The sequence below is a fragment of the Dermacentor albipictus genome, unplaced genomic scaffold (assembly GCF_038994185.2).
Source record: "Dermacentor albipictus isolate Rhodes 1998 colony unplaced genomic scaffold, USDA_Dalb.pri_finalv2 scaffold_12, whole genome shotgun sequence".
In the NCBI taxonomy this organism is placed as follows: domain Eukaryota; kingdom Metazoa; phylum Arthropoda; class Arachnida; order Ixodida; family Ixodidae; genus Dermacentor; species Dermacentor albipictus.
In genome coordinates this window covers 11,376,402-12,299,822 of record NW_027225566.1, presented here as the reverse complement: position 1 = coordinate 12,299,822, position 923,421 = coordinate 11,376,402, and the positions used below count along the sequence as shown (strand labels likewise).

The 923,421-nt window shown below is 45.3% G+C and overlaps 3 protein-coding genes and 3 long non-coding RNA genes across 9 annotated transcripts in view; 2 read left to right on the top strand and 4 right to left on the bottom strand.

Moving 5' to 3' along the window:
* Positions 1–94,133: 94,133 nt before the first annotated feature.
* Positions 94,134–583,690, bottom strand: LOC139051559 (tachykinin-like peptides receptor 86C). The gene is made up of 7 exons (XM_070528526.1): positions 583,502–583,690; positions 573,944–574,006; positions 572,274–572,728; positions 303,486–303,701; positions 228,319–228,469; positions 123,728–123,924; positions 94,134–95,501 (listed from the first exon to the last, which is right to left on the bottom strand). Exons 1-7 carry the CDS (start codon positions 583,688–583,690, stop codon positions 95,234–95,236), a joined length of 1,539 nt encoding a protein of 512 aa, XP_070384627.1. The 3' UTR covers positions 94,134–95,233.
* Positions 156,151–160,016, top strand: LOC139051517 (uncharacterized). The gene is made up of 3 exons (XR_011509412.1): positions 156,151–156,309; positions 157,072–157,185; positions 159,554–160,016. It is a non-coding gene; the product is annotated as an uncharacterized lncRNA (long non-coding RNA).
* LOC139051518 (uncharacterized) lies at positions 177,721–180,387 on the bottom strand. Its single transcript, XR_011509413.1, has 3 exons — positions 180,079–180,387; positions 178,828–178,884; positions 177,721–177,769 (listed from the first exon to the last, which is right to left on the bottom strand). It is a non-coding gene; the product is annotated as an uncharacterized lncRNA (long non-coding RNA).
* Positions 292,647–300,088, bottom strand: LOC139051516 (uncharacterized). Its single transcript, XR_011509411.1, has 4 exons — positions 299,662–300,088; positions 298,563–298,667; positions 295,538–295,682; positions 292,647–292,756 (listed from the first exon to the last, which is right to left on the bottom strand). It is a non-coding gene; the product is annotated as an uncharacterized lncRNA (long non-coding RNA).
* Positions 583,691–605,225: 21,535 nt separating the features above from the next.
* LOC139051558 (uncharacterized) lies at positions 605,226–608,927 on the bottom strand. Its single transcript, XM_070528525.1, has 3 exons — positions 607,584–608,927; positions 606,372–606,436; positions 605,226–605,616 (listed from the first exon to the last, which is right to left on the bottom strand). Exons 1-3 carry the CDS (start codon positions 608,925–608,927, stop codon positions 605,226–605,228), a joined length of 1,800 nt encoding a protein of 599 aa, XP_070384626.1.
* A 175,373-nt stretch (positions 608,928–784,300) lies between these two features.
* Positions 784,301–923,421, top strand: part of LOC139051532 (papilin-like) — a 532,082-nt gene continuing 392,961 nt past the window's right edge. For 2 of the 4 annotated variants that reach the window (XM_070528502.1, XM_070528501.1), the window contains exons 1-2: positions 784,302–784,774; positions 908,522–908,580. In XM_070528502.1, the coding sequence (XP_070384603.1) occupies positions 784,672–784,774; positions 908,522–908,580 (162 nt within the window). In that variant the 5' untranslated portion in view covers positions 784,302–784,671. Of the gene's footprint in view, positions 784,775–908,521; positions 908,581–923,421 lie in introns of all 4 variants that reach the window. The other 2 variants (XM_070528503.1, XM_070528504.1) reach the window with 2 other exon arrangements.

The following is a 923,421-nucleotide window of genomic DNA, read 5'->3' as shown; positions in this document are numbered from 1 at the left end:
TCTATTGCGGCCGGAATTTCTGCTCCAAAGGAACAGAATGTGTCGGTAAGCACTTAAAGTTGTTAATGATAGGCTCCAAGAGCCTTTCATTACTGCCCATCCCTTCAACCGAGCAGCGGTCATGAATTAAAAGCTTATATATCAATGATCTGGAGAACTGGGTTACTAAGGGCAGCTCTCGCCAAGCTGTCTGATAATTCATTTAAAACAATTTTTGTGATCAGGTACCCATAACAATCTAGTTAGTGTTAATTAAGCGAGAGGTTATTAGACAATGAAATGCACGTGAAATACTGGAGCCCCTATTTGCAGTAAGTTATGACCATCAAAATAAAGAATCTGTTACTATTACCACGTCTGAGATTGATAAGTTCACTTTTCGTACAGCCAATGTAGCCACCAGAAATTAAGCAAAAAAATATTGGTATGTAGCCAAGAAGTCTTAAAGAAGACGAGGAATCAAAAACGTAGGAGAAATTTCAAATACCAAATTTTCTTTTGCTTGCGATGCACCTGTCCCTATATGGTCTTTATTTTTAGTTCCAGTTTTATAATAGCCCATTTATTATTTTGCAAGAAAGGTGTTTCTCGTTGTTTGGATATATAACGTCAAATGTATACTGGAGAGAGAGAGTGAGAGAAACATTTATTGAATCATAAAATGGAATTCTCGCGGATCGAGGTCTTCTCTTCGTCACGCTGTCTTCTCGTCGAAGGGAAGCCTCTTCAGCACGGGTGGTCCCTCAGTCCAGGGCTCCACTGAGTTTGGCCGCGTCCCTAGCGTGCTCCACCATCCTTCTTTGGACGGCGAGCTCGCAGCTGACGAGCCGGCTCTCCCAATGCTCCGCACTCGGGGGTTTATGATCGCGGAATGCGTCGTTTCGTTCACACTCCCAAGTTATGTGATAGAGTGTGGGTGTAGCCCCGCACCAGGGGCAGGTGTCCCTATACTGCGTTGGGAACATCTTGTTGAATATGAAAAGGTTGGGGAAGGTGTTTGTCTGGAGCCTACGCCAGCCCGTTGCTTCCTCCTTCGTCAGCGCTTTATGGGGCGGTGGGTACTTGAGTCTAGTCCCCCTGTAGTGGTGCAGTAATTCCAAATAACTGTCACTGAGGATTCCGGCGTAACTAGCGCGGTACTCCTGCTGCTGCCCAGCTCGGAATCTATCAGCTCGAGCTAGACCGTCCGCCGCCTCGTTACCCCTTATGCCCTCGTGTCCAGGTATCCAGATCAGATTGTGTTTGATTTCCGCCTCCTCCGAGGGGTTACTCCCTATGAGGACCTTAAGGGCAGTTTTACATATTCTGCCCCTCATGTAGTTGCGACAGGTCTCTTACGAATCTGTGAGAATATTTAGCGATTTATTCCCCCTATATCCTTGCATCGCTGCCAGCGCCACGGTGATTTCCTCGGCTTCAGCTACACTCCATATCTCGGCCGAGACGCACGAGACAAGCTTTTCCTCCTTGTTCATTACTACCGCAATGACCTTTGCCTCGCTTCCTATTACACTTATGCTCGCGTCCGTGAAGAGAGTGTTCTCTTTTCTAGCCACTGTCTTTTCTATGTATTCGGCCTTAGCTTTGCTTCTGCCTTCGTGGAGCCTGGGATCCATGTTCTTCGGTATAGGCTTTACGTTCAAAGTTTTCCTAATTCCCGCCGGTACGTCCTCGTAGCGGTCGACGTCTCCTGTTTCGAAGCCCAGCCTAGCGATCAGGTTTCGCCCCGTGTAGGTCGCCGTTAGTCTTTTCATTTGCGCCTTCCGCTGTGCTTCCGCCATTTTCACGAAGGTGTTGCTCACCCCTAGTTGCATCTCAGTGACCAACTAGTGCGTGTACAAAAAGAAAAAAAAACTGTAATTGAGTATTTTATGACGTTAAGGTAGTGGAGAATGTTTTGTAACCTGTTTTCTAGGCGCAAAGGCATGTTTTCAATCGACTATATAAAGCGCGGATGTCATTGTCCGATGCAAAAAATGTGTACGATGTAAACGATGCATCTTCAGATACACATGTGTATAAGCCGTTATAACAAAGTGTACAGCTCAGTAATATATTAAACAATAAAGGTAAAACGACAGCTCCTTGTGGAGCCCCATGCGGCTGTCGATGTCTGCTTGAAGAAAATACTTCCATGTCTGATAAAAACTTACTAAACCATTTTATTGTGTATTTTGGAAAATCAAGGTTCGTTAGTTGATTTTAAAAAAGCTTTGTGTTCTACGCTATCATACAATTTTGCCCCATATAAAGTGACTAGGGGTGCTATTTGTCTCTGGTGTCGTGATAGTTTTATCCGCATCTCCAGGTCCACATGGGCGTGCCAAGTGGAACAGTCAGATCTAAAGTCAATTTGTGAAGTGCTGAGTGCACGTTTGTCCTCTACTAATTTCATAGGACAAACATTTAGGAACATTTGTAACAATTTAACGAAATTTGAAGTTAGCGCTATTGGTCTAATATTGTCAAGCGTGAATCAGTCACGTATATTTTCAAGAATCGGAATAATTTTACCCAGTTTTCAACTTGAAGGCGTCCACGAAAACTGATTCGAATAGCTTGCTACGTCTAAAAGGTCATCTGGCGACTCCTTGAACAAGTTTTTTAACATTTTTGCGGTTACTCCGTCAGCACCTGGGGCGGAATGTGCCATACATTCCAATGCGGTAACCACTTCAAACATTTTGATCTTGGTAAAATCATATGACCGGATCGGTACCTTGGTATATGGAGATAACAACGAAGTGAAGCGACTTTCTAAACCCTTTGCGATTTCTACTAACCACTCCGTCATTTCTTCTCCAATGAAAACTATTAGATTAATTTCACTTGGACGCGGAAGTATTTTTCTGCTGCAATGGACATTGAAGAATGCACACTTCTTTACACATTTTGATAGATGATCGGAATGTATACAATCGTAGTCATTGTTCTGCTTTAAAAATTGTATGTTTAAGTATAGTTCTGTAGAGATTATAATCACTCCTGTTTCTAGGACGCTGGTTATATAACAACTTTATCGACGCTGCTTTCCTTTTTTATGATCGCGTGAACAGTCGGAATTTCAACAAGGGCTGCACGAGTACCCCTTATGAGATAGAACTGAGCGTTACGACTGCTTGCTAAATTTGTCAAAATGACAAATAATCTTCGTTTTCTGTTCATTGGAAGCAGCTGAAAAGGTCGAAATCACACACTTCAAGGACATTTTAAAGGTATTGTAGTTTACAAAAGTTCGAACATGGCCATCATCTGTGGCCGTAATAGAGTGGGCTCTTTCATAAAACGGAGGGTGGTGATTACTGTCAGAAGCACAATAAACAGTCGACCATGAAGACAGGGAGAAGCTACTACGAAAGAATGTGAGATCGATTGCAGTCTGATTTTGGCCAGACACAAATGTAGTTGGTCTGCAATACCGCCTTCATCTTTCACATTTTCCATTCTAACCATATTTGTTAATTCATTTTGTTTCTCAGAACTTGGACAGCCAGAAAAGGGAAAAATCATAAGTTTTAAAGAAACGAAGTCCCTCAGCCTAAATTGCAGCGCCACTAGCACAGAAGCTATGATAATGTGCACTAGATTTTCCTACGAATAAGAGTGTCACCAGTGGTATCACTTAATTTCATGCTGCATTCCGGGCGTTTCTCAAACTAGGTTCAGTAATCCCTCCCCATAAACTTCTCTCAGGTCATATAACATATACATATTTTTTTCGGGCAGCTTTCCCTGCGGGTTAGATGTGTATTTGATTAAAAACGGGGAAGCGCTCCTCATGAAGAAGTTTCAGTGGGGGCTTAGTGAACTTATTGTTCATAAGGCAACACCTGTATCTGTGCTATCGATAAAGCGTTCTCAACTGCTCGTAGTATCTATGGGCGAGTGTGCACTTGTACTGAAGCAAATGGTATAGTGATCCAGAACGACCAGGTGTTGGGCTAGCTAGCTATCTTCAGAAATTAACATGTGCGTGGAATGGAGACTACAAAGACAGCGATAGAAATAATCACTCTGTCATTTCTATATTCTTCTTAATGTTGCCGATTCATTGCAAAACCTGCTTATTTCCGGGCACTCACCGCGGTGAGGGTAGCCTGTCATAATAGCCTTTACATATTTCAGACCGGCCCCCTCACCGTATGGTTCGGGTCCCTTTTTATTCCAGCCCATGTTAAGCGCACATAGTTATAATGTGGGCGGGAGGAGGGCGACTCACCGGCGCACAGAGTAACTGCGTAACATCACGTCCTTATCAATTGGTCTGAGGCCACTACAGCGCCATCTAAGGTCCACCCGCCCCCGCCCCCCTTTCTCCTGGTCTATGCAACGGGTCGCTTCGCTCCCCTTGCCAGGAGCCTCCGTATGCGCGGTGGTGCTAAAGCATAGGAAAAAAGAGAAAGTACAACAGGTGTAACGCGAGAAATGCAGGATTACAGCAACCCTAACAAAAAAAAATCCTGCAACATGACAATCTGACCTCGACGGTCCTCCGCGGCGCCATGAAATCGGACGGAAAAATTCGCTAATAAACAGGTTCTGTATTGACTGCAGTTACCTGTCAATGTGGTGCTACTGCTATAGTAAAGGGCCCCTTCACTATAGTTAGTACCTTCTTTCTGAGACAGTCATGTTTAGAGGCAGCCTGCCACCAAGTATTCAACGCATGACTGTTCAAAATGAACCAGTGTGTTCGAAATAATTTATATAGGGAAAATTACGTAGTTACAGGATATATCCCGGATTGCTTTTATTACAGACTGACCTTTGAAAATAATTGAATGTAGTAATTTGACAAAAATTATGTATATTGCACTAATTAACTTTCTAATCAGTGTAGTCACGCGATAACTCCTAAAGGAAGACTTCCAACGCACTTTCTGAAGAGCTCATAACCGTTTCCATATAGGGAAAAGGTTGACTCGGCAAAATTTGACACCATAATGAATTCCAGCCAATTTCACATAGAAAAGCGAGATTGAACAGCTGGAGGGTGGAACTACCACGCCTATAGTAGATGACCAAGAGTGACGTTACTGCTTGCAATTCACCGTCAGATGATCCTGAAGCGAGCGAGATCGAGAGATGATGATAATGCTCCCTTGATGCACGCCCACTGGTGAGAGGCTAGCAGCGTATTTGACAGGTAAGGCATGTGCGGCGTCAATTCCTACTGCTGTCAACATTATGATGTGCTGCACTTACATTTACGGGGAAACGAATGACACGGTGTCTGATCATTGTTAAGTTATACCTGCTGTATCGAGCGACAGACTCTTTGGTGTACCCATAGACCACGGACTACTGAGGTCAAGATGCGTCGCGGCACTTACGTCGGAGATGAGAAATTCTGTTCACATCCTCCATGCTTTTGCAGCAGCCAGATGGGGTATCTCGGAAGGCATCTTTGTTCAAGTTGCACCAATCACTATTCATATAGGATTTATATATGTTCCAGCATGCCAGTACTTTCAAGTATGGACCCTAGCTGTGCGCGCACACTACAAGGCATCCATACTGTGCCATTGCCCACAAGCTTGGGCGTGCTGCACTAACTTAGCAAATGGAACAATAGCGGAAGCTCGCGCTTAATTCTATCAATGTGTATACGAACTGCAAGCCCTTCCAAGTGTACCGTCGTTTGCTTATCGGAGGCAGACACCATCTTTTATCGTCACTCATGAAAGCAACCCTGACTCCCGATATTTCGGATTGCGATGCAGTCCTATGTTCAGCCTACTGGCGTGTTTTACATTTCTCCAGTATACTGCGGCACTCTGCACATGTCATACCGAGGGGCCTATCACGCCCTTTGCATCTAGTACGGTATTTGTAAACCCTCACCTGGTCATCGCTCGACGGTGTAAATCCGATCATCAGTCCCCTTGAACTGTAGCAGCATTTCTTGCGATCCCCGAAGTTCATCGATTTCTCTCCGGGAAGCCGCTTCGTACATGGACAGAAGTTAGTGATGCCAAGCTGGTGATTCCGTCACGATATAAGGCCCACCCTATATTCTAGCCATGAAAATTACAGAGCTTCTTATCATTGTGCAAATAAATGACCAGGTTTCGATGGACAACAGCACGGCGCGGTTAAGTCAGGGATGAGAAGGTATACGCTGAAAGAAAGATAGCCTTGAACCATGCCTCCAGAGTAAATACAAGGACTGTGCTTTCGCAAGAACAGATGCGAAGACCCTGATTTCTTGTGTCATACAAAGATCTACGTTCCAGTACTCTCACCCAAGCGACACACCCACCGGACTCTATGATCTCTGCATCGCTTTTCAAAGTTCGACCTGTTTCTCTGTCTCTCCCTTTTTTGTTTGTGGTCAGCCCTCGGCAAGAGAGACAATAGTTGCCCTATCTTATTATCATCGAAAGCGATGTGTACAGAACACATTTTCAAAATATAACATGAGTTGTTTGCTTAACATCTCCGACTCAGACTGTCTGCATTGTTGTTTTGACTACCTTTTCTATACTTGGCATCGAAGTTGTATTCTTGCAGAAGGAGACTCCATATCAGCAGACTCCCATTTTTTTTTGGACATTTGCTTCAGCCAGGCTAGAGGACAATCGTCGCTCTCGATTGTGAATTTCGTACCTTGAATGTGGCATCCTAGCTTTTGAATGACACATACTATGCATAAACACCAATTCTCAGAGGGACTGAATGCCTTTTCTCACGGAGTCAATTTTGGACTGAGGTACAGCAAGGAATGTTCTTCACCGCTTTTATTACATTGGGCAAGGACGACGCGTAGACCATGGTTGCTGGCTTCTCAATGCAGAAGGAATTTTCTGCGCAAGTCTGGCAAGACAAGCACAGGCCGTGAAGACAAAGTTTTCTTCAAATTCTGCAAAGCCTCTTTTTATCGAGGCTCCAAGTGGCCAGTTGTTCTTGACGCTTCCGAAGGCTGTCAGTGGAGTGGCAAGCTCTCCATAATTTGGAATATAGTGCTGGTAATAACCGACCATTCCCAGAAATTACCGCACATCCTTTTTTGTTACTGGCCTTGGAAAGTGAGATATTGCCACAACTGTGCCTTTCATAGGTTCACGTTTTCCGTGTCGTATTTTGTGCCACGAATGAGTGACACGGCGCTCACCGAATTGGCACTTCTCGGGCTCTGAAAGCCAAGCCTGCCCCTCTGATTCTTTGAAGCACCGTTCAGCTATGTTGCAAATGAGACTACCAATGATTTCAAAACTGCGCCACGTTATCCAGATAGGGCAGCACGAAATATTTTAGCCCTGAAGCATCTGGTCCATTAGCCTTGAAAAACAAAACAGCGCGTTCTTCAAGACAAAGCTCATGGAAGCTGGCTGGAAAACCCCGAAATGTGTTACAAAGACCGCATAACGACTGGATCGTTCTGCTATGGGCACCTGTCAATATCCCCTCACAAAATCTACGGTTGAAATGAATGTAGCCCTGCTTTTGAGTTCTACCCTCTCTTCTTTATGAGGCAAGGGGCCGACTTATTCGTTTATAATTACATTTAACTTTCGATAACCTAAGCATGACTGAGGAACTTTCCCTGGTACCTCAACTGGCATTAGGGGCGAGCAATATTCACTAAGTGCCTCATTCATCTCCCTAGACGAAGCATCCTTTTGATTTCTGCATTCAATATGTCTAGCTGTTGATGGGATAGGCGGTACGCTTTTAGCTTAAAAGGAACCTCCGCTATTTGCTCGATGCTATGTTGTATCAAACGAGTCATTCGTAGCTTCTCCCTGAAACAATCCACATATTCCCGAATAAGGTTGCTCAAATCTTCCACGTTCTCTCTTCCTAGTTCCTCCTTGATAACAGCATGCGTTATGACCTCTTGCACACTTCATCCCGTTTTCCCGCGAAAACAAGGTAACTAGAGGAACGTCCTCTGAAACAATCACAGCTGTACTGACAATTGCTCTTCACTCAAAGGGTTTCATTAACTTTGAATGAAAATGCGTTCCTCAAGTTGGCGTCCCGGTAACCTCAGAGTTTCTTTTACATCTGAAATGCTATAAATAACTTCGGCAGATACGTGTCAGTGGACTTCCAGGGGACTTCCAGCCACAAGGTCGTCACTTTGTCGCCAGTGTCAAATGATCGTTTCTTCGTATTTCTGTCATAATATTGTTGTCAAGCATCTTGCACTGCCTCTGGGTTAGACTTCAAAATATTACGAGACTCATTCATCTTTTGCATTAGGTCCAACACATACTCGCCCACACTTTTGGGCACCCGATCGTCCTTCAATAGCTCGTGAACTAGCCTCGGGTGAACTCGAAGATGTACTCCTATACCAGCTCTGCCGGGGCAAATACTGTCCCCTCGTCTGTTACCGTGCGCAACGCAAAGATTGCGCCCGGTAGGCCACACTCCCAGTCACACTTCTTTTCATGGCTTACCACTTTCAAAACTTTCTTGAGGATGGTAGGCCATCTCTCTACGCTCTTGCTTGGAGGATGGTTGACCGAGCTGTGAAAAATTCTAACACCACATCTTATGCGAAAAGCTGTCGTGAAGGCACTAGTGAAAAATATTCTTTGTCTGGTTGTATTTATGCGGGGAAACCAAGGCACGAATATATCAAAAGCAGAGCATCTACTACTTCGACCAAAATTGCCTCGTTTAAAGGAACGGCCTCAGTAAACGCAGGGCACAATAGAGTGAGAATGCATCTGCTTCCCGCGTTTGTTTTCGGCAACGGCCCCAACAAATACACAATTCGGCGGAGGGGTTCGCAAATATTGGGTACCTTTATCATTGTTCCTTTCCATTTGTCCTTAGACTTGCCTGCCATCTCACAAGTCTCACAAATGCGAGGGAAATCCCGCGCCTCTCTGAAAGAACTCTGTCAATAAAATTAATGCACCATTATTTTCTATGTACAATTTACACCTAAGTTTCCTACCCACGAGTGGCCCTGACAAAGCCTCAGCAAGTCCGTACGACACGATGCCGGCACCGCAAGTCAATCCTACTATCGTGAGCTCCCATAGTGTCATCATCAGCCTGGTTACGCCCACTGCAGGGCAAAAGCCTCTCCCATGCTACTCCAACTACCCCGGTTAGGTACTAATTGTGGCCATGTTGCCCTGCAAACTTCTTAATCTCATCCTCCCACTTAACATTCTGCCGCCCCCTGCTACGCTTCCCTTCCCTTGGAGTCCAGTTCGTAGCCCTTAATGACCATCGGTTATCTTCCCTGCTCATTACATGTCCTGCCCATGCCAATTTCTTTTCGTTGATTTCAACTAAGATGTCATTACCTCGCGTTTCTTCCATTACCCAATCTGCTCTTTTCTTATCCCTTAATGTTACACCCATCATTCTTCTTTCCATAGCTTGTTGCGTAGTCCCCAATTTAAGTAGAACCCTTTTCGTAAGCCTCCAGGTTTCTGCCCCGTACCTGGGTACTAGTAAAACACAGCTGTTATACACGCTTCTTTTGAGGAATAATGGCAACCTGCTGTTCATGATGTGAGAATGCCTGCTAAGCGCACCCCAGCCCTTTCTTATTATTCTGATTATTTCCGTCTCACCATCCGGATCTGCGGTCACTACGTGTCCTAAGTACATGTATTCCTTTACCACTTCCAGTGTCCCGCTACCTATCGTAAACTGCTGTTCTCTTCCAAGACTGTTAAACATTACTTTAGTTTTCCGCAGATTAATTTTTAGACCCACCCTTCTGTTTTGCCTCTCCATAATAATAATAATATTTGGGGTTTTACGTGGCAAAACCACTTTCTGATTATGAGGCACGCCGTAGTGGAGGACTCCGGAAATTTTGACCACCTGGGGTTCTTTAACGTGCACCTAAATCTAAGCACACGGGTGTTTTCGCATTTCGCCCCCATCGAAATGCGGCCGCCGTGGCCGGGATTCGATCCCGCGACCTCGTGCTCAGCAGCCCAACACCATAGCCACTGAGCAACCACGGCGGATTTGCCTCTCCAGGTCAGAGAGCATGCTCCCTTGTAGATACATGGGAATGCTGAAAAAATTTTTTCTCGGCGATCGCGGCACATATTTGGATGAAGTGTGTTGTATTTAAAATTAATTGCAAAATCTAGTATGTATTCGAAGCACATGTTCATTTTTTCCCTCACTCTGCTCAGAAAAAGACTCGAAAATTGCGAAGTATTAGGGTTAAAACGCTGCGACATAGCAATTAAAAACGTAATCGTAATTCTGTAAACTCTACCTTATAATAGATCTGAAGCAGACAACACAGATGGAGTATACGCGGCTCTGAAAGATACTGCTAATTAGTGAATGTTGTCTTAGAAAAGCCCTTGTAAGCATAGTGATAAGTTCACGTGGAGTTTAAAGTTATTTCAATAGGTAATATATCTGAATTAATTACTACATTATAGGTAGACACTTGAAGAATGCCCCCCCCCCCTCCCCCCCATCCGCCATGCATCGGCTATGTGAGGCTGTACTGAGCTGCAAACTGAACGAGTTCCGTATTGGTAACCGTAATATCGGTTTTGGTGCAGAGTCATGCATTTGTTAAGTTAGTGCTTATATTTATTGTGAAACATATTCAAAGACAATTTTAGTTAAATCGAAGCAAACTTCCTATACGTGGTACTTATGTTCTCCCAAAGCACACAATAATATTTATAGTATGAATTTTAGGTGTAGTTTTGGAACGTAGCCTAGTAGCACTAATTGCCGATGCAACGTTACAACAATGTTGTGAATGTTGTCGAATGTTTCGCGACAATTGGCAATGTTGAGCAATAGTGCGCCAGCATTTCTGAGAGAGGTTGAGATAACGTTTCATTATTATGTTGCATCCATGCCGTCAAAGCCTCCGCAACGGAATAATTACGGCAAAATCAGATGTCTTAGTAGCATGCACAAATAAGAACGTGTCTCATGCAGCTATGCTAACGATTAACACGCGCACTACATTGCTTCAACGTTTCCTGTTCTGCACACGTACGTGCCCGCACACTGCATCTTCCAACTAAATTTATCCAATACTACATGCTGACTGCACTTCTTGCATAAATTATTCTAATTGCGCGCCGTTTATAAAATTGAGTGCCGAGGTGGCGTTGTTAAACAAGTGGGCGAGATTTCCCTTTCGTAAGCCTACCTTCATATTAGTTTACTTATACGTATTTCGCAAACGTATTCGGGGAACTTAATGTGTGAATAGATGTTAGGATTGTAGAATTCATAACGTAATACGTGTAGAAGAATTTATGCGCAGGAAATTCCAAAGCTTGCTGCCGAAACGCGCGTCCTTAGATTATGCCAAATTTTCGCACAAATCTGAGAGAAAAGTGATGAGAAGGCTCTGCAGTAACTCGATCACGCAAAAAATAAGCAAAAATCACGTAGCGACAGCAGTTGTACAGTTCACATACAAATTTTCATCACGTCAAAACTGTCGTATGTGCGTTCATTTCTTTCTTCTGCATTTGCACATATATTCGCTTTCGGTTGTTTCCTTTTGTGTTCCCGTGAATCTCGAGCGCGTAGTGGCAACTTCTGCATTTCGAGCGCGGCGTTAACAGGGGTGTGATTTGCTCCCCTGCGCGAAGTATACAAACCATGTCTCACTGATCGCAGACACGTTTGTTGTAGCTCAAAGGAGGCATAATATTCCTTACTTCCTCTAGCGACTGGGTGTGAAAAGAAATCTTCGAGGCATGCGGCAGTGAGGCACGCCAGAAAGCAGTCGAATGTGTTACCTTGCATGCGTGTCCCATGGCTTTTCGGTGAAGCAAAGCGGCCCACTCAGTCATCTTCTATTCAATTAGTTGTCGTATAAGCGCTGTACAAACAAGCAGAAAGGCCGAGGACACCTAGCCGCTTTCAAGGTCGCCTGTTTTACGCGCGTCTCAGAACCACAATGTTTTGGCAGCCCGATCCGCCAGTCTTTTTCTCCGCTACTCGTTTTAGGTACTGTTCAAGCTCGTCGAAAATGTCTGATAAACTTAGCGGCGTTCACGGTCACCTGCGTACGGGAGATTCCGAAACCACGATGATAGAACCGTTTACAAATGATGCTATATTATGCTACCTATCCTGTCTATAGTCAATTGCGTAGCCCGTCCACCGTGCATAAATCAAGGGAGTTTTTAGGCATTTAATATACTCTGTGGTGGACTTCTCCGCCATAAGGTGCCCTCGCCGCCTACTGGGTTACATGACTAATCGAGCTGTCTTGTTTGCTTGGTTGCCATAGTAAGAAGTTCAAATGCTCGAATTTTTTTTATTGGAACGTGGTAAGCTCGAATTCGTCTCCAGTATCTCCCTATCGGCTTGAAGTGACACCATACACCGGCAAAAAATGCAGAGAGCCAGTTGGGCATAATAATCCAGGTACAACCGAATCAGGAAGGCCCACTAAGCTTCAACCAGAGACGCTCGCTCACCAGCACTGGAATTGGCCTCCCTGAGGCAATATTCAGCCGCTACCTCCCTTATGACTCTTTCCATCAACCAATGGCATTTAGTCCCCAACAGCTGCGGAGCACCTGACCATGGCGGTGGTCAGACCTATAACGCAGCAGAGTATGCTAAGAAGCTCTGGACCCGGACAGGCTGCCACTGGAAACTTACCCTGGCAATGTACAATACACGAAAGCTCTAGAGTAAAGATAGCTTAGCGGGACTTTTTTAGGAACTCTCAGGCGTTGTCTAGGATATAATTGGCCTTAGTGAGGTTAGAAAAACTCGTGAGGCGTGTAAAGTACTAACAGCCGCGTCGTCTTCTACAGAGCTTTTCCATATATTATAGGAAACAGGGTCGGATTTCTTATTCATCAGGGCATAGCCGGCAACACAGATAAATGTTACAGCTGTAATATGAACGTAGCAGTCGCCTGAATAAAGATAAAGAGAATATGTATATATGAAAGCTCATAAGTGCATACGCTTCAACCACATGTCATGATGATGAAGAAGTAGAATAGTTCTACGAAGGTGTATTAGCAATGGGAAAGCTACAAACTCAGTATACTGTTGTCATGGGCGACATCAATGCAAAAGTGGGGGAAAGTGGGGGAAAAGGTGGGTGAGGAACAAGCAAAGGACAACTGCCACATCGATTCTGGGAATAGTAGAGGAGAGATGGTAGAATTCACAAAAAACAATAAGCACCGAATAAAGATACCTTCCTCAGGAAGCACAGTAACAGGAAGTAGACGAGGAAAAGCCCTACTTGAGAAACAAGAAATTAAACCAATTTAAGTCTTCCTGCCGGTCCCAGCATAGTCAGGGTTGTAGAAATGTTAGGTGCAATAAAATGCGGTGATCACAGACTAGTCATCTTTAGGTGTGGTATCAATATTATGAGATAAAGAGCAAGATTAGTCAAGAGGAAACATGCCAACCAAGATGCACTAATGTAAAAGCAGACCCATTTACGCTGGTGCTTGCAAACATATCTTAAGCCTTAGAACAAAGGGATGAAAATGACATAGAGGTAAAACGAAACCGTAGCTAGACTAGTCGGCTTCAGAAGCAGCAATTGAAGTAGAAGATAAGAAACCAAGGCAACCAATAAAAGCATAAGTAAAAACGTGAAGTAGGAGAGCGTTGGACTAAGCAGATTAGACAGAGTTCACTGAACAGTCAAAGCCAGTAAACAAGAAGAAAGTAAGCGATATATGAAATCATAACGTCGGAAAGACTGACGAAGCGTTAAAAAATGGTCCCAGCATGAAATCAGTGAGAAGAAAATTTCGCATAGGACCAGCCAAGATGTATGCGCTGACAGAAAAGCAGGCTAATAACATCAGAAATTTCCAAGTTAAACCACTCTCACTATACAACTGGCGTTGGGCTTTCGGTTGTTGATCGCACAGGGACTCGTTCCCTTTTCTGCACTCTTCACCTTTTTGCAGAAGCTCGACATTCGCACGGGTGCGGAAAATACATCAACACCGGCCCTTTGGTCTATTTTTCGCAGATGGTGCGGAGCGGAGCCACGCGCAGTGACAAGGACTGTCAAGACAAGGTGGTCATACCTTATCTGCACACCATTCCCGACAATCTGCGAAAGATAGGCCAAAGGGCTGGCTTTGATGCGGTGTTCTCGGCCCCTGTGGAAAACGGTGAATGGCGTAAAAAAGGAAACGAGTCCCTGCGCAATCCACCACAAAAACCCCTACGTCACTTGTACAGAGAGAACGAGAATAAAGGAGGGTAATCGAAGGGCCCGATTTTTATTAATTATATCATGAGAATCCAACAAAGAAAGACACCAAGGACAACATAGGCGAAATTACTTGTACCTAATAATACAATTAGAGAAATGATAAATTAATGTCAATGAAAGTGGATGAAAAAAGAACTTGCCAAAGTTTGGGAATGACTCCACGTCTTCGCGTATAGGTCGGAGCATCAAACGCGTAATGCGAGAACGTGCGACCGTTCGCAACCTTCGTCAAGTTGTTTTTTCATGGACTTTCATTGCCTGTTATTTATCATTTCTTTAATGAAATTACTATGTACAGGTAATTGTCCCTATATTGTCCTATGTGTCCTTATTTGTTGGCTTCTCCTGATATTAATAATAAAAATCGGGCCCCTGAATTAACCCCCTTCATTCTCGTTCTTACATAATGAGGGTCTCGAATCCGGCAACATTGATGCCTTCAGGTAGGATGTGTGGGTTTATTAACCAGTCGCCTTCATCCAGAAAGATCACGTAGTCGTGATGCCTGCGGCAGAAAAAAAATTCCCGCATCTGCCGCCAAGGTTTGTGAGTGATGGCACTGGGTAGCCCTCTAAGGTTAGTTCTAGTAATAAATACTCAAGAAAGGGGATGGAGAAACGGTGCCGTGGTAGCTCATTTGGTTAGAGCATCGCACGCGTAATGCGAAGACGTGGGACGGTTCCCCACCTGAGGCAAGTTGTTCTTTCATCGCCTTTCATTGCCATTATATTATCATTTCTTCATTTGTAATAACAAGTACAAGTAATTTCCCCCATATTGCCCTTGGTGGTTTTGTTTGTTGGCTTCTCATGATATGATTAAGTGTACAGAGAGAGAGAGAGTGGTTTATAAGATCCCTCTGTCCTGTAAAAAGGTGTACATTGGGCACACAGGTACGCGCTTGAATACGATGCTAACTAAGCACAATTATGACTACACAGCTAAAGATTCAGAGGATCTAGCTTTTCATTGCAGGGATTGTGGCTGCAAACCTCTTCTGAAAGATATGTAAGTTGTGCGCAAGGAATCCAAAAAAACAAACAATAGAAATCCTTGAAGCCATAGAAATTGGCAAATCGAAAGGCAGGTGTATCAGTTACCCATTGGTATCACTCTCTGAAAAAGTGCGCCGCTATCTTAGATTCTGAGTATCCGTAGAGTGGAAATCGCAAAAGGAAAGAAAAAGTTCATTTTGTTTTCTCTTTGTGTGTGTGTGTGTGTCAGTGTGTTTTACTCTGGGTCTTGTTGACGCCTCACTGCTATCAGAGCTCGTGTGCCCCTCAAGGGACACTATAAAAGGCGGGTCTTTGAGCAATAAAGCATTAGTGGCAGTCCGGAGCCTATGCCCATTCTATGTGTACGTGTAAGTGTCAAATGTAAGAGCAGTGCTTCAATATCGTAACTACTTTCTTATGTATTACATCCTCCGTCAATTACACTACGAACCTCTTGCATCGAGAAAGTGCTTTGAGCATGAAAGCTCTACTAAGTCTGGAGGTACATAAGGGCTTTTGACAACGTGCTCCACGCGACCGTACTCGAGAGATTAGCCGACTTATAACCTGGCGAACGAACATACAGCTGTATCAGGTCGTTCATTACAGATGGTATGGTTGAGTTCGCGGTCGGGGACCTGTGCTCGCCTTTAATCCGGCTCGGGGACAGAGTCACACCACAAGGTGCAGTCTTCTCACCATTCCTATCCAACCTAGCAATGCGCATCCTGCCTCTGAAACTGAAGAAAGTCCCGGGAATCAGACACACGCTATACGCCGACGACATCGCGCTCAGGACGTTTGAAGGGTCAGGTGGCACAGTTGAAGAAACACTCCAGCATGACACCGACATTGTCGTGCAACACGTGAACGCAGCGGGACTATAGTGCTCCCAGCACAAGTCGGAACTCCTCATGATCCGACCAACCAACCGAAGCAAGCACAAGTCACCCCCCCCCCCTCCCATCGCGATACGCGTAAACCGGCAGCTAGTGACCCACGTTCAGAACGTGCGAATTCTGGACGGAACGCATCATCATTGACCGGCTCCAGTGGACGGTGAACCAGACCACGAGACTACTACACAGAGTGAGTGCGCGTAATCAGGGAATGAAGAAACACCTGCAACAACTAGTCCAGGCCTTTGTCGTCAGCCGTCTCATCTATGCACTACCGTACCTACTGCTACAGAAGATAGAACGAGCTCGCCTCGACTGAATTATATGACACGCATACAAGGTATCCTTGGGCTTACCAAGACACACATCCACCGAGAAATTTTTTCAACTGGGAGTTCACAACACCATCGATGAACTCCTTTGGGCACACCGCACATCACAGGTTTACCGTTTCAGTGGTAGCAAGACCGGCCTCTGGATGCTCTCTGGAACTGGCCTCAGAGATGCTCCAACCGGTAGCGACCAAGCCACCCTCCCCCCACACATAAGGGGCATGTTCTTCATCAAACCTCGGCCAAAAGTACACTCGCCGGCCACGACGATGGACGGAGAAGATCGAGGGCTCAGGCCCTACACAAGGCGTAAGGGACGAACTCAGCCGTGTCATACGTCGGTGCAGCCCAGTACTCTGATCGACCCCACACCTACACCATATGCGCTGTTCCAGGCCCAGTACTCAAGGCACACACAGCTACCAGTTCTCTACGCACTGCCACCACCACCCAAGAAGAAGCCACAATGGCATTGGACGTGGCCTCAACAAACGCCTCTATATATAAACGAGCGACTCCAAAGCTCCACAATACCCTTTGCACGAGGAATAGTAGCACAAACCTCACTAAAGCTCCTACAGTCACTATACAACAGAGAAGAACCACGCTCAATAGAGTTTATATGGGTCCCGGCTCACGGGGCGAATCCAGGAAACGAAGCAGCCCACGAACATGATCGAAGACTCGTCAGCCGATCGGAGGGCCTCCCGGAACCGGAGACCTCAACCGGGGTCCTGAACCCATGTCAGGGCATAAACCAATATTACCGCCTTATGCCTGTTTCACATGCTGTGACTGGAACGACGAAAATCGGTGCTGTCGCACGCGTCGCAGAGCGATTTTTAGAGGGCCCATTTCACATGATTGCGATTTTAACAATGCGACTGGTGCGATTCCCAGGGTTGCTTACTGCCAGGTTTCATGGCACACGTTGCACAATTATTTTATTGTAATGAATAAAACGTTTAACTTATAATAATGTTGACTTTTCTTTATTAGGAGCAAATAATATGCTTGTTTTGTAATTTAAAAACGTGTTGAAGTTAACATTTGTTTCGGAGTGCGCGACGGCGGTTTCTGTAGTTCAGTGCGACATCGCGCACGTAAACAATGGTAAACAGCTGTTCGCAGGTGGTTCAGCGATTCTTTATTCTATGGTTCAGCGCTGTGTGTTATTTTATCTACCTTCTATGACCGTTTCGTTCTGCCTGCGCTACAACAATATACAAGATGACCTATGGACAAGTTCATATAGCTACCCTCACCGTATATGCAGTATTCGGAATTCGGCTGCCACGAAGTTGTCGTGTCAGCCCAACAAGATCCTCGCGCTACCCGTGCTCGGCGTCAGCTTCTGGAGAAATGATGCGTGTATATTGCCCGTCATTGCGCATATGTGGTGCCTGCTCCTAGCCATATTCTTACGCCAAACGCAACAAGAAGCACCAACCCGAACGCCCGCGTGTGCCCCTGAACGAAGCCTCAAACGATCTGTGTGATTACGACGTGGAATGAAAATTGTGTTGTGAAATTCAACCTTAGCGCTAGCCTGGTTCGTCCATCGCCGCGCTCGCGCTGCGAATGTATATATGGGAGCCTTCTCTAAATATTTCTAAAGGCGCAAAAGCCGACGCATCAAATGTTTCGAGCAGTTACCGTCACTTTTGTAAAAACCTGTACGTTGTAACATAGCATTCTAAAAGACACGCTTCTCGTCCACTTTGTTGTCCCGTGTCTCGCGCTGGTAGTATACTAGGAACTTCTAACAAGAAGACCATATCAATACGCGCTATTCATAACGCAGGATCGTAGGCCCACGGCAGGCGGACTTGCCGTAGAATTTTTCAGCTTTCTGCTCAGCCTCGCACGCCTCTCAAGGTTAGCCTGTTTTGTGGAAATAAATATTATTATTATATTATTAATGTTATTAGATATTATAGCTTCTTCACTGTAATTTATAGCAATCATCCGGATTTCTTAAGCTAGTCATGCATTTAACCTGTATTAGATCAACATTGTTACGACGTGTTTACGGGAGTCATTTAAAACTAGATTGCTCAGCCAGAGAAAGAACAAATGCAAGCCTCAGTGTTTATTCCAATTTGGTATTCCTAAACAGATTGTATTGGCAGAATTTTATGCCTGCTTGCATTTCCTGGAATTCAATGTTCAGAGCTGGAGAAACTTATTCCTTTTCTTGCTGTCGAAAGGCTGCTTCAATGTCGATAGCAAGCTATAATTATTCATTTCGAAAGTGTTAAGCAATGACTATATGTCTAAGCTTATCAATGCATTTTTGTTCTACGAACACAATTAAGTTTTCTCTCTCCCTCTCATTGACAGCCATGGAGTGAAACTGTTCACTTTCATAAGTATCCGGATGCAAACATTCTGGAGTTTGTCCTGAGCATTTATCTGCATCCTATAGTGTGCATGTATGTATCAAGTTTTTGTGTTACAATCGCAGTGATCTACACATATTGTTATATTGCAACAAACAAATTTATTTCACTTTGTTTTCAAATCTACAATGTGGCCATGCAGTAACGACTGCATTAATAAGCAAAGAAGAAAACTGCAGATTCAGTGTACGTGTTGGAATCTATGCGAAGTGAAGTTTTTGTCAAGTGGTCAATTAAATACTGTTAAAGTAACTGCGATATATACAATTTGTCTTATTTTCAACAATCCAACATGTCATCTTTTGCAAGGTTTGCTTATGCACCGCATAGGTCACAACCTTAATGTAATGTAATTTTTATGCATTACACTGTTCACAAACCATACCGAAACGCAAATGGCAGTTAATGTAGATGCACGCTGCGAGACATCAATGCAGTGACGTTTGTTGAGCAAGAAATGATGCGAGGTATATGCAGATAAATGAATGACATGTGCTTATATACATATTTATTTATATACCTCGCAGGCTGCAAGGTTGGAGTATTATGCGAGGGGGAATAGAAAAGTAGCTACAGAAGGAAGAAGGGCACAACATAAAAAAAAACATCAAAAAAAGCAGTGCCAATACATTGCACCAACTAGTCCGTGTTTTACTGGCACAACATTATACAATACTTAACAAACAATAACAGAAAAAGTTACTGCCCGTGCACCCTGTACAGACAGTAAACCAGCAAAGCTGAAATGTGCAGCCCCGGTGTTTATCACTGGGTTAATTTCAATGGTTTATTCAAGTCTTTCTATATTATTGGTTATGTCTGTGTTTCTTAATGAGGTTATGCACATGTTTGGCTTGGGTTTATCACATTGTTTATTTGGAATGCCACACATTGCACTTTGCAAGATCACTATCATGGAAAGTGCAATGAGTGGTTCATTGTGGTATTCCAGCGGGTCCATCAAAGTCTTTCTGAATTATGTTACACACTTGTGTTTTTTAATGCATTAATCATAATGTTTATGACTCAGTTATGCACTGCAGTTACGAAGTGACACACCGGGGCTGCACATTTCATTTAATTAAATACAGGGACACATTTTCGAACCTATTGGGAAGTCGGAGAGAGACTGCTGCACGCGTGCTCTGCTGCTAGAGAGAAACGACGTCACTATCGGTCTAGCCAATGGCCCACCACACCTTTGCTGTGAGATAATAATGACATCATGATCTTGTCTTAACCCCGTCCCCCTCTGTGTCCCTTCCCTGCAATAATACGCAGATAAATGTATGTTTGAAATGCATAGGCATTTCTGTCTACCCAAAAAGAAATGTCGCCGTCCATCATGCAAGACGAATGCAATGGCTCACACCCCCTTAAACAATGGCTCATACCCCTACACTAGGGTTTTTGGGATCGGACCATGAGTGTTTCGCCTAGGCATATACAGCTTCACTGTAAAAAGAATGAACACCTTTCTGCTAGAAACCAAGGCAATCATGAGGTGTATTAATATATGAAAGTTTATTGAACATGCCGAGTAAATGCTGTTCGACAAGCAATAAACCGAATTTACACAAAAAGCAGAAGCAAGATCTGATGTGTGTCCATACAGATTCCAACAGGAAACGCATCCATCTCTGAAAGTGTAACAGTGGCCATGCTGACACAAGATTCTCCCAGTGTGTTTGCATCTACAACATCCATAATTTCTCTAGGCAGCCGATCTCCACAGAATGCTAGCTTCTTCCTCTACAATGCACTCTCCACATCTGAGCGTGCATTGTAGAGGAAGAAGCTAGCATTCTGTGCAGATCAGCTGCCTAGAGAGATTACGCAAGCTGTAGATCTAAAAATGCTGGGTTAATCCTGTCAGCACGGCCTCCGTTAGAAATGGATGCATTTCCTCTTGGGAAACACACATGAATTTTTGATTCTCCTTTTTGTGCGTGTTCAGTCTATTGCTTGTCAGCGAGCATTTACTCGGTGTGTACATTAAACTTTTGGTTGTTAGATCATCTCGGTTTTCTTGTTTGTCCTATGTGTTCTCTGGTGCCATCTGCAGCCAGGCTATTCGTTTTTTTTTTTAGACTGCAACAAGTCACTTTAATGGCCCTCATGATACCTCATAAAATCTTTTATTTGGCCAATGTAGCAAGAATGTACAGTGTGAAGCAGTAAGAACAGGGTATGCTAACTTCTGATTAAAAGGTTTATTGTGAAAATGCAGTGATCTATAAAGGTTACCACAAAGTAGTACAGCAATAAAACCTGATAAAGACTAGTGCTTGATGAAACCAAACATAAAAGCAGGAAAGGGAGAAAATACATATAGATATACAAGTCCAGGGAAAAAAAACATTGTGATCATCAAGTGTGCATGAGGCTACCTTCCAGGAAACTCATTTTTTTCCCAGTGGCATGGAACTGGAAGTATGTGCTTGCATAAACAAGCTGTCAGTCCGTCTATTGGAATAACAACAAAGTTTCTTGAAAGGTGCTGGCATGCAGGATTGGCAATTGTAATGATTTTTTTCTTCTTGCACTTGGAATTTTTCTATATTTTCTTTCTGTAGCATCTTTATTTATGTTTGCCTGTATCAAGCACCAATTTTTATCTATCCTTCAAAGATGTCTTTCTTTTTCTGGGGAAAACTCGGGGAAGGCAGGAGATGGAAATTCAAGACGATGAGCAACATGAGAACAAGGTGAAAGTAGGAGCCAACGTTTTCACACGTGGACCTTGAAGAAGACAAGTCCACTTGTCGAAACGTTGGCTCCTGCTTTCACCTTGTTCTCGTTTTGCTCATCGTCCTTTTTTTTTGTGCTAATTTATATAACTCGCCACATTTTTACAAATGAACCTCAGTTGAAAGTTCGTCCTCATCCATATCTAGTGTCATCCTGTTGATACTGCTTCATGCTATCCACTCTTGCAACATTTGTGTGTGTGTGTGCACACGCGTGGATTTGGATGTGAGATCGGGCCCTTGGGCAGAGGTATCATTCTTCTCCTGTGCAGCCTTATGAATTCATTAACTATACTGCAACAGAAATTCGATGGACAGGAACGAAGTGAACACACCGAGTACTTCTTTCTTGTCTGTTGTCTATCTGTAGCACTTTAGTTAATAGTTCTCAGTTATTATGTCAGGCTTATAAGCCCGCTTGTTTCCTGAAATATCTGCATGGCTATGTATTCTGTAATTTAATTTCTGGCTATGTGCTTGCAAGTCGCGTGTCAATCTCCTGATTTTCCCGACAATCTTGTGTGATGTGCAGGCCCAGACAGTTTCTGGTGAATCCATGCAGGGTGTAATCTGCACTACAAGTGCTGCTTTGATTGCCTTCAGTTCAGCTTTTCTAGGTGTAGGATGACCTGGAATGGTACTCACTTATATGGCGTTTAGTTTTATGTAGTGTCATACTACTGTTACACTGGTATTGCCAGATGAGTGTACTATATGTGCCTTATGTTTGCTTGCATTTTCATGATTAGCAACCTCCTCTGTGTGTTTGGCAGTTGCATATAGTCTCCTGCCCTAATTGTTTGCCCCCATATTCCACGGTATGGGCCTGTTGTGTTTCAAGTTCAGGTACTCCCGAGGTTGTGTTTCTGAAGGGAGGGGTAGTCATCTTTGCATCTCGTATGCTAGCTGGCATAGTATCTTGGGACGAGGTTCTGAGCTCTTGAGACAAAGAATTTGTGCTGCAGGCTGCAACTCTACTCCGTCTAGGAGCTTGTTCGTCAGCTCTTTTTCATAGAGGTCATCAAGCATGGTACAGTTGGAAAGACCTGTTATTACTACCCGATGCCTGTATTCGATGAGTTGTCTTTTTTGTGTGCTGCTGGTAATTCATACCGTGCCATACCTTGGACACAAGCACAGCATCTGCGATTTTCTATAGTATGCACTAGTCCACCCCCATTATTTCGAGATTATTCTGTTCACCAGTTGTGGAAGTTGCGTCCAGGCATTGCATAATTGTTTCACCCACGTGCTGGCTCTGCCGTCACGGGCTTACACTAGCTGAGGATTTGTGGATGTTGACTTGCGGGCATATTTGTCCAGCTATGTGGATCACAATGTGCAATCTTGGGTAGTTCTTGATTCTAGTCTTTCTTTTTTTTCCGACGTCCATATGAGCTGACTTATCAGAAAGCGAGAGGCCAGACTGGCCAAGAAAGTCTGCAGTGTTGTCGAGGGCTTGTTGCATCATTCTTGATTTCTGTATAAGATAGCTTTCCCATGGACTGTAATACACCATAGGCTGTAGTGTTTCTTGTAGTATGCCCGTGTTGTTGGTGTGTGTGCGCCAAATGTACCTCCAACTCTCACCTGAAATTTTCTGTCTTTCAGAAAGTTGCTGTTTAAGTGCTCTACCAGAAATGTTTTTGCTTATCGTTCCTCTTATTAGAGCAGCATGAGGTACTGCTGTTAAAAGCCTTTTCACTCTCTTCACTCTTTCATAAGCAGTATTACACAATGTCCTGCAATAAAGTTTCTGCTGCTTATGTCCCACTCATATCTGCCAGAAGGGACAACTCTCGAAAAAGGTTTTCTTTGTGCTATGTGTGCGACGTAGTATGAGCATTCATGCCTTTTATACATCTGTAGAACCAGCTTCCTGACAGAGTACTTGCTACACCTGCTCATGCTTATTTGTGCAGTGCTGTTGAACAATACATATCGATGCAATGAATATTTACACACTCGAATTATCACGAAAGATGGTTGGTTTACAATTCTGCCCTTTGCTTTCTATTGGTGTTAGATTTTGCATAAGCATGCCCCCCTATGCAATAGTATTTTGAAGTGTAAGGGTTCAATAAAAGGTGATGAACTAAATCTAAGTGCAAGAGCTTTTTTTCTCACCTACAACTCCCATCGAAATGCGACTTCCATGGCTGGCAAATCAACCCCTCGCCTTGTGTTGGCAGGAGAATGCTATAGCCACAGTGGCAGGTGAACAAATTGAAGAACAATATTTCTGTCTATAATTTTTTTTCTTGCCTGTATGTAAGTAAAGTTTGGAATAAATTTGTCATGGCAAAAAAGCCCAGTTTATGGTCTTTTATTGAATAAGCCACATATTGTGTATAGTTGAAATGCAGAAATTTGTTCTAAAATCCTTGGGTGATATATGTTCTTGCAAGTAGCATGGTATTTCATTACTTATAAAAATAATAATCGCAGCGGATATCGTTATATGGATTTACACACTAATATATGTGATCACAAACTTATTAGAAACTTACTAGAAACATGGAAGGCATGTTTCTGCACACTTGATCCGCTGTGAATGTGCAAGAACTGCTTGTACTCGCTGACTTCACTGCACAGTTTTGATTTACTTTTCTTCAGCGTGTCGTTTTATACTGTTTTATCCCCACAAGAACAGGCCGTTTGCCTGCTTTTCGCATTGTTGCACGAGTTCTACATAATTGTGCTGGAGGGTACGTTGTCACTTTGCCTCTATAGCAAGCAATTTAATTAATCTGCTAGCTGTACAGTTGATTACCTTGCAGAGCAAGTGTTCATACAGATGCAGTAAGGATACAAAGTCCGCAACATAGCCTATGTTTATTGGTTTCTGTGCAAGAAAAAAAAAATCTCCAGAGAAGAGGTGCAACTTAGCGTGCATGTAATATTTTATTCAAGCCACGGATTTAATACTACCGTAGCAAATTCATTACGATAGCCTACACTTTTGCTCTGTCAAATTTAATAAGAGGCAAGATAAGCTTTCAAGATGAATCGGGAAATTCATGCTTGAAAACCGACAAGAAAATGCAACTGAACGGTACCGCGTTCAGCGCAACGTAGAAACTTCGGGTACTTTGCTGTCTTGTCATTTGCCCTTGCCGAGGTTGAAATAATTCAAGCTGCTCCGTAAGCGCGATTTTTGCATGCTACCCAACAAAAGAAAATTGTGACGACCTCGTCGTCTGCTGGGGATCGAACACCTCCTAGGACTGACAACTCGCAAAGGCGCACGAAGCAAAGGTGAAAATGCACTTCATTTGCTGTGTAGCGTGTCAACAAACGCATAGCAATAGCAGAATGCAATCTGTACAAGTTTTTTTATTCTCCCTTAATTCGCGCACGTACCTAATTCGACGATCCACGTCTCCGCGATTGCACTGCTCGCGCGAGACGCCATCAAAACAAACCGGCGAAATAGCTCCGTTGACAGCTCTCCGCGCAATTTCGACGGAAAATCGCAGCGATCGGTGCGACGGTGCGACTGTGCGACCAACCGGTTGGTCGCAGCCGAAAATCGGGGGGTCGGCACTGCGACTGCGATTTTCATCGCAAACGACGGAAATCGCACTTCCGGTGCGACGAAAATCGCATCATGTGAAACAGGCTTTACACGACACGCTAAGCTCGTACCACACAGTAAGCTAAACAAGCTCCAGGAGATCACCTGGCGCAGGTTACAGACACACTCATACCCGAACCCCTACGTATGTTCGCACATTTACCCGGACAGGGTAAGTCCATAACGTCACCTGTGCGGTGAGCTCGCAACGCTCAGTCACATGCTTTGGGACTGTGAGGAGGATCCACGTCCTCCCGATCATCTGGCCTCTCCCCCACCGTCATCGTGGAGGGAAGTGCTTCTGAGCTCCAGCCTTGACATGCAACTCGGAGCCGTGGAGCGGACCGAACAAGGCGCGGTCACGCATCGCCAGGCGGCTATCTGGCCTTCCTGACGAGCCCATGAATTAGCTCCCCACTGTGACAAATAAAGTGTTCACTCTCTCCCATATTTATTTTTTCTACTTTGACTTCTATTCGCGAGGACATATTGAGCCTCTTCAATTTTCTTCTTTTCGCTAAACGCGAGATGCAAGAGCCAGCCTGAGCGCAGCCGTCTTTCTCGTGTTGTCCCGACCACCACGCGGCGCATTCTGGTGCGCGTTCGTTTTTCTTTGGGTGAATCGATTTTCGCCTGGCAGAGTTCTAGACGCTTTCTGGCTAGCAGACGAGAAAAAGAAACAATGGTCTCTCGCTGCCATCACTGTGGGTACTCAACGGATTACAATGCGTTCACCTTCACTTCGATGTTATTTCAACCTCGCCGGAAAGTCATTTCTCTCGCTTGTGTAGGATATCGAGCAGTATGCGTATGATACTCTGTGGACCAAGCCTCTCACGTTTCTTTCGGTGTACCATCACTAGCAATATAAGGTGCCAAAAGTAGGCATTTGATTGTGGCCAACACGCTTTCCTTTGCGTTTTATCATTTAGATGCCCCCACCCCACAACAGTAAGAAAGACATTGTGGCGCAGCAAATTGTAACATGCTGGTAGGTTCATTTTATTGCTTCTTGTTTTGCGCAAAGTAATGTGGCACGGGACTCTTCAGTTGCCGGATACTCTTATTAAATTATTGCGATAGCAAACACATGTATGTCGACAACCCTGGCGCATTCCTGCTGTCGCCGTCATGTTCTGTGTACGCTCCAAGGGCGATAACAACGTCAACGTGCGCCGCATACTGTATGTGAATGAAAGCGTAAGGGTGGGGGAGGAGAATGGACGAGCCGGTGATGGTTGGTCAGTCTTGTTTGGGCAAGGGAGAAAAGTGAGGAGGAGGCGCACCGCCTCACGTTGTGTGCGATGCAACGGCGAGAGCGGACAGAGGGTGGGCTGGCCTTAGGCTCCTGTGATCTGTGATTGCATGACATGTTGATTTGCCTTGTTTGACACATGATATACAGTAACTTCTTAGATACGCGAATTTATTGGAGACTTATGCGTATATTTAGGTGTCTTTGTGCGAGGTTTTGTGTACACATACAGTAAAATTTGTTTCCAGTGACTCTTTTTTGCCCTTTATAAAGCTGAGTCTTCACAGTTTTATATTCCATTGTATTTTTGTATTTCTAATGTACAATTTCAGAACTCCTGCAATTAGTTCCCATACCTCACAAGGGATACAGCTGCTCTTGCGCAATAGGTTGGAACGAAGGGCAGTGCCATTGAGATCTTTCCATTGCTATTGCATATGTACAAAAATTTAACTAAGGTTCTTAAATGACAAAGTTTCATTAAAATATTTGGCCTCAACTTGTTCGTTTCATGCCCTTTACGCTGTTCATATCAATGGCATGCTGGTTCCGAAATGCGGTTCTCAATTTTTGTGAGATATTTTCTTATTAAATAGACAAAAAACATAGAAGCATTGAGATGAGTTATTTCTGGCACAATTTTTGCGACGTGAAATTACATTGTTTTATGAAAAATACGCATTTCACTTGTCTTAACAGGACGTAGCATTCAAAAATTCGTTTAAACATCTTTGCCAATGGCGATGCGATTATTATTCATGTATTTTATCCCTCGACAAATTCTATAAGGAGAAGGCTGATCTGCCGCATGAACCTCCTCCCCCCTCCCCCACGAACGAATTTTCTGTGTTCGCCACTGGCAGCCGCGATATGCGTATTCTAAGTAGTTACATTCAAAGTTACATTCGAAGTAGTCATCTCCATTCGAACAGGTTACAGAGGCTCCTTCTACAACTAGCGATGAAGCTAGAGGGGCTCTTCCATACACGAAACGAGGCAAAACTACAGGAGAAGATGGAATAACAGGCGATTTAAGGAAACAGGGAAGATAGATCATACTTCAAAACCTTGTGCCCATTGTACACGATGCCTCACAGCTTCAGGTGTACATGGGAGCTGGCTGGTGAAGTGCCAACATTCTGCTAATCCATTGGAAGAGAGACGAGGAAAGACGGTTTTAGGTTTTCAGACTTGCGATACCATAGGCCAGAATATGCACAAATAAGGCAATATGCAGGTCCTCCAAAGGCTGCAAGCATGATGTTATGGTCGGGATTAGCCTTCTGCTGGTTAGTTGCAACGATGTGACAAAAAAGCCGCAGAGTCTGATGTTATTCCTTTAAACGACGGGCGGCGGCTCTTATATTTGTCACAGTGCACTGATAAGCACAAGTTCGCGGGATTGAATCCCGGCTTCGGCGGCTGCATTCTGTGCGGACGAAATGCGAAAACCCCCGTGTCCTGTGCATTGCCATCCCGTTAAAGATCCGCCGTTGGTCAAAATTATTCCGGAGTCCCCACTACTGCATGCCGTGTAATATAATCGCGGTTGTGACACGTAAAGCCCTGGAGTTATTTGTTATCTTTATCACAGATGACGGCTCGTGCCACCACACCGCGGGCTTTGTCATGAAGCTCTAATAGCTCTCTTTTTACAAACGGTAGTTATTTTTGTGTCCGTGACATAACTTACGTCATAGGAGCCGATTCAATTGAAAAATCAGGCGGTGTTACTGAGGCGAAACGAACCATGTCCCAGGTAGGGGGAGTCAGTCATTTTCAGATCGAAGTAACGACGAACTTGTAATGTTACACACAATAGGATTTCACACACATTATTTTATCCCAATAGTTTAACAGAAGACTTATGAAGCCTTAACTGGAAACTGTTTGCCGGAGACAGTCTCAGATCACTTCGTTATATTGTCAGGAAGTAGTGGCGGTGAAGAAAACAGCAAAAGTGTAATTGATTAAACTAGCGTTTTATTGGGCAAACCGGTGGCCTCGAAAACAGGCTTCACTCAAACAAGAATAATTGCGGCGAACACAGTCAGCGATCGTCGAAAATCTGATCATCGGTGAAGCGAGTCGGCTTTTATACATGAGTCATGGAAAGTTCCAGAGTAATCGCTGGTGCCCGCATGTCTTCCAGAAAGCACAACACAATTTGTGCTGCGCATGCATGCATTGAGAATACTCATAGTTTGATGACGACAGGCAGTCGATAGAACCATCGATTACATAGAAGACACTGCCGATACATGCAGGCGCATCTTGTGCTAAGCGATAACATTAGTTAGACGGTGAAAACGTGGTTACCCGAAAAACAAGTAAACGTGTCAATGTACAATAACGAGCTCTAATTTCCATCCCGGCTTCACATGAGTACCTTGGCGGACTGCTCTTTCCTATTCTTTCCAAAAATATTAAGGATGTAAGGAGAAAAAGTCTGAACGGCGGCTTGAAGGAAGCCTAAGCTCCTACAATATCATATTGACAATGCAGCGAGTCAAACATGAGATACATACAGACTTTACAAGTAAGGTGTCACAGTACCAGATAAAAGCAAAATGAAATCCTGTATTTTGAAGACATTCATATAATAAACCAGTCAGCCTACGCACATATAAATCATTACTAATCGCTTCAGGTGTGGAAATGACTGCATCCCAAAAAACAACTACTTACCTCTTCTGAGTGCTAAAAAATTGGTAGTAGTAAGGAATGCAATCGTCAGAGATATTGAACCTATGTAGCACACTCTTTCTAGAATTACACGGTAACATTCATTTACTCTCACTACTCAGTCATCATCAGTGTTACTAAACACTAAGCGTGCTCAGGTTATTGGCTATATTTGCCTCGAAAAGTGACCTGACCTTGCATAAGTGCTACAATTATACTCTCGAGTACTCCAGCATCAAGGCAAAAAGCATTTTACCGCCTGCGGAAGAATATTGAGCATCAAAAGCTCACAGACCACGGAATGTGAAAAAAAGGTTGATATTTCCCCACCATAGGCACGCAGCGTGGTATTCGCATTTACAGTATGTTCTGGTCTAGAATAAACATCCTTTTTCCAAAGTTTTACAAGCGGCAGGGCTAGATGCGTTGAAACTAAACTTGTTCGCATAACCCCGGCCATGGTAGCTTTTGAAGGCAACTGCGCCATAGAGCACCTATGGTTTATTTTATTTTGCCGCATAATTTCTTTTTATTGAACGCACTTCCTGCCAATGTCATGCAGTTTTTCAATTTTCAGGACAGCCATCATAGACAAGATGTATGAAGTATAAAAAAAATTAACTGTCATGTAATACATCATTAGTAGCGCAACTAACTATAGTAACTATGCAAACCAATAAGGTATCTGAGCACGAGGTCGCGGGATCGAATCCCGGCCACGGCGGCCGCATTTCGATGGGGGCGAAATGCGAAAACACCCGTGTACTTAGATTTAGGTGCACGTTAAAGAACCCCAGGTGGTCGAAATTTCCGGAGTCCTCCACTACGGCGTGCCTCATAATCAGAAAGTGGTTTTGGCACGTAAAACCTCATAATTTTAATTTAACCAATAAGGTATACTGAAATTTCCTACAATTTCTTCTTACATGTCAGGACTAGTTCAGAATTTGGCTTGTTGGCCGCCTCCCTCAGCTTACAGGGAAATTGTATGGCAACACATTGCGTGAAACATTCAACGGCGAAATAGGCATGTCTTGCAGCACTATGGCAGAAGAGTGAATGGGTAGCTTAGTGGGACCATAGTTAAGAGGCTCAGCTGCCGTTTTGCTACTGACGCACAACAGACAACAACGTTCAGTTGTACTTATAGACATTGGGCAAAATAACACATAGGGTTCAGTGGGCGCGCGCATGATCGCGAGAAAACCACCGTGCTGACATGGGACGTAAACGATTCTAATAAAGGAATATTTCTAGCGAACCTTCACGTTTCTTTCCTATGTTTCTTCAATTATTCGAACACTTAAAGAAGGGTAGAAGAATATTCTCGCACCATTACGCAAGCATTGCTCAAGTAATGTCAGAGTTCGGTAACCTACTCTGCAACCGAGTCATCAAAGAGCTGAACCGCAGAATGCCATAGCAACTCTGGTATCTTCAGCCATGAAGGCCTTTTTGCAGAACGTTGTGGGCATAGCTCAAGAACCTGTCAGCGGTTGAAAACCATAAGACGTTTTTTCAAGACAGGCTGCTTTAGTACAGCCCTTTGGCTTTTCACAAAATCTTCAACACTCCCCTGCGATCGTTGTGGCATAAATATGCGTAGACGTCTAGTACTGAAACATCAAGAACCTATATTTGAGTGGTTCAAATGGCAAGACACGTGACCCGCATATGGACTATATACTTTTTGGGTTTCTGAGGTGCCTTCGCGTAGTCAGCAAATGAACTTGTGCAATAACTCCGGCCACTTTCTTCTTCAGCGAGACCGTGTGCGTACAAATTCTACTTTGGTATAAGCAAAATGGCTCCGTGAGATAGCTTCGAGAACATTTCTTTGTACAAGTACTACATCGGCGGATGCTGGCAGTTTTCTCACGGAACTCCACACACAGGACGCTAAACGATTTTACTAGTACGCTTCAAGGAGCATAATAATCGCACAGACATGCCTTTACCATGACATATGCGCATAGCAAAAATGTTTCTTCGCCAACTCTTCACACATCTTCACCTAAAGAACTAGAGAAACACAGAAAAACAGGTTGTAAGTGTTTATTGGATAAAAACTTTATATCTAAGCGGGGGAAAATTCTAGAAGCACGTTCACAGTTCATGGAAAGAGCCATCACTTTGTTGTACGAAATTGTAGGTAAAGATAAAACAAAACAAAACCAGAACCGTAATTAAACGAACTGCATTTTGTGACATGCCATCTGGCTCAACAGTGCCAGACTAAGATGCGATAAAGTAAAAAAAAAAGGCACACACGGAATTCGAACCTGTGAAGTCGCGGTAGCATCGATCCATATCTGCAATTTTTTCAGTGCACTTGGGTATTGCTCAGATGGACCACTGATGCGGAAAGCCAGGTTTATGTTTCTACAACGCTTATCTTCGTGAGCCTGTTATGAAGTCGGTGATTTTGGAGCGATTTTTTTTGTGAATACTGCTGCAGCCATAGGCTGAAAGCTAAGTAACTGAAGTCGACAAGTGCCCTGGAACATACCAATAGATGCAGTAGATTCTGTGCAAATGGTTTTTTTTCTTGCCTAAAAAAATTTATAATATGGGGTTTTACGTTCCGAAATCACTTTCTGATTATGAGGCACGCCGTTGTGGGGGACTCAAGACATTTCGGCCACCTAGGGTTCTTTAACGTGCACCTAAGTATAAGTACACAGGTTTTTTCGCATTTTGCCCCCTGCGAAATGCGGCCGGCGAGGGCAGGATTCGATGCCGCGACCTCGTGCTCAGCAACCCAACAACATAGCCACTGAGCAGCCACGGCGGTGTTCTTTCCTAAGAAGCCACTATGTTTTGCACGCTTCCATAGACATCGAAATTCGCACGCACTTTCCACGGGACATCTTTGAAAGATGGTTTATGATCACTTCTTCACGATAAAAAAGCAGCGGCAGAAAATGGTGATCGTGGGTAAAAAACACTAAAATTGGATAAACATATAAGCAACAGCAAAAAAAAAAAGGAGAAAAGAAAGTAAGAAACAGAAAAAAAATCTACGCGCCCAAATGAAAATAATCAAATATCGTAGCTTGTAGCTTGAAATTTAACACATTGAATAGATTCTAAAGCTCCCTTTCAAACGTTTATGCCTTTTGGTTGCAATGTATTGAAATTATGGATGAGGTATGATTTTCTGTATTTTCTTTCTCGCGCAGAACGGAAATTCGACTGTAAGTTGCAGACAAGTCCCCTTGTCTACAAACAAACGTTGGCTCCCGTTTTTACCTTGTGACCGTTTTGCTCATCATCTGGAATTACCATCTCCCGGCTTCCGCGTGTTTTCGCTGGATTAGTTTTATCGGCTGCATACACAACTGTTAACATACGCTTACTAATTAAATTATCACGCATCGTGTTACGCGCACACAGGCAAATAAATATGAGTACCCCTGTCTCGATGAACACAGGCACATGCTGTAACGATGCTGAGGTGATCATGTCCATAAATTAGGTAGATGGATGGATGCTATGAGCGTCCCCTTTGGTACGGGGCGGTGGCTTATGCCATCAAGCTCTTGTTAATGTATTGCCTAATATCCTACCTATGTTAAAAAAAAGAAACGGTAGAAAAACCCACGAGCAATTCCAATCACCAAACTTTCTGAATCCCTGAAGTGAAGAGTTCGAGAAAATTCATCTTGTCGCTATTGCTCTTATTTAAGGGTAAAATGGACGCCGAATAAGAACATTCAAAGAAAAAAATGCAAGACGATTCGGCTCCCTCCCATACGGGGGCCTTGTTCATAATGATTGTCAACGAGGCCCCCGTATGGGAGGGAGCCGAAACGTCTTGGCTTCTTTTCTTGTAATGTTTTTGGTTGGCGTCCGTTTTACGCTTGAGTCTCTGATGCCGTATTGGCAGCTTTGTTTCTTGTACGCCTTCTCTGTTTGTCGTTTGCCTACTTTTCTTCCACCAATCGTCCATTCGCCACATTCTAATTTCTACTCTGAACTTTCCGTACCGTTCGCTTTCCTCTTGCTCTCGCTGAACCCAAGGGCATCTGGAGGCCAGAAGTGCCTAAATCGACCGAGGGGCAGGTATCTTCAAATCGTACTAAAACGTGCTCCATCGTTTTCCTAGCGTTGCCGCAGAAAGTACATGTTTCTTTTTCCTCGTTGTATCTCGCTTTGTAAGCGCGTGTTCTAAGGCATCCTGATCGCGCTTCGAAAAGTAATCTGCTCCCTTTGAGTTATCATCAACAGTTTCTTTCCTTGTTTCATTTTTTTCCCAAGTAGTTAATCATAGCAGGTTTCTTTTCCATTTTTGCCACCCCTGAGAATATTCTAGCCTCTCTGACAGCCCGCTTGACGTTCTTTGTTGCTGTGTTGCTCACCAAACCGGTCGCATACTTGCTGGTAAGCTTCCTAGTTTTTTTCCTCCACTGTGAATCAATGCTTTCCTTCCACAAATATATGAACACTCTACAAGCCCATTTACTTCCATATTCAACTCAATTCAGTTTCATTCACAACACGCATACAACGTTGTGTTGAGGGCTCCCCTGGCAGTAAAGCTGTAAGCATACTTGTAATACTGCGGTACTGCGCTAAGACACACAAACAACAGAAGTCGAAAATGACAGGACGCGCCGAAACTCACAACTGAACTTTATTGGTGAAAGAGGACATATATACATACAATGATCAAAATCACGTGATCATGCCGATAGGCCAGCCAAAATTGTTGCTGTCGCAATCTTGCGTCCAGAAATTGCACCTCACAATATGCAAGCACAATGGAGGGGTCGCTGACACATACACATTCTTTCTTTTTTTAAATGTATGCCTCGAACAACTCCCGTGTACGACGATACCTTTGACCGAATAGTATTTTTTTTCTAGAAGCGGAACGCAAACTATATTTTCTCTGTTTCAATATCCCTGCAATATATTGCTACGTGGCAATACTCGTCAGGTGACTCTTTCATAGAATGTTATTTCATCATCATCATCATCATCATCATCATCCTGGTTACGCCCACTGCAGGGCAAAGGCCTCTCCCATGCTTCTTCAACTACCCCGGTTTTGTACTAATTCTCGCCATGTCGTCCCTGCAAACTTTTTAATCTCATCCGTCCACCTAACTTTCTGCCACCCCCGGCTACGTTTCCCTTCCCTTCGAATTCATTCCGTAACCCTTAATGACCATCTTCCCTCCTCATTACATGTCCTCCCTATGCCCATTTTTTTCTTGATTTCAACTATGATGTCATTAACTCACGTTTGATCCCTAGCCCAATCTGCTCTTTTCTTATCCCTTAACGTTTCACCCATCATTCTTCATTCCATAGCTCGTTGCGTCGTCCTCAATTTAAGTAGAACCTTTTTCGTAAGCTCCAGGTTTCTGCCCCGTACGTGAGTACTGGTAAGACACAGCTGTTATACACTTTTTTTCTGGAGGGATAATGGTAACATGTTGTTCATGATCTGAGAATGTCTGCCAAACGGCACCCCAACCCATTATTATTTTTTATGATTACTTCAATCTCATGATCCGGATCTGCAGTCACTACCTGCCCTAAGTAGATGTATTCCCTTACGACTTCCAGTGCCTCGCTACCTATTGTAAACAGCTGCTCTCTTCCGAGACTGTTAAACATTACTTTAGTTTTCTGCAGACTAATTTTCAGACCCACCCTTCTCCTTTGCCTCTCCAGGTAAGTGAGCATGCATTGCAGTTGGTCTCCTGAGTTACTAAGCAAGGCAATATCATCAGCGAGTCGCAAGTTAATAAGGTATTCTCCATTAACTCTTATCCCTAATACTTCCGAATCCATGTCTCTGAATACCTCCTGTAAACACGCTGTGAATAGCGTTGGAAAGATTGTATCTCGCTGCCTGACGCTTTTTTTATTTGCATTTTGTTGCTTTCCTTATTTTTTATTTTTATTTTTATTTGTACATACTGCAGCCCGATCGGGCTATTGCAGGAGTGGGTGTGAAAGGCAGAGAAATGAAGAGAAAGGCAGAGAAATGAGGACTACGGTGGCTGTGGAGCCGCTATAGATATCTTTCAGTATTTTTACATACTGCTCGTGTACACCCTGATTCTGTAATGCCTCCATGACTGCTGAGGTTTCGATTGAATCAAACGTTTTCTCGTAATCAATGAAAGTTATATATAAGGGGTGGTTATATTCCGCACCTTTCTCTATCACCTGATTGATAGTGTGCATATGGTCTATTGTTGAGTAGCCTTTACGGAATCCTGCCTGGTCCTTTGGTTGACGGAAGCCTAAGGTGTTCCTGATTCTATTTGCAATTACCTTAGTAAATACTTTGTAGGCGACGGACAGTAAGCTGATCGGTCTATAATCTCTTTTAGAATTTAGAATCTTCTTTTAGATGGACATTAATACAGCGTCCGGTCTGACCGACGTAAACACAGCCACAGGAGCAAGGGAATTCATAAACAACACCGCACGTGCAAGGAACAAACTGTGACCTGTGACTTACATGGCAAACAAAACGGCTATGGCTAGTAATCATTTCAATATTTCTCAGGACCTGTGCAGACAAATGGACCATTATTAAAAGAGCAGAAAACACTACAATCACCCCGCAACGTTGCGCCATGTTCTTCAAATTGTGCGACACCTTATTTTATTTCATTTAATTATTTTAATTAATTAATTAGTATTTATGGCGCAAGGGCTACAACGGCCAAAGAGCGCCAGCAACGATGTTTAGTAGTGCAGTAGAATGTTATAAACCTGTCAGCGGGTATAGTGAGTTGCAATGCCTGTGATGTACTGCGGTGGCTGTAAAGGCCTAGGAATTAAAAACACGAGGCTTGCATTTCTTGGGAGAATTTAGGATGATCATGTAGGATTTCAGGCAGCGTAGAGAAGATGAGTTTAAAAGCGGTAAGATATATTCTTCAAAAAGTTCACATCATTAAGATAACTTAACAGCCGGTCGAGGGGGAACATCGGCTCAGCCGATAGGAAAAATGCAGGATGCATAGGTAAATTGGTACGGTAAAGTTCAGGAAAGTATTTTTTTCGCGTAGCTTCCATGCCAGGGCATTGTATAAGAACGTGGATGACTGTGAGTTGATTTCCACATCTAATGCAGACCGGTGGATCATTACCGGTTAGCAAGTATGAGTATTTAATTATTTTACCCTCAAGGTATATAGTACACTACAGAGGGGACGGGTTAAGAGAATACAAAGTAAACATCGGTAAAAGTAACTCAAAGAAAATAAATAACAGCAGTAATAATTCCAAATTTTGAGTTGACATCCGATGATAACAAACAGAGGTACAAAATATAGAAATACAAATGTGATGTACACAATGGCAAAGAGGATTGAAAAACATATTATGTACAGTAGATTTACAAGATGCATGGTTAACGTTTTGATCGTGATTCTGATGAAAACGCTGCAATAGAGAAAGGCACATACACATAGGCAAAACAACTGGTAAATACATTACAAAAGTTTGTTTTCAAGTGCGTTTCTAAACATAACTGGATTAATTATACCTGTTAATGAAGGGCGTAAGCTGTTCCAGTCTTTGCTAGTCATTGGTAAGAATAAATTCACGCCCATGATAGCATTGAAATGCGATGTGCTAAGTTTCTAATTGTGATCACGGCGAGAAGAAATGAAAGGTGCTGGCCTGATCCAAAGAGTGTGTAAAAAGGTGTTATGATAATAGATTTTCTGAAAAAGAGAAATGTGTGAGTGTTTTCCGTGGTTGCATAAGAGAGGCAGGTTTAATAAACATTTAATGTGTGTTACGCTTGCTGTCCGATTGAAGTTATATAAAATAAAACGGGCTGAGTGGTTTTGTATAGCTTACAGCATGTGTATTAGTGGTGAATGCCAGGGATCCCATATTGATGAAGCATACTCAAGTTGCGAGCGAACGTAAGTGGCATACAGTAATTGTTTAAATGATGAATGTCCATGAGAGAAATTTTGGGCGCAGGTACACTAGAGTGCGGTTAGCTTTGGAAACTATAATATCAATATGCGATTTCCAACACAAATTGTTAGTAATGGTCACTCACAAATGACGATACGAGGTCACACATTCGAGTGATATATTAGGGAGAGAATAATTAGGAGAACTAGAGTTAGTACGAGAAACCCTAATAGTTTTGCACTTCTTAATGTGAAGTTGCGTTTTCCACGTGCTGCACCAATCAGTTATAATATTTAGGTCAGTTTGGAGAGCTGTTACATCACAGTCATTGGTTTTAGCGGTATATCACACAATCGTCTGCAAATAAACGTAATGTTGGTCAGGCATCACAGCATGCCTCTTACGGTCCTGGCTGTTGTCTTGAGTTGAAGCTGTGACGTTACACTTAATACATTTTTTGAAAGCCGCTCTTACCACAGAACTCATATAACCAGCTGTATCTAATCTAACCACTTGGTCTTCAACACTCTCCGCTACTGTGTGCGCGTATAATTTCATCAGGGAAGCACCAATGCTGGACACAACAATGCCGCTTTTTTTTACTGTATGTGTCACAGTATATGTTAGCGACCCCTCCACTGGGCTTGCTGATGGTGCGGTGCAATTTTTGGAAGCAAGATTGTGACGGCAGCAATCTTGGATACCCTATCGGCATGATGACGTCATACGATCATTTTGTATATATATATATATATATATATATATATATATATATATATATATATATATATATATATATATATATATATATATATATGCTACCAGAAGGCATCAATGTTCCCGGATCCGAGAATTCTCGTGGATTCGAGGTCTCGAATCCGGCAACATTGATGGCTTCTGGTAGCATATGTGGGTTTATTGACCAGTTGCCTTCACCCGAAAAGATCACGTTCTCGTGACGCCTGCGGCAAAAAAGACGTTCCACGTCCGCCGCCAAGGTCTGTGAGTGGGAGCGCTGGCTAACACTCCCAGGGTTCTACTAGTACACATAAATACCCAAGAAAGTGGATGGGGAAACGCCGCCGCGGTAGCTCAATTGGTAGAGCATCGCACGCGACATGCGAAGGTTGTGGGTTCGGTTCCCACCTGCGACAAGTTGTTTTTTCATCCACTTTAATTTCCTATAATTTATCATTACTTTATTTCATTTATTAAGCACATGCAATTACCCCTATGTTGTACTTGGTGTCAGTGTTTGTTGGCTTCTCATCATATGACTAATATATATATATATATATATATATATATATATATATATATATATATATATATATATATATATATATATATATATATATATATATATTGTGACGGATACGAAAGGCGCGGACAAGAAGATAGAAGACGAAGAGGACAAGGAGTTTGGGAGGCCGAGCTGCGCTGCGATCACGCTACGATCATCGTCCATCGCCTGTAAATAAAACCATTTCCTCGCAACTCCTCGTAACAGTTGTGGTGGAAGGTGCGGGGTAATCGACACCCGAAGACGGAGGCTGAACCACAAGTTCTTCGACGGAGCCGTCGCCTTGCTGGACTGCCACCGACTCCGCTAGAGTTGAATATGTCCCACGACGCAGACGAACAACGGCCCATTCCAACTGCTGCGCCGACAAGTTCTGTTCTGCAACTGAGAGATGCGCGTCCCTTCGCCGGAAGATCGGACGAAAACGTCGAGGAATGGTTCATCCATTATCACCGGGTGAGTGCCGCCAACAAGTGGAACAGCGCTTCTCAGCTTTCGAACGTCGTGTTCTTTCTAACGGATTCGGCGTTGTTGTGGTTCGACAATCACAAGGAGACGTTCACAACATGGGGAAGATTGGTTTCGGAAATCAAAGAGCGATTCGGCGACTCCTCGACGAAAAAGAAAAGGGCAGAACAGACGCTACTGCAACGTGCGCAAGTGCCATGCGAAACCTGCACGACGTACATCGAGGCATTAATAAAACTGTGTAGGACGGTGGACTGTGGAATGTCCGAGGAAGACAAAGTCGGGCACATCCTAAAAGGAATTTCCGAGGATGTATACAATTTCCTCATTGCAAAAGACAACCTTGCTTCCGTCGCTGACGTCATTCGGCACTGTCGCACTTTCGAGCAACTAAAGACGAGGCGCATCACGCCGGAGTTTGGCAGGCTAGCCAATGTGACAACAGTTGCAAGCGTGGACAGCAATCAGCCTCTCGATCTTGCATCAACAATCCGGCAAATAGTTCGGGAAGAGCTCAGCCTGCACGCGCAAGTGACACATCCAGGCACTCATAGCGCCCGCCTACCACCAGATTTTGAGCCAAACGTGGCATCCGTCTCTCCGCATCTTGCGGTGTTTGTGCTGCGAGTGTTTTGTTGGCTGGGAAAGTGTTTGTGTCGGAATTCCTTGTTCTTTCTCGTTGTTCGCACGATGTTATCCTTGGGATAAATTTTCTTGAACAGTGCGGCGCTTCCGTGGACTGTGGTTGTGGCGAAATATCATTGAACAAGTTATTTATATCAGCACATTTCGAACAAAGGTCGGGTGGTGAAGACAGGGACACAGACACACTCAGTGTTCTTGATGAAGTGATTGCACCATCGTGGTGCGTGACGCCCGTTCGTGTTTCTGCAACTACTGCTGATGCTGATTGTGTTGACCTTGTAGTTAGGCCTCTCCGCATAAACTGCGCTAAAAAAGATATTCTTGTGCCCTGCTCTGTCGTGTGCATGACGAAAGGAGTCGCCACATTGTGGGCGCTGAACTGTTCCGCCACGTCGGTTGTCCTTCCTCGCGGTATGAAAATCGCTCTCTTCGATAAAGCCGCGTGTAGCTCAATAGCGGCGCTAACTACGGACTTCTCTACAACTTGCTCTCCTTGCGATAATCGCCATTCATGAAGAGCTAATGCTCGGCATGATCAGCAAGGCTCTCGGTACATCGGAACGGCAAGCACTGGTGCAGGTCCTTGCCAGGCATGAGGCAGCATTCGACTTCACGCATGGAGATGCACCCCTTCATTTACCGTCGTCCCGCGCTCGTCACAGAATAGATACCGGCTCAGCACACCCCATCCGCCGGAAGCCCTACCGAGTGTCATCATCCGAACGCAAAGTTATGGCAGAACAAGTCAAGGAGATGATGAACAAAGGTGTCGTTCAAGAGTCGTGTAGTCCATGGGCAGCCCCAGTCATCCTGGTCCGAAAAAAAGATGGCTCCTGGAGATTCTGCGTGGACTACAGACATCTAAACGCAGTGACGAAGAAGGATGTATATTCACTACCCCGAATTGATGACGTCATTGATTGCTTACACTCTGCTTCTTACTCCTCAACACTTGATATGCGATCGGGGTATTGGCAAATACCTATGGACCCTGCCGACAAGGAAAAGACCGCTTTCGTGACTCCAGATGGCCTATTCGAATTTAATGTTATGCCTTTTGGCCTTTGCAATGCTCCTGCCACCTTTGAAAGATTCATGGACACAGTACTACGTGGTCCAAAGTGGGAGATATGCATGTGTTACCGCGATGATGTTGTAATCTTTGGCCGCACGTTTGAAGAACATAACGAACGCCTCAGCCTCGTTCTCGACTGCATTGAGAAAGCTGGACTGGTTCTAAACTCAAAAAAGTGTTGGTTCGGCGAACGTCAAGCACTGGTCCTGGGACACTTAGTCGACAAGGATGGCGTCAGACACGATCCTTGTAAGATTGAAGCGGTGAGCTCCTTCAAGCCACCGCAGTCAGCACGAGAACTCCGCTCATTCATTGGCCTATGTTCGTATTTTCGTCGCTTTGTTCCCCGGTTTGCCGACATCATTCACCCATTGACAAGTATTTTCCGACAAAATGCATCCTTCAATTGGACACCAGAGTGTGACGCATCATTCTCTCAACTGAAGTTTGTACTAACGTCAGCACCCCTCTTGCGTCACTTCGATCCACCTTGCCCGACTGAAGTTCACACTGATGCTAGTGGAATCGGGATAGGAGCGGTGCTTGTACAACGTCACAGTGGCGCAGAACATGCTGTCGCATATTGCAGCCGTTGCCTGAGCAAATCTGAACGCAATTATACGGTTGCAGAAAAGGAATGCCTGGCAGCGGTTTTCGCCATGCAAAAGTTTCGGTGTTATCTTTACGGTAGACCATTCAAGATTATCACCGACCACCATTCTTTATGCTGGCTGGTCGGTTTGCGTGTTCCCTCTGGTCGTCTCGCACATTGGGCGCTGCGCCTCGAGGAATACGACTTTGTGGTATCGTACAAGAGTGGCCGTCGTCACGCTGACGCAGACTGCCTCTCTCGGATTCCTCTTGCGACCACCGACTGCGATGTAGAGAATTTTGACGACTGTCTCGCTGCTGTTACTTCTACGTTCCCTGACGAGGCAGACTTTGAGCGAGAACAACGGAATGATGTTACCCTCGATGCGCTTTTTGTTGCCGCCCGTACTTCTAAATGCAGCGGTCGCTTTACTGTCCGTGATAAATTGCTCTACAAAACTATATACTCCGGACATGGAGCGCGTTTTCTGCTTGTCGTCCCCGAGAGTCTCCGCTCGGACGTTCTACGCGCCGTGCACGACGATGTGACATCCGGCCATTTCGGCTTCGTACGAACGCTGCATCGCACGCAGGAGCGCTTTTACTGGCCCAAGATATACGAAACAACCAAGCGCTATGTCGCTAGTTCTGAAACGTGCCAACGTCACAAGCAACCGACCACCGCAGCCCCGGGTCCCCTTCGGCCATTGACACCACCCAGTACGCCGTTCGAGCAAGCAGGCATTGACCTTTTGGGTCCATTCCCGTTATCTAACAGCAAGAACCGTTGGATAACTGTGTGCGTAGACCACCTTACACGGTATGCAGAAACTGCAGCCATACCGTCTTCTACCGCTGCTTGCGTGGCGGTCTTCCTGCTGCGTTCCGTGGTCCTTCATCATGGCCCACCACGTGTCATCATCAGCGACCGCGGTCGCCAGTTCACTGCTGATGCCATTGAAGAGTTACTTCGTTTGTGCACTTCACAGTTCCGTCATTCCACGCCGTATCATCCACAGACCAATGGCCTCGTTGAAAGGACGAACAGAACGCTGACCAACATGCTTGCCATGTACGTCTCCTCCAATCATAGGAACTGGGACGACGTGCTGCCCTTCATCACTTACGCATACAACATGGCGAAACACGATACCATGAACTATAGCCCATTTTATCTATTGTATGCAAGGTTACCGCGAAGCCCTCTCGACACTTTCTTACCCTTCGTACTGCACAGGGACGATTCTGTATCGAAGACTTTGTGTCTCGCCGAAGAAGCCCGTCGAATAGCTCGTCTTCGTACTCTAGCCTCGCAAAGTCGTTCGAAAGAGCGATACGACGACTGTCACGTACAAGTATCGTTGGAGAAAGGTGACTTGGTCCTTCTTTGGCCACCGCAACGTAAGCGCGGATTGTGCCAAAAGTTCTTGTCACAATATTCAGGCCCATTTGTAGTCGTGGACCGCCTGAGCGAACTCACTTACGTCATAGCTCGCCTCCTGTGCAATGGTCGGCGGTCAAGCAGAACTCAGCTGACTGATATTGCTCGCCTGAAGCCGTTCTACCCTGCTTGTCCATCCTGACTCGCCCCACGGGCTTCGTCTGCTTGCGGGGAAATGTAACGGATACGAAAGGCGCGGACAAGAAGAGAGAAGACGAAGAGGGCAAGGAGTTTGGGAGGCCGAGCTGCGCTGCGATCACGCTACGATCATCGTCCATCGCCTGTAAATAAAACCATTTCCTCACAACTCCTCGTAACAATATCTGTATATATATATATATATATATATATATATATATATATATATATATATATATATATATATATATATATATACAGTATTACAAGATGAACTTCCACCAACAAGCCCAACTTGCCGCTCTAAGCATACAGTCCATTGGGCCATCAGCGTCCTACAGATGTCCAGCAGAGACCCGAAGCGGGACATTCGAACGTCCCTAGGACATATCTAAGAAGCCTGCGGATCATTCTTCGATGTCTATGGCATCGTCCCATGTACACGAATTGGCGTTCATAGAAACGTCCCAAGAACGTCGCAACGGCATATTCAGATGTCCTAAGGATGTTTAAATCTGGATTATTTTATTGCATATTCCCGAGTACGTTCCAAGGACATTTTTGTTTCAATGTAGGGTGCTTCTGAGGCATCTTGTGTTACCAGTAGTTGAAAGTACGATTGTGGGGCATTTGGTCATACATTTAGGATATCCACACGGTGTCCATATTGATTATAAATTATCAGAATTGGGACGTTCCTCAGAACGTGCCCTAGCAGTGCAGCAAGTCTGCTGCATTTTACATACCACTAACGAGGTAAGTTCGGCCTGGTTGCGTTGGCTTGCGGGGCAATGATGAAAAGGAATTGCATGGCTCTTGAAGATTCATCCAAGCGGTCCAATAAGGCGACCAAACATTTTTCTGATGTAAAAGCTCAAGTACCAGGAGAAAGGCCAGGAATACAGCTTACCGCATCTCATAGCACGTTAAAGAAGGCTGCAATGCAGCTAAGCATTCTGCACATAATTCCGTGCTGCGGAAACCGAATGTTACATTACATACAACTTGAGAAAAACGTGTTTATTCAAAAACATATAGATATGCAAGCTGTGCTTTTTTTGTGCTAAAAGGAACGGCGCTACATAACGAAGTTTTCCATACTGCTGAATCATTTGACAATGTCATTAAAATACGGCATTTATTTCAATAAAAGAGTCGCAGGAAGATCACGAGTTGAACTCTCAAATTTACTCAGCAGTTTTCCGTAAACCACATCAATGCAAACAAATAAAACTCAATAATTTCATCACACAAGCTTAGCCATTATGAGTTATTCATTATGCACTATAGTTGGTAAAAGTGCACAGGAATTATGTTGTTTACAAATGCAGTTTGGGTAGTAAGAAAATTTAACAATTCGCAGTAGGGGAACTACGGAAGTTGTCACGAGGCTCGCTGTGGGGTCACTTCCGTGGTCGCAGGCACATCAACGCAAAATTTGGTGAATAGTTCACATATGTTGCCACTTTAAGTATGCAGAGCCTTTCCCTCGGCCACATTCAGTAGTTACACACACTAATACGAGTTATGCTAGCGATGTCGCAGCTACGTTGCACATTCACGAAATTACTTGAGACTAGTTCACTCGTCATATATAGACAAAAACAGCTGCTGTATGCTTATCCATTTATAGAGCAAATGCGCTACGCATCCATAACAAGTTTTGGGAAAGGTAACTAGAGCTAACATTGATACTTTCGTATAGTGACGAGACAGGTTCAGTTGAGCTAATAATTTGCATTTGCACCTCGGCCAATAAAATACCTTTAAAAGCCCTTTGCAACGGTGGGGTGTACAAAGGAAGTTAGTAGGAAGGCTACTGCGGGCTGGCTCACTTCACTGGTCGCAGGCACATCAATTCAATATTTGCTGCAAAGTTAACAGGAGTCTTAGCCATGAAGGAAGCTATTACATATTTTCTGCTGGCCTGCTTCAATGGTAGCACGCAGTCAAAGTAATGAAGATTTGATAGATCTCTGGGCATTAATAAAATTACTAAGGGATCACTTCAGCAGCTACCCGCCGTGGTTGCTCAGTGGCTATGGTGTTGGGCTGCTGAGCACGAGGTCGCGGGATCGAATCCCGGCCACGGCGGCCGCATTTCTATGGGGGCGAAATGCGAAAACACCCGTGTACTTAGATTTAGGTGCACGTTAAAGAACCCCAGGTGGTCAAAATTTCCGGAGTCCTCCACTACGGCGTGCCTCATAATCAGAAAGTGGTTTTGGCACGTAAAACCCCAAATATTATTATTCAGCAGCTACAAACGTGAACATTACTGGAGAGTTCGGAGATACAAAAGCAGTTACAAGACACTTGCTTCGGCACAAAATCAAACTGATTTCACAGGTACTAGAAATTACAAGATATTGCTGTACTTTAGGGGTCAGAAATACAAATTCATCGTAAGTGTTGACATGCTCGAAGGCCTCTAAGCGAGTAAACAGAAGCTGACTGCGACTTTTCCGTGGTCGCAGGCAAATGTTGCTGAAGCCGCCGCAGGTACCTTGGGGACTACACAATTACAAAGGGGCCTGCAGCATGCTCGCTTCAGCAGTAAGACAGAAAAATGCATTATGTGAATTCACCTGTACTAAAAGCTAACACACAGTTTGTGTGGGCTTGCTTCAGAGGCCACATACAAACAGAAGTTCATCCGAAAAATCCAAAGTTACTAGAGGCAGAGCGTGGCTGTTCTTCCATGGCAGCAGATAACAATACTTCTGAAAAAATCGCAGATATCTTGGCGACTAAACATTTTACTAAGGCTCACTGCAGATTGGCTCAACGGTCGCAGACAACTACATTGCAGTTCACATGTACTAAGAAATTTAGTGGGGCATTTTTCTGGAATTGCCTCAACAATCACAGAGACAAAAATTGAGCCAGCGGCCCAGAAGGAAGTTACCACACGCTGGGTGCAGCCTTCCATTCATGCTTGCAGATGCAGAAAAGAAGCAATCATGGGTACGCTACACGATTTACTAAATCAGAGGCACTAAGGCGGATTTCCGTGCGCTTGTTTAATTCGGTGCTCATCATGAACGAAGATTAATGTCGACCCAAAGTGACACCAGGCTGATGGAAGGAACACAGGATGGCTGTAACGTATGCAATAAAAAACGTGTTAGAACTATGCACGAAAATTGTTATCCACCATGTGCACGTTTACAACGCGCACTTTTAACAGCAATCTGCAGGTTCCGACAGCAACTTTGCTTCCTTGTGGCTTAGTACAAACTCGCCGAGCTAACAGTTCTCAGAAAATGAGTTTTAATGATTTCAACTAACACAAACTCGCTGGGCTATCAGCTGAATAAGTTGTAATGATTTCAACTCTGTACAAAAATAAAAGGAATTGTCCTAGTCTCTGCGCCAGCATAGCTATGTCAAGCGAGCTGATAGCAGTAAAAAATGTCGCAGTTTCGTCCGAAAAGCGAAGCAGTGATCGCAATAGCAAATTACCAGACAGCTATATCTAAGCAACTGTACGTGTTATCGCCAGTGTAAATTACAGTAAACCTTCGCTTTCTCGTTAAATTAACAAACTCGTCGTCGTGCGCAAAGTTACACATGAACACATCTTACTGACGGTAAAGATGCTGTATGAACGCTGGCCGGATAAATCGGCGCAGCAGCGACACGCCATCGATTCTTGCTGCTTCCAGCTGTAATGTATTTCCAGAGCCAAGTTTACGCGACCTTCGGCACTACAGCTGCACGGGAGCAGCGCCCACGAACTCACAACCTACCGCGGCCCACGTCTTCATCAGCGGACTTTCGTCGGGAATGTGCCGACAATTTATATCGCAAAATTAAAAAAAAAACTTGGCGAATATCGGCTATATAGCTTCAGTAAATATACAATGAGAATATGGGGATGCAACAGTCCCCTAATGTTGTCCAGCACGTAGCTTACACATGTCAGCACATACGCTCGCCCAAATGATAGAAAATGCGAGAAGAAAACTGAAGCAGCACGGTTGATCAACCGCCCTGTGTGCGAGGTGCTGCCGTTGGAATACAAACGCCTACAATATAGTTACGTTATTCGGAACTTCCGTGGTTGTACGATTGCACTAGCGATCGCGGTTACGCAAAAAAGCAAGCGATAGATGGAGGTTAAGCGACAAGGTAGACCACCTAACCGAAATTTAATTAACAGTCTAAAAAGACAAACACAGAAGCGTAGGAGCGTAGGACACGATTGATTCGATTAGTCCTTGCCGTAGGTGATAATGCGCATCTGTTCCGTCGCTCTGCCTACCGCTTTGTGAAGTTTCCTCTCGTTATGTTTGTGCAGTTCCGGTAGTTCTTTTCAACTTCTCTATTTATCGCCTGCATTGGAAGTTTGATCCTGAGGGCAGCAGCTTCACGTTGCTGGCTAGCATGTCCTTTCGGAAGAGCATGCGCTGAAGGCCGCTGTTGAAGGGTCTTAACATTCCGCGATATGAACACGTACACGTGTTAGATTGTGGGTTCGTCCCACATACTGCTGTTATGGGACATCCCGTTGAAAACATCCTTCGAACATCCATAGGATTAAAGTTTTGGGAGTTTGTTTAGATCCCAAAAGTTCAATAGTGTGAATATCTGCAGGATGTTTTAAATAGAACATCCCTAAATTATTGTCCACATGTTATCCACTAGACGCCCTGACCGGGACTTAGACGGTCGGATCTAGTCGGGATGTCCAGAGGATATTCGTGGTCCAATGGAAGCTTCATGGCGGCTAAGGGGACGAATAAACGCCACTAGTGACAGTGTATTGGTAACAGTATTAGATGACAATAGAATAGGCCACATCAATAAATACTTGTACGTATAATATAAGCAACAGTCCGAACAATAAATACCTATACTGTAAGTGACACATCAATATATAAACACTATGAATATTTTTTCTTGCTCGATGTTATGTAATATTCGGTGATTTATTTGAACTCTTTATGCATGACTGACCGTCATCCCGCTGTTTTGTCAACTGTAACGGCGTCAGGACCTCGTCAAGCTGCTCAAGGCTTTAGTCCCGTACTCCTATTTCAAAGAAATAAAGTTGATTGATTAATTGATTGATTGATATCAAGATGTGAAAATACGTGCATTACATACTACTTGCACTAATAACACATGCGAGTGGTATGTAAAGTGAGATGAATGCAATGGATCAATAAAATCCATTAAAAAAACATACTGCGCGATCACCTTCGTGAAAACCGAAGATCTTTATTTAAATATTTTTGAAGTTCATTCATTAGCACTGGTACATTGTGTGTTACCGACTGAAAAAGATAATTGGTTCGACGGCACGGTACCAATCACGTTTTGCGTTCCCTTGTCATGCGAATATTGGAACGCTCCGCCGGATTAGATACGTTCTTAAGAAATTCAGCAGTTTTTGCCTCTGCAAGGTGAAGATGATTAAAAAAACAGTAGTTGTATGAGTGTTCCATATTAACTGTATTGTTTGTCTGAAAGAATTGTTTTGTTGGGTGAAGATAGTCGACAAGGCTTGCGCACAGAATGACATTCCTTTCTAACAGAGGAGCCTGCTAATATTACTTTATGTTGTTGTGCCTCATATTAATGAACAGCAGTTGGAATGCGATTGAAAAAGTTAATGGTGAAGTTGGAAGAGGATTCGAGATGGGAACACATGTCGACACCTGAACAACATGCCAATAAATGAGGACAACTTTTTTATAATAATGTTGATGTGCAAATTCCGTAGCAAATGATTCGAAAATGTTACGCCTAACACCTTGTGTTCTTGCGCCATTTCAATACTGTGGGGCCCCATGGTTAAGTTTATGGCAGTAACGGCATCGTTGTTGGCAGGAGAAATCACGCCCCGAGCTTCTCTAGCGTTGATGTGAACTTAGTTATGATATGTACACTGAAGGACGAAGGCCTCTTCCTGCGATCTCTAATTACCCCTGTCTTGCGCTAGCTAATTCTGACTCGTGCTTACAACTTTCCTAATTGTGTTACCCACCAAGTTTTGTGCCAACCTCGACCGCGCTTCCCATTCCATGGCATCCATTCTATAACTCTAATGTCCACCGATTATCTGAGGAAGCACGTGGAACGTGGAAGCATTGGCTCCGTTTTTTTTTCATGCTCCGCTCGCCAATTTTGAGAGTACGACAAAAGCAGCATACCACTGGATCCACGAAGCGACGGCAAATCGACTGACACCAAGATTCGAGGTAGGGCTCCTATTTGCACAATTTTACGGAACCTTTTCTGCTCCTAGACGCCGACTTGAGCTTAGCGGAGCTAAGCTTAGTGAGGAGTAGAGCCTTTGCTGGGCCTAGTAAGCCCACCTGCCCGCAGGCATGCCGGATACAAGCATGGATGATGAAGATTTTTCTGGAAATCAAAGAAACAACGCTCAGGACGACTTCGGCTGGCAAGTAGTGGCTGGCCGAAGATCACCAGCTAGCACAAAGGCTGTGGATGAGGAGAGCACATTGCTACGCAATCAGCGAAAGCATGGCGTCAAGAAAACCGCCGTTGGTGGAATGGTTCAGAATCGGATTATCAGAGCTTCGAGAATGCCTCAACTGCCTGAGGAGCCCAGAAAGATCATTATACGGCCTCGAGGAGGGTTCAATTCGAATAAGGTGAGCACCACCACGATTGGTTCTGCAGTCATCGAGGCGTCCTGCCTAACGGAAGACGAGGCCCGTGAAGATGTTGTCTGCCCAAACTTCACTCAAGATATTTTATTTATTTATTTTATTTATTTAACAATACTGTAGGCCTTTGCACAGGCCCAAACAGGAAGTGGATTGTACAATATACACACACGAGCATGGGAAAAACAGGAAAAAAGAAAAACAAAAAACATATAAAGCAAAAAAATGCCATACAACAGCACTGGTATACAACGCAAGACACCCTTTTTTGTTTCACATGAATCAGGGAAAAGGTACTCAAAACAATTGCAATATTTGTCGTATAATATTCTTGTAGTTATTGTGGATCTGTATAACACCACTACTCAGCACATTGCAATATTTACTTCTGAAATGCAATCACACGTGCACTAGTGTCCAGTAAATCAACCAACGCATTACCTTTAAACTATGCGCTCAACTACTTTCATGAACAGCCAAAATGTGACTCCAATTTTGCGACAAAGCCATCCACAGAATCTGAGTCTACAATTTCCTTTGGTAACGAATTCCAGATTTCAATTGCCCATGGGAAATATGAATAGCTGAACGTGTCGCACTGTGTCGGATATTGCCTGATGTGTTTATTATGACAGGTTCTATTGGAGTGTCGGTGTGGTGGCTGCACGTAATCTCGCTTATCTATATTAATTTTGTCATTACATAGCATAAAAAGAAATTTCATGGCAGCCACACGACGCCGACAAACAAGGGTAGGCAGTGCTGCCTGGTGTCTAAGAGCACTCACGCTTTCGTGTCGAGAATACTTATGGTAAATAAATCGCAACGCTTTATTTTGAATGCTCTCTAATTTCTGTGAGAGTCCTTTCTGGTGCGGGTTCCACACTATGCTACCATACTCAAGAATTGGCCTTACTAAAGTTCTATATGCTGTTAGTTTCACGTAGGATGGTGCTGCAGTTAATTTTCTTCGCAAGAAACCGAGTGTTCGGAAGGCCTTCGTGCATGTATTATCGATATGGGTATTCCCTTTTAACGCGCTTGTAAAGGTTATGCCTAAATATTTTACTGTGTCAGATTGTATTAAATCGTTGCCGTTTAATGTATAATTGAACCTAAAGATCGACTTTCTATGAGTTATGGTCATATACTGTGTTTTCTTAAGATTAATTTCCATTCCCCACATGTCACACCAGCGGGCTATATTGCTTAGTGTAGTATTTAGTCTAAGCTGGTCCTCGATTCCTTGCACGCTTGTATAAATTACCAAGTCATCGGCGAAGAGCCGCAATTTTACTCCATTTTCTGTACAATCAGCGATGTCGTTAACATATATGAGAAATAATAATGGCCCCAATACGGACCCCTGTGGTACCCCTGAATAAACTTCGAGTTGGTCCGAGTCATAATTATTTATAGTAACATACTGAGTTCGGTTTGACAGATAGGCTGCTATCCATTCTACTACATTGTGGTCAATTCCGATAGACTTTATTTTCTCGATTAGTTTACAGTGCACGACGCGATCATAAGCCTTCGAAAAATCAATAAAAATAGCATCAGCTTGGAATTTGGAGTTAATTATTGATGCGAAGTCATGTGTTATTTCTAATAACTGTGTTATAGTTGACAAGCCTCTTCTAAAACCGTGTTGCTTAGGATATAATATGTTATTTTCTTCTAAGTATGTCATAACGGCTTTACTTACTATGTGTTCCATTAATTTACAGCTGCAACAGGTTAGTGATATTGGTCTATATGTTTCCACGTGTAATTTATTCCCTTCTTCATGAATGGGTATTACTTTGGCACATAGCCAATCCTTGGGAAGAGAGGCTGTACTCAGCGATTCAGAAAAGATAATTTGCAAAAAGGGAGACAGCTGCTGCGCGTATCGTTTCAAAAATTCATTTGATATATTATCGGGCCCCGGCGCCTTCTTGGTGTCTATTTCCAAAAGCAAATTTAAAATGCCCGACTCTGTTATCACAACTCCGCCCATCCGAGTGTCAGTGGCTGTCACGGGCGCACTCGATATTGGCCAGCGCGTGAAAACAGATTGGAAATAGGTGTTAAATGTATTTGCTACATCGCGCTTTTCTTCTATGACCAAACCTGCCACTTCTATTTTACTGCTCACGCCTTCTGGCTTCGACAAGTAGCGCCAAAACTTTTGCGGTTGGTTCTTTATGAAATTTGTTAACTTATTTGAAAAGAAGTCGTCTTTTGCAGCTTTTATTTCTAATTTCAGTTTGCATGCCAGCTCTATTATCTCCGCAGAATTTATCCTTTTTCTTCGACGTCTTTTTAGTTTTCGTTTTAGGTGAATTATGCTCCGCGTGATCCACGGTGTTTTCCGCTCAGTTCTTTTGAATTTTGTTGGTATGAAATTATTTTTGCAATGCATTATAGCTTCTTTTAGTTTTATCCAAAGTCCATTAACGCCTCCGCAGGATTCAGCTGAGAAACCATCCAAGGTTTCCTCTAAGTAGTCAATAACACTCTCATCATTAGCTCGGCTATAGTCCTTGAAAGCTATTCGAGATGGTTTGGTCTTACACCCAGCGCTCTTACGCAGAGTAAAAAATGTTAGAACCAGCATCTTATGATCAGAAATCCCTTCTTCAACGCGTATATGTGGTTTTATCGACTGCGATACCAAAGCAAGATCAAGTACTGAACAGGCATTTCCCTGGACACGCGTAGGTTCATTAACAATCTGTGATAAAGAAAAACTAAACATTATGTCAAACAGGCGCTCACAGTTTCTTGCATCTCTGTTGCCGATAGTTAACTTATTCCAATCTATCCCAGCTAGATTAAAATCCCCAGTTAATAACAGCTTTGTACGGTTATTAATTTTGCTGTGTAGGTAATCATGCACTTTCAAAAGGTATTCCTCAGGCGCTCCAGGATGTCTGTAAATAGCACCTATTAACAATGACGTATTATCAAACTGAACTGTGCACCAAGCACTTTCATGGTTAGCTATTCCAGGCTCTTCTTGAAATGTTAAATTGCTTTTTATAATAATAGCTACGCCGCCGCCTCGGCCATCACGATCTGTACGTATCAATGAGTATGAGGCAGGCGCAATTTCAGTATCATGTATTTGGGCATGTAGCCATGTTTCGGTAATTATTACGATGTCTGGACTATACAGTATGATTATCTCTTCTAATTTGTCAATTTTATTAATTACACTTCGAGCATTCAGGCATAATATTGAAAGCGGCGCAGAAATCCGTTGTGTCTTGTTACCTTGTCATTTCTTTCTGCGTTCTTTCGTGCTAACCTGTGCCGATGACGAGGTGTGGGAATCACTTAAGGTAGGTGCAATGTTTCTTGTTATTTCTACTCTGGTGCGTTTATCGGGATCCCACGTGTAAATACGTCCGTTCAGTCTTAGTTTATCAAATGATAGTGATGCTTTTGTACCGTTTGCCCGTTCAATTGCCGTTGAACGCCACAAGTTGGATCGGATGTCTCTTATTCTTTTTGAGAAATCTTCTGATATTGATATCGGTGTGCCCTTGAGTTTGTTACAGCAAGAAAAAATTTTGGTTTTTTCTCTGCAATCGAAAAGACGAAGAATGATTGGGCGTGGGCGCTGACCGTAACGATTGCCAATCCTATGAATTCTTTCAATAGATTTAACTTCAAGGCCGAGTATATCCTTGAATATACCTTCTTTTATTTTGTTTTCTAGTGTTCTCGCCTCCTCGTCTGAGTCTTCAGTAACGCCATAAATTACTAAGTTATTTCGGCGACTTCTATTCTCCATATCATCCACTTTAATAACGAGTTCATGCATTTGTTTGTTCATGCTTTTGCAACAACTTTCACATTCCGATATTCTCTGTTCGCATTGTCTGAATCGAGATAGCTCATCCTCAATGGCCGTCATTCTTGTTTGTATACCGGCTACGGTTCTTTCCACTTGCTTCAAGTTAGAAGCCAAATCCTTCAATGTCTTATTTGTTTTACTTTGTTCTTTTAGTATCTTCTTCAGTAAGTCAGTGTTCGTGCCTTCATCACTTTCTGAGTCAGAGTGCGGTCCTGGATTAGGTTCTACATCCCCTGACATTAGCAGTAACAGTCTTATAACATCACAACATTCACACACCAAACCAGCAAGAAATCGTGGACTCGGTAGCACCGTCAGGGTGATATCATCATCTCGAACAGAATATACGAAATACTTGTCACCAACCTGTGCAATGAAAAAGACGTGCATGAACATGTGTCCCGAGACGGTGCCACCAAGTCCACTGAAGGGCTCGGCATGAAGATCCGCTTTTATATCCTGGGGTGGAAGTGGGTCTGCTGACGTCACTGGCTTTGGTAGTTGATAGCCGCATTCCTGAGCGGCGTCCGTGCTCAGCAGGTCCCGGAAATTTCCTTGGAATGGCCGCAAGGTGATAGCCATTGTTGTCTGCTTACTTCCCGGCGAGGCATGCGTGGTTGATCCGAAGCTAGTACCGAGTTGCCACCACGCAATCTGTGCAATGAAAAAGACGTGCATGAACATGTGTCCCGAGACGGTGCCACCAAGTCCACTGAAGGGCTCGGCATGAAGATCCGCTTTTATATCCTGGGGTGGAAGTGGGTCTGCTGACGTCACTGGCTTTGGTAGTTGATAGCCGCATTCCTGAGCGGCGTCCGTGCTCAGCAGGTCCCGGAAATTTCCTTGGAATGGCCGCAAGGTGATAGCCATTGTTGACTGCTTACTTCCCGGCGAGGCATGCGTGGTTGATCCGAAGCTAGTACCGAGTTGCCACCACGCAATCTGTGCAATGAAAAAGACGTGCATGAACATGTGTCCCGAGACGGTGCCACCAAGTCCACTGAAGGGCTCGGCATGAAGATCCGCTTTTATATCCTGGGGTGGAAGTGGGTCTGCTGACGTCACTGGCTTTGGTAGTTGATAGCCGCATTCCTGAGCGGCGTCCGTGCTCAGCAGGTCCCGGAAATTTCCTTGGAATGGCCGCAAGGTGATAGCCATTGTTGACTGCTTACTTCCCGGCGAGGCATGCGTGGTTGATCCGAAGCTAGTACCGAGTTGCCACCACGCAATCTGTGCAATGAAAAAGACGTGCAAGACGTGCAAGACGTGCAAAAGACGTGCATTTGAGCATATCATCGTAGTCAGCACACCTAAGCCCGAACATGCTGCGAAGTACGTCAGAATCAAGTTTTCAAGATCATGGAAGCAGAATACGAGGTAAATGCATACGATGTGGCACCACATGCCACATGCAAAGGCGCCATCCGAGGAGTGGACAGCAGAGGCTCCCAAGCTATGATAACAAGAAAAATCGTGCGCGACTTGAACCCGCTTGCGCTGGCTGCTAAGCGCATCAAGACGTCGGAATCGGTCATTGTACTTTTCGATGGACTCAAAGTGCCCAATTTTGTCAGGTATGGATCCACACTAGTGAGATGCTACCTTTACAGGAAGCAATTCGACATCTGCTTCACCTCCGGAAGGGTCGGGCACCGTTCTGATGTGTGTCCACCACCTGACTTTGTTCAGTGCAGGGGTTGTGGAACTCGCAACCGAGGAGATGAACATGTGTGTGTACCTAGGTGTAACTTTTGTGACGGCGATCACCCTACCGGCGACTAGTTTTCTAAGAAAAGATTTCAAGTACCTTACGTCATACGACTCCGTCGAAGAGAGCGCAACAGGACTCGGTCGTCAACGAGAGCGCAGTCGGAGGCGCAACAGCTGGCGCCCAACCAACGCCCGAGGACAGGGAGCACTCACGCTCCAGGAGTCGCACCAGATCTAGGCATCATTCACTATCCAAGGAGAGGAGGCGCTCCAAGTCAAGGCAAGCGCAGGTGCGCTTCGTGCAGAGAGACATAATACCTGGCGGGAAGACGACGCCAGGAACCGCCTGGGCTCACAAAGTCAAAGGTATGGCGAGGGTTGCTGGGGCTGCCTCGGCGGCTGTGGGTGATGACAATGATGCCAGAATAGAGCAATTATTTAAAGAAGTAGCTTCTTTGAGAAAAGCTAATGAAGAATTGACCAGGCAGGTAGTAGAACTTCGAAAAAAGAGCAGTCAAGCCCTGCTAGAGTAGAGATAGATGGACCTTTGAGCAAAAGCAACGTTCCAGGAGAATCCAGTTCCCCTGGCCCTAAAAAGAGAGCGGTGAGTTCCGAGGGTGATTCAGTCTTCTCAGCCCTCAGTGAAATAAAAGAGGCAATCAAAGCGATAACAGAGTCAGTGGAAACGACCAACTGTAAAGTGGACAAATTGTGGAAATTGAGGCTAACGGCGGAGAAAGAACTTAGGAAAATGGAGGCGTGAGGGGATGACGACGATGAGTATCTGCCATCAGAGCCGGATAGTATAAAGTCCATTCCTGGATTGTCGGGGGCCATCAGAAAGAGGAAAGTAGCAGGTAATAGAAAGGCAGCCTCATCTAATAACAATGGACAGTAATCGTGGATTTAACGTGTGGCAATGGAATAGTAGTGTGTTCCAACACAACAAAGCAGCACTGCAACAGGTGATCAGGTCATTTGAGGCCAGGCCAAAGGTAATTGTGCTGCAGGAAACCTTAGTGGACCAAATTATGCTCACTGGGTGCAAAGCTATCTGTAGAGACAAAAAAATGGGGAGGGGGTTGCCAAAACGTTGCCATACATTGAGCATGATATTCACCATAGACATACCAGGTTTGAATTTATTCTAGTTGAGATTATACTTAAAAGGAACAGAGGTATGACGGAAAGCATTTTCTGCTTCAATATTTACAGCAGTCCTAACGACATGAGACAGCTGTTTAGAGCACTCTTCAATAAGGTGCTTTTGGTTGCCGAAAACTCCCCGCTCATTATTGGAGGGGACTTTAATGTACCCTATCACATATGGGGATACACTTGAAACACAAAGAAGAGAGAGTAGCTATGGAGTCTTGCCATGGATCTGGGGTTATGCTTGATTACTGATCCGGCGTATCCCACCCTTTGTGGCACGTCCACAAGCAGGGACTCCACGCCAGATCTTACTTTTGTAAACAATTCAAGAGGAGCCAATTGGGAAAATTCAAACTTGGATCTCGGAAGCGATCATTAGATCATACACATAACAATATGCATACCGAGACAGGAAACTAGAATCTTCAAATTCACTGAATGGGATCAGTTCAGAAAAATTAGGGCGAACAGAAGGAAAGTGGGGCCTCTAGATGCCGAGCAGGAGCGCCTTCAGACATGGGTCATCCAGCTCAGAGAGGATGTCAAGGAGGCCACAAAAGAAATCAGGACACAGGAAAATATTGAAGCCATGGACAGCAGGCTGGCGCCTCTGATTGAGGCCAAACAGGCTATATTACAGAGATGGAAAACGCAGAGACTTAACAGAAGGCTAATGAAAAAAAATTGCGCAATTAAACAGAGAAATTGATGATCATTCGAAGACCCTCGTGAAGCAACAGTGGGATGAGATCTGTAATTCGGCTGATGGTAGACTCAAACATTGAGGTTGCTGGAACCTCCTCAAGCACTTGCTCAACGAGAATGAAACAAGGACAAGCAAGAGAACAGCTATAGCTAAGTTGGTTCATCAGGAAAGCCAAGATAAGACAAAGAGGTATATCATTCATAGTCTCGCAGCCAAATATCTCTCACCTAAACAACCAAACGAAGGAGACGAGAGCCCCGAGTATACGGGAAGCATAAGTGAAGAACTTGACCGGGACTTCACTGAGAGTGAAGTGAGGGCGGCTCTTCACAGTCGTAATTGTAGATCGGCGGCTGGACCTGACGGAATAATAACAAGATAATAAGAAATCTAGATGATGAATCAATCTTTTATCTATCTGAAAACTTCAATGAATGTTGGAGAAAAGAGGTATACTCAGAGGAATGGAGGGTGGCCAATACTCTCCTCATACCAAAGCCAGGCAAGCACCTCACTCTAGACAACCTCTGTCCAATTTCCTTAACGTCATGTCTAGGCGAAGCTATGGAACATGCCATCCGAAATCGACTCACGAAATACGTTGAGCAGAACGAGATCCTCCCTTACAACTTGATCGGCTTTCGTCCAGGGCTGTCAACTCAGGATGCCATGCTGCTGATCAAACATCAACTTATACAGGTCAGCCCAGCGCATACGAAATCTCTTTTGGGATTGGATGTGGAAAAAGCTTTTGATCGTATAAAACATAAGGTAATACTTGACGATTCCCTCACTTGATGCCTATAGTTATAATAGCATGGTTGACACCATGAGAGTCAGTGTGGTGTATAATTGTGTCTATGGTGGGGTTGGGGGTGTACAATAACTTAAGCAACTTTTCCAGATGAGTTCAATCAGTATTGTGGAATGACGGTTTTTTTTCGCTCACTCTTACCAAGTTTCACTTTGGTTGTGGCAACTAGTATAATGTAGCTCGCTAGCGCTCCTGCCAACACATATAATGAGCAGGCATCTGCGTTGAAAAAAAGACCAGCTAATGGTTTGCCAGGCGCTAAGGTCCATTTAGACCATTACATTTTGAGCCTACACCTGTGGAAATAACTGCTGAATGAAAGCACACCCAGAACTGCCCACAACATTTTCTTTCATTATTATAATAATTTGAACAGCGTTTGAACTGACTTGTTTAAAAAATCACCCATCTCCTTGTTCAAGTACGACAAAGGTTCCACAGGAAGCCAGAAACTTGAAGCCGTTAACAGCAGCATGAATATAAACAGCACTCGGCGTTTTGCAATCTTGAACCTGGTTATCATATTGTTTATCCCCTTTTTTTCATAGGCTGTTGTTTAAAATTAAACTGGGTATGACCATAAGACAGTAATGTCCCTATTTTTTAATATTTGGTTCATATATCTTTTATTCATCGCCTTTCAACAAAATATGTATCATAATGTGCCTTCATTTACCATTTACAGCGATCTTAACCAGATGCATCTTGATACAAGATTTATTTTCCTTAATTCTTAGTTTCCTTTTTCCAAATGTGCAAACTGTTTATCTTAATAGCTATTTTGTCTTCTGGGAAGATTCGGTCTACTGGAATAATGACTACTCCTAGCAAGAACTCACTGCAGTACTCATGCCCACTCCATCACAATCTCCACTGCTAAGCGCACCCTTGCTTCCTTTATTTTAACACTTTGGCTTCTCTTGACCTATTATATGCGCCAGCTTCTACTCCCCCAATGAGGCTAGGGGCCAGTGAGCTATGTATACTCCAAAACAACACAGCCAAGGAAAACATTTGCTACCCAAGTGACAAGCACCCGTGTCGAAATGTTGGCTACAGCAACATCCCTTGTTCCTACAATGTTCGCCTAGTTATATGTTTTTCTAACACAGCAATTACTTTGCCGCTTTCTCTAGGTTGGATATTCAGGAATACTATTCATTTCTCCTAACAGCAGCAAGTTAATCCTTGCAAACTTTTGGGGTCAAGAACAACTTTCACCAGGAAAAAGTGCAAGGCGAGTGATTGAAGAAAATGAAGTTGCTTCTGTGATCTAAGAACCTGAGGACTGAAATGCTGCACCTTTTTGTATACATGCTATGCAATGCATCCATATCACAAAGTGCAGTGTTTTATCTCTGCAGCCATGTCAGTGTGCTGGCAAGGCAATTTTCTCAATGATGACCTGCTGCTTCGGCTATGAGCTGGCTTCATGACATTTGCCCTAAAGGACATGTACTATCGTGGACAAAAGTACCCTGGAAGTGCGAGTATCGACCAAATTGCATTTCTGGTCAAGACCGCTGAAAACAGTGGGTCACGTATGCAAATTCCGAACGCAGATTCTAGCACGGCTCATCCCAGCAAATGGTGCACCAATAAAATTTGGTCGACTCTCGCACGTCCTGGGCAATTTTGTCCCCGATGGCAGATTCTCCGAACAATGGATATGTTCTGGAAGAGGAAATACGGGAAGCACTTGTACTTTAACGGAAATAGTACAGATTCATCATACAGTGTGTTCCGTTTTCTGAATACGAGAAGCACCGTACTTTAATGGTTATAGTAGAGATCCAGAATACAGAGTCTTCCGTTTTCTAGATACAGAAGCACTCGTACCTTGTATTATGGTCTCTTTTTTACAGTTGTCCATTCTACGGAAACGACCGTTCTTAATTTACGGAAAAGTGTTCGGTCACAAATTACCAGCAGATTATCTGTAAAGTAAGGCAAAATGTTTTTGCAGTGTATACGTTATTGGTTTTGATGGTCATTATACGTTAGTTTCCCTACTAATGATGAAATTATTTAGAGATATAGTTTCTCGTATTTTATACATCTTGTCTACGATAGCTCTCCTAAAAATTGAAAAACTGCATGACGTTGACAAGAAGGCCGTTTAGAAAAAGAAAGTGGGTTGCAACCCTATCGAGCGGGCCAATGGTCTGGCATGTGAATTCACGAACCGCGCCTGACCTAACGGTCCGACTCTCACACGGGATTGGCCTTTCAAAGATCATCTTACCACCTTTCACGAAATTACGTCGCATTGCAGACACAGCAGGAGGAAATTTCCTCCCCCGCAGTCGGAAACTTAACAGGGCTCAGGCCGTTACTTTCAGTCTCCTACACACCAGGTCCTAGCTCACCCCGAGAGCGCTTAGTTGGATAGACCCAAACTTCCCGCAGTCGTGCTCCCAATGCGGTCACGCATGCTGCTCCTTCAACCAGATGCTCTGGCTGTGCCCGTGAAATGCGGGCTCCGACCTTCAATACAAGTCCAAGTGGGACGCCTTTCTGACGAGCTCGGATTTCACGAACCGACTACAGGCCGTCCAGAGGGCCCGCGATGTCGCGGAGAGTCACCACCTCCCTGTCCTGTCGTGGGCGGAGCCACCAACTTGATTGGGGAGCCTTCGATTCCCCCTAATCAAGTTCCTCAGGACACTCTATAAAGTTATTGTCACTGTCATGTGGCAGAATGAAATAAACTACAGGCGCTAAGCTTCACATTGCCCTCAAAAGCTGCCATGGCCGGGGTTATGCGAACAAGTGTAATTTCAATGCATCAAGCCCTGCAGCCAGTAAACCTTTGCGAAACGGTTGTTTATTCTAGACCAGAACATGCTGTAAATCCAAATACCACGCTGCGTGTCTACGGTGTGAAATTATCAACCATTTTTGAGATTCTGTGGTCTGTAAGCTTTTGACGATCACTATACTTCCCAAAGCGGTAAGCTGCTTTTTGCCTTGATGCGTTATGACAAGCGCCCAGTTCTTGATAGTGAGATGTTCGAGCGTCGAGTGGTAGAACTTACGGAAGGTAAGGTGATTTGACGACGCAAATCTAGGGATGGAAGCTCAGCATGCTTTTTGTTTAGTAACGCTGATGACGAATGCATAGAGTAAACGAATTTTACCATGCGAATTTGCACAGACTGTACTTTATAGGTCCCATATCCCGGTCGATTGCATTCCTTGTGCTACAAATTTTTAGCAATCAGAAGAGGTAAGCGGTTGTTTCTTCGGATGTATTCAAGGCCATACTTGAAGTGATTAGTATAACTGTATATGTGGGTAGGCTGACCAGGATTATCGTATCATTGTATTGAAAATACAGAATTTCGTTTTACTTTTATCCGATATGACACCTTAGTTGTAAAGCTTCTGTGTAATGAAAGTGTGACTGACGGCATTGTCAACTCCATATTGTGTATGGTTAGGCTTGCTAGCCACTATTATGGCCTTTTTCCTTAACCCTTTAGCATTTTTGGAAACATTAAGAAAAGAAATAGCCGTCCGCCGAGGCACTCATGCGAAGCCGGGATGAAAATTAGAGCTTCTTATTGCATATGACAAAATAATCTGAGGCTCTGACCAATAAAAAATTTTCAGTTAAGAACCTGTTAGTCTTCTCTTAAGCTATTGGGATAAAACATTATATACGAAATCCGTTTGCGTGTAAAATTACAAGCTTGTCATCGCTTCGAACTGAAGGTGACTGCTCGAGTCCATCTTCCTCGGACATAGTTCGTTTAACCTGGGTAACACCGCCTGACTCATGACCTTCATATTTTCAATTCATGCCCGAAGACGTAAGTTATGTCACAGAACGAAAATAAAGCGTTCTTAAAGAGGAAGCTATTACAGCTTCACGTCAAAGCCCGCAGTGCGGTGGCACGAGTCGTCATCTGTGATAAAGTTATAAAATAACTCTGGAGTTACCTTCCACAACTGTGACTTTGTTATGCGGCATGCCGCCGGAAGCATTTTGTGAACAACGGGAGATCGTTAATGTGCCGCCAATGCACGGCACACGGGCCTTTTTGCACTTCACCCCCATCGAGATGGGGCCACCGCGTGCGGCATTCGATCCTGCGACCTCGTGCTTAGCAGCGCAATGTGATAAATATAAGAGCGGCAGCCCGTCGTTTAATTGAGTAAATTGTGACTCCCGGGTTTCATTGCCGTGATTTCTATGGCAAGGATCTGGAAAAAAATGTAACCGAAATGTAACAAAAACGAGGGCGCGACCGGAGATGGTTGTTAGACATGTCGGTTACTGGCGCGCGTGATCGTCTTAAGCGGGAGACGCATGTGCGGAAACCTGACCGGCGTGCCGCACCGGTCTCCTCTTGCGAGCTGCCGCCAAACTGCTGGCGGGGACACATGGCTAGGCCCATTTAAGTACGTCGGGAAACTTGGATCGAAAAGCGTGCCAAAACCTATCGCCAAAGATATCAGTTAGTCGCGAACGATTGAGGCGCGTATATGTGAGAGAGAGACAAACACTGCAACTAGAAAACCTATATGAAAAAAAAATCGAAAATTCCAAAATGTTCGAATAAGATCAATGACGCCGTGCAATTACTACGAGCTCCCTACGACTCTTACATTATATGCATATGCAGAATGGCTCGCAAACACGGTCTTGACATTTTTCTTGTGGCGTGGCTCTGTCGGATTCGAATGGAAGCTTGACGAGCAAGCCGATCTACGCAGCTGATGCTGTGGTTTCGGAATTCGTTCGCAGATTTTTCCGGGTAGAGCGTTTCGCGGTGCGGCAGCAGTCGGCGTCCGTTTCGTTAATATCCCGAATATCGTTCGTTTACATTCTGTGGTAGCGGGTCAGTTGTCTTATTTTCGAAAGGCGCAATTGCCTTCGATTTCGCAAAATGGCATGAAAATTCGTGATTTCCCTTGGCCTAGAAAGCCGTTTTGATGCACCCTGATGGCTCGATCGCTATTAGGATCTTCCGCGAGCATTTACAAGTATAGCCACGAATGGAGGCATTCATCGCCTGTAGGACAAAGCTTGCGCGAGTATTTCTACCTTATTTAAAGTTCTTGAAGTATTTCAATCGGGCATTTACTAGTTTTTTACTAAGTGCTTATTGCTGCGTGTAACCGTGCATTTTAATTCTCCGACGTACTTGCTATTTGCATAGGGCTAATTTCCGTAATTTAATATTTATGCATTTAAGTATTTAAGCCCGAAATTATTTAATTGGCAACTGCCAATATTCACATACTCACATCCACCACCGCAGTGTACGCTCTCCGAAAATATCAATTTAGCTGCTTCTACGTGTCTCTTCTTATATGATCTGAGGAACAGCTATTTCGACGGTGCTGCCGGAAATGCTAACGGGGGTGGCAGAAAGCCACTGAAAAGCTCTGATGATCCCAAAAAGCCAAAGTTATTGTGTAGCTAACTAAAAATTCGCGAATAAACAAGGTGCAATAGCTTTTACCAGAATTAGGAAATGAAGAACAGCAGTCGGAAGTGCGGGAAAAATGATACCAGTGTGAAAAAAAAAAACGAAAAATCTCGCGTTAACCATCGTGGCGGAACGGGAGAAGTAAACTCGATGGCCATAGGCCCTGGGTATGAACGCGCACCATCTGATTCAGTGCAGTGTTGACATGAATGATCACACCTACATTACAGTTGGTTATGTCATATATATATATATATATATATATATATATATATATATGGAAAACATGAAATTCTCACACTTCTCCGTTTCATTTCTTTGTTTGTCTAGCAACTCCACCGTGTGCCTGTTTGAAGAAGCCTTCGTTCTTCAGCATATTGGCGAATGCAATGATGCAGAATGGGTTACCTCTGAACTTCAGTTTCTATTAAACAATTACCACATTTTTTTAAACGTAGTCGAGGGGCTACACAAGTTTAAAGGTTGAAATTTCGCGGAGTGCCGACTATCTATGGGCGCGGATTACATCCGATCGTATTTCATAATATTGGAGGCGCGCTTGAAGGCAACGAGATAAGTCTGCGCCTGCTAACTTTTTTTCCGTTCCAAATCACATGACAAAATGAGGTCCGCAATGGTCCTCGCTGCGCACTAGAAATATTTCCGGCATATGGTGGCAGCTAGTGATATGTTAGGGTGAAAGAACTACAGCCAATAATATAAGAACCACCGTGTGAATATGCAAGTGGATGCTGGACCTTCACGGCATTGTTGAAGCTCAGTGAAGTTCACCATTCGCAAGAACTAAAACTATTAAAGCGATGAAATCATCGAACAGCCTTTCGTCGCACCCGACATGCTTCACTTCCTTTTTTTTGCTTGGTCAGCCCCGACAAGAGCGATTTTGACGGCCTTTAATATTTACTTCTATATACGGTCCAATAAAGGACCCTGGCGTTTACTGGCTGTCACTGAAATTTCTGCTTATCCTTGTTGGGCACAATTACTGTCTAATTTCGTCCCTGCGGACTATTAAATTATGGGGTTTTACGTGCCGAAACCACTTTCTGATTATGAGGCACGCCGTAGTGGAGGACTCCGGAAATTTCGACCACCTGGGGTTCTTTAGAGTGCACCTAAATCTAAGTACACGGGTGTCTTCGCATTTCGCCCCCATCGAAATGCGGCTGCTGTGGCCGGGATTCGATCCCGCGACCTCGTGCTCCGTAGCCTAACACCATATATCCACTGAGCAACCACGGCGGATATGCGGACTATGTCAGAGAAACTTGCACAGCGAAGCTGTGTATGGATAGCCGATTCGTCCGTCCGTCCGTACGTCCATCTGTTAGTACTGCAGTAAAACACGTTGTGGGGCTAGTTTGTGCATAGCTTTCAATAGAATAAGCGCCAAAAAATGACAGCACACAAGAAGAAAACCTTGTCCTGTCCTGAAAACCTTGCGCCTTGACCTGTCTGGTTTTCTTCTTGTGTGCTGTCATTTTTTGGCGCTTATTCTAGTGAAATCTGTTGGTCGCCTGAACGCCGAAACCTCTTGCGGCGCAACCCCATGCGAATGCGTGAAAAAGAAATGAGAGAAAGAGAGTCGCGTGATTAGCCAACACCACCTATATTGCACAAAGCCTCTTTACTTTGATGCATGACGTCATGTTACTTGGCCTGAAATTTCCATTGACGAGGCTGGCGTAATGAAAGCGGTGAGTCAAAATCACTGTTGCCTACTCCATTAGAGCATCGCCATTAGATACCACGGCAGTCAGGCCAGGTAACATGACGTCATCGATAGGAGTATAAAGGCCTCGTGTTATCTAGGTGGTATTGGATTAGGTGCGCCAGTAGTGACGGCGTTGCTCTCCGTCGCAGACGAGCGAGCTTGCAGCTGTTTCTCTCCGGCACCGAAATGGGTACAAGGTAAATATACCTGGTAGCGAAGCTTCCGTAGGAGCCCATACGTTCAAAACATGGCGGTCCATCGCCGGTTCATGGGGCTTAGCGCCATCTGTATGTGGTGGGAACACTTCCGGCGGAAGAAAAAATAACGTGACGCCATGTCCGTTAAAAGCAGAAGTGACGTCATTTTGTTTTCGAAGGCGCGAAATTTGTTTTGTTGTTCTTCCTTTGGAGCTATATATTCAAATGCCCCGTGGGCATTTCGAGCTTTCAGCGTGGAAAGCGATGCAGGAAAAGGCCAGCCGTACGGTTGTCGAAATCGCATCCCTGCGCAGAACATACTTTCTTCGGAGGCCGACGAATGCTTTAGGTGTAGAGTGCTGATCCTATTGTCGGATGCCAAGTCCGTCGGCCAGCGCAGTCGCACGAAAACAACTACACAATTATCTGGCGGTCGTAACTCACTACTTTAGACTGAACAGATTAAGAAGCAGTGAAGCTACCCGCGTCACCAATTTCAGACAAACTTCGACAAGCAAGAAAGCACAAATTGCGAGGGGGGCGTATTTCAACAGGTGATACGAGTGCGCCTTTCTGTCCATTTCAAGACGTGCATTGCATGCGAGCGATAGTGGCGTCAACGCCCCCTGAAGCGATGGGCACTGAAAAGAAATGCATTTATTAATAATAATAAAATTAAACGTATTTTCTTAACTCATCACGAATATATAAAATTGACTAGGAATTTTATTTTCGTTGAGTGAATCTAACTGTGTCTCGTTTGAATGAAAAAACGCGTTTTTCTTTCCCGATGTTTGTTCCCTCCAAACATAGTCGCGCTTCAATCGCTGCTCCCATAACCCCCCATGCTGATGTCGGTGACAATCTGTACTGAACCGCTTTTCGCCCGAAGCTTCGCGACCTATTTGGATCGACCTTGATGGGTACGCCACGCGTCATACGTAGTCCTGAGGAGCACGCAGCTTTCAATCTGCAACGCCATGAGCGGAACCGGCAACGAGCTAGTCGACGGCGTGCCGATGCTGCAGCCCGGACACAAGAACAAGCTCGTGCAGCAGAGCACAATCACCAACTGCGTGCCGAGAATTCGATAGCCTACCAAGCTGTCGTTTGATCAACCGTCGGGATTAATCCAGTGATAAACACCAGGGCCGCACGTTTCAGGTTTGATGTTTAACCATCTGTGCGGAGTGCTTGGGCGAAAATTTTTTTTTAATTTTGAACCCAGATTGGCCCCTGCGGACTATACACCGGGCGTGGACTATAGTCTAGAAAATACGGCACACCCCACAATCAGGCGTCGCGCCTCTGTGCACTATACCTCATTAAGGACTTGTGGTAATAGCTGCAACTGAGTGCGTGATTTCTACAGCTGAAGGGAAGGTTACTATTGCTCCAAGGTTTTGTGACTCAAAATGCAATGATGTCAGTGAATTGACACGCAGTTCTTTGATTCACGCACAACACGACGATCATTGTGCAAACCATTTCCACGTGGAACAGGCATAGAAAAAGAAGTGACTATCCCATTTTTTAGATAGGCATGTGACTCAACAACACGTTCGCTGACACCACGACGAAATTCACAGAAAGTGTTGAAGGGTTGATAGAACCTTATACCCAATGTATACGAGTATAGGTTCTCTCGAAATTACGGTGGTGTATATCAAGTCTTCATTAGATCACAACAAAATAAGCATTTGTCTGCCTTGCATTTTTTACAAGGCTGCAGTGAACTGGAGCTTGCTAAACTGTACTCTAAGTTCGTTACGAACGGCTATAATATGGAGCTTCCTTCCTGGTGCACCATTGCAAGTTCATCCTCTGAGAGCCGCTTTGTTTGCGCTTCACGATGCATGAACTCCACTCCTAAATTTCCGCTTTGGGTTTCGCACAGCTTCAGCGCATAACAGAATCAAGCATACATCTGTACGTCATTTTGCATATCTGATTTTACCGCCATATAAGTCTAAGGACTGTTACAAATATAGCAATTTAGCGAGACGGTTTCATCGATGCCATCTCTAGTTAATAGCTATGGCGGATCTAAACTGCAGTTACATTGTGTATGACGAAAATTTAAAGCAAAGCTGCAATCTCTAACACGTTTATTATTTGACGAAGTTAGGTTTTTAACTTTTCAATTATTAAATTTATGTGACATACTATAGCTGTGAAATCGAAGTCGATGGGAGCTCACTATGAAATATATCCTCTCAGTATGAATATCGAGGACTGCGCCTGTTTCATGATGTGTCTCTACAATCACTGTGAATACGGCATATTTATTCGGCGTAGTTTGTTCAACAACGTCCAAAAAAGGCTCTGACTTGCGCACCAGTCTGAAAGCAGCGTGGAGCTGACAACAGTTGCGCGGTCGCTCACAAGTGATAAAAAAAGAAGCGGCCACGCTAAATACTGCCTCAGTCTTGAGCACGTCATTATGCCAATATATCTACCTCATGAAGAAACTGTCCGTACAGAGCAGCTAATTTACGAATTTACTGTTCAATTTTGACCACAAGCATGCTAGAAAATCAAACAATATATACCTGTAGAAGGGTAGGCATGTAATCATGTTTCTTACAGTTATTTAAACTGTACTGAATGCACTGGGGAATGGACATTGTGCTAGTAAATGAGAAGAAGACGACGAGGAGTGCTTGCTTCCCCGTTTTAATATAGCGCCGACCTGTTTAAGCCTACCGCTGCAACCGAGAACTAGTGCTGCTAGGCGAACACCCCTTTGGTGCATTTGCCGCAATTGGTGGAGCTGCTGGGTTTCTCTTTGACATCCTGGAACTCCGCAGTCGGACGCTACCACCAGATGTTGCAATGGATGAACCGGGAGCGTTCCAGGCTGCTGCTCCCACGCCCCCGGCCATCGTCTGCTCTGGCGTCATCCGCCAGCGCGATCCGGCTATATTTAGCAGCACAGACGACCACGACGTGGAAGACTGGCTCGCGGAATATGACCGTGTAAGCGCCTACAATAAGTGGGACGACCGCGCCAAGCTAAGAAATGTCATATTTTACTTGACTGACGTTGCCAACCTATGGCTGCGCAATCATGAAGCCAATTTTACCACCTCTTTGGCTTTCACGACAACTTTGGCTGAGGTCTTCGGCCGTGCAGCAGTTCACCGGCTTCGCGCTGAGCAGCGCTTGCGTGATCGAGCTCAACGCCAAGACGAGACCTTCACTAGTTATATTGAAGACGTGCTCTCACTCTGCAAGCGCGTCAACTCATCTATGGACGAAGCTGACAAGACCAAGCCCGTTACGAAAGGCATCGATGACCATGCCTTCCAGATGCTCGTCGCGAAGAGTCCCCGGACGATTGCCGACTTCATAAGCTTTGTCAGCAGTACGACGAGCTGCGCAAGCAGCATGCATCAACAGGCGCGCACAGCAGGACACTGCGGATCTGTCTCCGTTGGATTTCGACCGCGACGCTGCCGACATCTCTGCTTTAATGCCGGAGACAAAGGAGTTCATCCGTCAGGAAGTTGCATGCCAACTCTCTCTGGCGAATGGCACACCGAGCCGTCGACAACCCTGGCTCCTTCGCTTCGTCACGTTATTCAGACGCAAGTTGCCACGGCGCTGCCATCTGCCCCTCCGTCGCAGCCTGCAGCTGAACCACTAACGTAAGCTGACGTTGTCGGCCGGCCTTACGCTCCTCCGGCTCCTGATGCCTACCGGGACACCGGCACCTTCCATGTGCCGCCGCCACCTTCGCGTCCGATTGTCGTCCCTTACTCGGCCGCTGGGGCCCCTGTCGTAAACCCGTGGCGAACACCTGATAACCCGCCAATATGTTATTCCTGCCATTTTCCGGGCCACGCAGCAACTTTGTGCACGATTCTGCCGCCATCGCAGCCTCCGTTTACCTGAGAGTGGGGGCGCCTCAAGCTACAGGCCTGCTCGACTTCCACGTCAGGACCAATCTAACCTTCTTCCGGACTCGCCTTACAGTCGCCTCCCCTTCGATTCACGCCGGTCGCCTTCCCCACGTCGCCGATCCATTTTCCCAATGGTTCGCCGACCCAGCCCAGCCCGAGAGGAAAACTAACAGTCGCAGTTCCAGAGGCAAGAACTGCGTTCACGTCGAACATTTCAAGGCCTCATTCTGCACCGGCAAACGAAATTGAACTGTCCGTAGACGGCGTCACCGAACACGCACTTATCGACACCGGAGCCGCCGTTTCTCTTATTAGTGAGAAGCTCGGCCGCAATTTGAACAAAGTGACCATTCCCATTACCTCTAATTCTCTGCGTACGACAGCCTCGCATCACATTCAGCCTTCAGCGTCGTGCACAGCCCGGATTGTCATTCAAAGTGTTATGCATGTTATCGAAATTGTCGCCCTACCTCGTTCCTCGCACGACGTTATTCTTGGATGGAATTTCCTGTCTGTTAATCGAGCTTTTATTGGCTGCGCTCGTTGCAAACTTACGTTATTAGTGCCGTGTTTTGACCCTGACGACCATTATTCTCCCAAAGTTGTTGCTACCTCTGACATCGGTATCGCACCCTTCTCCGCCGCTCTGGTTCCTGTGTTATGTAGCTCTGCTGCGAACTCATCTTTTCTGTTTACGCCGTCAGCCGCTTGTGCGCACCGCCGGAACTTTCTGCTTCCGTTTGCTGTGGTCATTTTTTGCGACGGTTCTGCTGCCCTTTACGTGAGCAATCCGTCCGCCTGCCCATCACCCCTACTCCGCGGCGAGTGCCTGGGTACCTCTGAAGCGTTCGATTGCGTTCTCCCGATCACCATGTTTGGTGATATGGCATCACTTCCGATTTGTGCCGTCACTCCTCCCGCCTCGGCCGATGCCCCTGTAGACGTCTTCGCTCGTGCCGTCGACGCAGAAAGCACACCTGCGCAGCACACCGAAATCATCAAGCTCCTCCAGCGTTTTCGTGCCTCTTTGACATTGACCAACCATCCTTGGGCCGGGCGTACGCATTCGTTTACTGTATCGACACCGGCCAACAAACACCATTGCGGCAGCGTCCGTATCGTGTGTCGGCCGCTGAATGCCATGTCATCGACCAGCACGTTGACGACATGCTGGAGCGTGGCATCATCCAGCCATCTAACAGTCTCTGGGCATCTGCGGTTGTCCTCGTTAAAAAAAAAAGATGGCTCCATTCGTTTCTGCGTCGACTATGGCCGCCTTAACCGAATAACGCGCAAAGATGTCCATCCTCTGCTGCGCATCGACGATGCCTTGGGCAGTCTGCAGGGAGCGGAATTCTTTTCGTCGCTGGATATACGCTCCGGCTACTGGCAAGTGCCAATGACAGAAGCCGATCGCCAAAAGGGAGCCTTTGTCACTCCTGATGGGTTATGTGAATTCACCGTCGTGCCGTTCGGCCTCTGCAACGCGCCTGACACTTTCGTGCAAATGATGAATACCATTATTCGAGGGCTGAAGTGGAAAACGTGCCTCTGTTATTTAAATGACATTGTGGTTTTTTCCAGCCACTTTGCCTCGCACCTCAGCCACCTCGAGCAAGTCCTTGCGTGCCTCTCCACTTCAGGACTGCAACTAAATTTGAAGAATATCACTTCGGCGCTCGCACGCTTACTGTTCTCGCCATGTAGTTTCAAAAGACGGTATCCTCCGGACCCCCGCGAAACTCAGCGCCGTATACGAGTTCCCTAAATCAACCGCCATGAAAGAGCTTCGCAGTTTCATCGGCTTGAGCTCAAATTTCCGACGCTTCATCCGTAACTTTGCCTCTATGATAGTCCCCTTGACGCAGCTTCTCACCGGCAGTTCTGACCTATCAGTCTGGTCCCCGGCGTGCGACGACGCATTCCAAGAACTACGACGCGTTCTCACATCTCCTCCAGTATTGCGACACTTCGATCCCTCTGCATCAACTGAGATCCATACAGACGCTAGCGGTGTCGGACTCGGCGCTGTTCTTGCACAACGCAAGGATGGCTTCGAAGAGTACGTTGTCGCGTATGCAAGCCGCACCATTACCAAAGCCGAGGCGAACTACTCGGTTACTGAGAAGCAATGTCTGGCCATCATTTGGGCAATCGAAAAATTTCGTCCTTATGTGTACGGGCGTCCATTTGACATCGTGACCGACCATCATGCCCTATGCTGGTTATCTTCATTAAAAAATCCAACTGGTCGGCTCGCCTCTTGGTCAATGTGCCTACAAGAGTACGAGATCCGCGTTGTTTATCGCTCCGGCCGAAAACATTCAGACGCAGACGCTCTATCCCGGTCACCCCTGCCCTCCGGTCCTGCCCACTCGTCTATTTACAGCTATGGAGCCTTCGCCCTCAACATTTCCGACATGCCATCAGAGCAGCGCAAAGAACCATGGATCTCTTCGCTTAATGACTTCCTGTCTAGCCAGTCGCCAGCGCCGATTTCTCGGACGCTCCGTCGTCAAGCCGCGCACTTCATCATTCGGGATAACCTGCTGTACCACCGCAACTATAACTCGAGTGGTCGCAAGTGGTTGCTTGTTATGCCCCGACAACTGCGCCCCGATATCTGCGCCACGTTCTACGATGACCCCCAATGTGGCCACGCTGGTGTAATAACGACATACTCTCGCCTCCAGCTTCGGTACTACTGGCGCGGTATGTACCGCTTTGTTCGCCAGTACGTCCAGTCCTGCCTCTTATGGCAACGACACAAGCCGCCACCTCAACATGCCACCGGCCCCTTGCAACCTTTACCATGCCCCGCGCGCGCGTTCGACCGCGTCGGCATTGACCTATACGGTCGGCTTCCCAACACTCAAAGCGGCAACCGCTGGGTTATTGTTGCTATCGACCACCTCACGCGGTACGCCGAAACTTCAGCCCTAGCATCTGGCACAGCAAAAGACGTCGCCAGTTTTATCCTTCGAAACCTGATATTACGCCATGGAGCACCCCGAGAATTACTGAGCGACCCCGGTCGCGTTTTTCTCACCGACGTCATTGCGGCATTACTAAAGGAGTGTCACATCATTCACCGCACTACTACGGCATATCATCCTCAAACTAATAGGATGACAGAGCGTTTCAACCGCACCCTTGGCGGCATGTTGGCAATGTATGCTTCACCTGACCACTCGAATTGGGATCGCATTCTGCCTTTCGTCACCTACGCTTACAATACTACCACGCAAAGCGCCACTGGGTTCTCCCCTTTCTTTCTCCTTTACGGACACGAACCTTCATGCACTATGGACACGATTCTGCCTTACCGACCAGATGTTTCGGAGTGCACGACTGTTTCTAGAGCGGCTGCTTACGCCGAAGAATGTCGCCAGCTCGCTCGTTCGTTCACATCACAGGACTAGTGGCGCCAAAAGCATCGCCACAATTCATGTGCGGCTACGTGCTTTGCTCCTGGCTCGCTGGTCTGGTTGTGGGTCTTCTCTACTCCTCCAGGCCTTTCCTCTAAGCTGCTCTCCAAGTACCACGGTCCTTATCGGGTACTGAAACAAATATCCGCGGTCAACTACCTCATCGAGCCAACGGATGCGCCTTCCGACCAGCGTCGTCGCTGCCAGGAAATTGTCCACGTCTCCCGGCTCAAGCAGTGCCATGACCCCCTGTGTTTTCCTGTCCTTATGTCGCCAGGATGGCTACTCTTTCAGTGGGGAGTGATTGTACTGAATGCACTGGGCAGTGGGCATGGTGCTAGTGAATGAGAAGAAGATGACGAGGAGTGCTCGCTTCCCCGTTTTGATATAGCGCCGACCTTTTTAAGCCTGCCGCAGCAACCGAGAACTAGTGCTGCTAGGCAAACACCCCCGTTGCAAAACCTTTTTTCATACATAAAATTTAGTTGTTATAGAGGCAATTATGTACTCCCACAATAATTTCTTACGCACAGTGTATCATTCCGTGAAAGTAAAGCATTTGCAAACCGTGCTAGCTCCCATATCCTCTTGAGTAAAGTGCGTCAAACTTTATATTTGAAGACACTGTGAGATATATAGACCGTTCTCGCGGCGCAGTTTTTTTGTAAAGGAACGCGATGGCGCTTTCGGCTGCGCGCCGCGCATTGCGTCGGCGAAAAGGCGCGAATACGAAACCATTGTCCGTTCTGCCCTGCTATTATGTGATCAGCTGCTGAAAATGAAACAGGATGTTCGCTAACCCACCGTGCTCTGTTCTTAAAGGGAAGGCATGTGCACTAATTAGCTGCAACAACAATAACTGGCATATAAAAGGCTGCAAGGAATGAATCTGACCCACCGAGGTTGCTGAGTGGCTGTGGTGCTGAGCAGCCCGGCCACGGCGGCCGCATTTCGGTGGAGGCGAAATGCGAAAACACCCGTGTACATAGATTTAAGTGCTCAATAAAGAACCCGAGGTGGTCGAAATTTCCACTACGGCGTGCCTCATAATCAGAAAATGGTTTTGGCGCGTAAAACCCCCCATATTTTAATTTTCCTAATGAATCTGTGGGGCCGAAGTCACGGACCACTGCTACAAAAGGACTGTCTTTGTTGCCGGCCCTTCACGATGCACGGCTTTCCTCAAGGATGAGAAAAAAATCACACACCCGTCAGCGTTGTATCGTTAACATTCAAAGAAAACACACCAGTCCCATACGTAGGCAAGAGCAGGTGCGTATCGGTCGTTACTCATCGACAAGTGGAGTAGGGCCGCTTCCTGGCATGGCAAGTTTCAGCAACATTGTCTGCTGAAACCCACCCCGACTCACATGCAAGCTTGCGCCCATTCTATTACCAGCATATCAAAAGTAAGTGAATGGGCGAACTCTTGAATCAATGCTCAGAAGCGTGTGTTACGGTGACTCCACCAACAGCACACGAAAGTGCGAAGCTGAACGTTTCGTGACAGTCCACACAGTAAGCGAATAACTAGCGATAATATGTCTTTGCTACAACGTATTACAAAGTGCAGAAGATCTGCGTTCGAAACCTCAAGTGCGGAAAGAGCAAATCTTTCCGTAACGGCCACCAGCGAGTGATTACGCAGAAAATAAACAATACTATAGTGACTGCACCGTGGAACGCTATTGTATCGGAAACAAGGGAGGCCGTTGCTTCAAACTGTATGCCAAATAAAGAACGACGAGAAACACACTAATCTTGATTTAATTCGTGAACAGAAAGTTTGAACAGCGTGCAATGCATGCCTAGCTCCGCTTTTAGTACAAGCACCGTATATGCTGCTCGAGCTGTTTGGACAAGATGTAATGAGATCCGAAAATACTTACATGTCCTTTGAAGCTGGGGCCAAAGCATTGTGCAGCACAACAAGTAACCGTCTGCGGTATGGGGCTCTTGCATTGCCCAGGGGGCGCTGCGAAAAAGGTGCTAAAAAGCGCCCTTTGCGCTAAAATGGGTCGTACCAAGCTCGGTCGTCTGCTTCGGAAAGCACGTTTACACTATGGACCCGCCACTTTCGGTTGTGTTGTTTCACGGCCTGCAGTGAATATCGGGCGCCGAAGATTTTTTCAGGGGTGGCACGCTGCGTAAAGGCAAGAAATTATGCAGTGCCGAATACGTGTACGCCGTTCAAGAATTGGGCGGCGAAGTTTTAGCACCGTGTCAATCGCAAGTGAAGCGAGTCGCGTACGAAGTGGAACTTCAGGTAAGGTTTTCATGCTAGCTGCTAGATTCAGGCGCACAAACGCGAGGAAATGCTTGCTATAAATGAATCCACAGCGGCGATAAGCAGACATCATGTGTACGGAACTGCTCGAGCACACGACGGTACGCGCCGCGATGTACGAACTGCTCGAGCGCACGATCGTACGCGCCGCGACGGCAGCGGTCTTTCGACATGCCGCGAAACGGCGGGCCTCCTGCAATCTTTGTTCACTGCATGCCGCTAAACAAGTAGTCATGCCTGCGTTGTAGTAGCGGCCATCTGTCCTTTTTAGTAACTGGTAATAACTGATGCAATGCATATGAGCTCGCACGTACGTACGTGCGAATCGCGCTGCAGCGCGACCTCGTACGCCGCTCGCTTGATGTAGGTTTTAATGACAGCGCTCGAACATCGATGTGCTGCAATCAATACTGCCTTGCTGCGTTGCCTCAACGTGCTGGCTTGAGATCAAGGATGAGCGCATTTAACTCTCTTAACCTCTGCTGCTCGTAGTGGAGTAGAGAATTGTCATCGAATGAGCCCGACCATTTGTGCTCATTTGCACACACCTGGTCACTTCACCACTTCGCATCGGTCGAATTGTTAATTGTCGCTGTGGCCGGGTCTCGAATCCTGAAATACCAGCCATGCCTGCTGCTATGTCGGTCTGCTGTCGGGACTGTAGGTGCAAAAGACCGAACATTAGAACGCAGATAATCAAGCAAGCTTAAAGACAGGCGAAGCAGTCAGCATGGCGCGAAGTTTCGCTTACTCAGCGCGACGAACTGCAGCTATGCAGCGCGCCCGACGCTCCACTTCGTGAGGCCTTGAAGGAAAACGGCAGAATATGATGTTGGGATTCAGGCCTTCTTGTTCATGGCAGCCCACGACGCAGAAGTAATGACGGTGACGCCTTCTCGAGGCTGGGCTAGGTCTCTCCGGATCGGCGCTATCGATTCCGTCTTCTCCCAGCATTGCGTCCCACGGCACACGGAGAGCCCGTTTTCGTTAAACTATAGGCTGCGGCGAGCTTGCAGCGTGGTTGGCATGGTCTGCGAGAAGTGACGAGCCTTTTCGCACTCCCAACAGGGCAGAATAAAGAGCGAATCGATGCAAAACTTGGCCTAGAAACGTGCTTCGCCACAGCCAGGGCTCAATACGACCCAAGCTGGTACGACCCAGATGTCGTTTCCCGCGCCGCCACCAGGCGCCGCTACTATACCTCAAACGCCAGCGCAAGACGCCCATCCACCTAAACAGAGCTTTTCTGAGTCGCGCCGGCGTGATGCACATCCGTTGTAAACAGGGAAGCAACGAAGACAGCTCATGCAAGGAATGAACGTGTCACCACGCGATCAAACATGGCAGCACCCACGAAATTCCTGTCAAAATGGTCTAAAGACACTACGAGCTACACGATGTAAAATTCCATTTGTTACGCTATTAACAGCACAACCTGTTACGCCATGTCCAAATAACAATTAAGGGATACCTTCCAGTCTTTGAAGGGACATACTAATTCCGGAAAAGTATATGCTAGTGCTTTCGCGAAGAGAGAGTTCCTTCATAGCGAAAACAGTAAGTCTAACATGTATGAAGTCTGAATGAGTCCTAGGAACTCAAGTTTGCTTGAAGCATCTGACATATTTTCCCCGGGTTGTTTGCGGGTAAAACAGTATTCGATCCTGCACACATTTCAACATCGAAGGAGCCGACATTGAGCATTCAGCCTGCGACAAAAACGGAAAATTGAATTTTATTTTCGTTCTTTCTTCCAGAGAGAAAATATTTTGGTTAGTATGCATAGCGCACACTGGATAGCTACCTTTCCTACGCCCCGAGCACAACTCCAAAGCGATTCCAATAAGTTTCCGCGCAAGGATCAGTGCTTTCAGCACCAATGCGATTGGATGTGAGGACTTCACGCACCTCGCGAGTACCTCAGACTTCCTATAACGCCGACCTTGTTGACACAATCATGCCACTTCGGGTGAAATCCGATCGATTCGTATATTTCGAGAGAAATTATTGAGGCGGTTTTGCCGACCTTAAGGCGGCGTGTCAGTTGCCTATGACGCAGTTTGATCAGTGAGAGCCTTTTTTTTTCTTTTTATCTTTCACCAGGTGACTGCATATTGCTATTGCGTGATGCTCAGGGCCTCGAAAAACAACGGGGACAATAACGTTGGCTTGCATGCTCTCAACTTATACTTTATTTAGCAGCAGACAATTGAAGACTACTAATGTAATTTTAATCTGGAAACGCCTTTTCGCCTTCTTTTTTTTCTTTTTTAGGCATCTAAGAGCTTTCTCCTGCGAACTAAATCAGTCAAAAGCTTAACTTGACAGCTAAGAAAATGGGGAAATATATTATAAATAACTGCAGAGCTGAAACGTTCACACACAGAAAGTCATTCTTGAATTTCAACTACAATAGGGGAGTGAAATGATGCCTGCTTCGGCAAGAATGACTTATGTTACAGTAGGGGCGATTGGTCAGTTCTTGTGCTTTGCATTCACGTTCGTGAAATGTAAGACGCATCACCTTAACGACCACATGTTTCACGCTTTAAGCCATCTTTGAGTGCCAAAGATGGCGGTCTTCACATAAATTTTCTAGTGCAGTTGTTTTATCTATTTATTTTTGTAGGTGCTGCCTGCTCACAAAGGTTTCAGTTGTGTATGGTTTTTCTTTCATTATAGCACAAATTATACACCTCCACAAAGTTGTCGAACTCTACGAGAACGTAATTGCAGTGCCCTCTCCATGATGAATGACGAAACGCTGACAGTTACTTTAGTACAAGCTAAAAACTATAAAAGGAAAAACCTGCGCGCACACACGACATTCAATAAATTTTTTGTCTTTTTCATTCGAATGCTTCGCGAATTCGAATCCAAGCCATTGCCGAGTGTTCGCTTCCGACCAAAGGTCGTGGGTTCGAATGCTTTAATTACCTCTATATTAATTAACTGTGATTTGATTACCCTTGCATTAGTTACCACTAAAGTTAGTGGGTTTGACTTTCGACGTTCACGATGCCAATCGGAATCCAACTTGGACGTATGGATGGTTCGCCCATATCACTATGCTGGGTCGTGGGTTCGAGTGGTTTAATTAAGTTTCCCTGAATTAACACCAAAGATCGTGGGTTCGACTCTCCACCGTGACGATGTCAATTAGAATCCATCTGGCAGCTTGAAGTTTGGTGCCATAACACCGGACAACTGATTTTATGACCCACGAGCTGTCACCTAATGCCCACTTCAATGCAAATAGCATTTTAGGTACTTAAGCCGTTGTGAGCCTATCTATCTATCTATCTATCTATCTATCTATCTATCTATCTATCTATCTATCTATCTATCTATCTATATATATATATATATATATATATATATATATATATATATATATATATATATATCTGACCAGCCACTAACGCCGACCCAGTGGCCCCATTTGTCAGTCTATGGGCCACTGGGTTGATAACCTGGTTGTGCTGAATTGCCGCTCCATTGTCGTCATACCAACGCCGGAATAGCTTACTCTCGTCTCGATGTCATCGTCATGCGTTGTCCCCGACTCTGTGGCACTAGTTATTTCATAGCTTCGGCCACTATACGAGTGGGCCCGTCATCGTGATGTCGTCGTTGTCATTAAATCACCATCACTCCAGTTTTGTCATCCGAAGCTGCTCATGCCGTTATTGCCGCACTATAGTCGTAGTACAGTTGTCATGTGTATTCTGTTATCCCGCCATAGTAATGTCCTCGTGGTCGTTCAATTGTATTCATTGCCGCTTCGGGATGTGACTCTCATCTTTATTTTGTCGTCACGCCTTGTACTCCAACCCAGTGGTCCATGTTGTCTGATAGCTTGGGCCACAAGGTATTTATTTGTTCGGGGTAGTAATGCCATCGTGGCCGTTGCGTCATCTTCATTCCAGCTTCGTCATCAGGTTTTCATCATGCAATTGTAATCACGCCATCGTCGTCGCACAGTCTTCGTCATGCCGTCATCGTCATGCTGTAGTTTTGTGATTGCCGTCGGTCAAGTTACGTCATCCACTTGTAATGGAATTGTCGTCATACCGCCTTCGTCGTTTCATCGACGTCAATTTTTCTTCGTGATTATATTGCAATCATACTGTCATCACTCAATCGCGAATATGCCGCCCTTGTTATGCCGTTGTCGTCTGGCACTCGCTAACAAGCATCCATTCTCAGACCTTCATCGTAATGCCGTCGTGGTTGTGCCATCATCGTCACTCCAGCTTTGTTATCTGACTCTCGCCATGGCATCGTCGTCATACAGGTTCTCGGATGCAGTAAACGTCACTCCATCATCATACACTCGTTGTCAACCCGTTGTCCGCATATCATTGTCATGCAATAGTCGTCACTCCATCGTCGTCATGCAGTCGTCGTGATTCATTCGTTTTTATACCATCATTATTTTAACTTCGACACCCGACTGTTCTCATGCCGTCGTCATCATACCGTTGAGTCAAGTCATCTTCGTCACGCTGTCGTTTCACGATCCTCATCACTTCAGTATGGCCATCCTATTGGCGTAATACCGTCGTCATCATAGCATCTTCGTCGATTCAGTGACATCATTCCTTGTTCGCCATACTATCATAATCACGTTGACTTCATTCACTAGTGATTGTGCCGCCGTTGAGATGCCATCGTCCTCATTTCCTGTTGATCCAGTTGTCATCATATCATCCTCGTCCCGCCATCGTCGTCATACAGTCGCCATCTAATTTTCCTCATGTCGTCGTCTGCATGCTTCATCGTCCTCTGGAGCGTCTTAATTGTCGTCGATGTCCTCATGCCATCCTCGTTTTACACCTTTGTCGTTCAATTTAGAGCATTCCTTCTTCGTCGTTTCATCGTCACTGCGTCGATGTCATGCAGTTGTCATCATACCACCGTGCTCATGGGCAACCTTGGCAAGTTAGGGCCATGGAAAATTAGGATGCTATTGGAATATGTGGCATATAGCAGACGGAATGAAAGCCACAGGATTACCACTACATGTGTTAACGTAATAGTTCTGCGGAAACCCGCAAGGTGGACAGAAGTGATCAATAAAGGGAAAATCAGACATCCACCCACTCTTAGCAGTTGCTACACAGGAAACCCATACGGGTTCGTCGAAAGAAAAGCCTCGCAGTTGAAGAAAAATTCGTCCTCGTTTCCTTTGTAGCAATTGCGAGGAACGGGTCCATGTCTCATTTTCTCTTTATTAATTAGACGTGCTAACTAAACGCCACTCCAGGAATATCGCCTGTCACCGCATTGCTCGACTGCTATTCGCATTACCATCGACAGTCATCGTGGGATGACTTCTGTCGTCCTTTTTATACCTATCAGCCATGTCATCACAGATTAAAATATTAACAAGTAAATTCAGCATTACGGACAAGATTTACCCGCGCCAAAGTGAGATAGTACGATGCAATATACCTAGAGTAGGGGGATGAGCGGGATAGTTTGCCGTCTGTCCATGTGTAGGTTGCCTCGCACTAAGTTTTGTGCTGATAAATGCTTTTGAAATATACTTGCAACCGGAAATAAAGTTCACTCTTAGGCCGCGCAGCTTACGGAGACTTCCATGAAGGAAACCATTCCATTATATTCTGTGGACAAATTTACGTAGTTGTGAATGACGATAGACATTTTACATGCGTCGAACGTGCCAGTAATGTATAGCTGTCAAAATGGGATGTTGATCCTGTTAAAGCTCCTCAGTGTATACAAGTAAGGGGTGAATTTTCAGCTAAATATAATATATTTTGCCAAGTAGAGCTGATAATGTTGCTCCGAATTCCGACACTTCTCGACTTAAGCGACATTAAACACCGACACTGTGGCATCCTTGGACGCCCTCACCACAGCCGCTAGTTTTGTCAGGCCCAAGGACCCACAGAGCCTTACAGCGTCGACCTTGACTTTCTTATGGCTTCATGTCGTCCATTTAACGCTGCTTGCATTCTTAGGCAATCTCGTTGTGTTCTTTTTGAGCGCCCAGTGGGCTGCGTTAGCTAACTTTGGGCCCCCCATTTCTGAAATTCCCGAACAATGACGCCGTAATCGAAAAATTAGACTGACGCAACGATACCAGCTTCAGGTTTTAGCCTCTGTCACAGTAAAATGCCACTCGGAGTTAAGAACTGGGGCGATAATACGATTGTATTCGAGCTCGTTTCCCATTCTCGCTTTGTAGGTGGAGCCAGTGTCACTGCGCTTACAATATCACAATGACCAGACAGTGGTAATCTTATCATGGTGATGATGTAGAAACGAGTAATTTACGTTACACATGCGGAGCTCTCAGAGACGAGCTCCCGACATATACAGTGTTTCCTCGCTAACATTGACCAAGGTTTAAGTACGCCAGAGCACTTGTAGGAGGATGCCTTCGATTGCATGTTGTTGATCGCCGGGCAAGTTGCACTATTTCTCATTTTACTTAATTGCATTTGTTTTTTCAAGAGCCATCAACCAACATCGGAAGTATACATTTTTGGGGCAGGAACGTTGTAGAGTGCCATAGGGAAATATCCAATTCCCGAGATTCTAGCTTCCTGCTTTTTCACGTAATCCTTTTTCCCAGCGTCCTACAGAAACATCGCGAAGTATGAAAAAGAAAGCACGGTCCATGTGGTGTTATGCACTATGATGGCAGTGCTGTCGAGACGGCTACGTACGAACTGAGAAAGTACTTAGTTTGGTCTGCTATCGGGTCTACTTTTTGCTATGATGCATCGTCATGAGGAAAGCACATCACTGGTGTAAATTGTGCAGTCAATTCCTGCGTCGCTGCCCTGTAACCTCTTTTAGCGGCAGATCACCAGGCAATGTTCGCGCTTCTGGTGAAGTAGCGTAGTACCTTTCATACGCGGCATATTTACGAGCATTATAATTAGTACGCATGAAACGTAGTTACTTGATAGGTAGGAAGGTAAATGCTCATAAATTATATCCTTCATATAGCGCTCTGCAACATTCCTATAGGAAGTATTGCCCTAAAATTAATACTCATGACCCACAATAAATGTTCTCCTCTAAATATGAAGACAAGCAGCATAAAAAAAGGTGTGACTTCTATGCAACAGCCAACAACACGCATCTATCTGGTCGGGCCCTCCAAAATTGGTTTGGTGTGTTTTGAAACATTGGGTAAAGTAAGGTTGGACAGCCTGTATGTGCCTCCACCTGTAACACCTAATGCAGAATACTGTTTATGTCCCAATTAACGCCGTTTGACGTTTTCATCTTGTGGCACCGTTTGATGCCACAAGATGAAGCTATAATCTAGAAAGTTGTAGAACAGTATGCAGGGCTGACACACACACACAAAAAAAGTTCAAACGCGCCTTTTATTCTGTTGTAGTGAAGGCGAAGCGACACATGCGTAGAAGGCACGCGAGACGACCGACAGCGCTCTGTGTTGTCTCATGTGACTTCCATGCCCCTATCGTTGTGTCTGCGCTATGGCATATTGGAAGAGGAGCTATCAACAATTCCATATAGCAACGCTGATCAATAGTGCCACTCATTATGAATGCAGCTGGGCAATCGAACTGTACTGACGTAATAACTAAACGACAATGACGTTGATGCTGGCGTGGTTGAAAGAGATCAGACATTTTTAACATCAATAAATTATGGGGTTTACATGTAAAACCCCCGTACTCATTGGGGGGCAGATTGTAGTGTGGGACTGCAAATCAATTGTGCCCACCTGGAATTAATTAACGTGCAACCAAATCGACGTTGAAATATGGTGAAATGTGGCAAACGACCAGGCATGATTACGTAAAGGCTACTCAACAATAGACCATATTCACTCTATCAATCAGGTGATAGAGAAATGTGCGGAATATAACCGACCCTTATATATCGCTTTCATCGAAGTGGAACAGAATATACCACTCCCTTAGTGTGCAAAGGTAAACGCAGGTGCCACACAGAAACGAGGCTGTGAAACACAACACAGAAAGAAGTTCGTCGACTGCACTAAGGGAGTAATATATTCTATTCCACTTCAGTGCGGCAAAACCTATATCGGACAGACTGGACGATGTTTGAATGAAAGATTAAAGGAGCATGACTATAACGCTTGAAAAGCAGTCGCCGGACACCTTGGGATACATTGTAGAGATTGCGGATGTCAGCCATTCTTTAATAAATGCAAGATTGTGAGCAAAGATGGCTACCAAATGGAACGAGAAATAACCGAAGCCGCTGAGATGGCACATTTGCGAAGTATGTGCGTGAGTATGCCATCAGTCTCCCTTAGTGCAAAGGAAATAGATTTCCTCATGCGCTAATCTGGAATTTTGTATCGTGGTTCCTTTTTTTTGCGATGTCAAAAATGATCACCTGACAAAGCTACCTTGGCATTGCCGGATGGCCATGTTTGTAAAAATATTTTTGTTTTTGTTGTTACCCTCCTCCCCCCCCCCCCTGAGTAGCTTCCTGTATTTATTCCATTGACAAGGGAATAAAACTATAGTTGCAAGTAGCGCTCTGTGGTGTGTGTTTCTCTTCTGTGTGTGTCGTCCAAATGTTGCGCAATCGAGCCTCTAGTACATGACCGGGGTAGTTGGAAAAGTGTGGGCGGGGCCTTTGTCCTGCAGTGGGCGCAACCAGACTGATGACGATGATGATTATGATGATGATGATGATGAAATGGGGCTGCCGTGGTTAGGAGCCAGCCTGCGGCGTTTAGATAGGAACAAATCTACTGTGACGGTACAAAAGTACGTGTCTTCCATGCTCCTATTATGTACACGCAAGCTCTACCCCCCCCCCCCCCACTCTATTCGAGGCGGTGTACCAGACAGCAGCAACCGCAGGAGTGGAAAAGTCGAATGGAAAGGCATAGAATACTTCGCTTTAAAAAGTTGTGGTAGTATTTATTTACACCAATACGAGCTCTTTTGTCCTCGCCAAGCCCATGAAGATATATTGAGCTGACGTCAGCCAATAATGCAAGCTGCAATTATGATCATGCTGTGCAGGATCAGTAATATCCACTGCTGTAGTATCAGTAGAGTGCCTAAGAAGCGAGATGCTATTTGCAGTGCGTTGGTTGGGCCTCGTTTCTTCTCGGCCCCTATCTTCATCCGGTCATTCATGCAAGCTACACTACTTAATGCTTTACTTGATTTACTTGTTTCTTAAAAGTTTTATTTGATTTCATGCTTGTGAAGGCTCATACATATGCTGCCGAGAAACAAACCATTGTTTTGTAGTGAGCACTTGTACTCAGCGTCGCGTAATACAATATAGAAAGATATTTACAATGAATATACAATGAGCAATCAGCAGTATACAATGAGTTGAAATCAAGAAAAAGAAATGAACATGGGCAGGACATGTAATGCGGAGGGAAGATAACCGATGGTCATTAAGTATTGCGGACTGGATTCCAAGGGAAGGGAAGCGTAGCAGCGGCCGGCAGAAAGTTAGGTGGGCGGATGAGATTAGGAAGTTTGCAGGGACGACATGGCCACGATTAGTACATGACCGGGCTTGTTGGAGAATTATGGGAGAGGCCTTTGTCCTGCAGTGGGCGTAACCAGGCTACTTATTATTATTATTATTATTATTATTATTATTATTATTATTATTATTATTATTATTATTATTATTATACAATGAGCGGCCAGGCCACGGTGTACTAAAGCGAGTCCGTAAATTATTGTACAGGGTCAGCAATGCTTTATTATTTGATGGAATTTTCAACATCGCCTGTGGCAGATGGCATCATTCTTGTCCTCCAGGTGAAGTATTCGAAGAGGCGGACAATAATAGCAGGAGAAAATGAAGCACTTATTGAGCTAATTAACAAAAATCCACTAATTTCTTGAAGTTGCTTCACAGCACATATTGCAATATTCGATTGTAGACAGTGTGCGGTCTAGGCCTATCCACTTTAAATGAATATCCAGGATGACACCAGCTTTGAGATATTTCCCAAAGTGTGGAACAAAACACATGGGCGTTCCCGTTACTTTTGTGCTTCAGTGCATGAACGAGCGTTTTGTTTAAAAAAAAAGTAAGTGCAACAATATTGCCTTTTTACGGTAATTTTGACGGCGCATATCTCCAAATTGGTGTCAGTGTGCACATTCATTCCAAGTGAAAGCACCTCTCAAACACACCGGCTACAATTCTCAAATTTCAATATGTGTCGTACAGTGATCAATTCAAAAAAATAACTAGTGGATTGTGGTAATAGTTGAATATGTGTTTCGAATCTTCGTGCAAGTAATGTCCGCCTCTCTGAATAATCCAGCTCAAGGACTATAATTATGTTATCTTCTACAGGCTTCTATGAACTCCATAGAACTTAAAAATGATTACCCTCTATATCCCCTTGCTCCGGAATTTTCTTTTACGAACTCCATATGGAGACCTTGGCGATAAACGTATGGCTCCACAAAAAGGTTATTTTTTGGTTTTGTTAACTGCCATCTGTGTGATGGGATACAATTGAAAATTTCATTGGATTGAATAACGGCGTCCTGTTTTGGGAATGTTCTTCAACCGACTCTAAAGAAAGACTTTGGCATCGATTCTGTCCGACATCTGCTTCCAACCTTTAAGGACAATGCACCTTTTGAGATGTTTCTTTTTCTTGTGGGAATGCAATTTGTAGAAAGTGTGAGTGATGGACTGCAACACCTAACTGACCGTTTCTTCTAAGCTAAATTTCATTCAAATGGCTGTACACCTCAAGCATATTTGAAATATAAGTGACATTCTTGAGGATTGGTACCCCCTCTTGGTGAGGCGGTTTAGCTTAACGCCATACTAAAGGGGGATGGGCGTCTTAATCAAATCATTTCTACTGGAAGTATGAGCAGTGCATATGATGATGCCACTCCATTAGTGACTGCCACTATGCCCGCCATTCTGGACTGTACAAATTTTGCGATTACTTTATTGTGTTACTGTCTCTCTCCATTGGTTTCACAAGTTCGCTGGTTAGGGTGGCGTTATGTTCATAAGTTACTCTAACAAATAACATTAAAAACAAAGAGAAAAAATTCCGGCACAACCTGTCAAACGATGGTTGACGATGCTGGTGCGATTACCATTGAAGCAATGCAGCCAGGCGACGTATTGTTCCCACCGAAACGCGCCATCCATGAGGCGTAGATTGCAGTGGAACTGCTTTCTCTTGCTTCCGTCGGATGCGCTGCGCCATCTATCGGAGGGACCGAAAACTTCGCGCGTGGCCTCCGAGATACGCGGTGCGCGGGTGCATGAGAACGCTGACAATCGTTCCCTCGCTGGCCGCGTACCCTGTAGCACATACTCAGTTACGCAAGCTTGAAAAAGAATCAATGAAGAGCGATGCACATACCGCGCATTCATACGCCAGCTTGCTGCAGCATCGGACTGCTCTGCTTGAGGAACCTATGTGACGGGGGTTCGATTGCGCCTAGCTCGAGATAAAGTTTTAAAGGCTCTTTTTTATCGCAACGGACGTATAACTACATCCAGAACTTACTATCAGATAGGAACGCAGTTATCTCCATCGGAGGGCTCAGGTCACCCGATATTGGCACAGAGGGGGTGGCACACCCCAAGGCGCTGTCATCTCACCGATGCTGTTCAATCTCGTCTTGATGGGACTACCCGAACAACTAAATCCCATAGAGTCCCTGAATCGCGCAATCAACGCGGATGATATTAGTATCTGCGTGTGTGATGGTAGTTATGGATCAATGAAACAAAAACTCCAAAACGCAATAAACGCGGTAGAGGTATACCTCATCGGTACAGGCCTCACATGTTCTGCAGAGAAATCCGAAGTTATGCCACCTCCACTTTGGGGCAGGCCTCCCAAAGGACACGACGTAAACGAGGCTCATGAGGAAATCAAGCAACACACCAAGAACGGGCGTAATATCCCAATAGTCATCCAGCTGAAGGGGCTGGGGTTAGTAATCGAGAAAAAAAGATTCAAACGGGGAAACCATAAAGAAGTTGGATGCAACGGCAACAAGCACCATGGGATTGATCAAACAAATTAACGTGCACCAGGGTATGAAGGAAGAAAGTATCATACGGCTGATAGAACCATTCGTAATCAGTCAGGTCACATGCATAGCAGCCTTCCACATTTGGTTTGCAGTTGAAAAGACCAAGATTAACAATCTGATAAAGAAGGCATACAAACCAGCACTAGGAGTTCCCATCAGTAGGAGCACGGATCTCTTGCTAATGTTTGGACTGCACAACCCATTCGGCTAGCTCATAAAAGAACAGCAAACATCTCGGGCGGAACTACTCACCAAAACGAAACGTATAGACTACGCAAGTTAGGAATGCATTTCCACAATCTACACGGGAAAAAAGGACGATAACGAGAGAAATTCGTGACAAACTCCAAGTACCAAATACACCCAAGAATATGCATCCAGGCTACAATGAGGGCAGACGCACGAGTAGAGCAGAAGAAATGATCCGAAGCTTTGGGTCACAGAACAGAGCAACCTTCGTAGACGCGGGTGAATATTCACACAGAAATAGCTACGTAGCCACAGTCGCATATGAGAACTAAAACCGCCTTACAAGCGTGTCATTTAACACAAAACATTCCGCGACAACGGAGGAGGTAGCCATTGCACTAGCATTAGTCTCCATGAATACTCAATACATCATTTGCGACTTTCAGGAGGCCATTTGAAATTATGCCAAGGGTAGGACTTCTCCTTAGGCATGGCACATCACCAGAGTCAACGATGCAAAATTATCGGCAGGCAATTGAACGGCAGGCAATTGCTCTGGTTCCCAGCACATACGACTCCAAGCCTTCCTGGAATTAACCGAAAGGTCGCAGACCTCGAGGTCTTACTCGGCGAGCTGAGCAAGGAGGGATTTTCACCGGTCAGGAGAACGTCGAGGAGGTGATCGGGAGTCAAAAAGACAGATTAACAGGATTTAGCAACATTACCAAATTCTATCAAAATCGGAGGCGAATATTAACACCTCCTCACACAAGAATGAACAGAGCTGATTCCGCTATTTGTGGCGATTACAAACAGAAATCTATACGAGTCCCGTGCAACTAAAGACTTTCTATCCCGAGATGTATACGAGAGCAATATATGCAATCTCTGCAAGTCTGCTACAGCCACCCTTCAATCACATGTTATGGGGATGTAAAAAATATCAAGATAAAATGTCAGTCTCCCCGGAAAATCTACGGACGCGGTTGTCGGCCGAGCATCTCAGCTCAGAACTCCAAGTCCAACTTTGGGCCGTCCAGCGAGCAATTGAGGCCGCACGGGAGGAACAGCTCCCAATGGCGGTCTAGACGGCCCCAGGCTCGGGATTTCCAATCGCCGGATTCTGAATAAAGTTCAAAGTTCAATTCAAAGACGTCGATCAAAACAGCTAGACACCCAGATGGTCGCAAAGCAACAACTGCGTGAGGTAGCTGAAGAAAGGTAATTGCAAAAAAAAAACAGAGGGGCTGAGAGGCAGAATCCGGGACTGCCACTCTGCACTTCTTAGTTGAAATCCTCGTGGCACAATGACAATTTACTTCTTCGATTTTCTTCGAATGACGATTTACACACTTCTGTTATGTGGTGATGTGGAAACGAATCCCGGTCCTCGCGGTGATAATGAACCAACACTTAGCACAATCTTGGCAGAATTAAAAAGTCTGAAACCTGCCGATTCAAAGCGCGACGCTACTCTTGCTGAAATTAACGAAAAGCTGTCCAAACTAGACGAAGTTCTCGCGATATCCAAGGCAAACGAAGAAAAGATACTTAAGCTCGAGGAAACAGTACAGCACTTACAGAATGTTCTGGCTGCACAGGGAAAACAACTGATAGATTTTGAGGACCGCAGCCGTAGGAATAGCTTAGTAGTCTTCGGAATAAAGGAAGATGCTAGTGAAACCCGGTCCGATCTTGAAAGAAAGCTTCTTCAAGACATTTGCAAGGACAAGCTAGGAGTGAATATTGATTCTCTGGAACGTATACACAGAATTGGCAAAAAACGCTATAATCAACCAAGGCCTGTTATTCTTCGGCTCTACAATTACAACGAAAAAATAGCCGTACTTACAAATGGCCACAAACTAAAAGATTCCGGAGTGTCAATATCTGAAGACTACTCGCAGGCAACTGCAAAAATAAGGAAACTGCTTTGGCAATCCTATAAGAGCGAAAAACGCCCCGGTGATAAAATAAAGCTAGTCTAGAACAAACTGCATGTAAATGGTAACATTTATGCGTGGGACGAGCAGAAAAACTGCAGGGTATTGCTGCGCAAAGCAGCCCACACGTCCCCAGATGGACGAACGGATACCACCGCACGCGTTGTGGAAAAATCACTTTGACAAATGTGTTTGAATGCGCAAAGTTTGTGCAACAAGCAAGACCAGCTCGAACAGTTATTAAACTTCTATGATCCACACGTGGCGATTATATCTGAAACTTGGCTTCATGCCGACATTCCTGATAGCTGCGCCGTACCGCCTTCATACACGTGCTACAGAAAGGACCGCATCACGAGGGGCGGCGGAATTGCGATTCTCGTTAAGGCTGGATTGTCTTCTGTCCTTTTGCCCAATGTTTCCACCTTTCATGAAAGCGTTTCGTGTAGGCTTGTGTTCTCAGGTAACCAAATAACTATTGTTTGTATCTATAGGCCTCCTGGGGCGGGACCAGTATATCTACTGGAATTATATGATTACCTAGAAAAGTACCTACATCAGAATATTATAATTGCAGGTGACTTTAATCTTCCCCACATTGATTGGGGCACCATGAAGTTTAGTCCCCCCGATGCGCATAGTTCAGAAGTATTACTTGATATGTTGTTCGCGTATAATCTAGTCCAGAGTGTACACTCTCCTACATGCGTAACTAGTTCAGCTTCCTCAATTCTAGACCTCATTTTGTGTTCCGCAGGCATAAAAAATTGCATTACTGAAGTTTACGAGGGCATTTCTGATCGCAAATTGGTCTACTTTAACTGCATGCTCCCTCGCCAACTGGGAACGTCCACGCCAAAATTACAAACTGTAAAGCATTTTGACGCAGCAGACAACCCACGCATTATGCATTTTCTGCAAGATGCCCTCTTATCGTTTTGTGAGGACGACGTAAATGCGCTGTGGGCGGGGTTTAAATACCTCTGCGATTACTGCATAAGAAACTTTGTACCGGAAAAAGTAAAGAAACTAGGGAGAACAAACCCTTGGTTAAACCGAGAACTAATACAATTAAAACGGAAGATCAAGCGTTGCAGGAAGAAAAAGAATAAAAATGCGTCACTAATTACAGAATTAGGCGCCTCCCTCAAGCTCAGACTGCAAAAAGCAAGAGACAGGTATTTTTCGGAGACACTTGGTTGTTTTGCAACGGAAAATCCTCGAAAATTCTGGCAGTACCTCTCGAATAAGGACAATAAAAAGTTAGACCAAGTAACGGTCGATGGGGAAGTTGTCACGGACAAAAAGGAAATAGCAGATAGGTTCAACCTCCATTTCCAAAGCGTATTTTTCAGACTTGATGCAAGGATTGATAACACGTCAGTTAGTGTTGGCGCAAGCACCATTACCATCTCTTTGGAAGGTGTTACCGAACTTCTATTGCGATTGGACCCAAAAAAATCAGCCGGCCCTGACAACATTCCCGCAGCATTCTTAAAAAGGTATGAGAAATTCTGGTCAGATTTCTTGTCGTAATCTTTCAAAAATCTGTAGAGTCAGGCGCCGTACCCCATGACTGGCGTGTTGCGCGTGTTGTACCCGTATTAAAGAAAGGAAATCCATCGGAAATCAATAATTACCGCCCTATATCTCTCACCTCTATTCCTTGCAAACTCATAGAGCATATTATACTCAAATACCTTAACAGCTTTTTAGACACGAATAAAATAATTAGCAATAGGCAACATGGCTTCCGGCAACGTTTTTCCACTACCACACAACTAATTGATACCGTACATAATCTAACAAAAACTCTCGACAGTGGTGGTCAGGTAGATATAATTTTTATGGATTTCTCCAAGGCGTTTGATAGGGTTCCTCACTCCAAATGAATAATCAAAATGAAAGAAATGGGTACCCTTCCTGTATCATCGCTTGGGTTATGTCATATTTACAAAATAGAAAACAATATGTGGAAATTGATGGCAACTGCTCCCGCTTCTTAGATGTTCAATCTGGTGTTCCTCAGGGCTCAGTCTTGGGGCCTGTTTTATTTAATATATATATTAACGACCTGTTAGGTATTCTGGAACTAAGCACGTCGGCCAGGTTATTCGCCGATGACTGCATTATCTTCAAAAGCATTGATTCTGTATCCGATCAACTTGTCCTAAATTCGAACTTACAGCTCCTTGCAGACTGGTGTAACAAGTGGGATATGACAATTAATTATGATAAAACCGTTTATTTATGTGCTACGAATAAGATCAACAAAATGAAATTTACGTATGGCATTGGGGACAACATAATTAGTCAAGTGGAAGAATACAGATACCTGGGCGTGACTTTCACATCTGATCTTAAATGGTCATCCCATATCTCCAACATCTGCTCATCTGCAAGGAAAAAGCTAGGTTTCTTAAAATACAAATTAGGCAATTCTTCAAGCGTACTTAGACTTCAAGCTTACAAATCAATTGTTAGACCTACTCTTGAATACGCCAGCATAGTATGGGACCCACACACCACAATCAACATAGATAAACTAGAAGAAATCCAGAGATTAGCAGTAAGGTTTATATATAACCGCTACAGGCGAAGGGACTCTCTGTCCGCCATGTTACATCAGGCAGCCCTTGAGCCATTGGCTGAAAGAAGAAAGGCTGCCCGGCTGCGCTTTTTTCACTCTTTGTATTTTCAAAAACTAGGCATTCAGCCACAGGATTACTTCGAAAGGGACACAACCAGACCCTCACGACATAAACATAGCCATAACATCAAGCAAATATTTGCCCACACGAATTTCTTCAAACATTCATTTTTCCCTAAAACAATATCCGACTGGAATTCCCTGCCTCATAACCTCTCCTTTCTTCAACTTCTTGAGAGCCTGTATATAAGTATCTATGTGTATGGCTAGAAAGGATGATTACTTATTAACTGTGCGTAGTGTGCTTTTTTGTCTATGTACCTGTGTTTGGGGCACGCACTCTCACAAATTGTATTTGCTTTGTAACCCTGTTTAGTTTTGTTATTATATTTTCTGGATGCAAATCATAACTTCCCCATTGTTGCTGATTGTAAGGCTAATTTGTTGCTGATCCTGTGGCATTTGTTGCTTACTAACAAATGTATGTACCCTCTCCTGCTTGGACCGATCCGGTCTGCAGTATTTTGTAAATAAATAAATAAATAAATAAATAATTTCATTTCTTCGCAATTTTTGGCGGAACTCGGTGGACATCAAAACAGCCAGGGGAGGGCGATATAATAGCTCTCGCTGTCGACACTGCAGCACTGTTTGCTCAAGAATGTGCACGAAGAAAGGTTGCTGCCATTTCATACACACATCGCGTATCGCATAGGCTAGAAAAGACAGGACACCGCGCGGAGAGATCTTTTGCGTCACAGATTTGATGATGAGGCACGCCGTAGTGAAGGAATCCGGTTAATTTAAATACCTGGAGTTCTTTAAAATGCACCGAATTCACTGTGCATGGATGCTATTGCATTTAACCCGCCATCCAAATGCGGCCGCCATGGCCGGGATTCAATCCCGCGCCCTCGGGCTTAGTAACTCGATAAAGTAAAAGCTCAGGTGAGTTGGTGATTGAATATCGACATGTCCGCCCAGCGCAAAAGACGAGGACAGAAGATAGGACACAAGACAGGCGCTGTGTGACACAACGCAGCGCCGGTCTTCTGTTCTATCCTTTGTCGTCTTTTGCGCTTAGCAGAGATGTCGATGCTTAGTAGCGCTACGCCTCAGCCACTACACCCAAGGGCGGGTAAATGTTGGGTTCGATTCTTCCCGATGTTGATTCCTGTTTTCGCCTAATTTCTATTCTTTATTACTTGTGCTAGAGCAAACGTTATAAATAGCTCATTTCACCACACTCACAAGTTAGCGACAGCTCTAGCCCAACTGTGGAAGCGCTTGTTCCTAGCGCTGAGGGCTAGAAAGCAATATTACGAATGTGACATAAAGACAATCGTAAACCTACATGTATATTTAAACGTTCTCATGGTATCATCCAACCCGAAATAATGCTGTGAACAGCTACTTTGTAAGTTGTTCATATATGCGGGGGGTTTCACTTAACTTGAGCCAAACATTAAAGATATGCAAATGCCGCGTAGCTTGACCGAACCAAGGTAATGCTGTTTTGCGTCGCTTGGAGAAACTCAGGTTATATTTTTGCATTCCACGTAATTAGATGATCAACCTTATTATATATTTATTTATTTATTTATTAGTATTTATTATTTCTTATTTATTCAACTACTCAAATATTATAATCAGATAAAAGTGTCAATGAGAAAAGCATAGAACAACATGAGAAACTCCCCATGCAGCTTTCTGCTGCTCAATTCATGCTACATAAAAGCGTATTCCCGCGCGCGAACAAAGCCCGGGAATACACGCAAAGTGCCTCGAGTGGCCACTCGCGCAGTTCAACTTTCTTTGGCTCTAATGCTCAGTACTGTGCATGAATTTGAAATAGCAAAGCGGTGAACTGGGCTTTCTTGTACATTATAGAATGGATAAAAAAAAACAGCGAAAGCAGACAAGATCCCAGATGAACAAGAGAATAGGATCAGCTAGTTCTGTCATCATTTGTATCTCTCGTGTGTTACCGCCTTTTTTTATCCGTATTTCTATGCATTACCTTTTGCAGGCTACATTGTCTTTATGTGTCTCTTTTCAAGCGTTTACGAAAGCTCACAGACATTGGACTATCTGCTATATTTGCTCTCAGCTTTTTCCAGATATGAAAAAAAGTGTTGTTCGTGAGTGCTCCGTGAGCCTTTAAACATTTGCCGTCGCCATTAGCCATGCTGAATTCGTTCGCAGCCGTTAATAGTTTTTGTTGTGTCAAGATGGCTTTTGTCTTCTCAGCGAAAATAAAGGGCACCGATTGGTGGCACTCTAACAGGAAACATATCATGTTCACTGGTCCGTTGGTGAACAAGAAGGAATCGGAGAGGCATCAGATATACGCTTAAGTGAGTGCACATAATGAGCGTCACTCGGCTGTATGTCCATTCTAAATCGTTATGGCTTTAAAAGCCCCATTTTTTTCTTCTTCATTTGCAGTCAGTGAAACATTGAACTTTACTTGTGGCTGCACAACTAATAATACCGGAGTTGTACAGCGGCATATCGCGTAATTTAGCATGCAGGATACAGTCTGTTATGTGCAACTACTGCGGTGGTCAAATTCAATTAATTGATAACTGGTACAACGGACAAAGAACATTATGAAATTTAGTACAGCTCTCTCCAAACTGCATTAACAATTGGTTAAGGACCGTGCAACATGCTGGGTAAAAAAACGAAACAAATATTATTATTATACACACAGCACAACCTTTATTATAACGTGACAGAACATTTCATCGTATGCGATGATTCACACGCAAAAGTAAGTCATTAGCTGCCACGCATGTGTAGTAAACATTTACAAACACTCACGAACTCCGAGTAATTATTTGATAACGCCATATCACATACACGAACGATATGTCACCACAGTGAATTCAACACAGTGAGGCGAAGAGCATTCATTCACAATTCGCTATTTGAAGTTCGGACGCCGGCATAGCAGCAAATACAATTTCCCAACGTGGGCTCTTTTCGACCAGTCACAGCGAAATTGCTCGTTCGCAATCAGTCACCATAGTCAATCCGTCAATTGAGCAAAGCTAATAAAGTTCTGGCAGTTACGAAAATACGTATGTGCTGTTCCTAAATTATTTTAAAGTAACAATATTAATTTTTATTTTAGGTCAGTAATATGGCTTCCGGAGCTCTGCAGCGTTAAAACATCCGTAGCAATGTCTCCTGATGTTATTATCAGATTTCGAGCATTGGCTGAGTGGACTCGAACGCAGGATCACTTGCTCACCAATACGAGGCTGCCGCAAGTTCACGGATCATTTTTCCCCCGATAGAAGCTCACTGCATTCAGCACAGCGAATTGATTTATATCTACTAGTCGTTAGCGATGAAGATATCGCAGCAATGTGCTCAGCATGGAGTTCTAATGAGACTACTACTGCTGGACGCCAAGTGAAAGACTTACTTTTCTTTTAAACAATTTTTCCGCAAGGAATATCTATTTTGAGCGGTTGTTGGCATCAGCCCTACAAAAGTCCTAGAGCGGAAATAAATAGAAACTTTGAAGTTTTAACACGCAGACTTCTTCAACTGCGATTGAGAGGATGAACAAGCGCAGTAGACAAGAGTTACAAGACGCCCATTTGGAGCACCTCCTCCTAGGTTTATGTACATATGTGTTCGAGGGCACATTTTCACTTCACATTAGTGCTCAAATCACCGTGCTGTAATCGCAAAAGGCAACTTCATTTCGAGTATGGTGATAGTCTCTGCTTAAGAGCAGAGCAACATTGCACTTCTTGTGGAAATGGAAAAGTCAACAGACGTTTAGTTCTGAAAGTAAACACCACTGTCACTTCGACTCCACAGACGGTATTGATTCGTTGCACCACTGCACCCGTACACTTCATGCCGTGTGCTCGGCGAAAGGTAGTGTCCTGTGGATGGGCGTCAGGACTTCGTGGCCAGTGGGTTTTCGCACGGTAGCCGCCAGTGGCATCTGGTTCCTTTCTTCCAGATCCGTTCTGAACTTGGCGCGAAACGCGATGCGGCCCCGCAGATTGCTGCAGTTGTTCTGGCTGGAGCGGGCCGTCGCGGAAAGGCTTCGCGCAGCTGGCGCGTCCGGCAGCAAGGTGCAGCAACAACAGAGACACTGGCGGAAATACTGGTTGAACCTGGATGAAGCAGGGAAAGATACAGGTTGGGAACAAGCATAACAACAACAACAGTAACAACAACAACAAAAAAATGAACAGCGCAGCACTACTGCCTCTTTTTTTGGAGATATACACCACCTAACATGCACGCAATTTGTGTAGGAATCGCAACGTGAGCATACCATTAGCGTCATGGGAAAGTGTAAAGCGCCTATGCGAAAAGTGTGTCACAGGGGTGCTGTGAACACAAGACAAGCTGTGAGGGTAGTGGCTACTCTCTAATGTATACATAAACCGCTCCTTTACTGAAACACAGGAAACTTTCAGGGCTATGTATTAGCGCTTTCCCTGGAATGTGTGGTAGAAACGGAAGTCAAAACAGAAGGTGGAAAATTGAATGCTTCATTTTGTTTTTCCGATAAAACTGAAGAAATATGGCAGAAAAACCATTTGTGTAAGAATGAGTGCGAGACCCATATGCCAACATTTGAACATCGTATTACTGCATTTGTGAAGTAGGGTATTGTACGTATCAAGAAGTACACTGAAATACACCCCGCTTGAAACGAACGCGTTTATTGCATAAACACATTTTTATGTGTTCGTACAATATGACGACTGCGTTAGTTACCAAACCATTACTGGCAAATCTGCCCACATCATTCTACAAGACCTTGACCACATACTACAATGGTGTGATGACTGGCTGATGTCCCCAAACCCTGCTAAATACAAACTCATTTGCTTCACTCGTCGTCAAAATCTCCGTCATTTCACTTATAACGTAGCTAACGTTCCGCTTGAATCAGTAACTACTTATAAATGCCATGGAGTTACATTAACTAACAATATGCCTTGGAACAGGCACATTGCTAAAGTCAGTTTATCAGGTGACAGAACTTTGGGTTTCTTAAAGCACCCTTTATGCAATGCTCCGATACACGTCAAACTATTAGCTGATAAATCAGTAGTCAGAGCTCAGTCAGACTACGCATCTCCCATTCGGAACCCATCTGAAGTAGGTCTCACAACTATTTTAGAATCTGTTCAAAATCGTGTTGCCCGATTCATTCATGTTTCGTATTCATATGAAATCAGGGCTTCATCCTTTAAGGCCGAGTGCAACTTATCACCTTTGTCTTGTCAACGACGCGTTGAAGCCCTCCTTATTTCACAAGTTGTTTCACTCGCTACTTCATCGCTCTCCTTACATTCTCCCTCCAGCTCCGATATCTCATTGCACTAGTCATGCGTTACAAATTTGTCACCCACGTGCCAGTGCTAAAACTATTTGTGCTTCATTTTTTCACAAGGAAGCTACAGAATGGAACGGCCTTTCTTCCAAATGAACATAGTACGTCTGCAGCATCAACAGTAAATTGTTTACAAAAGGAGCAACTAAATGACAATGTTCCGCTAAATCTTTGGTACCCGCCGTGGTTGCTTAGTGGCTATGGTGTTGGGCTGCTGAGCACGAGGTCGCGGGATTGAATCCCGGCCACGGCGGCCGCATTTCGATGGGGGCGAAATGCGAAAACACCCGTGTGCTTAGATTTAGGTGCACGTTAACGAGTCCCAGGTGGTTCAAATTTCCGGAGTCCTCCACTACGGCGTGCCTTATAATCAGAAAGTGGTTTTGGCACGTAAAACTCCATAATTGAATTTTTTAAAGCTTTGGTGCTGCAATGGTAGAATTTTTCTGTGTTCAAATGGGACCATTTTTTCTTGCCATTCTCGACACTGGGGCGCAACTCTACAGCGGTAAAGGAAGCCACACTACGGAGTTACCTTTAAATTATTGAAAGCAACGTAATACTGTCTGTCTTCATAATATTTAACTTGTTTAATTTACTATTTCGAAAATGGGATGTAATCTTCTTCTATATATCACGACATCCTTTTTCATCATCACTGTCGGACTCTTGCATTGCTTTGCGTGTGATGGCACAAAAAATAATAAGGGAATTAGATTAAATAACAGCATGCAACTCTATGCAGATACTGCTCTAGTGACAAACTACAGGAGCGTTGTCCATTAGCGATCGCTCATAGTTGTGTGCATTTTTTCACTGAAGGTTTATGTCCAACTGTTTGTCCAAGCTAGATCATGCACATCTACAACATATGCAGGAGCATAAAAGTTCAGATATCAGACAAAGTCTTTGGGTGAGAAATTCCAGGTCTAAGTGACCGCCGATTTGAGGGCTGCCATATATCCGAGCATATCTATGCGGAGCGCACAGATGAGGAGGGGGATGTTGCTTTAGGGCGTGTCTTCTCCACTACTGCAGAGATATTCACGTAACGAGAACTGGAGCGACGGTCAGAGGGAATGGGTACAGGGTAGGTCCAGTGAACGAGCAAGTGCATGCATTTTGTTAATGAAGCCCAATCTACTCTTACATTCAGTAGATTGACTCAGGCTGTATTCAACGCTCAGTGGTTAACGTGCCCTGATCCACTCCTTGGGCTTATTAAAAGTACTCATTTTGCGAATAACATAGGCTACTGTAAACTTCGCAGCCCGTAGACGCCGAATACGGTGTGGGGGGGGGGAGCCCCTCCCCATAAGGTGTCACTACCAACGTCATTCATTTGAGGTTTCTTTTGAGTTGGCTCTACCTTTCCCCTTACAATTTATTTCTAGCTAAAACCTCAGTGTATTATTGCTGGCGCCTACGTTCACGACTTCTAATTTATACTTTCGCTTTATTTTTTTCAAATCTTGACAATAGCAGGACAAGGAGCATTAGAAGGACCAGCAGCGGCTGTCCTCCTCCATATTTTCTCACTTCAACATTTCTTTAAATGTTCACTGTGATCACAAAGCGCAGATACTATGCACCTAAATATATACCCCGGACAAAGTTTTGTTATATTTTTGTAAGGAGCAGGTAGCAAACTAACAATTGTTTTGAATGGCATGGATAGCCTATGCTTAGCCAATGAATATGTTGCTGTATGTTCACCTCGGATTATATTGGTTGCTTGGCACGATTTTTTTTTACCTTTAAACGGCCTGCAGACTTCAGTGCTCACTTCAGCAGAGTCTTTCATCAACGCTCTGTGAAATGCACGTGAATGATATGTGTTTCAGTATTCCTTCTCATTCTAGTAGGCAATCCTAAGAACTCATGAAAAAGAGTTTTCGACTATTTTACCACATTAGGGATGGAAGCATCGCCGCTTGCATGCAGTGGCCATAAATATATGTAATTCACTTGGTATGCAAAAGGTGGCTAAACCCGCATTCACTCGAAATCGGAATCAATAGTAGTCAAGCGCGCCACAGTTTAGACTCTGGCTCAATGGAGAAAAAACGAAGCACCTCCGCCGGAAATTTGAAGCAGTACTGGTGACAGAGGCGCATAATACAAAACCCGAGGGAATATTCTTGTCGTATAAATCAATGTAAAGGCCGCACCCGTGTAAGGGCCACACCCCACTCTCGACCGCCAAAATAAAAAAAAAATCCTACCGAGAAGCAGTCGCGATCAATGCGCCGATTATGATCGCGCTCAAAAGCGAATTTTCACGTGTCGATACTTGAGTTTCTATCACAATCATTAAACTATTCCGTTATGGATTTACATAGCTTCATGCTAATAATTCTAGTCATAAGTTGTGCTTAAAAATTATTATATATTCCGTAATTTTGACGTATGTTATATCTTATCGTCTCAACTTACCTTTCGTAAGGAAAATATTTTTTGATGGCATCGTTGTGTATAAAAGTTTTCCCAAGGCGCTATATGGTTTTTATCATGCGTTTGTGTGCGTTTGTGCGACTTAATGCGCGCAAAACACGTCTCCTAAACGTGTTTGACTGGATCCGATTCTCGCATGGCTCACCCGAGAGACGCGAGTCACCTGGTGGTGTGAGGGGTGTCGGGATGCGAATTCGTATATATATATATATATATATATATATATATATATATACAGTGTAGTAGACGCGCGTATGAAGCAGTTTATTGACGTTTCGGCCGGGGTCCAGCCTTCGTGAAGGCCGGACCCCCGCCGAAACGTCAATAAACCGCTTCATACGCGCGTCTACTTCACTGTGTATATTTACGGGGACCAAGAACTGCTTTTTTCCTCCTGTGTATATATATATATATATATATATATATATATATATATATATATATATATATATATATATATATATATATATATATATATATATATATATATATATATGCGAAAATAAATGATTTATGACAACTTTATTACCGACGTATCAAGAGCACGTGCATAGGCGCAGTCTTGAATCAATGCACCAAAGGGTTGGGTTACCGTGATTACACCAACAGCGCACGAAAGTGCGACGCTGCACGTTTCGTGACGGTCCACAGCGTAAGCGAATGACTAGCGATAATACGTCTTTGCTACAACCTGTTACAAAGTACTAAACATCTGCGTTCGAAACTTTAAGCGGAGCAAGAACAATTTTTTTCGTAACGGCCATCCGCGAGCGATTACACAGAAAATAAACAACACTATAGTGAGTGCACCTTGGAACGGTACTGAATCAGGAACAAGACCAGCCAAGGGTCAAACACAAGTGTCAAAGACAAGTGTGAAAGACAAGTGTCAAAGTTCCCGGGACTGGACTATTAATTGATTTTCCTGTGCCATCGGGCACATCGCCGGCTGACTGGAGGCAATTGAAGCGTCAGTAAATTGATGTGAGAAATTTGCACGTACCTAAATACCATAAGCACACATTTTCAGTGCATTGCTAAATAAAAAGCGACTTCTAATAATACGTCTATGGCAAGCACGCATAAGTATAAAGACGTGAGACGGTATCCTTTCTATGTAGTGCTTTTTCACCCCGAATGTCACGTTGAAGGTTTGGACCAATGAAAGACTGTAGTCATGTTACATTATATATTTTGGATCACATGCAACTTTATTACGATACGCTGCCAAACTATACATGGGTATTCACACGAGAGATGTTTTCGAGGGGTATATGAGCGGCGTCGAATGACGTCAGCATCCGCGAAAAAGTCCCCGCAGACGTCCAACTTACACGGGTCAGGCAGCCGGGCAGAGAAATGATATGGGAAAGGCTTCTACTCTCAACACCGCTCATAATTGCTTCAAGTTCACCTCGTTCTACGGTTCAGATATGGCATACCAAAGGCACAGTAATTGTTCGATGAGCAAAAAAAAAAGTGATATCTTTGCCTAATTTGGCCATCGCCGTGCAGCAAGTACAATGAGTCTTCGCAAATGTGACTTAAGATGGATTGATTTTAGTTGTTACAGAAAGGAACAATGAGGTGCAGTTAGCATACCAGCAGAGGGGTAGCATCAGTGCACCCTAATAAACATACAAAACGAATAGGGCTACCAACCACAACAACGAAGTGATTGCGATACGAGTGCCCACCTCAGGAGCAGCAACTTGGTTAAGCTTCCCAGACACCAGCACGAAATTCCACTGCCTCCCCACCAAGCAGGGATTGCTAGTTCCACCCGGGCCAGTGTTCCCCTCTCGCCAGGGATACGCGCGGTGGCATGCTATTTCACAATACCCTGACGTCACTGTCATGAAACATGATGCGCACTCCCCTAGCCGACAGACAGGATTTCTGCTCGTGTGTACAGCCCTTTACACGAAACTTCATGGTCACATCGATCTTTGCAGTCCATTAGAATCGAGTGCCAAAAACCAAGCCGACAGTTTAGAGGTGTATTTTATTTCACGGCATCACGTGTTTTCAAACAAACAGCGGGTTTTTCATATTAACGATGGTAGGTGATTTCATATCCATTCATTTTTTGACATGTAATCCCAGCGATAACCCATTGCGTATCGTAAGCACGATTGCTGTCCATCGTACGCATGCGTTCGCTCAAACCTGAGCCTGCAAGATGAGCAATACAGTAGGCACAGGCACTACGGTGCTGGAATTAGTGCTGAATCCAAACAATCAGCAATACAACAAAAGTTTGAAGCTAACAGCACCCAAGACGACAGTGAAATCTCCAAGAACAAAAGGTTTTGGCATTTGGACACGTTGAAGTGCTCGCTATTCTTTCATCTTGCATGAAAAAGCATAGCCGCCAAAACCTTTGCAGAAACATTCCTTTGCAGCCCTGTCAGCATGGGCAAGCTTAAATATATAAAAAACTGATAGACGTTATCAACGCACATCATCCACAAATTGGGCGGTTGTCATTAACGGACAGCACATTTCTGTTTTCTGCTACGCTATAGCATGTCTTGACTATTACTAAACCTCATGCTATTGCTTGGATAGAGAAACAAATCCTGTCAGCAAAACACACAACTTCGCAGCGCAGTAGCTATGTTACTGCTTTCCTCAGCAGCGCACGCCCAATACAATTATCCACTAAAGCTGCTCAATACACTTTGAGGTGACCAATCTGAGTGCGGCACATAAGATAAGGGCACCAGTAATCTTCGGCTATCAGTTATCTCTTATAGCCTATCGGCTGCCGGCACACGTTCTGTCGCTTACCGGCTACAGCATGAGCGGCGCAGGTCGGAATAATTAAGTCCGCAACATTGCTACAGCCCTATCGTAGATTTTCTTTCTTACATCGGCAGCAGCGATGTCTCTATGTATTGTGAATCAACTTACGCTTGGTCTAGGCTGTCTATGCCCGATCACGTAAGTTTGCTCCTGTGCAATCATTGTAGTTGACGCGTGTTGTCGACTACGCCCCTCGTTTTAAAGCGGCTGGAGAGTAAGGTAGCTGATATTACATTACTGCAAAACTACCTTTGCTTGTACAAGTTCACATGTCATTTATATGGTTGAATGTTCCTTCTCTATGAAACTGTAAATCGGGAAAACCGGACAATCAATGAACGTCAGGTTAAACATAAATCTCGCAGACTCAGCTTAAAAGCTTCCCAAAGCCGTCGTCGAGCATTTCAACCAAGCAAGACATAACCTTAATGAACTTAATTTCTACACCCTACAGTCTAATTTCCGTTCTAAACAAGAAAAAAACTACACAGAATCATACCTTAACCATAAATTTAAGAATTGCGACCTATAGGCATAAGCGTTTTAAAGGGAGCTATAGAATCTGTTCGCTATGCTAATTTTTCAGCTATGGGCAACAGCACTTAGTTATGTTAATTTGGTTGCTTGGTGTTTTTTTTACTCCGTTTCCTTTTATTCCTTTGTTTAAATATTTATTGTATTTCGGTATATATTTTTTTCACGATGACCATTTTCTGCCGCTCCTTTTAGTATATCTTTCAGAGAAACGATAGCCCACTGAGCTACAGCGAACTAGATAATAGAGGGGTACTGTGAACACGGCCATTTACATGCCGGATGACACAAACATGGCCGTGTCACCGGCCATGTGCAAAGTACCCCGTTATTCTCAATTCTACACCTTCGCCGCTAACACACCTTCGGTCGTTGCCTGACGCGATCTCCTTACCCTCTCTCCCCTTTAGAAAAACCTTACCTAGATATACTGTGCGAAGGAAAGCATATGTAAACTTGAAAAAGACATGTGAACCTGTCGAAACCTTGGCTCCCACTTTTACCTTGTTCTGGTTTTGCTCACCATGGGACAGAAATAAAGCACCTTGTTCAATGCATGGATTTACGTGGTATGACCCATAGATGCGTCTTATCATGTCTGGATGAGTAAGTTTAAGCTTTGACATGCTCCTAAGGAAGCTGTATGCCTGTGGAGATATGATGAACATAAGTCTAGCAAATACTAGCAGGTCTTGAGAGCCCGCTGATATTATGCACCTGTTGGTATAGGAACTTAACAAGTTCCACATGCCACCCTTGTGGGAGCCTTTGTGACAATAATTCATCCAGTACTACCACTCTCTTTTTAAGGACAATCTGCAAGCTATTTTCGCTGCTAGAGAAGTTGCTTGCCGAGCTTTGCACTGCACTAAGGACATAGTCGACAACGCTAAGATCACGCACGCTAAAAGGAAGAACGAGGGTACCAAGCTTGTCGATCTGCACGTCACCAGCAAACACTTTGACGGACAAGTCAGTTGACACTGTTACCCAAAAATGTACAGTCGGACCATTTTGAGACGCAATGTTTAAAACAAGTTCTTTGTTGTAACGAGTTTTCTCCAGAAAGTGGTCACTTGGAAACATGTCAGAGTGGTGGCGAATTCTTCAAAAGTGCCCAAAGAATTTTTTTATTCTCATCTTCAATTGATTCTGTGAATTGATTTATTGCCTCCTGTTGTGGTTGTCCCTCTAGACGAAGCCGCTCCTTTTCAGGGCCTTCACGGGTAACAGTTGTGAGACGAGAAAGGTATGCAGGGCAGTTCTGAAATATTCTCGGGATAGCAACAGGCATTAGTCATCTCAGCTGGAGAGGAACTTGAAGAAGTCAGACACTTTACTCACCTGTGTAAGCATAAGTGGTCACAAAGTCACTTGGAAGAAAGTGCTTCTCATAAACTTTCAAAAAATAAAGAAATCGCTCTATAAAACAATATTCAAGCAAGAAGAGGTAACATTGCAAAGCAATCAGCAACACGTCAGAAAATGTGGCACTCATAATTACTGGAAGAATGCCTTTTTCGGTCCACCAAAGTAAGACAATTTATTAAATTTCATTCTAATGAGGTTCGATCGGTCACTGCGCGCCGTTCAAATGCAATGCGTGTGTACATAAGCAACGCGTGAAATTTCGGAAAAGTATTTGGGAAAAAGAAGCTCGTAAAAAACCGAAAAGTATTGTAGTAGCAATGTCACTAAAACCGCGTGTACAATGTCCTCAATGAAATATGCTGCAGCAGTCTCGAAGCCTTTAGAATGCAAATCATAAAAATTACGATAAGGTTTTCAGATAAATCACTGGCAACGTATGCATGAACTTGTGAACTTATGGAACTTATGAACGCGATGGCAGCTGCAAAAAGCGAAAAAATCCACTTACCACGGTACATTTTGTTAGTGTGAAATCCTTGAGGAGGCTCGCTCTCGTTCCCGCCGTTCTAAGGTCAGCGTCCGCCGGAAACCAATAAAGGTGAGCTTTAGGACTCCGTGCATAGTCTGAATCGCATCCCGATGCCCAACAGCATCTAAGGATATTGCGTAGTTTACTTCAGCATGCTCGAGCAGCGCGATCCATGGGGTTGATTAAATTACGAAAAGACAACTGGAGGGGTAACAAAATGTTTTCGCGTATCCCTATAGAGCCGCTGAGAGCAAGTGAAATCAGTGAGGCCACATCCACTTGCATACATCATTCATCATCATCATTTATCACCATTTATTATTCCCTTAAGGGTCCCTTCAGAGATATTACTAGGGGGGGGGGAGCAGCGATGGGAAAGTGCCACACATCAGCTCAAAAAAAGCAAACAAAGGTAACATAAAAATAAATAATAAACTGTGCAGAACACATCAGATGTAAACAGAACAACGAAAATATCTCAAACTGAGTAGCAATAAATTAAAACAAAACTGAACACGTAAATGTGAAAACGCTAAACAAAAGTGGCAAAAAAGAAGAGAAGAAAAAATAGGCGATGACACAAGCAAGTCAAATTGCTCGGAGAGGAAACGCGAGGAAAAGTGGTTATTTTGGGTTCAAATGTTCTGATAGCAACTGCCTAAATTTGGAGGGATTTGACTCTGAGACCACGGCTTCGGGAATATTGTTGCATTCTTCTATGGCGATGGGGAGGAAGAATTTGTTGAAGGTCTTGGAAGAATCATGCAAACGCTGTATGCTAAAGGAGTTAAACAAACTGTGAGATGAGCGTAACGGAGCATGTAATAAGTTCGCGCGCAGTGCAGGAAAGTTAAACTATAATTTATAAAAAGGGTCCAGCATTGTAAGTTTCTGGCAGAGAGCTAGGGGTTCGAGTCCGAGAGACAATTTCATGTCAGTAACGATGTGCCAAGGTGAGTACTGGGAAGTTATGAAGCGGGCTGCCCGGTACTGAATGGCTTTGAGCAACTGAATCAAGTAAACCTGGTGAGGGTTCCATATGGCGGAGGAATATGGCTGAGCATACTCCATTTCAGAGCGAAGGTATGTTTCGTATGATAGTTGCCTGATGGATGGAGCGGACATAGCCAGTGATCTTCGGATGAAACCAAATGTTCTGGAAGTGTTAGCACAAACTTTCTTGATATGGTCCACGCAAGCTAACTTGTTACTTATTTCGACTCCCAGGTACTTGTTTGAGTTTGTTACTGATGGCGCCGTGGAGTTCAGCGAGTACGGGAAAAGGGTAGTGGAAAATTTATGTGAGATGTGCATGCATTTACGTTTAGAAATATTAAGCTGCATAAGCCAGTCAGGACACCATCTCTGGATTTTGTTTAGGTCGTCTCGTAATGATTCCTGGTCAGTATTATTGGAGATGCGGCGACAAATGACGCAGTCGTCCGCAAAAAGACGGACGGATGACGAAATCCAAGATGGCAGGTCGTTGATGAAAATTAGGAAGAGAAGCGGAACAACAACGGAACCCTGGGGAACTCCAGAGACAACTTCAGTAGTTTGAGACTCATGACTGGCGATGGCGGTGAACTGTGAGTGGTTAGTTAAAAAGCAGCGAATCCAGGATAAGATAAGAGGGTCGAGTGATAAGCATGCAAGTTTACACAATAGACGTTGGTGAGGAACGCGGTCAAATGCTTTTAAAAAATCAAAGTAGATGACGTCTGTTTGGAATGAAGAATCTAAATTAAGGCGAAGATCGGTTGTAAATTCAAAAAGTTGGGTTTCACGCGAGAAGCCTGCCCTGAAACCATGCTGTTTGGGAAAGAAGAAAGAATTGTGATCGAGGTGATTCGCAATATGGGAGAATATATATACATATACATTCGTATATGTATATACAACATATACATATACGAATGCTATATAGCTCTTCCAACATATACATTCGTATATGTTGGAAGAGCTTGCATGAGATGCATGGTAATGAAATGGGACGATAATTAGAGGGGTCAGCACGGCTTGATTTCCAGTCATGCGGAATTTTACTGGTATTGACGGACTGGGCGAAGATGAGTTGCAGGATTAGGCTTCTGAAATGTTTCGTGCCTTTAAGTATTTTAGTAGGAATGTTATCAGATACGGGTGAAGTGGACGGCTTGAGATTATGGATGAGCTTTGAAATTCCCTCAGATGTGATGGTTACGGGTGGCATTGGAATAAAATTTATGCTCGGTGATGTAATGATCTCATCCGCTGGCTCGTGGTTGAAAACTGAGGTGAAGTAGGAATTCATTGCGTCTGATCGCTCGTAAAGCGGAACGTCTGGGCGGCCTGGTCTTTTTAAGGATATGTTATAGGAACTGTTCTTGTTGGCCATTAGCAAATTCCAAAATTTCTGGGGGTTAACACGCAATATTTCTAGAAGATCGTGATTGTAGAACTATATTTTGGATGACCTGAATAATCTAGTGTTTTCGTGAAGGATGCCGAAGTATTTTTCCCATTTTACAAGGGATGCGGAGTTCTTGGCATTACGGAAGAGGTGTTTCTTTTTTCATGATAGCTTACGCAGTGAGTTAGAATTTCATGGCTTTGTGGCATCCCCGCGGATGCAGATGAGTGGGACGTAGGCGTCTATGAGTGATAAGATGTTGTGCTTAAAGAGACACCAATTTTCGTTCACGGATCTCGTAGCCATGAACCTATGAAAGGTGGTGAAAAAGTGTTCGAGGTCGGAGTTTATGTTCGCGAAGTCAGCTTTACTGTAATCACGGATGTATTTGATGGACGGTTGATGTGGGGAGACTTCGATGATCACGTTAAAGAACAAGAGATTGTGATCACTTAGCCCACTGTAACATGAAAAGGATTGAATTAGCTCAGGACTGGAAACAAGGATGAGGTTAAGAATATTTAAGCCTCGTGCTGGCTTATTTACTGCTTGGAAATAGTTTCAAGTGAGGATCATTTCAAGGAAATCTTTAAATTGACGAGATGAGGCAGTAAGAGAATCCTAGTCGATGTCCGGGTAGGTAAAATTACTGCAAAGTATTAGATTGGCACAAGGAAATCTGGACTGCAAGTCTTGAACTGCCGAGTGAAGGTCCGTAATAAGAGAAAGATCCGTGTCAGGTGCAACGATAACATACAATTAGTATATTGGTACAAGATGGAAGACAAATTTTCATGCACATTATTTCGCTGTCGCTGTTTATCTCGAGTGAAGCGGATGAAAAAGTTGAATTTACAAGAGCAAGAATGCTGCCTTCCGTGCGACCTACTCGATCTCGCCTATAGATATGAAGAGACCGGTTGCTGCGAAGCAATTCTGAATCGTGAATATCAGGTGTTAGCCAAGATTCTGTAAATGAAGCGATGTCATTGCTATGGTCCTCGAGGACGGCCTCAACTATTTCTTTTTTGGCAGGTAGCTTCATATATTTGTCAGAAGGACAGAAATTTGGTTATATTTAGCTGTGCGCAGGCATTCTGACAGGTGGACCTGCGGCAGGGAAGTGTCGCACGGCACTTGCGTTAACCGCTATGAATGTAGCTCTGCAACGGAATCTGTTTCGGCGTTGTAGGTGTATAGTTTTCTGCCGATCTGTTTTCTGTGGATCTTAAATGATGCGTTAGTTTGTTGGCCATAAGAAAAAAAACTTTTTTTCGGGCGAGCCGAACTTTAGCTGAGTAATTGTATCGAACAGAGAATGCGGTTTCTTTAAGTTTCTGTCCTTCAACATGAATTCTTGATTTGTCTTTGAAGAGTGCAAGCTTAACTATGTTTGGGCGGTTTGCATCTGGCTGTAAACGACCTAGTCGGCGTGCACGTTCAATATATTGGCTACCAATTGTAATAACTAAGTGTTCGGAGCAGAAGGAAGTAATGTGGGCCTCAGATGGGTCCCAGCTTTCGCCAAGTTTGTCCGGAAGTCCGGGGAAAAATAGGTTTCTGCATTCGCAAGCGGTTTTCAGCGTCGTCGCACTTGTTTGTCAGTGCTTTAACGTCGGAAGCAAGCTGTGCCAAGTCGGTGTTTGTTTCGGAAGCAGCTACTTTTTGTGGGTTTATTCCATAGCTTTTTCGAGTATTTCGACGCGCGCTGAAGGACGATGCACCGAGTCTTCAATGTTCGTTCGAGCGGACCGGATCAAGGCAAGCTCAGCAAGTACGGTGCTCTGAGCGGATTAAATACGAGACATGGCTTTGTAGATTGTTTCCTAGGATGGTGGAGCATCGTTTTCGTTCGGGCCTGGGTTTCGTTCAACATCACCAGATCAAACGAGGATAAAAGAAATAAGGTTGGCGTTGAGCCAGTGGAAGCAAGCAATACACAGCATCCTTTGTCAACACTCGATGGCGTCTTTGGGGCACGATACCGCAAGGAAAAATGGGTTGCTAGAGCGGCAGTACGTGGCATTGGGAAGATACCTAACCTGCAGCAGATGAAAAAAGGGCGTCTGCATGATGAGTTGCGTCTACATACGCCATCAACGTCCGCATGGAAAGATAAATGCATAAAGTACGAACGAATGAGGTAAATATGTACATTACACGCATAACATAATTAAAATTGCTTCTTTTACCGCCGAAGATAATTTTTGGCTTAGTATGCTTTTTTTTCAGGAAACGATTTTCGAAAACAAAAATCGTCTGGCTACTTAGCAAACAAAATCCGCAAGCCAATCAGATTCCAGGCACTCAAGCTCGATTTATATCAGATCTCACTTTGATGACGTCACACTCTCGACACGGAGGCTTGCAGAGGCGTCGTAAAAGTGCTACTGCTGCCGTCTCCCTACTGCTGCCGCTCTCACTCACGCCAGCGTTTGGACAGTGAGTGGCGCGGTCATCGAGCGATATGCATGCATATATGTCTGTGCGCGCGTCACACGATGCTTGTTATTTGAGTTAGTAAGCGAATGCCTACGTCAGATCATGTGCTGGCTCAACTAAACCCAACGATACACTTCCTAGGGCCAAATCTTGTGGTCTTCGCGGTACTGAAAATAAACTTTCCATTTTAAACGTTGATGCAAGAAACCTTGTTAGCAATTTCTCTAAATTTTTACCCATGGTATCGTCTTACTCACCACATATCGGTGTTATTGAGGCCTGCTTACATGATAGCGTGGATCATTTCCAAGTAGCCCTCCTTGGCTTCAATGTGGTCCGGGCAGACAGAAAATTTCGGAGAGGAGGCGGTGTTGCTCTATTTCTTCAATTTCACTTCCCCTTTTCTGTACTCCTTGCCCCGTCTGATGCTGAGTATTTTTGATGTAAAATCCAACTTGCAAATACCTCTTTTGTTATAGGTGTTTTTACCGTCCGCCTGGTTCTAATATGGAGCATTTGCACAATCTAAGGGAATTCTTGCATAATTATAATACTTCTTCATCCAAAGTTATCTGCATGGGCGATTTTAAAGCGCCTGGTGTAGATTGATCTTCCATGAAAGTGAGTGGACAGGAAGTAGCTATCAGGCGGGAGTTGATCCACATTTCACTGTGGTGTGGCCTGCACCAGATCGTTTAGGATTTCACTCGGCACACTTCAGTCCTTGATCTTGTTTTTCTTTCTAGATCTCTTTTTAATGCCGGTTATGAATGCGATGTTATTGAAGGAATATGCGAGTACAATGCTGTTCCAGGCACCGTCCTTAGATCCCGCTATATCTAATGCACATCTCCTGATTTTAACCGTGCTGATGACTTTGGAATTACAGATGGCCTGTGCCATTCTTTTGATGAGTTTCAGTAGTGATACCCCTGGTGATAGCAATATATTTACAAGTTTCTTTGAAAATCTTGTCAGTAAGTGTATGAACCTTTTCATTCCTTTAATAACAAAGAAAAAAAAACGCTGAGATTCCTTGTATGACTAGAAATCATTCTCATTTATCATGTCGTGTGGCCAGATTACTTAGAAGGAAACCCTCTGGAAGAAAACTCATGGATTTCCTAAGCCTTAAAAACGAACTTCGTTCTAACATGGATGCTGGGAAAGAATTTCATTACAACGTAACCTTGCCGAAATTGTTGAAGACTAGTCCACGTAAATTTTGGAAAGCTGTCCTACCACTTAGGTCATGCTCAGACAGATTGATAATTAACAATGTTGCAGTTTTTGATACGCAGACAATAGCTTCTTTTAACACCAACTTCCACTCCGTCTTTACGGCTGATAACTTGGTAATCACTGTTTTTTATTCTTAAACATACCCTCGGATCGACGATGCAGCACTGTTTCCTGAGGGTGTACATACCCTAATCGGAAACTTCGACACCAAGAAATCCTGTGGTCCTGACCTTATCACGACTGCTTTTCTTATTCGATAGTCTCTTTGGTGCAGCAGACAGCTAACAATTATCCTTAGAAAATCTCTCTCAACGGTCACCCTTCCTCCCTCGTGAAAACTTGCTTCCATTCTCCTCTTATTTTGGTCAGGTAACGTTCCATTGTTATCTCACTCTAGGCCCATCTTTCTAATAGCACATTCACATAAATTACTCTAGCAAAATATATTTAAACGTATTATGGAATTTTTTGATATTAACAAAATGTCATGCACTTTACAGCGTGGTTTTAGACGTCGCCTCAGCACTATAGCACAACTAACAGAATTTGCTGCCGACATCAGCAGCTCTTTAGATTTAAGTGACTATATTGATGCTATTTTATAGACTTTGCAAATGCCTTCGACACTGTCTTACACACTAAACATATGTTGGTTGGATATCGGACTATATGTACGTTTCAACTCTACTAACTAACCCTTGATGCCTGTTTCATCAGGGGTTCCCAGAGGCTCAGTACTGGGTCCTCTTTTATGCCTGCTTTATATAAAGATCTCCTTTTAAACACCACAGTTAAAATACGCCTTTTTGCAGACGATTGCGCTTGATATCACACAATTATAACAAACAAAACTTCTAACTTATGAAACTGTCGTTCATCCCATCCTCGAATATGGCTGCGTTGTATGCATTTCATACAGGCACTGTGACGACAAAAAACTAGAATCAGTGCAAAAAATGCAGTGTGTTTTATTTGTAGGAGTTATGACAAGTACTTTTCACCGTCTACCTCTCTCCCCCTACTTTGTCAAATTCCTATTGCAGAGCGCCGAAAAGTTGGTTGCCTAAAATTCTTTACACGTTAATAAATTCTCCTCGTTTCTCCTCTCTAGATAACTATCTGACTTTTTCGAAACCCTCATCTACGAGGAGTCACCGCGCTCTAAAGATTTGAACCTTTTTTGCCCGCACTGATTCCTTTAAATACAGCTTTATCTCATCAACAATTGAAGTCTGGAATTCATTACCGGGCAACATCTGTCCACTACCACTGAAAGAATTTGTGCAAGATTGTTTAAAAATGTTCGTACCTTTGTTGCGCATCTCACCCGTGCAATAGCCTCATTAGGGCTGAAGTATGTATAAATAAATAATAAATAAATAAGTACAACACAAAGAAATAAATATATAATTAAATAAAAAGTATTTACGGCTGCTAAAACAGCTATTGTTTCTTCGCATAACTGTCTTATTACATCCTATCACAATCGATGATTTGCCTTTCGACTGAAATTACGACATTTGTACTTATAATGACTTACGCTGATGCCAAGGAGATATGTCATGGAATACTGACTCGCGCGAACAGCCACGCTTGGTAATCCCAGAGTTTACCGTGGGACTCATTTTATGCAGCATGGATGATGAGGACGATGTTATTTGACATCTCGTTTAAAAGGAGCTGGTGAGAAACAGTCACCTACCCTGCATGAACTACACTAGTATTAACGGAACTAAAATTGCACTTTAGGGCAGTCTATAAGTGCTTATCAGTGTAGCATTGTTCCCTGTCTCTCCTTCATTTTTTCACTTTTGCTTAAAATTTTCATCAGACTACTTTATCTCCACTGGAAGGCGAAGGCCTCTGCCTGCGATTTCATATTGCCCCTGTCCTGCACAAACTGATTCCTGGGCCTCCGAATTCATTAATTCCTGACCCCACCTACTTTTCTGCCATTCTCGCCTGCCCTTTCCTTCTCTCGGCACCCAATCTGTAACTCTAATGGCCCACCGGTTATTTATCCTAGGCAATACATAGCCTGCCCAGCTCCATTTTCTTCTCTAATGTCACTTAAAATATCGGCTATCCTTGTTGGCTCCCTGATCCACACCGCTCTCTTCCTGACTTTCAACGTTACGCCTAACATTCTTCGTTCCATCGCTCTTTGCGCGGTCCTCGTTCTCGAGCTTCTTTGTCAAAATCCAAGTTTCTTCCCCACATGTTAGCACCGGTAGAATGCACTGATTGTACAGCTTTCTTTTCAATGATAATGGTAAGCTGCTAGTGAGGATCTGGCAATGCCTGTTGTATGACTCTAACCCATTTTTATTCCCTCTGTATATTTACTTCTCATTATCAGCTTTTCATGTGAGTAATTGACCTAGGTAAACGTCCTTCTTCACAGAATCTAGAGGCTGACTGGTGGTCTTACACTCTTGTTTCCTTGATGGGCTATTGAGCATTCTCTTTGTCTTCTGCCCATTCATCTTCAACCCCAGTTTCTCACTTTCTCTGTTAAGGTCCCCAATCATTAGTTGCAATTTGTCCACAAGGTTGCCCAACAGGACAATTAAATCTGCAAACCGATGGTTGGTGAGAGATTCGCCATTGATCCTAACTTTTAGGTTCCCGGTTTAATAACTTGAATACTTCGAAGCATGCAGTGAATAGCGTTGGAGAAATTGTGTCTACTTGCCTGACCCTTCTATCGAAAGGTATCTTTGTACTTCTGGAGAATCAAGCTAACTGTGGAATCATTGTACACATTTTCCAAGACATTCACGCATGCCTACTGTACACCTTGATTACGCAATGCCTCTATGACTGCTGGTATCAATGACTACTCCATCATATGTCTTTTCATAATCTATGAGAGCAATATAGAGAGGTTGAATATACTCTGCAGATTTCCGGATCACTTGATTCATGACATGGATATGGTCCAATGTAGAGTATGCCTTCCTGACGCGAACCTCTTCTCTTGGTTCACTTAAGTCATGTGTTGCCTTTATTTCATTGTACCTTATTTTGTGGAATAGTTTATGCAATACCGAAATTAAGCTAATGGGCCTGTAATTTTTCACTTCTTTAACGTCTCCTTTTTTGTGGATTAATATAATGTTGCTATTCTTCCAGTTGTTTGGAACACCTAAAATCGTGAGAGATTTCATATAAAGGACGACATGCTTTTATAGCATGATACAGCCTGCATGTTTGATTAAATCGATTGTTATTCATCTTAAGCTGCTGATTTTCCCAGGTAGCTGTTTGGTAAGGCCAGTCTAACTTCATCGCTAGTTATAGAAGGAGCCTCCGTATGCTGTTCATTACTTCTTCGAATGGAGGTAGCGTGGCTGCTCTGGGTGCTCTACAGGTCAGTAAAGAATTCTTCCGCTGCTTTTACTATATCTTAGAAATTGCTGATGATGTTACCCTGCTCATCTTTCAGCGCATACATCTTAGCTTGTTCTATGCCAAGTTTTCTCGCACTGATTTCACGCTGCGTCCTTTTTTTACTGCTTCGTGAGTCTTTCTCACAATATAATTTCGAATATCTCTTATTTTCTCCATGTTGATCAGTTTTGACAGTTGCGCGAATTTTATCTGATCTCTTGAGTTATAAACTTTCATCCATTGTCGTTTGTTTATTAGGTCCTTTGTTACTTGGGAGAGTTTACCTACTGGTTGTCTTGGTGCCTTACCTCCCACTTCAACTGGTATTTCTCAAGCCAGCCTAGTTACGGCTTGCTTCATTAACTCTGTCAGCTTCATCTTTCTGTTCTAAGGCTGCATCATTGCAAGTAGCAGCCTGAATTGGGCGGCATTTACCCTTACTGCGTCTAGGTTGGCCTGTTTCTTCTTGACTAATTTTCCCCTTTCTCTTTTCATATTGAGGTAAATAATAGGCCTCACTGCCATTTGATCACAGTATTTCACAGGGATAAATGGAGAGAAAACTGGAAAGAAATAACGAAATGAAAATAAAAATGCCGTCCTGTTGACAAATTTTAGCTACAAGAAAGCAACGAAAAGCACAAAAATGTATGTCAAAGTTGGAATGATAAGAAATATGAAGGCACACTGTAAAATAAAAGCTGTTAATTTAAAGGTAATTTGCAGAAATGTTCTGTAACGCAAAAGAAATGTTCTGTGAATGCTCTATGATAGAAACCTGTCAAAACAAACAAAAAAAAGAAATTTTTGGTTCTTCTGGATCTCAAGCCTATAAATCGAGACAGAACTAAAATATAACCGCTTTATATTATTGTAACTGCATTAAAATCTAGAAAAAAATTTTACAGTTTTTTCTTTTCATACGTGCCGCTTTTTGCATATACCACGCAAGACGAGCTGTTTGCTGTACTGCTTTGATGCCCCGTGCCATGATCAAGATGGCTGCTCCTCGAGTCAACGCATGTCGGCACTGTTACGTTCCTGTTTTCGCAAATCCTGAGAGCTGAGTGGTTTTCATTTGAAGTACATTTTAAACAGTGCACGACGTTTTCTTCAACCCAATATTATCCGCGTCTTCATGACATAGCACAGGACTACAATGTAGCCCGCAAAGAAAATTCAGGCGGACAGTGACAAAATTTAGCAAGTACGCGTTCCGACATATCAGTTACGTTGCGCTTCGTGAGGTAACGTGGGATTTGGTGATTAAATTTAGCTTATTTTTTTTCTTATAGCATACGTAAGGGCTAGCCATTGGGCTTGACAAATGTATTATTGTCTACTCTTCCCTTTTCAGAATTCACTTGTTTTTACTATGGTTGCGCGAAAGAAAAGTATGAGCGAGCTCTCAATAAAGCTCACTCAGCGACGTAAGCTCTTAGGTACGATCAAGTATTTAATATATTGAAGTGACCGGAAAGTGCGACTTTTTTCTGTTCTGCAATCATTTATTTGTTTTGACGCTGGCATATGAATCCGCCGCATATGAGGGCACATGGCATCCTGTATCGATTTTTTTGCTTCGTCACCTGCGGTTCGAGTGTTTTAGTGCGTTACCGTTGGGAAATGATTTTGCCTGGCCACTGACTAACTCTCTTCATTTTGTACCGTCTCCGCATTTTAAAAGCACAGCCTGCAAGGTTGTAGTATTCGAGCCGTGAAATTAGGCTATCATCACGCTCGTGGCCACGAAGTATTGCCGGTACGTTGTCTGCTAGCCTCACTTGCCGACTCTGACAAAGGATAACTAAATGTATGAATGGTGGACTGCAAAACTCGGAAACAAATGGCGAAAATTTGTATGAATTTAACTGCAGCAAAGCATTCAGTAAAAACAAGTAAAAAGGCAGCATGTGTCATTGTTGCACGTTACTAATACTATACAGTTACTGTAATGTGTCCACCGCTTTCAATTATCAGGACTATTTTCTACCTTGCGCCGTTCTGCTAGACATCGTTAGGAAAATAGCTGGCGTGTGATTTGTTTGCGACTGCGCATTTCCCGACCGGGTGCAAGGGGGATTGACGGAGGCAGTGCGAGAGGGAAGAGGGGCGGCTTCGACTTCGCCAACACGTGCGTACTTTGCGCGCGCGACCACGCACCATATCTTCAAATTGATCTGCAGACGGCTCGTGCTTGTGTCCGCTGTGTTTTCGCTGCTCCTACGTTGAACCGATACATCGCACGAAGGTGACTTCGCTCGCTGCTGCTGCTGCGCTTGCTCACACCGGCGCTTTGACAGCGAGTGTCCACGTTCAATCCAGTGTGCTGTGTTCATGTTTGCTTGTGCGCGCTGAAACCATGATTGTTGATTCAGTTAGTAAGCGAATGTTTCCAAGTTTATACTGTCGACAAAACTAGTATCTTTACTTCGTGTAGGTGTCTACTAATTTATTATCGCAATCAATGCATCGCTTTTTGGGCAAGAGTGCGACATTTTGTTTAGTTCGAAAAATAAAACGAACCGCAGGAAGCATATAGTACAATTCGGCCTATTGATATGGATTACATGAAAGGTGGACTTTACTTGAGCGAAAGATTGAAATTTTCAGGTTGCTAATGAAAACGATCAACTGAATACCTTCATAAGTATTTTATTTGAAGCATATGTACAAATTCCGAAATTGAGGCGAAGATGTAACCAAGTCGTTGCATCACTTCTACACTGATCGGCATCGATTCTGCAATTTCAACATGTACCCTCAAGTGCACAGTAAGATCAGATTAGGAGAGTTATAAATGACGAGGTCATGAGAGAATGTGCATATTCCTTTCAGATATAACGTTCTAACCAGCTGCATGGTTTTAAAAATGTTTTAACCATAGTTGCACAAACGGTATGTTAATATTGTCACGCATACGTGACACGCATAAAAACAACCAACAAAACGACCAAGATAGTGGCAGGGTGGTAAATACACTTGTAGCTGAACGGGTAGCTACGCCTGAGATCCTTTTCTTTCTTAGTCTTCATTGACTATTGCAACTTTAAAAAGAAGCATTAGGCATTCTGAATGTGACGCTTTTTCTATGCTTTACCGTACCTAAAAAAGGAAACCACACCCGCCTCAATTAACCTGAGCTTCACACATCCTCTAGCTTAGTGCCTATTGACAATAATAAATGTATCTTGTCAGTGCAATGTTCTGTATAGGCTTCTACATTTTTGAAACCAGCAGCGACCACAAACATGGAGCTATGTGTGTGTTTGTGTGTTGCGGGTGTGTGTTTTGTACGTGCTGTATGCGTGTGTGTGTTTTGGGGGGAGGGTGTGTGTTTGTGGGGGAGGCGGATCAGCCATCAGTGCCTATTATACGCAAAGATGTGCGCATTTATTTACTTAGCTTGCCTTGCTATGAAAGGCCATGTATTTTTTCCTGTTCTTCCGTCTCTACGTACGCATGCAATCCATGGCAAGCGGAAGCTTATCTATAGCCTGGGGAATTTACTTTGAAGCTGTTGTAACAGCTGGAGGAAAAGCAATGCTGCTTGTAGGCTGAACCAAGTACGTATAAGCAGTTTTATATATATATATACCTGTTGTCCTATTCATCTCCCCAGTGATATGTTGATGGAATATAAAACAAATATTCATTTTCTTCTACAATATCCAAAATTAGAAATTCTTTCTTACAACTACTGAGAGAAAAAGTGTTGAACACATTTAAGAGCAGCGCAATAAAACTGAGTAAAGTGAAAACCTTTGTCTTTTCAGTTTTGAGCGTAGAGCCTAATCTTCGTTTTGAGACCAGCTGCATATTTACATGATATTTGTTATTTTATTATGTGACACACGATGGAAAATTCAAGCGTGAGGACAGTTCCTATGAAAATGGGGGCTAGAAGTGATAAACAGTGCTCGAACAAGGAATATCGGCTGCAGTCAACGTTTCTACAAAGAACATTCTTTTTGTGAGGACGGCAACTGCCCTCACGAAGCAAAATGCCCTTCCAAAGCGTTGGCTTCAGTGACACTCCTGGTTCGCCCATTATTCATCAGGACAGAAAATTGTGTTTACATGTCACACTTCTGTACATTGGAAGAGAAAAAAAAAGTGAAGTCTGAGAAAATTATAAACATAAAACAGAATATTTTTCTCTGCCTCAATCTGGATAATTGTTTTACACATACATTTTCTGTAATATAACGCAAAAAACAATTAAAATAACAGAAAGTATTTAAAGAGAAAGCAGCCTTTCCTATAATCCAAAACAGATAACTGTCTTTAAACAAGAAATTTCTCCTAATGTAAAACAGAAACAACTTGTTAAATAACACAAAAGCAAAAACAGAAAACAGAGCTTTACAGAAAATTTCTGTTTTCTTAAGGAAAATTTTTTTACATAAGTAGGTCACTGTAAAGAAGAAACGTAAAGCGGTAAGAGGGCTTTTCTATAGTTTGCTTCTTTTTCTTTGGTAAATTCGTGAATTTTTTTTTTTCAGCACCAGTCGAGAGAAATGGCAGTGCTGCACAGTGGACACCGTAGAGCGCCGGGTTGCAGATCCGAACGTGGCGGGCCCCTACAGAACATTCTCAGTACCTTTAGCGTCACTGCAGCGCCATGCACGGCACTGTGGCGACTATCGAAAGGACCCTTCGACCAGTGGCTGTCTCACACAGCAGCGCTGTCCATGCCACCTGTCGCATCAGCCGCAAGAGGTTCGCTAGGTTCCTCCTGGAGCATTACTCGCCTCGCGGCCACTAAGTGCAAAAATGGACGGCCACACGTGGTTGACGTGGTTCGGGTGATTCAGGGACATCGAGCATCCCTGCTAAGGAAACGCGGCAAAGCGTTTTCTGAAATTTGTATATGGTTTACTCTATACTCTCTTTCCGTGGAAGGTACGCAGCAGAAGATCACACACGCACGCGCACACACACACACGCACGCATACACGCACGCGCTTGAGCGCCTCTGCAGAGGTGTTCAAACGCATAGCTCTGTATTTGCTCGCATACCAGAGATCCTGCAACGTAAAACTATTGCACTATGTTTTATTCCAATCTCCTGACGTCAAATTTACGTAACCGCCGACGGAAGCATCGGGCGGTAACCAGCAACATTGCTTGAGAAGCACAATGAAACGCGCTCCTCGTTTATAAGAGGTCACTTCTTTTTTCCTTTCAAAGCGAATTGCATTGCCTACATTGAGAAAATTTTCTTATAGAATTGGCTGAAAAGAGGCGAGGAGCACGCTCAAGTGGAGAGGCGTTTGATAAAGCCGAGCCAGCCCAGTCAATGTAGACAACCGAATTATGAGGGTGCGGCCGGTGTCTGCTATTTGCCCGCTTCCCCTTAGCTTGCGGTGGCTGATAGAAAATCGGTTGTGTGCAAGAGAACGCAAAAACGCCGCCAAAACGGATTATTAGCAAGGAAGAGTTGGCAGGGCAATGTTGTATACGAGCTGAAAGGCCTCGATCACATTATACTGCCACGGAAAAATGTTTGTTATACGCAAATAAATCCATGCTCCGCGGCCGCTCCCAGTAGCTACTGCCAGAGCAATCGGTGGGCAGCAACCTTCTATTCTTTTCGGAAGGGGGCAGCCTCCGGCTAGTCAGTAAAAAAATTCTGTTTTGTTCGGCATATTATTGTGTCTTTAACGCGTACACGTCACTTTGACACTAGAGTTTTCGAGGTTTTGTGACGTTGCCTCACACACAGGCGAATTAGGCGCAACCCGAAAGTGCTTGATCAATGGCAGAGTAATGTGGCGAAAAAAGCATCGAATGCGAATATAATTATTTTTATTTCGTGCAGTCTAATTATCATTGTGAAACATAGTTCCAGCGCACATTTGAACAAGGACGAGGCGAGAAAGACAACACAAACGCCGGACTTCAACTGAGTTTTATTCATTGGAAACAGGGCTTTATGTACACAGGGGGAGGGGGTGGGGGACTGCTACTGCGCAGGACCGCAGGACTGCTACTGCGCAGCGTCGACGCCCAGCTAAGGCGTCTGGAGAAGGCTGGGTTCCACGGAGAAATCGTGGCCTCGGTGGTAGAGAGCCAGATCCGCGAGGCAAAGGCTGGTGGGAGGCGCAGGCTGAAAAAAGACGCACGCCCGCAAAAGCGCCCTGTCGTAGTGCCCTATTGGCACCAGGTGTCTCACCGCCTCAAGAAGGTTGGCGACAGGTGCGGGGTGCGTGTTGTGTTTTCAGCACCGGAAAAGCTGGGACGAATGTGTCGCCTTGTAAACCAATCCCAGAAGAAACCAGCCTGCAAAATCAAGCACACCAAAGCCCTCGTTGAATGTAACGTCGGCGTTGTGTACAGTATTCCCCTCGCCTGTGGGAAATGCTATATCGGCCAAACTGGGCGCTGTTTGAATGAACGCTTGCTAGAGCATCGCAGGAATGCTACATCACTAAGTGGCGCTGGTCATTTAGCCGACCACATACGCCGTTGCTCGCACAAGCCAGCATGCGAGGCTTTTTTCGAACGAACACGCGTGTTGCGCAAATATAGCGATCAGAAACACCGTGAAATATTTGAAGCGTGTTGTATCTCCAATGCAAACGAGAACTGTGTCAGTGCCCCTTCTGTTGCACTCGGGAAAAAAGAAATTGATTATCTCAGGGCAAACGGATGTGTCGAATCAGCTAGGCAGGGCGGGACATGAACAAGATTGTACTGTGTGACGTAAATAGAAGAAAAAAAAAGAGGGAAAAGTTTCTCTTGATTTTTTTGACACCTGTATTGCCTAGACCAAGGAAATATTTTTGAGTGGTCCTGCGCAGTAGCAGTCCCCCACCCCCTCCCCCTGTGTACATAAAGCCCTGTTTCCAATGAATAAAACTCAGTTGAAGTCCGGCGTTTGTGTTGTCTTTCTCGCCTCGTCCTTGTTCAAATGTGCGCTGGAACTATGTTTCACAATGCTAATCATAACCAACTAGCCCAGCTGTCCATACTTAGTCTAATTATGCATAATCAGTGTGCACACGTCACATCAGTTGGGGCATTTCCGCAGCCTACGTGACGTGGAATGAGAGACGGGCGAGCTGGTGGTGGCCTGAAAACTTTTTGACCAATCATGGAAGGCTGATTGCAAAATCGGAATAGAAAAGTTTGGAATAGCTTTAGGTTATAGTGCCGCAGTTTTTCTTCTTCGTGAAGGGGGCATCGTGTGATCTGTACACCCTCTCAATGGAAGCTATTAAGTCTTGTCACGGTATAAGCTTCACAAAATTGGCAACGATGGCTCTTTCCTTCGCCACGAGGAATGGTCTTAGCCGAACGGGCTTTGATCAATCTGGCGATATCAGTAGGGGCCGTTTATTGCTCTAATATGCGCTATAAGTAGAACAAGTGGTAAAGCTGACAATCATGCAGTACACGTTCATCCTGACGCCCGTCGTTGCTGGGAATACATCATCGATTACTTTCTGTTCTTTATCTTCTCAGCTATCGTTAAAGTATTCCTTGGGCCAACTACAAAAGTGGAGGATGTTTTAAAGAGATCAGCTTGACAACGTTCAGGACGCCCTCCTGAAACCTGCATATATGCTTAAACAGCTGAACTAACAGTCGTGTCGCGTTTTTCCAGGAAAGGTGTTTATTCATTTTCCAAAAGACAGTGTGTTATTAGGAAGCTGCGTACTCCCCCTTTTCCACGACAGGTATTCATATTTCTAGCGTTTTTCTTGGACCAATATCCTAGACATGGGCATTGCCGAAATGTGCGCTTTATTTTAAAGAGTCCCATTTGGAGTGTTGCCTTTGTACTTATGTGACTGGGGCGGGGACCTGGAGCATAGGTCGAACATCATGCTTCTAATCTGAAAGTCGTAAGCTCGAATGCTGCTCCAGTAAACAACATCTCCAGGCGTGGAGCGGCGCCTGACACCAGAAAATATGGGGAGAGCCAGTGGGGCTATACTAATGGAGGTGCAACCAAATTAGGAAGGCCTACTAAGCTTCAACAAAAGACACTCCCTCACCGGAAGAGGAATTGGCCTATCTCGTGCAATATTCACCCACTGCTTCCTTCATGACTCCTACAAATAACCCATGGTCCTCTGTCTCCAGCAGCTGTGGAACCCCTGACCAAAGCAGCGGTCACACCTGCAACGCAGCAGAGGGTGCTAATAATCCTTATAATATCTATATCTAACTTGTAAGCTGAGGCAGTTATGAATCGTGTCCTATCACTAGTGTCCCTGCTTTTTCCCAACAATATTCTAAAAGGCTGTGCCTATGCGGACTGTTAACTGGAGAATGCTTCCATCCACTTTAAGTCCTAGCGCCTGTGGAAGGAGGACGTTACCTACGGGTCTCCCTGAGTGAATATCTTCGCGTTCCCTTAGGATGTGCCGAGCTCATGGGTTACTGATATTTGCTGCAGGAGACAAATGCCTCATTCTGTTGCTAATTGCCAATCCGGTGGGTTTTTTGTCTTTAGGCAACCAGCTCGCCCCTCTAATACCAAGGCATGGCCCTTGGTGTTACCGCGCAGATTTTCCTGATTTCTTTCTTGCTACTCTTGCCGTCTTCATCAATGTCAACACCGAAGGCGCTCCTCATCCAACTAGCGCTGTGAGACATGTGATAGACTGTCGGTGGGTTGTTTCTTCTGTCCAGCAGCAGTTGCTTCGCGTGCTTCGTCACGCCAACGTGTCGCAACCACGTATATAGTTAAAAACCATCCGAGGTGTGCTAGCACATTAACTCTTTCGATACCGCTAGAAATGATGTTATTTTGGGTCCTTGTACGTTTGTACATTTTATTTCAAGACGTAGTTGCCACGACGTATACTGCGACACACATATTTATAGAAAAAATCAATTAAATTATGGGGTTTTACGTGCCAAAATCACTTTCTGAGTATGAAGCACGCCGTAGTGGAGGACTCCGGAAATTTCGACCACCTGGGGTTCTTTACCCTGCACCTAAATCTAAGCACACAGGTGTTTTCGCGTTTCGCCCCCATCTAAATTCGGCCGCCGGGGCCGGGATTTGATCCCGCGACCTCGTGCTAAGCAGCCCAGCACCATAGCCACTGAGCAACCATGGCGGGTACATATATATAGAGTGACCACTGGTGTTTTGAGTGGATGGACAGCAGTAATAATTGAGCGTACAATTTTTGAGAGTTCCTGTGCGAAACTTCAAAGGAGCACCTCAAAGAACAGAAGGTAAAGTAATCATTTGCTACTTTAGTATAGGTACTGAGGGTTGAAAGAAATCTGAAAGATACAAAATATGCACCTGCTTAATGCCAACTTTTGTGAGTCACATCACGCAAAAAATCAGTATGATTTTCTGGAGCCAATACTAGTCATATTAATGGCCATGCTTTGCGGAAAAGCAGTATCTTCGCAAATGTGAAAACGGGTATGCTCCTATTTTACAAGGTCCATTTCTCTTTATTCATTACGGCAGGACCCTGGTTTGTTTTTACTGGATTCTATAGGCTCGCGATGCAATGGTTGTCAGGTCGTGAAGCATTCACAAGACTCTGCATACCTGATCATTGCGTCAATTCAGGTTTTCTGTGCAAGTAACGTGGTTGAGTGCTCGTTCAACTGGGCGCTCAAACCTCCATATGCTTTGTTGAGTTCCTGTACAGTGCTTTACTGTAATTTAGAGTGTTGTCCCTCGGATGCACGTATTCTTCTAGCTAATTAGGAGCTGATCGTGTGTGTTAAGAGCACTGTTTTATACTCAAAGTCATTTTTTAGAATGTCAGCGGAGAGTGTTGATGCTTTAGTGACACTCATGGAGTATACAATGCGCATATTATGACCCGCGATTTCGCACCTGTGGTTCATGAAGTAGTAGACAATGGGGTTGTACATGGCGTGCGACATCGCGAGCCAGTACATAGCCAGATACACGTGTTGGATGTCATCCGAGTGCACTACGCTGGGGTGGTGGAACACGTAGAGGAAGTAGACGTGGTACGGAAGCCAGCACACGGTGAACAGGAATACCACGGTGAACAGCATACGCACAACCTGCATCATCCGAGAAAAAAAGAAAGTGAAAATGTGATTGGCCGTGACTTAATTGGCGGCGAGTGTAGGACAAACATGTACAGCAAATACAAATGACCGTGTTTCTCAAACTGATGGTCATGAACCCCTTATTGGGCATTCGCCTTTTTTTGGTGGGGGGGGGGGGGGGAATCATAGAGGCTCCAACAATATATACATTCTGCTTCCCAGAACAGAGATAAATTTTCACTCTCGGTACCCATACTCTTCTAACAAACGACGATTTAAACCTTCAGTCGCCACAAAGAAACTTTCACCGAAGACGGCCTCCAACCGCAGCCAGCTTTTTCGTACCGAAACTGTAGAAATGGGTGCAGCAAATATGGTTGCATTAAGAAAGCAAACACAACAGTGTCACTAAAATACATGATTAAATAAATCATTGGCAAAACAAATTATCAAGTTTTTTGGTAGCTCTCAGCTCAGGTTAAGTTATTTTAAAGAAATCAAAACATGAGTGTATCTGCGTCATTCGAAAAAGTAAGTTTTCAGAAGGCTTTCCAAGGCGGAGAGTGGGGAGCGTCATGAAAGGCTGGTTAGTACTAAAACTGGTCACGTACTCTAACCTCTTGAGAAACGCTGGCTCAAGAGACCATTTAAAGCCAACAGGCAATGAAACCAAGGAGAGCATACGGCTAATTAGCTGTGGTTGAATTTGAAATGTAGAAAAATGCATGGAGGGGGGAAGGAATGAAAGTGGACGAAAAAATAGCCGGCTGCCGGTGGGCACCGACCCCTAGAAGAAGTCAATGTCTTCGCCGGTGGGCACTGAACCGACGCAACCAATGGTCCTAATTACCCGTATGTTTTCCTTGCCTTCAATTCTTGCAGGCTTTATATGGTCGTCATTGACAAAAATCAGGGCCCTCTGTTGCCTTCTCCCCTTTACTTAAGGGAAGTTGGTCATATGTTGAGCTGGGCACTTAGACACCTAGGCACGTAGACACTTCACAAAGATTGTTCTTGCCGCTCTGCTTCGGAGTGACTGAACACTGCTACGTCCTTTTCGGCCTTGTAATTAACACTTTTCACAATATGCACTCCTTGCTCACGCAAACTTTTGTCCTAAAATGAGTACACACGCAATACCACTTTGGCTGATGTCTGAGGAGCAGTGAAAATGACGAATAACTTCTACCTCGTTTCACACAATGCCCGAGAACTTCACTCCTCTTTAGTGATTGCTTCAACTATGCTTTGAAATGGGAATACCGTTCTAATCAGCTTGATTTAAATGCCGCACATGCAATATTAAAAAGCATATCATGTGGGGATGCCATTTGAAATCACACAGCCCACAGTGATGGCGTGGAGTAGATTGAGGAAGGGAATCGTGTTTCCTTATACGGGCAACATGGTAGCTAACGTGCTCAAAAAAGGTGAAAAATACCGAGTACAATTGACCATTGGATGAACCTTTTAATCGTAATCTGGACAATCCATTAGTACTTTTCAATTTTACCTTAGCAAGTGTGTCATAATGGGTGCTTAGCTGGCTTGAGAATCCTGATTTCAATTCCACTTTTGAAAAGCTTTACTATTCCTTTCAAATTATTTGGCTATTCTTGTGAAGTTATTATGGTGCGACATCTTAACTGCCGCAGAAAGAAAGTACTGGTCAGCTTAAGGGATCGTTTGGTTTGCAGTCAATGAACAAAATGTTTTATTTTAGCCAGCCTCCCTACATTTGCAGAATTCATGCCGACGCTGTTGTGTAGCGTCGGTGATTCGCAACCGGCATGCAACTGTATTTGCCCTGGCATTTCTTGTGCCGCTTTGGCATGGACTGCCGCGGAGACCTCAGCCCTGTGAAAGGAGCTCCTGAAGATACCATGGAGTTCATCAGTTCAGACCCACACATCGGGTTCACGTATTGTATGCATTGTATTCACTGTGTTCGTTCATTCTATTCTAAATAAATCCTGTTTTATTTTCTCGCTAAACCCTTAACGAGTTTCACCGTTGGTACTCCGCTTCGCAATGTAGTCACCGTATTTCCGCTGTATGTTACAGTCATTATATGTAATGGGAAAATTAACATTGCAAAAGTCTGCTCAAGTGTTCAAATCAGGAATTGAATCCACGTGCTCCGTATTTAATAAAGAATAGCTCGTAGGGCCAGCTGATTCTAATAAAGGGCTAGTTCATTTTGGGCAAAAAGTGCAAAAGTAGTTATGAAAATAAAAAGTTTAGAGCATAGGGCAGTGTGACCAACAGTACAGAACAACACGCGAATTAGCATTGCGGTTTCTTCAGTGTTCAGAGACGAACGGCGCAATTTTAGTATGTCCAGTGCATAGTCCACAATGGTGTTCTGAGAATCGAGAGACGTCACTTGGCTGCAATGTTTGATGACACTGCCGTTGACAAAACTCCCTAAGTAAATACGATGTATTTTAAATAAAATTTGGTTATTTGCGCGTTTATATTATCGAAAGGATATATCTGGGATGGTGTGAGGGGGGATACATGCAGGGAAAGCATTCATGGCAAACCCTGCGGAAGCAGCTGCGACAAGGACACTCTCTCTCCCGTGAGGCGCATAGCTCGTTTTGGGCACAGCGGTGGGCTGTCCCGTCTTAAGGCAATCAAAAGTCAGTCGCTGCGCACCCCCGGCGGGGAGTGCGCGGAAAATATACATGGAAAAACGCTCAGCGGCGAAATTGCTTTTCCCTACCGTGGGATACTTGTTACTACTGAATATGCGCTAGGGCTCATTATGTCACTCGTTTTTTCTTCTGACATTGCTTTTCTTTTGCCATGAATAGAAGCCGCATAGTAGTAGAAGGCCTCTGAAAACTATTTAGTTAACTTTGAAGGCATTCTCGAAACGGCAATAAAAAATTGTTTGTACCCAAATATCACGGATACAAAACAACAGAAGAAACAGCAAGAAAGCCAAAACACGAAAGCAAGTGACATTTACGATACTTTGCCTGATACAAAGCATTGCATTATGCCTTCTCATTTAAGTTAATGAGTGAATATTGCTTTCCTGCGCTCAGCTGCCCTGTGTGCTGTCCCAAAACCTGACATTTAACGTCATTGTTGACGCTCAAGTAGCTGCTCATGGCTACAGAAAGCCCATGTGCTTTTACCGTAGCTAGTAGTCACTCGCTATAAGTCGGCCAGTGCGAGCAAGTGCTCGGCCGAGAAGCAGGCCCGAAGTGCGGAAGCTAGGCCTAACTAAATTATTCATTCTCGTTTTTTAACCATTTTTTTTTCATTGGTTCTACGGCAAATCCGACAATTGTCCACGCAATGCTTCTTATATCAGCAAATTCGGCTTGACCGATACGTCTTGAAAGCAGTCTTGATGTGTTTTTATATTTATAGAACTGAACAAATATCTTCAGAAAATTTATTCACTCTGTGCAACTGGGTGCCGTTTCCATGAAAAAGTTTGTAGACTCCATCGGTGCTGATAAAAGTTCTCATTTGTAATACAGCCCATTGTAAATGAACTGCCACAAGCACGGTCATGCAAGACGCTGACTGGCAAAGAACCAAAGCGGCTTGCGCACAGTACTGTGAGCATAAAGCCGCTGTTGGGCCCATGGCCAACAAATCCATGGCCATTGAAACCGCGAACATTTTGGTCTAGAGGTTTTGTCTGGCATGCCGTTTTTTTGTGTCATCATCATCATAATCAGCAGCAGCCTGGTTACGCCCACTGCAGGGCAAAGGCCACTCCCATACTTCTCCAACCACCCCGGTCATGTACTAATTTTGGCCATGTTGTCCCTGCAAACTTCCTAATGTCATCCGCCCACCTAACTTTCTGCCGCCCCCTGCTACTCTTCCCTTCCCTTGGAGTCCAGTCCGTAAGCCTGTTAGGGTTGGCGTCTGAGACCACGTGGCGAAAGGAATTTCAACCGACCCCCTCACCCTGTCTCGTCGAAATTAGGCGTGACTTCGCCTGCTATTGTGGGCGTCCTGATCCACGTGGAGAAAGAACTTTCTCTCACCGGACCTTTTACCAGGCCTTGTCGAAATGAAGCGTGACTTTCTAATTCGCCATGACCGTTTCGAGTGTGCCTGTCTGCCGGAAGCCCCGCAGTGTAAAGCGTCATTTGTGTGTGTGTGTGTGTGTGTGTATGTGTGTGTGTGCGTGTGCGTGTGTGTGTGTGTGTGCGAATTTAGATAGGCCCTTTTCTCGAATTGGACCTAGAAAAGAACGTCCACGAATCCGCAAGGCGCAGAAGAGGTGGACAGGCGTCTACGATTCCGGTAGGCGGGATGACTTCTTCCTTCAGCAGGATCGGTATAGTCAGAGGAGGAGGGGCCCTCTTTCTGTGCCTGTCACGTGACATCGAAGGAAGCAAGATCCATCCCATGATTGTAGAGAACCTATTTAAGGGGCTCCGAAATATACTTTTAATTACTTCATGCTCTTCTCGTTTTCTTTCATCTACCGTTGAATAAACTGTGCCAGTTTCGCACTAGAAATCGTCTCGCCATTGCTTGGTCGCCATGGTGTACCGGATGCCTGCAGCCTGCCGACAACGCCACGCTACCCAAAAAGTAACGTCGGTCGAGCTTCGATAGGCAGGCGTCGCTGCTTCTGGGCAGCAGTACGATACGCTACCCTGAAGTACGTAACAACCCTTAATGATCATCGGTTATCTTCCCTCCTCATTACATGTCCTGCCCATGCCCATTTCTTTTTCTTGATTTCAGCTAAGATGTCATTAACTCGCATTTGTTCCCTTACCCAATCTGCTCTTTTCTTATCCCTTAACGTTACACTCATCATTCGTCTTTCCATAGCTCGTTGCCTCGTCCTCCATTAAGCAGAACCCTTTTCGTAAGCCTCCAGGTTTCTCCCCCATACGTTAGTACTGGTAAGAGACAGATGTTATATACTTTTCTCTTGAGGGATAGTGGTAAGCTGCTGTTCATTATTTGAGAATGCCTGCCAAACGCATCTCAGCCAATTCTTATTCTTCTTATTATTTCAGTCTAATGATCCGGATCCATGGTAACTACCTGCCCTAAGTAGATGTCTTCCTTTACCACTTCGAGTGCCTCGCTACCTATCGTAAACTGCTGTTCTCTTCCAAGACTGTTAAACATTACTTTAGTTTTCTGCAGAATAATTTTTAGACCCACGCTTCTGCTTTGCCTCTCCAGGTCAGTGAGCATGCATTGCAATTGGTCCCCTGAGTTACTAAGTAAGGCAATATCATCAGCGAATCGTAAGTTATTGAGGTATTCTCCATTAACTCTCATCCATAATTCATCCCACACCAGGCCTCTGAATGCCTCCTGTAAACACGCTGTGAATAGCTTTGGAGAGATTGTATCTCCCTGCCTGACGCCTTTTTTTATTGGGATTTTGTTGCTTTCTTTGTGGAGGACTACGGTGGCTGTGGAGCCGCTATAGATATCTTTTACATGTGGTTCGTCTACACCCTGATTCCGTAGTGCCTCCATGACTGCAGATGTTTCGACAGTATCAAACGCTTTCTCGTAATCAACGAAAGCTACATATAAAGGTTGGTTATATTCCGCACATTTCTCTATCACCTGATTAATAGTGTCAATATGGTCTATTGTTGAGTAGCCTTTACGGAAACCTGCCTGGTCCTTTGGTTGACGGAAGTCTAAGGTGTTCTTGATTCTATTTGCAATTACCTTAGTAAATACTTTGTAGGAAACGGACAGTAAGCTGATCGGTCTATAATTTTTCAAGCCTTTGGCGTCCGCTTTCTTATGGATTATGATTATGTTAGCGTTCTTCCAAGATTCCGGTATGTTCGAGGTCATGAGGCATTGTGTATACAGGGTGGCCAGTTTTTCTAGAACAATGTGCCCACCATCCTTCAACAAATCTGCTGTTACCTGATCCTCCCCAGCAGCCTTCCTCTTTTTCATAGCTCTCAAGGCGTTCTTTACTTCTTCCGGCATTACTTGTGGGATTTCAAATTCGTCTAGACTATTCTCTCACATTATCGTCGTGGGTGCTACTGGTACTGTATAAATCTCTAAAGAACTCCACAGCCACTTGAACTATCTCATCCATATTAGTAATGATACTGTCGGCTTTGCCTCTTAAAGCATACATCTGATTCTTGCCTATTCCTAGTTTCTTCTTCACTGCTTTTAGGCTTCCTCCGTTCCTGAGAGCATGTTCAATTCTATCCATATTTTAGTTCCTTATGTCAGCTGTCTTACGCTTGTTGATTAACTTCGAAAGCTGTGCCAGTTCTTTACTAGCTGTAGGGTTAGAGGCTTTCAAACATTGGCGTTTCTTGATCAGATCTTTCGCCTCCTGCGATAGCTTACTGGTATCCCGTCTAACGGAGTTGCCACCAACTCCTAATGCACACTCTTTAATGATGCCCATAAGATTGTCGTTCATTGTTTCAACACTAAGGTCCTCTTCCTGAGTTAATGCCGAATACTTGTTCTGTAGCTTGATGTGGAATGCCTCTATTTTCCCTCTTACCGCTAACTCATTGATTGGCTTCTTATGTACCAGTTTCTTCCGTTCCCTCCTCACGTCTAGGCTAATTCGAGTTCTTACCATCCTATGGTCACTGCAGAGCACCTTACCGAGCACGTCCACATTTTGTATGATGCCAGGGTTAGCGCAGAGTATGAAGTGTGTTTCATTTCTAGTCTCACCATTCGCGCTCCTCCACGTCCACTTTCAGCTATCCCGCTTGCGGAAGACAGTATTCATTATCCGCATATTATTCTGTTCTGCGAACTCTACTAATACCACTCCCCTGCTATTCCTAGAGCCTATGCCATATTCCCCCTGACTTTTCTCCAGCCTGCTTCTTGCCTACCTTGGCATTGAAGTAGCCCATCGGTACAGTGTATTTTGTTTTGACTTTACTCATCACCGTTTCCACGTCTTCATAGAAACTTTCGATTTCGTGATCATTTTGACTAGATGTAGGGGCGTAGACCTGTACGACCTTCAATTTGTACCTCTTATTAAGTTTCACAATAAGATCTGCCACCCTCTCGTTAATGCTATAGAATTCCTGTATATTACCAGCTATATCCTTATTAATCAGGAATCCGACTCCTAGTTGTCGTCTCTCCGCTAAGCCCCGGTAGCACAGGTCGTGCCCACTTTTTAGCACTGTATATGCTTCTTTTGCACTCCTGACCTCACTGAGCCGTACTATACCGCATTTACTGCCCTCTAATTCTTCCAATAACACTGCCAGACTCGCCTCACTAGATAACGTTTTATCGTTAAACGTTGGCAGGATCAGATTCCAATGGCGGCCTCTCCGGGCTCTAACGTCTCTAAATATATTAAGGCACTTTGTGTGTGCGTACCATGGCGGCGCACGTTTATATCCCCTTCCGTTTCGCTACCGCGGGTGCGCTTGAGAACCACGGCGCTGCAATTATACTTGAGTAATTTTCCTTTTCCTGTTTAAACTCGCTCACTTAAACTAGCACTCTGAACTACTACACGCAGAAACAAATGAACAGCGCTCGCATTGGATCCCATAAATGATATATATATATATATGTATATATATATATATATATATATATATATATAGAGAGAGAGAGAGAGAGAGAGAATTATCAGCAATAGCACTCGTAGTACAGCCCTCTGGGCCGTTCTCTTTTCGAAAGTAGTCATGTTAGGGTTATTATAATTAGACAAAGGTATTTCGCTCTCGTGAGCAGCACACCTTGGGATAGTTGCTCGGCCTAGCTTCCCACGCTAAGCGTGCCGCGCGCGCCTCGCACCTGCTTAAGCTTTTCCTTGTCTCTAGAGCCGCTCCAGACCGCTAGATTCAGACTAAACAATGCTCGCGACACCTTGGGCGAACGGAACGCACGTGATCTATGCCCGGCCGGCTGAGAAGGGGGCTTTGAACCGGCCACAGAGCTACATGTCTCAGTAAGGTGCCTTGTGTAGTCTCGTACGGATGCCATCCACTCGGTAAGCGCGGAGATTATCTTATATTCCCTCATCTTTTAAAATGTTCCATACTTAGAAGTATTTCTCTCGGAAACCATGCTTAGTTCAAGGGAATTTTCCATGTCTCAGTAATTTCCATTGTCGTATTCGAGTGCTGATTGCCATGTTATCTGTTGATAACGTAACTTGTTCTCAAGTCTGTAAATTTATTAAGGCAGTTTTTCGCGTGCGTACCATGGCCACGCACGTTTACATCTCATTCCGCTTCTCTACCGCGGGTGCGCTTTAGAACCACGGCGCTACAATTATGCTCGAATAATTTTTTCCGTAGGTCACTATTAAGATAATGAGTGGCTGCAACAGTTTAGTGCTGTAAGATTGACACTGCACGTTATTTTTTTCCCTATTCAAGCATTGATATCATTTCGTTACCATTATTATGTTACCTTTTCTCTGCGATATCGTATCTGTTTCTTCGTGCAGGTTTTGGGATGTCCCCGAATTTGCTTAATATTTCTTTTTTTTAACATCGGCAGCATGGTAACTTTCTTTCATCGTTGCCACATGAGAAAAGTATGAGTATTTAGAAATTTTACAGTGTAACCGTCGCCATTCCTTGCTGCCAACGTCCCCTAATATAATCATGTCAATGAAAAATACCAATCACCTTTTTTAAAGGTTTTGCAATTCCCTGTCCGATTCGCGGCGTGTATGCCATATTATAACAAATAAACGCGCCTTGAAAGAAATGCCAATCTAGTTATTCAAAAATACCACGAGGCGAACTCTCGACCACGAAAACTTCAGGTTCGGGTGTACAATAACCGCAGTTTGGCACCTTACCACTATAAAACAAACACGCAACCTTGGATAGCACATAGTAGAAGCTTGCCAATAAATATACTGGGAGAAAGCCCACCTGTATGCAAGAGATTGTTGATACATTTGCTGTTGGGACAGAGTAGCACGACTTCACAGAGAACGCAAGAAAACAAGTGGTGTTCAACTATTTTCAAAATTGTAGAGTATATGGAGAAAAAAAAACAGTGCAAGTTTTTACACAGATGAAGAAAGTGTAGGCACACTCCTGCGCTGACCTCGCAACTAAAGTGTCATTGAAGAATCCTAGCTCGCTTAACATACTATTGCTTTAATGTAGATTTAGCTTGAGTCTTCACCACGCAGAACCATTTTGTCACCAGGAAACCAGGAAGATGCCAAAAAATAGTTACACACAAAACAGTGGCGTCCGGAAAGTAAGGAACGTCATCACCTCGAAAATGTTCACAACGGCTGCGATCAATTTCAAAAGAGCAATGCAAAGGTAGCACGATGAACTTGCAGCTATGCCAGAGATCCTGCAGCGCTTTGGCTTTCTTATTGACATTTGTTCAGATTAAAACAAGAAATTTAGGTTACCTTAGGGGACTGCTGAAACGAACATATTGTAGGAGTTATTTCGAAGGTTACTACTTTATTTATTTGTTACTTATTCATTTTGTGCTTATATTAGGCCGTCAACTGTCCCTCAACCATGCTACGAATGGAGGGTGCACACGTTACTAACTATATTAGTAAATAGCAACGCTGGTAATTTGGCGCCAGAGGTTTGCTTTGCAGATTACTTGAATTGCGTCTGTGACAGATATAAGCAGTCTCGTCCGAAGGTTTTCTTTTTTCTTCCCCGCGAAGCAACATTCGCTCACAGTATAATAGTCGCCTTGAGGGGAGCTTGAGCTATATACGAGGGTCTTTCCGAAAGTAGGTTTCATCATTTATTTTCACCCGAAAACTTAATTGCCAAAAATACACACACTATGCACCATCAACTATACACCTTGCACTATTTTCCCACATAGCCACCGCCGACATTGAGATGTTTGTCATAGCGTGAAATCAGTTTGAAGAAACCACTTTGGTTAAACTTGGTGCCCTGCGTTGCAAGAAATTTTCGCACAGCCTGTTCCACCTCAGCATTGTTTTGGAAGTGACGTCCTGCGAGCGTGGCTTTCAATACAAGCAATAGGCACTCATTCGTACCGGATAACAGCACCCACTGGCGACCATGTTGTCAGCGCACGTCTGTCTGCCATCGTCATTTGTACTGGAATAACATCGGGCACGCCGGCCGGCTGTTATTCTCTCTTCTTCGGCGCTCTGCGCATGCGTCAATCCTGCTTCGTTGACGCTCCATCCGTCGTTGAACCAGCGATGGGCGTGGACACTTATGGCGATTGTTTGTTTCACCTGGTGCAGCATCTACTCTTAAAAAAAATCATGATACTTTCGGAACGGCCCTCGCATTTACGGGACGTTAAAGAGCGATTATAAGTAGAATTATGTATTTTACGCGCAAGATAAATGACAGCAGTACTCCTCAGGTGTATACAGTGGAGGGTCACAGCAGAGGATGACGCATAAAGAAAATGTGCACAGTGTAAGTAGAGTTTAGGAACTTGATAAAGGAGGGAGTTGCGCGGCTACTCAGGCGAAAGATAGGCGTCGTCATGTTATATATTATAATCATATTATAACAGGCAATATAGACAGTGAGCAAGCAGTGGATTAAAACTACCCTCTCTATATGATATCCGTGAATTACAAAAGGGCAATTGAATGAGCAGACGTAACAGCAGTCCTGGACATATCACGTAGTAAAAGCGTACTGGAGCCATACCGGGGATATATGAACAAACACCTCTAACGATTCGACATAATCCAAGGTTCGACGAAAAGTGGTCAGGTGAGAGTTGAGCATTCCCTTATAAAAATTTCTAGCAACATTTTTTAGACAGTCAATAGACTTTTGTTACTAGAACCTACCAACAGTCAATTGAAATTCTACCAAATGTCTTTATACAATCCTACCAACTCTCTAGTAACACCCTAGAAACAATTGGCCACCAACTCCCAATAGAAACATGTTCATAGGATGTCTTTAAACTTCCTACCAATTTCCTATGAACATTTGTCTTTGTACACCCTAGTAACATTCTTTCAAAAGAGATGTTCATATATTTTCTGTTAAATTCCTACCAATCCCCTATTAACAAACTTTCTTTATACACCATATTAACATTCTTTCAAAAGAAAAATGTTCATATATTTTCTGTTGACTTCCTACCGATCCCCTATTAACAAGCTTTCTTTATACACTATATTAACATTCTTTCAAAAGAAAAATGTTGATACATTTTCTGTTGACTTCCTACCGATCCCCTATTAGCAAGCTTTCTTTATATGCCGTTTTAACATTCTTCCAATTGAACAATGTTTGTAAACGTTCTGCCAACTTCCTACCAATCACCTATTAACATTTGCAAGTCTTTATACACCCTAGTAACATCTTATCAAGAATTGGATTCTATCAAGGATTGGACCCTATCAAGAATTGGCTACCGTACTTCAATTGAAGCAAGTTCATAGAAGGTCTGTAAGCATTCTACTAACCGCCAACCAACACAAGTCTTTTGGCTCTTTAGTAACACTCTGGCAATATTTTACTTCCATGTGCTTATGTACTTGCTACTGACGTCTTACTATCGCCCTAGTAACATTTGTCCCACATACGACCTAGTAGCATAGTGTAAAAATGTGTCAGTATGCGTGAACATGTTGGTAAAAGGCAGTATGAAACCCAGAAGGTATATGTACATGAAAAACAAATGCAAGTTTGCACTGAAAGAAGTTTATTCACACAAAAAATATTCACACAGAATTGTGAGAGAAGTAGTAGAGAAATCAATAAAAATAATAAATTAATAATGACTTAGTTGATTACGGCATGGCAGCTGTCGCATAATCTCTAGGAAGCATCGATTATAATGTATTCTTTACATTCAGAGCTGATGTCCAGAATGTTTGCAGAATGAACCAACCGTGCACAGAAACAAGATGGTCAGTGTTAACATCATGTTCAGGTTAGCATATCACATACACAGAACAGCTTTTTTAACAAGGTTCAGGTGAATCCTAAAATTGTAACCGTCATCCCTGTTTACTTGCAGAGGAGATGGCAAGGATTGGGAACATATTGCAATGCATATCATTTGCAGTGATGATATTGGCCTTGGCCATTTCGGAGCAGCTTTCGGAGCAGGCAAAAATGTTTTTCGGAGCAGTAAAACTGCCTTTCGGAGCAGGCAAAAATGCCTTTCGGAGCAGTAAAATGGGCTTTCGGAGCAGTAAAATGGGGCTTTCGGAGGAGGCGAAATTGCTTTTCGGAGCAGTAAAATGAGCGTTCGAAGCGGGTGTCTGTTGAAACAATTGCAAAACATATGTGCAGCTTTCACAGCAAGCAATAGGAAAGCAAGAAATGCTGAGTGGTGTTCTATCATAGCCAAAATATAACAAACGCCACTTATTTTAATTATTAATATCACCAGTTAGTCTAGCTTTAACTAAAGTTGTCAGACAAACAATGTGGTAATATACAATTATTGCACTTTAATATAAAATGTCTTAAGGCAACAAGACTATCACAGCAGCTTGGGCAAATATTTGCACGTACGTGTACAGGAAAGATCACAGGAACAGATCCTCATGATTAAATATCACAGCAGTGGCCTTTCACAAAGGAAATAGAATACACTCACATGGGTGAGGCAATGTGACTGATAAAGCTGTCATGAAACAAAGAAATGAATATATGCTCATGGGACTAGCACGACTTGTGAACAAACGTTTTACAGAAAGGAATACTCAAAATAGTGAGGCAACGTGACTAAAGAACAATCCTCTTACGAGACAAAACAAGGAATACAATTATCTTAGTGAGGCAACATTACTAGCAAGCAAACCTTGTTGATAATAAAGCAAGGCACCCAGTAATGAAGGGCAGCATGACTAGAGAACAACCTTTTTACAAAACTAAGCAATACACTCAGCCAAGTGGAGCAGCATGACTAGAGAACAAGCCGTTTACAAAACATACCAGAGAATACACTCACTTCAGTGAAACAGCAGGACTAGTTAACCGTGTGTATAGCAATGAGTGAAGCAGCTTGACTAGCGAAAAAACCTTCAACCAAAAAATGTAAAAAATGCACAGAATACACTCACTTGAGTGAAACTGCATGACTAACTGTGCGGACCTAAACATACCACGGCGGGAACAATAGTACCTTGACAGAGAACCCCATTGATGAAAACATATCTTCTAAGTTTAAGCAGATATTATGAATATAGAGAAGCACAACAATAAATATGAAGAAAATTCTGGTGATGTGCTCTAATAAACTGCCAACTAAAAAGTGCAATGAAGAAAATTCGCACAAGTTTCAACATCAGTCAGGCTTGTGTCCACAAAACTACTGTGAAACCCCGGAAAAGTACTTCACGTGCGTGCAGCCACTTTTCTCCTTTTACTATCAGCCATCTTTTGAAGGGACACTGCAAGTCTAGATTTGCCCTCAGCCAGAAGAGAACTGCCACTTTCAATGTCAGCAAATTCCTTTGACTTGAGGCCACGGCTAATTAAAAGTTCAGCATTTGTTAGCATCTTCCTTGCGGTTTCTACTTCCTTTTGAAGGTCTGCTTGATCACCGCTGCTCGAGCCTGCCTCATCTGCCTTGGGTTGCCGTTTCGCTGACTGCTCTTCCTCAGAAGCAATGCGTTCAGAGTACAGTTTCTTTGCGTTCCGCACAACTCTAACAACCTCAGGCGTAATGCTGAAACGGCTGGGGTCACTATGGAAACGCTTGCCATAGGACACAACATGACGTATCCCATTGATGCTCTCTACCGTCAGCCGCGCCCTGTCATGAAGAAGTCTACGATTCTCACTAAAACCCCTTTCGACATCTGCATTTCCATGGGTAATGCTCAGCAAAGCCTTTACCACTTTATTAAGTAGTGGATACTTATGCGAGCCATCACTCTTTTTTAAGTCAAAGATGACCTGCCAATATTTATCAACCCTTGGAGCACTTTCAAATGTCTCCAGTTGAAAAGCTGTGTGCTCATCCATCAGGGTTGAGATTTCGCTTGGCTGTATCACCTGAGGCAGCTTTGCAGCTAAGCACCTCATTTCAGCTTCTGATGACTCCTCCTCCCTGGCCTTAGGAGAAAGGCAACGTAGGCTCCGCAGTGCCATGTCCCCAAGGGGCAGTCGTGATAGCAGATGTTCTGTGGCTTTTACGTAGAAACTTCAGGCACCCAACCGAAAAGCCTTTTTCTGGGCTGGTTCCCACTGGGACATAGCTGCTGTGTCTCCACCAACTTCCACAACAGCCTTCCACATTGCAGAACAATGAACATCCAAACGTGGCAAGTCCTTGCCGTTAACTGTACGGTAAGCTTCGGTTTTCATAAAGCGACCAAGCAGCTTCTGAACGAGAAACACCATCTCTTCATAGAGTCGATGCACCAGTGGTTCACTTCCCTGTAGGAGTGATAGGAATGAAACAAAAATTTCAGAAACGTTCCTAATGAAGAGGAGCTTGGCATAGAAGGTCTTGTCAGAGAACACCTTCCTCAGTCGTTCACGCAACTGGCCTCCTGTGCGACAGGATGTGTCTGACAACAGGACTTTCTTCACAGCAGGATACTGCTCTATCAAGCGATCAACAGCAGGCCCCAAAGTTAGCCACCTTGAGCTCACATGGCGCAAAAATACAGTTTCAGGAAGACCAAGTGTCACTTGTTCCGCTTTCATTGCTGCGCTCTGCACAGCTGAATTCTTAAAAAAGTAATAAACATCTATCACAACCCCTTCGATGTCCGACCCAAAGGCATTCAATCCTCGAGCAAACGAGTTGTGCACTTTGTGCAGGCAGCACTCTCCTAAGTCTATGATATTCGGGTAAGCCTCTTGCATTTTCTTCTTCAAGCTTTTCGTTACATTTGGACCATCGGTAAAAAGGCAAATGAAGTTCTTCTGCGGAAGGTCCATCATTGCTTTCTGGATCTCACCTGCCAAAATTTCTGCTGTTGCGGAACCCAGCCGGTACGACTGCAGGTGCTCCACTACTACCTGCTGCGCTTTGTCAGAGAAATATCTAACCACCACATCAAGCTGCTGGCACCTTTGCTCTGGAATAGGCGTTTCATCTATGGCAGTAGAATAAAACACGTCTGCCTTGTTGAGCTCGTCGACCACAAGCTTCTTGAAGTATGAACCCAGGCCGTCAGAAACAATGTAAGAGGTTTTGGACCTCTTGCAGGAAAATTTCTTGGCTATTTCTGAATCCGGGAACATTTTTGGATACAAGTCAGTTGCTGTGTCTGCCCACGAACACGGAATGCCCTTTAGTGTCATACCAAGGACAAAAAGTGTCTCTGTGTGTGCCACTTGGTCATTCAGTGAAATGTTTCGTTGGCTTGTTAATTCCAGAGTTGACTGAGTAGTCTTCCGTCTTTGTAGGACACCTGAAGTGTCTCGGTGCTGATTGGCAGAGTCAATGTGGCGCTTTGTGGCGCCATGCCGCCTTACAGCCGTTACGCCGTGCTGCCTGCAGTTAATGCTGCTGTCGCACAAAACACAAAAGCCAGTTGCTTCGTTTGCTTGACGGCACCACAGTGATATTTTGTCACCATTTTGGTCAGTCTCGAGAAGAATGTCCTGATTGAACTTGGTGGAGTGGCCTGCACAAAAAAAAAGCAATTTCTCATTTCTACTAAATAATGCAATTACGCTATTCTAAAAGAAAAGAAGGTGGTTAAATTGCTCATTACCGACATTTTAGCATCACACGATATACCAGAAATAAAACGAATTCTTTCACATGCGCAAATGTTTATCAAGATCGCTTCATCTCTTAGTTTAGCACTTCAACCTTAGTCCTGTATTAGAACAGAGCCTACAAGTCCAAATTCAACCTAGCAGAAAAACAACGGAGGCCCGCCGAGACGCTAGACAAGGCACGATGTTTTATTGAGTGCCCTTTCGATTCCCTTTCTGTTCAACTCTTTCTGCCCCCGTGAACAGCTTGCATTATCATTGCTGCGAGCGGCCACAATACGTTAGCTGCCATGCAAGTTCGGACACAGCAAGCATGCCAGTTCCATAGTCCTGACTGAAATAGCTCACGCAAACAGCTAAAACTATAAGTTCTAAAGCATAACGCAGGCATGTTTCAGTCAAATAAAAAGGTAGAAAGCACTCAACTCCGTGCACTAGACATTACAGCAAGCTAACGTGGCATCTTCAGTAGCTGTATGTATGCGAGCAACTACGCGACGAGCATTGGTGATCGCAGCGCGGCTGAAACCACCCAGGGCGACGTCGCCGAGAGAAAACAGCGATTAGAGTTTCACTAAGTTAAGCAACGTTTTTTCTGGATGCCTTAATATGTAGCTAGAAGAACGGCGCGGAATTAAAACGTTAAAGATACGATTTTTTTTTATTGCCCTACGCGACTGGTCGCTTGATTGAACCTTCCCTCCGTCCGTGAAATATTGAACCTGAGGAGCTCTCGGCAGTCAAGCCGCTTTTTTTTAACGAGCGCGCGCCTCCCCACACGCGACCCAAACTCATCGCTAGTCCCCGTCGCGCAGCCGTCATCACGCCTGAAATCGCGCCAACATGGTTCAGCCGAGGCAGAAGAAGCGCGTGCGGTGAACGCCAATCGCTCCTGAACAGCAGACCGCCATGTTTGCCGCTTTCTTGCCTACGCTGTTGGCACATATTTTTTGACATATAGAACAGCAGCAGACAACGTGCTGGCTATGCCTCTACAAACTTAAGCAATACAAAATGTATGATAGATGCACCAACCTTTCAGCTTTGCAAGCGCCATAGCGAAGTCGACGGCCTACGGTGAGGGCTAGCACATCCAACTCAGGGCGACCGCACGACCGCATGCCGCAAAGACCACAGCAGCAGCCCAACAGCAGCAGTTGACAGCAGCAACACCATCAGGCTTGGCTTGGCTCGGATTGCCGCGCGCGCCGCGAGTACGGTAGCTCAAGCGATGCCGCTGTCGATGATAAGCGGCACTCGATTAATTAGTTTCGTTTCTGGACCGGAGCACACCCTTCGGCGCAGGGTGGGCGCAGATTTACCATATTTTGCGGAAATGTAGCAGGATGTAGCAGTGTTCACGTTTCGGCGCAGTTCGGCGCAATTGGCGCAGTGGTATCATCACTGCATTTGCTGCGTTGTATTTACTACATATTATTAAAATTAGGAAAGTGTCCAGAACGTTTTCTCTACCAATTATCTGCATAAATGAGTTACTCACTCAAAATGTTAAAAAAATGGCTTAGTCATGGCGAAACTTGTAGCGCGCACAATAGACACGGACGGAGAGACGGTGGACACGCGAGCGCTTACTCACAGCTGGTTATTTTTGGAAGGACTGAACGTAACAGCGCCAGCTAGCTGCACCGAGCATGTGCAAAACGTGTCATCCATTTTTATATAAACAGATTACAGAGCTTCAAGCAGTATTCAAGAATACAAATGCTTTGTCAGTGATAGCAACCAATGGCTGACTGACGCATTTTTAAGCACGCCTGATTATATGGAACTCTTCTGTAATTTCACGTGATCGTTTATTTTTACTCGAAAACAAAATATCAGTGTCAAAATATACCGGTTTACAATGACATTGGTTGCAATGGTTAACAAGCGCGAATGATTTTCTTTCACATTCGCACTTGTCTAACCAGTGCAACCTACGTCATTGTGAACCGTTTCGCTGAAACGTATGTAATTGTGAACCATGAAACTATACGCTCAATATTTTACTATCTCTCATCCTGTGCAGCCAGAGTACGAAAGTGCAAAGAATGATTTCATGATGAGACAATATTTAACACACATTAAGTCAATGCGAACACTGTGAAAACGAAGTATTTGTACGCTTCTTGTTTATAGCAACTTCAAGCGAACCGCATGACGCGGGGCAGCTGACAAATGTAAGACAATCGTTCTTAAAACATTCCGCGTCGGTACAGTTCGCGCTATAACAACCGGCCAGAATGCAGCGTAGGAAGAAATAAAATAACGTCAAAATAAAATGGTTATGAAAAATGATGGAAAAGAACATACCTTTTATTATAGTTTGGAGATAGAGAAAACTTCGGCGCATAGCAGTCTTGAGGAACAGCTATTCGCTACTTGTGCAGTTTAAAATACGGACAGTGCCAATATTGAACCACTTCACACGACACTGCATCGCAGCTGGCAGAGAAGTTCCAGAAACGCTCACATCACGGAACGAAGAAAGCACCGTGGGCTTCGCAAACACCTTGCTGGTTGGCTCGCATTGATGCATTAGCCACAACACATCATAAGAATAAAAAGCAGCAAAAACAGCTAGATTGCTGCTACAATACGCCACGAAACACCTACATCGCTCGACCGTACCATGCCGGCGTCGCAAAAGAACTGATGGCGATTGCGATAGTCACCTTCTTTGCCTCGACTCGGCCAACTGTCAAATTTTTGCGCATGCGCGGGAGAGGCATGCTACATTCTTTCCATCCACCTGCTTCGCCTTGACCGCCGCGGAACTAAAGCCCCTCTTTAAGCCGAAACATGCCCCCCTCCACCCCTTCCCCACTACTTTGCGATGGTTGACTCACACCTAGACATTCGTCGCCTCTCAGTGAAAGTTGTGGCCGGCCTTTTGTACGCACCCCTTTCTGGGAAGTGCACTTAGAGGGAGGAATGTACCTCATGGCCAACGCGGCGTTGACAAAGAAAAAAAAACAAACTGACAGGACAGCCGGCTCAATTTGTTGGGCATTTAGGGGTTGTATAGTTTTATCTTTCTAGACAATTATTGTTCTGAAAACCGACTTTTTTCTCGAAATGTAATAAACATAGAAAAATATCATATTGGGTAAATTATGTGGTTATTCTATTTTGCGCAAGAGCATCCTTTAGCACTTGCTGCTTTCAAAGACAAAGCTTTGCTCCCTAGCGCCCAGCGGTGAAGCACATTGTAGTACTATTTTTATAGTCAAATACATGTCCAAAGCGTGGCGGCTATGACGTTAGCAGTTTTCAGACGCCCGAAGCACGGCAAAAGCATGGCGTTTGATATCCTGGCTCTTGGTATACGGAACGCCATTATTACAGATGTCATGATGACCCGTTGCCGGAACTCAAAATTTTGTCGCCGTGTTGTGGAGCAAGATCACTGAATGTTAAGAGCGCATAATTATTCCTTTTCTATCTGTTTTCACACACAGCAAGCTACCATCGCCATAAAGCACATCAGTTGACATAGTTACTTTGCCTTCACTTTGATGCAATGTCCATTTCGTTTAATGTGCGGCAGCCGTCAGTAGGGGGCAGGGACGAAAGCGTGCGAATAGGAACGCGTAGAAAGCTACATTTTTTATACAGTAAGGGTAATTTAATTATTTTTTCACAGAAAGGTGTTACTTGCACAGAGTTCAGCTTTTCTTTCTATTCGAACTGTGCGCTTCTCAGGTCAATACTCGCTCTCACTCAGCAGCAGCTGTATTTTGCAGCCTTTTGGACATTTGAGCGGCAACGTTCCAGCGCCGTGTTACCCTGAGTTTCGGCTCTTTTTATTCTTTTTACTAATATCTTGACACTACTATGCTGACACGTTCGAGCTTAGGGCGTACTATTTATATCGCAGAATGCACTGACCTGATTATCTCGTTGCAAAGCTAATTGGTGGCATTGCAATAGCAGTGTGTGGTAAGGGCAAATTTGCGCTCCAGCCCCACGCCACACCACTCGCCTGCCCGCACGCGTGTGGTCGGGTGAAAATTTGCACATTTCGTAGACTGGTACAGACATTTCGGTTTACACTGCATGTGCGAGCACAGTGTATGCCAAAATTTGTGCACCAGTGGGTGAAATGTACAGCTTTCTGCACGACCGCACGCGTCACGGCTCAAGTGTAAATCGGCCTTTAATTAACTAGCCCGAAGGTCGGGATAAAGCTCTGCAATTGGTGCGCGGCCTGCACAGTAGTCCGCTATCACACCGGTCAGGTGGTGTAGCGCAAGCAAATTTTCTCGGAGTGGGCTGACGTCACCGCACGCTCACGTAGTCCAGTAGAACCTTTAGAAAGATTAGTTCTGACAGTTTACGAAGATATTTCTTTAAACATTTTAGTAGCACTCCGTCAACAATTCGCTACCGTCTGGATTGGGACTATGATTTAAAACAAAGAGCTTGACTCCTGAGTATGTCATATGTGGGCATTAAAGTGTGTTAGAAAAATTTATCAAAAACTCTCAAGTTACTTCACATTCTAAATATTTTTCGGCAAACAGTACGAGCTGTGGACCTACTGAGGATACATGTCCTTCAAACAAAAAAATATAGTTCGATGACGTATAGTAAAACATTCTTTACACAAAAGTAACGAGCCTTGTCACGCACTACTAAAGTGGTTATAGAGACAAAAGCTAGAAAAATACATGTTGATGGGGACCTTAAAATATTCTATGTGCAAAAGGAAGAAGGAAGTCTTTTACGGTGTATTAAAAATATTCTTTATACAAAAATAAGAAGGAAGTCTATTAATGGTGTATTTAAAACCTTCTGTATACAAAAGTAAGAAGAAAGTCTGTTAACATTGTATTGAAAATATTCTTATACAAAAGTAAGAAGAAAGTCTTTTAACGGTGTATTTAAAACATTCTTTATACAAATGTAAGAAGAAAGTCTGTTAACAGTGTATTGAAAATATTCTTTATACAAAAGTAAGAAGAAAGTCTGTTTACAGTGTATTGAAAATATTCTTTATACAAAAGTAAGAAGAAAGTCTGTTAACGGCGTATTGAAAATATTCTTTATACAAAAGTAAGAAGGAAGTCTTTTGACTGTGCATGAACAAATGTTACTAGAATGTAAATGTAAATAGACTGTCAATAAAGTAAATAGAAAGTTGGTAGGAGTTCTAAAGAATGTTAACGTTCATTTTTATAAGGGTTGTGGCAATGTTCAACCCACCTCTTTCTTTTCTTGTACTTAGGCGAGAGCTAGTTTTTTCATTGCGACAAAGATTCCACAGCTGCCCTATATTGCCACAATAAAAGCGACAAAAAGAAAAACGATTAATCTATTAGTTCCTTTCCTGTCAGTGTAACACTAAGCGCAGGATAATCATGAACGTCCACCAATTAGCTCCGTTCATTGCCTTACTAAACGATTGAGAAATAGGTTAGAAAAGGAGGCACAATCTTTTCGATGCTAGTCGCTACGTGCTCAGAATTCAAAAAAAAATATGAAGTTTTACGTGCCGAGACCAAGATCTGATTAGGAGGCACGCCGTAATAGGGAACTACGGAAAAATGGAGCACCCGGGGTTTTTGAACGTGCAACTAAGTCTAAGTATACGGTGTTTTCGCGTTTCGCCACCATCGAAATGCGACCGCCGTGGCCGGGAACCCTTCCCGCGAACTCATGGTTAGCAGCCGAACACCATAGCCACTAAGCAATCTCGGCGGGGTTCGCAATGATTTCATTGGGACGAGGGCATGATCGCCGCTATAGCTCAATGGTACATGTGGTTTCGGCTCCCTCCGGCATCAAGTTGTGTTTTTGTACACTGTACGTTTTCGTTATCATTTCTGCATTTTGCTGAAGAAGGCAACTTATTTCCACTCTGCTTTCACTCACGTCGTTGTCTGTTTACTTTATGTGGCAAACATGTGTTTATGTAACAAAATAAAAATGGCATCCAATCCACGCTGTGAAGGTGGTTGCACACCGAAGCTGTCAACAGCTAGAACCATTACCCATCATATCCAGCTTTCCTGGACACGTACGAACTAGCGCCCCAAGTGGCCCCGGCACGAAGTTAGCGCGTTTTCAATGGAACGAGTGGGTTTTTCGCGAATAACAAAAGCTACAGGTCGATTATCGAAAAACGCAGGCGACAGACGTGTTCTGGTCTGGAAGACAATCCACACGATCCAAATGCAGTGATCACGCTATGGCACGTAAGAATTTTGTTCCCACAGCGGTTAAAGGTTTAGCAATGGAAGCGTATGGAAACGACGAAAATTTGTACTCGATTTTCGAGGCACGAACGGTGCCTGTAATTAGCCTACGACGTCTATCGTAATACGCAGTGCAGCGTATGTAGTCCGGAGACTCAGCTTTCGATTGATGCCTATCTCGGCTCTCCACACATGGCGCAACACTGTTCCCAAAAGCGTTTTTTGTAACAGTCGTGAAAATTCACGTGGTGTCTATAAAAACATAAGCGTAGCACTGGGCGAAGCCTCGGAAGCCATGGTCTGCAGAAGATCCATAATTTTCGCAGCGAGAAAAACATTACAAATAGTGGCACGTGCAAAAATGCAGGCACTGTATTGTACACGTTAGCACATTCAAAAATTTCACCGAATCTTTGCCACGTTTATCTGGTGTTCTACATGGGAGCGAACATCAAGGACAAATTTGTTTCGTCGAGTAAAGAAAGGTGGTCTGTCGGTGTGCCACTTGTTTCTTCAGCAAGTTGTATCACGTTTCATATTGAGAAGGGACGAAAGAGACCCGTTTTTGTGCAGTTTTTTTTCAAACTATGTTAGCAGTTTCTATGCCTGAGCTTTTGTTTCTTCAGCCATTGGCCCTCATTACACAATTTCAAGGTTCTTGCATGAAGTTGTAACGTCCTATCATTTCCTTAGGGCGCGATTCTCTCTTGAGTACCTCTCCAATGTAAAAAGAAAGCGTCTTATGAAGTATCTCACTGAAAGTGTGTTCCCTGTTCCATTGTATCGGTTAATGTTTCAAGAAGGGCCTGGGCAAGACGTACTTAAAAGGGTTAAAAATATGTGGATACCGGCAAACGTTAAAACATTCTTCTTCAAGCTTCACACGGGAACCTTGCCTGTTAAAACGTGGTTGGAGGAAAGAGGAATTTATGTGCCATGGGGAAGCAGATGCTTTCTGTGCAACAAAACTGAAACGATCGAACATGTTTTCATTGATTGTAATAATGCCATATTCTTTTGGGATATATTACAGAGAACGTTAAAGATAGACCTACCCCTCAATCCACATGGCATTCGTTTTTTACCACCTGAACACGATTTTGATCAGATGGATGTCATCTTTTTACTTGGAATGCACGCAGTCTGGCGTAGTCTGTTGGCATATAGACATTGTGATGTTAAAGTCCGATCTGTGTACGAATATTTTGTGGAAATGGTTGTGAAGGTACGTGACGTGTACAAGACGAAGGACTGTGATGAAGCTGGTGTGTCAATGCTTGACACTTTGACACATATAAAACGAGTGTGATCTAGGATCACAAACTCTCTTGAAGCTTGTAGCCAAGCTGGAAATAAAGAAAAAAAAAAGGAAGCCGTGGTCGAGTGGTAAAATCGCGCGCACCTTTCGTCTCCCGTCGCGGTTGCCGCGGTTCGATTCCCGCTTCGCACTTTTTTTTAGGCCGCATGGGGCCTAGTTTTATAGTCTGTCACTAGATGGCAGAAATGCAAAATCGAATATTTGCTTTCGGTTCTGGTTTTGCAGCGGCGCAGTTTCCTTTTTTTTTTTTTAGAAGCCGCATAGGACTTAGTTTTACAGTCTCCCACCAGATGGCAGAAACACAAAACTCATGGTTTGCTTTCGGTTTTAGTTTTCCAGTGGTTCGCTTGAAATATTATGTTTTCTATTTTTCCTTCCTAAAACATAGCAGTGTTGTGTTCATTAGTTAGTTCATCGCATTTATGAATATTTTATTCATTGGACATCATAACTCGAAGCTTGCGCATAGCTTTGTGTTATGCAAAAAAAAAAATACTTTAGTGCTTTGTAGCGTGGAACCTGGGAGAACAAAATGGCTATTCTTAATGCGTTCTTCTGGAAGGTCCGTTTTCACGACTTTCGCCTGTCCTTAATGGCACATGCTCCGAGCGAATCAGGTCCACCTAGGCCACAATGCCACCCGGTGGCCAGTGCCATTCCTATGCAACATTCCTGCGGAACAAAGGGTCTGCTAAGCTGAGTCGCTGCCCGAACGTAAACTATTTCTAAAGATTCATCCAAAGAAGAAATGCACCAACTAGGAGAAGACGTGCAGCGTGTGGATTAATAGCTACTGTTAATGTGTTGCCTATAGCCAAGTGGTATGAATCTGTAGGTGTGCCCGTAAAAAATCCATTTGAATAAATGGCCCGTGCTGTGGCTGCCCCGGTCGCTCTACAGAGTAGCTAGCTTGGCTAGCCGTCAGTATTTAGGATCAACACATGGCGTCGCTCGTTCGGTGCAGTTGCTTTTAATGCACAGGATTCGTTGGCGAGTACCCCAGCAATTTGGTAGCAAAATCGTGCAAATTCGTGTCTGTAACGCCAAAAAACTTGACGCATTTCCCATATGAATACATAGGTCTTCATAAAAAGGGTTGGGGTGGCCAACTTGAAATTGGAAGTGCCATCAGCATAAATTTGGGCGTGATACAGGTATGGGCCAAGCTGAATTTAGTAGTGATATGGGAGTGGCCCAACCTAAATTTGGGGTGAAATGGTAATGAGTAAAGCCGAATTTGAGCCTGATATGGGGGTGGGCCAACCTAAATTTGAGGTGACATATGGGTGGCTAAGCCTAAGTTTGGGGGAATATGGGGGTGGGCCAGCCTAGATTTGGGGATGATACGGGGGTGGGAGAACCTAAATTTGGTGGGATATGGGTAGTGGGACACCCTAACCATGGGGGTGACATGGGGCTGGGCGAAGCTGAATCGGGGGTGTAATGGGGATGGGCTAACCTAAATGTGGGATTGATTTGCGGTGGGCCATCCTAAATTTGAGGTGATAGAGGGGTGGGCCAGGCTAAGTTTGGGTCTGATACGGGGATGGGCCAACCTGGATTTGGGGACGATATGGGGGTGGGCCAACCTAAATTTGGGGTGACATTGGGACGGGCTAATCTAACTATGGGGGGGATGTGCGGCTGCGCCAAGCTGAATTGGGGGGGGGTGATATATGGGTGGACTAACCTTAATTGGCGTGTGATTTGCGGTGGGCCATCCTAAATTTGAGGTGATCGAGGGGTGGGCCAGCGCTAGTTTGGGGCGGATTTGGGGGTGGGCCAACCTCGATTTGCAGGTGGTATTGGAGTGGGCCAACCTAAATTTGGTGGTGTTGTGGAGGCAGCCCAATTTGTATTCGGGGGTGATATGGGGTTGGTCCTACCTAAATGTGGGGGCAATCTCGGGGTCCGCCAATCTGAATTTGGGGGCGATATGGGGGTGGACCAGCCTAAATTTTGGGGTGCGCCGACTCGAAATTTGGACGTCGATTTATGGAAATTCGTGCGTGCATGCACCAACTTGAAAATTAGAGGTGGCCCAATTGAAATTTGGGATTGGGATTTGAGTTTAAGGCTGGGCGAAAAGAAAATCGGGCGTGGCCGAATTTAAATTTGGGGGGTGGGCCAATTTAAATTTGAGGGTGTGCCAACTTGAAATTTGGGGGTGAGCCTACTTAATGTTTGGGGTGGGCCAATTGAAATTTGGGAGCCTGTTTACGAATAGTTAGACAACACCAGTGGTGTTTCTGCATCTTTTTCATCATCGCAAAGTATGTATATTAATAATTGTTACCTGATACTCCTCAAGGTGAGCTACCACTCGAGCCTTCCCAGCCCACTGGGCTGATAATGTCACAGAAGTACTCTCATCGTGACAACTGCGACGTTCAATGCGGAGATCACATGAGCAAATCGCAGACTGAGCTGACCATTTTCACACCAATGTCATTGCTAACACTACTCACTCGTGCTAGAGGCAACACAAGCTGATAACTATCATAATTCAACTTTCACTCGCACGCTAGTCGACACGCTCTCAGTGCACTATTTCGCCAATCTTTGGATAGAGCCTTGCTAGATGTTCTACTGTCATGTTGCGTCGTTTTTCACGAAGGCCGTCTCCCGAAAAGAGAATACATTTTTGAGATTGACGAGGCAAGCTAGTATATAACTCATACGAAGCAAATGTATAAACGGTTATTGTGATTTTTCAAAAATTAATATAAATAAATAAGGTTTCAGATGGTATTGTTTCGACCGGGCATGACAATGAGTTTTTCCCGCCTGTCACAGTGCTTTGACCGAAAACCTAATCATTTTGCTCAAACGTGTTGCCCCAATACTACATGTGCTAAATGTGGAAAAGTGCGGTGCGTGGTCACAGCTTCAAAGCCAGTCTATTTAGTGTACGGTTGTTGATATTGTAGTAATGTGGAGTTTTCTTCTTTATAAGAGCACAAAAAGAAGAATATAACAGATGGTAGCTAAGCGCAAAGTAAATTGGAAGATCTGAAACCAGCAATTATTTTAATTTGTGGGTTGGTCTTCTCCGCCGGTAGATCGCTGTCGGATCACTTCAAAAAATTTTGTTTGTGTGGAACTGCAGCAAAAACGAAAATACTACCATTTCATTGCCAGGACCTTTATGCCCTCAACACACACAAGGAGGACACCAGATAATTGGCAATATCAGTTTATAAATTGACATTGTTTTACTAGTTTCAGTGTAGCGTGGTGCCTGCGGACGGAGTATTTTCTTAGTATCAGTCCAGTGTTAGCAGTGAGAAGCAGTTCGGTCTACCATTCCCATGAGGGCATACTAGCCATTGTAGCGCTTTACTGTAGGACAAATTAAGTGCTAAAAACTTGGTGTGCCTTGTCCTTTCCGCAGGTCGTCCATCCATTCTGTTATGGTGACGGTCAACGTTGTGTCCGTCAGGCCTCCTCGTCATTTTTAGCTTCACCATCGCGATAGTGGACAGAGAAAGGAAGCTTTCTTCACAATCAGCCCCAGCGGGATTCCACCACTCGTAACTGCTGCAATTTGCGTTCAGTGATTGGGCATGCTAAGCACATCCTTAGTATCACAATGACTAGAGTACGCAGAAAAAGTAGAGCTTTGGTCGCTATCACTACCATGAACCCATGTCAATGCAGATATAAGTACGTGCAGGGGCTGAGTATGCTAACCTCTCCGCTACCACCTGCTTCCACCACCTTAGATTTTCCAGGCATACCTGCTTCTTGTTTTCATCGCAGACGCATGCAGGGTAAACGCGGATAACTAAAAAATCTCAGTGCCCTTCCACTCTGTGAAGAAACATGACCTGCAAAGCTGTGTATGTGGGTTCCTTAATGGCGAACTGCACCTCCACCGTATGTCGGCCCCGCATTTCACAGTCTTCGGGATCGGCCCACGTATGGGGAGTGCTTAACGCCTGCTTCATCTCCGCTGCGGGTCTCCCCGGCATGGCGTTACATTCGGGATCAGCCCACATATGGGGAGCGCTGAACGCATGCTTCACCACCGCTGCGGGTCGGGCCGGTATTACGCTATCTTCGGGATTTGGCTCTACACGTGGACGCGATAGCGGGGAAAGTAGCCTTTAAGAGGAAGCTTTAGCTCTGGAGGTCCTATCTAAATAAATGTAAAAGGAAAATTCGTTTTTCTCGACAGCCACTGCATCTAATTTGACAAGGTTTGTTGCATTTAAAACAAAAACTTAAAATCTAGTGTCTGTTGGTTTCGAATTCGTGAATTAGGTCATCATTTGTTTATTCTAAATTGTCAAAAATTGCACATTTTAAGAAAACGAAACCATCAAGTTGACAACTTTCTTTCGGAAATGAAAACTGATATCAAAATTACGTACATTGCATCTAACAGCACATCTAAAGCCGACAAAATTGATATATTACGCATGAATCTCAAAAAATTTAGTAATATGGAAATACAGCTTTTCCACAACCCTTGTTCACAACGTAACGACTTCACGTAAGATATAAATCGGCATATTGGAACTGTCTAATGGATGCTGTTTACAGAACCGTGATATCAGTTCTTGATGTGGAGTTAATAATTTGTATATTTCGTGCTTGTGTACTTTTCGCACTTTCGAATTGTTGAATATCTTTTATCAAAATTCAGGCCCTAAATAGAAATTTCGCTTCCAATAGTCACTAGAATTTACCTATCCAACACATCCAACAATCCAACAAATTTCATTAAAATCAGTCCAGGAGTTATCTAAGAAAAGCGTTTCGGCGTTTTACATCTATTTGAATAGGCCGAGTCGGAGTAGGGCCCGTGTTAAAGCTTCCTCTTAACGACTCCGCTGTAAAAAAAATAAAAGAATAAAAGAAAACAAGAACGCTGCAGCCATTAATATCGCCGCCTCACATTTCGTCATGATGGCACCGTCCCCATCGGCACGGCTCCGTGAGCAGCTACCAAGCTGTACACTTTCGTTATCTTCCTTCCCTCGGCGGCAGCGCATTGTCTTGATGCCAGCGACGCGCTAAATCTGCACCATCATTGCGTCATGCATCGCTCCTGCGACCAAGCAAGCTTTCGGCGGCACACGTACACTGCCGCATTGACACCAAAACTTTAAACTGCTTGCTATCGAGAAAACAGCATGAATAAAAATGGAACGCGACTATAAGGCCACGGGGAATATGTTCGCGGGGCAACCCTTATGAAAATGGATTTAGAGTTCCTTTAGAACTCCTAATGAGTTCCTATGGAGTCAAAAGGGACTCTATAGGAACTCGCGATCTATAGAGTCGTCTGCATAGAATCTCTATAAGAAGTCTATAGAAACCTTTCTATAGAATCAAGTCATTTCACACACAATAGATGTTCTATAGAGGGTGTATTGACATCCTATGTACTGAATTCTATAAAGTAATTTTTATAGAATGTCTTTAAAACTTCTAACGCGACCTGTCTATAGAATGGCTCTCCATTCGTTCTCTATAAATGTTCTATAGAGATTGTATTGATATCATATGTACTAAATTCTATAAAATAATGTCTATAGAAAGTTTTTAACACTTCTAGTGCGGCTTGTCTATAGACTGACTCTCCATTCACGCTCTATAAGCAGTCTATAGAGGGTTTATTGTCATCATATGTACAATATTCTATAAAATAATGTATATAGAAAGTTTTTAACACTTCTAATGCGACTTGTCTATAGACTGACTCTCCATTCACCCTCCATAAATGTTCTATAGAGGTCGTATTGACATTTCATGTACCAAATTCTATAGAAAATGTTTTATAGAACGTTTTCGGAAACGTTCTATAGAGGTCGTATTAACATCTTATGTGCCAAATCCTACAGAAAAATGTTAATAGAACCTTTTCAGAACTTCTAATGCGGTCTGTCTATAGAATGGCTCTACATCCTCCATAAAAGTTCTATAGAGGTCGTGTTGACATCTTATGTACCAAATTCTATAGAAAAATTTATAGAACGTTTTCAGAACTTCTAATGCGGCCTGTCTCTAGACTGGCTCTCCATTCCCGTTCTAAAAGTGTGCCATCATATGGCATACGTACTGAGTTCTGTAAAGGAACGTTTATAGGAAATTAAACAAGCTAAAGTGCGGCCTGTCTAAGAACGGCTCTATATTCTCACTCTATAAACAGTACCCAGTACATCGCCGGATTATGGGTCCAGTGCCGCGCGCTGGATGCATGGGGCGCTGGGCAAGCGCGGCGTACTGGGAGGCGCTGGTTACTGGTGCGAAAAACAGCTCTAGCGCGTTAAATACGCGGTGCCTGGACACCGTAGGTCTTTTTTTTTAATACAGAAAGCAACAGATAGCGTTTCAGTACAATATAAATCGAAAAAATGAACATGTAAAAACAGAAGTGCTCTGACCAGGATTCGATCGTCGTACCTGCAGATCCGCAGCCCGGCTCATTACCGCTACGCCACGTCAGCATAGGGACATGGGCGGATAATTTAGCTCATCAAAATCGAGAAGCAGTTTTAGTTTCACAGAGAGGAGTCTTGCACAGACGTGGTAGATGCGCTATCGGCCAGCAACTGAAACTCACGCCTGTACCACAAAGAAAAATTTGCTCTTTGTATTCAATAGTGTGCTCGGAAGTGCCATAACATCGACTGCGATTGGTATTTTAGCTTCGAAAAAAGTCCTAAATAAACCACCGACCCGGGACGCTGCATGAATGAGGTGTTACTGCCGATTTCGATAGCCGTTTCTTGTTCTTCACGCGAGGGGTATGCAATGTTTTCTTAGTTCAGTGATGCCTTTCAGTCTACACGTCTGTCTAGCCATATATATTCGTCAGAGAAACGCAGGCTAGTGCTGGGAGCCTTCGGCGACAGCACATATACCTGCGTTTATGATGCGTCACATCGGCGCTCCTCACTTCTTGTGCTGGCACTGTAGACATGAAAAAATTGTTTATTTAAATGCACCGACGCGAAATCTGAAATATAAAGTAATTTATCCTTTTTAGACTTCTTGATTCTTGAGGTTAGACGCGCCGATAGCGTGCAGACGGACTCGGCGGACACGCTATGCCTAAGCTTCGATGGGGCTGATCTCGGCGCGGGTAGCTGGCGAAAGCTAAAATGTGTGTATTTGAGCCTCAGAACTCTTTTTAGTACAATAGGGAAAGTGGAAGCGCACGAATCGCCTCAGCCTTGTTATCTGTGCGATAATATCAAGCAGCGGTAGGCTTCGAACTCGGGGTCCGTTCGAGCGCGTCTGAACGACTTCTGGATTTCATGTCCACTTCACAACACTGCGACAATGGCGATAACTCCCAGTCATATGTTACGTGCGAACTACTAAAAAAGCGGCGTCCTCTGCGTTTGCGTGGTTTCGTTAAAGAATTTAGCTGTCCGCCCTGTCAAAAGGCAAAATGCAAAAAACGAAAGTGATTTTCAGTGTCACATGTGCAGGAATAAACAAGGCAGCTCACGCACCTTTATTCCATGCTGCGACACGAAATAGTTCTATGACCCTGAGATATAGCGTTATTTAGGACAAGGTACTAGTATCTACATGAGTATATATACATGAAATCGTATAAAGCATTTAATATTCAGCAGCGCTCGTCCTTGCGTGCTGGAGCCAGCGGGGCACAAACACAACCAGCGCCGTTTCCAATGCGAGCGTCTCTTCCAGTGTTACCCAGCTCTTATCCAGCGTTCTCACTGGTCTCGAGTGAGTCCCAGCGAGCGCCAGCGTACCCAGTGCGATCCAGTTCTTAAAAAAAAGAAAGAAAAAGAAAAAAGAAAAACGCGCTGGTTTCACACTGGAAGGCACTGGAAGACGCTGGTTCTTGCAATCGGCATTTCAGAGGTTTTTCACTATCAAGTAAGAGCATCGTTAAAAAGACACTCATTGACCAAGGCAAACATCACACTAATCGAAATTAGGAAAACCAAAGAAATATAACGGAAGCGCGCATTGTGGTTTATATCGAATATGCAGGTAAATCACAAAGATGTATACCAAGAAACACTAAGCAAAACTGCGCCTTAGCAATCGCGTCATATCTATTTGCTGGCATGCAGTGACTGCAGGACTTGGGGCGGAAACAGATCGAACGCCGCCGCACATTTCTAGCACATACCACTCAAATGCGACAAATGCACGCTGCAGAAACGATTTTTTTTTTTCAAGGAATCTTGAAAAGTCACAGACCACATGAGCGCGATCCGCGCATGATAAGCGCATCGCCACGAAAGCAAGATAGGGAACACATAAGCGTAACCTGTGCCTCACGGGTAAAATTAAACATCATCGTATATACGTTGCTGTGCGACGGACACAAGCGCACGGAAACATCACACACTGCACACGTGTACCTCCGAGGTTGTGTCGACAATTTCTGGGCTACATTTAAACGACAGCAGGAAGTTACTTCAATGAGAAACAAAGTGAGGGCGCCAGGCACTGCAGGTAACGGCTGCGCATAAAGTCAGTTAGGGTTTTAAGGCCAGTGACCGAGGTTGAAATCGTTAAAATCACACCGCAGCGATAGCTTACACAGGGTAAATTGTCGAGGTCTTGAAGGCCATGCTTTTTGCTGACTACATGTGGCATAAGCGATTCAAAAGCAAGAATACTGCATGTAATTTATTTCTACCCTAAACTATAGCACACAATATGAGCATGTCAATGTTTCTTCTTGTCTAGCAACATATGTATGTAGTTCGGCTCAAAGGCCGGCTCAAAACAGCACAAAACCTGCTGTAGTGGGTATTATTGTAGGAATCACGGAGGCCACAGCAGCCGCACTATTATACAGACGGCGCTGGCGGCGCCGGTATTTTCGTATTCAACGCGACAGGTAGAATACGAAGTTACGGCGTGTTGTTATTGCTCCGTCTTCAACGGTTGTCGTGCGAGCTGCGTAGATGTGTTTGTTTGATCGTGTGTTATTAAGTTTGCTGTAATGAAATGAGACGTAGTTCGCGAGCACGAAAGTGCCAGAAGATAGCTGTAAGCACGCCGTATGCGTGGCGCGCCGGCTAAATGTGGACCAACGATTTTCATGCCATGGAGTGCGTTCCATTTGTCTCCGCTTGTGTTCGTGGAAAGTTTGGTGGACGGCGCAAAGAAGTAATGCGTATTATTAGCGCGCCTCAGCTCGTCCACTACCCAGTGGCTTGTTTGCTGCAAGTAACATCGCAGACGCATCACTGGAAACTTGGAGAGTGCCTTTCGACCTCGTCGTACTGTTGAAACGGTAAGCAATCGTGCTCGCCAACTACACGTGCGTTCAGCCGTGTTGTGTATGCTTCCCGTGTGTGTATAGAGTGCCTTGCGAACGTAGTAAGTGGAACACCCACGACAACAGTGAACCCTGTGCTGATACTTACTACGCGCTGGTTGTAAGAATTGTGTACGCAACTCTATTGCCACAGTGCGGAATTGATAATCCTGATAAATCGTTTGCTTCCCCAGAGAAAAGTTTCGGAAATCGTGTTCGCCTTGTGCAGTTGTGCGTGAGCTCGCGCTTGTCTGCTAAAGTTGCATAGTAACGACCCGTCTACTTCTTCATCGATTCATTCTTCAATGACGTTTCCTCACTTATAAATGCTTCGACGTTGTGCACAATCTCTGCTTACGAGGTTTTTGGCTAACGAACAGTTCTAAGAAAAAAATGTAAGCCAATCACAGCATGCTACTAGTACAGCTTTATTTCCAAGGCAAGATGCGTTGACATAACTGACTTAACTAAGCATTACAGGGGAACGTTGCCTATACTAAGTAATGAAAAAAAAAACATTAAGTTTAGATTGTAATCTGCTGCTGCGGTGCGTCCAAAACTTTATTCGATGTAGAGGTTCGCATTGTAATGACATTCGATGATTTCAAGCATTTGCTCTCTTTCCACATTAGTGCAGACATTGTTTTCGTGACTCTTTTAGGTGCTGATTGCATGTTTTCACGATATCACAGCTTTATTGTGCCACTGCTATAAGCTAACATAGAATTGATTTTGTAGTGGCGAGGCCGTGACCCACAACATAAACTACAAGATCGAGGAGCCCCAAGAAATGCAGACCCTGTGGATATATGGCTGCAGCAGCATGGCGTGTGATCTGGATGGTCATGACAGGTGTGTATGAAATGTACGTGTTCCAAAAAGGGTGCTTGGTGTCATTCATGGTGAAGTTTGTCAACACATTACTTAATGCAGCATACTAAAGAGACTAAATATTTATGCAACCTTATTGAACTTGCTACCTACTAGTGTGCATAGCCATTATGCCCACATGATTGTGTTGTGTATAAAACTATACCCAACCATTCCTGATGCTTAGTATTTCTTTTGCGTAAGTTGCTTACCTGCAAGTTACATATATTTTTTGCTTTGTACATAATGTATTTATGACTTTTTATTGGGGTTTTTTTCTTTGAAAACTATTTCCTATTCTGTACCCCTATTTGCATAATTTTTTTCTGTGTGTGCTACAATCTCGTGCAGTTTTCTGTGCATGTAGGAATTCGAAGGGTAGTGGACTAAATATGTCACAGGTCTAAGCACGTAGTTTGCACATCTTTGTTTATCATTGATATCTTTACAGTTACTTCTCTGTTCCCATAGTAACAGCCACTGCAAAATACACATTTGGTCAGCTTTAATTTCTTGAAAATTAATATGAAGGTCAGTATTTACTAAGCTGCATTTACTTCTGTAGTACATAGGCACAGACTGATATGGATACCTTGTGACCTACACAGGATGCCTTTTTTGTTTGTTGCATTAAATATGGGGGCTCACCCACATCTCTTACTATATATGTGGTATGCCTCATCGATTTCACTTGTCAGTTTTTACGGTGGATGAAAACAGATGAACGATTGTAATCCAACATGAAGCCCCGTTGTGGAAATGTACGGCCAAGTTGGATGACCATACTGGTCTTTTAAATGAAATATAGTGATCTCTTATACACATAAGATACCGGCCAGTTTGCCCTATGTACGCTTGACCACATGTGAAAGGGATACAGTGCACTCACTGCCTGTGATACACGACAAATTTGGTGGTATCTTTCACCGAGCAAGCCTCCCTTGCCTGCTTGCCTTTCTAATTCTCTTGCACACTTCTGTGCATATGGCACCCTGACAAGAAAGGCTTGCTTAGATACCACTAAATTTGTCTTGTCTGTCAGGGGTAGTGTAGTCTATTCTTGTGATCATGTGTATATTTGGTCAAATGTACATGCAACAGATTGGTCGGTGCCTCAACAGGTACATAAGACAGCACCATAATTCACTCCCCGGATCAGTATGTTCGTCCCACTTGACCATGCACCGATGGGACTGGGGCTGCGCGTCAGATTTAGACTGTTCATCTGTTTTGTTCAGCTGCGGCAACCAATTGACCAACAACATCGCTGAGGAATGCCACATAAAAACACTGGGTCACAATCTGTTTACTGAATTGTCCGCAACCTTCGTAGTAACAAATTTGTTTATTGCAACTAGTTTTAGGCACGTTATTTCTTGTTAAATTTTCTGCTTAACCTATCGAGCAGTTATGCAATCAATTTTCAAAGTTACTTGATTAGTATAATTTTTGTTTTCTGTTTTTCACATGCCAGGTTGCAAGAAGGACCCTTTTTAATTAAAACTGAATTAACTTTTCAATTGCAATTGGGCAGTCTTATCATTGCGTTTAGGATACATATCAGTGTACATACCCGTACTAGATTAGAAACTAATTGTTTCAATAACTCAAAAAGCACGAATATACTGTGTCCATTGTATGTGACAGTGACACCGCGACTGTGTTCCAAATACCACAAATTGGCAGTTATCCATCATAGTTTGCGAAAACAACATAAAACATTATTGTTCCCCATACAATGCATACTTAGATGCATCGTCATGATTGCCCAGGCTCCATGTGAGAAATTTATTATTCGCATATTAAGCATAGTACATACCAACTATGGCTAATAGCGGATAGAATATTAATTTTGTCTACCGCTCAGCAATAGAAGCCAGTAGGTCATTCTCTTCTTTTAAAAAAAAATTTTTCTATGCATAGTGTGACATCTGTATAGGACTTAGCTCATGGGTGTTGCTGCTTGCTTATGTTATAAATGGGAATGTGTTGTCATTGCAAGATGAGATTAATGTGTGACTAGGCTGTTGTCGTTCGGAGATGCTTTTTGTCATCAGCAATGATATTCTACTGCCAGGCACATTGGCCCAGTGCTGATGACACCGAATCTTGGGAAAGTAAAAATATTCTCAAAAGTGATTCTCAAAAGAACTGCCACTGTTTGGCAGAGTGGTGGGGAAGTGGGGCGTTCTGCCACCTTTCTGTTATAATTTTTTTCTGAAATACTGAAATGAAACTTAGCATAATGCTACAACTATATATATATTTGTGGCATGTTTGTGCCTGCTAATACATTATGACTGAATGTTCATTACACCTTTTGAAAATTAATTTCAATTTTATTTTCCAGGCTCCACCGTCGCCGTTACTAGACGGACCAAATGAGGCCAAAAACTAGCCTTTCCTCGCTCCATTCCTGGGAAGTGAAATAGCAGGTGGTCATGTAAGAATGAACTTGCAACCATGTGGGCAGTAGCCAAAGCTCCCTACAGTTCATGCTGGTGGTGGAATGATAAGACAAACCGCAATATTTGTTTGTTTACTTATTCACCTAATATTTATTTATTCATATCTCATGAATACTGTGCAGTTTTTTTAGCAAGGAGTCAGGTAAAATAAAGAAATATTGTTGCATCAAAGTAAACATTATTTGAAAAAGCATAATTCACGTAGCACGAATTCATGGAAACTGTAAATTTTGAAGAAACAGAGCAGTAAGGTTAACAAATCTTATATAACAAAAAATGAGATCACATTTCTGTTGGACCTAATACCATAATTTAATCTGTCAAATTAGAGATACCATATGCTGCTCTAATCTACAATCACTAATTTATGAGTTGATGCGCAAAACTCTCAAACGTTGCAACAATTTCATGTAAGCTGTAAATTCATATATACAGTTTGTTGACTTTAGACATAGCAGATGGAGTCTGCAGAACTATGATATCTCTTTCTGGCACAGAGACGGGGATTAGTAAGCTTCGTGGTGTTATTTTTCTTAAACCTGCCAAATAGTTCTTCCTGCAACAGGTAGAATTCTCAAATGCCGCAAACTTAATTCAAATTAGTGCTGTGGTTGTCTCAAAAGTATTTCTGTATTTTGGATGTATTTGAGTAGGAAAATTTACAGAATTAACGAATTTGTGCTAGCTCTTTTTTTATTTACAGTTGCAAACTAAGTCCTTTTCCTTCAAGTTTTGCTATTTTCAGAAAATTTTAATGAAAATTGATGGTGTTAATGTAAAATCTATTATTTAAACATTTTTAAATGTATCAAACCTCATCAAATTTGGTTGCATAGTTGCCGAGAAAAACGATTTTACTGTTCATGTGCATTACATAGGAGCTCCTGAGTTAAATCTCTTTTTTAGTCATTGCGTGTGTCGGTCTGGTTTGTATTTCTCACCCTAATTAGAATATTGGCTCTGATCTCAAAATTGTTTCCCTTACAACGAAATACAAGCTTTTAAACTTTTTACGATATATGCTGTACTGCTCTATGATAACCCCTGTTTGCCACATTTTTGCAGGGCCTACCAGTGCTAATTTTACACAAAAACAGACTAAAATGCCGTGTGGTTTCGGTATATGGTGTACTTATCTGTGAAAGCCATTATGTGCCACATTTTTGCAGCGACTGCCAGTGTTATTTTTGCTCAGACTAAAATGCTGTGTCGTTTCGTCAGGCTGACACAACATTGGAGTGCACATTCATATCAGTCTATTTTCAGGCTTTAGTATCCAAACATTTAATGTGCACTGCTGGAACAGGCACTCCTTTTGCAGTTTTAATGGTATGGTTTCTTGTCCTAGTCAAGCCTGTTATTGCGAGGTGTCAACTGTAATCAAGTCTGCCACTGATTCTTTTACCTCATGTTTCGTGTGTTTGCACCACCAGCTTGACCTGAGAAGCATGTTGGCAGCTACAGTTTGTGTGTTGCAAGTTCTAGTCTGAAGTGTGTATGTCACATATATGAAGCATGTATCTAGTCTGAAGTGCAATAAACATTTCAAACTGAATACTTTGTGGTTGTAGCACCAATTATTTTGCCACTGCATTTACTGTAGTCCTTATTGCCTACAGTAGAACTTTGGTAAATTGCAAGTACTTTACACACATCGGCCTAGCTTTTATAGGCATTTTATTTATTATTTATTTCAGAATACTGCCGGCTTCCATTTGGAAGCCCAGGCAGGAGTGGTACAACATCACGTGATTTCAAACTTTTTCCTCAAGGGGATAAAAAAAATAAAAAGAGTAAAAAAACAGTTCAATAGGCAAAGTAAACATATGCAAATACACAAAAGAAATACAATGATGCCGTCACATTGCTGCCAATAGCAAAGGCGTAGTAAATGAGTCATCAGAATTTGAACAAGCAAAGGTACAGTGAATGCATGACATTACAAGCACGTCTGTACTGCAGATAAGAAGGAGTCTGGAGTGGCTGAGTTGACCACGCTGTGCGGAAGAGCGTTCCATTCGCGAATTGTGTTGGGCAGGAAGGAATAAAGATATGCGTTTGTTCTAGCGCGCGGCAATAATATTGTTTGATTGTGCTTACCTCTGGTCAGTCGCGATTTGTTAAATTGCATGTAGTTGTCAAATCTCATTTTAGTGTGGTTGTTAACTATGTTATACATTGCTTGTAGACGGTGCATTTTGCGACGAGTTTCTAGTGTCTGGAGCCCAGATCGCAACCTTAAAGAGGTGACTGAAATGCGCCAATTGTAAGCATTGTAGATAAATCTAAGAGCTTTTTTTTGTACTCTTTCGATAATGTCTATACCAGCCTTTGTGTGAGGGTCCCAGACTATATCGGAATACTCGAGTGTTGGCCTAATAATTGCCTTATATGCAGTTAATTTGGTAGCACTAGTGCAGTTTTTTAAACGGTGCTTTAATAACCATAACTTTTTCATTGCTGCCGCAGAAACATACCTAACGTGAGCAGTATAGCTCATCTTGGAATCAATTGTAATTCCAAGATATGTGAATTCCTCTACCTGTTTAATGTCCATATTATTTATCGTGTAAGTGCAAATTAGCGGATTTTTTTTACGTGTAATAACCATGTGCGCGCATTTCGAGATGTTTAGGGTCATATGCCACTGGATACACCAGTCGTGTATTGCTATTAGATAGTCAGTTAAGCTAGATTGGTCATCCACATATTGAATGCTCGAGTAAATAATACAATCGTCCGCAAAAAAGCGACACCGCACGGGAAATTTGCAAGCCAGGTCATTTAGGTAGATAAGAAAAAGAAGTGGCCCTAAAACCGAGCCCTGTGGAACGCCCGAAAGTACAGAGGCGAGCGATGAATTCGAAGGACCTATGCTGACAAATTGTTTTCGATGCGTCAAGTACGAATCAAGCCAACGCAAAATTTGTTCGTTGCGTTTGATGCTGTTTAGCTGTATCATCATTTTTTTTGTGTGAAACCCGATCGAAGGCTTTCTCGAAATCTAAAAAAAGAATGTCTACCTGCCCACCTTGATCCAAGATTGCCAGTATTTCGTTGGTCATATGAAGTAACTGCGTAGTGGTAGAAAAGCCACGCCTGAATCCGTGCTGGCTCTCACTAAAGAAGTCATTATTTTCTAAAAAGGAGCTTAAATGCTTACAAATAAAGTGTTCCATAACTTTAGAAGCGGTGCAGAGTAGGGAGATAGGTCTGTAACTTTCTACATTAAGCTTGTCTCCCTTTTTGTGGACTGGGACTACTTTGGCGACTTTCCAGTCGTTAGGCAGCTCCCCTTCGTTTAAACTTACGTTAAATATTATGAACAGGTATTTCGCGGACCATTCGGCGTACCGATTAAGAAAAGCGTTAGGTATGTCGTCAGGACCTGCAGATTTTTTTGGATCTAAGTTTAGCAGTGACGAAAATATGCCTTCCTCAGATATGACAAGATCTGGAAGCTTGAGACCAACGCCATGAGTATCATCTTTCTGGGTGGGTTCACGTAAAAATACTGACGAAAAAAACGTGTTAAAAGCTTCCGCAATGCGCTGAGTGTCGGTAACTTCGACATCATTCAGTTTTATCTTGTCTACAAGACTGTTCCGCTTCGATATATGCATCCAAAACTTCCTTGGGTTGTTTTTTAAAAAGTTGTGCATTCTGACATTAAAGAAATGGTATTTACTTAATTTTAATTCGGATCTAAGATCTTCTCGGAGGGACGCCAAAACATAGTGGCTTGACCGACAGCATGTTAAACGTTTTAATCGACGCTTTAAGTGCAGGATATTACGAGTAATCCACGGGTTTTTTCGGTTGACTTTCTTCCGCTTTTTAGGAACGTACTTTTTGATGCATTCGTGCACGGCGCTCTTAAAGTGCAGCCACAGCTCATTGACGCCTAGGAAACCTTGTCTTTGTTTTTGAGAAAAAGTGTCAAAATCTTGTTCTAAGTAGTCGAGAATGCTTTCGTCTTCGGCGTTAGTGAAATCTAAGAATTCTTTCATAGGTTCGCGCGATCGTGCTAACGCAAAGTTGCATTTTAAGAGGATAATCTTGTGATCGGATATTCCGGGTAAAACTTCCACGGAAGGGCCCTTTTCAAGAATGGCTTGAGAAACAAAAGCAAGGTCAAGTGTGGTGCTGGAACTGGAAGTGACACGTGTCGGTATCTGCACAAGCTGTGCGAGATTAAAGCAGTACGCAGTTTCAAGCATCATTTCAGACTGTGCGCAAGGCGGTAGTGAGCTCAGTTGTTCCCAGTTTATTGTGGGCAGATTAAAATCGCCGCACATTATAATCTTGTTGTAGCGTTTTGTGTTTATTTGAAGAAATTCATGCAGTGACTGGAGCAACGAAACATCGGCACTAGGAGGCCTGTAGACTACACCGACTAGTAGGCTGCATTCACACAAATGAACAAGAATCCAGACCATTTCTACGCTCGTCTCGTGAGGAATAATAGTGAAGTCTATTCCCTTTTTTAAGATAATTGCTACGCCACCCCCTCTTGAGCCACGATCCCTCCTGACCATAATGTGAGAGCTTGGTACTATGTCAGCATCCGAGATGTTTTCGCTTAGCCAAGTTTCAGTTAGGAGTGTTACGTCCGGACGAAAGGCCAAAAGTAAACTTTCTAGTTCTGCAGTTTTATTCGTTATACTCCTAGCATTAGCACTTATCATGGTGAGCTCTCGTGGAGGCAGGAGCATGCCCAATGATTTCTTGTTCTGTTTGCGCTTTGATATGTTGCTCGTACTGTTTACGACGCCTGGTCACTTGTCATTCATAGGGACTGCCTTATTGAGTGTATCGTCCCACCTGTGCAGCTTGCCGTTAGTTCTTACCTTGTCGTAAGTTAAAACCACTTTGTCGTGATTGTTCCTGTTTTGCTTTGTGCATTCCCACAACCTTTTTCTTAATAGCTGAACACGAGGCGAAAAATCCTCAGAAATACTGAAAGGGGTCCCTTTGAGACGGCCACAGTTACTGAGAATCTTTATCTTGTTTCGCCCATCAACTAGTTTAAGTATGACTGGGCGGCACTTGTTTTCGCATGGCCTCCCAAGCCTATGTATACGCTCTATTTTAACATTAGGAAGTTGTAGCACGTCCTCAAGGAGTTTCTTAGAAACTTCCTGTTCTAACGTCTGGTATTGCTCACCCTTTCTTTCCTGTAGCCCATAAAGAATTAAATTGTTCCGTCTGCTTCTGTTTTCCAATTCGTCCACTTTAAGATTGAGCTGATCGACGGTTGTTTGTAATTTATCAACTTTACACGTGTATTCGGCGACAGTGACTGCGACATCATCAATTTTCTTATCAATAGAATTCAATTTATCTTCAAGCCTCTGGCTTGAAGAGCTCATGGTTGCCTTGATCTCGCGTATTTCATGCATTATGTTTTTAAGCATTTCATTCGTAGACGGCCCCGGATTCGATTCAATATCACCGCAACATGAGATAATATCTACAAAACACAAATACACATTCGTCAACATTGCGAGCAGCGGCCGTGGGCACGGCAAAATGAGCAGACAAGGGTCGTTACTACGGTAGCTGTGAATTTGGCGATAGTCGCTCACCTGGATGAAAAACAAGAGCGGATTGTTCAGATGCATTGTCCCGATACTTTCGCCATGCCCACTGAACGGTCGCTGTCCCTTGGCTGCTTTTATGTAGCCAAGCAGAGGTGATGTAGACGATAGGGGCGTTTCCTGTCCTTCGAACCACGTCGTCGTTGTGCGCAGGCCCGAAGTGTCGATATCCAGAGATTGTTCCGAGACGTTGCGATGGCGCCCATGCTGCAGTGTCGTCCCTAGAAGAGCAGCAGGTTGATAGTAATCCATGGACAATTCTTGACCGGCACTCATCAGAAGCACGGCCTGGATGAAAAACAAGAGCGGATTGTTCAGATGCATTCTCCCGATACTTTCGCCATGCCCACTGAACGGTCGCTGTCCCTTGGCTGCTTTTATGTAGCCCAGCAGAGGTGATGTAGACGATAGGGGCGCTTCCTGTCCTTCGAACCACGTCGTCGTTGTGCGCAGGCCCGAAGTGTCGATATCCAGAGATTGTTCCGAGACGTTGCGATGGCGCCCATGCTGCAGTGTCGTCCCTAGAAGAGCAGCAGGTTGATAGTAATCCATGGACAATTCTTGACCGGCACTCATCAGAAGCACGGCCTGGATGAAAAACAAGAGCGGATTGTTCAGATGCATTGTCCCGATACTTTCGCCATGCCCACTTTTGCTTGTAGGGGCTCGAAAGCAACTGCATAGAAATATTCTATATAATTTTTGTCTTTAGCATCTCTAAAGCAATGCGATAGAAATATTCTATAGAAATTTGCCTTTAGCATCTCTAAAGCAACTCGATAGAAATATTCTATAGAAATTTGCCTTTAGCATCTCTAAAGAAACTCGATAGAAATATTCTATAGAAATTTGTCTTTAGCATCTCTAAAGGAACTCGATAGAAATATTCTATAGAAATTTGTCTTTCGCATCTCTAAAGCAACTCGATAGAAATATTCTATAGAAATTTGCCTTCAGCATCTCTAAAGAAACTCGATAGAAATATTCTATAGAAATTTGTCTTTAGCATCTCTAAAGGAACTCGATAGAAATATTCTATAGAAATTTGTCTTTAGCATCTCTAAAGCAACTCGATAGAAATATTCTATAGAAATTTGTCTTTAGCATCTCTAAAGCAACTCGATAGAAATGTTCTATAGAAATGTGTCTTTAGAGTTCCTATAAGAATGCGGTGGCCAAATAACTTTTGAAACTCTATAGGAAAATTCTATAGGCAATCAAAATAAACACAATAGAGTTCTATAGAGAAAGTTCAAAAGACTTTCTAAAAAAACACATTAAAATTTTTTGTAAGGGAATACTATTGATGACAGCATCCCGAAAGGCTAGATGTGGTCAGGTTGACTTTACAGGTTTGGAAGGAATGACTGACGGTCTAGTTGCTTCATTATCGCATAAAGAACAGCGCTTGAAGTTGTTAGCGCAGTTTGTGTGTGGTTCCTCCTTTGTGTCCCGTCGTGAACTGCTGTTCTTTCGGTGGCTTTACAGATGTTCCTTTTCTGCGTCAGTTACGCCTTCCAAGAGTGTTGGAAAATTTTTGCTCGCATGGCTCTTACAGAAGCATGTTTAGTCGAAAGTTTTTCGATTGGCTGCATAATCTCGTGGATGGGCTCCAAACTGCTCATTTTCTTTAGCCACGTAAGAATCATTACTGAAAATTTAATTAACGTAGCTTTGTTAATTACGCAAACAACTTCTCAACTTACTCCGCATCTAGAGATTACCAATCTGAACACTCGAATGATAAAGTGATGTTAACATTGTTTGTATCATTTCAATAGTTTTGTTTCGTGCAGTTAAAAGCAGCCGGCATATTGATGGTGTTGTATACTTCTTATAAAGTAAGTTTGAATGCTTGGACAGGTTATTTTGACAAAAATCAACTTCATGAGCTTAAGCACATGTGTCAAACCTTCCACGACTGCCTTTACAACTGATTCTCATATATTATACAAGAAGCACCTTAGCGCTACGGTGCATCCCACAAGGTGTGCGAGAACATTGTGCGCGCTCCCGATTAGGTTCCTGAGCGTTGGTGGCATCAGGCTCGGTTTCCTGGCATCATATGGAATAAAAACTACTGCCTGGAGGAAAGCATAGGGTACATTTTCAGTACTTTGTAACATATGAATCAGCACGGATGTGTACGTTAGAACGAAAAGTACTGAAATATTAAGATGAGGATTTCGCTGGATGTATTTTAGCTGTCTAATGATAAGATCTAAAGAAAAAATACTGTGATTCTGTACCAATTAATGCTGACATGAAATATGAGCTCCGACACAGTACCCGTGGTGGAACTGGCCCCTGGACTATTGGGATACATTGAATCACGATACGCTGGTTTGATAGTTCGTGCTTGAATTTCCTGTATGTCGGCGCCGCTGTGCAGTGTTGGAGGCCCTTTTTAAACGACAAGCACTATTTTTCAGCTAATTTTGAAAGCAACTGTATTCTTTCTTTAGGGGGGGGGGGGGGCTTGTTTTTTTAGCGTCTAACCACAGTTCCAGAGTTATCAGTTAGCTCAACATGCGCCTGCATGTGTTCCTAATATCCAGTATGTTGTCAAGGATTCAATAGCGAAAGATCGTTATCTTATCAGATTGCGCGCGTGAAGCGAACACTGGCCTACATTTGCCGTCACATTTGAGGACCCGAGATTGCGCTGCAATGTACGACCATTTCAGCATAGAGAAAGAAATTTCAACAAGAGCGGACAATCCCATAGAGCCCGGCGGCCGGATTACTGTAGCACACCAAGCGGATGTTGTTGACTTCTTCCGTTTTCGGTTTTGGCGCGCGCGTTTTGAAAACCAGTTGGTACACGCCGCGCCGGCCCCGCTGCGCGGCACGGCATTCATTTCTTTTTTTCGCTTCTGCTGAACCTCGCGTGGCCTTCGCGTGAAATCGTTTTAAGTAGAAACGATTGCGATTGACCGTTACAAGACTGCGCCGAATCTGTCAGGTGCAATTTCATAAAGAGAACGAAAGACGTCTTCTGAAATGATGGAATGTTTATTTTGCTCTATATAAATGCTCGTTCCAGGCTTCTGCATTCATCCAAAGTTGTGGCACCAGGTAAGCAGCAGTCATTGCCGTACGATGCTCCACCGGATGCCATCAGCTGAAAGAAAGTAAATTACGAGCATGTATGATTTGCGTATGTTGACCTAACAGGAGTATTGCGTGTAGAGGCGAAACGTGCGTAAGTGGTGAATGAGCGGCATTACAGATAAATTCACTTTTACGTACATTTCGCAGCAAAGACTCCTCCGAAACAATGCCATAAAATCTGAACATCCGATTTTCAAGCACCCCTCCTTTCCCGGGCATTATTTCCTGCTCTTTAAGTGCACAAATACACGAGTGACTGCGCGTTTCCAAAACAACTTGGCCTCGGCCGACATGATGGTACGCCAAGTACACAAAGGTAGCTACAACACAGGCTAGGCCAGACCATGTTACACGCTCGCAGAATGCCTTCTAATCGCACTCAAGTCAGACTCGTCGGTGCAATGCCTGTTTTCAGTCGCTCAGAATACATAAATGTCATGTTCTTGAGCTCCTCCGTGTTATCTTTTACGCGTCCTGCCGGCGCATGCAACACTCCCGTGTTATCACTCTCGGCAATCGCTCGTCGCGTTTTCGAGAAGCGTGCGTACCGCAATAATGTATATGTTGTTGCAGGGCTATTAGATGCGTCACAAACTTGTCCCACTAAAATTCAGTACACGCAAAACTAACTCACTGTGGCCGCGGCTTGCTTTTTTCGCTAACAGCTTCACAACCCCAGGCGCGCCGAGCAAGCCTCAAGGTATCCCAAAAAGTTACCAAATAATTTACAATACTTTTTTCGGGTCAGAGAATGCGTCACGAACTTCTACCAGTAAGATTCAGTACACGCGAAACTGCGGCACACAGCCGAGCTGCTTTTCGCTAACTGCGTCAATAAGCCGGGCGCGGCAACCGTGCTTCTAAACTACCCCAAATATACCGACGTTAGTTACAACAATGATGGGGGCCACAGAATGCGCGAAAACTTGTCTGTCTCAGGCGCTACGACGTAGTGCACGCATGCACACGCGCAAATGCGTCACACGGCCGAGCCGGTTTTCGCTTACTGCGTCAATAAGCCGGGGCGCGGCAAGCGTACCCAAATACTACCGAAATAAGTTACAGTAATGTTGCGGCTCATAGAAAGCTCTCAAACATCTCCCAGGACGAGGCATTAACTCAAATTAACTGCGCCAGGACGGCGGTGCTGGTTTTCGCTAACTGCGCCACTCGAACTAAGCCTAAATGTGATTAAAATGCGCCGCACACTGTCAAACACAATTTCTCACCTTGCCGTAGTCCAGTATTGCAGTGGTGCCATGTGGAAATGCAGACGACACGCAAGAGAAGCATAGAGAAGGCCGGGAGCCCCCAAAAATGGGCTATATCCAAAACAGACGGGTCGCCGAGCACGCGAGCTTCGCACGTACGACCGTCCACGCTCACTCCTGCGGCTTGTCTGGCGCATGACGTATGCACGCGCGTCTGGCGTGCCGCTAGCTTGTTGCTAGGCAACGCAACAAAAAGTTGCAAAGTATAAGTTCATTTACACGCAAAACTTTTTCACTTTTAGTGGGAAGGAATAAAAAAAATAAAACGTTGTCTGGAAGTTTATTTCACATTCTTTTTTTTCTGATGCGCGCGTCAACTAACGAACGTTATTGAAACTAGGCGTGACGTGTTTCCTGTTGCCAGTTTTTGAAGAGTGTCCCCTCTTGTTGAATTTCTTTCTCTATGATTTAAGTATGACGAACTGACGCCTTGATCCGCAGATCGGAATCAGAGGAAGCACTTTGCGCGCAGCCATCGTTGCGCTTTGAATGTTTTCTTTTCCAGCGCAAGCTCACCTTATAATGAGTTATATTCATGACTCACTCTTTGAAAGTGTTTTGTTCTTGACATCCCTATAATGTGAGAGTATAGAGGCGCTCCATCTTCATTGAGTGAATACTTGGAAACGGACTAGGCCTTTTCTTGCGTCTGCGTTTACACACTTACCGCATCAATTTATTTTCTATAACCTAATTTAAGAGGCTGCAAAGCACAGCAACCTTTTATTAGCAGGACGTTTTAATAACACAGAAAATATAAATGCCTATTAGTCGGCTTTCACCTCACGGTAAGGAATTTCAATAAAGATATCTTTATGATAATTAAAAGCCTATCCTCTTGACAACGTTTAATCTGAGTTCCTCTATGCAAGCTGATACAGACTTGCAGGTGGTTCGTATCGGGGGCCTTCAACATATGTCTAACCGTCAAACAAAGAGTTATTCCGAATGTTTAATTTCAGGAAGGCGTGTTACCCTCCTGTCTTTCATTCCCGTTCGCAAACACGCATAAGACGAAAGTGCTGCATGAAGAGCGTCGTTAGTGAAAACCAACGAGCTAGCATAACTCACCTCGCTTATATCACTGTCATTTAGGCTTATATACGAAATATATATATTCTATATCGACGCATCACGAATCCAAAAATAGCTGTCCGTGACCAGCCCAGCTAGGTTTCTTTCATTTCGTACTTCGTAGTAGCGGCTAATAGTAGCTCATGAAGCAGAGCACTGAGTGTGGATATTGCAGAGAAGGTGTTCTATATACTGTCTCGTCACCCACCGAAAATTGCCCGCCGTGCTACTAGCCATTCCTAGAAAATTGTATATGTGACGCCCAGTCATTTGCAACACCGCAACTTTGTTTTGCGATTGCAGAGTCCAGGTGAGAGACAGGGTGGTTATGTAGATAAAGACACGCTATTTTCTGCAGTAACATAGAAAAGCATGAATGAATGCCTTCATTTATATAGAAAAAAGAAGACCAAGCATCAGTGGAAGCACGTCTCAGCAGATTGGGAAAGAAGCGGGAGACAAAGAGGAAAAGCTGCAGGCCGGGTGGCAGGCGACGTCGCAGTTTAGGGGCGAGAGAATATAAGCAAGAGTTGGTGAAACCAGTTGAATTCTAGTGTAGATCTGTGATGTGGCGAGTAAATGATTGGAGTCACCGCCAAGCATCCGTCATTTGCTTTAGTATAAGCACCCGCCGTTCTTAAAAAAAAATTAAATTATGGGGTTTTACGTGCCAAAACCACTTTCTGATTATGAGGCACGCCATACTGGAGGACTCCGGAAATTTTGACCACCTGGGGTTCTATAACGTGCACCTAAATATAAGTACCCAGGTGTTTTCGCATTTCGCCCCCATTGAAATGCGGCCGCCGTGGCCGGGATTCGACCCCGCGCCCTAGTGCTCAGCAGCCCAACACCATAGCCACTGAGCAACCACGGCGGCTACCCGCCGTTTTTGGTAACAAACGTTTACTGAAAACCAATCTTCGCAATTAATTATTCATCAGCCATACCTCGCCACGTATTTCTTAGTGGCAGGGTCAGTAGATTTCAACTACACACTAAGAAAAAAAAGAGTATCCCTTACTCTTTTCGAAGAGTCTGGACTCGTCACCTATATGACACACTTTGTGGGAGACACCCGAACTCTCTTTTGGCAGAGAGTCCCGAGACTATCTGTGCTCCATACAAGGTGTTTGCGTGACTCCGCACACAATAGTCATGCATACTCTGTTGTAGTAGTTGCCTATACTCTCTCAAAAGGGTTACAAGACTAGTGCTAAGGGAGTCAGTTAACAATTCTAGATGAGTCAGACGACTCAAGATAAAGTGTCACATGAAAACTGCAAGAATGATTCCGGTAACTACTTTAGATGAGTTTGATGACTCCAGCAGTGTGTGTCAAGTTACCCTTAGTCCGTGGTGCCGGTCTCTTGCAAATAATGTAAAGCAACTGATCCATGTAAGGCATTTCACTCTTGGATGGCAGTGTCGAGCCGCTTTTCAAAATGTGTCAACAACTCTTGCTGTAAGTACACACGACTACGGCTAGTTCTCAAGAAGACTACTGTGAAAAGACAACAGGATAACAAAGAATCCACAGTAAACGTGCCAAAAAGCACATGGCAGGCTAGCAAGAAAAAGTTATTATTTCATCAATCTTTGTTGCTGTCTTCTGGAAAATTCAAATGTATCAGTCAGCACTGAATCACTATGAAAGCAAGACAGTTCTCATTACTATTAAACTGGAATCAATAGCCAACCAAGCAAAATGTAGCAAAAGCAAAATCCAATATGTAGCCTGCAGCTGCATATGCATGACACTGCAACGCCACTCAGAACCTTGATGAGACCCCAAAATATTACGTAACTCATGTAGAAGTTTAATTCACCACCGCACAAGTCTCTTATATTATGTCAAAAGATTTATAAGTTCAACCTATTTCCCTGTTCTAAACTTACGACTTAACATTCTAAGCAAGTAAGCTACACATAACAAATAAGAAAGGCTGCACTTATGTGCAAATGAGACCCATATAATGAAGTGCAATAAAAACAACATTCCAACTTAGATTACATTATCTATGCATTATACTATGCTTGTTAAAAACAACTGGTTGGCAATTGATAATCCAATCTAACAGTAAAAACAGCTGCCTTACCTCATGGTACTCTTGTTGGCACTTTTTCCCACAAATTTTCCGCATGTTAGCGTGAGATGAAAATTGATCTGAAAAACACCACATTCAAAATTGTGCATCAATTTTATTCTGTCATACAACATGCAACAGTGTATAAAAACTTCATAACTGACAAAATTACAAAAATAAATACAGCAACACTTATACTGATCATTTATTTATGTTGAGAAACATACTTTTGCAAGACTAAGTATAATAGCTGACACAGACAATTTCACAGGTAGAAATAACTGCTAATACAAAACTTTCCATAATGCAAACACATTGACAAAATAAGTAGCACAGGTAGCTGTATTTTGTTACGGCAAAGATGGCGCATGAATTAGGAGGACAAGGAAGGAAGCAGAACACATAAACTATACCCAGCTACATGCACGCAGCTGTAACAATACACATAGTGCACAAAGATCCAGAAGAAACAAAGAGGAAGATGTGAGGAAGGCTTCTTTTGCACATCACAAGTCATCCTGTAAGAGCACATTATGCACTGGCTGTAATCTATCCTCAGCCCATACATGAATAAGTTACATTAGGTGCCACATTTTCAAATCACTCATACAATGTTCTTGTGATTTCCCTTATTCCAATCTTTACCTAAGCAAGCATGACTGAGTTACATAAAGCCTCCCTACGGCTTGGCACATATACAGAAAGAAGTGTTTCTATAAACACTGGAGGTCACGGACGGATGACTGACACATACCTCTTTTAATTCTTTTGTCTTTGTCATTATGATTATCTATCACAGTAGTCTTTTGTAGAGTGAAACACTTCCAGATAATACACTGTGTGCAACCAAGTGTGAATACCTGTTCTCGATTTTATTTATTTCTACCTTTCTCTGGTGTCCCGCTAAGGTAACAATGGCACAAAGGATTGTCTTCCCAATGTATGCGTTCCAATACAACAGGAGCAGATGATAAGCCACATGAATGGTGCGTGAAATAAAACATCTGTGCTGAACTTTCCGCTGCCGCTCCAATCTGGAGTGATTTTTTTTTGCTTTCTGTACACTAGCACAGGTGCTACGTAGTCCCCTTGGTGCCCAAAGCAACTCTCACACCCAAGCAGGATGCCCATTTTTTTTAATTCTAAGCAAAATTCTGGTTATGGGGGACAATTGCCAACTTATATTTTTGCTTTGTATCTTAATTATGTTGTTGACCTTTAACTTTAGCCACTTCACTACTTTTCTGCAGGTGCAGACAGGCCATTGCACCAATGCTAGGTTTTGAAAACACCAGAGCAGGGTAGAAAGCAAGAACAGATATTTATAATTTGGGTGCCCACTCTGCATTGCATGGATATGTTTCAATGAACGATAAAACTACTTGGTAGATAAACATACGATAGATAAGGGAATTAAGCTCGAAGCCTACCATACCAGTAACTGGGAATTTCATGTGTAAATGAAATTTAGCGATTCCCAGTGATGAAGAAACAGTTTTGACAATATGTGCCAAGGTCACCAACTCACTCATGCTCACAAAGGGAACAAAATAAAAACAAGCAAGATTAAAAGAAGTTCGAACTTGCAACCCAAAGTGAGACACCTCGCATGACTGATTTATGTATTTACTGAGCATAAATTACATCTGGCACATAATCTGCTTGTACATGACAAACAATGAGTTCTGTAAGCCTTGTGGGACAATTCTGTGTGAAAGAGAAATCTATTTGATCATTACCTTTTGGGTATGTGTATCTCAGAACTGGTGCTAGTCTGAGTTCTTACAAAGTAGACGTCATTGAGTACTGTAATTCTAATGCCTGCCACTGCTATAAATTTCTGTTAGTCGCACTGTCATGAAGCAGTTATGTTCAATAATTAGCGGCAGTCACCACTGAAACACTCAGTACAAAACACGAAATAAATATATGCAGTCGGAATGTAAATGTCGAACAAAGTTATAATCAAGTCTACATTTCACAGAACTGTCTTTTTTTCTGCTAGTGTGCCAATACCATTTTCACATTCACAAACATTTTCGTATTGCTCTCCTGACAAATGCAGGAAAATGCAGTCTTTAACAGAAGCCCTTGGGAAGACAGCCCAGAGTCGCTTTGACAAGAGGACTTCCCTTAAACTTTTGTCGCTATGTTGTAGGTCACTGTAGTAAGGGGAACATTTTGCTGATTGAATATTACTCGAAATATTTTTATTATTTGTACTAGAGGTTTGAAAAGAGAGCCAATTGTAGAGTTCTTCATGCAGATTTTATATATTCCATTAGTTTTTGTTTAGCTGCTTCTCGAGTTATGTCCTACACAACAGCAAAATACATAGTCATATTTGCAGGCACTTTCTTGTGTATTAAATTTTCACAAAAAGCAGTGTGCTGCAGCTAACTGAGCTCTTTGTGGACTGCAAAGTGCCAATATCTATTCAAACAGCATGTAAAGTTACTAGAAGTATGCAAGATTAGTAGGCAGGCAGACAGGCCTGCCTACTAATCTTGCATACTTCTCATGCTATTGTGAAAAAAATTACAATATACTTCAAAAACTTTTTCTCACAATAGCATGACAATAACCTTATGCACTTATAATTGTCCTATACTAACGAAATTTGGCATACATACTATTCAAGATATGCAGAATGCTGATATCTCATTGAAAGTGCAATCTGTAAAATTATTTAATGTGGCCTAATATTTTTTGCATAGTTCCAGTAATTGTACAAGCCGTTTCGATAGGTGTCATCACTTTGCAGTATATAACTAGCTAAATAAGATACAGCATGAAGCTATTTCTGAAACTTTTATACACAGGAAAGTGCGCACAAGAATATTTTGCCACTGTGTAGGACCATAACTAAATAACAGCAGCTACACAAAAATCAATGACAATTCAAATCTAATAAAACACTTTATGAATGACAGTATATTCAAATCTCTAGTACAAATATATAAAAAAAGTTGTTTTGAGGAGCATTTCCCCTTAATAAGTGGGTGTCAGTGTTTTCTACCAAAGTGTTAGCAAATGCCTTCAGGCATACCATGGGGACCTTTATAAATAGCACACGCATGCATCTGCCTAAAAAGCCCCACGCCCTGCTTGCATTCATTAGCCATTTTTGCATTCTGTTGTATGTCACCATTTGCATCCCATAACATTGAGTGCGTAAAACCAAAAACAACCTAATACCGTATTTACTCGCATAATGATCGCACTCGCGTAATGATCGCACCCCTAAATTCTGATGTCAAAATTCGATTTTTTTATTTCTCGTGTAAGATTGCACCCCAAACTTGCCGCAGCGACATGTCATGTGCCAAGTCTAGCTAATAATGATCGCGCTTACCATCTGTCAACTGCTATGAGAACAACTCTTCAAGACAAACCAAGTAGTCTGCACGCACCAAACATTCTTAAGCAGATGCCCCATTTCATTCCTTCCATCACTTTCCGCACTTATATGACAAAAAAAAAGCTACAACCAAACTTGCCTTTATTATGTGTAGGCTTTGTAATGGTTGTGTTCAACAAAAACAACAAAAAAGGCGTCTTTCGTTTCTCCTCGTCTGCACTTGTGGGCACGCAACAAATCGCGAGTGGCAATGATAGCAGCCACGTTTACAGTGATACGTTAGAAGTGTACCCTATCCATTCGCCGACGTTTGTAACGCAGCTAAGATATTCGCCCACCCTTAGCGGAAACGTTCCATATTAGGATAGTGGTGAAGACAAATGCCGCAGTTTCCGCAGCATGCCCGCCATGTGTTCCTATGTCGCAGGCAGCTAAGCGCGCCCATCTGTTTCTGTCCCCTCAAAGTGGACATGGCTATGTTATTGCCGCAAACTTGCCGATATTATTCATTACTGATACGGAAGAAACTGTTTGAATGCACGTAATGTACTCACGAAAAGAAAAAAAAATTGTGTTCGGCGCGTTCGGCTTGCTCTGCCGGCCACCATGTTTTTGTTTTGTGTGTCTGTCCCGCAGTACATACAGAGGCAGCCACCTCTTTGTTGACCTGTTGTCATCCCGTAGCAAATGCGAGAGGGTATATTTTTTTCTTTTGGTGGGAAATTTACCCAGCATAATGATCGCACCTCTGAATTTGAGTCAATTTTTTTTACAATAAAGTGCGATCATTATGCGAGTAAATAGGGTAACACACTGAATTTTCAGCCTGTAAAGGGGTTGTATACAAATGGGGGCAGCCAACTCTAGTGTCACAATAAACAAATATTTGTTCTCACAATAATGAAACCAGTCATAAAATATATCCTACAAATTTGGAAATGAATACCCAAAGAACCTTGCTGATTGTCACATTAATTTCCTAAACAAGATCTTTTGATGTTTATAATTCCTAGTTAAATTCACTTTCTCTAGTAAATGAGCTCTGACCTAGACTATTCAGTGTAGGAGACTAACCCAGACTTGGAAGCCAATATTTAAATCTGAAATTTATGCCCAATAACATGTATGAAAGTACACTGTATTGTTTTTAAATTGCTAAAGCTTTATCAAAGCACTTTTGTGTCAAGCAAGAAAAAAAATTGTACAAGTGGTCTCCTACTAGTTTCAAAATTTGCATCGCATTTCGTCTAATCCACATAGCCTCTTGGCGGCTAAGGCAAAATGGATGGACTTGAGCATTCCTGCACCGATAGCAGGGAGTCTAAAGTGCTTCTAAGTTAATTCTTTTATTGCTGAGTGGCTACAAGCCACTTCACTCAAAAATTTGCCACTTAATTACATGTATTTACCTCGACCGTTCTGTCAGCTTCCAGCCTGCTTGGCATCATCACGAAGGCTGCCAACTCCCTAGTGGACGTAGCCAGGACATGGTGGTGGCAGGACGCAGTGGCAGGAGCTGCCAAAGGCTTCGAACTCCCTAGTGAGGACACGGTGGTCGTAGGATGCAGGGGCGGGAGCCACCAGAGTGTACCTGCAGCAAATTTGCACAAACGCTCTTAGTCCTACCATGTCACAGTTTACAAGAAAAATTCAGCTGTCTGTGTAACATGGATACCAATACAAATAAATGTAAACAGTTAGGTCCTACAACACAACTAGAACATCGACAAAGAAGAAATGGTACTTATGTTTATGAAAGTTCAAGCAATGAAAAAAAAAATGTGCATCCGATTTGTGCGTGGAAGCTCAATGGTAACCTGAGCACATACCATCAAGTGATTTGCTAGTCAACTGCAAGCCTCTTAAAATATCATTGTATATTTTTTACATGCACTATGTCAAGCTGCATTAAAACAAGTTCAATATCTCTGAATATAAGTAAATCACGAAGCAATTCAATTAATGAATTCCAGTGGTCATTAATGCAACAAAGTTCAAGCTCTGAATGAAGCTGGCCAAACTGGGTAGTGACAAATAACAATGTAGTTCTCTACATCTTGTTTTTCTGGCTTTCGCTGTAGCATTAAAATACACAAGAAATTTCACATTCCTGACATTTAACCCTGCAAATTTTTATTCCATAATGCATAATACTTCAGCAAGAGCACTAATGCTGTCTTTTAATCGTAAATAGTGATAGAACAAGAAATTTTACTGGAGCCAATGTTTGGCAAGAAAACTTATCTCCTCTTTGTCGAAACATTGGCTCCAGCGATGCTCCTTGTTCTACGGCTCTTATCATTTCAAGTCTCTGTCTTCCTGTGAACCTCTGTACTTTCAATGTTGTATCAATTAAATTGTAATAACGGAGAATTAGTAGATGTAGCTGATGAAGAATTTGTGCTTGTTGGTAGATAATGACAGAGTAACAGCGCAACATAGAGATACGGACAAAGGAGGCTTATGTGTGTCGTCTCCTACAGCCATGTTTCTCTCTTTTGGACGATTACTCTATCTAGATGTAAAAGTATTACCCTTTGCACAATAATGCTGAAATGAAAAAGGCCAGGAAAGTGGACACAAAAATTAAAACAAATAGCATCATATGCTAATGAGATATGCAAAAGAGCCTGCTACGATCTGTCTCACCCATAACGTGCTGGATAAGATGGCGTCTTCTTCTGGATGTTGCCATTTCTTGAATACCTAAAATAAAGTACATTTCAAAATTACAAAGATACACAGAACAACAGCAGTAGCAGAGGAGATAATGCATTGTTTAGTAAAAGAAAGTAAACTAATCTCTGATACACCGCAGACGAAATTTCCTTTATTAAATTAGTAGAAAAATACACCACACCTCATTTCATTCAATGATGTGAGCGTTTCTTGGTACAAGAAAAAAAGGTATTTCTGCATGAAAACAGTAATATAATCATAGTATTCTACTCTTACAAAATACGCTACAGTGACAAAGCCAACTACGGCTGTATATTCTTAAAATTGTTATATGCACCTTACAATAGCCAAGACATGATAAACTTGGGTTCATGTGCAGCTCACCGGGAGATACAACTTTGCAATCAACTCATTTCTGCTTGCCAAATATCTGCACTAACATAAGACTACAAATAAAAAGACCCTCTTTTTCATAAAACACCGGACTCAAAATAGAAAATCCAGTAGGAATAGCACAAATTCTCTACACAACACAGCCAGGTTTTGTGCGCCTAGTAGGATTTACTATATAAAGGTTGCAGCAAATTCATGCTTTTAAATATTTACAACCGTGAAAATAAAGATTACATAAAAAATAATAGCATTATACATCGGCTTATACTGTAAGCCAATGTGTTTCCGACTTGACGCCAAATGCACATTTATTTGTTGTGTTTCAGCGCTTTTAAAGGGTTGTGTCTGTTCGCTCGTGCATGCAGCCGCCTTACTGCTACGAAAATATCTGTGCTGCCCCATCGCCTGACACTGCCATACAGCGTGGTAGCGTTTTTATTATTCGCGGTAATATACCTAAAGCGCAATAAATCTTCAGAATAGACTACTGTTTTTTCGACAACCTGTCTTAGCCAGCGAAAGTCACACTGGTCACACTACACTTCAAGTTACGCAGTACTTGGTATTCTACGGATTTTTCGATGCGACAGGCCACTCGTCATTGGAGTCGTTAAGAACGGTGTTTATCTACGGCAGTACAGCTTTGCTATAATTTCAGATGCTCTCCCGAGGCTTCCGTCTGCCAGTAGTATTTTCGCATACATACGCCCACGCATGCCTAAGAAACGTCTGTGAACTGCCAAGAGAAACGTGGCGCAAAATGTAGCCGTGCCGGAAGGGCCGATTACGCGCCGTTTGTAAACTCGGAACAAAAGCTGATATGCTTACCTGAGAGGTTAAGAGAAATATGGCACAGGTCACTCTCCGCTGGTAGTCTTTCGTGTGCATCTGGTCGTCTCTGCGTTGCGATCTCCCATATCACAAGGAAAATGCAGTGCAAAACGCAACACTTCCGGCGCTGCACTTGCTCGATGTCGGCAAAGACGAAATCGGCGACACGCCGCTGCTGGCGGCAGTCGTTCTCGTCGCAATCACACAGCACGGACAGAAGTTCCCACCGTAACTCGCCGCAACGCCTGGTTGCAGTCGCCCCTAACGCAGCGCTTTCAGAACCACTCCATAGAATAAAGAACCACCACTCGACGACAACGTACTCGCGCGAGATGCAACACAACTGAAAAATGGCGTCATACTACTGACGGCTTCGGCTTTGGATCATTTGAATCCGCACAACTAGTTTCGGTTTTCTTTCCTTGCGTTGAAACAAAAACTGTTTTGCTCACTGATAATTTTACGTCACGTAAGTAATGCTCACGAATGAAACAGCCGTGAATTTAACACGCGTCTTGAAATACCCGCTACGTTCACTTCGCAGAAGCAAAATTTGCTCGTCCGAGTGCGGTTACGTTTGAAATATCTATCGTTGGGCTGTCGGAGCGTGCTCGAAGTGGGAAGACGCGGCGTAATTGTTCCTAATTTGCTTAGTTATAACGGTGCGGCTACCCTTGATCTCTGTCGAGTGCAGTTTGCTCTGATGTAAGGTATAACTACAAAGCCGCCGACGTTACTGAATAATCTAGTGCACCTGAAGCTGCCAGAACTCCGGTATTTTCTCCACAATTTCTTGCGACTGCGTTCCGCTGTCACCAAATGCGAGCGTAGTGTTTGACGGAGATTTAGCAACACATTTTCCCGAAATATCGTTCACCGCTGTATCACGACGTCGAGAAGCAGCGTTGTTCGTCCTCAGTAAAATTTTCTGTTTATTGCGATTTTTGTGACAGCAGTTATATGGGCACAACCGTCGAAATATATCTGTCGGTTTTACCGCGAGCTTACGTATAAAGTCAAGTGCGATAAGATCCCATCCCGCGCCGTTGACTGTGCGCGTTAAAGGAAGTGTTCGAGGCTGAGCTGGGCTGGATGGGCGCCCCAAGTCAAATATCTAAGGAGGCCACGTGATAAAACGCGCGCAAGCCGGGAGAGGGAGGCGCTAATTTAGCGCGCTTCTCCTCCTCTAGCCATTGCTCTAGCCCGGTCTTGCGCCACCCTCGCTCTGTTTTGGAGATAATTTCCGATGGATGCAAAGCTGGGAGTGGGGGGGCGGGGGGGGGGGAGGTAAGGGCGTGCTCAGATAGCGCAAATTTTCGGAGACGCTTTGAAGGAAGAGGCAGCAGAAGCGTTCGGTCCGCTCTGCTCGCGCCCTTCATCACACCAACGCTGTGACAGCGAGTGTTCGCCGTCATTGAGTGAGATCTGTTGATGTTTGCACGTGCGCGCGTGACCCAGTGCTTGCTAATTTCAGGAGTAAGCGAATGTTTACTGCAGTTTATTCAGCCGATGAAACTACGAACCTTGGTTCGTGCAATAGTTCGTGCAGTGGTTCATGCAGCATTGGGGTGAAACTGCTGTGTTATTGCTTTTATATTTCTAGGGGGTTCCAAAGCAGTGTTGCGTACACTAATATATGTTTCTGGTCGCGGAACGCAATGCACTGCGGTAGCCCAGTGGCTTTGGTGTTGCGCTGCTGAGCTCGAGGTGACGGGTCCAACCACAACCGCGGCAGTCACATTCCAACGGGGTCAGAATGCGAAAATGCGCGTATACCGTGGATTCCGTACACGTTAAATAACCCGAGCTGCTGAAAATGAATCTGCAGCTTTCCATTACCGCGCGCCTCATGACAAGATCTTGATTTTTAGAGCGCAGCTCTTTGGCGTCCGTTCCTGGGTTTCGCGTCGTCGTTGTCGGCGTTGTCGTCGGCCTCGTAACCAGCTCGCCGACGAATCTGCTCCGCCGCCGCCGCGCATGCGCGCTGTCGGCTCTCCGGGCGAGGGAGGATGATGGAAGGGAGGAGGAGAGACTGTGGAGGAGGGCTGGCTACACAAATGGCTCTTTGGCGTCCGTTCCTGGGTTTCGCGTCGTCGTCGGCGTTGTCGTCGGCCTCGTAACCAGCTCCGCCCCCCTTTCATCCCCCCAGCGCTAGCAGCGACCGACTGATACCGCTTTCGTGAGTCCGCTACCGCACTCACGAAAGACGTCGTGCACTTCCTGCAACTCGCATTAACCGTCCATCGATCCACACCGATGTTAGTAGTGGGGGACTTTAATGTTGACATAAAGACAAACAGCAATTTCCTAACACTTATGCGGGAGAACATCCCGTTCCTCTCGCTCGTAACGCGTCCCACGGCTGTGACAACCTCGCGAGGCACTTGTATAGATCTCGTCTTTGAGAATCAAGCATTGGTGTACCAAGTCGAACATATATCAGTCTATTTCTCCGACCACAAAGCTTCCTTCATGACTGTCAAGAACTGTTAGTGGAGTCTTTGTTAAAGGAATACGTGTGAAAAATAAAAAAAATTCTGTGATAGCGCATACATGTGTTGCTCGATTTCTTTGCCTCAATCTATCGAAAAGGTGAAACAGCTTATTTGCTGCGCTCAAATTTCGCATTAGGAAGTAACGTAATCGTCGGTAATTTTTTTTGAACTTAAATCTTCAAAATTAAATTTTAAGTCGCGGAATTACACTTACAATCGACACTGTTGAGGGTGCCTACTGAACTTATCTCGTTGCTGTGCTCTCTTTAGTAGCCAATACATTTTTTTTAGATTTACTTATGGTCAGAATCCAGTGTGGCAAATCCAGGTCGTCCTTAGCATAGGAAAACAGCTATCGCTTAAGCGTGCGAGGTATCAACAAACATGGTCAAGGAAAATCAATATATAGAGTTCGAAGCAATTGCAGAACATGACAAGGATGAAAGAATGATACACCGCATTACAACCAGGACAGGAACCCGAGGGCCTGCCTAAAACAGAAGAGTTTATCTGGTATTTCTTCTCCTGCATTAAAATCTTTCTTTCGCCAGACTCATCTCAAATACCAGAGGAATGGCGATCTTCCACGTCGACTCTTCGCGTGCTATTGAGAGTCAAACGACCCACGCGCAAATGTTGACTCTTGTTTTCTGACTCTACTCGCGTAAAAGTGGGTCTTCGGAAGAAAAAAGAGAGTCAAGTTGCCGTGACTCACTTTTTACTCTCTTTTTTTCTTAGAGTGTACGCTGTCGCGACAAGTTACGACTATAACGTGGCGCGTGCGGTAACGGTTGCCATACTCGTGACTCTTACTATTGCGCGAATACTATAAACATTGGTTTACTGCACAAGTTAGTGAACAGACATTTTAGAACCGCGTTTCTCACCTTACATACGCGCAACGCAATCACCATTGCAGCATGTTATGGTGCGCGTCCCTTCAAGACAGAGACGAAAACAAAAGAACGCGTTAGAAGACAGGGTACCGACTTGGGCCTCGTGCCAAACATATCCAAGCAACAATATTTATTTTATTTCAATACACTAAAGGCCCAATGCGGGCGTTACGTAGGGGGAGATTCATCAAAGAAAACTTAACAATATACAACACAGAATATAAAGGGTGGAAGACAGGAATAAACAAGTTAATAAGCCAGGTACAAGTTGACAGGGGAAGAAATGGCTAGGGACAGGTACTGAAAAAATGCACATGTAGCAAATCCCACAAAACAAAACAAAAATCGCACCTTCAGAAGTTACAAAACATGTCACCTAACATTCCACGGAACGTTACTGCCCACACGCACACACTGAAAAAAAAACGAAAAAAACGCACATCATTCTACAGTGGAATTTTCAAAGCATGGGGTGGGGGGGACCAAAGAGCTGTTTGAAATGATGATGTTCCAGCGATAGCCGCAATGCTAGAAGGAAGCGAATCCCACTCTTCAATGGCCAGGACCAGAGGTGAGTATTTGTATCGTTCTGTCCGAGCGAAAATGGGTTTAGTCTTCTTCATGTGATCTACACGAGCTGGTGTGTGCGGCACCGGGAGAATATGTGAACTTGCGAATGGTGTGTTGCTGTGGTAGAGAGTATGGAAAAAAGATAAACGGCTGAGTTTTCTGCGCATGACCAGAGGCGGGAGATGGAGCGATATTTTCAGTACTGTTACACTTTGATACCGAGAGTAACGGAAAAAGATTAATCGAGCAGCCTTGTTTTGTATACATTCCAACATGTTAACAAGATAGGTATAATGAGGGTTTCAGATCACGGGTGCGTATTCTATCACAGGCTAGATTAGCGCGTTGAATGTGCGTAGTTTTGTATCATGGTTGGCTTGGTGTAGTCGGCGTTTAAGAAGACCAAGTTTTTTTAAGTCTTTGGTAGTAATCAGTTCGATATGAGTGCTCCAGGATAAATAAGAGCTAAAATTTACACCGAGGTATTTTACCGACGCTGAAGTTTCAATGATGGTACTATTAACTGTGTGGGCATTAGGAATCGTCTTAGCAGCGGAAGTAAACTAGAGATGTATAGTTGTGTCTGCGTTAATTACCATCTGCCCTACCGCACCAATGAGTTAGCTCATCAAGATCAGTCTGGAGAGCAATGATGTTAACAATCATGCCGTCGTTTCTATGCAAAGAGGTTATGTATTTAAACTTCTCGAGTGACAGTCCAATCCGCCACCTACGGGAGCGCTTGAAGCCGCCGGCGGCCATATTGTTAGAGGAAAAGGAGCACGGCTACAGTACGTGGCTGCAAGCACGCGCGACGCAACTGTGCTTGCGGTTCTGCGATGAAAAATCAAATGAGACCCCTTTAGGAAGTATATCAGTCCGGCATTGTGTGTCGCTGTTCTCAAAAAAAAAAGAATGTCATGGTGGTGGGTGCCTAGTGTTCTGTGCACAATATGTTACGAGAACTGAAAAACAGTCGTTTCCTGTTTTCTTCATTCAGTAACCTGCCGCGTGCATCGGCACTATGATGCCCTTTAGTCGATACGTGGTGCCGGGCCGTATTCACAAAACATGACCTTGAAATACAGTATCCTTATGCCATTTCTTAAAAAAATCACTATTTGTGTTAATGAGCATTTTTGCTTTAAACCTACAAAACAAGAAAAATATTCGACGGTAGCTCTCATTTTTGTCTGGCGCTTCAGCTCTAGCTGAACAGAGTTGGTGAAAGCAAATTTACAATAAAGCTAAGGCGAGCCACCATCTGCACGAAGCCGCAAGCCTACACGCGCTCCAATGAGGGTAACCTGCCAAAGTTAAAGTTATGCGTCACTGGCTGCTCAAGCAATCTTTACTTTTTTTTCGTTTCTGCATCCCTTCTTCCTGCGTCTGCGGCAAAAACGAGAAGTGGGAAGGCAGATAAACGGAAATAGGTGGAGGCAGGTGGTAGCGTAATGGTTAGAGTGCCCATCGCCCAAATGCAAGATGCTGCATTTGGGAGATGGGCTCGAATCCCGGTGGTTTGTTTGGGAAGGCAGCTTTAAGTGCACTCTGGTGACTGCGACGCTCAGAATTAGGCGGCAGCCTGACGACAACGGTCGCCGTCAACGTAACAGAATAAGCGGGCGTGCAAGGTCCCACTTAAAGCCGACAGTACATTCAGAGGAGATACGCTATACTATTGTAGGCAAAAAAAAGTGATGAGTAACGAGCGGTGTTGTAGAGCGAAGCTGTAGACCGATAATGTCACCATAGACATGACCACGCTCCAGTCCCGGTGCTCAGCGGAAATATACGTCGACAGCATGTCAACTAGCGTGTTATAGATACTTCATTAAGAGGAAGCTTTAGCGCGAGTGCTCCTATCTAAATACATGTAAAAGGAGAATTCGTTTTTCTCGGCAACCATTGCTACAAATTAGACAAGGTTTGTTGCATTTACAAGACAAACTTAAAATCTAGTGACTATTTGTTTCGAATTTTTGAGTTAGGTCGTCAATTTTGTATTAAAAATTGGCAAAAATTGAAGAGTTTCAAAAAACGAAACTATCAAGTTTACAGCTCTGCAACTCAACCACTAAAAATGATAATACAATTCTGTGAATGGAATCTAATAGTACATCTAAAGCGGACAAAATTGATATGTTACACATGAATATAACAAAAAATCTAATCATAGGAAAATACAACTTTTGCAAAACCGTTGTAACCAACGTAACAAATTTACGTAAGATGTAAAATGACATATTGAATTTGTCCGCTTTGAATGATCTAATGGATGCCACTTACAGAACCGCGATATCTGTTCTTCATGCAGAACTGTGAATTTATAAACTTCGTGCTTCTATTTTTTTCAGACGGTCAAATATTTGAAAATCTTTTTAACAAAATTCAGGACCTAAATAGAAATTCTGTGACCAACAGTCACTGGAATTTCACTTTCCCTCTCAAATGCCAAAAATTTCATTAAGATCGGTCCAGGGGTTATCTCAGAAAAAACCTTTTTGCGTTTTTACATGTATTTGAATAGGCCGCGTGGGAGTTGGGCCCGAGCTAAAGCTTCCTCTTAAGGTCGTTGCGTGTTTGTGTTGTGTCTAGCAGGAGCAAGTCGTATAGGAGATTTCATTGGAGAGAAGGCGGTGAGCGAAGTCCGCGAAAAGTAATTCAGGATATCCATATTGAACGTCGACGCCGTGTTGAAGAAAGCCTGCGACTTCAGTTGCTGAACCGACAGAAAGGCTTGAGTGGTAGCATACCGCTGGGCGTATTTGGTAACCACAGCGATAGACACACACTTTGCGGAAGTACACAGAGGAAAGGGACGTAGTGAGTTGGCCGCCCTTTTCAAGCTCTGCGTGAAAAATGCATGTGGCGAAGTATGACGCACCAAATAGTATATGCCAACCCAAATGAATCAGCGCGGTCATATTTGCGCGACATGCCATGATGGCCTGCCACCAGGACATCATGAAGTTGCAGCGATTACAGTTTTCATTGGGTACCTGAGAATAAAAACGATCACATCAGAGACGGCCGAGGGATGTTTCTACGGTATAAGAACACATCGCTCTCACCCCCCGCCCCCGCCCCCCAAATAACTAAATCACGAATATAAGCTTACGAATAGGGGCATCATAAGATCGAGCACTAGGGCGCTTGTTGATCTTGTTCAGGATGACGTCAGCATTTCATTCAGCGTTTATTTCTGAGACAATGAGTTGGAGTTATGTTTCTTTGCATCACAATGGTGGGCGTAATCAGGCAAACATTGACAGCAATTCATTAGAGGGTGCCTGACTACTCTGTGGAGATTACGTTTAACAATGACAACAAACACCGAAAGCTTTGCTTACATCAATTCGCAAATACGTGGGATCCGCATAATTTTGTGACTATAAATTTAGATGCTTCAGAATGGCGCTCATTAGCGCAACATTTCCATCCACAGTGAGCATAAGCGGCTGTCGTATCCACAGTAGAATTTATTTAAATGGCTTTAATCCCATGGACATATCGTCGCCAACTTCCGTGGGATTGGAGTCGTCAAGATGGAATACAGGTGACAGGGAAATCAGGATGTTGATGAACGGCAAGAAGGCGGAAGCTTGCGCAGGACCTCAGGGACATAAAATGACTTTTTGAGCAGCTTGGTCAGGGGGCCATGCAATGGTTTGCACGTCTATTAAAAATCCTCCAAAATATTAACAGAGGCCGACAAAAATGCGGGCATATTGGGAAAGGTGAAACCGCTGGAAATTTCACGACAGGCTTAGCATAAATATAAAAGATGACTTAAAAATAAAAACCATAACGTTGACAGGGTGGCCAAATTCTCGCACAAATAAATCGGCTGTTGAAGCAGTTCAGCTGAAACGCAATGGTGCGAAATAAGGCGAGAATGTCGGCAAGTGTTGAACAAAGGTCAAGTAGGTCCTGTGGCCGACGCCAGCGCTCGGCAGCTGTCAAACGACTGCACGTATTAGCGAGATGCCTGGTCGTCAGTAATTACAGTATGATTCGGGTCTGAAATATTGGACGCGGACTCCATCAAATTGAATACAGTGCATTCTACGGTGTCATTCTTGGACAGATCGTACCCATCCTCCAGCAATGAGGATGGGAACAAATTGTCTCACGTGCCGGCTGTCACCTTCCTCCTACTGCCAACATTCCTTTCCCTCCGTAGTTGCTTAGCTTTTATTGACTTCGGCTGCTAATCACGAGGTCTCGGGATCGAATCCCAACCACGGCAGCCGTATTTCAATGGGTGTAAAATGCGAAAACCCGCGTACTTAGGGTTAGGCGCATGTTAAAAATCCCAAGTGGTCTAAATTATTCCCGAATCCTCCACTACGGCGTGCCTCATAATGAAATCATGGTTTTGGCAAGTAAAACCTCGTAATGCTTTATGTAACATTCGTTAAGGATGTCCTGGGCAGTCGCACAACTCTTGAATACAACTAGGTGTCAGGAGTTGCGCGTGAGGTCCTTAAACATGTCATCATCATTATCATCATCATCAGCCTGGTTACGTCCACTGCAGGGCAAAGACCTCTCCCACATTTCTCCAACAACCCCGGTCACCTACTAATTGTGGCCATGTCGTCCCTGCAAACTTCTTAATCTCGTCCGCCCACCTAACTTTCTATCGCCCCCTGCTACGCTTCCCTTCCCTTGGAAACCAGTCTGTGTATAATAGCTGTGTCTTACCAGTACTCACCTACGGGGCAGATACTTGGAGGCTTACGAAAAGGATTCTACTTAAATTATGGACGAGGCAACGAGCTATTGAAAGAAGAATGATGGGTGTAACGTTAAGGGATAAGAAAAGAGCAGATTGGGTGAGGGAATAAACGCGAGTTAATGACATCTTAGTTGAAATCAAGAAAAAGAAATTGGCATGGGCAGGACATGTAAAGAGGAGGGAAGATAACCGATGGTCGATAAGGGTTGAATATGTAGATAGCCTTTATGGCGTTCGATAGCTGATAGTCTACATTGCGGCTATATAATGAAGGCGGAATGGCAACACGGTAGAGAATAGGGAGAACATACAAATCCCGCATATATTACTGCACAATAATTTTAAATAGCGTTCTTACATCACGCACGTGGATAGATGCCATAGGAGACTACTTTGGAAACTAACTGCAAGTACTGTATATGTCGTACACAAGGGTGTACCTGGCCTGGTGGCCAGTTAATGTGACGTAATATTGAGAGCAGCTTAGTCCAAAGCATGCTAACGGATGACGACACAGACTGAAGTGACTAGCGCAAGAGTGGACAAGAGAGAGACGCTACAAGGACAAGCGCCCAGTTGGAAGTTTGCGCTTATCCTTGTCGCCTCTTCAGTGTCCCGTGTCCACTCTTGCGCTAGTCACTTTAGCATGGAATACCAACTAGCCCCCTCTCACACCCTGCGACGACACAGGGACAGTTTGCTCAACTCTTGTTTCGTGACTTTTGTGTAAAGGTGAAAGACCGACATATCCATGTATATGTCTTAATACTTAAGCACATCTACATTTGCAGCTGCGGCGATAGCCCATGAGTGCGCATTGCAAAGTCGCTAGTGAAATAATTGTGTGCACCTTAACGAATTCGATAAGGGAAAATCAAAATCCATCCACGACGGCGTCTCTAGTAGGCGCGGTGCGATGTTCGGACGTTAACAATGTATGCCGATTGAAGAAAGGCTGCCCCGAAGTGCATCTGACGGTTAGGCTAGCTTCTTTACTCCGTAGAATGAAAAAAAAGAAAAAGAAAAGGAAAAGAGAAGAAAAAAAAGGAACCGAATCGAAAGCCCAGAATCAACAATTGCTCGTCGCGAGTAAACGCTGGATGACGAGCAATTTCCAGGCGACGAGCGAATACGCTTGATCAAGAACACTGATAACGCCGGCGGGACAAGCATTGTGGCGAAGTTCAATGCGCAGGGATAGCTTTTACTTTTTTTTATTTGGTTGACGTCATCACGCGTCACTGTGGGAAGTTTGAAAAGTTTAGGGTGAGTACGCCACGTGGTGGCATTCACGCGAACTAAACCCTTGTGTCCAGAAAAGCTGGATACGGACGTTTCGACGGCCTTCCACTTAGCTTACGTCACCACTTCGGCTTCTACAACGAGTAACCGAAAGAGAGAAGACATATTCACCGCGCCTCGTATGCACGCTGCTCTTCAGGTGTCCGCACAATACAGGGTGTTTCAGCGAACACTTTCAAATATTCATAAAAATAAGCTGTTCGAGCTTATTTCGAGCTATTTGCGTGAGCTTCGAGCTCACCCAAAGTTCAGCCGGGCGCAGGCTACCACCCTGCGTCTACTACAAACAAACACGTACCCTTCACCCGCCCGCCTCCACCTTATATTTCCGGACGTCTACACTACACCCAACTGCCGGTGCTGTGGAATTCACCCGGCTACGCTTCCGTATATGCTATGGGAGTGCCCAGCACAGTACACTCTAAAAACTAAGAGAGTGCCGGGCACTCCCTTTGAGTGAGTAGCGGCTTGTCCCATATTTCACTCTCTTTTCGAGAGTAGATCGACCCTCTTTGAGAGAGAGTAGGTCAACTCCTGTTGACAGAGTTTTGTTACTCCACCGCAACGGATTGCTAGTACTCTTCAGCAGAGTGATAATACTCTTCCCACAGGGAGTGCTAGTACTCTTCCGCAGAGTGGTAATACTCTCACCGTAGGGGTAATGGCACTCCACCAGACCGAGTACTCCTACTCCCCAAACAGAGTGCTAGTACTCTTCCCAATACCCTCTTAGCGAAGTCCTGGCCACGCATGCAGGCAGGAAATCATATCAAATTAGGGTCGCTGATACACCGTTCCCTAGGCGGCTCCTCAGACTCAGTGGCCCAATTCCAAGCGGCCTTCAGAATAGGCGTGAGCAATGTTATGCAGGATTTTAAAGCCATTTTTCCTGGCTATTTGCTGCCTACCATGAGTCGTGACCGCTCGGAATCGGCCTATGCGTATGTGTCCCGAACGCCACTGCGGAGAAAAAAAAGCTAATTCACATTCAATCCGCAAATATCTTCGCATATTTCACAATCAGGAGACACATAATCTAATTAGAACACAGTAGTCGAGGGAATCACACTTATGGAGAACCACATTGCTCTATACATCACGTGGATTCGAACCCGCGTACACTCGCATCTATACAATTCAAAGCACACATGCTAACCATCACACCACAGAGCCACCACGCTCAGTCATGTTGTTTTAGAGCTTATATACATAACAAATGTTTTTGAGGAATCGGCTGCGGTGCGTGGAGTTTCTGTGCAGTGTGCTGTGCTGTTGTGTACTGGAATACGTTTGCGTTTGCATCATTACCATTCCTTGCTACGACTAACGAAGGAACACAACGTAGACGACGACGTGAGAACTATTCACGGCTTGTCGTCACCCCAGGAAAATAACAAATGTGCCGTTCAGCTCACGATCGAGTGCTTTTCGAGTCCATACATTATATGTTCTCCGAAAATACGCGGATACAAAGTATCGTGCCAACCATCCACGTATGTGAATTTAAGTCGCGCGTATACTGGTGAGCACATCTGTTTATTTTTTCCGCCAGTTCCATTCGTATGTGGTCAACCGCGACGCCAGTACCAGGCATTTCGACGTGCCTCACGCTGCCGTTTAGGCGTTCTTTTAAAGTGCATTACTTTAGAGTTTGGTTCAGTCTGCTGTGAGCTGCTGTCCTGCATTAGCAGCGGATCGTTAGCGTTTTGAAGAGCATGCATTCCAGCATTTGGAGACTGCTTATGCTGATAGCCGCGTCACATGCATTGGCACGCATGTTTAAATGACTAATGTGTCGACTTGTTACGCGTGCACTTCTCGTATCCTGTGGCAGTGATCGTTCTAAAAGCTTCGAAGACCATCTACATTCATACGTGTGTACAATATATATGCACAGGATAGACTTGCCGGCTAGTTGGTTGAGCATTTTAGAAGAAACAGCGCAACACAAGGACGACGCAAAAACATGGACAACACCACGAAGCGCTGGTGTGGTTGATGCTTTTTTTTCGTCCTGGTGTTTGCGCTGTTTCTTCTTCCACGATACACGCAAACCACAGGTACGCGAAAGTTTAGGAGTATAGGGCGTTAACTTTGTTTTCCCCGTTTCCTCTCAGTGTCAATGGCACAATGCGTTGCCCGGAATTGCGCACGCTTACCCCCATATTCAGAAATGCATCATAACTTGAAGCCCATGCTTGACTTGATCTAATTGACGCAAGTCGTGAACGCACCAAAAGAAAGGCAGTGAGCGTCTGGGGGACTTTCGCACCAGGCGTCGTTTATATAAAGTCAAGCATGAGCTTTGTATTAATATACATTTCTGAATACGGGGGTTAGTCATCTACTTCTCACAGAAAATGTCGAAGAAACGCCCACCAAAACCAGGCACATTCGTAAACCTAACTAGGCAATACGAAGCTCCACAGAAAAAGAGTGGTATTAAAAGCTCAGTATTTTTCTTTACTTCAAAATGGCTGCGCTCTCGTGGCTTCAATGTACAGAGATAGTGCAGCGTTAGCTAAAAAGCATGAATTTCCGAACTCCATGCCAAAATAAGCTTGTAAAATTATTTAGGTGCTAGAAACCAGGGTTTGTAGCGATCCTTGAAAACCCTTTATTTCTAAAATGCCATTTTCAAGGCATTGAAAACCCTGGAATTTTTAGAAGTACTGGAAAGTCCTTAAATTTGTACACTTGGCTAGACATAGCAGACATTGCCAAGTGTTTTTTTTCCCTTCTGTGACACTCCTCGCATGTCACAGATAATTGTCTGTTGAGGTAATAGAAGGAAAGCGACATCCTTAAAGTTGAAATTACAAAGGAGCTGCAGATACTAGTTTTAGGCACATGGAACCGGTGACAAATGTACTTGGAGGAGCAGAAGCAGGAAGCTCAACAGTTGAGGCATTCAAAGAAAAGCCGTGATGAGTAAATTGAGAGCTACAGACACAATAAAAGGAAATTACAAATGACTATTGCTTATTTGGTGGTGAAAAGCTGAGGCAACAGACGACATCCCATACACTGTCAAACCAAACAGTATTCCAAAACTGCAAATGTTGCAGGTCCAAGTAGTTAATTGTGCTATTGCAGAAAAACTGAGCGCTTTCTAGAAATGCTTCCTTGTGTGCATTTAGTGATGAGCGGTGAAAGGCAAATTAGCAGTCTTTCAAATGTTCGAAATCAGTGAATTGCGATTTGTTTTGTATTCTTTTGTTTGCATTAAAATTAACGATGTTGTTGAACAAGTTATTGCCTGTCCAAACTACTAAAAAAATCGCACGAGGTCCTTGAAGTTACTGTGTCGGGGCCTCGAAAGTTCTTGAAAATCACTGCATTTTTTTCTTCAACATTGCTACGAACCCAGCAGAACAACTGTCATGGAGTAAAAACCTTGTCTGAACAGGGGCTTATACGAAGAGCACAGGAAGACTAGGAATGCAGTAGTAGGCATGGAGGGCCCCGAAAAAAAATGTGCCACATCTGCTCGTCTGCCTTATGTTTCTGCATTGACTGTCACATTTTTAACAGAAGCTCACTTACTGTTCTACTCCAATAAACGCAACATTACCAACTCCAGTGTGGGGCAATCCTTCAGCCAGTGCAGAACTCTTTCTGTACATCCCTGTCAGCTCTGTCATTTTTTCAGCATTGTAGTACAAGATTTTTTAAACTGGTTTCGCAGAATATGAGCAGTATACTCTTAAATTAGCTGTTTATTTGTATGCACAAGTTCAGGTCCTCAGTTTGGTTGCATGACAAATTGCCATACCTCAATAGATACAAGAAAAAATGTTATTAGAGTTTAATAAAATCCAAGCAGTAATAATCACAACAATATAATGACATACATTTCTTTTGGTACGTATACAGCCCATGTCTTGGCACTGTATAAATTCAACTATACATCGCAAGTACTGTATCCTGACCACTATTATTTACAAGTGTAAAACCACCACAGCAATTCTTCAACAAATATCCAAGTGATTAGTGACATACACTTTGTAACTGCTTTACATGAGCATAATGTATACAAATGGTACCTGTGTACCTACACATGACTAGTGCCACCCGAGTACTATTACTGACAGGTGTAAAACCAACAAAGCCGTTCTTTAAAAATATCACAGCGCTTAGTGACGTACATGCTGTAACTCCCTTGTAAGCTTAATACAAACACGTGAGCACACAGAAAGCTAGCAGTGGGCCTACATAGAAATACCACCGCCTCAATACAAATTCACAAGTGTAAAACCAACCAAGCAGTTCTTTAAAGAATATCACAATGTTTAGTGACATACATTTTGTAACTAGCTTATATAAGCTTTATACAAACATGAGAACATACACAAAGCTATCGGTGCACCTACATAGAAGTGCGGCCATGTGAACACTATTATTTGCAAGTGTAAGCTCAACAGAACAGTTCGTTATAGTGACGCCCATTTTGTACCTGCCTTATACAAGCTTAGTGCAAGCACAAGAATGCGGAAAAAAATAAATTAAGAACTTGCTCTATGAATACACAAACAGATCAACACAAATGGTAAACACCGCTTTGAAGATACATGACCGTGACAAAGCGCACTGCTGTGCCGGTTGAAACTGCCATCCACAAAAGTATTGAACAATGCTTAAACCGCACGCAATAAAGTGCTGAAAGACTGTGTCTCTAAGGTACCTATAATAATTCAAATTTCTTGAATATAGGGCTCCCTTGCAGATAAGGCATCTGATCCAACTGACCTGATTTTACACCTGCTAAATGCATACAATGCACTCAGATATAACTGGTAATAATAACTATAAAAGGCATTTAAAAACTTAGTAGTATGATGAAGATGCATGACTAGAAAAGTTCTGTCCTCCTCGTACGTGGTAAAAAGGTGTAAGTACGACACATGTTCTTTTTTTCCACAATTTTTGAATTAATGGACACCCGGGAACCTCGAACCCACAAAAAAAGAAGATACTGCTGTGTTGTGTTATGAATAATTTTTTGTGAAAGCTTTTTACAGACAAGTTGCAGTCTCGTTTCTGGAGGTTGAGCTGTATCATGCAAAAAAACATGGAAAGTGGTCACATGGGAGCATGACACTATGCCATAATGTTCGTTTCAGTTGGCTCTCTTGCCCTACAAGTCACTGCTCACTGTGACCAGTGATGGAACAGCAGTGTCTGTGTGATTTTCATCACACTTCTGTCCTATGCCATCCTTACCAGAGTTGGTGGCACACAGATACCCAAATTTCGATAGTGTTGCTTTCTCAGGTGGTTGTTCTTGATGTGCTCAATATCAGTTGGCACTTCAGCTGCATCAAACTTCTTTTTTACCTCTTCAAGAACAACATAAACAACAATCTTATGACACCTGTGTTGTCCTTCTAGTTGCCTACAAAGACCAGTTAATCTAACAACAACACTGACAGTCTCTAATATCTTCTAATGGGGAAGAGGTGTGTCCCACCATGTGTTCCACACTGTTGTCGCTATGTGGGCTGGCTGGGGAGGCAACAACTGTAATATGTTTTCATATCCTAAAGTGATGCTTGTACTGTGTTATAACACTTAACTCAGTCTTGCACTTGCTGCACAAGAACACTGGCTCGCAGTCGTGGTGAAAAGCTTTTGTATGTTAAGCAAATGAGTTGTATGCACTACAAAAAAAGTCACAGTGATAGCACACATGTTGCTCTACCAGGCCTGGTGCGGTTCCTTCTGACACTGCTGCTGATTCTGACACACTGCTGCTTGCCTCGTACACTGTTGCAGCTGCAGTAGACATGGCCGTCTCTGTATCTATTGCTGCCGTGCCACCTGTCATGGTAACTTCAGGTGGTATCGGGCTCACTTCTGCAACAGAGATGTCGTTTGCCCCTTGAGGGCTCTCGTCATCAGGGCCAACAATTTTGTAGGCATTGTCTCCTGCATCGAAGAACCAATAACAGCCTGAATTAATAAACATAGCTCTAAAAAGTACGGACATCAAAACTTAACCACAAGCTTAGCACATCAGTGACCAGGCTTAATGAATAATACTTGCAGGAGGAGTTACACAATTGTGTGTGTACATTACAGTTAAGCCTCATTAGAAGAGATACTCAAGAGGCACGGGAAACATGTCTCTCAATAGTAAAAATTTTAAAACACTGAGGAGCCAGACTAGATCACTTTATTATGCATCATCACTAAAGTATGTGTAGATATATCTGAAGGAATAATTGCTCAGGGTGGCTTAAAGGGCCCCTAAACCACTTCTCGACATTTTTGGAACATTTCAAGTAAACACGCGCATCAAAATCAGAATGCCGTCACAATTGACGATGCCAAACGCCACAGTGCGTAGCACTGTGGGATCACCACAATATGAAGAAAACGACTCCGTGCGCCTCTCTGGACCTATCCTGCACCCCCCAGTTTGTCCTGACATCACCAGGCTGTCTCTGATGATGTCACCAGTTTCCGGTGCTGTCGATTGGTCGAACGCAAGTGTACGACTGCCGGCAAGGCCTGCAAGCAAATACACACTCCCTCTTCCTCGTCGCGTTGCTTGCGATGCCATTGTGGCAGCCAATGGGGGCAAAGAACAGAAACGCCAACAGTAGGGTCTCCCTAGGAGGCTCTTCAACTAGAGTCACCATACAGTTCCATTGTATTGGCGAGATCATTAGCGCCACCCCTCGCAGGACGATGGGCCTGCGCGGCAGCAACAGAGCTCATTGGTGATGGCCTGTCCCGTAACATTTGGAGGTGTAATAGGCGAGGAAAAGAAGATACTATCCAGATGGCGTGTACCAGATGAAAGAGTAAAATGAGCGGGTACTACTTTCTGATAATCAAACACGTAGCTCTACTGCACCGTCTCGAAAAACTCTCATGGCTACGTTTTCGTTGCCTTAACATGTACAACTGCAACACCGCAACTAAATTTCAACCTCGGTGGCTTAGGGACCCTTTAAAGAAGACATTCACAGCTTTTTAGTGACTGTAGATTGTGTTAGCTTCCTTCCTAACTTCTGGAAGTTAAACACTTCACTTTGCAAGCCTTGTTGCTCGCAGTGCCTTTGAGGTGCTCTTGGACGCTCGTCAGCTTCAACTGTCGACACTTTCTGCCCTGCACTGTCCTCGTTGCCTTCCTTTTCTAGTTCATGATAAAGAGACATGCGCCATTGACATGTGTGAGGATTGCGTGATCTTTACGCCCTTCAGAGCACACAAGGTGCATGAAGTGAATGTGTCTGGGTTGTGTCCCTTCGAAGTAGTGAATACTTAAAAAGTCTTTAGTAACAAAGGTGTCTCTTGTGTACAGTGTTGTTAACGTGGCAAACATCGGAAAACCAACCAAACCATTTTCATATGTCTCTTACAACCAAGTGTATCTTGTAATGAGATTCTACTGTACTGAATATTTTTCATCTATGGATCATCTGCATGTACATATACTCACAAAGACATGTTGTGTGGAATGGCGAATCAGGAAAAAGCTCGTACTCTTACTTTTTGTCCCTAACATAAGCAGCTGATAACAATATGATGAAAAGCAGGTAATGAGGCTAGCATGCAACATAATCCTTCAGCTCTAAACAGTTTTTTGGGCCCACATCATTCCCTCATGACATAAGGAAACAACTTGATTGCAGTAATGGCTGCAAGTGATCCGAGTTGATTGAAACAAACAATACGTAAGGTTGCCATGTATGTAATTTTATCAGAGTGCTTTTTATATGTCCTGCTGGCGATCCTGGCTGCACGATGTTTCTCATGCTTTTTGGCACGATTCCTTCCTTTTCCACTCCACTCTTTTTTCTGGTTTTCTCCCCTTTCCCTTCCCCCTTGCGTAGAATAGCACACCTGCAGTATCACATCTGTTGAATTATTGTGTGTATCAAACCTGTTAACATGCGGGATTCTCTGTGGTCTGTGTTGTATTTTTGCGCTGTACAAGTCAATTCAAAATGAAAGATGGAACGTCCCTGCCTTTAGTTAAATTCTATGTATGTATGTATGTATGTATGTATGTATGTATGTATATATATATATATATATATATATATATATATATATATATATATATATATATATATGTCTCTCAAGTTTTGAAATATATGTATATTCAGGAGTGCCTGTTCTCCCCTGCTCCAGTGACGAAAAGGAGAGCCTTTTTATGTACCATAGTTAAACATTCACAGGTTTTCGCTGTGCCCATTACATCACTTATCATCTGGATCTGTCACAATACAGAGTAGCAGTGGTCCATAATACTAACCCATCTCAACATAACTATAAATTAGCACATACCGGCATGCTGTGCAACAGCTGTTGCAAAGCCGCTGGTGCTGGCAATTTCTGCAGCACTGCAGTGGTACAGCCGAGTGTTACCTGTATAGTGACAAATACATATGCATGTTAGCAACTCACTAGTTGCTGATGGTTTCATAAGCTTTACACTGCACAATAAAGTAATCTAGACAACTTCGTTGGAGCAAATACACATAATTAGGACACCATTTAATAACTAACACGATTAATTGCCCCCAATCTCTCACTCACTAAGGGATAATACTACTGAAACATCGGTGGAGAGCTTAGATTAACACAGCCCATAAAGGAGAAGCTTTCTTTGAGGAAAACAGCTATAACAGCAGTTAGTTTTCTTGACCATTTTATGTGCTAGCTTTGATTTAAACGTCATGCAGTACTATAAAATATGAAGTGCCACATTTCTAGCAGCAGAAGGCGTCGTCAGCCTCATGGTACAACTGATTTTTGCACTGTTTGTGTCAGTGAGCCGACACATACAAAGAAAACCGAATTCACACATATACAGTGCCAAGTGCACTCCTCCTTCTGAAAACGCTGCCGCCCGTTCCAATGCTGCTGATAGGAAAGGTTATATAGAGTGCGAGACTGCATGGAACTACCACTTATGACTGTAAGTGTATGATCTGCTGATTGGAGAGGTAGTCACATGCTATTTCTAGTCTCTTTTAGAAGCATTACTAAAGGATGAATTAAAATCTATTCATAAGTCACGAATTTCACGCATCCACAGTTTGGTTAAATAACTTGTGAGAGAAAGACATGTTTACCTGGAATGGCAACCATTTTTTTCTGCTGCAATATTTTCCTTCGAATTAATGAAATAACTTTAGAGCGTCATAATATATTGTGTTTCTCGCAACTACTTGCCGGCAGTGGCGAGTTACAGTGTTTATATCTGACTCATTGGGCGACAATACTGCCAAACACAAATGCTTCACAAACACGAGAACAGGTCCCTCGCAGAGAATAGCAACCATATATGCCTCTGTGAGACATGATCGCACCTTTGTGGTCAAAATGTACATTAGAACGACACCACCATCTCACTAAAAAAAAAGCCTCCGTACAAGGCAGCAGCCAACTGCATAATGTGAAATCGCAACTGATGTCCACTTACTGGTGGTCTGTGTTCGAGTCACTTCTGGCAGTTGACTGGGTGTTGAGAAATGGACGTCCTGGGTTGTCCCTACAAAACATACAGGGTTATGTCAAATGTTGAAAATATATATACACCGGCATTTCATAAGTTGCAAAACAAATGAGTAAACTAATAAACAACTGTAATGTAAACAGAGTACACATGATAAGATAGGCTGTGAACTGGTAATGCATTACGCGAAAAACCTAATGCATAGGAAAGACTATATTTCTACACACGAAGCTGACACACAATTTAATTCGCTCTAGGTTTTTCCGTGCAGTATATTCAAATTATGTCTTGTGGTTAGAGCAAAATTAGTGTAAATTTCGCACTAAATTATGTACCCTGGAAAACTTTTCTTCAATATGCACCTGTGCGCGCTTCGAATGAGTAGCGTTGTAAAATTTACATACATGGCATTTAACATAGTTGCTGAACACGGATTTCCTTTGCCCTGTGTCGTGTACAGTGAGCTACATATATCTGCTCCCCTCCCCCATTTTTGTGCTAGCCATACTGCGTGCCATTGCACCTATACGCACGTCAATAAACCGCACGACACAGAAATAAAAAAAGCGCCGATCACCGATGCCTGCATGTTGTAGTGGGCCTAACCTAACCAAGCATGGGCTGTTGCTCTTTATAGTAAACACAGGCATCGTGCTCATTGCAAGTATGTACCATGTCACTAAGCAAATATGCAATTCCATTGTACCACTATTTTTTATCACATTGATGTATCTGTTGAGAGGCAAGACAAAAAGTAGTCACTTCTCAGAACTAATCAGCTTTTTAAAACACATTTCTAACTTTTCAATGACACTTGCTGCTATGCGTTTGTCTCCAGAGAGCATACTTGATTTGACTTTCCAATCGGAGACATTACATAAGTATACCATGTTAAGATGACTGCCTGGAGCACGTGAGAATTTTCATCTTGGTGTAAGATACTGTATCTTGATTTTGTTTACATTTGGTCAAATGGTACACCCAATATACCCACATACTAGTTTTCTTGTCCAAATTGCATGCTAATGTATTTTGATTTTTTGGCATTGGCTCCTCTGCACTACGTGAAGTCGCGCTGCACTGGCTCTTTCACATCCTCGTGTCCTTGCAGCTGCCTTCTTGCGTTAGATAAAGCAGGTGCCTGAAAAATATCGTCCAAAAGTCAACACAAGGGCATGGTGCAAAACAACATCAAGACAGTCAAGGCCATGGCAATAAAAGAAAGTCTTAGCTCTTAGTCTTCTTAGTGAAATGCATGCAAAACATCCAAATTACTGCAACAGTCAACTGCTAAATTAACTTTAGATTTACACAAAAAAGAAATAACGGGCAGTTCATCCTCGTTCGGCACGAATGTTGGAACACTCCTGCTAATGAATAGAATATTGGTCATTTTCAGACATCAAAGGTCTGTCATGAGTCTGGTGTATCGCAAACACTACTTGTGACACATCCTAAGCACATGCCCACTGTGCCCCCCGCACCATCCCTGGTTGTGCCACTGCTGAAGCCATAATTTGAGGATTATAGCTGCAAACATGATGCTCAGTAAGGATGAAAATATTGTCCTTCAGTTCAATGGATATATGGATGTGCCTATAAAAAAGGGCAACAAGGCTTGTTATGGCAAGGTTACTCACATTTCAATACTAACAAGAAAGTTCACTGCGGCCTGCATCTAAGCTTACTAAAAGGCATGAACTCATTTTATGTATGAGGTGCGCAATGGAGTTCATTTTTGACAGACCCGGCTACTGCTGCAGTTTGAAATCTACCATTTTAGATTCTGGAAGGCATGTAAAAGTTGCAGTTAAACCGCAGTTATTAGTTTATTACACCAAGCTATTGTTCTGTGTGCGACAGACTGGTAACACAGAATTAAAGCAACATTTTATTTTGATATTTTATTTCTCTACTAAAAATCTTCAAGCGATAAACACATTTTGATCTGCCCTGCAATAGCAAAATGCGCACATTACGCTTGTAACCCCCAGAGGAAGGCTGCTTTAGCTATTCATATGACATAACTCTGACACGCCAACTCATATTAAAAAATGCACAGGCATGTCGAAAACTATAAGCGTATGCAAAGCGCCCTGGCAATTGTAATTCCACACAGCAGCCGTTATATTCGATGCCGATGCATAACTAGCTGCTCGACAATTCACCGAGTTCGTAGACATAAGCATCCTTTCAGTTTCGCACCGTGCACGAAAACCGCAACAGGAGACAAAACCAGACCTACCTATAATCGCACCATTTCAATACATGAGCAAAAACAGTTCAGTCTTAGGGATAAACACTGTGAGAGCGATTTAGTGCGCGACGGCGACGAGCGACGGCTCCGAGCGACAAAACGGGCCGTCGCTTGAACAGATGGCTCGGTTCTGGAAATGTATCAATCGTCGCTCGTCGCCCGAAAGTGCTATGAGCGACTAGGCAATAGCGCAAAGCCGGAACTGGATACACATCGCTCAAATACTACCGATTGTCGCGCGGAACGAGCAAATGATTCAATTTTTATACGTGCAAGGGTAAGAACCTACGGCAAGACTTCCGGAAATATTTTATGCTACTTTTTATAGCAAAATACATCAACGTAAATTACTAAAGCACGCGTCACGCGTGATTGCAGCCCTCATGCCGGCAGCACCGGGGAGGCGTCGCTCAATATCGTCGCTCGCACGGAATACGACTTGTAGGCGACGAGCGAACGCGACAGCCATCTCCACCGCGTTGCTTGTAGCTGCCGCGCGCAAGATCGCTTATATGGGGTTTATACTTTTTTTCAGCATAAAACATGGATTCCTCATGCGTTTCCAGTAAATTCAAGATAACGCGCCCAACTGACCTCTTGCAGCATGCAGCTGAATGCCTGCGGCAAAGTTTCTAACTAGCACTGGTGCTGCACGTAACTTCAGTGGTCGCAGATTCCCCCTGCGCGAGACACTGTCAAGCACACGGTTTATATATAAAAAAAAGTATGCTGCCAGCAAAATGACGCCTTCTCTTATGTGATTCCTTAGTTCAACAGCGTTCCGTACACAGTAGACTACCAAACTCAATAAATTCAAACACACAAAACGCACGCTAATCACGCTCCGCATAGGCTCGGAATCACGGGCTGGTGAACGAACCATTATAAGCGTCCTCTCGCCTGGCGTCTCATTGAACATACCATAGTTCTGGCAGCGTTTGCGATCTTTAAAGCTCTTGCGGACCACGGCAAAGTGATAAAATCACATGCAGTTATCGCGACGACTTGCTTTTTCGATTGACATCGAGGGACACAGCGCGTATGCCTAGTTCTTTGTCAATCGCGTCGGCTAAGCGCAGCGACGACTTCCTGGCGATAGCATGACATATACGGAGAATTTGCACCCAAGTTAGAATTCACTTACCGTGGAGGATTTGCTGTTATATCCAAGGCATGACAAACGACTGTCGTGTTTTCGTGGCGACGCGAGATGGCTGAAGCTGCTGTGCTGCTCGCTGGCCGGAACACCTTTCTCCGGTGCTGTGTTGTTCCGCGATCTTGAGCGCGCGCGCGCGCGCGCGGTGGAGCAATTCCGAGTGAAAAAGTAGAGCGCTCGCTACGCGTTCCTTTGAACTGCGGCGGCCTGTTCTCTTAGAAGTAAAACAATGTGTTCTTTGCTCAGCGTGCATGAATGAAACATTGTCATGTTCGGGGCCAGCCACCTACAGTTGAAGCAGAAGATTACGCTACGTTTTGTTCTCTATTGCCGCGAACCCGCCGTGGTTGCTCAGTGGATATGGTGTTCGGCTACTGAGCACGAAGTCGCGGGATCGAATCCCGGCCACGGCAGCCGCATTTCGATGGGGGGCGAAATGCTAAAAAACCCGTGTGCTTAGATTTAGCTGCACATTAAAGAACCCCAAGGGGTCGAAATTTCCGGAGTCCTCCACTACGGCGTCCCTCATAATCAGAAAGTGGTTTTGACACGTTAAACCCCATGATTTAATTTTTTTTCTATTGCCGCAAGAGTAGAAGGGGCATTCTACTCTCTCTCTCTGAAGGGGAGAGTGAAAAGCACATTTCACTCTCTTCTTGGTGAGAGAGTGAACAATGCATTTCACTCTCCTCGACATTTTGCGAGAGTAAAACGACGCTTTGAAGAGTGAACCGGCCGCTTCACTCCTGCGATACCCTTCCTAATTTTTAGAGTGTACGCACAGACTAACACCACGACTCTCTCGTCGAGGTTGCATGAGGCTCTGCGGAGCTGCGCCCTCGACGACCAAACCTGGGCGACCCAGCACGCCCGCGAGGCGGCGGCGAGGCAAGCCCTCGACGTCCCTTCGTGGGAGGCGTAGGCCCGGCCATCATAAAGTGCTGGTTCTACAATAAAAGTTTATTCCTCCTCCTTCAGAAGGAGACTGCTAGCTGCGGCGGCCGTCAGAGGGTATCACATACGGGGTAATTAGTTTTCTCATTAAATAAACTTCGCTAATGAACTTCATAATTAGGGAAATTTGGTGTCTACTGTCAATCGTGAGTTTGTAGTCCCGCGGAAGGACGATGTCATATCAGTTTTTAAACCAAAGAAAAAGTCGTCGTCTAAAGCCCTGGAACGCGACAAAATCTGACGTTTTTTTCTGCTCAAAAACGAAACTCGGCTCTTGAGGAGCGCCGCAAGTCTTGAGCAAACTCAACGTCCGCTGGTGGCGTGTTGTAATGAGTGTGGCGGCCAATTCGAAATGTACGTGCTATTATCCCTTACTAGGAAGCCTCGATGCTCAGCATACACTCTAAAAACAGTTGCACCCTTTTGGGTGTATATTTGCCACACAACGATAATCGTTATCTGTCTTGTCCGCATTTCCTTTCTTTAACGCGGCTCCGGTACTTTCCGGTAACGAACGCCATGCGAGTTATCAGCATGACATAGCATTCCCGGCAGGAAAGTAACGAGCGCAACGTTTTCAAGAAAGGAAATGCGGGCACGACAGATGACGATTATCGTTGTGTGGCAAATATACACTCCAAAGAGTGTAAAGTTTTCTTACACTCTTAGAAAAATTTACACCCTTTGGGCCGTATCTTGTCCCACAACAATAATCGTCATCCCTGCTGCTCGTGTTTCCTTTCTTTAACGCTGCGAGCCCGGTATTTTCCAGTCACGAACGGCATGCGCCTTATCAGTGTGACGCAGCATTCTCCTCAAGAAAGTAGCGAGCGCCGAGTTTTCAGGAAAGGAAACGCAAACAAGGCAGATGACGATTATTGTTGTGGGACAAATATACACCCCTAAGGGTGCAACCGTTTTAAGAGTGTAGAGTGTAGGGAGCAGCCAGGGTTATCTTTTGCTTACTCACTCGACGGAAGGCAGAGGCTAGTCATCGCCGACTTCGCAGCTGTCGATTTTAAGAGGCTGTTGTGCGCTGGCCTGGCGATCTGCCAGCGCAATTGACTCCGGAAGCAGTCCTTTCATTTCCATTCACATTACGCTAGCTTCGTTGAAAGAATAAAGCCACGCTTTTGTGACAGTAGCGAGTTTTTTTTAGCGGCGCAGGTATCGTGACATGCAACTCTTGGGAATTATTTTATTTATTTATTTATTTATTTATTTATTTTCAATATTGTCAGTCCCATCAGGGACCACAGCAGGTGGTCATACAAAAATGAAATACATGGTAATAAACGGGCACATACAAATTGCGTGTCAATAAGCCAAACAAGGAACGTAAAGGAACAAGGTAAGAATACATAAAAAAAACAACAAATCTAAATACCACATTTCTAGGAGACATGCGCAGCAATACAGAGAATACATCATAAAAAGGACAGCAAACGGGAACAAAAATAATAGTGAACACCTTAACGACAATCAGCATGGCTTACAAGAGTTGCAAAGCATATTACGTGAATAAGAATGCGTTACTGATTGCTTGATATTGATTCTAACCGTGATGCAAACTGAGATAATGAGTCTGCAAAATGACTGAAGGATCGAGGCGATTCCATTCCCTTATCACGAGGGGGAAATAAGAGTACATGAATATGTCATTATGGCATGAATATTCTGTTAAATTGCTCAAATGATATTGCGCGACATAAAAAACGACACGGACGTGAAAGAAGACGACACACCAAGCGCTTGGTGTGTCGTCTTCTTTCACGTCCGTGTCGTTTTTTATGTCGTGCAATATCATTTAAGCAATGGATTACCAACTTGCCCGGAATGCTGCTCTCATTAAATTCTGTTAAAGCGTCTATATGTTTATGTCTCGATGATCGTGACTGCGAAAAACTTATGTATTTTGTTAGGTCTATCTAATAATAGTTGTGAATCAAGATAAATGAAAATTTGAGCCGTGCTTGCTTCACTCTTCATGAGAGCGTCGCTAAACCCAATATAGCCGCAAGGTTAGTGGGTGAACCTGTGCGCTTATACTTGCTGTAAATACACCGCAGCGCTTTTCGCTGTACTTTCTCCAGTTTCATTAAGTTAGTTACTGAGTGGGGAAACCAAACTGTGTTAGCGTACTCTAAAACCGGTCTGACAAAAGTAGTATACGCGAGAAGCTTAGTCGACGTTGGTGCGAGGCGGAGACATCTTCGGAGATAAAATAGCTTGCGTAATGCCTTCGAGGTCACGTTGGCAATGTGCGCGTCCTATCTCAGGTCAGAAGTTAGAGTGATGCCTAAGTATTTATGCTGGTGAACTTTCGTTAGCATTGTGGCGTTAATAAAGTACGGAAAGTCGTAATGTTTTTTTTTTCTTGTTACCGTCATGCAAACTGATTTGGTTGTGTTTATCGTCATTTGCCATATTTTGCACCATTCATTTAGCTTGTCGAGTGAGTTGCTAAGCGAAACATAATCTTCGTAGGTGTTAATTGTTTGGTAGATGACGCAGTCATCAGCTAACAGTCTGATGTTAGAGTCAATATTTCTGGTTGTGTCGTTAACGAAAATTAAAAATAACAGTGGCCCCAATACGGATCCTTGGGGGACGCCTGATGTGACAGGCACTGTCGCAGATTCCACATGCTGAAATAGTACGAATTCTGTCCGGTTGGTTAAATCTGTTACCCAGTCTAAAATTTCCCCATTCCCAATAAAACCTCGCAATTTCGTTAATATTTACTGTGGCATACGCGTTCAAATGCTTTCGAAAGGTCTATTAATATTCTATCAGTCTGGCTACTGCTGTTGATGTTAAATGCGAGGTCATGCACAACTTCCGTAAGCTGCCTGACGGTTGACATTCCATGGCGGAATCCTTGCTGGTGTGGCGTTAATAAGTTGTTAGTGTCAAGAAAGTTCGTTAGGCGTTAAAGTATGATATGCTCGAGCATCTCGCAAGCGGTGCTAGTGAGAGATATTGGTCGATAGTTAGAGGGCAATGAGGTGTCTCCTGTTTTGTGTATTGGGATGATTTTCGCATTTTTCCAGTCGTCCGGTAAAGATGATTGTGACAAGGATTTTAGAAATACGAGGCCCAAGTATCGGCTGCACCACTATGCGTATCTCTTTAGAAAATGGTTTCGAATGTCATCTGGTCCACATTATTTTTTAGGGTCAAGAGTGAGCAACATGTTAAGGATACCCGCGTCAGATATGATTAAAGGATCGATGCGCGATGTTGAACTCCTACTCAAGTCTGACAGGTTACCATCATCTTTTGTGAAGTTCGAGTGAAAATAGTTATTGTACGCATTAGAGTTGTCAGTTTTTTCCTCGGGAGACAAGTCCGATAACGTGCTTTTAGTTCGGCAGAAGTGGTTCCAGAATCGCTGAGGGCTGTTTGTCAGAAAGTTAGGCAGCGTTACATGAAAGTAACGTTTTTTAGCTTCTTTGGCTGTCTGTCGAAAATGTGCTACTGCGCATGCTAGTTTGTTAGTTTTGGATGGGCATGATCCATGATTTTTAATAGAGTTACGTATCCTTTTTACATGACGCTTTGCGTGGATAACTTCCCAAGTTATCCATGGGCTTGTTCTTGGTGGTCGCTTGTTTTTTTAACGGAACATAGTTAGTCACGCAGTAGCAAACCATATTCTTAAAATGAAGCCAGGCTGTGTTCACATCGATTGACGGGTGGGAGGTTATTTCAGTAAAGGCTTGAAATTCTTGCGCAAAATGGGTTAGTATGCTGGCGCGATCCGCCTTCTCGAAGTTGGGTACTGTAGACGTGCTACAACGCGTTCTTATCAAGCAGTCCAGAGGCAAAAAGCATAGCGGTATGTTGCGACATGAAATGCCTTCAATAATTTCTGTCTGTGCTTGGTGCTCTGAAAAATGATCACTGATTAGTATAAGGTCAAGTATATTGTTTGCTGAACCTTGCTTACGCGTCAGTTCTAGGATTATTTGGTGAAGGTTAAATTATAACATTAGGTCAAACAGAATTTCCGAAGATGATTTGTGATGCATAGTTACTCAGTCTACGTCTGGAAGGTTAAAGTCTCTCATAATGATGATTCTAGAGTTGTTAGCATATCGGTGTACAAGCTAATGAATGGCAGAAATGCCCTCATCACCCGAAGAGCGGCTCCTATAGAAGCAACCCACACAAATAGTAGTATTGTTACAAAGAATCCTGCAAAACACGCTTTCAGCACCTGACACATCTGGCAGTAAAACAAATGAAAGGTTTTTCTTTATCAGAAGAACCACGCCACCACCACGGGAACCTCGATCTTTTCGAATGACTCAATAGTTAGGTGGAATAATTTCATAGTTGGAAACATCCGGTTAAAGCCACGTTTCCCAGACGGCGACTATATCAGGTTCGCGATCAGTTAACAGGTTTTTGAAAGATTATATTTTGTTTTGTAAGCTTCTTGCATTTGCATTTATGATTGTTAGTTGTCTGATCGAGCTCTTCTCCGCGTCATTGGCGGGCCGTTTATTTTGCTTGATTCCGCTTCGTTCTTAAAGGGGCACTTTGTCATTGGTTTCGTCTTCCCAAACAAAGACGCGACTGTTATTGTACAGTTTGTCGAAGGCGAGGGGGACTTTGTCGTGTTTGTCGCGATTTTTTTTTGGTACTGTTCCACAGTTTCTTTCTAATGTCTCGCATTTTAGGAGAAAAATCTTCCCCAATGGCAAATTTTCAGCCTTTAACTTTAACACCTTTTTTCAATACTGCCGATTTGTTGCGGGAATTTAGAAATTTAATAATCGGCCTAGTCTTTTTTGCTTCCGGTCTGCCTAATCGGTGTATTCATTCTATGTTAACTGGGTGCAGCTCTAGGATGTATTGTATGACATCTCTGCTAACTATCTGCTCAAGACTATCGCTCGTTTCTTCTTCTGATTCCGGTGTGCCATAAACTATTAAGTTAGCTCTCCTGCTTCTGTTCTAAAGGTCATCAATTTTTTGTTCCATTGTTTCTATTACGCGACTCATGCCGGAAATCTCGGTCTGACGAGATTGTACTTTATTTCTAGAAGTGCAATGGCGTCTAATTTGGTCTCTATATCTGCATGACGTTCTTTCTTTATTTGTTTGATATCAGCAGCAATTTCCCTTAGTTGCTTAAATATGTCCTTTAGTTCAGGGCCGGGGTTTGTTTCGACGTCTCCCGATAACAGTAGCAACTTCCACAGAAATACAGCCGTATCAAATACCCCGTGACATAGGTGCGGGCACGGCAGCACCACCAAAAAACGCTCGCTACAGCGGAGGCATTTACGTGGTACGGGCTTGACAGCTAAATTAAACGCTGGCAACTTCTTGACATTACGACACGACGTGGTTTCGTACCAGTCGCCGTCCCATTCGTTGTAAGTGCTGGCCTAGGATTAGGAAATCTTGACTTCATACTATGTTTAGCAGTTTTGAGTCTTGTAAGAAACATCAATGAACAAAAATGGTTTATTTCAATCTTTAATTTGCCTGTAGGCCTATTCGCGCACTCCACGAGAGTAATATAATTTTGGATGACAACACAGAATATTTGCATGATGTGCTCAAATTGCTTTCCGTCCATTGCGATGCACAGATGAGGGCGCTCTTTCATGGAGTTCATAGCAGAAAAAAGCATCTGTCTGGAAATGTTGTCGAGGGAGATTCTCACGCGTTGCTTGATATCCTCGAGGTTGGCTGGTTCCGTCTTGAAAATCTCATAATTAACATATGCCCAGAGAAAGAAGTCGAAGGGTGACAAATTGGGGGACCGAGGCGGTCAGGGTGTGTTTCCAACACGCCCAAACCACTTGTTGGGAAGGACTCGTCAATGAATTTACGAGCTGATGAAAAAAATGCGATGGGGCTCCGTCGTGCTGAAACCACATTTTTTTTCGGCACAGCTAGTGGTTACTCTGAGGCAAATTCGGAGACGACGCCCTTTGAAACGCCCTCTAGGTATTTCTTTCCAGTAAGGTTTCCGTCGATGTAGTAAGCAGCAACAATACGGCCGTTATAAATGCCACACCATACGTTCGCTGACCCCCTCACCTGGTGCTTAAGCTCACGAAGCCAGTGGGGATTCTGTTCGCACCAATAATGTGCGTTGTGCATATTGGCATTCGAATCCCTACGAAATTGGGCCTCGTCGGTCGAAAGCAATCTCTTGAAAAATTCCGGATCTTCGTCGCATTGAATAAGCCACCAGTTGCAAAAATCGAGCAGTTTTTGAAAGTCACTTGGTCTTGCGTCTTGGTGAAGACACATGATATGGGTGGTAGCTGTGTCTTGAAAGTGACCTCCAAACTGAAGCTGGGCTTGCTCCATATGCGCTGGAAATTTACCTTACGCTCACTTCTTGCCTGATAGTGACGTATGCCAGCACATCGGTGCCAAATCATCGGTTCCACTGGCTGGTCGCTTCCTTTTCTGTGGATGGGCTCATCCAGTGGTCCTAAACTGGTTAAATATCGATACAAATGTGGGGCGAGCTGGCACACGACAGCCATGTTGGGCAGCACACGGCGTCGATGCCGGCTCCGCGTTCTTTCGCGCGCTCAAATAAAGCCCCATGTCCACTTTCTCGGCAACTGAGTACTGGAGTTGCGCTTGCGCGGCCATTTGCACAATATAACGCTGTGGCGTTAAAACCTTGATCATCAAATGGAGGAGGTCACATCAGTGGTAATGCAACGGCTATGTCACATGCGCACCGCGAAAACAAGCACAATAAAGGCAAACGTCAACGCGCTTGTAAAAGTGGCGCTACAAGCCACAAGAACTAACCGCATGCAGCCACTGTCGCTAAAGTTCTCCTTGCTCCACAAACGAACCCTTCCTTTGTCTCATGCACTCCCTAACACGCAGCGGTTATAAACGAACAGCACGTGAATCTAACAAATAAATTAAGGGATGGTGACGCCTCACATCTAGCTCGCCAGGTAGCCACGTCAGAAGTGGTCCGGAAAAAGAAGAAAAAAGCAAGCTTGCTGGCAAAGCCTACCAGCGCTCCCTAAACGGGTGACCGTGTAGTGGGCGATGGCTAGCCTCTTTCGTGCGCCTACCAACGAAAGAAAAGATAACGTCAGCCATGGACTAAGCTGAGCGTTGAGGCTCCCTAGCCTGGAGAATCACCACAGACATGGCGAATTGGGCGCCGCAGTCACCGCAACACGCCATCAGCGGACGTTGCGTTTGCACTAGATTTCCGGCGCACCATGTTCGCCGCGTTTCGGTTTCATGCGGGAAGAAACAAACTTGATTTTCGCGTGCTGCGGGGCTTTACAGAGTGGCTTTTTCTTTGCTTTAAAAACTGATACGGCATCGTCGTCTCCGTGGCTACAAACTCGACCTTAGCAATAACCGCCAAACGTCGCTAATTTTAACCGCCAAACGTCGCTAAAAGTTCGTTATGCATATTTAGGTAATTACCAATGTAATTCGCATGTTTATCATAATTTCTGACGTCCGCGGAACCTGAAAGCGTGCTCCTTAAGAGAATTCCTATTTTTCTCGAAAAACCTACCTTTAGGATTTTGCTAGGCGGTTTCTTATTTTACGTACGAAAGTGCAGTTACGTCACTCGCTGCTTGGTATGCTACAGTCAGGCTTCCGTCGCCGCGGCAGCTTGTGCCACAGTAATCTTTACCAGGAAGGGTTTGAGGGGAGCGCTACGTGCTACGCATTGCATGTAGACGCAGGAGCGCCTTGTCATCAATTATGTGGTTCGGATGCTTGTTGTGAGCTTGTTCTTTGTTAAAACGTATGCTGTTCTGCTATTGTGTGCGCGATTCCATAGAATTTACCCACTGTTCGCTTCACTTTGCTGAGTGCTTGCAGCTTCTGCCTAACAGGGATATAAGCCATTGCAATCTGGTGTATGAGCCATTGATGAAGATAGTTTCCTGTCGATACTACAGCAGGAACAAATGCCAGGAGTGCAGCCACAGGCAGTTTCGCTGTTTAGAATTGGGCTTCTTATTTCTCTTTACCTTTTTGCTGATGACAATTTATACCCATGCTTAGCATTGCTGGGTGCTCAGAAATTGCAGCGGTGAACAATAAAATGAGCTTATATTAGCGAGGTCCCTACCAACCAAGAGAACATGTATACAGACACCCTCAGAACACAAGGCGTATCGATTCGGCACTCCTGTTTTTTACACTCCAACCGCACATTGCATAAGAGAAACAATTATGCATGGGCACGCTGTTGCATGGACGCCTACCGCAGATAAGCAGGCACGCCTTGTTGTTGTTGCTCATAGGCGCTGAAACTGCACAGTTCTTTAGCGTTTCTGTATAAGAGGCGGCGTATACTTAAGCTGAATACATTTCACGTTGAGGCAGCTTGATTGTGCCCGTAAAACGCAGACCCAGTGTAGGGCTTAGAAAACATCAGCGACACGGCGATAGAGCACCATAAAAACGAGTAGTATCGGCTCAGCTCATATTTGGAAGTGCACTGCCTTTCTTTTTCTTTCTTTCTTGCACGTTTCAACGAAGATACGTCTGATCCACGAGGTAAGAACATTTATTCTTGAGGCTTGGTAAACGACGCTCCGAGAGTTTTCTGAGCAGCCGTTCAAGTTGCCGCGTTGCGTCATTATACTTTCTGTCTACACGCATTGCCTTAGTCACGCCTACTCCTGGGTGCGCATAAACTAGCGCTCGTGCGCTCCACGGCGCGTGCCTCTGCTTACTTTGTCGTCGACAGCTGCCTGTTTCCCGCCTCGTCTTGTCTGTGTTTTGCATTTACATGCTATTACTCTATGAAGGCGAGATATAAATGAGTGCCCATACAGCTTCCTCGAACTCCTGAATTTAGTGGCGCGGCCTGTATACATAACCATTAGTTTCTGAGACAGCCAACAGTAAATATCCTACAGTCCACGGCTCAAAGCAGTAATGTTTTGCGCGGGAAGTGCGGATTAGCATTGCCCTGCACCACCGTTGCCATTCTGCAATTTCTCACTTGCTTCGTTGACCGAATATTATTCTGCTCCTGTTGTGTGAACGTGCACGTTCGTGGCGTTCGAATATGAAAGGTGGTACAAAGTTTTCGTACTAATTCGATTGTCTAAAAGTAAGATACGAGTGTGCGTAAGTGGAAATGCAATTTGATTGGTGCATGAGAGTTAGAAATTAGGTTTGGAGACCTGAAGAAGGACTAAGTATATTTTGGATATAACGATTCACAGGGACGAATGTGGAAGTTTGGTGTCATGCTTAACAAGGCGCCGCAGGAGCTATAGAATAAGGATGTCAGTGCATTCAGTTTAGAGCTCAGACCCTTATTCCGCCACAGCGGACTCGCGTCCGCAGCACGTGATAATGCGAAATATCATACCTTTGTAAACGGCATAGCCGCACAGTGCTGTTCATGATAAGCACAACCATCAAAGGCTGAATTCAGAAAAAAAAACTGATTTGTTTGTATGAGCTCGTTGCCATTGGCCGAAGATCTACGCTAATATTAGGTCTAACATCAGGATTGGCTACAATTTCCTCTTAGAATAATCCCTGCTTAAAGGCTTTCTGGTAATAAGGGCCCCATTTATGTACGAAACGGCAAAGAACTTGTGCGTCGTTGTGAGCGCGTTTGCAAAATTGGTCCCCATCTAATCACGTTCAGTGTGCGCTTTGGTTTTAATACATGAAAGCGTCAGTTGTAAAAATAAATATTAGTTACAGTCGCCAAAATGCTAAGGCCCAATCACAGGCACGCGTCCGCACGCCCTGGCATGCACCTACGCTGAAAAAGGTCTGTCGGCGTCGGCCGCGGAGAAGGTGACGTGCCACGACGCACCGAAACGTGGAAATTTGCTCGCACCAGAGGTATCTGCTACTGTTGCAACTGGAAGACGCTCGCTCGTGTTCGCCAATCAGGGCCCATGGTCCAGTCCACCCCGCTCCCGAGGCGTCCGGCTATGGCCGGTGATTTGCCAAAACACCGATGCCAACAACCGTCAAATTGCTCTAGCAGCAAGATAAGGAAGCGTAATTTTTTAGACCGAATACTACGCCGATACAACCGATGATCGCGAGCCTTAGTAATGTGACGGTATTTAGTGCCGACCGCCAAAGACGACTAAAGGCTTCACCCAACACCATCGCTTAACCCTTAAGAAAATATAAGACGAGTTTCACATGAATGTCTCATGAGTTTTGACATCACAGCCATTAGACTTTCTGATTAGTTTCTTTGGAATTTTCGGATGTATTTCTAATGTCATTCTATAACATATTGGCCACCATCTTTCTGTTTAATTCTTGATGAGTGTTTTTCTTGTGAGCATGAAATGTCTTGCTAATTTGCACACCGGAGCAGTTTTCTTGTGACTTTTTATGTCTTTCTAATGAATTTCTCATGAGCTTATACATGAGATTGCTGCTGTTCATGTCACTCCTGTGACGAAATTAGCCACCACGTGTAGTAACATTTACTTATCTGTCCCAATGGCAGTCAGACCTTATTTAAAGATGTTATCTGTGCCTGACCATCTTTGGAGCTTGATATATGCAGCCTGTACTTATGTATGTATGTCTAGTGAAGATGCAGCACTTCTTACAACATGTACATGGGCCCATACATATGTTGCCTGTTAGACATTACTCAAAGAAAGAAAGTTAGCAAAAACATTTATTGGGCGTATCGATGCTCCCTTAAATGCAGAAGGGGGTTAAATGGAAGGAAAAAAAATAATATCCCTCTGGTTACAGATGCGATATTTTCCTTTCATTCAATCTCACTACTTATCACTGAGGAGACGCTGTTCTTGAGGTGGAGGGTCGTCTTAAAGTGAGTGCACATGTACCCTGTATGGTAGAAAGGGCATAAGATTAACAAAACTTGGGAATCAACCACACAAGCACAAACTGTATCACTTGTTGCAGAACGATTTTATGTTATATGTTATGTATAATACATATATGTCATATATATAACATATGTTATATGTTGTATATATGATGTTATAAAATTTATGTAATGTCGGTGACACAAAGATGTTGAGGAACCACTGTGTGGCCTTTGGGTGCAGCAGTAACTACTGTAAGCCTAAATCGCTCTTGGCTGTACACACGTGCAACGTGGATCAGCTGTGCGTGTGTACCTTTTGTGAATTACTTGGCTCTATCGCTTTCTACTTGACAAAGGTCAGCAGTGCCTGTGGATTGTTAGCGTGAAATGGAAAATCTTCTCACTATCGGATTACTCGGCATGGAAATAAACGTAGGAATGCTCATGTACAGGCAACCCAATGCATCCTTGAGGAATCCAAGTGCCAGTCGTTATAGAATGTTTGCATCAGCTACCAGCATAGTTATCGTACATTTCAAGCCTACTATGTTATGCCTGTGTCCGTGTTGGCCTCTGGCATGATGGCATATATCCCAATCAAGAAATACACCACACCGTGTCTGGTGTTATCGATCATTTACACCCGAGCGCTTCTTTCAGAGGGAGGTCGCAAGTTGAAAAGCAAATGTATAAAAGCATGATAACAAACTTGAATAAAAAATTGAATAAATAAGCATAGCGATTGCCATTCCCTGTCATTAGAGAATGTTCCTCTTTGGCGCGCAATCATTATGAGCGTTGACTGACACACGTCCCATTTTTAGATGTGGTATTCCCAGCTCGTCATGGCAATGTGGTCAAGTGGGACGAGCACGCTGGTACTTTGAGGTAATTATGGTGCTCTCCTAGGTGCACGCTGAGGCAACGGTCAGTCTGCATGCCCAATGTACATTGGACCAAATATACAAGTGATCAAAAGGACAGACTACACTACCCCTGACAAATACAAGACAAATTTTGGGTATCTTAACTAAGGAAGTCTCCAATTCCTGGGTGCCATTCTCAATTCACTTGTGCACAGCTATGCACATATATTTCCAGCAAAAAAATTAATAACGCAGCATATGCACAACAGTTCACAACTGAACTGAGAAATGAAAGAGGGCAAGCAAGGCTTGCTTGGTTAAAGATAGCACCAGATTTGTCCAGTACGTGTCAGAGGTAGTGTATTGTATTCGTTTCACATGTGGTCAAATGTACAAGGACAGACTGGCAGGTGCCTAAATATATACCTATGAGATCACCATATTTCACCTAAAAGAGCAGTATGCTCATCCGACTCGGCCACACATATCCGCAATAGGGCTTCAGGCCAGATTAGAAATGTTTATCTGTTTTCACCCATGGTTGAAAATTGGCAAGAGAAATCAGTCAGGCACACCACCTAAATAACAAGTGTGAGCCAGCCGCCATTATCAACGCATGAAGAAAGGCGTTCTTTCTAGATTACAAGGGATATAAATTAGTCTGTGCCTATTTACTTACTTTTTCTATGCGAAAACCGTTTATCGTAATTTTATGCCTTTGTATTACAACTTCTGCCTTCCCTCTCAAATTAACCAGTGCAATATTTGTTAATCCTTCCATCAACTTAAACAGTCAGTTGTTAGCCGAGGTCATGTTGTATGGTCTCCTTTCCCTAAATGCGTAAATTTTGTCCTGACAAGCTACATGGACTGACGGGCAAATTCAAATGGACACTACAAGTTTCGCCGAGTGGACACGGCTGGTTCTCAGAAATGCGCAAGAACAGTGATGGGTATCTGTTGGCATCCTGTAGTGTGTGCAAACTAGCTCCGACATTGCTGCTGTAGACACACTCACAACTTCTACAATGGCTACCAGCATGAATGGGGGGAGCTTGCAAAGGAAAGATTATGAAGAAAGTGGGAGAAAATACAGCAAGCTTACCAGAAAACACCTCATTAAAGTTACTGCAGCACAATGAATAATAGCCAACCTATTTTATTTCAAGAAATTCGAGCTCATCAAATGTGTATTTGCCAGTGGCAGCTATTCTGAGAACAACACAGAAATAATTGTAGCTATCAATGTCAAACAACCGCGTGATCACTGCATGCTTTGACCTGTGATACATATGGCAAACTACACTTCGAATTCTTACATGGACAAAAACTGCATGTGTGTAGCACAAGCAGAACGTAAAATATGGAAATATATGCTACAGCACAGGAAACAGTACCAAAAAAATAAAACCAAAATGAAAAAGAAATATACTGCATAAAATGCAAAAATAAAATTGAACTTGCAGCCAAGCGATTCATGCGGGAAAAATACTAAAAGTCAGGACATGTAGTTTTATGCAGAACAAGATAATGTGTGCATAATGTCTTCAAACACAAATAAGCAGCAAGTGGAATAAAGTTGCATAAATATTTAGCCTATTTAGCAAGCTGCATTAAGTAATATGTCGATAAACTTATCCACTTATGATACCGAGATCCTACTTTTGTGAACGCGTAAACTTGATACACACTTGACATGTGCGTCCAGATTACACGCCATGCTGCTGCAGCCATGGCCATGGGTTATGTGGACACTGTTGTGGGTCACGGCTTCGCCGCTACAAAGGGAATTCTGTGTTAACTTATAGCTGTGGCACAACAAGACTACCACATTGTGAACAATTGCAAGGTGCATGTAAACACAGTCACGAAAACAATGCCTGCATTGGTGCAGGGTGGCAACAGAACACAAAGTCGAAGTCACTGATGAATGTCATAACAGGGACCCCTTCAACAAAGCAAAATTTTGAACACGCACGCAGCAGCAGCAGTGCATTACATGAATGTTTGTTTACATAACAATTCTAGAGTTTATTTAATGACTTCACGCAACTCTTCCCTGTAATGTTTAGTTACGTCAACGTTATGGCAACACCCCTTGAAAACAAACTTGTGCTAGTAGCACGCTGCGATTTCTTACATTTTTTCCCTAATACTGTTCGTAAATCGAAAACCTTGTAAGCAGAGATTATTTACAACGTCCAATCATTTATAAGCGAGGAAACGTCATTGCAGTAAGAATCTGTCAAGATGCAGATGAGTGGTTATCATGCGACTTCAGCAGAAAAGCGGGAGCTCACGCACAAGCGCGCATAATGAACAAGATTATTTCCGAACATAATCTTTCTTCTCAGAAGAAAACACTTAAGATTTCAAATTCCGCATTATGGCAATAAAGTTGCGCAACTAAACTCTGACACCCGGAAAGCATCGGCATAGGTTTCACTGTTGTCGTGGGAGTTCTCTTTCCTCCGTTCGCAAGGCACTCTATGCCCACACAAGAAGCCCGCACAACACGTGTGTAGTTAGCAAGCGCGGTTACTCACCTTTTGAATGTTACGGCGCAGTCGAAAAGCGCCCTCTAAGTTGCCGGTGCTGCGATGTTACTCCCAGCATACATGCGGGTGCATAGTGGACGAGCAGTGGCACGCTAACAATACCCGTTATTTCTTTGCAACGTCCACCTAACTTTCCACGACAACCAGAGACAGGGAACGCACTCCACGGCATGAACTTCGTTGGTCAACATTTGGCTGGCGCGCCACGCATACGGCGAGTTTGCAGCGAGACACAAGCTGTCTGTGGCACTTACGCGCACGCAAACTAAATCACATTTCATTACAGAAAACACAAAAACACATGACCAAACAAGCACATCGTTGCAGCTCGCACACCCGACAGACTCGTTGTAAACAGAGCGACAGGCGTCCCTTTTGTGTCCCTTTTGAAACGGGGCGGTGGGTGGCGTCACCAACAGGTTGCATGGGGCCAGCCAAGCCCCATGCAACCTGTCGTGTAGCCAAGTCGTATACTGATGCCTAGTCCATACTGATAACCATTCTTTCAGGGTCCCTTCAGTTCATTTTCATTGCCATACCGTTAGGTTTCTGTTTTTGCATCACATATACATTCGAGTTAACAAATTCTACTGTGTTCGTCACGTCATCTATGCAGTTACTTCATCAGTTGTCAACGAGATTGTGTTACAGAGCTTTTTTTCATGACATTTATGCATATGTAATTCTTCAGTCATGGTATTCATACTAAAACCTGTAATTTTTTAACAATTTGTTGAAAACTGCTGTACTTTTGTTTTATTACGTTTACTTTGTAAAGGAGGTCCCATTGCAGTCTTTGACTCCGGGACCTCCTCCTGAATATTAACAACTTGTAATCATTCTAATGATCTCAATAAAAACCGATTCTGATTCTGAATGCCTCGGCCAGCGTCATCTAAGGACTTGTGCGGCTGCCTAACTGCGCATAGTTGTTGCAAGACAAACAGAAGCAAAGATAAGTCTATAATGTATGCTATAGCTTAGCATGGAAATAAATTCTAGGACGCATTTTCAATTTGGAATCGCTTCTGTTATCTGCAGCCAGCAAAAGCATGGCCTTCGATATCGAAAAATGTTATCCCTGTAGAAAGCCGTGCGCTGTGTCGTTATTCGAACGATTTGCACTTCGGTCACCTGTCTTAAAGCCCGTGAATTACGCATTTCACTCCTCCCCGTGCTACCTGCGCCGTCACTTCATTTCAAATAACTTGCTGCTGTTGTTAACGTCAACTGTATAGCCTCAGACATCATTGACGCGATCTCCGAGGGATGCACGTGCAGTGTACGATGTTTCAGTGCCTGCTCGCGTGCATATATATGGCGCAGCTTACACCCCTATCGTCCGTATCTTGCTTTCGTGGTAGTGTGCTTAATGCACTCCTGTTATCTGTGCCTTCTGTGTTGATCGTGTGACCCACGAAGATTCCTCGACAAACTCAAATGTCTCGGCAGCACGCATTTTTCCTATATGGTATGTGCCAGAAATGTGCGCTGGCGCACGATGTGCTTGCAACCAAGCACTACAGTGCGTTCCAGCAAATAGACGCTGCCGCTTACGTGCAGTTTTCTTAAATTTGTCATGCTCATGTCAATCTTCACAATCGTCAGTTGCCACTTAAAGACAAGTAACCTGCCGAGAAACCAAACTTCGCAAAACAAGGCATACGCTATAGGTTTGCACTGTTTACCACAAGTCATAACGGGAAAACACGAACTCACATTGCTCTTTAAAAAGAAAAGAAAATGATGCAGCTGTTTTGTGCCTGGCCCTGATAAATCGGAATCGTTTCCAGAGTACTCCGCGCTCACGCTATGTTATATCGTTTTCTTCCTTTTTGTCTCTTAGACTGCCCCAACGATGAATCTAAACCACTCCCACCAAAGCCCCAGGATTCGATTCCCACCCAAGATCATGGGTTTAAGTGTCTTAATTAAGAATCTCTTAATTAACGGTACGTTAATTATCATCGCCTTCATTAACACCATAGTTCATGGGTCCGACTCCCACCCAAGGTCATGGGATTGAGAGCTTCAATTACCTATGTGTTAATTACCTGTACATTATTTACATATATCATAATTTACAGTACATTAATTAACATCTTCATTAACACCGATTGTCATGGGTTCAACTCACACCAATACTCATGGGCCCGAGTGCCTTTTTAACTATATCGTAATTACCTGCACATTAATTAACATCGCCTTCATTAACACCAATGCTCGTGGACATGACTCCCACACAAGATCATGGGTTCGAGTGTCTTAATTAACTATATAATAATTAAACGTGCCTTAGTTAACATCATCTTTAAAAACAAAGGTCAAGGGTACGAGTACCTTAATTACTATATCTCAATTAAATGTGTGTTCATTAGCATTGACTTCATTAACAAAGGTCGTTGGTTCGAGTGACTGAAATAACTGTATCTTAACTGTGCCTTAATTAACATCGCCTTCATTACCACAGAACGTCGTGGGTTCGAGTGCCTTAATAACCTATATAATAATTAACTGCGCCTTAATTAACATTGCCTTCATTAACACTGAGGGTCAAGGGTTCGACTTCCACTAAGGGTTGTGGGTTCGAGTGCATTACAAAATCTTAAAGAACTGTGTCTTGATTAACATTGCCTTCATTAACACCAAAAGTCGTGGGCTCGACTCCCACCAAAGGTCGTGTGTTCCAGTGCCTTTATTAACTCTCTTAATTAACTGTATCTTAATCAACTCCAAAGGTAGCGTGTTCGTAGCCTGAATTACCACCATAGGTAGTGGGTTCGACTCCCATGAAAGGCTGAGAGTTTGTAACCTCTTTGTACATCGTGTGCTCACGCCGACACTGCCAGATTTTCCGCCTCGTCAGCCATTTAATGCTATCGCATTAGAAAAAATTTTTCACGACTTGGCATCGTACACGTTCATATATGATGTACTTTGACATTAGCAATAACACAAAAAATCTGCATACTTTTCTCATCCGAAATTTTTAGGTGCATTGTCATTTGAGTCTCTGTTGTACTTGCGATGCCAAAAAACATTACACGATGCATTTGTTATGGTTGTCTGATGTCCCATTGGAACTCATGACGTTCTCTACAGAAACTCATTGTAAATTTTCATAAGGGAAAAGGTCTGTGCAATCGGCTATGAGCCAAAATATTGAACTGGTATTACGATTGACAGAATGCCTATGCTTGGGTTTATATTTAGTCGGCACTCAATTTGAACAGAAACAAGCTTCCCAACTAGAACCGCATAGAGTTTAGCCTTCGCTAGTCGCTCACATTGTTTGAGCCGACGTAGGCCGAGTTCAGTCACTGTTAGGCCTCGCACCGTCGCCGAGTTCTCGGTTCTGCTATACAGGCAGACCCAACATGAAGGTGAAGCCTTTAGGATGAAGGAAACTTCAGCTTTGACCTGAGGCATTTGAAATCGACCGTTTTTGCCTTCGTACAGTGCACACGCAAAAGGCGAAAAGCAGCGACATGGCACTATCAATGGAAGGCTGCCAGTTCCACTTTCCACTCGCCGACGGTGTCCTGAATGACTTTTACCATGTTGATGAGCCATATTGACATGGACGTACTTATTGCGATGGTGACACCTTACTTATTTTCTTACTGTATTTTTTAGTGAGTGTGTGTGAAGGAGATGTTGGTATCACGAGTGATGTCTGCAACACCCTCCCTCCCAGGAAAGCAGTACATATCGAAGATAGGCCGGCTCAAACAAACATAAACAAACGAAATAGAATAACAATGTGCAAATAAAAGTCGGAACGTGCCTAAAGCATAGCTAAAATAAAGCGAAAAATAGCCCATTATACACGTCGCAACACGAAAAATTTGCACAGCAATTCAGTATTGCTTATTAAGATTTATGAGCAGTCATTTGCCATTCAGCGGTATTTCAACGAAGAAAAGTCTACAATGCAATTTACACGAGGTTATATCACATCGGTGTAACGTTAAGGGATAAGAAAAGAGCAGATTGGGTGAGGCAACAAACGCGGGTAAATGACATCTTAGTTGAAATCAAGAAAAAGAAATGGGCATGGGCCGGACATGTAATGAGGAGGGAAGATAACCGATGGTCATTAAGGGTTACGGACTGGATTCCAAGGGAAGGGAAGCGTAGCAGGGGGCGGCAGAAAGTTAGGTGGGCGGATGACATTAAGACGTTTGCAGGGACTACATGGCCACAATTAGTACATGACCGGGGTAGTTGGAGAAGTATGGGAGAGGCCTTTGCCCTGCAGTGGGCGTAACTAGGCTGATGATGTTTATGATGATATCACACTTTGCAGCATTATCAGTATAAGGGAATACTTTGCTGTAACCTTAAACTGCAGCTTCAATGCTAGTTTCTCAAAACATAAATCATGCAGATCACGTTATACAACTCTAGTAATTATCCGCAATTATTGAAGTTTCCAAACATTTCACACTTTCACCTGAGAGTAATAGCATAAATTGCAACAGAAAATGATTAAACAGCTATAGGAAGTAAAGATGGTACTTTTCTCGACCGAATAATTTTGTAAATACTTGTTTAATAACCAAGTTAGCTAACATGGTGTCCCGAGCGCACAAACAAGTGTAAACACATCTCACTCGATGAGCGCCAACAATCGCTGTCAAAATGCTGGTTTGAGGAAGAACAGCAGGTGCAACGACTGAATTCATATTCGTGCTGCCTCTTCCTTCAACGCGAATGAAGCGGCGAGAATGGAGCGCACACCAAGGTAACCGCACTCCGCGCACTCTGTCCCCACCGCATTTGGCTTTCAGAATAGGGCCAGCGTGGGCGCACTATATGCAGTCACCGCCGGAGTACAGTTGTTCACGGTCGATATTTCTTCGATGCGGATGAATAAGGCGCCAAAGAGCGATCACGCCTTATACTGATCGCAGCGCCATAAGAATATCTGGTGCCCCTACGTGCAGTACTTTGCTTGCTGCATGAATTCACCTTGCCGCTATGTCCGCAGCAGTTCATGTCGCCGCAGCGCTGTCGTTTATACTGGCTGGATGAAGTTTCATAACATTAGTAATGACACTGGACTGCATGGAGACCAGCAAGTGGCACAATGCTTAGGCCTACTTAGACAACTGCCAGATGAGCTTATAGCTTTAAAGTAGAACTTGAAATATAAGGGTCGCCATGGTGGCGTAGAACACAAGACCCTTAAAGTATGCCTGAAATGGTTCGGACAAAATTTGTAGACGAGTAAGCTACAGCTAAAGTTAATCATTTGAACCACAATTTGTGTGAAGCGTCTCATATTGGGAGCTACGGACGATTACAAGTTACCCTCCTGCATAGCCATGCATTTTTTCTTCAACTCGTTCCCCGAGTGATTGAGGCTAAGCTCCACTTTCTCTGACTCTGCGTCATGATGGCACGTCGTGTCGTCTACTTCCGGTTCTCTAGGAAAGAGCGCGCGAAGCCCCTCTAACCTCTCCGGCAGCTGCTTGGCAGTCGACCCCAAGCGAGAGCCGTCGAAGCAGCGTGCGTTGCGAGCATTCTGTCGCAGCGCCGAGTGTGTCTGGTGTTCCGGTAACTACAGGCGAACTTGGCGTTTCGACAGGTTGATGGCGGCATAAAGTCAAGCTGATGAAGGAACTTTAGCGTAGACATAAGTGAGCAGACTGATTGGTCTGCACGGTCGAGCCACCTGTGGTGCTGAGCTGAACCAGCCAAACAAAGTGCTAATATTGCTCTAACCAAGTGCAGAACATTTTAAACATTTTCAAAAAGAACGTGTTAATGATTGCACTTCTGCGAAAAATTTACACCAGCAGCAACTAAGTCCGAATACCGGACTCGCGAAACGCTAGTGTGGTAGTAATCTTCTGGTGTGAAGTGGCGACACCAAGCACGCAAATCCTGGCGTCGATCGGATGCCGACAGTCCGATGCGCTGCAGACACTCCGCTCGTCTGCTGCCTTGCAAAGGGACACAACGTCGCAGATTGACAGATTGCCGGTCGCTACGTTTGCAGCCCACAACGCAACAAAGGTGATTTATGGTGCTCACGGAAAGAAAGACTGACGCTGTCCACGGAGCTCTCGTCAAGACGGAGCAGGTTGTAATACAAGCAGACGGCACTTGCTGTGTGCCAGACGTGCTTAAGTGTACTGAGAAATGTGGATCCTCTTTCTGTTGCTTTCTTTTTATAGAAACAAATTACCTAACATTCCAACTATTGCGAACATTTGTTACTGTGAAGTTGGAAAAATTATCGATGACGCACCCTGGGCAGCCAATTGGATAGCTCGCCCTACAGAAGTAATTAGGACAATTTACGTCAAAAGGGTAGGGGCGGCTGAAAATTCAGCCGAGCAGTGGGCTGCGATCGGCAGCGATGTACACTTTTAAAACCTTATAATAAATTACACACTTTACGCGCAGCACTCACATGCTTCAATTAATGATCCGAAAGACCTACTCTAACGACTCAGTACGTTTCTACAAAATCGTCAAAATCGTTTCAGGGTCCCTTTAATAACAGGTTTGTAAGAGTGTTGTCCCCAGCATTGCAGTTCCACCCGATTGCCTCGCACTCAGCACTATAAGACTAGATCATTCTTGAACGGTTGCTAGGCTTGTTCATTTATTGATAAACTGACTGAATAATTCACTACGTTTTTCTTCACAAAGCTACACGAAGAGTATGACGACGCCATGGTGAAGACGGATAGGAGCTGCTGGAGGGCTGGTGGTTTGCCTCGTGGCCATCGTCTAATTAACTGGGAATCCCAGGTCGCGGTCGCTGTTTGGTAGCATTGGAAGAGGGGACCCTTTCATCTTTAGCTCAGGCTGCCAGGTAATGGTGTGGTGTAGACTTTAGTGGCGCTAAGGCGTCAGAAACTCAATGGCGAGAATTGTATAGAACAAGAAATTTGGAGGATGCTTAAGTTTCCACTTTAAGAGTGGAACGCGATAGCTTTCAAAGACCCTTACTGCTTTTAATGCTTCCCAGCGACTGCACCTTGTGTAACCGTAATGTTTATCGGAAAACGCTGTCTACGAACGCTATGTACGAAGGCGAGCTTTCTGATAGGAACGCGGGCTCTTGTGTGGGTTGATCTCCAGTTATTATTTCCCACTTTTCTGTCTGAGAAGAGCTGACATAAAGATATGCGCTGTCGGTGTTCTTATTACATTTATTTGGGGGTAGCCGTTCTAAAAATTCTGGAACATAACTTTGTAAATATTGTCACAGTCGGTAATGTCGGAAGAAGACGATGATGGTGGCCTTGGAGACGACGAAGAGTTAAGTTTTTTATCGCTGCTGTGCGCTTGTTGGCTCAGCCATTAAAAGCCATCTGTAAATAGACACACGCTTTTTCCTTCCCGTAACAATATGAAAGGCAAGATATAAGCAACTTTGGTGGTAGAGAAGTGGTTGAATATGCGTGGATTGGAATATGGTTCCAATTTCTTTTTGCCGAGGCCACGTCCAACGCCGGACGCGAGAAGCCGGATTTTCTGCGACACGGGCTCTTTAACGCTATCGGGTTGAAAGTTCATACTGCATTCCTTTATTCCAGATGATAGGCGATAACGCCATCGTTCGGCAAGGCTCACCTGATGCATGAAGTCGCGAGAAGCAACAAAAACATCCAACCGCTATCACCTTGTTGCTGAAGAATAAATACTCGTATGTTCTTCGCAGAAAAGTGTAATCTTATGCTATGTTCAGACTACGTTCGTAAGGCGCCGATTTTTCGTAACAAACGTAAGCGGAAGCGCAACAAGCGTATGCGTCTAGTTCAGACTGCGAACGTAAAGGTACCAACGTGCGCAATTCTCGCAAAAATCGTGGGTGAGAGTGTTAAAGGGTCGGCAACATTTACGACTGTTATGTTACGACCGTTGCGACACAGCCAATGACCGATAAGCTTTCGGCTTTCAACAACCGGTGACGACACTTCCGTCCTCCCGTCTGCAGACAGCTCCGGGCGCGGGAAGTGCCATTCCGCAATTCCGTGCGCACGATTGGCTGTGTTCGTGAAAATTTTTGCAGTGCGCCTTGCGAGACTGTTTTCAGTTCATCTGGTTTATCCGCCGACGAAATCGATGGCCGCAGATGCGTGCTCCGAACTTCGATGAGTGGTCTCATTAGGTTTTCAAGGAAGCGGAACTGCTGGGGCGACACGCGCATGATGTTATGAAACATCGCAGCATAACCAACTCGGAGCTTGGCGAAAAGGTTGTGAAAATCGCCGTCCGCGGCCGTGTCGAGAAATACTTGCCGCACCCAAACCCTTCTGCGTCGCCTTCGTCGTCTTTGGGCGATTAAATACATGACTATAAGTTTGTTTTGAGCGTGAATTTCTTCGATCTCGGCCAGCGCTCGCATGTTGGCAGGAGCCATATTGGACCGCTGGTGACGTCAATTCTGCAGCTCCAAATTTGATTGGCCTGTTGTAAAAGCCATAATTTAGGCAGCAGTAAATGTGAACAAAGGTGCCGGCTTAACTGCCGTAACGTTTTTTACAGCCGTTACGTTCGATACGCCAAAAGAGCTGTTACGCGCGTTACGACCGTAGTGTGAACATAGCATTAGATACCAATTTTCAACTTTATCACAGTATTCATTTTTCTCATGCGCCTCACTTTCGCCTACATCTTCCACTCACTGATAACCTACCAGTGTACATTCGGAATATTGTATTTTGCTTCACATGTCACATCCCTTTTTCAGTGTTGCATTATTCGCCGAGTATTTGTGGCTAGGCAGCAAAAGTCATCGTAACAGCACTTGACCATGCCGTTTGTGGGCTGCAGGGTTCATGACTAGGCATTAGACGATCTTAGCACATCTACACAATGCCCCACTAACGCAACTGACATCCCTTCCACGCTCGTCTCTTCATAGCGTCAGTCAAGGTTCAATATTGTTTGAGCTAACAGCCTGATCTTATATATATTTAGTGACGAATCTTGCAGTTACTGTTTTCTTGTAGTGTTCTCTGCCGCACCATGATTTGCTGAGAAACACGACGTTTTTATTTTGTGATGGCATCCAGCACACCACCTATTTCACCCACAGAGAAACTCATGGTATTAACTGGGACTAAACCATCGATTTTGGGTCCTAATAAGAATGCCCTACTGACTACAAAAGTATTTCTAGCGAATATCCTTCACCGGCGCCGCACTAAATACGTGTAGTGCAAATAGCTAATGCCACAAAACGTCTGTTATTTAAACAATTATTCGCATGAGGAAAGGCTAGGTGGCGTCCCTTTAGTACCACCATATACATAACTAGAACACGTGGGGAAGCACGCGTACCGTAAAGTAAACATGTTGCATGCCACAAGCTGCAAACAATTCTTTCTCGCTAGGTGGCTCAAAGACGACGGAAGCAAGGGTGAAAGTATTTGCTTTCTTTCTTCTTGTTTTCATGTCCTTAACGCTCGTGGCAATCCACCAGCCAACGTCAGTAATACTATAATTACTACGTAGTGACTTTTTAGTGATTAGGCAGCATTCATGTGCAAACCGTAGGTATACTACTCGGGAACCGGGGTGCAGGTTCGCCAGCAGTCACGATACATAATGCTTCAGCAATGATTATGTAGTTCCTACAAGGCAGGGTCGTAGAGTGGATACACTTTTCAAGCGATACACTAATCCTACCATCTGACCGTCTGCCATCAGTTTTTTTTTTTGGTGACCACTGACACATTGCCAGAAATTGATATTTAGCCGTGCTAAAAATAAATATTTTAGTGTGCGCCTTGAAATTGTGGAAATAATAGCAAGCAGTTATGGAAGCACATCACCTGATAACGTGTCTTCAAATTCGCATCAGCTTGGATATATCTGTCCGCGGAATTTATGCAGTTTTTCACAGCTATTGATCTGGCTTTTTAAAACACACAAACACACACTACACTGACCTCTCTTTTTATCCAAGAATACGTTAAATACTACAAATTTCATTCCAGCAGCTTAGCGCTTCCTTGAATGAATTTCCTCATTTCCGTGATTTTGGAGGAAAATTGCCCGAGATAATCTCTCCTCACAGAGCAGGTGTTAAAGCCACCGGTCCCCCCTCCCTATTATCCGTTCCCATCCCGTGAAGACTTCGCGGGCGCCTGCTAGGCCAGCAGCACGCAAGCAAAGCTCACCTTCTGCTTGTTGCGCAGTGCGTTGTGCTGGTGCTCAGTGAACTCTCCGATGCAGCCAGAACCCCACAATTCGCGACTCATGCATGTGTAGGTCGCCGCCATGGTGAACACGGGCACGACATACGTAAGCACCAGAAATGCGACGTTGTACCTGCAAGAAACAATAAAAGCACGGGATTTGCTCACTACACGTGCGCAGCTCATAAAACTTCTAAGTCGCAATGGCACTTCTATTGCTGTTATGGATGTGTGGTCAGCTTAGTAATACCTGGATATTAGAGGAATGTGCAAAGTCCGTTAGAAAGAGTGGAGCCGAGATTTTATCTGACGTCAGTGTACAGAAGGCGGGTAGCAATTGTTCTTTCACTGGAAAAGAACGCGTTACAGGAGTGAAAAAAACAAAGTAATGCGACATCTATTGAATAGCTTCAAAGCTAGAGGAAGAATAACCTTGATTCTTCCTCTAGCGAAATAAAAGACGTTGAGCTGCTAGTTGTCTTGCAATCTTCTAAATAAGAAGGACAAAAGTCTAACGGGAACAAAAAAATGCAAGGAAAAAAAGAAACGAAAACGCTGTCTCCACTTGGGATTTATTACAGCTGCTAAGAAAATACAGTGCTATGTAGTTACAGCTATACCATTAGACAAGCGTGAACAAGATTTTTGTAATTTCTTTATTTTATATATTAATCAATACTGTTAGCCGGAGCCCGTCACAGGGCAGTTGCAAGAGAAGACATACAAGATAGCAGTGCTGCCGGAGTCGAGAACAGACTAAAAGGGGAAGAAACACAAGAAAAGGACAATACAAGCAAGAAGAAGCAAAGGCCATAATGCATAAGGGTGTCATCAGCTTTGCCACAGCCGCCACATGAAACAAATCTATTACATCAGGAAATGCAAGTTTTTAATGGGATAAATTGTTGAGGCTATCGTTGAGGCAATAAAAATCGTGCGTAGCAAAGGATGCTAGTTTTCTTCTGCAGGGGTCTATCTTCAAGCACTGGAGTCAACGTGTCCAGTACTTACAGTGCGCTACCAGCAACAGAAGTGTCCATGTGTGTCAGTAGTAGACACATGACATTATTGCGGGGCTTTATCATAGAAATAACTTGCTAATTCTCGTCTCGCATGTGGTCGAGTGTAGCGACATTGTACTTCATATTGGGAGTAGTGTCCTGTGGCTCTGGTGTTTGGCATGTCTTCAGCAGTGCTGACCGCACCTCACTTGATGAATCATCAAAAGTATGGCCGCTTTTTTTCGCTGACAGCCATGCTCTTATTGGAGAAAGATGGAAGAGGAGGCAGCATTACCGGACGAGACATGTCCCATGAATCGGAAGCGGATTTCGTAGACTCGTTTCCGGGAGCGATGTCGCCTTATTCCAGCAGAATCATATCTGTGGGATGATCCGTCACTGTTCATTTTCCTCCAGCCTTTCTGCTCTTTCTTTAGGCGTGGATAGTTTTTTTGAGGATGCAGCGTACAAGTCTTCAGAATTTCGGCACTTCAGCTCCGTTGCACCGAAAATGTCGGCGTCATGTTGTTCGGAACAACCTGGGCATACAAATGAATTTAGGCATACAGCACTCAGCCATCCGATTCTTAGACATCTTCGGGACTGATGTGGTTGGGTACGAAATGCTGTACCACATGGTGAAATTGACCGACCTTTATGTCTGTTGGTAGACAGTCACTTTTAAACACGAGCCCAACACAGCTCGAATTACAAGGCGCTGAGCTTTCAGTAAGCAACACCATCTGTCGCAGATTTGATTTAAATTTGCAGGTCGCTGTCGCCAATCGATGCGTTAATACCATAACCAAAATCAGCCATGGTTCCCTTGTCTTTCGGAACCAGTTAGTCGGCATTACTGTTGTTCAAGCATTTCACTGCCACCAAAGCATCGATTGCGCTTCTGTTGTGGACATCAATAGCCAGGGCGTTCTTTCGATTTTTTTCATTCTGATATCCTTAATCTCTCGTGGGAGAAAAGCCTTCAGAAAAACAGATATCGCTTGTCGAGTAAGGCGGTTCACGTTGTCCGCAGGTGCGTCTGGCCCAAAGTAAATTGTGAGCGCCGATGGTCTTCGGTGTGGCAGGAAAGTTGACTTACTTTACGAGGACCGTCCGTTCATGGTTCTTCTCTTGCCCTTCCGGTGTTTTTGTAGTTTATTTAAGGCTGTTCTACGTTTTCTGCTTGTTTGTTTGGCATTATTGGTCCGTGTCAGTGGCGTCTCTTGTGTTCTTTATGTAAGTTAATAATAAACTTTAATGCAAACGTATCAATAGAGTACGTTGCTATGCAACCAGTTTAACCTCGATATAACGAATTGTAATGTAACGAAATTGTCGCTATAATGAAGTATCCAATTTTTTATAACTTCTTGTTATAGAACAGAAGCTAGTTAGAATGTCAATGTAACGAAGTGTGTTAATACGCGATTTTAATATGAAATTTCCCTGCCGCTACAAAGGAATACCGAGACAATAAATGCAAACATCCGGGGGCGCAGATGTCAAATGGTTGAATTACAAGCTGGTGCTCGCCAATGCACCTCTCAAATCGCACGCCGCGAGCAAGAGCGACCACCAAAGTGGAGCGTCATATTCCGTAAAACTCCAAGGGCGATAATATTTTGGGATGGTTTGGGTGCGAGATTGAAAGCTTACGTCGTTGAACTGAGAAGGATGGCAGTATGAACAAGCCCTGTCTCCTCGCGCGAGCAAGGGGAAAAAGGGGAGGGGAGCGAGCTGACGGTAACGCGAGGTAGCGCGAATGAGGGAGCGGCAAGAGGGGGGAGGGCAGGTTGCCACTTCTGTTCTTGCGCGGCCGCCGCTACGTATGGCTGTCAGTGCCGCTGAGCGCATATACGCAGTCCGTGCCTCCTATTTGAGAGGTAATCTGCATTGTGTGCAAATGGTTGGTGGTGCTGAGATGGCGTCGCATCAGGTATGCTGCCTTCCCGCATGTTTAGTTGTGTATTCCGTGTAATCGCGAGTTTCCCAGACGCTTTGAAACGGTAGGCAGACGAAGCATTTGCGCCCGGCTGCCGGCGCCTTTCACGATAGCGTCCTCCTACTACGGAGGACAATCTCAGACGCGGAGACAGAGTGAGCGCGAAAGTCTGGCCGGCTTCGCATCGTATCCCCGATGCGAATATAGTTGTAACGGCAAGAAACCATCTTTCGTCGCCGTCTCTCAAATTCTACAAAATTATTTTCTACAGTGTAAGCTGTTACGTGCTCATTCAATAGCCATTTCGGCTGGCGATGGTATCCGCCGCCTCTTGTGCCGCCAGAGTCCATAGGAGCTATCACCGGAACTGAGAAAAAAAATATTAATTTCTCGCCGGGATCCAACCACGGTCCCCTGCGCTGGAGTCAGCTACTGTACCACCGTGTCACGCCAGCGCTTGCTAGCATGCAGCGAATTATTGCCCTATAAACGCGTCCTAGCATGCGAGGGGACACGCCAACATACATGCACGCCACATAGCGCCGATACGCGCACACGTTGTCTTGCAGTTGCATATTATTACACCGGATAGAAGGCCACGTTGCAGATGCGCAAGTAGCGGTACAAGGTAGTTAAAGAAGGTTTGAGGAAGTAAATGCAGTTTAAGGAGATGGATGCGAGAACGCTAGAGAAAAAAAATATATATATCATGCGCCCGAATAAATCAAGCTGGCTAGGTGATTATGTCACCGGCGCGTTTCAAAGAGGATGGCAATAAATCATCATCCCCATCATGGGCATCGTATCGTGCCACTTGCGTTGCGATGTGAGATGCGCGCCGCGTAGCGTCTATACACGCGCACTTTGGATTGCAGTTGCATACTATTACACCATGTGACACGTCATGTAGCATTTGCATATGTAGCGGTAGGGGGTAGATAAAGCCTTGGGGAAGAAAGAAAAATTATTGAGACATATAAATATTCATGTAATGAAAAGCAAATATGGCATGCCTGATTAATTCATGCAGGCTCACTGTACCGTTTCAAAGGAAATGTCATTAAATCATCATCATTAACATCGCATCGTACCGTTTGACACGCTATGAAACATGCGCGCCACGTAGTGTCGATACGTACAAATTTTGCCTTGTCGTTCCGTTATATTCCACCAGATGTCCCGACATGTAGCAGTTGCATATAGCAGTTGCATGCTACGCGTAGCTGGGCCTGGTGAACTCAAGCATGCTAGGTGACTATTTGAGAGCACTCCGTTTTGAAGGGTATGCTAATAAACCATTATCATCATCAACAACATCATCAACGGGCCGTGCCATGCTTCAGGTATGTGACATGTGAGCCATGTAGTCAAGATACCTGTGTCTACTCTGCGGTACGCGTTATAGCGTCTTATCGCAAGGTACGAACCGCTACTGAAGAAATGAATCGTTGAACTACGCGCGCGGCTAAAACCAGGCAACATCGGGTTCAGCAGACCACTGTAAAGAGAACCTCAGCAAGCAGCACAAGCCTCAGCGCAAGCCGCGGCCTGCTGTCGAAGCCGGGCGGGCTGATTAGATCGTGCTCGTGAAAACGACACCAAGAGTCTTCGCTGCGAAGAGCCTGCAGTTCATGTTCATGAAAATGGCGTTCCTATAGAGCCGCTCTTCTAGCTTACGCTATGACTGTGCTACGTGTGCCGCGCAGGCCAGGTACTGAATTTTGCTCATTCAAATATGCTTTTTCTGATTGTCCGACACGTCGGCAAATTTAGCGGGCCTCTTCCGTGTAAAGAAAAAAATCCATCGGCGACCGTACTTTTTGCGTACCATGTCAAATCACATTATAAGGAAATTACGATAAGGCGAAACAAATTGTCGATTTTATAGACTTCGTTATATCGAGGTTTTACTGTATATGTGCTCTAATTTAAGATAATGAAGATAGCTTGCTTGTAACATGCTTAGCAAAAAAAAAATCGTGGCGTACTACAACATAAATCGGTTCCTGGTAGTTTTCATGAATTCGCAATGTTTTCTTTTGTGGCATAATTAGTTTCATTAGTTTGTATTGTAGTGCTCCATAGTGATATTTCGTAATATAAACTCGAAGGGAAGTGTGATTCGTGCTTGTTTTGTTTAAGGCAGACAAACGTTAGGTGGGCAATTTTATACACATTGAATAGTTAGGGAGTCCGCAGTGGCTAGATTAAGAACATGCGCATTCCAAGCACCAAAAAGTTGTGCTCTTTATTCTTATTTGCATGTTGTCTTTCAAAATTAACGACTATTTCATTACTTACTTCCTTGTTCAGTGCGGAAAATATGCCATACATTGATTTTTCTATATTAGGCTGTAGTGTACTTTGCCTAAGCAAGGCTGAATGTGACGCAATGTTAGTGTTATCCTTTACATCCAATCCCTTATGTCCGCGTACATAAAATAGGAATATTGGTGTCTTGTGCGTACACAATAACTTCATAAGAACATATCTTAAGAAGCCAACAAACACTGACACCAAGGAGAACATGCGGGAAATTACTTGTGCTTAATAAATGAAATAAACAAACGATAAATTAATGTAAATTAAAGTGGATAAAAGAACAACTTGCCGCAGGTGGGTAGTGAACCTGCAACCTCTCATTCCACGTGCGATGCTCTACCAATTGATCTACCGCGGCACCGTTTCCCCATCCACTTTCTTGGGTATTTATGCGTCCTAGAGGAACCCTGGGAGCGTTAGCCAGCGCCACCACTCACAGACCTTGGCGGCGGATGTGGAAGGCCCTTTTGGCCGCAGAATGTTTTTTCAACCACTTAATTTTCATTAATTTATCGTTTCTTTAATTCATTTATTAAGCACAAGTAATTTCCCCTATGTTTTCCTTGGTGTTACTGTTTGTTGGCTTCTTATGATATGACTAATAAAGATCGAGCCGCTCGGTTAACTCTCTTAAAATACGTAAGAAATAAAAACCGTCCTATTATTGACCCCTGTGGAACTGTGTAAGGTTAACCTTAGCGCATATGCTGTTAATCTTTTGTACGACTTGATGCCGCTGATGCAGTAGTTTTATTTGGCTCCAGTACGACTCCCTGCATGCTATACCTGTTAAGCCTGTAATTTTTCTAATGTGTTAATAAATGTCACGTGTGTATTTATTTGGCTATATCATTTTTCGATCCTAGTTGTCACATACGCTCAGCGGCATACACAGGGCGTTTCATATAGCCCACTGCTGCTGCGTCCTCGATACAGCCTACCCAATATATGTATTTGTTTCACCTGTCTGAACCCGCCGTGGTTCCTTGGTGGCTATGGTGTTTTTAGCTGCTAAGCGCGAGGTCGCGGGTACGAATTCCTGCCACGGGGGCCGCATTTAGATGGGGGCAAAATGCGAAAACACCGATGTACTTAGATCTAGGCGTACGTTCGAGAACCCCAGTTCGTCAATATTTCCGAAGTCCCCCACTACAGCGTGCCTCATAAAAAAACAGTGGTTTTGGCAGGTAAAGACCCCATAATTTATATTTAAAATTTCACTTGGCGGAGTACTATATAATAACGTACGAGGCAACAAACCCAATCAGAACATTTAACTTTTACACGTTCTTTCATGAAAGCTGTATGAGAATGTACAGTTGGCCCTGCGAGAACTCTCTCTGCAATGTCTCCTACAACACCAAGTCAACATATTTTCATCATCAGCCTATTTTATGTCCACCGCAGGACGATGGCCTCTCCCTGCGATATCCAATTACCCCTGTCCTGCGCTAACCGATTCCAACTAGCACCCGCGACTTTCCCTAATTTCATCGCTCCACCAAGTCTCCTGCCGTCCTCGACTGCATTTCCCTTTTCTTCGTAACCATTCTGTTACCCTAATGGTCCAACGGTATTCTAACCTGCGCATTACATGACTTGCCAAGCTCCATTTTTAGAATATGGGCTATAGCCGTTTGCTCTCCGATCCAAACCGATCTCTTTCTGTCTATTAACGTTATGCCTAGCATTCTTCGTTCGATCGCTCTATGCGCAGTCCCTAGCAGTCCCTAAAATGGTGTCACCTGAGCGGGCGCGCCGATTGGCCGAACGTGACGTGTCTACGGGACACCGAAGGGATTAAAAGCCAGAGACCGGGAGCAGCAAGGGAGCATTCCTTGATTCATCTCTTTCGAGCTTCTTGCCACGGGCCGCAGCGTCCGAGTTGCTGCCGGCCCGTAATGACTCTATGACTGTTAATTTCTTGGTCGTCTCACTGTAAATAATGTAATTAAACCTCAAATTTTTCATCCCGACGTCCTTCTTAACTCTTACAACTGGTTGCCAGCGGTGGAATCGCCTCCAAACTCCTACAACAGGTGGCAGCGCTACGGATCAACCTTCGTCGAGAGAAATACTGAGGAACCCAGAACAGCGAAAAAGAGCCTTCGTCCAAAGAGGAGTCCTGAGGAACTGGGAGTAGCGATGAAGAGCGAGCCTTCGACCCAGGCAATCCTGAGGAACCGGGAACAGCGGACCAATGAACCAGATGGCAGGGTGCTGCAACCCTAAGAGAGCGCATGGTTTTTTTTTCTTTTTGATTCACCAGATTTCAAATGTTGTGTGTTCATTTTGATGGTTCTAGGAATCTGGAATTTGTTGCATTGTTTGTTTGCACAAATTAAGGAAAACTGTTCTCACCACCAGTCGGGTCAGCTGCCATGGATCTTAGAAGGTTGATGAGGTTAGACTTGTTGTTGGTGTGCGATGATTTGGGAGGTGAGGCGGACGAACAGATGAAAATGCCAGCTATCATAAAGGCGATTCAAGATAGCGGCAATGATGATGAAAGCATTGAGATTGCTTGGGAGGTGATACAAGAACCACGGGAGCGTGAGCGTCGTGAACGTAAGCGTGAGAGTCACGAACGTAAGCAAAAGTACGAGAGAGAGAAGGCAGAATTGATAAAAGAGATACAATATTGTGAGCAGTTAAAGGCACAGAGACAACGGCTGTCTGAAAATTATGTAGGCAGTACAGAGCACAAGATTGAGGAAGTGTCTAGCGGATTTTCACCAAAAGCCGACGAGAAGAGTAGTGCCTGTCAGATTGACTGCACATTCATAGGTGAAGGGAAAAGGTTAGCTGCTAGCGATGCCTTAGTGGCAACAGAGGCCGTTAAAGGCCGCATTGAGAGCGACGAGGTGCTGTGCCAGCAGAGCACTGCGGAGACAGCTAGGCCAGCTGTGAACGAATTGGCAGTCACCGCGCGTGTGCGTCGCAGTTAATGTTAACGGGGTAGTTAGCGAAGCACAGAATACCGCTTACCCGACAGACGCGAGCACCCATGTCGAGATAACTGTCGAGTCGGATCTGCGTGCAGAAGTGATGTGCGAGCTGGACGATGTAGTTGAGAGGTGTTCTCAGGATTGCGAGCTGCGTAGCTCAAGGGAAGACAACTGCATTGTTCAGGGATCGGTGCGGCTCTCCGCCTGTCTAGGTAGCCAAGAGAGGGGTGATTTAGTTAAGAATCACTTAGACTGTGCGGGTAAGAGACCGATCCAGGCCGACGAAATGTGTAACGGCCAGCACGAGGCACGAGAAGAGGGCATGAAAGGAAATGCAAAGAGAAAGCGCCGTAAAAAGAAGCGCGGTAAAGACCGAAAGACGGTGACTAATGTAGCGCCACCAAAGACGGCGAGAGACCCAAGAGGGCAGGGCGCGAAGAGATGAAAGGTTCGGTCGTCACTGACGACGTGTGCGCATCAAGCACGTTCAAGCCGCCGGTCAAAGAGAGACCGAGAAGCATGTTCTGCACGGACGTGGACAAAGGGCACGGGACAATTAAATTCCTCGTCGTTCCGTCGTTCTTTTTGAAGCTAAGCGTGTAGGGCGAGGGAGCGCGAAGTGGCAAGACGAAACGAGGTGACGGGGAGTTGCGACGCGGTCAATCGAGTTCGTGGTGAAAGAAGGGCGCCAGGACGCAAATTGGCAGGAGACTGTAACGTCTTGGAGGAGCTGATAGTGTGTCAGCCCTTTTGTTCCTCGGTAGCCAGAGTAGCTTTTGAACCACGACCACCTCGAGTACGGCTCAAAGTATGAGTCAGACGTAAGCGTTTGGCACGGGAGGCCAAGAGAGCTTCCGTAGAAGGAAAACGTTTTTTTAGCACTTGAAAATTTTCGCGAATTGAGACGAGTTTCTTTCAGTATGTAAGGTATGAGCTTTGTGTTTTGTTCGAGAAGCTCCGAGATTGGAAAGATGCGTTGTATGTAAACATTAAGACTCGCGAGTTCTTCATTAATGAATAGATAGGATCTTTTTTTGTGTGTGTGTAACCTGAGTGTCAAGGTTATCGGTGAGAGGCCTATCGTAACGCGCGTGTGTATTAGTTAACCTTCCTTTTTTATGCGTTTTTTTATTTTCTAAGGTTAACCGCGTAGGTTTTCAGCGAGTGCATGATTTGCACTGAGAAGCGTTCGTAGGGCCATTAGCGCGTGTCCTGTGTGGACGGAAGGAAGCAGATTTATGACTGGGTTGCTCGTGTGTGTTGAGGGCAGCCGTATTCTGACTTCTTTAGTGAGCGTGCGTAGAACTACTAATTAGCAGAAGCATTTTTAAGGGTTCAGCGGTGTGCGTATGTTACGCAAGTGGAGTTGCTCAGTTAAGTTACGTGTCCTGATTGGATTAGAGAAACGCACGTGAGTAAGCGTGATCAAACGCTTGCGTGCGACGCAGGCACGTGTTCGGAATAGGGATCACAAAGCTAGCGCGCTTGTTATTATGTACTTGTAGAATTCACCGGACTGTTCAGTGGCCCCAATACGTGCGATAAGTACGCCACTGCGATAGGTTGGAAACATGCTGTTCGTGTAGTTAGGCAAGTTAGCTATGTTCGGCTGTTTTGATTTGTTGTTTGCAACGACAACGACTCTTTGTTTTGCAACAACAATAACTCTCTGGTCTTGTCGGCGTTCGGGGAGAAATGGATAGTGGTTTGGAAAGGTGGTTGGAAGTGCTTTGCCAAATTGGGGAAATAAAAGATCAGGGTTCAGTTTGAGTCAATAATAGCCTGGCCAGTCAAGGGTGAAGAGCCTGCGCTTACACGTGGTGCAGCGCTGTGTTGTTTTGTTTGTTTGACGTACGTTATCCAGGGCCTAGAATGCCGAAGTTCGTCAAACGAGGCTCGACACCAGTGCCCTGCAGGTTCTTTTAGCGTTCCTCATGGCCAGCGAATTGATTTCACCGGTCATTCCAAACTTCCGGAGCGAGGACGAGCTGTTACATACGGGACCTTTTCCTGAGCCTCCTTCGAGTTCACCAAACAACATCGAATCGCACCACAGATAATTATGGAGCGCAGAAGCACGTATACCACATTCCCGATGCGCAGCACGTGCAAACAAGTTGGCGGCCCCCACCTCGTAAGCCGCATCTGGAGCAATTCACAGCTTGACTCTTCCCGAAAGTGTAGCGAGAGCCTGGCACTGTTCCAGGTAACGTGGGTGCCGAAGCAAGTCGGCTGTAACGCACCGTGAAGGCCTGGCAGCTATCCCCCCATCCGCCTTTGTGAGGGCATTTGCAAGCCAGTGAGGCAATACCGCAGGGAGAAGTAAGCCCTCGGACAATTGGGGACCAAGGAGCGACCCTCTCCGCCTGGTGTGACACAATCGCACGGGCGCCTACCAATGGCCAAAAATGACGACACCTGAGCGGGCTCTCCGATTGGCCGAAAATGGCGTCACCTGAGCGGGCTCGCCAATTGGCCGAACGTGGCGTGTCTTCGAGACACCGATGGGCTTAAAAGCCCGAGACCGAGAGCAGCAAGGGAGCATTCCTTGATTCATCTCTCTCGAGCTTCTTGCCACGGGCCGCAGCGTCCGAGTTGCTGCCGGCCCGTAATGACTCAATGACTGTTAATTTCTTGGTCGTCTCACTGTAAATAATGTAAATATACCTCCAGTTTTTCAATCCGGACGTCCTCCTCAAATCTTACAGGCTGTTAAAGGTTGACAGGTTGAGTTTCCATTGGGGGCCTGCCCGGCCAAGAGATTGTGGACACCCTCTACTGCATTGCAGGTCTTACTGCCGCCTTGGTCAGATGCTCCGCAGCTGCTGGGGACTCAGGGTCATGGGTCAATTGTAGGAATCATCAGGAAGGTAGTGGCCAAATAGTGCACCAGGGAGGACAAATCCTGTTCTGGTGAGGGAGTGTCTTTCTTCAAGATAAGTGGGCCTTTCTAATTTGGTTGTAGCTGGATTAGTAAAGCTCCACTCGCTCGCGGCATCTTTTGGCGGTGTCAGGCGTCCCTCCAATCCTGCAGGTATATTTTGCCCTTCCACTAAAAGTGGTTTCAGAATTTGCAGTAACTGCTGACAATATATAGTGCGTAACTTCTCCAGTGAAGGGCCACGTTAAGCGGCCTATCAATGATTCTTGTTACAACTGTTCAGTAAATAAAACTGGCAACAACTTAATCATGAAATCGTTTTTATGACACGAATGGACCAATTTAATGGTGTTATATAGTGGAGCAATATATATTGCCCGTGTGCCCGTCTTGCAGGTAAGCGCACATTTGGAGATTAAACAAAAGCAAAAAAGAATACCTTGCCCTCACCAACCTGCCAGGCAAACTAGAACGCGTTGGCCAGTGCGTCTAGTAATGAGCAGCCTACAATAATCCATTCCGACCGCCCGCTCGCGATAAGCGAACCGACGATTCACAGCTGTAACTGATGCGGCTGCCGATAATTTTTCTTACAGCCTACGCCAGGTACCATTGAAGATTAGCATAGAAAAAGACAGTCAGCGAGTGAGCGAAGTAATGGCGTCTTTCCGAGACATCGACCAGCCGTCTCCAACGCCGCTTCAGTCCAGACGCGGCGTCCTCGACCCTCAGTCTGCAGCCGACTGCCGTTCATCTCCAATCCTTCCAATCGATGACGCTCTCCTCACGTGCTCTCTCCTGGAGCTAAGTGCGCGTTCAGGCGGAGTGACAGCCAATCTCCACTCTGGCAGTGCAGGTCAATTGTGCGGTCAACTGTAAATGCATGTAGGCTTTGGAATCGAGACAGACCCTCTTTCTCTCTCGGTGGCGCTCTCTTATGGCTCTCCGCCGTACTCCGCCGAGAAGAGCAGCGGCGACTACAGCGGCGGAAGAGGTTACTTTTCTTGATTTGTGGCTTTCGGGGAGCGAGAGTGTAAGGCAGTACCTTAGTTTTTATGTTTTTCGTTTCTTTTCCGTATAGTTTATTTTCCTCATCAATCACGGACAGTTCGTTTCCTTTTAGTCTAGCTTATTCATCAACCACACGTCAGGGAATTCTCAGACTTCGGTGACTCATCTTCTCGCCCAATAAATTTCGGTGAGTGCATGCCGTCCTTTTGTGCGCTCGGCCTTGATGGGTTCGGTTATATCTATTCATTGCGTCATTGGCTGCACGGACCTGATACAAGCCACGAAGCCGTGCCCCCTGACAACGCCGAGACCTAGCACTGCCTCGTAGTCTCGGACCTATAGTTCACCTTCGTTTATTTTTCAATCTCTCTCATTTATTTTTCCTTATAACTGCTGCATCTCACGTGCCGCTTTGCAACTTTCACAGCGCTTTAACGCCAAGAAAGCGCCGCACTGACGTGCGTTCTAAAGTTAATATTGCGACAACAATTATATGGACACTCTAGGCGCATTTCTACCGTTGGCGTTGCTGTTATGTTTCATATAATGTCCAAGGGCGATGACACCGTCGCCACGCGCCTTACACAGTATATGCGAGTTACAGCTTGCCCCAGGAAAGGGAGGTGAGTAGGGAGGAAGCGCGCCATCTTCCGTCTCGCGCGAAGCACACAACGTTGCAACGCACAAGAAAGAGGGGAGGGAAGGGGCAGCATTCCACCCCTGCTGTAATGCGTACGTGGCGGCTGCGCCCGGTCGCGCGGCCGTATCTTGAGAGCGATCTGCGTTGGGGGCAAAGTGTACGTGCGTCGACGGCTCGTAGCTTTATGCGCGATGTGTGCGCTTGGCGCTCAGTTTGCATTGACGCGACAGACTGCACGAAGGTTACTTCGCTCACTGCTGCTGCCGCATTTCCTTACGCCAAAGTTGCGACAGCGAGTGAACGCGGTCACCGAGTGTAATGTGCTCACGTTTCCGGTGCACGCTGACACCATGTTCGTTAATTTAGTTAGCAAGCGAATGTTTACAAGTTGGCAGGGCCAATAAAATTGCTATCCTTACTTCATATGCCTGTCTCCTAATTTGCTATAGCTATCGATGCTTCGCTTTGTAGTGAAAACACGACTTTTTTAAAAAAGCAGTCGAAGACCTAGTCTGATTCCTGAAGTTTGTAAGTCAGTATGCTAAGCTTGGAGAAATACGAAACTACTAGGGTTACATCTGCGTGCACGTTATAAACAAATTAGGTCGAGTTACTAACAAATGCACACGTTCCAAAATGAATACGATGAGTTTATTTGCAGCCTTTTTTATTTTCCTCTTGAGCAAAATTAGCATATTTCGGGAACATCACGACACAACAAGATGAAAGGAGGCCTTGCGCTACCTAGGTGGTGTTGGCTTATCGGGCGCCTATATTTCTCTCTTTTTTTCTCACATGCGCATGTGGTTGCGCCGGAGTTTTCGGCGTACAGGTGACCGACAGACGGATGGACGCACAGACGGACAAATCGACAAGCCATATGCAGCTTCGCTGTAAAATATTGGAGGTTATTGGCAAGAAAGGCTAACTAGTGTAAAGAAAATGAATGAGGCACTCGCATGGGGATTTGTTGAGCCTTACACCGTATTCGGAAAAGCTAAAGGCGTCGCAGAACGACAAAATCTGGTGTTCACTGTGCTTTTCCCCTCCTATTTCGTTAACCGCCGCGGAGGCTTAGGAGCTACGGTGTTTCGCTGCTAAGCACAAGCTCGCAGGATCAAATCCCGGCCGCGGCGGCCGCATTTCTATGGGGCCTCAATGCAAAAAGCCCGCGTCCCGTGCACTGGGGGCACGTTAGAGATCGCCCGGTGGCAAAAACTAATCTGGAGTCAGCCACTACGGCATGCTTTATAATCAAATGGTGATTTTGGCACGTTAAACCACATAATCCAATCTTTTTTGCTTATCTTGCCGAGAAATACGGGACACATGAGGTGAAGATGATGATTTACTGGCAATCCCTTTGTAACACAGCGTTTACAAATCGTCACCTAGCCTGCTTGAGTTAATCAAGTCGGCCACATTTCCTTTTGATTTAAGCATTGTGTATACATCACTTAAATATTTTCTCTTTTCCTCAAGGCTTCTCCATCTTGCTTATACCGCTACCTATGCCTGTAGCCGATCCGCTAGTATCAATCTCTTCCCTGCTTTTATTGCGGTAGCAATTATATGGACACTCCAGGCGCGTTTATGCCGTCGCCGTCACCACGATGTGCCATACAAAGTTCGAGGGTGATAACGCCGCCGCCGCGCGCCCCGTGCTGCGGATGCAAGTGAAATCATGCAAGGGTAGTCGACGATGGCGGCATAATATCGCCTGCGCGAAAGGAAAGAAAGCGGGGGGGGAGGAGTGCGCCGTCTTCCGTCGCGCGCGAGGCACCCAACGTTTTCACGCACCGGGGAAGGGGAAGGGGAGCGCCGTTCTGCTCAGGCTGCAACTGCGCATGTGGCGGCTGCCCGAGATCGCGCGGCTCTATCTTGAGAGCGATCTGCGTTCGCTGCTCGTACCTTCGTGCGTGCTGTGTGTTTTCGGCCATCACTTTCCGTGGAAGCGATAGACAGGACAACAGTCACTTCAGTCGCTGCGGCTGCTGCGTTTCCTCACGCCAGAATTTTCACAGCGAGTGTCCGTGGTCATCGAGTGGGATGTGCAGATGTTTGCTGTGCGCGCTGACACCTTGCTTCTTATTTAGTTAATAAGCGAACGTTTACAAGTTGCTATCTTCCTGCAACTTTTTTTCACCAATACTCTAAACGTCTCTTGCTTATCTCAGCTGCTGGTCAGTTGATGCTTCCATCCACTTTAAATCGAAGCGCTCCTGGAAGGTACACTTTACCTATGGGTCTCACTGGGTGGATACCTTCGCATTCCATGAGAATGTGCTGAGTTGTCTCCAGAATTAGGGTGCAGCAGACACATACCTTATCTAGCTGCGAATTTTCGTTGTGGTATGTTTTTATAGAGAAGCTGTATACAGCTAGGGTACCGTTCATTTTTTTCTGCGTGAACAAAAACTGTCACCATCAATGGCTCATACCCCCGTAAGCATTCATACTCCCGTAAGCAAGCAAAAATGCAATGGCTCACAGCCCCGTAAGGCAGAGGCTACAAGCGCTCATCAAAGTGAAGCGAACACTGCTTAAATTCTTTCTAATTCCGCGTACAACATACAGAACAGAATGCGGAAAAGTGTCATCATCAATGGCTCATACCCCCATGAGCAATGGCTCATACCCCCGTAAGGAAGTAAAAAAATGCAACGACTCACAGTAACGTGTGGTTCATGGCTACTCACTTTGCATGAATTAGCTGTAATGCCACTACCTCTGCTGTCGTTGTCGGTTATTTCAATGTGGATGTGTCGGTATCTAAAAGAGAGCTGTTTACGCGTTCCATGTTGCAGACATATTCCTTGCGATGCCACACCGATCTCGCCCAAACGACCACCCAGTGGCGTATGTGCATCGATATGACTTTATCAAAGAATGTGATTGCAGTTGCGAGTGAAATAATGACCACCAATCAAGAGAATACATGAGTGTGTGTACCTTTCGTCAAAATGACCACCCGTCAAGACAATATATGATTTCGTAACTTTGTTCAAAATTATGTGTCACCTCCGTGTCGTGTGCTAAACAGCTTCGCTGGTCAACCACCTTCACAGAGTGGAATGGCTTATAATTTTGTTCTTAGTCAACTAGATCGAGCCTCAAAAGTGAAGGTACTTCCTTCAGTGTTATCGTATAGATTTTTCCTTCTAATTTCTTTCTTCCCATTCTTTTAAATCTGCTTGCTCTTTTTTGTTTCCATTCTTTGCGCCCAATTTATTTTCTCTGTATCGCTCATTTTTTTTTGATGGCTCCCGGTTCACTATTTACCCTTTAGGTTAACCTGTACTTGCATGCCCAACTTTCTTGGCCTCTTCCTTAATTCTGTGTCTACGCGTTTCAGTTACAGGTACGTGTGCCACTTAGCCGCCGACTTATTAGCATCCACGTTTTTAAGTCCTTCTTCAAAACTAATTATGCTGTTCGCTTCTCTATCTTCAAATCAAGCCCAACCTATATTCTGCACTGTCTCATTTGTCGCTTTACCGTGGTATCCTAATGATAACTAGCGTAGAATCTTTGGTTAACTTGCAACCGTCACAAATATCCAATTTTAAGCACAGAATGGCATTTGCGAACGTTAGCGCTGGCACCATTTCTCCCTTTCCAGAGTCCACTCACCACCTCATAATACTGTGGCCCCAAATTACTCTATGTTTCTTTACTGATGCATTCCATTTCCCCTTTATGTTTAGATTACCCTGGTGGGTGCATGTCTTTCCTTCGTTTATATATACGCCCAGGAATTTATAGCTGCGCGAGACGCCCAGTGACCGCTCTGGGTGGTCGTGCACGAGAAGCTGTGTAGCTGAAAGGGCACCACAGCTAGCAAATATAATCTCTCTAAAAAAACGCCACGAGAACTTGGGGTTTTACTAACATTTAAAGAAAATACCTGATTCGGAACACCTCCACAAAGTTTCAGCACGCTGGTAAGAACGCTCTAGGTACCTGAGCAGCCTGATTACTTTAATGGGATTTAATTGTTGAGCAGTCTGGTTGTTGAAACAACCAGACTGCTCAGACGAGTAGAACATCATGACAGTTTTTAAACTTTCTGCAAATGCTTCCAAAGGGATGTTTATTCAATATAAACTAAATACTCAGTAAAGGAGAGAACAGAGACAGTACCCGTTCACTGGGCCGGCTGTTCTATTCTCTGCCTCGTGGTCGTCTCGCCCTCGCTGTGCGAGTGCCCTAGACCAGGTGCCCTTGGTGCTCACATGTAATTTGTAAGTGCGCTTTTTTGGGGGGCTAACATTTTTAAGTACACTGCCCATCGAACCCCGTGTGGACAGCCACGCAGAGAGGGCGCTAGGCGTCTCACGCGGCTTATGCCCCGCAGTGCTGAACATGCGTAGGAGCTCAAGAAATACGACACTGGCAAGCGCTGTACAGCACGTGAAGGGCTCACAACACTCGCCTAGCTTCACCCGTTCAGGCGGAGGCTTTTTTATGCGTACACAGTTAAGCCGGTTAAGCGCCTCTGCTTCTCGAAGCCTTTACAAAGCTTCATTTCTCAGAGCGAGCAAAAATGACATCAGCAGACGGCGCACTAAAGAATTCGTGTAAATTCGTATATCGCGCTACGAAGAACGCCTACATCAACAGCAGCGTTTCTTTCGCAATGCCTTTGTAGCGCTATCGTTAGCTTCAAGTGCTGCCTGAGCGAAAATGGGAACGCTGCTGCTGCAAATAGTACGATAATTCCTGTAGTATGCAAACAATGGGGAACTCAAGCGCATGAGCGCATTCTCATGCTTATGAAGAACGGGTTTTCGTTCTTTAGTGCTAGGTAACAAGGCAAGAAGAGGAGCGTATAAGCAAATGTAGAACACGTCTTTGGTTCAATAGCAAATAAACTGGCTCTCTTTCAGGATGATACACTTGAAAACTGGCAAACAAATTTGTTGAAAATACAAAGCACGCAGAGGAAGTCTCCTTTAAGATGTGAAGATTTTCCGCCTCCCTAAACTGTTTCGGATGCTTCTCAACCAGAGCTTACAATTACAAAAGCGGTAGACAGGCTTTATGACGGCTTAGTGCTGCGACATTGGCAGGTTTCGTACTAGGTCTGCGTGTAATGCATAAGCTACTAAATTGGTGATAATTAGAACTGTTCCATAGAACACAAGATACTTTCTAAGATTTTGTCCTAAGTCGTTCTGTGTAAAGGTAACTCAGTAGAAAATCAGGAATAAAAAAGGGCTCCAATCAGGAATGATAACGTCATGCCAAATGTAAGTTATGTGAGGATAGAGGAGCCACCCTAGACCATATACTCTAGGACTGCGAAATAGTACAGAGAAAAATTACAGCTCCCCCGGATGAACTAGGCGCATGGCGGAGAGCCGCATTGACTAGCTCAGATCTCCAGGACTAAGTTCGGGCCAATCAGCAAGCCCAGGAAGCTAACGAGAGACAGGATCTCTCTGCTGCCCCCGGTGCGGCCTAGACCCAGGCCATCAATTTGCAGGATATTCAATAAAGTTATCCGACACAATCCGCGCTGTTACTGTCGTTGGCAAGTGAAGCTGTGGCATCACCTGATCCGATAGACCAACTTGACGAAGCATGGAACTGGGTCCTACAGAGCCTGAGCACGACGCCGTTGTGCATATTGACGTTGCTGTTCCCTTCGCCACTCATCGTTTCCTGTCCATGATACTTATATTCCCTGTTAACTCCTATAAGGTTCTCTTCTTCACGCAGATTCAGCACTAGCGAACCGTTGTAATCCGTACATCTGTCTAAATCATCCATTTGTGCGTTCATATATCCCACTAATATTACCTGGCATGATTACTTGAACTCGTCCGTATCGCTTGTAATGCAATCAACCAATTCCTTATTTTATCCTGTTCAGTCACGAATTATGGTATTCTGCAGGGAAAGTTTTAAAACTTGCAGATATTGATGTTTTAGGTGCCCAGAGCCCGAAGGAAGAATTTCACCTCTCTAGGAACATTATTATGCAAATTCAATTGCGTCCTCATGTGGAGACATCGTGACTAAATACTAACTTCTTTTCGCAAGTGCGCTTTGCCAGTTTACAAAAATGAGGGCAATTATCTATTGGAGGTTGTGCGAGCGGTGCACCACCTGGTTCACAGGTTGCGATATTCGAAGAAACAGTCCTTCTCAGCTGTGATGCACAGGAAAACATCGCATTTCCGACAGTGGCCTGGTTTTCACCCCACACTTCTCGTACTTCCACTGTTACGGAAATGGTGACTGGACTTGCTGGGCCCAGTGGTCCTTCGCACCCTACCTAGCACAATCGCATCATGTTTAGAGCAAGAACGGTGACTCAAAATGAGTTATTCAGGAATGACATCAAAAGAAACAATGCTAAATTGCAGCGCGGACAGATTGCTCAAATACAAAAACAATAGTCCGTGCTGGTTCTTTTGCGGGATCAGGTTCACCCGAAAGAAATTGTATTGATCTGATAGCAAACTAGGAGTCACTCATATCGGGACAACCACTCGATGACGCGACATAATTGCTAGACCGACGTCGTTCGTTTGACGGTCCGGTGAGCGTTCACAATCTTCAGGATCAGATAGTGAGTACGGCGATTTAAACCACATTTAAATGTTGTAACCACTCAAAATAAAGGAATACTAAAAAACACAGTTTAAGTCTTCGACGGTGAACTACATAGCGCAAGAAGTCCAGAAAGTGTCGGCGGTTTTAAATTTGCGCGCGGTGTCTATGGGTCGCCGGCGTGGTCATAAAAGATTGAGGAAGTCACGGTGCCTCCCAATAGAGACGCGGATGGAAACAGGGTCAAAACTATTCTGTAATGGAACCATGAGTATTGAGTAACTGTTTTTGATTAAAGGTAGCCCTTTCTTTACACAAGACAGGGGGTTTTGATTGTTCTGAATTATTGAGGCTGCTGTACAAGAGAAATTTGAACAGCGACAAACCAGAGGTTCCGCCGAACTTTGGGGCGTCCGTCTTCAAACATATTTTTCCTCAGTAGTGTTTTGCCGCTTCATATCAGATGGCGATCATTGCGTTTATGTGTGTCTCGAATATTGACCGCACCAGTGTGAAGCGTGACTCTTTCGTTTATTATTGATGAAAGCAACGAAGGAAGTCGTGCCTTCATAAGGAGAAACCGTGTCTAAAAGGGTTATCTCTGTTATCACTACCTGTCCAAAGGTCACTTACTCCCAGCCACGCCTTTTTGCTTCCCATGTGCCGGTAATCCATAAAAACTCCTTACATGTATCTAACCAGTTGTTCTGTAGCAGCCTTCCCATAAAAAACTCACGACAACAGGCGTTTATGCAAGTCTCGTAGACATGTATCCGTCAAGGCGTACACGCTAGTCGCTTCGTCAAACCAGAACGTTCCGAAACCCAGTACACTTAAACAGAATAAATTCCACACAATACCCAGACACGAGCTGCAAGCTCTGCAAACATGAACACGCAGACATAGCACACATCTTATGGAAGTGCACACAGATCAGGTCAGTATATGTAGAGGACAAGATAGAACCGGGCCTTCTCGAGGACCGATGGCTCAGCGCTCTGAATAGCTCGGGACTACACGGATATCCAGCGAGCCCGGGCAGCGGTGTAAAGGCTATGCCTCACAGCACATAATGCCCGGGTGGCCTGAGCCCGGGCTGGCAACCTCGCAGGTCATTTGCCCATTAAAGTTTTTTCCGTCCGTCCTTCGCTTCGTCATTCAGCAGCGTTTGAATTTCGAGCCATTTTTTCAGCTTTCTACCAACCAGCATGTTTCTGTAACCAATTTTACTTCCTCGATTCTTATCCTTTGTGCGTCTCTTTACAACTGCTTGTGGCCTAATTCTGCCCTTTACTGGTGTGTCGCTACAGTTAATACTTAATCTTCCTTCACGATTGCCTGGGGCCCGTCAAAAAAAGCTGCAACCCTCGCCGCGAATCGACGCGAACCCGGTGTCGCTACACTTTCGCTAAAATGTGTCCCACCACGCACGAAAGCACATTCGCGGCCTGCTCTGTGCACTTGTCGGTTGATGTCAATAACCGTAAACTTCATTGCCTTAGCTAGCGTCCAAATTTCCCGGTTTACTACAAGCACTGCCTTTTCAGTTGGATACACCTGTCTCTCCACCGCTGGTCAAAAGCGTAGCAGTTTGGGCGAGTTGGTATGTCATGACTGTTTTAGGCTTGTAGCGCAGCTCGGAAGAGCAAAAAAGGAATAAGGTAGGGATAATCAAAGGGAACGGGAAACAGAGTGAGCGCTAACTTCCAACTGACAGTTTATTTCGTGACACGAGACTACTTATACACTCGGCAAACCATATGACATCAGGAGATAACAAAGACATGAAGCAACAAAACCGATAGTGACCAAGTGGTAACATTCAGACAGCCTGGGCTGCAGTCGGAGATACGCCAATTCAGTATTTGATAATGATAATGAAGGTGAGCTTACACATGCATGGCCCAGACCAATGATAGCCTTTGCTTCGATGATTTCTCTTGTGAGCTGATTACGACTGCGACCAAGAATGACGCATTCCTCTAAGACAGGTTCGCAACCACACGTTTTGCAGTGCTGCGCCAGAAACCCCCCAGCTGTAATACAATTCTTGGCATTATAACGATGTTCGTGCAGCCTGTCATTCAGACATCGCCCAGTCTGTCCAACGTAACATTTTCCGCACTTGAGTGGAAAAGAATAAACGACACATTGTGTGCAATTAACAAACTTATTTTTGTGGTTCTTATCACAGGAAAGAGGAGCTACCTTATTGGAATTAGTGAGTTTGCAAATCCTCATTAGCTTGTTAGGGGCAGAAAAAACTACACGAATATTCGCTCGCTGGGCGATTTTCTTAAGATTATGCGAGACGGTGTGAATATAAGGGATGACGCTAGTCCTACCCCTAGTAGTTACAGGATTATCTGCGTGCTGGTTCTCTTTTCTTCGCTCTCTTAGAATTCGTTCTGCTATTGATACTTGTAGGGACACGGGATAACCAGCCTGCGAAAGCCGATCGCACTGAGAGGCAAAACTAGACGAAACAGTATGGTGGCACGACTTTTTCAAAGCATTATTAAGGCAAAGGTTAGCAATGACTCTCTTGATCAACTTGGAATGGGCCGAATGAAACGGAAGAAGTGGTTTGTTAGCACGCGGTTCATAGGACCAACACGTATGAATATCCGAACAAGCTAAGCGCAAATCCAAAAACCGGATCTCATGATCCTGTGGGAGCTCGTAGGTAACGTCAAGGGGCGCTAGGCATTCTTGGACTATTGGCACAACCAAGGCGACCTCAGTCTCAAGGTCAGCCGGAGAACACTGAACACAAAACAAAAAATCGTCCACGTAACGAAATATTTTAAAAATGTTAGTCTGACAAAGGTTGACTGACATGGCGACGTCTAGGCGAGCTAAAAACAAATCACTGAGGAGCGGGGCAATGCACGAACCAATGCACACTCCGTTTTTTTGCAAATAGATGGTGTCATTCCATGTAATGAACGTAGATGACAAATAAAAGCTCAAAAGTTCTAAAAAGTGATCACTAGACATCCCAGCATTATTTTGAAAACGGGTGACGCCAAAATCATCAATTGTCTGCGATATAGCTGACAGCAGGTCATTGTGAGGAATAGAATAGTAGAGGTCCTTCACATCGACGGAGAAGAGTTGAAAGCCTCGATCAGAGTTGTCCTTTAAAAATTCAATTACTTCATCGGAGTTGCGTATTAAAAACGGGTCATTCACGGGTAAAATGGCTAGCTTGGCCTGCAGAAACAGTGCGACAGACTTCTGCCACGTGTCTTTTTCTGAAACAATAACCCTCAACGGGACGTCAGGTTTGTGCGTTTTCGCGCTAAAGAACACCTCTAGGTGATCTCGCTTGCTGCTGGCAATATTTTTTAACACTTTGTCCAAGTTGCATTCCCTGCAAAGTTTCTTAGCCTTAGCTTTTACCTTACTTAAAGGGACACTAAAGGTTACCAGAAAGTCAAGTTAAAGTGGTGGAGCAATGTTCTAGAACGTCTAAGGCGTCAATATAATCGCGAAAAGAGCTTTAGTAACCGAGAAATTGAGGTAAATGCATGACACGATTTGAGACCCCCCAGCGACATTCCGGTACTAAACCGATGACGAAAGGTCTCCCCGTAATTTATGTTACTAATATTCAACTACTCGTATTAAAAATATCATTTCATTCGATTATAAGACGGAAGAAAATGCTACTTGTCTACGTCTACTTGATTCTAACAAAAAATAAGATTTTGACGTTACCCTTCAGTAGTATGGGTGGTCGAAAGGTTTCGTTTTCGCTCGACTCCGCGCGCTCGACTCTGCGCCGCGCACGCTTTGGAGTTTCAGTACTTTCGTTATCGCGTCGTGCTGTGCGGGTTCTGCTGGCTCGTGAAACTTTCATTTGGAACAAGCAGCGAGAATGCCACGTCCATGTGATGTCGTGGGAAGCCCTCGTTGCTTTCCCGCTCCGGAGAGCCGGTGTCGAGGCCGCCGTCGTAGTACGCAACGACGCCGGCAGTGCGAGCCCTCAGCAGCAGGTCGCGCTCGTCGGTGCTCAAATCGCTGACGTTGAGCCCACCATCGCGAGCCAATCTGTCGGTGTCAGGGTCCATTGCGACGAGCGTCGAAGTTTGCGTCATAGAATGAAGTACCAGCTTATGGGCCTCTTGCGCTAGAGCTTGAGGTATAGTAGCGGCGCCTGGTGGCGGTGCGGGAAACGACATCTGGGTCAGCTGTGGCGAAGCACGTTTCTAGGCCGAGTTTTGCGTCGATTCGCACTTTTTTATGCCCTGTTGCGAGTGCGAAAAGGCTCGTCACTTCTCACAGACCACGCCGACCACGCTGCGAGCTCGCCGCAGCCTATAGTTTAACGAAAACGGACTCTCCGTGTGCCGTGGGACGTAATGTGGGACGTAATTCGTTTCTCCTTCCGCTAGCCACCGTACTCCCGCTTTCGCTCTGCTGTCGGCTCCGTCTTGGCTCTGTTTCTGGCCGCGCGTTTGCGTTTTGCGCAGAAAAGCCGTAGCGCCGTCTGCGGACGCTGTTCTACTCACCGATGGCGCAACGTCACTATGAGACCATGATGTCAGTTCTCTTCGATCGGAGGGCGGGCGATTTGAACTGCGCTAGAGGTACGCGGACGCTTCAGAACGCATTTTCTCTTAAAATAAGTCTCTCCTTGGCACGAAACAAGCGTTTCGAGGTTTCTGTGATGGTATTTCAACAGTCCACGTTGACCTAATAGTAACCTTTAGTGTCCCTTTAAGGACACTGTATCCTGACGCTTAAAAACGGCGGAAATTGCCAGACCAGCTTTTGCCTGAAAATTCCCTTCCGAGAATACACAGAACCCGCCTTCTTTATCTGCCGGTAACACGCAAATCGACTTGTCACGCAGATAGTTAGCTACACGTCTCAACGACATCTTCGGAAGTGCCTGTCTAGAGCGGGATATGGCCCCTACACCTTCGGAAATAACGCGCGAAACATCCTCGTCCGCCGCGAACTTGGAAATCTGCCTCACCATTGAGAGCATCTCTTCCGGTGGTTTACTAGACTCCACCGCGAACTTAGGTCCCAACGCCAAAACGTTGTGGATGTGTTCTGGTAGGTCCAAGTTTTCCGGCGAGTGAACAGTGTTTCCAGGAGTCGGTCTTCTCCCGGAACAACGGCCACGAAGGTCACGCAACTGGCACTGCCACAAGCACTCGGTTTTCTGGTCAGCGAAGCGTAGAAATTTCCGCAGTGTCAGACCCAGCGAGGAAGGTTCCGTAGAAACTTTTAGCTGAGTAGAGAGCACCTGGCGGTAGAGCCGAGCCTGCCTGTACAACTCGGATTTGAGAATCTTGCAGATTCTGCTGGAATGTCCGGATGAGGGAATGAATCCACCAAAGAGGGAACCTACTTCCAGTGGGATGATCTTGCGGCGAGCACAAAATGCCAAGGTACGGGCTTTGCACACGGTTGCCGCGATGAGCGAAACAGTAGCATACGGGTCACGAGTTGTAGCAAGAGAGGGGCCCGTTGAACTAGAAATGAAGGTCAAAAGCGTAGCAGTTTGGGCGAGTTGGTATGTCATGACTGTTTTAGGCTTGTAGCGCAGCTCGGAAGAGCAAAAAAGGAATAAGGTAGGGGTAATCAAAGGGAACGGGAAACAGAGTGAGCGCTAACTTCCAACTGACAGTTTATTTCGTGACACGAGACTACTTATACACTCGGCAAACCATATGACATCAGGAGATAACAAAGACATGAAGCAACAAAACCGATAGTGACCAAGTGGTAACATTCAGACAGCCTGTGGCTGCAGTCGGAGATACGCCAATTCAGTATTTGATAATGATAATGAAGGTGAGCTTACACATGCATGGCCCAGACCAATGATAGCCTTTGCTTCGATGATTTCTCTTGTGAGCTGATTACGACTGCGACCAAGAATGACGCATTCCTCTAAGACAGGTTCGCAACCACACGTTTTGCAGTGCTGCGCCAGAAACCCCCCAGCTGTAATACAATTCTTGGCATTATAACGATGTTCGTGCAGCCTGTCATTCAGACATCGCCCAGTCTGTCCAACGTAACATTTTCCGCACTTGAGTGGAAAAGAATAAACGACACAATGTGTGCAATTAACAAACTTATTTTTGTGGTTCTTATCACAGGAAAGAGGAGCTACCTTATTGGGATTAGTGAGTTTGCAAATCCTCATTAGCTTGTTAGGGGCAGAAAAAACTACACGAATATTCGCTCGCTGGGCGATTTTCTTAAGATTATGCGAGACGGTGTGAATATAAGGGATGACGCTAGTCCTACCCCTAGTAGTTACAGGATTATCTGCGTGCTGGTTGTCTTTTCTTCGCTCTCTTAGAATTCGTTCTGCTATTGATACTTGTAGGGACACGGGATAACCAGCCTGCGAAAGCCGATCGCACTGAGAGGCAAAACTAGACGAAACAGTATGGTGGCACGACTTTTTCAAAGCATTATTAAGGCAAAGGTTAGCAATGCCTCTCTTGATCAACTTGGAATGGGCCGAATGAAACGGAAGAAGTGGTTTGTTAGCACTCGGTTCATAGGACCAACACGTATGAATATCCGAACAAGCTAAGCGCAAATCCAAAAACCGGATCTCATGATCCTGTGGGAGCTCGTAGGTAACGTCAAGGGGCGCTAGGCATTCTTGGACTATTGGCACAACCAAGGCGACCTCAGTCCCAAGGTCAGCCGGAGAACACTGAACACAAAACAAAAAATCGTCCACGTAACAAAATATTTTAAAAATGTTAGTCTGACAAAGGTTGACTGACATGGCGACGTCTAGGCGAGCTAAAAACAAATCACTGAGGAGCGGGGCAATGCACGAACCAATGCACACTCCGTTTTTTTACAAATAGATGGTGTCATTCCATGTAATGAACGTAGATGACAAATAAAAGCTCAAAAGTTCTAAAAAGTGATCACTAGACATCCCAGCATTATTTTGAAAACGGGTGACGCCAAAATCATCAATTGTCTGCGATATAGCTGACAGCAGGTCATTGTGAGGAATAGAATAGTAGAGGTCCTTCACATCGACGGAGAAGAGTTGAAAGCCTCGATCAGAGTTGTCCTTTAAAAATTCAATTACTTCATCGGAGTTGCGTATTAAAAACGGGTCATTCACGGGTAAAATGGCTAGCTTGGCCTGCAGAAACAGTGCGACAGACTTCTGCCACGTGTCTTTTTCTGAAACGATAACCCTCAACGGGATGTCAGGTTTGTGCGTTTTCGCGCTAAAGAACACCACTAGGTGATCTCGCTTGCTGCTGGCAATATTTTTTAACACTTTGTCCAAGTTGCATTCCCTGCAAAGTTTCTTAGCCTTAGCTTTTACCTTACTTAAGGACACTGTATCCTGACGCTTAGAAACGGCGGAAATTGCCAGACCAGCTTTTGCCTGAAAATTCCCTTCCGAGAATACACAGAACCCGCCTTCTTTATCTGCCGGTAACACGCAAATCGACTTGTCACGCAGATAGTTAGCTACACGTCTCAACGACATCTTCGGAAGTGCCTGTCTAGAGCGGGATATGGCCCCTACACCTTCGGAAATAACGCGCGAAACATCCTCGTCCGCCGCGAACTTGGAAATCTGCCTCACCATTGAGAGCATCTCTTCCGGTGGTTTACTAGACTCCACCGCGAACTTAGGTCCCAACGCCAAAACGTTGTGGATGTGTTCTGGTGGTGGTGGGTTAATAATGCTTTGAAAAAGTCGTGCCACCATACTGTTTCGTCTAGTTTTGCCTCTCAGTGCGATCGGCTTTCGCAGGCTGGTTATCCCGTGTCCCTACAAGTATCAATAGCAGAACGAATTCTAAGAGAGCGAAGAAAAGACAACCAGCACGCAGATAATCCTGTAACTACTAGGGGTACGACTAGCGTCATCCCTTATATTCACACCCTCTTGCATAATCTTAAGAAAATCGCCCAGCGAGCGAATATTCGTGTAGTTTTTTCTGCCCCTAACAAGCTAATGAGGATTTGCAAACTCACTAATCCCAATAAGGTAGCTCCTCTTTCCTGTGATAAGAACCACAAAAATAAGTTTGTTAATTGCACACATTGTGTCGTTTATTCTTTTCCACTCAAGTGCGGAAAATGTTACGTTGGACAGACTGGGCGATGTCTGAATGACAGGCTGCGCGAACATCGTTATAATGCCAAGAATTGTATTACAGCTGGGGGGTTTCTGGCGCAGCACTGCAAAACGTGTGGTTGCGAACCTGTCTTAGAGGAATGCGTCATTCTTGGTCGCAGTCGTAATCAGCTCACAAGAGAAATCATCGAAGCAAAGGCTATCATTGGTCTGGGCCATGCATGTGTAAGCTCACCTTCATTATCATTATCAAATACTGAATTGGCGTATCTCCGACTGCAGCCACAGGCTGTCTGAATGTTACCACTTGGTCACTATCGGTTTTGTTGCTTCATGTCTTTGTTATCTCCTGATGTCATATGGTTTGACGAGTGTATAAGTAGTCTCGTGTCACGAAATAAACTGTCAGTTGGAAGTTAGCGCTCACTCTGTTTCCCGTTCCCTTTGATTACCCCTACCTTATTCCTTTTTTGCTCTTCCGAGCTGCGCTACAAGCCTAAAGCAGTCTCCACCGCTGGCCCCGTGCACACTGCGATTTGTACTTCCTTTAAAAATTCCTCCGGTTGGGGATTCCTCTGGCTATTTGCTTCGCGATCCCTGCCCTTCATCCTTGCAGTACGTCAATCACTCCGCCCATTATTAGCACAACGTGCTTATCCTCCGTTGTCTTCCTCATACTTTCCTTAGCTTTCGCTATCACCACCCTAATTGGCTTTCCCGGAAGCGCGCTAACGTGGACTCGTTCGCCTGCACCTACCCCCCTCTCTGTTATCACCGGTTCGACTTTACGTATGTTGAAATCCCCAACAATGACAACTGAACGCTCTTCCTCCTCCTCGCCGGCGAAAGCTCCAGCCGCGGCCGGTACGTCAGTGGCAGCCCCTTCGTGACCACCACTGAGGTTCGGGCCACTGCTTTCCGGCATGGTGGTAGCGGCCTGCTTAGCTGTTCTCACTTCGGAGCCAGCGCCGTTCGCGGGGGCCGCATCGAAGCGTTCACCATTGCTTTGCGGAATGTTGGCCCTCAGCTTCAGTTCTACGTTAGCTACTTTCTTTCCTACTTCCTTCCTTTACATTCGTTCACTCTTGAGTTCCTTTTGTAGCTTACCAACCCGCTTAGACAGCTTTTCCTTCTCCTGCTCTAGACGGTCTAGCCGCAACCCAAGCACACATCCTAAAGATAAAAGCTGCACTAGTCGCTTCGCCTACTAACTCAAACCGCGTTTCTTCGAAAACGTAACAGCGCTCGTATTCAGAACAACGCACGCGTGGATTCCCCTAGTGCTAGCCATCATCTCGTACTAACAAGGCGCTGTACAAAGTGACCCTACTTTTGGAAAAAAATACAATTCTTCGTTAGCTACTTATATCTAAGCAGAAACCCTTAGAAACTGAAAAGCAAGAAAAATAGTTTATAAAGGTTGCTCGGCTAACATAACCTTCAAAAGAAAATGATGTATATCTAAAATTAAAAAAAAGAAAACCTTGTTTTCGCACGGTGCTTCTTCTCTGAGAAGTCTCCTCCTATCGACATGTTTGTTCTCTTCGGTGCCACTCAAGTGAGGTAGAGGTACACAGCGCCAACTAAAGCCCCTTGATAACTTGAATGTAGCGACACTCTCCTCCTCGCGGCGCTTTCCTCCTAGATTCTCCTCGCTCGCCGGCTGCGCACGGCATGCTTTTTCTCCTGCGCGCCCGCGTTCGCGCCGCAGCACTCTATGGGGGCGTGTAATTTTGGGCCAGTTGCGTGCCGCAATGGTGTTGAAAGTTTTGAGGAAGGTGATAACAACATCGATAATGCTGAACGCAACGCTTATGAGGAGGTTGGTATTTTCTTAAAACCATATGAACGGGCTACACTGATGTAAAAGAAGTTTTGAGGCGAGTTCTATATCCCAGACAAGTTTTCTGCCATATGAAGAGATGCTTTACTTCGTGCGTCTGATCTAGTATTGCTTGCGGCACATCCCTTTGTGTGTGGCTTGTTAAGCGAAAGCCTTAGATCTGTTTGAAGGTCGCGTTGTGAGCAACAGAACATATCTCGTGACCGAAGGAAAGCTGGAAACGAACCAAAGCATGTGCAGCCGTGTAAAGAGGTGATTACTGATTAGCAAAGTTAAGTTATGTTTGATTAGTGATTGGATTAAGGTGAATTCACTTGTACTAAGGAGGATTAAGGTACATTAAGGATAATTCAGGTGGATTAAATTAGATGAATGTGAATTAGTGTGAACAACGAAGGTAGATTAAGGTGCATTATGGAGGATATTGTGGATTAGGGAGGAATAAAGTGAATGAAGGATGGGTGCATTAAGGATGATTAGGGACATTAAGGAGGATTAGGGTGGAATAATCTTCCTTGCTTGTTCATTATATAAACATAAACCTACCTCTTATGTAATGCCCCCAAAAAATGGCCTTTAGGGTAATAAAACTGAACTAAACAAAAATAAAATGGATAAAGGTCGATTAGGCTGGATTAAGGAGGATTAATGTGCATTCAGGAGGATGATGGTGGGGTAAGGCAGATCAAGGAGAATGAAGGTGGATTATTGGGAATTAAGGTGGCTTAAGGTACGTTAACGAGGATTAATTTCAATTCAATTATGGGCTTTTACGTGCCAAAACCACTTTCTGATTATGAAGCACGCCGTAGTGGAGGACTCCGGAAATTTCGACCACCAGGGGTTCTTTAACACGCACCTAAATCTAAGTACACGGGTTGAAGCTAAACATTTCGACAGAATTGCCTGTCTGGTTGGGAAATTGATTAGAACTTGAGACTGACTCCAACCAAATAACTGAATTTTATTAGCCCGACGTTTCGGAGCCCATTCGGCTCCTTCTTCAGGGGGTTGTTCTTCGGGGGGTGGCGGTGTGCCTCTTTTAAAGCGTCTTTTTTGAAGAAAGGAGGGGGGGGGTGAACACGGGAGGTGGGGAGACACTCCACAGACGGAAAGGTGGGGGGGAACAAAAGGAAAGGGGGGTTTGTGTTGTTGACCGCTTCCAAGGATCTGCGATGACCGGTGCTGGGTGGAGTGCTCACGAGGGTGCCCTTGATGGCCCCCCCCCCCCGCGGCCCATCAAGGGCACCCTCGTGAGCACTCCACCCAGCACCGGTCATCGCAGCTCCTTGGAAGCGGTCAACAACACAAACCCCCCTTTCCTTGTGTTCCCCCCCACCTTTCCGTCTGTGGAGTGTCTCCCCACCTCCCGTGTCCCCCCCCCTCCTTTCTTCAAAAAAGACGCTTTAAAAGAGGCACACCGCCACCCCCCGAAGAACAACCCCCTGAAGAAGGAGCCGAATGGGCTCCGAAACGTCGGGCTAATAAAATTCAGTTATTTGGTTGGAGTCAGTCTCAAGTTCTAAGTACACGGGTGTTTTCGCATTTCGCCCCCATCGAAATGCGGCCGCCGTGGCCGGGATTCGATCCCGCGACCTCGTGCTCAGCAGCCCAACACCATAGCCACTGAGCAACCACGGCGGGTAACGAGGATAAAGGCCGATTAAGGTGAATGAAGGATTAGCATGGATTAAGGCTTTTGACAATAGGCTTTACAACCTTAATCCTCCTCCATCCACCCTAATTGTCAGTCCCTGTTCACGCACCTTAATCCTCTTTTATACACCCTAATCGGTCTTAATACTCCTTCATCAAGCCTTATTCACTTCAACCATCCTAATCCAACTTAATGCTCCTTCCTCAGCCTTAACCTTTCATACACCTTATTCCTTATTCATGCAGCTTATTCCACCTTAACCCTGCCTAATACACCCCAATCTACCGTAATAAACCCTAATCCACATTAATCTACCCTGATCCATTGTAATCGGTCTTAATCTTCGTTTATCGATCCTAATCAACCTTAATCCTCTTTCATCCACCTTGATCCTCCCTAACCTTAGTTCATGCACACTTATCTACCCCAATGGGCCGTAATACTCCTTTATCAACCCTAATTCACCTTAATCAATCTTAATCCGCGCTAATCCTCCTCCATCCATCTTAATCTTCTTTCATGACCTTAATCCTTATCCATGCGCCTTAACCCACCTTTATACAGTCTAATCCTACTTAATACACTCTAATCCGCCTTAATAATTCCAAATTCACCTTATTTCAATCGCTAATGAATCATTAGTTAACATGGCTAATTATTCTCTTATACAGGGGTGGACATGCTTTGGGTCGCCTCTGGCCTTCTTTGGGTCACGTGATATTTTCTGTTTATAACGCCACCTCACAGATCTAAGGCTTTCACCTTAAAACTCTTTTTTCAGGGATTGCATTTATTGTATGTATCTCACAAGGGAAGCGTAACGGCTTGCGCAGGAAGCAGTGGCTGCATAACATTGGCCGAAAGAATTTTCTTCCGACAAAGAACAGCGTTGTTTGCTAGCTGAGGCATCTTTCTTATTGCTCGTAGCAAATCGTGACGTAATGCTGCATTTTTTTCATTCTTCCGGCCTCGTCACCGGCGTTTTTGTTGCGGCAGTTTGTACGTTCCATAAAAATGCGACTGTCCTGAGTATGGTTAATATTCTGCGGCGGCTCCATCCCCTCGCACGTCGCGAACTATAGTTATTCAGTCGGAAAAGCAGCACTATAGATTCTGCTTGTCACTGTGAATAATTATGTGCGAAGATGCAGCTTCTCGATCGCACTTTTCGCGATTGTTAGGATCCGCTGCCTGTTTTACTGCAAATTGAAATAGCGGCTTGTAGAGGAGCTATTGTTTCTAGCTTACGTCGATCTGTGCGTCAACAAGATACAATAAATGCAACCACTGCAAAAATTAGGGTGAAGTATACCCTTGGTATTGCAGGTGATGAGCGTTAGCTAGTGCACATTGGGTTGTTTTTAGTCTAAAGGCGAAATCCTTTAGATCGCTCTGCTTCAAGGTGGCGTTGTGAACAGAAAATATCACTTGACCTAAGGAAGGCCAGAGGCGACCCAAAGCATGTCCACTCCTGTATAAGAGAATGATTAGCCAAGTTAACTAATGATTCATTAGTGATTGAGTTAAGGTGGATTAGAGTGTATTAACGAGGCTTAAGGTGCATGAATAAGGAATAAGGTGTATGAAAGAGGATAAAGTGGGTGAAGGAGGATTAGGGTGGATTTAGGTCAATTAGGGTTGGTGGAGTATTAAGACGGATTAGGGTGATTAGAGTACATGAACAAGGATTAGGGAGGATTAAAGTGGGTGCAGGAGGATTAAAGTCGATTAGGGTAGATTAAGATAATCTATGGTTGATAAAGGTGTATCAAGGGAGTATTAAAGGAGTATTAGGGTAGATTAGGGTGGATTAAGGTGAATTAGGCTTGATGAATGAGTATTAAGACAGAGTAGAGTGCATTAGGGAGGATTAACGTGCATTAAAGAGGATTAGGGAGGATTAGAGTGGATTAAGGTTGTTGAGTGAGGATAAAGGTTGTAAATCATATCCATCTAATTCTTCATCCACATTAATCGACATTAATCATCCTTATTGTATCTTCATACATCTTAATTCACCATAACCAACGTTCATACTATTTCATAGGCCCTAATCCACCGTAATCCTCTTTATTACCCCTTAAACCTCTTTATTCCCCCTAATCCTCCTTCATTCACCTTAATCCACGATAATTCTCCTTAATGCACCCAAATCCACCTTCATCGACTTTAATCCACCCGGATCCTCCTCATTGCACTTTAACCCTCCGTAGTCCACCCTAATCCTCATTCTTTCACCTTAATCCCGGATAATTCTCCTAAATGCATCCTGATGAACCTTCATCAACTTTAATGCACCCTAATCCTTTTTCGCTTTAATCCCCCCTAATCCTCTCTAATGAATATTTATCCTCTTTCATTCACTATAATTCGCCTTCATCGACTTTAATGCACCATAATTATCCTTAATACACCTTGCTTCTTAATCCAATCACTAATCAATCCTTATTTTGTGAATCAGTAATCAACTTTTATACACGGCTGCACATGCTCTGGTTCGCTTCCGGCCTTCCTTCGGTCACGTGATATTTTCTATAGCTCATAACGCTGCCTTGAAAATGACATCTAAAGCTTTCACTTACTAAGCCACGCACAAAGGGATGTCCCACAAGCAATACTAGATCAGACGCACAAAGTATAGCACCTCGTCATGTCGCTGAACACTGGTAGAATAGAACTCCCCTGAAAGCTCCTTTCACATCACTATAGCCCCTTCATACGGCTTTATGAAACTGCCATCCTCCTCATAAATGTGGCATTCAGCATTATCGATGCTGTTATCAGCATTCCTAAATTTTTTGAACACCACTGGAGCACGAAACTGGCCCAAAATTACACGCCTCCATAGAATGCTGCAGCCCCACCGCGGGAGCTCAGGAGAAAAAGCGTGCCGTGCGCAGCCGGCGGGTGAGGAGAATCGAGGAGGAAAGCACCGCGAGGGGGAGAGTGTCGCTACTTTCAAGTTATCCAGGGGTTTTAGCGCCAACCAGAGGCGAGCCCCATGTCGTGGTGGTGCAAGGAACCCAGTGGCAAACGTGGCGCGCTCCTCCCACTATGATTGGTTTATTTTTCACCCGCACACACGATAAATGCAATGGAGGAGGGGTAGAGGTGTAGAGCTTAGCTGTACAATACATTTACAGCCCTTGCACATTGTGAAGAGTGAAGTCCAGCGAAGCTGGCGCTATGTTCGGTTTCGCTATGTTGGTGTTTCTGTATGTTGGGGATTTTGTGTGTAAAATGTGACTATTACGAGTTTAGTATTGGGCGAATAAAGAGAGATTTACTCAAAGATCCTGGTTGTCATCATGGATTTCTTGACCATTGTAATAATTGTCTTATGATCACTGTGGTATACGACAAGTGGTTGCACTTTCACTGTGGTTGCACTTTCAATGTGTCCCGAAGGTTAGGTCGATGCACAATAGGTGAGGAGTGGTGGGTACAATGGTATCGGCGAAACACCTGAGGCAAAGCTCTCCAAAATGAAGGTAAGTATCCACGCCCCGTCGCGTCTGCTCACATCGACATTGAAATCACCTAAGATGAAGATGGATGTATTGTCGGCGGGCATAACCTTGACAAAGACATGCACCATAACCGTTTGGATCATGACACGCCTCACACACACTCTCTTGCTCGACGTCTCCAGAGGAGATGCACTTGCGCAACGCACCCGCAGCCACTTCACGCTCTTGATGATGAGTGGTTTTAAAAGAAAACAGAAGAGATAAGTACAGCGCCGTTACTGCCTTTCGTGCGAGGGCACCTCCACAGCGCTGTACAGGTAAGGGGAAAGCGATAAAAAGATCACGCATACCGCCGATCGTGGCCAAGTCTCCGGCAAACTAAAGACGGTCACACATGATTGGTGGTTAGAGACAATGACGCTATATAGTAGCGTGGCTGCGCCAATCACGGCGCGCACTCTAGTGCACCACGCAGGTGGCAGCCGAAGAGCGCGCGCAGCGGTATTGCGCAATGTCGGGAGTATACACAACTTGGGATAGAGGCATCCGCGCTGGAGTGGAGTATAAATTGTTGGTCTGTGTCCACGGAAACGAGCTCCGCCAGAGCCTAGCCATAAGCAGCTTCGCAGTAAGAAAGCACGCACCCCGCACACAGCACTGGTAAGCTTTTTGTTGTTTACCATTGCGCCTTATTTAACATTTATTTGACCTGAATTCGCCTATGAGAGAGCCCCGCTGGTGACTCGGGGGGAAAATAGAGAAATACTGAAGGCGCCCATGTGTCTTGCATCACTCCCATTTCATTTAATGCGAAATTATTATGTTGCTCATGAAGTAGAAAATCCGGTGGCGTGGCCAGAGATGATGCAAAAAATCACTTGGTCACAGAGACGCGCTCGTGTCGTTCCTCGCGTGTCCATCGTCGTGGTCTTCTACAGCTGGCTGCGATGCCGCTCGTCATGTCAGCGTTCCCATAATGCGCCTCCCTATACCAAGGCGCCGAATGCACTGGCCCACTGCCAGTCGGTAATTTCGGCGAGTTCTGTCAAGCGCGCCGACGAACGAACCATAGAGTACCTTCGACTTCTATTTTTCAGGAGCTGCGCCCGGCTCTATTGGACGTCCATACAAGTTTACGAACGAGGTCAAGGCACGTGATGCGATAAAAGATAAAAGGCAAGGTTAAAGCAATATCAACTGCGTTTCGTAGAGCAAATCATCGGGAAAACGTCCGCAATGCTTTCGCATTCCACCACATAGGGATACCGCAGTGCTTTTGACTTTTTTCCCTCTGAAGGTTTAACGAAAACTTAGTTTGGATTGGTTAAACGTCGTAGGTGTGTGGGTAGGGGAGAATGTTCGCTACATTTGCAGCTCAGCCGTAGTTGGCATCTCACTGAAAATACACCATTCCTCTCCAATTTGCTTATGCCGTGCTTGATTTTCGGAAACCGAGCGCTAGCTCCGTAACTCTCTAGCCTTGTTCCGTCTTTTCTTTCACCCCCCCCCCCTTTTTTGTGTCTTGGTGCCGCGCTGGCTCCCCTCCCTTTTTTTCCCCTTTTTTGCGCTTTTTTCTGTTTCTATTTTTTTTCTCCCCGCGTGCCCACTCTCACGCTCTTGTCCCCTCGTCTTGAGAATGAGGCTCACAGACGACGGACGACAGCGCCTGTTCCCTCTTGTAATCTCTCTCTTTAAAACCAGCCGCCAGCGACAACACCCGCACGTGACGTCACTGCACTAACCCTTTAAAACTAACACGCCGAGGATGACGAGGCCGCCTTTGACGAAGATAGGTCCTCCTATCGAAACGTTGGCCAGCCTGTCTGAGGCACTCCATCCCTGTTTAGAAACTTTATATCACACTCTAGCCTTGAGTGAGAATGAAGTGAAAGCGAGCTTGTAAAAAAAATTGTGGGGCCGTCACATTCATATTGGGACAGATTACCAGCGAGGCTGTTTAGGCTGTATACATGGGCTGTGGACATTACGAAATCATACATTTTTATTTTTCATACGGCACAACACAACGCTTAGAAAAGCGTCACCATGGTCACCCAACCTACCGTGCATCTGGCGCAACCACTGCTACGGCCGCGCCCGCACCTCCGACGGGCGTGACGTTATAAGACAGTTTTAGTTGGGCGTCCGCAACTACCAACGTACGCAGCGCGCGAGGTCGTGAGTGCGTAGGTAAGCGCGTGCGAACGAAACGGCAATAGTTGGCCGGACGCGAAAGTTGAGAAGGGGATTAATGACTTGCATGAGTAGGAACCATTAGTGTGCTACTCAGCGCTGCGATATTCCACCTTCTGAAACTGTAGCCAATATCAGCCGCCACGAAGTAAACCACAAGCCGGATTCATATCTTCGGCAAGAGCCACGGCAAGAGCGATATCAAAAAAGGCACTTTCGCGGATACGCGAGAACACGTGAGAACTTCCCGCAAGGCCCGCTGGTACGCAGTGGACGCTACGCAACTTCTGAGAAGCTGCGGGCGCACGCAACATACTGTGCGTGCTCCTGCCTACTGCGCATGCGCACTGACGCCTCCGTGGGTTTGCTGCGTACGCAGAGCTCCTGCGGGAGCCGAACTAATACTGTCTATAATCATAGAAGCGCAGGCCACGTGCACAGGCACCGTAGCCACACTCTTTCCCCTCTCCCCCTAACCGTCTACATTGAGGCAGCGCCGTGGCCACACTCTTTCCCCTCTCCCCTACCCATCTCCGTTCCTGTTCACGCAGTTCACGCGCCGTGTCCCCGGGGATACGCACGTAAGGTGCCCAGATACCCCCGCCGCCCCATCCACCCTCGTCTGGGAACGCTTGCGGGAGATGCATACGGGGGCTAGAGATACACAGCTCCACTGTAAAGAGTTATTTAGACTGGCTGTTCATATTAGTTGATCATGTTTCTGGGAAATGGCACTACCCTCCGTTAGCTTTGCTGGAGCTTCCTCGATTGGACGGACCTGGCGGCCCTGGATGTATTATACGTAGGGCAGCCGCATATGTCAGCTTATGCTTCGTCTTAATATATTCAGATCACTCGTGAGCCACTCTAAACTAATATCCAATATAGAGGCTCTCAACTGCGTTCGTGGAGCTAGCGGAGGCCTTGGATGAGATCCAGGCGCCGCGGTTAGCGAATGACGAAGGTGTTCGGTTGTCCCAAACACTGCGATACGATGCTAATTTCTCGCCCTTTCGCCGGATAAAGGACGCGAAATACCCGCGGTGTAATCTTAAGAAAAAAAAAACTGTTCCTTACTTCGGCGATTTTCCATCGAACTAGCTTAGCAACTTAAAATCATCACGTGCGCGTGAAGCTGTTAACTTTGAGTACAACACAGGGAGACTCACTTGCACCAGCTGAAGACTCAAACTTCGACTGATACAATACAGCATACCACAGCTACTGGGTGCATGACAGCCGCTTGAGACAAGACGCTATCAAATGAAAGCTATCAATTTTTCGGCGTAAGTTAACACTTGTCGAACAACCCAAATCTGCGCAATGCGTTTTTGCAGACTGACACGCAGCTTTGTTCTTTTCTTGGAGCTCCGCTTTGTTTCTACTATGCGGCGCCGCTTCGGCCGCCTCAGCCGGCTGCTTGTTGTCTAATTTTGTTCGTGCAACTAGGACCACCGCGCAGGCTCCACGGACCCAAGGCAGTTTTTATGCGTCGGTTGTTTTCGGAGTTACTTTCAGGAGAGCCTATGGTGCAATATTTGGAATGGCTGACTGTCCTGCTTGTTACGTATGTGGTGGCAGGGAGAACACAGCCAACTTATTGCGCCACTGTTCTCGATTTTAGTTACAATTACAATCAATGTCCAATGTACTGAGGCTACTAGATGATCGTGGAGTGAGTGTACGCACATTCCGCAACACTGTCCCCACCGAACACTTGCCCGGAAGGCAGTGAAATCACTCTTGTGTTTTTGTAAACGCCTGGCCTATGCGAGTGCCTTCGACTGCGCTGTCCTGTCTACCTACGTGCACACTGTATCTTCTTCACGTTCTCCTTTTCTCTTCCCCCAGCGTAGGCTAGCCAAGCATATGATTTTTGGTTAGCATTCCTGCCTCCTTTTGTTCCTTTTCTCTCTCATTGTTCTAGGCACATGATGCGTTCCGTCCGTGCCCGCAGCCTGGAATATAGGAATAATGGAGAAGCAATAGCAAAGTCCAGTTACGGAGAGGGAGAGCCGCGGAGGCACAGAGCACGGCGGCATGCTGCACCCACAGAGGACAAACGGTTTCGCAGCATCGTTAAGGGTGCTGTGCAAGGGCATTGGCGAGTGCCGCAGATGGCGCTCCTGTATATCTTACTCCTTGGGCTTAGATGTACATTACGAAGTTTATGGGTCCACTCTTAGCTCTTATTGCCTTGTCACGAATGCTTGGGCGGAAGAGATAAATGCAATGCTCAGCAGCTACGCCTTGTTTCGTCAGTATGTCTAACACACTTCTGTCCCAGAATCATCTACCTGTGCAAAGTACACCTAGAGACCCCTTTCTCAACCAGATTAATGAGATTGGTTGGTTCAGCGGAAATCGTTTGCGCAAAGCTGTTTTCACAATAGCAGTGCTTCGGCTCCGACGTTATAAAGTGGGTTTATGTCTAACTGATCGCAGGCAGAAGGCTTACGCGGTAGCTTAAAGCAGGCGTCGCATAAGCGCTTTCCAACCACAGAGCAAGGCCGCTTCCGAGATCGCCTATTTTACGCGCGGTTCAGCACTGCTGTTTTACGGCCCGCCTCGCCACTGAGAATTTGCCATTGAGCGAAAGTCTCAGTCAATGCACCCTCCTAACATCCGACGTATCAGCCTTGCGCGGCGCATCAGTACCAGTGCCGTCTCGTTTGGAAAGACTTCTCCGATGCATGAGACACACAGCCGACACCGTGAACTGTTTGGTGTACCTCCCTCCAGTCGCGACTAGTGAATTCGCGGTAAGCACTGAAAGAGTTTTCATTTTCTAATTTTCTTTTTTTCCCACTCTACTTTTAAGTGCTGTTCAATTCCGCCGAAAATAAATCGCGTACCTAGCCGCGTTCATGGCCGCTTGCGTACGGGAGACTCCGAAACCACAATGTTATAACCATTGAGAAATACTATGCCGTGCCACCTGCCACCATCATCAAAACCCATATACCGCAGATTATTGAAACATGTTTTCAGGCATTTCAGATATACTAAATGGACTTAAACTGACTCTACCAACATGCCTTGCTCTGACTTTCTAATAAAAGCTCCCTCCCCTCCCAAAAACGAAAAAAAAATTGCAGCGCTAAAGGACGATAAAAAGTGATGAGAAGGTTTGCAGTAGCACGCAAACAATAAGAAATAAATAACGTAACGAGAACAGTTAGAAAGTTCATATACAGATTTTCATCAAAAAAGAAGTCGTAGTTTGCGTGCAGTTCTTTATTCTACATTTGCACTTATATTCGTTTTCGCGGGTTTCCGTTTGTACTCCTGTAGATCACGAGCATGTATTCGCAACTGTGAATGGTCTTCGGCACGCCTGTAGGGTTTGCCCAGCCGAGTTCGCTGCCGTCTGCGCACGTGCGATTCCGGAACTATGAGGCCAGAACCGTGTAGAAATAGTTCTTTATGGAGTTTACCCATCGCGATCAGGAATACACTTCTATCGCGGATAAATCAAAAACGTTTTAGGCACGTAGGGCCCTCTGGGCTGTACTTATTGGCGATAAGGTCGCCTCGCCACCTATGGGATTATCTGACTGAGCTATGTTGAATGCTTGGTTGCCGTAGTCGGAAGTTCGAATCCCTCTGTAATATTTTTTTACGATGGTGAATTTGAAAGTCGCCTCCTCCAGTGCACAACATCTGCAGGCTTGGAGTGACGCCTGTCACCGGCAAAAGATGCTGAGGGCGAGTGGGGCTATTCTAATGCAGATACAACCAAATTAGGAAGGCCTACTAAGCTTCAACAAGACACTCACTCACCAGAACAGAAATGGGCCCCCCTTGTGCAGTATTCGGCCAATCCCTCCCAAATGAATCACTCAATTACCCAATTACCAACAGTTCCAGCAGCTGCGGAGCACCTGACGAAAGCGACGGTCAGACCTATAACGCAGCAGAGGGTGCTAAGAATCTTTGCGTCCGGACAGACCTTCAATGGAAGCTGACTCTTGCAATATTTAACACCCGAACCCTCTCAAGTGAGGCTAGCTTAGCAGCACTATTTGAGGAACTATCAGACATTGTTTTGGATATCATTGGCCTCAGTGAGATTAGAAGGACTCGTGAGGCTTATACAATGCTGAATAACGGAGATGTCCTCGGCTATAGAGGTCTCCCAGATAAGCAATACGGGGTAGGATTCATGATACATAAGGACGTAGCGGCCAACATTGACGAATTCTACAGCATTATTGAGAGCGTAGCTGTAGTCGTAATCAAACTTAATAAGAGGTATAGATTAAAGGTAGTACAAGCCTGCACTCCAACATCGAGTCACGATGATGCGCAAGTCGATCAGTTTTATGAAGATGTTTAATTAGCGATGAGAAAAATGCAAACTCAGTATACTGTAGTAATGGGCGACTTCAGTGCAAAAGTGCAGAAAAAGCAAACTTGTGAACAAGCAATTGGCAACTACGGCGTCGATTCAAGGAACGCTAGAGGAGAGATGCAACAGAAAGTGGACCTGGAAACGTCCTAATGGTGAAACAAGAAATGAAATTGACTTCATACTTTCTGCTGATCCCAGCATAGCGCAGGATGTAGAAGTGACAGCAGGGTAAAGGGAAGTGATCATAGGTTAGTGAATAGTCGGAATCACCTCAATTTGAACAGCGAAAAAGCAAAATTAGTCAAGAAGAAACAGGTCGATCTAGAGGCAGTAAGGTTAAGGGCAGAAAAATTCAGGCTGGTATTTTCAAACAAATATGCAGCCTTAGAACATAGAGATGATGATGACATAGAGCTAATAAATGAAACCGTAACTAGGCTGGCTTCAGCAGCAGCAATTGAAGTGGGAAGCAAGGCACCAAGCGAACTAGTAGGCCTGCTCTCCCAAGTAACAAAGTACCTAACAAAGAAACGACAAAGAATGAAAGTGTCCAACTCCGGACATAAGATGGCATTTGTGGAACTGTTAAAACTGTTCGACAAGGCGAAAATAAGTGATACTCAAAACTATAACTTGATAAAGACTGAGGAAGCCGTAAAAAATGGACGAAACTTGAAATCAGTGAGAAAGAAACTTAGTATAGGACAAGCCATTATTTATGCACTCAAAGATAAATAGCGTAATATCATCAGCAATCTCGAAGATATAGTAGAGGAAGCGGAAGAATTCTATACTGACTTGTACAATACCCAGAGGAGTCAGGATACCTCCATCAGAAACATTATTGAACAGGATGCAGAAATTCCTCCTATAACTAGCGATGTGGTCAGAAAGGCCTTGCAAGAAATGAAACAAGGAAGAGCGACAGGAGAAGATGGAATAACAGTCGATTTAATCAAGGATGGAGGAGACATAATGCTTGCAAAACTGGCGGCTTTTTATACGAAGTGTCTATCAACTGCAAGGGTCCCAGAAAAGTGGAAAAATGCAAACACTATACCAATCCACAAAAAGGGAGACGTTAAAGAATTGAAAAATTATGGGCCCATTAGCTTAATCCCAGTATTGTAGAAGATGTTGACAAAAATTATCTCCAATGGAATAAGGGAACACGGGACTTTAGTCAACCAAGGAAACAGGCGGGCTTCAGGAAAGGATTCTCTACAATAGATCACATCCACGTCATTAATGAGGTTATCGAGAAATCCGCAGAGTACAATGAGCGTCTTCATATGGCTCTCATGGATTACGAAAAAGCATATGATTCAGTAGAGATAACAGTAGTCATAGAGGCATTGTGTAATCGAGGAGTACAGACCGCTTACGTAAATATCTCGGAAAATATCTACAGAAACCCCACAGCCACCTTAATTCTACACAAGAAAAGTAGGAAGACACCTATAAAGAAAAGGAGTCAGACAAGGAGACACAATCTCTCCAATGCTATTCACTGCGTGCTTGGAAAAAACATTCAAGCTATTAAACTGGGAAGGCTGAGGAGTAAGGATCGACGGCGCATATATTGGCAACTTTCGCTGTGCCGATTACATTGTTCTATTCACCAGCAATGCAGACGAGTTACTACAAGTTATTAAGGACCTTAACAGAGAGAGTGTATGAGTAGGCTTTAAGATTGACATGCAGAAGACAAAGATAGTGATGAATAGCCGGGCAAAGGAACAAGAGTTCAGGATCGCCAGTCAGCCTCTAGCATCTGTGAACGAGTACGTTTACCTAAGTCAATCAATTACAGGGAATCCTGATCATGGGAAGAAGATGCATAGAATAAAAATAGGTTGGATCACATACGGTAGACATTGTCAGCTCCTGACTGGAAGCTTACCATTACCATTGAAAAGAAAGTTGTACAATCAGTTCATTTTACCAGTGCTCACTTATGGAGCAGAGACTTGGAGACTGACAAAGAAGTTTGACAACAAGGTAAGGACCACCTAAAGGGCAATGGAACGAAGATCACTAGGCATAACGTTAAGAGATAGATAGAGAGCGGTTTGGGCCACACAGCAAACGGGTATAGACGATATTCCAATTCACACCAAGAGAAACAAATGGAGCTGGGGAGGGCATGTAATGTACCGGTTAGATAACCGTTGGACCATTAGGGTTACAGAATGGATACCAAGAGAACGAAAACGTAGTAGAGGACGGCAGAAGATTAGATGGTGCGACGACATTAGGAAATTCGCGGGCCCTAGTTGGAATCGGTTGGCGCAGGACAGGGGTAATTGGAGATCGCAAGGAGAGGCCTTCGTCCTGCAGGGGACATAAAATATGCTGCTGCTGATGCTGCGGCTGCTGCTGCTGATGATTCAGGCTGGAAGTGCGAAAACAAGTAGTATTCTAGATATCATTCTACATTGGAACTACTTTATTCTACAACGGATTTCACGTCTGCTGTTAATATATGGGCTTCTACGGGAAAGAAATGGACAGCCCTATGTCTGCCTACCATAGTAAAACTCTAGTCCTTCCAAGTTTCATTCAGCTAATTACCTAGGAACTATGCTAAATCGCAAATTGCAAACAAAAACACTCCGTAGTGAAAATGTGTATTCTTCGTCTGTGTCCTGCCATCAGAATAATAATAATAATAATAATAATAATAATAATAATAATAATAATAATAATAATAATAATAAAATATATATACATGGATGCTGCGACTGAGGTAAAACACACGACAGCTTCGGTGCTCGTCCTTCACAGTGTGGGAGGGCTGCTGAAATATTTATGCATATACTAGCTAATGCTCGCAAAAACACTCACCCATGGAAATAGCTAGCCAACAAATATGTTATTGCCCAGGCGCATGCTCAAATTATGTCCCTTTCTTTATTTTGTTCTGTTCTTCGCGATAGCGCTAGAGTATATATATGCTGATTGAAAAAATAAACAAACTTGGTTGTTAGCGTTATGGTCGGTCTCCTTCTCTTCGTCCTCTCATTTAGCGTTTTTGTGCTCGTAATCACCCAGCCCAAATGCGTACCCCTCAACGAGCATGCCTTACAATATGGCTGCCATTGTGTGACTCTAGTTGTAAAGTTTGATAATATAAGTTTGAGTATATAATTCCAGGGTACCAATATGGTCAAATATGGGCTTCTTAGCAAATGATTATAGTGCCGAGTAGTGCAGGGCCAACAAATACACAGAAAAAAACATACAGCAACTCCTTGCGTTTCCTGTGTTAGGGGGCATTGCGCTATTTAATACGAAGATCCGTTTCATCAGCTGTTGGCAGTTCAAAAAGTATGCCACCTCAGCCAATTAGAAACGAGAACCACGATCTTACTATGTCCTATTGAGCCTTTTATGTTCAAGATAAGCTCTATGTAACGATTAGGAATGAACCAGCAGAGCAAGCATTTTCCCAGGCGCACAAAATATTTTTCTCTTTGCTGGTCGATTGATACGCCCTTTAGCTTTCGTTGCACTGAGGGGAGTACGTGAAACAGATTGCAAAGGCACTAAATTAAGGTCAGCGATTAAAAGACACATGACTGACAACTGCACTCCGCCACTGATTGTCCTAACAGAATGAAGTTTAAATCAGACTGTTTCCGTCCTGTTCTTTAGTATTAGGTTAGGCTATGTAAGAGTCGTCTTTTTATTCCCAGTGTCAGTCCAGTCACCACTTACCCTCTCGACTGCCGGATTCGGCAAGCTGGCTCCTGAATTTATGTGACTCTTTTGAGTGCCTTGAGACTAGGGCAAATCACTGATAAACGTAGCATTCAGTCGGCTGGAACGCTGCGGATAGCCGCCTTTTCGTAAGGTTACTTTGACAGAAAAACTTTGCACACATAATGGGTAAACCTATGCATAACTCACCCTCACAAATTAACAGATGTATTTCACCTAAGCCAATCACAAATTATGATTAGTACTGCACTATTACTGTTATACCTCTGCTGAAAACCAGCTGAGTGGAGCAATTAGAGATGGATCAGCAGAGCACACAAATAATTCTGTCTCGCATTGTTGGCCGGTGCGGTTATTAGCACTTTTTGCTCATAGTGGAGTCTAAGAAACAGATCCTAAAGGAACAAAATAAAATACGGACTTAAAAGAGAAATTAAAGTACATGACAACCAAATTCTGTCATTGATTGGCCTAGTGTAATTTCGTTTACATCAGCATGTTTTCTTGTTTTGAGTTTTGATTACTTAGGTGAGTAAGAATCATGTTATTCGCAGTGCTAGTTCAGTCACCACGTGCTGTTCAACTGCTGGATGCAGCAAGCTTGTAACCTGAAGGCACTTTGTTCCTTTGACTGCTGCGCCCTTGAGACGCGGATGAACCTTCGTTGAAAGTAGCCCGCAGTCGGCAGGAATGCTACGGATAACCTCCTGTTATAGAGGTTAGTGGAATGGTTGAAAAAAAAACATTGTACATATAGTGGGCAAAGTATAGTATCAATCTACATCACCAGTTATTTGTAGGAAAAAGAGAGCAGTATGTCGCTTAGGCCACTTGTAAAGAAAAACCAGAAGTGCACTATCTTCGCAGCAGAGACTACTGTAGAGGTTCCAGCTTTTTTTATCTTCTGCAGAAATTCCAACAAAAGTTTTGTCTGCTTCCTTCACTTTCTTGGCAGCCACCCAAAAAATTCCAGCCTTGATGGACCTAGTGAAAATGAAAGCTTAAATTTTCATAGCCAAATTCTTGGCTTGGATCAAACAAGCCTACACAAAACAGGTCATTGCAGGTATCGAGTCTCTGAGTCTATTGGACCTGTTTTGTCTTTTGCAAGAACATTCACATTTGTGAATGCACAATTCGAAAGGCATGGTTACGGCTTCTAAAGCCCGTGCATGCCTCACTCGTACACAAAGCTTGTACACGACCCCCTAACCTGCGAGAAGTCGTCAATCTAGTGCTACATTCATCGACATATCAAATTGCTGCAATTAAAGATGGCTCGCGGAAGGAAACAGAAACCAAACTGTTCTATGTATGCAACCTTAATAAAGGGGTGTCATGCCGTCTCTGCTGCACATGTAGGCCTTAAGGTTTTAAGGATATGCGAAATGTTAGCGAGTCACCTCATGGTTAGATATCATTCCCCTGTGAATGCTGCTGTTGGAAATCTCGAGCTCTCGAAGTGAAGAGTACTTTGACAATTCAACACTCATTCGCAGGCTGCGAAGGGAAGAAGCTCAATCTTGTTTATGAAGCGCAAATAAATGCAGTGTTGGGAATTTCAAGCATGCCACATTGTGTCTTTGTTGTTTGCTTTGTTACTGTAAGGTGTCGCAAAAAAAATGTATTTTAGGAGCTCTTGCGAGCACTAGAAGCACTGTTGGGGGGGTACCTATATCCAGCTTTACAGAGCGATTGTTACTGAAAACTGGGGCAGTTCAGCCTGCTGAGGAAGGTCTTGTTTCAAAGCAAAACTCTCAGTTTAAGTAGAAAATGTACTCGTGGTACTGGTGCAGGTTCTGGCTGTAGTGCGCATGCTAGCCAGCTAGTTTAAGCATTTATTGATTTGGTCCTTGCTCATAGTGTTCTTTCTCTCCCGAGAGCATTGAGCGCCTCGTATTTTAACTGGTGCACACGCTGCACTGTCATTGCTAGTTCCCTTCTTTGAAGCGCCGCTATTACTTTTGGTGCAATGTGCCTTCAATATATGGATCAGATGTCTATCTTTGGCATTTCCAAGGAGAGGTTCGATATTTGGACATGGTACAATCGCGGTGGTCGCACAGTGTACACATGGTACTGGTAAAGGAACTGGCTGTAGTGAGTATGCTAGTCAGCAAGTTTAGGCATTCCTTGATTTGTTGATCGGGCACAGTTGTATTTCTTTCAAGACGTTGAATGCCTCATATTTTAACTGGTGCACACACTACGCTTTCACTGATAGTTTTATAGAAGCGCCGCCATTTTCATCTAAAGCGCTTTCTTCAAGTATGCCGAGTAGATGTCTGTCCTTGGGGTTCTCAAGGAAAGGCGGATTTTTTTTTCTGGAAAACGCAGTGCGAAACCTTAGTTTTTCATGCACCGGGTATTCTTGATGATTTTCAGACGTTGGCATGCAAAGCGTTTTGTTTCCATTATGGTGCAATGTGACTTCCGCTTGTAACATCTCGACTGCAACTTCCCGGTTTGACTACCATTCATTTTTTTATTGAATTGTCACACATAATCTTCTGCATGAGTAGTACTGTAAGTATATGCGTCAGTGTGCCTCTACAATTACATAGTGTCGCAGAAATGGCCAAGCGTACAGCAATATTGTAATATCTGAACGAGGTTGCCTGCCCATCTGATTCAGTTGCTTTTCCTCGTTAATGGATGCTACCTCTGAAAGCATACGCAATTGTATAATGACATTTATTTATTAAAAGTACACCACGATCTACTCTTGAGCACTGACGAAATGAGTTACATTATCCAAATGTATAAATATACAAGCAGGTAACTTATTTAAAAAGTAATTGTTATACGATAAGAAAATTATTGTTGAAGTGTACACATAAAAATGCCCATGGGCAGTGACGTTACAGCAAGCTCATATTTGCTAACGTTTGCGATGCAGTAGTTGTAAACGACTTTATTGGGGGCCTGCAGGTCCCTACCCAGCCGTTGGCTAGTCCCATGTCGGAACAGACAGGTCATGCCTCTCCCTCGTTCACGGGCCCTCTGGACAGCCAGGAGCTGGACGTCTTGTTTCAGCTCTGTGATGGCCTTCGTCCAGTCTTCTTATCGGTTAAAATCCTGTAACACAGGGCACTGCCACAGCATCTGATTTATAGAGCTAAATTCAGTGCCACACTCTTGGCAGAGTGGATCAATGTCCGGGTGGAGCGTGTTCAGAAAGCCCCTAGAGGGGTAGGACCATGTCTGGAGCATGCGGAGCGTGCTAGCTTGTGGCCTGTGTAGCTTATGATGGGGGAAAGGAAAACTCTGCTTATTCCCTCTGTAGTGAGAGGTGATTTCATGAAAAGTAACTAGTGGATCCCTGTGGACGAGCTCTCCCGAACTCACCCGAGACACCATCCCGTCGCGGCATGCGGAACCTCGCGTACGGTCGCGGGCTATCTCATTGGGGTTCAGGTGACCCGGTAATACGTCTGGTCCCATTTGAGCTGGGAACCAGACTATGTGGTGAAGAATGTCAGAGGGGTGTTTGCCGTTTAGAATCCTGGCTGCTTCCTTGGCTATCAATCCCGATGCGAACGCTCTAACTGCTGCTCGGGAGTTCGTGTGCAACGTAGTGCGTTTTGAGTCCAGTAGTGCGAGAGCTATAGCAGCGTGTTCCGCCACATCGACCGAGGAGGTCTTCAGCGAAGCTGCCGAGAGGAGTTCTCCCCTGTCATTGACTATGGCTACGGAGAACTTGTTGGCACTGGCGTGTCACGCCGCGTCAACAAAGGTCTCCGTTCCGGATATGTTCTTTAAGAAAGTTCTAGCCCTCGCCAACCTTCGACCTTTATTGTGTTGGGGGTGGACATTTCTTGGAAAAGAGTCTACAATAAAGGATTTCCTTGTTTGAATATCAAGTTGCGTGGTATTTCCCTGATTAAAGCTAAGACGGAGGCCTGCCGCACCCAGAAGTCTTCTGCCTGCTTTGAAGTTTGATAATCTAATAATTTGTGCTGATCTTTGTGCTTCTATTAATTCCGAAGTTGTGTTGTGTACTCCCGATTTCATGAGTTTCTCTGTGCTAGCCGTGATTGGCACGCCGATCACCCTTTTGATACTTTTGCGCATAAGCGTGTCTAATTCATCCACTTCCGTTTTCGTCCAATTGAGGGCCGCGACAATGTAAATGACATGGCTGAGGAGGAAAGCATGGTGAGCCCTACGGAGTATATCCTCGCCTCTGCCGCCTTTCTTGTTGGACACTCTCATAATGTTATCGTAAAATTCCACATTTATAACGCCCGTTTAGGCTGTCGTGTCTACACAATTATTTTACCATTTATCATTTTCGTAACTGTCGGTGCAGGACCAATAAAAAATTCAAGCACACGGTCCTTGAGCGTTTTTATAGCCTAATGTTTCGACCCGTTGAATATACAAACCGAACTGCCTGGCAGCAACATCAGCAGAAAAAGCCAATGCGTGACATCAGCGGAATGTTCCAACAGCTGTTAAAGCAAGATTTCTTAACAAAAACTTCATAAACATTTCTGAATTTTCGGTCATGCAGGGATGGTCAAATAAAAAAGGAAACGGCATTTCACTAGGCAGTTTCTGGCCCTGGTACAAAGTAAACAGCAACTAAAAGCAGCGCGATGAGTATGAAAACAAAAAGTTTTATTGAAATGCATAAACACAAACCAGCCTGTACTGTTGCAGAAAAATATTTTTGCAGTAACAAACAAAAAAAAACCTGTCGACAAAAATTCAGCACCACAAGCACACGTGTACTTGTTTATCTATCTCGCCTGACCCTTTTTTACCGTCTAACAAATGTTATCGCTAAGCGCCGGACACGCCCTCTCGCATGGGAAGTTTCTGGAATGTTATCGATGGTTCTATCTGCTGTCTGTTGTCCCCGAACCTTTGTAATCTGATTGTATGCGCGACGCAAATTGTGTAGCATTTTCTGGAAGACTCGAGGGTAGCAGCAATAACTCTGCAACATTCTGACTCGTATATAAAAGCCGACGTGCTTGACCAGCTCATCACATTTTCGATGGTCACCGTACGTGTTCGCTGCTGTCATTGTGCTTGGAGTGTAGCCTGTTTTTTCTGGGCAGAGGTTCGCCCAACAAGTATCGCCATTCACAGTTTTGCTATTGTGTTCTTGACCGCCAGTGCCACGTGACTCTCAAGAACAGTACAGTAGAACGCCTGCAAAAGAAGCGCTCTAATCTTCCAAAATCACTGGTTATACAGGTCATTCCCTATAGAGCACGTCCAGCAGAAAAAAAAAACTAAATATGGAGTTTTATGTCCCAAACCATGATATGATTGTGAGGCACGCCGTAGTGGGGGGTTCCGGAAATCTGCATCACCAGGGGTTCTTTAACGTGCACCTAAATCTAAGTACACGGGTGTTCTGCGCATTTCGGCCCCAATGAAATGCGGCTGTCGTGGCCGAGATTTGATATCGCGATTTCGTGCTTAGCAGCAGAATACCATAGCCACTAAGCCTTCATGGCGGGTGAAACATAGCATGTTTCGGCGAACGAAAGAGAAAGGTGCCCTCCAACTCCTAAACTAAACTTTGCTTTACCCTTAACACGAGACCAGACCAGTTTAAAAGTATGTTTTTTAGTCTCCGTTTATAGTTCAAGGATATGCGTGCTTACGTTACTACAGACATTACTATGCAATTTACTGCAACACAAACCGCAGCGCACACTTACCGCGAAAGCAGTCGCAAGTGTAGCAACACCGCGAACCTTTCGGACAGGCCTACAAAATTTGCCTTCTTCAACTTCCGACACGTTTGAGAGGCTTTCTCTCTGATGCGGCTTGCCGAACAGACACGCATAGCGCAATACCGCGATTCGATGCCACAATTCAGAAGCTTGAGCGCGGCTGTAAGCGAATGTGTCATGGCGTTTCTATTTATTTGAATAGTTTCAAACGTTTTCGAATGCGTATCGAAAAAAAAAGAAATCAACCGGGAGTATACTAAAACCTACAGCGCGCTCTGACGTTTTTACCACCTGTTTGGCCGCCACATCAGCTTCAAGCGCATTGCGGCATGCTCCCTCCTATCATTTCCTTTCTCCATGGCGGACACGAACATTCAAATTCAAATTCAAATTCTTTATTTTTCCATGAAAATACAATAAAAGTGTGTCCAGTACTGTTTGGACCCGTAGCCGTAGGCTAGTTATGGGTCCAAGAAATGAAATTACATGATGCAGACACTTCGTCACATAAACAATAGAAAATTGGAAAAGTGGAAAGGGGAATATATACATAATACATATGACAAAAATTAGGCATAGCAAGAAACAGTTGATTCAATTCAAAAACATCGTGCACGCTATATATAATAAATGAAATGTAAACAGTCAGATAGATGTCTCGTAACTTGTTTAAAGCATGCGCTGAAATAATTTTTTAGCTGTAAGTGCAAAATTTGGAGCGTATTTTACTTCTTGTGGAAGAGTGTTCCATATCTGAACACCAGTGAATGTTAGCCGTCGTTCTCCATAAACGTTGTGCGTGGGAGGTAGATTAAAGTTGCCTAATAATACATTTCTGGTAGTACGCGATGATGTATGAAAGAGGGACATATGGAAGGGGTGGTTGTTTCTTACGATACTGTTTACGACAGTTGCTGTTTTTAGGAGGCGTAGTGAATCGAAGGAATAATGCGTAGATCGTGCAATAATGGGTTGCTGGGGTAATCCTGCTTAGATTGCGTTATTATTCGTAATGATCGTTTCTGCAATTTTCTGATTGGCTGGAGATAACTATTGTAGGTCCATCCCCATGATTCCAGACAGTATGATAGATGACTGTGGATAAAGGAGAAATATAAAATACGTTATGTGTTTGTGTCAAAAAAGTCAAGTGCTTGAAGCAGTTTATAGAACCCCGATGCCACCTTCGCCCCAACTGCTAATAAATGGTCTTGCCAGTGAAGGTTACTATCAAAGATTACGCCAAGGTATTTAAAACACGGGGTATATTCTAGTACAGAGTTGTCAATGCTAATGTTTACAGAGTTGGCATCTACTTGTTTTCTGCGGGAGTGAAATATAGTATATTTTGTTTTCTTGACATTTACAGTAAGCTTGTTGGCTGTAAACCATTTAGAGACGTTTGCCAAATCTACGTTTGCTTTGGACTGTATTTCCTCGATGCTATTGCCTGTAATTATTATAGCAGTGTCGTCTGCATACATCAGCATTTCTCCGAATTTTAAGACACGTGTAAGGTCGGAAACGTATATAGAAAAAAGTATGGGTCCCAAAACAGACCCTTCGGGCACGCCTGCATGAATACGTTGTGGTGACGATGAGACATCATTTATGACGACTATCTGATGACGTTCATTGAAGTAGCTAGAAAACAAATCAAAAATCCGTTCCCGAAAACCGTAGTGCTTTAGCTTTTACGAAAGGATGGAATGGTTGACCGTATCGAAAGCCTTCTTTAAATCTAGAAAGACTACAGCTACAAGTTTGTTGTCATTTAAAGCACTGTTTATAATGTGGGCTAAAGACTGCACCGCTGATGAGGTAGAATGGTTTGGCCGAAAACCATGTTGCTGTGGGCAAATTATGTTATATTTGTGTATAAAGCTATTGATTCGATTCGCAAGGATTTTCTCGAAAAGTTCATTAATGGCGCTGAGCACGGATATTGGTCGGTAACTAGAAGGGCTTGAGCAATCGCCGTCTTTGTATATTGGGACGACTCGGGCTGTTTTTAGTGACGTTGGGTACGTGGCGGTTGCAAGTGAGTGATTGAAGACGTGGCATAATATGGGACCCAGAACATCAATATTTTCTTTTAAAATACGTACTGTAATTTCATCTATACCTGCAGCTTTATTACTACCCATGGTTGCTAATGTTGAGTGTATCTCGTTAATTTCAATGTCATCTATACGAAAGGAGTTTGGGAGTGGGCTTGGTAACAAAGAATTTATTTCTGTATTATTCACATTGGCACCTAAAGAAATTCCAACAGTAGTGAAATATGAATTAAAGCTGTCTACAACATTCTGATCAACCACGTCCGGAAACGTTTGTTTGTGTGGCTTGCCTACAACGCTATTCACGATTTCCCACAGTTTTTTAGATTTACCGGAGCTCTGTTCGATTAAACGTGTATAGTATTCTTTTTTTCGTGTACGCATAACTGCCACAGATTTATTGCGTACCTTTTTGTACTGACTCAAGTAATAGCTGTTGTCCTTATGTTGTTTCCATTTATGATACCAAAAGTCCTTCTGCTGCAATACTGCTAAAATCTGCTTCGTCATCCAGGGTGAAACGGGCAACTTATATGAGCGAACAGATGTTTGAATACTGCTGCTAGTTTTAACGCAAGTCAGGATGTCGATTAGATTGGAGAATTCTATGTCGACGTCATCGTGGTATATGGTGCTAGTGTCGATTAACTGGATATTCGATCTCAGCAAAGTATAGTCAATCCTCGTACTTACTTTGGCGTGCGTTAATTTAGGTTTTATGACGTCTTTGACCGTTACATAGGTGGGGAGATGGTCTGAGATGGGTTGGTTGCATACCCCGGCATTAATATTGGAGGTTATATTAGTTAAAACATGATCAATGACAGTTGCGGATGTACTTGTTATTCTAGTGGGGACAGTGATGAGATTTTAAAAATAAAGGACTCTAGTAGATACGTGTAGTCACTATGGTTTGTATGACTGGTGTCTATGTTAACGTCACCACTAATTATAACCGGACCTTTGTGTCGTGACACTAGTGTAAAAAATATCGATTCAAGTTTTTGAAGAAATAAAGCTACAGGTGAATTGGGTGGGGTGGATATACTACACCAATGATAACAGAGTTGTCCAGTCTGATGAATAAGGCTTCGATATCAGATGTGCTGCAGGAGACATTGGGCAATGCTGAGTAGGTGCGACTGTTATGAACAAAAAGGGCTACACCACCACCGCGCGAAAGTGAATCACGTGGAAGAGAAATTGTGAGGTAATCAGGAATAACAACATCTTCACCTTTTTTGAGCAAAGTTTCAGATATTGCAATGACATCATAGTGTTTTTGGTACTGAAGAAGATAAGCAAGAAGCAAGTTCAAGTTCCTTCTTAAACTGCGTATATTGCTGTGGAATATGTGCAAGCTATTATTGTCCACCTTCGTGAACGCCATGTCTCTGCCATGAGGTAGCTGCGGCTAGGAGTCAGTTACTAGACAATTTTTGAAAGATCAATTCTATGGTATCCTAGCCATATACAGCTCCTCTGTAAAACAAGAAAGAAAATTGTCCTCTGTTGGTGGGACACTTTTATAATCGTAACAAATGGGACTGAATAAAAAAAATGGAAGCAAAAATGTACGGAAAAATGGAAAGTTGGGCAAATTGGTGCTGGTTCACATCAATTAAATCTCCAGCGCACGCCAGTGACGAAACTACAAAAGCTTCCACTCTTTTGCAATCTACTCGCAGAGGTGCCTTCAATGTCTGAACAAAATGAAGCTTTGTCTTGAAAAAAAATTTTGGAAATACTGGGGAGCAATGACTACGTTTTATGTCTTTCACATGGCGGAGCTCGCAACAAAATGCGAAACTTCCTTTTCCTGCGTTCCAGCGTCGCTCCCACACAAGACCTTATAAGCCGTGTTTGATATTGTCACGTAGTAGTGACGGTGAAGAAAGCAGCAAAATTGGGAACGACAAAACTAGCGTTTTCTTGGGCAAACCTGTTCCCTCAAAAAGGGGCTCCACTCAAAGAACGATGATAGCGGCAAAAACAGCCGGTGATCGTGGAAAATTTGCTCAGTGGGTCAAGCGCGTCGGCTTTTATACATGAGTCGTCGAAGGTTCCAGAGTAATCGCTGGTGCCCGCGTGTCTTAGCAGCACAACGCCGTAGCCACTAAGCAACAACGGCGGGTATCCAGCCGGATAAATGCAATTTTTTAGGTAAATTCATAAATTTACTGAGAGAAAAAAAAGGGCTCAGAACCCATCTCACGCTGACTCTCGGTGGTAATGCGTTAGCATCGAATCAATATACACAACTTATTCACCCCTTCGAAACGAATCAAATATGAGGCGTGCACTGCAGCGGGACTTCTCTTTTGCGCTTCGATGATGACGATGATGATTTATTGGCTTCCCCTTTGAAACAGGGCTGACAAATAGTCACCTAGCCTGCTTAGTTTATTCAGGTATTGTATACATGTTTTTATCTAGCATTTTTGCAAACTGCATCACCTTAATCTCTTTTTTTTTCTTCGAAAATTACCCTGTACCGCTAGCTTGTAGTGTAAGAGATCCGGTCGTATCAATCTCGTTCCTGTTTCCTTTCCACCAATGCTCTAAACGTATCTTGCTTATGTCGACTGCTTATCGGCTGACAGACACGCGCGCTCTAAACCCATGCACTTCTGGAAGGTGTACATTACCTACGGCTCTCACGGGGTGAATCTGCGCATTCCTTTAGGATGGGCTGAGTGGTCTCCGGATTTTTCGCTGCAGCCTCATCTAGTTCCGAATGTACGCTCCGGTATGTTTTTTTCTTTGTCCAACCGGCTCGACCATCACATAGCAGGGCATTGCCCTTTGTGCCATCGTAAAGATTTTCTCTCCTAATTTCTCTTTTTTCATATTTATAGATCTCCAAGGTCCTTTTCGTTTCCATTCTTTGCATCCAATGAACTGTCTCTGTTTCTCTCACTTTCTTTCTAATGAAAGCTGGCAGTCCATTTGCATGTTCAATTACTCTGTGCCTGGTTGTCAACTTTGTTGACCTTATCCTGCATTCGCTGTCCACACTCCTCAAGTACAAATACTTATGGAGTTTAGCTGAGCATTTATTTTCACCCATGTCCCTGAGTCTTACTTGAAAACAAATTTTGCTCTGTGCTTCTCCGACTTAAAAAGAAATCCAAACCATGTAACCCTGCACTGCCTCATTTGCCGCTTTACCGTGGGCTCCCAAAGCCAAACGGCCTGCTAATGTTTGGTTAAATTGCAACCCCGAAAAGGTACTGGAATTTAAGTATAGAATGGCATTTGCAAACGTTAGCGCCGCCATCATTACTCCTTTTCGGATTGCACTCACCAGCTCATAATTATTGCGGCCCCACATTGTTGTTTTCATCAATGAAGCATCACCGTTTACCCTTCCTTTTCAGATTCTCTTGGTCCCAAATGAAGACCCTCAATTATATTAAAGTACAGAAAGGCTTTCATCTAGCCAACGTCGCCAGCTACAGGTTGATCGGTCATATGTGACCTTGCTCCGACCCTTTGCCGCCATCAAAGTTCCTGCGCGCGGGGCGAAGTGCGCGCGTTTCGCCTGTTGTGCTGTGCACAATGCTGCGAGAATTCCGTTCCGGGAGGGCCGAAAGCGGACTAAGGTTAGCAAGAAGTTATTTTGCAGCCTGCGCGGCAACCAAAACCTAAACAGAGGAAAAGTATGGTTGCACAGAATAGGACGGAAGGACTTTGAACCGTCGGTAACTGCATGACTTTGCGACGCAAGTAACATAGAACGATACAAAGGTGTGATAGAAAGTATACACGTGCGTGTGTCGAGCTATGATAGTATTTCACTCGCGCGCATGAATGCTGATGGCCGAAGTTTGTGGAGATTGTTTATTTTAGTTCGTTATGAGCCCGCTAACTAGCTCGGTATGACCTAGGATGCGAAGGACCGAAATGCCTTGTTGCTGTACGGGTGGGTGCCGAGATCAGACGGAGGACGGCGAGAAGTTATTTTGCATCCCGCGCGGCAAACAAAACCTAACCAGAAGTTAAATGAGGTCGCATAGAATTCGACGGAAAGACTAAACCAACCTTAACTGCACTACTGTGCGAGGAAAGTAACGTAGAGCGATACGATGGTGCGAGAGAGAGTATACACGTGTGCGTGCAGAGCTGCTATAGTATTTCATTCGCGCGCATTTGTGGGTATTTGTGGGTATTTATTTTAGTGCATTATGAACCCGTTGACTTAGCAAGTGCAGTATGGTGTAGCATGCAAGTAAAGAGTGGGGCTGAAGCGCATTAACTCGCTGACAAATATCCGCATTGCGTTAAGTGCGATAAAAATAACAAATTTCAGCAGCGAATTCTACTTTTACACTTCCCTGTGTTTGTGTGCGCGTTGTTAACTGCGCTTTACAATATCTCCAAAAAGTCATTTCCAACTCTGCATATCCTAATCGTATTTTCTGCATTGCATTTGTGTATAAATATATTCCTAAGTGCCTGTACTACTGTACTTTCAAAACGAATACTACATAGCTGCTGCTACTGGCCATCTGATAATAAAGTATAATACAGTATATGAAAGTACATTACATACAACTGCAAAGTCGTTCCTACCAAGTTACCCTTACACTCGAAGATGTTTCAGTAATCGGCGATGCCATTTTACTGATGAAAACACACACAAGTGCAAATTAACACAACAATAACGCCAGAAGCGATACATGGATTGCCAGCAAAACACAATGCATTATTAGGCCAATCCGCGTGCGTTTTGTATAAGGGCCCTCTAATTCTTACGGGGCTTTAGCGGTGCACGGAGGCACGGCCGCTTCAGAATGTCACAACAGTTGCACTGGCTCGGAGCACTGAACCACAAAACACAACAATCGTCGTGTAATCACTACACGGCAGACAAACTCAGCGGCAAGAAGACTGTTGGCGCACTCGTTTCCACACACACACAGGATGTTGTTTAGTTGCCGTGAGGGTCACACATTTCAGCGACGTTATGTCAAAAGTTTTTCGGTGCAAGCGACTGTCAGCGTTCTTCTTTGCACGAATTCTTCGTTCAAAGTAGCCGGTATGTGTACGCAGCACACTTACAAGCAAAAGAATTCACAGAGCAAACGGGATTAAACGCTAACAATCGCCAAGACTCGCGCGGTGATTGAGCGCAAATGAACAAAATCTAAACGTGCGGAATGGAAGCGATCAAGCCCTCATTCTGCTCTCTTGAGCGTTTTTCTTTCAGCGTTCATATGAAATCAAAGGACTAGATTTAGCAGTTCGAGCCCTTATTTAATTTTTTACCACATTCAGGCACCAGTGGGTTTTATTTCCGTGCGTGTGAAGATATTTTCTCCCCTCACGAATGTCTCGGCGCCGTGGTTTCGCGTGGGCGTCGTCTGCTTCAGGAACATCCTAGGTGAGGCGCGCGGCAGATGTCGCTTCCTTAAAAATTATAGAGGGGCCTTTGTCCCAAAGAAGAAAACAGTCGGCGCCATCTAGCCCCGCCATCTCGAAGCCTACACGTGGCCTTGGAAAGGCGTGGCGCGCTGGTGCGTGCGAACGCAGAGGAACGCGTCAGGCGGCAACCGAGCTCCTCTCTCGCGCTTCTTTGTGGACGTGCTGCCCCATTTAGTGGAACTGTGACGAAGTTGGTGCGCGGCCTCCAAAACGACAAGCGTGGCGCCCCGGTGCCTGCCAAGGCCGAGAACTATTTGCTCGCTTCCTACATGCTTACTGGCACCTACTCACTGATTCGAGTTGGCAAGAGGTTCATTCTAGAGCGGCACGTACCCAGTGCATCCATAGCGCTGCTCGCTGAAGCACTGGCGTGAAATGCATGCTTTTAAAAGCAGCACATACCAAGTGCATCTATGGCGCAGCCTGATAATGTGTCGGGTTGCTGCCGTTGAAAAACCTTCCGCTCATGATCGCATAACATTAAGGCATCTTTTCTCTCATTGTAGAGCGACACATTCCTAGTGATACATACGTAGGGGCCCAATATGGCATGAAAGAGATTAATTGAAAAGCGGCACACACCTTCTGACACATGCCCAGCGACCTAAGGTGGTATCAAAGAGGTTCATCAAAAGCCAGCATAGGCCGGCAGGCCCATAGCCAGTGCTCCAAGTCGGCATCCGAGGGCCAAACAATGAAATCCTCCTTACCTCAGTAAGGAAGCCTTCATTGCGGTGAGGCTACCTTATGTCACTCTGAAAGCTTCCTTACTGTGGGGCCCACGGTGAAGGCTTCCTCAGTGCTTCCTCAGCATAATGTAGCTCCAAAGCTACCTTCATGCGTCCTTACGCTGCTCCTGGTCTTGAATGAGCGTTTTACCTCACTGCTTAACCACGTGACCTTTGCATGCGCATGCGCGCCGTCGCCCACCTGCGGAGAAGTGCGAGCACGGTACGTCTTGCCATGCATGTTCGTTTCAGTCACGCGTGCAGCATGAAAGCGTTGCTAGGCGTTGCACGACGCCGGCGTGCCAGCGTTGATGGAGCACATCAAGTTTTGCTCTGTAATGCGCTAGTTTTTTAAGATTAGTAAACAAAACTAGAAAAAAAGCGTCCACGCTTCTCTATATTAGCTCTTCAATTTAAAGGTTGTGCGATGACACAACATTTTTTATTGAATAATGGTGTTCGCCAAATGATTTTAAGAGATAATCTCGAACCCAGGCATGCGGCAACCGCTCCTTACGTGAGGACGGGTGAAGGGAGCTTTCAGAGTACGCTTGCTTCCTCCATCGGTCCTTCGCTGTAAGGAGGCCTCACGTAGGGTTAGGAAGCGCTCGAAGGAAAGGAACGTTTCATTGTTTGGGCCCGAGTATCTTTGACCAGCGGCACCTACCCAATCGTGCATCTACATTTGCCCACGTAGGCGTGAAATAGGTCCATTCAGTAGTGGCACGTATGTACACTTTGACACATGCTTAGTGACCCGAGTTGTGACGATGGTTGGTTCCAAACACTGTTCCGCCACAGCAGCCAGATGCACTACCCATTCGACAACGCACTGCCTAGTGACACATGTAGGTGGGAAAATGGTTTGATGCATAGATAAAAATAAACAAAGACAGTTGCATACATACATAGATAGTCCCCGTTATCTATTTATAGATAGCCGCGAGCAATTATAATGCTAATGCATTGATAGTTGCTGATGTCTTTTGCACACTTTCTTTGACGGAATTTGCAAGCGCGGCCAACATTATGTCATCGAGGTTCACGCACACTCCACGGTGAAAACTCGGAGGCGATGCGACAGATGCGAAGCATAGAATGCCGCTATTGTCATCATTGTCATGAAACATGCTTTTGTTCGCCTTCAAGCAATTTAGGACTTGCCTCGTTGACCTTCACCTCTTTCCCGTCCCTGTTGGTTTGGATGACATCCGAGATCACCAGTGCCGGGCGAATGACGTCGTCATCAATCTCAATATATTCGTCAGTGGTCACAACCGTTGCTATGTTGCAACAAGCGACGTGCGAGTTTTTTAGCACTTCGTTAAGCTGTGTAGTAGTAATAAAATACTCGCTGTGTACGGCACAGCGAGTAGTTCTTTTATTTTTGCGAGATGAGGCGAACGCAGTCGGGTTGAAACTACTTCAGCGTCTAAAACACATATCAAAAGCGGAGAAGGATAGAACAATACAGCTCTGATAACTGTTAGCGCAATTAAGTGTAAATAATTTTATCGAAAATCGGAGAAAGACAAGATGGCATAAGAACAGAAGAAATGGTTGCATTCAGCTAACCGCACTGCGCCTACCACGATTAGCTTGTCTTTAAAAAGAAAGGCTGCATTTTAATACCGAATAATTGGTGAAACAGAAACTCTATCTGTCCTTCCGAATATAACATAAAAGATATTACATTGCCTGGTTTAAAAAAATTAATAGATTCTCTTTCCAGTTTCTATGCACAGCTTTGCCCACTTTCAGTGCACGACATCGCCCGGCTACATACACATTTCTTTTCTTCAATACGCTTTCGCTCTTTTATTCATAGCTAACAGCATTTGCACGACCTGTAAAAACCATTTTTATATGCGTCGTTGAACGTTCAGAACTTACGAAAGGACGTTGGATTGTTATGCTCACGCTTTAGCGATAAGCCCGGCATTTTCTATTACAACAAAATGCATATCGGACACACTTACATTTAACATCAAATACGATATAAAAACACGACTATAAAGCGTTCCCACCTCGTGCTTTGGTTTACTACGTGTTTCAGCAGTAACCAGAGAGAAAGAGGTAAAAGAAGTGAGCTAACTGCAGACTGAAGTGTCCTCGGTAGCAATCACTGGACTCTTTCAACTCTAAATGTGGTGACCGCCGTGAAAAATGGCCACACTAGAGGACGCCGTTCGCCTAATGGGACTACCGCAAGCTAGACGCACGGCTGATACTAACACGCCTTCTGCCAGCCAAGCATGAAAAGTGCGTTTTCCAAGACATTAATTTGGCCTGCAGCTACGTTGCAATTCGCTAGTGTTGTGGCTGAGCTCTTTGCTTCTGCTTTCTTCGTTTTTATTCCTGTGTGTGTGTGTGTGTGTTTGTGTGTGTGTGTGTGTGCGTGCGTGCGTGCGTGTGTGTGTGTGTGTGTGTGTGTGTGTGTGTGTGTGCGTGTGTGTGTGTGCGGGATCACGTGAACTTAAGCATTGAGTTGGCAGATATGGACCTTCACAAGAAAAAAAAGGTCCACATTGCGAATAACCGTTCTGTATTCGTAAATACTTTCATGTAACAAATGACCGTTGTCGTATGTGCTTGTGTACGTATATAAAGCGCTTGTATACGGTGTCTGGAGGATTGCCTGACTAGGCCTGCGTCGCACACCCGTGCCCCACCCGTTCTATGCAGGCGAAGGCTGCGTATGGCGCGGCCCTTACCTTGAAAGCGATCTCTGATACAGACAGACTGCGTCAAGCGCTGACAATTTAGCTTGCGCCGTGTTCTGGCTGTTCGGGTTGAAGCGAGAAGGAGCACGAAGGTCAATTTGCTCGCAGCTTCTGCCGCGCTTCCTCACGCCAGCGTTCATAAGAGCGAGTTTCCATGGCCTTCGAGACAGATGCGTTCATGTTTGTTCATGCCCGCGTAACTCCATACTTGTTAATTTAGTCAGTAGGCGACTATTTGCAAGCTTATACGGCCCATCCTTGCTTCACATAACTGTCAACTAATTTGCTTTCGCAATCGATGCTTCGCCTTGCGGGCGAAACTTGGACTTTTTCTGATTGCTTCCACAAAGGATCTGTGCCTCGTTAGGCCTTATTAGAAAGCTACTCTTTCACCAGTCCGAGGTCGTCATAATGGTTTGAATGGCGGTTTGTCTAGACTCATTCTGAGCCCCAAACTGCGCTCGCCAAAGAACGGAATGCCTTTCCTGTTGCGTCTGGCATTCCTGCAACATAATTTCCAGTTCGACGCCATAGGAAAGACTGGAGTGAAGTCAGGGTCATGTCTTTGTGTGCTGCTGCTCCACGCTATTCCACATTCAGTGAACTATTGCTGTGGATGTTAACTAGAAGTCACCATCGGAAACGGCGAATATAAGACATTGTCCTTTCTTACCTGGACACAAAATGTGCTTCCAAACCTTCCGCAGTATCCCAGTGGTGTTGGAACCTCAGTGCCGACACCCGTTATTGCAATCGGACCGCTGGCGCCCGTTGTTGCAAATGGGTCGCAAGCCCCAAGGGTAGCGTTGGCCTGGCGGCCTGGGGCAGACTGGAAGCATCCGAAGGTCCCGGCAAAGCATGAGTTGACTGCTAACAGAACAACTTGTTTATTCTAGCATCGCAAAAGAGCGGCCAGTCAGGTCGACCGAATTGGAGAGACGGGAGAGCACGTTACTCAACAGAAGAAATCGGAGCCTTTCTCCTGGCGTCCGGGGGCAGCTGCTCTTATAGTCTCGCCGTCGCGGGCAAGAAGGAAGGTCACGGGATGACACCACGTGACGGCGTGGCACGGACGAGCTGAGAGACATGCTGAGACGAGTGTAGTGACGCATCAGCCGGGCCGGCGCCGGTCAGACCTCATCGCTTCACACTTGGGGAGCTCCTCTCCCCGGCTGCCGCGCTTTGACAAGCGTGGGCACACACACACACACGAAGACACGTGGCACTGAAACACGCCTGGACGCGCTCGGCGGGGAGGCTCTGCGGCAGCTCTGAACGGGCCAAAATGTCCGCCGCTTTGAACGAAGCCCCGACGTCCGTTGCATCCGCGCCGGCCATATCGCGCGTCGTAGGCGAAACGTAACAGTGGCTACGATGGTGCGCTGCTGAGCTTGAGGTCACAGGTTCGATCCCGGCCGTGGCGGCCGCATTTCGATAGGTGTGACATACAGAAACGCTCATTTACTTAGATTCAGGTTCACGTTAAAGAACCCCGTTCGGACAGAATCATTTCGTAGTCCCCCACTACACGGCTTGCCTCAGAGTTGTTTTGGCACTTAAAAGCTTAGAATTTCCTTTTACAATGTTTTATCGCGTTCCAATCTAATACCATTAAATATACCTTCAGTGTTCTTCTGTATCGGGCAGTCGAAAATGAAGTGGCGTACGTATTTGTCAGCGTGGAGAAAAGGGCACTGCGGGCTACGGGCGCACTTGGCTCGGGGAAAAAATGCCGCGTACATGTTTTACCGAACCGTTAGCCCGCAACACTCATGCTTCAAATTTTCAGTTTTCTCTCACATTTTACAGAATTGGCCGTTTTGTAGATGAGTTGTTTAAACAGAATAACCCGGAACACCTCAGAATTCTGACCAAAATGATCGTTTTGCTGAGACGACAGGATAGCCGCCTCGGGAGCAAGATGAATTCACTATGCAAGACAGAAATATTTATTCTATCTTTGTTAAAATACTCGCTGCATGGACCCCAGCGACGTTGTAAAGAAAGGAGCACTTTCATTTTAAAGTGTTTCAATGAACAGCAATAGCCTATGTATAAACTGAATTTTCGTGGGCCTTGGATACAAAAGTCATAATGCTACAGCTAATACGAAATACATGTGTTATGCAAGTATACGTTTGAGTATATGTGAGGTAGTTATGTAACATGTTACCCTACTAAAAAATCCTATTTGTTTTCAAACGGGTTTCATCAAATAGGGTTATGGAACGGGACCCCGTTTGATCCTGTTCAGTCCTGACCTGTTTAAATCCCGTTTATTCCCGTTTAAACCTGACCCGTTTAAATCCTGTTTAAACCTGACCCGTTTAAATCCTGTTTAATCCTGACCCGTTTGAATCCTGTTTAATCCTGACCCGTTTAATCCCGTCCTATCTAACCCAGACCTGTTTGGCCCTGTTCAGACCTATTTTTTGCTACATCCATACCAGGTCCTTTCAGAATGGATTGATGTTGCTTAATATAATGTACTCTTTACACCTATTTTGTACACTTGTGTATTTGCGATCAGCATTGAAGAGAAGTAGATCTGCATTAGGTTCGCAACAAGAATGCCACTTTCATATGTAGGTTTGCCTGGTACATTGCTTGATACGAAGATGAACACAATTTTCGGCATAAATTGATTAGCACTACCAACACTGATGTGATACATCATGAACAAGTTTTGTATGACCCACGAGTACGTTCTCTATGTATGACCTACAAGAAAATGCACCCTGAAGAAGATTGTACCTCATTTTCATATTTACTACAAGTATGCAAATGTAATTCTTGCAAGTTTAGTATATGTTCGATTACTTGTACTCGTCTTAATGCAGTGCTTTTTGCTGTAATGGTTTGTTCACAAATCCACAGTAAAGCGTAATTTTGGGGTGAAAAATGTCAGGCAAAGTATTGGCATGTACTTGTAAGTGAAAAAGACAAGTATACTTTACGTAGGTATTTCTGTACACCCACTTGAGCTTTCATTAAGCCTGAAGTCCTCCGGCTTAAATAAAAGCATGTCATAAATGTCCCAAGCACTGTTTATTGGACCTTCTAATGGTATTTCGATGCATCCAGTCTGCCGAGAGAAGACCGCTGGAGTGGGTTGCTTGGGTGAGAGCGAGCAGGGCACCTGAAAAAGTAAAGCCAATAATTTATCTTGACTCATGCAACAGGTTAGCACATAGGCAAATTTGCCTATGTTCTCACAGATAAGAAAGGTTCAGCATTCCGGTCATAAAAGATAATGAATAAATCTTATTGAAAAATATGTGGTTTCATGCACTGCCGATGTTTCAAGGGAACATGGATTACTGTGGGAGAATAAGCTGTCATAATTAGCAGGCGATTGAAGCAAGTCTTATAGGAAAAAGATGGACACATCGTTTGATTAACAATAACTACTAGTATTGAAGCAACAGAATACAAACATGAAATACTTTTAAAAACAACACCGACAGGTTGAGATAATAAATTATTCAGAAACTAAACCCTTCTGCCAGCAAAATACCGCAGTGTACTGGCTTTGACATTGCGCTGCTCAGGCAGAGGGCATGGGATTGAATCCTGGCCACAATGGCTGCATTTAGATGGCAGGGAAATGCCAAAACCCCTATGTAAGCTCTATTGGGTACACGTTAAAGGAGACTAGGGATCCCACCAACTTCAAGTTATAAAAACCGGGGTAAATTTCGAGATAAGCAAACTCACAAAAGTAGAAGGCCCTGGCCATGCGAAGACCATATAAAGCCTTTTAAGGTAGGTGCCAGCAGCCGCTAAATTTCTTGCAATGGCGAAACATAGCAGAAGCGGTATTTTGGCGTAGATCACTTTTGCAAGGTATTTAACAATTTGACACCCGACATGTTGTGCATCTATGGGCAACAGCAATTCTGGCATAGATCATAGCAAACACTGTTGCAACTAGGTATACATAGACACATAGGTATAGGTACAGTCGCCGACTGATTTTCCGGACATGATTACTCGGTCTGCTTCACAGCATCGCCATTCTCCCCATGGACCATAATGTATAACAACTTCCAAAAATCGGACGCCTTGCAACCTCTCGTCTGATTTTTCGGACAATCCTTGAGCCAACTTGATCGAGAGCACCATGCACCGACTCTGACCGTTGCATGGTTCTACTTGCTGAACGCCATTTTTGTTTTGAACGGAGCCTCCTTGCTGCCCCACGAAGTGGCGCTACTGCAAATCCCTGCTCATCATCATCGTTTCTGCCTGGTTTGTAGCTACAGCAGTTCTGGTCTCAGCTTAGTATGCAATGTCAAGACAATCCAGCAGCTGATTTGTTTGTTTCTTCGTGCACGACGCTGCAAGTAGGCCAGGTTTTTTGTTTGTGCAACTGATGTCGGCGTGACGATGTTTGACGAAGCAAGATGGGCCAATTCATTTCACTAATATTTAGAATAGCTACCTGTAAGCACCACCTACCTTTCAACAACGTTTGCAAAGCAAAAACCTCATCCTGAAAATCTGCACATGAAGAAATCGGCAGCATCATCAGCGTGGGGCCTCAAGATAATTCGGCAAGCCAAGAAATTACTGACAGCATGAGTGCAATCATGCCAACAGGAAATCAGTGGCTGAATAATGCACCTTCTACCACTTGGTAGACAGTGCATTTTCGCAAGGCCCTAACTATGGCAGATCATTGTTCAGGAGTTCCCAAATGCACAACTCTATGCCATTTTCATGCTGACTCTAGGGAAGCACCTCTGCACAGTTGCAAGAAAAAAAGCTAGATGCCCCAAGAGAAATGAGCCCACTCAAGCCATGGAAGTTATGTTTACCTTGTCTTCCTACAACTACTCTAAACCTAGGACTGCTGTTTTGCACAAGGGAACAAACGTCAACATTGGTGCCTCGCCCAACACAAGTGGTCTGCGCCGTAGAAGGTGCCATCAGTCAGCCCACAGATGAGGCCCACACCAGTGCTGTCAGTGTGCTGTACAAATTGCAGAAGCACAGCCTACAAGCTTGTCTGCCTTAGTGTGATCGCAATAATGAACGAAAACCAACGAATCAAGTTTGTTTCGTGCTGAGAACAGTTGCCTCATGCTGGATTTTCCTACAATTCTTTCTAAGCACAGATAATGCTTGGTTTGTTGTGTAGGCATGTAAATAATGAAAAAGCCTGCATCACTATCTCTGAAAAAAAAATCATGTAAGAAAGCACGTACAGTACACAGGTGCAGTGTCTATCACATACCATTTCGTGCAGTAGAGGCTGCATCGGATAAACCGGCCAATGTATAAATGACTGGCAGCGTGACCAAGCAAACTTGATGCGTGGGTCAGTTAGCAGTGGTAGTGCACTACTCTCGGTGCACATGCACCTATGTTTGAAAGCTGCTTGATCGTGACAAAATATAAAGACAAAAGCGCTGGAGAGATATCTGAGGCTTTTCTTATATGTATGACGAGGAACCTAGCACTAGCTCCCCATGCAGAGAATTACTAGGCAGTGAGACTGCTTCATATCAATGTAAAACAAGTGTCACACTCACCATGTGATGCGTCCTTTTTGTTTCTGTGCAAACAATATGTATTCAGATCTATTCTCCCCCCTTTCACCTTTTGCACAATATTACTGTGCGAGCTATAATACTGAACTGTTAGTAGCACTCTGTCCTGTTGCCTCCTTTCTTTCCTTGTGAATTGCGTGCTAAATACGGCTTTTTTTAGTGAAAGAGCACTAGTTTAACGCATAAACTAGCGCCATGGCACTTTGCAATAAAGGACTGTTGTAATTCTCTAAAAATATGTCCATGCAGAACAGTGTCAAAAGAACGCCTTAAAGAAAGAACATGAGTGTATCTATCATAAAGACCAATCCTTGTCTTTTTTCCTTAACATAATTTTCAATACCGATATTAAAGTACAAGCTCACCATATTATATCACCTTGTCAATGAAGCAAGGCACAATGGCGCCCAACTGTCGCGGGACCAACTTGGATGTGGAGATCAGCGCAGATCAGCAACATAGCATGGTCTGCTTACACTCCTTCTCCAGGTCCAGCCATACCTATAGCAGCTATAAAACAAGTGAGCTTAGAATCACAAGCGAAACAATATAAAAAGTGATGCTGAACAAAGCAACTTTCGTTAGGCATAAATAGGATCGAAATGCTGACATTATGCACATAAGTAACTTCACTTTGAGCAACAAAGCATCCAATTTAAGAAAGATATGTATGAGCTATCTATGTGAGAAAGATCAATCAAACGCCCTCTATTTGCTATACCCCTCCCCTTATGCATGGATGTCTCCCTGACTGAGTGAGCTGGGCTGATCTCAGGTATAGTGTAATTAAAGGGTGTCACTTGGTGGGCCAATCCCGATACCATTGCATGACTTGTGCAATAATTTTAATGTGTATTGTAATGCTGGCCATCCTGCAGGCACTGCAACATTATAGCACCCATAAGGCTAATGGTATTACCTGATAAGGTTAACTAATAAGTGTCCCCAGAAGCATAACTCGGCATGTATACTCGGAGGCCATTATTATAAGAGAAGCAATAGCAGAGGTGAAGCTTTATCTTGTGCCATATGCAAAATGGCCGAGCACGCCCAGCTTTTGGTTACATTCTCACTTGTGACCACTGCAACAGGCTGACTAACATGCGTAACCAGCAGTTTGTAGGACCACATTTTCATAACCTGCCATTTTTTTTACATCTGAAGAGATCAGCCTCAAGCTCCATGCTGCGCTGCACTCAAGAAGCATTATAAACTGGCAACATTTAAATGCTATGCTGCATGGTTTGTTGCATGCTTTAGGAATTTACTTATTTATTATACACATAGCTCATAGGCTCCAGTTGGAGAATTGCATGCGGTGGCAAGAAAACAAATTCTCAACTAACAAGGAGAACATTCAACAAAACAAGTCAGACCAAAGAAAAAAAAAATAACATACTCTCATAATGAGACTATGTATCTGGCAGCTAGCTTATAAAAAAAGACAATTAACCCGCCGTGGTTGCTCAGTGGCTATGGTGTCGGGCTGCTGAGCACGAGGTCGCGGGATCGAATCCGGGCCACGGTGGCCGCATTCCGATGGGGGCGAAATGCGAAAACACCCGTGTACTTAGATTTAGGTGCACGGTAAAGAACCCCAGGTGGTCAAAATTTCCGGAGTCCTCCACTACGGCGTGCCTCATAATCAGAAAGTGGTTTTGGCATGTAAAACCCCAAATATTATTATAAAAAGACAATTAGGAATATTTTACTACTGGTAGCGCTTTAGGGGATGGAATGTAGAATTCCAAGCATCATACACTTTTAAGCCACCTTTCGTGGCTTTTTGTTTTGAAGTTGTTTGTTTGAAGTGTTTTGTTACAGTAATGTAACACAATAATGGAATGCACAACAGTGAATACTTAGAAAAATGTAATTGAGAACATGGAGTCTATGTGGGCACAGATGTTAGAATTCTACATGAAAGCACAATAATAAAGGTGGGCAGAGCATTTATGCTTTTGTCGGGCAACCTACAGCAAGACATACAGGTAAAAGGATATGCATGCCTCACAACACAGTCCCTAAAAATATATGTCACAATACAGTGAGTAGGTATATCATGCTTATCTACAATAGCCCCTAATTATATTTACCTCAGAGGGGGCTACCTATGTAACTTGATCAAACTGAAGGTGGGCCAAATTCTAAATATACGATTCAAGTAGACAGAAAATGGACGTTATGAATATGGCATCTACAGCAAAAGTGTTGTACATTATCGTTGTACATTATGTCATACCTGCCAACCTGTGAACATAATATTTTGTAAAAATGCTGCAGACACTAAATTCTTTGTCGGGGACATAGCACACATTATTTTAAAGCTTGCTCTCAGCACCCGCATTGTTGCATACTCACACACATTATTAATAAAGGGAAAATCGCACATCCACCCACTCGCAGCAATTGCTACAAAAGAAACCCGTACGGATTCCTCGAAAGGAAAGCCTCACAGTTGAAAAAAAGAAACCGTCCAGGTCCGGGACCACTGTCTTTCCGGGACAGCCGCTTTACAATCTAAGATAACCAGGCGGCTAGCAGATGGCCGGGCGAATTCGAATTTGTCGACAACACGAAGCAAAGGCAAGGGTCTGACGTAATAGTTCTGCGGAAACGCGTAAGGTGTAGAGAGGTAATTAATAAAGGGGAAAAAATATTACGTCAAACCCTTGCCTTTGCTTCGCGTTGTCAACTAATTCGACTTCGCCCTGCCATGTGCTAGCCACCTGGTTATCTCAGATGGTAGAGTGGCTGCATCGGAAAGGTGGTAGTCCGGGGTTCGAGTCCCGGACCAGGACGAATTTTTCTTCAACTGTGCGGCTTTCCTTTGTAGCAAATGCTATGAGCGGGCGGATGTCTGATTTTCCCTTCAATAATTACTTCTCTCCACCTCGTGTGTTTGCGCAGAACTATTACGTCACACACACATTATCAACCATTATTTAACTTGTAGTGCAGCACAAAAAGCAGCAGCGAACTTGAAACCAGTAACTGACAACTTTGTTTTCTTTTTTTAGATTACAGAGCTTTTTCAGCGTGTTTGCTGCTGCCGCTTTACGCTGCTCCATGAATTTATCTGACCAAACTTCCCTAAAGCAAGTACCCCTCTGATGTTCTCGTTAGAGATATTGCATCGCTAATAATAAACCAGTACCATTACAATTTATTTTTTACATGCATTTTAACAATGTCATGCCCTTAATCTCTCAACAGCTTTAAAACATCTTAACCAACACAACTTCATTGTCTTTCTAAAGTGACATTCATAAAATTGTAAAATGAGCCCACATTTGTAAACCCACGAAAAATTCAGGAGAGTTTCCAAACATGGATGATACCAACAAAATCTGCAGCTCGTGTAAGTGGCAGCAACTGCTTTGCACGCACCTTGTCACAGCATGCTCATCAGGTACTTTGCCGTGCTGTTGAAGCTGCAGAAGTGCCGCAGGTGCATATGTGGAGGTGCCTCTGGTTCACAAAATCTTGTCATCCCTAAACAATAATAAATGCCTAATTTATTGTAATCCCTGCAACCAACTGCAAACTTGTGATATAAAAAGATCACGTCATATTTTGAAAAAAAGTCTCATACAACCAGTTACATGAAGCTGCAACTGGTTGTGCAAATATCTGACCGTAACATCACAGGCGGTTAAATAACACGTAAATCGAACTGTAGCAAACATGAATCTACTATGAAAAGGTTCACACAAACGTACAGCTGTATAACGTGAAATGTGAGTTGTACTATCAAAAAATTCCTTAGGACATGAAAAGCGTTCCAAAACCTAATTTGTTTATGCGGCGCAACAAAGCACTGCTCCCAAAGGACGATGCGCTCAAAATTTCAACAGACCACCTCTTTTTCTGGAGAGACAATACAGAAAAGAGAAAGATTTTTCGATTAAAAAGAAACATTGCTTTTGTAATTTCGGCTTCTCTGCAAGATCGGAACCCTTTACAAGTACACGAAAACACACAGAACACTAATACACGTCATCTGACGACACTCTATAAACAGACGAATTTCCATACAAGCTGAAAATCTGGCCATGCGTCGACGAAGAAATCGGGTGCTATCTCGCGCAGCTGTTAGCTGTGAAGACGACACATCGACGTACTACTTCTGGAAATGCCTATACCATTTCTCAATGAAAAATTATGTACACAAACAGTAACTTTCTTTGCTTGAATTTTTGTGCCCATTTAGATCAAAGAACCACCCGCGCTAGCGTGCTTCATAGGTGAAAGTAAATAAACCACAGATAGAGCTGTTGGTAACATGAATACGTTTTAGGGCAATTTCCATGGAACTTTTTGCTAAATGTGCACTGCGACATGAAGAACAACCATTTGAAAAGCACATTTATAATTCTTGCTGCTTTACTCATTCGGATTCGGTTGTTGTACGGATCTTGCGATACGTACAAGAACGCACACTTCACGGACCAGAGACAGGAAGAATGCGCGCAAGCGCCGGACTTACCTTTCTAGGCGTACTCGGAAAACGCTCCTTTTAGCGTCACAGGTGCCGCGGCATCGACTGCACCAACGGTCCTTCCGGCGCACACACTGTTGAATTGCGGATCAACTACAGGACGTAAGAGCACAATTTTCACCAAATTCTTCCGTACAGTGTGATACGATGCGAGAGTGCCAGAGGAGGAGATCCTTTTCGTGAGCCCGGAACAAAGAAAGTGGCGAAGGCTCATACCTTCGACATCGGCGCACCACACGAAGGATACTGCGGGCTACATTACGCGGTCCCAGGGGTTTTGTGATTCTCAATGAATACAAAATGCACCACAATTTCTCTCGGCACAGCGTACACACGATTAAACAACTGCATCGGACGGCGTCAATGCAGCGCGCACTCACATGTAGCTAAGGCTGAAGACGGCAAAATAATATCACCTGTAACTTTACCGGCGCTACCTGTGCTGCCATCTGTAGGCCGCCACCGAAAGCGACCGTGCTTTCGGTGATCTCATGGATGGTGACGGCGTTGTATTTCGATGTTATGCGAGTCGTACAGCGTCTTGTACGACGTGTTTCAGCAACGTTGCTTTTAATAGAGAGGACAGCAATGTGCGTATACGCCGTATAGACGTCCCACCCACTTGAATAACACAACAGGAAATTTTCAGTCTGTCGTATTTTGGGACGTTGTGACTGTCGTTCTGTTCTCTGTAGTGTGACGTCTTGTAGTCGAAAATTCTGTAGCTTCTGATCAATATATTTGATTAAAAATTGACAGAGACCTCTTTAAGGTTAAGAAAAATTATTAATACAAAAAAAAAAGAAAGTAGAAAAAAAAAAGCTTTCGCACAGGATTTGAACTGCGGACCTCACGATTCCGAGGCAAGCATCTTACCACCGCACCACGCCGAACACGCCCACACCTCGACTAGGTTAGCAATATAAATCTCTCTCTGGGTTGCTGTTTACATTTTAAAAGCCCAGATGCGCTTTCACTTCACCGGTCGCGTCAACTGCCGTATCTCTATATGCGCAAAAGTGTTGTTACCATCGACAGGTACATCGTGGAATGCTAGAACATCAATTTTGCTGTAACGATATCCATATTTAATAAGAAATTCAGAAATAGACAACGGTGACCGGGGACACTGAAGGTTTTTACTGCTAATTTCGACACTTGTCTCTTGCTGTTTACACTTTTGAGCTCGCATATAATTCGTGCGTTCAATGCAAAATAGCTACATAAACACTCGTGGGTGAGTCTTGATCCGGACAGTATACTGGCTTCTCACGGCAGCGCTGTACCAGATTAATGAGACCCGAGCGAGAAAGCTTTTCACGCAACTTTGTGGAACAATCCAAAACTTCTTTTCCGCTTCGCATAAGCTTGTGCAATATTTCTGGGAAATTAACTAATGTGTCAGTGTAACCGCACATGTAAGTCCACAGGACTGTGTGCCCCATCTTACCAAATAAAACAAAGCGGATACGCAGCCATTCCCGCAGATGGTATGATTTTGATCAGCGGCCGATTTTGAGGAGGCCGGTAGCGCGTTGCTGGTGCCGCGTCGTCACGGCACAATTATAACAATTGGCCACGTCGACTTTAATACCGGTGTCGGTGCTATCAGTATTGCCGGCTTCAGAGAAGCACGATTGAATACCGCGCAAGAGAAAAGTGCAGTGTACACCACCGATGCGAAGCTGACATTTTAAAGGGCCGCGACGGAAAGTGCTTCTGTTGCGACTTCAGAACTCTTGGCCGTCGCGACCGAATGTTTCTGTTGCGACGTCAGAATTGCTGTCGTAACGTCAGAAATGTCTGTCGCAGCTACAGAAACGTTAGGAACTTCTGTCGTACAACAGAAATTTCTGTATTTGCAGCAGGAATTCCTGTTGTCTTTTTCAACTGGGCAGGACCGGGAATCGGTTTGAAATTCGCAGCTAGCATATCGCAGTTTGGTCTGTGAATGTTCCGAGGTGTTCACGCAATTTCTGTAGAGCTTGATAATGGCCCAATTTAGCACTAGGGGTTAAATTGTCAGGATGTCGAACAATAAAAAAGCTCCTCCCCAGTTATATTCAAGCATTAAACTGGTATGCATGATGCCATCCAGTATAGTTGCCACAAAGCTCCAGATTAAACCAGCTTTTGTGACAAACAGGCGACCCTATATGGTGCCACTGCGTCCAGTATAACCCAGTTTAGTTGCAAATAGGGCTCCTGTTAAGACCCATTTCTGCGTGAACTGGTCATGCCTATACCTGCTTGCATGCCAAACGGGACCCCGTTCAGACCTGTTCGTGTGTGAACTGGTCCTGTTTATACCTCTTTGAATGCCAAACGGGACCCCGTTCAGACCTGTTCGCGTGTAAACTGGTCCAGTTTATACCTGTTTGAATGTCAAACGGGACCCCGTTCAGACCTGTTCGTGTGTAAACTGGTCCAGTTTATACCTGTTTGCATGCCAAACGGGACCCCGTTCAAACCTGTTCATGTGTAAACTGGTCCTGTTTATACCTGTTTGTTGCTAAACAGGTCCCTGTTAGAACCAGTTTAAACCTGTATAACCCAGTTTGAATTTAAATAGGATTTTCCAATAGGGTACGCATGTGAACTTGCGTTTCGTTCAGTGGTCTAAAAGTGCGCACTAATGTATGTGCTCTCAGACAATTTGAAGTACTTGCATTTACTTGGCCATCTTCTGCGGCTTCCAAGACTTACGTGCAGAACTTTGTGTCCATGATATCTTACAGTACTCAGTGTTTTCGCTACATTTTGCTATTTCACTTTGTTTGCCATGTCACGAGAAGTTGTTGCTGTTAACTAAAGACGCTATCTTTTCCTATAACGTCATGTTGTTAAAATGCAGTTACTGAGTACCCGTCAAGCTGCGCGAATGTGTCTCGTGTCCTTCTGGGATGTTGATTGAGCTACGCGCCACAAAGAACAATATGAAACTTCCCTCCGGTATGTCGTCGCTTGTCGCCCGCTACATTGTGCTCGAAACAAACAATCCAGATGGAAGCAGGATCGAATTGGAAATAGTTCATGCAAAGCCTTCTTGATTTTTCGTTGCGGTGCTTGAAAATCGGCGCTTCATCATTAGTATTGCTGCTTGTAGGTGACGCGAAAATTCTAAAAAGCCCACACTTTTTCAAATCGCCATGTTCGGAATCTGAAAGATAGGCCATGGGGCAAATTGCAAATTGTATGATTTAACAGTTCAGCCTTTACATAGTTTGTAGTTCAGAAAGTGTTTGCATTCTTGATATACGCATTTTTGGTGGAAGATTTTACTCACGAAATCGATGGCGTATTCGTAACAGTTGGTTTTATTTATTAGTGAAAGAAAAGCACGGCAAGCGACAACTTAATCAGCATAACGTTCCCTACTGCTGAACACCTGGATACCGAGTTAGTGGCTGTGTACCGGAGTGCTGCAGCTGCAGTCAGATTTAATAAATTGACTGTCGCTGACATGTAAGCATAAAGCACAATTTCGTTTCAACCTTTGTCTGCTTTGTATGCATTTCTTGGCGAATTTTCTACGATAATTCCGAAGGCGTTAAGAACAAGGTACTCCACCTATGCAGTCCTCACTCTTTTTGTGGTCCAATATAAAGTACGCACGAAGCAAAAATTGTCCTTTAGACAACCCTTGTTCAACTACCGTTAATCATTTGAAGTCTCCTTCTATGTGGGCACATCTGTCTCCTTTGTATTTTTCCGCGTAGTATGTTTGTAATTGTCATGTTTATAAATATACCGCATTGACATTGAGAACAGATGACGCAGAGTCGGGCGGGAAGTGTCTACACGGTACTCACAGGTAGTCGGCCACTGAGACGCCCGGGATGCCGTCGGGCCACACTAGCAGGCAGACGGTTCGCACGCTTCGGTCCGCGTAGTAGTAGGAGCGGGTGCGCGAGAAGAGCAGCGTAGGCAGCGACAGGAGCGCTGACGCAGCCCAAATGGCCGCCGTGGTGACCGCAGCTTCACAACGGGATAGGCGACGGCTCAGCGGCTGAATCACCGCGTTGTACCTGCGCCCATGGAGAGAAACATCATGCCTTATTTTTATTAGCAAGTCTCTTGTTTACTTTTTATTTTGTGTGCAAGCATTGTTAGTGATACCTGCGGAGATTATTATGGCGACGGTTGAAGTATTGCTTATTCGCTCAGAAAAGGTCAACAGAAGCTCATGGTTAGACGGAAAATATGCCCTGTCACACATACAGAACGGTGGAGATTGAATTGGTCAACAGTGGGTGAACAAAGGCTCCGTATGGAGCTGATGCTTCTGAAAGGGAAGTTTTGTTTATCAAGCCCTTATAGAGAAAACTACCTGGTCGGAACGCTGGCTCTCCGCTAAGGCATCTCTTGTTCATCCAGTGTTCATCAATATAACAAGGGCAGACAATTTCAACGCTGGCAGTGTCTGTCCTTCACTGTGTGTCTATTAGAGGCGATCGATCATATAGAAATGTTTCAAGGATTAACCAAGGAACAAGTAGCTTAAAATTGGTAGTAATCTATTTGAACAAGGAAACAAGCATATGGCAAAAGTCAACTGGGGATTCAAGCTGTGAGAAAGAAAAACATTAGTTAAAAAACAAGGAAGAAAACACGAAAGGAAGTGGAAGGAGGACAACCAGACTGGCGCGGCCGGTTCGCTACCCTACGTTAGGATAAGAGGGTTGAGGAATAATTGACGACTGAGAGAGACAAATATTCTTGGAACATGGCCCCACGCGCCGCTGGTTTACAAAGCGATGCAGGCATTGGTACAGTTTATGAAATCCACTATACTCAAGAGCGTGATGTGATGGAGAGCCGCCCGTGCTCACATTGCTACTACATTTCACCCTCCCTCTCTTTTTTTGTTGAGGAGAGTAAGAACTGGTTCAAAAGCAATAAGATGGATAGCTGAGATAATTGATCTGAATACCATTAGCATTCTTGGGATACTTCACGCACTATGCAATGTGTATCCTGCTGCCTGTCTGTGTCTGGCTTTCGGTATGTCTGGGTCTCTAAATGCTCGTTCCCACTAGGGCGACACGACGCCGATCTTGTTCTGGCCACTGTTAGTGACAGCGTTTGCCTTGCTGTTGGCAGCCATGTCACACGTCACCGACGCAAACAGCATGCAGACGGGTCGCTGACGGCCGTGTCCGTGGAGCATTGGCGGGGACGGTTCGTCGGCAGGTAGTCGTACGAATTTCTTTTCACACTGCAACGACACGACGATACACGACTGGACATGAGACGGCACCTTCGACGCAAAAGCCGGCCATTTCGTATCTATGAAATTATCGCCCTGCACTGTTTTATACTATTGCTCCCAGCAGCTACCTGTCATTGCTTTCAATATGAGTAAGGCTTCTACAGCAAAGTATTAGCGACAATTTGGCGCTGTTCCCGAGGTACATTTTCGGTTTTCTAGCCGATTAGGCCTAACAAAGCTACCTACATAAGCTGGACATAGCCTGTGAAATTACAAACGTTGTGACATCGCAAAGGCGATACAATATGAATGCTTGCTTGTTTTTTCGCTTGCTAGAGGGTGCCACAAGGCGCATTTGTTTATATTTGCCACCGTTCATTGTTTACTTCAAGTTGAAACGAAACTTCTTGTGGAAACCACGCAACGCCGACCCGAAAGAGTGACGAAATGCTGCAAAACGTACAGATTTGCGCTTAGGGTCAGCGTTGCATCATACAGAGACGAGCTGATATGAGCGGCTGGGCTGTGTGAACGGCACTCACTAGTGATTTTCGTAGCAGGTTTCGCGCTTTCCGGGGTTCGCCGGTCGCTTCCCGATTCTTCTGTGTGGATTGTACGAAGTAGAGAGTGTTCCATTTCATGCTGCTTTGGGCAGAAGTTAACTACCCTGAACTCGAGAGACAAAATCAACCTCGCATCAGTTAGATCAGGCCCTTATTTATGGGTATACGGGCACGAACCCATTCACTGCAGGTATATTCTCCGCTAAAGAAATCGGCACCGGGCTTTAGCTTGATACAGGCAGCTGGAAAGGGCTGACGATCATGCATTTGAACTCCGGAAGTATGTTTACATTAATTCTGAGCCCGATTAAGCACGTATAAATGCGCAGCTGCCGCGGAAATCTCGTTATCGGTTTGGTGATCTCGCTCTGCGGCCGATTTTGGACGAACGACAGTCTGCATATTGGTTGCGTTGGTGTCGGCGTCACGAGTTGCTGTCACACTGTGACGACTCGCTGTCGTCGGTCGTGCCGGCGGCACGGTCAACTTAATGTGACAGAATGCCTCTCAGCGAGACAGTCTGCAGGCTAGCCGGCCGATCACCGGTGTCGTTGCCTTTTAGCTCTATTCTCGGCGTCGGTGTCGGGTAAGCCTAGTGTGAACGAGCCTTAAGTATCACCCCCCCTCCCCCAACTTGCCTCACTGGGTAGTTCAATAGGCCAATGAGTAGAACATCAGGCTGCTGTGCTGAAGGAACTAGGTTTGAAAGCAGCTGTCGCACCAATTTGGGTAACTTGGTATGCGCCACTGATTATGTCCGCTCTTCAGATAACCTCTTTCAGTGAATAGATATTCACCGCCCTTCAATGGATTTCTTTGGTGCTAACTTCGGGCACTGGGTATGTGCTGCTCTTCAGTGACAAAACTCAGTGAAACTTTATTCGGTGCTGAACGGAATCGAACCGGCTTAATATGCGAGGGCGAGTCAGAAAGACTTTGCCTCTATTTTCATCAGCCAAATAAGTTACATACAGGTAATTACAAATATACGTACTATTCTACGTAGCTTACTCTAGTTTTTCACATGGATCCCATGCCGGTTCAGACATTTGTCCCATAGCAGCGCTTAATCTGAGATGCCCCTGTGCTAGCATTTGTTCGGATGACTGAGGAACTACCGTCGGACTGCTGTCTTGGCTTCATCATCGCACATGAATGGCTGTCCTGCCAGAAACTTCTTCAGTGGACATAAAACATGGAAATCAATAGAGGCGAGGTCCCTGTGGATTTCGATGCGTGTTCAACCCATGCTCCACAGAAAACGAATCACACTTCGTTGCTCGTACGCCGTGGATATCGGAAACACAACCGCCATCTTCAAAAATTGACAACAGCGCCATGAAGCGAAGCAAGCAGCAGGTAAGGCCGGACCGGTCCAAGAAAGGTGGTCAACCGCAGGAAATGTATGTGTTGGCTTCGCATTTAGAGCCGTAATTTGGCTAAAAGAATTGGGGCCCCGACTTTCTAATTCGCCCTCGTACAATTTAGAGACAATATTTTCTGGATATATATGCATATGCCCCACGCCCGGACTTCGCGCGGCGCCATAAAATGGCGCAGCGTGTCCACAACGAAACGCGAGAGAGGAGCTCGACTACATGCAAATGTCATACATTATGCGTCTATGCGGTGTCAATATAGCGTATCCTTCGATTGCTCCAATGCTGCTCTGATTAACGCCGACATTCGTCATGATATCGCACTGCCGCATTTAGTTTTATTGCGATAGGAATTACACGAACACTCCAGGTACACTTTTTACTATAGCAATTATATGGACACACCAGGCGCATTTATTCCATCACCGTGATGTCCCCTATAAGCTCCAAGGGCGAAACCACCGTCGCCGCGCGCCTTACACTATAAGCTCGAGTGAAAGCTTGCGAGGGGAGCTGACAATGGCGGCTCAATCTCGCCCGCGCGAAAGGGAGGATAGCGGGGAGGAAGCGCGGCGCCTTCCGTCGCGCGCGAAGCACCCAGTGTTGCGAGGCAGCGGGGGGAGGGAAGGGAGGGGGCGGTTTTCTACACCGGCTGCAACTGAGTATGTGGAGGCTGCGCGCGGTCGCGCTGCCGTATCTTTAGAGCGACCTGCATTGGGGGCAGAGTCTAGGTGCGTCAGCGGCTCGTGCCTTCGTGCGTTCTGTGTGTTCTAGCGTTCGCCTTGCGTTCAAGCGGTAGACAGCTCGAAGGTGACTACACTTGCCGCTGCTACCGCACTTGCTCACGCAAGCATTACGACAGCGGGTGACCGCATTCATCGTATGTGATGTGTTCATGTTTGCCTGTGCGCGATGACACCTTGCTCGTTAATTTAGTTAGCAAGCGAAGCTTTACAAGTTGATACTGCCGATAAAACTGCTATCCTTAGCAGTTATCGATCTCTGCTAATTTGGCATCGCAGTCGATACTTGGCCTTTCTAGCAAAACTGCGTCTTCTTTCCATTGCAGTCGCCGTGCTTTTCCGTGTAAAGTCCAAAGACGATAACACCGTCGCCGCGCGCCATTCCTTCTATGTGCGAGCGTGAGCCGACGACAGCGGTTCAATTTGGCGCGCGCATGGGAGAAAAGCGGTGAGGAAGCGCGCCGTCTTCCGTCGGGCGCAAGGAACTGGTGGGAGGGGATTAGGCGGGGGGGGGGGTTGTCCTTTGGCAGCAACTGCGTATGAGGCAACCACGCGGGATCGCACCGGCTTTATTGTGAAAACGATCTGATTTGGGAACAGAGTCTAGTTGGGCCGACGGCTCGTAGCTTTGCTTGTGCTATATTCTCGCCGCGCAGTTTTGGTTGGGGATAGACAGCATGACAGTCACTTCGCAAGCTGCGGCCGCGCTTCCTCACGCCACCGTATTGACAGCTTGTGTCCGCGGTTACCGTGTGTGTTGTATTCATGTATGCTTGTGCGCGCTGAAACCATGCTTGTTAAGAGGAAGCTTTAGCTCGGGTGCTCCTGTCGAGATACATGTAAAAGGAGAATTAATTTTTCTTGGCAAGAACTGCACGAAATTTCCTGACGTTTTTTTGCATTTAAAAGAAAAGCTTGAAATATAGTGACTGCTGGTTTTGAATTTTTGGATTAGGTCGTCAATGTTTTTATTAAAATTTTGAAAAATCACCAATTTTATGCAAATGAAACTATCAAGTTCAAAACTGCGTAACTCAGCAATAAAAAATGGTATCACAATTCTGGGAATTGCGCCTAATAGTACATCTAAAGCGGACAAAATTGATATGTCACACATGATTCTAAAAAAAATGTAGTAATATTGTAATACAGTTTCTGCAGAACACTTGTACACAACGTAGCAAATTGATCTAAGATATAAATTGACAAATCGAGTTTGTGCGCTTTGAATGATCTAATGGACGCCGTTTACAAAACCGCGATATCTATTCTTGCGGCAGAGAAATTAATTTGTCAAATTCGTGCGTATATTTTTTTCGACCTTTCGAATTTTTTGGAATTCTTTCAACAAAATTAAGGCCATAAATTGATATTCCGCTTCAATCAGTCACAAGAATTTAACTTTCGCTCTCAAATGCAACGAATTTCATTAAAGTAGGTCCACGAGTTATCTCAGAAAAGCGTTTTTGCCTTTTACTTGTAGTTGAATAGGCCGTGTCGGAGTTGGGCCCAAATTAAAGCTTCCTCCTAATTCAGTTAGTCAGCAAACGTTTTGTAGTTTATACGGGTGATAAAACTACTATCCTTACTTCGTATAGCTGTCTAATAATTTGCTGTCACAATCAATGATTTGCCTTTCCGGAAAACTGGCACTTTATTTAACAAAGGGTTCCAACTCCAAGCATTTTCCGAAAATTCTGCTTGCCTTGGAAGTCAAAGGTTCTTGAAGGATGTTCTCTGTGGATTGAACTCACTAGCGCTGCAAATAAATCGACTGACGATTCGATTCGTTTCAGCGGCCATACCTGTACTTTCCATAATCGAGACCAAACGGTGCTGCAAAGTTTCCATCAGTAGTGCATTTGTATATGCTTCGCCGAGTTGCGCAAAGGTATCTCATTTTGTGTCAAGCGTTGCGGTGAAGGCAATACTACTACTACTACTACTACTACTACTACTACTACTACTACTACCAGTACTACTACTAATATTATCATTATTAATAATAAACACCTACATCTTGCTATGATAGTGGTTAAGGGGAAAGCGAGAAGACACTCTTCGCGCACGCAGGAAGCCGGTTTCTGGCGAGGTGGAAAAACCCGCGTCGCGCCATGACGCAGCAGCAATCGCAGTGCCGGCTGCAGCATGCGGCCGGCCGAAGTACAAGGGGGGGGGGGTAACTCGGAATGGGGCGGGAGACGCACGCCGTGTCCTTTCTACCCCCTACCTTTTACTTTATCCCACACGCTTTGTTTATTCCGTGTGAATACTTAATTCTGAATGCAAACGCTTTTACATTGAATAGCTCTATTAGCTCCTTAGTGACGGTTTTATCACACGTGGTGAAGACTGTTAGATATGGCGCCGTTTCCTGAGGCTACTTCGAGTTCCCCAAACCACTTCGAATCGCAGCACTGCTAATTGAGGAATGCAGAAGCAGGAAAGCACATTCCAGAGGAGCGCACGAGCCAACAAGTTCACGTGCCAACAAGTTCGTACGCCACCGGGATTAGAAGGGGTCCTCGGACAATGGAGCCCAATCGTCCCCCTTCGCCTTTGAAGAAGACATTTGCTACCGCTGCGCGGCTGTAGCACCGGGAGCAGGTGGGTCCTAGGACAATGGAGCATTCCCTGATTGACCTCTCTCGAACTTCTTGCCGCGGGCCGCAGCGTCCGAGTTGCTGCCGGCCCGTAATGACTGTACGACTGTTAATTGACGCTCACCTCCTTGTAAATAATGCAAAATAAATACTCCCAAGTTTGGTTTTCATCCCGAAGACCGTCCCCCAACCCCTACAAGACACAGTGGAATGAGCCGATGTGGCGTGGCATGACTTATGAATGTGATCCACGCAAAAAATTTATTATATGCGCCTATGTGTCTGAAAACTTTATTAAAATTAGCTGTCTCCTCGCGCATCCTTTGAGTTTATGGTTTTGATGTTGCTTCTGTGAAGGGTAGCGCAATCAAATGGGGCTGTCCCTTCATTACGACAGCTAATGTGTAAGACGGAGCTTGGCGCCGACAATTTAAATGACGGCTACATTTTGTGGGGTCTGATGTGGGAATTCGCACACCGTACTCTTGGGAAAAAGGAACGACAACACAGTAGTGCAAACGATCACAAGGGCATTTATTGCACCTTTCATACATCAATGCTTGCTAGCCGGGCTGCTATCCACAAAACATGCCGATGGGCGCGCGACAAATCTAGAAGTCCGACTTACCGCGACCGGAAGCGAGCGAATATGTTCGCCCCATGCTGGATCCCAACGCCTGGTCGTTCGCGTGTATAGTCACGCGAATCGTGGCGCGTTCGAAGGCGGCCACGCGAGGCGGTCTCGCAGAAGCATGGGTGGCGCGCACGCGGGAGACGTCCCCGCGTGCGTCGACCCGCCGGGAAAGAGCCGCGCTGCACGTGCGGCACGCCCGTCCCGGTCCCTGCCTCGAACCCAAGAGAGCGCGCCTTGCATCTCCCGCCGAGGGTAACCCCGCAGCCGCGCAACACTAGCGCCATCTCTCGGACTGCGCCTGTACCACTCGGACCGCCGTGTGTGCGGCGAAGCCGCACTACAGGAGACGCGCTATGCGGGAAAAACATCAGGGGAGGCGCGAGGGTCGCGCATCCCCACATCCCCCCAACCTTAAATCACTACATATTCCGGCGAAACATGTCACTCGGTCTCACATTAACGCGCGCTTCGCGACAAGGTAGTACATGTAACAGTGGTCGCGCCGAAGAAATGTCTACACGCTGTCCATAACATGCGAGCCGACTGTCCTTGGGTGCACCGCTGGCGTCCGCCGGTCACAGCAGCAGCTTTGTAGACTCGACGGCACGATGCCAGGCCACGACTCCGGAAACGACGACGCACTAGTCGGTACGAGCAAGCGTCGCTCGCGCCGACGCTCCCTGCCGGCAAGAGCCGCCGTAGCTGTCGGTGACCGCCGGCTCTTTTGTCCGCCGCCGAGGGTTGTGAGCTGGATACAGGAGGCCGCCGAAGTCGCCGCGCCGAACTGGCCACAGCATCACCATCGCCCGGGGGTGGCTCGATCGAAGTCCGGGGCAGCAGCGCAGGCGATGTGCAGGTGACAGCAAGCCAGGGGTGACTCCGCTCATCTGCGTACACTCAACACACTCGGCAAACACTGAAGTAGTGCAAGGGAGAGGAATTATGCATGCGCATCGTCCACGTGGTACGATGTTCAACTCGGCTAGCAAAGATCGGGCAGCTACTCAGATGCTAAGTTCACGTGAACGAAGCTCGCTTTCTTGAGTCGAACGAGTAATCTCAATTCGTGCGAGGCTAACTAGAATGAGGGAAGCAAATTGCAACACCTCAACGCCACGGTCCACCAGGTTGTGTCCCTCCACGTGCGACAGGCAGCTTCGTAAAGCCTTAGGCCTAAAGCGTCGCTACTCTGACAACAACCAGCATCCAACAAACAACACCCAAAATGGGTGCAAAACAGGCAGCCGCGAGGAGACGTCAGCTCTGTGAGGTGGTCCTACTCCGCTCGGTGCACACAGCATCCGAGTTGACGGCGCCCACCGTCCCTGACGGTGTCGGAGCGCCCGGTGCCAGGCCGCAATACCAGTCAGCCCGTAGTGGCACCCGTGGCCCGCGGCCACCCGGCTCCCAGAGCCGCGACTTCATCAGTCAAAGAGATAGGAGAAGCTATTTACATAAGAAATTCGGACCACCCACGAGGCTTCCGTACTCACTCGCTTCAGGCTTGCCACTGCTCCGCGGGCGCTCAGCCTCGCTCTCCCAGGATGCAGACCACGTGGCTCTCGTACCGACGAATGCCATTAAAAAAAACACTTGCAAAAAGGCTTAGCACGTTGACATGTTCAAACACACTACAGCCACCGCCACCTCGCTCAAGAAAGCACGCCGCCGATGCTAGCGATCAAAATTCACGCTAGGCGTACGCTTCGGTTCAAACAAAGGTCTCGAACAAAGCAAAACTGTTAAAACTATCGTCCGATGCCCCAAGAGTCCCACGTTGGGCAGCCAGACGTGGGGTCTGATGTGGGAATTCTCACACCGTACTCTTGGGACAAAGGAACGACAACACAGTAGTGCAAACGATCACAAGGGCATTTATTGCACCTTTCATACATCAATGCTTGCTAGCCGGGCTGCTATCCACAAAACATGCCGATGGGCGCGCGACAAATCTAGAAGTCCGACTTACCGCGACCGGAAGCGAGCGAATATGTTCGCCCCATGCTGGATCCCAACGCCTGGTCGTTCGCGTGTATAGTCACGCGAATCGTGGCGCGTTCGAAGGCGGCCACGCGAGGCGGTCTCGCAGAAGCATGGGTGGCGCGCACGCGGGAGACGTCCCCGCGTGCGTCGACCCGCCGGGAAAGAGCCGCGCTGCACGTGCGGCACGCCCGTCCCGGTCCCTGCCTCGAACCCAAGAGAGCGCGCCTTGCATCTCCCGCCGAGGGTAACCCCGCAGCCGCGCAACACTAGCGCCATCTCTCGGACTGCGCCTATACCACTCGGACCGCCGCGTGTGCGGCGAAGCCGCACTACAGGAGACGCGCTATGCGGGAAAAACATCAGGGGAGGCGCGAGGGTCGCGCATCCCCACAATTTCAAGCGATCACTGTAAACTATGACGTCGTCAAACTGGGCGGATTTTAACGTTAGATTGTAAACGCTATTGCAGCGAATGTTTACTTCAAATATTCATATCGCAGGTAGAGGCATGGTGGGCATTAAAGTGATAGTTCTGTCGCGGCCCATACGCAATAATGGCGCGTCCGACGCAGCGTGAGCGCGCCCGCACACGCTACGCCACGTTGTCGAGAACAACAGCGCCTATTGAACACTTTATCGGCGAGGAGGAACGTAGCCTCAAAGCAGCCCGCCACGCCGCTCTCCTCCTCGCACTGCTATGTGCGGATCACTGTTTCTCCCATCGGCAGCTTGAAAGAGTAGCGGTTTCACTGCGAATTAGTGCGATCCTCACGTGTACTGTCTGTGCTTGCTACCGTGTCAGATGAAACAACGTCAACGGGCTACCACTGCGCTGTATTCGGCTGCTAAATAACTTTCGAAAGCATAAGTTAAGTGCTTCTTCAGCCGCGGTGACTTCGTGGATTCCACCCCTGCGGTTGCACGCAAGCATCAGCTTTTAATTGCCAGCATAAACATAAAGGACTTGACGCCATAAGCTTCGTTGCGTGCATGTTCAGAAGTATATATTTGCAGTCAGCGCACGGTGACGAATTCGGCACCCATGATCAAACTGGGATGTAACGAAAGCTGTATATTCGAGTCGGTCAACTATTGCGAATGTCTTCTAAGACTATCGTGCTTGGTAACTAACGTTCTTTAGAATAACTTAAGAACGAACTTTATGGACATCCAGGTATTTCCTATAATTCCTATGCTGGCCGAACCACCCCCATTGCAGCCACCAAAGACACTAACGCCTGAGTAATTATTGTATGAAACGCTATGATGGAAACGGCAAAAGACATTGGTGCTCAGCGAAAACTATAGTTAGTGGTGACATGGGTGAATCAGAATAAACGAAGTGGGCGCGACCATTGACATGAAGACACTGGAACACCCAAACCAATAAACAGCGGATGTAACCTCGTTCTCTCTGGATCTTAAATTCTTCTGTGGCGGCGAGGTCTTTGCTACAGACGACTTGCTGAAAATCAATGAAGCTCTGGAACTGAAACGCTTCTGTGTGAAAACTGTTCTGCTTGCTCTATTTCGCCGAAATTTTCACCGGAACACGAAATGAGAGGGTGACAGCGCATATTGTAGAAGTCGCACAGGTATAATGTTCAGCGAGCGTGCCAGCGGCCACTTACTACTTAAGAGTATTAAATGTGTTTGATAAACTCGAAAAGTAAGTTCACTGTCGCATCTGGCTTGTTGATCAGTGAATTTGTTCTTATTGTTCCTGAAAACGCCAGGAGCTCTTGTCATGGTCATAGGACTTGCACAGACATTTTAACAACATTATGTAAACTGCCACTCATAGGTAGATGTGCTGCAAATCAGCGTGAAATGCTTTCCGGTGTGTGGTGCTGATTAGTGTTTTAGAAATTAATTACTCCTGCGAATAAGTAGTTCGCAGCAAACGAAAAAAATATATCGGATAACTTCACATAAACAAAGCAAGCATAATGGTGGTGAGAGTATCTCAAAAATAATTTGAGTATCTCCAAGCGATGGCAAGCAACATTACGTTAGTTCTGTCCAGGTGCGTGGCATTCGCATATTTTTAAACTCTCACTAAATTTAGCCGGGACATCATGTATATAGAATGCTGTGTTTTCGGAATAGCCAAATATACCTTTGCTGTAAAATGAAAACTCGAAACTTTTCCATTCATGCGGGTTTAACATTTCAGATCCATTGCGGCATGATAAGCATCAAACTCACCCGTGTTAAGTACCTATTCATGCTATGGATATTTCAGGCCGGGAGGCGGATAAAAAACACAGATATCAAGAGAAACAATTGTTGACTTGTATTGCTCGGAGTAATATATCGGCAGTTTTATTGACTGATTTTACGACCCGAATCTGCACAGGGCTAATGGGAGATGCCGTAGTCGAGGGCATGGAATAATTTTCATCTAGGGTTTCTTAACGTTCATTATGACGCAAGCATACACAAGCCTGTAGTGTATTCTTAAAGAAAACGACCGTAACAGCCGAATTTCAACCCACGACCTCATGCAAAGTAATAGATTACTACAGCCACTGAGCCAACTTAGTGGGTTTTGAGAGTTGTAAACTGGTCGTGTATATCGGTATATATTCGCTTTCATTACGGTTTCACCAATGCTTAGCTAATAGTCAAGGGCGCGGTATATAGTTCTGTGTACATAAGGAAGTAAATGTATTTCGAAGTCTGCTTTAATGCGAAAAGAATGGACTATTCCAAGGTTGATTAAGCTAATGCGCATTACTTAAAGCCCTTCAGTAATTGCGTTTTATACAATGATTACTCGGGGGAATGCTTGCACTAGTGTTTGCGGGAGCTGCGAAGGGAGTGGCTGAGCCTGCTTCGGAATTACGGTAAGTGCATGGGTTTGCCTAAACTTTGTCATTCTAGCACAAACCGGCTTCGTGGCTTTGTAAACTCGTCATTTGCAACAATGTACTGCGTAATAAATAATTAAATAAACATTATTAAGATGGGCTGACAGCAGGATTCGAGCGCAGGATCTCTAGCACAGACGCCCGATATTGAAACAATTACGCCACGGACGCATGTACCGACAGGCGACATGTAAGGCCCTTCTGAATTTATTGCGTGCAAGGCAGTGCCATGAGGCACTTGGCACGTTTCGATGTGGCCGCCTCGACAAGCTGAACCGTTGCAAACAGTAGCGATTGTGCGTGTTCGCAACGTCTTCTGTATGTAGAAACGTGTAGAGTGCTATGACATTTACAGCAGTGAAGTCATACAAAGCGCTATAGACGAATCCACCAGAACGTCTGAATCCACAAGCACGGAGATCAGACAAATCCATGTACTTCCCATCATTCCCATGGTGGCTCAACGGTTGCAGCGCCAGAGTTCCCCGTAGTATATTGTAGGAAACTCTATGCTTGGAGTTGAGCAAGTCTTTGAACATTGACCAATTTCAGATGGATTGCTGCCGTTACTCCCGTCGCCACCAATCCCTCTGAAAAGCAAATGAGTTTGTACGCCTTACGCCGGCCGCGATCACTTAGCTGCTATGGTGTTGCGTGCTAAGCACAAGGTTGCAGGATCAAACGCGATCGCGGCGGCCGTATTTCGATGGGGACGAAATGCAAAAACGCCCTTGTCCTGTAGATTGGGGGCAGGTTAAAGATCCCTTGGTGGTGAAACTTATTCCAGAGTACCCCCCTGCGGCGTGCGTCATAATCAAATCATGGTTTTGGCGCATAGGATTCTGCACTAGCCTTCTCGAAGCGCGACCGAACCTGCCGTACACCTATCGATCACAACAAAACTGCTTATTCACAGTCGACCAGCCAGCCGCTCCTCTTATACACGCGTGGCGGTTATCATATCAACGATTCACAAGTCGCGCTCTGTGGTGAAATCTGTTAACAAACACCGCCCTGCCCCCACCTTTTTTTTTAGTTCTTAATTTTTTGTCGTACGAGCATCGAGGGAAGGTCGCGTTTCTTGCGCAGCACTTCCGGTTCACCTCCTGTAACGACCGAGGATGAAATGCAAGATAAATCACAAAAAAATAGAAAAAATAGTACAGTACAAAATTCATTGGTTTCCTTATAGATATTATGTCAGAGCATAGGTTTAGTTAGAAGTTAAGTTACTGAAATGTCTGGAATAACTAGAATTATTTAGAAATCACTGACTACTGGGGATGAAATTCAATGTAATTCGGAAAAAATAGAAAAAGGTTAGTAGAGTTAAACATTCTCGATTTTCATTATAGATATGATATCAGAGCATAATTTTAGTTCCAAGATTAGTTATTTAAATGTCTGCAATATATAAAATTAACTAGAAATCATCGATTACCTTACACCAAATCACAGAATTGTAGACTTTAGGGACCCGGCACGTGAGCATGACTTTGTAGAAACTCCTGGAAAACCTAAAGTAGAAAGCCAAAGTAATGACATCACTAATGACGTCATACACAAGAAGATGGCACGGTATTTAACTGGCTAATCAATGGAGAACAGTTGCCTCCAAGTTCGGTTCATACGTTGGGTTCGCCTAAAGTTAATCTAAAGAACAGGAACGCCTAGTTTCGAATACCTCTACGAGACGCCTAAGTCAAAGATTAGGGTCGCCTACTATTTTTGTCATGTGTATTCTGTTTCCCTTCAGTATACTGCATGCATTATGGCGCAATTTTTTAATTTCGAAGGTTTTACGCCACGTAATGTAAAAGCGGCAAACTAGAGTCGATATCCGTAATTGCTGGAGTTGGCAAACCCCAGCATGAGCGAAGGTCTGTATGCGGCGCTTTCCGTTAATCGCACCCACGCTTCACCCACGCGTCACCCACGCGCTGCCTGTCGCGATCTCCAGATTTCCGAGGCAGTCGTCCCATACTTCGCTCTGTTTGCAACGCGCAGCACACGACAGATTATCCGCGCCAGCCAATATATCGCAACATAAAAACACGTAAAGAGCTGGACTCAAATTTTGCATTAGGAAGTGTCGTAATCCTTGGGGAATTTTTAGTGTTACGTATTCCGGTAGATTGCTCCAGGTGATGCGATTTTGCAAAGAAACGTCTTCGCGTACAGAAAAAATTACTGAACTTGAACTCATAGCCATTTGGAAAGATTCGTTTTTTTATGTAGCAAATTAAACGAAGGAATAATTGACTTGCGCTTTGCCAAACTGTACTTATTGCAGCAATGTGCTCGTTCAATTTGGTATAGCTCACTGTTGACGCCAAGTTCCTAAGGACATAAGTTCATTATTTTTGCTTACACTGACGACCACGTTTCTTACAGTTTCTTACACAGTTTCTTACAGCTTTCGGTACTAATCAATCAATAATTAGGACAAACATAAAAAAGAGACTGCGGTCGCTATTGTGAACGAAAGATCAGTCGAGCTAATTGACCTAGAATAGAAACGGCGGCAAGCGCTCCATACAAGCGGCAGTGTTATGCTCCGGTGGGTGGTGAGCGAAAGGCCGTCTAGATTGCGCGTTTGTCATGCCAATAGGGCGCTGTGATGCATATCGCAATCCCGCTGGCCAGCAGCAACCCGGCTTGTGCTCTAAAGGCGGTGACCGCGTATTACCGGCAAGTTGGTTGATACAGGCACAGTAATTCGATGGTTCTCTCTTCTATTTTGTGTCCGGCATGCCCAGTAGTAACATAACCCCGAAGCGAAACAGCGGTGAGTATCTCATAGATTAGGCAATGTTGCGCCTATGTTGTGTCATCTGAAAGCTGTCCCTCCGACTTTTCCGGTTGCAGTTCGCAATCATTTGCGGGAAATGAAATCCAGCGTTGCTGAGCATCACCATGTTATCTGCCTGAAGTTATACGGCAACGCCTTCCCATATACAGCGCCAAAAAATGTCCTACTTTGGAATTAAATAGAAGACAATTTTAAAAAGTCCACTGATGACTACCATAATCTCTCATGCGAAATTTGAGTGCAAGCTCTATAGGTGTTTTCCCTTCGCGACATATTGGCTTCCGCGGACAACCTATTCCAAAGGGAGCGAAGTGTGGGGCGTCTGCCTCGCTAATCGGGAGATCGCGAGGGGCAGCGCGTGGGGGCCGCATGGGTGCAATTCGCAGCAGCTTCCACAGACAGACCTCCACTCATGCAGCGCTTTGCTCCCATACAGACTAGGCGCGTAACTATGGCTCCATATCATAGCCATTGTCACCGCATAGCCTGTTTTCCGCTGCACTACACTATTCTTTTGACGCTTCCGTTCCACCGACGACGCGAGCGGCCCTTCACTAAGCTTTTCTTTTCACACTTTTGCTCCGCCAACGAGGGGAGCGGCCCTTCACTACGCTTTTCTCCTAACGATTCACTTCCACCAACGATGAGAGCGGTCCTTCAGTACGCTTTTCTTCTCACGCTTTTGTTCCACCAACGACGAGAGCGTCTCTTGACTAAGCCTTTCTTTTCACACTTTCGATCCACCAAAGACGACAGCGACATTCGCTACGCTTTTAATTGGACGCTTCCGCTCCACCAACGACGAGGGAGGCCCTCCACAATGAATTCCTTCCCACGCATTCGTTCCCCCAACGGTGACAGCGGCCCTCGACTAAGCTTTTTTTCCCAAACTTTCCTTCCACCAGCGACTAGCACGGCCACGCTTTTCTCACGCTTTCGTTCCACCAACGAGTAGCACGGATCTTCACTACTCTTTTCTTCGCACGCTTCCATTCCAGCAATGACGAGACCGGCCTTCACTATGCTTTTCTTCGCACGCTTTCGTTCCACCAACGACGAGAGCAGCCCTTCACTACGCTTTTCTTTGCATGCTTCCATTCCACCAACGACGAGAGCAGCCTTCACTACGCTTTTCTTCGCACCCTTTCGGGCCACCAACAACGAGAACGGACCTTCATTACGCGTTTCTTCGCACGCTTCTATTCCACCAACTACGAGAGCAGCCTTCAATACGCTTTTCTTCGCACGCTTTCGTTCCACCAACGACGAGAGCGGCCTTCAATGCGCCTTTCTTCGCACGCTTTCGTTCCACCAACGATCTGAGTGGCCCTTCACTACGCTTTTCTTCTCACGCTTTCGTTCCACCACCGACGAGCGCGGACCTTCAATACATTTTGGCTCTCCCGCTTTCATTCCACCAACGACGATCGCAGCCCTTCAATAAGCTTTTCTTAATCTTTGATTTCACCAAGGAAGAGAACGGCCTCTGACTGCGCTCGCTTTTCTTCTCACACTTTCGGTCCACGAATGACGAGCGCAGACTTTCAATACACTTTTCTTTGAACCCTTTCATTCCACCAACGACGAGAGCCGCCTTTGACTACGCTTTTCTTCTCACGTTTTCGTTCCGCCAACAATAGGCTTTTCTTACTCTTTAATTCCACCAACGACGACAGCGGCCCTTCACTACGCTTTTCTTCTCACGCTTTCGTTCCACCAACGACGAGCGCGGGCATTCTATACGCTTTTCTTCTCTCGCTTTCATTCCACCAACGATGAGCGCGGACCTTCCATACGCTTTCGCTTCACCAACAACGAAAGCGGCCTTTCATTTCGCTTTCCTTCACACCCTTTCATTCCACGAACGACGAGAGCGGCCTCTGAATACGCTTTTCTTCTCACGCTTTCGTTCCGCTAACAATACGCTTTTCTTATTATTTCATTCCACCAACGACGAGAGCGGCCTCTGACTAAGCTTTGCTTCTCACGCTTTCGTTCCACCAACGATGTGCGCGGACATTCTATACGCTTTTTTCTCTCCCGCTTTCATTCCACCAACGACGACCGCGGACCTTCTATACGCTTTTCTTTGCACGCTTTCGTTCCACCAATGACGAAAGCGGCCTTTCACTTCGCTTTCCTTCGCACCCTTTTTCCACCAACGACGAGAGCGGCCTTTGACTACGCTTTTCTTCTGACGCTTTCTTTCCACCAACAATACACTTTTCTTACTCTTTCATTCCACCAACGACGAGAGCGGCCTCCGACTAAGCTTTTTCTTCTCGCAATTTCGTTCCAACGACGAGAGCGGCCCTTCATTACGCTGTTCTTCTCACGCTTTCGTTCCACCAACGACGTGCGCGGACCTTCAAAACGTTTTTTCTCTCCCGCTTTCATTCCACCAACGACGAGGGCGGACCTTCTATACGATTTTCTTCGCGCGCTTTAATTCCACCAACGACGAGAGCGGCTTTTGACAACGCTTTTCTTCTCACGCTTTCGTTCCACCAACAATATGCTTTTCTTACTCTTTCATTCTACCAACGACGAGAGCAGCCTCTGACTAAGCTTTTCTTCTCACGATTTCGTTCCACCAACGAGAGTGGCCCTTCACTACGCTTTTGTTCGCCCGCTTTCGTTCCACCAATGACGATCGCGACCCTTCAATGCGCTTTTCTTACTCTTTCATCCACCAACGACGAGAGCGGCCTCTGACTACGCTTTTCTTCTCACGCTTTGGTTCCGTGAACGACGAACCCGGACCTTCAATACGCTTTACTTCGCACGTTTTCGTTCCACCAACTACGAGTGCGGCCTTTCAATACGCTTTTATTCGTGCGCTTTCGTTCCACCAACGACGTGCGCGGACCTTCAATACGCTTTTCTTCGCACGCTTCTATTCCAGCAACAATGAGAGTGGCCTTCACTACGCTTTTCTTCTCCCGCTTTCGTTCCGCCAACGACGGGAGGTGTCCTTGACTCCGCTTTTCGTAGCACTATTTCGTTCCACGAACGGTGAGAGTATCCTGTGACTTAGCTTTTTCCCCCACTTTCGTTCCACCAAGGACGCGAGCGGCTCTTCACTAAGATTTTTTTTGTACTCTTTCGTTCCACCAGCGACGAGAACGGCCCTTAACTATGCTTTTATTCTGCAGCATTGTTATTCTGAAGCACTGTTACATGAAATAGTTGCCTTTCAGAATGCAAGGAACTGTGTCATGCATATATGATGTCGTCTGTGTTATGCGCTTTCCTTATCTGGGTCGTTCCCGTCGGAAACAGTATCCGGAAAGAGCGAGGTGCATTAATGCTGCCCATGCGTCCTTCGAGATTGACGCTCACACTACTCACAAAACTCGCTCACTTCTATAAGTGCATCTATATACCTTACTTTATTCAAACAGTGTTCTTTTAAAAGGATCACTCAAACTCAGAAACGAGGACCGCATTCCCATGTATCGTTACTCATGGAGTTCTCACAGTTATATGGCATACGGCAGAATTCAAATGTATGGATACAGTACGTAAAGCACGCAGCGCCCACGCATTTTATAGTCAACCACTCAGCTCAAGAGGCAACAAAGTCAGATGACAGCAAAGTATTCTCCACGCATGATTATTGGAAACAGCATCTCGACCAGTCTGAGAATATTTCAAAACGGAACTCTTTGGAGCGTGTATTATCAAATTATAATATCCCGCCCCAAGCGCCAGTTATGCATTCAATGAAAACAAACACTGCTTTTTTTACTCAGTTCTGCATTGTTTTTATGTCTCACAGGGCCCATCGTTTTTCTCCGCAGTTCTGGTAGAATACTAGCGAATATATGCCATATATAGGCGTTTTACTATCGACCAGCACTGAGCTCATTATTTGTGAACATTCAAAATACAGCTACGAGGTTTCGGCACTTTGTGTGGGGATGTACTTTAGATGGCGTAGTTTCTTTTTTGCAGCACCAGGAAAAATGAATGACCGAATGTCTGCATTGTACCAGCGCTCAATAAGAACAGGCAATAAGCAACTTGCTTCGGAGAGTGGTCCAGCGCTTGTGTTTGTCAGATTTTTATTTACCCGCGTGCTCAGACAAATTTCACATATATAACAGGAATCGTCAACGAACTAAACGACAAATAACTCGTAATGTATCACTTGGAAAAACAACAAAGAAGCCTGAAACTAGCGCTTCTGGAAAATCTACGCAGCGGAAAACGAGGAGTGCATGCGAATAAGTTATTTCAAAAGCCCCTAGAAAATCGGCCCTAGAAATAAATAAATAAAACTTCGGTAGCTGTGCTTGCAGAAGCGTGTAGATAGGAGGAGCGTAAATGTATTTTCGCACCCGTAAAAAGGCAATGATTTTTCACGCCCGTAAAAAGAGAATGAGACGCATTGTTATTCATTGTTTAGGTGCGCGACATAAATCGCGCTTTGTGTTTTCCTTCCCGGAGCGTCAGGGCGGCGAAAGCGCTTCCCGAGTATTATTTTCGCGTGTTAGTTCGCCTTCTATTCAGCGTATGCAATTCACTCGCTCTTTTGTTTAATGCGGAAACGAAAAGAAGATAGAGTTTGGTGAAACCATTTAAAGAGAGAATTGTGACACGAATTATCACCGAGAGAAAAAATATTCCCGCTTTGGACATATCTTCCTGAAAGGCCCGTTTGGAACGGCATGATGCAGAGAAAATGCGATGAGTACATAACTAAGCGCCGCAGGTTTTCTTTTATTTCTAACTGTAACCAAAACATATCGAACTTGACGGCATAGTGCACAATAATCCCTGACGTATATGACCCTGAGAATAATGCAGATTTTGCACTTATATTTTTTGTGCAGGCAGATCAATAGTTTGGCGCTCGATATCTTCCGTTCGAGCTCTCCTCCTCGCAAGGCAAGCAGTAAAAAACAAGTGCTTCCACCAGAGCACATACGTGGGTCGATTTCCCATAGCCAGATGGATGTGCGCTTATTTCTTACCTTTCTTTTTCCACTTTTTTCCCACAGCCACTTGCATATTGCAGAAAATAAAATGACATTGTAAACAAGGATCGTGCTGCAGTCAATTCATAATTTTTCTCGTTTAGTAAACGTGCTTAAAGATTAAACATATAAAACGTGCTTTATTTCCAAAACTTTCTGCATATGACCTCACGTTGTTCATTGTGGAGAAACCAGTGACGCTATAGTTGTCACTTTTCCAGTCTCATCTAAACAAATCACTCGACCACTGTTGCCTCATGCAGCTTTGTGCATGCCAGGTACGCATTTGAATGCAGGAATGCTCGCCCTCGCACAGTGGACTCTTGTGCGGCTGGTTGTGCCACATGAGCTGGAAGGAGCGCGTCTCGCCTCCGGGCACGAAAGCTGAGACCGTCTGGCCACTGCTGATCAGAAGTGCTAAATGTGGCTATGGCGAGGGGTGGCGAAAACTAAGAGAGATAAGAAGATCCTTGGTATTTTGGTTTCTTGAAAATAAATGTTTTTCATTTGCCCTCCCCACTTTACAGCGCAACACTACTATATTGTTTTCTCCACTGTCATTTTGGTGTGCTGTGCACACGCTGTCACTTACGATTAATGCTGACGTGGCTTTGTTTGGCAGCAAACGCATTCACTGTTAAAGTACGCTTGACCGTGTGTGCAGCAGCTCGCTCATTTTATTTCTCGGTCTTGGGTAAGCACACGCCATGAAACGAGCTCCTCGCCAGAGAAAGCGTTTCAAAGTGTCTAGGATCAGGCTTGATAAAGAAATGAAGCGCCACTTTATTGGTAAAATCAAATTGCCGAGGTGAACACAACAGGCAGCGTAAGGAGAAGAAGTCGCCAGCAAACCTATGGCACCAATCGTGCGACGAAGCAACGCATTTAGCAGACGGCACAGATAATAAAACCAGACATTTTGTGTAAAACAAAACGGAAAGCGAGAAATCACTGCTTTTTTCAGGACTCTTCCACTACCCGGCTCGCTGATGTAATAAGTATTGAAATGGCGGCTAACGTGATGCTTCAACACATCAAGCAGTTTGTGGGCTGTATCATTTGTCTTGAATTTGTGTCCGATGGCAACTGTCGAAACGCCATGTACTCTGACAGGATTTCTACTTTACTTTCGCATCTCTTAGTTTTTGACGTCACATATCCTTAAAAAGGCTCAAAGCGGGACGCTTGCTGACGCCGATGTAACGGTAAAATGTTATAGTATTACCACTTATATCTTTGCAATGACGCTACCCACGCACTTAACTTTTGTGATGTTCTGAGGAGAAAAAAAAAGCCAGTACTCGACCATGCATGCGTCTTTTGCGCAGATGTAGCCGTTGTCGCACCGGGCAAGGCGAAGTCGGCGCTCAATTTAGCCGCTCGCGCGCGGTGTTCAGAAGGGCGTACCTTGGCCTTACGTTTGTCCATCCAACCAGGAATGGCGGCATTTAAAATAGCTCTTTCTGTCATAGTAGCTATAGTTTGTGAAGCTCAAGATGGTGCCCATCAGGTGCTGTAAGGACTAGAAATGTACAATATGCCTATTTGGCGAACAGCAGCGGTAACTACATTAGGACGAATACACATTTAGTTGAGAGTCAGCGCTTGTGTTCATTTTTTTCTTCCTTTTCTCTAGTTAACGCGGCTGCTTGCCAAGTACGAACTCCCACCAACTCGAACAAGTTTCTCTGCTGTTGCGCAATATACTGCGAAGATTTCAGGCCTTCTCGGCTATTTCACGCTTACCTACCATCTGCAGCACGCGCAAGACAATTCGTACGCCCCACTGCGGCTGCGTCCCAGATTCAGCCTACCCAATTTTTTTTTATGCTTCGATGTACACGTAGGTCTCTAACTCAATATGTTGCAATTTGCGCTTGTGTCTGTCCCCGTTGTTTTTTTAGCAAAAAATTTTTAAGTTCTGGTAGCTGCTTTGCGGTCACAGTTGTAGTCACAGTTTGCTGCGCAAACGACCACCACGGTTTCGAGCTTATTGAGTGACGCACGCTCCGCGCCATGTACCGAAAGGACGCTGCGCGCTCGCGCATAAGCCCCTCCAAGCCAGGTGCCCGCACCGCAGCAAGGTTAACCCTAGGCGACGCTCCTTAATGGGACGTTTGTTATTCCCTGTTTGAGCACAACACAGTTGTTTACAATGAAATTAAGCCTCACTGCAGAAAACGTCCACATGGTAGTAAGTGCCCGTCAAAAAAATGCGGTAGAAGCCATCTTACGATGAATATGAACGGTAATGCCTTGGCGTTGAATCACTATAGTGAGGCAACGCATTGCCACCGTCGAAACGAGTTATGTGTGAAGCGTGTACTGTAGCGGGACTCCTATTCCGCGCTTCCCTAAGAACAATCCGCGCCATCTAGCGCTTTCGCCGCAACCCGTGCACGTGGCAACTGAAATGCATGGTGCGCCGTTGCGTGCGAACGCTGAGAAACACGTCATGCGCCAACCGGGCTCCCCTCACGCGCTTCTTTCGGGACACGCTGCACAGTCTATTGGCACTGCCGAGAAGTCCGCGCTTAGCTTCCGAAACGAGAATCGTAGCACGCCGGTACCTGCGAACGCTGTTCCCTCGCTTGCCGCACAATCAGCGGCACAGACACAGTTACCCAAGTTCAGAAGAGGTTCATAGAACAGTGGTATATGTGCAGAGAATTCATGCCGCAGCTCGCTAAAGTGTTGGCGTGAAAGGCGTTCATTGAGAAGCGGCACATACCCAATGTATTTGTGACGCAGCGTCATAATGCTTAGGGTGTTGTCCCAGAGGGACCATTGTGACATATGCTCAATTCCGCTCGGCATCGGAGAAACTTAAGGGATCTTTTTCGTCTTCGTAAAGCGAGGCATTCTGAGTGGAAGATAACTAGTTACCTAAGTAGGCATCAAAGATATTCATTGAAGAGCGGCACGCGCCTATTGAGACGCACACAGTGACCCAAGCTGGAGTCAAATAGGTTCATAGGAAAGCAGCAAAGACCTAGTAGCACATACCCAGTAGCTCAAGTCGGCGTCAAAAGGTTTCTTCGAACAGCGTTTTCTCCCCTGTCCCGCATATACAGGGACGCATGCCGGTGTGAAAGACATTTGCTGATGAGCGGCATGTATGTGCACGTTACCACATACACAGCGACACAAGTTGGTCCGATTTTTGGTTTCCAACCCTGCTAGCTCAGCATAGCAGCCCGATGCGCTACGGATTCGTCCACTGACCACCGAGTGACCCAGGTAGGTGGGAAAAAAGTTAGATACTAACAAACATGCAAAGATACAAACATAGATGGATGAAGTGGTACATTGTCGCTGCAAAGGGCGTCAAGTACCCTAGTAATGCGAACGCATTCATACAATGAAATCCAAAGCGATTTTAGAATATAAATGACGCGAAGATTGTTTGAGTTGGAGAGGTAGCAGCAGTACCGGTTGACAGGTGCTTGTCGAGGGAGTATGTTGATGACAGGTGCATGCATATAGAAGTCCGACACATGTGTAAATACATTTAGTTTTCATACCACTTGTCTGACAGCACTATATTCATTCTGGAGCAAGGACCAAGAAAGGTTACATAACCGGAGGCAATTACCTAGTGACCGAAATTGTTTGCTATGTCAGACAGCAGCCAGGAGCACGTTATTTGTTCGGGTACAGTCCCAGTTGCCCAAGTCCCCTACTTCGCATGACAGCAGCCAGTACACACCTTTATAGCCCAAGTTGTCTATATATATCCATAAATATATTTGGCAGAAACGGAGACGAACGCCAAACCGCGAGGGACAGGTAAAAGTGTCCTTTTTGTTTTTCGTTCTGTTTTATGCTTGTAGCGTCGGAACGATCCTTCTGAAGTGGGGGGGGGGGGGGCATTGACACGTTTACTTCTTTATTTCGCGTGAAAGTTTTTCACCACCTAACAAATGTTATCGCACAGCGCAAGACGCGCCTGCATAAATCGAAGTTTCTCGAACGTTATCGACAGTTCTATCCGCTCTCTGTTGTCACCAAACCTTGTGTAATGTGAATTAATGTGCGCGTGACGCGAATAGAATAGAACTTTCTGGAAGACATGCGGGCACCAGCGATTAATCGGGAACCTTCAATGACTGCTGTGTAAAAGCCGGCGCGCTTGACCCGCTGAGCATATTTTCGACGATCGCCGACTGTGTTTGCCGCTATCGCTGTTCATTGAATGTAACCTCTTTTTGAGGGCACAGGTTCGACCAATAAATCGCTAGTTTCGTCATTCTCAGTTTTGCTGCGTGCTTCCCCTTCACTACTATGCGAGATTTCGTGGAGGTGTTAGTGCGTTCAAGTACCCGCAAAGCCGTGATCCAAGCCCGAAACTCGAGAAAGACACCAACATCTCCAAGGACCAGCGAGCGAGCTGTAGACAACAAGGATTGCTACCAGAATACGGACCTCTTCGCGAAAAGACCAGAGGGATCAAGTCCAAGTCAGCAAACCCAATGGCTGCCCCAAAGTCCGCAATTCTGCTGCAACAACCTCGGGGCCCGCCACCCTTCCATGGGTCATCGTCTAAAGACCCAGAAATCTCGCTGGAGACCTATGACCAATCCGCGACCTTCAAAAACAGGGACTCGGACGACAAGCTGCGACATGTCTTCTTCGCATTGGAAGACGCCGCCAGCACGTAGTTTGAGAATAGAGAAGCCACCTCATCGATGTGTGCGGGCAAATGTGCTTGCGCAAGTCAGCCAGACGTACTCAGGAATCACCCAAGACAGAGAGGAACGAATTTATACGCAGAACGCCGTCATGAGACTAGACAGAGACACATCAGGATAAATATAGTATATTGAACAAGTTTGCCGCTCTAGTCACTAACCTCAGTTCAGGTTCTGCACCACTCATAGTTCCAATGGCGGTAGAGAGAAGCCGCAGCGATGGGGTAGCATTGGCTGGGGCGTAGCTAAGTTGCAAGTTGCTATGACAGTGACGGTAGCCGGGGCGCAGCCTTGCCTCGAAGGTTAAGGAACGGTGATGAATGCTGTAGTACGGCCTCTCTCGGCAACACAGGAGCCGGGGCGAAGCTCGGCTTCGAGAAGTCGATGAACGCCGCAGCACAGCCTGCCTTGGAAGCGTCAGGAGCTGGGGCGAAGCCCGACCTCTGCAGAATCCACGAGGTAGCCTTCGAGGACAGCGCTATAAGCCGGGGCGAAGCCCTAGTCAGCAGGGGTAGGACTGGGAACGTCGAGCCGTCTCCCGCTGCTCGATCTGCGGTGCCCGGCGAATACTTGCTGTCCCGCTCCACTCAGTTTGTTGGCCTCGTCCCTCGAGCGGATCCCGCGGGACCCGTCCAGCAATCACGCGCACACTCGAGCTTTTCGGCCCCGCGCACCGACACAGTCACCGTTTCCGACACCCGCGCACTTCAAATACCGTCCTCCTATACACTTCCCCCAGTTCAAATACAACGCGAAGGGTAAGTACGACGCGGCAATAAACACGCGTAACCCAAGATATTGAGTTCGTCAGACTGCGGATAAAAGCTCTGCTACAACAGTCTGATGTAAGAGTTTACAAACTAAAGTAAGAGTTGACATGTAAGTGTATACAAAGTAGAAAAAGTACCTTTCTCGTGAATATTTCTTGTGGTCAAGCCGTTTCGCCTAAATACTTTTGTCCCACGAAGCCGATGGCGCCGATAGGGCCGATTCGCGATGGTGCCAGCGATGTCAGTGCTCACGCAGGACAGAGGTGTTTCACTAACAGGCAAGGTGCGAGTTAGGGCACGGCCTACTAGATGACGACGACTAGTCCATTGGCAGATATTGCAGGATTTCACAAACCTCTTTGTTTCAGTTTGCGCACCCAACTAGTAAAGTTCGCGGAGAATGCGGTTAGTCGTCTGTAATGTTCCTCGATGACCTGGGAAAACTCGTTTGTCATCTTCAGAACATTCTCCTTCAGCTGACTGGCTACAACAAACTGTTATAACTCCTTTTCAAATTACATCTTGTATCTTCGATATAAGACTCCTTCAGATAAGTAATAGTGAGTCTAACGGTTATTTGTCTCAATTGCCTTACTGACATTCTGAAACCAACCTCGTAAGGACTCGTCATTTCTTTGCAGCTTCTCGAGCGTCGCTTTGGTTAATGCCTCCTTTACTAGATGCCTGCAGCGTCACTGGTTCTCCCATTGGACCGGGGGTTCCTGTGGTTCAGGGTAGTGGCGGAGAGACGGTGCTCGCTGCCGACCCTACTTCCTGTTGCGAAGGAAGTAACGATTACTAGGATGGCACGCGCTCGACCAGTGACCTGACCAGAAACCGCAGGTCCTGCCTCCGAGATTGCAACAGGCGCCGCTAAAATCTCAAAAGCAGGGAAAAGTGATTGAAGTTTGGAGCAGCCGCCGCAACTAACGCTTGCAGCTGATCTTGATGGAGAGGAAGAAGGAGGAAAGGGGCCGGAACCAGCTTCTCGGCTCACGTGGCAGGTATCTTCCAAACGAGGCATCGCTTTGGTTATAACGGTGGCTGAGGTTTTTAGTGCCGGGAGATTCTTCATGGGGCGGGCTTGAGATCCCTTTGCAGCTGCAGCGCTATCACTCGGAAAGTTAGTTTGGTCTTCTACTTGGCAGAGCGGCAAGCTCAAGTCTTCTCGTGACGTCTTCCTCTTTGTGGACGAAATTTGAGCGCACTTTCCATGACTTCCAGGAAAACGCTGGATGTCTTCCGCTGCAGGTCGTATCGCCCAAATGGCCGTGTTGTCCACGTCTCTTGCGGTCCTATCTGCTTGGCCCGCTCCATGATGTTGTGGCTGATGTGGGTTTGTTCAGTAACGGGCTTAACACCTACGACGCTCCCAAACACCACATATTAAAGCGGGTTCGGCATGTACTTGACACGCACCATGCCTTTGAAGAAGGCCCTGTCTAGAAAGGTTACTGCCTCTGGAAAATGATGTACAGTGCGGTGTAACAAAAATACCGGGCTTTTTGTTCCTGTAAGCTTTTGCTTCGCAACCAGTCCTTGCCGAACAAGTACAGCACTGCAGCCAGTATTTGTGAGTGCAGTTACGGCCTTACCCTCGAGGCATCCTTTGGTCACGACCAAAGCCTCTACATCAGAGGCATTTGGAATATGCGTCCATGTAGTATTCACTACTGGAACGACCTCCGCGTCTTGTAGCACGGTGTGCCCATTTTCCTGTACCGTCTTCTGGGTAGGCTAATCACTTGAGAGTACACACAGTGCTTGGTTTTCTTGCTTCCTAGATGTTTCGCCTGACGAACTGGTTTTACCACTGAACCAGCCAGAACCGAGGTTATTATTTCTCGTCCGTGACCAGCACTGAGATTCAGGATGACCTGGCTTCTTAGACAAAAAGCATTGATTGTGCGATTTAACTGGTCACTTCTCAGATTCTATATTGCAATTACTCTCCGTCACTGTGTCCTTCCAAAGGCTGTCCTTGACCAAATTAGTGAGATCTTGGGCTTCCAAAAAGCAGTCAGCATTCTCGGACAGCGTACTCAACTTCTTGCAGTTTCTTTCGAAAATACTCGCAGCGCAGGTGAACAAATCCTTCATAAACTGCTCTGAAATAATAACGTCGCGAAGAGCGTCGCACGTTTTATAAATCTTCGCCATCTGCATTGAACCATCGAAATGACCCGCTAGGTGGGAGGCATATTGGATACCCGTTTCTTTTTTTCTCGGGTCTCGCTTCTCAAAATTTCTCGCGGTCACTTTCGGCGGTATACCGAAATCACAGCAATAGCGTTGCTTTTATCTGATCATAGTCAGCGACAGACGCCGAGTCCAGTTGCTCGATGACGGATAAGGCTTCTCCTGTTAGGCACAAATTAATCGAAAGTTCCTATTGGTTTCGTAACCACACTTGAGACACCTCGTGGCACTCAAATCGTTCTAAATAGGCGTCTAGTTCATCCCACGTCTCATTAAAGGGTGGTAATAACTTGTGTGGCGGCCCTTCCAGCACAGCACGTGCAGTCGCGTCGTCGCTTGCTGACCGACCACTATCGTCCTTGTTCGAACTGGCTGCCCGCTCTTGAAGCCTCACCTTCAGCTGCAGAACTCGTTCCTCGGCTTGCAGTCGTTTTTCCTCCAGCTCCAACTTCTCGTGCTGATCGACACGAGCTTGTACGCGGATGTCATTTCTACTACGCAATCCGTGTTAACCCACTCGTGGATAGCTGCACCAGCTAGTCTCATGTCCCTGCCGATCCGTTTAGCCTCTCAATATTCATGGGCTCTTCCCATACGTCTAGCTGTGGGCAAGATGATAACGGCGATCCTAGCAGGCTCACCAAAATTTGGGCACATGTGTGGGCGCAGGTCCGCCACATGTACTAGGGAATCACCCAAGACAGATAGCAACGAATTTATACACGAACTGCAGACATGAGACCAGACACAGACACATAAGGCGAAATACAGATAGTGCATTTGACAGGTTTGCCGCTCTAGTCGCTAACCTCAGTTCAGGTTCTGCACCACTCAGAGTGCCAGTGGTGGTAGAGTGAAGCCGCAGCGCTGGAGTAGCACTGGCTGGGGCGTAGCTCAGCCGCAAGTCGCTATGACAGTGACGGGAGCCGGGGTGCAGTCTGGCCTCGGCGGGTGAGGAAAGACGATGGGCGTCGTAGTGCGGCCTATCTCGGCAACACAGGAGATGGGGCGGAACTCGGCCCCGAGAAGGTAGCACGAGGATGAACGCCGGAACACCGCCTTTCTCGGAAGCGTTAGGAGCCGGGGCGAAGCCCTTCCACGACAGGATGTGCCAGGTAGCCTTTGAGGACAGCGCTGTAAGCCGGGGCGAAGCCCGGTTCAGCAGGGGTAGGACCGGGAACGTCGGGACGTGGCCCACGGCTCGATCTGCAGTGCCCGCTGAGAACTTCTCTTATTGTCTTGCTCTGCTCAGGTTGTCGGCCCCGCCGCTCAAGCCGATCCCGCAGGACTCGCACAGCAATCACGCGCACACTTGCGCATTTCGCACCGCACACCGACACAAGCACCAATTCCGACGCCCGCGCACTTCAAATGCCATCTTGTTACTACACATTGGGCCTGTTCCGAAGCGGCTTCCTGCATACATTCAGAAGTGTTCGCTGAGAACGAGCCCAAGTTCTACTAGAAACCTGCGCGTAGCTGCCCAATGACACCAACGCGATCTTCAAGGAGGAGATGAGCCCTCTCTTCAGCCACGTCTACCCGAAAATGTCCAATGAGAAGAAAGTCCGCCTGCTAATGCGTGATGTGAAGAGGAACTTTTCGCCGCAATAGTATGAAGCCCAACGAAGACCGTCGACAAGTTTTTTTTTTTTTCTCGAAGATACCAGCATCGAGAAGACACTGGAAATTTGAAACCAGCAATTCAACCGCCGCACGAACTCCGCAAACTACGCCGGAGTTCACTCATTGGCCACCGGTGACCTGCGCGAGACTATCAGAGCGGTCGCGCGGGAGAAGCTTCACAAGCTGGTCACTTCATCACAGCCTCAGGTGGCTTTGATTGCTGACGTCATACGCGAGAAGCTCCAAAAATCACTCGGAGTGTATCAATCGCGGTAGCCTCAGCCGAAGCGATGACGCACGCCGCCATAACCCGCCGTTACTTTCCCCCGTTCGTGCCGGCAACAGGGCCCGGTAACAGCACAGTTCCGTCGTACACCACCGGCACCGCCAGCACACCCAGCCGTCGCCCAGCAGAGCTACGCGAGGAAGAGGGACGTCTGGCGAGTCACCGAGCACCATCCGCTGTGGTATAACTGCGCAGAAGCCGGCCAGATCTACCGCCTATGTCCTTGCCGCGAGATGGGACTGCAAGGGTTCGCCGTCAGCGCACGGCGCCCTCAGGAAGGTTAATGCCCTCGTGATATCACCGTCTACCTCGCCGCTACTCAGTAAAGCCCTCGACAACCATCCCGTTCGCCGTCACCAGGCCACTACCCGTCGCCGCAGTGCCGACCATACAATGGCGCAGCTGGGGGCCGGTCCATTAGCTCATATCCGGTAAACTAAAAGCAGCCAGCGATGGAGGTGCGGTTGCAGTTCGTCGAACTGACGAAGATCCACCGCCGCCGAAGAAGCCTCCAAAAAAGTCTATCTCAACGATATATCAACGAGTCGCCGCCATCCCGACGAAGCCTAGAAGTAAAAAATACGCCGACTGAAAACGACATGAAACCAGACGACGCGACGTTCGAGCTGCACGCCAACAAAACGCAGCCGTGATGCGACGCCAAGACCTAACTGCAAATGAAGACAAAGAACCACCGACCTCGAAGCGCTTCTCAATGGTCACGCAGTCACCACCTTAGCGGACTCCGGAGCCGACTACTCCGTGATGAGTGGAGCCTCGGGCGCTCAAATGAAGAAAGTTAAAGCTGCATGGGAAGGCCCTTAAATTCCGAAAACTGGAAGACACCGCATAACGCCGAGTGAAATATGCACGGCAACACTTGCCGTTCATGACCGAACCTACAACCTACCCTGCCACCTTCGTTATTCTCCAACAGTGTTCACGAGACGTGATTCTCCGCATGGATTTCCTGAACCAACACAGCTCAATCATTGACTTGAAGCTGAAGTAGATATGACTATCCGAAGATCAAGCTATACCGCCGGAGAGCTCTCGTAGTCACCATGCCTTGAGTGTGCTCAAAAATGAAGTCAGCATCCCGCCCCGCTCCCGCACTGAGACACCTGCAGACGTAGAAGGTGTCGTCAAGGGTGACCAACGTCTATTGATCGACCGTGAAATTTGTGTCGCTAGAGGGATTGCTCGTCTGCATGGAGGAAAAACCAAAGTGTTGCTGGCAAACTTAAGCCAAGAGTTCAACCACACCAACAAGGGCACGACGATCGCATTCATCAAGGAAATTCTAGAGACAAGCAACGCGTTTGTCCTCTCGGATACTGCGGCATCTACCTCGGCGAGCATAGTTCAGACTTTAACATAAATCCAAGTCTCTCCACGAGTAAGCAGCAACAGTTCAGAAGTCTGCTCCGGTGACACATAGACTGATTTTCGACGTCATCGAGCATTCTACAAACACCAGTTTCAAGGCATCGTATAATAACGGAAGATGTGCACGACTACTCTGCCAGAGCCCATACCGAGTTTCGACGCGAAAACGTGAAGCTATAAAGCAACAAGTCAGCGAAATGCCTCGCGACGACGTCATCCAACCATCGAGAAGCCCGTGGGCATAACTCGTAGTTTTGTAAAAGAAAAGAACGGAACTCTTCCTTTCTGCGTCAATTATCGTCGAGTGAACAAGATTACAAAAAAGGACGTATGCCGCATACCACGGATAGACGACGCAGTGGATCGGCTCTGCAACGCTAAATACTTCTCGTCGGTCGATCTCAAGACTGGCTACTGACAAACAGAAGTCGACGAGCGGCATCGCCGAACGGCTGCCTTCATCTCGCGAGACGGCCTCAGTGCGTTCAAGGACATGCCATTCAGACGTTGCTTGGCGCCTGCAGCGTTCCAGCGCGTGATGGACAGGATCTTAGATGGGTTGAAGTGACAGACCTGCCTCGTCAACTTGGAAGACATCGTCCTTTTTTCTGCAAGTTTCGAGGAGCACTTGAGACGCCTTGAAACAGTACTAAAGACAATAAAATCTTCCGGACTGACTTTGAAACCGCAAAAGTGTCACTTCCTTTAGGAAGAGCTGCTGTTCCTGGGACACGTTATCAGTAAGTGTGGAGTATGCCCTGAACCGCAGAAGACAGCTGACATTGTAAAGTTCCAGCAGCCCGTTGACAAGAAGTCTGTGCGTAGATTCCTCGGCATGTGCGCCTACTACATGCGCTTTGTCAAGGACTTTTCCCTCATCGCTGCGCCGTTGCCACATCTGCCTATATGTGATGTCGAGTTCAAGTGGGAAACGCCCCAGGCCGACGCATTTCGAGAACTCAAAGGACGCATGCAGTTGCCACCGGTACTTGCGCTTTTCGACGAAGACACCGATATGGAAATCCACACTGACGTCAGTAGCCAAGGCCTCGGCGCCGTCCTAGTCAAAAAGTAATGTGTACTTGAACGGGTGATAGGTTACGCTAGCCTGTCACTCTCAAAAGCAAGGCAATTATTCTACAACCAAGAAGAAATGCCTTGCCATCATATGGGCTACAGCAGAATTTCCCCCTTAACTATAGTGCACAACATTCAAAGTCGTAAGTAACCATCACGCCTTGTGTTGCCTAGCGACCTTAAATGACCCTTCAGGACGCCTGGCACTGTGGAGCGTCAGATTGCAAGAATATGACATCACCCTATTTACAAGTCCTGGCGAAAACCCTCTGATGCCGATTGCCTGTCTCGCGCTCCCGTGGACCCGCCGCCTACAGAGGACAATTACGACGATGCCTTTTTAGCAACAATAAGCACAGGCCAGCTTGCCGAGCAGCAGCGAGCAGATCAGGAGTTAGGAAGCCTTGCTTAGTATTTGGAAGGCAAGACCGACTTTGTCCCGAGGATATTTAGGCCAATATTGTCTTCGTTCTTGCGCAATGACGTCCTGATGAAGAACTTTTACCCAGCCGGTGCAAACTACTTCCACATTGTGCCTGCATCACTCTGGTCAGAAGTCCTGCACGCCCTGCACGACGAACATACAACCGGGCACCTCGGGTTTTCCCGTACACTTGCTAGAATATAAGAGAAGTATTACTGGCTGCTCCTGACTGCCAATGTCGCGCGTTACGTCAAGACTTGCCGTGTCTGCCAACGACGCAAGCCACCGCCAACGACGCCAACGGGATTACTACAGGTGATCGAGCCACCTTACCAACTGTTTCAGCAGATTGACATGGGAGTGTTGGGGGGGCGCTTTCCGATGTCAACATCTGGAATCAAATGGGTCATCGTACCAAGAGACTACCTCACTCGCTTCGCTGAACCAAAAGCTCGGCAGAAAGGTAGTGCAGCAGAAGTGGCGAACATCTTTGTCGAGAACATCCTGCTGCGACATGGTGCCCCAGAAGTTCTCATCACCGACAGAGGAACGGGGTTTAGAGCAGAGCTCACACAAGCCATCTTTAAATACAGCCAGACAAGCCACAGGAGGACAACTGCCTACCACCTGCCGATGAATGGTCTTAGGGGACGGCTGAACAAGACTCTCGCCTATATGCTAGCAATGTAAGTCGACGTCGAACACAAAACGTGGGATGCTGTTCTGCCGTACCTAACCTTTGCTTACTACATGGCAGTGCACGAAACAACACAGATCATGCCGTTCAAGCTGGTTTAAAAAGAAACCCAACGACGACTCTCGACGCTATGCTGCCGCGCGTCTCCGACGAAGAAAATGTCGATGTCGCCACCTATCTGCAGCAGGTGAAGCCCGACAGCTCGCCCGCCTGGAGATAAAAAACCAGCAGAGGACGGACAGCCGACACTACAATCTTGGACGACGCTGCGTGATATACTAGTCCGGCGACCATGTTTTGGTGTGGACCCCGACAGGCCGACGAAGACTCAGTGACTACGTTATAGTAGAGCGCGCCAATGCGCCGGATCACCTTGCAAGGTCCGAAATTCGGCGTAATAGTACCAGACGGCATTTCACACTATCACAGCGGTGCCGCTCACGACCTCAAATGACCCAGGTTGTGCGACTGAAGTCGTTCTACTAGCGCTAACGGACTTTAGGACTTTGCATAGCTCAACTTTGGACTTTCTTGTTCTTTTGAATTGCATTACTTTGGATTTCCCTTTGTTTTGGTATTATTGTTTAATAAGTGGCCTTTTTACTTTCCGTTCTCCGGTTATGTTCGTAGCATCGGGACGATGCTTTTGAAAGCATTAACAAGTGTACTTGTTTATCTATTTTGGGTGAGCGCTTTTCACCACTGAACAAATGCTATCACACTGCGCAGGATGCGCCAGCCTGTATCGGAAGTTTCTCGCATGTTATCTGTGGTTCTATCTGCTCTCTGTTGTCCCAGAACCTTGTACAATCTGACTTCATGTAAGCGTGACGCGAATAGTGTTGAACTTTCTGGGAGACATGCGGGCACCAGCGATTACTCTGGAACCTCCGATGATTGAGGTATGAAGGCCGTCGTGCTTGACTCGCTGAGCAGATTTTCGACGATCGCCGACTGCGTTCGCCGCTATCGCCGTTGTTTGAGTGGAGCATCTTTTTGAGCGCACAGTTTTTCCCAATAAAACGCTATATTTGTCGTTCCAAGTCTTGCTGCTTTCTTCACCGTCACTACTACGTGACAATATCCAACACGACTTGTACGGTCTTGTGTGGCAGCGACGATGTCGATGTCACACAAGATCGATGTCAGTGATTTCAATGTGGATGTGTCGGGACCGAAAAGGGAGTAGTTTACACGTATCGTGCTGCAGGTATATCGCTTCCGATGCCACCCCGATCCGGCGAAACCGAACACCATGCGGCGCACGTGCATCGAGCTGACATTATCAAAGAATGCGTTTGCAGCTGCAAGTATGCCGATCAATTTATATCATAGCGACCACAAAGCCATTGGGACCATTGGCACAAAGTGACAATGAGTGATGCCAACATAGCCTTTGCCACATGTTTTCTTACCACGAAGTTTACAGCTGCGCTGGTCATCCACCTTCGCAGGGCAGAATGGCGTTGAAGTTTTATGGGTAATCTTTCTCAGCGTACATTTCGGATCAGATTCTTTGTCAGAATCTAAAGTTGCAACAGACGGAGCCTACGAGCACTCTGAAGCTTAGTCGCTATTTTCTAATGAGGTAATGTAAATATATTGTTTGTCAATCGAAACACGCACGTTCATCCACTGATAGTTTATGAAAGGGACAAAAGCGAAGCAAGAATGTCGGCTCGGAAATTTCTTCTTGCGCTTCAAGTCGCCAAGCCATTGGCACGGCCCTCAATCAGTAGGTGACTTTAAATTGAGTGATGGTAGCAAAGATATATGAAAGTGTCTGCTGCTTAACACCATAGCGGTATTCTAATCGAGACAATTAGGACAAGCGCTCAGTTCAGGCTTCTGCTTCTCTAGCACCTCGCTTGCACACACTAGTTCATTATCTTCATCGTCAGCGTGGTTGGGTACAGATGGCGTCGAGGCATTTGCATCGGCGTAGCATCCGGTATCCAGCGAACCAGAGAGTATCCATCTCATTCAGAAAAATAAGGCTCTATGCTAACCACGTGCACAGTCTCAGGCAGGTCCTGACGGCGCCTCGAGCAGGATTGACTGTCAGGAATGACTTCATAGTTGACGTCGCTAAGGCATCGTAGAACCTTGTATGATCTCACGTATCGGCGTAGAAGTTTCTCCGCGAGGCCTTCGCGGCGTACGGGAGCCCAAACCCAGACTCTTTGGCCGGGCTGGTGGACGACGCATCGATGGTGTTTATTGTAACGTCCGGCATCGTGGTCTTGCTGGCTAGTTATGCGAACGCGCGCAAGCTTTCTTGCTTCTGCGGGGTGCTCTGTAAAATCTGCAGCGTTAGTCTCGGAATAGCTCGAATTATGAGAAAGCATAGCATCCAGCATTGTAGTCAGTTCTCGACCGTGGAGGAGATTGAATGGTGTCGTTTTTGTTGTTTCTTGTCGAGCCGTATTATAAGCAAACGTTTCGTAGGGTATTATTTGGTCCCAGTTCTTGTGTTCCACAACGGCATACATGCACGGCATGTCTGCGAGAGTCTTGGTGATGCGCTCCATAAGTCCATTGCTTTACGGGTGGTAGGCTGTGGTCCTTCTGTTTGCCGTGCCAGTGAGGGTGAGCACAGTCCGCAAAAGTTCAGCCGTTAACGCGGTTCGCCTGTCGGTTACGATGAACACTCGAGCACCGTGCCTCAGGAAGACGTTTTCAATGAACTGTGCCGCCTCGGCTATTGTGCTGCTCGGAAGTGTCATGGTTTCAGAATTTCGCGTAAGGTAATCTGTAGCCACTATGATCCACTTATTTCCGGCAGCATATACTGGCAATGGGCCAAAAAGGTCCATCCCAATTTCGGCAAACGGCGTTTCCGGCACTGGAACGGGATGTAATAGTCCGGCGGGTTTCGTAGGTGGCACTTTTCGTCGCTGACAGTCAAGCCACGTTGGAACATAATGCTTCACGTGTGGTCCAAGCCGTGGCCAGTAGCGCTTCTCTTTGATACATGCTAATGCTTTTGTATAGCCTAGGTGGCCTGAGGTAGCTTCATGGTGACAGGCCTGCAAGATTTCATTACGGAGAGCTTTAGGGGCGACTAGTAGATATCTCTTCCCTGTTGAAGAAAGGTTCCTCCTAAAAACAACACTGTTGCGTATGCAAAATGATGACGGGTGTCTTGAGAACAATCTGGGCTTGTTTTTGGTGCGGACTTCTAAGAACTCCATTAGTGAAGCGAGCTCCTGGTCCTCTTGCTGTTGTTGAAAGATGGTGGCCGCATGAACAACTTCTATAAAGCCTGCCGATTAGAAATCATCTCCCCCTGACGACTCGATCGGTGATGTGGAAACGCAGTCAGCGTCTAAGTGAAGCCTTCTCGATTTACAGACCACTGTCATGCCATACTCTTGAAGTCGTAGGCTCTAGCGTACCAAACGTGCAGATGGATCTTTAATGTTGGTCAACCAACAGAGAGAATTGTGGCCACTTATGACTTGAAATGGGTGGCCGTATATGCACGGGCGAAACTTGGTAACTGCCCATACTACAGCCCAGCATTCCTTATCTGTGGTGGAGTAGTTCGACTCGGCACGTGACAGTGTTCTACATGCGTAAGCGAAGACTCGCTCAGCGCCATCTTGCCGTTGAACAAGGACAGCGCCTTGACCCACGTTGCTGGGATCGGTGTGGATCATTGTCGGCGCATCCACGTCAAAGTGGGCAAGACAGGCGGAGTTTGTAGACGGTGCTGCATCTCGTTAAATGCCGCCTCCTGCTCCTCGCCCTACACAAGCGTGACTTCTTCTCTGGTTAGGCTGGTGAGCGGTGAGGCGATGCGCGCAAAACCCGCAATAAATCGCCGGTGATATGCGCATAGGCCTAGGAAGCGTCTGACTGCCTTCTTTTCTCTAGGCCTTGAAAACTTTGCGCGGCTGCGATTTTCTCAGGATCGGGTCTGACTCCGGTGTGGCTTACAACGTGGCCCAAAAACTGTAGTTCTTCATAGCCAAAGTGGCACTTGACCGAGAGAACTGACCGTAACCGTCTGAGGTGTTCATCAAATGTCGCAGAATAAACAATGACATCGCCGAGGTAGACTAAGCAAGTCTTCCACTTAAAGTCTGAGAGAACAGCATCCATTAACCTTTGCAACGAGGCTGCGGAAGAGCTCAAACCAAAAGGGAGAACTTTGAATTCATAGAGCCCATCAGGCGTCACAAAAGCAGTCTTTTCGCGATCCCGCTCATCGACCTCTATTTGCCAGTATCCACTTTTTAATTCCATCGATGAGAAGTAACCTGCATGTCGTAGCCTGTCGAGGGAATCGTCAATGCGTGGTAAGAGATACACATCTCTTCTCATAACCCGATAGAGCTTGCGATAATCGATACAAAACTGCAGGTTACCATCCTTGTTCTTAACGAGTACCATGGGCGATGCCCAAGGGCTTTTTCATGGCTGGATGACATAATCTTCTAGCATTTTCTAGACTTGCTGCTGTATTGCTTCACGCTCTTTCTCAGCCACGCGATACGGATGCTGTCGGATGCTGTATTGCTGTAATGATGCGGTGCTTCGTCAGTGGTGTTTGACGCGCTCGGGACGTTGTAGAGAAGCAGTCCTTAAAATCTTCAAGCAGCTCCCTGAAACTTTGCTTCGGTTGCGGCACTAAACCTGGGTCGTCGTCGACGACGGGTGCATATGGCATCCTATGGGTGGTTGATTCCTCTTTTACAGCAAAGCAGCGCTGAACGTAGTCAATTTCGTGAATGTATGCCACAGCGGTGCCTTAACTGATGTGTCGGCGTTCATTGGTGAAGCTTTTCGGTAGTACCTCTGTGCTGCCACCGATTAGGCTGACGACACCCCGAGCGATGGCAACACCCTGGTGGAGCAGAAGTGCAGTTAATTGTTCGGCTACACCGTCCTTCTTCAACTGTTCTCCGCAACCAACGCAGACAATACTGCATGATAGTGGTGGTATGCAGACGTCGTCGTCGGCTACACATGACTATGTACGTGGGCGCTCTTCATCGTGGCTTGTGCCTGTACTGTTTCACAAGATTATCTCGACGTCCCGTATGTTAATCACGGCGCCGTACTCCCGCAAGAAGTACATTCCAAGGTGAGTGGTCTGTAGCGCTCCTTTAAAATCATAAAAGTGGCGGCAAAAGCTGTATTTCCTATCTGGAGTCATGCAGTACATTTTCCTGCAGATGTCATTATCTGGCCCCCGGCATTTCGATTATAAAGGCCCGTCCATTGCATTTTGGCATTCTTAAGCCGGTCTGCCAACTGCTCACTCATTATGGAAAAGTTTGCGCCAGTATCAACAACAGCTGTCACGTCGTGCCCATCAATCGTTAAGTATAGGTTCGCACTCACAAATTCATCGGCGTTACGCTTCTCCGGCTTGCTCTGCTCGTTTCGCAGTAATTATGGAGGATTTTCGGCAGTACGACGACTTGCAACCTTCCCCCCGGAGGTTGTTGATTTTAGTTTCCCCGCCGTGGGCTTGAAGAGCGGCCTCTTATCACGTCGGCGAAGTTGGGACGGCTCGGCGAATAGCTGAGCTGCCGTGTTCCCGAGTGATACTATCGTCGAAGCGTGGATGTCTCTGGAAACTGTCGCGGAGTGGCAGGTGACATTTCCTGGATGCCACCCTGGCGATGGGGATAAAAACGATAAATATGCCGTGGTCCGCCACAGTGAAAACACAATGGACGGCGATCAGCAGTGCGCCATACGGCCATCCTGCGAAGCTGGGGTTGCCTGAAATGCTCCCTCTGTATCCAGGCAGCAATAGGTGGCCGGTGGTGGCACTGCTGTAATGGCATGGTAGAAAGCGGGCGACGGACAGCATCTGCGTAGCTGTATGCGCGCGGCTCGAAGCGCGGCTCGGGACATGGTTCAGGGAGTGGCTCAGGTAATGCAAATGCTTGCCTGATTTCTTGGCGGACAACTTGAGTGACCGAAGCAACAGTAAACTCCTTCGGTGTCACAATCTGCTTCGCATTCCTCTCGCGCACAATGTATCTTATTGGTTGACGCAGCGAGGTCTCGTCTGTCACTGTCAGTACTGCGGCTCCTGCAGGCGTATCGTTAGTCAGGCGTTCGTATCGACGGCAATGATGCGGCAGCGCCCGCTCGATTGCTGTGGCTTCCTTAATGAATTCTTCCACTGTTGTAGGCGGGTTACGCACGAGACCACCTTATAGCTGTTCTTTCATGCCGCGCATGAGATGGCTCTGCTTCTTCCAATCAGGCATGTTGGGATCCACGTGGCGAAACAAACGAGACATGTCCTTGGCAAACATCGAAACAGTTTCGTTGGGCTTCTGAATGCGCAACTCCAGAAGGCGCTGTGCGTTATCTCGGTGATCAGTGCTTCCGTAGGTATCAAGTAGCCGACGGCAAAATTCGTCCCACGTTATCAAATGTGCCTCGCGATTTCGGAACAACGTCCTTGCGCTACCTTCAAGAGCGAAGTACACATTGGAAAGCATCTGGTCCCGACGCCACTGATTGACCTTGGCTATGGGTTCGTACTGGTCCAGGCAGTCTTCGGCGTCTTCATACGTGTCACCGTGGAAGTTTGTGGGGACTAGATCGTTTTGAACAGTCACCTGTTTTGAACTTGCAAGCGCCATTTCCTGAGTTAGTGAGGTACCTCACAAAGTTCCTTGCAAGAGACCTAATTCCGGGCACAGACCTTGCAGGCGCCGACTAGCTTGGTGCACAGGTGTCTCGACGCGTGGATGATGTCTTGAAGGGCTAGATGCAGAGCTTCTCGCAGGAGTCATCCCTGTCATTAGACGATGATACGATACCCAGCACCTCCACCAGTGCCACGGCTCACTCCAGACAAGAACCGAGAACATTATTTTAATCGAGCCAATTAGGACAAGCGCTCATTTCAGGCTTCTTCTCTAGCACCTCGCTTCCACACACGATGTCGTCGTCTTCATCGCCAGCGTGGTTGGGCACAGATGGCGTCGCGGCAATGTATAACGAAATTCTTGAAAATTTCCTACGGCAGATGGCACGACTCTCACCCATGAATTAAATTAATCGATATGGCGACCATTACTTCTTCAAGAAACCACAATGCTTATTTTAATCACTAACATAGGTGCACTAATTACCTTTCCCATTGGTTACTTTACAGCACATATTTATCTTTATGGAATCTTATGGAAACATATTGGAATATGAACCTGGCAACGTTTAACGCTAGAACGTTATCTAGTGAGGCGAGTCTAGCAGTGCTATTGCAGGAATTAGAGGGAAGTAAATGGGATATAATAGGGATCAGTGAAGTTAGGAGGACAAAAGAAGAATATACAGTGCTAAAAAGCGGGCACGTCCTGCGCTACCGGGGCGTAGCGGAGAGACGAGAACTAGGAGTCGGATTCCTCATCAATAAAGATATAGCTGGTAACATAAAAGAATTCTATAGCATTAACGAGAGGGTGGCAGGTCTTGTTCTGAAACTTAAGAGGTACGAATTCAAGGTCGTAAAGGTCCACGCCCCTACATCCAGTCAAAATGATCAGGAAGTCGAAAGCTTCTATGAAGACGTGGAAACGGTGATGAGTAAAGTCAACACAAAATACACTGTGCTGATGGGCTACTTCAATGCCAGGGTAGGCAAGAAGCAGGCTCTAGGATTAGCCGGGGGGAGTTATTAGTGTAGTTTCCAGCCCAGAATAATATGCGGATAATGAATACCTTCTTCCGCAAGCGGGATAGCCGAAAGTGGACGTGGAGGAGTCCGAAACGGCGAGACTAGAAATGAAATGTACTTTATACCCTGCGCTAACCATTGCACCATACAAGATGGGGACGTGCTCAGCAAGGTGCGCTGCAGTGAGCATAAGAAGGTAAGAACTCGAATTAGCCTAGACTTGAGGAGGGAACGGAAGAAACTGGTACATAAGAAACCAATCAATGAGTTAGCGGTAAAAGGGAAAATATAGGAATTACATATCAAGCTACAGAACAGGTATTCGGCCTTAACTCAGGAAGAGGATTTTAGTGTTGAAGCAATGAACGACAACCTTATAGGAATCATTAAGGAGTGTGCAATAGAAGCCGGTGGTAACTCCGTTAGACAGGATACAAGTAAGCTATCGCAGGAGACGAAACATCTGATCAAGAAACGCGCATGTATGAAAGCCTCTAGCCCTACAGCTAGAATAGAACTTTCAGAACATTCCAAGTTAATCAACAAGCGTAAGACAGCTGACATAAGGAAGTCTAATATGGATAGTATTGAGCATGCTCCCAGGAATGAAGGAAGCCTAAAAGCAGTGAAGAATAAACCAGGAATAGAAAAGAATCAGACGTGTGCGTTAAGAGACAAAGCTGGCAATATCATTACTAATATGGATGAGATAGTTTAAGTGGCTGTTGAGTTCAGTAGCGATTTTTACAGTACCAGTAGCACCCACGACGACAATAGAAGAGAGAGTAGCCTAGAGGAAATTGAAATGGCACACGTAACGCCAGAAGAAGTAAAGAAAGCCTTGCGAGCTATGCAAAGGGGGAAGGCAGCTGGGGAGGTCAGCTAACAGCATATTTGTTGAAGGATGTGAGCAGATTGTTCTAGAAAAACTGGCCACCCTGTATACGCAATGCCTCATGATCTAGAGCGTACCGGAATCTCGGAAGAACGCTAACATAATCCTAATCTATAAGAAAGGGAATGCCAACGACTTGAAAAATGATAGACTGATCAGCTTACTGTCCATCGCCTAGAAAGTATTTACTAATGTAATCACAAATAGAATCAGGAAGACCTTAGACTTCTGTCAACCGAAAGACCAGGCAGTGGTCCGTGAAGGCTACTGAACAATAGACCATATTCACACTGCCAATCAGGTGATAGAGAAATGTGCGGAATATAACCAAGCCTTATATATAGCATTCATTGATTACGAAAAAGGATTTGATTTAGTCGAAACCATAGCAGTCATCGAGGAATTACAAAATCAGGGTATAGACGAGCCGTATGCAAAAATACTGAAAGATATCTACAGCGGCTCCACCGCCACCATAGTCCTCCATAAAGAAAGCAACAAAATCCCAATAAAGAAAGGCGTCAGGCAGGGAGATACGATCACTCAAATGCTATTCATAGCGGGATTACAGGAGGTATTCATAGACCTGGATTGGGAAGGATTGGGGATAAGAGTTGATGGAGAATACCTTAGTAACTTGCGATTCGCTGATGATATTGCCTTGCTTAGTAACTCAGGGGGCCAATTGCAATGCATGCTCACTCACCTGGAGAGGCAAAGCAGAAGGGTGGGTCTAAAAATTAATCTGCAGAAAACTAAAGTAATGTTTAACAGTCTCTGAAGAGAAGAGCAGTTTACGATAGGTAGCGAGGCACTGGAAGTGGTAAGGGAATACATCTACTTAGGGCAGGTAGTGAGCGCGGATCCGGATCATGAGACTGAAATAATCAGGAGAGTAAAAATGGGCTGGGGTGCGTTTGGCGGGCATTCTCAGATCATGAACAGCAGATTGCCATTATCTCCCAAGAGAAAAGTGTATAACAGCTGTGTCATACCAGTACTCTCGTACAGGGGAGAAACCTGGAAGCTTATGAAAAGGATTCTACTCAAATTGAGGACGACGCAACGAGCCATGGAAAGAAGAATGATGGCTGTAACGTTAAGGGATAAGAAAAGAGCAGATCGGGTGAGGAAACAAGCGCGAGTTAATGACATCTTTGTTGAAATCCAGAAAATGAAATGTGTATGGGCACGACATGTAAGGAGGAACGAAGATAACCGATGGTCATTAAGGGTTACGGACTGGATTCCAAGGGAAGGGAAGTGTAGCAGGGGCCGGCAGAAAGCTAGGTTGGCGGATGAGATGAAGTTTGCAGGGACAACATGGCCACAATTAGTGCATGACCGGGGCAGTTGGAAAAGTATAGGAGCGGCCTTTTCCCTGCCGTGGGCGTAACCAGGCTGATGATGATGAATAAATCTATGAATTGTAGTTGGTAAGTTCGGAAATCACATTCAGTTGGAACGAATTCTCTGAACTTTTCAAAAGCTGCGATAATATACATGGGCATTACTCTTAGTTTTGTGCTTCAATGCATAAAACCGCGTTTTCTTTGATATAGTAAGTGGAACAACACTGCAAATTCACCGCCAGTTTGACGGTGCATGTCTCAAAAGCCATGCAATCCTCAAAATTGACTCTTAGTTGATATAGCTGGCAATTTCATGATTAACATTACATAGACTGAAACACGTTCCGCAAAGTAAATAATTTAAAAATGTTATTAGCGTAATATGTCAAGTATTCCAACGACCATTTTGATTTATCCCAGAAGTAATGGTCTCCTTATCCACTATTTAGCTTAAGAGTTTCAATGGTGCTATCTGCTGCGCGGCCGTTTTTAAACATTGGATGGAGCTTCAAAAACAACATATATATATATATATATATATATATATATATATATATATATATATATATATATATATATATATATATATATATATATATTCTTACGATAGGGTGCCTTGATTTAACGGTGAATTGATGAAAAGGGGCCGCGCCGACACAGAACCGCTGCACAGACAAGCACACTTCTTTCACCTCATCCTCCGTTCTCCCTGCAGCCTTAGTGCAACACTCCTCCCTTCACATACGAAGCCCGCTAGGCGAGTAACTCTTACGTCCGCTCACCGTCACGGGGACGAGAGCGTTTCATGCGGCTGCCGTGAACAAGCAGCGTCTTCTTAGACTGGTAGCCATTAGAAACCAGACGAACAATCGAATAGGTCACATCACTTAGGATATTGGTGATGAAGAAAGGCCGGGTGTAACGAGCCAGAAACTTCAGGCACATGCCGAGCTGGCGAAGTGGTATCCAAAGCAATACTATGTCCCCTTTGTCGCACGACAGATTCTTACGGCGTGAATTGTATCTAATCTTGAAGCGGTCCTGGGATGCCAACGTATGGAGCTGAGCTATGCGGTGTGCTATCCCAGCGCGGCAGAGTCTGGGCGATAGAAGAGCCAGCATGAGGAGTAAAATGTAGAATGGTGTCATGGAAGTTGCGGAGTGGTGTGACATAAAGAAGATAGAAAGGTCTGTAGCCGGTTGTTTCATGCTTTGCAGTGTTGTAGGCGTATGTGATAAAACGCAAGATATCATCCCAATTTCTTGTGCCTGGAGTAGACGTACATCGAAAGCATGTTGCTCAAAGTGCTTTTAGTGCGCTCGACGAGACCATTTATCTGCGGATGATATGTAGTCGCGTGGTGAAACTGGCAAGCACAGAGACGCAACGGCTTTTCGTCTACGTCGGCCGCTAAGTGGCGACCACGATCGCTCACAGTAACACGAGGGGGTCCATGCCGCATTACAACGGAGGACACGAGGAAGCTCGAAACATTCAGGGTTGTGGCCGTTGGCATTGCTGCGGTTTCAGCATAACGCGTCAGATTGTCGATGGTCAGATCCAACGGTTGTCGTTTGTTGAGTGCGGGAATGGGCCAAGAAGGTCCACTCCAACCATTTCGAAAGCAGATGATGGTGGCCCGACAGGGTGAAGGAGTCCGAACGGAGAAGTATTAGGGCACTTGAAGTGCTGGCACTTGCTAGAAATGGCCACATTCTTTTCTATATCCCGTCGCATACTAGTCCTGTAGAATTGGCTCTGAATCCGGTGGTAAGTTCTGGTGAAATCTAGGTGTCAAGCGGTCGAGTCGTCGCGCATAGCACGGAGCACTTGGGTTCCTAAATTCTTAGGGACCACTAAGAGGAGGCGGGCGCCATCAGCCGCATAATTCTACTTGTAGAGCAGGCCATCTTGGATGACAAAGCCATTTTGACCTATAGGTTGAGCAGCGGAGGCGAAGAGCGCATCCAGGCTGCGGTCGTCACGCCGCTCTTCCCGGAAAGTGGCCAGGTCGGGAAAAAGAAAGTCGTCGATGGCGGCCAGGAACTCTTCGAAATTGTCAGCGTCACATGCACTTGTTGGTAGAGGGAGCCTCGAAAGACAGTCGGCGTCCGCATGATGTCAGCCGCTCTTGTTACGAACTGCAAAGTCAAACTCCAACAAACGTAGCGCCCTCCGAGCAAGGCTGGACGCTGGAGGCTGAACGAGGACGGCGCCGAGGCCGATTCCACTCGCGTCGGTGTGCAATACTGTTGTGGCATAGGGGTCAAAATTGTGAAGCATGGGTCCGGAAGAGAGAAAGAACTTCTGTTAATGAAACGAGGAAGCGCAATCTGCTGTCGAGGTGAGAAGGTTATCGTTGCGTCAAGTCAGAGGGTAGGCAGTATCAGCAAAGTTGGGCACAAAACGTCGGAAGTACGAGCAAAGACCCAGGAGGCTCCTCAGCTCGCGTGGTGACTGCGGATGTTTAAAGCCGCTAACTGCAGCGAGCTTCTGTGAGTCTCGTCGCACCCCCTGCTTGTTCACTACACGTGCGAGTACTAGCGCCTCTCGTTGGCCAAAGGGACATTTCTTGGAGTTGAGGGTAAGGGCAGCTTGTTCAAGGTACGTCAGAACAACGTCCAGTCGATCATTGTGCTCTGAAAAAGTGCAGCCAAAAATGACGACGTCGTCTAGATAGCACAAACAAACCTCCCGTTTCATACCGTGCAGTACTGTGTCCATAAACCTTTCAAATGTTGCAGGCGCGTTGCACAACCCAAACGGCATGACATTGAATTCAAACAAGCCGTCTGGGGTCACAAAAGCGGTTTTCTCTTTGTCAGCTGAATGCATGGGTGTCTGCCACTAGCCCAATCGGAGGTCTACAGATGAAAAGTAGAATGCTGAATGAAGGCAGTCGATATCGTCATCGATCCGGGGAAATTGATACACAACATTTTTCGTCACAGAATTGAGACGCCAGAATTCGACACAATACCTCCAGCACCCATCTTTATTTTTCACGAGGATGACCGGTGCAGCCTAAGGGCTAGAGGAATGTTGGATGACGCCCTTGGCTAGCATGTCACCGACCTGTTTAGCGATGATGTTGCGTTCTGACGCGGACACGCAGTAAGGTTCTGCCTGGTGGGATGCGCGGACCCTGTGTCGATCCTGCGGCGAGTCCGCGTAGTTGGAACGCGAACTTTGTTCTCGGGATTCGTGTGACGTGTCATCAGTTAAAGTGCCTATGCTGAGACTGGTATCCACTTCAAAAGAGGCAAGTCGCATACCGCTGGGTAGCACAACAATTGGGAGGCTAAATTTCAGACCCACAGTGTAGTTGTTCCGCAGGCCACAGACAGTACGCATCGAGGTACGAGCACAATTTCTTCACAACCATCGAAGACACAGGCTCCACTATTGCATCAAATATATCGGCGTCATCACTGCAAGCAGCGACTCGAGCTCTGAATAAGGAACGTGGCGGTAACACAGCATCTTGAATGACGGTGAGAGCGCATGAACAGGTAGCAGGTTGGTCGACAAGAGGAGACAGGAAAAGCTCGCCAGTACCACGGTCAACTGTGGGACCGCACTGCTGTAGGAGATCGAGGCCAAGAATTACGTTCTGAGTGCATTGAGCAAGCACTGCAAATTCGCCTTGATACACGTTATCGGAGAAATAAACGTTCGCGGTGCACACTCCAATAGGTCGGAGCAACTGTCCCCTCGCAGCACGAAATGCATTAACGTTATCCCAGTGAAACATCAATTTAGGCCCTGTCAGATTTTTGAAATCCAGGCTGATAATGGAGACACTCGCTCCTGTGTCCACTAAGGTCAACGTAGCAACATTGTCCACTAAAACACGAATCTTGTTATGAAACGTGGTGACTGGCGGAGGCATGTCCACGTGTAGTTGATGTTGACTGGCGATCTCACCTCCATTGGTCGCGCCGCCTAGTTTCCCGGCGGCAGTGACGTGAGACGTCGTCGTGGAGATTCACGACGCCTTCACGCCAACCTCCGTTGGCGTGAAGGCGGCGCCGTCAAGGTCCGCACAGAAGCTGGTGAGTCGCTACGGTAATTCACCTGGTGGTTCGTTCTGCTGTTGGAGTCAGAAAGCCAGCGTGTACCGTCGCCGTGCGGATTGCTACGCCGATAAAAAGTGCACGGTCGCTCATGGGATGGTCGTGACGTGCGCCAGCGATGAGGACAAAATCTGGCGTCATGACCGCGAATACCGCATTGGAAGCAGATGGGGCGTTCAGGGGACGCAATGAAATTGTCAGTAGCAGGATAAATGGCACTGCTGTCCTACTCTTGAGAAACTCCAGGTGGTCGGGGTGAGTAGCCGTCTTGGAAGTGATAACTGGGATGCGCGTTCATAGTAAGGTTTGGCGCTTTTGAATGAAGAGCGAATTTGTAGGCATCTACGGAGGCGGCGTTGATGGACGTCTCACGGAAGTCGCAGTGAGAAAAGGGATATAGAGCCCGCGCAATCGAGAGGGAAGCCACCTCACGTCGGTCAAGCTCTTCGCGCACCACTTACCGGATAACTGACGCAAAGTCGGATGGAGCTGGGACCACGTCAACACTGGCGACAATAGTTACGTTGGCCAGGCGGCCGAACTTCGGTGTGATACACCGAGCTTTTAAGGCGTCAAATGTAGGCAGTGCCCAATGACGTAAGTTACAGCGTGCAGACTGTCTTTCCCGATGAGGAACTGGTACACGTCCTGGGCAACCCCTTTTAAATGATGACCAACTTTGTCCTCTTCTGTCATCTGAGGGTCCAGGGCCTTGCAAAACTTCAGTACTTCTTCTATGTACGTCGTATAGGTTTCGCCGGGAACTTGCGCTCGCTGCAGTAGGGTTTGCTTTGCACGCATCTTTTTAGCTACCGGATCTCCGATGCACCTCCTGATTTCTTCTACTAACTTTTCCCCCGTCGTCATACATCTTCCGTGGTTTTCAAGCCGCACAGACGCAGTTCTCTTGAGGAAGAAGGCAACGTTGTCAAGCTGGGCGGTGGCATTCCACCCATTGAACCGACTTGCGCGTTGGTGAAAACTGAGCCGTCCGTCCCCATCTTCCCCAGCTTTTCCGGCGAAGGTTCGTGGTTCGATGTAGGGCTGCCATGGGTAGCTGGAAGAAGGTGGCGGGTTGTCGCCATCGGAAGCCATCTGTCGTGGCAGACAGGCAATTCGGCGACTTCGGCGAAGCTCCACGGATTGCGCTTCTGTGGGTGCATCGTCATCGTTCTTCGAGGGCGCCGTTGTTTTACCCCGCACCGTCGACCCAAACTTGAACGATGGGGTGCGTTTATTTCAAGATGAATTGATGGAAAGGGGCCGTGCCGATAATGAACCGCTGCAAAGACAAGCGCACTTCGTGCTCCTCTTCCTCCTTTGTTCCTGTAGCTTTATCGTAACCATATATATATATATATATGTATATATATATATATATATATATATATATATATATATATATATATATATATAGTGATGCACTGTCGTAAATAAATGAATAAATAATATATATATTATTTATTTATTTATTTAGGAATACTGTAGCCCTCACTTGAGGACCATTACAGGAGAAGAAAAAAATAAAAATTGAAATTTCAACATTGACAATACAACGTTATACATCATTGTCAAACACAAATTACAGGCAGGATGAACAAATATACACAGCATAACAGTAGGCATGATCAGGTCTCAATTATCCCGTTGCCTGTAATACAATTCTAATGGACTACAAAGTTCGTTAACATTTTGTGCTGTTACAGTGCAGTCCGGAAGGCCATTCCATGCATTAATAGACGAAGGAAAGAACGAGTATTCAAAACCATCAAGGCGTGTTTTATAAGGCTGTACATTAGCACTGTGGTTTAAACGCGCACTGTGTTTTAAAGGAGGGCGAATGTATGTTTCTTTGTTTATTCTTATTTGATGTCTGGTTTTCTGGAAAAATAATTTCATTCCTTGTTTTTTTCGTCGTGTTTCTAGCAGTTCCAAGTCACAACATTTCAACATGTGTGTTACAGAATCGGCTCTCCGATAACGCGAACAAACAAAACGCACCGCGGTTCTCTGAATTTTTTCGAGTTTATCTCGCAAGTAGAGTTGGTGAGGGCTCCAAACTGGGGAGGCGTACTCCAACATCGGGCGAACAAAGGTTTTGTACGCAATGAGCTTCAAATGTGTTGGTGCATGCTGCAACTTATTTCTCAAGAAGAACAGTTTCATGCAGGCCCTAGAGCAGACCTCCTCCACTTGGAGGCGCCAGCACAAGTCATGATTAATGATCACCCCTAAGTACCTAGAGCTACGTACATTCAACAAAGAGTTATCACCAATTTTATAGTCAAAGGAAGGCACATTTTGCTTTCTTGCTATATGAGTAAACGTCGATTTCGAATAATATATTTCCATTCCCCATTTTATGCACCTGTCATGTAAACCTTGGAGTCACCGATTAATTTTCCTTTGGTTGGTTTTATCTGCCACAGTTGTATATATATATATATATATATATATATATATATATATATATATATATATATATATATATTTGTGTGTGTGTGTGGGGGGGGGGGGTATGCGCAGTCTTTGCTACTACTGGAGCTGGAGAATGAGCAAAAGTTCATTCTCCATCGTCGTTTTCCACTTCCTGCCATCGGCATTCAAGCAATAGACCCGTTTCGTTTTTCGACCTTGTATAACTGTCCTTGGGATATGAAGCTGAACTCAAGGCTAGGCCCATGCTTAAAGCTTCCGTAAGTACCCAGTGGGCTCTTATATTGGCTTCGTTTTTGTGCAACTCTGAAAATATTTATCGGTCACTGCTTAGCTAAGATTGTCATGACAGTCGCCAATACGCCCCGAAGACAGCCTAAATTTCCGTTCGTAGTCGGCAATGCAGCAAATAAATGAGAGAAATTGAACGTTGTGTTTAAAAGAGGAAGCTGTACTGCTAAAATATGGAGAAATCGCTCAAAAGTGAAGCTCTAATGAAGGCAACGAACCGCATTAAGAGCGCATTTATGTTGATGACTCCGCTTCTCAAAGGAAAAAAGAGGGCCTCATTATTCATCCTCTAGGGTGTTGCCCACTTCATGACCTGCCCATTTAAATGCTTATGGCAATAATATTTGGAATGCGTTTCATTCACCCATTCCCTAACAAACACTCAATGGCTGCCCGGAAAAATACGAATGCAGATTGCTGGCCAGTCAGTCCGCATTTTCTCTCTATTTGCCTGAGCGTTTGTCTCAGCATTGCGTTGCGCAATCTTCGAGCACACCAAGTCTCGCTGTAGTGGATATCTATATGGGGGGTTTCTGCGAAGATGCTAAGTAATTTTTAAAAATCGCCTGTGGCATACAGCCCAAGTCTAGTTCTTGAGATGGTCTACTGAAGCGGCAGGCGTTATTTGCAAGATAAATTGAAATTATTATTTGATTAATTAACAAAAATTCACTGATTATGCTTTTCAACTTATAGCCAGTGAGTTTGCAACGAATATCCACTTGAATTCTGTAGATGACATCATTTTGGAGATTTGAGCCACCAATCTCGTAGTAGTGATGCACTGTCGTTTCACTTTTGTAGCGAAAATTCATTTTATGGAATGAAGCACGAAAGAAACCGTGCCGCCAATCTATTTCTTCACAAAGATCAGAAATTATTATCTTGAGAATGCTGTAATCCTGAGAACTGGTTGCATTTGAGTCTACCTTCCTATCTCCCTGGCTACAATTTTTTCAACTGTGCTTTCTGCCACACGTGATTTTTAGAAAATTTAGAAATTTAGATTTTACAAATTTCTTAATGTCTTCGCAGAAACACCCGGTATATTTCTAAGTACCAGTTCTCTTAATACCAATTATGACAAACATTTACAGCATATCATCCATTCAATGATGCAGTGGAGAAGAAAGGTTCGTATGTGCGTTACAAATCATCACAGGAGATGCGGCAGTTACCATTCAACGCAGCTTTTTTTTTCGCCGTCATCCTCAGGGAATATATCTGTAAATTGTCGTAAATTTTTTATATATAATTAAAAGAGCCGGAAATGAAGACCAGGATGACGACTGCATGTATTAGAAGATATGCCGATGCTCCCAATATTTTTTTCGACGTACCTTTATTTTGTTTCTTTTCAACCGCAGCCTCAAGCTGCTAGAGTCAACCTACGATTACAAATAGATGGCAGTGCTGAGATCACCGTAATTGACCGCACCAGGGCTGATCTCACTGCTTCAGATTGAATTCAGGACCCCATTCTTGCATTTACAATCTTACCTAGAAAATAGTTGCAGATTTATTCGGTGCCTCGTGGTTTTCTGCATGCGCTGACGTCACTGAGCGTATGTCCTCAACAATGTTCATTTCGTTCCCGTGTGTGCAGCTCTAGTGTCCTACATATGGTGGCTGCAGACGAAGTGGAAAGTGAGGCAGGGCAAAATGCTCCCGTGACCACGAGTCTGAATTTTAGCTTCAGCTTTATTTTGAGGGTATATGTTGAAACTCTAACGGTTCTACTTAACGAATAATAGAGTGTACCTCGAGCGGCTCAGTGATATCAGAGCAGCGAAAACGTTTTGGCCACGATGGTGATAACAATGTGCGATGTCACGACAACGACCACGCTGCGTAAGCGACAACTATGGCGTTACGACGACCGCAATGACATGACACAATTTGTGAAACGCCGACAAGGAAACGTTAGAATTCTTTTTGTTACAAGATGCGCCTTTCCTCAAGGTAGCAAACTAGGAAAATTTGAGCGTTCCCGAAGGCATTGTAACGTCACAAAGAGACTAATAGCACTAGCTTTGCGAGGCAGTGCGACGTGCGCGTCACAGATGCGTCAAGCGTCTCAAAGCGTTTGCTGGCACGAGGTTAGGATAACAGAATGATTGTTTAGTGTTACTATGCATGCTTCCTTCGCCTAATGAATAAAGCATTAGGTTATTGAGCTGGAGAGCCCTGGTTCAAATCCCAGCATCGGACACATTTCTTTTACTGAAGAGACCTTTAACGATCGAAGATAGGAGCTTGCCTAGCACAAAGTGAATTACTGCTTCGTAAGAGGCATACGTTGCCAAAAAAAAAAAAGATACACCGCAGATTGGCGGAAAGATAAATGAGGTTCTCAAGCCGCGTGTCAGTAGAACACCGGTGCCCTAAATACATATGCATATAAACCTTAGTGATAGGATGGCCTGAGAGTACGACTTGTGGAATTACTATTGGGGGAAAACTGGTTTACGTGCCTCATAATTAAATTGTAACGCTAGAACATGAAAACTGCGTGACCTCTCGAATTACTAAATAAGCCTTATGGCGAATAGCTGATCATGATCAACTGAGGAAGAGGAAGCGTAACTAAAATACTGTCGCAAAAGGCGACGAATATGAAAGCGGTTACAGCAATTAATAATTCGTTGAGTTGAGACAAGGGATGGTGCAGCCAGTCACTGAGGAAGAAAAGAATGCAAAAATGTTGAAGGGCACCCAGTACTTAGTTTATTATGCCGAAGTGAGAACACTGCAGGATTGACCTTGCGTAGATCTTCTGGCAGCCGGTTACTCAGTTTTGAAATAGCGTACGAAGTCCCTTTCAATAAGGAGAACGGTGATTGGGGTTGTGTTCCAACTACGGTGCACATTCCACGTCTACTTATACCCTATCAATGGAGGGCCTCTTCGATTTACGTGCCATTCACTCCCTGCACATGAAGTTCAGTTTAAGGAGCCCGTTTGTAACCGCTGTCGTTAGTGCTTCGGTGGGAAAGTGTGCTTTCGCACCATGATCCTCGACTGCCGCGTGTTCGAGGCGTGATGTCGGCGTAGTTCAGTGAATCTGTAGAGTTGCTGGCGAGGTGGTACAAGTAGAGCCAGAAAGCTGTGTAGGCGATCATAACTGCCTGGAACGGCTCGCTTTAAAAACACCTCAATGGGCTGCATGCTACCTCGAGGGGCATAGCGTATGTGCAGCATCGGCAGTGTCTGAACCTAGCTGTGTTGAAAACCAGGTGTGCATCGAGGACACCTCCATACAATGCGTGCACATAGCCGGCGCACCTGAAAGGATATACCAGCAGACATGGAATGGACTCGAGCTGTAAAAAATTATGCAGCAGAGGGTCTACAGGGTTTGAGATTACACAGTGTGGTCAACAGAGATTAGATACCTTAAAAAAGCTTTTTCCACCAAGGACTCTTCCTTTGAACAACCATCTAAAATAGTGCTATTAACTGGTATGGCGAAATTATTTCACATCCGCACATTATCCGCTCGTCTTTGCCTGTTCAGTATTTTTCGTTGGCAATATATGTGTTGATTGTAATGAATTCCGCATCGCACCACTTCGGTAATTTCCCTCTGGAATGTACAGGTCATGCAGTATAGGCGAAGGTCCTGATAAGATTAAAAGATCAAATCCATTCCCAACGTGAGTTTATTCAGTTTAGTTCGCCAAAATGCACGTTCTTTATTTAGATTTCTGTTGTTCCGGAACCACAAGGACGAATTAAGCGCTGCAAATCTGCCTCCTGATGAACGTGGTGATACGGATTTCTACATCATAAGTTCTAGCTCTCGCTTCATGCCGCAGTTATTTTTTATTTTGAGCCAGTTGTCTGCATTCTATCACTATTACCAGCTCCTCGACTCGGAGGCCTCAAAGTTAACGATTTGCAGTGGAATTGCAGTAATTGTAGGACTCGTGTGATGTGACTTTAAGATTGCGCAACAGTAACACAAACGAATTTTTGGGCGAATTCTATGGCAGAGGAAGAGCCCCGTGGAAGAGCCCCTATGGCACAGGAAGAGCCCCGTAGTAAAACATGCTGTAGGTTGTAAAACATGAACGTTGATGTTCATTCCTTATTTCAACGAAACTGATTCTGCTGGCTCCAAGGCCACCTTTTCAATGCGGATGTCTTGGGCACTCGATGGGTGTCCCATGCCGCCTATGTCACATAGCATAATATTGGATAACTTAAAAACGCCAAACAGTAAGCCCCTTGAGGTTGCGCTCCAAAATGTGGCAGTTGGTGGTGCCCCCTCGGTCTTTCAACGCTTTGAAAACGCGGCGGACGAGGAAAACTTTGGAGAACAGACAAAGCGCGCAAAATTCTCTGCACGTCCTCCTTGAGCGCAGCACAATTAGGCCGCAGCAACGAAGCGGGACGGCAAGATTGTCTTAGCAGTGTCAAAGGCCGTTGGTTAAAGTCATTTCCCTTTCTACTCAATTTCTAGTAGCGTAACCCGCACGAGAAATACGCTGCCGAAAAGTAGCCCCTATGAAAGCAACGTTTGCCTTGCATATCCACCGTCTCAACCAACGTCGAGGAGGTTAATTGTTATCTCGGCCGATTGCGAAGTATGAACACGTCCCTGCAGCCTACTCAGGAGTTGCTTGTGGGGCAGAATGAAGGAGTAGCAACTTTCGGTAAATCCTCCCCCCCTCCCCCACCGCAGTTAGGTGAGAAGAAACCTTAGGGTGCGAACTAGAGCCCTGTGATGGCGCTGAACTGAAATGTCAGACAAATCGGCGACTCTATGGCTTTTTTGTAGCTGAGTAAATTACTTTGTACCAGTAGACAAAAGAGACGAGCAACGCAATACCGTTGTTTGCAAGGCACACTAGTGCTCGTGATTTCATCCAGAGTCCTCCAGCAAAGAATTTCGGTGAATTTTGAGGGTAGCTCGAAAGGATAATTTAGACATAAATATTCTGTCGCACGAAAATTATTCAAACTAGAATGTGGTGACAGCCCTCTGTATTAAAAGATCTGCAAGTGGTAAAACTACCATACTCTCGAGCGGTGGCATTTCCTGCATACAGATTTCATTTGCACACGGTCATGCAATCAAGCCAGTTTACACAACTTGCGCTCGATTGCAATTACTTTGTTCCCGCACACAATTATAGGGCATTGTTTCTCGTTACTTTACCGACAGTGACCTCAAACTGAACTATACCATAAGCGTTAAGGCCTTTCGCAGCGCACACTCGCTATCGTTTACTTATGGATGGTGAAGAGGCGGGCACGGCTTCAGCACCCTCTTTAAAGGCCACATAAGAGTTCGGCGCTAGCAAGCCACAGAAGGGCAGGGACGTGCGAGGTCCCAGGTTTGTAGCCAAGGAATCGTGACGTTGGCTGTATAAATAGAGAATATTGCTGACCAATGGCAAACAGTCCTTCCCCACAAAAAACGTCGCCAATTCGGCTCCAAGTTTCTTGGTATTTTTTTTTACCCGAAGGAAGCACAAAATCGTATAATTTTCTAAAAGAGCGGAGCACAAGACCTTGCGAGATATTGGTGTCCCAGTGGCAGAATGTTGGTGTTGGCTGAATGTTGGCCACTCTTTAACACTGGCGCGTTCTGTGTCGTCACTTTCTTTCCCACTCGCAGCCATTCCACACAGCCAATCGGTTGAAAATAAAACAAAATTTTATTCTGTTACTATCCTTGCACTGCAGAGGCACAAACACCCACACAAATATAGGCAGCAGCCACAGCCTACTGTTTACATTCCGAAGAAGTTGTGCAACCATAGTTTGAGAAATTATACGGTTGTTGGGTTTATGCTCTCATTTATTAGAAGCACACACACACACACACACACACACAAATATGTATATATATATATATATATATATATTTATATATATGAACGAGAAGAAAGAAGGTTCACCACGGAGCCCGATTTTTATTAATCATATCATAAGAAGCCAACAAAGACAGCATGTACAACACAGGGGCAATTGTTTGTACTTAATAATTACAATACAGAAATTATAAATTGAGGGAACTGAAGGCGGATGAAAAAACAAATTGCCGCAGGCGGGGAACGATCCTACGTCTTCGCCTTATGCGTTCGATGCTGTACCAATTGGTAGAGCATCACACGGCGACGACTATCAAACCATCCACTAACTTGGGTATTAGTGTTTGACTAGATCTAGCCCTAGGAGTAGTAGCCAGAGCCACTCGGAGCCAAAAGGGCGAATCTGGAACATCGTTTTTTGCCAGATTGACGTCAGTTTCCTTGGCTTCGCTGTCTCTTGGCTTTACGTTCATGATTAACAAAATTGAAGCCCTCAGTTCCCCTTGTTTTCTCGTTCATCTATAGCAAGTGTCTCGATTCTGGCAGCATTGATGTCATTAGGTAGCATGCGAGGGTTTATTAGCCACGTGGCCACTTTCTTAAGATGACGTGGTACGCGACGCCATCGGGCAAAACAGGCCTCAAATGGCGCTTCAGGGTGGGGTTTGGTTCGCCTTTGTACGATTGGGGATCGGTGGCCATGGGGAGGATGTCGTCTCCGAAAATTTTACGCATGACTTCCTCGAAAACTTGTTTCTCAGCTCCTGCATGGGAGTGAAGGATTTTCTTGAGGTCATGTCTTTCTTGGCTATTGGTTTTGGTAGTAACTAGAAGGGCTCGCAGTTTATGCCAGGCCTTATTTGCACTGAGTTTGCCTTGAAGTTGGTCGGAAAACTTAGGCCAATTTTGTCGGCGTTGGTGGTCTCTGTATACTTGTGCTTGCTTTCTTATCTGCGCAATCCTTTTTTTTCCGTTTTCCAGTTGAGTTTCATCTTATTCGACCGCCTTAGCAGCCCTCTTTTTGGCATCTCAACGATGTAGAAGGTGAGAGTCTATAATACCACCGTGTTTCTTCTGAGTTGCATGTCTTTAATTGAATCAGATCAAATGAAATTTATTTCAACGTACAACTGGTGATGAGGACCGTGGACAAAAAGCCAGCAAGGCTTGACGTGGTCCGTGGCCCCGTTTTAGAGGCATCAATAAATACAACAAATTTTGCAGCACCTCATTGGCTTTCATCATGACAACTTCAGCATTTTTTTTCGGTTATCAGAATTGTAATGTCGTCTGCATATGCAATAAATTTTACGTCTTTTTCAATACTCACTAGATGCACGGGGCCCAAAATGCTTCCCTGTGGTACTCCTGCGATATGTGGTTTCAAATTGGATGCGTGACTGCTTATAACTACGTGTTGCATGCGATGCTGGAGATGTGATTCTATTAACCTAAAAAAACGCCTCGAAAGCGATGATAGTTTAACTTTTCTAGTAGCGTAGTATGATTTATGCAGTCGAACGCCTTTGAGTAGTCGGCAAAAATACCCAATGTATACATAGCTGACGTTCGAAAGAATCTAATATAATTTCATTTTGAAAGAAGGTTTCACTTCAGCATGATAAGCTACGCATTAACAATGATATGTACATCTGGAATGACAAAACAAACCAACGCGAGATAGCCTCTAATTCACGTACTGGCCAACATCCTGATTGACCAGTCAAAGAGAAACTTATCAGATTACTGAACATTAACGCACGAAGCATCGTGAATAAGACAATTCAACTAGAATCAATTCTTTTGTCGCACTCGCCACACGTTGCAGTTATAACAGAAACCTGGCTTCATAGCGAAATCAGTGACAAGGATGTAGTCCCGCCTGCCTACAAAATAATTCGTAGAGACAGGACTACTAGGGGTGGTGGGGTAGCTGTTATTGTAAAGTCGTCCGTGGAGGCCATTCTGTTATCAGAGTCAAGCAACACCGAAAGTCTGTTCGTAAAACTGAATATTTATGGTCATGTTTTTATTTTATGTGCGGTGTACAGACCACCTGACTCTTCCCCCGATTATTTATTTACTATAAGTGAACAGATGGCACAGTTCAATAGAAATGAGCTTTTAGTGGTTGGAGATTTTAACTTGCCGGACATTGACTGGGATCGTATTATGTCTAGTGCCGGTTCTGTTACCGACGCAAATGTGCTTTTTGATATGACGCTCGACCACAACCTTGTACAAGTAGTTCGTGAACCTACCAGATTTGGTAATGGCCCTGGTTCGCTCCTTGACCTTGTCTTTCTTGAACGCTCCTTTTCCGATTATTCTGTATCTATCGAACCTGGGCTGTCTGACCATGCTCTTATTGTTGTATCATTTCCCTTGAATGTTTCCCGCGCGCATGGCACGCATGCGCTTACAATTGTGAAAAATTTTGCGCAGGCTGATGATGTGCGAATAACAGATTATCTAGACTCTTGTCTTTCTGAATTTCGCCAGAATGACGTTCTGCAGCTTTGGGAAAAGTTTAAAGCAATGTGTTTATTCTGCATTGATCAATTTATACCTAACAAACTTAAAAAACCTGCTAAACATACACCATGGATGAATAGACGCACTATTCAATTAAAACGTAAAGCCAAACGCCTAAGAAAGAAAGGCCCAGCTACTGACAATTTAACCAGTGTTCGTGTCGCCCTTTCAGAGGCCATTGCAGAAGCAAAGAATTTTTATTTCAGCAACACTTTACCAAATTTTATTAAGGACGATCCCCAGAAGTTCTGGAACTTTATTAAGGAACGGAATAAATCCATAACGAACATTGTCCATGATAACATTCCAATAACTGATCCCAAGGCTGTTGCAAACCTTTTAAATGACCACTTCCACAGTGTCTTCTCACCACCAACTGAACCCTCTTTCCAAACTTCACCATCCTACTCTTCTGACGTTAACATTTCTCATGAAGGTGTACTTAACATGCTCCTCCGGTTAAAAGTAAAATCATCTGTTGGTCCAGACGGCATTCCCAACACCTTTTTCGGCGTTATGCGGAACATTTAAGTAAATTCCTTGTAGTAATCTTTCAGGCGTCTCTACCTTCCGCGGTACTTCCACTCGATTGGAAAGTAGCACGTGTTGTCCCTATATTAAAAAAAGGTGACCCAAGCTCAGTCCTAAATTACCGTCCGATTTCCATATTATCCTCTTCTTGTAAATTAATTGAACACATTGTTGCTGACTACATTAATGATTTCTTAAACAAGCGTAGCATTTTATCTCCTTTCCAACATGGTTTCAGGAAGGGGCTCTCGACAGTCACCCAATTAAGCACAGTCATTCACTCGTTTGCTTCTGTCCTTGACAAGGCTGGCCAAGTGGATGTGATATTTTTGGATTTTCAAAAAGCATTTGATGTAGTTCCTCACGACAAATTAATTTGTAAATTAGAATTCCTTGGTCTTCCTGCCTTTATCCTGTCCTGGGTCTCAGCTTACTTGACGCGTCGCACACAGTACGTAGTGATTGATGGGCAGCAGTCCGATTCTCTTTCTGTAACCTCTGGCGTGCCTCAAGGCAGCGTCCTTGGCCCGCTACTATTTTTTATTTACTGTAACGACATAGTAGATGTAATAGAGGCCCCTGTCAATATTCGTCTGTTCGCAGACGATTGTATCATTTTTAACGATATTAATACAGTTCATGATCAACTATCTCTTCATTTAGCCTTAAACAACATTCTTGAGTGGAGCAACAAGTGGGGAATGAAACTTAACTCAGATAAATCTGTGCTTCTGCGTATAACAAACAAAAAACTACCCCTAAAATTTTCTTATTCTATTGGCCAAGATCCCTTGGCGGAAGTGAGCGAGTACAAGTATCTTGGAATTACAATTACTAACAACCTAAATTGGAATAGCCATATTGCTTCTACCGCCTCCGCTGCTTTCAGAAAGCTATGTCTACTTCGCCATAAGCTGAAACATGCATCCCATGAAGTGAAATCCTTAGCCTACACCACATTTATTCGACCCAAATTGGAATACTCGTGCGTTATTTGGGACCCGTTTACAAAAACCAACATTTATGCCCTTGAAAGGATACAGAGAAGAGCCATACGTTTTATTTTTTCCAAATACGGCCGAGAAGAGTCTGTTTCTGAATTACTGCGTACAAATGGCTTTCACACCCTTCAAACGAGGAGAAAAATAATACGCCTGCAGTTCCTCTACTCCTTGATAAACCGTAAATTTTCTTTAGATCCTAGTCCATACATAACACTCTCCGCATCCAGGAAAACCCGTCATTCTCACCCCCTCACTCTCTCCCCTTACGTTGCCAGGACAAACCTCTTTAAATTTTCATTCTTTCCTCAAACCATAGAAGAATGGAACCTCATCCCTTTCCATCATCTCAACTCACCTGAGTCAATCCAAACTCATATGATTAATATTTCCTAACTAACATTGCTGTTTCGTGTTATATTTCATTTCTTGAATTTCATATTTTTGCAATTCTGCCTTTTATACATGTACTTTTATTTGTTACCATGCCCCTCCTGCTTGGGCCACACGGCCTGCAGTATGCTGTAAATAAATAAATAAATAAATAAAAATAGAAGGGCAGTTTCAGTAGATTCACCTCTCGTAAATACAAACTGCATGTTTGTTATTAATTTATGCTTAGTTGTAAGGATCTAATGCGGCTGTGAGTTAATTGGCAAGACGGATACTGGGCTATAGTTAGTTAAATCGTTGTTATCACCGCGTTTGTGTAACACTAACTTTAGCAACCTGGTAGCTTTTTGGGAAAGTACCATCAGATAAAAGAAGGTTTTATCTGATGGTACTTTGTGTGTGTGTCTGATGGAAATGTGTGTCAACGCTGGAGTGATTGCATCCAGTACGAACTTTGCATACCCAATTTCAAAACCATCAGTATCACAAAATTTACTATTTCTAATACATAAGAAACTGTCAATTATTTCGCTATCTGTCATAGGAGTCAGAAATGCAGATTGGCTGGTCCTTGTAGTTAGATAGTGCGAACAATTTTGATCGTGAGAACTCTTTGCTAAATTTGTGAAATACTTGAAAGATTCGCGTAGTTACTTTTTTGATATTGCATTGCTATTAATTGTAATTTCCCTATAGTCTCATTACAACCGCTTCGTCCAAGAACTATGTTAATACACTTCCAAAAATATCTGTCGTTTTCATAACGTCAACATTAATTACATTTTGTAAGTACATCCTTTTTCTCGCGGCGCAGAAGACTAATTACTTTATTCCTTTGGACCCTAAATTGACGCAAAGTTTCTTGAGACCGCATTGAAATAAAGTCATGAAATAGGCAATTTTTTGTGCGTATTCCTTTTAAACACTGTTTGTAAGCCATGGCTTTCTACATTTCCGCGCCGGTTTCAAAACCTTGTACCGGAAACATTTCTCGTAAGCAGATTTAAACATTTCGTGAAAATATTCGTAAGCTGTCTCGGGGTCTGCAATAAGTAGTAGAGGTGACCAGTCAATGAGCACATGAGGGTGCAGTTGTGCAGGTTGTCCTGCTGTGCTTCTCCGCCGTCTTGACCAGTTCGGTGAGCCACTCTTCATTATTTTCGATGTTTACTCGTATATGACGTTCTCGGAACACCTTCCAGACCATCAGCCTTGCTCTTCCGGTTCTGCTCGGCTTCTTATGGTGAGTATTTCAAGCTGAAGGATGTGATGGTCATTAGCGCAATTCTCTTCCCGTCATGTCCCTTCGCTCTTGAGCATTCATCTTATAAGCGTAAAGTCGCGATTTGTGTCTCTGGATACACTGTTGAGTATTCGACTCCTTAGTTTGGGATCATTCCAGAGGGCTATGCGATTCTATTGCACTGTTATCGCGCCCTCACGCTCCTTACAAATAAATTTTTATTTCTACACTTCATACTTCAAACATGCAGGGGACAAGGATAAGAAGCTTTGTCCATCGAAAAGCTTGAGGTTTCCCTATACCCTTACAGAGAGTCAATGGCAGCGCGACAGTGGTCGTTATCAATATTAAAACATTATACAATGTCATAAAAACTTTGATTCTAGTGAGAATGCCGAAACCACCGCTTATGGAATGCAAAATATTTGAACAGGTATGGTACATACATATAGTGAAGTACAAAAGAAAAAAAAAATAGAACAAACATACATCACATTTAACCAATTCAGAACAAATAAGTAGGGGTACATGATAATGTATTAACAAAGCTTCTCAAACTGCTGATAAAGTAATATTTAACAACACTGTGCTTCATATCGAGGACATTTATATCACAAGAAATTGATTCATTCAAAAGTCAGCTTCACTGATATTCTATACTGTTTTAGCCATGATTTGTCCTACAGAAAGGTTCTAGCCAGGTTGTCCTGCTCCGGAAACTACGCGTTTTTCGGAGCGCTCCTTAAGTTGCGCAGTGACATAAATGACGCCTTTTTATACTTTAGACTCATTTTGTAACGAAATAATAATCAGTACTTATAGAATTGCTCAAAACGTAATGTGGTGTACCTAAGAAATAGATTATGTTATGGTGAATCCCAAGGAACAATTGAAATTTGATGGAGAGCTTTCTTCTGTGGGCGATGAATGTTAGCTATATTTATGCACGTCGTCCTAACCCCTACTAACGAGCAGTAATTCACTTGGGTGGAAAAAATTGAGTTGTACACTAGGAGCTTCAGTCTCTCAGCTAATACATACCAGCAGTTGCACAGCATCCCAGCTATTTTAGTGAGATTGCAATGAATACTTTTAAATTGGGAATACCAGAGTATGTTTTCATTGAATGTTACGTTAAGGAATTGAGTTTCTGACACTAAATCTTCTTTATTAGAACCAATTTTAAAATTAAAATTAAAGTGTATGTTTTTGGTATGGTGTAGGCAAAACGTCCTTTCGACGTTTTTCATGATCGTGTGCTGGCAACGCCATGTTGTGTGGGGTGCATTAAAATCCCCCATTTTTAAGAGCTTATGACCTTTGGTGAGCCTCCTGGCTTCCGCGATGAAATTTACAAAGCCAGATAGCGGATCGCTGGGTGAATTATATAAGCATAGAATGTTTGCACTTTCGTGTAGTCTTCTGCGGTTGCACTTCCGCTAGAGTGTGTGCCACGGTTTGTTCCCCAGGATTAAGCGATTTTGCATGGTGAGATTTTTCTTCGTCACGATGCCTATTCTCTGGGATCCGGTGTATATATCTTATCCGTGTATGCGGAGATTCGTATGATAAGTTTCTTAGGATAGCCACGATGTCTGGTAGTTCCTGTTTCGTCAGTTCCTTGAGGCTTGTTTTCTTGGTTCAGACAGAGCGACAGTTATATTGCCCCAGGTTTTTTGGCAGCTGTGCTAATCTCCTCTTGGTATTACTCACCATCTCCATCGATATCGTTGTCTTCGTCCCTTGTCATAGATTCCGGTCTGGCCTCGTTGAGGTCTTTACGTGCTTTCTTGTAAGCCGTGTTTTTGATGTCAAGTAGCTTTCCTACTGTACCTTATGTTACATGATTCGGGTTGGCATAAGACATGAAGTTGACGAGTTTTTGAAAGGCAACATTGATAGGGGCCAGCTGAGCAGTGACATGCTGCTGGAGCGGTTGTGTTATCTCCTTTGTACAAGTGGTCATGGCCTACTGTATCTGCTTTCGTACCTCCACTTTGGCTCTTGCCATGACTCGCTGATAAGGGGCGGTAGTATGTTTCAGATTTCTTCACGTTTAGAGCCTTGACTGACAGCATCTTGTTCTTTGCACCTTTATTTGAGCTTGGGAATGAAGCTGTGCGGATTTTGGAATTGTGCTCGCATGTCTCCTTCGGTTTCCGTGGGTGCTTGTGTTCTTCTATTTCCTCTTGTAGCTTAAGCATACGTGATTGAGCTTTTATGGTTTAGGGGTACGAGATCCAGGCACTGATCTTGACCGGTGTCTGGCGTTTGCTTGTCCGCCTCTTGAGTAGGAGTCACTTCTGGATCTTCGTGCAAGAGGTAGGGAGATACTCCTTGATTCATATAGTTCCGCGAAGTCGGAGTCTCAATTTGAGTTCCATCTGTTTTGCTTTTCTTGGATCTTGGTTTCCCACTACAGTATGATCTTGTATGGCGGTGGATTTGGTTAGAGCTTCTGTCGGTGCTTCTTTCCCGCTGTCTCATGGGGTTTTGCACATTTTATATCTGGCTGGACAGTCATGGTCTACTGCTTGATTTTCCATGCGGCATCTATAGCAGAAACTGATAAGGCGTCTCGGCCAGATATCTTGCCGGTGGCCGAGTTCTCCGCAGCTTCTACAGTATTGCACAGATTTCCTGTGTGGTTTGCAGTGGTAGTCGCAGCACTGATATGTGATGTTGTATGGGACGTGAGGTTCATTGAAGTGGATAAGCGCCATTGGCAAACTTCCCAGTATGCGCGCTGCGAAGACAGTGTATCTTGCGGATACTTGTAGCCCTTATAGTAGTGCTACACTCGTGCCTGGCGGAATGCTTTTGATCACGCCTTTGAGGATGCCTTCTTGTGTCTTGAAATTTTTAACTTCGTAAATGGACCCTCCAAGATGGAGAGTGGTAATCTTGAGAAGTATGTGGTACGTTATGTCTTTGTTTGGTGTATATGCAATTATTATGTTCTCGATGTGTTGCACGTGAATTTGGATGTTGTCACAGAAGTCCTTTTGGACAACGTGCTCGCTCGGCCGATGGTATGTTTCGCTGCCACCAGTTTTCGCTTGGAGCGTTGTAATGTCGCCTTCGGTCGGCAGATGATTTTCGTGTAGTCCACTGGCAAATCTGAAAGTCTCTGTTTTCTATAATGTGGCATGTGTCACGCGGTTGATTTGTGGCTCTGGCTTGCCGCGTATATTGTTGGTCTGCTTCTTTCGCCATGGGATTTGTGTGCTCCTGAGTATTGTTTCCTATCCTCTCCCACGTGTGCCATTTTTCCTGGATGTTTATTTCCTTTCCGTTGCTCTCGTCACACGTCCATTCCGCTTGCAGTTGTTGCTGCTCTTGTAGCGTCTCGACTTGCATTGCAATGCCATTGTTTTCCTGATGGAGTTCTCGTGCAGTTTTTGCTATGTCGGATGCGTCAGTCATCGTAACTCAGCGACGGCGCCTCAAAGAAAGCGAGTTACGGCTGACGAGCCACGGGCTGCTGATCACGCGGGTTCGGCCAGCCGCTTACCCTTGTAGGGTTAGCTCCATTCACGTGGGGTGAAGCCTTCAAACGGCTAAAGGTGAGGGTAATTCGTGATACCGCTCCCAAGCCTGATACGCTCCGGTTGCACCTCCCTCACCGATTTCTTCGATGAAGCCTTCGATGAATGAAAACAGATATCCGGAAAAATCACCGAAGAAGCAGCCACCCATGGGAAACGAGTCCGCACTGCTTAGGCCCCTCGCGGCGCTTCGCAGACTATCTCATGTCCAGAAAAAAAGTGGATGTGCCATTCTCGATTCTGAAGCAGCTTCACTTACACCTCTTACATGAGAACTCTACTAAGGCTACACTAACATATACGACGAAATGTTCGGCTCCGTCAAGCCCAACTACACTGCACAATTGCGTAACATGTAGTTGCTGATGACGTTCAATCAGTATTTCCGTCCCTTGCACCCTCGTCCAGTACCTATGCAGAAACCAAGAATCGACATGTCGTAAGCATGGGTCGGGCAGCCCCCTTAGAAATTGTGGTGTTGGCGTCAAACACATGGTCGCGTCAAACACACATCTGTTTATCTTACAAAAGCATGTTGGTCCACCTGGTAAAGCATCGCGTAATCCCTAAAAATGCTGCGTCGCCAGCTACCATCAAAATGCTTTGCATATCACTGATATGTACCACGTGTAAGATTTGCTTGAATTTTTAAATCCTGCTGTCTACTCTCTTTCGAACCCCTTTTCTCCGACCACAGTGCACGGTAGTAAGCCGAAAACTCTTACCTAGGTAACCTCCCAGCTTTTCATTGCTACCTATCTCATTTGCCGGTGGCAGGACTACAACGTAGCAGCAACCGGAAAGGACGTATGGTATGGTATGAATAACTTTATTGGGTCGTGAAGGTCAACCCTAGGTTGACGGGGGCAGCTCCCACGTTGGGAATGTCAGGCCGAGCCCTTCAGCCACATCGCGGGCCTTCTGGACTTCTGGTCAGAGAGTGATTCACTGTGTAGCATTTGCCGCCACTATTCTTTTTCCTTGTCACAGTCTTTGAAGACCGCGGGGCACTGCCAAATCATGTGCTCAAGAGTAATGATGTCATTGCACTTATTACAGTTGGTTTGAGTTTCCCTCTCCGGGCAGATCCTGTTAATAAAATCTGGACTTGGGTATGTTCTTGTCTGTAGCAAACGTAATGTGACCGCTTGGGCTCTGCAAAGCTTACCGTGTGGCAATGGCTATTCCCTTCTACTTAAATAATAGTGCTTCCTGATTTTGTTATATGTTGATAAGCCATCCCTGGTTACCCGGGTGAAGTGTAAGCTGCTCGGTCTTGAAGAGGACGGCTAGAAAGTCCTCGTGCTGCTTCATTCGCCATCTCATTGAGGTTTCTCCGAGCTCCGTCCACAACCCTCAGATGTGCAGGAAACCAGCGGACTTCAATCCTCTCACTGTTGGCTTTCTCTAGTAATCTTGTTGCTATCCGTGTCACATATCCCTTAGTAAAGTTGCGTATGGCTGTTCTAGAGTCGCTGTAAATATGTGTTCACTGATTAGCCCGGATGGCTAAGGTGATTGCTACTTGTTCTGCTACTGTTGGGTCCTTGGTATAGACGGTGATGGCATCCCGTATGTTACCTTGAGTGTCTACAACGACGGAGGTATACGCATCCTTATTTTTAACCCAGGCAGCGTCAACGAAAACCGTCTGCTGCTTATGTTGATCTATGTCTTGAAGGAGTGCCTTCGCCCTTGCCTTCCGTCTCTCGAGGGTACGTGTCGGGTGCATGTTCCTAGAGAACGGGGTCGTCTTTATTGCTTCTCGTAGTCCCGCTTTCGATTCTGTTAATAATTCTTCTTCGTTGGTGTGTTGGTTCATTTCTACGCCAATTTCTTGAAGTAGCGCCCTCCCAGGTCGTGGCCCCATTAGTCTCTCCTGGTGGGCCACCGTTGAGCCTCAGCTATCTCTTCTAGTGTGTTATGCAGCCCTAGGCGCGATAAGCTATCATTGGCCGTGCTGATGGGAAGTCCTAGTGCAGTTTTTATATGTCATCTGATTAAAGCGTTTAGCTTGTTCTTATCAGCCTGTGTCCATTGTAGCATGCCTGCCACGTACGAGAAGTGGCAAAAGGTGAATGCATGTACCACTCTTATGGCACTGCCTTCTCCTAGCCCCTTATGCTTGTTGGTAATTCTACGCAGAGGCCTAATGACTTCTTGTGACTTGTTAGAGATATGTTGTATCATCGTGCAATTAGATCCATTCGCTTGCAAGAGAAGTCCTAGCACTCTAATAGTCTCCCCCTGCCTGATTGGTTCTCCATTCTTGGCGTATATGTCAATGCGGGGTTCTTCCTCTGGGATATATCCGTTCGGCTTGCGCCCACGCTTGCAGCTCCGTAGTACCAATAGTTCCGAGTTTTTAGCAGCGCAGTTCATTCCCATACCCTCAAATATAGTTTCCACCACATAAATGCTTTCTTGCAGTTTGGTCTCTGTTTGTCCCAGATTACCTTCGGCACTCCAGATTGTTACATCATCTGCATATATTTTGAAGTGGGTACCCTTAATCTGCGCGAGACCTCGAGCCACTTTTGACATTGCCAAATCAAATAACATGGGAGATAGGACCGACCTTTGTGTTGTTCCACGATTCCCATGTTCCAGGGTTGCCGATTGGACTTCGCCTACCCTGAGACTAGCAGAACGACCACCGAGAAAGGCTTTGAATATATTGTGCAATCGCTTACCCAATCCCACCTCCGAGAGGATATTCAATATGGCCCTGTGCTTGATGCGATCAAAGGCCTTTTCTACATCTAGGCCTGGGAGAGCTCTCGTATGTAGCGGGCTAGCAATAATAAGGTGATGTTTGATTAAAAGCATTGGATCTTGAGTCGAAAGTCCAGGACGGAAACCGATCAGGTTATGCGGAAGAACATTCTGTTTTCTACATACTTAGTCAGTCTATTGAATATGACATGTTCCATGGTTTTGCCCAGACATGATGTTAACGATGTGGGTCTTAGGTTATCTAGATTGAGTTGCTTGCCTGGTTTGGGAATAAGAATTGTGTTAGCAATTCTTCATTCCTTCCGATAATCACCATTTTTCCAGAGTTCGTTGAAATACTCTGTTAAATATTTTATAGAATCATCGCCCAGATTTTTCAACAGCCTATTGGAAATGCCATTTGGACCAGCAGTGGGTCTACTGTTAAGGTCGGACAGGGCTGCGTGAACTTCGCTTTCTGTGTAGTCTTGATCCATAGGATCACAGTCTTCCCCTGTATATTCAGACTGGTCTGTACTCTCATTGCTATCCTTAAGTGGTAAATACTTAGCTGCGAGCCGATCCAGAATGTCCTCCTCCGTTGTGTCCTGACTCTCACGATGGACGAGTTGTGCTACTGCTTTTCTCCTATTAGATTTCGTGTCGTTCTCATGAAGCAGAAGTAAGTTCCAATTTCCACCACGTTTGATTCAACCATCTATGGAATTTCAAAGCTCATCCCATTGTTGTTTCTGTAAATTTCTGGAGTGTTCTTCAATCTCCCTATTCAACGATGCTATGCGCTTCCTCAGTCTCCTGTTCAGCTGTTGCGTTTTCCATCTCTTTAACATAGATTGTTTGGCTTCAATCAAGTGCGACAGCCTGCTATCCACGATTTCGATATCCTCCTCTGTGGTAATATCCTTTGTTGCCGCCTTTACATCTTCCCTGAGCTGTGTGGTTCAAGTTTGGAGTGTTTTCTTTTGTCCTGTCTCTGTCTCAGCTCTGCTTTTCCTTGCTTTCCGAAAAAGATCCCAGTCAATGTAGTTGAAGTGCTTTATCTCATTACTGGGTGTTTCCAATAGTATTTGTAATATGTAATGATCACTACCCAGGTCAATATTGGAGTTATTCCAGCCAGCGTTCACTAAATTTGATACAAAAGTAAGGTCTGGGGTGGAGTCCCTGCATGTTGATGTTCCACACTTAGTGGGATAAGCTGGGTCTGTGATGAGGGAGAGATTAGGATCTGTAGCTAGGTGCCAGAGTCCATCCCCTTTATTAGTATTCCAGCGATATCCCCAGGTTTAATGACACGCGTTGAAATCCCCTCCAGTAATGTGTGTAGCGTGCTTAGTAACAGCCATACTTTTATTAAGAAGTTCCCTAAAACTCTGTTTCATGTCGCTAGGGCTTCTATAAACATTGAGACAAAAGAGGCTTTGCGGTTTGCTTCTATTCCTTTTCAAAATTATTTCCACAACTATTCCAATTTGTTTAGTCCAAAGCACAAATCATGTTCTATGTATGGTATTTTCTTATCTACGAGCGTGGCGAGCCCCCTACCCGGCTCTTTGCCCCTGCATGTCACTTTGTATCCGGATAGGCTGATCTCATCCGCCAAGGTTTCCTGCAGCATAATTATTTTCGGTTTGTGTGGCGAGGTTTTTATTAACTGCATGAGAGGTGCTTTTTTGTGATGAAATCCTCGGCAATTCCACTGCCACATGGTAAAGCTCCCCCTGCTAGCCATTACTTATAGAACCCGCCTTACTGCTACCCGCTAGAGTACGCTTCGTAGAACCTCCCGACGCGCCAGAGAGCGATCTGATGCTTTCTGCTTCTCAGGGTAGGTATTCGTCGTCCTCGCTTTGCGCTTCTACTTCGGTAAGCCTCTTTTCAGCTGTCAGTCTCCATTTCCATAACTTATCAACTATGGCATCTCTAAACTGTTTAATCGCCTCCTTGATCTTCTACTTTGGTAAGCCTCTTTGCAGCCGTCAGTCTCCATTTCCATAACTTATCAACTATGGCATCTGTAACTTATCTATGGCATCTCTAAACTGTTTAATCGCCTCCTTGATCTCTTCCAAATCAGAGCACACTGTCGTTTCTACTGGGCTTATTGCCCGCTTTTTTTGTAGCTGGTGTGTTTTCTTCATTCTGACTGTTGTCATTATTCACTGGTTGGGCTATTGTTACTTTTGTGGAGCTAGTCTGCGAGTTCTTGCGAAGTTCTACAACCTGCTTAGTAAGTTCTTCATTTGCCTTTCTCAGATACGTTACTTCTATAATTAGCTGTTCTACCCTGGCATCATTATCTCCGACCGGCCGCCCCACACCGCTCTCCGCAGCCCTCACAGTACCTTTCACTTTTTCGGCCCAGGTAGTTCCAGATGTCATCTTGTCGCCAGGCGTCTGCCCTCCTCCTTCGAAGCGCACCTGCACTTCACGTGATCTGGAGCGGCTTTTGCCCTTAGACGGCAAGCGGCGTCTTGACCGTGTGAGGCTTCTTGAGCGCGTGCGCCCCCTGGCGCCCGTTTCGGCATCCCATTGCAGATGAGCTGATGTCGCCCCCGATGCAGATCTGTTGCGTTCTCCTCGTCGAATTCGCACCACGTATGGAATTTGGTACCGCTGTCGGCAAGTCTTGTCCCCGGTTGGGTGTTCCCCTCCACAGAATCTGTAGTTAGGCACACACATGCGATTGTCCTCCGGGTTTTGAGTTCCACATCCTCTGCATTGTACCACGTCCGGTGTCGGGCATAAATCTGATCAATGTCCAATCTTTCCGCAAGCATAGCAGACATCAAACTGCTTCCTATACAGGTAGCACCTTACAAGGGTCGACCCGTATCTGACATAATTGGGTACCTTGAGCCCATCAAATAGAATAATGACCGAGCCCGTAGATTTAATACGTTTGGCTGCCAATTCCAGTGGGTTAAAATCATGCACGATGTTCCTCGTTATCGTGGCCTGATTGTCGCTCATGTAAACTCTCCGAATCTCCCCTTTACAAGTGGTATGCGGAACTGTCTCCTAGGCGTTAACTTCATATTCGGTTCCCAATATAATGATTGACCTGATTCGCATATAACTGGCAGCATGACTGCGATCTGGTGTACTAACCACCACAATATTTTGCGTGAAGTTAGGGCAAACGACATCCTCTCGGGCTTGTTGCGGAGTCGGGCCTGATGCCTTAATAATCGCCGAGCCTATCACTGTGGTGCTCACTTTGCTCAAGTTGAGACCTCCTCGTGGGCGGATGATAATTTTGATGTGCTCCTCAGGCAATTGGGGCATCCTTGATGCCTTGACAATCCGGTTTTTGAACATAGTGGTTGCAGGTCCCTTGTTCTTGCTGCTGTTGCCTTGCTCTTGCTGGCTTTGCGGTGATGTTTTCCCATCGTCAGCAATCCTTCTGGTGGAGCGAGATCTTCAGCTTGTCACAATTTGCCAGCCCAGATCTTCCTCATTCTCTTCTAATCCGGTAGCGTCTTCATGTTCCATGCGCGTTTTCGCCATTGCGGCCCGGCGGGCCCAGTAGGCCTACTTGAGCCTTGCACCAAGAAAGGCCAGTAAAAGTCCAAAAAGGGAAGTCCCACCTTGAAGAAAGGTGTCCGCCAATTCCCGGTGACTTCGCAAATCCAGTGATGTGCTTGAATCTGTGATGGTGGTAAAGATGGCTGCATAAACATTCAAGAACTACGGAGCCGATGTGGAGGACATCAGCACTTCGGCTTCTTCTTCTTCCTTCCGGAAAGGACGTAGGCACGTCGTTTCCGGAAGGAAGAAGAAGAAGCCGTAGTCACGTCGCTAATGTTACCGCTGTTTTGAATAAGCGGAATTACCGCAAACAGTTTGTCCGCAATACACGGCGTCGCATGCAGAGGATCCGAGACAGCGCAGCTGAAAGACCGTGTACCTATTGTTCCGTTGCAGAAGTCACAAATAACGATGTATTTACAATAGTTGGAAGAGAGACATCGTTGAACAAACATGATGGCTATCAAGACCTATTCCACCTACACACGTCAAATCGTCTTCCGACTGGCGCCACTCTTCGTCGCCCGATAACAATATGGGGGCATACCGCATGTTCTCGGTGTATCCGACGCAGTGCGCTGGAATCTGCGACTATTGGACGTTAGAATTGTATTTAAGCCCATTTCCCAAATTCAAAGCCCAAATTCAAAAAGCTGCTACATAGCATACATTGGTGAACATGTTTCCGAAGCCTAGGGATCACACGCCGCTGAACAAACAAAGCATTGTAGTCTAGAGATTGTATATATCGGTCTGCGATGCTGCTACAGTGGCTACACAGACGATACTCTGTGGTGACGTGGTACTCATCGCAATAAACACATTAAAGACATCAGGAAGGCAACACATCGCTGCTCTACGAAAGGACAGAAGTTTAATTTTTATAACGTGACAAGGTTGGTGTGGGAGCAGCGATGGCGCATGAGAAAATTCGTGGAATCGTCATTTATACACCGCGATTGGTGGGTGTGTGGCCGCATACCGGGTATTACTAGGCTATTTGGTTCTTTTAGGCTATTCGTGTGGTCATTGTGCTACCTGCATAGGTGGCGAAGCGCCTAAGTTTTGCTTGAATCGTTTGTTGAGCAAATGAGTTCAGAAGTATAAAAATGCAAGTACTTTGTCAATTTTCCGTTGAAGTGAAAGCTTGAAGGACTGGCCGTAACTCAAACAGAGTCCATAGAGGAGCGTATAAAGTAACATCTCTAAGGGCAAAAACTGTACTGCAGACACCTGCTTCGGTGAAGTGCTTCCTGCGCGATTTACTTCCACGAAGAAGGCTAACTTAGAGTAATGAGTGCCTTGCAATGTTCTCGCTGACTGGCTTACTTCTCCTACTCTAATGAAGATCTTCGCAGGGCACAATCAGGGACACTTCAATTCCTCCGCATCTTGAAGACCTTAATGATTTGGTGGGGCTGGCGACAGTGATTTTTCGGTGCATGTGCTCGATGCAAATAAGACTTCGATCCGCATGACGTTCTTAGCTAAAGTATAAGTTGTAGCACCCCCCCCCCCCCGTTTTCGCCAATAAGGATGTTGGTTAAGAACTGATTAGGGGAGTCTAAGCAGCACGCGCGGCTTTTTTCGGAAGGCGAACATAATTTTCCTTTTCACTTCAATTTTTCTATTGTTCCTTCGCTTGCTATGCAGCAATCGTGTTCTGTCCGTGATTTTTCTTGGGACGGCAGAAAGTGAACGCGAAATACTGCAACTGCTTCCGCAGCACCTACATAGATCGATATGGACGGCCATGTCTCACCATAATAAGCGCCGCGCAGTACTAAGGGGAACTACTGAAATTTTATGCGACAGTATCTATTGTAATTTTGGCGTTCGACTAGTACAAGTAATTCAGACAGCTTATACAATTTATCTATAAATTTTCTGTAGCCAACCTGCCTTATTTGGAGTTGCTATTGTGTTAGAAATATCTACAGACTGTCTACATACAGAAGTTGCTGTGGGCTCTGTTCTTTTAGACCATTTCTGCTCAATAGTTATTTTAAATTGTTAAGGTGTCTAGTAGTTTTTAATCATTGTCGATAGAATTGCTATGTTTGGTCATGTATATATACTTTAATTTCTAACCACTCTAACAGGACTCATAAATATTTGTTCGAAATTATGGCATTTCATGAGTTTAATCGAAACTCTTCAGTCAGTTTATTACCTAGACTTGTTCGAACCGTCACGTTCAAAGTTTGAAATCATAACTGTACTCTCTCGCAGGTGCCTGTGAGGATGCTTTTGCTGTTGCGGTGTATTGACGTGCTCTAGAAGGGTGTTTAAACGTTATGAATTAATGATGCGCTTAGGGCTTTTACCAGACAATCCTTGAAATTGTCGCTGGTATGAACGCTTAGTCTTTCCATTGATACTATATCTGCAACATTTCAGTGCGATATACCTATCTATGGAAGAATTCTTAGTAAATTGCATTTGTCAACATAGCCTCTGTGGAGTCCAAGAGCAGAATGTCAAAAAAGGTTGCGTTCCCCTAACCAAAGCGCATGGATGTCGATTGCGGTGAAACGTGGATGAGCTAAAAGCAAAAAGGGTAAAACCTCGCTTCGCGACTATTTGTACTACATAGATCGTCTATAGACGCAACGCCATGGAGGCTTAACACTCGTGAGAGAGCGTGTGGGAAATAAAGCATGCCTCAAGCACCTAACTAAATGCTCTACAAGCGTTCGCTTTCTGCGGCGCATTCTGCCGCATAGCAATGAGAAATAAAGCAATAGAGCAATAGCGCAAGGTGCATATCATATTGACCGCAAATTAGACGGGCACAGAGGGAGAGAGCACATAAACAGCACGGGCGGAACGCTGTTTATGTGTTCTCGCCCTCTGTACCCGTCTTATTCGCGGTCAATATGATATGCAGTAAATACCAACTAGGCCAAAGTGAAGTTCTTCTGAAGCGCAAGGTGCGGAGACCCCCACCACCTGACACACGCACCCGCGAATTACGTAGTCTACGAGGCACCATCTAACGGATCGGCCCAGTTTAATATCGCTGTCTCTAGGATCGGAACACTTTACTTTATGAGAACATAACTGAGCTAAGGCGCCATACCTTGGGGAGGGAGGCAAAGAAAGCTTCGTTCTGGTAAGGGAATTAATTATATCCGTCAATGCATATACTTGTTATGGTCAATATGTTTAGGCGTTCTTTGCTGCTTTATTGTGCAATTCTGCTGAGAACAAAACCGGTAATCAATGCATCTACTCAGGTAGCACACAAAGTCTTCAAAAAGTCGTATTAATGAATTCAACGTCTAAAACAGATTTGTGACCAAACTCGACTCATTAAAAACGTCGCAACCTGGGTAGCTTAAAAAGGACGGGTGAATACGTTTCGAAAACGTTCTCAGAAGACTGGCCGTAGCTCAACTGCCATACTGGGTTTTCGACGGCGCCATACATGGCTGAAAAATTCTCCATTTATCAAAGGGAACTCGTCGTGTCAATTGCTGCTGTATTCACCCTGCTTTAGGATGGGTTCGGCTAGGAAAAAGAAGCATTTTGTGGTATTGACCTTGCGTCAGAAAAGACGAAGGATTGTAAATGAAGTTGACACCGCAACAGGCTACGCAGAAATGGTGCACGAGTCCAGTAACATTGAATCCGCTCTTTGTGACGCGAACAACGGCTCAACATCGACTTAGGAGGAGCGCTGCCAGTAAGTAGACCGTGTGGGTGTTAGTGCTGATTTTGACAGAGCATCCGCTATTTCAAAATCTTTCGGTTGTTCTTCAACTTCAACATTCAATTGTTTCTGACGATTTCTTCCAGTCCCCTGCAGTAATTTTCTTGTCGTGAACACGAGTTCAAATGTTAAAAGACCAATATGTCAGTCACATCATTTTGTAAATTCAGTGATACTACGCAATATCGTCGAATGGGACCACTTGCCATCAGACGTAGCTGCTCAAGGATACGCTGCCAAATTCAAAAAGCTGCTACATAGCGTAGTGTCTGACCTAATTGATTTATGTTTACTTTAGTGCATTTTTTTTACACATTGAAATGTAATGGCATGTAAATTTGTCTCCTGTTTCGTTTTGTCAGCATTCTTATGCGCCGTATTTATTAGGATGTTTCTACATTACTCATACACATTAGAATCCAATTAAACAGCGAACATTACTTTCGATGGTAGCGAAGGAATACGTCGGTGCTCTGGAGAAAGTTTCAAGGTGATTTCTACTGCGAGCACAATGTATACGAAAACAATGTCCGGAAACCAACGTCAATGACGTGAATAGCCCGAACGACCGAGTGAACGAAAGAACGAGAGAAAGCGAGCGAATTATAGTTGGCGAGAGAATGAATGATCGAACACCTTCGTTGAAGATAAACAGCACGATGACCAACCACCAACCTCTGATCAACCATAAATATAGCCGGCGACAAAAAGCTATTCTTTTTTAATATTTGTGGTGCTCAACGGTATGGGCTCGCCACGCATAGAGAGAGGAATATAACAAGAGTGGACACTTGGCGAAAAGTGGTAACAGGAGATACGTCACGCTGTAGTATTAACGCCGATCGTTCGGTGCCGCGAGCATTGAAAAAAAAGAATGTGAACTGAGATCAACAGAAATTGTTTTATTTAGTTTATTCTTTCCAGGGAAAAGTAAAAATATCTGCCTATAAATTTAACTTTGTGGCTTACTTCTGTTGCCTAGCGACAGGCGAATCGGCGAATGACGAGCCAGATGCTTGCGTCATTCGTCAGACACACCGCCGAAGCGAGAGACGGGCCGCGCATCTGAGCGTTGGTCTGTTGGTTCACCCATCTGCCTGTTTTTTTATTTTTGGATTTAGCTTGGTTTGGTGAACTCCAGGCGAATTCTTGCGTTCCTTCTGAACTTCGACATGGCCCCGCTGCACTATTGGACTACGGCATGGTGAGAAAACTTGTTCGACATTCTGCGACGCATTTCAAGCAATGAGGCTTAGGGCACGGCACCTAGGCTAGATTTGTGACGCAGTTAACGAAAAGCAGCGCGGCCGTCGTGGCGCGGTTAATCTGAATTAATGAATCGCACTGGGAAATGTTTGCGGCGCTTTCTATGAGCCCCAAAACTACTTTAACTTATTTCGGTAGTTTTTGGGCACACTAGTCGCACAGGGTGCTGTGACGCAGTTTCGCGTATACTGAATCTTACTGCGACAGGTTTTGGCGCTTTCTCTGGCCCCCAACATTGTTGAATACTATTTTCGGTACTTTTTTCGTTACTTCTGAGGCAGCGGAGCCAACGTGTCGAAATAAACGGCGTCTGCTCCCAGATCAAATAAGTAAAATTTGCAGTTCTCCAAGGGAGCTTACTGGGTCCACTTCTTTTCAATGTATATGTGAATAATCTCGCTCTTGTGGATAGCTAACCAAAATATATCATCTACGCCGATGATACTACCGTGCTTTTCCGTCAAACCATGTTGCAAATTTAATTTCGACGGCAAATTTTGTCTTTGCTAAAATAGATACATCGTCACAGCACAATGGCTTAAAAATTAGGACTGACAAAACCAAAGCTGTTTTATTTCAAGCCACACATAAACGTTTGAACTGAAAGACTGACATTTTCATATTCTCTTCAAGAATTGAGCTTCTCCCGTCTGCGAAATCGTTAGGTGTGTTTTTGGATAGCCATTTGTCACCGACTGATGCCACGCAATATGACACATGTCATGCAAGTGTCCTTGCTGGAAAACTTGCGGAAGTGACTAGAATACTATTCGGTTTAAAACCACTGCCACGCTGAGTCAAAATCTCTTATACAGTGCCGTCTTCCTCCGTCACATACACTACTGCTGTCTGGTGTGGAGTACAACATCTGCTACCAACTTAAATAGATTATTCCTGCTTCAAAAAAAGGCAATTCGCACTATCTGTAATGCTCCAGCAGATGTTCATAGTAAACCTCCATTGAAACAGCTGAAATTACTCACGCTGCACTCTCTGTTAGACATCACGCTGTCGCTAGCCTATTGTAAAGACGAGAAACAAAACCAGCCATACATTACGTCCTTAACGGAGTTAGTTGGAAAAAGAACAGAATACAGCCCACGATTAACGGAACAATGGCATGTGGTCAGCCAATCGGATAGCTCACCCCACTGACGTCATATGGGTTATTTCGGTCATATGGGTAGGGGCGGCTTAAAATTCCGCCGAGGAGTGCGCTGCGATCGGCAGCGATGTGCATTTTTCAAACCTTATAATAAATTACACGCTTTACGCAGAGCACTTAGATGTGTCAATGAATGATCGGAAGGACCTACTATAACGACTCAGTACGTTTGTAGAAAATCGTCAAACGCGTTTCAGGGTCCCTTTAAGGCCTCGTAGATAAAGTAGAAATACCAGACCCCAAGAATCCTGATCATGTAACGTAAGCTCTCTCAAAAAGCCAAACTGAACCGTCGCCATGAACTGCAACGATAAAAATGACAGGAAAAAGAAGTCGCTTTCATTGATGACTCAGGCAATAGTTGAGCCAATGCTGCGAATGGACGCTTTCAAAGAAGGTAGTGGCAACTGGGAGCAGCTGCGCATACTAATAAAAAAACTTTTAAATGCCGAAACCCAGAATAAAACAATAAGTTGGGTTCGCCAAGCTGTATTATTAATTTTATACAGATATACAATTTATATCGCTGTAATATTTTTGCTGACTATCCATATATATATATATATATATATATATATATATATATATATATATATATATATATATATATATATATATATATATATGGTTGTACAGTCTGGTTATATATATGGTTGTATATATACAGTCTGTTTCCCTAATGTTTGGCAATAATTTCCTCTTGTGCAACAATGTATCGAAATTGTGAACGTAAGCGTTAACATTTTGTACATTCAGCAGGACTTTTACTGTGGGAAGATGTGAGTTTGCTTCGGGCTGACTCCGCGATCTAAGACAAAGGGGTAGGGGGGCGGACGAGTGTGGCGAGCACGCGTTTCCAGTTCTACTGCAGCCGTTGCTGCCTGTGATGCGGCTGAGCGCGGTGGATACGAAGGTTACGCGAGCCTATATGGCTTCTGACTTCATGTGCGCCTTGTTGTCGCACGCCTATGCGCCATCTAACACGTCGTTTGCAACGCTGTGGAAACTACAGGACTGCTAAGCCAATGTGAAGACCGAATGCCTCTCGAGATTTGTTCCTCCGCGTAGCATCCTCAGCTCACCGGATGCTGCATTTGCGGTATACGACGTGCATGCACAAATGTTCTGGCCTGTCGCGTATTGCGGTAGCGTATCACGTACCAAGCAAAAACAAAGCTCTCTAACCCTGCTATTTATCAGAATTTTATGGCCAGAACAAGGATACAGCTTCTGCACACCCCGCAGGTTCGGCCGCGTTGCAAAGAACTTATGAGACACAGTGGTGTTGGAAGTAGCCTAATATCAGGTTTCGGAGACACGTTGAAGCTAGAGCTACCAGGAAGCGTTCGCTCGTCGCCACTTCATCACGGCTGCCTTCTGACTGCTAGTGTCCGCGGAGATCGCGTTCATGTTTACCTTTGCGTGCGTGACTTCAAGCTTTTTAGGTTAGCTCATAAGCGAACATTTGCTGCACTCTATATGACCGATAAATCTACTCAACTTACTTCGCATAGCTGTTTAATATTTTGCTATCGCAATCAGTGCTTCGCCTTTTAAGTGAGACTGCCACTATTTCTTCATGGCGCAAAATCCCACAGGGGTTGTGGGCTTCTGTGTATTTGGTGCTCAATATCCAGTTTGTAGCAACGGTAGCTCAGTAAGTCTTTTGTTCCTGCATACAAAGTTCGCAGTTAATTCTGCATAGTTTAAAAAAAAAACGTAATTGGAAATTGGCGCCAATCACGCGTGCGAAGGATTTAGATGGAGTAGGCAACAAATATAGTGTAAGTTTGTAAGCTCACAATTAGCCACAATTACACCATATGCCACAAGAAAGAATTCAGGATAACATAATGATAAACGGTAAGACGCTCGTCGGTAACGTAGAAATCATTATACTCCCCGCAGGGACGTCTGCGTGAGCAGGCGTTTGGAGTGTTCCGACACTACGTACCCGAGCACACGATGATTGGGTCCTTCGGCGTGTAGTCGTGCGTGGCTGAGCCGTATCTGGGGAAAAGGAGGATTCTGGGGGTTGAGCCGATGCCGCATTTTCGGACCTTTACAGCCCCCCAGCGGAGAGAACACACCTCTTTGGCATCTGCTACACATCCAGACTCACCCATCTGGAGTAATTCGGCAGTCGCCTTTTCCAGTCCCCCTCTTCAACCTCCGTCTTTCTCTGTCATTTATCTAACCTGTCTCCTTGTCTCTTCCATTTTACTTCCAACTTTCCTGGTGGCAAGGTTTAGCTGACCATGCTAACCATGCATGGTCAGCTTTCCTTGGCTGCGCACGTATTGTTATAGTAGTTATGATTGGCCAGTGCTCGAAATAGATTCCCTGGGTGGGCTCCAAGCTGGGCGTCCAGCATGACTACCCAACGTTTTGCTTCGTATGGAAACAAATCCTCACCCCCCCCCCCCCCTTCGATACCCGATCGGCTCCGGAAGCAAGGCCGCGCCGACGTAACCAAAAAATTTGGCACGAAACCGAACGACTTCACCAAGTTCTGTGGTTTGACATCTAAGAGCGCAACACCGATTCAGGAAATACCACCTTTTCCTATTGCGAAAGCCATCAAACAATGCATCGAAAGTGATTGCAAGGCAAGAAAAATGAGTCCAGGGGATCTTTTTATCGAAGTGCAGAACCAACGACAAAGCAAAAACATCAAAAAGCTAAGGACAATAGGTGAATATTAAGTTTCCGTAACACCACGCAGATCTCTAAACCACGCCAAGAGAGTCACCTGTGGCAAAGAGCGCATCAGAAACACAGACGAAGAAATTTCCGAAGCCCTGGCTGATCAGAATACTGTCAGCACACAACATTGTGATCAGAAGGGGCGGCAAATAAATCAGAACGAGAGATGTCGTGCTAAGTTTTGCAAACACAACCCTCCCAACTGCGATACACGCCGCTTACCTATATCTCTGTGTAAGGCCCTATGTACCGAAACCTCGATGGTGCTTCCGGTGCCAAAGGTACGGGCATGGGGAAAGCATGCCGAGGAAAGCCAACATGCGTCAGGTGCGGTCTCTCCGACCACAACGATTATGAGTACACGAACGACCTTCGATGCGTTAACTGTGAGGGCCAACACGCAGCGTATTCCCGATCATATCCTATGTGGAAAAAAAGAAAAAGAAACCAGTACATTGAAAACAAAAGAGAGTATCTCACACATTGCAGCAAGAAAACGCATCGAGTTTGCCCACAAGGGCTCTTACAGCCAAGTGGTACAGAGAGGGCGAGTACCGCTGATGATGTCGGTCAGCACGCCCAGCTGCAGGACCTAGTAAGGAAACGCAACAAGGCCTCCACCCCTTTCTAAGACAGGTGGACCAGCATAGTGTAATAAATTTGGTTAGGACCAGGAGCTCTCTTCTTACCCGAAGATATTACTCTGTTTATTTCATGCAGCATTAAAAAGATTAAAGATCTTTCTGAGCTTCCCGTTGTAGGAAACTTTTGTTTTTCTGTGGACTGTTTGTGTTTTAGGAAGGTAGCGTAATAGTTTGCTTAGCTAGATATGTGTAGAAGTGCTGCTCAAATATGTCTGTTTGTTCCTGTAGACTTGTTTGAGTGCCTGGAGCTGAGACTATGGGGATTGTGTAGGGAGCATAATCGCCCCTAAACTTGCGAACCTGGTCCCACATTCTCTTTTATACCTGCCGTGGTTGCTCAGTGGCTATGGTCTTGGGCTGCTGAGCACGAGGTCGCGTGATCGAATCCCGGCCATGGCGGCCGCATTTCGATGGGGGCGAAATGCGAAAACACCCATGTACTTAGATTTAGGTGCACGTTAAAGATCCCCAGGTGGTCGAAATTTCCCGAGTCCTCCACTACGGCGTGCCTCATAATCAGAAAGTGGTTTTGGCACGTAAAACCCCATAATGTTTAATTATCTTGTATGTGGTTGAGCGGTTAACTAATGAGATATAACTTCTTCATGAGTTTTTTTGGCTTCCCTGCGCATATACCTTGCCTTCGCTTTCGGTTTTTTGAACGACGGAAGATTATCTTCTTTTGGGTACCTTCGGATGATACACCAAACTTTCTTTTGAAGTTTTTCAGTATCTGTCTACTCGGTCATCCACCCGGGTTTTTAGCTTTTCACTTAAAAATCCAGCAGATTGAAGGATAGCCTCTTCCGCCGCAGCAACTATGCAAGCCGTCATCCTCTCATTCGCTTCGTCATCTAAGATCATTTTGTCCAGACTGGCTTTTTCCGGGAAGAGAGGCCACGTTTAAAGATGAAGTTTTCAACAGGGCACTCTAGAGCGTAGGAGAGGTAGCATGGGTGTTATTTTTATTTATGTGGCATATGGTCACTGCCGTAGCTATTAGCTATTACATTCCAATGGAGATCAGTGAATAGAGATGGAGAACAAAGTGCCAAGTTGAGGCAACTCACAGCTCCTGCGCTTGGAGAGGAGTAAGTGGCCGTATCAATATTTAAAAGGCATGGTTAGTTACTTAGGTTAAAATATTCAATTGTTTGTCGCCTATGGCCAGTTCCTGTGGTAACACATAGTGCGTGATATCCATTTATATATCCCGCTATCACAAAAGGCTCCGGTAGCTGGTGCACAATGAGTTCTAAATCTCTTACAGTGAGCTGTGTTTGCGTAGGAATGTAGAAGGAGCAGATGGCGATTGTTTTATGCGCTGAAATGCTCATGGTGGCGGCTTCAATGTGGCTATTAATGAGCACTGCTCTTGTTGGAAAACCGCGTTTGACAACAACAGCCCCAACACCTGACAGCCGGTTAGCATGTGTACGGTAGCGCCGTACAACAGTGAAGCTTTTCAGATAATTCTCTTTCGCACATGTTTGTTCCTGTAGCCACAAGACCACTGGGGAGAAGTTTCCGAGTACATATTTAATGTCACCTAAGTTGCGGGTCAGTGCTCTACAATTTCTGTGAATCAAAAATGCCATGATAGAACTGGAAGAGAAAACTAGATTTTTTCTATTGCGATATGGGGGGCTCTAGAGCAAGAGGTGACAAAGAGACATGAAAGGCATGTCACTTGATCTTTCCTAGGGCAATGACCGGATATGCGCATCCTTTCCCTCTCCCAGAGAGGATCGAGGGCACGACAGGTTGTTTCGCAGTCTTGCTGCTTGGAGCAGGCTCCCAGAGTCAGTTCTATCAGCAGGACACACTTTCGTGGAGTCATTACCAGAAGGGTACTTCTCATTTGGGGTGCTCTGCGAACGTACCGGCTTCTTCATGGGAACTCCTCTCTTCACCACCACCTGTGTGGCCTTTGCATTGCGATGGCAGTTACCGGCACTGGTAGAGGCTTCGGGGCCTCGAGTAGAAGATGCACAATGTGCCTCTCCTGAGTCCGCTCGTGAGAGCTGGAGTGTCGACACTAGGTCCTGCAGCTGGGCGTGCTGACCGACATCATCAGCGGTACTCGCCCTCTCTGTACCACTTGGCTGTAAGAGCCCTTGTGGGCAAACTCGATGCGTTTTCTTGCTGCAATGTGTGAGATACTCTCTTTTGTTTTCAATGTACTGGTTTCTTTTTCTTTTTTTCCACATAGGATATGATCGGGAATACGCTGCGTGTTGGCCCTCACAGTTAACGCATCGAAGGTCGTTCGTGTACTCATAATCGTTGTGGTCGGAGAGACCGCACCTGACGCATGTTGGCTTTCCTCGGCATGCTTTCCCCATGCCCGTACCTTTGGCACCGGAAGCACCATCGAGGTTTCGGTACATAGGGCCTTACACAGAGATATAGGTAAGCGGCGTGTATCGCAGTTGGGAGGGTTGTGTTTGCAAAACTTAGCACGACATCTCTCGTTCTGATTTATTTGCCGCCCCTTCTGATCACAATGTTGTGTGCTGACAGTATTCTGATCAGCCAGGGCTTCGGAAATTTCTTCGTCTGTGTTTCTGATGCGCTCTTTGCCACAGGTGACTCTCTTGGCGTGGTTTAGAGATCTGCGTGGTGTTACGGAAACTTAATATTCACCTATTGTCCTTAGCTTTTTGATGTTTTTGCTTTGTCGTTGGTTCTGCACTTCGATAAAAAGATCCCCTGGACTCATTTTTCTTGCCTTGTAATCACTTTCGATGCATTGTTTGATGGCTTTCGCAATAGGAAAAGGTGGTATTTCCTGAATCGGTGTTGCGCTCTTAGATGTCAAACCACAGAACTTGGTGAAGTCGTTCGGTTTCGTGCCAAATTTTTTGGTTACGTCGGCGCGGCCTTGCTTCCGGAGCCGATCGGGTATCGAAGGGGGGGGGGGGTGAGGATTTGTTTCCATACGAAGCAAAACGTTGGGTAGTCATGCTGGACGCCCAGCTTGGAGCCCACCCAGGGAATCTATTTCGAGCACTGGCCAATCATAACTACTATAACAATACGTGCGCAGCCAAGGAAAGCTGACCATGCATGGTTAGCATGGTCAGCTAAACCTTGCCACCAGGAAAGTTGGAAGTAAAATGGAAGAGACAAGGAGACAGGTTAGATAAATGACAGAGAAAGACGGAGGTTGAAGAGGGGGACTGGAAAAGGCGACTGCCGAATTACTCCAGATGGGTGAGTCTGGATGTGTAGCAGATGCCAAAGAGGTGTGTTCTCTCCGCTGGGGGGCTGTAAAGGTCCGAAAATGCGGCATCGGCTCAACCCCCAGAATCCTCCTTTTCCCCAGATACGGCTCAGCCACGCACGACTACACGCCGAAGGACCCAATCATCGTGTGCTCGGGTACGTAGTGTCGGAACACTCCAAACGCCTGCTCACGCAGACGTCCCTGCGGGGAGTATAATGATTTCTACGTTACCGACGAGCGTCTTACCGTTTATCATTATGTTATCCTGAATTCTTTCTTCTGGCATATGGTGTAATTGTGGCTAATTGTGAGCTTACAAACTTACACTATATTTGTTGCCTACTCCATCTAAATCCTTCGCACGCGTGATTGGCGCCAATTTCCAATTACGTTTTTTTTTAAACTATGCAGAATTAACTGCGAACTTTGTATGCAGGAACAAAAGACTTACTGAGCTACCGTTGCTACAAACTGGATATTGAGCACCAAATACACAGAAGCCCACAACCCCTGTGGGATTTTGCGCCATGAAGAAATAGTGGCAGTCTCACTTAAAAGGCGAAGCACTGATTGCGATAGCAAAATATTAAACAGCTATGCGAAGTAAGTTGAGTAGATTTATCGGTCATATAGAGTGCAGCAAATGTTCGCTTACGAGCTAACCTAAAAAGCTTGAAGTCACGCACGCAAAGGTAAACATGAACGCGATCTCCGCGGACACTAGCAGTCAGAAGGCAGCCGTGATGAAGTGGCGACGAGCGAACGCTTCCTGGTAGCTCTAGCTTCAACGTGTCTCCGAAACCTGATATTAGGCTACTTCCAACACCACTATGTCTCATAAGTTCTTTGCAACGCGGCCGAATGTGCGGGGTGTGCAGAAGCTGTATCCTTGTTCTGGCCATAAAATTCTGATAAATAGCAGGGTTAGAGAGCTTTGTATTTGCTTGGTACGTGATATGCTACCGCAATATGCGACAGGTCAGAACATTTGTGCATGCACGTCGTATACCGCAAATGCAGCATCCGCTGAGCTGAGGATGCTACGCGGATGAACAAATCTCGAGAGGCATTCGGTCTTCACATTGGCTTAGCAGTCCTGTAGTTTCCACAGCGTTGCAAACGACGTGTTAGATGGCGCATAGGCGTGCGACAACAAGGCGCACATGAAGTCAGAAGCCATATAGGCTCGCGTAACCTTCGTATCCACCGCGCTCAGCCGCATCACAGGCAGCAACGGCTGCAGTAGAACTGGAAACGCGTGCTCGCCACACTCGTCCGCCCCCCTACCCCTTTGTCTTAGATCGCGGAGTCAGCCCGAAGCAAACTCACATCTTCCCACAGTAAAAGTCCTGCTGAATGTACAAAATGTTAACGCTTACGTTCACAATTTCGATACATTGTTGCACAAGAGGAAATTATTGCCAAACATTAGGGAAACAGACTGTATATATACAACCATATATATAACCAGACTGTACAACCATACATATATATATATATATATATATATATATATATATATATATATATATATATATATATATATATATATGGATAGTCAGCAAAAATATTACAGCGATATAAATTTTTATATCTGTATAAAATTAATAATACAGCTTGGCGAACCCAACTTATTGTTTTATTCTGGGTTTCGGCATTTAAAAGTTTTTTTATTAGTATGCGCAACTGCTCCCAGTTGCCACTACCTTCTTTGAAAGCGTCCATTCGCAGCATTGGCTCAACTATTGCCTGAGTCATCAATGAAAGCGACTTCTTTTTCCTGTCATTTTTATCAATGCAGTTCATGGCGACGGTTCAGTTTGACTTTTTGAGAGAGCTTACGTTACATGATCAGGATTCTTGGGGTCTGGTATTTCTACTTTATCTACGAGGCCTTAAAGGGACCCTGAAACGCGTTTGACGATTTTCTACAAACGTACTGAGTCGTTATTGTAGGTCCTTCCGATCATTCATTGACACATCTAAGTGCTCTGCGTAAAGCGTGTAATTTATTATAAGGTTTGAAAAATGCACATCGCTGCCGATCGCAGCGCAGTCCTCGGCGGAATTTTAAGCCGCCCCTACCCATATGACCGAAATAACCCATATGACGTCAGTGGGGTGAGCTATCCGATTGGCTGACCAGGGCGCGTGATCGATTAATTTTTCCAACTTTATGGTAAACAAATTATCTTCGTAATAGTTGGAATGTAAATAATTTGTCTTTATAAAAAGAAAGTAGCATAAAGAGAATGCACAAGAACAATTTTTCAGTGCACTTAAGCACTTCCGGCACACAGCAAGTGTCGTCTGCTTGTGTTACAATGTACTCCATTTTGACGAGAGCTCCGCGGTCAGAGTTAGTCTCAGTCTTTTCGCGAGCACTATGATTCGACTCTGTTGTCTTGTGGACTGCAAACGTAGCGACTGCCAATATGTCAAGCTGCGACATCGTGTCCCCCTGCAGGGCAGCGTACGAGCGAACTGGCTGCTGCGCATCAGACTGCCGCTATCCGATCGGCGCTAGGATTTTGCACGTTTGTGGCCGTCACTTTACACCGGAAGATTACTAACGCACTAGCGTTTCGCGAGTCCCGTATTAGGGCAAACGTAAGCGCAAGGGGACAGGGTCTGGCCGCTTGACTGTGCCGTAACGGGATGAGCCGAGATGAGCAGAAGGGCAAAGGTGAATGGTCTGCACGGTGCAGCCACCTGGTGGCATATAGCTCAACCATACACAGTAGCAGCAACGAAGCGTAATCTTTCTTGCTGCCGGTGCGTATTTTTCGCAGGAGTGTTATCATCAACACGTTCTTTTTATAAATGTTTAAAATGTTTTACACTTGCTTAGAGCAATATTAGAGCTTTGTTTGGCTGGTTAAGCGCTGCGCCAACAAGTGTCTGGACCGTGCAGACCGATCAGGCCGCTCACGTACGTCTGCGCCAAAGTTCCTTCATCAGCTTGAGTTTATGCCTCCAGTCATTTGCCGATATGACCAGCTTGCCTGTGGCTAACGGAATACCAGACACGTTCGGCACTACTACAGAATGCTCGCAACGCACGCTGCTTCGATAGCTCTCACTTGGGGTCGACAGCCAAGCGGCTAGCGGAGCGGTTTCGCGCGGACGGCGGCGGGCTTCAAAACAACCGGAAGCGGACGACGTGACGTCGCATCGTGACGCAGGACCAGTGAAGGCGGCGCTTAGCCCCGCTCGCTCGGCGAACGAGTTGAGGAGGAAAAGCATGGCTGGGGAGGAGGTAACTTCTAATCGCTTGTAGCTCCATTAATACGTAACGCTTCACTTAAATTGTGGTGCGAATGTTCTACTTAAGCTGTACCCTACGCGTCTACAAAATTTGTCCGAACCGTTTCAGGGGCCCTTTAAGTTTAAAAAAATCTTTATGCATATTTTAACTAAAGATTGGTGGATGCCCGTGTATAGGGTATACACCAAATTCTTGCTAAAGAAGAAGTAACCACAAAAGAGAGCGTGTCATCTAAATATAGATAGATAGATAGATAGATAGATAGATAGATAGATAGATAGATAGATAGATAGATAGATAGATAGATAGATAGATAGATAGATAGATAGATAGATTTATCAGTCTGCCGCAGCCCAGAGACCTCTGTGACAGTACAAAATATCAAGAGCGGAAAATTTATGGCCCACAATAAGATAAGTGTTTCACGCTGATTTAGCATAAAGTGGGAACAGTCAAAATATCACTGTTAGTAAATTAATAATTATACATTTAAGAGCTTATGAAAAAAATCAAAGCCCTTCATAGAACCGGCAGCTCGTACGCGTGTGCATAGTGTATCCACTTTTACACAATTTATCGTATACGGCACACAAAATCGCAAACGCGACAACCAGGTATCACAGCAAAATGTACTGCGTAGCACTTGATGGAAGATATCCGTATCACGCGGGAGCCTGCTGGTTAATGAAGGCTCGATAATTATGCTAATAATTCTGGAAGTGGCTGAACGGGTGATGTCGGCATTCAAAAAGATAGCTATAGAAAGTACGAGACCACCGAAGTTCTAAATGCTTCTTGAATTGGTTACACCCATGTGAATAAACGTTTAAAAATTACGCCACGGTGAACCATGATGAGCAACCAATATTCACAGTAAAATTTATTACTTTCTCGATATTCATGATTGCATAAAAAAGATACTAATAAAGAAAACCATCTTCAAACTTTTTGTGCGCGAACATATAGGGACGAAGAATAGGAGCAACACAAGGACGAGCGCTTACCAGAACTGCTGGGTTGGTTAAGCTACAGTTCGGACAAGTAGAAAGAGGGCCGGAAGAACTAGAAATTAACTGAAGCATAACTGTGAGTCGGCTAAATTGGAACAAATTCATCTTAAAAGATTTACTGCGCAAAGAAACAGGGACGAAGAATAGGAGCAACACAAGGACGAGCGCTTACCAGAACTGCTGGGTTGTTTAAGCTATAGTTCAGACAAGTAGAAAGAGGGCCGGAAGAACTAGAAGTGAACTGAAGCATAAGTGTGAGTCGGGCTAGTTGGTACAGATCCATCTTAAAAATTTTTGTGATCAAAAGTTCTTCCGGCCCTCTTTCTACTTGTCCGAACAACTCAGCAACCCAGCAGTTCTGGTAAGCGCTCGTCCTTGTGTTGCTCCTATTCTTCGTCCCTGTTTGCGCACAAAAGTTTTAAGATGAACCTTTTCCAACTAGGCCGACTCGCAGTTACGCTTAAGAAAACCATGTTTGGCATCGCTTTGCGCGTGTAGGCACGTACAGTTGACGGGCTTCCAAAGTCTGTCATCATGGGAGCGAGTTTATACGCGATTGATAACCAAAGAACACACCTTGAAAGCAAGTTACCGTGATTTCGTTACCGTGAATTAGGCATCTCCACCACTATTGTGCCGAGCCCAATGACTTCGCACAAATAGGGTAAAACGAGGCCGAAAAAAGAAGCATCGGGCGAAAAGCCCCATTTTGAGCTGATCTCTCGCTATCTGCACCTGAGTGGCAACCTGAGTGGCCCGATAATTTGCCGACAATTCTCACTACTTGTTCACTTTGCTTTAAAACAAAACTATCATCATTTGGTGATGAACACTGGAAAAAAATTATGCGGACCCACTGTTGAAATCCATCTAAGCGAAGCCTTCTTTCTCGTTTGCGTTGATTGACGATGGTGAAGATCGTGGCGATGGTGATGGCGGCGGTGATGTTGATGGAGAACGTTTAAGTTCTTTGGCCTTGAGTGCAATACGAGAGTGTTGAGTTGATGTTAAACGTTAACGCGCCGTGGTTGCTCAGTGGCTATGGTGTTGGGCTGCTGAGCACGAGGTCGCGGGATCGAATCCCGGCCACGGCGGCCGCATTTCGATGGGGGCAAAATGCGAAAACACCCGTGTGCTTAGATTTAGGTGCACGTTAAAGAACCCCAGGTGGTCGAAATTTCCGGAGTCCTCCACTACGGCGTGCCTCACAATCAGAAAGTGGTTTGGGCACGTAAAACCCCACATTTTATTTTTTTTAATGTTAAACGTTACCTTTAGTGCACCACTGCTGTTTCTGTGACTAGTAGACAGAAGATACAACAGGATGCGTTTCCTTTAGGCATTGTTGTGAGCCATCTTTCGTAGCTTCCGAGATGGTTAGCATTGACATCGCGTAACAAGGCATATCACATTCTTGCAGAAGTGTTATAGTTCAAATGAGTTTTTGGGCTTTACGTGCCAAAAGTACGATCGCAGTACGATACATACCATAGTGGAGGACGTCGGATAAATTCGACCACCTGGGGCTCTTTATTCTGCACCTGAATCTCAGAACAGGAGCATTTTTGCATTTCACCCCCATCTAAATGCGGCCACTGCTTGTTGGGAGAAAACCCATGACCTCGAGCAAATCCATAGTCACTAAAGTACCTCGACGGGCACAAAAGTGTGGATTTGCGGGGCGGCCGCTTGCCCAGTGTCGTATTGAGGCTGCGGTGCTGTAATGCGCCTTTGCGACTGCACGCCCTGCGTCGGTTGTCCGCTTACAAATTGGCACGGTGTTAATTCTTCAGAAACAGCAGAAACGTATAGTTACCTCAACATACCGTACTTTGAAGTTACATTTATCGAGTTTATGCGCAACTTTTGGGATGTACAGCGGTAATGTTTTCTTTATTCAAAAAACCCCAAGCGAGGCATGTTCTCTGACGTCGCCTTTCCTCCCTCTCGCATTCCGCCGATGTATGCGAGCTGTGACGAGCGAAGAGCTAGGCTGTAAAATTCTCGTTTCCGTGACTGCGTCCGTTCTGCCTATTCTCGGCCTCCTCTCCATACGTAATCTGTACCGCTCGGTGTACGTCGCTTCTTCGCTGTTGCGCGTGAATACAATGGTAAGCACTGCACCTTCTGCAGTACTTTTGCGAGGGATTCACGCATGATTAGAGCACTCTGGAGGGTTTTGTGGCGACGCGTTGGCAAGGTCTGCAAGACCGTAAACGAGCTTATGACGTCGCCTTAATGTGCCGCACTCCTGCAATGCATACAAACACACTCAACCACCTCTCACCCCCCCCCCCCCCAACGCCCCGACGAGGTGTGCCAGACGACCACGACGGACACGGCAACCACGGCGGCGGCAGCAGCGGCAAAAACTGCACGCTTCAGGCACTGTGCAGTTTTTGCGAACAAATGCCCGTTTCAAGGTAATGAGTTGCATTTTGGGCAGTTGTCTTATTTTACCTCCTCTGTCTCATTTTGCACGTGAGGTCGGAACAAAATGAAACATTGAATGCTTTTTAAAAGGAATTTTTACATATCACCTAAACTAACCACATTGACATAATTTTTCTGACCTTTAAGGAAAGGACGCAAGGAACAATATTGTAATATGCTTTCAAGATTATCATGAACATCACCATGAATGTGAAATTTTGCGTCGCATTTTACCTCGCCCCAAATTGTCAGCAACTAGGTTCCATTATTTGCACCTGTGCTTGTGCATGCAGTGAGATACACCTACAACTAAATATTTCAAATTTTGTTTCAAGTATGACACCTATAAGCGCGTGTATGCATAGACGTATGCATATATCAATCTCGGCGCGATATTCGCATGTCTTGCAGCAGTAGGAGAAAACTTAATTGCGAAAAAAAGATGGTAAATTTATGCATCAACAACTCAATCTACTTAAGTGGTGCACCGTAATATGGGTACAGGTGCGCTGTTTCAAAGAAGCAAACTCAAACTAGATCATCAATTGGGCCCATTCGAACTTCGCGTCGCCACTTGTCGGCAGCGCCCTCAATAGAAAATCAGACATGTTATGCAGTTTATTTAGATGAAGGCATAGCTGTCGGTGTGGAGCTTGTGCGTGCTCGAACCTGCTACTCTGCACAGCGTTGTGAACCAGAAAATGAAGAAAAAAATGTGATACATACTGGAATGTGAGCTCCGAACTCGTAATCCGACAATTAATCAGTTCTCTTTCCGGATTTTTAGTTCGAATGACGTGCCCTTCTTCTTTGCCTTTGTGAGCTCTACTTACATGAAGAAATACAATCAGGAGCTGCACCTTTTCACAATTAATTTCGGTCTCCCTTCTTTTCGGCATTTGCACACGGTTTCCTCAGTGCCTTATCCCTGCAAGCTCCTGCATTAGCTGTTCGACGAGATGGGCGAATAGATATCGATATAATCACAGAAGTAGTGTCACAAAATATGCGACCATGCTGCAAACATGCATGAACGTATCAATTATTGTTTTTGTACTGGCGGGCCACCGTGGCTTCTCTTTGACGGCTTTAGGATTGCTGCTCTGGCTCCTTGCGATGACATTACCAGCGTCTCTGCGTATTAGGTAGCTTTAAAACAGGATTATAGAAAATAGTGGTTTGGTGACTGCCGATGCGCTGAATCCAAAACGCTTTCTTGGATTCGGATCCGCACTGTCTTCTCACGCAAAATTTCAAATGTACCGTGGGTACCCAGCGTTATTAAGGACGGAATTAACTTTCGCGAAAAGACAACCTTTAAAGTAAGCGAAAAATTAAAGTTTAAGGAAAGCTCGAGGAAAGCTTCAGACACTCCACTTAAGGCCCACTTATAGGAGGATAAATTTCCTAGGTAAGTAGCAGTCATTGTGACGAGGCTAGAAAAGGTTTCATTCTCCTGTGGTTACTTCAACCTCACATAAATGTTAGCAACGTCGGCGGAACGTGGAAATTATTTGTTCTAGCTATTAGAACAAAAACACCGCATAACGAAGCGGAGTAATATTAGTTGATTTTGTCGATTCATTGTTTTTGTCTCGCAAGATTTAGCACCTACGTCATTATACTGTGGCCACGTGAAGGAAGGGAAAAACTGAGGTAAGGTTCCACCCAATCCGCGCGCTAGAAGAGAATTATGGCAGAAGTCAGGTAGTATTTGTCGCTGCAGCGGCCATGTAGACGCGGAACAATGGCGGTTCTGTTATGGTAGTGTGTGCTCGCGCGTGTGCTGCCCCGTACGTCTCACGCCGTGCCGAAGGCATCGTGTGTGCAGGATTGCGTTGCTCTCCGCGTTTTGCTCCGTTGCGTTGTCTTTACCGTGCTCTCCCGGCTGTTGTTGAGGCCAGGGGCGATTGGAGGAAGCAGAAATTACGCGGATCTTACGCACTCAGGCAATCGATGTAAGCGAAGTTTTCTGTGCGGTTTTATTTGATCAATGACAATTAACGGTGAAGTTGAAGGCAAGCGTTTAATTGCTTTAGTGTTTATTCCAATATTAGTGTGGTTAGTTGATGTTAAACGTTACGTTGCGTGCCTCACTGCTGTTTGTCTGCGTAATACGCAGAATGCACAAGGAGAGGTGTTTGCTTGAGGCGTTGTTGTACGCGATCATTTATAACCTATGAGAGCGTTTAACATTGTCATATTGCTTCACAAGGCACATGACATCGTAGCAGAAGCACTACACTTTAATTGAATTATAGGGATGTACGTGCCAAAGCCATGGTCGGATTATGAGGCACGCTGTACAAGCGGAGTCCGATAATTTTGACACCCTGCCGTTCGTTCATGTGCACCTGAACCTGAGTGCACTATCGTGTTTTTGCATTTTACATTGGTCTAAATGACAGTGCCATAATAATGCATCGAACGCGCGACCTCGAGCAATGTCAGCCGCAAAGCTTCCGTGGCGGGCACAGAACTGTTGATCTGACCTGCGACCGCTTCTGTGGTGTCGCCTATGGGCAACCAGCGCTGAAGCTTCGCGTGCCGACAGCAGCGCCGTAACACACAGCCTAGCGAGCGGTAGACACAGTTTCCAGTAGCACACGCAGTGATTTCGTGTCAGCAAATTCACCGATTGTCTTGAGTCACACTTTTCACGGCTCCTCAAACGGCAGGGAACCGACGTGCTAGGACGTAGCAGCGCATGCGCTCTACGCAGCGCGCATGGCCATGGACAGAACTTGGCTGGCCGCATCGGGCTAGACAAACATTGATACAGGCGCACGTTTCTTATCGCTAAATATGTCGTGCCATCTTCGTAGCCTCCCTATCGGACGGTTTCAGCATATTTTAGTAACGCATGAAAAATGTCGTAGCGCCTCCTGGCCAGCGCTGGTTCCCCATACCCTACGGTGATTTAGAGCGGCTTTGCGTCTGCATGCCCTGCGTCATGTGTCCTCTTGATATTGTTACGTGTGGAAAAACACAGATGAAAGAGGCTATATACAGGCTATTTACACTAGAGCCAGACCATCAGGCCGACACTCGCCCGCGCCAAGGGCACAGACCCACTTCGTCGTCGTTCTCGCGGCGGCTCGTCCCTTAAGCATCGCTCGATGATATTGTAATACTACCCCCCGGTGGCAAAAGCGCCGTCACAGTGCTGTTAAATGTCCAAGGTGCGTGGAGAGTTGTAGGGTCTGAGTCGGGCGACCTGGACAATGTCACTGGTTGTCACAGCGGAGGATGTAGTGGGCGTGGCTAGAGCGATTTCGTAGGTGACATCGGTCACTTGGCGAAGCACGCGATATGGGCCTGTGTAGCAGGAAAGCAGTTTTTCACAAAGGCCAACTTTACGCGATGGTGACCGAAGCAACACGAGGGTGCCGGGCACAAAATGGACATCACGGTGACGGAGGTCGTAGCGTTGCTTCTGTTTGCCTTGAGAGGCTTGTAGACGAGTGCGCTCCAATGGTGTGAGGAGGCGGCTCGCAAGTAGGGGCCATCGAAAGGCTAATCTTTGCCGTTATATACCATCATCGACGTTGCCATTCTGCACTAACCGATTAGCAACCGTCCCATCCCAGTGACATTATCAGTCAGTCGTTTTAAAACCGAGTGAGTCGTTCCACTCAGAAGTGTGAAACTCTGCAATAGTTACCGAATGCCTCCTAAATGTTCCTTGCTGATGCAGTTTGCCGGTACGTTCCTCGGAACGTCGGCCCCTCGTGCTGCCTTCAAGCGGACGATTGCGCCGTCTTCGGTACATCGTTTCGTAGGTGTAATCGACGATGTAACGCAAGTCTGCTCTAAGCCCACGTGGATCATTAGTGGGGCCCACCAAACGCTCTTCTTTGCCACTAGATACCAACCTCGATGCTGCCATACTGTACTAACCAAAAAGAAACCCTCCCAGCCCGGTGACATCAACCAGTCAGTGGTTTGAAAGATGTACGCGTGGTTCGCCTCATCAGTCGGTAACTCTGCAACAGCTACTGTATGCCGCCTAAATGCTCTTCTTGCTCATTCACTTTGCCGATACTTGTCTCGGAACGTCTGCTCCTGGTGCTGCCTTCACGCAGACGGCTGCGCCACCTTCGGTACAATGGTACGTAAGTGAGATCGGCGAAACAACGCAAGTCTCCTCTATTGCCCAATTGGATCATCAGTGGGGACCATCAAAACGCTCTTGTCTGCCTCTAGATACCACCCTCAACGTTGCCATTCTGCACTAACCAATTAGCAATCCTTCCAACCCAGGGTCATCATCAGTCAGTGGTTTAAAAGACGTGATTGTTGCTTCCCTCATTAGTCGGCGACTCTGCAACAGCTACGGATTGCCACCTAAATGCTTTTTCTTGCTCATGCTGTTTGCCGGTACTTTTCTAGGAACGTCTGCTCCTGGTACTGCCTTCAAGCGGATGACTGCACCGTCTTCGGTACAAAGGTACGTAGGTGGGATGGGGGAAACAACGCAAGTCTGCACTATCGCCCACGCGCCACGTGGGTGATCAGTGGGGGACGTCAAAACGCTCATCTCTGCCGCTAGATACTACCCTCGATGTTGCCGTTCTGCACTAAGCAATTATCAACCCTCCCAGCCAAGTGACATCATCAGTCAGTGGTTCAAAAGCCGTGTGCGTAGTTCCCCTCATCAGGGGGCAATGGTGCAACAGCTACGGAATGCGGCCGAAATGCTTTCTCCTGCTTATGCAAGTATGTTACCTCAAAAGTGCTCATTGTTTCAACTCCGTGAATAAATATTGCTGTGGTCGTGTTCCCGCAACCATTTTTTTTATTGTGTGTGCTATGTTACGTTGACGGCGCTAAGCCGCCTTCACTTGTGCGGTGATGTCGATCCTAACCTCGGATGGGGATAGCAATAGGGGTTTGTTGGTATGGCATAGCATATTTTGTTATAGCGCGTGTTGTTCGCGTTGAACGTGTACATGTCAGTCAATGTGTGAGTCAAGAAACTGCCTACGTGTGGTAACTAGTTTATATCGTTTGTTCATTTTTCCAAACATTTTACACGTGCTGTATGACGGTTCGAGGATGTATATATATCGACGAGAACGAGAAATAAATCTGTTGTTGAAAGTTAGCGCTGTGTGTGTCAGATGTGCCTTCTGTTGTCCTTGTCAAGCTTGCGATAACAAAACAAGCTTAACCGTGGACGCACTACGAAAGCCCGGTCTACTAAAACTGCTAAAAAGGCTCGTGCTGTTTTTCGACATTCAAACCACTCTGCTTATTCACCGAACACATCTAATCCTTCTCGAGAGATTGCGGTTCAGGAACTATTGTAGAACTCAGGTAATTCTGTGCTTTTACAAATTTTGGCAAAAATTTTTGCTCACATTAAGGAGATGACTCACGACATTGCAGAGATAAAAATCTCTGTTGGTGTGCGCTTCGAAGCTCTTCGATCACGTATTTCTGCTTTTGAAGCGGCATCGGCCACTCCGGCTTTACGGCCTGAAAGTGTCAGTTACACAAAGAAATAGGTCCGCTGAATCGTACGGTCCCTTAGTTGACCGGAGAGAATGAGGATTTAAAAATTGCTCCAGCCAAAACAACATTATCTTGCATTTCTTATCAGACACTACTGATGAAACTCACTATCCGCTCCTGTCCGAAATATCTGAATCAAATGAATAGCCTTGGCATTCAATGCTCTCGCATTGAACGCCTCCATCGTTTAGGATGAGCTCGTGAAAGCAATTCACGCCTGGCAATCTTGAAAATACTTGATTTTAGCGACAAGGCTACTTTACTGAAGAATGCTTGTAAGCTTACGAATTCCGGACTTAGGCTTTCTGAGAATCTTTCTCCCAGAGTTTGTTGTATTAGGAAGAAACTTCGGGAAGCGTCCAGTCAGCATCGCAGCAACGGGTCTTTAGTTAAGATTAGATATTACCACATTTTGATTGACAACATTCGGTATACCTGGTGCGATGGCACCAATTCCCTTGTTTATAGTTCTAATCGTCGCAGCTTTTCGAAGACAGCCGCTTCCTCATTACATTAAGCAGCAGGTTGGCGCTCTTCTACAGCTTAAAGAGATCTTACCATAATGAACATCAACGCTAGAAGTATAGCTAATAAATTTCCTCTTTTTCTTGCGCTTGCTTTGTTCTATTTACCCGTCATTATTGGTACCACCGAAACTTGGCTACATTCGGGTATTCATGACTCGGAGTTTACACCTCCAGGCTACGTAACCATACGAAATGATCGTCATAATCAAACAGGAGGTGGTGTTGTGCTGCTTTTTCGCTCGGATGTCAAGTTCAAGGTGCTCCTCTGTCCACCAGACATAGAATCAATCTGCTTTAGAGTATACTACGGTAAACAATTTTTAAGCCTATGCATTTTCTATCGGCCGCCCATTAGTTAATGGGAAACTCTTGACGATGTGGACCAGCTTATACTACAAGGTAATTTATTTTCCTGAAGTTTCGGCCTACTTGGTGGTTTTAATCATCTCGGTATCGACTGGGTGTCTCTCATGCTTTGATCATGCTAATGCTCTAAACGGGAAAATTTGAAGAGTTCGCATTATCGCACGGCTTATAACAGGTCATTCACAGTCCCACCCGCGGTGATGCTGTGCTGGATTTGGCTTTTGTCAGCACTGATTTTACGAAGATGGGTAACAAGTATGAAATAATTTATGGTAAACTAGCCAAAGTTTAACGCTGTCCACGTTTCCTGACTTTTTCAGAGCTGATTACATCCATATCTTAGACCAAGTGTCTAATAGTTTCGGCGCGTTTTCGGCACTTGGCTCCCCTTGTGACGTTGGTGCGCCCGTGACTGTTTTTTAATTAAAGCACTGTAAAATTATGTATAGGTCGATACGTTTCTTTAAAAACCAAGAGAAATAACAATAATCTTCCCTGGATGAATCTCGAACTGCCTAACTTATCGCGACGTGCTGGCAGAGTTCGCACCAAACGTCCAAACAATCCTCAGGCATGCGCTTTTTACGCTCAGCTAAAAGACGAACTCCGGCAAAAAACCGCCTGTGCTAAAAATTTCTACTTTAATGTTCAGTTGCCGAAGCTACTCAAGTCCAACCTGCCTAAATTCTGGTCTTTATTATCTCCTGGCTCTTTTTCTTCTACACCTTTTAAGGCCAACAGCAGTGTTAATAAAGACATATTAGGGATTTCAGAAGTGTTTAAAACATATTTTCAGTCGGTGTTCGCTTCAGATGATTCTAGTCCTTCAACATTTACAAGTAACAGCTCTTATGCAATTACTGACATAAACACTACCCTACAAGATCTTTTGAATCTCCTACTGAAATTAGACGCTAAAGGACCTACCGGGCGTGATGGAATTTCGGATTCCTTTCTTCGTACGATTCTCGCTATGGAAACCTAAAAATCTGTTGATTATATTTCAGAAATCTCTTTATAGTGGTATTGTTCCTTCTTACAGGAAAATGTATAAAGTATTGCCATTATGTAAATCAGATGACAGACAGCGTTTATATAACTATAGGTCTATTTCTATAACGCCAACCTCATGTGAGATACTAGAACACATCATCTATAAGTATATTATAGTGTCCCTTGAAAATAATCATCTCATGAAAATTTCTCAACATGACTGCTGCCGCAGTTTTCGTACTCCGTAACCGGACTTACGAAGTTCACTTATAACCTTGCTCATTATATCGACCTCGGTATTGAAATTGACACATTTTCATTGACTTTAGCAAAGCTTTCGACACTGCACTACACTTTAAATTGCTTTTGAAACTACATAATATTCTAAATAGCACTCAGTTTGTTGTCATAGATTTCAAATTTCCTTTCTCTACGTTCGCACTTATTATGGCATGAGTTTGCGGATTACTCTGTAGTCACATCACCTCAGGGGCCCCACAGGGATCTGTACTTGGCGCAATACTATTATTATTGTTTATTAACGACGTTCCTGACCATGTTACTGCAAAGATACGTCTCTACACAGATAATTGTGTTATTTGCAGCCCAATTGACTCTCCAGCTGAACTTCAACTACCTAAAGGACGCCTTTCTTTTATTTTGCGATTGGTGTGCTACTTGGAAACTGAACATCAATTTTAATAAAACTGGTATGTAGTTTACTAACAAACACACATCCGTACGTTGGATTACAATTTCAACGGTGTAATACTAACCAGACTTTCCCAATACAAGTATATAGGCGTCGTTTTTACACCCACAATGTATTGGCCCAAACATATAAGTTGCACCTGTAGCAAAGCGTTAAAAAAACTCGGTTACGTCCACTTTGTCCTCTTTGTGCACTGCTCCGAAGGGCATACGGAACACTGATTGTCCCAATTTTATAATATGCTTCCTACATATGGAACCCGTCTAAGCAATGCGAAATTAATTGTATTGAGTCGGTCGAGAGGAAGGCTTTTTGTTTTGTTTACCGTCTCTTCGACCGGGACTTTTCCCCGTCAGCTGCTCTTTCTGAATAAATCTCCAGTTTCTTTCAAGATGGCGGCTCACAGACTCTCTGCAGATTTTCTGTTGATATATGAACGCTCTGTATCACCTCTCAGATCCTTCCCTTTTAAAGACTGCTTGCCTAATCTCAACTAGAGCTTATTATGCCTCTAAAATCATACGATTCGATCCACGCGCTAACGCTCTCAACTACAGTTTTATTGCTCCACATGTGTGAACAATGGAATTCTTTAACGGCTGAAGTTTGTCGCCGTTTTCTCATTTTTTTTAAATGCTACTGCTGATGTATATATAGTTCCTTTACATTTTGCTGCTTCTACATTCCTGTAAATGGTATTGAGGTTTACTCACACCCACTCTTGTCATAGCCCTAACGGGCTGCAGTATGTAGAAATCAAATTAAATAGTAAGTAAATATGTATGACTAAAGTTAATCGCTTCCTGTCGTCCTCTGTGCGCTTCTCGACTCGTGCCTTTTGGTGAGTTTTCGATGAGCTGTATTCATGAATTTCAGTGTTTTACAAATGTGAAGAGAAAATATAGAAATGACTCATGTAGAATCCCAACATGCCAGTGCCAAAGAATCGGAAGCAAAACCAAGCCTTAGAAAAACAGCTCCACCATACCACTGTGCACCACAACTGTGGTCGTACATTTGCTCTTTGAAACTGTTTCATCGACTGCCACAGCACTCGGTCGTGTGTTACGGAAGAATTCTTCAAACACAATAAACAAGCTGCAAGCAGTGCGCCTGCACCCGCTCATAGCTACCAAGGGGGTGGCCTGTTGACATTACACAACGCGTTTAGATTTTAAATATTTACATTTTCACTCTACAGGATTACATTCTGAAAATGAAACAGTTAAGGCGAATCGGTGTATTTTCGTTGCAGGCTGCGCAAACATAGATTTGTTTAGAAAACTCGCAATTTTTATCGCTCCAGTGCAACTCCTAGCGTAGGTGACACCCAAGAATAATGTAGGGCGCTCAAATGCTTCACTGTTAAATTTCTCTGGCGTCGCATATTTTATTCAAGATGGTCGCAGAGCACATCCAGAACCCATCATGTCATTTTTTTTCTTGCGAGCAAATTACTTGTGCGGCCTGTTTCTCTCTGCAAGGAGGACTCACTGAGTTACCTGCACACCATAAAGACGCTGCCTTTCCGCCGTATGCGCGATTAGTTGCAATACGCATTGCGCATCGACCTACAATGTGCGATCTCGAGACAGTTTCGCGCCGTATGTATACTTGACCAAGAACTGGAAGACTGACTGCATCTGGGCGTAGACGTTGCAGCTGCCATGAAGCAACAACAGGTCGATCACCGTGCCTCGTGCGACAAGTCTGCAGGCCAATCATGGGCCTAAACCGAGCCATCGCGCAATGCCTAGTAATGTATATATATATAGGTTGTCCTACATGAGATGCACCAAAGTTTTCAATATGAAAGGCACTCCTGGCGCAACTTGACCCGAATGCATAATGTTGGCACTGGCCTAGAGTAACTCAGGCTATTTTTCTATGTTCCCTTTAACTAACGGATTAGTTATGTTTCATTAATGAGCTTTTTTAAGTATTGGCTGCAGACCCAAAGTGTGATGGACAAAGTTGTAGAGCACCTTGAGAAAACTCTCAATAAATTGTTTCCAACACGATATACATAGCGCGTCTTCCTTTTTTTCGCGTTCCAAAGAAAGCCCGCGAAATATGAAAAAATACGACGTGGTGAGCGCTTGCAGACTGTCATTGTGCTGCTGTCAAGCGTGCCATGTTTGAACAAATTCGGCTGCAGCGAGACTGCTCCGCGACAGGGCCTTATGCCTGTCGGTCTCCTGACTCTGAGACTATAGCAACAGCGTTAAGTAGCTGCGCCGCAGACGAGCAGTCGCATATGAGGTCAGCAAATGCGGCTAGCCGATCGAGAATCGTCTCATCGGAAATCGCCGGTACCATGCGTGCGTACTGTGGGAGGCGTTGCAAGAACAGCTCGGGCAAAATTGGAAGCTGGCTCTCGTTTGCGGAATAGCCACCCAGCAACTGACGCAAACGCTGCAGGAGTTGTGACAGCCGTTGGTCGTTGCGTTCTTTTTTTTTAATATATGGCGTTTTACGTGCCAAAACCACTTTCTGATTATGAGGCACGCCGTAGTGGGGGACTCCGAAAATTTTGACCACCTGGGATTCTTTAACGTGCACCTAAATCTAAGTACACGGGTGTTTTCGCATTTCGCCCCCATCGAAATGCGGCCGCCGTGGCCGGGATTCGATCCCGCGACCTCGTGCTCAGCAGCCTAACACCATAGCCACTGAGCAACCACGGCGGGTCGTTGCGTTCTTCGGAGAGGACCGGTTGGAGCCTACTCTGTTGGGATGACTCGAGGCGCTGCCGCGACCATGCGTTTCAGGTCGTCGTACGCTATGGCCGAAGGCGTTCACGCTAGGAAGTCTTCTATGGCATCGGTGATGTCAAAGGGTAGCGCGGCGACGAAGTGCAGGTACCTTGCTGTGTGTGGAATGACGAGCCGGAGTTCAAAACACACTTCTACTTGCACGAACCAAACACGAGGAATTTGGGCCAAAATATGGGTAGCTCAAGTTCTGCGGCTATGACAGGAGACGCAACCGTTGGCTTCGTCTCTGTCAGCAGGAGTTGGAGTAGCGTCGTTCATTGATAGCGTTCGAAAAAAAGTCAATGTCCGAGAAGATGGTCATAACGGCGCGTTTTGAGGACAGGACACAGAAAGAATGCCCACAGGACAGTCGCCGACCTCGGCGACTGTCCTGTGGGCATTCTTTCTGTGTCTTGTCCCCAAAACGCGCCGTTATAACGATGATCCATCAAGGTAGCAACCAACCAACCCCTCTAATTCTGTTAAATATGCGGGGTCACCACTTGTTTGGAGACCGGTTTAGCAGATGCAAGTAATACATGTTGTGACAGGTTAAGAAATGAGATTTCACTGGCTTTTCTAAAGTGAAGGGAGGTTTGCCAAGCGGCTGTGATGGCGACCCATTCGGGCAGCCACCTCTATTCCAAGAGAGAGAAGGGATTTTTGACCCGCATGCGGAGGCAAGGTGATGTAAAATGAACTTCCAAGAAGCGGGGACAACGTACAGTGACGGACGGTCGCTACAAGCTTATTTGTACAATATCGCAGTCTGAAAGGTAGACGACGGTATCACTAAAACGATAAAAGCAAAACAATTATGTTGATTTGCTTATTGTACGGAAACTGATGAAGAACTTGGAGAATAATAATGTTTAAACCTCTTCCAAATGCTCACAGACGCTAACATGTACTTAATTATGTTAGTTTTTTACTCGTTTTAAATTTAACTTAATGCGTATTAAAATTAAGCTCCCATTACCTAGTTTCTCAGCTTTCTCGCTGTGTGCCGTTGCATCGGTTTCAGTCTCGGCGGACATATTTCTTGATATATTTGCGAAGGCTATAGAACCTACTGTAGCTTCTCTATTGCCATATCTGCTAGTATACAAAGCCAGTTGACAACTATGTGGCTTGAATGCTGTCACACATTTACTTTATCAAAATCAATGTATATACGCAGTTTAAAATACCGTAAGGTCCGCAAAGACGAATTAAATCTGTGTCACTTCGAATCGTGTGCGCCATTATCCAGGGAATTGTTACATTTGAAGACACAACAGTGGTGCGAGAAGTGGTCTACAGCATCACGTAAACTCAGTCAGCAGAGGCAATAGGACATTTGCGGGAAGAAGGCCCATAAGAGCCAAGAAGAGTCGAAGAAAATGATTCACATGCACCCGTAGGATTTCCTACCTTCAATGTCCAGCAACTTATGCCAGCAACATCCGCATGAAGTGGGTGAAATGAATCAACAGGTTAGGAAATTTTCCATTTACTCGTGAACATAACCGGGCTAATTCGCAAGAGGGTGCTACTTCTTTACTACGTTGCAGAAGACGTGCAAGAAATCTAGGGATACCTCATCAATGGCTCTGCGGCAGCTAACGCAGGCAACACAGTACCAGGCATGCAAGACCAACGCCTCAATACCATGCCGCGAAAGCAAACTTGACGTTCTCCTGGTGCCGCGTATGAACCTTACTTTTGCTGGTGTTGTAGCGCAAAAAACTAAAGAAGAATTATTCTACCCGCCTCAACTTGTCCAGTTTGTTGCACTACATTACGATGTGGTTCAGCAAACGCCACTCACCCAAGAGTAGCGCCATCTTACTTTCTCTTCTGTCTATCACTTAGAACCTCTCTTTCGCGGTTTTCGCACTAGAATACAATGCCGCTCAGCAAACACTAACTCACCCAAGAGTAGCGCCGTGTTTCTTTCTATCTTGCCTGTTATAAGAATCTCTCTTTTCCGATTCTTTGCGCTACCATACCATGTCGCTCAGCAAATGCAAACTCTCCCAAGAGTAGCGCCATCTTTCTTTTTCTTCTGCCTGTCATAAGAATTTATCTTTTCCGCTTCTTTGCGCCAAGCAAACACGAACTCTCCCAACAGTAGCGCCGTCTTTCTTTCTCTTCTGCCTGTCATAAAACTCTCTCTTTTCTGGTTCTTAGCGCTACCATACCATGTCGCTCAGCAAACACGAACTCTCCTAAGAGTAGCGCCGTCTTTCTTTCTCTTCTGTCAATCACTTATACTATTTAATTTCTGGTTTATTACGCTAGAAAACCATGTCGCTTAGAAAACAACAAGTGGTCCAAGAGTAGCGCCGTTTTTCTTTCTCTTCTGTCTGTCAATTAGAATCTCTTCTTTCCGGTTTCTTGCGCTACAATACCATGTCGTGCGTCATACACCAACTCGTCCAATAGTAGGGCAGCGCCACTTTCTCTTTTGTCTGTCAATTATAATATCTCTTCCGGTTTTTTGCGCAACAATACCATGTCGTTCATCAAACACCAACTCGTCCAATAGTAGTGCCACTCCGCTTTCTCTTTTGTTTGTCAAGTAGAATCTTTCTTTTGCGGTTTTTGCGCTACAATACCCTGTCGTTCATCACACACCAACTCCTCCAATAGTAGTTTAACTCCACTTTCTCTTCTGTCTGTCAATTAGAATCTATCTTTTCCGTTTTTTTTTGCGCTGCAACACCATGTCGTTTATCATACACCAACTCGTCCAATAGCAGGGCAGCTCCACTTTCTCTTTTCTGTGTCAATTATAATATCACTTTTCCGGTTTTTTGAGCTACAATGCCATGTCGTTCATCAAACACCTACTCGTCCAATAGTAGTTTCGCTCCACTTTCGCTCCTGTCTGTCAATTAGAAGCTCTCTTTTCCGGTTTCTTGCTCTACAATACGATGTCGTTCATCAAACACCAACTCATCCAATAGTAGTACCACTCCGCTTTCTCTTTTGTTTGTGAATTAAAATCTTTCTTTTCCGGTTTTTGCGCTACAATACCCTGTCGTTCATCACACACCAACTCGTCCAATAGTAGTTTGACTCCACTTTCTCTTCTGTCTGTCGATTAGAATATATCTTTTCCGTTTTTTTTTTGCGCTGCAACACCATGTCGTTCATCACACACCAACTCGCCCAAAAGTAGCGCCATTTTACTTTTTCTTCTGTCCGTCAATTAGAATTTCTCTTTTCCGGTTTTTTGCGCTACAATACCATATCGTTCATCAAACACCAACTCACCCAAGAATAGCGCCGTTTTATTTTATCTTCTGTGTGTCAATTACAATCTCTCTTTTCCGGTATTTTGCGCTACAACGCGATGTCGTTCATCAAACACCAACTCGCCCAAAGGTAGCACAGTTTTACTTTTTCTTCAGTCCGTCAATTAGCATATCTCTTCTCCGGTTTCTTACGCTGCAATACCGTGTGATTCATCAAACACCAACTCGTCCAATAGTAGTGCCTCTCCACTTTCTCTTCTGTCTATCAATTACTATCTCTCTTTTCCGGATGTTTGCGCTACACTACCATGTCGTTCATCAAACACCAACTCGTCCAGTAGTAGTGCCGCTCCGCTTTCTCTTCTGTGTGTCAATTAGAATCTCTCTCTTTCGGTTTTTTGCGCTACAATGCCAAGTCTTTCATCAAACACTAACTCGCCCAAAAGTAGCACCGTTTTACTTTTTTTTCTGTCCGTCAATTAGAATATCTCTATTCCGGTTTCTTGCGCTGCAATACGGTGTCGTTCAACCATGTCATCATGCCATCAGGTCATCATGTACCATGTCATCAAACCCCAACTCGTCCAATAGTAGTGCCTCTCCACTTTTTCTTCTGTCTATCAATTAGAATCTCTCTTTTTCGAATGTTTGCGCTACAATACCATGTCGTTTTTCAAACACGAACTCGTCCAAAAGTAGTGCCGCTCCACTTTCTCTTCTATCTGTCAATTTTCCGTTTTTTTTTTGCGCGATCATACCATGTCGTTCACCTTTTCTTTGCGTAAGGACGTTATTGCTTAGACTTTGCCTACCCGTAGTGCACCTTATTGAATTCCGCCCCATGTTCTTTCGACTCGTCTTTTCTTTCATACGCATTGGCCCAGACCCTCAGAAAATAAAGCATTCCTACAGGTCTCAACGCCAAAGTCCCTTAAAGTGGTGAACACTTTCTTTGGCATGCTCAACTATTTAATTAGAAATGATGTTAGCTATCCGCTTTATCTAGATGATTATACTTGCGCAGTAGGCACATCTGTACACGCAGTAATTGTGGATTAAAACCGCCTCTGTTCCAATTGTACCCGTCATTATCCAATCAATTGTTACATGTGAATACACAACACCTGCCGTCATAGTTGCTAGTACAATCCGTGAATGCTGTCCAAATATGCCGATTATTATTATGTTAGGTTCCTAAGTAGAACCTGAATAGTTATTGTCGGCTGAGAGGTATCTTTTAAGCACCCCGATTTGTAAATAGAATGATGCATTATATTTATCTAATTCTTGGATTTGCAAAATTTTCGTTAGTTATCAAACCCTCCGGAATGGGCATGTCCCACTACGATTACTACGAAATCTCGAACATTTTATGGCGCCTCAATTATATGTCTAAAGCACGCCTATTTGTCAATAACATGGTGAAATGTATTCCGCGTATTCGATGATTCACCTTTTCTTTACTTCGCCGTTTGGTATGTGTCTAAGCGAATGTACCCATTCTTCACCAATCCTCAACAACCGGTATGTGCCACTGTGACATAGGAGGTACAGATTCCGTAAAGTTTGCTTCATACTAGTTGTACTTTTTTGTGTCTTCACCTGTCGTCCTGATCCTTTCCTCAACAAGCACCGTACACCGCCTCCTTGCTTGTGACATTAGTGTGTATACATCCCACACTGTGCATTCGCCTGAATTGAATTTTATGTTTTGGCACAGCTCGTGAACGTCGCAATGCATAAATATAAAAATTGCAAGACAGACAAATTATCACCCTTGTGGCGGATAAACATACATTTCATGAAATTATTGGTTGTATAGGATATAGGTAAATATGCGCATCGACGTTAGTTGTCAAACATTTAATTAACGGTTTACAAAAGCACCGCTTCACATAGGTCCTAACATCTCCATTGGATGAGGATACTTTCTTTTCGTCCAGTTACCCTCTACTATACAATTTCTGCATTTCAATTTCATAAAAGAACTGTTACCTTGCCTGCTGCTTTTCTTTTGCCTTCATTATCTGTTCGTTTTACGTGGTTGTAGATAACAAAAATTGAGCCACATGATTCCATTCATTCCTCTGGTTCATCTCATAGCAAAGTTTGAACTTTGGCAGCCTCTACATAATCCAGGTCGCATGGTAGGTTGATTGGCGTTTGATTGATATGAGGGTTGATGTAACGCCTGCGATTCAAAGAATGTTCTTTGTCCACCGCTACGGCCAAGAGTTGCGACGCTAGCTAACGCTCCTGCGACTAGATCTAGTGCACATACAGAGACACCCAAGGAAGCTCAATCGGCAAGAACCTCAAACACGAGCATGGGATGATCACGTGAACTACATTAATAGACTATCGAGGACTACCGGCATTATGCCCCGGCACTGCCACTATTTGCCTATCTTTGTTTGCCTACCTACACTGTAAACGAAAATAAACCCGCATGGGAGTTTTTAACAGGTCACGTGCCCTAAAAACTCCTCATCCTTATATATTTACTCCGATGTAGGGGAGCCATAGAGCGGCATTCCCTCGTTTCAGTCCGTTGGCTAGCTGCCGGAGGATAAAGGCGGCATGACGTTATTTTGGTCCGCTTCAAAATCTTGTTCCCTTCTGGAAACTCCGCGCAGGGAGTTAAAAAAAACGAAACAGGTTGGTCACGTGGCGCTTCCCATGAGGCTGTGCGCCGCGCCAGCGACTGGCCACGTTCGGAAGGGTCGGCAGTGCTCATGACTGACAATTTCCTAACATCTGTGAACTGGTGTTCCGTGCCAGCTTTTCGTCATATTTTTCCCGTATTTGCTTCAAGAAAATGTTATAGCCGTGCCTGAAGCTCACTGTATCTCAACTTCATGTACGTTAGCTGCGATCACTTTGCTGTCTACGACAAATGCAAGAGCAACGTTTTCAAGTGGGGAAAAAAAACTTAGGTATACCTCGACGCTCCTCGTTAACTCGTTATGTTGGCTCAGGTTTCTGACTACGCTTTCGTGTTGCGTGACCTTGGCTTGTGTTCTCCAGTACGTGAAATGCGACTTTTATGTGTTTGTGACTATATCGTGGCAACCTCCGGCGTATTGTTTGAGTGGACCTCGTAGCAATGACAACATCAACCACTGTTCGAGCGACAACTTACGTGCTAGTTGCACGTGAATGGCATATTCCGAGTTCGTTGCGGTGCTGTGTAGCCAGTGAAAAAAAAAACGCAGGGCAAGCAACTGTTTTTCATTTATCTGTCCACGGATACTCTCGCCCAAGAAAAACGGTGGGACGTAAGTACGTACTGTACATAAAGATTCCTAGTGAGCTGCGTGAATCGAATTGTAATCGTGCAGTGCTCTTCTGATCATGCCGTCGCTTCCACTATTGCATAACGTTATCTTCTATTTCAGACGCTGATTTAGGAGCATACCTGCTGGCTCCGTGTGTGAGGATTTGTCCGACAGATTAGCCATGTGGCGCTGTTTCACAAACGAGAAACGTTGCTTGGATACTGAGCGAGTAGTGCGGTCAAAAAAATGTATGACTACGCACTTTGCAGTGTTACATGCGCTGCTGCGGGTCATGCTCACGCGTAATAAATTACCGCTATGCTACCACTATTTAGTACAAAGTTAACTTTGCCATAAAGCACACGCACTTGCATTTTTTTTCTTACCTTACTGTAACTAACCCACTCCTTCTTGGTCACGACCGCCGGCATTGTGCGAAGTCGCTTCTGCACTCACAAAATGCCAAGCTAATTTGGAAAAATTATGCCAATAGCCTTGTTTTATCACTATTCTAAATTAACAGTTTTGTGTTGATTAAGGCCTTCTGTTAATTTCAGAAAGGCAGATCTCATATCATCAAGCATGTGAGACGTAATATTTAAAACAGCAGAGGTGCTCGCTAGGGGGGTTTTGAGGCAAAAAATTGGAGGCTTATCAAGGTTAAGCCCAGTGGATGCTTCACATTCACTGGGCTTAAAACCTTAGCGTATCCTTGGCGTTTGGAGGCATCTTGACCGCATACACGCCCGGCGCAAGGACGCTGGCGCGGTTGCGGGCACAGACACTGACGCGACGGCGGGCGCGCGTGGCTTCATCCCTGGCGTGACGTCACATATCACGTGATGCAACGATGGTGGCGCCGCCGCTGCGTCGCGCGCGACGGCGCGAACCGAAGCGTGGTGGCCACCGCCGGGAGGCGACCGACGGCGCGATATGAGGCCCCATCTGCAGCCGGTGTGACGTCATCACGTGACGTCACATCATGTGATCTCACCTCAGGGTCAATGGTGGCCACCGCCGGGAGGCGACCGACGGCGCGATATGAGGCCCGATCTGCAGCCGGTGTGACGTCATCACGTGACGTCATGTCACGTGACGTCATGTCACGTGACCTACTTGAAGGTCACTTGAAGGTCAATGGTGGCCACCGCCGGGAGGCGACCGACGGCGCGATATGAGGCCCCATCTGCAGCCTGTGTGACGTCATCACGTGACGTCATGTCACGTGACCCCACTTCAGGGTCAATGGTGGCCACCGCCGGGCGTCGCGCGAAGGCCCGAAACCTACGTTAATATGCTTCACATAATAGTATCGTGGGTATATATACTGGCAGCCTTGCAACTTCTTCTGTGTCGCGTGTACGTTGTGATGTCTTTCAAAGTTAATCATCGGGCGTTTCTCAAATGTTTATGTACGTCTTGGTTTCTGTGTTTTTATTGACTTATTTTGTTGAGTTTGATGCAATATTGTGTGCATAATTTGACCAGTAGCCTCTACATATAAAAATAGTGACGCATTACCACTTTTTATACTCCCGTTGCACCTCCAAAGAACTCCGTCGATCGCGAAGGTAAAACAAGACAAAGAAAACCTCCCAAGACTTCACGCAATAATTCCGCTCACATGGAATAACAACTCTACTCCGATTATACGGAGTATAATAAAGACCCAACCGGGTGGCGGCTAGAGGACAAGCATAATACTGCCACCTGAGTGCTATATCCACTTGAAGTGTATATATAACTCTTCATTTTCTTCTTGTTTATTAAATTACGCGTTTCTTCTATGGTCTGTCACAACAGCTTGTGACATTAGCAAACATCCCGTTTTCCAAAAAAGACCTATTCGCCAAACCTGTAATGTCCCTTATCACTGTCACACTGTACGCTTATCTAAGAAACCCCAAATCATTCAAGTTCCGTCAATGTATGATTATAAACTATGCCGTTTATGTAAACTTCCTTTACTAGAAAATAATGATGCCATAACAAGCCTAGTAAGGCTAGAGGAATACTCTTTTGCTTATAATGTACACCCCCCTGAAGTGAGGTATTTCGCCAAATGTACAACCAATAACGAAATCAAATGTTAAAATTGGAATGGCCTACACTTTTAAACCAATAAACAAAAAAATAGGATTCCCATAACCGCTATGTCACAAAAATACCTGCGTTTAGTGTTTCTATAATGATGTGATACGGTGACTTCCCTTTTTTAGGCCGGCTTTATAATCCCCTTTTCGATCGACGTTCTATAACTCACACATGTGCTTTTTCTTAGTAGGTTGTACTCCCATAACCGCACGCTCTTATGCTGTCCCGTGTACTAGGGGTCATGGTTCCTGGAGCTGTTGTCACAGCTTTTACTTGTCCTCATCGTAACTTTTTTGTTGTTGCGGAATACATATGAAATCAATTCAATTCAACACGCAGTGCAAAATATGTGGGTTTGGCCCCCACGTGGGGCTGTTGGTTTTAATCCTGCATGATCTTAAATTTGTGAGTTTGTAAGAGTTCATATTTAATTTCAAACGCAAAAAAACGACGCCACTAGGAGGAAGACTATAGAGGACGCACTCGTATTGTCTGGTCTTCCTTCTTGCGTCTTCATTTTTTTTAGCGCTTGAAGTAAAGTATGAATGGTGGAGCATTATTCGAGTCCAGCCACATTTTCGTAGGCGAAGTTACTTCGCCGTTGCCGTGGGCCGATCCCGGTGACTGTGCGGTCTAAATTTATGTGCCAGAAGTGTGACTGGGTATGTTCACTAGGGCGATTGTAGTAGTATGTGCACTGGGGCCACTGGAATGGTATGTGCCACAGGGGCCACCGTGAATGTACCAATGGCTATGTGCACGTGCTATGTGGTCCTGGGGCTACTGGACATTTGCTGCTGGGTTTTAGTTCGCTTGCAATCTTACGTCTTATATTTACAAAGTTCTGTATTCCTTATTATATTATAAAAGCTGCAACCTATAATCTCTGCATAACAGTTCGCTATAAAAAGTTGGATTATTCATACGAGAGTTCTCTACAAATAATGATTACTTCGCAATTACGTATCTGTCAGTTGCTGTTGAGTCCGTCAGTTCTTTTTGAAACATTGTTGCTCATTGTTTGTACAAGACGGCATAGCGTGGCTGAGCACAGATGATTTAGTGATAAGTATCACATCTTACAGAACAGGGCAATGGCTGTAAAAAGTAGCAGATATCTTTAGTTCAAGCAGACATTTTTTCAAGGCTCAAAAACACTAGTAAATGCTGAATACAAGGACGCCGTAAACCATTCTTGAAACTGTGACGTATTTTTATCGTTGAGATCGGTGTGAAACTTCGGGATTTGTTTTTTTTTATTTCTGTGATAAAAAGGTGATAGATGGGTTAGTCTGACAAAATCTACGATCCTGTTCACATTTTTGTCGTATAACTGTTTACTCGGTAAAGACATTGATGCATGAGATAGGAGCCGAAGAGGCATGAAAGATGCTACAAAATCGCAGTGCTATACTTGAGTTGCTATAAAGGATCATGTTTGAAGGCGTCGACTAAACCGCTAGTCTACGAAAGCAGAGAAGCTGAAATGTTAACGCTCCGGCTCTTCGAGCGCTCTCGAAATTGTTAGCGCAACGAGGCTTTGAGGCTGCGTGTTATCTGAGGGGAGCTTTACCATCTTTTCGTGAGCATAGGGATCTCATTCAAACAGATTCCGAATACAAAACTGAAAAAAAAAATTCTGCGCTAGACGTGTGCTTTCCCAACACTTCGAGCTTCTTTGTAGGGTGGCGTCGTTACATGAATGAAACTTTCTTTGACGTGCATCGTCAAACACTTGCTAGTTGTTTTGCGCCACAAAATAACGCAATCGACGGCACCCACGAGTTTCTCCGCTACTCGCCGCTCACTCGACTTGCCGGTTGCATCATTCTATTCACTCCTTACTTTATTCACCAAGAATTTGCATTCGTTAAGAACTTTACAGCTCCTACTCCGTTGAATCGGTAGCTTGTTAGCTTAGAGCCAACTCCGATTTGCCCGATTTCAACGTCTTCATCATGAAATTCTAAAGCCAATCTATGCAACATGGAAAGTGAGTGCGTTAGGCTGCGCGTCTGAGGGCAACGTCCCGTGAAGAGGTGCTGGGTAAAGTTTGAATGACAGCATGCCGGGACAAATCCTGACCCGACGCAGAGCGGCCCATGCTTGCCGGGCAAAGCACGCCTCGCGCTTGGCGTGACGGGGCGTTTCGCTCTGATGCGATAGCGGGGCCGCCTTTTCTGCGCTCCCGCGGCGCTTGACTTTGATATTGCCTGGATTTACCGTTGAAATTAAATGAGAAATATCTCTAATTAGGTGTGACTTGCAGCATTTCTAAAAAATGAGGGTGTATTACAATATGACTGCATTCAAGTTTGCCGTTTAAACAGCTTCCCCTAAGACACTAATCAAAATAAAAGGCTAATTAATAAATTATTCATTATTTTATAAAGATATAACTATTTATTAACTTTTTTGTTACGTAGTCTGGCAAAGCTCACGTAATTACCGGCAAAGTATGTTTGCCTCGTATAAGAACTGGTTGTGAAAAACCCTGCGCTTATAGCCTTTTCATTAAAATTACAAAAACAGAAGTATTTACAATAAAGCGCCCTGTATAATGCGATGCACACGTTTATCCGGTCCGGTTCGTGTCCTCTTGTGTCCTGTCTGCACGCCTCACTTCTAGTTTGCATAATGAATCCTTACCAACTAGCTCAGCTTTCTGTTGTGCTACGTTTATCCAGTACGATGCATGGCATCTTTTTTTTTATATCGCTTCCAGCAGATCAGACGCTCACTAGTCGTCTCTACTGCCTAAAGTTTTTAGCGTTGAAAATATAGGGCTCACATTACTAGCCCTTGCACGGCGGAACGAGATGCGACCCATCCCATAGATTTTACTTTTCGGTTACTTCCCCGGGCGAGCGTCGACCCGCTCTTACAAGGGCAGTTGTGCAACTGAGCGGGCCTGCAAAATTCAGACAATTTGGCAAATATAAGAACGGCATAGAGGTTGGCGCTAGCCCGCTTTTCTGCCTAGGTATCGGCTAAATCTCCCGTCTCTTGACAAAAGGTGCGAATTATTGATTGAATTTGCGTTCTTGCTTTTAAGCAGTTGTTATTAGACAGCATATTCGTACTGACTAGTCGACAGGTGAAAAAAAGCTAAGTTTGCTGCGCGTAAAGACAGTGTGCAACACAGACACTTGTTCAATACAGCCACTTATGGCCTTTGGTTATTTTTGACCACATTTCCATTTGGGATGAAGGGTGCGGGTCAACGTAGCGGCTGTAGGAGAGGACGCAAGAGCATACAATCAATCACAGACATTTCAACGAATATATTGTGATTCCTCAAAACCACTTGGGCGTTTGACCTCTGCGTTCGAGCAGAGGTCAAACACGTCACCTGTTAATAAATTCAGGTGACGTGTAGCGCTTAATGCACGTGTCGATCATTTGCGCCTGTTGGCCGTGGGGTAATGGTTGTCACAAAGAAAGTGTCACCCAGTGTCAGTGAAACGCGCTGCGAAGCCCCAAGAAAGTACGGAAAGGACAAGACGACACGGGATCAAGCGCGACGTGTTCTTCAGCAGTCCTACATGTTCAGCGAGCTATAGACTTCACCTTATCACTTATTGGTGCCATCCCAGATGGCTTTGTGGGTTGTTGCTCTCGACATAACGTTAGCCGAATAGTGAGAACCGTAAATAATTCCTGTACTAAAGATATAATGGTGGGCGCCGTGGTTTTGTGCCCGCACCGACAATAGCTGGGCAGCGGCATTCGAAAGAAATACTGATGGCTGCGACGAGAAGTTGTGAGGTAACCAATATATGGCTTTTCACGCAGGAGTAGCGACAAAACGGTGATAACGGAAGCCAAATGAAGTCATATTCATCACGCTAAACCAAAGGGAAAAAAATAAGCGCCAAAGGTTATGAGTTCATTCATAGTTGGATATGTGGCTATAAAGCCAATGAACATTTTTGGAGCAAAGGACATGAAATGCTTCAGGTTTGGGTCTATTCCTCGATGCAAAACGTTAACCATTTCTTTCCAGTGGCAATCATCTTTCTATACCATGCTTAGAAATTCGGAACATTTTGATGTTTCAACGTTTGACATGGTGCAAGGAGAGCACTAAACAGTTATGTATTCGTCCTGTGAAGCAGTCGTGATCTAGAAGCTTCTAATTCAGAGATTCCCGCCGTTACACAAGGGCAGTGTTACAGGTCACCATTTCATCGATGTGTAAGTTGCATCAGCCACATGCCGGAAAAATAACTGGCGAGTACGAAGCAAGGGACAAGCTTTTATTTCTTCGAGATAAACATAGAATAAGATGAAGAAGGCTGCTCTTGCTGAAAATTGACAAAATTCCATAGTCTAATGGAATTATGGAACTGACGTTATTTTCTATCCCAAAATGAAATCTGCGAGCGGAAGACTTATGCGCCACCGCATCCCTCACCGCGTATGATGGTGGTTGACTTCATATGTATCTTTCCGCTTCATGTTGCCTCCATGGTAGAAAAAAAAAATATCGCTAGGGAGGAGGAGGCGCAAAAACTTAGTTTCTTCATATCTTAGGATTACGTGAATTACTGGCTTACCTCTGCCAGGCGGCGCGAGGTGGCCGTAAGCCCTTGACTTTCGGCGATCTCCAAAGCCCAGTTGCCGGTCCGCAGCAGGATTGCGGGATCCGAGCTGGGCAGGACTAGCTCCTAGTCCGAAGGGTTATTAGGTTGGACTTTAGCCCTACAGAAAATTCCTTCATAGACGCTGTCTTCTCACGGTGTATGGAAGGTAATAAAATCCATGCTACTCACTTAGTCAAGTTCTGCATAACGTGCTGCGTATAAGCGGTATGTTCTCGGTTTATACCAGACCACCGCATATAACTTTACTTTGTATAGTCAAGTGTTCGACGAAAACTCGTCTGGCGAGGAAACATAATGGTGCCAAAAAACGTGCACTCGCCAAGAATGAAATAAAAATAAAAGGAAAGAACCGACGTTTCGGGCGCCGTACGGGTCCCTTGATCACAATGAAGATGTAAGCATGGGCGCGCGGCTATTTATCGGTGAGGTGGCGCAGTGTTCGTCTGTATATCTCGGGAAGATTACCCCGCGTCCTGTTTATCGTGTGTCTAGTTGATTGGATGCGAAATGATTCTAAAAGCAAACGGGCAGATAAGTGTTTTTCTTTTGCGATGATGGCTGCCGAGTCCCAGTCAATGATGTGTCCGGTTAGTTCGTGATGCTCCGCCAGGGCGTTCGCGGCTGTGTGGCCCTTGGCGACGTCATTCATGTGTTGTCTCAAGCGCCGTTTAAAATTTCCGCTCTCGCCGATATACGACACGTCACACTCCTTGCAGGGTATATTGTATATCACTCCCGGGTAGTCCGCGTGTTGCAAATGGCATTTTGCGCGTACCAGCTGTTGGCCAAGTTTTCAGGAAGGCACGTGGGCGATCTGAACACCGTAGCCCTTAAAAAGTTCGCGAACGGCCTGGCGGAGCATCACGAACTAACCGGACACATCATTGACTGGGACTCGGCAGCCATCATCGCAAAAGAAAAACACATATCTGCCCGTTTGCTTTTAGAATCATTTCACATCCAATCAACTAGACACGCGATAAACAGGACGCGGGGTAATCTTCCCGAGATATACACACGAACACTGCGCCACCTCACCCATAAATAGCCGCGCGCCCATGCTTACATCTTCCTTGTGATCAAGGGACCCGTACGGGGCCCGAAACGTCGGTTCTTTCTTTTTATTTTTATTTCATTCTTGGCGAGTGCACGTTTTTTGGCACCATAAGTTTACTTTCAAGCGAGATCATGCGTGACAATACACTGCCGAGCCGCCGCTCAAGGCTGTATGCGGCCCACGAGCAAACGCAATGTTTACACGCAATCCTGCCAATTTGGCGCCCAAAAGCGCGCTGAAGCGTTGACAGAATGCTGCAAAGCAAAAGCTGAAGGACCGATGAGGGAGATGCTGTGAGGGAGAAAGAGAGGAGAAAGGCAAAAGGAGAGAAAGAATTGACTAAGAAAGAAGTCGTTGACATTGTCCGTTGCTTGATGACGGAGGAGGAGGTAAGACTGCGCGGGCCATAAAGAGCGAAAACGTGGTATGAACCGGTGGACGAGGCGATTGGTATCGGCGCGGCGATTATCGTAATTTCTTTGTACCAGCCACGTTACCTCATGGTATTCGTGTAGTGAAGTCACCTGCCCGTGTCGATGAACGCTCTCGGTGACCCCAGTGATGTTCAATTCGACCGATGTTACCGTAAATTTCAAGAAGCCAGTGTAACTTCGACAACTCATGGGAGTGGACGTCAGCGGCTGCGGGGCCAATATGTGTGGTGGATCGTCGACCCCAGACGTGCGTACTGTACAGCTGCGAACCAATGTCGATTCGGTAGACTCATTTTTGCTTCCCATGCTGTCCTATGCTTAATTTCTGTCATTGCATTTTTATGAGCCAGCAGATAACGAGCCTCGGTGATTTAAACATCTGAACGACTAGTACTAATGCGGACACGCGCATTGAAGTTTTTTCGTGTGAACTGGCTGTAACTGCAAGCGTAGTTTCGTTTCGGTTTCCTCAGATTGCATTACTGCTGGCGATATTTTTTTTCTTGCATGATTTTAGTCGAAAGTTCAAAAGGGATTGAGTGTTATCACGCCGCTACTAATGGGATGTAGCGTTTTAACCATGAAATATTCCGTTTTGTTATCCTCTCCGTGGACTTCGGGAAATAAATTTACTGCATCCCGTAGTTTGTTTGTCGAACAATGGTTTTATTTTGAACAACTGTCGGGTGTGCTTCGCACTTTCCTTTGCGTATTGTGTAGATTTGCGTGGGTTTCCTGTTCAGTGCTCCGAGTTCACTGGAATTCAAAGCAGAATTTAGCGCAAAGCTTCCTTGACGCAAAAATAATCATATACCTCTGACGACAGAGCAGCACCGAAGTGTAAGTTTGCGCTAGAAGCAGAACTTCCCACAATACCTCTTGGAGAGGAGCAGTATACTACGTATAGAAGGGGCGAAGTTCTATTCCACTGGCGAAATTTCAACGGCGTGATATCTCATGTCGAGCTAGCACTTTCAAGCTTCATTGCAGACTGAAATATCTGTGGATTTCAGTACTTTTGTTGCTTCATGATGTTCTCAAAAAAGCAGCGCTGTATTCCTAGAGAACTATAAAAGAAGCAAAACTTATCAACAACTTGAACATTTTACTTTTTTGTGGTGCTTGCTATGTAGTGTTAATTTTCGCCTATGAGCTACCCACTAGCCCCAAAATACACCTTAATAAAACTTTCCTTATGAGCTTTTATTACTAAAATTATGAAATTTCGGCAATTCTTTTTTTTCTTACCTCACAGATTTTTTTTCTATAGATGTATAAAACGGGAAAGGTCGACCCTAATACCAACGGCACCGAATAAGCAGACCCCCTGCTCTCTAGTGCAACTGTACAGTGGACCACAGCACCGGTAAGCAAAAATGAGGCCCAGAATTGGTGTTCGTTGCAGTGCGCAAAGATCATATGATTGTGATGAAGCACACGAAGTGCTGATATTTTGCCAGCACCAAAGTAGGGTGGGGCTCAGAAAGACTAAGTGTTTACAATATTGTTCGCATGCGGATGACATTGAAGCACTGACTTGCATGCGCGGTATCATCACTACAGGTAGACACACGTTCAAGAGCCCTCTCAGTCATTTCTATTGATTTCACAAGATCAGGATGTCACAGAGTTATTCTAGGGGAGTGTAAATGAATGCAAGTGCAGCTTAAAGCCAATGAGTGTAAGGGACACAAATGTGTGCCCATGAATGCCTGCTGACAATGTGGGCTTATTATCACCTACAAGTGTGAAGAAACATGACTGTAAATTGAACCATAAGCCTAAGCATATTGAGTTGATTTCGAAGAGGACCACTATATGTGAAATGCGTTTGTGCAGAACGTGGAGCACGCGACTGAGCCTATTTTGCTCGCTTTAGTTGCTTGATCAGAACATTACGTGTCTACGTCTACTGTCGTAGCTGGAATACTTCGTTTACACTACGCCTGCGTTCACTGTATTTAAATTAAGTAGGGATGGTTTTTGGCACTCACCTTGCACTGAAATTTCAAACACAGTGCTGTGACATGAAAGGCTGGACACATTCGCATGTCGTTCACAACCTCTGATGAGTTGTGTCCATGTGAAGTGTGATATAGAATACTGTGATTTCGGTAGTAAATCATCAACCCCTAGTTTTAAAATGTTAGGATGGATAGCTGGGCCTGTTGGTTGAGCATGATGTGATGTCAAAGGCGCGAAGACGACGATTGAAAAAGAGAGAAACACACACAAATAGGGCACATTTCTTTATACTTCCTACGATGTATATTCAAGAAAAAACCCCTCTAGATTATAAGGAGCGCTATCAAAGTTCATCTGTGCACATTCGCGTTCAAGTAATGCATTTCCTTTTTTGATAATGAGATTGATGGCACACTCGTACACCTATCACTGCCTCAGAGATCCCTTTGGCGTCAATTACTAATCTAACCCACTTGTCACGGCTTCTGGCCACCACAGTGCAGGCGTGAAAATCTGGCTAACATTTCTAATCTCTACAATTAATTCCCAGGTGGCCGTCTATCACATTTCAAATATCTTTTGTTATGTTCCTTTGGCCTATCACTGAGGCATTGCGCGGTATCGCCCATATATTTTCTACCGCACGAGAAAGGAATTCCATAAATGACTCCTGCCTGATGGTGGACGTATTCATTTTTATGATTTATGACAAAGGCCAGTGCCTTGTTAAAAAAGTGTTGGCCATCCTGCAGAGCCTTGAAAGATTCCACGGGGCAGAAAACGCCACCTTTACGTTAGCTCGCTTAGCATCTTCTTCAAATTACGCAACATGCGGTGTATGTAAGGTAGGACGGCTATCTTTTCTTTTTTGCGAGGTGGCTCCTAGGCCTTTTGGTGGGTTCGCGAATTCTTATATAGCAGAAGTTGTGGGTAGCCTCCCTCTACTAGTCCTTCAATCTGCTTAAGAAATCTCTGCGCACCTCGATGCAGACAGGAATTCTTGAAAGCGTCCAGCAGGTACACGTTAGCAAGGTTACGTTGGACCAGCTTGACAAGATTGTCCGTTGTCGTCTTCGTGCCTTTCACACCAGATCAGTTTTATAATGCTGACAAGCGCTCTTGGAGTTAAGACGGCAAGCTGGGCGAGTTGGTGATTGAACATGTTCTTGTGGGTGGGCAGCGCGACCCGGACGAAGGACGGAGTTGTTAGACTGCGCTCGTGTTGTGTCCTTTCTTTTGTCCTTCGTCCGGGTCGCGCTGCCCACCCACAAGAACACGCTCTTGGAGGAAGGAGGAAAAAAGATAGGAAGACAAGAAGGTTATCCAGTGTAAATACAAGCGGCCTACTCAGTGCAGGGGAAAGGGTGCAAGGGAATCAAGGAAACAGGAGAGCCGATGTTTAAAATATAAATGAAAAGAATGCGTGCACATCCGTGCGATGCTGCGCACTAGAGCAACGGCCCGCACGTCAAGTAGCAGGGCAACGCACGGGTGTTGAGCACACTCTGGACACAGGCTCTCTCCACCAACAAGGTGCAAATAAGGAACAGTCGAGATTGATTTTCTAGCGACACCAGAATGAGGATAGTCACATGAAAGACATCGGATCGTTATCTCGTAGCCTCAGAAGTTTACGGTTAACAGTGAGAGCTGTTTAGTGCAAGCTCACTACTATATTGGCCTTGTACAACTATTGAAAAAAATAGCCCTAGCAGGGTCAAGGTGCAAACTTTTCTAGAATTGTCTAACATTGAGTGAAGTTTTATTTTCCTTCCAGGTAGGACGATCGCCTAGAGGTCCAGGAGTCATCTGTACAAATAGCTATGAACACATACGAAGGGTATCTGATGTGTGTGTGATAACGAAGCAAATAGGTCAAAATGAAATACATATTTGAAAAGGTTTTTTTTTCTCTTATTGGTGATGTAGACATAAAGAACTTCACTTACATCTCTCTCCGTTCACCCAAACACAGCGACATATATACTGTGTGTCTTCCGCAAGACAAGAGATTTTTTTATGTTGCTTTGCTCCTAGAAGAGTTCTTGAATTCAAATATGTACATTTTATTGCAGCACTTTGGTTATTTTTTTTCTTCATGGTAATCATGGATAGCAATCTTCGTTAGCTGCAAGCTCTTCGATAAGTTCCTCATTAGATAATTTATCTATTAAAAATTTGACCTTACACTAACTTTGGGACGTGTGTTCTGTTCTTGATATTGTACTTATCTAATATTTTACATAATTTTACATACAGACAAAACTTTTTTCATGAACGAACTGAGAGGGCCAACTTTATTGGTCACAACCAGAAGTTCAGGCGTTATGCTTCTTTCACATTTTGAAAGCTCCAGGAGCGAAGACTGCCAATCTGCCTTTGTATTTCCTGTTGCACTTTGTCTTTTAACTTTTACTGTCGCAGCTTGGTATATAAGTACTCATTCTGTGTTACGAACCTACAGTGCAACTATTCTGCGGACTTTGTTGTACTGTAAGTAAATAATTCTCCTTTGAAAAATATGTCCTCCGTCTAAGTCTGCCTGAACATATCTGCATGAATACAGAGCATGCTTTCAGATTGCGCACACCGATGGAGTGTACATTCCGCTAAAGCATACTTCAGGTGCTAAGAGAAAAATTGCCTTTAATAATTGTGTACACGGGGCGCAGTTGACATAACAAAGGCCTAGGTACTCACCTAATGTACACGATACATAAATCCGAATTCAATATCTCCTTTAAGATAATTAAGTATGCAAGAGAGCAGTTCATTACACTTGTTTGCAACCACGTCCTGAAACACATTACATTGCCTGACACTCGGCACAATAGCGTCTTACCCGCTTAATACAGTGCCTCCATTTTAATACAGTGGTCACGTGTTTTTATAGACATAATTAAAGTAATTTCCGCATGAACACGCCTCATCATCTGCAGGGAAATTGCTTGCATTTTAGATAGCACAACGTGCTCTTTGGCGTAGTGCTGATCAGACAGATGTAGCACAATATAAAATGAGCAAATCATGGTTATTTCAGGTTAATTTTTAGTCGTAGCCATCGCCTTGCAAGGCTAGAATTGAGCCGTTGTCAGCTTTGATAGGCCGGCACAATCGCGCCTGGTTATACATTTTCAAACACCTGAATCGTTCTTTTGATGGCAGTTGCCTCGGTAACCCGGTAGCTTTAGCTTTTCAGTCCCGCCTGTCGCATTCTCACGGAAACGCAAAAATGTTTGTCTCATCCTTTCTTTGGGTTCGCGTTAAATAATCCGAGGCGGTAACAATTAATCAGGAGCTCTCCATTACTGCGTCACTCGCAATCCGCAGCAGTCTCGAGATTAAAAGTTACTTAACCACGCCTTGCTTTCTTTCCTCCCTCCCTTCTTTTAGCCTCGATGGCACTGCAAGTATGTCCATGATGGCTAATCGCTACGTCACATGCGCCTGCTAGGTAAACAGGTGAAAACAAGCTAGCGTGTGCAAAGCGGCAAAGCTTTCGGTATTTGCAATACAGTTAAGGAAGGCTCATGAACGGAGATTATGACGCGCCTTGTTGCTTCCAAATAAACGCTGAATCAATTACTATGACGGAGCCGCATAAAGGAGCGGCTCGAGAGTACCTTTCTCGTACTCGGAAAAGTTTCATCTGTCAATCTTACGGACGGGGCATCCCTGTTGCGCTTAGCGGAAGTAGACAGAGACGTTTGCCGGTTCAACCATTACGAAAATGACTTTAGACTGTCTATAGAAAGTCTATAGACTTTTTATAGACGACTTTGCCTTTCTAGAGATTTTGACTTTTGTTGCTACAAAGTCTACAGAATGTCTATAGACGAAAGTCGATAAAGTGTCTATTTCTTTTTGTCTATTTCCAGTCTATAGTCGGTCTATAGAAAAAAGTTGATATGGTGTTTGTTTGTTTTTTGGCTACTTCCCCTCTATAGACTACCTGAAGACGAAAGTCGATACAGCCTTTATTTATTTTTGTCTATTGTTTGTCTGTAGACTTTCTATAGACGAAAGTCAATAAGATATCTGTTTCTTTTTGTCTGTTTGCAGTCTATATACGGACTATAGAAAAAAGTCGACGAGGTGTTTGTTTCTTTTTTGTCTACTTCCCTCTGTTGACTACCTATAGGCAAAAGTCGATAAAGTGTTTGCTTCATTTTTGCCTACTTCCCCACAACGGACACCTATAAACGAAAGCCGATACAGCCTCTATTTGTTTTTCTCTGTTATTTGCCTATAGACTTTCTGTAGACGAAAGTTGATAAGATTTCTATTTCTTTTTGCCTATTCGCTGTCTATAGACGGCCTATAGAAAAAGTCGATAAAGTGGTTGTACCTTTTTGCCTACTTCTACTCTGTAGACTTCCTATAGAGAAAAGTCGATCCAGTCTCTACTTATTGTTGTTCATGCTTCGTCTGTAGCCTGTCTATTGACGAGAGTCGATAAGAATGTATATTTCCTCTTGTCTATTCCCAGTCTACCTAGTTCTTCGCAAACACGCACAAGCACACATTCACGTACACACCCCCATATATATATATATATATATATATATGTATATATGTATTGCTGCGCGACCTACCGCTCGACTCACAATGCGTGTAATCGCGGGCTCGGACAACCACATCTACGGAGCACGTATTGAGCAACAGAAGGCTGTTTCGGGAGTTTCTAATGATGCGCTACAATTTTATCATCGAGAATATTCATCTCACTAAAATGATTTAGAAATTAGTTAACACGAATTCTCTAATCAGGGAAATGCAAAAAAATAATCTGAGTATCTCCAAGCGATGGCAAACAACAGTACCTTGGTTCTCTCCAGCTATGTAGCATTTGCGTAAAGTCTGGCTCAAATTAAGTGAAACACCCCGTATACTTCTTTGCGATTTGAATTATTTTCCACGGTTTCCTATATCACTGCCGGAGAAGGCCATAGAGTGGCACGTCAGCAAAGGTCTTGTTAACTTGTGCGAACAGCCCGTATACCGATTGTGGTAAGGCGTGAGATGCAGTAGAACACAGCCGATACTGCAAAATTCTTATTGCTTCAGGTTTACATGTCGTCTATAGATTGGCAACAGACAAAAATCATTAATCTGGGCTGTACGCTGTAACAAAGCGCAGGTACCGGTGGATAATACGGAGCTGCGTTTGATATAAACCACTGAAGTTGTATACTGCTGAGATTGCTGTAAAGCCTATTTATAGACTTTAGTATACACATAGTGTATACCTCCGCATTTGTTGGCCACATCATATGATCTACGTAATCGCTCTCGGCAATCCCAAGACAGTCGTCACAGTTGTCATAGCATGCCTTTTGCGGCAGTAGAATAAAGAAAGCAAAACGCCGATCCAATTGTGATAATAGATGGTATGAACGCCAACTTTAGCTACAAGCGGATTCCAAACAGGCATCAAGCTAACAGCAGAGACTCGTAATGTTTCGAGCTGACAGCGCAAACTTCGTGAGTGTGCGATGAACCGATGTCGCGCATGTGGTGTGCGCGTTGTGTGTCGTCCGATTCTCAGTTACTTTTCACATTGTCTTCATATCTCGGCTGCAGCACTAACATCGGGCCGTCTTTCGTTTACTGATATCCTGCACTATAAACTCATCAAAGTTTCTCATTCACTTAAAAAAAATTGGAGGGCCCTTAAGCTTCGCCTTCAAGAGTGGAACGCGACAGCGTTCCCGTCTATCCGCCAAGGGGTGTAAGACAATGGGCTACGGCGCAGCGATCCCTTACGAGGCTCCCCGCATTGGACGCGGTGTGCGTCGAGCAACGCAGCGTTCGGCGCGGCAACGATACGTGCGCCTGAGCGAGCGGAACGAACCAAAGAACTCGGTGTCTCGCAGGGGAAACGATGCACGCCAGCCAAACGTCGTGATCGCCACGGGCAGAGAGATAGACAGATAGTGATCTAAAGAAAGGAGGACGCTTGATTCTGCAACTCGTGAGGGAGCAAGGTGAAGCGTCGTCTGGGGAGAGGGAGTCCGGGCCGCGATGTGCCAAGCACCGGTCCCCACACAGCCCCAATGCGCGCGTGGCGCGCCATCTGTCGTGGCAGCGCCGTACATTGAGAGGAGGGGGTCTTCTGTGTTTGCCGCAAGATGGCTCTGCGTGTGCGGAAAGCGCAGAAAAAATGTAGCGGAAACGCACTTCGCTACTCGTGTAACTGCGATTTCTGCAAGTTACATGTTCATAATTACCGATATACATCGCAGTATAACTTTCTACGGCTCGTTTCTAAGGCAACACCACATTCACTAGAGGCGCTTTTGTACCGCTTTGAAGCATCGATGTCGTGGCTGAGTAGTAGCGTCTCCGTCTCACACTCCGGAGACCCTGGTTCGATTCCCACCCAGCCCATCTTGCAAGTTGCGTTTTAATCATGAAGTGACTGCCGGGATTTATCGCTCACGGCCGACGCCAACACCGACACCGGCTTTTCTACGACACGAGCTCCTTAACGCTGTCGTGGTAATATACAGTTTTGGTATATGGTAAAGCAGCAAACGCAAAGAGTTAGCGTGCACTGCGCATGCGCTGTACGTAAACGGTGCTGGAGCTCTTACGTACGTACGCTATTTTCGAGATTTAGCGGTGAACGCTAACGCACGCAAGGGGAGCCTTACGTACGGCAACGTGGCGGCGCCAGTCGAAGTGAGAGCAGCCAGCCCGCTTCGGATCTATCGAGTCGTCGGCCTGCACTGTTTGGCTCATTCGTTCCCCACCAATGCTCGTGTTTGCTTTAGATTGCTTTGCTTTAGTGGCGCACAGGTATTACTGTGCGCTGTATTACTCATAGTCGCTGGTGATAATGCAAGCGCCTGAAGGGCCCTGTAACGGCTTTTACAAGCAGCGCATTCATCCATGTGGGTGTTCCAGTCTCATACGATAGCCCACAGCGCTTGTAATACAACCTGCCAGCGCATTTCCTTCATCCATGAAAAAAAAGATGGATGAAAGCGAACCGGCTGCGTGTAGCGCAGGCGACTCGGGCATAGTATCGGTTTCTCATTTTCGTGATTTGATAACGCGTTCTAGTTCTCACATTTACTATACGGAAGGTTTTACGGCAAGTGATCGCTCACGCTTGTTGATTTTAGCGTCATAGTCGATGTGGTTAACAAAGGAAGTACACCATGTTTTAACTTGATACTGAGCTGCCACTAAGCGGATTGTGTGTGTTGAGTAGCCAGTGTGGTAGATCCCATTTCGTAGTGCTCGATCTGGCCGCGATGAATGCTGCGTCACATATGCAGTGAAATTCTCGTGACACGCTTTACGTATATATCTCGAAATTGTGTTAGCATGAAGAATTTTCAGAGACGTATAGTTGATTAACTGCTAGCGTACTCGGATGAAAGGCCGTGTTTGCGGGGCATGCATCAGCAGTGTGCGCGCTGCCGTTTTTGTATAGTTTAAAAGTAGCGCTATCTTTAAGCTGCCTGGCAACCCATCTAAATAATTTTGGGAAGTTACCGCAAGAAAAACACGAGACTTGAAGAAATATATAGCAGAAATATCTAGATTCATCCTACCTAAATATATGCAACCACACACGCTTTCGGAGCATGAAACCTGCGATAAGCTCAGTCTCTCGGAGCTTCGCAACTTAGCCGAAAAAAAAATAGAGAGCACTAAATTAGTCGCTCCGGGAAGCACCTTTACACGTTTCAAACTGAAGACATTGCGTTTGACGGTAGTTAGAAGATTTACTTGTTATCTCTTTTTTAAACAGTTTAACAACAGAAGTTATCTTTCGGGCTATATGAAAAGCGTTAAATGCCTTTCGATGATTCGGCGTTACGCACTTTACGTGCTGTTAATCACTAGGGAGCTGCTGGCGCAGATTCGCATTGTGCCAGTGGTGCATGGAATGATGCTCCTGTCATGCATATTAAGTGTTCCGGTTTTGATTACTGTTGCATTTAGTGCCGTCCTCTTGGACAGATTGTATAATATATGCGCTGTACAAAACAAAAAAATAGCCAGATTATCCATTTGGGGGTCTTTTCTTAGTAGATAACGCACAGGTTATGCAAATATTTTAGTGTACATTGCTCTGGTTCTACCCTTATCAACACACCTAAGAGTTGGTAAGTAACCTTACAAATACGCCCCCATTCATTTGCATGCTACTGAAAGTGTGGCAAATGTATTCATCTCGCAGTATGAGAAAAGAGACATTGCAGACTGTTCTAAGCGGAAATAAGTTGCAATTCTTAACGTGATTGTTCACAACTGCAGTCACTATGGTGAGCATGTTCGTTCAGCACGGGTATATTGCATTATCACCCGAAAAGTGCGCACAGACCTGCCGGGTATCTTTGTTTCAACATTTATTATTATAGGAATCATCTGGGATTCTCGCATTTCTGTTATTTTTATAAGTACACTGTGTGTCACATGAACCTGTCTTGAAACAAAACATACCGTTGCTGGCACCGGCGACCATTACGGTTGTCTAACTGCTTATCATACTGTAATATAACGAAACGTCATAATGGTACTCATTCATATTGCCATGTAGTCTTTAGTCAGACGTAAACAAAGTTAACTAGAGGCATAAGTTATCAGATCAAATTATATAGAAAACTACTAATGAACCGTAAAAATAACACATGGAATAGTTTTCCCAAACCTTGTTGCATTTGCTTTACTTGTGTGTCTCTGTGTCCTTGTCTTCCGTGCTGTACTCGGGCGGCCATCAATTACGAACTTGCCCAAGCCGTTGTCAGCTTTATTAAACGAAAAGATTCAAGTCAGTTGAATCTAATACTGCATGTCAAGTGACTGACGCGTTATTCGTTTTATCTAAATGTTATGGACTGGCAGTACTTGGCAAGCATTAAACCACAATATTTTTTCATTGCACTTAAGCTGCGGGTGTCATAGGTTGCTAGAAAAAATTCATGAAAACAGCGAGGGAAGGCTTGGAAAAAGGTCGCGAAATCTTAAAATCACCACATAGTTATGATGTCTTATATGTCATATAATGTTTTCAGAGAATCTCTCTGGTAAATATATTTTTAAAACGTTTCACCTTATAAGAAGTTGAGAGAAATTGGCCCATTTATTGAAAAAAAATGAATGTCAACCATACTGACATGGCATTCCTCACTGAATTTATCTTTTTTTTGCGTTAACTAAAAGTCCTGAGCCTCGAAACTCTAGAAAACATTTTCATCTTTGAAAGCACCTTAAATAATTTACTGTGATAGAATTCATTCAAACTATACTATCAGTTCTGTTTCCTAGGAGGTGCATATCTGTCGTGCCATGATACAAAGTGCTCGCGTGGTATTTCGGGTGCTCCTGTGGTATACCTAACTTGGAAACCTGTTAGCATGCCAAAGAGGCCTCATTACCAGTAAGAAACTGTGTTACCATATCAGTACAATCAATCCATCTGCCCTCTGCTGAAGTTATAGCCAATGACCCATTCATTTAAGAGTACGAGAAAGACATTTGAATGTGTATTAAGCAAAATAAATTACAATCTTTGGCATGATACTGTGAATACTCGAGTCACGTCTTCTGAGCTTATCCCTCTGCGCGGTCATACTTAATTACCAGCCAAAAAAATATGTACAGACAGTCCAACTTGGTAACGTATCAGCAATAAATATAGAGATAATTTGGGATAAGTACAATAATGTATCATATATGAACTTGTCATAAAAGGAAACATTCTGTTGCTGGCATGAGCAGCAGTTGTGACTGTTTAATTGTTAACCATACCATTAAATAAAACACTGTGTAAAGGTACTGATTTGTATTTGACTTAGATGGTTTGAGCAAATATATTAAGCTGCATAATGAACATACAAATAGACACTTGTTATTTTTGGCTCAGATTGCTGCATCTACTTATTTGCAGCATACACCTGCAGCACCTTTGTGACTAATGATAGAAAGGTCAATGGAAGCCTTTCGACCATGCTTGCCAAGGGGAAGTAGTATAAATATTTAGCCTCGCCATAATAGAATAAGACATGTATTTCAAGAAATTCATCTATTATATCGTGCAATAAAAACTGTTAATTCATTGCCAGTGCATTTGTTTTCTTTTTTGCACTGCATGATTCAGCACTCAATTCTTTCTGTTTAAGCAACATATATGAAACTACAGCTGGTTCAGGAGCATTATTAATCTACTAACGTTAATGCATAAGGGCAGATAAAAAGCAACACGTGCCCATGCACAAATACATTCAAATTGTTTTGCTACCACATGTAAACAAAAATGTAAGCGAACTTGTAGACAGCAGATAGCTATGGACTTATGGCCTTATACACTCTTTGTAGACTTGTCTATAAAATATCTGTGTCTATAGACTGTCTATAAATAATGAAAATTCATGTTTGTTGACAAATATCTGCACAATTTCATAGAAAAAAGTGTAGAGGATTATAAAGTTCTGTTTTTGTAGACTGAAGTCTATAGAATGTCTATCGACTAGCTATAGACATTTGTCTATAGACATTCCATAAACTTCAGTCTGCAAAAGGACAACTGCATATATGTAGTTCAACTTTTGTACACTGAAGTGTATAAAATGTCTGTAGACAAATCTCTATAGATAGTCTATAAAGATTTGTCTATAGACATTCTGCAGACTTCAGTCTACAAAACTAGAATGGTATAACCCTATACACGTTTTTCTATAAACATTCTGCGGACATTTGTCTACAAATGTGAATTTTCATTGATCTATAGACAGTCTATAGAATCAGACTTTTTATAGACTAGACTATAAAAAGTGTATGACCATAAGTCTGTATACTGGTCTATAGGAATAGTCTATAGGTAGTCTATAGACATTTGTCTATAGACATGCTGCAGACAATTGTGTACAAACATGAATTTTTATTAATCTTGTAGCGTTCCTATTTAAAGGACACAGTAGACGTAAAGCATTGCTGTGGAACTGGCGTCCATCTTGTCTACATTTTTATTCCCACTTCATTCTTCTCTTCTCCTGTCTCCCGGTTCTCGCGCTTCTTCATCTTCTATTCGAAGGCTCATACCGCTTCACCCTTCCAGGTTTCTTTTGCTAACCCCTCCTGGGGTAATACTTGAAACCGTTTCCAATCGAAGCACATTCAACTGCGCCCCGTTCACCAATGTACCACACAGTCTTCAATATTCCTTTCTGAGTGGCTGTCTTTGTCACAGAGTAAGGACCATAAAATTTGGCACTGGATTCTCTTACTCCTTTCCTAACTAGAATGAGGTCGGTGACTTGAATGTCTGGGATATCTAAGCAATGTCTCTTGTCAAAATTTTGTTTCATTCGTTTACGGTACCTCTCCTCCTGCGATTTTTGTTTCCTCTCCTCGACGATCTTGAGATTTTCTAACAGCCCCAATTCACGGTCCGCCTGAAGAATAGGGGTCTCTCCTGAAGAAGCGAACTGCGGGCTACATCCCAAGCCACTGGTGTAGGAGCGATTGTGATGTCGTACAGCTGCTTCTAAAGAGCATTTCCAACCACCAGGGAAACTATCGTACATCCTGATGTATTGTTTTACATCTCGTATAGCACGCTCTGCAAGCCCATTCGCTGCGGGATGGTATGGCGCACAGAATTTGATTGATATATTATGGTCTCGAGCCCATCTTGCTAGCTTTTCACTCTTGAACGCTGGACCGTTGTCACATACAATCGTCCTGGTTGTCCTAAACATTTCCCGTTCGAGAAGGGCAATGACACTATTCGCATCTTCTTTTCCTGCCAGTGCCGCGACCATCCTGGTGCATTCATCTATGGCCAGAAGAAAAGCTTGCGTTTTTCGGACTCCTTCTCGTTTCTTATTCAGCTCGGCAAAATCAAGGTGTATAACTTCAAAAGGCACGTTCGAGTGGCAAGGTATTATCATGGCGTCCGTAGGCTGCTTATATTTCACTTTGTTGACTTGACAAAGGTGGCATGAACGAACGTATTGCTTGACGTCTTCTTTCATGTAAGGCCACGTAAATCTCTTGACTAGCTTGTTGTAGGTGCGCCAAAATCCGTCGTGTCCTCCAGATTCTGGGCTATCGTGGTACAAATAAAGAACCTTTGAAATCAGCGTTGGCGGGACTTGATAGCGACCTTCCATAAACATCAATTGTTCAGTGCCTTCCCACAATTTTACTTCATTGATTTCTTCAGATTGTTCGGCCTGTATCATCAGTCTAGACAATGCATCTGCATCAGTCAAAAGAGGTCCAGGTCTGTGGGAGATGGTGAAATCAAATTGCTGCAAATAGTTCACCCATCTGGCGATACGTCCCTTAGGTTGGGTCATATTCAAGAGATGAGTGAGGGCCTGGTGATCGGTGAACAAAGTAAACTTCGCACCTTCTAGGTACGTACGGAAGTACTGAATTGCTTTAAGGACTGCAAGCGCTTCCTTTTCAGTAGTCGTGTAGTTGACTTCAGGTGGCTTGAGGGTGTAGCTGTAGTAGCCTACTACGTGTCGCTTTTCTCGGCCAGATGCTCCTGGACATTTCTGGTACAAGACTGCACCTGTTCCATAATGTGAGGCGTCGGTATTCAGTTCAAAGGGTAAAGTGAAATCTGGTATGCGTAGAATAGGGTCAGCAGAGATGCTGTGCACCAGATCACGGTAGACTCTCTCACAGTCCTCATCCCACACAAATGGAACTGCTTTCTGCGTTAGGCGCGTGAGGCATCTTGTTTTTATGGCAAAGTCTTTTATGAAAGGTCTGAAATGTCCTGCTAATCCCAAAAACACACGCAATGAGTGGACGTCATATGGTTTTACCAGTTGGGATATCCTCTCAACGGACTCTTGTTTCGTGCTTTTGGTAGTCCCATCAAAGACTCTTCCAAGAAACACAACTTTTCTTTGAAAGAACGCACTTTTCTTAAAATTAACCTTGAGGTGTGCCAAGCTCAAGGCATTTAATACCTGGGACACGTGTTCCTGATGCTCTGCCTCTGTTTTGGAGAAGACGATAATATCGTCGATGTACACGTTACAAAAGACACCTAGGAAAGGCTTCAGGACTTCGTTCATTATCTTCTGGAACCATGCTGGTGAGTTTTTCCAGCCGAAAGGAAGCCGGTTATACTCGTACAGGTCGAAGGGCGTGATAAAAGCAGTGTACAGTTTTGTTTCTTCGGTTAGCGGGTTCTGCCAGAAACCTTTGCACAAGTCAATACGTGAAAAACATCGGTAACCACCTGTCTCATCTATAATCGTGTCTATCTTCGGCATGGGAAATGGTATAAGCTCTGTCTGGCGGTTGAGAACCCTGTAATCTGTGCACAGTCTGAAAGTTCCATCTTCTTTCGGCGCAATAGTTATCGGAGAGGCGAAGGGTGACACCGAAGGCCGGATTATATTCGCGTCTAGCATCTCCTGCAATTCCTTCTTCAACCATATCTTGCGCTCTCTTGACATGTTATAAGGTGATTTTCGGATGACAGTCTTGTCGGTTAGTTCGAAAGGCACCTTGTGTGACGTCATCGCTGGTGGGTAGCTTCCTATGCATACCAGTTCAGGATAGGTCGTTGCAATATCCCTCGCGCACTTGACAACTCGCAGGTTATCTTTCCTATCAGGCTGTGTCTCTTGCCTTGATAGTCCTTCCACTAAAACAGCATCGTCCCAGTAAACGTTGATTTTTAGTTTCTTTATATCTGGTCTGGATAGCAGAAAGTCATACGTCACCCCCTTAATCACCAGTACTTCACTCTCTATTTGATGACCTTGGAACTCGATGTTTACTGAGGCCCATTGATTATGCATTGTCACTTTTCCGTCGTAGCCTTGCACCCGTAGTACTCTTCCACTATGCAGGTGACTTGCATCTACCAGCTTGGCATTAATTATAGACACAGAGGCACCGCTGTCAACCAAAGCCATCATATGTCTGTTTCCCACTTTGACAGGGATGTGAAGTAGGCTAGAGCAAGTTAAATAAACAGTCTCAGTTTTGGTCATCGGGTCGGACTGATCACCCTTGTTTATCAGTTTTGTTGTCGTCGGAGCCTCTTCAGCGTCCGAAAGGAGGGGAACGGAGTCGCTGTCGACGTTATGCACCCGACCTCTGGGAGCGCGCCAACCCAAGTTCTCTGTGCCGCCTGCAAGGCGGCGCGGTTCTCGCTGATTACGGCTTGACCAATCCGCGCCGGACCGTCTGAAGCGACCGCTTGAGCTAGCGTTTATATTTTCTTCTGAAGTAAATGATATGTCGTGAAGGCACTCCAGGAGCCCGTCCATAGTTTTAGGTGACCGTATTTGCACTTGCTTCAGGACTTGCGCGTGCAGTCCGTGCATTATTAGTGCTACTACGGCAGACGGAGGAAGCAGAGGCTCGGCCAGCTTTAAAAGGCGGCATTTGTCAAAGAAATACTCGACGAGGGAGCCTTGCTTGAATTTGAAATTAAGCGCGGCGTCCCACCTTTGCACTGGGTTGCTTCGGAATGTCGTCAAGAATTTTTCTTTCCACTGATTCCAAGAGTTGCCAGCCTCTTCAATAATGTGCAAATCATACCACTTCCGTGCAACACCGCTTAAGTAACTACGCATGTTAGTAATCTTGTCCTCATTAGAGTGCCAGTTGTTCTTCCCAGCAGCATAGTCATAGAATTCAAGCCAACCTTCTGGACTTGATGACATGCCGTCGAATGCATCGGGTTCTACAAATTTAGTCACTGACTTCTCAGCGTTTAAAGAGCTTATAAGCGATGTCACCAGCTGGTTTTGTTGCGAAATCTGTTCTTGTTGTAGCCGAAGTGCTTTCAAAACGAGGCTCACCTCTTCCGTCGACGACTGTGATCCAGAGTCCTGTCGACGCATCGGTTGAAGAACTAATTCGTCGAAGATCACCAGAGGCAAGCTCACGTTCACAGCACCCTTCCGACGTAGTTCATCAGGGTCCATGGAAGCCTTCTCTAAAACCAGGTTCGTGAGTTCTGCCGAGTTGAGTTCGCGAGGTAGTTCCACCGCTGGTTCATCTTCAGCTTGGTATCTCGAAAAGATGATCTTGTCCGCGGAGGTCTCCTCAAGGAAAAATCTCACCCACATGTAGGAGTTCGCTGTCGGCTGCGCCAAAATAATGTAGCGTTCCTATTTAAAGGACACAGTAGACGTAAAGCATTGCTGTGGAACTGGCGTCCATCTTGTCTACATTTTTATTCCCACTTCATTCTTCTCTTTTCCTGTCTCCCGGTTCTCGCGCTTCTTCATCTTCTATTCGAAGGCTCATACCGCTTCAAATCTCTAGACAGTCTATAGACAGTAAATAGAGAGTCTATAGACAGACTTTTTATAGACAAGTCCATAAAAAGTATATGGCCATAATTCTATAGAATGTCTATAGACAGTCTATAGATAGTCTATAGACTCAGACTTTTTATAGACTAGTCTATAAAAAGTATATGGCCATAAGTCTTTAGATGGTCTATATACTAGTCTAAAGAAATGTCTATAGACAGTCCATAGACTTCATAGGCAAATGTCTATAGACTGTCTATAGACTTTCTATAAAAATTTGTAAGGGAACAGACTTAGACGTGTGGGCAAAATCACGCCAGCTTATCCAACGTCTCAGAATAGCGGAATTGCATTGCCGTTACACCGTCGAGTCAGTGCAACTTCGCTACGAGTGCTGTTACGTAGAGCTGCAAGTGTTCCCGTTCATATTATATAGATCATATTTGTCTGAACTGCGTGAGCGAGGTTGAAAGTTTCTCAGACAAAGCCAAATTCCCGGTTAAACAGCGACTGCACCGATCAATCCGCAGCACAGCGAATAAAGACAAAACATTGAACAACAAAATTCATTTCATTTCATTTTATTACCTTAAAGACCCCATTCGGGGTATTACATAAGGGGTGGTTAACATGTCAACATAGGAAAAGGCAGGTGTTACATTGAAATACAAGTTTCAACAGTTTCTAGAAATTGTGAATGACATGTGATGGCAGCGACATTAATGGGTAGGTCGTTTCAGTCCTTGGCAGCTCGAGGAAAAAATGATGATTGAAAAGTGACAGTTCGTGTTCGAGGACGAGAAACTTGGAGTTTCGACCCGCCGTGGTTGCTCAGTGGCTATGGTGTTGGGCTGCTGAGCACGAGGTCGCGGGATCGAATCCCAGCCACGGCGGCCGCATTTCGATGGGGGCGAAATGCGAAAACACCCATGTGCTTAGATTTAGGTGCACGTTAAAGAACCCCAGGTGGTCAAAATTTCCGGAGTCCTCCACTACGGCGTGCCTCATAATCAGAAAGTGGTTTTGGCACGTAAAACCCCAAATATTATTATTATTATTAAACTTGGAGTTGATGGCTGGTGCGCTGTGACATGCGTGAAGATGATGGCGTGACGTAAGGCGGGTGGCTTAGTGAGCTGTAAAAAAATTTGTGATAAAGAGAGAGCGTGGCGATGCGACGACGAAAAGCAAGAGATGCCAAGCTAGATTGTGCCTTTAGGTGTGAAACGCTGATGTTATATGAATATGAAGAATGGGTGAATCTAGTCGCACGATTCTGAACCGACTCGAGTGCATTGATGATATATGTTTGATGAGGGTTCCAGATGGCGGCGGCATATCCCAGTTGTGGCCTGACAAATGATTTGTATGCGAGTAGTTTGACGTGCTGTGGAGCATGACGAAGATGACGCCTCATGAACCCAAGGGACTTGTTTGCTGACGAGATTACGTTAGTTGCATGCGCATTCCAGGAAAGGTCGTGGGAAAGGGTTACGCCTAAGTACTTATAGGTTAGAACTGATTCTACCCGTAACATTCGCCTGGCGAAGCTCCATGGTTATCGTTTTCGCTGCGCTTCCATGCTCCGTAATCTTACCCCTTGTAGCCTTTCCGCCGCACGTGACAGCTGCTGAAAGCGGTAGTCATATACTGCTACTCCATAAAATACATCTCTACTGTCACCAACCTCATAAGTATCGGTAACCATTACACAGATTACATGTGTACCCCATGCGATCGCCTACGGTGAGCAATCGACATTAAACGACAGCCTGGGGAGCACAAATGCAAGTGCAAGTACGGGTCCCCATAGTCAGCGTACTGATTTGCTGTAGCGGTTAGGGTGTTTGCTTGTCATGCGATGTACCCGGGTTCTATTCCCAGTGTGTCCATGTTTATGTAACGTGTGTTTCCATGTTTCCATGATAAGTGTTACCAATTTCCTATAACGTCGTTATAAGCTATGTGTATGAAACTCTACGCAAAAGTATTGTGAGCTACTCCTGCCTATTAAAAGAAAGTATTTTTTCATAAAAAGTGCCCGTTGGGCAGCTTAGTAAGCGGACCGATTTTATCTGAAATACCGCATAGAGATTTGGCGTTATGCGTTACGTTTTCCAAGCGGCCTTTCTCTGCACAGAATAGGGTCGTTTAAATGCGGGCCTCATACGGAAGGGCCGCTTCGAGTGAGCCATTTATAAGTGTCGGAATTTTTATGTATTACTGCATTATATGCATAGCTTAAGGCCGGTATTGGCTAATAGTGTATATACAATTTGTTTTATATGTTTGACGCGCTCATCACCCAATTTTATGCACTACATTGTGGGAAAAACGTTATTTTCTACAAAGTGTTTGTGTTCCTTCATGCATTCTCACATTTCAAGCTTCGTATCGCTTTCTTGAGAAGTTTTAGCGCGAGAAGAGAGTTCAGGACTATTAGATTTCTGAGCCACACTAGACTACCGCGAAGGCTGTGGATGCGAAGTGCCATAGCAACAGTAAAAGCAGTCACAAATAGACTTGCAAGCACATGACACTGAATTGCGTGTTACCCATGAAGGAAGAGCTCATTTCGGCGCATCTTGATATTAGACGCACAGCAGATTTAAGCGACAAAGGTGTCCCGTAAACATCAACCTACACGTGACACAGCGCTATCAACGACCGGTGCCTTCTAAATATTCCGACGACACTAAGCTCTCGCGTAACAGAACGTGGCGCACCCGGCAGCTCTGCTGTGCGAGCAGAAGTGCCCTTATCGGACAGCGTCGGAACATGACGACGAGAAAAAATCGATGGAGAACTGTTCGCTTTAAAACGACAGAAATTGTCAAACAAATCCATTCGGTGTTTTAGAGAAATCAGACGCTTGACATGGTGTATTTGTTGCATTGAGCATATTTTACTTAGCGTTTCTTTTCTAGCGTGATTCTGTAGAGGAGAGACGGCGAGCGGCGCATTTCTGCCTTTAATAGAGATCGCTATGCGCACACGCCAAGTCGTTATGTGTACGCTTTCTTCTGTTGAGTCAATGTAGGCGCTGGTGTCATTTGGGCGGAAACAAAGTCTACCCGATATGTCAAGAAAAAAAAATCCTTGCGCTGCCAACAATAGTGCCGCTGCATAGCATACGAAAGCACAGATTCGATTTCCTCGATATTGTTAGTTTGGGGGCGCATTCGACAGATATTGATAATGTGACGCTAAAGCACCTACGAAGAATTTGCCAATATGTAATTGCCAACGCCCGTTATTTCTTTGCTCCATGGTTATTAGAGAGCTTTTTCTGGGCACTTGTGGCCTGCTCCCCTAAGGCCGGCGTATCCTAATAATTCGCACGCAAGCTACTCGCGGTCGCTTACATGCCCGCATGTTCGTACGTCTGGCCGATTAAAAACACGAATGCAGAACTTTTTCAAACTAGAACGGGTGGTCTAGCCACGAAGTCATGAGTTCACGAGTGCGATCTTGCCCCAGCGGCAGCTATTTCTCCTTACGCAACACGTAGCGTACATAAGAGCAGGCAAAGCAATCTCAACGACGAGAAGCAAGTTTGATGTGGTCATCACAGTACGCTCAAATACCGGAACACAGGAAACGTAAGCAACAAGATATGCCTGCGCGCAACGCTCCTGCCGGTCGCCAGAGGCTGAACGCTTCCGTCGTCCCGCTGAGGAGCCAATTTGGCAATACAATACGGATGGTCTGCTCAGATTTTTTGAGGTTTTACAGCCAAGTCGACTGGGCGTCGCTAGCGTATCTGGCAAGCTAGATTATTGAAAAACAAGCAACAAATGTGCTACTCTGCAATGCTTCAGCGCATGGAATGTGAGCAGAGCTGCGAGTAAGCTGTGCTCAGCCGAAACTCGATTACTAAAACATACCCACTGATGACATTTTTGTACCTACATTTGTTGCTGAGTGATGTGCGAGTATAAATAAGCCCTTCGTTCGCGACGCACACCGCTAGACTAGAATTTTCGCCTTGGACGAAGAGAGTTTCTTGTTAAGTCGAAAGCCTTATAAGGCTCACCGGTCTGTCGACCTTGAGCGGAAACGCGTCCACGACACGAAAGGCAGAAAACGGCTAGGAGGCCTCGACCTTTGGTGAGAGTCGAACCCAGCATCTTTGGTGTTAATGAAGGTGAAGTTCATTCAGGCACAGTCCATTCAGATAAACTTAAGACACTCGAACCCACGACCACTGGTGGGAGTCCAATCCACGACCTGTGGTCGTAGTCATGCCTAGACCTTTGCTGGAAGGTGAACCCGCCACATATGGTGGTAATTAAGGCGACATAAGGCACAGGTAATTAAAATAGAGTTATTTAGGCACTCGAACTCATGACCTTTGGTGGAAGTCGAGCGCTTCATCTGAGCTCCACCGAAGTAGTAGACACGCTTTTGACAGTATTCGCATGAGTTGGTTTTCCAGCCGAAATTCAGGAGGATCAAGGGACAGTATTCACCAGCGCACTGACTTCCACATTCTTACAAAAGTGCGGGGTAAAGTTGATACACAGTTCCGTCTATCACCCTCAGTCAAATAGTGTAGTGAGATGGCATTCAGTGCTTAAGCGAGTTTTGCGGGTGCTCTGTTACGAACACAAGGAGGACTGGGAGAATTGCCTTCCGGCCGCTTTGTTTGCTTCGCGAACGGTTCCTCATGAGGCTACAGGGTTCTCGCCAGCAGAACTAGTGTATGAGAGGACACTCCCTTCTCCACTGAGAATATTAAGAGAGATGTGGGAGGAGATAGAAGAGAGTCCAACAGTGGTAGAATACGTGCTAAATCTACTGAAACGGCTCAGTGCAACCCAAGAACTAGTTGAAAAGAACATGGGAGTAGCCCAAAAGAACGCCAAGTTCTATTACGACAAGAATGCGAGGCTTCGTACGTTTAACGCCGGAGACCAGGTAGTGATCCTCAAACCTTCAAGAAAGAACAAGCTTGAAGTTTACTGGGACGGACCCGTAAAGTGTTGTACAAACTTTCAGATACTAACTATGCTTTGAAGATTCCAATCGCAGGAATGAGATGTGGATATGCCACTGCAATTTCATGAAGCCATACGCAGAGCGGAGTCGTTAAATGTACCATGAAAGAGCAGCATGGCACTTTTACCAAGTTTAATGAGTATAAGGCGACCTCCAACTATAAAATCAGCCTAGAAGAAGTAGTAAAACATTCGTTAAGCTTGCACGCTCTTAGACCCGAGCAGCTAGATGAGTTGAAAGGGATGTTAGGGGAATATCTCGACAGATTCAGCGATCGGCCAGGTAGAACCGAAGTAATAACGCATGAAATAGAGCTGACATCAACCGAACCCGTAAGATCAAAGCCTTACAGGGCGTCTCCTCGACAGAGACAGCTTATGGAGGCAGAGATGCAACGCATACTAGAGTTATTGAGTTATTGAGTTACTAAGTTATTGAGCCTGCTGAGAGTGACTACAGGTCACCGGAGATACTGGTAGAAACCCCTAACAAGGACCCTCGCCCGTGTATTGGCTACATCAAGTTAAATACCATCACTAGGGATCAGCTGTACCCGGCACCCAACAATGAGGCCGAATTGAAAAAGTTAGCTCTGCTAAATACATTTCAACTATACATGTCGTGCGGTGATACTGGCAAGTTCCCCTTTCAGAAAGTGCCAGCCGCTATGACGCATTTATCTCACCTGTAGGCAGTTTTCGCCCGCTCGCACTCAGCATAGGGCTGAAGAACGTGCCGTTTAGCTTCTCTAAGTTAATGGATATTGTCCTAAAAGACTTGCAGGAGTTCGCCTTGCCATATCTTGATGATGGAGCAATTTTTTCGCACGAAAGAGCACGTATCGCACGTCAAGCAGGTGTTCTCCCGGTTACGGTAAGCCAGCTTAACGATGAAAGCGGAAAAGTGTAGGTTTGGCTGCTCGCAGGTTAGTTATCTGGGCCATGTTGACGGTCAGGGCACGAGACGGCTGGCTGAGCTGAAAATAGCTGCGATTGGAGAATTTTCTCAGCTGCGCACGAAAGCAGGCATTCGTTCATTTTTGGGACTTGTGGGGTACTATCAACGGTACATTCCGAATTACTCGCACATGACAAGTCCTTTAACGGACTCCCTCCGAAAGGGAGCACCGAATAGCGTGCACTGGGATAAGGAAAAAGCGAACACTTTCCGAAATTCGAAAACACTAGTGGTTTCTCGTACTGGGCTTCGCGCGCCAGAGTACGCAAAGGAATTCATAGTTCAGTGTGACGCAAGCGACAGGGGTATGGGCGTGGTACTTAGGTCAGCGACGATAACGAGGAACATCCTATCCTCTATGCCAGCCGTAAACTAAGTGTAAGAGAGGAAGTTTACAGCGCTTCAGAGAAGGAATGTGCTTGTTTAGTTTATGCAGCCCAGAAGTCGTCGCGTTACTTGTACGGAGCGAGATTCCTCTTCGAGACCGACCACTGTGGTCTGATGAGGCTCAATCAAACGTCACACAGAAATGACCCTTGCTCCGATGAAGCCTCACTCTCCAAGAGTACAACTTCTCCGTTAGATATAAGAAGAGATAGTTGCGCAGCAATGACGATGATTTGAGCAGTCTAATTTGAATTCTGCGTTTAGGGGTCCCCCCTAAATCTCGGGGTTGGTATTGTTAATATTGTGAAGCGAAGAAGATCCCCTCTTATTTAGAAGGACTCCCTCCATGATTGCCCAATTTTTCAGTACAAAATTCCCTTCCAAATTGTTGTAGCGAAATACAGTCTGTTTTTGTTTCTGCACTTCTTTTTTCTTTGACGACTAGCGGGTCTAAAATGGGGTCCAAGATACATCATCTTGGCGCAGAGCTGTATTGTGGGCTTCGTTTTACAGTTGCCTGTCCTTGTTGGATGTTTTGGGGCGGTGTCATCATTTCACAGCTGGTCGCTGCAAACCAAGGCATCCCCCCTTGACACCAGCCATTCTCTTCCTGCCCAGCCGTTATCAGCACCGGCCAGTAGAGATTTTCATGGCCAAAGCGGAGCTGTTACAAACGGCCTGCAAGGGTACGGACCTACAAAATTTTCCCAGCCAGCCGCAGCTGCGAGGGTGGCGAGCTTCCCAGAAGCGACCATGGAAGCCTTCCCCACCTGCCGCGGCGAATAGTTTTGTAGGGACGACAGTGTGCCGCATCAACACCCCCTCGGCGCCGCTATGACTAAACGCGGTTGGTGGACCAAGTATTGTTCGTGGATTCGCCGTGGCCGCCACGGCTTGTTAGAAGTGGTGGAACTCCTGGGAGAATATGTATGGCGGCCGTCTCACGGGGCTAACAAGTCATGGACAAACGCGGCGGCCATTTTCTGCGGAGTCAACGCTGGTATGAAGAGGCGGCTGCTCGGGGCAAAACCCGTGTCTGCGAGAACCCACTCACCTCGGCGTGGTCAGTGAAACCTGTGCGGAAGTGTGTGTAAACCCTCCCCCTTAAAGGCGAGTCGTTTACGATGTCTTTGAACGCTCCGAATTGGTAGCAAGTTTAACGACCGTTTTCCCTCCCCTAAGGATCTAGCGAGGACATTGTATATTTGAGGAACCATTGACGGCTACTCAGTGGGCTTTCCTCTTTCAGTCATGTTGCATTGATGAACTGCAACATTCGCATGTAGATACTGTAAATGAATCCAATATTCCTCGTTCGAAGAGAACAAGTCTCTGACTTCAACAACGTCCTCAGCGTGGATAAGATAGACGACGACATTGGCGAGCGACCATCTATCTCATGCCCGACCCCAACCATTACAGCGTGTACCAGCCGGCGTTCAAAACACGCACGCTCAAACACACCGGGTAGCCACATGTTCGTGAATGCTGAGAACAGCCTTTTGTTATTAGCAACATATTAGCACAAGTCAGACATCAAGCGACAGAGTAGTACATACACGCCAATGACCACGTGGAAGTAAACTGTAACACGTTTTTCAGCTGGAAGCCTGTTTCGGGACCTGCATGTTCGAGACATTCCTTCGAGGTCTGATCATGAAGACATTGTGGCCCCTTACAGCGAATCAGCTATTAGTTTGCTTACGGTTCACGACTTCGTTTTATTTGCATAATGCTTACTGCAAGCAACATATACGTTTCAAGTTCTAACCAAGCTACCGCGTAAATATTCTGGGAGTCTCAGCACGCCCGATCTGTCACCTTTCATCTCCTAAAGAAGCCAAATAGAGAGAACTACATATGTCAGGTCGCTAAAAACATGAATGACGAAGTTTTCGTAAACCCAACCGCCGCCCTCTACCAACTAAGTCGTGAGTATCCGAGCGATGTCTTGCACCTGTAGCAGCTGTTTCTCACCACACAGCACTTAACACGTATAACAGCACGCAAAGCGATGTGAACAGTGAGGAGCAAGTTTGATGCAGTGATGACAGTAAAATAAATTCCGAAACAAAGAAACCAGCTGGGCAGCAACGCAGCTCTTCTTAACGAAATAATCAAACGTTTACTTCCCAGAAGACGCTACGAAACCTGTATACTTTTTTACTAAGTGGCGAACATTTTCAAATGTTACGAAAATTTAACTGTCCTCGAGCGTGTCGGCTCGCCCCTTGCAGTAAATGAGTTTTTGTGTGATTACGGCTGTTTGATTTCGTGCAGTTTCATGATAGAAGCACAAGCACAGAAATATGATATATGTGTTGTTGGAAATTTCAAACCACCATTCGCGACCTAATAACTACGGTGGGTCATGAAGGCTAATGAACCAGCATCTAAACGCCTGATGTCGCCAAGGGAGTAAATAATATGCGGATTTCTGCCTCAGACTGGCATGTTTATACGGGTGGGCGTGCAGCTACGAGCAGTCTCGACATTGAGGACAGCGTCGCATATGCACACAGGAGCCCCGCGAACGAATCACTTAGAATTTACGTAGAAATTATTGTCCGGAAACGACCACCGTGTTGTTCACTAGGAGAAGCTGCAGACAGGAATTCGGAGAACTGACGAGCTCATTACACTTCAGTAAACATGTGACGGTTCCTTGTATGCTATTTCTAGTGCGCACGTTAATAACATTTACTTACTCACAGAAGGGAGACGAGATCGCTCATGTTTTGCATATATCACTGAAAGGATGTTGCCACTGGGACACAAGTATCGTGCCCGTGGGCGCAATTCCGTTGCCTATTCTCTGTTAGCTATTTGGTTTTATGTGGTGCTAATTTTCAGCCCGAGGACACGACAACATAATAAACAACACTACATGTACTATCGGCGTCAAATGAAACGCGAACAGCGGAATGCGTAGCGATAGGCCCAACTGAGGCTGCCTGCCTGTCGTTATCAGACAGGCATTATTTTCCGGTTCGCGATAGTTTACTTCTATTTTCTTTGGCGTTCGTTTTGTTGCTTTGCCACTGGAGCGCCACATTCATACTTACCACCTTGCACAGCGCTTTGATTTCGCTTCCAACGATGCAATGTTATCGGCATCTGGCTGCGATGCTGACAGCGCAAGAGGCCGATCGGGAACGGTCGGTGTGCAACGTGACGTTTTTATTCGCTCTTTTTTTCTGATAATGCGCACAACTTTAAAGTCACGAGAAAAGCTGAATTACACTGCGACCGATCGTTTCACGCGTCATTTGAAACTGACAATACCGAGTGTAAGCCCCAAAGAAAGAGCTCGAAGCGTTGCTCTTTGCAGTCATGGTATGCCACAACGTGGGATTGAAGAGAAAACAAGTCTTGCACTGTCTACAATTATTAGAATTTGCCAGGCCTACCGCGACGAGGGACTGCTTGAAAAGTTGCCTCGTGGGCACAGGCAGCGGTCTAAAGGAAGCGACGAAGACCTACATATTGGGGCCGCTGCAGCAGATGCACCCAACATCACTGCTCGCGAGATTAAGGACACTTTCAAATTGTCTGCCAGCACCTCCACTATTAGGCGCCGTCTTCACTTGGCTGATATGCGAAGCCGCGTACCGTCGCAGAAGCCGCTGGTCTCGGCAGCTAATCGAAACGCAAGGCTCCTGTTTCCACAAAGCCATGCATCATGGCCTACAGAGCGCTGGCGCTGCGTGATGTTCTCTGATGAGTCTACGTTTTCGACTCATTGGGACCAGTTCCAGCGAATTTGTAAAGCCGAAAACACCAAGTGTTTTTTCCTACCAAATACGCATGTTGGCACTGCCGTATTTGATGTCGGGTTCCTTTAATGATATGGCTAAAATATTTCACATTGCCACGCGAAAGGAGTCCCTTTATTTATTTATTTATTTATTTATTTATCCGAATTACCCTCACGGAGTGGTTAGAAAAAGACAAATACAGGCATGAGTCGCTCCTAGTTATAAAGTATTAGCTAAAATAGTTTACAAGCTTTGTTGCATTCCTAGGTATACAATGTTAGTTAAGGCACAGCGAAGAAGAGAATTATCAACAATGGAAGTTGGATCCGGGAAGGTGGATCCAGTCCTGTGAAGCACGCGGAACTAATGACGGAAGGCAGTTTCTCGTACGGTAACAAGCGATGCCAACTTTTTGTGCGTGATAAGTGCAGAGAGAAATAAACAAGGGGGGGAATAAGAATGTTATTATGAACATGGGGCTGTCGAAAATTTGTGAAATTACAGACGAGAACATTTACGACAGGAGGCGAGTGATACGAGATGCAATTACTGTTTTATTGGGGTTGCGCTAGCGAATTGGTTATAATTACGAAGAATGAAACAGACACACTTATAGTAAACTATTTCCAGGGAATAAAGTTTTCACTGCTGCAGTCCAAGATGGATACGGCATATTCAAGGTTTTATGTGCTGTATCGCTATTAGGTACCTATTCGCATATTTCTTGTGCACAGTTCTTACCTAGGTATTTTCGCCGTCTCTGGTGATGAAACATATCATTATCAAATAAATTTTCCGTTCTTTTTTATTCAGGTTAGAGCGTTCTAATCTCCAACGCGTTGCAAGCAGCGGCTGCTACTCCATGAGTGTGTAGGGAGCAGTGTCTAAAGATGACCTTGGACCGCTGGTTCGTCTGGAAGGCAGATCCAATGCTGAAGCGTACTGCGACGTCATCGCGAGCATCATGGTGCCTTCTGCACTCGACGGCCCATTCCACGACGGCCTCTACTACTTCCAGCAGGACCGCAGCCCTATACACATGGCGAAATCGGTAACGTACCTGCTGGAACAGCTTGGAGTTATGGTCTTGGAGTGTCCTCTTCTAGGTGCAGGCATCAACATCTGCGCAAATTTTTGGGGTGCCATAAAGAAGGCACTTTCACGGCGGCCACTCCAGTGCGACTCCCAGGATGCTCTGTGGGCCGCATTCGAAGAAGGGTGGGGGCGCCTACGCACTTCGGACTTTGCGGCCCGGCTCTTCGATAGCAATCCGTGACGAATGGGAGCTGTTGCGGCCGCTGGAGTTGATTTCACCCAGTATTAGAGTTTTAGAAGAGGGAACCTATTCGTTACCTGATTGAAAGATGCCAGTGCGCGAGCGCAGGACGACTACACCTCTCGGGTTCGTCTATAGAGCCTTGCTGTTCTCCTATCCGCCTAACCGATACGGTATCCCTATTCTAAAGCTCCCTGTTTGTGCATCATGAGGCAGCTGCAGATTTCTCATCTCATGCACCTCACCGACATATCGGCAAGGCTTCCATGAATGTGTCTCGTAAGTGTGGTGCTGAAGTTACGGTAAATAAAGGCTTCTTGTCTCCACACGGCGGATGCGCAGATTTCAGCGCACGTTTGGATTCACGTATAAATGCTCCCGACTGTATCGCCTTTGCGCGATCATAAACGACGTGACCTGTTTTCTTGGACCGTTCGACATTTATTTGTCTTCACCCACGTGGGCGACATCCGCTCTCGCCAGAGAAACCACGCTGCGGCAGTTGCGATCGGTGGGAAGTAGGAATGTGGCGCTCCAGTGGTAAAGCAAGAAAACCAACGCAAAAGAAAATAGAAGCAAACTATCGCGAACCGGAAATTCGCGCCTCTCTATGATAACTACAGGCAGGCGGCCTCAATTGGGCCTATCGCCACGCGTTCCGCTGTTCGCCTTTCATTTGACGCCGATAGTAGACAGCGCTCGGTCTCTTAATTTTTGTTTTGTTCTTTTGTATTAGTGCTGGGAAATCGCGCTAGTAGGTTCTATGAGGCCACGTATTACACTTAGCAAAACCCCGAAAGTTATAGTTGTCTCAGATGTTTCCACAAGAGGACGCCTTCTCCATATAATCGCAGAGGGTTTTCATCTCCACAACTAAGTGGCAAGGGTAAACTGACATTCTGAGTAAATTCGCTGCCGCAATGCTTCGTATTATTCTGCAAGAATCTCCAAAAGGAAACTTATTTGTTATTACCTGCAAATTGAAACCTTATAGAAATCGGACCGCTAATTCTCTCTGTGTCCAAAAGAATGCAGCACTGCTGCCACACGGAATGTCATCGTGAACTCGTATCATGCGAAAGGCTGATTACGCGCTTTCACAAAAGCGCGCATAATCAAAGCGCGCGCCGCGTATCACCCAAGCCAACAAAGGAGCACGTCGGCGCCGAGGCAGTTTCGACAGATGGAGAGAGCGCGTACGCCACAGACAACCGACGCGACCAACGCAGACTAGAAGCTTCGGTAAGATACCCGAAGGTTACGTTATCTGGAGAGAGGAGAGCGAGAGAGGGCGCGTGCCGAAACACCCTCTCAGACTTCGACACACGGCGAGCAGAGCAGGCAGAGCGAGAGGAGGACGCCGACAGCCCGAGCGTGCGCCAACGGACTAGTTACCGCCCTCCTCGAATACGATTCAGAGACGGCGGTCGAAAACGCGAGAAATGTATAGACCAGAACACGCTAGTCTCGCACCCAGACTAACCGAACGCATACTCTCGCACCCGGGTTGCCCGGTCGACCGGCGCTATTTTGTACTGGGCTGCCAAAGTAGACATGGCAAGCGCCTGCTCTAGGGCTCCAAAGTGCGGAAATGTGCCCGTTCACACGGATCCAAAGTAGGAGAAGTCATCTGGGCATCATTGAGTCGTGTTTGGATGCCAAAACAACCAGCGTAAAAGGAGCACGTTGCTTAGCGCTGTTTGCGAAGAGCACAACACACGTAGGGAATCGTGCCGGTGTGGTGTTTTCAGCCTGCGCCGATTTCCATCCGCAACGAAGAATGCCAAGCTGCGCCACCGGTGGATAGCTGCAGTGAATAGGAAGAACTACCAACCAAGTGAAAATGCACGAGTGAGTATTCGATCTGTGTATATTTTGGTGCCACGTTCAACTTTGCGCCCTACAAACGTAATACGCAGGTTTGCTCCGAGCACTTTCTGGGCAACAAGCCTACAGAGCAGAATCCCGCGCCGGTGCTTCGCCTTGGCTATAACAAAAAGGCAAGCCTTTTCGTGTTTTCATTCAGGCAGAGTTTCCGACGGTTAAGCGGAACAGTTGAGTTTGCGGTTAGCGATACTTGCAGCTGGTGCACGGAATGGCCACTAAGCGTGAGCGACAATTTGTAGGCCTTGCTGGTGAGCGTTATTGCTAATGAAAGTAAACCGAAGTCTGCTCGTCACGTAGCATGCGTCCACAAAAACCTAAACGACGACTACTCGTCGCCGAAGGTGTTCTTGCAGCGCACCTACCTTTACGAGCTGGTGTTGCAGGTGTCATTCGTAACGAATTAATTTGAGCCTCCTGAGCTCTAAATTGCGTGCGGGCTGTTATGCGGGGCAAAGCGCAAAATATTTCCGTTCATATGGCGAGGAAAATAAGGTGCTTAATTATTCTTGTATTTTGTAACAAAATTTTGATCGTTCTCACTAGTTTTTTTTTTACTGTTTTCTTTTCTAAGGGAGCGCCAACAATCCGTTGGCCTCGCACAAGCGAAACAGGTCTGGTACCAGGTAGGTGCAGTTGGTGGGGCTAATTTCTTGGAATGCAGGTGCGGTTGTTGTCTTGTACCAAAGGGGTCCTGATGATGCAGCTTTAAGTAGGGATGGTAATTTTACGTGCCCTGTCATGGTTTGTGCAACTGTACAACACCTGCATCTGTCATGCTCGCCCTGTTATACGGGCTTTGACTGCACATGTAGTTGAACATTTTAACTACTGTAGTACCTCATTTTCCAATGAGTGCAGGTTTAGCATCATATGCTGCTTGTTCGAGTGCTGTAGGCTTTTGTTCTGAATGTTGTACCCTTAAGTGGTTGCACGATACAATTGGCCTGGTGTATTTTCTATTTCATTTTGAGAGGACTTTATATCTTCGCAAAAGTGATGGCATGGGAAAGAACTACAGCCCTTCTTACTATAACATCTATTTTGTTTTCAGTGTGCAGGTGGTGAAGGGCAGGCGTCTGCTAACCAGGCAGTCAAACGACCTCGCCAGTTGGTTGCCAAGCGCGGCCAACCCAGTAGAGACCATTACAAACAAGACCAAACTGAAAGTGCAGATGGCAGTGTTCTGCGTGCTTTAATAATATATGGCACCAACACAGTGCTGTAAATTCCTTCACAGCTTACGTGCCAAAAAGCTCACAGGTGTTCTAGCATATAGCGCGCGGTTTGTACAAACGTAATAGCGTACCTACCCGATGTATTCGCTTCTGCAGTCTGCACAGCACTCAGTGTCTCCATTGTGGACTTGCACGAGGTCTTGAAGTTTGATTGAATCCAGACAGCGAAAATGACAGGTTAGAAAAAACGTGAAACACGCCTTCCGCCCAGCTAAAAAGCCCAAGTTTCGCATTCGCGCTGGGTCGCATCTCTCGGCGTGGCAGCCCAGGCCTGCTACTTCGCGGCGCTTGGGATAGATGGCGCGACCGGCGCTCATCAATATGGCGGCGCCCTTTGAATTCACGGTGTTCTGGTGTATAGAAGATTCCCAGGCTTTATTCATGCTATTAGCATAGAGAAAGGAATTCAACAATAAGGGGCACTCTTCAAAAACTGGCAACAGGAAACACGTCACACCTAGTTTCAACACCATCCGTTAGTTGATGCGAGCATCAGAAAAAAAAAAAGGATGTGAAATAAACTTCCAGACAACGTTTTATTTTTTTTATTCTTTCTCTCTAAAAGTTAAAAAGTTTTGCGTGTACATGAACTTATACTTTGCAACATATTTGTGTTGCGTTGCCTAGCAACAAGGTAGCGGCGCGCCAGACGCGGGTGCATACGTCATGCGCCAGACAAGCCGCAGGAGTGAGCGAGACCGGCTGCGCATGTGAACCTCGCGTGCTCGGCGACCCGTCTCTTTTGGATGTAGGCCGTTTTTTAAGCTCCCGGCGTTCTCTTTTGTTCCGTCTGCATTTCGACACGACACCGCCGCACTACTGGACTAAAGGAAGGTGAGGAATTTTGTTTGACAGTCTGCGACACACTTGAAGCACATTTAGGCTTACTGCACAAAACTGAATCTATATAGTGACGCAGAGACTGAAAAACAGCTCCGCAGTCCAAGCCTAGTTAAAATGAGTTAATTACTCGTACTGGGAGATGTTTGCGACGCTTTCTATGAGCCCAAGCATAATTATAACTTATTTCGGTAGTTTTTGGGCACGCTCGCCGCACCTGGCTTTCTGACGAAAAGCACCTTGGCCGTGTGACCCAGTTTCGTGTGTACAGAATCTTGCCGGGACAAGTTTTGGTGCTTTCTCTTACCCCAGACATCATTGTAACTAATTTCACTACTTTTCGGGGTACTTTTCAAGCACAGCGGCCGCGCTCGGCGTAGTTAGCGAAAAGCAGCTCGGCTGTGTGCCGCAGTTTGTTTCGCTTGTACTGAATCTTACTGGTAGAAGTTCGTGACGCATTCTCTCACCCGAAAAAGTATTGTAATTAATTTGGTAGCTTTTTGGGATATCTTGAGGCATGCTCGCCGCGTCTGGGGTTGTGAAGCTGTTAGCAAAAAAGCAAGCCGGCCATGGTGAGTTAGTTTTGCGTGTACTGAATTTTAGTCAAGAATTTTAGGGAGAAGTTTGTGACGCATTTTATAGCCCTGCAACAACATATACCTTATTTCGGTACTCGGGCTTGTCGAAAACGCGACGAGCGATTGCCGAGAGTGATAACACGGGAGTGTTGCATGCACCGGCACGACACGTAAAAGATAACACGGAGAAGCTCAAGAACATATTTATGTATTCTGAGCGACTGAAAACAGGCTTTGCACCCACGAATCTGCGAGCCTGTAACATAGTCTGCCTGAGCCTGTGTTGTAGCCCCCTCTGTTTACTTGGCGTACCATCGCGTCCACTGAGGCCAAGTTGTTTTGGAAACGCGCAGTCACCCGTGTATTTGTGCACTTAAAGTGCAAGAAATAATGCCCGGGAAGGGAGGGGTGCTTGAAAATCGGATGTTCAGATTTTATGGCATTGTTTGGGAGGAGTCTTTGCTGCGAAATGTACGTAAAAATGAATTTATCTGTAATGCCGCTCATTTATCACTTACGCACGTTTCGCCACTGCACGCAATACTCCTGTTAGGTCAATATACCAAAATGATACATGCTTGTAATTTACTTTCTTTCAGCTGATGGCATCCGGTGGAGCTTCGTACGGCAACGACTGCTTCTTACCTGGTGCCCCAACTTTGGATGAATGTAGAAGCCCGGAACGAGTATTTATATAGAGAACGATAAACAGTTCATCATTTTAGAAGACGTCTTGCGTTTTCTTTATGAAATTGCACCTGACGGATTCGGCGGAGCCTTGAAAAGGTCGTTCGCAATCATTTTTACTAAATAATGAAACGATTCCACGCCAATGTCACGCGGGGTTCAGCAGAAGCGAAAAAATATATATACAAATGCCGCGCCGAACAGCGGAGCCGGCGCGGCGTGTACCGACTGGTGTTCAAAACGCGCGCGTCCAAACCCGAAACCGGAAAAAGTTAATACCATCCGCTTGGTGTGCTACAGTCAATTCGGCCGCTGGGCTCTGTGGGAGTGTCCGCTCTTGTTAACATTTCTTTCTCTATGCTATTAGCCCCTAGAACGAACTACAGGGGCGCTGCGAGTGCTGCTCGCGTGACGTCAAGGCACGGACTCGCGCCTGTCGTCTGCTACAGCTAGGGCGCTTTCTGCGGTGTTTTCGTTTGTCCGCCCTCGTTCTCTCCTCTTGTATACTTATGGCGGTAATCTCAAATAGATTTTTACGACGTCTTCGCAGGCGAAAATTTTTTGAAGGAGCTCATTTCTTAGGCGACAATGCAGCTCTCAAAGGCAACGCTATAGTGCCGGCTGAAGGGGCGCAGACCAGCCAATTGCGGGTTTTTCATGCGCGTATAGGCAACCGCAAAAACATAGCATATAATAATCTAGTTATTATACCATACCTACCGCGTCCAACAAGTATGTCAAAGACGCTAGCTATATATGACCATTAGAACAGTTACGTTGATTTTTATCGGCTAAAACGGGTTTGCTCATGATGAGTGGTTCGTGATATAATATCGAATTTTTTGCATTTCTTCACAGAAACGCTCGGCAGTAACACGAGAACTTAACACTGCAGTTAAGATTCTACAAGCACCACTTGCTTCTTTAACTGCTTCTCAAAATTAGGCGCATCTTCACGTGTTTATCTTAAGTGGCGGTAATTTGAAGTAAAGCTAATGAAGGCTTACAGCGATTTGTGGAATACGAAAAGGAAGGTGCCAATATATATTCCATTTTCCGTGCTACACGTTCCACTCACTTTAGAAATTTAATGGTGCTTGTTGCTTGAGGAATGTACATGACGAATCTGTTTGGCGAACTGACACAGGCTGCTCGGCCCAAATTTTTTAGTGAAACACGCCTTTTGGACCGTATGGCTACAACCAGAAAGAAGTCGAAGTGTCAATCATTAGTAGTATGGGACATATTGAAGATACCAAATATCCCCGGTGGAGGGTCAAAAATCAAGTGAAATATGCAAGGCTTGTGGTGTCTTCTTTATGAATGTTTGCGAAGTTCTCTTTTATGTGGTGACGAAGGGAATAGTTCTCCATTTGTAAAATTAAACAACGCTGGAACGAGACACGGTGAGGAAGAAGGTGCTTGAATTTTCCTTTTCTAGGCATTATTAGCTGCGCTGTAGTACCTCGAGAATACTTTAGGCATTTTAACTGACGCTGTAATAAATTCTTTATGGTTTCAATTTGAAGTTGTCGTAAACTGATGAGTTTCGCGAACAAAGCGTGCCTCGCTATACCGACAGCCGGTTGCTACCGTTGCGTGAGCGGTGTACCATATTGTTGATAAAGGCTACTGAGGGCCACCATGAAACATTTCATAGCTTGCAGTTGATTGGCTCTCGATCTTAACCACGAAGCTTTTCACTCAGGTGATTCTTACTATGGTATTTGTGAATCAACTATGTAAATATTCTAAATGACGCGCCGTCGTGTTAGCAGCCACGAGCAATTCGTTTTTGGAGGCCTGTTTCAGAGAGGGGTGAAATTAGCAGCAAATTTTTTCATAAAAAATGCGCGCCTAACTATTTCTTTTACGCATTAATAAATGGCCATATTTGACTAGAACAATTCACCAGAGCAATAAGAATCATAATGAGAGTTTCGCTGGGCAGTGTCTTTCTAACACGGATAAAATGTTGACACCAATTACCAAGATTTTTCTTACATGTAAAATCCAATGTCTCTCATGGCTAAATACTAAGGGAATGTTAAGTGTTTAGCGAAGCATCATGCAAGACTTCAGGTGTTGAATTTGGAGAAATTCTTTTACGCATAATTTATGAACAGACGCGGCGCATATATGCATTGTGAAACCAGCAGACCCCTTCAACGCTTCATAGCTTGCGATATCCAAGCCACAAATTTTCTCGACTCACGCGCTTTTAAAGAAGAAACTGTGGTTCAGGCATGGCAGCAGCGAGAAGTCGACGTGTCGTTCAACAAGTACGGCTCTATCCACCCATACCCCAAGCATACACGAAGGAAACGAACGTGCGCGGCAGCCGAGCGAGCCGCAGTGAGCGGCGTCCTGGCCGTGACGCCACTCGCGAGAGGCCGCCACTCCAAATTTTCGCCGCTAATAGGAGCACGACTCCATCAGAAAGTTCGAAAAACGCCGGAGAAGGCGATAAGAGCGCTGCGCTGGCATCAGTGGGGAATCAGACCGCGCCCATGAAGAGGTGTAACGCGTAGACTGACCGTCTGCATAAAAAGGGGATATCCCGACAAGCTAGTCGACGAGTTCCTCGAGCGTCTGCATTTCCGGAAGAAGTCTCTGCTCCGAGGTTCGCCTCGAGTTACGCCGAGGACGTCTAGCTCAAACCACCACGGGTGACTACGAGTGGACACTTTTTACTCCTATTCATTCTGTACTCTACTTGTTGAACTATTAGTGCTTGTCGTAGAATATTTTCCAAAGTTTTGTCAACACCCATCTCAACTGCATTGTGATGTGTATAGCGGAAGTGTGCATGTGTGTATGAAGCACCTTATTTGAAGAATATATTTTGTTAAGTTTCAACAACTCTGGACTCTGATTCTGTCTTTGGACCACAACCGGAGTTTGCTGGCGCCCCAGAAGACCTCTTATTAAATGTTTTCTGCTTGGGTGGGGTTATTTTCGGAAGCTGACAACACGGCTTTGACATTTTTCTCGGCGTTGGCACCTCGTTTGCGGTGTCGGACATGCGGATTCTCAACGTGTTCGCGCTGAGCATAGGGTAATGCTTGCCTCACGTTTTGTTAGATAGGCCAGAAGATAGGCAGACCACAATCTTCGGGATCGGCCCACGTATGAAGTGTGCTTAGCGCCTGCTTCATCACCGCCATGGGTCGGGCCGTCATTGCACTGTCTTAGGGATCGCCCCCGTAGAAGAGTGCTTAACGCCTGCTTCACCTCTGCCGTGGTTCGGCCCGTCATCTCACTATCTCCAGGATCGGCCCACGTATGGGGAGTGCTTAACGCCTGCTTCACTTCTGCCGCGTGTCCCGTCATCGCACTATCTTCGGTATCAGCCCACGTATGGGGAGTTTTTGCTTACAACCACACGAAAATTTCCTTGGGCGGTAGAGGTATACAGCTTCGCTGTAAACAGCACGCCTTTAGGTATACCGAAGCTGCACATTCTGTCATACTTAGTTGCGCGAACGTGCAGCTGCTGGAACTTGCAAGATGGAGCTCGACATGTTACGCTCTTTTATTTCGTGCTGTGGGGCAAGTATTATTCCCAATTTACCTGGTAAGCTGTAAGTGCGCCAACAAATATAGAAACTAAAAGAATATTGCTGGAACTGGAACTCATCACGGAGAATTCGCCCAGGAGTCGAGCGCGCAGACTTCAGGTTTCGTACTTTGCTGATGCTTGAAATTTACATAGCAGCACATTAGAGTTATGCCGTGTACTCGGAAATCGGAGCCGTGCTGGTAACGCTTTTCGTTCTACGAAGGCGCTCTTTGCATTCACCAGAGACAGTGACCTGGACTATGGACACTAGGGTTACTCGTTACTGTGTGCACTTGTTCGTCGACGTTGCACGCGTGCATGTATGGGTGCGTGATTTCAAATGTAATTTGCTCCCTGTGACATCATGCTTTAGGAGCAGTATAGCAAGGCTATAGTCCTCCTAGCGTGCGCGTGCGAAAGCCTCGTGCCAGCGGCGCCACTTCACTGCCCCGGATCCACCACCGAGTTGATTGACAACGGCGCTGACGGAGACGCGTCCGCTTCCATTATTTCTTTTCTTTTATGCGAAGCATATTACTAGAGCTCAACCCAGCTCCTCAGGAGCGGCGGTGTCGCCTTCAATACCACGTGACACCGTGACGTCACGACAGAGGAGAAACGGGGCTCCAACTCGCGCCGTCGCGGCGGTATATAAGCAGCTGCGCTTGCCTCTGCTAGACACTCACGAGGTGAGATGCCTCCTGGAGATAGAGCTGCTCGCTGGAATGAGAAGCGAAGGTTGCGGCGTGCTACAGAGGCTGTTTCTAGGTGGCTTTGCTACGGCGCAGCGACTACGCGCCCCGCATCGGACGCGGTGAGCGTCGAGCAACGCAGCGTTCAGCGCGACAACGAAATGTGCGCCTGAGCAAGCGCCGCACGCCTGAGCCGACGCCGAAGACACCGGCTTTTCTGCGACACGAGCTCCTTAATGCTGTCGCGTTAAAATAAAGGCTAGTATGCTTCGCATCCTGGGCTTAACCTTAGCTAAGCCACAGCCAGTTTTTTTTTAGAATATTTCTTTTTTTAGCCTCTGGAAAGGTTTAAGCGTATTCGCATGTGCCACGAATGCGCCGTGGAGGAGAGGACGCGCGACAACGGCGGCGGCGCCGACCATCTTAAATAAGCGCCTGCAAGGCCCGTACAATTGCTATCGTGAGTGTTCTGGCAAGATCAAATTCCTTCACGAATGTCGGGGTTACTGTGATTAGTAGTGAATCGGTACAGTGACACGCCGTCTTATCAACACTGAAGCGCCTAATGCGTGAGGCGCACGTGTACTCCACGAGACTGCTCTGTCGCCATTTGGTGACGATGTTTATTATAAAGTACGAGTTAAAATACACTCATTTATTTACAGGTGTCCATCTTGATCACTTCTTTCTCTTCCTCCTCCTGTTCTTGTCTCTTCTGTCTTCTTCTTCTTCGCCGGAACATCACATCCTCCCGGACTTCGGTTTTCATCCCTCCTGGGATGATAGGGTATGATATTTCCCACTGTTGCTATTTCAGTTTTTCCTTCCGGTCCCAAATAGTGTAGCGATTTCAAGATTCCTTGTTGCTTGACGGTCTTTATCACTGTGTAGGGCCCAGAAAATTTGGACTTCGGTCCATCTAAACTCCTCCGGACTAAAACTGTATCTCCAGGCTCTATTACAGGCATCTTTGGGCTATGTCGCAGATCGAAGTGCCTCTTCATTGTTGATCTGTAGCGTGCAAGCTCCTCTTCCGTCTTGCGCCTTTCCTGCAGATCTACTTTCCCAACGATTCCAAGGTCGTAGTCTGCCGGTAGCCAAGTTGCTTCGCCTGATGCAGCGAAGTTAGGCGTGCATCCTAATCCCATGGTATGAGAATAATTGTGGTGCCTGACTGCTGCTTCTAAGGCACACTTCCATCCTCCATGGAAATCATGGTAAATTGCGATGAACGTTTTCAAATCCCGAATGAGCCTCTCAGCTAGGCCGTTTCCTTCTGGATGGTAGGGTGTGGCAAATCTCAGGGCAATTCCTCTATCACGGGCCCATTCTTGAAGCTTCTTACTGCGGAAAGCTGGCCCATTGTCAGAGACCACTACCTTGGTGTTCTTGAACATATTCCGCTCCAGTAACGTCAAAACAGAATTGGCGTCTTCCTTTCCTGGCTTTGCAGCTGCCATGCGTGTGCATTCATCTATTGCGACAAGGAATGCCTGAATCTTACTGACTCCCTCTCCTCGCTTTTTTAGTTCGGCAAAATCTAGATGAATTACTTCAAATGGGACTTGGGAATAATTAGCGATGACCATTTGATTCCCTCTTGGACGATACTTGGCCTTGTTAATTTGGCACTGGTGACATGTTTGCACGTAGTTCTTGATATCTTCCTTCATATTTTTCCAGATGAATCGACTTTTTATCTTCCAATAAGTTTTCCAGAATCCATCATGCCCTCCTGACTCTGGGCTGTCATGGTACAGCTTCAAAACCTTTTTCACCAAAGTTCCTGGCACACAAAATTTGCCATTATTGTAAGTCAGGTCTTCGGTGCCTTCCCACAAGCTGCAAACATGTTCATGATCAGATGTTCTCACTTCTGTGATGTGAAGCCTGGAAAGAGCATCTGCGTCAGGAAGCTTATCCCCAGGTCGATGGCTTACATCGAAAGTGAACTGTTGTATTTCACTGATCCAACGCGCCACTCTGCCCTTGGGCTGGGTTAATCCCAAGAGGTAGGTTAACGCTCGGTTGTCAGTGGAAAGCCGGAAATGACGACCCTCTATGTAGCTTCTGAAATACCGGAGTGCCATCACAACAGCCAGAACCTCTTTTTCTGTGGTCGTATAATGTTCTTGAGCTTTTGAGAACGTAGAAGAATAATAGCCAATCACCTTGAGCTGGCGTCCTTGCTGTTCCTTTGTGTCTCGTTGATATAGAACGGCCCCTGTACCATATTGTGAAGCGTCCGTACACAGCTCAAAAGGCTTGTTGAAGTCAGGTAGCACAAGCACAGGATCCGACGATATAGCTTCAACAAGGTACTCGTACGCTTTCTCGCACTCTTCACTCCAGATAAATGGCACATCCTTTTGCGTCAGCTTGGTGAGGCATCTTGTCTTTGGAGCGTAATCCTTAATGAACGCACGAAAATGACCGGCGAGTCCGAGGAAAACACGGAGTGAGTGTAGGTCATATGGCTTGACGAGCTTCTTCATCCTTTGTATAGACTCCTCTTTGGTTGTTTTAGTCTTACCGTCAAAAACTCTTCCTAGAAAGACAACATTTGTCTGAAAAAATTCACTCTTGTTCTTGTTAATCTTTAACTTTGACTTGCTGAGGGCTTCTAACACGCACGAGAGGTGTTCTTCATGTTCTTCTCTTGTACGTGAGTATGTGATGATGTCGTCAATGTATACGTTACAAAACTTTCCCAGGAACTCATCAAGAATGCCATTCATCATTTTCTGAAACCAAGCTCCAGAATTCTTCCAACCGAATGGTAAGCGGTTGTACTCGTACACATCGAAAGGTGTTACAAAAGCAGTGTACTGCTTGTAATCTTCTTGTAGTGGCACCTGCCAGTATCCTTTACAGAGGTCGATCCGAGAAAAAACATTTGATTCACCAGTTTCATTGATGATCTCGTCTATTCGGGGCATGGGAAAAGGAAACAAATCAGTCTGGCCGTTGATCTGCCGGTAATCTGTGCAAAGGCGAAAGGAGCCATCGTCTTTCGGTACTATGGTGACTGGTGACGCGAAAGTGGATGTTGATGGCCTTATAATACCGGCATTTAGCATTTGCTGCAGTTCGGCCTTTAGCCAGGTCTTTTTCTCGAGGGAAAGACTGTACGGCTTTTTACGCACTACTGTGACATCACGAAGCTTAAACGGTACCTCGAAGACATCTGCTGCTGGCGGGTACGTCTCAACACAAATAAGTTCGGGAAAATTTGTCAGTATCTCATCAGCATTTCTAACTCTTCGATGTGAATTTTCAATTCGACGCAAGTTAGGCTTAAATGATCCGTCAATAGTCACTTCGTCTCTCCAAGAAATATTCATCTTCAATCGCTTCATATCAGGCCGAGATAAAAGAAACAGGAAATCAACACCCTGCATGACAAGGGCATCTACTTTTAGGTGATGTCCACCAAATTCAACCTCTACTTCTGCCCAGTGTTGCAACCTTCTAGTTTTTCCATCATAGCTTTGAACACTAACTATTCTTCCTTCATACACCTTGCTCGGTTGGATGATTTCCTGATTTACCAGGCTTACAGATGCTCCAGTATCAACCAGGGAGTCAAGACTTTTTCCATTTACCATCATTTTAACAAATAGGAGATTTGACTTCAGAAGGTATACATTTTCCATCGTGTCACATTGGTCGGACTCGGTATTAAAATATTCTACCGTTTCGCCATGTGCGTCAATGCTCAGTGGTAGAGTACTATGCCTTTTGATGGGACTGTGAATCAGAAAATCACTGCACACATACTTGAGGCAAGCAAGTAAGTCATCCGTGGAGGTTGGACGGTGTACACAAACCTCTCTTTGCGATTCGTTAGTCATGCCTTGAATTATCAGGGGAAGGATTGCAGAGTCCGGTAGATTAGGGTCGGCAATGTAGAGTAAACGTCTCTTCTCGAAAAAATAATCCATGACTGTCCCTTCTCTGTGTCTGAAAGCTAATGCGTCGTCCCATCTGTCAACCGGATTTCGCTCAAAAGCAGAAAGAAAACTATCTTTCCACTTCTGCCATGAATCACGGCATTGACTTGCGATTCGCATGTCCCACCATTTTCTGGCATTGCCAAATAAAAAACGACGCATGTTACACACTTTGTCGTCCAAAGACGTCCAGTGGTTTTGCTCACATGCATATTCATAAAATCTGAGCCACAAGTTGGCGGCATTAGACACCCCATCGAAACTATCGGGCTTGAACTCTTCTTGATGTGGTTTCTGTGCTCTTAGTGAGTCGCTAACTGCTTCGAAAATCAGTCGCTGTTGCTCATACTGCGTGGTCTGCTGCTGAAACAGCGCTTGCAACAAGGCGTTATGCGTGTGCTCAGTCTCGTTCTTGGAATCTATCCTTGAATGTCCCGGAAACATAACCTCAAATTCAGACATAGAAGCATCGATCCTTACCACACCTTTCTCAACGAGGGCCGCTTCGTTCAGTTGACTCTTCTCGGCGATGATGTGAAGCAGTTCCGATGAAGTCGCTGATTCCTGAAGAAGCACTGGATCTTCGCCGTCAAGCTGGTAGGTCTTCACGGTCGTCTGCCCATCTGTTCTTCTTCCCAACGTCACTTCAAGCCACATGGTCGGCTGAGCCAAATATAAAGTACGAGTTAAAATACACTCATTTATTTACAGGTGTCCATCTTGATCACTTCTTTCTCTTCCTCCTCCTGTTCTTGTCTCTTCTGTCTTCTTCTTCTTCACCGGAACATCACATTTATTGGCATCCTCTTCGAAACAGGTCGTTGACAAATGGTCGACTAGTGTGCTTGATTTATTCAAGTTTTACTGCATCTGTCGCCACCTACCCTTTTGCCGATCTGATCTCGATTTGAACTTTTGCATTTGAAACCTCCATCAGTATCTTGTATGCTGCCTACGCGTGCAATGACTCTGGTTCTATCAATCTCTCTCCGGCTTCCCCCCCCCCCTCTTACTCTAAATACCTCTGTGGTTTCTCATATCGTTAAAATTAATTGTGGGCCATTCAATATATACCTCGTCCGTCATAGCACACATTGGATTATCGTTACAATAAACCACAAAATAATGTACTTTTTTTAATTTTCAAGTGCACTGCGACTAACTTACCCTTTTACTAGTGTTTGAGAGCGTAAATGAGAAACATTGTGCACTGGGCGCTGAAGATGTTTACCTGGTCATACTGCTGGCATGATGCCACAGGTAGCAAAGCGATATTTGAAATCACGCATTCGTGTATGCACGCGTGCAAGGTCGACCCGCAGGCGCACAGAGTAACAAGTAACCCTAGTTTCAAAGTCCAGGACAGTGTGTCTGAGGAATACAAACAGCGCTTTCGTAGAACGGAAAGCGCTACAAGCACTGCTCTGATTTCCAGGTACATGAAGCAACTCTAATGAGATGCAATGTAAATTTAAAGCATCAGGGAGAGAGAGAGAGAGAAGACATTTATTTGGACCATCGAGGTGATTGCTCTTGAGGTCGAGTGGCTGGTGTCCTCATTCCAGGACTCGACTGGCCATGGCTGCTCGATGAACTTGCTGGACGAGAGCTTCTGGTCCCACCAGGGTATCGCCGGTGAGCTGTACCTCCCACTGCTCAAATGACGTGCTAGGCATCTTTAAGTGTTGAGGTTTGCCCCCGCACCCCCACGAGATGTGAAAGAGTGTAGGGCATGTGTCGCCGCACCAGGGGCAGATGCCGCGATGTGTATGTGGGAGCATTTTACTGTATCTGTGGAGGTTTGGAAATGTGTTGGTCTGAATAAGTCGGAGAGCTACACCATCTTCAGTGCTGAGCTTTCTGTGAGGTGGAGCATAAATCCTGCGGTTGAGTCGCTGGATCTCGAGTCGGTCGCAGTAATTGGACGGCAGGTGCATGAAGGTAAAGGGTGGTGATTGATGAGACGATTGGTCTTGCCCCGCTCGGTTGATTAGCGCTCGAGCTAGGACGTTCGCCCTTTCGTTCCCCTCCAGACCCGCGTGGCCCGGCGTCCACGTGATTTGATGGTATTCTTCCAGCCTCGGGCCTAGAATCTGAGCTGCGAGCAGCGGTGTTCGTCCGTTGGTAAAGTTACGGCACGCCTGTTGCTAGTCGGTAACGACATGGACTTCCCCGCCTACCCTGTCTTTTAGCTTTATTACCAGTGCCGCGGCTATGGTCTCAGCCGCAGCTGGGGTCTCTGCCCTTACAGAGGCCGCGAGGGTCAAGGAGTTGTCTCTCCCGTTCACGGCGGCTACCGCGAAGAGGCCGCCTACAGGGTACGCCGCCACGTCCACGTACGTAACGTACGCGTCACCATTGAATTATCGGCGCTGTCTGTCGACTCGAGCCTTGCGTCGGCCTTCATGGAGTTCATGACTCATGTGCTTCGGTATCGGGTTCACCTTGATCTTGCCTCTGACCTCAGGGGGGAGTGATCGTTGCCCATCGAGGGCACGGAGCTCCGTTCCCGTTCCGGTCCGGTGGAGGATGACTCTGCCCGCCACCGTGTTCTGTAGTCTGGCCTTTTGCGAAGCCATAACCACGTCCGACAGCTCAGCGAAGGTGTTGTGGATCCCGAGGGCCTCTAACTTCTCGTTTGAGGTGCTGACAGAGAGACCCACAGCCGTTATATACGCGCCTCTGATGATGGCATCGACTTGTTCTTGGTCACGTTTGTTTAGCGAGTGATAGTGATACGGCATGCTATACGTTATTCTGCTGATTATCAGAGCCTGGACGAGGCGAAGCGTGTCCTCTTCTCGCATGCCCTTGCGGCTTCTTGTAATTCGTTTTATAATCCGCGAGATCTGGTTGGTGGCAGACCTTAGGGTTTGGATGGTATGGCAGGCTCGCAGGTTGCTCTGGATCCAAAAACCCAGAATCCTAGCCTTATTTCCTTCCGTAATCTTCTGGCGCTCAAGATAGAGGTCAATGGAGCCGGGGGACTTGTAGGTTGCTCCTCCGTGCACCCGGATCACCTCGGACTTCTCGGGCACGCAACGCATCCCGCTCGCTGCAGCAAATCTCTCCACGGCCGTCGCGGCCTCTTGAAGCGTCGCTTCTTTTCGCTCTAGGGAGCCCTTGGTGGCCCAGAGCGTGATGTCGTCTGCGTACAGGGCGTCACCTATATCGGGGATCTTCCGCAGGTTTTTGGTCAGCGCTACCATCTCGATGTTGAAGAGAATCGGGGAGATTATCGCCCCTTGCGGTGTTCCTTTGTTCGGCACATTGATCGTAGCCGATCGAGTCTGGCCTATTCCGATGGTTGCCGTCCGGCCCGTCAGGAACGATTTAACGTAATTAAAGATGCACTCCCCGCAGCTGATGGCGTTCAGTCCCTTGAGAATGGCCTTGTGAGAGATGTTATCGAAGGCCCCTTTTAGGTCGAGTGCGAGCAGGAGGTGTTCTCCTCCCTTCGGGATGCCCTTGATAACTTCTTTCCTTAGGATTAGGAACGCATCTTGCGCAGAAGGTCTTGGCCTGAAGCCAAGCATGGTGTGTGGGAAGAGGTCACCGTCCTCTATGTAATGTTGGAGGCGGGTTTCGATGACCCTCTCGTACAGCTTGCCGAGGCACGAAATCAGCGAGATGGGACGCAGGGCGTCGATCGCGGGCTTCTTGCCGGGTTTGGGAATGGTCACGATTTCCGCGTGTTTCCGCTCATTAGGTACGTGGCCCATGCTACAGAGTTCCTCGTTTAGGTATTCGGTCAAGTCCTAGATGTGCATCAGGCTCAGGTTTCTAATCATGGCATTGGTGATTTTGTGAACTCCGGGAGCAGTGTTGCGCTGTGAGGCTCGTGCCGCGGCATACACCTCTTCCTCCGTGATGGGAGCATCCAGTTCTGGTCTTGGTTTTCCTTCATATAGGCAGGGTTGTATAGGGTCGCTACCCAGGTATCTGGTTTTTAGGGTGCCAATCAGATCCTGGTCGTTTCCAGGGAACTTGTGAGCGATTTCTAGAAGCATCCGACTGGTTGTCGATTTCGCCTTGTCGGGCTCGATCAGGCAACCTAGGATGGCCCACGTCTTTGCCGTACTCAGGGTACCCGTGAGTGAGGTGCAGAACTGTACTAAATTTTGCTGCGTCAGCTCGTTTGCGTAATTTCTGGCTTCGTCTGTTATTTTCTCGATTCGTAGACGTAGTTTCCGGTTTAACCGCTGTAGCTTCCACCGTTTGAGGAGGCCCTCACGGGCTGCCCACAGGTGTGAGAGCCGGCGGTCGACTTCGGGCGTCTCGACCGTGCGCCGGATGGTTTTAGTGGTTTGGATGTGGGCGTCCTCGAGGTGCTGCATCTATTCCGCTATGTGCATTATACCGTTTTCGGGCAGGGGGTACTGCCTGAATGCCTCCCAGTACGTAAGCATAATTTCGCCAGTTGTTCTCTTGAGTTTCGGCGTGGATGCCGAGATACTGAGGATGTAGTGATCGCTGTCCAATGTTTCGCCCAGGAGCGCCCATGAGTATTCCCTTACGTATTTGACAAATGACAGGTCCGGAAATGTCTCTCGACTTACACTGTTGCCTACTCGGGTTGGTTGGAGGAGGTTGGTTATCAATTCCAGGCCCATTTGGTCAACCGCATCAAGGAGCGACCTCCCCTTTTGCATGTCTTGTTGGTAGCCCTATTAGATTCGTCGGACGATCCTACCACTGTCAAGCAGATGTAGGACTCGTCGGACTACCTCGCCACTGCCACCATTTGAAGGAGTCGAAGGTCGTACAGATGAATTTGGTGAACAGGTTTATTTACATATTAACATATTTTAAGACAAGACATACCTCGGCAGTCTAGCGCGACTCCCATATGGAGCCCATAACCATTATTAACATTCAGCAAACAGCATTCGAGCACACAGCTCACTACTACATTTTGAGCATAACAACGAGCACCCAGCTCCCAACGACGAGCACGACACGAGCACGCTCTAGTAGCCGGCAAACGCTGCTTATAAGCTCTCCGCTTGACGTCATCGTTCGGCGTGGATGGAGCACGAGTGGTCGGGAATGTTCGTTCAATCATTGTAAACTTGCCGCCGCCCCGCAGTATGGCCCACACACACTAATGCACACAAGTTCGAGCCCACACACAAAGGCTCCGGAGTCGACGTCAGAGGGCTTTGTAGAACTCTCGGTACAGCATAGCTCGCGGTGTCGTCGACCGAGGGCCTCGTAGAACTGTGCTCCGTCCCGGGTGGCGCGGCGGCGTACCACATTCCAGAGCTGACCGCGCGCCACGTGGCTGGCGGTCATCCGCAATTCTCGGAAGGCGCCTCGTCTGGGGGGGCTTGGAACACGTGCAGCGGGCTGAAAGCTGGCACGTTGCCACCCCGTGCGGCCATTCCTAACAGCTCCTCCATGGCCCGGAAAATCTCGCCTGGCCAGTGCTGGGAACCGCTGGGCAGGAAGAGAATGGCTGGCGAGCAAGATGACGGCTTTGCTCTCTTCAACCCCTGCGTACTTGGAATGCCGTCAACCATCTTACAACAACTGGCACAGAAGAGTCGACCCGGCAACACAATACCGCTCAGCGTTCTAACGCCCGGAATTAGCTGCTAACCCACCAGGCCTCCTATCACAATTTTCATGCAAGTTACTCAACTGGAAATCCCAAATTTTGCCCCAAAATTTCGTGCCACCAAAGCGAGCGTTCACGTTCCTCCTGAGTTCGACCAAACCCGACCGTCGTGCTGCAGAAGAGTAAAGGTTTACGCAGAATTATACCGAAGGCTTTCAAACACCAATACCCAAACATAACTTAAGCAGCTTAAATTCACGAACAGCCTATTCTTACCCTATCGCAGTGGCGTACTTATTTCATGTACTGCTGCCACTGAACCGTCTGGCCAACTCCACAGGTACGTCATCACAAACGCGCTGAATTCGAGGTCCCTATTCCGAACACGTGCTTGCATCATACGAAGTTTTCATCACGCTGACTCACATTTGTTCCTTTAATCGACACAGGGCACGTTCCTTAAACAAACAACCACTCTTGCGTAACTTACGCATCACAGAGGAACCTCTTAACAAATGTGTCTTTTACTAACTAGCTCTTCGCACGCGTATTAGAGAAGTCAGAATACGGCTGCCCCCGACACACACGAGCAACCCAGTCATCAACGTTCTGCTTCCTTCCGTCCGCACAGGACAGGCGCTAATGGACCTAAGAGCTCTTCTCAGTGCAAATCACGCACTTACTAAAAATCTACGCGCTTAACCTTAAAATTCAAAAAACACTTAAAAAGAAAGAAGGTTAAGTAACACACGCGCCTTACGATAGGCCTCTCAACGATAACCTTGACGTTCAGGTTACTCACGTACACAAAAAAAAGAAAGCCTATATACTTATTAATGAACACCTCGCGAGACTACAGGTTTACATAAAACGCATCTTTCAAATCTCGAGCTTCTGAAACAAATCATAAATAGAGCTCATACCTTACATATTGAAAGAAATCCTAGTCTCAAATCGCGAAAATTTGCAAATGTTCAAAAGTAAAACAAAACACGTTTCACTTCTACGGAAGCTCTCTTGGCTTCCCGTTCCCGATTGCTTACGACTGACTCATACTTTCAGCCGGACCCGAGGTGGTCGCGGTTTACAAGCTACTCTGGCTGCGGAGGAACAACAAAAGGGCTGACTCACCATCAGCTCCCCCAAGACGTTACGGTCTCCTGCCAAGTTGCGTCCCCGTGCCCCGCTTTCAACAAGACCTCGACTGACCGCGTCGCTACTCCCCACCTGGTCTCGTCTTGTCACCTTGCGCTTCTTTGTACTGCACGCTGAGCTTCGAAGAGAACGACGGAACGACCAGGAATTTGACTGTCCCATGCCCTTTGTCCGCGTCCGTGCAGAACAAGCTTCTCGGTCCCCCTTTGACCGGTGGCTCGAACTTGTTCGATGCGTCAACATCGTCCGTGACGACCGCACCTGTCTTTTCTCCGCGCCCTGCCCTTCTGGGGCTCTCGCCGTCTTTGGCGGCGCTACATTAGTCACCGCATTCCGAACTTTTCGGCGCTTCATTCTGCGGCGCTTTCTCTTGGACTTCTCTTTCATGCCGTCATCTCGCGCCTTGTGCTGGCCGTTACACAACTCGTCGGCCCGGATCGGTCTCTTACCCGCACAGTCTAATTGATTTTCATTTAAATCAACATTCTCTCTGCCTCGACTGGCGGACAGCTCAACCGACTCTGGCCCAATGCAGCAGGCTTTACTCGAGTTAGACAACTCGCACTCTTGCGAAGTGCCCTCTACTGCATTGCCCAGCTCATGCTGTGCATCGACACACTGTCCGTCAGTCTCGATCGCTGTCTCACGCGCACAGTCCGAATGATTCCTTATTAAATAATCCCTCTCTAGGCTACCTAGACTGGCGGAGAGCCGCACCGATCCCTGGACAATGCAGCTGTTCTCTCGTGAGCTACGGAGCTCGCCACCCCGAGAACTATTCTCAACTGCATCGTCCAGCTGGCACGTTACTTCTGCACGCAGATCTGACTCGACATGGGTGCTCGCGTCTGTCAAGTCAACAGTACCCTGTACAACGCTAACGACCTCGATACCATGAGATGCGACGCACACACGCGGTAACTGTGCCAATTTGTTCACAGCTGGCCTAGCTGTCTCTACAGTCCTCTGTTGGCACAGCACCTCGTCGCTCTCACTCTGGCCTTTAACGGCCTCTGTTGCCACTAAGGCATCGTTAGCTGCTAGCACTTCGAGTTCACTTATGAACGTGTTGCTATTCTCACAGGTACTACTACTCTCGGCTTTCGACTGAAATCTGCTGTCGACATCCTGCCACTTTCGCTGCGTCCGGCCTACAGATTTTTCAAGCCGCTGTTGACATTGTTCGATTAACTGCTCGAAACCTTCAATCTTTTTGTTCAATGCCTCAATGTACTGCCTTTTTACTTCTGTTAGGCCTTCTTCCTGTAAAATGCTTTTCAGTTCCTGCCTAGCTTTTTCCCGTTCTCGCTTAAATTCTTCCTGCTCTTCCCTAATTGCTTCCTGTTCCCGTTTCTTGCTTAGAATACGTTTGCCCATTCGTTCTATGAATTTCGAATCATTGTTACTTTCTAGAAGTGCCTTACGAATTTCTGATTCCGACAAGTTCTCCTCTACGTTTACCTCGATCTCTTCACACAACCACAACAGGTCAGCTCTCGTCAAACACATTACGACCATGGTCGCTACTTTAAGCTTTGGCTCTGCTGTCACACAATACTTGCTGCGATACCCACGCAAAACAAAATACAAGTAAAAGATCCCAGTGAATCAAATCCAAAAACACAGTGAAAATGAAGCGTGGTAAATCTTACAGCCAAAACCAAACGCTTACCCACTGAAGCAGCACCATATCACCAGTCCTTCCCCGCCGTATCCAGTCAGTTGCAAGAGGTGGTCAAACTCAAGTCGCCTCCAACTTGATCAGGATGCCGGTCGGTCACCATGTGCCAACATACATCAGCTGCCGTTGCTGTCTCCGAGTCGTAGGCCAATTTAGGAGCCGTAGTCGGATCCCTCCGCTGCCAACCAGATATTAGATTCGTCGGACGATCCTACCGCTGTCAAGCAGATGTAGGACTCGTCGGACTACCTCGCCGCTGCCACCATTTGAAGGAGTCTAAGGTCGTAGAGATGAATTCGGTGAACAGGTTTTATTTACATATTAACATATTTTAAGACAAGACATACCTCGGCAATCTAGCGCGACTCCCATATTGAGCCCATAACCATTATTAACATTCAGCAAACAGCATTCGAGCACACAGCTCAATACTACATTTTGAGCATAACAACGAGCACTCAGCTCCCAACGACGAGCGCGACACGAGCACGCTCTAGCAGCCGGCAAACGCTGCTTATAAGCTCTCCGCTTGACGTCATCGTTCGGCGTGGACGGATCACGAGTGGTCGGGAATGTTCGTCCAATCATTGTAAACTTGCCGCCGCCCCGCAGTATGGCCCACACACACTAATGCACACAAGTTCGAGCCCACACACAAAGGCTCCGGAGTCGACGTCAGAGGGCTTTGTAGAACTCTCGGTACAGCATAGCTCGCGGTGTCGTCGACCGAGGGCCTCGTAGAACTGTGCTCCGTTCCGGGTGGCGCGGCGGCGTACCACATTCCAGGGCTGACCGCGCGCCGCGTGGCTGGCGGCCATCCGCAGTTCTCGGAAGGCGCCTCGTCTGGGGGGGCTTGGAACACGTGCAGCGGGCTGAAAGCTGGCACGTTGCCACCCCGTATGGTCATTCCTAACAGCCCCAAGTCGTGTGTCCAGCGTTCATGTCTCCCACCGCTAGCAGCTGGTGCAGCCAGCGGCTCTCACGCTGTCGTAAATGATGTTGCGGAAGTTGTATTTCTGAGCCCTCAGCGCACTGTACAAATTCAGGATGAAAATACTACGTCTACCCCTCTTCTGCGGGAAGACTTCCACTAGCACGTGATTAGTGTCATGATGTTGATAATGTTGTCCCACGGCCGTCACCGTTTTGTGAACTAAAACCGCGACCTTCGGTGGTCCCGCGTGTTTAATTACGTGGTAACCCCGTAGCCTGATCGGCTGGCTGGATCGTCGCCTCTTCTTAAAGGAAGGCTTCTTTGATGCCACAGCGCCTGCAGCTGCGTAGGATGTTGATGATAAAATTAAAAATGAAATGAAATTTATGATGATGAAAATGATGAAAAATTAATAGGTTAAGGCAACGAAATAGGCAACGACCAAACTTAGAACTAAAGGTAAACATAATTTCACTAACAAAACAATTAAAAAATAAAGTACTCGAAGCTAGGAAACGATTTTGTGGCACTACACTTAACAACTTCATTAAAAATTCGCCGGCCAAGTTCTGGAGGTATTTAAACAGAAAGAATGTTACTGCTAGTTCGCCTACACGTGGAAAGCAGCAAGCTGACTCATTTAACAATTACTTCCAGTCGATATTCACCGCCGATAACGGTGTTTTAGGACCATTAGCGTGCTATAGTAATGAGTCTACACAACTTTCTGGCGCTCCGGTCATAAGTGTACCTGGGATTCTTTCTTTGTTCTTGAACCTTGATGAAAGAAAGAGTTGTGGTCCTGACGGAATTCCAAACTGCTTTCTTAGGCGCTATGCCGAACCAATCAGTGAATATCTCTACCTCATATTTTCTAAGTCACTTCAGGACAGCTGTCTCCCCGCTGAATGGAAGGTAGCAAAAATTGTGCCCATTCACAAATCAGGCGACGTAACGACCCCGTCCAATTACCGGCCTATATCCCTCACATGTACCTGTTGTAAAATTCTTGAGCACATCTTATTGAAATTTCTTAAAGAACATACTGAGACTAAAAACATCATTCACCAAAACCAGCATGGCTTCAGAGCAGGGTTGTCCACTGTCACCCAACTGGCAGAAATCTTTCATGACCTTGCAGAGGGAATCGATCATCAAAGTCAAACTGATATAATTTTCCTTGATTACTCAAAGGCTTTTGATCGTGTGGCACATGCTAAACTGAATTTCAAGCTAAACAAAATACTTGGCGATGGTCCCGTTACGAGGTGGATAGCCAGCTACTTATCAGAACGCCGACAATATGTGCAATACAATGACCATGCTTCTGATATCGTTCCGGTCATTTCTGGCGTGCCGCAGGGCTCTGTGCTAGCACCATTTTTGTTCATTTTATACATAAACGACATAACATATCACGTTGATGTGAAGGTGCGTCTCTTTGCGGATGACTGCGTGCTCTACCAAAAAATAAACACTCATGCAGACCAAATAAGGTTAAACACAGCTTTGGGCAACGTCATAAAGTGGTGCAATACATGGCAAATGTCAATCAATATGGAAAAAACTGTAGTGATGTCTGTCACAAATAAGAAAACAAAAATTAATTTCTCTTACGGTACCTGCAACGGCGTTCTCAGAACAGTAACTGAAAAGAAATACCTTGGTCTGATTATTTCTGATAATCTCAGCTCTAAAACCCAAGTACAAAACATTACCAAAAAAGCAATGAACAGTTTATACTTCCTTAAGCGTACCTTGCGCTTTGCGACTCCAGATACCAAGTTACTCGCTTATAAAGTCCTTATCCGCCCAATCTTAGAATATGCAAACGTCGTCTGGTCTCCATATATGCAAAAAGATGTACGCATGCTCGAATCAGTTCAACGAAAAGCTGTTCGTTTTATCTACCATAGATACCGGCGCACTGATTCTCCCACAGAGCTGCTTTCCTACGCAAGCCTAGACACCTTATCAAGCCGCGCCACGCTCCATAGACTCAAGTTTCTTTATCAATTAATTCATAACGCATTTAACATGGATCCTGCTACTTACATTAGTTTTAATCGTTCTAGAGAAACACGTCACAAGCATGACTTTACGATTAATGAATACTCTTGTGCTAACAACACATTTTACTTTTCCTTTTTCCCTCGAGCCATAAGAGAATGGAACGGGCTAGATAAATCTATAACTGCGCAGGATTCCTTAAAAAAGTTCGCTGAGCTCGCAGCCTCGTCAGTCTTGTCAACAATCCACACCTGACGATCATGTTCAGACTGTATTGATATTGTGTTGCCCACACGGTGTGTAACTGGCGTATTACTGTACTGTACTGTATACTGTTTGTATTGTTGCCCGCTTGATGTGTAACTGTTCTATTACTGTACTGTACTGTATTCCTGTATCTTTCTGATACATCCACTCCTGTAACAGTCCCAGTGGGACTAACAGTATGTTAAATAAAAAAAAAATAACACGGTGGCGGAGGAGGGTGATAGCGGAGAGATCACCCTGCCTGCCGCGCACACTTGCTCGCCTCTGGCGAGCTTCTTCTTCGTTCTTCGCTTGAGGTGTAAGGACCAATTGGAATAAGGACATTCCGATGGCATCCCTTGCGAAAACTCCTCTTCCATAATGACAGGGTCGTCATGGCGGTCTTCCGAGATGTCTTGGAAGTCCATGGCTGTAGTTTCTTGCGACGAAGCCCCGGTGGCAGCTCGAACAATAGCACCGGGGGCGGATGGGGCTGTAGCAACAACTCCACATCCACTCCCTCCGGTAGAAGTAGAAGCGGCCGGCTGGGATCCAGCAATGTGCGCCATAGTGAGTGTCGAGTAATCGTAGCAAGCGAGCGGCGGCAAAGGCGGCGGAGCGCCTCGCCCACCTCCGCGCTGCTACGTACGGCGGCATCAGGCTTAACACGGCAGTGCCACACCGGAGAACTTCAAAGTCCAAAAGCGCAAAATAATACGTACTCACGGTCTTCAAGCTTCTCGAGGGGGTTCCAGATGACTTCACGAAGGTCGTCCGATAAAGACTTCAGTCCTCCGATCTGAATTTCTTACAAAAATAATGAAAGTCGACAGAGCCCATGCGAAGCACGTCTACGCCGCTCGGCTCTTCTTCCCTCCCCATCAGCGAAGTACTGCGTCTGAAGCTGCGCGCTCGATGGTTCGGCGCATTCTGCGAGAGGTGTTTCAGCTCCAGTAGTACTCTTTTCTTTTCTATATATGTTGGCGTACTTACAAGTTAGGATAAGCGTAAAACTAACCTAACGATACGGAAACAAAGTCTAACCCACCGTGCTTCATCTTGCGAGTATCTATGACAGTGTGCAGCTTCGGTACACCTAGAGGCATGTTTTTTTTAAGCGAGGTATATCATCGTATACGCATGTTTACTTCGTTCGCCATCCACTTGTTTAACTTTTTATGTCTCGCTTATATCTAACAAAATGGGGGAGAAGCATTACCCTATTGTTCAACGCGAACACGTTAATAATGCGCATAATCAAGCTTTCCTTTGAAACAAGCTTGCGATGGCATTCCATGTGGCACAGCATTGCTTTCTGTTGGACAGAGGGAGAACTAGCGATCGCATTTTTATTAGCCCCGACTCCTTTATTGGCGTCCTCTCGCGCGTGACGTCAGTGGGGGGACTCCGCTGACGTTACCAAGAGTTTGGTACATGCAACACGAACTGACTGGAATTATGTGCGAAATCTGAAATTCGTATTTAACTAGAATGCCGCTAGCTTGACGCGAAATTTTTCGAATGGTTGGTGCGATCGTGCTTCCTTTGCAAATGTACGCAGATTACCATTTACTCGCTCGGCGCAATGTTTTATGACTGAGTCACGAGATTTATGACATTCCCCGCCAGCGAGGGCTGTCGTTATATGAAATGAAATATCTTTACATATGAAAAAATTAAATACTGGCGTTTTACTTGCCAAATCCATGATATCATTATGAGGAGCTGTGCCGTACCACACTGCAGAATAATTTTGACTACCTGTGTTTTTTTAACGTGCATGTAAATCTTACTATACACGAGCATTTTTCCATTTCGTCCACGTTAAAATGTGTCCAGGATCGAATCAGCGACTTCGAACTTGGTATTGCAGGGCCATAGCCGCTGGCATTGATAAGTCTAATACTAGCAAAACATACACGTAGACGGCAGCACCATGCTAAGCGACCAAGCAGTCGTAGCGCGTGCTCTGACTTAAAATGAAGCTATTTTGCAGGAGCGTAGGAGACGACAAAGGCGAGTCCCCCTTCTGATGTCACCGGAGCGCAGTTCTCAGCACCGCCATTGGTTGCGCACGAGGCTTAAACTTGGTCGTCATAATAAATAAGTTTCTTTTAGGATATTCTCGCCAAATATGAAGTACTGCGACAGTGAATTTATTCAGAATGGCAATTTACCATTGCGACTTAGAGAGAGGACAAGAGTAGCGACAGTAGCACACCGCCTACTATTACCCTCTGCACGTATTTTGAGACGGCGTACCCCCTTGTGAAATCATATTTGAAAACGATATCCTTCGGCGTTCTCGCTTAGTGTAACACGTGGTGTGATAGAACCCACTAACGCTGTTTTCCAGCGCTAATACGAAACAACAGAACAAAATTTACGAGAGAGAACGCTCTGTATATGTGACGTTATCTATTCTGTTCTCGCGCCCTCGCACTAAAAAAATAGCGCAATGCCAAACCAAGCAGCGCAGTTGTACATATTTGCAATAGAACAATAACCAGATGGTGTAGCCCCCCCCCCCCCCTCCACCAGAGTGGGCGACGGAATCGCGCCCGCGGGCACGGTACTTGTGTCGCGGTGGAAACATGCTTTCAACAGTATATGCAAAACATGAGCGATCTCGTCTCGCTAATGTGTGTAAGTAAACGTTATTAACGTGCGCACTAAAAGTGGAATGCAAGGAGCCGTGACATGTTCACTGAAGTGTAATGAGCTCGTTACTTCTCCGAAATCACGTCTGCAGTTTCTCCCAGTGAACCACACAACGGTCGGTTCTGAACAATCTTGTCTACTTACATTTTAAGCTATTCACTCGCGCGGCTCCTGCGTGCATATGCACGCTGTCTTGCATGTTGAGACTGTCGGTAGCTGCACGCCCACGCGTCTGAACTTCCAGTCTGAGGCAGAAATCCGCATACTAATTACTCGCTTGGCGACATCGCGATTTCCGACGCCGCTTCAATAGACGTTTGGGTTGCTATACTAGCTTATCATGACCAACCATAGCTATTCCTTATTGACTATCAAATGACGGTTTGAAGTTTCGAACACCAGAAATAGTATACGTCTGTGGTCATGTCTCTATCATGAAACTGTACGATATGAAATGAACGTATGGGCACGAAAACTCCTTTACTGGAACGGATGGGTGGACACCTTTGAGGCTATTTAGTTTTCATTACCATTTGAAAATGTTCACCTCTTAGTAAAAACATATTCACGTTTTTTAGCGTCTTCTCGGAAGTCAACGTATTATTATTTCGTTAAAGGCACGCTAAAGGCAAATACTACGTTGACATGGACTGTTTAAATACCATTCCATAAACCTCGCAACGCTTGTTTCGTGCCAAGAAATAATAATAATAATAATACTTGGGGTTTTACGTGCCAAAACCACTTTCTGATTATGAGGCACGCCGTAGTGGAGGACTCCGGAAATTTCGACCACCTGGGGTTCTTTAACGTGCACCTAAATCTAAGCGCACGGGTGTTTTCGCATTTCGCCCCCATCGGAATGCGGCCGCCGTGGCCGGGATTCGATCCCGCGACCTCGTGCTCAGCAGCCCAACAGCATAGCCACTGAGCAACCACGGCGGGTAATGCCAAGAAAAGACATAGTTTACGAAAACATTGTATCTGAAGGGTCCGAATACCTTTTCCCAAATTCAAATCTCTCGCCACCCAACCCGGAGAATCGTGACGTTGCATCTGCGATCGCCGCCCTCGCCCTCTGCTGCCGTCGGTGAGTAAAACGGCGCCCGACAGACGGCGGCACCGAGCAAAGACAGAACGGCGGATTCGCCACTGCAGCTGCATTTTGGTCAAATGGAGTAGACCGTTCGGGCATCCGGCGACATGACATGGAAGTTGAATTCTCTGCTACTTGCAGTTTGCGCAAGCTTTGCGAGCCAGTAGAACCACTGTAGCACTACGCGATCAGGAAAGTACTGAAACGCGAAAGCGTGGGCGGCGCAGAGTCGAGCGAAAACGATACCTTTCGACAACCCGCGTCGTTGTCAACAATAATTTTGATGAGTTCTTTTTTCTAAGCATGAAATGGAACTCGACAAGTAGCATTTTATTTGATCTTATAATACAATAAGAGTGTTTTTTGCAACGAGTAGTTGAGTACTAGTGACAGAATGTAACTGAGGAATGCTTGCGTGATCGGGCAAGTACTTGCATGACCCAGAGCACTCTCTAATCATGTCCGGCATTTACCTTGATTTATCAATTATTAAGGCTCTGTTCGCGATAACATTGACACCTTCGAGATTCTCGAGCACTAATCTATCACTTTAGCTTTACTTTGTATTTGCCTTTAGCGTCCCTTTAAGAAGAGCGGCGTTGCTGCTCGGCTGCTTCCTTTGTTTCGGAATTTACTTGTACTGTCATTCACCGCAAGAAAATTACGCCTGACTGTTGGCATCGCTTTGCGTGCTATTATGCATGTTGCTTGCTGCGTAAGGAGAAACAACTGCTACAGGCGCAAGACGGGCCTCGGAAACTCGCGACTTAGTTGGTAGAGGGCGGGGGTTGCGTTTGCGAAAACTTCGTCATTCGTGTTTTTAAGTGACCGGACATATGTGGCTCTCTCTCTCTGGCTTCTTTAGGCGATGAAAGGCGACAGATCGGGCGTGCGGAGGCTCCCAGAATATTTACGCGGCAGGTTGGGTAAAACATATATGGTGCTTGCAGTCAGCGTTATCCCCATAAAATGACATCGTGAGCTTCAAGCAAACTAATATTTGATTCGTGGTGAGGGGCCACAACGTCTTTGTGATCAGACCTCGAAGGAATCTCTTGAATATTCCGGTCCCTAAACAGGCTTCCAGCTGAAAAGCGTGTTACATTTTTCTTCCCCGTGGACACTGGCGCGTACGTACGACTCTCTCGCTTGATTCCCTACTTGTGCTAATGTTTTGCTCATAACACACGGCCGTTCTCAGCATTCGCGAACAAGTGGCTCCCCGGCATAGAAGGCGACGCAGTGACGAAGAATGGAAACAGCGCGTAAAATTTCCTCACGGGACTGCAAAGTCAGCGGACGGCCGGTAGCGCACTGAACGCAAATTCCACAATTTCAGTCGCCACCCGCCACGCTCTGCACTAATCAAGGTATCTCAGCAAACCGTCGGTGATATTGGCTAACCAGCTCGGCACAATTGTGCTTCCGCTGTCTTAGCACCACGCCCAAAGCTAGAGCACGGCCAGCTCTCGGAACATGGCTAAGACTGGATATGTAATCTAGGGAAACTAGCAGCGGCCTGATGACGAAAACAATTCGTAATAAAAGCTCGGGTCCTCTGTTGTAAAAATAAAAAAAAATAACCGAGTGGACGCTTTATGCTGTGCGAAAAATTGGAATATACGTTATTATGAGATCAGTAATGCGGTAATGGGACAGATTTGTTATCGTATGTTCTTCTTGGCTACAGTTGAAATCGAAATGCAATGGTTCGGGTTTACGTACAGTGAAATTCAAAACCGGGAGAACATTGATCTTTCCTCAAAACGCTTGTAGATGAAAAAAAAAACTGAACAAAAAATTCGTGGCGCCACAACATTTATACGGGGACGGGTTACCAGTGAAGAACTTTAGTCGGCACACAGGCTGCACACACTATTCAATTATACATTTTTTTTTTCATACGGCACCAGACTACCCCGACAGAAGCACCGCCGTAGTCACCGCACATCCCATGCATCTGCGGAAACCGCTGCTGCAGCCGCGCCGGCACCTCGGAAGCGCGTGACGTTACCACCACAGAAGCGCAGGCCACGCGCACAGCGCCTTCGTCACACTCTTTCTCCTTCTCCCCAACCCGTCTCCATTGCTGCAGCCTCGTCGCCACACTTTTTCCCACTCTCCCCTACCCTTCTCCTTTCCAGCAGCGCCAGCAACTTCGACGCGCGTGACGTTATAACCAGGGGTAGCACTACAGTGTACTAGTAGCGCACTCTCAAATTGAGCGAATGGCCACAGAGCAGCCACAGAGGGTGCAAAAACCGACCATGCGCCGATGCTAATAAAACAAGCACAGTAGCACCAATTGAAGGACGCCTGCATAAGTTGAATTTCTCCCGCTAGAGGCACCGTAATAAGCACAATTTTATTTTACAAACTTTCTCCCACAGTTATCGAAGCATTTTTATTACATAAAGAAGAGTAGAAAATTATCATTGCTAGTTAGATATTGCACTCTTTACTATAGTATCTTTGTCGTTCTTTTTTGGCCATTATAAATTCAAATAGCGTTCAGCATCACTGATTTTCCACGTGACCTCTGGCCTAGATTTCAAAGTTTTACAGATATGTTCGCGTGCACGGCAGGCACGGATTCATTGGGTCTTGCACTTAAGCTGGTTGCTTATATTGTGCTCAAACCAATTTGTTGCGTTTCGATGCCACACGTTATTGAACTTAGGGTGAAGAGATTTGTTGCGAGCGGAGATGTAACCCCGATAGCAAGGCTTCAGTCGTGAGCCATGCTGAACACGTCTGCATCGAAACAGGAGCCGGATTTTGCTGCGTCTGACGACGGCAATAACGGTGAGTTTTTTAATATTGCTGTTGAATCGTTATGTAATATGCGTCTCGTTAACTTACAGGCGGCGACAAGTTAACGAAGTAGATGCTGTATTACATATGGCAGTCAGGAGCCTCTGTTGCTGTTTCCGAAATAAACTTTAGTTGCGAGGCTTTCATTCTGCAAACAATATCGTCGAAGAAAGAAAGAGCGATATCGGAACGCGCGTCACATTTTACGTCTTATTGTAGCCGTGGCCATAGGCGACTGCATAGCCTTATCAATGTATGTATATATATATATATATATATACATATATATATATACATATATATATATATATATATATATATATATATATATATATGTATATATGTGTGTGTGTGTGTGTGTGTGTGTGTGTGTGTGTGTGTGTTTTCGAGTCCGCCGGCAACTTTTTCGTCCACAAAACTGAATAAGGAAAATGAAGTGAAAGGACAAAATTTAATGTATTAGACAGTTGCATTCATGATAATTCACCCATGTTTCGTACTTGTTGGCGCCAAATGTTCTTGCTGTTCTGTTTGGTTTACCTTAGGACATTTATTTTTGCAGTAGTGAAGCGGTACATCACGTTCGTGTAGAAAAAGAATGCATCAGTTTTAATAGCTTTATGACTTCCATGCGTTTGCATGTGGATCCAGCAGTGTGATTTCTTCTAGTGTATAAATGAGCGCCCAAATGTACTCATTTGTGATCTTAATAGTACTTAAGCTGTTGACATGCATTGTAGTTAGGCATACATCAATTGTATGGACAGTAGCAATATTTATTTAATATGCTGCTTAAGCACCCTAGAACAAACAGTGTACGTTTTCATGTGTTGTGTAGTCACAAACTATTACAAGGTACGTGTCACACCTTCTTGCATTTCATATTGCAAAACTGTGCATTTTTCAATTTCTGTTCCAGGCATGCACTAATGAGAAAAAAGCTTGCATTCAGAAAAAATTATACTTGGCCCAAATGGAATCAGAGCCACATGGGTGGAAAGGCCTGCAAAAGTATAAGCAGCACACTCCACGCACCAAAGAGAAGTTGCTGCCTGCTACAACAAGGCCATTGTGCGGACTTTGGCTGCTACTACAAGGTAAACTAAGTGCGCTTGATATAAATGAGCTTGAAAAATAAATGCGCTTGATATATATCGTATTGGCTTGCTAGTCTGGAGATACATGATTTTTGTTTGTAGCAGATAGTATGAATGTTTGTTCATATTTACGGTTCAGCATAACAGGCTCGAACATAAAAGAAAACACTACATGAGTTTAGATAATGTCTGCTGCATTTGATCTGTCACTATTCTGCCCCAACAGAGTATGCGCCAAGCACATCTTGGTCATCACAGGACCCTCATCTACACCAACAAGAAGTGACTGTAGCGAAATTTGGAACGCTTTTACGCCAGGAACAAAGAAGTGGATGCAGAAGTATATGAGTGATACATCAAGTCTACGGAGGACTGTGTCAAGACTGAAAAGAGCTTCAGCCATCATTCCACCATCACGGACATTGGCCGAGTCATCCAGGTACTTCAAAAAGGACTTTCTATAAATTTGTGTTGAAATACACCTGCCAAGCACGGACGACGCTAGATAAAAGAGTTCCGTCAGTTTGCCCTTAATCAGCTTCCTGGCCATGCCAAATTCCATTTGTGCCAAGTATAATTTTTTTCTGAATGCAAGCTTTTTCCTTTCGCATTCTCGTTAAAGATCGTTCTTCTTCCTTCAACCAGAAAGGTCAACCGATTCTTTGCTCATGCTTAATACCAGTCGCTGTCTAGTAGTTTACCATATCTGTAGCAGTATCTTCTAGTGTACGTTGCCATGTGCGATTCCTCTCCTGAAATAGCTGGTGCAGCATCGGCATGTGTGTTTTAATCTATGCACCGTGTGCTATGCAGCATTTTACTTTTTGGCCTTCAGTGCTTGCAGAGCAAAGTGCCTTTCTTTTTAATGCAAGCTTGCTCATTCCCATATTTATTTACTAATCTCGTTTTGGATTGCTCTTCTTGCTCGATAGCCTGGGCTTTTGCGCAAGCTGGAATGAAGTGATTGATTGCACAATCTGGTTTTGCTGCCTCACTTGGTTGTGGTCGCCTTGCTACATTTCTCGGATGTGGAGGCCTGGGCCGCAATTTCGTAGCGATGCCTTATGCCTTATTCTATGCTATTCTTATCATCCACCACACACGGCCGCCTCATCCCGTTGATAATGTGGGCAGACCGTCGCTCTGACCACTGGCCAAGCGCGAAAACCCTGAAAAAGCATAGAATCGGAAAAGGCATCGCTACAAAATACCGACCCTGGTCAGTTGCATTGGAAAGCAGGCTCTCGAAATAAGCATGTGCTCCTGCAGTCCGCACAGCGACATAGACTGCAGTATACACGCGCCGTAACTGGAGTTCCCCGTTCGCTCCTTTCTGCTGCAGCTGTGGACAAATTGTGCTTGTAACCTTCCTCGGCGGTGATTAGGTGAGAACGGAGACCAGCATATGTGCTTACATGGCCCGACGTGTATGAAGCTCCGAGCCACATTGGTGGAAAGGCCGGCAAAAGTCTATTCGGAAGGTGATGCCCAGAAAATTGATTTGTCCATATTGAGACAAAGTGGGGCATCAAGTGCGAGCCACACATTAGCGGCCCCTGAAAGAAAAGAAACATGCATGTTTAAAGGAGTTGAACACTTAAATGCTGGGTAGTCCATGTCGCTGTATTCGGTGCGGCAGCAGGTGCCCCGTCACCCGATTGCTTCGCAATGCATGTTGCTCATCTTTAACAGTGACTGTCGCTGTAAACAGGCGGGACACTCTGTCAAATCCGCTTGCGCTGCTGGTCGTCGCTCGTTAGCAGACCGCCATGTGCGACGATGTGGGTGAGCCGTTTACGAGCTCGCGTCAATGATTCCAGCGTATGCCAACGTGCAAATTTTATTTCTGCTCTTGCACGTGAATATACTGTAGCGAAGTGACGCAGCTGTTACTGTTCTTACGCATCAGCTCACTAGGGAGACGACGATGAAGGGGGATGAGCTCCGGCAGGGGCAAGTGCAGATCCGCAGGTACGAAGATGACGAGAGGTATCATTTGAATAGCTAGGTTTATTACCTTGGCGTGTACTTTAAATTTACACGGGACACATATTTACATACAAAAGGATGTCGTACCCGTCGTCGACGGCCGGCCTGACCAGCCTGGTCTCCCGTGGTGAAGTGGCGCCGTGTGCTGCTGTCTCCGTGCTCTTCTCAAAACTCCGAACGCTTCCTTAAATTAGTTTCTACAGCATTCAAGGGACCCGCCGACCAGCGGGAGGCGCAGGCTTCTCCACCAATGGCCTACTCCGACCAATCAGGCAGGCCGACAGTATCCAATAAGGGCTGAGTTTTATACCCCTATCACACGGGCGCCCGCAAACTCCTTTTAATTCCATCGTCTTTATCTCGAGGGAGATGCAGTCAGTGTCACATGGTCGTCCTTCCGCTAAGGCGGTTTAAAGGAGCTTTTGGTCAAGGGAGATCGGCGATCTCCCTCGGCGGCTGAAGGGAGTACTCTTGTGCCCATACTTGTTGTTGTAAAGACAATATTTTAATTATTGTTTGCATTAACATAAATGTTACGTGTGTTCAGAGCATTTCTGTTGAATTAAATAGAAGTTCAAGCACAATTCAGCTACAGTTATGCTTGCTGCTGCGCAATACTCTAGACCTAGGCCGCTTGGCGTGATGTTTTTCTCGTCTTTCAAGGCGTTGACACGAAACCTACAGAATCGAGTTGAGTCGGCTTGTCGCACTGCAATATGCCTGCCGAGTTCATGCAAACGCTAGCCGGTCAGATTGAACAAGCGTCGAGTCCGTCTGGGTCATCCCGGCTTCATGGGGCAGGACCAGCCCGACCCGTTTGCATCGTGCATCTGAGCGCACAAGGGTTCCGTTCGCCACGCCGAGACTTGCGCGGGAACGCAGGGACTTGGCTATTTATGCGTCAGCAGCGGGAAGAATATTAGGTTGAAGGTCAAAACAAGCCACTGTGCAGTACAACCTCATCGTAGCGATAAGACGCACGAAATAGAGCTGTTTCAGACGGCAGCGGGAAACCGCAAGCCCTGTGCAAACGCGTTGATGTCTAGGCTGGGCGCTGTGTGCCGTCGTTGTCCAGGATTGTCAGAAGCGAGTTCATGTAAACGCGGTCACATAGGGCTCGGTCCGCTAAATTACTGGCTCGACCCGCTCGCGTCGGGTTCGTGTAAACGTTGCATTTATCGTGCTAGTCCGGCAGTGGTCGGTGTGGTCACTTATAAATGACACCGCGGCACAGTACACAAAATAAAACGAAAGCCCACGAGGTCACCGCGCACGAAATGTTGCGTTTTGAGTATAGTTTGCAGCAGTTCGAGTTCTAGCCACCATTATGGTGGCTAGCAGCGCCGCAAAGGAAACCAGAAATAAGCAAGGGTGGCTAATATCGCTGTTCGCAATGCCATGTTTAGCGAGCGCACTTTCATGCTTAATATTGTATCGGCCACTGTGTGGTAGTGTGGGCTACACATTGCGAAAGCGTGACGTTTTCTTTCTACCTAGCTATGTCCCCTTTCTATTCCCTCTCTCTCTCCTGGATTACTATATAACCACCCTACTTTTGACAATAAAGGCTGGTTTTTTACTTGTCGCGTACCTAGGCGTCTACATAAGTTCCGTTCCTGCCATGGCCTATCGGCCGCGGCTATGTTACAGTGGCGACGAGTCAAAACGACCCCCACGTCATCAAGGTAGACCCAGACACTCCAGCCCTGAAGACAGCCGTGCCAGTTGCTTCCATGGCCTTCCAGATGCTCCCGAGCTTGGACGAAAGCACAGACAAGTGGAAGCCGGATTGATCAACGTGGAGGCGTATTTCAATGCAAATGGCATCGCCGAGTCAAGTAAGAAGAGAGCAATCCTTGTGGCTGCACTGCGCACGCAGACTATTCAAATCCTTGCCGTAAAAGTTGGCTCCCCGTGCGCCAACTCCTTGAGTAATGACGACGTTATCAATGCCTCGAATAAATACTATTACCCTAAATGGAACGAAATTTCGGAGAGCTACAAATTCTTAGGCCATTGCCAACTGGAACGAGAATCTATTCATGGTTTCCTCGTCGAGATCCGCCGCATTGGAGACAACTGCAACTTCGGCAGTTGCCTTGACAGGGTGATCTGAGAAAGGATTGTCTGCGGTGTACGCTCAAGTGCAGTATGGAAACAACTCCTGGCAAAAAGAGAGCTAACACTTGAAGAAGCTGAAGTGATAGCAATAGATGCTGAAGCCGCGGAAAACGACGCGCAAGGAATTTCGTCAGAAGTAACACCACTGTTTAAAATGCAAGCGCGATGCCGACCAACACCGAGAGAAAGCCGAAAATGCAGCGTGTCGGCAATGCGGAAGATGTGGAAGCTTGATACATGACGCTAACAGCTTCAGCTGAGCCAACGCGCGCTGTTATCACTGTGGTCAACGTGGACATCTCTCAAATATATTTTCCTACCCCCGCGACAAGGAACTCGGGGCGGCAGCACCTGCGCCTCATGGCCAAACATTAATAGTGCAAGAAACCACATCGGAAGATTGCTATGAAAATGATCATATCTGGACTTTGCTGTCGGCGTGAACGAAGAGTCTCAAGTCGCCAATTCGCCGCACATTCAATTGGGCGGTGTAGAACTAGCAATCGAAGGAGACACAGGATCACCAATATGCAACAGGTTTTCGACAAACATTGCAAATACTGGCCAAAATTGAAGCCTTCACATCTGAAACTTTCATGCTACGCTGGAAGGCTGCTTGTGTCAGGTGAGCTTCAGCTAACTGTTGCGCACCAAGATGTGTCAGTTGAATGCACACTCATAGTACTAGACTGCACCGGGCCAAGCCTGTGTGGGTGAGACCTGTTAACCCTGCTGGATATATGGCTGGAGTACCGGTACTGAAAGTAAGTAAAAGAGAAGTGCCTGTGACGGCAGAAGCCATCAGCCACGTCAACGCCTTACGCAGTAAGTACGAATATCTCTTCCGAAAAATTAGGCCTGATGAAGGGACCCCCAGCCAGCTTGGTGCTCAAGGACGGTGCTGTTAGCGAATTTTGCAAGGCAAGACCGCTTCCGCGCGCGCTCCGCGACAAAGTGGCAAAAGTGTTGGATCGGCTAGTCTCGCTAGGAATAATATCGCTCATAAAATATTCCGACTGGGTGACTCCCATGGCACCAGTGCTTAAGAAAGATGGCACAGTACGGATTTGCGGGGATTTTAAGGCCACCTTGAATCATGCTTGTGCACTTGAGCAATATCCCCTTCCGGTGATTGAACACATGTTCCCGTCGTTAAGGGGTGGATAAGTTTTTAGTACACTCGACCTGAAAGACGTCTACAACCAGGTGCCACTCGACGATGCTTCACGCAAGCTGTGCGTAATTAATACGCACCAAGGGCTCTTCTATTACTACAGGCTGCCGTTCGGCATTTCCTCTGCTCCTGCTATATTTCAAACGAAGATGAATATCATTCTAGCAGGCCTGCCTCGAGTTCAGGCATACTTAGATGATGTGCTTGTGTCTGAAAAGGCGGCAGAAAACGGAGCTCGGCTGAAAACTTGTGTTGCAGCGATTTCGAGAGCATGGCGTAAAGCTGAGATACGACAAATGCATTTTCAGCCAGCTATCGGTTACTTATCTGGCACACCGTATCGATCGTCTCGGTCTTCCCCCGACGGAAAAGAACGTGGAAGCTATTATGAAAGCACTGAGTCCTCGTAACGTTAGCGAGCTGCGTTCGTTTGTCGGATTGCTACCATTTTATTCAAGGTTGTTGCCGAACATGTCAACCATGTTGTGCTCGTCGTATGAGTAATTATAAAGGAATGCGCGATGGCAGTGGAACCACCCCCAGGAAACTGCTTTCGTCAAGGCCAAACAGTCTCTCAAGGATGCCGAAATGCAAAAGGATAGACAGTTGGGCGAGTTGGTTCGGTAACATGTTCTTGGCTTCTAGCGCGAAGTGAAACTCGGACACAGCGCGGTCGTCGTGTCTGCTCCTTTCTGTGTCCGTGTTTCACTTCGCGCTAGAAGCCAAGACCATGATGCCGGAATGCTTGCCCACTTTGACCCGTTAAGTGAGCTGAAACTAGATCGCGACGCTTCCCCACGCGGCATTGGCGCAATACTGGTTCACACAGTAGGCAGCGTCGACAGGCCGATCGGATTGCGTTCCAGAACTCTCACGAAAGCCGAAAGGAATTACTCACAATTGGAGCGTGAGGTGCTGGCAGTAGTTTCTTGTGTAACGAGATTCTGAGACAATGTTTTGGGCCGTGAATTCACTTTGATTACAGACCGCCAGCCTCTCATCCGATTGCTATGGCCCGACCACCCGACACCCTCTATGGCGACAGCCCGCATCCAGCGTTGGGCACTGAATCTCGAAGTATATTGCTACAAACTTCATTACACTCCCGTAATGCAACTGCTGAACTCGGACGCCCTCAGCAGGCTTCCGCTGCAATCACCCGGTCCCATTATGGAGCCCCATGAGCCGCAAGAGTACATTTTTTCTTTGGAATACCTGGAGGAAGGCACAGTCACGACACGAGAGCTGGAGGACCTTACAGCGGTCCACTCGACACTACATCGCGTCAAGCATTACAGGCTACATGGTTGGCCTAGAAGCTCGAAAGGCCTTGAGCCGTGCCGGGCGGTATTTTTTACTGTCGACTGGAGTTGTCCCTGGCAGATGGGTTAATTTATTGGGACCATTGAGTGGTTGTACCTGCTGGAGTGCGAAAATGATTGCTGCAGCTGCTGCATGAACCTCACCAAGGGTCTTCGCCGATGAAATCCATTGCGCAATCGTTGTTTCGGTGGCGAGGCCTAGACCGAGAGATTGAGGAAATGTCAGCTCAGTGCAAGAATTGCATCGACAATTTGCCCATGCCGCCAGCCGCTCCACCGGCAAGCTAGCTACAATCGTTTGAGAAGTGGTCGCTCATCCATGTGGATTTTGCCGGACCGATAGAAGACCAGATGGTGCTTGTGCTAATTGATTCGCATATCAAGTGAATAGAAGCTCCTCCTCTGAAGCAAGCTACCACGACAGCTAAAATCTACTGTATGCGGGACATACTCAGCCGATTTGGCGTTCCCATAACGATAATTTCGGATAACGGAACACAATTCTTTAGTGAATTTTTGCAACATTCGTCGAGAACAACATGTCGCACGTGAGGACCACCACCTTCGACCCGCAATCTAATGGGGCTGCCGGAAGAGCTGTCTGAATGGTGAAAGATGATCTTCGGAAGCTGAGGGAAGGCCAATTGGAGTACAAACTTCTGCATCTACTGCTCAATTACAGAAGGACGCCCCAGAAGAGCGGGAAGTCACTATCAGAGATGCTTCTAGGATACCAAATTAGATCGCGCCTGGATACTTGTTTTCCAAGGGTAGTCGAGACGCACCGTTTGATAGCCAGGAGTGGCTGCCATAGCTAAAGAGCCGTGTGCACGCTCGCAACTATGGGACATGTGACAAATGGATACTAGTACATGTAACATCTACATCTGGGACCCGACGGTTACAGTAGAAACACCTGGAGCAATTGTCCGGCCGTACGTGGCTCACGTATGCCTTCTGCCTACAGAAACACAGCCGCCGGACACTGCGGAAGACGCGTGCCCGGACGGCGCTACATTCAGGCCAGAGGAATCTGCGGCACAGCTCGATGCGAGACCGGAAGCATATGCTTTAGCGCCTGCAGATGGGGATCATGATGCAGACGGCGCGTTCCCGGCACTTCCATCATACAGAGCAGTTCGGATTTTTACCTGTCTCGTTCCCAGGCGTGTACGTATGTTCCGTTCCTGCCGTGGCCTATCGGCCCTGGCTATGTTACACATAATGAGGTGTATGTATTTCGCATTAAATATATTGAATAATATTCTTATGGAAGGAGCATTTATAATAGCTACGAGCCTAATTAGAAGCTACAGTCTTCTACTTGTGCAAAAAACAAACACCGCAGAATGCGCCTCTAGCGGTTACTTTTAAAACCTCGTTATTGGCCGCGTGACAAGACCACAACTTCCTTGCAGTCGAACTCCCTCATCCTAAAGGAGTTCATCGGTGCCCGTTTGACACGGGTATAAGAGGCCAAAAATAGTCGCGAAAACACCCTGCACAGACAACCAATTTGCCCACAACTGATCAATTTCTCTTCCGTTTCTCCATTAATATCACTCACACACATACACACTAATCAATTCCTGCCCCCCTCCCCCCCGCCATTACAACCGAGCGTGAGAACAGCGCGCGACACGTGCGCGAAGTGACTGTCAAGTATGGCGCCGTCTGCCGCGCGGGTCACGGTCATTCTGGCACAAAGGCTTCCCCCGCATCGACGAACCCACAACATTCGCGGAAAGAAAGAAAGGGGCCCACTGTATACTCTCTTGTGACACCTCCCCCCTATGGAAAAGAGTGCCCCACTCGTAACGAAGCACTTACTTCAAATGAAAAGGGGGCTCAAGAAATTAAACACGTAGATGAAGGTTTCATGTAGGAAAAAGCAAGTGGTGGTAAGGAAAAAATAAACCAAAAAGTACAAGCGCGTTTTACCAAAATGGAAAGAAACCCGAGACATCGCAAAAGACAACAAAAATACACATCAGTTTATTCACGCACGCTAAACAGGAAAATTTCATGAAAGCTTACTCCCTTGCGCTGTTAAACATATCGATGTCCGTGTCGTAAGCAGCGATGGTTTAAGCTACGGCCTCGTTATGGAACATTCTCCACTCGGAGTAAAGTTCGCTTCCAGCGTCCGAGTTTTCTACGACATTCACTCTGTCATTGGCCAGTGTCTCGCATACGCGATCACTACTCGAACCGCGCTCGCGCACACCGCCACTTAAGTCGCACTCGCGCACAGCACCACGTGGATCACACACTTCTCAATGTCCGTCAATAGACTCGTCGTCTGCGCTGTCATCATCGGAGCACTGTCTGACGTGGCACGGTTTTAACCGCGCAGCATTAACAACGTCGCGTTTTTTGCCATTCGACCCATTACCTCCCAGTTCTCGCCGATTCGCCTAAGACGGAAAGACACGTGGCATCAGTGAAGGAGTTTTGTTGTCTTTGCCCGAGGTTTGAAGGGAGTCTACAAATACACCAAGTCCTTCGCATGGTAGACTGCACTACGTCGTTTAGCGTCATAACTACATTTGTTTTTCACTTGCTTGCACCACTCCCGTTGGGTCACTAGTTCGTGAGCATGCTGCAGCCGGTGGACCATTTTCTTGACGTCAAGTGTGCAGTTGAAACCGCGTTCTGCGCCCAGCGCTACATCTATAGGAAGTGTGGGCTCATGCCTGTGAAGAAAGAACGCCGTGAACCCGGTGGTCCCGTGGGTGGAAGAATTGTGTGCAAAGAGTACATACGGAAGAAATTCGTCCCAGTCGCGATGATGCGAAGAAACGTACATACTGAGCATATTGGCCAACGTGCGTTTGAAGCGCTCGCACAAGCCGTTGGCTTGTGGGTGGTACGCTGTTGTAGTGGCACGTTCGCTACCAACACGTCGGAAAATTTCTTCAGTCAGGTTGGCGACAAAACGTTGTCCTTAATCACTTATAACTTTTCTAGTGCCCAGTGGCGTAAAACGATTTCCGCGACGAAGGCTTTAGCAGCTTCTGCAGCGGTGGCCCCTGGATATGCGACAGCCTCCACCCACTTCATGTGGTAGTCGGCAACCATGAGGATGTAGCGGTTTCCTGCTATGCTTTCAGTGAATGGGCCAAGGAAAATCCATGCCCACTTGTTGGAAAGGTCGACCCGCAGGTGGAATCGGTTGGGGAAAACCGATCGGCTTTCCGGTTGGTAGCTTTAGAGTCTGACAGTTAGGGCAGGAAAGGACATACTTGGTGACGTCGCAAAACATCTTTGGCCAGAAGTAGCTGCTGCGAGTTTTTTCCCATGTGCGCTTGACACCGAGGTGGCCCACCGTGGTGTCGTCATGGCAGTGCCTTAGAACCTCCGTTCTCAAGCGCTTGGGGACAAGAACTGCCGCGCATTCTTCTTGAAAGCTTTTCGCTCTTCTGTACAACACACCATCGATCAACCGAAAGCTTCGTGCCGTTCTTTTTGTTTTCCTAACAACGGGCGCACTCGGCTGCTCTAAGTGCTGTATCACTTCTTTCGTCCTCGAATCCTCCCTCTGCTTTTCTGCAATGCCCACATGATTGTGCGCGAGCAACGGTAAGGGGCTTTCTTCGCTTGCTGGTGCGTGATCGTGAGGAATGCGAGAAAACGTGTCCGCATTTCCATTCTTGAGGCCAGGGCGATGTCGCAACGTTATGTTGAACTCTTGAAGCAAGCATTCTTCACTTTGATTAGCCTGGCCAGGCTAGCTTACTCGCTCACGATGTGAACTTCGACCCAAAAATGTACGGACGAAACTGTCCGCACGCGTGTACGACAGCGAGACATTCTTTCTCAGTTGCGCTGTAGTTCATCTCAGCCTTATTAAGGTGTCGGCTAGCATATGCAATGAGTCTCTCTTGGAATCAGATTTTCTGAACAAGTAGGGTACCAATATCGTAATCACAGACATCAGTGTGCACCTGTAGCCGCGTTTACATGAATGCGACAGTGTCGCATCGCATTTCTAGCGCATAACATTCATGTAAACAGCAGTAATGCGCTAGGAGGGCGCATCGCATTAATGCGCCAGGCGAGGGTAGATTTACGGGCGTGAGTCGACTCTCGCGGAGCATGTAAACGCAGGATCGTCGCATTAGGAATGATAGGAAGGAATTAGCCATCAACATGGCGGCGGTCCCGGCTGCCCACTTCGAATTGAATTCGGCCTTTCTTTTGTAAAATGCACTTCGTTCGCAGCAAATGATTGCGTAAACGGCTTTCGCTTAGTCTCAGGCCGCTTCGACGACAGAGTATTATGGATACCTTTGTGGTGTTTTCGAGATCGCTTCACGTTTCGAACGAGTCGAAGCCTAACGAAAGAAACGTTCGAGATGTCAGCGCTACCTATCGCTAGAGTCGGAAAATAGCCGCAACGACGGCATATGGCCTCTGAGATCTGAAGATCTCGATGGCCAACTAAAGCTGCAAAACACGTGCGCGGCTTTGCGTCCGCTACACTATAGCGTATAACGTACGTTATAAGTTGCGTACGCTAAACTAAAACTGTCTATTTCTCGGCACTCAACCGCCAACGTGCACTCGGCCTACTACCGGAAACCAGTTACACCGGAAGTCGGTTGCACTTCCCTTATACGACACCATGTGGCGCTACGTTCTCGCGAGAGTTAAGGCGCTACATGTAAACGGCGTCGCATCGCCTTTCCCAACTGCGCTTGGAAATGCGATGAGCCACTGTCGCATTCATGTAAACGGGGCTTGTATCGGCTTGGCTGGTTCAAACTGACGCAAAATGGGCGCCGTGATAAGCTTCTCTATGAGGGATTGCATAGCTGCTTCGCAGGCCGCATCCCAGACGAAAGGAACGTCCTTTCTAGTAAGGTTAGTGAGTGGCCTAGAAATACGAGAAAAATCCTTTATAAATCGCCAATCGTAGTTGCCGATTCTGAGGAAGCTCTGTTTACCTTTCTTGTTTTTTGGTGGGGAAAATGTTTCAATCGCGCACACTTTGTCTCGGTCCGATACAATGTTCTCCCCAGTGAGAATGTGACCAAGGTACTTAATGTCCTGTCCAGCTAAGCTGCACTTTTCAGGCTTCGGCTGCAAGTACGCTGCGTCCAAGGCCAAGAAAACATTTTTTCGATCTTGCAAATGAGCGGCCATCCTAGAAAATTACGACGTCATCCAAGTAAGCTAAGAAAACATTTAAAGCGGACCACTAAATACTTTGTTAATCATTTTCTGAAACGTGGCCGGGGCGTTACATAAACCAAAAGGAACAACATTGAACTCATACAAGCTGGCCCCACAGACAAACGCTGTCTTCGGTTTATATTTCTTCTTGAGTTTCACTTGCCTATAACCAGATGTAAGATCAAGTGTAGCACGTTAAGAATGTTATCGATCCGCGGCAGTGGATGCACATCTTTCTTGGGAGCATAATTACCCCTTCGGAAGTCGGCACAAAAGCGCCATATGCCGCTTCGCTTTATTCGGAGGACGACATTATCCTTATAGCATAGCCTTATTATTCCATCGCGCCGCATTCCCTCTACTTGTTTCTCAATCAGGTTCCTTTCAGAATGAGAGTCACGGTGGGAATGCTGATGACTTGGTCGAGAATTGCCTTTGTCGATAACATGTAACAGGCGTCTGCTGAATGGGGTTGTTATCGGCAGCGAATAGATGACGGAAGTTATCAATGAGCGAAAGCAGCTCAGCCCTTTAACATGGACGCAGGTGGTCCCCAGTCTCCACGTCAAAATCCCTAGAAACTTGCGGGTCTTCGGGTGCGATGACTGCCGTTTGTGCGTAGTCGATAGAAGTAGCTGATCCAAGCTTTGTTCCGCTGAGCAAATTTACTGGTGACTTGGTGGGATAAACGGTGCGAATCATACCGGTCCCATGCATGATCTTGGTCACGGTACGCGCGACGCGAAGTCCGTTTATGAGCGTGCTGTTCGGTTCGAGGAGATGGACTCCATCCCATGCGATTTTCACTTAGACAGAGATTTCAGTGCGATGTTCTATGCGAATGTACTCTTGGCACTGTGCACTGAGTTAAATTCAAAGGAAAAGTTTCACCTTTGAGTTCGAGCTCACTCTTGCAGAAATATCGAAGTCGCACTGCTCGGTAAAATGGGAGGCCACCTTATAGCTTGTAGCTTTAATGCCAAGGTAGGCAAGAAGCAGGCTGGAGACAAGGCAGTGGGCGAATATGGCATAGGCACTAGGAATAGCAGGGGAGAGTTATTAGTAGAGTTTGCGGAACAGAATAATATGAGGATAATGAATACCTTCTTCAGCAAGCGGGATAGCCGAAAGTGGACGTGGAGGAGCCCGAACGCCGAGACTAGAAATGAAATAGACTTCATACTCTGCGCTAACCCTGGCATCATACAAGATGTGGACGTGCTCGGCAAGGTGCGCTGCAGTGACCACAGGATGGTAAGAACTCGAATTAACCTAGACCTGAGAAGGGAACGGAAGAAACTGGTACATAAGAAGCCGATTAATGAGTTAGCGGTAAGAGGGAAAATAGAGGAATTCCAGATCAAGCTACAGAACAGGTATTCAGCTTTAACTCAGGAAGAGGACCTTAGTGTTGAAGCAATGAACGACAATCTTGTGGGCATCATTAAGGAGTGTGCAATGGAAGTCGGTGGTAACTCCGTTAGGCAGGATACCAGCAAACTATCGCAGGAGACGAAAGATCTGATCAAGAAACGCCAATGTATGAAAGCATCTAACCCTACAGCTAGAATAGAACTGGCAGAACTTTCTAAGTTAATCAACAAGCGTAAGACAGCTGACATAAGGAAGTATAATATGGATAGAATTGAACATGCTCTCAGGAACGGAGGAAGCCTAAAAACAGTGAAGAAGAAACTAGGAATTGGCAAGAATCAGATGTATGCGTTAAGAGACAAAGCCGGCAATATCATTACTAATATGGATGAGATAGCTCAAGTGGCTGAGGAGTTCTATAGAGATTTATACAGTACCAGTGGCACCCACGACGATAATGGAAGAGAAAATAGTCTAGAGGAATTCGAAATCCCGAAGGTAACGCCGGAAGAAGTAAAGAAAGCCTTAGGAGATATGCAATGGGGGAAGGCAGCTGGGGAGGATCAGGTAACAGCAGATTTGTTGAAGGATGGTGGACAGATTGTTTTCGAGAAACTGGCCACCCTGTATACGCAATGCCTCATGACCTCGAGCGTACCGGAATCATGGAAGAACGCTAACATAATCATAATCCATAAGAAAGGGGACGCCAAAGACTTGAAAAATTATAGACCGATCAGCTTACTGTCCGTTGCCTACAAAGTATTTACTAAGGTAATTGCAAATAGAATCAGGAACACCTTAGATTTCTGTCAACCAAAGGACCAGGTAGGATTCCGTAAAGGCTACTCAACAATAGACCATATTCACACTATCAATCAATTGATAGAGAAATGTGCAGAATATAACCAACCCTTATATATAGCTTTCATTGATTACGAGAAAGCGTTTGATTCAGTCGAAACCTCAGCAGTCATGGAGGCATCACTGAATCAGGGTGTAGATGAGCCATATGTAAAAATACCGGAAGATATCTATAGCGGCTCCACAGCCACCGTAGTCCTCCATAAAGCAAGCAACAAAATCCCAATAAAGAAAGGCGTCAGGCAGGGAGATACGATATCTCCAATGCTATTCACAGCGTGTTTACAGGAGGTATTCAGAGACCTGGATTGGGAAGAATTGGGGATAAAAGTTAATGGAGAATACCTTAGTACCTTGCGATTCGCTGATGATATTGCCTTGCTTAGTAGCTCAGGGGACCAATTGCAATGCATGCTCACTGACCTGGAGAGGCAAAGCAGAAGAGTGGGTCTAAAAATTAATCTGCAGAAAACTAAAGTAATGCTTAACAGTCTCGGGAGAGAACAGCAATTTACAATAGGCAGCGAGGCACTGGAAATCGTAAAGGAATACATCTACTTAGGGCAGGTAGTGACGGCGGATCCGGATCATGAGACGGAAATAATCAGAAGAATAAGAATGGGCTGGGGTGCGTTTGGCAGGCATTCCCAAATCATGAACAGCAGGTTGCCATTATCCCTCAAGAGAAAAGTATATAATAGCTGTGTCTTACCAGTACTCACCTACGGGGCAGAAACCTGGAGGCTTACGAAAAGGACAGTATTGGACAACTACAAAATTTTTGCGAATACGTATGGAGTCGAAATCAAGAGTTATCAGCTTCACCTTGGGGGAGAGCAAGCTTCCGCCGATTCATTTGATGAAGACGTCTGTTCTTGATTTTCATGAAGCACATGTTTTTTCTCAGGACGGGGACCTTAGTGTTGAAGCAATGAACGACAATCTTGTGGGCATCATCAAGGAGTGTGCAATAGTAGTCGGTAGTAACTCCGTTAGAATGGATACCAGCAAGCTATCGCAGGAGACGAAACATCTGATCAAGAAACGTCAATGTATGAAAGTCTCTAACCCTTCCGCTAGTGCAGAACTGGCAGAATTTTCGAAGTTAATCAACAAGCGTAAGACAGCTGACATAAGGAAGTATAATATAGATAGAATGGAACATGTTCTCAGGAACGGAGGAAGCCTAAAAGCAGTGAAGAAGAAACTAGGAATTGGCAAGAATCAGATGTATGCGTTAAGAGACAAAGCCGGCAATATCATTACTAATATGGATGAGATAGTTCAAGTAGTGGCTGGGAGCTCTATAGAGATTTATACAGCACCAGTGGCACCCACGACGATTATGGAAGAGAGAATACACTAGAGGAATTCGAAATCCCACAGGTAACGCTGGAAGAAGTAAAGAAAGCCTTGGGAGCTATGCAAAGGGGGAAGGCAGCTGGGGAGGATCAGGTAACAGCAGATTTGTTGAAGGGTGGTGGGTAGATTGTTCTAGAGAAACTGGCCACCCTGTATACGCAATGCCTCATGACCTCGAGCGTACCAGAATCTTGGAAGAACGCTAACATAATCCTAATTCTTAAGAAAGGGGACGCCAAAGACTTGAAAAGTTATAGCCCGATCAGCTTACTGTCAGTTGACTATAAACTATTTACTAAGGCAATCGCACATAGAATCAGGAACACCTTAGACTTCTGTCAAGCAAAGGACCAGGCAGGATTCCGTAAAGGCTACTCAACAATAGACCATATTCACACTATCAATCAGGTGAGAGAGAAATGTGCGGAATATAACCAACCCTTAAGTATAGCTTTCATTGATTACGAGGAAGCGTTTGATTCAGTCGAAACCTCAGCGGTTATGGAGGCATTAAGTAATCAGAGTGTAGACGAGCCGTATGTAAAAATACTGAAAGATATCTATAGCGGCTCCACAGGCACAGTAGTCCTCCATATAGCAAGCAACAAAATCCCAATAAAGAAAGGCGTTGGGCAGAGAGATACGATCTCTCCAATGCTATTCACAGCGTGTGTACTGGAGATACGCAGAGACCTGGATTGGGAAGAATTGGGGATAAAAGTAAATGGAGAACACCTTAGCAACTTGCCATTCGCTGATGATATTGCCTTGCTTAGTAACTCAGGGGACCAATTGCAATACATGCTCACTCACCTGGAGAGGGCAAAGCAGAAGAGTGGGTCTAAAAATTCATCCGCAGAAAACTAAAGTAATGTTTAACAGTCTCGGAAGAGAACCGCAATTTACAATAGGTAGCGAGGCACTGGAAGTGGTAAGGGAATACTTCTACTTAGGACAGGTAGTGACCGCAGATCCAGATCAAGAGACTGAAATAATCAGAGGAATAAGAATGGGCTGGGGTGCGTTTGGCAGGCATTCTCAGATCATGAACAGCAGGTTACCATTATGCCTCAAAAGAAAAGTGTATAACAGCTGTGTCTTACCAGTACTCACGCACGGGGCAAAAACCTGGAGGCTTACGAAAAGGGTTTTGCTGAAATTGAGGATGACGCAACGAGCTATGGAAAGAAGAATGATAGGTGTAACGTTAAGGGATAAGAAAAGAGCAGATTGGGTGAGGGAACAAACGCGAGTTAATGACATCTTAGTGGAAATCAAGAAAAATAAATGGGCATGGGCAGGACATGTAATCAGGAGGGAAGATAACCGGTGCTCATTAAGGGTTACGGACTGGATTCCAAGGAAAGGGAAGCGTAGCAGGGGGCGGCAGAAAGTTAGGTGGGCGGATGAGATTAGGAAGTTTGAGGGGACGACATGGCCACAATTAGTACACTACCGGGGTTGTTGGAGAAGTATGGGAGAGGCCTTTGCCCTGCAGTGGGCGTAACCAGGCTGATGATGACGGTGATGATGATGACTTGTTTTTTCGGTGAAATGTGATGAAATAACATTCACCTAGGAACCAGTATCAATCCCGAGATTTGTTTCGGTACCATTTGCTCGTATGGGTACTGCTAGTAGCTGGCTACCTGACATAGTGCACACGGGACGGCCGGACTGGCTCCCTATGCCCGGCCGTTCTCGTTTCCCGAAGGGTTATGCTGCCCACCCTGATTATCGTTGGGCTCTCGCCGTTGGTTTGTGTCATCGCGAAAGCGCATCCAACACTGGTGCGCGACGTGGCCGATGCGACGGCATAGCTGGCATCGTGAACGCTCGTCGTCGGAACGGGAATTTCTGGCTGGCCAAAGCACTGGAGGACGACGTACACCTTCAATAGCCTTCACGCGATCTGATAACGAGGCTATAGAGTCCGCGATCGCCTTTAAGTCCCTATCACGGTGGGCGGCATCTCGCGGGAAATGATGCTCTGCCGCAACACAGGTTGCGAAGCATGTCGGAGGCGGCTGCATTGCTGCTAAAGCAGGTGTCACTCCAGCCGGAGGTGCCGAGAGGTATGGCTACCCCAATTGCTTGCCGGCAGAGAAAAAGGTTCCGATCACTTGTGGTAGGTGCGCACGGGTCATCAATCAGCAGGATTATTACGCTCCAAAATTTACATAAATGTTAAGCAAATATCCGTGTTTGCGATGATTGTTTGCTCTTGGACGTCCGGACGCAGGCAGCGCATGAGGTGACGCAAGCGTTCCTCTTCCGGTAAAGACGGATTAATTCTAGATCACAGCCGCACAACAACGCAGTAATATTGTTCGGCGGACTCTGATAGTAGCTGGGTCCGGTTTCGCAGCTGCAAATTGGCGATCCTAAATGAGTGGCCACTTGTGAAAGACGTCTTTAGGAGTGTCGCCTACTCTTCCCATGTATTAGGGGCCCCCGTTAAAATTTCAGTTGTGGGCCACTTTTTTGCGTCCCCATCCAATGCCAGATAGACAACTTTTACTTTCGTCCCTCCATCCCAGTTGTTGAGGGAGGCTACGTGTTCGTAACAAAGCAGCCCTTCGGAGATTGTTTTTTCTAGCGTGCCTCTTAAGACTGGCGGTCCGACGAAAGGTTTAGCTTGAGGGGTGGGCATGGTAGCGAGAACAGTAGGGGTTCGGTGATAGTCGAGCTGTTGATACTACAGTGTGGACTCACTTTCTAATTATCACTTAAGTATCACTTTCTCACTTTCTAATTATCAAAATCACTTTCTAATTATGACGCAGGCCGCAGTGGAAGACTGCGGAAATTTCAAGCATTTGGGGTTCTTTAAAGTGCACCTAAGTCTAAGCACACGGGTGTTTTCGCATTCCCACCCCATCGAAATGCGGCCACCGTGGCCGGGATTCGATCCCACAACCTCGTGCTCAGCAGCCCCACACCATAGTCACTAAGCAACCACGGCGGGTGCTTCCCCCGCATCGACGAACCCGCAACATTCACAGAAAGAAAGAAAGAAAGAGGTCCCGTGGTACACACTCTTCGCGACAATACACTGCTTGTCTTCTGCCAATAAAGTCGCACGTTCTGCTCATTCACTTGGGGCTTGTTTCTACGGGCGTCGGTCGAGGCTCTTTGGTCTTGGTATCCTGGCAATTAGAACGGACCAGTAATGTGGCAGCCAAGGCAGTGAAGCATGCCGCATAGCCAGCAGGGCGATCACGGCGCGTACCAACGTACACTACCGGGAAAAGGCGTCCATATTGGATTTTGTTCTAAAAAATGATTAATTTCTGCTTTCTGTTTGAGCAGCGCCATCCAGCATCCACCTACGTAAGTTCCATGCGCTTCCGCTACCTATTTGCGTACCACTGCGAAAGCTATAGTTTCCCTTCTCTAAAGCTGGTTCTTTATTCTATGTTTAAACCACAGAAGTGCCACCCACGTGCACAGGCATCGCGGCCATACACTTTCCCTCTCTCCCGCAAGTTGTTGGCTGCGCGTGCATTCCAGTCCACGCGCCATGTCGCCAATGCGGACGCAAGCCGCCCAGGTACCACCTCTCGGAACGCATACCGGGGAGGCATGCGTCCCATTTGTGCCAAACATTTTCGCTGTAAAGTTTGCAATAAGGGAGTGTGCAAGTGTCTTTTGTTCAAATACACTGTACGCATTGATGAGCTCATGAGGAACTGCATACATTATATGTTGGTGTTAGACAGTCTGAAGTAGAAAAGGTAATTTTTGCGTGTAAATCACCTCATATATTTTCTCTAAATCGCGCAGGTATATCCTGCTAAAATGTGGTTGCGTGTTGTTCGTGGAAATACTTATGCGACACATTGCGGTAACATTGTTCAGTGTTAGAAAGGAAAGTTTCCGGGCTTAGCGTGTTTTGTGCATCGTCGCGCCGCTCCTGAATGTCTATGTCTTCCAAGCTTGAAAATGAACTGCCAAGGTACAATCAACTGCCAAGGCACAAACAAGCTGATTCATTCATTCATTTGCAAGGAATGAAAAATTCTCTTCATCCATGGCAGAAACTTCTAGTCTACCGCGGTGCATGCTTCGCAAAAGAAGGACTTAATTAATTGCGTATTACTCAGCAACAGATGTTAAAAAATGCCATCAGTGGTTATGTTTCATTATAGAGTTTCGACTGAGCACCGCTTACACTCCGCTACACTCACATTTCATGCGCTGAAGCATTGCAGAGTAACGCGTTGGTTGCGTATTTTTCAATAATCTAGCTTGCCAGATAAGTTAGCGACCCCCAGTGGACTTGGCTGCAAAACCTAAAAAAATCTGAGCAGACCAGCCGTGTTGCATTGCCAAAGTGGCTCCTCAGTGGGACAACGGAAACGTTCAGCCTCTGGCGACCGACAGGAGCGTTGTGCGAAGGCATATCTTGTTGCTTACCTTTCCTGTGTTCCGAAATTTGCGCGTACTGTGACCACCACATCAAACTTACCTCTCGTCATTGGCATCGCTTTACGGGCTATTATGCATGCTATGTGTTGCGTAAGGAGAAATAGCTGCTGCCGGGGCAAGATCTCGTGAACTCATGACCTCGTAGGTAGAGCGCATGTTGTCGTCTCAAGATGTTCTGCATTCATGCTTTTAATAGGGCATACGCACATACGGACATACAAACATACGGTTATAATAGACTGCCAGTAACTTGTGTGCGAATTGTTAGGATACGGCGGCCTGACAGGAGCAGGCCACAAGATATCTGAAGTGAAGGCGCTGAAATGACGGAGGACAAAGAAGAAACACACACACACACAGGGCGCCTGTGTATGTGTGTGTTTCTTCTTTGTCCTCCGTCATTTTAGCGCCTTCACTTCAGAAATCATGCTTAACCAACACGCCGAACTATCCATCCTAACAAGCCACAAGTGTTCAGCTAAAGTTCGCGAACAACCACGGAGCGAAGAAATAACGGGCGACAGGAAATTACACATTCGCAAATTGTCGGTAGCTGCTTCAGCGTCACATTATCAATATCTGTCCGCTGTACCACCAAAGAAATGACGTCGAGGAAATCGATCCTGCGCTTCCTCATAGACGCACCTCTACTATGCGGCGGCACATGTTGTTCACTGCAAAAGGTTTTTTTTATTGAGATCTCCTGTAGACTTCATTTCGACACCATGACTCAACACAGCAAAGCACAAACATGACGAGTCGACGTATACATATAACGACCTGTATTAAAGGCAGAAATGTGCCACTCGCCGTTTCTCTCCTCTACAGAATCACGCTAGAAAAGAAACGAAAAGTAAAATATGCTCAATGCAACAAATACACCCCGCCAAGAGCCACATTCCTCTAGAACACCGAATGGATTTTTTAGACACTTGCTCTCGTTTCAAAGCGAACAGTTCTCCATAGATTTTTTTCCCGTCGTCGTGCTCCGACGCCTTCCAAGAAGGGCACTTCTGCTCGCACAGCAGAGTTGCGGAGGCGCACCACGTGCTGTTGCGCGAGACATTTGTGTTGACGGTATGCTTAGAAGGCACCAGTCGTTGGTAGCGCAGTGTCGCATGTAGATTGACGGTTGCGGGACACGTTTGTCGCTTGAATGTGCTGTGCGTCTACATGCGAGATGCGCGGAAATGAGCTCTTCCTTCATGGGTAACACACATTTCAATGTCATGTGATTGCAAGCCTATTTGTGACTGCGTTCATTGTTGCTATGGCACTAGGCATCCACAGACTTTGCGGTAATCTAGTTTGGCTCACAAATCTAATAGTCCTGAACTATCTTTTCGCGCGAAAACTTCTCACAAAAGCGATACGAAGCTTGAACTGTGAGAGTGCATGAACGAACACAAACACTTTAGAGAAAATAATGCTTTCCCCACAATGTAGCGCATCAAATTGGGTGATGAGCGTGTCAAACATCTAAAAAAAAGTCTATAGCGTCACATTTTATCACCTCCCACATACTGCGGCTACACTGTGTCAATGGAGTAAGTTTTCCATGGCGGTAGTTTTTTTTTTTACACCGTCTACACAAAATGAAGCGGAAAGATAGACATCTAGTCGACCGCCATCAAGTGCGGTGAGCGTATAAGGCGTTCGCAAGCAGATGCCGCTTTGCGGTAAAGATAACGTCATTAACCGGCATTCGATTGGGCCATAAGAAAATTAATTTATGGTGTTTTAACTGCCGAAGCAAAGATCCGAATATGAGACCCGCCGTAGTGGAGGGCTCAGTAATAATGTGGGCCACTTAGGGTATTCTAACGTGCACCTCAACCATACTATGCGGACGCTTTTGCATATCACCACTTTTGAAATGCGGCCGCCGTGGCCGGGATTTGATTCCGCGTTCTCCTGCTTAGCAGTGCAACACTAAATCGACTAAGCAACCACGGCGGATCAGATAGAGTAGCGTTTTTTTCCGTTATCCTTTAGCTCGGAGAAATAAAAGCTTGTCCCTTCCTTCCTACTAGCCAGCTATTTTTCACTCATGTAGCTGATAAAACTTACCTATGGACGAAATGGTGTTCAGGGACACTGTTCTAGTGTCACCGCAGGAATCACTGAATTAGAAACTTATAGGTCGCCACAACTTTGCAGGACGAATACATAACAGTTTAGCGCTCTCTTTGCACCGCATCATGTCAAACGGTGAAACATCACAACGTTACAAATTTCTAGGCATAGCATAGAAATCAAAGTGATAAGGAACGACCGTAGCAGCCGAGGTGGGGGCGTGGCTATTTTCATTGATAGCAGACTGCAGTATACAGCATTTGAGTATCCTTTAGATATAGAAACAGCGTGGTGTAAAATCTCTTTTGGGGTAAACGAAGTTGTTATCGGTGCAGTGTATCGCCCATCTGGGACAAGCGCAGCAGCTATCGAGAAACTCAATTTTTTCATGCATTGCCTGCGCGTACAAAACACGAACGTTATTGTAGCAGGTTATTTTATTGTTCCTGGAGTATTGTGAGACAGCATGTAGCTGGGAAGTTGGGAATGGGAGTCTGCCACCGCACTAATCGAAATGTGCTTTTCGCACAGTCTTCACCAAGTTGTCAATGGATACACTCGCGTCCAGCAGGCCAGCAAATCTGTCCTTGACCTTATATTTCTGAGTGAAAACTTGTTCCTCCGGCCACACAAAGGTAAGATTTTTCCTGGATTTTCTGATCATTCCATCGTTGGCATAACACTGACGTTACAGCAAAATGAAAATGTATCCAGACCTGTTTCGACTTACAGGGACTACAATATGGCCGCTGATACATTATACTTGATGAATTGGACATTCCTTTTGAACGCTTTAAGGAGCTTTGTCTCCAACAAAGCCCTTTTACACAAATGCATAACTCCTGGATATCAAGTGAAATTATCCATTTGAAAAGAAAGATACAACGATCCAAAGCAAGGTACAAGCGTGTTCGCGATCTAGATCTGTTAGAACTGATTATTGCACCCAAAAAAGACTTGAAGGATAAAATAAAGGAGTCCACATGGAAGTATTTTACTGTTACAATGCCAAAGTTCCTTAAAGACTCACCCCAGAAGTTCTGCAGGCACTTCTCGATAGATAAAAAGGCTATTTCTGAGTTCAGTACGACTGAAGGCATTATTACTAATGAAGATTATATTGCAAATGAGCTTAACAATTTCTTCTCCAGTGTCTTTACTACAGACAATGGCGAAATAGACGACTTTTGCGTTTCTCGTTGCTTACTTCTTCTAGGCGAACTCCAGCTTTCTGAGCGAGGTATAGTTAAACTATTGCTCAATCTAAAACAATGTAAATCATCTGGACCTGATGAAATTCCTAACGCATTTTTAAAGAGCTATGCAGAGTGGATGGCGAAATACCTCTTAGTTATCTTCCAAAAATCACTGTCGTCGGGGGCTCTACCTGACGATTGGAAATTAAGTAAAATAATCCCAATACCAAAAGGCGGAGGTCTTAAATGTGTTTCCAACTACAGGCGTATTGCACTAGCGTCAACAACATGCAAGATTCTTGAACACGTTGTCTCCAAACACATCAAAGAATTTCTGACGAGCAAAAATTTCTTCAGTGCCTCTCAGCATGGTTTTCGTAGTGGCCTCTCGACAGTGACCCAGCTTGTGGAAAAAGTGCATTTCACCTTTGAAGTTCTAGATCGACGAGGCCAAGTCGATATAATTGATGTATATTTTAGAAAGGCATTCGATACGGTTAGTCACACGAAACTATTATTCAAGTTAAGAGTCGTGTTAGGTAACTGCAAAGTTGTCCGATGGATTGAAGCTTTTCTAATAAATCTCCGACAGTTCGTTAGTGGTAAAAAAAGCCAGTCTACAATATGTGAGGTTGTCTCCGGGGTGCCGCAGGGCTCTTTGCTGGGACCCCTGCTCTTCCTAATATATATCAATGACCGGATAGCAGACCCATTGGTTTAAGTCAAATTATTTGCTGATCATCGCGTTATTTTCACTGAAGTAACCTCCGGAGCTGATCAACTTGAACTTAATTCTTAGATCAAATACGTGAATGGTGTAAGAAATGGCAAATGTCACTGAACTTGGATAGAACTGTATGCATGACAATATCGCACAAACACGTCCCTTTACAGTTCAACTACTCCCTATCGGGTACCCCACTAACTAGAGTGACCGAATACAAGTACTTGGGCGTAAGATTGACTGCAAACGTGCTTCACCTCCCTGGACCACGCTGCGCATGAGCTACCTTGGCACGGAGAGGATATAAACGGATCCGCTGTCGCTACAGCTTCATTGAGCAGCAGTCGCAACAACGAGAACGAACACTAATTCCTGCTACTTCTACTGGCTGCAGGTTGGTTTTCATTTTTCCTGGAAATTTTCCTACGTCACGGTTCTATTTGCGACTGCTGCTCACTTCTTTTTCGTTTTTGGCTGTGTCTACTTCTTCTGCTGCAAGATTCCTACTAATGCTGAGCTACGCAAAAAGATTGAGTGGCTCGAATCCTTGCTTGAGGGCAAATTTGATTCTATTGTGAAAGAGATTGCTGCAAGGATTGTACAAAAACTTGATGAGCAGTGCCCTGGCAATATTTCTGCACTTGCTCATAGTGTACGTTTTATCAGTCAGCAGTATGAAGAAATGAGGACGACGTTTGATGGACTGTCCGCTACAAACAAGGCTTTGACAGCACAAAATGAATGCCTGAAAAAAAGAATTGCATCAATGGAACAGTACTGCAGGCTGAACAATGTTGAAATTAAGGCACCCCGTCAACGCAAGGAGAGGATTGCTCCGCCAATTTGAGTACTGTAGCTGATGCAATTGACTGTGAAATTGATGTGGCGGCCATCGACACAGTTCATCGGGTCGCTAGCAAATCACCCCATAAAAATTTAATCTTTCGATTTTGCTCCCGTGTCAAGAAGAATGACTTCCTCCGTAAGGCTCGAAAGGCGCGCTGGAGAACCTCCATGATTGGGCTCTCTGGTAATAATGATAGCCCTATTTATGTCAATGAGCACCTCATATTTGAGAACAAACGTCTGTTCAGCCGAGCTCTTGCTCTAAAGAAGCAGCATAAATGGCAGTTCCTTTGGACAGACAACTGACAGATTAAAGCACGCAAGACTGAAAATAGCAAAGTGTTCTTCATATGCTCTAAGTCCGACCTCAGCGTCATCACCTAACCTGATTTGCGATTAGTCTGTGTTTTAGTCAATAAATCATTCCCTCAAACATGTCTTTGTTTTCACATTCTGAAGCTACGTCACTGCTTAAATCTGTTGGTTGTTCATTGCTTCACTGCAATGCACGAAGTTTGCGTAAGAATCATGATAACATATCTTTATTCAACGACACTTTTTCATTCATCTGCATAACTGAGACATGGCTTGGCCCGGCTGATAGCAATTTATACGGGTTCCGTGCCTATCAGGCTGAGTATTGTAACCGTGTTGCATATCAACATGGTGGTAGCAGGATTTTCGTCGCACCCCACATTAAATATAAACGTAGACTGAACCTTTCCATAGATATATTTCACTGCGAAACTGTTTGGATCGAAACCGATGCCTTGTCTTCTCCAAATTATTGTGGCGGAATTATTCTTAGCTGTATTTACCGTTCTCCATCTTTTTCCTTACCTGATTTCCTTCGCCATCTTAGCTTAGTTCTTCAAACAATTACTAGTGAAAACAAGCCTGTCCTAATTGTAGGTGATATAAATATTAACTTCCTCGATGTTCGCAATAGTACTATATGCGCTTATTCGCACTGTTTTTCTGGCTTTGGGCTTGAGCAATTAATAACTTCGGCCACTAGAATTTCCACTCAAGGAAGCAGCTCCCTCTTAGACCATGCCCTCACTAATATTTCGCCTTCACCAGAGTCTGGTGTAATTGACATAGACATATCAGATCATTACCCTGTATTCGTCATATTCAAATCTAACCCTCCTAGGTCATATTCCTGTTATCTTACGTCTCGTCTTGATATTATAAATTTTGTTGATGCAATTGACAAAACTAACTGGACAGTGATAGCTACCAAACTAAATCCAAAAGAAGCGCTGTAGTTATTTTCCTCTTTACTTTTAAAAGCTGTTCATGCTAACACTGTCACTGTTAAGTGCAAAAAGAAATTTAAATTTGCGCATAAACCTTGGATCACTAATGGGCTACTTGTGAGCATGAGGAGAAAAGAAAACATGTATAGGAAGACTAAAAAAAACAGCCTTTCAATGTTAATTTAGGATTACGCTATAAGAAATATTGCAACATGATGAGTAATGTATTGAAGAAATCAAAAAGGCAATATTACGAAAATGAATTCATTAAAAATAAGTTTCATCCAAAAAAACATTGGCAACTTATCAACGAGTTTTTGAACGTACCGCGTTCTGGCAGTTCCATTGAAAAAGTTATCTACAATAATGTGACTATCACTGACCCGCCTAGCATTGCTCGTGCGTTCAGTAATCACGTTTACGAAACTTATAATACTACCCATGTTCCTTCTATTTATCATACCAGCCGATGCGATAAATCTTTCCTTTTTTGTTTCCTTTAACATCTTAAGAAGTCCTTACTGAGATTTTCAACTTAAAGGACACAAGTCCTGGTTTTCATGGAATTTCCGCATTTCATTTAAAGCTTGTTGCTCCGACTATTTCTGATGCTCTCAGTAACTGAAGTAACTTTATGTTTAAGACCGGTATATTCCCTAGAAGTCTGAAAAAAGCTAAGGTCATTCCTGTTAATAAAGAGGGTGAGAAAGCTCAAGTCACGAACTATCGTCCTATATGTATTTTACCTTCAATTAGTAAAGTTGTAGAAAAATTAATACTTTGTCGTAATAAAATTTACCTTAACAAATTTAGCTTGCTGAAACCCTGTCAGTTCGGTTTTCTTTCAGGAAGCTCGACTAACTTGGCTTTGCTAGCATAAACTAATTATATTCGACATTCACTTGATCTCGGATACTTTGTTGGCTCGGTCTTTTTAGACTTTACTAAAGCCTTTGATAAAATAAACCACAAAGTTTTGTTTACTTAACTGAAATCTGTCAGCATTTCTAGTCCAGCTCTTAATTTATTAAAAAGTTATCTGTTTAATCGTGAATTAACAGTGTGCGCAGGCGGTGCTTTCGCTGGGTTTCGCTAGTAGCCAAGGAGTGCCTCAGGGTTCGGTTTTAGGCCCACTACTATTTTCCATTTATATAAATGATTTACCTGACTGCCTTAATTATAACCTGCCTATATTATACGCCGACGATACGACTGACCCGCCGTGGTTGCTCAGTGGCTATGGTGTTGGGCTGCTGAGCACGAGGTCGCGGGATCGAATCCCGGCCACGGCGGCCGCATTTCGATGGGGGCGAAATGCGAAAACACCCGTGTGCTTAGATTTAGGTGCACGTTAAAGAACCCCAGGTGGTCAAAATTTCCGGAGTCCTCCACTACGGCGTGCCTCATAATCAGAAAGTGGTTTTGGCACGTAAAACCCCAAATATTATTATTATTACGATACGACTGTTGCCCTCTCGGATAAATCATTACTTTCGCTAACTTTGAAACTAAACAGTGATGTGTCAAAAATTACTGAATGGTGTAACGCCAATTTTCTAGTTATAAACCCTACGAAAACGCAATTCATGTTATTTAAGTCATCACAGAGACATTTACCTTGCTCTCCGACCATAACTCTGAATGGGCATGACATTCCTGCCTCCACTTGTGTTTCTTTCCTCAGCATCAAATTAGATCCCCACCTTAAGTTTACTAACCACATTGCACACATCAAACGAAAAACAGCATTTGGCATTAGAGCACTACTCAAATCACGTGCATTCTTTTCCAAATGAGCATTATTATCGTTATACTTCGCTTTCATTCATAGTCATATCATTTATGGCATCGTTTCTTGGGGTAATATTTATCATTGTCATCTTTCCTCTATTCAGCACATTCAAAATTAGGCTATCCGCTTTATAACGCGAAGCCATTTTTTCTCTAAGGCCTCTTCACAGCTACGTACGAACCGCATTCTTCAAGTTACTGATTTGTTTAACTATCATTTAGCGATATTATTTTTCAAATTACTAACTCAACAAGTTTCTTACAACTTTATTAGTTCTGAGCTCCTCTTTAATCCCAAATAACACAAGGTTTGCAGCACAAGGAAATTTCTTGTTGCCTTTATGTCATACTAATTACGGAAAGATGGCTTCCACTTTTTGCGCGCTTAAACTTCGGGACAGTCTTCCATATTCCATTAAGTTGTCAACTACCTTGTACTCTTTCAAATATGAACTCAAGAATTGTTTGCTGTCTGATTAATTTCCTACAATGGTATTTTGCCATTTTAGAAGCTGCGGAATTACTATTGACTGTGCATCTTTCCACTTCCTTTTGTCTTTTATGTGTGTCGTCACTGAGTTTCTTGGTTATATTTCGCTTATTTCATGATTTGTTTCTCTGCTCTGTATTCCGCTTTATTTTTTTGTATAACTTCTAATCCAAAGGTCCCGGTGCAGCCTCTGGCTTTGGGACCCTTGTCTGTGTACCATATTTTGTAACAAATTGTTATTAACGAATAATAAACTGAAACTTAAAGATGCGTTGGACGACCCACATTGACAATATAGTAGGTAAGGCAAATGAAAGATTCGGATTTATTCGACGGACTTTCAAAGAAGCACCCGCGGAATCCAAGCTTATCGTATACAAGATTCTAGTTCGTCCTATAATGGAATATGCGTGCGAAGTCTGGGATACGTACGACCAAAAGAACGCACTAAAATTAGAAGGTGTGCAATGGCGTGCCTTGCGCTTCATTTTTTCCAAATATGGAACACAAGACTCGGTGTCGCCGCTTTATGAAACGGCAACCTTCCTTTACTTAAAATGCGAAGGAAATAGAAAAGGCTGAGCCTTTTTTACAACATTATGTATCACATTGTGCTGGTTAACAAGGAACGCTTCATAACCGAGACAACGTCGCGGGTAGTGAGGAACAAGCATTCAAAGTAGGTGAAAGAGGGTAGATTTTCTAAGGATTGTTTTAAATATTCTGTCTTTTTGCAGACTGCGAGAGAATGGAATAAACTGCTGGAGAGAGTGGTAAGCACAACAGGCTGCGAGAAGTTTCGGACCCAACTTCAACAATACTCTTCTTAGTTGCGCGTGATTTCAGTTTTTGTTACCCAATAGTGCCGTACTAATGTCATGAATTGTTCTTAATATTGTTCGTGTATGCCTGATCATATGCACTGTTGTGTGTTTTGGGTTTATTGTTGTATAGCATACCCGCGGTGGTTGCTCAGTGGCTATGGTGTTGGGCTGCTGAGCACGAGGTCGCGGGATCGAATCCCGGCCACGGCGGCCGCAGTTCGATGGGGGCGAAATGCGAAAACACCCGTGTGCTTAGATTTAGGTGCACGTTAAAGAACCCCAGGTGGTCAAAATTTCCGGAGTCCTCCTCTACGGCGTGCCTCATAATCAGAAAGTGGTTTTGGCACGTAAAACCCCAAATATTATTATTGTTGTATAGCATGTAATACGTTATTGTACTCATTCCTATGTTGGCCCTGTAAAGGGCTGATAGTATGTTCAAATAAATACATTTAATAAAAAGAATAAATGTTATTGCCATGGAAAGGAAATTATCAGTTTTCGCATCGAGCAAAACACCCGAATTTGAACCATTTCATACCCTGTGCTTCTGAAATGTTTGTTGACTTTATCGCCACATATCCGACCATGAGTGAATGACCATTGTAGCTGCTTTTATTCGCTTTTGGTTTAGCGTGATCAGTTTGCCTTCATTTTGTTATCATGATCACCGTTTTTGTAGCTACTCCTGTGTGAAAAGCCACATATTGGTTACCTCACCATTTCTCGTCCCAGCCGTCACTATTTCTTTCAAATGCGGCCGCCCAGCTAATATCGATGCGCACACAAGACGACGGCACCCACGGTATTATCTTTAGTAGAGAAAATATATCCTGTTCTTACTATTCCCTAACGTTATGTGGAGAGCAACAGCAGATAAAGCAGTGTCGGATGGCACTTGTAAGTGAAAGGAGGGGCCTATGGCTCGTTGAACATGTTGGACTGCTGAAGTACATGTCGCGCATGATCCCGTGTTGTCTTGTCCTTCCCGTACCTTTCTGTGGCTCAGTAGCGCGCTTCACTGACACCATGCGACCTTTTTACAATCGCTAGTAGGTACAGCGGGGCGTGGCGTTTCTCGCGGCCCTCGACGTTTCTGCTGTGGCGCGAGTAAGAGTGGGTGTGAGAGAGAAAAATTGCAGGACGCTTAAGCTTCGCCTTCAAGAGTGGAATGCGATAGCGTTATCGCATCCCGTTCGCACCGCCTACTCAAACGCGCTACGCCAGCCAAACGTCGCGATCGGTAGAGATAGCCGGGCCCCGACGCGCCATCAAGGCGGACGTGGTCATGGGGCGAGTGGCGCACCACGTGTCCGGGCAGCGCCGTACATTGCGAGGAGAGGGTCTTCTGTGTTTGCCGCAAGATGGCTCTGCGTGTGCGCAGAGCGCAGAAGAAATTTAGCGGAAACGTACTTCGCTACTCGTAAAACTGCGGCTTCTGTAAGTTACATGGTTATAATTACCGATATACACTGCGGTATAACTTTCTACGGCACGTTTCTAAGGCAACACCGCATTCATTAGAGACGATTTTGTCCTGTTCTGAAGGATCGAACTCGTGGCTGAGTGGTAGCGTTCTCCGTCTCACACTCCCGAGACCCTGGTTCGATTCCCACCAGCCTATCTTCCGAGATGTTTTTTTTTTATTTATGGAGTGTCTTCTGGGATTTATGGCTCATGGCCAACGCCGCCAACGCTGACGACACCGGCTTTTCTGCGACACGAGCTCCTTAACGCTGTCACGTTAAAATATTGGGTGCCTTTGCTCCTTGAATATGAGGTTCTGCCTAGGCACTACGGAGGAGGTTTTTTTAGCGCGTGTTATATGCGCTTGTCTCCTAGACATGCCGGCATTGCGGAGTGTGGTCGAGTTTGTCTACGCTCCACCGCTGACTGCCCGGGCGGTGAGGCAGCGGGCACGGACTCCCCATGTGGTTGGTGGTAGCTGTGTTTGAAGCGGCAAGGTTCTGACTGATGTTGTATAAGTCGCGGGTCGCTTTTTTAATCGCGACGATAGATTCCTTTTTTTTGTAACCACTACTGCAGGAGTGCACATGTCACCGGCAAGCGCAGGCCTCAGGTGAGCACCTGAGGTAATAATAAAGCAGGCAGCGCAGGATCTCTAAGGCACCCAAGGGGTAGCGGGCGGCTCAAAGCTGGCTGCAGGGCGGCCCGGCGAGCCCCAACCCACGGACCAGTCCGGGTTCTAGCTTTGTTGTCCTGGAGGCGCCGACACTAATGCGAAATAATGACTTCTGCCGGCACGCCTAGGGACAAACGCATACAACGCGCGCTAAGAAACTCCTCCGTAGTGCCTATGCAGAATCGTATGTTCAAGGAGCCAAAGTCCCCACATTTCCATCCTCGCACCTGCTCTTACTCGCGCATGCGCGCATACGTCTGGCGTCTCCGCAAATGCCACGCCCCACTGTACCTACTAGCAATTGTAAATACGCCACCGGGTGAGACTTTCTGTGTGACAACCGTACACAACGGCCAATATGCGCAAATGATCGACATGTGCAATAACTGTTACCCGTTATCTGAAATTATTACAGGTTTGATTGAACGTAAAGGTGAAAGGCCTAATTGTTTCAATAATCACAATGTATTCGCTCAAATTTTAGAGGATGATTTTGCGTAATTGCGTCTTCGCCTACAACCGCTGCGTTGGCAGGCTCTGTTAGTGCGAAATCAAAATGGGGTGAAAACCATTCAAAGGTCAGAAGTGGCTTTATTGCATACGCCAATACGCCTAACAAACTTTGCATTTTTCAGCTGCCGACTAGTCAGTACGCATATTCCATCTCATAACACTTTCTTAAAGGAATGAACGCATATTGAATCAATAACAGCCACCTTCTGTCGTGCGACGGGTAATTTGGCCGACGCCAGAAAGGCCGGCGTATGCTAGCTCGTATATATAGTCGTATATATGTCTCAATTTTGGAAGTCCTCTCAGCTGCAGAACTGCTCTTGTAAGACGACGGGGTCGACGCTCGCCCGAGGGCGTAGCCGAAAGGTAAAAATGAATTGGATGGGTTGTATGTGGTTCCGCAGTGCAAGGACTACTAGTGTGAGCCCTGTATTTTCAATGCTAAAACTTAGGCAGTGGAGACGACTAGTGACTGATCTGCTGGAAGCGATATGAAAAAGAACGATCACTGCCCACGCACTCCGTACAGATGGTTGACCAGCGAAGCTGAGACGTGCGGCCCCGGTGTTTATCATTGGAGTAATCCCGGCAGTTCATTAAACGACCGCTTGTTAGGCTGCCGGATCCTCGGTATGCAGTTGCTGCTTGCGCTCGGCTGCACGAGCCGGTTTTTGTGCCCGGCCTACAGCATCGGCGCCGCGTAGATCGAGCTCGTTCCCGCTTCTATTAGGGATATTGCTGACCGAAAGGTGTCAGGAGTGCGTATGACGCGTGGTCTACCCATTTCGGAGTTGGAGAAAAGCTGCGATGGAGAGTAACGACCGCAATACTGGCGCAGCCAATCGCGCGACTCTCTTTCTCATTTTTTTTTGGCGCGTGGGTATTCGGTTGCGCCGGAGGAGTTTTCTGTGTACAGGCGACAGACGAACGGAGGAATCGGCCAGCCATATACAGCTTGGCTATACAAATGAAAGCAAACATTCATCGTGGCAGCTACGTGCGCATCGCATTGTACATCGTGTTCTGTATGCAATATATATATACATACATATATATATATATATATATATATATATATATATATATATATATATATATATATATATATATATATATATATATATATATATATATATATATATATATTTCAGACGGGTTTAAGCGCAGCCAACGAGAACTTTTTTGAGACCAGTTCTTACAGGAGGCCGACATACTTCGCTGCTGATTACATGAGCATCCGCCGACTAAATACAAATTTCTGAATGCTTTATAAATGCCGATATTTATTTTCCATAGTGCTTAGGGGCAGTTGCATAAATAGCAAATCGAAATGCAGTAACACTTTAATGTACCCTCATTAAAAATATTTTTAAAGTTACGCCCAATACAAAAGGTTTATCATCGAAGTTGAACTGTAAATCCAGGCAATATCAAAACCGAGTGCCGCGGGACCACCGAAAAGGCGGCCCTGCTGTAACACGAGACCGAAACGCTCCGTCACGTCTCGCGCGAGGCACGCTTTGCCTGGAAAGCATAGAGTTTGTCACTATAACACCTAGAGGGAAATCTGGCGCCACCCTCTATGGGAGTTTCCTAAGGGGCGCTGTGCCATCATAGGAATGACGGTATATGTGCCTGCGAGGCTTGTGTTGGCTGCTGTTCTAAGAGGCTTTGTTCAAAACATGGATATGGCTACACAAATAACCCGTTCTTAAAGTCAGAATCTTCATAAAATGTTTCCATTCTCGCATATTACATGTTTACTCACCTACAATGCGTGATCAAGGGAAGAAAAGCAAGAAAAGACGACAAACTGTTTCAGAGCGAGCGTGAATCTTGTCGTTTTTCCTCCAACTTTAGCGGCCCGCTGATACTTTTTACGTATTATATAAATGTACATGCAGAACAAGTTCTCATAGTTAAACAAAACATGTTTTTGTGTAATAATAAAGCTGAAGCAGCTTTTACGTGCTGTTTTAGTAGAAAATGAATCATTGTGACAGACGGAATGGTGCTTGCCAGGCGCGTCTTCAAGACGTCCTGGCTCTCCGAGAACGATGCCAATCCGAAGTCACAATATTCCCGCATTGCCATGCATACCACAGCGCAGCCGCACCATATTTCCCTCTGGGTCATGTAGTGAGAAACTATATGCTGGCAAGCATGCGCCGCTGTGCGTCGGGACAGGATTTGCTGCGGCACGCTATCATTCGAACTTCGCCCTGCACCTCTTTACGGTGCGTTGCCGTCTGGGACGCAGCGGGGCTCAGTCTCGATATTGCCTCTACTGAGCTTTAAAATTTGATGTTAAATACGTTGAATCGGCGCGATATTCAAGGTTTGTGAAAGATGCGTCGGCGTGAAAATGTCGTTGCCTCCAAATATGTCATTCAGACAACTGCCCCCAATGCCCCAATAAAAAAGGAAATAAATGAACTTTTGGCAATTCGGTTTGTGATGTTCACCCTATTAGCAGCAAAGTATTTCCGCCTTGCCTAAAAATATCTCTGCATAAATGCTACGCTCACTGCGCTCAGTACCATTTTATAGATAATCTGTACGGCCTTAAATAAAGTGCCCCGTGTATGGTGTTTTCTTTAGCTGCTCCAATTTTTGTAAAATTACCTGCGGTAGGTCACACAATTGAACCCTTAATCTAAATTTCCCGATGAGGATGCCATTATTGTTACAAGAAATGAAAATGCTTAACTATATAATCGACATTATTACGCTAATTACTTTTTCATTATTTGCTTTGCGTCACACATTTGGACCTTCGAAATGTAGATAGTGAGTTTGCAAGGCGTATTGAATTGGAAAGAATTCTGTGGATGTCTGGTATCGAGATACGTGCCGTCAAGATAGCGGTAAAGATTCACTGTTGGTCCACTTACTTTTTAAAGAAATCGTTGTTTTATGCATTGAAACACAAAACCAACTGGAACGCCAATGCATTTCGTCGGGCCCATTTAAACTTAATATCTCGAAACTGGTGCAGTTCTGACAATTCGTTCGAAATGGGTATGCCTTGCAAACTCACTGGCCTCAATTTGTACATATAACTTTGTACCACAAAGTAAATAAACTAAACACGTAATTAGTGCGATTGCGTTAATTATTGAATTCAGTTTTTGATTTCTCATACAAGTATTAGGGCAAGGGTAAGGAATATGATAACTGCCATCGGTAATATTTAAGAGAATGGTGCTGTTAAAAAAAAAGAACACTGTATTTTGGAGTACTAATCTTCTATGTAAACTACGTTAAAATGACCAAACTAGAAAAAAAATGAAGCAAACCATGATTCAACTCTTTTTGTATTGCACACGTGTTAAGAATATCAGCTGCTCTGGCGCGTATATTTTGATCAGCACCCCATGTGTGCGCGCGCGTGTGCATGTATGTGTGTGCGTGCCTGCGCACGCGCGCGTATATGTGTGTGTTTGTGCGCGTGTGTGTGCGCGTGCGTGTGTGTGTATGTGTGCGTGCGTGCGTGCGTGCGGGTGTGTGTGTGTGTGTGTGTGTGTGTGTGTGTGTGTGTGTGTGTGTGTGTGTGTGTGTGTGTGTGTGTGGCTCCGTAACTGTCGGTTGTCTCTTATGTGGACACTTGAGCCCCTAACCAGCCATACACCCTGCGCTATGCTCATATAAATGCCCACACTGCGGTCAATGCGCAACGCTTTACCACATGGTATAGGCTTGCGCAGGCGCGCCAAAGTTCACACCCATAATACACCCCACCACACAGCACTACGAGGCAGTACTGTCCAGCCCCGACGCGACGGACCAGCTCAGCAAGGTCAATCGAGCGAGAAGGGCGGGGGAGCTACCTACGCTCATGTGCTCTTTTGCATCAAGTTAATTCTGTCTCTCTTTCTGCCTCGGTTGTCTCCTACACGTCGCAGAGAAATCATTTGCAGGAAATGGGTAAATAGCAGCGCACGAACGGATGCGCAGCACGTATAACAAAACAGGGAGAAAGAAACTGACGCGCTCAGACTTCTCGTGTTCGGACTTTCTTCGTGTCTCAAAGGCATTTGACTTTGGCTGACACAACAGCAGATGTTGCTCACTGAAAGACGTGCTATGATATTTACATTCTGGACAACGTAAAAATTGCAGCACGTTGACCTGCTCTAAAAAATGGTTCTTAATTGGTTGTTTTGACGGAAATGCCTTACCGTTAATCCTTCGCAAGTCTCATCTGAATGCATTCGTTGCTCCAACGTGCAGAAGACGTTGTCCTTCCGCCTCTGCGGCCTTTTCCGCTGGACGTAGCCGCCTCCTCTTGCTGCTTGCGTTGCTTTACCTCAGCTTTTCTTCCTCGTAATTCTAAATCGTCATGACACTCAGTTTGCCTTTGTTTACGCATTGCGTATACCACTGACCACCTGACGCTTAGCTCGCTTCCCTTTTCCTCCCTTACTGACCGACAATGGGGTTCCTCCTGTGACTCAGCAGCACACTTTCGGCGCTTCGATTCCGCCACTGCTGCCAAGCGAGCTTGGTTTGATTCGTCCCATCGTCACCATCGCATCGCATCGACCTTAGTTTGGCAACGTTCCACTGTAGGACTTTTCATATCGCTCGTTGACGGCACTTCATTCATTTTAAACTCTACTCAAAGACACGCACCTTACAAAACATGTCTGAACCTGTAAAATGCCACAGGCAATGTGACAAGTCCACTACAGTGAACTGCAACGTGAGTCCCTCCTCCCGACTGGTGGTCTGCCAAGTGTGGCTGTGAGCGCTGAAGCGCGATGTCATGTGCCACCTGCATTCCTACTGTTCCTCAGGGGTGACGTCACGCCATCCTGTCCCTCCTTCGCATATCCACTCTCGCCTCTGTGCCTTCCTTGGTTCGTCCTCTACCACGTCCCGAGGTAACCGACGGATGCCGCAGGGTTTTCGTTCGCATGAGTGTTCTGATAGTGACGCATTAATAAGAAAATATTTAGGCTGTAGTAGAATCAGGCGGCGCTGGCCACGCTGCGGGATAGGTTTGCGTACTGACCCACTGCTCTTACTCTCTCTTCCACAATTCGTTTTCTCTGCAGTTCAAACAAAAGAGCGAAATAGGAATGGAGGAAGGGCAGTGATCGCCTTTGTCGTAATTTTGTAGTTTGTAGCGATGCCCTCTGATCATTTCTACGCTTCTATGTCACTCTATCATGCACCGTTCACGGCTGGTCATTGATAACACGACCGGAACGTCACTCTGACCACAGAAGAAGCACGAAAAGCTAAAAAACATGCGTTGGCAAAGTTCGCTGGTGGCTAGCGAGTGTTACGTGGTCTTATACTGGTGGGAAGATAACCATTAGAGATCGCGCTACTCCGCTTATGCTGAGCAGTTTCTACAACAAAACCGTATGTGCCTACGGTTCCACGTAGTTTTCGGGTTTGTGCGTCAACAACAAAAAAAGATGATTGTGTGCCGATCCCTGAGATGTGCAATACTGAGCCGACCCGCGGTGGAGGTGAAGCAGTCTCAAGCACTCCACTCACTCCGCTCCTAATACTGACAGTAATATATAATAATAGATGAAATAAATCAAGATGCATTGTTTAAAGTTTGTAAGAGCACATGGACTCACGAGCAGGAGGCGTTGCCATATACCCAAAGGACAAAAAGTATGTACAACCATGAGCCCTTGACTCACAAGAGGACAATGCCACTAACTGTGGGGATGTCTGTGCCATACAAGCAAGAGACTAAATTGTGATATCAACTTTGTATATATCTCCAGGCGCAACCGGGTGTGATCCTGAGACGTTCATGACCACGCACATTGCCTGGGTTAGCTGTGTTGACACTACCACTGTGATCATTGTTGAAAATTTCAATGCGGACATTTCGAGACCAGACAAGAAAGGGTTCGCTCAGTTTGTGCTAGAGGAGTCGGGTTTGAAGTGCCACACCAATCCAAGTTAGTCAACTACTCAACAACAGTTGTGTGTAGATTTAACCTTGGCGAAGAATCTAACGTTGTAACCAAACCAATCAGTTCATATCACATTAATCACAAAGCTATTGAAACTACCATTACCCAACACTAGTCTCATCCGACCAATATTGGAATATGCCAGAGTTCCGTGGTTTCAGTACACTACACACAACATTCTCACGCTTGAAAGGGTACAAAGGCAAGCCGTGCGATTTCTTTTTAATCGCTACAGGCACACGGATTGATACACTTGCTACAAAAGGCTACAACTCGCTGGCTCCGCAACATTGCCTAGCGGAGCCAAAGTGCAGAGGTTAAAATTCTTGTATTTATTGCTCAACCACAGTTTCAAGCTAAATCCCAAGTCATTCATTACATACAACACTTTCGGGCAAGCGCTCAACAAAGATAGATTTACCCTGGAGTAACTTATTTCTACTAATAATTTGTTTCATTTCTTTTTTTTCCACAAGCAGTTAAAGACTGGAATTCCTTGTATGAATTTATTGTTGGTAAGTCAACGCTAGAATCGTTTATTAAATTCGTGGAAGACATCGTTTGTCACAGGTGTTGATCATGTTGCTGACTGACATTTTTTCTGTCTGTTGCATTGCCTGCTTGTGGAGACTTATCGATGCGCATTTTGTTGACGTATTCACTCCCACACCTGTAATAATCCCTGAGGGAGACTGACAGTATTTCAAAATAAAATAAAAAATAATAATGCATGTGACCTTGTCTAACACTGTGGGATGTGCTACACTTCGCCGGTCATCACCCTTCACAGACTGCAACGGATCCGAATTTTTTGTTACGTGTTGCGTTGGCCAGTCTATTGCAGGGCGCATTGTTTTCTGCTGTCTGAGCCACCATCTTATGAAGTATGTGCTTGATCTGTGACTGTGCAGCTATGTTGATTCTCAATAAATGTGCAATTTAAACTGTGTTTACTTGCAAGTGAAATGTATTGACTGCGCGCATAGAGTTCGACGCCGACATGAAGGAACGTCTCTGCGTTCAGTGACAGTCCGAGAACCGTGGAATGTGCGCTTATGTGGTTCGCTTTGTGGCCATTGTTTATTCGCTCATCAAAGAGTACCTGGATTTTCTGTCATTTATGCGACACAGCTGGGAGCCAGGCTTGCTTAATGCATTATTACGGAGAACCAAGGGTACGAAGTTGCTACCTGTGGTCAGATGCAGCCTTGCGCAGGCATGCCTGCTTAGCAGGTAATGCTAATCACTAATTGAATAGGTTGGTAGTTTAAAAGGCAAACTTCAAAATGCCTCAAGGCGTATTACATTAAAGATGGAGGTAACTCTAGAGAATGCAGCGACACAATGATTTACGTACGGTAGAGAGCACATTGGTCGGCGAAAATTTGCGGTAGATAGTACATGCACCTCTTGCCATTGTCTTACAAGATCCGCATTACAATATGTGAGGTTCCACTCGCGGTTGGTTACGCATGTGTGGGTTAATAATTACCGCGAAGACATGTTGTTCAACGGCAAACATCTTCATAGAGCTGATACGAGTGATTTGCTTATTTAAAGATGGACTTATCCTGTTTTACGTAAAGACTGTGGTAAGAGTAAATTAAAAACAAAATGTAATCAGCCTCCTCGGCTTCTAGAACTATAAGCACGAACAATTGATCTGATAACGTGCTCTCCAACAATGAACCAAGAGTTATATTTAAATGTTTCTCAGAGCTATTTCAATTTTTTAGTTCATAATAATATAATAATAGAGCACAACAGCGCAACATATACATTTAAGTAAGGCTCTATATGAATTGTGCGTTTTTCTAAAGAGCCCACATTTTTCTCCTGTGCCATAGGCATGTCTTGTGAGCACAATCGATTCTCAGCTCTGCCATCTTATGTGCCACAGAAAATGCCGAACTGCTAAACCAAATGGACTTTCATCAAGAGAGCCATTGCATATTTTTGGGAGGCACTATGGACAACTATTTACCTTGAACACGGCTAAGTTAATTCAATAACTCAAGCAGTCCATCAGTAACCCACAAAATGATAATGCAGTGTGTTGGCAGTGCGAGTCATAACACAAGTTATTCATTACAATATTTTTCACTAGCCTATGTCCAGGGCTCTCCTTCGGAGAAATCTTGATCGTGGCAGCGAGTCCGAAAAAAGGAAAAACGGAAGTAAAGAAGCGGGTCTTCGTTGTTCAAAGTTGTTCAAAGAATCATGGTATTCCAGCTGAATGTAGAGGTAAACATAGCTGTGGCATACATTTTTGCTTATCCTCTAATAAATTCTGTCGCTATATTTCAGTATGCGTGCTACTTGCACGTACGATGCATCATATTGTGCAGTATGTGCGGTGTTTGGTTCTGCTGCCTTACACTGAACTATTCGGCAAGGTGACTGCAGTTTTCCACTTTTCTTCGTGACTTCATCAGACAGCAAGACATGCACGTGCATATTTGGAAAAAAAGCTCCTCTGATTTACCGTGTTCGCTATATATATTTTTTAATAAGCCAGTGGCTCTTCGCATTTTGCGAATTTTTATTTATTTCGCATCTCATGCAAAGCCTAGTGTGTACGCTACAAGAAATACTGTGCCTGAAGTTCATACGAACTGCGAACTTTTCTACCTGACATAGTGCTATAATTTTCAATCAAATTGAGTAAATATAAATAGAGAACATTTATGAGAGAGCCTCGGCGGGACATATCACGAAGCGAGCGCCGTATCAAGGCCTTCTCGCGTTTTTTTCTTAACACAGGGGTAGCGTCAGGGCTGTGAATAGGCCCTTCCGGGCTGTTTTGCACTGCGGCCCTTTTCCTCTGAGAAGAGTAGCAGCCTAGAAAACTGCTTCCTGAGGCTAAGCTCTCGGCGTTTTTTTTAATGAATGCTCCTCAGCCTTTCTCCGATTTTTTCTTACAGTACAGATATTATATTATACAGGCATTCAAGCTAGGAAGTTAGCATGTCACATGGACCAGCCGAACTTTCGAAATATCTATACCGGGCGTTTCTACAAAGACTTTGGGTAGTATTTAAATGTGGCCGTTTGCAAAAAAAACGACGGTTCCTTGAGCGAGATGTCGTCAATGGTGGCCATGACGGAGCGACGGGCGACACGCGGCAACTAGTAGCCAATTAACAAAAATTCATTAATTATGTTTACAAGATTTAGTTACAGCGGGCTCATCGTAATTCGTAAACTGATGCGAACTCTCCGTACAAGCCATGGGCCCTATAACGTAACACTATTCCAATCTGCTGAGGTCAAATTTACGCATCGACCGATGCAAGCACCAAGCGGTAACCCGCCGCGTTGTGGGCAAAGCCCTGTCAAACATGCTCCTCGTTAATAGGAGGTCACTTCTTTTTTTTTTTGCATTCAAAGCGAATAGCATTGCTTACGTTGAGCAGATATTTTTATCGAATTGGCTGAGAAGAGGCAAGGAGTGGGCTAAAGTGGAGAGGGTTTCGATCGGGCCGAGCCAGCACATTGAAAGTTGATAACCAAATGAAAAGTGTGGTGCGGGCGTCTGCGATTGATGCGTTTGCCCTTAGTTAGCTAGCGGTGGCTGTTCAAAAATCGTGGCGGCGTGCAATTAAAGGTTAAAAATGCCGCTTGAAACGGATCCGCAGCAAAAAAGAGTTGGCAGAACGAAGTCGTATACATGCCAAAAGGGCTCGATAACGTTAGACTGCCACGGAAAAATGTTTATTACACGCAAATAAATCCATGCTCCAGGGTCGCTGGGGGTAGCTAGTCCCAGAGCAATCGGCAGGCAGATATCTTCTATTTCTTTCGGAACGGCGCAGTGCCGGCTATTCAGAAATGGTTTCAGTTTTATTGGGCATATTAAGGCGTCTTTAACGCGTACAGGTCACATTCACGCGGTAACTTACAGACAGGCGAAGTGGGTGCAGGCCGAAAACATTTAATGAGTGGCAGAGTATTATGGAGAAAAAAGCGTCGAATCAGAAGTAATTATTTTTCTTTCGTTTGGTCTAATCATGCATAATCAGCGTGAACGCATCATATCAGATGGGGCGATTTTGCGGTTGTCGTGCCGTCGCGTGACAGACAGGCGAAGCCGGGTGGCCCGTAAATCTTTTGATCAATCATGGAGGGCAGATTACAGAATTGTAATAGAAAAGTTTGCAATAGTTTCGCGTTTTAGTGGCCAACATCAACTTTTCAATTTGCAAAAATGCCTTTACCGGTGGAGCTGTGCCCCAACAAATATCGGCGCGAGGAGCACGGAGCCGCAGCACGCTGGATGCCCGCTCGCAGGTGACGTCAGCAGAAAGTAGCCTCGAGGGGCGCGGCCTTGTGCTCACTGCCAGGAGCCTGCCCGTTTCAATCTCGCGCGCTGCGATGGCCAAAATTCGTCGTACGAGAATTCCGCGGCTAATGGCGTTTTTCTTGACATATATGTACCTATATGACCCATATGACCTCGCCTCAATTTCCCAATTACAATTAGACAGTCGAAACTAAATGTTCTAAATTTAATAATGATATTTTTAACTACCGACTAATTACCACGTATCAACCATCATTCCCGAAATTCGCCTTGTTGTAAGGCCATTATAAATGCGCTCCCTCCGGTGTCTCGCGCTCTTTACATCATGAGACAGTAAGGTAGCGATACCGACCAGGACGCGACAAAGTGAGAGCGATGACGGCGCACCTAGGCTCGTGCGCGAATTCGCCGTTTTGCTAGTGGCTGTAAATAATCCCTCTAAATATAATCTCTCTCTGTCCGTCCAGGTTACAATTTTTGGTGGATGTGCGTTCCTGAATTACATTTACTTCTTGTTTGGCCTCGTCTATTCATAAAAACTGCAACTTTGGCATCCTCAAAAATAATGCGTCATTAATAAATTAATTATTAAAGTGCCATTATGAAAGCGCCCTAAAACTATGTTGCGGCGACATATACTAAGATTACACATGGAAATTCAAAGCGATAGCAGCATACGAAATGTTTCTGAGGGAATAGTTCCTGTTATGAGTTCATAAATCCTAACAATAAATAAGTATATTCCGGCATAGTGGCCGACCAAGAATACAATCGTTCATTCAGCGCGGTCACAAAAAGTGGTACTTTCGCGCGACAAGCGGGGCATCTATTGCTATAGCAAATTAGTGGAAAGCTACCGGAAGAAAAGCTAGTAGTTTTATCGGCTAAATAAACATGTAAACATAGGCATACTAATTGAATCAACAAGCATGGTGTCAAGCGCGCACAAGCATACATGAAAATATCACGCTCCATGAGCGCGGAAACTTGTTAGGACTTTTACTTCCTCTAAATGATCAAGTTCGGTCATCTTTCCAGCAGACCGGCGCAACAGAAATGCCACGCCGGACATCGGGTCGAAGACATCAATCCGAATCGTTCAATCGGTGGTAGCGACGGGCGTATGTGTACAAAGGACCGGGACGTCATGAATGCGAGCTTATGACTCGCGCTTACTCGGAATTGCTCATTCAAGGGGAACAATTGCAAGTCGCTATCCCCATCACAAAAGAAGTTCCACGGGTTACCCAGTCGTTTCAGACAGGGATAAAGACACGCTGCTTCCATATATGATGCCCCGGACATCTGAGGGCATCACATACCTGTTATTTCTCGGTTTCATGTTTGTAGGAGCCGCTTCTCTGTCTCAGATGGTTGTAAGGTGCTAGGAAGCCTGCACCTATATAATAGGCTAGCACCCGCCGTGGTTGCTCAGTGGCTATGGTGTTGGGCTGCTGAGCACGAGGTCGCGGGATCGAATCCCGGCCACGGCGGCCGCATTTCGATGGGGGCGAAATGCGAAAACACCCGTGTGCTTAGATTTAGGTGCACGTTAAAGAACCCCAGGTGGTCAAAATTTCCGGAGTCCTCCACTACGGCGTGCCTCATAATCAGAAAGTGGTTTTGGCACGTAAAACCCCAGATATTATTATTATTATTATTATATAATAGGCTAGCGTCTCGTTCGTTATCGGAGTTAACCAGACAAATCGCTCCACCAGCTAAGACCGTCATACACCACCATCCAACGCATGAAGAAGGAGCTCCCAATATGCCAATCCTCCCCAGTGTCCGGGCCGGGTAAGTTTTCCCTAGTTGACAGAGAAGCGAGCGAGTCAGTGGGAAAAGCATGCATGGAACTGTGCTGCTAAAACTCCGTTCACCACCTTTCAAATCAGCACGGTGATTACCCGGACAGCCCGGATGAAGCCCGTTCAGCTCTGCTGACTAAAATACAACGTTGCGCCTGCGCACCGTTGGAGCTACACCTAGAAAAGAACCACCTGGGCACAAAGCGGCTGGTAACTTAATAGGAAAAGGACAAATGGAACTGTGCTGCTAAAACACCGTTTGCCGTCTTTCAGATCAACACGGTGTTTACCTGGACAGCCTGGATGAACCACCTTCAGCCCTGCTGACTAACGGACAACGTAGCGCCTGCGCACCGTCGGAGTTACAGCTATAAAAGCAAGATGGCGGAACTACCTGGGTACAGAGCAGCGGGCGACTCAATGGGAAAAGCACACAGAGAACTGCGCTTCTAAAACGCCATCTACCATCTTTCATATCAACGCGGTGACTACCTCGACAGCCTGGATGGTGTTCTTTCAGCCCTGCTAACTAAAGGACAGCGATGCCCATGAGCACCTTTGCAGCTACAGCTGTAGAAGCAAGACGGCGGAACTACCTCGGCACGGAGCAGCGATTGAATCAGTTGGAAAAGCATGCATAGAACTGTCTGCTAAAACGTCGTACATCACCTCTGATATCAACACGGTGACTACCTGGACGGCCTTGATGAAGCACCTTCAGCCTAGCTGACTAAAGGGCAACGTTGCACCTGCGCACTATTGGAGTTAGAGCTATGCAAGCTAGACAGCGAAACTACCTGGGCCCAGAGCAGCGGGTGGCTCAGTGGGAAAAGCCCGTATACAACTGTCTGCTAAAACGCTGTTCGCCATCTGTCAGGTGTGTGATTTTGCTGCTTTCTTTAGTTTACCTAATCTGAGTCGTTCGCTGCTCTTCTCCTGAAATGGGAGATTAGGCGCCTAGTACTATCAAGTAATTGGCAAAGCTTGTGCAGTACATTCAATCTAAGCTAACAAAATTGAAACAATCAGTAAATACCTTGACGACATCAAGGCAGCCACTGTGTATATTAGCAGCTCCTTTGATGATTTTACGTAAAAGCTTGAAAGTGCTTGCGCTGATCTCAAGTATCCAAAAAGCGACAAGTACCAACTGAAAGAAGACTTTCAACTACCTTAAGAACTTGCCGCTACAAAGAAAGATGTGGCGCATCTTAGGCGAAAGAGTACAGCAATGAAGTTACAAATTAAGGGTCTCCCTGTCGCTGTCGGTGAGAATTTTGTGAATTCCGCACAGGTACTCGGAACTAAACTTGGGGTTGAAGTCTCTCCGTCGGTCGTTGATCTTGTACATCCTAATTTCACCAAAAATCAGATGAAATCCAACGTTGTTGTCCGGTTTGCATTCCGCAATTTCTGCGACAAACTGCCTCAACTGACCTAAAGTAGCAAGCTTTCAAGTATTAGCTTGGTATTCCAAAAGGGCAATCCTATCTACATTATAGACCACTTTGTCCAGAATCGAAAATCTTGCTCAGAAACACCACTCAAGGAAGGAAGGTTATCGATTGCAAGTTTTCGTGGGTTTCCAACGGGAAAATTCTAGCCAGGAAGGTTGAAATGTCGTCTGTCATTCAAATAACTTCTACGCAAGACGAAATTAATTGTGTAATATCCTTCCTCCACGTAATTCAATTCCAGAAATGTGTGATGTATCGTACCCAAACGCTGCCTGTTCAGCTACAAATAATCTGAAGGTACTACAATGCAATTTTAGAAGCGTAAATAAATACTTTGAATCTGTATTGATTTTATTATCTTCCCATTCTTTGGGTATGGCATCACTGCATTGTGAGAAACATACTTGAGTCCTAAAGAATTCATCAACATACCAAATTTGAATTCCTTTTCAACGATGGCTCGTGGCGGAGGAGTTGCCTTATATATAAAAGGGTATTTCTTTTAAACACTGCCCAAAAAGGACATGCCAGTTTCCTGAAGCACATGAACTCTTAATCCTCAGAAGAAGCTCAAATTTAACCCTGGGTGTTCTATACTTTCCCAAAGTTCACACATTAGTGATTTTAGACGCCTTAGAAGCGGCCTTAAAACAGTTTGCTTCTATGAATAAACCTGCTAATATATGGGGCGACTTAAACATATCGCTAGAATAGCAGCTTGCGCCTGTTGGTTTCGTCTTTGTGGTCTCGTCACCTCGTCTATACATCTGCAGTGTCTCTTCTACGTTTTGCGCTGTTGACACCAGGACTTAAACATTGGCACTTTAAATGAAAACAGTACCTCGCACCAGGACCTGCTTGAATCGCGTGGGTTTTTTAGTCAAATAAGGCAACCAGCTATAGTTACCCCCGCTACCACAACGCTCATAGACCACATCATATGTAATTTCTATATTTTTCTGGCTATCTCTCATGTTATTGATGCAGATATTTCAGATCATATTCCCGTTTCTTTTTCTTGGACTATCTACCCCGTTAAAATAAGAACTAAAAAAACGCGTAATTACAAGAGCGTATCATATCCTGAAAAGTACGCGTATACACATCTTCCAGATAAATCTTCAGAATGATATAAATATTAATAAAAAATTTGACCACCTGATTATTTTGGCGTTCCTTAAAGAAACAATCACTCATACAAAGTTTTTTTTATTCTCACCCGGCATGTCCCTCAGTAACCACTGATGTTTTGTCCGCTATACTAACCAAATACAACTGGTATAAAAAACAAATGGAATTTAAAGACAATGAGTACTATCGAAGCCTGTATAAAGCTCACAGACGTAGAACGCTGGCCTTGCTTCGAAAATGTAAAAAGCGTTACCATGCCAACCTTATTGACAATAACCAACATGCTCCGCGAAAGATGTGGAAATTAGTGAACTCAGTAAATAAAGTTCCTGGGAACGATCATGTACTATCGAAGCCAGCATAAAGTACACAGACATAAAACTCCAGCCTTGCTTCGAAAATGTAAAAAGCGTTACCAAGCCACCATTATTGATAAGCAATATGCTCCGCGAAAGATGTGGAAAATAGTGAACTCAGTAATTAAAGTTCCTGGCAAGGATCATGTACTACCAGATATTATCCAGCTAGTAGGAACCACAGAAAGCCTTGCTGAAGAACTCATTATTTTTGTAATATAGGGCCCGCTCTTGCAATACAGCTTACCACGTACGAAACCCCTAAGCTCCAAGCTCCTGTACTTTATTCTACTGCATGGTGACATTACTCATTTTATTTCAGTTTTTTACACATGCTGCAGCTCCTCTATGGGGCTATTGCAGGGGTGGGTTAGACAAAATGAAATCACACAGAAAAACAAGTAAACAATAACATGTAAAAATTCACGAGAAATAAGGCAGATGACAGAAATGAAACTCAAAATAACAGCAACACTTAGAGTGAGTACAAAAACGAGAATGAGTCAATAGATTGTAAAAACAAGAAAATACAAAAAATCAGGTGTAGTTTGGAAATAATTTCTACTGTTAAGCCAATTATACGAGGAAGATCAGCGGTTACAGATAAAATCCCCCTTCTGTCATTAAGCAACACACTGGGGAGCTCAGGGAGCACTTGACAAAATTAACATATCCTTTTATACCGCTACACATCCGGAGAGTTTCAAAATAGGTCGTCACTGCTGTATAAAAGTCCGGAAGTAAAAGTGACATTCTAAATTAGCGACCAATATCAATACTTAGTGCCCTATACACGGAATTTGACAAAAAAATACTGCTTAAAAGTTTTACTGCTTTTTTAGACACATATGAAGTCTTAGTAGATAACGAACATGGGTTTCGTATATACAGGTACACATCCACGGCTGTACAGTGTTTTTGTGAATTTAAGAACGAAGCCCTAAATAACAGACTATGTAGTTGGCATTTTACTGACACACTGTTAGAGAAACTCGAACGGTATGGATCTAGAGGCCAGCTAAACAGTCTCTCGCTAGCTGTCTCTTCGACAGAAAAAAGGAATGTGGTAAAGTAGACAGGTCTGTATCTAATGTTCATTCAATACTGTGGGGCGTGCCTCAGGGCTCTCTCTTGGAACCATTGCGTTTTACATTTAAATAATCTACCGAATGCTCTTAATTACGGCCATACTATAGTGCACGCGGACGAAATAGCTGCTCTCTTTTCCGGTCAGGAATTTGAAATGGTCGAAAGTCGCGCTAATATGGATATTTCAAAGCTATACCAATGGTTCTTGCAGATTAATTTGACAACAAATACGGCAAGAACTAAGTACATCGTTTCCTCTTAGTGCTTATAAAATCTGAAATAGTTTAACTGACTTATCAACTGGCACAAACCTTATATAACTATATATAAGGTTTTTTATATAACTCGAGTACGCAGTAAAATAAAACGAGCCTGTTTTGTGCGAATAAAAGCTGGGAAGTCCTACCCTCTTCTTACCCTAAACATTCTATATTATTGCCTTTTTTTCAGGCAGCATCTGTGTTCTTAACATATATAGTAGTCCCAACGAAAAAAGGCAAAGATTTAAGACTCTGCTCCGCAAGGCCGTAGGCATGGCAGGCTCAAGCCCTCTTATTGTCGCAGTGGACTTTAATGCCCCGCTTCATGTCTGGGGTAATTAAATATGACACCAATAAGGGTAAGCATCTCTGGCAGAATGCCATGGATCTGAACCTGACGCTGATCACTGACCCTAAATTTCCAACCCGAATCGGGACGTCCACGTGTAGAGACTTTACCCCTGATCTCATCTTCGTCAAGAACGTGACTGAGGCCAAATGGAATAACTTGGCTGAGAACCTTGGTAGTGACAACTATATTTGTGAGGCCCAGCTTCCTATCGTGGGTAAAAAACAACGCGAGTTCTCGTACACGGACTGGGATCAACTCCGCAAGGTTTGGGAGGAGAGGCCTCCCTCAGATTCCCGACCTACCTGAGAGAAATGGATGGTTCAGGTCCAAGAGGACGTTCGGTGTGCAACCTCTAAAGTCTGCATCGACCTTCCTGTTGAGAAAATGGACAGCAGGTTAGCCCACCTGCTAGAGGCGAAACAGTCCATTCTCAAAAGATGGAAGTGTCAACGACTTAATCGTAGGCTACGCAAAAAGATATCTGAGATTAACAAACACATTGAGGAGCATTGTGTCCCCCTCTCTAAACAGCAGGGGGACGAGGTTCGCAGTTCGATAGACGGCCGAATGCGCAATGGCAAAACTTGGAGCTTGCTTAAGCATTTGCTTAACAAGACCAATACTAAGTCTGATCAGAGGCATCAGAACCATACATGAGGCCACACGAATGACCTCTGAGGACGAATTAATCAGCACCCTTGCTAACAAATATCTCCCAGTCGGCTCAGGGTAGTCTCCTGTACATCTCGATTTCCAGGGCCAGGCCAGTTCCTACCTGGATGCGCAGTTTGGCGTTGAGGGGATTCGTAGGGTTCTATATGGACTCAATGGTAGATCCGCACCAGGGCCGGATGGTATCTCCAACAAGGCGTTGCGAAATCATGATGACAAATCAATCACATACCTCACAGAGGACAATAATAAAATTTGGAGGAATGGAACCGTCCCATTACCTTGGAAGACTGCTGTCGCAGTACCCATCCCCAAACCTGGCAAAACACCCAGCGTTGACAACTTGCAGCCCATCTCTCTTACATCTTGCGTGGGTAAGGTAGCGGAGCACGCGGTCCCGAATCGACTCTCCCGGTTCCTGGAGAATAACGACATTTGCCCCCATAGTATGATAGGATTCAGACCAGGCCTATCCACACAAGATACCATGAAACTGATTAAGCGTCAAATCGTAGACAACGACTCTACCGACACTCGAGCCGTTTTGGGACTTGATCTTGAGAAGGCCTTCGACAGCGTTCTACATTCGCACGTCCTAGCCTCGATATCTCGGCTCAATGTGGTGAGAAATTTTATAACTATGTAAGATCGTTCCTCTCGGATAGGAAGGCTACCCTCCGGGTGGCCGATCTCGAATTACAACTGCTGGAAATTGGCGAGAGGGGCACCCCACAGGGGTCGGTCATTTCCCCCTGTTTATTCAATGTAGCCATGGTCGACCTGAGGAGAAAGCTTCTCGAGATTGAAGGCATCAAACACACTATGTATGCTGACGATATAACTATATGGTGCACAGGAGGCAATGACGGTCAGATTGAGGGAACCTTACAGGAGGCAATAGACACCATCGAAACCTATCTCGAACCCACCGGTCTCAGATGCTCCACCTTGAAGTTGGAACTTTTGCTGTACAGTCCCAAGAAACGCGGTCAAAGGCGCAAGGGATGGACATCGTTAGAAGACAGAGACATTAACCTATATACAAGAAACGGTTGCCGTATACCCAGAGTCGATTCAATCAAGGTCTTGGGCATGCTCGCTGAGTCAGGGGGTACAAATGGCAAGACTATACGCATGTTAATTGCTAAAACTGAAAGTGCTGTTCGTTTATTTCGGAGCGTATCAAATCGGCATCACGGATTCAAGGAGGATAACCTCATTCGACTAATGCATGCCTTCGTTTTGTGCCACTTTAGATACGTGTCATCCATGCATAGATGGAAACGGACAGAGCGGGATAAATTGAAAGCACAGCTTAGGAATATTACCAAGCGGGTTCTCGGGTTACCCGTGTACACTTGAACACAGCGATTACTGCAGCGTGGCATTCGCGAGTGGAATAACCTAGATGTACCTGTAACTAACAAAGTTTCGCAGTCTGCTTTTGTTTAGGTATTAGAAGATGAAATAAGTAGCTAGGAAAGAATAGTTCTTATGCATATATAATCATTAGAACTCCCATTTTCTGAACTGTAGCTAAACATTTACCGCCTATGCTTCTTTCTTTGGTTTTATAACATTGTAATAATCCTTACGTACATGTAACCTGAAGTGTACTATTTCTGTGAGTTGCTTTTGTTATTCATATTATTAGTGTTGTAAAATTGTGTATGGAACATATTTGATGCATTTCATTTATATGCGTTCATGTTCTTACCATTCGGTATATAAAACATGAATTGTATGTACAATCATATGCCCACATGCTATGGTCTCGATATGAGACTGGCAGTATTGTAAATAAATAAATGAATAAATAAATAAATAACACTCTTGAAGAGATTGCAGAGGTCCAGGAGCACGCACAGCTAACTCGCCTCACAACAACGAAGGCAAGGAGACCCATCTTGCAGGAACTCGGATACACCCCGATAGAGTAGCGGAGGAGTTCTCTGACGTTCCTCCGTCGATTCGTGAGAAAATTACGGTTCCGCCAATACCTAGGAACATGCACCCCGATCATATTCGTAGTAGAAGGAGGGCAAGGGCGGCCAACCTCCTTAGGCAAATACACAGTGATCAGCGACTGGTCAGCATTGTGGATGCCGCTTCTTGTAAGGGACGTCGGGCGTTAACCATCGTCACTGTTGATGGTCGGCAAGGTATCACCAATGCTGCCTCGGTTCGGACGAGGGACTCTGAAATAGCTGAACCTGCTGGATAGCTCACGGGATGTCATATATAGTGATTCAAGATCTGCAGTCAGAGCACTTGAATAAGGCACCGCTTCCAAACAAGCCCTCACACTTATTGGGGGCAAGGCGATCACGCACCACTTCATTTATTGGTCTCCCGCACATCAGGGTCAGATAAAGGGTGCTCCTCCCAACCTCAACGAGTCGGCTCACGGGGCTGCTCGTGAACTTGCCCACCGCGCTACCCTCGACCAATCGGAAGCCGACTCCCCAGACAACAGGGTCACGCCCTCCACCTACAACGAGATTGCTAAACACTACTATCTCAGCCGTAGAACCTACTTTGTTCCTCCTCCACACCTCAATAGAGCTCAAGCATTAACGCTCCGTCTACTACAAACGAATACCTATCCGAATCCGGCGCTCTTACATAAAATATATCCGTATACTTACACCAATGCTACCTGCCACGATTGTGGAGAAATAGCCACGTTAGACCATATGCTCTGGCGGTGTGCTCGGTCACGCTCTATCATCGATAAAAGCTCGGCCAGATAGGAGGCGGTTCTCCGCAGCCCTCTTCTGGCTGACCAACTCTGGGCAGTCTAGCAGGCCCACGATGGGGCCGAGAGGCTCGGCCTTCCGGTTCCCACGTGGGAGCGGCCCGCTTCGTGAAGACTCACGATGTGCAGGGCTTCATTAAAGTTTTACCATACCATAACATACGTGATTTATTGTATAGAGTCGCGGGGTCTTAAATGTAATACGTATTTAAACCAAATATTCATATTACAAATATATCCCTTTTATATTACACCTAGGAAATTCGCAGATGGATCCGCTGCACTCTATTGTGAACTACTTGTTACACCATTCTTTGCTATGAGGGATGACAAAGTGACTTGTGTGGTGATACAGATATTAAATAATAACATTGTGCTACCACCCGTTTTTTTCTGTCTACTTCGTCCAACCAGAAATTTCTACTACAATCGCGTTAACCTTCCAATCTGTAATAATGTTTACGGTAAAAGAAGTATTATCTATGCTGCTGCCATAATATGGAACAAAGTGCCTACAAACTTGGAGTTATGTCATGTTTGAATTGCCGATATCAAAAAGTTCTTCACAAGTGGTCAATACGCGACTCCACTGCAAACTAACGTATCTTTTTTTCTGTTTCTGTTACTTTGTAACAGAAACTTTCTGTTACTTCTTAAGTGTCTTAATTTTCGTCTTTGTATGCTATCGTTGTATAACTTTGTTGCACACGAAATTGATGTACAATGTCGAGTTGTCCAGCTAGCGTACCTAGCACTTCCTGCGTGGGCCAGTGTGTAGACGAGAAGGCTTAGGGCCCCAGAAGATTTGCATGAACTTTTTTATCATTGGTTTGAATAAGCTGATTTAAAGAAAAAACTCGCTGTCAAGACGCTCGAGTGAGGAAGCCCGGCAGTAATAGCGAGCGCATTGACCATCGTGCTCCCTCTGGGATCAACGCGACCTAAGCAGTGAAAACACCATGGATGGCGGACCCTGTCCCTGCGGTAGATGGCTTTCGAAATACAGCGGCAAAACCGGGAGCCCGCGACCGATCGCACCACTCTGAGTAGAACGGACCCTGCCCCTTTCCTACCCACGGCGGACCTTGTCCCCATCGCAGATGACTTTCAAGATACAACGGCCAGAAGTAGAACACCCTCCCCCCAGGGCCTAGCGCGCGACAGAAGACGGCGCGCTTCCTTTCTGTTTTCCTTCCTTTTGTGCGTGAGATTGAGCCGCGATCTCCTACTACGCTTTCACTCACACATACAGCGCACGGCGCACGGAGACAATTTTAGCGCTGTTCGACTTCATAATGTACCTCACAGCGACGCCGACGGCAGAAATGCGCTTGGAGTGTTCATATAACTGCTATCGCAATAAAATAGGCAAAATGCGCAGGACCAGTGTGCCTGTTTGTGGAAGTAGTGCTTGCATATTGTCACTAAGCAAAGAAACTTCCGAAGGGCTCTGCATCGCTATAGATATGCGCCAGTACGTTTACGAACAGCTCTCCCGTATGTGTACGCATATGCTGAGGCACCTTTGAAGCGAAGCTTTATTTGCCGCTTTCCTCTCCTTTGCCGGTGGTGGCTCGGGGCTTCTGCCTATCCTTGCTCATTACACAAAACTTCGGTGACTCGGAATGTGCTGCTGGTTGCGTAGTGGAGTGGACAACTTGAGTAGTTTGTATGTGCAAATGGGCATGTACCACTGGGTATGCGAACATTCATGGTCAATTGGCCAAAATTGGCACTTGCCACTGCACAGGTACCAGAATAGACAAACTGAATCAGAAGCAAGAATGTAGAAGTTTGCAACTGAAAATTGAGGAAGTCAGCTACAGAGAAGCGGTGAATTAGGTGTCAAAAACAGATCAGTGTACAACAGAACGGTATCAGAGCCTGCATAGAGCGAGTAGCGTTAACTGCACAAAAGTGAAGACAATTCGCCAACCTGAATATTGAGCCAGTCGGCTACACGGAAGTTAGGAAGGTGGTGACTGAAGCAGCCGAGAGTGGAGAAAAGCGTTAAGTGAAAAATAAGACTGTAACAGAGCATGCAGCGAGTTAGGAGAGCTGAGCGACATAGAAGTGAATAAGTGAACACATTTTAGTAAATACCAGGGAAAGCTTTCCTTGTAACCGATTTCCGCACGTTGGTGGGATTTGTAAATTTTTAAATAATACTGTGAAGCTTCTAAATCAAACGTCGCTTTGTGGCTACTGAGGTAACAAATGTAAATTTTTACTACGCCGCGTCAGCAAACTTTTTGTCCAAATGTTACGAATTTAATCAAATATTCGCTCACACTTTTTTCTAGTACAAGTTACGAAACCAGTAGGTTCCCATAGATCTCGGGTTTTCTTTGCTGATAGTAAGAACTGAAAAAATGGCAAGCCGCTAATTTTGGCCCCAAAAGATAGCATTGTACTCGTCACTATCCGCTGCCCTAGCCACACAGTAGTGCAGCTCCTTGCAAGGATACGTCATTTTGATAAGATTCAATGCTTTCATTGCTGGCAAAAGTATCGTTGTTTTAAAGCTCGCCGTCGGCGAGACGCTGCTACGGAGAACATGATGACGATACAGTGGTACGTACAGTGAGCTGGGGCAAAAACGTAGAAGGCGGCAGACATACGTATTAACTCTCATGAGCTTTTCTTCGCTGCTGTCATTTGAAATTATCTTGACCTGCTTGCATTCACGAAAAGAGTCTATTTCATTTTATTGCCGTCTGAGTGGAGGAATAAAGGTAGTTTAGAATTGAGGATGACCTAAATGCTAGGAAATACAGTAATGGACTTTCGGAGAATCAATACTTCGGGTTCTGCTAACACGACGGAATCACGTCCCATCAGGGCGTAAATTCATTTTTTTTTAAGGCTTGCCACGTTCACTGGGATGCGTTTATTTGCTTTTAAATGAACCACAAGGCTGGCTTGTATTTTGGAAGAACTTAGAAACAATCTTGACGTGCAGACAAACGGAGAAGTTGTTAGGGGATGTAGCTACGGCCGTTGCGCTCACCACATTATAGAGGACGCGGCGCCGTCAACGTCACGACTCCTTCATTTCCTGCCAGCTCTTCACACGACTCCAACAACAAACAGACATAGCGAGGGCGCCAGAAGCCAATAAATGCGCTGATTTCGCTCTCTCTTGACAATGAAATATTACTAGGGCCACAGCATCCAATTGTGTTGTGTTCTTTTCCACATACAGTTGCAATCATGCTTTTCGGGGCGCTTTGTATCACGTTTTATTTGTAGTGCTCTTCTGGGGCGGCGTTCTTCGTTTTTCAGCGCGTCCGATCACCCAGCCGAAATCTTAATTCATTCCTATATTGGCCTTTCGCACGTCGCACCTCAGGCCTCTTGAATTTCTCTCTGTCGAAAACACGGAACGTCACCAATCCCCCACTTCTACGAAAGAAACACTCTTAGAACTAGACCCATCGACTTTATCGGTGGTCACTAACATGTAACATAAACATATATTCGGCATGTGCCCGCAAGGATTACAAGAAAAAATATTTCTTTATATTTACCACAATGAAGTTATCCGTGTGGTCTTAGTTTCTAAGATAGTATCTAGCACTAGCATTCGCCGGAGCCGTTGATACACTATTAGCCGGTAAAATTGTTGAGATGTATAGTCTGATACACTGCTACGACCACGTGGCATTTAAGTTCATGCAAGAATGTATTATGCATATGTGCGCAAGCTAAGAATATCGCAATACACCATTAAGAAAATTAAGAAATACCATCACACACGGTTTAACGAATTTGACGCACCATCTTTTCAATTTTTTTTTAAGGCGAAGCTTTATATGGCTAGGCGAAATGAAAACGTGTGTGTCCGCGCCCGTGAACAGCAAACTATCATCATCAGTAACCGCTCGAGCGTCGACGTCTTCTTCCGCAGCTAGCTGATTGGCGCCACACGGCGCAATCGCGCGAATGAGGTCGTGCCTCTGCTGCCGCCTTCGTCGTCTTCCCAGCTGGCTCCGTTGCCTCGATTCATTTCAGCGCAGAATTTCACTTCTCTTCTGCCGTCCAAATGGGAAGCCGCGTTTGCTGTATGCGCCATTGTTTAGGAGGGTATTGTCTTTCGTGTGGGTCAGATTTAATTTTGAAGCAGTTTAATTTGAAACAATCGCGAGCGTCAATGGCGGGCGGATGCTGCTAAGCACGCCGCCGAGCAAACTCGAGACATCGAAAGCAAGCGACGTCGGTGGACTGCTGGCATACCGTCACCGACATTGTTCTCTCCGTCACAGTGTGTGTAACCTCATTAAGAAACACAAAAAAGGTAACCAATAATTGAGAAGGACTTCAATGAACCATCCGGATTAACCAAGTGATAAATACCGGAGCAGCACGTTTCAGCTTCGCTGGTTAACCGTGTGTACGGGCTGCTTGGGTGGACATATTTTTCTTATTTCAATTTTTTTTACATAGAAATTTGAGGTTGGTGATACAAAAAGCAGTCGAAACTACTGCCTGACAAGCCTCACCAACGTTTGAAAAAAAAGCACGATAAATTATTGCGAGTGCCCAAACTACATAAACTACATTCAGAACTTCGTTACATGGCAGGTAAGTTTCATTCTATTATTAATATTGTAAGACAGCTTGCATGCGACAAGCATAATTTAAATATGCATAAGTGACACCAAATCGATTAAAATATCGGCGTAATAGGATGACATTGCATACATATTTGTATATGATTATCAAAAGTAACATCAATAGACCGTTATGCGTACAATCAGGTGGCGAGATATGCCGCAAACGGCAATGATACCGTTAAATACTTTGTTATATTGATGCATTTACAGGAGTGGAGAGAGGCCACCGTTCATAAAGCATGTACATATACAAGCGTATGTTGTACAATAGGGACATTGCGAAACAGAAATGAGAAACAGTGCCATAGATATCTACCCTAACAATATTTTTCGCAGAGCCGTAGACGACATGGATGCTATGTAGATGTGGGACCGCATTCGGAAATTTGGTTAACCTGTACTGGAGCATCTGGTAACCATAACTTGTTCTGCAATGAGCAATGTACATACCTTTCATTGTCGCACTTGATAGGGTGTTTGGTGTAATGATAATTCCACTAGTTGAAAAGGATATGAGTCGTTCCGTGCTATTGTCTTCTTATATAATAGGGCTGATCTATGCTCAAATATATTCTCTTTACGGCTGCTATAATATTAGCCGCTACAGCGTATGCAGTCCAGGGAGCCAGCTTTCGAGTGATCCCTATCTCGACTCTCTACACATGGCGTAATATTGTTCCTAAAAGCAATTTTTGAAAGACTTGTGAATCACGTGGCATCTTTCCAAATCAGAGCGTATCGCTGCCGAACCGCGGGAATCTGTGGCCGAGTGGTTTATTCGCTCGCATCTATTGTTCCGTGACATCCTGGCAGCGGTTCCCATTGCTATGCTTCGCTACTTTCCTAACACCACGTGCTACTTAGTTCCACAGTCTTTCCCCAGATGGCATAAACACACGATTCGGTTTCGGTTTTGGCGTTTTCAGGAGTGCTCTTTAAATACTACACTTTCTGATTCTACTTCCTAAACATAGCAATGCCTTGCTCATTTGGTAAGTCATCACTTTTCAATAAGATTTTATTCTTTGGACAACATAACTACAATCATGCGCATGTTTTTGTGTTAAGTAAAAAAAAAGTACTTTTGGGCCTTGTAACGTGGAATGCGCTTAAAACGCAAACAAGTCCCTGACACTATAGAGGCATCTATAATTGTCGCATAGAAAGGAAATAACAAACCTAGGTTTATAGTGCGTAAGTATTCTTTGCCAAGTACCCCATCAAAATCTGTCCGTCACGCGAAAAGTGTAATGCCTTGTATCAGCACATAAATGCATTATTTGTGAAGTTTCGGACATTCAACCATTATAATAGTGTAAATGTAACTCATTCGCAGGTTTGTAAGCAATAAGAAACTACTGAAACAAAAAAAAAATATATTTATCAGAAACAATGCCCATAGGGATACAGAGGACTCAACAGAATATGCATGGGCAAGCTTATTGTAGTGGTGGGCCAATGTAAGTTTTGAGATGGGCCAGCTTGAAGTTCGGGAGTGGGCCACCTTAAATATAGGGCGGAACATAAATTTGGGGGTGGTCGAACATGAAATTGGGAGTGGGTCAACTTATATTTAGGGATGGCTCAACTGAAATTTAGGGATGGGCCAAGTCAATTTTTGGAGGTGGGTCACTTCAAATTTGAGGGTGGATCAAGTAGAAATTTGGGTGTGGGCCATCTGCAATTTGCTGGTATGCTTGCGCCTACTAATACAACTCCAATAAATTTTCTGCACACTTTTTGAGTGGGAAAGCGGCAATGGGGCGAAGGCAGCCAGACGGCAGAAATGACAAGTTAGTGATCTGCATTCCTTTCTCTGCAAGAGTCACGGAGTTCAAAGAGGGATTACTGTCTCATAAGTGAAAACAGAAAAACACTATATATGCATTACCGCTGAAATTGTGGTCAATTTCTTTGAAGACCAACTGCATCAAGATTACGGGCAGCAAACGTGGCCTTGCTTCAGCAAGTGTAGGCAAGAGTAACCATCTTGTACAGTATAGCGATTCAAACAGAGTGGTGTGCGCTAGGATAAGCTAGAAAAATGCGCCTTATCAACACCGAAACTGACAGCAACGACACTACTTGCTGAAGTCACGTGGAATTCAGATTATTGAGAATGATCTAGCTCCAAACATTGATAATACGTTTGGGGCTTGCATCATCTCCGCTAACTACAGTGCGCACGCGCTGTGACCTTTAGTAATACTTCCTGGCTGTTAAATATTATGTGGATCGCACGCACTGTGGGAATCCATGTAAGCTAAGCTTTGTATGCTGTTTGTTTTGATTGACGACAATGAGCGGTGATGTTGGCGGCGACTGTCTCATATCTTCAGCGTTTAGTGCAATACGACAGTGACGAGTTGATGTTAAACGTTACCTTGTGTGCACCACTGCTGTTTGTCTGCGTAGTCCACAAAACACACATGGCGACGTATTTGTTGAGGCGTTGTTACGCGTCATTGTTCGTAATCTCTTAGAGTTGAGGATTATCACTGCTTCACATGACACGTAGCATCGAGGAAGTGGTAAACTTTGATTAAAGTATGGGCTGTACGTAATTCAACTAATTATTGTAAATTGTATGTATACATTGTATACAAACATTAGCGGCCTGCACCACGTTTTGCTGCATAGCGAAGACGCTCCTGTTTCGCGCGACACTTATTTCGGGCCTCGGTGTCCTCACGCTGAGTGAACGCTTTAGAGCCATTTTTCTGGCGTGTGTTTACATGCTCCTCCTGCATGCGGGACCAGCCAACGCCTCCTTGACAGCTTTGCAGGCCAGCGCCCAAAGCTGACACGTCACAACCCGCCGTTCGACAGCGCCACTCCAACAGCAACGACATCACTCTGCTAGCTTCCAACGCGGTCTGACGCTGTCACTTGTGCTCGTAGCTGCCGTTGAAAACGCGTTGTCTTCCTTGTGTGTTGCGCTGTGTCCATAGCGTCTACCGTGGATATTTGTTCACATCGTCACGTCTGACGGCACGCACGATGCCGGACAAGTGTTGTGTGCTGGTATGGACCGGCATTTTCAATAGTGGGAGAAAAGTGCTAGTCTTTTCTTCCCCAAAAGATGAAGACTGCGAACGGATGCGTGCCATTCCCCGAAAGGATTTTAAATCAACTGCACATACTAAGGCAAAACCTTTATATGAATGGAGTTCGTAATGCCATATTTCCTAAGCACGCATTTTTGTTGGTAGGTGAATGTAATTTGTGTTCCTGCAGTTAGCAAAGGACACAAAGCATTGCGATCTTATCGCATTCATGACATCGCTATTTTAGTATCGCTGTTTCTTCTGTATGCAACCGAATTCTTTTAATGTAACGCATAATGTTATCTGTGGAGGGATCGTGTAGAAGTTAGCCCGTGTATGGTTTGTGTTGTTATGCGTTGTTCTCTGTGTTGCTGTTAGCCACTTTGCTAGCAAAGTGTGCGAAATATTCTTTTGAGCATCCTTTGCAAGCAGATGAATGACACAGTACGTGTTTAAAAGAATAGAGCACAAAAAAAAAGGAAAGCTCGTATCTGGACAAAGAAATGAATATTGGCATCACTGACTTGCAACGCTAAATTGCATATTTCATGCATTTTGTTTGTTGAAAAAGGATCGTTGTGAACTTCGTGTACTTACTGCTGTCTTGTGACTTGTTTGGTTGTGTTATCTGTATTATGCGCTCCTGGCGGCAACTAAAAGCTGTGCCTGTTGTGCGCAGTCGAGTGCATTCATATTTTAACTGAATATAGACTGGTTTTTTTCCCTGTTCTCGGTATTGATGCACTTTATGTGAAGGCTTCTGTGCTGGGGTTGGCGTTTAAACATTTAGCACATTTGCATGTTACTCTGACAAATTGATAACCGAACTTCATGCATTAAAGAATCTTTATGTATCTAATTTATAATGCGTATACTTGTGAATGTTTTGGATATGTTCAGATCCTCCCTCCCTATCTGAACAGCCTAGTACATATTACTTAAACACTGGAGTAATTTGAATTCGATCTGATAACGAGGAACATGAGATTTGAGGGCACTCATACGACGGTGCTTCATTGCACATTGTGCCAATTTGTATGCTCTTGTAGCACTGTGTTTGTTATTGTCCTTAAAGCATTGCAAATAATCGAAATAAAAGCTAAGCAATACGGTTGTGATGTGAGTGTATTTTAATGAATGGGTTGATTATCCCGATGGTTAAAAATGTCATCATTAACAAATACCTGAGCGAAAACCGCCCGGCTTCAATCAAGTTGCCCACGAAGTCTTAATGTTGCTGACAGCCACTCCGGCTTTCATTATTGAACATCCCAGTGCAACTCAAGCAGCCTCCGCATCAATGTAATTTGTTTTCTTTTTTACTGAATACTAGTGCGGAACACAACAGAGACTGAATTGCTTGTAAAGAAAAAGAAACTTTATGAAACGGGCGGTATCACACATGAATAGAAACGAACCGTGCTTGAGCAGGAGCGAGCCGTCCAGTGCATTGTGACGTAGCCTACGTCATCTCACGTGACGCGCAGGCCTGGAAAGCTGTCTGGGAGGTGTTGGACCAGCAAGCTATTGAGACGCCAGCTCCGACCGCTGTCTTCAGGCTATCGGTGATTGCAATGGTTACACTATCACAGCCCAGCACACGAGCTCCACAACCCTGCACCCTCATTTTTGTCACACAAGAAAGCAAGCACGGCACGCGCAATACGCACAACCTACGCATCCCGGCCCGCGGCGCCGCCGGCCGGCCGGGATGCGCGGAGGCGAGCGCCATCTGGTGGTGTTGCAAGAAACTCAGCCGCTTGCGCAGCAAGAAAATCGCAGCGGCTGGAAAGTCGGCAGAAGAGGCAAAGAAAGCTTCGCTTAAAACAAAATCGCAGTTCCGCCCGAAGGCGAAGCACCGATTGCGCTAGCAAATTAATAGATAGCTGTAGTAATTACGGATAGTAGATTTATCGGCCGTATAAACTTGTAAACATTCGCTTACTAACTCTTTTGTTCCTGCTGCTCACCCGCGCGCTTTCTTAATACGGAATTCTTTTATTTAGTACAAATGACTGCGAACAATCTTTACAAGCATCCATCGAATCTGTGCCACACACAGTTTCACAAAGCAGAGGCAAGACGTCTTTCAATGAGGAAATGTTTATTTTATTTTATATAAATGCTCGTTACAGGCGATATGTGCGTTCATCCAACGTTGTGGCACCAGGTAAGCAGCAGTAGTTCTCGTACGAAGTTCTACCGGACGGCATCAGCTTAAAAATTTACAAGCTTGCGTCACAATTTGAAATACTGCGTGTAGAAGGGAAATGTGCGAAAGGGGTGAATGGGCTTCATTTGAAGCAAAACCTATTCCCTTTTGCATACATGGCCTAGAAAATACCCGATTCATACCAAACAATGCCATAAATTATGAACACATCTCATTTTCAAGTATTCCCCATTCCCGGTCATTGTTCCCTGCACTTTAACAGTACAAATACACGGGCGACTGTGCGTTTCCAAAACAACTTGGCCTCAGCCGACGCGATGGTAAGCTACATACGCAGAAGTGGCCACAACACAGGCTCTCAGCCAAACCCCGCTAGACTCTGGCAGAATTTCTTCTATTCGCACTCAATACAAATACGCGGGTGCAAAGTATGTTTTCAGTCGTTCAGAAGACAGAATATTGAAGTTCTTGGTTTCTCAGCTCCCCAGCGTTATGTTTTGCGCGTTCTGCCGGCGCAAGCAACACACTTCAGTGCTATCACTCCTGGCAATCGCTCGCGTTTTCGCAAGCGCGAGTACCGAAGGGAGGTGTACGTTGTTGCAGGCCAGAAAAATAGCGTCATAAACTTATCCCATTGAGGTGCAGTACACGCCCAACTTACCTTCTCAGCACAACCAAGCTGCATTTCGCTATCTGCGTCATAACGCCAGGCACGGCGTGCGTACCTCAATAGTATCATAAAGGTAAGTAACGAGATTACAATAATGGTGGGGTTCAGATAATGCTTCACGAACTTGTCCCAGCAAGCTAGATTCACTACACGCGAAACTGCATCCCACGGCAAAGCTTCTTTGCGCTAACTGCGTCACAACGCCGGGTGCAGCCACTGTGCTTCAAAAGTGCCGCGAAAAGTAAAGAAATTAGTCACAATAATGTTGGCGTTCAGAGGAAGCGCCAAAACTGGTCACAGTAAGATTCAGTACACGCGAAACTGGGTCACAAAGCTGGGTGCGGCGAGCGTGCCCAATAACTACCGAAAAAAGCTCAAATAACATTGGGGCTCATGGAAAGCGTCGCAAACATCTCCCAGTACCAGTCATTAACTGAAATTAACTACGCCAGGAAGGCCGAGCGGTTTTTCACTAACTGCATCACAAGACTCGGTTCCGTGCCTTAAACCCTAAATAGGTTGAAATGCGTCGCAGACTGTCAAACAGAATTTCTCATCTTGCCGTAGTCCAATAGTGCAGTGGTACTGTGTCGAAGTGCACAAGGAACGCAAGAATACGCCGGGAGCCCAACAGGCTACATCAAAAAATAAAGTAGGTCGCCGAACAGGCGAACTTCAAATACGCAGCCGGCCTCGCCCGCTTCGGTGGCGCGTTTGGCCTGCCGCTATTTTGCTGCTAGGTAACACAAGAAAAATAAATCTCACAGTATAAGTTCATTTATACAAAAAACTTGCTGCTTTCCTGTTTCCTGTTGCCAATTTTCGCCTGGTGTCCTTTCTTGTTGAATGTCTTTCACTATGGTGGTAGCGACGCTCCGCCCGCGTTATCAACGGGATCAGCCCGCCGTGAACGGCGCATGACAAGCGTGGCGCAGAATCGAGCGGAAGGCATTGCTATAAAAAAAATGTGTGGCCTCGACTGTCCTGCGTCGACCTGGCGAAGAGTACTGATATAGCTAGACTAAGGCTCGTGCGCTGTGTCACGCTTGCCGCCAACACCATCATATTTTTTTATCGGTAGCGCGTACACCAAGGTGTGTGAGGGGGGGGGGGAAGTGTTATAGGCATGTGAGTTTTAATGCAACACTTTCTTCGCTCCTTTACAAAACACTGAAGTACGTAGGTTTCCGTCTAACCTGGTTTGAGGCCTCTTCGATAAAAATCTTTTTAGAGGGGGGAAATTAGAAGTGTCATCTTTTAGCTTATGGCCGGATGCTCTACAGATGGAGTCATATACGTAGACTTGCACAGAGCCGATAAGTCTAAAGGTTATGCTTTGCGCAGCGCTGATTCCGGAACCGGCACAATTTTCTCTCATTTTGAGTGTAACACCTATTAATTATGTTACAAGGATGGTTTGACTATACGCTGCCCGTTAGCCCCTATACACTTCTCAAGCCATTATTAAGGCGAAAGCCTTATATGTCTCATTGGTCAGTGGTTTTTGAATGAGAAGGCTTAGACGACACGAAAGGCACAAAAAGGCAACGAACCCTCGACCTTTCGTGGGGCTCGAACCCATGACTTTTGGTGTTAATGAAGGTGAAGTTAATAGAAAGAGAGAGAGCGGGCTAGAAATAACATGTATATTTGAGAAATCAAGCCTACAGGAAAGGCATCCCAATTTTAAAGTCTTGAGTTCGGGTCACCTCTTGGGCACTCGATGGTCACAGGCCTAATCTGATCCTCGAAGTTAGAGGTGGCACTATTTTGCCCGATTTTTACATATAAACGCCTCGGGTAAATCGAGGCGCGAACTAAATCTAGCTCAGAACGTGGCTCAGTAAATACCAATAACGTCATGAGTGAATCAGAAAATAATTATTCGGTGTATTGTAAGAGTAAGTGGTGTCCAAATCCACGTCTGAGTGGCAGCCCTAACCAGGAATTCTTTAAACTTGCGGCGGAAGTAATTTTATAGCCGGGAAATATGCGGTGAGATTTCGACACCATCTGCACCATCTATAAGACACCTGCACAACATCATCAAATCTTTTGGCTATGTTTTTGGCTACTTATCGCTCACAAAAAATATGGGTCTGGTTATTTTTGGGCTCCAATTGCGGTCATTTGGCTACGTTTTCTTGGGACCATCTGGAAACCTTGCGCAGACAGAAAAACAGGTGTGTCGCTGATGTGACGCGGCGGCGTTGGCAGTTGTAGCGACACTCGACTACGAAGTGAGAGAGACGGCGAAAAAGGACGCTCGCCCGGGGCCTAGCGGATTGTGTGGTAGACATCGGAAGCACGCTACCGCCGAGGATGTTTGCCAAGCGAGAAATAAGGTACGACGTGCAAAGCGGCGGAATCAAGGCATTCTGCCATGAGTGTTGCCTTCCGCTGCTGAGAGGATGCAACGCAATTGTGTTCGGCTTGCGTTACAAATTTGTGACACTGGCGACAAGCATGCTGAACCTTTACGTAGGGCATTAAGTGCTCTCGTGTGTCGTTGAGGAGGTCGACCTTAATGCTCTACAAGTTTGGATCACACTGCGCCTCGTCATGTCTTTCAACAAGTCTGACCCGTCCGATCGTGTAATTTAATGCATTACCAAATGCGTAGCAGGCTTTCGCTTTCACGTGTGACAGGAGTGTAACAAGCTGCCAGAGCTTTTGTCTCTTTCAGTACCCCATCAGTAAGCTAAACATACTACGAGGTCGCAAATAGAAGACCGTAAACCTTCCTGATTGCCACCATTTCTGCAACAGGTTCTCTCGCAACGTCAGTGGCAAGGCTAATTTTCACGTCTCCGGGGCTACATTAACATCATTTCCGTCCCGGTAACTCGTCAATTACTCGATATCCTGGTACATACGTAGATCACAGTCTGGCCAAAAAGAAACTTGGGCCGACGCTCTCCGCCCATCCGGTCAATCACCCAATCCGCTTGGAGTGCCAGTAAATTATTCGACGGCAGTCGCCCTCGCGTAGTCGAACTGATCCGCATATGACAGGTCTTTCGTAAATGGCAAGACAAAACACCGAAGCGGGTGCAGAGTGTGGGAATGCGTGTTGATGATCACATTTGTCGATGGCCGGAAACGCTTATATCATGGCCCGATATTATTTCACAGCCTACCGGTAAACACGCAAGACACTGCGAACGGGCCAATTTTGAACAGGCCACAACGCGCGCGCACATATATTTCGCTTCTGAAATCTCGCCCCTCCCTCATTCAACTCCGGATATGAAATGCGTGGATCATATTGCTCTCTAGCCACTTGCGATTCTTACATCATTTGCCTTCCTTCCACTGTTAGTATTACACATGTCGGACGATCGCTTCGGATAAGCTGCCTGCAAGGTTGTCCGTGCATAGTAGTTCAGCGACTACGATGAAAATTAGTGGTGCCCGCTCCCTTGCAAAGAGGCAATTCTATTGGTTCTGTCACTAATTTGTTCTTATGTGCTAACTCGCTCGCATAAAGCACTTGATGGTAGATGCGACTGCACGTGCTCGACGTCTTCGGGTCGCGGACATTAGTTCTGCCCTCCCCTTATGCAACGCTATAGCTTGCCCGATGCTAGACAATAAGGAAATACAAAGGTTCGCATAAATCAGGCCCTGTAATCAAATCTGGCTTTTTGAATACTCAGGCCAAGCCTGCTCAAGGAAAAACTTAAGTAAAACGATACAAATCGTTCTTTTTTTCTGTTGTAGAAAGGAGGGAGTAGGATCGTTAATTAAGGGGCAGAAAGAAGGATTTCGAAACACGACTGCGATTACTACTTGACTTGATCCTTAAATTATTACTGCGAAAGCAGTTTATAAGCTCTAAACTTCGTTTGTCGTGTCCTTCCGTCTGCCCTGCCTGCCTAGCTGACGTCAGCACACCTCGCCCTAAGCCTCAGCACATGGCAAATAAGAAATCGTAGGCGAACCTAATCTTTCAGTTAGGTGTCTCTTATTGGCCCTCGCAGTCGGCGTTGGTGTTCTTTAGGTTAACTTTAGGCGAACGCAACGCACGTAGCGATCTTGGAGGCAACTGTTTGCCAGTAGTTAAATGGTTAAACATCATGCCACCTTCCTCTGTGTGACCTCATTAGTGACACCATTACTTCCACTTTCTACTTCCGCGTTTTAAGAAATTTTGCCAAATGCGTGCTCACCTGGCGGGTCTCTAAAGTCTACGATGCTGTGCTTTGGTGTGTGGTAATCAGTGATTTCTAAAAACTTCTAATCCTTCCAGACACTTCAGTAACTCAACTTGTAACTAAACTTGTGCTCTGGTATCATATGTATAAAAAAAACCCATCAATTTTGCACTGTACTATGTTTTGGGTGATTTTGAATTTCCTCCCTGGTTGTACGTTTCAGTAATTTCTAATTATTCCAGACACTTCAGTAACTCAACTTGTACATAAACTCATCCTTTGAATCATATCTACAAAGAAACCCATGAATTTTGTACTTTACTAATCTTTTGTTTTTTTCTGATTTATGTTGTATATCGTGTCCGGTCCTTTCATTCTAATTATTCGAGACACCTGAGTAACTGACTTTGTAAAGAAACTTACGCTGCGATATCACATCATACTAAAACCCGTGAATTGTGTACTGTTCTACCGTTATTTTTCTGATTTATTTTCAGTTTTATCCGCAGTCATCTCAGTCATTTCTAATTATATGTAATTATTCCAGACACTTCAGTAAGTCAACTTGTAACTAAACTTATTCTACGATATCATAGCTATAATGAAACCCTTGATTTTAGTATTCTAGTAGTATTTTCTGTTTTCTTTCCGATTTATTTTGGATTTACTCCTCGGACTTCTCACGAGGTGAACCGGAAGTGCCGCGCAACAAACAAGAATGTCACTCGATGATCCTGCCAATAAAAGGAAGCCTATAGCCCCCCAACTCACACTGAATATATAATCATAGCCCCCACGGCAATGCGGAGCTATAAAAGCCGGATGCGCGAAGAACTAAGCTGCCGTGCAATATTTTTTATTCCTTTATTTTCGATTGGCTTACACGTGCTCTGGACCCAGACAGGCCCGCCATGGAAACTGCCCTGCCAACGTATAACACCCGTACGTTAAGCTAGCTTAGCAAGCCTCTTTGAGGAAATATCAGGCACTGTTAGTTATATCATTGACCTTAGTGAAGTTAGAATAACTAGTGAGGTTATTCGGTGCTGACTAAAGGCCACGTCCTCTGATCTAGAGGACTTCTAGATAAGAAACAGTACGGAGTAGGATAATTAATTCCTATCGACATAGCGAGCAACATTGACGATTTCTAGAGCATTAATTAGAGAGTAGCAGTAGTCGTAATAAAACTTACTAAGAGGTATGCATTAAAGGTAGTACAAGCCTACGCTCCAACCTCCAGTCATGATGATGAGGAAGCAGATTAGTTTTATGAAGATATTGAATTAGCCATGAGAAAATTTCGAACTCGCTTTTCTGTGGTAATGGGCGACTTTAATGCAAAAGTGGAGAAAAAGCAGGCTCGTGAACAAGCGATTCGCAACTACGGCTTCGATTCTAGAAAAAATAAAGGAAAGCTGTTGGGACAATTCGCGGAAAGGAATAAGCTGCACATGCTGAACACCTTCTTCAGGGAGCGTAACAAACAACAAAAATTGTAGCTGGAAAATCTATAATGGGGCAACAAGAAATGAAATTGATTTCATACTTTCAGCCGACCCATGCATAGCACACAATGTAGAAGTGTAAGGTGGGTAGAGTGACCATAGGTTAAGGAGATCTAGGATTCGCTGCAATCTGAACAGACAGTAAAATTGGTCAAAAACAAACAGGGTAAGCTAAATGCAATAAGGGTAAAAGCAGACCAATTCAGGTTGGCACTTGCAAACAAACATGCAGCTTGAGATCCTAGAGATGAATATGACATAGGGATAATGAATGAAACCGTAACTAGGCTGATTTCAAAGGCGGCAATTAAAGGGGGAGTTAGTGCATCAAGACAACAAATAGGCAACGTCCCCCAAGCAACGAAGGACTTAATAACGAAATGAAAATAATCAAATTGTCCAACTCAAGAGATCACATAGATTTTGCGGAATCGTCAGAACTGATCGACAAGGACAAAATAAGGGATATTCGAAATTATAACGTAAGAAAGAGTAAGTAAAGAGTAAAACATGGGACGCAGCATGAAATCAGTGAGAAAAGAACTTGGCATAGGACAAGCCAAGATGTATGCTCTGAAAGATAAGCAGGGTAATATCATCAGCAATTTCGAAGATATAGTAAAAGCAGCGGAATAATTCTTTACTGACTTGTACGATACCCAAAGCGGCAATGATACATCCATTGTAAGGAGTAATTAACATGTTATAGAGGCTCCTTCTACAACTAGCAATAAAGTTAGAAGCGCCTTTCAAGACATGAGATGAGGAAAAGTAGCAGGAGAAGATGGAAAACAGTCGATTTAAACAGTGATGGAGGAGACATCAAGTTTGAAAAGCTTGCGGCCCTTTGTAAGATATGTCTCACGACTTCAAGGGTCCCGGAGAACTGGTAGGATGCCAACATTACAGTAATCCACAAAGGGGGAGACGTTACAGTCGAGGACGGCAGAATATTAGGTGAGGTGATGAAATTAAGAAATTTGCAGGCGCTAGTTGGACTCGCTTGTCGCAGGACAAGGGTAACTGGAGATCGCAGGGTGATGGCTTCGTCCTGCAGTGGACATAAAATAGGCTGATGATGAGGATGACATTTGCTGTCGAATTTCTTTAGTCGCGCGCTTTTTGTCCACCTTCTTTTAAATGTCATTTAAAAGAAGAATACTTTAGATGGGGCATTCGCTGCTGAGTTTTCCACACCACAAAGACTCCAATATTTCTAGCGCATGTCCAAGTATTCAGAAGGCTGGTTCAGGCAGTATTCGTTCGTGTAACTGTTCGTGTAAAAACGAAAACAAAAAAAAACTATCTTTGAACATTTCGTTGTGGGAGAAGAGTTCGTAGAGCATCTTCTGTTTTGTTCCCGTACGCTTGATAGGAATCGCAGTGATTCGTTCGGTATTGCCTAGGATGGTGTGATCGTTTAGGAGCACCCCATACAGTTTGAAATATGTTAATGTCTCTTACGTGGTTGAGGCTGGTAAACGGGTTCAGTGACATAGCGCTGCTACAGAGAAATGCGTGTCGTATATCTTGTTCGGAAACACAGCAGATGACTCCCAACAAGTAACTGAGGGCTGGAATCAGCGACATTTGAAGGTGTGTTTGATGATTAATAAGCAAGGAGCTAAGGTAATGTGCGATAACCGAACAAAGGAAGCAAAGTTCTTGCACGAATAATTGTCAGCATCTTGCGGATGCGCAAGAGTAGATTTGTCTGTAACATGGAGTCACAGAGGGCCCGGCTCATGAGAAGGGTATTTCCAGATGTGTAAACATGGAATGGAGTGTGTACCGCAGGCACTCCCGATGTAATCTACAGTTTACGGATGTATTTAGTAAGACTACGATCAGTGCACTGTACCAGTAGAAGCGTACTCGGCTCCTGACTTCCAATGCATCTTTATTCCGAAACAAGCTTCTAGGTGCAGGATCTTGGCAGTGAACTAATAGTGACGGCACGCTCTACATTGTTCTGTAGAACGTGCGTCAACACTGTCACAGTGTGTCACAGTGCGTCCACTGTGGCGTCACGCAGCTGTCACAGGAACAGCAGCGATTATTTCGCGGAAGTGACTACTGAGGTGCGCCGGCGAGTGCGCCCCGATCCTTGCATATACCGGCACAGAGGCATTCTGAAGCTATGGTCTCGATCAAGACAATGGCTTTCGCTGCTGCGTCCACAAGAGGGATCGATCGAAATGCTGGTGGAGGTAAATCCGGGAGTCTCATAGAATTGCGCATGACGGTGGTGGCTGCATATGTACTGAATGTACTGTCTGCTTGTTCGTGTTTCTTGCTTCTTTTGTGTCACGTTTCCGCTGTTTTCTAGCGGAGCCAGCTTTCCACACGTTAAGTACCCAGTTCTTTTGTTAATACGAGGCGAACGCTGCTTTTCGGAAACGAGTACCAGCTTCTACCCAATTTCTTTTCCGTGTAGTCAGTACACGATCACGCGCCCTTGTACGTGGTGGCTTCGTCTGCCTGCAAATTTGGTGCTTGACTAGGGGGAACACACTTCCCGGGCACAATACTTTCGGGTTTTGCGAACACGAACAATTGAAAACGTCATTGTGGAAAATTTCGCAAACACTAAACGACCACAACCAAAAAAGGACACATAAACCAGCACAGACTGGCAATTGAACCTTATTCCTAAAAGGTCACATAATGTCAGAGTTGTATTGCCTTGGGTATGTGCGAGTGGAGAAGAGGCTGAAGTAGCGCGGGATTTTAGGTTAAGCGTGATGACGAAGAAGACATTGTTGGTTTTTCGTTCCCGACAGATAAAGTGTACTTGTTGGTGGTGCTGCTCCGCGCCTTCGTCGATCCCACGTCGTTACACTGGTAGAGGTGCTGGGTATTCTCCATTCTTGACACCCCTTCGCGAAGCCGACTATGGAGACCGGAATCGCCATTGCACATCGAAACACCGGTCCACCGGTTCAGTCGTCGCCCGCTAAGTCTAGCGCACGAGTCCATCCCCTACAAGAAACATCCAGAAATCATTTGCCTGCTACAACTATCATGGCCACCGCAGCTCCATTGCAACAGTGCAGAATCCTAGGGTTTCGGAGAGCTTTGATGGTGGTACTTTTGAAGACGTCCAAGGTTGACTAGACCAGTTTGAGCGCGTCGCCAAGTACAACCATGAGACCAGCTCGATGGACAAAATCTTGAGTGTTTATTTCTATCTGAAGGGCAACGCTCGTGCGTTGAACGTCAACCGGGAGAGGAGCTTTGCCACATGGGACGACTTCCGCACACAGCTTCTGGATACTTTTACAAGCATCGACAGAAGCGAAAACTCGCAACGTCTCCTTGAAATCCCCATTCGAAATTCCAATGAGAGCGCTGCTATGTTCATAGAAAACATGGCCCCTCTTATCCGCAGAGGAGACACCGACATGTCAGAGGAAAGAAAGCTGCGGTGTCTCTTGCGGGAAGTGAAAGAGCAACTGTTTGCAGGCTTTGTGAGAAATGCACCGACAACAGCGGCGGAGTTCACAAAAGAGGCTATAGCCATTGCACGGGCCCTAAAGCAACGATATCGCCAGCATGTCATAAGTAACTCGGCGACGAACACTTCCGTACTGGTTGCGAGCAACGACATGCCTCTGCGTGAAGTTGTCCGAGAGGTTGTGCGAGAAGAGCTTCGGCAGCTCGGACTTGTAGGCGCAAGTCCGAGGCAAGTCCGAGCATCTGTAGGCGCAAGAGCCAGCACTAGCGTTATCTTTTGTAGCTGATGTGGTCCGCGAAGAAGTCCGGCAAGCTTTTTCATCACCAGACTGTGGTAACGTGCTGCGGAGTGCCGAGGCTGCTCGCCGTACACTCAACGGAACTTCGACGCCGTTGACACCCACAACTAGAACATCACCTGCGCTACAAACAGAGTCACTATCGTCGCCACTGTCAGCTCTACCGACCCCGCCGATCACGCCAGCACAAGCAATGCGTATCTTCGTCATGCGCAGGCCACTGCTTGGCTCCATGGAGAGTATCCGCCGAACTATCAGCGCCACAAAACCGATTTGTGGCGCACCGTCGACAATCTACGTTCGACCAGTGTGCTACCATTGCGACGAAGCTGGACACGTCTATCGAGTGTGCCACAAATGGAACTATCGCGCCGCTCAATACCCAAGCTTTCCTGCCAACTACGCATATTCTCCGTGTGATGGTCGAAGCGCATACAACGACGCTCCTGTGAACAGTCTGCCGCAAGATACGACGACGCGCCAATCACGTTCTCCTACTCTATCTCCTGCGCGCTACAATTGACAGACTCGTCGCAGTTTTTCCCGCGGTACTAGAGGCAGATCCCCTAGCCCGTGATGGCGAAACTAGCCGCAGCTACCTCCGGGGGTGAGGTCTCCACATCCCCTATTATCGGCGAACGACGACGTGAAGATTTCGATGACGAAGAAGACGCTGAATGCAATGACGAACACGACGGGCACAACTGCGAACGACGTAACTTATGTTATCAGAGCCGACTTCATCGTACGCATTGACGGCCACCAAGTAGCCACTCTTGTTGACATGGGCCCCCATTTTTCAATCATAAGCTTGCAGCTCGCCTACAAACTAAGGAAGGTGAAGACGCCATGGCACGGGCCCAACATAAGAACCGTCGGAGGTCAGTTGATGACACCTGTCGCCGGTTCAACCTTCGTCGCCACCCTCGTCATTCTTACAGAGAGTTTTGCGAAACTCATAGTGGGCATGGACTTCCTACGTGAGTACGGCGCCGTGATTAACATCCGTGACAGAAGCGTCACGTTTGCCATGAACTCGGATAATTTCACTCATGAGAAGCAACATTGCTGCGGACGACGTCATACTTTTGCCGCGGAGTTGCTCTCTCGTACCCTTACACTGTGACAGCCTGCAGAATGGGGCTGGAATCGCTGAACTCATAAATGCGCTAGCACTAAATTGCGGCGTTTACATTGCCAGAGTACTTATTAATGTAATTGACGGAAGCGCTCAAATCTTGCTGACGAATTTTAGTAAGGAACGTCGACATATCATTAGAGGGACCACGTCGCTTATTGCGACAAAATAACACAAATACAAGACTGTCCCTTAACGCAGGAGGCGGCCTCTACAATTCCCACAGCTGCACCGATTGTAGACGCTAGTCCGACGTTAACGGCCGTTGAGCGAGACCGTCTTCTTCAACTCATCAGTCAGCATCAGGGCTGTTTCTCATCTGCGTTAAGAGTTGGTCAAACGCCGCTTGTCAAACACCGCATCATTACTGATGTCGACGCCAGACCTGTTCGACAAAACCCTTATTCTTTGGCCCCAGAGGAACGCGAAGCAATCGAAAAACAAGTGAAGTCGATGCTGCAAGATGGCGTTATTTGACCGTCTAATACTCCTCGGGCATCGTCCATAGTTTTATTGAAAAAGGACGGTAACCTACGCTTCTGTGTCTACTATCGGAAGCTCAATCAGGTCACAAAGAAGGAAGTTTATTTACTGGCACGTACTGATGATTCCTTCGAGAGGCTGCGAAACGTTTGCTACTTTTCGTCAATGGATTTTAAAATATGTTATTGGCAGATCGAAGTAGATGAGAGACACGGCAAGAAACCGCCTTTGTGACGCCTGACAGACTTTATGAATTTCCGGTACTTCCCTTCGGCCTGTGTTCGGTGCCAGCAATATTTCAGCGTCTAATAGACACTGTGCTGTCTGGACTGAAATGGCAAACATGGCTGGTGTACCTCGATGACGCGACTGTATTTTCCGGAACGTTCGACGAACACATACGGAGGCTGAAAACTGCTTTTGAAGCAATGCGCTCTGCCGGTCTTCCTTTGTAGCCTGAGAAGTGTCATTTTCATTTTCAAGAGCTCCAGTTTCTCGCCACGTCATCAGTTGCCAAGGAGTCCGACCTGATCCGGATAAATGTGCTGCCGTCGCTAATTTCCCGACGCGATCACACAAAAAGGCCGTGCGACGTTTTCGGGCGATTTATTGCGAATTTCTCGTGCATCGCGTGGCCGTTAACGCAGCTCACCGGAAATGATATTCATTTTGCTTGGGGCGAAGACCAATAGCAAGCATTTCACGAGCTTCGGCAACGTATGCAAGCGCATCATGTGCTAGCGCACTTCAGCGAACACACCCCGACGATACTACATACAGACGCTAGTAATGTCAGCCTAGGGCAGTGCTCATAAAATAGCAGGACGGCAGCGAAAAGGTGATCGCTTACGCCAATAGGGCACTATCCCGAGCCGAGGCTTACTCCACCACTGAAAAGAAATGCTCGCAATGGTACGGGCAGTTCTGATATTTCGTCCGCGTTTGTACGGTAGGTCTTTCACCGTCGTTAGCGTCGTCACCGTCGTTAGGATATTTCAATAATTTGAAATATCCTTCTGGCCGCTCGCACGCTGCAGTCGTCAACTCCAAGAGTGAGACTGTATTGTCGCATACAAGTGGGGAAAACGGCACGCAGACGCAGACTGCCTCTCTAGGTCTCCTGTTGAGCCGGAAGCACAAGACGATGACGACACCATCTTTCTGGAAATCGTGGACACTGTCGATCTTTCACACCATCAACGGGATGACGTTTTGAATTGCTGCCGCTTATTTATCACCTGGAAGGGCGAACAAACAGCATGTCGAGACTATTTACAAGAGGGCTGGCGTCGTACTACTTGCAGCGCAACGTCCTCAACAAGAACTTCTCATCCAGTGGCAGCAACAACTTACTCATTCTTCCCTGATCACACGACGTAAAATCTTACACGCCTGCTACATCGAGCTGACCGCTGGGCACTTGGGCTACACTCGAACATTGGCACGGATTCGGCAGAGTTACTACTGGCCGGTACTTACTGCGGTCCTTAAACGATACGTTCAGACATACGTTCAGATACGTCGCCAACTGCCATCCGTCAAGCCTGCCGGCCTACTGCACCCTGTTCAAGTACCGGCCACACCACTTGCACAAGTAGACATGGATTTAGTGTGCCCTTTCCCAACGCCTACTACCCGCAATAAGTGGATAATTGTCTTCACGGATTATCTGACTAGGTATTTATTTATTTATTTATTTGTACATACTGCAGCGCAAACGCGCTCTAGCAGGACTGGATTTAAAGAGGAACGTTATACAAAGAAAAGCACGATGCAGCGATGAGGGTAATGTGCTAGGACCATTCATCTTGGATGGTAGATACAAAACTCCAAGGTGAGCATGAACGAATAGACCCAGGTAAGGAATTCCAGTCTTGTATAGCACCAGGCAAAATGCTGAATTTAAACATATTAGTGCGTGCGAAATTGGGCATCAAGTTGTGATGTTGTCTCGCCCATGGCTCTGGCGCGAGATTAGTAGAGTTGTTTTTCGAAAGTCTAACGGAAGAATTAACGATGCTGTGCAAGAAATCTAACGATGCTATGCGGCAAGGAGAATAGAGGGAAGTTAAATTCAAGGAAAAGGACGCGCAGAAGAGGCTCACAAGTCACGATTATAACGGTGACTACTAAACCTTAAAGCGTTTTTCTGAATTGCTTCTAGCCTGTTAATCTCACACTGCTTATAAGGGTTCCAAATGACAGATGCGTAGTCAACAACACGACGGATTAGCTATTTATATACAGTAGCTTAGTATATTTTGGAGAGTTAGATAGTGAGCGATGTAAATAAGCTATTTTTTTGTGTTTTGTTACAAATGTAATCAATGTGAGTGGACCAAGACATGATATCCATAAAAATGACATCGACATACTTATACTGAGGTACTCTACACACAATGTGGGTATTCATAGAGTAATGAAAAAGAGAGGGAGAAGATTTTTTACAGAACGACTAAGGACCGTTTCACCAAAGTTAATGTTCATTTGCCAGGGATTGCACCAGGTGCAAAACCTAGCAAAAGACTTTTGGATGTGGTAATGATTATCACAAGAGTAAATAATTTCATATACAACACAATCATCAGCATAAAGACGAATGTTAGAAGAGATTTTAACAGGCAAATCATTTATCTAAATTTAAAAAAGCAGTGGCCGAAGAACGGAGCCTTGGGGCACTCCAAATGTCACATCAATAGCAGTAGAGTCGGTCGAGCTATAAGAGACACACTGAGAAAAAAGTGAAAGAAAGCTCGAAATCACTTAACTAGTTGAGCATTATTTAGTACAGCACTAAGTTTAACAAGGAGTTTATAATGTAATTATGTGTGAAATGCTTTAGAGAGGTCTATAAGCATAGCATCAACCTGGCTGCCAACATCGAGATTGAGGGAAATGTCAAGCGTAAGCTCAACTAACTGCGTTGTCGCACTAAAACCGCGCCTAAATCCACGCTGTATGTTAGCAGATTATGTGATTCCAGGAAATGCGCTGTGTTTATGAATGATATGCTCTAAGATCTTGCATGACTGTAATGTTATTGAAATTGGTTTGTAGTTAGATAAAGACTGCATGTCACCGGATTTATAAATAGGAAGCTCTTTAGAGAACCTCCATGAGAAAGAACAGCGGAAGATGATACAAATTTGTTGTATATGAATAGCTCGCCGTCTTGATGGGTAGATCTAATTTACTGGCGCTCGAGCGGGCCGTCATTAACGCTGCGCTGTCTGTGCAGGGAAATTCTCGCAACCTACTTTGCGCATTTACCTCGACATGCTGTCAGCGTGAGGAATTTTCAAAAAGACATGTATGGTTGAATGAATGCTCGCGTACTCAAATGAAATGCCTTGTTGGCGGGGCATGCATGAGCAATGCGTGCGCTGCAGTTTTGGTAAGGCGAAAGTAACAGTATTTATCAGGCTCCTGGCAACCAATTTACATGTATGAAACCGAAAAAGTTTTCAGAGCAGGAAACTTGCGATAAGCTTAGTCGCTGAGCTTGACGCAAAATAATGTGAAAGGCCACAAGTCTGAAGACTAGTCCATAGAAAAGTGTTTTGAAATTTTTATAGCTGGTATATAGACAGTACTTGGCAAAAATTGTAAGGCCATAGGTATATTAAGTGCCTATAGGGTGGTCTATATGAATTGCCTATAGTTAGCCTGGAGCGGAAGCTACGAAACCTGCAAGGCCATAAGTCCATAGATAGTCTATGGAAATAATCTATAGCCAGTCTATCAGTCTAGCCAGTCTATATATGCATTTTATGCACAGTAGTGTACAAAAAGTGGGAATTGCCATCTCTAACGGCAACCTATAGAGAGTCTATAGACTGTCTATAGACTAGTCCATGGAATAGTCAACAGAAAGTTTGTCGACTTTATATACACATGGATATCAACTTTAGATTGTCTTTCAATAGAAATTGTAAACGAAGGGTTGAATTCGCGAATCACAGTTTTCGTGCTGTGTAATTCATCACTCTCTTTAAAACGCGACAGTATAAAGATGACGTCCCTAAGGCGGGTAGATCATCGACATTAGCTTGCTTGAATGATCGGATAAATGCATGTGGACTGTAACAGAAAACAAGAAGTCACAAACTAACTGTCGCGAAAAAGATGCACTAAACCAAGCGTGCCCGCACATACAGGTCGAAAGAGGTTTTTTCCACACATACGTTCAATGGTAGACAACCAGAGAAAGTTAGTAACTGTTCTGTGGAAATGTTCTGAACAAGCCCTGGCACAGTAACGAATCTGTAGTATTTAGTGTATATTTGTTGTCAGCAAAAGGTTACAGGCCATTCCCTTAAAAATATAGATATGCGGTGCCGAACAAAAGTATAAGCCAAACGCTGTAATTGCTGGTACCCGTTCTCACAAGTGATGTACACTGAGATTCCATGCCTCTAAACGAAGACCTCAAAATTTGGGTGGCCTGCATCTCCATTCAGTACGAGCATGAATCGTTGTAAAATCCCTCAAACCAAACCAAACCCCCAAGCTTTTAGATCAATTTATCTGGGCATCAGAAGACCATTCGAATTTGTCCAGTAAATGATAGGACTTTGTGGATGTTGGGTCTATCGGCAGAAAAAAACGCAAGGCTATCTGCGTGGGCCATTACGTTGAATTCATAGCTCAATATACCTAAACCCTGGATGTCACTACACTGAAATATGCTAATGCACAGAGGACCCAGTTTATGTGCCAATACAAGAGGCGACAGCGGATATGCTTGTTTTACAGAAGAACGTATCGGCATAGGTTTTCAAACAGCACTATGAACAATGCTGGGAGTGGACCTGGCGATTCTACAGCTGTGGGGAATACTGATCCTGCAGCGTGCGATTCCGTGAGCAGTAATCATGATTGACTAACACCTGCTCAAAATCTGTGTACTGCGCAGAGCTGGCATGCGTGCCACCTTTGTGTTTAGCAGGTCGACTTCACGAGTGCGGAGGAGGTTTTCAATTAAGTTTTCTTGCACCTGTAATGACAACGAATGAGTGCGTCTACTTCGTCTTCATTGGTTTCCTTATGGCTCTCGGTTTCTCCTCGTGATTACTGGATGGCGCTCACGTCGTCTTGTTTCCTTCAATGTTAGCGTGAAGCCTGCTAGTGTGGTAGCCCGAATAAAAATTTTAGAAAAGCCGGACGAATCCAGCATTTAGAAGCTAAAGGGTCGTTTTAGTGGATATCAGTGTCTAAATGCAGATAGGTAAGCGGAGGAAGAAAAGCCGTGACTATCAAGTTTGTCGTCAGGATGCGCAGCTTCCACAAATGTATATGACTCCCGCTTATTTTACTTTTGATAAGGCGACTGGTCGCTCACATCTGCGATGATCACTCCAACGTACACCGCAAGGAAAAGGCTTAACCTTACTGCTTGTATATATCGCCAGCTATCGCTTTTTGCTTGGCCTTCAAGACGAATCTGTAAGTCTGTATTTGAAATACATTCATCAATATGAAAATTCTACTTAAACTTCTATTTATTTATATGCAAACGTTCTTTTTTCTTGTTTCCAGCTCCAAAAAATTACTACCTGTGCCCTTAACCTGACACAATTGATCACTGCTCCTTGCATTCGGTGGAAACTCACTTTTATTAGATTCCGCAGAGAGCACCCAAGAAAGACGCCAACATCATCCCATATTGGTTTTCTTTGTGTTGAAAATGCTATGATATGCGTTCAAATGCTGTTAATGCTGTCCGGTGACGTGGAGTGTAACCCTGGGCCGAATCACGTCGAAGAAATGCTTAAAGAACTGTTGAAAGGCCAGAAAGATCTCATAAAAGATGTGAGCCAAATTAAGGCAAACCAACACACGTTTCAGGAGGAACTAGGTACTGTCAAACTAGAAATCAAGGAGCTGCGAAATACCCTAATGAGCTTGCAGGAAAGTAGAGCAGAACTTCAAGAAATGGCGCAGGAGATGAAATTAACGATTCAGCAGCAGCAACAAAAACTTATTGACTTGGAGGACCGACAACGCCGAAATAATTTAGTCGTATTTGGAATCACGGAAAACGCGAGCGAGACTACAGATGAACTTAAACAAAGAGTTCTGTGTGATGTTTTCGAAAAGCGACTCGGTGTGAAGGTTAGCTCTGTAGAAAAAATCCACAGACTCGGCAAGAAAACCAGGAACAGAGCACGAGCAGTGATAATAAAATTTTTTGACTATAACGAAAAGATGGCAGTACTAAAGAATTGCAAGAAGCTAAAGGGAACAAAAATTTCTGTATCGAATGATTACTCACAAGCAACGTCGCAAAAACGCAGAAACTTGTGGGCGAGCACAAAAATTGAAAGGGAAAGAGGGGTAAAGGTACGGCTCGTGCACGATAGGGTTTTTATTGATAACGAGGCGTTTGCATGGAACAATGAGAGAGGGTGCAGAGTGAAACTTGACCGGCAGCATGCAAGTGAAGACGAGTCTGCTTGACGTTACAAAGCAGATACAGATAATTTTATCCTGATCAATGTAAATGCGCGAAGCCTAGCAAATAAAACAGTTGAGCTTGAGCACCTTCTGATGCAGCACAATCCCCATGTTGTCGTTGTCACGGAGACTTGGTTGCGCACCGAAATTGCTGATTCTGAAATAGTTCCCCCTGGTTATGGGATTATCCGCAAAGATCGTGACACGCGGGGCGGTGGTGTGGCTATCATCTTTAAAGAAGGATTTGACGTCGTACGATTGAAAGAGTGTCCTGAAACCGAAAGTATTTGGTGCAAGCTTAAACTCAATGGAACTTGCTGTGTACTTGGGGCAGTATATAGACCCCCAAATGCCCCTCTAACATATTTGAAATCAATCCAAGACTACCTGTGCCGTAATGTACCTGCCAGCGCGCGCTTGATAATTGCGGGAGACTTTAATCTCCGGGTATACAATGGCTCAGTCTCGAAAGTGCTTCTTCCGACGTTGCAAACTGTGACATCCTGTTGGACATCGCATTTAGTCAAAACTTAACACAAGTTGTGAAGGAGATAACTAGAAGTGGACCGACGACAGAAACATTACTAGACTTGGTGTTCGTAAATGAAAAAATACATGAATATGAGGTGAATATTGAAGAAGGACTTTCAGACCACAAGCTTGTTATACTTTGCGTAAAAAACGGTCTACCATGTAAAAATAAGAAAAGGAAACAAATCCTCATTAGAGATTTCAACAAGGCCGACGACGTCAGCATTTTAGACTACTTAGAGAAGCAGCTGTACTCTTTCGACGGATCGGATGACGTTGATATGTTGTGGACGGAATTTAAAAGAATAATCAAGTATTGTGTAGAAAATTTTGTGCCTCAACGAAAAAAAACAGTCAGAAAGCGTAACCCATGGGTTAATCGGGAAATAATTCAGTTAAAACGCAAATTGAAACGCATGAAAAGAAACAACCTAAGACAACATCATGACATTTCACAAGTATCATCTCTGCTTAAGCGCAAATTAATCTCAGCAAAAGAAAAATATTTTTCTGAGACCTTACCTTCTTTTATGAAGTCCTCACCACAGCGTTTCTGGCGTCATATCGCTCCGATGAAAGACAGCATTCAGTACCTAGATTCCGGAGGCTACATTATAACCGACCCCACAGAAATTGCTGAAAAATGTAACGAGTTCTTCCACTCTGTATTCGTGCCTCCCGAAGTTCAAAGCGCAGAGCTCTGCGCAGAAACCATCCACGAACAGGAAGGCATGCCGGATATCACTATATCTGAGCAAGGAATATTATCGCTTTTGCTAAACGTTGACACAAAAAAGTCTGTTGGCCCTGACAACATCCCGAATGAGTTTCTAAAACGTTATGCAGAATGGGTGTCTAAATACTTAAACATTATTTTCAGCTTGTCCCTGGATAAGCGAAAATTGCCCTCCGACTGGTTAAGAGCGAAAGTTATACCTGTCCACAAAACCGGAAACAAACATTGTGTTGAAAACTACAGGCCAATTTCAATCACGTCCGCATGCTGCAAAATACTTGAACACATAATATCAGCAAGTTTATTTGATTACCTTGAGGGCCAAGATCTGCTTAATCCTAATCAACACGGCTTTAGACGGAAATTGTCAACGATCACTCAGCTCGTAGAAACAGTCCACGAGTTAGCAAAAGCAATCAACGATAAACATCAGGTAGATGCAATTTGTCTTGATATGTCGAAAGCATTCGATCGGGTCCCACACATAGAACTTATAAGGAAACTAAAGAATTTTGGAATTAATAGTACTATTGTCGCTTGGATTAAATCGTACCTTAAAAATAGAACGCAGTATGTGGAAATCAACAATGCGGAATCCGGCATTCTGAGTGTTTCATCAGGTGTTCCCCCGGGCTCCGTGCTCGGTCCCGTCTTATTTCTGTGTTATATCAACGATATTGCAGAAACAGTTTCCTCAGGTGTTAAGGTTCGGTTATTCGCAGACGATTGCCTGCTTTACTCACATATAACATCCAAAGAAGATCAAATTACCTTAAGCTCGGCATTAAGTAGTATCCATGACTGGTGCTCAAAATGGAAAATGAAAATAAATCACAGCAAAACGTCATTTATAAGAATAACAAACAAAATAAAAGACATTCTTCCTTTTGAATACGAAATTGAAGGACACAAATTACAGAAAGTAAGCTACTTCAAGTATCTAGGCATAACAATCAGTGAAAATTTAAATTGGGATAGGCACATTCATAGCTTATGTAGTGCAGCCGAGAGAAAAATGTGGACTTTACGCCGGAAACTAGGGAAGGCAACCACGAAAGCGAAACTAACCGCCTATTTGACACTTGTTAGACCAACTTTGGAATATGGCTGTATCGTGTGGGACCCCTACACAAAAAACCAGATAGCAAGGATTGAAAAAGTCCAAAGAAGGGCAGCTAGATTTATTCTGTCTAGATATATGTCCACGGACTCAGTCTCGGGGATGTTGTCAGAACTTAAATTACCCCAACTGCTAGAGCGGCGAAGAGTTGCTAGACTTAAGTTCCTCTATCTTTTGCGGGGTAACTTCTTTAACATAAACACCGAACTGTACATAACGAAGCGCTCGGCCCGAACATTAAGAAACAGCCACAACGAACAACTTACAACTCTTCAAGCTGGGATCAACAAATTCAAATATTCATTCTTCCCACGAACAATTGAACAATGGAACTCGTTGCCACAGCACATAACGCAAACAGACTCTGTCAGTTCGTTTGAAAAATCAATACACCTTTACTTTGACCTACCAAATTAACCACGACAGCTCGTTTATAGCGAATTTCACCTACTTGGAAATATGAATGTTGCTGTATGTGCTTCTACTACCGCACTTGTACTTTGTTGTTAACCGCAGGTTTGTGCGCAATTAATTTATTTTGTATTTGCATGTCTGCAAGGTTGTGATTGCCAATGCATTTACTGCATTGCAACAAATATTTTCCACCCTGTAACGGCCCAACAATGGGCTAACAGTATTAATAAATGAATGAAATGAAATAAAAATGAATGAATTGTTTAAATATCCCCGGTAATATGCCTTACGATATAGTTATTATTCTCTGTTTGCATAGCCCCTTGCAGAGTCGAGTGTATGACTTGCATGCTCAAACCCTAAGGTATATAGACATATTGTGCCGGCTGTCTGCAGTCTCTGAACTGAGTGTGTAACCTGCTTCAGGTGCAGCTTACACAGCTGTCCTTGCTGTATTAAAGAGTATGTTTCGGTATTTTTTGTGCAAGATCCGTTTCTTAAATTTCTCTTCATGTTGTTTGCATTTATGGTCTTACATAAATAATAGGTTCCGAAAGAAGCAAGCCCCATGGTTCAGCAGTCGAAACACCTGGATTACAGTCCGAAACTATACCCTTGAACCTCGCCACGGATAGGCTTTCATTTCTCTAAATGAATTGCTCTTGACAGCACTATATTTTGCAACAAAATTGCGACATGATTGCCCGTGAAGGATCTTTACAACGGCAATCACCATCAACAGTATTGTAATGATGAACAATAATGAACATCTTATCAGTTTGAGCGTAGCTTCAAAACCCCCAAAAAGCTGTTAGGTGAACTGATTGTTCTTTCTGATAAACAAATGCAGCACAGGTACAGAAAAAAATATTAACAACGAAATGAAACTGAAAGAACATGCCAGACTGGTTAGCCTACAATCAATGGTCCATATGGCGTTATTTGGACGAACTCAGTTCGCTTTGTCAGATTATTTCTATGTTACAACGTTCAACACAAAGAAAATGACAAAAAACAACGGTTTTGGAAAGAAAACACACGAACAACGTGGTTGTGAAAACAACGATTATTTAAGAGGAAGCTTTAGCTCGGTCCTAACTCCGACGCGTCCTATTGAAATACATGTTATACGCAAAAACGCTTTTCTGAGATAACCCCTGGAACGATATGAATGAAATTTATTGCATTTGAGAGAGAAAGATACATTCTAGCGGCTGTTCAAGCGAAATTCCGATTTAAAGCCTGAATTCTGTCGAACATTTTTCAAAAATTCGAAAGTTCGAAAAAAATAGGCGCATGAAGTTTATAAACTAATAGCTCGAATAGATAGATAAGAATAGATATCGCGGTTCTGTAAGCTGCATCCATTAGATCATGCAAAGCAGACAAATTCGGTATGCCAATTTAGATCTTACGTGAAATTACGTTGTGCTGAAGGGTTGTGCAAAAGCTGTATTTCTAATGTACTTATCTTTTTTAGATTCATGTGTAACAAAATGATTTTGTCCGCTTTACATGTACTACTAGATGCGATTCACAGAACTGTGATAACATTTTTCATTCCTGAGTTACTGAGTTCTAAACTTGACAGTTTTGTTTTCTGAAAATTTACGATTTTGCACAATTTTTAGTAAACGTTGACGGCCGAAATAAAAAATTGGAAACCAACAGTCCCTAGATAGTGAATTTTCCTTTCAAATGCAACAGACCTCGTAAATTTGGTGCAGTGGTTGCCGGAGAAAAACGAATTCCGCTTTTACATGTATTTGGATAGAATCACCCGAGCTAAAGCTTGCTCTTAACCTGCAATTACAAAGTGCGAACGTAAACAGAAACCCACCTTTATAATTAACTCGCGCAGTGAAGCTATACTCTGGTACCGGGTAGCAGTGCTTCCTCCAACGTCTACTGTAGTGATAAACTGAGGTGGCCTTAACAACACAGCTGGCGCCCACACGTTTGCACCGCGTCGTATTGATTGCGCTGATCGAGCTAATACAGGGTGTCTCAACTATCATGCATCAATATTTAAAAATATGTAAATGCCACCCAGCTGGACAGAACCAAGGTAATTTAGCCATCGCTTGGAGATACTCAGATCATTCTTTCCATCCCGCTTAATTGCATAATTAGTCATAATCAAATATTCAACTACCCAAGTATTATAATTCGACTAAAATTGTCGCTGAGATCAATTGTACAGCCACAACAAAATCTCCTGGTACAGGTTTCTGCTGTTTAGTACGTGCTAAATAAATGCGTTTTTCCGAGTGTCAAAGAAGCGCGCCAAAGATTTGGAGGACGCTCAAGCTTCGCCTTAAAGAGTAGAACGCGATAGCATTCCAAGATCCCTATCTGCTTCTCACGCTTTCCGGCAACTGCAGCGTATGTCACCGTAAGGTTGACCGAGAAACGCTGGCTGAGAACGGTATACTCGAAGGCGGGCTTTGTGGTAGAAACGCGGCCTCTTGAGTGGGGCGCAATGCGGGGAAGCGAGACGCACCTGGAGGTGTTGCAAGGAACCGAGCGCGCCCCTCCGTGCCCTCCAAGATATTCGCGTGCCGGCGCACGCAAATGGCGGACGCTGTGGCCAGTTTATGTATGGTAGAAACGCTGGAAAAGGGCTTGTTCGTGTTTTCGCGTAACTGAATTATGTTTTCTCGTCTATTCAAATTGCAGTCCGACGCTATCATGATTGTAGGTTGTGGCGAAGTCGTGCTTTACAATTGTTCTACGTATTTTAGCTTGAGAAATTCAATTAGGCCAGTAACTTTTTTGTGCCACATGGAGTGCCTGGTTATGTGTGGTTCGAAATTTCTTAGCCGAAACCACGTCCGACGCTCGACTCCGACGGGGGACGCGGGATGTTCTATGACATGGCGCCCTTAACGCTATCGCGTTGCGGAAAGTGCCTCGAGAGGCCAATAGTGTGGCAATTTCGCCTAAATTCCCTGGATTCTTTAATCCTCAAAAAAAGACTTTAATGTAGCACGTCTTGGGCAACAAAAAGCTGTATCGGGAGTTTTTGATGTTGCTGTAGAATTTTCACTTTTTCTTCAATTATAATATTTGAGGAGTTGTATGTTTGATTAAGACTAGTTATGAAATTAGGTGGCATGCAAAACATATTCTGAGTATCTTCAAGCGACGGAAAACAACATTACATTACCTTGGTTCGGTCCAGCTATGTGGCAATTGCACACTTTTAAATCTTGGTGCATGATAGTTGAGACATTCTGTGTACATGTACGCCGCAGTAAGGCGCGCAGGCCAGTGAGACGTAACTGAGTAAGCCTAGCTAACTTCACCTTACTCCTTCATGCAAGAAGCTGTCGCTTCATGCCAGCCAATCCATTCCAATCTTCCAGCCGCTTCATGTAAGAAGTGGCTGGAAGATTGGAATGGGCGCGTCGCCCTTTAATCCCAAAATTACGAAATAAACAAACATAAAGTAGCATTAGGGTGATATTAGCGGGGGCAAGAGTAAGCGAGACCGTGTGGAAGCGGCCGGCCGTGCGGGGTGTCGCTGCTCCCGTGTGGCAGTTTTATCCCTACAAGTGTCTCTCTCATCTTTGAAATGCCTTGAACTTTAAGTAATCAAAAAACTCTCAGCGCAGGAATGTTCGTTTTTATTGCTTCATTTTTCTACAGAAGTCACGTGATGAATTGTGGTAATTATCATAATGAGCCTATTTTATGTCCACTGCAGGACAGAGGCCTCTCCCTCCGATCTCCAATTACCCCGGTACTGCGCCAACTGATTCCCACTTGCGCCCACGAATTTCCTAATTTCATCACCTCACCTAGTTTTCTGCAGTTCTAGGTTGCGCTTGCTGTATATCTTGGCACCCATTCTGTAACTCTGGAGGTCCGCTTGTTATCTATCATCCACATTACGGTGCCTGCCGAGCTTAATTTTTTTCTCTTAATGTCAGTTAGAATACCGGCATTCCCCGTTTGCTCTCTGATCGACACCGCTCTCTTTCTGTTTCTTAACATTAGGCGAAAAATTCTCCGTTCCATCGATCTTTTCGCGGTCCTTAACGCGTTCTCGAACTTCTTTGTCAACCTCCAACCTTCTGATCCATATGTTAGCACCAGTATAATGCATTGAGTGTACACCTTTCTTTTCAATGATAGTGGTAAGCTTCCAGTTGGGATCTAGCAATGTCTGCCGTATGCACTCCGAAACGCTTTTATTATCTAAATTCCTTCTCGTGATAACGGACCCCAGTGATTAATTGTCCTAAGTAAACGTTCTCCTTCACAAACTCTAGAGGTTGAGTGGCGACCTTGAACTCTTGTTCCCTTCTCAGGCTACTGAGCATTAACGTCACTCTTAACTTTCTCTGTTAAGAGGAAGCTTTAGCTCGGGTGCTCCTATCTAAATACACGTAAAATGAGAACTCGTTTTTCTCGGGAACCAGTGCACTAAATTTGACGACGCTTGCTGCATTTAAAAGAAATGGATAAGATCTAGCGACTGTTGGTTTCAAATTTTCGACTTAGGTCGTCCATTGTTTATTAAAAATTGGCAAATATTAAAATTTTCAGAAAACGAAGTTTACAATTCTGTATTTCAGCAAGTAAAAAATGATAGCATAATTCTGTGAACTGCATCTCATAGTACATGTAAAGCGGAAAAAATTGATATGTTATACTAAAATCTGAAAGAATTCAGCAATATGCAAATACAGCTTTTGCAGAACCATTGTACACAACGCAACAAATTTACGTAACATATAAATTGACACAAGATTTGTTCGCTTTGAGAGATCTAAAGGATGCCGTTTACACAATCGCGATATCTGTTCCTGATGCAAAGCTATGAATTTATAAACTTTGTGCTTCTATTTTTGGAACTTTCGAATTTTGAAAATTTTTGTAATGCAATTCAGACCACTAATCAACATTCTGCTTCCAACAGTCACTGTAAATTACCTTTTTCTCTCAAATGCGAAAAAATTCACCAAAGTCGGTCCAGGGGTTATCTCAATAAACCGTTTTTGCGTTTTATGTACTTGAATAGGCCACGTCGGAGTTGGGCCCGAGCTAACGCTTCCTCTTAAGGTGCTCAATATTTGTTGTAATTTGTTGCATGTGTTGCTAAACAGGACAATGCCATTTGCAAAGCGAAGGTTGCTGAAATATTAGCCGTTGATACTCACTGCTAAGCCTTCCCTGTTTATTAGCTTCAATACTTGTTCCAAGCATACAGCGAATAGCATTGGAGAGACTGTCTCCTTGTCTGATCCCTTTCATCATAGACATCTTTCTACTTTTTTTTGTGGAGAAAAAAGGAAGCTGTGGAATCCTTGTAGATATTTTCCAAGATATTCACGTGTGCCTCCCGTGCTCCGTCATTACATAATGCCTCTATGACTGCTGGCATCTCTAGTGAATCGAATGCCTTTTCATAATCTACGTAAGCCATATAGAGAGGTTCATTGCACTCTACAGATTTCTGGAATACTTGGCTTAAGACATGGATGTGATACGTTGTAGATTATCCCTTCTTGAATTGAGTCTGATCCCGCGGTTGACTGGAGTGAAGTGTTACCCTTATTCCATTGGAAATTATTTTGGTGAATAGTTTATACAATACTGAAAATAAGCTAATGGGTCTGTAGTTTTTGAATTCATTAACGTCACCCTTTTTGTGGAATAGCATAATGTTGGCATTCTTCCATTTTTTGGAACAATTCAAGTGGTGGGATATTTCTTATAAAGTGCCGCAAGATTTTCGAACATGACATATCCTTCATATGTGGTTAAGTCGAGTCTTGTTTCATCTTTTCCTACCACTTTTCTCCCGTTCGAGTGTTGCAAGGCCCTTCTAATTGCACCGCTACTTATAGAAGGAGCCTCTGTATCCTGTCCATTACTACTTTGTGTGGAGGTAGCATGCCTGCTCTGGGTACTGTGCAGCTAGGTCAGTATAGAATTCATCAGCTGCTTTGTCTATATCTTCTAAATTGCTGATAATATTACCCTGCATATCTTTATGTGCATACATCTTGGCTGGTCATATGCCAAGTTTTCTTCTCACTGATTTCATGCTGTGTCCATTTTTCACTGCGACGTCAGTCTTCATCACGTTATTATTTTGAACATTTCTTGCTTTTTCCTTGTTGATGAGTTTTGACAGTCCCGCGAATCTGATCTCTTGAGTTGCACACTTTCATTCTTTGTCGTTTCTATTTTAGGTCCTTAGTTACTTAAGAGAGCTTACCTGCTGGTTTTCGTGGTGCCTTACCTCCCACTTTAATTGCTTTTTCTGAAGTCAGCCTAGTTATTGTTTCATTCATTACCTTTATGGCTTATTCATCTCTAGAATCTAAAACTGCAAGTTCGTTTGCAAGCACCAGCCTGAATAGTTCTGCTTTTACCCTTGCTGCGTCTAGGTTCACCTGTTTCTTCTTGGCTAATTTTACTCTTTCTCTCTTCTTGTTTAGGTGAACCCTAGACCTCACTAACTTGTGATCACTGCGTGTTATTCTATCTAATACTTGCACATTCTGCACTGTGCTCGAATCGGCAGAAGGTATGAAATCTATTTTATTTCTTGTTTCTCCATTAGGGCTTTCCCAGGTCTACTTCGTCTTGCTGCGTTTCATGATGAAGATATTCATTATCCGGAGCGTATTCTTTCCCGCGAATTCTGCCTACATCTCTCCTCTCCTGTTCCTAGAATCGATGTCGTAATTGCCAATAGCTTGTTCACTAGCTTGCTTTTTCCACAGTTCTGCATTGCGGTGGCCCATGATTACAGTATACTGAGTTTGCCCTTTTCTCATCACTAATTTGTTCATAGCTAGAGGTTATCATGCTGTCTGTACCTGAGCAGAGAACGGGTTGCTTTACTGATTGACGTAGACGCAATTGACGGCTATACACTTGGCCCTACTAGTTTCCAGTGCATACATGTTGTTCGGAAAGTTGGTTTACTCAACGGCAATAGTGGCACGTTTCGCAATCCTAGCATTATCATCATAGTTTAAAGCATATGCGAGAAAGGAAAGTTGAAGAAAGCTAGATCTATAGGATAAGATCATAAACGTTGACTAATTGCAAAGCGTGAGCTTCAATCTCTAAGCGGAATGTATTTTTTCTTGGCTTTTTCAATCAAACAGGTTAGACCACGAAGTCAGAAAACGCTATGTGGCATCAGCTGCTCATCAATGAGACTTAACACAAAACACACTTGTATTCAATAAGCATTGCACAAGGCGTTATACAATCGCGGCAGCCACAAAATATTGTGCCAGAAAAATGTAGCGAATCATCGTGCTTATTAACGTGAGACCAAGATCATTGTCCTAAAGAAAAATAAACCTGCATGTAATGAATTATGAAGCTAAACAATTATAACTCTGTTGATATGGGCCCACAACTCTGATGTTGCCAACAAAGCTTCAAAGCCAGTTGGAATTCCATATGTTCACAGAACTGCGCATAATCTGAAGAAGATAGCAACCAAGCATGGTGTCCCACTCGTTTTCTCGGCTCCCTGCAAGCTGACTCGCCTTTGCGCCCGCATTGGAAGACTTCACGCTAGAAAGAAGCAAGGGGGCTGCGGCGTGAAACACAAGAACCCCTATGTAGATTGCCAAGTTGGCGTCGTTTATCAGATTCCCCTGACATGCGGCAAAACCTACATAGGTCAGACGGGCCGATGTTTGAACGTGCGAATCCGAGAACACGAAAGATCAATTATAAACCTGGAGCAGCGTCATTTACCCATGCACTGCTTAGAATATAAATGCAGGCCTCTGCTCAACCAAGTTAAGATCCTGCGCAAGTGCAGTAACGAAAAAGCACGTGAACTTCTTGAGTCATATTATATAAAAAAGAAGGGAGAAGCATGCATCAGTGACACATCAGTCATACTTTACAATAGGGAGGCACGTTTCCTTGATAGTATGTTTAGGTGAGCCACGCCTTTGGTTTTTTCTGATTTTGGGTTGTTCTTCTGTTATGCTGCTGATACGCTGATGCGCCTGTGCTGGTAAGGTCTGATATATAAGTGTTTTTTCTGGAATAAACCTCAGTTGTTAGTTTGCGTCTGTCCTGTCTTCTTACTTGTGATTGTCTAGAAAGCGCAACCAATGTTTCCTATTATCTAAAATGATGTCGGAAAAATATAGGTTTGTGATCCCCATTAAAAGAGAGTTAAGGCGAGGGATAATTGGCATTTAGAGCTTGCGAATATACATTGGAGAGAAGTATTCTAAGAGAATGTCGGAATCTTGTTGGGTCATGAAAACAAGGCACATCCGCATGATCAGCTTCCGAATATTGGTAGACTGCTCATACATAAAAGCAGCCAACAGAAAACGCGCCGACACACAGCTCGTATATATTCTGTTTTATTGAAAGGGTGAAAGTTCCAAACCTAGATTTCGCTTGATCTTTATATGGATAGCTACAGAAATGATACTTTGTCATAGAAATAAACACGTATAACAGCACATTATGTATAATTTATATTCAAGCCCTGGTTACCACAGCGCAAATAATCGAGCCGCGAATAGCGTAGAAACGACAACTGACTGCTGAATTTCGTTTATACGCTTTTCATTTGCTCTCATTTGCCTACATGGTGCAACTAAGGCACTATGCCACTCTAAAAAGCAAGTTGTTGAATCAAATTTGAGCGTTTTAAATTTTTCCAACTCACCTGTCGATGCTCATGGCGGCCATGGTGAACGCTGAGCAGGCCACTGTCAGATTGGCCACAAAGTTGCTGAACACGCAGTATGGTTCACCGAAGGTCCAGTGACTCTCCAGCATGTAGACGAAGTTGAAAGCAGCATTGAAAACGGCTGTCATGAAGTCCGCCACGGAGAGATTTACCAAGAACAGGTTCGTGACAGTCCGCATGCGCCGGTGAGACACCACGCTCCACACAACCAGCGAATTTCCGCAGACGGCCACAAGCACGAGGGAGCCGAAGAGTAGCGCGTACGCGAGTTGCGTCCCTGCCGACAGCACCCACTGTCGCTCGCGTTCCACCGTCTGGCCGGCGGTCAAGTTGGCGGGCAGGAAACCAACGAGAGCGGACAGGTTGTCCCCCAGCTCGAGCGTCAGTGAAGAGTTGTCGAACTGGTCGATGACGTCTTTTAAAAGAGAAACCTGCATAGCTGGACGATTAACGTAGCTGATAGGGACACAGTTGCGGTAGACACGACCTCAGCGCTAATAGTGCCTCGTGTGACTATCCTTGTGTTATCCCAGAAATATTTCGAATAGCCAAACAAGCCACCAGGGCTGAGATTTCAATGGACGCTGTCGCTGTGATGCACAGTGAGATTCTTCTCTCCACACTTGGCTTCATTAGGGTGAAAATCTTGCCTTTGTACTAGGATACTAGCCTCGGCTTCTTTCCACGCGCTGTTTGCAAAATGTACAGAAGAGTTTTTGGAAACCTTTCGTCTGCGAGTATCTGCCTTAACACAGTTTATGCCTGTATGCAAAAAAGAATCGTACAGCTAGCGAAAAGTATTGCTGGAGCATGTATCCATGACTCAGGTTAAATAGATTGCAAAGTCAACGCATCACGGCACTTTGTTCTTCAGGCAGTACTGCGGCGGTACTACGCGCTTCCTGAACAAAACTAACCTGGTAATTATTCGAGGCCAGTCATCCTAGCACCGCTACAAATGGAGGTAAATTGTCAACAGCTCGTAATCCAGCAGTGCAGCAATGCCCAAACAAAAAGGTGGGTGGTCAATAAAACCAATTTTGACACTCCTAAGTCTCAAAGAAAATCCTTCAAAATATGCTTCACTATTTACAATAAATGTTCCAATTCCTAACGAACCAAGTCTCTTCCTGAAACAAGAGAAACTTCTGTGCACCTTTAACTGTTTCCACGATACAAAAGAGTTAGAATTAGGGTGTAGAAATAGCGCGCCTACAAACACTGTCGGTGTTGCCTTTGCTCTCCCTAGAGTAAGTACTTTGAAACAAAAGACAAGCCTTGCATCAATGTGCGGGAAAGAACAAAATGCTGCGAACTTCTGGCGAGGGTGCAACCTATTTTTAAATAAAGCCGTGAAGCTGTTTCCTTGATTCAACTTGGTAATATATCTTTCTTCACTAAATTACAGCATCTGAAAAGGGTAAAATATGCGCTTAAAAACAAATTTATATTCTCTATGACAGAAAGTTAAGGGAGCTCAGTACGATATTCATCGAAACAGACGTCTGGTGAAAAACACCATTTCTGGGCTACTGCATCGCACAGCAATACACGTGCTGCACTTTCACTGTCTGTTGTCGCCGCAAATTGTGCCAAAGAACTCGTTGCCTCCTCGCAAAGTTCTAGCACAGACTTGCAGGACTCACGTGGTTGCTCTCTTCGAAGAAGTCCAAAGCTGTGCTGTCTCGGACAAGTGAGATCGCAAATTCCTAATCGCAAAGCAAGCTTCTCTTCCGAGATAGTGCAGTTCAGGTCAGCCAGCAATCACTTCACAACAATACACGGCGTCGTTCTTCCTTTCCCTTGAACCGCTCGCACTCAGTCACTGCAAGACGTCCGACCGCTTCGGTGCGCAGTCGCTGAATACTAGCAGCTGCCAGAGGAGCGGAGACGCCAGCGCTCGGGACGCAGGGTAAGAGCGCGTGGCGCGCTCTCTCTCTCTCCCTCCAGAAGCGCCTGCCCATCGTCGAGACGACTTCATAATGACGAAACGCTACGTAGCAGTTACGTCACGTGCGACCGCGTATTTCTCAGTGGCGGCTTTGGCGCCAGCGTGCTGGCGAAAGAGTGATAGGAACGCGCTCGGAAGAAAGGGAAGCCAAAACGAAATCTCTCCCGCGTCTCCATCCCTTCGAGGAAAGGGCCCGCCGCTGCGCCGATACTTGTGGTGAAGTAGAGGCCTGCCTGGCCTCCGTCGCCAAGCATTCCCAGCTCGGTCAGGAGACGTAAGTTTACTGCGGTTGTTAAAAACCCAGCCTTCGGTTCCAATGAGGAATATAACACTATATGGGAATGATGCAAATGATGAAATATCCATTGCTAACAGCCATGACAATGCCATGACGAAAAGAAAGGACACCGAACAGTAAGAAAGAATCCGTACTGTACCATGACAAATTACAGTTGAACGACCGATTTGCATGATCAAAGTAAAGGAATGCCCGTATCAAACACAAATTAACTCTGCCTATGGGCTTCACTTGGCTGGGAAAACAAGATACAAGCCTCATTCAAATTAAAGTCACAACCAGTTAGATGACAGCAAGCGGTATCAATCAACTGCAAAGGCGATGAAACCAAGCTTCTACAATAATTTTAGGGCGTCTTCCCGCACAAATTGAGCATTATTGTAAATGCTAATAAGGTTGACAGATATCTTGCATTACACAGACGCATATATTTTTTTTTCTGTCCAGTCAGGTGTCATATAGGCTACTGGGACAATAAGACAAACATTACGTAATCGGCTGTTTGATAACAATTTAAAGATCAATGCAGGAATGATTACAACAGTGGCTCGTCGGTAATAGTAAGCTGTCTGTCTTCGACCATCATCATCAGCCTGGTTACGCCCACTGCAGGGCAAAGGCTTACTTCTCCAACTACCCCAGTCACGTACTAATTGTGGCCATGTTGTCCCTGCAAACTTCTTAATCTCACCCGCCCACCTAACTTTGGGCGGATGAGATGAATGAAATAAAAGATATCTTTTAAAAATATTACTGCCATTTTGAAATGAAGGTCGCAGTCGAGAATAATAACGAATATTGGTAAACAACACGTATCATTGGCGCTGCGGTTGTTCTGAGTCTTTCCAGTTTCCTATTTTTCCATTTGTTATTCTATATAATCAGCAATGTGAAGTGGTTATTAGGCAAAAGAAGGGTTGGAAAGATCAACAAAGCATGCGGTGCAACATGATGAGCGCAAATATAAAAATTTCTTCATGCTCTTAGACAGTCGAAAACATGTTTTCGCAATCACTCTAGAATCACCGAATTTGCGTAAGATTGGTCAGCATCACCAATACTAAGTCCCATCATAATACAATGTCCAGATTAGCGGGAATAGCTAAGTAGAATTCTACGAAATATGCACGAACTTCAGAATAGCATAATGACTAAATATATTGCAGGATCCCAGATACCTTATTGGTTTTGGAATGTTTAGTCTTGACGAAATACCAAAAGCAGATCTCTTACGTTTCAGGCATTTTCCCAACATATTTTAGAATTGCGTATTTCAGTCTTGTTTCATGGCTGCTTATTTTGTATGTATAGATCCTTATTATCAATTTCAGAATATGTTTGTTGCTCATGCCAAAAGTCATTTCTCTATCCTACCCAGCGCAGCTATTCATTTCTTATTCTAAACATTCAGACCCTTATCACTCCGTATTGCGCGTTTTATCATAATGTTGGATATCTTCAAGTGGGTACTTTCACAAGCTTATACGGCTTGCGGCACAGTGGCGCCGCCTGTTCAGATATTCTGGAAACCACGACAGGGAATACTGCAGTGGACGAGGACCACGTTGTGCGTATCGCAAAGAAGTTCTTCTTGAGGAGGTGTTGGTACGCGCCGTGACACTACTGCTGTTGCAGCAAATGTCACTGCATTCTGGTTTTGTTAATGATGAGATACAACAATCTGCATAAGAATTCTATTTTCAGCGTGAGTGATCGAATAATGGCGGAAAGAAAGTACCTAGGAGTCAGCACGACGTCACGCAGCTAGCACTCGCGTGCCAGTTATCCGTTAAGCTCTCGCCTTCGCTTTTATTCTGCCATGCCTGCAAAAGTCGGTCCAACACGTGAACCTCCGCGTAGTGGTGACGGCCATTTGTTTGGCTGCAAGTAAGTTTTACGCGATTCGTAGGCGTTTGGGCGCACTTTGTCAAGCGTTATCTGCATATGTTATACTGAAGAGTAGCACTGGGCAAGATAGGTTTGTTTACCTTGACAATAACTTCAAAGGAAGCTTGAGCTCGAGCCGAACTCCGATGCGGCTTTTTCAAATCCATGTAAATCACAGAAACGCTTGTATGAGATAACCACTGGTCCGATTATAATGAAGTTTGCTGAATTTTAGAAATAAACTTAAATTATAGTGACTGCTGGAAGCTAATCTTCAAATTAGGGCGTTATTGTTTTATAAGGGATTTTCAGAACTTCTCAAGTTTGAAAAAATTTTAAGCACAAAGTTCGCTAACTCGTAGCTCTGCACCAAGAATAGATATCGTAGTTCTGTCAACTGCATCCATTGGAGCATCCTGAGCGGACAAATTTGATATGTCAATTTATATCTTACGGCAATTGGTTACATTCTTTTATAAGGGTTTCCAAAAGTTCCACTCACGTAATATTGGTTTGTTTGACAGAATTGTACAATGTATCAATTCTGTCTGCCATATATGAATGTACTATTAGGTTTACTTTACGGAATCGCTTTTCATTGCAGAGTTGGAGTTGTAAACTTGATAGTGTTGTTTTCTGAATATTTCCAATACGTGCCAATTCTTAATAAACTATTTGTGAACTAAATCGAAAATTTGCATCGAACACCAGCTAGATTTAAAGCTTTTTTTTCAAACGCAACAGACCTCATCAAATTTCCTGTAGTGGTTGCAGAGTTAAGCAATTTCTCGTTTCCCATGTATTTAAATAGCAACCTCCGAGCTAAAGCTTCCTCTTCAAGTTAAACTGAACGGTTTTGAAAAACAACGTAAGAAGTGGCGTCCTACTGGTCGACTGTGGCTTGCCTGACAAGCCTGGGCTCTCGTGGATGCGCTACGAATTGCCTTCTTGGTGCGGTGTCATTTCTCAGTAGGTCCAGCTGTTCCGGACATCGCCGTGTAGTTCGTGTCGATGTCACCTCGGGCTGCATGACCTTTATATTTTTGAATCTCGCGTGATGTTGTAAGCTGCGTCGATAAAAAGAAAGCTCATTTTGGACATGCAGGGCTTCACGACCAAGCGGAGTTGGCTGGCGTTCTTCGTCATTTAAGATAAGAACAACACAGGCAACCCATTGCCTGAAGGTAAATATTCTTCGATTATTTCAGGAAGATACGATGGAAGTTAGACTAAACGTGGACACGCGCAATGGGCCACTCATATCACTGCTTCAACACATTACGTTATTAAACTGCTTTCTATATTTACTGGTGGTAATGGCCAAGAGCTTCGTAGCTGATGTTATACCAGTCAACAATAATTTGGAATGGTTATCGCCCGGGCACTATTCCTACGCATCAAAAATGGTTCCAGAGTACCGGCGCGCACGATTGCTATTGTACTACATGCAGATAATCGACGTACTCGACCACTCAGGAATAAATTACTACCATCCGCGTTCACACGCAGTAAACCAGCGCACTCACAAAAAAAAATACTGCGCATATGGAGCGGTAAACCGAGCCACATGAAGACACAAAGAAACTCACGGCAATACACTCACGTGGAATGATAATCGCCAATACAGCAATTTTATACTAAAATCCTGCAGCTAGTAAAATGGCCGAGCTACAAGTCCGCTTCGTTGTGAGCACATACGCATAAGTGCAACACAGCAAAGCAGCTGATAACAAGCGAGAGAGTAATTTTCAGTTTGCTGAGTGCACCACGACACAGCTCCCGTGCCGAACGTGCCAAGTGCGTGTTGTGGTTGAGGATGACCTCTCGCACCCAAGCCACGTCGCCAGTACGAATGCGTGACCCAGCACCAACGCATAATGGGCCTAGCGCGCACTACGAAATCAGACAGAATGTCATCCTAAACTACACACAGCCTGTTATCATGGCACACACACCTTAACGGCGGAGCGGTCAAATGCGCGACAGGAAGGTTCCTTCCTCTATGATGCGCGAGCACTGGTACGTGGTACTGGATTAGATTAGGTCGCTGACTCTAAAGCTCACTTAGCCTTATTAATGGCAGATGTCGCGGCAGCCTTCGCATGGATGGATGGATGTTATGAGCGTCCCCTTTGGAACGGGGCGGTGGGTTGCGCCATCAAGCTCTTGTTATTCTACTGCCTAATGTCCTACCTTAGTTAAAAAAAGAAAAAACAAGAGAAAAAATAAGCACGATAAATTCTCATAACCAAACTTTCTGACCCCCAATTGTGAACTTTGTTTTTATACGTCTGCGTTTTTTGTCATTTCCCTACTTTTCTTCCACCAGTCTTCCAATCGTCTCTTACTAATCTCTATTGCGGACATGTTTACTTTCCCCCTGCTCGTGCTGAACCCAAGGGCTTCAGGAAAACCAGTGGTGCCTAAATCGACCGGTGGGCAGATGTCTTCACATTCTAATGTGACATGCTCCGTCGTTTCCCCAGCTTTACCGCAGCAAGCACATGCTTCTTCTTCCGTCTTATATCGCTTTGTAGGTGCGTGTTCTAAGGCATCCTGATCTCGTTCGAAAAGTAATGGGCTCCCCTTTGAGTTACCATAAATTATTTCTTTCCTGACTTCGTTTCTTCCTCTGAAGTAGTCACTCTAGGCAGCTTTCTTTTCCATTGCCGCCACCCATGAGATTATTGCACCGTCTCTGACTTTTCACTTGACGTACTTTGTTGCTGTGTTTCTCACCCTACAGACCGCATACTTGCTGGTAATCTTCCTAGTTCTCTTCCTCCACTGTGAATCAATGTTTTTTTTTTCTGTACTAATACCTCAACACACTCCCAGCCCATTCACTTTCTTCCATGTTTCTCAGTCGTTCTTCATAATCAATTTTCCTGTGAGCTTCCCTCACATCAAAACTTGTCCAGCCCATATCCCCCTGCACAGCTTCATGTGTAGTCTTCCCGTTAGCGCCCAATGCGAGACGTCCCACTGACCTTCGGTTGCCATCGAGTCCTGCTTCTACCCCTGATTTCAAGCAAACAATCGCATGTCCAAAAGTGTGTCCTGGAACCATTACACCTTTCCACATACCCCGGGGCGCTTCGTACCTATTGTATCCTCACAGCGCTCTGTGCTTCAGTATGTTCCCATTTCGCTTCCCCTTTACTCTTGTTCTTTTTTCCTGTGTTTCCATATATTTATTGCCTTCGTTTATCCATATACCAAGATATTTTTATTATTTTGCCAGAGGTATTTCCTGGCCCTGTATTGCCACTGTCTGTTCACTATTTTCATTGAATACCATAACACGTGATTTTCTAACGCTAGATTTCAAACCTAAATACTCGGGTTTCTGTCCACAGATATCAGCCAGACGTTGCAAATCACTTTGCTTGTTAGCTAGCTACACAATGTCGTCCGCATAAAATAAACCTAGAAGCTGCCACTTCACTACTGTACCCACCTGTTTGCATGAGAGACTAAACCCCATATTACTTCCTTCTAGCGTGCCCTCCATCCTCCCCATGTACATCATAAACAGCAGTGGGAATAAAGGGCACCCCTGCCTCACTCCCTTGTTGATATCAACGCCCTTCTCGCTCCTCATCCCGTCTCATTCAACGCGAACGGCATTTTCTAAGTAAATCTCTCTCAGAAGCCATGACAATCGTCGCCTGAGCCTTTCCTTCCAGGATACCCCAAAAAATGTTGCGGTATACGTTGTCATACGCTCCTGATGTCTAAAAAGGTCACATATAATGGTCTGCTTTCTGCTCTTGATATTTCAATGCACTGAGTAAGAACAAATAAGTTATCTAAACGCCTACCTATTCGGAAGCCAGCCCGAAGTTCTCCCGAAATGCCATTATTCTCTGCCCATGCTTGAAGCCTCAATTTGGTTGCCTGCATGGCTAGCCTGTATATTACCGATGCAATGGTAACCAGGGTAACGAGTGAATTCTATCTATTTTTTGCAAGTACAAGTGCTTTATTTTTCTTCACAAAATCATGGTTATACAGATATCTGGACCGATAGTCAGGAAAGGCTAGTTTGCAGTCTAGTGACAAATTATAAAAGACAGGTCAGGCGCAGATTTTAACTGCACAGTATTCCGGAGGATGTCATGAGTTATAAAGACTATAACATTCTGAAGATACTGGTACATAATGAACTCAAGTAAGTTAGAGATTGTGGTTATCAAGAAAAAAATTGCTACACTGCTTGAAGTTCCGTGCGGTTTTAACTTCTAGGGGAAAAATATTCCAGATTTTTGTGCCACTGAATGGAATTAGCCTTTCGCCGCATACATTGTAACACTTTGGGAAGTTCAGGTTACCATTTAAAGCATGTCTAGCACTGCGAGTTGGAAATGAAAAGCCGTTTCGAGGAATAGGAAAGTTAGTGCGTAAAATATTATTAACTGAAATAGTGATCTTGTGAATAAATAGTGCAATAACGGATAACACATTTTGTAGTTGGAAAACACCATTAAATGTATCACTGGTATAATTTGAAGCGCTGATTATTTTCAGGGCCGTTTTCTGTAGTTCTTGTAAAGGTTGTAAGTATGTCATCTAAGTCACGCCCCATGATTCTAAACAATAACTAATATGGCTATGGCAAAACGCATAGTAAAGGGATTTGAGTACTTCAAGTGGAAAATATTGTTTTGCTTTAATTAGGGAGTAAGAACCGTACAGGACTTTCTTGCATACATTATGAATATATGCTTCCCAATGTAAATGCTGGTCATATATGACGCCCAGATATTTAAACGAATCAAATTCTTGGATGGGGCTTTTGTTTAACGTAATATTTATTTGACTGGTGTAAACATTGTTTATCCTCGATCGAAAAACTACATATTTTGTTTTATTGCTATCTTTCTCCCCCGGACCTTTAGAAATAAATAATTCGACTATGTTGCCGACTGTCTGGTATTCTATCTTTTAAGGTTTTCTCCACTGCTTTCACCAGAGCTTCCTTACTTTTTGGACATAGTTTATTAATCAGACTAATGGGAACCTGCTCTTGCCCTGTGGCTGTGCGCTTATGAATTTTTTCTTTGGTGTTCTTCCAGAGGAAATTCGTCAGTGCCAGCTCTGTTTCCACGTGTTTATCTTTCATGCTCTTTTAAAGCGAAAGCTTTACTAGCCGCGAACTTACGATTTTGTCGTGGTGGTGCTCCGAGGAGGCGGCTGTATGGACGGCGACAATTCTGATAAGCAGGAGGGGGCCTGGAATCAACTTGGAAACGAGATGAAGATGAAACGAATCGGCCAGGAAACATACGAAGAGCGTGCCGAACGACTGGCTAAACGCCGCAACATAGCTTGAGAACCAGACTAACCTGGACTTGCAATCAAGATTCACCAAGGCTAACAGTGATCTGCCTCAGCTTTCGCTACGTATATCGTCGCATAGCCGAGCTAAGCCACTGCCAATTTATTTCTTCAAATACAACCTCGTCACTGCCTTGGAAAGATTCGGCTGTTATTTTTCTGATGTAATTTAATGCCGCTTCCCATTCCAGTTTGTTTCCAACTTCGTCTAGGATATGTTGTATTGTTGTTGACTTCCTGCCTAATAACTTTATGTGGTTCCAAAATATTCCAGGTGCGGCCTTCTTTTTCTCACGTATTTGTGACAACCAACGTTCACTATCACCTTTTATCTTTTCTCGCACCAGTACTTGAACCAGGGACGCTTTCTCCCGGTATATTTCCGTTTTACTGGCCACTCCATCCTGCGGCAACTGCGCCTTCTTTGCTTGCCTGTGCTCTCGGGATGCTTTCTGTTGTGCGGCGATCGCTGCTCGTATCTCCCTGGTCCACCAGCTTTTCGGTTTCTTTCTTCCTTTCGAAAGAACATGTTGTTTCTCTTTCCGTATTTCTGTCGTTATTACACTTAGAAGCTCCTTATATCTGCACTCTTGGCCATTTGCAAGGTTCTTTTGACTCTTTTGACTACAATTGTTAATCGTTGAACGTTCAAATTTGTCCTGGCCATTTTGCATTCTCTTGCTGTCTTTCCCAACTACATATTTCATTTTCAAAATGATGTGTTCATGGTCACTTCCTACGCTGCTATACCGTCCTCGTCAATGACCATTTCTCTCAACTTATCATGAATTCGTTCTGTCATCAGACAGTAATCAATGGTGGATTGCCGGTTTCCCACTTCCCACGGAATCTGCCCTTCACACTTAGGCCCTGTATTCCCGATAACGAGATTATGTCGCTAACAAAGATCTAGCATTGACTTCCGGCTGTTTTCCGTATAGCCATCTAGATCCTGTATGGGGACATTCATGGCACCTAATAGGATGATTTCGGCATCAGTCCCGAAACCCTTACTTTCAGCACTTGGACATTCCTTTACTTGTTCATTCTTCCCTTCGCACTTATTTCCGGTCCACAAATACGTAACGCCTCGCCAAGATTTCTTCCCACTCATTGTACCAAATAAGCAAAGATGCTCTTGACATTTTGAATTTACCTTTTTCCATTTGGCTCTCTGATGGATGAGCATTCCGACTTCCCCTCCCTTTCTTTCTGACTTAGTTCTGCAGAACCCTCCCGAAACATAATTCTCAATCACTGGCAGCTATTCCAACTCTCTAAGGTGCATTTCTGTATCCGCATACGCCCCTATTTGTTCTCTATTTAACTGCTCCTCAATCTCTGCCCACTTTCTCTTTCTTCTGTCGCCCTGCATGTTGATGTAGCTTATTGCATGTCGAGCTCTCTTTCTTGTTTTCCTCCTTTTTCTATTACGGACGGCGATGCTATTCTGACGCTCTCCTAGGGGATCTTCTTCATTACTACCTGCTCTATCCTCCTTAGCACCCGTGGGCCCCCGAAAAAGCCAACAGCGCGACCAACAAGTCATCAGCCCACTTCTCATGCCAGCCTGTAATTGAAATGGATCCCGTCTCGTTTAAAACCATCACACCTTCTCACTTCCCTGTTTACTTCGACCACCTCGAAGCCTTTCTCTCGGCTCATTTTCCATATTGCCTCATTAGCAGCCATTACGGCTCTTTGTACGTGACTGTCACCTATAGGCACCCCCGGCACCGTGCGCACCACAATCTGCACCCGGGGCCCCTCAGGCTCGCGCAAGTTGTCTACCCCCTTCTCCAAGTGCTGCACTAGTTCTGTCCCTTTCCTGTTTAGGACTTCAGTTAGGCCACCTGCTAGTATGACAAGCTTGCGCACGTGGGCATATTCCGTGAGCTTTTCTTTTGCTCGCTTCATGACGTAACCCTGTGTCCGCCCTGGAAATGTCCCAACCGCCGCTCTTTTATAGCCTTTCACTCTAACCACCACGTTAGATGGTAGCGACCACCATCTGGCACCGACCACAACTCATCTTTGCCGTCACCACTCAGATTGCGCGTCACCGCTCATCTTGGAGCAGCTTTAACGGAATGTAGCAGATTTGAGCGATTGTAGCAGCAATGCCACCACTGCGTGTGTGTTGTCATTGCACATGGCATTTTTTTAACTGAACCAGATTTTTAATCATTATCTGTGGCAGGTTGCCCGATCCTAGCCCTTGTACTAAGATACTCGATGAGGCGGCCTAATATTCTTACGAAAAATTGAATGCTTAATTGAATCATTACATAATTACGCTAATTTACTTTTTATTATTACTTTACTGCACATATTTCAATCTACAACTTGTAGATAGTGAGTATGCGAGGCATTTCGACTTGGAACGATTCTGAGGATGGCACTGGTTTCGAGATATGCGCTTTCAAGCTTGCGGTAACCATGCACTGTCGAACTTAATTTTTACGGAAACGCTGTTTTTTGCACTGGAGCACAAATTACTCGGAACACCAATGCATTTCGCTGGACACTTTAAAATTGACAGGTGGGTATTATAAATTTTTTGCAACTTAAAATAAAACATCGTGAATATCGGAACACATAATCCGTTTTGCAACAAAAAGGTGACATCGGGTCAACATAAATATGTTGCTTAATAAAATGCAGACACTTGTAAATTAGCTTTCTGCATGTTGGCCCAAGAGTTGAGAAATTACCTTTTCTGCCTTGGAAGTAATTAGTTTTCCGTTAAGAATGGCCTATCGTTATGGTAACATAATAGAGAAGACCTCCCTCAAGCAGCGTTCTGTTTACCAGCGCTTAAGCTTGCTGATGCAACGCTACAAGCATCTGATTTTGTTCAACGCTTCACGCTACCTCTGAGTAGGGCCACATACCTCAATTTATTCAATTATTCAGATACCTCAGAGGCACCCACCGGAACATCGATTGAAGAAGCATTTACCATATGCCGCTCGACCCTTGCGCTACCATTTCCGCCAGCTACCAGCTTGTTTATGTGCATTACATAAACCGCACCTTGCGTGAAACTGCTCGATACAGCTTATGTCGATACTCAATAAATTCTCGATACAGTTTATCGAGAATGCACCAACCAGACTTGCACCGGAGACCACCGTGGCAATGGTATAGAACGAGGCATAGCGCTATGCTAAATGTTTGTAACAACCTTAAAGTTGCAATTTCTGTTCACATCCCGCTAAGAGGTTTGGAGGAAATCGCTATAGGAGAGTAACATTCGACCGGCCATTCCATGAAGCGCTGATAAAATAAAAGGTAACAAGAAACGAAGCAGCAATAAACAACAGCGTGGGAACGCGTAGCTGGCCTGGCGGGATTTCTTTAACCAGCGAAACCCACACAGACACAAGGAAGGGCCGTACAAAGGGGGCGAGTTTTATGTCCGTGCGTATGTGTGCACCTCCGCAAAATTCACAGATCCAAGAACTGATGACGGGGCATGTATCGCAATCTCTGTCTGGCGATGGCTAAACCGTACATCTGTTTCATTGTGGCATCATAGTAGAAGTTTGTTTAACGTTATGAGATATGACCATAAGAAAATTTTTCGGGGAATGATTCCATTAAAGCACAACATAATTCCGTATCATGATTTATGTGGATCAGTGACTCTGCTAATGATAGAAATACATACGCGATGTTTCTGCCATTATTCATCACAATCGCAAGGTTTAAATCAGAGAGACATGTGGATTATGAAAACCTGTGTCTTACAAGGGCACTCGGCACAGTATAGCAATGTCGCTAATTGTCAAAGTCATTCACTCATGTCTACTAATGGAGCGTATTGCACACTGCGTGCATGACGGATATTTTTGTCAGCAGAGGTTGGATGGCTAAAAACTGCAAGCAGAGGCCCAATCCGAAAAAAAAAGTCACACAGAAACTCCTTTGGGGTTATCTAGGTATACGTAAGCATTGTGCCACTTTTCTCCGAACAGCCTCGTGTTATTATGAATGTTATGAATTCTAATTCTACCAGTATAAACGACAACGATGCGGCTACACGGACTGCTGCGAACGGCGGCGCAAGGTGAATGATGACGCAAGAAAATTACTGGAGATGGGGCAGGCGTGCTGATGATGTTCCGCTGATTATAAGTCGTTATCGTTCCTTAGCACTTTATCCATCCGCATCGAACCATATTCTAGCAGCAGCTGCGTATCGCGCGGGCCTGTCCTCGGAAGCGGCCTGTGATGGAGACAGTCTCGCGTTAAAGCGAGACGTGCGGGCCCCAATCTTGAAAGCGATCTGCGACGGCGGCAGGAAATAAGGCGAGTTGAGCTTCGTAAGCGCTGTGTTCTCGCCGTTTAGTTTGCGTTGAAGGCGAATTCGCTCGCGCCTGCGGTCCCTATCATGAAAGCGATCGTCTTCTTGGACGGACGGGCGGTTTTTCTTGTTAGGTAAGCATAGCAATGATCACGCATTAAAAAAAAAAAGATAGAGAGAGCGAAAAGTATTTACACACGGGAAGCGATCTGAATTGAGAAATGCAATGAACCTTTTGTCAGCTCGGCACAGCGGAATGTTACGATGGGGCGCGTTACAAGTTTCGTTCACGTGGTCTTTTCGGTATAAATGCTCGACTCAGGTACATGACAAGCCTGTAAGTAAAAAAAATTTATGGGGTTTTACATACCAATACCACGATCTGATTATGAGGCACGCCGTAGTGGGGGACTCAGTGTATTTGGAGCACACCTGGGGTTCTTTAACGTGCACCAGTATCTAAGTACATGGCTGTTTCCGCATTTCGCCCCCAACAAAATGCAGCCGCCGTGGCTGGGATTCGTACCCGCGACCTTGTGCTTTGCAGCCCAACACCATAGCAGCCTGCCATATTGTTACGGGATTTTGCGCGCACAAAAGAGTGAATTTGCAGTATATACACAAGCAGATTCAGTGTAGCTAAAAAATAGCAGACCAGCAACAACAAGCAGCAGCCGGCGTCTCGCGTTCTTCTTCTTTCCTCTTCTTTTATCCTTCTGTAACAGGACCCCCGGGTGCTGAAGCGCCATCTCGGCGCATGGTAGGTAAAGAACTGCGAGCGAAGTATGGCTTCAGATTCATAGGCGTCAGACTTGAGGATGCATCAAAGTGTAACGGTGAAATCTCATAATTTACGTCGTTAACTTGACGCAGGACATCATAAGGCCCTTTTTAGCGAGAGAGAAGCTTCTGGGAGAGGCCGGCATGACGACACGGTCACCAAAGGAGCACCAAAGCATCTGCGGCGAACTTAACATCGCGATGGCAACGGTCATAACGCGCTTTTTGTATATGCTGTGAGGCTATTAAACGAGATCGGGCGACTTGACACGTCATGTGAGCGCGATCAATGACTTCACGAGCGTACTCCGTTGCAACACGTGGCACAGAAGGAGTGATGGTGTCAAGCGGCAATGTGGGGTGGCGACCATGCAAAAGATAAAAAGATAAATATCCTGCGGTGTCATGTCGGGACGAGTTGTACGCGAATGTCACGTAGGCCAGCGTGGCGTCCCAGTCGTGGTGATCGTTGGAGACGTACATTTACAGCATGTCTGTGAGTGTTCGGTTGAGACGTTCCGTAAGACCATTCGTTTTTGGGTGGTAGGCGGTGAACAGCTTCTGCTCAGTGGCACAAAAGCAGAGGAGGTCGTCAAAAACTCGACACAAGAACGAGCGGCCATGGTCACTAATAACTGTCGAGGTGCACCGTGTTGGAGAATGACGTCGTGGAGGCGAAAATTGGCAACGTCTCGTGCCCAACTTGTAGGCAACGCATTTGTGATCGCGTAGCATGTCGCGTGCTTAATAGATACGGCGAACCACTCATTCCATCTAGTTGTCGTCGGAAAAGGGCCATGCAGGTCAAGGCCTAGGCGAAAGAAAGATCCAGATGGAACTTCAATTGGGTGGAGTCGACCGACAGGTGGTAGGGGAGGTTTCTTCCGGCGCTGACACAATTCGCAAGATGCGACATAACGACGCACAGAGCGGTAGAGACCCGGCCGAAAAGCCGCCGTCGTACACGGTCGTATGTACGCAAAACTTCAAGGTGTCCCGCCATCGGTGCATCGTGAAGTTGTTCGACACCGACGGATCGCAAATGACGAGGAAGGACAAGGAGCAACTCAGGGCCGTGAGGGTTAATATTTTGGTGGTAGAGGATGCCGTCGTGCAGCATGAACATGCGCCACGCGCCGTCGGTGCTGACAGATTGCACTCCGGCGATGATGGTTTGTAAGGATTCGTCGCGTTGTTGTTTAGCGCTCATGTCGGTCATGTCAGTAAAAGCCATAACGCAGGTCACCGGGGTGATAGCGCAGCACGTCATGCCGCATGTGTACTCGGTGGGCTATCTGCCATGATCCATGTGACGTCACATAGCGATATATATATATATATATATATATATATATATATATATATATATATATATATATATATATATATATATATATATATATATATATATATATATATATATATATATATATATATAATATATAACATTACATATGTCAGTAATATGTGATGTATGAAAGCCTCTGGCCCTCCAGCTAGAATAGAACTGGCCGAACTTTCCAAGTTAATCAACAAGCGTAAGACAGCTGACATAAGGAAGTATAGTATGGATAGAATTGAACAGGCTCTCAGGAACGGAGGCAGCCTAAAAACAGTGAAGAAGAAACTAGGAATAGGCAAGAATCAGATGTGTGCGTAGAGAGACAAAGCCGGCAATCTCCTTACTAATATGGATAAGATAGTTCAAGTGGCTGAGGCATTCTATAGAGATTTATAAAACTGGCCACCCTGTATACGCAATGCCTCATGACCTCGAGCGTACCGGAGTCTTGGAAGAACGCTAACATAATCCTAATCCATAAGAAAGGGGCTGCCAAAGACTTGAAAAATTATATACCGATCAGCTTACTGTCCGTTGCCTACAAACTATTTACTAAGGTAATTGCAAATAGAATCAGGAATACCTTAGACTACTGTCAAGCAAAGGACCAGGCAAGATTCCGTAAAGGCTACTCAACAATAGACCATATTCACACTATCAATCAAGTGATAGAGAAATTTGCAGAATATAACCAACCCTTATTATAGCTTTCATTGATTACGAGAAAGCGTTTGATTCAGTCGAAACCTCAGCAGTCATGGAGGCATTACGGAATCAGGGTGCAGATGAGCCATATGTAAAAATACTGGAAGATATCTATAGCGGCTCCACAGCCACCGTAGTCCTCCACAAAGAAAGCAACAAAATCCCAATAAAGAAATGCGTCATACAGGGAGATACGATCTCTCCAATGCTATTCACAGCACGTTTACAGGAGATATTCAGAGACCTGGAGTGGGAAGAATTGGGGATAAAAGTTAATGGAGAATACCTTAGCAACTTGCGATTCGCTGATGACATCGCCTTGCTAAGTAACTCAGGAGACCAATTGCAATGCATGCTCACTGACCTGGAGAGGCAAAGCAGAAGGGTGGGTCTGAAAATTATTCTGCAGAAAACTAAAGTAATGTTTAGCAGTCTCGGAACAGGACAGCAGTTTACGATAGGTAGCGAGGCACTGGAAGTGGTAAGCAAATACATCTACTTAGGGCAGGTAGTGACCACGGATTCGGATCATGAGACTGAAATAACCAGAAGAATAAGAATGGGCTGGGGTGCGTTTGGCAGGCATTCTCAAATCATGAACAGCAGGTTGCCACTATCCCTCAAAAGGAAAGTGTATAACAGCTGTGTGATGCCAGTACTCACATATAGGGCAGAAACTTGGAGGCTTACGAAAAGGGTCTTGCTGAAATTGAGGACGACGCAACGAGCTATGGAAAGAAGAATGATAGGTGTAACGTTAAGGGATAAGAAAAGAGCAGATTAGGTGAGGCAACAAACGCGGGTAAATGACATCTTAGCTGAAATCAAGAAAAAGAAATGGGCATGGGCCGGACATGTAATGAGGAGGGAAGATAACCGATGGTCACTTAGGGTTACGGACTGGATTCCAAGGGAAGGGAAGCGTAGCAGGGGTGGCAGAAAGTTAGGTGGGCGGATGAAATTAAGACGTTCGCAGGGACAACATAGCCGCAAGTAGTACATGACCGGGGTAGTTGGAGAAGTACGGGAGAGGCCTTTGCCCTGCAGTGGGCGTAACTAGGCTGCTGCTGCTGCTGCTGCTGCTGCTGATGATGATGATGATGCGGCTATGAACTAAAAGACGACGCAGTCGAGAGAAGTAAAGGGGAGAGGGAAGAATGAAGTATAGTTCGTCGTATTTGGAGACACTAACATGGCGTCTGTTATGTGCATTTTCTGAGGTAAAAAGGATAGATTTAAAATCAGCTCCAATAAACCCTGTGTTGTTAGATAGCACTGTGTCCCGTGGTTTCTATTTGCGTCCGTTTGTTGCGTGCGCTGGAGTGTGCGTTAGTCTGTGTGCAGTTCTATTACAAGATATACCGTGTACTGCAGGCTATAGTCCACTGAATATAGCAGTTTGAAAGTTGAAATTTTGCACGGCGCTGATTATTCTATGGGTGAGGACTATAGATGAATTTTATTTTTTACTATTGGACACAGGCTAGAAGCACGCTAAAGTGCAGCGAGATCAGCTGAGCAATGACCGGGACTTTACAATATTCAATGCCTACCTTCGCAACTCGTGATATGCATGCGAATGGTGCTCGCGATACGTAAAATTATTGCTTTTGCGTGCTTGCATTTGGGAACACATGTGCGGAACCTTCTTACAAAGTGTGCCACGCATTTACGTGCAACTTTATATATGCGCAAGCAAGAGCACTGCTTGGACGGAACCGGGAAGACGTAGAGCGTACGCGTTATTGTTCAAGCCCGGTGTCGTCGAGGCTGCGCAAGCCTTAAAGTTCTATCGAATAGCGGCAAAAGAATTTGACGTCGAGGCCTAGATGGAAGAAGGCATTCATACATAGACGAAAAGGGGATGAACACGTAGGTAAATCTTGCGTGGCAGTGCACAAGTGGGTCACTGACTTGATGAATGCCTTGCCATCCCTAAGCTAAACTCACTAGTTTCCTGAAGCCCGGAGTGCAAATATTTCCAACAGAGATGTCGCATTCTGAAGCCGATTAAAGCATTGACGAGGTGTTCGTCGAATGCGACATGCTTGACTTGTTTTGTTCTGACAATGTGGACGGGTTTTAAGATTAACTACTCTATGTAGAGTGGGCACGGCGGACGCAGCCTGGCAATGTCACTGACCAGAAATCTGCTCTGTATTCTGCAGCTCGTCGCATCTACGGAAGGAAGTGGCTACACGTGTCCGCAAGCTGGTGGCATCATCGACACCTATCGACTACGTCCTGATTATTCCGCCTACAAGATTGCAACAACGGCATTAACTGACAACGTGACTCTGCTGGCGACGCCACCTGGCAGTCATGGCGTGACGTCACCTCACTGTCCAGCTATAAAGCAAGCACCTCATGAGTTCATCTTCAGTGGGCACGGCGGACGCAGCCTGGCAATGTCACTGACCAGAAATCTGCTCTGTATTCTGCAGCTCGTCGCATCTACGGAAGGAAGTGGCTGCACGTGTCCGCAAGCTGGTGGCATCATCGACACCTATCGACTACGTCCTGATTATTCCGCCTACAAGATTGCAACAACGGCATTAACTGACAACGTGACTCTGCTAGCGACGCCACCTGGCAGTCATGGCGTGACGTCACCTCACTGTCCAGCTATAAAGCAAGCACCTCATGAGTTCATCTTCAGTGGGCACGGCGGACGCAGCCTGGCAATGTCACTGACCAGAAATCTGCTCTGTATTCTGCAGCTCGTCGCATCTACGGAAGGAAGTGGCTACACGTGTCCGCAAGCTGGTGGCATCATCGACACCTATCGACTACGTCCTGATTATTCCGCCTACAAGATTGCAACAACGGCATTAACTGACAACGTGACTCTGCTAGCGACGCCACCTGGCAGTCATGGCGTGACGTCACCTCACTGTCCAGCTATAAAGCAAGCACCTCATGAGTTCATCTTCAGTGGGCACGGCGGACGCAGCCTGGCAATGTCACTGACCAGAAATCTGCTCTGTATTCTGCAGGTCAGTAGTCCTTACGGCAATTCATTGCGCAGCGATTGTCGTAGCATTATTGTCCTGCCGTGCCCACGGAAATGTCTCGATCTAGCCTATGAGTGTGTTCATGTTTGTAAGCTACTTCTTTGTGGCGACATTGAGAGCAACCCTGGTCCAACACAGAAAGAGCTGTTTGAACAATTACTAGAGGGTCAAGATACTATTCGTATTGACATTTCCGAAATGAAAGCTCAACTACCCAACGCCGATAAAATGATTGATAACCTTCAACGAATACTCGCTAAAATTGAAGAAAAACTTTCAGAAGCTTCTCCTGCTCATGATGATCAGGTTGAAACCACCCTTAAGTCACTGGAGCATGTTATTGATTTCCAGACAAAAAAATTAACAGATTTGGAAGACCGAAACAGGCGGTCAAATATAATTATTCATGGCATAACTGACATCCCTGATGAAACTGAAGTGCTGCTTAAGGAAAAGATAATCACTGAAGTAATTAAAGATAGGTTGAAAGTGGAGTGCCATTCCGTTGGCCGCATTCACAGACTTGGCCGAAAAGGTACTGACCATCCAGTAATCATATATCTCCAAGATTTCAATGAAAAGAAACTGATATTTGATAACTGTAAAAAACTTAAAGGAACGAGCATAAGCATTAGGAACGATTACTCACAAGCTACACTAAAAAAAAGGAAGCTTTTGTGGGACAGCGCGCAAGCTGAGAAACTTGGGGGTAAAAAAGTGAGCCTGATTCATGATAAACTTAAGATTGATAAAGATATTTTTTTCTGGGATGAGACAAAGAACATGCGCGTAAAAATAACGAATAAACGCTCTTCGCAGCAAGAAACCTGACGCTCCTCCCAAGAATGCGACAAACACTTGCGTATTATTAACCTAAACGCTCGCAGCGTCCTAAACAAAACAGAAAATCTTGAAATTACTTTATTAGAGCACAGCCCACACATTGCTGTTATAACGGAGACGTGGCTGCGATCTGAAATAGGTGACGAGGATGTGTTCCCACCTTGTTATCAAATATTCCGCAAGTATAGGCATTCTAGGGGAGGCGGTGTTGCAGTCCTTATTAAACACCATATAGAAGCTGTTCTACTGGAAGACGATAAAAGTCTTGAATGCTTGTGCATAAAAATCACATGTTGGGGTCACAAATTCCTTTTGTACGCAATTTACAGACCTCCCGATGCATCACCTGAATATCTAGTCAAGCTACAAGAAAGCATGTCCCAATTCCAGTCAAACAAATTGTTACTTGTGGGTGACCTGAACTTACCTGACGTCAATTGGGAGCGTTTGCAAGCACTTTCACGGAACAATAAACATTTAAACAGCATGCTTAACATAATGCTAACGCATGACCTAATTCAGGTCGTTCAGGAACCCACACGTGTGCAAGGACCTTGCCAATCTTTGCTTGATCTGGTATTTTTGCCCAGAATGTTAAGTGAATATACCGTTGCAGTTGTAGAAGGCATATCTGATCATCTACTTGTCAGTATCGATGTATCAATAGTCTCTTCCACCCCATCTGAAAAACCTGTGAAGCGTTCCTTCAAGGACTACTCATGCGCAAATGATGCAGCCATATTAGAACATATGCAAACATGTCTCACCGACTTTAGCGACAGTGATGTGACAGCACTCTGGCACCGTTTTAAGAACATGTGTAATTTCTGTATTGATAAATTTGTGCCTGATAAGTACAAACTAGTCCGCAAGCAAACGCCGTGGATGACACGTGATATTATCCATATGACCCGCAAGATAAAAAGGTTGAAGAAAACACGTTTACAACCTGATCGAGTTAAAGAAATGAAAGAAAACCTTGCGCGTGCAGTATGCACCTCGAAGGAACACTATTTCAATATAGTACTACCAAACTTTATTGTTGAACAGCCCGAAAAGTTCTGGAATTACTTGAGCGAAAAAAAGAAGCCAGTAGCACAAATCTGCATCGATGGTTCAATCATTACCGATCACAGGGAAATTGCGAGTCACTTCAATTATTATTTTCATAGTGTATTTTCTAACTCTCGCATTAGTTCACCTACAGACAAAACGTTTCACCCATCCGAAGCTAATTTTATTTCATACCCTGGCTTAGTTTCGATGCTAGTTAACTTAAAACCTGAATCTTCTTGCGGTCCTGACAACCTTCCGAACATTTTTTTGAAACGTTATGCTGAAACTATTGCAAGGTTCCTTCTTATTATATTTCATGCTTCGTTGCTTGCTGGAAAATTACCGGATGACTGGAGGACAGCCAGAGTTGTACCCGTATTCAAGAAGGGCGACTGTTCATTGTTAGAAAATTACCGGCCAATATCATTAACATCCTCATGTTGCAAACTAATTGAACATATTATTGCCAATCAGATTAACGAATTTCTAGATAAACATTCGATACTGTCTAATTTTCAACACGGATTTAGAAAAGGCTATTCAACAGTTACACAACTTGTCACCGTAATTCATTCACTCGCCTCATGCCTCGATAAAAATGGTCAAATTGACGCCGTATTTCTTGATTTTAGCAAAGCCTTTGATACAGTTCCACATGACAAATTAATACTAAAACTTAAACATTTTGAGCTCCCTGAAATATTAATCGCATGGATAGCAAACTACCTAACAAATCGCCGCCAGTTCGTGGAAATTAATCAGCAACAGTCTAGCTGTCTTCCGGTCACTTCGGGAGTTCCTCAAGGAAGTGTCCTAGGGCCACTGCTCATTTTACTCTATATAAATGATATTACTACTTCAATCCATCCCAGCGTGCAAATTAGGTTGTTTGCTGACGACTGTGTGCTTTTTAGGGAAATCACTTCAACCAATGATCAAACTGATTTGAATGCTTCTCTAGCTGGCATTACTGATTGGTGCAAAACATGGGGAATGCGGCTTAACGCTGAAAAGACTGTCTTTCTTCGCTTCACTCGTCAGAAAGCTCCACTAACCTTTAGTTACAAATTAGGTTCGTTGGCCTTACAGGAAGTAACAAAATATAAGTATTTGGGCGTCACAATTACTAACAACTTATCATGGAATTTACACATTGATAATATCTGTTCTTCAGCCTTGCGTAAATTATACTTTTTGCGGCATAAACTTGATAATTCCCCACCCAATGTAAAACTGCTTACTTATTATTCATTAATTAGACCTAAACTTGAATATGCATGTGTTGTTTGGGACCCGTTTACTAAACAAAATATTAAATGTCTCGAAAGGGTACAGAAAAAAGCCGTACGATTCATATATTCTAAATTCTCTCGCTATGATTCCCCCTCACGAATAATGCGTGATAATGGCATTGAAGTCCTTCAGCAGAGAAGGCAACACTTAAGAATTCGATTTCTTACCATGCTTAATAATGGAGACTTATCAATTAATCCTGCATCGTATCTGTTCAGTACAACGTCTAGGCTTACTCGACACCATCATCCCAATTCACTAACACCTTATTTTGCACGGACGGATGTATTCAAGTATTCTTTTTTTCCCCGAACTATAACAGACTGGAATAACGCGTTGTTGCCTGTTTCAATTGATTAACTCATTGCATTACTGTTGTATCTTACCACCTCACTTGATTGAATAATGCATTGTAATATTGTTATGTTTAACCACCCTGCTTGGACCTGTTTTAGGTCTGCAGTATGAAATAAATAAAAAATAATAAATAAATAATAGTCTAATAAATAGCCCAAACTTTTCCTGGATGAGAATAACAGACTTGCTTCTCTGCTGTATACTGATTCGTCCCTACAGAACATGCAGCCGGTGCGCACTACACACACACAAAAAACTTAGTTTTAGACCCAAATTGACCCCTGTGGGCTACACGCACCGTGGGAACTGTAGTCGGAAAAATATGGTAATCAACATTCAATTATAAAACCATTTGAATCATTATGTACGTAGACATTGTCTTTTTTTAGCGTTGACACTTGCGGCCCTATAACGTAAAACTATTCCAATATGTTTCTATTTGAATTTCCTGACGTCAAATTTGCGTAACCACCAGCGCAAGCACCGGGCGGTCACCCGCAGGGTTGTCTGAATAGACCAATCAAACGCTTTCCTCGTTCATAGGAGGTCACTTTTGCTTGCTTGAAAAACGAATAACATTGCCTGAGTGGCTGTCGTATCTAATTGGCTGACAAGAGGCGAGGAGAACGCTCAAGTGGAGAGGGATTCGATGGGGCCGAGCCACTGCACTGAAAGTCGATAACCGATTGAAGAGGGTGGTGCCGGCGTGTACGATTGGTCGGCTTTCCGTTACTTAGCTTGCGGTGGCTGGTCGAAAATCGCGGCGGCACGCAACGGAAGCTCAAGAATGACGCTAAAACGGACCCTCAGCAAAGAGGAGTTCGCAGAATGAGGGGGTAAACGTGCCGAAAGTGCTCGAAAACGTTACACGGCCACGCGAGAAGCTTTATTATGCGCAAACACATGCATGCTCTCTGGCAGGTGCCAGTAGCCAGCGCCTGAGTAATCGGCGGCAGCCATCTTTTATTCCTTTCACAACGGGGCAGCCTGCGGCTATTCCGAAGAAAATTCAGTTTCGTTCGGCATATTAATGCATCTTTATTGCGTACACATCACTTTTACGCGTTGAGTTCTTGCGGTTTTGTGACGTCACGTGACAGGCAGGTGAAGTGGGTGCAGCCCGAAAAATTTTACCAATAGCCGAGGGCTAATGGCGAAAAGGGATCGAATCAGAAATAACTGGCTTTCTTTTTTCTGTCAAATCATGCATAATCAGTGTGTACGCATCATATCAGATGGGGAGGTATCGCGGTTTTTGTGACATCGCGTGACAGACAGGGGAAGTGGGCGTAGTGGAAAAAAGTTTTTGACCAATCGTGGAGGGCTGATAGCAGAATTGGAATAGAAAAGTTTGGAATAGTTTTAGGTTATAGCGCCCTTGGTTGCCGCTTTTTTTTCTATTAACGCTTTCCTTGCGTAGGGTAGTAAACGAGACGTGGGTGTTTTTAAACTGCCTACCCTTTCATTCCCTCATAGTTCTCCCCCTGCTAAGCAGCAAGAGCACCAACCACCCACCCCCAAGCCTTATATGCGGAGGTAACAAGTCTTTCGGGCAAGAAAAGTCTAAGTCAGCTGCGAATATCGTCCCACGCTGTCATCATAACCAAATATGTCTTCTCCAAGACTTGATGTACTCGCACAATAACATAATCCCCTGGAAATCATGAAGGAAAGACAAGAAACAAGACATACGAAAAGCGAGAAGAAGTAGTCAAAAGTAAGACAGGACTAGGCATCTGCCGATTGATCCCAGTCGGTTCACTCCACGTCCGCCATTTATGTGGAACAGTGGCTAAATAGGCGTGTTACCTCAAGTAAACCCTGTCCGTCCACGTGCCACCACCGTTTTGGCCAAGTAGCGCCAACCTTTGATGTTCAATATTGTTCACTGATTAGTCAGTCACACCTGTTCCGCTCCTGCAACTTCCGTTCCCGGAGTTTCAGTTTCCGTTTGTTCCCCTTCCGAGATTTTTGGTTCCCCGATTTTTTTCTCGTCGCACGCTCGCATCTCCGAGCAGCCGTTCCGCTTGACACCCGAGCATGAGTGGGTGAGCAATGGATGAGTGTGGAGGAGCAGTGGTTTGGCATCGCCTAACCTGGTCGCCAAAATGTGTAGATTGATTTTCCCTTCAATTAAAGGGCATTTGACGTAGGAACACTCGCCATTGGTTCAACTTCCTGAGTCCTTTTTTCCGGCCACTGCTTAGCCACGCCGGCTAAGCGCGGTGGGAGGGCGGTGAGAGGGTTTTTTCGACTCCCATGTGCTCGGCTCTATCGAAAGTCTAAATCAGCTGCGCATATCATCCCATGCTGCCATCATAAGCAAATATGTCTTCTCCAAGACTTGATGTACTCGCAAAAGAATAACATAATCACCTGGAAATTATGAAGGAAAGACAAGAAACGAGACATACGAAAGGCGACAACCAAATGTCTTCTCCAACCTTCGTTCTACCGCATATCGCGGTAGAACGCAGCTAGAACGCAGGCCCCTCTGAGAGCAAGAAGTGGGTTATCATTTTCTGGCCGTTAATGACTTGAGTACTGACATGAGACTATTGCTGTTTCCTGTCAGCAAAGCCTTAAGCTCCCTAAGCTTACAACATCTCAGGCAGTTCGCACCGTTATCTTTACTCGATAGTGATCTTGTATTCGGGATTGCCATGTACTGTTTCTTGTGTCACTCAGTGTACAACAATATATTTTAAGGAACGCCTACTACGCTGCAACATAAAAAACTGCCTTTGTGAGATGCCCAACAGCCGCTGCCCAATGAAAGACATTGGCCAATGGCGACTGTCATGTGATATGTAGCCGGAAGTACTGTGCCAATGTTTGTACTACCTGTTCTGATGATGTAATGTCTTTAGTTCTCGGTAAGCGTTCATAAGGCGCCTGGACGTTAACTGGCACACTGCCAGAAGCACTCCGCAGGTGTTGCATCGGAAGTGGCTACCACTGTAATCTTGAAAATTGTAATATCAAGGACAGGGTTATCAGCCCAAATCTTTGGTTACAGAGTACGAATGCTTTGCCCCTACTTCATGCCAACACGTCCTGCGGAATTGTGGCCAAACTGCGGAGATTGCGCAATTTCACCGCAGCGGTGGTCATTTGTGAAGTGCACCGTAAGGTCGAGGCAATACTCTGGAAGCGGTGACCCGTCAAATCAACACTTCTGTGCCCGCCGCCGTAGCTCTGTGACGGGGCATTGCGCGAGGCCGCGGGTGTGAACTTAGACAGTGATCTGCTCGCAGCTAATGAGTGTGTGTTCCTGTGTGTCTTCCTTTCTCTCGTCTTTTACTCGCGCTACCATAGACCCCTTGAAGATGCATTATCAACAAGCCCACATTGCAACCCTCGTGTTACTGTAGTGCGTTGCATTTCATTGATGTGCACGCATTCTTTTCCTCTTTAAATTGAACCTCGGCTCTCCTGTTTCCTTCCATTCCCTTCATACCAGGCGCGACGACGACGACGACGGGGAATCTAGTCAAGCAGTTTGGTCAATATAGTCAAGCTAGAAAACACAACATTGCTAACATATGCCTGCTGAACGTTTTCAAAAAGTCATGTTCGCTTTGAGCCGCAGAGAGTTTTTTTAAGCAGATTGACCGACTAGAAGAGGCAGGCTACCCACGACTTGTGCTAGGTTCTGTAGCAGAAAAAAATTCTAAAGAAGTCGCAAACCCGGCAACTGGCCCGGTAACCACCTCATGAAAAAGAAAAATTAGCCGCCATTCCATACATACACCGCATATCACATAATTTTAAGAAAATTGCCGAGTGAGCTAACGTAAAAGCGGTGTTTTCTGCCCCATGCAAACTTTCAAGGCTCTGCAGAATGACCAACCCTTTTAACGCAAGGCACTGGTCTGTGTCGCAAATGACAAAAATAAATACGTCGACCTTAAGACAGCAATCGTTTATGAAATTCCTTTGTCGTCAGGTAGAAAGTACGTGGGCCAAACCGAGCAATGCCTGCATGATAGGCCAAGGCAACATCAAAATAATGTTAGAAATGAGTCAGAACCACTTGGCAATTCATTGCAAAGATTGCAAATGTAAGCCAAATTTTCACGCCTGCGCTGTGATGGCCATAAGCCATGAAAAATGGGTTACATCGGTAATTGAGGCAAAAAGGACCATTGAGGCAGGTGATAAGTGCATGAGTGTTGCATCAATCTCATTATTGCAAAAAGAACTGCCTTACCTGAATACCAGTGTGCAGAGAGGACCTGTGATAGCGCTTCTCGTACAAAATAATGGCGTTTTTTTCCTAATTAACCATTGTCGCAAGTAAAAAAATGGCGCCCGGAACATGCTCAACCAACACCCCAAGCTATCCATCCTAACATTATAAAACTAGGGGTCGATGGTTTACTACAGAAAGCAGAGCATTCCATATGACACTTCACATGTGCATAAATCATAAGATATTGTGAACAACATGCGAATGTGTCGGACTTTTGAAGTAACAGCACTGTATTTGAAATTTTAGTGGCAGTATTATCCTCAATGTCCATCACTACTTAATATGGATACGATGAGTGCATACGCAGTGTAAATAAGGCATCCAAGCCATGAAAATAGATGAACACATGTGATGCCTTGAAGAATCAGCCAAAAGTAGTAAAATAAGCTCAATTGCGTTCTCCACGTTCTGTACAAACATCTTTCACATATACCTGTCCTCTTCAAAATCATCTCAATGTGCTTAGGCTTGTGGTTGATTTCACAGTCTTCTTTTGGCCATGGCGTCGTGCGTCTGCTATGTGCCGGGGCACGAACACGCTGGTGTGTTTCTTGAAATGCACCAGCCTGTATGACAGCCTGTGACTGGCTCAGTGATCAACGCTTGTGTGTAACAGTGAAGACTGGGAACTTCTTTCTTCCTTCTCTTCTTTCAACCCTCTTTCCTACTTCCGCACTGCAAGGTAGTAACCCGGCTCAGCCTGGTTAACCTCTCTGCCTTCCCCTTACGACTTCTCTCTCTTTCTCGTAGTCATATTTCGTCAAACGTGCAGGTAATAACTAATTGGCCCACATTGTCAGCTGGCACACATGGGCACACATTTATGTCCCTTACACTTACTGGCATTCAGATGCATTAGGGTTTACTTAAACTCGCCCAAAATACCTAAGTGACTTTCCACTCTTGTGAAATCAACAGAAATAAGAGAGAGTCCTCTTGTATGTGTATCTACGTGTAGTGATTATACAGCCCGTACAAGTCGGTGCTTCATTGTCGTCCGCATGCAAGCAATATTGTAAACACTTGTCTCTTCCTGAGGCGCTCCACACTTTCGCGCTGGCAAAATATCAGCTCTTCCTTCGTGCGCTTCATCACAAGCATATGATCTTTGCGCACTGCAAGGAACACGCATTCTGGGCCTGATTTTGGCTTACCGGTGCTGTGGTTCACTGGATAGTAGCACTAGAGAGCAGGGGGCTCTTCTTTCTTCGGCCGCTTTGTTATTAGCGTCGACCTTTCCCGCTTTATTCCTGTATAGAAAAAAAATTAGTTAGGTGATAATAAAAAGAGGTTGCAGAAAATTTATAATTCGATAAACAAAAGCTCATAATTAAGGTCTTCTTAAGGCCTATTTTGAGAATAGTGGGTATATCATTGCCGAAAGTAGACGCTACGTAGCAATCACTACACAAAAGCAACATCTCTAACTTGTTGATATGCTTTTTGGGTTCTTTCATAGTTGTTTTTCAACGAAGCGGTGTTTTATGACAACATTAGAAAACGACGTAAGTATTGAAATGCACAGATTTTTCAGTCGGTAATGAAACTTGAAACTTGAAAGGAAACTGCTCGGCGTGAGATATCGCGCCATTGAAATTTTGCAAGTTGCATAGAACTTCGCCCCTTCTACAAGTAACAAGTGTACTGATCCTCTCCAAGAGATTTTGAGGCAAATTCTGCTTCTAGCGCATTAAACACTTACAATCAGGGGAAGCAACAATTACCCTACCGAATCGACCCTGGTTCATTGCTGTACAGCATGCGGACTCGGGCGCGACGATCCATCGCACATGGCGGCCCGCCGCCGCTGATGTTCACTTCCACGAGTTGTAGAAATTGCACTAGGTTCTTGCAATTTACGGTAACATGGGTAGAATTGAACATCACTGAGATCACCGACAGCTTTCATCGACGCGGGCAGATGACTTCGCAACCCGGATACCATCGAATAACGTCGCTGGTACAAAGATATTACGATAATAACCACGGACAACAATCGCCTCGTCCACCGGTTCACGCCATTAGTTCTTCCCGGCCGGCGCAGTCTTACGTCTTCCTCCGCCATCAAGCAACGCACAGAGGCGACGACTTCTTTCTTAGTCTATTCGTTCTCTCCTTTGGCCTTCAGCCTCTCTTTCTCCTTCACAGCATCTCCCTCATTACTCCTACTGCTTTTGCTTTGCAGCAGTCTCAACGCTTCGGTGCTTTTGGGTGCCAAATTTGCAGGGCTGCATACAAACATTGCGTTTGTACATTGGCCACATACAGCCCTGAGCACCGGGTCGACCGTGTGTTGCCAGCCATGACCTCGCTTGAAAGTACGCTTATATGCGGTGGTCTTTCCAGAACTAAGAAAATAGCGTTTATACGGATGAAGTTATGCAACACTTCGTTAAGGGTGTACTGATCATGAAGCAATTGCATCTTTTTCAATATTCCAGTAGAATGCTATGCTTAAGGTATTATCTTTAGTTTTCTAATACTTTCACAAATTTATCATTAGTCTTGTGCTGTCTTTTAACACTTGGTCACAATTTATTAACGTATAAGTTTGTCACGTTTACATGCTTGTAGCAAGTATACATTTACATTTATCGATGCATTGTTTTACGTCGCCGCTGTATACTAATTGCATATGTTGAAAATTTGTACATGCATAGAAGAGTAAGGGCTGTTTAAGCAGAGTAACATTAGGATTTGTATTTCATCTGTGCTGTTTTGTTTTCTTTTGCCCTTCCCTGGATAATGCCATCGCTTTTTTTAGTATGCTGAAAAAGATAGGTGAACTAATGTTTAAAATATATCTGAATTGTATGTTAGGGCGACGACATATGTAAGGCATAGACACCTCGAGTGCTTCCTTCCCCTTATACCTAAAAAAATAAAATACTAAATGAATGCTTTCAATATAATGTTCAGAATTTCAAATTTAGCAAGTGGTTTGGTGCACTCCGAAACTCAACTTGCTAAAGCCCAATTCACTTTCTGTTATTCGTGAAACTTTCTACCCTCTACCTTGAGAAGGTCCTGCCTCTCCACAATCGGTGCTATTGGATGTATAGGACCTTGTACACACTGTACGAAATCAATGAACAAGCGAGAGCAGGGATACGAGGTCTAATATGCTCAGCGCATATTTTTATAAGTGCGTTGAAAAACTGAATTAATATCATCAGTATCAGCTGCAATACTAGAGCGTGTCGCCAAAGCGGCTCTCCTTTCGTGTTGTGGCGCGATCATACGGCGAAACTTGAGAAGGTAAAGGCAGTAAAACCTTATGCAGATTACATTACTGATGAAAATGCGTCCCGATGTCATATGACCTCGTTCCACTCATGATGTCTCGAGACCTTTTCTGTGCTCGGCCACGCGTAGTGCATACCCGAGAAATTGAAATTGAGACAACTAGCTTAATCAGAGCACTATAAACCTTTCGAGAGCCTTTGGCGATTCTTTCAACTTGCCGGCGCACCGCACCCTACCAAGTGCCGCCCACTTTTCGTGACGCAGCCCCTTCATCTTGCCGGCAACAGCAGCGCGGAAAAGGCGGTGGCGCCGTGTTTGCTCAAACTCGCTGCAGCGCGCATGGACTTTTTATTTCCGACGAGTTACTTTCTCCTTAAGGCGCCAAAACATTGCGCGCTATCCCTTGCTGGTGCGCGCTTGGTTGTCCCACTATTTAAACTTCCCCAGGATGTAATAAGCGTGGCTTGTGTTGCAGAAGTTCTATCAGTGAAGCAATGATGAAATAGTTTTGAGTGCCATGCCTTTCATTGCCATTTTGCGTTTTAAATGTGAAGTATGTTTTCTCGTCACGTACACTTAAAAGAAATGCATTGACCCCAGCAAAGTGGGTCATCTCTTTAATAGTTCAACCTGCGGCGTGGAGATGAGGGCTCTAGGTAGGGTTACATTTCAGAATAAAAAATGGTTCCTTTCATTTTGCAAGTGCAGTGTAACACTATTTTTTGACACGCTTCAGTTTGCCTTATTTGAATAATTTTGTTCTTATTTTCACAATTTTCTTGTCACTTCATACAACCGCAATTGCTTCTTGATTTTGCAGCAAGATTTTGGGGGCACACGTGCTACAATGCTTTGGGGAAAGTCAAGTTCCACCAAAGAAAGCATAGATTCCCAATGTGCTATTTCTAAGCTTATTAAATGTGTCTTCGATGCAGCTACACTGAGGAATATGATGTTTATAGAAAGGTTCAGATTGCGTCGAATACAGCTCCACTCTGAGAGCTCAACTAATCACCAACTATCCGAACATACTGCCGTTTTATGTTCGAGACATCTGATATTACAGAGAGCGTTCAAGCACCATTTTTGAGCAACATATGGAAGCAAAATCACGTTCATTCGATGGTAAAATTGTATAGGCATTCACAGGATGGGCTTGGTGCGCTGTTCCATAAGACTGACTCACTCCATGCCAGCAGAATAAAGCATTCACAGAACGACAGAAATGAGCGCCTATATACGGTTCACGCGTACACTCTTAGCGCGGTAGCGTTTATTAAGCGGGAATATTCACAGATTTGTGCTCCTTTAATCTGTAAGTTAAACATCAACCTTTAAAAATTTAACTCCTTTTAAAGGTAAGTAGGCGTGCACCTGAACTAGAGGTTACAACAGTTTAACCTCTAGTATAGGCATACAGTATTGAGCGCCTTTGCCTAAATATAGAGGTTACTTGCTACAGTATACCGGTTGAAACATTAAAATGTTTATGCAAAGCGGCTTGCTGGAGGTCCCAGATGGACACCGCGCTGCGCATGCTCCGTATAGCCGGTGTCGCCTAGCAACGGGCACGGGCCTCTTCTTTCTTTCGGGCTTCTTTCTGCTTGCGCCTCTTCTTTCTTACGCGCTTCTTTCTGCGGCCGTATTAGGCAGCCTACAACCATGCGCGGAGAAATGTGCGCTCTCGCTGAGGACCCCCCTCGGCCAGTCCTTTTCAGAGGCTGCCTTTACACGCTCTTGAGCTTCGAAATAGTTCATGTGTCCACCTCGTGCGGTTACCAGTGCAAAGTGTGTCCCTGCTTCCTTCTCAGCCTAAGAAAAAAAATAAACGTTGCGTTTTGCAGGCAACTTAGACCTTAGGCGTGCCACAACTTCGCCTGTTCGGCTTCCAGGATATGAAGACAAAATAATGCCACCTACCCCCTGTTTCGTTCTTGTGTGCAACGAACAGACTGGACAGCTGGGTTGTCAAGAAGGAAAATCACCAACGCCTTTATTCTGCATCGTTATTTATAGACGAAGGTGGAAAGGGTTAGTAATAGTGAGGGGCGGGTATATGCACGTGACAATCGTGCATGTAGATAGCACATGCGCTTTTATCAGATATGATACATCCTCTTTCCAAACAGTAATAATTAATACCGCTGACTCGTCTGCTGGAACTGCTGGTCATAACCCAGACGCTCTGGCTGCCGCGTCTGTCGTTGACTGCGTTGCAGGGGCTGAGGCGACGGATGTTGAGCTACCACGGGCTAGGCTGCAGTAGTAGTTGACGCCACACCTTGAAATGGGGTCTGGTTGTCGGTCATATCTTCGTCGTCTGATGAGCCAACCTCATACGATTCCTTCGTCGCCAGAAGATGCCGACGGTTGCGTCTCAGCACAGTATTGTTCTCTGCGCGCACATAGAAGGATCGTGGGCCGGCCGATCCGACCACCTTGGCTTTCCTGGCCCACGATGTTCCATTCAAGCGTACCGCGTCATTGTTACTGAGGTCTGGTAAGGTGCGCCTATGATGACTTCTCTGCCGGTGTTTCTTGACGACAGTCACCAACATTGGATTGAAGTCCGGCAATGGTGTGCGCAGCCGCCTTCCTTGCAGCAGTTCCCCAGGAGACCGGCCATCTTCAACAGGACTCGCCCTGTAATTTAACAAGCCCAACCAAAAACACTCTCCTGCAGCTTTTGTTTTCTTTAGAATACGTTTCACCACCTGTACACCCATCTCAGCGAGCCCGTTTGATTGAGGATACTGCGGGCTTGATGTCACATGTTTGAAGTCGTAACGCGTTGCAAAAATAATAAACTCTTGGCTGCTAAACTGTGGGCCGTTGTCTGTACAAACCTGGACTGGATTGCCGTACCTTGAAAATATTTCACTAAGCCTATCGATAACGGCACTGGCTGTTGTCTCGGGCAGTAGCGCTACCTCAGGGAAATTGGACATCGAGTCGCATGCACACAAATAATCCCATCCCGAGTACTGAAAAAGATCGATGCCGATACCGTACCATGGCTGCGTAGGCGTAGGTTGCATCATTAAAGGCTCCGATGGCTGCTTATAAGCAAATGTCTTGCAGGTTGGACATCTTTAAATCAGGGACTGAATGTCAGAGTTTATGTTCGGCCAATAGACCATTTGCCTTGCTCTAGCTTTGCACTTAACCTGGCCCAGGTGGCCTGCGTGGATCCGTTTCAATATGTCGCCGCGCATACTTGTCGGTATGACTACTTTTGTTCCTTTCAATAATATGCCATTTACTACGGACAGCTCTGCGGCCACAGGTTTCAGGGGGCCGTCGACAGGTTGGCCCTTCGCAAGCTTTCTTAACACAGTGCCAAGATGTGGATCGAGAGCCGTTTCCTGTGCAAGTTTCCTAGCTGTCGTTTCACTTACGAGTGCTGATACGACCGTGACGGCATGGATCTCGACGCCACTCGTGTCTGGAGCTGCCTTGAGCCCTGGAACAGGTGATCAGGACAGCATATCAGCAAGGGCCATTTGTTTGCCAGGAATATATATTAGCGTGTAGTCATATTTCATCAATCTCAAGAAAAATCGTTGCACTCTGGGTGGCATATCACTTATGCCTTTCTTTGATATGTTTATCAGTGGACTGTGGTCGCTCTCGAGGATGAGGGGCCGGCCATAAACGAAATGATTGAACTTTTCGCAACCGAAAGCTAAAGCCAACGCCTCTTTTTCAATCTGCGAATATCTTTGCTCCCATTCTGTCAAAGCTCTTGACGCGTAGGCGACCGGCTGCCAGCAGTCCCCATGACGTTGCAGAAGCGCCGCACCAACACCACTCTGAGAGGCATCTGCAGTTACTTTTGTCTCCAGACTCGGATCAAATATAGCAAGCAATGGTGCATTGCTTAAGTCCCGACATATAGCCTGCCATTCCTTTTCGTGGGTTGGTGTCCAATCAAAGATGACACCTTGTTTGACGAGGGATCATAAAGTAGACGTGCGCTGCGAGAGTGACGGTAGGTATTTGCTGAAGTAGTTAACGACTCCCAGCAGCCTTTGTACCGCCAATTTGTCCTGAGGTTTTGGCATTTTTAAAAGACCGTCAACGAGATCTGCATTTGGCCTAATGCCCTTGTCGCTAATGATGTCACCCAGGAAGAGTACTTCTTGCAGGCCAAAGCGACACTTGGATGCATTGAAGGTAAGGCCTGCCTTTTCAGCTGCTTCTAATACTCTGCGCAGCCTCTCATCGTGTTCAGCCCTGGTCCCTCCCCAGATTAGCACATCGTCTACGTACACGCGCACACCTGGCAGGCCATCAAAAACCTCGTTAAGGGCTTTTTGAAACACTTCGCTAGCCGAAGCTATACCGAACGGTAGCCGAAGAAAGCGATAGCGGCCGAAGGGCGTCGCGAATGTGCATATCTTCGATGACTGTTCGTCTAATGCGATTTGATGAAATCCCGCATTTGCGTCGAGACGCGAAAAAAATTTCGCGCCTGCTAAGTCTGCCTCAATATCCTCTCTGCGCGGCATTTTGTAGTGCTCCCTCTTGATGTTTTCGTTGATGCGTCTTGGGTCCATGCAGACTCGCAATTTGCCGTCTTTCTTTAGTACAATGACAAGGGGGCTTACCGAATCTGTGGGGCTGCTGACCTTCTGGATGATGCCTTCCTTTTCCATTCTGCCTAGTTCAGTACGGAGAGGCTCTCGCAGGGACAGGGGCACTCTTCTAGCTGGCTGGACGACTGGCACGGCATCCTTGTGCAGCGCAATCTTGTATTCACGTGGTGCGCGCCCTGTTCCATGGAAAAGACGTGGGAACTCCTTCACAATTGCTTCGGTGTTGCCCGTCGTCACGCAGTCAACAGCGCGCTGTACGATTCCTAGCTTCTCGCTGGTTTCTAAGCCTAAGATAGCGCTGTGGTCCTTCTTTACCACAAAAAAACTTGCGCACGCCTCGAGGTCGCCAATCTTGATTGGCGCTGAAAACTTCCCAACATGCTTGACCATGTTGCCCCCATAGGATCTCAGAACGGCGCAACTGGGCATCAGACTGGTCATCTTGAACTTGCGAAATATTGAAAGTGGCAATACGTTTGCCTGCGATCCTGTGTCCACCTTAAAGGAGACGTACTTGCCGTCAATGCATGCGTTCACATGCCAGTCTCGTTCTCTGCTTGCGCTGCTGCTGGCGACATTCAGTACTTCGAAGTCGTCGTTTTGATGCTGTACTTCGTATACGCGCTCTTTCTCACTGCAACAACATGCGAAGTGATTTCGCCCATTACACGAGTAACAGACTTCGCCGTAAGCTGGACAGTGTCTAACGGCATGCCTTCGGTTGCAGCGGCTGCATTTTAGGTCGTGCCTTGACCCTCTAGGAGTGCTCTTGCTGGCAGTGACAGCGTTCATATCGAGTTCTTCCTTTGTTTTCTGCCAGAATTCGTTTTGGCGTGTTGATGTTTCAGCCGCCTTGCATAGGATGACAACCTTTTCCAAGGTCAGGTTTTTGTCCCTGAGCATCTTTTCTCGAAGCCTTGGCGAGTTTATTCCAAAGACAATTTGGTCTCGTACCATATCGTCTGCCATAGTCCCAAAGTTGCAGTACTGCGCTTGTTTTTTCAACTCGCGTAGAAACTGCTCAAAAGGCTCCGCCTCACCTTGACTACGAGAGCGGAAAACGTATCGCTCATGGATTTCATTCTGTTGCTCCGTGCAGTATTCTTCGAACTTGGCAATCACGGTATTGTAGTCTTCCTTGTTCTCTTCTCCGCTGAACACAAAATTGTTGAAAACGTTCAAGGCTTCCTCCCCCGCCACGCTGAGGAGCAGGGCCGTGTTCGCCGCTTCCGACTTTGGATTGGCTTTGCATACCGTCGCTTGTAGAAAAAACTCGAACTGCTGACGAAACCGCTTCCAGTTCCTTCCGCCATCCGCTGTCAAGCGTAGCGGTTCAGGTTGCCTGAGGTGCTCCATGTCGATGCTTCTCACGTTCGCCTATCCCAGGTACCATTCGCTTGAGCTGGCAGCCTTGCACCGCACTTCTGACACCATGTTTCGTTCTTGTGTGCAACGAACAGACTGGACAGCTGGGTTGTCAAGAAGCAAAATCACCAACGCCTTTATTCTGCATCGTTATTTATAGACGAAGGTGGAAAGGGTTAGTAATAGTGAGGGGCGGGTATATGCACGTGGCAATCGTGCATGTAGATAGCACATGCGCTTTCATCAGATATGATACACCCCCCAAAAAAGTGGAACAAAGGTGAGCGCGGGAGCCACAGAAATTTCTTTACTTTCGAATCGTATATTGTAAGTGACAGACTCATATTCTTTGAGTTACAATTGTGCAGCTGCTAACAAATAAATAAGGCAAATTTTCGCTTTACCAACGTCATGTGTTGCGATCGCTGGCTCGCGCTGTTGCTGTTTTTCTTCTCCTGCACATGGATTTGTGTATACTTGGTGGATTGCTCCTAAGGCATAATTTACATGCGAAAATGAAAAGAAAAATTAATTTCAGCTCACTGCTTTTCTTTTCTTTTAATTTTTGCATGCTGAATGATACATTTGGAACAATCCACAGAGTGAACGTAAATGCATACGCAAGAGGAGAAAAACAGCAACAGCACGGGTCAAGGGTCTCAACGCTTGACGTTGTTCAGGGGCAAAGCAAAAATTTCCTTTATTATTTGCTTGACAGCTACACAATTGTACCCAAAAAGAGTATGCGTATCTCACTTACTATGAAATTCATCAGTAAAGATCTGTTCTCCCGCACTCACCTTTGTTGTGCCTTTTGAGGGGTACAGAGCATTTTTTTCACTACATATCCTTGCAGTTGAAGAGGAGGTGCTATGGCTTGTGTAAATTCTATGTTGCAAGCAAAACGCAGTTTTCTTTTCTTTTTGCTTAGGCTTAGGGACATAGGTACACCCTTTGCTGTGGAAACCCCACGATGTGGACAGGTGAACTATTTCAAAGCGCAAGCGCGATGAAGAGACAGTGTCCAAAAAGAACTGGCCGAGTGGCGTCCTCCGCGAGGGCTCACATTTCTCCGCCCACGGTTGTGGTCTGCTTAATCCTGCCGCGGAAAGAAGCGCGCAAGAAAGAACAGGCACAAGCAAAGAGAAGCGCGAAAGAAGGACATGACGCACCTATGTTGTTTGGTGACAGCTGGCTTGGTGTACCATACGCGGATTTGTCCTTTCTGGTACAAAACCCAAGAGGTGGCGCTTCTCCGTAGCTAAGCCGCAGCGGCCCATATAAAATTATCTGCAAAAAAAAAACCCGCTCAGCTGAATGGGGTAACAAAAGGTTACTTCCATTTAAATCACTTCCATCGTTGTATATCAGCCATCAAAGAGCTACTTCTAGTATCCTTTCGGATTTCTGACGAAATGAAACTGCCCGTGAGATAGTCTATTGCTCAACACTTGAGCAAATATGTAAAGGTAATGTTCCGAACAATACAGTTCAAAACACAATACGACGGGGTGAGGAGAAGGCCCAGTTAGCTTGTATAAGTATTTCGGGTATAAACTGACAGTTCCACAACTATAGTATAGGGTTGTTTAGAATGCAATATTTTTATTTGAATATACAACATAGGATGCACCACAAATACAGCAGGCGTTGCTGGCACATGACTAAATTTGAAACTTCAAAAGAATAGTATCACTTGAATAATATCACAGCAAATTACTTGTAACACATCACGGTGTTTCAGCCATGCATGTCATCATTAAATCCGTGTTAACTGTCTATGTAAAAGTTTGTACTGCAGTCAGGAAGCAAGAAAACAAGCCAAAGGTTAAGTATATGAGATTATAGGCACTACATCATGAATTGGACACTTGTGTTCCGATCCACCTTGGACACTACCGAAAAAAAAAGCTTTATACATCATGGGCAGCCTTAGAGCAGGACAATAAAGACGCTCCGAATGCAATGTAGCAAATGCAAAAAATATGCAGAGTTTCGGCTATGGTGACTCCTAAAAAAGATGACGAGGCCATAAGGCCACGTATGCTTCCACGCCAATATCAATGTAAATTGGCATCAACACTAAAAACTAGTCTTTCAGCCTACGTCTCAACAAAGATAACATCAAAATTAATTTTGCAGTTAAACCTCTATACATGTCCATATAAGCACTGGCGGAAGCATTTTCTCCATGCATGTGAGCCATAAGTATCTCTCAAAAGTAGTAACATTTGCATCATGATACAACATGAGCTATACATGACATCAGCGAAATGCTGTTAACACTCTGCATAAGTTTGCACTGAGGTTAGTAAACAAGAAAACCAGGAACATTTGAACTGCACCAAATTTGAACCACCACAGGCAAAACAGCAGGAAAGTGACAATGGTTATTATATCCCCTTTGATGACCACACACGTATTGTTGCAGCACCCTGGTGTACATTAAGAATATGGTTCCAAAAACATTATAAACGTAATATAGCAAATGCAAAAATGCAAGATTACAAATGTTTGATTATGGGTAACATCTGAAAAAGAAGCACTACCATAGAGCCACGTACAGTGCTTCCAAGAGAATATTACAGGGAAAGCGGGAGGGAGACATAAAATGCAGCCTTTCATCCTGTAATTGAACAAGAATAAAATTAAGAAGGGATGTTGAAATTACACGTCTATAGATGTTCATGCAAGTAGTACAATCAATGCTTGCATACATATCAGCTAATACTAAAATCTAGCAAATATACCAGACGAATATTTCAAACATGCTGACTAATCTGTAGCAGTGTAAAATAGTAAGATCATCACACTTCAATTGTGGTACTTATAGGATAGAACACACACACCACCACAAATAACAAAGTACCACCTTAAATAAAGTATAGCTCACTAGTTAACATTTGTAGGTATTTAAAGTAAATACTCATATCGCAAATATAAAATCAGGGCTACTGAGTTTGATCACGTTGTTATATACATTTCTTTTGCTGGCACCACAAGTATTCACTTTCGAAGTCTACTTTAAAGCACGCTGATCTCGTTAAACAGGCTATCGTCTAAGCTTGATAGAAGCTTTTCGCTCTGTTTTACTGCGATAATGTATCAGGATCACAGAAGGCCATGTGACACAAACAGGACACCTATGGCATCTATAGATGCTATGTTCATTTGTACGCGGAAATTTCGGAAGGTCAAGGTTGCTCTCTTTTTTTTCTTCACAGCCATGAAGCATAATGAAAAAAAAAACCTAGAGCACAGCGCTGCGTGGCAGAACACATTTATTGCTATAGCAGCACCAGGAATGATCCAAATAGACATAAATGTTGAAGGTTCGCGTAAAGTATGTTTAAATAGAAATACATAAAGTTTTATACTATCATAAGGAAGACGATCTCAGCCCTGTTGAGAGCACTATCATGTCTGTTCGCGGCCAGTATGTCAGTTGTTAATTCTCCGATCTCTAGTACAGCCTACACGAACAGAATAGTAAACTTAAACTCCTACATTTACTTGTTTATGTCGCACTGCAAACAGCTATCAAAATGTAATGAAAGAGGTAAAAATTAACCACAAACAGATAAAATAGTGGACCAATGAAATCAATGCGGAGTGTCACGCACTTTTAAGTAAACCTTGCGCGCAAGTGAACGACGTGTTAAAATTTTGGAAAGCGGCTCAGACCGAGCTACCATGGCTTTCATGTCTGGCTAAAAAAAATTCTATGCATCCCAGCCACGAGCACCCCGAGCTAGCGAGTGTTCTCGGTGGCTGGTGTGGTCCTCCGATCTCGAAGAGCCAATTTGGACCCACTGACGGTAGATAAACTCTTTTTTATTCTTGACAAATACAGTCTTTGCAAATCTTGCCTCTGAACGAAATTGTTTCTTCTAGTTATTGTTTTGTTGCCAGTTTGTTAGTTTCTGATGTGTTTATTGTGTGTTCGGCATGCAGCCTTTATCTACTTTCTCCCTCTGCTTTCATGGATGCAGAGTGTTGGTTTGTCAGTTCTAACAATTCCAGACTGCGGTCAAATATTCCACACATTGTGATGATTGTGGTTGTGTTTCTTTTTATCGTTTGCATGTTCAACTCTGGCTGGCGCTTTTCTTGAGCTTCGATATATGCTTTCACGCGGTTCATTATGTTCAAACTATTTGGAAACATTCAATTTGTGTGTCTGTTATTTTATTTGTGCACAAATTGGAAACGTCTATTGGGTTTCGCAAATAAAAACATTTGTACTGCATAATGCTGTTTTTCGTAACAGTTTATATATATATATATATACCTTTTTATTGGACGAGGAGGATAGGGCGTGCGGAGAGCCTTTCCTCCTCCCTGGCTCGGGCTATCCGGCGCGGCGCTGCTTGAAAGTATTGCTGTCGCGTGCTGCGGAATGATTTCGAGATGTTTTAGATGTACTTTGTGAAATTTACGCCATGCCCGTTCATATAAGGTCGTCAGGGAAGCTTTTCGGTGCATAGGTAACTACAGTAGGCGGAAATATCTCTTGTGGGGGCAAAAATGTGACGCACTTATCAGCCACGGTGTACGCACATAACCAGTCGCAGTGTGCGTATGTGTTGTGAACTATTTTGCTTATATCGGTTCAAATTCAGGAAAGAAAACCGGTATCTCTGTATTAGCAGCATGAAATGGTAAATCTGCTCACTATCTGATCGCTTGGCGTAGGGAGTAAAACATAAAGCATAAGAGCGCATGCTCGTGCACGGCCAACCTAAGGCAACCCCGCAACATCTAAGCGGTAGGCGCTATCAAGTATTTTTGATGCACCGGCATCGTTCTCACGCATTTCAAGTCTAATAGCCTTCCTGCATGAGGCCGATGGCGTTGCTCAACACAGCTATCACTGCAGTTGGTTAACCAGCACGATACATATGTAAGCTGTGCGCTTCGGCATTGCCTTTTTGGCCTGTATACAGCCATAATATATAAGAGGCATCGCATAAAAAGAACGCGATGTCTGTTTTCAAGGACAAAATTTTCCTAATACGTGTGAGTGCGTCGTAGAGAACGGAACGAACACAACCGAAAAAAAAATTTGGTTATCACGCTCTTTCTCGAAAAAGCAAGAGAAAACGGGCTAACGCCGCAATACGACCTCGCATAGTCACGCCGCACAACGTTTATAAATATATAACCGCTGATGCCGTATGATTGGACCATGCGGCATATAGAACAAATATATCTGTAATCCAGCACCTACCACTGCTTAGGACGCTCGCACAGTTCGTAAAAGTCCCTTTGCTGCACAAGCTTATTTGAGACTAAGGTATGCTACGATTGCTTGCCAAAACTATTTTATTCAGGGCAGGAAACCTCATCCATTGAACCAAGTAGTCGCGCAATGTAACCTGCAGCGAACAGTTTGAACGCTTGTCAAAGTATAACATGCCAGCTCCTATCGTAGGAGAACGGTATCCACGCTGTTACGATCGTCGCGTATCTTTCATGGCTACTAAACCGCAGCTTAGAAATAGAGGATAATACTGCAATAAGGTCACATTAGTGATTGGAACATTCAGAAATACACAATCGATCTCCGAGGCTGATTGGAAGTAGGCTCAAATATGCGCGCACACATCGCCCTGTGTGTTCCGTCCACCTCAACGCCAGCAGATATTCCGGTCATGACGCATTAAACCACTTCAGCACGGCTCACAAACCGTTTACCACGTAGAAGACGCACGTCATACTAAACAGACCACACGACCGCGAAAACACGCCAGAACGTACCGCCGAGCCTATAGCTGCCATGCAAAAAACCGCTTTCGCCCAAGCCAGTACTGCTCATAGGCGGCTCTATATACTATATATATGAGCCGTCTATAGAGGTGCTACACCTCTCTCGCTCTCTCTCTCTCTCACTCACTCACTATATATATATATATATATATATATATATATATATATAATGCGAATGATATCATCATGCTTCATGCTCTATATGTGAAAAAAAAACGCGTTGTTAGAGGTTACTTTCAAGTTGTGAAGAAGTTCCTCGTACCTTGACTGAAGCATAAGCTTGCGTTCGAAATGCCAAGCATTGACAATGGAGCCAAAGCACCGCGTAGACCCAAGCCATGAACTGACAATGTGAACTGCGTTTGTAGCAAAATTATGCGATGAGTAAGGTGTCAAAGCAGGAATCAAATATTGAAGCGATGCAAACACTGCGAACAATTCGAGAAAAATGTTCGCATGGCACAGACTGGTAAACTAAACACACGGCCATATATTGTCATAGGTTAGTGAATTGGCGCGGCCAAGTGCCGGCAACGTAGCCATCACCTCAACGACGTCATGGCTACGTGCGCATTGCTGTTACTGTTATTTAGGGCAGGTCCTTGATAAAACGTCTTTATAAAACACGAAGAGTGTAGAGTTTTGATTGCGATTACATTAGAGCACAGTAAACGTTATTTTGACATAAGGGTTGCATTTGACAGCCAGTTCTGTCATAACTTCGAGTTTTATAAAAATTAGGCGCTAACTCACGTCTGGTACGTTCCAGCTGATCTCACTTGCTTTGCAAATAGATGTTTGGTAAAGTGTGGAAAAATATTAGCATGACATGTCTTGTCATCCAGAGTACATGGAGGTATCCTGTAAGGGTCCACCTGGCGGAAATGGGTACTTCGTCTGCTGCTTAATTTCAGATTGGCTGGCCGCGGGTATGGCGGCCGAGGAAGACAGGCGCCCTAGCCAATGAGCACATCAGCAGCAGACGAAATAGAAATGTCCACTAGGTAGGCCTTTAAATAATACCCCCCCCCCCCATGTCTATCAGCTAGGGAACTACCCCTTGGAAAGAACAACAACGGAATGTGCTGGGCAACAATGAAGCACCTTTCACAAGCAACAATTTATACATACTAACGAAAGCAAAGAAAGGAATAGTTAGCCAAATCGAGTTACTACGGATTACCTATAACTACTATTGTGAGATAGTACATATTTATACAATATACATAGTACATATCTATACATTTCACACATGCCATGTGTGAAATGTATAAATATAGTGGGACTTCTAGGGTGAATGAACGGGGACAAGCGAGCGCTTTTTATGCGCGTGGACATTTCTATTTCGTCTGCTGCTGATGTGCTCATTGGCTAGGGCGCCTGTCTTCCTCGGCCGCCATACCCGCGGCCAGCTCCTGGTTTTTAACAACGGCTGCGCGCGCGCTCGTGCAAGTGCCTGCCTGGCTGGCCGCTTCGGGCTCCGAATTTTCGCCGATACCGTGAGTATTTTTCGTGCTACGACTTATTCGCCTATTGTGGGCCTTATCGGAACGCCCAGGGACCCTAGTGGACGCGCGGGAGCGGGATTAAACCGTCTATTTACCTTTATTTTTCGCCCGCCTTCCCCGGCCGTAGGCGGGGAAGCCAATATGGCTGCCCCCAGGCGGGTATGAGCCCATGTCGCGGCTGAAGCAGACGCGCGGGGGATCGCCCCGGGGTAACAGGCCACAGAGTGTCGGTAGCTCGCCGGGCTCGGGTACAAGTATCTTCTCACAAGATGGTGATGAGCTAATAAATATGGTCGGCCAGGGGGTCGCAGTACTGCGGGGAGCGCCGGCGGGCGTCGACTTAGGTAACGAAAACACTACCGGGGCTCCGCTTCCAGCTAATTTAACAGCAAACCCGATCAACCGGACTGCCGATTTCAGGTTAACAGAGAAGTGGGATGCGGTTGCATCGCATCAGAGGCGTGTGGAAGAAATCCTTTTTGATGACAAGACCAAAATCACTAATTTGGTTCGGGCTCAGATTATTACGGAGTTGAATGCCATTGTCAAGAACTGTGCAGATTTTCAGGCAGCGGCGGCACAGAGAGATGGCGAGATTCAAGAACTTCGCCGGCAGCTCGCCCAAGCCAGGCAGGAGGCCATGGAATCCCGGATCCAGGCGGCCGTTGCGGGTATGCCGGGGCCCGGCCGCTCGTACGCCGCGGCGGTGACCGGCCGAGCCGATTGCCCGGCCTCGTCGGCGGGGGCGCCGGGACCTGGACATGCCTTGGGGACGTCTGATTGTCCCGGGACTACGTCAAGTGTAACGACCTCTCGGCAATGGGTGCAGGGCCACGTGGCATTTTTGACTCCGGTAAGTCCCACCACCTCTCCTGCTAAGGATGTTCTACGCCTGCTCAAGGCTAATATAGACCCTCGTAGTGCGGGACTCGGGGAATTAACTCTGCGCGAGACTCGTCTTGGAGTTACGGTTATCGCTCAAGAGCCTACTACTCTTGCTCGTTTACAAACGGCAGTTAACGGTAGTCCGATCACGCGAACAGCAATGACTATGCGTATCCCGGAGAAAAGGAAACCACATATAAAGCTCACTGGCGTTGACCCTGAGGTTTCCTCCACAAACCTCATTGAGGCAATTAACGCCCGCAATCCCGGGTTCGATTTGGACACTGCCGCAAGCAAAGTTTTAGTCTCGTTTCAGGAACGTAGCGGCAATATGACACACATCGTTGAGGTCAACCCGGCAGACTTTCGTAAAGTCATGCAAAAAGACAGAATTTGTGTCGGGTGGACTGCCACGCGTGCAGTTGAAGATCTTCATGTCTCGTTGTGCACGTTCTGCGCGTCGTATGGGCACACGCGCCGCTTCTGCCCCGTCAAAGACGACACGTCTAAGGCGACATGTACAAAGTGTGCCTGTAACCACCTGGCTGACACTTGTACTGTGCGCATGGGAGATGCGGCGGTGTTCTGTGCGGCGTGTAGGGCGACGGGAAGAGACTCGGCAGGCCACCCGGCGGGTGATATTCGTTGCCCGACGAGGGCTGAGCGGGTCGCACGGTTGAAAGCCCGTACGGACTATGGTAATTAGGTGGAGTGGGGCCCGCAGCGTTCCCCTCTTGGGGTTGGGGCGCTGCGAGCCCTCGCAACAGGAATCGGGTCTAGTGGTGGGGTGCGCGCAGACGGCGCGGTCGCATGCGGCGGGGCGTCGTTTCGTGGGTGCGGGGGTGTGTGGGCGCACGCCATTGGTAGGGGCGTTTGACTTTACTACCCATACTGTTAACCGTCCCACTTCCGTACGACTTTTCCATGCCCACGAGCCATAATCTAAAATTCATTCAGGACAATTTGGACCACGCAAAGGCGGCGACGTTGGTGCTGGTCCGCGCCATGCAGACGCAGGGCATCACATTTGCTGTCGTCTGCGATCCCTACATCAGGGCGGGTGCGATTCCGGGTATCCCGGAGAATTACCATCGTTTTGCTTCGCCCGACAGTCCCCGTGTAGTTATTTTCGGGGACGGATCGGGTTTCGATTGTTTTCCAGTCTTGACCAGCACCAACGTCGTTGCGGTAAAATTCTCCACGCCCCATATCACCTTTCTCCTGCTCGGACTCTACGCGCCGCCGCATGTGGACATAGCCCCATTCCTGGATACCGTGTCGGATTGTCTAACACGAGCTCAGGAAGACAATGTTATAATAGCAGGTGATTTTAATGCCAAACATGTTAATTGGGGTCGTGGCGGCTGTGATGCCCGGGGTGCTGCGGTGATGCAGCTGATCTACGCTCATGACCTGCATATCTTAAACGATCCCGAGTCGGCAGCTACATATGAAAATCACTATACCGAAAGCTGGATAGATATCACCTTGGCCAGTGCTGTTCTGGCCAACAGAGGGTACATGTGGATGGTATCGGAGGAGGAGACACTTTCCGAGCACCGCCACATAATCTTCTCGTTTGAGGGAACGCCGCTCCTGCTCAGAAAAAAGCTCACGTTCGCGGGCCGCTTACGCCTCACCCGCTGGCTAGTCAACGAGCCCTGGTTCGCGACAGTACAACAGCTCCCGGTGCATACTGGCCAGGCCCTCGACCGTATTATCCAGAAATTCTACCTCATGTACAACCGCCATTACGAGCGAAACTTGCAGGTGCCGAAACAGGGGCCCCACAAAGCGAATGCTTGGTGGTCGCCGGAATTAACTGTTGAACGTAACCGTGTTCGCGCATTGCGCAGACGTTACCAAAAGACTCACGACCCGTCCCTCCGCAATGCCTTCCGTCTGGTGTTCGTGCGTGCGCGCGTATCATACAGGAAATTAATTGAGGTGGCCAAATCTCAGGCACTCAAAAATTTCTGTACAGAAAGTTCGCGGAAAAGCATGTTCGGCGTAGCGTTCAAGTCAGCATTCGAAAAAATCCGCCACCCCATCGTGTTGCCGCCCTTACGCTCGCCGGCGGGTGACATGACCAAAGACGGCCTGGATTCCGCGGCCTTACTGCTCCGCACGCAGGTTGCCCGTGATGATTCGGCGCAAGATACTGCTCTGCACAGGGACTTACGCGCGCTTGCCGGTGCCCCGGCTGTCGCAAGAAGGGACGACAAATTGTTCACCCTGTCTGAGGTAGAACATGCCCTACACATTGGCCGGACCGGATCGGCCCCGGGCCTTGACGGCATTACCCTTCCCATTCTCAAATTATTTTTTCACTACCACCCGGGTTTCTTTCTCTTTCTTTTCAATTCGGCATTAAAATTGGGGCACTTTCCAGAACAGTGGAAGAAGGGCAGGGTGGTTTTCATCCCTAAACCCGGGCGTCCTCCGGATTGTCCGGGCTCCTACAGGCTTATTGTCATGAATTCCTTATTTGGCAAAATTCTCGAAAGATTATTAAATTCCCGCTTTTATTACTTTCTTCACTCCTCTCATCTTATCCACGCCAATCAATTCGGCTTTACTCATGGAAGGAGTGCCGTCATGGCCTTGTACGAACTACGCCGCCGACTCCAGGTCTTGAAACAGTCCAAAACGCCGGCTATCCTGATCGCCATTGATTTTAAATGTGCCTTTGACTCCGTCTGGCACCCGCAGGTTCTCGCATACATGCAGCGCAACGGTTGCCCTCGTAACTTATTTAACCTCCTCCGATCCTTCTTAACTGATCGCACGATTGTGTACCGTTCCCATTCGGGAGAGGTGTCGGCTACTCCTACGTTGGGGAGTCCACAGGGGTCCCCCATCAGCCCGCTTTTGTGGAATGTCGTGGTCCGCGGGCTCCTGGAGTTGGACCTCCCCGGGGATGCGTTCGCTCAGGCGTACGCTGACGATACCGTCATCGTCGTACCTGGCGTGAACCGAGCACAGATTGAACGTAAGGCGGCCCGGATTTTGGACCGCGTGCACGCCTGGTCACAAGAGGTCCGGGTCACAATTAATGTGGACAAATCATTTTTTGTGGCGTTCCCTCACGGCACAGCTTCGGTTGCGGGGCAGGGGCTCAAGGTGTGTATGAGTGGGGGCCGCCTCCGAAAAAAGGACAGCTTGAAAATTCTTGGGGTAGTATTCGATTCCCGATTAGGTTTCCTACCGCACGCGGACTTCGTCAGGCAAAAATTAGAGCGCACCACCCACAAAATTTTAGCTTATCTTCGCCTTCATTACTCCCTTCGACCGGGGACTCTCCAGAAGCTGTACCGTCAGGTCATTTTACCCATCATCACTTATGCTGCTCCGGTCTGGTGGTCAGACTGCCCCGATAGCCAGCTACGGGACAAGGTGGAATCATTACATCGGGTTCCGCTGCTTGCTCTCACGGGAGCGTATCGTACTACGCGAACGGCGGCACTGCAGATCCTTGCACGGGCACCACCATTAACACTAGAATTGGACAAAACCCTGGCCGAGTTTCGATTATTTACTTTACGACAGCCGATGTGTTTCGGACCTTTGTATTTTCACCCGGATAAGATAGCATACCCCTATGATCGGTGGACCGATCATCCAGCCGATCATTTCAGGTTTCCGTTTAGCCGGCTCACTCCCCACCAAGCCTTCAGCAAGTCCCTCAGCCATGCGTTGCACGTTTACACGGATGGCTCCTTTACACAGATCTCTGCAGGCGTCGCATATGTAGTGATGCGCCCTCCCCACCGAGTTATTCACATAGGAAAATTTAGCGTACAGGGAGCGAGCAGTGCTTACTGCGCAGAGGCAGTTGCATTGCAGGAGGCACTGCATTACTTACTGTTCGTGCCGACATCATTTACCGCCGTCAACGTATATTCTGATTGTCTCTCCCTTTTGTCGGCACTTTCTGCCTACACCACCACTGACATGCGCGTCGTGCAGCTTAAGCGTGCCCTCCGGAGTCTTTCAGCTCGCTTCTCCGTTGCTCTGCATCATGTGCCTGGACACCGCAACGTTTTGGGGAACGAGCTGGCGGATGACGCTGCCGCTAGTGCTGCGCGTTACGGCCTCCCACGCGTACTGCGCACCTCCATCCGAGCCATTAAAACCAAATTCTACGCTCAGATGCAACGTGAGTGGGGCCTCAGGTGGCGGTCTGCCCATGGCGATACGGCTCTCATGCACTGGGTGCCCAGCGTCGTACAGATCCCTGCGTTCTTCCCGCCTTCACGCTCATTAGTTCACATTCTAACGGATCACGGCCGCTTCCCCTATTATTTGTACCGATTTGGCCTTGCGCGCACCGCGCTCTGCCCGTGTGGCATGCTGGCCGAAACATTTCAGCATTATCTAACTGACTGTACGCTGACGAGGGAGCTGGCGAGCCACCTGGACGTTGCCTCACGCGAGACCATTCGGGTTGCGGATTACCCGCTCCTGCTTCAAAGCGCCAGAAATCGCGCCATTCTTACCCGAATCGAACGCTTGGTGAGCTCGGCGGTGCCGGACAGCCCGCGGGACGTGCCTCCTGTCGATGCATGGTGAACGCGTTGGACACAGTGGCGTGGCCATGCGCTCTCTGTTACGGCAAACCTTGTTGCAACGCTGGGCGTTCCAGCGACTGGGACAGCCGCTTGCTGCGGAGTGGCCGGTGTGGGCGCTGTGGCTGGCCCCTTCTATCCAGCGACTTGGACCCCGGCACTCACTCTTCTCCGGACCCTTTCTGATGGGATTACCTATGCAGCTTCGGTTGGGGGTTCGTGGCTGACCCCGCGCCCATGCCCTCAGCTCCTATACGGAGCTTCACCGAAAGGCCACTTCGCTCAATGTATGAGAACGACCGGCATTCGAGCCGTGGCTGGCTCACCTTGTCCAGCTACTAGGACCCCGGCGTTCTCGGTTTGGTTTGCGATTGACGCTTCTTGTCCATACTGTGGCTACCGGCTATTGCCCAGGAGGCGCATGCTCGCCCTTCTCATCCACTGCTTTCACTGACGTTCTTGCCTGCCCTGTTTTGCACGGCCGTTGGCGCCGCATCCGCGGGCACAGGCTACATACGGTTGATATTCACGCCTCCCGGATTTGACGCATCGGGGGCTCTGCCTCCGTAGGGTTGTCCGGGCACCATGCACCTTCCAGGCTCTCCTACTAATCTGTGTCCTGCTCTCCATGGTGCGGCCTGGACCAGGATGGTCTCCGTGATCTGGCGGTGTCTTTTGTTTCTTACGCCGTGTTCTGGGCTCTATTTCCTCGCGTCCCGCTGTCGCGGTTTTCGCGGTTTTGGCGGTGGCCCTACTGCCTGCGCGGGCGGTGCGGACAAGGGTGCGCGCAGGGATTCCCAACCTGTTATCCCTTCCGTGTATGTTCTTTTCACTCTCCGCTCCTTTCTTTCTTTTCCTTTTCTGTTCTTTTATCCTGCCTATTCCCCCTATTCCTCACCTTCGCAGCGGCTGTACTTAGGCACTGGCGCAGGCCTCTGCACGACGCCTTCGTGATAGTTCCCTGTTACTTATCCTTCTTTTCTTTATCACGTGCCTCCCATGCCCATATTCTGGTGCCGGTACGTTAATGTCTCGGATGGAGACCACAGTGGCCCTCAGCGCTTGCTTCTTAGGTTTTGGCGACGGTGGCTGCCCGGGGGCTTGTGTTGCCCGGGCAGTCCCTGTCGCCTCTTTTAATCACTCTTCCCTCAGCGACTGCTCATTGCGTTTTGGTGACGGTGGCTGCCCGGGGAATACTGCCCGGGCAGTCCCTGTCACCATTTCTAATCAATGTTTTTAAGCTTTTCAGGTTTTCACGTCCCGGCTCTGGTGCTCCCCGGCTGATCTCGGAACTTTACCGGGATCTTCATCCTCATTACGATCTTCATTTTTACCTGGGCACTCAGCATGCCGATCATCATCATTACCTCTCTCTGGCAACATCAATAAACACTCTACGCGAGGCCCTTGTGCCCTCGCTGACCTCGCCTTCGGATACTAGCAGTTACCGTGCCCTCCCTTTATTTTTCCAATTGGCTTTTCTATCCAAATTTCCGCTTTGGGCTTTTGCCCCTCTTCATTTATTTTTGATTGGTTTAAGCCTGTTATTGCGTTAGTAGGAACGGGCTTTTCCCTCTTTTCTTTTATTTTCTTTTATTTCATTTGAGGGAGCAGACTTCGAAAAAGGAGCTTAGCCTGAGGGTTCTCGTCCAGGTTTGGTCGTCATCGCTTAGGTTTCAAATGCAAGTGCGGTCGATCATCTCTAAGCACAATTATGAAATAAGCGTCAGTTTGCCTCCACACTTTTTGTCTACTTCCTTTTAGGCAAGGCAATGATTGCATTCAGCGTACAGAGCCCCCCATAATCTGTGACACGTAAACTCACGAAGCTGCTCTCAGGATTAGCCTGTTTTCCTTTCTGATGATTTTGCACTGCAAGTTCACTTGAATTATTACAAGCCTAATAATACGAGGAAAACGGCGCCTTCCTCCCATCGCAGGACGGGCGTTGCTTGTCCTGCGTCTTTTCTCACCCAGCTCTACTCGTTTTTCATTTACGAAAGAGGTATACATTTTCCTCTCACTCGTATTTGAGCAGCGATAACATGCGCTGTCTGAACTACGCGCTTACCTAGTGCAACAAGCCATCCTTTTTCTCCAGTTTAGTAGACAATCCGAGCATTTATAGATGACTGGGTTTTGCATTTACATCTTGCAGGTGCTAGGTTAGGTCTGAATAGCAGAATATTACATTTAAGTATGGTGCGAAAAAAATGGCCAGGCTTAGCTTGGTTAAGCCAAGAATGCGTTGCATATTGCGCGAGTTGGGGCCCAGCTTTTCCTCCAGCTGTCGTGACGTCACGTCACGTGGTTGCGCTAAAGGGATACACAAAGGTATCGACGCGGAAATAGAAAACAAACTGCAAACAGCTGCGGACACAGTAATTGAGTATACAGCAACTAGGGGGCTTACTTGCTCACCTGAAAAATCGGAACTCTTAATGTACAACCCCAAATCATTAAGGCTGAAAAGAAACAGCGATCTCAACATCACGGTTGGGGGCAAACCAGTACCCAAAGTAGATAAGATAATAATATTAGGACTTTTCATCCAAAGCAATGGATACAACGACGAAACCATAAGGAAACTGGAAGGTTATGCCGAGCAAGTCACCGGGATATTCAGAAGAATAGCTCTCAAGGGGAGAGGGCTAAGAGAAAGAAGCCTAGTTAAGCTCGTACAAGCGTACGTCATCAGCACACTTAGCTACGCCACACCATACCTTAACATCCGGGCTTCAGAAAGAGACAAATTAGACTCGATAATCAGAAGATGCTATAAACGAGCACTCGGACTACCCATAAGCACCTCTACTGAGAGACTCCTAACAATGGGAATTCACAATACTTGGCAAGAAACAGCCGAAGCAGTTAAAACCGCCCACCAGGAAAGACTCAGCCAAACATATACAGGCAGAGCTATCCTGAACATGGTGGGGCTGCAGACAGACAGAGGCATGCAAAAGAAACGTGACATCCCAAGAGAAATCAGAGAACAGCTAAGGATAGACCCACTTCCCAAAAACATGCACCCCACCTTCAACAAAGAAAGGAGAGAAAAGAGAGCCGCAGCACTGGTCAGACGCTTCAGCGAAATAGATAGGGAGATAGTGGCGTACACGGATGCGGCCAGCGGCAAACTGGGTGCGGCAGTAGCCTCGGTGGCAGATGGCAGAGGCGAAGCAGTCTCAGCAGCAACAATACGCAGCCGCAATCCGGAAGCAGCGGAAGAACTAGCAATCGCGCTTGCTTGTGTCGGGACCAAGGCGAGCTACATAATAAGCGACAGCAAAACAGCCATCCACAATTACGGAAAAGGCAGAATCGCACCAGAAGCGATACGAATACTAACAGGAAAGAAAATTTACAGAAAAATCAGCCTCGTATGGGCACCAGCTCACACGTCGGTCCCAGGCAACGAGGCGGCGCACTTCCTAGCCCGAGATCTCTACTTCCGGGCAGGAACAGAGCCGCCCGCTTGCAAGGAACTAGACGAGAGACTACAGACCTACACAGAAATAATTGAAAACTATAAGCTTCAGCGTAGAACTGTCCCCCCTCCGGACAAGGAGCTCGGAAATCGAGAGGCGAGAGCCTGGCGCAGACTGCAAGCAGGAAACTACATAAATCCAGTATGGCCGTCACACGTACTGAAAGACGAAGATGTAGACGATAAATGTAAGAGATGCGGGGAGAGGGGGACCCTCGACCATATAATCTGGCAATGCGTAGACTCCCCAGGTGTCAAGGAAGGAATAAATAGTAGAGAAGCCTGGGACACCCTTCTGCAAAGCGCGGACCCCGCCATGCAGAGGAGAGCTATCCATCTGGCGGCAGAGGCCGCGAAGAGTCAACAACTCTTTGCCTGCATCTAGTCGCGGAGACCCCAACCCCTGTCCCTAGGCCTGCGCGCCAGGGGCAGGGAGTAGGGGGTCTCCTTCTCTGATGGAAATAAATGTTTTTGGAACGGGACGGAACGGATGCGCTAAAGGTCAATGGTGGCTGCCCGGCCGCTCCCGTGGGCTAAACTGAGTGATTGCAATATGCGACGCATAAAAATATAAGCAACTTAATAACAAACATAGCAAACTTAAAAGAGAAGAGACCCACATATGAGACGCGCAGCAATGAACAATGGCTCATGCCCTCAATGGTGGCTGCCCGGCTGCGCCCATGGGCTGAACTGAGTGATTGCAATATGCAACGCATAAAACATAAAGAACTATGAAGTGTGGTCATGCGCACGGAAATCCCAGTGTCGCTGTGATGATCAACACAGTAGGAATATAAATTACGAGTTAAAATACACTCATTTATTTACAGGTATCCATCTTGATCACTTCTTTCTCTTCCTCCACTCCTCCTCTTCTTGTCTCTTCTGTTTTCTTCTTCGCCGGAACATCACATCCTCCCGGACTTCGGTTTTCATCCCTCCTGGGATGATAGGGTATGACATTTCCCACAGTTGCTATTTCAGTTTTTCCTTCCGGTCCCAAATAGTGTTGCGATTTCAAAATTCTTTGTTGCTTGATGGTCTTTCTCACTGTGTAGGGCCCAGAAAATCTGGAATTCGGTCCATCTAAACTCCTCCGGACTAAGACTATCTCCAGGCTCTATTACAGGCATCTTCGAGCTATGTCGCAGATCGAAGTGTCTCTTGCTGATTGATCTGTAGCCTGCAAGCTCCTCTTCTGTCTTGCGCCTTTCCTGCAGATCTACTTTCCCAACGATTCCAAGGTCGTAGTCAGCCGGTAGCCAAGTTGCTTCGCCTGATGCAGCAAAGTTAGGCCTGCATCCTAATCCCATGGTATGAGAATGATTGTGGTGCCTGACTGCTGCTTCCAAGGCACACTTCCATCCTCCATGGAAATCATGGTAAATTGGAATGAATGTTTTCAAATCCCGAATGAGCCTCTCAGCTAGGCCATTTCCTTCAGGGTGGTAGGGTGTGGCAAATCTCAGGGCAATTCTATCACGGGCCCATTCTTTAAGCTTCTTACTGCGGAAAGCTGGCCCGTTGTCGGAGACCACTACCTTGGTGTTGAACATATTCCGCTCCAGTAACGTCAAAACAGAATTGGCGTCTTCCTTTCCTGGCTTTGCAGCTGCCATGTATGTGCATTCATCTATTGCGACAAGAAATGCTTGAGTCTTACTGACTCCCTCTCCTCGCTTTTTTATTTCGGCGAAATCTAGATGAATTACTTCAAATGGCACTTGGGAATGATCAGCGATGACCATTCGGTTCCCTCTTGGACGATACTTGGCCTTGTTAATTTGGCACTGGTGACAGGTTTGCACGTAGTTCTTGATATCTTCCTTTATATTTTTCCACATGAGTCGACTTTTTATCTTTCAATAAGTTTTCCAGAATCCATCATGCCCTCCTGACTCTGGGCTGTCATGGTACAGCTTCAAAACCTTTTTCACCAAAGTTCCTGGCGCGCAAAATTTGCCATTACTTGAAGTCAGGTTTTCGGTGCCTTCCCACAAGCTGTAAACGTATTCATGATCAGATGTTCTCACTTGTGTGATGTGAAGCCTGGAAGGAGCATCTGCGTCAGGAAGCTTATCACCAGGTCGATGGCTTACATCGAAAGGGAACTTTTGTACTTCACTGATCCAACGCGCCACCCTGCCCTTAGGCTTGGTTAATCCCAAGAGGTAGGTTAACGCTCGGTTGTCAGTGAAAAGCCGGAAATGAGGACCCTCTATGTAGCTTCTGAAATACCGGAGTGCCATCACAACAGCCAGAGCCTCTTCTTCTGTGGTCGCATAATGTTCTTGAGCTTTTGAGAACGTAGAAGAATAATAGCCAATCACCTTGAGTTGGCGTCCTTGCTGTTCCTTTGTGTCTCGTTGATATAGAACTGCCCCTGTACCATATTGTGAAGCGTCCGTGCACATCTTGAAAGGCTTGTTCAAGTCAGGTAGCACAAACACAGGATCCGATGATATAGCTTCAGCAAGGTACTCGTACGCTTTCTCGCACTCTTCACTCCAGATAAATGGCACATCCTTTTGCGTCAGCTTGGTGAGGCATCGTGTCTTTGTAGCGCAATCCTTAATGAACGCACGAAAATGACCAGCGAGTCCGAGGAAAACACGGAGTGAGTGTAGGTCATATGGCTCGACGAGCTTCTTCACCTTTTGTATAGACTCCTCTTTTGTTGTTTTAGTTTTTCTGTCAAAAACTCTTCCTAGAAAGACAACATTCGTCTGAAAAAATTCACTCTTGTTCTTGTTAATCTTTAACTTTGGCTTGCTGAGGGCTTCTAACACGCACGAAAGGTGTTTTTCATGTTCTTCTGTTGTACGTGAGTATATGACGATGTCGTCAATGTATACGTTACAAAACATTCGCAGGAACTCATCAAGAATGCCATTCATCATTTTCTGAAACTAAGCTCCAGAATTCTCCCAACCGAATGGTAAGCGGTTCTACTCGTACACATCGAAAAGTGTTACAAAAGCAGTGCACTGCTTGTAATCTTCCTGTAGTGGCACCTGCCAGTATCCTTTACAGAGGTCGATGCGAGAGATAAAATTTGATCCACCAGTTTCATTGATGATCTCGTCTATTCGGGGCATGGGAAAAGGAAACAAATCAATCTGGCCGTTTATCTGTCGGTAATCTGTGCAAAGGCTAAATGAGCCATCGTCTTTCGGTACCATGTTGATTGGTGACGCGAAAGTGGATATTGATGGCCTTATATACCGGCATTTAGCATTTGCTGCAGCTCGGCCTTTAGCCAGGTCTTTTTCTCGTGGGAGAGACTGTACGGCTTTTTACGCACTACTGTGACGTCACGAAGCTTAAACGGTACCTCTGCTGCTGGCGGGTACGTCTTAACACAAATAGTTTGGGGAAAATTTGTCAGTAGCTCATCAGCATTTCTAACTCTTCGATGTGAATTTTCAATTCCACACAAGTTAGGCTTAAATGGTCCGTCAGTAGTCACTTCGTCTCTCCAAGAAATATTCATCTTCAATCGCTTCATATCAGGTCCAGATAAAATAAACACGAAATCAACACCCTGCGTGACAAGGGCATCTACTTTCAGGTGCTGTCCACCAAATTCAACTTCTACTTCTGCCCACTGTTGCAACCTTCTAGTTTTTCCATCATAGCTTTGAACACTAACTATTCTTCCTTCATACACCTTGCTCGGTTGGACAATTTCCTGATTTACCAGGCTTACGGATGCTCCAGTATCGACCAGGGAGTCCAGACTTTTTCCATTTACCATCATTTTAACAAATAAGAGATTTGACTTCAGAAGGTATATATTTTCCATCATTTCACATTCGTCGGACTCGGTATTAAAATATTCTACCGTTTCGCCATGTGCGTCAATGCTCAGTGGTAGAGTACTATACCTTTTGATGGGACCATCAATCAGAAAATCACTGGACACATACTTAAGGCAAGCAAGTAAGTCATTCGTGGAGCTTGGACGGTGTACGCAAACCTCTCTTTGCGATTCGTTAGTCATGCCTTGAATTATCAGGGGAAGGATTGCAGAGTCCGGTAGATTAGGGTCGGCAATGTAGAGTAAACGCCTGTTCTCGAAAAAATAATCCATGACTGTTCCTTCTCTGTGTCTGAAAGCTATTGTATCGTCCCATCTGTCAACAGGATTTCACTCAAAAGCAGAAAGAAAACTATCTTTCCACTTGTGCCATGAATCACGGTGTTGACTTGCGATTTGCATGTCCCATCATTTTCTGGCATTGCCAGATAAAAAACGGTGCATGTTACACACTCTGTAGTCCAATGACGTCCAGTGGTTTTGCGCACATGAGTATTCATAAAATCTGAGCCACAGGTTGGCGGCATTGGACACCCCATCGAAACTATCGTGCTTGAAGTCTTCTTGATGTGGTTTCTGTGCTCTTAGTGAGTCGCTAACTGCTTCGAAAATCAGTCGCTGTTGCTCATACTGCGTGGCCTGCTGCTGAAACAGCGCTTGCAACAAGCCGTTATTCGTGTGCTCAGTCTCGTTCTTAGAATCTATCCTTGAATGTCCCGGAAACGTAACCTCAAATTCAGACATAGAAGCATGGATTCTTACCACACCTTTCTCAACGAGGCCCGCTTCGTTCAGTTGACTTTTCTCGGTGATGATGCGAAGCAGTTCCGATGAAGTCGCTGATTCCTGAAGAAGCACTGGATCTACGCCATCAAGCTGGTAGGTCTTCACGGTCGTCTGCCCATCTGTTCTTTTTGCCAACGTAACTTCAAGCCACGTGGTCGGCTGCGCCAAATATAAAGTACGAGTTAAAATATACTCATTTATTTACAGGTATCCATCTCGATCACGGAAACCCTCCTAAAAAAAGAAAAATATATATATATATATCCTCAATAATGTGTGGCCACACATATGCAGGTCATAAATACCAGGTTCTCTAGCCGAGTGCCATCCATGCGGTATAACCGAGCTCAGATTGGTCCACCTTGACTGATCAAATAGGGCACCACTGTAGGTTAAATGTGGCGTACAACTCCTGCGGGACCCGCCGCGGTTGCTCAATGGTTATGGTGTTAGACTGCTGAGCACGAGGTCGCGGGATCGGGCCCCGGCCACGGCGGCCGCATTTCGATGGGGGAGAAATGCGAAAACACCCGTGTACTTAGAATTAGGTGCACGTTAAAGAACCCCAGGTGGTCGAAATTTTCGCAGTCCTCCACTACGGCGTGCATAATCAGAAAGTGGTTTTGTCACGTAAAACCACGTAATTTATTTTTAATATTACTCCTGCGGGGACGGTAGAGTATCCGACTCCAGTGCAAGAGGGCCGTTATTCAAATCCCGGCGCCGCGCGATTCTCCACCGGAAAATACAAAAAAAACCGTGTACAAACAGGCCTGGAGTGCAGCCTGATCCCGCTGACCAGAACCGGTAACGCACTCTCTCACCAGAGCAGGATTGGCCACCCTGGTGCAGTACTTGGCCACAACCTCCTATATGAATACAACAATCAAACCCTGGACCTCAGTCCCCAGCAGCCGCGAAGCAACTGACCACGGCGGCGGTCAGATCTGTGACGCTGCAGAGGGTGCTAAGAATAGCTGGCTGCGGACAGGCCGCCATTGGAATCTGAACCTGGCAACGTTTAACGTTAGAACGCTATCTAGTGAGGCGAGTCTAGCAGTGTTATTGGAGGAATTAGAGGGTAGTAAATGGGATATAATAGGGTTCAGTGAGGTTAGGAGGACAAAAGATGCATATACAGTGCTAAAAAACGGGCATGTACTGTGTTACCGGGGCGTAGCGGAGAGACGAGAACAAGGAGTCAGATTCCTGATTAATAAGGAAATAGCTGGTAACATACAGGAATTCTATAGCATTAACGAGAGGGTGGCAGGTCTTGTTGTGAAACTTAATAAGAGGTACAAATTGAAGGTGGTACAAGTCAATGCCCCTACATGCAGTCATGATGACCAGGAAGTCGAAAGCTTTTATGAAGACGTAGAATCGGCGATGCGTAAAGTCAAAACAAAATACACTATAATGATGGGTGACTTCAATGCCAGGGTAGGCAAGAAGCAGGCTGGAGACAAGTCAGTGGGGGAATATGGCATAGGCTCTAGGAATATCACAGGAGAATTATTAGTACAGGTTGCAGAACAGAATAATATGCGGATAATGAATACCTTTTTCCGCAAGCGGGTTAGTCGAATGTGGACGTGGAGGAGCCCGAATGGTGAGACTAGAAATGAAATCGACTTCATACTCTGCGCGAACCCTGGCATCATACAAGATGTAGACGTGCTCGGCAAGGTACGCTGCAGTGACCATAGGATGGTAAGAACTCTAATTAGGCTAGACTTGAGGAGGGAACGTAAGAAACTGGTACACTAGAGGAATTCCGGATCAACCTACAGAACAAGTATTCGACTTTAACTCAGGAAGAGGACCTTAGTGTTGAAGCAATGAACGACAATCTCATGGGCATCATTAAGGAGCGCGCAATAGAAGTCGGTGGCAACGACGTTAGACAGGAAACCAGTAAGCTATCGCAGGAGACGAAAGATCTGACCAAGAAACGCCAATGTATGAAAGCCTCTAACCCTACAGCTTGAATAGAACTGGCAGAACTTTCTAAGTTAATCAACAAGCGTAAGACAGAGGACATCAGGAACTATAATATGGTTAGAATTGAACAGGCTCTCAGGAACAGAGGAAGCCTAAAAACAGTGAAGAAGAAACTAGGAATAGGCAAGAATCAGATGTGTGCGTTAAGAGACAAAGCCGGTAATATCGTTACTAATATGGATGAGATAGTTCAAGTGGCTGAGCAGTTCTATGGAGATTTATACAGCACCAGTGGCACCCACGACAATAGTGGAAGAGAGAATAGCCTAGAGGAATTCGAGATCCCACAGGTAACGCCAGAAGAAGTAAAGAAAGCTTTAGGAGCTATGCAAAGGGGGAAGGCAGCTGGGAAGGATCAGGTAACAGCAGATTTGTTGAAGGATGGTGGTCAGATTGTTCTAGAGAAACTGGCCACCCTGTATACGCAATGCCTCATAACCTCGAGCGTACCGGAATCTTGGAAGAACGCTAACATAATCCTAATCCATAAGAAAGGGGACGCCAAAGATTTGAAAAATTATAGACCGATCAGCTTACTGTCCGTTGCCTACAAAGTATTTACTAAGGTAATCGCAAATAGAATCAGGAACACCTTAGACTTCTGTCAACCAAAGGACCAGGCAGGATTCCGTAAAGGCTACTCAACAATAGACCATATTCACACTATCAATCAAGTGATAGAGAAATGTGCAGAATATAACGAACCCTTATATATAGCTTCCATTGATTGCGAGAAATCGTTTGATTCAGTCGAAACCTCAGCAGTCATGGAGGCATTACGGAATCAGGGTGTAGATGAGCCATATGTAAAAATACTGGAAGATATCTATAGCGGCTCCACAGCCACCGCAGTCCTCCACAAAGAAAGCAACAAAATCCCTATAAAGCAAGGCGTCAGACAGGGAGATACGATATCTCCAATGCTATCCACAGCATGTTTACAGGAGGTATTCAGAGGCCTGGAGTGGGAAGAATTGGGCATAAAAGTTGATGGAGAATACCTCAGCAACTTGCGATTCGCTGATGATATTGCCTTGCTTAGTAACTCAGGAGACCAATTGCAATCCATGCTCACTGACCTGGAGAGGCAAAGCAGAAGGGTGGGTCTGAAAATTAATCTGCAGAAAACTAAAGTATTGCTTAACAGTCTCAGAAGAGAACAGCAGTTTACGATAGGTAGCGAAGCACTGGAAGTGGTAAGGGAATACATCTACTTAGGGCAGGTAGAGACCACGGATCCGGATCATGAGACTGAAATAACCAGAAGAATAAGAATGGGTTGGGGTCCGTTTGGCAGGCATTCTCAAATCATGAACAGCAGGTTGCCACTATCCCTCAAAAGGAAAGTGTATAACAGCTGTGTGTTACCAGTACTCACATATGCGGCAGAAACCTGGAGGCTTACGAAAGGGTTCTGCTGAAATTGAGGACGACGTAACGAGCTATGGAAAGAAGAATGATGATGGGTGTAACGTTAAGGGATAAGAAAAGAGCAGATTGGGTGAGGCAACAAACGCGGGTAAACGACATCTTAGTTGAAATCAAGAAAAAGAATTGGGCATGGGCCGGACATGTAATGAGGAGGGAAGATAACCGATGGTCACTAAGGGTTACGGACTGGATTTGAAGGGAAGGGAAGCGTAGCAGGGGGCGGCAGAAAGTTAGGTGGGCGGATGACATTAAGACGTTTGCAGGGACAACATGGCCACAATTAGTACATGACCGGGGTAGTTGGAGAAGTATGGGAGAGGCCTTTGCCCTGCAGAGGGCGTAACTAGGCTGATGATGATGATGATGATGATGATGATGATGATCTTGATCACTTCTTTCTCTTCCTCCACACCTCCTGTTCTTGTCTCTTCTGTCTTCTTCGTCTTCGCCGGAACATCACAACTGTGAATCACGAAACTAACTCTTTACTCAGTGAACCTGTGCCTAGAAAAACAGGTTACACTCAAAGCACGTTAACGGCGAGCGCAGTCGGCGATCGGCGAAATTTGCGGGTCAAGCGCATCGGCTTCTATAGAAGACTCGTCGAAGGTTCCAGCGTAACTGCTGGTGCCCGTATCTATCGGGAGCATGGGGGCACAAGAGAGGCACTCACCTCCTTGCTCGCCCCCCCCCCCCCACACTTTTGAAATTGGGCGGCAAAGTATGTCATTTGCACACACCCCCCTCACTTGTGAAAGTCGGCACTTTCGACAGCACGCTGGATAGTCCAACAAAAGCACAGCTGAAGCTAATTTTCCTTTCTTAATAGAGTGACCTCATAAGTAATGCTTTCTTTTACTACGCCTCCCTTGCTTGGACAGCGAGGATTATCTTTCATGTCTTGTCGGGACGTTCTGTAGCGGACGACGCGCGGGATTGGCCATACGCACTCATGTTGCAGAGAACGCCTGACGCTGTGCGGTTACCGCCCTAACAAACGTCAGCTTGCGCAACATGCGGCATGGCCAGTTTATCGGGACCCTTATTCCGGTATTCGAAAACACAATCGGCTTGGTACATTTAACCTGCTGGCAAGGGGGAGGTCCGGATAAAGTATTGCAAACAGCCACGCACAATGACCGGTGTGCCTTACGGTATGAAATCGTTGGTCTATGAAATGCTGGAACTATTTAATCTCGTTTAGAGAAAGCCTACGTAGCGTTAGAGTCTCAAAATATTATCACCATCAACAATCTTATGAAACCTCGAATCTGATGTCGAATTTCATCGCGTAATTACGACTTATCGTAGATATGCTCGTGAAAATGACCTTTGTCGAACGTGAAGAACCATTTCATTAAAAATACAACACTGACTTAAATTTTTTCTAAAGGCATGTGTCACTTCTGACTTTTGAAGATTTAATTTCCAGGCGGTCTTGAAATAAGAGCTACACTATTACATGTCTCCTGGCAGGAGAAACAAAAGCAGATATACCATATTTTGAATAATGAGGGCCACCTTATGGTAACGTGTACCAAAAATTCGCACCATGTGGGTTGCTCATGTGCTCTGAGAACAGTTACTGATAGTCATTTTCTCCCGATTCCTTTGGCGTTCTACACGGCATTTAGTTATTTTCCTGCGGTATCCTTGGTAAAATGTGCCGGACACGGTGTTTATATCAATTCCAAGTACGAATCAATGTTCTGGCTGATGAGCGATATATGTTCATTGTTTGTAGGTTGTTTATTTATTTCTTTCGTTAGGTTCCCTAGAGGCCCTGAATTGTATTACATAAACGGGGGGGGGGGGTAATGCAATACAATATCATTCCGTAATATATAGAAACACCTGAACAAAGAAGAGAAAAAGAAAGATATGGGTTTGGTAAAAGGACAAATCCCTCCTAAAAGGAAGTTTGACGACCCATTCAGGATGTTATTGTTATTTAAATGAGGTGCAATGAGAGAAATATTATACAATTCAGAGTCCGCATAAATAACAGGAACACTTAAATGAATCTCGGAATTGGTAATTACAGTAGAATAATAAAAATTTTCAGTGACACATGCAAATGTGCACGAGTAAACAAAAAGCAAACAAAACAAAGCGCGACATAATTCTATAACACCCATGCACGTAAACAGCCGTTATTCATGGAGATACTCCAGTAGTTTCCTTAGAAAACTAGCTGCATCAGTGCAATCGACAATGTTTTCTGGTAACGCGTTCCATTCGTTTATGGATTGCACTAGAAGTGAATATTGGTACTTTAGCGTACGAGCAAATATGGGTTGCACTATGTATTCATGGATGAAATGTGCCTGGATGAAATGTGATCTACCGGTTTCATGTAATTGGTTGCAAATGTTGACTCGCCGTAATATGCAGAATGAAAGAATGTTAGAAACGCATATTTCCGTGGGCTGTCCAGAGCGGGAATCTTGATATTGCTTATTAACAATGATACGCTCATATAGGGCGAATACGAGGAACGTATCAATCTTACCGCCTTATTCGGTATTGGCTGAATGCGGTTCTGCAAAGAAACAGTACCTGGGTGCCATATTATCGATGCATATTCTAATAAAGATGCGATCAGAGATGTGTAAGCATTAAATTTCGTTTCTGAGTTGGCCGGATACAAACGATGTGTAAATAATGCTAGTTTCTTAATGCCTTCTTCATTATATATTATGTGCCTGTATGTCAAGTTATATCTGTGTTTAAGTAGACGCCCAGGTGCTTGAAACTTTGCACTCTCTCTATATCTGTGTTGTTTATTGTGCAAACGTTTACAGGAGTATTAGTATGTGTAGAGATTGGTATAAGCCTTCTTTTTTCTACGTTTATCTCCATATGCCAGACTTTACACCGCTGGCTGTATTTCACTAGATCTGTTTGTAAGCTAGTCACATCTTTGAGAGTTAATATCTGCTTGTAAATGACGCAGTCTTCAGCAAAAAGTCTCATTTGAGAACCTATGTTATCCTTCATATCACTAATATAAATGAGAAAACACAATCACCCCAGAACTGACCCTTGTCACTCACTCCTGAGATGACATGCGTAGTTCCAGATGTATGTTGTTTAGGAACTCATTGATATCAATTAGTTAAGAATTCGGCAATCCAACGGATTGTACTAAAATCTAACCCTATGTTATCCTTCTTGATTATTTGGTTATACGCAACACGGTCAAATGCTTTTCTAAAATCAATGAATCTTGCGTCTATTTATGTTTGCTCATGCATGTAGTCGTGAAGGTCATCGACTAGTTCGAACAATTGTGTTTGACAACATCTTTTGTGCCTGAAGCCATGCTGACTGTCTGAAACAAAGTTATTTGTATTTAAATGAGTTATGATGTGTAAGAATGCGTTCTAAAAGTTTGCTGCAAATACAGATCAGTCATATTGGTTAGCAATTTTAGGACTCGCGCTTTTGTCGGATGTGAATATGGGAATGCCATGTGCCATTTCTCAGTCATCGGTAATGCTCCTGCAATCTGAGGACTGTTGAAAGATGAGCGACAGTAAAATTAATGAAACGTGCGCTGTCATTTTCGGAGATTAAGTGTTGATCCTGTCAAGACCAGTGACTGAATTAAGTGGCAACCTTTCAATGGCATGAGCTACGCCTGGTGATCTTATGGTTACAGCCTTTGTAGAAAAGAACTCATTGAAGCATTCCAGAGTGTCATAATTCCGCTAATTTATATGTTTCCCAGACTCATAAAATACCAGCACGAGACACGGACTTGAAATTGCGTACAAACAGAGAAAAATTTAAACACATTGCGTTGCGAAACTTTCACTTTCCTGCTTTATTTGCAAGTGTTGCAGATAAGTACTAAATCCCCGCTTCCCATGTGTTCTCATGAATCATACGACATTCGTAGTTCGTTTCTCCGGTGTTCACGGTGACTTAAGCTTGTTCCAAATGAGTGCGCTAAATGCGCATTTTACTCTATAATATGTATGCAGAAAGAAAGAGAGAGAGAGAAAAGGGGAGGAAAGACAGGGAGGTTAGCCAGTGCAAGTACAGGCTGGCTACCCTGTGCTGGGAGAAAGGGGTAAAGGGAATAAAAGGACAAAGAAGAAGAAGAAGAAAGACTGGGAAAAATTTACGCAGTAACGCGATCCTACACGCTACAACATTCAAAGGCGGTCGCACAATTCGCAGTATGTATGCAAGTGGTCCACGGCGTTAGTAGTTGGTTTTGCGAGCAGTGTAAAACTTAGAGGGCCGCGCCGACAAAATTACAACTACAACTGAGGTGAAATTTTGCGAGCAAAACGAGAACAATATGGGAAGTTTATCTGCGATTGTAAATGCGTGTGATCAAATATAGCGCTAAAAAATGTAAGCAAGTGTTCGAAAGTGTCAAGCTGCTGCTATAAGGTAGGTTTCTCAATGTCCAAAGAGAAATCTGCATTTCATATATTTTATACTTTGAAGGAAAAGGCAGTATTTTAAGTGTTAACGCTCCTCGCTTACATAGAAGCGTTAAGAGGAAGCTTTAGCTCGGGCCCAACTCCAACCCGGCCTTTCAAATACATGTAAAACACAAAAACGTTTTTCTTAGATAATACCTGGACCGGTAATTATGAAATTTGCTGCATTTGAAAGAGAAAGTTAAATTCTAGTGACTGTTGGAAGCGAAATTTCTATGTTGGGCCTCAAATTTCTTAAAAAGATGTGCAAAAAATTTGTAAGTTTGAAAAAAATAGAAGCACGAAGTTTACAAAGTGACACTAGCGAAACTAGCTGGTATACTATGGAAACTCTCTCTACGAAGGTCTGCGGTATGCAGTCGCCGGGAATAACCAATTTGCTTAGCCTTCTTAGATACCCCGTACATTGTGGTAGGGCGGTTCCTGTGTTGCATGACCGGCTTGCATGGACGGCTTGCATCACTTGCATGAACGTCATCATCATCATCATCATCGTCATCATCAGCCTAATTACACCCACTGCAGGGGAAAGGCCTCTCCCATACTTCTCCAACAACTCCGGTCATGTACTAATTGTGGCCATGCCATCCCTGCAAACTTCTTAATTTCATCCACCCACCTAACTTTCTGCCGCCCCCTGCTACGCTTCCCTTCCCTTTGGATCCAGTCCGTAACCCTTAATGACCATCGGTTATCTTCCCTCCTCATTACATGTCCTGCCCATGCCCATTTCTTTTCCTTGATTTGAACTAAGATGTCATTAACTCGCGTTTGTTCCCTCACCCAATCTGCTCTTTTCTTATCCCTTAACGTTACAACTATCATTCTTCTTCCCATAGCTCGTTGCGTCGTCCTCAATTTAGTAGAACCCTTTTCGTAAGTCTCCACGTTTCTGCCCCGTACGTGAGTACTGGTAAGACACAGCTATTATATACTTTTCTTTTAAGGGATAATGGCAACCTGCTCTTCATAATCTGAGAATGCCTGCCAAACGCACCCCAGCCCATTCTTATTCTTCTGATTATTTCCGTCTCTTGATCCGGATCCGCCATCACTACCTGCCCTAAGTAGATGTATTCCCTTACGACTTCCAGTGCCTCACTGCCTATTGTAAACTGCTGTTCTCTTCCGAGAGTGTTAAACATTCCTTTAGTTTTCTGCAGATTAATTTTTAGACCCAATCTTCTGCTTTGCCTCTCCAGGTTGGTGAGCATGCATTGCAATTGGTCCCCTGAGTTACTAAGCAAGGCAATATCATCAGCGAATCGCAAGTTACTAAGGTATTCTGCATTAACTTTTATCCCCAATTCTTCCCAATCCAGGTCTCTGAATACCTCCTGTAAACACGCTGTGAATAGCATTGATTGGAGAGGTTGTATCTCCCTGCCTGACGCCTTTCTTTATGGGGATTTTCTTGCTTGTTTTATGGAGGACTACAGTGGCTGTGGAGCAGCTATAAATATCTTTGAGTATTCTTACATACGGTTCGTCTACACCCTGATTCCGTAATGCCTCCATGACTGCTGAGGTTTCGACAGAATCAAATGCTTTCTCGTAATCAATGAAAGCTATATATAAGTGTTGGTTATATTCCACACATTTCTCTATAACCTGAGTGATAGTGTGAATATGATGTATTGTTGAGTAGCCTTTACGGAATCCTGCCTGGTCCTTTGCTTGACAGAAGTCTAGGGTGTTCCTGATTCTATTTGCGATTACCGTAGTAAATAGTTTGTAGGCAACGGACAGTAAGCTGATCGGTCTATAATTTTTCAAGTCTTTGGCGTCCCCTTTCTTATGGATTAGGATTATGTTAGCGTTCTTCCAAGATTCCGGTACGCTCGAGGTCATGAGGCATTGCCTATACAGGGTGGCCAGTTTATCTAGAACAATCTGTCCACCATCCTTCAACAAATCTACTGTTACCTGATCTTCCCCAGCTGCCTTCCCCCTTTGCATATCTCCCAAGGCTTTCTTTACTTCTTCCGGCGTTACCTTTGGTATTTCGAATTCCTCTAGGCTATTGTCTCTTCCAATATCGTGGTGGGTGCCACTGGTATTGTATAAATCTCCATAGAAATCCTCAGCCACTTGAACTATCTCATCCATATTAGTAATGATATTGCCGGCTTTGTCTCTTAACGCATACATCTGATTCTTGCCAATTCCTAGTTTCTTCACTGCTTTCAGGCTTCCTCCGTTCCTGAGAGCATGTTAAATTCTATCCATATTATACTTCCTTATGTCAACTGTCTTACGCTTGTTGATTAACTTCGAACGTTCTGCCAGTTCTATTCTAGCTGTAGGGCGAGAAGCTTTCATACATTGACGTTTCTTGATCAGATCTTTCGTCTCCTGCGATAGTTTGCTGGTATCCTGCCTTACGCAGTTAGCACCGACTTCCATTGCACACTCCTTAATGATGCCCACAAGTTTGTCTTTCATTGCTTCAACACTAAGGTCCTCTTTCTGAATTAAAGCCGAATACCTGTTCTGTAGCTTGATAAGGAATTCCTCTATTTTTCCTCTTACTGCTAACTCATTAATCGGCTTCTTATATACCGGTTTCTTCCGTTCCCTCCTCAGGTCTAGGCTAATTCGAGTTCTTACCATCCTGTGGTCACTGCAGCGCACCTTGCCGGGTACGTCCACATCTTGTATGATGCCAGGGTTAGCGCAGAGTATGAAGTCTATTTCATTTCTAGTCTCACCGTTCGGGCTCCTCCACGTCCACTTTCGGCTATCCCGCTTGCGGAAGAAGGTATTCATTATCCTCATATTATTCTGTTCCGCAGACTCTACTAATAACTCTCCCCTGCTATTCCTAGTGCCTATGCCATATTCCCCCACAGCCTTGTCTCCAACCTGCTTCTTGCCTACCTTGGCATTAAAGTCGCCCATTAGTATAGTGTATTTATTTTCACTCTACCAATCGCCGAGTCCACGTCTTCACAGAAGCTTTTGTCTTCCTGGTCATCATGACTGGATGTAGGGGCGTAGACCTGTACAATCTTCATTTTGTACCTCTTAAGTTTCACAACAAGACCTCCCACCCTCTCGTTAATGCTATAGAATTCCTGTATGTTACCAGCTATATTCTTATTAATCAGGAATCCGACTCCCAGTTCTCTTTTCTCGGCTAAGCCCCGGTTGCACAGGACCTGCCCGCTTTTTAGCACTGTATCTGCTTCTTTTGGCCTCCTAACTTCACTGAGCCCTATTATATCCCATTTACGGCCCTCTAATTCCTCCAATAGCACTGCTAGATTCGGCTCACTAGATAACGTTCTAGCGTTAAACGTTGCCAGGTTCATATTCCAATGGCGGCCTGTCCAGAGCCAGTGATTCTTAACACCCTCTGCTGCGTCGCAGGTCTGACCGCCACCATGGTCAGTTGCTTCGCAGCGGCTGTGGACTGAGGGCCGGGGTTTGATTGATGGGTTCATATAGGAGGTTGTGGCCAAGTAGTGCACCAGGGTGGCCAATCCTGCTCTGGTGAGGGAGTGTGTTACCGGTTCTGGTCACCGGGATCAGGCCACATTCCAGGCCTGTTTGTGCAATTTTATCAACATGCGGTTTTTTTTTTCCGGTGGAAAATTGCCGGCACCGGGATTCGAACCACGGACCTTTTGCACGCCAGACGTCATCGCTCTCCAAGTCACCTGGCACGTGGTGATCCCGGGCTGCTATCACATGGAGCGACGTCAGCGATCCTGCAGACAGGCGGAAGACATTTGGATCAGCCTTCTATAAATATCAGACGAGCCCTGCTGACGGGCGCAGTCGGGTGGAGTGCACTGGCCGGGCATAACCAATTTGTTACCCTTTTTAGGTAAGTTGATTTCTCCTTAGCGTCTCTATTACAATGCAAGCAAAAATGAGCCGAAATGGGTGTAAATTACTTCTGCTCTAGCACATCCCCCCATGGCAGTGATAAGCGCGGCGGTGAGGCGGAGTAGAAATTTTGCTCCCCTGGTGAACAGAGGTTTTTGATAGACTGATCAGAGTACATGTTTATATTCCTCGAGGAGCTTTTGCAGGGAAGTGTGGGAGTATACCTTTATCTTCATCAAGGAGCTTATGCTGGAAATTATAGAACTTATGTTTACATCCATCGAGGGGCTTTTGCAGGCAACTATGGGAGTATATGCTTGCATCCGTCGAGGAGCTTTTGCAGTGAACTATGGGGTATATGTTCACATCGATCAAGGATAATTTTCAGGCAACTATGGGAGTACATTTTTACATTCATGAGGGAGGCTTTGCAGAGTACCATGGGAGTATTTCTTTACATTATTCCGGAAGATTTTCTACGAAGATATGGGAGTATCTGCTCACGTGACTCAGCTAGTATACCGATTTTAGAATTCACAATATTGATTTTTCGCGCTGCGAAATACATAATATATCGGTTTCCAAGCAGGAAGATGCAAGCAAAGGTAAGCAAAGTAGTGCTTTCCAGAAAATTAGTTTATGGCATAAGCACATAGGCAAGCAAGAAATGGATGACGCGAGCACAAGCTCTCAAGAGGTTTTTTATTCTTTCTTGTCCTTATGGTATTTGCACAAACCACACAGTACGAATAGAAAGCTGCCCATTTAGCTGGAGATTTAGCCAAGACCACAATAAATACATAAAAAATATATGGAAACCTGCCACAAGTGCTTAAAAAGCTGCAATACACTCATAGTGAAAATAACAGTTATAGCAGAGCACTCTGCAACGTACCTAGACTTTGTGGTATTACAAAAGGTAAAGCAATGAGTAAAGCGCATATCATTTCTCATCGATATTGACATGCGCAAGACAGTTACAGCAGGCAAAACTGCGGAAGATGTCAACACACTTACTGCACTTCGAAGCTGAACGATTAGGAAAACGAAAGTTCTGGTAGGCAATAACAGTGCGACTTTTACAGTAACAAGCTGGCAGAGTGAACTATATAAAGAAGAGTTCAGCTTTACTTTTTGCCCCATACCACCTATACGCAAACAAACTTCATGTGATTTAATGACTTGCCTCTTTCCGTAAGAGCTTTGAAAATCGCAAACGCTGCCAGAATCATAGTATGTTCAATAAGACGTGAGGCGACTGGGCGCTTAACATGGTTTGTCCGATTCCGAGCCTATGCGGAGCGCGCTTAGCTTGCGTTTTGTGTTTGAATATGTTCAGTTTGGCAGCCTACTGTGTACGGAATGCTGTTGAAATAAGGAGTCACATAACAGAAGGCGTCATTTTGCTGGCGACATGCTTTCGTTATAAACAAGCCGCGCGCTGGACGGAGTCTCGCCAATGGATAATCTGCGAGCACTGAAGTGCCGTGCAGCACCAGTGCTAGTTCGAAACTTTGCCGCAGGCATTCAGCTGCATGCTGCAAGAGGTTAATTGGGCGCGTTTTCTTGAACACACTGTAAACGCATGAGGAATCCATGTTTTATGATTAATAGCATGTAAACCCCATACAAGCGATCTTGCGCGCGACAGCTACAAGCGATACGATGGAGATGGCTGTCGCGTTCGCTCGTCGCCTACAAGTCGACTCCGTCCCAGCGACGATTTTGAGCGACGCCTCCCCGGTGTTGCCGGTATGAGCGCTGCAAATACGCGTCGAAACTAGAGTGACGCGTGCGTTAGTAATTTAAGTTGATGTATTTTGCTGTAATAAATACAGAATATATTTCCGAAGCTCTTGCAGTAGGTTCTTATCCTTGCACGTATAAGAATTCAAGCGTTTGCTCGTTCTGCGCGACATCATCATCATCATCAGCCTGGTTACGCCCAGTGCAGGGCAAAGGCCTCTCCCATACTTCTCCAACTACCCCGGTCATGTACAAATTCTGGCCATGTTGTTCCTGCAAACTTCTTAAGCTCATCCGCCCACCTAACTTTCTGCCGCCCTCTGTTACGCTTCCCTTCCCTTGGAATCCATTCTTTAACTCTTAATGACCATCGGTTATCTTCCCTCCTCATTACGTGTCCTGCCCATGCCCATTTTTTTTCTTGATTTCAACTAAGATATCATTACCTCGCGTTTCTTCCCTCAACTAATCTGCTCTTTTCTTATCCCTTAACGTTACAGCTATCATTCTTTTTTCCATGGCTCGTTGCGTCGTCCTCAATTTAAGTAGAACCCTTTTCGTAAGCCTCCAGTACTTGTTCAGTTTGGCAGCCTACTGTGTACGGAATGCTGTTGAAATAAGGAGTCACATAACAGAAGGCGTCATTTTGCTGGCGACATGCTTTCGTTATAAACCAGCCGCGCGCTGGACGGAGTCTCGCCAATGGATAATCTGCGAGCACTGAAGTGCCGTATGCCAAGTACGTAAGTACTGGTAAGACACATCTGTTATAAACTTTTCTCTTGAGGGATAATGGCAGCCTGCTGTTCATGATCTGAGAATGCCTGCCAAACGCACCCCAGCTCATTCTTATTCTGGTTATTTCAGTCTCATGATCCGGATCCGCAGTCACTACCTGCCCTAAGTAGATGTTTTCCCTTACAACTTCCAGTGCCTCACTCCCTATCGTAAACTGCTGTTCTCTTCCGGGACTGTTAAACATTACTTTAGTTTCCTGCAGATTGATATGTAGATCCACGCTTCTGCTTTGCCTCTCCAAGTCAGTGAGCATGCATTGCAACTGGTCCCCTGGGTTACTAGGCAAGGCAATATCATCAGCGAATCGCAAGTTACTAAGGTATTCTCCATTAACTCTTATCCCCAATTCTCCCCAATCCAGGCCTCTGAATACCTCCAGTAAACACGCTGTGAATAGCATTGGAAAGATCGTATCTCCCTGCCTGACGCCTTTCTTTATTGGGATTGTGTTGCTTTCTTAATGGAGGACTACGGTGGCTGTCGAGCCGCTATAGATATCTATAGATATCTATAGATATCTGCGCGACAACCAGTAGTATTTGAGCGATGTACATCCCGGCTTCGCGCTATTGGCTAGTCACTCATAGCGCTTCCGGGAGACGAGCAATGATTTCTAGAGTTCCACAACCGAGCGATCTTTTCAAGCGATGGCCCGTTTTATCGCTCGAAGTCGTCGCTCGTTGCCGTCACACACTAAATCGCTCTCATGGTGTTTAGCCCTATGACTGAACTGTTTTTGCGCATGTATTGAAATGGTGCGATAATATGCCTGATATTGTGTCTCCTCTTGCGGGTTTCAAGCGCGGTGCGAATTTGAAAGGCTGCTTATGTCTACGAACTCGATGAATTGTCAAGCATTGAGTAGTGCATCGGTATCGAATATAACGGCTGCTGTGTGTAATTGCAACTGAAGGGGCTCTTTGCATAGGCTTATTGTTTTGGGCATGCCTGTGCGCATTTGCTAATATGAGTTGGCGTTTCAAAGTTAGGTCATATGAACAGCTAAATCACCCTTCCTCTGGGGGTTACAAGCGTAATGTGTGCAGCTTGATACTGCGTGGCAGATCAAAATGTGTTTATCGCTTTTATTTTAGTAAAGAAATTAAGTATCAAAATAAAACGTTGCTTCAATTCCGTGTTACCAGTCGTCTGTCGTACACAAAACAAAGAGTTGGTCTAATAAAGTAATAACTGTGGTCTAACTGCAACTTTTACACTTTTACATGCCTTCCAGAATGTAAAATGCTAGATTTCAAACTGCAGCAGTAGACGAGTCTGTCAAAATGAACTCCATTGCGCACTTCATAGGTGAAAATAAGTTCATGCCTTTTAGTAATCTTAGATGCAGGCCGCATTGAACTTTTTGTTATTATTGAAATGTGGGTAAGCTTGCCGTAAGAAGCCTTGTTGCCCTTTATTATAGGCACATCCAGTCATATCCATTGAACTGGATGACCATATTTTCATCCTTACTGGGAATCGCGCTTGCAGATATGATCCTCAAATTATGGTTTGAGCAGTGGCACAACCAGTGATGGTGCGGCGGTCATACTGGGCACGTGCTTAGGATGTGTCACAAGTGGTGTTTGCGACACACCAGACTCTGACAGACCTATGACATCTGACTATGACCAATATTCTATTTATTAGCAGGAGTATTTTAACATTGGTGCCGCACGAGGATGAACTGTGCGTTATTTCTTTTCTGTTTAAATCTAAAAATGGAAGTTAGTTTAGCAGTTGACTGTTGCAGTCATTTAGATGTTTTGCATGCATTTGAGTAGGAAGACTAAGAGCTAAGATTTTCTTTTAGTGCCATGACCTTGACTGTCTTGATGTTGTTTACACCATGTGCTCGTGTTGACTTTTTGTACACGATATTTTTCAGGCACCTGCTCTGTATAACGCAGGAAGGCAGCTGCAAGAACGCAAGGATGTCAAAGAGCCAGCCCAGAGCGACTCCACGTAGTGCAGAGCAGCGCACGCCTAAGAATCAAAATATATTGGCATGCAATTTAGACAAGAAATTTAGAATGTGGGTATATTGGGTGTACCGTTTGACTAAATGTCAACAAAATCAAAATACAGTATGTCACGCCAAGATGAAAATTCTCACGTGGTCTAGGCAGTCATCTTAACATGGTATACTTATGTAATGTCTCTGATGGGAAAGTCAAATCAAGTATGCTCTCTGGAGACAAACACATAGGAGCAAGTGTCATTGAAAAGTTAGAAATGTGTAAAGAAAGCTGATTAGTTGTTAAAAGTGACTGTTTTTTTCTTGCCTCTAAATAGATATATCCACGTGATAAAAAAAAGGTACAATAAAATTGCATATTTGCTTAGTGACCTCATACATACTTGCAATGAGCACGGTGCCTGTGTTCACTATAAAAAGCAACATCTTATGTTTGGTTAGGTGCTTACATACGCTGAACAGCTTTAATAGCTTACATTTAAGAGCATGTGAATGTAACGGTGCGAATAGAAACCATTGTGATTCTGTATTGTAAATGCTGTCATGAAGCAGGCAGATTTTCATGTCTTCTTTCCTTTTCTTACGCTTAATTTTAGAATTAGGGCTTCTTTTTAGGTTCCAGAAAGGGGGAGCATTGGGGGAAGAGAATCCCATGTTTAAGAAGTCATCGTTTACGTCTATGCCCACGAAACAAATTCATAAAAACCGCTCATGCCTTCCGAAGGGAAAGCAAGAAGCAACTAAGGCCTTTAATTGTGTACACCGAGGTGCACACCTTACGTGTTAGAAGCCGGAGAGTCACTTGGAATTGAAAATTATTTAAAAAATGTAAAATCGTGGTTTCTTCAACCTACTTGCCAACGAAGTTTGCTAGTGGAGGTAGAGATGCGTTCAATGAAAAAAACTGAGAGCATCTGAGTAGAACACTTCATCAATTGGCGGATGCGAACGTATAGTGGTAAGCAAAAGCACCTTAGTTTCATGGCTTCTGTAGACAATTCTTGTGGACATTAGAGTGCACAGTGAGGTGTTTTATTAATCTTCCTAGAAACATATGTACTTGTTTTGAGACGAAGATTATGTAAGCGCCATAATTTTTCTTACTTTAGCGCATCTTAACCACTTCATTAGAAAAAACGTTTTGGTTTCAGGTAGTTGGTTCATTGTGCAATTATATGCATAGTCATATGCGAAATCCGCGTGCACGGAGGGGATACATGAAACAGGATGGTGCCATTCTCAGTTTATTTCTTGCTTCGTTGTTTGTCTTTTTCGTGCACTACCCTGCCTGTACTTATGCTTATGTCGCCTTTCATGCATAATATTCACCACATCTGATTTTTGGTTCACATCTGAAGCCATGCTATACTTCAGTTAGATTGCATATTCGGCGATTAACAAAAATTGATCATGTAATTACACAAACTTCTCCTCAGAATTAAAGCATTCTTACCGTAACGGGAATGAAAAGATTCCATATATAACAGGATATTTGATACGCAAAACTTTAATGCCAATGCTCCTTGCAGTTTTATGCTCATTTGCTGCACAGCAGATAATATTCCAAATTTAATTTTATTTATTTGTGAGAAAGTGTAACGGATTAGTTACAACAGCACCAGGAAACTACTTTCGTGAGGAGGCCAACCAAATAGGAAAGGTTATACGCCTCTGTGCCGGTTTGACACCGGGCAGGATATTGCTGCAGAACCACGACAAGACACACATAGAAACAATGGGGTGCAGGCCATACATCAATAACTTTCTGTGGAATATAAGCAAAGCTAGCTAGACCTGCAGCCTTACATGAGAATATACAACACATTTCTAAATGCACTGTACTCTCAGTCAGGAACATCACGACGCTGTACAGGACGTTATAAAATGAGCTGCTGTCTTGGAATATGGCACACAAAAAAAGTTTTTTGCACAATTTATCGACATTACCAGCTCATACATAGCAGCTCATCTGGAAATTTCTTCCATATAAATGCACGCGTTTTGTGCAGGCCATATAAGTGCAGGCCAGTAATGTGGCGCATATCTCTCTTCGATCACAGTGTCAATACTTTGGGAGTTTGCACATGTTTGTTCTGTGCTTAACTTTCAGTTGTATACTTTGTTTTTGAAAAGAAGGAGCCGAGTTAAATTAAAGGATATTTCTTCACTGTATTACTGATGATACTTTAGAGAATATACTCATGCTTTATTACCAAATGTGTTCTGAATTCCATGGGCATTATTGTAATCTGATTTTAAGTATTTGTCAGTATGTTTCTCAAATTATTATTCAGTTTCTCTTGCGACTGATCAATAACGATTTTGGCCTTTTAATAGAGAAAATGTTTCATGTGAGTAACTCGGCAACTACAGATTACATGCCATTCACCAAGCATAAGTGAGGAGCTGCTTATGAAGGAATCAAATATTCGCCAGATGTAAGTATTGCGAATCCCTTCAAACATGACCAGGCATCTACATCGTACATTCACACTATTGCAAAGAGTACTAGCACTCTGTTCTGAAGGAGTACAAGGACTCTGTTTGGGTTAGTAGGAACACTTGGCTTGGAGGAGTAGAAGCACTCGGTATGGAGGGGTAGAAGCACTAGGTCTGGGGGAGTACTATTACCCCTGCGGGAAAGTATTAGCACTCTGTGGAAGAGCACGAGCACTCCCTTGCGGGGGAGTAACAGAACTCTGTCAGGAGGAGTTGCCCTACTCTTTCTCAAAGAGGGTCAATCTAGTCTCTAATAGAGTGAAATATGGGACAAGTAGATACTCCCTCAAAGAGAATGCCCGGAACTATCTTTGTTTTAAGAGTGTAGTTGACATGGCAATTTTCGGAAGCTTCGTTTCATAACATCTCGGGAAGAATAAAAATAAAAAACTTTTAAAGAAGCATGCCATTCTTATAGCGATGCTGTTATAATGGATTTCTCACACCCTTTAGAAGAATTAGGGATGCAATTGCTGGCTCAAAGCCTTGCTTCACACAGCAACTGCTGCTGTGTTCGAGCCTGGTCAAGGCTGGTTGCTTTAGGGGTAGCCCGCACCGATTGGCGGTTGCTTTTACCGCGGCAGCTGTACAAGCTGCTTGCTGACTTTGAACACAAATGCAGTATAATAAAATGTCACAAACAAAAATTATGAATTGTTAAATAACTGGAGCAACGAGGTATATGCAGGATAAGTTGTATTTTATAACTTTTGATCATTACGTTTCAAAACAACTTCGAGGCTCTGAATCTGTGTTTGATTTACATTTAATGTAGCCTGAACCACTTTGTAACTCCCCTTAACATCATCGCTGTAAGACGGTAAAAGCGTAAATCGCACTGGAGATATCGTACACAAATAAATAAAGCAAAGATTAAGATCGCTGTAAGACAATGAAGCATCAAGGCACTGCAGATATTGCACATAAATGAATAAGTAAATAAAAGGTACATATAAGCAGAGAAATAAATTTTGCCTAGTAGCAGAGAAATGAGGCAAGGTAAACATCACATTAAAATGGCATCAGCATTGGTGTGAAAACATTGCTGCACTAGTGGTTTACGAGAATCATCAAGTGAAGCATGCAGAAAGTATTAGCAATTTCATGGCCTCCAAGAACTAGAATGCCATAAAGTAGAGTGCCTGAAAGTGTATACTCCTGGCCGTTTGTGTAATTGAAGTCAACATAGTATGCCTCCATTCAAGCCAGTGTATCTATCTCTTTTCCGACTTGCACGGCACTGTTTTCGCATGGGGAATACAAACCACGCTCGCAAGGAACAGTACCCAGAGATGAGATCAAAACAAAAGCAGAAACACAATGCTCACTGACAATTGTATGCCTTCGCTGCCATGCTTTCCCTTTTAGACACTGTCATGGGTCACTGGCAGAGCACATGCGATAATGTAGAGAAGCCAAGGACGCTGGTCGGTGAAACGGAGAATGGACGCGTGAGGGGAGAAGCACGTGAAGTGTGAGAGCAAAAAATGAAAAGGGGAGGAAGGCAGAGAAGCGGGCATTGCTCACATGGAAGAGAAGCAAGTTAGTGTCATCTGCAGATGTGCTCTGGAGATCAGAAGCAATAGCTTCGGGGATCACGGACCGGCGTATAAAGGATTCACGCTGTGTGAGTTTACTTTGCTGTTTATTTATTTTGGGTTACAATTGTGTCTTGGGAGAAATGTTTCTTGACGTATTCGTGTTGTGTTTCTATCCATTTCTCGAGCGCTGAAACTCGTGGCAATTCGCGAGCCTGTCAGGATGTTTTTTCTTGCCCCGTAACGAATATTTGTAAAAGAAAATAGAGCCGGATGAGATACTAGCCTGAGTAAGGTAGACTTCTTGAAGGACAAAGCGCTGAAATTCATAGAACAGAGAGAGATCTTCCAAAGGAATATGAGGCCAGACGTGCCGGAGTGTATGCTAGAGAAAATAAATTTTAGAACTTAAACAGGGATTGGCACAAGCAACAGTTTGTCTGTTGCTTGTTCCAGGTTCGTATCGGTGACTTGTACTTGTGACTCACGACACACACAGAAGAAAACCATGCTGAACAAAATATTTAAAAATATAATGCAACAGAGGCCAATAAACTGTGTGCCACAGAAGCCATGTGTCCCGTCAAAACGTTTATGAGTTCCGATGCCTTAAATTATAGGGTTTTACGTGCCAAAACCACTTTCTGATTATGAGGCACGCCGTAGTGGAGGAGTCCGGAAATTTTGACCACCTGGGGTTCTTTAACGTGCACCTAAATCTAAGTACACGGGTATTTTCGCATTTCGCCCCCATCGAAATGCGGCGGCCGTGGCTTGTCACAGGTGGCTCCGTGTGGCACAGACCCAAACAGGCATGCTCAAAAAATGTCAGCACTTGGTATGCCTTTTTGCGGTATTCAACATTAAACACCCAAAATAGTGCAAAAAGGCACACCATGTCCCGGAGGACAGATGTCGTTTGCGAATTGCGCTCCCTGTCTATGTACAGAGACAGTGCCCCATCGGCCTTTCTCAGCAAGCATGACATCAGTGGCACATCCTTCTGTAGAAGGAAGAATGAAAGCCCTAACTGAGATTACAACATTTTGGAAGAGGTATAATAAACTTTGTTTTCCAAAAGGCCGAGTCCATTTGCGCAGATTTCCAAGTGCCCAGGTTTTTCAGCCTGGACATTGCCCTGCTGAATGCCAGCACAGGGCCACACCATTAAGACTGTAAAATGTTTTGATCTTCAAATAATGCTCAGGCAATGACTTACTACAGTAATGGAAACTATAGCATTATCTTTGTTCACACAGCATTCAACATTGGAAAGTTTAATGCACAGTGGAACCTATGCTATGCGACTCAGTTCCGTATTATTTTTCTGTGCCAATCTTCGCAATCGATAACATGAGACTGCATTTGTGTTTAAAGTCAGCAAGCAGCTTGTACAGCTGCCGCGGTAAAAGCAACCGCCAATCGGTGCGGGCTACCCCTAAAGCAACCAGCCTTGACCAGGCTCGAACACAGCAGCAGTTGCTGTGTGCAAGCAAGGCTTTGAGCCAGCAATTGCATCCCTAATTCTTCTAAAGGGTGTGAGAAATCCATTATAACAGCATCGCTATAAGAATGGCATGCTTCTTTAAAAGTTTTTTATTTTTATTCTTCCCGAGATGTTATGAAACGAAGCTTCCGAAAATTGCCATGTCAACTACACTCTTAAAACAAAGATAGTTCCGGGCATTCTCTTTGAGGGAGTATCTACTTGTCCCATATTTCACTCTATTCGAGACTAGATTGACCCTCTTTGAGACAGAGTAGGGCAACTGCTCCTGACAGAGTTCTGTTACTCCCCCGCAAGGGAGTGCTCGTGCTCTTCCACAGAGTGCTAATACTCTCCGCACAGGGAGTGCTAGTACTCTTCCACAGAGTGCTAATACTTTCCCACAGGGGTAATAGTACTCCCCCAGACCTAGTGCTTCTACCCCTCCATACCGAGTGCTTCTACTCCTCCAAGCCAAGTGTTCCTACTAACCCAAACAGAGTCCTTGTACTCCTTCAGAACAGAGTGCTAGTACTCTTTGCAATAGTGTGAATGTACGATGTAGATGCCTGGTCATGTTTGAAGGGATTCGCAATACTTACATCTGGCGAATATTTGATTCCTTCATAAGCAGCTCCTCACTTATGCTTGGTGAATGGCATGTAATCTGTAGTCGCCGAGTTACTCACATGAAACATTTTCTCTATTAAAAGGCCAAAATCGTTATTGATCAGTCGCAAGAGAAACTGAATAATAATTTGAGAAACATACTGACAAATACTTAAAATCAGATTACAATAATGCCCATGGAATTCAGAACACATTTGGTAATAAAGCATGAGTATATTCTCTAAAGTATCATCAGTAATACAGTGAAGAAATATCCTTTAATTTAACTCGGCTCCTTCTTTTCAAAAACAAAGTATACAACTGAAAGTTAAGCACAGAACAAACATGTGCAAACTCCCAAAGTATTGACACTGTGATCGAAGAGAGATATGCGCCACATTACTGGCCTGCACTTATATGGCCTGCACAAAACGCGTGCATTTATATGGAAGAGATTTCCAGATGAGCTGCTATGTATGAGCTGGTAATGTCGATAAATTGTGCAAAAAACTTTTTTTGTGTGCCATATTCCAAGACAGCAGCTCATTTTATAACGTCCTGTACAGCGTCGTGATGTTCCTGACTGAGAGTACAGTGCATTTAGAAATGTGTTGTATATTCTCATGTAAGGCTGCAGGTCTAGCTAGCTTTGCTTATATTCCACAGAAAGTTATTGATGTATGGCCTGCACCCCATTGTTTCTATGTGTGTCTTGTCGTGGTTCTGCAGCAATATCCTGCCCAGTGTCAAACCGGCACAGAGGCGTATAACCTTTCCTATTTGGTTGGCCTCCTCACGAAAATAGTTTCCTGGTGCTGTTGTAACTAATCCGTTACACTTTCTCACAAATAAATAAAATTAAATTTGGAATATTATCTGCTGTGCAGCAAATGAGCATAAAACTGCAAGGAGCATTGGCATTAAAGTTTTGCGTATCAAATATCCTGTTATATATGGAATCTTTTCATTCCCGTTACGGTAAGAATGCTTTAATTCTGAGAAGTTTGTATAATTACATGATCAATTTTTGTTAATCGCCGAATATGCAATCTAACTGAAGTATAGCATGGCTTCAGATGTGAACCAAAAATCAGATTTGGTGAATATGATGCATGAAAGGCGACATAAGCATAAGTACAGGCAGGGTAGTGCACGAAAAAGACAAACAACGAAGCAAGAAATAAACTGAGAATGGCACCATCCTGTTTCATGTATCCCCTCCGTGCACGCGGATTTCGCATATGACTATGCATATAATTGCACAATGAACCAACTACCTGAAACCAAAACGTTTTTTCTAATGAAGTGGTTAAGGTGCGCTAAAGTAAGAAAAATTATGGCGCTTACATAATCTTTGTCTCAAAACTAGTACATATGTTTCTAGGAAGATTAATAAAACACCTCACTGTGCACTCTAATGTCCACTAGAATTGTCTACAGAAGCCATGAAACTAAGGTGCTTTTGCTTACCACTATACGTTCGCATCCGCCAATTGATGAAGTGTTCTACTCAGATGCTCTCAGTTTTTTTCATTGAACGCATCTCTACCTCCACTAGCAAACTTCGTTGGCAAGTAGGTTGAAGAAACCACGATTTTGCATTTTTTAAATAATTTTCAATTCCAAGTGACTCCCGGCTTCTAACACGTAAGGTGTGCACCTCGGTGTACACAATTAAAGGCCTTAGTTGCTTCTTGCTTTCCCTTCGGAAGGCATGAGCGGTTTTTATGAATTTGTTTCGTGAGCATAGACGTAAACGATGACTTTTTAAACATGGGATTCTCTTCCCCCAATGCTTCCCCTTTCTGGAACCTAAAAAGAAGCCCTAATTCTAAAATTAAGCGTAAGAAAAGGAAGGAAGACATGAAAATCTGCCTGCTTCATGACAGCATTTACAATACAGAATCACAATGGTTTCTATTCGCACCCTTACATTCACATGCTCTTAAATGTAAGCTATTAAAGCTGTTCAGCGTATGTAAGCACCTAACCAAACATAAGATGTTGTTTTTTATAGTGAACACAGGCACCGTGCTCATTGCAAGTATGTATGAGGTCACTAAGCAAATATGCAATTTTATTGTACCTTTTTTTTATCACGTGGATATATCTATTTAGAGGCAAGAAAAAAACAGTCACTTTTAACAACTAATCAGCTTTCTTTACACATTTCTAACTTTTCAATGACACTTGCTCCTATGTGTTTGTCTCCAGAGAGCATACTCGATTTGACTTTCCCATCAGAGACATTACATAAGTATACCATGTTAAGATGACTGCCTAGACCACGTGAGAATTTTCATCTTGGCGTGACATACTGTATTTCGATTTTGTTGACATTTAGTCAAAAGGTACACCCAATATACCCACATTCTAAATTTCTTGTCTAAATTGCATGCCAATATATTTTGATTCTTAGGCGTGCGCTGCTCTGCACTACGTGGAGTCGCTCTGGGCTGGCTCTTTGACATCCTTGCGTTCTTGCAGCTGCCTTCCTGCGTTATACAGAGCAGGTGCCTGAAAAATATCGTGTACAAAAAGTCAACACGAGCACATGGTGTAAACAACATCAAGACAGTCAAGGTCATGGCACTAAAAGAAAATCTTAGCTCTTAGTCTTCCTTCTCAAATGCATGCAAAACATCTAAATGACTGCAACAGTCAACTGCTAAACTAACTTCCATTTTTAGATTTAAACAGAAAAGAAATAACGCACAGTTCATCCTCGTGCGGCACCAATGTTAAAATACTCCTGCTAATAAATAGAATATTGGTCATAGTCAGATGTCATAGGTCTGTCAGAGTCTGGTGTGTCGCAAACACCACTTGTGACACATCCTAAGCACGTGCCCAGTATAACCGCCGCACCATCACTGGTTGTGCCACTGCTCAAACCATAATTTGAGGATCATATCTGCAAGCGCGATTCCCAGTAAGGATGAAAATATGGTCATCCAGTTCAATGGTTATGACTGGATGTGCCTATAATAAAGGGCAACAAGGCTTCTTACGGCAAGCTTACCCACATTTCAATAATAACAAAAAGTTCAATGCGGCCTGCATCTAAGATTACTAAAAGGCATGAACTTATTTTCACCTATGAAGTGCGCAATGGAGTTCATTTTGACAGACTCGTCTACTGCTGCAGTTTGAAATCTAGCATTTTACATTCTGGAAGGCATGCAAAAGTGTAAAAGTTGCAGTTAGACCACAGTTATTACTTTATTAGACCAACTCTTTGTTTTGTGTACGACAGACGACTGGTAACACGGAATTGAAGCAACGTTTTATTTTGATACTTAATTTATTTACTAAAATAAAAGCGATAAACACATTTTGATCTGCCACGCAGTATCAAGCTGCACACATTACGCTTGTAACCCCCAGAGGAAGGGTGATTTAGCTGTTCATATGACCTAACTCTGAAACGCCAACTCATATTAGCAAATGCGCACAGGCATGCCCAAAACAATAAGCCTATGCAAAGAGCCCCTTCAGTTGCAATTACACACAGCAGCCGTTATATTCGATACCGATGCACTACTCAATGCTTGACAATTCATCGAGTTCGTAGACATAAGCAGCCTTTCAAATTCGCACCGCGCTTGAACACCGCAAGAGGAGACACAATATCAGGCATATTATCGCACCATTTCAATACATGCGCAAAAACAGTTCAGTCATAGGGCTAAACACCATGAGAGCGATTTAGTACGTGACGGCAACGAGCGACGACTTCGAGCGATAAAACGGGCCATCGCTTGAAAAGATCGCTCGGTTGTGGAACTCTAGAAATCATTGCTCGTCTCCCGGAAGCGCAATGAGTGACTAGCCAATAGCGCGAAACCGGGATGTACATCGCTCAAATACTACTGGTTGTCGCGCAGATATCTATAGATATCTATAGATATCTATAGCGGCTCGACAGCCACCGTAGTCCTCCATTAAGAAAGCAACACAATCCCAATAAAGAAAGGCGTCAGGCAGGGAGATACGATCTTTCCAATGCTATTCACAGCGTGTTTACTGGAGGTATTCAGAGGCCTGGATTGGGGAGAATTGGGGATAAGAGTTAATGGAGAATACCTTAGTAACTTGCGATTCGCTGATGATATTGCCTTGCTTAGTAACCCAGGGGACCAGTTGCAATGCATGCTCACTGACTTGGAGAGGCAAAGCAGAAGCGTGGATCTAAATATTAATCTGCAGGAAACTAAAGTAATGTTTAACAGTCCCGGAAGAGAACAGCAGTTTACGATAGGGAGTGAGGCACTGGAAGTTGTAAGGGAAAACATCTACTTAGGGCAGGTAGTAACTGCGGATCCGGATCATGAGACTGAAATAACCAGAATAAGAATGAGCTGGGGTGCGTTTGGCAGGCATTCTCAGATCATGAACAGCAGGCTGCCATTATCCCTCAAGAGAAAAGTTTATAACAGATGTGTCTTACCAGTACTCACGTACTTGGCATACGGCACTTCAGTGCTCGCAGATTATCCATTGGCGAGACTCCGTCCAGCGCGCGGCTTGTTTATAACGAAAGCATGTTGCCAGCAAAATGACGCCTTCTGTTATGTGACTCCTTATTTCAACAGCATTCCGTACACAGTAGGCTGCGAAACTGAACAAGTACTGGAGGCTTACGAAAAGGGTTCTACTTAAATTGAGGACGACGCAACGAGCCATGGAAAAAAGAATGATAGCTGTAACGTTAAGGGATAAGAAAAGAGCAGATTAGTTGAGGGAAGAAACGCGAGTTAATGATATCATAGTTGAAATCAAGAAAAAAAATGGGCATGGGCAGGACACGTAATGAGGAGGGAAGATAACCGATGGTCATTAAGAGTTAAAGAATGGATTCCAAGGGAAGGGAAGCGTAACAGAGGGCGGCAGAAAGTTAGGTGGGCGGATGAGCTTAAGAAGTTTGCAGGGACAACATGGCCAGAATTAGTACATGACCGGGGTAGTTGGAGAAGTATGGGAGAGGCCTTTGCCCTGCAGTGGGCGTAACCAGGCTGATGATGATGATGATGTCGCGCAGAACGAGCAAACGCTTGAATTCTTATACGTGCAAGGATAAGAACCTACTGCAAGAGCTTCGGAAATATATTCTGTATTTATTACAGCAAAATACATCAACTTACATTACTAACGCACGCATCACTCTAGTTTCGACGCGTATTTGCAGCGCTCATACCGGCAACACCGGGGAGGCGTCGCTCAAAATCGTCGCTGGGACGGAGTCGACTTGTAGGCGACGAGCGAACGCGACAGCCATCTCCATCGTATCGCTTGTAGCTGTCGCGCGCAAGATCGCTTGTATGGGGTTTACATGCTATTAATCATAAAACATGGATTCCTCATGCGTTTACAGTGTGTTCAAGAAAACGCGCCCAACTAACCTCTTGCAGCATGCAGCTGAATGCCTGCGGCAAAGTTTCGAACTAGCACTGGTGCTGCACGGCACTTCAGTGCTCGCAGATTATCCATTGGCGAGACTCCGTCCAGCGCGCGGCTTGTTTATAACGAAAGCATGTCGCCAGCAAAATGACGCCTTCTGTTATGTGACTCCTTATTTCAACAGCATTCCGTACACAGTAGGCTGCCAAACTGAACATATTCAAACACAAAACGCAAGCTAAGCGCGCTCCGCATAGGCTTGGAATCGGACAAACCATTTTAAGCGCCCAGTCGCCTCACGTCTTATTGAACATACTATGATTCTGGCAGCGTTTGCGATTTTCAAAGCTCTTACGGAAAGAGGCAAGTCATTAAATCACATGAAGTTTGTTTGCGTGTAGGTGGTATGGGGCAAAAAGTAAAGCTGAACTCTTCTTTATATAGTTCACTCTGCCAGCTTGTTACTGTAAAAGTCGCACTGTTATTGCCTACCAGAACTTTCGTTTTCCTAATCGTTCAGCTTCGAAGTGCAGTAAGTGTGTTGACATCTTCCGCAGTTTTGCCTGCTGTAACTGTCTTGCGCATGTCAATATCGATGAGAAATGATATGCGCTTTACTCATTGCTTTACCTTTTGTAATACCACAAAGTCTAGGTACGTTGCAGAGTGCTCTGCTATAACTGTTATTTTCACTATGAGTGTATTGCAGCTTTTTAAGCACTTGTGGCAGGTTTCCATATATTTTTTATGTATTTATTGTGGTCTTGGCTAAATCTCCAGCTAAATGGGCAGCTTTCTATTCGTACTGTGTGGTTTGTGCAAATACCATAAGGACAAGAAAGAATAAAAAACCTCTTGAGAGCTTGTGCTCGCGTCATCCATTTCTTGCTTGCCTATGTGCTTATGCCATAAACTAATTTTCTGGAAAGCACTACTTTGCTTACCTTTGCTTGCATCTTCCTGCTTGGAAACCGATATATTATGTATTTCGCAGCGCGAAAAATCAATATTGTGAATTCTAAAATCGGTATACTAGCTGAGTCATGTGAGCAGATACTCCCATATCTTCGTAGAAAATCTTCCGGAACAATGTAAAGAAATACTCCCATGGTACTCTGCAAAGCCTCCCTCATGAATGTAAAAATGTACTCCCATAGTTGCCTGAAAATTATCCTTGATCGATGTGAACACATACCCCATAGTTCACTGCAAAAGCTCCTCGACGGATGCAAGCATATACTCCCATACTTGCCTGCAAAAGCCCCTCGATGGATGTAAACATAAGTTCTATAATTTCCAGCATAAGCTCCTTGATGAAGATAAAGGTATACTCCCAGACTTCCCTGCAAAAGCTCCTCGAGGAATATAAACATGTACTCTGATCAGTCTATCAAAAACCTCTGTTCACCAGGGGAGCAAAATTTCTACTCCGCCTAACCGCCGCGCTTATCACTGCCATGGGGGAATGTGCTAGAGCAGAAGTAATTTACACCCATTTCGGCTCATTTTTGCTTGCATTGTAATAGAGACGCTAAGGAGAAATCAACTTACCTAAAAAGGGTAACAAATTGGTTATGCCCGGCCAGTGCACTCCACCCGACTGCGCCCGTCAGCAGGGCTCGTCTGATATTTATAGAAGGCTGATCCAAATGTCTTCCGCCTGTCTGCAGGATCGCTGACGTCGCTCCATGTGATAGCAGCCCGGGATCACCACGTGCCAGGTGACTTGGAGAGCGATGACGTCTGGCGTGCAAAAGGTCCGTGGTTCGAATCCCGGTGCCGGCAATTTTCCACCGGAATAAAAAAAACCGCATGTTGATAAAATTGCACAAACAGGCCTGGAATGTGGCCTGATCCCGGTGACCAGAACCGGTAACACACTCCCTCACCAGAGCAGGATTGGCCACCCTGGTGCAGTACTTGGCCACAACCTCCTATATGAACCCATCAATCAAACCCCGGCCCTCAGTCCACAGCCGCTGCGAAGCAACTGACCATGGCGGCGGTCAGACCTGCGACGCAGCAGAGGGTGTTAAGAATCACTGGCTCTGGACAGGCCGCCATTGGAATATGAACCTGGCAACGTTTAACGCTAGAACGTTATCTAGTGAGCCGAATCTAGCAGTGCTATTGGAGGAATTAGAGGGCAGTAAATGGGATATAATAGGGCTCAGTGAAGTTAGGAGGCCAAAAGAAGCAGATACAGTGCTAAAAAGCGGGCAGGTCCTGTGCAACCGGGGCTTAGCGGAGAAAAGAGAACTGGAGTCGGATTCCTGATTAATAAGAATATAGCTGGTAACATACAGGAATTCTATAGCATTAACGAGAGGGTGGGAGGTCTTGTTGTGAAACTTAAGAGGTACAAAATGAAGATTGTACAGGTCTACGCCCCTACATCCAGTCATGATGACCAGGAAGACAAAAGCTTCTATGAAGACGTGGACTCGGCGATTGGTAGAGTGAAAATGAAGTACACTATACTAATGGGTGACTTTAATGCCAAGGTAGGCAAGAAGCAGGTTGGAGACAAGGCTGTGGGGGAATATGGCATAGGCACTAGGAATAGCAGGGGAGAGTTATTAGTAGAGTCTGCGGAACAGAATATTATGAGGATAATGAATACCTCCTTCCGCAAGCAGGATAGCCGAAAGTGGACGTGGAGGAGCCCGAACGGCGAGACTAGAAATAAAATAGACTTCATACTCTGCGCTAACCCTGGCATCATACAAGATATGGACGTACCCGGCAAGGTGCGCTGCAGTGACCACAGCATGGTAAGAACTCGAATTAGCCTAGACCTGAGGAGGGAACGGAAGAAACCGGTATATAAGAAGCCGATTAATGAGTTAGCAGGAAGAGGAAAAATAGAGGAATTCCTTATCAAGCTACAGAACAGGTATTCAGCTTTAATTCAGAAAGAGGACCTTAGTGTTGAAGCAATGAAAGACAATCTTGTGGGCATCATTAAGGAGTGTGCAATGGAAGTCGGTGCTAACTGCGTAAGGCAGGATACCAGCAAACTATCGCAGGAGACGAAAGATCTGATCAAGAAACGTCAATGTATGAAAGCTTCTCGCCCTACAGCTAGAATAGAACTGGCAGAACGTTCGAAGTTAATCAACAAGCGTAAGACAGTTGACATAAGGAAGTATAATATGGATAGAATTTAACATGCTCTCAGGAACGGAGGAAGCCTGAAAGCAGTGAAGAAACTAGGAATTGGCAAGAATCAGATGTATGCGTTAAGAGACAAAGCCGGCAATATCATTACTAATATGGATTAGATAGTTCAAGTGGCTGAGGAGTTCTATGGAGATTTATAAAATACCAGTGGCACCCACCACGATATTGGAAGAGACAATAGCCTAGAGGAATTCGAAATACCAAAGGTAACGCCGGAAGAAGTAAAGAAAGCCTTGGGAGATATGCAAAGGGGGAAGGCAACTGGGGAGGATCAGGTAACAGTAGATTTGTTGAAGGATGGTGGACAGATTGTTCTACAGAAACTGGCCACCCTGTATAGGCAATGCCTCATGACTTCGAGCGTACCGGAATCTTGGAAGAACGCTAACATAATCCTAATCCATAAGAAAGGGGACGCCAAAGACTTGAAAAATTATAGACCGATCAGCTTACTGTCCGTTGCCTACAAACTATTTACTACGGTAATCGCAAATAGAATCAGGAACACCCTAGACTTCTGTCAAGCAAAGGACCAGGCAGGATTCCGTAAAGGCTACTCAACAATACATCATATTCACACTATCACTCAGGTTATAGAGAAATGTGCAGAATATAACCAACACTTATATATAGCTTTCATTGATTACGAGAAAGCATTTGATTCTGTCGAAACCTCAGCAGTCATGGAGGCATTACGGAATCAGGGTGTAGACGAACCGTATGTAAAAATACTCAAAGATATTTATAGCTGCTCCACAGCCACTGTAGTCCTCCATAAAACAAGCAAGAAAATCCCCATAAAGAAATGCGTCAGGCAGGGAGATACAACCTCTCCAATCAATGCTATTCACAGCGTGTTTACAGGAGGTATTCAGAGACCTGGATTGGGAAGAATTGGGGATAAAAGGTAATGCAGAATACCTTAGTAACTTGCGATTCGCTGATGATATTGCCTTGCTTAGTAACTCAGGGGACCAATTGCAATGCATGCTCACCAACCTGGAGAGGCAAAGCAGAAGATTGGGTCTAAAAATTAATCTGCAGAAAACTAAAGGAATGTTTAACACTCTCGGAAGAGAACAGCAGTTTACAATAGGCAGTGAGGCACTGGAAGTCGTAAGGGAATACATCTACTTAGGGCAGGTAGTGATGGCGGATCCGGATCAAGAGACGGGAATAATCAGAAGAATAAGAATGGGCTGGGGTGCGTTTGGCAGGCATTCTCAGATCATGAAGAGCAGGTTGCCATTATCCCTTAAAAGAAAAGTATATAATAGCTGTGTCTTACCAGTACTCACGTACGGGGCAGAAACGTGGAGACTTACGAAAAGGGTTCTACTAAATTGAGGACGACGCAACGAGCTATGGGAAGAACAATGATAGGTGTAACGTTAAGGGATAAGAAAAGAGCAGATTGGGTGAGGGAACAAACGCGAGTTAATGACATCTTAGTTCAAATCAAGGAAAAGAAATGTGCATGGGCAGGATATGTAATGAGGAGGGAAGATAACCGATGGTCATTAAGGGTTACGGACTGGATCCAAAGGGAAGGGAAGCGTAGCAGGGGGCGGCAGAAAGTTAGGTGGGTGGATGAAATTAAGAAGTTTGCAGGGATGGCATAGCCACAATTAGTACATGACCGGAGTTGTTGGAGAAGTATGGGAGAGGCCTTTCCCCTGCAGTGGGTGTAAATAGGCTGATGATGACGATGATGATGATGATGATGATGACGTTCATGCAAGTGATGCAAGCCGTCCATGCAAGCCGGTCATGCAACACAGGAACCACCCTACCACAATTTACGGGGTATCTAAGAAGGCTAAGCAAATTGGTTATTCCCGGCGACTGCATACCGTAGACCTTCGTAGAGAGAGTTTCCATAGTATACCAGCTAGTTTCGCTAGTGTCACTTTGTAAACTTCGTGCTTCTATTTTTTTCAAACTTACAAATTTTTTGCACATCTTTTTATGAAATTTGAGGCCCAACATAGAAATTTCGCTTCCAACAGTCACTAGAATTTAACTTTCTCTTTCAAATGCAGCAAATTTCATAATTACCGGTCCAGGTATTATCTCACAAAAACGTTTTTGTGTTTTACATGTATTTGAAAGGCCGGGTTGGAGTTGGGCCCGAGCTAAAGCTTCCTCTTAACGCTTCTATGTAAGCGAGGAGCGTTAACACTTAAAATACTGCCTTTTCCTTCAAAGTATAAAATATATGAAATGCAGATTTCTCTTTGGACATTGAGAAACCTACCTAATAGCAGCAGCTTGACACTTTCGAACACTTGCTTACATTTTTTAGCGCTATATTTGATCACACGCATTTACAATCGCAGATAAACTTCCCATATTGTTCTCGTTTTGCTCGCAAAATTTCACCTCAGTTGTAGTTGTAATTTTGTCGGCGCGGCCCTCTAAGTTTTACACTGCTCGCAAAACCAACTACTAACGCCGTGGACCACTTGCATACATACTGCGAATTGTGCGACCGCCTTTGAATGTTGTAGCGTGTAGGATCGCGTTACTGCGTACATTTTTCCCAGTCTTTCTTCTTCTTCTTCTTTCTCCTTTTATTCCCTTTACCCCTTTCTCCCAGCACAGGGTAGCCAGCCTGTACTTGCACTGGCTAACCTCCCTGTCTTTCCTCCCCTTTTCTCTCTCTCTCTTTCTTTGTGCATACATATTATAGAGTAAAATGCGCATTTAGCGCACTCATTTGGAACATGCTTAACTCACCGTGAACACCGGAGAAACGAACTACGAATGTCGTATGATTCATGAGAACACATGGCAAGCGGGGATTTAGTACTTATCTGCAACACTTGCAAATAAAGCAGGAAAGTGAAAGTTTCGCAACGCAATGTGTTTAAATTTTTCTCTGTTTGTACGCAATTTCAAGTCCGTGTCTCGTGCTGGTATTTTATGAGTCTGGGAAACATATAAATTAGCGGAATTATGACACTCTGGAATGCTTCAATGAGTTCTTTTCTACAAAGGCTGTAACCATAAGATCACCAGGCGTAGCTCATGCCATTGAAAGGTTGCCACTTAATACAGTCACTGGTCTTGACAGGATCAACACTAAATCTCCGAAAATGACAGCGCACGTTTCATTAATTTTACTGTCGCTCATCTTTCAACAGTCCTCAGATTGCAGGAGCATTACCGATGACTGAGAAATGGCACATGGCATTCCCATATTCAAATCCGACAAAAGCGCGAGTCCTAAAATTACTAACCAATATGACTGATCTGTATTTGCAGCAAACTTTTAGAACGCATTCTTACACATCATAACTCATTTAAATACAAATAACTTTGTTTCAGACAGTCAGCATGGCTTCAGGCACAAAAGATGTTGTCAAACACAATTGTTCGAACTAGTCGCTGACCTTCACGACTACATGCATGAGCAAACATAAATAGACGCAAGATTCATTGATTTTAGAAAAGCATTTGACCGTGTTGCGTATAACCAAATAATCAAGAAGGATAACATAGGGTTAGATTTTAGTACAATCCGTTGGATTGCCGAATTCTTAACTAATTGTTATCAATGAGTTCTTAAACAACATACATCTGGAACTACGCATGTCATCTCAGGAGTGAGTGACAAGGGTCAGTTCTGGGGTGATTGTGTTTTCTCATTTATATTAGTGATATGAAGGATAACATAGGTTCTCAAATGAGACTTTTTGCTGAAGACTGCGTCATTTACAAGCAGATATTAACTCTCAAAGATGTGACTAGCTTACAAACAGATCTAGTGAAATACAGCCAGTGGTGTAAGGTCTGGCATATGGAGATAAACGTAGAAAAAAGAAGGCTTATACCAATTTCTACACATACTAATACTCCTGTAAACGTTTGCACAATAAACAACACAGATATAGAGAGAGTGCAAAGTTTCAAGCACCTGGGCGTCTACTTAAACACAGATATAACTTGACATACAGGCACATAATATATAATGAAGAAGGCATTAAGAAACTAGCATTATTTACACATCGTTTGTATCCGGCCAACTCAGAAACGAAATTTAATGCTTACACATCTCTGATCGCATCTTTATTAGAATATGCATCGATAATATGGCACCCAGGTACTGTTTCTTTGCAGAACCGCATTCAGCCAATACCGAATAAGGCGGTAAGATTGATACGTTCCTCGTATTCGCCCTATATGAGCGTATCATTGTTAATAAGCAATATCAAGATTCCCGCTCTGGACAGCCCACGGAAATATGCGTTTCTAACATTCTTTCATTCTGCATATTACGGCGAGTCAACATTTGCAACCAATTACATGAAACCGGTAGATCACATTTCATCCAGGCACATTTCATCCATGAATACATAGTGCAACCCATATTTGCACTTGGTCGCGTGATGCACTTGGTCGCGTGAGCGCCATGATCGCGTCCGCCTTCATGGCGCGTCGCGGCGCGGTTGTCCGTGCTGATCACGACGTTTGGATCGCGTAGATTGTTTCTGCCTCCGAGACCCGACTTCTTTGGTTTGTTCCGCTGGCTCAGGCGCACATTTCGTTGCCGCGCAGAACGCTGCGTTGCTCGGCGCTCACCGCGTGATTGTTTGCTGAGTGACCGAGATAATCAGTGCGTGTGAACGCTAAAGGAACAGGGGAGCAAGAAACGTTGTAGTGTGCAGAACACCGTGCGGTAATGTAGATTGTGAGAAGCACTTGTTAGAACAAATAATTAGAAAAACGTTGTGCTGTGGACTTACAAGTGTTGTATATGAAAACTATGTCTTTGTGTGACTCAAGAGCATACCGAGCGAATGAGTGGGCGGTGCGAACGGGGTGCGATAACGCTGTCGCGTTCTACTCTTGAATGCGAAGGTTAAGCGTCCTCCAATTTTTTTTTACTTACACTAGACCGACGGAAGAGTATGCCAGTGTCATTTGAGATACGTTTTAATCAGGATTAATAAATCGCATTGAGAAGATACAGAGAAAATCTGCAAGGTTCATTCTTTCCCTGTATTATCGTACTGACTGTTTCTGAAATAGTTCGGTTGCTTGATTTGCCTCCACTGGCTCAACGGCGGAAGTTGGCTGGACTAAAATTTCAGATTTTGTTATCGAAAGGAACTTCCTATATTGAAACCATACCCTATCTCGCTTCCAGGTAGGCCAGAAACGTCAGGTCAAGCAATCATTGCATGTTGTCAATTCCAAAAGCATATCTGGACATGAACGCTTATTCATTTTTTTCCGCGAATGGTTATGGAATGGAACAGTTTGCCGGCGTTTGTTTTGCAGTCCAGTAGCATTAAAATCTTTGAGGAATGTTTAAACAACCTTTTATGAAATTGAGTCTTAGTGGTGTCGCGCAAGCATTGTCACACTGTTCTAGAAATACATACAGTAACCTTTCTTTTGTGCTGTTTCCGATATCATTGTCACAATGTTACAAACATGTATTGATTAGCCAGAATATTGCATTTGTAGTTGGTTATTTGTTTCGCATTGCATTTCCTGCATTCATTGCTTCATGTCCTATTTACGTTTGTAATGTATTTACATTTTTAAGCTATGTGCAAACTTGCTGTACCCACCATGCTACGGCCAAGACGGCCAACAGTATTCGAAAAAAAAAATAAGACCTTTCACTGCGCGCTGACTAACGCAGATGGTGACCCATCGGTCTCATCTCGTACCCGACTGAGGTGCGAGGCCTCCAACGCCACTGGCGGCGCTCCTCATCGCACACGCGTCTTGGGACTACTCTTAGGAGCAAGGGGTGCTGTAGCTTTCTGCCCAGCAGCAGTTGCCTCGCGTGCTGCGCAGCGCCAACTTGCCACATCCACGTATAGTTGGAACACCGTCACAGAGGTTCGAGCGTAAGGCTAAACCTTGCCGTCCCAGACAGTGCGTTCCACTTCTGGGGAAACTGCCAAACTGTTCGCAAAACTCCACTTCGCGTTGTTGCCAAACTCCACTTCGCATTTGCAGTATCTACAGTGTGCTGACGGATATCCCGGGCAAGTGTTTGAGGTTTCACGTGTGTGTGCTTGCTTCCTGAGGCTTTTATTTAGGTAACAGCTGATTTAGCCGACGTATAGGACTAGCTACAAGACGAAAGCACACTGTGCAGGATAACCTTCAGTAAATATCGACCTGCTTGTGCGCCTATCAAACTCTGCATTTGTTATTGTTATGCTGTTCATTTTTTTTCATTGTGATTGCAAATTTACGGACACTCAAAGCAATTAGCCGCCGTCAGCGTCGCCATCACGGCGACGTTCCGCATAAAATCCAAGTGCCATAAAATCATGGCCGTCAACCATACGGTGTAGGTTCGAGTAAAAGCGTGCGAGGCAGAGCCGAGAAGCCTAGTGGCACTAACTCGCGCTCGCTAGAAAGGAAGGCAGGGTCGCCGTCTTCTATCGCGCACAAGGCAGCGGGGAGGGAGAGGGGGTGGTGGTGTTCTACTCCGATGGCGGCTGCGTATGGCGCGGCCGCGCGGGACCCCTCTTCAACGTGATCGGCGGTGAGGACAGAGTCTGTGTACATCGAGAGCTTATGGCTTCGTGTGAGCTGTGCTCTCGCTGCTTAATCCGGATTGATGCGATAGGCAGCACGAAGCTAGCTGCTGCTGTTGCTGTTCCAGACTCCAGCGTTTTGACAGTGAAGAACCGCTGTCATAAAGCGAGATCTATTCGTGTTTACTTGAGCGCACCTGACACCATGCTCGTTAATTAAGTAATGTTTACACATTTATACCAGAAATCAAACTGCTAACCTTAGTTCGTATAGCTGTCTACTAGATTGCTATCGCAATCGATGCTTCATGCTTCGGGCGAAAATGTGAATTTTTTTTTCACTCATGACATTCACTCATTAATTGGCTCTCAGTTTGTTTGGTGCAGAATATACCACCGAAATATCATGCCTGCTCGTCACCGTCTTGCGTCTGAAATTTCTGGAAGTATGACTGGGTCTCACTGGTTTTTCATTTTCTGTTCCTAATAATGGTATTCGAGAACTTTTCTGCTAAAGACGCCCCCTCTTTTTCGGAAATCCATTCGATTCCAAACTATGGACCGTATTCTGACCCACTCCTGCTTACGATAGAGGCAAGACTTCCTTACAGATTGCGTTACCTGAACAGTGGGGAAATTTTCCAAGGGAAGCTTAGGCATAGGCTTAGTGTGTTTTTCTGCATTCGCTCGTTCTGGTTGTGAAAATGTAGCCCTTAGGTTATTTCTCATCCTTACTTGTTCTTGTTTTTGACTTGTACACACTCATTTAGGCTCGAATCATAAACTTTAGTTGGTAGTTTGCGCACTTCGTTTCATTTCCTTGTTCCGTCTTCCATTCGTCTTGCTTTCAGTAACCTCTGCAGTGAAACATATTCCGATATGGAAGTCCCACTAACTCTTCTATAAGATTTACTGAATATGCTGCGATGATTCGAATTAGGTATTATAGTTGCTAAGTCCTCCTAATTCAACGCCGTTGATTGCGTAATCAGAGAAAACACATTCAGCACAGCCATCAGGTGAGGGTGAAATACAGCGATATTCCACCTGACATATTCCCCCATATTTCACTTCTTTCGCGAGAATGCCTACTCAACATAACCTGCCGACTGCTGGTACCCGATTGCCATGTAAAATTTGCATGGAACCTATAGAGGAATAGAACATCGCACTTTCTAAAAGAAACAGGACTTCTTCGAAGTTTCAGAGACGCGATTGTGGTTAAAATTTCGTGAAAGGCACTGCACCTAATAAAAAGTGCCTCTGTCTGTGTTTTGTTACAATATCCTAACAGCGGCTTGGTACACACTTGGCGAAACTTGTTTTAATATTATTCACAGGATCGTGTAAGCAGTCTGAAATGTTTTCATGTTTGAAACAAAATTCAAACCACATGCGGCAGCAGACACTTCGATCTAAAAAAAAAACAATATGCGTCGAAAGCAGCCAGCTCCTCCTCCCAGCCTTCGCATTTGCAGCGCGTAAACAAAGATGAGTGGGAGGTGGAAGAGGGAGAAGGGGAAATGGAGTGCATAGAAGAAACCTCGGAACTGGTCGAGGTTGGTTACCCTGACCTGTGGCAAGAGGTAAAAGATAAGAGGGCAAGCAGAAACGAATAGAAGAGAAAGGCAAGAGTTTATGAGTCGCCGACGTATTAGAAGTGAGAGGGCGGTGTACAGTATATAAACTACAGAAATGCGACTAGCTGGTAGCGAGTGTTAGACTGTTCGTGGTAGCTTTTAATAGAAAGTGTTTACTATACGTTATTTTCTACAGTCGCATAAGAGGTTGTTTTGATGAACGAATATCCCATTTCTTGGAAAATATATCGTTTGCTGGTGGCCTTCTCAGAGATATGAGGTTTCCAAAGGTTTATATGGAGAAATGACAGCTCGCCCTGTCAAGCAGAAGATGAACTTTACGCGACCTCGCGTGCAGATAACCTTTTGTGACAAGCTCTCCGACCACCTCCGGAACATTGCCTGTTTCATTATTACACATCTTCAGTTACTGCATCTTATACGTAAGATAACACTATAGACCGCACTTTTCGCGGTTGCCTAATACATTGCCAGCCCTATGAATGCGTCGCCTTTCGGACGAAACTGCGACTTCTCTAAATATCACTGTGACCTTACACGGAACATCATGGAGAAGGAAACGGCGCGAATTCACTCCATATATATATATATATATATATATATATATATATATATATATATATATATATATATATATATATATATATACACGCGCTTCATACGCGCGTCTACTTCACTGTGAGTATTTACCCGGACCCAGAACTGCTTTTTTTCTGGTATATATATATATATATATATATATATATATAAACGTGAAGAAAGCGGGTTAACCGAGGGCCCCGATATTTGTTAGTCATATAATGATTAGTGCAATTTTCCCTATGTTGTACTTGGTGTCGGTGTTTGTTGGCTTCTCATTATATGACTATATATATATATATATATATATATATATATATATATATATATATATATATATATATATATATATATATATATATATATATATATATATATATATATATATATATATATTGCGCCTTAGGCACTGGGCACGCACCGACCCTATCCAGGATCCCATGAAGTTACTACTTTGCATGCTAATGCTTCAAAACCACTGGGGTTCTTACGCCGAAACCTACGTAACTCGCCCTTCAAAATCTGCAGGCTAGCTTATCAGACGTTTCATCGCCCCGAGTTCGAATTTGCCTCTCCAACCTAGTCAGCCCATCCTAACAATCTAACCAGCTTCTTAGAATTACTTAAAAAAGAGCCGCTAAGTTTATCTGACGTAGCTCAAGGCGTTCAATTCAAGCACTTCACAAATAATATTTGATACTTTACTTCCGCCCCAAAGTATTCTACGTGATTTTGCATTCATATCATTACTTTCATTACTATCATGCGGCTAGGAAATCTTCTTTACGGCTTGAAGTCACACTATGCATATTTCGCAGATTACTTAATCACCTCAGCTTCACGTGCATCTACGGTAACACTCAAGCATTCAATTGGATGGCGCTTCCTCGTGCCATTCAATTATGGAACGCTCGTCCTGATTTCATCGTGTCCGAAAGACATACGCATAAATTCTGCCATCTCAAAGAAGTCCATATTCTACTGCCTATCTTCAAGAAAATGAATGATGTCTTTTCTTTTGTTCTCCAGTTATATGGGTTATGTGTGCTCTCTTTATTAGCTCATTATTCTGCTTAATATTTCTTCATTTTTTATATGACATAAAAGTGGCTCTTTTTGTATATTGTTTGCTTAAAACTGTATCTTTGTCTTTTCTCTGCTTGATGAAAAGAGCGCTACGAAGACGCGGACTAAAAGAACAACATGTACGACGGACAAGGCGCTACTTCCAACTAAATGTTTTTTTGAAGAAACAGGACTTTAAGTAGATGCAACTAAAAATGGCCCATTGTAAAATTACGACCTCCCTATCTCATCTCTTCGGTATCTATCTCTTTTTCGGTAAGCGTCACCGAAGGGCAGCTAATGCCCGTGCCATCGGCCTTTGCAACGTGGAAAGATTCTAATATCTCCTGTTCTAGTCTATCCCTAGACCATGCGAAAAACCTGGTGTCGCGAAGACGCGGACGGCAATTGTGACCTTTACAGTGTTCTGTCAGATGGCCCCCCGCATTGTTATTTACGGCCCAATTGTGCTCACGCCCCCATTCATTAAAAGACCGTCTGGTTTGACCGATATAAACCTGTTGGCAACTTAGGGGTATCTCATATACGACATTCCTTTTGCAAGCAGCGTACTGCTGCATGTTTCTTAGAGCATGGTTCGGGTTTTGCTTTTGTCATCATAGGGCATATCTTGGCCAGCTTACATGGCGCACTGAAGAGAAGATTGATACTGTGCCTTTGTGCCACCTTCTTGTGGTTGTGGGACACCCTGTGCCAATAAGGAATCACATGTAATCTCTTCCTATCAAATGGCTTTCTTGTGTTAGTGCCCTCTCTTGCCTGTTTGATCTTTTGAAGAAGCTTATCGCAAACGCTAGAAATCAGGAGTGAAGGGAAACCGGCTAGGCGTAGCCTTGAAACTTGGTTCTTGAAACTGATTTCTATTTTGTGGTTGCAAGATTTATTTACCGCTTCTTTTAGACAAGTCATTGCCACTCTTCGTTTTACTAGCTTGGAGTGCGCAGTGTCGTATGAAATTAGCTGCTTGTTCAACCTCGGCTGGTATTCGAAACAGACATACGTGTTCATCAGAGTGAGATTGAGGTCCAGAAAGCGAATGCTGTTATCACAAGGCCTTTCGCACATAAAGTTTAGAGCCTCCGATGCATTTCTAAATGTGTTAATTATTGATTCTACAGTGTCATCTAGCCTAGACCCAGGAACGTCGTTAACAACCACCATGTAGTCATCGACGTACCTCATTATGGAAGGAGCACATGACTGATTCAGAATGCTGTTTACACACTTGTCAAAGGCGCTGAGGAAGATGTCTGAAAGAATGGGAGCGAGCGACGATCCAATGCAAATGCCCTTGCGTTGTACAAAGTGTTGGTTTTTGAAACTAACGACAGTGGAATGAAGATAAAAGCTTAACAGTTCTAAAAACTGGCCACTATTCACTCCGGTTGCACAACTGAACCTAACTTCACCAAAGTCTTCGATTTCGTTCCTAATGGCATTGAGCACTCCGTCATGAGGAATCGCATAATACAGGTCTTCAACGACATTGCTCCAAGTTCCTTGTTCTAAAGTCAGCAAGACTTCTCTAGAGCTCCGCACAAGGAAAGGGTCATCCAGGGGTAACTGGCATTAATGGCGCTTCAGGTAGTGCCCTACTTGCATCTGCCTTGTCTTCTTCTCAGAGACAATAGCCCTAAAGGGGCAATCAGGTTTGTGGGTCTTGCCGGCGAAAAAAACTTGCAAGACGCCTACCTCAGCCCTGTTGGTCACCTTCCGAAGAGCATTCAGGTTGAAGTTTTCAAGCAGCTTGATCGCATTGGTGTTTTCCTTTTTGTGGTTGAAATCCACGGCCTTGAAATTCTTCTTAATCGCGCTGATGGCCCTCTCTCCATAGGCGCCCTTGGAAAGGATGACGAAGCCATCCTCCTTGTCCGCCTGTACCGCGACGAGGTCATTTTGCCGTAGGAAGCCCGTTAACTTCTTGAAGGGTGGGTTAGGGGTTGATTTCGAACGCACGGTCCGAAGAAGGGTATCCACCGCGTCACTGGTAGCTCGATCCCGCTCTGCCTCGCCAGCGTAGTTTCCGATTCGCCGGGCCGTAGCGAACAGCTGGTGCTTCTTGGACGGCGGTTCAAAGGCGTATTTTGTTCCTTGTTGAAGTACTCCTAATGTCGTCTGGGAGCACAACATCACCGAGTAGTGTCACTTTTGTTGGCTGAATGTTTCGCCGACTTCGCTATGTAAATGCCTATTCTTGACCTTTGCCAATGGAATTCAGTCACTTGTTTGGCAATCCTTTTGGACTGGGCGAATTCTCGGCCACCTACAACCTGATCCTAGCTTTCGTTGCACAGCACCCAAAGCCAGTCGTTGTACCTACGTACCTGCCGCCCTTTCTCAGACTTCATAATCCTGTATATACTTTTGACGTGTCCCCATGAAGGTTCCAGGCCACCCAGGAAGACTTGAACTTCGGGAGCAACTATTCCCTGTTTGAGGTAGTGTGTCACTATCCGAAACTGATAGGAGTTGATTGCGATGAGGTTGATGCACGTGGCGATGGGACACGGTTGAACATGTGAAGACAGGAAAGAGCCCAATGTAGAAGGAATCTGAAGCAGCAGAAGCTTGATGTGGGCGAGTTGGTTTTGCACACTTGATGAAAAGAGCGCCACGAAGACGCGGACTAAACGAACAACATGTACGACGGACAAGGCGCTACTTCCAACTAAATGTATTTTTTTTTTAAAGAAGCGCTAAACAAATCTTGCAACCACAAAATAGAAGTCAGTTTCAATAACCAAGTTTCAAGGCTACGTCTAGCCGGTTTCCCTTCACTCCTGATTTCTGGCGTTTGCGATAAGCTTCTTCAAAAGATCAAACAGGCAAGAGAGGGAACTAACACAAGAAAGCCATTTGATAGGAAGGGATTACAGCTGATTCCTTATTGGCGCAGGGTGTCCCACAACCTCGAGAAGGTGGCACAAAGGCACAGTATCAATCTTCTCTTCAGTGCACCATGTAAGCTGGCCAAGATATGCCCTATGATGACAAAAGCAAAACCCGAACCATGCTCTAAGAAACATGCAGCGCAGTACACTGCTTACAAAAGGAATGTCGTATATGAGATACTCCTAAGTTGCCAACAGGTTTATATCAGTCAAACCGGACGATGTTTTAATGAAAGGGCGCGTGAGCACAATTGGGCCGTAAATAACAATACGGGAGGCCATCTGGCAGAACACTGTAAACGTCACAATCGCCGTCCGTATCTTCGCGACACCAGGTTTCTGGCACGGTCTAGAGATAGACTACAACGAGAGATATTAGAAGCTTTCGACATTGCGAAGGCCGAGGGCACGGACATTAGCTGCCCTTCAGCGACGCTTACCGAAAAAGAGATAGCTAGTGACGCCTACCAAAAAAGAGATAGATACCGAAGAGATGAGATAGGGAGGTCGTGATGTCACGATGGGCCATTCTTGGTTACATCTATTTAAAGTCCTGTTTCTTCAAAAAAACATTTCGTTGGAAGTAGCGTTTTGTCTGTCGTACAGGTTGTTTTTTTGGTCCGCGTCTTCGTAGCGCTCTTTTCATCAAGTATGCAAAAACCAACTCACCTACATCAAGCTTCTGCTGCTTCAGAGGTCTTTTCTCTAATATGTTCATTACCGTCTCCTACAGTTCTTGTTCAATGCTCTAATATTTGTACAAAATGTTGTGTATGCATTTTAACACTGCCTACTAATTGTGTATGTATATTATGTTTTGTTACATACGCATTATATATACTCCTTTATATATACTAGGTGCATTGTTGTTCTTATTATTTATAAATAATCTACCCAATGTACTTACCACTTGTAACTGTTCGTTATGCGCTGATCACACGACCATTTACTCATCACAGAAATCGCTTACCAAGCTTCAAGACACACTTAACACAGATCTTAACAATGTGTATTCCTGGTGTACAGATATTCAACCTCAAATCAATTCTTGAAAACGACATTTGTACTATTTCATAACCCGCAAACATCAATTTCTTCCATAACTGTCTCGGTGAATAATTATGTTATACCGGCATCTGATACTGTTAAATTGCTGGTTGTTACTCTCGACAAACACCTTAAGGTCAATAACCATGCCAACTCACTAATAGAAAAGGTTTCACTTGGCATCCGCATTGTCATTAAAACACGTGCATCCTTCCAGCTTCATGTTATTAGATCTTTGTATCTTTATATTAACAGCCGTTTATCATACTGTTTATCTTCATGGGGAAAACATATGCCATTCATTTCAAGCCACTTGAACGCCTTAAAAATCAGGCAATAAAATTAATGACTTTTAGCTTATTCCGCTGCCATTCTTTACCTATCAAAATCTTAACGTTTTACCCATTCAACAGCTGTTCTATCACAAGTTATCACTCATCACATTTCATCTCTTTCATTGTGAAATATCATTAGACAGCAATTATTTTGAAGATCTTATCAACCAAAAGAATACTAGGTTATCAGAACGCAATAATCTTCTGTTACCTAAAATAATTTCGAACTATGGAAAATTTACATTTCGCTTCAATGGTATTTCACTTTGGAATCGCATCCCTGTTAATATAAGTCATCTCTTTCGTTGCAGCTTCTTAAACACAATATGAAAATAATGCTGTTAGCAGAACCATCTTTTCATTTGTCATAAATACATTCTCATATATATTACTACTTTTTACATTACCTTTATTATTGTATGGTTAGGCTTCATATTTGTGTAAAACACTTTGTATTTTTCTTTGATAGTAATACGTAGAAGAGCCAAATTTTTTACGCATTACGAAAAATTCCAGCGTATCATCATTTATACTAATATTACTGTATAAAGCTGTTTTAATACGTTGTTTTCCATTTATTATAAATTGTTCCCTATGGCTGGCTTACCGTATTCCGTTAACTGGTGGTCGGGTATACATAGGGCAAACTGGCAGATGCCTCAATGAAAGGCTTGCAGAACACGAGCGAAATGTCGCCAAACCGAAGCACAGGAACCTTTCTGAACATTGACATGATTGTCCCTGCAAAACATGCAAGCCAAAATTCGGCGCATGCACAGTGGAGGCCAGAAGCAAAGACCGCTGCATGCGTGAAATAATCGAAGCCAGGCTGATTCGAAAAATGGGAGCAGACTGTGTAGGTACACCATCAGTTAATCTTTCTGACAAGGAAATATCGTTCCTGGACGGTAATGATGTGCGAATGCGTAGAGTGTGATTTACCTTTTGCATCTTTTTTTTCATGCCTGCTTCGCTATATATCTGCCTCTGTGTTTCATTAAATGTCAGTTCACAGTTTGCGCTGACCTGTGTCTCTGTCACGTCCCTGTATTTTTAAATTGCGCTAAAGGCTTCACCGCTATGAGTAAACCGCACCACTAGGCCAAGCATCAGCCTTGTTGACACATTAAACTGGGCAGAACCGAAGGTGCAGCGCACCACTCCTACGTCCAGAACCCTATTCCGGGTTCGGGAGCTCGGCTTCAACACCTCGGATGCCCTTTCTAGGCCACCGTACGGCAACACAAGAGTGAACTGATTCAGTCAACTGGACTTTTAGGTGCATCAGAACACTTTTCTCTTTCTGCACATTATCCAGAATGCTGACAAAAAATTACCAACCCTTCCCTTACCGGAAAATGGCGGTCAGCAAATCTTGTCCTGCGTGCACCTGACCTTCGTCACGCTTATGTAACCCACAGATAACGTTTTCCTTACAGTGGCCGATACCCGATGACCCCGGTTGTACATAACTAGTGGCACCAGAGGCACGTGCCCTGTAGTCCCAGTGACAAACACCCAGTGGCATATCCTAGTTGCCCTCGTGCTCATACTCAGTGAACATACCCAGTACACATACCCAGTGGCACATACTGAGAGGCCACGGTGGCACATATGGCACCTATTCAGTCTGCTAATTTTCTAATGAAAATTCACTTGTGAGTGTGTCTATCGTGTATGCACCTGCTTTTCTCTTGGCTCCGTTTTTTCGCGCTAAAGTTCAAAATGTTCAACTTACACCAACTTGTCCAATTTTCTATTTCGCTTAAGTACAGACTTTCAAACTGCGTGAACGCCGGGATCGATTCACGCAAACGGGCAACACTTCTGCCTAAAATGTTCCAACTCGCGTCACGCCATTTCCGCCCCCCTCAAGGAAGAAGGAGAGATAGCGAAAAAATTCTGCTATCTAAGCCACACTATCCTCCGAAACGTGCACGGGAAAAGTGGCATCAGGTGCTGCAAAACATGTAGTTCAGGGCACACCATAATGAATATGGTTAACAATGCAACGTTGGGGATGACGTCACCCACGTCGCATTCTTTGTGTTCAGTAAAGGAGTCGCCTGAAGGCGCCTAGAGAGTTATCTCAAGTTTAAATCTCGTAAAACTAGGCAGGACAGTAAGCGGAACGGGCAAACTGCTCCAAAGTGGAATGGTAGCAAATCCCATAGTTAATCGATAGTGAATGTGAGAATTAAAGAACAGGAAGTACAGAGTCGAAGCAAAGCACAAGGCGAAAAGTATTGGCGTGCCTTGATGAGCGCACGGTTACCAAAAGCGAACTTCAGTGTAACATGGTTGCTGTGAAGGCTAAATTACAGATAACTGTCTGGCAGAATACTAGAAATAAAACGAAATTGCCGACGACAACAGGGTGATGATCCAGCTTTAAGGAAGGAGGAATAATAAGCTACTTTTTATGTGAATAGACAACTAAGAATTTTCATTTTGACGGACTAATAATCAGTTCATTGTAGCTACAATTTTCGTTAAATATTTGGCTGTAATAGCTGTCTTGGTTATAAGAGAAGACACATACTTATCAGGTACATATATTGTCGTATCGTCCGCGTACAGAACATAATCAGAGGAATCTGTGGCGTGAAGCATATAATTATTGCAGGCAGGAAAAAGCAATGGACCCAGTGTTGAGCCCTGTGAATACCCCTTTGGGGAAATGTTTTGGAAGAAAATCTTTGATTCTCGTATATACAGCAAATTTGCCGTCAGAGAGATAACTAATTTAAAAACTTAGGGCAGCGGCCAGTTAATCGATGATGGTTAAGATTACAAAATAAGATTACGTGTTTAATACTATCAAAGGCCTTAGCAATCTAAAAAAACGAAACCGTTAAAGTATTTTTATGGAATATTAGTAAAAAAATCAGTTAGAGAATGTCAGGTGCGCTTAGTAGAGCTTCCAGTCAGAAAATCGAACTGGCAGAATTTATTTACGCGTAATTGTTTTTCATATAGTTGCTTATTAGAATCACAAATACGGTTTTATAATTTTGCTTATATAGGAAAGACTCTAAATTGAGCAGTAAATCGATATTCATTGCTCCTTACCTATTTTAAATATCGCGAATGCTAGAAAACGCTCGTTCCTCGTCTGTACATTTGCACATGAGCGGTAGTGGGACAGAACACTAGACACGTTGTATTCGCGAGGAACGCGGAGATTGTCTGCTGAGCTCAATTCCGCGCTGCAAGCGACTGCTGCCTCACGGAGCAACTCTACAGCTACGCAACCGCATCCTAGCTTTCATGTGGGAGAAAAGTAACGGATACCGTCATCTTATCAAGAAAACCATCGCCATGCATACAACGTCATCTCCGACCGCTAACTATCACCGCCGCCGACATTTATCGTTTTCGGTAGAGCGGGGACAAGTTCGACTGATGAAGCTTTACTTTCTTCGTTTCAGTGGCACCTGCATCGAGTGACGCTCTTGTTTTTCGCGCAGCACTTTCGAGTCCCCTCCTGAGACGCCCGGAGAGGAAATTCAAAATAAATAAATGTATATACATATATATATATATATATATATATATATATATATATATATATATATATATATATAGAAAGAATAGCAGAATAAAAAAATCATGGGTTTAAATATAGATATATGATATCACAGCATATGGGTAGTTACAAGTTCAGTTACTCAAATGCCTGGAATAATTAAAAATAGTTACTAATCACTGAGGCGACCGGGGACGAAATTCAAAATAAATAAGCAAAAAGTATTAAAATTGGTACATTGCAATAGTCGGGGGTTTCATTATAGATATGATATCAAAACATCAGTTTAGTTACAAGTTGAGTTACTGGAGTGTCAGCAAATAATAGCATTATTACAGATCGCTGGTTACCGCACATCAAAGCACAGGGGTGCCATTTTGTAGGAATTCTATTACTTTCCTTAAACCTTTTGCCGCCATCACCGCGCAGCCATTGGTCGAAAATGACCGGGCCGCACCCATTTTGTCTGTCAATCACGCGACTTCAGGAACCCGCGAAAACCAGAAACGTCATAGTGACGGCGCACTGATTGTGCGGAGCATAAGGCATGGATTCTTGGCACGGTCAGAGGCAGGGTCCTTTCTAAAGGAATAAAAAATGGCTGCCCCTCTCATCGTTATGGCCGTGGCTCTTCACCGTCGCCGACGTGAACACGTAGAGCCTGACGACGCGTTTGACGTGCCGACATTTTCGCCCCTCTAAGGGAACGGTGCGGTTTTTGAGCGAGGAACTGGCGGGGGAACTTGTAGCGGAGTGAACGACGGGACTGTCGGTTGAGCGGAAGGTGTGTGCGCTGCGCTTCTTTGCCACCGGGATCTTTCAAGTGTCCGTTGGGAGGGAGGAACGATCCGTGTGTCACAGTCGACCGTCAGCGAGCGCATGCGACGGGTGGCAGAGGCTATGGTGAACGCAGGGGCCCGCAACAAGTGGGTCCATCTTCTGAAGACGGCCGAAGAAAAGGCAGCCGGGAGGGACGGTTTCCTTCGGCGCGGCGCTATTCCCGGCGTCATCAGATGCGTGGACGGCAGCCTCATAGTCTTTATCGCACCCAAGGGTGAGCGCAAGGCGGCGTTCATGTGTCGCAAGGCACACTACACCCTAAACAGCATGTTCGTAAGTAAGACTCATGTTTTCTCGTGCCAATTCTTTTTGAAAGTTATGTTGCTCTCGTCAACGGGCACTTTCTCCGTTTACGTTTTACCTCAGATCTGCGACGCGGACATAAAGATCTTGGTCTTGGACCCTCTGCGACCGGTGTCGGACCCCGACGCTTTCGTCTGGCGGACGACATGGTTGCGCCAGCGGTTCCGAGCGGGGCGCATCGCGAATCCCGGAGAATACCTCCTCGGTGGGACAAAACATTTTTTTTTGGCGCAGTCATGCTTCAGTAGCGCAGAACGCCGCGTCCGCTCCAACCCAAACTTTTACCAAGACTACAAGAACACGAGTAAGTCGGGAGGAAAGAAGAAAATGAAGACATTGACTGCCACCATTGGCAATGTTCGAGGTGTTTAGTTACAAGCACATTATGTGCCTGCGATGAGCAGACGAAAGCAACACGTATTCGTGCTGACGGCACCCAGTGCGTGCCAGAAGCAGAAGAAATGAACCCACACCTTAGTGCTACTGCTACTACTGTCATTGATAGCACCAACAAGTGTTGATTTCTTCTGCTTGTGGCAGGCACCGAGTAGTGCACTTGTAAATTGGTTAAGAGTTTGTGTCGGGTATGGACATGCTCAACTCATGGTTTTACTTGGGACTCACAACCCTGAAGTCTACCTTTGTTGAATGATGCTGTAGCTTCCCTCAGTTGACAACTTGCCTCTCGTCAGAGGAGTACTCAATGTACTATTTCCGGCTTCGTGCAGGTGACAGTGGCTACCCTTTCGAGCCGTGGCTCCTGACCCCAGTTCCCGGCCATCCTCCCAGTGCAGACAGCCGAGGGGCAGTACAACACGGCACGTGCCACCATGCTTTACGTAGTTGGAGAGGGGCATTGGGCTCTCAAAGAGCGGTTTCCGCTGTCTTCAGTGATATCGCACCCTCCTCTACAAGCCGGAACGTGCACCTAACATTGTCGCGGCATGTGCTGTGTTGCACAACTTTCGCCTTTCTGCAGGCGGCCTAGAATCAGGCAATGACAGCGATGACGACAGCAGCAGCGGCAGTGGTAGTGAGCTCGATGGTAACGGTGACCCCATTCCGCATGGTCTGCCCCGAAACACGGGGTCTAGAATGCATTATTTTAGAGGCCGGGCTGTTCGTTATACTGTGATTGGCATGCTTGGTACAACCCGTGCGCAGCACATGCGTTACCTGAGGAGTCTGCGGTGGCAGCTGCGACACCAACAGCAGCTTCATCATCGCTAGGTGCATGCACACAGTTGTAGTGTAACACATGCCAAATATTTGCATTGTGCATTTCATGCTCTGAATTGCAGATACATTTCCCATGCTAACTTGTAGTTGATGTCTGCGTAATGCAAAGCATTCATGATTTGTTGAGAAATGTAAAACTTGTGTAGTGAAGGGTTATGTTAAACCTGCTTTTATAGTAAGTGAAACAGTATCTATGGCGGCGACATGTAAGATTGAAAGCAAGCTAAAAATCAGTGCATTTTCAATGTGTCTGCCACGATTTGCTTGTTGCTGCTGTCGTCACATAGATGCCCCGCGTGCCATGCATGCAGCCTGCAGTTATGTAATTTTTATTCTTACTCGTATCCCCTTACGCATTGATGGACATAAGCGCCTGTCTCCTCGCTTTCTACTCGCGCAGAGCTCACAAAAGCCAATATGTACAGTGCACGTCACGCCTTCCGCTCCATGGAACGTGCTGTTGTACGTGCAGCTTCCACACTTTTAACATTTTCACACCCTTATGGGTGTAATGCGGGTGTACTTATCTTTTCACCCTTGGAAACACCCTTGATACACCTTTTTTAACGGAAAAGGTGTTCAATAAGAAAACACCCTTCGAACACCCCAGTCTTTCTAATTTACACCCTCATTTTAAGGGAGTAAGTGAACAAGCTTACAGTATATGATGAATGAACATTGGCAGTTAACGCGTTGACATTGGGTATACATGAAACGTGTGCTACCTGCGCTTGAATGAGGTAGCTGGAATGATTAGATCAGGGCATTTAGGCAGCACTGACTCCGAACAGCAGTCGAAAATGAAGTTTCCCACGAATGTTGATATCGAACGGATGACCTTAACACGCCGACTTTGCATAGCCAGATATCTGCAAAAGGCTTCGCATGATCAATGGCAAAATATTTACAATGCTATCACTGAACACTTAAAGGTGTGCAACCAGTTAGACTGGGAATGGTTAGGAATGAGGGCTAATGGTAAATAGCTCACTAACTTGCGGTCTGTACATGACATTGGCATACTCAGCAACGATGCACACTATTTGCAACAAATGTTTGAGGACCTTAGCGCAGAAAGTGTAAAAGTCTGATGGAAAGTTAGTATGCAGAAGAGAAAAGTAATGTTCCTCAGCTTGGCGAGAGAACGAAATGTCATGGTCGGCAGTCAGCCTCTAGAACCTGCGCAGAAATACGTTTATTGAGGTTAATTACTCTCAGGGGCCTCTGATCAAGGAAATTAACAAAGAGCTTACGGCAGGCATTACTAAATCATGACCACGGAGCTTACTGCTAATTATTGCTTTCTACCATTACCAACATATGCGGCCAAAACTTGGAAGTTACCAGAGAAGCTTAGGAAGGCGTTGAGGACCACGCAACGAGCGATGGAATAAAAAATATTAAGGCATGACGATAATAGACTGTAAGACAGCAATGTGGATTAAAGAGCGCACGGGGATAGCTGATATTCTGGTCGACATCAAAAGGAAGAAGTCCTGCTGGGCAGATATTGCAATGCGCAAGGGAGATAACTTCTGGTCTATTGTAGTTGCAGAATGGGTGCTAAGGGAAGGGGAGCACAGTCGAGGACGGCAGAGAATAAGGAGGACGTGATGGAATTAGGAAACTTGAAGACACGTGGAACCAGTTAGCACAACACAGGAATATAGGAGATCGCTGGCCAAGCTTTCGTCCTGCGATGGACATCAAAATAGGTTGCTGATGATGATAATGTTGTCACGACGTATCCATGCCAGCTTCGCGGCATGTCATTCATGTTATGTCATGCATGCGCGTCATGCACGTTCTGATAGCTCGATTTGCATCGATTGCGGGGGGGGGGCGAGTCGCGGCGTAGCCAAGGGGGGCACGCCGGGCAGTCGTGACGCTCACTAACAGTAAATTTTTTCCTACTAATGGCAATGGCACTGCTCCTTCCCTCTCCACGGTCAATTGGGACCCGCCCCCCTCACACGAAAAATTTTCCGGCTACGCCACTTTGGGGAGGGGGGTGTAACATTGCTCTAGACCCCTCCCCCTAACTTGTCAATGGAAGCGGGGGAGGGAGCTGCCGCCAGGCTGTTAACCTTAGGCAGCCCAATTACCGGCTGCATTTCCTTTTGGACGTGAATACTGCTCTAATTTCATTACACAGTAGGATTCATGGCGGTTCGAGGGCATGCGACAATAAAAAAAAACATGTACACCCATCAGCAAGTCTTAGCTTGAGCAGATCTTTGGGAGCTGGGAGTGTGCCTAAGCATTGTGACTCTTCCCCATCTAGACGCAGTCCATGTCGTTATCAATTTTGTGAGACTTGATCCGACGAGTACTAACGACAGCGCTGCGGCGACACTAGCTGCTGTGGTCTGCGGCGCCAAGGGAATCGAGCAAGCAAAGTACTGCAGGTGGCGGGGCCAGGTGCGCTAGTGACGTTCCGTTCATTTTGAGCCGTTATCGCTTTTTAGCCCTTCTCATCCGCGTCGAACCATTGTCAACCGTTCTCCGGTGGCGGCTGCTTGTGGCATGGCCGCGCGAACCGTATCTTGAAAGGGAACTGCAATGCGGACAGAGTGTGCCACTGCTGAAAACTTCACGCGCTGTGTTCTCACCGTTTACTTCCCTTTGAAAACAGACGCGCGTACACCTATCTTGAAAGTGATCTGCGAAAAGCGCATAGTGTGGCATGAGTTGAGAGCTTCGTGAGCGCTATGTTCTCGCCGCTTCGGTCGCGTTAAAGCGAGATCTAGCACGAAGGTGAATTCACTCGCTGCTGCGGGTTCTATTTTGAAAGATATCGTGCGGTACGGACTGACGGACAGATGGTTTTTCTTGTTGGGTAAGTATAGAAATGCTTACGTTATAAAAAATCGCAGGGTTCGCGAATTTCGCGATAACAACCAACAACAACCAACTACTCTGCCCCCCCGCTGAGCAATGCCGTCTTGGTCGCTCCCTCCCCACCCCCGGGAAAAGGGACACTACGCCTCTATCTCAGTTGAAGAAACGATGATGAAACGTTAGCAACGACAAGGACGGCGTATCCTTACGCGTTGTCCCATGGCCTTCGAGATTTACATGTGAAGCTGGCGCACGCGAATCTAGGAGGCCATAATTGACCGCTTAATCTCATAAAAAGACAAAGCATAATGCCAAATGACACAGTAAAAATATAAACAAACAACTGATCTTAGCCATACTTTTGGGGGAAAAAAATAAAAAACTACACAGCCGCAACACATGCCACTAAAGCCACCACCGCCGGCATAACGTCGGAACTAACAGTTGGCAACATTGGTTCACCGATAGACCGCTATGGTGGGTAGAAGGGGGAGGTGACGCCAGCGCCGGCATATCCGCCGAGAAAGCGCGATCCTCTCGTTCATGCGCTGCCGCAAAGCCGCGGTGGCGCTGCGGTCAGCTTGGCAATGCAATCACGCGGTGGTGCGTGTGTGCAGCTTCCCGCGGTGTCTGGCCGGCGCGACAGCGTTCCTGTTTCTTCGCGGCTGCCAAAGTGTTCTCTCGTTTATGGCAATTTGTGTTTGGCTATTGACATGTTAATGTGGGTGCCGGACTTCGCCGAACAGATGAATTCCAACGCAAAAAACGCGAGGCAGCGTTACTGCTGCGCCCCTGGCTGCACGTCCGGCTATGTGTCGTCGAGACAGCAGGGAGGGTGCTCTAAACTTTGAAGGGTGCTCTAAGTTGCATATTTCTTCAAGGTCGAACGTCTTAATTTTTTATTTAGTGGAAAGTGATATCATTGCCTCCCCATTTCTTAGTGGGTGTTCAATGTTTAATGTTTTTCTTTCAAATTACACAGAAGCATGTGTAAATGTGATATCTTGTATTTTGAATTGCCCTGAATGTATGATGTGTAGTTCTTTGCTATTACTACGATGTGCAATAAGTTTTTGCTATGCTTTGTATTACCTGTTTTGAACCCCATTCACATTTTTTTAGGAGTAAGCTGACGATTCATATTATTCAAGCTTAAGGAGTGCAAGACACCGGCCAAAGAACTGCCAACCTTTCTTTCTCTCATTTATTACCCCTTTTAATTTCCTTTTTACATATTCCTTTATGCCATGAAGCAATAAACAACGTTATTAAAAAATGCAATCGCACGGACCCGAAACATATTTCAATCGTAATTCTTTTGGTCTGTGTCTCCTACTGTCGTCATGCACTATCTTGACCACACGGGACTCATTCGGACCCTTCAATTCTTGAAACTGAAAGGATTCGCGAATAACGCTTTAGATACGCCGATGTGTTACGCAGCAGATGTATTGCAGAGGCAACCACTCGATTTTAATGGTTTTGTTTGTGGGGTTTCACGTGCCAAAGTGACTCAGGCTATGAGATGCCGTAGTGGAGGCATGAACGACTCTAGAAATTTCGACCACCTGGGGTTCTTTGACGTGTACTAACATCGCACAGCAAACGGGCGCCTTGTTTTTTGCCTCCATCGAAAAGCGGTCGCCGCGGCCGGGATGCCATCCCTCATTCTTGGGCACAACAATCGGGTGCCCTAACCAGTGCACCACCACGGCTTAAAATTGCATTCTGCCAGCCGTAGTCACGTTCGAGTAGCGCTTAATGAGCTACACCATTGCTTGCAACATCACTGAAAGGCCGACGCGTTGCGTGCACGGCAGGCCTGCGTCCTTGCGTATGCTCGAAGCCAGCGGCGCGTACCATGCATCGCATTACGGCCAACAGCGCCACCTACGCCCGGCTTGAAATGGAGGAGCGGCTTCCATCCGCCGTTGGCGTCACCTCTCCCTTCTAGCCACCATAACACCGCTGCTTCATCTCCGCAACGAGAGCCGCCATCTTCTGGCGCCTCACGTTTTGTATGGTTTTCTTCCTAGCAAGTCCCCACACGCAGCTCATCGGTGGATGCACAGCTGCACGGCGTCGCAATGCAGCCTGCGTCATTTTCTCGTGTTCGCATAATCGGTGTGAGACGTGTCGCATTTGAAATGTTCGATAGAAGTGCCTCCCGTCCAAGTGAAGCGGCCGTACACGGGGTTCGGAAGCGTCGACGGGTTTCCGGCATGCGGATTTCAGGTACTTGCAAATGCGTTTCGCCCTCCTATTGAGCTCCAGAGCGAAGCATGACATATGTCATGGGAAAGATGCAGTGCCCGTCATCATGGTGTGAATTTCGAGCGGCAAACGAGAACTTTGGCACTTAGAGCACACCGCGGCTGCTAAGTTAGCGTGGAAATTGTTTTACGTTACCGTAATATGTGGCTGTCAGTCTAACCTGCGGCTTGTGGACACCTAGCCCGTTGACTTTTGCTTGTGGCAGCGATAGGTATGTAAATGGAAGCGGTAATAATTTTCGAGAGCAGACAGTTGTTTCGCTCGATGTTTGGTCGTGTTCATGGCGTTATGAAAGCTAGAAACCTGGCTTGATCGTGCTTAGTTCTAACCCCAAGAGGAGTAACGTTGGCGCTGTATGTGTTTGTTTTCCGTGCCACCGGTACCACTTTCATGCTTTTGTTGCGTGAGAGTGGTAGCTGCTGCATGCCGCCTGGGCAGAATACAATAAAAGCAATTTTCTTTCATTCACACGTATGCAACGTCACGTAACAAAATTTCCAGCGTTTTATTCGGAGCGTAAATATTCAGTATAATTCAGTAGGAAACTCAAATTCTATCTTAGCTTAGTAGGCGTGAAACAAGTGAAACTCGCATTCCTTTTTGAATTGTTCACCCAAACCGCACCACCCGCAGATGCGTCATCGGGTATTTTACAGTAGCTTCACTACGCGAGTTGTTTTATGCGCAAATATTGCCCGGTTAAGTATCCTGTTAATTTATGTCGACGCTCGTTCATCTTAAATTTAAGCTATTACTATCCCCGAGTACCGGACGATGCCAAACTTGTGAGGTGTAGCAAACGCGGGAAATTCAAAGTGGCGTGGCTGCAAGTTCCTGTTTTTTAGGTTTCTTGGATTCAAAGCCAACCGACACAGTATCACTGATTTATTTCCATTTCTGCTATAGTTCATCAATCCAATGCGACAACTGTGTTTGGTCTTTCATGTTCTCCATTTGTTGTGTATTCAGCTTGGCTGCCAGAAAAGGCTTGAATTTTTTTTCTATATCCAAGTGACGGAATATTTCACTGATGGCCGTGTGTCAAACACACAAGATGACAAAACTGACAGCAAAATGATGAGGTCTTTCTTTAATAGAGTTCGGACTCGACTTTTGGTGAGGATGTCGATCGACCTTGGGCCTGGTGACATGGCCAAAGTGCAGCTTGTCATTTGAGTGCCGCCGAATGGACCATCAACATCGGAAAATGAAGCAGAGCCAGGTAGGGGCAATTTTCCCTTTGGAACAGAATACTTACCGCTGCCTTTTTTTAAAGAACTAAATAACATTTACAAAACAACCCTTTCTCTTTGTGCAGCCTACATAGAATTGTTTTTTGCTTGTCATACAGATCGTCAGAAAGCAGTTCTTCGGAACCCTTCTTGCATCCACAAATAAAGAGTGCACGTTCTGAGGAAATTGATGCACTCAAATGTGCATTCGGCACACACAGAGATGCAACTTTAAAGAGCTAAAAAAAAAAACAGGTTTGAAAGCTGTTCTAACATCCTAACCCGCCTTGGCATATGGAAATAAATATAACGGCAAAAGAGATGCATGCAGAGAAGTGTTTGTAAATGTTTGCAAGAGATGGAGATTGTCTAAGAAATTGTTCTTATTTTTTCGGAGCTTCTTGGTGCCATGGCAGTGCAGTAAAATCTCGAGATGATGTCCTGCTCCTATTAAAGCACCTTTAGATTTTCAAATTAAATTAAGGGCTTTTACATTCCAAAGTCACAGCCTGAAGCTTTGGGAGAATGTCCATCCTTAATGTACACCTGAATCTAAGTGCATAGGCGTTATTGCATTTTACCCCCATTGGAGGGCAGCTGCCATGGCCTAGATTGAAGCTGTGACCAGCATGACTGAGCAGCATGGCATTATATTAACTGGGCTATAACACCGGATCAGAATGAGAAATACTGCTTAGAACTACCAATTTCTTTGCTCACAAGCACCATGCACTAAGTTAAAGGAGTATGGTGTGCTTACAGTGACCGTTTATGTATCAATTTCTTTTTAGGCTGTAGACTCCATTATTAGGGTGCGAAGCTTGAATTCGTCAAAACCAACCTAAATTACAGAACCAGCTCAAAACACGCACCATGTATAGCTGGATTTGGACATGAAAAGGGAGTCAATTCATTTCGCTGAAAATGGAGGTGGCAGTCACACTGTTTCATGCATTTTGCCTAAAACATAGTCAATAATAATTAAGCAATTTCTAAAATATTCTTCTCAAAAAGTGTTTTTTTTTTCTTGCATGAAAGAAGGAGCCAAATGGGGTTCAGCTGCACGAGTGGTTAATTACACAGCACTTCTTGCATGTATTCAGACTTCTTTCAAACTTGAAAAAAAATTTGTCTTGCACCTATTGAGCAGTAGAAAGCTGGATAGGGAATTTTGCAGGATGCTCTACAATTTTCGCACTCACACTTTTACTTTGAATATAATATTTGAGCAGTTAAATAATCGTTAATAACGTTATACCTAATTAGGAAACATGCAAAAATTGGTTTCACTTTGTCGAAACGATATAAAACGACATTACCTTGGTTCTCTCAGCTACGTGGCACTTGTACATATTAAAAGCTTGCACAAGTCACACAGACCACCTGGTACTTACAAGGCATATATAGAAGCGGCTAAGTTTTCTGAGCCAGCCATATCTAGCGAATCATGAGAAAGCCATGTTTCTTTGACTTAAGGGCATGATGAGATTTACATGCTCGACACCCTGTATCAGTGTGTTCTAGGCCTGTTTGTAGTTTAGCTGCTACATAAACAATATTTCTCCACATGTAAGCTCATATGCATCTTTCAAGTATATTGCCTCGAGTTTCCAAAATATACCATCCTCGCACTTCCTTCGTTATGTCTTCTTCTGTTGCTGTGAAAAATTTTTAACATGCAACTGCACAAATTTTCATCTAGTTTTCATATTTCCTCGTTGTTTGGTGGCTTTATTTCTGAACAAGTTGTTTTCTTTAAACACTGTTGCACACAGCAGTAAACAGCATTGCTGTCTAGAGTGGGAATTGCTTTTTTTCAGATTTATAATAATACACCTTGCCTGGCTAATGCAAAGCTTTCAACGTAACACGCCCTGCAATAATGTTTTATATTGCATTCCAGCATCATTCAAAAGCTGTTTACTTACCAGATGAGAATATGTATAAGTGTTGGAAGTAACGGAACTGGAAAAAGCCAGCAGATAATGAGGCCAAGGAAAGCATACAGGAACATGTTTTAAGTTTTTTATATGAAGTATAGAAATGATGAATTCAAGGGAAATGAAAGTGGATGAAAAGACATCCACCTGTCGGTGGGGAACGGACCCATAACGTTCACATTACGCATGAGATATATTAACCACTGTGGTACTACGGCCGCGTTCGAGCGTTGACAATCTGAGGGGCCATTCTGGACGGTTGAATGCTGCCTTGCTAGCACAATGGTTAGTGCATCGCATGCGTAATGCAAAGGTTGTAGGTTCTTTCTCCACCCATGGCTGGTTTTTGTTACCATTTTCATTTGCCTTTATCATTTCTACAATTAAATAGAAAATTACAAATCAGTTTCCAGCGGGCCTTCCCTGGCATCTGCCAGCTGTGATTAAGGAAAATTTTGACCCTCAGTTCCCTTTCTTCTTGTTTGGAAGAACAGGAGCTTCATTTTAAAAATAATGAATTCACCTTGTACAGCATCTCAATGTGGTCTCAAAGAAATCTTATCACAGTATGTAGATTGCTAAGTCAAGTTTTTGTTAAAATGATGATATAGCATGGGACCTAATTAGTAGCCTTTGTGTACAGAGATATGACTAGTCTAATAAATGGGAGGATTTTAAGAAGGACTTCTAACATGGTCTAATCATGTTTTAAAATAAACTGTAATCTAACATGATTTCAGGCATAACTGTTGCCCCTGAAAACTATTTGAATCATCTTCATTGGCATTGCTTTTAGGGAGCACCAATATTGCGTTGATTGAAGCAGCCTCGCGGAACATGAAGCATCGCTTCTTGCTGAGTCATGGAAATATCTGCATATCTGAGGTGTATGTATCATATGCTCGAATGCTGTTGAAAGGCTGCTAATCACAAAATTACTTCACTAGCCTTCCAGAGATTGCTGAGATTGCTTCAGTAGTCTATGCTACTCGATCATAACCAATTTAGCAACCGCCGTGGTTGCTCAGTGGCTATGGTGTTGGGCTGCTGAGCACGAGGTCGCGGGATCGAATCCCGGCCACGGCGGCCTCCTTTCGATGGGGGTGAAAATACCCGTGTACTTAGATTTAGGTGCACGTTAAAGAACCCCAGGTGGTAGAAATTTCCGGAGTACTCCACTACGGTGTGCCTCATAATCAGAAAGTGGTTTTGGCACGTAAAACCCCACAATTTTTTATAACCAATTTAGCAGAGTGAACTATCTTAACAGTTGGCTTTGCAATGTTTACGCAAAATACCACAATTGCCTACTAGATATGTGACTGCACTAAACTTGGAATTAATGACCAGAAAGATTTATGGGACAGCCAAAGTTAGTTTATTATTCGAGAACAAAATGCCAGGCACTTCGGTTATTTCTGCCATAGAGTTTCTTACAGTAATTACTAGAGGGATTTCTGGCGCTGCAGTCGCAGCACCATAGGAATGATGCGAAGCACATGACTTTGCCTGACCTTCGTGCTTGTGAATTCACACGTTCTTGTGGCTTTGTATAATATACGCTATATAAATCTTATTGTCGTAAATTTCAGCGCAGTCTATACTCTTCGAAGTGCAGAAAATGCCGCCAACACGCCTAATTGCTATGAATTGCAACAATTGAGCTTGTCCAGGTTACCAAATTGAAACGCGCCAAGCGTCTGAAAGCACTGGTATGCCCGCGATAAATTCATCAGGGCGTTGCACTCGCTTGTCGTTACATGCCTCCGTGGCTTAATGGTTTCAATATCAGACTTCTGTTCTAGGGTTCCTGTGTTCGAATCCTGTCGTCGGACAATTTTAATGATGTTTGTTTATTTCTTACACAGTCATCATCATCATCATCATCAGCCTGGTTACGCCCACTGCAGGGCAAAGGCCTCTCCCATACTTCTCCAACAACCCCGGTCATGTACTAATTGTGGTCATGCCGTGCCTGCAAACTTCTTTATCTCATCCGCCCACCTAACTTTCTGTCACCCCCTGCTGCGCTTCCCTTCCCTTAGAATCCAGTCCGTAACCCTTAATGACCATCGGTTATCTTCCCTCCTTATTACATGTCCTGCCCATGCCCATTTCTTTTTCTTGATTTCAACTAAGATGTCATTAACTCGCGTTTGTTCCCTCACCCAATCTGCTGTTTTCTTATCCCTTAACGTTACACCTATCATTCTTCTTTCCATAGCTCGTTGCGTCGTCCTCAATTTGAGTAGAACCCTTTTCGTAAGCCTCCAGGTTTCTGCCCCGTAAGTGAGTACTGGTAAGACACAGCTATTATATACTTTTCTCTTGAGGGATAATGGCAACCTGCTGTTCATGATCTGAGAATGCCTGCCAAATGCACCCCAGCCATTCTTATGCTTCTGATTATTTCCGTCTCGTGATCCGGATCCGCCGTCACTACCTGCCCTAAGTAGATGTATTCCCTTACGACTTCCAGTGCCTCGCTGCCTATTGTAAATTGCTGTTCTGTTCCGAGACTGTTAAGCATTACTTTAGTTTTCTGCAGATTAATTTTTAGACCCACTCTTCTGCTTTGCCTCTCCAGGTCAGTGAGCATGCATTGCAATCGCAAGTTACTAAGGTATTCTCCATTAACTTTTATCCCCAATTCTTCCCAATCCAGGTCTCTGAATACCTCCTGTAAACACGCTGTGAATAGCATTGGAGATATGGTATCTCCCTGCCTGACGCCTTTCTTTATTGGGATTTTGTTGCTTGCTTTATGGAGGACTACGGTGGCTGTGGAGCCGCTATAGATATCTTTCAGTTTTTTTACATACGGGTCGTCTACACCCTGATTCCGTAATGCCTCCATGACTGCTGAGGTTTCGACAGAATCAAACGCTTTTTCGTAATCAATGAAAGCTATATATAAGGGTTGGTTATATTCCCCACATTTCTCTATCACCTGATTGATAGTGTGAATATGATCTATTGTTGAGTAGCCTTTACGGAATCCTGCCTGGTCCTTTGCTTGACAGAAGTCTAAGGTGCTCCTGATTCTATTTGCGATTACTTTAGTTAATAGTTTGTACGCAACGGACAGTAAGCTGATCGCCCTATAATTTTTCAAGTCTTTGGCGTCCCCTTTCTTATGGATTAGGATTATGTTAGCGTTCTTCCAAGATCCCGGTACACTCGAGGTCATGAGGCATTGCGTATACAGGGTGACCAGTTTCTCTAGAAAAATCTGCCCACCATCCTTCATCAAATCTGCTGTTACCTGATCCTCCCCAGCTGCCTTCCCCCTTTGCATATCTCCCAAGGCTTTCTTTACTTCTTCCGGCGTTACCTTTGGGATTTCGAATTCGTCTAGGCTATTTTCTCTTCCATTATCGTCATGGTTGCCACTGGTACTGTATAAATCTCTATAGAACTCCTCAGCCACTCGAACTATCTCATCCATATTAGTAATGATATTGCCGGCTTTGTCTCTTAACGCATGCATCTGATTCTTGCCAATTCCTAGTTTCTTCTTCACTGTTTTTAGGCTTCCGCCGTTCCTGAGAGCATGTTCAATTCTACCCATGTTATACTTCCTTATGTCAGCTGTCTTACGCTTGTTGATTAACTTCGAAAGTTCTGCCAGTTCTATTCTAGCTGTAGGGTTAGATGCTTTCATACATTGGCGTATCTTGATCAGATCTTTCGCCTCCTGCGATAGTTTGCTGGTATGCTGCCTAACGTAGTTACCACCGACTTCCATTGCACACTCCATAATGATGACCACAAGATCGTCGTTCATTGCTTCAACACTAAGATCCTCTTCCTGAGTTAAAGCCGTATACCTGTTCTGTAGCTTGATCTGGTATTCCTCGATTTTCCCCTTACCGCTAACTCATTAATCGGCTTCTTATGTACCAGTTTCTTCCGTTCCCTCCTCAGGTCTAGGCTAATTCGAGTTCTTACCATCCTGTGGTCACTGCAGCGCACCTTGCCGAGCACGTCCACATCTTGTATGATACCAGGGTTGGCGCAGAGTATGAAGTCTATTTCATTTCTAGTCTCGCCGTTCGGGCTCCTCCACGTCCACTTTCGGCTTTCCCGCTTGCGGAAGAAGGTATTCATTATCCTCATATTATTCTGTTCCGCAAACTCTACTAATAACTCCCCCCTGCTATTCCTAGTGCCTATGCCATATTCCCCCACTGCCTTGTCTCCAGCCTGCTTCTTGCGTACCTTGGCATTAAAGTCGCCCATTAGTATAGTGTATTTAGTTTTCACTCTACACATCGCCGATTCCACGCTTACGGTTCCACGATTCTTACACAGTATATTGTTGAAAATGGCTAGTTTACAAAGGCACAAAGCCGTTTTAAGCCAAGCAGACGAAGTTTAGGCAAATCCATGTACTTCCCATAATTCCCATACTGGTACAACCGTTCTTGTTTCATCTCCTGTAGACACTAGCGCCAGAGCTCCCTCTAGTAATTATAGTACGAAACTCTATGTTTTTTGCACCTCGCTCGTGCAGAAGCGGCACCACACCTGCTGCGTAAACATGCACTACCTTTCGGCCAAGTGCAGGGAATGCTGTGAACTCGCCCTGTGCAAAGCCTGCACTAAGTAAAACAAATCACAACGTCCAGTTGCTGCCATGTTGAACTGGTGGAACGAGTAGTGAAATGCAGCGCCTCCTGAACTAGTTAAGAAAGTTCAGGTTAATCGAGGGGAGATTATATAGCAGCAGACGTTGAGTGATTCTGCATTACATTCACGAAATATACTTCATGATACATTTCCATTTATTCTTTAGTTATTGAGAATCCTTTTTGCATTGTTGGACAAAGCTACAGAATGCCAACGTATTTGCTAGCATTCACAGGTAGCAAACATATCAAAACTTGCTCTAGTTTCTGGATTGCCGCTTTACCCATTAAACCCGGGAAAATGTACCAATTGTTTGTGTGCTCATTTTTTCGGTGTCATTCTTATTCTAAAAATACATTACTTCATCGGTTTCTGCTTAGAAATAACACAAAAATAAAAGCTGCTCTTTAGGGCAGCTTTCCCTTAATGTGACTGTAACTCAGCTTTGAGAATAGGAGCAGCATAACATCAGACAGAAAGAGTGCAACTCATCATTGGCAATATTAGTACTACCTCCAGTCACTAGTACAGCTCGGGATCAAGAGTTCAAGGTTGCGAATTCATTGCTGCCCAATTTTAATTCTGGAGCTGTTGCACTTGGGTGTAGCGTGTGTATATACGTGTGCATGCATTAAAATGACTTCACGCTAGAGGAAAGCAACTGTAGTGCAGAGAGGCATAATTCATCTTTATGTATTTGATTTGTAAAGATGCGCTAAGTTCTTCTTTTGCAGTATAGACTTGGCGTTTTTTGGTCAAAGATGCCCTTGTGCTATGAAAACCTATCAATTCATTAGCTTCTGCAGTAGCAAGTGCTTATTCTTTTTTTAAGGATCGGTGTGCCAGTTTTAATTAGTTTATTCTTGAACTGTGCAATTCCCACTCACAGGAATGCATGTCATCTGAGGTGTTCCTTTTGCAATCAAGAATGTTGAGGTTGTCATTGTGAAACTCGATTTCTTGGCTCAAAAGAGCTTGTACAAACTGACCAAGCTGATAATTCTACCTGCTCATATATGAAATATGTTGTGGTTATGAACCCTCATAATGAAGAAAGGTAAAAAGAAGGACACCGACCACTGCATGATGCAATGGTCGGTGTCCTTCTTTTTACCCTTCTTCACGATGCCTTCCGACCAGACGGGCTTTCGTCAAAACCTCGACTTCATGAACCCTCATAATGAATGGCACATAGTAGAAAAATTTCATGTATTGAAACAATTTCATGAAATTTTTCCTGTCTTTCGCGTTTGTGTTGTCCACTCCTCTGCCATTGTGTCCTGTCTGCACGCCTCGCCTCTTTTTTGCATATTAAATATCGCCTAAATTTAGCCATGCTTTCTTTACCACAACGTAGGAAGAAAAAGTTCCGGTAACACTATGGATTCAGTATGGTGTCCCAAACGTGTATGCAAGCAACCTCCCTAATGTTGACCAAGAACTACTCTTCAGTGTCTCGCCGACTTCCATGCGAAGTCTTCAACATTCTCATCTCAGTGGAATGGCTGCTCATCTATCAGCATGTCCATCACCAAGACTACCAGTTGTGAAGCTTCTGAACCCCTTTAAGAAAGCTTAATGATGTTTTATTTACTTTTCATGGTCGACCGTAGATTCTGAACATTTTTGATGTTTCTAACATTTTTACCTGGCACAAAGCGGTCCAATAACTTAAAACCAGTGTAATGTATTTAAGTGATGCTCACTCTAATGTCTATCTGGTTTTGTTCGTGTTTAAGAAATTTGTATATCTGATGAGGTAACAGCATTTCAATTTGTCATTGTGGCTCGTCTCAATGAGCTGCTAGGAAATAAGACGCAAAATTTACCACACGCCAGTTATAGCATTTTTGTTTTCATGACTATGGTGTACACGTTTCAAAAGATGTAAAGTGGGGGAAAAAGCCTCAAGAACATAATCATCCTAGGATTGTCATGTCCTTACAGCTCTGCAATGACTAATGCCTCATTCATCTTGGGAGCAGATTGGTTGTAATACCTGCAGGTATATTTGATAAGAGAACAGCTTGCACCCGATTTGCCACACAGTTGATGCCTGATGGCTTTTTTTGTCGTCTTCATGTTATTACTAGGTATTCAATATTCATTTAGATGTAAAGGACACTACAGGCACTGAAGTACCAAATGGCACTTGCATTTCAGGGGACGAAGTGTCCAGCATGCCTGTCACAAAACGTGTTCTAGGGGCTACCTTTCCTCTTTAGGTAAAAAGACACCAGATGCTCTATGTACAATGTAATCGGTGTACATGTCTGGAGTGCTTGAAAGATGTGCTACGGGCTGTACTTGCACTGTCTGAAGATAATGCATAGTTCTAGAAAGCCTGCAGCTGAGCATCTGCCACCATACTGAACGAAGTGTCCTAATTTCTTTTGTTGATGTGGTTGAAATTTAGGAGCTGCAGTGAATAGTTGTGACTGTAGCAATGCTGTCGAACTAAAGCACAAATTGCGCACCTCGACTCACACAATGTACTCTGAAAGTTTTTCTACGTGGTATCTGTTTGGTGCCTGACTTTATGGCACCTTTACGAGCAGTCGCAGGCAATTGCAGCTGCTGAGGGTTTATCAACTGGCAAGGTGAAAAAATGCTGTGCCACTAGTGTGGCTGCACACTCCGAGATGCAAGCTATCTTGAACCAAGTGTTCGGTAGACGGCATCTGTTGAGCCAAAACATATTGTTTGAGTGCTATAGGCAACTGCGTTCCCAACTGCACACAATTGTGCTGTCACACCAGAAAGTTGAGAACAAGCAGCATTTTTACCGGTGTTTCTTCAAAACATTAGTGCAAGTAATTCTTTCACCAAGGCTGCTATCATGCATAGGTAATGAGAGCAGGGCATTTGTGACACACAAGGGGTCATGTGTCTAAAGTTTAATTAGACCAGTAATCTATGAGATGGAATTAAAAAAGTATACCTTTTGTTCCTCAGTGGTCTCTTGGAGAGACATGCCCATTTCCGGCATATTAGTTTTGACTTTTTATGTCTAGATTTGGTGTGCATATAGCATCTGTAACTAACAGTCAGTGCTTTGTCCTATCCAGTTTTATGCTGTCTTTGTGATATTTGCAATATTTTGCAGTTCAGCTGAGCGAAGCATATGTCTTTATGATTACTAGTTTTTATGTTCAACTTTTGTGCAGTGCTCACTAGTTTTTACTAGCCATGTTTTGTTCACATATGTTCTTGGATTGTAGCGCGAGGTGACATGGACACAGACTAGAAGCAGACAGGACGCGCCGTAACTCTCACCTAAATTATCATTGAAATGAAGAAGATATATATATATATATATATATATATATATATATATATATATATATATATATATATATATATATATATATATATATATATATACAGGGGAGTGCAAAAGCCCGCAGCATAAGAACATGACAAGGTATGCAGACATCAGTTAAACATATCAGGAGATAGGGAAGTAAAAAAAAAGGAAACAGCAAAGATACACTACTTCAGATTAGCACACGTGTTGTGAAAATACTGAAATTCGCATTCTAACAGAGACAAAGATGCATGGCTAACGCGAGTCTCTCCTAATCATTTATGTGGAATATTATTTCCCGTGTGGTTTGGCATTTGTGTCTTGAAAAATTTTTGTCTCTTCAAACAAAGGTTTCCAACCGCAATTGAAAGAATGTGACGCTAGATGTGAAGCATTAGGGTTGTTAAGTGAATGTTTGTGTTCTTTTAGTCTAATGTTAATGCACCTGCCGTTCTGTCTAATGTAAGTTCTCCCCGCACTTGAGAGGAATCTGATAATGTATACCAGTGTTACAAGGCACAAAAGGGGACACATGTCTAACGCCGAAATCATATTTTCTTTTTTGCCACCCTGTTAAATTTCCTATTTATCATAGGGGACATGATAGACAACTTTCGGGGGGCTGAGAAAACTGTATTGACGTCATATCTATCGGCCACGTTCCGTGAACCATGGGATAATCTATGATAAGTTGTGATAAGTTATGATAAGTTGCAGTGCTTTTCGAATGAAAACATGCGATAGTTCGTAGTGAGGTTATTTAAAAAAGTTTTCTGCCTAAAATTTAATTGAGCAAGCCTGTGCCATTATTCAGTGCTTATGTCTTTGTATTGGTATGGTTTTACTTATTATCTTCATTTTTACTTTTAAAATGTTCAAACATTATTATGTAACCATTTCTCTTTAAGGTAATAATAAATACTTCTAACATTTCGTCACAAATGTTACGATGATTTTGTTAAATTTGGTAACCTTAGACCAGCTGATTGTTATTCTGGTAGCTCAACTTACAATACCTGTGGGATATTCAGTGCAAGCACATGGTGAAAAATAAACTAAATTATTGGGTATAGGCAGGTCAGTGGCAGTAAATGGAGCATACATAAATTTCTGGAAATAGTGCATGCCTATATATTAAACAGCACGCACAGATACACAAAGTTTTGTTCTTAAATGCTGAAACATTGTTCTAAGTGGAAGCGCTTTGTTGCACTTTGTTCTTTGCTTTCCAGTGCTACCTTTAGGTCATTATATATGTGAAGGTACTAGTAGAAGCATCCCATGTTGATAAATGACAACTTTGCTGAATAGAGGCATCAAATATGTGCTTAAAACGGCAAAAAACCGTTTGACAGGCAAACGTATGCTTCTGTAGTACTGCACTGGTTACCGTACACAATCCATGCATTGCTTGCACTCGATTGCATTCTATATGAGCTATAACAACAAGCTGTGGTGGCTTTCCCTCCTGGTTAAGCTGGTGTTGCTGCAAAAATTTTTGACCAAGAAAAGTGGAGGTTTTTAATTATTTCAGAAATGCATGTAACACCATGCTGTTGATTGAGTGCTGTTTCCATGGAGTGATAAGTACTGGTGCAGCAAGGTTCGGGAGATCCTGTGTCCTTAGTGCAGCGTGCGTTGTTATTGCACTCTGCATCCTGCAAGCAGTGTACTATCACTGCAGAGGAAGATGACGAAAATCATAGTGTGTGCGCATTGCTGTGATCGTAAAACTTCGATTTTTTTTCCTGGAAGGGTCACGTTATATATGTACCACATGACAGACCACAAGCGCGATATGACGACGGCACACATTCTGGCTCATACTGAACAAGGTAGTATCATAGCTAAGGCTAGGCAGCATTCGCCACAGCTAGTCTGTCCATTAACTACATGGCTGTAGTGAACGCTAAAATACTTACAGGGATAACACCCTTTTGGAAGGGGGTGGTTAATTTACACCCCTCTGCTTGGGGTGTAGCAATACACATAAAAAGGGTGTCACCCATGGGACAAGTCATTTACACCCTTAAAGGTGTTAACCTTTTTAGAGTGTAGGTCCTTTACCATTTTGTCTTGCAACAACCGCAAAGTTCCTTTCTAGTGACAAAAATGCCGTCCAACTGGTCATCCGACATGTCAAACACTGCGGTTCCCGTAAAGTGTGTGCACGCATGAGCAGTTGATATATTTCAACAAAGTGACTTCACTTGTAAATAGCAGAAATCAGCAATGTTATAAAGTAATATTGGTAAAATGCAAGCTAGCACTAGAAATGTAGTTACGATGTGTAAATAAAAACACTAGAGGAAAACTGCAACTTTCTGTATTATATCAGGCTTTAACATTCACTTTTTTTTACAGTAACACGTGTTTATGTACACATTACATGGTACAGGCTCTACATTGGAGAAGTGCGAGAATCGCGAGTTCTGCAGTAGTAGAGACATTATGCAACATATCACAGGCACGTTGAACAGACGCGTATCACAGACACGTTGCATCACATTGTTCTTCCATCTAAAAGATTCACAAGTAGCTACATCATAAAATATCACAGGTAGCGGCATGCATCGTTTAAGAAAACTGTTCTTCGCTGCACAAGTACACAGTAATAGCAACTGGCCTAAACTGCACCAGAAAAAAATGTGCACGTACTTAAATCGCATACCAACAGAAGAATATTTATCACAGCGAAATTTATACGTACATCACTACATGTGAAAGGAACATGCTGTTGCAGCGTTCTGAAAATGAACGAGCCAAAACATCATACTTTGATATTCAGTAAGAGAAACTCCACAAAAGTGGCACACAAACTGCACCACAAGGGCTAGCATGCAAGTTATCACAACCTCAAAGATCATCGAATGACAACAAAACATCTGATAATGAGACAGATGTACAAGAAAAGAGATATTCTAGCTCTGTATGTAGCGACACAAGCAAATATACATATGCATGTGCAACAAACAAAAAATAAACATTACAAATGAAATGAAGGCGCATAGGCAAGAAATCTTCATAACTTTTTCTTTTTTGCTGTGTATATTGACAGGTTGCTTTCGACATTGCATTAATGCCTGAAACTTTCACCATTCGATGAGAAGGATTAAATTGTAGAACACTTGCAGTGCGGCTTCGTGCTTAAATTGACATGACAATAACTAGGCACCTCAAAATTGCAGTGCCACAGTCAGAATGCCCGCACACACCAGGCCTACTGGCACTTGTGCAGGTGAGCCTGATGTTGTGGACGCTCTTATTGCTAAAGTATATCTTCAAGAAAAAATTCATGCTGCAATGGCTATGCTACTTGTGGTTGCATTAAAAGGTGACTTCAGCAATTATTTCTTTGCAAACTAGCAATATTCGCCCTTCATATCATCATTAATACATGAGCAAATTTTAAGACATGCTGCAAATTCCTTGCCTGTGCTAGCTTTGCTTCCTTTAATCCGCCTTTTGCGATGCATTGTGGCGCCATCGCGCAGTGGCCACGAGAAACAATTTGGCAGGCGCCGCTGAGCGCCGCGACAGCCGCCCCAGGCGAGGCTTGGGACCAAACAAGCAGCGTGCGAGACAAGACCGAAACAACGTGTACGCGCAGTCATATTTTGTCATCGTCAGCTGGCCATCGAGCCCGCTGGTGAATGCTTTGTACCCGGAGATTCTTCAGCGTAATGAAAGGCTCGAAGAAGAGCTTCGGCAGCGCTTTACAAGCTCCTCCTTGGCCTGAAACCGCTGCACCTGTGGCGTAAAGCGAATAAGCAATAAAACAATATGATACGCACAAAAACGCATGACTCGAATAGGGCATGATGTGTAGTTCTTAGGGCAAATATCACGTTTCACCACTGTATGTCTTGTTTTATGGTGTTCCATAGTGCTAGGCGTACATACACACACAGGCTGTGGGGAGGCCAAGAGACTGCCAAGTTGCATGCGTTATTTACCCACATAAGATGTGTGTACATATACAAAAATGCCAAAAATGGTCAGAATCACCAAAATCGGCGACACCTATTTGTGGGGCGCCTGTCATCCTCTAAGAACGCGCCGCGGTACGAACATAGCGGTCGACCGCGTCCTTTTTTTTTTTTGAACTGGTGTGCGTACACAAACAGCGTCGGTAATGTCACGTGGTAATGACAGCAAAGAACACAGTATTGTGTGATACTACAATACTACAGCCGAACCTGTGCCCACAAAAAGAGGCTATAGTATACACTTAGAGCACAACGATAGCGGCGAACACAGTCGGCGATCGTCGAAATCAGATCAGCGGGTCAAGCGCGTCAGCTTTTATACGTGAGCCATCGAACGTTCGAGAGTAATCGCTGGTGCCCGCGTGTCTTCCAGAAAGTTCTACACCATTCGCGTCACGCATACATGCAGTCAGATTACACTAGGTTCGGCGACAAAAGACAGCGGATAGAACGATCGATAACATTCGAGAAACTTCCGATACATGCTGGGCGCGTTCCGCGCTGAGCGTTAACATTTGTTTGACGGTGAAAAGCGGTCACCCGAAAAAGATAGACAAGTACACGTGTAAGTATGAAGTCCAGATGTCCAGGCCACAGCGAATGCGCCCCTGACATGTGTCAGTTACATAGTAAGACGCGCCACTCGACTCCAGAAGATGCCGCACAGGAAAATGAGCGTTAGTACATACCGTACTACATCCCGATAAGCTAAACGAACATAAAAGCCCTCTGCAAGTAAATATTACTTGGTGCCGACAAGAATGACGAAACGACAACTAGCGACGATGGCTAACTAGCACTACCTGCTACTTCCACAGTGCACGCTGTTTCCCACGTCAGCCCGGTAGTGCAGGTGAGCTTGGCTCAGACGGATAACTACGCCGACAGCACGAGTATTCGCTGAGCGTTTATAAAGCTGCAAGTGTGCATGGTGTGAAGTTGCGAAATGACGGCGTTCTAGCGGCGAACGCACAGAGACGATGGAAAAAAAAATTCGCGTTTCACTCAACCAGGTCGCGCGAGCTCAAGAAATCATTTGTTTCGCTAGCTCCAGCATACATTTGCGTCTTCAACGAGATTATTCGTATGAGTAATGACAAAAAAACAGAGAAGTAAACTGCATATAGCAAAGTACATACCTGTCACAAAGTGCAGCCCTAATTCAGGGTTCACGGCGCTGTCGATCGCGTTTTACCGACGGAAATCGGAAAATCCGCATTGCCCTGCTGGGATGGTCACGGGAGGTGCAGCCGTAAACGAGACAAGACATTGGCATCGTTCCCAAATTTCGATGGCAATAATGTTCGTAAGGCGTTCCATGCTCGCGGCAGTGAGAATGACAATGCTGACAAATGAATGAAAGAACTTTATTGGAGTTCCGGCGTGGACGCGAACTCGTCGCGCACCCGGCTAGTCCCACGTCGGGACTGGCAGGCCTAGCCCACCGGCCCTGTCATGGGCACGCCGAACAGCCAGGGTTTGCTTGTCTAGAGCTGGGCCACGCACACGCGAGTCCCAATTCTCCTTGCTGAACTTGGGGTATCTCGACCCGCACTCCTGGAGCATATGTGCTAGAGTGGAGGTCTGCCCGCTGGACGGGCAGGCGTCGTCGCGATATGCGTCGGGGTAAACCGTATAGAACGACAAGACACGGATATGTGCCGGTCCGTAAGAGTCTAACAGAAATGGCAGGCGCCCTATTCCACTGATAAGTGCAGCGCCCGTCACGGCCGTTCTTCACTCACTCGGAGGAGAGTGTCGAGTCCGGCCGTGCGCCTGCCAAATTGCTTCGGTCCTCAGCCGCTAGGGCACTGCGCACGCGCAGTTCGGCGTCGCAAAAGGCGGATTATGTGGGGCCTGAGACGGGGGAGGGGCTTGGCCGCCACCATGCCCCAGTGCAGCCAGCAGCAGCTGAAGCAGGCGCCCGTTAGTCTCGTGCGACCGACGCGCCACTTCGAGGCGCTGCTGCCCTTCCCGCATACCCGCCACCTCCTCCCCAAGGTGCCGCAGACTGCATGTGGGCCTCGTGGTGGTGTTAGTAAATATGCGTAATTAGTTTAATTACAGAAGCTCAGTAACAAGGCCTTCGTGTGTTGAATTCATCCGCATTTGCAGGCTATTGTCTTTTCATTGTATATTCAAACACTGGAAATAACTTTCTGGCCCATCAAACTTGTGCCGTCCCATTCCATTAGGATGTGTTACATGGCTACACATGCTTCCTTGAACTTAACGCCACCTTTTTTTTCTTTTTGCCACATAATTGCGTGGATATTTACACATGTTATATCACGCGAATGTGTACAAGATATCACCACAGGACTACACGTATACGTTATGCTGGTTCACTGATTAATATAATTTTTAGGGAGGTCATATGCTCATCAATTTCATACGCAGAAAAATATACATCTGTGGCCTTACACATACCTGCCGGTTTTGCTCCAGCATTTGTTGGCGGAAGCGGGCCTCCTCTAGAGCTCTTGCTTTCGCCAACTAGCCCTGCCGAACGTATTCTGCAGCAGCCGTCACCACGGCACCCTCGAGCCCCTGCTGCCTGGGCTGTCTACGAGGCGCCCGTGGTTCTCGAGGGGTAGGCTGCGGCACCTGGGGGGTTGGCTGCGGCACCTCGGGAGTTGCGGCACCTCGGGATAGGCTGCGGCATCTGGTGGGTAGCTGGTGGCTCTTCATGCTAGACAAAAGCAAAGACTGCTCATTCACTGTTATCCGACCCACACAGCTTGATTGTCCTAACCAGTCACCTTGAAATGTCATTGCAGCTGTGTTGATACCATAATGATACACAATGCAAGAAGTTAGATAAAAAGATGCCACAGAAAGTTGCCGGTAACATTAACCTATAAGAAGCTCAAGGAATCTCTATTACAACATGTCATTTGTAGGCTTGCATTTCTGCTCCATGAATAAGAGCTGAATGGTGGACACAAAGATAACAACAGCACAGTGGAATACTTCATAGCAATATCATACACCAAATGACAACAATGCTAGTACAAAAGCTAGGTCACTGCCTTACGTGCAAGGCCACTTAGCTCAGCAACAGCTGCAGGGCCCGACACCACGAAGGCAGTTGTCGCTGGTGCATGTCTGTGGGAACCACTGGGCCCTGCAGCTTCCTCCGAACTTGTGTCTTGCAGTCAGAGTAGTGTTCAGACATTGCGAGCATTGTGTGCAATGCGAATCAGATACACAAGTTGCTGCTCAAAATACATAACCTATATTGTCACTTGCACAAAAAAAACGAAAAAAAGTGGCTGAAAACATTTTGCAATATTGTGTTACAATGTAATGCTGAAAATTTGTGAGGCCACAGCAGGTCACACAAACAACACTTTTTTAAATCTAATGCGCGCACCTCGCTATCGGCGAAGAACTGGGGGGGGGGGGGAAACAAGGACCCCTCCTGTCCTCATAAGGACGTCGAGGACGCGGCCGTCGACGCCACCCACTTTGCCGCCACCAGTAGCCCTGCAAACACGGCAACAACAACGACAACGTGAAACGACGTTACTGTCAGCATCATTAGAAAGCTCACTTCTTCTCGCTCGCGGCCCTGGCCTCTTCTTTTTTCGCTTTATGGGCCATCTTGACCCAATGGTTACGCCAACGGCTGGTGGTTTTTACGGCTGGCCGCTGTGCGTTAAGGACGGCCGCCACCTCCTCCCACAGTTCGTTTTTTCGAGCAGCAGTCATACGTGGCTAGAACTCTGTAGAAGCTCTCGCCAGGTATGGGTGCTGCTCGATGAACTGCACGACGCCTGCTCCTTTGACAACCGCGGCCCTTTTGATGCCGTTTTCTTTTTGTCAACTTGGGAATTTAAGCCGGCCCGCAGCACAGTAAAAACTTTAGAGGCAAACATTCTGTATAAGCTAAGCGCCTACATAAAGTGCTCACTACGACTTAATTATTTCTGCCTTTTTAAACCTATAATGTAAAAAAAAGGTGAAGTCACTACTCACATTTAAGGTTGTAGCAGCTTCTTTCTCGGAGTGTATCAGTGCAGGAAGTATTACCGTTGCTGCGATCACTTTGACGAAGCTATTGTTCTGTCATGGCGGGGCCCTATTGAAAGGTGCTGAGTGCCTTGACAGTTCTCGATCCACTATGTTGCAAAGTTTGTGCTCACGTGCTACGGATAATTCTTGTGGACACTTCCTAAAGAAGAAATTATCTCACGTCAGAAATACAGCGAAAACCACACGACAATGCCAGCACTACACCAGCAATATTTACTCACCTCACTCTTGCATCTCATGGGGGGCGGGGGGCGGCGCAATTAGTTGCGCTGCGTTACGGACACGCTAGGGGCTGTCAGCTGTTCGGGTAAACAAAGGCTGCCATTTTGTGTGCGTTCAACGGCATGGATTGGATGCACATCCGACTGTTATGTGGCTATGGCTTCGAAAATAGGAGTACTTGTGTTTGCATTTCTTTGGGCTGAGGCAGCTTTTGCGTTGTAAGGTAAAAAATAAATTTGCTTTACGCGGCATGGAAGTCCGCTTTTATTAAGTGTGGTTTTACAAAACGAATTTGCTATCAGTTCCGGAAAAAGAGAAGAGAACACAAATGAAACAACCAGCCAATGAAGGGAGCTTCTGATTGGACGTTCCAAGAAACGTCGTGCTTACGCAACCACAATTTCCAAAATCGCTGACGTCCCGCGAAAAGGCATTGGAATAAAGAAAGTCATTTCTACGAAATCGCGGCCCAGAAGCGTAGACTTTAGAGACACGCCACGTGACTACGACTTCAGCAAAATTCATGGAAACCCGGAAGTAGAAAGCGGAAATAATCACGTCACTAATGACGTCACACACAAGAAGTTAGCATGATATTTAGACAGTGAATTAATGGAAAACAGTTGCCTCCTAGTTCGGTCCGCGCATTGCGTCCGCCTAAAGTTAACTTAAAGAGCACCAACGCCGAGGTACGAGTGCCACAAAGAGACACCTAAGTCAAAGATTAGGGTCAGCTACCATTATTTTTTTTTCAGTTTGTGACGATTTGTCTGCCTCTCAGTGTGTTACTTGGACTAAGAGCTTTCGATGATTCTAAGTATGTTAGTGGAAAGGGGTCAACTTGTACGGTCGCTCACACAGTAAACCTGGATTGAGACATCTTCAAGCAACAGTAAACAGACAGACACGAGACGAGAACGAGAAGCTCACACGTGAGCTTGCTACACATCGACTCAATCTTAATTTTAGTGAAAACACAGAATTTGTGGGATACGCACAGCCCAAACGAAGAGAAGAAATGGTTATTTGTATTTTTTTACTATTGAACAACGACCGGTTGCTCTACGGAGATACGTACATTAACTTCCACACCGGAACATTATTTTGTCCTTGGAGCCAAGGGGTGTTTAAGCGCAAAAACCTTCTTTTTTAGCACATACGCTTGCTATATTTCCCTACCAGCCTGCCTGTGACGCCGCCTGTGCACATATGTACATAGCGAAGTATAACTATGCGGATTTTCACGTGCCTTTAAATGGAATAATTGTTTTGTACGTGATAGCATTCCAACATCCCCGTAACAATGTTTTAAAGGTAAAGAGCGGTGAGTTCAGCTGTATTTTTCGCATAATTGCTGTTTGCAAATGGTAGAAAGTTCGTCAATTAGCTTCAGTTGGAAGTCACGAGGAATGCAGTACTTTCTTGCGACATTTTGCCTGATCGTTATTGCTTACTGTGTTTGTTGTAGTTTGTTGTAGTGTTCTTGTGTTTACTGGGATATTGTACGTTAAATATAATTGCTGTGTTTGTTTACAGCTAATTTGTTGTGATATTGTGATGCCACGCTATTACAAAAAACGGCATGTCCTTAATCACTTAGGAGGATAAATTGATTTTCCTCGTGGAGCGACCTTCTTGGGGTGAAATGCACCCTTATGGTAGGATTGAGTGTTAAGGAGCAAATATTAACCTTTTCTTGCAGTTATGTCTTTTTGAAAAGGTTAACATTAAATCATTCGGGCATAGCTTTACGCCTATCGGCGGAAATGTTTTTCGTTTAGCCTACAACAGCTAGTATAAGCTTGCACCTTTGTTCCATGCGCCTGTTTATAGCTTCAAAACATGAGGTCATCACAAGTGTTTATGCATAGGTTTTACTACATCGGGCTTACAGTAATGCTATCAGACGCGCGCTAACGTTACCGTCACGCGGATGCTGCATTGTACTTCTATAAAACGTGCAACTTTATGCTGGCAAACGTCGAGAGGCAGTGGCACGCTTAAGTTTCTTACAAAGGGGACGCGGCCCTACTGAGTTGCTCAACTCTTTCAACGAAAACTTGAAGTTTGATGTGATGTGCGAAGAGATTCATAGCGAGAAATCGAGCCTATCATCAAAAGGGACATGCCAACTTCAGAGCCCAAATTCACAGAGCTTTCTCGTTTTTAAGTGTTCGCCGTTGGCCAGTCGCCTGCGCTGATATTATGTCCAGCGTCCGGATTGGTTGGACATTTTTTTTCTTGTAAGTCATCCTAGCGTAACAGCTTTCTGTCAATACTGGCCTACATGGCCATACCGTTGCGCATATGTCACACTGAGTACTTTTGGCTCTCACAGAAAAGCTTCGTCACCTGAGGAACACCCCCACGACACGTGTGTTTGCATCCATAGACCTACACCTCGGAGCTACGTCCCGAAAATGTGGTGGCGCTGTCGTCGGAAGTGACTTTCGCTGTGTGTAGGCACTCCGCCGCTTAGCCGCCGAGCCAACCTTGAGTAGCCACTGGGTTTCGCAGGTCCGTGTGCGGTTCTGTGTGTGCAGTCCTTATTATGTGGTTTCACAACGAAGGAAGCGCGTTATGCGGAGCTGCGTGGTTCGGCAAAATGCAAGACACCGAAGTTTTAGTATGACTCCCGTTGAAAAATGTTGCAAGCAATGGGCCGCCCAGCTAAAAAGCGAAAGTTGGACTCTGAAACCAGATCTTCGATCATGCGTCGAACATTTGTCAACAGTTGATCTTCTCCTGTTATTTTGCCAGGTGTCATTAGAAAACAAGGGTGCTTAGGATCGTTAATAGCGTGTCATTACACTTTCTTAGCGCACTGTTGGAAAGCTAGACTAGGATGTACCTTGGATGTGTAGGTCGAGTAGCAGATTCACCCTAAAGCGCGTCAAATATAAATTCAAATTTATTTTCATGTTTAGCAATTGAACCACCTGCAGTGTAGATGGACTAGCGCACGTTCACATACACAGGCAGCACGCACAAGCTCCCTTGACTGCAGTGCGGATGTTACTAGAGCGCCTAAATGTGTTCATCAGCCATTTGACGGCCATGGTCAACAGCTCAATTTCGCGGGGCTACACAGCCGGCCTCACCGTATATAAGGCCGGCCTCTCGCCGGTGCCATCACCAAGCCGAGGCGATCGCTTCTATTGCCGCCGGCGGCGACAGAGAAATCAGCCGCAGCTTAGTTTGCAATGAAACTCTACTTAATAGAAAAGAAATGCCCAATTTGCGCGCGTTTCATAAAGCAGCGCCCAATATTATACCCCTGGCGTGATCGCGCGCAATGATCCGACGGCATTTCGTCTCGCAGACGGAGAGCAAACGCCGGCCGTCTTGGCGAGGTGGCTAGGCTGGCTTGCAAGCACAACGTTTCGCTTTCTATTTGCACCAATGACACCAAGAAAAACCAATTCATTTAAACCCACCTTAATCTAACTGTAAAACATAGGCGCACTATGAAGAGATGCGGGCAGACCGCAAGCGCCGTCGGCTGACATTGCGGCGGTAAGCGTACTAGGCCTACTGTCTGATTCGGTCTTATAGCGATGGGCGCAAAACACCAGAACGGGCATTGAGTGCACTTTAGAGAAGCTCAGAGAGTCAAAGTTAGTCCAGCGATCCCACTGCCACGTGCTTAATAATTAAATAGTGTTTCAACAGTCCCCACCCACCCACATTCCACACACACACACAAAAAAGAGCGCCATCCTAGCGTGCACGCGGGGGCGGCCAACGTGGGCGGCACCTACGCGACGTCACTGTAGGGCCGAAAATGTATCGATGGCCGCTATCGCTGTTTTCAAACTTAGTGTAGGTCTATAGGCACCCTGAATATCTTTGCGAAGGCGCCAATCCCTGCAGTTCAAGCTTGCAAGTAGCGACTACTTGGTCGACTTGGTATGAATTTTCATTGCATTATATATACAATGGGGCGAGTTGGCTCACAAACAACATTAGACGGAATGGATAAATGTGAAAATATTCGTGTAGTTACACCAGTACGCGCGCTGTCGTTGTAAGCGTAGTGGTGCTGGCAACTGCCGCTATAGTTCATCACTGAAAAGGAACAAAAAATATTGGGGCAGTTGCGTGTTTGCTCTATCTATTTCTGGTTTATTTTCAAGAACGACAGCAAAATGGCTTAAGCATTCTTCGATCAGTGGGGGAGCAAAAACTCATATCCGAGGGCCCGACCTGAGAAAAGAAAGTGATTCGAGACGATTAGTAAACACACGTACATCGGCTTCAAATGAAGGAACTCCATTTGAAATCTTTGTGCCAAAATAATGGGCGTGGTTGAGGCCACAGGTACCCTACTTGTTTTCAGCCGAACAGAGGAAATAAAGTTTCATGCCGCGTGCAGCAAAGTAATAACGTTACGATGCTCACTGGACAATTGCACGAACCTCACGTGGGAGCCATCAATCACAAGCAGCCGCTTGCGCTGCAAAACACAGAGAAGCATCAAACTTCAACCATACGGAGGCATTAAGCTTGCCCTAATATGATAAAATTATTTGCACATTTCAAAAAGATCGTGTTAAACCGAAGTTTAGCTATTAGAACGTTGCACGTTATTATAAAACCTGACGGCACTAACACGAAGGTGTATGCGCTGTGTGACAACGTTCAATGAAGTGCACGCGAAGCCAGTTTGTCATAGTGCATTCTCGTCGCGGCGTTGTCTAAGTCTTCAGCTCAGATATACTGACGAGCACACTACCCGCATCGGCGCACCTGCATTCCTGAGCCCAAGCGATGTCCTCGCGGGCTCCTGCTTGTTGACACAGCTTGGATGTGATCTCCGTAATGAGACAACGCTGCGACAGGCGGAGGCTGTTCGGATCGCCTGGCCTACCACGGGATGGGATTGTGGGCGTTGTTTCCAGTTGCTTGTGTGGCAAGCGCGGTTCAAGAGTCACGCTATCCCCGAGTTTCGCCTGCAGCTCTACGCTCTTCGGAGAAATCGCATGACATCCGGCTGGGCCCGACGAGGTACAGCCCAACCAGAATCGAATGGCACAGACATCTTTACTGGTCGCGGGGGCATTCGTTACTTGTTGAGCTCGCCGCGGGGCCCGTGGTGCACTAACATTGCAGAAGAATGAAGGATACGCTGTCGTCCCCATCGGCGACACGTGGGAGCAGATTATGGCGTCCGCGGGCAGGGAACCCTCTTAATTTGAACTCGTTAGGCGATTGGTCAACTGCGGGTCAACCCACTTCACGGAGGCCGTTTAAGGCCATGAGCCCAATTGTTAGACACAGCTTTGTTCGACCTGTAGCTCGGTGTCTCCATGCGCTACGATGTGAATACTACAGATATAGTTTTCCTTAACTTTTATGTTTCGACACCCCTGGCTGGTCTACATTTATTTATTTTATTTATTTATTTATTCAAAATACCCCCAAAGGCCCTCATTACGAGGGTATTACATGGGGGGGGGGGTCAATCACAAGCACTGGTTGTAGTTTGTACATACTAAAAACAAGAGAGGTTATAGGTCATTGAAGATACATTATCCCTCATAAGGGGAACGAACTGCGCTCGAAACCGTCCCCGGCAGAAGCAGCCATATGATCACTCGTTCCTTTGGGGAAGTCATCCCTTATTCACGACTACGATACCGATCGGAATGCAAGGATAATATAAGCTAATTTCCTGGATATCGCATCTGGCTCATATACAGCGTTCTCAATACAAAAAAAAAATATCCGGAGATACACCAACCTACCCAGGACTAGCCACGTCAAACTTCAGGAGGTTAGGCGAAATTCACTTTAAAGAATTACGGCAGTTCTAATGCGCTCTTGGAGTCCGCGTTAAGTGAAGTTTTCGTGAAACGTTTCAATTTACTGCTAATCAAGTAGACAAATCAAATGTGCAATTTTATTTGATATCACAGTGGTGAAGAGAATTTCTACACTCTGCTCCGATCGTAACAGTTTAATTCAATTTCGCTTCGCGGTAAGGTGCGTACAACTGTTCATCTTCTGCGCCTCTTTTTGGAGCCCAGCTACAGGATGCCCGCCCAGCAACACAATGAGACCCCACCATGCAACCCATGTGACTCAAGTGACCACAGATTACATTGTCTCCGGGAACAGCCCACTTCCAATTACGTCATTTCTGGAATTGGCCCACTTTGCTATTGCACCGTCTTTGTAATCGGCGAGCTTTACCCGGTGAGAAGCAGACCAAGGTGTCAGGCCGAACGCCGCGAAGGAAGGCATACATAGGAAGTGCCTACTCAGGAACATTTTCTTTCGTACTATAGGAAGTACAGCAGCGAAATGAGGCATTTAGAAGGGCTGTACATGTTTTTTTTTTTTTTTAGTGACAGCCACTATGTGGAAAGTCCGTTAGCGATTTTTTTTTTCTTTTTTAGATGACGAACATGTTTGAGCACACATTTCACTGCACCAAAGGTGTCCGCTTTTAAAACGGTCGTTTGCCCTAGTTCCCTAGACAAGGAAATTCGAAGACCATGTTGCGGCCAGTCAGAGGGTTCGTACTGTTGACAGAACTGCGCCCATGGTCGCGTCACGTTACTACCGCCTCTGTTGTCCGACCTTCATAGCAAGGGCGAAGCAATCTGAAAACAGGGCTTCACGCTCCTACCACAAAAATCCTCGACACTGGTTCTGTGCTCACCGTGACGGTCAGCTTGTCAGAGTCACGAATAAGCCTCTGCGGTCGTTACCGCTTCCACGGAGGGTGGTGGTTGTTGTCGCCTCGCATTTGAGCTTCTTTCTTTGCGCGTCACAGTCGGTGTCGGTCCCCATCGCCGCCTGCGCGAACACTGATGAAGAGGCTGCCTCCGGGGGAACCCCCCAAAAAGGCGCACGGCCGAGTTGGGGCGCAACACTGTCCACCTATGATATCGTCATCAGCTGGCGGTGAACAAATTAACAGGCTGTTCAAAAACACCGAAAAACTGTCAAACCACATACCGCCCTCATCTCACAGCCCTTGGATAGAGGTATTGACTGAACGACTGGAAGAAAGCAGATTATGCCCATTTTGAAATGAGGAGCTCGATGTAGCTTGCAACTACCATCTTATATCTCTACCTAGTGCTCCCTCAAAACTATTTGAACTTATAAGCTCGAACTAAATCCCACACCTGGGGTGCTATGCAGGATGCGCCGAGTTTCTCGTTCACCCGAGGTTTACTCGAGTTTGCTCGACGGCAGTCAGTAAACGGAATTAGCGCGGAATGTGCGAAAGCTACAGGCAAAAGAATATGTAGACAGAAAGCCGCCTATGACAACATGAGCACACCCTGCGCGGCACGCTGCTTCCACGTTTCAAGCGCAGAAGGCTGCACAACGAAACGCACCAGCGCCGCGTATCGTTATCAACGGATTATCGCAACTTAGCAATACTGTGACTGTCCCGCTGTCTGTCTGCACGCTTGCTGTGAGCCGCTTGCCACGCCTTTCCCGGTCGCGTCAAAGGCGTGCCTCCTCTTTCGGGCACTATCTTTCTATCCTCCATCGAATGCGAAGAGGGTACATGTGGCGCATTCTTGCACCTGCACTTTCGCTCAAACGAATGCGTTAAAATACAACAAATAAAATAACAAACGTTGTTATTTCTTTAAGTATTTATTTTTCGTTTTGAATGCTAGAAATTTCTGATCACAAATGGAGATCGAGCAAATTAATAAATGTTGCACTTCTTGTCGCGAGTGGCGACAGTGAGGCGAAAGCTTAGAAGCGAATACATTGAAGAGGGTCGCACGCACGAGGGAGTTCATACGGGGAGAAGTCGCCTAGGGGCGCTGCAGTGCTATTCTCAATAAAGTCACTCGTGACCACGGTGTAAGAATCTCGTGACCCATGGACTGTATGATCACTCTTTCTCTATTAGGGGAATAGAAACGCAGCGCCGCGGTATGGCTGCTCATCGCAGGCGTTTCACTGGGCTATTAAGGCCACCGGGCTACTAACTAAATATGACACATTAGTCATACATACGTATGCATACGGAGGAAGCAATGGCTGTCGCTACAAAATGGCGGCAGGTTATTTTAGGCATAGAGTTTCCTACAAAAATTACTAGAGGGAATTCTGGCGCTGCAGTCGTTGTTCTACCATGGGAATGATGGGAAGTACATGGTTTTGTCTGATCTTCGTGCTTGTGGATTCAGACGTTCTTATGGCTTTGTATATTACGTTATATAAATCTTATTGCCGTATATTTCAGCGCAATCTATATTCTTCGAAATGCAGAAGACGCCGGGAACGCGTACAATTGCTTTTAATTGCAGCGATTGAGCTTGTCTGTGAGCCCAAATCGAAACGTGCCAAGCGTCTCAAGGCACTGGCATGCCCGCGATAAATTCATAAGTTCGTTTCATTCGCTTGTCGATACATGCATCCGTGGCTTAATGGTTTCACTGTCAGGCTTCTGTACTAGAGTCCCTGTGTTCCAATCCTGCCATCGGGCAATTTTAATGATGTATATTTAATTATATATTACGCAATACACTGTTGAAAATGACGAGTTTACAAACTCACAAAGCCGTTTGAAGCCAAAAAGACGAAGTTTAGGCAAATCCATGTACTTCCCATAATTCCCATGCTGGGACAACCGCTCCCATTGTAGCTCACGTAGACACAGTAATTTTGTAGGAAATTCTATGATTTTAGGGTCCGTAGTGACGCAGTTCAGTGAAAATGTACCAGTCTATCTTTGTGCACGAAGCTTTGTGCACGATACATTGCGAAGAAGTGCGTGCTTCCCAGCGACACAATTCATCGCTTGTCACAGCTTGCGCAGTGAAGGTGCCTCTGAGCGTATGTACGCAGTATTTGAGCGAGTTGTGCAGTCTAAGGTGCTTGTGGATTACCTCTGCTGGAACCAGCAGCGATCGCAGATTAATGTCGTAACGAGACCACAGCAATCACATTTTGTCAAGTGAGGGCTCTTGTGTGCAGTCACGAAATGGGACTTTGAACGGAGAAAGGTGTCGGAACAGTGGAGTGCGCAGTGATTGTGATGAAGAAATGCCATTGCACTGTGTCTAGAAGAGAGAGCGATTATCGGACGCTGATTGTGTTTACGGTGCTTTGGCTCCGATACATCACCGATGACAGAGCAGCCATCTCAAACGACTGCTGCGATGAGCACTCCTCAGCATCGTTGTCACCCTCGGCGCATCGTCGCCTTGTAAGCAGCTACAGGGACATGCCGGTAATTATTTACCGTGTGCTATGTCGCCACAATGCAGGCAATGAAACCACGTTGCGGGGCCATCGCAGCCCGAGATGTATGCATAAGCCAGCGACAGTCAAGGCTTTGTTTTTGATAGTGGTGCTCAGTACATGACTGATGACGGTGCGTTGTGCGTGTTTTATGTCGGCGGTCAAGATTGTTGATGCCTCTTGTTGATACCGCGTCGCTGTTACCTAAAGATAAGTTGGGCGTGGCCCAACTGTGGTGGGTGCGCGCACGAGAGTTACATGCCTCGCGCGGGGCGTGACCTCTGGTTTTGATTGACAGGTGAACTTGTGCTAAACGCGTACATCGCGAGACCCCCTCCGAGTTCAACTCGGGAACATGGCGGCGGCAGCAGCAGCCTGTGTCATTGCATCCAGCGGCAGCAAGTGTCAGTATGACCGTCTGGACCCGTTCACCTAGATGACCGACGCGGAGTTTCAGCGTCATTTTCGCCTGTCGAAGACATCAGTGCGCTGGCTGTGTGACGAGCTAAGTGAAGACTCTCGTCTGCGGAGACAGCGTGTCGGGCTTCATTCGCACACCGTCGTAGAGCAAGTCCTCTGCGCCCTCCGATTCTGCGGGACTGGACCTTTTCAGGGAAGCGTCGGCGCCGAGCGTTACATTGGACGCCATCAAACTACTGTTAGCCGCTGTGTCAGAGATATGTCTGACGCGCTTATCGATGCGACTGTGCGTAAGCGGTGGCTAGCTTTCCTGAACACTGCGGCTGAGCGGGCATACATAAAAGAATGCTTCCTACTTCGCGGGAACATTACGAAGTCGGGTGTGTCGATGAAAGTACGTAGGAATTAAGGCGCCTTTAATGTCAGTGTTACTGTGATTAGCATTGAAGCAATGTCTAGACACGCCGTATTGCCAAATTTTTCTGCGTATCCGACTTAAATTTTCTGTTACCGACATCTCACATGCGGCTGTCTATGATACTGCTTTTTCGCTGGTTGCTGACTTTTTGCCGATTCTACTTGTCTGTCACGGTGCCTTGTAAATGGCTCACTTTCTTGGGAAAGAGGTTATTAAATATAAATACATAAAGGGGTATCACAAATTGTGTGAAGTAACCTATGAATGCTAATCTCATAAAAAAACTTGGGGTTCTTCATTGGTGAAGTTACTTAGTATGCACAATGCTCAATTTCGGTCATGCGTCATCTAGCGGCCGCGCTATAACACAGCGAGGTATTGCACAATCTGTTGCAGCGCAAGACGTGGATGTTGCGTCAAGCCGCTTGTGCCTATGCATTTGTGGTGAAATGAAAATGCATTGGGAATCTTAGTGTGCTGGCTTGCATGAAGAAAATACTTTAGATTGTTTGCTCTGTTCACTGTTGATGCATGTGCCAGAGGTTCAGTGTATTTTTTTTGGGGGGGGGAGGGGGGCAGTGTTATTCTGGATGGACAAATGATATATTTTCGTCTCATAATGGGGCTCTAATTCTTAAGCAGTACAACAAAGCAGATCCAATGCTCTGCTGAACTCGGTGTGCGTGAAGATGTCATTAACCACCAAGGCAAAATTACATATCGGGATAAATGTGGTGCAGATGCCAATGAAAAGTGGGTCTTTAACCCGCCATGATAAAAATAAAAATTGCAGAGCAAATAGACCTTTTGTACAGCTTTAGAGCAATGATTACACAAAACGTGATATGCTCAAACGAGTAAAAGCTTGCCGCAATGCCAAAGTAGGATGAGTGACATGCAGCATATTTTGGCATTGAACATGTCTTGTAATCGTTATTTTTATTGTAAGCCTCGCTGTCACACCTTTCCCTCCGGCACTCGCTTTACTTAAACGTGGCACTGTCTTTCCATTGGTGTCATGATGATAATGGTAACGGCAGCAGCAAAGCTGGTTAATGCTTGCCTCTGATTCCTGTGAGTTTAGTGGTAAAGAATATGGCACGTGCATACACCTGTGTTGCAAAATTTAACACTTGTGAATTTTTTAGAGCTAATTTGTGTTGGGACCTTTCAAAGATGTGCGCCATTGTCGCTGAATAACTAGAGCATTGGTGAGGTTGAAGGCTGGGTGTATTTGTATAGAAGCTTGAAGTTGAATTGCAGAACAATTCGGCTGTACGCAAAGAAGAGAAATACACACAGCAGAATGCTCTGCTATGTGTGTTAGTCTTCTTTGTGTGTCATCGCATTGTGCGATCCAACTTCAAATAGCGCATTGGGCTTAATTGGTGCAGGATCGAGGAAGTCTGAGCTATTCGACAACATGCCAGTGCCTTGCCACACAATTATGGAAGTCTGGAGGTTTGCAAACAAAGCTTTGCTTTCAAATTCACCTGCTCATATAATACAAGCACTGATTGAAAGAACCATCATACAAAAGTAATGGTGAAATCAATGGCCTGTGAAAAGTGTAATTTGTATATTGACACTGTTGATATAATAGGTGCCATACTGGCCTCAAAAATGTACTGGACAGAGCAGTTTTTTTCCTAAGTGAAATACAAGCATCCATTACATGCTGTACAGATAACCAAGCTCAGTTTGTTTTGACGTGGTAGGCAACATTCACTGTAATCTGTGTTTGATTCTAAAAAAGCGCAAAACACCACCTCTTTTTTAAGCACGTCACGGGAATATTTCGCGAGAGCTTTTTACAGCCCCTCATAATGGATGTGTGGCCAGCCGGCTTTGCTTTGATGCCTTTAGAGATTTCTGTTCCTGATCATTGTGTGCTATCAAATTCCTAAAGTCTATGCGACTGGTGCAATGTATTACGTGATTCTATAGTCAGATACAACTTTAGGATGCCGCGGTATCTGCACTTTGAAGGCAGGCGAACACAAGCCTGCACCAATGGGCACGCACTCTAGACTGACGTCGTGCCGCCGGATGCACTAATATGCGCTCGTTGGAGAGGGAGTATTTCTTTAGACGTGGAGGCAATCGGCTGCTGCGCTTTGGTCATCTGGGCGGGGCCTCTCCTGTTTTCTGAAGTTGTATCTGACTGTAGAGGATGCCGCTTTTCATACAACACAAAAGGACAAAGTGTACAATTATTTGGTCTATGAAATGATACATGAGAAGTGAGCTATGCAAGGGCTTAGGCTGTGTGAAAATTTGTACATGCAAATATATTACATTGTTAAAGCATACGTGGTATCGAACATGCATGTAATGGCACGGTTGAATGGGGGAGTGCTGCAGTCATATGTACAGTCTATAGGTTATATCATTATTAAGCTCCTGCTGTTTCCGGTCTTTTCATTCTGTATTACACCACTCACCTTGTGGCTAATCAACACGTACTGTATTCTTGCACATAGAAAGAAGAAACAGCACAATGACGTGTATGCTGCATTAGTGTATTTTTCATTTAGATGGCCCTAGAGTGGCACAGGTTGGCTTATGTTTTTGCCTATTTTGAAGAGACACCAAGTGCATGTTACAAGTGTGCCAATATGCATGGCACAATGTTTACTGCAATAATTTTATTCAAGTTCTTGAATAATAAACTAAATAATAAACTGAAAGCTTCTTTATAAGGTGTCTTCTGTGGGCTCGACTGTAGAGCAGCGAGGGCACCGATACTACTGTTGCAGAGCAGCACTCTGGACCTCTATCACACTCTCAAGAGCACGTGCCTGGCGTTCGCCTACTGCCACCAGGCGGTTGAGTGCCTCCAGCAGCAGCATGTTGTGCTGCAAAAAAAAAAGTGGATTATTGGAATGAATCAACCGCATATGAACCATTATTTACAAAGAAAAATGCTCGTTGCACTATTCGTACTAAGTGCCCTTAACTGTGGAAGCCTTCAGTGTATTATGCATAATAAAACAATGTGTTGGGACAACGCTGCTTTATTTTTCATAACTGGGGTTGCCTTTATCAGAGCCAATTGTCGTGTTGATTAGTGTGCCAGCAGCTGAGGTGTCCCCGCACCTTCACGAGTCTCTACTGTCAGCACCACAAACCTATTTTTGTTCACTGCAAAACAAATGCCTCTCCCTACAGTCCCGTCTTATACGAGCTGATTGCATCCTATGCCTACAAACATCATATTTTTGTCCCATTACGCAATTTGCGACCATCCTTAGCTCGAGTTCTCTCTCTTTGACATCCATTCTGTCACGTTTATGTAATCACCTGTTATGAATTGGCAACAACTGATTGAAGACGTGCATGGCCTGCCTGCCGCTTCCATTTTTTTTTCTTAATCTCAACTAGCATATCAGTTGCCATGGTTTACTACGCCACCGTATTCCCACCTTAATGCTATCTCCAACAATTTTTGTTACTTCGCTTTCTGCACAGTCCTCGACTTCTCAAGTTTCATTGTTAACCTCCATGTTTCTGTCCTGTATTGCATAACCGGTAGAATGCAATGATTCTAAACACTTTTCAAGGATATCGGTAACGTGGCGATGGGGATTCCGTAATGCCTTCCATGTGCTGTTCAACCCATGAAATTTTTTTATACGTTTCCTGCTTTATATCAGCACCTGCTATTGATATTTCACCTGGATAAAGATACTCTTCTATAGATTCTGCGGGCTTAAAATCACTCATGAATTTTTCTTATCTCACAAAGTTGGTGAAGGTTACCTCCATCTTTTAATTACTTTCGCGGGCCTACGTGCATGTAAAAGCACGAACAATCATTGGTTCTCAATGCCTTTTTTAAACTGCTGGACATTCAGCTCGTTACTACGAAAGTGACTTAATCCGTGCACTATTATTATGGTAAATATTGAAACACTAGAAATATACTTATCTGCAGTTTGTCGATGTCTCCTTCACTGTGTTGGTAGCGACATCCATCGTCGGCCCCACCTCCTTGTCGCATCGTAGTTATATAGGCTGTCTTCCTTTTGCGCACACTATGTAATATTCTTGACACTCGCAGTCACGCAGGGTGGAGGAACTCAGCGCACTCGCAGAAGCAGCCCCGGACAAGTTGTTTCTTCAGCATTGCTCCGTGAACAGTAGGTGCGCGTTGCGATGTGCAAAATCGCCTAAGCTCTTGGCAGTCTTGTGGTGTGCACGGAAAGATTGCTCACGGAAGAACAGAACTATCCAAGAAATAGTGGTCATCATCGAACCTGATCACTACGTCACGCACCGCAAGCTCGTTGTACGACTTTGTTTACACTGGGCCTCTTCGATGTTTAGCCTCCATGCTCGCCCGGTGAATGGATGTGATGACGCCACCACAGCGTTCCCTCGTGGTATAATGCGAATTGTACTAAATTACAAATTAGTCTAATACACATTCAGTGTACATCTCGTAAGCTTTAAAATGCTTCTAAACCACGTTAAAGTAACTAATGACATGGTACTAAATGCATTTGTTTTATAACTTGCTTGTGCATGTAATGCATTCGGTGGAACAACAAATAAGTGAAAGAAGGCACGACCATGCACCGACGGTATGATCACGTGAGCCCCAGTTTGTCGACCACTCAGAAGGCAACGCCCAAGGAATGATAGCCACCCAGAGTGAATCTAGATAAACCAATGAAACTGGAGGCTTGTCGAAAGATAAACTGTGTCTCGGTACCATTCGTGCTTTCATCTTGGGGTCGCGCCAGAGCTCGGGAAGATCCCGAGTTTCGCCAAACTCGGCGCATCCTGCATAGCACCCCTGGATTCATATTTTTTTCCCGTAGCAGCACGCTTTAGGAAATCGCTTCCTTGCGAAACACAGCTCGGACACGGAAACCGGACATGGAGTAATCTCCCCAGGATTACTCCATCCGCACTTCTGTGCCACCTACCAAATTAGTAATCGCCCCCTCCGGCGCTCATCTTCATTGTGAACAAGGGACCCGTAGCGGTCTCCAAACGCCACTTTATGGTTTATTCCTTTTGAACCTTAGGCGAGTGCCAGTTTATTTGACGATGTATCAGCCTCACCTGACAAGTTTTCGTCGAACTTTCGACTAAGTGAAAGCTTGCGAGGTAGCACGGAGAAGAATGGTGGCTTAATAAACCCTGTCTTTCCGCGCGAACAAGGGGAAAAGGAGGACAGGAGAGAGGGCTCGCGGAAACGAAATTAACGGCGCCTGAGAGAGGAAGTGGGGAGTAGCTTGGCGAGCGTCTCCTTTTCAGCGCGGCTGAAAGCGTACACAACTCGCGTGCCTAGTTCTGGAGGTGAACTGCAGCGTGTGCAAAGAGTGGATGGGTCGATACGGCGTTCACTGTCTTCTCACGTGTTTTCTACAGAAGATTGCATAACCTCGAGTCTCGGGGACGCGTTGAAGAAAGAGGAAGACGAAGAATTCGCTCCCCGCTGCTGGCGCTTTTCCTAACAGCGTCGTCCGACCAGGGCAGATGTAGGCGGCAGCGAAGCTTCTATAGGAGCCCATACATTCAAAATATGGTGGTTTATCGGGGGTTCGTGGGGCTTAGCGCCATCTGTGTGATGAAGGAGTACTTGCGGCGGAACAATAAATAAAGTGACTGATATCCGTTAAATATGATGTGACGTCTTTTCGTCGTCAAAGGGGCGCGTGGCCTGCCTTTAGGCAGCAGTTTCATGTACCCCGTAGTTCAACTCGATGGTTTTCGAGCTTCCAACATCGATGTGCTGCAATCAATACTACCTTGCTGCGCTGCCTCAACGTTCTGGCTTGGGGGCAAGGATGAGCACATTTAACTCTCTAACCTGTGTTGCTCGTAGTGGGGTCGTGAAATGTCACCGAATCAGCCCGACCATCTGTGCTCATTCGCACACACCGGGTCACTTCACCACTTCGCACCGGTCGAATTGTTCATTGTCGCTGTGGCCGGGTCTCGAATCGTGAATCACTAGCCATGCCTGATTCTATGTCGGTCTGCTGTCGGGACTTTAGGCGCAAAAGACCGAGTTTTAAAACGCAGATAATTAAGCAAGCTTCAAGACAGGCGAAACAGTCAGCATGGCGCAAAGTTTCGCTTACCCAGCGCGATAAACTGTAGCTCTCCAGCGCGCCCGACGTCTCGCTTCGTGAGTCCGTTAAGAAAACGGTAGAATCTGATGCTGGGATTCAGGTCTTCTTGTCCATGGCTGCCCACGACGTAGAAGTAACGACGGCGACGTTTTTTCGAGGCTGAGCGAGGTCTTTCCGGATCTGCGTCGCCGATTTCTTTTGCTTCCAGTATTACGTCTCACGAAGAGTCCGTTTTCGTTAAACTATAGGCTGCGGCTAGCTCGCAGCGTAGTCTGTGAGAAGTGACGATCGAGCCTTTTCGCATTCGCAACAGGGCAGAAAAAAGTGCGAATCGACGCAAAACTCCGGCTGGAAACGTGCTTCACCATAGCCAGGGCTCAATACTACCCAAGCTGGTGCTACCCAGATAACGTTTCGCGCGCCGCCACCAGGCTCCGCTACTGTACCTCAAACTCCAGCGCAAGGCGCCCATGGTGTCCGCGTGTAGAAAAAAAAAAACTCTGAAAGATAGCGCACAGCTGCGCCGACCCCCGGAGGAGGTGACACAGGCGTTAAACACTTCCCACATGTGGGCAGATCCCGAAGATATTAAAATGTCGGGCCAACCGGCAGTGGAACTGAAGCAGGCGTTAAGCACTTCCATACGTGGGCCGATCCCGAAGATAGTACAATACCGGGCCAAGCAGCGGTGGAAGTGAAGCTTGCGTTAACACTTCCCATGCGTGGGCCGATCCCGAAGATAGTGCAATACCGGGCCGACCAACGGTTGACGTGAAGCAGGCATTAAGCACTCCCCATACTGGGGCCGATCCCGAAGATAGTGCAGTACGCAACCGACCCGCGGTAGAAGTGAAGCAGGCGTTAAGCACTTCCCATACGTGGGGCGATCCTGAAGATAGTGCAAGGCCGGGCCGACCCACGGCGGATGTGCAGTTCGCCATTAAGGGACCCGCATACACAGCTTTGCCAGTCATCCTTCTTCACGGAGTAAAAGTGCACTGAGTTTTTCTTTTCTTTTTTTTTAGGGGTGAACAGCTCGGAAACCCGCTCCCTCGGTGAAAACCAATACCGTGACTGTGACTGGACGGGACGTTTAACGGTTGTTTGAATGAGGCTTAACACACAGCCTCACGAGCGCGTGAAAATTTTTCAGTGGCGCCTACTGCTATTTCTTGCCGTCAATTTCACCGCTCATCTTGAGGTAACTGTCTCCAGGTTCAAGGAAGAATGGCGCAAACGATCAGGGACGAGATAGAAAACACTGACGTGCGCAGTCGACTTTGGCCAAATTGAAACCGGTGTGCTAGAAAGTATGAGTGCATGCGCTTCCCAGTTCGCGTGGGTATTCCCAGAGCTTAGCCACATATATAAAAAGAACGTTCATACAGGCGCGAGACTTTTATCATCTAAAATATCACCCCATTTTGGTGGCCTTCTCATACGATCGCGTCAGCATATTTCAACTGCACCATCCAACTACCCTAGTGCCTCCTGGCCAGCGCTGGTTCACCAGAAGCTGTGAGACAAGCCGAGGCCATGACTGACGTTTCGGCAGGGCTCCGGTAGAAACGTCAGTAAAGTCCTGTTATTTATGGAAATGAAAATGGACGAAAAGACCCCTTGTACCCAGTGTAGCCTAACCCCAGGGGAGAATCTCCGCATGGCTACCATTGGCTGTTTTAATGCAGACGCTCTTTCGACGCTAGCACCAAGATCCCCTTCATTACGGCCCTAGCAGGGGGCGGTACTTGGGAAAAATGGCAGCGCACACAATTGTTTACGTTGTTTTGCAGCAGGAACAGCAGCCACGCGGTACCTCCTCGCCCAAGCGCTCTTTGCTTTTTCTTTTTGTTCTCATTAGGAAGACGCGCTCCGCTCCCTTTCCACCTATCACCATGCCTCGTGCAACTTTAGTTTGGCTTCCTTTTTGCCTGTCCGCGGCGCAAATAATTATTTATCGCGCGTGAGCGGCTTACCAGGCATTGGCATTGTTTGTGAACTGGCGCGTGGTGCGCACTGGGTTTTTCATGTATTTGCACGCACGCAGTCTTTTCTATACTTTGGGTATGCCAGCATATGCCATAACATAGGTAAATTCCTCTTCCAACACAACAAATGTTTGGCTTCGTTTTATTGACTTCCGTTTCCCAAAACAAAGATTTTCGCACAACTTGGTATGATACACGCTCAGAAAATGAACAAAGGTGAAAAATGCATGACTTGTACATGACTACTAAACAGTACAAAAGTTCACAGACAGTGAATTAAAAAAAATAAAAGTAATTTAAACGCGAAGGCCGTTTTATGTACACACATATAAAAAAAATTTTATCTAATGCCCTAAAGACCAAAGTGTAGAAAAGTTTCCGATATGCGCACTGAGAGCTTCTGATATACTCACTGAGATATTGCACAAAACTGGATGACGTGTATGATATAATCATGACTTAATCACGACTAAAAAGGAAAAATTCACTGGTAATGGCAAACACAAGGACGCACAAAATACCTAAAAGATAGAATAAAATGCTAAGATTGTTTTAGTGGCAGCCATACCAAAAAATCATGTACTTATTTATATACCTTCTTAAGTGTATATGAAATGCGTGACATATTCATTACTACTGAAAAAAATGAAAAAGACATGGCAAAACAAAAATAACATCGTGCTAAAAACAGCTATACACACTATCTCGTTCTTTTGCACTTGGCCACAACTAGAATAACGGTGGCAAGGGGGAGCAAAAGGTGGTCAGCTTTTGCTGCAGCACATAGAAAACATGCGCAGAAAAGACTATTCCTCAATCAAAAACCAGGTGAAATAAGCCAACAACACGACTTTTCTTTCCCCACGAATGCAATGCTCAGCAGTAAAATTACGTCACTTAAGGCACTAAGTCATGCCTAACGGGCACTCCTTTGTTTAATAAACAGGAACCGCAAGAATCTTCATATAGGACACTTGCAATGCTCAAGCTTCCCTGAAAAAAAAGCTATACATATCATGCGTACACATGAAGGTTGTTCGCGTGGTTTTCCCATCAGCAATTACTGAGATAATACATGAACACGAACAGTAATCTTTCAGCTGTTTGTACGCTAGTAGAACGGTGACACACAGAAAAAGCACTGAGGGCGGAATGGAAGGCTGGGCGAGTTACTGAAGTTGCAGAACAAGACTTCGCATAGAAAAACACAAGTCATAGACTCCGTGACAATGAGGAGGAACATGTGTTTTGTCTGATTTCTCTACCGGTAAGAGGGAAGTCTATCACAATCAAGGCGCCATGACGTCCGGAGACTCATGGAGGACACACTAGCACAGGGCCGTGTTCGTGTACATGCGTCTTCTTATGTTCTTGGGTCTGGGCACTCACCTGTTGTATGTAGGCACTTGGAAGAACCTTACAGGGCTTGTTGTGCTAGTCTTGAAAAGCGTGAAACATCGCGGAGCGCAAGCACACAACTATCGAGCACCACGAAACTCACGAAACTGCCTACACCGGTCAACGCGAAACAGCGTACGCTTACCGATAAGAGCAGGAAGAAGATGACGAGTTTGCTTGAAGCCGTGTGCCTGAATCGTCTGAGCTGTGTGACCTCTCGCAGCGAGCTGTGGGAGCTTCATTGGGAGCTTCATCTCTGGGAGCTTCATGAATTGCTCCAAAACACCTCTGGACAATTTCGTTGAGTTCCTGGGCCCTTCACTGACTTGGAACTACGCAGCGGAACGCTCCCTCCCGTTTCTGCCATGCCTGAGGACACCGCGCAGCCCACTCCTCCCCAGGCATCACCTATCGTCTACTCCGTTTCTCTCCGCCAGCGAGATCCTCCTGTCTTCAGCAGCAACTACGACCATGACGTGGCGGATTGGCTCTCGTCATGTGACCGTGTGAGTGCTCATGACAAATGGGATGACACAGCTAAACTTACTCCTGTTATCTTCTATCCTTTTGGAGCCGCTAACCTCTAGTTCCGGAATCATTAATCTGCCCTTTCCAACCGGACGTTATTTACGCATTCTTTCAAATAAGTCTTCGGTCGCCCTGCTGTGCGAAAGCTTCGAGCAGAACAATCCTTGCGTGGTCACCCTGAGCAAAAGAGCGAAAACTTCACCCGCTATATTGAAGATAGAGTTGACCTTTGCCGGAGCAATAATCCCGCTAGGCCCGAAGCTGAAAAGATAAAGAATGTCCTGAAAGGTATAGAAGGTGACGCCGTCCAAATGCTCATGGCGAAAAATCTTCAAACGGTTGACGACGACGTCCTTACGCAGTGCCAGAGCTACGACGAGCTCCGCAAGTAACGCTTTACTGTGCGCTGAGCTGTTGCGCCGGACGGCGCCATTTCAGCCCTAACCGACAGTTCCAGTGCTGCTCTCGGCAAGTCCTCGGTCTACAACCAAATCAAACAATTCATTCGCGAGGAAGTGGCGCGCCAACTGTCACTTCTGCCTGCTACCCAGTCGTCTGATTCCTCTTTGTTTCCGGAACTCCGACGGGTCATACACGAACAAGTCAGTGATGCCGTAGCCCTAGACTAATCAGCCACCTCCAGCGCCGGTTACGCTCACGTACGCTGCTGTCGTCTCCAGTCCAAGACCTCCCTCTGCACCTGCGCACTACACGCCCACAAATGGATTCTACGCATCGCCTTCTGCAGCTGTGAACTGCACGCCCCGAAGCGGCTTCAGCGCGCTTCCACGACCCCTACGCCTGGCTCAGCTTCGTGCACGCCAACCTGGGCCCTCTGTTCACAGTCCATGGCCCACGCAAGACAACCGGCCCATCTGCTGCGCGTGTGGCTTCGCTGGTGACGTGGCACGGTTCTACCGCCGGCGGAGTTGGTACACTCCCAATACTGCGAGACCACAAGGAAATGCTCCTGACTCCCAATTCCGCTATGCTCCACCAGTACCACCCTTCGTTTCCTCTTCTCTTCCCCGAAGCTTTAGCACCCGTCGGTATCCACCTCCCCGTTGACGTTCACCGTCCCCAATTATCCGCCGCCCTCCAACTGTGGAGGAAAGCTAAAAGGCGCAGTTCCGGAGGTGAGAACTGCGATGTCGTCGAACTGCCCAAGCCCTCGTTTATTCCTGCGAACGTCATTAAATTCTACGCAGAAGGTCTCCCCGTTAAGGCGCTTGTCGACACGGATGCCGCAGTGTCTTTGATTGGCGACCAGCTTCGCCATACGCTCCGAAAAGTCGCGACGCTGTTTTCTGCCATTTCGCTATGTACAGCAAGCGCCGAGTCCGTCGAACCTTTAGGAACATGCACCGTCCATGTCGCGATACAAGATAGGTTCTACCACATTGAGTTTCTTGTTCTTTCCCGCTGTTCTCATACCATCATTCTAGGATGGGACTACCTCTCATCTCATCACGCTGTTATTGATTGTACCCGTGTAGAAGTAGCGCTGACTCCATTTTGCGGCAGTTTTTCTGAAGACTTGCCTCTATCTTCTGCTTGAGTGTTTGTCGCCACCGCCACCGATATTCCTCCTTTCTCTTCTACCCCTGTGCCCATTTCCTGCGCTGCTTTCTATGATTCAACAGTTGTATTCACACCGTCTGATCTTGCTGCACGCCGTCATTCCTTCTTGCTTCCATTTGTTCTCCACCCCATTCACCGGGGCTCCAGTGCACTTTACGTTTTGAATCCGTTTTCGTGTCCGTCAACCTTGCACCGTGGCGAGTGCCTCGGTTCTGCTGACGAATTTGACGCGAGTTGTGTCTATGATGGGCCTGATGACTCGACTCCTCTTCATGTTGATGCCATGGCTCTTCTTGTCTCCACGGCTAAGCTGGTATGTGACAGGACGTTTGCTCGATATATTCATCCCAACCTCACTCCGAATCAGCGCATGCAGCTCGTGGACCTCCTTAACCAATTGTGTGCTTCTTTCGACCTCCAACAACAGCGCTTACGCCGTACCTCCACAATAGTTCACCACATCGACACCGGCCGCCATGCGCCGCTGCGTCAGCGTCCAAGGAGCGCCGTGTCATCGATGAAAACGTAGGAGACATGCTCCAACGCGGCGCAATACAGCCTTCGAACAGTCCCTGGGCATTACCAGTAGTGCTGGTCAAAAAGAAAGATGGGACAATTCGCTTTTGTGTGGACCATCGAGGACGCAACAAGATAACCCGGAAAGATATATGTCCTCTTCCCCGTATCGACGACTGGAATGCCTACAAGTGCCTTCGTCCTTGTACTTACGATCCGGTTATTGGCAAGTCCTGGTGGCTGAGGTAGATCACCGGAAAGCGTCATTTGTTACGCCTGACAGCTTATATGAATTTACCGTAATGCCCTTTGGCCTGTGCAATGCGCCTGTGACGTTAGAACCAATGATGGATAACGTCCTCCGGGGCCTCAAATGGCACACATGCCTGTGTTATCTCTATGACATTGTCATCTTTTTCCTGGACTTTTCACTTCACTCGACTCGAACGCGTCCTCACTTGCCTCGCCCATGCTGGACTTCCGCTCAACTCGAAGAAGTGTCGCTTCGCCACCCGGCAGCTAGTCATCCTTGGCCATGCTGTTTCGAAAGATGGCGTGCTGCCAGATCCAGCCAAACGCCAAGTCGTCGCCGAATTCCCTGGACCGAAGACCACAAAATAACTCCGCAGCTTCATCGGATTGTGCTCATACTTTAGCCATTTCATCCGCAACTTCGCTATCATTCTGCGCCTTTGACGCTGCTTCTCGCGGGTAACCACGAAATCTCGGCGTGGCTGCAAATTTGCGATGCCGCATTTGCGACAGTGCATCGCCTTCTAATGACACCCCCGATCCTCCAGCATTTCGACCCAGGCGCTCTGACAGAAATACACACGGATGCAGTGGCATCGGCATTGGTGCTGTTCTTCCACAACGAAAGACTAGCTTCGATGTATACGCCGTAGCATTTACCAGTCGTGCTCTTACGAAAGCGGAAACCAACTATTCCGTTACGGAAAAATAATACTTGGCTATCATTTGGGCTATAACTAAATTCCTTCCTTACCTCGGCGGCCGCCCATTCGTCGCCATAACTGACCACCATGCTTTCTGCTGGCTGTAGTCCCTGACAGATGCTTCAGGTCGCCTCGCTCGATGGGTGCTCCGCCTCCAACAGCACGATATCCAAGTCCTGTACCGATCTGGCCAGAAACATTCGGACGTGGATTCCCAGTCTCGCACCCCTGTGTCAGACCAGCCAAATTTCCGAACATATTAACCTGCCAGTCCTCCCTTACCGCCACGAACAAGCTTTGGACCAGCAGAAGGACCAATGGATTGTTTCTATGCGGACTTTTCTGTCATATCTATCCCCTCACTCTCCTGGCCGTGAATTGTGTGACCAAGCAATGCTCGTGACACCTGTTGGTGGCGTTTGTTCGTGACGAGCTGCTCCTGTACCACCGTAACTACCTCTTGGACGGCCGCAAATGGTTACTTGTGGTCCCTCGGCACCTACATTCGGACGCATGTGCAGCATTTCATGACGACCCGTAATGCGCGCATGCAGGAGTACTTAAAACATACGAGTCCGCGACTCCTTTATTGCTGACGCGGGATGTACCGATTCGTCCGTCAATATGTCCGCACCTGCCTCGCTTGCCAACGCCTTAAAAACGTTTTGTCCCTCAGTTGCTCCACTGCAACCATTGCCTTGCCCAGGAGGCACTTTTGACCGCGTTGCAATTTATCTTTACGGGCCCCTTCCTAGTGCTTCAGACAGCAACCGCTGGGTGTTTGTGCCGATAGACCATCTTGCGCGCTACGCGGAAACTTCGCCTTTGCCCAACGCATCTGCGCGTGTTGTTGCCTGGTTCTTTACGCGTAACATCGTACTTCGCAATGGCGCTCCCACAGAATTGCTGTGCGACAGAGGCCGTATATTTCTCTCTGACGTTCTAGAATCCGTACTCAAGGAATGCCACGTAATTTACCGTGGTAGTTCTACATAACAACCACAAACTAATGGGATGACTGAGCGCTTTAACCACACTCTTGGCGACATGTTAGCCATGTACGTCGCATCTGACCAGATGAATTGTGACCATGTCCTACCCTTCGTGACGTGAGCTTATAATACCACCATAGAGACCACTACGGGATTTCCCCAGTCATATCTTCTTTATGCACACCATCCATTATGAATACCATCCTTCCGTATCGTCCTGACAACAACGGAGGCTACTACCCTGTCCGAACCTGCTCCACACGCGGACGAATGCCGAAAGCTCGTCCGCATATTTACTTCGGAGAAACAGCAGCGATGGAAGCAGTGTCGGAATATCCCTGCCTGTCCTGCACCATATGCCCCTGACTCACTAGTCTTGCTTTGGGTTCCTGCGGTCAGCCCTGGACTTTCACCTAAACTCGTTTCCAAGCACCTGGGTCCCTACTGTGTGGTTAGCCACACGTCTCCGGTCAACTATTTGATAGAACCCCTTGAGACACCTTGGGATAAGAGCCGCCGAGGCCGCGAAATTGTGCACGTTCAGCGGCTAAAGCCTTACTTCGATCCACCTGTGCTATCCTGCGTGTAGGTCGCCGGGACAGCTCCTTTTCCCCGAGGAGATAATTGTACTGGCGAAGAACGAGTAGTAGTCACTGCTTCGAGGAAGTAGACGATGATGAGTTTGGTTGAAGCAGTGTGCCTGGATCACTTCAGCTGTGTGACTATCTGAGAGCTTCAGTAATTACTCCAGAACGCCTCTCCAGAATATATATATATATATATATATATATATATATATATATATATATATATATATATATATCATGAGCTAGAAGACGTGAAACTGAGGGAGGGACGAATTTTTATTACTCACACTCATAAGAAGCCAAGAGGGAATAATACATCTTGTCCCATGATTTGCAAGAGTTGTGCTTGAGTGGCGTTTTTGCATCAGTGTTCACCTGTGTAGTCGATAGCAGTTACACAGTTTTGTAGATTAAACGTACCTCCTACCCGCAGGAGAAAGCTTAAAGGAGGTCACCTTCATAAGACATATGTGAAATAAACCTTTTGGCGAAGCAGTTGATTAGGTGCCACACAAATTATTTATGTATGTACAGTTATCTTTATTTTCAACCTATACAACGCGCAGCGCCACGCAACGTTCGAGATTGTGCAACATTATTCGAGCCACCGGGGTTGTGTAGTGGCTATGGCGTCATGCTTCAAAGCTCGAGGTCGTGGGTGGGCGGAATGCAAAAGCGCTCGTTTACAATGTGGCGTACGTCAAAATGCCCCAGCTGGTCGAAATTATTCAGGAGTGCGCTACAGCACGGCGTACGAAGCTCATAATCAGAACGTCGTTTCGGCATGTAAAACCATGAAATTTAAATGTTTAAAAAAATTTTACATCATGAAATGTTTGCCTTATGCAGTTTCACTGCCCACCAAGCTATGCTGAAATTCAAACGCCACATTTGGAGAATTCACAAGGTGAGACATCTACGCAGCAATGTCACGAGGACGAATGCGATGAACAATATTGGTTAAGAGAAGAGTGGTGATGACAGGAGCATGCAGAGAAGAGTAATGTAGTACATATGTAAATGCATTTAAGACTTCTGTACCCATTGCACAAAGTGACACATATTCATTCTGGAAAATTGGCTAAGACGGTGAGCATATGCCCAGTAGCACATAGCCGCGACACAGACCAGTGGACCATGAATGGATAGTCGTAATATGTAGAATTAAGAAAATCGAAGAAGCCGCTGACGACTGCGTGCTCTTACTCTGAGAAGTATGCGTGCTTTACAGATTGCTACGAGCCGACATAATACGGGACTGGCATAAATAGTGGCGTTGTATTCGACAATAGTTAGGGTGAATTCTATGCTGTATAAGCTCCGTTCCTATGCCTAGATGGCGAGAAATCACCGATGCGTGTCAATGTCGGGACAGTAGGTAAAACAAGCTGGACGTCAAAACTGTCGAAATTTAAATGCAGCCGCCTTTGGTGTTATTTTTACTATTTCAGTTGTGTATAAAATCACGCGCCAAAGCCACTAAGGGTAAAAAGCGTTTTCTCTCGCAGCCAATATTTTCCACCCTTTATATGTTTTTTTTTAGATTTCGCCTGTTTTGTATCTCACATAATAGCAGGTCTAGTGCGTTGAGAACGAATGGCGTGATTCTACGCTTAATGCACCTGACTCTCGTTGCAGATCGTCATGCTCGCCACTTAGCTTTTTTCTATATACCGCGTATTTGAGATGAAGCGATCTAGTCGGCAAACGTTTTGGGACAATGAACGTGCAAAGTCAACGTCAGCGGCTTCTTCGATTTCCTTCATTCCTAATATTAAGACTATCCATTCATGGTTCCGACAATGACGTGCCGGAGTGGCCTCGTGAGTGCAACATAATTTAAAATATGCGGGGGCTACAATTTTGTGCAGCGAGTGCCATCTTTTTCTCAAGCCTCGCTATGAAGAAGACATTCAACTCGAAGGTTTTCACATTAAACTGCAGCTCGGCGAACGGTTACTTTCAACCGCATCAGCAGCAGAACACAGTTCATTTACCTTTTTGCATCCAGCTATACGGAGAGCATAAGAGATCGATAGGAGGGTTCAGTGAAGCGTTCTCTGAGGCACACGTATCTCTCCGGAAAAGAAGGAAATAGAACATCGGTCATCGCCTGTCTGATCCGCCTCTTGGAAGTCTGTAAACCATAGACAAAAGAAAGCCTCAGAGGCCGCATTTGAGGGTGCTCAAACGCGGCCGTTAGCCATGAGGATTGAGTGAGGAGGTGATAAATAAAACGTTATGTTCACCAGCCGAACGAGTAACAAAAAAGAGGCGAAATACGTACAGAGTAATGACCCTGTGTTCAGTGTTTAATAGCCCGCCCATATATCGACATGGTGCTAGCTCAACAAAAAGAAATTGTGCCTTGATGGTTATTCCATTCCTTGAACAAAATACATCGGCAGAACGGTTACGAAGCCCGACCTCGACTTGAAATGTCTCTCAAATCATCTGATCTTTTAGGACCTTCCTAGTCAAGTCACAATTCCGACGTTGTGACTGAGTTGTTCTCTGGTCACTTAACACGTAGGCTGAGGGTAAGCATTAAAGAGAAAGTGCCTTTTCCCGCTTGCTTGAAGTATTAAAGCAACACCGAATACGAACGAGGCAACAGACAAAAGCCCTATACATTGCTCTCTTGAAAACCCGAACAGCGCGCATTTGAAGGGCTGCCAAACGCCGATGTACTGTTCCCAACCTCATCATTTCTTGCCAGGAAAGCCTGGAATAAGTGAAATAATAGTTAGTGGCAGGGTTAACTGAGAGTGTCAGAGTATAAACATGCGCGTTGACATGAGAGGCGCAACATAATGTGCCCGAGTGTGAACATTACAGGATATGTTGCCTCTTAAAATTCAGTTTAGTACTCAAGGGCTGAAAACTATATCGAAGAGCTGTATGCGATTAACGCTTTACTCAGTAAAAAAAAAACAGAGAAAAAGCATAGAATGCTGGTCCTAAAGTAAATTATGACTTGAAGTGTCAGTTCTTTAGAACGGTCCTAAATTCCTTCTATGGTCCTGTAGTTTCCACAATGACCTTCAAGGTCTGCTTGCAGCCTGTTTAAATTCGAAAACAGATGTTATCACAGAAAATATGTAGCCCTAGTGAATCACTGCTATGGTGCGTATTTTGCATGGTTCTTTTTCATCCTCGATTGTTATAACAAGCATCGTCTGAGTGTCCCATTCCAGTGGTAACAGTGGCGTGGTGACGTCTGAGTCACATATAGAAATATTGGGCAACAAAAGGAATCGTTAGAATAAACAGGCCCACTGTTCCCGCCGCGAGCACTTAAGACAAACAGACGAAGTCAACAAATCTTTAAGGTCATGGAAGCAGGCAGTAAACTAGGAGTAAACTAGGAGGGCATATTACGTCACGCCGCCAGACTTTAGAAGCCAGTTCTCCAGCCCCTTTGATTTCTCTATCTCAGAAAGTCGGCTCAATAAGCTCAACAAGCTCAACACGTGACCCTGCTTGGCTGAAATTGCCCAGTGTACTTGAATGTCGGTGAACTTTTACTGACACGCATGTGTTCGAGCGCCTTGCCTACCACTCTGTGCATATTTTCTTTCGATATAATCGCGCGACTTGAATTGCTTCTATTGCATCACAAATACAGGGCGTGTTTAGATAAGGACCGATTTAGGACAGGTCCCACCATTTTCGGTTCTAAGCAATTTTTTTATGTGATGGACGAATGTGTGTGCAGAAACCAACTAGCCTTTATTTTTGAGGCGCAGCGTGGACTTTCTGAAAATAAAATTGCAAATTCACTAAAGGTCAAGAGCATTCTCGCAACTTGCTGATATTACAAATTTGAAGACTTATCCTGTAAGAAGAAATATATTGTACACCTCAAGCGTTTTTTGTTGCTTCTACAGCATTACAACTACACGCCAAATGAAGTGCAAATTTATGTCACCCACTGTATTTTTCTTTAAATTGCCAAATATTCATTTCTGAGCAACCTGCTCTCACTGACCCCTAAGTCAATGGCTTTGCGGGGTGATTTTAGATGAAGTAACGAAAGTGTCATATTTTCCAAGAAATGTTCACTTTTTTCAATGTAGAGGCAACATATATGCAGCTGCACTAAGTATTTATTTCGCAATAAAATCTCTCAAACACAAAAATTGCAAAACTAGCAGCAATGCGTGCACTCTAAGGGTGTTTTACAAAAGAATCATTGCCGATTTTTGTGAAAATATCACAAAATGCTCCCTCCTAACTGATAAATCTAGTACTGCAAAAATATGGATTATTTTATTTGTAGGACGAATAATTTGGCCTATTTTTAGTCCCATGTGTGGTCATCGCTATAACCTGCATAGTTATAATAATAAGATCAATATTACAATCGTGTTAAATTCTGAGCTTATTGTTTTTGTGGTAGCAAAGTGGCTCGGATATTGCTTTTTTTGCCTTTGCTTGGTCACTAATTGAGTTGAGCTTGGGTTTTCAGTGCTGCTGTGTCTGTATTTCTCCTATGGAACGTTCAGGTAGCAAGCACGTGAGAGCGCGCACTGTGAGCTGTTCAAGGCTTGTCTGTGGAAACTACTTCTGGTACTACTCTCTGAATACACCAGCCATCTGAAATGTTCTCTGTGCATATGGCCGATACACCAGACTAATATAAAAGCTCGATGTCGCCCCTGCAGTAGTGGAGTAAGTTGGCTGTGTCCAGACAAAGAGCAGTCGCAAAAGGAGTCCCCAATATTTTTCATTTTCGCTAAACTTTTCATATTACCCGCCGTGGTTGCTCAGTGGCTATGGTGTTAGGCTGCTGAGCATGATGTCGCGGGATTGAATCCCGGCCACGGCGGCCGCATTTCGATGGGGGCGAAATGCGAAAACACCCGTGTACTTAGATTTAGGTGCACGGTAAAGAGCCCCAGGTGGTCGAAATTTCCTGAGTCCTCCACTACGGTGTGCCTCATAATCAGAAAGTGGTTTTGGCACGTAAAACCCCATAATTTACTTTTTAAGCTTTTTATATTAGGGAGAACAACCGAAGCTACTGCTCGAACATGCAGGTTTTTGTTTCCCACAGAGAAACTGAGACAAGGAGTAAAAATGCTGTCACGCAGTTGCAACTTATAAAGCGCGTGGTATAGACAACTTTCTAAACATTAAACACATGGCGATTTAATTATTCGGTGCACGGTACGGACAAAAACGACGAATCTTTTTTTAAAAGGCGAGAAAAAATGGAGGCCTATTTGGACGTCTTCTTTCTTTCTTTCCTTCAAGGCACTTTATTTATTCGGTTTAACTTCAAAAAACTTGGGAGGACGCTGAAGTTTCAACTTTAAGAGTAGAACGCGATAGCATTGAAAGATCCCTGACTGCTTCTCCCGCTGCCCGGCAACTGCAGCTTATGTTACCGTAATGTTTACCGGGAAATGCTGGCGCCGAACGCTATGCACGAGGGCGAGCTTTCTGGTAGAAACAGCACGCGATGAGGTGTAGGCGAGCGCCATTTGTCGATGTTGCGAGGAAACGTACGCGCCGCTCCATGGCCTCGGAAAATGGCGCGCGCACGCCCAAATCTTGGAGGCCATGGCCGCCCTATGAATGTTAGAAATGGCTTGAAAATGGGTTTGTGTGAGCTCCCTCGTAACAGAATGATGTTTTATTGTATACTCAAATTACAATCCGACGCTATTTTGTCGTAGATTGTGTTTCGGTTGTATTTTACGATTTTTTTTACGCATACTACTTCGAAGAATATAATTAATTCAGTAACGCTTGCCACTCGCATGGCCTGCGTCGCTGGGGTTCGGAATGATTTTTCGCCAAGCGACGCCCGGCGCCGATGTCGGATTGCTTATGGCACGGGGCCGTTAACGATTTCTTCTTAAAGTTTTATGCCCCATTGTCAGTTATGCTCTACAGAACCTACGAATTAGTGTGACAAATTTCTTGTTTCTTCGGGGAACTAGAGGGTAAGTAATAAAAACAAAGGGGGGTGGAGACAGAATTTCGGCTACTTATGGGCATCTAGACAACCAGATATTGCCGATTTGTGTAAAACATCCTGAGGTCGACTCTTGTTATCGGTAGTTAATTTAATGCACAAATATGTTGATGTCCTTTGTTACTAGTACATTTAGCGGGTTCTCTTCAGCGTGCGAGTGCGGCAGCTGCACGTTGCCATCGCAACTATTGCCTTTTCAAAAAGAGCTTGCGCAGGGTGACATAGAGTTTGCTAATAAATTACTAGAGGGAACTAGCATTGCGACCCTTCAGCTACTCTGGGAAGGATGGTTAGCGCACGCATTTAGCAAATCTTCGTCCTTGTAGCTTCAGACGGTCTTGCGGCTTTGTTTTCTCCGCTTTATCTGCCTTTATTTGCCTGAATTTTTCTAAATAAAGATGGCAATGAGACATTGCAAACATGCATAGTCGTCACTCGTTGCTGTGGTGCGCCTGTCAAGGCACGCGTCCGCGGCCAAACTGAAACGGGCAATGCATTTCAACGCGTGGCGTGGCGTAATTGTTGCAATAGCCGGAGTGTTGACAGAGGTCTTCTGTTCGAATCCGGCCGCCGGGAAATGTTGCCTACGTTTATTCATTTATTCGCCTTCGTTTTTAAGGCAATTTTCTGTTGAAAGTAATCAATCTGCAAGGTCACGACTCCGTTTAATGCCAGGTGGTCGACGTTTAAGCAAATTCATGCATGAACCATCAGTATCACGCTGGCTGAAACGCATTGATTGCAGCTCCCGTGGACACTAGCGCCACAATTCAATCTAGTCATTTTTTTTTGTAGGAAGCTCTACATACTGAGCTCGGCTAATGCGCTAGTTCAAGCCACTAACATTTAACGCTGTGCAATCCCGCGCTGGATCGACTCCCTCCAGACTCAAGTGTTTCGCGCAATGCGATCCCTCCTAGTTCTGCACTTGAATGACGGGGCTTCGCTGATGGCAAATGTTGGGAGGGTGCACTCCTGAAGTGAATAGCTTTAGGAACCGACGCTCGCTATCGACAATGTTTTCTGCCCTTGTGCATGCCACCGCCGATCTCACCGCTTATCGCCGCAATAAAGCGTAGATACTAAGCGCGCTCGATGCTCGTGCGACCCTAATAAATATCCTTGAGTTTGTGCATACCCGCTCTAAGCGAAGTACAGAACGTAACACTGAGCTTGCCACATGGCGAAGCCAACAAAACCAGCCATTAAGATATCCAGGCCGAAATTACTAGTATGCGAAAGCGCCTGGGCAAATTAGAAAAGAAGTAGGCGAAAATCTTGTATCAGCTGATTGAGTGACCAGCAAGTAGAAAAACTAACTGTCGAGAACAGCTAGTTCCAATTTCTACTAAAAGACTAAGTTGATACAGCTAGAACAGTTGAAACGACTAAAAGCGCTCGTCCCGTGTTCCTGCTTGTCACTGTGTCTTTCTTGCGCTATGTATCCCAGTTTTTATGGAGCTAGAAGGCGGATCCCGACGGGAAAACTTGATCTTTTATGCAACCCCAAGAAACCTGGGAGGAAACTAAACTTAAAGTGAACTGCGATTACGGTTGTTCTTGACATGTTGAATAATTCAGCCGGCTTTTTCACTTCAGTGGCCTGATCGTTTACGTGCATTTTCACCCGCTTAGCGTCGCCTTATTGTCGCAAAGCTTGCTATATTTTATACTAAAGAAATGGTACTGACACTGCACAACCAGCTCAAACTTAATAACATCACAGTAAGCAAAAGCTTTTTGGGCACAATGCGGCCGGCCCATGTTAAACTTCTTTAATTATTTTAAATCACAGCACATATCCCCAGTTTATAGTTCGGCTCTATGTATCAGGAATTCCAGCGAAAGCAAGATTCTCGTCACCGTCTCTCAAGCAGCTATATCTACTCATGCTGCATAAGGCATACAATTCCCATACATGTTATACAGGCATACATGTTCAAGCAAGAAGTAAAAAAAACTGAAGTATCGCAAGCTGATTCCTTACTTATTGTGCTTCTCAGGGTAGTGTACCTCGAAGGTGTGAGACTGAATCGTTCATTCTATCTGTCTTTAATAATAATTACCTATATATGCGTTGAAAAGCTACGCATAGCATGAGCCCTATATATACTCATGCGCGCTTCGGGCGTAGAGCATCATTATCATGCATTTCATCTATACATGTTCCTTCAGCCAAATTATTTGCAACTGCACGATGATTTAAGACAGAGAGAGAGAGAGAGTAAACGTTTATTGTAATAGAGGTTGTTTGGTTATGGTGGGTGGATCCCCTCCTCCAGGGCCCCACTGGTTACAGCGGCTCGCTAGGCCTGGCCAAGGGTCACCAGTTGGCTTCCCAATTCCACTTCCGCGACTCGCGCTTCCCACGACCAGTTATGTGGAGTGCTGTCTAGCAGCGGCAAGGTGGCAGCCGCCGGGCGTAACGAGCACTGGAATGTTATGTGTTCCAATGTCGATGTTCATTCGCACCACGGGCATGTTTTGCTGTATTTGTCTGGGTACATTTTGTGTAGCCTGTATAATTGCGGGAAAGAAGTGCACCGCTTCTAGAAATTTTAATACTGCAAAGTTTATTGCCGACGTATTTGAAATTTGTTCTGATTAAGCATTCTTTCTATATTTACACAAAATATTTTTCAGAATAAATAGAAGCGCGAAGTTAACAACTTCGTAACTCTGTACCAAAACAGATAATACAGAGACCAGCACTGAGTTCGGTTGGTCATTAGCTCAGTGCAGCCGTATACAGCCAATACATGGCGGGTTCTGGGGTGAGTGGCGTATTCTGCTAGTGTTTACCTAGAGTGCAGCATGTAAAGCCGACAGATTTGCTATACAAATAAGTATGCAGTCCACTTGAACGTATCACAACGTTTCAAAGCGTTTTGCAAAAGTCACATTCGCTAATTAGCGGTACCTCCCAAGCTGCGTACACGGAATCTATTTTGTCCGCTTTAGATGTGTTATTAAGTGCAGTTTATGAAAGTTTGATATCGTTTTTCATTGCTATGCAGCAAAGCTGTAAACTTGACACTTTGCAATTTTTGAGACATTTAGAGCGGAGCTCTAGGTGCCCGTTCCAGTGTCGAGCGTTGGCGTCCCTCGGGATTTTCGGCGTAAGCGGGCAAACTAGCACAGCGCAGGACGAGAGAGCGAATGCGCTGGTCCGCAGCGTGAGTATAACCATTAGGGAGTATGGCAATCGTCGGTGAATTTTTTTCTAAGGACAGTGACGGTACAAAATTAACAGCTGCTTCCAGCACTTACTAGATTTTACATTTTATTTTAGATGCAACAAACGTCATCGAAATCAGTGCAGTTAATGCCGAGAAAAACAAATGATTTGATCATTTCACCATTCTCATGTATGTATATGGGAGCTCCCGAGCTAGGTAGCAAGCGTTGCGCATTTCAGAGTGGGCACGCTACTCAAGTACGTCTCCTGAGCTTCCTTTCTCCGTGCTAACAGCATCGCACCTGACAGACGTGGAAGGAGGATGAGGTTAGAATTTTCTGCCTGTCCCCCATGCCCGACGGCCCTAGCTGCATTTCGACGCCTCGAACTATGACATGACCGAATCACCTGAGAGAGGGTGTAGCGCGAGCTCGTCCTCGCTCTGTCTGTTAAGTTTTCTCTCCCAACCTGCCCCATGAATCCTTCACCCTTTCACGACGGGAAGCAGCGCCAGTTGCTCGGTCATATCGGTTGGCGCCTTCGTTTCCTTTAATTTATAGAACTCACAGAGCCCAGGGACCGTTATCTTGTACGCGTTCGAAAAGCCAGTGTTCAGTTCCGCCTCACGCGATTGGCCTAGGAAGCGATATCGACGCGGCCTAGGACAATCGCGTGAGACGAATTCGAACGTCGGCTTCTTGAATGCGTACATGATAGCGGTCCGCATTCTCTCCATTTTGCGGTGTCAATCCTTTAATTAACTCTCCTTGTTGACCCTTGGAGTAGGTGGCGTCGATTCCTTGACTCGGAAAGCGGATCCAGCCTCGTCAATACCTATGTTCCGCCGACAAAAAAAAAGAAAAAAGTGAGTACCGCATGAAAGTCCCTTGTTAGGGCGACATCCTTAGATAGCTCATGGGTCGAAAAATCCGACAACCAACCGGCGTGATGGCCCCAAAACTCAAGGGCATGGGCCAGTAAGCCATCAATTTATTTGTCAATATAAGAACTTGATTATCTCTCTTCGCGTTGAAAGAACACCCTCCACTAATCAGTGTGGCCACAAAATTGTCTGCGCGTGCTTGTTCGTAAGACGCTTGGAGGAGTATACCAGGTACGCCTAAAAAAATTTAATTATGGGGTTTTACGTGCAAAAATTACGATCTGATTACGAGCATGCCGTAGTGCGGGACTCCGAAAATTTGGACCACCCGGTGTTGTTTAACATGCGCCTAAATATGAGTAACCAAGTACACCTGTGAGAACTATAAATAAATGTATTGTTGAAAGTTCGCGCTGTGTGTTTGCCTAATTTGCCTTTCCGTGTCCCTCTCATTCTGCCTGCGCTGCAAGAAATTAGAAGGGACCATATATCATGTAGCAACCTTCCTGCATTAAATTGCACAAAAAAATCTCAGTCAGCATGCGTATGTGTCTTATTGGTCTTCATAGGCTTGCCAAGATCGATCGTTTTAACATGCCAGTAGCCAGGCAGTACCAGTGTCGATGTCAAGGTGACCAAAAAAGAGAACAGTTAAATAAAAAAACATGAGAAAACAAGAAACAGGAAATAGCAACGCTTCTGAATGAGAATGACAAAATAATTTAATGAATGTCTCATGAGTGCGCACGCTTTCGCCTTCATCCTCTTCCATGTATGCTGAGGTGACCGTAAGCTTTTTCTGAGGATTGTTACCCCGGAATGTCATATTTGCATGGGCATGTCACGTTTGCGCAACGCGCTCGAAAGGTATACTGTGCGCTCGCCCTGGCGTGAAATTAAACGTTGGTACATGTAATTTCACAGATAAATAAAGGCTGTTTCCCCATTGTAACTGTTTTTCGAGTTTTCATGTTTTCCTCCGTAATCCTTACGCGCGTGCGAGATGTAGTGCTACACAGACAACATCACAATTTTTAATTATGTTGGAGTCATATATGAAGCGTGAAATGCGTTCGGAAGAGTTAGAGTCGCTGTATATGTACAGTCGGAATCAGACTTGTCTAGAGCAATCGAGCAGCTGGCTCACGGCTGCACGAGCGCCGCCTCTCAGTAGCTGCTTGAATTCGAGTGCCAGAAGCCTACATGCATACTCGCGGCCAAACAGCGATATCGCCCGGCAAATTTTGTTATAAGAGACAGCCAAAGTTATCTTAGTTTTTTTGTTTTTTTTTGCTTGCTATCGCTTGTGCAACAGTCGCCATTCGTGATAAGCGCGGATTTGCGCCAGAATGCGGGCGTTAGCTCTGACAACCACACGTGATTCAACGTAAAGAATGGCAGCAATTCATCTGTACCGCGGAAAATGGTCACATCAACGCCAATTAGCACTGATAGACGCAAACAACGACTGACGCTAACTATAACACTCTTTTTTGCGATGGCTGCATGGCTGACCAAGAAAGAACGGCGAGCGATGGCTATAATGGGACGCACAATGTCCCGCAGAGCTACTTGTAATGTGACACATCGCCCGATGGGAACTGTGCGCCATGTCTCAAGGGCTTACCGTGAAGAAGGTCGCAATGAAAACGCTCAACGTGGTCACCCTGAAAGGGCCACGTCACATGTGGAAGACCTGCTGATTGTGGCCGCATCAGTAGCAGACCCCTTTCTATGAGCTCGGCTTGACAAGTGTCAGCCTGCCAACGATAAGACGGAGCTCCACGGAGCTGGCATCCACAGCAGGGTTGCGTCCCGAGAAACGTTGCTGAAAAAATCGCACAGAAGGGATCGCCTTGAGCTTGCCTCCACATGCTAGTCGTGGAGTCCCGAGAATTGCCGCGTGGTTGTCTTCACTGGTGAAACGTCATTTTGCACCCGGTGGGGCGTTCAGCGAAGAGTCTGGCGGCCGGAAAGGTGTCGGTAAGTTGGGAAAAATTGCATTAGGTGCTGCTATCTTGATGAAGTCTGTTTGCTTGCGTTATGCTACAAGGTCAAGATATGAAATTTCGGCTTTCTATTTAATAGTACGATTTAATTTTAAGCTGTATTATTTTTCTTGCTCGAACAACTGTGGTGCGTTGCCATTTGCCTTTTCCCCTGAACTCCCTATTATTTTGTCGGTGTCTATAGCGTAGTAGTTATTTATATTATGCACCCTTATCAGCATGCCAACGTGCCGTGGCACTCTCGTAATTTGTGTGCAGAATTACGTCCGGCTTATTCACATGGCATAAACCGGGATCTGTATAAGAAATAGCGTGACTTTTCACTTAGAATATAGCCAGATAATCACCTCGCGCTACAATACAGAAGCTTTGAAGGCGTTCACCTCGGACAACTTGCAACACGCAAGCTACACGGAAAGCCCGTGATGTGCACACGATAGTGACACATTGAGTTCGCTTCTTTAGTGTGAGCATAACAGCCTCGTTTACTCCGCTCGCTGCCGACAGAGTTCGATTATTTTGGGCACTCGCCTTTAAGTTTTGTTCTACAGGATATTTAACATTTGTGGTGCAGGCTCGATGAACGATACATGTGGAATATTCGTTCCAGTGGCGTTCCAGTGGATCCAGGTGTGGGTTGCCACCAGCTATGCAGGCCTTGGAACAAATCACCGTGTAACAGGTCGAATGACGTCCAAAGACTACATGTACATGTTGCAATATACCCTGATGCCTTACGTGCTCGAAGGACCATTTCCCGATGCACTTTCTTGTCTTTAGCAAGGCGAAGCGTCGGGGCGCTCAGCCAGGTGCGCCAAAGAATTGCTGGACAACTTATGCATCTCAACGTTTCAGTGGCCGGCACGAAGCCCAGACCTGAACATAACAGAGAACGTTTGGGGCCTGATGAAGCAAAATTTGAGCAGAAGGGTGGGTTTGACGACAGATAAAGCTGACCAACATTGGACAGCTATTCAAGAGGAGTGGGAGTGCTATCGTCTTCTGTCCATGAATCCGCTCTACCATTCCCTCCCTCCAAGGATCGCGTCTGTGATGGAACGGCGAGGTTGTTTATTGAGTTCGTGGATTTCAGTGGTGAACTTATGTATTCTTTCTTTAGTTTCGCTTGATCAGATTGAGTGAACGTGTTACTTGTTTTTTATTTATTTTCATGATTGGCTTAATAAATTATGTGGGTTGAAACACGGCCTCATATATGTCTGCCGAGCTATTTACTTTAATTTCTTGAAATAGCCGTCGAATAAACTTTAAGACAACAAATTGATGCTCGTTTGGAATAATGCTGCGTTAAAACAAATCTTAACCTAAACGCAAACCTGAGCTTTCACATTCAGTCGCTCGGAAACACCCATATGCTTTCAAAAATCATCTAACTTACTCCAATAAGATCTTTTAACTCACTGAACTAATTTTGGAAAGTGCAGAAAATTATCAAATTATGTGTAATGCTTGGCTTCTCGCAGCACCCTAACACATCTCTTTGTTTTGCAAAATGCCTTAATTTAGAGCATCGGAAGGTGATAAATTGATGTAGAGAATAAATAACCTATCTGAAATGGTTACAAAGCTTAGTACTCCAAAATTATATTCCCAAGTTAGTGGTGTAATTTGGAGCTCCGTGTGGTGCACCATCATTCATTTTATAAGTGTACCCAGATTATACAACCTCCAAAAAAACAAAATTTTTATTGATAACCTCTGCTTCCTACAGTTATGAATTTTCGCTTCATTTTATTTCACCAAACCTTGTCAAAATCGGTACGATGAAGGCCAAATAAACAATTTCAGCCTCTTCATGTGCGTTCCCTAAGGAAAGCTTCTCTTACTGTTTCTGCAGTTTCATCGTTTATATGCTGCTTGAAGTGTCTCATCAAGTTGCTATGCTCTTTTGGTATGGTCTAAAGCAAAAATTTATAACTTCAAACACTGCCAATATTTTGGCTTCAATCAGTTACGAATGCATTGGGGGAACCGCGTTTCATTTTCGCTCTCTTATCAGCAGCGGCGGCCGCTGCACGCGCCAAAGCAGACCAAGAAAAAGCGCAGATTCGGTTCAGCATCACTCGTGGCAAAATCTACAGGCTGATAACGCAAATAGCCGCGAGCAGCCATATCGCATGCAGGCTTTTGGCGCTCGTATCTAACATACCTCGAACCCTGCAGCTACTGAGAGGCGGCGGTCGTGCAGCCGTCAGCCACCTGCTCGACTGCTCCAGACGAGTCTGATTCCGACTGTTCATGCAGGAATATTAAGGACGCTTAATTATTCATGATAGGCTCGGGGCTGGGCAAAGATACTTTGAATTGGTGCCGTGATACCAGATACCACCGGAATTATTGTATCCGATGCGATATTTTCCATTTGTATCTTAACCCTTTCAGGCGCCACTTGCAATTATGCATAGAAAAAAATCTTTTTATATATAAACATTCTTTTCGGGACTTAAGAAACACAAAACCATCGAATTCTTGAAAGTTATCATGAAACTTCATTATTTGCAACATCGTACACAATTGTGTACACAGCGCCTCGGTGGTCACAAAATTCACTTGTGGAATGCGAGGAAGCAATTTCTCTCTTTCGTCAGGCACAGTGGGACGGCGCATTTCATGTAGAATATCCGGGCGCCTCGTTTGCACTTCTCGAGCTTGCACCTAATGCGCACCTTCTGGTCGCGGGATTCGGGCCAATGGTCAAAGGAGTCGTAGTGCGCGTCGGTGCAAGGAAGCGATATTCTTGCTTTTTTGCCCTATCTTTGGTTGTGGTGCTTGGATCTCTGCAAGAGAAGGCCTTCCACGCTTTTTTTTTGGTAGTACCGACTTAATTAATGCTTCGGCAACTTGCAAGCGAAAATTCATCAAATATAGGAGTTTAGCTCTAGGCAGAGTTTCATTGTCGCGGTGGTAGTCCAGCAAAGAATTGCAGGTACCCAGGTTCACAAAAGGAAAAAACACTCTGAGTGTCCACTTCTTCAGCTTGCGTTTCCCCTGCAGCAGCATCTTCCTCTTCTGTGAGGTTGGTGAACGCAGCTGCAACGCAAGCGTCGGTCGCTTCACACGGGGCTTCTTCTTCGTCACTTTCCCCGATGTCTGAAACATTTATCAGCAATGAGCTCCAAAAGCCTTTCAGCTGTCTTTAGGGTTTTCTTATGCTTGTTTGCACTGTAGAAAGAAGAACGACGAATGGCCAAAAACCTGGAAAGAAAATCAAAGCAACTCTCAGCGTTCTTCATTTCTGCAGCGACCACGGCGCTTTGTACACAATCGTGTACACATGCGCGTGCGAGCGTTAGCGTTCGGTCATCTCCTCAGAATGGATAAAATTATCACTCCTCGGTACTTCATATGATGCACAAGCGCGTCTAATTTTTTTCGCTTGCCACAATAAAAAAACGGCTCTAAAAAAAATAAGAACTTGACTCACCGCTCTTTGCTGCTCCAGCGTCCGCCATTTCTTGTTTTGATATGAACATCTTCACCGAAATGCTAGAGATGGCGCCCAAAATGCACATGGTTGTCAGTTTAAAGTTTAGGAATGCGCTAAAGCCAACCTAATGAAAAATTGCGCGCCCTAAACGTGAAAAAAACACCAGAAGTAAATTGTACACAATTGTGTACAAGGCGCCTTAAAGGGTTAAGATAGTTCGATATATTCGCACAGCTTTGTATTATAAATCTATACAATGTAGCAGCAAACGCGCTTGCACAAAAATGTTCGCTTGGACATTTGTCAACTACCTACAAACAAGGTCGTTTCATTTGTATGAAATGTCATCTAGAATATCAAAATTTTTGTCTTTCTTGCTGAAAGTACAGTATTTTCATTCCGAAACAATATAGTGCGGCTGCTTTTCCTGCTTAAAGGGACGCTAAAGAGAAACAATAAATCAGTTGAGACTAATAAAGCTCTGTTTGAGAACGCTACAGGCAGTCATTTCAAAATAATGGTTTGATTATTAGATGAGAAAGTGAAGGCTGAAGTATCAGTATTTGAATTTCGCGCCGAAATACCGATGCCGGCACGTCAGTGCGACGTCAGCAATTCCAAAGTATTTTTGGCATTTGGGAAGCGCCGGCTGTGTAATGGTTCCCGAAACTTGCCATGTTTAATATTTGGTTCCTTTAGTACATGGTGTACTTAATCTGTACCGCTACATACTTAAGTAAGCCCTAGAATAGGCCATTCAAATCCATGACGTCACAGCGAGCAGGTGCGGGAACTTCGAGGAGGCGCCGCCACCCGTCTTTCGTTCGTTCGCTTTTTCTGGTTTACCAAGCGTCCTATCGTGGTAAGAGTGCTGTTTTTGTTGTCATAGAAAGGTAATTTACTGATGCAGAAGAAATCATTTTTCTCCTTTGTGTCCCTTTAACATGAGAGGTTTTTACACGTTGCGCTGTTAGAGGTTTTTGCTTGTCGCTTTTGTAATTGACGGGAATCACTGCTCTGCTTGCCGACTAGCGAGCGGGACCCGCCACTGTGGCTTTGTGCGTTGCGCTGCTAAGCACGAGGACCCGGTATCAAATCCCGACCGCGGCGACTCCATTTCGATCGGGACTAATTGCAAAAATGCCCGTGTCCCGTGCATTGGGAGCTCGCTCAATATCCCCCGATAGTCCAAATTAACCCGGAGTTTCCCACTACGGCGTTTCTCAAGATAAAATCGTACTTTTGCTTGTAAAAGCTGAGAATTCGTACATTCGCCTGCTAGCGGGTCACCATCTAATTACACGAACGTCAATCAGAAGCTTCCGCATGATGGCGCAAATACCGCTGTGAAATTTCACCATGCCCGTGAACGTATTACCGCTTGCGCAATACCGGATCACCGGACAGGTAAGCAGCAGCGATAACGTTGGTGGCGGCACTTCTTGTGACGCATCGTGCATACAGAGAGCACATAAGGCAGCAATGATCTCTCACATTCTACTTACCTACTGGCGCGAAGCGTTCGTTATCAATATATTCAATAACACGCAATCCTATTGCAATTTTTGTTCTATGAGAAAGCTAGAGCAGCGCAAGAATGTCGCATTGATCTTGCAACGTAGTTCCAGAAATTGTTTTTGGTGCTTAGGGGTAACAATCACGTACACAAAATAGCCACTAATGCACAGGTCCCCCGAAAGCGGCGCCATCCCCACTTTGGTTCACAAAAGTCAAACTTACATCCACAAAATCATTCAAATCGTTGCTGTGTGAAAGCCACTCGAGGCAAGGTAACCCAATTCTTCCATTCTTCAAACTTCGTAACAAAGCACCACGCATGAAAAACTTCGACAATGACGCTACCGCGGCACCAGAATTTGCGCGAAAGACGACGTACTCATTGGCGTACGCAGCACAGTGCTGTCGCGAAGAGAGTATACCGCGAGCCTTTTTTTCTTTCATTCCGCGAATGTTGTGGGTTCCTCCATGCGGGGGAAGCATTTGTGCGGAAATGACCGCAACGGCGCCTTGGCCACGTGCTTCCGTCCGGCCAACGCCGCCGCACCTGATGGTCACTACGTGCACGTGTCGCGCCCTCTTCCCTCACTCGGCTGTATCGGGCGCCAAAAATTGATTAGTTATGGATGAATTGATTTTGTATGCGGAGTGTTTTCGCGACCGTTTTTGGCCCCTTAAACTCTGGCCCTTATTGGATGCTGTCGGCCAGCCTGATTGGACGACATAGGCCCTTGGTGGAGATGCGGGGGCCTCGCGCCGGTCCGCGGGTCCCTTGAATGCTGCCCTTGCGCAAACTGCGATTACGTTTACGTCAACGAAAGATTCAGTTTCAAAAAGTGCATGAAGCAGCATGTGTATTACGTGAACAGAAAAAATGTCGCATACAACGTACTTGCGGAGGATGTCGTAGCCTCCAGCCAAGACGTTGGCCTTCTTGAGCAAGGCTTTCGCTATCGCCAAGAAAGAATCTGGATTTCACGGAAGCGCCTCGGTTGCTTGCTATCCAGACTACAGAAAAGGCCGAATCGCAGCGATGTCATTATTCCGTCTGCATAGGCAAGATGCATAGCTCGGATTTGTAACATTTACTGTTTGCAAGCTACGCTTCCGCACAAATGCGTGGGAGCAGTTATCAGTTACATGCAATAAAATATCATTATCGCAAAGTTGAACGGGGTGCCGTAATTACTTAATTATATTGATTACTGCCTTTCACTGCATGTATGCGCAATGTCGCGCACAAGTGTGAACTTGCATAGAAGAAAAGGCCTTGCGGTCAGCAGAACCGCGATATCGCGCTTCTGCTGAACCGCGATATGTTAATTAAACAGCCAAAAGAAAAGAAACTTTGGCGTGCTCAGCACCCGGCTTAGGAGGAGGAGGAATAAACTTTTATTGTAGAACCAGCACTTTATGATGGCCGGGCCTACGCCTCCCACGAAGGGACGTCGAGGGCTTGCCTCGCCGCCGCCTCGCGGGCGTGCTGGGTCGCCCAGGTTTGGTCGTCGAGGGTGGAGCTCCGCAGAGCCTCATGCAACCTCGACGAGAGAGTCGTGGTGTTAGTCTGTGCGTACTGTGCTGGGCACTCCCATAGCATATGCGAAAGCGTAGCCGGGTGAATTCCACAGCACCGGCAGTTGGGGGTAGTGTAGACGTCCGGAAATATAAGGTGGAGGCGGGCGGGTGAAGGGTACGTGTTTGTTTGTAGTAGACGCAGGGTGGTAGCCTGCGCCCGGCTGAACTTTGGGTGAGGCGGGGGGAAGATTCGGCGACTCAGGTAAAAGGCCTTAACAAGATCGTTATAAGTTGTCAGGCTGTCCCTGGTGTCCAACTCATCTCCAGTGACTCCGGCGCGGTTGACTAGGCCTCGCGCAATGGAGTGGGTGACCTCGTTGAGATTGGGGAGGTGTGGGTGGACAGGGCCCGCATGGGCCGGGATCCATGTTATGGAGATTATGCTGTCTTTAGAATGTGGTGCCTGGCAGAGGATGCGAAGAGCTTGGGGACAAATACGCCCTTTGCTGAAGTTAATAACGGCTGAGCGAGAGTCACACACTATGGTGTGACAGGTGGGATCTAAAGTGGCCAGGGCGATGGCCACTTCTTCAGCCGTCTCTGCAGTGGGGGTAGTGACGCTGCAGGCATGGTGTAGGGCTCCATCACGTGTGGCAACGGCCACAAATCGTGTGCCATGGGAGTATCGGGCTGCATCAACAAATGTGACGCCAGGTACGTTGCCAAGGGCTTTTATGATAGCTCCGGCCCGAGCTTGGCGCCGGGCCCTGTTATATTCAGGGTGCATATTCCTAGGGATAGGGTCTATGTAGATCCAGCTACGGATGTCGGTCGCGATCGGTTGTTTGGGGCCCTGTTGCTGATGGTAGGTGAAGCCAAGCGTGGACAGAATAAAGCGCCCCGTTTCAGTATGGGTGAGCCGTTCAAGCTGAGAGCGTTGTTGGGCTTCAATGAGTTCGGAAAGGTTGTTGTGAACTCCCAGTTGGTTGAAGAGTTCAGTGCTGGTGTAATGTGGGAGACCAAGTGCTTGCTTGTAGACCCCTCGTATGAGGGTGTCGAGCTTGTTCTGCTCAGCCCGGTACCAGTTGAGGTACGCAGCAACGTAGGTGATGTGGCATATGACAAAGGATTGGACGAGTCGGAGAAGGCTTTCTTCTTTGAGTCCTCCTCGACGGTTAGATATACGTTTAAGAAGTCGTAGGGTGTTTTGAGATTGGGCACAGATCTTGTTGAGAGCCAAGGCGTTGGAGCCGTTGGTAGAGATGGTGAGACCAAGAACCCGGATACTAGGGACGTTTGGGATAGGACTGCCATCTTGAAGGCGTAGGGTGATGGCGTCACAGGGTCGATGATCAGATTGGTGTTTGGGAGGGCGACCCCGCTGAATCGGCTTGTATAGCAGAAGCTCCGATTTAGCCGGCGAACAGCGCAGTCCAGTCCACTTGACCATCACTGCCTCGGTACGACCAGATGGTGATGTCGTCGGCGTAGATGGTATGGTTGATATTGTCGACTTGCTGTAGCTGCTTGGCAAGGCCAATCATGACTAAGTTAAAGAGCATGGGAGAGATAACGGAACCTTGCGGGGTGCCTTTGCTGCCAAGGGGAAGCTGGTCTGATCGTAAATCCCCGGCCGAGAGGGTAGCCGTGCGATTGGAGAGAAAGTCACGGATGTAATTGTACGCTCGCTATCCCAGCTGGAGGTTGGAGACCTGATCAAGGATAGCTGCATGGGAAATGTTATCAAAGGCTTGAGTGAGGTCGAGTCCGAGAATGGCTTTCATGTTACGAGAACGATCGTTGAGCACTTGATGTTTGAGCTGCAACATAGCGTCTTGAGTAGAAAGGTGAGGGCGAAATCCAATGATGGTGTGGGGATAGAGAGAATTGTCCTCGAGGTGACTGTTGATGCGTGCTAAGAAGGCGTGTTCCATCACCTTGCCTACGCATGAAGTGAGGGAGATGGGCCTTAAGTTATTGAGGCTAGATGGTTTGCCAGGCTTTGGGATTAAGATAACGTTGGCAGTCTTCCAGGCGGCTGGAAGGGCACCACTGCGCCAGCAATCGTTGATGTAGTCAGTCAGATGGGACACGGACTCGTCATCGAGATTGCGAAGGCTTTTGTTAGTGACCCCGTCTGGCCCTGGAGCAGAACGACCGTTAAGCTTGCGTAGAGCGGCGTGTATTTCAGATACGCTGAAATCGGCGTCTAGTGTAGGGTTGGGGCTACCGATGTAATTGCTGTGTGGACTGACTTGTCCCCTGGAGATATATCTGGTGCAGAGGTAGTCAAGCACCTGTTGTGGACCTTGCTTAAGGGTCTCCGTATAAAGGAGCTTCTGCAGCCGATCCTGTTGGGTGGTGCGGGTGGTGGTATTATCAAGCAGATGCTTGAGGAGTTGCCACGAGGAAGGGCGATGAAGTTGTCCATCCACCGTGTTACACAGCTCAGTCCATTGTTGCCGGCTGAGGATTTGACAATGCTCCTCGATGGCTGTGTTCAGTTTCGAGATCTTGCTTCTGAGGCGACGGTTTAGGCGCTGCCCCTTCCATCGAGCTAGGATGGAGGCTTTAGACTCCAGAAGATGGGCGAGGCGGCTATCCATGCGTTCAACTGAGGCATCTGTAGTTACCACCCGAGTGGCCGTTTGAACATCAGTGCGTAGAGCTTGCATCCAGGTGTTAATGTCGGTAATGCCTTCTGCTGAGGTAGAACCTATGCGTATTTTTCGAAAAACATCCCAGTCGGTAATGGTGAATTCTTTAGTGGGGGCAGGGGCGGCAGCGAGTTGGGGTAAAGAGAGAGCAAGGATATAATGGTCGCTGCCCAGGTCTTGCTGGGTATTGGTCCAGTGTGCATTGGTGATATGTTTGATGAAGGTGAGGTCGGGGGTAGAGTCCCGGGTAGTGGAAGTACCGAGGCGTGTAGGAAAGGAGGGATCCGTGATGAGCGTAAGGCCTAAGTCGTGGTAATCTTGCCAGAGGTTGCGAGCTGCAGCTTCCGTGCGAACGTAGCCCCAGCCTGTATGGGCGAGGTTGAAATCACCGCCGATGAGTAGGGGGTGCGCTCCAGCTACGTGAAGAGCCTTCTTAAAGAGGGTGAGGAAGCGACACCGTGCTTTATCCTTGGGGCTATTGTATATGTTCAGAAGGAAGATGCATTTTTTCCGTTTACGATTGGGAATTAATTCGAGGAATAGATGTTCGATGTGAGGACTATTGAGATCATGTTCAATAACAGGAATACGACGCCGTACTAGGGTGGAGACCCGGCGAAGAGGGTGGGTGGTATGGAAGGTTTGATAACCGGGGAGCGTGGTCGGGGCGTTGTTGGTTTCTTGAAGTAGCATAGCATCCGGGCGGCGGGTATGTTGGCGTAGGTATTGATTGAGTACTGGTTGTTTTTGATGAAAGCCTCGGCAGTTCCACTGCCAAATGAGGGCGTCTTGATTAGTGTGAGCCATGGTGGGAGATGGTGGATGTCGCCATCGGCGTACCGGAAGGGTCGCAGACGGGGGCGGCATGGCTAGGAGGCGTGAGAATATGAGTTTCCAGGTTGGTCACGCGTTGGACAATACCAATGAAGGCTTGCTGGATGGAGTCCAGAGCATGTTGGAAAGTGCTAATAGTTGTTTGAAGTGAGATGAGCATGTCTTTAACTTCAGAGCGGACCTGGCCCGTGGCTCCATCTTGCAGGGCTCTCTTCTTGGGGGCGGGAGTCGAGGGGGCCTCCTGACTAGGGGCAGGGACGTTCTGTGCGATAGGTGTAGGGGCTGGTGTTTGGGACTGTTTGAGGTCTCTAACCTCCTGCGAGAGTTTAGTTAGGAGATCGCGTAGGGTGGCGTTCTCGCGCTTAAGCTGAGCTATTTCTGGGTTTTCTGGTGAAAGAGGAGGGTAGGTGACTTGTGTGTTGTCGATCTTACGACCCTCTCGCGAGGTGCCCATGAGAGCGTCTGCGAAGCTCACCTTGCTGTTGTTGGCAGATGTGATGCGTGAAGCCGATGCAGACCGGGATCTTGAGCGTTGTTGCCTGGATCGAGATGGAGTTCTGGAGCGGGAACGGCTCCCCCTTGACGGTGTGCGGGAGCGTGGCCTGGTTCTGGTGCTGAGGGTGGAGGGGCCGGCTTGTTTATAGGTGGCTTGGCTGGTTGTTCGTCGTTCTCCGATACGCTTGCGGATGACGTACGGGGTTTTATATCGAGCGGCACAGCTTTTGTCCGCGGTGAGATGGGGACCACCACAGAGCGAGCACTTAGGGTTACAGTTATGGTCGGCGGGGGGTTGCGGACACCGCAGCCCCGGCATATATTGTTATTTGGGTAGGGACAAACGTCCATACGGTGTCCGAGGCGGCCACACTGGTAACAAATGTCAATTTGAAACGATTGCGTTTACGATAGCTGCTGTTATGGTGCTCTCTGTGCGGCGATGAAAGAAACGGATGCGAAGCGCCTGAGACACGACGTGCCTATTCGTCACGAAAAGATTCGCGTCACGTGCCTACTCGTCAGCATGAAAAGACTTGTCCCTCGGGTGTTCGCGACAGGATTATGCACCAGTGCAAATCCTATTCTGTTTTGACCTACGTTCACCTCTTCTACGCCAGAGAGAGCTTTCTCTCCGAATTCCCGTGTGTGGGTTGACCAGTCTGTTGACCCGACGTTACGTACGCTTCCTGCCACAACACCAGTGAGTGGGCTTTCTCCGAATTCCTCTTTGTGGATTGCCAGGGAGTAGTTTTTCTCCGTATTCCTCTTTGTGGGTTGACCAGTGTGCTGACAAGGCCCTCTACGAGGATGCACGAGAGAATGTGGTTACCCAGATGGCGTAGCGTATATGTAGGCCCGTGAGAAGCCACGAACAGATCTTCTCTGCACTTTCGTGAAGGAGCGCGCACGCCGACCGTTTTTGGTACATTTTCCCCTGGAGCGTCTGGCTGCCCTTTAACGATCTATTAAACTTCTGGTATTTTCTTTTACAACATCCCGTCTTCCCTGCCGGACCCTCTCCGATGGTCGATCTGGTTCAAGCTCCGTGCAGACGCGGTTGAAGGTTGCCCAAACCCCCTCACTATAATAACTAGTGCTAGCTCGTAACGATTGGTGGCAACCTAATTATGCCTTCTGTTACATGTGATGATTCTTCGTCTCTGCTTTCAGGTGACTCACCTCCAGCGTCGCAAAACCAGCGAAATGGCGACGCGATTGAATAGGTTGCATGCCGCGACACCAACAATCTTTGTCGTCTTCTAGTAGCACGTGGCACACACAGGGAGGTATTCCCTTTGAGACTGCGCCGCCGGGGCTCGAACCTGCGGTGCAGTCAACTGTGGCACTGCGAAAGCTACTCGTCAAGCGCTGGGGTGATTTTATTACAAATAGTGCCTTGTGAGGGGCAATTCTAACTCTCCGATTCTCGATTATGAAATTATTCGCGATTAATCAGTTGATTTGGCATGAGCAAAAACAGGAAGCACGTATTATCGTACTGCAGCATGCATTTCGTCGAAGCATTCCACATGACAATCACCACCCTTGTTCGAATAAGATTCTTGGCGTAGAATACTGCTTCATGAGCCACCTGAGCGTCAAGCTACCTGCTCGTAAGTGAGTCAATCATCACTGTGGTTTCTCAATGTTGCATTTGCCTTCATTCAGTTGTGCATTATCAAGGATGTGTTATACCAAAAGCACATGCATTTTGGACGCATTTGTATGTAAGTAGATGCGAAGCTATTAAATATATTGTTGTAATTCCTGAGGTTGCCAATGAAAGAAGACAAGCAATGTTCTGTGTTGCAGCTAGACTTAGTTGATTTGAGTTCACATATCCTGAACGCATTAGCTGCCAACTTATTTTTTCAAAAAGAAAACCGGCCGTTTCAATAGCTGAAATTTATTTTACGTGCTTGGAATCGGCATAGTATATAAATGCTCGAAATACACTCAGAATAATATATTTATTTGCAGAACAGCCATGAAAATTTGTTTCATTCTAGAGAATGTTTGCTTCACTAGACTTCTTGCAGTTGGCTTTTATTCTTTGCTTATTCCGGGCTATATATATATATATATATATATATATATATATATATATATATATATATATATATATATATATATATATATGAGAGCGTGTGTGAGTGTGCGTGCGCTATACTGGTCACGGCCCTATGCAGCCTCCCTCTACTGAACGTGATTTACAGGCCTGTGAGGGTCGGATCATTAAACCAGCTCTCTTTGAACAACCGCAAATTACTAATATTCAAGGTTATGCCTTTGCGTGCTGCGCGAGACAAAAGTCAATAGACGGTGTCGTAATCCCACTCCAAGCAATTATTACCTTGATAACTAAGGTCGAATACCACCGTGCCTTGGCGCCAGAAGTGATTGCAACAACCGAAATTTTTCAAAGAACGCCAGCTATCCTTTATGATAAATTGTGATACAATAATATGTGGTACGTTAGTTCTTTGTACTTTTATTTTGCTTGACCTTCAGTGCAGCATAAAACTAAAGGTATTTTTCACTTCGTCGTCTATTTTCACATCAAAAATTCATAATTGTTGGTCTGTCACACCATCGCTACATTTCTGGCTGCTGCTACGGCTCTAGGTGGCGTTAGGGCAAGGAATCCACGAAGCCGATCGACGAAGACGTACATGTATTTCGCTAGAATAGCAGCTTGCGCTTGTTGGTTTTCCATCCTAGTGTTAACGGCGCAAAACATAGACCGCACACGAGACAAGAAGACGACGCCACAAACGCTGACTTTCAACAACGTTTATTTGAAAGAAACACGGCTTCTTTTACTATTGCCCACAGGTGTCGCAGTCACGTTATTGGACATCATGCGAAACACACACTTTGTTTCTTTTTTGTTGCACTCAAGATAGTGGGTGTAGGGCAAAAGCTCATGTTCTTTTTTTTTGTCAGTAACAAGTACGGCGTGCTAACGCATTGATCACGAAGTCTGGCAATTTTGGCTGCCTCAATTATCTCCCGAACCAACTGGTCATTGCGTTTTTTCAGCACTTCACAGCGGCTGAATTCTGTGGTGCAAGCTTTAGAGGGGGCAGTCCCTGACATGGATACCAGGATTCCTGTTAGCCTGCTCAACGCTAAGTTCATGTTCCTTTAGTCATTCGTTGGTGCATCTTGAAATTTGCCCTATATACTTTTTTCCACATTTCAAGTGTATTGAATGCACCAAGGCTTCTGTGCAATCCACAAAACGGCTGTCGTGATTTATCGTGCACCCTTGCTGCTTTATCGGCTCTCTGCATTGACGCGTCGGCAAGGGCTTTCCAGTTTTTCCGGGGAAGTAAGCACTACATTAACTCCAGCTTTGCGCCCAATCTTTTTCAAGGTCCTTCGGTTTTTTTTTTCATTCTTGCCTCCTCACCACCTTGCTCGCCATGGACACGCTCGAGTTTTAGGTTCTTGCCCATTTGTTCCACAAGAGACACAAGAAGATGCGAGGGGTAACCATCCATAGTAACGTGGTCAACTGGCCGACCAAAACTTGTTTCCATCGCCTGGATGCATGATTTTTTAGGCGCATTTGCTACACAAAGGTTTGCAATGGCTCTTTTCGCCAGTTTTGAAGGCGCTGATTGGAATGGCAGGGGTGCCTTGTCGCCTCTGGGTTCATAGGCCCAGGAGACCTTCCCCCTGCAGAGCTCGAGTCTGACAACAAGGAATCTCAAAGACCCTTGCGTGGGGACCTCGTGGGTAACAGCTAGTGGCTGAAGCACATGACTAAAGCACGCTACTTCCTCTGAAACTGCGCCATCTCAATTCGAGCCACAGCCATCAGACAGAACTAACTAATCGTCAACATACCGAAAGACTTTCGGGACGCTTGTTCTGGTTAGGGCATTCTGAATTAATCTATCTTTCTGGGCAAGATACAAATCACTAAGTGCTGGCCCAATAGATGACCCTACACAGACGCCGCGTATCTGGAGGTACACATTGCTCTGCCACAGAACATGAGTGGACTTGAAATACACAGAAAGGAGTTCGAGGAACCCACCAGTCGAAACCCCGCATGCATTTTGAAAAGCGACCGCACCGTGTGCATCTATACATTTTTCCACGCTCTCCAAAATCTCATCTTGGAGGATCGAATAATATAAAGCTTTGCAGCATGCTCTGTAAACGTTAAAGTCAGTGGTAGAATTGTCTTTTAAACACCTTATTGCATCGTCTGAGGATTTCACCTGGAAAGTGTCGTCAACAGTCAGTAGATTTAGTTTTTCCTGAAAAAACCGGGCAATTGTTTTCTGCCATGTGCCCTTCTCCGATACTATAACTCGCAGGGGCCACTGAGGTTTATGCGTTTTCACACTAAAAAAATATGTCAAGGGATGATTTTTTGCTAGTTTTGATGCCACACACAAGGCGGTCGAGCTTGAGGTTTCCGCATAGCTTCTTTGCAGCTGACTTTGCTTTTCGCAGAACAGACTTTTCATAACTGTTAAAAACGGAACTTATGGCGTCTAACGCCTTATGTTGCCAAACGTCTTTTGGCATTACTGCGAAGCCCCCCTCCTTGGGTTCATGGAACTCCTTTCTGTATATTTGAAGTCCACTCATGTTATGTGGGAGAGGCATGTGAACCTACAGAAACGGGGCGTCTGTATAAGGTCATGTATTGCGCCAGCACTTAGTGATTTCTATCTTGCCCAGAGAGATAGATTACTTCTGAAAGCCCTATCCAGAACAAGCGTCCGGAAAGTCCTTCGTTATGTTGACGATTACTTAGTTCTTGATGGCTGTGGCACGAATTCAGATGTCGCAGTTTTTGAGGCAGTAACGTGCTTTATAGTCATGCGCTTCAGCCGCTTGCTGTTACCCACGAGGTCCTCAGGCAAGGGTTTTGAGATTCCTTGACCTCAGACTCGAGCTCTCCTGTGGGAAAGTCTGCTTGGCCTATGAACCCAGACGCGACAAGGCGCCACTGCCATTCCAATCAGCGCCTTAAGCCATTTCAAACCTTTGTCTAACAAATGAGCTTAAATATCATGCATCCACGCGATGGAACAAATTTTTAGATGGCAGGTTCACCGCCTTACTAGGGCTGGTTACCCGTCGCACCTTCTTGTATCTGTTGCGGAACAAATGGGCAAGAACCTAAATAAAGAGCGTGTCCATGGCGAGGTGGCGAGAAGACAAAAATGAAAGAAAGCGAAGGACTGTATCCCTGCCACACGTGTACAACTTATCTCCCTGCTTGAAAAAGATTGGGCGCAAAGCTGGAGTCAGTGTAGTGCTTACTGTCCCGGAAAAATTGAAAAGCATCTGCCGACGCGTCAATGCAGAAGAGCCGACAGCAGCAAGGGTGCAGGATAAATCACCAGAGCTGTTTTGTGGATTGCGCAGAAGCCGTTGTGTATTCAATACCTTTGAAATGCGGAAAAAGGTATATAGGGAAAACTTCAATATGCACAAACGAAAGACTAAAAGAACATAAACTTAGCGTTGAGCCGGCTAACAGGAAACAGGTATCTATATCACGGATTGACCCTCTAAAGCTTGTGCTCCAGAATTCACACGCTGTGAAGTGCTGAAAAAACGCAATGACCAGCTGGTTCGGAAGATAATTGAGGCAGCCAAGATTGCCACACTTCATGATCAATGCGTAGCACACCTTACTTGTTACTGACGGAAAAAGAACGTGTGATTTTGCACGTACACCAACTATCTTGAGTGCAAAAAAAGAAAAAAAGTGTGTGTTTGACATGATGCGCATTCAGGTGACTCCGACACGTGTGGAAATGGTATAAGATGCCATGTTTCTTTCACATAATTGTTGTTGAAAGCCGGCGCTTGTGGTGTCGTCCTCTCGTCTCGTGTCTGGTCTACTGTTTGCGCTGTTAACACCAGGAATAGGTACAGTAGTGGGAATGAAGGAAAAAGTGTTCATTTATCATTAGTTACACGGTAATTGGGATATGGGTTGGGTGTATGTTAAGGTTCACGGTTTTCAGTAGTAACCTGCGATGAGCAACACGATCAAACGCCTTTGAAAAATCGAGAAAGATAGCATTAACTGTTAATCCTTGGGTTATAATTGAGCATAACAGCCGAATCCACAAAACACACCTAACTTATCTCGATAAGGACACTTACGAAAGGATGAGAGAAGTAAAGTGTATGGAAAGAGCATGGTGTCTTTCGAAAACGCACCTTAACGGGCCATAAGTGAGCGTTGAGTGTTTTACCTTGGAGCGAGGCAAGATAAACTGTTCCTACGAAATATTTACTTTGACAAGATATAACTACATTTCTTTTTAAAGAAATCTATAATGGCGGGCACACAAGCTACTCTGCACAAACAATCTATAAATGCTTGATAGAACGTGGTAAAGAGCTCGCCGTTTTTGGTTTATCTGCCATTTACGTCTGGCCAGGCTTGTGTAAACCGACTTGCCCAGTCGACGCCGGGCACATTTTTGATACCGACGTTTCGCCTCGGATTTCGTTTTGACCACGTTATTTTTTACTTTCTTCCTCCGTGTTGTTGTGCCTTATTGTTTTTACTTGATACGTGTTCTTTTTATTTATTTATGTGTAGTTGTGCTTTATTTTACTTATTTTCATCCCTTTATATATTTAAATAGTCTTTGGTGTTTTTTTTTTATCCCGTACGAGATGGAGCCAAAGGGGTGGCCCAAGGTAAATTTCACAGAAGAAGAGCGCACCTTTTTCATGGTTCTTGTGAATAGATACCGCGGTGTGGGGGAATGCAAGACAACTGACACAGTGTCCTTTCAAGCAGATAAGGTGTGCGAAAAGTTCACAGAAGTATTTAACAGCCGCTAAAATGTGCAGCCACCAACGTAGAAGCCGCTAAAAAAATGTTGGGATAACCTTAAAGAGAAGTGGTGCCGCGCGAAAGCTAGAGAAAACCGTGAAACATTCAAAACAGAAGAGTTCTTTATTATTACTTATGCGCAGAGACCGCTGCAACTTGCTTCTGGCAGAAAAATGTGTGCATCTATATAGACTTGATGAAAACACGGGAAGCGATCGCTGGCTGCTGGTTTTGTGCGCCGTCAAAAACTGCTTGTGACACGTTTGTGCGTGGATACGGAACAGCGCCGAGGATGTTCAAATTCAACACCAGAAATAACCTTGCATTAAACTTGGTTTAATGTAACGGTTAGGCAAACACAGGCATTCGAGGAGCGTGCGCTTGTCAGATTTCCACAACACACTTGCACGACTGGTAATCTTACTCTTGTTTTGATGTCTTCAAGTCTTGCGTTGCCATCTGAAAGGATGTCTTGCTATGAAAGTAAGGATTCTTTTTTGGTTTGTAAAGCATGCAAAAGCAGTCTTTGGCCGAACACCGCGGTCTAGCTTTGCGTAAAGGCTTGCTGTTTGCTGTAATGAAGTACCATCAGCATGCATAATTTGGGCACTAATGCATTAAATTTGCATGTGCAGGGTGCTGTGTGCGTGTGTACACGGCAACCTGTGTCAGTAGTTTGTTTGTGCTGGGCTAGCAGGACTCACAAGGAACATCGCGATGTGTGCATGTCTTCCTGGCCGTATTTTCAAAATAAGAGAACTGAAGAGGCAGGACTGAATTTTTAGTGATCGTTAAATTTTGTTAACGCTGATATTTCTGAATGAATGAATGAGTGCTTTATTTCATCATCAGTTCAGCATACATATCCAGTGGCACAGCGGCAAGGGGAGGCGAAAAGGCAACTGAATGCCTCAGAATGCGCCAATCCCCACCTAGACCATGATATTGCACAGCACTCGCCGTGTCACTCTCTAATACATCAATGTAGTAAAAAAGGAAAAAAAGAAAACAACAAACTTATTGCAGTACACTCAGCCTGTAATACATAATACATAAATATGATGCTACATAATGACACAATGTAACACTAATACATCATGTAATACATGAATGCAGAGGAGAAAAAAACGAACTAAGCCGTGGTTTTAATGAGTGAACTAGAACATAATTGTTATGAACAGCTTATCGACAAGAAATTTTCATGGCTGAATTTTGAGGCACAATACAGTTCTGGAAGAAAGTATACAATATAAGCAAGTCTTACACGGAAGAGAAAGAGAAAAAAAATGTCATGTTTGAAGCGCCATTAAATAAGCATGTATCTTTTTTTTTAAATTGCTACGGATCGGCTTTCATTCACTATGCTCATGGCCGTCATGCCAGAGTTTAAAAATGAAGGAATAAGTTGCGTTAGTTTTTGCTTGCCGTAGTTGGTTCGAATCCTTTCACTGTAATAGGCGGTTTTCCTATGAATATACGTGTGTGTTTTCCGCGAGTAGGTATCCTGAAATATATCTGCGTCTGATTTAATTTAATTGTAGATGACTGTCGCTAGTTCTTTATGAAATATATTTTCGAATTTTAGTATGCTGTGTTTATGGAAAAGTGTAGCAGAAGGCGTTTGGCGCGGAACATTTTCGATTATACGCAAGATTCTTTGTTCGAGCCTGTGAATACTATCTTTATTTGTTTTTGCTGTTGTGCCCCAGATTAATAGGCAGTAATGTATGCGCGAGTAAACTAAAGTGTAGTAAAGCTGCTTTCTCACCCAGAGGGGTCGTAAAAATCTGATTTTGCCAATTATGCCAATGGATCTCGATATGTGAGTTCGAAGATTATCTATGTGATTGGACCAACTCAGTGTTTCGTGAAAGATAACGCCTAGAAATTTTTTAGTCTGGACACGCTCAATCAAAGCTCCTTGGAACGTGAGCTGCGTATTGCGGAGAATACAATGGTTCCGAGGCTTAAAAATGATGTACCGTGTTTTCTTAATGTTTAATTCCAGCTAATTTGTTCTCAGCCATAGCGACAAATTGCTAAGCCAAAGGTTCGCTTCTTGTACTAGAGTATACATATCCTGTCCCGAAAAAAAGACGTTAGTGTCATCGGCATATAATATAACATCTAGTGTTAGAGGTACGTTTACGATGTCATTTATATAAAATAAGAATAGAAGTAGCCCAAGTATAGAACACTGTGGGACGCCGCACTTGATCTTGCCCATTTGTGACTTCGAGTGCTGCATACCTGTACACTGATACCGATTAGTAAGGCAACTTCTTATTAAATCAAGGGGCGTACCTTTTATTCCATATTCATTCAGATTTCGCAAAATAATTTCATGCTTGATCGAGTCAAACGTTTTCTTAAAGTCGAGAAATATTCCAATTGTGTGATGTTTTTCTCAAAGTGTTCGATAATTTGATATTTAATAGATGATAAGGTCTTTTCAGTACACTTGTTCTTTTAAAATCCGTATTGATGCTCGGTTATAATTTTCTAAGCTACAAAAGTTTGCAATTCATCCATATAAGACACGTTCTATAATTTTTGAAAAATGGACAAAACAGAAATGGGCCTGTAGTTATTCATGTCATTTTCATTACCCCCTTTGTGAACAGCGGATACTCTAGTAATTTTCAATTTCTCCGGGAACGTTCCAGTGCTCAAAATAAGGTTGAAAATATGCGCAAATGGTGCGCTCATGTGTTCTGAAACTGCTTTTAGAGGTTCTGCCTTTGTATTGTCAAAACCCACAGCACATTTGTTACTTAAATTCTGTATCAGCGAGGCTACTTCCGATTAATTCGTGGGAGTTAGGAAAATAGATTCCGAGACGTGTGTTTTAATATACGATTTGTAAGAATGCACAGCCCCATTTGGAATATCAGAAGCTCCTGAACTAAAAAAAATGCTCATTGAACATATCGGCAAGTAAAGTACCTGAACAAGATCTGCCCTCTATTTGCAGCTGAGAGATAGCCCTCGTATTTTTCCTTTGCAAAAGATCGTTCACAGCATTCCAAATGGCTTTCTGATCATTGAGTATGTTTGCAAACGTTTTTTCGTAGTAGCTAAATCACGCCTTTTTAATATCAGCTCCTATCTTATTTCTGATCTGCTTAAATTCAACCAAGTAGTCTAAGCGCTTTTTTTATGAATTCAGTGAACAGCTTATCCCTTGCTTTCATCCTTTTCAAAAGTGAAGCGTCTATCCATCGTTTTCTCGCGCTTTTGTTTTTCTTATGCATTACAATCGGAAATGATAAATTATAAAGGTCTGTTAACTTTGTTATGAATATGTCGTAGGCATTCACAGAGTCAGTATTATGGAAAATACAGCTCCAATCAGTGTCAGCGACAACATTCTAAAATGCTTAGTTCTTGGTTAATTTGTCTACGCTGCGTAGGATTTGCTGGATTTCGTGCTTTTACGCACCACGGCAAAAATGCAAAAATCGCCAGGTGATCGCTGACTCCAGGTGTTAGAACCCCTGTGCATACTGTGCATAGTGAAACATAAATCGAAGGCAGTTTCAGTCAACTGTGTTATCCTTGTAGGTACATGAATTGTGTTTTTATAGCCAAAAGAGAGCATTCTGCCAAGAAAATTTTGTTTGTTGTTGCTTGGTGATAGCATATCTATGTTGAAATCTCCTGTAACAATCACGCGTGCGCCATGCTGTTCACAATACTCAAGCATTTCATCCATGAAATTAAGGAAATCAGACACAGTTCCAGAAGGGGGCCTATATATAGCAACTACTAAAAGGCTTCGACATTTTATCATGACAGATTCAAAGTGAGAGGATATTACAGTATATTCTTTGACAATATTGTATTTAACGCTGTCATGAACATAAATCGATACACCACCACCCCTTTGATTTTCCTTGTAGATTGATGCACAACTGTAGTTCGTAAATGGCACGGTATCATGGTTATCAGTAGACCACGTTTCAGTGAAAGCTAAGAAATCAAACAGGTGATTTAGGTTGTTCAAAAAGAAATCAACACATTCTTTTTTGTTTTGAAGACTTTGCGCATTAAGGTGAATCAGTGATTACTGTTTTTGCTGGCGTGAAGCAATTTTCTGGAAGGCCTCAGCGTCATAGTAGTTTGTTAGGTTTGTGAAGGGAACGTAATCACTTCTTGCGATCAGCTATCTTTCATTTTATCGTATTTTTTCTAGGTCATGTACTGTTGCAATTCTAATCGCCCTATCACTCGGGCTGCGGCGCACGAAAAGTTTGCCATTCTTGTGCCATGCGAAATCGTACTTGTTTTCAACAACCCTATTTTTCATTTCCCAGAAAAGCTTCTTATTGCAAGCCGTGAGGTTTTCACTGAAGAATATAGCTGAATTTGTTTTCTTCAAGATGCCCTTTCTTTGCAAGCCATTTTTCTTTGGTTTGACGAGATGAAAACCTCATCATCACAGTATTGGGCTTATCTCCCTTCCTCTCGTTTCTAGAAGCTAGTCTGTGGGCGGCTTCAATGTGAGACTCGGAAAGCTATGGAAGACCAAGATCAGTTGCTAGTTGGTTAAGCTTTACCAGAAGGTTCTCATTTTCGTGATAGGCCAAGCCATTCACTTCAAGATTTAGGCGCCTGCTGTACTGATCTAGCTCGTTCAACTCATGCTGAAGTTTTTCCACGTCTGTTTCTTCAGCGTGGGCCTCAAGCTTCTCAACCCGCTTTCTGAGCTCTGAGGTGTCTGCGGACTGCCGTGTCATCTGAGTAAGAACTTCATCGTACTTACTGGACATAACTTTCATAGATTCCTCAATGCTATCAACAGTTGTTTTAATTTGGAACAAAGCGTCAACCTTTGATTCGATGTCCAGCAGCTCAGTAAGCTTGTGATGAATTGCTGCAAGGTCTAAGGTGAACTTCTTTTCTAACGTCTCATTCTGCATTTCCGCGAAATTGGCGCCTCGAGTCAACGCTTTGCACGTCATGCATATCCAAGATTTTTTTTTGCAGCAACAGACTTCTTTTTGTAAGCATTGTCAGTTACCGCAGAGCATGAGCCGATATGGTAACTATACTTTCATTGTGAACACAGCAACCACGACTCCGATTCCGGAATCCTGCCATCGCATGCTGGACATATGTCAGTCATAACACCCAGCACACACACACTAGTAAATTTCGCTCACAGAGTGCACCCAGCAGCAGCAGGAAACGTAACAGAACAAAAGTGCCGCCGATAGGCTAAGAGAACAGACCAACCTGTAACGTTCGTCAAAAGCGTTTTTAGCCGCCGTAGAACTGTTTGCTCCGCTGCTGCTGCTGAGTGCGTGTGCCGTAGTCCAAGGGGGCGATGTCCTTTTGTAGGCAGCAGTGGTTGGTGTACCCCACGTGATGGTCCGCGTGGCCTCTGATTGATCTAATCGATCCTGCTCGTCCGCTCCAGCTTTCGTCGTCTCAGGCACTGGTTTGAGGCCACAGTTCCAACCTGTAACGTTCGTCAAAAGCGTTTTAGCCGCCGTACAAGTGTCTGCTCCCCTGCTGCTGCTGAGTGTGTGTGCCTCTCAAGGGTGGTGACAGCCCGGCGGAAAGCCACATGAGCGAGGAACTGCAGAGAGTTGGCGAAGTGGCATCCCACATGGCCAGACGCCTCGCAAACCCAGTCGATTGCGACCGCACTGTGCTTGGCACAGAGTCCACGCTAGCTGTAGCAGCACTGCTGGATTCTTTACAGCCGGGACACAGCACTGATGCGGACGCTGAGTATGAGCTTATCTGAAATATTAGATCAGGGCTAATTGGTTAGGGAACAAGATTTGATTATACGCAAAGTCACCAGATGGGGCATTCCAGGTGGCTAGTGAACAACTCGTTCTGTATAATACATTTGACACAGCAGTACTGCAAGAAACTAAGATCCTTTTGAACATCAGAATGATGACGTTACCTCTGCCCATCATCAAGATGAGGTTGAAGTAGCGCAAAAAGTGTTTTGTTTTTGTTTCATCATAATGGAGGCAATAACGAGGAATGATGCAATTGTTGCATCTTTCTTGGCGGCTTCCAAGACTGGTTTTGACAGTTGCGATTGTTCATTACTTCACTATTTTCATGTCACTGTTGCAAACATAAAGTGCTTCTTTCTTAAAGTGGAGTGGTTACGGTCACCAAACGTGTACGTGCAATGTGCAGACATGAAGCTCAATATGCTCTTGCACTGTCTGCATTGAGAAGAGACATCCTGATATAGCCACTTAACGTGCAAGAAGGACCAGACCTTGTGAAGAAAAATGTAAATATATAATGGAATATCATCTCTTCTGTGTCCTCTACAGACAATTTATAGATTAGCTGTGTACGTTTTATGGGCGCATATGCTGCATGTTTGTGGTCATATATGTATATAAATTAAAAATTATATTAATGGGTTTTATCTGCCAAAAACATATGTATTTCACTTGTCGCTATGTACATTGTAAGAATTTCCAAAAAAAAACACTAGTTAAGGAAGCAAGGAGACCGAAAGGTGCTGGACAATCAACTGACAGTTTGAAGGAGAGTACGAAAAAGAGAAGCAAGAATGAAGAAAAAATATCTTCGGAAAAGCAAGGGCATACTGCTGCGTATGCGTTTCATCGCAATACCGGACGTAGCAAGTTCACCTCCTTCTCTGTCATGCCGACTCATTTGTCGCGTCATACAAGTGGAATAGCAGATAGACTTGCTATCAGTCAAACCTTTCCGTTGTTTTTTAAGCGCCTATTTTTCTGATGAAATAGTGCCCATATTTGCCTCTGTATTCTGTACCGTTATCAACCAACATACACAAAAGACAGGTTGTGATGCAAGCAAACGTTAGCATTGACTGTTGGCACAGGCACGTGTCTATTTGTCTAGCTAAATATTTTCATGGCACATAAAATAGACAATGATTCCCAGTATGAGCGCGAGCGGCTCGTATGCAAACGCCTCAATTAAACATTTCTTTCATCCTGCTTCAGCCGGATGCACCAGCAGGCACGCACTGTATTGTTGTCTCCTCGTGGGCTTACATTGTGTCATGTACATACTTTAATATATCCGAATCGCAAGCAGAGTGCCGTATTGTGTGCAAAAAAAACTGGTACATAATGCAGGAAGGCAAAAAGTTACATAGGCACTTATCTCTCTTTGCGTGGTTCAATGCGAAGGCATTCTGGCTCTTCTGCACGATACTTTTCACTTGGTCACGTGCTTGAAGAGGGCCACGTCAATCTTGAGCGTCGGCCACCCAAATTTATTTTGGGGGGGCGGGGCAACTCAATTTTGGGAGTGGGCCACGTCGGTTTTGAACGTAATTCAACTCAATTTTCGAATTGGGCAAAGTCAATTTTGGCGGGCAAAGTCAATTTTGGGAGTGGGCCAGCGGTGAGGTCGGCCCAGCCACGGCGTCCGACCAGCACCGTGGCTGTTCATAGTGACATTAGTGTGATTCACAGCAGGTCCAACGCCGGGAGCGTGACATCATCACTTGGTCACGTGGGTTTCGATGTTATCAGAAATTAACGATGGATGGACGTCGGATTTCTCGTTACATGGTGTCAGAGTTGTCGGACGATCCCACCACTGTCAACCAGATGTAGGAGTCGTCGGACGATCTCGCCACTGCCACCATTTGCAGGAGTTGAAGGTCGTAGAGAGGAACTCGGTGAACAGGATTTATTTACATTATTTAGATCTTAGACAAGACATACATCGACAGTCTTGCGTGACTCCCATATGGAGCCTGCAAGACTAACATACAGCAAACAGTTTATGAGCACACAGCTCACTAGTACATCTCGAGCATGACAACGAGCACTCAGCTCACTAGTACATCTCGAGCACGACAACGAGCACACTCTAGCAGCCGACAATCGCTGCTTATAAGCGCTCTGCTTGACGTCACAGTTCGACGTCATTGAAGATGACCCGCCCTTTTGGAGGAGGAGGAGGGCTATCGATTTGGAGGAGGATGAGGGCTAACATACACGTGCCGCACACACACACTGGTGTAAAGGTCCGGAGCCGACGTCAGAGGGGCTTCGTAGAAATCTGCGCCATCCCGGGTGGCGCGGCCGGGTAGCACATTGTCTGGTGTCTCTAAAGGCTCATGGGGAGGTTCCGCCAATTACCTCACCTCGAGAACTCCCCTGAGCTGACCCCGCGCCACGTGGCTGCTGGTTATCCGCAGTTCTCTGAAGTGCTCCCCGTACGGCCATTCCTAACAGCTCCTTCATGGCCCGGAAAATCTCGCCTGGCCAGTGCTGGCAACCGCTGGGCAGGAAGAGAATGGCTGGCGAGCAAGACGATGGCTTTGCTCCCTGCAACCCCTGCGTACTTGGAATGCCTTCAACCATCTCACAACAACTGGCACAGAAGAGTCGACCCGGCAACGCAATACCGCTCAGCGCTCAAACGCCCGGAATTAGCTGTTAACCCACCAGGCTTCCTGTCACAATTTCAATGCACGTCACTCAACTGGGAATCCAAAATTTTGCCCCAAAATTTCGTGCCGCCTAAGCAAGCGTTCACGTTCCTCTTGAGTTCGACCAAACCCAACCGTCGCGCTGACCAGAGTAAACGTTTACGCAGAATTAACTGAAGGCTCTTAACCACCAATATCTGAACATAATCTAAGCAGCCTAGCTTCACGAACAGTATGTTCTTACCTTATCGCAGTGGCGTACTTATCTCTAGTACTGTTGCCACTGAATCGTCTGGCCAACTCCACAGGCACGTGATCACAAACGCGTCTTCTAACAACTAGTTCTATGCACGCTCACTAGCGAAGTCAGAATACGGCTGCCCTCAACACACACGAGCAACCCAGTCAAAAATCTGCTTCTTTCCGTCCGCACAGGACACGCGCTAATGGACCTAAGAGCTCTTAGTGCAAATCACGCACCTACTGGAAACCTACGCGCTTAAGCTTAGAAAATGAAAAACCACAAAAAAAGGTTAGCTTATATACACGTGCGTTACCATAGGCCTCTCAACGATAACATTGTCCTTAAGGTTACTCACTCACAAAAAAAGAAGAAAGCCTATCTACTTATTATTGAACACCTCGCGATACTATATGTTTACAAAAACCGCGTCTTTCAAATCTCGAGCTTCTCAAACAAAACATAAACAGAGCTCATGCCTTACATATTGAAAGAAATTTATTCTCAATTCGCGAAAATCTTCAAATGCTCAAAAATAAAACAAAACAGCGCGTTTTCCTTCTTCGGAAGCTCTCTTGGCCTCTCTTTCTCAAACGTTTACAACTGACTCATACTATTTGAGCCGTACTCGAGGTGGCCGTGGTCCGAAAGCTACTATGGCTACCGAGAAACAACAAAAGGGCTAACTCACTATCACCTCCCCCAAGACATTACCGTCCCCTGCCAATTTGCGTCCTGGCGCCCCGCTTTCATCACGACCTCGATTGACCGCGTTGCTACTCCCCACCTGGTCTCGTCTTGCCACCTTGCGCTTCTTTGTACTACACGCTGAGCTTCGAAAAGAACGACGGAACAACGAGGAATTTAACTGCCCCGTGCCCTTTGTCCGCGTCCGTGCAGAACATGCTTCTGGGTCTCTTTTCGACCGCTGGCTCGAACATGCTTGATGCGTACACGTCGTCAACTACGACCGAACCTTTCTTCTCCTCGCGTCCTGCCCTTTTGGGTCTCTCGCCGTCTTTGGCTGCGCTACATTTGTCACCGTCTTTCGGTCTTTATCGCGCTTCTTTTTACGGCGCTTTCTCCTCGAACACTCTCTCATGCCGTCATCTCGCGCCTCCTGCTGGCCGTTACACATCTCGTCGGCCCGCATCGGTCTCTTGCCCGCACAGTCTGAGTGATTCCTAACTAAATCACCGCTCTCTTGGCTACCTAGACTGGCGGAGAGCCGCACCGATCCCTGAACAATGCAGTTCTTCTCTCGTGAGCTACGGAGCTCGCCATCCCGGGAACTACTCTCAACTGCATCGTTCAGCTGGCACTTCTCTTCGGCACAGAGATCTGACTCGACATGGGTGCTCACGTCTGTCAAGTCCGTAGTATTCTGTACCTCGCTAAGGACCTTGCTACCATGAGATGCGACGCACACGCGCGGTAACTGTGCCAATTTCTTCGCAGCTGGCCTAGCTGTCTCTACAGTCCTCTGTTGGCACAGCACCTCGTCACTCACACTCTGGCCTTTAACGGCCTCTGTTGCCGCTAAGGCATCGTTAGCTGCTAGCACTTCGAGTTTACTTGTGAACGTGCTGCTAGGCTCGCAGGTACTGCTACTTCTCTCGGCTTGTGACTGAAATCTACTGTCTACTTCTTCCCACTTTCGCTGCGTCCAGCCTACATATTTCTCCAGCCGCAGTTGACTTATTTCGATTGCCTTCTCTAAACCTTGAATCTCTTCGTTCAATGCATCAATGTACTGCCTCGTTACTTCTGTTAGGCCGTCTTCCTGAGAAATTCTTTTCAGTTGCTTTCTAGCTTTTTCCTGTTCTTGCCTAAATTCTACCTGCTCTTGCCTAATTGCTTAATGTTCCCGTTTTTTGTTCAGAATTTGTTTACCCATTTGTTCTATGAATTTCGAATCATTGTTACTTTCTAGAATTGTCTTACGAAATTCTGATCCCATCAAGTCCTCCTTTACGTCCACCTCGATCTCCTCACACAACCTCAACAGGTCAGCTCTCGTCAAACACACTAGCACCATGGTCGCTAGTTTAAGCTTTGGCTCTGCTGTCACACAATACTTGTTGCGATACTTACGCAAATCAAAATACAAGTAAAATATCCCCAGTGAATCAAATCCAAAAACACAGAGAAATTGAAGCCTGGTAAATGTTACAGCCAAAACCAAACGCTTACCCAATGAAGCAGCACCATATCCTGTCCTGTCCTGTCTTCTTACATGTGATTGTCTAGAAAGCGCAACCAATGTTTCGTATTATCATATCACCAGTCCTTCTCCGCAGTACCCAGTCAGCTGTAAGAGGTGGTCAATCCCAAGTCGCCTCCAACTTGATCAGGATACCGGTCGGTCACCATGTGCCAACGTCCGTCAGCTGCCGTTGCTGTCTCCGAGTCGAAGGCCGTTCTAGGAGCCGTAGGCCGATCTCACCGCTGCCATTCAGTTGTCAGAGTTGTCGACAATCCCACCGCTGTCAACCAGATGTAGGAGTCGTCGGACGATCTACCCGCTGCCACCATTTGAACGAGTTGAAGGTCGTGGAGAGGAACTCGGTGAACAGGATTTATTTACATTATTTACATCTTAGACAAGACATACATCGACAGTCTAGCGTGACTCCCATATGGAGCCCGCAAGACTAACATACAGCAAACAGCTTACGAGCACACAGCTCACTAGTACATCTCGAGCACGACGACGAGCACTCAGCTCACTAGTACATCTCGAGCACGACGACTAGCAGTCAGCTCACTAGTACATCTCGAGCACGACAACGAGCACACTCTACCAGCCGACAATCGCTGCTTATAAGCGCTCTGCTTGACGTCACAGTTCGACGTCATTGAAGATGACCCGCCCTTTTGGAGGAGGATGAGGGCTAACATACACGTGCCGCACACACACACTGGTGTAAAGGTCCGGAGCCGATGTCCGAGGGGCTTTGTAGAAATCTGCGCCATCCCAGGTGGCGCGGCCGGGTAGCACATTGTCTGGTGTCTCGAAAAGCTCATGGGGAGGTTCCGCCAATTACCTCCCCTCGAGAACTCCCCTGAGCTGACCCCGCGCCACGTGGCTGCCGGTTATCCGCAGTTGTCTGAAGTGCGCCCCGTCCCGGTTGGATTGGAACACGTGCCGCAGCCTGAAATATCTGGCACGGCCATTTCTAACAATGGGGAATGTAATGCTTTCGAATTAAAAATGTGGGTATAGTTCACTACGCAACCGTAAAATTAGTAAATGTGGCTCGTATGATATACAAGCACTGTGGAATCGATGCTATTGTCAACTCTGATTGCCGACAAATGCCGACATGCAGTATGATGTTTACTGACGGTGTGACTTGACACAATCAAAAGAAAACGCTGCGGATATGCAGCGTTGAGCACCACAAGATGGTGAAGCTACTCTGCTAGTTAGGCATGAGCTACAGAGCACCCCACTAGAGTCTCGCCCAGCTGCAGTCCTGCCCTCTTCTGTGCTAACAACCCGTCAAGAGAGGCAAATTCAAGCCCGACCCCCTGCTCAAGGAATGGTGCAGTAAGACGCGAACTGGGTGTTCTGCTTGCTACCGTTACAAAAGATTCTCGGCAAAAGAGTAAGGAGCACTTGCTTCGCATGAAGCTCACTCGTGAGGACTATGAACTTTGCGTGAAGCTCGCTCGTGAGGATCACAATGACAAATTACAGAATAGGTAGCCAGAATAGGAACACATAACGGTAGGCTTGAAGGCAATAAAGCCCTCATTGAACTCAAGATGAAACTTCTACACAAACAAAATGAATGGGGCAATGAACGTGAAACAAAAAGTGTGTTTTCATAAGTGAAAGAAGGTGCGTCTTCATGAAAAAACTCATTGTAGCGCATTTCATACCGCAACCACAATCTGATTATGAGGCCGCAACAGTGGAGGTCTCCGCAAATATTGACCAGCTCAGGTTTCTAACATGCTCCTAAATCAAAGTAAATGGGGGTTTTACATTCCACGCCACAGCTTGGATCCCATACGTCCTCAAGCTCAGCAGCCCAACACCATAGCCATTGAACTACCACCAGTTTTCAAATGCGAAGCATTTCTTGGTGAATATTTGCCACTTTGGCAGTATTTATCTAGCCACATACGTCGTGGTGCTCTCAGGCTGGTTTCGTTAACTTGGTATGTACCAAAATTGGCATAGTATCACAAGAGTAGAGATGAACATAAATGATTGGTCATGACATGAATATCATGACACGAGTATCACGTTGGTCATGAAATAGCCGCCTACGTCTTGGTGCTCTCATGGTCGTTTCGTTAACTTCGTATGTACCACAATCGGCATAGCATGGTAAGAGTGTAGATGAGCATAAATGATTGGTCATGATATGAATGTCATGACATGCATATTATCTATGTCGTGAAGCAGCTGCCTACGTCTTGGTACATCCTTAAATTGGCATAGTATTACAAGGGTATATGACGAGCATCAATGATCAGTCATGATATGAATATCATGATACTGTGTCATGTAGGTCATGAAACAGCCGCCTAGGTCTCGGTGCTCTCATGCTCGTTTCATTAACTTGGTATGTACAAAAATTGACCTAGCGTGATAAGAGTGTATGATGAACATAAATAAATGGTCATGGCATGCGTGTCATGTAGGTCATGAAACAGCTGCCTACTTCTTTGAATTAATCGTAATAACATTCTTTAATATGAAAAATAACAAGTGATACAATTTTCTATTGACTGTTGTCTAATTTTTCCTGTCCACATACGTTGTTTTCCCTGCAAGAAGCCTTTAAAAATTTTACTGGACACTTCTTGAAAATAAATGCGATATTATGAAACATTGCTTCATTAATTAGCTTGCCTGTATTCTGGGCTGCCTTGGGCATGATCGGGAGAGGAGCCATGAAGTGTGGCCTGCATGCGTGGCCCATGCCTCCAAGAAGAATTCTAGGGACGGCACCAGTCTAGTACAGTAACTGGGCATGGCTGCTGTCGAAAATTCTGCTGTCATTGGTAGACCCTGGGCAGCTGGCCACTACATCGTAAAATTGTAGGTCAGGCCCGGTGATTTTTCGCCAAACAGCATCTGTCGTTAATGAAGGCGGCATGCAAAATGTAGGTCCCTATAACACAAAACTACTCCAATATGTTTTTATTCCAATCGCCTGACGTCAAATTTACGTAACCGTCGACGCAAGCATTGGGTGGGGACCCGCAGCATTGTCTGAATAGCCCAATCAAACGCTCTCCTCGTTTATAGCCGGTCACTTTGCTTTCAAAACGAATAACATTGGCTACATTGAGCAGTTTTTCTTATATAATTGGCTGACGAGAGGCGAGGAGCACCCTGAAGTGGAAAGGGTTTCGATGGCGATGAGCCAGCGCCCTGAAAATAGATAACCAGATGAAGAGGGAGGCGCCGGCCGTCCGCGATTGGTCCGCTTTCCCTTACTTAGCTTGCGGTGGCCTGTCTAAAATCGTGGCAGCGTGCAACAGACAGTTCATTTTTTTTTATTATGGGGTTTTACGTGCCAAAACCACTTTCTGATTATGAGGCACGCCGTAGTGGGGGACTCCGGAAATTTTGACCACCTGGGGTTCTTTAACATGCACCTAAATCTAAGTACACGGGTGTTTTCGCATTTCGCCCCCATCGAAATGCGGCCGCCGTGGCCGGGAACCGACAGTTTAAAATGCTACTAAAACGTATCCTCAGCAAAAAATAGCTGGCCGAGCGACGTCGTATACTTGCCGAAAGGGCTCGATAATGTTATACGGTCACGAATGAAGCTTTGTTATACGGAAATAAACACATGCTCTCCGGCAAGTGCGAATAGCCAGTGCCTGAGCGATCGGCGGCAGCAATCTTCTATTCCTTTCGGAATGTGGCAGTCGCTGGCTGTTTAGACAAAAAAATCCAGTTTTGTTCGGCATATTAATGCATTTTTGACGTCACTTTGACATATTGATTTTTCGGGATTTTGGGACGTCGAGTGACAGACAAGTGAATTGGGTGCAACCTGAAACCTTTTGACCAATAGCAGAGGGTTAATGGTGAAAAGGCGTCGAATCATAATTAATTATTTTTCTTCTGTTCGGTTGAATCATGCATAAACAGTTTGTACACGTCATATCAAATTAGGACCTATCGCGGTTTTCGTGACGTCGCGTCACAGACAGGCGAAGTGGAGATCACCCAAAAAAGTTTTTGACCAATCGAGGAGGGCTGATAACAGAATTGGAACAGAAAAGTTTGGAAGACCTTTACATTATAGCGCCCCTAATTACACATGGAAAAAATTCTGCAGAGGTGAGCATATTATGGTGACATCGTATTCTTAACTGATACACTTGTTGACTTTTTTTTTTACTCGGAAGTAAATAAGTAAAGCTCTAAAAAAACGCTCATGTTAGTTGTGCAAAATGCAAGAATAGACTTGTTGAAGCATGTCATGAAGCCAGAGGGCTAAACGAATGAAAAAAGCTACTCCAAAACTTGTATTCTTGGAATAGTGTAGCTCTGTGGTGCGGTTATTCAGTCAAATATAAACTATAATATTGGGCCCGATACGAATTTTTCGAAAATCCAAGCCCAAGTTGATTAGGTTGCAACGTGCTCAATTTCGGATGTAGCGAACCACTTGTCGCATCGCGTTGCTGGATGATAAGAGCCCAGCCGTCGCCTTAACGCCGGTGCGAACGTCCGAACTTGTCTAATTAAGGAACACATGTTACCTTTTTACTCTTTATAGTATATGCTTCACCAAAATACATGGCGCAATTATCGCCGTGTTCCGACAAAGTTGACTTCAGCGATCATATACTCCTAACGAATTTTCAGGTGTGCTTGTCGTCATTAAATTAGTCCACAGATTACTTTCTTCGGTGATACAATTTTCAAGTGTCACAGAATAGCTAGTGATGTCCAAAAAGGTATGGACAATCGAGATTATGCAGGATCAAAACATAAAGTGTTGTACACTTGTGGCGCTGCGATTTCATAGGAACTACGCTACTCCGATGCTGAGGACGACGTCGCTGGTTCAAGTGGTGGCCGCGGTATTTGCATTTCGATGAGGGTCGAGACTATGGCGGAGATCAAGGTTAACCTGGCAGCAAGTTCGAAGCTTCCACAACTGCGTAGCACAGATGTAGACTGGTGGTGTGAAACCGCGATATAAACTATACGGGTAAGTAACTTGGCGTTACGTCTTTTACATTTAAAGTCCTACTACCGCGGCATTCTGCACCGATTCTGTTTGCATTTCGGTATAAAGCCACCGCTGCAATGCTGGAAACGGGCAGTCACCTGAACATTTATTGAAAAATATCCTTTCCATTTGCAGTACACCTCAGCGTAGTCTCCATTGGGGCTCTTAATTGGTACACGGGCACAGTCAGTGCATCACTTGACACCGGGAAACGTTTCATTCTTTTAAAAATTTTCCCATCATGTCGCTCACTTCCGAAGCGGCAGGGAGTTTAAATAGGCTCCTGGCGATCATAATATATACGGCGTTGATGACCCGCGACACCGTCGTCTGTAAAACATTCACCAGGCCTGCGGTAACGTTCTTGAAACGTGCCGATGACATACAAGCGAAATGTGAAGAACCGCTGCAGGAGAGGCAGCATAGGGAACCCACGTCCAGCGGTATTTTACCGCAGAGGCGCATAGTGAGCAGCAGCTCCACGCCATTTCTAATGATAGCGCCACAAAACTTCGAAGTCATCGTACAGCTCCATGGAATTTAGGCGATCCCTGAGCACTCGCCGCGGTGGTGACACGTAGGCAAAGTCTGACCCGCCGAAAGCTTCTTCATAGCAGTTCACGCAGTCAAGAAACTCTGCGAAGTTGTCGCCCAACCCCGCCATTTTGTTTGGTTACAAGGCAGCGTTAAGATAGGCCAGAGGCTACCTTAAGGAAGCGTTACTTATCACCGCGATAAGTGCGAGAAAAGATCTGCGATAACTGCAAGGTTGATTCTTGAAACGCGTTAAGGGTGGTTGAGTGACTTCAGTCGTAAGCAAAAGCATAAGTTTGATTTGTGAATGCGGTGATAAGTCTTCTAAACCGACCGCTATCTGTGTTTCGCATGGAAAGCGCCGAAGCAAGCATGCTGGCGTTGAGAAATAATTTTGTGGTCTTCCAAGTAGTTGATGATTTCAGTATATAAGACGTGTTCAAGTGGCTTGCAAATAGATTTTGTTAGGGAGATGAGGCGATAGTTTAGTGCTTGTGTGTGGCCACAGGACTTCAAAATGGGGATGACTTGTGCCACTTACTGTTCCTGTGAAATAGAGTTAGTAGATAGGGACCAAGAGAATAAGGCACACAATATAGGTAATAAGCTTGGTGAATGGGTTCGTAACACCTTATTAATAACTCCTGTATGATCAGACGATAAGTTTTCAACTTATTTAGTTATTAAGAAATTGCAGCCTCCCTAAGAATTATTTCAGCCATCAATTTGATCATTAGATTATCGAGAGGTGGTGATGACGTGGTGTTTTCATCTGTAAATACAGATGAAAATGCATTATTCAACAGCTCAATACATCCTGCGTTGCGAACTATTTCACCATGCTCATTAACGAGTGTGATGTCAGGATAACTACGAGGATTTATTGCGCACCAAAAGCACTGAGGATTGTTGAGGATCACAGAAGATAAATCATGAGCAAAGTAGTTACTTTCCCATGATTTTTACAATGATTGGTATTCTTTATCGCCGACCTCATAACGGTGTCAGGAATCTGAGAGACGATCCTTGTCAGCTCTACTAAAAAACGTCTTTCTTTTATTAATAAGACTCTGGAGTTTTGCGTTAAACTATGTTGCTGTGGGAGTGTACGTTACTTCCATCTACGGGATGCAGCAATCAATTAAGTTAGTGAGAGTGTTTTTAACAATGTGAAGTTGTCTTCAGTAGTGTACGATCAATAGTTATCCAGGAAATTAATAGGCGAACTGATAGCACAGGGTTCAGGCGGTTAAAAAGGGCTCTATTGCAGTATCGGATGTACTTATCGGAGCACAGATGTTTGTGAAGGGAAAGGGCATGTCTACCTGTTAGGATATCGCGATCAGATAACTGGCTTTGATGAGTTGCGTCGATGGATACATCAGAGTTATTAGTTATTACTACATCTAAAATATTAGTGGGTGTAGTCGAGGATCATGTAGGACGGGTCATAAGCAGCCTAAAAGAAAAGTCGAGACCCAAGTATAGAATACTGTGAGACTCTGATAGGTAGGCCGATCGTTACAGAAAGGTTGAACCTATCAATATCGGGAAAATTCAAACCACTGAATAGAAGCAAAGTAGAATTGTAAAGATGATGACTAATGATTCCAAGAAGCCGTTTGCATTCGCGTGAAAATACATTGTCCATGACAGGAGGTCGATAAAAAGCACCGATAATTATTAGGCCACCCTTATGCTTAATCGACACCCATACACACTCTAAATAAATGCCAAGCAGAATCCGTGTGACGTTAACATATTTTCTTTTTTTGTGTTTTTTCAATGAGCGTATCAGGCACAGTGTCCTTAAGCCATGTCTTGGTCAGTATTTCTAGCGATGCCGAACAAGAATCAATGATGGATGAGAGCGGGACTGTTTTTGTTGGTCTACGGGAAATGAAGTGCGGTCTTGTGCGTCACGTTGACGTGAAGATGTTCCAGAGGAGCGTAAGTTCGCGCGAATGTGTGGTACTGGTCATTCTGCAGCTTGGTCAGTCACACGCGTCGCGCATTTCTGGTTGCTCTCCCACACATGCACCTCGTTATTAACAAACACATTGTTGCAGACTACGTTCACGTTCTTTTCCTGTTGTTTTGGAAAAGTGCAGTATGTTACGTCGTTTATTTCGCATGGTTTCAGACTAGTCGCGGGATGTGCTGCATGGTTTATTTTTTTTAGTTTGTATAAGCACAATGTAATTTTACCTCGGCTTCCTTGTGGTTGAAGAACTTTGCAATAATCGGTCGCTTCCTATCGCTAGAAACATTACCTAGTCTATGAGTTCTCGATATTGAAGACGTTAAAGGCACACTAAAGGTTACCACAAAAGTCAAGGTAAAGTGATAAAGCAATGCTCTAGAACCTCTAAGGCGTCAATATAATCGCGGACGGAGCTTTAGTAACGGAGAAACTGAGGTAAATTCACGACACGATTGGAGACCCCCCAGCGACATTCCAGTACCAGCCCGATGACGAAGGCACTCCTCATCATAAATTATGTCACTAGTACTCAACTACTCCTATTAAAAAGATCATTTCATTAGGTTATAAGACGGAAGAAAATGCTACTTGTCTACTTCTCTTCATTTCTAAGAAAAAATAACATTTTGACGTTACCTTTCAGTAGTATGGGCGGTCAAAAGGTTTCGCTTTCGATTGACTCTGCGCCGCGCGCGCTTTGGAGTTTGAGTTGTTTTGTTATCGCGTCGTGCTGCGCTGGTTCTGCTGGCTCGTGAAACTGGCATTTGGAACAAGCAGTGAGAATGCCACGTCCATGTGATGTCGTGGGATGCGTGAATAGTCTGCGGAACTTGCGCAAGGGCAGATGCAGCGACGAATCCAACGCTACTTATTACTGTGTGCCAACAAGTCAACCTCTCCGTACGAAGTGGTTAAGCGCCGTACCTCTGCCACAGAGCGCTGGCAAAGAGCCGAAAAATCACGTAGTGTGCTCGCTGCACTTTCGTCCAGAGGATTACGAGTTCAACGCCGACTTACTGAAGTCGCGTGAAGTGCTTTTCAAAGCAGGCCGTCGTCGTAGTAGTACGCAACGACGCCGGCAGCGTCGTTGCGTACTAAGCCCTCAACAGCACGTCACGTTCTTCAGTGCTTAAAGGGACACTAAAGTGAAAAAAGATTTCTTCTGCAGCAGTAAATTACCGTTCTACAACACCAAAAACACCACTCTTTCAACGATAAGACGTTTGGTAAGCCAGATAAAGCGCAAGAACGAAATACGGGTGGCGACGCCTACTTGACTTCCCGCCCCTGGGGGCTGTGACGGCTTGGATTTTGATGGCATCTTCTAGGGCCTACTAATTATATACAGCGGTACAGATTGACTATATTGTGTTCTAAAGGAACCAAACAATAAACATCGCAAGTTTCGGGAACCATTATTCAGCTAACGCGGCCCAAATTCGAAATCACACTTTGGAATCCCTGACGTCACGCTGACGTACAGCGCTGGGGTTTCGGCGCTAAATTCAAATTCTGATACTTGGACCTTCATTTTCTCATCTAATAATCAAGCTATTTTTTTTAAATGACTGCCTGCAGGGTTCTCAAACAATGCTCCATCAGTCTAAACTGATTTATTGTTTCGCTTTAGTGTCCCTTTAAATCGCTGAACTCGAGCCCAGCATCGCGATCTAATGTGTCGTTGTCAGGGTCATCCATTGCAACGAGCGTCGAAGTTGGCGTCATAAAATAAAGAACCAGCTTATCGTCGTGGGCTTTCCCATCCGCTAGCCACCATAGTTCCGCTTTCGCGCTGCTGTCGGCTCTGTCTTGGCTCCGTTTCTCGCCGCGCGTTTGCGTTTTGCGCAGAAAAGCCGTAGCGCCGTCTGCGGTAGCCGTTTTACTCACCGACGGCGAAACGTCACTATGAGACCAGTACGTCAATACTCCTCGATCGGAGGGCGGGTGATTTGAACTGCGCTAGAGGTACGCGGACTCTTCAGAACACATTCTTTCTTAAAATAAGTCTCTTCTTCGCACGAACAAGCGTTTCGAGGTTTCTGGGATGGTATTTGAACAGTCCACGTTGTCTTAATATTAACCTTCAGTGTCCCTTTAAAGAAAGCTCGTTATCACAAAATCCGCGAATCAAATGCTCAGAAAACTGCCATTTCACTATCATTTGCGAGTCACATAGGCCGTAGAATAACAAACTTTATCTACGGGAGTGCTTCTCTAAGCCACCGACTTTATCTTCTATTTGGAACTGCTCACTACGCGGTTTGTAGCAAAGTGCGCAGAAACCTCAGCGGAATTTATCTTGGGCTCATAATCATGAAATGTTCTTGCAATTGGGAGAACCTTTCCTCATTGTTCAGTAGCAGCGTCTCAGAAACTGCAGATTCAATTTTACTTTCTATGTCATACACAAGTCTACTTAGCTTTTAGAAGTCACATATTAAGCCAATATGAATTAGTAGCACTTTATTAGCTCATTAAAGAAACCAAATACAATTAGAATCCATTCTTTGAACAGTGTTGAATATAAAGCCAACTTTTTTTTAGCAGTTTTCTCATGAGACCTGCGTTTGCCTCGACGTCACCACCGACTAGCACGAGGCACCAGAGATGCGTAACACAGTCTCAAAAACGCTTCAATTAATCTAGTGGCCATGGCTCCTCTAATACGAGCACATCATTGCCACAATAAGAGCATGTATCATTCAAACTGACCTGCATAAGTGCAATAACTAGAGCGCGGCATCCCCACAGTTGCGGTGCTGTGGCCCAAAGTGCCGACGAAATGGGTGCGTCAAATACTGTGATTTCCGTAGATAAGGCTCCAAGTTGCCATCAAGAAAATGCAGTGGCATCCAAAGCTGGTGGTATATCTGGTAGCGGACTCGAAGACTGGCCGCGCATCCAGTGCGAAACCTTCAGCACTGTGTTTTCTTCAGGACCGTCATCATTCGGAGGTCTAGCAAAGTGCTGCAATTCAATGAAGGACAGCGAACCCAAGGTCACCAACAACGCCTGCGTATGCACAATAAATGAGCGTGGCAGCCCCACAGTTCCGATGCCGTCGCCTGCAAAAGCATTAGTTGCCACGAAGAAAAGACTGTTGACTGTAAATCTGAGGCCCCATTCAAACAGCTTCTATCCTCCCGTCTCGTCGCGCTGTCGGCATCTGTGAGAAAAAAGAAACGTTTCTTCGCCGGTTTCTACTTGAATATCACAAAAGGGACGCCGGCGACGTTTACCGATGCTCTCAACATCACTGGCGTCCCGTTTTTTATGAGGCACTAGCAAGGAAACATTATTTCCTGACGAATGCCACTGCCGTGACAAGGACGAAATGGTGCGCATGACACCTGTGTGAATAAGGCCTAAAGCTGGGTATCAAAGCGCTAGCTTTCATGACGGAACAATGCGAGCAAATGGTAAGTGCCGCGGGACACAGCACCTGAAACAGCTATTTCGCTTTGGCCCAAGGGAAGTAGGTGCGCGATCGCCGCCTTATGTTTAAAACGTCGGGTTTTAGGGCAAAGCGTCACCTAACCATGAGAAACATGAATTTATTTAATTGAACAAATCTCAGGCGACGTTAGACGGGAATCTAGCTACCTACTGCAAAGTACCTGGAATGCGATGACGAATGGTTTGTATTATTATACAACATTATTGTCACATAACTCATAAGCCAGCTGTGAAAAGGAGGCTGAGCAGGCCGCATGTCTCCCTCCTCCATGGCCTCTGCACGGGGTCAGAGCTTCTCCGTCATGGTTCTAGATGAACGGACTCGCCGCATCTGTATAATGTGCGACTTCTAAGACTTTAGGTGATGTTGAACACTGTTTGTCGAAGCGTGCTGGACTAGTTACAAAGGGCAAGTTTCTATTGCAATCCAGCACCTAAACACTCGACATGTTTGTGTGAACGACATGATGTTTTCTCGTTTGCACCAGAAATACAGGTCGGAAGGGTCTCGACTTCTCCTGAATTTCTTAAGTGATGTGGACCTAGCCAATGATTGCTGACCCTTAGCAGGTTCATTTCAGGGCGGTATGTCGGGGAGTGGGCGGCACGACGGGACATAATGCACGGGTTGGATCACAGGCTGTGGGCTTGTGTCCTGTTCTGCCTCGCTGTGCACATCGTCTTGTTCACCTATTTCGTGCTACGCATTTTAACAGTGACGAACATTTCTAAAAGAGATGTTTGGATGGAGCAGTTGTCGGCATGTTTTGCAAGGATAGATCCACCTGCAAGGCCGACAACATCATCCCCCTTCTTACGTATAGCGTTTACTGTCTTAAAGAAACTAAGAAGAAGAAATACGGGCACTTACACTAGTCATGAACCTAGGTGCTGAAGCTGAGGAGCATACAAAACGCGCGCCCTATCTTTATTACCTTCCGCTGCCTCTCCCGTGCCTTGTACATATGAGCGAAAATATGGGCTCGGCGCAGATATGTAACACTTCCAGAATACAACGACGGGAAACTGAGACTAACTATTGCATCTTTCATGCACTGCATCTTTCATGCAGCTTCACGCTGGATGGACCGAGTCCCTTAGTTCAGTGCAATACTTCAGGGCACTGGGTGATCACGGAGTCGGAGAAATAGCGTGCAGCCTAACGGGGGTTTGAATCGCCTGACTACTATGATTAACATTTTTGTAGCACTTGCGATGTGTACAGATTGCTTTGTAATAGTTTGTAATGCATTTTGACTGTTTGCGCTTTATTTCTATGCTTTCATGATGTTGAACCAATGTTCTCGTACGGTGTTCTGTATTTGAATGATGTAATCTCACACATCGCCTATACAGGCTTCGCACAAAATAGAAGTACTTACTCAGCGCCCAAGCAACGAATGGGAAATGACGGCGAATGGCAGTTGAAAGAATATGAGCGTTTCTAATGGTTGTCTACATACCTTGCACAATGTCTGCGTGCTCCGAGTTTTATATGCTCTGCCGCAAGTGCGCTTTCGAAAGTGCGATGCGTGCACGCTGAACTTTCTTTTATGGCGCTGCCCGATATAATTATCTGTATAGTTGAGCGCAGAGCTTTCTTGCTGCCTTGCCCTTTGCAAAAACTTATTTTTATGTCCACTTTCTAAAGGTACCTGCAATGCACGGAAACCGGGTTGTTCAGAATAATTATTTGTCTTCAATAAAATGTAATACGGTTCACATTTAGCACTAAGCTCGATCTTACTTGACTGCTTCATCTCGATCTTGGCTGTTGACGAGCTGCTATTCGTGCCTATGAATGGTGGAATATTAAGTTTAAGTTGAACAGGTTCCTTCCTTAATATAAGTCCTAATTGTCACCTCGGTATGTATTTACCAAATGTTCCACAGTTACCCCTTATTACGTGCTTCCACCAGCGGTCGACTTCCGTTTCCTGAGCTGGCCACAGAAGCAAAAGCGTCTAGAAGTCTAGCTACGTCCATATTTTTCTACGGATATATGCTGCGGCATCCCCCCACCAAAAAAAGAAAATAAAAAGAAACTTGTTCAAAGGTTCCGTCCGCATTTGTCACAGGCTTATCTACAATCTGGTGGATGTTTGCCGTCATCGGTGAACGTCCTAGTAACATTCAACCTTGTTAGACACCGTCGCGCATAAGATCATCCCTTTTGCATATACTTAAAATTTGTTTATTGTTTCGCTCTACATTTCGGTGAAGTTAGGTAGCAAGCTTTCTCTCTATCGTTCCCACGGAGAAATTTATCTGTTGTTGCCTACTAAATATCGGCAACGCTCGTTAACCACCTAGTCCGTCACTGACAGTCAATCAGCGCGCGTGATAGCTGCTGTAATACCCTAAGCGCCCGTACAGCTCAAATTATTTACGCCAAAGATCCTTTGCAACAAATTTTCCTATCTGCCTTCTAAGCGTAGACGCTCGCAGAAATTTCGTTTACCTGCAGTGAACGTTTCGTATGTCTTGTTGTGTGTGTAGTCGTATGGAAGCCTTTTAGCTCACAGCTGATCGCCGGACAACCTCTTGTATACCATACACTGATCTTCCCATATAAAACAGATATTGCGTTACGATATGTAAATATAGAAACAAACACTTTTCCTCGGCCTAGTACCTCAAACCTGTGCACGTATAATGCTGTAATTTATTATGGTCACGTTCCTGGCTTTCGCTTTCATAGGTCTCTTTGATGTCTGCCCGTTGGTATTCATTAACATTTTCCATTGGTATATTGGGATGGCATAATATAGCGATTCCTTCCTATGATTGTATCCACGTTTAAGTCTGCTGGTCCCGCTGAGAACTTCGGTGGAGCGCCGTTCCTACCACTGACGAAGCGCGAGCAGGAATGGCAATGACATAGAAACATTACATAATCGCGGTCCTTATTGTCCTGTGTTGCGACCAAGCGATGACTGCTTACTACAAGGTCCGATCTTTCAGCAAGTCCTGAGTGAGCCGCCCATCCTGAGAGTGCTGTCTACAATTCATAGTCATCGCGCAGGCACGCAGATGACCGAACGTTATCACCGGTGCGCTCCGCGAACACGTCACCGCACAGCGCGAAGCCGAGACCGGAACTGGGACTCGAGCGCCCGCGCGACGGCCGCGGTAAAATACGGCGCGCCGCCGATAGCCCGAGCTTTCCAGCCGCGGGTCAGAGTCCAGCGACGGCGGCTTCTCGCGCCGAAGACAAAAGCGAGTGAGGGCGAGACGGGAGGAGAGGCCGGCAAGCGAAGAGGGCAAACCTAGCGAGCAATCCTGCCCACTCAGTAAGGTGCCTTCGGAGTACGCACACGCACAAACATACACAGGGGTGCAAACAAAGACAGACAAGCGCCGCAAAGAGAGCCCGATAACAGAAACCGCTGCGTGTCTCGTTTCGCCCGCCAATGGTCCGAGCTGCTGCGCGACTCGCAACGTGCTGAGCGCGTAGTTTGCTTCGCTCACGCGCCCTCGCCCAGTAGGCTTCGCACGGTTGTCGAGTGAGCGCTGAACGCCGGCCACACTGCGTGTGCCTGTTTGCGGTGATCGTGAGCGACAGGCGGACGACGGAGAGGCTTGACGACGCCATGGTGCCGAGACGCTCACGCTGCAGGGCTTCATTGTCGTGTTTCCTTGTCACCGCACTGACGGGCCTCGGAGTACTACATGCTCCGACGACGACAACGGCAGGTAGGCAGTGCGCACGTGGCGGAAAACTGTTTCTGAGGTCATTACAAATAGGGAGGAAGATCATTTGCATCTGCAGCACGTACAAGCGTGGGCAGGGCTTCAGCGAAGCCTTTCTCACGCTTTGGCCTAGTGCCGTATCGAGATAAGCTTAGAAGCGCGGCTTGGTGGTGGCCGTCCGTACCCTATCGAGAATGGGCGTCGGCTCCTTTTGCTAAAGTACAAACGTCTCCTGCAAGAGGAGGTGCACCCGCAGTTGTGTGCGTCAATGGCGCTTTCTTTCTTTCGTTCGAATGTTCGGCGCGACATTAGCGCGGGTGTTCCCGTGAATGCGGACGGGAATGGAGACAGATGAAGTCTTGCAGTGATATACTAGCTGTAATGGTTGATAACTCTTGTCGTGGTATTCAGCTTTCACCACGCACGTGCAATCTGCATGGCTTTTTGGTGCAGCTAGAATCGAGCCAAACGAGTGCTTAAAAATATCGGACGTCCCTTTCGTTTGGCTGCTGCTGGATCCTTTAGAGGGTCGTCCGGAACGCCCATTTTCTCAACATATTGCGGCTGCGAATGGCTCATGCTTTGGAGCATGGACTTGAGTATTGGCGCGTTGAGGCTCCTTATTCTGCGGGATCCTCAATGTGTTCGCAGCAATCTAGACGCCTCTTAGAAACATTCTGATGTTGTTTTTTTCCCTTTTTTGTCAAGAAGTGCACTAGTTATTTGCGAGCACGTCGTCTCGAGCAACAAGCGCACCTTATAGCAACTGGGCAAAATCGTTCTTTTAAACCAAAGCATTCCTTGCCTGAGACAAGACTTATAGAAACCGTAATTATATTTCAATAAGTATCCTACTTCTCTATGTGACTTGCGCTATGCGGAAACATGAACATTGCATCAAATGTTGCATATGAAGAAAATAAACACAAATCTAGGCATGGCATTTATTTTTACAGCACTTTATTACACTCTTCACATATGCACCGCATACGGGCTGATCATTGTTAAGTTTTACGGAATTTTTAAAATCGCCTTTTGCAGATAGCCTAATTCTATTCCATACGTTGGATTATTCAGGGAGGCGGACATTAGTTGCAATAGAAATTTAAATACATTTTCAACTAAATACGAAGGATTCACTAATCGGCTTCTTAATTATTTTGACTTTAGGGCACGTATGAGAATTTTCGAGTCATGGCCGCTCAGTTTACAAGACACATCCACTTGGAATGACCTTCCAGGATGACACAATTTTGGAGATGCACGCCATCAACCTTGCCGTAAATCTCGCACGCGCCGGCCGCATTTCGATGGCGGTAAAATGCAAAAACACCCGTGTACCGTGCATTGGATGCACGTGCAAGAACTCCAGGTGTTCGAAACTAATCCGGAGGCCCTTACTACGGTGCGACTCACAACCAGATCGCGCGTTCGGCACGTAAAAACGCAGAATTTAAAGTTCATCAGTGTATATATTTTGGCTTGGTGTAAGAGGAAAAACCACAGAATTTAGTTTTTTTTTAAATCCTCGTCGTACATTCTATGTAATTCCAATGACGTTTTTAACCAAATCTTCTGTCATGTGTTCATTATTGAAGCACAAAAGTTCCTGCAGCGCGCATGTATTTCGTCCCACACTTCGGGAATTGATTTCTCGGAACTCGTTAACACTGGAAATTCGTTGCAACAATACCTTGGTTGGGCGAGTTGGTGCCTCTTGACAGTTTTCATAAAAACGCGCTAATGACGAATACGAAGAGAACACATCCGAGAGGACGCGCGCTTCTCGAATTAATGAACTTATATTACCTCATAATTAAAAGGAAAGTGTCAGAAAATTGTAGAGCAACATGAAAAACTCCCGATAGAGCTTTTCGTTGCCCAATACCTGCTACATGAAAGCGTTTTTAATGGTGTGAAAGGAGACATCGAATACACGCAAAATGCCTCGAGCGGCCAGTCGCGCGTCAATTTTGCGTGCATTTTCGGGCTCCTTTCACGCTCGGAAAAAAACACTTTTATGTAGGACATATTGAGCGAAAAATAGCTCTATCAGGAGTTTTCATGTTGCTCTACAATTTTCGCATTGACACTTTTCATTTGTTGTAATATTTGAGTTGATTATAAATTAAGACTAATCATGCAATTACGCGGAATGCAACAAAATTGATTATCTCCAAGTGACGGCAAACAACATTACCTTTCTTCTGTCCAGGTACGTGGCATTCGCATATCTTTAAACTCCGGCTAACGTTAGCTCGGACACAATGTACATCGTTACGTCAAGGTTCATCAGTAGTTGTCGCGTTCACTCTAAAAACAGTTTGCACCCTTTGGGGTGTATATTTGTCCCACAACAACAGTCGCCATCTGCCTTGCTTGCATTTCCTTTCTTGAAAACTCAGCGCTCGCTACTTTCCTGTCGAGAATGCTGCGTCACACTGATAACGCGCATGCCGTTCGTGACTAGGAAGTACCGGGCTCGCAGCGTTAAAGAAAGGAAACGCGGGCAAGGCAGACGATGATTATTGTTGTGGGACAAGATACGCCCCAAAGGGTGTAAACGTTTCTAAGAGTGGAGTGTTGGAGAAGCAACTGCGCTCGAGTTGACGCACGGCATTCTCGTTCGGTGAATCTTGGAGATTCCTGCACTTTCGGGTGACGTAATGTGCGACGTGATGCCTGGCTTGTGCGACGAGCAAGCTGCCGATGCACTTAATTGGTATCCAACGTGAAAGCAACACCGACGAGGAGATGCGTCATGCCTTACTTCGAATCCGCCTCCACCGACTCAAACAATAGACGCACTCTGAAAACGATCTCCGCGACGCGAGAGTGATCGATCAGGAATACCGCCTCCTTGTACACTTCTCGCGTACATGTCAGGCACCGCGAGAAGAACATCCGCACAGCAACTTCGCGTCGAAACTTCCAAGCTTCAAATAACACTCCCATTCAGGATTTAGTAACATTTTTTTCTCTAGAAATGCATAAGTCCATCCTACTTTGCTGATAGTACCACTATCTTGGAATGACATGCACCACACGTCAGTACAAAAAAAGATGAGGTACGGGTTTCACAAGAGCAGTTTTACCTATTGAAGGGTTCGAGTGGAAAAGGCAACGGCATCTTCTCGCTGTTAGGCAAGAGCTTAATAGAAAACGTTTTTGAATTGAAGGAGCGGGGTGTGGTTTAAAATTCCTTGTTTCTGCTTTGTAGCCAAGAATTTGGAGACGTAGTATGATAATGTCATACACGCGATGAAATACAGCCTGAAAGATTCAGGACTATGGTGGATGAACTGTCCAAGAACAAATTGCGACGACTTGTCATGATGTCAGTCGCCTGCAGGCGTTTTTCTTAGTGTTGCTTGAAACACTGCCTTACTTGCTTGTCACTGTCATAGGACGCCAGCAGACAATGACACCAAGAAAGCACGCGATAACTTACTTTTAATTGAAATGTAGAAATGATAAAGTAAAGGGACGTGAAAGTGGACGAAAAAGCAACTTACCCGAGCTCGTATCAAAACCCTACATGTTCACAATATGCGTGCGATGCTCTTACCAATTTAGCTACCGCGGCACCTTTTTCCCGTCCACTTCATTATTATATGCGTACTAGATGTAAGGCACAGGGGCGGTTAGCGCCACCACTCACAGCCATGGTGGTAGGCGTCGGAACATCATTTGTACCGCAGGCGTACGTAATAAACCCTAGTGTGCTACTTAGTGGCATCAAAGCTGCCTGAGTCGAGATTCACGGTACATAATAAGGGGGAAGTGCAACCAAGGTGTCCGATTTTTGTTAGTCACGATCATAAGAAGCCAAGATACAATGAAACCGTGAACAGCTTAGGGCGAATTTCTTCTACGCTCTTCAAAAAAAAAACGGGTCAAAAATGAATCACAGCAGCTTGAATATTTTTTTCTTTGCTAAGACTCCTTCTTGCGTGAGTAGAGTCACAAAATAATGCCCATCCCTCCTGAATTGATCAGTTGACTACAATGGCTTTGAAGAGTCGTCGTGAAAGATCGTGTTTTAGTAACTCGAGATGAGTCTTGGCGAGAGAAAGATTATAATACAGGAGAATTACTTCAACGTGTTGTTATCACTGGCTTTACTCAAAAAGAAAGTATAACAAAAAATGGCCAGGCTCAGCTTGGTTAAGCCAAGAATGCGTTGCATATTGCGCGAGCTGGGGCCCAGATTTTCCTCCGGCTGTCGTGACGTCACGTCACGTGGTTGCGCTAAAGGTCAATGTTGGCTGCCCGGCCGCGCCCAAGGGCTCAACTGAGTGATTGCAATATGCAACGCATAAACATAGAAGCAACTTAATAGCAAACATAGCAAACTTAAAAGAGAATAGACCCACAAATGAGACGCGCAGCAATGAACAATGGCTCATACCCTCAATGGTGGCTGCCCGGCCGCGCCCAAGGGCTGAACTGAGTGATTGCAATATGCAACGCAGAAAAACATAGACGCTTCGCCACCTGTGCGGGTGACATCGTCACTACGCAAATGTCAACAAATGAGAAAATACACTCTATTTATATATGATACTACCGTTAACATCCGACAAGGGGCCACGGTTAGAATTGCATGCGGATTGATTGCGGCGGATAAACCATGATTCCACAAATTTTCTTGGGCCCCATCATTGTTCCCGTGCCAACGTGGTTACATTAGCAAAATCAAACATGTGTCCATTTGTTGAACAATAATCCACCAGTTCAGTCTTTGCACGTGTGGCAAGGGTGGATTTCGTAGCTTCCCTTAAGTGTTCCTTGAGTGGAGTGCGACGTCGCCGCCCCGCCTCGCCAATGCAGCTGAGCACAGTCCCGCTATCTTGCGGTAGCGGGAGTGTGCTGAGTTTTGACTCTCACCACCCTGCAGAGCACTAACATACCGTGGTACTTATGCTCCTGTCTCGTTGCGATGCACTGTCGTGAACGCAAACTTTGAGGGAGCAAGAATTACCTATTGTTACCGCTCTTTTGCATAAACGGAGTTACCTCCAGCGCTTTATCAATGATACGCGAGGCCACATGCAGAGACCCCGCGAGAGCAAGGCCGGCTTCCTTTGCGTGCATTCCGTATGTCCGCGGTGTATCAGATGCAGTGCGCAGCGCTTTACCGCCTTTGGGTGTTCGAACTGTGTTCAAACCCTCGCACACATTGTCAAACGTGTTCCCGAAGCCATAGGACCGCACACCATCGGACGAACAAAGTAGTGTTGTCTACAAGGTTGACTGGTCGGACTGTGGTGCCAGCTACATTGGCCAGACGGGGTGGCGACGTCGCACTCGACTCAAGAAACACTTAAGGGAAGCTACCAAAGCCACCCATGTCACACGTGCAAATACGGAACTGGTGGATCATTGTTTAAAAAAGGACGCATGTTCGATTTTGCTAATGTAACCACGTTGGCACGGGAACACCGATGGGGCCCAAGAAAACTTGTGGAATCATGGTTTATTCGCCGCAATCAATCCGCATGCACTTCTAACCGTGGTCCCCTGCCGGATGTTAACGGCGGTATCATACATAAATAGGGTGTATTTTCTCATTTGTTGCTATTTGCGTAGTTACGATGCCACCCGCATAGGTGGCGAAATGTCTATGTTTTTTGTTATATTTGATTGTTGAGTAAAGACAGTGATAACAACGCGTTGAAGTATGAGTTCCCCTGGCTTTTGGCACATATTTTCACAGGACAATTACCAGATAGCATTTTTTGGCTTTATGCTTGCTTCTGGTTTAGGCCGACTCTTAGGGTCTGTGTCCTGGATTTAATACAGTGTCTCACTCTTTCGTTCTTGTCATGCTCTGCAATGACTTCTAACTCTAAATGTTGATTTTTTTTGGTCATATCTGTTGATATCGCATAGCTGGTTTTTTGTGGTAAGGAAGACCTGGACTTGTCACACTGGATTCTGACCATAAGTAAATCTTAAAAAAAGTATTGGCTACTAAACCGAGCACAGCAACGAGATAAGTTCAGTAGACGCACTCAACAGTGTCGATCGTAACTGTAATTCCGTGGCGTAAAATTAGATTTTGAAGATTTAAATTCCAAAACCAAGATATCATTATGAAGCACACGGCAATGGGGAAATGAATATTCATTTAGAGGAGCTCAGATTATTTAACGTGCACGGAATGCACAGTATACGAGCTTTTTTGCATAGTGTCCCCATTGGAATGCGGCCGCCGCGCTTGTGATTGAACCCGTGACCTCGAGCTCAGCAGCGCAACACCAAAGCCACTCGGCTTTGGTGTTGAGAGGATCATTAGCACCCGCAACACTGCTTTTCAACCGCTTTAGAAATATAAAAACAAAAATGTAGCAGCTTCGTCCGAAAGGCAAACCATTGATAGCCATAGCAATGTATTGGACAACTACACGAAGCAAGGTTTGTAGTTTCATTGGATGCATAAATTGCATTAAACATTCGCTTACTAATTAAATTAGCAAGCTCGGGGTCACGCGCACACTTGTACACGGGGACAGATCTCGCTCAAAGACAGCGAACACTCGCAGTTACTGCGTTGGCGGGAAGGGCACGAACAGAGGGGACCGCACGCTTCTGCTTCCTCTTTCTTGAACGCTTCTCCGAAACTTGAAATTGCGCTGCCTCGGCGCCCCCCACTTTTGCACCCATCGGAGATTATTTCCAAGACAGGGCGAAGGTGGCGCAAGACCGGGCTAGAGCAACGGCTAGAGGAGGAGAAGCGGGCTAAACGAGCGTCTCCCTTCCCCCGGCTTCCCGGCTTGAGCACGTTTTATCACGTTACATCCTATCATGTTACATGGGGCGCCCACCCAGCTACTATGCATCTCGACTTACCCTCGAATACTTCCTTTCACGTGCAGAGCCAACGACGCGGAATCAGATCTTATCGCACTTGGACTTTATACGTAAGCTCATGGCTACGCCCACAGATATATTGCGCCGCTCATATAATTGCTGTCGTAATAAACGTGATAATTTGATGAGGAACAAACCACGTTGCTTCTCTACGCTGTGATAGAGCTCTGAATGATAGTTCTAAAAAAATGTGTAGCTAAATCTCCGCCAAATGACTACGCTAGCAGTTGGTGACAGCGGCACACAGACGCAAGAACTTGTGGAGGAAATGCAGGACTTCTGGCATTTTGAGGTGCATTAGATTATTCTGAAACATGGGCGTCTTTATAGTTCTACCTTAAATCAGACAAATCTGCATTTGATAGAGATCGAGAGCAGCCGGACCCTTATAGTTAAGCAAATTAGGCACAATTACGTCGCGTCTTCATACTTCGAGCGCGTTCCAAAAGCCCATCGATAGACATTTCAAACGTAACCCCACTCGGACGAGTAAATTTTCTTTCTGCGAAGTGAACGTAGTTGTTATTGCAAGACACTAGTTTAAATTTATGGCTGCTTCATTTGTGAACATTATTTACGCGACGCAAAATTATCAGTGAGCAAAACACTTTTTTTACAACGCGAGGAAAGCAAAGCGAAACTATGGAATGTGTTATGCAGGTCCAAAATGATCCAAAGACGAAGCCATCTAAAGCATGACGGAATTTCGCAGCTGCGTTGCAAGGTCGATCCAAATAGGTCGCGAAGCTTCGGGCGAAAAGCGGTTCAGTACAAATTGTCACCGACATCAGCAAGGGTGATAATAGGAGCAGCGATTGAAGCGCGACTTTGTTTGGAGGGAACAAACATTGGGAAACAAAAAAGGGTATTTTAATTCAAGCAAGACGCAGTTAGATTCATTCATCGAAATTAAAATTACTGGTCAACTTTATATATTCGTGACGAGTTAAGAAAATACAAGTTTATTTACTTTTATTATTATTTATAAATACATTTCTTTTCAGCGCCCATCGTTACAGGGGCTGTTGACGCCGCTATCCCTCGCAATGCAATGCAGCTCTTGAAATGTGCAGAAAGCCGCGCTCGTACAGTTCACCTGTTACAATACGCCCCCTCACACTTTGTGCTTTATTGCTTGTCGAAGTTGGTCTGAATTTGCTGATGCGGGCAGCTTCATCGCTTCTTAACTTGTTCAGTCAAAATTAGTGAGTTGCGACCACCGGATAATTGTGTAGTTTTTGTGTGACTGCGCTCGCAGATGGGCTTGCCGTCCGACAATAGGACCAGCACTTTCCACATAAAGCTTTCATCGGCCTCCAAAGAAAGTATTTTTTTTTTCAGGGGTGCGATTTCAACACCCGTACGGCTGGCCTTTTCCTGCATCGCTTTCCGCGCTGAAAGCTCGAAACGCCCGTCAAGTGGAATGGCGGGGCATTTGAATATATAGCTTTAAAGGCAGTCCAACAAAAGAAATTTCGCGCCTTCGGAAACAAAATGACGTCACTTCTATTTTAAATGGATATGGCGTCACATTATTTTTTCTTTCACCGGATGTGTTCCCCCCACATACATATGGCGCTTAGCCCCATGAACCGGCGATGAACCGCCATGTTTTGAACGTATGGGCTCCTATGGAAGATTCGCTACCAGGCACATTTACCTTGTGCGTTGTATCTATGGTTGTATCATGCGCAAGTACGTTGTCAAATGTAGCACCTTTTTGGGCGACTGCAACCGGATGGTACGGCAAGTTACGGTGGCAACTTCTTTCCCTGCTATGTGATTGCGACGAGGAGGACTACCAGTTGCAGTGCGGCACCGATTTCGTCTTTGCCGACATCGAGCAAGTGCAGCTAGCCGGATCGCAACAAGCACCCGAAGTGTTGCGGTTTGCACTGCGCCTACATTGTGATATGAGAGATCGCAACGCACAAAGACGGCGAGATGCATACGAAAGCCTACCAGCGGTGAGTGACCTGTGCCATATTTCGCCTAATGTCTCAGGTGAGCATTTCAGCTTTTGCTCGAGCTTCCAAACGGCGCGTACTCGGCCCTTCCGGTTTGGCTGCATTTTGCGCGACGCTTCTCTTGGCAGTTCACAGACGTTTCTTAGGCATGTGCACGCGTATGTGTGCGCGAAAACTACTGGCAGATGGAAGCCTCAGGAAAGCATCTGAAGTTATAAGAACGCTGTACTGCCATGAGAAACAATGTTCTTAACGATCCTAGTGGCAACCGGCCTGTCGGATTGAAAAACCCGCACAGTATTAAGTACTGCGTAATTTCAAGTGTAGACACAATAGTAGCAAAAGTGTGACTTTCGCTGGCGAAGACAGGGCGTCGAGAACGTTGAAGACACCTTGTGTATCTTGAAGATTCAGTAGCTCTTCAAGTATATTGCCGGGAATAATAAAAGCACTACAATGGTGTATGGAGGGTCGGGCGATGTGGCACTACAGATATTTTCGTCGCGGTAAAGCGTATGTATGCAAAAACGTAAGAGGCACAACGCAGTGGCACGGTGTTGAAACAAAAGTTTAATGCGTAGTTGACTGCAAGTCAGAAACACATTAAGTAAGAATCTAAGCCGATTGTTATTGCGTTATTTTTAACGTAATATTTATTTATTTTCACTGTTGTCACTATCTAAAAAAATAAATTCCTAATTTCTTTCGTTCTTTCTGAATTTTTAATACTACTGGATTTTCTATTTTGTGGCCTGTGTTCTGTGGAAAGAGGGGTCATTTTAATTGCATTTTTAAGTTAGTGTTTATATTTGGCTAGCAGAAATGAGTTTATTGCAAAGTTGTGCCTCCCAGTGGGCTGCATATGAACCCAAGTTAATCCTGCCTTGGCTATTATAATGTGCGTATAACAATTCATGTATATACAGCTGTGGTTTGCTTCATCGCTGTAAGATATGTCGTTGTAAAAGTAGAAGGCTATTTTTTATTTTGCTGCCTCCATGCAGAAATACCAGTTTTTTATACCAAGAAACTCTGACAGTGTTGAAGGAAATTAAGTGTGGCGTATTCTTCGATCAATTTAATTAAAGGAATTTCGTCTTCCATGTGTTAGAGATGAGTTTACCTCCTTGTATGAAACAATGTTGTGTCATCACCTCCTCTACTGCTGTTGTCCTGTATATTTTTGTAATATTGAAACTGTGGTGAAGAGGAAGCCGAAGAAGGCGCTCTTGTTGCGGCTGTGCGCGTGATCAGCGTTTGTCGACTGCCAGCGCTACCAGACTGTGCCCAGTGCCTCTAAATAAATCGCCTTATTACATTTGGTGGAAGGTGCTCCACTCCCCGACCTCGCCCTGGAACTTCGCAGCCGAACTTTAACATCTGCTCCAGCCGCTACTATGACCGACGCTCCCAACAATCCACTCGGCGCATCTGCCGCTCCTGTCATGTGTGGCGCCATGCAACGGCAGCGGGACCCTCCTGTTTTTAGCGGATCAGGTGAGACTGACGTAGAAGACTGGCTCTCTACCTACGAGCGCGTCAGTGAACACAACAAGTGGGATGACCCGACGAAGCTCCGTAGCGTCATCTTCTATCTTGCTGACGTTGCGAACCTCTGGTTCCACAATCACGAACGGGAACTGCAAACCTGGTCCGCTTTCAAAACTGCCTTCGCGGAAGTCTTCGGTCGCCCAGCCTTGCGAAAACTCCGTGCAGAACAACGCCTCCGCCAGCGCGCTCAACAGCCCGGCGAGACTTATACAAGTTACATAGAGGATGTCGTCGATATTTGCGCCCGCGTCGATTCCACCATGACTGAAGAGGACAAGGTGAAGCACATCCTCAAGGGCATCGAGGACGACGCATTTCAAATGCTCCTGGCGCGGAACCCTACTTCTGTGGCAGCTGTCGTCACTCTTTGCCAGAGCTTCGATGAGCTGCGTCGACAAAGGGTCCTTGCGCGCAGCGCTCTCGCACCTGGCGACTCTCTCTCGGGCCTCACGCTTCGCTCGAACACCACGCCAGCAGCATCGCTCTCTCTTGAGATTAAGGATTTCATTCGTGAGGAGGTGGCACGCCAATTGTCCATGCTGCCTCTCAATGATGGACCTCCCCAGCCTGACACATCTCTGGCTGCTCCCATTAGGCGGGCCATTCGCGAGGAACTTGCTGGGTCTTTACCTTTCGCCCACCCCTGCCCTCCCGTGGCTGCACCTCTGACCTATGCCGAAGTCGCCGCGCGACCTGCGCCGCCGACGTTCTCGTTTCCGGCGCCAATGCGACTTCAAGCTGCAACTCCTCCCGCGTCGCCTCCCGTTCCATCTCGACGCCCAGTTCAGACCCCTTGGCGCACACGCGACAACCGACCCATATGCTTTGCTTGCGGTGTCGCCGGCCACGTTGCGCGCTTCTGCCATCGTCGCATGCCACCTGGTAACGCTACTATCGCACCGCCTGGATATGCCTATTCCCATGACACCACCGGGCATGCGGCTCTTCCCGACCACGAGTTTTCGCCGCCTCCTCGACACCCTGTCGGCACCCATCGTTCGCCATCACCACGTCGTCGCTCACTTTCCCCCTTACGTCGCCGCCAGTCACCTAGCGAGGGAAACTAGTTGCTGCAGTTCCGCAGGCACGAACTGCAAGCTTCGCGACTTCTACAAGGCCTGCACAGTCGCCACGCAATTTATTGGACGTTTTGGTCGAAGGAACCGCCGCAATCGCGCTTATTGATACTGGGGCTGCAGTTTCTGTTATCGACGCAAAGCTTTGTCGCAGCCTCCATAAGGTCACAACGCCGTTGTCTGGTATGCTTCTAAGCACCGCGACTGCGCAGCATATAGCCCCGCTCGCTCAATGTACTGCCAGGGTGGTCATCGACGGCATTGTCTATGTTGTTGAATTTCTCGTGTTGTCATCATGTTCACATGACATTATCCTCGGCTGGGACTTCTTGTCTCATCATCGTGCCATCATCGACTGTGCCCGGGCCGAAGTAGCGCTTTTCCCGCTTGCCGATGCCCCACTGCCTGACCCTTCTGAACAGAAAGCCTCCAAGCTCACTATTGTGTCCGATACGGACATACCACCCGACATGTGTGCGCTTGTGCCCGTCTCTTGCTCTACCGCGCCAGACGCTACAGTGCTTTTTACACCGTCGCCGATTTTTCTCCGTCGCAAGGCCCTACCTCTCCCATTTGCCGTCCTCACCACTGCGTCTGGATTATCCTCAATGCTTGTGTGTAACCCGTCTCACTACCATGTGACGTTACTGCGCGGCGAATCACTCGGTCGTGTTCAGCCCCTTGACCCGCTTCACATTCTCGATGTTACCGACGACACGGCCTGTTATGAACTCGACGCCCTCACTTCTCCCGTGCCATGCGCATCATCATCATCATCGTTGTCGTCATCGTCGTCAGACGTTCTTGAATCTGTCGTAGACGCCGATCTGCCGCCTCCATATCGCCAGCAAGTCTTCGCGCTTCTTCAGAATTTTCGCTCGTCGTTTGACTGTGACCAACTATCTCTGGGACGTACGGCAACCGTCACTCACAGCGTACACACTGGTTCCCATCCTCCTTTACGCCAACGACCATACCGCGTATCGGCAGCCGAGCGCAAGATCATTAACGAGCAGGTCGACGACATGCTGCACCGTGGCGTCATTCGCCCTTCCCACAGTCCTTGGGCGTCTCCTGTAGTATTAGTACGCAAGAAGGACGGGTCAATACGCTTCTGTGTGGATTACCGCCGACTCAATAAGATCACTCGTAAAGATGTCTATCCGCTGCCTCGGATTGATAACGCCCTCGACTCCTTGCAAGGCGCGGAGTACTTCTCATCTTTGGATCTTCGCTCCGGCTATTGGCAAGTGCCCATGGCAGATGATGACTGTGAGAAGACAGCTTTCATCACGCCCGATGGCTTGTACGAATTTACCGTAATGCCATTCGGGCTCTGCAACGCGCCCGCTACTTTCGAGCGCATGATGGACACCATCCTTCGCAACTTCAAGTGGAAAACATGTCTGTGCTACCTTGATGACATCGTGGTGTTTTCGCCAGATTTCCCGACGCACCTCGTTCGCTTGCGTGAGATACTCACCTGCCTCACCTCTGCTGGTCTCCAACTTAACATCAAAAAGTGCCGTTTTGCTGCTCGCAAGTTGACAATATTGGGTCACGTTGTATCGAAGGACGGCGTGCTTCCTGACCCAGCCAAGCTTCGCGCGGTCGCAGAGTTTCCGACGCCCACTACTCTTAAGGCACTCCGCAGCTTTATAGGGCTCTGCTCTTACTTTCGGCGTTTTGTGCGCAATTTCGCGACTATCATCGCACCACTGAACAATTTGCTTACCGCTACTAACGGCATCTCGGCGTGGTCAACTTCCTGTGACGAAGCCTTCCTGCAACTACGTCGCCTACTTACTTCGCCACCGATTCTTCGACACTACGATCCCACAGCGCCTACAGAGGTACATACGGACGCCAGCGGTATCGGACTTGGTGCAATCCTCGCACAACGGAAAGACGGCTATGACGAGTACGTCGTCGCGTATGCGAGCCGCACCTTAAAGAAGGCAGAAGCCAAATACTCAGTAACAGAAAAGGAGTGCTTGGCCATTATTTGGGCGCTCGTCAAATTTCGTCCATAACTATATGGTCGCCCTTTTGACATTGTCACCGACCACCATTCACTTTGCTGGCTGTCCTCGTTGAAGGATCCGTCAGGTCGCCTAGGGCGATGGGCACTCCGCTTACAAGAATATGATATCCGCGTTGTCTACCGATCGGGCAGAAAGCACTCTGACGCCGATGCGCTTTCTCGATCGCCGCTACCTTGTGATGTGGCTTCATTGTCTCCGCTCTTCGCATCCATGTCAGCCTTCAACGTCGCTGATATGCCGGACGAGCAGCGTAAGGATCCCCTGCTTTCAACTATGCTGAATTTCCTCCACGACCCATCCGCCACACCCTCTTCTCGAACACTTCGTCGCCAAGCCGCTCACTTTACTGTCCGCGACAACGTTCTTTACCGCAGAAATTATTTGCCTGATGGTCGCAAATGGCTCCTGGTGATACCACGACACATGCGTTCTGACATATGCGCTTATTTTCATGCTGCTCCTCATAATGGTCACGCCGGTGTTCTGAAAACGTATACTCGCCTAAGGCAGCGTTTCTACTGGCACGGCATGTATCACTTCGTGCGCCAGTACGTACGCGCTTGCACGGCGTGCCAACGGCGGAAAATTCCACAGCGCCCACCTGGTGAGCTACAGCCGCTGCCCTGCCCGGCTCGGCCCTTCGATCGCGTCGGCATAGACCTGTACGGGCCACTTCCCTGCAGTTCCTCGGGTAACCGATGGATAATTGTAGGTGTCGACCACTTGACGCGCTACGCCGAGACTGCCGCACTCCCGGCAGCCTCTGCGCGCGAAGTTGCGTTCTTCATCTTGCGGAACTTCGTTCTTCGACATGGCGCACCACGCGAAGTGCTCAGCGACAGGGGCCGTGTCTTCTTGTCCGAAGTCATCCAAGCCCTTCTCGCTGCATCCAGCGTCGTTCACCGCAAGTCTACAGCCTACCACCCGCAAACGAACGGCTTGACAGAGAGGTTCAACCGCACACTCGGTGACATGTTGACTATGTACGTCGCCTCGGGTCACAGTAACTGGGACACTGTTTTGCCGTTCGTCACGTATGCCTATAATACGGCCACACAAGCTACCACTGGCTTTTCGCCTTTTTTTCTGCTGTATGGACGAGAGCCCTCGTGTACTATGGACACAATGCTCCCATACCGACCCGACGCTTCCGAATGCACGCCTGTGTCTGAAGCAGCCAAATACGCCGAGGACTGTAGGCAGCTTGCGCGAGCCCTTACGACCGCTGCTCAAGGTCGTCAAAAGCTGCGGCATGACAGTGACGCGCTTACACCAGTTTTCCCGACTGGTTCCCTTGTTTGGTTGTGGGTCCCGCCTCACAGCCCTGGCCTTTCGACCAAACTCCTCGCACGCTATGATGGCCCCTACCGCGTCATAGACCGTACCTCCGCTGTCACCTATGTTGTAGAACCTGTGACACCTTCACCCGACCATAGGCATCGCGGGCGTGACACGGTTCATGTCAACCGACTTAAGCCGTACTATGACCCCCTCATCCTACCTACGCCGTAAGTCTCCAGGATGGCTCCTCTTCTCTCCCGGGGGCAAATGTGGTGAAGAGGAAGACGAAGAAGGCGCTCTTGTTTCGGCTGTGCGCGTGATCAGCGTTTGTCGACTGCCAGCGCTACCAGACTGTGCCCAGTGCCTCTTAATAAATCGCCTTATTACAAAACGCATTTTGTTTTAGGTATTCAAGAAGTGGAAATAGCCACAGGAAGTAGCCATCTTATCCAGCATGGTATGGGGGAGACAAATCGTAGCAGGGTCTTTCACATATCTCATTAGCATATGATGGTATTTGTTGTAGTTTTTCGTATCTGTTGTACTTTTTGTGCCCTGATTCCTGCCTTTATTCATTTTAGTATTATCGTGCAAAGGGTAATACGTTTACATAGAGACAGAGTAATCATGCGAAGACGAGATGTGCCTGGAGGAGAAAACACACACAACACTCTTCTGTCCTTGTCTAAGTTTGCGCATTTACTCTGTCGTCATCTACCAAGCCCAAGTTTCTCGTCAGCTACATGTAATAATGCTCTGTTACCACAATTTCATTCACAGAACATTGAAAGGACAGGTGTGCACAGGGAGACAGAGACTTGAAATGATGAAGAGCCGTATAACAAGGACCATCGCTGGAGCCAATGTTTCAACAAGGAGGAGGAGAGAAGTCCTCTCTCAAATCGTTGGCTCCAGCGAAATTCCTTGTTCTATCACTATTTACTGTTAAAAGGAAGCATTATTGCTCTTGCTGAAGTGTTATGCATTATGGAATAAAAATTAGTAGGGTAAAGTGTCAAGAATATGAAAGCAGTTATGTATTCTAGTGCTAAAGCAAGAAAGAGCCAGAAAAACAAGAATAAGACGCAGAGAAGCACATTGTCATTTTTCACTACCCAGTTGGCCAGTTTCATTCTCAGCTTGCATTTTGTTGTATTAACGATGATAAGAATTCGTTGATTGAATTAGCTTTGTGATTTACGTGTGTCAAGAGATGTTGACCTTGTATCAATGCAGCTTAAAGTAACGCATGTAAAAAAATATACAATGACATTTTATGATGGCAGGCTTGCAGTTGACCGGCAGATTACTTGATGGCATGAGCTCAGGTTTCAGCCGAGCTTCCATGCACAGATCGCTTGCCCATTCCTTTTTGCCATTGCTTGCATTTTCATAAACATAAGTGGCGTTTTGTTTTTGTTGGGATTCTATTTCTGTTGTAGGACCTGACTGTTTACCTTTATTTGTACTGGTGGCCATGTTACGCAGAAAACTGCTGCAGTTGTAAATTGCAACATGGTAGGAATATGAAGATTTCTGCAAATTTGTTGCAGGTACAACCTGGCGACTCCTGCCCCTGCTTCCCACCACTACCTTGTCCCGACTACGTCCACTAGAGCATTGGCAGCCTTGGTGACAATGCCAAACAGGCCGATAGCAGACAGCAAGATGCAGGTAAATACACCTAATTCAGCAACATCTTCTTGACTGAAGTGGCTTTAGCCACTAAGCAATACAAGAATTAACTCGTAAGCAGTTTAGACTCCCTGCTTCAGTGCAGGAATGCTCAAGTCCATGCATTTTGTCAGCCACCAAGAGGCTATGTGAATTAGACGAACCACGATGCAAACTTTCAGACCAGTGGGAGACCACGTGTACAGTTATTTTCTTGCTTATGACAAAAGCTACGTTGATAAAGCTCTACCAATTTAAAAAGAATACAATATGCCCTCAGACGCGGTATTTGGTAATTTTTTTAGAGAACTACTTCAATGGTAAATATGCGGATAAACATATGCCAAACCTGACTTTTTTGAAAGTTCATCCTCATCTCTGTGCACTGCTGCATAATATATCTTTCTGAGACCATTTTTTGCACAGAGTACAAGTGCTGAGTACTTGGATTACATAAATTTACAGCTTTTGCTGAAAGCCAGTTCTCTGAAAATAAAATAGGCCATTTTGTCCATCTTTAACGACCCATAATAAACTTCACCATGGCTAATGAGCAGTCCAATTTTTGGCGTAAGGGCGCTCTTTATTCGCCTGAAAAACGTGTTCTGCTCTCCTAATGAAGGAACCTATTTTATGGCTATTCCTTTTAGGACGCATAGTTCAGAAAATTCACATAGTGCTTTATGTCAGTAAAAAATTTTTTTCCCGGAAATATTTCGTGAAATTAACAATTGTCCTATATTGAAGGGCCTCTAGTTTTTCAAAAAGCAATCCGAAGTGGTCCTGAGCCAGATTGGGACAGATGGCATGGAATAGATTACAAAATTCGTTGTATTCACTTCCCACCAACGAACACTTCACTCCATTTCCCCTATTTTTCTTGGCGCCCCTCCTATCCCTGCAAGTTTTTCCTGTAATCATCTTATTATATAAGCAGACACAAATCTTAAATTTATTGAACAAATAACCAAAGTAAAACAGACTATTTCCTACGGGATTAGGGTACTTCTAAAGGCACGAAACATATTTAACCATCAAATATTACTGTCATTATACTTTTAAATTATTCATTCGCACATTAACTAGCGCGTTACTTGCTGGGGAAACATGTAACTCATTTAAACTCACTGCAAATCCTTCAGAATCCGGCTATTAGGATAATTACATTTAGCCCATATAACCACAATGCGCCATATCTTTAACAAACTAATTACATTCTTTCAGTCACACAACTCGGTAAATTTAACCTAGGTACCTTTCTGTTACGTGAAATCAGTTGCACATGATGCGATATCTTGATACCGCAATTTTCTCTAATAAATAGTAATATTCCCAGGTTTGCAATAAACAGGAGCTTCGTTGTACCCGAAATACATGCTAATTATGGCAAGCAGAGCGTCCATTTTTTCATCTATCGCATTCGGGAACACACTACTATTAGATATAAAAACACTTAAAATTCACGAATTCAAGAAACAACTTAAAGAATACATTCTCTCGAATATTTATGCCTAGTTCGTACTCGCAACCATTCTTTCAAGGTGCCTTCATTTCATTTTCATTGTCATACCGTGAGCTTTCTGTTTGTTGTCCTTGCCATACATATATGTTCGAGTTAGCAAATTATGCTGTGTATGTCACGTCGCTTACGCTGTTACTTTAATAGTCCTCAATGGGATTATGTTGCAGTGCTTTTTATATGACATTTATATATGACATTACATGCACATGTGCATATATGACATTATATGCACATGCGATTCTTCAGTCATGCTATTCATACTAAAACCTGTAGTTCTTCCATATTAATGATTTGTTGAAACTGCTCTAATTTGTGTTCTCTTATGTTTACTTTGTAAAGGAGGTCCCATTGCAGTCTTTGACATCTTTCTACTCATCACAATAAAACCGATTCTGATTCTGATATGTATGCGGAACACGGAGTGCCAATTAATGTACACTTGACATTATGGAAACATGCAATTATTGATCCACAAAAAAAAACAATATTACAAGCATTCCATCCCGTAAGCTGTTCTTCACATTTATTTAAACGATTTGCACATTTATTTGCCTTGAGCCTGGTGACTTTTGTCTGCTTTGATTATATGCTATGTGTAGATTGTAAGTTTCAGATTTTTCTATAGTGTATAATATTTTGGTGCTTATAAATGCGGACTTGTGTTTTTCAGGTTGCCTCGAAATTTTACCTAAGCCGTGCCACACATTCGGGACAGGCCTCTTGGAAACGACGCATAACCAGGCTCAACGCATCAATGTCAAATGTGTCATGAGATCAAGGCAACCTGCTGAGCAAGCTTTGGTGACCCTCTACATGTTTCACCTATTTCGCAGCTGTAACTCAGCTTCCATCTATCCAAGCAGCATCACCAGCTGTGAACACTTATCGAAGCATGAGTGTTCACTGGGCATGACAGTCTATTTATCTATTAGGATTCTTAGCAAATATTCCTGTTATTATAAATCATGTGTCTTTAGTTCCTGGTTTTTAATAGTTCCTATCCTTTAGAATTATCAGCATCGACTCATGATATTATTACGTATATGCGTCTTTATGCCACGTTTTTCGTAGTCATTTTGTACTTTTGTATGTAGTAGATAGGTTCCTAATTCGTATTATTCATAAGGCTGAAATGCGGACTTACAGCATTTTTTCTTCCTTTAAAAATCTACAGCACTGCAATATGTTCAAGAAATGTAACATAATACGGGCTCTGGTGCAGGATAAATTTAAGAGCAAAATAGAGTATTTCTTCGGGCACCCATTATTTTTGAGAAAGACAAAGATATAGGAGCACAAAAAAAGCAATATTAAACTAGAGAACCCTGTCTGCCGACCGTAAGTCTGGTAATGTGACTTCATTTCAGTGCAATGATACCAGTGGTACTGGCACACAAGGTTTGAGACATGAAACCTGTGATACCCTTGGTATTCGTCAATGTGGCAAATAAGTTTGCCACACTGGCTAGTGTCAAAGGCATCGTAGACATTATTCACACATTGTTTGTGTTATAGCTTATTACTATTGCATTTCTCAAACACAAACGTTTACAGCAGTGCTTTGAGTGGCAAACCTACTTCCTAATTTTTAGGATTCATTAGTACTAGAGTAACAATACAGGTCATGCAAAAATAATTTTAGACAATAAATCCATAGACACATGCTTCTTCTGATGATGTAGCACCGACATGAGGTGGTGGGTGGAATGAATGTCCTTATTTCAGATTTAAATATTGGTTCTTAGGCCTGGGTTAGTCTCCTACATTGAACATTCTAGGTCAGAGTCAATTTACTAAAAGGATGTGGATTAAACAAGGAATTATAAGCACCAAAATATCTTGTTCGTGACACTAATGGGACAATCGGCAAGGTTCTTTGCGCATTCATTTCCAAATTTGTGGTACGTTTTATGGCTGGTTTCATTCATGTGAGAACAAATATATTTTGTCACATGACATTTGACAGCACCCACTTGCATGCAGCCCCTTTGGTGGCTAAAAATTCACCAATAATAGGGTGTTTTAGGTTTTGCGCCCGCATTGTTAAGAGACGCAAACGGTGGCCTACATCAGAATGCAAAAATTAAAAAGGAGTGCAAGCACGGCGTGGAGCTTTTTAGGCAGATGCGTGGGGGTGCTGTTTCTGAAACTCCCTATGGTATGCCTGAAGGCATTTTCTAAAGATCTCGCAGAAATCATTAGTAGCCACTTATTAAAAGGAAATGCTCCTTGAAACATCTTTTTTCTATAATTTGTGTAATAGATTCGAAAATACTGTCATTCATAGAGTGTTCGATGTAGATTTGGAATATGTCATTGATTTTTGTGTAGCTGCTAGATTTTCTTAGCTATGTCCCACACAGTGGCAAAATATTTTTGCGGGTGCTATTTTGTGTATAAATTTTCCCAAAAAGATTCGTGCTGTATCTTTCTTAGCTCGTTGTAGATCGCAAAGTGGTCACATGTATCCAAACAGCATCTACAACAACATGAACTGTGCAAAAAAGGACAATTTACATAATTTGTAGAGATATTGTAATTTCATGTAGATATCAACAGTCTACCTATCTTGAAAAGTGTGTATGCTGAATTTCGTTAGTGCAGAACAATTATAAGTGCATATAGTTGTTCTCGTGTGATTGCGAAAAAAAAAACATTGAAATGCACTAATCCTTACTTGCATACTTCTAGTAATTTTACTTGCTGTTTGGATAGATATCAGTGCTTTGCAGTCTACAAAAACCTAAGGTAGCTACAGCACAATACTTTTTGTGAAAATTTAATAGAAAAGAAAGTGCCCTCAAAGTTCGCTATATATTTGGCAGTTTTGTAGGACATAACAAAAGAAATGCAGCAGCTAAACAAAAACGACTGACATACATGAAATCTGAATGAGGCACTCTCCAATTGGCTCACTTTTCAAACCTCTAGTACAAATAATTTTTAAAATATTCAAGTAAGATTCAATAAGCAAAACGTGTTCCTTGCTATAGTGACCTACAACCTAGCGACACAAAGTTGAAGGGAAGTCCTCTTGTCATGGTGACTTTGTGCTGTCTTCCCTTAGGGTGCTGTTAAACACTGAATTGTTTTGCACTCGCCAGAAGTTTAATACTAAAGCTTTTTTCTGTGCCATTGCTATTGGCACACTAGCAGGGAGAAAAGAAGCAGCTCTCGGAAATGCAGAATTCGCTATCACTTCATTGGAAATATACATTTTGACTCCATATCTTTGCTTTGTGTTTTGTACTGGGTGTTTCAGCGGTGACTGCCTCTAATTATTGAACATAAGTGTTTCATGATAATGCGATTATTATATTATAGTAGATTATATAGCAGATGTAATTTGTTCTCACTAAATGCATGAATCAGTTATGGGAGGTTCCTTAGTTTTATCTTGCAAGTACGCAGCTGTTGGGATCATGCTTGTTTTTGTTTTCCTTCCTTTGTGAGCATGAGTGACTTAGTTTTCTTGACGTGTATTCTACAAACTCTTTAATCACTGTCACGCAAATTCATTTACACATAAATTCCCCAGTTACTAATTTGGTATGCTTCGAATTTAATTCTTTCGTCTGATATAATGCTTATCTAGCAAGTGGTTTTGCCGTACATTGAAACATATCCACGCAATGCATGGTGGGCACCCAAGTTATGACTATCTGTTCTTGCTTTCTACCCTGCTCTAGTGTTTTCTTCACCTAGCATTGGTGCAATGGTCTGTCTGCACCTGCAAGAAAGTAGCAAAGTGGCTAAAGTTAAATGTCAACACGAGTATAAAGGCACAAAAACATAAGCCTGCCATTGCCCGTTATATCCAAAGGTTCGCTTAGAATTTGGAAAAAAATGTGACATCCCTCTACGGTATGAGAGTTGTTTTCGGCACCAATTGAACTGCGTAGCACCTGCGCTACAGTACACAACAAAGCAAAAAGTCACTCTAGATTGGAGCGACAGTGGAAAGTTAAGCACATAAAATGTTTTATTTCACGCACCATTAATGTGACTTGTCATCGGCTTCTGTTGCGTGGGAACGCATACAATGGGAAGTCAAGCCTTTGTACCAATGTTACCTTAAGTTAACACCAGAGAAACGTAGAAATAAAGAGCAGGTATTCACATTTGGTTGCCCTCAGTGCATTGTGTGGTTGTGTTTGTCTGTACAAGGCTTCTGTGGTAAGTAATCATAAAACGAAGGCAAAAGAATTAAGCTGCAGTTATGTATCACTCAACCTTCCATACCTCCATTGTTTATAGAAACACTTGTTTCAGTGCCAAGCCATAGGAAAGCATTACGTAACCCAGTCATGCTCGCTAAGTTAAAAATTAGAACAAGTAAAATCACAAGAACTTTATATGATTGATGTGTAAATGTGACACCTAGTTTAACTTATTTGTGCATTTACAGAGGCTAGGTTACAGCTGGTACATAATCTACTCTTACATGATGATTTGTGGTGAGTAAAAGAAGCCTTCCTCACATCTTCCACTTAGCATCTTTTGGCTCTGTATGCACCACGTGTATTGTTACAGCTGCGTGTGCGTAGCTGGGTGTAGGTATCACCTGTACTGCTTCCTTCCTTGTCCTCATGATTCATGCAATCTCTTTGCCGTAACAAAATACACCTACCTATGCTGCATAGTTTGTCATCGCGTTTTCTTTATGGCAAGTTTTATGTTAGTGCATATTACAGTATGTCAAACTGTCAGTGTCAGCTATTGTACATAATCAAAAATTTTTGTTTATCAACATAAATAAAATGATTAGTACAAATATTGCTGCCTTTTTGTAATATCATCAGTTTGGAAGTTTTTATGCACTGTAGCATATTGTATGAAGAAATAAAATTGATGCAAAACTTCTTATAGCGGCGTTTTTCGATCAATTTTCCACTCAAGCTAAGAAACATGCACAAATTTTGTGGGGAAAGTGCCAACAAGAGTACCATAATGTAAGACAGCTGTTTTTACTGTTAAATTGGTTTATCTATTGCCAACCAATTGCTTTCAGCAAGCGTCTTATTATGCATAGCTCATGTAATCTAAGTTGGAATATTATTTTAATTTCACTTCAGTATATGGGTGCTGGCGATCGAGGCCGGCGATTTCTCAGCGTGGCCGCCTCGTGCACTACCACCATTTGGTATCACCATACAACAGGTCCAGGATATACGTGTCTGTAAAAGTGAGAGAAGACATGGAGCTTCTGTTTATGCTACGATGAACCCTCCTGGAAAGACAGCGGTTTTTCATTACTCTGGCGGAAGGCTTTTATTCTGTAGGTTCTCACGAAACAGCAACACCTTCAGCACGGCTTAGCTCGGGCGCCCCGACCACTGAAATTCTTCAATCTCTGCTGATTCGTTGCACAATGAAAAGATAGAAGAACAGGCACACCATCTCTTACATAAACATCAAAAGGCCTTCTCCATGGGGATGCTGGTAAGATTTTCTAAACAATACCTTTCGGTGCAAAAAATACATATGAAGGGAATGACACACACGCCAAGTGACAACTACCGACTGATTTAATCATGGAAACGACGGAACATACGTGCAATTTTCGCGTCCGCGCAACGCAGCACGCACCCGGTGTGACAGCGATAATTTATCCTTATACCGATAATGGCGACAGATTGGCTTCAACAAAGTGCATCTCTGCGGAATATGAAGTAATCTGTCAGAGACACACGGAGGACCTCTCTTTGCATAAAAGATGCTTCCAGGTTCACGTGATCTTTTATTGCCAGGCTCCTGCCTAGAATATTAACGCGCGCGAAATGCACGGCTCATATGAACATAGTTGCAATGCGCGCTAAGGTCGGTGTGTACCTTTCAATTTATTTGAATTGTTAAAGAGCTCTCTCAGGCGGTCATTTTAACGGCGGCGCGTTCGATACAGTATCCCGTAGACAACACCCACCGTACAGAGTACAAAAGGCTTGGCATGTTTATTATTAATATTTTTTAATCCGCCCTTGTCTCGCAGTACTCGTGGCACGGGCACACAATTGTGTTTGTTTTGTTGGTGGCTAAAAAGGGAGAAGACCCACAGGGATGCCGTATTTAGCAGCCACAGTATTCAAGTCCTGGCTAGTTCAGTGCAAGTATACGGCCCAACACCTGGTGTATAGTGGTGTCTATTCCTTCAACGTCTGATAGGCGAGTCATCGTCGATCATCAAGTCCTGGTCGTCCTCGCATAGTTCCTAACCATGCCGCGTGTAGACAGGTTCCGTCATTCTCCCGTGTAGTCGTGAGGCTTCTTCTCGACAAAAAGCGCTTCATTACGCACAGTGCTCACTTAACTACGTTTAAGTGGGCTTTCTTTGTTGCAAGTTGAAGAGTGATTCGCCAAGTCGCCGAAGTCACACGTTCCTCAGTTCCCAACATGGCTTGCCGACTCTATCCCTACGCTGACTGCACCCGCAGCTGAAGCTACGTGGCGATGGCGTTCTGCTGATGTTGATGCTGGTGGCTTGTGTTCGACTTGCCGCCGCTATGGCCACATTTCCTTGGCGGCGGAATGCAAAAATTGCTTGTATAGAGTTATTTGGGCGCGCAGCCAAAAACTCCATGCGAACTAAATATAATTGCAACCGCTTGAAGCGTTACCAACTGTCATTGCAAAACGACGGGCAGTTCTCTCCACTCCTCTCAAATAACGCCTGTGGAAAGAAAGCCGCATACTGTCGAGTAACGTGCTCTCAGAAGACATTCGATTTGCGGAAATTGTCTTACTGCACGTGATTTCGAAGAAAATACACGTAAACTATCTGTCTGTATGGGTTAATGTGAACTGGACAGGTTTTTTGCATTCAGACTTAGACGTGGGTGGTTGCATTTTCGTTTCTTTCGTTATTAAATTGTCAGAGCCTGGTTACGAGAAAAACAGGCACCGAAGGGCCGGATGTCGCAAGCATTGAAATACTAGTTTGTCGCCACAACTTGTGCGAGTGACACAAATTCAAATGACAAAAAAGTGGCATACGTGGGAATGATGGGAACAGAGGGAAAGCTATGAGTTAACTGAGAGTTCGGAAATAGTGATTCACTTGGTAATACTTCAGGCAAACACTTCGGCTCACCTTTTAAAATGCACTGCATTGTTGCGTTTTTTTTTTGTTTACAATAATCCAACCTTTGTGCTTTTACATCAACATCACGAACTGGTCGCGATTGCACCACTAAATGAATAATTAGCATAGCTGCAGGTTCACGCCATGAAACTAGCTTTTATTTCATGTCATAAAACTGAAGACGCCTTGACATGTTCTGGCACAATAACTCGCGTGTTCCGAAAATAGAGTTATTATTCTCCGTCGTTATTAACCTTTCGGCCTCTGAATGGGATCACAGACAATCCCACCAAGAAGTGTTACTCGCTAAGATACAGCTGCAGGACCCACTTAGATGCTTAGTTCATCGTATCCGAAATGACAGAACAGCGACGAATGTTTCTTGGTATATGTTGCTTACGTTACGGGTGGTGACGAAGTAATCGGCGGAGACATGTGCGAAAGTGCGAAATTTCCATCGCAAGTGCGAGCCTTCTTGCCGAGTGCAACGAAGGCGCACTTCGAGATGGTGCAAGCGCATTTCTGCGCGAGCCATCGCTCTTGCATTATTGCACGAAGGAAGCCACATTACTTCGTCCTATCGCTAGTCTCGCGTCTAGTGGAGCCAACTGTGGGCAGCGAAGCGTCGGTGATTGCACTAGCCAATTGGAATAAATTTCCATACTGAACCCAACCACAAGGCACTCTCTGTCGATACGAGAGCCTCGCGTTGGCCGTAATCAACTTTCCGAAGCTCAAAGACATAAATTAGTGATGAAAAGGCTTCAGTGTTGTCTGGGCTAGCTGTAGATGATGATAAAGCATGCCATTATTATTAGCAAATGTCAGTTTCTTCACGCACGTCCCGAGCGCACTCAACTCTTCAGGCGTTCTTCTTTATTACTGCTTCTATGAAAAAAACAAGAAACAATAACGCCACTGAGTGGCCTAAATTGACCGCGAACATGACGTGGCGTTTTGCAATGAGGTCCGGCGACATGAAGCATTATTATTGGGCTGGAATTTATATTCCAAGAGCTTCAGCTCTACATGTTTCTTGGTTCTCAGTGAATAAGCCACTGTAATTCGCGTCAGACTGAGAACTGTACTGTTTTATTCACTTTTTCGCCTTGATCTTAAGCTGCATATTCTTTTATCTTCCGTTGATAAATGTCTCTTGTTGTGCCATACGATTTCTCAGCCTTCTCTTGTAATAGCAGTTTTCATATGCTTAGAGTAACATTGCCCTACTAAGTTTTGCTTTGGCTTTAAAGCGAAGCCTAATTTGCCTACCTTTATGATATATAAGAGCATTTGCAGACGTCAGGGATAAAATCTATTGTTTGTGTCCGTTGTTAGTGTGGCAGGAGTATAATTCGGTCGTTTCTATATACATTGATGAAACCTGCTTCCACACACAGACATACGCTGAACATTTGGAAAGCGTGAAGCCATACATATCATAAGAAGTCAACGAACACAGACACCAAGGACAACATAGGGAAAATACTTGTAAATACTAATCGAATTAAAGAAATGATAAATTAATGGAAATCAAAGTGGATGAAAAACAACCGGGTGCAGGTGGGATACGAACCCACGTCTTCGCATCAAGCGTGCGATCCACGTACCAATTGAGCTACCGCGGCGCCGTTTTCCAATCCACCTTCTGGGGTATTTATGTTTTACTACTAAAACCACCCCTGGTAGTGTTAGCCAGCGCCACTGCTCAAAAACCTATGCGGTGGAGGTGGGACATCCTTTCTGCCCCAGGCGTCATGAGTACGCGATCTAGTTGGGTGACGGCAACTGGTCAATAAACCCAGACATGCTACCCGAAGGCACGAATGTTGCCGGATTCGAGACCTTCGCAATGTCACGAAAGAGAGGAAAGGGTGCCCTCTTCTACAATCACTACCGGGCATAGTGCGAACTATTAAAAATAAATTAAAATTAAAGCTTGGCGTAACCCATCTCCCACAGTGCGTGGAATGTGTAAGTGAATGATCAGTCCGAAACGCACAATGGAGGTTCTTGTGTAGCGTCAAGGCGTTGTCAGCCAGCGTTCGCACACCGGTCTTGTGAAGACTCGGTTCCCATCATACGAGCTGAAAACGTGAAAAAAATATCTATAGTAGCCTTTTTATGCCCCTATAGATAGCTTCGCTGCGCTCATGATTCATTTCTCCACATTACGAATGCTATATCAGATTCCAGAAGTATTGTGCTCAGTAATGTTTGCTACTGGACGCACATATTTTGTCACTGTAATGATGGCCTATTTATCGCATAAGGTAACTGGTCCATAGCGCCTCATCTATCCCACAAAAAGCTTAACTGGTCTAAAGAAACATTCTCAGGCTAGTGCACAACACAACTTAAGCACACAACTTAAGTGTGCTTTTTTCTCAAATACATGCCAGAGATAAGAACTCTCAAGGGTAGGGCAGATCTGCCACATATGCTATGGGCATGCTCTAAGGCGGCCCCTTTCGAGGGCAGCAAAATTGCAAACCGGCAGCAGTGGGAGGTCCTGCTGCTCGGCGCACACCAGCGAGACCAGGTCTGGGCCTCGTCTCCTTCCAATGTGTTACCATCTCCATCCGTCATAGCCGTCTGTGAATTTTTATTTGGCGATCTGAGTGCTCTTAGATGGTTCCAGAGTCTTTTTTTGCGATGCGTGTTTGTCTCTTTTGCGAACTTTTTGCACACACCATTCACTTGTACATTTACCTTTCTTTTACACGAACTCATTCGCCACCCTTTTCTTTTCTCGGTGTTTGTTCCATCTAAGGAGCACCTCTTCTTCGTGTAATCCCAACTTTTTGGCTTTTCGATAATCCCTTCACGCCTGCTTGTGTTATTCATGCTTTATTTTGTTGTTCTATCACTTAGGTAGTTTCCACTTTCCAATCCCCCAACCTTTTTGCCGTGTGTCTTATTTCCTGCTGCGTGACGCCTACCAGTTCATTATATACCCAGGATTTTGTAGAAAACGCTTCCATTTTGTTTCCATGTTTCTTGCCATCTCTGTCATTTGCTTTTCTTTCATTTTCAGAAATTCTGATGTTAATATTTCATGCTTTGCATAAAAATTTCCCCAAATTTTAAGGTTAAACTTTTATGATTGCTACCAAGGCTATACTTTCCATGTTCCTGTATCATCATTTGGTCTACTCGTTCGTAGACCATTTCTGAAACTACGGCGAAGTCGATACGTGACTACCTGTTTCCACGTTCCCGCATTTCCTGTCCTGAACAAGTGTCCATGACACTTGTTCTTTCTATTAGCTACTCTGTTGTTCGCACAGATCCTGCACTACAGAAACGTCGTAATCAGTGTATCCGTCTACATCCTCAATGTTCACATTCTGATCTCGTATTAATACCACCTGGCCTGATTTCTTGAACTAAATAACATCACTTCAAATGCAATCAATCCAATGTTGATTTTAATCTGTGCTGTCCCTACTTGTCAATATGTAAGCTACTCCAAGCCACGCCTTTTTTTTCCTTGCTAAGTGTCGCTAATCCATAAATGCTCCTTACAAGTCTATTTAACCGTGTTCCAATTCATGCCTCTCCCATACAAAATTTCTAATAAGAGGTGGCTGCCCCTAATCTCCTAGATGCGTTTCGATCGAGACGTACACACTAATAGCTTCGTCAATCAGCTGCATTTAAATTTAGAGCCACTTTTTTCCTGCTTGCGAACACCCTGCATGTTTATGTAACAAGTTTTACTATCTTTATACTTTGTCGCTCTTATCTCATAGTCGTCGAATTCTGCTCCTTCCTCGTGTGTCGCTACCTCCAATAAATCTACGTTAGTGATTCCTACCGCCACTGCTGAAGTACCGCCTGTGCGTGCCAAATGTAACTATTGTGTCAAGAACTTTTTTTTTCGTTTTGTATATCAGAAACAAATGCAGGTCTTTCCGCCATTTCCGAAAAAGAATGACATGAATACACAATCAGTACTTTACAAAATTTTGAGTTTTTTCGTCCTTTCTTTTTCTAAACATTTTAATCGTCTCGCACATGGTGGTCGCATGCAAGAAAAGAAAAAAGGCATGCTGTCCGGAACTGTTTCCTCCCGCACATGTTGGCCAAAGTCACACACTGTCTCCCGGCGACAGACTAAAGGGCCACACGCGAGAAATTTCCGTCTGGCGCGGCATTCAGCCCCGTCTCGTAACACGCGCACACGTCGGAAAAAAGTGGCACATGTTTGTGGCACGACTAAGATTATTTTCACGAGTGAAACGGTCGGAAGCAACATAGCCCCGTGACACGCGCAACACAAGCGAACCCGGAACATCGGTTTCCCATTGCTGATGCAAACGAGAACGCTACCGCGCAGCAAAGTGAGATCACTCCCTGCAGTATTAGGTTTTGCTGTTCAGCTCGTAATAGAAAGCTAGTTTTACATGGCAAAAATAGCACTTTCGTACTTGTCATGAATAAGCGCAACAACAGAGAGCCTCCTATTTCCATTTTACACTTTACTGACACTGGCACCATCCTTAGCGAGAGCGTGGCATTGTAGGCTTTCCGTTTTTAACATACTTATGCACTTCTAGGCGCGTTAATCAAGGGGAGCTTCGATTAACCTTATTTCTATCGCTTGAGCGAAGCGCTTGCCCTCGACCCACGGGATATAACTCGTAAATACACGCAGCGGTCATAGTTTCACGCCAATGGCGACAATAAATCTTGATTTCGTGGTCCGCCCACTTCGCATAACTCTTTAGCAAGAAAGAAAGATAATAATAACTCAGCAGAACGGACAGCGGAACGGGATTTTTGGAAATATTGAAGAAAAACTGCTTACGTAATGCGAAAAGCAAATCCACCTAAGGCGCGGAGCAACACAGTGCAATCCTCCAGGAAAGACCACTTTTTCCAATTAAATGCGGCAACACGTTCGCAAGTCACAAGAGCAAATAGAATATTTTAATTCACGGCCTGCTGCAGAAGGACACTCGTATTCTCGCTTGCTGCTTTCTTTTCCGGAACGGCCATATGCACTCTGCAATAAAGGGCTACATGTGCACATAAGACGTGAGAAGTGGCACTGTTCTTTTTTTTTTCGGAATTATACCTTTGCTAGCCATTGGGTAAGGTAACAACTCCGGGACATTGAGATGTATATATATATATTTGTTTTTTCTTTCTCGTGGGAGGAGCCGCCAGGGGGCCAGGGAGTGCGGACGTGGTTAAAGTCAGCTCCGTGGAAAGTTGCCTTGTCTGGTGGAAACAGTGCCGATTCATAGAAATAAGTGATGTGATCGCCTATCGGAAGACCCAAGGATCACCTGGATTACAATTTTATGACTGTAAGTGGACTTTTGGATGTTTTACGGCCACTTTTATGATGACCGCGTCTCCCACCTAGCTAAAGGTAAAGCTAGCGTTGAACAAACGCGGCGGCTCGGCGGCAGCCGAAGCCCCCGGCATCCGTTTCGGAACCCCGCTGTGGAGGCACGAGGACCATGGAGGTGACCGTAGAGGGTACAGAAATTACCCCCGAAGAACTGAGAACAGCGGATTGGATCACGAAAGTGGGAAAACATGTCAAGGAGCTGCAGGATTTTGCGAGAGGCGAACGGTGAGAAAGCCAAAACAACGGCGAGCGGACGGAACGCGGAACCGCGTTCGGGGAAGGCAAGAAGGCGGCAGCGGCGAATGCCGCGTATAAGCAGCTGGGGCACAAGATCGCGGAGCGTTCAATTGCGTCGCACCTCCCGCGATTACCGCCGAACGACTACAAGATCATCCTTCGGCCGAAGAAAGGGCTGGCGCTCGCAAAAGTTCCGACTACCAGGCTGAGTGCGGCGGTGCGGATGGCAGCGCAAATCCCATGGGTTAAGGGACAAGAAAAGGACGTGCTTATTGTTAACGACAAGCAAGGCACCCTGATTTTCAGCACCCCAGATATGGACACTGTCTGGAAGGTGACCAAGATTAAGTCTATCAAGATCGAAAGCAAGGACTACGAAGTCACGGCGCACCTCGCGCCGCACGAAGACAACGGGCGGGGTGTGGTGCACGGCATCGACCCGACATGGACAATAGAGGAACTGACTGAGGCCTTCGGTAAACCGAGGAACCCGCCGATACTTGGAGTTAGGAAGATGGGCAACTCCAGCTCGGCAATCGTCACCTTCAAAAACGAGACAGTGCCGAGGTGGATGTACTGTTATGGCGTACCTCTGAAGTGTGTGCTCTACAAGAAACGCTACGAGGTGTGCTACCAGTGTGGTGAGCTAGGACACAGATCGGACGTATGTGTCAGCGAACACGTTCAATGTCGGGGATGCGGAATGACGTCTCCACCTGAGGATCACGCATGTAAGCCCAAGTGTAAGTTGTGCGGCAAAGGTCATTTAACGGCAGACCAGAAATGCAAGGAAGCTTTCAGGACCCCTTATACGATAAAGAAGAGGCAATGGGAAGCCAAGCTGCGCTTGGAGGAGGAAGAGCGGAAGGCGAAGGAGACCGACGTAGGAAGGAGCAGATGGGAAAAGAATCAAGGCAGATCCAGGAGTCCGTCAAGACAGCGGAGCATGTCGAGAGGGAGGTCGGATTCCTTTCCGCGACTGCCGCAACGGCAGGAAGGGGAGACGCAACCGAAGGCTGGGCGCGGGAATCCGGGGACCTCCGGCAGCGCTGTCGTCAACAATCCACCGAGACCCACGTCTCCGAACAGAAAGGTGGGTTGGGCAAGCAGGGCCTCCCAGGATAAACGCGATGAGGAAATGTTTCAGATTAAGGAAGAGAATCGCATGCTTAAAGAACAGCTAGCCGCGATGAATAGGCAATTGGAGGAGCTTAAACTAGCCCTTAAGCCTAATACAGCACATGTTAAACAACCGCAAGTGTCGCAAAAGTCAAATATCGAAGGATCAGAGGAGCAGAAAGCGTCTCCGCCTCCTGCTAAAAAGAGGGCGAAGGAAATGGAGAAGCCCATGATAGATAGGGACATAGAGACAGTGATGAACATTAAAATAGCGAAACTGGAGGAAAAATTTGAGACCAAGCCTGGTCAGGATGATGAATGGCGCAAGGCCTTCGAGGAACGCATGTTGGGGATGTTCCAAAATCTGACACAGCAGTTGCATCAGCGAGATAACAATCTCACAGAGCGACTGCATCAGAGGGATAATAAACTCACTGAAGAACTTAAGGCAGAATTTGCGAAGAGGGACCGGGCATATGAACAGCTCACCCAGCAAGTATTAGGAAATCAGCTAGTTGGCAGCCATGACTCACAGATCCAGTAAAAACACCGTTTGGCAATGGAACTGTAGAGGCTTCACGCGCAAGCGTGCGGTCCTACAGGAATTCCTGAGGAACGGGGATCGACTGGAGCTAATAGCACTACGGGAATGCGGTAGAAAGGCAAAATTGTCGGGGTACAAATCCTACCTAGGCGAAGGCGAAAGCACGCAGGTGGCCGCCCTAATCAGGCGAAACGTCACAGCGGTGCAGCATGACACCGGGAATGCACAAATCAACCACGTCCTCGTAGAACTGGTACCGCGAAGAAAGAAAGATTGTAGCTTGTTTGTATTAAATATGTACAGCTCTCCCAGACAAAGAAAATGCGACTTCCGGGATCTCTTCGCGACGACGCTACGTAAAATTAAGAACAACCCGCTGTTGATCGTGGGGGACTTTAACGCTCACCACACGGCATGGGGATATAAGCAGACTTCGATTAAAGGTAGGAAATTGTGGGACGACATACAAACTCATAATCTGGATTTAATAACCGACCCGATGCAGCCTACGAGGAAGGGAAATAGTGTCGCGTGTGATACGACACCGGATCTTACCTTGACGGGGAGCGGCACTAAAGCCACGTGGTGCAATACAAACGAAGACTAAGGCAGCGATCACAAAATCATAGAAGTGGTGGTAGAAGGAGGCCCGACAACCTCCCGAAAAAGGAGGGTGGAGGCTGTAAATTGGGACTCTTTCAGGGCACTCAGGGGAGACCCGGCTCCCATCTCTAATATTGCAGAGTGGAGCGATGGCGTAGTGCGCACTGTTAAAGAGGCCACCGAAGTGGTGGAAACTGAGGGGGACAACGAAGCGGTAGACAGGAGATTAGTTAATCTCTGGAGGAAAAAGAAAAGGCTGGAGGACCGACTTCGACAGAGGAGATGGGATCGAAATATCAGGAAACAGATAGCGGCTTTAAATAAGGACATTGAAGAGCACGCCATCACGCTCACGAAGCAGAATTGGGGAAACGTAGATGGAGAGGAATATGAGTACCGCGGGGACGTGGCGACTTCTTCGCCACCTCTTAGATCCGGATAGCACAAAGTCAGCGTCAAAACAACAGCTGGAAAGAATGGCACATCAGTTTGATGGCACTAAGAAGGAACTCTTAGAAGAAGTTAGGAATAGGTACATCAATCCCGCCGGACCTGAACCCCTCCCGGACTACGGAGGGGAGGAGAATTCGGAATTAGACGCCCCCATCGCACTGGCTGAGGTCAGGGCGGAGATTAATCGGCTACGGACTAAGTCAGCGGCAAGGCCGGACAGAGTGAGCAACAAAATGCTCCGTAATTTAGACGACAGCTCAATCGCCAACCTCGCAACGTACATGCAGGAGTGCTGGGAGACGGGGACGATACCGCAGGAGTGGAAACTCGCCAACCTCATTTTCATTCCCAAGCCGGGCAAAAAACTGGGCTTCGAGAACCTCAGGCCTATATCGCTCACCTCCTGCGTGGGTAAGCTTATGGAGCACGTCGTTCTGACGCGGCTCAATAGGTACATGGAGGACAATGGTCTGTATCCGGACACCATGATCGGTTTTCGACCAAAGTTATCGGCATGCGACGTGATGCTGCAGCTCAAAGACCAAATTATTGATAAGCAAACGCGAGACACGAAAGTGATCGTGGGGTTAGATGTGGCAAAGGCATTCGACAACGTGAGGCACGTGTCCATCTTGGAGAATTTGAACTCGCTCAATGTCGGGAAGAGAGTGTACGATTACATCAAGGACTTTCTTACCAACAGGAAAGCCACTCTCAAGGTAGGGGAAGAATCTATAAAGAGCATTGACCTGGGTAACGTGGGGATGCCGCAGGGCTCGGTCTTATCACCTACCCTCTTCAACATTGCAATGTTGAAACTCCCCGAACGGTTGGAGAAAATTGAGAATCTAAACTTTACCATATACGTGGATGACTTAACACTATGGATAAACAAGGGCAGTGATGGGCAAATTGAAAGCTCCCTGCAAAATGCAATTGACATTATCGAGGAGTACCTGAAACCCAAAGGACTTAAATGTTCGGCCGAAAAGTCGGAAGTACTGTTCCTGATACCCCCCGGAAAACAGCGGCTTCACCAAAAGCGCGACACGGGCATCCACCTGTACGTCAACGGCGCCGAGATCCCCGCGGTCGACAGTATCCGCGTCCTCGGGCTGAGGATTCAGGCAAACCGGAAAAATTATGAAACGCTTGCTAGGTTAGAAGCCAGTTCAAATCAAACGTGTCGTCTTATCAGGCGAATAGCGAAAAGGCACGCTGGGATGAAGGAGTCGAATCTCCTGAGGCTAGCACAAGCCTTTGTAATCAGTAGGATAGTGTACGTGGCACCCTACCTCAAGCTCAGTTCTCTAGAACGGAACAAGCTCGAAATCATTATTAGGAAAAGTGTCAAGGTCGCGCTCGGACTCCCCCCGAACACGCCCACCGGCAAACATATGAAGCTGGGTGTGTCGAACACTCTCGAGGAACTGATTGAGGCTGCCGTTACCACGCAGCACCAAAGGCTACTCGGATCTAAAACAGGTAGGAAAATTTTAGTAAAATTAGGCTACGAGCCCAAACATGAGCAAGTGCGCTCAGGAGACATACCCAGACAGATCAGGGACAAGATAAAAATACCTCCGCTACACAGAAACATGAACCCTGCCTTTCACGACGGTAGACGTAAAGACAGGGCAGAGGCATTACAAGTTAGATACACCTGTCGACAGGACGTCCTATATACGGACGCTGCGGAATATGAAAGCAAAGCGGCACACGCGGCCGTGGCGCTTAGAGAAGATGGAACACCGGTGGCGTGCTGCACAGTCAGTGGCGTCGAGACGGTTGAAGCTGAGGAAGTAGCCATAGCCTTGGCCCTCAGCCAAAGGGGGGGTAAATGTGGTCATCAGCGACTCCAAAAACGCTGTGAGAAATTACGAATCGGGGAGGGGGACGGAGACTGCCATCCGTATATTAAACAGGGAAGGAGGACCCAGGCAGCTTGTTCTGCTCGTTTGGGCACCAGCTCACCAGGGACTTAGAGGGAACGAGGAGGCTCATTCGGTCGCCCGAGGTCTTACTTACCGGTCGACCCCCGGAAGCTCCCAAACCACGGAAACTATAATCAGAAGAGAGGATATGCGCGCATACCATGAAATCATAGCATACTACAGACTAAATCGCCAAATCTACCCGGGAGCGGACAGAACGCTCAGTAAGAAAGATGAGGTTATGTGGAGGAAATTGCAGACGGGGGTTTTTCCAAACCCCGTACTCTACAGCAAGGGGCATCCAGGAGTGTTCAGGTCAAAGTGCAGGTTCTGTGATGAGGCGGCAAATCTGGTTCACATGGTGTGGACATGTCCGGCTAAACATGATAGCTCGCGAACTCCAGAATCCTGGGAGGCTTTGCTCCGCAGCCCAGACCCCAACGTCCAGCGGGACATCATCGGTCAAGCCCCTGCTGCCGCTGCGTCTCAAGGCATTCCGGCCGACGGCTAGGGGCGAAGGGGGAGAAGCATTTCTCTTCTGACGTTCATTGACTGGTGCTTTTAATAAAGTTCTTCCTCCTTCTCGTGGCTCACTGAGCCTAACATGGGGCAAGCACTGGTCAGTATCACTGAACTTTCGTTAACAGTATCTGTAGCGCTGTTCGAAAAGCAAGTACGTCACAAAATGGTGTTCACAAACTCATACTTGCTACACAGCGGTAGTGAACGCATTATCGTTTCCCTTCTAATTCTCCCAGCGCAATATGCGTACATTGAGCGCATTATGAAGAAAGCAATACAGTCACAGCAAGTGATTTCAGTAGCTCGCTGAGCCCGCGTTGCAGCGCGAATCTGTGGTTGTGCGTATGCTGTAAATGATTGACTCAAGCAGCTTGTTAACGAAATTTGGAAGTTTACTAAATATTGGTAGGCGCATTGGTATTGGGAGCACGCGGTTAAAAGCACAAGTGAAGCAGTGCCGGATCACATGGGCCAGGCCTCTTTTGAAATCAGAGAAACGCAGAGCAAAATCATTGATCAAGAAAGGCTCGAGAACTAGGATGAAAATAAATGGGAGGATGAAGTTCAGAAGTATCTGTATTCGGAAAGCAGGGATACAGTATGCAAAAGGTTAAGATAGTTAGCAACCAAGTAAAGGGTAACTGAAAGTGTAAATAGACAACCAGGATTAATCAAAACGGAAGTGAGAGAAACAAAGACAGTGCACTGGATGTACAGAATGGAAAAGGTCATGAAAGTTTGCAACCAAGCACAGGGTAATTGAAAGTGTAAACAGACAACCAGGAGTCAACAAAAAGAAAGTGAGAGAAATAGAGACAGTGAATTGAATGCAAAGAATGGAAACAAAAGACCACGGAGACTTACAAGAATGGGAAGAAAAAAAATTGAATGGAAAATGCGCACGGTAACACAAAGGGCAATCCCTCGCTCTTCGAGGCTCGAACTGGTTGCCTAAGGACAGAAACATACGGCAACGAATATTCCCAAGAAGACCAGGCATGCGTGTGCTGCAGCAAAAAAGAAAAAAAAACTCGCTGTTGATACGATACTCCCTAATGCGAAATTTGAACGCAGCTCTATACGTGTTTTCCTTTCACGATATATTCAGGCATCGCACCGATGACCGCACCGATTGGCAGAGCGGTGACGGGCGGCGGTATATATATACCGGTCCCACAGTTGCCGCATTCCGCCGACTGCAGCCTATGCAACTGTAATCTTTACCGGGAAACGCTTGCGCCGAGGCGAGCTGTCTGGTTTTTTTTTCTTCCCTCCCCTCGCACGTGAACGCCATCTAGCGGTGCTTCAAGTTGGCTTCAAGAGGACCACCGTTGGCAGGGCACTTTGAGATCAGATCCTCAAGTGTGCCAATGGAAACACAGAAGGGGCTGTGCACACATCCTTGTCTCAAATGGGAGTCGGCCTTAAGTGCAGAGAAAAAGCGATTCATATGCGACACGCGTTGTCGCGCTTGGGAACCAGACACCTTTAGCGAGACTAAGGAGCCATCCTAAGGCCAAGAACGGGGGAAACTTGCGATTTTATTCAAGCGGTAAAAAGAAAAAAACACAAAATTACTCGGCTCATTTCTTTCTGCCCTTAAGCACAACAGACGTCCCTGTCTTGGATGAAAAGCTTTACAGCATTGTGAACCACTAATACACTCTTAAGGAGAATTACACCCTTTGGGTCCTATCTTTCCAAACAAAAATAATCATCATCTCTCTTGTCCGTATTGTATTTCTTTAACGCTGCGAGCCTGGTACTCCCAAGTCACGAACGGCATGCGCGTTATCAGCATGATAGAGCATTCTCGACAGGACAGTAGGGAGAGTAGTGTTTTAAAGAAAGGAAACGGAAGCAATACGTATGACTATAATCGTTGTGCGGCAAATATACACCCCAATGGGCGTACAGCCATCAGAACGCTTAACACGAACGCTCCGCAGCGTGGCCTAGACCAGCTTGGACTGACACCAGCGCCGCGAGCTGTTGTGCCCTGTTATCTCGGCATGTTTGCAGCGGCATACGATAGCTGGAGCGCAGCTCGAAACGACTGCTCGTCTTGTCTTTCGCTTGTGTCTGACCGGCGGGTCCATGCCCGTCCCGCCACGTTTCGCTCGTGGGTGCGATCTCACGCGCGTCCAGAAAACATGTTGCAGTTTGTTTATATCGGTAAAGCGAAATGGCAGGCGACAGCTCGCGCAGCTTTCGGGTTTGGCCTCAAAGGAAAAGGAGAGGAAATGCAGGTTTGTGGTGTTTGTAAAGGTAGGACAATAAATAAGTCTGCCAATCCGGTGGCATAGCTGTTCATGTTCTTGATTTCTTATTTTCTCTGACGGCGCGCATCGGAGCGCTCTCGCGGAGTGCTCTCGCAGGTGGCATTCGCACCGAAATTGTGACGCAACCGTTCGTCGTACAACGTTCCGGGTGATGTCATACACGCATGTCTGTGTGTGTGCGTAGTGCTTAAAATTCGAAAAAGTAAAGACTGACCGCCTGAAAAAGCAGGCAGATCCCATGCCCTGTGGGAATCGATGTTATGCGAAGCAGTGCGTGGGGAGCCTACCAATTAACGAAACAACCGTGAGAGCACCAAGACGTACGCGGCTAGATACATAGATAGATACTGTCAAAATGGCACGTGTTCGCCAAGAAAGACATCGCATTTAATAAGCTAAATTCGCAAGCCGCAACCAAACCTCTATGTCTTCCCTAAATGACATGTTTTCGCATTCCCATACGTAAGCAGTCTTTAGTGTCTCTGCCGAATCTTTTTCCACAGGAACGTACAGCCATTTAATATACTAACTACAGTGTGCCTTTTTGAAAACTAGCGAAAAAACCATATAGGAAACGCGCATTGCAAAGTGTCAAGCATGACACCGTGAATTAGATCGGGAACCCACTGTCACTTGTGTAAGTCACCAAGATGCGACGAAAACGTCGAGTTACCTTATCTGCACTTATAAGCTATAAAATGCTACCTTTCGGTACATTGCATCCATGGCCAGAGTCTTTGTAGTTACCTAAAAAGCCAGTTTCTTATCCGACAAGATGGTACCTAGCGCTTTTCGCCAATACCTAGACATTAAAGGTTTCATCTGAATCGCATCCATGCGTCTGTGTTGTTCAGGACACGCGCAGCTCTTACGCCCCGACCGTGGATCTTCAGTGCATCGTGGACCAAACAGGAAGCCAGACACTAACCTGCGAGAGCACTCCGATGCGCGCTGTCAGAGAGTATAACAAATGAACATGAACTATGCCACCCGATTTGCAGATGTGCTTATTGTCCAACCTTTACAAAAGCCACAAACCTACATTTGCTCTCCTTTTTTTGTATTTATCATTTCCTCAAAGCGCCAGCTTTGAGGCCAAACACGAAAGGAGCGCGAGCTGCGACCCGCCATTTAGCTTTGCCGATATAAGCAAACCGCGACGTGTTTTCTGGACGCGTGTGAGACCGCAGCCACGAACGAAACGTGGCGGAACAGACATGTCAAGTGAGCGCACTCTCGCCGCTGGTCAGGCACAAGCAAAAAACTAGACGATCAGTCAAATAGAGCTGCGCTCCAGCTATCGCAAGCCGCTGCAAACATAACGAGATAACAGAGCACACCACTTTGCGGCGCTGGCGTCAGTCCAACCTGGTCCAGGCCACGCTGCGGAGCGTTGGTGTTAAGCGGCCTGACGGCTGTACATTTGTTGAAGTGTGTACTATCCCATCGCAGATGAAGAAGACGGGTAGACTCCGTAGCTCACACTTTTTCCCTCAATATCCCTTCTGTATACGCTAAAAAAACCACAACCAAAAAAGAGGGAGGATAAAAAGAAAAAAAAAGAAACGACGTCACGTCATTTTCCTTGAAGAAACGAGATTGAATTTATTGAATGCGACGGCGCGTTTTCGTTACCTCTTGTTTTTCTTGCTTCGCACTTCACTTTGGAATCAGCACTCTCTAAAATGAAAATAGTCTTGCTCTCGCGTCTAGTTTTCCCCTTCTATGCGAGGTGCATTCCTTCTCCTTCAACTCCGCCACGTGTTCTCGCTCGCTCAAAAAGGAGGAAAAACCATTCGGAGTAACATGGCGCATCGGCGCAAGGAAGATTGCACGATTCGCAAGCCGTCCATTTGATCGTGCAGGAGTTGTAGACGTGTCCCGCATGCAATATAAAGGGCGTCGAAAGCTATCACCGCTGAACCGTTCAAGATCGTTAGGGAACACGAAATGGAACTCTTGAATGGTGTGGGCAACTTAAGCCTGAGGCAACACAGCTATTTCGCTTCAACATGTAGCAGCGACGTTCATTCCAATCCAATGAAGTTCGTCACAATGGCAGTGAATTGGGCTAGTTGTTGGATGTTCGCAGTTTCTTCTTACGCTCTGCGCCTAATGACGCAGACGGAAACAAAGACGGTGACAACGGATGGTGCGCAAACTCGACACTGGTTTATTCGTATCTTCTGACATGACATATAAAGGTTAAGACCCAAACAATGAAACGTTCCTTTCCTTCGAGTGCTTCCTAACCTTACGTGAGGCCTCCTTACAGCGAAGGACCGATGGAGGAAGCGAGCATACTCTGAAAGCTCCCTTCACCCGTCCTCACGTAAGGAGCGGTTGCCGCCATGCCTTGGTTCGAGATTATCTCTTAAAAGCTTTAGGCGAACACCAGAACACCACTATTCAATAAAAAAGGTTGTATCGTCGCACAACCTTTAAGTTGATGAGCTAATATAGAGAAGCGTGGACGCTTTTTTCTAGTTTTGTTTACTAAACCTAAAGAAGTAGCCCATTACAGTGCGAAACTTGATGTGCTCCAGCAACGCTGGCACGCCGGCGTCTTTTGCAACGCCTAGCAACGCCTAGCAATGCTTTCATGCCGCACGCGTGACTGAAACGATGCCTGGCAAGACGTACCGTGCTCGCGCTTCTCCGCAGGTGGGCGACAATGCGCATGCGCAAGCGAATGCCACGTGGTTAAGCAGTGAGGTGAAGCGCTCGTTCAGGGCCAGGAGCGGCGTAAGGACGCATGAAGGTACCTTTGGAGCTACCTTATGCTGAGGAAGCACCAAGGAGGCCTTCACCGAGGGCCCCTCAGTAAGGAAGCTTTCAGAGTGACATAAGGTAGCCTCACCGCAATGAAGGCTTCCTTAGTGAGGTAAGGAAGATTTCATTGTTTGGCTCCTTATGCTGAGGAAGTACCAAGGAAGCCTTCACCGAGGGCGCCTCAGTAAGGAAGCTTTCAGAGTGACATAAGGTAGCCTCACCGCAATGAAGGCTTCCTTACTGAGGAAAGGAAGATTTCATTGTTTGGCCCTTAGAATAGGTTGACGGAATGGAGAAGGCAGAAAGCACAAGGACAAAGACCAAGAAAACCGAAATAAACAAGAACCGCCGAAGTCTGCGTGAGTCAGTTACACATAAGGCAGATTACTGTGGGTCATCCTGCAGGATTGCGATTTCTGCTTTTGTGAGCTGTAATGAGGGCATGCTGATGCATTCGTCTCTTTCCGCGATAATGAACCGCACTTTTTTGATCTCCCTGATATCATTGCTAGCATCACGTGCACGCAACTAGGTTTCACGGAACACCGGTGCGCACGAGCATAGCTTGCAGTGAAAAGCATGGCGTCACTGTTCTCTTTCCCTGGTGGCACGAGCTTAAGGTATTAGGTCCGGCAGGAAACGTTAATCGCGCGGAGAACGTACAATGTAACGTGAAGCACGAAGAATTATTCGTGCATTGTGCTCAAAATGTGGTGCATCGTATTCCCCCCTCTTGCGGCAAACAATACATCGGTCAGACGGGACGCTGCTTCAACGCACGGCTCCGCGAACAGCAATATGCACGGCAACAAACGCAGCGAGCAGGTCATCTGGATGCACACTGCAAGGAATGCTCATGCACACCGATCTGTCGCGAGGCCGATTTTCTTGCACGAGGTGGTAACAAGGAGGTCAGGGAGATCAAGGAAGCGCTTTTGATTGTCGCGAAAAAACACGAATGTATCGGCACGCCCTCATTTTCAGCGTACGCAAGCAGAAATCGCATTCCAACAGGACGATCTCACTAATCTGCACAACAACAAATGTTCTAGCCTCTAATTGGTCGGGATTTTTCCCGGTGCGTCCTCGCGGGGAAAAATAATTCAGCGATTAAAAAAAAAGTGCAGCGATGGAAGCGAAAAGTGATTGCATTCTTTGGTATCGCGCATACAACAACCATAGAATTTAACTCCACAATTACAATAGGGAACTCAGGCGCTAGTGTCTGAGTTCCCTCTCGCAAATGCAAATTAGCAAATTTGCAAGAAGGAATTTCTAAGATGAAATTAGCAAATGTTTCATATTTGTAAATATGCAAATGCCACGTCGCTGGACAGTGGTAAGGTAATGTTGTTTGCCGTCGTTTGGAGATACTCAGATTATTTCTTTTTTCATTCCGCCTTATCAGATAATTAGTCCGAATTAATTAATCAGCTTCTCAAATATCACAATTTGATTGAAAGTGAGAACGAGAAAATGATATAGCACATGAGAAACTCCCGATAAAGCTTTCTGATGCACAGAACGTGCCACATAAAAGTGCTTTTCAGAGCGGGAATGAAAACCGCAAATACAAGCAACATTGCCGCGCGCGACTGGCCGCTCGGTACGCTTTGCGTGTATACGGGGCTTCTTCCACGCTCGGGAAAACTCTTTTATGTAGCGCGTATCGAGCAACAGAAAGCTGTATCGATAGATTTTCAAGTTGCTGTACAATTTTCTCACTGACGCTTTTAGTATAATTATGATATTTGAGAAGTTTACTAATTAATTAAGACATTATCGAATTGGGCGACATGAAAAAAAAAATCTGAGTATCTCCAAGCAACGGCCAACAAAATAACCTTGGTTCTATCCCACTATGTTTGCCATCACATTGTTGACACTGCGTCATCATCGTCACACAGCCGTTGTCTTGCCGACATTCTCATAGGTGATCTTGGAAGTGAGTGTCATAGGCAAAGTGGACTAATACCGGAGACAGTGCATGTCGCATATAGCCGAAGCGAGGCAAATGTCAGAATGACCACTACAGGTTTTAAGTAAACGTGACTTCGGCAATATGACGTGTCACTGCATAGTTTGAATGCCTACCCCAATACCATTGACAGACATCGTAAAATGGCTTCTGCCGAATTTTTTTTTACAGTGAATAGCATTTGCCAACCTCAGCCTTTTCTAATCTATCTATCTATCTATCTATCTATCTATCTATCTATCTATCTATCTATCTATCTATCTATCTATCTATCTATCTATCTATCTATCTATCTATCTATCTATCTATCTATCTATCTATCTATCTATCTATCTATCTATCTATCCATCCATCCATCCATCCATCCATCCATCCATCCATCTATCTATCTATCTATCTATCTATCTATCTATCTATCTATCTATCTATCTATCTATCTATCTATCTATCTAGCTATCTAGCTATCTATCTATCTATCTATCTATCTATCTACCTATCTATCTATCTATCTATCTATCTATAAAATCAGTGAAATTTGTCATGGATCAGATTAGTCCCGCACTAACACACATATTCAATCTCTGTATTTCGACAGGTGTTGTTCCTTCGAAAATGTAAACGGCACGCGTAATAGCTCTCTAGAAAAAGGGGAACAAGCATAACGTTGCAAATTATCGACTGATATCTATTCTACCCGTATTTTCTAAAGGTTTAAAAAAAATTTTTTTAGTCGCTTATCCTGTTCTTGCACCAGATATGTCGTGACAAAATCACAATATGGCTTCCAAAAACATAAGTCTACAGAACTCGCCCCACTGGATCAAAAACAATACATCCTACAACAGTTCGAACAAAAAATAATAAAGTGCTCGGAATTTTTGTGAATTTCACACAAGCATTTTACTATATTCCCCAAGGCATTTCATTTGAAAAATTAAACCTATAAGGCATTCACGGGATCCCACTCATGTTACTTAAAAGCTATCTGAGGCATAGATATCAATTTGTTTCTGTAAATGATTTTGTATCAGATAACAAGAAGATAATTTTAAGTGTACCACAGGGAAGCATTCTTGGTCTTTTATTATCCATTTTTCATTTTATATATTAATGACATAGTCCATATATCCCAAAAGTTAAGTTTATTATCTATGCAGATGACACGAGTATATTGGTCACCTCAGCGTCAGCTCTTATTGTTTCTAGTAAAGCTAATGACGTCTTACAGAAGTTAGACAACTTGACAAGTAACAATAAGTTAAAAATAAATGCAACTAAAACAAAGGCGTAGTTTTTCGTTTGAAAGGTCAACAAGTGTCTTTCCAGAAAACCTTGTATTTAGACGCTCAGATATAGAAATAGTGAAGTCAGTGAAAGTACTTGGGTACATTTCTCCATTTCTTTGCAATGGAATGACAGCGTCAATAATATTCGAATAAAATTAAGTCGGATAACTGCAATATTGAGCCGTATCCGCTACCTTATCCCCAACTCGGTGAGGTTATCGATACACAAATCGCTGTTTAGTTCTTATCTAAACTGGTACTCTTTGGTTTGGGGAACAACTACAGAAACAAACTAAGCGAAATCACTGAGAATACAGACGAAAATACTAAGGCTGATAGACAACGTTATAGTTCTAGCACCCAGTGACCCACTATTTAAAAAAATATAGGATAATCAAAGCGAATGACCTATTTTGTTCATGGAGATGGCGAATATTTGCTTAAAGGAAAAGGCCTATGAAACAAGAAATTCAGAAATGTGGAACATTCCTTACTTTCGTACTAGTTATAGCTTTCAGATGCTTCGATGTACTCTTCGGCGAATTCTAAATAATTACACTAGCAAACGTATAGATGTGTCTCATTTAAGTGTCACAAAACTAGCGGATCTTTTTGTGGTATAAACTATGTAGCAATTCATTTAAGTGCAGAAGACTGCAGCAGTTTTATTCGTTGTATAAGCTATGTATAAACTATGTTTTCAGTTTTTCTTTATGTCTTGATCTTTACGTAAGACAATGTGTCACTTCAAAAGAAAATGCTGTGATTTGGGGATGTCCTTCAACTGCTGCAATTGTTCACGAAGGGGACGGAGGGTCCCTCAAGCCGTCACTTGAAGGGCTTTTCCCGCCGCCTCCTGTTACACTGTACTGTGACGAAGCAAATAAATAAATAAATAAATCTATGTTACGCCGATCCAGAGGACCAAGTTGGACCACTAAGCACGTTCTCGTGGTTGTGATACCGTCGTGGTCGTTCCTTTGTTCAAGCTTCATCATGTGACTCTCCTCGCGTCTTCTACGCTGACTCAGTGCCCCAAGTTGAATAGTAGTTTTTGCCACTAGGTTTGTGCTAGTGACCCCGATGCCGTCGTGATCGTTGCGCTGTCCTCATTCCACCGATGTCACCCGACTCTCGTCATGCCATCGTCGTCCAGCCATCGTCGCCATGCATTCCTTGTCATAACATCGTCGTGAGGCCGTCGTGGTCATTCCATCGCCCACAGTGCAACCTTGTTATTTGGCTGTTGTCATGCTGTCGTAGCCACGCCATTGCCGTCATGCCACGTCGTCATACAGCGTTCGTGATACTGTCGTCGTGACGCCATCATCATAATACACTCATCGTCGCCCCATTGTCGTCATTCAGTTATCATGCCATCGTCGACATACAGTCGTGGTCATGCATGCATTCGTTGTCACAGCACTATCGTGATGCCATTATGGTCGTTCAGTAGTCACTCGACATTGCCGACATGTCGACAATCGACATGTCGTACACTCGACATTTCATTGTCCTCATGCCGCCGTCATTACGTTTTTGTCGTTAACCCATCAAAATCATTTCATAGTCATATCACCATCGTCAATATATCGTTGTCATGTCGCCTGTTCATTTCAGCGACCTCCTGCCCTATTCGTCATTTCATCATCATCCCTGCGTCGTCATCATACAGTCGTTATCATGCCATCATGCTCATGAGTGACTGCATGCCACAAGCAACGTGGGCCGATACCGGAGACAGTACATGTCGCATATAGCCGAAGCAACAGAAGGCTCAGAATGAACACTGCCGATTATGAATAAACATCACTTCACCAATATGGGACGCGATCAGAGATTGTTGTTCGGAACGGGCGTTCAGTTTCGCCTTACGCAATTGGCCTGTGCAGCACCAACGTCCTCAGCCACGAGGCGCGGCCATGCTTTTGGTGACGTCAAAATGACGACACACTCCTGACAATCATTTTGAAACCAAGCACGTCGTCTGGTATGAGTAAAACGTGGCGAGAGGTGTCCCGTTCGAGCGATCACGCGCTCGCTATGAGACCAGCATCACAAGTCACGTGCAGCGCGTCGTCCTCAACAGGCTCAGCGGGTACTTTGAAGACAACGAGGTTTACACGTACAACATGATCGGCTTCCGCGCCGGACTCTCGATCCAGGATGCCATGAAACTAATCAAGCATCAGATCGTGGAAGGCTGTTCCAGAGGCGTCAAATCTCTGCTCGTTCTGGATCTCCAGAAGGCTTTCGACAACGTGCTGCACACCTTCATTGTCACGACCATTTCGGATCTTAGTCTCGGTTCCAGATTCCACAGCTACGTCAGCTCTCTTCTAGCGGACAAAAACGCCAAGCTTCACAGTGGAGACTTTCGCTTCGAAGATGTGCCCCTCGGAGAACGGGGCACTCCTCAGCGAGTCGTCATCTCCCCCACACTGTTTAGCCTCTGTATGATTGGTCTTTCCGAGAGGTTGGCACACGTCGAGGGAGTCAAGAACACCATCTACGCCGACGACATCACCATCTGGTGCTCCGCCGGCTGCGAGGGCAGAGTCGAAGCCATTCACGAGGCGATCGACGTGATTGAGGGGTATCTCTGCCTCACCGGACTTCGATGCTCCCCCGCCAAGTCGAAGCTTCTGCTTTAGAGAAAAGAGAAGGGACGCAGACCCAAAGATGGGAAGCCAGTCTCCGAAAGGTGCATCAGTCTTCACACTTGTGACGAGGGGTTGATACCCAGGATCGACGTCACTCGGGTCCTGGGCATGTTTGTCGAATTCAACGGCGGGAACGGAACGGCTCTCCGCAAGATAATCACAAAAACGTCAACGCTTTCCGCCTCGCAAACCGGCACCGAGGAACGAAGGAAAACGATCTCCTCAGGCTTATCAACGCCTTTGTACTATGCCACTTCTCGTACACGATTTCTATGCACAATTGACTATGAGCGTAGCGAGACAAGCTCAACGCTCTCATCAGCAAAATAGTCGAGAGGGCTCTCGGGCTAACCATGAGGACCCATACCTAGGATCTCCTCAAGCTGGGTGTACATAACACCACCGAGGAGACTGCCGAAGCCCAAGAACGCGCGCCAACTCACTCACCTTAAAACCACAGCGGCAGGTAAACGCATCCTCGAAGAGCTGGGTTACCCCCATGCGGGATTCCGGATCGTTAGTACCAGGATCCCTAGGTGCATTCGAGACAAGTTCGGTGTGGCCCCTGTGCCCCGAAACGTCAATCCCGTCCACAACGAAGGCAGACGCAAGGCCAGAGCAGCAGCGATCGTCAAACAGATCAAGCAGCAAGACTTCAGATCAAGCTTCGTCGACGCCGGGGAGTACAGCGATGGGAAGACCTTTGCCGTCGTCGTGGTCGACTCCAGCGGCAAGATTTCCAATAGCGCCTCGATTCACACTTCAGACCCCGGAGTCGCCGAGCATGACGCCTTCGCCCTAGCCCAGCTATACGGTCGTGGGTCCGAGATCTATAGCGATTGCGAAACGGCAGTTAGGGCTTTTCAGAAAGATTACATCGCCAAGCAAGCTGCTCGTTATCTTAATATCTCGTGTAGATATGCTCTCACGCATCCTTCGATCCACTGGTTTCCTGCTCACGCAGGGTCGGTCGCGGGTGCTCCCGCGAGCCTAAATGAGTCTGCTCACAAGGATGTGCGTGACCTCACGCCCACTTTTCCACTGTAAAGAGCGTCGACTCCCCTCCTCCCTACGGCCACAGGGGCGCTCCCGCTACTCACAACAAGGTTATGAAATTCTTCTACATGTCTAGAAGGGTGTTTCCAACCCCTCACCCCAAGTTGAATAGGGCGCAAGCCGTTCCTCTTAGTCTTTTACAGACCAGCTCATATCCGTGTCTCTCGCTTCTACGCGAAGTTTACCCCGACGTATATCGCGACAACGCCTGCTGGTCGTGTGGGCAGACCTACACTCTAGAACACATGATCTCGGAGTGCGGGTCGACATACCCCATTTTCCACAAGCAGTGGGACTCTCTTCTGCGTGTCCCTGCTCTAGACAAGCAAATCCTGGCTGTCCGGCGTGCCCGCAACCGGGCCAGTGGACTAGACCTGCCGGTCCCGACGTGGGACTAGCCGATTGCGCGACAAGTTCGCGTCCTCGCCGGACCTCCAATAAAGTTCTTTCACTCACTCACTCACTCACAAGTCACGTCTAGTGAATTGAGTCCGAACGGCGGCTGCGGCTACGGAATGGCACGTTCGAATCCAATGCATAGTCCAATGTGAGAAAATGGCGCTTGCAATGGGAGCTTTGGTCGTTGCGTAGGCTTTGCTCGAGGAGGAAGCAGAGTGGTTGGAGGCACGAAATGCGTTTCAAGAGATGGCAGAAAGCGCGTGCCTTCGTCGCTTTCGTTTCTCGAAACGAACAGTGGCTTGAACTACTTGTCCCGACGCGCCGAGACCGAGGGGCCCAGTCGAACATTGCTAGGCGACGATAAGCTGTATTTGCCCCTTCAAAAGTGTGCCACTGTTCCCGTCGTTTTATATTTTTTTCGCTATGCGTGACGCCACCTAACCACCATGTAGAAAAACTAACAGTAATAAATTGTACAATTAGTTGTTATTTTTACTCCAAAACGTGATTAAGCTTGAGAAGAAAAACATTCATTTGAAGGCGAGAAATATTTTGTTTTGTAGTATATTGTACCCAAGCAAATGACAAACAAGGTGCATCAACTTCCCGAGAGTAGACCGGTTGCCGATTGGCTGCTCTCTCCCTCTCGTTCTCACAAATTTTGCGGGCCGCCCACTTTGTCACGTTGCAGTGACTGAACCTCTTAATTCTGTTCCAACAAAGATATCCGATCGCGCCCATAGTGTAACTACGCTGCTTGAACGCTAATAGCAGTACCATCGACAGTCATCGTGGGACGAGTTCGGCACATTTGATTTTCTTTTTTGCCGCACACTATTATGAATTCTAGTATCCACCTAGGTCTAATCAGTTCGTCATGTTCAAGCGAACTAGAGGAGGCGCAACAAATTATGAAAGTAGCGTTAACTGAAGCATGTAGGAGAGGTGTTGGCTGCCGTCAAAGGACCAGCAGGCAGATGAAATAAGAACTGTTAACCAATAGAGCACGTAAGCTTTTCACTATTATACTTAAATTTCAAAGTTGTTGGCTGCGAACAAGTTTCCACGGAAGTTGCGGAATTGCCTCTTCTCGTACACACACAAATATACAAATTGTCGTTACGCATTGGGCAAGAACTTAGAAGTTAGTGATGCAGGCGTCGAAGGTGCATTTGAGAGTTTAAAAAGAAGGAAATGCGCGTATTAATTAGGAGAAGTTCGTATTTCGAAGCTACTGCAACCAGAGAAAGTGCTGCGCAGCTCTCACGAGCTGTTTCGTGCAACACCCCGTGGCTGTTTGCACATTTGACGCGTTAGAAATAGGCTTTGAAAGCCATTAATGGTTTCGTAAACATTGACCCACAAAAACGGAGAGGCAGCGCTATGCATAAAAGCACACGAGAGGCGACATTCATCTTTCTTTGCTCCCACATTGCCAATCGAGCAAGTCTAGACGACGTTTCAATAATTTTATGCGCATTTTTAAGTATTTCTTGACTATTAAAGTAGAGTTAACAGAGCGCTTGGTATTTGCTCGAGTACATGATGGCGCTTTTCCCACGGATTAGGAAGGCAACACATCAGCGCAAACAATGACGAGGATGAAGAAATAGGGTTCACAGCACAAACGTGGACTCTCCAATAAATGTTTATTCGAGAAAAAAACAACTATCAGGCATTGTTTGGAATATCATTGGCCTTAGTGAAATTAGAAGAACTGGTGAGGCTTATACAGCACTGACTAACGGCCTTGTCCTCTGCTACAGAGGTCTCCCAGATAAGACGCAATACTGGATGTGATTCCTAATCTATAAGCACACAGCGGACAACATTAACGAATTCTACAACATTAATGAGAGGGTAGGAGTAGTCGTAATCAAACTTAATATGAGGTTTAGACTAAAGGTAGTAAAAGCCTATGCTCCAACACCCGGTCATGATGATGATGAAATAGATCAGCTTTATTGAAATGCTGAATTAGCGATGACAAAAGCGCAAACTCAATATGCTGTAGTATTGGGCGACTTCAATGCAAAGGTGTGGAAAAAGCAGGCTGGTGAACAAGCGATTGGCAACTACGGCGTCGATTCTTGGAACGTTAGAGGAGAGATCCTGGTATAATTCGTGAAAAGGAATATTCTGCTAATAATGAACACCTTCTTCAGAAAGCATAGCAACAGAAAGTGAACCTGGAAATACCCTAATGCTGACAAAAAAATGAAACAGATTTCATACTCTCTGCCGATCCCATCATAGTGATGGATGCTGCAGTGTTAGGTAAAGTGCAGTGATCATAGGATGGTGATGTCTAGGATTCACCTCAATTTGAAGAGCGAAAGAGCAAAATTCGTCAAGAAGAAACAGGCCAGCCTAGATGCAGTAAGGGTAAAAGCAGACCAATTCAGGCTTCTCTTTGCAAACAAAGGTGCAGCCTTAGAACAGAGAGATGAAAATGGTACAGAGGTAATGAATGAAACCATAACTAGGCTGGATTCAGAGGCAGCGATTGAAGTGGGAGATAAGGTACTAAGGCCACCAGTAGGCAAGCTCTCCCGATTAAGAAATTATCTAATAAAGAAACGAACAATAGTGAAAGTGTCCAACTCAAGTGATCAGATAGAGTTCGCGGAACTGTCAAAACTGATCAACAATGCGAAAATAAGTGATATTCGAAACTATAACGTGAGAACGACTGAATAAGTCGTAAAGAATGGAAGTATCCTGAAATCAGTGAGAAGCTTGGCATTGGACAAACCAAGATGTATGCACTGAAAAATAAGCAGGGTATTAACATCAGCAATCTCGAAGGTATAATAAATGCAGCGGAATAATTCTATACTGACCTGTACAGTACCCAGAGGACTCAGAAGAGCTCCATTCGAAATGATTGTGAAGAAGGTAGAGAAATTCCTCCTATAACGAGAGATGAGGTTAGAATGGCCTTGCAAGAAATGAAACGGGGAAAAGGGGCAAGAGAAGATGGAATAACAGTCGATTTATTCAAAGATGGAGAAGACATAATGCTTGGAAAACTGGCGGCTCTCTATACGAAGTGTCTATCGACTTTAAGGGTCCCAGAGAACTGGAAGAATGCAAACATTATACTATTTCACAAAAAGATTGACATAAAGAATTTAAAAAATATAGGCCCATTAGCTTCTAGTATTACATAAAAGATTTGCCAAGATAGCCTCTGGCAGAATAACGGCAACACTGGACTTTTGTCAACCAACACAACAGGCATGTTTCAGGAAGGGATACTCTACAATGAGTCACATCCATGTCATTATTCAGATAATCGAGAAATCCGCATAGAGCAATCAGCCTCTCTATACGGATTTCATTTATTATGAAAAGGCATTTGATTCAGTAGAGATACCACCAGTCACAGAGGCATTACGTAATGAAGGGGTACAGAACGCTTACGTAAATACCTTGGAAAATATCTACAGAGGTTCTACAGCTACCATAATTCTCCACAAGAAAAGTAGGAAGATTCCTATCAAGAGAGGGGTCAGACAAGGAGATACAATCTCTCCAATGCTATTTGCTGCGTGCTTGCAAGAAGTATTCAAGCTATTAAAGTGGGAAGGCTTAGGAGTAAGGATCAACGGCGAATACCTCAGCAACCTTCAGTTTGCAGATGACATTGTCCTGTTTAGCAAGGCTAGAGACGAGTTACAAGAAATGATTGAACACTTTAACAGAGATAGAGAGTGTAAGACTTGGATTGAATATTATTATGCAGAAGACAAAGATAATGCTGAATAGATTGGCAAGGGAAGAACAGTTCAGGATCGCCAATCAGCCTCTAGAGTCTGTGACGGAGTACGTTTACCTAGGTATATTACTCACAGGGAACCCTGATAATGAAAATGAAATTCACAGAAAAATAGAAATGGGTTGGAGCGCATACGGCACACATTGTCAGCGTCTGACTAGAAGCTTACCATTATCACTGAAAAGAAAGGTGTACAATCAATGCATTTTACCGGTGGTGAAATATGCGGCGGAAACTTGGAGACAAAAAGAAGCTTGAGAACAATTTAAGGACAGCGCAAAGAGTGATGGAACGAAGAATGCTAGGCATTGTTGTGTCGGCTGGCGCTCATGCTGATAAGAGCACTCTGCGAAGTGCGCATGCGCCACTAAGTGTTAAAAGCAGAGTGCCCCTTGCTAGCGGCCCTCTCTTTCTGGCCGAGCCTCAACCCACAAGCACGGGTTAATAAACGTCGTTCATCCGGAACTTGTCTGCTCCTTTCGACACGCCTGGCGCAAAACGTAACAGGCATAACGTTAACAGACAGAAAGATAGTGATTTGAATCAAAGATCAAACGGGTGTATCCAACATTCTAATTGACATTGGGTGAAAAAAAATGAAGCTGGGCCGGTTATGTAATGCGTAGGTTAGATAACCAGTTGACAATTTCGGTTAGAGAATGGGTTCCAAGAGAAGGGAAGCGTTATTGAGGATGGCAGAAGACTAAGTGGCGCAATAAAATTAAGAAATTCGCAGACGCATGTTGGAATCGGTAGGCCCAAGATAGGGGTAATTGGAGATTGCGAAGAGAGGTCTTCGTCCTGCAGTGGACATAAAATAGACTGATGATGATGACGACGATGAGGACGATGATCCTCGCCAAGGTTTTGGCAGTACCCAGTTCTAAGAGCCGTGAAACAACATCAGCGTTATCGAAGACGATGATGAAGAAATAAGGTCCAGAGCACAAACGCTGATTCTCTAAGAAATGTTTATTCAAGAGAATAACAAGCACATAAAACAATCGCCAACTTGACCCGGTGAAAAGCCGTGCATGCGTGGCAGAAACTAGAACCTAATTATGAACCTTATTTCTCCATCCTTGTCAGTTAGCGCACCTAATTGTCAAGTATGAACCATTTGTAACATCTAACCAAAATGTAATGGTTTCAACTGATGACACGCGTATCTATGCGATGGTTATTGCTGCTCTCTAGCACTGATAGGGCAGTCATCTATCTACGTAGTTCATCTATCTATATTCTTCGTCCGTGTCTGATGCGCTACGATAGTTTTGTTTTCAATCGTGCAGCTCTACATATAATAAGCGAAGACGGCTGGCCAATGGTAAACCACACTTATGTGGGAATTTTGAATTGTGAAAGAGATTTGTGACTTCGGCGTCTCTTTGTTCTTGTTGTTTGTAAGAAGAGTACAAGAGGGGTTTTTACGTGCCAAAACCGCGACATCTTCAGGAGGCACGCCATAGTGGGGACTCTGGATAAATTTTGACCACCTGGGATTTTTAACGTGCACCCAATACCTGGGTGTTTTCGCCTTTCGCCCCCGCCGAAACGAGGGCGCTGCGGCCTGCATTTGAACCCGCGGCCACGGGGTTACCAGCGCAGCAACGTCAGCGGCACTACGCGACCACGGCGGCTAAAGCGGACGTGATACAAAGCACCGAAGGACGCCACAAGCGCTGAAGTTAACTGACAGTTTGTTCAGAGGTCCACCGCACGAAAGAAAGCGGCGAAGTGTGCAAATTGATCTCCAAACTACAAGGGACGCTTCGCTTGTGGATTCGTGACATTCGAGATGTGGAAAATATATCAACATATCTTCAGTAATATTAATGAAATAATGGCGTCTCGAGTTCCCTTTGTCCGCGGCTTCTTGCGTTGCAGTGCACTTCAGTAATAGCGCAGCTGAGGAGGCACGCAGTTCGCGGATTCTGGGCAACATCATCCATAATGCGTCTACTGCGATCTATAACGGTTACGATATCAAAGAAACAGGAAGCATGCTGTGATGACAGCTTCTTAAGTATGCGATATTATTATGCAAGTCAGCAGAAATTTCGTGGAACAACGCATACAAAAAAAGTGCCACGGAAAAAAATGAACATTTCAATGGCCAAGCAAGGAACAAACGCTTCAAAGGGCGAACGGATTCCCCCGGATCAGGATTGTACCCTTCAATGTTTACAATCTTGTGAGGCTTATGAGAAAGGCCACTGTAGAAACAACGTCGATGGGATTTTCCACTCATCCCCAAACGAGCCAAGACACTGCTGTCTGAGCCCCGCTGCATGGAAGAAAATATCTGAAGACAAGGCAGGGGGTAACATCGCTTTCTTGATTCTTTTTTTTTTGCAGTATGTCTCGCCAACGGCCCATGTTGCAAGGCCTGCAACAATCTCGGCTCTTAGAAGTCTATTTTAAGCACTAACACGAGCCATTTCGTAAGACCTCCGAAGTAACAAAGGAGAGGCCATGGAAAGGTATTAGGCTTATTAAGGTTGAAACAACTCTTTTAATGCGATCATGCGAGGAAACTCGGTTCGGGTACTTCCCTTTTCTTTCCTGTCTTATCAACGAGATTTACACAATAACTTAGGCGAAAATACTTCGGTAATTCTGTGGAAGGGGAACTCGCTATAAATAAGAGGAACTCGGGGCAGACTTGAAAGGGCAGCACATAAAATGCAAGGCGCTGCCAGTCCCAGTTGAAAAGCAACACGTGGAGCTCGTTTAAAGGCGACCTGTGTGGCTTCCTCTCACGGGGAAGACTGTGCCATCCGAAGCAAAGTTTGGCGTCGAGCTTGAGCAGGTTATTTTGTGTACTGGTGCAAACCGCCAAAGAAAAAGTGGCAATTGCATGTACCTTTGGAATGCGAAGCGTACACCGCTTTTGCGAAAATTACTGTGCAACATGCTTGAACGGATTCGATAAAATAACGCTGCAGTAATTCAAAGCGGGTCCGCCTGGCGAAGCACCTTTAACCTCTTCGTCACAGTTGCGAGGAGCGGCCGCCGTAAGCAGGCGCCGCGTCGAAGTGAACAGTGTGCGGCGTGACAACGAATGCGAAAAAAAAAAACTGTGCGCATGATTTTGCTCCTTTCGTCTAAGCGTGAACATAGCCGCCAACCCTCGAGCAAAGAGCTGATCTCGGGGCCGGTGCCTAATAACGCGATTGTCCTATGAGCGTTCGAAAGCCCGAACGATAAGCACTCTATTCTAGACACTCCGCCAATTTTATGTACTCGGGAAGTTACGTCAGCTTGACGCGAGCACTCAAGTTAGCTTCATTTAAATTCTGTGACCTTACGTATTAAAATTACGATAATATTATAGGGCGTAGTGGGGGACTCCAAATTAATTTCGCCACACTAGGTTTCTCCACAACTTTTATGCACTGTCCATGAAACGCAGTAACCACTTCTGTCGAGGGGCTCCGCTACCGTCAACTTTCTCGAGTCGAGGTGAGAGCTGAGTGCAAGAGCGTTCTAGAATACCTGGGTCAGATTGTCGCCTCTTACTTCGGCGATGAACAAAAAATTCTGACCGAACAAACTTCTAGCTGACCAGACCATAATTCTGATCGCTTTGGCGCATACAAGGAAGGACGGACGGGAACGGGGGAGCGCCATAGGGCCCACTGAAGAAGAAATGTAATTTAGAAGTAGATGTTGCTGGGCTAGTCGGTTCATATTGCTGAGTAGACCATAAATGTGATCGCTTTGGCGCAAACAAGCAAGGATGGAAGGGAACAAGGGTAGTGCCACTTGTTCCCTTCCGTGCTTCCTTATTTGGCCAAAGTGATCATATTTATGGTCTACTCAGCAATATGAACCGACTAGCCCAGTAACGTGTACTTCTGGACTAAACTTCTAGCTGTTTGTTTGACTTCAGTGTTCTCATTTTCGAATGTGTTATGCAAGCTCATATAATAGGATGAGGCTACCACCAAGGAGAATTCTGTCCACGGCTAACTGGTACCCCCACAAGCTACACAGAAGCCGGATACATTTTCTAGCCTTTGAGTTTGCTGAAGTAGTTATGCAGGTACTAATCTGAGGGCAAGTTGATGGAAACACAGGTTCCATCTTTCTTTCTTTCTTTCCTTAAAGACCCCACACCGGGGTATTTCATAATAGGTGAAATTACAATAGCGAAAACACTATTGGTTAAGCCAAGAGATTCGCCGACACTTCTTTCCACGTCAGCGATTTTCTCACCTTAACTACAATTAAGGTAAGAGAGTCTCTCACCTTTCCAACGGTTCAGTTGGAAGTTATGAAATAATACATAAAATGCAACGTATATGCGCCTTTATGCAGAACGATTTGTCACGAGGACTAGTGGAAACTCGGTTATCACTAAGACATCTAAAAAAGGAGTCGTTGGCCTTTCGTTAAAGTGAACAATTCGAAATTCACGTTGGAAGCAAGTGCATGACTACCTGGTAAATGTGACCGAAATAGTTGTGGAACACTTCGAAGCGGCAGCAGCTCGTTCGACAACACTCTGCTTCACCCTTCAGTGCGGCTTTCTGCAATCAAGGGTGAAGTCGATTCTCTGTCCTCTCGTTTCAGTGATGCTCATGACAGATATTTCAATCAACAGCTAACTGGTGTCCAGAAAGCTACAGAGGAGCGGTATCAAATTTACCTCTTTACCTTTGCTCAAGTATTTCTGCAGGCACGAACCTCGATGAAAAAAAAAAAAGAAAAGGCCCAAACATTCAATTCAGTTCGAGCTCAGTTCAGAAGTAAGAAAACAAAACACATAAAATGCGGCCTATATAGAGCGTTATGTAGCGCAACGTATTACAAGGGCTTCTAGTAAACCGGTTTCCACTATGAAGACGTGGAAAAAAGACGTTCGCTTTTGTTTCAAAAGCTTTCACTTTCGCATCGGAAACAAGTGGAGGACTCTATTTCAGTTAAAATGCAAGTAGGGTGGAACACTTTGAAGAAACAGCAGGTCGTTCAACGACAGTCTAGTAATCACGTCTGCACTCTTCAGTGTGACTTTCTGAAACTAATGGTGCCGTATGTTTTTCATCCTCTGGCTTTAGCGATGTGCACCAAATCCAGTTTGTAAATTCTTCCTAAGCCTCTCGACGGGGAACTCGTTCTATGAAATCTACGGTCGAACCGTCGCATCCGTGCCTATAACGATGTGGGAAAGAAACAACACAGAAACATTCATGCCGTTTTTATTGCATTATTCTTTTGGAAAGCATGTAAAATATTATGTGCATTTTCAGTGTTTGACAATGCAAGGGATGAACGCAATAATAACGTCCCAATTCATCCGCAATAATTTCTTTTTATTTAAATGTAAAGAAATGAAAAACCTGTATTTGCTCTGGGTTTACTATTGTGTTCACATAAATATGGTCCTTGTGATTAGCAGAAACAACAAAAAGGTATCAAAACTAGAAGCTACAAACCAGCTTGCTTCCACCGAATCCTGCGCCAAAATGAAATGAGTGTCAGCGTGGGCAGAGTGCAGCTTCATTCAGGTGAGATATTCCAGAAAAGTTCACCTGCTGACAAACTCATCGCAGATTGTATGCGCACTGAATCCACGCAGGTGCCGCTGTGCAGCTTATCACCTGCCTGCATACCAGCAATGAAAGCAACTTCAGGCGCGAGCGAATTAGTCGCAGAGCGTTTCTGCCTCAGTGGTTTGAAACAACGAATGAAGGCTGAATCGACAAAAAGATCGAGTTTGCAGCCGAGCTTGCAAGACTGTGTGCATGCGAGCCGAAACAGGGACTAGGGTGCATCAGATAAAAAATAAGAACTTCAGTAAAAGCTGCACTGCATGTCTGTATATATATATATATATATATATATATATATATATATATATATATATATATATATATATATATATACGTGTGTGTGTGTGTGTGTGTGTGTGTGTGTGTGTGTGCTCTCAGTTCACGCATTCACTTTAGGAAAAAGAAGAACACCCACCCGCGCCTAAAGCGCCACGTTTTTGAATTAATCACAGATCACCCGTATTCTGAAAGCCCATAAAATATTATCGACTTGTACGTGCCCTGATTGCGATCCCATTATGAGGCACGCCGTGATGGGGGACTCGGGATATGTTTCGACTACCCTGGGTTCATTAACGCAAACCTGAATCTACGTATACGCGATGTTTTTCATTTCGCCCCCATCGAAATGCCGCCAGGATCGAACCCGTGACCCCGAACTCAGCAGCACAAAGCTCGTAGCACACTCCAAGGAGAATATACACCATGAGGGGTTTATGCTGTTGCAGAACAACAGTCGCGAACTATTTTGCATGTACTTCCTTTCAAGAACGCTACGCTGTAGCGCTGCTAGCTGTTGTTGCTCGTCCACTACGTCAGTATAGGAAGATTAGCTACAGGGGAGCCCACTATCCCAAAGACATATATAGCTAAACACACACACACACACAAACACACACACACACACACACACACACACAAACACACACACACACACACGCACGCACACACACACACACACACGCACACGCCCGGCAAACTGTACATGAGAGACCAGTGCATATATTTAAAAAAATATGCAGACCCAACGTTACTGTTAGAATCTATGTAAAGCGACGCTCTAGAGAAGTGGTTAATGAAGTGATATGCAACTTACGGCGATACGTACAATGCATCCCGTACGCTTTTAATATCGTGCAAGAGAGATACGGCAGGAAGGTAAAGGCAGAGAGGTTAACTATACTTTGTCCCGTTTTCTACCCTAACAGGGGGGAGGGGTAGAGTGAAAGAAAGGGAGACAGATAACATGGGTCTCGATCACACTTTCAAAGCACTAAGGCAAGGGTAGCGTATTCAAAGTCGAACGCTCAAGTCTGTCGCCTTCAGGTATTGTAGAAGAGCTCTAGTGGCTTTCTGAACTCAGAGAGAAGAGAGACAGATACAAGCTTTACGGATATGCTGGAGATGGGCTGATGACCTGTGAGGCCAGGCTCCCAAGAGCTTCGATTCTGTAAGTGGCCGATTGCCGAGTCTATTGAAGGCACACTAGAGAGTCTGGCGCTGTTTATCGAAGCCAGAACACTAGCACAAGAGATGACCGTTGGTGTCTTCACACCTACATTTAGCGCACATGAGTGAGTCAGCAATTCCGATGTGATGGGTGTATGAGTGAAGGCTACTCCTACTCGCAGCCAACACAACATTGTTGCGTCACGTCTATTTTATGCACAACAAATGTCCCAATTTCATTGTAATGTAATTTTTAATCCAGAACACCGCTCAGGACTGAATGCCGAAATTTAAACACCAGATCAGGCTGAAGCACAGTTTCAGATGACCGAATGACGACAATGGAAGGATCATGACGGCATGACAATTGCGGCATGAACATGACGGCATGATGACTATATGAAGACGGCGAAATGACGGTGGCATAATAACAGTGGAATAACTACGATGCCATGATGACTGCGGGATAATGATGCTTAAATGACGACAGCACTGTGATTACGACTGTATGAAGAAAAAGCAATGGCGATCACATCCTAATTATGGAAAGAAAACTACGATGTGACAACGACGCCATGACGACAATGGGCAACGATTCTGGAAAAACGACGACGGTACGATGGCAGCAGGCTGTGGCGTGCATGGTACGCGGCAACAGTCGGAGCACGTGCACTTGTCGAACCTGCGTAAGTGCGCGCATTTTGACGCTTCAAGTATACAAAAATTCAGTGGCCTGATTTGTACACAACTTTGTGCACGTGAATTATCGTGCAGTGGCAAAATGCACTGTATAAAAATAAAATATTTGGACGTAATTTTATTACGTACGCTTTCGGAGCCTAGTTTATTCCAGCATCAAAATTAGCTGGTATTAGGCCCACATGCCAGTGGAAGACATCATGGTACGCCGCGGGCTAGTTGTGGGGATTACCGGCACAGTTATCCGCGCAGTTACCGATGCAGTTGGACGGGATCATGTAGAAAAGAGAGCCCACAAACTGTACAAATATGCGGCGGTTATCCAGGATGCTCATTATTATTATTATTATTATTATTATTATTATTATTATTATTATTATTATTATTATTATTATTATTATTATTATTATTATTATTATTATTATTATTATTATTATTATTTGCGCAGCAATACTCAGACCACTAAAACGTTTGATGTTTTGAACGGCGTAGCATTTATTGTGCCGTGTCTTGGATACAGCTACGAAAACACGTACTGCAAGAGAGCTTCTTGTTTCTGCTTCGGAATAAAAAAGATCTGTAGGCAACATTAAAGAAGTTTGACAGCCCTTCAACCACACATTAATAATCGTTACATGTAGGCTCCATCGGCATTCGATTCTCATGCTAGACTAAGATTGAACCAACTAGACGACTTCAATCTAGCCCCCTGTAAATGAACCGATATAATGACAATGACAATGACAATGATGATGTTTATTTTTGCATCAGTACATGACGCGAGGAGCATGCAGAAAAAGCTGCCACATGGACAGCTTGACGAAGCCGCAGGCCCCCGCATTGGCGTTTGCGCGGCGTTAGCGAGCACAAAGGTAGTACATCATTGTTTACAAATGTCCTTTACACAATAGTGAGCATCGCGAACCATGCGAAGCAAATGAAGAAAATATATGGACATCGTTCCAACCAGTTCTTTCTTGACCAATCACCACAGAAGAAATATCAAGTTTTCTTGTAATTTGTTAAGCAATTTCATAAGTTACTTAGTCAGCGTTAAATTTTGCGAAGAATAATCAACAATTATGGACGCACTACTATCGGTCGTGGTCACTTATCAAATGCAGTTCTCTATTCAAGAAAAAAAAATAAAGGAGGTGGCCGTGGAAATAAAAAAAGGATTCCTTGCCTATTTACGCTAATATGTCGCATATTCCTAACAGAGTCGGGCATACATCCCGCAATAGCCACTTGAAATGTTAAGATTCCCCATAACTTCTCGTGAGATTATACTCCCGTTCTTCAGGAGCGTTCTTCAGGGTCGTTCTTCAGAAGGCGAGAATTTAGATCTGAAATTTAGCGTTAAAAAATCAGGTGCTACCGTATTCAGTGAAAACATTGAACAGACAGTGTCAATACAACACTAAGAAATACCTCGCTTAAAAGAACATAAATATCTTGGCACATGGACCAACGAAGGCAATAGATATATGGAAACTTAGGAAATAAAGTAACAGTAAAGGCAAACAGAAATGTGGCCATAATGAAATACAGCGCTATGGGGATACAATAGGTACGAGGTGCTCCGGGGTATGTCAAAAGGTGTGATGATTCCAGGACTTAGATTTGTAAATGCGGATGTTTGCTCGAAATCCGGGGTACAATCAGGACTCGATGAAAAACCAAACGTCAATGGGACGCCTCGCATTGGGCGCTCACTGGAAGATTACAAATGAACCTGTGCAGGGTGATATGGGCTGAACAAATTTTGAAGTGAGGGAACCTCACAATAAAATTGGTTGTGAAGAACGACTGAGGAATCTGGAAGAAATAAATGGGCTGGGAGAGCGTTCAGGTATTTGTACAGGAAAACGATTGATTCACAGTAGAAGAACGAACTATGAAGGTTTCCAGCAAGTATGCGACCTGTATGGTGAGCAAGACAGCAACAAAGAAAGTCAAGTGGAATGTCAGAGAGGCTGAAATAACATCGTGGTTGGGGGCAATCGAAAAGAAGCCTGCCATGAGTCACTACTTAAGAGGAAAAAACGAAATCACGAAAGAAACGATTTATGATAACTCATGGGCAAGCTCATTACTTTTTCTAATCGAGATCGGGATGCCTTAGACCACGCACATATAAAGCGACATATAAGAAGGAAGAAGCATGTGCTTGCTGCGGTAAAGCTAGGGGAAACGATGTAGCATGTTTTATTAGAATGTGAAGATATCTGCCCAGCGATTCATTTAGGCACCACTGGCCTCCTTGAAGCCCTTCGGTTCAGCAAGAGCAGGGGTAAAGTAAACAAGTGCGCAACAGAGATTGGTAAGAGGTGATTCGAAATTTGGTGGAAGTAGGGAAACGACAAGAAACGGAGACGTACAAAACAAAGTTCACAATAGGGGGTTAGAAAATTTGGTTATTGGAGTTTATCGTGCATTTTTTTTCTTTTTCTTTTTTTCTTTGTTAACCTAGGTAGGACATTAGGCAGTATAATTAAAAGAGCTTGGTGGGGCAACCCACCACGCCGTTCCAAAGGGCACGCTTATAGCATTCTTCCTTCGATCCATCCAACAGGTGAAGCACGGTGGCCCAGCTTTGCCACAGATTTCTAGGCAAGTCATTTCGCCGGCGTGACTTTCTCGTCAGAGTTATTGGGAAAGAGAGAGATAAGAGTCTCTCCACCAAAATGCACAGCCACATTTACGGCGAAGAATATCTGATGCATATAGAAAAGTCAGGCAAGTGGCACTGGCATCGGCGTTGTTCAGAGAGCCCGCTGGCTCTTTGCGGATCAAATGAACGTTGCCGTGGTTAGCAGGGCGGCTTGAGCGGCGCTTGGTCATCAGCTTACACCGTGTCCGCCGATATTTTTATCGCTGTACAATTTTCGATTTCGTGTGAAGCGCCTCGCACTTGTAGTAAGCAACACATCCGAGAAAGAAAACTGACCTCCTTTTCTTTTTTTTTTTCCTTGCCCTTAGTCTGGCGGCACTGAGGTGGGCGCTCAGTAGGTTTGGTACAGAAGGGAGGAAGAGGTACTTCATAAGAAAAGTCGTGGCGCCGTGCAAAGTGACATCCAAGTAGTGTGGAATAAGCCCACAATAAATGTATAAATGAATCGATCAGCGCTTGCGTTAAGCAACGGAAAACCCAAGGGCAAGATCACAAAGCCAAGAAAAATGCCACTGACAAATGGGTGTCATGGAATGCCATCTAATCACGATGAGATGCACGTGCCAATCTGGAATATGCCATCCATACACAACTGAAGCGCGTTGCAGGATGATGTCGCGTAGAATCTAATAGAACAAAGCAGTGGTTTAGCCGAACATCAACACAAATCTCGAGGGGCACCAGAGCTAAGTGCATACAGCTTTGCCTCACGATGCACTTGGCCTCTGAAAGGCAATTGTACAGTCAGCATAAACATTACATATTTAATACACGACGAATTCGATGCAGCTGCCTCAGAGTTACAATAGTGCCAAACAATTGATTGATTGATTGGTTGATTGATTGATTGATCGATTGATTGATTTGTAGCAATAACAATACAAACAGTAAATTATTAGCATATTCTAACAAATTATATTACTAAAAGCAAGATAAAAAATATTATTTACTTGGGCGTTTAAATGCCCTAATGCATTTTGTATTGCTAGACACAACGTATACAAAAGGAAAACGATCAAGACATGTAGCTATATCATGTTCACTTAGTTAAGAGCCACAGTTCGTTCGACTGCGTGATACTACAAAACGCTTAACAGCGCTTAATTCGAAGGTGACGACATGCTTTCATCCGGTCACATCGGTCAGCGATCAACGGGCAGCGGCTACGTGACCGTTCTCGAATTGTTCCTATACCTTAGTGTCATGAAGGCCATGAAGGTTCTAGTCGCCGGCGAGTGCTTGGGTTTGACACTAACTGTTGATGACACTGTTTGAACTGTTTGACACTGTTGATGCGATCACTTCTATAGGCACGTGCGCTTCTCGCTGTGGTCATCGTGAATACATTGTTCCTCCAACTCGCCTTTATTTTGTTGCGGATTATCGTGATTCTCATCTCCCTTATTTTGCGATGCACACAATTATTACTCACCTGTCCTCTAAACGTCGAGTGCTCCTAAATTCGAAACGGTTGTAAGTGCTCCATGTTTTAATGCGAAATCATAATATGTCCCATTACGCGAAAACCTGGCGTTGTAGTCGGTGGCATGAGCCTATGATTATACCAAAATGCTCGGCAACATTTTATGCTCCAGTAGCACGTGAAGGCGAAATCCTACTCCACACTTCGTGACGCATTAAGTTATGCGATCGGAGGGGTCAGCTTTGTTGCAAGACATAACGAGCTGCAGTGTGAAGTACACGTGTGACGCTTTAACCCGACCACCTCATCGACCCGTGCGAGCATTTAATGCACTATCTAAAGGTGCAGCATGCTTGTCGCCAGTAAGTGCTACAAATGTGTAACACAAGGTAACGACAATTACGTTGCATCCTCTCAACACTCACGGATGAACGCCTTGCTACCCCGTTTCGCACCTCGTGCCTGAATTCTCGCTTGGAGAGCATCCGGGGCCGTAGCCTAGGTACTTCCGAGGCATACCGCCCAGTCCGCAAGGCGAGCGTCCTCCATCGCCCTCTCTCTCTCTCGTCGCAGTCGACTGTTGCCACAATCGCCACCACCGCCGCTTGACGTCAGCGACGCAACAGCTGTTTTCCTCACTGCGCGCGTCACTCGTTCCCCTCACCACCCGCTGCTGGCTCGGAGAAGGTCACGTGTTGCTTATTGCGTTGTTTTTTTGGTACCACTCGACTAGACGCCTCCTTTTCTTTTTCAAGGCCATCGCGCAACCAGTGACTTTAGGCTGTCGCCTTAAAATGGGCGACAATTGATACTGTCTGCAATTTTTTGTGGGATACGTAAAAGAAATTGACATCATAGTACATACACATCTTTACGTTGCGATATGTATTCTCCTGTATTTGAACTGTGCCCCTTACACTGGTATTTGGTACTCTGACGTATTCACTTCCTTTTAGTTGACTTGCGAATCAACAACCAACACCTTTGTATGTACAGTTACTGTTGCTCGTTTTTTTTTATTCCTGCTGTGTTAGGATTTCCTTTATATTTTTTTATCGGACCTTCAACTAGCCTTCGGCTACATGTCCGACAAGTGATTGTTACTTGTTTATAATAAACTGGGAAAAAAAACATCTTTCTTCCTTTCAAAACTAAAAGTAATTCTACAAATTCATAAAATCTGCCACATCATTAAGGTGGCGGAAAGGCAAGGTGTGAGCGTTGTATTTTCCGCACGTTGCAAACTGGCTAGCATGCGCGTGAGGATTGGAAACGAGGGCACAAACAGAGGGGCCTGTAAAATTAAGCACGTGACACCCGTCACGAAGTGCAAGACTGGTGTTGTTTACGGTATTATATTGGCTTGTGGTAAAGTCTATTTAGGCCAGACAGGTAGGTGTGCTAGTGAGCGCCTGCAAGAACATAACATATTCTTAAGCAAGGACCAGTGAAGCAATTTGGCAGTTCATTGCCGTGGCTGCAAGAAAAGCAATAATAAGTGTGCCACTGTTTGGTCATGTGACCATTGTAGTGAGGGGTACGACTAGATACGAGCTGAAAATCTTAGAAACATTGGAAATCAGAAATACAACTGTGTCAGTGATATGTCTGTGTTTAACCAGCAAGGAACGTGCATACCTATCGGGTAGGTAAATGGTGATTAGAAACTGACATTGACGCACGGGTCTTTGGGGGGAGTAGAAGTGCGCATGCGTCGGCTGCTTTCGTGCGGCAATGTACTTTTCGAGGTGCTATCAGTGCACATGTCTTGGGAGGAGTTGAAGATGCATATGCGTCGGAGGTTATGTGTGGCAGTGTGAATTCCAATAAAGTACAATAATAATATATGGGGTTTTACGTGCCAAAACCACTTTCTGAATTTGAGGCACGCCGTAGTGGGGGACTCCGGAAATTTTGACCACCTGGGGTTCTTTAACCTGCACCTAAATCTAAGTACACGGGTGTTTTCGCATTTCGCCCCCATCGAAATGCGGCCGCCGTGGCCGGGATTCAATCCTGCGACCTCGTGCTCAGCAGCCTAACACCATAGCCACTGAGCAACCGCGGTGGGTCCAATAAAGTACAGTTGACTAGTCTAACATCCGTTCGTGTCTAAAAAAAAATTAAATTATGGGGTTTTACGTGCCAAAACCACTTTCTGATAATGAGGCACGCCGTAGTGGAGGACTCCGGAAATTTTGACTACCTGGGGTTCTTTAACGTGCACCTAAATCTAAGCACACGGGTGTTTTAGCATTTCGCCCCCATCGAAATGCGGCCGCCGTGGCCGGGATTCGATCCGGCGACCTCGTGCTCAGCAGCCCAACACCATAGCCTTTGAGCAACCACGACAGGTTCGTTCGTGTCTAACGCTTTTTCCTTGTGTGTGCATCCCTTATGTTTCGCTGGCACCCCAGTTTTTAAGTGAATTAAGAGACGGAACCATGAGGACACTTTTAACTGTTACGTGGTCCGTTTTTATGGTTCTGAAGAAGCCTTGCGAATTATCAAGAAAAAAAGAAGATAAGGGAATGATGTCCCTGCGGGCTTGCCCGTCTGGACTGCAGAGCTGTCAATCGTCTGTGCAAAAAAACGAAGCCCCATGCCTGCCGAAAGCGGAAGAGCGTGTCTGCTTCCATAAAGTTTCCTACGAATGGTAGGGGGAGCACTAGCGCCAGTGTCTACGTGAGTGCAAGCTTAGTGCTTTAAGCAGCACCAGACTGATGATTAGTGCGTGGATTTGCCTCAACTTCGTCCTCCTCCTTTCAAACAATACTGTGACTTTCCAACATTGGTCATTCGCAACAATTTATTGCGCTATAGGTTCCACAATTCGGAAGAATTACAAATATGCGCAGATAATTGTCTTGCCGTGTTTAGACAAGTACGAGGGCTTTTAAATTGTAAGATAAAGCGTGGTAAATAACGTTACAAGAACGTGCTGGGGCGACAAGCACGAATATCGGAAAAATCCTTGTACCAGACATTATTCCCGTGGTACCTGAACGATCGCAGCGCCAGAATTTTCTCTCGTAATCTTTGTGGAGACCTCATGTCCGCAATCCGCAATCCGCAATCAGCGGCAAAAGTCAAGGTCACAGAAAGAATATTATTATGTGTTCCTGAGCACGCTCTACAACTCTTCAAATACTCGTTACGCCCTGAACTAATATTAAAGATTTGGCATAATTGCACGTGACTAATTACCGGATAACCCAAATTATCAGATAACCCAAAATGACTGTTGAACGTGCTCTCTTTCATTTTAACTCGGGAAATCGTGTATCGTACTTAGCTGACGAAATGGGTGGGGGTAGAAGCGCGGCAGAACAAAGCCAAACGTTAACTGTGCTTTAATGCTGCCGCTTTAGAAACCTTATTCAGTGTCCGACGCGTGTTACAACTGCGTCAGTCATTGGTATTTGACCTCATTATAGCCGTAACCCCATTACACCGTTTACGTATCGTATTGCGGCTGATCCAAGCGAGCAGCTGTGTTTAGTATGGCACGTCAACAGTCATGCTGGTCAAAAAATTAGACGCATTAACTCCTGTGGAAGTTATCTAAATGATGCGTGGGCATTTGCTACAAATTACCTGCCATTTCGTCGTCGTATGCTACTGTGTAGTAGAAAAGCGAGAAACACCGCCAAGGAATCGTGAAGCGGAGATGCGCGGTTTGAACACCTAAATGTTAATTCACGTAGAATGACACGTCGAAGAAGAAACGAGTAGCAGCAATGTTCCCTCATGTTATATGATGGTGTGTTTGGGTGATGCCGCTGCTTCGTGGAAGATGAGCAGTGTCACGTTTGGTAGACTTTGCAGGTAGATGCGGTCGATGACGCTACCTCCTCTCCATGAGAACCATTGTGATGAGGACAGAGTGCACTGAGCGCTGATAGCTTTGTGTGCGCTGTGTTCTCGCCGCTTAGTTCGCGTTGAAGTGAGAGACAGCACAAAGGTGAATTCGCTGGCTTCTGCGGGCCTTACCTTGAAAGCGATTGTCTTATATGACGGCCGGACGGGCGGGCTTACTCGTTGGTTAGGCATAGGAATGCTTCCGCATTAAAAAAGACGCAGTTTCGCTCGAAAGGCGAAGCATGGATTGCAATAGCAAATTAGCGCACAGCCATACGAAGGATAGTACTTTTTCGACCGTATCAACTTTTAAACATTAGCACGCTAACTAAATTAACAAGCGTGGGGACAGCGCACACAGAAAACATGGAAGACATCACATTGATGACTGCGGACAAAACGCTGGCTTGAGGAAACGGGGAAGCAGCACCTAGCGAAGTGACATTCGTGCTGTCTACGCTTCAACGCAAAGCGCGCGCCGACGACATACAGTACGCACAAAGCAACGAGCCGCCTACGTACACTCGTGAACAAAAGTATACGGACCAGGGATTGCGCGATAAAACTAATTATCTTCTCTGTCTGTGAATGCGTCTTGAAATAAAAGACTGCAGTCCAAACTTGGCATTACGAATTTTCCAGTGCACTCGTGAGTTTTCGTTGAAGCGTCTTCATTACGAAGATATTCTGTTTTTCGGCGACATTGTGGTCCGTATACTTTTGCTCACGGGTGTACCTGGATTCTTCCCCCAACGCATATCGTTCTCAAGATACGGCCGCACGACCGCGTGAAGCCGCCACGTGCGCAGCTGCAGCCGAGGAGAACGCCGCCCCCCTCCCTCCTTTCCCCCGGCGCCTCGCAACGTTGGGTGCCTCGCGGGCTGGGTAAGACGGCGGGCTTCCTCTTCGCATTCGCCCTATTCGCGCGGGAGAGATCGATCCGCTATCGTAGGCTCCCCTCGCACGCCTTCACTCGCACATATAGCGTAGGGCGCGAGGATACGGCGTTAGCGGCCTTCTATTTTATAGGAAACCTCACGGTGACGCCGACTGCAGAGATGCACCTCGAGTGTACTCATAATTTATATCGCGATAAAATGTTGATTAACAGCGGTTGGAAGTTTAGTAAGATGTATCTACATGTAAAAATTAAATGGCCAAAATATTAACTATTCAATGCGTTCTGAACTCCTTGAAAAAGTTTTTCTTCCTGGGTTGCCAATATTTTCAATAAGGAAGAGGCGGAAATCGGAGCTCACCGCGCGCACACTTCTTGCGAATTCAAACAAGAAGGAAATGATTATGTATTCAAACGACAGTAAATGGCGATGAAACCTCGTTTTCGACGCTGTACCATAAACGCGTGGTATGGGCAGTAATGAAGTACTACCCACCTGAAGAAAGATTACTTGTGGAAGTTCCTAGATATATAGGAATTTCCACAAGTAATATATATATATATATATATATATATATATATATATATATATATATATATATATATATACATAGTGTTTCTGATTCTTTAGTTATATCTCACTGGTGACAACGTGTGGTTACAGAATTCCTGCACTCTCAGAACGTTTCTAAGATAAATCCGTCAGTTGTACCTTTCAGAATTCCCAACCAAGCATAAGAAATGAAACGGTGTTGGGGCGTATTTTTAGAATGACTAAGCGTAAGGAGTAATACCAATAACCGATGAACTTCAACAGAACCAGCCTACCTTCTAAGCAAGCTGATGTAGTTTACATGTGGGATTCACCACAACAGGACAGAAAAAGTTGGAACAGAATACTGTTTGCAATTACGTGCAATGCATACCCGCATTCGACTTGCCATAACTTTATTTTGTATGAGAGAAGGTCAAGGTCTTTCTCAGTTTCAGCCCTGTCTGCTGTTTTCGGTGGTGCAAACATATGGCACGGCTCTGAGATTGCGTGGACTAGAAAAAAAAAAAAAGATCTCATTCTTCATGTACTTCATTACGCCGAGATGCGAGTTCCATTTTTTTTTTCCCTTGACGTGCTGTTGCTTCACAGAACCCGCCCTGGTTCCTTAGTGGCTATGGGGCTGGGCTGCTAAGCACGAGGTTGCGGGATCAAATCTCGGCCACAGCGGCCGCATTTCGATGAGGGCGCAATGCGAAAACACACATGTACTGACATTTAGGTGCACGTTAAAGGACCCCAGGTCGTCCAAATTTCTGGAGTCCCCCAGTAAGGTCTGCCTCATAAATAGATTGTGGTTTTGGGACGCAAAATCCTATAATTAATTTTTTTTTGCTTCATAGGGAGCATATATCAAAGGAGGTGAAACGAGAACTCGAATAACAGTTATCTTGGTAACAACGTAATCGCGGTCCTCATTGTGTATCGCCGCACGCGAACAGAAATATTTGTGTTGAAAATGGTTCTTTCGCGCCTGCTGTAATTAAACGCACCTAGTTTTAGTTTCAACACACTATCGGTTCTTTGTTGGTGGCCCGCCGTGGTTGCTCAGTGGCTATGGTGTTAGGCTGCTCAGCACGAGGTCGCGGGATCGAATCCCGGCCAAGGCGGTCGCATTTCGATGGTGACAAAATGCGAAAACAGACATGTACTGAGATTTAGGTGCACGTTAAAGAAACCCAGGTGGTCAAATTTCCAAAGTCCTCTACTACGGCGTGTCTCATAATCAGAAAGTGGTTTTGGCACGTAAAACCTTATGATTCTTTCTTCTCGCTTGGTCATGTAATTATAATACCAAAATTGAAAAAACACACTTTTTGAAGGACGAGGGAGTGAAATAGATTGTTAACGTGCCGAAGCTTCTCTGTTGAAACCGTCGTGCGCGCCTCCCTGAAATCCGAGCACGAGCACTGCGGCATTCGCAAAGCGCTATCTCCCCCCCCCCCCTCCGCACCTCCGAGGGCATGGAACGGAGAAAACGAAGCGTGCTCACATTTCTTTTTCTTTCACGCCGAAGGCGAAACAGAAAACAATTCGTAAAGCGCGCAGTAACAACGACTGAGCGATATGGTTGTATTGGGAGCCGCCTGTTTGGGTGAAGGAAAAGGGGAGAAGCCGGTTTGGGAAACTGCCCCGCTCCATCCCCCAACGTTTCTCGCATTGTCAGAAGCGAGGTACAACGAAGAGCAATAGGGCCAGTGGACTCAGCCCCGAGGAGCTCATGTACCGCCGCGAGCTTCAGATTACCCGAGGCTACCTAACGTAGTACGACATGCTGTGCCTCATGTTTTATTCCGACTTTAGTCTTGCGGTTCGGCGCCGCATGAGGTTGCAGGCGTTGCTATCTTTGTTTGTTTGGCTGTTCGTTTGTATGCACGCATAGATTTGGGAAGACTCGCGACGACGTGTTCGTTGCGCGAATGAATGTCTGACGTGTGCTGCATTGCACAAGTGAATGTCTCGCATTTGCTTCGGCTGTGTGCTGTTAGATATGGAGCTGTTTCCTGCGATTACTTCGAGTTCCCCAAACCACTTCGAGTCGCAGCACAGCTAATTGAGGAATACGGAAGCAGCAAAGCACATTCCAGAGGAGCGGCCGAGCAAACAAGTTTAAGGCAACAAGTTCACGTGCCAACAAGTTCGTGCGCCGCCGGGATTAGCAGGTGGGCCTCGGACAATGGAGCATGAGCAGCCCTCCCCTTCTCCTCGTTAGAAGTGCATTGCCAGTCTGCGAGGCAAGACCGCAGAGAGCCGCCAGGTGTGACACCGCGACACGGGCGCCTACCATTGGCTGAAAGTGGCGTCATCGGAGCGGACTTTCCCATTGGTCAAACATGACGTGACTTACAGTGCTCGAAGGGTTTATAAGAAGCCTTCCAGAGAGACCTGAGCATGCTGGGACATTCCCTGATTCCCTGATTCACGTCTCTCGAACTTCTTGCCGCGGGCCGCAGCGTCCGAGTTGCTGCCGGCCCGTAATGTCAGTACGACAGTTACTGGACGCTCACCTCCCTGTACATAATGTAGAATAAATCCCTCCCAAGTTTTGGTTTCCATCCCGAAGTCCCGTCCTCCAACCCCTACATCTGGTTGGCAGCGGTAGGATCGCCTCCGAATGCATCAGCTGGTGGCAGCGCTACGAATCAACCTTCGTCGAGAGAGACCCTAAGGAACCGGGAAGAGCGAAGAAGAGAGAGCCTTCGTCGAAAGAGGTCCGAAGAAACTGGGAGTAGCGAAGAAGGAGCGAGCCTTCGACCCAGGGAGTCCGGAGGAACCGGCAACAGCGGACGAATGAACCGGATGGCAGGGTGCTGTAACCGTAAGTGAGCGCGTGATTTTTTTCCTTATGATTCGCCAGACTCAAAGGTTGTGTGTTCAATTTTGATAGTTCTGGGAATCAGGAATTTGTTGCATTGTGTGTTTGCACAAATTAATTAAGGAAAACAGTTTTAACCACCTGTCGGGGCAGCTGCCATGGATCTTAGAAGGTTGACGAGGTTAGACTTGTTGTTGGTGTGCGACGATTTGGGAGTTGAGGCGGACGAACGGATGGAAACGCCAGCTATCATAAAGGCGATTAACGATAGTGGCAATGATGGCAAAAGCATTGAGCTTGCTTGGGAGGTGATACAGGAGCCACGGGAGCGTGTGCGTCGTGTACGTTTGCGGGAGCGTCGTGAGCTTAAGCGTGAAGAACGCGAGAATGAACGGAAGCAGGAGCTTCAAGAACTTGCTCTTAGGTGTGAGCGTCACGGACGTGAGAATGAACGCGAACGGGAGTATCAGGAACGTAAGCGAGAGCTTGGACAAAAGTATGAGAGAGAGAAGGCAGCACTGATCAAAGAGATACAGCATTGTGATCAGTTATTGGCACAGAGACAACGGCTGTCTGTGAATTCTGTAGGTAGTACAGAGCGAAAGAATGAGGAAGTGTCTAGCGGACTTTCGCCAGAAGCCGACGAAAACAGTGGTGCCTGTGAGATTAGCTGCAGATTCATAAGTAAAGGGAAAAGGCTAGCTGCTAACGATGCCTTAGTGGCAATAGAGGCCGTTAATGGCCAGAGTGAGAGCGACGAGGAGCTGTGCCAACAGATGACTGTGGAGACAGCTAGGCCAGCTGCGAACAAATTGGCACAGTTACGGAGCGTGTGCGTCGCTGGTAATGTTAGCGAGGTTGCTAGCGAAGAAAAGGGTACTGCTGACCAGACAGAAGGGAGCACCCATGTAGAGCCAGATGTGCGTGCAGAAATGAAGTGCGAGCTGGACGATGCAGTTGAGAATAGTTCTCGGGGTGGCGAGCTGCGTAGCTCACGAGAGAACAACTGCATTGCTCAGGGATCGGTGCGGCTCTCCGCCAGTCTAGATGGCCTAGATAGGGATGATTCAGTTGTTAATCATTCGGACTGTGCGCGTGAGACAGCGATCGATACCGACGGGCTGTGTGCCGATGCACAGCGTGAGCTGGGCAATGTAGCAGAGGGCAGTTCGCAAGAGTGCGAGTTGTCTTACTCGAGTAAAGCCTGCTGCATTGTGCCAGAGTCGGTTGAGCTGTCCGGCAGTCGAGGCAGAGAGAGTGTTGGTTTAAGTAAGAATCACTCAGACTGTGCGGGTAAGAGGCCGATCCGGGCCGACGAAATGTGTACCGGCCAGCACGAAGCACGAGAAGGCGACATGAAAGCGAGTGCAAAGAGAAAGCGCCGTAAAAAGAAGCGCGGTAGAGACCGAAAGTCGGTAATTAATGTAGCGCCGCCAAAGATGGCAAGAACCCCAAATGGGCAGGGCGCGAGGAGAAGAAAGGTGCGGTCGTCACTGACGATGTTGACGCATCCTAAACGTTCAAACCACCGGTCCAAGGGGGACCGCGAAGCATGTTCTGCACGGACGCGGACAAAGGGCACGAGGCTGTTAAACTCCTCGTCGTTCCGTAGTTCTTTTCATAGCTCAGCGTGCAGTTCGAAGAAACGCAAGGTGGCAGGACGAGACCAGGTGGGGAGTAGCGACGCGGTCAAACGAGTTTGTGTTGAAAGCGGGGTGCGAGGACGCAAATTGGCAGGAGACCGTAACGTCTTGGGGGAGCTGATAGTTAGTCAGCCCTTTTGTTGTCTCTCGGCAGCCAGAGTAGCTTTCAAGCCGCGACCACCGCGAGGACGGCTCAGAGTATGAGTTAGTTGAAAATGCTTGGAACGGGATGCCAGGAGAGCTCCCGTAGAAGTAAAGCATGTTGTTTTGTTTTTTATTTTGAGCATCGGAATGTTTTCGCGATTTGAGACTAGGATTTCTTTCAATATGTAAGGTTTGAGCTTTGTTTATGTTTTCGTTCGAGAAGCTCGAAATTTGAAAGGTGTGTTTTAAGTAAACCTGTAGTCTCGCGAAATGCTCATTAATAAGTAGATAGGCTTTTTTTGTGTGTGTGTGAGTAACCTGAGGGTCAAGGTTATTGTTGAGAGGCCTATCGTAACGCGCGTGTGAGTTATTTAACCTTCTTTCTTTTTAAGTGTTTTTGGTTTTTCTAAGGTTAACCGCGTAGTTTTCAGTGAGTGCATGATTTGCACGGAGAAGCGTTCTTAGTTCCATTAGCGCGTGTCCTGTGTGGACGGAAGGAAGCAGATTTATGACTGGGTTGCTAGTGTGTGTTGAGGGCAGCCGTATTCTGACTTCTTTAGTGAACGTGCGTGGAAAGAGTTAGTAGAAGACGCATCATTTTAAGAGTTCTGCGGAGTGTGTAAGTCCCGCGAGTTTAATTGTTCGTTTAAGTCACGTGTCCTGTAGGACTTTCAGGGAAGAAACGTGAGTAAGCGTGAATGCAAAGTTTTCCTACAACGCAAGTACGCGTTCTGTTTAGTGACCACAAGGCTAGGGCGCTTGTGGTTACGTACTTGTGAGGTTGACCAGATTGTTCAGTGGCACCAATACGTGCGATAAGTACGCCACTGCGATAGATTGGAAACATGCTGTTCGTGTAGTTAGGCCACTTAAGTTATATTCGGCTGTTTTCATTTGTTGTTTGCATCGCCAACGAACCTTTTGTTTTGCAACAACAATAGTACTCTGGTCTTGTCGGCAATCGAGGAGAAATGGATAGCTGTTTGGAGGGGTGGTTGGAACTGCTTTGTCAAAATTGGGGAACTAAAAGATCAGGGTTGATTTTGACTCAGTAATAGCCTGGCGAGTCAGGGGTGAAGAGCCTGCGCTTACGCGTGGTGCAGCGCTGTGTTGTTTGGTTTGTTTGACGTATGTTCTCCAGGGCCCAGGATCCCGAGGGTTGTCAAACGAGGCTCGACCCCAGTACCCTGCAGCTTCTTTCAGCGTTCCTCATGGCCAGCGAATTGAGTTCACCGGCCATTCAGAACAACCGGGGCGAGGACGAGCTGTTAGATATGGAGCTGTTTCCTGCGATTACTTCGAGTTCCCCAAACCACTTCGAGTCGCAGCACAGCTAATTGAGGAATGCCGAAGCAGGAAAGCACATTCCAGAGGAGCGGCCGAGCAAACAAGTTTAAGGCAACAAGTTCACGTGCCAACAAGTTCGTGCGCCGCCGGGATTAGCAGGTGGGCCTCGGACAATGGAGCATGAGCAGCCCTCCCCTTCTCCTCGTTAGAAGTGCATTGCCAGTCTGCGAGGCAAGACCGCAGAGAGCCGCCAGGTGTGACACCGCGACACGGGCGCCTACCATTGGCTGAAAGTGGCGTCATCGGAGCGGACTCTCCCATTGGTCAAACATGACGTGACTTACAGTGCTCGAAGGGTTTATAAGAAGCCTTCCAGAGAGACCTGAGCATGCTGGGACATTCCCTGATTCCCTGATTCACGTCTCTCGAACTTCTTGCCGCGGGCCGCAGCGTCCGAGTTGCTGCCGGCCCGTAATGTCTGCACGACTGTTAATTGACGTCTCACCTCCCTGTATATAATGTAAAATAAATACTCCCAGGTTTTGGGTTTCATCCTGAAGTCCGTCCTCCAACCCCTACAGTGCCCAGAGGGTGAAGGTCGATGTCCCGATCAGCTTCGTGACTATATACGTATGCGCGTACCGTGTCCAAGCATATATATATATATATGTGTATGGTTGTTCAGCAACAACAACAAATGTTTTTCAACAAATCTTCCAACTTCCCCACTTCCCCATCAAGTTGTCTTGGTGAAGTATTTGTAAAGCGAAACTTCCTTTCCCTCTTCCACCCCGCTTTGTGGGTTCTGTCTGGCCGAGTAGACAGGGATTCGGGCCACCGGGCCTTAACGCCGGATATGCGCACCAAAAAGAAAAGGTGTGAATAGGTGAGGTGACACACAGACACACACACACACACACACACACACACACACGTGTGTGTGTGTGTGTGTGTGTGTGTGTGTGTGTGTGTGTGTGTGTGTGTGTGTCCAAAAAGGCAAGCGCAACAAGAGGTACCGAATGAAGTCGGCTAGAGAGAAGTGACTCAAGAATCGGCAGCAGACGCAGCACAAACCATGCCGCCATGGTTGGTGGCAGCAGCTGCATCGATATCCTTGTGTCATTACGTTACGTTTGCGTGATGGCGTTATGACTCAATAAACACTGCATGACATTTGCATTATTAGCTAGCGTTATGTTTTCATAAATTAGCATTCCGTTCGTGATATATTGTACAAATATTTGTTTTATTAGCGCTACGTTTGTATAACGTTTGCACAAATATTTGCACGACCATACATGAAAGTTTACCTAACTCAAATTCTCATCAATGAGCATGCGATCCACCCAGTTTTTTGTTGCACTGATGACGGCATTCACTGTAACCACCTTGAAGTGCATTTTTTTTTCTTAAATAGTGGCATCTAATTATCAACTATGTATAATACTTCGATACCCCGAGGCGTATGTTCATTTGCAAACCTGACATACCGTAAAACATAAGTTTAGAGCCGATTCGCTATTAGTTGTAGCACTTTATTCATGAGTATCAGCTTATTCTTTGCTTTCGCCCTTCCCTCACTTTTGTGTACCTGCTGCAGAGAGAGTCATTAGTGCAGAACACGTCTTGAGGTAACGCGCATAACCATCGTCGCCTACCGTCGTCGTGAAAGCTTTTTGGCACTGACTCCGCATTTTGGGGACATCGTTGGTTTCTTTCGCAAAAACCGCATGTAATTAATTCTGAGAACAGGAGAAACATTCTTTCTAATAAATTTCACGTCTAAAAAGAACGAATCAGTTTCTCGTCCTGCTGGGAACACTTTGAATAAGGCCATGGTAGCTGCACAGCAAGATACTGTTGACTTGGACGCACAGATAGCGCTGCTGTCACTGCAGCTGAAACTGTTGCGCAAAAGGAAGTCACGCATGTCCAGGAATTCTGGACATTCTCCTTCGGAACTTCACAGCAACGCACAAATGTAACTCAATGGGAAACATTTTTGCAAAGTTATGTTTCAGAATATCGGCCGAGGGTGAAGAAGTTTCAACTGACTACAAAACTAGCGTAGTCCCTTCTAACGAGATATACATTTTGGCACTTAGTTGGAACATTGGTGGTACGTTCAAGCCGTTAGAGCAGGTCAGGCAGGGGCGGTGAAGTCCCACGACAGGAGGAAATCGTTTTGCACCCTCCCGAAAGGGGGCACATTGACTTGAAGAAGCGCCAACTTTAAACCATGAAGCAATTTATTACAGTTCGCATTGAGACCGCCATGTTATAGAGGGAGTGTTATGCAGCCTGTTAGCACGCGCAGGTTCCTGAGAGGCAGCCGAGATGCGAGATTATAGAGAACGGTTATGCGTGTGCATGTCTTGAGCGGGCCTGGCTATGGTTGTATGCGCGTGTGCGCTCTGTGTATGTATGGGCGGGCGTGTGCCTCCGTATTTGCTTTTGCATGCACACGAGTGCTTGTGAGCGTTCGCGGCGTGTGTGCATGTGTGCGTGTGCGTGCGCCTGTGCGCGCTCTTGCGCGGCATGCGTGGGCGCGTGTGAATATGTATGCGTGCCAACGTGTGTTTTCGAGCTTCAGCATGCACGAGCGCGAACAAATGTGCGCGTGTTTGTGTGCGCATGAATCATTGTGTGTGTGTGTGTGTGTGTGTATGTGCGCGTGCGTTTGTGTGTGTGTGTGTGTTTGTGTGTGCACGCGCGTGTACGACGGATTGAGAGAGAATACGTGCGTGTGATGGAGAGTGCGTTTGCGTGCGAGGGAGACAGAGAGAATGTGTATACGTGAAGGAGACAGAGAGTGTGCGCGTGCTAGTGCCTCCGTATTTGCATATGCAAGTACGAGAGTGCGTGTATGCGTGTGCGAGCGTTCGCGCCTGGTGTGCATGCCTGCATCTGGGCGTGCGTGAACGTGTGCGCGCGTGTTAGTGGCATCTGTGTGCGCTTGCGTGCTTGCGGTGCATGCATGGCGGCGTGTGAATGTGCACGCGTGCGACCGTGCGTGTTCGTATTTCAGCATGCATGTCTGGGCACAAAAGTGTGCGTTTTTGTACACGCATGGATATCTGTGCGTGCGATAAAGAGAGTGTGTGTGCGTGAGTGTGAGGAAGGCAGTGTGCGTTTGTGCGAGGGAGAGAGAGTGCGTGTGTGTGTGTTTGTGTGCGAGGGTGTTTGTGTGTTTGCGGGTGTGAGCGAACATTTTCCTGCTTACACCTACTCTTGGAAACAAACGCCATGTGGAGACCATTGAAACCCGCAGTGAAATCCATGAGACAAGAATGAATGACACTGCACCCTCCCCCCCCCCCCCCTATTTATAGCATTATTTCTTTCTGAAAGCGGAAACCGACAAAAAAAGCGCCATTGACGTCATATTGCCGCGCTTAGCTGGCACGGCCCCGTAAGAAGCTGCAAAGTGGTTCCCCTTCGTTATCTCGCTTACGTCGGCGCCAGCGCAATGTCTTTAGGGCAATGACGCGCTAAATGTGCACTATCATTCAATTGTGTAACGTTTCTCTGACCAAGGAAGCTTTCAGCAGCGCACGTTAGTACATTGGCGTTTCAAGTTTAAACGGATTGCTTTGAAAAAACAATGTGGCTATAAATTTTCAGTCGTCTGGTCGCAAGGAACAGGCTCACGGAGCAGTACCATTCATGACAATATCTCAAAAGGCTGGACGCGGTCAGGTCGAAGTAGCCCACGATCTTTTCCGCGTCAGTTACGCTTTCAGAGTGCACTTAATTGCAAAATATTTGTTCTTAGCTCTTACAGGAGCATGTGTAATAAACATAGTTCATTCAACAGGAAAACAGTAAATTAGGGTCTGGTTTATCTTGCATGAGTAATTGACAAATCGTGCAACTGAAGATCCCCGGACTAGTGTATGATGACGAGTCGAACATTAAAAATATCTAAATGCAACGTAGCTGGACAGAACGACGGTAGTGTTGTTTGCCGTCGCTTGGAGATACTCAGATATTCCCCCCAACTATATAATTTGTCTTAATTAATCAACTCCTAAAGTATTATATTTATACAAAAAGTGTCAATAAAAAAATTCTTCAGCAACATTAAAACTCTCGATACAGCTTTCTCTTGCTAAATACGTGCTACATAAAAGTGTTTTTGCGAGGGTGAAAGAAGTCCACAAATACACGCAAAATTGCCGCGAGACTGGCCGCTCGAGGCACTTAACCTGCATTCGTGGCCTTCTTTCACTTGCGGAAAAACACTTATGTGGCGAAGTAACAGAAAGCTGTATCACGAGTTTTCCTATTGCTCTAAAATTTTCTAATTGATACTTTTCACCTCATTATATTATTCGAGAAGTTTATTAATTAAGACTCATTATCTAATTAGGTGGAATGTCTTAGTATCTCCAAGTGACGGTGAACAACACTACCTTAGTTCTGGCCAAGTAGCTTCCATTTACATGTTTTTAATCTTTGGCTCAAGCTTTTTTACGCCCGTTTCTTGTTTTAAGACGGAATAGGGGCAACTAACGTAACCAGTATAATCAGCGTTGACGAGAGAACACGACGTCTACGTGCGAGTGAGGCTGCGGCAATTGTTCTGCTCTTGACGTTGACGAAGAGCGATCTGCTACGACGTTCGGAGAGGGAGCGTCTAGTCAGAAAGCACGTATCGGCGCTGGGCAGCCGCTGGTTCAATATCAGCTCCTTGGTCGCTGGCGGCGGCACGCTCAGCTGAATAACCCGCGAAGCACCAGTCTGGACCTCAGCACTACCGTTGGCGTGGTCTTGCGCAGGTGCCTAATTTACAGGAGAGGCGCCGGTCTGCTTTTGCTTTTTTTTTTCCAGATCGTATTCGCAAAATACTCTTACGCTAGAATTGATCGCAATAGCACACTCTAACCTAACCGAATGTTGTACTCATTATTAGCGAAGGTGGTTGGCCAATGGTGAGCGCACGTACCTTCAAGAAGCTTTGGAAATTCGGCTCGAGGTCCGGCCTTCCATCCCCGCCACTGCGGCCGCATTTCGGCGCGGCCGCAAGGAAGTTCGTGTACTTAAAGTTTGACGCACGCTAATCATCCTCAGTTGGAAAAATTATTCCAAAGCAAGGGGTCCTTCACGGAACTGTCGTGGTCGCGTGGGGCTTGAAATCGTTAAAGTCGATCCTTACTTTGAGTGGTTCGTCAAATCGTCTCAGCATACTTCAATCAAACCTACCACGTTCGGTTAGTGCATCGTAAGAAAAAAAAAACAGTGTTGTTTTTCTTGCTTCCCATGGTCGAGTCGGTGAAATTTCGATTTAATTATTGCTGAGTCGAATACAACAGCAGTTGGATGATGCCTAAAAACGGACGCATTTGTTCTAAGTTTTTCATATGAAGAACGAGAGTAAAGGTACGGCTCCATATGAACTAAGTGAAGGAACATGTTCTATAATAAAGTAATTTATTACAGAAGAATTCTCCAAGTTATTTCGGGGCCCTCGATTCCTGAGAGCAGCACCACTAGGGCGAAAATCCATTAACCTGGCTTCCGACAAGTAGACAACGTTTGATGCTTCGATGCCGCGACAAAAAAAAAGCGATGTTTCTTAATGTATATTACTGCTTAATAAATAATGTTCATTCTTATTGTTTCGCTTTTTCGCTTTTACACTGGAGTAGAAGAGAAAACAAAAAGCAACTCGGCCCGTTAAAGTTTCATTCTGATGTGCGCGACATGCATTGCGCTTCGATCGTAAGATAGATAAGTGGACTGCTCACTATGAAGCATTGAAGGTGTATTGCAATCCAAACGTTCTTTTTAGTGCACCTGTGATTTCGCAAGCAGAGTGCATGTAATTTTTTCGCTTTGCGCAAGCTTTATAAATTGTAGGAAATATCCAAAATACCTGCAATAATGCAAGATAATTGATTTTCATGCCAGAAGACGATTCTATAGCTCCTTGATAGGACTGTCATTTGAAATCTCTTTGCCAGCCGCAGCGGCTTCCTTCCGATGGGGCGGAAGGCAAGAACACTCGTGTACAGTGCAGTGGATGCACAAATGCACGGCGGTCGCAATTATTCCGGAGTCTCTGACTACTCATAATAATAATAATAATAATAATAATAATAATGTTTATTGCCACTCAAAATAGAAATCAACACAAGCAGAACGGTCTAAGCCTTAGTTGGCTTGTAGGACCGTGCCAATGAATATCATATACAAGGCAAAAAGATGTACAAATAATAATAATAATAATAATAATAATAATAATAATAATAATAATAATAATAATCAGCCTGTTTTATGTTCACTGCAGGGCGAACGCCTCTCCCTGCGATCTCCAATTACCCCTGTTCTGCGCCAACCGATTTCAACTAGCCCCCACGAATATCCTAATTTCATCACCCACCTATTCTTCTGCCGTCTTCGACTGCGTTTCCCTTCTCTTGCCAACCATTCTGTAACCCGAATGGTCCAACGGTTATCTAACTGGCGCATTACATGACCTGCCCAGCTCCATTTTTTTCTCTTGATGTCAACTAGAATATCGTCTCTACCCGCTTGCTATCTGACCGAAACTGCTTTCTTTCTGTCTCTTAACGTTATGCTTAGCAATCTTCGTTCCATCGCTCTTTGCGCGGTCCTTAACCTGTTCTCAAGCTTTCTCACTCTCCAAGTTTCTGCCTCATAAGTTAGCGACGGTAAAATGCACTGATTGTACACCTTTCTTTTCTATGGTAATTTGTAAGCTTCTAGTCAGGAGCTGACAGTGCCTGCCGTATGCGCTCCGACCCATTTTTATACTTCTGCAAATTTCGTTCCCATGATCAGGGTCCCCTGTGAGTAATTACCCTAGGTACACGTACTCCTTCACAGACCCAAGAGGCTGTCTGGCGATCCTGAACTCTTGTTCTTTGCCCGACCATTCATCATTATCTATGTCTTCTACATAACAATCTTCAACCCCACTCTTACACTCTCTCTGTTAAGGTCCTCGTTTATTTGTTGCAACTCGTCTGAATTTTTGCTGAATAGAACAATGTCATCGGCAAACCGAAGGATGCTGAGATATTCGCCGTCGGTCTTAACTACTAATCCTTCCCAGTTTAATAGCTTGAATACTTCTTCCAAGCACAAAGTGAATAGCATTGGAGAGGTTGTGTCTTCCTGCCTGACCCCTTTCTTTATAGGTATCTTCCTCCTTTTCTTCTGTAGAATTAAGGTAGCTGTAGAACCTCTGTAGATGTTTTCCAACGTATTTACGTAATTGTGCTGTACTCCTTGATGACGTAATGCCTCAATGACTGCTGGTATCTCTACTCAATCAAATGGCTTTTCCTAATCTATGAAAACCATATAGAGACGCTTACTGTACTCTGCGGATTTCTCAATAGCCTTTTTTAATAACATAGATGTGATCAGTTGTAGATTATCCCTTCCTGGAGCAGCCTGTTTCCTTGGTTGACTAAAATCCGGTGTTGCCTTGATCCTGTTGGAGATTATTTTGGCAAATATTTTATAGAATGCTGGAAGTAAGCTAGTGGGCCTATAATTTTTCATTTCTTTAGCGTCTCCTTTTTTGTAAATTAGTATAATGTTTGAATTCTTCCAGTTTTCTGGGACACTTGCAGTCGATCGACACTTCGTATAAAGAACCGCCAGTTTTCCAAGCAATATGTCGCCTCCATCTTTGTTTAAATGGACTGTTATTCGATCTTATCCTGTAGCTATTCCTCGTTTCATCTCTTGCAAGGCCCTTCTAACCTCATCGCTAGATATAGGAGGACTGTCTGTATCTTGTTCGTTTCATCTCTTGCAAGGCCCTTCTAACCTCATCGCTAGTTATAGGAGGACTGTCTGTATCTTGTTCATTACTCTTTCTAACGGAGGTATCTTGACTCCTCTGGGTATTGCACATGTCACTATAGAATTCTTCCGCTTTTTTTATTATATCTTCGAGATTGCTGATATTACCCTGCTTATCTTTCAGTGTATGAATCTTGGTTTGTCCTATGCCAAGTTTCTTTTTCAATAATTTCTAGTTGCGTGCATTTTTTACGGCTTCTTCAGTCTTTCTCACGTTATAGTTGCGAATATCACTTATTTTCGCCTTGTTGGTCAGTTTTGGCAGTTTCACGAAATCTATCTTATCTCTTGAGTGGGGCAATTTTATTCTTTGTGGTTTCTTTATTAGGGCCTTTATTACTTGGGAGAGCTTACCTACTGGTTCGCTTGGTGCCTTGCCTCCCACTTCAATTGCAGCTTCTGAAGCCAGCCTAGTTACGGTTTCATTCATTAGCTCTATGTCATCATCATCTCTCTGTTCTAAGGTTGCATAATTGTTTGCAAGTTCCAGCGTGAATTTGTCTGCTTTTATCCTTACTCCCTCTAGGTTGACCTGTTCCTACTTCACCAATTTTGATCTTTCTCTCTTCAAATTGAAGTGAATCCTAGCCCTCACTAACCTATGATCACTGGACTTTACCCTACCTATCACTTTTACATCCTGCACTATGCTGGGATCAGCAGAAAGTATGAAGTCAATTTAATTTCTTGTTTCACCATTACGGCTTTTGCAGGTCCACTTTCTGTTGCGTCGCTTCCTGAAAAAGGTGTTCATTATCCGAAGCTTATTCCTTTCTGCGAATTATACCAGCATCTCTCCTTTGACATTCCTAGAATCGACGCCGTAGTTGCCAATTGCTTGTTCGGCAGCCTGCTTTCCCCCCCCCCCCCTTTTGCATTGAAGTCGCCCATTACTACAGCATACTGACTTTGCACTTTTCTCATCGCTACTTCAATGTCTTCATCAAACTGATCTACTTCCTCATCATCGTGACTGAATGTTGGAGCGTAGGCTTGTACTACCTTTAACGTACACCTCTTATTAAGTTTGATTACGACTACAGCTACCCTCTCATCAATACTGTAGAATTCGTCAATGTTGCCTGCTATGTCCCTATAGATTAGGGATCCTCCCCCGTACTGCTTCTTATCTGGGAGACCTGTATAGCAGAGGACACGTCCGTTATACAGCAATGTATAAGCTTCACCAGTTCTTCTAATCTCACTAAGGCCGATGCGTGCCTGATAATCAGGTATGGGTTTTGCCTCATAGAGCTGTAAAATTTAATTACTTGTCTGTGTGAATAAAAGCTGAATACATTGTCTGCCGTCACATTTGTTGCGTCAGGGCCCGCGCATGCAACACACGTGATGGGAGAGGTGAACTAGAGTTGAGGTAACCTCCCAGTGACGTACCTTTTTCCTGTTACATCATTTGCACCCACCAAGGGAAGCAAAAGAAAAGGGCAGTTATAAAATTTCCTAGGGAGGAACGCAAGCGGATGAAGATCGAGGCGGATAGCAAGGCCGTCAAGAAAATAGCATGAAGATAAAATACAGAGATCGAATATGTTATGTTTCCATTGCGAAGCATGGCAATGCCGCCCCCCCCCCCCACACTTCTCGTGGTTACGCGCCATAAGTACACGCAAGAAGAAGACGACGAATGGCGATTAAGCTATCTTAATAAATGCTCGAAGGCTCCCAGCTATCGGAGTCTTCAACATTTTGGCGCAGTCGGCTACGGACTGTTGGGGTTGGGCGTGTAATTGGGGTCGGGCATATAATAAGGGGTAGCTGTTCCATGCCATCGTCCAACTCATCCACGGGAGGAATTTGTTCTCATCGAGAACGAGGAGTAGGGGATTTATTTACAGTATTTACAGGAAGGTTGGAAAACCTTACATTTCGTCAGTCTAGTATGACTGAAAACAAAGCACACACAGCAGCCGAAAACGGTTGCTCAAAACCCCATCTGTCCTCCCAGCCGTCCAACCTTCGTCCAATCGGAACGTCCAAAGTCGTCGAAGGACTCATTATTCAGGGCGAGGGTCGACACACTCACTCTTGCACTTTTGTTTCACTCATCACACCGAACGGAGTGGGGCCTCGTAGACAGGGGTTGTCACGCTCGACTCAAGTTGGCATGCCTTGGTTCTTGAGATGGCTCCGCAATTAGGCGCCGCGTCTGTAAAAGTACTATGATGATTACTGGAGTCCGTGGCGTAACGCCGAACAACACCCTTTACCATGGGTTTGCTTGCTCCAATTGGTCCGTGAAGGAGACAGCGAACCACCTAAAATACTCGGTCCGCCAACCGTGTCTCGCTTGCGGCGCCGGTAGTCTGTCCGAGGGAGACAAATTGTTGGCTTCACGACGCGATTCCTAGCAACGGGTTAGGAGTGGCTAGAAGGTCACTACCACTGCTGGCCGATCGCAGCAAAACTGGGACATGTGGGTGACGTTCTACCTGACGCAGCGAGGAGACCAGCCACTCGTCACAGGCTACAAGCTGGATGGGGCAGACTTTTCATGTGGTCTGCTCGACGTCATCGTCACCAGCATATCGAGGCTGTCACGAAAGGCTTGGAATGGGCACTGTACGTAATATTTAGGTGTGTTCTTGGGGATCTGGTGTACAGGGTATCCCAACTATCATGCACCAAGTTTTAAATATATGCGAATGCCACGTAGCTGGGTAGTAGCAATGTGATGTTTGCAGTCCCTTGGATATACTTTGATTATTTTTTTCATTCCGCCTAACTTTAAAATTAGGCCGAATTATTTACTCAACTCAAATATAACAATTAGATCAAAAGTGCCCACGAGAACATTGCAGAGCAACATGAAAAACTCAAAATAGAGATTTCTTTTTCTGAATACGGGCTATTTGAAAGTGTTTTTCCAAGTGTGAAAGTAGCCCGCGAATACATAAATTCATACAAAGCACCTCGAGCGGCCAGTCGCGCGGCAAATTGCGCTTATTCGCAGGCTTCTTTCATGCTCTGAAAAACACCTTTATGTAGAACGTGTTGAGCAAGAGAAATCTTTCCACTTCAGCACCCATATCTTCTAGTGGTCACCTGATATTTACCTTAAAAACTAGTGCACTTCAAGCCACTGAAATCTGATCCCGCACTGCGGACTGGTTACATCGTTGCAAACATTATAAGGAAAAAGGTATTCCCTTAAGTTGTTCTGTTTTTCTTTTTTGGTAGGCGAGGAATATAAGGCCGATGCTGGCGACACACTGTCCGTCCGTCGGTATTCTCCGGCACACCATCGTCTTTGCGACATCGTTATGTCGCCATTATTTTCAGGCCAACTCCTCACCTTCTGCCTAAGCCCCATCATAGTGTGTACGGAAACAATATTTTGCTTAGTATCGCCGCCACTATCGAACTCTTGCCCAGTCACGATTGTGCACTCCAGAGCCGGACGAGCCAAACACAGAGACGTTTAGAAACGCCGAGAAACACTGTGAAACACCGGTTTCAATACCGTAGTTGAGGCTTTCACACGAAGTGTGAAAGTCTCTACTGCGGAATATGGAATACGTGGCAAAGCTATGGAATACGCGGCGACGCTTGGCCTTCGATAAAAAGCTACTTCGAGAGCTCAATTTACATGCATGAATGGCGTAAACTCTGAAGAGGATTTGTAAAATTTGGTGTACCACAGTGATCATTACTTGGGCCGACGTTATATTTATGATACAATAATGATAGTGTAAACATAAACAAAAATAGGAAGTTCATTTTATCTGCACACGACACGAATGTATTCTTCTGAGGCGCTGATGTAAAAGAGGTATTTCATCAAGCTAACGAATGGCTAACCGGTCTGGATTTGTGGCTTCAAACTAATAAACCCCAATTAAACATCAGTAAATCGAAATACTTACTCTTCCGGCCGCGAGGAACCCACCCGACTGTAAAATTGCATTTAAAATTTCAGAACGTTACCATTGAACAATCTCTATCAGTTAGATTTCTGGGGTGGGCATTTCAAGGAAACATTTCATGGGCACGTCACGTTGACAAGCTCCGTGGTAAGCTGGGGCAAGCTGTTGGAATTTTAAATAAAGTAACATGCCATCTCCCGTCTGCGGTGAAAAGGCAGAATGCTACGCACTTATTCATTCCTGGTTATGTTGCTGTTGTTCAGTATGGCCCACAACGACTAAGACTAGCCTAGAGTGTCGTTTTTTGCAAAAACGAGTGGTGCGTGCAATGGGGAATTTAAAACTTTCGGAGCACGCTATACCCTTTTTTTTTTAATCAAATAAAATTTTGCCTATTCATAAATTATATAAATATATATTGGCCTTATAAATGTAGCGCTAGCACCGAAAAACTACAACATTCGAAACCAAATATCAAGCCAAACCAGGTCCGTACTACCCACGAAAAAATTTAATACCTAGGCAATGTTCCCGTATGAAATCTGGCCGTCAAAAACTAAGTTTTATGATACCAGATGTACTAAATGAATGTCTGGATATAACTAAAGAAATCGTTACAGCTACATCGGTGCAGAAACTGAGAAGAAATCTCAGGAAATGTTTTCTTAACAGAAACTAAAGATAGTGCCGGACTGATTTTCGTTAGCTTCTGTTTAATCTGCGAGTCATTGCTTTCATTGTGAAAATCCGATCGATCTATGTTCTGTACCTGGACGACTGCTATTTCGACATACCAGAATCATATACCTGTATGTACCTGTATTCATATTGACACGTGTATTTATATTTATCGGGTGACCAGGTTTCACCGCCTAAGAAATCGTATCGCACAGCGCGGGACGCGCTTGAATGTATCCTAAGTTTCTGGAAAGTTATTGATGCTTCTATCCGCAGTCTGTTGTTGCCGAACCTTGTGTTATCTGATTTATCCGCCTGACGCGAATGATGTAGAACTTTATGGAAGGCACGCGGGTCCCAACGATTAGTCTGGAACATTCGACGATTGTGTATAAAAGCCGACGCGCTGGACCCGCTGATCAGATTTTCGACGATCGCCGACCGTGTTCGCCGCTATCGTTGTGCTAAAAGTGTAGCCTGTTTTGTGGGCACAGGTTCGCCCAATAAAAGTTAGTTTTGTCTATCACAGTATTGCTACTGTGTTCTTAACGTCACCACCACGTGACATCTGGTGGAGGTGCTTTACGTCCATGTACCGGACGCCCCCGACAAGCCGTGATCCAAGCCTGGAACGCAAAGACAACACCAACGCAGTCCCGGACCATCGAGCAAGCCGCCGTCTTCAACAACTGCCCCCGGAGCACGGACTTTTGCCTGAGACGACCAGAAAGATTGCCACCAAGTCCACCCCAATGGCAGCCCCGCATCGCCCATCGTGCTACAGCAGCCCAGGGAGCCTCCGTCGTTCCGTGGTTCAACTTTCGAGGACCCGGAAGGCTGGCTTGAGACGTACGAGAGAGTCGCGACGTTTAACAACTGGAACAGCGACGACAAACTGCGATATGTCTTCTTCGCATTGGAAGACGCGGCCAGGACGTGGTTCGAGAACCGAGAAGCCACCCTAACGACCTGGGAACTTTTCCGAAGCGGCTTCCTGAAGACATTCGCAAGCGTTGTACGCCGAGAACGAGCCCAAGCGCTATTGGAAACCCGGGTGCAGCTACCTAATGAGACGACCGCGATCTACATGGAAGAAATGAGCCGTCTCTTCAGCCACGCCGACCCTGAAATGCCCGAGGAGAAGAAAGTCCGCCTGCTGATGCGTGGTGTGAAGGAGGAACTTTTTGCCGGAATGGTACGAAGCCCACCGAAGACCGTCGACGAGTTTCTTCACGAGGCCACCAGCATCGAGAAGACACTCGAGATGCGAAGCAGGCAATTCGACCGCCGCACGACCTCGACAAACTACGCCGGAGTTCAGTCACTGGCCGCCGACGACCTACGCGAGACTATCCGAGCTGTCGTGCGGGAGGAGCTACAAAAGCTGTTCCCATCATCACAGCCTCAAGTGGCTTCGATTGCCGACGCCGTGCGTGAGGAACTCCAACAACAACTTGGAGTAGCCCCTGAATCGCCGCAGCATGAGCCGCAAGCGATGACCTACGCCGCCGTCGCACGCCGTCAAGGACCCCCTCCGCGACCACGCCAGGGCCCTGTCACGCCACAGTTTCGTCGTCCGCCGCCGCCGCCGCCAGCACGACCACCCGTCGCCCAGCGCACCTACGCGAGGAAGACGGACATCTGGCGTGCTCCTGACCACCGCCCGCTCTGCTACCACTGCGGAGAAGCGGGTCACGTCTACCGACGATGTCCGTACCGGGAGATGGGACTGCGAGGTTTCGCCGTCAACGCGCCGCGTCCACAGCTTGGCGAGCGGCCACGTGACATCGCCGATTACCTCGCCGCTTCTCAGTGGAGCCCTCGACGGCCGTCCCGTTTGCCATCACCAGGCCGCTACCTGTCGCCGCAGCGCCGACCCTACACTGGCCCAGCCCGGGGCCGGTCAGCGAGCCCATATCCGGAAAACTAAAAGCAGCAACCGATGGAGGTGCGGTTGCTGTTCGTCGAACTGACGAAGATCCTCCGCCGCCGACGAAGACGACGACGAAACGATCTCGACGACATAACAACGACACGCCACCGTCCCGACGAAGTCAGGAAGGCAAGACTACACCGACGAACGACGACTTGACGACGCGACGTTCCAACTTCAGTTCAACACGACGCAGCCGTGATCCGACGCCACGACCTAACTGCAACGCCAGACAAAGAACCACCGACCTCGACGTGCTTCTCGACGGACACGCAGTCACTGCCTTAGTCGACACAGGGGCTGATTACTCCGTCATGAGTGGACACATCGCCGCCCAGTTGAAGAAAGTTAAGACTACGTGGGAAGGCCCTCAAATTCGAACCGCTGGAGGACACCTCATCACGCCGTCTGGAGTCTGCACGGCAAGAATTACCGTTCATGACCGGACTTACCCTGCCACCTTCGTTATCCTCCAACAGTGTTCACGAGACGTCATTCTCGGCATGGACTTCCTGAACCAACACGGCGCAATCATCGACCTGAAGTCGAAGTCAATAACGCTGTCGGAAGATCAAGCGATACCGCCGGAGAGCCCTCGTAGTCACCACGCCTTGAGGGTGCTCGAAGATCAAGTGAGCATCCCACCTCGCTCCAGCATTGTCATTTCGGTCGGCCCCGAAACACCCGTTGACGTAGAAGGCGTCATCGAAGGCGACCTACGTCTACTGCTCGACCGTGAAATTTGCGTCGCAAGAGGGATCGCTCGACTGCACGGAGGAAACACGAAGGTGTTGCTGACAAACTTCAGCCAGGAGTTCAAGCACATCAACAAGGGCACGACGATCGCATACATCGAGGAATTTCAGGAAACCAGCGATGCGTTTGTCCTCTCGAATTCTGTTGCATCTACCCCGACGACCGTAGTTCCCGAGCCAGACTTCGACATAAATCCAAGTCTCCCCGTGATTAAGAAGCAACAGCTCAGAAGTCTGCTTCGACGACACAAAGACTGCTTTTCGACGTCATCGAGGATTCGACAAACCCCAGTCGCAAAGCATCGCATAATAACCGAAGAGTGCGCTCGACCACTCCGCCAGAGCCCTTACCGAGTTTCGGCGCGAGAACGTGAAGCTATAAGAGAACAAGTCGACGAAATGCTGCGCGACGACATCATCCAGCCGTCGAAAAGCCCATGGGCATCCCCTGTTGTTTTAGTGAAGAAAAAGGACGGAACCCTACGTTTCTGCGTAGATTATCGTCGATTGAACAAAATCACGAAGAAAGACGTATACCCCCTCCCACGGATAGACGACGCATTGGATCGGCTCTGCAATGCTAAATACTTCTCATCGATGGACCTCAAGTCTGGCTACTGGCAAATAGAGGTCGACGAAAGGGATCGCGAAAAGACCGCCTTCATCACGCCAGACGGCCTCTACGAGTTCAAGGTTATGCCATTCGGAGTGTGTTCGGCACCTGCAACGTTCCAGCGCGTCATGGACACAGTATTAGCAGGACTGAAGTGGCAGACCTGTCTCGTTTACTTGGATGACGTCGTCGTCTTCGCCGGGAATTTCGACGATCACCTCAAGCGGCTTGCGACAGTACTAGAAGCCATCAAGTCGTCAGGGCTTACTCTGAAGCCGGAAAAATGCCGCTTCGCTTACGATGAGCTTCTGTTCCTAGGCCACGTAATCAGCAAATCTGGTGTCCGTCCAGACCCGCAAAAGACAGCTGCAATCGCACAGTTCCCGCAACCCATCAACAAGAAGGCAGTGCGTAGGTTCCTTGGCATGTGTGCCTACTATAGGCGCTTCGTCAAGGACTTTTCACGCATCGCGGAGCCGCTAACACATCTAACGAAATGTGATGTCGAGTTCAAGTGGGAAACACCGCAGGCCGACGCATTTGAAGAACTCAAACGACGCATGCAGTCGCCGGCGGTACTTGCGCACTTCGACGAGTACGCCGATACAGAAATCCATACTGACGCCAGAAGCCTAGGCCTCGGTGCCGTTCTAGTCCAGAGGAGAAATGGAGTCGAACAGGTGATAGCTTACGCTAGCCGGTCGCTGTCAAAAGCGGAAGGCAACTATTCTACGACCGAAAAGGAATGCCTCGCCATCGTTTGGGCTACAGCTAAATTTCGCCCTTATCTTTATGGCAGGCCATTCAAAGTCGTCAGTGACCATCACGCGTTGTGTTGGCTAGCGAATATAAAGGATCCTTCAGGACGACTCGCGCGGTGGAGCCTCAGATTACAAGAATACGACATCACTGTCACCTACAAGTCCGGACGAAAACACTCCGATGCCGATTGCCTATCACGCGCTCCCATTGACCCGCCGCCGCAAGACGACGAGAATGACGACGCCTTCCTCGGAATGATAAGCGCGGAAGACTTCGCTGCACAGCAACGGGCAGACGCGGAGCTAAAAGGCCTCGTCGAATATTTGGAAGGGCACACCGACGTTGTCCCCAGGGCATTTAAGCGCGGATTATCTTCCTTCACGCTTCAAAACAATCTACTCGTGAAGAAGAACTTCTCCCCAGTCCGCGCCAACTACCTTCTTGTTGTCCCGTCAGGACTTCGTCCAGAAGTATTGCACGCCCTACATGACGATCCGACCGCTGGACACCTAGGATTTTCCCGGACACTATCGAGGATACAAGAAAAGTATTATTGGCCGCGTCTCACCGCCGACGTCACCCATTACGTCAAGACATGCCGAGACTGTCAGCGGCGCAAGACACCACCGACAAGGCCAGCAGGATTACTACAGCCGATCGAACCTCCTCGTCGACCATTCCAGCAGATTGGGATGGATTTGTTGGGGCCGTTTCCGACGTCAACATCCGGGAATAAGTGGATCGTCGTGGTGACGGACTATCTCACCCGCTTCGCTGAAACTAAAGCTCTACCAAAAGGCAGCGCAGCCGAAGTGGCGAAATTTTTCATCGAGCACATCCTGCTGCGATATGGTGCCCCAGAAGTCCTCATCACTGACAGAGGAACGGCTTTTACAGCAGAGCTCACCCAAGCCATTCTGCAGTACAGTCAGACAAGGCACAGGAGGACAACGGCCTACCACCCGCAGACGAATGGTCTTACGGAGCGGCTGAATAAGACCCTCGCCGACATGCTAGCGATGTACGTGGACGTCGAACACAAGACGTGGGATGCGGTCCTGCCGTACGTAACATTCGCTTACAACACGGCGGTGCGAGAAACAACACAGATCACGCCGTTTAAGCTGGTTTACGGCAGGAATCCGACGACGACGCTCGACGCCATGCTGCCCCACGTCACTGACGAGGAAAATCTCGACGTCGCTAGCTATCTCCAGCGCACCGAAGAAGCCCGACAGCTCGCCGGCCTGCGGATAAAGAACCAGCAGAGGACCGATAGCCGACACTACAACCTCCGACGACGCTTTGTTGAGTACCAGCCCGGTGACCGTGTTTGGGTTTGGACCCCTATACGCCGACGAGGACTGAGCGAGAAGCTTTTGCGTCGCTATTTTGGACCGTACAAGATCATCCGACGTATTGGTGCACTGGACTACGAGGTCGTGCCAGACGGCATTTCGCTGTCACAGCGGCGCCACTCACGACCTGAAATTGTCCACGTTGTGCGGCTCAAGCCGTACCACCAGCGTTGACGACTTTTGGCACTTCGCGTAACTGACCTTTGGACTTTATTTCTTTTCGTTGTTTTGTTACTTATGTTTATTAAGTGTCCCTTTGTGTTTCGCTCTCTTTGTAGCATCGGGACGATGCTTTTTGAGAGGGGGGTATTGACACGTGTATTTATATTTATCGGGTGACCAGGTTTCACCGCCTAAGAAATCGTATCGCACAGCGCGGGACGCGCTTGAATGTATCCGAAGTTTCTGGAAAGTTATTGATGCTTCTATCCGCAGTCTGTTGTTGCCGAACCTTGTGTTATCTGATTTATCCGCCTGACGCGAATGATGTAGAACTTTATGGAAGGCACGCGGGTCCCAACGATTAGTCTGGAACATTCGACGATTGTGTATAAAAGCCGACGCGCTGGACCCGCTGATCAGATTTTCGACGATCGCCGACCGTGTTCGCCGCTATCGTTGTGCTATAAGTGTAGCCTGTCTTGTGGGCACAGGTTCGCCCAATAAAAGTTAGTTTTGTCTATCACAGTATTGCTACTGTGTTCTTAACGTCAACACCACGTGACAATATGTTATTGATGTCAAAAAGGAAGGATTTTTTTTGGTGATGTCTAAATTTTACCGTGTTTCATATTGCCGCATTTATTTTTTTGTGTCATTACATTATGTTGTTGTGTGACTGCATCTGCCAATGGTGGCGCAACGCAGTCAAACACGTTCACTGCCTTTTGTCGCGTCCCCAAAGGCATTTCTGTAAGGAATGTCTTGAATAAATGAATAAAGATAGAAAGTAGGTATTTCTAATTATACTTTTATAAACGCACAATGCCATCGCTAGAGATGCCGTAAGCCTGAAGGGCAATCGCTGTGTCTTGCTCTGCAATGTTATTTTTTATTTTCGAAGATATAAACACGATGTTTATCCTAATGTTTGGCACCAGAGAGGCGTACATTCAATTATCCACTACAATAACGTGTGGGCATCATCTGGACTGTGGGAACTGTCAATGACGAAAGTGAGAATGAGCAGCAGGAGCAGATACATTACGTGAACGGCAGAGGTAAACTTCTCTCGGGCATCTTCAGCTACCCGTATCTAAACCAACCCAAAACTTACAACGACTAGCGTAAGATGTCTCTTGCCCTTGGAGCGTTGCGTTATATTTTTCTGTTCGGTGCTGATATTGCCGCAGCGGGTCACACAGATGTTTTTCTACTGGAGAAATCGCGTCAGCTACAGTTTAGGAGACGTGCTGTCGCTGCAGTTAAGCCAAAGGCTTAAGTGCGGCATTGCGTGTTAATTGTGGTTGCACACCACAGAGCGTCTCCGGTTTCTCTGCCTTGTGCATCGTTTCACTAAAGATTCTAGGGTTTCAGACGAAGCGGTCCTCACGCTCCAAGTTTTTCTTTTATTGTTTTTTCGCGCACATGTGTGTAGAGATCATCTGCGTGGGCAACCTCGCCCATAACCAAAGCTGCTTCAACCAGAAAAGACAGCAGTTCATTGGCGATGTGCTGTGAGAGTATGCGAGCGCTATTACAAACTTCTCGTCAAGGTCGTTAATTCAGCCCACAAATCAAGTGTCGGCGTGCATTTGTGCGCCTATATTTTATTACCTCAGATGCTTTTTTTTATTTGACTTTTGGGGCCCTATAACGTAAAACTATTCCAATATGTTTTTATTCCAATCTGCTGACGTCAAATTTGCGTAACCGCCGACGCAAGCATCGGGCGGTCACCCACAGTGTTGTCTGAACAGGCCAATGAAACGCTCTCCTTGTTCATAGGAGGTCAGTTTTGTTTGCTTGAAAAACGAATAACATTGCCTACACTGAGCTGCTTGTCCTATCTAATTGGCTCACAAGAGGCGAGGAGCACGCTCAAGTGGAGAGGGATTCGATGGGGCCAGGCCACTGCACTGAAAATCGATAACCGGACGAAGAGGGTTGTACCGGCATCTGCGATTGTTCCGTGTTCCCTTACTTAGCTTGTCGTGGCTCATCGACAATCGCGGCGGCATGCAACGGAAGCTTAAGAATGACGCTAAAATGGATACTCAGCAAGGAAGAGTTGGCAGAACGAGGTCGTAAACATGCCGAAAGTGCTCGAAACCATTACACGGCCACGCAAAAAGCTTTATTACACGCAAATAAACCCATGCTCTCCGGCAGGTGCGAGTAGCCAGTGACTGAGCGATCGGCGGCAGTCATCTATTATTCCTTTCGGAACGGGGCAGCCTGCGGCTATTCAGAATAAAATTCAGTTCTGTTCTGCATATGAATGCATCTTTATCGCGTGCACGCCACTTTGACGTAATGAGTTTTTGCAGTTTTTTGACGTCACGTCAGAGGCAGGTGAAGTAGGCGCAGTCCGAAAACTTTTGACCAATAGCCGAGGGCTAATGGCGAAGAGGCGTCGAATCAGAAATAGCTATTTTTCTTTCGTTTGGTCAGATCATGCATAATCCGTGTCTACACGTTATATCAGATGCGGAGCTATCGCGATTTTCGTGACGTCGCGTGACAGACAGGTGAAATGAAGGTGGTCCAAAAACGTTTTTGACCAATTGCTATGGGCTGATTGCCGAATTGGAATAGAAAAGTTTGGAATAGTTCTACGTTATAGCGCCCTTGGTCTTCATGGAGCATCAGTGATTGGTCCCGTTTTTCATTTCGTTTTTGTGTTTCGGATGCAGTCGAATGTCCTTCCAGGTCGTCAAAACGCATAGTACCACAAACCGCGGGACCGTGAATTCAAACGAGGGTTTAACGCGCACTAATTTCCAATACGTCCACTGTCAGAAACTTTGTGGATATTGCGTTTTTCAAGGGATACTCTGACTGTTGTTTATATTTCAATTCAACAGTCTGTTTTTTTCTCTACTTAGAACACTTCTTTTAACAGCCTTTAAATTTACTCGAATCACGTCAATACAGATGAATTCCCATGCGGACATCATCTGCTAGAAAAAAAAATCAGTCGATGGACTATATAAATGAGCGTAATTACATCATTTAGCAGTTTACATTGGAAAGTTGAATCCAATCGCCGTAACCGTCTGCTTTCGTGTTTTTACATTTGGAAATGGGCATGCAGATCGAAATGACTTGTGGTAAGTTATTCGTGGAGTTTGCGTGATTACCCACGCGGCATGGCGAAACGTGTCTCGTGACTCGAAACGCCGCTTGTGATCTCGTTGAGCGATATAAAGTAAAGCTTCACTAGTAACGCGCGATAAAGCCTTCTACCTCGCCCGCCATGCTGAAGCGGATATACGCCCAAAGCGCAGTGGGAATCAGTTCTTGCGGAGAGGGGACTGCGGTGGCAGTTTCGTTTTCGACCACGCTCGTATGCCACGCGGGGTTGGACGGAGAGCCGCACTTCGCGATGTCGCGTGCGTAATCAGGTAAATTGGTGTAATATAATTTGACGCGAGTTATTGGGATTAACGCACTTAGATGGGCTCGTTGGTTCCTGGCTCGATGGAACATGGTTTATAACGGCACGTTTTTGAGGAGAGGACACAGAAAGAATGCACACAGGACAGTTGCCGAACTTCAACTGAGCTTTACTGCGTAAAAATTACACGAGCCGCAGTTGCTGTGCGGAAACATTAGAAACAACATTGCCACAGCGCACTTTTTCACCACGAAAACCGATCATCAGGTCCCACTTTACTACTGAAGGTCCGGATCCGCGCAAGATTAGGGGGAAACATTTCTAACCACGCTATAACACATTCTAAGCTCTTCATATCCGCGGACTTCGATATTAATTGTGCAAAAATATCTCTTCTTTTCTGGATAAATTAGGCAACGCGGTGCTAATGCAAACTTCTCCTTCTTTATTTTTATACAAAATGCCTCAAACAGTGCCCTCTCATTTTCAGTCTTGAAACTTCTAAGTGTACAAGTCTCTCTGTACACTGAGGTACGCGGACACATTTTGCAATGGTCAGCCAAGTGACCCCCCAATACGAAAGCCTGCACATTTGCTCGATACTCCCTCAAACGGTGATTAACACGACGACCAGTCTGACCGTCGTAACATTTGCCAGAGGAGAGCGGGCTGCGGTAAACCACCTCCTTCTGGCAGCTTACAACGGGTGCGACATGCTTTTTCGCGCACTTTTACGCAGCGAGTGCATGGTTCACTGCGCGGCACATACGCGCCGGTTTCTCAGGTGCGGAGAATTAGACTATGATGGGAACGCCGCACTTTCGGGCCACTTTCTTCAAGCGGTGGGAGAGCTTGTGCAAATAAGGCATCACCAAAGGTTTACTTGGCCGTTCTTTCTCAGCTCTCCTGCTCCGTGCGCTTGACCTTACTTCACCAATAAGGCATTCGACAACAGAAGCGATTGTTTCACACGGAAAACGCGCTTGCTGGAGCCTCATTACGTGGCTGTTCACGCTCAGAGTTTTTCGTGCTCGCATTTTTGTCTACGTGGCCATTTTGAAATGAAGGAACCCTTGAAAAGACTTCTTATAACAATTTACTTCGACCTAACTTTGAACGTGCGCTACTAAGTGTGTAACTAAGAGGTGAATTATTGTTATTAGTTTTATAAGGCAATGTATTGATGTTGTTTGTCCTGAAAAATGATGTCCGCTGGGGCAAGTATAATTCTCATGTAGTGACGTGATTCAAATATGTTTTATAGGCTTTTCTTAGCTGTATGACGTAGAAAAACGCACACGCTATCTACATATAGTGAAGCTAAATGACCAGCTGTTTTGCATTTAGAGTGTACATACCCGCCGTCGTGGCGTCGTGGCTTTGGCGGTGCGCATCTAAGCCCGAGGGTGCGGTACTAAACACCGGCCTCGGCGGCCGTATTTCGCTGCCAATGCAAATACGCCCGTGTACCGTACATTCGGGTGCAGATTGATGAACCGCAGATGGCCACAATGAATGCGCCCAACAATGTCGTGCATCATAATTATAGTGTGGTTTTGGCCCGTAAAGCGACGGAATTTAATTTTAAGTTTAAATTTAAAAGGTACGTACTCCACGAGATTTCATCTTGTTTACTTCATGAATTGGGGCAACGCGAAAATTCGAGTTACGAATGTATCTTTCTGTTTGCACTTTCTGCAATATGTATCGTGGGCTGGGGGGTGCAGCGACAGAGGCGGCATGTAAATTACAGGTGTCACGTTCTCTAATGTCAGGTTATCATGCCAAAATAAAATTAATGCGCGTGAACAGTGCGTCATAATGTTAGCTTGCACTCTGAACACAGCGTGGGGTGATGGGAAACCAAAGTTGCACAACCCCAGTGGGCCGAATTTTTCTAGTAGTCCAAGAAACTGACAGAAAATAAGAAACTGGCAAGTTTTGGCAAATGTTGCTTTTAGGCTGTGTGCTTAAGGCAAATACACTACAATTCAAGCAGTAAATGTAGTGGACAACTGCAGAAATTAGTTTCAAGTGTCCAAGAAACAATAAGGTTTTACGTACGTGTTTAAGATTTTACTGTATCTCATCCGTTGCATTGAGACCCAATGACCCCTGCGGTGTCTTCCAGCTGTTGCTGTGACAGGCTACCGTGAATACTCCTAATAGTATTACTTGTAGTAATACGTTACAGTAACTCCACATATCATGAAAGTAATGGAGCAGCGAACGTACAAAGTACATGTAACTTCTCTTTGCTGGTTTCTTTCTTGGTTTATTTGTTTTTCATTGCTCATTTGTCAGAGCTTCCGCGTGCCCGGTTTGACCGCCGGTATCGAATGAATATCATCTCTGAGGGACACCTCTAACAAAACGTAGTGCCTATTCACACCGAAAGCGGAACGTCTAAGCGGACAAGTGGATTTTCAAAGCGGTGAGGCGGCGAGCGCCCGCGCCTGTTCAGACCAGCGGCGTTGACCAGTGCGTCGCCGGGAAGGCGGGGCATCTCGCAATACCTTTGCCGATTTCAGGGACGTGCCACCATCTCTCGGCACTTTGTGTGTGTACTGTTTGTACCTGCACTTTCGATACTTTATCTTTCGTCGTTGTTGGCCCGCTCCCGTCCGCTATCTGCTTCTGCAAAATGATGAGCTCAGACGAAGAAGATGAGATCGTTGGCACTTTACTCGCCACTTGCATAGTCGCTTTTCAGGATTTTTTACAGCGCAACACAAGACAAGGACAAAAGAAGGTATAAAGCGACGACACGGCGTCGTGTCGTTGTTTTATACCTTCTTTTGTCCTTGTCTTGTGTTGGGCTGTAACAAACCTTACTATAAATCCCAACCAACTTGCCGTTTCGACGCTTTTCAAGAACAGAAGCGAAAAGCCCAGAGAAAGACATTCGTTTACATTCGTTCACCAGCGTTTCCGCCGCGTCGCATTCTGATTGGCTGCGGCCAAAGCCGCCAACTTGTCCACGCGGAAAAAATCGGTTCGTGCGCGATCTGGCCAAGCGGCCGCGTATTTTCCCCAAAGCGGAAAATCCGCGACCCCTTGGCCGAATCCGCTTGTCCGCTTGTCCGCTCCGCCTTCGGTGTGAACGTGCCTGTGCTATCGCGTTAGGTGGAACACAGGGAGGCTATTTAGAATTGCGACGCAGCGAAGTGATTACAAGACCAGTTAACGTGCTCACTGGTGCAGGCTTTCGATAATACCTCGTGTGTGGCTTCCGCTGCATTGCGCGCTGTCTGTGAAGTAGAGGATGCACAACCTTGATCTATGCAGTCGTATATATGCTTTTGGCCGATTTACACTCACCTAAGGCACCCTCGATTCCCGTGTTCTTTATGCAAGGTGTCTGAGGAAGATTGGCTTATGCTACAACTGAAACTATTGCATCATGTCATACATGTATACGTCTATCTACGCCCTTAGCAAAGAGGTTGGTGCGACTGCCTCCGTTTCACTAAGGACATCTTGTTATATTCTGATAGTATATGTATGGTAATGGACTTCTCAGACGTAGACGATCATCTTCGATAATGCATTCCAAGTGCATCTTACTGCAGGCATTATGCGCGCTTTCTGTGGGCTGCGCCCAAGCGCGTTATCGGGTTATGCACACTTGCTGCTTATTGATCCAACTATTCACTTTCGTGTATTCAAGAAAATATTTATTTATGATGCCGGTTTCGTCTGTTAGCCCATAGGTATACAAACGAAGCATTCAATAGATCCTCTGGAAATTGGATGTAGCGTGCTTCTGAAGAAGCTGCATGCTCTTAAGATTTTCTCGATAATCAAGTAATTGGTTATACATGCCTTGTGCAAAACGTTGCGTGAATATGTAATCTTGCCTATCGCGCGATGCATAAAACGTGAGGAAAGTGTTGTGATCTGAAATACTTGGCTCAACAGGCATTCTTTTTATAAATATTGATTTGCAGAATGAATGGATTTATTCAGAAATTTGTTGTAGTCGCGCGGCCCTTTTTCGGGTTACGCGGGCTTTCAGGATGGGAAAAAACTTCCATGGATTTATTCAGGATTTATTGTAGTCGCGCGGCCCTTTTTCGGGTTACGCGGGCTTTGTATTGTAAATTCAGGATGGGAAAAAACTTTTATTTAGCTCGAATTATGCATAGAAAGCTGAATCTGGAATATTTCAGGTCGGTGCAGAATGTTCTGAATGGCACTCTTGGTCTGAATATATTTTAAAAGTTGAGTATTTAACACTATGTAATTCTGTAATTAGGTACAATACAAAAATTGTCTGACTTGCTCCAAGCGGCGGCAAACAAGATTATCTTGGTTCTGTACAGCTACGTGGCACTTGCATATTTTTAAATTCTGGCACAAGATACGTGGGACACGGGGTATGCGGGGTGTTTCAGCAAACGCTTTCAAACATTTTTTAAGATTTTCTTGTGCATGATAGAAAACACCAGGAAGGTGGGAGATGAAAGATGATGAGCAAAACGAGAACGTTAAAGTAGGAGCCAACGTTTCGGCAAGTGGTCTTGTCTTTGTAGCATATGTCGGCTTGAACAAGACAAGTCCACGTGTCGAAACGTTGGCTCCCGCTTTTACCTTGTTCTCGTTTTGCTTCTTGCCTGTGGCAGCCTGTGGCAGATAGAATTATACTTCATGAGCTTGTCTCCTGGAAGACGCGGACATCACTTGCACAATAAGTTGTAATGCATAATCAATCGCCTTGTTAACAGAAAATCCCTAATTAAGTGAGTTCTATTTACCTTGTGGCAAATTATATATATATATATATATATATATATATATATATATAGAGAGAGGTATATTGTTGTGCAAGTAATGGCCGCGTCGTGGAGTAGCCCAGCTCATGAACTCCAATTCTGATATCTGCCACAGGCTACCTTTAAATATTTTTGAGTGTACGCTGAAACACCCTGAATATATCATATATAGTTATAGATTATTATACATATTATATATTTAGACTGTATGTACAAATATACACTATATTATGCAATATATCTAAATATGGCAAAAGTTACCTTATGGCAAGTATTCAAATTTACAAATTCTAGCCGGGGAGTTCGCGCGGCGGATCCGCTTGGAACAAATTATCAGGATGACACCAGTTTCGAGGAATTAATTTCCCATCTTTGCGGAGAAATCCATCGGCGTTCCAGTTAGTTTTATGGTTCAATGCATCAAACGACGTTTTTGTAACGAAAGTAATTGGAAGGACAGTGCATTTTCACCGCAAGTTTGACGGTGCATATCTTCTAAAAGGTGTCATCCTCACAATACTTTTGAAGTGGATGTGCCTTGCAGACTCACCCGCAATAATTTCTGAATTGCAATATGTGCCATAAGGTTGTTGGTTAAAAACTTGATTAATGTATTTTTTTAATTTGTCGATTATGCATTTATATTTCTTGCGCAAGCAATGTCCGCCTCACCGAGTAGACTAGATCATGTACTAGAATTGCGCTATCTGGCAATTAAAAAAAAATTGAAAGTATCCGCCGAAACACTCTTTATTTGTAATGCGGGCAGCAGAAGGTTTCGAGCGTAGGCCAACAAACACGGTCACTCGAAACACCACCCTTTGTTGTTCGTCTTCGCTGGCTTCTAACCGCTGTCTATCTGTACGTTGCACGCTCTCTCTCTCTCTGTGTCTCTCTCTGTCTCTCTGTCTCTCTCTCTCTCTCTCACACACACACACACACACACACACGCACACGCACACGCACACACACACACACACACACACACACACACACACACACACACACACACACACACAGTGTCCCAGCTAACTTGGACCAAGATTTTAAAGATACCGAAGAGCTCTAGAGAAATCGTACCGACTGCATAATAGCCGTAGTCGTATGTACTTACGGCCAGCATTTTTTTCGTCACAAAATATTACTTAACTAAATATTTTTATTAGTGAATTTTTAATTATTGCTTGAATCGCAAACATATCAATTACAAAGTTGTAGGGCACCTTAAATAACCTCCGAATCAAGCATTTATTTCGTGCTGAAGTGGGCCTGGTTGTTTTTCCCAAGAAAAAAACAAAAGCCAGCGAAATACGTGAAATACGAAATAGATGCGCACTCGCACGCCGCTACTCAAGCGCCTACAAGCAACCATTGAAAGATATACGGCTACATTATCTTATCGCCGCACCGTACAAGGCTCCGCAACGCTTATCAATGCGTCAGTGGCGTGTTCTCTTGATGCCGCGACCATCACATAGCGTGATGCCCTGTATCTAGCTGCCACCGCTAGTAAAGCCGTGTATCCGTGGTTATTCGCTTGGAAGCGCTTGAGTAGCGGCACGCGAGCGCCTATCTATTTCGTATTTTGGATGTTTCAAGCGCTTTTATTTTTCTCGGAATAACCAACGAGGCAAAGCTGAGCGCTAAACAAATGCGTGATTCGGAGGTTATTTGAGATGCCCAACAACATTGTAATTGATATGTTTGCGATTCAAGCAATAATTGAAAAGTTCACTGATTAAAAGTAATTAATTTAGTGATACTTCGTGATGAAAAAAATACTGGTCGTAAGTACATACGACTACGGCTACTATGCAGTCGGTACGATTTCTCTAGAGCTCTCGGGTATTTTTAACATCTTGGTCCAAGTTGGCTGGGACACCCTGTATGTATATATATATATATATATATATATATATATATATATATATATATATATATATATATATATATATATATATATATATATATATATATATATATAGACAGAGAGGGAGAGAGGCAAATTTCGTATAGAATCTCTGTCATATAGGTAACAGAGATTTCGTGGCTTTTTCGTTCTCCTAGTGCAAGCGCTGTCTACAGTGTTTGAAGCAGTACAGTACTCACGGATTGAAATAGGACATTCGGAGCGCGTGGCCGTCGTTACATGCAGCGCCGCTCGTGGGTGCCCATCGAACCAAAGTGCTGCATTGTGGTATAGCGCGAGGGGGAGAACATATACGGAGCAGAATTACTCCTTCCGGTCACCGACGAGCCGGCCTGTGGTTTAACATACTGCCAGTGTGGCGCTGCAAGGCTTGCCCGCCTTCGTGTGCCGACTGAAATGGCTCGACGGTGCACACCTGCGCGAGCAGACGACGCTCTCATTGCACGCATGCTGTGCAAGCAAGACAAGGGATTCAGCTGCGAGATTGCGCCTTGTGTACGTTCGTAGATATGATAAACATCTGCACAAAAGAATACCTTATTTCGTGCGAACACCTGTGCAGTAGCCGACGAGAAACTGCCTTCTTTATTGAGCCCCGAAATGATAACACCCGGCATTGTTGGTCGTACTGACGTCAGCAGAAGCCGCGCCACAGGTAGTTATATATGGCGAATACAAGACGCGCCTCCATTTCAGACACGAGCAGCAATGCCAGGCATACCCATCTCGGAACGGATGCAGATTGTGAGTGTCTGCAGCAGGTTTACCGCAGCAACAAATCGCGGATATGACCGTACGCCCCCGCTCGCCGGTGAGCAGGATTGTGCGGGCTTTCAGGACGGATGCTTGGTTGACAAATCTGCCCAGAGGACACCGACTGAAGGTGACGACCGACTCTGACGACGAGCGTATAGTTGAAGCAGCGAGACGAAACCCGAAGATGACGGCGAAAGAAATACGAGGCGACCTGGGGCTAGCAGCCAGCACACAAGTATAGTACGCGAGAACTTTCACACAAGTGGCCTTCGTAGTTGTGTGGTGGCGATTAAGCCCTTAATCTCTTCAGAAAACAAGATAAAATGGCTGCTGTTTGCACAGGAGCATGGGTCCTGGACAGCGGAAGAGTGGCAGAATGTCCTTATTACGGACGAGTTTACATCAAAATGGGACCAGCAGCAGCGAGCGCGGAGGACACGAAGCACGAGGCAGGTGGACTCCTTCACAAATTTGGGGGTTACACAGCTTCACTAGAGATAGAATAAACTTTAATGTCGAACGGAAAAGGTGATCTACCCACCCCCCGACACGCAGGTTAGGGGGTGAGTGCCGCCGCCTCAGATGCAGGCTGGGAGGTCTTGGGTCCCAGCAGCCTCTTCAGCCAGTTGGACGAGGCGGAGCTGGAGCTCAGAGTCTGAGCTGCACAGCAGGGTCTCCCAGGTGTCTCTACTATTTATTTTGTGCGTTCCCCCGGGAGAGTACGGGCATTCCCATATTATGTGGTCGAGGGTCCCTCTCGCCCCACAAAGATTACATTTATCGCTCCTGGCCTCGGGGAACATGTGGTTCGCCATAACCGGGTGCGGATATGTATAAGTTTGTAGTCGTCTCCACGCGAACAACAAACACAGCTTCACTAAAATAATCTGCCAATGTTTATCTTTCTTTACATTCCCGTAGCGCATTATAGATGGGATAGATGGTATGTAGCGGCTAGGTATGGGTTTTCATCAAAAACTAGGTTTTATATTCCGTGCACTCCGCTACCGCGAGGAGAGAACGCGCGCCAAAAAACTTTTCACCAGCGCCTTGTGTCGTGGGTTGGACACAAGCAGTTCGTAGAAATGGTCACTAAAGGCAGCGCATTCTGCCAACATTCAAGAGCCGGACCCTTTTCGTCGCGGTTATCAATCGCAGTGAAGTAAAATAATGTCTTGTGTTCTTTCTGCTCTTCCTTCGGCCAGGTTCGACACCCCAAATCTGCATCGTGTTGCAAGCAGCGGTCGATGTAGCGTCAACGTGTGGGGGTGTATTTACAAAGACGGCTTGGGTCCGCTTGTACGCCTGGACGCCCGCTTTAATGGCGCAGCATATTTAGACCTCCTCGACACCGTCCTTATGCCGTACGCCCTGGTTGGCCCATTTAAGGACGGCTTGTTTTACTTCCAGCACGACCGGAGCCCAGTTCACACCGCAGCATCCGTGACTCGCCTGCTGGAAGACAAGTGTGTGATGGTGTTGAACTGGCCTCCGCAAGGTGCGGACATTAATATTATTGAGAATGTATGGGCTGAAATAAAGAAGGCCCTGTCTCGTCGGCCGCTCCACAGGTGTTCATCGGACAACCTGTGGGCGGCTCTTCAAGAAGAATGGGAGAAGCTAGCGCCTTCTACCTTGGGCGATAGCCTCTACGAAAGCTTGCCACGCAGAATGGCCACCGTATTCGCTGCTAGGGGCGAACCAACAAAATAATGAAACTTCGTTTAAATGTTACACGAGGACATGCCTGCGACTGCTTCTTTTCTTTTTTGTCGTTACAAAACGGACGAAGTAAGCTTTCTTTTCTTTTGGGCAAGTGTTGATCATGTCAACGAATGCACGTATGGCGCTATCACGCAGCTGAATCCTATGTCTTAATTGCACAGCATGCGTGCCGCATCGCCAAAACGCGCAAGCAAGATGCGCAAGCAGACGCCGCCGCAAAACGGGCAATGCGCACCGCCGAACCATTTCGGTCGGCACACGAGCGCGCAAGCCTTGCACCGCCACGCAGGCAGTGTGGTGAAGTACAGGCCGGCCCCTTGGCGACCGGAAGGAGCAATTCTGCTTTGTAGATGTTCTCCCCCTCGCGATATACCACAATGCAGCACATTGGTTCCATGAGCATGCACGGGGGGCGCTGCATGTAGCGACGGCCACGCGCTCCGAATGTCCTATTTCAATCCGTGAGTACTGTACATACAAAAACTGGAAGATGGCATGCTAGACCGCGTAATAATACGTTCGCTGCGCTAGCAATGATATGGACCCCGCAGGCAAGTTTCTCGCCGTGACGTTTGGCATATATATAAGAAATAAAATTGTTCTAAGGCCGGACTTGAACTTCGGACCTCTAGCACATGGGCCTGATACTCTAACTATTCGACCACCGACACTTGCCTTCAGCAGGGGCAAAAAAAAACACTCTTAAGAATACCTCATCAATACCTCAATACCTGTCTCGCCTCCAGCTCGGTGAAGCTGCGGACGCAATTTTTTGCATTTCATTTCATTCATTTTATTTACAACATATTTTACAAAATACGAAAGCATTACTGGACCCATAGCTATTGGCTAGTCTCGGGTCCATAGTGAAATTAGGCAATAAAACGCAACACGCGAGCACACAGATAAATTTAATGCAATGAAAAACCTAATCAGGTTCTAACAGCTGCATTGTAAAAGCGGTGATTTCTTTCTCATTTTGACACAGACGGTTTCTTCGTGCGTGCGCTCTAAAGCTGTCGCTTTAACAGCTTAGAGCTAACAGCTTTAACGGTAACAGTAAGCGCCATGGTCACATCCGTAGCTTTATTTTGATGAGGCTGCACGCCGCACCCATGCACGGAACAGCCGACTAGACTACGCCTCGGTTCGGGTGGAGGTTGTTGCTTTCGTTACTTCGCGATTTATGCGACAGCTGGCTGAATTAGCGGCAAATACGATGCCACGGTAGTTTTACTTGTCGCTACGTTACAATATAAGATTTTTAAGGACCTAAAAATTCTTTTCTCGAAATTGAGCGAAATAATTCGGACGGTGTCATCACATCGGTAAATCGAGTTTCCACCCTAATAAGTAAAGTTCCATGATGGTTAGGAGTGTTCAAGGGGAATTTTAACCGCTAAGGGTGATGTGGGCAAGGCCGTTCTCGCGCCCGAACTCGAGCTCACCGTGTCGCTTGAGAGTCTGTAAGTCCCTCCTTCATGAAAGTTCACTCTTAGGGATGTATTATAGCACTCTGGTTTAATGCGCTCCTATCCGATGATCGAGTATTTCGTGGCTTTTTAATGACGTATTCGGATGGTCGTTTTCGAGCGCTCTAGAGGGCCCTGAAAAGTGGCCACGCGTTCGGGCGGTACAAGTCAAGCGCTGGCACTACGTTCGGATGGTTCTTTCGGAGCGTCCAGTCTCCATCTCCGAACACTCCCAACCGCTCTTACATCGAAGTGAGATGAGAGCATCTGGCCGCGAGGAGTGTCACGTGATACTAAGCGCCGTGGGTTACCATGGTCCCCGACAGGTGACAGCGGCAGCGCACATTTTCGCCGTCGGGTGTTTTGGAGCGTCGTGCGTGTTTGTTCGGTTGTGTTCTTGGCGTTTTCATGTGCCAATGTAGTTAGTTTACATGCAGCAAGGCATAGTTGCACCACATCGAAACGAAGGTGGCTACTAAAGGCACAAGAATCATCTGCAATGCTTTTAGAGCACCTCGCAACCGAGGGCCTTGAAGCTGTACTCGTGGACAACAGTCTGTGGCTGTGACGTGAAAGCTGCAGACGCGTGGCTGTTGCACACGTGTTATCGCGCCAAGCAGTCCGGCAGCGCTTGACAGTACTTTCGCTGCTCAGAACGGGCGCCGAACCGACGCAGCTTCCGTGTGCGACGGTTTCGTGTTTGCGCAGACGCAGAAGGTAAAAGTGTCAAAATAAGTAACTTTTACTCTCATTGGTGTGTTCTGTATTACTTAACTATTGCTAGTAAGTGTTTATGTTTCGTCTTCCTCAGCCTAACCTCTCATGGATTAGAACCCTGGGCTCCTTTCAGAAGCGCACTCACTTGCGCGCGCTTTGCATCTGTAGCTTTCGCTTCATAGCCACAGAAAGTTGTCCACGAGTATACCTGCTCCGACGACACCGTTTGTCAATGTCGTGCTCGTAAGTTTACATGGGCGCTCCCTGTACTTCCTGCACAGTGGCGCCACCGGTGCGCTACATTAGGTTAGTGCAATGCGTCTCACGCTCACGTTGCCAGAGGATCAGAGCGGCCAACCAGCACACAATAAGCATACATTAGCGCTGCCGGCGCTCCGGTAAACACCAGTCTTGCAGAGCTACCACTCCGGAATTGGAATGACTCCGGAATCATTACACATTCTCGCGACCCCTGAATGGAATGAGAATGAAATTAAGCCCCTTTTGCCGGGAATGGAATCGGAATGACATTACGTCTTTTTTTCGAAAATGGATCGCTTTGTCGTTTACGCGCTGTTTTTTGTATATTTAAAAAGGCTTCGCTGATTACAAGCATGCCCGGTACATTTATAAGCAACGCGCCAACTACAATTCTGTCCTTATAGACTGAGTTGCTCCGAAGTTTCTCTCGATTCTTCGCGTAACCGCAGTTCTATGCCGTTGGTATCCGTGGTGCGGTACTACAGCGGCGGCAGATTCACCCCCCCTCCCCTCTTACGCCTTGTGATTTTTTTTTACCTCGGCGGCACCTTCCGCCCGGCCGCCTGCTTTATCCCCACCCTTCACTTTTGCGGTTCTGCTTCTGGCCCCATCGGCGACTCAGACACATATTCAAAAAAGCGCTTCTCTAAGTTGTCATGCCTCTTCACTGCAAGGTTTCGCATACCAGCTTGAGTGCCGTCTCACCTCATACTTCCGCCCCCCCTCCCCCCCTTTTGCAATACTGTCTCCCCTGTCTAGACATACGGACGCCTTTGCCCAAAACCCTCCTCTCCAGCCTTCTATTGCAAATAAAAAGCGCTTCCACAACGCACTAGCACATTGGCTCCTGCGCCCAGCGCCTCTCTCACGCAGCAATTCCTCCAACATGGCATATTGGCAACAATTTTTCGAAATTGCCCGCGAACAAAACAAACAAGGTGCACGCTGCAAGCTTTGCTCTTCATTGAAAGGCTGCTCTTGATGACGCCATAATCAACATCATTTGCACTGACATGGATCCCTTTCGTGTGGTCGAGAAGGAGCGATTCAATCAATTTGTAACGGTAAGTTTGACAATACTACACGCCGTCTTTCTTCAAAGTAACTGCTTTGTGTTCTTTCAGATTCAGGTCCCCGTTCCAGTCTGCAAGCTGCGATCGCGGAATGACCTCAGAGAGAAGTTTCTGCCCGGGAAAATATCAGTGCTGCAGACCACAATATCATCGTCTTTGGCGCGAGCGGAGTACGGCTGTATCGCACTAGATGTGTGGACGTCGCCATCTACGGAGGGCTTCCTGGCTGTAGAAACAATATTCGTGAACAGCGACTTCACGGCTCACACGTACTTCCTTAGTTTCACTCGCCTGACGGGGAGCCACACAGATGCTCGGATCCCCTTCGAGTATGAGCCAGCATTGCTGCATGAAACATCGCTGGCAAGGTGAAATACGTATTTTTGTACAATTTCGCATCCTTTAACTGTGTCTATTTCATTTTCCAGGTGATTATCGTGGTGACAAATAACGCTTCATCAATGATAAAGGCATTTGCATTTACCGGCTGGGGCAGTGAAGAAGACGATGATGATGACAATTCTGACGTTTGCCGGTAACGCTTAACCAAGGAGCTTGTAAGCGAGTTCCATGAGTTGGAGCAGTTTAGATTTGGCTGCGACGCCCACAGCCGGTAGCTTGCGGTAAAAGACGCTATTCGGCAGGTATGTGCTATTAAATAACATTGTGGTTTCATCTTATGTGCACTGATACGTAGTTCATATGTTACTATTCTCATGAACAGTTGTTTGGGCCAAGCTTTGTTAAAAAATTCGCCATGAACGCATGCACAAAGAATGTATGAATATAGTAATTGCAGTTGCAGACAAATGTGCTTAATACACTTTCGGGACTTTAAAGTTTTATTATGCAGCTACTCCCAGCTCATGTTTAGCGGAATTTGCGGGCGTGCTTAGCTTTTTCATCTTGGGGATTCGTGGTGCATTTCCTGCCATGGCCGAGGTCACAAACTCTGCTTTCTATCAAATAGTGGCTGCGGATAATTTTTCTGCCGCAGGCCAGGCACCAAGCTTATGCGACTTTGAGGCCTGCTCTCACCACGTCAATCAACCGTTCTGAAATACCTATAAAGACAAACAAAGACAAAACTAACACATCATGTAAAAAAACGCCCATGGTGTCCCGAAGTTACATTTCAGAAGATTTGGATTTTGTTTATTCTTTGTTCAAGCTATTTTTATCTTATTGTATGTTGCGTTCCTTGCTATTTTTCTCCTTTTGTGATCTCCGTCTCCTTCTTCTTAGATTAGAGCCCCCCCCCCCCCCCCGCGTCAGAGAAAATGAAATCATGCTAGTACAAATCGATCTGCCCGTTAGCACAGGTGCCTGACGTATAAGACTAGTCAGCGAGGCGGCAGTCTGCTGCTAGTATGCTTATTTGAGAGGCTCATTTCATTGAGATAATACCAGTCGTATTGCCGTAGCCACGGCATTACGGCCACCACATTTCTTTCTAAATACTAGAAAGGTGCTGACTATGCATTACTGTGCACTCAATTTATCGTATGGCTGGAGAAAACGGCTGTATCTGTCCTCGCTTTAGTTGGTCTAATGCTGTCTTGAAGAGCGTCAGTGTGGCGTCGAGTGCAATACCATACGATTACAGATGTCATCCTCCTCTTTCTGAAACTTTATTGCATCGCATGTTTGTTGTTTGCGCTACCTGTACATGCAGTGGCAATATTTACTAATTGTCATCCACGTTTTATTTTAGGACCCAAATGATCAGGAAGTCATACAAAAATGCGGCGCCATCGTTGCATCTATAGGCAAGAGCACCGCCGACACGGAACAATTGTTTAATGTGGCCGGTCTGCATTTGGAATTTCACAACGCGACGAAGTGGAGCTCGCAGCTGCGAATGATGAGAAAGCTCGTTACCACATTTTCGAGTCATCCACGACTGACAGACACTGCACGCGTCCAAGAAGGCTAAACTGTCTGAAAATGAACTGAAACTGGCGACAGACTTGATTGAGCTTCTCTTCCCTATAGAGGAAGCCATGGAGTTGCTGAAGAAAAGGCACGAGACAGCCGGCGTTTCGCTTCCCGCGTTGCGAAATATTCAAGCGTCCTAAGCAAGCGTCCTAAATCTTAAGCAAAGGCACACTTCTTTGCAAAGAGGTGATTAAGGGCCTATGGCGTAGTGTGGAGAAGCGGTTCGCAAGCACGTGGACTGACTGTTTTTTTTTTATTGGTGCCTTCCTAGACCCACGGTTTAAGTCTTCTTGGTGTTCAGCTGCAACAGCCGAGCAGATGCGTTCTGCTGGGCTGGGGACCGGGCCTCATTGTTAGGGAAGGACAGCGCCAGCACTGTCGCGAATGCAGACCCTGAAGCGGGCCCAAGCAGATTGGTGTGGAAAAACATCAGGAAACATGAAAATGCCCACCAAGACAATATGCCTGGATCCATTGCAGCGACAATTTCTCTTTGACTTACAAAAGGAACGGGCGCAGATACGGTTAAGCCCCTGACTTATTGGAAAGTGAACGGTAGCAGCTTTCCCTCGCTTTCCCGCCTCGCAAGGGTGGTTTTCGTTGTGAATGCTACGCCAGCCTACGTGGAACGCATGTTTTCTACGGCGTCCCTCATGACTGCGAAGCGAAATCGGCACTCAAGCACCTCTTTCGAGCAGCTCATGTTTGTGAAGCACAACACATACGTAGAAGACGATTGTTTTATCCAAGTTTTTTTTTCTTTTTAGAACTAACCGTCAGAGCGGCCGTCCTTTACACTTCGGGTTTTCAAAACTAAACGGCGAAGCGCTCATTGAGCTTGTGACATTTCGTTGCAAAATTTCTGTCAATGAACCCAAAATAAAGCTTATTTTACACCTTGCATTGCTTGCCTACCTTTAGTGCAGCGTTTAAAAATCACGAGGACACCAAAGCAAGAATACGCTATGTCGTCATTTTAGCATTAACACATTTAAGCTTAAACAACATTAAAAGGTCACAAGCCATTAAAACATGCTCACCACGCAAATACTACAGGTAGCGGGAGAACTGGCCCGATAGGAATTAGTAGGGTGGTTGTACTGCATGAGATATGTCACCAAGCTACTTTACCTGGACCTTGGTAACCTGTTTTGCGTATTTCTGCAGTTCTTAACGCGTCTGGTGCCATCAGCTTTACGGTGCGTTTATCGGTAACTCGATAAAAACTACAAAGATGCCTTTCCTAAGTTGACGAATTACAAAAATGGAATTGATCCCACTGGCCGGCCATTCCCGGAATGGGAACTGGCCAAGTTTTTTCATTCCGAGGAGTTGAAAGGAACGGAATTGCGGCAAGTTCCGATTTCCCGGAATGGAATGGGGGCACCCAACCCCGCTAAACAGCATACTCGTTTAACGCGATGCGGTGGCAAATGACTGCGCTGCCACCGCCTCACGACAACAATGGCCAGGCAAGCGACTGTGCCGCATCAAATATATCACTATACTGCTGCCGCAATTCCTGTATTTCGCAGCTCTTGATGATGGTGATGATTGTGATGATGATGATGATGATGATGATGATTTAATGGCATCCTCTTCGAAACGGGGCGGTCACAAATAGTCACCTAGTCTGCTTGACGAAGTTGCCTGCTTGAAGTTAGCACTCGAGATAATCTTTTTAAGTCGTGTTTAAATGAATTGGAAAATCGGTCGCGCCGCGACCGTATAATTTTCCGTGGTCTCCCTGGTAATAATGAGACATGGCAACAAACAGAGTCGAATATAAGCACATTAATTAATAGTATTACTGACCCAATTCCTGCAGACGCAATCCAATGTGCGCCCCGGCTAGGTTCGTATGCGCCTAATAAATCCCGTCCTGTTATTGCGAAGTTCACAAACTTCAAAACCACAGAAAAACTACTGTGTATGTGCAGCCATTTCAAGCGTAAGAACGTCAATCTAAGTGAAGATTTTCCGGTTGCTACATGAGCCACCCGAAGAAAACTGATTGCATTCGGTAAGAGCCAAGCCTCTTCTTAACCTTTAAAATTGCGATATGATAAGTTAATCCCGAACGGAAAATCATAGATTTACAGCGCCAATTCAGATCAAACTGAAGAACTCAAGGAACGTAATCACAATTTAGCGCGTGCATACGCTATTCCGCCACGTCCTCCGATCTAGGAAAGCACGAGGCGCATAGGTTTATTTTCTTCGTTTACTCAAGTTTCAGTTTTATATTCTAACATCAGAAGCACATTCAACAAATACGATTCTTTATCTTCTGCATTTGACACATGTTAAGCAAAAATCATTGCGCTTACTGAAACGTGGTTACCTGCGCATGTCACTGACACAGGAGTCTCACTGTGCTGTGCAATGTCGTGTTTATCGCTGCGATCTTACTGCGTGCAGAGGAGGTGGCGCCCTTTTGGCAATTTAAAATGACATTCCATCTTGTCTGTACGAGCGATGATCTAGACGCTGTCTGGATTTCAGCTCCTCTCGGTCACAAAAAATGCATCATAGGCATGTGCTATCGCTCACCCTCAGCAAAACCTACGTTTTTCCAGGACCTACACGACAGTATAAACCTTGTTCGCACGCGATTTTCTTTATCTCTCGTCCTACTTCTTGGCGATTTTAATTTCCCAAACATAAACCAGAAAGATCAGCCTTCTTCACTCTCTCCCTTTCCGGCACAATTGAAGGAGTTTTGGGGATTGTGCGCAGTTTTTCATTGTCACAACTTGTGACACAACATACACGTGTACCTTCTATTCTGCAAGCACCCTTGACCTGGTTTTGTCATCCCACCCTGATACAATCTCGGAGATTACATACCTACCTAGTGTAAGCGATCACTGCCTACTTGCATTTTCAATTAACGCTTTAACCGGTAAACCAAATAAAATCATAAAAACTATACATATTTACAAAAACGCTAACTTTACCGCCATAAATAATGAATTAACTGCATTTCTCGACACTTTCAAACCGAATTTTGAAAATGGTTCACTTCAGCACAATTGGGACATGCTCGCCGCTAAAGTTCAGCAACTAACTGAAGAGTACGTTCAATGCCGAATCATTGCGTCCAATTCTGATGTTCATTGGTACAACGCCCATCTTAAGCGCCTATCTAACCGCAAAAAACGCCTATATTGCTCCGCAAAACACTCGTCAACCGCCACACGCTGGTCTGCTTATAATTCCGCATTCGACACGTACGTAACAGCAATAAGAGATGCTAAATCTAACTTTCTATCACACGTACTTCCACGAATGTTAAAGATTAACGGTAAAAAGTTTTGGGCTGTAATGAACCCCTTACATGATCAGCACTTAACGCTGGAAGACCCATTGGCCATCCTTATACCTTAAAAACAGTGCGCTGCCGCTCTTAATGGCGCATTTTCGCAAACATTTTCTGTCCCCTACAATGACCGCTTACCTTCTACTCGCCAGTACCATTATGTAGTTATGCCTCCAGTGATCGTGCATACGGCTGGCGTTGCGAAACTAATTGATTCCCAGATACGGCACTCATCGCCTGGTTACGACTCTATCAACTCAAAATTTGTTACATATACTAACGCCTGTTGTTGAATTATACAACCAAAACTTTTTCAGCAATCACTAGATATATCTACTCAACCTAGCCAATGTAAAATCGGGAAAATAGTTCCACTGCATAAATCGGGTAACAAAAATTTAACAGCTAATTATCACCCCATCTCACTCTCAAGCACTTTGTGTAAATTGCTCGAGCATATATTCTTGAAACATCTTGTTAACTTCCTACAATCCAATGTATTTTTCACACCAGCCAGGCATGTATTTAGAAAAACATTCTCATGTGAAACTCAGCTTGCAATCTTTACGTACAAATTGCACCGTATTATCGATCGTTCGTCATTTGCAGGTTGAATTTTTTTTAGACTTCGCTAAAGGATTTGATAAGGTCTGTCATAAACTTCTGCTTTATAAACTAAGTCAGCTGAACCTTGACACTAACATCCTGAAATGGATTGAATGATTCTAATCTAATCGCTCTCAATCGTATTACGAAGAGTTGTGAAGAGATGGTTTTATTTACAGGAGGTGGACGACGATCGTAGCGTGATCGTAGCACAGTCCGACCTTTAAAAACTCTTTGTTCTCCTCGTCTACACTTATTTCTTTGCACCTGCCTTTCGTATCCGTTACATTTCCCCGCAAGCAGACGAAGCTCGTGGGGCGACAAAACCCACGAGCTTCGGATGGGCACGCAGGGTAGAAAGGCTGCAGATGAGCAATATGAGTCAGCTCAGTTCTGCTTGATCGCCGACCATTGCACAAGAGGCCAGCTATTACGTGAGTTCGCTCAGGAGGTGTACGTTACCTGCGGGTGTCGCATGGTGAATACCATCGTGTTGCGTTACGGTATGCAAATGTATGCTTGCTGCGGCAGACGCATACCTGATCTTGTCGCGAGTATCAGTTCCGCCATGTTTTTGTTCTTAGGCAGCCAGCTCGAGCCTCAATTGGCAAGGTACTGCTCTTTGTGTTATCATACAGATTTTCCTTTCTAAGTACTTTCTTGCCATTCTTGCAAATCTACTTGGTATTTTCCCCCCCTTTCTGTCCACTTCACTGTCTCTCTTTCTCTCACTTTCTTTGTGAACAGCTCGTTGTCTATTAACACTCTTGGCTGCCAACTTCCTTCACTTTTTTCTCCATGCTACGTGCACGCTTTTCAGGTACAGGTATTAGTGCACCTTAGCCGGCCATTTCCATTGATTCACGTTCCTTACATGTTCTTCAAACTAATTTTACTCTGCTCTTTGCCGACTTCAAAAGGAAGCCCATCCAATTTCACTTTGCACTGCCTCGTTTGTCTTTTTATCGTGGGCCCCCGCCGCCAACCGTTATACCGACCACTGATATATTAACTTCCAACCTCGACAAGATTTGTGAATTCAAGCGCAAAATTGCGTCTGGGAACGTGAGCGCTGGCACCGTTACTCCTTTTCAGATTCCACGCACAACCTCATATTTTTTGCGGCCCCAAACTGCTCCATTATTTTGTGCTTCATTATTTCTGCATTACGCTTCCCCCTCATTCAAAGCATATGTTGATGGATATTGGAGTAGGTCCTTCCGTCATTTATGCACACACCATATTATTTACATTGCTTGACTATGGGTGTGACTTGCTGTTGAATTGATAGCATGTCATAGCTGGCCTTTCATTAAAGACCCCGATTCCCGAATTCTTTGTGGTAAATTTAAGACAGATTTGTCGCCGCATTGCCATAAATATTCGCAAGTCTCTGTAAATCTCTTGCATGCTCCGCTAGTTACGCTATGTCGTCCGCAGACATAATATTGCACCCGTTGCCCACTATGAATGTGACATAAAAAACCTAATTCACGGTTTTCAAGTCCTCTTTCTAAACCCTTAACATAAAGCGTGAACAAACTACGCGCAGGGCAACAGAAGCTGGTGGTGTTCCAGGGAAATAAGCTGAGTGTCACGTTGCCGAACTGTTCCCTCTAGTTTGTTCAAGCGCATGTGTCATCGCGTGCGCTTCCATCAATAATAGGAGAGAGTAAAAAAAATGAAATGGTGGGGTTTAACATGCCAAAACCGCGATTTGATTTAGAGGCGCGCCGTAGTGGGGTATAATGGAATAATTTCCACGAGCGGAATTTTCCACCTGCGGTTCTTTAACGTGCACCTGACTCTAAGCACCCCCCATGAGTGTTTTCGCATTTCACCACTATCGAAATGTGCCTGCCATAGCCGAGATTCGATCACGCGGCCTCATGCTTAGCAGTACAACATCACAGCTGCTAAACAACCCCGGTGGGTGAGGGGAGAATAGAGGCTGTCTGGGTGATAAGAGGGGAGGTCTGCGGATGGTGACTATAAGCCGAAACGGAACACCGTACTATAGAAAGGTAACACTTAAATAATCAGCCAGAGGCCTACACACTCGCAACAAACCTGTCCGTTCCTTTTGATATCTCTCATAACTGTGTTTTAGGTCGCTAAAGTGAAGAAATTCACATTGAGCGTTTTTCAGGATTTCGCTCACGAAGACTTATTTCTAACGCAATATCAAAATGCACCGGATGTATTTATCCGCCGGATACAGCGTATCGAAGAGGCAGTTGGTTTTGTCGTCTTTTGTTGAGGTGCTGGGTCCCCTACCATTGAAAGCAACAAATTTAAATTCTGAGGTTTTACGTGCCAATACAACGACACGATTATGAGGCACGCAGTAGTGTGGGACTGCGCATTAATTTTAACAACCTGGGGTTCTTTAACGTGCCCACAATGCAGGGGACACAGGTATTTTTGCATTTCGCCCCATCGAAATGCGGGCGCCGCTGCCGGCATTCGATCACGCGACCCCGTGCTTAACAGTGAAACACCATAACGGCTAAACCACCATGGCGGATCACACCCAGTGTGCTGCTAGGAGCGAATGCACGTCAACGTTGCTATGCAAACACTTGCATACGCCATGATTGCTTATAGCACATCAACTACTGTGACTGTCTTGTTCTTATACATCTGAGTGGAACATACTTGTGTACCTCCAATACCCGCGGACCCTACTTCAACTACAACTTTTCACGGAAGACTCACAACCGTGTTTCTTGGCGTTTCCTTTGTGTTTCCTTAACTAGTGTATGAATTTCGCTAATAACAGCCTTCCTGGTTCTGCTGGGATACAATGTAGTCCATATTTAGCGATAGAAAATAACTGAACCCGAGGAGACGCGTCAAAATCCATGACGTGACGACGAGATCGCGCGGAAACTTCCACGCAGCGTCGCCACCCGTCTTTCGTTCTTGCGTCTTTTCCTATTTTCCATGACTCTTGAGGGGCCGAAGTAGCTTTTTAATGCCTTCTCATAGGGTACTTCACGTACTCTCCGAGGGCTATCTACACGTGTATGTATGTTTGTATCTATCTATGCATGTTTGTATGTTTGTATCTTTTTTACCGCATACATGGGTCACTGGGTAGTCTGTGGTCGAATGGTTAGCGCATCAGGCTGATGTACTGAGGTAACGTGGTTCTAATTGACCATCGGGTCAACTTGTATCAATGAGTATGTGCCAAGGGGTGCATATGCGCCTCTCACGAGCGAAGATATTTCACTCCGACATGGGTCACTGTAGATTGAGGACGGGGAAGCAACCGCTGTTCGAAGAAACTCTTTGTCTCAGACCTGGAGCAATGGGTGTGTGCCACTCCTTCTGTGCTGGTCTTCAATGAACCTTTTCTGTTCCAACTTGGATTACTGTGTATCTGGCAGCAGGCGTGTGGCGCTCTTCAATGAACGTCTCTTACGCCAAGTTGATTACCTAGGTATGTGCCGCTCTGCAACGAAAAAAAAAGATGCCTAAAATTTATCCGATGCTGAGTGGAATCAACCCCATATTGCAAGCGTCCCGCAGGGACAGCAACCTGACGCACTCTCAAGCTGTGTCACAAATTCACTGTGTAAGATCCGCATTTCAATGAACGCCTTTTACGCGAAGGCTTATCGTGAAGGCTTACGTGAAGCATGAGTTGCGCCACGAATGCTTTGAATATGTACCGCTGTTGGATGAACCTCTCACCAACTTGAGTCAACGATTACGCTCCACTGACTGCGTAGCAAGCGAGGCAACAATTCGCGGCGTTCGCAGGCAACGGCACGCCACGCTTGTCGTCTCGGAGGCCGCGCTCGCGCTTATCGGCAGCACGACTAGATTGCGCTGCATATCCGAAAATAAGCACAAAAGAGGAGCCCGGTTGCCACATGACGCGTTTCTCAGCATGCAGCGCTGCGTTACGCACTTCGGATGCCACCCCAGGCTTCGCGGTGGCGGCACTTGAAGGCGCCGAGTGTTCTTAGGGAAGAAACACCTTGACGCCGACTTGGTGCCGCAGTGAATATGAGGCGGCACGTGGAATCTGGAAAGCAGTAATGTTGCCAGCGATAACGTTCGGAAACGCCGCTCTGTTCTTAAACTCGGATACCTTGTCGGGGCTGCAAGATCGGTGGGCCGATTGGTTTTGAGGGCGCACGGCAAAATCACAAATAAAGCAGTGCAGGCTGACATGGTTTAGCCCTCATTTCAAGACAGGCAAGCGCAGAGCAAAGTTAGTTTTGAAGAAAGACTCAGGAACAGGGATAGATGTAAATGGGCGGCTAAAGTGCTCAAGTATCTGTACCTGAAAACGATGGACACAAAATGAAGGAATATGCCAAGAGTGTGCCAACAGAGTACAGAGGTGGTGTAAATAGACACCCAATACTCATCGGCAAGGAAGTGAGAGAAACGGACACAGTGATATCGATGCAAAGAATTGAAACAAAGAAGAACACGGAGATTTACAAGAATAAGAAGAAAGCAGAAGAGAAAATATGTACGTTAAACAAGGGGTGGTGCCTTGCTGCTATTTCAGACTTGATCTGGTTGGCTTAGAAGAAAAACACATCGGAGCAAATATTCGCAATTAGAGAAGCCATGTGTATGGTGTAGAGAAAATCCGGAGAACGCTCAGCACATCCAAATGCAATGCGGAGGGATTCACTCGTTGTGACGCTCGTTTGGAACGCAACTTCCAGAAGCACTTGGATGTAAAATGGACGGGAGCACCAACCGGTCAGAAGTCGAGATTTGCAAGATTCGTTTAGAGTATTGGCGGAGAAATAGTCAATACAACCTAATGTGAATTTTAAGCGCAACTGCTCAGGTTTTCTGGCTTAGCTATATATTGTCAAAAATAATTTGATTTTGAACGACTGGGTCCTCTTGGAAGCAGCACTGAGCCTTTGCTTAGGCAACTCGTTTAGCAACAGCGGCTGACGAAGCATTTCTACCGGTTGCGTCAGTCGTTGTTCAGAAGGAATGGGTGAATACGGGAACCGCGTGGCTCGGGCGGAGCGCATTCTCCAGTGGCGGCGACGCAATCGCAGTAGAGCATGTGCAGTTGGTACGAAGCCCACGCCAGCGCTTTGTTTCCATTGTGCTCGCCGTCTGCGAAGCCCGTGTAGTGCAGCACTTCGCTTTCCTCCTCACCCTTTTGCCATCCTGCTCTCATCCGCTTTACACTGCGCGCTCTCTTCACTCTCATTGTCTTTCATACCCCACTGTGCTACGCACAAGGATATGACCAGATCCTTTAGACACATAGCCAGAAGTACAAGGTGGATACAGATGTGTTGAGGAAGAAAAAGTCACTGACGCTTACGATATTCCCTAATGCGAAATTTCAGCGCAGCGCTATACGTGTTTTCGTTTCGCGCTGTAGTGAGGCATCGCACCGATCACAGAAGCGACTGGCAGAGTCGCGACGTGCGGCGCTATATGCAGACCGGCCAACTGCAGCTTATACAACCGTAATCTTTACCGGAAAACGCTTGCAGCAACGATGTGCATGAAGGAAAGTTTTCTGGATTTTCTCTATCCCCCGGACGGCTGGAGGCGCCGCTGTCGTGGATGGATGGATGGACGTTATGAGCGTCCGCTTTGGAACGGGGTGGTGGGTTGCGTCACCGAGCTCTTGCTATTATACTGCCTAATGTCCTACATGGGCTAATAAAAAAAAACAAGGAAAAAAAACACGATGAACTGCCACAACCAAATTTTCTGAGCCCCTGTTGTGAACTTCGTTTTTGTACGTCTCCATTTTTGGTCGTTTCGCTACTTTCACCAATTTTCCAATCACTTCTTACTAATCTCTATTGCGGACATGTTTTGACCGGACAAGAATGACCATTCTTAAATGTCAACGACGGTATAACGACGATAGCGAGACAATGAAGACGATGACATGACGACGAGTGTATGACGATTATTTTTTTATTTGTTTACATTACCCCTAAGGGCCCTCACACGAAGGTATTACATAGGGGGGGGGGGTACAAACATGGAATATACACAAGAAATAAAACTACATAAAATAAACATGCACACAAGGAACATAAAATAAATGGAAATGAACAAGGGGTATATGCACTTAGTCATGAAAACACAAGAGCATTTTACATAATATGTTACTATGTGCATATAGGCATAAGTAATATCTAATCTGCTACCACTAACCGTTTTCTTGCAACAAAGTTTGGAAAGATGGTAAGTTAACTTCAGTGTGCTATGCGTGATGGTAGGTTATTCCATTCTATTATTGTGCGAGGAATAAATGATTTTACGTAGAGCGACGAGCGGCACATTATGCGTTTTACTTTGTTAGCGTGGTCACGGTGCGGGAAAACTGCAGGGGGTGGTGAAAAGCGTGGAGCGTGGAATGGTGATAAAGTTTATGAAATAAGGTTAGGCGAGCAAACTGGCGTCGACGTGATAGTGATTCCAACTCGGCACGTTGTTTTAACGATGTGACCCTGGTGAAGTGTGAATAATCGGAAAAGATGAAGCGAACAGCACGGTTTTGCAAAGATTCAATGTTGTTGATTATGTATGCTTCATCGGGATCCCATATGGCAGAAGCATATTCGATTTTTGGGCGGATCAGCGTGATATAAGCAAGTTTTTTTTAAGTGAGAAGGTGCGTGCTTGACGTTACGCTTAAGAAGACCGAGTGATCGGTTAGCTGATGCTAAGACGGTGTTAATATGGTAATGCCAAGTTAAGTCAGACTGAATATGAAGGCCAAGATACTTGTAAGTTGGCGCAAGTTCTACTCTAGCATTATTGAGAAAGTAGGTGGTAGGAAGTCGAGTGGAGTGGCTGGTAAATGACATTAGCTTGGTTTTAGATGTATTTAAAGACATTAACCACGAATAGCACCAAGCGGTCACAACATCAAGATCAGTTTGTAAGGAAAGTCGGTCAGCGTCATTACTAATAATATGACGTGACAAGGACTGTATGACAACCGGATTACAAAGCTAGAGTGACGGCGATGGCACGACCACGATACCATGACGACGATGAGATGAAAACGGTGGCAAAATCACGTTTGAATGACGAGAGCATGATTACAATAAAATGACAAAGAAGGAATGGCGTCGATAGATTGATAAAGGCGGTATGACAACGACGGCACGACGACAATTGAAATACATTACTGAAGTGATGTTGCCCTGGTCCGTGCAGTAAACGTCAAGCTGTTGTTGCCAGTACTTATTTGGGTGCTTTTTAATGGCGATTGCTGCCCGTTGCCCTTATCTCGTGCGACATTGAGATGGGACGCCTGCGAAGCCACTCGTAACGCTCATTACGCCAGCATTTTCAGAATTTGTATAAAAAAAAAAGACTCGGCAACAACAATTTAAATGGATGGCTGAAGCGCATAAATATCTGCACCTCAAAATCATAGACAAAGAATGGATGAAGAGATCAAGAAAGTTGCAGTGAAGTACAGGGAATTCAAAGTGCAAATAGACAACCTGGAGTCATCAAAAAGAGAGTGAGAGAAGCACAGACGCTAATTTTTGTGCAAAGGATGGAAACGAAAAAGCCCATCTAGATTTAGAAACACGGCAACAAAGAAATCCGGAGAGAAAATCTGTAGGATAGCACAAAGGGCACTGCCATGTAATTTGGAGGTCGAGCTGCTGCCACAGGAGAAAAATCGTACCGTAGGCAATATTTGCAAGAGACTGACGCATGTGTCTGCTGTAGCAAAATGCCTCGGTGCAAAAAAGACTCAGTGCAACGCAGTTCCATTCCAAGGTAGCCACCCTGCAAAAGCTGTAGCAAACGTCCGCCTTCTATAGAAGAACTGGGATTCAAAGTGGTTGGAAGTATTAATTAGAAACGTAAGCGAGAGACATTTCGACCCGTTATTCTCAAACGATCATCGACTCGAAGCTTTTCCTCCACTCGACTGAGTTGAGCACAACACCGCCCTTCGAGTAATAAAGACGCTAGACTTCTCAAAAATAGCGGTGGGCGATCATGAGGCGCAGTGACTTCTGTCGTAGGGTGACGCTGCCATCTACTTTCTTGGGTGGAGTACGCGCCTTGAGTGCACGAATGTTACAGCATATGGGGTTAAAGCATTGGTCGAAAAAAACGCGGAGAATAATAGAACCGGAGCCTTTACACGCTTAGGTACGATATAAAAATGGAGTTTTCTTTGAAAAAGAACGATCAAGGAGAAATGGCAAAAATGCTAGACTGCGATAGATGTATAATCTGACTAAATGAATCCGCCCAGGTGACTACTAGTGGCCACTCCATTTGAAAAGTGATGCGAATAGGAATATTTGTAGTGATGAAAGCACATCGTGCCGTTAATAAAAAAAAACACCCGTTAATAGGCGGCGCCTATGTAGTGCGGGCCTTCTCCGTATTTTTCTCGTCCTCTACAAAAGTGGCAGATGTCCCAACATTTACCGCCGCCTCCGCTGCAACGCCATAATAGCGCTGTAACATATTGCAAGTAAATAAATAAATATATAAATAAATAAATAAAGTATGAGCATGAATAACTGGTCCAGTTAACTTGATGAAGTTCCTCGTCAAGTTTTCCCTGTTGGCTTACTTTTGTGTCTGGAGAACAACCAAATCCTTTCCTTGATAGATTGGCAAGTGCCACTTATGATTTTCGATTTAAATGCCTACTCAGCATCAGTGAGCTTCGCTGAAAATTAGCTTAAAGTGCTATTTGTATTTTCTGTTTACAGAAGGCCTTGTGTGCGTGCCGAAGCCGGCCAGTACTGTTGAAGACCTCGATTACTACAAGGTCTGTACCATTGCCATATTTACAAAAGCTTACTGCTGTTTTCAGGAGCGTAGAGCCCTTTTCGGACTCGTAAGACCACCACATCACATTTTCTCAAAGCGAGACACCTTTGCCCATACGCGGGCTGTGCATTTCGAGGGGCGTTCATTTTTCGCTCCATAGAAAACGAATCACACTTCGTTGCTCGTACGCCGTGCACCTGTCAAGCACAACGGCCATCTTCAACTGACAGCAGGGCCGTGTTGTGGAGCTACCGGCAGATAAGCCAGCGCCGGTTTAAGAAAGATCCACCGCTAGGAATGGATATGTTGACTTTGGGTTTACAGCCGTACTTTGGCTAAGAAAAAATAGGGGCAAAAGCTTTCCGGTTCGCCCTCCTACTTTAGCGTCGATCTTAAGTTCAGATAGCTTTATCAGAAACATTCTGTGACGAACTCTATGGTCTATGTAATACCTCCCCCCCGCCCCACCGTGTGTGTGGTGTCTTTAAGGAAATAAAGAAAGAAGCAAAAAAGAAACGCTGTGAAATCATTTCGAGTAGTTGAGGAAGACTGCATCAACTTGGTTGCCACGATCAAGGGATATGTGAAGTTCGTGAATGAATCCCGAAGGTTTTGTGTCATATAAGCAACCCTTTATAAAACCATGCAGCTATTTGTAAAGAACGTTATTTCAAAATAATTTTTTACTTCTATATGATATGCTCAAGAAGCTTGCGTATAGTACTCGCTAGTGAAATCGTTAGCTAGTCGGGACTCGAGCGGTGAAGAGCGAATACTACGAACGGCTTCTATGAACATTTAATAATGTTTCTAATATTTACAGCCAGGTTTCCGGGTCGCCAGACAAATATCTGCGTTAAACCGCTCGCTCCCTCCGTTCTTGCAGCACGATCGATACAGGCGTCACTGGAGCTGTCCTCGTGCTTGTTGACTTTCTCTTCGTTTTGCTGGCCTTGTCGAACAAGGGTTCGTACTACGGCGGCAATCTTTTTTTGCCTCAGGCTAGCTCGCTGATCTGGGGCAACGTTGGTGCTTGGCTCAGTGGCTTTGGCGCTCTGCTGTTGAGGGGCGATGCCACAGGTATGATTCTAGGTTGCGGCAACCGCATTCCGAAGGGGTCGGTGGGTAGAAGCTCAGGTTCAGTGTTGTTTCGTGCACATTAATGAACGCCATGGCGTCCATATCATTCATGAACTATTTATTGGGGCCTCTCGTATACTTCGTAGGCTGTTCTCGAGTGTCTAACACCATAATCTCCTATTCACGTTCTCCCGCAATTCTGGATCATAAGTTGCAGCATGTAACGAATGGGGAAATTTGGAGGCCCTAAGTAGGTTCCTTTTGTGGTGGACTTTCTAGCAACCGTCCTTCAATTCGCCGCACCTCGCCATGTGGGTCATTGACGTTTGCTCCGAAAATCTAGTTTACCTCACGGTGGGGGTCATTGCCCCCTGCTTTGTCTTGGAAAGAAAGCGGCGGCCTTGTGGGGGCGCCACCACAGCCACTCGGCAAGACCTGCTCGTACTTTTGAATAAAGCCAGTTGACTCTCCGTTCTCAAGTTGTCAGAACGTGTATTTCTTGCCTCCGCCAAACTGAGCTGCCAAGAAGTGGTGACCCAGGACATTTGCGCCTTTATTTTCGAACCCTATCCATGGCCGATGCTTCTCTTACTCCTGCTGACAGAGACGACGTCACGATTACGTCTCCTATAATTGCCGCAGAGCTTCAGCTTCCCAGGTTTTGGCTCAAGAATCCCCGAGTTTGGTTTATGCAAGCAGAGAACCGTTTTTAACTGCGGCGCATCACTTCACAAACAGTAAAGTACGTGCACATCGTCGCCGCGCTGGCCTCCGACATCGTCAATGACATAGGCGACGGGTACGCCTTCTGCCACAGCATATGGCGACCTGAAATGCATGGTCCTGCAGCGCCTCGCGCCCTCGCAACAGAGTAGGCTCCAATAGCTCCTCTCCGAGAAACTCGGCGACGAACAACCATCACAACTCCCGCACTAATTGCGTTAGATACTAGGTGAGCACTCTGCAAATGAGAACCAGCTTCCAATTTTGCGCAAGCTGTTCTTGCAACGCTTCCAACTATCCGCACCCACGGTACTGGTTCGTTCCGATGAGACAAGTCTCGATCAGCGAGCTGCACTCACTGAGCGTATATGCAACTGCTCGTCTGCGGCACAGCTACCTATTGCCGCTGCGAGAGTCTCAGAGCCAGGAGACCGACTGTGGCACCTGAAAGAAACAGTCGACCGCCTTACCAATGCACTTGAGGAGCTGACGACGGGTGGCAACAGTGGCGACCAACCATTCGCCTTCACAGTCTCGCAGCGCACCTAGAGATCGCCGCGGCAATAGTGCTGGTACCACCATCTCTTTCGCGAACAACCAACTCGCTGCACCTAGCCCCTTTCGTGGACGGGAAACGCACCGGCCAGTCACTAACTGCGACTTCTGACATGGGCATCCGCACAAGCCGCCTATTCGTAGTCGACTGCATCACGTGTCCGCGCCTTTCTGTCGACACTGGATCCGAGCTGTCTATCGTTCCCGCCACGGCGCAGATCACCAACGCGGAGAGTCCACACCCAAGCTCCACCCAATGAACAACACTGCCATCGCGTCGTATGGGCTGCAGTCAATAACGGTAGACATCGGAGTCTGGCGCTTGCACAGATGGGTGTTTGTGATCGCCTACCTGTTGGCCAGGTTGGTGGTGGTGGCGAGGTTGGTTGTTGGTGAGGTTGGACTGCAGGCCAACCTCACCTCATCTGGCATTCGTACCTTTAGGCCGATCTCAACGTACAAGATACTTGCTGAGTACCAGCAACTCATGAAGCTCCGAAACGATGCGGTTCCCGTGAAACACGAAGTGACGCAACATATCACTACCACCGGCACACGTGTCGCCGGCCGGCCACGGAGGCTCTCTGGGCGGAGGTTGGAAGTCGCCTGCCGTGAGTTCGAACACATGCTTCATCTCGGCGTAATTCGTCTTTCCTCCAGCTATTGGTCTTCACCTCTCCATCTGGTTCCAAAGCAGGACAGTGGTAACTGGCCGCTTTATGGCCATTTCGCGGCTTTGAGTGCCTTGACTACTCCGGACCAGTATTCGTTTACCCACATACATGACTTCAGTGCTCGTCGAACAACAATCAAGGATGACCTCGGATGACCTCGTAGCCTAGATACTCTATGGGGCACCAATCCGCGTTCCAGGCCAGATTTTCGGCACCCAGCAAGGCATTGCGCCAGTGGTCGCTCAGCATTTAGAAGGCTACATTCGTGGCTCGACCACCTTCGACCTACCCTGCCACGTATCGCCCGCGGGCAGCCTGTGTTTAGTTTAGCGACAATGGACACAACCATGCACATCTTTCTGCGGCGCGACTCTATCAAACCACCATTGACTCCTTCCTATGAAGGCCCCTTTCGCGTGGTTGCGCGTTTGGAGAAAACCTGGAAGATTGACGTTCGCGGCAGTGGAGAGACAGTGTCGTGCAACCGCGTGAAACCAGTCTATGTTGAACATTAACTTTCCATTCCGTCCATCACTCACATCTGAGCCTCCGGCATTCGGGGGGGCGGGGGGGGGGGTCTTGTGTGCCATCGAAATGGCCTCCTTCGCTAAAAACACGTCCAGTCTCACAATTGTCTAGAACTTTCTATTACGAACAGATCCAGCCTAAGAACGTTTGTTTGAATACTGGGCTGGGATAATCTAGCGATTACACTTAGGGTTTCGAGCGGGCTTTCAACGACGCTCCACCTACTTTCATCACCAAATCAGCCACTACTCAGAGGTGCATGCAATAAGAAAGGTACAGAATTCCTCGAAATGAACTTTTATGCTATACCGGCCCTGCGCAGGCTACAAAATGCGGTTTAGTCCGCAGCACACACTTTGATAACGCCGCGTAGAAGCAGCCATGGGTCAGAAATGTCCAGTGGGGCTTAAAAGAATTGCGCTTGCTTATCCGATATAAACCTTCGCCATATTTAATGAAGTCAACAAAAATAAGACGCCATTTAAGAAAAATCATCCTACAAAGGTGATTTGCGCATTTGTCGGTGCTCAGGTGTCTGCCACTCATGAAAACGATGGCGTGATAACGACGCGGTGACCATGCCAATGGCAAATTTTGAATTCCGGTTACGCATGTGAGGTTTCGACACCATGGGGACTGAGAGGGGGCTCAGCTATAGTACATAGCTTTCAAGGGTTGCTATTAAGAATAAATAGCACAGAACCGCTGAAAAAGTTCGACACGCACGGAGCGATCGCATAAGAAAGTGCACCCTGAGGCCACACTCCCTTGTTAGCTCTCAGGGACACGTCTAACTGTGCCCGATGTCACGTTCCTGACGATGTCTTATGGAGCGACCAACGTTCTGTGCGCTGGCGAAGCCAGACAGCACGAGGAGAATTTTATATCACTGCGCATGGTCAATGCATAACCGTGTCGTGTTCTCCCCCCCCCCCCTCCAGAAAAAAAAATGCAATAAGATGTCATTAGAAGCGCCAAGACATGCACACAGCTACGTCCATTGTTAAAGGAAACATGCATTAGCAGGTCATCAAGGAATTCATTTATTAAGGCGAAAGCCTTTCTAGGCTCATGGTGAAGTTTGTGTCTGGAGACCTGACCGCCGGGATCTCCGCTGAAACGTCATCACGCTATAGAACGCAGATTAAAGACAGATTAAAGAACGAAAAATGATTGATGGTGACAGTTAGTGAATGATAACATTGTAATAGAGTTTGGTAGAGGTTAACAATCACTAGGTAAGGATAATAATGGCTAGTAATGACTTGTAATGACTACTGATGACTCTGAAATGACCATTATTTCGATGACGGCTTGTAAAGACCACAATTATTGAAATGTCTAGAAATGTCTAGTAATGAGAAGTGATGGCTAAAGTGACTACTTATGACTTCTGATGACTAGTAATGACTGCGAAATGACAAATATCTCTAACGACGGCTCATAATGACCACAATTAATTACAAATGACTGAAAATGCTTCCTAGTAAGCAAGAATGACTAACAATGGCTGAATTGACTTGTAATCACTAGTAATGACTATGAAAGGATCAGTATGTCTAATGACAACGTGTAACGACTACAATTGGTTAGAAGTGACTAAACGTGCTTAGTAATGACCAGTAATGACTAATAATGACTGAAATGACATGTAATGACTACTGATGACGATGATATGGCCAACATGTCTAACAACAGCTTGTAATGACCAAATTGATTACAAATGACTAAAAATGCTTAGCAATGAGCAGAAATGACTAAAAGAAACAAGAGAAAAAGAAGACGTAAAGAGAAAGTGGCGAATGATAAAGGAGGAAGAGTAGGCTTTCGCCGTTCACCTCTTAAGAGAGATAAGAGACACTGCAATTTTTGGCAAGTATGAGAACGTCCAGCTTTGCCGCAGATGACTTTGGAAAATGTAACTGAATCATTGTTTTGTATACTTGAATTGTGTCTCGACGGTACTTCCACGACGTTATGCACTTCCTCAGTGGGCTTTCCATCACTCGTCCTTCAGTAACTGCAGCAACCGCAAGACGTGAGCTCGCGGCCTGCATCCTCCCTTTAAACAATCTATCTACCTGTGGGTTCTTCTGCTCGTTGCATTTTTGCACAGCTCAAATATAAGGTATCTTGCCATTGAGAAGAAGTGTGTTCTCATTGTTTAGCACGTCAGTGCCCGCAAAAAAAAAAAGTAAAGGAATACTTTACAGGACTGTGCAAAATGGCAAGTGAGGTTGACTCATGCTATAATATAGGAAAACGGTCTACGAATACCTAAGAAGCATTTCCATTCGTTCAGCATTTGTGCTGTGGGGACTTATTAGCTGCGGAATGTCGCTTCTTGCTGGTCCCGCAGCGGCTTCTAAGACAAAGCAAAAACGCTTAGCTCTCATGACAAGCGCAAAATATAGGGAAAACACGGGGAGGGTGCGAGATGAAAATTCAAGCTGACGAGGAAAACGAGAACAATGTAAAAACGGGAGCCAACGATTCGACAAGTCCACTTGTCGAAACTATGGCGCCCGTTTTTACTTTGTTCTCGTCTTGCTCAAACGCTATATATGAAATCTGAAGTTTCCGAGTCACGCTCATAACTTTGATATTCGCCGAGTGAATTTGAAGCAAACAATGGACTCAACAGTGCTGAAACCAGAACGAATTCGGCTTCTAGCGAGCCCTTCCTGCTTGAAAAGTGCCCACTGTGCATACTGACATCGTGATTGATCGTTCCATCCATCACAGCAATGTTTGGCGTCACTATTGTGCTCTCACAAACACGTCAATCTCGCGCCACGACACTTCCGACACAGACACTTGGGACCATTTGAGCCTTCCCCGTTTTTGGATAGCTATTCTGCCAATCAAACTGAAACGCGTTAAAGTCTTGGTTCATCCTTTTTTCTTCTTCCTTTCCTATTTTTCGGTAACCCCGAAATGTGTGGCTACCGCTCAGAGCACCCTCATTCATTATTTGAGCGGCACGCATTGAGCAAACAAAGAAATGAGTCAATTCCATAGGAGACAGCGCTAATTATAATACACTCTGCTTGCTCTCTTTGAGAGCTTCACCTGTTGGAAAGATTTCACAGTGATTTTCACCCCAGCGGGCGCCTAGCGGTAGAGCATCCGCCTCGTATGCGGGGTAGGTACGGAGTTCCCATCCCGATGCCTCCGGAAATTCACTGGTTTTTTTTTTCTTCTAATGAGCAGAGATGTTCCCTGACCTGGTGCTCGGATTTTCGTTGGCGTTCACGTATCGAAATATTGCCAAATAGACATTTACGAGTTGTCTCTGGGCACCTCTTGTCTAACCACAGGTGGCCTTGTTGAAGAGAATCCGCCGCGGCTGTGGGAAGCAAGTGCTCACGCCGTGTACCTGCTGGTAAAATAGGTACAATCGCGTTTTCGGCCTGGTGCTCGGCCAGTATGGGACCTCAACGTTTAGAAAGGGGTGTTTTTCTCTTACCCGAATGTGTCCTCATGTCATAAGGTGCAATTGGGGCGCCACATGGGAAATGGGCGCCATGGGATTAGCCCAAATACGAGGGGCGTTCAAAAAAGATTTCCCCTGACCCACTTCCTGTGGACGGAGAGCAACGAAACTTTGGAGATTTATTATTCCTTCGCTACATAGGTGCCATCCAGGGACAAACACTTTTCCCATCTTTTTATGCAACTGTAAACACCTCGCTTGTAGAAGGCGACAGGTTGCTCCAAAAGCCTTGTTGTGACTTCAGAAATCAGAGTGCCATCATCTGGAAAGTGCTTGCCCTTCTAACATGACTTCATTGTTGGAAAGAGGTGGAAGTCCGATGGTGCGTGTTCTGGTGAATAAGAGGGATGCGGTAGAATTTCAAAGCCGCAGCAGCGTGCTTCCATCTGGGCAACATGTGGGTTGTGAACGGGGGATTGTCCTGCAGAAGGCGGACACCTATGGTGAGCATGCCAGGTCTCTTGCTTTTGATGGCCTCCAGCAATTTACGCTGCAGTAAAGCGTAGTATGCCCCAGTAATCGTGGCACCTTTTGCTGGGAAATCATCCGTGCTGGTCGGTGCTCAGTGCTGCGTGCTGGTCCCAAAAGACTGTGAGCATGATCTTGCCCGCTGAGGGTTGGGCGCGTGCCTTCTTTGGAACCGGTGAGTCCAAGTGCTTCCATTGCATCGGCTGGATTTTAGTCTCCGGATCATAGTGACGGACCCAGCTTTCATGCTGTGTAATCAGTCTGTTGAAAAAGTCCTCCTGGTTTCCATAGCACATGGTCAAAAGAGCCTGGGAGCATTCGACTCGTCCCTGCTTTTGGAAAGGTGTGAGCAGCCGGGGAACCCAGTGAGCGGGTACCTTACGCATATGAAGATGGTCCTGAATGGCCTTTTCCGCGGACCCCACACTAATCTTGACATTTCGGGCTAGGTCTTGAACGGTTACGCGGCGATTTTCCAAAATGGCGGCCTCCACTTGCTGGATGGTATGTTCATCGATAGCGGAGCCAGGTCGCCCTGCAATCGGAGCCGTTTCCACCGAAGTCGGACCACAGCTGAATTGACGATGCCAGTTCTTCACTACATCATATGATGAGAAATCCTCCCCATAAACCTCTTTTATCTCATCGAACGTCTCCTTTGGAGTGCGGCCTTTCAAGTACAGGAAGTTGATGACTGCTCTGTATTGCGCTGCATCCATTATCACATCTAACACCATTTGAGCACCGGTAAAAGAAAGACAGTTGTTAGTTCAGAGTTGCACATTGGCACGTGACCTGTAGTGACGTATGTCATTACACATGCGCAGTTTCAGCATCCTGCAATAAGTAGAAGTGAGTCAGGGGAAATCTTTATTGAACGCCGTATCACTTTTTTTTTTGCTCACGAGGGTTTAGACGGGAATTTAGAGCGCGGGCTCTTTTCCCAAGCATATCGCTCCTGTAGAAAGCGGAACGTATGGCCGGGGTACACTCGTGCCCATTCATTTCCAACGCCACCGGGCACGAGATGGTGCCGGTGGCGTTGGAAATCGAACCCACAACCTCCCGCAGCCTAGGTGGGTGCTCTACATATAGAACATCACTCGGCCAACTCTCGTTCGCGAAAGATCCGTTTTCGTGGTGTTTCAACCTTCCGTTGCATGCCTCATCGTTTTTGGACCAGCCCTCCCCCCCCCCCAAGTTGAGGAAGGGGAAGCGGGCCAATCACAGATTCCGGCATTACCTTCCTCATCAAGTTATTTACATTCAGTACGCTAGCTCGGCCCTCCTTTCCACACGCAAAGAGCAGCCCTCTCGGCCGCCCTAGACCGACTGGACAAGCGCCCAATAACGGAAAATAACATCCTTGGAAACTGGCCTACGCGAACATCACCGCGATCCGCTGTGAACGCGCTGCGGCGTTACTTAAAAGACACGAGACTTAGTAACAGACTGTGATTGTACGCTGTGGGACGTAGGAATAAATGGTGACGCTGCGTAACACTAGGAACGCCTTCGCAGACTGCGTGACAGTGGCCACAGAAACAGTTGTGCATCGTGTGTATGTCTGTTTGTGAGCGCGTATGGTTTCTTTAAAATTCTTTTTCGCTCCCTCACCTATCGCATCCCTTTACCCCTCCCCGGGTACAGGGTAGCCAACCGGAGATAATCTCTGGTTAACTTCTCTGTCTTTCATCTCCCTTTCTCTTTCTCTCTCTCTCGGCCCACCAAAACCCTCTCCACTCTTGCATGCTGCTCGCTTCTGATCAGCCAAGTAGATAAGAAAAGCCTGTCCGGTATAGGAGGCCAGCGCTGGAGTTTTGTTTGACGTGTGGCGGCTCCCTGGTGACCATCTCGCAATCTTATAGTAGACCGGCGATGACTACCGCGATTGACTGAGGGGAAGGGCGCCCAGTATAATGCAGAGAGCGCAGGTATTGGCGCGTATACAAGTGCCACAACGAAGAGGCATCATACGACCGTAAGATATTTTGCTCATTCCTGCCGAGGCCGCACGAGAAAGAGTGGGGGCAACGTTGGATCCAGGCGGTCAGACGAGTGCGGTAAGTGAAACCACGCCCATGCTTCTCCGTGCGCGCAATAATTTATTCTGCCTTGACGAGTGTGTCTTTGTTAGTAGTACGTGAGCTAACGCACGGTTTACTGTGTGCGCAGGCCAGACGGCCAACAGGGGCAACCAACACCATATACCAGAATATGTAGACAGCGTTGCGTTGGAAATAAGACGGGCGACATCATGCACCACCAGCCCCTTACGTGCCGTCCATCTTTCCGCCCTAGTACCACCACAGTACTCCCTGTGATTCCACGGGAGCCGTGGAGAGATACAACAGATAAGTTTTCCTTATACAGAGCCATTCACTACGAGCTACACGCTCTATGCGTTGGCGAAGATATATTAACCTAACATCGCGTCGGCTGCAGACCTATTGCTGTGCACTTGATGTTACGTAGCAATTTTGCTTCATTTACATTCCTAAAACTCTGCACGTCTGTTGCTTTCAATGTACTTGTTGTTACCGCTAAAGAGCTAACACTTTTGCTGTTTTTTAACAATATCGCGCGAATATGTAGATCGCACGGTGTGTCAGCGGCGTTGTACCGGTGAAGCGAAGAACGCAGCAGAATACATTCTAACTCAAAATCACCTTGCGCGCCCGCGCATACTGTGGCCGATCCCGCCACTTCTCGGCGTTACAAGGCTGTTGACGCGCCGTGCAGTCGGCGTTCACATGATGTTACATATACGAGGGTGCACAGATGCTAGTGCTTTTATTTTTATTTCTAAACTTGTTTCCCTCGTTGAAACGCGTTGCTTGATCATTCGCATCGCGCTTACGCTCCATTTCTTACAGTTCTATGACAAAACATTTGCCTAAATATCTAATTATGCTAACCACATAATTGTTGATTTCTGCAGATGGAGCGCGCGGGCTCGGTCTGGCACACCATCAGGAGCAGTCAGTGGTTGTGCAGAGCTTAACTGAATGCCTGACACACATACAGCTACGCCCACAAACTCAGGAGCACCAGGCAAGTCCGGACTATGTGGCTGCTTGAAGGCATTTTTTTCAACTTGAATGTTTTATTTGTTTATGAACACTTAGGGACATTGGTTGCTGATTTGAATATTTTGTTGCTTCTTATTGTTCAGGTTTCTAATGGTCAGGGCTTTCTGCTGCAATGCCTCGACAAAACAGGTAATTGCATAAGTTAAACATGTGTAAATCTACATGTCTACAAGTTGGCGAAGTGTGTTACGCATATTTTTTTTTTTATTCTGACTCCAATCATTCATTATGCAATTCCCCAGTGGCCTGATCAAGCTGACCTATTTGACTTCACAGAAATGTGTGTTCGGCACGAGGAACCAGTGACAGCTGATTCGACACTGCCTTGCCCGCCCCTTGCCCATGAGGATGTGGGGCGCGAAGAGTCAGCAACAGCTGATCCAGCACCATCGACTAGCTAAACCCTGGTCCATCGTGTTGTGGAGCTGAACACAAGAGATTGTTACTTCAGTGTTACAACTCGTTCGCTTCGCTAGTCTGCCCCCGAGTGACATTTCCCGATCTGTTGCCTTCGACAGTGCTCGTAAACTCGATGTTTGGTTCTGTAAATATTGCAGAAAAAACACAGAGGGAAAAAAACAGACAGCCGCTGTCACCTCGCGAAACGTTCCCCGTACGTTTCAGCTTTGCCGAGCAGCCCTGTCCTACTACGAGTCTTTCAGCCAACTCGTTTGGCGGCGCCACGTGTCACTTTTAGACGCGTCACGTCATTGCCAGCGTTGGTTCTCTATAGCAATGCTGTTAGCTTTGAAAACAAGCAAAAGTGACCTCCCATAACTAAGGTGAGCGTTTGATTGGGCAGTTGAGACCACGCTACGGATCATCGCCCGATCTTTACGTCACAGGTTACGTAAATTTGATGTCAAGAGATTGGAATAAAAAACAGACTGGAACAGTTTTACGTTATGGGGCCCTTGTATTGCTCGAACTAGGAATAAACATGACTGAAGTCCATTGGCCAGAGATATCTTGCTGTTTTCATCATGTTCTCAAATTATTTCAGCTACTGTCACAACCTGTCAAGAAACGGAACATTTTAATTAACTTGGAAGAGCTGACTCAAAATCTGTCTGCTGGCCATGCTGTTCCAGATGTGGATGGCAGGAACTATTATCAGTGCAAAAATATTACAACATCTGGTTGCAGGCAACAATGTAACAGGCAAACGTCTTTTGAGAGCACAAGCTCATATGCACAACCCGTTTGATGGGAGCAATTTCTAAAAACAGAATAGCTAATGAAGCGTAGGCAGTAGCGCCGAAGGTATCAAGAAGTAAGATAAAAATTTCAGTCTGATTCGATTTCTACCGTGCGTTCTGAATGAAGTTCCGAGAGGGCATTTCAGTTGTTTCTTTTCCCGCGTTCAGGGCCAAACAAGCACGTTTACGTGTTCAAATCATCATTTTCTCTTTTACCTATTGACTGGACTGAGAAGGTAATGTGCGAATTGGCTGAAGAAATCAGTTCGTTAGCAACACTAAAAACGAAACGAAAGTAAACTTTGCGGTGGCGAAAGATGAAGCACGTCATCGCCAAGTCGAGTAATGTGGCCACATTGTGCCATTATTTTTCCCACAACCAACCGCTCTTTGAATGCAGCAGCGCACGTAAACATTTAGTCGCTGGCTACTGTAACAGTTCCGCAGCCCACTACGAGCTTGGCGATTGACCGAAATAAAAAAGGCATTTCAGGAGCGTCTTGTGAAGGCACAGGAAGCTGTGTTTGGGCGTTTCCGTGCTGGCATGAATCAAGTACTATCAAAATATTGCAACTCGCAGTATAATAACGTTATCAATAGACAGCTGACGTAGTTGTAAACACTAATAATTTCAGCAGCTACAGCCACCGATGAACTTGTAAAGCGAAGCTTTATTTGATTACCATTCCATGGTTTCGCCTGGGTCAGTCGGTATCTTTCAGTCAGTTGCTAGTCTGTTTCTCGCCTACTAGCTTGGCATTGGCTTAAAGAGATTAAGCGCGTCCGGCGGCGGGATTCGAATTTCGGCCGCCTAGCGCAGTATCCCGATGCATCATTAGGCCATAACCACCTTTGATTCTTTTGTTGTCTTTATTTCAGACACGCATGACTCCTGCGGGAAAAAATCGCATAAACGAGCTAAGAAATCTCTCGTAATATCAAAGTGACGAAGCCACATATACACGGAACACCATAGAATTCCTCTTCATTCTTGAAACGCGCTCTAGGGTGTGGTCCATCTTCACAAGAAACACTAAGAGAAAGGGAGAAGAGAGGAAAGAAAGGCAGGGAGGTTAACTAGGCTTAGTCCAGTTTTCTACCCGACATGTGGGCAGGGGCATGGGGGAGTGAAAGAGAGAGAGAGAAAAAACATGAGTCTATATCGCACTTTCCCATGCAGTAAGTTAGGTGCAGGATGTCTATAGTCGGGCGCTCAAATATGTTGCATTCAGATTGTGAAGAACCGCTCAAATGGATTTCTGGGCTAATGAACTGTGTAGTCAGACTCCCAAGATTTTTGCATTTGTCAATGGCCTATTGTCCAGTCTATTCAAGGCACAGTGGAGAATCTGACGTTGGTTATCAAAACGAGAACAGTGGCACAGAAGATGACTGATTGTCTATTCACACTTGCACTTTGCGCACATCGGTGAGCCCGCCATTCCAATACGATAGCGGTAGGAGTTAGTAAATGCTACTCCTACCCACAGCCGAGACAGCAGTTTTGCGTCACGTCATGAAAGGTTTGCTGGTAATTTCATTTGCAGTGATGTGTCAAGGCTGTAAAAGGACAGTTAGAGTTCTGTGATGTATGCCAGTAACTGAACGTGATGGTACGAGGGAGAATGCGAAGCTCTCTTGCAGCGTATAAAATGGGGTAAAGATAAGCACCTTACCAATACAGAATGCCAGTCTAGACGAAACTCATGTTTGTATAGAACTATCAGATTGACGATCATTAATAAAGTGAGCTGATCATGAAATTATGGGTTGGGAATTTTGATCCAACATGCGTGTTTTGCACAGGCTATTCGTTCCAATGAGTAAAAACCTGTCAAATTGTACATCCTCTAAACTGGCCGGCACCAGATATCGCACGGAATGAGAATTTGGGTTTAAGCCTTTGTGAAAAGTACATTTAAGCACATCCCCAAATAAAATAGCATGCCTGCAGCATACAAAACAATGTTGAATTGTTTCAGGTACGTCACACAAGTGACAAATAATGGACGTCATGACTATGACACTTGAACGCAGCCAGGTCTGGAGAGGCAAGGTTCCAGAACGTAATTTAAAGAAGAATGTTTTTGTAGATGGAGAAAGAAGCACTTAACGCTCACGGGTTAGTATTCTGTGCGGTAAAGTGGTGGCTGGAAAAACAGATATGAAATCTCTGCATAGGTTTTTCTTTTTGTGATACACAGTACAAACATTGGTTTGAAAACTTCACTGTTAGAAACAAATCGAGAAATACTCTTCAAGTATAAACACCCCCAAAGACACAGTCGCAAACAAAACTTCGACGAAACTACTAGGTTAGATGAAACATTAATTTTCAAATAGTATTTTCAGGCCGATTAGTGCAGGTGGGCTGGGTTTAGCGCATCTGTAGGTGTGGCGATTGGTACCTCGCTACATTTATGGTGACAGCACTCACCCTATAGTTCGAGCTTTCTTGCAGGTCAACCTGAGGAACTAGGCAAGGACCACACGTACACTTCTCTTTCGCCAACTTCAGCTATATCTTTCACGTGATCACTGCGTGTTGATTATGATTCCATGCTGGTACATCCCCGCAACGAAGAATTGGCCAAGAAGCGTGTCGAGATGTTTATTACGGTTTATAATTTTCAGAATGTGCCACATGCGCGCAACGGGTTTCGGCCGAGGAGCAGACGGTAAATATCGTGCCAACGCCAACTAGCTTTTTTAGGGTGATAACTGCATGCTGATGATGATAATGATTTACACACTACGACACGTACCCGCAATGAGAGATCGGCCAAGACGGGTGTCCGCGTGGTGATTACCATAATTTCCTTATCTAGTTAGGCATGCACTCACAAAGAATGGGGGGATTGGACACGTGACGTGGTGTGCATATTGTGTAAACGCTAAGCAGGTCATTGAGGTGATCGCCGCGTATTGAGAAGGATTATGTCATCTATACTTTGGCACAATCGTATATACTTTGACGCAACGAGCTATGGAAAGAAGAATGATGGGTGTAACGTTAAGGGATAA

Excerpts from the sequence above, each read along its gene's own strand:
- LOC139051559 (XM_070528526.1), bottom strand. The coding sequence starts at position 583,690 with ATGAAGCGAGCAAAAGAAAAGCTCACGGAATATGCCCACGTGCGCAAG. Across the intron at positions 574,007-583,501 it reads TGGTGCGCACGGTGCCGGGG|GAATTTGCGATCTCACTTGT; the intron begins GTGCCTATAGGT and ends CTTTGCGATTAG. Across the intron at positions 123,925-228,318 it reads CACTGCGCAACAAGCAGAAG|GTTGTGCGTATGCTGTTCAC; the intron begins GTGAGCTTTGCT and ends CGGATGATGCAG.
- LOC139051558 (XM_070528525.1), bottom strand. The coding sequence starts at position 608,927 with ATGGAGCACCTCAGGCAACCTGAACCGCTACGCTTGACAGCGGATGGC. Across the intron at positions 606,437-607,583 it reads TCAGCAGCCCCACAGATTCG|GGCTCAAGGCAGCTCCAGAC; the intron begins GTAAGCCCCCTT and ends CACCTGTTCCAG. Across the intron at positions 605,617-606,371 it reads TCACGGTCGTATCAGCACTC|GGCGAGTCCTGTTGAAGATG; the intron begins GTAAGTGAAACG and ends GTTAAATTACAG.